The sequence below is a fragment of the Schistocerca piceifrons genome, chromosome 2, assembly GCF_021461385.2.
Source record: "Schistocerca piceifrons isolate TAMUIC-IGC-003096 chromosome 2, iqSchPice1.1, whole genome shotgun sequence".
Classification (NCBI taxonomy): Eukaryota; Metazoa; Arthropoda; class Insecta; order Orthoptera; family Acrididae; genus Schistocerca; species Schistocerca piceifrons.
In genome coordinates this window covers 720,767,157-721,920,589 of record NC_060139.1, presented here as the reverse complement: position 1 = coordinate 721,920,589, position 1,153,433 = coordinate 720,767,157, and the positions used below count along the sequence as shown (strand labels likewise).

Genomic DNA, 1,153,433 nt, shown 5'->3' with positions numbered 1-1,153,433 from the left:
TATATTGCTTCCCCCTACTTATACCTCCCGAGGAGATCACGAATGTAAAATTAGAGAGATTAGAGGGCGCACGGAGGCTTTCAGACAGTCGTTCTTCTCGCGAACCATACGCGACTGGAACAGGAAAGGGAGGTAATGACAGTGGCACGTAAAGTGCCCTCCGCCACACACCGTTGGGTGGCTTGCGGAGTATCGATGTAGATGTAGATGTAGAATACAGTGTATCTAGCAATATGTTGAGTATCCAGCAAACTTCTTTACTTAGCAGTGAAGAAATTAGTGGTTTTACCCGGCTGTCTATTTGCTCAATATACACTTTCTAAATTGCGTCCTATGTTCATCATTTCATTAAAATTTCACTGCTCCCTTCATAGAACCTGTTAAGAATTCTAATGGCTTCTAAAGCATCACTCACAGTAGGGGTCGCCACCATATTTCTTTCTTCTTCCTCTTCTTCTTCATCTCCCTCGCTCACTTCATGGTCACTGTCACCCTGATTCTTCAATTTGCGTTTTTCTCTTCAGTTTTCACTTTGATTGTGACAAGGTCATCATCTGTTGTTGCATACATTTCGCTGATTGAGAATATCACAGTTGATTTCTGGCAGCAATGCATATAGCGGCAGATCATCAATGTCATCGAATGTGTCTTCAGTTTTCGGTGGCATGTATTCCTTCAGTTCTGATTCCCGCATGACGAAAACAGTTTATGAGGTAACGGGCGAGTTGTGGCGCCCTGAAAATATTCTAAATTCGGAGTTGGCGTGGTCGCATGGGCCACTCAGCAAGCTGGGGCTCGTCAGCAACCACATGGTGCCAAACATTAGCCGGAGCAAGAGGGGTAGCCCCAGCACGTGATCCAGACTAACTGCGTTGCTGGGAATTCCATGTTGATGCTATGTCGAAGACTGTGCTTTGTGTCAATGAAGGATATTCGCATGCTGGGAGTGCCAAAGATGGCGGACTTTGTGAAACCATAATGGCAGACATTTCATAGTTCATGTAGAAATTAATAATAGCCAGACGAATCATGATACCTTAAAAAGAAACATGTACATTACCATTATTTGTACGACGATTCTGATGGTGTAACCAGATTTTCAATATATTTATTAGTTTAAAGTTTAGTATCTGACTGTAAATTATACAAGTAACACCCAGCAACGAAGTTCCAAAATCTAAACGGTTCATCCGATTTTGTCGATCGACATGCCTTCAGAAAGCTGTCAGTGTAAACCTAAATTGGTACGAATTACAGGCATGTAACTTGAATAGTGCATCAGTTAATGGAGGTCAAATTGGCAAATTACTATTGATGGCGTCGGGCCATAAGTACTCCGCAGTTACACGAAAAAACGGTAGCAGCATATATATATATATATATATATATATATATATATATATATATATATATATTCGTCTGTGTCTTTGTTTATATCAGATATATACTATCAATAAATAAATTGGTCAAATATTTACTGTGTTTTAGAAAGCACAGGGGCATTAGGCTACTGGCCTACTTTTGCTTCTATTCCTTTGATATATGTTTATTTAATCTGTTTATGTATTTAATAATGTGCATTAGAGCGTGTTTATGGTTCAGCTGTAGGAATATTAATTTAATTTCAGGTTATTTAAATTTAAAACCAGTATTTCCTATGTGTTTCCATATATTTGTGAGTGTGCGTTGGCTTGGAGACATGGCCGGAGCGCTCTAGCCAATCACAGCGCCCGTTACTCGGTAGGCGACTACCGAAGTCAATGGAGAGACTGTATGGAAGTGGGGGAGGAGCATCAGGTCGCACAGGACGTGAGGCAGTGCTGGATGGGAAGGTGTAACGGACGGTCGTAGGAAATACTTGGAGAGTGTTGAGCAGTTCGTGTGTGGTCGCGGGATATAGAAATATTTCGTAATGCCGACTTGTGCACTTGTGAGATTTCCGTGGCTTCTGCAGTGAAGACGTAGTATACGTTTTGAAGTGAATATCTCACGAGCTATGTTGTTGTTCATAACTAATTACGTGAAGTAGGAATCTATTGTTTCCTTGTTATTCAACTTATATTTTATTTAATTGTTGGACCATCGACACTAATAAGTGTTTTGCAGTAATAAACGGCATTCTTAGAGGTACTTCTGCTATCATACTCATCATTTAAAGTCGTTAAAAATAGTACTTGCAGATTTTATTCAATTGCAATCTTTCATTTATAACTTTCTATGTTACATTCAAAATTCGCAGTTGCCGAACAATAGGAATCTTCGACCACTCAATTCATGTGTATATTCATATTGTATACTGTAGACTCAGCAGTATTTGGCTTGTAATGCGGCAATTATGTATCCCAGGCCCTAGACAACGAAATCAGCCAAAACTTTTAGTATTTCATCACTGAGTCTGAGGGTACGTAGTCTAGGGCCATCATTAGTGTTTTTTTTTTTTTTTTTTTTTTTTTTTTTTTTTTTTTTTTTTTTTTTTTTTTTTTTTTTTGAGAGCCCACAAGTTTTTGATGGTTTTGTCTGTGACCCAGCTCCAAGCTTTAGTAATGCGTCTGATGGCAACCATCAGTGTAATAGAATAATCCTGTTTTTTTCTCAATGCATCGTATCATATTCAGTAATATGAGCTTACGATGGTGGCGTTTCAGACTCCTGATTACTCCTTGGTCCAAGGGCTGCAATAAGCTTGTCGTATTTTCGGGAAGAAGAACAAGCTTAATATTCTCCAGGCCAGAGAGTGCAGGATGTGCTCCACAGTTGTCAACAGGAACCACTGTGTCCCTTTTCTGACTCCTAAGCTCTTGATCCTAATGCCTTATTTCAGATTCGAGCAGTTCTGGTGCCATTCAGGACTTTTTATTAGAATTGTAGTGCACTGACAGATTTGTTACATGCTTAAAAGACCTAGGATTTTTAGATTTACTGGTCACGAGTATTTTTGTCTTCTCAGTTCCATCTGAATTAGCAAAAACCAGAACTGTTATTCGTTATTAAGATAACTTGCCACCAACACATTTTTCGCCCTTGAATTTCAGAGTTTTGTCAGGTGTCAATTTAAAGAAAATACCGGTCTCGTCTGCATTAGAGATTTCACAGTCTGCATATCCTTCACGCGTTGTAGGTTACACGATAGCGAGCCATTGTCGGATTATTTCAGCATTCACATTGTTGGATTCACCAAGCACTGCCAATAGTAATGCCTTGACGTTGCTTCAATCTGTCAGTCCAGCCACTGCTGCACACTACTCCTTGTCTTTTAATTTCTTGCCAAATTCTTCTGCTTTCACCGTAAGGATAGGTCCACAAATAGATAAATTGATGCTTTTATGCTGTGTAAACCACTTAATCAGCGCTTCATCCACGTCGCTCCCTTCATCTTTTCGTAACCGCTTGATTTTAGATCCATTTTTTTCTAATACTTAATTTTATACCAGTTCTTCCAAATCGTTTGGACTGTGGGCTTTAAACTGACGACACTTGCCAACCTTTTTAACTCCATTCTCGATTTCATCAATCACTTTCATTTTTTCTTCCATCATTAAAACTTCTCTTTTACTGGCCATGTTGTTCTAAAATGTGTTGCACTTTCTAACAACTTGTACGTCAGCAGTACAGTTCTGTGGTTGTCACCACTCTGTAGTATGAATGCGCTAGGGTAACAATGAGGTGAGGAGTCTATACTACACCTGTTGTTGATGGAAGGGCAGAGAGAAGAATATGCCAGACTGTCATGTTACAACAACAAATTTTCTTCTACAGTACATTGATTATTGGAAAATCTTTTTGCTAACTGAGGCTGAAAATGACGTTATATACGAAGTATATGCATATACAATTGTTGTATTAAGCAAGGATGACAAGTACGTTCCTTACAAGGAATATGGCCGTACCACAGAAATCACGGCGTTATAGACGAGCTATCGTTGTAACCGATGTCATTATAAGGAAGTATAGCTGTAATAGCAACTGCGTGCCTAGTTAGTACAAATCTATTCCAACTATTAAGTTTTCTTGTAAATTCTCATAAAATTGGGTTGAAGGTTCACATATGCTTCGTGGCTGAGAAAAGTTACAGGTATAATGATGCATGCTTTTTTTGCTGGTGTAAGACACCTACCGTGCCAATATAGTCGAAGATAGGAAAGTCGAACAGGTTCCATGAGCATCTGACCTCAACCCTCTGGATTTTTCTGTCTGGAGTGATCTGAAATCTGAAGAGTACAGCACTCTGAGCCTCTCGATTGTGCCGTTGTGTGCCCGTTTTTGACCGAGCGCACCTCCGCGGTGCGCCAGCGGCGCCTCGGTAGTTTGCAGACAGGCTGCAAGAAGTAAGGGGTCAGAGTAAGGACCGCGGCGTAAGGGAAGTGGCCGAGGAGCGCGCTGTGCTGCAACTTGGAGACAACGCGAGCCATTTGGGTCAGACAGATGTTGCATGCAAGGAACACGACCATGATTGAGTCAAGTCCACTGTTTGTGCCTGCTGGGCTGTGTCTCAGGAAGCCAGCTAAAAGCACATCCCCTACCAGGTGCGAGCGGCCGGTTCCGGTTTTATATATATATATATATATATATATATATATATATATATATATATATATATATATATATATATATATATACTCCTGGAAATTGAAATAAGAACACCGTGAATTCATTGTCCCAGGAAGGGGAAACTTTATTGACACATTCCTGGGGTCAGATACATCACATGATCACACTGACAGAACCACAGGCACATAGACACAGGCAACAGAGCATGCACAATGTCGGCACTAGTACAGTGTATATCCACCTTTCGCAGCAATGCAGGCTGCTATTCTCCTATGGAGACGATCGTAGAGATGCTGGATGTAGTCCTGTGGAACGGCTTGCCATGCCATTTCCACCTGGCGCCTCAGTTGGACCAGCGTTCGTGCTGGACGTGCAGACCGCGTGAGACGACGCTTCATCCAGTCCCAAACATGCTCAATGGGGGACAGATCCGGAGATCTTGCTGGCCAGGGTAGTTGACTTACACCTTCTAGAGCACGTTGAGTGGCACGGGATACATGCGGACGTGCATTGTCCTGTTGGAATAGCAAGTTCCCTTGCCGGTCTAGGAATGGTAGAACGATGGGTTCGATGACGGTTTGGATGTACCGTGCACTATTCAGTGTCCCCTCGACGATCACCAGTGGTGTACGGCCAGTGTAGGAGATCGCTCCCCACACCATGATGCCGGGTGTTGGCCCTGTGTGCCTCGGTCGTATGCAGTCCTGATTGTGGCGCTCACCTGCACGGCGCCAAACACGCATACGACCATCATTGGCACCAAGGCAGAAGCGACTCTCATCGCTGAAGACGACACGTCTCCATTCGTCCCTCCATTCACGCCTGTCGCGACACCACTGGAGGCGGGCTGCACGATGTTGGGGCGTGAGCGGAAGACGGCGTAACGGTGTGCGGGACCGTAGCCCAACTTCATGGAGACAGTTGCGAATGGTCCTCGCCGATACCCCAGGAGCAACAGCGTCCCGAATTTGCTGGGAAGTGGCGGTGCGGTCCCCTACGGCACTGCGTAGGATCCTACGGTCTTGGCGTGCATCCGTGCATCGCTGCAGTCCGGTCCCAGGTCGACAGGCACGTGCACCTTCCGCCGACCACTGGCGACAACATCGATGTACTGTGGAGACCTCACGCCCCACGTGTTGAGTAATTCGGCGGTACGTCCACCCGGCCTCCCGCATGCCCACTATACGCCCTCGCTCAAAGTCCGTCAACTGCACATACGGTTCACGTCCACGCTGTCGCGGCATGCTACCAGTGTTAAGGACTGCGATGGAGCTCCGTATTCCACGGCAAACTGGCTGACACTGACGGCGGCGGTGCACAAATGCTGCGCAGCTAGCGCCATTCGACGGCCAACACCGCGGTTCCTGGTGTGTCCGCTGTGCCGTGCGTGTGATCATTGCTTGTACAGCCCTCTCGCAGTGTCCGGAGCAAGTATGGTGGGTCTGACACACCGGTGTCAATGTGTTCTTTTTTCCATTTCCAGGAGTGTATTTAGGCCACTTATTTAAGCCCTTCACTCTGTGGCGTGTTATGAGATGATCTCTTGCATTTTTGAATTAATACATACGTCAGTTTTATTGTGGTTTCTGAGACATCTTAAAAGGTCTTCTGCAGGATTAGACCTTGTCAGTTGAGCCTGGCCATTCTACTTCCTCGACTCTCTCTTGGTCTTCTTCTAATGATGTATTGCATTGTATGGTAATTGGCCTGTTATTGTGTAATGTATCTTTAGTTTCATTTTTTACAGATTTCGGTAGTGCGCTGCCTGGTCTGGCCAATTGTTAACAAGCACTGCTGCACAGACCCGGCCATTGTTTCTCATGCAGCTGCGTCATGTCCTACATGATTGCATCGCTGTGGCTTAATATGGAGCACTGGCCAACTAAATAATTTGCTTAAACATTCTATTATTATTGTATCGTGTTTAGTGTTGTCAGCTTTAATTATTGAGATTTTTACTAAGCTGCTTCACTGAGTTATATGTTAAGAGTTAAACTTTTCATTTGCTGATGCAGTTAGCAACAGCAGTAGGGTAACATTCGTTCTAGTGCATTTTCATAGTGTCAGTTCTATACATTCAGGGAATAATTTGATCGATCTATGACCCTTCCCACTCCCATTAACCTATTGTTATGTTAATTGACTTATGACTCCCTGCAGATAATCTTTCTTTCTGAAAAGGCCCCACCTCTCCCCCTCTCCCTTCACCATCCCCACCTATCTGGGAAGTCCCCTCACTGATACAAGCAAGCCTTTAATATCAAATTAATTGACTAATGAATGAAATCGATAAATTAACTAACCCCTCGCTCTAAGGTAAATACCCCAATCCACCCCTGCCATCCCACCTCCCCCCCTTCCCCAACTGGAAAATGAAGGGAAAACGACTCAGCCTATACTGGAAAGGAAGGATATCTGACAGGAAATACAAATCAATATCAATTACATAGTAAAGGATATACTGTTTATTTATAAAATTCAGTTTGCAGGGGTTGGATCTCCATTTTATTTGATGGCAAATGCTCGTCATTCTCTGCTGTATTGGGGAATACAGGTCTTGTAAACTACATCGAAAAGAAGTAATTAAGTCGATCGCTTTTTTTCCCAATCACACAAGGAACACTGTCACGAAATCGATGTCAACACGACTCACTGCACGTAAGTACACTGTTAAAATTGTAGAAACTCAAATATGATGGCAGATACATAAAACTGTTGAAAATATAACAAAAGATGTCGAGGGATGAGGGTACTTACATGCTCGCCTAAGTGTATGAAAATCATTCTATTCTTCCACTGGTGGAAATGAAAAATGATGGTGCATACCATCTGTGCTCTATGGATTTAGGCCCTACGAAATATCCCCTTGTTCCACATGCAGTTGTGCATTGTCAGTCATCAAAATGAAAGATGCAGTGCTCAAAGACTTAGAGGTCAGAATAGCAACCACCTAAGAAACAATGATTATATAACCCGGGTGGAAGATGCACCACCAGTATGAGGAATCTATTCTCCAGCTCTCTTCGAAAAATGAAACACCGAGACATCTACTACCCCTTCACTGTGGAAGAGAGTAAATGTAGAGGTCATCACTTTCGGACAACTGTTAGGAAACGCTCCACAATGCCAGAAACGCTTCCAGTTTCCATGTGTTGTAATGTCCTCGACATTCTTGTCTATAAGAAACACCACCTCTGCCTTTTATTTCAATCATCCTGTGTGTTGTAGGAGCAACACGGCTTACATCATGTGATGGCCAGTTTCCTATAAGAGCCAATGGATCGAAACATGTTAATGTTTATTTAGCACCTGTCACAGATCTTGAAGTAGTGGTGGAAAAACAAAATGTATGCCAGTGTACAAAACTGTCGTCATACTGCCTGGATGTGTTACAGCAGAAAAACCATGTACTAGACTGCTTATGAAATAACAAAACAGGGACCCTCTCTCATGATTGATAGTTTATGGGATATGGTTCTCCTACAGTACAGGCAACGAAATTTTAGATTAATCTGTGCAAGTGACTTCGATAACTGGCCACCTGCTCCAACAGATCAACACCTGTATGTTTAACAGGATCGCTACATATAGGTATGCTCAATGTCATCATGCAGACGGTATTTGATTTTGATATATCAGAAGACAGCTACATGATAGTATCTTATCGAGTTCTCTACTGGATGCCATTTGTGAAGATTTTATAGTTCATAGTTTTTCTCTGTTGGATCGTACAAATTAACGAGGGGAGGAAAATGTTTATGTGACAGACAGGAATGTGTCCTGAGAGACACAGATCTCCTTTGGACTACATTACCTGATGTAGTTTGGAAATGCACTACAACGCAGTAGCTAAATCCTCGTCCTTCTTCCAGTTCACACATGATGTGAATTCTTTCTAATTTTCCTGATAAGAAATGCCACTGTAACTCCTCACACTGTCTTTTCTACTACCTCGTGTTGCAGAATAAAGCTTCGTTTGGCGCTGGTCTTACACATCGTACATACTGGCCGAGCTAAGACATATTTCCATTTTCAATGAGTGGTTAAAACTCTCTCCTCTTACATTAACCCAGCTCATGTTGTTTCTCCATGAGAAGCAGAAGATTGTAGACATAGTGCTCTCTGACTTCTGCTCAGTCACTGACTTAAACTGGAATGATCAGATGGAGAAAGCTGTAGGGAGGATGGGGGAGAGATCGAGGAACAGTTACAAGATGTAGAGAGACTGTCTAAAACCGTGATGGAGTTTTGCTGTAAAAGGTTCTTAGCAGATAGGTTCGAAAAAGATGACTCACTGAGAGATATGAGAGTGCCACGAATATGATTCACCTGTGAATGTAATTATTAAAAAGACATCTCCATAGGACCCAATGCAAGTGTGTGGTTGTATGGAGAGACTTGATTCAAAATCACACACAGAGTTTCTATCAGAAAGCATAACATTATATGTTTGAAAAGCCAAGGTACTGGCCATAGGATTTTGTACATTTCTAACGAATTCAATCTACACTCCTGGAAATGGAGAAAAGAACACATTGACACCAGTGTGTCAGACCCACCATACATGCTCCGGACACTGCGAGAGGGCTGTACAAGCAATGATCACACGCACGGCACAGCGGACACACCAGGAACCGCGGTGTTGGCCGTCGAATGGCGCTAGCTGCGCAGCATTTGTGCACCGCCGCCGTCAGTGTCAGCCAGTTTGCCGTGGCATACGGAGCTCCATCGCAGTCCTTAACACTGGTAGCATGCCGCGACAACGTGGACGTGAACCGTATGTGCAGTTGACGGACTTTGAGCGAGGGCGTATAGTGGGCATGCGGGAGGCCGGGTGGACGTACCGCCGAATTACTCAACACGTGGGGCGTGAGGTCTCCACAGTACATCGATGTTGTCGCCAGTGGTCGGCGGAAGGTGCACGTGCCTGTCGACCTGGGACCGGACTGCAGCGATGCACGGATGCACGCCAAGACCGTAGGATCCTACGCAGTGCCGTAGGGGACCGCACCGCCACTTCCCAGCAAATTCGGGACACTGTTGCTCCTGGGGTATCGGCGAGGACCATTCGCAACTGTCTCCATGAAGTTGGGCTACGGTCCCGCACACCGTTAGGCCGTCTTCCGCTCACGCCCCAACATCGTGCAGCCCGCCTCCAGTGGTGTCGCGACAGGCGTGAATGGAGGGACGAATGGAGACGTGTCGTCTTCAGCGATGAGAGTCGCTTCTGCCTTGGTGCCAATGATGGTCGTATGCGTGTTTGGCGCCGTGCAGGTGAGCGCCACAATCAGGACTGCATACGACCGAGGCACACAGGGCCAACACCCGGCATCATGGTGTGGGGAGCGATCTCCTACACTGGCCGTACACCCTGGTGATCGTCGAGGGGACACTGAATAGTGCACGGTACATCCAAACCGTCATCGAACCCATCGTTCTACCATTCCTAAACCGGCAAGGGAACTTGCTGTTCCAACAGGACAATGCACGTCCGCATGTATCCCGTGCCACCCAACGTGCTCTAGAAGTTGTAAGTCAACTACCCTGGCCAGCAAGATCTCCGGATCTGTCCCCCATTGAGCATGTTTGGGACTGGATGAAGCGTCGTCTCACGCGGTCTGCACGTCCAGCATGAACGCTGGTCCAACTGAGGCGCCAGGTGGAAATGGCATGGCAAGCCGTTCCACAGGACTACATCCAGCATCTCTACGATCGTCTCCATGGGAGAATAGCAGCCTGCATTGCTGCGAAAGGTGGATATACACTGTACTAGTGCCGACATTGTGCATGCTCTGTTACCTGTGTCTATGTGCCTGTGGTTCTGTCAGTGTGATCATGTGATGTATCTGACCCCAGGAATGTGTCAATAAAGTTTCCCCTTCCTGGGACAATGAATTCACGGTGTTCTTATTTCAATTTCCAGGAGTGTAGCATTGGCTTTTTTAAAGTGATTCCTCACATAGAACACCATCTACTGTATGTCATCATTCTCAGTCAACCATCATCCTCTCTGGCCTACATCCCTGTGGATGTATTGCAGAACCTCTGTTACACTGTCTACATGGCATCAAGGTAGAATGCATTACAAATACTGTTCGTTAGCATGAAAAATATCTAGAAGTGGCATGAGGGAATTGCAAATATCGGCTAATATCACATTCCTTAGCTAGATCAGTTTCTAAATCTGATGAGAATGGTGATTTTATTACGAGGCTACTCCACTGGCAACGTGCACCCAGCGATCACCGAGTGTATTCAAAGTCATGATATTTGTATGGAAGGCCACTTTAACCAGAACCAACGCCATATCTCTGGAAATTTGTGGTAAGGACTATGGGACCAAACTGTTGAGGTCAAGAGCCACGCAAAACCGTGACCAGACGCCTCAGACCGCACCGCTATCGATTTATAGAGCATGTATTGTTTTTAACTTGGATAACGTTAGCAATACTTGTGTGTGCCTGTAGAATCAAGACCGATTTTTATGCAAGGTGTCAGTAACATAGTCGTTTTGATCGTGTTTTTAATTGCTGGTTGGTTACAAGATGATCACGTCTCTCTTACTAAGTCACACTGGTACCATTCGCAAGGACAACAAATTGAGCATGTCTATCCACCATGGAATTTTGGCACAATATTGTTTGGTTCCACATGCAGTCAGTTATTTGTGAGGTATTATACTTAGTTGGGGATGTGTGATATTTCGCTATAATCAGCAGGCTTATAAAATATGTGTTGGAGTATAAGTTTCTGTGGTTAGTATTCTGATATGTGCAAAGAAAATGACTATGTCCGGTCATAAGCGACGTATGGATTCGACATAGAAAATTACTATTTCAATGCATCGATAGCCGTAAGGGAGATGAAAGGTTTTACATGGAAAATTGTGTCCAGTCGTGAGAAGGATATAGATTTGTGTGTGCAACTGACATTGCCAGAGCCACACCCATCAGGAGGAGGTATTTCCAATATTTTGCTCATTGTCCAATGCCACCAGATTAGGGCTGTAATCATAATATTTAATTGTAATTATACTGATAAATATGTAGCTGGTTTCCTAGGTCTACACCACTTGATTTGCAGGGCGCACGCCAGAGGTAGCTGGTGCCCGGAACAAATTGACATTTCTGGCTTAAGGCTGTTGTGAGTGGTGGGTATAATAAAAATTCCAACTCGATGGCTAGTTGGTTCTTTCCCACAGTCCCAATTTCGGTGCTCTATGGATGGGTGAATAGTGAATTAATATGTGCATTCACGACTGTGATCACAATGGCTGTTTTCTCTGGCATCTAAGCGTTGACACTGTAGGTGTATGAGTGGATGAGGCATACTTCATTTGGACATCTGGGAGGGGAGGTAAGTGGACTGTACACAAGAGTTTTTTAAGCAGTCACACACATCTAGCCATGACAACTACAAGGACTGTGGTTTAGTGCTTCTCAGTACATTGCAGTGCAATTTGTCTTGTAGTGCTGTTCGATGTTGTTACTATCCTATCACGTGGTAGTCCCTCTTCTCCTCCTTCATCCTAGTGTAGCTGACACAACAAACATTGGAATTCTATAGGACTTTATAAAATACACTTAACACACTTGTAGCGGTCAGGAATTCCACGACTGTGATGCTATAAATTCAAGCCGAAATTTAACATTACAGCAATCATTTTATGCCGCACGCTCCTAACCGAGATGTGAAATCTGCGGTTGGTCAGTTTATTGTTTCCAGTAGTGATACAGAGAGTTGACACATCAATCGAACCCTCAGCTAATAGTTTAAGGACATAGTATGCATTTGAACTGAAATTTGAAATTCTCAGCTACCTCCAAAGTAATCTATCTCCTGTCAAATGACCTAACTGTGGCATTATCTGCCAATAGGAGGCAAGGGCAAAAGAAAAAAAGATAAAAGTCCAGTAGTGTCTGGAAACCACGCATATGTGGGATTGAATCTCGCCACATATACCAGTTGTAGTATTCATCAGTTGGGTGCAAGGAAAAAATTCCCTCACACAAAGGGTGTCAATTTAATTCAAAGAGTATATATTTAATTAATTAATTATTCAATCAGTCTGATAGAGTGAGGGAACATTTCTGAGGCATCCACAGCTGGATGGTTTGTCAGGTACCAATATCAAAGAGTTGTGTCCATCTGATTGGAAGCAACCAGAGAGTGAGGGGGGGGGGGGGGGGGGAGAGAGAGAGAAGGGAATTGGAGGGAGGAGAGGTGAGGGTGTTTTCTCTCCCAGGGTCCTCTGACAGTGGTAATGTGGCATAACTCAATCAGCAACTGCACAGCAGGGCGAGTACATAGAGCAGCTGTTTCTACGTGGAAGGTGTGTGTTTGGGAGCAGATTGTTCAGGTGCTGCAAGCAGAAGTAACCTGTTGAGGTGGAAAAGACACCACTGTGAACAAAGGGGACCGGGATTGTGGCTATTGCCTTGCTGCCAGACAGTCATAAAAGTAATGAGCGCAGTATTTTGAAGCACTGTGGTCTTCTAGTTTGGACAGGTTGGTCGAAATTCTCCCAAGGAGTGGCCTGCAACGGGAAATAGTCACGTGGGATATGGTAATACCATGAGACAGCTGCAAGTGATTGTGGTCATGGGTCCAAGTGGGCACATTGCGACCTCTTAGACACTGGAGCATCGTGCTGCCCAGCAAAGCAGTCAGTGCATGAGTGCGCATTGTACTGCCTGGCATGTCTGGCTTGCAGTCAGTGTGAAGACGGGATTGAACAATTTTCAACACTGTAATTATGTGTGGTGAGTTATGTTGATGTCGATATCATGACAGTATTCCTCCCATGATTGGAAAAAAGCGATCGATTTAATTACTTCTTTTTGATATATTTTACAAGCTCCGCATCAGCCAATGTATCAGACAATGATGAGCTGCCAGCCGCGGTGGCCGTGCGGTTCTAGGCACTCCAGTCCGGAACCGCGTGACTGCTACAGTCGTAGGTTCGAATCCTGCCTTGGGCATGGATGTGTGTGATGTCCTTAGGTTAGTTAGGTTTAAGTAGTTCTAAGTTCTAGGGGACTGATGACCTCAGATATTGAGTCCCATAGTACTCAGAACCAAACCTTGGAAATTGAATTTTATAAATAAACAGTGTATCCTTTGCTACATAATTGACATTGATCTGAACTTTCTGTCATGAGATTCCTCCTCTCTAGCGTAGCCTGAGTCCTTTTCCTGCTAATTTCTATACATTGGAGGGAGGGGAGTGATGGTGGAGTGGAGGCCTGGGGGATTTACAGAAGGGAGGGATTAATTAATTTGTTATCAAAGATGTGCTTGTACTGGAGAGGGGATTTACTAGAGAGGTGGCAGACATGGAGGGGTAGGGGTGGGGGGTTTCTCAGAAAGACAAATTATGCACAAGGGGTAATAAATCAACTCCAACAAGATCATAAATCAATTAACAGAACAATAGGTTAATGAGAGGGGGAGAGGTCATAAATCGATCAAGTTTGCCCTTGAATGTATGCAACCTGCACTAACAAAATGCACCAGAATGAAGGTCACCCTACTACTAGCAACTGATTTATACCAAAGTTTTTAAGATTCTGAATGTTGTTCCCTTTTATGTTGTTAAATTCATTGACTTAACATCTGTAAATAATTTTGAATTTCAGGTAGAAGCTTTTACCATTTATGATAAATAATCCAAAGAATTATTGTAAGATTTTAGTGCAATAAGTCATGACTGTCACCTCACTGAGTAAGCTACAGTAGTCTAATGCCTTGACACATTTTGCTAAATGTCTTATTATATATAAAGTGTTGTATTTGTTCGAACTGTGAATATTGCTGCTGTGGCTATCCCTGTGGGCTCACCGTTCCACCCCACCCCACTGCTGAGTGTGCTGAATACTAATGCTGTTTGTTAAGGGAATGCGCTTATTTGTCACAGTCCTACTGATACTACCAAAGAACTGGAGTAGTGAGTGGCACAGTCTTGTAAACATTCACATGATGATTCTGGATGTTGAAAGAAGGCGTAACTCCCTGTAGAGATAAGTGCAAATTGCATGTTGATGACATGTCGAAATCCTCCTTTTTAACAGATAGAGTGTACAGTAAACTGTAACATGTTTTGACATGGTATTGCTTCTATTGTTAAGATAGACTACAGATGATATTTGAATGCAATTATACAGGTACCTAATAGAAAAATCTACATTGAGTTAATGTTATACAAACTGGAACAACATTTCATACTCAAGTCGGCAGTGGCTCGTAATCACACGTTTACAGTTACCTCACAAACGGCGCTTCGTGAAGCCATTTTTATTGGAAAGATTTTGCTTCTGTTATCGTATTTTTTCACCTAAGTCAATTTTCGCTATTAATTACGATGCAACCTGCATAGTACACTATCTGACCACAAATATCCGGACGTCGTAATGTAATGTGAAATTGGCTGTTAAATATTATTAGAGCCGGTCGCACCTGCATAAAAGAAGGCGAGGAATACTGTGTTGTTAACAGAGAAGCAGAAACGGCAGAAAGGATCGGCCAGAAGACATCACTGACTTCAAATGTGGACTAGTCATTGTATGTCACCTGAGTAAGACGCCCGTCAGGGATATTTCAACTCTTCTAATGCTGTCCAAGACAACTGTTAGTGGCCTGACTGTGAAGCAGGAACGTGAAGAAACAAGATAAATCAAGACAATCCAGATCTCGTGTACTGACGGCCAGGGACTTCCGAGTATTGCGGGTGGCGTTGTTGTAACTTGCATGAAATCGGCGCAAGTAGTTACCCGTGAGTCCCAAAGAGCTACCAGCAGTTGACCTGACAGTTAAAAATAACGGGACATAATGTTCGAGCAACTCCTGAAAAGCTAAACATTCATGTAGTCGGTGGTAAGCGAGATTCGAGGTGGTATAAAGAGCTACACCACAGAAGGGTGTGTAACTGGAAACGAGTAACTTGGAGTTACGAACGACACTACACTCTGACAATCCGTTCGAAGCATCTGGATATGGCAAATACCTGGAGAACGTTACCTGACATCACGTGTAGTGCCAACTATGACGTACCGTGGAGCTAGTATGATGGTATGGCGATGTTTCTCACTTATTGCACTTAAGAAAACGTTAAATATGGAAGCATACGAACACACAGGGTGATTCAAAAAGAAAGAACAGATTTGAGCTGTTTATTACAAACTATAAAAGATGGAAACACTTTGCACATGTCACTGAATAGAGCGAGTTTTGATACAGCTGCACTGTTATTTGCTTGTAGCTACGTCCCGATTGCCAACGGCCTTGCCGCTGTGGTAATACCGGTTCCCGTCAGATCACCGCAGTTCAGCGCTGTCGGGCTGAGCTAGCACTTGGATGAGTAACCATCCGGTCTGCCGAGCACTGTTGGCAAGCGGGGTGCACTCAGCCCTTGTGAGGCAAACTGAGGAGCTACTTGATTGAGAAGTAGCGGCTCCGGTCTCGGAAACCTGACATACGGCCGGGAGAGCGGTGTGCTGACCACATGCGCCACCATATCCGCGTCCACAGTGACGCCTGTGGGCTGAGGATGACACAGCGGCCAGTCGGTGCCGTTGGGCCTTCATGGCCTGTGGTGTACTTTTTTTTCCAACGTCCCGATTACGCCACAAGAGAAACCATTTTGTGTTCTGTTCTGAAATTTGCGTGAGGGCAATCCATTGTTCAAGAACAACGTGCATTCCTAGCCGATTCAGCTAGAAGAGTAGCCTTTGCACAAGCAGATTTATGAGCTGCATATAAAACTTCTTCGAAGTTCGTTGTATATGCAAATGGAAGGTCGGCCGCGCACGTCTGACGACAACGTCAAGCATATCCGAGATGCGTTCACGCGGAGCCCTCAGAAGTCTACAAACCGGGCAGGATAGGAACTTTAGCTTCCTCAAACAAGATTGTAGAGTGCTCTGAAACAACGCCTGGATATGCAGCCTAACAAGTTGCAGTTATTGCAGCAAATGCGTCCTGGCGACCATAACAGAAGGTACGAAGTTTGTGTTTCAGTTCTCCAGGATATGGCAGGGAACACTTTTTCCGAACGACTCATCTTTTCAGGCGAATCGGCGTTTCCTGCAGTGGGTAAAGTAAATCGCTATAATGTAAGAATTTGGGGATCACAAAATCCTGGCGTCGTCGTCGAACACGAAATACAGTACTGGCCGTTAAAATTGCTACACCACGAAGACGACGCGCTACAGACGGGAAATTTAACCGACAGGAAGAAGGTACTGTGATATGCAAGTGATTAGTTTTTCAGAGCATTCACACAACGTTGGCGCCGGTGGCGACACCTACAACGTGCTGACATAAGGAAAGTTTCCAACCGATTTCTCATATACACACAGCAGTTGACCGGCGTTGCCTGGTGATATGTTGTTGTGATGCCTCGTGTAAGGAGGAGAAATGCGTACCATCACGTTTCCGACTTTGATAGAGGTCGGATTGTAGCCTATCGCGATTGCGGTTTATCGTATCGAGACATTGCTGCTCGCGTTGGTCGAGATCCAATGACTGTTAGTACAATATGGAATCGGTGGGTTCAGGAGGGTAATACGGAACGCCGTGCTGGGTCCCAACGGCCTCGTATCGCTAGCAGCCGAGATGACAGGTATCTTACCCGCATGGCTGTAGCGGATCGTGCAGCCACGCCTCAATTCCTGAGTCAACAGATGGGGACGTTTACAAGACAACAACCATCTGCACGAACAGTTCGACGACGTTTGCAGCAGCATTGACTATTAGCTCGGAGGTCATGTCTGCGGTTATCCCTGATGCTGCATCACAGACAGAAGCGCCTGCGACGGTGTACTCAACGACGAACCTGGGTGCACGAATGGCAAAACGTCATTTTTTCGGATGAATCCAGGTTCTGTTTACAGCATCATGATGGTCGCATCCTTGTTTGGCGACATCACGGTGGACGCACATTGGAAGCGTGTATTCGTCATCGCCATACTGGCGTATCACCAGGCGTGATGGTATTACACGTCTCGGTCACCTCTTGTTCGCATTGACGGCACTTTGAATAGTAGACGTTATATTTCAGATGTGTTACGACCCGTGGCTCTACCCTTCATTCGATCCCTGCGAAACCCTACATTTCAGCAGGATAATGCACGACCTCATGTTGCAGGTCCTGTACGGGCCTTTCTGGATACAGATCTCTCACCAATTGAAAACGTCTGGTCAATGGTGTTTGAGCAACTGGATCCAAGCTCTGTTTGACTCAATGCCCAGGCGTATCAAGGCCGTTATTACGGCTAGTGGTGGTTGTTCTGGGTACTGATTTCTCAGGATCTATGCACCCAAATTGCGTGAAAATGTAATCACATGTCAGTTCTATTATAATATATTTGTCCAGTGAATACCCGTTTGTCATCTGCATTTCTTCTTGGTGTAGCAATTTTAATGGCCAGTAGTGTAGATACACCGAAAGTGATTGTGTTTTATGCCATTTCTGTTCACAGAGTATATGGACCTTTCTTTATTGGCAGAGCAAACTGAGACAGAAATGTCACACCTGGACATGCTTCAGAATTGACTGTTTCCTCAAATTCACGAATATTCCAATGTTTTCATTTTTTTGCATAACAGCGCTTCACCTCACTTTCACCTTGAGGTGCGCCGTTACCTTAACAACCTTACCCCACAACGCTGGATTGGAAGTGCTGGACAACAGGATCTTGTACATTGCATTTGGCCTCCTAGGTTGCCAGACCTCACACCTTGCGGTATTTTCCGTCGGGGTACGTAAGAGAGTCTTTGTCCCACCCAAGATAGCTACTCTTCAACACCTGAAATGAGTTTTGAAGCTGTCGATTCATTAAATTGGGACCTGTAGATTCGTGTGTGGAATAAAATGGACTACGTTTTCGATGTTTCTCGAGCAACGGATCATGTTCTTGCTGAGTGCATGGCATTGTGTCTGTGTGAACATAAAACTTTGAAGCTCCCCCTGTCTAGTGACATGCGAAATGTATTCCTTTCACAGTTTGATTGTAATAAACAAGTGAAACGTGTTATTTCTTTCTTAATATCCATGGTTTTTACACTACTGTGTCCCGCGTACAGTAGAGCAACAACTCAGGGAGATCATTCATTATATCAGCATGGCAGTAAACGTGAGGCAATGATTTGGACAATAATATTCCTAAAATCGACTTGACTACCTAGAGCCTCGATCTGAACGCAGTGGAACACCTTTGAGACGCGTTAGAACGTCGACTTCATGCCAGACCCCAGCGTCCAGCACCACTACTTTCTGTTGTTTCGGCTCTTGAGGAAGAATGGGCTGTCATTGCTCCACAGACACTCGGACACATCACTGAAAGAGTCACCAAAAGAGCTGCAGCCATGAGAAGGGTGGAGGATGACACAGCTCATATTAATGTCCAGTAATGCTAAAATGACCGTCACAGAAATAGACACCTCAAGGTCACACCCACTTCTCGTGACCCGCAGGCGCTAAGCGCTGTGATTCACCTACCTCTTAGTTTTGTTGCCACACTGTTCATAGTGTAGTAGGCCAGCGCAGATCTAAGCGTATACGTAAAACATGTTATACAGGGTGGTCCATTGATAGTGACAGGGCCAAATATCTCACGAAATAAGCATCAAAAGAAAAAACTACAAAGAACGAAACTCGTCTAGCTTGAAGGGGGAAACCAAATGGCGCTATGATTGTCCCGCTAGATAGCGCTGCCATAGGTCAAACGGATATCAACTGCTGTTTTTTTTTAAATAGGAACCCCCAATTTTTATTACATATTCGTGTAGTACGTAATATGAATGTTTTAGTTGGACAACTTTTTCCGCTTTGTGATAGATAATGCTGTAATAGTCACAAACGTAAAAGTACGTGGTATCACGTAACATTCCGCGAGTGCGGACGGTATTTGCTTCGTGATACATTACCCGTGTTAAAATGGACCGTTTACCAATTGCGGAAAAGGTCGATATCGTGTTGATGTATGGCTATTGTGATCAAAATGCCCAACGGGCGTGTGCTATGTATGCTGCTCGGTATCCTGGACAACATCATCCAAGTGTCCGGACCGTTCGCCGGATAGTTACGCTATTTAAGGAAACAGGAAGTGTTCAGCCACATGTGAAACATCAACCACGACCTGCAACAAATGATGATGCTCAAGTAGGTGTTTTAGCTGCTGTCGCGACTAATCCGCACATCAGTAGCAGACAAATTGCGCGAGAATCGGAATCTCAAAAATGTCGGTGTTGAGAATGTTACATCAACATCGATTGCATCAGTGCCATATTTGTATGCACCAGGAATTGCATGGTGACGACTTTGAACGTCGTGTACAGTTCTGCCACTGGGCAAAAGATAAATTACGGGACGATGACAGATTTTTTGCACGCGTTCTACTTAGTGACGAAGCGTCATTCACCAACAGCGGTAACGTAAACCGGCATAATATGCACTATTGGGCAACGGAAAATCCACGATGGCTGCGACAAGTGGAACATCAGCGACCTTGGCGGCATTATGGGAGGAAGGATAATTGGCCCTCATTTTATCAATGGCAATCTAAATGGTGCAATGTATGCTGATTTCCTACGTAATGTTCTACCGATGTTCCTACAAGATGTTTCACTGCATTACAGGATGGCGATGTACTTCCAACATGATGGATGTTCGGCACATAGCTCGCGTGCGGTTGAAGCGGTATTGAATAGCATATTTCATGACACGTGGATTGGTCGTCGAAGCACCGTACCATGGCCCGCACGTTCACCGGATCTGACGTCCCCGTATTTCTTTCTGTGGGGAAAGTTGAAGGATATTTGTTATCGTGATCCACCGACAACGTCTGACAACATGTATCAGCGCATAGTCAATGCATGTGCGAACATTAGGGAAGGCGAACTAGTCGCTGTTGAGAGGAATGTCGTTACACGTATTGCCAAAAGCATTGAGGTTGACGGACATCATTTTGAGCATGTATTGCATTAATGTGGTATTTTCAGGTAAGCATGCGTTCTCAGAATTGATAAGTTCACAAAGGTACATGTATCACATTGGAACAACCAAAATAAAATGTTGAAACGTATCTACGTTCTGTATTTTAATTTAAAAAACCTACCTCTTACCAACTGTTCGTCGAAAATTGTGAGCCATATGTTTGTGACTATTACAGCGCCATCTATCACAAAGCGAAAAAAGTGGCCCAACTAAAACATTCATATTTCTTTGCGTAATACACGACTATGTAATAAAATGTGGGTTCCTATTTTAAAAAAACGCAGTTGATATCCGTTTGACTTATGGCAGCGCCATCTAGCGGGCCAACCATAGCACCATCTGGTTTTCCCCTTCAAACTAGACAAGTTTCGTTCTTTGTAGTTTTTTCGTTTGACGCTTATTTCGTGAGATATTTGGCCCGTCCCGATCAATGGACCACCCTGTATACTAGAGTCATCTTGTTAACAGCGTATCATTCAAAACAATTGTAGCGCTGTTAACAAGATATCCCTAGTATATACCATATATATACCATATTTTATATACTTGCAAATATGCTGAGCTGATTTTGTCTTTATGCTTTGATGATGCCACTATCGATACATTTTATTAGAATGTGTTTTTAAAACAAATCTGTTCGAGGACCTGACAAGTTCGTCATCATAGATGCAAATAAAGAAATTTATTCACGCTTTCTGGATCTCTGTTCCACTTGTGAGCTGTTGCAGCCTGTAAGCAGATCTGTGGTTGGTTTATGTCGGCTACATATCCAAGAGCTTTCCAAATGCAGGAGCCGTTCCCAAGAGCGCCGCCCGGCGCGAGTGAGAGGAACGCGTTGCCTCCACCCTCCGCCTTCGCCGCCAGGCGTGTACGGCCAGCTCTCCAGCGAAGGCGGCTGCGGCCGCGGCCAGCCCCAGCACCAGCAGCGCCAGCGCGGCGTCCAGGTGGCGCCTCTGCAGCGGCTGCGGGGAACCCCCGTCTGCTCCAGGCTCCGTGGTACGACTGTGCTGCAGCCGCGCCGCAAACTCGATGTCTGAAGACCACTTGGGTACCTGCGCACAGATACCACCGTTCCCAACAGTTCTACGCCTGCTGCATCAGGTGGCACGCCTGCATGTTCGAGTAATTTAGACACAGCTCTGAAAAAGTGGAAAAGAACCTATCTTAAGATGACACATATTAGGTCAGCGAAGACCAAAGAACGACAGCTGATCGCTTCGTAGACCACGATTCGCTTAGTGTGTACGGACGAGAAATCGGAGCCAGTGAAGCGGTTGGCCTTGTAAGTGACGTACACTCAAGTAGTGTTTATGAGATGACTGGAGCCCTGACCTATAACCTGATGGCTAAAAGAGCCACAAGCAAATGGAAATGCTGTCGGACATTAAAATCAAAGTAAAAGAAAAAATGACTCTGAGCACTATGGGACTTAACATCTGAGGTCATCCGTCCCCTAGAACTTAGAACTACTTAAACCTAACTAACCTGACATCACACACATCCATGCCCGAGGCAGGATTCTAACCTGCGACCCTAGCGGTCGCGCGATTCCGGAGTGCAGCGCCTAGAACCGCATCGAAGTAAAGGATTGGGTCGCCACCAACTTTAGCCACACTACAAACAAGAGGTTTGACTGAGTTGGAAAATTAATTAATCTAGTCATAAGAAAAAAATCATAAAAGAAAATTCACTCAAAAAATTGGGATGTAATTATTAATATGATCCAGATAGGATCTGTGGTGAGGGTGAAGAAACTGCATCACACCTAATCTTTGATTGAATGGCATTGGAGAGCAAAAGATACAGAATCTTCAGGACAACTAGACCTGAAAAAATTGTGTCTAACAAAAAACTAATAAAGGGACACCTTGCACTATTCAAGGGCATTGCCTGGCTTTACTAGATATACAGGGAGCGATACCACACAGTAAACTCAGTTTTGGTGAGGGCAGTGGTGGGTTAGACCTACTAAGCTGTTTTAGCTTCCCTGTTAAAATAAAATTAAAGTCAAATCAAATCAATATGATACAGGTATTGTTCACATGAATCAAATATTGAAATAAAGTAAAAACTGTGTGAACATTGTGACTTAGAGCATCTTGCAGCAGCGTTCCTGAAAACAAGATCTATTCTAAAAAAATTGTTTTAAATAAAAAAGGAACCTGTGCGCAAGCAAACGCTGTGTATGGGCTAAGAAGGAAACCACAAGGTAAATAGCGTAGTTAAAGGAGACGTAACATCGGTACACTGGATAGGACTTGAAACAAAATTATTTATTTCTTAAGACATCTATATAACAGCTGTTGCCTGGTAACTAAGTACGATTGCTTGTGAAACGCTATGGAAAATGATAAATGTAATGTAATGTAATATACTATTCACAACAGGATCTCTTAATTCAGAATCGCGCTCGTAATTAGAGGGGGACGGGAAAGGTTTGATACCCGCATTCAGACCCAAAAAATGGTTCAAATGGCTCTGAGCGCTATGGGACTTAACATCTGTGGTCATCAGTCCCCTAGAACTTAGAACTACTTAAACCTAACTAACCTAAGGACATCACACACATCCATGCCCGACATTCAGACCCAGATTCACTCAAAGAACAGCAAGGACGGCCCCAACACCAACATGCAACGAAGCTGGGTGGTTTGTCCCCCAGTGTTGAGGAATGATTAAATAAAAGAGTAGATCTGAATATCACGGTTGCATTTAAAGTAGAACCTCTGTTTGGAGAAACCGCCTCAACGAGGGCCACACATACACGATTAACATGAAATCACAAACCACAAATGCAATTGAATAATCCGGACAGGGTATATTTAATATTCCAAAATTAGAGCAATAAGTAAACTCTAGGACCGAGACAGTGGGCTACGGGAAAGTTAGCTCACAGTTAACTCATGTGGCCGCGCGGTTTGCGGAAACACAGTTTCTACATACCGTTGCAATATTTTAGCAACATTAAACCACGCAGCCGCAAACAATTAACATTTTACAGAGGTCACATTTGAACAGGCAAAGGGTAATGGCAGAGGGCCAACAAACTCTCATATTAACCCACTTGGATGGTTTCCAACGGACATATAGTAATGAAACAAAGAAAATTCACAAAGAGGCAAAAATTATCAAGATTCGGAAAAGATTAGAATGTATAAACACGCAGTCGCAGGTACGCAAACATTCACACTGAGCCGAGGGCGCACTTCCTATGCGAGATCGCTTCAACATATGCAACCCCTTTGTGCTACGTTCTTATTACGGACCAAAGAATGCATTAACAATCAAACTGAAAGTCTGCGAAAGCCTTGCATTCCTTGCTGCGACCCAGCAAACCAATCTTTATAAGACAAAACGCGAGGCCATAAGCTAAAAGCTCCCCTCCCGCTATGAGACAACGCGCCACGCGGTTAGATCAACTCACCCTTATTCGAAGAGACCTCGGCTGCAGACCCTCGGAGAGGTGGAAGCAGACTTCCGATCTCACACTAAAACTTCTCACATACAGCCTCGTGGCTAGGAAGGCCCAGAGATGAGGCTTCCGCCACCAACCTAACACTGGTAACTTTCACACAAAGGGAACAAACCTCTTTGCCTACCTGAAAACTACAAGGGTTGGCCATTCTGTAAGACTAGCACTGATTCTCTACAGCAGACTAAACCACCGTACAGCAAAATGAAACACTCCCACATTCATTCACTCACGCATGCCAGAGAGTTTTGGAATAGGAGAACAAGGGATGCACATGTTATGGAATCGCAGTCGTGAGTTGAGGTACATATAAAAACATGGTACACTTATAATGGGGTTACAGACGCATTTGCAAGTCTGAAAAGAACCAACATAATAGCCATACGATGCTTGCAAATTGTAAAAAGAAATAGGCTACGGCTAGATTGAATCATAGGTCAGTCTTCTCTGGTACGAAATTTAGCAACGAAAACACCAGAATTGGCCTGTAGGATGCAAAGTGCACTGGAAAGCAAATAAAATGATTGTGAAAGGCGACTATAGGCCCCTTTCAGCGGTTCCGTCTGCTGGCGGTAACATCAAAGCGTTGGTGGTTGGTTGGCCTTTGGACCTCTCTCCTAGTGTGGACGCCAGGTCAAATGTTCTTTGGCTCCTTACCGATCTGCTGTGTCTCTTGAAAGGGCTTGTATTCATTGTATTTAAAAGTGCTGAAATATGGATGCAACATTAAAGATGATAGTGTTTCATCACATACGATTATGTTTATGGGGCCCTACAACCTACGATTATAAAAACAAATTGAAAGGGTTAGTCGCTTCGAGGGAAATAAGCGAGCTGTTAGATAATAATGCGATGATGTAATAAAGAAAATGGGGTCTTTATTGACATCTTTTGGTCGTGTACAATAAAGAAAAGCTCGGAGTGCTTGTGAGGATGCCTAAAAGAGGTGCCATCTTTGGAAATTTTGGGGCCTACATAATTCAACTCTGATTCGAAGTTTGTAGCTTTCACTCTGAAATAGCCCATTTCCTGTTCTGTTTTAAGGTCAGACATTAATTTTTTTACACAATAACGCTCTGTACTTTTTAAAAGAGAGGTCGTTCACCAGAGTTTTCTGATGATCAGCTCCTTGCAGTAAAATAAAAGCTGTACAAGTGACAATTCCTAAATCATCTTTTTCCCTCATAACAGTGGCCAGTGACATTGTGATTAAAACGCTACTTCACAACAATTACAAAACGGGAGCAGCGTCGGCAAGTTATCAGCGCCGACTGCGAATCCACATGGCCGAATCCCTTGGTCGAGGACGAACGACTATGCGTTGGCGACCAACATTCGGCCGAGTCCACTGGCTGTCATCCGTTGGCCTTCTTTGGTCCATTGTGTATGCGCCTTTAGAAGACTGACCGAGGTGGTTCAGTGCTTCCGCAAGTGTGCGTGAGAGAGAGAGAGAGAGAGAGAGAGAGAGTGTGTGTGTGTGTGTGTGAGAGAGAGAGAGAGAGAGAGAGAGAGAGTGTATGGATTTGGTATCACAAAGCCTCCTATGCATGTGTGTGCTGGGTCAGTAGCATAACAACCCATTCGTTGCGTGAACAGTTCAAGGTATCGAAACGAGGCTTTCGGGAACTGATATTATGCAAAGGGGGGCACGTAATTTTGTTCTATGTTTATTCTACGTAACACTGTACCAGCCAAGACAGTTAATCAAGTATATTTTTAACACATTTATTCGCAAAAATATCTGAGAAAAGGGCTAAAATTGAAAGGCAAGGTGGATGGAACCTGTTATTATGGCGTAAACACCGTCACGTGGATCACTCATCACAGGCCTCGTCGTTGCATGAACCCTTTCGACGGCTAAATTGTTTCCACAAAAGCAGTTCAGTTAAAGATGAGCACATGCAACCATTTGAAATGGTTTTCGTAACCCAAATATGATAGACTAGTAGCGAGCATACAGTTCCATTTAGAACAATAGTAGCTGACCCTGTCTGTATTAAGGGTGCCACAGGAGGAATGATCAATATTTAGGGATATGACAAGGACGATCATTCGAAGTAAAGAACTCTCGTAAACAAGGGCTCTAAAACGGGAACATTAAGAGATATGAGCATCTTTACTACTATGAAGTACATTACCTCTCTGAACAATGCGTTTTGGAGCGCATGTTTACTAGACAATTTTTTCTTGTTACGGTCCATACTGCGTCTTCGCAAAATATGGAAAACTTCAGCTTGCAGTAGAAGAGATTTGTTTCAGACTATCGAAGTTGTTCTAATAGCTCTTAAGGTACCGTATCCATTTTGGAGCCCATGTTTGCTAGACCTTTTCGCTTCGAATGATCGTTCCTGTGATAGCTATGAATATTGACCATTCCTCCTGCAACTTACAATATACGCAGTATAAATTAGGGCTAAGAGGTAACTCGTTTTATCCTAGGAGTGTTGGCCTATCTTCCTGCTGCATGTAACGATGGAGCCTGGCACACGAGCCCCGCATGGTGATGTTTACAGCGCAACATCCCGTTTCCCCCACTTTACATTTCGTCGATACATCAGTGCACAGTTTCAACGCCAACATCATTAATCATTATATCACTATACTCGTCATTTCTAGAGCTTTCCAGCGTCACTAAAAAGTATATCATCCCACTTGAGGAAAAAATTTCTTGCTTCAGTAACTCGATTGATGCAAGAGTTAAACTGCATGCCCCTCTGTGTACTATTATTTGACGAAAAGCTCATTTCGATATCTCGAAACGTTAACCAACTAGATTCTCATTTATGTTTGTAATTTTACATGGATTTATATTATAGATGAACAATTCTTCTGTATATTAACATCTGGTCGGTGTGGAGCGATGTTTCGGTAAATACCTTAATTGGCACCTTCGGGCCAGAAATTGGAAGTAAGAAACGTCCCGACGTGTCATTACACATCGACAAAGTTACTAATATCACGAAAACAATTCGTCATTGAAATTCACCTTGAGACCCTACACTGACATTTAATATTTAAAATGTTTTCAGTTCTAGGTATGTGTAACAGAAGCAACAATACCCTCCGCGATTTAGAACGGACCTCATGACTATAGTTGGTCATTTATTGTAGCTCCTACATTTGTAGCTGAATGACAATTAAAATTTCTGTGAATTCGACCGTTGCATTTAAGACAACACAAATGTTTGGCGAGAAAAGAAACACTCTGGCCACTAAAATATTTGTGCAGTGAGCTGCAGACGGCAACTGTGTCGCGCAAAACGAAAGATGTTGACCGACATTTTTGTGATTCATTTGAGAACTTCGTTGTAGTAGAATAGTGCTGTTTCTGGCCCATTTAATGTAATTGACCCTGACCCCTCATAAGATTATAACTTACTTAATTGGTCTCTGATGTAATTACACTCTACTCTCCCCTCACTCATTATATGTACATATCCGCAACAACAACAGCAACAGCAGCAGCAGAAGATGCGCACGCACGCACGCACGCGCGCTTACACACACACACACACACACACACACAGCATTTTTTAGTGACACACACAGAATTTTTTTAGTGACACACAGTGTGTAGATAGAAAAGTATTTACACATTCACTAATACTTTTGACAAGCAGTTCATACTACTACTATTCTGCATACTCGCATACAAACTTGGCTTGGCTCTGAGCACTATGGGACTTAACTTCTGAGGTCATCAGTCCCCTAGAACTTAGAACTATTTAAACCTAACTAACCTAAGGACATCACACACGTCCATGCCCGAGGCAGGATTCAAACCTGCGACCAGACTGTAGCGCCTAGAACCGCTCGGCCACCCCGGCCGGCACATACAAACATTTCCATCTCTATTCACAAATAAATAAATAAATACCTCATCTACACACACATGCATTAAATCATATTCAAGTGAGTATTGTGAGAATGGTAGGGTTCCAATCCCATCATCACAGATGAATCTCTTGTCATCAAGACGTGACAGTCTTACCTTCAGTATACCACATTCTCTCGCAATCAAAAGTCTGATGGTACACGATAGACGTCGTCTAAATGGCATGCCTTGTACGTCTCGATCAGAGATATTGAGGCCACATGCTGAATACCTTAGCCTGCCTTTTGGGTGGAGCCTATACCTGTACAACATGCATTTATCTTAGATCAGAGTCCTATAAACTCCACAATATGTGAGCCATCCGCCTTGTTTCTCGTCAGACCATTAACCTTATTGTTTTGTGGTGTTATACCGTAAGGATTATCGGTCGTCTATCCAGATGTGTCTAATTCGTCAGGATGGCACCTAATTACGTTATATGGACCGCAGCCATGGACCCAGCTGATGAAACTTTGAATCCATGAAAAATTACTTTGGAGTAGCAAAGTAATGCTTACCGGACCTGCAATGGAAGTGGAGCTTGAAGAGGTCCACCACACACATACCAACATAAATAGGTTTCGTGAAGCACACCAAAAGCTTAACCACCCCCAGAGCAACTAATCCTTTAGTGAAGAATGTGACCTGTTTAAAATTTCGTCTGGTGGTATAATCTTGTGCGGAATAACACTCCTCCCGATGATAAAGTAAAAGGATATTGCGATATTCTCTAATATTTTCCATAATTTTTCCGAAAATCGAAATGTTCATCAATTTTAAAAAAGTCTTATTCAAAACCACAAGTCGCGAGCGCCTTATTTGCGATACCTAAATCAATAAACCCCTTTAACTATCGACTCGGGTTGAAGGGGATGTCATAGGTGATTCTAACAAGTATCATTCCCAATCTGAGGCATTGCTGGAGGTTATAGTAGCGAATGATATATATCTGTTTGTTATCCAGAGTGGTCATCACCTTTGCAACGGAACCATTATGCGGATCTAAGTGGTCTGGACAACTCAAAATCACTGTGCGCCTCATGCAACTCGTTGGGTTCAAATGGCTCTGAGCACTATGGGACTTAACATCTATGGTCATCAGTCCCCTAGAACTTAGAACTACTTAAACCTAACTAACCTAAGGACATCACCCAACACCCATTCATCACGAGGCAGAGAAAATCCCTGACCCCGCCGGGAATCGAACCCGGGAACCCGAGCGTGGGAAGCGAGAACGTTACCGCACGACCACGACCTGCGGACCAACTCGTTGGGACATTCAAGGTTGCCTCCATGATACATCCACATCTGATGTCAGAGTTAGTAGGCACAGCAGTAATCTCTTTATCTAATCTGAGAGTTCATTATCATTGGATGTGCACTGCAGCACTCCCATTTGAAGCGATTGTTGCATGGCGTATCTGCATAAATTATTTACATACAAGTAATGGATATGGCTCGAATTGTCATTAGGAGCCTTGTACTCCCCCTTGCTCATTCACAGGTTATTTACATTAGCATACCTGTGCTCACACTGGCAAAGTTCCCAGTGAATACCGCGTTCGAAAAACAGTAGCATGTCAACACCAGTTGAAGCTCGATATCGACATGCCTATATCGTAACATTGCACCCCACGAAAGCCTAGGTGTGGTACAATAAAAGGCAGGATCCATAAAGTACGTGTCCTGGCATACGCCCTGGAGCTTGTCAAAAACATCTGTGACCAGTCACATATAATCTTACGAACTCCCATGGATTACGGATATTGAACTCCTGCCAAACAGTCACTGTGTACTCATACTCTGCATCCATTATTGCAGTGCCTGTGAGTCTACTGAAGTATGCAGCTACGTCTGGAAATGCGGTTTTACTGAGTCCCTCCTTCGAACTCAGGTATTCATAAGACCTCCTTCATTGTCACAAGTTGAAACAGTGCTTCATTAGGATATGCTGCTCTTGTGATATGCGTATCTTCCCGATGCATCATTTCAGCAAGTTTCTGGATGGACGCCGGCATGAAATGAAGAGACTGCAGAAAGCGGAGCTCCTTTTTAGGTGTGATCCGTTTGAAGAATGAGATGTACCGCTTGAAGGTGTCAGATACGATATTAACGTTATCATCTCTCAGGCCTAAGCGCACAACAAGAAAGTGGGTATCATACCTGCTCAAATTATGAAAGATAACGGGTATATGTCTTCGTAATTGGAACTTCAAGTCGCATGCATTGTGAGCTGCACAGAGGAACTTCACTGTTAGATGACAGTGGTCTCTATGAGGAATTTCCGCATCTTTATCCAACGGCTTTCTTCTACATTTCCTCACTGTACTGCAAGTTGGTCACTAGAATGTGTTTGTGTAATAACGATCAACCTCCCATGCAAGTTTTTCGAGCTCAATGAGCATCCATCTCGCAAGACTATCCCTTACAAACGATCTGAAATGAGTGAGATTTGAATAATATGTGTGTACGACTTGGAGCACAGTTGTATGCAGTATCTGTCGTTCCGTGAAGTTTGTTTGAGAGGCAGAGGGGTCACCTTCACAACATGTCACAGGAGCAAGAAGACGCCCTAAGTCAGTGTAAGCCACAATGGAACATTCCTCCTTGTGATGGGTGTTCTTATACTCTAAGAATTTGTCAGCTTCACTTGACATTTCCAAACACACTGGTTCCTGTGTTGAACACTCGATCAGGTGTTAAACTAAATACTCGTCTGAAGCGAATGAGCTGAGGCATCTCTTGACAAAAATGTCGTGTAGCATTATGGATTGACAATTGGAGAGAATTTAGATGGGACATTCTCTTGCTCCCGACGTAGTGCTGTTGATCCCCTTTGGAAATTAGCAACATATCTACATGTTTGGAGAGCTGACGGGCTATTTTTGAAACATACAGAGGTCCAGTTCCTTTATGCTTCATATAATTATTCTTCTTTTTCAAAGTGTGTTCATTTTGTTCTGGCTTGACTTCATCAAGGCCATAAACATGTACTGAATAGTAAGAACTGTGCCTCTCAAATTTAGGTGGGTAATGGATTTAGATGGGGAGTGATATATCACTGAAGTTATGATGCCCACAGACATTATTCGTTTTGTATAAAGATGTGCTCATAATTTCCATAACGAGGCAGAAGCGACCATGCAAAGCAAATACATTTCCATTCGCAGTATTTGGATATTGATACAGGCCCTTTTAGCGGCTATATCTTTCGGAAGATACACACATTAAAAAAAGTTTTGCATCATCTCGCTTCCGAGAGTTCCGGAAGCTGTACAGAAAATTGGAATAGAGATCAACATAAACGTCATTTCCACCTTTTTTATTGCTCCTGAAAACTACACGCTGCGTGTTGTACCACCATACAGCGAGACCTTCAGGGGTGGTGGTCCAGATTGCTGTACACACCGGTACCTCTAATACCCAATACCACCTCTCTTGGCATTGATGCATGCCTGTATTCGTCGTGGTATACTATCCACAAGTTCATCAAGGCACTGTTGGTCCAGATTGTCCCGCTTCTCAATGTCGATTCGGCGGAGATCCGTCAGAGTGGTTGGTGGGTCACGTCGTCCATGTTGTTGTTGTTGTGGTCTTCAGTCCTGAGACTGGTTTGATGCAGCTCTCCATGCTACTCTATCCTGTGCAAGCTTTTTCATCTCCCAGTACCTATTGCAACCTACATCCTTCTGAATCTGCTTAGTGTATTCATCTCTTGGTCTCCCTCTACGATTTTTACCCTCCACGCTACCCTCCAATACTAAATTGGTGATCCCTTGATGCCTCAGAACATGTCCTACCAACCGATCCCTTCTTCTGGTCAAGTTGTGCCACAAACTTCTCTTCTCCCCAATCCTATTCAATACTTCCTCATTAGTTATGTGATCTACCCATCTAATCTTCAGAATTCTTCTGTAGCACCACATTTCGAAAGCTTCCATTCTCTTCTTGTCCAAACTACACTCCTGGAAATTGAAATAAGAACACCGTGAATTCATTGTCCCAGGAAGGGGAAACTTTATTGACACATTCCTGGGGTCAGATACATCACATGATCACACTGACAGAACCACAGGCACATAGACACAGGCAACAGAGCATGCACAATGTCGGCACTAGTACAGTGTATATCCACCTTTCGCAGCAATGCAGGCTGCTATTCTCCCATGGAGACGATCGTAGAGATGCTGGATGTAGTCCTGTGGAACGGCTTGCCATGCCGTTTCCACCTGGCGCCTCAGTTGGACCAGCGTTCGTGCTGGACGTGCAGACCGCGTGAGACGACGCTTCATCCAGTCCCAAACATGCTCAATGGGGGACAGATCCGGGGATCTTGCTGGCCAGGGTAGTTGACTTACACCTTCTAGAGCACGTTGGGTGGCACGGGATACATGCGGACGTGCATTGTCCTGTTGGAACAGCAAGTTCCCTTGCCGGTCTAGGAATGGTAGAACGATGGGTTCGATGACGGTTTCGATGTACCGTGCACTATTCAGTGTCCCCTCGACGATCACCAGTGGTGTACGGCCAGTGTAGGAGATTGCTCCCCACACCATGATGCCGGGTGTTGGCCCTGTGTGCCTCGGTCGTATGCAGTCCTGATTGTGGCGCTCACCTGCACGGCGCCAAACACGCATACGACCATCATTGGCACCAAGGCAGAAGCGACTCTCATCGCTGAAGACGACACGTCTCCATTCGTCCCTCCATTCACGCCTGTCGCGACACCACTGGAGGCGGGCTGCACAATGTTGGGGCGTGAGCGGAAGACGGCCTAACGGTGTGCGGGACCGTAGCCCAGCTTCATGGAGACGGTTGCGAATGGTCCTCGCCGATACCCCAGGAGCAACAGTGTCCCTAATTTGCTGGGAAGTGGCGGTGCGGTCCCCTACGGCACTGCGTAGGATCCTACGGTCTTGGCGTGCATCCGTGCGTCGCTGCGGTCCGGTCTCAGGTCGACGGGCACGTGCACCTTCCGCCGACCACTGGCGACAACATCGATGTACTGTGGAGACCTCACGCCCCACGTGTTGAGCAATTCGGCGGTACGTCCACCCGGCCTCCCGCATGCCCACTATACGCCCTCGCTCAAAGTCCGTCAGCTGCACATACGGTTCACGTCCACGCTGTCGCGGCATGCTACCAGTGTTAAAGACTGCGATGGAGCTCCGTATGCCACGGCAAACTGGCTGACACTGACGGCGGCGGTGCACAAATGCTGCGCAGCTAGCGCCATTCGACGGCCAACACCGCGGTTCCTGGTGTGTCCGCTGTGCCGTGCGTGTGATCATTGCTTGTACAGCCCTCTCGCAGTGTCCGGAGCAAGTATGGTGGGTCTGACACACCGGTGTCAATGTGTTCTTTTTTCCATTTCCAGGAGTGTATTTATCGTCCATGTTTCACTTCCATACATGGCTACACTCCATACGAATACTTTCAGAAATGACTTCCTGACACTTAAATCAATACTGGATGTTAACAAATTTCTCTTCTTCAGAAACGCTTTCCTTGCCATTGCCAGCCTACATTTTATATCCTCTCTACTTCGACCATCATCAGTTATTTTGCTCCCCAAATAGCAAAACTCCTTTACTACTTTAAGTGCCTCATTTCCTAATCTAATTCCCTCAGCATCACCCGACTTAATTAGACTACATTCCATTATCCTTGTTTTGCTTTTGTTGATGTTCATCTTATATCCTCCTTTCAAGACACTGTCCATTCCATTCAACTGCTCTTCCAAGTCCTTTGCTGTCTCTGACAGAATTACAATGTCATCGGCGAACCTCAAAGTTTTTATTTCTTCTCCATGAATTTTAATACCTACCCCGAATTTTTCTTTTGTTTCCTTTACTGCTTGCTCAATATACAGATTGAACAACATCGGGGAGAGGCTACAACCCTGTCTTACTCCCTTCCCAACCACTGCTTCCCTTTCATGTCCCTCGACTCTTATAACTGCCATCTGGTTTCTGTACAAATTGTAAATAGCCTTTCGCTCCCTGTATTTTACCCCTGCCACCTTCAGAATTTGAAAGAGAGTATTCCAGTCAACATTGTCAAAAGCTTTCTCTAAGTCTACAAATGCTAGAAACGTAGGTTTGCCTTTCCTTAATCCTTCTCCTAAGATAAGTCGTAAGGTCAGTATTGCCTCACGTGTTCCAGTGTTTCTACGGAATCCAAACTTATCTTCCCCGAGGTTGGCTTCTACTAGTTTTTCCATTCGTCTGTAAAGAATTCGTGTTAGTATTTTGCAGCTGTGACTTATTAAGCTGATAGTTCGGTAATTTTCACATCTGTCAACACCTGCTTTCTTTGGGATTGGAATTATTATATTCTTCTTGAAGTCTGAGGGTATTTCGCCTGTTTCATACATCTTGCTCACCAGATGGTAGAGTTTTGTCAGGACTGGCTCTCCCACGGCCGTCAGTAGTTCCAAGGGAATATTGTCTACTCCGGGGGCCTTGTTTCGACTCAGGTCTTTCAGTGCTCTGTCAAACTCTTCATGCAGTATCGTATCTCCCATTTCATCTTCATCTACATCCTCTTCCATTTCCATAATATTGTCCTCAAGTACATCGCCCTTGTATAGACCCTCTATATACTCCTTCCACCTTTCTGCTTTCCCTTCTTTGCTTAGAACTGGGTTTCCATCTGAGCTCTTGATATTCATACAAGTCGTTCTCTTATCTCCAAAGGTCTCTTTAATTTTGCTGTAGGCGGTATCTATCTTACCCCTAGTGAGATAGGCCTCTACATCCTTACATTTGTCCTCTAGCCATCCCTGTTTAGCCATTTTGCACTTCCTGTCGATCTCGTTTTTGAGACGTTTGTATTCCTTTTTGCCTGTTTCACTTACCGCATTTTTATATTTTCTCCTTTCATCAATTAAATTCAATATTTCTTCTGTTACCCAAGGATTTCTACTAGCCCTCGTCTTTTTACCTACTTGATCCTCTGCTGCCTTCACTACTTCATCCCTCAAAGCTACCCATTCTTCTTCTACTGTATTTATTTCCCCTATTCCTGTCAATTGCTCCCTTATGCTCTCCCTGAATCTCTGTACAACCTCTGGTTCTTTCAGTTTATCCAGGTCCCATCTCCTTAAATTCCCACCTTTTTGCAGTTTCTTCAGTTTTAATCTACAGGTCATAACCAATAGATTGTGGTCAGAGTCCACATCTGCCCCTGGAAATGTCTTACAATTTAAAACCTGGTTCCTAAATCTCTGTCTTACCATTATATAATCTATCTGATACCTTTTAGTATCTCCAGGGTTCTTCCATGTATACAACCTTCTTTCATGATTCTTAAACCAAGTGTTAGTTATGATTATGTTGTGCTCTGTGAAAAATTCTACCAGGCGGCTTCCTCTTTCATTTCTGTCCCCCAATCCATATTCACCTACTATGTTTCCTTCTCTCCCTTTTCCTACACTCGAATTCCAGTCACCCATGACTATTAAATTTTCGTCTCCCTTCACAATCTGAATAATTTCTTTTATTTCATCATACATTTCTTCAATTTCTTCGTCATCTGCAGAGCTAATTGGCATATAAACTTGTACTACTGTAGTAGGTGTGGGCATCATATCTATCTTGGCCACAATAATGCGTTCACTATGCTGTTTGTAGTAGCTTACCCGCATTCCTATTTTCCTATTCATTATTAAACCTACTCCTGCATTACCCCTATTTGATTTTGTGTTTATAGCCCTGTAGTCATCTGACCAGAAGTCGTCCATAAGCAGCCCTTTTCAATCTATCCCAGGCATGTTCAACAGGGTGCATGCCTGAAGAACACCCTGCCCACTCTAGTCGAGTGATATCGTTATCCTGAAGGAAGTCATTCACAAGATGTGGACGATGGGGCCGCGAATTTTCGTCCATGAGGACGAATGCCTCGCCAATATGCTGCCGATATGGTTGCACTATCGGTCGTAGGATGGCATTCACGTATCGTACAGCCGCTACGGCGCCTTCCATCACCACCTGCGGCGTACGTCGGCCGCACGTAATGCCACCCCAAAACAGCAGGGAACCTCCACCTTCCTCCACTCCCTGGACAGGGTGTCTACGGCGTTCAGCCCCCAAACACGTCTCCGACGATTGTCTGGTTCAAGGCATATGCGATACTCATTGGTGGAGAGAAAGTGATGCCAATCCTGAGCGGTCCATTCGGCATGTTGTTCGGCCCATTTGTACCGTGTTGCATGGTGTTGTGGTTGCAAAGATGGACCTCGCCATGGACGTCAGGAGTGAAGTTGCGCATCATGCAGCCTATTGCACACGGTTTGAGTAGTCACATGACGTCCTGAGGCTGCACGAAAAGCATTATTCAACATGGTGGCGTTGCTGTCAGGGTTCTTCCGAGCCATAATCCGTAGGTAGCGGTCATCCACTGGAGTAGTATCCTTTGAGCGGCCTGAGATGCCTGGACACTTCCCTTGTTAAGAGCCCTTTCTGGTACAATGTAATAATGCGGACGCGATCGAACCGCGATATTGACCGTCTAGATATGGTTGAACAACAGACAACACGAGCTGTGCACCTCCTTTCTGGTGGAATGACTGGAACTGACCGGCTGTCAGACACCCTCTGTCTAATAGGCGCTGCTCATGCGTGGTTGTTTACATCTTTGGACGGGTTTAGCGACATCTCTGAACAGCCAAGGGGCTGTCTGTAATACAATATCCACAGTCAACGTCTATCTTCAGGAGTTCTGGGAACCAGGGTGATGCAAAACTTCTTTTGATGTTTGTAGATAAAGCCGGACCGAGATGGACTACATGGCTGATCGCCTTACCGGACCTTCTTTAATACATTTTGGAAAATTGGCCCAGTGTGACCCTCGAGAAGAAATTGCTGAACCACTCTGCGATCGAATCACCCCACTACATCATGCTGTGTTTTCCTCAAATGTAGATAATGTTTGTCTTTCCAGACCATGAGTGCTACCTTTTTTGGGGATGGTGGAGGCAGACATCAGTGAGATGGGTGTGGTGGCAAAGAGGGTGGTGAGGGTGGCGGCCGCCACTGAGATGGCCTGGGTTGTGGCTGCCAGTAGGGTGGGCCTGCCTGTGGAGAAGGTGCTTAAAGCAGTCACCAGAGGGATGGACTTGGCTTCAACAAATGTGGTTGTTCTGTGAGCCCAGCACCTTCCAATAAGAATCCAACATTTCAGAAAAAACAATAGAAACAGTATGCAGTCATTGATGATAATTTCTGATTACTTATGCATAAACTGACTGTCGTTCTTATTGCTGAAATATGCTTCTAGCAGCCCATCATCAGTGGGCATGTGAACCTCTAGAAACATATCCAGTAACATCAGCGTTGATGAAGGCAATGGAAGAGGAGGTGTGTGGCACTGACCGAGGAATGAGCCCAATAGAACACGGTCGATTCTGAACCAATCGCCTTACCAGCGGCACAAAGAAAATATTGTTACAGACTAATGAATGAGATACTAATACTACTAATGTATCTGCATTTCCCATAGCTCATCATCAACAGCAACTGGGTTGAGATCCCAGAGCATATCTAGAACGAAAGAAGAACACATAAGAATCACAGGAAACAAAAACAAAGAAACAAAAAATAGTGCTTTACTATACAAAACATATATGCTTGCTTTCATCCTCTTCCTCTGCCTAGTCATTTAAGATCACACAATCTTCGTAAATAACTACAGCAGTGTGGTGTCATTGTTATTTCCAGCCGATGTGCATGACTGCTTACTGCAGTCATCATCGTCAGTTATTACCATCTGAACATTTCATTTCAACCTCTGTGCGACTGGAGACAGATCACACTTCTCAGAACTATTTATAAGCTCCATCCTATCAGCCATGTGGCGGGCACTGATAAGGATTTCAAGTCCCGGCACGATTCTCCTTTCTCACATGTAGTACTGCCAATAAAATTACTTACCAAAAACTTGCTGCGACAGCTTGCACATGTTGGTCCATGCTCAGTGCTACTGCTGTCATTACTTACCAACCAAGGAGACGAAGTGCGTTCATTTCTCAAGTAGAAGTAGAAGCAGTCCATAAATTAAACGACTGGGACTACACTGAATATAGAGATGTACGAAACGGAATATGTTGGCTGCAAGCATCTGCCGATTGCCAACGTTTTGAGCGATGTACCGAAGACACTTCTAAAATTAGTTCATCAGTTCTTGAAGACGAGCATAGAAGTCATATAAAAACTGCCTGACGAGCAAACGTACCGTAAAAAATGAGGTTGGGCGTATCTAAACTATTACAAGAATTATTTAAGATTTTATTTATTGCTCAAAAATTGTAACAGTATTTGCGCATTATGTGAAGGACTGCGCTTTTGCTCTTCTCCACCACCATACACTTGCTTAGGACGTTGAATTGACGCACGGTTGAATTATTGGAAATTCGAGATATTAGAGTTCTTGTTCCAGCCATTTGGACCATCTTCTCGCGGCATTTTACGTACATGATGCTGTCTTTTAGATCGAAGTTTCACGGTGATGTTAGTATTATCTAGTAACAAACCCTTGTTTGATCCCAGCTTGCCCTATTATGAAATCGAGTCAACAACACTGCAGCCTTCTGAGTCCTAGCACATTTTATCGTTCTGAACAGTTGCGTGGAAACATTTTAGAAGATATCCTACGTCTAAAGCCCTATCTCTAAACACAAGACATCGGCACTCGTCGAGAAATCCCTGGACATAAGCCACAATGTTTACGTGCTGGGGATTCATCGTGAATTGGCGCACACATGAGCACAGATGTACCGAATTGGCTTGCTGTACAAAGCCTGTCAAGGTGAGTTATTGTCAATTTCAGTTCGAATATAAATAGGACCCATTTTAATTTTTTCATTTTGTGTAGAGCAGTCTACCACAACAACTGATGCCACGTTCTTAAATGGGTCTAGGTTGAGCATACATTCAGATTCATCATTCCCTCATACTAAGAAGAGTTAAACCTTGAGTACATTTCATATAGTACAAACAGTAACATTCCCTGGCAGCACACACACTATTAATCAAAGGAAATGACATTTGATTTTACTATGTACGCTATGAAGCAATTCGTATGTACTGTAATTGTTTAACAAAAAAAAATATTATTTAATTTTGTATAAAAGACATTCGTTATTATTGTAATATTTTCTGTAATAATATTCTCGATGTATTTATGATTGTAATACTTCAATACTCATAATGTAATTACGAAATATGTTAATATCTGCGATAAAAAAACATGTAAAATTCAGCCACAGAGGAAAATAATGTTGTAAGATTACAAAGAGATATTAACAAGCAGCAATAGTATAAATAGGGATACATAATGTGCATTCTTTGTCGTCTTCCTCGAGAGCTGAGAGAGAGAGGAACCTATGACGTAGCATTTTATGAATGAGTAGACTTCTTTTGTCTGTATCTATCTTTAGCCGCCATTAGAGGAGAAATTACAAACTAATGTAAGTTGAATTATTGTTGTGGTCTAAATACATTATAATTTATCAAAATCGTGTATTACTAATGTAAATTAGCTTGCCCATGTCATCTATAATATTTCTTTAAAGAATTTTCAGCATTTTTAGCAATTATCGCTGGTGTTGCTGGGCTGTGCCGCGACCGAACGATTTGCAGCGGCGGCACATTTAAAAAAATTGTTCCGCTAAGAAAAATTAACCGAACCCGTAAATCGGGAGCAGATAAAACTAGCAGTGAATTATGAAAATATTTTTCTTTTACAGCAATCCTGAGACTGACGGAATTTATTACTGGTTTCACATTTGTGCATTCATAGGCGGATAGTTAACGTTGAAGTTTAACAATCTTTTGGTTTTTTTCAATTTCTAAAGCAAATAACTTAAACGTATAGTGAAGTGTATTTTATCAATGATAATTAAACGTTCAGGTCGGCTTGGCAATATTTAACCATTTTCTACTAACAGAGACAGTCTTGTGTTCCATAGCTAACGCCGGGAAAGAATTCAGTAACTATTTAAAAAACCACTGCATTTAGAAAATGTGTGCCAAGGCCGAAATACGTAAAAAATTTAATTTATACAATTTTCAACTAAATGTTCTTAATCAGTTAATATGAATTTATCAGCATGAGAGGGTTGGCTAAGGTTCACGTAATTTTAAATGTGCTTAATCCTGTCTAAATGAATTTTTATTACCACACGTAAATAAGGGGTTCTACAACAAAGTTCGTACTGAAAGAAAAAATAACAAAAATATATAAAGCAACATTTCCATCACCTAACATTTTCAAATCAATTCATTTTTTATATTTTTTTAATTTAATTTCATTAAAAATCTACATGTCATTACATCGGACAAGCTCCAATTTACTATCGTATGGAAAATATTCATTATTCAGAAACACTTTCGCATAGATTATTTTGCAGTTCTCGAACACACTTGAATCCTTTTTCAGATTTCCTCTCTGTCTTTCTGCAATGTTAAAAATATGTAACGAGGTGTTTCTAATTGCACAGCCGTTTTAATAGACCAAGCCTGTTTGCATTAGGTCGATAGAAATGGTTACTTCAAGACTCGATGAAAGTTCAGCCTCTCTTCATCTCAAACAGAAACATGTGGCATTTTTCATACTACTTCATCCAGCACAAATTTGTTCTCTTGTGCTGCCTGCAATAATGCGTTGCTGTCCGTTGCAGATCATACTACGATAAGCTCCTGCTTTGCATGCACAATAAATTCCTTCACATCCTCAAAGAAGCCCATAAGCATCTTGAATGGGATGCTCACACTAAAGCGATAGTTGATTGATCCACCTATGAACCATCCTTCATCCAATAAACCATTCAAGTCATACTCTAATATAGAGATTTATGTTTTAAAGGTTGAAGTGATACCAACAATCCTGGTGTGTTTGTTCCATTGCGTTCGTAACGTATTTCCTGAAGAAGGTCGTAAACACATCGCGCGTAATCTGTGATGATGCGTAAGTGTTCTATTCTTCTTCGAAAATCTTCCTTTCAGGATAGGAAACTGTTGCTTGGAAGTTCTGAAGTATCATGGTGCGGAATGAGAATCTGTGTCTCGTCATTATTACTAAATGAAGCTGCAGCAAATGTTTTGTGGACAACATACTCTTGTTGAGTTATTTGCTCATCTTACTAAACTGGTAACATTAGACTGAGTGATGACATGGGGAGGTTTCAGTCCTATCGATGTAAGGAACTTTTAATCCTATGGTGTTATCACATTGTGCTTCTGTTGTGAAATGACTTGCTAATGGCTGGGTGGTATGCTTTTATATCTTACGCACATAATGATGTTTTCTTCAAGTGGTGGAACACCACAATTTCCTCATCACAGAAATCAGTTAAATACCTGACCTGATCCACAACATTTAGTTCGAAATGGTCTAATGTCTGAGCAGTCACTTGTAGGTATAGGAGACTAGCCAAAACTGATTTTATATCTTGGATCCACTGTAGAAAAGAAAAACCGCGAATTGTGTGGATCAGTCTGCCCTTGAAATAGGAATTCGTTGGTATATTGCACTCAGTGCGAATCATCCTGGATGGCAATAAGTCGACTACCTGTTCCGACGTGTAAATTTTGTGGGGATTCCCCTCCGAAACAGATATGTAAAGTATTACTTTTCCTGTTGAACCTTGCTGGCTGAAGTCTGTTGCATGTTTAGTAGTTTTTATTTCTGCTTTAAACATATTAACGCTTGCTCATGTCTCAAACTCCTTTACAGACTGCTTTATAAGCGCATTTAAATCGTTATTATTGTGTGTGCCTGGTGTATTTACACAACTTTACTGCCTCCTAAATGTAGTTTGTTGTCACGCTTTACAATATTAGGATTGCTGTTAAGGGTTTCGAATCCAATCAATGCAATATTTCATTCATCACTGCTTATATCTATTGGTAATTCACATTTAATACTGACGAACGCCATTTCACAGTCAGAGTGTACAACGACGCATCTTTGTCATGACTGATGCAGTGATGTGAATAGCATTCATTTTTCGGAATTTGTCAGGATAAACACGAGGCACGGATGACCACAGAGATGTGAATTGAATTCTTGACAGCGCTGGTAGCTGGTGAAGTAGCACTATAATTCTTCTGCTGGTTGTGAATCACCATACGAGTCAAAGTCGTATTCAAAATATGTCGATTCTTGTTCTTAACATAAGCAACCTAGTGGGTACTAGATCCACCAACGACATCTAGATTCACGATACCACTCTCTTTATTAGATGTCCACATCATCTTTGGCATCTTATAAACACACAAAAAAATCTCGGAATGTTGAGTTTTTTGACGAAATTAAGCAGATCTGTACTAGCGAGGGGTCTGGCTGAACTAAAAGTTTTTTTTAATAAATTGTCCAAGACCTTTGCTGTACGGTTTTAAGTACCGCCTGATATTGATTCCATAGCTTTTATAACGTCTCTTTGCTTCCTTCAGCTATTCTTCTTTGCGTCTTAATTTCTTCACAGTGCAAATTACGGCCGCAACTACGCCCGCCAGTCAGTCAATTGCAGGCAGTCCTGCAACCGCTGGAATTAGAAGAGGGATAGTTCCACCAGAAGTCTTGGGTATCGGTCGAATTTTGGACATTTTAACACAGCACCTTCTTCCACCCTTCTGCCACTTCATGATACTTTTAGCAGCATTCATAGTTGCCTCAATACTATTTTTTCCATGTCTTTCTTCTGCTTTAGTGCACGATGGGCTGCATCCAATAATGTGACTGAAGTTTATTCCGGCACCAAATTTAAGTTTGGCTTGCATTGTCTTATCAACTGTGTAAGCAGCAATACATTGCACTATCTCAATACCCCCATTAGTTTAGCAGATAAAATTCTGTCTGCAGCATGTCATTCTGTGAACTTTTATGAGCAGCACAGGCTATATCATGCTCCTTCCACGCATCATCCAGTAAATTAATACCTTTGACACCACAAACCAAATGTTTCTTCAGCTTAGTTCCAGCTTCACAGAAGTTCCCTGGAGGTGCATTTCTACTGGGAGTTTATCCAGAATACTGTCCCCTTCCTCCAGTGATAATGTGCTTCCTGCCATGCGTGGTATGATAACACAATGTTTGATGTTGTGCACATTGTTATGTACCATATCTGTAGCATTCTCCAAATAGTTGCATGAAAAAGGGGATCCAAGCCAATTTACCACAGCCTTGTTCCCTAAATGTCTTATGACATGTTCTGTGAGATAGCTGTCTGGTTCATAACTTCTCTGTAACTCTTCTGTGTAAAAACTCCAAGCTATTTCACGTCTACTGTCATCCTTTAAAAATGGAAGGTCTTGGATTTGTGCGTTGCACTTTCGAAACTGTAAATATCTCCAGTGCCCAGTGAGGTAGATATGTTTTTTCGAATGCTGCCTTGTATTTTCAAATACGTAGCAAATCACCTACATTATATTTCTGCTTTGGAGTGGAGCTATGTATGGATGTGAAACATGGACGATAAATAGTTAAGGCAAGAAGAGAATAGAAGCTTTCGAAATGTGGTGCTAAAGAAGAATGCTGAAGATTGGATGTGTAGATCACGTAACTGACGAGGAGGTGCTGAATAGAATTGGGAAGAAGAGGAATTTGTGGCACAACTTTACTAGAAGAAGGGATCGTTTGGTAGAACATGTTCTGAGGCATCAAGGGATCAACAGTTTGGTGCTGGAGGGAAAAGTAGAGGATACAAATCGTAGAGAGAGACCAAAAGATGAATACACTATGCAGATTCAGAAGGATGTAGGGTGCAGTAGTTATTGGGAAACGAAGCTTGCACGGTATAGAGTAGCATGGAGAGCTCCATCAAACCAGTCTCAGGACTGAAGACCACAACAACAACATACATCATATTTATAGGAACATTATCACAGACATCAATAGGACGCACTTTTACCATTCTGTGTTGAGCACAGTTATACTGATCGATTATTTGTGGTAGAATTTCTAATCATGAGCTATGAAGATCGAATTGTTTCCACATATGTACTTTTATCGTTCTGTTCAAACGCTCCACAATACTTGCTTTCTGATCTGAAAATGTTGAGTAGTGCTTTATTCCATAACAATCTATTACAGTCTTTAAATATTTATTGTAGAATTCACCATCATGATCAGTTTGTAGGTTATGCAGGCATTAGTTCATTTCCGTCTGCAGCATCTGTTCAAAAACCTTTGTAACCTCACAAATAATCTTTACTTTAACAGACAGATGCCATGCGAGTTTGGAATATGTATCTATAACCTTAATACACATTTGAAACAAATATTCACCCTTAAATACTGTTTCACATCAACAAAATCCGCCTTCAATAAATCGTCCAAACCTTTTGTTATAACACATCTACATGAGAATGTTTAGTGTACTGTCTTATGTAATTCATGAACAATCACCACCATTTTTTATTTTACCTGATGGTGTATCTTTCCCATAACTCTAAATTTACTGAAATAATTTCTTTCAAGTGGGCCATATTTCCCATACTAGCTGGTGCTGCAATCATATACAACCTTTCTACTATTTCATTTGGGTCATCATCGTATATATAGTCCAGAGGTATATTGCTCATTTTTTATGCTGTCTGAATAAATACATTGGATACTGTAAATTGACAATACTTTTTTTAATAACGAGAACCCCCTGGAAATTACTTTTATACCAGCCATCATTCAATTTCTTGTTTTGTCTATAAACAGAAACCAATACTACGTGTAGTTTCAGCACTCTGCACAGATATTTATATGTTCATTGAATGTTATGTCAGTCCCTATATGCACTGGTAAATATGCTTTAAATTCATACTATCCTGTTTGAAAGCGATGATGAAGTTAGCATTATCACTAACTGTCTGCTTTGGAATTCAGGAATATATCTGCCTTAAAAAAGGTCTACTTTTACATGTCGGCCAAAACAGAAATATCTACCTACCTGATCCTGATTCTCGATTGTGATGTCATCGAATATAAAGACTGCGGTCGGTTTTACCGTTTCTGGTGATGGAACATCACTGCTTTCGCTGAATGGCTGGTATGTAACTCCATCAATACAGTGTAAAATCTTCTGTAGTAGTTGTATTTTGTTTGAATAGTGTTTTTGAAAATATATATACACACAGAATTAGATTAATTTTTCTGCACCCTGAAACACCAAAAATTAAAGTCTGAATTCGTCAGGAAATAACAATCCGTTCTTCTTTTTCTTCTTTCTCAGCTTCCAGCATCACCACAGGACCAGTCTGTTACTACAAGCTCCTTACGACAGCAGTGCTTTGTCCACTCAGCCATGATGACGACTGTGCATTTATAATATTGTACTGGGCTTTTTACAGATATATAAATGAATTACTTGCTTTTCTTTTATTATAAACTCCTACATATTGCTGGATACATAAATGTACTTAAATACGAACTGAACTCCATGTCAATATCTGCCACAGTTGTATCATATATAGTTCCATTCACTAATAAGCTGCAGGTGTCATATTTTTGAGTAACCATTTCCTCAGATGGGGTGTAGGGCGTTTGCAGCACTAGCTGCTCTAAGTGATCCATAATTTCTCATAGAGACTGTAAACAGTTGGTTGTCAGCTGAGTCTGCAGTCTAGCTATTGCTGTATCGCATAACTAGCATATGTTAAGGTGATGTATGTACATGCACTCGATCTAATTATAGATTTTTATTGTTTGGAAGATTCCTGCTGTAGCTGCATGGTTTTCCATCTCAACTGACGGTGCTTGTGCACTTCCACAGAACATTGATGCAGTCTGCATTGACTTATCACACAGGTGATTCCACTCGTCTCTGGAAAGTATTACTTTGATGTCACTATATTTGGAATTTGGGATTTTCGAATACCGCTGTTGGAAAGACCTCACAGTCTGAAGACATTCTGATATGGACTGGCACTGGTTTCACCACATCTGTAAGAAAAAAATAATTATAAAACTATCTCTTTTTTTCCTCCGACTACATTTATCATGTCCATAACTGCTAATACTACCCCGGTAAATTTCTTGCTGCTAAACAGTGCACTGAAATGATGTATTGAAGTTCACTCAATCACATGACATTGACAGAACTGTTGGTAGCTGCTCATATAGATTTTTTTCGCTAGCAGTGTTGCAACGTTTGAGGCATGTAAACATAAACACACAATGAGCGTAGTAGCAAAGAATAGCATCGCCATGTTTCTGGATACTAAGACCAGGCATTCGCTCTTACAGTTGACTTGGCTGACTTGTGTGCAGGCAGTGACTGTATTATTGGTATTGTGAGTGCTCACTGATGTATACAAAGAACTTGCAAAAAGACTACAATGCATAAATGCTGTAGATTATTTCCTATTCCCAATGCAGCTTATACCACGATTGTGTGATATCTCACACAGATTTCATTTGCTGCTGCAAGGGTTCAAAAATGACTGTGTTCTTCCTAAAAATGAGACCAGTTGCAAACATCTTGATGCAAATGACTGATGTCAAATCGATAGGCCACCGCTCATGAGAATGAGTTGTGTTGGCTGTAGAAAAGAAGATTAACAATATTGTTTTCTTGTTACACGTTTTTTTATTATTTAAAATGTACTTGATCAACATAGATCAAATCGGCCTTAACACTTGCATTTGAACCTAGCCTTACAACGATTGAGCTATAGTGAACACATACGACCCTATATTTTTAGTGCATGTTTAAAGCAACAACAATGTAGAGTTTTTCGAAGAAGTCTGCTACACCTACCATATCTCTCACTGGGCAGTTGCATGTCTCAGGCATCTGTGGGGACCTCATATCATGAGAGAAAAAAAAATCATGGAGCGCTCTACAAAAACCGCTGCCTCAGTATATCTCGTTTGATACAGCAGCAGCTATGCGTTAAGAACAACCCTGTCCAAAGTCTGTGCTTTGAACTAAGGCCCAGGAGTTATATTAGGGGAAGTGGCTATCTCTGTAACTGGTTTATAACCCAAGGTGATGTCCCTGCTAGCTCCAGACAGCAATTATTATTATCATCACAGCATTCTGTAATGAAGCTGAGGGACAAAAAAAATTAGACAGACCGTCTGGTAGCTCAATTATAAGAATTTTTTAGACATCTGGGGAGTGTAGCATTAATTTATGCATACAGGTATGTATTCTGAAAGTGTATTCTCTCCCTAAAAGACTGAATGCACTTACATGCCTGTGGCATGACTATGATTGCATTGGTTAAAAAATGTGACTTTTTGCTAGAACTTTTTCACACACATACAACAATCAATGTTCAATGTGTGTGAAATCTTATGGGACTTAACTGCTAAGGTCATCAGTCCCTAAGCTTACACACTGCTTAACCTAAATTATCCTATGGACGAACACACACAACCATGCTCGAGGGACGATTCGAACTTCCGCAGGGACCAGCCACACAGTCCATGACTGCAGCGCCTTTCGAATACAACACATTTAGTAATCACTCTGCAGGCTGTTTCACCCAGACCATTATTATTCACGTTTTTTTCTCTTCCAGTCTTGAATCTTCTGCATTGCATACTCTCGACAGCTACAGTTCCCTACAAACATAGCCATTTCCTCTCTCTCTCTCTCTCTCTCAGACATATTACACTTACAGATTGCTTCAGTCATATCCTCAGTACTGCAAATAGCATCATCATCGTCTTAAATCGTGCTGTGGAACAAATAAGTTGTAGAAAACAGTGAATACTTTGCATTATGATGTGAGAATAATGCATTTCAAATGCTTACAGTTGCCATCTTCTGTCGCCATCATTGTCAAGCATTGTCACCTAACGCACCTTCCTGTAATTCTGCTGCACAGCCATTATTTTCTGAACAATATTCCGCCGCTCTGCAGTCTCCGCCACTATCACACCCTCCCAGTCCCGATGTAGAAAGCTGTGGTCACATTTCTCTGCTACATGTTTACATAAAACAGACTCGTTAAATTCCTTCTTGTTCAGTGCGGCCTTCTCTCAGTCGAACACATGATGTACAGGCGCTGAAAAAAAAAACATTTATAACAGTAACAATATATTTGGCAGTCTCAATATTTGTCAGTTACTTACATTCTTTTTGTTAATTCTCACTGGTTGCTGCTGCTGACGCAGGTGGACGATGCGTGACTATGACACGAGCCCAGCCGATAGTATGGTTGGTTCAAATGGCTCTGAGCACTATGGGACTTAACATCTGAGGTCATCAGTCCCCTAGAACCTAGAACTACTTAAACCTAACTAACCTAAGGACATTACACACATCCATGCCCGAGGCAGGATTTGAACCTGCGACCGTAGCGGTCACTCGGTTCCAGACTGAAGCGCCTAGAACCGCTCGGCCACACCGGCCGGCCCGATAGTATGAACAGCTACTCAATGGAGAGTACCAGGGCCATCGGAGCACTAAGCCCCCATTTGCCGAAAGGCGCCAGTACATACGCTATTGGACTCCTCAAAACACTTGGCCAAGGTGGTGGGAGGAGAGGAGTTGTGGAGAGAGGGGAGTTGGGGAGGGAGGGGAGGAGTGAGTGAGTGAGTGAGGGAGGGAGGGAGGGAGGGAGGGAGGGTGGGTGGGAGGGATGGAGAGGGGAGGGGAGTAGATAGAGGGCGCAATTACGTAAGAGACCAATTAGAGACCAATCAGTTAAGTTCCATTTTTATCAGAGGTCAGGCATCATGTCATAAATTTGATAAAAATGGGCTAGAAAGAACACTGTCCTACTACTCTTGGTGCTTCAAAAATAACTGGCAGAACTTAATTACGTATTTGATTTCAATTTGTCACTCATGTTGCGTTACAAATATACCTGATTGTTCGATTGTAATCTGGCAGAATATAACTGATCACTAGTGAACTAAAACGAAATCAACGCATTGTCATAGGGCAAGGTGAATCTTCGAATATCTTTAATGTTTGCTATCACACTAAATTATAGCTGTTGACAACATGAAGGAAGATTTCACAGTATTGTGTTATGATAAACATAATCCTATGGAAGACGATGTGCCCTGTCCTTCCACTGACCTTTGAACTGACTTACCCAGTTAGTTGCAGCAGGACTTAAAGTTTAACTTGGCTTGCGAACCACAGTACTTTCCTAGTGAAATGCTCGAAGCAACGGACCACTACTCAGAAAGTCAAATGTGTGCGTTAAGAGTCAGTATCTACACGCTCAGAATGTACTTCTTTCTCCGTTCATAGCACGGTGATAGGAATGATAGCCTTTAATGTCTCATGTCACACTTGATACAAAATGGTGTTTCTTTGCACGTCTCTTCTTTGTAATTGTGTTCATGCCTCATTTTTCCCTTTCTGTGTATGATAATGTGATCTACACTAACACCCGCTTTTAATCAATGGCTATATAGCAAATATCACATTGCCTTTGTGAATGCTCTGGTCAACAAAAGGTCTCCAGGAGCAGAGAGAATACGTTTAGTTTTTTGATGCTACAGCCACTAGATTCCGTGACTTACCAGACCGGCGGAAGCAATAGAGAAGACAATATCGTTGATTCGGTCGCGCAGCGGATGGTCCTTAGTGATATACGTGGTGGTGCCGTAGGTGACGAAGTTGAAAGAACACACGTGGATGCGTGAGCGCCCTGCTGTGTCCCTGGGGGCGTAGCTCTGGTAGTAGCTGGCGACACGGCGTGACGATATGTAGGCATAGTCGTACTTGACCACCCACTCCACCATCTGAGCCGAGACAACGGCGTACTCGCGCTGCAGCGCCTGCAGTCGCCAGTCGTCACCCTCCAGGAAGTAATCAATCACACTCTGGAATCCAAAGTTCTTTTTACTCGCCAGAATCTCGTCCATTGTGTCCACCTGAAAAGATATAAATACACCGCTTAGCACTTATGTTTCGTCTTACATCCTAATATCCATTTGTAGCTAATGAACCCGAACTCCAATGAAATTTATGAGGTTGTGCAGCGATATTTTCTGAGAATTTTGGTACAGCGGTTCGTGGCCTCTGGTGGATGGGTGGAGGAGGTGTCGTTTCATATCGGCCATGATCTAACAAAAAAAGCAAAACCGTCACTAAAGAAGTTACACAGTTCGACAATCAAATCTGCCGCGGAACAAAAATATGTAGTTCTTACGTAGTTTAGTGCCCTGATGGCAATGGTGAAAACCACTGCTCGCTATCACCCATACTTTCTTCTGGAAATGCGATTTTATCTGCGCTCGGCTGCGTTATTTATGTTGTAGTGGCGCTTATCATATCTGTTGTTTTAGGAATATTATTGCCTAGTGGTGAGAGTAGAGAGAGGAAGGGGAGATAGCCACTTGGGGTAGGTAAAGGGAAGTTGCAGTTGCATCAGTCAGTCGACTATCGACCACTGACTATCTCACTATGAGATCACACAGAATCGATTCTTGACGTGTGTATATCTGCTAACGTAAAGAATATTGTTTGTGCGTATTCACTTGTTTCTTATACTCAGCATTGTCTACGAAGCGTGCTAATTCACCAAATATTTTCTGTTAGGAGCGTGGCGACCTTACGACTAAGTATCAAAGACATCCCATTTCACCAGTCGTCATAAAGGCATACGAGTTGTATTTTGAATCAAAGGTAGGTAAGAGTAAGTGTGGGGACCACAGACCTGTTGCTCACGTCGGTCCCGCTATTTAAGAGGCAATTGCATGGAGCCCACCCATCTACGCCATTTGCCGTACCACAGTTGTGGAGGGAACCGAGAGACCACATTACAGATTGCCTTTTTGCTAGCGAAAGTAAAATAAATCTCAAGTTAATCAAAACATACAGTTTCTTATCCAAATTTGGAATCTGCAATTCGCAAAGTTCCGCATCCAGATTCTCTCCCAATTTCAAAACCACCAAAGGAATAAACAATGGAAAATAAAACAGACGATGACAGTGACAAACCAACAGATCATGAGAATCATTAAAATTTTGAATACACGCTCTCTGTAGCAGAACTACAGCCATTGTCGCAGGCAGAACTGCACTATCTAATGAGAGAAAGAAATCTTTCAAAGAGGCAAGCAGAATTACCTGAGTCTCGTCTTCAAGAAAAGACCTGTTACAGCTAAACTCTAATATTACATTCCGTGAACGACAGCTTGGTCTTTGCTTAAAAAATTTGCGATGGTGTCTGCTTATAAATTCTTCAAAGAGTACTCTCAAGGCTGTTCTCTTACATAATGGAAACGAGAAACCTTCCATACCGGTCGCCCATTCCGTTCAGTTACAGGAAACTTTCGAGAACATGAGGATACTCCTGAAGTATACTAGCAATTCGAATCATAAACGGAAAATACGTGATGGTCTCAAAGTTCTGGGACTACTTCTGGGAACGCAGAATGGTTACATCAAATATTGCTGAATCTTGTGTCACTGGGATAGTAGGGGAAGCAAAGACCACTGTGTACTGAAGGAGTGGCCTCTGAGAGAAATTTTCAATTCTTGTGAAAAACATCTGTCACATGAACCCCTTGTTGATAAAGACAGTGTGCTGCTACCACCACTCCATCTGAAATAGGCTTTATGAAGAATTTTATGAAAGCAATGGAGAAAAATGGGCAGGGTTTTCAGTTTTTACTATCTAAATCTCCTGCTACTAGTACTGCAAAAATTAAAGAAGATATTTTCATCGGGCCACAGATCCGTGACTTGATGAAAGATGTTACCTTTGAACTGTTGCTGACAGATTCTGAGAAGTCAGCTTGGCTTGCTTTTGAAAACGTATACTACAATTTCATGGGAAAAGTAATGTCCGACAATTACAAGGAACCCATAGGGCACAGGCTGAACTGATACAAGGGTATGAGATGAAACATGTCTCTAAAATTGTTCCTGATCTATATTAACGACATAGGAGACAATCTCAGAAGCCGTCTTAGATTGTTTGCAGATGATGCTGTCATTTGCCGTCTTGTAAAGTCATCAGATAACCAAAACGGAATTGCAAAATGATTTAGATAAGATATCTGTATGGTGCGAAAACTGGCAATTGACCCTGAATAAAGAAAAGTGTAAAGTTATTCACATGAGTACTAAAAGAAATCCGCTAAATTTCGATCACGCGGTAAGTCACACAAATCAGAAGGCCTTAAATTCAACTAAATACTGTATCATGTGACATGAAACACCTGATACTTCAGATAAGCTGAAGGCTGACACATTTGAGGTACATGATTTATTCTAGACCGGGGTAGTCTATAATGTGAAGTGGACGTCGCAGATGCAGTGCGCTGTGCTGATAATGCACGACGTGAGCTGGACACCATCAGTCTATGAAATGAACAAGATGTGAACACTGTGCTGCAGTTTATGGCGTGATACACGCACTTTTAAAGCACGAAGAGAGTTAGACACCACCATTGCGTGAAACGAAAGCTGCAGGGATTGGACAGAAATAAGGAAACACTGAGACCTGCATGTTTGACCATAGAAGGAGCTGCTGTTGTGTTTGATCGCAGACGGTGCCTGTGCAATGTCCTCAATAGATTACAAGTACCAGTCGTGGTCAGAACAGTGTCCTGTGTAGTTGTGAGTGCGTTACGTCTGAGCTAAGTTGATTCTGACACGGGAAAATTAACGGTGCTCGTGTGACGGGTGCTTCCGTAGCCAAGGTAGCCGAAGTGTTTGGCGTTCCTAGAGGCACCCTATCGAAGATTTACACGGCATACAGGAAAAGCGGAAAAACATCTTACGATAAGTCACAATGTGGAAGAAAGTGTGCGTTTAGTGATCGTGAAGGACGGCCATTGAAGAGAATTGAGACGAAAGATAGGAGGAGGGCAGGTACAGAAGTCACTGCAGAACTGAATACCGCATTCGCGACCACTATCAGCACCAAAACAACACGAAGGGAGCTTACAAAGCAGGGAATTGCAAGGAGCTGAAATTCCAAAACCTTTGATCAGTGATGCAAATGCCCGTAACTGGACGACGTAGTGCCGCAGCCATAAATCTGGACAGTGGAGCAACGGAAGAAAGTCATTTGGTCGGCTCAGTTTTGTTTCACATTAGTTTCATCTTCTGGCGGACTTCTCGTTCCGAGAATGAAACATGGAAGGGGTACGGTGACGATTTAGGCAACGATATCGTGGTATTCGGACGCCTCCATGCCCACTCAGGAAGGTCGCATTGCTGTCAAGGACGATGTCACCATTTTGGCTGACCATGTCCATTCCATGTGGTGAGTCTGTGTTCCAAGACTACAGGGCCCGTGTTCAGACAGCTCGCATCGTCCAAGTCTGGTTTTGTGAGCACGGGTATCAACTGTTGCATCTCCTCTGGCCACCACGGTCATCAGTTCTCAATATTACTGGTCTGCTTTGGAGAGAACGTTGTGGCATCGTTATCGATCTCCATCATCGTTACCTGAACTTTCCTTTATTTTGCAAGAATAATGATATTGAATATTGTGCAGGACCTGAATTTATCCATTCCGAGACGGCTGGAAGCGGTATTGAATGCCAACGGTTTTCCTACATCGTATTTGGCCTGCTTAGTAATGTTTGTGCTTTTGGTGTTTCCATATTTTTGCTAACCCTCGTATTTCGATAGAGCTGATCAAGCGACACCTATGGCCAGTTGGATCTTTAAAATCGCTTAAGACATTTACAAGCTATTTATTTCATAAATCAATTGGTATTTCCAACGCTTATACCTTCATTATCTTAAGTACTATTTTGTGTACCATAAAAGCGTTTATATGCACGTCCTCATCTCATTTACCTGTTTAGTATAGTATTTTTTGACTAATCTATAGCTTTAATGGTTGAATTTTATGAATTATGCGATTGTGAAATGAATGCGTCCTGCAACTGCCAAGCGGCCGGGCTTTTACCGACTTGGAGTAGCACTCGAGACTCCTTGCTGCCCTTCTGTACTTAACACTCAGTTGTCAATGCCTGGGGCGACGTAACGTCATTTATTCGTCACACACTGCATTGTTGAGCGGAGGACCTGCTACCGACTTTCGTGATTTAGTATTGTCCGTACACTCTGGACGGCAAAGTCTACTTTTACTACGAGGCACTGTTTCTCACTTTTCCATTGGAGACATTCCATTTTCTAACGTTGAAGCTTAAGTCCTTATCCACAATAGTTAAAGCAGTTACAAAAGTAATTCCCTTAGCTAATCCTGGAAGAAAGAGCTCCCATTCCTTCTAATCATTTTTCAATTTTTCTAAAATAAATTAATTTTGTTGAGACGTCTTAATGAACACTGTTGTATACGTACTTTAATCGATTCAGTGCTGGCTGGCTTCAACTAGTTTTTTGGTTGTAAATCACCAAGGCGTCTCACTTTCGCGATCGATGAAGGAGTATTAGGAAAATATATATTACAACACTTTCAGTAGGTTTCGGAATTACTATTACAAACAATTTAATCTGTCCCTTATCGACGGCTCTGACCACATAAATGCAGAACTTAACACATTTATAAATAATAAAACTTCGAAGTTAACGTACCCAGTGGTAAAGGAAAAGCGTGCCGGCTGGAGTGGCCGAACGGTTCTAGGCGCTACAATCTGGAACCGCGCGACCGCTACGGTCGCAGGTTCGAATCCTGCCTCGGGCATGGATGTGTGTGATGTCCTTAGGTTAGTTAGGTTTAAGTAGTTCTAAGTTCTAGGGGACTGATGACCTGAGAAGTTGTCCCATAGCGCTCAGACCCATTTGAGCCAAAGGAGAAGCGTAACCTGCAATTTGCTCTGAGGAGAATGTTATTGTTTTCACCGTCACATTCCCCTCAGGCGTTCTGAAACGAACGATCACGAAAGTGTGAGGTCTATCTTTTTGAAAGGCGAAGTCGAATAAAACAATATTTGGAAGCAGTATGATGCGTGCCACCTACATTTCGCAACTCCATGCTCCTATCCAATGTACCACCGTTATCTAATTCAACTTTCTACTGTGTCCTTTAACTTCGATTTATGAAGTCTTTAACCGCCGATATTCATTATCTCAAATTTAATTGTAACAAATCGTACCAAGAACGACATGTTTCTGATAAATACTCAGTGTGCTGCTGACTTGAAACGGAATGCTTTCATAGCATGTAAGTCAGAATACGAAAACAATCAAATTCGAAAATTCTGTAACCACCAATATTACGATTTTCGTCATTTTATTACAAGGAATAGTACCAATAAAAACGCATTTTCGAAAGGACCTCTATGTGCTGGCGATTTGAAACAGAATTTATTTATATGAGAATATATAACACCCAACAAATAGGAGCTTCAGCTATAAACTACAAAATCCAACATGATATCTCCTAAATATCGAACGAGCACGAAAGCTGATAGACAGAGCCTTCCGATTTCGACACAGCATGTGACGCCAAAATAACATCGCGTTAGCCTCAGCTGTCGTGAACTGTTTTCCCATTCTGTCACCCGACTAACTTGTGGTCTCTCGTTTCCTCCAGATGCAGAGATTGAAAGTGTCGCCCGCTGAGTGAAGCAAACGACTCCAGTGGCCAGCTGCTCGCAGGTGATGCTTCCTGTGTCTGAACTCCAGTCAGCTGTCAAACCAGCGCGCGTCTAGCGCGTCTCGCCTCTGCCTGTATGTAATGTCCCAGAGTCTATCGAAACATAGATGATAGAAAACTTAATAAACAGGGACAGAAGTTTCCATTTAAATAAGCCTTGCGATTCCGCACTCAGTTTATTAAGATCTTGCCGGGTATTTTATCCGCCAGAGCTGGAAAACATCGAGAGAAAGTGCGGAGTTTGGAAAACCAACGAGAATCAAAGCTGTTAGCGGGTGCTGGGAGTCAAACTCCCTTACAAACAACAGAGCCTCTCCAACAATACTTCGCAGTCTGGCTGGAGCCCAGGCACCGAGTGATCAACAACACATCCAGCATCTGAAGACGACGATTGGGTCGGTCGTCGAAACATAAAAATGGAATCTTCAACTTGGCCGAATACCTGAAAGACACCATGAAAAGGAAAACTGTCCGTGACGCCATAGTGACATTCTGCCATGTGACAGTGATGCTTAAGAACAGCAGGTGGAGGGAAAGCTGCATCATCGCTTGTCCTGAGGCGTATCCAAAAAATTGAGACCCACAGACCAAGCCACTCACAGCTTGCCACGCCTGAAGTGAAGAAAACAAAAACAGATACACATATACGAGTGTCACTCCAAAAGAAATGCACACTATTTTTGTAAAAATACAGTTTTCATTCTGCATGTGTGAAAGTTTTACAGTGTGTAGATACATCCTTCCCGCTTGTTTTAAAACTTAGTTCAATCTGTTGCCGTCAGTGGCGCCATCACAGCATGTCTTGAAGATGGCTGCTACACTTGACGTTCTTCAGAAGCAAAGTGCTGTCATAGAATTCCTGTGCTGTGAAAACGAGACAGTGGCAAACATCCACAAGAGGTGGGGAAAGGCGTATGGTGATGCTGCTGTCGATCGCAGTACAGTTAGTCTGTGGGCAAGCAGGTTACGAGATGAAAGCGGGCACGGCAATATTGAGGATTGTCGTCGCAGCGGCAGGCCTCGTACTACACACATTCCAGACAATGTGCAGAGAGTTAACGACTTGGTGACTGCTGACAGACGCATCACAGTGAACGAATTATCACGCTACGATGGGATAGGGGAAGGAAGTGTTTGCAGAATACTGAAAGTGTTGGCGTTAAAAAAGGTTTGCGCCAGGTGGGTTCCCAGGATGTTGACAGTGGCTCACAAAGAAACAGGAAAAACGGAATGCAGCGAACTTTTGGAACAGTACGAGAATGGTGGAGAAGAATTTCTAGGAAGAATTGTGACAGTTGATGAAACATGGCTCCATCATTTTTCGACGAAGAGGCAACCAATGGAGTGGTATCATGCAAATTTACCCAATAAAAAAAATTCAAACCCACACTTTCTGCTGGAAAAGTTATGGCTACGGTGTTTTTCGATTCTGACTTCTGACGGACTCTTGCATGTGGACATCATTCCAAGTGGAACCACCATAAATTCTGATACATATGTGACGACACTGAAGAAACTTCAAGCTCGGCTGAGTCGTGTTCGACCACATCGGCAAAAGCAGGATGTTTTGCTGTTGCATGACAATGCATGGCCACATGTCAGTCAAAAAACCCTGGAAGCGGTCACAAAACTCGGATTGACAACACTGAAACACAGGCCTTACAGTCCTGACCTGGCTCCATGTGACTATCATCTCTTTGGGAAACTGAAAGACTCTCTTCGCGGAACAAGGTTTGAAGATGATGACTCCCTTGTGCACGCTGCCAAAGAATGGCTGCAACATGTTGGTCCAGAATTTTACCGTGCGGGTATACAGGCGCTGGTTCCAAGATGGCTTAAGGCAGTTGAGAGGGATGGAAATTATGTAGAGAAATGAAAATATTGTTCCTAAAGGATGTATCTACACACTGTAAGACTTTCAAACATGTAGAATAAAAGATGGATTTAAAAAAAAAGTGTGCTTTTCTTTTGGAGTGACCCTCGTATACACGCTGGATGTCTCTTCCGTCGAACCAGTCCTACAGAACAGACACCAGGCTCTTTATGTCTATGAGCACGACGGCTCTTACGCATACAATTACTTCAATGTGGATGCACATTACGTCAGAACTCCCGTAGGAATCAGGATCGGCTGCCAGCAGAAGGAGAGTGGGCGGGGACGCTACTTGTGTACGTTAGGACGGGAATTTGGGTCAGATGGTAAGCAAACCAGGATAGCTGAAGCGACCAGGGCGACCGCTTGCGTTAAATGGGAAATGCGGTACGAGTCTCGGTCCGGCACAAATTGTCACCTATCGTCTTTGGATTTATTTCAAAACCCGAATGCGGCTGACGTGGTTGGTTTATCTTAATTCGAAGACGAACAGGCCCGCCTCATCACGTACCTGCCTCTCGTAGCCCGGCTCGACGAGCAGCCCCACGAGGCAGGAGCTGTAGGCGGATCCCAGCAGGAAGCACGCCGCCAGCCACGGCGCATAGAAGCGCCGCCAGCGACGTGGCTCCGCCGACGGCACTTGCATCAGACCCGCCCACGCAGTCAACAGGCTGCCAACACACATGGGTTCACCACGGTTGTTCATTCGCTGCCAGTCATCCTTCAGTTATCCTCAAATGTATTTCCTACTATTCTGCTCGTTATCTGAGAAGTGCTGTGAGCTCTACTATGTTTACACCCTACACACCATTTGCAACTCCAGTCGTGTTTACAAGGGGTAGTCTGTAAGAAGTGTGTCAGAATTTTCCATTACATAAAACAATACGTCCAACTTAACGCTGTTCTTTGCAATCTGTGAGCGCTCAGATATCGATAGTAACAATCTGAGGGCGAAACATGGGAGCGCGATTCTAAGCATTGTTGTGAGACGAAGTCTGTCTGCGAGAGTGGAAGTAATAGTGTCGGTCGAGAGCTCGGAGACAGGAAACGCTGCCCTCACGTCGGTGATGGCAGATCTTACCACACTCAAGGCGTGATTTCATTCATATAGCCAGGAGAGCTTCAGATGGCTTAACTACTCTTGAAGATGGAACTCAAGGAAAAATTCTCAAGCATAGCGCAACTTGATGCGTGGAAGGAAATAATGAAAAGGTATGGATTAAAACTAAAGGAAGATAAGCGTGAAGTGATGGTATTTAGAAGAGAGAAAGGGATCAACGGAAATATTACCTTGAATGGATAACCCCTCAAAGTGGTAGAAAGTTTCATTTATTTAGGGAGTGAAATATCTAGGGAAGGAAGAATAACTAACGAAATTAATAGGAGGTTACAGAAGGGAGGCAATTTCTACCAAACAATAAAACACCTTATTTGGAATAAGGAGGTTCCAGAAAAAGCAAAACTCCTTATGTATAAGAATTATTACTTCCCTATTGTCACCTATGGTGGAGAAACATGTACAATGACAGAAAGGGACTGGAGCAGACTGCAAGGAGGGGATATGAAATTTCTCAGGGAAACACAAGAATGGACAGAGTAAGGAATGTAGATATTAGAAAGGACCTTAAAAAAGAAAGTATGAGAGAAGAAATTGAAAAAATGAGATTAAGATGGTATGAGCATGTTAAGAGGATTCAAAAATGGTTCAAATGGCTCTGAGCACTATGGGACTTAACATCTATGGTCATCAGTCCCCTAGAACTTAGAACTACTTAAACCTAACTAACCTAAGGACATCACACAACACCCAGCCATCAGGAGGCAGAGAAAATCCCTGACCCCGCCGGGAATCGAACCCGGGAACCCGTGCGTGGGGAGCGAGAACGCTACCGCACGCCCACGAGATGCGGGCTGTTAAGAGGATGCATGGGCACAGACTCCCCAAAATTATGGAAGAACTAAAGATGGATGGGAAAGGATCTAGACGGCGCCCAAGAACAAGGTGGAAAATGGAAGTGAAAATATCTGTGGAAACGAGAGGTGTGACCTGGCAGCAAGGGGAGGAAGAAAAGTGATGGGAGGACCGCGCCAAATGGAGAGGACTCGTCAGCACCCAGACCCGGCAGTAGCTGGAGCGGGATCCGGAAACAGAACGTAAAAGCAATTGCCGGGTTAGGCTCGTGATTGTTAGTCTGAGTTTGCAATAATCCCATGTTTTGCTTGTCAGTGATAGAAGCCTCCTTATCCTCCAAATAATAAGAATAATTATTCTCCACATCTAAATAATATGCTGTGGTTACTAAATGTTAATGCAATTTAGAAATTGAAATAATTTGTTAATCTGGCACTCAGCCATTATTGACACATATGTCATTTGTCATTGTCATTATTAATATTTGTTCATGATGATTCTGAAGTTTTAAATAGACTTAATTAATAAAGTCCCTTCTCAAAAGTTATTTAGTAATTAACAGCAAACTCCTTTTTATTAAATTCATTCTTAGTAACAATAAGCTTTAGCCGCTGTTGCTGCATGCTGCTGCGCATTGCTGTAAACATCATGGAAAAAGGCAGTCATCTAAAGAGGTGAGTGTAAAACTTAGGGCCAAAATAGAGACACTGACGCACTACAACATTTCATGTACTCTAGTCCAGGAAATTCCGTTGCACAAGTCAGATTCTGTACCACTTGAAAATTCCTGTTCAAAAACGCAGTCAGATAGCTTAGGTATTCTTGTTACAGGTTCATTTGTTCCTGTAGTTTTTCATATTCAAATACGCAGTCAGATAGCTTATCCAAATGTTAGTTTTAAGTTTTTCATGTAACGATCTGTTGACAGTGAAACTGACACTCATACAAGAAACGAACAGCGTTATGCAGGCTATATTTAGCCGCTGCTGCTGTAAATTTGTTGCATGTAAGTTACAAGTCGTAAAGCTGTAGCCATCAGCCTGGTAAAATCAAGCTAGCACCATCATACCTGATGATGACGTCCACCCTTCAACGCGACATATTTGTCTCTACAATACAAGATTTTACGAATATATTTCCTGTTCAGGAAACCTTTCACCTCGAAAATCACCCCTTCGTCATTCTGGAAAATCCTGTCACTCCATGCTTTCGTCATTCGAGAAAAGAGTAAAAAAGTAAAGAGTGGAGAACTCACCTTCCCTTTCCTGCACGATATCCTACGAACCATGAACCAAACACAACAGATAGATTCCATGTTCCTATATTTCCGGAAAACGTTTGACATAGCGCCGCAGTACAGACTTAATAAAGTATGAGCATACGGAATATGTTCCCAGACATGTGATTGGCTCGAACGTATCTTAAGTAAGTGGCTCGAACGTCTCTTAAGTAATGAACTCATTACATTGCCCTCGACCGCGAGTGCTTATTAGTGGCAAGGACATCTCCAAGAGTCCCGACGGAAGCGTGACAGGATCTCTCTTATTCTCTATACATATATGAATCATCTGACGGACAGGGTGAGCACCAATTCGCGACTAGTTTGTGAAGAAGCTGTGATGTACGAGAAGGTGTCGCCGCGTTTAGTCGACTAAACGCGGCCCGAGAGCGTTACAAAGACATTCAACATACTGCAGTGGCAGACGCTACAAGACAGGCGATGTGCATGACGAAGCGTTTTACTATTGAAATTTCGAGAGTGTACTTTCCGCGAAGAGTCGGGCAGCATATAACTTCTTCGCATATACATATCGCGAAATAACTACGAAGAAAAAATTCTATAATTTAGACTTAATATACAGGTTCACCGACAATCATTCTTCCCAAGCGCCACGCGCCAGTGGAACAGGGAAAGGGGGACCAGTTAGAGGCACAGAAGTACCCTCCGACACAAATCAACAGGTGGCTTACGGGGTATTGATGTAGACGTAGTTGTAGATGAGTGACTATAGGAGGATATAAGTTTCTAGTTGGTGCTACGAATGGCAGCTTGCTCTAAATGTAGGAAATTGTAATTAATGCAGATGATTATGTGTAACAGCCGTGTAATGTTCGAATACAATACTGATAGTGTGCTGCCTGACTCAGTCACCTCGATTAAAAATCTGGGCATAAGACTGCAGAGCATTGTGAAGTGGAACGAGCATGTAAGGACCGTGCTAGTGCGAACGAATGGTCGACCTCGTTTTATTAGAAAATTTTTTAGGAAAGTGTGGTTCATCTGCAAAGGAGACGGCGGATAAAGCATTAGTGCGACCCATTCTTGAGTACAGCTCGAGTGTTTGGGGACGCCACCACACCAGACTGAAGGAAGACAACAAAACAATACAGATGCGGACTGCTAGATTTGTAACCCGTAGTTTTGATTAAAACGCGAGTATTACGGAGATGCTTCGTGAACTCGGAAGCCCTGGAAGAAAGATGATTTTCTTTTTGGAAAACACTTTTGAGAAAACTAAGAGAACCTGCATGACTGCAGAACGATTCTACTGTCACCAACGTACATTTCGCCCAAGGACAGCAAGATGAGAGAAATTAGGGCGTATAGGCAGTTGTTTTCCCGGCGCTCTGTTTGCGAGTAGTATAGGAAAGGAAATGACTATAAAAAATTAAAATTACGAGTAGTGGTACAAGATACTCTCCGCCATGCATCATACAGTCGTTTGCGTTGTATGTATGTATGTTAGATGTAGATCAACAGCATTACCAAGTAAACAAAAGGACGATTCATAATTGTATTTGGGAAAGGAAAACTGTATTGTTCTTTAACGTGAATACATTCGCAGCTTTCATATAACACAAAAATACAGGAAAAGGCACTAAGCAAATATTTTTATGAAATCCAAGACCTCGTCACATTTGATATATGGTATCTGAACTCTACACAAAACAAGTTAACATTCCGATCTACCACATCGTAAAAACATGGAACACTGAATAGCGAAGAATAGATATTTCTGAAGGAGCCTAAAATGGCATGAGAGACCATCCGAGTAATGAATTTATCAACGGGTGATAGAGAAAGAGGGAGAGAGACACCAGGTGAGCCCACCTGTTTGCCTGCGTGCACCACGCTGTACTGCGATATGTCTGGATATACCGTACTTCTGAGCTAGGTTTTGTAACGGGCACTCTCCATCGGTTTAGCACTGATGGTGAGGACGTACACATGTGACGACGTACTTTGTATAAAGGCTATTCCATGTTGCATGATTACTTTGTTTTCTGAATATTTTTGTAACACCTCCGTATCCTTATTCTTAATGTCTTCTGTAAATTACACTTGTGCTTACTACTTTGTATTTTGTTTAGCAGACGTTCTGAAGGTGGTCTGTGTCCGAAACGCGTCAATATCAGAATTTGCGAAGAACAAGTGACTATTTCCAGCGACCCTTGTAATACTAACATAATAAGTGCTCTCAAGATTACTACTCATGCATTAATATGTAGCGTGGTCATTTAGAGAGACTGTTAATGGTTCCACCAAGACACTGTGAGGTTTGGAAAAAAGTGCTTTTGTCTCAGACAAAAAGTCATGCAACTGTCACTGCGCACAAGCGAACTCTGCCAGATATCAGAGAGGTACAGCAGTTTACGCCCTATAATAGTGGGGACTCCTCACGGTGAGAAACAGCACTATGTTTTTCCTACTAACTTGCTCTGGGGGTGCATTAAACTTTCTCCTTTGAGTGACTCTGATCTGAAAAAATTTATGGGGTTGCATGACCCTTTTTTGTTTAACTTGCCACAACTGAAGTCAAGCTTTCCATAAAAAAAAAATGAAGGAGACCTCCTAACGATACAGCCATTGTAATAGTTGGTAGCTGTGGTAATTAATAAGCGATTTAATAAACAATGACTACCCGTATGGAAGTGCATACTTACTACTACATTTCCCTGGGCTCCTGTTGTTAATGTCTTCACTCTATTATCTGGTGAGAACATATATGAATTCATAAATAAAAATCAAGGATTATATGTTAACAAAGTCTTAAAAAATTTCATTGTTACCAAATGTTTCCGGGTAAGTCCACGTAGAAATCTGAATGGAAACCAATAGAATTGGTACAACTTAAAAGTAATGCAGGACACTCGCACTGACGAACTACTCACAAATAAGCGTTAGCCCGCCAGCACACTTGCAAGAGTTTGTGGAACTATAGTCAGGAACAGTAGGGAACAAGAGATTGAGCCGTATGAAGATGAAAAAAATTACTTTTCTGTGAAACACAGTCAAAATAAAAACTGCCTGTTCAAAAGCGTGCATCTATTAAATGAAGATACGCTGTTGGCTAACATTCAACACCATGCTGCTTCGTCCCACGCATTGTACACGCTCCGATCATCCTTGGCATACGACCACGAGGTGATCGAGACATACTTGTTCAAGCATGTCCGACTCTTAGGCTATGGTCCTCCAAATGTCATGAAAGAGAAAGGTTCCGGTGACAACGTACTTCAAGTTTCAACTGGCCTCAATCATGCTCTGTCGGTTCATGTCACTATGTTCCACGGGTCATTCCATTCGGTTGATTCCTACGTCCTACAGGAAGCTGTACGTGGGGCAGGTACGGTGTACTCGTGCATCATTTCCTTGTACACATCGTTGAAATACAGACTGTAACGTTGGAGCATGGTTTGGAGAATAGTGTCACGGTAATGTACAGCCCTTTAATTATCCTCGATAGCGATTAGAGGTGCGTAAAATCCGTAAGTGATCCCAGCCATAAACCCCTTTGGGGCTGCATATCTCCACATTTCTCTACGTACGACACTCAACAACCACCAGACAAATCTTGCATTCATCGGTGAAGAGAATTCGACGCCATTTATCCAGATTCCACTTCAACTGTTACTTTGCGCTTGTTATTCACGCACCACGGTCATAGTGAACGGAGTTTTTTGAAATGGGTGCCTGCTTGTCAAACTGAACATACGGCGACGGTTGCGTACTGTCTCATTAGACACATCTATCACAGTGCCTCCCAGAAATGCTCGTCCCATCCCATTCGCGGTATCTAGGAGTCATTATTTGTGGATAACAGTCATCAGATGCCATTGTTAACTGCGAATGACCACTACGAGACAGATGCCTCAGTATTCTGTGTCTCATGAGAGCGGTAGGAAGTTAGAACAACTTCGCTGTTGTGTACGTTGGTTCTGCTTCGCTTTCTGAAAATATTTCTTACTGTAAAGTGTCAACGTTCGCTGTGTGTAGCCTTGAATTTACTGTTCGAGGTATATTGGGGGGCTAAACAGTGTTGCCGCGTTGAGTGGACGCGCGGTTTGAGGCGCCATGTCACGGATTGCGCGGCCCCTCCCGCGGAGGTTCGAGTCCTCTCTCGGGCATGTGTGTGTGTGTGTGTGTGTATGTGTGTGTGTGTGTGTGTGAGTATGTGTGTGTTCTTAGCAAAAGTTAGTTTAAGTTAGATTAAGTAATGTGTAAGTCTAGGGACCAATGACCTCAGCAGTTTGGTCCCTTATGAGTTCACACACATCTGAACACTAAACAGTTTACACTGACTACTTCGTACTTTTCAGGACTGGAGAGAACGCAGGCTACTAAACTGCACTGAGGATTCATGTCTAGTTTTACCTCCAGTACGCTGTAGACGTAAAGATTTCATGTGATCAAAAGAGTGTAGACAAGCAAAATACCGATAAAAAAACTTAAACAACTCATGAGAATTGTGCAAAAGTTTCACTGAGCGATTTGTATTACACAGTCCAACAAAAAAATTTATCTTAACTCACTGGACAAAATATTAGCCATCCCCTTAACAAAAAAAAAAAAAGGAGCTCATTGGTCGCTGTGGAGCGCTGTAGCTTGTGTAGAACCGGTACCAAGCGGTCATTTGATCCTTCACCATTCACCTGAGTCGTGGCAGTAACGGTCATTTGATCCTTCACCATTCACTTAAGTCATGGCAGTGAAGTGGTGCGTACTTGTCAGTAGCAGCACAGGGTCCAACGTGGGAGAAGATAGTATGACACAAAGAAGCTATCCTGTTAGGACGTCTCCATAACTGCACCGTCAATGAAGCTCCCAGATTAGTTGGTGTTACGACGTGGACTATCCGACTACCAATGATGTACCACGTAATGTGGTGTAACACGTAACGTGGTGTAAGGCAGGCGTCTTAAAAGATCCTTTCCAGATGGATCAGTAATATCACGCCTTATCACTGAAATCGGTTTCAAACCCGATAGGAATTGCCAATGTAAGTGAAAACAGGTCCACTTCATCCAGTCTGCAAGCGTAAATTGTGAAGAGAACTACGTGAAATGGACATTTGAAGTGGGGTACCTGAAAAAGGACGATTTACTCACAGTGGCACATTATGTTGCTCGTCTCCGGTGCGCCAAACAATACAGGAACTGGACACTAGCTGAGTGGAGGTGTGTAGTGGGATCCGATGAGTGTAGTTTTGCCTCCGTTCAAACGACGAAAAAAAATAGAGGGCATCGACAGCCCCATGAGGCACTTAATACACTGTGTGCGATGGGCTGGAGGTGGCTCTGTTTTTCTCACTCAGACTTGGGCCCATTCATTAAGATAACGTGAACATGAACCAGAACATTTAGTTCAACACTTTTGGTGATCGTGTGTTGCCCTTAGTCCTACGCCTACATCATGAGTGCATTGTGTACACTTCTACCTTCCAAAATATTAAAAGAGTGATCACAGGGCTGCATGAGTTGGTTCGTGGTTAAACGAACACTCATGCACACTATCTCATCTCGAGCGCCCTGCTAAATCATTCGATCACCACACCATAAAGAATGTCTGGGAGTATTTGCAATAGCGGATGTGATGCAGCAGTTAACATCCCAGCAGACTGGTAGGACCACAGAATCTACACTACTGGCCATTAAAATTTATATACCACGAAGATGACGTGCTACAGACGCTAAATTTAACCGACAGGAAGAAGATTCTGTGATACGCAAATGATTAGCTTTTCAGAGCATTCACACAAGGTTGGCGTCGGTGGCGACACCTACAACGTGCTGACATAAGGAAAAAAATGGCTCTGAGCACTATGGGACTTAACATCTGTGGTCATCAGTCCCCTAGATCTTAGAACTACTTAAACCTAACTAACCGAAGGACATCACACACATCCCTGCCCGAGACAGGATTCGAACCTGCGACCGTAGCATGAGATAAAGGAAGTTTCCAGCCGATTTCTCATACACAAACAGCAGCTGACCGGCGTTGTCTGGTGAAACATTGTTGTGATGCCTCGTGTAAGAAGGAGAAATGCGTACCATCACGTTTCCGACTTTGATAAAGGTCGGATTGTAGCCTATCGCGGTTGCGGTTTACCGTATCGCGACATTGCTGCTCGCGTTGGTCGAGATCCAATGACTGTTAACAGCATATGAAATTTGTGGGTTCAGGAGGGTAATACGGAACGCCGTGCTGGATCCCAACGGCATCGGATCACTACCAGTCCAGATGACAGGCATCTTGTCCGCATGGCTGTAACGGATCGTGTCGCCACGTCTCGGTCCCTGAGTCAACAGATGGGGACGTTTGCAAGACAACAACCATCTGCGACCGTAGCATGAGATAAAGGAAGTTTCCAGCCGATTTCTCATACACAAACAGCAGCTGACCGGCGTTGTCTGGTGAAACATTGTTGTGATGCCTCGTGTAAGGAGGAGAAATGCGTACCATCACGTTTCCGACTTTGATAAAGGTCGGATTGTAGCCTATCGCGGTTGCGGTTTACCGTATCGCGACAATGCTGCTCGCGTTGGTCGAGATCCAATGACTGTTAACAGCATATGAAATTTGTGGGTTCAGGAGGGTAATACGGAACGCCGTGCTGGATCCCAACGGCATCGGATCACTACCAGTCCAGATGACAGGCATCTTGTCCGCATGGCTGTAACGGATCGTGTCGCCACGTCTCGGTCCCTGAGTCAACAGATGGGGACGTTTGCAAGACAACAACCATCTGCACGAACAGTTCGACGACGTTTGCAGCAGCATGGGCTATCAGCTCGGAGACCATGGCTGTGGTTACCATTGACGCTGCATCACAGACAGGAGCGCCTGCAATGGTGTACTCAACGAGGAACCTGGGTGCACGAATGGCAAAACGTCATTTTTTTCGGATGAATCGACGTTCTGTTTACAGCATCATGATGGTCGCATCCGTGTTTGGCGTCATCGCGGTGAACGCACATTGGAAGCGTGTATTCGTCATCGCCATACTGGCGTATCACCCGGCGTGAGAGTATGGGGTGCCATTGGTTACACGTCTCGGTCACCTCTTGTTCGTATTGACGGCACTTTGAACAGTGGACGTTACATTTCAGACGTGTTACGACCCGTGGCCCTACGCTTCATTCGATCAGTGCGAAACCCTACATTTCAGCAGGATAATGTACGACCGCCTGTTGGAGGTCCTGTACGGGCATTTCTGGATACAGAAAATGTTCGACTGCTGCCCTGGTCAGCACATTCTCCAGATCTCTCACCAACTGGTCAATGGTGGCCGAGCAACTGGCTCGTCACAATACGCCAGTCACTACTCTTGATGAACTGTGGTATCGTGTTGAAGCTGCATGGGCAGCTGTACCTGTACACGCCATCCAAGCTCTGTTTGACTCAATGCCCAGGCGTATCAAGGCCGTTATTACGGCCAGAGCTGGTTGCTCTGGGTGCTGATTTCTGAGGATCTATGCACACAAATTGCGTGAAAATGTAATCGCATGTCAGTTCTAGTATAATATATTTGTCCAATGAATGCCCGTTTATCATCTGCATTTCTTCTTGGTGTAGCAATTTTAATGGCCACTAGTGTAATCGTGGTTAAGTGGCGTGAGGTGGATACGGCATTGGTGAAATCACTTGCGACTCCCCTCCTCTCCAAATTGGAGAAGTTATCAGGGCTCGAGTGCGCCTTCGTAACTGATTGATCAGCATAGATGGCTGCCATGTCGAGGAACCAGGAGCGATTTTCGGTACTGCCAAGGATTTTTGTTTGATGGGGGGACTGGTGCAGGGTGCACTTAGCCTCTTGATGCGAAATCAGGATCTAGTTTGATCTAGCAGTAGCGGTTCCAACATTCTGGAAAGTCTGCAAAACGACCAGCGGAGTTGTGTGCTGACCACACCCCTCAGTGGCCTCTGGTGTCGTGTGGTAGGCATCCCTTGGGCCTCCACATCTTGGTGGGGAGCTCACCACGACTAGAGGCGGTGTTACAGAGTACGAGCTTGATGAGCTTATCAGCGCCGGAGTGTTGTGGCAGACCTACCCGGAGGTGACGGACTGAGCGTTTCTCGAAGCCCGCAGCAGCACCGCTGCGGTCAGATAGAGGAAGGCGATGCAGCCCCAGCCGGAGAGCGGGAAGACCATAGCGAGGGAGTGCCAACGCGGCCTGGGCCCCGCGCGCCGCACGGTCCACGCCAGGCCGTCCACGACGTGCGGGTACGTGAAGTCCATGGCGGGCAGACGCTCCGGCACCAGCGCCATCGCGTTCACCGCCATGTCCGCCCGGCCCGCCACCACCGCGCCCAGCAGCCCAGTCCACGAGCCGTCCCTGAACCGGCCGGAGCCCGTGTCGTCTTCCGGCGGCAGCATCACCACTCTGGCATGCAGTACTCGCTGCACCGTATCCAACAGCTGCTGGTAAACCACAACACGTCCACCTCGGTGAAAATCACTTTAGGTTTCACAATCGTGTGGCCGTCCGGTGTGGCCGAGCGGTTCTAGGCGCTTCAGTCTGGAACCGCGAGACCGCTACGGTCGCAGCTTCGAATCCTGCCTCGGCCCATGGATGTGTGTGATGTCCTTATGTTAGCTAGGTTTAAGTAGTACTAAGTTCTAGGGGACTTATGATCTCAGATGTTAAGTTCCATAGTTCTCAGAGCCATTTGAACCATTTTCACAATCGTGTAAAAACACGACAGCAATAAAGACGTAGACTGTAGTGCCATCCTCAGACGAGACATGAAAGCGAGCACGGACGTGCTGATGCCCCTCTTTTGTGACGTTAGAACTTAGATTTTCACTTAGCTTTCTAAGGTGGGAATGGCATAATCAGACACGGGTTTTGCTCTCACGGGACAAAAATGCCCAGTTAGACACACGATCGCTTTTATGTCACAAGCAGAACTTAGGAGACGCCGTATTGGATTACACCATTTGCAGATGAAACCCATGATAGGTGGTTTTTATATTATAACTTACTATCTATGAATATACACTTTCTGATCGAAAGTATCCAACCTAATAGCGGACGTTAACCCTTGCAGTGCAAAGAATGGAGGGGGGGGGGGGGGGTGATATTTATGCCCACCTTTCTAAAATATTGTAACCTAGCAAGTTACGTAGGTTCAAAATGGTTCAAATGGCTCTCAGCACTATGGGACTTAACTTCTAACTCACCTAAGGACATCACACACATCCATGCCCGGGGCAGGATTCGAACCTGCGACCGTAGCGGTCGCGCGGTTCCAGACTGTAGCGCCTCGAGCCGCTCGGCCACACCGGCCGGCCCAAGTTAGTTAGATTTCAGTTTAAAAAATATTTATTGTTTTTAATGAATTCTTCTATCAGATTACATGTTTTTAATTTTTCAGTTAAATTCGAAACAAAAATTTAAATCTCACTAGTAAATGTCACTTTCTCTAGTGAACGTCATATTCAATATTTCCAGCTTCACGGCCGTACAATATCTCTTTAAAAAGTATGTTGAAGTAAAAATCAACAGCAATGAACAAAATTTGTATTATTTGAAGTTTTTTGTGGTGGGCATTAAGTCTGTCAGACATGTTATTAAAAGTGTGTCGCTACTTCTCAGTGTGTGCTAAAAGGTATATTCTGAGTTTATGGACCCTACTTACACGTCAGTACCTCTTTAAATGTATGTAGTTAATATTATTCAACAAATGTCAACGAATTTTGCTTCGTTGAAAGCTTGTAGAGGGGCGTTAATTAACCCTCCTCCCTCCTTGGTAATGCACGTTATGGAAAATACCTTGCTAATATGAAGTGTGTCAACCTTTCATCTTTACGACGGCTTGAACTCTGCTGGGGAGATTTACAGTGAGGTGCCTGAATGACCGTGGAGGAATGACAACTGATTCTTCCTCAAGATCCGCAAACAGAGAACTTAGTGATGTTGAACGCTAGCATCTGGAGCGAAGTCTACGTTCTAATTCAACCCAAAGGTGTTCAGTTGGTTTCAGGTCGGCAGGGTGGACACGCCAGTTCATTTCAGGAGTCTTATTGCCCACAAAGATGATGCTTTATGACATGGTGTATTACCATAGTGATGTAAAATATGTTCATATCCTGCCATATTTATCGTTTTCCTAAGCGGATCAAAGGGACCACACCCTAACAATAAAAACCACCCATATTCCGTAGCATCAACTCCTCTGTACTTCACTGTTGGCACTACGCATGATGAACGTTTCCCAGGCATTCGCTACACCCAAACGCTTCCATCAGACTGCCACGGCGTGTAATGTGATTTATCATTGCTTATTACCCGTTTCCAGTCATCCATTGTCCAAAGTCGTTGCCTTTTATACCACCTCAAACGCTGCTTAGCACTGAATACAGCTTATGGTGCCGCATTGTACCCCATTATTTTTAACTCCTTACATACAATCATGATGCTAGATGGACTGCTGGTAGTCCTTTAGAGCTCTCAAGCGATTATTTCGGCTGATTTCATGCGATTTTATACAATCACATTCGGTAATGCTCGATGGCCCCTGTCCGTCAATGCACAACGTATGCCAGGTGAAATGTTTACATGTCAAGTAAGGATCGCTGCTGTAAGCGTGACATGCTAGGACGCGGCAGTGGAGATCTGACAACTACACTTACGTGCTCGACACACAAACGATACGCAACTGGGAAATCCTTATATCGTCTTAACCCAGAAAATTGGTAATCACGGTAACTGAAAATGCTTTGTGACCTCAAGACCGTGTTCAATTCAATTCTCATTAATCATTTGTTCTGAAAATTAATTAAATTTCCTACCACACGTAAATATTTTCCGTGTAGGATCAGCTGTTTTACAATGGAACGCCGTCACAGTAAGAGCACAATTCAGTTATGCGGAAGAAATTGGTCATATAAGATCGGCCATATAATTTATGAAAGTCGCCTGGCCTTCGCTGTTGTAGGACAAGAAAAGGTAACTACAATTCAGTACTTTTAATTTATCAGTTTATATCCCCTCAATTCTATCACAATTAAATGAATGTCAATTAGCTGTCTCCACAAAAATTGCACGTATATCCATTTATTTAATATGACGACGATTGCCTATTTTATGTTCAAAGAAAGACAAAATTATATCACAACAAGTCTAACAAATAAACTTCCACAATGGAATGCGCGCATATGTGCGCAAAAGTACAATAAAATGATTGCTTCAGAGAAGCTCACCTAGGACAAATTGTTCTTCTAACAAGTGGTGAACAGCACAAACTGAACGGAAGATTCTTGCGGAACCGCAACACTCTTTCCAACGGATCCAAGATCCAGGTAAGTAAAATCACTAAAGAAGCATTATAAGTTGCGGAACTGACCTCGAAAATTGGAGCTGCTCAGAGCAAAGGCAGCGCTACCGTTATGAAGTGACACTTGCACGAAGGAGTGAGCAAAAACTGCGCCGGGCTGTGACCAAGCCTCTGTCTTTCGGTGTGACCTCACAGCTAAGCGTCTCCACACCGTCTCTCTGTCTTACTGACTTTCCTCTCAGCTCCCAGAAACCGACGGTTTGGGGGAGGGGGGGAGGGGTGGGGGGAGAGGTTCGCACCTTCGCCACAATGACGACCAAGAATTACTCTAAATATGCTAAAACGTAGTGGAAGTCTGCCAAAACTTCTCCAGTATCGCTTATTGCATGCTCGTTAACTGGCCAGAGGTGTGTAGGCACTCATTAGTTCAGACATTACCGCCACAGCGCCTATTCTGATGGCCCGTATGATTGGCCGAAGTCGTCCGGCCAGTTAGATTCTGGAATTTTCCCCAACTGAAAACTGCAGGCTGTCGCTGTTGCGACAGCCGACAGGACGTGCAGATTGCTCACGCCAGCAATGTTCAGGGGACCTGCTGTCGCTCTTCCCCAACTTCTAAGGCCCATGTCGCATTGTGCACAGTGGAACTCGGCCAGTTTGTGGTCCAACAGTCGGTGAACCAGAAGCCGAGCAATGAGTTCTGTGACGTCGCGTGTTCAAGCCTCTGCGACCACCGAGGTCTCTCACCAGATCGTGTGAGGCTTGCCGCAGGTAAGACAAATTCACGAATCTTACTCAAAAAGCCACTACTTATGTACTCCCCTCCAGCACAGTAAGAACATTAAGCCGCCGCTTTTATTTATTATCGCAGAGTGAAAATATTGTTGTGCACTTCACGATCACATGCGAAAAGTCGAAGTATTGAAATGCCTCTGATGGATATGTTACTCAGGTGACATCCAATGACTAGTTCACATGCGAAATCACTGAGCTCTCCTGTCGTAGCTTCTTTACTGACAACACAGTACTTCCCGTACTAGCGAGTCTGGCTCTCGTGACAACCACTGCTTGCTTCCACATTATATAGCAATGTTCTGATACATTTGATCAGATAGTATGTGCTGTTTCAAAACAAAGGCAGATTAATGTACACTCGAAATATTTATCATAAGTGCGTCGTTTTTGGTACGATTTCTTATAAATTACTGCCAGTTTATGAGGTATCACTGGATAAAGCCTTCAGGACTTCATAAAGCATAAACACTGTTGGACATACATTCAAAATGGCGTCTGTTTGATAAAGACGTAGACTTATCAACTCACTGCATACATACGGTGTAAAAAATTACATATAAAAATTTAATGTGTTTAGAGGAGATAAAAAAACATTTTTTTATGTGACAATACCGCCACAGGTGCTCTGTTTTCCAGCTAGGGTTCCGTGGAGGTTCTGACACTTGGTCGTCCGTTTACATTAATGCAAACTGGCATCGACGTGCTAATGCTTATCTAGCACCCTCAAAACAACCTGGTGTTTCATGACAAATGGCTGTAGCTTCAGCCAAACTAGTAAACATCTCTTCTTGAGTGTACCGGTGTTTCGTACAAAAACGATTCATCCCCCACCCCTCTCCCAGAAAAAGAAATCTATAAAAGTATGGTCGGGAGAACGTTGTGGCCACGGTACTGACCTATCCCTCCCAGCCCAACAATTAGGGAAAACATTGTCTAAATGGTCACTGACTTCAGTGGCAAATTGTGGTGAGCACCAGTCATACTGGAACCATGATTTTTGCCTGGTTGGTAGTGGTACATTCTCCACCATTTCTGGCAATACCTCGCTGAGAAAGGTACGGTAATTTCCTGCACCGAGCGTATCAAGCAGAAGATACGGCCTAATTAGATGAACATGAAGAATACGAGCCCCGACTTTTACGATAAGTCTCCGTTGATGGAACAACACATGAGCCGCTTTAGGATTTTCAAACTCTCAGAACGGCTATTGTGTCTGTTGAATTTTCCATCCCTTGGGAAGATGGCTTTGTTAGTTGAAAAAAAGTTTGGATGTGAGGGGATGTTTACGATTTGGTAATTTGATTTAGATACCAATGACAGAATTTCGCAGCCTGGGGAAAGTCAACAGCTGACAGCTTTGTACTTCTGATATCTGATAGCTGCATCCCCATCCCATGTAGGCCGTTCCACACACAGGCATCATAGGTATCTAGTTCCTGAGCTATGAATCGTGTGCTGTTACTAGTTTTGTCTTCTATTCACTTTAACACAGAATCCTCAGACAGAGCGATTCACACACTGTTCCCATAGGTATTGTCTAGGGGATCCTGTTTCATGAAGACGGTCATCAAGTGTCGGAAATTGGCCGTGATTACCCCAGTAGGAGGCTCGTTGTTATTACATCTCCACAGTATTTCTATCCAGATGGGTACCGAATTTGGTTTCAACAGTTCCAAGAGTTTAGAATGAGCTTTTCACCCATGGATTTGCTCACCTACGCACATATCAAACATATTTCACATATATTTTACATATTTCACACGCATTTGTGCGTATAGTTCATCTGCATTTCTAGCGAATTTCGCCCTGCAGTTCCATTTACACACAGGTCAATGTGTAAGACATCGTATAGCGTGATACAATGATATCATTTTGCTAGTGTAATGGACACTGTGTAATGTTGTTGCTTTAATTTGTGGTGTAAGCGGTGCTGATTGCCAATAAAAGCGGGTTAAAAGCTGTGAGCTGTCTGGGGAAGTTAACCTTGCATTACTGAGCAACTGTTTCACCAGGTATCCAGTCTCGCTTACCAAATTACCAACCAGACTAACATTAATTATAATCTTTTAATAGACATACGACAGCCGGTGATATGTATATAAAAAAGAGGATTTAAATAAAAAGAAATAAATCAGTTTATATTTGGAAATTTATTTTAACATTGACCATTGAAATTTCGGCATATTAAACTCGATTCATAACTAAGCTGGTGCCTTATTTAGTATTGTGAAAATGTGAGATTGTAATCTTACGGAACACATCAAATATGGAGCCAAGATTGGGAGACTGCATACAACACTGCATTCATAAAATAACACACGAAGAACGTTGAAACATATGCAAGAGGAAATTAACCACAACCAACCGATTCAATTTTCACCCAAAGAAGTTACGTTCGTAGCACAATCCTGTCCGTCATGTAATTACCACACACTGGTATACTAAATTCATACTAACTCTCTGTGAAATCTTCCCGAAAAGAATAGCTGAGGGCTACTTTGATGAATACACCACACGCTTCACGTGGTCAACTTGGTTTACACAAAGGGTGTAACTCCACAATAATTTTGATAATTAAAATAAATTAGATCGATAAGCAATTTACAAAAGAAAAACCTCGAACTGGTTACTATTGTCTTACTATTAACCTGATGGGTCAAACAATTGTATAAGCACGTGGTACTGGTCTCACAAAGGACACCCCACGTGGGTTGAACATAAAGAAAAGTTGCTATATTGAAAAATATTCTCAAGACGAGACGCTATAATCTCACGAACATTCGCATTTAAGATTGATGATGCTAGTTAGAGTTACTGAACAACACGTGGTTCCACTTTACTCATAGTGACAAAGCAACTACCGGAATATATTCTGAACTTCACACTCGAATTACATTGCGTTGCAATTTAAGATAACATTAGATATTTTAGAGCTAAACCTGAAATAAAGGTGATTAAATTTTCAGTTAGGCTGGACTTAAGAAATCCATTGTCCTACGGACTTAGCAGAGACGCGCTTAGCCGGAGATCTTACCACTTCAGACGCTCGCCACGGACCGACTGCCCTGGTCCCTTCCTGAGGGTGGCTCACAAATACAAACGGAAGTGGCCAGAGAGGCCGCTTCCTATACCAACATGACAAGGGACGGACAGGACCATACTAAGGATAGAAACCTCTCTGCTTTTAGAACGCGTAGCTACCTGTTCCGACGTTGGTCCTACTGTTCTCTAGCAGACAGGCTTGTCTGCTACCCTCAAGCATGCAACTAGAAATACATTTACTCATTTATCCTCTCACACAGAAGGGAAGGGGGATGACAGTATCTTATCATATACAGTATATAATAGAAAGCGGATGTAGGTTCCGTATGAGACTGTGTGACATGAATTACATATAAACTGTGTTTTAAAGTGTAGTAGTGTGACAGATCGTTCTTGTTTATGTGTAAAAGTAACACGTTCCACTACTCAGTCTTCTCCCAGATAGTCAGAAACGCCACAGTAAATTTAGAAGAGGAATTTATGCCGTAAATGACAACAGATTTAAGAAATTAACATGAATGGAATCCAACAGAGGCCTTTCAGAACCCCAACGCTCCGGGAAAAGACTGTGCAGCGAATTTTCTGGCCGTGCTAGGACATTCCCAAGCAGGCTTCTCACACCCAACTTAAAACAAAAAGGTAAAGAAAAGGCAAAAGGTCACCAGCTACTTGCTAAAACACAATAATTTCAACACATCTTTAGAATCTACCAATTTCAAAGAGAAAAAAAAACAATCGGTGACACCTATTTAAAAGATAGTGTAGACCTAATTCGGTCAGCAAGTAAAAACAATGGTTCCTGTGTCATTAATATGAAAACAATTTCTGGTTGTTACCCTTATGGAGTTCACCAGTATTTGCTCATTGCAAGAGCCAACTGATCACAGGAAAATTTATGACAGTTTATTAACAAGTAAAATTTATGAAAATAGCAAAGGTGGCACAGCAATTAAAAAAGAACATGAAAATAACATCAGCATTATAAAGCAGAACATTACAATGCACAATCTGCAAAAGCAAAAAAAAGTAATAAGAGAAAGAAAATGTTTTACAAAGTGGTTATCACAAAAAACATCTATATCTTATAAAACTAATAATTTGTAGAATTAAAATAACTTTGTGGCACTAATTTAATCAGTCTACTATCTTTCAGTTAGTTAGCAAACAATGATCACTGTCTCATTATACTGAAACTAGAATTAATTATGTGATTGTTACCATTAAGGGGTTCCTCATTATAAATATGCTAATCGATCACAGTCCAATGAGCATGAATAGCTATCTGACTGATAAACGAAGCAATGCCACAGAAATGAATTTACAAAACAAAATATCACAAATCTAATACATCACACAAGAACAAACATTGATCAATAAAACAGCTCTGAAAGTACAATAGTCAACATCTAAAAAAAACACCAATAAATAAAACACCTGCAAAAATACAAGAGTCAAAGTCTAAAAAAAAAACAATAAATAGAACACCTGCAAAATACAAGAGTCAGTCTAATAAACACCAATAAATCGAACCCCTGCAAAACACACGACTCAAAGTTTCTCTGACAGAAACACACGTATATGCATTGAACTAAGAACCATATAATCACTGTTCACTGACACACTCAGTAGTTCCACTGTTCTGCGGCACAATATAAGGGGAGGGGGGGGGGGTTCGTCGCCACAGCTGTCAGTAGGGATTTTTTTGTCCATCTGTTGCGTACAATCCCGCCATCTCTGCCCTCTCATGAAGTTTCTCTTGGTGGCCCGTGTCACGTACATCTCGATTTGATTCCATGTTTGTGTTGTCAAATTCATGCGGTATCCTCATTTGACACGCCAGGTTGATATTCCTGGGCAAGGATGACACTTAATGGCTCTTCTTTGTGCCACCCTTAGCTACCAGAGAACATCGAACTATGATTTACTGTCGCTTGACAGTGGGCATCCGCCAGGAAATGTTGATAGGCGTCTTTGAAGTCTGTCAGTTTCTCTGGACAGTATGTGTCAAAAGGCTCCATGCCCCTTGTGTTGTTAAATTCTTGAGTTATCCTCAATTGGCTCTCCGGTTTGATATTCCTGGGCAAGGATGACACTTAGTGGCTCTTCTTTGTGCCACCCTTAGCAACCAGAGAACATCGAACTATGATTTACTGTCGCTTGACAGTGGGCATCCGTCAGGAAATGTTGATAGGCGTCGTTGAAGTCTGCCATTTTCTCTGGACAGTACCTGTCAAAAGACTCCATGCCCCTTTATCCACTGTCTTCTGACGTTTCACCGCGCCCGTCTCGCCATGGTCGCGTGCGTGTGGTGCGTTGCCAGCAGATGGATTTCCGTGCGGTGGACCGCTCGCCCATCTCAGGTCATCGCCTCCACGAAGGGTCGCACTGGGGCGGCCGCCCATTAGCTCCAGGTGCAAGGGAAAGTGTTTGTCGCGTGCCCTTCTTTTGTTGTCGATCGCGCTCCCGAAGTGGCCCAGTTGACAGCGTGTCCTGCTGGGAAACCCGCCTGTTTACAACTAGTCCTCCTCCTCGCTGCTCCCGCTGTCTCGTGAGAGTTTAACCGGTTTGCTTTGACGTTCTCAACTGCATTCATAGAAATTGTTCATCATAGTTATGTGATTACAAAATGTCATACATAATACCACTTAGTATTGTCTTTCACAATTTTTAAGAACAAAAGTGAGACTTAATTTTTTTTAAATAAAAAATTTAGATGAATCGACAATATAAAAATAAAAGTTAAATGACTTGACAATATAAAAAAAATAAAAGTGAAATGAATTGACAGCATGAAAATAAAAATTAAATGAACTGACAATATATTACCTAAATCCACATCACTAATGTGGTTCACTTGCGTTTTAATAAATCAAATGCTACTTATTAATTCGCTAAAATGAATAGGATTATGCCTTGTGGAAGTATAGGTCAGGACAGCATAGGGTTCACATGTTATTTACACACACACACATGCACACCTGTTGTCTGTACTACAAACTAACTACCCATAAACATGTATTACTCAAAATTCTACTTCTATCCACTACTAGTTAATCCAACAAGCTACTTCAATTCTACTTCAACAAAGTGTTTACACCACTACAACATTGTTCTAATTCGTCCTCTTCCTGACTCTCGCCGCATATGTCTTATCACATGATAAACATGGAGAACTTTCCTTAAACATACACGGTAAAAGAACAATGGTTATTTACACGCCAAAACGTTTATACCAGTTGACACACCTGATAAGAGACTCGCAATTATACATTTATCATACTCATATATTCACACATAAAACAGTAAGAAAATTTCATCTAAAATTACGTTATCACAAGAATTAATCACATAGATGACTCTGAGCAGGGTAAAAATATTTTCCTTATACAGGTTATACTACATTTTCTTACCCATTTCGTTCCTTCTTTAAGTTACCTTTCGCTTCCAAATCAGTTATTTCGCCTGTGGTGGTTATTCTGGATTCATTTCTCATGAATGGCAAAATTGTGGTCTCCTCTATTCTGTAAAACAGTTTCATCTTAACTTATTGAACTTACAACAGACACAAAAGATCCGAATCCTCCTGTAGTTTAAATGACAAATGTTTTGCTTCATCCTTATTACCTTAAACCAAGCTTTCCTTCGGTCCCATAATCAAAATTATTTAATTTTCCTCTACCTTCAAGAGGGAAATTTCCTCAGTACAAATCATATAGGCTGCAGTGCGTCCCGCACCAGCGAAAACAGTAAGCTATAATGCTCACACATAAACGTCACTTTTCTAGGACAAGTATTAACGCAGAATAATTTTTCAGGCTCTGGCTCAACATCAATCAAGACTACAGAAAGGATCCATATTTCTGTTCCATTCTCCATTAGCTGAAAAACTGCTCGTATTTGACTACCACAATTATATTTCAGGGCCACGTAAATTACACAAACCGCAATTCTTCTTTCACCTTGAAGGGAATCAATATACCGACGAAATCCACAGACAGCACTTTACGTACTCAGCTATAAAGAACAAAAAAGACATATATCATCAATATTAACATATCAGCGCATATTGGGAAGCCAATGGTTAAACAATCGTATTATTGCATCCTGTTTTCAAGATTCTAAACTTACTCATTCCTTTCTCAGAATTCTCCTATTTAAAAATATTCATACAGCACGCATACTATAGTAAGAGATCCTCATTTATACTGACAGATATAGAATAGTAATAGGTAGATAGTAGCACTGAAAGCAGAAAATCGGAAACAAGGCTACTAACAGCTGCGGACCTGGGTTTGCCAGACCCATAATACCCACAGATCGGATATTCCCCTGAGTTTTGCCTTAATTCAACACAGATCTTGCTTCTCTCAGGAGCGACTCTTTTCAATTTACAGAAAAAACCATAAACAGCATTTCACTCATTCACAAAGAAACCTTTTATCTTCACATTTGAACCAATCTAAATCCTAATTGCACAAGGAAAGAAAAAAAACTAAAAACATCACTTCAATCAATCACATAGAAACATCTTTATCATTATTTTTACCAACATGTTATTCAAAATGCATATGTCACAAATCTAAACCAATCAATTCATTCTCCTCTCTATACACCCTATGTACTCATTTGCCATGTCACTCATTTGTTCCGATTGGGCGCCTTCTGCACTGATCGTTTGTCATTGCCGGTTTTGTTCATTTCCATTTGCTGGTTTATGTCTAGGGTTAGCCGGCTGAATTTCAACATCATGAGGTGCTCCGCCTACAGTCCTATTCCCACCGTGTTCAGCGTAGTATCGATTCTGGTTGCCGTAACTATTGCGTTCACGATCCTGTCCACGTCCTCGATCATTTCCGTTGTTCCACCTGTGTTCGCGACTGTTACCCCAGTTTCTATACAGCCAGTCCCGATTATTGTTCCGTTCGCGTCGCGACGACCAGTCACGCCGTTGATTAGTACTACAGCCACGACTGCGATCGCGCTGCTGTGCCCCGTAATAGCTTTGTGCCTGATTAGGCGGGCATTCTCCTGTATTGTATTCCAACTCTTGGAGAAGTGTCTTAAACGTTTCCACGTCCTCTTTGCATCGTCCCACAAGAATGACGTGGCGCAAGTGCATCGACAATTTGGTGATGCATATCCTAATTAGTTCCGCAGGCCCGTATGGGTCGTATAGAAATTGATTTGCTTGCAGCATGTGGTCGAATAGGCGTGCTGGGCTGCCGAAACTTGACTGGTTCAAATTTGGCAGCATAATTATGCCATGCTTGACCCTATCTTGTGCCGCTTCCGACCAATAGGCGGAGAGAAAGGCTTGTCGAAACTCCCGAGTGGAGTTGCAGTGACGGGCTGCCGACCTCATGCGAATCGCCGGTTCACATTCCAAATAGCCACACATATATTCTATCTTATGTGAACTTGCCCAGTCGGGGGGAAGACAGAACTCAAATTGCTCGAGCCATGCTCGTGGATGTATTCCTTTTTGCGAATTTCGAAATATCTCAAACTTTCTCACCCTAAGGAAATGTTTGAAATCAAATCCCCACATTTCCTCCCGGCGAGGCCCTTGAATGTTTCTATTTTTCTTATGTCTGCCCCTCAAAATACATTCTTCCCTGTCGTCAAAATCTCCCTCATGGCCGGAGTCCCTCTCTGCACTGTTTGTACAGCTATTTTTAGTGCTATTGGCGAGTTCAGAATCACACCCCATGCGGCTTTCCAGATGCGCCACGTGTTCTTGTAATTCGCCTGTTACAGCTTTGTGCCGCCTGTTCACTTCGAACTGTCCCTTCTGAAATCTAAGAAGCGAATGCACTTCTTCGGTCTCTATGACCGCTACCGGTGTAGTATTGTTATCACTCTCCGTCACCTTCATCGTGCCTACGATGTTCGCTAGTGCCGCAATCTTATCATGTATTTGTCGATTGTCCTCCGCCCCAGCCTGCTTCAGTTGTTCTGTTTGCTGTTCGAGTGTGTGAATCGCTTGACTGTTGTCCGCTACAGTGTTGCTAACGGACGCGGGACGATGCGTTTCCGCTTCCTGGACCCTGGAGAGTATCTGCTGGTATTCCCTTGGGCATTCTTCTCTCAGAGCTTGGAAATTCCTAAGTAGCTGTTACTCGCTCTCTTTCGATTCCACATCGCGACTCTGCTTGACCTGTTCTAAGGCTTGCAGACGATCATCGATTTGTTCAAATGTACGGTCTAATTCTTTCATATCACTTTTTATTTCACTTGCCAGATTGTTTATTCTTTGTGAGATATCATCAGACACTCTCTGCATCGACTTGTAGACTTTATTTGTCTGCTGGATTAGTTTTTCGTCTATTAGTTCGCATAGCTCGCAGATCGATTTTTCAGGTTTCTGCATCATTTGTTCGTCTAGCTCTCCGATCGATTTTTCGGATGATTCTTTTTGTTCTCGGAACGATTTTTCTGATTTCTCTGCTTTTTCTTTATTTTGTTGCAATAAGGCTTTCATGAGTTCTGCCAAATCAACAGGGTTAGTTGGAGGCAAATTAATTTCTGGCTCTGATGTGAGCCCGTTCGTCCTGTTTTGCATTTCCTCTAAAGCATTTTCGGAACCGTCTGCCGCGTTAATATTCGAAATCAAATTACCCCCTTTGTCCATGTTGCTTAAGTTGTTGGACCGCCTAATTTTAGCTTGATTACGTATCTGAATTAGTTCAATTTATACTCGGTACGCAACACACTAATCAGAATAAACACATCCCCCAAAAACAAACAAATATAGAAAACAGAACAAGATAAACAACACAACGCCGCTCAACAACGCCGTGAATATTTTGAAAGTCTGCTCAGAAACAACGCAGAAGTTGTTTGAGCGCTGTAGGGAAAAAAATTGAGATTATACAACGCTCGCAATCTAACGTTTCAGAGATTCCAGAGTCTAGCGGAATCACAGAACAGGGTCGCCATGTGTAATGTTGTTGCTTTAATTTGTGGTGCAAGTGGTGCTGATTACCAATAAAAGCGGGTTAAAAGCTGTGAGCTGTCTGGGGAAGTTAACCTTGCATTACTGAGCAACTGTTTCACCAGGTATCCAGTCTCGCTTACCAAATTCCCAACCAGACTAACATTAATTATAATCTTTTAATAGACATACGACAACCGGTGATATGTATATAAAAAAGAGAATTTAAATAAAAGAAATAATTCAGTTTATATTTGGAAATTTATTTTAACATTGACCATTGAAATTTCGGCATATTAAACTCGATTCATAACTAAGCTGGTGCCTTATTTAGTATTGTGAAAATGTGAGATTGTAATCTTACGGAACACATCAAATATGGAGCCAAGATTGGGAGACTGCATACAACACTGCATTCATAAAATAACACACGAAGAACGTTGAAACATATGCAAGAGGAAATTAACCACAACCAACCGATTCAATTTTCACCCAAAGAAGTTACGTTCGTAGCACAATCCTGTCCGTCATGTAATTACCACACACTGGTATACTAAATTCATACTAACTCTCTGTGAAATCTTCCCGAAAAGAATAGCTGAGGGCTACTTTGATGAATACACCACACGCTTCACGTGGTCAACTTGGTTTACACAAAGGGTGTAACTCCACAATAATTTTGATAATTAAAATAAATTAGATCGATAAGCAATTTACAAAAGAAAAACCTCGAACTGGTTACTATTGTCTTACTATTAACCTGATGGGTCAAACAATTGTATAAGCACGTGGTACTGGTCTCACAAAGGACACCCCACGTGGGTTGAACATAAAGAAAAGTTGCTATATTGAAAAATATTCTCAAGACGAGACGCTATAATCTCACGAACATTCGCATTTAAGATTGATGATGCTAGTTAGAGTTACTGAACAACACGTGGTTCCACTTTACTCATAGTGACAAAGCAACTACCGGAATATATTCTGAACTTCACACTCGAATTACATTGCGTTGCAATTTAAGATAACATTAGATATTTTAGAGCTAAACCTGAAATAAAGGTGATTAAATTTTCAGTTAGGCTGGACTTAAGAAATCCATTGTCCTACGGACTTAGCAGAGACGCGCTTAGCCGGAGATCTTACCACTTCAGACGCTCGCCACGGACCGACTGCCCTGGTCCCTTCCTGAGGGTGGCTCACAAATACAAACGGAAGTGGCCAGAGAGGCCGCTTCCTATACCAACATGACAAGGGACGGACAGGACCATACTAAGGATAGAAACCTCTCTGCTTTTAGAACGCGTAGCTACCTGTTCCGACGTTGGTCCTACTGTTCTCTAGCAGACAGGCTTGTCTGCTACCCTCAAGCATGCAACTAGAAATACATTTGCTCATTTATCCTCTCACACAGAAGGGAAGGGGGATGACAGTATCTTATCATATACAGTATATAATAGAAAGCGGATGTAGGTTCCGTATGAGACTGTGTGACATGAATTACATATAAACTGTGTTTTAAAGTGTAGTAGTGTGACAGATCGTTCTTGTTTATGTGTAAAAGTAACACGTTCCACTACTCAGTCTTCTCCCAGATAGTCAGAAACGCCACAGTAAATTTAGAAAATTTATGCCGTAAATGACAACAGATTTAAGAAATTAACATGAAAGGAATCCAACAGAGACCCTTCAACTGACTGTCTGTGAAATGTGCTATGAATAGAGTCAGTACTAAAGAGAAAATAAATTAAAACATCATAATGCCCCTGTTTTTAGCACATATCGGTGTTTAAGATTTCATATCTACTGAACTAACTGTAATACAATGATATAATTTTAATGGTACGTTCAGTGGTATACGTAAATACCGTCTGCAAAATGTGTCGCAAATACCGTTAGAGAACAAAAGTAATAAATTAGAACTTCTTGGTTCATGCGGCAGTTCTACTGCATGAACATCGAAAAAGTAAAAGCGATAAACTTTCTCCTTTCATCCTTTGCGGAGGTCCAGCGAGAAAAAGGTTTGTAATTGTCTGAAATTATGTGTAAAATTTGTTGCAGGAGTCTAAGTGCTGACATTCTCAAATACTTGATGAGTAAGGTATGAGTATTCACGCGTTGTGAGATACACTGCTTATTCACCCCCACCCCCACCGCTTTGATAGGTAGGTGGTTCATACCGCCACATTGATTCTTTCCAGACAGTAAGTGATATGTAGACCAAGTTTGGTTGAAATCGGTCCAGTGGCTTAGGAGGGGATGTGTAACATATACACAGTAGCGACAGTAAGTATTTTTACACACACATTTTCGCCCCAATGATGTGCGTCGTGTCCTTCACTGCCTAGTCATCCCTTCTTGGCTCACTGTGCAGCGGTACGCGTCCATATAGACACACGCATCAGGGTTCAGCGCAGTGGCGGTAAGTACAGAACTGACATTGTTGTTGTGGCCGGTCCAAAAATATTTTGACTATGGTTTTCTGTCCGAAAACAAATGCATACGCCAGTGTTACGTCGAATACCTTTGTTTTATATTAGTTTTTGTTTTGTATTTATGCGCCTCCACCTCAAAATGTGGTTGTCGATGTCCTACAACGAGGCAAGTCTCAGCCAGATGTTGCTCGGGATTTTGTTTTGTCCAGACGAACTGTGAGTGTTTGCAATAAGAAGAAGCTATTATCAGGGACCACAGGTAATAAAGTACGGGTAGGCCCAGCAAAGTCACACCACGAATGAAGAATGTCGTAAGGAGGATATCAAAGGACGATCCAAAGAAGACTACTGTTGACATAAGGAGAGAGCTCCGTGAATTCCACAATGTGGAAATATCGAGTAGTACCGTAAAACGGATCCTTGGAGAATCTAATCTACATGCCCGGCACCCAGGTAAAAAGGCATGAATATCGACAAAGAATAGAAAAGCCGGACTTGAGTTTTCCAGAGCGCAAAATGACTGGACACCTCAACAGTGGTCGCGCGTGCTCTGTAGCGATGAAAGTAAGTTTAACTTTTGTTCTTTGGGACCTGTAGTGCAAAATATGTCTTCTAATGACATGACTGTTATGAGTATCAGCCAGCTTCACTGCTCTTTAAATGGTTTTTAGTTTATAAATCACTCACGATGAACCATTGCCATAATCAGGTGCTCTGCAGATACATAAGTAAGTGATGGTCTTAGTATAATGGTCTGTAACTGTGATCAGAAAAGTTATAATACATTCGTTTGGTGTTTTTATCTTTCATGTAACATCGTTGCTGCACTGACCTGTCTTTTTTGTAAAGACAGGTAAAGAAATACATTAGAGACACTAAATAACACATCCATAGTAACAACGACAACAACATAAAGAGTATAAAACTAAAACATAACACCAAAAAGCATCACAAATCACAGCCAATAACAAAATTATTACGAAAAAAAATAAAAATATAACAAAACTAAAACAAATTCCAGAAAAAAAAGCAATTAGAACCAAACGTATAAAATTAATAAATTTCCACACATCACTCATTTATAATGGTAACTATGTAAACATGTAATATCGCTTATCCACTGTCACAAAAAAAAAAATGGCTCTGAGCACTATGGGACTCAACTGCTGAGGTCATTAGTCCCCTAGAACTTAGAACTAGTTAAACCTAACCAACCTAAGGACATCACAAACATCCATGCCCGGGGCAGGATTCGAACCTGCGACCGTAGCGGTTATGCAGTTCCAGACTGCAGCGCCTTTAAGCGCACGGCCACTTCGGCCGGCTCACTGTCATCCAAGGTGTCAAGAGAAAAACTGCGTACATAAAAACCGACTAAAGTCAGATATTCATCTCCAGCGTGCATCTAGGGAGAAACTAATAATTCTACAAAAAGACAGGACATGGAAGCAACGATATTACACGTAAGGCAAAAACATCAAACGAATCTATCTTTTCTGATCACACTTACAGATCATTATATTAAGACTATCACTTATTTATATATTTGCAGAGCACCTGGTGATGGCAATTTGCTGAAGTGGGCTCATCGTGAGTGATTTGTAAAATAGAAACTAATTAAAGAGCAGTGTAGCTGGCTGATATTCATATGTTTAATTTGCTTTCTTCCGATAGAATTCGATACTTTCTAAGACCGATCAATGCAAGAAATGATCTCCGGTACCAAGTTCCCACTGTTAGGCATGGTGCTGAGAATATCGTGGTGTGGGAATGCTTCTCCCCTCACGTGTCGCCCTCTGGTGTCTATTGAAGGCATTCTGGATCGTTTCAAATATCGTGAAATGTTGAAAACAAACATGTTGGCCTATGCCAAAGATAAAATGGGACGAAACTGGGAATTTCAACACGACACTGATCCTAAACACACCTGTCCTCATGTCACAGATCTTGAGCAGGATGCGAGTAGGGATACTGCGGTTGGAGCTGTAGCGGCTTTAAAGCTAAGTTCTGGTAAAGTTGTTTATGCATTCTTATACAGTTATTAAATTTAATAGTTTAAACGGTGCTTCCTGCTCTTTGTGGCGAAATAACGATTTAATAAACTTTTGGAAACGTTCGCTCGCTGTGTTTTTTTAGCGTTTTGTGTGCCTTGAAGTCGTTTAGAAAATTCGTGCTTTAATTTTCAGCTGACGTTTCTTATTGTTTCTTGTAAAATATTTCAGTAAAATTTTCATTCACTGTTTTAACTTTGTTGAGTGTTCCAGTGGCCGCTTGAATTTTTGGTTTTAGCTAAAACATTTTGTGAATTTTTGTTGGTACTGGTATTAGTTGGTTGGTTAGTTTGAGGTATAAAGGGACCAAACTACAGAGTCATTAGTCCCTTTTTCTGGCGCAAAAAAGGCTCAGGGTAAAACAAGACCCAAAGTACGTTTGAAAAAGTGAAAGGGGGAAGAGGAATGCGGAACCACACCTAAAAAAAAAATTAATGGAGCGAACAGAAAACGGGGAAAACGTATACCCCAAGCAAACGTAGAAGAGGGTATTAGAACCATAGAGCAGAAGCTCTGGGATGGCTGATCACAAGAATAAAAGAAGATGAGCGAGCCACTCTGCAACACACTAAAATATCCACCTCAAAAGACAGAGCAAGATGAACACATGAAGGGAAAAGACGAACACCAGAACAAACAAATGCAAAGAAAGGGTGACATAGTTAAAATGGTGGGAGGGTGGATGCCCAGGAGAGAAGGCCAAACACACGCCCTTAAATGGTACGACAAAAAACCCTCCTCACGAATAAAACGTAAAACTAAATCTGCTGTTGAGCCATTGTCGCCCAACACCGAAGGCAGGGTGCTGGGAAAGTTAAAAGTCGCCGCAGAGCGGCTAAAATTGGGCAGTCCAGCAAGATGTGGACGACTGCCATAGGAGAGCCACAGCGACATCGAGATGGGTCCTAGCAACGTAGGAGGTAACCATGTGATAGCCACATATGGCCAATGTGGAGCTGGCAGAGAACCACAGAGACTTCCACACATTCGTAGCCTCCTTAACGACATGCAGTTTGTTGTGTGTACTGAGACTATGCCATTCTGTCTCCCAAAGCCGAAAAATCTGGCTGTGTAATAATGAATGCAGGTCAGTGGCGGGGATGCCGATCTCCAGAAACGGTTTCTGTGTAGCCTGTCTGGCCAGCCTGTCGGCAAGTTCATTTCCTGGAATTCCGACGTGACCCACGACCCAGACGAACACCACTGAACGACTGGACCGTTCTAGAGCATAGATGGACTCCTACATGGACGCTATCAAATGATGACGAAGGTAACACTGGTCGATAGCTTTTAAACTGCTCAGGGAGTCAGTGCAGAGAAGAAACGACTCACCAGAGCATGATCAGATGTACTCAAGCGCACGAGACATGACCACTATCTCTTCAGTGAATACACTGCAGCCATGGGGCAAGGAATGCTGTTCAATATGGCCTCTGTGGACGTAGGCGAATCGAACATGACCACCAGCCATCGAGCCGTCGGTGTAAACTACTTCAGAGGCCCGGAACACGTCAAGTATCGAGAGGAAGTGACAGCAGAGAGTTGCGGGGTTAACCGAGTCCTTAGGACCATGCGAAAGGTCCAGTCAAAGCTTCGGCCTAGGTTTACAACATGGAGGTGTACGTGAATGGACCTCGAATCCAGATGGTAAAGATAAGGATTCCAGTTCGGACAGATGGGATCGGACATGAACCGCAGTCATAAGCCCTGACCTGGGCCGTGAGACCGTCATTTGGGTGCTCAGGAGAACTACGAATGTGTGCAACATAACTGGCGAGCAGTTGTGTACTCCTAACCGTCAATGGAAGAATTCCGGCCTCTACCAGTATGCTGGTCACCGGACTCGTCCTAAAAGCTCCTGTCACTTGTCGAACGCCACAGTGGTGCACAGGGCCGAGGAAAAGCAACGCTGAAGGCGCCACCGAACCATAAACCAGACTCCCATAGTCAAGGCGGGACTGAACAAGAACTCTGTAGAGCTGCAGCAGCATAGAGCGATCTGCACCCCAGTTGTTGTTGCTCAGGCAGCGGAGAGCATTGAGGTGCTGCCAGCACTTCCGCTTCAGCTGACGAAGATGAGGAAGCCAAGTCCATCAGGCGTCGAAAACCAGTCCTAAGAATTGATATGTCTCCACTGCAGTGGGTGGATCGTAATTAAGGTAAAGTTCTGGTTCTGGATGAACGGTACGACGCCGACAGAAGTGCATAACACACGACTTTGCGGCCGACAACTGGTAACCGTGGGCTAGAGCCTGTAACTGCACCTTGTGGATGGCTCCATGTAGGCGCCGCTCAGCAATACCAGTACTGGTGGACCAGTGCGAAATGAAGAAGTCGTCTGCATACAGAGAAGGTGAGACGAACGACCCTACAGCTGCTGCTAGACCATTAATGGCAACTGAAAATAGAGAGACACTCAATATAGAGCCCTGTGGGACCTCATTCTCCTGGATATGGGAGGACTATGGAATGCACCAATTTGGACACGGAAAGTACGAAGTGCCAGGAAATTTTGGGTAAAAATAGGGAGTGGGCCTCAGACCCCACTCGTATAATGTGGGAAGGACATGATGTCGCCAGGTCGTGTCATACGCTTTACGTAAATTAAAAAAGACAGTAACCAGGTGTTGGCGTCTGGAAAAGGCTGTTCAGATGGCAGACTCGAGGGACACAAGATTATCAGTGGTAGAGCGACCCTGGCGGAAGCCGCCTGACATTGAGCCAGTAAGCCACGTGACTCCAAGGACCCAACCCAACCGCTGACACACCGTACATTCCAGCAGCTTACAAAGAACGTTGGTGAGGCTGATGGACCGATAGCTATCCACATCAAGCTGGTTTTTGCCGGGTTTGAGCACCGGAATGATGGTGCTCTCCCGCCATTGCGATGGAAAGACGCCATCGCACCAGATCCGGTTGAAGATGACGAGGAGATGTCGCTTGTTGTCGGACGAGAGTTGTTTAAGCATCTGACTGTGGATCCGATCCGGCCCAGGAGCTGTGTTGGAGAAATGTGCAAGAGTGCTGAAGAGCTCCCGAAGAGCTCCCACACTGTAAATGGGGCGTTATAAGGTTCACTGTAGTGTGTAGTGAACGGGAGGACTTTCCCTTCCATCCGACGTTTGAGAGTGCGAAACGCTGGGGGGTAATTCTCCGACACAGAGACTCGAACATAGTGCTGAGAAAAGTGCTTCGCAATCGCGTTTGCTTCGGTAGATAACACGTCATCGATGTTAATACCAGGGACACCTGTTGGGGTCTGGTACCCAAAAACACGTCTGAACTTCGTCCAGACTTATAAAGGTGACGTATGGCACCAATGGTTGAGATGTTCCTCTCACAACACTCCTGTTTCCGTCTTTTTATAAGCTGGCGAAGACGGGTATGGAGCCATTTAAAAGCTATTAGGTGTTCCAGAGAAGGGTGCCGCTTATGTCGCTGTAGAGCCCACCTAAGCTCTTTAATGGTCTCAGAAAAGTACTTTCTTTCGCCTGGGCACCCTAAGGAACAAGAGATCGTGTATCCCGCCGCAGAAACGATCGTTCTATTGACCCGCTCAACCACCACATCGATGGTACCATATGGGGGAGATTCAACAGTGACAGCAGAGGTGAAAGCTATCCAGTCTGCCTTGTTTAAAGCCCATCTTCGTAGGGGTCCATGGGCATGACGCTAGGGAGTGACAGGAAGATGGGGAAGTGGTCACTACCACACAAGTCATCGTGGACTCTCCAATGTACAGATGGGAAGTCATGGGCTGCAAAGTGATAAATCAATGGCCCAGTAAGTATCATGAGCCACACTGAAATGTGTGGGGGCCCCGGTATTTAGGAGGCAGAGGTCGAGCTGAGATTGTAAATTTTCGACACCTCTACCTCAGCCAGTAATCATGGTGCTACCCAACAAGGGGTTATGGGCGTTAATATCTCCCAAAAGTACGAAAGGTTTATGGAGTTATTGAATCAGTGCAGCCAAGATGTTCAGGGGTACCACACCATCTGGAGGAAACGTACATTGCAAACAGTTATTTCCTGCGTCGTCCTTATCCTGACACCCACAGCTTAAAGAGGAGTATGAAGGGGCACAGATTCACTAAATACAGAGTTCAGGACATAAACGCAAACTCCACCTGACATTATGATAGTCGCTACGGTTCTTGAAACAACCGTTATAGCCACAGAGAGCAGGGGTCCATATTGCTGGGAGCAAGGTTTCCTGGAGGGCAACGCAGAAAGCAGGTGTAAAGCTTAACAGTTGCTGTAGCTCGGCCAAGTGACGGAAAAACCCAGCAATTCCACTGGAGGATGAAGTTATTGTGAGGCTGGGAAGGCATGAAGCGCACAAGGAGGCAGGTTACGCCTCAGGATCACCTGCTGCCACCGACTGAGTATTTATATCCATTCCCATTGTGGATGCGACCTCAGTGATATCCAGGTCGTCACGGAATGCTAAGATATCCACCTCATCCACAGATGCAGAATTGGTAGGGAGTGGTGGTGTTGGGGCCACCTGAGGTCCTGTTTCTTAGTCTTCTTCTTCATTTGCTTACTCTTTCGCTTCTCTTTAGGGGCTTGCTGGGAGGACTTCTCTGAAGTAGCTTCAGGCATGGAGGAAGAAGATCGTGAAGCTCTTCATCCAGCAGCTTTTGACTCCTTTAGCCACTGGCGAGTGTCTGCTATGGCATTAGGAGTAGCATCGGGCTATTTCTTCTCCAGCTGGGGGGAGAGGACCGATGTCACCTGGGTTTAGGGGGGGGGGGGGGGGAGCCTTGCTCCCAAAGTATCTACTTTGGGAGCAATGGAAGAAGACATGCCCCCAGCCAACTAAAGAGGGGAGGAAGATGGGTGGCCCTGAGGGTCCACTTGAGTAACCTTAGATGATGGGCATAACGGCGTCATCAATAGCGCCGCCGTCGAGGCGGCAGCATAAGAAGATAGCATGGGAACAGGGTTTAGTCTTCCATATTCGAGTTTAGCCTCACAGTAAGACAGTCTGTCCAGGGTCTTGTACACCATAATTTTGCGCTCCTTTTGGAGTACTGGGCAGTCCGGCGAGCAAGGGGAGTAATACTGCCCACAATTCACACAGATGGGAGGACGCACACATGGAGTATTCGGCTGCAGCAAACATCTGCAGTCTCTACATGTGGTGCTGGAAGGGCACCAGGAGGACATGTGCCAAAATTTCTGGCACTTACGCACTGCATAAGGGGACGGACATAGGGTTTGACAAAACATCAGTACATCATCACCTTGACCTATTCAGGTAATGAATCACCCTCAAAGGCCAAGATGAAGGTACCAGTGACAACCCTATTTTATTTAGGTCCCCTGTAAACGCACCAGACGCCATTCTAAATTTGGCATGTAGCTCGTCACCTGACTGTAACAGGAGGTCGCGATGAAAAATAATTCCCTGGACCATATTGAGGCTTTTGTGGGGAATGACAGAAACAGGAATGTCACCCAGCGTGTAAAAGGCGAGTAACGCCTGGGACTAGGTTTTGGATGCTGTCTGAATCAAAACCAACCCATTGCTCATTTTGGACAGCACTGTCACTTCCCAAACTTATCCTCCAGGTGCTCAACAAAAAACAGAGGCTTAGTTTCCAAAAAGGAGTACTCATCAGTTCTGCTGCACACTAAGTAACGTGGCGAATATGAATCCTGTCGCCCTGAAGCCCGACGTTCTAGGTGTTGCTAGGGGGGGGGGGGGGGGGGGGGGGAACGATTTTGGGTCATACCTGTCAGCATTGAAATCAATATTTTCTTACTTAGAGACTGCCAAGCCAATTGGTCTCCAGCAAAAGATGACTTAGTCCGCTTCATCGTGGGTCATCCACCCTGATGCCACCCACTCCGATCAGGGGCTCCCCCCACAGGCGCCACCTAGCCATAGCAAAGGCTACCTCTCATGATGGCTGTTGCCAGGAGTTCTGATGTATCAGGGGGATATACATGTATTCCTTGGCATAAAGGGGGAGTTTACAGCTGAGGCATCAGCAGTGCGATCCCTGTGTTGTCAGGGGGCCACCACCAATTGGGTACATGATGGCCCCACCACAATGGACTGGCTACTGTGCTGGATATTGGGCGCAGAGAAATCCAATATTGTCATGGGGGCAAAAGAGGACAGGAGACAACATAAGAAGATGGCATACCCCAGAAAGTGTCTTCGCACAGATAGTTGAATTGCAGGTAGAGATGCAAAGACATGACAAGATGTTGAGGAGATCGAATCTAAGGGCACTTGGATAACTCATGCACCACATAAGGCCTCCTCCTCCATATGGCCCGCACTTCTGTAGAATTTGGAAAGTGGCAGGTCAAAGCATAAAATAGGACCTGAACTTATAGGGCCAAAAAGTATGAGACTCCCTTTAGTCGCTTCTTACGACAGGCAGGAATACCTGGAGACTATTCTAACCCCTGGACCCACAGGGGGAGGTATTAGTTGTCATTTAGTAGTTTAATAAAAGTTGTTGCTTTCTTAGTAAAAAGAAAATTTAGAAGCCGCTATTGTTAGATCTATAAATAGTTATACTGGTGTAACTGAACTAGGTAATGTAGACATTTACTTTTGTTCACTAATTGTAAAATTTTACCATGAGTGAGAAGTCTGGGCTCTGTCGTAGGTTTGTGAGTAGTGGGTTATGGTGTGGAATCTGTTCAAAGTACTTTCATTGGGAGGAATGCAGTGGGGAAGCCAATGGGCATTCTTGCGAGATTCTCTCCTTGGAGTGCAGAATCTGTAGTAGAAATAGCTAGATAGAGGAACAAGAAAGTAAGACCTGTGCCTTTCAGGTGTAGTTACAATCTGCAAAGGAAAAACTAGATAGGTTGAGGAGGATGAAGGGTACTGTGGAATGGGAACTAGCAGTTGGCAAGAAGTCAGCTAGGAGGAGGAGGTATTCAGACAGTTGTACTTTGCGTATATGCAGTATATTTGACCAACTGTCAAAGTTGAGTGGAGAGGAGCCTCTTGTAGCTGTAAGTATAGGAAACATGCAACAGTCCTCAGCAGTTAGGAGGCCTGAGTCAGTTGGAAAGTCTAACAGAAAGATGAAGGTTCTATTGCTAGGTAGTTCACAAGGCAGAGGTGTGGGCCAGCAGTTGCAGGAAGTGTTTTGGAGTAAGTAGCATGTCACCTGCATTGTGAAGCTTAGTGCAGCGTTGGCAGCAGGGCACTGACAGCATTGGGGAGTTATGTAGGAATTTTAAGGAGGAGGAAAAGGTGGCGATAGTTGATGGAGCAGGGAGTTGATGGATCAGGAAATAGTCTTGATAGGAACAGGGAATATGATGTGGTGGTGACCTGGTAAAGATAGCTACTCAAAGTGGTGGCACTGATGTGCACTTTATGCAACTGTTTCAGCATCATGATCGGCCTCGTCTTAATATGGCTGTTAGGCATGTTACAATGGGGCTGGAGAAGGCATTGATGGCAGAGGGCATGGGTCACATTGCAATGGTGCCAGTTGAGTCTATCAGTAGATCAGGTTTCACTAGGCATAGCCTGAACCTCAATAGGTATGGGAAGGGGAGGCTGGCAAAGCTTATAGACGATGGTGTAGTGGGGGATGGTGGGCTCATTCATGGAAAAATTCATGTATTACTTAGTGTTAGAGATGCACCTTCTTCAGACTGAAATCAGCTGCTTAAAGGAAGTCCTGTAAGTAAGGAATCACCTTCAGAGGACATCAAGTTTCCAAGTAGAGGAGGTATTACCTAAGTTCTTCAAAATATAAGAGGTATTAGAGACAAAATTAGTGAACTGCTTATAGATGTTGACTCTGAAATTACTGGTATATCGGAGCATCACTTAAATAATTTGACAATTAAGAGGTTTCCTTTACCAGGATACAGATTAGCTGGCTGTTTTTCAAGGAGTTCCTTGTGGTGTGGGGGAGTAGCCACGCATGTAAAAAACAGTATTCCATTTGAGCACATGGGCATATCACGACACTACACTGAACAGATATTTGAATGTTGTGCAGGGGCAGTTGAATTTGTGAAACTAAACTTCTAATTGTTGTTGTTTATAGGTCTCCTAACTCCGACTTCAGAGCATTTCTGCTCATGCTAGAGAGGGTTCTTGATTCACTTTATAGGAATCACCAAAAATTAGTTATAAGTGGTGATTTGAATATAGATTTTGCATATGGTGGTACAAGAAAACGGATGTTAGCAGATCATCTAAATTCATATTATCTGATGCAGATTTTATTTTTTCAAACTAGGATGCAGGGGAACAGTAGCACAGCCTCAGACAATATTTTTATTCATTCTTCATTGCTAGATGGGTATTCTGTCAGTAAAAGGGTGAATGGCCTTTCAGACCATTATGCACAAATTTAACACTAAAAGGCTTTTGTGCTCAAACAAATGTCACATATAACTATAAACAATGTAGGAAAGTTAATCCGTCGACAAAAGAGTGTTTTTTTTTTTTTAATTCGTCAAGAAACGCATGGTAGGGTGATTATAGTGCCAGTAACATAGATGGCAAATATAATACTTTCCTTAACACGTTTCTCATGCTTTCCATTAGAGCGTTCTAAAATTGGTACTAGCAGCAAAAGACAGTCTGGGAGGCTGACTAGTGGGATAAGGATTTCATGTAAAACGAATTGGGAATTATATCAAAATATTAGAAGTAGTCACAATCAAGCTACAGTAGCCCATCACAAACAGCATTGTAAGGTGCTTAAAAATGTTATTAGGAAAGCAAAGGTTCAAATGGCTATGAGCACTTTGCGACTTAACTTCTGAGGTCATCAGTCGCCTAGAACTTAGAACTAATTAAACCTAACTAACCTAAAGACATCACACACATCCATGCCCGAGGCAGGATTCGAACCTGCGACCGGAGCAGTCACTCGGTTCCAGACTGTAGCGCCCAGAACCGCATGGCCACTCTGGCCGGCTAAAGGCAAAGAGTTTGTGGTGCTCAAATAGAACAACAAATTCACAGTATAAAATTAAAATCATATGGTCAGTTGTGAAGGAATTATCTGGTCAGCAGCACAAGGTCGACGATATGAAGTAAGTTCGAAGCAAAAATATTTTTGTTACTGATAAATCAGATATAGGTGCAGTATTTAACACTCATTTTCTGAACATTGCTGGTGAATTAAATGAAAATATAGTTTCTACAGGGAAACATATAACGCTCTTGGAAAATGCCTTTTCGAGACTGATGTCTGAAATTCTCCTCTGTGCTACTGACAAGGGGGGGATTGAGACGATAATTAAATCACTGGAGATTAAAGACTCTGATGGATAGGATGGAGTGCCTAGCAGAATATTAAAGTACTGTGCTGCACATGTACTTAGCCATATTTTAATTTTCCCTTTAGGAATGGTTAGTTTCCTGAATGATTGAAGTACTTAGTAGTGATGCAGCTTTATAAAAGGGAGAAAGGGATAATGTAGACAATTTTAGACCTATTTCTATGTCATCAGTGTTTGCTAAAGTTATTGAAAAGGCTGTGTATGTAAGGATGATTGATCATATTATATCAGACAATTTGCTATCAAAAGTACAGTTCGGCTTTAGAAGTCGTTTAACAACTCTTTTCTCTGTGAGGTACTGGATGGGTTAAACAAAAGGTTTCGAGAGCTAGGTATATTTTTTTTATTTAACTAAGGCTTTTGACTGTGTTTATCACAAAATATTGCTCCAGAAGCTGGACCACTATGGATTATGGAGAGTAGCTCACAACTGGTTCACCTCTTACTTCTACAACAGACAGCAAAGGTCATTATTCACACTGTCGAGAATGGCTGTGATGTGGGATCTGAGTGGGGTACAGTCAAATGGGGGGTGCCCCAGGGATCAGTGTTGGGGCCACACTAGTATTACAGGTAATTAAAATATGTCTGTTAGCTGATGACACTAGCTTGGTAGTAAAGGATGTTGTGTGCAACATTGGCTTGGTTTCAAATAGTGCAGTTCATATCCTAAGTTCCTGGCTTTTAGAAAATAAACTAACGCTAAATCACAGTAAGACTGAGTTTTTACAGTTTCTAACATATAATTCTACAAAACCCGACATTTCAATTTCACAGAATGGGCATATGATTAGTGAAATTGAACAGTTCATATTTGTAGGTGTTCAGATAGATAGTAAACTGGTGTGGAAAGCCAACGTTCAGGATCTTGTCCAAAGACTTAATTCTGCCATTTTTACTATTCAAACAGTACTTAAGTAATAGATCGTTCGACACGAAAATTAGTCTACTTTGCTTATTTTCATTCGCTTATGTCGTATGGTATTATATTTTGGATAACTCTTCCCATTCTAAGAGGATATTTTTGGCTCAGAAACGGGCGGTTCGCGCAATTAGTTGTATAACTTCGGAAACCTCATATCGACCCCTGTTCACTACTCTGGATATTTTGACATTGGCCCGTCAATATATATTCTTTATATTCCTTACTGTCGGTTCTTGTTAACAATATCAGCCTGTTCCCAAGAATAAGCAGCTTTCAGGCAGTTAATACTCAGCAGAAATCCAACCTGCATTTGGACTGGACTTTCTTCACTCTTGTGCAGAAAGATGTTCAGTGTACTGCTTCATCCACTTTCAATAAGCTACCACAAGAATTCAAAAATCTTAGCAGTAATCCACGCGCTTTCAAATCGAAACAGAAGAGTTTCCTTATGGGTCACTCCTATTCTGTTGAGGAGTTCCTTGAAAATTTAAGCTGATTCTTATGTTACATTGTTGATTGCGTCTACTTAAACCTATGGCTTGACTTTCTGTGGGTCATAAATATATCTGAATCCTATTAAAAACCTATGAGAGGAACTCGATCTAAGGCTAAGGCGATGAAAATTCTTCGACCGCGACTAATAATTGCAATCTTTGGTTAAAGAATGGCAGAAAATTCCCCTGCATCGTTTGGCTGTCCTCGTTGGCGCAATGCCGTCCGTCATGCCGTGCGGCTGCGATTAAGGCGAAAGGTTGGTATGCGAACAATTACTAGTGGCTATGTATACTGATTCGAGTTCCACGGGTCTTTTAAGCACCAACATGACAGAGACATAACAACATCTTAGCGTACAGACAAGATAACAGATGTGCATTTTTATGGGAACATAGTGATTTTATGCGAGTCCATTTTCATAACAAAAAGTGTTCCGCGTGCGAAATATAGCCGAAAATTATCGCTGGACAGCGCTGTAGTTGCAAATCACGATGACAGCTTCGTTCCCTATAAGCACTGGTTGTTTTTGAGACTGTAGCAATCATGATGGAAACTACATTTGACGTACTTCGCGATGAGAAACACGTCGCTTGTAATCACGACATGAGACTTAACTTAAAAGATAAGTTGAGGATGGCAAACACACTTCATAGCAACTGTCTTAGTCTTTCATTGAGCAAGTATTAAATGTAACCAAGCAGAAATTTGGAAAGAAATTCGAGTTGAGTGAGAAGAAATTAAAACTTTTAGGACTTTCTCATGACAGCGAAATTCTGTCAGACAATGAATGGGAAGACCAGCTGAACAGAATGCACAGTGTCTTGAAAAGAGGCTGTAGGATGAACTTCAGTAAAAGTAAAATAATGCAATGTAGTCGAACTGAATCGGAAATGCTGATGGAATTAGATTACGAAGTGAGGTAACAACATCAGTTGCTGAGTTTTGCTATTTTAACTGTAAAATAACTCACGATGGGCAAAGTAAAAAGCATCGGTATATAAAATGCAGACTGGCAACAGCGAGGAAAGCGTTGTGAAAAAGATAAAACTGTTAACATGCAATATAAAATTGATTATCAGGAAGTGGAAGCTTATATGGAAGTGAAAATGCACGACAAAATACAGACAAAAAGCAGATAGAAGCTTTTGAAATTTGACCTTAGAGAAGAATTTTGAAGATTGGATTGATAAATGGAGCAGCTCATGAAGAGATACTGCACTGAATTGGGGATTTATGGCAAAACATACCTAAAACAAAATATAGGTTGATATATCACAACCTGAAGCATCAAGGAATATTTAGTTTTTGTTATGCATGAAAGTGTAAGGAGTAAAATTTGTAAGTACAGACGAGGGCATTACAAAAGTTAGTAGAACCAAGAGTAGCCTAGAGTAGAGAGGTTCACCAAAGTAGTCTCTAAACCGATGACCACAGTAATATTAACTACAAATCTGCCAATAAGGTTGCGGCTAAGTCGTTTACATCTACATTTATGCTCCGCAAGCCACCTTATGGTGAGTGGCGGAGGATACTTTTTGCACGACTATCACTTCCCCCTTTTCCCGTTCCAGTCACAAATGGCTTGTGGGAGGACGGATTGCTGGTAACACCCCTGTTTGGACTGTAATCTCTCTAATTTTATTTTCAACGTTTTTTCGAGAGATATACGTAGAAGGAAACAATATATTGGCTGACTTTCCTAAGACCATACGCCTTCGGAACTTTAACAGCAAACCTCATCGTGGCGAACACCTTTCTTGCAACGTTTGTCACTGCAGTTGGTGAAGCATCTCCTTGACGTTTCGTGCTTGTTAAGTGCACCTGTGAAGAAACGCACGGCTCTTCTTTGGATCTTTTCTGTTCCTTCAATCAATTCTACACTCCTGGAAATTGAAATAAGAACACCGTGAATTCATTGTCCCAGGAAGGGGAAACTTTATTGACACATTCCTGGGGTCAGATACATCACATGATCACACTGACAGAACCACAGGCACATAGACACAGGCAACAGAGCATGCACAATGTCGGCACTAGTACAGTGTATATCCACCTTTCGCAGCAATGCAGGCTGCTATTCTCCCATGGAGACGATCGTAGAGATGCTGGATGTAGTCCTGTGGAACGGCTTGCCATGCCATTTCCACCTGGCGCCTCAGTTGGACCAGCGTTCGTGCTGGACGTGCAGACCGCGTGAGACGACGCTTCATCCAGTCCCAAACATGCTCAATGGGGGACAGATCCGGAGATCTTGCTGGCCAGGGTAGTTGACTTACACCTTCTAGAGCACGTTGGGTGGCACGGGATACATGCGGACGTGCGTTGTCCTGTTGGAACAGCAAGTTCCCTTGCCGGTCTAGGAATGGTAGAACGATGGGTTCGATGACGGTTTGGATGTACCGTGCACTATTCAGTGTCCCCTCGACGATCACCAGTGGTGTACGGCCAGTGTAGGAAATCGCTCCCCACACCATGATGCCGGGTGTTGGCCTGTGTGCCTCGGTCGTATGCAGTCCCGATTGCGGAGCTCAAATGCACGGCGCCAAACACGCATACGACCATCACTGGCACCAAGGCAGAAGCGACTCTCATCGCTGAAGACGACACGTCTCCATTCGTCCCTCCATTCACGCCTGTCGCGACACCACTGGAGGCGGGCTGCACGATGTTGGGGCGTGAGCGGAAGACGGCCTAACGGTGTGCGGGACCGTAGTCCAGCTTCATGGAGACGGTTGCGAATGGTCCTCGCCGATACCCCAGGAGCAACAGTGTCCCTAATTTGCTGGGAAGTGGCGGTGCGGTCCCCTACGGCACTGCGTAGGATCCTACGGTCTTGGCGTGCATCCGTGCGTCGCTGCGGTCCGGTCCCAGGTCGACGGGCACGTGCACCTTCCGCCGACCACTGGCGACAACATCGATGTACTGTGGAGACCTCACGCCCCACGTGTTGAGCAATTCGGCGGTACGTCCACCCGGCCTCCCGCATGCCCACTATACGCCCTCGCTCAAAGTCCGTCAACTGCACATACGGTTCACGTCCACGCTGTCGCGGCATGCTACCAGTGTTAAAGACTGCGATGGAGCTCCGTATGCCACGGCAAACTGGCTGACACTGACGGCGGCGGTGCACAAATGCTGCGCAGCTAGCGCCATTCGACGGCCAACACCGCGGTTCCTGGTGTGTCCGCTGTGCCGTGCGTGTGATCATTGCTTGTACAGCCCTCTCGCAGTGTCCGGAGCAAGTATGGTGGGTCTGACACACCGGTGTCAATGTGTTCTTTCTTCCATTTCCAGGAGTGTATTTGATACGTATCCCAGACTGACAAGCAACATCCAAGTCGAGCCATAATTTTGTAATCCACCTCGTTTGTTGGTGGTCTACATTTCTTGAGGATTTTTCCAATGCATCTCAGTCTGGCATCTGCCTTACCTGCCATTACTTTTATGTAGTCGTACCACTTTAAATTGATCTGCACGCATACTCCTAGTTATTTATGGATGTAACTGCTTCCAGCGACTGCTCTGTTGTCGTGTAATCATAGAATAATGGGTCTTTTTGCCTATGTACATCCAATACGCTACATTTTTTTCATGTCCAGAGTCAATTGCCACTTTCTCTACCAAGCGTCGTTCCTCTGCAGGTCTTCCTTCAATTATCTAGCGTTCCGACTCTCTGTATACAACGGCATCACCCGCGAAATGCCCCATAGAACTTAAGACATTGTCTACTACGTGATTTAAATATATATATTGTGAAACGTTATGCTCCTCTAACACTCTTTGGGGACGCCCGAAGTTACTTATACATCTGAAGATTTCTGTCCATTGAGAATGACATGTTTAGCTCTGTTTGCTACAAACTCTTCAGTCCAATTACACAGTTCGTCTGACATCCTGTACGCTCATATTTTGTTATTAGACGTCAGTGCGTGACTGTATCGAGCGTCTTCCTGTAATGGAACACTGCATCGAGTGCGTGACTGTATCGAGCGCCTTCCTGTAATGGAACACGGCATCGATCTGGGCGCCGTTATCTCCTGCTTCCAGGGTCTCGTGGACGAAAGTGCGAGCTGAGTTTCACACGATCGTTGTTTTTGGAACCCATGTTGATTCCTACAGAGGAGATTTCATGTGAAACAACAACAATGATGGTGAATTTCAAAGGCATGAAACTGAGTTGGACAGTGGAATATCGATCCCTTCAATGTAAAATCAATGTGTCGCATCTTTTGCAAGTGTAGGCTCTTTACCTATTTGGTTATTAAAGTTGTACCCCACATTCACTTGACTCCCAGATAGTGATGGATAGGGACTGATGTGCTTCTACCGACACGTAAAACATAACCTCTCACACACCAGTACCCTTCATAATGTGTATCTGGTTAGAGCCTCAAGTGTGAAAGTCACGTTGCATTATACGCCAAGATGTGCTTCGTGTCTTAGGCAGCCCTTAATGTATTTACGGGCAGTATCTTCCTGAACACTACATATAGAAAATATTCCTGCTCATGTCCTGATCAGCCGACTTTCACCGCAGTGGATCTGCGTGATTACTGTTTGAGTCCAATCAAGTAGCTGCAGGGGGCAGTTCTTTGTTTCTGGTAGTTTTGTTAACAGTTGTGCACTTGGCGATACGTTAGTGATGCCCGAGATGGCAGTATTTAAATATAACAGTTACTTAATAGTGGAAAAGGTGAAAACCTGTCCTTAATATCTGCTGCATGGACAAAAGGAATAATTACCAGCACAGTTTCAAATTTATATTGTTATTTGGTTATGTCTATTGTACAAAATATCTTAAATATAAACTGTGAAACGCTCATTTATATTAATTGTGAAAGCGCAATATATTCGGGAAAGGTGGATTTCTTTGCTAGAAGTAACATTTAGCCAAATTCAGATCTACTTAAAATACAAATGCTCACTGATGAGAAAATAATACAATTTTCAGACAAATACGAAAAGGTAAGGGTGGTACAAAGCATCTTAAATCATGCCATGTCGAGGAACTATGATCAGGGTATTATTTTACAACCATAGCTACCATATATATCACCTGGAAAATGATTTAATAACATTTGTCACCCAAAACTACTTAATAACAAAACTCTTAAGTCACGTAAGTCGCGCCACACCAAGTATCATTACTAATATTTGCTGTTGAGAGCAAATATCGTATGTCAGTATGGAATAACTCCTCTAAAGACAACTTTATAATATTGTCACGTAGAAGAAGGTGTAATTAGATGAATGACGAACACTGACTTCACTTAACGAAGGTTTATTTAGCACTTGCACATACAAGAGTGCTGAGCGAACTGCCACCAGCCAAAACACATACGGTATGTATCCAGTTACAGAATATTCCAGTACAATGATTCTTGATATTTGTGGATACTTCTAGAATGTACTCGAACCGAATGTAGAAATTAAAATCGTAGAGTCCAGGTGAATTTTGAACTCACAACCCTCCCTGCAACAAATTAGTATCATAACCACTACACGACGGTGCTACTCAGCATCTTCTGCCACATGGCTCCCTCCTTAAGGAAACAGCGTCTCGGTCTTACGTCGTCCTAGTCCGGGAACGAGTCATCGGTCCTGCATACTACATTTCCTGATGACTGATTCTCGCTCTGGCGGCGACCTTCTTAGAACTTCTTTTGCCACTACGCTCTTCGTCACCTTTCCCCTTGTTGCCTTTCGCTGGAGCTTCGAATTTACCCTGGGTCGCAGGATCCTTATAATGCTTCATTCGACGGGCGTGGACCGTATTTCTGATCTTTCGTCTTCAACTTCATAAGTACATCAGACAACTGTCTCACAACCTTATAAGGTCCAAAGTAGTGCCTAAGGAGCTTCTCAGAGAGACCAACCTTCCGAACAGGAATGAAGATCCGACGAGGTAACCAGGCTGGTAGACAACAGGGCGGTGGCTCGCGCCACACCTTCGGCGATCGTTTTCTTGAGCCTGCAGCGTGCGGAGTCGAGTTAACTGCCCAGCTTCCTCAGCTTTGGTTAACACCTGGCCGATGTAGTCGTCGTCCACATTACCAGGATGTAACGGAAACACAGTGTCCATCGCCGTAGTCGCTTCACACCATTGCACTAGGAAAAATGGCGTAAATCCTGTGGTGTCTTGCTTGGCGTTGTTGTAGGCAAACATCACGAAAGGTAGCACCTCATCGCAGTTGCTCTACTCAACACTGACGAACATCGATAGCATGTCGGCCAGGGTCTTATTAAGGCGTTCAGTAAGCCCGTTAGTTTGCGGATGGTAGGCAATCGTCATGTGATGAGTAACGTTGCACCGACGGTTTATCTCTGTCAGAAGATTCGATTGAAAAACTTTCCGTCGATCCGTAATTAACCGTGTTTTTTAATACAGTGTCTTCCACGATGAATGTGGCTACCTCGAATGCTTTGGCTGTTTTCACGGCTTTGTAATGGCGTAGCGTATCGGATATTCAGTGCAAACAATAATCCATCTAGTGCCACTAGCAGACGTTGGAAGTCGTCCGAGGAGGTCAATCCCAACACGCTAAAAAGGCGTGGTTTCTGAGGAACTTCCTTTCTCCTCTGACACTCACTACAGTGTGACACATAGTGGCGGACACTCCTAAATATACCTGACCAGAAAAATCTCTTCCGGAACCTATCGTATGTCTTAACAAATCCTAAGTGTCCGGCCTCATGTGTGTCTTTCCAAACGGATCAAAGTTTTTCTTGCAAAGTAATCCATTAAATTGTGCTTTCACATCCTCTGACTCATTTAAGGCAAGCATAATTTGAGATATCTTGGCGTCCTTCCTCTGCTCAGCAGAGAGATCCTGGAGTGCAGCGAGACAGTCACTATCTTCATCAAAGTCTTGAGGTTTTGCACAGGGTTTCTAGAGAGACAGTAGGCATCTTGTGTTTTCTTCCACTTTTGTACACTATGGTAATGTCATACTCTTGAAGACGTAGTGCCCACCTGGCGAGTCGTCCTGTTGGATCCTTAAGACCTGTCAACCAGCAAAGTGAATGATGGTCTGTAACAACTGTGAATTGCCTTCCATAGAGATACTGTCGAAATTTGCACATGGCCCAGATCACAGCAAAACATTCTCTTTCTGTAGTTGAGCAGTTTCTCTCGGCTTTTGTAAGAAGCGTAGGCTATAACCTTCTCTTTTCCATCCGAAATTTGCACCAGAACAGCACCGATCCCATACCCACTGGCATCTGTGTGTAGTTCTGTAGGTGCTCTCTCATCATACAGACCAAGTACGGGGTCAGTTGACAGAGCTTTTCGCAGCACATCGAAAGAATCTTGTTGAGCACCACCCCAGATAAGTTTAGCATCAGCTTTTAACAACTCTTGAGCGGCCTGTCTTCAATAAAAAAGTCTTTGATAAAACGACGGTAATAAGAACATAACCTGAGGAAGATTCTCACATCTCTAATATTTCTAGGAATTGGAAATTCCGTTATAGATCTCACCTTTCCTGGGTCTGGCCGCACACCTTAGTTTGGCACAAGGTGTCCAAGTATTTTGATTTCTTTTGCTACAGAGAGACACTTTCTTGGATTAAGTGTCTTGCTGGAGACACTAAAGAACGGCCTCAGTCTTTTTATATGTTCATCAAATATCTCTGAGATCACTATAATGTCATCTAAATAACAAGGACACATCTTCTACTTCAGGTGCCTTAGAAGATTATCCTTCATCCGTTCAAAAGTTTCTGGTGCATTACACAAACCAAACGGCATTACCTTAAACTCATACAGGCCCTCAGGGGTGATGAATGCAGTTTTCTCACGATCAGCATTATCTACTTCGATTTGCCAGTATCCCGAGTGCATGTCCATGGTTGAGAAAAACTTAGCCCCCTTCAGACAATCTAGTGCACCGTCAATTCATGGAAGAGGGTGAACGCCCTTTTAGTTATTAAGCTTCCTGTTATCAACACAAAAGCGCCAACTGCTATCCTTCTTCCTGACGAGGACCACTGGTGACGCCCATGAGTTCTGCGAAGGCTGAATGATGTCATTCTTCATCATTTTCTCTACCCCATTATTTAGGGAAAAAATAGAAACTGGGATATTAACACGTCACACCCATAAACTACGTTCAGGCATCGAGTGGTATCTGGGATGTTTGCCAAGGAAGTGGACGTCAGGGGGAGCTATAACTGAAAACGGGAGATTCAGAGCCAAAGCTCAGAGTACACTGCCATCTACGGAATACAAATTGGGGCACGCTAAAGTTGGAGAAAGAACTACCAGTCAGTCAGAAGGGTAACTGGTAATGGCAGTTTCACTTGGTAGCGGAACGGAGTTCGTGAACCTTCAGAACAGATAGGAAAGGAGAGACGTCTTTCCGAGAAGAGAGCCAAATTCAGAGAGAGCGTTATCACGGATTCCGAATATGAATTAACCAGGGTGAAATTGAGTATGAAAGAGCGATCACAAATGGTGATCGGATGCTTTTATAGACCATCTGGGTCAGGATCTGTAGTTGTTGAGCACTTCAGACAGAGCTTGCAGAATATCATTAGTAATTTCCCTGATCATGCCGTTGTAATAGGGGGTGACTTCAACTTCCAGGTATAGAATGGAAATGTTATGCCATCAAAACTGGTGCCAGAGACAGGGAATCGTGTGGCATTGTTCTGGATGTCTTGGCCGAAAATTACCTTGAGCAGTTAGTTAGAGAACCAACACGTGAGGGCAACATCTTAGACCTCCTGCCAGCAAACAAACCTGAACTTATAGAATCATTTAACGTATATGATATTGATTTGGGTTGAGGGGGCGCTCGACATCATGGTCATCAGCGCCCTGAGGAAAAGTCAGAATGAAATCTCATGGGTGGGGGTGAAGGTTGGCCCCACATGCGGAGCAGTTTATAATTTACTAAAGTCTGCCGCCCTTCCCCACCACTTTAGGGATGAGGCCTGACAGTTCACAAAATTTCACACTGGCACTGGTGTCTGTGAGAGTGATGGGCAAATCTCCAGTGAGACCGAGAGCTACCCTAATATCAGTTTACAGGATACATGTGGCCACAATATGCTGAACTGAAAGCGGCACGCCACAAGTTTCACAGAATGGTGGATCCTCCTGCCGGACGAGGAAGCCATGTATGAAAGGGAGATATACTCAATGTGCAGTCTGGTAAGCAAAACCTCCTTCCAGCGGCGAGGCTGACACAAAGTTTGGCAAGCCCTTGTGGTCGATTTGAGCGACCATAGTTTGTAGTCCGACACCTGCAACCATTCAGTCTCACACTGACGCATGATGCTTCAGTCGGAAAATGAGATAATGTCGTGCAACGGGATGGGACATTGATGGATAACACCATCCCAACATGCTTCCCTCACAGCTTTGTCAGCCATGTCGTTACCCTGTTACCAAAAGATCACCTCCTTGCCACAGCGTTGGAGCCGCTGTAAGGAGTCATGGACGAGCTGAATCAGTGGGTCTACTGGATACATTTGATGAAGTGCTTGCAGTCTGAACAGACAAGAAAACTTGTATGGTGATGTCTGTGAACCCTCTCCAGTGCCATCAGAATGCCAGGTAACTCCGCATCATAATGTGTAAATTGTTCTGGAAGTCGCACTTAAAAAACTCTATCAGGTAAAACCACAGAACAACAGAGAGCATCCTCCTGCTGGGATCCGTCTGTAAATAAAATATAACAATAAAACTATGGTACATACTTAAAATAGACGAAAACAAAGTTGTAAAACCAGATCTGGAGAACAACTTTTCGTGTACTGTGTCAAGCTTAAAATCGCTTTGAGCCTCTGAAGACACCAAGGCGGCAGTGCGTTCCACCCCTGGGTGTGTATTTTCATGCCCTAGAGATACAGATCCTTGAGACTGTCTATAGCACGTATACCAATGCCTGGGTCACATGGGACCGATTCCTGAACAGTCGTTCGAAGGTGGGTTGGATCACTGAACTAAATGCCAAAGACTGAGGTGACGCTGAGATTTTCAGCGTCTGTCGAGCCAAAAGGATACGTCGCCGAATCCAGAGTGGTGGCTCACCAGCCTCTGCACAGAGACTCTGAACTGGGCTGGTCTGAAAGGCTCCGTTCGATATCCGAATGCCCTCATGGTGAACAGCATCTAACATCTGGAGGTAGGAAGGACGGCTCGATCCGTAGACCACGCTGCCACAGTATAAGCGTGATAGAACAAATGCCCTATAAAACTGCAGGAGTTGGAACTTGTCAGCTCCCCATGTTTTTCCGCCAAGGCATTTCAAGATGTTCAAGAACCGGAAGTCCTTTGTTCATAGGTCTTTCAGATGTGGGAGCCATGTTAATTTAAATAATAAACCCAAAAAGCGTAGTGTCTTGAAAACGTAAAATACTGTCCTCCATTGTAAACTCTGGTTGGTTAAAACTCCGACGAGCACGATTAAAATTGACACACATAGTCTTACCAGGGGAGAACCTAAAACCAGTTGTCTGGGCCCAGGTTTCCAGCCTCCTAATGGTCAGCTGTAGCTGCCTCGTCGTCGTCGTAAGATCAGAGGAAGAGTAGAAGATTGCAAATTCATCCACAAACGAAGGACATTTGACAGGGCACCTGACTGTGGAGGAACTGCCATTGATAGCGATGGCAAACAATGTGACACTAAGGACACTACCCTGGGGCACACCATTCTCTTGAACAAAGCAATCAGACATGGCGTCGCCAATGCGATAACGAAAACGCCGGTCCTCGAGAAAGGATTGGATCAGAAGCGGAAGGCGTCCATGTAGTTCCCATTCATAAAGTTGGCAAAGAGTGTTGTACCTCCAGGTAGTGCCATATACTTTTTCAAGTTCAAAAAACACACAAACTAAATGGTTTTGGCGTAAGAAGGACTCATATATCGCCGTCTCCAGTAGGATTAAGTTGTTAAGAGTGGAACAGTAGCTCCTGACACCGCACTGGGAGCGGCTCACATGACCTCAGGACTCGAGCAGCCAGACGAGGCGGTGATTGACCATGTGTTCAAGAGTCTTACCCATACAACTGGTAAGGGCGACACTCCGATAACTGTTAGGGGCGCTACGATCCTTCCCTGGTTTCCAGAATGGAATTAATATTGCCACCTTCCAAGTCGTGGGGTACTGTCCATCAAACCAGATCTGATTGAAACAAGGGAGGAGTTGACCTTTCACTTCAGGGCACAGATGACAAAGCACGGTAGAATGGATCTCATCATGGAGCAGTGTCTCTGGCTGCAGATAAGGCTGATTTCAGTTCCCACATGGAGAATGGAAGGTTGTAGACTTCCTCATTACCCAAGAAGAAATTGAGCTTTCTCATCTCTGCAGTCCGACGGAACATCTGAAGGAGTTTGTCTGGATGACTTAGTAACAGTAAAGAAGTGTTCAGCTAAAACGTGAGCCATGTCTTCTGGAGTGTCCACCAAGACCCCATTATTTGACAAGGCCGTAAGAGGATGTGGACTACCCATGCCTGAAATCCGTCTTATTGATTCCTAAACACGCGCAGCGGAAGTGGACCTATTAATGGAAGTCACGAATTCCCTCCAGGAAGTCCTCTTTCGTTCTTTGATCACTCGCAGACCTGAAGCATGATGATTGTCTTTAGTTGGACACTGTTAGATGTTTCGTAGAGCTGTCCATCTGGTCCTGATTGCCAATCGACAGTCGTCATTCCACCATGGTACACGCTGTCGTCTGAGGTAGTTACTAGACCTGAGGATGGACTTTGCGGCAGCCCTTTGGATCTCAGGAGTGAAACGGGCCACCGCCTCCTGTGCACAATCCTTTCGTTCAAAAATAGCCTGCCGACTGTACTGTAACCAATTTGCCCTTTGTATCAGCCACCTCCGTGGTCTCCTGCCGATCACCGTCCTAGGCGGCAGACGAAACCACACTGGGAAGTGATCACAAGAATGTAAATCTGGAGCCACTTCCCACTGAATTGAGTCTGCAATAGCTGGCGAACAAAAACAAAGATCAATAGCTGAAAAATACCCTGTAGCTGTGGAAAAGTGAGTCATTTGACCCTCGTTCAGAAGGCAGATGTCCTCAGAATGGACGAGTCGCTCGATCATCCGACCCCTGGAGCAAGTAGTAGCCGAGCCCCACAGCACATTGTGGGCATTGAAGTCCCCCACAAGGAGGAATGGGCGTGGAAGTGCCTGAAGGAGGTCTGCCAATGTGTCCACGTCCAAAGCCTCATTGGGGAGCAGGTACAAAGAACACACTGCGATAGTAAAAGGTAAGAGATTCACAGTAATTGCTTGCATGGTCATAGTAAGAGGGACAGGAGAGGAGTGGCATCTGTCATCAAGGAAAATAGCCACTCCGCCTTTAGCCCTGTCTCCAGTAGTATCGTCCTTCCTGTTTATGTGGTAGCCCTGTAATACAGGTGTGTCTGTGACTTTAAGATGCATCTCTTGTAAGCAGCTGCAATTCTTCCAAATGTGAGCGATATCCATTCAAATTCCACTGCAACACAGAAGTCCCTATGGAAGCCATTGGGTAGCGATGGTGGTTCTTTTCTTTCTCCCTTGGGGGCGGTGATTTACCGGGGAGGTTTAGGGGGAACGTTAGCTGGTTCCGTGCTCTCTGGTTCCTCCAATTGGAAGTCCATATCCTCAAGACCATAGTCGCCATCAGAAAGTGAGAGAGCTCGTCAGTCCGAAGGTTTACCTACCGCTTTCTTGGACTTAGAACTACTTTTCGAAGGACGTTTTTATTTACTGACAGGAGGAGGCGGATGCCTGGGTTGAGGGGATGGTTTAGTTTGCTTCTGATGTTGGGGAGTGGTATGTGGCTTAGGTGGTAAGCCTACTGCTGACGGTTTCCGAATGACATCAGTTGCAAGTTGAGTGTTTCCCCCACAGGTACATCGACAAGTGTATGTGCTCGTACTGGAATCTGCGTTTTGTGTGGAGGAATCACACTTAGCGATTGTTGTCTTAAGGACTGATGCAAAAGAAGTAGCAAAAACTGGTGGTTGAATGGCTTTTTAAGCCTTTTTAGCTTCACCGTAGGGTATGCATCTCTTTACTTTCAACGCTTGAATTTTCTTTTCCTCGTTGTAAATCCCACACTTTCTGCTCCACACTGGGTGATCCCCAGAGCAGTTTACACATTTCGGAGGAAGTGTACAAGAAGTCCCTGACTCGTGAGCGGAACCTCCACAGTTGCCACAGGTAGCCTTTCCGTTACATCCCATAGTGGTATGGCCAAATATTTGACATTTATAGCATTGGATGGGGTTAGGAACAAACGGGCGAACTCTCCTCATATAACTCTGCACCTCCGTGACGCCCACATTCTTCCACTCTGTCGGGTTCACCTCCATTATACTGGAGCGGGTAACCACGCGCTTACTATAGTTAAGGGTGTTATGCAATTCAGCCTCGACTGAGTAGTCACCTAAGGCCTTACATCCCCAGAAGCTTAGATATTTGGTTGTAATTAGCAGTTTCAACTAAAATCGTCCCATTACGAAATCGTTTGACACTTTTCAGAGACCCAGCAATACCTTCCAATGCCTTGTGAATATAGAAAGGGGATATGTTCTCAAAGCTTCCCCCGCTTCGCTTGATTACAAGGAAAGTGTTATGGCACAGTAACGCCCTGTTACTATTACTCTGAAGCGTCCTTTCAGGAGGACAGACCAACCGAGCTCTTGGGTGTAGGTGCTGCCTGATGGTACACCCATTCCGTCAGGAGTAGTAGTTTCATGATCATGAGACAGTTCCATAGGGATCCGACGAGACGCTAGGGAAACAGCCGTCGACCCAGGCAGAGCCCTGCATGCCTGAGCAAGCCTGATACAACTGGGCGTGGCAGGTGCCCCAAAGGTTGCCCGCTTAGGACTGTTTTACCTCAACAGCCATTCACCTCCTCAGCACGTAGCACACCTTGAGGCTGAGGGGTTATTTATAGAGGTGTGTACCTTGCTCGCGGTCTAGGCGGTGAAGCCAAGACCCCCGTTCTCTGAAACACACAACATTCCACCGCTGTGCCGCACGGTGGTCGTTGAAGTATGACCAGAGCTTAGGGTGACAGAGGGCTGGTGGCGCTTACCAGTCCCCAGCTCAGGAACCCCGGGGTCGCCAAGTCTGTACTCAGCAAACGAATGCTGAGCCTCTGAGGGGAGTTAACGTAGAGGAAGGTATCAGTGATCATAAGGCTGTGACAGCATATGTGACGACGGGTCCTACAAGGAATGTTAAGAAAAGTAGGACGATATATTTGCTCAGCAAGAGCGACAGGATACGAATTTGCACCGCGATATCGATGTGGACCTTGAACCCGCCGGTCGATGTGGTTCAAATGCTAATCATTTCTGTAGAAGATACTAATGTACATATCCTGTGAATATGAATGTACTATCTCCAGTCCTTCAAGGTGTTCTGTTTCTTCTGAACCTGAATGTTCATAATTCGCAAACCACTGCACGACGTGGACTGTGTCCTAGCAGCATTATCGATTTCTTCTGTTCTTTTTCCGCTCACGTGCGCAATGATCGGATAAAAATGAATGTATGTATGCCTCTGTATATACCCTAATCTGTTCAACGATCGCTACGCCAGATATAGGCTTTTTAATGGCCAAGTAAGCCATACTGTTGCAACTTTACTATATGAAGACTGCACAAAGAAAACCTGATACATCTGCAGTTCATCGATATCGAAATTATTGTCTATAAATATATCCCTGTACGTGTCCTAACCACCTTTATAGTATTCCAATGATCGTCACGCTAGACATGTCACAGCCTAATGGCGTGAGAGTCTTCGTTGACAGCATAGTGCTTAATGAAAAATAATCACCAGTTTTTCAGTTGGGATATACCTCCAAAATACAATTCAAACACTATCATAGAGCTTTGAGGACCCACAATATCCACTGAATCATTTACATTATTGCAACAGCCTCGCACATCCACGCACCATTTACAGGTTCTGCAAGAGTAGGGACAGATTCGAGGTTTAATCACGGCATTGTTCATTTGGTGCCCTCGCGCTCTTCGGGAGTGGACCAACCATGATAGCGTATTCCGTCTAGAACAGAGTATAACCACATGACACTAGGTATAGGTGTAGTGTAGTTATTTAATTAATAGCAAACCAAGTACCTACACGCTTATCAGACTATTGTACGTAGAGAGCCAATTAACCAACAGGTGGAAGCTAGCCTCCAGCAATAGCGGTCATCGTAGTGCCTCTTACGTCTTGATCCGAATTGTAGTGCGACAGTCTATAGATGAAATACCGACAAGATTTGCCGCCACTCCTTTTCTACGCTGTCACTTCTTAGCGAGTGGATTACAAACCCCTTAAAAATTCATTAGAGACTGACACATTCTTCTGCGTTAGCTCACTGGCATATCAGTTATTTCTGTTTAAGTTACTTTCCTTAAGAATCCAGCAAATGAATCAGAGCTCAACATACACATTCTACTTAAACTTGCTCCAGATGTTCACTGCTAGACATTTTAATGCAGTTAATGCTTCCAATGACAGTGTGCAGGAATTCTAGTCCTATTAATGTGCAACAAATTTAGTTCCGGAATGTGTATGTTTGGCTCTGATTCATTCAGGATGACTTAAGTTAACAATGTATATATTATAATTCACATTAATATCCACTAATAGGTGTTTGGATACTTCTGATAGGATAGCATTACAGTTACATGTGGCGATTTCGTCAGTGTACTTCTACTTGGAGGTATGTATACTCAAGCTCCGTCCACAAATTTGTCGAGAACCAATAGCAACACTTATAAATGGAGACAGTCTTTAGATGAATTTGAGGGAACCAATAGGAATGGTTCTGGGGGGCAACCCAGGACTGCAGGTTCAGACACATCAGGTATTGTTCATATCCTTCAAGGCCACCCACATAAAGAACGTGGGCAGGAAGACAAGGAACAGACTGTTCAGCAGCCAGTCCTTCTAGGAATGTCTTCGATCCATTCCCTTCAAATCAGATGTCCCACATCAAAGCAAACTGCTGCTAGTGCAAATCTACTGGGACATTTGGGATGTCAGTATTCGCCTCAGTATCCAGGTGTTCCAGGACGGTTTTGGAATGTTTTTGGAGCAACTGTTACAGAAGAAGCATCTGGTATCCCCCCCACACACACAATTCAGGCAGTTAGTGGCACTTAAGCATGCAAGTGTTTGCCCATCCTTCTGAGAAGAACACAATAGTTTTTATGAATCTGTGAAATGTCTTTGAAGCAACTGTGTGTGTGTGTGTGTGTGTCTGTGTGTGTGTGTGTGTGTGTGTGTATGTGTGTGTGCAGAGACAGAAAACGCACTATTCTTTTGTTGGTGGTTCAGATAGTCAGCAACACTGAAGTAACCATGGTGTTCACCAGCCCTTCCTGCAAGGATGGAATGTCTGTGTTCCACCCACTACAGATATATACAAGCCAGATTTCACCATCCATATCGTTCTGGGAAATAAACTTGCTGACCTTCTTGAGCTTTCATAGAGCTGTCACTAGTCCTAACGCTCGGCACATTTCAGTACAGTGTTTTCTAGCACAGTGCATCTGCTCAGAGCTGTTAGCAGATAGTGCAAGTATTATTGTAGACTCCCTTTGCTGTACATAGGGTGCATGTTTATGATATGTAGGTGGAGTTCAGACGAGGTTTTTAGCTGCGTATGGGTACCGTTTTGTGCAGTATTCCACAAATCTTTATATGAGCTGTAGGTGAAGTTTTTGTTATTGTTTTTGTGGTATGTTATTGGATCTGTAGCTGTGCTTATGATTTTTTTAGATTGATGATCTGTAGCATAGTTATTTGGCATGTAACTGTTATTTAACCCAATAGGGTAATACATAAACCTTCAACACCAACAGCTGAACGTTTTCCTCCAAATTTGAGTGGTACTGGGAAATTCTTCCAACAGGATAACACCTGCATATCCCAAAAAAATTATGAAATAAAGAGATCCTTACACATCAATTCCTGCCAATTCCTACGTGGAAGCGGGTGAGAGGAGAGAGGAATGTGGTGGGAGAGGTAAGGAGGAGGGGAGTGGGATGGGCGAGGGGTGGGGGAAAACCCATGAAGACATATGGTGACATCATTAGTGCAACGTTGCCACATCTATTGCCGGCATCTTGAATGAATAAAGTTTGCAATCCAGACTGGCTCAGTCCTCCCCTGGCCCCACTACTTACACAGTTTCACTGCCTGACGAAAACGATAAACGCCCAGAAGGGGAAGAGGAAATGAAATGAAACTTCATGTGTTAAGAGAGTACATTATTTTATGTCAATATTTATAAAATCGAGTCAAATTTACAAAGAACTTGACAATATGAACCTATTTATCAGTATGACGTTGCACCCCATCTGGCTTGGATGAATGCACTGATTCAGATGTAAAGGCAGGTATATCATCTCCCAAGGCAAGCTGTCCTACAACTGCTGTAACTGGTCCTAGATATCCTGGATGCTGGCGCTGGGACAGTGTTGATGTCCGAGCTGGTAGCACACATTTTCTGTTGGTGGCAGACCTTGGGGTCTTGCTGGCCATAAGAATATCTCAACATCACGCAGAGATGCAAGCCGTGTGCGAACAAGCATTGTCGTGTTGAAAAATGGCACCACTATACTGTTGCATGAGAGGTAATGCATGAGGATGCAGTATCTCCGTGACGTACCGTTGTCCCATCAGAGTTCGCCCAGTCACCACCAGTCTTGATTAGTATTCATACCTGTAGACTTCTCACACCGTGCCGTCAGGACTAACAAAACTGTGCCTCTCCAAAACATGGGATGAGTCTGTCGCCATACTCATCAACGATGTCATCCAGGGTAGAACAGAAGCACGATTCATCAGTCAGCATAGTGTGACGCCATTCATCAGCAGTCCATGTTTAACAAGCATGGCACTATACCAAACACAGCTGTTTGTGTTCTGGTGTAAATGGCACATTTACACATTGGACTGTAAGTCCCTAAATCGGCTGCTGTTAGCCTCCAATCAATGGTATGGGATTACACAGAATGTTGCAGGGAGTCCATTACTTGTTATCGAACTATAGGCATAGTTGTGATGGAGTTAGCATGTGACTGGTGCATAACGGGGTGATCCTCCCTTGTGGTGGTCGCGACAGAAACCTTGTAGACGAGAATGCTTGCCTTCATGTCCCTGTGCCATTCAACATCAGGCCCCTTTCTCACACGAATGCTCCAAAAATCGGTACGATGTACTATTCGACCAGCAGGTGAAATGGAGGCGCACAATGACGACTCTCTAAAACTCTTGTTAGATGCTGATTACACTGAGTCACATAAGAAAGTAGGATCTCCATCTCCTTCACAGTTATCACACATCTGATACGTTTCGCGCTCCTTTTATACGGTTCCATGCCTGGTAACAACAGTAAACACGAATAATATTAGTGCAGCCTTGTGATTACTCTACCTTTCACAGAGCAATGCAAGTCTCATCACTTAGATATCCACCAATGGTTCGTACACATACGAAGTTACACTGACGTCCGACCATGCTTTCTGGGTGCGGCAAGTATGTATGTAGTAAAAGATGAACAAAACATAAAATGAAAAATTTGTATCACTGCAGATGAGTGTATAGCACACGCAAGCGTTACACGAATGAAGGCAATGTCAAAAGACAAAGTATTGGCAAAAATGTAATATTTTTCTATAAAAATCAGTTAATAAAAGAAATTAATTTCAGTTTAACCTTTTCAAATTATTGAAAGTATGATTTAAAGGGCCTCCAATTTAAGGTAACCGAGATAGGATAACAACAAAGAGAAGTCGTAAAAGTAACTCCAGCAAAAAGAGAAAAAATGTTTACTATATAAACCTTTTGGAAAGTAATTTACGAGAGAAGAGCGTCCTACCGGTCGTAAAGTCCAACGAAGAAACAGTTAGCGGTGGGAAATGGTATCGCCTTACCACGTTTGCGACTCACAGACCATATTAGTGTAATCCCTATCAAGAACTGTCTCTGTACTTGACGTCTTGAAATGGTCGCTTCTATACAGATGTACCTACTAGAAAGTGTTTTATCTACAATCTCGTCTTTGACTGAAGTATCCATGGTGGGCGATGTAGATCAAACGTGCTTCAGTCGGGAAAAAAACTTTACGTTTACAAACATCACTGGAGTTATTAAGCATTTTCATCTCTGTTTAAGTGTTGTAGTTATGACAGTTCTTTCTTAGATATTTATGAATAACGAGAAGCACTTCAGTACCTTTATAACACAGTGCGCACAATACATCAGAAACAGCTGACTTAGTAAACGTTTTTCCATTGTGCAAACATCATAGCTTTCAGATTGTTGCTTTGTGATATATTAGTCCATGACAAGAAGGATGTAATTATGTGCTTTAAGTTTACAGTCCGCACTATGATAGAAAATGGTCCACTTGGTAAACCAGTTCCGATTTTATAAATGGTTCAAATGGCTCTGAGCACTATGCGACTTAACTTCTGAGGTCATCAGTCGCCTAGAACTTAGAACTAATTAAACCTAACTAACCTAAGGACATCACACACATCCATGCCCGAGGCAGGATTCGAACCTGCGACTGTAGCGGTCACGCGGTTCCAGACTGAAGCGCCTTTAACCGCACGGCCACACCGGCCGGCCCGATTTTATAGCTTTCACATTATGATGTTCTGATACCTCAGTTTATAAGGAAAATCACTTTCTTCAATACGTGTATTAAGTTCACAGGCCGCGCTACACATCGGAATCAGTTCACTCAGCGAACACGTTACTCCACAGCCAGCAAGCCGTAATTTTCAAGTTTACTTAGTGAGATGATAGTCCACGACAGGAAACAGTCTAACATATTTACAGAGTGAAATATCATAGCACAAAAAAGCGAATATATCTAGGATATAGTTAGGGATGTAAAAGACGGGAACTAGCTTCTCGACTTATTTGACAGCTTCAAAACCATTTAAATCAAATTATCTTGACACAATTTCGCTTTTTTACTTGTTAGTATTACTACTCACGTCATTTAATATATTTTATTCTGTCAAGTAAAGTAACATGATACATGATGTCATTCGTATATTTTGTTACGTCATCATACCGTGTTTACCAGGGCTGGAGAATCTTTTGAATTTTGGGCACAGGATTAGGAACTTTCGCCTATAAATTGCAAGATGCAAGTGTGCCTATACCTTGCAGCTAAAAGAGCTCACTGAACGGGGAAAGTAGTACCGACTTGTAAAAAAGCGTAAATTTGTCAAAATGTTTTGATTTGAATGTCTATGAAGTTTCCAGGTAAGTTGACAAGATGGTTCCCTTCTTTTACATCCCTAACTCTGCCCAGGACATACTCGCCTTTTTTGTGCTATGATAGGAGCATTTTTCTCTCTGGTTCCCAATTTCTAATCTACCATAAATTTGACATTAGATGGCTGTAGCCTGGCAACTGATGGATGTTTTGGTTGACTCGGGCGACGACTGATCCGATATAGCTGTTTTTATTCTCTTCTGAACTGTAATGCTTATACCGAAGCAACGGATAAAGCTTACACAAAACGAAAGGACGGCTATTAACTACGTGCATTTCTCTACCGTCTCACAAAATGTGAACCAATTCGCACAAGTGTCTCAAACAATGAAGAGGCGCTCGTAAAAAAAAAAAAAAAAAAAAAAAAACTGACAAAAAAGGTGTTTTCTGCACACAAAGTCCCACTAAAACTAGATTTTTGAAAGCGAATTTTCAGTTTTATCGTAGGAATGCGTTTTTTTATTTATTTGGTTCACTTTAAACCGTTTCCTCCCATTCAGTTGATGTAAGAACGAATAATTTTACATGCTACATTTAGCTCAACTTTAAACCACCGTATATCGACAACGGATAAAGATTATAAGATAAAAGAAATTCGTTTAGATTTTATGAATATATCTACCTTCGTGCAAAGTTTGAACTGATTCATAAATTATATGAATGCGTAGTATCCGTTCTTTCAGATATGTCCAAAAGAACAAACACCACTTGGATTCCACAACTATGATACATTACATGTAAATTGATGGTTAAGGAAGAAAAAAGGAAAGAAATAAGTAAGTTCAGCTGCATCCGCATTCGAATTGGAGATCTCCTGCATACTAGGAACGTGCCTTAACCACTGCGCTATCAGGGTCAAAGTGTGATGGTCAGTGCGAGTGCTATATTGGCACGCTTCACGGTGGACCCACACTCCCATCGCGTGCCACCGATCCGCAGTCCCTCTCCATTGACTTCATGCTCGCTACTCTGAGATTCTCGCAGGAGATCGGACGTGCTAGTGCATCCGCGCTGAAAAAAAGGTGAAACCATTGCCCCTCTAGACGAATCAGTTATGCGTGGTGTCTATTCTTTCGGACAAGTCCACGTATTCATATAATTAATTCGCCTAGGGCGGATGCACAAGTATGTCCGACCTTCTGTGGGATTCTTACAAAGGAAACTCCCCATCGCACCCCACCCAGATTTAGTTGTAAGATTGCCCTGTGGACAGCCCGTCAAAAACTGAACGCAGATCAAGCATGAAAAGAGGAAGAAAAACTACTGAACTTAGAAAGAAAAAAGCAAAATAGAAACAGTCGACAGTCGAAGAACAAGAAGTGCAATAAGAGGAGCGTGAAACAGCGATGGCGTCGGGGGTAGGACGGCACGGTAGCTCGGCGTGTTTCGGTGAGAGGGTTAGCTACCCTGTGTGATAAAAAGAAGTGATTGAACGGATCAACGAAGAATATGAACGGGTGTCATCGGACGTCCGTCCCGAACAAACTTAACGAACAATATACGGGGTGTCCAAAAAGTCTCTCCGCAGTGCCGTATGATTGTTAGCCGCGCGTGCCATGTGATCGTTCGCCTGCCTGGGTTACTTCTCTTCAAGTGGACTCGCCCAACATTTCATTGTTTCGTTTATCTCAGCCAGCGTCAGTAGTATCTTTGGTGTGAGTCGTTACATGTTGACGTGAACGTTTTAGTTCTTTTATTCGTTTGTTTCGTTTTTGTCACTGTTAAAATGCTAACCATTGAAGAACGTGTGTTTTTAGTCGAACAAGTGCTCAAAGCTGGCGGTAAATACACAGTTTCAGTTCGTCAAACATTTAATTCTGTTTTCCCGGAGACAACACTCCCACATCGCGATACTTCTGCAGGAGGAATTAGGACCAGAATACCAGGTCACAAATTTTTTCCAACCAAGTGCTAGTCTGGATCAGGTGACAGAGGATTTAGGTTCACTCTGTAAAGAATTTACCAGGGAAGACACCGTGGTTATTGTGGGAGGGCCAGGGAACAGTATCGACAGAGATCCTGGGTACAGTATAGAGTGTAACCTGGTAAAGATTGCGTCGGCATCGAGACACACCAATGTTGAATTTGTATCTGTCCTGAGACGCCATGACCGGCCTCATTTGAACTCTTCTGTTGGGAGAGTTAATTTGGAGTTGGAACGGCTGCTTCGGTCGGGTGCGGGGGCTCATATTGGTGTGGTTCCTGTTGATTCTCTCAGTAGGTGGGACCATACCAGGCACGGCCTACATCTCAACAAGAAAGGGAAGCGTAAACTGGCTGGGGTAATAGCAGGAAATTTAAGGGGGGGGAGGCACTGCCATGAATGGTAAAATACCAGTGGTTACCGGTGTAGGAGCAGCACCTTTTCTAGGATAGGTAAGACAGAAAGATGTCAAGTTCTACGAGAGGTCAGGATTGAAACAAATCTTCAGTTTAAGAAAGAAATTAAACAGCACAATTCTAGCACATTGGATCACCCATCACAGTTGTCAATATTAAATTTTCACCAATCACCAGAAATTTTATCTCCACCAAGTTGTATCTCAGTCCTAGGTAATTGCATTGATGAATTAAAGTCACCCAACCCAGTTGACATAATCTGTCTCTCTGAACACCATGTGACCACTGGTATAAGAACTAGGCCTAAGCACAATGAGAAACTCAGACAGGAGAGTACTGAAAATGTTAGAATAAGGAAAGGTTCTCATAAAAGTGTAATAAAAAATAATGTAAGTATATTTCATGAAAATATTGGGAGTTTAAAGAATAAAATAGATGAGCTTCTGGTTTGTTTAGAAGATTTAGAAGCTGAGAATGAAATAGATATATTATGCTTGTCTGAGCATCACATTGTTACTGATATGGATAAGGTAAATGTAAGTGGATATAAGCTCTCTGAACATGTAATTAGAGAAAATATGGAGAAAGGAGGAGTTGCCATATATGTCAAAAGTTATCATTGTGCAAAAAGTATAGAAACAAAAAAGTTTTGTGTAGAGAAACATATAGAAGCATGTGTCTGTGAGCTTAAATTAAAAAAAGGCGCATTTATAATTGTAACTGTATATAGATCCCCATCGGGAAATTTTCATCTATTTCTGAAAAATTTGGACTCCTTGTGCTATCTGTCAGACAGGGGGAAGCAAATTATTATTTGTGGGGACTTCAATGTAGATTCTCTGAAAGGGGGTAATAGGAAAAATGACCTTGAAGTATTACTTGGTTCTTTCAATTTGAAACCTGTTATTGATTTTCCTACTTGGGTGGTAAAGGATAGCAGCTCACTGATAGATAACTTCTTTATAGACCAAGATAAGTTTAACCAGATAAATGCTCAGCCTGTTGAGAATTGTCTTTCTGATCATGGTGCACAACTAGTTACAATATATGACATAGATCCATTCAGCAGTACTAAACAGTCCTCCAAAGAAGTACGTTCAGTCAACGATTTAACAATTGCAAATTTCAGGGAAAGCCTACAACAGTGAGACTGGGATGAGGTGTACCGCGAACCTGATGCCAATTTAAAATATAATTTATTTCATGCCACTTTTGTAAATGCATTTGAAAACTGCTTCCCCAAGAAAATAGTTAAATATACTCGTAAGAAACCATGTAACAAACCATGGCTTACTAAGGGTATAAAAATATCTTGTAACCAGAAAATGGAAATGTATCTGACAGCAAGAAAGAGTAGTGACCCAGAAACTATCAAACATTATAAAAACTACTGTGCTATATTAAGAAAAGTTATTAAAAAATCCAGAAGTATGTGTATCATGTCTGAAATCAGCAACTCTGATAATAAAATTAAAACAATTTGGATTATTATTAAAAGAGAAACAGGTCAACCAAGAGCACAGGAAGCCAGTATTACCATCAAATTGAATGAAAACTTTACGAACAAAAAGTCAGAAGTTGAAAATATTTTTAATAATCATTTTCTAAATGTGGATATAGTAGGATCCAGGTGTTCATTAGAAGATGCTAGGCTGTTAATGGAAGAGGCCATACCTGTGCAATTTGATACAATTGAAATCTCACCCACTTCTCCCTCTGAAATTAGGAAAATAATAAACTTGCTTAAAAGCAAAAACTCACATGGAATTGATGGAATTTCCAGCAAAATACTAAAAGCTTGTTCTCAATAGATAAGTAAGATTCTCAGCCACCTGTGTAATAGCTCTCTGGAACAGAGCATTTTCCCTGATAGCTGAAATATGCTATTGTTATACCTTTGCATAAAAAAAGGGGATAGATCTGATGTCAACAATTACTGTCCAGTCTCCCTTCTAACAGCTTTATACAAAATTTTTGAGAAAGTAATGTATTCAAGAGTAGCTTCACATATCTGTAAAAATGAAGTACTAACAAATTGTCAGTTTGGTTTCCAGAATTGTTTTTCAACAGAAAATGCCGTATATGCTTTCACCAATCAAATTTTGAATGATCTGAATAACCGAACACCACCCATTGGGATTTTTTGTGATCTCTCAAAGGCTTTTGATTGTGTAAATCATGAAATTCTGCTAGACGAGCTCAAGTATTGTGGCATGAGTGGGACAGTGCACAAATGGTTTAATTCGTACCTAACTGTAAGAGTGCAGAAAGTTGAAATAAGCAGTTCTCATAATACGCAAAGATCAGCACATTACTCAAACTGGGGAACTATCAAGAATGGGGTTCCACAAGGGTCAGTCTTAGGTCCTTTGTTGTTCTTAATATACACTCCTGGAAATTGAAATAAGAACACCGTGAATTCATTGTCCCAGGAAGGGGAAACTTTATTGACACATTCCTGGGGTCAGATACATCACATGATCACACTGACAGAACCACAGGCACATAGACACAGGCAACAGAGCATGCACAATGTCGGCACTAGTACAGTGTATAGCCACCTTTCGCAGCAATGCAGGCTGCTATTCTCCCATGGAGACGATCGTAGAGATGCTGGATGTAGTCCTGTGGAACGGCTTGCCATGCCATTTCCACCTGGCGCTTCAGTTGGACCAGCGTTCGTGCTGGACGTGCAGACCGCGTGAGACGACGCTTCATCCAGTCCCAAACATGCTCAATGGGGGACAGATCCGGAGATCTTGCTGGCCAGGGTAGTTGACTTACACCTTCTAGAGCACGTTGGGTGGCACGGGATACATGCGGACGTGCATTGTCCTGTTGGAACAGCAAGTTCCCTTGCCGGTCTAGGAATGGTAGAACGATGGGTTCGATGACGGTTTGGATGTACCGTGCACTATTCAGTGTCCCCTCGACGATCACCAGGGTGTACGGCCAGTGTAGGAGATCGCTCCCCACACCATGATGCCGGGTGTTGGCCCTGTGTGCCTCGGTCGTATGCAGTCCTGATCGTGGCGCTCACCTGCACGGCGCCAAACACGCATACGACCATCATTGGCACCAAGGCAGAAGCGACTCTCATCGCTGAAGACGACACATCTCCATTCGTCCCTCCATTCACGCCTGTCGCGACACCACTGGAGGCGGGCTGCACGATGTTGGGGCGTGAGCGGAAGACGGCCTAACGGTGTGCGGGACCGTAGCCCAGCTTCATGGAGACGGTTGCGAATGGTCCTCGCCGATACCCCAGGAGCAACAGTGTCCCTAATTTGCTGGGAAGTGGCGGTGCGGTCCCCTACGGCACTGCGTAGGATCCTACGGTCTTGGCGTGCATCCGTGCGTCGCTGCGGTCCGGTCCCAGGTCGACGGGCACGTGCACCTTCCGCCGACCACTGGCGACAACATCGATGTACTGTGGAGACCTCACGCCCCACGTGTTGAGCAATTCGGCGGTACGTCCACCCGGCCTCCCGCATGCCCGCTATACACCCTCGCTCAAAGTCCGTCAGCTGCACATACGGTTCACGTCCACGCTGTCGCGGCATGCTACCAGTGTTAAAGACTGCGATGGAGCTCCGTATGCCACGGCAAACTGGCTGACACTGACGGCGGCGGTGCACAAATGCTGCGCAGCTAGCGCCATTCGACGGCCAACACCGCGGTTCCTGGTGTGTCCACTGTGCCGTGCGTGTGATCATTGCTTGTACAGCCCTCTCGCAGTGTCCGGAGCAAGTATGGTGGGTCTGACACACCGGTGTCAATGTGTTCTTTTTTCCATTTCCAGGAGTGTATATTAATGACTTGCCATTCTATATTCATGAAGAGGCAAAGTTAGTTCTCTTTGCTGATGATACAAGTATAGTAATCACACCTGATAAACAAGAATTACTGATGAAATTGTGAATAATGTCTTTCAGAAAATTACTAAGTGGTTCCTTGTAAACGGACTCTCACTGAATTTTGATAAGACACAGTACATACAGTTCCATACAGTAAATGGTATGACGCCATTAATAAATATAGACCTTAATCAGAAGCATATAGCTAAGGTAGAATATTCAAAATTTTTAGGTGTGTCTATTGATGAGAGATTAAATTGGAAGAAAACATTGATGATCTGCTGAAACGTTTGAGTTCAGCTACTTAAGCAATAAGGGTCATTGCAAATTTTGGTGATAAACATTTTAGTAAATTAGCTTACTACGCCTATTTTCACTCATTGCTTGCATATGGCATCATATTTTGGAGTAATTCATCACTGAGGAATAAAGTATTTATTGCACAAAAGTGTGTAATTAGAATAATAGCTGGAGTCCACCCTAGATCATCCTGCAGACATTTATTTAAGGATATAGGGATAGTCACAGTAGCTTCTTAGTGTATATATTCTCTTAAGAAATTTGTTATTAACAACCAAACCCAATTCGAAAGTAATAGCAGTGTGCATAACTACAATACTAGGTGAAAGGATGATCTTCACTATTCAAGATTAAATTTAACTTTGGCACAGAAAGGGGTGAATTATACTGCTACTAAAGTCTTTGGTCACTTACCAAATAGTATCAAAAGTCTGACAGATATCCAACAAGTATTTAAGAAGAAATTAAAAGAATTTCTGAATGACTACTCCTTCTACTCCATAGAGGAATTTTTAGATTTAAATTAAGAAAAAAAAACAAAAAAATTAAAAAAAACAAAAAATAAAAAAGTTGTTACATTAACTTAACTATGATGTTAAATTAACTTAATTATGTCATGTATTGGAAAATTTGACTCGTTCCACATCATTACGAGATATCGTATTCATGATCCATGGAACTAGTATTAATCTAATCTAATTTAATCTATACTGTGCGAGATTTGATTAACAAATGTCGAAGTACAGGTTCAGTGACAGGTGCACCGAGAAGTGGTCGTCCTAGCATTTTGTCTGAGGATAAACCACTCGCTATTTCGGGTAAAATGACCATGAGTCCGAACAGGTCAGTAAGAGAACTCGCCCAGGAAATTGATGTTATTGTCGGAACGGCCCACACAGCTGTAAGGAAAAAATTAGAACTTTTCCCATACAAAGTGACACTCGTGCAAGAACTGAAAAATACTGATCATGGCAAGAGACTGTATTATTGTCAACGGTTCAAAAATTTCGTTCAACAAAATGGAAGGCATATTCTTAATTAAACGTGTTTCACTGATGAGACGTGATTTCATTTATCCGGGTACATGAACTCGCAGTATTCTCGTATGTGGAGTACTGCAAATCCATTGTTTATTCATGAGGAACCACTTCATTCAGTGAAAATAGGAGTTTCGATTGCAATTTCTGCACGTCGGATTGTGAGTCCCATATTTTTCAACGAAACAATGCAGTGATATTCTGTACCCACTCATAGGGGAACTTGAGTTAAGTGAAATACTGAACGGTTATGTTCAACAAGATGGTGCAACCGCGCAAACAGCTCGCGTTTCAATGTCACTGCTTGCTGATGTTTTTGGTGATCGCATAATTTCACAGAGACATCAGCCTCCACGATCGCCTGACGTAACACCACCTGACTCTTTCTTCTGGTATGCAGCGAAAGCAACTGTCTATAAAAACCGTCCAAAATCCATCGATGAATTGAAAACTGCAATATCCACTTTCACAGCTTCTGTTACAGAAGAAATGTTACAGCTTTCGTTTGGAAACATGATTAGACGAATCGAATTGTGTATTCCACAACAGGGGGGACATCTTCAACATTTAATGTGAAAATTTGTAAGTAAATATGAATATTCAATAAATTAATAACTAGTATTTCACGGAGTTTCATTCCGGTATATTCACTGCGGCATATGGCACGAGCGACTAACAATCATACGGCCTTGCGGAGAGACTTTTTGAACACCCCATAGAACAAAATGAGATAAAAAAGGTGGTTATGATGTTGGAGTGCCGATCGGGCGAGCCAAGTTTAAAACTTCTTTATTTTTTTTCATAACATTATGAACTGCCCCTCCTGTCATTGGTATGTTTGTTCTCTTTTTGTAGTCTTAGCAGTTGTAATACACTACTGGTCATTAAAATTGCTACACCAAGAAGAAATGCAGATGACAAACGGGTATTCATTGGACAAATATATTATACTAGAACTGATATCTGATTACATCTTCACGCAATTTGGGTGCATAGATCCTGAGAAATAAATACCCAGAACAACCACCTCTGGCCGTAATAACGGCCTTGATACGCCTGGGCATTGACTCAAACAGAGCTTGGATGGCGTGTACAGGTACAGCTGCCCATGCAGCTTCAACACGATACCACAGTTCATCAAGAGTAGTGACTGGCGTATTGTGACGAGTCAGTTGCTCGGCCACCATTGACCAGAAGTTTTCAGTTGGTAAGAGATCTGGAGAATGTGCTGGCCAGGGAAGCAGTCGAACATTTCTGTATCCTGAAAGGCCCGTATAGGACCTTCAGCATGCGGTCGTGCAATATCCTGCTGAAATGTAGGGTTTCGCAGGGATCGAATGAAGAGCCACGGGTCGTAACACATCTGAAATGTAACGTCCACTGTTCAAAGTGCCGTCAATGCGCACAAGAGATGACCGAGACGTGTAACCAATGTCACCCCATACCATCACGCCGGGGATACGCCAGTATGGCGATGACGAATACACGCTTCCAATGTGCGTTCACCGCGATGTCGCCAAACACGGATGCGACCATCATGATGCTGTAAACAGAACCTGGATTCATCGGAAAAAATGAAGTTTAACCATTCGTGCACCCAGGCTCGACGTTGAGTACACCATCGCAGACGCTCCTGTCTGTGATGCAGCGTCAAGGGTAACCGCAGCCATGGTCTCCGAGCCGATAGTCCATGCTACTGCAAACGTCGTCAAACTGTTCGTGCAGATGGTTGTTGTCTTGCAAACGTCCCCATCTGTTGACTCAGGGATCGAGACGTGGCTGCACGATCCGTTACAGCCATGCGGATAAGATGCCTGTCATCTCGACTGCTAGTGATACGAGGTCGTTGAGATCCAGCACGGCGTTCCTTATTACCATCCTGAACCCACCAATTCCATATTCTGCTAACAGTCATTGGATCTCGACCAACACGAGCAGCAATGTCGGGATACGATAAACTGCAATCGCGATAGGCTACAATCCGACCTTTACAAAGTCGGAAACGTGATGGTACGTATTTCTCCTCCTTACACGAGGCATCACAATAACGTTTCACCAAGCAACGCCAGTCAACTGCTGTTTGTGTATGCGAAATCGATTGAAAACTTTCCTCATGTCAGCACATTGTAGGTGTCACCACCAGCGCCAACCTTGTGTGAATGCTCTGAAAAGCTAATCATTTGCATATCACAGCATCTTCTTCCTGTCGGTTAAATTTAGCGTCTGTAGCACGTCATCTTCGTAGTGTAGCAAATTTAATGGCCAGTAGTGTACTATACATTGGTTATAGTGTGTGTCATGTGGTAGGAATACTTCTGCGTCGAAAGTAAATGTGATGAATAGGTGAGATTAGACGTAGACGTCTCACAAAAATGAAAACAACAAATAAAAGCGTGTTAACTATGTTACAACAAAAGAATTCAAGAGTAAAGACTTCCAAAACGGAAAGCAACTTCAAAAATTTTAAGAACGTATGTCTCGAACAAATACAGAGAAATTGTGAAACTCTTGGGTTCGTTTGTTGCAGCTTACGTGATAAACTATTACGCTTTCATCTTTTCCTTGGGGGTGATCACATTCATACGATTACCTATATAGGGCAAGGAGGCATATCTCACTCACCAGTCGTACAAATTAGATGCGTCGGTAAGAGATTCCTGTCATATGACACACGTATTGTCAGTAATGCCGTGTATGACACACAAGTGTGTTTTTCGGTGGAAGATTCGGTTGACTTGTCGTCTTGTCATCAAACGTTTGCGGTTCTCACACGAAAACCACTTTCTTTCGGCTGCTAATAGAATACTTGTGCAGAATGAACTGTCATTGTAGGTCCCTGCTTCACACCTTGTTGTTGCAAACGGGCGTTACACCACGACACAGACACAAATTTGAATAAAGCGAAAAGCGAAAAAAAAAAAATGGCATGAGAGAGGTTTGCACACAGGTCGCCCGCTTGGCAGTCCAACACCAGTACCACGACGCCGTTTTACACCCCGGATGCTCTATGTTGCACCTCTTGTAGTTGGACCGTTCACTGTTCCCCCTTTTCTTTTTCACAGTCGAGTACACCTTCTTCCTGTTGTCATGTTTGATCTGTGTTCAGTTTTTGACGGGCTGTCCAGTGGCCCTTCTTACCACTAAATCTGAGGGGGGTGCCGCGGGGAGTTTCTCTCGCCAGGGTAGCGAGCATGGAGCAAATGGACAGGAACTACGCATAGGTGGCGTTCGGTAGGAGTGTGGATCGGCCTGAGGCGTGCCGAGGTTGTACGCGCATGGGTGAAAATACTGTGCCCTGGATGGCAAAGTAGAGAATCTGCGTTCGAATCCCATTCGGGAAGGCATTTTCACTAGTCACCGCTGATTCCGCGTAATGCAGTTGACATCAGTAAACTCTTTCCTTTCCTTAAATAACGATTCGTACAAGTGTACAGTACAGAAATGGCGCGCTTCAAAAGCCTCCCAGAAAAAGTGTTGGTTACATGTTTTGCACGTAAAATCCGAACGAGGCACATGCAGATTACGCAATTAGCAGAGCATTAAATACAACCTAGTTAAAATCTTTTGCAAAAGGGATTAATCGATTCGCACCATTTGCCTGCGTTGCCAGCTCCAGTTCGTGTTTCAGACCTTATTTAATATACTGTACATAAGTTACAGTAAGACATATGTTCGAATTGCTGTACAAATGGCGGCTGATCCGGGCTAAACCAGTTTTACGCTCATGTTTGTAGCTCAAGTAGGAAACCGAGCACCAAGTCATCCTCCCGACAATCCGTGGTTCTGCGCGCGGCATTTTCATTCATTTCGTGTTACAGCCCGTGCGTGCTTCAACGATATTTTAAGGGCAGAGTCCGCGATGTGGGTCGAAAACGGTCCGCGTTATACACCGAAAACACAGTCTAAAGCTGTCGCTATAAACACGCCAGTCCCTCGCTCACGCACGGCGATAATCAGGCTTTGCCCTTTTCACATCTCCCTTGTTACGTCTACTCATTGCGACCTATCAATTACATTTCAAAGCTCGTCTCTCTCGCATAATATTAGAATAGATTACAGCAGTTTAACTTTTTAAGTGAAATTACAGTTTTATGGATGTAAAAATGCTTTAAGCAAACAATATGAGAAAATTAAAAGTAATAATTCCACAGACGGTAGCTACATAACATAAATAGAAAAGAAAAAAAAGACACCAAACCTACTGTGCTCCAGTTCTCTTAGATGTGAAGTAAAACAGAAAGAAGAACAGATACCTTAAAGCACTTCCTGTTGAAAGTGTTAACATATAAAAATGTAAACGGAAGTGAGTAGGTTGGTAAGATACAATATATTGAACAAATAGGAAAAGTAATTCTGTTCCGCCACAAAGCAGTAAGGGAGGATACGAAAAGAAACGCTTCAATGAACCCTAACGTACTACAGTACTACACGAATTAGATCCCGACCTAAACACAACCGGTAAGTTCATAGTGAAGGTTAAAAGCATCAGACAACACCAACGCAGATGGCAAGAAGTAGCGAGGGAAGACAATACTTGCAAGGCAAAAGTTTCAACTAATTACTTAATTTCTGCTTCAGTTACCCTCAGCCGGCCGCTGTGACCGACCGGTTCTAGGCGCTTCAATCCAGAACCGCTCTGCTTCTACGGTCGCAGGTTCGAATCCTGCCTCGGGCATGGATGTGTGTGATGTCCTTACGTTAGTTAGGTTTAAGTAGTTCTAAGTCTAGGGGACTGATGACCTCAGATGTTAAGTCCCATAGTGCTAAGAGCCATTTGAACCATTTGAAGTTACCCTCAAAACATTATGGCAAGACTTCCAACTCCATATTCCAATACACAATCATATCCGAGATTTCAGCATTATTATTAAATGAACATGAGCCAAAAGTAAGCATAGTCGAGTAGCAATCTGCTAATAAAACAAATATAGAATGTTCATAGCTATACTACGAGCTGAGCTCTATAGCGACTATAAAACAAGAAAACTTGCCATAAAAAGTAAAAGTGAACAGCAACTATTTACGAAGGCAAGTAACAGTTCAAGTGAGAAATTTTATAAGTCAGTACTCCGGTGCTTTGATGCTCTTAAGAATGACATGCTTTTTAACATTCTAGAAATGCATATGATCTGTCCTAACATCACATTTTTGATGATAATGATGGCTGCAAAAAGTCGAAACGCAACCAAAAAATCTGTAATTTAAGTATTTCATTATCAGTATCTATAAAATGTGAGATAAGGAGAAAAATTAAAACAAGTAACAACAAGTGGATCGTTCAAATGTACTTGAAGATCCAAAAAGTTCATGTTAGGAATCAGCGGCTAGTTTAGTCTGACAAACTTTTTAACCTTTTAGTGACAAGCCGTTGGGCCTTTTAGATTTAAAAGGTTTGGTATCATGAATGTTCATGTTAAGTGACTGAAAACAATGTCAGGTAACGAAAGAACTGTGAAAAGATGTGCCTAAAGTCGAAATACAAACTCCTGAAGTAGACTGCGGAATAGTATAATTATCCATTCACAGTATACGCCAATAAATTTGTAAGGCGGTACAAAATCCTCAAACAGAGACTTGTGGAAAAGAATATTCCTATGATTGACTAGTAAAATGTACATACAGTTAATATATTCTCTGAATGAAAGTAAGCAACCCAAAGCTGACTGGCATCTGTCCACAACATTCGTACAATGACTCAATTGCAGTTTATTTCATTATACTCTACAAAAGAAGGAAAGTGAAAGGAGTCCTCTGAGTGCGTTTCGGATGTCTAAGACGTCTTCAAGTGAAAAGGTACGAAACGTCGTAACAACCAAATCGGTTGAAGTTTGCACATGCCCCTTAGGGGTTCATGTAGTGAGACATCTAAAGGCGCGAAACTTGCGACATCACCTTGCCCTAAGAAATTCAAAACTGTGTTCTCAGAAGGCAACGTGATGCTCACCGTCTTTCTTGACGTCCGAGGTCCGATGCTCATCGAATTCCTCGAGCACGGGAAAGCCATTAATAGTACGTGTACTGCCAGACACTCAGTAGCCTAAGCAAGCCCGACAAGAGCAAATGTCGTGGACTGTTTACGGAGAGAGTTATTCTGCTCCAAGTCCACACATCTCCAAGGCCACACAAAGTGTAATGGCGAAGTTCAGACGTAAGCAGCTTGAGTATCCGCCCTATAGCCCGAGCACGTCACCCTGCGACTTCCACGTGTTTGGTCCGCTAAAAGACTATCTCAAAGATAGAACTGAAGGAGAAAGTGGGGGACTGGCTCCTTCACAGCTATAGGAATTCTGGGAACATGGAATCCTTTAACTCGTGAAACAGTGGGATAGTTGTGCTTAGGCCTAGAGCGATTACTTTTGAATAAAGACTTCAGTTATACCCACAGTGTTCGTTCATGCCTCCCTCTCCTTTCGAACACCTTTCATCCATTAAAGTGACAGATTAGGGCAGAGCGTTGATTAGCGAAGTGAGTGAAGCTTTACGCAAACATCGCTCCTGTTAGTCTGAGTTCACAGTCTTTCCAACCGTATCAGCAAAGATTCGATCTTTTGTGTTAGGATACAGAAAGTCTCAGAGCAGCAAATAAGTGTAATTATGCCACGTGCAAAAAATGTGATGGAGTGGGTGAATCATCGGAACATCTAATTTTCTTATTAGACGCATAATATTGCGGCCGTTCCTGAGCCTTTTGTTTCATAGGATCTTCTGTTGAAGGCAGCCATAAATTTTATTTTGACAACTAATGCGCAAAACCAAAGTTTGACATATGACGAGCGGATCCAAAGACGGTGGCGGGGGGGATATTATAGGGGTCCTCCCGCCCCCCAACAAAACACTTTTCGTGTACGCGTTTGTATTTCTATGTACATCAGTTTCGATATATCTCACCACCTAATTTTTGGGGGAATGATGTACCATAAAAACTAAAAGTCCTAAAATGACAAGGAAATATAGAGATTATAAGCTACGATTAATACAGTATACTTTTCAGCTACTTGCCACGTGGATGGGCTTGTAGCCTGAAGTGTAACATTCCAGCCAGAGAATGGCGTCCATTTGTTTGCTGACTGAGCATAGCTGCCGGCAACAACACGGTTCATGAGTCCACAGGTAGAACCGGCGAGCCACAGGAAGCTAGGTGTGGTGAGGCTGGAAGGAAAAGACGCTCGACCAAGGAAAAATGTGAGAAAAAACTGACTACGATAAGCGACGGTATCCCCTTCAATAACACATTTACACACTCGTAGGCATAGTCCGCAGTGTGTTGAGAATCCTAGCTCCAAGTGGAATACTGACAACGCTGAGTGCGTATTGCGAAAATTACAAAGTAGTCAAACGTACAAAATATTGTTTTTATTATGCTCCTTGGATCAACTGCATGACACATGTACATCTCAAATATTCGGCCACATGCTTCACAAATGCTACATTTCTCCGAAACGCAGATTTTTTAATGTATGCTAAAGTCATATATGAGTGTAATGTACACAGCGCTGATTTAAAAAGTTATTGTTATCATATTAAAACATTTGTATAGTATATTGCAATTCAACAACTTATTTCTATTATTGGCGAATAGTCTAATAGCTATAAATATTTCAAAAATGCTTTATTTCAGTGCCATACCAGTGCGCATCATTAAAGCAGGATAGCAAAATGTAGGATATGTAAAAGGGAAAAGGTCAAAAAAACCATGGGTCACACAAGAAATGATTTCCAAGATGGAGGAGAGAAGAAAATTGAAAAACAAGAACACTGAAGATGCAAGAAAGATATACCGAAGGTTAAATAACGAACTGCGAAGAGAAACAGAGCAGGCTAGGAAAAAATGGCGAAAAGAGGAATGTGATGAAATTGAAGAACTGGACAGGAAGGGAAGATACGACTTACTATACAACAGAGTAAAGACTATGACATGGGAACAAAACAGAGCAGGAAGTGCTACTATGGAAATTTTGAGTAAAGACGAAGAGGTAGTGTACAAAGATCGTGACGATGTCCTCCAGAGAGGGGAAGAATATATAAAAGAGCTATATGACACAAATAGCAAACCAGAAACTCTGGAACTTGAATCACACAACAGTGTAATTGATGAAGAGAAAAGACCGACTATCATAATGGAAGAAGTAAAGGCTGCCATTGCTGCAATGAAAAATGGCAAAGCTGTAGGTACAGATACAATACCGGGAGAAATACTAAAATGCTCGAACCACAAGGGAATAAGAGAAATATTGAGGTTATGTAATAAAATATAAGACAGTGGTGAATGGCCTGAGGACTTTTTGACAACAGTAATGATTCCATTACCGATAAAACAAGGAACCAAGAAATGCAGCGAGCATAGGACAATCAGCCTCATTTCACATGCAGCCAAAGTGATGTTAAGAATAATTAATAAAAGACTTGAAAAAGTAATAGAGGAGAATCTCGGCGAGGAACAGTTTGGCTTTAGACGGAATACGGGCACCAGAGATGCAATAGGGCTCCTACGAATCTTGGGAGAAAGGTTTATTGAAAAAGGAAGAGACCTATATATGTGCTTCATCGATTTAGAAAAGGCATTTGACAATGTGGTTTGGGACAAGCTGGCGACTATTATGAGGGAAAAGAGAGTGGACTGGAAAACCAGAAGACTTATAAACTCATTATACCTTCATCAAAAAGTTTCAATTAAAGTGAGAGGAGAAAGTACAAACTGGATCAGACTAGGGAAAGGAGTAAGACAAGGATGCTGTTTATCACCTACTCTTTTCAACCTGTACTTGGAAAATATGATTGACCAATGCTCATTAGATGACAAAGGAGTAGAAATTGGAGGAAGAAGAGTAGGGTGCTTGAGATTTGCTGATGACATGGTCCTTCTAGCCACAGGGGAAAAAGAATTACAGGATTTGGTGGGACACCATTGCAACTAACGGAAAAAAATATGGAATGAAAATTAACACAAATAAAACAAAAGTATTGGCAATAGGAGGAAATAAGGAAATAAAAATTGTGTTGAATGGAGAAACACTAGAACAGGTGCAAAATTTTAAGTATCTTGGAAGCAGGATAGACACCGACTGGAAGTGCACCACAGAAATTAAAACAAGGATAGCAATGGCAAAAGAGGCGTTTTATAAGAAAAGGAGAATCTTCTGCAGCGGTCTGGACAGAGAACTCAGAAAGAGACTCATAAAATGTCTTGTATGGAGTGTTCTTCTATATGGCGCTGAAACATGGACTATGAGGAAAAAAGACAGAGAAAGGCTGGAGGCTTTTGAGATCTGGACATGGCGGAAGATGGAAAGAATAAGTTGGATGGACAGAGTAAAAAATGAAGAGGTACTGAGAAGAGTGGGAGAGAAAAGACAGTTACTAGATGTAATAAAGAGAAGAAAAAGAAATTGGATTGGGCATATATTAAGAAAGAATGACGGACTGATAAAAACAGTTTTAGAAGGTTATGTAGAAGGGAAAAGGAAGCGAGGAAGGAAGAGATTCCAGATACTGGATGACATGATGGACGGTACAACATACAGCAGCCTTAAGAAGAAAGCAATGGATCGCAGAAAATGCAGAGGCAAAGGACCTGCTAATATAGCAGATAACTGATGTTGACCAGGTTTCGAGTGTTCATTCCTGTCTCCAGATGACTAAAGTTAACAATAACGTTGTTTCCATTAACAGTATGTCGTCCACCCCTGCTCTGCTAATATAAATCAAAATATAAGAGGTATTACAGATAAAGTGAGTGAACGGCTTATAGATGTTGACTCTGAAATTATTGGTATGTCGGAGCACACTTAAATAATTCCACAGACAACTCAGAGGCTTCATTTACCAGGATACAGATTAGCTGGCTGTTTTTCAAGCAGTTCCTTAAGGAGTGGGGGAGTGGTCATGTACGTAAAAAACAGTATTCCATTTGAGTCCATAGTCGTATCACGGCACTGCACTTACGAGATATTTGAATGTTGTGCGGGGGCAGTTGAATGTAGTGAAATTAAACATCTAATTGTTGTTGTTTATAGGTCACATAACTCTGACTTCAGAGCATTTCTGACCAAGCTAGAGAGGGTTCTTGACTCACTTTGTAGGAAGTACCAGAAATTAGTTATATCTGGTGACTTCAATATAAATTTTGTATGTGATGATGCAAGAAAAAGGATGTTGGTAAATCTCCTAAATTCATATGATCTGATGCAGACTATGTTTCTTTCCAACTAGGGTGCGGGGGAACAGTAGCACAGCCGTAGACCATATTTTTATTCGTTCTTCATTACTAGATGGGTATTCTGTTAGTAAAAGGGTGAATGGCCTTTCAGATCATTACGCGCAAATTTAACACTAAAAGGCTTTTGTACTCAAATGTCACATATGATTACAAACTATGTAGGAAAGTTAATCTATCGGCATTAGAGTGTTTTTTTTTTTTTTTTAATTCTTCAAGGAACATGCGTGGCAGGATGCTTATAGTGCCAATAACACAGATGACAACTATAATGCTTTCCTTGACACATTTCTCATGCTCTTTGAGAATTGCATTCCATTAGAGCGTTCTAAGATGGCTACTAGCAGTAAAAGGCAGTCTGGCCGGCTGACTAATGGAATAAGGATAACATGTAGAACAAACCGGGAATTATATCAAAATGTTAGAAGTACTCACAAATAAGCTACAGTAGCCCTTTACAAACGGTATTGTAAGGTGCTTAAAATGTTATTAGGAAGATAAAGAGTATGTGGTGCTCAAATAGAATAGCTAATTCACAGGATAAAATTAAAACCATATGGTCAGTTGTGAAGGAAGTATCTGGTCAGCAGCACAAGGTTGACGATATAAAGCCAATTCGAATAAAATATTTTTGTTACTGACAAATCAGATATATGTACAGTATTTAACAATCATTTTCTGAACATTGCTGGTGAATTAAATAAAAATTTAGTTTCTACAGGGAAACATATAACACTCTTCGAAAATGCCTTTCCGAGACTGGTGTCTGAAATTCTCCTCTGTGATACTGACAAGGGGGAGATTGAGTCAATAATTAATCTAAGAAGGCTAAGGACTCTCATAGATATGATGGAGTGCCTAGCAGAATATTAAAGTACTGTGCTGCACATGTTAGCCCTGCACTTAGCCATATTTGTAGTTTTTCCTTTAGGAATGGTCAGTTTCCTCAATGGTTGAAGGACTTCAGTAGTAAACCCGCCTTATAAAAAGGGAGAAAGGGATAATGCAGACAATTTTCGACCTATTTCTATGCCATCAGTGTTTGATAAAGTTATTGCAAAGGCTGTGTATGTAAGGACAATTGGTCATTTTATATCATACGATTTGCTATCAAATGTACAGTTCGGCTTAAGAAGTCGTTTAACAACTGAAAACGCTATATTCTCTTTTCTCTGTGAGGTACTGTATGGGTTAAACAAAGGGTTTCGAGCGCTAGGTATATTTTTTTTATTTAACTAAGACCTTTGATTGTGTTGATCACAAAATATTGCTCCAGAAGCTGGACCATTATGGAATATGGAGAGCAGCTCACAACTGGTTCACCTCTTACTTCTACAACAGACAGCAAAAGGTCATTATTCACAGTGTCGAGAATAGCTGTTATGTGGGTTCTGAGTGGGGTACGGTTATATGGGGGATGCCCCAGGGAATTAGTGTTGCGGCCATTATATAAATTATATGCCCTCTAGTATTGCGGGTAACTCTAAAAATATTTCTGTTTGCGGATGACACTAGCTTGGTAGTGAAGGATGTTGTGTGCAACATTGGCTCGGTTTCAAATAGTGCCCTTCGTGTCGTAAGTTCCTGGCTTGTAGAAAATAAACTAATGCTAAATTACAATAAGACTCAGTCTTTACAACTTGTAACACACAATTCAACAAAACCTGAAATTTTAATTGCACAGAATGGGCATATGATTAGTGAAACCGAACAGTTCAACTTCCTAGATGTTCAGATAGATAGTTAAATGTCAGGATCTTGTTGACAGACTTAACGCTGCCATTTTTACTATTCAAACGGCATCTGAAGTGAGCTATAGTTCGACACGAAAATTAGTCTACTTTGCTTATTTTCATTCGTTTATGTCGTATGTTACTATATTTTGGGGTAACTCTTCCCATTCTAAAAGGGTATTTTTGGCTCTGAAAAGGGCGGTTCGGGCAATAAGTGGTGAAGTTCACGAACCTCTTGTCGACCCCTGTTCACGAGTCTGGGTATTCTGACATTGACCTCTCAATATACAGGGCGGTCCATTGATCGTGACCGGGCCAAATACCTCACGAAATAAGCGTCAAACAAAAAACCTACAAAGAACGAAACTTGTCTAGCTTCAAGGGGGAAACAAGATGGCGCTATGGTTGGCCCGCTAGATGGCGCTGCCATAAGTCAAACGGATATTAAGTGCGTCTTTTATCACATATTCGTGTAGTACGTAAAGAAATATGAATGTTTTAGTTGGACTACTTTTTCGCTTTGTGATAAATGGCGCTGTAATAATCACAAACGTATGGCTCACAATTTTAGACGAACAGTCGGTAACAGGTAGGTTTTTTAAATTAAAATACAGAACGTAGGTACGTTTGAACATTTTATTTCGGCTGTTCCATTGTGATTCATGTACCTTTATGCACTTATCATTTCTGAGAAAGCATGCTGTTGCAGCGTGATTACTTGTAAATACTACATCAATGCAATAAATGCTCAAAATGATGTCCGTAAACCTCAATGCATTTGGCAATGCGTGTAACGACATTCCTCTCAACAGCTTGTAGTTCGCCTTCCGTGATGTTCGCACATGCATTGACAATGCGCTGACGCATGTTGTCAGGCGTTGTCGGTGGTTCACGATAGCAAATATCCTTCAACTTTCCCCATGGAAAGAAATCCGGGGACGTCAGATCCGGTGAACGTGCGGGCTTCGACGACCAATCCACCTGTCATGAAATGTGCTATTCAATACCGCTTCAACCACACGCGAGCTATGTGCCGGACATCCATCATGTTGGAAGTACATCGCCATCTGTCATGCAGTGAAACATCTTGTAGTAACATCGGTAGAACATTACGTAGGAAATCAGCATATACTGCTCCATTTAGATTGCCATCGATAAAGTGGGGGCCACTTATCCTTCCTCCCATAATGCCGCACCATACATTAACCCGTCAAGGTCGCTGATGTTCCACATGCGGCCATCGTGGATTTTCCGTTACCCAATAGTGCATATTATGCCGGTTTACGTTACCGCTGTTGGTGAAAGACGTTTCGTCGCTAAATAGAACGCGTCCAAAAAAATCTGTCATCGTCCCGTAATTTCTCTTGTGCCTAGTGGCAGAACTGTACACAACGTTCGAAGTCGTCGCCATGCAATTCCTCGTGCATGGAAATATGGTAGGGGTGCAATCGATGTTGATGTAACATTCTCAACACCGACGTTTTTCAGATTCCTGATTCTCGCGCAGTTTGTCTGCTACTGATGTGCGGATTAGCCGCGACAGCAGCTAAAACACTTGGGCATTATCATTTGTTGCGAGTCGTGGTTGACGTTTCGCATGTGGCTGAACACTTCCTGTTTCCTTAAATAACGTAACTATCCGGCGAACGGTCCGGACACTTGGATGATGTCGTCCAGAATACCGAGCAGCATACATAGCACACGCCCGTTTGGCATTTTGATCACAGTAGCCATACATCCATACGATATCGACCTTTTCCGCAATTGGTAAGCGGTCCATGTTAACACCGGTAATGTATCACGAAGCAAATACCGTCCGCACCGGCGGAATGTTACGTGACACCACGTACGTATACGTTTGTGACTATTACAGCACCATCTATCACAAAGCGAGAAAAGTGGTCCAACTAAAATCTTCATATTTCTTTACGTACTACACGAATATGTAATAAAAATGGGGGTTCCTATTTGAAAAAACGCAGTTGATATCCGTTTGACCTATGGCAGCGCCATCTAGCGGGCCGGGCCAACCAAAGCGCCGTCTGGTTTCCCCCTTCAAGCTAGACGAGTTTCGTTCTTTGTAGTTTTTTTCATTTGATGCGTATTTCGTGTGATATTTGGCCCGGTCACTATCAATGGGCCACCCTGTATATATTCCTTACTGTCATTTCTAGTTAACAATATTATCTTATTCCCAAGAATAAGCAGCTTTCACTCAGTTAATACTCGGCAGACATCAAACCTGCATTTGGATCGGACTTCCTTAACTCTTGCGCAGAAAGGTGTGCAGTATACTGCTGCATCCAGTTTCAATAAGCTACGTTTCCTCATGGATCGCTCCTTCTATTCTGTCGAGGAGTTCCTTGAAAAATTAAGCTGATTCTTGTTGATTTGTTTACTGCCTTTACGTAAACTTGTGGATTGACTTTCTTCGGGTTCATAAACATTTTATTTTTGTCTGTTATTACTTTTATGTTGTAATTTCATGTACTGACACGTTTCGTGACCTTGGAGATTTTCTCCTCAATTTGGTCCTACGGAACATGACCTGTAAATAAATAAATAAATATTTGAATAGTCTGTGCCATTTTACGTACTGCTTCGATAGTACTAACTTAGGTATCAGATAAAACAGGTGTAAACACTTACATATATTCCAGAGGACGGCACTTAGCCTTGCTAAGGTCGTCGTGCTTTTTCAGGATAATGTATAAACTGTTATGGTGCAAAAAACGGCTCTGAGCACTATGGGACTTAACTTCTGAGGTCATCAGTCCCCTAGAACTTAGAACTACTTAAACCTAATTAACCTAAAGACATCACACACATCCATGCCCGAGGCAGGATTCGAACCTGCGACAGTAGTGGTCGCGCGGTTCCAGACTATAGCGCCTAGAACCGCTCGGCCACCCCGTCCGGCTGTTACGGTGCAAACAGTACAGGTATTCTAAATAAATTATTGTGACACATAAACACACTGTCCACATGTGGTTTAGTTTCGATATTTTTGTTTACTAAACAAAAAGCATCTGCTCTTTCATTTACTATTGAGCAAAGAGTTAAATTAAGCAAAGAAAATGCTCCGAAGGCCAGACATGTTAATAACAGAAAATCACTTTTACTCTAAGAATGAGGTTATTAGTCAAGGGCGATAGGAGAAATTGTTTTCAGGACTTTTTTGTAGCAACTGCCAGCCGAAGCAACATATAAAGTGGCGCTAGATATTCAAAATATTCTTGTGCAGTGCAGGATCGGACGACATGCTGCCGATGCAGGATTATGGTAATCGGAAGCGTTAGCCATCTGAAGACGGCAATGATAGCTGGCACTGAAATAAAGCATTTTAAAAGCATCTGTGGCTAGCAGCGTTATTCACCAACAAACATTAACGGCTGCGTAAATCACGAGTTCCAGGTGGACAAAATAATATTTAGTTTATTAGTCTTATAGTAAAACATTTATATATTTTATTGTTATTACCACTCATATTCTAGACTTCGATAGCACGCTAAAATTGGCGGATAGCAAGTTATATTTCGAAGGGCGAACTGGGGACGGGAGAAAGACAGTAAAACATGAGACTCCGCCTCCTCCCTTCCCTACAGAACCCAACCCTGGACCTATGCCTGCATAGCAACGTCAGTAAACCAATGTTTAGCACCTACCTGCACGTCCAGGCCTTCATAGAGCAATGACTGGCCATCTTCAGTCCGCCTTTCAATGACGTAGGGAGGTTCCTCCAATATCGCGACTCTGAATGGACAATCGTGTACGTTTTTGATCATCTCATTCGGGAAAAAATCAAAGTTTTCCACGTGAAATTTATCTTCCACTGGGAACCATCTGCCGAGCAACTTGCTGGAGACGGCAAAACAGCCGACCTTTTGGTCATAGACGAGAGGAGAAAATATGTTCACCACGAGCTGACCTTTCCTGCGCCTGAACTGTAGGAGTACGGCATTCACGACTTTTCTCTCCCAAAAAACTTTGAATACGTCCTTCGGAGATTGCGAAGTAGCCGTTTTCGTGAGTACTATGAAGAACTTTGCTCTAGCGTTCCAGTGTGAGACGGAAAGTAAGTTTTCCAACATTTGCATTGCGTCTGTCACAATATCGTCACTAAGAACAATGATATATGCGTCAGCTTTCGAACTACCCTTATAGGCTGTCGTTGAGTTTCGCTCACTAGTTTTAAGAATCATGACCGGATGTTGAAATGAGAAGATTGGTACTCGAGTGTAATCTGATGAAATCAGCACTACGAAATTCAAAGGCCAAGTTAAAATATTTTTCAGACAAGTCCAGAGCGACTGCTCTGCCTCATGTGTGTGGACAGGCGAGCTCATTACATTCGCCAGATAGAATGTGGTAATACTCGTAAGAAGCATAACGAGTTTGCATGAACACAGCCGTTGCTGAAATTCAGCCGTAATACACTTAAATGATGCACCAAGTTCATGCTTCTCTGTCCACTGAGCGTCATAATTCGGCCTAAGTCATCGTTCTGAGTGCGATGCTTTCTCTAGTCGGGACGCTTAGTAATGTACACTCATTTTAGTGTTACAAAAATGAAAAAGTCTGCTAACCCATTATGTTAATTGTAGAAGGAAATGCTTTATCAAATGAGATCATATCAGAAGGATGAAAACGCGGCTCTATCCATTTACGTTGAAGCTAAGTGTCTCTAAATATCGATTAATTTTAATTTTTTTCAATGCTTAACTCTGAATTCTACGTTTGCCCTTCGTCTTAATCAAAAATTCACGTGACAATACCATTACCGTTATTAAAGAGGAAATAATTTACTGGCCGACTTCTTACACAAGACGTCATTTGCCTCTCTCTGGGGTAAAGAACTAACTATAACAACGAAGAGGAAAAGGTGACCTTCACCCCGAGGAAATGAGTTCGAATTTTCAGATCAAATAGAAAATGTGAACTTTACGCAGCAACTGAATTTCTGTTTAAAAATTGACATTGATGTTGCATACAAATGTTGGTTGGTGCGACGGTCTGCAGATGAAATAATGCTTGTAGACATTGGACTAACTAAAATATTAACACAGTTATTTTAGCGATATATAGTGGCCTATAAATATTGCCACTTTGTAACCATAATTTGGAGAAACTTTGCAAACAAACCTTTAAATAGGTACACGAGAAAGTTGGTGTAGGAAAATATTTTAGGGGCAAAAACAACAAGCTATGTGATCAATCTGGAAAGAATAATCTGCAGGTTGCAATGCAGAGACATAGGTACATATGGCCAAACAAGGCAGTAATTCAGAAGTTGACAATTCGAAAACTGCAAAAAAAAGGGGGGGGGGGGAGTTGTTTGCGAATTAAAGTGGATAATAAAATATTAATACTGTCACTTAAAAATTTAAAATGTAACTCATATTCCGTCTTTTACTCGGCAGTTTCTGAGAGAGTTATAATGACAGTGTATTTTAACTGAAATAACAACGTACGTAACAGCTTTGCACACGCTAAGAACAAAAAAAGTATAGCAACAGATTTTGCTCAAAAAGATTGATGACACCTTTGTGAAAATTCGTTTAAAGGTTGCTAGTCATCTCTGAAATGTGGAAAGACATCGTTCCTCTCTAGTAACATGCCTCGCTGCGTTTAGTAAGACCTTCGAATATGTAAGTGCAGTAAAATCTTCCATCAGACTTCGGTAAATGTGAAATGAGTCGGCGATTTAACTACGAAATATACAGACAGCTACAGATACATTAGGCTTACAAATTTCTGATTGGTACCGTATTTTTCCAGCAGAAAATTAAAATAGTTCTAGTCCGTAGGTGCTGACCAAGGTTGGAGACACTTTTGTCTCGGTTGTGAGACAAATGCCGGCTCCCATACGTTCCTAACTACGGATCGTCTTTCCCTATTCGCAGCTCGCTGGGATCTGACCAAAAAGATTTGCTATCAGCAATGGTCCGAGATCTCAAACAACTGCCCTGAGCGTTTGCATGATATTTAGGATTAATGCTGATTGTTGTCTAAGACAATGAGATAAAAGAATTTCATTGGTCCCCTTTCTTCTTAACGGTAAATGATTGTATTCCAGACAGAACGACGTTCTGTTATAATGCTGAACCCTTCTCCAATATCAGAACCCTCAGTGGACTGCGAGGCATTGATTGCTGTGGAGTTCAACCACATCAAGAGCTTTACAAGCCCAGTTGGCTCCTTCATCGACGGGGAACAAAATCGAGGCATCACGGTCGCGGTGGGACTTATTATTCAGTACAATCTTCCTTTTGTAGCAGTATTCACTGTCTCGTATTGTCCTGTTTGATGCTGTCTAACGCAACTGTTCCTAGTGGTTTCACCGCCCTTACAATTCGCGCTATTATTCCTACCTCGTTCGGTAATCAGAACCTGCTTTTATAAAATAGTACTTTTAGTGCAGCCGCTATCTTGACCCATCTTGTATCTGTAGACAAGCCAAGGGAGTCCCTAACTTCAGTACATTGATAAAATAGTTGATTGCATCACGTTATAGGAACGTATCGCTAGTAACCTTGGTGATGTTTTGCGCTCCACGCACTCTTTAGACGTAAATACGTCAGTTGTCATTGTCGACGCTACATCGCGAATCGTTAGAGCATAGCCTATGGTCCCATTCACTGTGTTATTTTCCTATATCCGATGTCTCAGAGAACTGTGTTCATAGGACGCATCATATACCCGTGTGTAAAGAAGCGTTCTTCATGAACGCGATTCTGTACAAGCTGGGCTGATAATCTGAGTCGTGAGCTTATTTATAGATTCGATGAATCTGAGCTGTATCGTACATAATCGTTCAACAATAGCTTGAGATCGTCTCTGGTTGTAGCTACTCGAAAGACACGATGGTTGTGTTCGATTTCTACTGTGCCATGCTTTGTGTGATCATATTCCATCCGACCTATGCTGTCCCCGCCCATACAAGTTTTATAAATCATCTTGCTAGGACATAACATCTTATTTTCTCATATTGGAGTCGCCGATATTATGTCGAAACAGTGACCCAGCTGCTCATCATATTTACAGTCAAGTATAACAACTAAAAAGAGGGAAATTACTTACCTAATCACCCACTCATTTGACACAGGCCTCCACACTATTCTTTCCTGAGCAATTCTGGTCGTATATGCGTAACTACTGCGGTCTATATACATTCAAACATGATTATTGCATTTCGGCCTTCGCCTCCCTTTGCAGATTTCTTCCCTTCACCATTACAAATTTGCTAGTTGTTGTTTGGTCAAGATGTGTCAATCTTTTAGTGAAAGTATGTCATAAAGGCCTTTTCTTCCCAATTTGATTGAGTAACTCTTCATTAGTTTTCAATCTACCCCTCTAATCTTCAATATTCTTCCGTAGCACTGTACTTCTTCCGTGGCTACACTTCAAACAAATATTTTCAGAATAGATTTCACAACACACAAATTTACTTCTCATTACCAGAACAGCTTTCCTGGCTAATACCGTTCTCCATTATATATATTCTTAACTCCTTTTGTCGTACGTTATGCTGTACAATCGAATTAAGTCAGTAAGCGATTCCCTTATCCCTCTCGCATTTTGCGTGAATTTGGCTTGTTAGCTTTTTAGTGTCAAACAAGTCAAAGCAAAACATATCGGTCTGCTACGAGAGAAATTAACGGCTGTCCAAACCCTAACCAACAACGTATCACATGTAAACTACCTTTATCAGAAAGCGACAGTCCAAAAAGGGTGCGTGGACCTGGTAAATAGCAGCCCAGTCTTTTTTTCTGCATCTTCTTTGCCCACCAGCATATGAATTCTGAGAACGAATGAGCCACGAAAACAACACTCGCGGGGAGTTGTTACACCTGTAAACGAATCACAGACAAATCTGGTCAAAGCTTAATATATTCTCGAGGCCCAGTGTTCTCCAGAAGGTGCTTCGGTCAGAATTCACAGTGCTCTCGAGGGCCTAACTTTTTATTCTCGCGCCGACATTGCCGATACGCAAGAGAATGTTACTCGCACCGCAAAGCCCAATACTAATCTGCTGCAATTCTACCATGTTTTGAAACTTGTACCTGTGTCGTGGGTCTTCCTACGATACCGCCAGGATATTTAAGAAATAGTGACACTTTCTCTATAAACACAAAAAAGAAAATATTCTCCCTGTCGCAACCAAGTAGTCATCAGCGACGATAAAGTCACAGAACTGAGGAGGTAAACACTGGAATATTTAAGGCACCCAACTTACCTACGGGAATTTTAGTAGTGGCATCGCGACTGCCAAAAGCTTTGCGCTTTGTCTGACATAGTCTAAGTATACGAATCCATCACAAACACTTTATATTGAAAGAATGGTTAGGAATTGGCAAAAGCGTTGCGGGCTTTCAAGCGGAAATTTTTACTAACGAACTTCAGTTTTTTAGATACGTCGACGACTGTATCGTATTGTTTGGAGGTAATACAGAAGACGTTAAAGAAATGAATAATATGTTCTCTTCGATACAAGAAATGAACAATACGTTGTCTTCGATACACCCCAATATCAGAGTAACTTTCGATATGGAAACAAATAATCATACTAATTTCCTTGAAATATTGATAACTAAATGTGATTGCAAGCAGGTATTCGGGTGTTGCAGCAAAGCAACTAATGATGACATGATTAGTAATACAAAATCGAGTCACTCATAGCAGTACAAACATGACCTATATTAGACGTATGATTAACGAACGTCAAGAAAACAAGAAACTAAAGGCAACAAGGAACTTTCAGCTATGGAACAGGACACTCGCAAATACAATCATAGCTTGAACGTTTTCATCAAATTATATAAGTACACAAAGCAAGACTTTTACACTAAATCTTCAATGACACGGATGAACTGGGACACCAGTAAACATAAAAACAAAGAGGGAGCTATACACGTTGGAATGAGCTATAACGATCACATTTCTGATAAAATAGCCCAATGGCTGTGCAAACACAAGACGAAAGTAGTTTTTCAAGAAACAGACACGCTTGAAAATAATAAAATGCCTTGTGGCGAAAATGATAAATATTCAAGTTCAGGAGTGCATATACTGAAGTGTGGTAGTTTTGACAAAGCACATAGGAACCAAAAAAGCAGAGTAACTATATCACGCAATACAAGGAACATACGTACAAGCGTAGTAATGAGACGCATGTGGCGAACACATCGTCGCCAATCTTATTTAAAGAGCGTCCCACGTATCGCTTTTAAAGAAACTGTAAAGAACGTTAACCTGAAAAATAATTACCAGAGTTTCCCCCTTATTAGACAATGTGAATGTTTACATAGTGCCTACTTCGACGTTTCTTGAGATTTGTTGTAACAGACAACATTGTTGTCTTATGTGTCACAGTTTGGTTCACACCATAAGCCTGTGTCACTGTCCTATAAGCTAGGTGGCGACGACGACATCTGCACAGCCCACCCATATCAACATGAGCCAGTGGCTTCTAGTACACCGCAAGCAAATGGACGGCGTGCAACACTGCCTATCCTATGTTTCTTCTGCGCACATTGTATTTCCTATCTTTCGTACTTTCAGGGACATTTTACATTACTGCTACTACATTTAACATGGGAGATTCCTTTTATAAGTAATTAAATCACGATTCTTCATCCTCAGAAGTTAATCATTGCACTACATCATCCTATATTATTTTACTAAAATGATAACTGTATGTAACTGCCAAATGTATGAACCACAAATTTAATTACACTTTCTGATATTTAATTACTCCTGGTAAAAATTTGCCTCTTAAAGATCTGTCACTGTTCCATCCACCAGTACCACTAACGCCAATGTTTTCAACGTTTGTCCTTTTGTTCCATGTACTGTTAATCAGTCTAGTTAACGTCTGCAGCTCCTCTGTATCCCCACCTTTTTGAAATAACTGCCTTGCATGTTTTCCATGTACCGGATGATCAAAAAGTCAGTATAAATTTGAAAACTGAATAAATCACGGAATAATGTAGACAGAGAGGTACAAATTGACACACATGCTTGGAATGACATGGGGTTTTATTAGAAACAAAAAAATAAAAAAATTCAAAAAATGTCTGACAGATGGCGCTTCATCTGATCAGAATAGCAATAATTAGCATAACAAAGTAAGACAAAGCAAAGATGATGTTCTTTACAGGAAATGTTCAATATGTCCACCATCATTCCTCGACAATAGCTGTAGTTGTGAACAGCACTGTCAAGCATGTCCGGAGTTATGGTGAGGCAGTGGCGTCGGATGTTGTCTTTCAGCATCCCTAGAGATGGCGGTCGATCACGGTACACTTGCGACTTCAAATAACCCCAAAGCCAATAACCGTACGGACTGAAGTCTGGGGACTTGGGAGGCTAAGCATGACGAAAGTGGCGGCTGAGCACACGATCATCACCAAACGACGCGCGCAAGAGATCATTCACGCGTCTAGCAATATGGGGTGGAGCGCCATCCTACACAAACATCGTACGTTCCAGCAGGTGTTTATCAGCGAGGCTGGGGGTGATGCGATTCTGTAACACATCGGCGTACCTCTCACCCGTCACGGGAGCAGTTACAAAACCAGAATCACGCATTTCCTCGAGGAAAAAAGGTCCGATAACGGTAGATGTGGTAAATCCAACCCATACCGTGACTTTCTCGTCGTGCAATGGAGTTTCCACGACAGTTCTAGAATTTTCGGTAGCCCAAATTCTGCAGTTGTGGGCGTTGACAGACCCTCGGAGCGTGAAATGAGCTTCGTCGGTCCACAACACGTTACTCAACCAATCGTCATCTTTCGCCATCTTTAAAACGCCCACACCGCAAATGCCCTCCGCTTCACTAAATCGCCAGGTAACAGTTCATGATGCCGATGGATTTTGTACGCCTAAGTGCCGACCAAACCGTAGTGTATGGAAGGCCGGTGCAACGTGCGACTGCACGAGCGCTGACTTCCCCGTGCATAGACGAACTCGCTACAGTCTCCATTTCTTCCTGAACTGTCTCAGCAGCATTACGCCTTGTGTTCGGTCGGCCACTACGGGGTCTATCGTCCAAACAACCCGTGGCTTCGAACTTCGAAATCATTCTCGCCACAGCTGCATTTCTCAACGGACCTTTACTCGTTCGAATCCCCTTCCTACGGCGTAGGATCGTAACGCTGAACCAGCACATTCCCCATTCTGATAATACAGCTTCACTAAAAGCGCCTTTTCAGGTAACGTCAACATGCTGCGACTGCTGGCACATCTGATTCTCTCTCTCATTACAGCTCCTTTTATACACGATTGTCATGCGCAGTCCCTGACGTTTTGCTGTCCAGCGCCATCTGTCGGACATTTTGTGAACTTTTTTTTGCTTGTAATAAAACCCCATGTCATTCCAAGCATATGTGTCAATTTTTACTTCTCTATCTACATTATTCCGTGGTTTATTAAGTTTTAAAATTTATACTGACTTTTTGATCACCCGATATATGTAATAGTCTCATCTCCTGATATTTAGAGAGAGGGGCCAGGAATAATTAACAGCTCCATATAAAATTCTTAATTAACAGCTCCATATAAAATTCACTTACTGTGAGAACTACAATCTATAGTGCATGGACCAAAGTTGACTTTACAGAGAATAATAGGCACGTTTCAAGTATGCAATAAAAACTTATCGAGTTTCTTGGGCCGTCTGTCCACAGTGTGTTCATGTCATTCTGGAATCATGTTCTCTCCTTCTGGCAAAGTACCAGAACCTCTCTTTTTATTGTTATTTCACATCCCTACAAGAGGTTGGACTAGCATTGGATACAACTGACCTTCAGTGAGAGGTTTTTTTAATGATTTTCAGTTAGAGGTTTTTAATATAAATAAAAATAGATGAAATTAAATCCCATCTTTACACACATACTCGTACACTGGTGAACAGATTTAAGGATTTTGAATACTTTTTAGATAATTTGTGGCGTCAATGAAAAATAACAGCAAGCGATGTTTTATTTGGCTGCCCCTATTCCGTGATTATTTTATTGTGAGCACTGGAAACATTTGTTAGGGAGGAAAGCTTTGCTTTTTTCTTGCTGAGTAGGTCTCAGCTTCCTGTCTGTCAGCAGAAGGCAGTCAGTGATCTCCCCAGGGATGTGGGCAGTTTTTGTGGAATTGGGGCTGCGGCCTATCCTGTGCTTTTGTAGGCAGAGCAGGTGATTGTCCTTGCGCAGAGCAGAGGACGCCATGCCGTCAATGCCATTCCCAGAGAATAATTGAAGAATAGCATTTTTGTCTTTTCTGCACAAACGTCAAAGGATGAAACCCTGCGGCACCATCGGACCAGCGTGAGAAAGTGCATTGCAATCACTCCAGAAAATTTTGGTGTATCCAGTCAAATGTGTTGCCGTCACCGTGATTGGCACGAAGAAGCTGCCCAATCGATGAAGACTGCTGCAGGTTGTTACCAACATCGTGCTTATTAATGCGCATTTTGCACTCCAACAGTGAGAAGTTTCAGTAATGTTCTCCCCGTTTTTACGTGACATAACCTTGTCCGTCACTTTAGCAACAGAATCAGTCATCCCCTCCATGTAGAGTTTCTTTTTGAAGGTAGGGAGCTAAGGAGGGAGAACTAAGAGTCGCGCCTATTCGTCTCCTAGCCACCGTCTGATGCTGATGGGCTCATGTTTTGCTGATTTGGGGGAATGTAAGTGTCCCAAACCGCGGTAGTGAACAGCTCGCTTCTTACTTGTTGTGGTACACATCTTGAATTGACAGTTTCAATTCTCTTAATAAATGTGAATTAGTGAGTTGCCCAGATGAGGATATCTTGACGTGTTTTCTCTATGCAGTCTTCCATACATTTTAGTACCTCGGATCAGTGTTAGCGTCATTTTGTGAAAATTAAATCGAGACTTCAGAGAACTGTGAGCTCTGTCAAGTTCTTGTGAATTGCGTCCATCAATCAGAGCAAATAAAATCAGTTATAAACAAACTTGATTTAAATTTCGAGATCCTTTATCGTTCTACAAGTTTTCCGTGGTTAGGTTACCCGCTAATTACTCACGTAATCTTCCGTACAGCAAAGTTTTTTGTTCTACTGTGATGGTATTATCGTTGCTCACAATGGCCGAACTCAACCATCAGTTACTTATTATTCAGTGAAGATAACGAGCATTGCGCTCGCTCGTCTTGAATGATTATAGGTTTGTTTATTGACTACGGAGTCTTGTAACGATTTCTCCTAGAATTATAACTTCGCTGCGTGTTGTGTCATGATAATTTAGCTAACGACCCTGCAGGATTCAGGGGGTGATAAGCAACAGCCGTTTTATAGCAACGCCATATCATATTGCAGGTCAAGGGCATACTGCCTTCCCGATCAGACACACAAACACGCAACTTTCAATATTTACACAACAATGTTAAAATAAAAACAATGACGGTGTTGGTTATACTGCTATGGCATAATGTTGATGCTGATGGCGCTTGAAAATGATCTTGTTCGTGGAATGATAAGTACGAGAATGGGACCCTGTGGAAGCGCAAGGGACAACGAACAGTTACGGACGAGGGAGAAAACCGAGCGATGGGGAGAGCAGTAGTCTTTTTTTTTTTTTTTTTTTTTTTCTAGGGCTGGGAGGAACAATATATCTCAGGAAGGATTTCATCGTTGGACAGTGAGAGTTGGTTGAAGTTCCGGAAGAAGATGATGAGCAAGGCATGGAGGTGCGTGGAAGGTGCGATTAGAGATGTAATAGCTAACGGGATACATGTATTGCTAATTACTTGGTAAAATATTGAGTGCCGGGGTTGGATTTTCCGATTAAAGAGTATTGGGTCTGAGGGAGCTCCAAAGTGTGAAGAAGGTGTTGGAAATAGTTGTGCTGGGTACATCTTATTATTAATGAAGAAAGTGCCCTCAGATTAAGCGTTAATATACAAGTTTTACAAGTTTTTAATCTTTGGTATATTCTGTTACAATCTTCGTCCTCTTTGTACACGTTAAAACGTGGTATTTTTTACATCCGCATAGCCCACATTTACACACTGCAGTCGGTTCGTGGAATTCAGTGTTGGTGCATATTTTACGATGAAACCCGTGCATTGCGAGAATTGTTACATGTCTCTGGTTCCTACATTCTCTGGTCCAGCTGTCATAAAGCATGTCGGCTGTCTTGTATACTTCTAGGTCTTTCTCCTCCAACTGACGAGATTCGTTTCAAATTTCTCAGAAATGTCGCAGACACACTGAGGATTGGCGCGGCAAGAAACTCGAGTTGGTTTTGTTGCACTGCACTGCACGCCGCCACCAACTCCATTTGCATTCCTTTTGATTGATCAGCAAGTACGGGTTCGCAAACGTTGATCTTGTAATATAATGGAACGTGAGTCACACGTGGGCGGACTTTAGTTATAAAATCATCAGAAAAATGTGACAAACTGACAAAACTTATTGTGTAGATGTAAAGAGACACCTCGCACTGTTTGTTCTGCTGAATAAAAAGGAACTGTGTAACGTGCATTGAACTCGAAGCTAGTCGAGTTATTGGTTGTTATGAACGTAAATTCGCTACAATCCCCAGCCCTTTTATTTCTGCTGCTATATATTCAATATGAGCATAGTACAACATCGAATGGCATATTTTGCGAATATGAATGAAACTGGACTGAACTATTTCACCTTGACCTCAAAAAGTTCAAAGTGAATGTCACAGATATAACTAAACAAGAATAATCTTGAAGCGACAGCAATAATGGGTATCATTTAATCGGGGATCAACTAATCGCACCATGTTTCCGTAAGGTGACTTCTGGAAAAAAAAAAGAAAAAAATACTGCAAAAATAATGAAATCTTATTTTTTAGCTACAAGTTGTACGAAGATAGTCGTGTCACAGACACAGTGAACCAAAGTAAATATTTTCTAAAAGCTACGGACATTAAATGAATACTACACTCATTACCGATCATAGTACAATATTTAGTCCCTATCAATACCAAACACACCACTTATCTGGAACCGCGCGACTGATACGGTCGCAGGTTCGAATCCTGACTCGGACTTGGACGTGTGATGTCCTTAGGTTAGTTAGGTTTAAGTAGTTCTAAGTTCTAGGGGACTGATGACCTCAGATGTTAAGTCCCATAGTGCTCAGAGCCATTTGAACCACACCACTTATTTTCCAAACTGAGCGTAAACAACAGATTAGTACTGATACAGAAGACATAAATATCTGTTTTTTCCGTTAGCATTAATAAAGCTTGATTCCTTCTGAATATCTATTGGCCTGCTTTGTTCATTAAAAGCGTTGTTCCTTGTTGTTTCAAGACTATATAATATTAAAAAGTTTAGCAGTGTTATATTACATAAACGAAACTGTTGCGTGAAGATGCAACGAGAATACATGTTTTTAATTTCGATTCGGAAATAGTTCGTCTTCTTTAGGTACATATCATACAGAACTTCCAAAATTGACAATGCTTTCCTCAAGCAAGCACTTTCTACCCTAATGAGATACGGCTTATTCTGAACTATGAAATGCCAAGGAAGCCTGAATTCCTTTCGTTTAGAGATCAAGTCAACTATCTTATCCACCGCAAGTCCTAAGTTTTGACTGCACGTCTGAATTCCTTATATAGATTATTTCTACTCATCTGTCCACTCTTGTGCCTCTTTCACAGTTTTCGGGGACTCATATCTTTCTTGTTCAGAGATGTGAATATTTACAATGTACGAACATTGTCGTCATTAGCTTATTTTTCTCTGCTGTATATAACCACGAATTCTGGGGAGCGAATGACTCTCCAACGGCCTTTGTATGTTCTTCTTCTGCAGGCGTACCAACTGGTGCTCAGCAGTGTGCTGACACTGAGGAGCGGGTGAGGCTGATACGTCCTATCACAAATTTACTATGAGTTATTGCCTGTTTAGAGTCTCGTTTACATTTTCAGAGCGAACACAGGTTTATATCAGATGGTTACTTACCTGTCTGCAACATCTCGTATGTTTTTTGCCTTCCATCGTGAGCAAGAATTACGTCATAAGTTTTATCAAAAATTGTATGACACGCATTAATTTCAAGATATGTGTAAATTACATCACCTATAATCAACTATCATTTAGTGGCAAATCAATACACAGTTAAATATAACAGTAAATATTAACTTTTACTCAGCTAATCCTCGCCAAATCACTGATGTTGGTGAACTGGTGTGATACGGCCTGTTGTTTGAAGAAGAGAATAAAAATAACATTTATGAAACGGTTGCAACTTCTATGTAGAAATTACGTTATTGTTTATGGATAGAAACTATACAAACTGAGAATGTACACATTGACGGGGCGATAGTATACATGATCTTGAATCAATTGAACCAAGCAGTGAACTTGATGCAGTACAAGCAGAAAGTTACTGCTCAACGAAGTTTGTGACAGATGCAAACACTGTACATGAAAGCGACAAACTTCAAAACGTAAGTTAACGCCGTTATTTATAGTTAAGTTGCTTTCGGAAGTCAGCCACAAATAGAACAATGTTTCCATTTTTGAAATCGAAAAAGATTTTCTGCTGCCAAGCAACGTTTTTATTTATTTGATTTAGGTAAAATAAATAGATGCAAAATGGAGGTCGGATGAAACAAATATTTTAACGCTGAAACCAAAATCAAAACAGAAAGTCAATATTCCTTTTAATACTCCTTTTTAAAAACAAGAGCTGGTAGAAGTGAACAAGAACAAGTTAAGTAGAGGGAAATATTGATACATATTTGCAATAAAAACGCAACATACAGGGAGCTATTTCTTGGAATAACAAGTAAATAAACGGAAAGTGTCCATGAAGAAGTTAGATACAGATGGACGTATATTACTAACTAAAGGGTCTCACAATATTGGACAAAGGTTCTTTGTTAATGGAAAGCAAAAACGTTCGTCTAATACCAAATGATGTGGTGCAGTCTGCAAATTACTTATATCTGGGAGTTGCAAGGTTTAAACCTTCATCTGTCAATGAGCATTTGTGAATTCCTTACTTCGTTATAACATACATTACCTTAATGTTTGATCTGGGTGTTTGATAAATGGGAGAACTATACCCAAAGAAGAGAGAGTCGGTATTAGGCGCAAAAGAGAAAATCACGATGTAGAATCTGAACCCCCTTTGACAAAACTTAACATTTTGTTTCCGAAATTTAAAGATTAATATGTAATCTCAACATTCAAATAACTATTTGAGAAACCTGACCATGTTAAGAAGTTGCTTTCATTTCGCAGTTTAATCTTGCGATTACTCTACAGAATCAATGACGCGAATATCTTGGGGTCGATATTAGACTTCTCACAACTATAAACGTTCCAGTACACGCAAAATATATCTAATTACTAGAACAGATGAAAATTTAATTCATGCTTTCCTAAGAAACAGTCTCCTTTTCTTCCAAACTAACTGTGTAAGAGTCGACTAGATGTGGCTTAAATTCAAAGAAGTAGTATTGGCGGCAAATGAGAGTTTTATAAGTCAGTTAATAAAAGAGGAAGACGATCTTACACGATACACAAAACAGGTCTGGGCATTATTGCAGAAACAGCGAAAAAAAGCATGTCAGATTTTAAAAAAACACAAAATTTTCAAGACTGGCGACGGTTTAGATATGCTCCAAACTTAGCGCGGAATTCAATGCGAAGCTCTTTTCACATTTTTTTAAAACGAAATCTGCTTTAAAATTTGGCAGAAAATCTGAAGAGATTCTGGCGATATGTTAAGTATACCAGCAACAAAACAAAGTAAATAACTTCTGTATGTGACAGCAACGGTAATCTACCGATGACTGTGCCACTCAAGCGGAGTTTCTAAACACGATGCTCCGAAATACTTTCACCAAAGAAGATGCAGTAAATCTATTTTTATAAAAGGTAACGTCCTGACTAACTGAATCATCATCCCTCATCACAAATCATTAAGGATAGAAACTTGAAATTTGGGAGGGCGTTGATCTTATACTGCAGGCGTCGTTTAAGAAGGGATTTTTCGAAATTCCACGCTTAAGAGGGTGAAATATGCGATGAATAGTTTTTGAAAATATGTGGCTATTAAGGAAATTTTAAAGCTAAACCTACGAAAGTTGTTATTTTGTTTCTCGATCAGAAATAAGAAGTTTAACCCCTATGGTGGTGAAACTGTGGGTGATTTTCATGTGTGCAAATCATTATTAAGGAACTACTAAAGTATTTGCAAAGCTAAATCTACGAAAACTTGAATCTGACTTTTCGGCTATAAATAAAATATGTTCCAGTGTTTTTGGAAATTCGATTCCTAAGAGGGTGAGGTAGGGAATGAAATATTTTATGAAAACATTTCATTGTGGAAGAATTTTGAAAGCTAAATCTTCGAAAACTGGTGTTTGGCTTCCTTATTAGAAATTTAAAAAAATGTTTCAGTGTTTTTGGGAATTAAACCTCCTAATAGAGTGAACTAGGAGATGAAAATTTTATGAAATTACTTAATTATGAAGGCATTTTCGAAGCTAATACTATGAAAATTTCTGTTTGGCTTCTCTGTTGGAAATAAAAAATATGTGTTTCACTGTTTCTGAAAATTAGCCCCTGAGGTGGCGAAATAGGGGGATGAAAATTTTTAAGAAGATATTTCGATATTAAAAATATTTTAAACCTAAATGTATGAAAACTGGTATTTAATTTCTGGATTAGCTATAAAGAAATATGTGTTAGGGGATGAAAGTTTCTATGAAAATATCTCCACAACAATGCAAAAGGCATGATTAACAAAAACCTTGGACTGTAGCTACTGGAATCACTTTTTGGTCAGAAGTAAATTCGGAAAAGACTTTTTTATGGACTTAGTTAACTCGAAAAGTTTAGAACAAGCTGCAGTTCGTGAACAACATAAATGTTCCATTAAAGAAGAAAAAAAAATATTTATGCGGACCATATAGCCTACGCTGGTGAAGCAACGGGCTCTAAACTAGTGTTATATAATTCGAATTAAGAACAGTGGTCAACGTGATTAATTTGGAAATATTAGTAGATGCCATCGGTGTTGTGAGACAAATTATTTAATGGAAGTCTTCTGGTCCATATCGTATAGCAATTAGTTTCCTTTCCGAATACTGTTAACAAATAACTTCATTTTTAACGATCGCTCGCCGAAAGATTCATATATGTAGACTGCAGAGTTACACACGTCACATCAATACACAAAATAGGAAACAAAAACAATCCGATGAGTTGTAGATCCATATCATTGACATCGATTTGTAGTGGACTTCTGGAACATGTACTGTGTTCTAGTTTATGTAATACCACGAAGAAAAGATCTATCGACACAACACCGGCATGGATTCAGAAAATATCATACTTGTGAAACACAACTGGGCCTTTGTTCACACGAAGTTATAATTACTATCGAGAGCGGATCTCAATCCAGGAGGATTTTGACACCATTTTTCACAAGCAGCTTCTAATTAAATTACATTCCAATGGAGTATCGTCTCAGTTGTGCAACTGGATGCGTGATTTCCTGTCAGAAACGTCACAGTTCGTAGTTACTGAAGGGAAGTCACTGAGTGAAGCAGAACGGTTAAGGAAACAACCTGAGCAGCCCTCCTACATTTTTTGCCAATTATGGTGCCAGTTAGCGTCTAGCATAGTCATCAGAGAATCAAAATAAGATTCAAAATGATTTAGACAAGTGGTTTGCAAGGTGTGACAAAGACAAATGATTCTTAACGACAAGAATTGTGTCTTCGCCGCGCAAAGTGGCCGCGCGGTTTGAGACATCATGTCACGGACTGTGCCCCCCCCCCCCCCCCGGAGGTTCGAGTCCTCCCTCGGGCATGGGTGTGTGTGTTGTTCTTAGCATAAGTTAGTTTAAGTAGTGTGTAAGTCTAGGGACCGATGACCTAAGCAGTTTGGTCCCTTAGGAATTGACACACATTTGAACATTTAAATTGTGTTGTCCTCCACTGAATAGTAAACAACGATTACTAAATTACGGTTACACAATAAATTATAGAAATTTAAAGGTAGTTAATTTAACTTTGTAACTAGGGATTGCAATAACGAATAACTTCAATTGGTACGATCACATAGAAAATGTTACGGGGAAAGCGAACCAAAGGTTACGCTTTTTCACAGAACTGAAGGTGTAACAAACCCAGTAAATGAACACTACGTTTCTCCTTCTGCTCATGGAGTACTGCTGTCCGCTAGGGAATCCTTACCAGATGGAGCTGACGGAGGACACGAAAAAAGTTCAAAGAAGGGCAGCTCATTTTGTGTTACCAAAGAACATCGGAAGATGACGTGACGGATGTGATAAGGGAGTTTGGTTGGTAATCATTAACACAAAGGTGTTTTTCATTGGGGCGATATCGTTTTAGGAATTTTCTACCACCAACTTGCTCCTCTTAATTATAAAAATTGTATACACGCCCACCTACATAAAGAAAAACGACCATCGTAATACAACTAAAGGAAATCAGATCTTGCACTGAACGATATAGACTTTCATTTTTCCCAAGTGCTATTAGAGAGCTGAACGATCTAGACTTAATCTGTAACGGGTTCTATGAACCCACTGCCAAACACGTAAGTGTGAATTGCAGTGTAGTTGTGTTGTAAATGATTAAGAATTTCTTTCGTCTTCGTATCAAAAGGTGAGTTGTGAAATTCAACTTTATTTTGAATAAAAGCTTGTAATTCATAGTCTTCAGAGTATTTTATCTAAATCTATACTCTAAAACTCAAATAATCTTGAGTTCTCTGTATAGCTTGCTGTGACGTCATTCATCGCAGTACTGTTATCCTGCAACTTTAAAAATCACTGACAGGCGTCAGCTACGAAAAGTCTATTTTATACGGTTAAACAACACATATTTATTATTTGTTTCAGTCTTTGTGCTCGTATCAGTGTATATGAGATATCTCCCAAATTACATCTGACGTCGTGACTCAGAATTTTTGTGACTCTCATCAAATTGAGAGATCGTTCACCATCACAGGCGCACATTAAACATATCTATATAAATGAGACAAATATCAGTTTCTAAGGTTAACTGTTTCACTCTGCGGTTCTGACATGGTATGTTCTTGGAACGAGTTTCAGACAATTTGTACACTTTTAATTCGTATTACTCATGGTACCTTAGAACGAAAGAACACCCTCTCCCTTACAAGAGAATACAGCTTTAGTGAAGAAGATAGTGCACCAAACGCCGCAACCATAACCTTAGAGCAAGGAAGCTTTAAAATATATGCGACACTTGTAAATAACGACATTAACGTTAACTGAATTCTACATCAGTGCCTCGGATATCACGATAGTTATTACAAAAGAAAGAGAATCGTTTGTTTTTTTGTAAAGTGGCTTGTGGCTCCTCAGATCAAAGTTACGCGAAAACTGGCTGCGCTATAGTTGCTGTGTTTCCAATAATGAGAATATGCACTACAAACATATGCAGTGTACAACTTATTTTAATATCCGTTTTAGTATTTATCGGTATAATGTTTCAATAGGTACAGTATATCAAAGGATTAAATGATCAGCCTTCTGTGTTCTCACAAGAAATGCGGCTTGTTCGTAACTGATTTTTTATTACATAGAACGTCACAATGAATGTTTCATTTACGGTTGAGACAGTCAATTGTAGGGTCAGGATGGCCCAATAAGTCGAAAGATGTTTCTCTCTTAGTTAAAAGTTGTTACGAAGATCAAGAAACTATCATGATACTGTCACTTAAGTCAAAAAGGAAGATAATAAGTAAGATTGCAGTCTAATGTCCCGTCGACAACGAGGTCTTCAGGGACCAAACATGAACTCGAAATGAGGTAAGATGCGGAATAAAATCAATCATGTCCTTTCAAAGGGACCATAGCAGCATTAGGCTTAAGCTACGCAGCGAAATCATTGAAAATCTAAGCCTGGATGACCAGATGGGTGGCGTTTGCACTGCTGAGCCGTAATCCCTCCCCACCCCCCGCCCCTTCAACGCGGTGAATATGGATCCTCAGCCCCATCATTACGTCACTCAGTTGCTGCCTACGATACAACGAGGCTCGGCAACAGCGACGAGACATAGAAAAACAAATGAATGGCGGAAACCTGCACCCAAAACGCCCACCGAGTCTCTTTCACGTACAAACAGTTGAGTTAATGGTTATTCTGCGCATCTCGCAAGTTCTCTCGAGACCTAGCATTAGACTCTAGAAATGTTAATTTGAAGCGTTACATCGACAAGCACTAAAGTATGTTTTAAAACGAGCGGTACACTAGGGATGTGTATACCTTACAAGAGCGCAAGCGCTCAGCGGCGAGGCGCTGCGAGCTTAGCGGCACCTTTATCTTATCTCTTTGCTGATAAAGCGCCGCGTCACGGCGCTGCGGAGCTGTACTGCTCTGCCAGCGAGTCTCAGACATTTCCGAAGCAGCCTCGGTGAAGCACGGAACGGTTTCTAACAATCAAGCGCTTCGTGTAAATTAATTAGCGAGCCGATCCATCATTACAACCGCCTTGTTTTCCTTATTGAATAATGTCACATGCTTCCAGTCTTAACATCAATTACTTTCCGTAGAAGGAATCCGAACTGGCTGTCGCCGTTGTAAGGGGTTTATCCGAAAAGTGAAGTACATCAGAAATGAAAGAAGGAAAGAAACAGTTAATTTTTCACAGGTGGCGACACTGCCACTTCGCTCCTCTGAGTGCGAACTTGAGGTTCACAGTAAAACTTTACATAAAATTAGTAGAGTCATTCAAAACGTCATGACGTAATAGGAAATTTGTTTATTTAACGGTAACTCATATCTAGACAGTGCGTGTAGCACACAAGAACCCTTACAATCCTCCGGGGTTTAATTACGCTTCAGTCACTCCATCTTTTCAAGTTCTAAGGCATACGCAGGTGAGAAGGCGAATCAGGGAGCTGACGAAACACTTCTACAGAAATTGAAAGTAAACAAATTCACGAAACGTGTGGATGGAAGAGAGCAATAGCTAAGGTAGGTTTCATCGCTAAGTTTAATGCTCGAGTGTTGTGCCTCATCAATATTTAATGTGATTTGTATCTTTACAGGTGAGTTTCGTAGCTGATGCCGATAGCTGTGTGAGCTGTGCGTTCCTGTCCCTTCTGATGTGATAGCCGCGCAGGGGTACGAGGAGACGCTTCAGTCCGCGCTGAATGGTGAGCTCTGGTTCTTCAGTAGACGTTGAACGAAATGGGTTTGTCACATGAGGCTCATCTGGTGCCCTGGCACTCTTTAGTCAGTTACTTTGTCAATTATTATTGTCGTTTCATAGTTCCTACAGATTACAGAAAAAGCAAAATGTTTCAGCTTGCGTTCTAGTAACGAATGCAGTGTCTCTCATTGCGAGTGTTACCGTCAAGACAACTTGCTTCTCTATCTCTCTTCGTATAACTGCAATTTACTTCGCACACAAAATTACCTCATATCAGTCACTTTATTTCTGCACTTCCATTTTAATGGTATAGAGCAAAATGTATGCCTGATATCGAGCACAAAGATGTGTATTGAAGAATGTAGGTATTTGAGAACATCAGCCAACTGAAAAAGAGCACTAACAGTTGGAGAATCTTTAAGCGGTCGATATTATGTTTCTCTTCATACAATGAACAAAAAAAATATTATGAGTTTCTGGGGGGTAACTCTGTCATCAAAGACGCAATTTATTGAAGACTAGGTCATAGTGAATCAACAAATCACTTACTTTTTGGATAGTAATAGTAAGTTAGCGAATACAGCGCTTACTGTCATTACCTCTTTAAGGACAGTTCGTCTCGGAACTATCACAGTAGTTTTTATCTGATAACGAATGCATGTAGGCTATATTCTTAACTGGATTTCTTTTCTAGTGAATGATCTTCCGTTTACCTCCACCAGGAAGAGTTAGAACCTGTAGCAGGCCACGTAAGCATTTCAGTTAATCCTGATCGAGAGACATTAATGGAGGCAAATGTCAACTACATTTTCTCAAAGAACTGTGAAAGATTCCCTCAAAATTCATTTTGCATCATTTTCTTTCTGTACTGTACATCAAACGGAATAACATCAGCCGGCTACGGTGGCCGAGCGGTTCTAGGCGCTGCAGTCCGGAACCGCGCGACTGCTATGGTCGCAGGTTCGAATCCTGCCTCAGGCATGGATGTGTGTGATGTCCTTAGGTTAGTTAGGTTTAAGTAGTTCTAAGTTCTAGGGGACTGATGACCTCAAATGTTAAGTCCCATAGTGCTCAGAGCCATTTGAACCATTTTTTTTATAACATCAAAGATAAACACTGCGCATTAACAGGCGTCAGAAAAAAGAGTTCAATGTTGTAAAGTTTTGAAGGAATATAACTATAAGAATTTTATTGGTAAGAAACACCTTAGTCGCTCTTTGCATCACTGCTAATATTTTAATCAAACAGATTAATATATTAACATACACTCCTGGAAATTGAAATAAGAACACCGTGAATTCATTGTCCCAGGAAGGGGAAACTTTATTGACACATTCCTGGGGTCAGATACATCACATGATCACACTGACAGAACCACAGGCACATAGACACAGGCAACAGAGCATGCACAATGTCGGCACTAGTACAGTGTATAGCCACCTTTCGCAGCAATGCAGGCTGCTATTCTCCCATGGAGACGATCGTAGAGATACTGGATGTAGTCCTGTGGAACGGCTTGCCATGCCATTTCCACCTGGCGCCTCAGTTGGACCAGCGTTCGTGCTGGACGTGCAGACCGCGTGAGACGACGCTTCATCTAGTCCCAAACATGCTCAATGGGGGACAGATCCAGAGATCTTGCTGGCCAGGGTAGTTGACTTACACCTTCTAGAGCACGTTGGGTGGCACGGGATACATGCGGACGTGCATTGTCCTGTTGGAACAGCAAGTTCCCTTGCCGGTCTAGGAATGGTAGAACGAGGGGTTCGATGACGGTTTGGATGTACCGTGCACTATTCAGTGTCCCCTCGACGATCACCAGTGGTGTACGGCCAGTGTAGGAGATCGCTCCCCACACCATGATGCCGGGTGTTGGCCCTGTGTGTCTCGGTCGTATGCAATCCTGATTGTGGCGCTCACCTGCACGGCGCCAAACACGCATACGACCATCATTGGCACCAAGGCAGAAGCGACTCTCATCGCTGAAGACGACACGTCTCCATTCGTCCCTCCATTCACGCCTGTCGCGACACCACTGGAGGCGGGCTGCACGATGTTGGGGCGTGAGCGGAAGACGGCCTAACGGTGTGCGGGACCGTAGCCCAGCTTCATGGAGACGGTTGCGAATGGTCCTCGCCGATACCCCAGGAGCAACAGTGTGCCTAATTTGCTGGGAAGTGGCGGTGCGGTCCCCTACGGCACTGCGTAGGATCCTACGGTCTTGGCTTGCATCCGTGCGTCGCTGCGGTCCAGTCCCAGGTCGACGGGCACGTGCACCTTCCGCCGACCACTGGCGACAACATCGATGTACTGTGGAGACGTCACGCCCCACGTGTTGAGCAATTCGGCGGTACGTCCACCCGGCCTCCCGCATGCCCACTATACGCCCTCGCTCAAAGTCCGTCAACTGCACATACGGTTCACGTCCACGCTGTCGCGGCATGCTACCAGTGTTAAAGACTGCGATGGAGCTCCGTATGCCACGGCAAACTGGCTGACACTGACGGCGGCGGTGCACAAATGCTGCGCAGCTAGCGCCATTCGACGGCCAACACCGCGGTTCCTGGTGTGTCCGCTGTGCCGTGCGTGTGATCATTGCTTGTACAGCCCTCTCGCAGTGTCCGGAGCAAGTATGGTGGGTCTGACACACCGGTGTCAATGTGTTCTTTTTTCCATTTCCAGGAGTGTATTTGGTGTATTTCCGTTAACTAGTGCTTCATGACATAACATTGTGTTGTAGTTCAAAACTCAGAAAGAAAGAGAATAATGCCTAGTGGTTATCCATAGCCAGTTTCTAAATGACAGTCCAGTAGTCTGGCGATCACCTCCAAAATAAATATATTCGCTAATAGAATTCATCATAAAAAATCTACCAAATTTTGAAAACAATATCAGTGTCCACAAGCAGTGAAATGGAACTTCATTACTTATCACTAAATCTCTCGGTATCACAGAAATGTGTGCAACAAGTTATAAATAAAACATTTTATCTGAACTTATTTCTTTTGATCTGAGAGATTTTTGATGTTCTCTGAAGCAATTTTTAAGTTTAGACTGGTGATTTATAAAGTATAACAAACAAATATGTTTACTTTCATTGTTATATTCATGTATTTTTCACAAGTAGCAAGAATAACTTAAAAAACTGACAAATCTATTTTCGTTCGTTAATTTAAAAAGTTTGCTTATTAAAAGACTTCGTTTTCTGCATTGGTCTACCCTCAGTATATATGACATTGGCTATATAAGACTGTGTATATAAATTGAAAGAAAAGCCTTATGTTTTAATTATAGCATGAGTAGCGTCGGGCGTAAATGTGTTTATGTTCGTTTTGTTAGTTTGAACCATTGTGGTGTTTAGTAACCTGCAAGTTGTCACTCGGAAGTATCACATATACGTTGCCTGTGAAATGACTTGTTCGACGGTATACGATAGGAGTGCCGCCAGTGAGCAATGACGCATGGATTTATCTAAGTATTGTCTGCGAACTAACGTCATCCTTTGAGCTTATAATGTAAGCGTTCCACCACCAACTGAGAAACCTTCTGTGTTGACGAGCTCTCTTCACCGGTTGCAGAATAGGAACCAACTGTGGTTCGTCTCTGGTTCTGAAGCGTGTTCTCGATTGTAAAGTACCTTGGACCCAACTACTCGCCCGTCACAACGTCAAGAGTCAGCCAGTCAGTTCCAGGCACACCCTTCAGTGATACTGTATGAAACGATTGTGAAAAAACACACCATACAGTCTTTTACTATTCATCTGTAGTGATACCATAACACAGTGAAAACGGAAGTTGTGAGTGAGATATTTTCGTTTGCTTTCTAAATAATATTCTTATATTATAGTTTGGAATTGATCGAAATAATTATAACGAACGTCGGACGAAATGAAAGGTAGACAACTGTGCGCGTTAATCGTGATGGTTGTTTTTTTATACCGTTCCGGACAACTCCAGGTCTCGTACTCTCTGGCGATAGTTCGCAGACAAGATATATTTCGTTCATTCGAGTCAATTTACCTGTGCCAGCAGGTGTTATCTTCTGTTACTCAGCCAATTTGGGCTGCATGAAGAAGGAACATATCAGTTCATGGATAGTTACTGATTCAGTCATCATTCCAGCCGGTGGTGGTCACGAATGTACGCATCAATAACAACTTCCTTTCCATCTCGGAAGTGTTGTAATCAGTCCAAAGAACACTTCATGGTCACGGATGCTGTTCCGTCACTTGCGCCAGCATCATCTGCGTGACTGTGGTCATTTCTCGCAGTATGTAGCAAAACTTGACGTATAAGCGCTGCTACTTTGCACCACGCCTTTTTTCAGCACTCATCATCCTCGACGGGACAAATTTGGTTCAAAAAGGTCAAATGGCTCTGAGCACTATGGGACTCAACGTCTGAGGTCATTAGTACCCTAGAACTTAGAACTAGTTAAACCTAACTAACCTAAGGACATCACACACATCCATGCCCGAGGCAGGATTCGAACCTGCGACCGTAGCGGTCTTGCGGTTTCAGACTGCAGCGCCTAGAACCGCACGCCCACTTCGGCCGGCAAACAAATTTGCTCCTGCGTACAGTGTTCGGTTCTGCGCGGTGCCTTTCCATGTCTCCCTTCACGCGCTTGTATGTGTAAGCAGTTTAAATGTGAGATATCATTTAGAAACCGCTCCGTGCGTCTAATTCGTTCACACGATTAGCAGTGAGCTCATGCGGGCGAACATTGGTTTTTTTGTCGGACATACCATTCCTGTATGATATCCATTGTATCTCACATTTCTGTTGCAGTGCCCCTTCTAAAACAGTGTAGCAACAAGCAACTTGAATCACTCCGTTCCTTCACGTATTAAGCATGGTTTACCATTTAGCACTTGCACAGTCATCTTCATCCGAAATTTTCTTGTTAGTTCTGTCACATTTCCTGCTAACTGATGCGAAAGTAACCATTACTTGTATAGTGTAAAGTTCTCTCTGATTATTACCTGGTTTCTGACAAATATTCAGTCTGTGATAATTTCTTTCTCAGGTTGTTGAAGGGTTAAACAACAAAGCACCGCTAAACAGTTGGCTGCTCACTCATAGCAGCAAGCTGCAAACGAGTGCAAGATAAAAATCCCGCAGTAAGGGAAATCCCTTCCAGAAACTCGGTGGACGGGATTTGGGTTGTATGTGGGTACAAAGCGTCAGAAGAGGCAGTTGTTAATTTATACTCGCGTAGGTTTCCTTCCACGTATTGATAGCTGTTCGCATTATTCTTTAATGATAGTGCGGTAATAACAATAAATTAGGCGTTATTAATTACTGGTAGCATGCAGTTTTCAGTAATACATAATGAACGTCACATTATGTGTGGAAAAATGAAACCTCCAACTAGAAAAGAGGTATTCTTTCAAAAAGATGTGTCGATTTACAGGTGCTCACTGCTTTGTAGTTCTCCGAGTTTTGTAGTTCTCTCACCTTATCGCACAGCAGTCCTCGCTGCCATTGTAACCTAGATTCATTTGTATCGAAGCAACAGCTTGTCGTTTCATGAGATTCTAAACTTTTGCCCCATTAACCAGCTTTGAAACTTCTTTTGGTTTCCCGTCACATTTTTTAATTTTTTTACATAAACTTTAATTCCTAGAACACACGTATCTAGCGAATGTGATTGTGATGCTGGAAAAAATAGTTAAATGTGGGTCAAGTCAACGGAAACTATACAAAGAAATACTAAAAAATTGTTTTTTTTATGATCACTTATGTGTCAAACGATCCAGAAACTTGTGAGAATTGAATACATGCTAAATGTTAAGCTCTGTTTGTGATTAGCAGAGACTTTATCTTAATTAAGTTGTTGTCACCAACACATAAGCCCAACGAATAAGCTCCTGTGATTGTCCACCATCTGTAAACAGGCACGGAACTTCACTGACGTCGCCAGAGCGTGGGTTCTCTGTAGGGCACGAGGAAGAGGATGATGGGGTGTGTCCACGGATGGCTCCTGATGGCAGAACAATAACATTTATTGATTAACTGCAATACACTGCTTGTTGGTCCTCTGCGTGAGGTTTGTTTTACGCTTGTAATATTCTGGGCGGCGATGAAGGTGGCCTGGCGGACGCTCACATTTGGGCCCGCTGCTGCGACTGTGACACTCCACACAGTCTTTTATGGTTCATCTATACGTACCGTAGCAGATCAGTTGTAGAGGTACCAATAGTCAACTGAAAAATTTAGCAATTATACAAGGCGCGTTTAAAAAGTTCGATAAGGGCTACCATAACACAGCACAACGAAAAGGGGAGATACGAGCAAGGTACTTGCATTTGATTTGTAAATAATCTCCAAAGGCTATAGTAAGCCTTTCGCGACGTCTGCAAGCCTGTCTGTTACTGTCGGCAATGATTTCTTTTGGAACTAACAGAAACTCGGTAACAGTCAAGGACAAGGCTGCTGTGCTCATCACTCGTAATGGTTGTTTGTGCGTTACCGGACCTAAATAACAATATCAGGTGTCATACACTTGACGACAGTTTGCAGAAAAGGGAGATTTCGTTCACGCGTGTCAATTCACGTTTGCTACCTTCAATTCCTCACTCAACTGAAGCAACACGAAGAAAGAAGACATCAACTCATAGGTAGTTACTGATTCCGTCTATACCACACTTATTTGATGCTCTCTCTCATCATTCGTGCTGGTGACGGACCGAATGTACGCATCAATAATAGCTTCCTTTCCGTCTTGGAAATGTTGTTATCAGTTGAAAAACATTTCACACTCCCTGATGTTGTTCTGTACACTTGCGCCAAAACGTCTGCTTTGCTGTTGTCATTTCTCGCAGTTCGTAGCAAAACTTGTAATTTAAGTCTTGCTCCTTTGAACCACGTCTTGTTTCAGCAGTCATCACTTTAGACTGGCCAGCAAACAAACCTGCCTCAGTGTACAGTCTTTGGCTTTACGTAGCTCCTCTCGGTATTTCTCTACACGTGCTCGTAACTGTAAGCAGTTTAGATGTGGGATTCCATTTAGATACCGCTCCATTCATCAAATTCTTTCATATCGCTAGTAGTGTGACCATGAAAGCGAATACTGACACCACGTGGAAAATATCATTCCTGCATCACGTACACTGCGCGTTACAATTCTGTTGCAGTTTCCCTCTCTAAACCACTGTAGCAAACAAGCAGCTTGAATAACTGTTCCTTCACATAGTTAACATTGTGTACCACTTCTAATTTGGCATTGTCAGAAGCAGTTGACACAAATTCAATCAGTGATCATTTGATTCTCAAGTTATTAAAGAATTAAGCAACAAAGCACAACAAAACAGTTTGCTGCTCACCCATAGCACCAAGCTGCAAAGGAGTGCAAGATAAAAATCCCACAGTAAGGGAAACCTCTTCCAGAAACTCCTTGGATGGGATTTGGGTTGTATGCGGGTACAAAGCGCCAGAACAGGTAAATTTTAATTTATAATATCACCCACGTAGCTTAACTTCTTCGTATGGACAACTTTTCGCAGTGATATTTAACGAGAGTGTAGTAACAACAATAAGTTACGTATGATTAAATACTGGTAGCATGCAGTTTTCAGTAATACATAATAAATGTAGTAGACTGTGTGGAGAAATGAACGCTCCAATCCCCAAGTAGAAAAGATGTGTTCTTTCAGAAAGGTATGTCGAGTTACAGGTTCTCTCCGCTTTTTAGTTCTCTCAGTTTCGTAGTTCTCACACTTTATCGCATAGTAGCCCTCATAATTCTCCTTTCTTTTCTTTTTTAAAGGAACTTTAATTTGCAAAATGCACATTGTGTGAAGCCCACCGAAAATATACACAGAGAAATACCTGAAACCATTATTATTTTGATCACTTGTATGCCAAATGATCCAAAAACTTGTGAGAATAGCGGTGAGTCAGAACTGATTTTATATTAGCGTGAAGATACAGCCCTTAGATGTGCGCGGCTTTAAGAATACACGCTAAACATTTGACTCTGTTTATAATTCGTATAGATTTTATCTTAATTCTGTTGTTTTCGCCAGCACAATAAACCCAACCACACGTGGTCCACAAAATTAAATCCCTGTGATTGCCCAACATCTGATGATGAGCCTACAGTGAGTCGAAACGTGCCTAATGACACAACCCAGTGTTTCGGCTCAAATCTGACACCACATGCCGTGTGGTCATTGTCCAGAACACACCAGATAAATTTAAGCGATTTTACAGTTTACCCACAGATGTGCGCCTAAAGCTGGATAGCTCTCTACCTTTAATCTGCACTAACAAATCTTAAATCTTGGTGTGTACGCATATGACCATAAATTTTCTAAACAGAAGTCCTTCCGTAGCAAAACTGACGCGCATACTTTCCTCCGCAAACCTTACACTGTTTCTACTTGGGTCTACTACCACACAGCATAATTCCATACGTTTGTCGATATATTCGCAACCAAACCTCAAAATAGATTGATTCGCGCGGATCAGATTTCTCACCTGGATTTTCTGCTCGTGATATAATATTCATGATCTGTTCGTTGCAATGCCCAAAGAATAATCCACAGCTGGGAACGTCTAGCGATATTAAGCACATGAGTATGTCTGAGCTCACAGCTGACGCCTATGATATTTCCTGACGCACAACGCCTGCATGTAATTATCTGTGTGACCGTTCCAATTTAAGCTCCTCGTAATTGTAATTCCGAGATATTTAGTCGAATTGACACCTTTAAATATGTGAGACTTATCTTGCAACCGAAATTAAAGGGATTTCGTTCCGTACTCGTGTGGATCCCCTCACATTTTTCCTTAAGTAGAGACAAGTAACATCTTTTTCACCATACATGCATCTTACACGAAATTTATTCACAGTTTCAAATATGAACGATCTTCAACTGTATGAGGAAACGACGACGGTGAAAATTTGTGGCAGACCAGGTCTCGAACCTGGATTTCTCGCGTTATGCCGGCTGTAGCCTCAACCACTTTGGTTGTCCGTGTGCGACTCACAGCCAGATCAAAGCCTCCGTGTGTCGTCGTTCCTGCGTCAAAATCTGTGCCTGCACAAGCATTATGTAATTTTCGTACAGGAGAGGACTTTTTAACTGCCTGGTACGACCGATAAATACGATACCGCAGAGCCTGTGCATGCATGCATGCCAGAAAAACATTGCATCGTTCTTCTTAACAAGACAGGCACTGGAGTTTCGTATGCAGATGTCTTGTCTGAATAATTTTTGCAATTGGTTTTAATCTTCTGATGAATTTACTAGGCATTAAATGGAAGCAGCATCTGCAAACAATCTAAGAGGGCTGCTCAGATTATCACCTAAATCGTTTATTTAGATTAGGAAATGCAAAAGGGCCTACAACACTTCATTAGGGAACGCCGGATATCATTTCTGTTTTATTGGATGATTTTCCGTCGATTAGTATGGATCTTTCCGACAGGAAATCACGAATGCATTTGCGCAACTCGAGCGATAGTCCTTAGGCTCTCAATTTGATTAGAAATCTCTTGTGAGAAACGGTGTCAAAAGCCTTCTGGAAATCTAGAAATATGGAATCAAAGCTGTACTGCTTTAAAAAGCAGTTTTGTGTGTGTAACTTAATCTGGGTTATAAAGGTAATATTGGAATTAGACTCAGTAGATACTTAAGGATGTACATGTGTGTGTGTGTGTGTGTGTGTGAGTGTGTGTGTGTGAGGGCGAGAGAGAGAGAGAGAGAGAGAGGGAGAGAGAGAGTACTAGGGTGCACAATCTAATGAAGTAATTTTTGTTTTCATTATTGCAGCGATGCTCCTGGATGGACAGCGGCCTCTGCCACTCCCAACTGCCTGCTACTACTGTCTTAAACGATGATGCTTACAGCCCTAGCTGAGGTCTCCAAATGGGCTGATCTCTTGAATGCTCAACTTTATGTTGACCTTAGTGTGTGGGCGCTGCTACATTGAGCGGGAGGGCGTGTCTTCTGGAGTGTCTCCCATCGGATGTTGCGAATTACAGAGAACCCTCCCTAATATTGCTGGTATCGATTCACCTTCCCAACTTTGGTGTGGCTCCGCGATCTCTGAACGATACTGTCGTGCCTTGAGAGGGTGCGAGAAGGAAAGCTAAATGAATGACAAAAGACCTTACTTAGAATGATGAAATTCGATAACATTAACTGATGGTGGGACACCTGATGATTCCCCGACTTCAGCTCAAAAGCAAAGTTTGAGTGGTGCAGAGTCCGTAACTCGGTAGGGCTACTCAGGAAACAGGGTAGAAGTGTTTCACTACCGGTGTGAATTCATTGCTTGGAACTACAGTCCTAGTTACAGGCTGCCGTCAATGTAGAACGAACTAGGCGTTCTCTTAGTCCGACATGCGACCTGCTTTGGCCGAGGCTAGGGAAATAAACTGAGTACAGCTCAGACTGACGAGCGTCATGGAGATGGCGACACCTGCTCATTGCTCTCCCTTCAGTAATGCTGACTGCTCTTATTTGTACGACTCCCTTTGCACACTGCCCTGCTAGAAGATTCAGTGAAGCTGCCCTTGGTGTGGTTGTTCACGGCCTTTGTGCCATATTCGGCCATTCTGGAATTTTCCTCCCTTGCAACATCTGTAAGCTACAGCACGAGGGACTATCCACGTAAGCTGCTGTTGCGCGTCACATCAGCTCAATCGATATTAAATATTGATTCGCCGCTTCCGCTGTTGAAACAGCCTCTCGGCAGCCTCTTGACCAAGAACTTCTTACAAAATTGAAGTAATGAGCTGGTCGGGATATTTCTTACATTTGCACCACATCCCTCGCCCAGGAAAGCTTGAGCCTCCGAGGTTATAAAATTTTCGTTGCCTAGCCGTGAGTGCAAGTGGGCTGTTTCATAGATTTATTTCCGTATAACATAATTACGTACGAAAAAGTGCGTTAGAACAGGTCCATCAAGGAAAATAGTCATCATACAATAAATTTCTTCGCCCTGCCCCATTCACACGAGCCGTATAAAATCACAGTTTTCAGTAGTACATATTTTCACACAATACATTCTCGCATAGCAACAGAGTTACATTTTTTCATGAGTATGTGCCATATAACACCTCACTACACTTCGTTCTTGGCTATAGGTTACAGTTTCACATAATATAAAATTCGTATTACTGGAATGATTGGTACCACAATATAGACACACTTTTTATAATTACATGACATATAATACATCAGTACACATTATTTTTGGGATGTAGGTGTCATATATATATCCATATCCAGTTTATTCGAATCAATAGAAATACACCTTTCGAAATTACTTGCAGTATAACACATCATTTCATCTTTTATCAGGACACAATCTGGATTACTCTATCGTGGACATGTCAGCTCGCCGGCCGAAGTCGCCGAGCGGTTCTAGGCGCTTCAGTCTGGAACCGCGCGACCGCTACGGTCGCAGGTTCGAATCCTGCCTCGGGCATGGATGTGTGTGATGTCCTTAGGTTAGTTAGGTTTAAGTAGTTCTAAGTCCTAGAGGACTGATGACCTCAGATGTTAAGTCCCATAGTGCTCAGAGCCATTTGAACCATTTGAACATGTCAGCTCCCGTCTTTCCGGTATACTGGGGTGGTTGCCTTCATTCCTTCCACAACACTCGACCAGGGAGAATATTACGTCGAATTGCTCTAGCACCGTACTCCACTAACTCTTTCTCTTCACCGTATTGTGCAGATCGGGAAAATGTGTATGGGAGTGCTACTAATCACTACCGTAGTAGTTACACATACGTGAGAACAATACAAATTTACAAAGTTGTCAGCTACACTTCCAACAGGTCGTAATTAAGAAACAGAGTATTATCGAACCAGCTTACCCCCACATGGAGTACTCGTTTCTCGATCAACCTCTCAGGGTCGTACGTTTTTGGTACTCTATTTCACTTTGTAGGTCCTCTGTTTTATGTCCAGCGATCTTGAGCACTTGTAAATCTTTAAGATTATAGAGATCTGGAATATCTCCCGTTACTCTTCCACCACTAGGTAACAATCTATCTCTACGTTTATCTTAGGTACCATAAGCCATCCATCTACTTAAAAAGTTTAGCTTGCCTGTGTCTAGCACAATGAGGTCAGTAGGAGGCAGGTCATTACCCATTACAATCAAGCGTTCCTCTTTTGGGCCGACATACAACCATTCACTGTTCCGTATCTGTGTCCAGCGTTCAGTACTATGTATTTATGATCGTCATAATTAGTAATTTCTCTTACGGGCTGCAGCATGGGAGCTTCTCATTGTTCGTAATCGTATGTGGACATTAATACGAATTCTGCTTACATATCTGATGTCTCAGGGTGTTTGTTTAGCATAGAAGTTACTCATTGAACAGTTGCTCATAATGTCACTTCACTTCGTCTATGATCGCAAATTCCTTTTTGGGTGCTACATAAGTGAATAATCGCTTCGTCTCATCAAATGCAGATGGTATGGGCCAAACCTTATACAGGGTTATTACAAATGAATGAAGCGATTTCACAGCTCTACAATAACTTTATTATTTGAGATATTTTCACAATGCTTTGCACACACATACAAAAACTCAAAAAGTTTTTTTAGGCATTCACAAATGTTCGATATGTGTCCCTTTAGTGATTCGGCAGACATCAAGCCGATAATCAAGTTCCTCCCACACTCGGCGCAGCATGTCCCCATCAATGAGTTCGAAAGCATCGTTGATGCGAGCTCGCAGTTCTGGCACGTTTCTTGGTACAGGAGGTTTAAACACTGAATCTTTCACATAACCCCACAGAAAGAAATCGCATGGGGTTAAGTCGGGAGAGCGTGGAGGCCATGACATGAATTGCTGATCATGATCTCCACCACGACCGATCCATCGGTTTTCCAATCTCCTGTTTAAGAAATGCCGAACATTATGATAGAAGTGCGGTGGAGCACCATCCTGTTGAAAGATGAAGTCGGCGCTGTCGGTCTCCAGTTGTGGCATGAGCCAATTTTCCAGCATGTCCAGATACACGTCTCCTGTAACGTTTTTTTCGCAGAAGAAAAAGGGGCCGTAAACTTTAAACTGTGAGATTGCACAAAACACGTTAACTTTTGGTGAATTCCGAATTTGCTGCACGAATGCGTGAGGATTCTCTACCGCCCAGATTCGCACATTGTGTCTGTTCACTTCATCATTAATAAAAAATGTTGCTTCATCACTGAAAACAAGTTTCGCACTGAACGCATCCTCTTCCATGAGCTGTTGCAACCGCGCCGAAAATTCAAAGCGTTTGACTTTGTCATCGGGTGTCAGGGCTTGTAGCAATTGTAAACGGTAAGGCTTCTGCTTTAGCCTTTTCCGTAATATTTTCCAAACCGTCGGCTGTGGTACGTTTAGCTCCCTGCTTGCTTTATTCGTCGACTTCCGCGGGCTACGCGTGAAACTTGCCCGCACGCGTTCAACCGTTTCTTCGCTCACTGCAGGCCGACCCGATGATTTCCCCTTACAGAGGCATCCAGAAGCTTTAAACTGCGCATACCAGCGCCGAATGGAGTTAGCAGTTGGTGGATCTTTGTTGAACTTCGTCCTGATGTGTCGTTGCACTGTTATGACTAACTGATGTGAGTGCATTTCAAGCACGACATACGCTTTCTCGGCTCCTGTCGCCATTTTGTCTCACTGCGCTCTCGAGAGCTCTGGCGGCAGAAACCTGAAGTGCGGCTTCAGCCGAACAAAACTTTATGAGTTTTTCTACGTATCTGTAGTGTGTCGTGACCACATGTCAATGAATGGAGCTACAGTGAATTTATGAAATCGCTTCAATCATTTGTAATAGCCCTTTATAAGGTACATATACAATGCTATGGACTAAGGATACAACATCACATAAGTAAACGTACTACCTGATAAAAATACGTTTCCCGTGAGTCCAAAAGGAAATTTCTTATCTTTCAAATGGTACTTAACCACTTCAGGATACTTAACAATCTGTACGGGATATATCAAGTGTGGCTCCAACAGACCATTTTGCGTGCTCGCTATGGCAGAAATCTGCAAATCACATTGACGTTCCAATTCATTAAACGTAGCCGTAATTTGCGCTGGTTGCTCTATTATTGTTATGAGGATCATGGTGCGTTGTACCTTCTTAATTGTACTGTTTTCGTATTCGTCCACATGAACGCTCAGTTCTCTAATTTCTTCGGCAACAATCTGCTCATTTTTCACCCTCACGTTTGTAGTTTGATTGACCCCTTTCAGTAACGCTCTCTCTATAGTTACTTGCTCTTTAGACGGTCGCAACAGATCTCTGTGTTCTTATTCTAACACATCTATTTTCCCCCTAAAGAAGGTTGCATTGTCTTCTTCAGGTGTACCAAACAATATTGGTCCATTAAAAAACCAATTTTAAAGGTACCAGTGACACTCGCACTAGGAACCGGGGTCTTTATTCCCAAGCAGAAAGACAGACCAGGAATCCCACAGTGTTGTGTCCCACTGACGAGTCCTGAGAGGGAATGGAAGGACTGCAAGGATGCGCATCAAAGAACTTACTTGGCAGGAGGTCTCGTGGTCGTCGGCTGCCTTCTGTGCACTTGCTCAACTGAAAAGAGGACTGTAGGGTGCGTTAGAATACGGAACTCGGCTGGGATCTCAGGGTACACTGGATGCAATCATAAATCATTGCATGAGGATATGTACACTAGAAGCACCCCTGGCACATCCGTTTTATAAACAGTTCTATATACAAAGTCTACTAACTGCCTTCTTAGTAGTGTAAGTCCCAATATAGCAGAGGCGGGCGCACCAGGCAAAGTGTTGTCTACATGGAAATGAGTCTAAGTCCCCTCGTGGTTATGCAGCACTGCACTACAATCTCACAGTATCATAACCCCAGCTAAACCATATCTGACCGACTGACCAGCTGCTCCATCACTGTCAATACTCCCTCAACATTATGGCGGCTAGCCTTTCTATAAACGGTAGTGCACCCTGCACCACTTGTTCTAGAAGTTTCCAGTACTCTCGAGCAGTGAGTGTGTGTCACGCGGCAGCACGTGATGCCTATGTGACAAACAGGCCGTACTCCGCTGTGTTCATTGTGTCCAAGCGTTGCGGCTTGTAACAGCTCTCGAGCCTCGTGATGCGGCATAGTCCGCTCTTGTTAGCAGAGTAAACATTACACATAAGCTACGTCCGGTCACGTCCGCCTCACTGGCAGCAAGGATTTCCAAGTCTACATCTTACTTGATTTTTAACACTGTTTTCTATCATTCGCGACACCCCCCTACCCCAGGGGAAAATTTTGTAAGCTCGGACTCTCGAAGTTACAAAATTTTCGATCTCTACGTGTGGTGCCAGTGAAACTTGCCAGACTTTATTTTAAAACAAGGTTTCACATCATAAACTCTAATACAAGTACATTGTCGTAAAAATAGAAAGCACAATGTAAGTATAACTGACATTTGGTTGTTTGTTGTCCTCACACACTTGTCGTGGTAACTTCCACATTACACTTCTATATCACTCTTTTCATTGTTCGTAGTTCACACAACAATACAAAGTTTTGGATTACACAATTCGAAGTCCAGAGCTTTACCTAATATTACCAAGGTTTCACATAACATTACACATAGTACAGACCTCTTTTTTTATGATCGCTTTAAAATTTCGTACATACAGTTTGCAACACAACACAAAAGAAGAGGAAGAAGGTTATATAAAATATTATACAACATAATTTATCATTCAACTTCAAATTATACTTGTACATAATTTTTAAGTTGTATTTTCATCTCCTATCTGTTTTGGGTACCAATGACTCCACTGTAGTTGCGCGTGGTTCGATTTGTTCAGTGAGTCGTGGCGTTTGACTTTAGTCTCTCCTCCGCACTCGACCGGGGAGAGGAGCACGTCGTGTATATTTTATTCATACTCTCCATCATATTCCTCCTCTCCACGCGTACAGAATGGAGGCAAGGAGCGTATCGGACACTTCTTTCAAGGCTGCTATCTGTTTCCACCGTATTTGTCATACCCACTTTAGCGCAACAATTTCCTCCTACTTCACACAATATTCTGCCACACCCTCGACAACACTTACAATAGATACATGAGTAACATATTATAATAATTACAACTACGGTTACTGAACCTGTGTATCCCCACACGGAATACATACTTTGTGACCATCCTCGGAAGGTCGTTCGCTGCTGGTTTCTATTTCGCTTTGTAGTTCATCTATTTTGTGACTTGCTATCTTTAGGTCATCTAAGTGTCTTACACTATGTTCTAAGGGTAACGATACAGGTATTTTTGTGACATACTGCTTCTCCTCATTTACCATACAACAGTCTATATCTAAACTTAACATAGGTACTATGTCATTCTTGCTTGCATTAGTACTAATTACTGGTCAGCTTGTAGCATGACTTGCGCACCATATCCTTTGCACTGGCTTGTAAATGTTAATTTACCAGTACCTCTTATGATAAGATCATTAGGGGGTAACTCACTGCACGATATCGTTAAACTCTCGTCCTTGGGTGCGACATACAGCCATTCATTGTCTTGTATCTCCGTCCAGATACTTTAATTCAATATGACATACTTTTGATTGCAATCTTTTGGAACTCCTATTATAGGCTGCAGCATACGAGCTTCACATCGCTCGTGGTCATAGGTGGACATTAAAACAAACCTCTGTTGCAAATCTGACTTCTCAGCGTGATCGTCTTACAATGTAATTGGATACGGGACAGTAGCGCGTGCTGTCGTTTCGCATCATCAATGAGCAATTAGTTTTTCGCAGGCTCTATATAAGCGAACAATTTCTTTGCCTGATCATACTCCACTGGTAATCGCCATATTCTATATAACGTATATACGTTACTGTCCACTAAAGGAACATTTAACACATAACTTAACGTAGTGCCGGCAAGAACTACATCTATAACTATTATACGAAGTAACAGATACTCTTCGTCCTTCGTGAGTTCAACGGGGAACTTTTTGTCTCTTAAATCTTCTTTTATCAGCTCTAAATACTTGACCACTTGTACGGGGTTAATCAAGTGTGGTTCTAATAGACCTTTCTGCGCGTTCACTGTTGCAGAGACTAATAAGTCGTATACCCTCTCGAGTTCATTGAACATACCAGTAATCTGCATTATTTGCTATGTAATAGTTAAGAGAATCAAGGCATCTTGTACCTTCCTGTTAGTGCTATTCTCATAATACTCTACATGCATACTTAGTTTTCTTATTCCTTCTGCAATTATCTGAGTATTCTTAGTTTCCGCGTTAAGTGTTTGATTCACCCCTGTCAGTGACGCTCTCACAATGATCATTTGTTCTTTGGGCAATCGTAACAGCTCTCTCTGCTGTTCCTCGAGTACGTCTACTTTGGCCTTGAAGAATGTCGTATCATCTTCATCTAATGTGCCAAACAATACCTTACCTGAAACTTCCTGGCAGATTAAAACTGTGTGCCGGACCGAGACTCGAATTCGGGACCTTTGCCTTTCGCGGGCAAGTGCTCTACCAACTGAGCTACCCAAGCACGACTCACGCCCCGTCCTCACAGCTTTACTTCTGCCAGTATCTCGTCTCCTACCTTCCAAACTTTACAGAAGCTCTCCGGCGACCACTCCCGAGTTCGAGTCTCGGTCCGGCACACAGTTTTAATCTGCCAGGAAGTTTCATATCAGCGCACACTCCGCTGCAGAGTGAAAATCTCTTCCTGGAATACCTTACCTGCCTCCCCTATAAAATTTAATATTCCTCTTTTGACCCTCGGTCGTCCATGCCTAGCCAACTGATAAATCAACTCTTTCGATCTAAAAATTTTACTCACATGCCATTTCACAGTTTGCTGTACATTCTCGCACTCTCCGGTGCTTCATTTTGCCTGATTCATCTTACCCATGCAATGTGTTTACCGCTCCATTGACAACCAATTGCGTGTCCTCAAATTTTTCATGCAGTTCCTTGAGGTTAAAATAGCTCACCACTCTCCATGTTGTGCTGTACAAAGTCACGCTGCCCTGTTTGTCGTAGCTGACTGGAATTTTTGCACTTGTACATCTTGCGGTGGCGCTTCTCGTCCCGCGAGGCTGATCTGCAAGATACTCCCGGCTATTGCTGTCACCCACAGTGCCTTCATCCTTGGAATCTGTACTTGTCACTCTTCTGCCCCTTTGTCGCCTGCGGTCCTTCTTCCTTTTACATCACGACTTCTAACAGAACGTTCACATTTTCGTTCAGTAAAATTCCTTCATCCTATTAGCATGCACTTTTTTACATTTCTTCCCTTTTAGCCTAATTACTACGTTAGGTTATTGCACATCAACCACAGTAAATGGCCCTCGCTATTGGCTAATTTCTTCGATCGTCCCCGACGCACGCTCTTGTCCTACAGCAATACGCGATCATTCCTTCTAAATTCCCTCAGGTTTTGTGTTTTGTTGTAGTAATTCTTGTTCCTTTCTTTGCTCACTTGTGTTGCCTCACGGACATCTTGGTGTAACATTTGTAGTCGCTGTCGAATCTCCGTCACGTAATCTTCATAATTGTAGATTAGATTTTCTGGTTTCTTTTTTAGCCATCCCGGAAAATTGCACTTCCTGCCGAAGAACAATTAGAATGGTGTGTATCCCATGGTACTATGAGGAGTAGTATTGTACACAAAACATGCGAATGCAACCCATCATTCCCAATCTGTCTGGACCCTCATAGTGTCGCAGCATCTCCGTCAGGGTACCGTGTGTTCGCTCTAGCGCTCCACTGGACTGCGGGCGGAACGCTGTCGTTAGTATTTTCTCTATTCTCAGTAATTTGCAGACTCGTTTCATGGTATCGCCTATGAAATTGCTTCCCATGTCGCTCAACAGAGCCGTCGGGATCCCAAATTTTAAAATAATGCTTTCCACCAAATTTCGTGCAACTGTATCAGCATCTTGTCGAGCTATTGGTACGCCTATTACAAACTTCGTGAGAGATTCTTGAAAAGTCAAAATATATTTGTGCCCATACTGGGTAATGACCTATTGTATCAATATCACAGCGCTCAAATACACTCCTGGAAATGGAAAAAAGAACACATTGACACCGGTGTGTCAGACCCACCCTACTTGCTCCGGACACTGCGAGAGGGCTGTACAAGCAATGATCACACGCACGGCACAGCGGACACACCAGGAACCGCGGTGTTGGCCGTCGAATGGCGCTAGCTGCGCAGCATTTGTGCACCGCCGCCGTCAGTGTCAGCCAGTTTGCCGTGGCATACGGAGCTCCATCGCAGTCTTTAACACTGGTAGCATGCCGCGACAGCGTGGACGTGAACCGTATGTGCAGTTGACGGACTTTGAGCGAGGGCGTATAGCGGGCATGCGGGAGGCCGGGTGGACGTACCGCCGAATTGCTCAACACGTGGGGCGTGAGGTCTTCACAGTACATCGATGTCGTCGCCAGTGGTCGGCGGAAGGTGCACGTGCCCGTCGACCTGGGACCGGACCGCAGCGACGCACGGATGCACGCCAAGACCGTAGGATCCTACGCAGTGCCGTAGGGGACCGCACCGCCACTTCCCAGCAAATTAGGGACACTGTTGCTCCTGGGGTATCGGCGAGGACCATTCGCAACCGTCTCCATGAAGCTGGGCTACGGTCCCGCACACCGTTAGGCCGTCTTCCGCTCACGCCCCAACATCGTGCAGCCCGCCTCCAGTGGTGTCGCGACAGGCGTGAATGGAGGGACGAATGGAGACGTGTCGTCTTCAGCAATGAGAGTCGCTTCTGCCTTGGTGCCAATGATAGTCGTATGCGTGTTTGGCGCCGTGCAGGTGAGCGCCACAATCAGGACTGCATACGACCGAGGCACACAGGGCCAACACCCGGCATCATGGTGTGGGGAGCGATCTCCTACACTGGCCGTACACCACTGGTGATCGTCGAGGGGACACTGAATAGTGCACGGTACATCCAAACCGTCATCGAACCCATCGTTCTACCATTCCTAGACCGGCAAGGGAACTTGCTGTTCCAACAGGACAATGCACGTCCGCATGTATCCCGTGCCACCCAACGTGCTCTAGAAGGTGCAAGTCAACTACCCTGGCCAGCAAGATCTCCGGATCTGTCCCCCATTGAGCATGTTTGGGACTGGATGAAGCGTCGTCTCACGCAGTCTGTACGTCCAGCACGAACGCTGGTCCAACTGAGGCGCCAGGTGGAAATGGCATGGCAAGCCGTTCCACAGGACTACATCCAGAATCTCTACGATCGTCTCCATGGGAGAATAGCAGCCTGCATTGCTGCGAAAGGTGGATATACACTGTACTAGTGCCGACATTGTGCATGCTCTGTTGCCTGTGTCTATGTGCCTGTGGTTCTGTCAGTGTGATCATGTGATGTATCTGACCCCAGGAATGTGTCAATAAAGTTTCCCCTTCCTGGGACAATGAATTCACGGTGTTCTTATTTCAATTTCCAGGAGTGTCGTTCATATGTCCTTCCCATTCATTGATGGCCTCCTATGAGAGATATGTGCATCTGCTTTAGAATTGCAAATTTATCCTCTGCACTCAGAACATCATCTTTGTTTATCTGGGATGTGTTACTGCCTCCGCTTATCCCAGTCGCGTCAGCTGTCTCTTCGGGGTCTGCTATGAGAGCCGTCGCCTCTGTCTCCGTTATCTCGTTGCTATTCGAGTCCTTGATTGCGGTCTTAGTTGTGGCGTCCCCTCGCTTATCTTCGTGCCTATCAGTCTCGTTTGTGCCCCTCTTTGTAACCTGCTTTGTTTGTTTGTCACCGTCTTGTACACCCCGAATGCGTGATAGCGCGTCGGCCATGCGCTTTTGCTTTCCTTCCTTATATATGATTTGGTAATCGTATTTTTACAACTACAACCGAGGCTTCGTTAATGTTGACGATGGATCCGTAATGCTACCAAACCACATCAGTGGTTTATGGTCCGTGAGTATCTTGAACTTCCTTCCAAAGAGATACGGTCGGAAGTACTTATCTGCCCATACTATGGCAAGCAACTCTCGCTCTATTGTACTGTAATTCAACTCTGCCTTGTTGGGAGTACGTGATATGTATGCAATTGGTAAATCCTTTCCTATTGGACCTTGACTCAAATATGCCCCTAACGCGTACTTGCTGGCGTCAGTCGTTAATAAAAACTGTTTAGTGATGTCTGGATACTGCAGTATCGGTGGCTTGGTTAACTTCTCTTTCAATGTTTGAAACGCCTCTTCCTGCGCTTCCGCGCAAACATACGAAACTCCTTTCTTTACTAGCTCGTGTAGGGTTTTGCAATTTTGCTAAAGTTACTCAAAAATCTTCGGTAGTATCCGATCATGCCCAGATAACTTTTTAAGTCAGCATTAGTCCTTGGTTGCGGATAGTTTTCTGTTGCTGCTACTTTAGTGGGATCAAGTTTCAGATCTTCCGCTGTCAAAACGTGTCCCAAAAACGAAACTTCCGTCTTTAGACATTCACATTTGTCGACTTCCAATTTTAGGTGATGCGGCATAGTCCGCTCTTGTTAGCAGAGTACATTACACATAAGCTACGTCCGATCACGCCCGGCTGGCTGGTAGCAAGGATTTCCAAGCCTATATCTTACTTGATTTTTAACCCTGTTTTCTATCATTTGCGACAACAGGTGCAACAAGAAGCGGCAGAAACTGAGACAGAGGGATGTTGCCCGATGGCATAAATTCACCAAGCACCAGATCCTGGAATTTTCTCTCCTTACGATCTCAAAGAAATTAGATGCCAGTGGTTGGGGAAGGCGAAGTAAAGGGTACTTCAGGCACTGATTGATGAGGGGGATCGCGAAAAGACGGCTTTTAGCTTACCAACAGGCCACTGTGAATACAATAAAATGCCAATGGGCCTGTAAACTGCTTCATTCACTTTTTATCGTTTAATGAATACTGTGTTAACCGGCATATAGGGGAACAAAGTCTTCATATATCTGACGATAATGATGTAATGACCGCCTCGTTAGATGAGCACAACGTGAGCCTAGACGAAGTATTCAGTCGGTTGCGATGACGGAACCTGAAGTAGATAATTGCGAGTTTTGACGAAAGGAAGTTACGTTCCTGAGACATGTACTAAATGCTTCAGGATTAAAACCCGACCCTGCTAAGCTGGAGGTAATAGAGAAATACCCAGAGCCAAGGGTTACAGCACAATTAAAGTGTTTATGGGCCTAATTGGATACTATCGGCATTCCTGAGTAATTTCAGTAAAACTGCGAAGCCACTACATGACTTACTGAAAAAGAGGGTAGCATATGAGTGGGGCAGATCACACAAGGATAGTTTCTTCGTCTCGAACGGCCACTATTGCATCCTGTTCATACACTCGTAGTCTAACTTCCTACTTGGGAATAAAAACTTCAGTCCCTAGTCTGCGTGTCACTGGTACCTTTAAAATTTGTTTTCCCATGGGCCGATCACTACTTCTGCACGTGAATCGCTAATGGGTGTTCTCGTTGAAGGCGACTCCAGCCCTCTGGTTTTTTGGCTCCATTCGGTCGTTTTGCGGTCTTTCAGTTATCTGTTTAGGGTCTGGCAGCTGTAGCCTGCAATGGCGCTTGCGGCGTCCGGCCGGTCATCTGTGCAGAGAGCTTATCCTCACGTAAGTCCCGGAGCAAGCCGTCAGTGTCGAGCCCCTAGACCGCTATCGCATCTGAGCCTGTTTGCCTTTCGAGTGTCGCAACGCTAGGACTTACAGCTACTGTACTTCGAATACTGTCATATTTCGTCACGAAAGCATTACTAGGTCGTTCGGCCTCCTGTTTGCTATTATTTTTGACTGCACGTTGGGCTAAGTAAGCATCTTCTCGCACTTCCTGCAATTTAACCCGCTCACCTCTTATCCGCAACTCTCCGCGTGCTTAATTCAGAACAACCTTATTATCCTCAAGGAATTGTCTGCCCAACAATCCATCAAACGGCTAACGAATGCGAGCACCCATGGATTGGAATTTAGTAATCCATTCAAGTACCTGATCCCGTTTCCAGCCTTACTAGCATCTGCCTTTCTGATAGGATCCCTTAACTAGCTATACTTTTGATCGTCACTGTCTTCCTGGAATCCTATTTCACCTGATCATCTTCATTAAACTGACATGAGCTCCGCTATCAGTTAATAACTTTCTCAACCCTTTCATATCTCTACTCCGTAGTTCTGGTACTGTCCGCGGTCTTTATGATACCTGGTGCGGCATAACGGGACTGCATCATTACGACTGTCGATCGCTGCCCGGTGCGTTTTTCTTGCATATGTTGGCCCACCTTCTTTCTTGACGATCTTAGGCGTAGCGACGAAGCCAGTGACACGTGAAGCAAGTTACGGGTTTTGCTTTGGTGCATGGACGAATGTTCCAGGTAACACTGCATTGCGTCCATCTTATGGGAGGAGTACAATGATACTTGAACCGTTTCCCCTAAATTCGTGAACATTCACTTTCTTGATACGTAATCGCTTATATGCTCGGGCTTAGGTGGAATTTCCTTAACAGTCTCTACCATGTGGACGGTATACTTCCGTCCACATTCTCACGCTAGATGGCCTCCTCTACCACAATTAAAACATTTTGAGTCGGTCTTTCGTCCTTGCCAGTGCTCAGTCTCCACCTGGTATTTCTCTTTGTCAGACATAATTGCACATTCTTCATTTGTGGCTAAATCAATTGTTTCTAAAAGTGTTAATTTCTCACACTGAGCTTTGTCGCGTCCTGGCACAGCCTCACTATACCAGTATGAAGTAAGTGCAAACTGCGTAGCGCAATCGGGACGTTAACGACAGTGGGTTGGTTATAAATTGCTGTCAACTTTTATATCGGAGATAAGAGGGAGAGAATCTCCTTGGTTTGATGCAAATAAGTTTCCTGAAAATAGGTTACAGAATTGCAATAGGCAGAAAAGATTGGTTAGTTTCTACCAAGTTTATTCTTACATATACTTATGTAAGGTGTCGGACCATAAACCCCTTACTAAGATTCAGTCTATTTATTCGGACTTGCTACTTCAAAGCTAATTGCTGGTACATATAAGAAACAAGTACAAAGCAATCACTTGTTCTTGGTTAGCACTGAAATCTCTCTAAGTAATTGAGACAATGACTGACAGCCTCTGTTCAACCCTATTCCAATGAAATTCTAAAAATTCTACTTGGCCTGCAGTTCCTGAGTGTCCACCAGAGTCTATCACCGTCTTCTCGTAGTTGAAGTCTTTATCAGCTGTATCAGCTGCTATGGGCCTACTCAGCCCCACTGGCGTCTCGCTGCAGAATCTCCAAATTGGCGGCACTGGCTCTGAATCTGCATCTGAATCTCTGCTTCTAGTTATTTCGCTAGCTGGCCTTTTATTTCGTTTCTCATGTACTTGGGTGCACACGAGTTAATTTATTTCACGCGACCCTTTCATTTCTAAGTGATCAGATTGCACGAGAATGCCTATGGTTCCATACGACACTCTCGTTTCTAATTGGTCGGCTTGCGCAAGAATGCCTTCGGTTCCACACGACACTTTCGTTACTAGCTGCACGCAACTTAATTTGGTTCCACACGAGTCTTTTCCGCACGTGACTGACACTCTCTCTTGCTGTATTATCGCCCTGGTGTTTGCGTCTTCCATTGCGCAAGTTTGATTCATACTGCTGCCTCTGGCAGGAAGTCAAACACTAAGTTATTTGATCAACAAGCCATACTTGGCAGCCTCCGCCGCTTATCTTGTCCCTACGTCCTGGTGGACTATTTCTTAATGTCGGCTGGCTGTTTGCCTATGGAGCCTGGACTCTTATTATGGTCACAAATTTTCTACGGTCACAACAGCTTATAGCACTGTCTTGATTCGTTCATTGTATAAAATTTGGATAAACATAGCCCTTCCTAACTTTCCAGTTAATGCGTTGCTGCTGGACATTTCTTCTTCCTTCGTGATTTTCCTCATGGTCCCCCTAATGTGACACTGATTAATGTCCACCCAAGGTTCCTACTGAATGCACTTCCTTCCTTTCCCAGCTGACTACTGAACATAGTACACGTGTAGTAATCAAGATTTCGCTTCTTCTCGTTATTCTGTAACAGTATTGCTTTCACAGCCGACCAGCTTTCAGTATGATGTCTAACTAACTTACACAGTTAGAGCTCGTTATTTGACTAATGATATATTTTAGAAACACTTTTTTAGCTTTAGATTCCACTAAGCTATAAGTGCTCTCACAGTTTTCCAAAAACTCTGAAAGCTGTTCCCTGCGTAGTTTAGTAGGCTCACTATAGTTAACGTACTGCCTATCTCCATTGGAAGCTGACGTACTGTGGAAATTGGCGTCATGAACACTTGGCGAGCTGTTAAATGTGCGGCTGAAGTGAGCTATGCGCCCACAGTGCTGGTGCAGTGCGCTGTCCTCACATATGCTGAGCCTCACGTTCATTGTGGCAGCAGTGTGGTGCAACGCCCTCTGGTATGGTGAACCTCGTACTCGTGATGGTGGTGCGGTGAGACGTCCTCAGGTAATATGAGCCTCATTCTCATGCTGGCGGCGTGGTATGGCACCCTCTGGTATGGTGAGCCTCATGCTCACAGTGGTGGCATGGTGCGACACACTCTGGTTTGGTGAGCCTTGTTCTCATGGCAGGGGCGTGGTGCGACGCCCTCTGGTTCTGTGAGCATTGTTCTCATGGCAGTGGCGTGGTGAAATGCCCTCTGGTATGCTGAGCCTCGTGCTGACGGCGGTGGTAAGGCGCGACGCCCTCTATTTCCTTCTCAAAACTGGCAAGGCATGCATCTAGACTTGGATCAGGACTGAATTCTGCTGAAACACCTTGTTCTCCCTATACCTATTCCTGTACTCCGAATCTCCTATCTAAACACTCAATAAAGTACATACCCCACATTTGACAACACTTTTACATGCCCTCTGTTGTGTCCTGAGAGGGAGTGAGAAAGACAGCTCGATGAGTGACAGACATGCTTACCTCAGAAAATAATATTCGATGAGTTTACTGGTGGTGTGCTATCTGTTGTTCTCCAGTAGGGCGGAACTCAGTAGGGCTACTCAGGAAACAGGATAGGCGTATTTAATTGCCGATGTGAGTTTATTGCTTGGAAGTACCACAGGAACATTGTCCTAGTTACAAGTGCTGATCTATGATGAACTAACTCGACGTTCTCTAAGTCAAATACGCGTCCTACTTTAGTTGAGGCTGATGAAATGAACTAAGTCCAGCTCAGACTGATGAGCGTCATGGAGACGGCATCATATGCTCGTTGCTCGTACCACTCTCCCTGCAATAGCGCAGCCATGTCCTACTTATACAGCTCCCTTTGCACACTGGCCTGCTAGAACGTTCGATGAAGCTGTCGTGGGTGTGGCTGGTCACGCAGTTAGTGCATGATGCCATCCATATTTTGCTATGCTGGAATTTTCCTTCCCTATGATCCCTGTAATCTACAGCATGAGAGGCTATTCATGTATTCTACTGCTGTATCACATGAGCGCTATCGATATCAAATATTGGTTCGCTGCTTCCGTTTTTAGAACATGTGCTTTACTGTCTCTTGACCAAGAATAATCTCTTAATGAAAGAATCGAAATATTTCTCTCATTCGCCAGAATACCACAAACCTATGGTCTATACAGTGCATTAGCAATTGCTAGAGATAGATCGTGTAGTTGGCACCCAGTAAGAGAGGCATACTATGACTGACTTTGCTGATTATTTGCACAACGGCAGTCTAAATGTAAAGCAAGTAGAGCACTGCATCGATGTCTGTACCGAAGTGTGTAAGTGTTGAATCTATTACTATAAAATAAGTGGAGGCTTAATTTGTAGATAGTATTCCAATGAATGTGTTTGCACCTATCGGATTCGATGCAATACAGGCTGAATAGAAGGCCTGTAAAAGACAAATGTTTTCGAAATACTTTACCGCAACACAGCGACTGTAAATAAACAATTGGCGTTATTTCCTCCCACTCAGCTTTACTGCTTACCAACAAACCCATGTATCAGCAGTTAACATGCATACTTATATACTTCCTAGTTATTAGCAGTAAATACACACACACACACACACACACACACACACACACACACACACACACGCACACACACATAAGCATGCGAACAGCCTTGCCTCAGTGGTAATGCAGGTTCCCATCAGATCACCAAAGTTACGCACTGTGGGGCTGGGCTATCACTTGGATGGGTAACCATCCAGTCTGCTGAAAACTGTTGGCAAGTGGGGAGCACTCAGCCCTTGTGAGGCAAACTGAGGAGCTATTTGATTGAGAATTAGTGGCTCCAGTCTCATAAACTGGCATATGGCCAGGAGAGCAGTGTGCTGACCACATGCCCCTCCATATCCACATATGATGATGCCTATGGTCTGAGGATGACACGGTGGCTGGTCGGTATTGTTGGGCTTTCATGGCCTGTTCAGTTGGAGTTTAGTTAAGTTTTACACATACACACACACACACACACACACACACACACACACTTGCAGTTTAAACATACACTATGTGTAGTTTCAATACTGCTACTATTGAAGTAGCTGCTACCTGTACTCTTATTCATCTCTGTTGGAGGCTGCATTAATTTATACCACCCTACACAAGTAATTACAGAGCACAGGAAACATATTGTAAATAATGTTGTTGTTGGTATTTAAATACTCATAGTTAGGTTATAGTAATAGAACTAATTTATTTTGCATCTATCACGTACACTAAACACATATTAAACAAGTATTAAACACATACAAGGTGAATTTGAAATATATTGGGTGGAAAGTAATCTTTCCTACAATACTAGCAATTTACAGACTATGGTGGGAGAATATGCCCCACTGGTTTTATAATCCACTAGGAAGCAAGAGGTGTTTACGCCGCTGCAGCTCCTATTGGTTCACTTCCACATAGAATCCAGATATGTCCTTTTTTCCAGATATAAATCACATCAGTCTTAGTCTGAGCATTGATAACAGCATCAGTGTCAGTCTCAAAATTGAAGTCATAAGTGTAGTGATGTGTGATGTGTTCCTTGATTGTCAAGAAATCCACACCACAGATGACTGATATGTTGCAAAGCATCTCACATTCTGGATAATGGATGATGCTTGAAGAAGCATAATGGCTCCTCCTGATTTTAGTTGACAATGCCCTACTATGAGTTGGACATAAGTTCTGCAAAATGGTTAATGAATAATCACCGCAAGCACAGTATTAATTCAGCTGGCGTACTATTGGAGATGTTGCTGAACTGTATATGCTCAGTTACTTCAACAGTCATGCGTCTTTGTGAAGAGCATGGAGAAGGACTAGTGCATTAAGGACTTGTTACTGGAATATGACATCTGTAATATTGAGAACGAGAGGTGTCCTTCACTTCTGTGCTCTGACTGAAAATCTGTGTTGACAAAAATGACCAACTAACTGCTGAGTTGCAAGTGAAATTGCTGGAACACTGGCGGTGCGGTCGTCACTTATGAGATTTCTCATTTGACAGAAATGTAATGCTTCATTATGTTAAAAATGAACATGATTAAAATAAACCTTGTTGTTGAACAATGAAATTTAATGTTTACTTTTATGTGAAAATTACACATATAATGTATATTACTGTAGAACAGTGCAACCTGCATCGATCCACCAATAGACTTAGTCTGTGGAAATTCTTACCAGAGTTGTGACTGTCAACCTCTAGTGGTTAAAACGCCTAATGAGAGAGAGAGAGAACTATTGCCATATATTCCAATAACAATTTCTGTGAGACTAAGATACACAACTGCTTTTTACAGCAATCGGAGGTGGCTTCTCCATGAGGCTATTCACCGCTGCTGCTTGGCATGTCTTCTGGTTCTTCACACGACCACAGATGCTGCAATCACCACAAGCCAGTCGACCATCTCTCCACAATTTAGAAATATGCAAGGCATTCCACCTAATATTTTAATATCCCATAATTTAACCTAATTTCTGCAACAACATCACTGTGAGACTACTCCAATTAAATAATAAAACGCCATAAAAATTAAGAGATATATAGCAATGCAGTGTGTGTAAATGTGATGTTATGACATCGCTGGTTTGCAGAAAGTCCAAAACATATCAGTCGAAGATACAAGTCTTTGTGTACATACCTTGAATAATAACAGCTACATACTTGTTTTGAGCTGCTTTCAGGCAATACGTCCTTCTATCTAGTTCAGTATTCACATATGTTGATAACAAATCAATTTCAATCTTTAATTTGGTAATATGAAAGGCACTCCACCTTCTACTGCAATTTACTATAATCTATACTGATTTGCACAATCAACAAATACACTATTCATCTCATTGATACATGTGAAGACAAATATGACATTCGATCGAACTTGTGATGAAGGGAAAAAAAGAGAGAGATAAATAAAACATTTACCAAAAAAATATTTGGTATTTCGGCTCTCTATCGACATCGTGGCAGTCTAGTTACAGCTTTGTTTTCTATACAGAAAAAAACCTTGGATTAAATGCAAAGTGTTCTACCTAGTGTACCTAGAACTCAGTAATGTTCTGTCAATATAGCCTGAAGCGGAGCTAGCCAAGTGTTAGTAATGTATATCCTGCATACAGTGGAGGAGGAGTGGTAGACCGCACAGAAAAGGTTTGAGACACTTACACCATTCACATATTGTTATGACTGTGGGTAGTGACGTCAGGAGCTGCTGCAGTGCCGACAGTGGAAGCGGCATACTCGCCTTCTCCAACCCACCAAGTCCGCAATCGCTGAGCATTGCATTTCTACTGGCCATTCTATGAATTACAATGATACAAAAATTGTGGCTCAAACATCAGTTATAAATGAATCCATAGAAATAAAATTGTCAGACAGCAAGACTCTTATCAATCTAGATAGCGGTTACCAGTTAAATTCCGCTTGGAATCCCATTGTAGAGAAACTTCGTAGTCAACGTAGTTATCGGTATAAAGATGAAGATCGATCTGATATCGAAATGCCAAGTTTTCACAGCGGAGGGCGCGAGGCGCAGCGCACGGAGTTGTGAACGCGCACGCTAAACAGTACATACGCAGCGCATGCGCAATGCAGCCCCTTTGGCTTTAAATAGCAGAGCTCAGCGCGTATTCGCCAGTACTTCTTCAGCTGTACTCATCTGAAGATGACCAAAAGGCTTTGTGCCGAAATATCGTGGCAAGATGTTACTGACTTACGGCAGTTCTCCCGTGTTTTTATGGAACAAACAGTACGCCGTGAACATTTCAAACATCACAACATATTACTTTATTATGAATGGTCCTGGTAAACAGAGGCTAGTGATAAAAATAATGAGAATAGCAAAAGTGAAATGTCAATAAAGTGTTAGTAAATTTTGGTATTTAAATGTTCATTACAAAATGAATAGGTATGTGTTTACCCAAACTCACATTGGTCAGTCAATTTAAATAAACAGTGATATACTTTGTTTTGAGGTCTAATCCATATCTTTATGCAACATGTATTTACTAGAATCTGAACATACGTCCCAAGCAAAGACAATAAACATATAGGATTGCTTTTAGATAATAAGGTTTTGGAAAAATGGTCTTGTCGTTGTGGATAAAATTTTATTTTGTAATATGTGTAATTCTGTATGTTTAAAAATGATTTATTCCATGTACGAAAGGCAACGTATTTGTAAATGAATTTTTTGAATCAAACTGAAGAATTTTGATGATTATGAAATTATCAATTTTCTTATGCATTTTGTTTTAAACGATTTTGGAGTTAAAATAATATGGTGTTTGTTCTGGCAAAACAGACGTATAAGGAGGAAGTTGTCTTTCCTTTTTGAAAGAAATTATAAAAATGAAGGCCATAACATTGTGTATTTTGCTTATGTTTCACCCCTGAAACTTATAGCATGAGCTGAACAATTTCTCGAGTGTTTCGTCCAAATCAGGAAAAACTCACAACAAATGGGAGGGGGGGATATGTAATATCCCAATGGATCACATCACAATACGTTTTGAAAATGCATGACTGAACCATCCATGCTCTGCTTGTGTAACAAGCAAATGGGCGTGAGTAATAGTAGTGCAAATGACAGGAGATGCACATTTATGTCATGTGGAAGCGAAATAATACAACCGAAAATTTATTTACTGCTATCACTAGGTGTCACTATGTATTAAGAACCATAACAAGAAATAATATCCTTGTCAGAGATTTATAGATATTAGTGTTAATTCTATTTAATGTGTTTTGTGCAGTTGTAATGTAACTGTGTTTGGGAAAAACATAATTAATTGTCTAGCTATGTGTACAACACATTTTCAATATGAGAGAGTGAGTTTTGGCAGGAATGTAATTATGTAAATGTATTAGTACTTTCTTTATATACACTTGGCAAGAAAGTGAAGTACAATTGAAGTTGGGTTTTGGCACATGAGTAGTTATTCCCCCTTACAAGAGAAGGAGTGACAGGCTTGAGATTAGGCTACATGTCATGAAATAATGTGGAGTATTTGCTGACCTAAGTGCTAATATTGTGATTCTTTGGGGTTTTGATTAAGTCGAATGGAGGTTGTGAAGATTTTTTACACCACACTTGAAGACAGTAGCCACACAAAGAGTGAAATATGGTTTTGGAATGCAGTTTTAATGTCGTAAATGAACTATTCTTCATTGACAATGAAATTGAACTTGTTCAAATTTTAATTGAAAAGGAACTTTCAGAAGAGTTAATGTTTCTCACTGCTCTCTCTTGTGATAAAAAATCAGCAATTGTAATAAGTATTTTTATGTAAAGTGAATGTCAATTACAGTAGTATCCTCTGCAAAATTATTTCAGTTTTCCATGAACATTTAAAAGACCAAATGTTGCTATATATTACTAATCTGTTGCTTCAAAAAGCTCAAAGAGTCCTAGTTAAATAAGCAAATCTTGCTCTGATTGGAGGATAGAAGTGTGTACTTCAAGTAAGTGCAAATGTTTTTGTTTTATGGAGGATATAGTGACTTGATACTAGTACGAATTGATATGTAGCTAATTCTGCTTTTACATAGACAATCATTATCCAAGTTTTAACACAAATGGTATTTCAAAACACATTGATAATGATATAATTGACAAGAGCAGGTAAAGATGAAGTTAGTACTCCTTATCCTATTAAGAGAACTGACATTCACTTGACCAAATTTACACTAGCTGCTATTTGTAAAAGTATGTACTAGCTATGTTGTTGGGTTTCCCGTGGGGAGAACCAACGATTAACTGCCTGTTCACATGACCTGAGCAATGACCTTTTATAGTCTGAATTAGTAAATGCATCAGTGATTTGTCCACAATAGGAGTAATATTTCGAATGTGTACTCTTTTTTGGGGAATGTGATAGTTACTGGCTCTATTTTAGTCTGATACTTTGGTTATACGCATTTCGAGAGCGTTTCTGGGACAAATGAGAACTTTTACAGCTAAGGGTATTTACACATAACTCAGAGTGTCCTGAATATTTCTAAAAATCAATTAAGGTTACACACTGCTGGCGACTGTTTACTGTATCTTTGGTTTGAATAATTATTTTGAAGTATTATGGTTTAATGTGTGGCATTGTGGTGACTTCCCCTCCCTTTTATCCAACTAATTGCCTTAGGGTAGACAAGGTTAAGTTCTATGTGTAAACTGATTTCAACCTACCGACTATTTTGTTTCCTTTCATAATCATTCTGTAAGAAGCAATGCAGAACCGATGAAAGAACAGGTTAGTGATAAGGGGGTTGAGGTGGTGGGGTGTTTGTTATAACTGTTTGTTACTGTTTAAAGCACTTATACAGCTTTCCACAGGGTAAAACATACCATCTATTCTTTAGCTGTGCAGTATATTGTAGCCTACAGCCGTACAGTACCACGTTCTTCAATCAATAATAACGTAAAAGTTCCTTGAAGACACATGTCTGGACACTTCAAAAAATGCATAAAGTGATTACCAATATCTTGGTTCACTCCTGGGATTGTCATCTGATATATAAATTTTTTATATAGAGTGGTCAGAAACAGTCTGAAAAACTTGTAAGGGTGTTGCAGGGCAGGCTGTGCTGAGAAATAATAGTTAAGAAAAAAATCGCTACGTTGCGCCATTTTGGAGTTAATTAGCATTGACATCAGCCAATCTGGCTGTTGTGTGTTCTGTTCCAAACGACCTGTCAGATACAGCTAGTGTCAGTTGGTCTCGTAGTGTAGATGACAGTGCATGAGACTGATCAGACTTTGACTTGAGTATGATACCTATTACTATCCCCAGTCCAATTTTTGTATTGCTTACTTGTTTGGTATCATGAAACCTAATGAAGAACACATTTGGCGACGCCGCCTCCAGTGGGCCGCTCGAATTTGCACATGCAATTGTATGATGGGCTAATTTCAATGCTGATTGACTTGGAAACAGTGCAAGGTATCGAATTTTTCTGTTAACAATTATTTCTCAGCACAATCTACCCTGCAACAATCTTACAAGCTTTTCAGGCTGTTTCTCACCACCCTCTACGTCTTTTACTCTACAACTGGAGTTCATCCATATTATAGAGTCTATTCCAAATTTCTTACAGTTATTTGCAATCACATTGGTATTTCCTTGTCAGTCCTCTTGTTCGCTGCAGTCTTGGCTTGATAATAAGTAGTCATTCATCTCCTTCTTATTAAAAATCTTGCTTTACATCTAGGTTCATAAGATAATAATTGTTTGCACAAAGTTGGCGCAAAATCCCAGGAAACACCCGCGATATCCCAGTTAGCTCTCCACTTTATATGGAATAACTATAGGATACTCATATTTCCTCAAAATGGTTGTCAGTGCTTCCTCACCAATTTATTTCAGTATTCCTCTTGCTGCCGCAGTATTGATCCCCTCGTCTACAAATTGTAGCTTTGCGTTAACACCATGTGCCACAGAGATGAACTAGGAGAATTTACCACATGTGTAGCTGTTAAATGCACCACACATATCATTCTTTAACATTACAGGTGACTGCTTGTTTAACTGTTCTTGACTAACAGAGCACACAGCAAGTTTCAGTCTTCTATTTTCAGTGTAATATTTATGTTAACAGTTTAAGGAACAATACAATCTAGCTTCTTCAGTAGGAAACACAAGCCAAATCATTCGTTGGTTGGCCCCCTCTTCTTCCCTAACAGCTGTAGTGCGTTAATACACTCCTGGAAATGGAAAAAAGAACACATTGACACCGGTGTGTCAGACCCACCATACTTGCTCCGGACACTGCGAGAGGGCTGTACAAGCAATGATCACACGCACGGCACAGCGGACACACCAGGAACCGCGGTGTTGGCCGTCGAATGGCGCTAGCTGCACAGCATTTGTGCACCGCCGCCGTCAGTGTCAGCCAGTTTGCCGTGGCATACGGAGCTCCATCGCAGTCTTTAACACTGGTAGCATGCCGCGACAGCGTGGACGTGAACCGTATGTGCAGTTGACGGACTTTGAGCGAGGGCGTATAGTGGGCATGCGGGAGGCCGGGTGGACGTACCGCCGAATTGCTCAACACGTGGGGCGTGAGGTCTCCACAGTACATCGATGTTATCGCCAGTGGTCGGCGGAAGGTGCACGTGCCCGTCGACCTGGGACCGGACCGCAGCGACGCACGGATGCACGCCGAGACCGTAGGATCCTACGCAGTGCCGTAGGGGACCGCACCGCCACTTCCCAGCAAATTAGGGCCACTGTTGCTCCTGGGGTATCGGCGAGGACCATTCGCAACCGTCTCCATGAAGCTGGGCTACGGTCCCGCACACCGTTAGGCCGTCTTCCGCTCACGCCCCAACATCGTGCAGCCCGCCTCCAGTGGTGTCGCGACAGGCGTGAATGGAGGGACGAATGGAGACGTGTCGTCTTCAGCGATGAGAGTCGCTTCTGCCTTGGTGCCTATGATGGTCGTATGCGTGTTTGGCGCCGTGCAGGTGAGCGCCACAATCAGGACTGCATACGACCGAGGCACACAGGGCCAACACCCGGCATCATGGTGTGGGGAGCAATCTCCTACACTGGCCGTACACCACTGGTGATCGTCGAGGGGACACTGAATAGTGCACGGTACATCCAAACCGTCATCGAACCCATCGTTCTACCATTCCTAGACCGGCAAGAGAACTTGCTGTTCCAACAGGACAATGCACGTCCGCATGTATCCCGTGCCACCCAACGTGCTCTAGAAGGTGTAAGTCAACTACCCCGGCCAGCAAGATCTCCGGATCTGTCCCCCATTGAGCATGTTTGGGACTGGATGAAGCGTCGTCTCACGCGGTCTGCACGTCCAGCACGAACGCTGGTCCAACTGAGGCGCCAGGTGCAAATGGCATGGCAAGCCGTTCCACAGGACTACATCCAGCATCTCTACGATCGTCTCCATGGGAGAATAGCAGCCTGCATTGCTGCGAAAGGTGGATATACACTGTACTAGTGCCGACATTGTGCATGCTCTGTTGCCTGTGTCTATGTGCCTGTGGTTCTGTCAGTGTGATCATGTGATGTATCTGACCCCATGAATGTGTCAATAAAGTTTCCCCTTCCTGGGACAATGAATTCACGGTGTTCTTATTTCAATTTCCAGGAGTGTACTTTGGAGGAATCCATGTTGACGCTTTCCACTGTAACAAAATACTGATCAGCTTAGGCTATTGAGCCTTCTTTTATACTCTAAAATCCGAGACATTGGCACTTCTGGTCACGTGATCTTCAGGTCATGCCTTCTAAATTTAGAAGGCTGTTATGTGGTGTCTGCAAGTGACAACATTATAGTGGTTGAAATCTGTAATAAAGTGGACTGTCGTGAACGATTAAACAAGCATTGCTCCATAATGTTATAGAAAGGTATGTGTGATGCATTTAGCAGCTATACACATGGTAAATTCTCCAAGTTCATTTCTGTGAACCATGGCATAAAGGCAAAGCCACTATCTTCACTACAGCGCAGCAATACTGCAGTGGAAGAGGAAGATTGGAAAAAAAAATGTCAAGGAAGAACCGAAAACCATTTTGAGGAAATATAAAAATCCTGTGACTATATCATATAAAGTGTAATTGGTTGACAATAAAGTGGTAGGGCTATGGGAGAGCTGCCCAGGAAATTGCAGCAACTTCTTGTAGACAATTATTACCTTATGGAACTGAGTATAAATCCAGTCTTTTTCTGGAATTTTTAATAAAACGAAGCTGTATAGCTACGAAATATCAAGCCAAAACTTAAGTGTGCAAGGAGACTGTCAAGGTAATACCAATGTTGTTATAAGTAACTGTAAGGTAGTTAGAATAGACTGTTTAACGTGTATGAGCTCCATCTGTACAGTAAAGAAGTATAACGAATTTATGTGTCAAATCACAAGCCCAGGAGGGAACAAAGATACCGGTAATCACTTTATAGATTTTGTGAAGTGTCCAGACATGTCTCTGAGAAGCTTTTATGTCCTTCTCGACTAAAGAACTAGGTATTACCAAGCTGGAGACTACAGTATACAACTACAGAATGCAGGGAAAGGGATCCAGTAAGGCACCCAGCGTACCCCACATTGATGTGTACTCACCTGTCAACAATCTAGTAATTGGGTTGACAGGGGTCCAGTTCTATTACTATTCCAAAAGATATTGCTGCTAAACTGGCATATATTATTGTCCAGAATCTTGAAGAAGGGGATGAGTTGTGCATTGCATGGTCGTATCTGTCTTGTGATAGAAATTACCTGAAACATGTAGGGCTCCCCTACACAGAAATGAATCAGTCTTGAAACTTCTGAATGACACCTTGTACATCCTTCTTCCTAGTTTCTCTACAATAAACTATGTTATCGAGCCGTAAAACGAAAAAAACTTCCTTAAAACAATGGCTCTATGTGATACCAGAACAATACAGCTTCCTGGACATGTATAGCACCCAATGTTCACCCCTATGTAAAATGATCGTTAGTAATGGCGAATACCTCTTACAAGGAAACAGATAAACGCATAGCAGCAGCGTCCAACATGCGAAAATTACAAGTCATTCCGTCACTAACTCTGTAAACAGCACACCTGTCAGGCAAATGTGTACATGGGGACTGCATTGCCACACAAACACCTATCGCTAACTTAGTTATGACGCTGAAGTCTCGATTTTACTCCCTAGATGCGAGAGGGGGAATGGAGTACATAACATAAATCAAAGTTTGTTTAGAGGAATGTGGCACGTTTCATCACACATGAGATGGAAGTCCTCTGATGGCCGACAGGTTTACCATCAACGATCTCAAGCAGACAGCACTTTAAACCACATACAGAACACATGGCTGTATAAGAGTAGAACACAGGCTATGACACGTGACTGATGCATCCTGACAGAACAGTGGAAAAATTGACCTCCAGCAACTAGAATGTATCGTCAGTCAACCATTAAATCGCGCCTCATTACAGCTCCATCTCAATCGATCACCCCCTCCACTCTCTGTTATCCTTTAACGCAGATGCAAATAAGTTTAGAGGCAGATGGTTCTCTGTCTTCCTGGAAAGCATCAAATACAGTAGTCAATTCGCTTGTATCACTGGTACCTCAATAGACATACAGTATAATGCTGCCTCATCAGAGAAAAATTGACTGACTCCCTGATTCCCTTCGTTTCGATGGTGACATTTTCTTGGATTCCTCTTGCTGCCACATATTTGCTCCCATGTACAAATTGTTACACGCGAACCAGAAGATACGGCAGTATTCCTCAATTTCCCCATATTTCGATGTATATTCAGTCAATTTATACCTATTCCCTCGTCATTTTTCGCAATTCCATCGATTTTATGTCAGATCTATCCATGCGATGATGACATAACCTCTTGTTCTGTGTTGTAAAAATGCTTGTAAATGTACCACAGCTGCCAACGTCTAGTCCAAATGCACTGATTGGGAGCGTTTGCTCTGTTTTCTGTATGTCTGTGTATATGTGTGCCTCGCGGACAGCTTCCAGGACCCAGTCCCCTCCGCTGGTGGACAGCATGCATGTCCAGATGTAACACATGGTTGGTCCTCCCATGTACCCTATCGCAGATGTGATACGTGGTGGATCCGCCTCCGAACATCGGTGCGCATTTATTGTCCATGGCCGATCCACACTCGAATGCTAACTCAGATGTGGTATATTGTGGATCCACATCCCAACAACACTTTGTACATTATGAATGGTGGCTCCACCTTCAACCCCTATCCCATGTGTGGCATATCGTGGATTCACATCTCAATACTGCTCTGGATATAATGTATGATAGATCCACATTCGGACACTAACTCAGATCTACTGTGGGTCCTGTGAGCCTTCCATGAGGCATGCATATACACAGACATACAGAAAACAGAGCAAACGCTCTCTAAATATGGAGGTGACTGGATGCAGTCGAGTACAGTGCTATATTACATCTCCCAATCAGTGCATTTGGGCTAGGTGTTGGCAGCTGTGCTCTGTGTTCTGCAAATGCAAAGGAAATGACTATGTCCATTGATAAGGAATGTGTGTATTTGACGTCTAGTACTGTGATAGCATAGGGAAGAGTATGTCAAGTCATAGGAATGGTACTGATATTTCTATTTCCAGAGCCATAGCCATCAACAGGGTGTATTTGTGATACTGCGCTCATTATCAAACATCGTTCAACTGAAACCGTGATCATAACATTTAGTTGTAATTAATGGGATGAAATATATATGTGTATGATTTCTTAGGATGAATGATTTGTAAATTGTTCAGTTGACTGCTTCTACACATTTCACGCCTTTATTTAGTTGAGAGAGGATCAATTGCGGGGTATTCGTGTAGCATGTGGAAGACATGTTTGCCGGTTCTCTAGACATGAGAAACACCTTAGTTGACCTTGTAATTTGTAGGGATGATTTCGAATTTGTTACATCACTGAGATCGGTATTTGCAGGTGGAAATATCATTTTTCGTCTGTTTGTTTACAGTTACTCAGTGGTGTAGAACACACTCCACCTAGCTTAACTTTCAAGTTTGTATAGAAATAATTCCGAGTTTATATCTTCGGAATTATGTTGCATGAGCGATTGGTAGCATACAGCTTTGTTCGAATCATACGAAATTAGATATGTTCTTGTAATCCCAGAGTCTGGAGATAGGTGTAGAAACGTGAGCAAGCAGGCAGATTCGGGCCAGAAACAGTAACGTGTTTGTACCGAGGGGAGGGAACGAGCCGTCTTTGCATAACAGTTCTGAGAGTGACTTCGACCCACTGACGGCTTTCTGATGTAAAAGTGATGCTTTTGTGCCCAGTTTCACGCTCTAATATTCAAGCTCCTGTCCTCAGTGAGAGAGCAGTGTAATTAAGTAAGAGTCTTTCCATATTTGACGATAAATATGGCACTTGGCGAGGTTTAGTTGTCGGTGCAATATGGTGATGAGTGTAAAATAGTTTATTGCTGCTGAATGTCAAGTCTGTAGAAAGAAAGAAAAGGCAGACAGTGCTTCTCTATGACAGAGGAGCATCGTGACATATAGCCAGTGTGAGTGTAAGCATGCCATAATTTTTTTGGTGCTGTACAGATATAAAAGATAACTGCACTGTTTGTGTAAAATGAGTATATATTACATTGTAAAGTTACTGTAGCTTATGTTGTGTAAGATGTGTACATATGGCATTTTTGTAAAGTTACTGTGGTTTATGTTTTGGCATGACTGGAGAGAATGACTGTCCGCAAGGGTATGAGAGAGATTTTTTACATGTAAAATTATGTGCACTAGAGACACTGAGATTTCTTCCAGCCGTCAAGAGGAGACATTGCCTGTACATCGATCGGTGTCAAACTGTAGCAGTAATCGTAATATTTAATTGTAGTTACACTGGTAAATATGTTCCTGGCTTCCAACATTCTTGTGAGTCTCTTATGTATTTGATGATCTGTAGACAACTTTGCGGGTTTAATTGTCAGTGCAGTTTAGTGATCTGTGCAAAATAATTTTACCACTGAAAGTCCTGTTTGCAGAAAAAGGAAAATGTGGATGGTGCTTCGATACTGATGGCATCAGTAATACTGTGGGTAAATTCGATAAGAGCCAATCATAATGCTCGATTCATTCACATCCTTTGTGCTGGGCTGTAGGAGTCTCTACATAGCGGTGGAAACATTTGTGTGTGTTGAAAGCAGGGAGGGTAACACGTTATGGAGTGGGGTATCACGTTAGGACCGCTGGGAACAGTGCATTCGATGTTATTCTGCGCTGTTTGCAGTTAAGCACTGTTAGGTGTCTCTCCTGTCGGACAAAGACCATTGTGCCCTTTGCTACTCTGTTATCAACGGTAAAGACATGTGCTGCCCCAAGGTGTCTCATGTATGATACCAGCGTGAGCATGCCTTGCAGTTCTGCGACATCAGTATAACACTGGCTGTATACCTGAAAATAGAGGCATGAGCAACCAGCGGCGGCTCGTGGCTGTGACAGTGTGCACCCCTTGAGTGCCTGCATCCCCGCCTGGTCGCATTAGCAATGGTGCCTAAGTGAACACGTATTTCGAGAGGAATTCTCAGGTATCAAGTATGAATGGGATGTCGCCGCCTCATGCGTGCAGGCATCTGTGCATGGTTTGACAGCTGATGGCTGCACCACTTCGCGGAGCTGCAGGTAGCCTCCTGTGCAGTATACAGGGGGTGGCAGATGGTGTGTTGTTTTTTCTCTCCATCTAACAGTCTTGCTGTAATCACTTCACATAATATTCTACTTTATGTTTTTTGCATGGTTGTAACTGGACCACATAAAGTATCTGTTGTTGTTACTGATAAACTATGTTCAATGCATAGTGTTGGACTAAAATAAAATACTGGATAGGTTATTAATATATACTAAATTTCAATGAAAACACTCCAGACAATATGAAACTTCCTGACAGATTAAAACTAGACTCCAGACAATATGTTTATGCATTTGTCATGAAGCAATGATATTTTGTCACATGCGAACTACAAACTCTCTGCTTGTGAAAGTGAAGAAGGAGCATACATTAATCAGAACTTAACATCATCTACAATCACCATTTTAGTTGGAATAGCAAAAACTATAAAACAATGTATGCTGCTTTGCATAAATGTCTATCCATCAATATCTGCTAACTGTATTCATGCCTTGCTCTCAATCAGTTACCAAATTTGCTACTCCTTAAAGTCTCAGGGTTGTGTCTCATCGACCTATCCCTCATTTTCTCACATTTACCACAATGCTCTTTTATCCCCAAGTCAATTCTGTACCCCTTCATTAGATACCTTATTGCAGTGAGATGAACTGTAGTAGAACGTGGAGTGCCAAATTCAGGCCACAAGCCATAGACATCGGCTGCAGCCATGCATCATCCGTATCCAATAAGCACCTCTCATAAGCAGCAAGAACTCTGTGGCATCATTCCATGAGTCAGAGCCCCATGGACAGCCATTGAGAAGCCACTCCAGCTTAACCAATTTCTGCAGCATCTACATGCATTATGGATTACACCAGACCATGAGTAGCTAGTCTACGTGAGAACAAGCATACAGTGTGTCACCAATCATGTCATTGATGAGTTACAGGATTTCCCTACACCCTACCCCTCCCCCCTCTGCCAAAGGCCAATAGCACTATGTAGAAAAGGTGGGAAATTCAAATTTTGGTGGGAAATTCAAAAATAACCCAATTAAGCTAGTGTGTTTTCTGGCAAGGAAGCAGGGCTGTGGTCATAAGTATAAATTGGCGAAAATTCAATATGGTGCTTTCTCATGCAAGTTGACCTGGGGTACTGGGACAGGGTCTATCATGTCACAGTCCAAGACTTGGAGTAAGAGCACTAGCCTTACATGACATCAGATTCCAAGATGGCTGACCTGGAATACAAGATGGCATCTGAGACTACTGGCATAACTCAATGACTTCATATTCCAGCTCAGATGGATTGTGTTTTCTATATGAGTTTGAAATTCTGTCATACTGACCTGGTCTTGAGATATTGGGACATACTGGCCCAGAGTTCAAATACAAGCCCTGACTCTACAATGTCTCAGTCCAGCTCAGACGTGTTGTCTGTTTTTATAACAGTGTAGAATTCCAGATTATTGGCCCTGACTTTAGATATTGCCTCAGTCCTACTATAAGCTACTATTCATTCAGAGGTGTATGGTAACTGAACACTCTAAGTTAAATTTACAAACAGCATTCATAGTTTATGAAGTGGTGGTGGATTTTTATTCATCTATCAACTTGGAATATATTTGGCACAGTTGACAGACTTGTACAATTTTTAGCTACACTTTGGCATGGAACATTTATTTACAGCTTCCCCCCTGTAAGACGTAACACTGAGTGTGATCTCTTTCGTATGGTCAGCAGTAGTGAAACTTAACCTATGGTACAGATAACACACACATGGTGAGCAGAAAACATAATTTGCATCTCACACAAATGGTGTACAGAAAATGGCATACTTCACACTATAAAAGAAGTACTTACTATCTCTCTCTCTCCCTCCCTCTCTCTCTCTCTCTCTCTCTCTCTCTCTCTCTCTCTCTCTTTCTCTCTCTCTCTCTCTCTCTCTCTCTCTCTCTCTCTCACACACACACACACACACACACACACACACACACACACACACACAGAGGCATATACTCTATCAGCCAAATGAATAGTAGGCTTCTGATCCCATCAGAATGATTCATCAGTTATCATGCCAAGACATGCCAGTTCTCATATGCAAGACAGTGTGCTCCTCATGCCTGTGCAATTGAATACTGAACTGCCATAACATCTGTGGGACGGTGGCCAGATCACCACTAACGCTGCTATGGAGGCACTTCAAGTGGCCTTCAACTGTGAGGGACATTGATGCCACACGCTGCACGTCCTTAGTCCGTACTTTTGTTTATTACTTCATAAGGATCACAACCCTTCACCCAGTGCAGGCAACTGTCAATATCCAGATAAAGTAATTTTGGATTTCCAAAATGAGGTTTTGTAAATTCACAATAAAACCAGTACATGTGGAATTTGGATGGTGCAATATACTCGCACACACACCAGTATCAACAGGTTTTGTGAACTTTACCGAAACCTTAGCCATCTCGTGAGCAAAGAAATCTTTTCTGCAGATTGGTGCTGTTTAAAATTTGGCTGGATGGTATAATCTGTTGTACCATAACTCCCCCTTCAACAGGTAACTAAGTGAATTTCGCGATGTTCTCTGACATTTTCCATAGTTTTGTGGAAATGGCATTATTATAAGGCTGTAAAAATCTTTCTAGGATGTAAACATCATGAAAGCCCTATTTCCGCTGTTAAGAGTTCCATGTTGACATGTGTCATTTTCAACATAACTTCCAACGAAAGCCCTGACGTGATGTACCAACAGGAAAGATCTAGCTCATATTTGTCCAAGCATACAATCCGGCATCGTTCGAAAATATATACAAATAAGCGCACAACTAAGTCCATATAAAGTTTAGCATATCTTTTTAATTAGTGATGTTAAACTCCTGGCGTACACCATTGCATGCCCATACTCCACACTCCATATCTGATATGGCAGTGCCTGAAAATGTGCTAGAGAATGTGGTTATGTCAGAAAGTGTAATTTTGTTGTGTTTTTGCCATGCATCCAGACACTGGTATTGGAGAACCCCCTTCTTTGATATGGATTAAAACTTTGCATCATCAGGCCTCCCGACACATCATTTCAACAAGTTTCTGTAGTGGTACCTGCATGAATCTCAGCGAGTCAATGAACCTCGGTGTAACTTTCTTGGTGATTCTCTTCGAAAACGAAATGTATCTCTCAGTCGTGCCAGGCAGGGCACTAACCTGATCTCTGCTCAACCAGTATCAGCCAAGGGCTCTTCTAGGAAGTGAGCATTATACCCATTTAAATTGTGGATGAAAACTAGCATGTAACCTGGAAATTGGTGATTCAAGTTACATGCATTGTGTGCAGCACAGCACTATTTCTTAGCTGGATGGCAATGATCCTAAGTGGGGTTCCTAGTTCTTTATCTAATGGCTTCTCACAAATATAGCAGCCAACTACATTCTCATACAGTAATTTATAATCCTGCATTTAGGTCATAGGAAAGATGTTGTCATAAATACTATCAAGTTTCCTTGCAAGATTTTCAAGCTCACAAGAAATCCCTTGAGTGTGATGTCACAAGTTCAATCTTTAGAAGGCTTATTTGAAAGTGTTGTGTTGACTCTCATGACACGAAAAATAGTAGCTGCTAATGACTCACCATGTGCATCAAGAGGACGACAGAATATAAGTATCTGAGAGTTGCAGGGACCAACTTTCTATGGGATGTATGTATTACAGTTCACAAAATGGACATCGCAGACATTCAAGAAATGTTCAGAACAAATCATGTTGTTGCATTGCTTGTCTGTACTATTTCGTTTACGACCAAGTACATGTAATAACTTAAATCACCAGATGCACTGGACACCTTTCATAATTTATTTCATTTTCTAAAATCTTCTAATGGGAAAATATTGTTGCTCTTAATTTGCTACTTTAAATTCACACTGTTACTTGAGGGATGATAGGAGCAAGGTATTTTGTTTTATTTTCCCTAAAATGCAGCAGTCTTTCTCATGTAGCCATAATGATTTCCCTTTCCGACCTTGACTGTTTAGTTTGAAAGCATGGAAGAGTGGTTTTAATGCTATATAGAAGCCAAAGAAGTCCCTTTCCTTATCTACATCTACATTTACATATACATCCATACTCCGCAAGACACCTGACGGTGTGTGGCAGAGGGTACCTTGAGTACCTCTATCGGAACTCCCTTCTATTCCAAGTAGCAGTACCAACGTTTAGACCTTCGCTTATCACGTATTTTTTGTTGTCACAAAGCGGTCTCTCTGAACCAACTTTAGCGTATCACAGGCCTTCTCGTCTCGTTTATGTTGCCTACTAAACTAGCAAGTAACTCTAGCGGCTTTTCTGCTGATCCTCATTGGCCAATGGAGCAGGCTCCACCTCCCTCTCCCAAAAAAAAATCAGCCCCAGTTCTGAACAAGTGCAGAGGTTGACTTTGTGTTGGGGAGTCGCGCTCCAGCCCTTGATCTGTAAAGATGTGTGCTCCTAGTGAATACAATATTAGATTAAGTCACGATGCCTTTAAACTAAGATATTAGTAAACTTGAAAGCATTATCGCTTTCTTGTTTCTTTGTAAGTTCTTTGCATTTATTTCTATTTATTGCATGTGAAATTCACTTAGTTTTGAGCCACTTTGGACTTTGTCCTCATACTCTGCTCTTATTCAGCTCTCATATGCATGGATCCATTGGTACCCACACTAAGGAACGTCTTTTGCACTTATTTTGATCAGTTTTGTCTCTCGTTATTTTCCTCCCAGCTCTTTCATTGTAGTAGTAGAGTTCAGTGATAAATAACTACCATATAAATCCCATAATACTATTTCTCACTTCCAGGTATACTTTTAACAATCACAACACAGTTACCTATCACTACCTCAAGAAATGTTCCATAGCCTATCACAAAACCCCTGCCACACTTTATGATATCATCCGCTACACAGGTTATTACCCAGAGCAGTGGGGAAAGTCCAAAGTTCTCCTATTCCCAGAAACTGATAAACCAACCCCACAGGCCTATCAACCTACCAGACTCAGTTTACAGCAAAATTCTTGATACCGTTCTTATCCATTGTATATCTGTCAGCACCTTGCAATCCATCTACCGATCCCCAACATCCAATGTGGGTTTTGTCCATACTATTTCGTCAATGAGCAACTTTTATACATTACCAACCTTAACTCCCATCAACTCAATAAACGGGAATTCGCCATATTTATCTCCTTTGATATCCAAAAAGCCTTTGATTGAGTATGCCATTCTGGACTGTTCCTCAGGCAACATACCTACACATTCCTGGTTGAATATGTCCATCTTATAGCATCCTTCCTTCAGCACTCGCAACTTATGTCCCTATCAATCCACACCTGTTCCTGCATATTACACCCTACTGCTGATGTGCCTCAAGGCTCTGTCCTCGCACCCCTTCTTTACATCCTTTACATTCCAGACATTCCTAAACCGCCACTCCCACCTACTTCCTACGACACCCTGTTGACACTGCATACCTGGCCAATCACCACAATCTTCAACTCTTCCATACCTCCCTCCAACCCCACTTAAATTTCCTAGATGAGTGTGTAATAGTGGCAACTACAAGTAAATCCACAGTAAAGCCAAGCCACCAGTCTTTGGTCACAGCACTCGCCATTTCCAGTGTCCAGATTTCCATCACTCTATGTACAACCAAATCTTCTCTCTGACTGACTCAGTATTTGGGACTAACTCTCGATATACAATTACCATGGAATGCACATTTCGTTATCATCCAACACAAAGACCAAAACTGAGTAAAACTACTAAAGCTGCACCTGGGGGTCTATGCCATTCTACCATTATCCTCATCTATAAATCCCTCATTCGCCCCATCCTCACCTCTGCCAACATTTTGGAAAGACATACACTCCACCTACCTTTCCTGCCTCACATCCTGGACCAACTCATTCACTTCCCATATATTCATTTCTTCCTAGAGCATCTTCAGATGTGGTACATTAATTTAGAAACACAATCCTGGCATCTAACTTCTCACCCACTAAACACCAATCCAGATACCCTGCTTCCATGCACATTCATGTATTGTACAACCTATTCCTATAATAAAATCCGTTCCCTCCTTCCATCACTAACGCTTCACACCACATGTCCCATCCATTTTTGTCCTTCCCACTTCCGCCACCTAACGGATTTTCAGTCGCTTCCTGCGGTTCCACAAGGCCCCATAGTCACTCTAATCAACCCTCCTTCATCATAACTACGACTATTCTCATGCATCACCATTATCACCAACACACTATAACATCATTCACATTACCATAAGTGATTTAATTTTATAAATGTAATATGAAATAATCTATAAAAAAATTTAAAAATCTTCAGTGTTGTCCACTATCTGCTTTTCTGTAAAAAAAAGTACGTACTGTTCCTCACTGTGTTCATAAAAAATCATCACTTATTGTCATCCGTTTTTATGTATTTTAAACCATCTTTTCAATTTTTGTAACCTGTGGCTGAAGAGAGGTTTTACGAGTATATGGAGCCAGCTTACGCCCTTTGTGGGAAAATTAAATGACCATAAAAAATCAAATTTCGACGACGACATGGCATTTAGACTTTTGTGGCATTTCAGCTTGTAGTTAAGAATGGCTACTAAGACGAAATCACGATTATTTGAAATAAACGAATAGTAATTTGAAGTCAAATGCCAGAAATTGCTTTAAAAGGAAATAGCACATGTAATTGCTTTCTTGCGTAGAAACAAATCCGAAAACACGCGAAGGAAGTCTATTTATTTCAACTAACAACACATTTATAGAATGACTTAATTATAAATCTAACAAAATTGTTGTAAGTGTTTACTACTGGTAGTAAGGAAAAGGAGGATCAAGTAAATATATTTACAGATGAAAAAGAATTTAACATAATAATTTTTTGTGGATTACTGTTAGTTTACTCTGTAAATTAAGCACTGTAATATTTATTATGAAACAGCCTCCACATTACGCCAATAAACATCTTTGAAATTCCAGTATGGTAGCAATCACACAAACAGAATTTTTGTATCGCCAAAAAAGTCAATGAGAACCATACTGGCCTTCTAAAATATGAAAATATTGATATTCCGACTCATGTACATATACAAAACAATGGTTTCATGAATAAAAGACAACAAATTAAGATTCTTAAAAAATGCAGATGTCCTTTCATATGATTCAGAAAGTAAAGACTAGCTGCAAAGTATACACTCAGAATGGTAGTTGTAGAAGAATGTTCTTGGTACTCAGGTGTTCAGCTAGTAAAGTGCCTGCCACAGAGTGTGTGCAGTTCTAAAGCATCGACTGCACAGCGACCAGTGCAGCACCATGAAATGGCATGAAGAAGGCGCTGATTCGTACGCCAATGGGAAGAGTGGGCAGCGCCACAATCCAAGGAAGACAAGAGTTCAGCTCCACCTGTCAACGCTGACTAAACCACCTGCCCATCGCTCGTCGGCCCAATTCGCTTGGAGACTTTGAGAGCATCAGTACTGAGCAATAGGAGCACGATACTCAGGCTACTTTCTGTGAGGTGTAATAGGTGTATAAGTAACTGCAACTAGGAGGAACAGAAGCACATCAAAGAAGTTATATTATGTTTCTTTCTTTTTTGAAATAAAGAGTTCCATTAATCTACAACTGTTATGCACAGATCATTTTGGATTCCTGCCACCGGCCATCGCAACATCGTCCTTCCTTGTTTATGTTCATGACGACTCCCACAATAACCGACACAAAAGGATGTACCAGATAGTAGGAGTGTGATGACATTCCAAAATTTTCTTATTTATGCAAACAACTTACAGTGTAAAGGATTAGACCTATAGCCGGCCGAAGTGGCCGTGCGGTTCTAGGCGCTACAGTCGTGAACCACGAGACCGCTACGGTCGCAGGTTCGAATCATGCCTCGGACATGGGTGTGTGTGATGTCCTTACGTTAGTTAGATTTAAGTAGTTCTAAGTTCTAGGAGACTGATGACCTCAGCAGTTAAGTCCCATAGTGCTCAGAGCCATTTGAACCAGTAGACCTATAATGTAAATACTCGGAGAAACGTAAATTATTATATGTATCATATGTTTTTGTATGTCTGTACTGTAGACACCTGAGTTAAAGACTGTTAAAATAAGAATCATATACAAATCTACTGATAAATTTGTAACTTACCGTTCCCAAAAAGAAAATTAGTAAAAAAAAACCATGTATATAAAAGGTTACATCGGTATTTCACAACCAATTTTTATTTGAAATTTTTAATCTTATATTTCCCAGTTAAAAGTTACGAACTTGCCGTTATGTAGTTACCTGTGGCTTTTAGTTCTAACAATCGGAGCCCGGAAATACTTACACTGTGAGCGTCTGTTCTATGTATGGTATTGCAGTTTGTGCACTTGTGCATAGACGTTCGTTTGGCTTGGTAATTTGGTTTCCTAATACTTAACTGTACCTATTTTTATTTCTTTTTAAACAGATCGGCGATGATTATTTACTAAGAAGTCGAAACCAGTAAAGGTATCATCAGAGCGACCTGAGGCTGTATAGCAATACAATTTGAGCAACATACGGTAAGGTTGTTTAGGAACAACTTACGGTATTCTTCCCCGTTACTTTTTGCTCACAGCCACTCGGAATGATTGTCAGAATGTGAGAAAAGAACACAGCAACGACTGAGGAATGTTAAACTAAACTGGAAAGATTTTTTTTAACAAAACTGCGAACGGCCCCTTCTTCCTTCAGGATCTTGTGCATCATTCTTTTTTACAATCTTTTCGTTAATTTGTTTATATACATTTCGTCATTATGATATAAGTACCTTTACTAACGACATGACTTTTGTTATTTATCATTGAAAGCTACACGGTGAAACACTAAACGCTCGTCACGAATAATTAATCTTATAATATATCACGATTAAGTCAATGCTTTAAGCATTTACCTTATGCTACTAACATGAACAAACAATTACAGATGGAATGATCGTCTATAGTTAAACCGACATTCAAGCATTTCATAAGATTTATTAGTTCACCTCGCAATTCGAATAGATTGCTGTACAGAACTACCGTTTATATTGTTGTTATTATTTTCTTTCTTTCGCTTTGTTTTTCTAATTATACACGAAACACTCTAATATATTGTTATGTGCACAGACAAAAATTACGTCTTTTGATCGTTGCAGACCGATAACATTATTTACAATACAATTACGGTAATTGATATGATAACGTGACGTTTTGATGAAACCGATGAGCGGGAACTAAAAGTAATCAATAACTGAACTAATCCACTTAAAGAAGCAGTTAACTCTCCCCTGCCCCCAGGTAATCAGACTAGCTTTTTAATCCTTCTTGTCGATTATGAACTGATGAATTATTCCCTTCTGCAGTAACGATAGTTGGTTACTAGACAGTTTCATCAGACTGAGGTATGGAAACATCAGCTGGACACAACATGCAGATCTGCCATACACAGAGAAACATTACATAGCCTGCATTATTTTCGCTATAGGATCAGACTGCTGCTGTGTTGTCACAACCATTCCATCAATATTTCTGTAGGCGGTTCTCAGTGAATAAGTGACGTTATTCTTAGAACAAAGCTAGCTGATTTGACCTTGTAGCATTTAGACACATATTTAGTCTGCTACATGTGCGAGCCACTTACCAATTCAAAGCCGCAAAATTATGATTTCCAGTTTAATTTATGCTGAAATGGAGGCCTATTGGCGTCCATTCTTCAATAACATAAGAGTGCTGGTATAGCACCCCTCACAGTTTAAACGTTCAAATGTGTGTGAAATCTTATTGGACTTAACCGTTACGGTCATCAGTCCCTAAGCTTACACACTACTTAACCTAAATTATCCTAAGGACAATCACACACATCCATGCCCGAAGGAGGACTCGAACCTCCGCCGGGACCAGCCGCGCAGTCCATGACTGCCATGACTGCAGCGCATACGACCGCTCGGCTAATACCGCGCAGCCCTCACAGTTTATCATGGTCTCCTATCTCGATAGAGTTTCGGGCCACCACGGCCGGTGAAATGTTCCTTACTTTCTGAATTATTTAACTACGCAATTAACAACTAGAGAATAGAAGATTTACCATTTAAGTAGTGACAAATGTAAACTCACTGTAATGACTGTTACGAGTATCACCACTATCTGTCTGGTGAATGTAAAAGCTGTCTCTCCCACCATGTGAAACAAAGCAGTCACTTTGGATCTGTTTGCAAAATGTTCTGACTTGGCCTTTGAATCTCGTAGTACTGATTTCACCTGATTACATTCGACTGCCCATCATTTCGTTGCCTCACACAGTCATGTTTCTTAAAGCTGGCGATCTAAAAGCAACAACGACCTCTTTCGGTAAATGTGAAGTTAATGCTTACATCTTCATCCTTGGCAATGATGTTGCAGATATACAGGAAACAGTGGCATACTTGTGTACCCTCTCACACTGGAATACTGGAGCAAAGTTCTTGACAGTGGTCGAAAAAAGAGCAATTCCACAGGCTCTGAAGGATATCTTCAAAATTATTTAGAAAAAGAAAGTTATACATACTTCACTGCTAAAGTTTGTGTGCATGGACGATGGGTTCGAGGTGAAAATACATTCACTTGTAGTCTAAGATCCTGACCATGACTCTTCAGCTGTTACAAGTAAACTTCAGGGCAAGTGGTTCCCAGACAGTGTCTACTTTGATTTCTTCCCCAACGAGATGATCAAAGATTTACATGGATGCCTATTTAGATGCTCCACAATGCAGAAATCTCCGTAAGTCACTGACTATGGCCAGTCATTGGGATATGATGGACTGAACGTGCAGGTAAGTGTGGTATAAGAGATCGATATCACCCTCATCTGTGTCTCACAGTTGGCAATGGAGAGCTACATTTGCGACAGAGGCTGGTAGTGGTTGCCTGAGGATCCGGCAGATCCGATGACATGCGCCACGTGAGCCACGCCATCACTTGCTCCGACTACTAGCGCCTTCTGCCACCACGATATAGGATGGCCGGGAGCAGCTACATGATCTGTCTTGGTTGGTTGGTTTGTGGGAGGAAAGGGACCAGACTGCTATGGTCATCAGTCCCTTTTTCCAAAACTTAAAAACACCCACACAGAATAAAAGCGAACAAGGAAAAGATGGCAGACGACACAGGACAAGAGAAACTTAGGCAAAGACCAGACAAAACGAATTAAAATCACACAGAGTGTGACGGTGGTTGGCCGACCAACGAGAAAAAAAAGGAAAAGCCAACCACCAAGAAACATATTAAAAACTCAATCCAAAACCGTAGGCCAAAAGTCAGACTAAACACTAAATAAAGATAAACACTTAGAGCAAATGATAAAAGCCCCCTGCCCGAATAAAACGCAAAACTAAGCCTGCCATAGCAGAGTCATCAGTTAAAAGGGCAGGGAGCGTATCAGAGAGTGCAAACGTCTGCCTGGGCACAGTTAAAAGTGGACGGGACAGGGCAACAAAATGTGGACCAGCGTCAAAGCCGACCCGTAGCGACATAGAGGCAGGTACACATGGCGCAGTAAATGGCTGTGTGTCAAGTGGGTGTGGCCAATGCGGAGCCGACAAAGCACTACTGAGTCCCTGTGAGAGGCTCGCATGGACGACCGCTACACATCCGTCGTCGCCTTGATAGGACGAAGTTTGTTTGGTGTGGTCAGGTTGCGCCATTCAGTGTCCCATAGTTCGAAAATTTTGCGGCGTAAGATTGCCCGCAAATCAGTCGCCGGGAGGCCAATGTCCAGAGATGGTTTACTGGTGGCCTCTTTCGCCAGGCGGTCTACATGTTCATTGCCGGGTATCCCAACATGGCCTGGGGTCCACACAAATACCACAGAGTGGCCGCAGTGGGCAAGAGCATGGAGGGACTCCTGGACAGCCATCACCAGACGAGAGCGAGGGAAACACTGGTCAATAGCTCGTAAACTGCTCAGGGAGTCGCTACAGATAACGTAGGACTCACCTGAGCAGGAGCAGATATACTCTAGGGCATGAAAGATGGCGACCAGCTCGGCAGTGAAAACGCTGCAGCCAGCCGGGAAGGATCGTTGTTCGTAATGGTCCCCTAGAGTTAGAGCATAACCGACACGATCAGCAACCATCGAACCGTCAGTGTAAAACACGCCAGAGACCTGATACGTGGCTAGGACGGAATAAAAGCGGCGGCGGAAGGCCTCCGGAGGGACTGAGTCCTTCAGGCCCAGTGACAATATGAGCCTAAGGCAAGGGTGGGGCACACACCATGGGTGTGTATGCAGGGGAGCCCGGAAAGGAGGTGGAAGAGGGAAAACCCCAAGCCCGGAGAGAAGCTCTCTGACGCAGACCGCAATTGTGCAACCTGACCGGGGCCGACGTTCTGGGAGATGGACGACCAATTGTGGGAACAAAAGACGATAGTTAGGATGCCTGAGCAAGCTACAAACATGCGTAGCATAAGTGGCCAGTAAACGTTGGCGCCGTAACCGCAGTGGAGGGACACCTGCCTCCACAAGTATCCTGTCCACAGGGCTGGTCCGGAAAGCACCAGTGGCAAGTCGGATCCCGCTGTGAAGAATTGGGTCCAGCACATGCAACGCAGATGGGGATACTGAACCATAAGCCAGGCTCCCAGAATCCAGACGGGTTTGGATTAATGCCTGGTAGAGCTGTAAGAGGGTAGAGCGGTCAGCGCCCCACCTGGTGTGGCTCAAGCATCGCAGAGCATTAAGATGCTGCCAACACATCTGCTTAAGCTGCCGAATATGTGGGAGCCAAGTCAACCAGGTATCAAAAACCACACCCAAAAAGCGATGTGTCTCCACCACAGCAAGAAGTTCGCCGGCAAGATAAAGCTGTGGCTCAGGGTGAACTGTTCGTCGCCGGCAGAAATGCATAACACAGGTCTTGGCAGCCAAAAACTGGAAGCCATGCGTGACAGCCTAAGACTGCGCCTTACAGATAGCGCCCTGCAGCTGACGTTCAGCAGCTGCAATGCCAATGGAGCTATAGTAGATACAGAAATCGTCAGCATTTAAGGAAGCTGAGACACAGACGTTCCCACTGCCGCAGTGAGCCCGTTAATTGTAATTAAAAACAGGCAGACACTTAAAACAGATCCCTGTGGTACCCCGTTCTCCTGAAGTCGGGGGGAACTATAGGAGGCCACAACTTGCACGCGGAAGGTAGGATGCGACAGAAAATTTCGGATGAAAATCGGCAGTGGACCACAAAGACCCCAACCATGAAGCGTAGAGAGGATGTGATGGCGCCATGTCATATCGTACACCTTCTGCATGTCGAAAAAGACAGCGACGAGGTGCCGACAGTGGGCAAAGGCCGTACGGATGGCTGACTCCAGGCTCACCAGATTGTCGGCGGCAGAGCGGCCTTTACAGAACCCACACTGAGATGGAGCTAGAAGGCCCCGCGACTCGAGTACCCAACTCAACCGCCGGCTCACCATGCGTTCGAGCAACTTGCACAGAACGTTGGTGAGGCTAATGGGGCGGCAGCTGTCCACCTCCAATGGGTTCTTGCCAGGTTTCAAAATGGCGATAACAATACTTTCTCGCCATTGCGACGGAAACTCCCCCTCGACCCAAATACGGTTGGAAAGGTCGAGGAGCCGTCGCTGGCAGTCCACTGAGAGGTGTTTCAGCATCTGACAGTGGATGCGATTGGGCCCGGGAGCTGTATCAGGGCAAGCGGCTAGGGCACTGTGGAACTCCCACTCAGTGAATGGGACATTGTATGATGCAGGATGGCGTATGTGAAATGAAAGGCTCCGACGTTCCAATCGCTCTTTAAGGGAGCGGAAAGCCAGTGGGTAATTCACAGATGCGGAACTGAGAGCAAAATGGTCTGCTAAGCGGTTGGCAATTATGTCGCAGTAAGTACAAATTGCCCCATTCAGTGAGAGCGCAGGGACGCTGACAGGAATCCGATAGCCATAGAGGCATCTAATCTTTGCCCACACCTGCGATGGAGAGACATGGAAACATACCGTTCCCAGCACTCCTGCTTGTGTTGGCGAATGATGCGGCGGGCCCGCACATGGAGCCGTTTAAAGACGATGAGGTTTTCGAAAGATGGATGCCGCTTGTGACGCTGGAGCGCCCACCTGCGATCGTTAATCGCCTCTGCGATCGCTGGCGACCACCAAGGCACTGTCCTCCGCCGAGGGGACCCAGAAGAACTGGGAATGGCAGATTCTGTGGCAGTAACGATGCCGGTGGTGACTGAGTGAACCACCACATCAATGGCTTCATGAGAAACAGGTTCAATTGCGGCAGTGGAGGAGAAAAAGTCCCAGTCAGCCTTATTCATAGCCCACCTGCAAGGGCGCCCAGAAGACTGACGCTGTGGCAGTGACAGAAAGATCGGAAAGTGGTCACTACCACACAGGTCGTCATGCACACTCCATTGGACATACGGTAAGAGGCTAGGGCTGCAGATCGAAAGGTTGATGGTGGAGTACATGCCATGTGCCACACTGAAATGTGTGAAGGCACCATCGTTTAAAAGGGAGAGGTCGAGCTGTGTCAATACGTTCTTTATGGTGGTGCCTCGACCTGTTGCCACTGACCCACCCCACAGAGGGTTATGGGTGTTGAAGTCGCCCAGTAACAGGAAAGGTGGCGGCAATTGGGCTATCGGCGCCGCCAGGACATGCTGCAGGACATCATCATGCGGTGGAAGATAGAGACTGCAGACAGTTACAGCCTGTGGCATCCACACCCGAACAGCGACAGCCTCTAAAGCTGTTTGTAGAGGGACAGACACGATGTGAAGAGAGTGAAGGACATAGATGCAGACGCCACCAGACACCCTTTCATAAGTTGCCCAGTTCTTATAATAACCCCGATAGCCACGGAGGGTGGGGGTTCGCATTGCCAGAAACCAAGTTTCTTAAAGAGCAATGCAGAAGAAAGCGTGAAGGCTGAGAAGTTGTCAGTGCTCAGCAAGATGGTGGAAGAAACCGCCATAGTTCCACTGGAGGATGACATTTTCCATGGCTGAGAAAGGCGGAAAGGGACTGGGGAGGCAGATTACGCCGCTGGTCACCTGCTGCCACCGATTGAGCACCTGTGCAAGTGCTAGCCATGGTGTCTGAGGGACTGGCGAGATCTAGGTCCTCAGCGGACGCCAGGATCTCGACCTCATCCTCAGATGCAGAGCTCGAAGGGTGCGGTGGGGTTGGTGCCACCACAAGTTCTTTGGCCTTAGAGGTCTTTCTCTTGGACTTCTCTCGCTGAACCTTGGGTTTCACCGGCTGGGAGGGCTCCACCAATTCAGTCCCCGGGACGGAGGAGGATCGCAAAGCCCTATGACCAGCCGATGGTGGGAACTTATGCCACTGTCTGGCATCATCCTTCCCGCTGGTGGAAGCCTGGGAAGGGAGGGACCCAAGGGACCCCTTACAAGCGAGAGTAGCCGAAGCAATTGGAGGCGCAACCAGGTGGGTAGAGGCCCCCTGGGCAAGGGGGCAAGAGGAGTTGTACTGCTCGTTGATCCGGCCGGAATTCTCGAAACTGATGGGGCTGGCACAGTTGTTGTAGCAGCGGAGTAGGAGGATGTCATTCTCACAGGATGTAGTCGGTCATATTTCTTTTTGGCCTCAGTATAGGTCAGTCGGTCCAGGGTCTTATATTCCATGATTTTCCGCTCTTTCTGGGAGATTCTGCAGTCTGGCGAGCAAGGTGAATGATGCTCTCCACAGTTGACACAGTTGGGAGCCGGGGCACATGGAGTATTGGGATGTGATGGGCGTCTGCAATCTCGACATGTGAGGCTGAAAGTGCAGCAGGAAGACATACGGCCGAACTTCCACCACTTAAAGCACCACATTGGGGGAGGGATATAGGGCTTGACGTCACACCGGTAGACCATCACCTTGACCTTCTCCGGTAATGTATCATCCTCGAAGGCCAAGATGAAGGCGCCGGTAGCAATCTGATTATCCTTCGGACCCCAATGAACGCGTCGGACGAAATGTACATCTCAGCGCTCTAAATTCACGCGCAGCTCGTCATCAGACTGCAGAAGAAGGTCCCTGTGCTGAATAACTCCCTGGACCATATTCAAACTCTTATGGGGTGTGATCATAACGGCAACATCCCTCAACTTGTCACAAGCAAGTAACCGTCGTGACTGGACAGAGGATGCTGTTTGTATCAGTACTGATCCAGAGCGCATTTTGGACAAACCCTCCACCTCCCCAAACTTGTCCTCTAAATGCTCAACGAAGAACTGAAGCTTTGTGGATAGAAAAGACTCCCTATCAGCTCTCGTACAAACTAAGAATTGGGGCGAATAACTGTTACTGCCATCCTGAGACTTACGCTCCTCTCATGGTGTGTCCAGGGAGGGGAACGTTTTCGGATCGTACTTCTGAGCATTAAATTGACCCCGAGAATGCTTAGAGACTGCTGGCGGCTGGCCACCAGTGAGAGATGATGTACCACGCTTCATTGCGAGTCATCCGCCCTGATGCCACCTACTCTGACCATGGGCCCTCCCCACAGGCCCCACCCAGCCTCAGCAAGGGCCACCTGGCAGGATGGCCATTTCCGGTAGTCCCGATACCCCAGAAGGATAGGCATCTACTCCTTGGCATACGTGGGGAGTTAACAGCGCAGGCATCAGTAGAGCGATCCCTGTGTTGTCAGGGGGCTACAACCAACAGGGTACATGGTGGCCCCACCACAACGGACTGGCTACCGTGATGGATCTTAGGTGCTAAAATGTCCAAGGTCATCGTCTCAGCAAAAAGCAACACTGCACGGTGCATAGCTGTAATCGCACCCAGGAACGTATCCACCCCCAAGAGGTGGAAAACGAGCGGGGCAGCATTGTGACGACGAGAAAGCCGTCTAAAGGTCTCATTGCACAACGGATACAGTGCACCATGTAAGGCGCCCTTCCCCAATTGGCTCGCTCTTCAGAAGAATTTAGAAAGATGGGGGTCAAACCCGAGAGGGGACCATCACATAAGACCGAAATGTTTCAGATCCCTTTTAGTCGCCTCTTACGACAGGCAGGAATACCACGGGCCTATTCTAGCCCCCGAACTCGCAGTGGGCTGACCTGTCTTGTCACAATCTTTTGTCAGTTTTCAGTCTTTGTCAGCTTCTGCCGTTCACTTGTGCATTAGTAGGGGGAGCTGCACACTGAACGATGATCTTTAGTTTGCTTCCTGTAATTGCTAGATTTTATTGCTGTTTGCTCTTTTGTAAAGGTTCCTCACAATATTTGGAAAAAGTTACAAGTTAAGTAAAACTTCTGTTTCCCATATTTATGCATCACTCCATCGCATCACTCTGTAGCCCACGTTCCCTTAACCATTGTGTACGAAGTAGTACACAACAAACGGTATCGACATGCTTTCGTTTCCACGTGTGGCAGTCTACAAGTCTTGTTCACTTTTTACTTTAGTGTCGTCTTTTTGGTTGCTATCTTTTCTATTGGGACCCTGTATACTGTGTTCTCTGTATTTGCTTTGCTTGTGCTATTTATGTTCTATGTTCCCAGATTGCTGCTTTTGCACCCACTTTTTTCCTGTACTATTTTGTATTGTTTTCCGCGGGTTTATGCACTATTACCATGCAGCAATCGCCTGCTGCGCTGCCTGCATTTGGTCTGGATCACAACAAATGGCGCACCTGCTTGAAGTGATGAATCGCTTGGTGACGGTGCAGACAGGTTCGTAAACGACACCGGAACCAATGACAGAGTGCCACCACCCTCACCGCCTGTATGTGCACTGCCATTCTGTGCTTTTGACAAGGTGAAGAAAGACTGGAATGGATACCTCATGTAGTTCAACCCACACATCCCAGCACATCATATACAAGGTACTGACAAACACTCATATTTCTCGGTCATGATAGGTAGGAGTGACTGTTTATAGATTGCGCACTAAACGTTTTCCAACTTCGCGCCCAGAATATGTAAAATATGAGTAACTATTATGGGTGCTCACAAATTATTATGAGGGTAGGGTACAAGTGTCAGCTGCCTGTTACAAATTCTTTACGTTGCATAAGCAACAAGGATAGACATACAGGGGATAGGCAAAATAATGCGAACACCTGTACTTACATGGGAATGGTTTATTAATATGGGTTGGACACCCATTTGCCCATGATACAGCTGTGATTCTTCTTGGAATACTGGCATATAATGATTGTATAGTCTCCTGTGAGCGTTATGCCACTCTTTGATCAGTATGTCTTCTAATTCCTGTAGTGATGAAGGATGTGGATATCTGCTCCGGAGTCTGCACTCCAATACCGCCCATAAGGATTCAATAATGTTCAAGTCTGCAGACTGCGCTTGCCAGGGAAGACGCTGCAGTTCAGTTGCATTCTCCTCTTACCACTGTTGTACTCTCCTGGTTATGTGAATGGGTGCATTATTATCCTGAAATATGGTAGCATTTTTGGGGTACAACATTTGAATCATAGGGTGCACCTGATCACCTAAATTGTGCATATAATCGCTGGCTGTAACTCGGCCTGTGAGAGTAATGACAGGACCAGCACAATACCGTGAAATGACTGCACCCACCATCACATTTCCACCTTCACGCGTAACCACTGGAATCAAGCAATCAGGATTGTAGGCTTCTTTTGGTGTTCTCCAGACGTAAACCCAGCCCAATATTGGAAATAACGAAATCGTTGACTCGTCACACCATAGACGTGTTCCCGCTGATCAGTCTTTCAGGATTTATGCTCCTTACACGATGTTTTACGCTTCTTTGTGTTGGTTGTTGTCACTAATGGTTTCGGTATAGCAGCACGTTCATGAACATTGACTTTATGGAGATCTCAGCGAACAGTATCAATGGGTACAGAGTCTCTAAGATAGTTACTGACCTCTGCAATCACTTTAGCCACCGTTAGTTTGTACTATTTGACACAATTAGTGTTAGCGTACGACGATCTCTGTCATTTAGTTTCGATTTGCGCCCACTATTATGTTTACACCATGACGTTTTTCCATGTTCTGTGTAGGCTGTCATGACTCCTGAAACACTCGATAAGTTGGCTCTTGGTTTCTGATGCTCCAGCTAATCAGGCCGCCATAATCCACCCTCTTTGGAACTCCATTAGGTCTTTCATTGCACGTCAACCTCTGCCTCAGAACGCAAATACGAAATGTGCACTACTCGCAAACAACCTGCACTGATGCCTGTCCAGTACGACATGTGCCTTAGCTGTATTGTTGACTGTCAAACACTGTTCACTTAATTTTGCCTATCCCCTGTACTTTCAGTGGGTGACTGATTTGCATAAAAATGGCTCTGAGCACTATGGGACTTAACAGCTGAGGTCATCAGTCCCCTAGAACTTAGAACTACTTAAACCTAACTAACCTAAGGACATCACACACATCCATGCCCGAGGCAGCATTCGAACCTGCGACCGTAGCAGTCGCGCGGTTCCGGACTGAAGCGCCTAGAACCGCTCTGCCACTACGGCCGGCGATTGATTTGCAAAGCCTTACAAAATTGTGTAGATTCAAATGTGACTGTGACAAATACAACAGTGACAAAGTGATTCGTGATACCATCACTCACAACGTTGCTGACCTCCGAATTGAGGGACAGATTCTTAAATACCCAGACCCCTCCTTGCAACAGGTTTTGCAAATTCTAGACTTTCGAGATTCCTACAAAACTGCAGCACACGGTTTTGAGGTAACACCTGCTCGTAGATAGACAAAACAAACACGACTCACAGCCAACTAGCAAATAGCGGGCCGGCTGACCACAGTCACGGCGTTCGCGTTGTGTTGCGTCCTCCGTTGTAATACGGCACATGCTCGCTGATCTTGCCCCGTGTGTGAAGCGACTTTCTTCTTTGACAGACATGTAGTACAGTCTGTGTGCTTACAGAAACGCAAGGCACCCCCTTCTGCTACTCCTTCACGCAAATCTATGTCACAAACAGTGTGTAGTGTGTTTTCAAAACCCAACTGTGTGCAATGGCCAGTCAGGAAAGGCCACTAACAGCTTCTCTAATTGGATTAGTTTAGTTATTGATTACTTTTAGTTCCCGCTCTTCGGTTTCATCAAAACGTCACGTTATCATATCAACTACCGTAATTGTATTGTAAATAATGTTATCGGTCTGCAACGATCAAAAGACGTAATTTTTGTCTGTGCACATAACAACATATTCGTGTGTTTCGTATATAATTAGAAAAACAAAGCGAAAGAAAGAGAATAAAAATAACAATATAGACGGTAGTTCCGAACAACAATCTATTTGAATTGCGAGGTGAACTAATAAATCTTATGAAATGCTTGAATGTCGATTTAACCATAGACGATCTTTCCTTTTATAATTGTTTGTTCATGTTTGTAGCATTAGGTAAATGCTTAAAGCATTGACTTAATTGTGGTATATTACAACATTAATTATTTGTGATGAACGTTTAGTGTTTCACTGTGTAACTTTCAATGATAAATAACAAAAGTCGTGTCGTTAGTAAAGATACTTATATCATAATAACGAAATGTATGTAAACAAATTAACGAAAAGATTGAAGAGAGGAAAAAAAATTATGCACAAGATCCTGAAGGAAAAAAGGGGCCATTGCAGTTTTGTTAAAAAAGATCTTTTCAGTTTAGCTTACAGATTAGATGGCTGTTTCTCAAGGAGTTCCTTGTGCGGTGGGGGAGTGGCTATGTACATAAAAACAGTATTCCATTTGAGTCCATACACGTATCACCACACTGCACTGAACAGATATTTGAATGTTGTGCAGGGGCGGTTTAGTGGAACTAAACTTCTAATTGTTGTTGTTTATAGGACACCTAACTCCAACTTCAGAGCATTTCTGCTCAAGCTAGAGAGGGTTCTTGATTCACCTTGTAGGAAATATGAGAAATTATGTGTATGTTGCGACTTCAATATTAATTTTGGATGATTGTGCAAGAAAAACGATGTCGGTAGACCTAAATTTATATGTTCTGATGCATATTGTGTTTTTTCCAACTAGGGTGCAGGGGAACAGCAGCACAGCCATAGGCAATATTTTTATTCATTCATTACTAGATGAGCATTCTGTTAGTAAAAGTGTGAATAGCCTTCAGACCATGATGCACAAATTTTAACATTAAAAGGCTTTTGTACTCAAACCAATGTCACATTTAATTGCAAACTACGTAGGAAAGTTAATCCAACAGCAATACAGTGTTTTTTTAAACCTTGTCAAGGAACACAAGTGGCAGGGTGTTTATAGTGCCTATAACATAGATCATAAATACAATGCTTTCCTTAACACATTTCTCATGCTCTTTGAGAGTAGCTTTCCATTAGAATGTTCTAAACAGGGTACCAGCAGTAACAGGCAGCCTGGGTGGCTGACTAGTGGGGTAAGGATATCTTTCAGAACAAAGCAGGAATTATATCAAAATGTTAGAAGCAGTAACAATCAAGCTACAGTAGCCCATTACAAACAGTATTGTAAGGTGCTTCAAAATGTTAATAGGAAGGCAAAGAGTATGTGGTATGCAAATAGAATAGCTAATTCACGGGATAAAATTAAAACCATATGGTCAGTTGTGAAGGAAGTGTCTGGTCAGCAGCACAAGGTCAACGATATAAAGTCAGTTCGCAGTAAAAATATTTCTGTTACTTATACATCAGATATATGTACAGTATTTAACAATCATTTTCTGAGTATTGCTGGTGAATTAAATAAAAATTTAGTTTCTACAGGAAATCATGTAACTTTCTTGGCAAATGCCTATCTGAAATTGGTCTCTGAAATCCTCCTCTGTGATACAGACAAGGGGGAGATTGAGTCAATAATTAAATCACTGAAGACTAAGGACTCTCATCGTTATGATGGAGTGTCTTGCAGAATAACCAAGTACTGTGCTGCACATGTTAACCCTGTATTTAGCCAAATTTGTAATTTTTCCTTTAGGATTGGTCAATTTCCTGGGCGATTAAAGTACTCAGTGTAAAGTTGCTTTATAAAAAGGGAGAAAGGGGTAATGTAGATAATTTTAGACCTAATTCTATGCCGTCAGTGTTTGCAAAAGCTGCTGAAAAGGCTGTGTATGTTAGGATAATTGATCATTTTATATCACATGATTTGCTATCAAATGTACAGTTCAGCTTTAGGAGTCGTTTAACAACTGAAAATGCTTTATTTCCTCTCTGTGAGGTACTGGATGAGCTAAACAAAAAGTTTCAAACACTGCATATTTTTTGATTTAACTAAGGCATTTGATTGTGCTGATCACAAAATATTGCTCCAGATGGACCATTACAGAATATGGGGAGTAGCTCAAAATTGGTTCATCTATTACTTTAGCAGCAGGCAGCAAAAGGTCATTATTCACCAAGTTGATAACGGCTCTGGTGGGGGTTCTGAGTGGGGTACTGTCAGGTGGCGTGTGCCCCAAGGATCAGTGTTGGGACAACTCCTGTTCCTTATTTATATAAATGATATGCCCTCTAGTATTACAGGTAACTCTAAAATATTTCTGTTTGCTGATGACACTAGCTTGGTAGTAAAGGATGTTGTGTGCAACAATGGCTCGGTTTCAAATGGTGCAGTACTGACAGGGTGTATACGGGGACAAGGAAAAAAATTCCCGGGTTTCTCCCGGATATCCCGTTTAAAAAATATGTTTTTTCCCGGGCGAAAATACACTTTTTCTGTGCTAAGTGACAGTAGGTTTTCCGTTGATTTTCCCTCGGAACTGTAAAACTTATCAATCCTGTGAATGGTTAACGTTTTATACAATCGCATAGAACTTCCCGGAAAAAAAAGAAAAGACGGGGCAAAGAAGTTTTGTAGGGACTTTTAATATATATAAAAAAAAAAGAGAGAAGTTTTGGAAAGACCTTTGATTTGCAGCAACATATACGTTGCATATTTTCGTATTACGAAAGTATAAATTCGAATTGCACCACACACAGCGCGTTAGTTTCCGGAGCGTTGAAACCGAGGTTGCGATGTCTTTTTGTAAGCAAGTCATATCTCAAGCCACGAGATCTCGTCAGCCGATGACAGCAGCTATTCAGAGCATAGGACACGTGTTATAGTCAGCCAATAGCAAGATCACTGGTTACATAGCGCGAACACCCAAGAGGAAAAGTTAACGGTTTACATTAATGTACACAATACCGTATATCTACAAGAAAAGCTAAGCTTCCACATGTAATGTTGGTCTCTAAGATTAACACGCTACAACATAAGCTAAGCTTGCACATGTAATATTGATCTTTTTTGCGTGTGTTATACTTTAAGACACATCAAATGTGCTAGTAAATTTAAAATTATGACATAAATGTCTCGGCCCCAAATTCTTGTAAGTGGCTGGTCCTCAAACTGTTCAGTTTCGAACGCTCTGTGATTTAGATATCCATCCCACTTTCTCACACGTAACATAATTCATCTTGCGTAAAAAGAAATTTACTTTGAAAGTAACGCTTTTCTAACTACCGTTCGCAATACTATTCGGAGACTATTAGAAATAGGTTCGATTTACCAGTTGCCAGAGAGCGCCAGAAAACAGGCATTTTGTGCGTGTGCAACTGCAGTGGCGTAGGAAGCCCGCATGTTCGTGCGTATAAAGCACTAAGAGAGCTTACATTACACCATAAAAGAAACGGTGCATCAGAGGATACTCCAAAGAGCATCGGAATTTCGTAAACCATTCTAAAATGCATAATTCGGCTTGAAGTGCAAATTGGCTTTTTCCAGATTCACAATGAAGTAGGTCCCATCTGATATTAAGCTTTTCTGTGTGGTTTTTGGGATGCAAATTTTCTTGGAGTACCAGTACTCTACGATCTCATTTTTGGTTCTTTATTATGGCATAATGCCATATATGGCAGAAGATGATAACGTGCACTTGAAATTCAGCGAACAGTTGGAACTAGCCAATACTGTAGAATGAAACACTTCATTTCAAATAAAATGATTGCCTCGTCGGAAAGATTAATAAAGCCAAATTTCTTTAGCAAACTTGCAAAAATAACTTCACTGTTCTGCAAGGCCATTAATGCTTGACTGCCACTAACTTGGAAATAAAGTAAAATCAGAAAACTGAAATTAATAATATATTTTTGCCCTCCGTAATTATGTGAATGTATTTTAGTTCACTTGATAGCTCCCGGTCACAGAAATCCGTTTTGTTTTCATTTGACGTGGGAGCTGTACACGAAGAGAAGCAGCGAAATCACTTAACGTAAACACGGGTCACGTGGAGGTTAACCCCCTCCCCACTACAATTCAGACAACTCTGTGCGAGCGTGAATCTGGCAGCTAGGGCGCGCGAGAAAAATTTTTCTCGTTTGCATCTGGCTGCTTGCTGCTACTACCGATACAGCTAACAGCCAAACTTCAAGTAGCGGGAGAAGGTACAGCTTAATACGCGAATCAAATGCGCATGCGCAACGGACCACTGGCAATTGGTCAAATGAACCTAATGTGAACAGTTGTGACGTCATGCTCATAGCAAGCATTTTATTGTTACGAAGAATTACAGTCTGCGCCCTACGGCCTTTGACATATTTTTGCTATTTGCAGAGGCTTGTGCGTGCACGGTTTTTTGTTGTTGTAAATTGCACACTTCCTTTGCCACTAAAGTTTTATTTTTATCCCTCTCGTTTATATTTTATTGCTGCAGTATCATTCTCCAGTAGCAGGATACAATAACATTCTTTGCTAGAGAATCAAAATTACAAAAATTTAACTGATGGCTAAAACAATGAAAAATTCCCGGGTTTTTCCCGGATCGTATACACCCTGAGTACATGACATAAGTTCATGGCTTGCAGAAAATAAACTAACACTAAATCACAGTAAGACTCAGTTTTTACAGTTTCTAACACACAATTCAACAAAACCTGATGTTTTAATTTCACAGAATGGGCATTTGATTACTGAAACTGAAGAGTTCAAATTTTTAGGTGTTTAGATAGATAGTAAGCTGTCGTGGAAAGCCCATTCACGATCTGTTCAAAGATACTGGGCCAATCCATACCAAGTGGTCCAGCACTGGTTGCTTGACAATCTCAGAAAAATTTTATATTTGCTGGGTGAATACCCCAATGTTTAGTAGTAACAAAAATATTTTTAAAAAATTTATTGTTTATTATTTTGAAATGGTGGCCATATTTGTTCCAGGTTGGCATTTTTCGTATTTGCAAGCATCTACATTTTTTACAATTACTCAGTAGTGGATTGTCCTAAGCCTTCGAGATAAAATGCATTTAGTTCAACACATTCTGAGCTACAAATTATCATCATTATCACTTAGCTGAATGTATTCTTTAATATTTTTTTAACAGTAGAAAGTTATCAGCCACAAATTAAAAAACTCAATGTTTGAACTGTAGTGTTCCAAAGAAAGATTAATTTATCAGCTTCAATACTTTTTCTGCTATTACACTGTATAGTATAGTTACTTTTTACGGAGTATCAATGGTGAGCAGCCTACACTTAAAAACACACTATTTTAAAAAATGAATTTTTTTCATTTTTCAATTTTGTGGCCTGCAATATCTTTGTTGGGGGACCAGATAAAAAGCTGAAAATTTCACAGTTAATGGACCTTTATGATATTAAACTTCAGTATATTTTCAACTTTGAAATTAAACTGGAAGTTATGGAAAAAAAATGACAAACACAAGTCAAAAATGCATTTTTTAACATCTGGCTGCCATTTCAAAATAACAACCAATAAATTTAAAATATATATATATTTGTGATTACTCAACATTGGAGAATTCACCCAGCAAATATAAAATTTTTCTTGGGGTAACTCTTCCCATTCTAAAAGGATATTTTTGGCTCAGAAACGGGTGGTTCGGACAATAAGTGGTGTGAGTTCACGAACCTTCTGTTGACCTCTGTACACAAGTCTACATCTCCTTATTGTCATTTCTTGTTAACAATATTACCTTATTCCGAAGAATAACCAGCTTTCACTCAGTTAGTACTCGGCAGAAATCAAACCTGCAACCTGTGCAAAAAGGTGTGCAGTATACTGCTGCATCCATTTTCAATAAGCTACCACTTGAATTCAAAAATCTTAGCAGTAATCCACGCACCTTCAAATCAAAATTGAAGAGTTTCCTCATGGGTCACTCCTATTCTGTCGAGTAGTTCCTTGAAAACTTAAGCTGATTCTTATTGTATTGTTGATTGCATTTACTTAAAGTTATGGATTGACTTTTTTAAGGTTCATGAACGTTTATTTTTATCTATTATTACTTTTATATTGTAATTTCATGCACTGACACATCCCATGACCTTGGAGATTTGCTCCTACAGAACTTGAGTATGAAACAAAATGGAAAAGCTGTCATTTGTTTATTGTCCTCAGCTTAATTAACCAGAGCTGTATCAGAGAAGTACATACACTGTTGAAGGCAATTATTAGTCTCACTTTGTTAAATAAAAATCTAGACCAATTTATACTTGAAAAAGACACTGATAAGCCAAAACATTATGACCACTGCCCACCATAACGTTGGATGCACCTGGTGGCATCACGGACACTTGATGCAGTAACAAAAATGTATAAACGGAGCACACACAGATGGGGGATCACCCTAGTAAAGATACGTGCTGCAATTGAAAAAGGAACAATTTTTTGTTGACAGTTGAAACTCTTTTCATCATCGGCCTCATCATTCAAGTATGTTAGTAAGGGTTTGCAGCATGACTGGCTCACAGATAACCAGAAATCTGCTGATATAACACACACCTATGCCACCCAACCAGCAGATTCCACCCACATCAGACCCACAATCATTAGTTGGTCTGTGAGAAAAGCAAAACTAATATAACCTCAAATGGCAGCTGAGAATTGTCATAAAATCATTGTCCAATAGTAATTTGTAATTGTAAGTGATCTGGAAACAGGTAAACCAAAATCTATAATAGAACTTCACTCTCATCCTAACCAATGAACTAAACAAGGACTCCACCTCAGTCGTGACCTTCCTTGGCGATGAAAGCATAAACCCGAAAACCAGTTGTTTATTCACAAGTCTGATGCCTATCAACAAGGTGAGAAATCTAACACACACATTTCTTCAGCAGTTGCAGGACATAATTGTTATGTTTACTGCCTTCTTGCTGTTGGTCTTAACATACAATACATATTTTACTGCTCCCTGACCACAGGGTCTTCCTGAAAACAATAAAATAAGGTCATTACCTCTGAAGAAATCTGCCTTCAACAGTGTATGTACTTCTCTGATACAGCTCTGGTTAATTAAGCTGAGGACAATAAACAAATGACAGCTTTTCCATTTTGTTTTTTACTCAAGTTCTGTAGGAGCAAATCTCCAAGGTCATGGGATGTGTCAGTACATGAAATTACAATATAAAAGTAATAATAGATAAAAATAAATGTTCATGAACCTGAAAAAAGTCAATCCATAACTTTAAGTAAACGCAATCAACAATACAAGAAGAATCAGCTTAATTTTTCAAGGAACTACTAGACAGAAATCAGCCTACTGAACTATTTGTGTTCTTTCATCACTACCCTGGGCTTTAAAATACAAAGATCTACTTGCTAAAAAGTTACTCATGAATAACTTACTGTGTGAGCACTAGTCTCTTGAAAAGTTAATCCACTATCACTCTACTGATAGTGATGGAAACTCAGAAACTAGCTACAATAATACAAGAGGTGAGTATTATACACTTCAGCATAGCTTTTCACTCACCCAGCTTTGACATTTTGCTTTGCATACCCAAGAGCCTAAACTTTCCTAGATGCTCTACAGTGGTGCACGTATATTACATCTCATCAACTGCAGGTAATGTCCTGGACAACTGTTTTGTGGCACAGACAGAATGAAACTAGCAAAGGCTACATCTTCTTGACCAGGCTACAGTTCCTTGATACATGCATGTGACTTGCACATGCTTATATGCTGTTTTGTTTAATGAAGAATGTGGTAGCAGCAGTCTGAAGAGGGCATGTTGTTTTAGAGACTACAAAATTCAGTATAATAAAAATGATTTCAAGAATATATTTACAACAAAATATTGGTCTTCTCTCGTGACACAAAATGACACTGAACTTGATTGTTTCCTTTAAGAACATCTGATAAAAGTTACATCCAATTTGGCATTTCACAATTGATATTTTACATGAAAGAGGAAGTTTGCAAAGAATTTTGCACGAGCATAGCTTAACCAGAAACCATTTTTCTTTCACTTCAGTAGTGAATACATGTTACAATATTGTTTCTTTGTGCTTCATATGGGAAAAAAAGTTCCACATGAAAATTCATTTTCATGAAGCACAAAATAGTTGTGAGTGAAGTCTGGTCTGATTTTGCTGTTTTTAAAATTGTTTAGTCAACTGACCAAATAACCCCGCTCTACATTACAGGATGAATATTGAGCCAACCAAAGTAACTGTACAAAGTAACCAAAGTACATTGTCTGCTGAATAAACATTTTTAACAAGTCATCATCTGGATTATATATACAATTCTACTATAAATGTAGCACAACTGCCAACAGTGTTACATTTCTTTACAAACTATGGTAAAATTTTATACTCCTTAAATTGTTCAAATACAATCATTAGTTAATGGTTGTAATCCAAGAAAGGACTATTAAACTCAAGTTTTTTTTTAATTACCTTCAAGAAATTCACTATCCTCTGAAACCTACTTTAATACCAAATCTATTTTTTTTTTCAATGTGGTCAACAAAGCAAACACAGTGAGCTATGATTTCTCACTAGTAATCCTCTAGTCTCCCAAGCTCTTCCAACCTGTAATTTAATAAAATTTATTTCCACATTCTGAGAATTTTTCATTACAGTGAAATACTTTGGATGAGTGAGGACTCTTTCTGTTCCATTTGTAATATTTCTTTTATTTATGTATGGTATATCAAAGTAACTTGAGATACCCACAAATTAAAATATCAATTCTGTACAATTTTTCAGACTTTCTGTTATCTGAAAGAAGTCAATTCTCTGCTACAAGAAATAAATCAGTTCCTATACAATGCTCCAATACTTGCTTGATAAACTGGCTCTCTCTTGTTACAAGAAATTAAGCAGTAATGTACAAAACTGATATAATATACAAGAGTGGTGTAAAAGTACAAGTAAAACAATTACACATCCATGCCAAATTGTCCATACATAGGTTTCGGAAAACTTGCATTGGTCAACAAATTTCACTGCGCACCACCTCCAACAAAGGTGTAAATAAATAACTGCCCAGTTTATTAACTGATTTAAAATAATTTAAAATCTCAATCAAAAAGAAGCAAAGGAAGCATTACGGAATGTTGAAAGGTTGTGAATTGTTGGACTATGGAACGATGTAGAATCAAGATGTCCTGAAAAGTGTGTTACATTCATTGCATCCTTGGTCCCTGCACTCGAGTTGATAAATGGGAAGTACTGAATTCGTCCTGTTGACCATGCCTGTGAAACAAAACCACATTATTAACTGTTGCTTAAAATCGATGATAATGGAACAATTTAAAAACTGTTGTCATTAAACATGCTTCAAGTACGCATGAATTTTTAATAACTGGATAAATTTTATGAATCTTAGAGGAGAGTCGCACAGAGCCACATTTCTAAAGGTGTATGGAGCTGAGGTGGTTATAATGCCAAGACTTAATGATTTGCTAGAAAATATTTTCTGAAGAGCAAATCACTGTATACATCAGAAGTCAATGAATATCTTACACCTGATAAGCATGGCAAAATAAATGTAGCCATTACTAAAAACATACATCACAACATGTTTAATTCTTTAATGCAAAAATCTTTTATTTCCTATACTTTGTGAAAAGTGTGTCTTAATTACAACAATCAGTTGGTAAAAAGAGAATTAACTCTTTATTCAGAATTGATTGTTTTACACATTTGAAAATATAAGGGGTGTTCAAATGAAAAGGTACGAAATGTTGTAACAACCAAACTGGTTGAACTTTGCATATGCCTCATTTGAATAATGTAGTGACATCTAGGGACATGAATGTAGTGTCATCACCTCCTCCTAAAAAGTTCAAAGCTGTACCAACAGCAGGCAAGGTGATATTCATGAACTTTTCCGACATCCAAGGTCCGATACTCGTCAATTTCCACAAGGACAGAAAAACCATTAACAGTGACACATACTGTGACATACTCTGTAGCCTACAAAAGTCCATCAAAGGCAAAGGGCCTGGACTGTTTTCCAACTTCCATGTGTTTGGTCTGCTAAAAAGCATCCCAAAGGTAAGTGCTTCAACTTGGATGAAAATGAACTGAAGGATACAGTGGAGGACTGGTTCCTGTCATGGCCACAAGAACTCTGGAAACTGGGAATCTTTTGACTTGTGAAACTTGGGTTCAGGCCTCTGGTCATTACTTTTGAATGAAGACTTCAATTATACCTATAGTCGTGTTCTGTACCTTTTACTTCCAACACCCCTCATATGAAGGGTGTATTTTGCATTACCACCATGCGAGGAGATAGTGAGCATCAGTCTGAAGGTTGAGGGGAGGTAGATTTCATTACACATCAGCATCTTTAACAACATGACTATATATCTAAATTAACTTCAAATGAAATGGAGCAAGTACTTACAATTGTCAGTAAAGCACCTTCTTCATAGTTGTTTTGGAAACATATAGCATTTGGCAATTCATCAGAAATTCCACTGATGAAGCAACTGAAAAGAGAAAATTACTTCAGGGTTTCAGTGACATATTTTTGAAAGATATAGATAAAAAGTAACACAACAGTAAGTATTCAGCATTTTTTCCCTGATGTACAAATAGTTTACTGTAAAAGAATAACAGCCATCATTTCATACATGATAAAATTTTATAAAAAGGAAGAAAAATATCAATGAAGATACTTTCCTTTGATATGTGCAACACAATGAAACTGATACCAGCAATAAAAATGATTTCTAAAAGTAGATTTAACTGTAAACTGCATCCCTTTTCATCTAAGATCATGCATATCTGTCAACAATGATTTTTTTTTTTCAATTTGAATCTGTTTTGTCTTTTTTATACCTTCAGTAAGTATCCATCTCCTAATATATGTTATCTGACAATTCAATAAATCTATTCTGTCCCCCCCCCCCCCCCCCCCCAAAGTAGGATGGAATGTCCCTCACATTACGCTGAATAAAATATATGCCATACATGCACTAAACAGTATGTAGTGTTTCAAAAAGAGCCGTGAAACCCTATGTGGTTATTTCCACTGTGCACTATCAGGTAGGTTATTAATGTTAGTTGCAGTTTTAGCTGTTTTCATGTTTTACCTAATAGCAGTGTATTTGTATTGTTTTGCTTCTTGTGAGAACTATGGGGGTGGCAAGCTATTCCAGAGGTGTGCTGCTATCATGACCCTGCCCAGTGCCAGTCCTTTTGAAATCCTGCTGATGGGAGGATGCCTTGGAAGATTTGCCGACATTTTTATTACATTGTTAAAATGTTGAAATAAACGATGTTGCAACAACTTCTGTAGAGAAGTTCAGACTGTTAATATAAAAATGTGTGTGTTTCATTCAGTCTGTGTCACTTTATACTGTTAACGAAGTTAAAGCTTTTTAAATGATTTCTGAAGAGTATTCCGAAGTTATTAGGACCTAAACTGGAAAGTTCAGCAATTTGAAACTGGATATTCTGTAGAGGTTAACCTTTCTAATTCATTGGAAGTTCATTCAACATAGAAGATAATTCGAGATTCAGAAAAGTAGAATGTATGTCATCAATATAAAAATGGGATAAAGTGGTTGTTACATATAGTAATATCATCTCTGACTATAAACAGTATATTTGGAAATGAAGATGATGAATTTTTAACTGTAATGTGGAATCATGCACTGTACTTAAACTGTGAATTATATGGTGAAACAATCAAGAAGATTGAAATAACTCGCAACACTGCAATTTCACGAGTCTGTTCACAATGTGTTCGCATTGCAATTACATTATGAATCAGTATTTCTGGGAAGTGTTAACTTAGTATCACATATAACAGACTTCATTGATAGTTATGTAATCTCGAAAGGCTTTTCAGTAATCACTAGGTAAACTGTGTGAAGTGGCCATTTTAATCAATGCAATGACATTACGTATGGATGAACTTCTATGAGTATTAATATTTCTGACTATGGTCCATATTTAAGTTGTGACTGAAGATAAGCAGAACTGTATTACAGGAACACTCACATTAATTGAAGACATTTATTTTAAATTCAGAGGATGAATCATCCACTTATGATAATCTAGAGTCACATGACAAACTGTTATTGATACCAGAGAGAATATTTAATGATCGATATAATAGTGAAGGCATTTTGTTTTATGAAAATTGCAACTTTTGGGACTATACTGGTTTTATGTGACCCACATTAAGAAGACTCCAGGTTTTTTTAAATTTTAGGTAAAAGGCTTTGCAAGATGGAATTGTAGCCACTATTTTAAGAAGCTGTATCATAGTGAAGACTACATTTTTTGTGTGTCAGTCCTGTTTCCGAGTTGCACAGACACATACTTCTATGGCTGGTGGCCCATGGTGTTATCAAGAAGTAACGAATACAAACAAGTGCTTATCCATTTCGAACATAATTTTTGTGGAAGATTTATGGTTGCCTTCTCAAAACGAAGAAATGAGGACTGAGTCAGACATCGCCAAACTCATGTCTACAGCTGGCACCTTACATGTTGGTTGATCACAGAACTTGATTGCAGGTTAATTTCTAATACCAAGTACTGGCACGTCTAATGAACTGTATAAAAGCAAATAAACCTTTTAAAAACACTGTCATTATTATCTGAGGATTCAGCACTGTAGTGTTTCATCTAGTGCAGACAAAAGCTTTTCATATAATATATCCAGTACATCTCACTAAAGCAGAAATATCCTTTAAATATATTGATCCTCTTAACTGTTTGTCATATACTTCGTAATAGCTTTAGCTAATGAACACCTTCCCTATAGTTAATAAGCCTAATAGGTAGGTAGGTAGGTAGGTAGGTAGGTAGGTAGGCAGATTGGTCGAGGGAGGGAGAGTTATTTCCTGCTACATTTGATAACTATACCCTTTCTACTCTTACTGAACTCCATGACTGCCCCCATGTTGTTAAAGTTGTTACAATTACACTGCAGAAGTTTCAATGGAAAGCCCTTACATATCCTCCATACAGTCCCGATCTCTCCTCATATGATTTCTATATTTCTGGAGCCCTGAAGAGAGATATCACGGATGTCGATTTGCTTAGGATGAAGAGATGCATTCCTGGGTACAATCATGGTTCTGTAGGCAACCACAAACATTTTTCCATGAAGGCATTGACCATCTTGTCTCACAGTGGCATAAATGTATTAACAGTTATAGTGATTACTTTTGAAATATTAGTTACTTTGTTTTCAATTGTCTCATTGACTGACTCTTATACAAGGAAACAAGATTAAATTGTATTTTCGTTACGGTCCCAAAAATGAAGTTAAGGCTTATCGTTTTATGTCCCATCTGGAATGTAGTTTACCTAATAGTTCTTATTGAGTATATAAACAAAGAATCAGCAGATAGTGCTCAACAGAAAATATATTAAGAAGCATTATTTCAAGCAAGAGATACTCTAATTCATCACAAAAAAGGTGCAAACACTGGGTATAACTAAATTCTCTTTACAGATGATGAGGATCTGTAGTGAGGGCCAAAATGATTAAGTTTAGCTTAAGAACTCTTATCTGGAAATGTAAGATTTTTCCACTACACACAATATGCCACAACACATGTTCAAAACTTCTGCATTTTCGTTGCAACTGACTAGGGTATTACATATGTCATTCACCAATCACCCGATAATCCCACACCCACTACATGTTTGTTTACATGCCATTCAGAGTTTGTGATCTGCTGGTAGAGGTCTGTACCTGCTGTTGCAGCTGAGGTCTTTGTTCATAATGAACAACTGTACATTTTAGTAATCAGTGACTACAATACAGAATGTAAGCTTTACATACATTTCATTTTTAGTGTGAACTACATGTTTTCATAATACACTGACTAGATGTTATTGTATGGTGAAGCTTGGTGCAATGGAAAGGTTTCTCATCAAATTGTATGTGCAATGTTATACACATCATCAGATACCTATGCATTCCCTCTTTGTTACAGTGTACCAGCGGGCCTCAGAGACCAGTACATTCACCACCAGCAGGGCCAACTGTGGTGCTCCACGTTGGCTCCAAACACTGAATTTAAAGATGTTGCATCCCATGCAGTAGAAGAGAACACAATGATGAGTACCACAAACATTGCAGGTGGACTGAATGTGCATAATGAAAATGTGATTTGCATGAGCAGCAGCTACACCCATAAACCCCCCCCCCCCCCCCCCCAGAAGGTACAGGCAACGCAGCCACAGGATTGTGTGTCATGAACTCACTTCTGCAGACGGTTCTTGCACTATTGTGTGGATGAGCCCGACTTCCCATAGTGCTTACTTTTCACAGCTGAAGCCAAGTTCAGCAGGGAAGGAATTCTCATTTCCCACAACAGTCATGTGTGGGCGGATGAAAACCTGCACGCTGTGTGCCCCCTTGGGAACAACACAGTCTGAACATTTGGGCAGTTCCTAGATGGACGTGTGATTGTGCCATACCATATTCCACCACATCTCATGGGTGCTACGTACTTGCAATTCCATAACAACGTGCTGCATAGGCTTTTGGAAGATGTGTCAGTGCATGTGTGTCAAAATGTGTGTGACAAAATACGTGGTTCCAGTACGATGGCACACGACCTCATTTTTCACATGTAGTCTTACATCACGTGGACCAACAATATGGGCAACAGTGGATAGGTCACAATGCCCCAATTACTTGGCATGGACGTTCTCCGAGCTTGAACCCACTAGACTACTACCCACGTTATCGCATAAAATCCTTGATTTATGAGACCCCTGTGGCATTGAAGGATGGCTCGGTTTATGGCTGTGGTAGATGCTGGAAGACCAGGAACTGGTGATTGTGTGTACCAAAACATGGTACAGAGCAACCATATCTCAGTTGACATTGATAGTCACGACATCGAGCCCTACCTGTTAGTGGATCCAGATGACAAGCAGCAGGAGTCAAGAGAGCAACATGTGTTGTGATATTTTACATGCAGCAAGAAAACAGTACTTTTCCAGACATGAGTTCCAATACTAAACTTGGTTCCCACTGCAAGTTCCCAAAATTTACAAAGAGAATTTAGTTACATCCTGTATATTCCATTCTACACGAAAATAGGAAATTATTAATGTAGTACTGTTAATTTATGTGTAGACAGATAGCAATAACAAGCTGCGACATTGTCGCGAATAAAACAGTGACCCATATATACAATAAGATTCCTTTAATTTACATCTATGGTTACAAACTTCTTCTTAACAGATTACCGGTTTTGATCTATAATGACCATCATCAGATCTGTTTTATAAAAACAAAGTCCTAATGTACTGCAGCCATAGTGGCATTTTCAAATGTTAATTGCAAAATCAGCACCAGCATCGTCAAATATATATAAATAACATCATATGCATGGGTCATGTTGTCAGTAGCACTACTGTTCAAAACCAGTTATGACTCGTGCGTATGATGTTATTTATATATATTTGACGATGCTGGTGCTGATTTTGCATTTAACCTGTAGTATTACTGACAACATGACTCATGCATATGATGCTATTTATATATATTTGACGATGCTGGTGCGATTTTGCATTTAACATTTGACGATGCCACTATGGCTGCAGTACATTAGGACTTTGTTTTTATAAAACAGATCTGATGATGGTCATTACAGACCGAAGCCGGTGATTTGTTAACAAAAAGTTTGTGACCATAGATGTAAATTAAAGGAAACTTATAAGATAGCATTAACACGATTATTCTTCCTTTGCAATTAGAATCATTTTAACCGCATAATTTATGAGAGAAATAGAGGAAAAGAAATAGAGGGTGGTGAGGGAGGGGGGGGGGGGAAGGGGGGAGGGGGGGGGGGGGGAAGTCAGCGATTATTACACACTGCTAGCTGCGTGATTGTCTCAAGTCTCTGGATATTTTACGAATCTGAAATTACTATTACACTAAAATAAGATAATCCAATTTTTATCAAAAAACTTAAGTGTACATGTATAATCTTACTGCAGAGATTGTAAATATATATCGGAGGTATTTCTTCTCTAGTGTAGCACAATGACGAGCATAACATAGCAAGTACTCCCAAGGTTCAGGTTGGGGCTCTAGTGTTGTGCCCTACTCAAAATATTTGGCATATACTACAGACTGTTACACATAACTTATGTCTTCAAATGAAAAATGGAAGCAGTATTCTCTGGTATTTGTGTGAGGCATATTGCTTGTACTATTATCCAGTGCTGCATTAAACGTAGGTACCATACAAACTAGAATAAGCTGGACAAATCAATCTTTGTGGGATAGTGTGTAGATGATGGATTCACAATTAAAAAGTTGAGAACCTTGACAGGTTACTGAGATTAGATTATAAAAGGAGCATTCAAGATTCTATTACAGTATAATGATTTCAACAGTGATCTGGGGTACACAGTTAGTAGGGACTGCAGCAGACTTTGCTCACTGAGTAAATATAAGGAACAGGGGTTGACAGTTATAGGAAATTTGGAATCTCTTAAAATGTAGTCAAAGTCTCTCATGCTCCGTGAAGTTACTATGGTTCCACTGTGAACTGGGTCTATGATGTGTTGTCCAGTTCATCTTTCCTGGACATGTATAATCGCAACCTACTTCTGAAAAGTTCTGGGCTCTGCTACTTCACTCATATGAGAACTTTATAGTCATGCCATTGCAATTTCAGGACACAAGATAAAGAGCCTGACATATTTTTGGACTCTTGACTTCCAGGCAATGGATCTACAGACCAGCATCAGATTACAGCAATCATAAGCCCCCCCAGCCCCCCCCCCCCCCCCCCCCCCCCCCCCAAAAAAAAACTTTATTAGGTATGGTCCTGTTGGAGATAGTCTGCTGTTGCCTTCCTTGTCCTCCAAAGTGACTTCCACTGCCACTTACAAGTTGGCATACAGTTCAACATGGACTTCTAAACTATGGTGCAACTCGGCACATTTCACACAAACAAAATTGGCCAGAGGTGAAATAATTGATAAGTAATATTTAATGTAACAGCAAATGCATGCATTTTGATGTACTCTCACAACTCACTTTGTATGTTAACTCTTGCCTCAAGAATCTTAAAACATGTTTGCCATTTGTATCCAAGTAGAAAAATGTTACAACATTATATACTATTAAACATTTCCTGAAGAAGACACAAAGGAAATCAAAAGTTATGCTAGCAAAGCAAATACATAAAACAGCAATGTCAATAGGTTATTGAACTGATAGGAGAAGGCTTAAAGACAGAGTTTTAATTGGAGAAAATGAGTTAAGATCTGTTTGATGGGCACATTCACATAATTACCCACCAGATTTAATACTAAACTGCACATGCTAAAAAAATAAAACATGGAAAGGAAAGACGAATGTTCCATCAAAGGTACTGAAAATCAATTACTGCCAATGCATTTGTGTTTAACCTTGAAGGAAAAATGTACATACCATGGTGTCAGCTGAAAAACTGGTTTCAGTTTACTTTTGAAGACAGCAATGTGCCTGCTTTCCTTGAATAGTACTGCTACATATTGGCCACGACCATCCCACACAATTGAAACTGGTAGTCCTCCAATCCTTTAGTCACAGTAGCAGGAAATAAAAGAAGTGTTAAGTGTGCATCGGGAAGTTAAAAAAAAGCATATCATATAACATCCATACATTGAATAATTCTATTGTTGATCAAATGCCGAAAATTAAATAACCACGTTTTTTTAAAAGAAGTCTCTACAAACGTATCATTCTTTTAAACCAATTACAATGAGTTTTCTTGCTTTTAAAATGCAGGAAAATTGCATTGAAGCACTAAATGACACAGTATTTTGCCTACGACAACATTTGCCTTCATCACTGACATTGATTTTAATCACACATGCCTGTAAAATCCTCAAAAAACAGTTCTTCAGATTACAGGACAATTCTTCACTGTGGTACTTGTACAATTTTTTGGCATACTATTATGACACTTGGTTATTTATTTTATTTGCCCTTTCACCTATAGTGTTGGGAATCTATCTTCACTCTTACAGTCAGTTACTGTCTAAGACTGTCTGCTACAGGGTTCACAGCCATGATAAATTTCTTGAATGATATCAGTTTGCTGCACTGGCTATTATTGATAAGATTAAATCATCCATTCATTTTATAGTGTTCACAAAGTATTTTTCACACATTGGGCACAATGAAACTTTCGTGACTTTTGGGTTGTTGCCAAATATCAGACGCATATAGAGCTTGAATCCCTTATTTTACCTCTATGATCTTTTCATGAAATATATGTAGTAGAAGGATGCAATTTATTTGCTGACTCTTCTGGGAGTGTAAATTCTTGGAACTTTAATAGTAAGAAACACAGAGCTGCAGGAGGAGACACTTACAGCCTCTGGCACTGGTGTTGCCTGAGCATCTCCATGACACTTTCACACTTTTTAAATGAACCTGTAACAAAACATGCTGTTGTTCTTTGAATTTTGTCTATTTATTCTGTAAGTCTAATCTGGTACAGACCCCTTTGTGTGTGGAATTCATGCTCATGATCAGTCACACATTAGTTACTGTAGCAGATTTTTAAACTAACATTTTGTGTTGGATCTAGTTTTCTGTTAAAGAGGGGTAGCTCTATATATTATCTGCATTTATTTCAAGTTAACTCTGTTTTTGAGTTTGCCAACAACTATAATTAACATCAAAATGTTTTAGGAAACATAATTTTTACCACAGGTTTTTGTGTTGCCTTAATAGAAATGTGGTTTTGTGTATCTGCTTCAATTCTTATAGGGAATTAGCAACTTTTAGTTCAACAAATTAAAAGATAATCAGCAGGTTTAATTTTAAGTCCTTCATTCACTTCCTTGTAATACATTGCATAAGCCAAAATGCAGCCCCACTGTGAAAGCTGTTCTCAAACACGGGATGAGTTGGCTGACATTCATAAGCAGCTGGAAGTCACCCCGACTACTGTCAAACGATTGACAGATGCTACAAGTCAGTGTGCTCCTGAGAGTAGTGTATGTGTGATACCTGCATGAGAGGTAGAAATACTATCCTCTCCTGTGGATCCTGTCTCTTCTGCAAAAAGTACAGGGTCTGTCATTACCCTTCCACTTGACTGTGTGTGGCTTGTCAATGGTTGATCTAGGCGTCCTCTCCAGGGATGAATGGGGACTGGGGAGGACTCAGGGCATTGTACCGTTCCCCTTACCAACAAAGTTTGAGGTGCTGCTTTTCACTGAAACTGACCCAGTGGGACTCACTACACCCGCTTTGGGGAAACCAGTTTTGTACGGTGCCAGGAAGTAGAACTCAAAAGGGTAGGGGGTATATTAATCAGTAGCAAATTGAACACACGGCGAATGGTGGTGCCCCTTAGGGAAATGGCAGAAAGGGACAGGAAAGGATATGAGGTGCACTCAGTGTGTATACCTGTGGGCCTCATTCAACATCGTGAAGAGGCTATTCCGGCAGCCACTGAGGGAACAGGGTGTAACCAACTGAAAACTGTGGCACATATTGGAACAAACTAGGTCTGTCGTCTGAGCTCTGAACTCATTCCTGGGTCATTCCAGTGACTGGCAGAGAAGGTTGACAAGACCGGCTGTGAGTGGAGTTTCAATGAAGCTCTCAATTTGCAGCATTGTCCCCAGAATTGATCGTGGCCTTTTGGTTCTCAGTTGAGTAGAAGGACTGAACCAGAGACTTCAAAAGTTCTGTGACAAGCTAGGCTGCGACTCCCTGGACTTGTGCCATAGGGTTGAGAACACTAGGGTCCCCCTAAATAGGTCCAGTGCGCACTACACATCAGAGGCTGCTACTCAGGTAACTGACTGTACGTGAAGTACACAGAAGGGATTTTTAGATTAGCCAACTCTCCATCCAATCCATGTAAAACCTGTAGGAAACCCAGAAGCATCAATCTAAGATTGCAAGAAATGCCTCCCACAGGTGAGAGTATTAAAATCCTAATGGTAAACTACCAAATAATTCGCAACACAGTGCCAGAGTATGAAGTGCTCCTGAAAAGCAGTGAAGCTCACATAATACCAAGTACAGAAAGCGGGTTGAAACCTGAAATTGATAGCAATGAGATTTTTGGGGAAAACTGAAATATATATTGAAAGGGTAGGCAAATGGAAAATGGAGGCGGTGTATTTCTCACAGTAGACAAAAAACTCAAATACACTGAGATAGAAATTGAAGCTGCATGTGAGATTGTTTGGGCAAGACTCAGTATGAGGGGTGGCCATAAAACAATAATCTGACCCTTCTATCGCTACCTCTCATCTCATGTTGTTCTTGTTGTGGTCTTCAGTCCTGAGACTGGTTTGATGCAGCTCTCCATGCTACTCTATCCTGTGCAAGCTTCTTCATCTCCCAGTACCTACTGCAGCCTACATCCTTCTGAATCTGCTTAGTGTATTCATCTCTTGATCTCCCTTTACGATTTTTACCCTCCACGCTGCCCTACAATGCTAAATTTGCAATCCCTTGATGCCTCAGAACATATCCTACCAACCGGTCCCTCCTTCTTGTTAAGTTGTGCCACAAACTCCTCTTCTCCCCAATTCTATTCAATATATCATTATTAGTTATGTGATCTACCCATCTAATCTTTAGCTTTCTTCTGTAGCACCACATTTCGCAAACTTCTATTCTCTTCTTGTCCAAACTATTTATCGTCCATGCTTCACTTCCATACATGGCTACACTCCATACAAATACTTTCAGAAACGACTTCCTGACATTTAAATCTATACTCGATGTTAAATTTCTCTTCTTCAGAAACACTTTCCTTGCCATTGCCAGTCTACATTTTATATCCTCTCTACTTCGACCATCATCAGTCATTTTGCTCCCCAAATAGCAAAACTCCTTTACTACTTCGTGTGTCTCATTTCCTAATCTAACTCCCTCAGCATCACCCGACTTACTTCGACTACATTCCATTATCCTCGTTTTGCTTTTGTTGATGTTCATCTTATATCATCCTTTCAAGACACTGTCCATTCTGTTCAACTGCTCTTCCAAGTCATTTTCAGTCTGACAGAATTACAATGTCATCGGCGAACCTCAAAGTTTTTACTTCTTCTCCCTGGATTTTAATACCTACTCCAAATTTTTCTTTTGTTTCCATAACTGCTTGCTCAATATACGGATTGAATAACATTGGGGAGAGGCTACAACCCTGTCTTACTCCCTTCCTAACCACTGCTTCCCTTTCATGCCCCTCAACTCTTATAACTGCCATCTGCTTTCTGTAGAAATTGTAAATAGCCTTTTGCTCCCTGTATTTTTCCCCTGCCACCTTTAGAATTTGAAAGAGAGTATTCCAGTCAACATTGTCAAAAGCTTTCTCTAAGTCTACAAATGCTAGAAATGTAGGTTTGCCTTTCCTTAATCTTTCTTCTAAGATAAGTCAAAAGGTCAGTATTGCCCCCACGTGTTTCAATATTTCTACGGAATCCAAACTGATCTTCCCTGAGGTCGGCTTCTACCAGTTTTTCCATTCATCTGTAAAATATTCGTGTTATTAATTTTGCAGCTGTGACTTATTAAACTGATAGTTCGGTAATTTTCACATCTGTCAATACCTGCTTTCTTTGGGATTGGAATTATTATGTTCTTCTTGAAGTCTGATGGTATTTAGCCTGTCTCATACATCTTGCTCACCAGATGGTAGAGTTTTTTCAGGATTGGCTCTCCCAAGGCCGTCGGAAGTTCTAATGGAATGTTGTCTACTCCGGGGGCCTTTTTTTGACTCAGGTCTTTCAGTGCTCTGTCAAACTCTTCACGCAGTATCATATCTCGTATTTCGTCTTCATCTACATCCTCTTCCATTTCCATAATATTGTCCTCAAGTACATCGCCCTTGTATAGACCCTCTATATACTCATTCCACCTTTCTGCTTTCTCTTCTGTGCTTAGAACTGGGTTTCCATCTGAGCTCTTGATATTCATACAAGTGGTTCTCTTTTCTCCAAAGGTGTCTTTCATTTTCCTGTAGGCAGTATCTATCTTACCCCTAGTGAGATAAGCTTCTACATCCTCACATAGCCATCCCTGCTTAGCCATTTTGCACTTCCTGTCAATCTCATTTTTGAGACGTTTGTATTCCTTTTTGCCTGCTTCATTTACTGCATTTTCATATTTTCTCCTTTCATCAATTAAATTCAATATGCCTTCACTACTGCATCCCTCAGAGCTATCCATTCTTCTTCTACTGTATTTCTCTCCCCCATTCCTGTCAATTGTTCCCTTATGTACAACCTCTGGTTCTTTCAGTTTATCCAGGTCCCATCTCCTTAAATTCCCACCTTTTGCAGTTTCTTCAGTTTTAATCTACAGTTCATAACCAATAGATTGTGGTCAGAGTCCGCACCTGCCCCTGGAAATGTCTTACAATTTAAAACCTGGTTCCTAAATCTCTGTCTTACCATTATATAATCTATCTGAAACCTTCCAGTATCTCCAGGATTCTTCCATGTATACAACTTTCTTTTATGATTCTTGAACCAAGTGTTAGCTATGATTAAGTTATGCTCTGTCCAAAATTCTACCAGACGGCTTCCTCTTTCATTTCTTACCCCCAATCCATATTCACCTACTATGTTTCCTTCTCTCCCTTTTCCTACTCTCGAATTCCAGTCACCCACGACTATTAAATTTTCGTCTCCCTTCACTACCTGAATAATTTCTTTTATCTCATCATAAATTTCATCAATTTCTTCATAATCTGCAGAGATAGTTGGCATATAAACTTGTACTACTGCAGTAGGCGTAGGCTTCGTGTCTATCTTGGCCACAATAATGCGTTCACTACGTTGTTCGTAGTAGCTTAACTGCACTCTTATTTTTTTATTCATTATTAAACCTATACCTGCATTACCCCTATTTGATTTAGTATTTATAACCCTGTATTCACCTGACCAAAAGTCTTGTTCCTCCTGCCACCGAACTTCACTAATTCCCACTATATCTAACTTTAACCTATCCATTTCCCTTTTTAAATTTTCTAACCTACCTGCCTGATAAAGGGATCCGACATTCCACACTCCGATCCGTAGAATGTCAGTTTTCTTTCTCCTGATAACGATGTCCTCATCTCCTGAAGGAACGGTAAACTTCAGAGAAAACCTTAGTTCACTTGTACGTAAGTTTCCCAGTCATCAGAGACTTTAACCATCCAACAATTACTTGGGAAAATTACAGTTCTGTTAGCAGTGTGCGTGATAAGATATCATGTGAAACTTTACTAAATGCCTTCTCTGAAAACTACCTAGAACAGATAGATAGAAACTCCATTCATGATGGATATATAGGATCTAATGGCAACAAATAGACCTGACCTCTTTGAGGATGTCCACACTGAAACGTGACCATTACATGCAGAAAGATATATATGTTCAGCAAACTACATAAAAAGTCAGTAGTGTCATTTCTCAATGAGGAACTTGAAACTTTCAGTACACGTCATGAGCATGTAGAGGAAATCTGTCTCAAGTTTAAAAGAATAGTTGGCCATGCACTGCATAGACCAGTACCCAGAAGAACAGTTCATAATGGGTATGCAGTCACTGTAAAGAAACTTCTCGAAAAACAGAGATTACTGCATAATAGATGTGGAACAAAATGTAGGGCTATAGACACAAAGATGCTGAATGAAACTCATTTGGCTGTCAAGAGAGGAAAATCAAAGTGGTGCGCATATACACATCTGTAGCAGGACGTGTATACATTCCCACAACAGAAAAAGTGTTAAGGTATGTCCATATGATGCCTCTTTCCTCATGCACAATTGCAGACACATGAAAATAAAAGGGCACGCAAAAAAATTTGTGGAAAGAACACATGGTTGTATGGCTGTTTTTGTGTCCAAACTTTGCCTCATTGTGAAAACAGCCAGCTATGGATCCTCTTCTTTCATTGGGAGCTTGTGCTGCAGTTACTGTGAAGAAAAGGTGGCAGAAAAACAATGCATAAAAGTGACTGTAGGTAAATTAGTATCTAAATAACAGAGGTACGAGAAATACAAAGTGATGACTACATTTTGTTTTCAAATTTCATGAGCAGATCACAGCAAAATTCTATATTTTATGCACGGGAAACTGCAGCTGTAATGCTGGCAATAACATTTTGTTAGCTAGTAACTGGTGACTTATATATCAGTTTGAACTATTTAGTTCACATCTGAAAACAAACCATTTCAGTGATTGTTACTGAAACTGAGAAATATTTAAGGGAGCTTCATAGTCATTATGTAAAGATTAATTAACATCCAATGCATCATTTGTATCACATTTTATAAAAAAAGTTTACACAACTTTAATCATGAAAGAGATTATATGTGGATTGACATCCTTGGACTCAACGAGTTTAGCAATTTCACACATGCCAAAATCCACTAGAATGGAGTTTGTGTTTTCTTATTTTGTATTTTTTGCACCATCAACAAACACCCTTCATTTCTATTTTCAGCAGTTTGCTGAGGAGCTACACGCACCCCATCATTTCTATTGTTCAGATGTCATGTTCCTCAGTTGTTGTGCTATTAAGTCACTGTAGCATGACTATTCACCCACAATTTTGATGAACATTTTTCTTATATTTCTGTCCTATTCTTCTCTGTTTCCCTACTTCAAAACTTATGGTATCTCATTCTTTATAGTAATACGAGTGGAGACCTTTTATCTCATACTTGATGCTCAGGGCAATAATTTTTAGTAGCAGCATTAATTACAACTTTTCTATAAAATTAAGCATGCTTCTTTTGGAATCAACAGTCGTTATTGCACATAAAAAGCTTCACAACATAACCTCAACATAACACAATGAAACACACATGGGCCCCAGCTGCGTGTCATCTGCTAAAATGCACAAAGATTTCCATCAAAGGCAGGAAGCAATGCACTTAACTCACGGCCTCCATTTCCAAGAAATTCAACATGCACAAATGCAGACGAGTAGTTGTGCTGTTGGAAATATATGCGCATGCCCAAAGCCCAACAGAAAAAAGGCATTGTGTGGATGCACCTCTAAATACACACAACATGTAACCACATGACAAGCAGCCTATAATTGGACAGTGTCATGAGCATCTTCCTTGGAAAAATATTCCATATTATTCCCTCATTCAAATCCCCAGGAGAGGTATGCCAAAGCTGATGTGACCATGAGAAAAATGTTAAATAGCAAACCCATTTTAGATATAGGCATGGTGGTGGGAAAGGGGGGGGGGGAGGGTAAGGATTATCACTGAATGAAATGGAAAGAAGGTAATGATTTCTGGTCACACACATATATGGTAATATCAGCAGCACCAGAAAATGATGTAACAGTAGCAGGATTTATCATAAATAGGAAGGCTGCATGAAGAGTAAGTTAACTGTGAATGGGATTATTTTTCTCAGATTCAACAGTAAACCAATGTCAACAACAATGGTGTAGGTATATATGCCAAAGTCACAAACAACAGATGGAGAGAGAGAGAGAGAGAGAGAGAGGGAGAGAACATGTGAGGACATCAAATGTGGAATGTAGTATGTAAAGGGGTGTGAAGATCTAATACTCTTGGGTGACTGGAATGCAGTAGTAGGAGAAGGGAAAGCAGCAAGAGTAAGGGAGAATATGTGTTTGGTAATAGAAATCAAGGAGAAGAAAAACTAATTGGGTTCTGCTATAAATTTCAGCGGGTAATTGTGAATACATTGTTCAAGAATCGCAAGACGATGTGGTATAATAGGAAGAGGCCTGGAGAGAGAGGACGATTCCAACTGGATTATATACAGAGACAGGGATTCCAAAATCAGATACCCAAGAGAGGATATTGATGCATATCACAATTTAGTAATGAGAAGAGTAGATGAACGTTGAAGAGAATTCTCCACAAGAACCACTGAGAGAAAGAAGAGGAATACTGAAGCAATAAGGAATGATTAAAGTGTGTTTGCAGTTCTCTGATGCTGAACATACTGCAATAATGAATAACACTAGAGGTTTGAAACCTCAAGAGAAACTGTAGCCATGACTCGTAAGTAGATGGGAAACCATCTAAAAGGGCCAATGTCAAGAGTCTTAGTTTTAAGTTATAAGCTTCTGAATATTTTTTTGTCATTTTCTGACAACTATTAAACAGTATATTTTGGGCTATTTGTTACTATCATTATAGTAAATCACTGTAACTAAAGCTTATTTTTAAATAATAAATTTCTAGAATTTTCAACTTCAAAATTAAAGGACTTAAGAGGACATTGGCCCTTTTTAAAATCATGAACTCTCTTAAATTATTTGACATTGGCCCTTTAGACATCAGAGTCAGGTATGCTGAATAACCAGAAACTGGTAATTTTAAGATAAATATGCCCCATCCCTGCTGCATGCCCTATTATTGACATCACAGTTGGCTATATTTTGTCAACTTTCGAAGTTGCATTGTGAAAAGCAACAAAAACACAGAAGAACGTTTTTTGCTCCTGTTTTAACGCTTAAGATTAGTGCACACAGTGATTTCTATCAGTTACTCTTGTCTAGTCTGCGGTTATACACGGAGATACTTTCATGTTACAATGTGAGAATCAGGTGACACTTTTGATCGCCAACCAGCAAACAAGCCAGAGACAAAACTGTCACAGCATTGCTAGGATTTGATAGCTGCACGCCACACGACCAAACTGCCACTTTCCATGCATTCTCCAATCCCATTTGGTTGCCAACTGTCAGCAGAGTAGGTCATATGAATAAAACGAAGAATGCACTTTATTCTCTGATTTTTTTATGAGTAAAGTGTGCCTGAGAATATATTTCATCTGAGTGAAAGAACATTAGAAAAATTAATAACTGCTTAATTACAAAGCTTGAGACCCGTCTCTCATAACAATACTGCATGGGCGACCGCTTAGTGAGCAGACAATGTCGCATTATATTTAACTGAAATTATCTCGTATTAGAAAACTAACAATTCTGGTTTGGAGTAGATGAAAATGTGATGTATTCTTAAGATTTCATTTGCATTGTGTGTCCCTCTAAAACCTATACCAAAAAAATTTCCTGCTTCATCAGAAACAGCATTTCCGTAAACTGCCCTTATGTCACCTTAATGATTTGTTGCTGCACCCAAAATTAAATTCGAAACATAGTGCAACTCTTGCAGAACACACTGATGTCCATTCCATAATTGTCCATTGAGTACACCTTTCCAGTGATTTGAATGAAATGTATGTTAATAAGGTTAACATGCAAAGTAATTGATCAAAATTTTCGTCACTAATTCGAAAATATTGAAAAAAATTATTTGGATACTGTCAAAGTCTACGAAACATTGTATAAAACTTTCCACTTATTAGCCTGCCACTTCAAAGAGAATGTACCCAGTATTCTTTTTTTACAATATTTTCTTTTACATCTCACGAGTTCACAGTAATAATTACTGTCACTCCCTAATCCATATGGTGCTGATCTCGTAGGTAGCTACTGTTACCTGTGAACTGGCTAAAATATGTGATTTATCCAAAGTTACAACTCGTGTGTACTAATATGTTGTTGGAATTTTACAACATTTTTAGATTTATTGTACTTTTTACTTTAAATAAACATGTTTCAGTACAGCTACTGTTAAACCCGATTACACAGATCAAACTTAAATTTTACAGTAATTTTTGCAGAAAAAAAATTGTAAAAAAGTTCTATTATTGAAATACATATAGAAATACGCAATCTTTACGTTTAATTTAGTTTACAGCACATTTACATCTACAGAAACACACAAAACATAAGTTCAAAGCAAAATTTAGTGTTCGTAGAGTACGATATGATTCAAACTGATACACTGAGAGATACGCAGTCCAACTTTACATTTACTTGACTCGAATTCTATGATTCAGTTCCCGATGCATCTGCCGAGAATCCTTCAGAACAACACAACTGTGAAAATAATATGATAAACGTATGCAGCAACTCGTCTTCAAAAATTCTAGAACTACTGCTATTTTCAGATGACATGTAATGTGAATCATCATCAAATCTTTCCATCATCTGCAGACTCGTCAAAGGCTTTGTAAATTATTTGCTCCCAACTTTTCTCCTACCCACTGTACATTTTGAAATAAAATCAACTCTACAGAACACAAAAGGCTTGAAAAAGAGACAACCTGAATGTCAGCTAATATCCACCAAACAAAACGCAATTAAAAAAAGTTTCAAAACTGAAGAATTTTTCTGCACATACCACTACTGCCATCTAGCAATCACAGCAGAAACTAAGAAGCATGTAGACCTTACTTAAGTTTGCGGAAGCTGCAAATATTTGTTCATAGTAACTGGCTTGACATAATATAATGTCTGCCTGCACATTCACTTCCCCCACAAGTGCCGTAATATTGTCAGGCACTTGCTAAATGTTAATAAGAAAAGAAAATATTGACTTTATTATTTTTTATATAACAGCAATAACAGAGTATAATGTTTTAAATTCCAGGACTTCACTTGAATTTCCTGGTTTTGTTTCCTGGCTTTTCAAGGTTATGTAAGATTCACAGCTAATCCCTGGTTTTCAAAGATTGCTAGCCATCCTGTAATAATCTGGGTGACAAGTGTAAAAATTACAGTATGTTGTTTAACAGGATGTGATTCTGTCTCTTACCCATTCCAGAAAGGAACTACTGCTGCATGCATCTTATAGTGGACATACAAAGATCTTAGTTTGGAATTAATAGGTGTAATTTACACTTATCACCTTCAAATAATGCAACCTGGATATCAGCTTTTTTCAAGTCTGTGTAACAATAGACTATGTGGATCAATGATGCAACTATGTAACAAATTGTTTACATCCAAAAGAGAAATCTCTTCTAACTTAAAAGTTACTTCCATCGAAAAATGAAGTTGCATCAAAATGATCAACCCTGAGTATCCTTTTAACCATATAAAAAAGCGAGAATAAAGCTTTATACCACATTACGGACTGGGTCTGAAACTGCTTCACCAAAGATAAAAGTTCGAAATAAAACAATGAAAAATCCAGGGTGGAATGTAACAATATTATGAAAAGGGTAGTTTGCTACTCACCATACAGTGGACATGCTAAGTCACAGATAGGCACAACAAAAAGACTGTCAGAAAGTCAGCTTTCGGCCAACAAGGCCTTCATCAGAATACACACACATGCACGCATGCACACAGAGAGAGAGAGAGAGAGAGAGAGAGAGAGAGAGAGAGAGAGGCAGGCGTGTGCACGTGCAGACGCAACTCTCTCTCTCACACACACACACACACACACACACACACACACACACACACACGTGACCGCAATCTCCGCTGAGTCCAGACTGTGAGCAGCAGCGCATGGTGGGAAAAGCAACTGAGTGGTGGGGGTAAGCAGGAGGCTGGGGTGGGGATGCGGCAAGGGACAGCAGAGTAGAGATGGAGCAGTAAAGTACTGCTTGTGGGAGCAGTAGAGATGGGGTGGAGAGAGGGTAGGGCAGTTAGGTGCAGTTGGGATGTTAGACATGGGGCAGGGTGAGTTGGGGGGGTAGCAGAAAAGGACAGAAGTAAAAAGACTGGGTGCATTGGTGGAATAGAGGGCTGTGTATTGCTGAAATGGGAACAGGGAAGGAGCTAGATGAGTAAAGACAATGGCTGACGAAGGTTGAGACCAAGAGGGTTAGAGGAACGTAGGAGATAGTGCAGGGAGAGTTCCCACATATGAGGTTCAGAAAAGCTGGTGTTTTTGAGGAGGAGCCAGACGGCACAGGCTGTAAAGCAGTCATTGAAATGAAGAACGTGTTGTTAGGAGGTGTGCTCAACAATCGGTTGGTCCAGCTGTTCCTTGGCCATAGTTCATCTGTGGCCATTCATGCAGACGGACAGCTTGTTGGTTTTCGTGCCCACATAGAATGCAACATAGTGGTTGTAGCTTAGCTTGTAGATAACATGACTGGCTTCACAGGTAGCCCTGCCTTTGATGGGATAAGTGATGCTTGTGACCAGACTGGAGTAGGTCATGGTGGGAAGGTGTAAGGGACAGGTCTTGCATCTAGGTTTATTACAGGGATATGAGTCATGAGGCAAGGGGTTGGGTGCATGGGTTGTGTAGGAATGGACGAGGGAATTGTGTAGATTTGGTAGGGGACTAGTTGTCCATAAACCTAACCACGCAGTTTGCCCCCTTGTTATCGGTTACTGTGTCCCCACTGAGAAAATCACTGCTCTCTTAGACCAACGCTTGCAGCCTATCACTTGCAAGCTATCCTCCTCTATAAAAGATACCAACCATTTCATCCACTCACTCTCCACAGTTCCTGTTCCTTTTCCACATGGTGCCCTGCTGGTCACTAGGGAGGAGGTTATAAGTTTGAAAACTATCGGGCATTGGGAAAGGTGTCTGAAGCTCATGGTGTAGTGGCTAGCATTGCTGCCTCTGAATCATTGAGTTCTGGGTTCGATTCCCGGCCAGATTGGGAATTTTCTCTGCCCGCGGCTGGGTGTCGTCGTCGTCGTCGTCGTCATCGGATAAGGTAGTGTTCAGTTGTGGTAAGGCCAAGATCATTAGGAATGTTAGTGTGAAGGGAGGAAGCATCAATTGTGACAAGCAGGGCACCATGTGGTAAAGGAACAGGAGCCTTGGTGAGTCAGTGGAAGAGATAAAGGAACAGGAGCTGTGGAGAGTTGGTAAAGGAAATGATTGGTATCTTTTATATAGGAGGCTAGGTTGTGGGTAACAGGCTGAAGGTGTTGGTCTATGAGAGCAGACAAATACTTCTCCTTTAAAGGCATTACCTCTCAAACAAATCTGGGATACACCCTCATGACTCATACCACCCCCAGGACTGGAGCAACAAACACATTCTCCACCAGGGTTTTGACTACCTCTTGTCGTCCCCTGAAATGAGAGATGTCCTACCCACTATTCTCCCCATCCCTCCCAAAATGCTATTCCATCTCCTACTGAACCTACACAATATCCTCGTCAATCCCTATACAAGCCATGCACCCAACCCCTTGCCTCATGGCTCATATCCCTGTAATAGACCTAGATGCAAGACCTGTCCTGTACACCCTCCCACCACCACCACCTACTCCAATCTGGTCACAAGCATCACCTACCCCATCAATGCAGGGCTACCTGTGAAGTCAGTCATGTTACCTACAAGCTAAGTTACAACCACTATGTTGCATTCTATGTGGGCATCAAAACCAACAAGCTGTTCGTCCGCATGAATGGAAACAGGAAAACTGTGGCCAAGAAACAGCTGGACCAACCCGTTGTTGAGCACACCGCCTAACATGGCATTCTTTATTTCAACGACTGCTTCACAGCCTGTGCCATATGACTCCTCCTCAACAACACCAGCTTTTCTGAACTGCACAGGTGGGAACTCTCCCTGAAACATCTCCTACGTTCCTCTAACCCTCTTGGTCTCAACCTTCGTCAGCCATTGTCTTTACCCATCTAGTCACTTCCCTGTTCCCAATCCAGCAATACGCATCCCTCTATTCCACCAATGCACCCAGTTTTTTTACTTCTGTCCTTTTCTGCTACCCCCGAACCCACCCTGCCCTATGTCTAACATCCCAACTGCACCTAGCTGCCCTACCCTCTCTCCACCTTGTCTCTAAATGCTCTCACAAGCAGAACTTTATTGCCCCACCTCTACTCCACTATCCCTCCCCACATCCCCACCCCAGCCTCCTGCTTACCCCCACCACTCAGTTGCTTCTCCCATCATGTGCTGCTGCTCACAGTATGGACTTAGCAGCCATAGACACACACTCTCTCTCTCTCTCTCTCTCTCTCTCTCTCTCTCTCTCTCTCTCTCTCTCACACACACACACACACACACACACACACACACACACACACACACACACACAAACTCACCTATCACCAGTAGTGTCTGTCTCACTAGGTGTAACATCTGCAACAGGTATGGCTGTTCTACTAGCTTTCTCTGCATCAGCCAAGAAGACTGTCACAGCTCTTATGAATGATAAAGAATATATGACAGTCTCATGAGATGTTGCAAACAACAACACGGATCCACAAGGACTCCAGCAAGCTGTTTTAACATGTCCAAATGGCAGAGTCCACTGCTCAGATGTCCATGTGTTGGTTTCCCACACTCTGTAACCAATAACAGGACGATACATTAACAGAAAATTGCAGACAATATAAATACTATATGCAAAATCTAATCTATAATATATGAAAATATATTGAAATAATGGAAAAGAATACTACAGAAAATAAATATCAATTTTCTGTTTGTGTTCTATCATAAATTTTAAGAATCCGTGATGAAAAAGTTGTTAGCTGTAACACCTATGTACCTACTCCTAGCACCAATGCAAGAGAAACTGTATATCGCTTTTCCCCAGTTCCTGGTATGATTCCTAATGTAAGTTAGGGATATGCAAATCAAACCCAACTGCAAGACTTGTACCAGGCTACTGAGCCACACATTCTTTTCCTTATCCATAATCTACTGTTTCAAATTAACAGCAAATAATGTTGGCTGTAACATGTATTAAATTTTAGAAAAAAGTAAAATGATGCCAATTATTAGAAGGAAAATTACAACCCTACACACAATGAAATGTTTGAAAAAGTTGAACTGTTGAGGAATGGATAGCATAAGAACTGAGACACTGCTGCTCAACATATGAACTTACATTACTACCCCCCCCCCCCCCCCACACACACACCCACACCCACACACACACACACACACACACACACACACAGAGAGAGAGAGAGAGAGAGAGAGAGAGAGAGAGAGAGAGAGAGAGAGAGAGAGAGAGAGAGAGAGGAGCAGGGGGAGGGGGTGCGAGCTGCGTGTCGAGTGTTGCTGTCAGTTTGGGACTTCACAAGCAGAAGACTTGTCCTAAACTATTTTCAACTATTTTCCAAAACTATTTGATAAGGAAAGATATTGGATAATAGTAAAAATAATAACTATTATTTTGGTGAGTAATGCGAAAGAATTGATTTAGTTGTAATTTCTTTTTATGAAAATATTTTGAGCTTGTATGTGCAGACTAAGCTTGCAAAGAATGAGATGTGATCGATGACACAGGAAAATTATGTAACATACAGGGTGGCACAAAAAGAACGCATGAATTTCAAAGTACTATGATTTGATCATATATAAAATGTGTTTACACCAGTACAACCTGTCAGTTACCCATTTTAAGAATTGCAATTATTTTTTAAAGATAACATCAGAAAGATGGTGTTCTGTCATGCATACGCATTAAAAGTCTTTCTTTTAAGTTCTGCCTATCTGTTTTCTAAGTGTCCTGTGAAACAGCAGCAATTTCTTCATTTTTTGCAACCTTCAGATTGTCAAGGGAATGAGGTTTGCAGCAATCAACTTCACATTTCAAATGACCCCATAAGAAGAAGTGGCAAACTGATGGAGCTGATAATCATTCAGGCCACTGGAGATTGCCGAAATGTGAGATCAAATGTTGAGAAAACAATTCTCGGGATCAAGTGTTGAGAAAACAATTCTCGAACAACTGCCATGGATGGATTAGCTGTATGGGCTGTGACACATGTTAATCCCCAAAGGCTCACGTTGTGGTCACAAAAAATTGCTTAGCACTGCAACAAAAAGTTCAGGATTTACTGTAACACTAGTGCCACCTTCTTCAAAATAAATAAATACATCAATAAAGAAAATAAGGCCTAATGATGCCCAATCCCCACTTTAGGAAACTTCACAGCACATGGTCACTTTAGCATTTTACTATGACTTATGATGCAATTCTTTCATGTTGTCTGCTGTCCAGTGATGATAGTTTTGCTTGTTTAGGTTGGTTGGTTGGTTGATTTATTTGGGGGAGGGTACTAAACAGTAAGGTTATCGGTCACATCAGATAGGGAAGGATAGAGGAGGAAGTCGGCCTTGCCCTTTTAAAGGAAATGTCCCGGCATTTACCTGAAGTGATTTAGGAAAATCACGGAAAACCTAGATCAGGATGACCGAATGCAGGTTTGAACTATCCTCCTCCTGAAAGCAAGTCCAGTCTGCTAACCACTGTGCCATCAGCTTGTTTACAAAACAACCCAAGGGAACGTGAGCTTCATTGCTCATCATTAACAAAACATTGTCAGTAGCAGAACATAAAGCATTCTCACAAAACAGTCTCTGTTAGTCAAAATCATGTTCGTGAAGTTCCTGTATGATCATAAATTATAGAGATGGGATTGTAACTCACAGTTCGAGATGCAATAAAACAAGTGACAAGATATGCCAAAACTCTGAGCACCGCAAGACTTTGAAGAAGAGACCGTCTTATTCTGCTGACACTTTCTAGAATTCGTGCCGTACTAGGATGACCAGTCGACTTTTTCTTCATAATGGATCCAGTTGTCTGAAAAGAAGTAGGACAACAGAATATTGCATTGTGATCAGGTATCAAACCACTATGCGCAACATTGAAATGGGTACAGAAAAGCTGTTGAACAGTGATAATAGATTCATTACTTTTAAAATGATGTTCAGCAGTGAGAACACGATGCTAAACGGTCCATTGTGCCACTGTTACTGAAACTGGATGCTCTAACCGAAAAAATAACAGCTCCACAGGTAACCGACTACTATGCTCTACTTCTAGCACGAAGTTCAAATCCATGTGTTCACTTTGTGCCACCCTGTATTTACAGTGATGAGATGCACAACAGTGTGTCAAAAACAATTGGAAAATGTTGTAGGATGGAGTGCGAAGTTTAATGAAGATACATTACACTGAAATGTACCAGCTGCTGTGACAGGCAGACTCTCACTGTGCAGTTCATGCAGTCACAAAACTACACCAAGGTGTTGTAGCTAATGTATGCAGCACAGTTGAGAATGTTGCAAATGGGTGATAAATCATGTACGTGTAAGGAAGGATACAAAAGGAAACAAGTAAAAAGACATACACACTATGAAACAGAGATAAATGTAGCACTCTGAGACAGCAACAAAGGATGGAATAGAACCAAATGAAGTGAGAAAAGATAACCCCATGTAAGCCCTTCCATCCACAAAACATGGGTCTCGCTGAAGTGGGCGGGTAGGCTTTCGAAAACAGATTTTAAATAGCAAAACATTTTCCGGGGCATATGAGCAGTATGATCATGATTTATTCATTATGTAATGCAAATCAAAACTGAAGAATGATTAAAATTCTTCTGTGTCATTGTGCAAAATATGTTTCAGATGTATTACAATGGCCTTCCTTATGACAAGACTGGTTTTACAGGAGGAAAAGTAACCCTATTTATCGCAATCAGTCTGTGTCAACATGTCAGATTTGTGAAACTTCACTGATCCTAGAATATAACAGGCTAGTCATGGCAAGGAGGAGAGGACAGGAAGGTGGCTGGCTATTCATGAACTACCTGGCTTGTTGACAATTGGCAACAGTCTGCAAACAGTTCGACAGACAGTTTGCAGACTCTTGCCAGTCATCCACAAATAGCCTCCTTCTGACCCAGTGTCTCTCATCATGACTAGCATATTATATACTAGTGATATGAATATAATAGAGGGAAACATTCCACATGAGAAAAATACATCTAAAAACAAAGATGCTGTAACTTACCAAACGAAAGCTTTGGTAAGTTGATAGAGACAATAAAAAACACACAAACACACAGACAAATTTCAAGCTTTCGCAACCCTAGGTTGCTTCATCAGGAAAGAGGGAAGGAAAGGGAAAGACGAAAGGATGTGGGTTTTAAGGGAGAGGGTAATGAGTCATTCCAATCCCGGGAACGGAAAGACTTACCTTGGGGGGAAAAAAGGATAGGTATACACTCGCACACACACGCAAATATCCATCTGCACATATACAGACACAGGCAGACATATGTAAATGCAAAGAGGTTGGGCAGAGATGTCAGTCGAGGAGTAAGTACAGAGGCGAAGATGTTGTTGAATGACAGGTGAGGTACGAACGGCGGCAACTTCAAATTAACAGAGGTTGAGGCCTGGTGGATAATGGGAAGGGAGAATATACTGAAGGGCAAGTTCTCATCTTCGGAGTTCAGATAGGTTGGTGTCAGTGGGAAATATCCAGATAACCCGGATGGTGTAACACTGTGCCAAGATTTGCTGGCCGTACACAAATATTCCGCACGTCCAGGGCCTCGCTGCGATGGAGCACTTCCTTTTACGCCGATCACCTGCCACCCTACCAAAAACCTCTTTCCTCATTACCTTAGCCAGCTTCATCCTGACCCACAACTTCTTCAGTTTCGAAGGCCAGACATACTAACAATTAAAGGGAACAGCCATGGGCACCAGGATGGCCCCCTCGTACGCCAACCTATTCATGGGTCGCTTAGAGGAACCCGCCTTGGTTACCCAGGCCTGCCAACCCAAAGTTTGGTACAAATTTATTGATGACACCTTCATGATCTGGACTCTCAGTGAAGAAGAACTCCAGAATTTCCTCTCCAACCTCAACTCCTTTGGTTCCATCAGATTCACCTGGTCCTACTCCAAATCCCATGCCACTTTCCTTGACGTTGACCTCATCCTGTCCAATGGCCAGCTTCACACGTCCGTCCACACCAAACCCACCAACAAGCAACAGTACCTCCATTATGACAGCTGCCACCCATTCCACATCAAACGCTCCCTTCCCTACAGCCTAGGTCTTCGTGGCAAATGAACCTGCTCCAGTCCGGAATCCCTGAACCATTACACCGACAACCTGAAAACAGCTTTCACATCCCGCAACTACCCTCCCGACCTAGTACAGAAGCAAATAACCAGAGCCACTTCCTCATCTCCTCAAACCCAGAACCTCCCACAGAAGAACCCCAAAAGTGCCCCACTTGTGACAAGATACTTTCCGGGACTGGATCAGACTCTGAATGTGGCTCTCCAGCAGGGATACGACTTCCTCAAATCCTGCCCTGAAAAAGAGATCCATCCTTCATGAAATCCTCCCCACTCCACCTAGAGTGTCTTTCCGCCGTCCACCTAAACTTCGTAACCTCTTAGTTCATCCCTATGAAATCCCCAAACCACCTTCCCTACCTTCTGGCTCCTACCCTTGTAACTGCCCCCGTTGTAAAACCTGTCCCATGCACCCTCCCACCACCACCTACTCCAGTCCTGTAACTCGGAAGGTGTACGCGATCAAAGGCAGAGCCCCGTGTGAAAGCACCCACGTGATTTACCAACTGACCTGCCTACACTGTGAAACTTTCTATGTGGGAATGACCAGCAACAAACTGTCCATTCGCATGAATGGACACAGGCAGACAGTGTTTGTTGGTAATGAGGCTCACCCTGTGGCTAAACATGCCTTGGTGCACAGCCAACACATCTTGGTACAGTGTTACACCATCCGGGTTATCTGGATACTTACCACTAACACCAACCTGTCAGAACTCCGGAGATCGGAACTTGCCCTTCAGTATATCCTCTCTTCTCGTTACCCGCCAGGCCTCAATCTCCGCTAATTTCAATTTGCCGCCACTCATACCTCACCTGTCTTTCAACAACATCTTTGCCTCCGTACTTCCGCCTCGACTGACGTCTCTGCCCAAACTCTTTGCCTTTACAAATCTCTGCTTGTGTCTGTGTATGTGTGGATGGGTGTGTGTGTGTGTGCGCGCGCACACGCGTGCGCGAGTGTATACCCCTTCTTTCCCCCTAAGGTAAGTCTTTCCGCTCCCGGGATTGGAATGACTCCTTACCCTCTCCCTTAAAACCAACATCCTTTCGTCTTTCCCTCTCCTTCCCTCTTTCCTGATGAGGCAACAGTTTGTTGCGAAAGCTTTAATTTCATGTGTATGTTTGTGTGTCTATCGACCTGCCAGCACTTTCATTCTGTAAGTCACATCGTGTGTGTGTGTGTGTGTGTGTGTGTGTGTGTGTGTGTGTGTGTGTGTGTGTGTGTGTGTGTGTACCTGTCCTTTTTTCCTCCTAAGGTAAGTCTTTCGGCTCCCGGGATTGGAACCCACATCTTTTCGTCCTTCCCTCTCCTTCCCACTTTCCTGATGAAGCAACCTTGGGTTGCGAAAGCTTGAAATCTGTGTGTGTGTGTGTGTGTGTGTGTGTGTGTGTGTGTGTGTGTGTGTGTGTGTTTGGGTGTTTTTTTATTGTCTCTATCAACATACCAACGCTTTCGTTTGGTAAGTTACAGCATTTTTGTTTTTAGATATATTATATACTAGGTTCAATAAAGTTCGACAAATATGACATATTGACACTAATTGTTTGTGATAAATAGGGTTACCTTTCCTCCCATAAAACCAGTCTTGCCATGAGAAAGGCCGTTGTAATACAACCTAAATATCGGCTCAGAGGTTTATGTTTTAAAGTAGTTTATACAATGAAGCATACAACACCCATTAGCTATGCAAAAGTTAAGAAATTACAGAAAGATAGGTGGTTAAGGAGAATGAAGACGGGACAAGTTGAAAGAACCAGAGGTTGTTAGGAGGTTCAAAGTGGCCATCATTAAACGTCTGGCTGAAACTGAGGTAGGGAATACAGTAAAAGATGAATTGGTAGCTTTCAGAGATGAAATAGTGACTGACGGTAGCAAAACTACAAGACAACGAATGGAGAGCTAGAGAAAAATAAATAACTTGGGGAAAGATAGATACCACCTATAGAAAAATTAAAGATACCTTTGGAGAAAAGAGACGTAGCTGTGTGAATATAATGAGCTCGGATGGAAAACCAGTATGAAGCAAAGAAGGAAACGGTGGAAGAAGTACACAGAGAGGCTTTACAAAGGAAATAAATGACGGCAGTATTATAGAAAGGGTAAAGGCCTAAAGTGATGAGATGGGAAGTATGATATTGCGAGAAGAATTTGCCAGAGCATAAATAGACACACTTAAATGACTAACTGTTTAGTTATCTTACTGTTGAACAATATTTTGCTCTTCTTATGTGTTTCCTTTTTGTTGCCAATACTTTTATTTTAGTTACGGATTTACCATTTGGTATGTTATTTAATTTAAACACATTTTCATTTAAAGCCCTTTACAAGAAAATGTGTGTAAATTGAATAACATCTTAGACAAACCTATTGAATGGCTAGGTCAGCAAATAAGAGTAATTGCAATGGAAGGGAAACACATAAGGAGAGCAAAAGTAATAATAAAAATAATGTTGTTGTGGTCTTCAGTCCTGAGACTGGTTTGATGCAGCTCTCCATGATACTCTATCCTGAGCAAGCTTCTTCATCTCCCAGTACCTACTGCAACCTACATCCTTCTGAATCTGCTTAGTGTATTCATCTCTTGGTCTCCCTCTATGATTTTTACCCTCCACGCTGCCCTCCAATACTAAATCGCTGATGGCTCAGAACATGTCCTCCTAACAGGACCCTTCTTCTAATCAAGTTGTGCCACAAACTTCTCTTCTCCCCCATCCTATTCAACACTTCCTCATTAGCTATCTGATCTACCCATTTAATCTTCAGCATTCTTCTGTAGCACCACATTTTGAAAGCTTCTATGTTCTTCTTGTCCAAACTATTTATCGTCCATGCTTCACTTCCATACATGGCTACACTCCATACAAATACTTTCAGAAACGACTTCCTGACACTTAAATCTATACTCGATGTTAACAAATTTCTCTTCTTCAGAAACGCTTTCCTTGCCATTGCCATTCTATATTTTATATCCTCTCTACTTTGACCATCACCAGTTATTTTGCTCCCCAAATAGCAAAACTCCTTTACTACTTTAAGTGTCTCATTTCCTAATCTAATTCCCTCAGCATCACCCGACTTAATTCAACTACATTCCATTATCCTCGTTTTGCTTTTGTTGGTGTTCATGTTATATCCTCCTTTCAAGACACTGTCCATTCCATTCAATTGCTCTTCCAAGTCCTTTGCTGTCTCTGACAGAATTACAATGTCATCGGCGAACCTCAAAGTTTTTACTTCTTCTCCATGAATTTTAATACCTACTCCTAATTTTTCTTTTGTTTCCTTTACTGCTTGCTCAATATACAGATTGAATAACATCGGGGAGAGACTACAACCCTGTCTCACTCCCTTCCCAACCACTGCTTCCCTTTCATGTCCCTCGACTCTAATAACTGCCATCTGGTTTCTGTACAAATTGTAAACAGCCTTTCGCTCCCTGTATTTTACCCCTGCCACCTTTAGAATTTGAAAGAGAGTATTCCAGTCAACATTGTCAAAAGCTTTCTCTAAGTCTACAAATGCTAGAAACGTAGGTTTGCCTTTCCTTAATCTTTCTTCTAAGATAAGTCGTAAGGTCAGTATTGCCTCACGTGTTCCAATATTTCTACGGAATCCAGACTGGCTCTCCCAAGGCCGTCAGTAGTTCCAATGGAATGTTGTGTACTCCGGGGGGCCTTGTTTCGACTCAGGTCTTTCAGTGCTCTGTCAAACTCTTCACGCAGTATTGTATCTCCCATTTCATCTTCACCTACACCCTCTTCCATTTCCATAATATTGCCCTCAAGTACATCGCCCTCGTATAGACTCTCTACATACTCCTTCCACCTTTCTGCTTTCCCTTCTTTGCTTAGAACTGGGTTTCCATCTGAGCTCTTGATGTTCATATAAGTGGTTCTCTTATCTCCAAAGGTCTCTTTAATTTTCCTGTAGGCAGTATCTATCTTACCCCTAGTGAGATAAGCCTCTACATCCTTACATTTGTCCACTAGCCATCCCTGCTTAGCCATATTGCACTTCCTGTCAATCTCATTTTTGAGACATTTGTATTCCTTTTTGCCTGCTCCATTTGCTGCATTTTTATATTTTCTCCTTTCATCAACTAAATTCAATATTTCTTCTGTTACCGAAGGATTTCTACTTTATCCTCTGCCGCCTTAACTACTTCATCCCTCGAAGCTACCCATTCTTCTTCTACTGTATTTCTTTCCCCCATTCCTGTCAATTGTTCCCTTATGCTCTCCCTGAAACTCTGTACAACCTCTGGTTCTTTCAGTTTATCCAGGTCCCATCACCTTAAATTCCCACCTTTTTGCAGTTTCTTCAGTTTTAATCTACAGGTCATAACCAATAGATTGTGGTCAGAGTCCACATCTACCCCTGGAAATGTCTTACAATTTAAAACCCGGTTCCTAAATCTCTATCTTACCATTATATAATCTATCTGATACCTTTTAGTATCTCCAGGGTTCGTCCATGTATACAACCTTCTTTCATGATTCTTAAATCAAGTGTTAGCTATGATTAAGTTGTGCTCTGTGCAAAATTCTACCAGGCAGCTTCCTCTTTCATTTCTTAGCCCCAATCCATATTCACCTACCACGTTTCGTTCTCTCCCTTTTCCTACTACCGAATTCTAGTCACCCGTGACTATTAAATTTTCGTCACCCTTCACTATCTGAGTAATTTCTTTTATTTCATCATACATTTCTTCAATTTCTTCGTCATCTGCAGAGCTAGTTGGCATATAAACTTTTACTACTGTAGTAGGTGTGGGCTTCGTATCTATCTTGGCCACAATAATGCGTTCACTATGCTGTTTGTAGTAGCTTACCCGCATTCCTATTTTCCTATTCATTATTAACCTACTCCTGCATTACCCCTATTTGATTTTGTGTTTATAACCCTGTAGTCACCTGACCAGAAGTCTTGTTCCTCCTGCCACCGAACTTCACTAATTCCCACTATATCTAACTTTAACCTATCCATTTCCCTTTTAAAATTTTCTAACCTACCTGCCCGATTAAGGGATCTGACATTCCACACTCCGATCCGTAGAATGCCAGTTTTCTTTCTCCTGATAACGACATCCTCTTGAGTAGTCCCCGCCCGGAGATCCGAATGGGGGACTATTTTACCTCCGGAATATTTTCCCCAAGAGGACGCCATCATCATTTAATCATACAGTAAAGCTGCACGATGCCTTCGGGAAAAATTACGGCCGTAGTTTCCCCTTGCTTTCAGCCGTTCGCAGTACCAGCACAGCAAGGCCGTTTTGGTTAATGTTACAAGGCCAGATCAGTCAATCATCCAGACTATTGCCCTTGCAACTACTGAAAAGGCTGCTGCCCCTCTTCAGGAACCACACGTTTGTCTGGCCTCTCAACAGATACCCCTCCGTTGTGGTTGCACCTACGGTACGGCTATCTGTATCGCTGAGGCACGCAAGCCTCCCCACCAACGGCAAGGTCCATGGTTCATGGGGGGAGGATAAAAATAATAGAACATGTAAATTTGTTTAAATATCTCAAGCCAGAGATATAAATATATTAAACTGATTCAGATGTGATTAAAAATACTTAAATACAATGCTATAAATGGCTGGTTATGGAGGTATCTTGGCAGAACTATGAGAAAAGACCTCACATTAAAGCTACACAAAGTAGTGGCTAAGCCTGCTATTCTGAATGGCAGTGAGAACTGGAGTCTAATAAAAGAGAAGAATTACAGCAGCTGAAATTAAGTTTTTGAGATCACTTCTTGAACTAATATTAAGAGGCAGAGTGTGGAGTGAAGATTTAAGACAGCAACTAGACATCAAAATGACAAAAGCAGAAAAAAAGGTATACCCACATCAAAAAGATGGCACCTGAGCACCTGTGATTGCAAGCAAATCATTTCAGCCAAACTGCAAGATGAAATATACAATGAAGAATGAAGAGATGGGGACAACAGTTTTATCAAGTCCTTTTGTTTTTGGAACAGGCCAACAACCTCTCCTTGAAATGGAAGAAGAAGAAGAAGAAGAAGAAGAAGAAGAAGAAGAAGAGGAGGAGGTGGAGGAGGAGGAGGGACTGACAGACCTAAGATGATACAAGGTCCATGTAGTAGACAACAATCCCTAAGAACTACTCACATCTTTGGCAGAGCCAGTCATGCCAAAACTATTCCAACTAGTGTGCAAGATAGGCGAAATACCATTAAACTTTAAGAAGAATGTAATATTTCCAGCTCCAAAGTAGGCAGGTGCTAATAAATGTGAATATTACAGAACCATCAGTTTAATACATTATTACTGCAAAATACTCACTAGAATTATTTACAGAGAATGGAAAGAGTGGTATAAGCCAACCTTAGTGAAGACTAGTTTGGGTTCTGGAGAAATGTAAGAACACAAGGCAGTTCTGACCTACGACTTACCTTACAAGATACACTGAAGAAAGCAAACCTATGTTTATAGAATTTGTGCGTTTACAGAAAGCTTTTGACAATACTGACTGGAAAACACTCTTTGAAATTCTGGAGGTAGCAACAGAAACATACACAGGGAGTGAAAGATTTTCTATAATTTGGACAGGGACCAGACTATAATTAAATGAGTTAAAGGGCATGAAAGGGAAGCAGTGGTTGAGAAGAGAATGAGGCAGGCTGTAGCCTCTCACTGACAGTATTTGATCTGTAAATTGAGCAAGCAGTAAAGGGCACCAAGGAGAGATTTGGAAGAAGAATGAAAGTTCAGAGAAAAGGTAGAAAAAACTCTGCAGTTTTCCAATGACATTGTAATTTTGTCATAGACTGTAAATGATTTGCAAGAACAGTTGAATGAAATGGATAGCGTCTTGAAAAGAAATGAATGCTGAATTTTCAGCAAAAGTAAAAATGAGAGTAATGGAATGTAGTCAAATTAAAGCAGATGATACCGACAGAACTAGATTACAAAATGCAACACAAAAAGTGGGCAATGAGTTCAGCTATTTGGGCAGTAAAGTAACTGACAATGGCCATAGTAAAGACAGTATAGAATGCAAACTGGCAATAGCAAGAAAAGTTTTTCTCAAAACGATAAATTTGTTATAATCAAATACAAATTTAAGTGTTACGAAGTATTTTCTGGAGGAACTTTTCTGGAGGGTAGCCTTAAAGGGAAGTAAGACATTTGCTGCATGCTTTCATTGAAATACACTACACTGTTGTACTATGCACTGATTTCCTTAAAGAATGACTGCACAAAAACAGTTTGCTTTTAAGCAATAATCTTGTTATTTAAGCAAGGGACAGTCAGGTTTTTAGCAATTTTTGCCCTAAATAAACATGTCTGAAGGTGCAACAGTAACACATCACAGACATAAAAGATAATATTACACAGATATCTTATCTGTCTTTTATTTTTCTGACAGCCCTGCTACTAATGTGCACAAATGGGTGATCATCTATCTGCTGCTCAGGAAGATAAAAGGAAAATTTCACATTATTGTAACTATCATCAAGAATGTTTCTGTATTTGCCACTCCACTGTTGACTCTTTCTATCATTCAGCATTGAGGCCCCAACAGTAATAGAGCAATTTGATGTCGAAGCTCTGAGGCTGGTGATCAACATAAAACTGAACCCATAACGAAATCACTGTAAAATCAGTAGATTACGTTGGTATGAAATTTTATGGATTCAATGTAACATAAATGTTGCATTTATTAACATTATTGTTACAAAAGATGTCCAAAAGGATCACCCTGGGCATCAACACATTTTTGTGCTCGACTGATAATATACAGAGCTGTCTGATGCAAAAATGTAGTTTTCAATTGCATTCATTTTCCATTGAATGTTGTCCTTCAGTTTGTCAATACTGTGAGGATTAGATGTATAAATTCTCTCCCTTCAATAGCCAAAAATGAAAGAAAAAAAATGGAAGGAGACAGGTCTGGGGAATGCTGATGCCACCATCCACCACTGCTGACAAGCCTCATTTGTAAAAGCTGCACAAATGTGATTCAGTGAGACATTTGAAGTGAGACACATTGCTCCATATTGTTGAAAGAAGCTGTATTCTGCTCACTATCAGTTAACTCCACATAAAATTCTCTGAAAATTGTTACATAAACTTGTGTTCTGACAGTCTAGTTAACATGTTGGTCCCACTATACCATTAACAGAAACAGTACACCAAACACCAATTTTCTTATTTTCAAGTGGATGCTTGATATCTCATGAGAATTCATCACCATCAGTTAATGGTGCACAAAATTCTTTGAACACTAGTTTTATTTTATTTTTGGGCTGGCAGTAATTCTCTTTTCAATATTGGCAACAGCCTGTTGAGTACTTATTTCATTCCATATGCCACTTTTTAACTAAATTGTTTAGGCTACTCTCCACTAGGATATTAGCACCTGGAAATTTTTCTATGAACATCTGACGTGTTTCTTCAACCAACTGGAAATGAATATAAGGCTCAAATAAAGCTATTCTCTCCTGGACTGAATAAGGCATTTTACATAAGCAAAACTCCACTCTCAGCACTGCACTGCAGTGAAGCATATACTGCACTGACACACAACCATCTGACGATCAGCAACAACAAACAGTAGTAACATATTTCATTGTGGGTTCTGCTTTGTGTTGCTCACTCTGTACTAGTACATACAATTCAGACAACAAAAATGGTGCAGGACCCCAAATTCCTCTAGGTTGGGTTGAAAGGTTACACCAATCAATACAATTTTTGTGGGTATCTCAACACATCTGAAGAGTTGGTATCTAGTGTGAGAACATTCATTTATTTAATGATATAATTATCCTTCAAGTTCCGACTTCATCCAGAACAAAGATGTGTCTTAATGATTTAACAAACAAGTACAACAGGACAGTTGCTAAAATGAAACATTATCAATAAGTACCTGAAAACGACACCGGTGGTTGCTGAAAAGACCTTTTCAGGAGACCATGCTATAAAGCTCACACCACCACCGTGTGTTTTCCTTATGGCTGAGTACGATTCCATAGCAAGATCCCAAGCATACATCACAGTATCTGCAGCAGAAGCAGTCACCAAAACGTCTCCCTGGCAAAAAAAAATGTTCAAGGTTTAAAACATCTACATGCATACTCTGCAAACCACTAAAGTGGTAATATCTGCATTTAACAAGAAGAGCCATAAGGTAAACCAAACGTGACGTATGGTTTTCTGTTTATTCACCAGATATGAGTTACAGTCATAGTTGTAGTGGTGACGGTGGTGGTGGTGATAAAGAGTACAATGGGCAAGAGTAGTGGTAGTATTTTCACTTATCTTGGGATCATTTTGTACAATAATATTAAGTACACCACATTATACAGAAACATACAGGATGCTACAGAAACATCTGAGTATGAAACCATAAAGCCATTTATTAATAACTGATATCATGCTACATATACAAGATATAACAAATCAATACCAATAAATTTTGAGTGGTTGTAGAGAATATCTTAAGGAACAAAGTGACGATATGAACCCATGTCTGGAAACATTATCCAACAATAATACATTGTTCACGTTATAGGGAAAATTACCTACCACTAGGACATTCATTCAGAAGCAAATTTGAGTTTGAACAATGATATATCACCAGTTGATGTAATTTCGACATTCGATAGCATTATTAAGATATCGGTTTCTGGTGCATGTTCCTATTCTCAGTTTGTCATGGTAACTTCCAGAAATCCTTCAGATTTGTCAGTATTAACGATGTAAATGAATGATACAGAAAGTTTATTAAGTAGAGGGCTTAAGATCTACCTATACAGCCGTTTTCACCATATTCTGCACTGGAAATCTTGGCAATCAATCACATAAGAAGTCACAATTCAACAATTAGGAATTCTTAATTAATTTAAAAGAAAAAAATGTGAATGGGAAGAAGAAGAAAAAGAAGAAGAAGAAGAAGAAGAAGAAGAACAGCACAAATGAAACTATGACTGAACATTGTGTTCCGGCCACATTATGTTCATCTTTCTGCTCCACCCACAGTGTTCAATGGCCTGCACTGAGTTGTTGCAACAGATGTGGACACACATGATGCCATTTAATGTTCTGAGTGTTGCAATAGTATATTCCTGATTATCCATAAATAGGCAATTATTTTGAATTTTTATTTCAGACTAAGTTCCAGCTACTGTACTGTGAGGTTGTCCATAAAATGGACTGAAATCATTTTCGAGTCCAAGACTGTTTCAATGACTGGTTTTCTCAGTATGTATGCAGGTGGCCTTGTTAAAGACTTTTCAATTTTGCTTACCTCAGAGTAACATATGATATAGCATTAACTCATGTAATTCTTCACACACAATAATCTTATTTTTTCATTAACATTCATTTCATTTTTACTTATAGGTTATTTATGCTATTTATTATCTACACAACACAAGAGAACAAACTACAAATTACATTACGATGATGATTCAGAGAAAGAATACAAATAAAAGAAAAAGTACTTGCCTAGGTTCAAAATGGTGAACAATAGGTTTTTGCTCAGCTTATTTTTTTAAAAAAAAATATTTTAGTAAAATGTGAATTATTTGCAAGAAGTACAATCTCAATTTTTCATAAAATTGCACTAAAACTGGATTCTGAAAATGGTATCCTATACTGCTATTTCACAGAAATTTGTGTCTCTTAAAAGCATTCATAAATTAAGGTTAGTAATGTGATGCTTCTCCTCTCTCTCTCTCTCTCTCTCTCTCTCTCTCTCTCTCTCTCTCTCTCTCTCTCTCTCCCCCCCCCCCCTCCTTTTTTTTGTAGTTGTCTTCAGTCTGATGACTGGTTTAATACAGCTCTTCACACTGTTCCATCATGTGCAAGTCGCCTCATCTCTGAATAACTACTGCAACCTACATGCATTTGAACCTGCTTACTTTATTCATCTCCTCATCTCCCTCTACACTTCTCCCACCATATACACACTTCCCTCCAATACTAAACTGATGATTCCTTGATGTGTCAGATTGTTTCTTATCAACTGATACTTTCTCTTGGTCAAGTTGTGCCTCAAATTTCATTTTTTCCCAGTTCTATTCAGTTCCTCATCTTCAGTTATAGAATCTACCCATCTAATCCTCAGCATTCTTCTGCAGCATCACATTTCGAAAGCTTCTATTCTCTTCTTGTGTGAGCTGCTTATCGTTCACATTCCCGTAATTATACCTGATGAGATATTTTGGTGCTCAAATAACAAAACTCATCAACTACTTTTAGCAAACGTAAAAGTTTATATTTCTTCTTGCTGTATTTTGATTTCTTTCAATTTTTTTCTCCTCTAGTTTCATTTATTGCTTGCTCCATATACAGACTGAATAACACTGGTGATAGGATACAACCCGTCTCACTTCCTTCTTAACTACTACTTCCCTTTCATGCACTTCAACCTTGTAACTTCCATCTGGTTTCAGTTCAAGGTATAAATAACCTTTCTTTTCCTGTGTTTTATCCCAGCTATCTTCAGAATTTTGATGAGAGGGTTTCAGTAAACACTGTAAGCAGCTTTTTCTAAATCTACAAATGCTATAAATATAGGCTTTCTTCCTTTAATCTATCTTGTAGGGTAAGTCATGGGGTCTGTATTGCCTCATGTACGTATATTTACCCAGAAACCAAAATGCTCTTCCCTGAGGTACACTTCTACTAGTTTTTCCATTCTTCTGTGCATAATTTTTGCAATCATGACTCATTCAGCTGATAGTTTGGCAATATTCACACATCTCAGCACCTACTTTCTTTCGACATGTACTTACTACATTCTTCTTGAAGACTGAAGGTATTTTGCCTGTCTCAGATATCTTCACACCAAGTACAACAATTTTTTCATGGCTGGCTCTCCCAAGCATATCAATAGTTCTGAGGGAATGTCATCTACTCCATGGGCCTTGTTTCGAATTAGGCCTTTCGCTGCTCTGTAAAATTCTTCTCGCCATATCATATCTCCCATCTCATCTTCATCCACGTCTTTTTCTCTTTGTATAATATTTCCTTCACACTCATTTCCCTTGTATAGCTGCTCTATGTATTCCTCCCACCTTTCAACTATATTTCTTTACCTTGTATAGGTTTTCCATCTGAGCTCCTGATAATACATACAGCTGTTCCTCTTTTCTCCCAAACTCTCTAATTTTCGTAAATGCTACATCTATATTTCCCCTATTGTACAAGCTGTAGCCTTTCATTTGTCTTGCAGGCATTTCTGCACATTGTGTCAATCTTATTCTTGAAATTCCTGTATTCCCTTCTGCCTGCTTCATTTGCTGGATTTTTATATTTTCTCCTTTAATCAATCAACTTCAATATCTCCTGCGATACCTACTGATTCCTACTAGGCTTTGTCTTTTTACCTACTTGATTCTCTACTGCCTTCACTATTTTAGCTCTCAAAGCTACTTAATCATCTTCAACTGCATTCCTTTCCAATATTTCAGTATAACATTACCTAACGCTTCTCTAAAACTTTCAACAACCTCTCGTTCTTTCAGTTCATCCAGGACTTATCTCCTTGATTTCCTATCTCTGCTATTTTTTCAGTTTTGATCTGCAGTTCATAATTAAAAAAAATTATTGTAAGAGTCCATATCTACAACTAGAGTAGTCTTACAGATTAAAATTTGGTTTTTAAATCTCTGCCTCATTATTATATAACCGATCTGTCACTTTAGAGTCGCAATGTCTCTTCCATGTTGACAACCTTATTTCATGACTCTTACACTAAGTGTTAGCGATGATTAACTTATGCTCTGTGCAAAATTCTGTCAGGTAGGTTCCTTGTTCATTCCTTATTCTCAGTCTACACTAATCTACAATTCTTCCTTCCCTTCCTTTCCCTATTATTGAATTCTAGTCACCCATCACTATAAAAAAATTTATCTTCCTTAACTATCTGAATAAATTCTTTTATCTCATAATTTTTTTTCAATCTCTTCAACATTTGTGGAGCTATGTGGGCATGCCGAAAGGTACTGCCCCCAAACTTTTTATGTGAAAACTCAAAGCATTTAAAATAAAAGAAACATTATTAACACTCTACATCTATATTTTCCCTGTCTACTTATTTATTTCTCAACACAGCAAGTCCTACATGAAATCATTTTCTGTATATTACCACTGTAGAATGTTTGATATTGTTGATGGAGCCACAACCTCACCTCAACTTATAGCATTTCATCACTAACAAGTGAAGTCCTCGAATGTGTTCGTAAGTTTTTGAAGCAGATGAAAATTGGATGAGGTAAAGTTGGGACTCTATGGAGGATGACTGATGACATAGAAAACATTATGTATTTGTATGTCCATACTTGTGATTGAAGATCAGAGGGACTTCAGCTGTTCACTTACGTAAAGAAAAAAACAGCCATCCTTATGATGTCATTTATTGTGTGGCTAACAGTTTCAGTGCTTCAGTGCACCGTATCCAGGCCTTAGCTGATGCTGAGAGGGTTAACAGCATCTGTATATATGATTTATCAAAGGGCAGCATCTTTATAACTGGTTTTCGCAGATTATCTGTAACCAAAATTTTGTCTCCGAGTTGATAATTGACGGTTAGAGAGAGAACATTATGGTTACAGGTAACCTGCAAAATCCATTTGTAGATGTTGGCCTCTGATATATCTTGTATAAGGATGGTGTTAACCCTCTTGCCATCGCCTAACGCAAGAAGGTGGTGCACTGAAGCACTGAAACTGGCAGCCATACAATAAATGACATCAAAAGGATGGCCATAGGTGTTTCATTTCTTACATAAGAGAGCACATGACATCAGATTATTGTAGATGTCGCAGCACTTGCGTGTAGTCTTGCAGTCTCATACTGAAGGAGAGGGCACTCCATGTGTGGACAAACTCTTCGAATTCTAAACTCGATTCCAGTTCTCACGCATCGACATACAGGTGTGTCCCAAAAAAATGTAGATACTATTTGATAGTTATTATTATGCAACAAAATGGCATGTATTACAATTCTCACAAGGGGGGCAGGGAGGAGGGAAGTTATTTTGTGTGTTCAAAGTGACCCCCATTAGCAGCCAAACAATGTCGATGCTGTAGTATTGTTGACCAACTATGGCTGTCAGTGTTGCTAGTGTGATAGCCACACAGGACGTCTTGATGGTTTCTTGTAGCTTGTTCAGTGTAGCTGGCTTCTGGTGATAGACTTCATTTTTCATGGTCCCCCACAGGTAGAAGCCAAGAGGTTTAAGGTCCGGAGACTGGTGGGTACTCAACAGCTCCTCTTCAACCCGTTCATACTCCAGGTAGAATTTCATCCAAGTAGGCTCTGACATCTTTGTGGTATTGAGGTGGAGTGTCATCCTGTTGTAGATAGAATCTTCCAATTTCAAACACCTTTCAGATGACAGGTAAAATCAATGTTTGCAGCATATGAAAATACACCTCACCAGTTACAGCACCTTCAGAGAATAAAGGGTCAGTCAAACTGCACAATGACAGACCATATCACACATTAACACCCAGTAGATTGACATGTTTGTCAACGATAAAATGAAGATTTTCAGGAGTCCAGTACATGCAGTTGTTGTGGTTCACAGTACCATTCAGCCTGAACTGCTCTTCATCAGACCAGATAACCATCTCTGCAAATGGTTTATCCTCATAGAGCATGCCTTCAAACCACCAGCTCCATCCTTCAATCAGGGTCGTCTTCATTCATAGTGTACACCAATCTTGGAATGTACACTTTCCACTGAACAGTTTTTGTAAGCTTGATTGGCTTACCTCCCTTTCTCATGCACCCTGGTTCACAGATTTTTGAGGTGACCTAACAAAATGTTGCAACAAAGCTGTGCTGGAGGCTGGATTTCTTGATGTTTTTGGTTGGCCAGATCTCTCCTTACACACATCCTGAACAGTATCGTTGACTTCAAATTTAGCCTGGATATGATAAATTGTTGTATGTGTTGGTGGCTGAGTTCTGTACACATTACACCATTGCTGTGGATCTCCATCAAGTTATCGTACTTCCAGTACGGCCTCACATTGCTGAAATGACAATCTTACAACATTCGTTGCTGCACTGTCATTTGCTGGAAAGTGCACACCAAGATCTGTTGAGAACACTGTGGACTATACTACAGTGTATGCTACGGTCGCAGGTTCGAATCCTGCCTCGGGCATGGGTGTGTGTGATGTCCTTAGGTTAGTTAGGTTTAAGTAGTTCTAAGTTCTAGGGGACTGATGACCTCATATGTTAAGTCCCATAGTGCTTAGAGCCATTTGAACCATTTGAACTACAGTGTAAAATTGCAATGATCTGCCATTTTGTTCCAAAGATGTTAACTATCAAAGACTGTGTGCATTTTTCTGGTCCTCTTTGTAGTTACGTTGCATGCTGCCACGTTACGCACTACAAATCGGAGCCCTCTAGCAGAAGAGGCTGCAAATATGTATACATGAAGAATAAAGATGTAGAACGTTAATAATATTTGTTTTATTTAAACATAAGAGTTTTCACACAAAAAACATTCAGAGAAATTATTTTCAGCACACCCTTGTAGTTGGCATATAAACTTATATTACTAAGGTAGGTATTGGCTTTGTATCTATCTTGGTTAAGATAATGCATTCTCTATGCTATTCATAGCAGCTTACATGCTTTCCTACTTCCTTATTCATTATTAGACCTATTTCTGCATTACCCCTATCTGATTTTGTATACAGTAACCCATACTTAACTGACAAATGCCCATGTAACCAAGTATGTTAATGTGACTGCTTCTGGGAAGGAGAGATACGATGGGCCCAGATCAAATCTGCCCAATGGACTAACGAAGAGGGTCACTGTGCCGATCAGTCTGGATTTGGTTTCTATGCAGTTTCCCATACCCTACTAGGTAATACTGGATTTGTTCCCATGCTCCGCCTCAGATACACGCTACGCAAACATTTAGAACTCTTTTGACACTTGCACACAGAATTTATTCTATTCGCAGACATATTAGCGTGCACTGCTTCTGTACTGTGAGTGAATAGGAAACTGATAACCTTAGCTGTTTGGTCTCCTAAAACACTTCCTCAGTGACAGTATTCACCTAAATCCTGTTCATCCTGACACTGAACTTCACTAATTCTCAATATATCTACCTTCAACCTACCCATTTCCCTTTTTAAATTCTCTAACCCACCTACCCAATTAAAAAATCTAACATTTCACACTCTGATACACAGAATGCCAGTGTTCTTTTTTTCTGGTGATGACATCCTCCCAGAGATGGGGTATTTAACCATACAGTAGATTTGCAAGTACTCAGGAAAAATAATGGTTGTAGTTTTCCCTTGCTATCAACTGTTTGCAAAACCAGCACAGCAAGACCACATTGACTAATATAACAGGGCCAGATCACTCAATCATCCAGACTGTTGTCCTTTTCAACTACTATGAAGGTTCCCCTCAAACCTGGTTTGTCTAGCCTTTTCATAGATATCTCTCCATTGTGGTTGCGTCTACAGTATGGCTAAATGTATCATCAAAGCAGGGAAGTCATTCCATCTCGGCAAGGTCTGTGGTTCATGGAAAGGGGGGAGACTACATGTTATGTTTGCACAAAAATAGTTTTGGCAAATAAACAAACTACAACAGGAAAGGATATACGATGTTAACCTCTCAAATTACTTTTTCTCACCTGTGGGCTCCAGGCAACACTAGTAATAGGCGAATGGTTTGGTCTTTCTAGAAACGTAGCACAATTTGCAGATAACCTTGTAACAACAGAATTAGGGTCTATGTGCCAGACATAAACACCAGCTTCACATCCGACAGCAAGTTCCGATGCAGATAAGGGTCTATAAAATCAAATCAGAGCTCAATTATACCACACAAGAAAAATCAAAATGTCAACTCACCCACATTCCACTAAACTTATTGGTGACACTCTAGAAATAAATTAAAAATGATTTTAAAAGTTAATAATTATACCAGTGAAATTTTATGATACTTAGTACTCAATCAAAGATTGGCTTCCCAGTGCACTACAGCATTGTCAATTACCACTAATTGCTTTGTTTTGTGGGCAGCATCCAATTCCGAATTAAATGGCTTTCGTGTGCACTTCACAACTACTACACGAGATCAAAAGTTTGGTGATTCTCAAACTAAATTTGTACAATGAGGCAGAGTTCTTCAAATGACACCTTGGGGAAAGCCTAAATAAATTTGTTACTCTGGTTCTCAAATAGCATGGCACTGGCAGAAAGAAACCACTCACAGATGTTGAGGGGGCGTAACACCTGATCATTTGATTGTACACAAGACAGTTGAATATGTTGAAATCAGAAAAAAAAGGACACACTGCACTCAGAAGATGGATGTATCACTCTCAGTTGAAACCTCAATGGGGAAAGCAATCAAAGGGCAAGGTTTGTTAAAAATGGATGGGCACTCAAATTGTAAACATATCTAAGCTCTGCTTCTTGGAACTGAAGGCTGCTGTAATCAACTGTTGCTTTCAGGTCCAACAACTACAGATCAGAAATGTTTACACTTTAGTGTCTCTTCAGCAGACAATTTATTATGTAATAGATTCAAGAAAAATATAAATCCGCTATTATATTCCTGGATTTAATGCTTTCTGACTGTTTACGATACGTATTATTGGTTCCTCGATCTCTATGCTCAGAATGATTATCATAATCATAAATTTCCCACCACTTACACTTAATGAAGTAACTTTACTGGAGGGGGATGGGGTGTAATTGAGATATAATTTGGCTTTCAAGCAATGTCTACAAACACTCTGCAATTAATTGTTCTGCTCTGTTCTCCCTGCTTCTGCTCTGGCAAAAGCCAAACATTGGAACAACATGTGCCACTAGTGCTTTGTCTCCTAACACTACACACCTAACAACAACTATACTGTGTGTATTCTTGTTCATAGTCGCATTATCAAATGAAGTGTTGGGTGGGGCTAAAATTTCAGTATTAGCTCGAACACAAGAAAAGTTGTCACTGAAAAATCGGAGCTATGTTAGCGCCTCAAATGCGGTGCCTATATGGAATCGTTGGCATACTATTTCGTAAAAAAAAAAGAAAACTTTATTAACTTTGGTTTGCAGCAAGATGTCAAAGTGATGAATGGAGAACAGTTTTTTTGGAATATATAGCGATTTCCAAAGCAGTGGTTGGGCTGGGAGATAATAGCAAAGCTGAAACAACTTAAATACAGTCACAATTGTTACACACTTTTGGCACCTCTTTCAGGATACATTCTGATTTCTAATGTGTTGGTTAGGATTGGGTCTAACCACACAACTAAAATTTAAAAGCACATTCTGCTCCTTATCACGTCTTACAGAATTATATTTCACTATACTGCCACACATCCACCACATTTAACTTCATTATGACATTTACAGAATGTAATTCTGTCACTGGGTCTGCCATCTCTTATAATCAGTCAACACCAACCATCATTGGCTGCTCTCCAGTACTTCACACAGTTTTCTTCAAAACCCATTTTTTGGCACTGATAAATCAAGTTTTATGATTTGTCATAGATATACTTACAGCAGGCCAATACAGTTTGAAGCTGTATACAAGCACATAACATACTTTAGATCCAGGCCTTGCAATCACTTTTGCACGTCTGATTAAATTTTTCATGTACACATCAAAACTTTTGAATACAAGTGTCAACTAGAAAACCGGACAAAAAATAAAAATAAAAAAGAAACCAGAGGAAACTGAAGCACACTATAATTTTGGATTTTTCACTAAAAAGTATGAACTACCAATGTGTTAATGAATTGTAATACCTGTGCATTTGCTTAAAAAATATAATTCCCACAATTCACATTTTCCTTCAACATGCATAATTTTTTAAAGTCCCCTGAAAAGTGTAATAGTGTTCACTGGATGTACAATTGTGTATTTAAGCAAATTAGTTTCCTAGCATCTTACAACACCATCTTTCAAAAAAGATAATACGATAATGACTTGGTGATCAGTAAAACCAGTAATAATATAACTTGTGTACTTTTAAGCTGAAATATTCAATTAAAATTGAAATAAAACAATTTGAGATTTGATTTGTATGTTCAACAGTTATCACATGGAGAATTTAAGTTACACAGAAGTGCCTCATATCGTGTAGGGCTCTGCGAGCACCCAGAAGTGCCGCAACACAACATGGCATGTGCTCACCTAATGTCTGAAGTAGTGCTGGAGGTGTTTCAACTCAGAAGAGTGTTCCTGGAGCCACTCTGTAGCAACTCTGGACATGTAGGGTGTTGCATTGTCCTGCTGGTATTGCCCACAAGTCTGTCGGAATGCACAATGGACGTGAATGGATGCAGGTGATCAGACAAGATGCTTACGTACATGTCACATGTCACATATCAAGAGTCGTATCTAGATGTGTCATGGGTCTCATAACACTCCAACTGCACACGCCCCACACCATTACAGAACCTCCACCAGCTTGAACAGTACCCTGCTGACATGGACGGTCCATGGATTCATGAGGTTGTCTCCATATCCGTACACGTCCATCAACTCGATACAATTTGAAACTAGACTCGCCTGGCCAGGCAAAATGTTTCCAGTCATCAACAGTCCAATGTTGGTGTCGACAGACCAGGCAAGGCATAAGGCTTTGTGTCACGTGATCATGAAGGCTACGAGAGTGGGCCTTTGGCTCTGAAAGCCCATATCAGAAATGCTTCGTTGAATGATTCACATGCTGACACTTGCCGATGGCCCACCATTTAAATCCGCAACAATATGCAGAAGGGTTGCACTTCTGCCAAGTTGAACGATCCTCTTCAATCATTGTTGGTCCTGTTCTTGCATGATCTTTCTCCAGCTGCAGCGATGTTAGAGTTTGATGTTTTACCAGATTCCTGATTTTCAGGGTAGACTCGTGAAATGTTCATGTGGGAAAATCCGCACTTCATCACTACCTCGAAGATGCTGTGTCCCGTCGCTCGTGCGCTGACTATAACACCACATTAAAATGCCTTTAAATCACGATAGCCTGCCATTGTAGTAGCAGTAACCGATTTAACACCTGCACCAGACACTGTCATATATAGGTGTTGCCGACCACAGCACCGTATTCTGCCTGTTTACATATTTCTGTATTTGAAGACGGATGCCTATACCAGTTTCTGTGGCACTTCAATGTAAAACAGTGAAACAGATGAGCAGAACGTCAATCATCTTTTCAGTCTATGGAGATCTTGCAGGAAGCAGATCTCTCAGAGTACAATCTATAGTGTCTCAGGACACTCCAGACTGTCAACATAAAACTATGTGAAAATTGTGGCAGCAGCAAGCAAGAAGCAATAAGTAAAAGGAAAAGTGCGTGGACTGCTCCAACAGAAGCAAAGTGCTACCTAAATGAGCATGGACCAAAGACAGAAAGTATGGCTCGGTGAATGTAAAGTAGTAATATGAAGTTACATTCCTTTAAAATTTCTTACATGAAACAGAAAAATGGCATTATTATAAGCTCCCCAAGCTATATTGATTTCCATCTTACACGCTGAACTAAATAATACTATCTATAAAAATAAAGATGGCTGGTAGATATACACTAGACAATTTTACAACTTTGCCTTGGCTCAAAAACAAAATTAAAAATAAATTAGTCAATAAAAGTTCATATTACATCACCTGCAAAATATTTTACAACTCAATGTAAGACACGTATACTTCTGAATTACAAGTGGTACCAATACCTTAGAAACATTGTATGGCAATAATTTTAGTCATATTATCTCTTGGGAATTTCAATGGTTTAAGTCTAGTAGAAACAAATATTCTCTTTCTTAACACACTTCAGTCTGGATAATAAAAGAAAATATTTGTTAATATAGAGCATTTAAACAATTTTTTTTTACTTTGATGACATGAGTTTTTCAAAATAAAGAGAGAGGTTTTAATAGCAAGTACAAGAACAAGAAGCAGCCAATGGACACAAAATTACCTCCATGCCAGAGATGAAATATTCTTTTGATTTTTATATTTGAGGAAAGGCTTATGCTTTGAACCTGCAGTGTAAATATGTACTGAATCATCACGAACTGCAACAGCTAGTTTTGTGCAGTGTGGGTGCCATGCAAGACACCTGACAGGACTGCGACTCCAGTCTCTTGTCTGAGACACAGCAGCAATCAGATTTGTTCCACTCTCCTGCACATTAAAGACAGAAAAAGAACAAAAGTGACTAACAAACTAAATACTGCAAATGTATAACACTATTAATTAACAAATCAGATAATCATGTATTAATTACACACCAAGACCCTTTTCTTTCTTATTCTTCTTCTTCATTCAAATGAGATTCAATAAGTCTCTGCCATATTTTTTAACATTACTGTGATTAAGTGCAGTTTTTTTGTAATAACATAGCCCAAATCAGATCATCAATGGCTCAAATACAAGCTATGAAGTTAATGTCTGAAAAGGATTACATAATAGCGTTGCCTACAGTAATCCAGAACAAACCTTTTGTTGTGACTTAACAAAAAATTAATTCTACATTTTAAACTCCAGTCAGTTTTCTTAACATTTGTAACAACGTTACACCCCTGTGCTGAAGTTAATAAAAGCACCACACTATTCAGGTAAACTCACAGTCAGACGTGGGTGAAAACGATTTCTGAGGCGAATTATAATATCAGAAAGTTTCAGCATACTTGATGCTGCATACCGAACCGTGGGGTGTATGTTTGGATCATTTTGGTCCGCCATCAAATTTAATGCCTCCAATAGTCCATGTTCATACCTGTAACAAATATTGAACAGATTAATTGCAGTGCATGAATACTGTAAGCACTCAATATCATTCTGATTCCGAAATGATTAACATTAAAAAATTGCATCATTTGATTTCCTTGTCTTTATCCCTCTTGTTTAATTCTCTTTCCCCTTTCACCAAGGATGCACTTCTCTATTTACAGGACCACAATAAACACTAGACAAAAATAATCAGCATATGGCTGCCTAAGATTTTCATTAACTAACTGGAGATCTCAAATCCACAGTTTATTTCCTTTATCAGTTTACAGTAGGGAAAAAGTAGTAGTCCAGTAGAAAAATTAGTTAGAATGGAGGAGTGAGGGAACAGTTGGAAGGAGGGAGGGAATACGTAGCAAATAAGAGAGAGAACCTATAGTCAACAAAGACACTCCACACAGAGATATCGTAATGTAAGGAATGGAAATTATGACAAATGATGTTCCTCCAGACTGTTAAGTCTGAGGTAAATGTGTAAACAATAACGTACGAGGGATGGTCAAATAATAAACAAAGAGATGAGGTCTTTGCTTAGTTAAGTTTAGTTCAGGAAACATTCAATAGCCTGTACTACTAATAACATATAATAATGTGTTAATCTGTTATGATGCCAATATATCATTTACTGCATAAAAAGATATGCAAATATGCATGAGGAATTTTCAAATTTATTCCTAGAAATATTTGCCCTATTTTTGCTCTAAAAATACAATATAGCACCACCTTTCATTATACACCATTTAAGACCAAGTCTGGATCTCTCGTGAGGAAACTTCACAAATTTGTCCTCATATTTTAAGGGGAAAAACACTTCAAAATATCAGCCTAAATAATTAATCCAATGTGAAAATTTGGGCCATGATTCTGGTAATATGCAGTTATGATATTCTGCATGTACAGCATTTAAACATACACATACACTAATTGTCACTCGCTCTGTCCCACTGCAGCCGCTTAATGCCTGAATGTTAAGTACTGTGCAGTGGAGTGAGTAAGAAGTTTATGAAACACCATTTTGAGATTCGTAGCATGCTTTGGTCATTATGCCCAAGTGCACAGCTTCTAACCTTTGATTGGTGCCAAAGATCTCCTTGCTTTGATCATTTTTATGTTGCAATAAATACACAAATGCAGTGTAAATGAACATGTCATAAAAACAGTGGCATTGTGCCATTTAATTATTAATATCCCTTTGTGGATTATTTTCTTTGAATTTTCAAACTGGTGCTGTTAAAGTGAAGTGCATTTGTAGAAGATGGGCTGTTCTTCAATGTAACTGGCAAGATTAAACTGTAAATGAAAAAAACCATTAACTTCATTTCATAATAATCTTTCACATTCCACGTGGGAAAAATTATATATAAAAAACAAAGATGAGGTGACTTACCGAACGAAAGCGCTGGCAGGTCGATAGACACACAAACATACACACAAAATTCAAGCTTTCGCAACAAACTGTTGCCTCATCAGGAAAGAGGGAAGGAGAGGGGAAGACGAAAGGAAGTGGGTTTTAAGGGGGAGGGTAAGGAGTCATTCCAATCCCGGGAGCGGAAAGACTTACCTCAGGGGGAAAAAAGGACAGGTATACACTCGCACACACGCACATATCCATCCACACAGACAGACACAAGCAGACATATTTTCTCTCTTTAAATATGTCTGCTTGTGTCTGTCTGTGTGGATGGATATGTGCGTGTGTGCGAGTGTGCGAGTGTATACCTGTCCTTTTTTCCCCCTAAGGTAAGTCTTTCCGCTCCTGGGATTGGAATGACTCCTTACCCTCTCCCTTAAAACCCACTTCCATTCGTCTTCCCCTCTCCTTCCCTCTTTCCTGATGAGGCAACAGTTTGTTGCGAAAGCTTGAATTTTGTGTGTATGTTTGTTTTTGTTTGTGTGTCTATCGACCTGCCAGCGCTTTCGTTCGGTAAGTCACCTCATCTTTGTTTTTTTATATATATATATATATATATATATATATATATATATATATATATATATATATAAATAAAAATAATTGCAGAATATCAGTACGAGAACATCGTTAAAATAAAGCTGAACATATATGTGGGTCAGGTTGACATATTACATACTCATTTTACTTACTATTTTTTGCATAAAATAATGTGTTTTTGACCAGGATTTCAAAACACAATGGGCAGACATGACCACTGCTACCCCTTCTCTTCTCACAAATAGGAGAGCTCTGGTTGTCACTCCAGTGTACAGTACTTGGCATTCGAGCATTAACTGGCTGTATTGGTGTTACGAACAACTGTTGCACACAGCAATTTACAAATTGTATTTTCAAGTAATTACTGGGTACTATCAGAAATATGGTCTACATTTTTGTGAGAGATCAATTACTGGAACTGATGTCTTGCAAGTGTGCTTTTTTTTCCTTCTTAAAATATGAGGCTCATTTGATGATGTTCCCTTGTCAGTTACCTTTACAGTGCCTGCAAGACAGCATCACCAATTCAGTTTCATTTTTTTCCTTCTTAATTTTCTTTCAGTATTTTGTCTTGTCTTCAAATATTGCTTAAATGTGCAGTTACACCTGCCTTTCAATTTTTCTCAGCATTGATCTAATACTTTTTTTTCCATTTTCGTGATACCTTCATTTTTTTACTGATTTTATGTTTAATATTTCTTAGTCATATGTGCATTTTGGCCATATTGCTGTCTTTTAGTTATGAATATTTGTATTTATATCGACTTTCTATTACAAACATCTCTCGAGTGAAATGTGGGGTTTTTTAAGGCGATTTCTAGTCCTGCTTATTCTGTTGGTCTGGCACCTGGGAACAAGCATCTCAAAAATAGAGATGCTGGCCAGTTGTTCATTTACTACTGTTGTGTGTGTGTAATGGCAAGGGGCAGAAGGATGGTGAAACAACAAGTAGGTAACAAGGTGTTGGACATCCACATCTCATCACAGAATGTGAAGCTTGTCGGCTTGTCTGCTCTGTAAAGCAGGATAGGTAGCAATCTATGATCAATCTGAAGACTAAGTACAATGCTGGTGGAGGCACAAGTGTTTTGGAACACACTGTTCAGTGCACATTAATGAACATGGGGCCCCCCTGGGGACAACCCACGAGTGATCCCATGCTGAGCCAGTGACACTATGAATTGTGACTGAAATGGCCATGGGATGATCAATATGGACCAGGGATCAATGGAAACGCATTGCCTGGTAGGACGAATCACATTCCTTAATGCACCAAGTCAATGGTCACATAGAGATACGCCAACATCCAGGCAAATGATTACTCTGAACATGAACTATGCCATGGACGGAGCCCGGTCAGGCAGTATTATGCTATTGGGAGCAACATCCATAACATATTTATTGTCTGTGGGCGGATAAATAAAATAGTAAAATAAATAAATTTTGCTTGGGCTTCCATTGGACCAGCAGAAGTAATCAAAGGCAGAATGACAGCATTTAATATAATGAAAATCAGCTAAGTAACAATGCCCATCACATGATCTTCACAACATACTATGGCAAAATTTTCAACATCAATGTGTTGCAAATTGTTTAGACTTTCATGAACTGTTGATACACGTTTTAATATGACATTTTCTTCTGCATAAGATTATCGGACATTCTTTTCAGTGACTACATGAGTAATGTATTTCCTGCAGTCGAGCCACGACCTCTAAAAGACATAGTTAATAGTGACATATCAGATGAATTCTCACTTTAAAAGGGCATGTTGCAATTCTTCTCTTGATGAACCACATAACCTGCCAGATGGAAGACCAAACATTCCTTTGCTGAGTTGCTTTCAAAAATCTTCAGTGACAGTTGTGTATTGGTTTGAGCTTCTGTGGCGATACTTGGAACATGCAGCGTTTTCTTAATTCTATTTTCCAGTTCCAAAACTCTCAGTTCTTTTGCTAAAAGTCTTACTAACGTCAACATGTGGCTCAGATATGATATCCACAAAAATTACAGGAACATGCACAAACTCTGGCTCTGAGCACTATGGGACTTAACATCTATGGTCATCAGTCCCCTAGAACTTAGAAGTACTTAAACCTAACTAACCTAAGGACAGCACACAACACCCAGTCATCATGAGGCAGAGAAAATCCCTGACCCCGCCGGGAATCGAACCTGGGAACCCGGGCGTGGGAAGCGAGAACGAATGCACAAACTGACGCAATGGGTGATCAGAGATCTCACAATGTGAAATTACAGGCAAGTGAAGCCTGACCAAATTTTGTCGTCAGAAAATAGCTGACTTCTTTTTCTACAGTTATTTAGGTATTATAAACTACTTTTAACAATTACTCTAAGTTCTCTCTGAAGCAAGGTGTTCATTTTATTGGCAGGATGACTATAGATTTCATTATTGTTCTGTGGGTGTCTGCATTTTTGTACAAAGTGCTTTAGGAAAAAAGAGTAAGGTGTCTCCACTAAACCATTCATATCCCCTATGAATATGGACGTTTCTCATGTGACAGGATTAGCCGTTATTTCTTGAAGCCCAGGGTATGCCCAATTTTCATGTATGTTTCTGACAAAAGAATATTAATAATCCCTTATCAATGATTCCATCAAGTGCCTAACCGCAAAGCAGCCAAGCGTGCTATCTCATACACCCCAATTACACATGCCCACACATGCTTTTCCTCCCCACCGGAAGGCCATGCCACACAGTGGAAGGAAAATAAAAACCACATGCAGCAGTCTCTCTCTCTCTCTCTCTCTCTCTCTCTCTCTCTCTCTCTCTCTCTCTCTCTCTGTGTGTGTGTGTGTGTGTGTGTGTGTGTGTGTGTGTGTGTGTGTGTGTGTGTGTGTGTGTGTGGTGGGGGGGTGGGGGGGTGTACAGTCTTATAGCTTGTAATTATCTGAAGAATTTTACACTTTCCTTCTAAGAGCTGCTTTTACTGTAAGTTATTTTGGAACGGGCTATTCTCTGTTTATTTTGTAATCACAAAACTTCTAGTTTGTCACATCTCAACGATGCTTTTTAATTATTGCTGCATCCAGTACAAGTTCAACCTGTACACTTTCTTGGGCAGAAGAAATACTGGCAGACGCCGCAGTTTCTGGTGTATCACATACTCTGTGACATGATCTCTTTTACACTTTGCTGGAGATTATCTTTCTGTAATATTTTCAATAGGCTTTCTTGGCAAACTGAGATTTAAATGAGAAAGAGCTCCTGCTTTTAGAAACAATTTTTCTCTTGGAATTTCAACCTGCTTACCGTTGATGATAAACAAGTCTGCTTTCTTTACAGTTTCCTCTGTGAAATGAGAATTTTACACAAAACAATTGAGTTAGATATCTGCCTTTTACAGAATTTCTCTCAGCCATTTCAAAAATTCTATTTGAGACCTGAGACTTTACTTTCTCTGTAATTCCACCTGCAGGTTGGAATGAAATGTGGGTATTTTTTTTATTCTTCTCTTTAAAATGTAACTAGAAGATCTAAGTTACTTTGTTACCACAAGCTTTTTATATTCAGTGTTCATATACAACACTGTAAACAAAAACACCACTGAGAATTTCAACAGACTTACCCAATTACATAAAATCATCCAACATGAGTCTCTGTTGAGAGAGTTGTTTGACATTTACAGGAAAGCCACCTGCCCTATATTAACAGTGTTAACATGTGGCATGACAGTGCATTTCTTCCGTTCCATTTACTACTTCCAACACGATAAACATATGTATCTCAAGGCCACGATTGTGGTGCAGTAGTTTGAGGAGCACGATACTGAACACATGTTTATGTCTTGGCCACCAAATTTGCCTGATCTGAACCCAATGGAACACATCTGGATCTGGGGGTACCATTGGGCACCAGCTCCATGTCAAAAAATCACCAGCTTGTAATTTATAGGAGTTGCAACAACTGTGCTTAGACATCTGGTGCCACATACCTCCAGAAACAGGGCAAGGATTTGTCACACTCATGCCATGCAGAATTGTTGCTGTATTGCATAGAAAGGTAGAAAAACACTATCAAGCAGGTGGTCACAATATTTTATCTGATCAGTGTATACACTGTCCATCCAAAGAGTTTAGACTGGTTTATTCCTGGCTTATAAGTGATGTCAGGGCAGTAACCATGGTAGCAGCTAGAACTAATAACTCTAAACAACAGATGTGCATTTGATCAGTCAGTTGTGAGCAGGCAGTGTTAAGCAGTGGACTTGTGGTTGTAGTGTGGCAGTTGTTGTGACACAAATTGCAATGGAGCAACATCTCTAAATCGAGTGTTAAAAATATTCTCCATAATGTTTTTAAGAATAGAATACTACATGCAAAGCATGTCCTCCACACTTTGACACCTGAACGAAAAAACAATCATGTGTTGATATCTGCCAAAACTTAATTGAAATGCAAAACATGGACAATTCTTTTCTGAAGAAAATGATCACAGATGATTATCAATATGAACCTTCCACCAAAAGACTAAAGATATTCACATGAAGGTCATCTGACAACGAAACTTACATTCAAGCCAATGTGAGATGCAAATAGAACAACATCCCAAAGACTAACTTTTCTGACCATTTCATATGCATGTATGAATGTTCTGTGCATTGTACTCAAGCAGGGGGAGACTATGTAGCATACCTGAAGCATTAAAACTACTATCTTAAATTTTCTTTATTTTTTATTCATCCAGTTTTGAAACTTTTTGCACTAAAGGATTACCTACAGAACATTCTTTTAAGGAATAGAAGGAACTAAAGATATTATTCAATTTTTAAAATTTTTTTATTACCTAAGATTCTTCAGATCAGTGGCTAAGTTGTAAATGATTTTTATATCTACACAGTTCACTTTTATTTGTTTCATGTTAACACTGATTGAGATACAGAGTAGATTGTTATTCTTTCTAGTGATAGAGATGTTGACAGTTTGACTGACTGGTCACATTAAATCTCATAAGTGAGTAAATGTACCGTAGAGCTGTTGTTGCCATGAGCAGCTGTTTAAAAATTCCTGTTTACAAGATGTTGGAGGCTAGACACAATATAAAACCCTTATTCCAAGAGACTAAGCAATTAATAAATTGCATGAAGCTACCAGGCAAGATTAAAATTGTGTGCCACACCAATACTCAAACTCGGGACCTCTGTCTTTCACGGGCAAGGGCTCTACCAACTGAGCTACCCAAAGCACGACTCACAACTGATCCTCGAAACTTTATTTCCACCAGTACCTCATCTCCTACCTTCCAAACTTCACAAAAGTCTCAGTCCGACACACAGTTTTCATCTGCCAGGTAGTTTCATAATGGTGCACACACTGTTGCAGAGTGAAAAATTCATTCTGGAATAAATTACATTCATTATAATGAGTTGTTTCAAAATATGATGCCATAATTAAGACATTAATGGATAAAAACAGAAAATTAAGCTAATTTCTGACCTCACCACATTAGAATTTAAGGTCTGTAAATCATTTTCACTTTAAGTACTTTTCAACACGCTCACCCAAATAACTTACCAAGTGGATTTTATTTATCCATATTTCCTCACATATTACTGTTAAAGGAAGTCCACATTTTTTATGATACCAAATTAAACAAAACTTATTTCGCTAGCTTCAGAAAGAACACAGAATCAACTCCCAATTTTCTACAATGTGTCACTTACTTCTCCTTGTATTCAGGCATAAATTTACATGTAACAATAACGAAAATGAGCTTGGCTGGCCAACAGCAACTTCTCACTGAGTATACACTCCCCCAGAACTGCTTAAAAAACCATTCCGTACCACATTCCTATGACCATAATAATTGAGTATTTCTGAAACTATACTATGAAAACCACATGTCAGTGCTTTAGACTAGTTGTACAAAATACCAAAAATGTTTGTGTATCTTTCCATGCATTGATTGTATTTTGCGGTTTGTTAGTCAAAATTCAAACTGCGATAAACTGGAAATTCTATTTTGGGAGTGTTATGCAACTCCTCTTGCATACAGGAATCTCACCAGTACCTTAATAATGTGTAAATGATGATGATGATGAGTTTTGGGGATGCGCTCAACTACACGGTCATCAGCGCCCATACAAATTCCCAATTTTTACACAGTCCAATCGAGCCACTGTCATGAATGATGACGATGAAATGAGGACAACACAAACGCCCAGTCCCTGGGCAGAGAAAATCCCCAACCTAATAATGTGTAAAATTGACAGCTGGTTACTGATATATCTCTTACTCTCTTATTCATAGAGGGATTCAACAATGGTGTCATTAAACATGTCTGTGCACCCATGGATGACACATCTGCAGTGACAAGCAATCTTTGACTAGTATGTTGTATGTATTAATAAGGGAATGCCCCAATATGACTAGTAAAAGCCTCTTCTGAAGCTTTTTATGCATGAAAAATACATCAAAAGAAACACTATGTCAAAATTTTAGCTGCTAAGATAAACTTTTTAAAAAATGTTGAAAGCTGCCAAAATAATAAGTCAACATGTGGATGGCGAAATGTATACCCCTCACTTTAACTGTAGCAGACAGCACATGTGTAACACAGTAAGCAAATAACACAGCTCACAACTGCAATTTCTCAAGAGAATTCAGTTTTCATTGGTAGTTTCACAGACACAGTTATTCACAGTTACTTTTTGCTTACATGTGTGTTAAAAATGGAGGTAAAACTGAATTAATTTACTCGTATATGCTTCCTAACAGCATCTATCTTTGTGCAGGTTTCAGCGTTTCACAATACCATGATATCAAATTACAGTTTTGAACCTCACAAAGTTACAATAAGAAGAATGTGGTTTACAACTGAAATCATCTACTTCTCCTAAAGACTTACATATGAGTTGTTAGTTAATTTCTTGGACATTCGTTCGAATGATATCGACATTTCATTAGGAATTGTGCAAACATTAGAAGAAAGAGGACATAACTCTAATGATTCCATAAATTGTGGTTCCAATGATGATTGTTGTACAACTAAAAATCCATGGAAAAAAATACAGTACCTTCCTATCCCAAAGAAAACATGGAGAGTTTTCAGTGACAAAGGAAGGCTGTAAATTTTTTGGTTAAATGACGGAGGGAAAGAAGTTTAAAATTAAGTTGTCAGCAAAGCCAGTTTCATTCTGTAAACTCTGAACATGAAGTGTATAAATGGGAGAAAGATTCACATGCAGTACAAAATATGGGCCAAAATGAAACTTGCAAAAGTGTGAAGGAAAAACTATTCAAAAGATTTAGAATTGCTTATGACAGTCTATGCACAGTTACCAAGGGAGATCTACTAGACTAGGCCATCTGAATTGCAAGTAAGATGAACATTACTGACTCCCGTGCTTCTTCAACTTGGTCAAACAGATTCAAAGAATTATAAAGAAAAGGAAGTGGCAAAATTATGGAGTTCACTTATGTGTAGATGAGATGTCATTAACAGGTACTACTATAGACAAATTCATTGTTTCTTGCTATTCCCCAAAATGCTGTGTTTAAAACCAGCCAGTCATATTTCATGCAAGAACCGAGTGCAAACTGCTGATTATCATTTCAAGTGCAAAAAAGAACAGACTCACTTGTGCAGTCAATGAATGATATGACACATTCGTATAAAACAATGCCAGTGTTAAGTACCAGTTTTTTTTGTTTTTTGTTTTTTTATGTCTGTCTTAAAGAAACTCAAGACAAATTAGAGCCAAAACTTAAAAAAAGACTGTTCAGATACAAAAATCTTGTAATCGATGCAGCAAAACCTTGAAAAATTAATAAAAACACTTTTCAATACTACATCTGAAATGTCTTCTTACCAGGTGCAGAAAATAATTAATTGCTTTTGTTGGACTTTTGGCCTGGACATAACAACACCTGGACAAATTTGAATTCCACCTTGAACTAAATGTAAGTCTGCCCCTCAATAAAGAAATTTTTCGACAGCTTAGGACATTTTTCAGAAAATTATTGGACAATATAATTTCTGATAGCCCTTTGTCATTTCAGGTTTACAGCGAACAGTGATGTTAAACTAGATCATTTGTGCGAATCTGATCAAGTGTGCCTGGCACACAGCATAACATGCAGAAAAACAGCCATGACCAGTTGTTACTCCATCCCAGTTCTGTGTAACTGAAAACTAGTAATTGCAGCATGTCGTTTATACAGTGAGTAGAAACCTATTTTTTCCTTATTTGATGATATTCCAGTAACATATCAGTTTTTCCAACTGGCTATAGCAAAATTTTCACAGTTTTCCCAGTTTTTCTGACTTGCTCTGCACCTGCTTAACATTCCTGCCCACACTATAACAACATTTGTCCGAGCCAGCTGAACAGTCAGCAGCAGAGTGCACTGCTGTAAATAAACAACACACAGCCAAAGAGAGCAGCCCACTGTCTTACGCTGTCAGCAATGGTTCACTGTATTCCTCTTCTCAATACAAGGGCCTTAGTCTCAATTTTAATCAGCCACATAAGTCCAGTTAAGGTGGTCTCATTTATGATCAGTAGCATCTGAGCTGTGGACTCACCCTCATCACGAAATTCCAAGACAATGACTGACAGTTCTGGAATTAACGTATAACCAAGTAAACAGAATCCTTCCTTTCCTTGTAGTAGCTGACCCCTCAGCAGAAACTATTTTTGGCTGTGATGCATTTTCCATCCAAAACTTTGTCCACGTAATTCAGAACATTGTTCCATGTGCAGAAAGATCAGTTGTGTCTGCATTATGGCCCCTTTTTTTTCTTCAGGACTGGAAACGGCATCCAATTTTTTTTTTCTTTTTACCAACATTATGTCAAAAGAGTTGGCTGTACTGACCTTTTTCAAAGCCTGCCCAACACCTTTAGACTTGTGGGATGAGGTTAATGTAGAAATGTATTGCAAAGAGGAGTTATAAGTGCTGTCCCTAATCCGTTATAGCAGATAAAAATCACTTTTAGTCATTGTGGAGATGTCCAAAATATGGCATATGCTCACTCAATTGTGGTCTCATACCCCTTTTGGCATCCTGACGAATTATTTTCAAAACTGATCTTCTGGAAGGTTAGTTTAAACTTCCTTTGGATAAGCTTCCAAAGTCATTCTGATATTAAATATTCCTTATGGCCTCTAGCAATATAGCAGATTACCTTTCAGCATTGCTAGTGCAACACCTATCTTTCAGAAATTTTTAGAACAAACTATTGCCAATATTCCACAGTGTGTCAATTATGTGGATGATGTAGTTGTCATAGAGGTCAAATCTCTGCTTAGTATTTTTTATCCTTTTGCAACCCGGGTTAAAATCTAAATTGTTGAAGTACTTCTTTCAGACTTCCATTAAGTACATAGGACGTATCTTTAGCTGGGATGACATTAAACTGAAATCAGGGAATGCGGCACCCGATTTCCACATTCCTACACCAAAAACTAAGGAATGTGATGGTTTTTATAGACAAGATTACATACTATACATGATCTATCCCCCAAATTGCATTGATACCCCATTCACTGACTCAAAGGGGTCCAGTTTCAGTGGTCGGCATGGCTTTCACCAAGCATTTCTTAACTCTCCTGTTAATTACAGGTGTGTCACCATACAGCAGCAGGACCATTCTATCACACAGGTACCTCAGTGGTTCGGAACAGCCTATTGCATTTACATCTAAGACACTCACAATGGTACAAGAAAATTATTCCCCGCTTGACAAGGAGGCATTGGCAATTATCTTTGGTATCCAGAAGTTCTACAATGGCAACCAACTTCATCTGACCACATATCGTAAGTTGTTGTTGCCCATATTTGGCCCTAAGTCAAAGCTGCCTAAATGGACACCTGGAAGGTTACAACACTGGACTCTTTCCTTATCAAAATATCAGTATTCCATTAACTATTGTAAATTGGCCCAGAATACAAATACAAACGTGTTGAAATGCTTCCCTTTCGGTTCCCATCAGGAATTTTCATAGACAGCAGGAAAAGTTGGCAGTATGGTTCCCCAAACATTCCAGAGGTGCTGCAGTAGTCACATGTGAGGATCCACTCTCAAGACTGGTTTGCCAGTTCATATGAACCAGCTGGCCAAGACCCTTCCTTTGAGAGCCCTTCAGCTTTTCAAAAGTGCCCTGTTATTGAATCAATATAATATTTAGTGTCAAAAGGGAATTCCAAATGTTCTTCACTCCTGTATCAGTCCCACCAGGGCATTCCCAGAATAAGGAATCTGGCCCAATGACGTGTGTACTGGCCACTGGTTGACGAGCACATTTTGTGTGTGGCTCAGCACTGTTAAGCTTATTAGATGCATCAGCCAGCATTGCTCTCAGCCTATCACCTGAGCCATACATCCAGTCAGCATTGGGTAAGGTGCATGTGTTTTGCGGGTCCATTCCATGGGGCCATGTGGCTGATTTTTTATTGGTGTGTATTGTCATTTTCCATAATGTCATCAAAACACAAATGACTATGTTGGAGAACACCATTAACGCCCTGGCCACTTCCCCCTCCCCTCCTCCCTCCTCGCACCTACTGAAGGCGCCCTGCAAGATTTTGTCATTGATAATGCACAAGTTTTCGTCTCCCAGTTTTCAACAGTTTTGCACCACAACAGGATCAAGCATATTACTGCACCTCCATTTCAGCCTCCCTCTAATGGCATGGACAAACTTAAAACACACTTGGAAAAACAAATATCATGTGAACTATCCGATATTTTGGTGGACCCTAAAGTTACCATCTCAGAATTTTGTCATATTTGGTACATGGATACCTACATGTCTTAATAGTAAAATTTCCAAACAGCATTGTTGTACCTAAAATCGTTCTTGTTGAATTTGGGCTTGAAGGCTCAAGGGTGCGTACCTCGTCATTAATCAGGCATCAATTTCCTTATATTCACAGATTATCTATTTAGTAAAGACTTGACCTATAAACATCAGATTGTGCACTGCAGCTCTTTATTCCTAGTATTAAATATAAATAATAATGAAAAGCATTTGGCATTGCACTTAGTAGTTCTTACCTTATTTTAAGATGACTCAATCGGAAAAAAAATGGTGAAATATATGGTAGCAATTTTATGTGCAAAGAAGAATATCCTAACTCACTTTATTCATTGGCAAAGAATAAAGTGAAAATGCCACTTACACATACTGTCCACATTCAACACTGTTGGTTACAAATAAATAAAAATAAAATTTTTTGACATCTTGATCCAAAAACAAAATAAATTCATTCAGATGCAAGAGATACAACTTTTCAAGCTACTTGTTGGCATGTTTATACAGTCATGCACTGTGGCTTTGTAATGATGGGGCAATCACCTTACATATAAAATTGGAGAAGGGAACCCAAACAGCACCCTTCCTACTGTGCCATAGAAGGAAGAGTCATTCAGCAGAAGATATACAGTTAGTGCAAATGCTATCGTCATCTTTAAATTTATGTGATAACTGCAAAAATTGTACTGTGTATCAGTTTTCGTTGCATTTGAAAGCCACATATTGCCCCACTTGTAGCTGTTGCAACAAAGCATTTTCACAATTTGCCACAGCAACAGTGTCTGCATTAGAAAGGGTTAATAGCAGTGACTAGAATGCATGGTGTGCTCATGTCTTCTGCTCCAAGAAAACTTCATATGATTTGATCCCCTACAAAGAAACAAAGAACTTATTACTGTTCAGTTCTTTGAGTACAATTCTTTAAGATGAAATAAAATAAGTCTTTCCTGGTGTCATCATCCTTGTCATCTATCATGGTGGAAACAACCTTTCCTTCCTGCACAAAGTCTTGAGAAACTGTCATTTTCATAAAACACCTCTACATCTTGTTTCATAGCTCCAGGGTAATATATTTTGACCACTCCTGCATTCTGGAGAAACAATTATACCACTAAGGGCTTTAACTTTTTTTTGCTGTGACACCAAATGTAGCTGCTACTCTGACTGTTTCACGAAGGTGGAGCAAATATTAAAACATGAATCTGTTCACTGTGAGTTGAACTTTCACTCTGTGAGGAGCTCCATTACACCAGAGAAATGTTTTACACTGCTCAGGATGGAATTGTTTGGGGGAGGAGACCAGACAGTGGGGTCACCATCTCATCGAATTAGGGAAGGACGGGGAAGGAAGTCGGCCGTCCCCTTTCAAAGGGACCATCCCGGCATTTGCCTGGACCAATTTAGGGAAATCACAGAAAACCTAAATCAGGATGGCCGGATGCAGGATTGAGCCATCGTCCTCCTGAATGCAAGCCCAGTGTGCTAGTCACTGCGCCACTACGCTCAGTTACACTGCTCACATTGTCACCCTACGAAATACAGGTTGTTGTATGTTCTTTGTTTCTTTGCAGGGGATCAAGTCATATGAAGGTCTCTTGGAACACAGGTACAGCGCAGAACATTATCTCACCGTGGACTTATAATCACAACTGTTAAAACCTTTCTAATGAACAGACTTTCAACAAAAACAAATGGGACCACTACTGCTATGGCTGTTTGTGAAAATGCTTTGTTGGGATAGATACGAATGGAGGCAGTATGTGACTTTCAAATACGACAAAAACTGGTATATATGACACATTTCCCAGTTGACAATTAATTTAAAGATCATGAAATTAATTACATGTCTCCTGCTGAATCACAATCCCTTCCACGGTACAGTGGGAAGGATGCTGTTTGGGTCCCCTTCTTCAGTGTTATATGTAAGACGAATGTTCCATCATTACAAAGTCACAGTGCACGGTTATATAAACTCGACAATAAGTGGCATGAAAGATTGTATCTCTTACATCTGAGTGAACCTACTCTGTTTTTGGTTCAATATCTCAAGGAATACAATGTTATACGGCAAGGTGGAAGAGATTTAAAAATACAATTTCCTTCTTCATATTTGAATTTGTTTATGAGACTGTTCCTTAGAGAATTTTTACGCCTATGCGCATCAGTATGTACGTATAAAAAATTATTTGTATGTCTCATTATTGCCTTGCCCCTTTTTGTTTATTTCACTGAAGTTGTCTTTTTAATTTACAGTAACAGAGTAAAGATATGTCAGCACATTTGTTCATCCAAACTATCTCACGTAATGCTTCACACTGAAAAGACACTGAAGAGTGAAATGGAACATATACAATGTGTACAACTTTGCTTCTGCTGCTTGCTGATAGGTGGTGACAATGGTAGTAGCAGTCAAAAGAAACACATCCAAGACCTCAGGCAATTAGCTTGGACTTCGGTCAACATATCCTCATCCAAACATTAAGTCAATTTGTGCCTGCATCATAAAGTTGTTCTTGATTGAAAATGTCGGTTTACAAGCCTAATTCTCGACATTTACGGGATGTGTTACTGTTTCGTTTCAATATGAAAGAAACAGCAGCCGTGTCCAATCGAATGTTCTCAAGCACATACAGTACGGACACCATTAGTGAAAGAATGTGTTGTGAGTGGTTTCAACGCTTCAAGAACAGTGATTTTAATACCGTAGACCGGCATAGTGGTGGAAGAGAGAATGTTTTCAAAGATACATAATTGGAGACATTGCTGAATGAAGACTTAGTGTCAAACTCAAGAATTGGCAAGATTAATGGGAGTGACACAGCACGCCATTTCAAAATGTCTCAAGGTTATGGGCATGATTCAGAAAGAAGGAACTTGGGTCCCGTGTGAGCTGAAACCAAGAGACGTTGAACGGCATTTGTCTGTTTGTGAACAGTTGCTTCATAGGCAATAAGGGAAGGGATTTCTGCATCACACTGTGACTGGGGACGAAAAAAGGGTTCATTACGATAACCCTAAACGCAAAACATCATGTGTATATCCCGGCCATGCTTCCACGTCGATGGCCAAACCGAATTTTTAAGGCTCCAAGATCATGCTCTGCATTTGATGGGACCAGCTCAGCATCATGCACTATGAGGTTTTAAAACCAAGTGAAACAATCACAGGTGGTGGTTATCAAACACAATTAATGCGTCTGAGCAGAGCATTAAAAGACAAACGGCCGCAATACAGCAAGAGGCACGATAAAGTGATTTTGCAGCATGACAGTGCTCGACCCCACATTGCAAAAGAGGTCAAACTTGGAAACATTAAAATGGGAAGTCCTAACCCATCCGCCATATTCTCCAGACATTGCTCCCTCTGAGTATCAACTGTTTAGATCAATGGCACATGGCCTGGCTGACAAACACTTCCGATCTCATGAAGAAGTCATGAATTGGATCGATTCGTAGATCGCTTCAAAAGATGAACAATTTTTTCGACGTGGGATTCGTACACTGCCTGGAAGATGGGAGAAAGTAGTGTCTAGCGATGGAAAATACTTTGAATGATACATGTGTAACCAATTTGTTTCATTAAAGCCTCAAATGTTGAAGCAAAAACAGCAGAAGTAAAGTTGTACACCTTGTACATTAAGAAAACTGATTGGTAACTGCTTTCAGCTGTCACCTGTTTACAGTCCTGACTTTCAAGTCAACCACAATATTTTAAATACAGCTTTTCAAGGAATACACGTGGTTTTTATTTAACAGTTCCCTGTAGTGTTGAATGTGGGTGGTACACCTAAGTGGCATTTTCATTTTATTCTTTGCCAATAAATAAAGTGACTTAGGATATTCTTTTTTGTATCTAAGATCGATACCAGATATGTAAACATTTTAGCAAAAAATCGAGATGAGATTCAGTTGTCTACATAACCCCCCACAGGACTTCGGAGTTTGTCAAATTTGACATTTCTTCCAATGGAGTTATCTTTATGTGAAAGTAAGAACCATTAATTGTAATGCTGAACACATTTTATTATTATTTACACTTAATGTTGTTGTTGTTGCGGTCTTCAGTCCTGAGACTTGTTTGGTGCAGCTCTCCTTGCTACCCTATCCTGTGCAAGCTTCATCATCTCCCAGTACTTACTGCAACCTACATCCTTCTGAATCTGCTCAGTGTATCCATCTCTTGGTCTCCCTTTACGATTTTTACCCCACGATGCCCTCTAATGCTAAATTTGTAATCCCTTGATGCCTCAGACCATGTCCTACTAACCGGTCCCTTCTATTTGTCAAGTTGTGCCACAAACTCCTCTTCTCCCCAATTCTAGTCAATACTTCATCATTAATTATGTGATCTACCCATCTAATCTTCAGCATTCCTCTGTAGCACCACATTTCGAATGCTTCTATTCTCTTCTTGTCCAAACTATTTGTCGTCCATGTTTCACTTCCATACATGGCTACACTCCATACAAATACTTTCAGAAACGATTTCCTGACACTTAAATCTATACTCAATGTTAACAAATTTCTCTTCTTCAGAAACGCTTTCCTTGCCATTGCCAGTCTACCTTTTATATTCTCTCTACTTGGACCATCATCACTTCTTTTGCTCCCCAAGTAGCAAAACTCATTTACTACTTTAAGCGTCTCATTTCCTAATCTAATTCCCGCAGCATCACCCAATTTAATTCTACTACGTTCCATTATTCTCGTTTTGACTTTGTTGATGTTCATCTTATATCCTCCTTTCAAGACAGTGTCTATTCCGTTCAGCTGCTCTTCCAGGTCCTCTGCTGTCTCTGACAGAATTACAATGTCATCGGGCGTACCTCAAAGTTTTTATTCCTCCTCCATGGATTTTAATTCCTACTCCGAATTTTTCGTTTGGTTTCCTTTACTGCTTGTTCAATATACAGATCTTATAACATAGGGGATAGGCTACAACCCTGTCTCACTCCCTTCCCAACCAATGCTTCCCTTTCATTCCCCTCAACTCTTATAACTGCTATCTGGTTTCTGTACAAATTGTAAATAGCCTTTTGCTCCCTGTATTTTACCCCTGCCACCTTTAGAATTTGAAAGAGAGTATTCCAGTCAACATTGTCAAAAGCTTTCTCTAAGTCTACAAATGCTAGAAACGTAGGTTTGCCTTTCCTTAATCTTTCTTCTAAGATAAGCTGTAAGGTCAGTATTGCCTCACGTGTTCCAATATTTCTACGGAATCCAAATTGATCTTCCCCGAGGTCGGCTTCTACCAGTTTTTCCATTCGTCTGTAAAGAATTTGTGTTAGTATTTTGCAGCTGTGACTTAGTTATTAAACTGATAGTTCGGTAATTTTCACATCTGTCAACACCTGCATTCTTTGGGATTGGAATTATTATATTCTTCTCGAAGTCTGAGGGTATTTCGCCTGTCTCTTACATCTTGCTCGCCAGATGGTAGAGTTTTGTCAGGACTGGCTCTCCCAAGGCCGTCAGTAGTTCTAATGGAATGTTGTTTACTCCTGGGGCCTTGTTTCGACTCAGGTCTTTCAGTGCTCTGTCAAACTCTTCACGTAGTATCGTATCTCCCATTTCATCTTCATCTACAACCTCTTCCATTTCCATAATATTGTCCTCAAGTACATCGCCCTTGTATAGACCCTCTATATACTCCTTCCACCTTTCTGCTTTCCCTTCTTTGCTTAGAACTGGGTTTCCATCTGAGCTCTTGATATTCATGCAAGTGGTTCTCATTTCTCGAAAGGTCTCTTTAATTTTCCTGTAGGCAATGTCTATATAATACTAACACTTAATACTAGTACTAAAATGTTACTGTGCACTGTGTGTACTATTTTCCTGTACGAAGTTATGTTTTTTTAAGAGAATCACTAATTTAAAGCAAAGTATATCTATATGATGTATCCTACTTTTTATGCACTACTTCAACTTAGAGGCTTACGTACTAGATGCATTAAAAATTAAGGTCTGTATGTTAACTCATTACTAAGTAGTAGATCTCTGAAAATAGGGAAATTGGTGCCCGACTAATACCGAGTACATGCCCTTGAGTCTTTAACCCCCAATTTATTAAAAATGGTTTGAGTTAGAACTGATAGTTTTATTATTAAGACATATACGTATTCATTTACCAAAGATCACTAAATTCTGAAATGGTCACCTTATCATGCACTGTGATAATGGAATGACCCTGCATCCCCATCTATCGATTATGCACTGCTTTCCTTTTTATCCACATACTGCCTATACTGATCTGTGACTGAAGCTGGGCAGAACTGTTGTATGCATTCCCTCATCAAGCCTTGTTAGATCTATTGCAGCCTCCATTGGTACATGAAGAAGAGGCAGCCACACATTTTAAGGTGGCCATCCCTATCTGGGTGCGCACATTTGGATTTACTCCTCGCTGTACACATGGATTCATCACAGTTCATGAAGGACTCCAACTGGTCCTGGTGACCAACAACAACAGATGTGCAGTTGGGCACCAACATCACATCCCGTGCCGTGAGAACCTGGCATTCCTGGTTCTCCAACCTTCATCCATCCCCCCTATGGATAAGGATCTGGATTATACACAGGATGCCCACACCCCCAGTCTCAACTGATATCAGACCCCAACTTCTTCCAGAACCAGCACCAAGCCGTCAGTCTGAGCCACTGCAACATCTTGCCTCTCTGGGTCCAGACCCAGGAGCAGCTCCTCTATCACTGGCACCATCCAATGCCACACCCTCTTCCCCACAGTCTCCCTCCCCCATTCCTTTACTCTACATCACTGTGCACTGCACGAGCTCACCTGGTGGGGTGTCTATGCCATATTCCTAGCCTGTGCACCTGCTGCCCCTCCTTCGGAGCCATCAGCCACCCTCCCTTCAACCCTCTATCCTTCTGTCTGCCTTGTTTCTCCCCTTGCCAACCCCACCTGATACTATCTCTCACCCTAGCCAAGTTGCACTTCCTAGTTAGCTGTCACAATGAAGCAAGTGTGTGTGTGTGTGTGTGTGTGTGTGTGTGTGTGTGTGTGTGTGTGTGTGTGAAAAATTTCAATGTAGAAATACATACCACACATTTAATATTTTCTTCACTAAACCTTCGCGAACAGGCAGAAAGACAGCATTTACATCTTCATGAGAAGTTACAGAAGGGCGGAGCAAGTCCCTGTTCACTACTATTGTTGGATATGATGCAACCTATAAAGAAATACATTTTAAAATGAGCAAAGAATTGTTAATATTATGGCACAACATACAGAAGAAATTAGACAAGTTTAAGTCCATACTGGTGAAATATCAGTTTGTGGTGTATCTTTTCAATTTCACTCATCACTAGCTGTACACAAAGCACAGTACTGACACATACAAAAATATGACACTGTCCTTGCACAGGAGTAAATCAAACTGTCTCTGCATAACAGTGGCAAGGGACGTGAAAATTTCTATACTTTAACAATATCACCTTGTAGCACATAAAATGAAACATTTGATACATAAACTCTGAAGAACTGTAATTCACTGTAAAGGAACTTTCAATGTATAAAATGGGTACCATTCAATGTGTCTGTCAATGAGATACCACCATTATTTTCATTTTTGTGTAAGTTTGTCTTTTTAGACCCAAGGAAATTATCAAAGACAATTTTGACTTTCAGACAACTGCCATAAATTTCCCCACCAAAGCTAGTCCAACGGATACTAAAATAGGCAGTTATTTGGCAAAATACAAGGGGGTGCCAAAACAAAGAGAATAACATTGCAGTGGGCAGAACTTTTGTAGTTCACATTTCTAGCGCTAGGTCCATTTAGCACAACTTATTGCCAGTTCAGTGCTACCTGTGTTGTTGGCCTGGCTTGTTCTGTTCATCAGCAGTGATTGATTTTGCTAGCACTGTTTTGTTTTCTATGATGGCAACTTTAGGTGAACAATGCGCAGCTGTGGAATTTTATGTTCTAGTTTGTAAAAATTACGCTAAAACTGTTTTAATGTCGTAAAAGCTTACCAAGAAAACAGTATGGGAAAACCTCAAGTGTATGTGTGGTTTGTTCGATTTAAAAATGGCAACATGTCAACTGATGACAGACCTCATTCTGGATGTCCACCATGAGTTGTAAGAAGCTGGACCATGACAGACGAGAAGACAGATCTGAAACTTTCAGATGCCATGACCAACAGAATACAGGAAAAAACAGTAAACATGCCTGTAGTTTGCAAAAAAAAAAGTTTAATTTAATAAAGAACAATATAATTGATACTGGAGCAACTACTGTAACTACAAGAACTGTGGATAACTGAAGAAATAATCCAACACAAAAATGCTTAAGAAGAGTAAGAAAATCATTGATAGCAGTCACTTTTTATCAGTTATAAGAAGTTGAAGCTTGAACCAGCAAAATAATTGAATTATGAATGCAGTCTAAAATATTAGAAAAAGGATAGAGTGCTACTCATTGTAAAAATGACACACTGAGTTGCAGACAGGCACAATGAAAACACTGTTGCACATTTAGCTCTCAGCAAAAGCCTTCTTGAAAGCGCGCACAGTATCAGTAACAGTGCGTAGGCCTATAGTGAAACTATACTGTACATCTGTGTTAATATTCTTGTGCTCAGTCATTTATTATGCCGATTCACATGGCAATACAGCACAGAGCACTAGATTAAGAGGGGCACTGAAGAAAGCAACCAAACTGTATATATTGCAAAAGAAACTATGAGGACAAGACACAACATGGCACAAAGGGCTCATTATACGAACATAATCTTTTACTAGACTTAATATCATGGCCCTGTCACCATTAGGCCTATTTATCATGCAACATGAGATGTATACGAAGGTGAACTATCATAGCTACAAACACTGTGAAAGAAAAATGGAACAAAATAGAATTTTGTATTTAGAAGAAAAATTAAACTACAGGTTGCCATTACAATTTTTTTCATTAAATTACTGTTTGTCACCGTAACACACAAAAATTTTATATGAGAATAAAAAGTTATTCAAAGCATTAGCGAATCATTTCCCTTTCCCACCAGAATATCATGACAAAGATTCCATGAACAGCCACATTTCTTGCAACCATGACAGGAAATGTATATAGCTGATAGTAAGGGAAAAGAGAACATGGAAATAGCTACTGTCAAATTAAATTTATAGGCCTAGTCTGAACAATTTTGCTGCTATTGTGTGATCGCAACAAAGCAAATACATACTGTAGTGTGTTGAACTGGAACATAATCTGAATGATTAATAGAATATAGGCACACAACAAAAACAGTTTAAGGAAGACCAGTTGCTTTTACTATTTTTTATTAGTCTTCACAATGAAAACAAGTAAAAAATTAATAACGTTTGTGGCAGAATTCTCACCAAATCTGCTTCACATTTCTTGTTCCTTTATCTGTCCATGACATAACTACTACATTTGCATTATATAAAATTTTGTACCAAAATTTATCGACTTGTACAATTCAAATTAACTACAACGCAATGTGTTGTCACGGGAGATCACCTCTCCAGTTTACCAAAGCTTAATTTTGTGGCGCTATTTACTTTCAACTCATATACGGTGTAATGTCGTGATCTGGAAATCCATGTCATGTCATTTCAAGCATGAATCATCTTGTAGGTAATGACAGTCACACATGGAAGTCCAGGGTTTAATATCACTGAGAAACAAACAACACAGATTTGAGAATTAACCACGGCAAAAGTTCCATTACCACGATTTCAATCCTTTTATTAACGTAATTCCCACAACGTTCTAAGGACTATCAATACATTCACATGATAAGACGTTTCTTTCAAATTTGCATGGACGTGAATTACCAGTGTTTCTCTGTTACCAGTGTAAATTTTCTTCTAAACCATATGATGACAGTTTTTCATACATGAATTACGAATGCCAAAGTTGTGAATCGTCGAAGCCGTACTTTTCTTGATATACATGTCGCATACACAACGCCGAATTTTTATATGTCCTTATCAGTACAGAGCTCAGTTAAACTACGGGTTTATATTCGGTTAACACTAGTGCAACATATTATTTCAGCCTCCAAAACTCGTTATGATTAAGCACGGCAGCCACTTACTTCACAATATAAATTTTTGGGTAACAGAAAAAAAACTGTTTCACTGCAATGCATTTACAGCAGGACAAGTGTAATATTTGCAAATTTACGTTTTCAACTTACGGTGTTGCTAAATATCGAAAAATTAGCATTTTCAATTGTCATTGTTTGTAATTTTCCATCGACCTCACAAACTGTCACATGGCCAACAGGTGCAGGATTCGGAAAATTTTTCATAGATACCATGACGCAAGTTTGTTTTGCTTGAAAACGGTTTCAGGCGGTGTTAATTCGTTCACGCGACTGTAATCAGTTCAGCCCCAATCAGGAACAACTGATATCTAACATTTGGTTAAACACGAGAACTAGTACCCGCTTAAAACTTCAAATTATCAAAGAACATACACAACTTCGGCTGCATCACGAACTTTATATGTACTCTATGACTTTTGACTTTGTACATAGATCACAGACATACACAAATGTATGTCTTTGTGCATTATGTACCTTTGGAGTGAAATGCTAATTGTCTCCTATTAGGAGAATGAAGGACAAAATACGATGTTTTATGCAATACCTGTATACTGCTAGCATCATTTACTTTTTTTTAGCAGTTTCCTTAATGTAAAGCCAATAAAGGGTATCGCTTGGACCTTTGCTAATAAAATGCATTATTATAGTTTTCGGAAGTAGTTGACGCTGATCATTCGAATACAGTGTGTCATAGCTATAGCTAGCCACGGCGACATGGCAGTCATTAACCACTTGACAATGTCTGACGAGAACTCTGTCGAAAGCTCTTGGGAAGCGATTGGGACCGATTGGAAGAGCGAGAAGATTTTCCAAAAAATAAAATTAATGTAAAGTTATGTGCACTTATAACGAACTACCGAAAACCCTTAGAAAGTTGAAAACAGCAACAAAACATAGTGCAGTAATCTAGTGAGTAATCTAGTAAGTAACAGAAAAAAACAAAAAAGCTGGCAAGTAACACAATTTTCAAACAAGAAAGTGACAAACAGAAATCTATCTGTTAATTAATTAATAACAATAAGTACAGGACGCATTATTGTGGCCAAGATAGATATGAAGACCACGCCTACCACAGTAGTCCAAACTATATGCCAACTAGCTCTGCAGATGACGAAGAGATTGATAAAATGTATGATGGGATTAAAGAAATCATTCAGATAGTGAAGGGAGACAAAAATTTAAGAGTCATGAGTGACTGGAACTATATAGTAGGATAAGGAAGGGAAGGAAATGTTGGAGGTGAATATCGAATGGGAGTAAGGAATGAAAAAGGGAGTCGCCTGGTAGAATTTTGCACAGAGCCTAACTTAATCATAGCTAACAATTGGTTCAAGAACCATAAAAGAAAGTTGTTTACATGGAAGAAGGCTTGAGATATTGGAAGGTCTCAGATAGATTATATAATAGTAAGACAGAAATTTAGGAACCAGGTTTTAAATTGTAAGACATTTCCAGGGGCAGATGTGAACTCTGACCATAACCTATTGATTATGAAATGTAGATTAAAATTGAAGAAACGGCAAAAAGGTGGGAATTTCAGGAGATGGGACCTAGATAAACTGAAAGAACCAGAGGTTGTAAAGAGCTTTACTGAGAGTATTAGGGAACGATAGCCAAGAATGGGGGAAAGAAATACAGTAGGAGAATAATGGGCAGCTTTGAAAGACAAAATAGTGAAGGTAGCAGAGGAGCAAGTAGGTAAAGAGACGAGGGTTAACAGAAATCCTTGGTCAACACAAGAGACATTGAATTTAATTGATGAAAGGAGAAAATATAAAAATGCAGTAAATGAAGCAGGCAAAAAGGAATACAAACGTCCCAAAAATGAGATTGATAGGAAGTGCAAAATGGCTAAGCAAGGATGTAGAGGTGCATATCACTAGGGGTGAGATAGATACTGCCTACAGGAAATTAAAGAGAGAAAAGAGAACCACATGCATGAATATCAAGAGCTCAGATGGAAACCCAGTTCAAAGCAAAGAAGGGAAAGCAGAAAGGTGGAAGGAGTATATAGAGGGTCTATACAAGTGCAATGTACTTGAGGACAATATTATGGAAATGGAAGAGGTTGTAGATGAAGATGAAATCGGAGATACAATACTGCGTGAAGAGTTTGACAGAGCACTGAAAGATCTGAGTCGAAACAAGGGCTCAGGAGTAAACAACATTCCATTAGAACTACTGACGGCCTTGGGAGAGTCAGTCCTGACAAAACTCTACCATCTGGTGAGCAAGATGTATGAGACAGGCGAAATACCCTCAGACTTTAAGAAGAATATAATAATTCCAATCTCAAAGAAAGCAGGTGGTGACAGATGTGAACATTACCGAACTATCAGTTTAATAAGCCACAGCTGCAAAATACTAACACGAATTCTTTACAGACAAATGGAAAAACTGGTAGAAGTCGACCTCGGGGAAGATTAGTTTGGATTCCGTAGAAATATTGGAACACGTGAGGTAATACTGACCTTACAACTTATCTTAGAAGAAAGATTAAGGAAAGGCAAATCTACGTTTCTAGCATTTGTAGACTTAGAGAAAGCTTTTGACAATGTTGACTGGAATACTCTCTTTCAAATTCTAAAGGTGGCAGGGGTAAAATACAGGGAGCAAAGAGCTATTTACAATTTGTACAGAAATCAGATAGCAGTTATAAGAGTTGAGGGGAATGAAAGGGAAGCATTGGTTGGGAAGGGAGTGAGACAGGGTTGTAGCCTATCCCCGATGTTATAAAATATATTGAACAAGCAGTAAAGGAAACCAAACGAAAAATTCGGAGTAGGAATTAAAATCCATGGAGAAGGAATAAAAACTTTGAGGTACGCCCGATGACACTGTAATTCTGTCAGAGACAGCAGAGGACCTGGAAGAGCAGCTGAACGGAATAGACACTGTCTTGAAAGGAGGATATAAGATGAACATCAACAAAGTCAAAACGAGAATAATGGAACGTAGTAGAATTAAATTGGGTGATGCTGCGGGAATTAGATTAGGAAATGAGACACTTAAAGTAGTAAATGAGTTTTGCTACTTGGGGAGCAAAAGAAGTGATGATGGTCCAAGTAGAGAGAATATAAAATGTAGGCTGGCAATGGCAAGGAAAGCGTTTCTGAAGAGTATAGATTTATGTCAGGAAGTCGTTTCTGAAAATATTTGTATGGAGTGTAGCCATGTATGGAAGTGAAACATGGACGATAAGTAGTTTAGACAAGAAGAGAATAGAAGCTTTCGAAATGTGGTGCTACAGAAGAATGCTGAAGATTAGATGGACAGATCACATAACTAATGAGGAGGTATTGAGTAGAACTGGAGAGAAGAGAAATTTGTGGCACAACCTGACTAGAAGATGAGATCGGTTGGTAGGGCATATTCTGACGCATCAGGGGGTCACCAATTTAGTATTGGAGGGCTCCGTGGACGGTAAAAATCGTAAAGGGAGACCAAGAGATGAATACACTAAACAGATTCCGAACGAGGTAGGTTGCAGTAGGTACTGGGAGATGAAGAACCTTGCATAGGATACAGTAGCAAGGAGAGCTGCATCAAACCAGTCTCTGGACTGATGACCGCAACATCAACAAGCACAGAATTAAGGTGGGATATTATAATTTCATCATAAAAACTGAAAGAAAAACAGATGGAAATTCCACACTTTTCTGCCGTATATAATCATAGCTATTATAAAACTGGAGCGCAAAACTGTATTTAAAATAAATACAATCCAAGTAATGAAGTACAAGTCATCAAAAATGAAAATATCATGTTTCTGTATGCAGTGACTATGAAAGAAGCAAAAATAGTATATAGAAAAAGGGGGTACCGCCATAATCTGAATAAAAGAAGAAATAGACCCATAGGACACAGTCTACTACAAATGATATGATAAATCGACTATAAAAGTGACACATTTGCTTCAAAATAAATCAACAGGATTTTTACAAATTTTTAACATTATATGATTCACTCACACATATAATACATCGAGATCGCAATACTTCATCTCCAAAATCGCACATCCTCATCATCCTTCTACATACGAGAGAGTATGACTGCGTCAGTCTAAAACAAAAAACTGTACAACAAATTGAATGAGTAAATGTCTTCGTTTGTCTGCGCCTTACTGCGCATTCATAATTGACATCTTTGCCAACTCTCTGGTTACTCATGTTTCAATTTTTGTTTTTTAATAAATCTTAATTTTACGGCATCCTAGGGGCCTTTCATCATGTACTTATTCGATTGCCCCCACACTGCATGTTGACATGTTATGGAGAAGTACAGTGTTTTTTTACTTATATTTGCCAATAGGGGTCAATGCCCTTTACTGTCAGGAATTTTTTTAGTGGAATGGGCGTGTCAGCATATCCTATGTATGTTAAAGCTCTAGAAGAAATTAAAATATGTGAGTTCATTACATATTTAAATTTGGCACACTAACAATAATGTCCAGTTTGCTTCATTCTTGCTGTCGGGTTTCGCACTCGCACACTGGATGATTTGGCAGAAAGAAGTAGTTGCCAATGGTCATCATGCTATATGCTACTGTTGCATTTGTGTGCACTCGTTTTCTTGGTGTTCACGTCAGACTTTCACATGTGTGCCACGTATCGAAGAATTGCTGTGGCGTTTGTCTTCATTCTGGGTGCAGTGAGCGTGTGCGTATTTTTCAAAATCCGACGTTGTGGCGGAAGATCTCCACTCTTACAGCCTGGGCATCATTACTACTCGTCGTACTATCATTTTCAGCGGAGAGAACCCTGACCAACAGCATCTGTCGATGAGGTGAGTACCTGCTCAAACAACTATCGTTGACTTGTCCATATATCAAACGTTGTGAGCCACGATATTCATAAGTTATTTCGTTGCACGTGCATGTTCCTGTCACCACACTTGACCGTGCACTCGCTGAAAGACACATATAGGCATCCAAAACACTGTATAAGTTGCTTGTCTTTGAAGAAAGCACACACTCACTGCACTTTCTTCATATAGAGTTTGGTTTCCAGTGAAAATTCATACAAGTATTGAATTGCACAATATAAATAACATGATAGCTTATACCTATTGCTGACATTCCATCCATTGGTTATATTATGAACTTAAATTTCCTAAATTTTAAAACGCTATGAAATTTTCATTAACTGGGTTCTGTCACTACAGTTTGTTTATTAGCTTCAACTTATCTTTGTTCACATCCAATATACAAATTAATTACATATCACATTTTATGACACAATACAAGAATATGATACTTTTTGCTCCACTTTATAGACAGGCTTTTATCACTTACGGGAGCTCATTTGTTTCTTAGGTAGAGGAGGGAGAAAAACGTTCGAAATAGGACTAAAAAATTGCACATTGCTAACCTAACTACACTTGGCACCACCTCCTTTGTTTGGAAGGGAAGAAAGGAAATACTCATCTACTGATTCAAGGATTTATAAGGAAATGTTACTCCTACAAACCTGGACTAGTTTCAAGGAACTTTTGCCTCATTGAAATAAAGTTTACTGACTAATCATTGACGAAGTGTCAGGTGCTGTTTACTTCAGTTCACAAGTAGCTTAGTGTGAAATTTGATGTTTTAACCATCATATTCTGTCCTTGCACGATGCACTGGCCGCTGAAAGAAAAAACTTAAAACTGATTGCATTTCGTTGCTCGGTAGCCACTGATACATTTGGTCATTGCATACGTCTGGAGACATTTTCATTCTTTGTGTAAATTCGTAGGCATTCGTTTATTCTGTTACCCATTATGATCGTTTACTCTGTAAAGAAAATTATCTGACATCTCTCACAGTATTTTGTCGTTAGTCCTTAGCTTACATATCTCGTATTCTTGAACACATATCAACAGGTTCCTTAGTTCTTAGACAGTAGATTTAATTGCACAGTATTTTTACTTTGTATTTAGGTTAAGTACACATTGCATTCCTATTTTGGTTGCATCTTCAGTCAGTCTGTCGCGTATGCACACAGGTCAGTGTCTCCTCTCCTGATTCTGATGTCAGCACATATTCTTGAGCGAGGACAGCTGAGCCATAATCTAATTTTGTTTATACTTTCGCTTCGAAGGAAGCAATGTGTTTCTTCTCATTGCTGATTTTATGCCTATGTTTACAAAGCAAAAGAATCACTTATGGCTATACACATTACTTTATCTTAACACACACTCCAGTAGAAAAATTACACTTAGAATTATGTACACTATGTACAACCATCTTGCAATAAAAAAAATGTTACCATGCTTCCTCATACTGTAAAGGCTTTTATATCTTCGTTAGGGTAGAGACCCTTGTCTCTTCCTGTTTTCTCCTAAACTAACCTGTATGTCCCAGGATATGATATTTTGAAAATTACATATGCTCCTGAATAGAGTAATTGCCACTTCTTATTCAGTTTGCCAAATTTTCTCAATTTAGGGTGAGTCTGTAAGAGGACACGCTGCCCTTAAAAAAATGTGTAAACGATTCAGTTTCTTGTTATAAATTTTCTTTCTATACTTGGTCCTGTTTTCTAGTGTAATTATGGCTTATTTCAATTTGTATTATAGTATCGTTTCTGTAGTGGGTACCTTGGTATGGGCGACTCCCACTCATTCGTCTGTTTTGTCCAGAACATCAGTTCATTTGGTGTGAAACCTGTTGAAGAATGTGGAAGATTATTGACAATTTACATGAAAGGAGTTACGTATTCTACCCCTTGGGTATGTTTGTGAGGGGTGTATGTCCTAATAAACCGGTTAAATTCTTTAAAGACTTGTTCAACTGAGCTTGCTTCTGGGTGCAAAAGGCTTACTAATATGTGCTTTATGCCCTGTGAGGCCATAAATTGTTTCCAATTTTGCCCAATGAAATATGAAGCGTTATCAGTTAGTAGTACTTTTGATTTACCTACTCTTCTCAAATAGTCTCCATCAATTCTTTTTCTGATATTTGTGGTTGTTGCATTTTTAATGGCATACATTTTGATATGTTTCATGAAAATATCGTGTAGTGCTACCTTGTACCTTACTCCCCCTTTACTTCTTGGATATGGACCTATTTATCAGGGATAAAATATCTATAGGGTTTGTATGTGAGTATTGGATGTAGCTCAGTATATGGTGACACAGTGAACTGTTTTGATTTTTGTCATATTGCACAGTTTCTTAATACCTGTAGAACTCGCCTTCTCAAATTTGGAAAATTACGAAGGGTTGCAATTTTTTCAGTACATTTGCCTACTCCATAATGTCCCCATACTTCATGTGTGTGCCTTATAAATTCGTCGATATAAACTTCCAGGATACACACATACCATTGTTAAGATTTTTCCTGTTTCCTATGAAACAAAACGCCCTTGTACTCCAGATACCATTTACTTACCTTTCCACCTTGATCTTGCTTAAGATTTTGCATGACTACACCATCTGCGATCTTGCTATTGTATAATTTTCATCTGCTTACAAAACGTATGATAATCAGACTGTTGTGTTGTACCTTGCATTAATAACGTTTTGGTTTCTGTATCTTGCTCTGTTAATTCACTAAATTCCTCTAAACCTAGTGGTAGCCTAGACAAGGTGTCTGTAATAACATTCTGACTTCCGTTAATATAAACAATCTCAAAATTGAATTCTTGTAAATATAGACACCACCTAGCTAATCTTTGGTGCAATAGCTTACATGTTAAAAGAAATGACAGTGACTGGTGGCCACAGTAAACTTTGGTATTCTTGCCCCACAAAAATATTTGAACTTTTTAAATGTCTGTATTACCGCTGAATTTTCCAATTCTGACACAGAGTAAGATCTTTCTGCTTCAGATAATGTGCGACTAGTAAAATTGATGACCTTGGGTACTTCCTCACCTTCCTCCTCTCGCGTCTGGAATAAGCATGCCCCCAGTCCTTGAGATGAGGCATCTGTGCACAGACAAAAATCCTTGGACATGTCAGGGTGGCTAAGAATGTTTGCATTTACCAATGCCTGCTTAATGTTATTAAAGTCCTCTTGACACTTATCATCCCACAACCAAAGCCTTTTTTTTTCGTAACAAGTTGAGCTATGCACCACTGATCATTAGTTGTTGTGGTACGAATTTACGAAAAAACGAAGCTAGTCCTGAAAAGGCTTTTAGTTGGTTTTTATTCCTAGGAGCTGGACATTTACGTATCAAGTTTTTTTCAGGTCAGGTAATATGCCTGGTTCTGACACAACATGTCCTAAAAGTATGACTTGCTCTTTACAAAAACTAGACTCTTTTTAAATTGACTGATACTCCATTATCAGCAAATAGTTGAAGCACCTGTTCAGTGAGGCTGATATGGTCTAACCAAGTGAGTGTGGCTATTAGCAGGTCGTCTACATAGACAATGGCTTTGTTAAGCCATTCTGGTCCTAAAACCTTGTCCAATGCCGATATAAACACTCCTGCACTAATGTTCAGTCCAGAAAGTAGAACATAGAATTCGTAACTTCTGCCCCCACAAAAAAATGCAGTATATTTTCGACTTTCTTCATGGAGTTATATTTGCCAGTAGGACATTTTGAAATCGAGTATACTGAAATATTTTGTATTATAAAACTTTAGAAGCTGTTCATCCAAGTTTTCAGGTCTTATGCATACTGGTACTATAATCTTATTGATACTTCTATCACCTAGAACTAATCTTACAGAACCATCTAGTATGCTTACTGGTAACATTGGACTACAACAGGATGAAAATGAAGATTGTATAATTCCCCATTTAATTATATGATTGATCTGTTCCCTTACTGCCTCTCGTTTTGCCCATGGAATGGGATATGACATTCCACAAAATGTTTCATGTGGATAGACTTCAAATTTATATTCATAGTCTTTGATAATTCATGTCTCTTTACTGAAATCATAGGCATACTTAAATAACAAGTTAGAAAGTTCTTGGCATTGCATCTCATTGAGTACCTGTGATTCACTTAGTTTATGCTTTACCATTTCGTAACTAACCTCAGTGTTTTCTTCTAGCGCAGTATCAAATTTGTTTGTGAAATACACAGCTGGAAAGGAATATTGTACTACGACATTTGACTGTGGTTTGTTTTTCTTACTTTCATCAGGTGTTTTCACTAAATCAATAGAAAAGATCTGATCGTTTACATAAAAGTGGCATTTACCATTACCTATGTCAATCTGTGTTTTGTGAATTCTAAACGTGTCCATGCCAATAAGACAATTAACAATAAGTTTGTCAATTATAAGAAAGTTGCACTTCACTGTAAAATGTTCAGTTTGTACTGGAATTGGTGCCTGATGCTTAACCAAATTAGTCTTACTACCTGTAGCAGTTTGCACCTTGCAATTTTGCACAGGAAATGTTGGAAAATTGCCTCTCTTCTTCAATTCACAAAAAAATGCGTTTGACATTAGGTTGGTAGTTCAACCTGTGTGTCAATGTTAAAGATTTTCACCTTAATGATTGTTTGTACTTGTTATTCCTTGACTTTATCTGCTATATCTAACTCATACAAATCATCCTTGATATCACCTCGTTTGTCAAACCTTATGAAACAGGTTTGTAGTTCTGCCTTGCCCCCACTCCCTGAGAGGTCAATAGCCTGGGGGGTTAACTACAATTGGTTGATGTTTTCCGAGGCCATAGTGTAAGCTAGTTATTACCTGGAGAAATTTCAGTGAGTTGCACTGAGTGTGTACTTCGCAAGTTTGTGTCGTTAGCTTTGTGCAGTTATTTTGCTGGCCAAAGATCGGCTACGGTATAACATACGGCATGGCATTGTTGCCGCGCGTCGGCCACTGCTGCAGCTGACTGTTTCTATTCATATTTGGCATAGAGCCTTGTGATAGTGAATTGTAATTCGATCGTGCGTTGAAATTACCCCTGTTGTTTTGGAAATTTCTTTTAAATCGTTTGTTTTTTCCGTTTCTGTTGCTGTACTCATTACCTCTGGGTATGTAATTGTGCTGTTGTGTGTACCAATCTTGCTGTTTTTAAATCACGTTTTAATGACTGATTTTCTTAATTATGTTGTTGTTGTGTCTGATTTTCTGGTGCTCTATGGGGTACAGGTCTTTCCCCATAGATTAAGTGGATAGAATCGAGTACTGATTGAAAATATTCATTATCGTGCTCGGGTGTTGTGACTAATTTTATTCTAATGTGCGATGGTAAATAAACTTTCAAAATTTTTAACACGTCTACGAGTGATATTGGGCTAGTCCAGTAGCGTCTCTTGTTCAGGTATTTTTCAAAGTAGCCACATAGACTACCGTATTTGCCATTGAATGGTGCAGGGTTGAAAAACTCGCGTCTCTCTTGCACTGCCTCAGACCAGTATTTGTCAAGGAAAGCTCGTTCAAATTGGATGTAAGTGTTGCAACATTCGGCCGTTTCAGTTGCCCATAAGAGCACATCACCTTGCGTGTATCCCACAACAAATCTGATTTTTTGTACCTCCGTCCAGTTGCGTGGAAATACATGACGAAAAACACTAATAAGTACTACGAGATTCATTCTTTTACCTTCGGTAGTAAATTTAGGAAATTGTCGAAGTCTCAGCAAACCTTCGTCTGCAAAAATAGTTGATAGACATTTGGCATTTTCGGTCGTATTTCGGTTCTAATTGTTGTTACCTGTAATTCCGGCTGGTAATTGTCCAGGTATTGGAGTTGTGGGTATGTTTGAATTTTGCAATCTGCAACTGTCACTGGTACCTACTGTGGGACTCGTGACAATTTGTGAATATATACCAACAGATTGTGGTTTTTCACTGCAGCCTGTGTTTTATATACATTCATATTTCGAGATCCGGTAATATTTTCTTCTAAATGACTGCGGGTCCTATTTTCCGCGGCTTGTAGGATAATGTTTACTTCGTTCACGATTTCATTTTCTTTTTTCCGAATGGCCTTTTCTACTACATCTGTCTATAACTAACCACTGGTTACTAACTTCTCTGCAATGGTGTTACCCTTATCTAGCGTACTATTTTCATTAATCTTTTCTTTCTCCTTCTTAGCACATGCTGAGTCAACTTCTAATGTAGCTACGATTAACGTAAGCTCTGCTACAGCTAGAGGTACACCTTCATAGTCTCTATTTATTTTGTTAATGACAGTGGTTACCTTCTTTACTGTCGGACACAACTGATTTTGTGTGACCTCAATGTTTATGTTTGCATCGGTGATTTTCTTATCTGTTGCTCTACTTGATCATGATGGTCATTAAAAGAATCTACCTTCTGTTTTAACTCCGTAATGTTACGATTAACTTCAGAAACTACTTCATGCTTTACTTGTGTTTACATATCATTAAATTTTTCGTCGATTTCAGTGCGAAAATTTTTGGCTAAGTCTGTGTCTTGAAAATCCTTGAATACTTAACTTTGCTTTTGCTACTTTGCATTTAGATCTTGTGTAACAGTGTTTTGTCGCCGTTTTACCATGTGCATATCTTGTGTAGTGGCACCACAGTTTAAGATAGGGAAGTTAGATTTGGTGCAGTATTTCGGAGTGCACAAGTTACAGCCAGGTGTGGGCCAGATTGCAGTAAGATTCGCTGACCAGCAGTTGCGAAATGGAATGGACGCCACAGGGGCCATCGAACCATTGAAAAGAGTAAACACAGCGGTTCACATGTCGCAAGCTATAGGCAGAAGGGGCCCAATGGCACAACCAGGGTGTGGGGCATACGTGACTCGGAGCGACGCATTAGCGAAACAGAGCCACGAAGCCGACTATAAATAGGTGTTGTTTTCCAACGAGATTCATTCAAGTGTGGCAGCTCTCCTGGACAGCGGGGCGTGTCAGACTACCGGCGACACACGGCAACAGATGGGGCGACAGCGCCCCAGTCCATGGCGGGTCGTTGGTTCGACCCTCTGAGGCCGACGCGGGGTCCACAGCCAGCCAGGGTGGGCCACTCTTCAGCTCGCTACTGCGGACAGTCGTCTCAGCTCCCGACATATGCCAGAGACTTACAAGGTAAAGGCCGCAGGTTCGGACGCCGGAATGGGAGTGGTCACTGCCGCCGCATTCCCAGCTATGCCAGCCGAGGAAGAAGCAGCAGCGCAATTGGCCTACCGCTCCTGGCAGAGCAGTTTGGAGTCAACGGGGACAGTGTGGCTGAGTCGGCTGCTAGCGCAGCCATCCTGACGTAATTGGAACTCTACAGTTGGCATACAAGACCGGCTCAACACAGTGCATTGCACAAGCCGCTTGGGTGCTACCTCAGCAACGCGGGGCCTGTGATGTAGTCCGAGGTAAACGAAGCTCTGTAGTGGAAAAAATAAATCATTTGAAAAACTCGGACGAGTTTTAATACGGCACCTCCTGGCACCCATCCACAACACTTGTGTCAGATTACTGAAATTGGTATTGATACTATCAAATTTCATGTTAGTGTTAGATAGTAACTGTCATAGCAGTGTGTTAGTTGTACTACTGTGGTTGCTGTCAGCTGTACTTCCAAAGTTAATGTTTGTGTTGTGACCAAGTGGTGGTTGTAATGTGTTGTCAAAATTCACATTAAGGTCGTTCTCTGACATTTCATTCATGAGCAGTTTGTCGCTCTGGGAGATGCATGACATTGTCTTGTCAGTTGTAAACATTGTGTCGTCAAGATTATTCTGTTGTGGAGCGTCGCTATCATTTATCACTCCTGCGACACTCATCTCTGATCTACTTAAACTTTCTGCAGTAGAAATGCATGGCTCATGAACTTCAATTGTTCGATCTCGCAATTCTACACCATCTTGGCTGATTGCATTTTTGCTATTGTTATCAACAATGGGCATCTATTTTTCGGTCATTTTATATGAATTTGCAAGAAATTGAAAATTCACAAAAATGTTAAAAATTCCATACGCTACTTGATAAATGTAATTTACATAATGTCAAACCCTGTTTTACTTCTATTATAACGTGCAAACTATTGCTTCACAATTCCTTGTGTTTTACTGACACTGTGTATCATGCTGAAAAATTCCTGTAAATTTTTCGCCAGTAAAATTCAGGGAATGAAATAATGAGGAAAAGGTTTCGATCTACATCAAAAGAGGCGCTACCAAGCGTAACCATGCAAGCAAATTGCGTAGCCATCCTTCCTTTGCTGCGCAGAACAAAACAGCTTACTATGGCAAATTTTACATGGCCTGGGTCCAATTCTTATTCGTTTCAAATTTTTCTCCTCAGCTTTTATCTATTTGTAATACTTGCTCCCATTGTGATTCATGCAAACAGAAAATACAGGCAATTAGTTTTTATAATTCATAACAATGTCATAGAAATTTCTTACTATAACAATAGTTAAGAAACACTACTCATGACCGGTGCCCATAAGTCCTGGCACACAGCTCGACAGTTTTAATATATGCATAAAAGGTTTTTGAAAAGTAAATATGAATATGGTTGCGTTGTTAAAATGTTTATGCTTATCTTATTTTTCTTGGCGATCTGACTTCGCTGACCTAGTTGAAGCTGCAGGCAGCAGAGGACTCCAGGAAACCGGCCCTTGACGTGATCACGAAAATCCTCTTCAGTTCAATAAATAAAATGCTTGATACGGTTTTTTAACATTATATGATTCACTCCCACATATAATACATCGAGATCGCAATACTTCATCTCTAAAATCGCACATCCTTATCTTCCTTCTACATACGAGAGAGTCTGACCACTGTGTCAGTCTAAAACAAAACAAAAAAAAAAACTGTACGTTAAACTGAATGAGAAAATGTTTTCGTTTGTCTGCACCTTACCGTGCATTCATAATTGATGTCTTTGCCAACCCTCCGATTACTCAGTGTCTCAGTTTTTATTTTTAAATAAATCTTAATTTTACGACATCCTGAGGGCCTTTCATCATGTACTTATACAGAGGCCAGACAAATGTGTGGTTACTGATGAGGGGCAGCAGCCTTTTCAGTAGTTGCAGGGGCAATAGTTTGGGTTACTGACTGAACTTGCCTTGCAACATCAATCAAAACACTATAGCTGTGCTGGTACTGCGAACAGCTGAAAGAAAGGTGAAACTATAGCTGTAATTTTCCCGAGGGCATTCAGCTTTACTGTGTGGTTAAATGATGATGGCACCCTCTTGGGTAAAATATTCTTGAGGTAAAATGGTCCCTCATTTGGATTTCTGGGTGGGGACTACTCAGCAGGATGTCGTTATCAGCAGAAACAAAACTGGTGTTCCACAGGTCGGAGCGTGGAATGTCAGATTGGGCAGATATGCTAGAAAAATTAAAAACGGAAATGGATAGTTTAAAGTTAGATGTAGTGGGAATTAGTGAAGTTCGTAGGCAGGAGGAACAAGACTTCCCGTCAGGTGAATACAGGGTTATAAATACAAAATTAAATATGAGTAATGCAGGAGTAGGATTAATAATGAATAAAAAAATAGGAACACGGATAAGCTACTACAAACAGCATAGTAAATCCATTATTGTAGCCAAGATAGACATGAAGCCCACACCTACCACAGCAGTAAAACTTTATATGCCAACTAACTCTGCAGGCGATGAAGAGATTGAAGAAATGTATGATGTGATAAAAGAAATTATTCAGATAGTTAAGGCAGACGAAAATTTAATAGTCATGGAGGACATGAATTTGATAGTAGGAAAAGGAAGAGAAGGAAAAGTGAATAGGGACTGGGGCTATGGAATGACAGAGCAAGTCGCATGGTAAAATTTTGGGCAGAGCATAACTTAATCGAAGCTAACACTTGGTTTAAGAATGATGAAAGAAGGTTTAAATGTGGAGGAGGCCTGGAGACACTGGAGGTTTCACATAGACTACATAATGATAAGACAGAGTGTCAGGATCCAGGTTTTAAACTGTAAGACATTTTCATGGATAGATGTGGACTTTGTCCACAATTTATCATTTATGAATTGTAGATTTAAACTGAAGAAACTGGAAAAAGGCAGGAATTTAAAGAGATGGGATCAAGACTGGAAAGAACCAGATGTTGCAGAGACTTTCAGAGTGAGTGTTTGGGAACGATTAACAAGGACAGGGGAAAGAAATACAGTAGAAGAAGAATGTGTAGCTTTGCGAGATAAAATAGTGAAGGCAGCAAAGGTTCAAGTAGGTAAAGAGACGAGGGATAATAGAAACCCTTGCGTAATAGAACAGATATTGAATTTAACTGATGGAAGGAGAAAATATAAAAATGTAGTAAATGAAGCAGGCGAAAAGGAATCCAAACGGATCAAAAATGAGATCAATGGGAAGTGCAAAATGGCTAAGCAGAAATGGTTAGAGGACAAATGTAGGAATGTAGAAGCATATATCACTAGGGGTAAGATAGATGCCTCCTACAGGGAAATTGAAGAGGCCTTTGGAGAGAAGAAAAAAATGGCTGTGAGCACTATGGGACTCAACTTCTGAGGTCATCAGTCCCCTAGAACTTAGAACTACTTAAACCTAACTAACCTAAGGACATCACACACATCCATGCCCGAGGCAGGATTCGAACCTGCGACCATAGCGGTCTCACGGTTCCAGACTGCAGCGCCTAGAACCGCACGGCCACTCCGGCCGGCTTGGAGAGAAGAGAACCACCTTTATGAATATCAAGAACTCAGATGGAAAACCTGTCCTAAGCAAAGCAGGGAAAGCAGAAAGGTTAGAAGGAGTATATAGAGAGTCCATGCAAGGTTATTACGGAATTGTAGAGGATGTAGATGAAGATGAGATGGGAGACATGATACTGTGTGAAACATTTGACAGAGCACTGAAAGCCATAAGTCGAAACAAGGCCCTGGGAGTAGACAACATTCTGTTGAAACAACTGACAGCCTTTGGAGAGCCAGCCATGACAAAACCCTTCCATCTGGTGAGCAAAATGTATGAGACACGTGAAAAACCCTCAGACTTCAAGAAGAATATAATAATTCCAATTCCAAAAAAATCGGGTCCTGACAAGTGTGTAAATTACCGAACTATCAGTTTAATAAGTCACAGTTGCAAAATACTAACACAAATTCTTTACAGACAAATGGAAAAACTGGTAGAAGCTGACCTTGGGGAAGATCAGTTTGGATTCCGTAGAAATATTGGAACACGTGAGGCAATACTGACCTTACGACTTATCTTAGAAGAAAGATTAAGGAAAGGTAAATCTACGTTTATAGCATTTTTGTAAACTCAGAGAAAGCTTTTGCTAATGTTGTCTGGAATACTCTCTTTCAAATTCTGAAGGTGGCAGAGGTAAAATACAGGGAGTGAAAGGCTATTTACAATTTGTATAGAAACCAGAGGCCAATTGTAGGAGTTGAGGGGCATGAAAGGTAAGCAGTGGCTGAGAATGGAGTGATACAGGATTGCAGCCTATCCCCGCTGTTACTCAGTCTGTATATTGAGCAAGTAGTAAAGAAAACGAGGGAAAGATTTGATGTAGGAATTAAAATCCAGGAAGAAAAAACCTTGAGGTTTGCTGATCACATTGTAGTTCTGTCAGGGGACAGCAGAGGACTTTGAAGGGCAGTTGAACGGAATGGATAGTGCCTTGAAGCAGGATATAAGATGAATATCTGCTCCTTGCTAATATTAGCAAGTATGGTTTCTACAAAATTCATAAATGTTACTCCCCTTGTGTACAACACATCAAATTTAGTCTGCTTTAGCTCGTTATTGTTCTCATGTGTCAGATGTATGGGTGCTCATGAACAACATAAGTGCTACAATGTTTTTTATTCCTGGGACATGCACAACAGAGACCCCAAATTCTTGTAGATAAAGGGTTCAGCGGCTAAGTTGTTCACAGGCTAGTCTTGATATCATCTAGAATCCTAGAGCCTTGTGATAACTGTGTATTTTTGTTAATCTTCCCATTAGAAACTAACTGAAATTAATAAATCACCGTACAAGTTCATTCACTGTGTGATTCCTTTTGGCTTTACTCAAGATGCGACTGCCAAATGTGATAATTTGTTATACTAATTACACTACCTGTTTGATCTCCTGGAACAGATGGGCAAATTTAGTTCGTTATGTATCAGTTGACTTGGAGAACTCCTTGCTTAAGTCTGGATGGAACAGGAGTGGTGCTTTCACCAAAGCTTCTTTTAATTCTTCAAATTCGCACTGCTTTACTTCTATCCAGTTCCATGTCACATTCTTACCCATCAATCGACACATGTTTTATAAGTCGTTCGTGAAAGGGACAGTTACCATATCCAACTTGCCCCAGTTTTTCCAGGTCTGGCCAGATACCATCAGCAGATATTATGTGGCTCAGGAATTTTGTCCAAAACTGACTTCGTTAAGCTGACTGCGACTTCCTGCTCCTTGAAAGCATTAACTGATCTGAAACGGTATTATGGTCTTCCCATGTCTCTTCTGCAATTAGTATGTCAATGTACATAATTGACATACACTGAAACTTTGTTTCTAGTGCTTCCAGAGTCAGGGAACCCAGCCCCATGATAAAGGCAGTCGATGACACATTTAGTTCAAATGGTAATTTCTTAAACTGAGAGTACCACCTATTCTGCATTGCCAGTTCACAGGATGCAGTTCAGCCTGCCAGTAATACACTCACAAGTCCACAGATGTTAGGATCCATGTACCATAAAAATGCTACTGAAATTCTTTGACCTTTTACAGCGTATCGGTCTGTCTTTCAGTTTGGGTGTTAATCTGATGAGAAACAACCACCAAACAGATATATCCAGACTGTTATATGAGCTGACTGCTTCTTCTATTACACCTTCTATTACCATTCCTTTGATTTCATTTTGCACCTTCTCTTTTAAGCTTAATGGTAATTAGAACAGTTTAACAAAAACTTTTCTGTATTTCTTCACTCTAAACTTACGCAAAAACGTTCGGGTTGTCCCTGGTGTGTCCAAAAACAGGCTTGCACGTGGCTGTAGTACTCTCCTTAAGCCTACTGTCGCATCAGCTGTCGTACCTTCAGTTCTATTTCGCAATAGATTGCTTGCATATTACTTCCGTTCGTCTCCACAAGTCACAGAATAGCCAAGTCTTGTCCATCACTCCTCTCTACATGGTCATCAAGACGCATTCTCACTTTTTCATTCACAATCTTCGCCACAATGAATCTTTTGGTAAAACGCACAATCATTTCGAATTTATTCATGAAGACGAGCCCTAGCATTGCCTCAACTGTGAGACGTTGTACAGTCATGAATTTGCACTAAATCCTTGCTTCTGACACATGAAACCGATCCAAATGTGTTCACTGATGTAGGCGCTTTTGCTGCTCATGGCACCTCATATTTTTACACTATTTGTCTTAAACACCAGCCATGGTGACCCCCTATTACTCACATAATATACACATTTATCTAGCACCAACACCTGTGTCTCACACACACTGAACTATTCTACCATTTATGTTTACATTACACACGGGATAACGACAACTACCTACTTCACTTTCTTCCTCTAATAATGCTTTCTGAAGCTCCTGGAAGTCTACATAGAATGTTCCATTTGTCCTCGTACGTCAGACAGTCCTCCCTGGAATGATTGTTACCAGTCAGCTCTGTTGTTCATTTCTTTGCTCTCCATTCTGCTGATTATTCCCATGTTTTGGATCTCTACTATTTCGTCTCTTTGTCTGTGCTGTTCGTCATTTCTCCCGTTATTTCCTTATTCATCTGGCCTATATTATGCCCCATTGTCATGCTGGTTCTGATAGTTTCACTAATTTCTCTTTCATCGAGATGGATGGCTTGCTCTCCAGCTCTGATTGTTTTGTTCACTTCTTTCTGGCTGAAGTAAGTACTGGAATGCTCTCATGTCTTACACGTTTCTGCCTGCTATCGTAATCTCTCTTTGTAGGCGGTAGGGAAACTTAGTCAAAGAAATCCTAATGAACTCTGTCGCTTCATATGGTGTGCCTAAAAACTGATTATGGCTAACAGTGTCTTTAAAATACTGAATCGGATCTGGTCTTCTAGAATCTACATCTGTCTCCATCGTGAGAATCTGTAGCTTTACCTGACCCTGTTTAGCCTTCGACCAGTTCGAGAATGCATACCTAAAATCTTCTTCTTCAGTTACTCTCATCTGCATGACTGCTTCTAACGAAAACACGCACAAACAAAATTAATTTTTTAGTGTGTGACGACGACAGCAGCAGTGCCTTGTGAAACTGTTTTGTCCAAATTATGGAACGGGCTTTCATTGCAGTTTAGTTGTGGCTGGAGATTAATATGTACACAGCCTTCTAATATGACTGTGGCTGTCTGTTATGTCTCATAATGCTTCTTCTTCCCGCCTTTTTTCACCTCCGCAAGTGCTCGTATCAACGGTCTTTTCCATTGTTCTCAGAGTTACCACTCCTATATTTTTCCTCCTGTAACACAACCAACGCTTCCTTGCTCTGCCTATTGATGTGAGCCTGTATTTCTGTAAATTGTAATAAGGCTCTGATCTCTTCACGACTGCACAAATTGGTTGGAATGATTCCATCAGAGGACGAATCACTATGCATAGACAACTGTTCTATGAATGTGGTCAAAACTTCAACTAATCATCTGTTTTCTTTATTTCATCGTTATGTTGCTTAATACTTGCTTTAACACCTTTACCTCCTCCATGACTTCTCCTTTCCATGCATAAATTGTTTTGATACTCTTCATCTTACTGTCAACATCTTTTCTTAATTCATCGGTAGTTTTTTTAGTGTTTTGCTCCAGCTTTCTAACTTATTATGAAACCCAAGCAAATGTTCGTCAGTATTCTGCATTAACTGAACCTGCAAATGTTTCACTTGATCTTCAGCCTACTTGTCTAATCTTTTTAATTTCTCGACATTTTCTTTGTGCTGTTCTTCGCTCTTTTTGTATTGGTCTCTATCTTTTCATTCACTTTTTTAGACATTCAGTGACCTTTTATGCCCTCTCCGCTTCCTTCTTTGATATTTCTCTGAACTGTTCTTTTCTTCTAATTTTTAGGGTTCCGTGCCTCAGTCGGTAAGTATGGAATTACATGATCATTTTGTTGTCCATCTGTCTGTCTGTCTGTCTGTCAGACTGTTAAAACTCGTTTTTCTAAGGAACTGGCACATGTATCACGTTGAAATTACGTGTCACTTTCTAAGTTCTTTGGCCTCTTGGCGATGTGTAAGGTTTAAGCTTCCAAGTCTAGGCAATCAAAAAATATTGCCATTTACGTCACATATTTTGATACTTGCAAACTCACTCATGAACTCCTATAGTGTATTTCCTGTCGATATAGAAATATAAAATTTAACAAGAAAAAAGATTCTGCAGTACATTAGAAAGACTTGCACCAGGCCATTGAGAAACTCAGAATTATTATTATTATTATTATCATCATCATCATCGATAGACAAAGTAGGCTTTTATGGAACCCTCAGAGCATGAGTCCTAATCGCACTTGTGCGGCTTTTTGAACTGTTCATCTCTCTTCCTTTCCATTATTTTCTTATTACCTGTTGTATCAGAAAAGTTATCAAAACAAATGCTACTGGAACGTGAGGATTCGATTCCCAATTTATCACAATCTGTGGTGCAGTTTCGTGACTGGTAGCTTTGGATGCTTCCGTCGCCTGATAAATTGTCACACCATCCTCGCACATATATTCTGATTCTAAGATGATCCCGCTGTTCTGCCTATTGTTCTATTCCTCTTCTATATTTGATCCACACTGTGAGCTTTCTCCCTTTGGAGCATTAAAATTAACCCGCTGAATAATTTCTTGTTGAATCTTCATGGTCAATCCACTATCTGCTGTTTCTAAATTAACAGACATGTGTCTCCCAATTTCGGTCGTAATTGCTAGATTTCTCGCCCACACATGCGTTGCGTTCGGCGTACTCTCATAAAACTAACCTTAAATATTCCTAACACTTCACCACTGCCCACAAGATCACCAAATTCGATAAACCTACGTGCACAACACAGCAAAACCCTCCAAAATAAACATTTACAAAGATAAAAACCCTCCAAAACTTCAATGACGATCGTCAAACTGGACAACAACTGGCTGATACAAAAAATCTTTTTTCTAATTTTATTTTGAGCTTTTCCTCATTCAGAGGCTTATCTCCAACATAATAATTTACTCGTAAATTACTATACAAAGAACAAACGTTTTAAGCTATATTTTCAAAATATTTCTCCAGGTGTTTCGATCTTGTAGGTCCTCTTCCTCTGCGCTCATTCTCCTCATTGTGTGCTGTACATTTTGGAGCCAGGTGGTCATAGGTCGTCCTCTTCTTCTTATCCCCTCCGGTTCCAGCTCCAGTATCAATTTTGGTATTCTGGCTTCCTCCATTCGTCGTACATGCCCATACCACTGCAATTTCTTCCTATCCATTATGTCATATATTCTTTCCTTTATTTCCATTCTCCTTATTATTTCAATGTTCCTTATCTTATCTTTCCTGGGTATTCTTGCCGATCTCCTTTGAAGTCCATCTCTAGAGCTTCTAACTTTTTAATGTGCTTCAGGTTAATTGTCCAGGTCTCCGTGCCTCTCTTTTCTTTGCTGAAAGAAATTACAGGGGTTAGTTGTGGACCACCAACTTGATGATATTTTGAAATTCCTTAGTTCACCGAGCATTGTGGCGCAGTGATTAGCACACTGGACCCGCGTCCGGTCAACCTTATTTAGGTTTTCCGTGATTTCCCTAAATCGTTCAGGCAAAGTCCTGGTAGGTTGGTTTGAAAGGGCGCGGCCGAATTCCTTCCCCATCCTGCCCTAATACGATGGGACTGATGACCTAGATGTTTGGTTCCCTCTCCCAAATCCTTCAGTTGTTAAAACTGAAGAGAAACGCGGAAAAACAAGCTAAACCTCAAATGCAAAAACTTAGAGATATGTATTGCATTCTGTTGCTGGGTACGGGAACTATCAAAATTGACATTTCTCTCACCCCTAAATATTCTAATCAGATATTTAGGGGTGAGACCAATGTCAGATTTGATAGCTGCCGTACCCAACAACAGATAGTAACACTTATCTCTAAGCTTTTACATTTGAGGGTTAGCCCTTTTTCTGCACATGTCTTCAATTGAACTAACGGTTCTTTTGCACTGCAATGACTGTTAAGGAAAACACAAAACTGAAACTAAAAGTTCTGACTGCTAAATCCGAAGATCGCAAGTGGGCGAAATCCTGGTCAGGTTTGCCAGTTTTCCATGTGTTGTTAAGGATGAGCCATCAATATACCTCTGGGAATGTCTGAAAGAGCTGTATTGGTTGACCTTACCAATAATAAGCTTGTTCCCCATAGAACCACGTGAATTTAATTGCTGGTGTCACACAGCTGTAACTAACAAATAAATAAAATAGGGAGTTTCATCAGACTACTGAATGAAATAATCGTCATTATAAAACCCTAAGAACGCAAAATGATATCCTGCATTCAAGCCCTGAAGACCACCTGATTGTCGTCCGATCGTCATGTCATCCTCAGGTTTTGTTATTGGATATTGTGTAGAGGGGCATGGGATCAGCATACAGCACTCCCGGCTGTTGTCAACTTGTGGACCTTGGAGCCACTACCTCTCAGTATCCCCAGCTGGCATCACAAGGCTGAGTGCATCCAGGTCCAGTCTTCCTCACCAAGGAGTATTCTTTGGCAGTACTGGGAATTGGGATTCGGTTCCTCCACATGAAAGTCTGTCATGTTGACCACTCTGCTATGGCTGTGGACATTATAAAACCCTATTTATTACAATTTGTTGTGGACTTGAATTTAAACACAAATGCACAAGAACATGAAATCGTCGTGTTCATTAAGTATTAAAACAAGTTTAGAACGGAATTAAAATAACAGCACCTCCGTGAAGGTCAGGTAATGAGGTGAAGGTGAATATGTTAAAGTAAACATAGCATCTGGGAGAACAATTAAGTTTCCAGATATCGCACATTGATTACCGAATGTTAATCAGGCAGGAAATTAAGAACTACAGAAATAATCATACATGCACTCTCTATCTTGACTGAGCACATGTTGAGTTCGAAATTGCTAATAAAAATACATTAATTAGAAACGTAGAAGCCCAGATGTCAATATGAGAACTCCATGTACATCCTACCATTTGGTTTGTGTACACTGCAGTTGCTCACCATACTTAGGGACGGTTCACAATGAAACTATATGAAACGCAGTATGATAAGCGGTACGATGCAGAAGCAACCTGCATTGGCAGAGTGAATAGAAACGTACTGGAAGCGACTTAACTGTTTCACACTGGGAAAACAGCGATACAACACCGATACGTACATCTATAGCATTGCTCAGCACAACATGCCGGGCTGGGCGCTACGCATAACATGTATCGTATGATACATGAAGAGAGAAATTGCAAGTCTTCCTACTTGCCTCAAAAATAGTTTTATGTAAATCTGTCTCTGTAGTTTGTTTTGCAGTAATACTTTTACTTTTCGTGTGCAAAAACAAAAACCACAATCTTGGAATTCGCGCATGTTCTCTGCTATGCGATCTTTCTCATTCGATTCTGAGGACATTATTCGGTAAAAAAAAAAAAAAGTTTTCTGCACCTTGTATCCACATATCGCGCCTTGATAATAACTCGTTCTCTTTCATTTATCGTCCATAATTATAGGGATACTGGTACTTAAAAGTAAAGCACTCACATAATAACTGATTCTCTTTTCGTTATCGTCCATAGTTATAGTGATACTGTTACTTAAAAGTAAAGCGCTCGCACAACACCGCGCATAACTTGAGAAGTTTTCAGTGAAAAATGTAGTTACTGACCAGTTTACGTTTGTCTTTTATCCCATACATTACTCCATGCAAAATATAGCTAACATACCGAAATTGTTTTTAACAGTGTAAGGAGAGCCATACATCTTTCTTTCAATTCGTGAGAAAAATTGCGAGATATGAAGGGGATTGTCCATGACGGGGTTGGCACTTACATGCCACAAACGCGGCAATTGCCGCTTGCTATGGCCTGTTTTTCGGAGTGTGGAGCTGCCTCATGTTGCTCTCCTTTGTATGCTGCCGATACAAACCGAAAATGAAAATGAAAAACTTACTGAAATGAAAAAGGCTCCAGGAGTAATCAGCTGTTGATGTCGATTGCATGTTTTTCAGTCAATGCTCTCTGGTTTTAGGAGGCATTGTGACAGGCGTGAAACAGCTCAGAAAGCTGTATTCCTCTAACTTCTGAATGATTAACTGGACGAAACCGAGAAGGATATGTGATTTTCCTTACAATTATGGGCTTCTTCCATTTTTCCAAACACATTTTCTACCCCTACGCGGAATTCGCAACCCACCGCTACACCATTGATCGTGGCTGATCTGTCTAAAACCCAACTACTTTTCTTCTCAGTACTCCTCAAGATTATTTATATACAACCTCGTGAAATTGAACGGTTGTGAAAATACAATCCTAGGTTTATTAACTTGTAACGATTATTTACATATGTACCACAATGTATGAAGTACCTTACTAGGTGGTCTTACTTAAAATAGTGACTTCTTAACAGCACTCAAACCTTTTGTAATTAGTAACTTCTCAACAGGAGAAGTAGTAAGTCGAGAATTTGCGCACTGCTTTGTTAGAGTAGGTGATACTAGTTGCTCCTAAAAGTGGAAACTGTTGATTATTTCTGTAGAACTCATGATACATGTGTTCGTGTTGGAAGTGGTCACAAGAAACCACAGCTGAACAGTGTTTCATATTTATAGTGTAACTCCTTTTCTTTTTCAATTTCTTGAGCTTTAAATAATGATAAGCCACAAATCGTCCTTTCAGACGAGTTCATGATTGCAAGTGCAACAGGAACAGAAACGTGATTCGTGTTGTCTTGTTTTATGTCATCTGGCAAGTTACACAGCATACTGTATAGTCACAGTGGGAAAACGAGTGTAGCACCGAGGAGCATCGCATGGCGCAACATTTATTGGAGCATGTCGTTACGCATATCATATCGTCTCAGTGTGAACCGTGTCTTTGTGTTAGCAGTGCCTGTGAGTAGCGGCTGTGATGACTAAAAGATATAAGTCATCTGGGCTGCACCAAAGGCTGCTCTCTCTCAAAGCCCGAGATCGAAGTCGCTTTCTCGGTTGAAAGGTCCCCTGGCGAGTCTCAGAAGGAAGTGGTTTCATAAAGTGGTCTCAGCCAGAAGCAAGTTTTTTTCTCTATATTTCTGGTGGTCGCTTGGTTGATTTCGTAGAGGGGATCAAACAGTGAGGAAATCGGTCGCATTGGGCGAGGGAAGAATGGGGAAGGAAATTGGCCGTGCCCTTTCAAGAGAACCATCCCGGCATTTGCCTGAAGCGATTTTAGGGAAATCACGGAAAACCTAAATGAGGATAGCCTGTCTCCACCATCTTTTCTGTTTCATGTTTTAGCCAACTAGGCCTTCTCCACACACACACACACACACACACACACACACACACACAGTGATTTCATATCTCGCACTATAGACTTTTTTTCACATTATTCAATCGTAACTGCTCTTGCCATTTCTTAGTAGAGTGAACAACAAGGCAATTAACTTGGTGCCAGCCTAACGGCTGCAGATCCCGTGTTATTAAACATAAAAGTGCTGTATGGCCTCCCATTTCACATCACTTCAGAGACCATATCTTTGCACTGCTTTAGCGTATTGGTTTCCTGCAGTGGGCAGAACACTACGACACTAAGCTCCCTCATTGCATGCTCGCGCCACATCCCTTCAGGTGACAGCGCACTGAAGATGTTGAAAACAGGGTACAATGGCTTTTCATCCATCCCATTTCTCCGTTGTATGTCCTGAACTGTCAGTAATATTTAGAGGAAGTACTTAACTAAGTAATTTAATCGAAGGTTCCTCGAAAAGACGATTATGGCACAGACAATAAAGACTACAGTTGAAAATAAGAAATTGTTGATGACAATTCTTTACTGTTGCAATTGTCCTTTGCCTAAAAAATTCTAGGTCCACTTCAAATGAGAACTTTTCTAGTAATCAAGGACTACTTACTCCAATAACTTAATATGACACAAATCTTTAAGTATCTCTTTTTAACAATTTTATAGATATTTTGTAATAACCACTAGCATTCGTTGATTTTTTTTATTTTAGGGTGAAAATTATTTCTTCCATATAGTGAGGCTTATAGTAATGTCCTGAAGTTATTTTTAATGCCTGGTCTCCAGGACAGCATTTTCTAAATCTGATAACCCTACATTACCTGGAACAGACACAAAATCCTTGCTAAAATGTTTTGCTGCACTGTATGTGTCAGTTACCAAGCAGTTACCTACTCTTAAAGCCATATCTCCTTCCTCATCTCTAGTTCTAGCAGTTTCCACCTTTTCTGTATACCTCTTGTTCCGAAATCAGAATATCATCACCACCATCATCATCATCATATTCCATATTGTTTTATTTTGTTGCCTAATAAATACACAAATTGTTGCGGAATATATGATTCTAGTGTCAAGTTTATGGGACATTATTTCAATGAAGATACAAGACATTTAGATTAATGAAGCCTACTAATTATATTGATGTTTTCACCACTTACTGAGCATTACATTGCATAAATGATACTCTAGATCCAAAGGTTTTCATAATTTCATTGTAATCAATTTCTAAATCTACTTAATGGAGTTTATTGTAGTTTAAGAATCTTACACTTGTATTTAAATGATAGAAGTAGATTGCTCTGGAAAATAGTTATCTACTATTTTGTACACAGCTATAGATATATTTGTAATAGATGAAAGTCTCTCTGCAACAAGACGTGTGATTGTTTTCACGAATTCTACTAAGACAAGACATCAATTTGACATCCAGCTGTCGAGTTATATCTAGAATTGGGTTTACAGAAATATTTCAAAGTCTACTGCAACACACAATTTCTCTGTATGCAATGCTAAATCTCCATCACGGCTTAGCAGAGTAGTTGTTGAATGCAAACTGTACTATTAGGGAGTAACTAATGATATGGATATGCAGGCTCGTATTTCGAAAGTTTTACTATGTGTCAGAAAAGCACAAAGATGAGCACGAATATCGATAGCATGTGTGAAATTATATGCTGCCTCACACACCTGTCTGTGGAAGGTACTGCAAAAACTTGTCGCTTGGGCCATAACAATGCTGCATATCAGATTAACGTTCCTGCCCACCACCACAGTGGCAGGCATGCCAATTATCTCCTTTCCCCGCTCTGCACCCTTCGAAATGGCAGCACCCACAAAAAATTACGACGAATGCAAAGTATAATTCGTTTTATGAATGCAAAAAATTTTCAGCCTATTTAAATTTATAGGCAAATAAAGAATGTTTATGATGATAGTGCAACAAATGGGTCTTCAGTGAGGAAATGACACAACATGCCAGACAGATCTGTCACAGACATTTGACCGTGTAAATCACAATATCCTGGTGCAACAGGAAATACTCCAAATACACAACATGCCAGACAGATCTGTCACAGACATTTGACTGTGTAAATCACAATATCCTGGTGCAACAGGAAATACTCCAAAATCGTTCATATCCTGTATCTCTGACAGAAAACAAAGGGAGTTAATATGGAAGAGACATGTGTTAAGTTATCAGACATCATCCAATGCGGAACTTGTAACATGAGGTCTCCCTCAAGGTTCCATCTTAGTTCCTTACTTTTTTGTGGATATCAATGACGTTTCATCAGAAACATTACCAGATGCAAATTTGTTTTGTTTGTAGATGATATAAACATTGCCATAAATAGTAAATGTTGTGTAGCTTTAGATAAATCAGGTAATGAAAGTTTCATGGACATTAATAAATGGTTGCTATCACTAAACCTTGAAAAAACATACTCTATACAATTCAGAGCTTGTAAAAAGTTTCCTGCAAGTATACGCCGAAAATTTGACAGCAAGCGGACAGAAGAAGTTGATGGTGTTAAATTCTTGGGTTTCCAGCTTGATAATAAATTAAACTGGAATGTGCATACCACAGAAATGCAGAACCACCAAAGCAAATCTCTACCTGCTATGCAAAAGTTGTCAGACATTAAAAAAAAAACACTATGCTTGCTTTCATTCCGTGATGTCATATGGCTTTTTTTTCTGTGGTAAATCATCAAGCCAAACTAAAGTTTTCTGAGCCGAAAAACGTGCCCTATGATTTATTCGTGTTATGAGTCCTGCAGAGGGCTGTTTAAGGAACAGGGGATAGTAACTGTTGCTTCATAATATATTTATTCCTTTATGAAATTTGTCATTAAGAGTATATCTTTTTCAAACCAACAGCTCAGTTCATGAAATCAACACTAAAAACAAGAACAACTTTTACAAAAATTTAAAGTGCTTACTTTGGTTCAGAAAGGTGTCCACTATTCACCAATATTCAGCAATACACATTTTCAATTACATGCCAGAAGCCATAAAAATTAACTAATAATAAAGCTCAGTTTGAGAAGAGCATAAAGGATTTATTGGTGCCCAACTCCTTGTACTCCACTGACGAATATCTTAGCAGAACCGATTGCTGCATGCACTGTTATTAATACTATCCCATAACGTGAATATTGAATACAGTCTGACGTATGTATGTATTTTGTCCAGTAATACCATCGTTGTAGATAAGTGCTGTAAAATGATTTTCATTTTATTTTTTAATCTAATGGTGTGTGGCTACAATAGCCTAAGAATTATCATCTGCACCTAATTGTAACATTTGGTAACAAGTTTGATGGCCTTTTAAATGTTAATGTGCTTAAGATTTCCTTTTTTGACCGATTTCACATTCAGAAGGGGAATTTCATTTGGAATATGTGAAAGGCAAATTAGCATATCCATTCTTATTTTGTAAATATTTGTCGGGTATTCTAGTTTTCTGACATGTTCGATATCCCAGGGGATCTCCTCACATTGGATCAATTGGAACTAAAAGTACTTATTATTTAACCTAACCATCATCCCAGTCTCACTGTGATGCTATCCCAAACTAGCATCCTACAATTTCATCTAAAAGCTCAGCAATGATATAGTTTCAGGAAGAGAGTCAAAAAGGGAGAAAAATCACAAGAAATAAAATATGTCAGTTGAAATAGAATAAGTATAGTTTAATCTTACTTTATCAAGCGTAACAACATTGTAATAATCCTGTGGGATGTAAGGCATGGCGTTTAATTTCGATATCAGTTTCTCAAGACCGATATTTGGAGCTCATAGTTACTGGCCAAGCTATCTTTATGTTTCGTAATAGTGGAAGAACTCTCTGATCCATGTGCAGGTGTGAAGTTATATCAGCAGTTTCCTGACACAATATCCTACAAGGATGAGTCCTGGTTGGTCAGCCACTGACACATTCGAATCTTTGCTTGCTGAAAGAGGGGTGAAAATGTATGGATACTCAATTTGTCTTAGGTGCCAACACTCACTAGTGTTCAAGACAATGACAGTCAAAGTTTTGATGCCACTGCATCAATTTGCAAACATTATGTTACACCAAGCGAGTTGCTAGCATAGTGGCTAACAACACTGGATCGAATTTTTGTGATCTGTGTTCAGATCCAACCTTATGTTGTTATTTTTTTGTTGTTGTCACAGAAGTATGTGAATCAATATTTTTGTGACATGAAGAACTACAATGGATTATTTAAAAAATAAATAAGCATTTAAAATATTATGAAAACTAATTTTTTCATGACAAATCTTATATAGACATAAGTGTCCTAATAGTAATTGAAAATGAAAAACATATTTTTTCTAGAATGTCAGTTTTTGCTTTGATTTTTACATTTATACTTCAAGAGAACCAGTGAATTTCGCAGGGCGATCTCTACCATAAAAAAAGAAACAAAGCACAAAGAATCTTAGCACCACCAGCAACATGTGAAGGCACATATGTCACAGACATATTCATTAATGCGGTTATCATTAGAAAAAGCAATTACATTAACATTCTAAATACTTCGCGATCAGGCAATAATGTTGTGGCAAACCAAGCAGATAAAACATTTTCTCAAAAGCAGGAGTCAGCAGCTGAGTTGAGATCCAGGCATATATTTCATTAATTTAATCACCTCTCCTCGTGATTTTGTTTTACTGAGCAATGGGTATAGGGCAATTCTTTACGGAGCGAGTGTAATTCTTCACCTGTCACTAAAAGTGTATCTCACAGGGTTGACAGAATGGCGTAAACTTTTAATAAACATGTCGATATTCCGATTTCATCGACAACCAGGCCATTGTATAAAGAGGGATAAACTTTGCCACCTCACATGAGTTAGTAATCTAAAGAACCGGTTCCATTCTTATGTAAGTTCACAAAACTTTGTCCAGAGAGTGATTATAGGTATCTTTTGTGATCTTTTATCTTCTTACACAATAATGTGTTGAAAGTGCTTCCGCCAAAGTGTATGCCATTCTGTCAACCCTACGATGTACAGCTTCACTGACAAGTGGAGAATTACATTCGGCTGTTACAAAAGTACCCTGCTATCATCGCACAGAGAACAGAAATCAGGAGTAGAAGTGATGAAATCGATGAAATATAGGCCTGAATTCATAATCAATTGCAGGCCCCAGCTTTCGAGGAAACACTTTGATATACTCGATTTTCCGTGAAGTTATCATCGAATCGCGAGATACTTAGAATGTTAACGATACTGCTTTTCCTAATCGGTATTAAAATTAAAAACTATGACTGTGGCATGCATGCCTTTGCATGTTGTTGATATTGCTTTGATGTTTTATACTTTGTACGTTTTTGTAATGTAAATCATCCTGGGGAATACTGTACAATGGTTCTCCTTTAGTATAAGAGTAAAAATCAAAGTAAAAATAGGTTTACTAGAAATTGTACTTTTTTCATTTTCAATTGCTGTGAGTTACTTACGGTTATAGACGATTTGTGATGATAAAATCTAATTTTAATAATATTTGAAATGATTACTTATTTTGGAAGTAATTCTGTTGTATTTCTCAGTATCACAAAAATATTGATGTCATTGATGTCACATACTCCCTTGATAACAAAAGGAAAAAAAACAAGTACATAAAAGTGGATATGAAAATGAAGCACTAATATTCGAGCCTATGCTGTAATTACACCACCATCTCGCTTGGTATAACATCGTGTATGCAAACTGACTCAGTAGTGTCAAAACCTTGTGATTTCCTTGGAAAATATTGAATATAGGCGTCTAAGACAAAGTAAGTGTCAATATTCTTCACCCTTCTTTCACCAAGCGAAGTTTCAACTGTGTCAGAGGGCGACCTGTTGCAGCTTCTCTTTATAAGATATAGTTTCAGCCCACTGCTTATATAGCTCCATGTCCACTAATGGAAAATGAAGTTCTTGCAGTATTTCTGCAACAGAAACATAGCCTGGCCAGTCCCTATGGGCCCCAAATGTCGGTCTTGAGAAACTAAAACACTATCGAAATAAATCATTATGTCTTGCATCCCTCAAGACTACTATGATGTCATTAGACTTGTTAAAGTAAGATTAACTGTATTGATTCTGTGGACACTGATGTGTTTAATTTCGAGTGATCTGTGGATTTTTTATTCTCTCTTCTTGACCCTCTTCTTGAAACCCTATAATTCCTGAGCTTTTCGATTAAATTATAGAGTGCTATTTGGAGATTGCATCGCACTGGGATTGGGATGACGACAGTTTAGGTGGTAAACACTCCCCACTGCAACCTCGAGTTGCAGAAGTGTTTAAAACGACTCGAAGAGATCTTCAATTAGACGTTTTTGGCGTTTGCTAGTTGTGCAGGGACGATCTAAAATTTTAAGCACTTACAGAAAGAATGAAATAGGTTTCATTTCAAAATGTTTAATTTATTTCATTGCCCTCTCTTTATCTAAATTAGTTTCCTTACCAATTCTTAACTTTTAAAGTTATTCCACAGTGATGTAAAGAGTGAGGTTCTCTAGTCTCCATGTCTATTTTCCTTCTGATTTCAACCTACTTATGTGACCCTCAACGTTTTGGCTAAGCAAGAGCTGATGAGCAATTGGCTCGGGGACAAGTTCATGTGCACAGTGATAATCTTTAAAATACTGTTAAGCGTTTCCAGTAGACTCCAAGTTAAAATGCAATTACAGTTACAGTTGTTCACTGAGTTGGATCTGGCCAAAAGTACCTCAGTATTTAAAACAGCAGTCTCTTTTAACAATTACACCTCGATGATTCCCATATCAATGTTGTAATAGAGGGCTCATTAATGTGAAACAACCAGGAACTAAATTACGAGAAAAATTCTCAACTGTGTAATACTACCAAAAAAAATTCTGTCCCATACTCATCTAGATAACTTTATCCTGTTATCTGGTTCCTCAGTGCATTAAACTCTCAGAAAATTGAGAAGCTCACTCATCAGGAGCTTCTCGCTTTTATTGACAAAAACTCATCATCAGTTATATTGTAATCATTACGAGTCAATGATATATTTTGTCTCTTTTGTTTTTAAACTATTAATGGTAGTTTTTCTTAAGAATGACATATTCGACACATTACTGATGGCAGATTTTGTGCCTTATTGTACATTCTCATCACAACTGCTTCTTCTGTTGTGTCATCAAAATCTGGAATTACCGCCAGTTTTTCTTAAGAATGATATATTCGACACATTACTGACTGCAGTTTTTGTTCCTTGTACGTTCTCATCACGACTGCTTCTCCTTTTATGTCATCAAAATCTAGAATCGACCATAAATCAATTACTTAATTATCTTAGTGGCTTGTGACTTCTATTTTTCGGTTATTACGTAAATCTCCCTTGCATGGTTTACTTTCGTGATTTGAAACTGTATGTTATTTGCAACATATGAAATTTGTTTACCAAATGTGAACATCTAGAAGCAGTGCTATGTTGTCTTTTCATTTGTGTTATTGTGTATTAGAGGCAGTGCCAGTGCATGTATTCAGAAGGAAAATTGTTTTCAAGTATATATTATTGAAATAAACGTTATTTACTCATAACATGAGTAGTGTCTGGCGATGCTAGAAAGGTGAGTCGCTTCTTGTGAATGAGTGCTTTAGTTTGCTGACTGCTTAGGACAGAAAACAAAAATACCTATGACAACTACAGAAGAGGAGAACAACTGAAATAATATTCCCTTCTCTTTATTTATGATGTTTGAGTTGCAGTCATTGTATCTGAATATAATTTGTAATTATGTTTTAGCCCACTGGTGGTCAATCTTTTTTTACTGTCCACTTTCTATCTGTGTTATTAGTAAAATTTTCTACCCACCCACCACTTCTACAGGAATGGTGATTAATGAAATAAGAGTGTAACGTCACTTTTATAAAATTTATAAAACGTGTAAGAATAATTATTTACCAAATAATTTATGGCAAAATTTTTTGGAAACGTAATGAAACAGTTTTAAAACCTCTACCACCTACTGCCACTATGAAAACTGGAATGTCCAGTAGTGAGCAGTAGGAAGCAGGTTGACTGCCACTGCTTTAGACCCAAAGCATAGTTACAGAAATGTGATTAAAGCTCATTGGCCTATACTAGGTCTTTCTGTTCCCAGTGAATGCAGTGGCAGCCAGCAGCACTGTGTCTTCAAAAGGCGAGTTCCCCTGGGGCAAACAATCTCAAACTTCACATCAGCTGAGCAACTGTATTCTGCCTGTCGCTAGTCTACTCGATATTTTCTTATCTGAATTAATTTAACATAAGGGATACATAGAGCAGAAAATTTATTGTTTTGAGTCCAGAATGCTTGTTACAGCAGAAATTGCAGCTTACTTCACCATTCACGCTGTGAATTATTTGTCTTAACAAGAGAGCGCTGTTTGATGCAGATATATGCTAGCTTAGCACTAAAGTTTCCGCCCTTGTAGTGGAAGAGTGTATCTGTATCCCATTCTAATCTCAATGCCAACAAGATTTTCACCTCATATATGAAAGAGTCACCAGCAGTCAGATCGACAGTCAGTAAAGAAATCCTAAGACAACTTCTCTCCCAGAAGTTCTCTCGCTACGTCAGTTCTGTACCCCATAGATCTAAAGGTGAAAAACTTGCTGAACTGCTCGACTGTTATTGTCTACTTTTTCTGTGTCTGTCAATTGTATTGACTTAACTTAGGCACTAAGTGAGGTATTAACTTGATTTTGTTTTGCATATAGCCCTACTGTTATATTTGCATACTTGTGTGGTTGTCTTGTAAGGCTACTTCAATATGAATATGGACTGAACGTAGACACAGACCGTTTCGAAACCGAAGATACATTTTATCTTGCTAATTCATGACAATTTGGGATACTCTGTTTTATAAAAACATACATTTTTCGTAACATTATCATGGTAAGTTGTAATTCATTTGTGTTAATGATAGATGTCGTTTTTTATTTTATTTAACACAGCAGATAAACGTAAAAGATCAATAAATCAGCAACAATGCAATCTCCCAGAATTCACACAGTTTTTTGACTTCATGCATACAGAAAATACGTTGATAGTGTTTCGTCTTCTTGGTGTGTCATCAGACAGTAGAGTTGTGCAGTTCAGCATAACACTAAGGCGGGGTCTCGCCATATCTGTTACTGATAGTACACTCCTGGAAATGGAAAAAAGAACACATTGACACCAGTATGTCAGACCCACCATACTTGCTCCGGAAACTTCGAGAGGGCTGTACAAGCAATGATCACACGCACAGCACAGCGGACACACCAGGAACCGCGGTGTTGGCCGTCGAATGGCGCTAGCTGCGCAGCATTTGCGCACCGCCGCCGTCAGTGTCAGCCAGTTTGCCGTGGCATACGGAGCTCCATCGCAGTCTTTAACACTGGTAGCATGCCGCGACAGCGTGGACGTGAACCGTATGTGCAGTTGACGGACTTTGAGCGAGGGCGTATAGTGGGCATGCGGGAGGCCGGGTGGACGTACCGCCGAATTGCTCAACACGTGGGGCGTGAGGTCTCCACAGTACATAGATTTTGTCGCCAGTGGTCGGCGGAAGGTGCACGTGCCCGTCGACCTGGGACCGGACCGCAGCGACGCACGGATGCACGCCAAGACCGTAGGATCCTACGCAGTGCCGTAGGGGACCGCACCGCCACTTCCCAGCAAATTAGGGACATTGTTTCTCTTGGGGTATCGGCGAGGACCATTCGCAACCGCCTCCATGAAGCTGGGCTACGGTCCCGCACACCGTTAGGCCGTCTTCCGCTCACGCCCTAACATCCTGCAGCCCGCCTCCAGTGGTGTCGCGACAGGCGTGAATGGAGGGACGAATGGAGACGTGTCGTCTTCAGCGATGAGAGTCGCTTCTGCCTTGGTGCCAATGATGGTCGTATGCGTGTTTGGCGCCGTGCAGGTGAGCGCCACAATCAGGACTGCATACGACCGAGGCACACAGGGCCAACACCCGGCATCATGGTGTGGGGAGCGATCTCCTACACTGGCCGTACACCACTGGTGATCGTCGAGGGGACACTGAATAGTGCACGGTACATCCAAACCGTCATCGAACCCATCGTTCTACCATTCCTAGACCGGCAAGGGAACTTGCTGTTCCAACAGGACAATGGACGTCCGCATGTATCCCGTGCCACCCAACGTGCTCTAGAAGGTGTAAGTCAACTACCCCGGCCAGCAAGATCTCCGGATCTGTCCCCCATTGAGCATGTTTTTGACTGGATGAAGCGTCGTCTCACGCGGTCTGCACGTCCAGCACGAACGCTGGTCCAACTGAGGCGCCAGGTGCAAATGGCATGGCAAGCCGTTCCACAGGACTACATCCAGCATCTCTACGATCGTCTCCATGGGAGAATAGCAGCCTGCATTGCTGCGAAAGGTGGATATACACTGTTCTAGTGCCGACATTGTGCATGCTCTGTTGCCTGTGTCTATGTGCCTGTGGTTCTGTCAGTGTGATCATGTGATGTATCTGACCCCAGGAATGTGTCAATAAAGTTTCCCCTTCCTGGGACAATGAATTCACGGTGTTCTTATTTCAATTTCCAGGAGTGTACATAATTGGGTTTTTATTTTAAATTTTACTTGCCATAAAAATTAATAATTTAATCCAACCACATAAAGACAATATTTATTGAGAAGTTCTTTTATGAAAGAGAAAAGATTGTCAAGTAGTATTGATTTCACTTCAGTTTCAAACATTATTTCACTGTCTGTTTATTTTATTGTATTGTGTATTATTAATCTCATACATGCATATTATTGATCATGTTATCATGCTGTGAAGGAGACATGTCAGTTTTTATGATAGTTACTTAATTTTCTAGTACTATTTTTACAAGAAAGTTTTTGTGTTGAACACAGTAACATCATGAAATTGTTTTTCTTATCATGTACCAGTACTTAGTTTCTAAATTATGCAGATATTATTTTACAAATACAGTATTATATACACACTATGATATTTAATATCCATGCTGTTCAAATGATCATCTCATCATCTATAAATTACTCCTTTGTGTAGTAGCATTCTTCCACCAGAAGATCATGTATGTTTTCAGTAAAACTATCTCCATGCTCAGTACATCTCTAGGCATTTGAGTTTCTTATATATATTCATTCCAATGTACAGGGGTATATTGTGCTAGAGTTTTCAGTGGTGTTTCAGAAGCACAAGATTTTCTTTTTGTAAGTGTTTTCAACTTGTCTAAAATGTTTCTCTTGAGTTAGATCAGTATTTCTGTGTAGAAAAGATAATAATCTCAAATGTACAATGCAGGGACAGATAATATTTTTAGGTCCTTGAATAGTGGTTGACATAATGTTCTTGGAGGTGCAGCACCCATTTTTCTAACGATTCTTTTTTGAAGCAGCAGGATTCGTTACATGTGGCTTGAATTCCCCCATAAAATTATACCAAATCTAATTATAGATTTAAAACAATTGTGTTATACCAATGTCCTGCTTTTTATATGTGTTACCTCAGACAATATGCCCACTTCAGAAAACAGGAATGTTAAATTTAATAGCTAAGTAATCTAAATGTACTTGCCAGTCTATATTTTTATCCAAGTTTAGTCCCAAGAATGTGATGGACTTGACTTCTCCCCTAACTTGATTTTTATGTATGATACTGATGGCAGTGATTTTTTATTTTTTGGGGTGAAATTGTATAAAAAGTCTTTGAAATGTTAAATTTAGGAGCATTTTGAGAAAGCATGTTCTATGTGGTTTACTGTGTATATGACACTATCTAGAACGTCTTCCCATCTTCTTTTTCAATAAACAGTGAAGTATCATCAGCAAACATAAGAGGTGAGGCATTGATATTGAGATGTGAATCATAAGTGTACAGACTGAACTTTCTAGCATGTATAATGTGTAATGGAGTTGGTGGAATACACTCTGAACACGAATATCTGTCTGATAAACAAAGACTTCAGTGTGCTGTGGAACATGTGACTGTGCAGTCACGCTTTTCTATCGTTCAGTCACAGTAAAAAATTGTTCGCTCACAAATATCTGATCTCCACTATTGGAACTTTCCTTACATACAGCAGAGAAATCTTTCATATGGTTGAGTGGTTGTGCAGAACATCAAGCTTCACATGTGTAGATGTGCATGCATACAGGTACAGAGATGACTTTTTAGATGTTTATAAATGTTTTTGAGCTGGTGTAATGGATGATCTGTCATAGCTCAAGATGACAATGGTGGACATACAGCACATGTGCCACAAACAAACATCTTCAACAGCAAACCACTCACCACATAGAGAGCCAAGTTGAAACTTCCAGCATCAGTCCCAAAGTGTAATTTTAGATGCTTTAAAAATCTTAGCAATTATTATGAAATCCTCGGCACTCTAAGAGTATTTGTGTAAGAAGAATGGCATTTGTTTCTTTTGGAATTAAGAGACGTTATTGTTCACTGTGTAACTCACTGTTGTATATTCTGCATTATTGTTCAAGGTAATTATGTTAGACATTGATGTCATTTGTCCTATAGCAAAATGATGCATTTATTATACTCTCAAAGATAAAAAATGACACACTATGAAGGAATCATCTAAATGAGGCTGCAATCGGTAGATGTGATGTACATGTGCGGATTAACAAATTGTTATAGTTTCAGAAAAACTAGATGTCTTATTCAAGAGCAACAGCTTCACGAACTGAGTAAGACAATAATGAATTGGTCTACCTATAGACCTTACGCAAACAGTTATTCGGCTTGGCACTGATTGATAGACTTGTTAGATATCCTCCTGAAGGATAGCGTGCATAATTTTAGACAATTGGTGTGTTATATCATCAAAATACAGAGCTGATAATGTTCGAAATGTTCTCAACTGGGGATAGAGTTACCGACCTTGCTGAACGAAGTAGGGTTTGGTATGTACGAAGATAAGCAGTGGAAACTCTCGCTACTTGAGGGCGGACATTATCTTGGTGAAATGTAACCCTGGTTGACATGCTATGATGAGCAACACAATCGGGAGTAAAATATCGTCGACGTTCCGCTGTGCAGTAAGGATGCCACGAATCGCAACAGAAGGGGTCCTGCTGTGAAATGGTGGGGACTGTCAGACCATCACTCCTGGTCATCGGGTAGTATAGTAGGTGACATTCAGATTGGTATCCAACCACTATCCAAGGCATCTCCAGACATGTCTTCGCTGGTCATGGGCCTTAGTTCGAAGCGGGAGTCATCAATGAAAACAATTCTATCCCAGTCAATGAGATTCCAGGTCGAAGACGTATGTGGTGGAGACGTCCTGGATAGCGATGGAGTACCGATCTGACTATAGCCCGCCATATGTCCCGACAACTACGAGTGATGGTCGGAGGTGACGTTTCTTTTCATAGCAAGAAACCCTTTGTTTGTCATACGCAGCACCATTATAATAGGTCGACAGTATCCTATGCCCCGTTTTCTTGCCCATCATGGTAAGCCATCCTGGCCTTACATTTCAGCAATACAATTCCCACGCATACACGGCGAGAGATTCTACTGCTTGTCTTCGAGGTTGCTAAACACTACCTTGACCAACAAGTTCGCCAGATCTCTCTCTAATTGAGGATGTTTGGAACACTATGGACAGGGCCCTCCAAGCAGCTCGGGATTTTGACGATCTAAGGAGCTAGATGAATTGAATTTGTCACCATATCCCTCAGGACATCCAATAACTCTGTCAATTAATTCCAAGCCGAATAGCTGCTTACGTAAGGGCTAGGGGTGAACCAACGCGTTATTGACTCGCTCAGTTTGTGTAGCTCTTTCTCTTGAACAAGTTAAACATTTTTTTCTGAAGTTGCAATCATTCATCTGTCTCTACATAGTGTGACTCGTTCTTTATTGAAGCCGTTTGATATCTCCTGGACTTGGGTAAGTTTCACCAGTGTCCATCATGTATTGTGTTGAGATGCTTTTTAGTTCTAAATTTTCTTGAATTATTAGTACCAATGTAAGTACATCCTTAGGACCTCTGAGAACTAGAAATTACATTTGTTGGAAACTGAAATGTATTTTTGTGTTGCGAACATTGATATACAATTGCATTGGTTTGCACCTTTGCCTTGAGTTTTAGGTAATTAAAACTGTCTCATACTGACTGCGAGTGAAACACGCTGTGGGTTCAAGATTTGTTGAACTGTTACATGTAAGCAACATTCCAGATAGCTTTTCCACTGCATAGAATTTGAAAGTAAAGTAAGTAGCTTACAACTTCTTTGGCAAATGTAGTCTTAACAAGCTGTCGTTTCACCCAACACCTTCAACAACTTGTACCTTACTTACTTTTGTTCATATCTACTAAAAATATGCATTGTACCTCAGGAAATTCGAGCTTATAGATTGCATAGGCGAAACATAATGACCTCTGCTTAACAACATGTTGGTCCACCTTTGGAAGGCAATACAACAGCGATTCTGGGTGTTGGGGTTCCTACAAGTCCTTGGCAAGTTTCCAGAGGTCTGTGGCGCCAGATGTCTACGCACAAGTCACAGAAGTCCTGCAAATTACAGGCTGGAGGCTTGTGTTCGCGGATATGGCGTAGAATAGCATCTCAGATGTGTTCCATCCGGTTCAGATCAAGCCAATCTGGAATCCAAGACATCAATGTGAGTTCATTATCATGATCCTCAAACTACTGTAGCACGATTCTGGGATGTGACATGGGCAGTTATACTGCTGGAAGATGCCGTTGCCATCGGGGAAGACATGAAGTATTCAAGTACAGGGTTATTGCAAATGATTGAAGCGATTTCACAGCTCTACAATAACTTCATTATATGAGATATTTTCACAATGCTTTGCATACACATACAAAAACTCAAAAAGTTTTTTTAGGCATTCATAAATGTTCGATATGTGCCCCTTTAGTGATTCGTCAGACATCAAGCCGATAATCAAGTTCCTCCCACACTCGGCGCAGCATGTCCCCATCAATGAGTTCGAAAGCATCGTTGATGCGAGCTCGCAGTTCTGGCACGTTTCTTGGTAGAGGAGGTTTAAACACTGAATCTTTCACATAACCCCACAGAAAGAAATCACATGGGGTTAAGTCGGGAGAGCGAGGAGGCCATGACATGAATTGCTGATCATGATCTCCACCACGACCAATCCATCGGTTTTCCAATCTCCTGTTTAAGAAATGCCTAACATCATGATGGAAGTGCGGTGGAGCACCATCCTATGGTACGTTTAGCTCCCTGCTTGCTTTATTCGTCGACTTCCGCGGGCTACACGTGAAACTTGCCTGCACGCGTTCAACCGTTTCTTCGCTCACTGCAGGCCGACCCGTTAATTTCCTCTTACAGAGGCATCCAGAAACTTTAAACTGCGCATACCATCGCCGAATGGAGTTAGCAGTTGGTGGATCTTTGTTGAACTTCGTCCTGAAGTGTCATTGCACTGTTATGACTGACTGATGTGAGTGCATTTCAAGCACGACATACGCTTTCTCGGCTCCTGTCGCCATTTTGTCTCACTGCGCTCTCGAGCGCTCTGGCGGCAGAAACCTGAAGTGCGGCTTCAGCCGGACAAAACTTTATGAGTTTTTCTACGTATCTGTAGTGTGTCGTGACCATATGTCAATGAATGGAGCTACAGTGAATTTATGAAATCGCTTCAATCATTTGTAATAGCCCTGTATGTATGTGGTTCACATGGAAGACCATATAAATGTCCCTGTAGCATAATACTGTCCCCATCGGTCAACGTCCATGGCAACCGTTAACCGTGGACCAATGCAACAAGAAAGGTAATTCATCCGACCAGGTGGCGTATTTATGTTGATCGACACTCCACTCCCGATGGCCCATGCCGACTGTAATATAATATCTTGATGCGATTCTAGTAAAAACTGCAAGTTGTATTTATCTTTTACACTTACATTAATCTTAGAAATGTTTGTTTATATGAAACAATGCCTTATCTCATTTTTGTCTCCATTCAACATAATACTGCAGTGTGTTAATATATTCTCTCGCCATCCACTTTGTGTTGGAAGAATAAGATTAATCCTGTTTACACTGCGGCTGTGGCTTGTAATCACTACTGCATTATACACCAAAGAGCCAAAGAAACTGTTAAATTTACCTAATATCGTGTCGAGTCCCCGCGAGCATGAAGAAGTGCCGCAGCATGACGTGGCATGGACTCAACAAATGTCTCAAGTACTGCTGCAGGGAACTGACACCATGAATCCTGCAGGGATGTCCATAATTCCGTAAGGGTACGAGGGGGTGGAGATCTATTCTGGACAGCACGTTGCAAGTCATACCATATATGATATATGTTGAATAATGTTCATGTCTGGGGAGTTTGGTGGCCAGCGGAAGTGTTTAAACTCAGAAGAGTGTTCCTGGAGCCACTCTGTAGCAATTCTGGATGTGTGAGGTGTCACATTGTCCTTCTGGAACTACCCAAATCCATCGGATTGCACAGTGGATATGAATGGATCCAGGTGGTCAGACACGATGGTTACGTACGTGTCACCTCTCAGAGTCGTATCTAGACGTATGAGGGGTCACATTTCACTCCAAATGCACAGGCCACACACCATTACAGAGTCTCCACCGGCTTGACCAGTGCCCTGCTGACATGCAGAGCCCACGGATTCATGAGGTTGCCTCCATATCCGTACACGTCCATCCGCTCGATACAATTTGAAACGAAACTCGTCCTACAAGGTAACATGTTTCCGGTTATTAACAGCCAATGTCGGTGTTGACGGGCTCAGACGAGGCGTAAAGCTTTGTGTTGTGCGGTCATCAAAGATACACGAATGGGCCTTCGTGTCCGAAAGCCCATATCAATGATGTTTCATTGAATGGTTCGATCGCTAACACTTGTTAATGGCCAAGCATCGAAATCTGCAGCAGTTTGCGAAAGGGTTGCACTTCTGTCAGGTTGAACGATTCTCTTCAGTCGTCATTGGCCCCGTTCTTCCTGGATTTTTTTTCCGGCCCCAGAGATGTCAGAGATTTGATGTTTTACCGGGTTCCTGATATTTACGGTACACTTGTGAAATAGTCTTACGGAAAAATCCCCACTTCATTGCTACCTCGGAGATGCTGTGGCCCATTGCTCGTACGCTGACTATCACTCCACGTTCAGACTCACTTAATTCTTGATAACATGCCATTGTAGAAGCAGTAACCGATCTAACAACTGCGCCATACACTTGTTGTCTTATATAGGAGTTGCTGGCCACAGCTCCGTATTCTGCCTGTTTACATGTATCTGTATTTGAATACGCACACCTATACCAGTTTCTTTGGCTCTTCAGTGTATAATGTATGTATACTTGTTAAAAAAATACGTTGTAATGAGAAAGTACAAAAAAATATCATTATGAAGCATTTGAATCGCCAGATATAATCAAGGTAACCAGTTTACTGTGAAATTAGAATGGAAAAGCGAAACACAGTCTTATAAATATGATTACTCTATTTAGTATATAATAAAGTCCATTCTAAGAGACATGTAACCTTTACGTATAGCTCAAAAAATGATTTACAGTTTCAATTAATTTTTGACAAAAATTAATTTAAAAAATGTGGAATAAATGAATATCAGTAAAATAAAGCAGGAACTCATTTTTTCCTTATTAGCTTTGCTTTTTTATTAATTTTGGAACGTGATAATAATTTTTGTCATTCTTCAGTCTGTTCGCCTGCTCCAAACAACAAGTTTGGCAGAATGGGGTAGTCGGGCAGACTGAGATAACTGTGTTTTTTGCCTTATGATATGCTGACATCTCTTAGGTGTTGTTTGAACTATGTCGAGAGGTCGAGGCGAAGTATCTAACAATGCATTGATGCCATTACGTGATGTGTTCTCCCTTGTTATCTGTCGATGTGATTTTCCTACAACTTTCTGCACTATTCAGTTGTTAATATCTCACAAATAAGTAAACATGTTAGTTACGTTTAAACAAAATCATTAACATTCTCTTGATTCTAATCTCAGTTTAATTCTTGCGTAGTTCAAATATGTGTTACGTTTAATGGTAGTCACTGAATTTTATGTAACCTGAAAGTGTGGTTTCATGGTAGAAAATGATAGGGTAGAGTGCTGTGCTACCCCTTTTGTCCCACGGGTACCCGTTCCATCCCATTTTATTCTACTTACTTATTGTTTTGGATTGTGTACAAGAATGATTTTTGTTTCCTGCACAGAATGGCTCGAATCTACAACAAAAAACCTAACAGACAGACTTGGTCTCTACAAGAAATTTTATAATTGTGTCTTTACTGTATAACAGGAGGCTGAACTAGTCGGATATTTTATTAAAATGGAAGTCTGTTATTTGGGCTAACAGTTAATGAAATTTGAGAATCAGCTTATGAACTAGCTAAGTGTAAAATACTGCCTCATCGATTTGGAAGTGACAGAAAAGCAGAATTAGAGTGGGTAAAAAGATTTTAGAGGTAGTGTCAGCCAGTGATTTCATGGAAACTAGAAGCTACTTCAATGGCTCGAGCTATGGGCTTTATTATAGCACCATTTGACAAATTCTTTGACTTCGTGAGCAATGTTGTTGACGAATAGAAGTTTAACCGAAACCGGATATTTAATGACGATGAGACTGAAATATCAACAAATCCTAATGGTGGATCAAGAATACTTGCTCTGAATGGGCGATGACAAGTAGGGGCTCCAACATCAGCTGAAAGCGGCGACATTGCGACAGTGGTGAACTGCTTTTCCACGTCTGGTTTGTACATCTCCTCGCCACCAGTGTTAATTTCCCCAAGGAAACGGATAAGGCACGAGTTTCAGACTGGTCTTCCAGCTGCTGCTATGTGAGAAATTCACGAAACAGGGCAGAGACAAAAGAGCTCTTTTTAGAATGATTCAAACACTTTCTACCATTCACTGGAGTGACAAACAAAATCCAGTTCTTCTCATTCTAACGGTCATTTGATTCACAGAAAAAGTTAGGAACTAATTTCACAGGCTCCAGCCATTGGATTTAGCCCACATAGAACCCTTTAACAAGTATTAAAAGAATAAAGTTCGTAAATCGTTCGGATCGCGCTAGGGATAGCATTTATCACTGAAATAACCGGTTTTAGATTATATCGGTTTTTCCAACTCCCTTTAATCGGACTATTAAAACCACTTAAAATAAACGGTATCTGTAATAAGTGAATTCCGTTTTTTCCTGTATTAAACTTATAAATCGAACAAATATCGAAAACTTTTGACTACCTCAGTTTTCAGATACATAGAATCAAAGTAATAAATTAAACAACAAATAAAAGAAAAATTAGTTCGTCCAGCATTCGCAGATTTTTTTTCGAAAAGTGGTAAGTGGTTGACTACTACAAAAAATCATTAGTATTCCTCTATTGATTCTACTTTTTTTTTAAACTCAGGTCAAAAATCGTGTTGTATTCGGGAATCATACCGCTATTACGAATAGCTATTTCACAAGAGTGATAACTGGATTCCATTTTTCGTGTCAATTTGTCCGTTTTCAAGGGGTACAAGCCGATAAAGGCATGTTATGTAGACACAGATAGCAGATTAGCTGTTTTCTGTTTTTTATTATAAACTATGAATGAAATGTTAAGTTTTCAGTTTTCTCCTCATAATATGTAATAAGTTTGTAGTGTCTCCTCTCGTTTTTGATCTTTTAAAGTAAATGGATCATTGTACTTCATTGATACTTCCAGACTAGAGATGGTGCCATTCTGTAATACAACTGATGTCCGACGACGACGTCAACGAGAGACTACCATGTAGACAAGATGGAGCAAGTCTTGCACACTGCATTTACACATGTACCACGTATATGTACATTGTTATTTCAACAATGCTGTACCAATTCTAATGCCATGTGTGTGTTGCTCGTTTCTGTTGGCATTGTTATTAAAACAGCACTAATCGCTTTTGCCATTTGCTATAATGATGCAATCAAATTAATGTAAATTTGAAAATAAAAAATACGTGTTCTTTAAAAAGGTTTATTTAAAAACGAAAAATTTTAGCACTGGTGCTATGGCTAGTTGATATTTCGGTTTTTTACCGATTATTAGTGAAAAACAGGAACACCTGTTATAGCGGAGGGCAAATAAATATCAAAAATATCGCTTATTCAGAACTAAAATACCGGTATCGGTTTTAACCGGTCGATTTTTCCCATGCTTACATCACACTGTTTTGAACGGTGACCTTGTTTGACAATGTATATTTACAGTCCTCAACTATGTTATATTTATTAATGGCTTTCGAAAATCTGGAATTTGGCCTGTTGACAGGACTATATTTAGAACTAAAGATTTCCTATTGTCAACAATCACTGATATTGAGCTGCAAACTCCGAAGAAAACTTGAGCAGTGCGCCACACTCGTCCAGCAGAGCAGGGCTGGAAATTCCAGCGCAGCTAGCCACATCTACACCACATTCACTGAACGTGCCTACTTGTGGAGGGGCGGTATCTACAGAATGTAGCTCACAGGTTGTCAGACCAGCGAGCATATTAACGATTCAAAAGTAAACGCAGAACAACAAAAGGATATCAAAAATAGAGCCAAGACAGTTATTTTGACACTTTCCTTTTATAAGATGGAGAAGAACACCAAGCCAAAAAGGTCTAAGTCTACAAAAATGAATCTTGAATTATTACAGGAAAAGTCTGAAATAAGCAAAAAACAGAGCTACAACTGGATCGAAAATAACTAAGGAGTGTAGTCCAAGCTCAGAAAAATCATCAAATCTAGTGTCCACTGATATTGGTAAATTAGAAGAAGATGATCAATTTCTTTATCTTGACCATCTTGCAGAGGGCAGGATCATATATCAATACACTGTGTGCCTCAAGTGGGCTTACAATTCGTGTGTGGGTGTCGGCATTGAGGATGAGGTTATCTATGTATGCACTTAATGCAAACGATAAAATTTTGCTGTGTGAAATATTTATAATATGTTAGATTTTCGTTTCCAACTATTTTTTGCAGGGGATAAAATACAAAAAATTACCATTTCTCAAATTTTTCTATAAAATGCGAAGTTAGGTAGTAGTAAATGTCGATATAGTGTGGATTTTATAAAGTTAATATTACAATATAGTGGTTTACACCAATTTAGTGGTTTATTACAGCTTTTGAATCTCAAAATGACTGTTGAAAATAAAGTGTTCCAGTCTGCCACAGGTTCCCCTACTTTCTAAAAGTGTGTTTCAGGGGTTCTTTAAATATTTTGAGTCATATTTGTAAAATGTGGAATCAACTATTATTTAACTTTAAGTTTAATTTTGTTTTATTATATATATATAGTTTGGTTGCCCGCTGAGTATCAGACTGACATCAAAGGTTCCCCTCTGGCATTTCTTTGTGAATGTGAAAAAATATAAGGCTTTAGAATGTTTTGGATTCATGTTGAACTGTAGTTCACTGTATTGCTGGTTTAGTGAGTAAGTTCTCAGGATGGAGTAATATAAGAGCATATAATACCCAGTAGGACCATGTCTCTTTAGTGCTGTGCTGATTTGAAACTATGCTTCAGGTTGAGAATAAAGGGTAAAGGTGACTGCAGGTAGTATTACGATTTTGATATCATACTTTGTCAAAATCTCCACAGCATCTATTACTGATGGTTGACATTAGGAAACATAAAACAGCCAAAAAGTTTAATGTGTCTTTCATGCAGCAAAGATTTATTTTATAACGATACAACAAAAATATACAGAAATTTTACAAGTTACTATGCTGAATAACGAAAATTTACACTTTATATCAGTTAGTTCCCATGTATACTGCTCACATACATTTGCCTCATTTCTTTTTCACCATCACCCAAACATAACATAGTATCACATATAATTTGCAAGTAAATGATATATTTTATGGTCATGTTCATATGTTGAACAACTATAACAGAAACCAAAATGAGAATGTTTCTAAGAAAACTGCTTAAATTATACTTCAGAAATGTGTTAGAAAGAAACAGACTTACTGAAGCATGCACAGAATCCTCTTACAGTTTATTGCAGAACACTAGACTTCAGAAAATCTGTCAGTGGTAGTGTGTAATAAATAATTGTGGAGGTATGATTCTCACATTTGGAGCTGATGTGAGATCTAATACTCTCACATCCAAGTGTCATTATTATTATTATTATTATTATGGGTAAAAGTTAGAGATTCTATTTACGAGTCATTTGAAATAGTACACAATCCCATAAAGTCTTATGTGTAAGAGCCTATACCACTGCCATTCTGATAAATGCATGTGAAAACTGTAAATGTACCAAATAATTTTGTACATTTATACTGAATAAAGAACTCATACATTAATGAATTAACTAACAAAGTATGGAGTAACTATTCTTATAAGGTAGTGTAAGGCACATAAAAATAATCTTGGAATGGTATAGTCAGTATTTCAGCAGAATTAATGTGCTGGATCTCTTCAATAATAACGCAATTTGTTTCTTTTATTTACTGAAACTATGCACAATATAGTAACAATGGATAGAACAATACATAGAGTGTATAATTAATTTGATGCATAAATTTATGTTAGTATTGAAATAAATTCCAACAAGGTGTGTTAGCTTCATTGTAAGAAATTTCTGATTATCTGTCTATTATACCTATGGTTAAAATGAAACACTTTCCTGTTTAACAAAATCGGGGAAATTGAAAATAACCTGAAATGTTCTCGTTATCAATAAAATCTAGCATGAGACGAAGTAGAAACTCAGCTATACTCACACCAGCATACAGTAATAAATACAATATAGTCCATACAATAAACATCAGAGGGTATACAGAACATACCTTTGTATAGTGTTCATAAATATCACCAAAGATCCTAACGGTTTATTTATTATGTTCGAAGATGTCTCTTATCGAAATCTTTTGTATAATTATCTTATCACGCGGTCCCTTTACTTTACACTATGCTTCTGACGACGTGGGTGAATACACGAACAATCGTCCAAAGCGGGAGAGCAGTCACATCTGAGTAGCACATGGGGGGGGGGGGGGGGAGTTGGGGGGGAAGGAAGTCGCTCAGTCTATGAGGCTGAGCTTGCTGTTGGTCTTCCGCAGCTGCGCGCGCCACGGCATGATGGGCGCCGGCGGTTCGTCGTCCTCCTCGGTGCCCGGGTCGGGCCGCGACTCTGGGGGCGGCGTCTTGTTCTCCTTGTTGCTGCTGTCCACGGGTGTGGGGGCGCCAGGCGCCGCCTGCAGCCGCTCGTCCGTCTTGCTGGGTCGCTTCTCCTCTGGACCGCGGCTCAGAGTCGATCTGTGTGAGACACAGTACGTGCAAAGATTACAATTAGGTATTTGGAAGCGCGTTCCGACTTATCTGAAAAGGCAATGCTATCTAGGGTGTCACTTCATGTTTGTAAGAAATACATCTCGGATTTCAGAAGAGCGGCGTCTCACACGTTTGGATTCTAAGTGACGTAAGCGTCGATTGGCAACCTACACTATCTGACTAAAAGTACCCGGTCTGCAGTGTTATACTGCGGACTTGACTACTAGGTGTACCCGCCACTATAAATTGAGGCGAGCATTATTGCACTGTCAGCAGAAAAGCAGTAACAGCAGAATGGATGGTTCAGGAGAGCTCAGTGACTTCAAACATGGACTAGTCACTGGATGAAAAATGCATCAAGGACATTTCGGCCCTTCTAAAGCTACCAAAGTAAACTGTTTGCGATGTATTTGTGAAAGCAGGCGTCGAGTACTAACGAACAGGGACCGTCAAACGTTACGGATGATGGTTGTGAAAAATATTATAAAATGAGCGGAAGGAATCACTCATGAGTTCCTGAATCTACGTAACATAATATACGTAGGGAGTTAAGAAGAACAGGGTCCATTTATCGAGCGTTACCCCGTAAGCCACAGATTCTCTAGTGAGTGCTAAGTGACACTTGAGGCGGTGTAAAAGACGACGTCACAGGACATTGGGAGACTGGAAACGAGGGATTTGGAGTGATGAATCACACTATAAGCTGTGGCAATCTAATGGAAGGGTTTGGGTTTTGGTGAATGACTGAATAATTTCACCTGCCTCCGTGTGTAGTACCAAGAATGCAGTACGAAGGAGGAGGTGTTATGGCGTGGCGGTGTTTTTGGTGGTTGGGTTGTGGCCCCTTATTGCACTTAAGAAAATGCTAAATGATGAAGCGTAGGAACACATTTTACAGCATTGTAAACTGCGCACAGTAGAGGAATAGCTCGGAGACGGTGATTGTATCAGCATGACAATGCGCCATGTAATAAAGCAGCATCTCCGAGGCAATGTTTTGTGGACAGTAACATTCCTTAAATGCACTGGATTGCTAAGAAAAAAATGTTCGAATGTGTGTGAAGTCTTATGGGACTTAACTTCTAAGGTCATCAGTCCCTAACCTTACACACTACTTAACCTAAATTATCCTAAGAACAAACTCACACACCTATGCCCGAGGGAGGACTCGAACCTCCGCCGGGACCAGTCGCACAGTCCATGACTGCAGCGCCTGAGACCGCTCGGCTAATCCCGCGCGACGATTGCTAAGAGTCAAGACCCGAAATCAGTGGATCATTTTTGGGATGAGTCAGAACATCGACTTCATTCCAGAGCCCAGGGTCCAACATCACTGGTTTCGGCTCTCGAGGAAGAACTTACTCCATTCCTCTAGAGACATTCACACACCTCAAACAAAGAGTCCCCAGCAGAGTTCAAGCTGTCATCAAGGTGAAGGGTGGACACGTCCCATAATGATGTCCACTGAACGGTGTCCAGATATTTTTGATCAAATAGCATATGTCTGACTTCTAGCTTACCTTACAGTGGTTTTGGATATGGCCTGTGTAGAGATTTTGTGTGATAGTGTAACCATGTGAGTATTGCTTGTATTGTCTTGTAACTTAAACTGCCTAGTGAGTATGGAAATGGATGCCTTCTGAATGAGGTGTTGGCGTTCTGTGCATCTAAAGAATTAATCAGACCGTAGGGCGAAGTTAAGGCCCTTTTACAGCTCCTTGCACTAACTGCGGAAGCTTGTTAGACAAGTGAGCACTACGTGAATGTATACAAGCTTGTTCAATTCTGGGTGAGGCAGTGTTCTGGAACCTGTATTCAGTCGACAAGTAGTCACTTCGAATACTTTGTGCGAGACGTAGTGAACCATTCACAAAACGAAATAAATGCAAGTGTCATGAATAGGTGGTTCAGTTGAAGTACTATGTATTACAGTTTAATAACTCACAAATTAAGCTTTTATGGACTTATTTTGCTGTAAGCTTTTCTTCTTACTTTTAAGCGCGGATATTCATACTTATATTGCCCACAATACCAGATATAAATAAAAAACATTCATGTAAAAGATTAGCATAATTCCATACAAATATATTAATTTAAAAAATTTGTTTTTTTCTTTAGACCAGTTTACAAACTCTACACCGTACTAAGAAATCGCGGAAACAGACACCATGTAACATCTAAATAACTAACTGCCGCTACAGCGAGGCTTTCAGTTGGTTGCATCATCAAAATACATTACATTCAGTAGGCTCGTGCTCATCGTATTCAGACAGTCGCTTTTGTCATTTTTGTTCTGGTGATACCGAAAGTAGCTCACACTGATGTGTAATCGAGTTCTGAGTTATATAAATGAGCAGTTAACTTATCCACCATCTCGTGACACCATGCTGACCCTCATGGGTACTAGAGTAATGAGTATAGTTGTATTGTAAATGAGTGAAGCTCATTTAAATACGTGCAGTATCAGTACCTGGTGCTGTAAACAAAGCATAAAGTACAAATTCTACGTTTCAGTGTTGTGGAATTGGAGTTTGCCGTTGAAATTAGCCGTGTAAGCAAATAGTACTGGGGGGAGCGATTCAAAATAGTAGACAGTCTTTGGTGGTCATCTACCTTTGGACTAAGATGACGAAAGTCGTCATTCGCTTGCCACTTAGAGACGTTGCAGGAGTTGTAAAATAATCACCATCAGCAACCAAACAGTTACGAGCTGTCGAAATGCTGGACAAACTACCATGGTTAGCGTATGCAGTCTGATAGCTGCACATGGCACATGGCGCCTTTAGTATTGCTGGGCTTTGCAATTAACGTCAGGCTCAAAAATGTTCCACAGAGAGACAGCAGGAGGCGTCACATCTGGACAGCTCGGTGGATGCCGAGTAGCACCTCTTCAAAGTGTCCATCGCCCAGGCAGAGCACCACAAGCAAGTCTCTAGCAACCTAGCTCTGTCTTTTTGTAGGTGAAAATCTCTCATCTCCAAACAGTCTTTGAGCGGCGGAGAAAATCGATTTTTATAGCGTATCAAGGAACATCTGACCTGCTAAGGCACAAGAGAAAGTGTACCAGTCAAACAGCATAACAAGCGAACACACCATTAACTTTTCGTCGATTATCTTCCTTGTCCAAGGTTCTGCACTTCCACTTTGTAGCCTTCGAAAGTCACTCTACACTTTATCAACCCTACTCCTGCGTGGACGCTAATTCAACGATGCTGCAGTGCTAAACCGTTGCAAAAATGCAGCTACGGTAACTAGACTAATTACTGATGACGGTCACCCACAGACGTTCACAAAATGAACATAAATGTTGGCTTCAAATTCGTTTGTATTGGGGGAAGTCAGGAGCTCAGTGTTTAAGAGCTGGAATGTGGATACAGAGGTCAAGGTCGCTTCTAGGATTCTTATCTGTCAATTATTACTTCTTTCACCTCTGACAATGTTTGTTAATATGAAAATAATAAAATAATATGGTCTCTCAGAGTTCACGATAAACTGCAATTTCCACTATAGGTCAGTCCTTCGAAGCGCGGAGGAAGGCAAAGGCATTCCACCTCCAAACGACCGTGCCCCGTAAAGCACTGCAGGTTCACATCACTCTTCGGATTGAAGACGGCATTGCCTTTAAGGAATCAATAATAACGAAAATGTAACGAGTTACTGAAGAGTGTAAATGTCCAGCGCTGCAAGTGCCAAATCTCACATTTATCGGGTGCACCAGAAAACTATGTACATAATTTATTTGTAATCAAAAACATTGAGAAGGTACTCTGAGACAGCAGAACTATGCTGCTCACTTTATAAATACAAAAACTAATGAGGCAAATTAGAAATTAAATAATTTATGAAGAACATTCTAGGTGTCATGCCTTTGACTGATTAGTTCTAAGAACCAATAAGAAAGTTTTTGTGTCAAGTGCCTTTAATACTGAGGCAATACGTTTCATTTGTTATAATAGAAGTACAGGAACACAACAGTAACGTTTTAACTTGTAGAACTGCAGTCAACAGAAACCATTTCTCATATCTCTTAGTTTTTTTACAAGAGAATAACAAAATTAAATTTGAGAAAAAATCCTTCAGTGTTGACTCCTGTTTCTTACACAGCTGCTTTCTTGGGATCATTTGTTGTAAAGTTTACTGTAGAGTTTCCTGTCTTGTTGAGGGAGAAATGGTTTTTTATAGCATTTTCCAGATTCTGTTCACTTCTCCAGCTTTTTTACTATTTTTACAGTCCTGATTGTCTCCTTCCAATACAGTGATGTTTTACTGATACAAATACAAGCTTAAATGCAGTCTGATTACCAGAAAAACTGTGCTCAGGTTGAATGGGCTCTTGGTCTCCAAGGAAAGCACTACTTGGCACGAAGTCGATGTTCCATCTAGTAATGAATCTTTTATAAACATTTTCTCCATCATTAGGCAGTTGAAACAAGAGAACACAACAGCACTGAAAATGCTATTTGTTAGAAAATGGCACTCAGAAGGTTTGACATTTCCAGTCTTCAGGTAACGGCGTTGACAGAAATGGCGAGTGTGAATGCATTATGATAAAATTCCGGCAGTCCATATACTTGATAGCATTAAGATTCGTTTTAAGATAGAGTGGATCCACGTGCTAAGAACAGACACCGCCCTGATACTGAAACTACACTCCTTAGTTGCCCACAGAGGAGAGCAAGAAGTGTAGCCAAGGTGTAAAAGTGACGATTACTCGGGCACGCTTAACCATGGGAATTTTTGACAGGTCATTATCCTCTGTAAAGGAGCCATAACCCCATTAGCGACTGTGGCATGATTGACAACGTCGAACACTTTTTTCTGGGAGGCCGCCTCGGATACCACGTCACTAGAGATCTTTCATTCAGAACTGGGAAATTCTGATACTCCCCCCGCCCTCCCAGTCAAGTGTCAAACCTTTATTCGTAACGAATGACATTGTTTTACACTGGTTTTTATGTGATGTTTTAATAGAAGGGAGTATAAAGGGAGTATATGTATTGCATGGATTGCTTTTACGACATAAAAAGTTATTTCATAAGGATAATATGTTTTTTATTAATTTACTGTAAATTTATATTCCGTATATCATAACTGTACAGTTATATGTACGAGGAGTGTGCAAGTGGTATAATGTCTCCAATTTTCTTTTCCACAAAATAGTTACACAAAATATTTGAAATTTCTGCTATTTCTCAAAGTAATCGCCATGCAGCCACAGGCACTTTTCACAACGTCGACGCCACGATTCCATGGCTGCTGTAAACTATTCTTTGGGAGTCTGTTTTGACCACCGAAAAATTGCTGGTGCACTAGCAGCACGACTGGAGAACGTGTGATCACAGAGTGTAATTTTCTTCGTTGGGAAAGTAAACAGTCGATGAGAGCCAGGCGAAGCGAGTCAAGAGAATGAGGAATTATTTCAAAGTTGTTTTCACAAAGACACTCCTGTGTTGCTTTCGTCCGAAGCACTGGTGTTTTGTCTTGCTGTAAAACACACATGCAGTCTTTTATGGATGTTTTTCTCGCAATGTTTGTTCTTCAAAACATGTCGCTGGCTAACACCTGTCACGGTACTGCCCACTGAAACACAATGAGTAAGAACTACGCCATTGTTATCTCACGGCCACAATCATTTTGGGTTTGTCTCCTTTTTTTGGCGTCTATGTGCTTCCTCTGTGGTGAATGCCGTTTCATTTTAAGAAAGCAAAACGGCATCCATATTTCACCCACAGACACAGTTGTTGAAAAGAAAGTTTCATTCAGGCCGTGTACATGTGTCACATGGCAAATTGCCACGTGCGCGTTGAAGTCGTTCTTCAGCATCCGTGGCACCCATCTAGAGCATTGTACATCCGCATTTTCAGGTTATGACGCAGGAGTGTGCACACAATTCCACGGAAATGCTAACTGTGGAGGCGATACCTGTGGCAATCAATCCACGATCCTCCAGAATAATTGCCTCCTTGTTGTCAGATCGGTTGTTGCGAGGCCGAGAGAGTTTTGGTTTGGTGGTAAACGGCGTTCCACCGCGTTTCGACTCGCGCTCCCGTGAACGCACATTCTACACATTCATGATACAACGATTACACTTCTCACTCAACTGTACATAAAATTCAGTGGGTGTGACATTACACAAATGCATAAAACGAATGATTGGTCGCTGTTCTTGGAATGTAAACGACGCCATTTCTAGTATCGAAACCACACTTGCTGCAGCCGCTTATGTTCTGGGTGCCGTATAGTTTCCATCTGGGTCACGCATACATAAATAGTCTCCGCATAATGTAACACAAGCTGCAGTTTTCCATGTGCCCCCGGTCCCGAGAAAGGAAATCGGAAATTTTAGAACATGAACACTACTCAAATATGCTTGAGGATGACTGAAAGTACACAAATCACAAAAATTTTGCATCGCCTATTTATTTCGAATTTTATGGCAGAGAAAACAAAAACTGGCTTCGAGGCATGCGTATATATTCATTTGGAATGTGTGCGGATCAGCAAACGTTTTATGTAAGGACAGAATCGTCTGTTTCCCATGAGGGATTTCTCACAACACTCCGGAGCAGCGTCAGTTCGTGGTGGAACGCCCCCTTACGCGAATGCATGCTTGAATCCGTCGTAGTATAACATTTGTGAGATCATCACTCCAGCCCTGGCCCAAACTGTGCCACCTCTTAATGGTGATTCCGCGGAAGTCGCACAGAGTGCGTGGTCGTTTTCGACGTCCAAAAACAGATCGTTTCAATCGACTGAACACATATTCGATTGAGTTCACACCCTGGGAACAGTCAGGTCACGCCGTTCTGGTGATCGTGGCTTGGTGTAGGAACGTGTTCACGAGAAAAGCACAATGAGAGTGCGAGTTATCATACACTAAGATGAAGTTGTCACAAAAATATTGGCAATACGGTTCCACCACTCGTTTTCAGAATCTCGTCGCTGTACCGTGGGACAGTGAGATTACCCTCTAATACCACGAGACGTGTATTGTGACTCCATGTAACGACACCCCAGGACATCGCTCCACCACTACCTCGTTGCATATGTAGAACAGTGATGGAGACGTCCGATACTGCCGGGTTGCCTCCAAACACATTGTCTACCATTATCAAGGTACAAACAGATCTAAGTTTCGCCCATAAACAACACGCAATGCCAACCCTGGGGTGTTCGTTCCACATGACTTGTTGCCCGCCCGTAACGGAGTCCACCATGTTGTGGTGTACGACGTGACGCTCTCCATAGTCGTCGAGAATGGAGATAAGCATAACGCAATCGTCTCCTAAGAGTGTGATGCAGTACATGACATCCTGAGCCTCTCCGAACGCTGAATTCAGTTCTGGAGCATTTAGGCCAGGGTACTGTGACTCGGAAGTCGTAGGTGTCGATGATGCTGTGCACCTGCCGAATGCGGACGGCGTGTGCGGTTTAAGTTCTCCACACTACTTGTCAGCTGGAACCGATTCCATGTCCACAAAACATCACTTTGACTTCGGTGCACACGTTGAGCAACTTCCCTGGCTGATAAGCCTTTTCCGCGTAACGCACTTATACAGACCCGACTATTGGTCGCTATTGTCTTTCATAACGCGGCGGATGTCCACTCTTTTGTTCTACAGACGTCTCTAACGCGTTCTTAATGGTGCTTTACGTTCTACTGAAAGGCAGTGATCCATTCTAGTGCAACGTTCTACCCATAGGTAACGCTCATTCTGTGTGTACGTTTACAAACAATGTCAGAGGTGACCTTCCGACGTGTACAGGAATAATCACAAAAAAAAAGATGTTCAGATGTGTGTGAATTCTTAAGGGACCAAACTGCTGAGGTCATTGGTCCCTAGACTTACACACTACGTAAACTAACTTATGCTAAGACAGCACACACATCCATGCCCGAGGGAGGACTCGAACCTCCGGCGGGAGGGGCCGCGCAATCCGTGACATGGTGCCTCAAACCCCGCGGCCACTCCACGCGGCAATAATCGCGAACAGCCACACACCTGAGTTTGCTCTATCAGGAGGAAAGGGAGCAGGCTACTGACTTGGAGTCGTCCTTCTTGGCGAGCAGCTGCCGCTTCCAGGCTGGGATGGCCTGCAGCCTCTTTTCCTCGGCCTGGCGCGCCAGCTGCTCCTCCATCTCCTTGCGCGCGCGCTCCGCCGCCTTCTTCGCCATCATCTGCCGCTTCCACTCGGGGATCGGGTTGCCCGTTGCGTCCTTGTCCGGGATCTGCAACAAACACGGTTTCACTCGGAGCATAAAAATATATGAATACAACTGTTTCCTCCTGATGCACACGTAGAGAAATGTCCTTCGACAATCAATCAAACAATGGTGCAAGAAGTGACTCTCACAAGGGAAACTCCCCGTTGCAACCCCCCTAAGATTTGGTGGTAAGATGGCCCAGTGGACAGTCTCTCAAAAACTGGACACAGATCAAGCTTAAAAACAGTAAGAAGGTGTACTGAACTATGAAAAAAGCAAAATATACACAAAAAAAGTTTTGCATCACCTCGGATCCGAGAGTTCCGGAACCCGTACAGAAAATTGGAATAGAGATAAAAATAAACATCATTTCCCTCCTTTTTATTGGTCATGAAAACCACACACTGCAAGTTGTGCCACCATACAGCGAGACCTTCAGAGATGGTAGTCCAGATTGCTGTACACACCGGTACCCCTAATACCCAGTAGCACGTCTTCTTGCGTTGATGCATGTCTGTATTCGTCGTGGCATACTATCCACAAGTTCATCAAGGCACTGTTGGTCCAGATTGTCCCACTCTCCAACGGCGATTCGGCGTAGATCCCTCAGAATGGTTGGTGGGTCACATCGTCCATAAACATCCCTTTTCAATAGTTCAAATGGCTCTAAGCACTATAGGACATAACATCTGAGGTCATCAGTCCTCTAGACTTAGAACTACATAAACCTAACTAACCTAAGGACATCACACACATCCATGGCTAACGCAGGATTCGAACCCGCGACCGTAGCAGCAGCGCGGTTCCGGACTGAAGCGCCTAGAACCGCTCGGCCATAGCGGCCGGCTTTATATCTATCGCAGGTATGTCGATAGGGTTCATGTCTGGAGAACATGCTGGCCACTCTAGTCGAGCGATTTCGTTATCCTGAAGGAAGGCATTCACAAGATGTGCACGATTGGGACGCAATTGTCGTCCATGAAGACGAATGCCTCGCCAGTATGCTGTCGATATGGTTGCACTATTAGTTGGAGGATGGCGTTCACGTGTCGTACAACCGTTACGGCGCCTTCAATGACCACCAGCGGCATACATCGGCCCCACATAATGCCACCCCGAAACATCCGAGAACGTCCACCTCGTTGCACTCGCTGGAAAGTGTATCTAACGCGTTCAGCCTGACCAGGTTGCCTCCAGACACGTCTCTGACGATTGTCTGGTTGAAGGCATATACGACACTCATCGGTGAAGAGGACGTGGTGCCAGTCTTGGACCCATCTGCACCGCGCTGCATGCTGTCGTGGTTGCATAGACGGATCTCACCATGGACGTCGGGAGTGAAGTTGCGCATCATGCAGCCTATTGGGTACAGTTTGACTCGTAACACGACGTCCTGAGGCTGCACGAAAAGCATTATTCAACATGGTGGCGTTGCTGTCAGGGTTCCTCGGAGCCATAATTCGTAGGTAGCCGTCATCCACTATAGTAGTAGCCCTTGGGCTGCCTGAGCGAGGCATGGCATCGACAGTTTCTGTCTCTCTGTATCTCCTCCATGTCTGAACAAAACCACTTTGATTCACTCCTAAACGCCTGGCTACTTCCCTTGTTGAGAGCCCTTCCTGGCGCAAAGTAAGAACGCGGACGCGATCGAACCGCTGTATTGACCGTCTGGGCATGGTTGAACTACAGACAACACGAGCCGTGTACCTCCTTCCTGGTGCAATGACTGGAACTGATCGGCTGTCGGACCCCCTCGGTCTAATGGGCGCTGCTCATGGATGGTTGTTTACATCTTTGGGTAGGTTTATTGACATCTCTGAACAGTCAAAGGGATTGTGTTAAAAAAATGGTTCAAATGGCTCTGAGCACTATGCGACTTAACTTCTGAGGTCATCAGCCGCCTAGAACTTAGAACTAATTAAACCTAACTAACCTAAGGACATCACACACATCCATGCCCGAGGCAGGATTCGAACCTGCGACCGTACAGGTCGCTCGGTTCCAGACTGTAGAGCCTAAACCGCACGGCCACTCCGGCCGGCAGGGATTGTCTCTGTGATACAATATCCACAGTCAACGTCCATCTTCAGGAGTTCTGGGAACCGGGGTGATGCAAAACTTTTTTTGATGTGTTTAAAAAAAGTGAAAGGTCTAAGCTTAACAAGTGCAACACTGAGCGAATACGAACAGGGGCGGCATCGTGGTTAAGTGGTCATGGTCCTGGACTATAAAGCGGATGAGCCTTGTTAACAACTCTTTGTTTTTTTCACAACATTATGAATTGTCGTCCGCTCATTGAAATGTTTGTTCTCCTTCTGTAGTCTTGGTAGTTGTCATACTAAACATTGGTTATAGAATATGAGTCATGTGATAAAAATACGCTACCGTCGCAAGTAAACGTGATGAATAGTGAGAGCAGGCAAAATACCACATCGACGTCTCACAGAAATGAAAACAACAAATAAACGGGTGTGAACTATGTCGCAACAAATGAATTGAAGAGTCATAACTTACAAAACGGAATGCAACTTCAAAATCGTTAAAAAGATATGTTTTGACAGAGCACAGAGAAACTGTGTGATTGTGGAACAGTTGAGTGCATTTGTTGTAGCTTATGTGACAAACTGTTATGTCTTCATCATCTGCTTGGGATTGATCACATTTACATTCATACGAACACCTAAATCGGGCAACGAGGCATATCTTACTCACTCATCGGGCGTACAAATTAGGTGCGTCGGTAAGAGATTCTTGTCGTATGACACACGTATTGTCACTAATGCCGTGTATGACACACCAAACATGTTTTCCGATGGAGAATTCGGTCGACCAGTAAGCCTGTCATCAAACGTTTGTTCTTCACATTCGAGAGGTATTCCCTTTCGGCTGCTAATAGAGTGGTTGTACTGAATCAATTGTCATTATAGGTCCTCTCATAACACCTCGCTCTCGCAAATGGACGTTACACCGAACCCCGTGACCACTTAAAGACGACGCCGTTGCTCTTGCAGGCTGGCTGCTTTATACTGCACTGCTTTCCCTTGGACTGTTCATTGTTTTTATTGTGCTTTTTTTTTACAGTTCAGTAAATAGTCTTCCTGTTTTCATGCTTGATCTGTGTTCAGGTTTTGACGGGCTATCCACTGGGCCCTCTTACCACAAAATCTGAGAGGGGTGCGATGGGGAACTTCCTTTGCCAGTATCTCAAAATGAGCTTGAATGCCCCACTTCACTATTCTGAACTGGTAGAAAAAGAGGACCATTGACTGGACGAGATCGGTCAGTGGACCACAGGGCAGGGCCAGAGTCTCCGTCTACGCCCGTTCACATCAGATGTAGGTAAAGTAAAGTCGTGCGGGACGAATAGCTGGGAGGCCCCGAAGGGCACGTTCAGCCACCTAATTGGGAAGGTTTCCCTATCCTCTGCGCACGTAGGCATGTTTCCTTCCCGAAGTATGAGACCTGTGTGAGTAGGCGCGTCTGTTAACTGTAGGTGACTGTAATGAGTGTATGTAGTGTCATGTTGGTGTTGCAGATGATGAGAGAGGGGACAGGGTGAAACCCGATGCCACAGTCTACTCCTCTCGAAAAGCACCAAGCGGACAGCCAAACTTAACGCCCCCCCTCCCCCCCTTTCACTCACCAGCAATGCCATCACGCACTCACTTCACGAGACACTGCGGACACTGACGTGAAGACTGGCGATCAGAAACTTGACGTCACCACATCTCCTCTCCTTGCTGGCCAAATAGAGGTAATGAAAAATTTCAACCACCACCGGGTTTCGAACTGGCTTAGCTCCGAGTCGAGCGCCACAGCACAGGGGTGCGTTAGCGACCTCACTACGTCAGAAGCGGGGAAAGCAAAGGCGCTGTTGGGAGTCTATCAACTGTTTGGTCAAAAATCTCCTATTTCAAAAGAACTTGCAGGATGACTGATCGAGCGTCAAGGAAGTACTGTGTGTAAGTGCCACCAGTGCAAGGACTGATTGTCTTTTTCCACCCTTGTGTCTCATGCAGCAAACGTTACGACTCTGAACGGCCATGACACTGTGACATAATATGTCATCAAATACCACAACACCAATTACTAAATTCAGTTAGAATTGTTATTTCTAGTACTACTACTAATATCATTCATACCACCAAACAACACGTCTTCAGTTAGAAATTGTTATTGTTAGTATTACTGTTACTACTACTACTACTATTACTACTGTTGTTAACGTCTTTGCATAGCAGTATGGAAGTACCACGCCCAGAGTTATTCAGCATCAAACAAAAATTTTTGTGTAACATAATACAATGTATGATTTGTGCGTGTGGCGATATGACAGCATTATACAACTTTACGTGGGAATGAAAGTAAAATGCACTCTTCCTAAAGTGCTGAACTCATGCGGTCTCTAGCAATCCAGTAGAACTTTTTTTTTAAAGCATACGGTCTGGGCTCCCTTTCTGTGGGCAGTGAGGAAACTAATCTGTGAAACTGCATTTTAAAAAAATTTAGGAGTTTTTCTTAGGTCATGGAATCGAACTTCGACCCTCTATTAACATAGCCTCAGTTTGTGGCAGATCGGCAATCTCATCGCTGTTTAACCTAACAGGTTAATAAAACTTTTCATATTCAATTTCCAAGCAGATTAATTAAAGTATGGGGTGTACTACAATCTTAAATCGGTAACCTCACGAATGGAACTATTTTAACGGGCAAAATGGAGGCTTCTAGGCGTTTATTTAGATATGTCTTCATTATCCAGTACGACAGGGAAGGCCGCGGGAAAAGAGCAGAATGGCAAGTTTAGCGTTCTGTGCCTATTTTCTGAACTTCCTAGGCCGGGGGATATAACTGCAGGGGAGAATGCTGATTAGGTTGTCTGTTAGGACACCTGTTGGAAAGGACAAAATCATCATGTTTCTCGAAACAGTACCATAACGTGGCGTGATCGTCATGGAAAACGACACGTTTCTTGACCTGACGAAGATCGTTCCATTAGTAGCAACTTTTAAACACGGTATTAAATATTGAAAAATACAGAACACAAAAGAAAGTGAATGTGAAAAATGACCAGGGAGTTTGTACAGGCCCCCACCCAGACAGAGGATCGAGAACCTACCAAAAGATCGGCAGAACAAGTCGCTACGTCTCGCTTGCTCTATACGCTGCCCCGTGTACCCGATACACGGGTGGAGCGAACACAGCACGTAGCTGCAGTCTGTCGCAGCTACAGACTTGACTACTATAAGGGCGACGATCTGCTGTTTCGCACATTTTCCGAAATGTTTGCATTTGCTGTAATTTCTTTATAGATGAGAATAGCCACGAACTTCGTGTATAACTGGGTGTACTACAGCCAAGGCTGCATTTCACACGTTACTGTTACCTGTTTTACATCTACTACATCTGTATCCATACTCTGTAGGCCACCGTATAGTGTTAGGCGCAGGTTACCCGTACCAGTTGCGAATGGTTCTCAGGAAGAACGGTTACTCGTAAACCTCGGCGGGAGCTGAAATCTCTCTAATTTTGCCTTCGTAGTATTTTCGCGAGGTGTACGTACTCCGTCCGAACAGGTTTCGTAAGGCCCAATGGTTCCGACCGACCACCGTGTCATCCTAAGCCGACAGGCTTCACTGGATGCGTATATGAAGGGGCATATGGCTAGCACACCGCTTTCCCGGCCGTTGACAATTTTCGTAACAGGAGCAGTTACTTCTCTCTCAAGTAACTCCTCAGTTGACTTCATACGGGCTGAGTGCACTCTGTTTGGCAAAAGCGCTCGGCAGACGAGATACGATAATAAGGCTTTCTACCCATTTATTCACAATATGTTACATTTGTTTGTGGTGATGATGAGTTGCCGCTCCCTATACCAATAGTCCATTCTCTTTAGGTCTTCTTGCATTTGGTTACGATTTTCTAAAGCTGCTGCAACTCTGTATACAACAACATCGTCCGCGAGAAGCCTCATGGAACTTCGGACGTTATCCACTATGTCACTTATACAAAGTGTTCGGGAATTCTCGTTAAAAACTTCTAGGACTTGTAGAGGGGAGTAAGTACATAATATTTTGATTAAGAATCCATGTCCGAAAACGTACGTTTTCTGTTCTACGAAGGTTCACTTTAGATTTTTAACTCATCTACTTCTGGTTGAGGAATTGAATTGGGCGCGACACAGTAAATTATTAGGCTACAATTCAAATGGGAACATAACAAAAGAGTCACTTATCACTTCAGAACATTTTTGCTTGTATTAACGCTTGAACATTACGTTCTGTACGTACAGTATGCTGGGTTCTTTTTTGTTTTGGAATGATTTAAAGCCGGCCAGCGTGGCCGAGCGGTTCTAGGTGCTTCAGTCTGGAACCGCGCGACCGCTACAGTCGCAGGTACGAATCCTGCCTCGGGCATGGATGTGTGTGATGTCCTTAGATTAGTTAGGTTTAAGTAGTTCTAAGTTCTAGGGGACTGATGACCTCAGATGTCAAGTCCCATAGTGCTCAGAGCCATTTGAACCATTTTTGAATCATTTAAACTCCTAATGCTCAAGTCTTAACACAAACAAATCTCTTTAAGTGATAAAATGAATGTTTCGTTATGTTTCCTTTCAAATTATTATCTAGTAATTGTACTAAGCCACGTCTAATTCAATTCCTCAAGCAGAAGTAGATGAGTTAAATACCTGTACTGAAATCGTCGTAGAACGGAAAGGATGCGTTTCTGGACGTTGGTTCCTGTTCAAAATATTGTGTGGTTACTCCCCTCTACAAGTCCCAGAAGTTTGTCACGGGATTTTCCGAACACCCAGTATATACGGTGAAAAGCAATGGTTCTACAACACTCCGTTGGGGAATCCTCGAAGTTACCTTTAGCTCCGAAGATTTTTCACTGTTGAAAATGACATGCAGTGTTATGTTTGCTGGAAACCTTCGATCACTCAGCTGGTGCAGATATTCCGGACGCTGGCAGTGCGGAACTCTGTCTGACGCCTTCCGGAAGTCAAGAAACACGGCATGTACTTGGCACCGTTATCTGCTGATTTCTGATGGAATTAGCGAAATACGTTTGGCATCAACAAAACAAGAGGCGTGGCTTCTCGTTCCGGTAAATTCTGTGCCTGTTCTTGACAGCTCACAAATCACTGTGATGGTCCGCTCTAGTGTAATATACTTTGTAATAATTCCAGATTCAATACATTTTTAATGATATTAAGCAAATGAATTTTCATACACTGCTTGAACTTTTGCGAACATTTATACCCTCTCTGAAATATCTCCTTGGCTTGTTCTAAGTATTAGGAGTGTCGACCACGGCAATGACCTTCCGCCGGTGCCTGGAAGTTGAAAGCAGAGTTGATATATAGCACAGTTAGCACTGCATTTCTTCCAGCAACTGACTGACGTGCACCAGCCTTTCAGGTACCCAATGATTGCCAGAGATCAGTAAACTTGCGGGTACACCGCAAATGCACTATCGGATGATGCTTGGTACAGTTAAATTCCTGTGCACTGAGTAACTATTATTCTCGAGTCTGGTGTTTCGTGTGTAAACAGGCTACTAGAGGAAGGAAAGAGAAAGAGCCCTGGCACCGTCCCCGGCGCGGTAGCAGTGATGGAGTGAACGGTGGTGCTGACTTACTGCACGGCTGGCGCCGCCGACCGCGTGTGGCTGCCCGCCACGTACCTTCTCCATGAGCGTGCTGGCGGTCAGCGTGCGAGACAGTTCGCTCAGCAGCTCTTTCTCCTGTAGCTCCTCCACTTTAGCGCGCTGTACCTTCAGCTTCTTGATTCCGGGGATGTCCTTGGACGCCTTCAGTTCGGCAATCAGGTCCTCCTTCTGCGCCAGGAACGGTTGTTCCGCTGAAACAAATACGCTCCATTGTAGTGCTTTCAGTGATAAAGGTTGAATGCCCCGAACACAAGGCTAACAACACACATGCATGCACGCACTCACTCACCCCCCCCCCCCCCCCCCACACACACAAGACACCAGTGGATTACGGCAAGGATTAAATAATTTGAATCTGATTTCAGAAAATTTCAGGTTCTGCAAAACATAACGTTTGTCCTTTTTTTAATTCTTCACTCAAGCGCTCAATGAATCTCACTGATTTTTGTAAAATATTACACAAAAATATTCTTCTTGTTGTGGTCCTCAGTCCAGAGACTGGTTTGATGCAGCTCTCCATGCTACTCTATCCTGTGCAAGAGTCTTCACCTCCGAGTACCTACTGCAACCTACTCCCTCTGAATCTGCTTAGTGTATTCATCCCTTGGTCTCCCTCTACGATTTTTACCCTCCACGCTGGGGTCAAATACTAAATTGGTGATCCCTTGAAGCCTCAGAATATGTCCTACCAAGCGATGCCTTCTTCTAGTCAAGTTGTGCCACAAATTTCTCTTCTCCCCAATTCTATTCAATACCTCCTCATTAGTTATGTGATTTACCCATCTAATCTTCAGCATTCTGCTATAGTACCACATTTCGAAAGCTTCTATTCTCTTCTTGTCTAAGCTATTTATCATCCACGTTTCACTTCCATACATGGCTACGCTCCATGCAAATACTTTCAGAAACGACTTCCTGACTCTTAAATCTATACTCGATGTTAACAAATTTCTCTTCTTCAGAAACGCTTTCCTTGCCTTTGCCAGTCTATATTTTATATCCTCTCTACTTCGACCATCATCAGTTATTTTGCTCCGCAAATAGCAAAACTCATTTACTACTTTAAGCGTCTCATTTCCTAATCTAATTTCCTCAGCATCACCCGATTTAATTCGACTACGTTCCATTATCCTCGTTTTGCTTTTGTTGATGTTCAAAACTATTATTGCTTTTTAGTTTATATGGAAGAAATACAACATACTTTACAGTTTTGGCCTAAAACAGTAAGCCAACTAGAAATTATGTATCATATTTAATAAAAATAAAACGAGACACACTGAAGATGATATACAGGTGTCGAAACATGTTTGGGTAAAGTATAGAAAAAGGTAAGGAATTATGTTTTTTCTCGCATATTCTTCTGTTTGAGTTCAACGGAGAGGTGACGGCAGCGGAGGCAGCCACAAACATCTGCGCCGTGTATGTGGATAATGTCACTGGACAGGGCACAGTGAGAAAATGGGTTTCTCGTTTCAAGGAGGGTCGTTTTGACATTGGTGACTCTCCACATTCAGGATGACCTTCGGCTTTTGATGAGGATCGTTTAAACGCATTAATCCACAACGATCGACATTACTGTATATATAGTTCGTGTAGGATACGATGGTCGATGTGCAATGACCAGTTTTCGTCCAAAGCGCTGGGCGAGTTTATTCGTTCAGAAGGAGAGGCCGACAAGTGTTTGCCTCCTTTTGGCCGCTCGGCGATGAGCGAATCGAGGCGCACGACCGACAATCTTTCTCAAACGACTTTACAGAAGCTATTCCATAAATAACATCATTTTTGGCTTTACTTGTAGCTTCATATGTCAAGTTCATCATGATATTCCTATCATTTCGTCAATGGTCATAGTTATTGTGATATTTACATGGAAGTAAGACACTAAGCGAAATTCGAAAAAGTTTGTAGTTTAAAAATAGAGACCTCTATGATTTTGCGTTTGGTGCATATTACGTAATATGTTGCTGTGTATGAAATTTGGCTAACATATTGAATTTTTCTTAAGACTTGGGTAGAGGTCTCTATCTGTCACCAATATCGAGAAAACTGATCTGACGTAGCAACTCATTTGCGCTCGGACCGCGCCAGTGATAAAGCCAGAGTGAAATATCCACAACATTCCTCGTATTTCATAAAAAATGGCAAATGGTAGCATGCAAAGAGGAGAGTATTTTGTTATATGGTTGCTCCACAAAACTTCATTATCTACCGTGCAAGCCGGACTCACACATTCTAAGCCGGGAACCTAGTCTGTATTCTGGCTTAGTTTGTGAACTAAATAAAATATATCCGCATGCTGGGGGGCAGGAACTGATAATGTGGCAGTTATTGCACGTTGTTTGTCGTCAAAAATATAATGATGCCAATACAATGACATCAGTGTATAGTCCTGCACATGAGTGTAGAAAATTGTAGGGCAGCCTTCTCACATGATAACGTCGCAGTGGAAAGACAATGTATGTAGGTATGTACTTATGTAGGGGGTACATTTCCTTGCTATCTCCAGTGAAAGTACAGATTTCGAAAGAGTCTACTAGGTGGCGACAGTATATAATTTCTGAAGGGGGAAACGAACGCTCTAAATAAGTTACGTTCTTAACACAACTAGTTTGCATGCAGCATCCGAGAAAGAATATGGTATTTTTCTCGTTGAAATTCCATCTCTTAAAACTGAGACTTTAAAGGACATTTTGATCGTCTGATTTCTCACAGGATGTCTGTGTGCAGGATCCAATTGACGTATAAACGTTAGAAGCAATTGTATCCAAACTGTTACCCGAACACAGTGTTGTTCAAAATGGCTCTGAGCACTATGGGACTCAACTGCTGAGGTCATTAGTCCCATAGAACTTAGAACTAGTTAAACCTAACTAACCTAAGGACATCACAAACATCCATGCCCGAGGCAGGATTCGAACCTGCGACCGTAGCGTTCGCGCGGTTCCAGACTGTAGTGCCTAGAACGGCTCCGCCACTCAGGCCGGCTATTTCCTTCTTCCTTTTTACTTGTTTATGTCTTATTGTGGCGGGCTTCACAATTGTGTAATGTCCCCTTTTCTGTTGCCGTCACTCCAACAGTGTGGGTTGCGGCACAGTAAGGCTGCGAAAGTACAATAACACTTCCGGAGTTCCCTTGTTGTTGAAAATTTTGCTCTGCTAGAAACGATGACAAGGAAAAGCAGGTTATAAATGTATAGGAATTTTATAGTCAATGTCGTTCTAAATCACTAATGTAACTCGAATCAGTCGACATTTTTCCAATGTGCCCACGTAAGAAGTGCGAGTAGTTAAGACGTGTCGCTTGTACGAATTATCTATAGTGTGTCGCCTTACTTATAAAAGACACAGACGTGTCGTTACTCTATTAGCAGATCGTTCACATCTAGATCTCTTGCTCTTAAATACTGGGTGAACTGAACAACGATTTTCGCTGTTACGTTTGAGTTTCGGAATGTAATCTGTTCAGAAAAAGAAAAGCTTCTTTCTGCTGGAAACTATCTGCATTTTTGTTACTTTGTGAATGCGAAGATAAGATTAGATTAGTGGATCTTTCGTACGTACTGAGACACAGAAACAATTTGCTCCACCCATCAATCATTTGGGAGACAAAGCATCGAGCGGAGTTAGTGCAATGGTGACACAACTCTCGCGTTCGGGAAGCTCACGGTGCGAGTCGCCGCCGACCAACTTGATTTAGGTTTTCTATGATTTCCGTAAATCACTCTAGACAAATTCCGCGACAATAACTTTGAAAAAGACACAGTCGTCTTCACTCCCTACCATCTTTTTACGACGAGCTTGTGCTCCGTTTCTAATGACATCATCGTTGATAGTAAATTGAGCGTTCTGTGGAGCAGTTCATAGTGACTTAGAAGTTATACAGAAGTTCGAAGAGCTGCTAACAAATGGCACTGTAATCGTATCACATAGTGCTTACAAAGTGCGTTGCAGCTCAGATCATTCAATTCGACCGTTGAAAGAGGTTTAAAAAATGGTTCAAATGGCTCTGAGCACTATGGGACTTAACATCTGTGGTCATCAGTCCCTTAGAACTTAGAACTACTTAAACGTAACTAACCTAAGGACATCACACATATCCATGCCCGAGGCAGGATTCGAACCTGTGACAGTAGCGGTCACGCGGTTCCAAATTGAAGCGCCTAGAACCGCACGGCCACACCGGCCGGCTTGAAAGAGGGTTAGTGTACCGAAAGAAGAGTTTGAAATCATGTAGTCTATTGAACAACGTGTTTTACTGGTGCAGAAATACCACAGGTTAGCACACAGTCCCACGGAAACAAGGTGCAGTTTTCAGACACTATTTAATGTTCCAAAAGGACCCGATGCGAAAATCATTCGCAAGCTCTTCGCCAAATTCCAACGGACAGGCAGCGTGGCTGATGATCTAACGGAAGATGTTAGCCACAGGCAAACTGTAGTTACTCTTGAAAATGTCGCCGTTCTTTCTGGAATTATGCAGCAAAATCTAACGACATCTGTTCGAAGCATTGCAGCAGAGACTGTTTTGAAGTGTTCTATCATGCAGAAAATAGTGAGCCTACACGTGTTTCCATTCAAAATCCAAAGCCACCAGGCGAGTTGCGCGACAGACGGCTGACATCGCGAACCAGATTCTCACAATGATTGATAATGAAGGATTTGGTGTTGGCTGCGTTTAGTTCACAGATGAAGCACGCTTCCACGTGAATGAAGTCGTGAATAAACAAAACCGGCAGTTTTGGGGTTCCTAAAATGCCCATTTCTGCGATACGAAACCACTGTATTCTCCCAACGTTACTGTTTGGGCTGCGGTATGCAGAAGATGCATTATTGGCCCTTTTTCAAGCGAGAAACGATCACTAGTGAACGTTACGTTGCAATTTTGGAAAAATCTGTCGCCACATCGACCAGGCACCGAGTGTTTAATGAAAGATGGGGCCAGACTACATCGCACCGAACAGGCGTTTCGCTTTCTCGGTGAATACTTCGGGAATAGAGTCATTGCGTTGGATTATTGCAAATTTACCGGCGCAGATATAGATTGGCTTCCATATGCGCCCGGTTTGACTCCTTGTGATTACTTTTTGTGAAGCACATTGAAAGATTCTATCCATCGGAACGTTTCACCATGCTGGACGAGCTTGAATCGGCGATCTGTGTGGCGTCTGAATTAATTTTCGTTGAGACATTACAGGATTTGATAACAAGTTTCGTTGTACTTTTGCTCTGTCTCCGTACTGTGAGTGGTGGACGTTTTGAAAAAAATTGTATTGTGATTGCAAAGAACGCTTGCAGAGGACGAGTTTAGCGACGCACGCTGATACAGTACGAGCTGCACAGCGGCTTTTAGAACTAATTCGAAACTTCTGTATAAAATTCTTACAGGTTTCACAGTATATATATCTTTTGTCACATTCATTTATCGATTTTAGTTTTCGAGATATTTTATTTTGAATTCAGGGACTCTTTTGCTGGACACTCCGTACTAACAAGGAGTACCATAGATAATTCCAGATGTGTTGAGGATATCACCTTGTTGGTACAGAACTTGCCAGGTCTGCAGAGACTCAGTAACTAATGTTATTTAAAGTGGAATGATCACATAAAACAAACTGGTAGAAAAGCATATGTCAACTTGAGACTCATTAGAATAATATTAATAAAACGTAATCCACCCACGAAAGAAATGGCTTGTGAAACACTCGGTAGACCGATTCTTGAGTACTGTTCATCCGTCTAGGACCGTTACGAGGTTGGATTAATAGAAGGGAAAGGGAAGCTCCAACGAAGAACGGCTCATTACGTCACGCATCGTTTACTAGGCTCGAAAGCGTTACGCAGATTTGCGACAAGTTCCAGAGGCAGGCGCTACAAGAGTGGCGATGTGCACAACGAAGAGGTTTACAGCTGAAATTTTGAGAGTGTGCGTTACAAGAAGGATAGGGCGACATAATGCCGCCTCACAAATATGTTTCGCGAAATAACTACGGCGAGAAAATTACAGCTCATACCGAGTTTATCGGCACTCGTTCTTCCCAAGCAACTTTCTTGAGGGCAAAAAGGAAAAGATAGTGGTAGCAGAAGAAGACTTCGCCATACACCATCAGATGGCTCTCTCTCTCTCACACACACACACACATACACACACACGCGCACACACACACACACACACACACACACACACACACACACACACGCACACACACACGCACCTGTGGAGGACCAGTAGTGCAGAGAAATTAGTCACCATTTGAGCACAGTTCAAATCATGGTACAGTACCTGGAGTTTGCCTCACTTGTCACACATCGCTTCCGACGAATTCTGGGATGGTTCCCTTATTCGAGTTCAAATGGCCGGCGTGGAGTGAGATCAGCCGTGCACCGGTGAGTGACTAACAGGATGAATGCAGTGTGAAGTCCGGCCGACTGCCAGCTCGTCGAGGCCCGGTGGTTTCTGCCTCAAACCACAATTTTATTCATTTTGTTTTGAAGTACGAGTACCTTTAGCATGAACCACCGATGCTGCGCACAAACCACTTGGGCTCAAAGGACTGGGGTATGCAGCAGGTGCCTGTTCGCTTTCCTGCTTTCATGTTCGCAACAGACCGCCCTGCCGTCATGCTTTCTTCTTCGAGATGACCGCCTAAGTCCTCATGAGGCGCCAGTGGCTACCTTTGCGCAGTGAAAGCGCTTCACTCTACCATTACTGCCGATGAAAAAATTTCTGTTCCGTAGTTAGTACTCATTCCTGTAGCCCGCGCATCGCCACGTTCAATTATTCACGTCACCGGTACTATAGTCATACACCTGTGATACACGTTTACGCTCGCTTGCGTCTGGATACGCGGATACCCACATGAACACTCTCTCTCTCTCTCTCTCCCCCCCCCCCCCTCTCTCTCATACACACACACACACACACACACACACACACGCACGCACACTCTTACCTGTCATCTGCCCCTTTCTCCTGCTGGTCTTTCCTCCCCCCTCTCTCAAACTTCTCTCTATCCCTCTCTCTCTCACTCTCTCCTCTCTCTCTCTCTCTCTCTCCCTATGTCTGTCATTCTCTCTCTCTCCCTATCTCTCTATCTATCTACACTCGAACACAAACACACAATGTGGGGCTAAAAGTAGTAGGTGACTTTTAATATTAGGGCAGCAAAATAATTAAATAACTAACGATGGCCAAAGTTTCCAGGATATAAAATGCTGTCTCGCAATAGCAAGAAAAGTGTTTCTGAAAAATAGAAGTTTGTTAACATCGGATATAAATTTCATTTTCAGGACGTTCATTCTGAAACTATTTGTGTGAAATGCAGTGTTTGTACGGAAGTGAAACGAGGACTATGAGAAATTCAGATAAAAAGGAAATAGAAGTTTCTGAAATGTAATATTATAAACGAATGCTGAAGATCAGATGGGTGGATTGGATAATTAATAAAGTGACAGTAAATCGATCACGAGAGAAAAGAAATTTATTGCACAAATTGTATACAAGAGGGGATCACTTCATGAATTATGATGTTCATTAAAAAAATATTTTAGGCACGATTCGCCTCTGTCACTTGTCACTTTATGTTTCTTGATCGACCTTCATGCTGTAACCATCTCATTTATTTGCTCGCAACATATTTGAAAGAATAACCATAAATCGTAATGTAGTCTGTGTTTTATTTACCAAAAATGATATTACTACCCTTGACTAACGCTGTGGAAAGCTTCTTGTGATACATTTCAGTGCTATTTACGTCTAAAAGCGATCAGTTTCGTGATGTGCCATCATGTGCAGTTTTGCACAATATAAAAGAAGTAAAATCTTTTCAATCTATGTTTGTTTAACGAGTTCCGATTCATGTTTTCTGGTGTAATGCAGACCATCTTGTTGCAATAAACTTCAGGTAACCACAGTCCCCCGTCACCAAACTTATCTGCTCGCCAACACAGATTCTGAGTCTGACAACTACTAAAGCAGGTAACAAAGACTGCGTAAATTGACCATCTGCAGGATAAGTTAACAAGAAGCGAAAACTACTTTAGGGGCTCTCCACATTCTGTTCTGTGGTGGTCACTGTGACGTGTCCCTTCTTCCGACCAACTGGAATATGGAAGAATGCAAATTAGCGATTTCAGTTTAAATTGCAAAATCGGTGATTGGGATACGTCACAAGACGGAGCGGGAACGGTGGGAGGGGGGGGGGGGGGGACGGAGGAGGGTTGTACAGGGAGGCCAAGGTTTGACTACGGTAAATGGTTGTGGACTGTAGTAGTTATGCAAGGATGATATCAGTTACAAACTCGACACGAAAACGTAAGAGGATAGTTTAAGAATGTCAAGCGTCGCCACTGAAAAGAAACGTATTCCAAACAAACAAATTTCCAAGGCTACAGTCGTTACTCGATGTTGCATTACTGTGTCTCGAACAAGATCAGTTGTGACGAAACTGGCCATCGAATTCCTGAAATAATGGTCGGCAAAAAGTTGTCAGTGAATTAAGCCTGTAGTCTGTCTGAATTCCTGAAAATATTTATGTTATTAGTCGTACCATAAAATTTTCCTACATCTATATCACTTGGCAAAGAATATCAGACATTTTATCACTTTTTATCACACTGGAGATAAAAGTGGTTTATCCGCTTCCAAAGACGCACATAGTAGATATGATAAATACTGACATATTACCACTCTGGAAGTTGTTGGAGGTACCTCCTTCTAAAGATTCATTTAAGTATTTGTTGACGAATGTCTGAAGCCTCTTGAATCGGGCGTTCGTTTCGCCCAAGTTCCATAACCATAGAGAAAGAATGAATTCACCTTAGACTGAAATATTGTTCTTAGTTTATGCAAAAGGTCATCTGGCCATGCTTATCTCATTTCTGTTGTCTTCTGCTATTGGTCAACAAACAATGACGACATTTCTCAGACACTGAATCGTTGCCACAGGATACATCCGCGTTTGTCCTAAGCCTTTCTCATAACTTGTTCGAACAATATTGTTGATGGAATATCAAGTAGTAATTAATGGTTATAATGCTAAAGGGTGAACCAGAACTCCATATCGTCATACTTTCAGAGGTGGTAGTATGGACTGAAACAAGAACAAAGTGTCTAGTAAACATGGGTTACAAAATGTGTAGCTCATAGTTCTTAAGATATGCATTTTAGAGCCAATATTTACTTGTTTAACTTCGCTATTGTGAAACACATCACTTCTGCTGAAAGCTATTTGCATTGCACATTTTGAGAGGTGGTACTATGGACGAAAACAAGAAAAAACGTCCAGTAAAAAAGGGCTACACCATGCATATGTGATATAAGCTGAGTGCATCCACTTTCTGAATGGAGGGTAACCTGATGAAGTGCAAGAACTATCGCATAATCAGCTTAATAGCTCAGCATACAATTTGATAACTGGAATAATATAAAGAAGGAGAGAAAGGAAATCTGATGGTCTGTTAGATGCCGGCCCGTGTGGCCGAGTGGTTCTAGGCGCTACAGTCTGGTACCTCGCGACCGCTACGGTCGCAGGTTCGAATCCTGCCTCGGGCATGGATGTGTGTGATGTCCTTAGTTTAGTTAGGTTTAAGTAGTTCTAAGTTGTAGGGGACTGATGACCTCAGATGTTAAGTCCCATAGTGCTCAGAGCCATTTGAACCATTTGAACTGTTAGATGAGATCGGTTTGGCTGTCAGAAAGGTAAAGGCATCAGAGTGGGGGTTTTGATGTTGCGCTTGATAATGGAAGCAAGCCTTAAGAAAAGCCAAGGGACGTTCATAGGAAGTGTCGACTTAGAAAAAGTGTCCGACAATGTAAAATGATGCAAGACTTCGAAATTATGAGTAAAATAGGAATAAGGAGCATGGAAAGACGTGTGATGTGAAAAAGTGCAAGAATCAAGTGGGAACAATGGGATTGAAAGTCTAATTGAATAGGGTCTAAGACAAGAACGCAATCTTTCGACCCTATTGATTTATACATCGAATAAGCAATGACGGAAATAAAATAAAAGTTCAAGAGTGGGATTAAAATTCAGGATAAAAGGACATAAATGACAAGATTCACTGATGACGTTGCTATCCTCAGTGAAACGTTAGAGAAATGACTGTATCTGTTGAATGGAATGAACAATCTAATGAGTACATAATATGGATTGAGAATAAATGGCAGAAAGACGTAAGTAATGAGAAGTAGTAGAAATGAAAATACCGAGGAACTCAACATGAAAGTGGTGATCGCGCAGTAGAATAAGAACGGAATTCTGCTACCTACGCAGCAAAATAACTCATGAATGATGCAGCAGGGAGGACATAAAAACCAGACTAGAACTGGCAAAGATGACATTCCTGGCCAAGAGAAGTCTACTGCTATAAAAATAGCCCTCAATTTGAGAAAGATATTTCTGAGAATGTATGTTTGGAGCACAATGTTGTATGGTAGTGGATCATGGAGAATGGGAAAACCAGAACAGAAGAGAATCCAAGCGTTTGAGATTTGGTGCTACAGAAGAACGTTGAAAATCAGGTGGAGTGATAAGATAAGGAATGATGTGGTTCTCCGCAGAATCGGCGAAGGAAGGAACGTGTAGAAAACACTGACAAGAAAGAGGGACAGGACGATATGACACCTGTTAAGACGCCGGAGAATAGCCTCCACGGCACTAGAGGGAACTATAGAGGACAAAATCGAAGAGGAACACAAGAATTTGAATACATTTAGCAGACAAGGTGCAAGTGCTACTCTGAATGGGGAGTTGGGATAGGCACAAGGTGTAACATGTATAAATGCAGATATTTTTATGTATAGTACTTTAATATGCACACGCATCAGTGTCTTGTTTGCATTTTCTCTATGTCGAACAGTATTCGCACAAAGACGTCAAAAACTTTACGATCTGATGATTTCCACGTTGTTGTATTTACATCACTAAGTGGACTAGGCTTGTCAGTATAGACTTACCGTTTTGCCTCCACGCATTCAAGCTTCAACACCTGGCCTGCTGCCCAGGGGAAAACAACAGCTTGCTCTTGGCACATGTACTTGGAAGTCCTAAACAACCTCAAATATACGACTTGTAGTAGCTGTAATTATTAGTCTGAAATTGACGTAATTATTGATGTAATGTTGTTCAGTATACTGCCCTCAGTCATCAACAGAAATATCTGCACTGTATATTCATGACGGGCTGCATCAAACCAATCAGAAGTCTGATAACTTTAAAAAAGAAAGGTAAAAATAAAGTTGGCTCCTTTCTCATTTTTATTCCAAGGAAGATGTCATTTTCCGAGCTGCGCGCATAGCCTACTGTGCAGTGTGCTAGCTTCCGAGAAAGGGAGGTGATCCAGATCTGGATGCAGCGATTAACGACCGATGTCCTGTAACGCTGGGCAGTCCGAGTATGGTTTATAGGTGGTCTTCCACGCCCGTTGAGGCAAATGCTGGGCTGGTCTCCAAACTCTAGCTCATAAGCTACGAAGCACAACATAACAGCCGGCCGGTGTGGCCGAGCGGTTCTAGGCGCTTCAGTCTGGAGCCGCGCGACCACTACGGTCGCAGGTTCGAATTCTGCCTCGGGCATGGATGTGTGTGATGTCCTTAGGTTAGTTAGGTTTAAGTAGTTCTAAGTTCTAGGGGACTAATGACCTCAGATGTTAAGTCCCATAGTGCTCAGAACCATTTTTGAACAACATAACATAAAAGTTTACAAGATTCGCAGACCCATGGTGCATACGATTTTCTTTAATTATGTTAATTGACGCCTATGGTGACGGGAGGGTAATCCGGCCACAAATTTAGAATAAAATATGAAATAAATTTGCCAAATCATAGAAAACTACGGATGCGGTACGACGGGACAAATGAAGGAATACTTCATTTTGCTTCCGAGGGAGTAATTACACCCAGGTTGGCCCATCTTTTCTAGTGGTCACTGCACCGCTATGCTGGCGCTTCTGTTAGATTAGACGGCCAGAGCCGAGCCGTGGCGGATGCCCGGCGGGTCGCTGGGACGGAACGCCCCGGGTGGCGGACGCTTTCACCCAAGTTGGCCGCGGCTAACCGGTAGGCCCCTCACTCAGACGTCGCAGAGCCACTGTGCCGCACAACGCTCCTCACACGAGCCGCTGGTCTGCTTCCGCGTTATTGTGGCAGCCGTGCGGCCAATGAAGGGCCAATACGTAAACAGACTCACTACGCAGCAGGCGCGCGCTCCTTTGAAGGACATCATTGTTCTTTCGTCCTCAAGCTGAACGTTTGCTGCCATTGTTCCTGGCGCGTTGCCATGCAAGATCATGAACTCACTTTCGCTTTCTTCTCTCTTTTCTTGTTCTTTGCTAGTAAAGCTCTGGTATATCCGTTCCCAGAAACTCGCGCAGTATGACAATCCGGTATATGTATGTCCATAGATACTTTACTTTCAAACCTTCATTTATGGCGCAATGAGCAGAACTTTACCTTGCAAAACGAAGAAATGAGGCACGTACCGATCGAATCAATGTATGTAATTAAAGAACACAGGTCCATTCATTTTTATTTTCCCACAGATGCAGATCACACGAACAATTAAACGTGAAAGCATCCTAGACACAATTGAGATGGATATCGGATCGGGACCTAAATCTGAGCTACACCTCCTCTCTAATATTGGACTAAGGTGTCCTGTCGTCACGTTTACGCCAGTTCCCATTCGGCCGCGCAAACCGAAACACCTTTCTGTAGCCGGCCGAAGTGGCCGTGCGGTTAAAGACGCTGCAGTCTGGAACCGCAAGACCGCTACGGTCGCAGGTTCGAATCCTGCCTCGGGCATGGATGTTTGTGATATCCTTAGGTTAGTTAGGTTTAACTAGTTCTAAGTTCTAGGGGACTAATGACCTCAGCAGTTGAGTCCCATAGTGCTCAGAGCCATTTGAACCATTTTTTTTGAACCTTTCTGTAAATTTAAACTGAGTAGCTGAAATGGCGCCTTACCATTATGCCACTTGTATTAAATTCTGCTATGTTCGTAGCTTACGAAACAATTTTTGGGCGTTATACAGGATGGACGGAAATTCCCGTTACAAACTTCTAGGTCATGTAGAAGGTAGTGAGTACAGAACATTTTGAATAGGAACCCATGTCCGGAATCTTATCGTTTCCGTTCTACGACAGTTTCATTTCAGATGTGTACCTCGTCAACGTCTGCTTAGGCCAAGAGAAACGTCTGAGAGTTCCCTGTCCTTTTATGCAACAGGGTAGACACAACGACGTGTACTACGTCAAACGATCCCCAGATGTCACTTGTCCGCTTTGCTGTGAGACCGAGACAATACCTGTACATAACCGATAGAGGAAACATGATGCAGTACACGTTTGCGGAATATACAGACATGCTCCTTGTGTATAGCGAAGATGGAGGTAACGGAAGAGCTGCTAGTCTTCTGTATCACGAACGTTTTCCACACTGTCACATTCCATCGCACAAACTGTTTGCCCAAGTTACACAACGGATACAAGAAACTGGGACCTTCACCGTGAGGAGGCAGGACTGTGGTGCTCCACGGCGACGCCGCACTCCCGAATCTGAAGAAGGTGCACTGCGTCGCACTGAAGATAGCCCGTCAACGAGTTCGCGAACAATTGCCCGTGCATTGGCTGTTAGTCACAGTACCGCCTTGGACGTCCTGCATGAGCAACAATTACAGCCGTACCACTTACAAAGGGTGCACGCTATGGGTCCAGCAGACTTTCCACAACGCGTCGCCTTCTGCACATGGGTCCTGCACCGTTGCATCGACGCGCCCCTGTTTCCACGTCGAGTTCTCTTCACAGATGAATGTAGGTTCACAATGGATTGTGTTCTGAATGCTCGAAACAGCCATGTCTGGGCGGACGAAAACCCTCATGCCACGCATGTTCAGGGATTTCAAGAAAGGTTTGGAATTAACATCGGGGCAGGTATTCTGGACGGTCATGTCATTGGACCATACCTCCTTCCATCCAAGCTCACGGGTCCCGCATACTTAGTCTTCCTACGACACTTACGGACCCGTTCTTGGAAGCTGTGCCACTGAATGTCCGTCAAGGCCGGCCGCGGTGGTCGAGCTGTTCTAGGCGCTTCAGTCCGGAACCGAGCGACTGCTACGGTCGCAGGTTCGAATCCTGCCTCGGGCATGGATGTGTGTGATGTCTTAGGTTAGTAAGAATTAAGTAGTTCTAAGTTCTAGGGGACTGATGACCTCAGATGTTAAGTCCCATAAAGCTCAGAGCCATTTGAACCATTTTTGTCTGTCAGGAAATGTGGTTTCAGCATGATGGAGCACCACCTCACTTTTCACTGGCTGTCTGGAGACATCTCAACAAACGGTATGGTGAAAGATGGATAGGCCGTACTCGTCCAACCGTGTGGCCGCCACGATCGCCAGAATTAACCCCTATTGACTACTTCTTGTAGGGTCGTATGAAGAGCGTAATTTATGAGACACCTGTAGAGACAGAGGAAGATCTGCTCGCACGAGTTCTGGCCGCTGCACAAGACACTGAAGAGACACTGGGTGGGATGGAGAGAGTGTACCAGAACATGCTGGGAAGGTACAATGTGTGTAACAACGTTGGTGGTCGCCACATTGAGCCGCTGTTGTAGTGCATTGGTACGTTACGTCTGGAGCAGTATATGCTGGGTTCTTGTTGTTGTCGACTAATATAAACCATAAGGTGTAAGTTGTAATGTAAATGCATAAGTGATAACGGAACGAGTCAGTATTCTTTTCAAATGGATTGCAACAATTGTACTGGGTCACGCCTAAGTACATTCCTCACGTGGGTGTGGGTGAGATAAGCTGTCGTAGAACGGAAACGATATGTTTCCGGACATGGGTTCCTATTCAAAATGTTATGTACTCACTACCCTCCACATGTCCTAGAAGTTTGTAACGGTAATTTCCTACCACCATATATATATATAAGCATAAATATAAGGGTATGTATAAAGATATAAGATACGTTGGACAAGTGGACCAAGTTCTATGAGAAACTAACAAAAAACATTGTAAGTACTCAAGTAAAAACGTTGTTTAAAGACTCTTGTTACCGAGCATCTTTTCTTTGCTGTTTTGACGGATTACTTTGTCACCACATAATAGGAAAAACCATTTTTAAGATGGAAAAAGACTGAAAAAGTTTTCGCATTTATTTTTGTTGTTAAATCGTTTCAGCTAACAATGGCGTCATCAGACACGCGGGTAAAATGGAATTAAACAACATTGAAAACTATATTCTGTAATCGAAAGGCGTGAAAAATTCTCATAGTAAAATGTTATCTTTGACTGTGAATCCGTAAAAATACAGCAAGTGTCAGAAATTGATACTGAACTATACAGGGTGGTCCCAAAATAATTTTATAAACTTTACGGTCAGTTAACTTACATAAAAAGAAGAAAAAGTGCACATGAACATATGGCCAAAAGTCGTTAATTTACTAATCAAACTTAAACAAGTTTTATGTCCGAAACGTTAGTTATTCACAGGTTAAAAGCGTCACCAACTCAGAAGCTCATATCAAATGTTCAAAATACCCTCTTCTTGCTTACACACACACACACACACACACACACACAGGCACTCGTCAAATCATGGACGGACACGTCCTTACAAATACTCCCTGATGTTGGTAAATGGTTCCGCAGGCTTCCTTGGCATGTCAATGAAGAATTTCTGCACCCAGTTTGTTCGCTGCGTAAAGCAACTGATTATGGTGCCGCCAGAGATGTTCATTCCTAGGAAAGAGGTCAGGAGAAAGTGCAGGCCATGGAACTGGCCGTCCCCTTCCTATCCAACTGTTATGAAAGAAACCAACAAGACAGTGCATCCCAAACAGTGAGACGAAAATGTGCTGGAGCGCACAAATCACTTTTTTCTCCTCATTTGCAGGGGCACATGTTCTAGTAAGCGCTGGAGAGTGTTCTGAATACGGTCCTGTAGACAGTAACTGTAAGCCTTGCTGGGAGACCTACCAGTCATCTGCAGTTCCAGCCCACACATTAAACTGGTGCTGATGTCTGTCCTGATCTACGGCACGAGAATTTGTGGCCCATGTGGGTTGTACCTAGAAAGCCGTTGACTGTATACTTTCATTAACAACTTGAAAACGAATGATTTTGGGACATACGAGCTTTTTTCCTTGGTTTAGTTTAAGAAAGCTGTATTTTGACTCACTCTGTATATACAAACAGGAATGTATAACTAAGACGAGTTAGAGTACGTAGAAACTATATTTGCAGCCAGAATAAAATGTCTACATGAAAGATTGTGCCTAGCAGCTTGCCATAAGTATAGTTATGTAAACTTGTGCATGACGCATCTAAAATAACCCCCTAAGAGTCTCGAAAAGTAATTCGTGAAAGTTAAGAAACATTTCGTAAGTGACTGGTCACAGCTATCTGTAATTATATTTCATTCAACAGTCACAGAGTTCTGCAACATCCATATTGGATAAGGTCAATCCTATTCAATCTGGTTTTAAGAATCTGCGAAGTGAATAAGGCTCCTGCTGGCCGATGTTTGCTGTCGGCGTTAATAGCCTAGTTACAGCAGACACAGTACCTGTCAAGGAAGTAAATGCGTAAGAAACGGTATCTACTTTCTCGATTTCGTTTCGGTGTTGAACGTTCATTGGACAGCGATGGAAGCAAAGCGATAACGTAAGATAAAGCTTCTCGGTCGGTGTTTAATTAAACTAGTTAACTGAAAATAGCAAGTACTTGCTGGAGGATAAATGGAACGAACAATAGAATCAATTTCGTTCAACAGGAACCAGAATGGTCTCCCTACGCCACGGCATTCGGAGAAATCTCTGGTGAGGAACCGCGTGCCACACACACAGCTTGCATGAAAGCGGTCTGGTGTGGCAGGTGGAACTAGCACGCAGCCCAACTGCCCCTCCCGTTCCGACTTAAGATTGGGAAAAGTTTACGAGCACCGGTACAGCTAAATGTGATACGGGTCCATCGATGTTAACAACAGTGTTGGTTAGCTTTCTCGGACTGGTAGATTCCCCTGCGTGCGTTGTGGGCACATGGGCTGTAAGAAGATTGACCCTTAAGGTAAGAAATATCACAAATTATTACGCAAGAAATTTACGAATCCTAGAACAGATAAGCACAATGAAATATTGATTCTTGTTATCTGGCAACAAAATTTACTTATTTGTAGTTGCAAAAGTTGTCTTCTGATTAGAAGGGGAAGGAAATCGAATAAATAAGCTCTAAAGATCTCCTAGGAAAAATATTTGTATGTATGTCAGCATTGACTCTTTACACCAAATCTGACCTATTTTCTTCGTCCCAAGGAGTAAATGTTGTTAACTTCTACCAAATATTAGCACAGCCTTGATTAATGGATTTTTCTCAACTAAGCCAAATTTTCAAGTCAGGGAACAGGAAGAATAAGGCAGGTTAGGGATAATTAGATAACCATTAGAACGTCCGCAGCGTTGACGGCAACGTCGTCGTGGACTAAGAGCATTTTCTAGCGCGAGAGTCACAGTCAATGCTCAGTCAGTTCGTGTACCAAACGAGGCATCAGTAAAACACAGTAGGATCCATGTGTACCAAACGATGCATCAGTAAAACACAGTAGGATCCATGTGGCTTTGCCAGTGCCCAATTTGATTACATCTAAAGAATCCCACCTTTACAAACTACAAAACCATGCTCGACTTCTTTGGTACACCCTCACGAGCATTTGAACCCTGTTTTGGTTGTTGCTTGGACTCAGGAATGTGGTGATCGATTCAAGTTTTCTTATTTGTCAACAATTTGAACAAAATAACCTGGGGTTACGTCTACACATTGCCAGATTCCGCCTTGAACTGTTCTCCCGTATCCGTTTTCAACAAGAAGTTAGTAACTGTGGTAACTAGCGTGCACGGTTCTCATATCACTCGTCTTGAGATAACGTAATTTTTTTTTCATTTTGGATCTCGACAATATCAGCCATCTCGAGCACATTAATTACTTTCCTCATTGGTGATCGCAGTTGCCCAGTCGGAGTCGGTTAATCTTTTGTGCTTTGTTGGTCACATTTACACGTTTATACTCATTATTCCAAAAACAAATTGTGTTAAACACGATCAACACTGCTCAAGAATTTAATCTAGTTCAGTGCATGATCTGCTCTGCTGTTAAATCCGTTTTTGGGAACTGTATGAAACTCGTGAGTTTAGGCTTCCCCGGCCGTTGCCATCTTCAACAAGTTTTTTCTGTGTATGTGACCGAAAAAACACATTGGTGAGTTTATGAACATACTGACGTGATATGTGACCCACAACAGTGTTATTAAGCACGAAGAAACTTTCTTTTCTTCATTTTATACGTCACACAGCTCACTAATAACCTCAGATCATTGCCAACCAGCAACTGCAGGTCGTCGATATTTGAAAATTTGCACAAATGCGTTACACTAGTCGTACCTAACAGCACTGGCTCGGTGTAACAAAGTTTTTCACTGCTTGATATAAAGTCGTCAGATTAATCAAAAGCCGCGCCGAGTGACCGTGCGGTTAGAGGCGCCATGTCACGAATTGCGCGGCTTCTCCTGCCGGAGGTTCGAGTCCTCCCTAGGGCATGTGTGTGTGTGTGTGTGTGTGTGTGTGTGTGTGTGTGTGTATTGTCCTTGGCGTAAGTTAATTTAAGTTAGTTTAAAGCAGTGTGTGAGTGTAGGGACCGATGTACTCAGCAGTTTGGTCCCTTAGGAATTCACACACATTTGAACGCATTTGATTAAACAAAATAAAATGAGAGATGGCGATGTATCACTTTATTTGTATGAATTTTCCTTTACAAGGTAGGTCACCTGGACTGATGGTGACCTGTCCCTGCAATAAGGAACTATGCACCTGAGCAAAGAACGGAAGATTTGTGTTCGTTGTGCAAAATATAAAATTAATAGCAGTAGGTACCGATACTTACTAGAATCTGTTTAATACTTTTAGAACAACATGAATCAGGCAGTACACAATCTGGTAACAAGAAATTTACGAACACAAAAACTTCTAATCACAATGAAATATCGCCAGAAATTTATTGGTCAGTTTATTATATTGTGTTACAAAAGTCATATATTGGTTTTTATGAAGGTGTAGCCGAAAAAAAGAAAAAAACAGCAGTGAAGATTTGCTACAGAAAACGCTTTGTTTGTTGACGTGGTCTCTTTCCATAAAATTTTCTCTATTTTCTTCAACGCAAGAAGTTAAGTTTGTTATGCAAAGTATAAAATTAAAGGCAGTAGCAACTGATATCTACGTGCAGCCTATTTAATACTTAAATAAAACAACCATCGGGAGTACACAAGTGGACAGCAACTGCCTGTCAAAATCATGTCATTTCCGTATGACGACTGTTCTTGTTGTGGTCTTCAGTCCCAAGACTATTCTGATGCAGTTCTCCAGAAAAGTTTATGCTTTGCAAACCGCTTCTTCTCTTCATAACTACTGCAGCCTATAACCATCTGAATCGGCTTGCTATAGTCAAGTCTTGATTTTCTTCTACAATTTTCACCGTTTCCTCCCTTCCCCCGCTCCTCCCCCTCCCCCGCCCCCTACGTAAACACTTGCCTTGTTTATCAAATTGACTAGGATGTATGTTATTAACTGATCCTTTCTTTCAGTCAAGATTTGTCACATGTTTATTTATTCCCCAATTCGATTCGGTACCTCCTCATGACGAATATTGTCTGTAAAAAATGTCTAATCTCTAAGGGTCCCGTTACTGCAGTTTCAAAGCCTAGCCCTGTCGAGTGTAGAGGTCAGTGCCTTTGTCGTCTGGAGGGCGTGCTGACGTGGCACCGAGCTGTATGTGTGGCACGGTTACATTCTCCAGACAGGTGGATAAGCAGAGCGGCTACAATCTGAGACGGCGCGCATTGGGCGTGAGGTAGCGGGCCGGCACTGTGTACTCCTGTAGCGGTGGTCGCGTGCCGTGGCGGAGCCGCCCGACACAGGAAAGCTCTCAGACCGCCAGCGCTAAGTCGCCAACCGTGTTATATGCTAATCCCGACACAGTCTTTACGTATCGCTACACTGCATTAGTGCAACGAGACTCACGCCGAAGAGAGTCTGAAGAAGCCGTTATCTGCCTCTTCCAATCCTGAGAGAGAGAAAGAGAGGGAGAGAGAGAGAGAGAGAGAGAGAGAGAGAGAGAGAGAGAGAGAGCAGAGAACACACTGTAAGGCACCAGTCTCGGCTGGTTTAGCTATTTGATTATGCTGTCGGCACTTTGTACGCTTCTTTGATTAAACAGGAGTGTCCGGTTGACATGGAGGTAACTCGTTAGAGATAGCGATGTTGGCCTGAGGATTGTGCATCTACAACTACATCAATACTCCGCAATCCACTTTACGATGTGTGCCGGATGGTATATGTGTACCACTGACACTTCCCCTCTTTCCTAATCCAGTCACGAATGGCGCGTGGGAAGAAGGACAGTTGCTAAGCCTCTGTGACCTCGAATCTCTTTGAGTGTATCTTCGTGGTCCTTTTAGCGAGATGTTAATGGGAGGGAGTAATATATTGGTTGACTTTTCTAGAAACATGCTCTCTCGGAACTGTAACAGTAAACCACACCGTGAGTCATAACGTCTCTCTCTTGCAGTACCTGTCATGGGGCTGGACGATCAAGTCCGCGACATTTTGACGCTTAATCGTGACGAAACGCGCTGTTTTTCTTTAGAACTTCTGTATTTCCTCTGTCATTTGCATCTGGAAAAGTGCCCAGACTTGGGCGAAAGGAGGTTTTGCAAATTACTTTCTTCGTGAGGAGTATATTTCCTAAGGAACAAAATGGTTCAAATGGCTACGCGACTTAACTTCTGAGGTCATCAGTCGCCTAGAACTTAGAACTAATTAAACCTAACTAACCTAAGGACACCACACACATCCATGCCCGAGGCAGGATTCGAACCTGCGACCGTAGCAGTCGCTCGGCTCCAGACTGTAGCGCCTAGAACAGCACGGCCACTCCGCCCGGCTCCTAAGGATCCTGATCTGCCTTTTCTATGATTAGTTTTAAATGGTCCTTCAGCTTTACATCGCTCCGTACGCATACTGTCATGTGTATTTAATGATTATGACTGTTTCCAGTGATTATTCGGCAACGGCGTAGTCATAGAATTAGGGCTATTAACACCAATTTATGCGTATACGCTACATTTGTTTATGACGTCTACATACGTACAGATCTCGCAAGTCATTGAACACTGCATAGCGGAGGGTACCTAAACCACTACTAGAGATTCCTGTTGTAGTCGCAAATGAAGCGAGAGAAAAATGAGTATCCAGCCCTAATTTCTCTTATCTTGTATTCGCGGTCTTTACGCGATATGTACGTTGGCGCTAATAGAATCACGGTGCAGTCAACCGCAAATAACGATTCTCTAAATTTTGTCAATAGTGTTTCGCGAAAAGAACATCGTCTTCCCTCCAAGGATTCCCATCTGATTCACTAAGAATTTTTGTAATACTCACGTGTAGATCGAATATACCTGTTCAACAAATCTAGCAGCTGCTACATCTTCATTTAGTCTCACCTGGTAAGGTACTCGAACACTAATCAAGAATATATACTTAGTAATCAAGAATAGATACTTGTATGGATATTGATGACCTGCAGCCGTCTAGAACGAAATTAGAATTGTACTAATACCTTCAGCTGCTGACGGGCGTTGATATATATCATCGGGGACAGGTGAAAATGTGTGCTTCGACCGGGACTCAAACCTGGGCCCTCCTGCTTACATGACAGAAGTTCTATCCATCTGAGCCAGCGAGGGCACATAGTGTGACTGCAGGGACTATCTCGCGCACGCCTCCCGCGAGACCCACATTTTCACCTTGTATGTCCACACACTACCATTGTAGTGTCCCACCCCAACACACTCATTACTCGTGGAAGACATTCTTACCAAGTCCCGTAAGAGTTTGGGGAATATGTGTGGATCCGCACAGAAGATGCATGTCATGTATATTCATACAGCGTTATATGTGCGCATCGACTGGCCTGTCAGTCGGTCATGTAGTTGTATCGATGCGGCTAAAGTCAGAGGTCGTACTCGTTCCGAGCATAGAAAAAGCCCTCTGACCGTGTGCTTGAACAGTGGGCTGTGGGCCGTCAACGGGAGAGCCCGGTAAGGAGGTGCGACGGAATCACGTGCGGTGGACGCAGCCGCGCCTCGGCAGTGGTATTCGGCAGTTGTTTTGATGTACCGGAGAGCGGCGAAAGCGGGCCAGTGAGGTGCCTGTGTTCGACTGGGAGTGCACCATGAGTGTCTGAGTTGCTACTGTGTTCTGCTTCGATCGACCATATTTGTTGCATGTTGAAAATTTTGTTTGCCCGTGCTTCGAGAAGTGTGGCGGGTGTTGTCTTTCATGATCCAATGAGATTAACTTTTCGTTCTGTTATCTGTTGTAGAAGCAGGAACGTTTATATGTAAGCAACGAAACGTTCTGAGTGTGGTGCATGTTTAACGTTATCAGCTACCGGCTTGTGTTGATAGCAAAACGTGCTGGTAAATCATCTGCAACGGAATGGGCAATAAATTTTGAAAAGGTGACTGCCGGCTAAAGGTACTATAAGTGATCGCGTATCCATGTTTCATCTTTTCCAAGAGCAAGATTGTGGGTTATTCTATTGGATGACAAGTACGTAAAGCTGAAACTTGAGTGTCTAAATTTTAAAAGGACCAAACAGTTGTCGTGTTGCTTAACTGGGTTGTTAGGCTGAAACTGGAAGATCATTCTCTTTAATGACAAAAACTCAAAGCACCGATTAAGTGTTAAATTTTAAGGGAATTTTAGGGACAGTTGTCATGTTGCTCAATGTGGTTGTTGATTTCAAACTGAAATGATCTTAACTCTTGTTACTTACGTAATAGCGCTTAAGGAAAATTGGCCTATTAACCTGTAGTTCAAACTGGCTGGTGCCGAAGTTTGAATAACCACACTGTGCTGTAGATTTGAGCTGCTTTGGGGAAAATTTCAAGGAGGGCTACTGCTCTAAGTTTAAATCATTTACAGTCTGTATCTAAAAATGTGTGTTGTAATTTGTCTTGGTTCAGTATTGGTTATGTGTCTTGTATTTTAAAATGTTTAGACCCAAAGTCGTTTGGAAAACTTGCTAAATTTGAGATTAAATTTTAGGTCAAGGACTAGTGTCTGTGTTCATGCAGTTTTGGTGTAAAAAATTTTATTTGTCGTAAGCAAACTTCCTACGCTTTGCTGAAGGGCTAATACCCGTGTTTTATGATGCACAGATTTTGCTCAGTTTTGTACGAAATTTTGAAGGGACTACTGTTTGGCGTTGTGCAACCATTGTAGTGCATATTTATTGTCTAGTCGGGGTACTAATGACTGTTGGTTTTGTCTTAGGTTGAAGACAATACAGCGGGTGACCACTTCGCAAATCTGAAGGTATTAGGTGAAGATGCCATTTTATATTGTGATTACCTATTTTTAAAATATGTATGACTAGTTCCTCTACGTAATTAAATAAATCTTGTTATTTTGTTAAGAACCTTCTAAGTGGCTTAGTGCCACAAGTAAGTAATGTTAACTGTGTTTTTCTTATTTGAGTAAGACAAGTCATGATTTGGAATTACGATATAAGTAACCCTGTTGAATCCCCTAAGTAGTAAGGTATCTTACTTAAATGACGTTATCAAATGTTTGGTAAATCTGTCGTCCAGTGGCTTTCCACTGAAGGATCACTATATACAAGACATCAATCTCTTAAGGTTTTAAAAAGGTAATTCCATCTACCTTCACCAATCCAGACGCCCCCCCCCCACCCCTTTCCTACCACAGTGTTTTATAATAAGAGCGAATTCCAGCAAACTTAATGCATTATTTCCAACATTTTCTAAACTTTTTCTCGCTCACATGCTTAACGTCAAATATTTGACACATCAACTAGTTTGTAAAGTAAGCAGACGTGGGAAGTTCTTTTGTACGAGAGAGTTCGATTCCTTAAAGAATCGGGACTTCGCTGGTCGGACGTTGTCAGCCGTGACGCAGAGCCAGGTGCCCGCGCCGCTTAGCCGTGGAGCCGCTGGCGACGGCTGTGCGGCTCAGAGCGTGCGCAGCTGACCGCGTCTCCGCCACACGCGTGCCGCTCTGCGACCCGTACGCGAAGGGTAGGCCGCAGCTCGGACAAAGAAACATGCCGCCGCTCTACCAACATTCGCAAAGCAGGCTTTCTCGAGCTGCACATTTCCTAGTTTGCTACTATCTTCTGGAAATAACCGCATTCAGGTATCGTTTGACCTGTGCTATCAGTCACAAAGTTCGAGTGCCTACGAATGTCCGCGGCGATAAGGGAGGAACGAGCACTTATTTCCAGCTATGGAGGGAGTTGCTAAAGTCACCTTCATTGAGAGAATTCTCAGGAACCTATAGCACGCACCAAAGAGGACACTTACAAGAGCCATGTACCACCAAATATGAATGATGATCGTCAGTCTGCGATCATTACCGAGGTACATTAACGGTAGACAAAGAAAAGATTCGGACTAGGAAGGAAAATTGAGGTTTAACAGACAGACGACGACGAGGTCAATAGAGACGGCATACAAGGTCGGACTGGCGAAAGATGGGGAGGAACATTCAATTTAAGCGATTTGGGGAAATCGTGAAAAACCTTAACCCTTTCACTACCATACGGACATGTGTGTCTCTCTCATGATACGTTATCAGAGAACCAGTGGCAATTTGCTGCATCTTATTGCTAAATATCCGTGTCTTACGGGAAAATGGAATCCTGCTAATGGTTTGTAGATTTCTTATGCGAGGGCTATTTTTTTCCAAGATCGGATCGGTAGCGAAATGGAAACCGCAGTGAAAATCAGAAACGCTTTATTTGTAACATTCAGTTTTAGAAGGCAGCCACCTGTACTTTCCTCCAATTCTCTATATTCGTCTGCAGGTCGTTGTCTGTGCCCAAACGCTGTCCTCATAGCCAGCAGTTCAGGTCAGCAGAAGAGATGAAAATCACAGGGAGTCCAATCTTGCTGTGTGGTGGATGATCGAACACTTCCCAGGAGCGTCTTTGTTGCAAATGCAGTTCGTCAGAATTGTCATGAAGAAGGAGAGTGCCTGGTAACAACATTCCTCTTCGCTTATTACGAATTGCGCTTCGAGACGACTTTCTTGAATCGCCTGATCCGCTGCCCAAACAAGATCATTGGTTCACATTCGCTTCCGTCCTTGACCGCCCGCATCATGAAAGTCTGTATGTCTTGCTTCAGAATGCCTGAGCCATTTCCGTACGTTACTTTATGGAGTGGCAGTTACGTTGTATGGGCTCAGCGTGAAGAATTAGAATGACAGCACACACTTCACACTTGGCGGAAACTCTACGGTTGGTTCAAATGCCTCTGAGCACTATGGGACTCAACATCTTATGTCATAAGTCCCCTAGAACTTAGAACTACTTAAACCTAACTAACAAGGACATCACACACACCCATACCCGAGGCAGGATTCGAACCTGCGACCGTAGCAGTCCCGCGGTTCCGGACTGCAGCGCCAGAACCGCACGGCCACCGCGGCCGGCCAACTCTACGGTTCTAGGCATCTTTACGTCCTCACTGTGTGCCCAGAACGTAAAGATGCAATTCACTGTGGTTTTAATTTCACGACCGATCGGAACTAGGAAAAAAATAGCTCCCGTAAAATCAGACGGCGCTCCATTTAAGCTTCATTGTTTACCTCTGCCCCGTACTGTCGCATCGAATTAGCTATCGCCAGCAGATAGGCAACCCAATGAACAGATTTGGAAAGCAGGCTGCTGTCGCGCCTTCCCGGAAAATTCGTATCAATGGATTGTGCACACGTATTGATGTTTGCCACGTCACTAACGGTATCCACATTGAGCACCTGTAAGTTATACTTGATACCAGTGTCTGAGTTTAATTTGTACAGCACTAAAGATTCTGCTGTCAATAAAACATCAATATTACGGTCAACGTTGACCTTCCTTTTAATGTAAGATCTAAACTAGATCACATAAATGTGAAGCAGTGTTAATCGTACACTGTGATCCAAACGTTTCATTATGGAAAAATAGTTGTTACTTGGCATCTGTTTCCGAACTGGTCCGCTGGTGCAAAAACAGTTCTTTCATGCCTTGGATCACACAGATCAAAATTACAGAGCGTCTACATCAGTGTATTATTCTACAGCTGACAACTTTCATGTGTGGAATCAGCACGAACTGAAAACTGAACTTCATCCGTGTGATTCCTTTGTTGTTTTGACCGGTCGACTAGCGACAGTGAGCTTCTTGCGGCAACGTTACCTGCACCGTGGTGAGCAAAGCCGAGTTACCGTTGGCCACAAGGGACTTCACGCCTGCTGGCCGCGGAGCGACAAAGGCAAGTAGAGTACACGGTTCTCGCTTCAGGAATTGCTGGCGCGTGGCTAAAGCTCACGGCAACGAGCTTTTGACGAGACACCTCCGCAGTTCCGGGATGCGGCGTGCGCACGGTGACACAGTTGGTATATGCTCCAGTGTGTAACAGAGCCCTGCGCATTTACGTTGGTACTTCAGAAAGTAAGTTACGCATCTCGTCCAACTCTATGATCATTGCTCAACAAAAGTGGAGCATTGTCGTAAGAGACTACACGTTCCGGGTCTCCTGTAGGTAGAGTTCTGCTGCCGTACGGGTAACGGGCGCGAGACAGTGGCGATTGAAATGGTGCTTCAACTGGAAACATAATCCAAACCAGAAGCACGCGGCAAAGTACTATTCTTGTGGGCTAAACGTCTAAATTGGACAAAGATTCACTGTGCAACACTGGCGGTAGATAAAATCCAATGTCACGTCCATCTATAGTGCAATGGTTTCCACAGTTTGATCAAGGTTACACAGACGTGGGTGGTGTGATCAGAATGTCCAGATCTTGCACCATGCGACTTCCGTTCTTTCGGCAAGGTGAAAGAACACCTGGATAGAAAGAGATTTCCCAAGGACGAGGACGTTCGCACAGCGGATTTCGATTGGCTCCGTGACCAGAGAGCTTGTTTTTATCGTCGAGGAACTGAACGATTTGTAGAATGTTCCGATCGTTGTTTGCAGAGACTTGGTGACTGTGTTGAAAAATAGTGTCAGTATCAATGTCATTCTGACGCGTAGTGCAGCATTCAATAAAAGGCACTTACCTTGCCATAATAATGTGTAACTCACTTTTCGAACTTCCCTCGCACATGACCATGTGAAAGACCACTACATTCTTTACGCAACATTTCCAAAAGGCGCTTCGTACAAAAGCCTTTTAAGGTCGCGTATTCGGACGTTGAGGAAAACGAGGCAACATAAAATCTACAGACAGCGATTTTGCGAAACCCGACTCGCTATGCTTGAGCTTTGTGATTTGTATCAGGAATTCCTGTCAGAACTTAACATTTACCTCTTCAAGGGACAGAATAGATATAAAAATAGCTTCACGCGTACCCCAAGGACTATTAGAGGGGCAGCAGTGTTCACGATGTATCTGTCAATGATCTAGTTGATAAGGTCGAAAGCTCTGTGATGCTGTTCACAAATGATGCTTCTGGATACAGGGAAACCACAACACCAGGTACTGTAACGAAATGCAGGAAGAACGGTAAAGGATCATCAGCTGATGAAAAGACTGGATTTTTCCTTGAAAATAGATAAATGTAACGTGCTGCTAATACATAGGCAGGAAGAGCTGTTATTATTCTAAAGCATGATATTATTCGATTGCGTGACTGATAATTAATAACTGGGAAAATAAACAATTATAAATACTTTTTTGTAGGGAGAATGTGGGAGCGATCTAGATGGTTGTAAAACAATAAACGGGTAGCCAATATCGCAGGAATTCTTTTTATTCCATGATTACCAGTTTCGGCGAAACTAAAGCAGCCCTGTGTTCTAAGATCCGATGATGGTGGCCTTAGTTTCGCCGAAACCGGTAATCGTGAAATAAAAAGAATTCCTGCGATCTCGGCTACCAGTTTATTGTTTTATAACCATAAATACCCTGAAGAGGGGTCAAGAATGATCAGAAGTCGAATGACCTTACGAAATTAGTTGCAAGAGAACCACGTAAATTTGATTCAGTGCTTGACGAAAAAAGTGTAACGCTTAGGAGACATGGTCGCATATGAATGAAACTTCGTACACGTACACACCGTCGGGGATTACGTAAATAATTAAAGTTCTAATTCTCTGTGAGAGGTAGGGCAGCCACCAGAGTGCGTTAGTGTATTTCGTGTTTAGTGTTATCAGGCATACTACGGCACATAAGAGACTTGAACAACGTCATATGCTGCATGATCACTGTGAATGATGATGCAGTGATACGGAATTATCAGCACCCGAGAAAGTTTGAAAGAGCCCGCAGTGTGTGTGTGTGTGTGTGTGTGTGTGTGTCTCCATTTGGTGGGCTGGTCGAATCGTGCAATATCCAGATTCGTGAGGCAATTTGCTACGACAGTTTCTTTACGTTGATGGACTATCGGAGGGTCTTCGTATTGTGCACAAAGTACATCATAACTCCTCCACATCTACACCCGCCACCCGATAACAAGTAACGGACTCCCTGCAACATTCTACGCCATTCCGCACCATTGTTCGGTGACTAGCAGCAGCCGGACTACGAAATTACTATGCCGTGCATAGACTGCCATTAAATTCACAACACAAACGGCGGCGTTTGGAGTGGTGACGTACCCGTGAAGCATACACGGCTGATGAATGGTCTCATATTATGTTCACTGATGAATCACGGTTCTGCATACTCCGAATGACCATCGTCGGCGAGTACATAGGCGACCTGGCGAGAGGTCCCACTCTTCCAATATTTTCAAGAGGTAAAGCGGTGTGACTCCAAGCGTCGTGGTGTGAAGAGCCATCGGGTATGGATTTAGGTCATGGCTGGTAGTGACTGAGCGAACACTGACGGCACAACGGTACGTCAACGACATAGTGCGTCCTCGTGTGTCACCTCTCATTTGAAGTATCATGGTGCCATCTTTCAACAGGACAACGCTCGTCCACACAGCATGTGTCTCTATGAACTGTCCGCGTGATGCTGAGGTACTCCCGTGACCAGCTAGATCCCCAGATCTGTCGCTGATAGAAGATACGTGCTCGAATCTCAACGCTGTCCCAATATGAAGAGCCACTTACAACATTAGTGGGCCAGTTTGCCTTAGGAGAAGATGCAACAGATTTATGACACCATTCCTAACCGAGGTCACATAAATCAAATAATATAACCAGTGACGGAAAATAATATAGACTAAAAGTTAGGTCCGAGGGGGAATCGAATCGTCGCCACATAAACGTTTGGCTAGCGTCATTTGAACGCTGTCCACTTGACCACTATGAGCTCTAACGTCCAGAACCTAGGCACAGGTACGTCCGTTACATAACAGACGCGTAACACTTCTCTTGCGATTTTGCCGCGCGTGGTAGCCGCGTGGTCTTGGGCGCCTTACCGCGGTTCGTGCGGCTCCCCCCTTCGGAGATTCGAGTCCTCCGTCGGGCATGGGTGTGTGTATTGTCCTTAGCGTAAGTTAGTTTAGGTTAGGTTGAGTAGTGTGTAAGCCCAGGGACCGATGATCTCAGCAGTTTGGTCCCAGAGGAACTTACCACAGGTTTCCAAATTTTCATGCGATCTTCTCAGAATTGCTAAAGTAGTGCATCTTACTTCTTGCACGATATGTTGTTTTACTGGCCTACTAAAGGTTGAAGTAACTCTGTGAAGTTTGAAGTAAATCTGTAATCCCAACGTTGTGGCGTCGCGTTGTTAATATCAGAAAGGCAGGTGGGGAACGTCTCTCGAAAACAGTCCAGACAAACGTAAGAAATACGAGGGGCGTTCAGTAAGTAATGCACTACTTTTTCGGCTAATTTCGGTTGAAAAAAAATGCAGAATTTCTTGTGGAACACCGCGGAATATTCCCGCTTCAGCCGCTATAATTTCGTGGAGTTTCGATACGTGGCGGCGCAATAAACAGCCTTCAAACTGGCGTCTGCAACAGAGATGCGTTGCAAGCAGAGAGCAGTCATTGAGTTTCTTTTGGCAGAAAAATCGGAGCATTTCAGATATTCGTAGGCGCTTGCAGAATGTCTACGGAGACCTGGCAGTGAAAAAAAGCACGGTGAGTCTGGGCGAGGCGTTTGGCATCATCGCAGCAGTGTCGCGCAAACCTCTCCTGTCTTCCGCGTGCCGGCCGGACACACACAGCTGTGACTCCTGCAGTGTGTTCGCCGCCACACAAATGCAAACTACGAGTAACTTCTCGTTCTCCATGACAACGCAAAGGCTCACACAAGTCTGCGAACCCGGGGGCAGCTCACAAAACTTCACTGGACTGTTCTTCCTTGTCCATCCTACAGCACGTGTATCGCACCTTTCGACTTTCATCTATTTGGCCCAACGAAGGACGCAATCCGCGGGAAGCAGTACGTGGATGATGGGAAGGTTATTCTTGCAGCAAGACGTTGGCTCCGTCGTCCGCCAGCAGAGTGGTACCATGCGCGTTAAAGGCCCTCCCAGTAAGGTGGCGTAAGCTCGTGGCATGAACGGAGATTATGTTAGAAACAGAGTTCTGTAGCCAAAAGATTCGGGAATAATATGGTGTATTGAAATCCCTGTCAAAACCAACCTGCTTTTAGAAAAAGAAATATGTTGCATTACTTATTGGACGCTTCTCGTAAATCGAAAACTTTTACGAAGCGACATATCAGAAGAAAACAGTTCAGTACACTGACAGAAAATGAGAAAGTGCGTACCGCAGAGGCAACATTTAACTCGATGTACGATTTGTTACTTTCGCAGAATAGACAGATCAAATATGGTGGAGATAAAGGAAAAATATGGGGGAAGGGTGACACAATCCGAAATTACCAATGCCAGTAGCAGTCATGACCTATTAAAAACGTGCTGAGTAGAAAACTTACGGAGTAGATGATTGATTTATTTTCAGTACCAAAATGCTTCCATTTTGAGTGGAAAGACTCGACAATCGATTACAGGAGGCGTCGAATCACTCAGCAAACATCCACAAAAAAACTGTGACCGTTGTGGATAGAGTTTATATGCACTTCATACACTCATGGAAATGGATAATATTACACGATGAGCACCTTGCCCGAACGTTAGCAACCTGATTATAATTTCATTCTCAATGAAGCCCATTACAGAAAAAGAGCTATTCCCGCAGATGAAGTTTGGTGTGAGTACAGGATGGCTACTGTAACTTTTCAGATGGACATCGCAAAACAGCGTGACCAGAGGTTGCGTATGAGCCACTTACCGCCGTGTTTCGGATTCGAGAAAAGTCCAATCGCTCGCTCGAAGCACATGGAAACACCACGCTGACAGGCAGCTGGGTGCAATACAATGACTGCAGAGCGAGTCGTGACTGGACGAACTCACGACAACGGTATGACAACGCGAGCGAGCATGGATCTTTCCAGAAAACTACAACAGGAGAAGACCGTAGGACTGTTTGGCCATATCTTACCAATAGGCAAATGACAACACCGGAAATCCGAGTATAGATTACAGGCAGAGTGTCACCACAAGCTGTCGGGAACATATTATTGGGAGCTGGGTTGAATTCTCGAGTTTCCATGCGTTGTTACTACTGACTCAACAACAGACAACAGAGAACTGAATGATGTAGAGACTAAGTCAAACGGGGCTTGTGTGTGCGATGAGTGCGAAGATGCTCAAAGATCTGCACAAGTTGCGTGGATGTACAGGACAGAACTAATACACTAAAGAGACTATGGGTTCGCCTACAGTGATAGACCAGATACATTCGTACAGTTTCTGCTTGTTCAGCTATGTAGGGGGCGGAGGTGAGTGGCTTTGCAGCTGGACTGGTCGTGGTGGTGTGAGTCACCAGGGCCGATGCGTCACCAGGGCGCGCTCCACACAGCGGACCGTCACGGTTGGACGCCTGGTCTCATACCCCCTTCCCCTACCCCCACCCCCACCCCTCCTGCTGTGCAACAGGCCTCGGCATCCGGCCTCCGTTCCTGGTACCGACATGCGTCGCAGTCCGCTGGTACGAAATGCTCTCTACTTGAAGTGCGACTGTTACTTCATGCTATATCAAACTAACCAGAATCGCCATCGATGGCGGTGACGGCCGTCCAACGTACATGAATGATATCGGTCCAGTTAAGAACCTACCCAACTGCCAACTGACGTCATAGGGCTGCATGCCTTCAACGTGGATTAGTACCTGGCCGTTTGTATTGTCTTCTACGACGATCAGCAGGAGTCAGACAAATCTATTAAGAGCGTCCTACACCACTGATGCCTGTTCCATTCCATGTGTTACTTTGTCCACCTTGTTGTGCACAACGGTGCTGGCAGTTTGTAACATTCTCCATGGACACCTAGAGGTCAAATTCAACGTATTCTGTCTGCTACCTACAAGCCACAGTTCATAGGAAATGATTATCTCGTGCTGTTGTTTACCACTGGATATCACGACGAGTCAGATACTCAATATTTTGTGTCTCACGCTAGTGGGTAGATGTTCAAATGACATCGCTGTGGTGTGCACCATTTCGGTGCGCAGCTTCCCTTTCTGACAGTTCTGTCGTAAAGTGACAAGGTACGAACGGTTTAAACTATTAATTACTGTTGGAAGCATCTAGACAGACAGAATATTGTGTACAATCCGCACTGTCCTGTTAACGATTGGAGACAACTGCTGCCGTTTACTTTTACCTTCATTACAAATGTGACTGTACGTAGCGATTGCCGGCCAGTGTGGCCACGCGGTTAAAGGCGCTTCAGTCTGGAACCGCGCGACCGCTACGGTCGCAGGCTCGAATCCTGCCTCGGGCATGGATGTGTGTGATGTCCTTAGGTTAGTTAGGTTTAAGTAGTTCTAAGTTCTAGGGGACTGATGACCTCAGATGTTAAGTCCCATAGTGCTCAGGGCCATTTTTTTGAACGTAGCGATTTCCAGTTATCAGAAGATCGTTGAGAAAGAAGTTTCAAAAACAGTGCAAAAATATTAAACTAAGTGTCCTGTATGAGTATGTATCTACGGTCATAGTCGGTATAGAACGATTAATCGAACTACGACGCTTATCTCCATAGTGACTTCTTCAGGTGCAGTTGAAAAAATGGTTCAAATGGCTCTGAGCACTATGGGACTTAACTTCTGAGGTCATCAGTCCCCTAGAACTAGAACTACTTAAACCTAACTAACCTAAGGACATCACACACATCCATGCCCGAGGCAGGATTCGAACCTGCGACCACCTGCGACCGTAGCGGTCGCACGGTTCCAGACTGTAGCGCCTAGAACCGCTCGGCCACTCCGACCGGCTGCAGTTGAAGCAAGAAGTATTCATCAATGGGATTTTTGGGGTAAGGGAACCAGAATAAATGACTCAAGGTTCCTAATCACTACACTAAGTACCAATGCCACCTTTGAAATTACAAAGCACTCTTCTCCACTGAGTGGTCTGGAGCGAGAGCAGTTAAACTTTACTCAGGATAATCTACCCATCAATGTTCCTACTGGTGCTGTTCGACAGGAGTAGACAGTCTTCTGGCACCAAAATACTAATAATTTACACGCACTCATCGTACTTCAAACGGTCTCATTTCAGGTTTGACATTCACGCATCGTAAAGCAAAGGTGCCAGTCGCGAACGGACGAAATAGCTTTAGCAATCATGGTCTTGAACAGCTCTCCAATGTGACTCAGTTATATCGTAAGACATTTCCCTTCATTTGACAGGCGGAGTCGTACCAAAAGTGATAGCATCTAGAGGATGCGAAAAAGTACGAGCCAAAATAATCACTAAACAATAAAACAAATTAACAAATTCCTTCACTTTGGGTGTAATATAATTTACATATCAATGATGATGTGAGTAGAGAGCTGCAGAAATTCAATTATTTCTTTTGCTCAGTCTTTTAGAAAAGTAGCAAACGAGATACATTTCTTGACCTTTATAAATTAATGACAGTTGTCGGGTGCTACTTTTGAGAGCAGAAGCTGGCTACACGTTTGCTGTTAGGAAAAGAAATATCAAGAAAGAAACAGTGAAGACCAGGAAGAAAATGGAAGGAACGTTAACAAGGCTGTAACAAACCAGGACACCAAAGTTACTGTTGAAATGTAAGTCAAAACAAAGAAGAAAGAATATCTCCCAACGAGAAAGAATCTGGGCAAATACTTGAGGGCGGAACAAATCAGAAATGGTTTAACATAACAATTTCGTGATATCACCAGTTTTATTAATACTGTCCGCCCCGGTAGCTGAGTGGTCAGCGTGACAGATTGTCAATACTAAGGGCCCGGGTTCGATTCCGGGCTGGGTCGGAGATTTTCTCCGCTCAGGGACTGGGTGTTGTGTTGTCCTAATCATCATAATTTCATCCCCATCGACGCGCAGGTCGCCGAAGTGGCGTCAAATCGAAAGACCTGCACCAGGCGAACGGTCTACCCGACGGGAGGCCCTAGCCACACGACATTTCCATTTCATCAATACTGTTGTTCACTGTCAGGCTGGAATATACACACAAAAGTGCCAGTTGTTGTCTAATGAGGTTATAAGTATTGTTATACAGCAGAAAACTGTCCCTTTCAATTGTCCTACGTTTTTACACAGTCCTTGTTTGTAATTGTGGACAATAATTGTCCTGTGATAGTAAGCCAATTCCAAATTCATTTCAGTAGAGCACAACGAACATACAGAATGAACAGGATGCTAGAAAGCAAAGCAGATACATCCTTCGAACAATGCGACGAAGAAAAGCACTACAGGAAAAGTCAATGGTCATAAATTCGTAGGACCTTCCTACCAGGTCACTGATTTATTCCTGGTAAGCAAAACTAACAAAAGGACAACCTGTGAAGTCTTTATTTACTACCGCTGAAGATTTCTCTTATAAAGCCTCACCTAAAGTTCAAAGAAACATCTGTCATGTGCTAATGCGGTTAGTGGCACAAAAATTAGTTGCCAAACATTCAATGATGACAAGGAGTGCGATAGGTTCAATAACACAGTTGAACCAGAAATACTCGATTCTGCATTCGAATATTTCATCACAATGACAAATCAAGGGTAGATGCTGCTTTCGTATACGATTTTTTAGTACACTAAGATTATAGTTCTATTGTACAGAAATGCTCCTGAGGAAGCACCTATAAGTTGTGAAACCAATTGTGGGTGTTAGAATGGCCAACAATAAAACGCTGTTGTTGTCATATGGACTTTCATTCATTTTAATTCTAATTTAATAATAACACCTTGTGTAATATTATAGCATGAAATTCCCAATTCCATTAATCATAAATATCTGGGGATTATAAGTACGTACAACTTAAATTGAAACAATCAGATAGAAAATATTGTGCGGAAGGCGAATGAAATCTCTTAGGATTGGCAGAACACTTAAAAGATGCAACACATTTACTAACCGTACTGCCTAAACAACGCTTGCCTGTCCTCTGCTAGAGTATGCTGCGCTGAATAGGATCTTTATCAGATAGGACTGACAGAGGACATCGAAAAAGTTAAGGAGAGGCAGCTCGTTTTGTATTATCACGAAATAGGGGAGAGAGTGTAAAGGATATGATACGCGAGTTGGCGTGGCAATCATTAAAACAAAGGCGATTTTCGTTGCAGCGAGAACTTTTCGCAAAATATCGATTATCATCGTTCTTCTCCAAATGCGAGAATATTTGGTTCACTCCCACCTACTCAGGGAGAAACGACGATCTGCTCTCCTTTGAACTTTCTCGATGTACTCCATTAATCCTATCTGGTAAGAATTCCAGACCGGTACTCCAAAAGAGGACGGACACGCATAGAGTAGGCAGTCTATTTAGTAGATCTGGTACATTTTCCAATTGTTCTGCTAGAAAAATTCAGTTTTTAGTTTGCCTTCCCCACGACATTTTCTATGTGTTCTTTCCAATTTAAGTTGTTCGGAATCGCAATTCCTTGGTATTTAGTTGATTTTACGGGCTTTAGATTTGGCTGATTTATCGTGTAACCGAATTTTTATGGATTACCTTTAGACTCATGTCGATGACCTCACACTTTTCGTTATTTAGGGTCAATTTCCCATTTTCGCACCATACAGAAATCTTTTCTTAATCGTTTTGCAATTTGTTTTTATCTTCTGATGACTTTACTAGGCGATAAACAGTATCAGCATCTGCAGACGATCTAAGACGGGTGCTCATATTGTTTCTTAAAGGTTTTATATAGGTAAGGAATAGTAGAGGTCCTATAGCACTTCTGTTTTACTCGATGACTTTCCGTCTGTTACTGTGACCTCTCTCACAGGAAATCACGAATCCAGTCACATAACTGAGACGACATTCCGTAAGCACGCAATTTCACTGCAAGTTCCTTGTGTGGTACAGTGTCAAACGTCTTCTGGAAATCTAGAAATAGGGAATCAATTTGAAATACATTGCTAATAGCACTCAACACTTCGAGTGAGTAAAGAGCTAGTTGTGCTTCACAAGAAAGATGTTTTCTAAATTCTTATTGACAGCGTATCAATACACATTCATAATGTTCGAACACAATATATGTTCCAAAATCCTGCTGCATTTCGACGTTAATGATATGGGCCTGTAATTTAGTGCGTTACTCCTACTGCCTTCCTTGAATCTTGGAATGACCTGTGCAACTTTCCAGTGTTTGGGTACGGATCTTTCGTCTAGCGAGTGGTTGTATGTGACTGTTAAATATGGTGCTATTGCATCAACGTACTCTGAAAGGGACATAATTGGTATACAGTCTGGACTGGAAGACTTGCTTTTATTAAGTGATTTGACCTGCTTCACTACTGCGAGGATATCTACTAAGTTACTCATGTTGGCAGCTGTTCTTGATTAGAATTCTGGAATATTTATTTCGTCTTCTATCGTGAAGGAATTTCGGAAGGCTGTGTTTAGTAACTCTGCTTTGGCAGCACTGTCTTTGATAGTATCTCCACTGCTATCGCGCGGAAAAGGCATTGATTGTTTCTTGCCGCGAATGTACTTCACATACGACCAGAATCTCTTTGGATTTTCTGCCAGGTTTCGAAACAAAGTTTCGTTGTGGAAACTGTTACAAGCATCTCGCATTGAAGTCGGCGCTACATTTCGAGCTTCTGTAAAACATCGACAGTCATGGAGATTTTGTGTTCATTTAAATTTGGCATGCTTTTTTAGTTGTTTCTGCAATATTGCTCTGATCCATTTTACATACAAAGGGGTATCAGCTCCGTCGTTTGTTAATTTATCTGGTATAAATCTCTCTATTGCTGTCGATACTATTTCTTTGAATTCAAGCCACATCTGATCTACACTTACATTGTTAATCTGGAAGGAATGGAGATTGTCTTTCAGGAAGGCGTCAAGTGAATTTTTATCTGTCTTTTGAATGTGTATATTTTTCGTTTATTTTTGGAAGATTTGGAGGTTACAATATTCAATCTCGCTACGACAATCCTGGGTTCACTAATCCCTGTATCTGTTTTGATTCTCGTTATTAACTAAGTACTATTTGTTGCTAAGAGGCTAAGTGTGTTTTCGCAACCGTTTACTATTCACGTGGGCTTATGAACTAACTGCTCGAAATAATTTTCTGAGAATGCGTTCAGCACAATTTTGGATGATGCTTTATGCGTACTGTTGTATTGGCAGAAGAGCCAACACCTTGTTACTAATGGAGGCCGAAATGCACGCGTTTTAGCTCACGCAGGCTGGCGTGAGGAGGGAAGAACTATACTGACGTGAGGTCTGGAACATGACAAGGAATTAGAATTCAGAAAGCGGACGTAATTAGTTTGATACTTAACTTTAATCCATTAATGATGAACGTCGCTCTTGACGGTACATGATTCACAATATTATCTGTTCAGAACACATATAGTAACTGAATGTGGCGCCTTGCTAGGTCGTAGCAAATGACGTAGATGAAGGCTATGCTAAACTGTCGTCTCTGCAAATGAGAGCGTATGTAGGCAGTGAACCATCGCTAGCAAAGTCGGCTGTACAACTGGGGCGAGCGCTAGGGAGTCTCTCTAGACCTGCCGTGTGGCGGCGCTCGGTCTGCAATCACTGATAGTGGCGACACGCGGGTCCGACGTATACTAACGGACCGCGGCCGATTTAAAGGCTACCACCTAGCAAGTGTGGTGTCTGGCGGTGACACCACACGTATCTCCGGATTTAAAGATGTATTTTCGCCAACATATCGAGGGTAAATTAAAGTCACCACCAACTATAATTGCATGAGTCGGGTACGTGTTTGAAAGTAAAGGAAAGTTTTCTTTGAACCTTTCAGTAGTTGTAATACCAGAGTTAGGAGGTCGGTAAAAGGATCCAATTATTATTATATTTCGGCTGCCAAGAATAATCTCTGCCCATACTAACGCACAGGAACTTTCTACTTCAATTTTGCTACAAGATAAACTACTTCTAACAGTAAGAAACACACCAACGGCAACTGTGTTTAGCCTAAGCTTTCGGAACACTGTTAGCTGTCCGGTTGAACGTATCTTCAGCTTTAGCCCGCTTTTAGTGCCTATAGTGATTTGAGCATCAGTGCTTTCTATTAGCGCTTGGAGCTCTGGTACTTTCCCAACATAGCTACGACATTTTACACTGTTATACCCATGATACCTTGGTCTATGCTCTTCTTGAGTTCGACCTGCAACCTTTGATACTGAAGCCCTTTTTGTGTTTCCCCGAGACCGATGGTAACTGAAACCAACAACTGTATTGTAATTCAAAGTCGTTTATTCAAAATACGCAACCAGATTCGACACCGAAAAGCGTCCTCTTCAGGCCCCAAACATATCTGCCATAAACATACGAACGACACGACAAAGACCAAAGGAGTCTTCAACTGGAAACAGTACAACTTATTAAGCATGTTACGCCAGCATGTGCAACAAACAAAGTCGAGAGCAGCGAGGCCAACATCAACGGATTCCGTTGTAGTAACAACCCCACCAATAGTCAGACGATTGAGCTTCACTTGGATGTGAACAGCAGACTAGTAATGTAGAGATGTGCAATGTAGCGCCTAGCGCTGAGTACTCACGCGAGAGGATGTTGTTCTTGGCCGGGGGCGCCGACATGGTCTTGGTAGCGGGCTGTTTCTCGGTGCGTCGCAGCTGCACGCTGTTGAGCTCCTGTATGCTGATGGCGCCCAGTGGCTGCGGCGGCAGCGTCTTGCGGCTCTGGGTCCCGTTGCCCCCTTCCTCGCCTCCGGTGGGGGTCGTCGGCTCGTCGTCGCCGCTGCCGTTGGTGGTGGGCGCGCAGAGGGCGGGTGGGGGCGGCGGGGGTGGCGCCGGCGCCTCTGCGGGCGCCGCCGGGGATTCTGGCGCTGCAGGGGCGGCGGCGGGGGCGGGAGGGGTCGCAGCCGCTGGCGGCGGCGATTTTGCGCGCTCGGCGGGCGCCGCCACCGTCGACTGCTGCGCGGAGGACTCCGTCTTGACGGCTAGGCCCGCCACCGGGGTCGGCTTACCGCCTAGGCTGCGCAGGTACTCCGAAGGCTTGATGAGCGCGTCCGAGTCGCCGGCCCCGCTGGGAAACCTGGGCGGGATGAAGGGCAGGACCATCTGCTTGTTGACCAGGTTGGGTCCCGAGCGGCCTTCGGGCTCGGGCTGCGGATCCGGAGTGACGGCGGCTGCCGGAGCGGGCGTCGTCGAGGCCGGAGGGGTGGCGCCCCCTCCACTGGCGCTGCTGGCCGCTGCGGTCAGAGGGAGGGGGAGGAAGGTGTCAGCAGCCGTGACGGCAGCAAGTAGCGCGCCGCGCCGCGCCGCGCCGCGCCGCCAGTGAAATCGCAACCCCTAATTAGCGGCACCAAGGCCGCGAAAACACCGGCCGGACAGCACGCATCTGGCCGGCCCCGAAAGTGGATCGCAGGAAACAGTGCGTCTCTGCCTTTCACACCACACTCCGGGACTCCACTTAATGGAACGAGCCGCTTGCAGATTGGATTCGGACAAACCGAGTATCATCCTTGTTAATGTAACGAGCAGTTCCGAGCGGTAGGGTGCTGGACCCGTTGTTCGTTAGCAAATGCCATTTCTATCGGCACAGATCTAAACGGTAATTCATTTTATAGCATGCTGCATGCTGGATGAAAATACTAGGACGAGTGTTACTGTTAAACACGCTGAGGCTAGGGAAACTTAGCTGAAGTACATACTGGAGCACCTTTCTGTAAAGCGGATGTGGCTAACGCAAACCGGATGAAGCCTAATCGATTGCTGTGGTTGTACGGAATTTTCATCGGAAGTCTTTTGGCAGAAGAGGAAGGAGACTCTCTAATGAAGTGATTTACTGATATCAGTTCTCGCAGGATTAAATACCCATTTTTGGTATGTTGCAACTTCACTATATATTCGTAGATTAACCCTTAACTGCCCTAGTGGGGTCCTGGAGAACCCCAGGCGAGATTAGTACAATACATAGTATGTTAACGGAAAAACAGATGGCGCTTGTGTTCTTGGTAGTCCTCAGTGAAGTCATGCCGTTTAACGCGGAGTGTTGGATGCGGTGTTTCCGTTAGTATTTTGTGAGATAAAGAGAAAGAGGTCTCAGAATATCCCATTATCTCAACTAGTGTTTTACGCGACTGAAGCTTTAGAGTACATCGAAAAGAGCAAAATTTAATAACGTCAGTTTGTAAGATTATGTATGTCTGCATTATTTTTCAGAATGGCATCATCGAAGTCGTTACCAGATGAAGAGGTGGAAAGACTAGTGTATGATACTGCGTTTTTGCAATCTGATGAGGAGAGCACAGCAGATCAGGATGAATTTATACTAAGTGATCATGATTCCACCTCTGAAGTTACATCAGAAAGTAGTTGTGAAGAATCAGATGAAGAGACCTGTATTAGGCCTTCCGCTGACAAATATTTTTTTGGAAAAAGCATTGCTAGAAGTGGTCAAAAGAAGCTCCTCCTACAACTCGTACCCGTGCTCACAATATAGTTAGTCACCTTCCGGGCGTTAGACGTGATGCCAAAACGCTTTATTCAACTGACATATTATCTGTTTGGGAATTGTTCATTACTGAAGATTTATTACAACTGATACTCACCAATACAAACGTCAAGACACATGACATGTCAAACATATACAGAGCTCCTCAACCAGCATTCATAAAGCCGCTAGATATAATAGAACTGAGAGCATTTTTGCGTCTGCTTTATTTATCTGGAGTAACGAAATCTAATCATGAAAATGTTTTTGGACTCTTTGCTAATGATGGAATTGGTCGTGATGTGTTTCGAGCCACTATGAGCGTTCATAGATTTTTATTCATTTTGTCTTGTTTGCGTTTCGATTGTGCTTTTACAAGAGATGTTAGGAAGGCTGATGACAGACTTGCAGCTATTAGAGATGCCTGGGAACTCTTTATAGACAAATGTCAAAAGTATTATACTCCAGGAGCGAACGTGACAATCGATGAAATGTTAGTACCCTTTCGTGGCAGGTGCGCATGTATATGCCTGAGAAGCCAGCCTAATACGGCCTCAAAGTTACTTGCCTTTGTGATTCACGAACATTCTATTTATGCAATGCATTTGTCTACACAGACAAAGGGACAAATACAAGTGTATTATCAATTCCAGCACAGGATGTTTTGCAATTAATAACACCAATTGAGCGAAGCAATAGAAATGTGACACTAGACTTGAACTCTGTGATCAACAGGAAGCCAAAAAGTTGACGGTGTTAGGCACTCTAAACCTAAATAAACCATAGATCCCAGAAGAATTCAAACCAAACAGAAAGCGCCCAGTAGAATCTGCATTATTTGGGAGTAACGAAGGAAAGACAATCTGTTCTTATGTTCCTCGGAAAGGTCGAGCTGTTGTGTTGCTTTCATTTATGCATCACGATCAGAAAATTAGTACTCAAAAGAGAAAACCTGAAATGATCATTGATTACAATGCTACAAAAGGAAGAGTGGACGCACTGTACTAAATGTGCGCCAACTATTCGGTACACGGCGAACACACAAATGGCCAATGTCTATATTTTATGCCATTTTAAACATAGTAGGAGTCAATGTTGCTGTTTTACTTCAGTGCACCAAACAACTTGATCAGACTGATGATTTAAAAAGAAGAGAATTGCTACAGAGGCTTGGAATGGATTTAGTAAAAGCCCATATGCAACGTCGAGATGTCCTACCCCTTTCTCGTGAACTGAGAGACGTTGTTGTTAAACTTGGTGGTACTCCTCCTGCCTCAACATCTTCAGAACCAGAACCCATGAGGAAAGCAAGATGCTACATGTGTGCAAGGAATGCGGACAAGAAAAGCAAAATAGTGTGTGAAAAATGCTCATAACATGTTTGTCCCGATCGCAGATTTTTAATGTGCCAAAATTGTTTGTAATCGTATCTCCAACGGGTAAAAATGTTTATAATATTCAATGATAAAAGTGCAATTCAGCGTACTGTCGATTTCAATGTCTACAGGCGGGAGAGAAAATTTGGACTAGCCTAGGGACGGAGACCAACTACAATCCTTTCAAAATAACCATCCTAGCAGTTACCTGAAGTGATGTAATGAAACAAAGTAAAACTGTCACCAGAGTAGGACGGGTTCCGAACGAGAATCCAGTCTCACAGCACTGACAACTCTACGCAAACGCCGCTGCTCCCGGTGGATAAGAGCAGGCCGTCGGCCACTGCCTCGTCCGTGGTGATAAGTAATGCCTGAAATTTGGTATTCTCGGCACACTCTTCACACTGAGGATATCAGAATACTGAATTCCCTAAAGGTTACCGAAATGGAATGTCCCATGCGTCTCGCTCCAACAACCATTCCAGATTCAAAGTCTGTTAATTCGTGACACCATAATCACTTCGGAAACCTTCTCACACGGATCATCCGACTCCAAATGACAGCTCCGTCAATGCACTTCCCTTTTATACCTTGTTTACGAGATATTACCGCCATCCTTACATGTGCGTATCGCTATCCCATGACTTTTGTCACCTCAGTGTATTCCTTCAGTCCTTACCACGATACGAGAGATCTGGTAAAGCAAAGACGTGAAAGTCTGGTAAGGAACAGTACGAACATGTAAGACGACATTTCACAGTGTCTTCAAAGAATACATCTGATCGAGTAGGTATGAATCAAACAATTTTTACAGTAACTATCTTATTTCAGACCTACAAATGTTCCTACTGTCACCCAAAATGAAATAAAGAATTGAAATGAACTCTGCCAAATTCTGCATACTAAACCTGCAATCTTTCGAGAAAGTAGGGGAAAGAGGACAGATAAACTTGGATCAGGTCAAGTCATAGTAGTCCCATAGTCGAGGAATGAGCGAAGAGCGCAGATGCAGGAATCCTGAGCGCTGTTCTAGGCGAGATCCTAGTGGAGGTGGCTCACCGTTGCTTTCCTGCAAGCCGTTATGAAGAGGCAGTTGTGTATCTGTGACGTGAGGATGACTGTGCTACGCGCTTATGCACTGTAGTGTTGGGTTTGTTTTTTTGTCGATGCAAGGAAGGGAGAGGATGAAACCCCTGCGGACACACAGCTTACTCCTCTCGAATTAATTCCAAGGCGGCGGTCGAGCTTAACATCCCCATCCGACTGACGGATCACCAGGCACGCTTGGCAGAGCGCTCAAGTCAGATGTACGTCGGTTCGAATACTGGTGGTAGGAAATTTTCGCTGCCAGTATTTGGCCGGCAAGGGGAGGAGAGGTGTTAGCATAAAGTTCCTAATAATCAGTCTTCGCGCCTATGTCATGGCTCAAATTTCAGCAGTGTCACATGCCATCACTTCATGAGACACTGCGGAGATGTTTGGTATTTAAGCCATGACAATAGCGCAAAGACTGCTTATCAGGAACTTTATGATAACACCTCTCCTCCCCTTTCCGGCCAAATACTGGCAGCGAAAATTTTCCACCGCCAGTATTCGAACCTACGTTCCTCTGACTTGAGCACTCAGCCAAGCGTGCATTTCTGACCTCGGCTTTGGAGGCGGTTACAGAGAATATTTCTGTTTCTTTTGCCCTGTCAGTGCAAAGGAGTCGCCATCTCCTCTCACAACATTTTCTAGGACTCTGCGTGGCTACTACGGCAGTACTCCAGCACTAGTCGGAACTCTGCAGTGCATGGGCGCCGAAGCGGAAACGCTGCTCTAGACACTGCGAACAGAACAGAAGTGGGCACTTTGCACAGTCCTGACGCTGAGAGATAAACACGTGTCTGGAAGCCTCACAAACGCATCGTCACTGTTTTCAATGGCATTACCCTGGTCGTGGCTGCAGACTGTACTTGCAGTAGGTTCAAGGAAGAGGAGGAGGAGGAGATTAGTGTTTAACGTCCCGTCGACAACGAGGTCATTAGACGTGGAGCACAAGCTCGGGTTAGGGAAGCATGGAGAAGGAAAGAGGCAGCGCCCTTTGGAATGCATTTGCCTTAAGTGATGTAGGAAAATCACAGAAAACCTAAATCAGAATGGCCGGACGCGGGTTTGAACCGTCGTCCTTCCGAATGTGGGTCCAGTTGGTAGGTTCTAAGTCCTTCTCCCTGTGAGTGCATTACAGGATCTACAAGTCAAAGGCCTTTGCCAGGATTGACTCAACTACCAAAATTGTTGTGTTTGACCTGCCTCCATCATGTCAACGAAGCTCCAATGCATTTGGACAGGGGAACAATGTGTCGAAGCTCCTTTACGGTATAGGCGATACCAGGTGTCGTCTCGTCGACACCAAAGCTTGCACTACTCTCAGAGGCAAGTTGTCTGCTGTGTACAGATGACACAAATGATTTGGAGTGCCATTTGTTTTGATGTGGAGCTACCATGGCAACTACATACTCACTTTCCAAGGCAATTATTTAATGTTTTCCCGACTTAATGTTGTGTTTCTTCTCTTCTAATTTATGGAAACTGTAGAGTATCATACGCCAACGTGTAAGCTAAGTAAAGTACGTCGCTAGAGATAGTTCCCGGAAAGTGAGGCATTTATTCGTTAACACGAACTTAGAGAGGCATGCTGCGCTGTGGAAACCTTGCAGGGGTCGGGTTGCTAGTAGCAACATGGAGCAGAGGATGGAGGTAAAACCTCTAATATAAAGAGGTGTTGTTAAGCCCTTGGCTTTTTCTGGTTAAAATTACATTATATGTAATTGGATTTTACGGGTTAAAATTATATGTAATAGCAACTGCGTAGCAGTAGCATTGGTTTTTACTTTGCTTCTCAGTGCAGGTTCGAAGTAAACCTGGAGCAAGGAAATACAGAATTCACAGTGAAAAGGACCCGTGCTGTAATTTTTTTAAGGGTATGTATGGTACACTGGGTCTTCCTACCCCACTATCAATAATTAGGTTTCTGCATTTAAAACAGAGTATTTCACCACCGAAGATAAAGAGCGTCCCGGAAGGCTAACTGAAGTCATAGTTCCAGAAATCGTGGATATTGTTCATTCCATGATCCTAGATGATCGGAGGAAAACTGCTAAAAAGATAGCCCTGGGAATATACCGAGAACGCGTGGGTCACATTGTTAAAGAGATTCTGAAAATGAGAGAACTTTCAGCGAGATGTGTCCTCGAACGTCTCAATACAGGCCAAATTGTGAACGATTGGTTACTTCACAGTAGAGTTTCGTCCAGTTTCGCCTGGATAGTATCGTCACCATGGATATGCAGTGACCAAAGAACTTCAAAGGATGGTTCTCCATGTGCAAAAAATGGCTCTGAGCACTATGGGACTTAACATCTGAGTCACCAGTCCCCTAGAACTTAGAACTACATAAACCTAACTAACCTAAGGACATCACACATATCCATGCCCGAGGCAGGATTCAAACCTGCGACAGCAGCAGTCGCGCGGTTCCGGATTGAAGCGCCTAGAACCGCTCGGCCACTGCGTCCGGCTCCTCCATGTGCAAAGAAATTCAAAACACAAAGATCAACGGGCAAGCCGCTCGCATTCGTCTTTTGGAATATAGATGGAATCCTTCTTATTGACTACATACAACATAGTAAAACTATAACGGCAAAGTAATATCTTGAAGAAACTGTAGCAACAAGTGGACCCCAAACGTCGAGGAAATCTGAGAAAATGAACCTTGTTCCTGCAAGATAATGCCCCTCCTAAAAAGGCGGCCATCACGCTGCAATAATTGGCAGATCTTCCCTGTTCACCGGACTTGGCTCCTATAGACTATTATGCGTCCCCAAAGATCGACAAGCACCTGAAGGAAACACGATTTCTGAGCACTGGGGAAGCCAGCAAGGCTGCGTATGAGTGCTTCGCAGCACAATAGATTTTTTTTTCCTGAGTTAAAGAAGCTAGAACAAAGATGTCATAAGAGTGCCGAGTTCAAGGGGACATATGTTGAATAAATAATTTTATTTTGAAACCTCTAACAGCATTTTGTTCTTTATACAGTCAAGGACTTATCAGGATCCTTCATATGTGGGCAATAACTAATTAGTTTTTGCGTGTACGAGACCATCACAGAACTAGACTGGCGACGCACTTTCGTGTTTATTTTGAAACGATTCGAGCGGAAAGTGATCTACACATATCAAAAAGAAGTTTGGCATCACCCGGGTTCCCAGAACTCCTGAATATAGACACTGACTGTGGATATTGCATCACAGACACAGTCCCTTTGACTGTTCAGAGATATCACTAAACCCGCCCAAAGATGTAAACAACTATCCACGAGCAGCGTCTATTAGACGGAGGGGGTCCGACAGCCGATCAGTTCCAGTCATTCCTCCAGAAAGGAGGTACACGGCTCGTGTTGTCTGTAGTTCAACCATGCCTAGACGGTCAATACCGCGTTTCGATCACGTCCGCATTGTTACTTTGTATCACGAAGGGCTGTCAACAAGGGAAGTGTCCAGGCGTCTCAGTGGGAACCGAAGCAATGTTGTTCGGACATGGAGGAGAAACAGAGAGATGGGAACTATAGATGACATGTCTCGCTCAGGCCGCCCAAGGGCTACTACTGCAGCGGATGACCGCTACCTACTGATTACGGCTCGCAGGAACCCTGACAGCAACGCCACTACGTTGAACAATGCTTTTCGTGCAGCCACAGGACGTCGTGTTACGACTCAAACTATGCACAATAGGCTGCATGATGCGCAACTTCACTCCCGACGTCCATGGAAAGGTCCATCTTTGCAACCAAGATACCATGCAGCGCGGTACAGATGGGCGCAACAACATGCCGAATGGACCGCTCAAGATTGGCATCACATTCTCTTCACCGATGAGTGTCGCATATGCCTTCAACCAGACAATCGTCGGAGACGTGTTTGGAGGCAACCCGGTCAGGCTGAACCCCTTAAACACACAGTCCAGCGAGTGCAACAAGGTAGAGGTTCTCACATGTTTTGGGGTGGCATTATGTGGGGCCGACGTACGCCGCTGGTGGTCATGAAAGGCTGTACGATACGTGAATACCATCCTCCGACCCATAGTGCAACCATATCCGCAGCATATTGGCGAGGCATTCGTCTTCATGGACGACAGTTCGCTCCCCCTGACTTCCTTCAGAATAACGACATCGCTCGACTAGAGTGGCCAGAATGTTCTCCAGACATGAACTCTATCGAACATACCTGGGATATATTGAAAAGGGCTGTTTATGGATGACGTGACCCACCAACCACTGTGAGGGATCTATGCCGAATCTCCGTTGAGGAGTGGGACAATCGGGACTAATACTGCCTTAATAAACTTGTGGATAGTATGCCACGACGATTACAGGCAAGCATCAATGCAAGAGGACGTGCTACTGGGTATTAGAGATACCGATGTGTACAGAAATCTGCGCCACCACCTCTGAAGGTCTCGCTGTATGGTGGTACAACATGCAATGTGTTGTTTTCATGAGCAATGAAAAGGGCGAAAATGATGTTTATGTTGCTCTCTATTCCAATATTCTGTACAGGTTCGGGAACTGTCGGAACCTGGGTGATGCAAAACTTTTTTTGATGTGTGTATATTTGTAAATACTTGTGCGCCGCTTTGGCTACTCTATGTCTATAGAACTGCGAACTGAACCACAAGGATTAATCAGCAAAGTATTGTGTTGTGGTGTATGCTGATCGCGAAGTACTGATCGTAATATCTGAAACTCAGCTGAATGGTTATAGCGCGGTACTAAATTTCGTTGCGCCAGCGAGAAATCGGTTGCTATATTAGAGCGATCTGGCTACCAGAGAGATTCTAATGTGTATATAATGTTAGTATGTGAACAGCGGAGACACGTGAAGTAACATTATAGAGCGAAAAATGAGGTTCTACCAAAACTGTGTCATTTTGAATGATACAGTAGCACCCATTCCCTCCTTGTTCAATTGTTGCTTTGAACTTGAAGATTATAGTGTACTTAGCTTCGGCAGTGATGCGGGGCAAGAAGCGCAGAATTAGATGACCATTGCCCGGATATCAAATTTCTGAAGCAGTATGACACAGTTCTAAAAAAAAAAAAAAAAAAAAAAAAAAAAATTGCCTAGAATATTTCTGATCGCTGTTAAATGCAAAACAGTTGGAACATATTAAAAGAATCGCAGGTAGCTAAGTGTTTAGCGTGTGAGGTTTGTATTCCCCAGGTCATCGGATCGTACAGATATATGAAGTGCCTTATTGTTAAACGAAAATATTACGTAATTAAATAATACTACACAATCCTTGGAAATAAGAAACCTGGACAAGGACAAGCGAAACTCGCACTTTGGGAGTCCCGTACAGACATAATTATGTATAGGGATGATAATAATAATAACAATAATAATTTTGTGTGCCTCAATGGCCTGTTGCAAGTCCTTCTATTCAATGTCACTTCGGTGACTTGCGTGTCCCTAACCGAATCCGATTATCCAACTGGTGAAAGGGTGCCTACAGTTTAACGTGGAATTCGGACCACTTGTCGTTTCTGCTGAGATCTCACATCGTTGACAAGCGAAGGCTAGTTTAAAATGAAGATTAAATAATCTGTGCCCCGATGGAGATTCGATCCCACGAACTCTGTTTTCAGGCATGCGCTTTACTACTAGCCCAGCAGCCCTGACATGTTTGTAAATAGTTCATCTATAGATTCTTATGAGTGAGTCTACGATAGTCAAACTATGTGACGTACATGGGCGCATCTTTTGATTGCATCGACTTAGAAGCTTGAAGTTTTTACTCTGACAAGGTATCACAGATCTTAATATGTGGCATAAATTACAGCTTGATACCTCTGTCCGTTCCAGAGAAAATGGAACTGACAGACAGAGAGACGGACAACAAATGGCCAAAAAATACTTTTTTATGTTATTTAATCACAAATTAACAATTTTAATATTTTTTCGTTTACTTGTACTGTGCAACCCTTCTTCACAAATTTAATGATTCTAGGTCAACGGGAAGTACCGTATAGGTTTTGATGAGTGAATTTGCGAGTATCGAAATATGTGACATAAATGGCCGTATCTTTTGATTGCGTTGACACAGAAGCATAAATTTTTCACACCGCCAAGGGACTCCAGACCTTAGAATGTGACATAAATTTCAACTTGATACCTCTACTATTTCCCGCGAAAAATGGGCCTTATTAGTCGGACAACCAGAGAAATAGGTGACCTGTTAAATGAACCCATAACAGTTCCGTTTTTGCCGAATGAGATACGAAACGCTAAAGTGTTTTTTTTTTATCTGATGTTAGGCGTTTACTTACCTAAATTTAATTTACTTTAAATACTAGCATTTTCATGAGATTAATAATTAAAATAAAATGATTTTATTTCATTAAAAATAACGATTTAGTATTTGTTCGTTAAAATTTATATTCAATAATAAACATATAATTTATAACTGAGAGTAGAATAAATGATATTAACGGGAAACGATGCAATGACCTCGTGAACAGAAACCTAACGTGCTAAAAATTTGCTGTGCGGCATGAGAATATTATTAATTTCGCACACATAATAACACTGAAATCGGTACGGGCCACTTCCAAGTGGCGGGAAACTACCATGAGAAAGAAAAGAAGTATCATTTTAGATGCCGTTTACACATTCAGTCACTTTCTCCGTTTCAGCTGCTTCAACCAAGTGGCAATAAACAGCCATTGGCCGTGCCAATGAAGCGCGAATTATAAGTGAGCGCAAACGGCGGTGCGTGCATTGTACCTGATGAGGTGGACGCGATGGAAGGCGACCTGTTGGTCTTGCGGACCTCGGACGGCCTCAGCGACGGCTCTTCCAAGACGACGGTGTCTGCCTTGGGCGGCGCCTCTTCCGCAGGGGCGGCTGCCTCCGGAGGTGGAACCGCCTCCTGCTTGTGTGACTTGCTGGAGTCTGCTTGCGGGGAGGCGTCAGTCTGGGCAGGGGCGGCTTTTGAGGCGTCCATGTCGGGGGCGGCGATTGGAGGTGGTGGGGGCGGAGGCGGCGGAGACAGCTGTGCAGGCTCCGACACCACTCGCTTCAGGGCCCTGGAGAGGAGTCAGTCAATATTCCAGTTAGGTGCTCTGAACGGAAACTGATTATGAGTTTAACGCTACAAATTAGGAATATACTGCAGTCAGTAATAAAGTAAAAAATCAATATCGAACAAGTCCGTGGTATTAACAGATCATGTGAAGGCGACTTCGATTCGAATGATTCTTTGGACTGTTTATGGCCTACTAGACCAACCCATCACCAGCTGGTCTTCCGTGAGGCGAGTTCCGAAGTTCCGGTATACTACTCAGCCTCCTTACCGGGAAATGTCTTACGTAATCGCAGTATTGAGTATGTAGCGGTTTTTACAAAAACAAACGTATAAAAGAAGTTATTTCCACAATTCCATGTCTGCTGGCAGAAAAAGCGACAGTCATGTACTGTGACTATCGTACTGGTTACTTTCGCAAGCAACTACTACGACCGTGATTATGTCCAATAATAGGAACTGTTATAGTAATGAAAATAATGCATACAACCAGTGTAAGAACAGATTAGAGTGTGAGATGAGGGTGACTGGTTTGTGGGGCACTCAACAGTGCGGTCATCAGCGCCCGCGCAAAGTCCCAATTTCCACACAGTCAAATCTAGCTACTGCCACGAATGATGATGATGAAATGATAACAGCACAGACACCCAGTCCCCGGGCAGAGAAAATCCCCAACACGGTCGGGAATCGAACCCGGGACCCCGTGATCCATAGGCAGCAACTAGACCACTAGAACACGAGCTGTGGACTATAGTGTGAGAAGTGAATGTTGTACTTATTGTACGTACATTATCACCGGGTATTTTTATCATTTTACTTAATTAGTAATTGCCAGAGTCATGGTAAATAACTATAGATTTTTCATACAGTGGAAGCGAAAAAGTGGAAAACGTTTTACATGTTCGTTCCATGAGCATGGAAACAATTCGCCTCCGGCGTGGGTTCCTATTTCTTTTATCTATCCAATGCCTTCTACGCGTATTAAGATTTTTCAGGGAAAATTTCGGTATACCCTGTATGTAGTGCATGTCAGTAACACGGGCTCTTCTAACTCTTCATGAACTGTTAACAACACAGAGGAAGGCTTTCCGGTAAGTCACTGTAGGGAAAGGATCACAGTAATTCTCTGTATTCATAGTTTTGAATGGTCTTACGTCCACAGTCGCAATTTTATGAAAACTGTGGTCATTAAGCAGTCTTTGCAACGGCTGAAGATGCTTTCAAATAAACTGAAACGTGAAACTCTTGAAACTCTCATTCTGGAAGCATCCCCCAGGCTGTGGATAAGCCATGTCTCCGCAATATCCTTTCTTCCAAAAGAGCTAATTCTGCGAGGTTCGCAGAAGAGCTTCTTTGAAGTATGGAAGGTAGGAGACGAGCTACTGGCAGAATTGAAGCTTTGAGGACGGGTCGTGAGTCGTTCTTGGGTAGCTGAGATGGTAGAGCACTTGCCCGCGAGAGGCAAAGGTCCCGAGTTCAAGTCTCGGTCAAAAGTGATAAGTGTTTGGTCGAAATCAAGATAGTACTGTTGATAGATATGGCATAGCAAAGCGGTTATTCACGTTGGGTATAATTCACATCTATAACTTATTTCGCAGTATATGTATGCACTATTTTTTCAATAATCAAAAAAACTGTTCAAATGTGTGTGAAATCTTATGGGACTTAACTGCTAAGGTCATCAGTCCCTAAGCTTATAAACTACTTAACCTAAATTATCCTAAGGACAAACAAAAACACCCATGCCCGAGGGAGGACTCGAATCTCCGCCAGGACCAGCTTCACAGTCCATGACTGTAGCGCCCAAGACCGCTCGGCTAATCCCGCGCAGCTTTCAATAATCCTAGACCTTTAGGAGGACTGGGAACTGGGATGAATTTGATGTCCAGACCGCTAGGTCACCGAGATTTCACCTCCACGTCAGCGAAAATGTAGCAAATATTTCGATATCTCGAAGTGTATTAGTCATACCAATGTTAAGTGGGATACCCTGAATCTTACTTGTTGAAATTTCGACCCGCCTTCACTTCCTACAAATTATCTGCGCACTTCCTTCCAAGTGAAGTAATATTCCAGGTTAGTTGTTGATGAAGAACTGAATCATTGGTAATAAAAACGAAATCTAACAGAAAAATCCAAGAGAGCTTCTCAAAAACTCACTGTAGCGAATAACATTAGAAGATAAGAAAATTTAAAAAATGAAAGTAAAAGGGGAGTTTGAAATAAGAGACCCTTCCAGCACAAGTGTGGACAAGATTATTAGTTTATATGCTTCATGCAGAGTTTCCTTTGCGTTGAATATCGAATTGTTCATTAATTTATTGTCTGTGAGTGTAAAATTCATGTCTCAGACGTCAAGATTTCAAAAATGCGTTTGAGGGACATAACAACATCAGAATGCGGAATATCATTCGCGGTGTAGTAAGATTCCGATAAAAGACAATACTTTGTCGTAGGTCACTCACTGTTTAGCTAAATGCAAACTTCAGTTTTCTAAGGTTCATTGTAAAAAATTGCTCTCGACTTAAGAGATCAAGCAAACTGAGGTTCACGGATAAGAAGCGGAATCCCGTTCGTTTCAGGCCACTGCAGTTGGCTTTCGCGTAGTTTTGTCGCACGTCTGCAGTGGGACACCGCTGTGTTTTCTTATAAACAGCCACGCCCCATTCTTTGCCACATGGTAGCAGCAGCAGCTGGGCAATTTGTTCCGTCTCGGACCGCTTCAGTGTCACTGTGACTCAGACGCGACACAATTTGCGGCATCTGTGTCAACGGCTCCATGACTGCACAAGCGGTGAGAAATGAAAGAGAGGGATTCTGTTAAATAACTAAATTTGTCCACCAAGTGCTTATTGGCAAACTGTAATTTTTTTGGGAACTATTTCTATTAATCTTGCGCTATGAAATTATTTGCTGACAATGTATTAAGGTCTGTTTATCCTGGAGCTGAGGGCTTATTGTACGAAGCTAAAACTAATTTGGGCATCATGACGTCTCCCCAACGACACCACATTCAAGCTGCTCTTAAATAATCCCTGGACCTAATTTTTAGCAATAATTTTTAAGGTACTGTAGTGACAATTTCAGCGCACATATTTCATTACATAGTTATCTGGACATTCCGTGTAACATAATACAGATAATATCGTTATTATGTGTATTGTGTCAACTTTTATATAAAAACAACATCTAGCCTCAGTGTCTACCATATTATCTGCTGTAAATTCCTAAATGAAGGAGAACAGGAATAATTTCAGTTTATTTACGAAGCCATTTTATCGGGCTTTAAATCAGAGGGAAGTCAGTCAAAGGCTGTTGTTAATGTATTATTTTCTCATACGTTGGAGCAGAATTAATTCGCAGAAGCTACTTCTCATATTTACTCCCATTTGTAAATACTGTTGTATTCGGGATACGGGTTGTTTCTTGACTACAAGATAAATAATATAATAATCATACTGCGAGGCTGATTTTGCCAATTTAGTTAACTATTTGCCTTCGAAGCGTTTAGAGTGTGCACCACATACTAAACGCACTGAATACTTTTATGGCATGAATAATTTATGTCTCATAGGTGTAGAAAGGTAAAAGTGCCATAGATTTTGGAGAAAAGGCTGAATTAGAGCAATAAATATATTTAAAGACCTCTGCACTGAACAAAACTTAGTTTATCGTCATTATTGCATCACTCCTGCTAGAAAAATTAATATATTTTGTGTCTTCAGCCTTGAGTAGAACAAAATTTATTCTTTTGATCAAGGCAAAATCTTCAAAACATATTACTCAAATAAATAAGGACCCATGTAGTGAACTTTCTTAAAGTGAAATTACCTCAAGGAAAGTAGTTAGGGGATGTGAAAGGTTACTCTTATCCAAGAAGCAACACTACGCAGGATAGCCGAAGAATGGAATATATGTATATAAAAAAGCAGGCGCAGACAAGGAAAACTTCCTTCAACGGAAGAGATTGGTATCAAACAACCATCATCATCTTTTTCCTTATTTACCGGCTAGGTCATCTGACCTGTTCTGATTTGACAATCCACTTTTTCCTGGGACATCCTACTGAGAGGAAACAACGAAGCTAATTTTGGGACGCGATATTCATGCATTCTCGGCAGAATTTGAACACTTTATTTGGATACTCAGTAAGTTTGCTCCTAAAGAATAATGGCGCAAAGTTGCAGAAGAAGTGTTCGATGCACGTCTGCAACACAGCATAGCAAGTAAGAGAAAGCAGATCATGGCAACTGCGTAAGCTATGCTACAGAGAATAGGTATGAGAAGGTTGATTTAATTTTTAGTAGGAGAGTAGAGATGTTTTAGCAGTAAATATAGGGGGTGGACAAAGATTTGGAAACACCAGAAACACAGCACATTACCATATCTAATAGGGCGTAGGAAAACCGCTGGAATTCAAAACAGCTTCCACGCATTCAGAATGCATAAATACAGGTCCTGTGTGATTTTCAGGAGAATTGTATACTATTGTTCCTACAAAATAGTGGCAAGTTCAGGTAATTATGATGGAGGTGAATAGGGACCATTCACACTTCTGCAGAAAGCAAATCACAAATGCTCAATAATATTGAGATCTGGTGACTGTAGTGGCCGGGAGAGATATAACAACTCATCCTCCTGCTCACGACATCAGCCCTGGACAATTCGGACGGCGTGAGTAGGGGCCCTGTCGTCTTGGAACACAGCATCATCCATGACGAACGAGTGTTGTACCATGGGACGGAAGCGATCATCCCAAATGATTACCTAAAGCTTGTCAGTAATGTGACCTCGGAGAGTAACATTGAGCCGGTGGAATATCACAATATGGCTGCCCAAGTCATCACCGGAACCATCATGTTTCACTCTTGGGACGTAAACTTGGCCAGAAGCTGGAAACAGTGTGAAACAAGACTATTCCGACCAAACTAGTTTCTTCTATTGTTCCATAGTCCTGGTTTTATGACTCTGGCACCACGTTTTTCCGTTTCGCGTATTTACATCACTAATCAGTGGTTTTGGAATTGAAGCTCGTCCTGCAATTCCCTGAATATAGAGCTCCCTTAGTGTTGCTTTTGTTGTTTATAGGTTTCGCATGTGGTACTTTCAGTTCTGCAGTGACTTTTGGGCTGCAGTGACTTTTGGGCTGCAGTGACTTTTACAACTGTCGTCCTCTTACTTCTCGTCGCAATCCTCTTCAACGTTCGTCTGTCACGTTCACTCAACAGACTTTCGTTTGCTTTGTGACTTAGTGGATGATTTTTTCTGTTTCTTCTGCACGCGATATAAATATTCGATACAGTGGTCTTGAAACACCAAACACTTCGTCTACTTTGGTAACGGAAGCACCTCCTATACGAGCATCAACAATTTCCCAATGTTCGAACTCGATTAGGTCCCACATAATGCTGTCACATCTACGTCTACACAGATATTCTGCAGTTCACGCTTAACAGCCTGGCAGATGGATCATCGAACCATCTTCACAATAATTCCTTATTATTCCACTCTCGAACAGCGCGCGGAGAAACGAACACCTATATCTTTCCCTTATTTTATTATGATGACTGTTTCTGCCTATGTAGGTCGGCGTCAACAAAACAATACCGCATTCGGAAGATAATGTTGTTGACTGAAATTTCATGAGAAGGTTCCGCTGCAACGAAAAACGCCTTTCTTTTAATGGTGTCCATCCCAATCATGTATCATGTCCGTGACACTCTCTCCACTATTTCGCGATAATACAAAACGGGCTTATCTCCTTTGAAGTTTCTCGATGTACTCTGTTAATTCTATCGGTTAAGGATTCCAAACCTCGGAGCAGTACTCTAAAGGAGGACGGACAAGCGAAGTGTACGCAGTCTCTTTAGTAGATCTATTATGTCTTCTAATTGTTCTGCCAATAAAACGCAGTCTTTGGTTTGCCTACCCCACAACATTTTCTGTGTGTTCTTTACAATATATATTGTACGTAATTGTATTACCTAGGTATTTAATTGAATTTACGGCGTTTAGATTTCACTGATTTATCGTGTAACACAAGTTGAACGGACACCTTTTAGCATTCATGTAGATGACCTCACACTTTTCATTATTTAGGCTCCCAATTTCCGTACCATTCAGATATCTTTTCTAAATAGTTTTGCAATTTGATGAGTTTACTAGACGATAAACGACAGTATCATGTACAAACAACCTAAGACGGCTGCTCAGATCGTCTCTTAAATCGTTTATATAGATAAGGAACAGCAGAGTGCTTATAACGCTGCCTTGGGGAGTGCTAGAAATCACTTGTGTTTTACTTGATGACTCCGTCAGTTACTACGAACTGTAACTCCTCTATCCGGCCGGGGTGGCCGAGCGGTTCTAGGTGCTTCAGTATGGAACCGCGCGACCGCTGCGGTCGCAGGTTCGAATCCTGCCTCGGGCATGGATGTGTGTGCTGTCCTTTGGTTAGTTAGGTTTAAGTAGTTCTAAGTTCTAGGGGTCTGATGACCTTAGAAGTTATGTCCCATAGTGCTCAGAGCCATTTGAGCCATTTGTAACCCCTCTGACAGGAAATCACGAATCCAGTCACATAAGTGAGACGATGTACCATAAGTACACAATTTCATTACAAGCCGCATGTGTGGTACAGTGTCAAAAGCCTTTTGGAAATCTAAAAATACGGAATCAATTTGAAATCCCCTGTCAATATCACTCAACACTTCGTGTACGTAAAGGGCTATTTTTGTGTTACACAAGAACGATGTTTTCTAAATCCATGTTTAGTGCGTGTCAATAGACCGTTCTCTTCGAGGTAATTCATTTCGAACACAATATATATTCTAAAATCCTGCTGCATATCGACGTTAGTGATATGGGCCTGTAGTTTTGTGGATTACTCCTACTACCTTTCTTGAATATTGGTGTGACCTGCGCAACTTTCCAGTCTTTGGGTACTGATCATTCGTCAAACGAGCTATTGTATATGATTGCTAAGTATGGAGCTATTGCATCAGCACATTCTGAAAGGAGCTACGTAGAACGCTGTCGTGACAACGACTGACACATGCAACGTATTGAGACATTGCTGGTCGTGCGGAAGCGTTCTCGCTTCCCACGCCCGGGTTCGATTCCCGGCGTGGTCAGGGATTTTCTCTGCCTCGTGATGACTGGGGGTTGTGTGCTGTACTTAGGTTAGTTAGGTTTAAGTAGTTCTGGGGGACTGATGACCATAGATGTTAAGTCCCATAGTGCTCAGAGCCATTTGAACCTTTTTTTTTTTTTTTTTTTTTTTTTTTTTTTTTTTTTTTTTGAGACATTGCACGGGTGCCGTTCGTGGTCAAATACACCAGCGTAATCTCCAGGCTTGGTTAGGAACTGCATTTGTGTTCAAGCATGCATTTCTCACGGTGTTTCCATATTGGTGTCTAATCGCTGTAGGCAGGGTTAGAGAACATTCTACATCTACGTCTACATCCATACTCCGCAAGCCACCTGACGGTGTGTGGCGGAGGGTACTATGAGTACCTCTATCTCCCTTCTATTCCAGTCTCGTATTGTTCGTGGAAAGAATGACTGTCGGTATCTACATCTACATACATACTCCGCAATCCACCATACGGTTCGTGGCGGAGGGTACCTCGTACCACAACTAGCATCTTCTCTCCCTGTTCCACTCCCAAACAGAACGAGGGGAAAATGACTGCCTATATGCCTCTGTTCGAGCCCTAATCTCTCTTATCTTATCTTTGTGGTCTTTCCGCGAAATGTATGTTGGCGGCAGTAAAATTGTACTGTAGTCAGCCTCAAATGCTGGTTCTCCAAATTTCCTCAGTAGCGATTAACGAAAAGAACTCCTCCTTTCCTTTAGAGACTCCCACCGTAGTTCCTGAAGCATTTCCGTAACACTCGCGTGATGATCAAACCTACCAGCAACAAATCTAGCAGCCCGCCTCTGAATTGCTTCTATGTCCTCTCTCAATCCGACCTGATAGGGATCCCAAACACTCGAGCAGTACTCAAGAATAGGTCGTATTAGTGTTTTATAAGCGGTCTCCTTTACAGATGAACCACATCTTCCCAAAATTCTACCAATGAACAGAAGACGACTATCCGCCTTCCCCACAACTGCCATTACATGCTTGTCCCACTTCATATCGCTCTGCAATGTTACGCCCAAATATTTAATCGACGTTACTGTGTCAAGCGCTACACTACTAATGGAGTATTGAGATATTACAGGATTCTTTTTCCTATTCATCTGCATTAATTTACATTTATCTATATTTAGAGTTAGCTGCCATTCTTTACACCAATCCCAAATCCTGTCCGAGCCATCTTGTATCCTCCTACAGTCACTCAACGACAACACCTTCCCGTACACCACAGCATCATCAGCAAACAGCCGCACATTGCTATCCACCCTATCCAAAAGATCATTTATGTAGATAGAAAACAACAGCGGACCTACCACACTTCCATGGGGCACTCCAGATGATACCCTCACCTCCGATGAACACTCACCGTCGAGGACAGCGTACTGGGTTCTATTACTTAAGAAGTCTTCGGGCCACTCACATACTTGGGAACCAATCCCATGTGCTAGTACCTTAGTTAGGAGTCTGCAGTGGGGCACCGAGTCAAACACCTTCCGGAAGTCAAGGAATATGGCCCGTCTGATACCGTTCATCAATGGTTCGCAAGATATCTTGTGAAAAAAGGGCGAGTTGCGTTACGCAGGAGCGATGCTTTCTAAAGCCGTGCTGACGCATGGGCAGCAACTTCTCTCTCTCAAGGAAATTCATTATATTCGAACTGAGAATATGTTCGAGAATCCTGCAACAAACCGATGTTAAGGATATTGGTCTGTAATTTTGAGGACCCGTCCTTCTACCCTTCTTATATACAGGTGTCACCTGCGCTTTTTTCCAGTCGCTCGGGACTTTACGTTGGGCAAGAGATTCGCGATAAATGCAAGCTAAGTAAGGAGCCAATGCAGTAGAGTACTCTCTGTAAAACCGAATTGGAATCCCGTCAGGACCTGGCGATTTATTTATTTTCAACCCATTCTGCTGCTTCACAACCTCTGTGTGGGCTCTAATCTCTCTGATTTTATCCTCATGGTCTCTTCGCGAGATATACGTAGGAGGGAGCAATATACCGCTTGAAAAGACTCGTTAGGCAGGAGACCGAGGATTTGAAAAAAAGGGGGTGAGACGCAAGAGAAGAGAGAGCGGGGTTGAGTAGTGAATGAGTGAGTGAGTGTAGGGGCCGGACGGACCTGGAGGAGCCGCTGCTGGGCCGGTGCGGCAGCGTGTTCCTGGCGTTGGCGGCGGCCACGGCCTCCTGTGCGGCGCGGGAGGCTTCGGCGTCGTCGCTCTCCGAGTGGCCCAGCTCCGACGGCGAGGCGCTCGACACGCCCGACTCTGCAACAGAAACACCACACAGCTCTCATCAGCTGCCGCTGCCACTGCTACCCACACTGGCGAGCCGCTCGGGTTTTGCCAGCTAACAACAGCGAACTTCAAGGGAGAAACAGGATGGCGAAACGCCTTTCAGCAGTCTCACTTTCCAAATTTTATTCAGCAACCAGTTTCGGCGACATATTGCGCCATCTTCAGGCCACTGTGCATAGACAGCAGTGGTAACACTTTGACATACATAACAAGAGGAGGCGGTGCAAGTCTTATCCACAGCGGTAATATGTAGGAACTTATAACAATACCAAACTGTACAGGGACTAACATCAAAGTTAAAAATAAATTAAGGGATAAAAAAATAGTAACGATTTCCGAAATGGAATGTCTCATGCGTCTAGCTCCAACTAGCATTCCGCTGTCAAGGCTGTTAATTCGCGTCGTACAACTGACAGCACCGCCAATGTCCTCCGCTTTTATACCTAGTGTAAGGTATTCTAACGCCTTCTGTATTTGTGCATATCGCTACCTCATTCATTTTGTCACCTCAGTACATTAATAAATAATTTCACTATCGATTATGGAAGCGAAGTCGATACCGACACCTCACCAGAAATATGTATCAAGTTAATTCATTCTTTTTTTTGTTATGTATAATACATATTTACGAAAACAGCGCAATATTGTTAGTTCCTTTAAGAAAACCATATGTCCGAAGTTGAAACCCGTTCGATTCATCATTTTGCTACAGTTACAGCAGCTAAATGCTGTAGATAATAGGTTTCATGGGGGATCAACTCGTTTGACTAATTCCGAAACTGTGTCATGTATGGCCAAAGGAAGCTTTTGAGTAATATTCAAATTCAGTTAACAGAATTTCTTCTGTGATATAGAAGTAGTTACTAAGGAGAATATTTTTCAATTTGTTTTTAAATTTTTACTTTCCTGCCTGTCAGACATTTTACATCACTAGGTAAGTGATCAAAATGATTTTAGCAGCATTGTGCTCCCCTTTTTGTGCTAAAGACAACCTTCATGTGGAGTCATGTCATTTTTAGCGTGCCGGTTCCGGGCACGAATCCACCCGGCTGATTTGTGTCGAGGTCCAGTGTGCCGGCCAACCTGTGGATGGATTTTAAGGCGGTTCTCCGTCTGCCTCGGCGAATGCGGGCTGGTTCCCCTTATTCCGCGCCGGCCGGAGTGGCCGTGCGGTTCTAGGCGCTACAGTCTGGAGCCGAGCGACCGCTACGGTCGCAGGTTCGAATCCTGCCTCGGGCATGGATGTGTGTGATGTCCTTAGGTTAGTTAGGTTTAATTAGTTCTAAGTTCTCCACGACTGATGACCTCAGAAGTTAAGTCGCATAGTGCTCAGAGCCATTTGAACCATTTGAACCTTATTCCGGCTCAGTTACATTATGTCGGCGATTGCTGCGCAAACACTGTCTCCACATACGCGTACACCATAATTACTCTACCACGGAGACATTTGGGGTTACACTCATCTGGTATGAGACGTTCCCGGGGGTGGGGGGTGGGGAGGGGTAACACTGGGGACCGAACCGCACAATAACCCTGGGTTCGGTGTGGGGCGGTGGCGGGGTAGACTGCTGTGGCCTGTTGTGGGATTGTGGACCACTGAGGGCTCGGGCGGGACGAAGCCTCTCTGTCATTTCTAGAACCGCAGTTCAATACTCAATACACGTATCATTTTTCCTTCTGGTATTGTAGTATATAAATCATTGCTCCTCTGTTAGAAAAAAATTACGTTTATTCAGTAGACGGTAGAGGACTAAACGTCATGATTAGCGCGTATTACTGAAATACAAACACACCATCTGAATAAATATTACTGTGCAATAGATATGCGAAGATAAAGAGACTCGCACTGTACAGACTATCGAGGAAAGCTGTATGAAACGAATCTTCGAAGTGAAGACTACACAATAACATTTAACTTTAATTCCATCCGACGTCTCTGTCAAAAGAAGAAAACACCACAAAGAACTTTTATTTATTGCACTTGTGAAGTAGCAACTAAAATTTCAACCGGGACTTGAAATCACTGAGCTCCGTAAAGAAATCCAGATTTAGAGTCCTAGTTCCGGCAAATAGTTTCTGTTGTCGTTTCAGTGGTATATTAAACTGACAAAAATAAAAATAAAATGTTGATTTTGTTCCTTAAATGTATTTATTTATTGTCCGTCTTGTCCTCAAAATAGTGGAACAAGATTACCAGTTTCAATTGTGGTCTAGCGATTCTAGGCGCGCAGTCCGGATCCGCGCGACTGCTACGGTCGCAGGTTCGAATCCTGCCTCGGGCATGGATGTGTGTGATGTCCTTAGGTTAGTTATGTTTAAGTAGTTCTAAGTTCTAGGGAACTGATGACCACAGTAGTTAAGTCCCATAGTGCTCAGAGCCATTTGAACCACTTTTCTTTTTTTTTTTTTTTTTTTTTTGCGAATTGTGTTAGCAGCAAAGCAGTAATACATTAAACGTCGTGCACTATGCGGCAGTTTTGCACGCATTTCGGTATTTATGACATTATGTCTCCGGAACTACACGTGGTATAATGACGTAATTTGGGAAGTGCATTTATCAGAAGTGGATACTGCCTGCGAAATTTATTGTGAATACAGTTATTAGCACAGAAGTAATAAATTTAAACGTCATGCATGATGTGGCAGTTTTCTATGCCTCAAATTAACTATGACGTATACCTCCTACACTATGATATGTGGTTCTTACCGCACACCTTTTCTTGCCTGACAGTAGTTAATCGTATGTCTACCAAGTTTCGTTGAAGTCGGTCCAATGATTTAGGAGGAGATGTGGAACACACACACACACACACACACACACACACACACACATCCATTTTATAATATGTATGGATTTATGGTTGCTACAAACAATTTAGAATGGAAAGCTGCAAAATTTATTGCAGAGTTCACTTTCTGATAATTAATTCTAACAAGCGTCATCCATATATAAAAATCGCAAAAATCGTTTTGTGTTAAGTTGTTGTTTAGCGAATTCCTCTATGGTATGTATGCACTCAGTTCCTATAGCACTATAGCATTCACTCTTTTTAATCCTTCCAAGTCTATTCGAGATATAGGCTAAACGTTTAGTGTATGCTGCTATAATTGCGGCTATCATGTGTTGTCTGAGTGCGCGTATTTAATAACGCCAACGATGGTTTCTTTGTTGTCTACATATCATGTCATATCTGTGGTTTTATTTTAGTATTTCAGTTGTCTAGCACGAGGACAGAAGCCAAGCGAGATTCAGAAGTGAAGTCTGTTACGGATGCCGACTTGCGCGTTAATAAGAGCGTGACAGGGAAACTGGGAAGGAACTCTTAACAGGCTGTTGCAGTGGGGGAGATGGGAGATAATGTGCGATCAAATATCGGAGGAGTGACGAGAACAATCGTAGTTATTAATCTTCCGAAGAACATGTTTTTCCTTTTAGAGTTATCAAAGGGCCGCTTCGGGTAGATGTAAACCCAAGAGTTTAACGTGTTCCAGGATTTGTCGCAGGCAGCAGTAAGTGCATTAGTTTACATCCGTTGCACAATACTGATACCTGAAATGAAAGAAGTGTCAATGGATGAGAAAAAAAACTGTTTCTAATATTTGAGCCAGAGAGTCTTTCGCGATTATGGGAGGATGAATAGTATGGGCTATTCGGGAACTGTTCTTATTTGCGAATATTATGCGAAAAATATTCTGTAAGTCGAGGTGACGAGTCTTGCAGAAGAAGTTAAATAACACTTAATTTGCAGACGATTTGAATGTGAAATTTTCCAACACTGTGCACTCACCTATGAAAAACAGACGGTGTTCCTCGTATTATATTCCCCCTAAATTTTTATTCTGTTATCTGTATCAGTTCAAATGGTTCAAATGGCTCTGAGCACTATGCGACTTAACTTCTGTGGTCATCAGTCCCCTAGAACTTAGAACTACTTAAACCTAACTAACCTAAGGACATCACACACATCCATGCCCGAGGCAGGATTCGAACCTGCGACCGTAGCAGTCGCGCGGTTCCGGACTGAGCGCCTAGAACCGCGAGACCACCGCGGCCGGCCCTGTATCAGTTCAGGTGCTACAAGTCACCATATTACTCGGCAGGCTTTCCCGATTCGCTGACGCAATTTGCAACTCTCTGCCGCTAGAGGGCTCTGAATTGTAGCGTGTAACATGGCTGTGTGTAATGTAAGCAAATTGCTGCGTGAGAAACAGCGTGATGTAGTGGAGTTTCTAACTGAAGAGTTCGTCCACATATGGAAGGCTTCTCTTTCAGCATGACAATGCCGGATCAAACGCGAGCGCTGCGATATCTACAACAATCCGACGCCTTGGGTTCACTGTCATCGATCATTCTGCATACAGTTCCGACTTGGCCTCATCCGATAATCATTTTTTTCCAAAACTTAAACAATATTTTCGAGGACTTTACTTTGATTGCGATGAAGCGGTGCATGCGGAGGTGAAGTTGTGTCTCCGTTAACAAAGTGAAATATTCTACAGTGATGGTCTCTCGCAGCCACGGTTACTGTGCCGAGAAATAAATATGTAGAGAAGAAGAAAAAAGATGTAGAATGTTAATGAAGTTCGTCTTATTTAAAAAGCTTTAAGCGTTTTCACATAAAACATTCTGAAGCATTACTTTTCGGGACGCCCTCGTAATTTTATTGGTCTTTATTGCAGAAACCATGCAGCCAATACTATACCGTACTAGTAATACATATTAGTAAATCTGACGATTATAAAACATTATGTTAGCTGATAATTACTTGGGTGGTTTACAGTCTCTTAAAAGAGATCATAAGTTTTAATAATTCCTGATGCTTGAATAGTAACGATATTAATAGGGAGCTAATGTTTCAGTTTGCTTAATCTATTGCACAAAGTTACTTGCTGGTCACATGATTTAAATCTCCTTCTGATATTGAGTCTCTAATGCCGATCCTGTAGAGGTACACAATGTGATCAAAAGTTTCAGGACACCTGGCTGAAAATGACTTAAGAGTTCGTGGCGCCCTCCATTGGTAATGCTGGAATTCAATATAGTGTTGCCCACCCTTAGCCTTGATGACAGCTTCTACTCTCGCAGGCATACGTTCAATCAGGTGCAGGAAGGTTTCTTGGAGAGTGGCAGCCCGTTCTTCACGGACTGCTGTACTGAGGAGAGGTATCGATGTCGGCCGGTGAGGCCTGGCACGAAGTTCCAAAACATCCCTAATGTGTTCTATAGGGTTAAGGTCAGGACTCTGTGCAGGCCAGTCCCTTACAGGGATATTATTATCGTCTAACCACTCCGCCACAGGCCGTGCATTGTGAACAGGTGCTCGATCGTGGTGAAAGATGCAACCGCCATCCTGGAATTGCTCTTCAATATTGGGAAACAAGGAGGTGCTTAAAACACCAATGTGGGCCTGTGTTGTGACAGTGCCACGTAAAACAACAAGGGGTGCAAGCACGACCACACCATAACATCACCGCCTCCGAATTTTACTGTTGGCACTGCACACGGTGACAGATGACGTTCACCGGGCATTCGCCATACCCACACCCTGCCATCGGAACGCCTCATTGTGTACTGTGATTCGTCACTCCACACAACGTTTTTCCACTGTTCAATCGTCCTATGTTTAGGCTCCTTACAGCAAATAAGGCGTCGTTTGGCATTTACCGGCGTGATGTGTGGCTTATAACACCAGGGAAGCCGAAAAGGTCTTCGTTTGCAAATTGAGAATATGTGACTGAAATATATATATATATATATATATATATATATATATATATATATATATATATATATATATAGTGTGTCCCATTTATCTTGACCATCCTAAATAACTGTTTGTCCTGATGTAAATTACAAAATGTTTCAAGGAAATGTTCTTTAGCCGTCAGGGGGACATCAATCAGCATGACTGCCTTCGTTGTAGCTTTGTTTTTTACAAAGATATGAATAGCGGTATGACTTTTTTAAATGGCACCCTGTGTTTTTTATCCAATTTATTTCCTCTCCTAAAGACCTATTCAAAAAGGTATCACAGTGTACCATTCACTGAAACACAACGTTATTAATTACATAAAGCAACATTGACGTTGACGCTCCCAGCGTTTTATGCAGTTACTCGGGGTAATGGGACACATCCACGTGCTGACGTTGGCAGAGGACAAATGTAATCATTAGTAGAATGCACACCCGTCATTCCGTCAACCATCGTCAGTTGAAGAGTTGCGTGAGTAAAATGTACACCAACGAAGAGAAGGTAGAAATGCTACTCATCTATGGGGAATGTAAGTTAGCAGAACAGTAATTGCAATTCTGTTTTCTTATGTACATATACATTTAGTACAGTAGTTAAGTCCTTTTAAATACTGTTGTGTAGAGTAGGCCTACAGTAAGGGCTGTCCTTCCTACAAACTGCATCGACATAACATTTCTTTCATTGTTGTTGTTGTTGTTGTTGTTGTTGTTGAAGGTAGGCGAAATGCTACGCAGACAGCGATATCCCACCTTCCCGACGGATGTTTTTTCGTCTTGTTGCGACGCTTCAAGAAATGGGAAGTTTCAACCCACGCCAATGCAATAGTCGTAGCACTCGCACAGACGAAGCTGCTGAAGTTAGTGTTCTCGATCCCGTTGCTATGAATCCACATGTGAGCACACGACAGCTTGAACACGAGACTGGCATTCCTAAAACCGATGTACATCGTATACTTGCACGTCACCGGTTCTATTCTTACCATGTACGCCTACATCAAGAATTGCATGGGAATGATTTCCAGATCTCAAGCTATTCGAAGCTTCCTCCGGTCAGGAGATATAATTTCTTGTTTGTCTGGTTAGATTACATAATCCAGGCTTGAGATAAATATACGAGAATCGCTCGGACAAACATTTTGTACTTAAGAAGTGCAACTGGTTGTTCCACTCCACGTGTTCGGTACTTCAAGAGAGGCACTAAATTAAGTCAGTTTTCAGCTTACGCAATCTTTTCACTCGTGTTTTTCTGCCAATTTAAGAGTTCATCTAGATAGATGCCAAGATATTTGACCTTTGATTGTGGAGTAATTTCTTGTTCCCAAGCTCGATGGTTAAGTTTGTGGTGATCCCGCTGTTGGCGATTAGTAATATTTCTACGTCTGAATAGGATAAATTGACTTTTGGTTTGATTAAGTCGGATTCTCGATTTACTGAACCACGTTTCAAGTTCGCTGACGTAGGTGTTGGCTTTTTCATTGATTGTGCTGCAGGTGGGTGCTTGACACGAATAAGTGGCATCATCCGCGTACAGAGCTCTTTCTTCATTTCACCATCTCGGTCTTGGGATGTTAGCTGTATATGTCGTATACGACAACGGGGAGAAGACGGAACCCAGAGGGACTCCCGCTTTGGCTGCGAAGTAGGACGATTCTTGATCACCGTACTTGTACTTTTCTGCTTCCAGTGAGGTTAGTTATTAATTTACTATTTCAGGTTGGAAGCTGTATTTTAGCATTTTGAGAAGATGTCCCACACGGCATACCTAATCATAGGCGCGTTCTATGACCAGAAAGAGGGCAGCAGTCACATGTGTTAAATTGCAGGCTTCTGCTACTTTGCTAGATAGTTTTAATCATTGGTCAGCGGTACTTTCCCTGTTTCTGAAACCAGCTTATTCAAGTGGTAAATGCTGTTGTCTTTTGAAAACACTTGTAGTCTGTTGTTAATTATTGCTTCAAAGACATTGCAGTTATGGTGTTGTCTGTGGAATTAAATTAGGTTGTAATGAAGTCAGTTCTGCGTTCTGATGTAACTCCCCACAACGTGACTCTTATCTCGTCACGCTCCATGTTATTAAAATTAAATTTTATTAATAGTTTCGTAACTGTGATCCTTCAATTTCTCCAGGCGTATTTTATGACGAAATAAATCTCACCTGATGATGGCAACGTGGTCGACTGCCGAAATATTGTGTCCTATGCACACTCATACCAGGCTGTTCTCCCGAGATTTATTTAGTCAGTTTCGTAACTGATGTAAAACGTAAGGACAAACTTTTATAGGAAGACCACAAGTACGACGTTACATATAGTGAGCTGACAAAAGCCGTGGGATACCTCCTAATATCGCATTGGACCTCCTTTTGGCCGGCGTAGTGCTGCAGCTCGACGTGGCATGGACTCAACAAGTAGTTGGAAGTCCCCTGCAGAAACATTGAGTCATGCTGCCTCCATAGCCGACCATAATTGTGAAAGTGCTGCCGGTGCAGGGTGTTGTGACGAACTGACCTCTCGATTATGTCCCATAAATGTTCGATGGGATTCATGTCGGGCGATCTGGGTGGCCAAATCATTCGCTCAACTGTCCAGAATGTTCTTCAAACCAGTCGCGAACAGTTGTGGCTCAGTGACATGACATCGTTGTTTGGGAACATGAAAGCCATGAATGGCTGCAAATAGTCTCCAAGTACCCGAACTTAACACCATTTATGGGGCCACCATTAGCTTACACGGTGCTTTGTTGGCAACTTGGGTCCATGGCTTCGTGGAGTCGGCGCCACACTCAAACCATACTATCAGTTCTTACCAACCGAAACCGGGACTCATCTGATCAGGCTATGGTTTTCCAGTCGTGTGGAGTCCAACCGATATGGCCACGAGCCCAGGAGAAGCACTGTGGACGATGTCGTGCTGTTGGCAAAGGCACTCGCGTCGGTCGATTGCTGCCATAGCACATTAACGCCAAATTTAGCCCCACTGTTCTGAAGGATACGTTCGTCGTACGTCCCACATGATTTCTCCGGTTATTTCACACAGTGTTGCTTGTTTGTTAGCACTGACAACTCCTTGCAAACAGCGTTGCTCTCAGTCGTCGCTGCATTGTCTGTGGTGAGAGGTAACGCCTGAAAATTGGTATTCTCGGCAGTCTCTTGACGCTGTGGATCTCGGGATATTGATTTCCCTAACGATTTCCGAAATGGAATGTCCCATGTGTCTAGCTCCAATTATTATTGCGAGTTCAAAGTCTGTTAATCACCGTCGTGCAGCCATAATCACGTCGGAAGTCTTTTCACATGAATCACCTGAGTAAAAATGACAGTTCCGCCAGTGCACTGCCCTTTCATACCTTGTGTACGCGATACTGCCTCCATCTGTATAAGCGCATGTCGCTATTCCATGACTTTTGTCGCCTCATTCTACTTGGCACTCTTGACACCGTTCTGCGGCTTTTAGAGGGGAGTTGAGGAACAGAGAGCAGCGTACAAGTTCCATTGAACTAAGCAAGTAGGATTACGATTTAACGTTAAATCGACAGAATACAAGATGATCATTCTTAGTGCGACCGGTAGTACAGTTAGTCCAGAAAGTATCAGACTCCTCGGTTCTCAATGCTGCACGCGGTTTGAGTTAGTGAATCCCTTCCGTATCAAGGAACTTGGAAACAAAACCTTAATATGACTAAGAAAGCCCATATCGAGTTAGTGAATAACACTGAATAGATTCTAACAATCACAGAACTGCAGCAGAGGCTGGTCTCACTGATTTTCTGATATCGCCGCTGCTACGTGAACAAAAGACGTCTGGTGATATTTTCATCAGCCAGTGTTTAGGGTTTTAAAAGTATCGTGACTATGCGTGTTCTCCGATGTGAAAGAAAATGTAGAAATGCTCTTATGTACTGATGTCTGATCAATAAAAATGGTATAAATAAAATATAACAATGGATCAAGAGTGCATTGTAAAGCGTACACGACAACAAAAACTGAGAAGAATGCTGCTTTTCTGTTTCATGTGTTGATTTTTATATAAAAAAAGATGTTAAAACCGACGAATATGTGACTAATAGTCAGAAAAGGAAATCCTTCTCTGGTGAACAGTGCTTTTTTTGCGATCGCTCGTTGGTTCTGTGCTCTCCTAGTTATTCCTAGCGTTATATGCAAACACGGCCTGTGCTGGTGCTGCGAGCGGCTGAAAGCAAGGGGAAACTATAGCCGTTGTTTTATTCCCTATCTCATCCAGCTCTACTGTGTGGCTTGATGATGATGGCGTCCTCTTGGGTAGGATATTACAGAGACGAAATAGACCCCATTCTTATCTCCGGGTGGGGACAATACAGGAGGATGTCGTCAATAGGAAAAACAAAACTGGTATTCTGGGGGTCTTAAGTTACAGAACATAAAAACAGTGATAAATAGGTTGAATTTAGTTATAGCGGAAGTAACTGAAGTGCGGTGGTGGGAAGAACAGGAGTCCTGATTTACAGTGTTCTCGACACAAGGCGAAATGTATGTAATGTAGCAGTTGCTTTAATAAGGATTAAGAAAAAAGGAATTTGGTTAAGGTACTATGAATAGCATACTGAACGCGTCATCGTAGCCAACATAGACCCGAAGCCAACACCCACCACAGTACCGCAAGTTTATACGCCAACTAGCTTCGTGGAAGAAGAAGAGACTGAAATAATGTCTGATGAAGTAAGATAAATAAGGGAGACGAAAATTTAATTGTAATGGGTAACTGAATTGGATAATAGGAAAAGGAAGATAAGAAAGATAATAGGAGAAGATATGGTTAGGGAACGGAATGAAAGAAGAACCCGCCTGGCAGAATACTGAACTGAACATAATTTGATCATTACTATCACTTCGTTTAAGAATCATGAAAGAAGGTTGTGTACGTGGAGGACACCCGGAGGCACTAGAAGGTTTCAGATTGATTATGTAATGATAAGACAGCGATTTCGGAACCAGATTTTAAGATGTAAAACATGTGCAGAGGCAGATGCTGACTCTGAAAATAATTTATTGGCTATGAACTGTAGATTAAAACTGAAGAAAGGAATACAGTAGAAGACAGATGGGTAGCTTTGAGGAATGAAACAGTGTAGGCAGCAGGGGATCAAATAGGTAAAATGCCTAGCAGAAAACCTTGGTTAAACCAGGAGATATTGAACTTCATTGAAGAAACGAGAAAACAAAAATGCGGCAAAGGACAAGCAGGCGAAAGTTGAAACAGAAGTCTAAAAAATGATTTTGATAGCTAAGCAGAAATGGCTAGAAGACAAAAACGAGGCTTAAAAGCATGCATAATTAGGGACAGGTAGATGCTGCCTCAAGGAAAATGAGAGAGGTATTTGGAGAAAAGAGAAGCAACTGTATGAATATTAAAAACTCTAAAGGTAAGCCAGTACTAGGCAAAGACGGGAAAGCTAAGAGATGGATTCAATATACGTAAGAGAAGCAAACTTGAAGTCAGTCTATCTTTTCTGTGTAGGAAAGAACATGTCCTGACTGATTCACCGACTCATCATCGCGCAACCCAAGCCGCTAAGGATAGAAACTTGGAATTTGGAGATGGTGTTGATCTTATACTATAAGTATCGTTTAAGGAGGGATTTTTCAAAATTCAACCCATATGGGTGAAGTAGTAGATGAAATGTGTTTTTAAATATTCATTATTAAAGAAATAAAGGTACATCAACCAAAATTGGTAATTGACTTATCGGGTATAAATAAAAAAAAATATGTGTCAGTGTTTTTGGAAATTAAAACCCTGTGGGGGATGGGGGATAGGGGATGAAAAATTTTGTGAAAATACTGCATTATGAAAGCAGAATAGCCTTTTGGTCAGAAGTGCATTCGGAAAACACCATGCTTCTGTGGTCTTAATTCACGTGAAAATCATAGGATGTTGCAATTTATGAACTAAATCAAAGAAAGCTATTTAACAGTCACCGGGACAAATCGGCTTTGCCGAAATTACAGAAACGGTAACAGATCTTTAATACATTACTTTTTAATAGGTACAATAAAGCCGGCCGGAGTGGCCGAGCGGTTAAAGGCACTACAGTCTGGAACCGCACGACCGCTACGGTCGCAGGTTCGAATCCTGCTTCGGGCATGGATGTGTGTGATGTCCTTAGGTTAGTTAGGTTTAAGTAGTTCTAAGTTCTAGGGGACTTATGACCACAGCAGTTGAGTCCCATAGTGCTCAGAGCCATTTGAACCATTTTTTGAGGTACAATATATGTTTATAAAATTGTTTTTGTTCTAATTATTATGCAAACTAATCATTACTGAAGAAAAAATAGATTCGATTCTGTGTACAGGAATATCCTTTTGAGATGACCAGGTACCTGTTTCTAGATTGTTGATTTGTACATGAACAATATGTGTAAGAATACTTAAATTCAAGTACAAAACTGTGCAAATATTATACGAGGAACTGCTTTATTAAATTTTAATAATATGTCTGTAGCTTAGTTTGCATAGAGCAGTACATCGTTTGCACAGTGTGTCGATTACACGTGAGCAATCTCCGCAACAGCATACAAACTCAAAGAAAGAAAAACAAAAGAAAAAATCTATGCATACTATACAGTCCACGCCAGCGAAGCAGCGAACGCAAAGCTGGTATTGTAGAAACAGAAGAGGAAGTAGATGAAAAATACATAGGAGATACGATACTGATACTGTAAGGAACTTAACTTTATTTATAATGTATACAGGAACCATACTGCAGTTATAAGAGTCGAAAGACAGGAAAGAGAAGCAGTGGTTGAGAAGACAGTGAAACAGCGCTGCAGCCTATCCCCATTGTTATTTAATGTGTACACTGAGGAAGCAATAAAGGAGGCGAAACATAAATTGCGGAAGGGAGTATAAGTTCAGGGGGAAGAATTAAAAACTTTACAGTTTACCGATGACATTGCAATTCTGTTAGAGACGACAAAGTACTTGAAAGAGCAGTTGAACGGGGTGGATAGCGTCTTGAAAAGAGGTTGTAAGTGAACATTAACAAAGGTAAAACAGGGGTAATGGAATGTTTTCGAATTTAACAAGATGAGAATAGTTGATTATTGAGCTGTTTGAGCAGCTGAATAATTGACAATGGCGGAAGTAGAGGTGATATAAAATGCAGACGGCAGTAGTAAGAAAAGCGTTTCTGAAAAAGATGAATTTGGTAATACATAACGTAAATGTTAACGTTAGGAACGCGGTTATGTAGGTACTTCCCTGGAGTGTAGCCTTTTACGGAAGTGAAACATGGATGATAGGCAGTTCAGACAAGAAGAGAATACAATATGAAATGCGTTGCTGTAGAAGAATGATGACATTCAGATGTGTAACTCTAGAAACTACGGAATAGATACCTAATCCAATTTGTGAGAAAAGAAACTGACGGCACAACTTGACTGCAGAAAGCGATCGGTTTACAGGTAACATCCTGAGGAATCAACGAATAGTCAATTCGGTAATGGAGGGAATGTGGGGGTAAAACTTTAAGCGGGATACCAAGGCGTGACTACAGTAAGCAGGCTGAAACTGATGTAGGTGGCAGTAGTTTTGTAGAAACGAAGAGGTTTCCACATGACAGAGTAGGGTGGAGAGCTGCGTCAAACCAGTCTTCGGAAATAAGACCAAAACAGCAGGGCATGTTTTGAATCCGTTTGTTTCGTGAAGGCTGTAGTGCTTGGAGGCTGTATCGTTTCATTCTTTGTAGTGGCTGCAGCAGCAACGAGGATAAAAGTCTCAGCTTCAGGATAATGACTGGGACCAGCAGCAAGCGAGGTGATGCAGTGCCAAAGCACGGGATTCGTCTTCAGAAGGACCACAATTCAAATCCCCGTTCGACCATAGAGATTTAGGCTTTAGGCGATTTCCATAAATCGAAAAAAGTGAATAGCGGGAAGGTTCTTTTCACAGGGCCGATTTCCTTCTTTCCCAATCCGAGTACCCGCTTCGACTCTAATGGCCTAGTCATCGACGGCACGTTAAACCCTAATCCTACTTTCTTTATGGAAACAGCCTTCTGTTTATTATTACGGTATGCCAGAGACTGCTTATACGGGAGAACTTACTTTAGACTCCGGTTCTCGAAACGTCTCAAATGCGTTTCCTCAATACCATTTTTTTCCTTTTCTTTCTAAAACCTAATCCATCTTTCCAGGCTTTCGTTCTCCACCTTCTGCAGCAGACATCCTCAGAGCCTGTAAACATGTATTTGTTAATTTTCAAACGTAAAGCTATTTAACTAGCCGAAACTGCCTAGCTATGAATGGCCAACCGCGGAACGGTCGATTTGTGACGTATAAGGCCGTTGCCAGAAACTGCTGAGTGTCATGACCCTTGCACAGCAGAACAGTTAGCTGTTAACCCAGCTGCGTAGTTCCAGTTTTATCAAGGTGCAATCATTTCTGTGGTAGAATGTACAGGCTGTAGATATTAAGTAAAAAACACAACAATTTTGTAAGGATAGAAGATGGAATGAGATACGTTTCTAAAACAAGAAACAACCGCCTTAAGTCACAATCATGATTGTATTTCAATGCATGGTGCATTTCGAGCTCTCGGGCTCATCTTTATGTACTTTGACAGTCTACATCGTTTCTTTCAGATTTAATTAAATTCTGGTCCTGGTAATATTACAATTGTACATTACAAAGCGGACACATTGTGATTATAAGTTTGTTGTTGTTGTTGTTGTTGTGGTCTTCAGTCCGAAGACTGGTTTGATGCGGCTCTCCATGTTACTCTATCCTGTGCAAACTTCTTCATCTCCCAGTACCTGCTGCAACCTACATCCTTCTCAATCTGTTTAGTGTATTCATCTCTTGGTCTCCCTCTACGATTTTTACCTTCCACGCTGCCCTCCAATACTAAATTGGTGATCCCTTGATGCCTCAGAATGTGTCCTACCAAGCGATCCCTTCTTCTAGTCAAGTTGTGCCACAAATTTCTCTTCTCTCCAATTTTATTCAGTACCTCCTCATTAGTTATGTGATCTACCCATCTAATCTTCAGCATTCTTCTGTAGCACCACATTTCGAAAGCTTCTATGCTATGGCTAAACTATTTATCGTCCACGTTTCACTCCATACAAATACTTTCAGAAACAACTTCCTGACACTTAAATCTACATCCTACAAAACTAATATGAAATCGAAAAATAACTTACTGTTTCCAGAGGTGGTTGTCTCCCAAAGAAATATGCCTCAGAGCATGTCCTAATGGCCCATAAAACAGTGTCACTAATGATACGCACTTCACTCTCCTAAAATTCAGGAATGGAATTGGAAAAGAAAGGCGTATTACTGGTCATTAAATGCCACGCAAACCTTTCACTTCCAGAGCTCTGGTGTGTTACACAAGGTGTGATGAAGATCACACGTAATAAGGCAGGGTGCCCATCAGGCAAAAAACTCCCGCAGCCAGACAGCCAGGCTGTAGTAGAAGAAGAGCGGAGACGGGCGATTAAGCGACGTACGCAGGCCTCGGCGTGACTGATGCGAGTGGTTAGGGAGCTCCACGCATGACGTGTAAATTAATGCTGTCCGGGTCAAACTCAGATACACGCTCTTCACCTGCAGAGTAAAGTGTGTGTTTGTTGCGAAGGAGACTGCGTTATCGCACAGAGGAAAAACATGATACTGCCATCAATGGAACAAAATAATTCGCTTAGATGTGCTGCGAGATAAGGATTCCACAGACAGGCCGTAATCATTATGATAACATTCAGTAGACTTCGTTATCGATGAGCTTACTTTCGTGTTCAGCTGTTCAGACATCAAGTGAACTCGGGAGCGAACGTACAGGATCCGACAGGTCAGAATCGTGAAGTCAAGAGTTCAAAGCACAACTCTTTCCTCTAAAAAAAAACTTAACGGCAAGAAAATTATCACGAGAGAAGATTGCAGAAGAGGAGATACACATCCACCACTCTGCAGGAAAGTACTATTTCTCTACTGTTTTGTTAAATACAGGAATTTATAACAACGCAGGCAAGGAATACATTTGATTACTTTTTGTTAGATAATAGCTTATTCTCACATCGCATCCGTGACTGACCTCAGATTTTTAAATCATGTATAATTTTGTCACAATGAGAATTTGTTATAAGCTAGAAAATTAGCAAAATCATATATATAATTGTAATGAAGAGGAAATTTCGGTTTGAACAGTGGTTTTAATGAAGAATAATCATGGAAACTTTTCCGGCATCGCCCGTTACAAGCTGTACAGTGCTGCCACTAAGGCAATAAATATCTGACGTGCAAAACCGATCAAAATAAATCAGACAATATGTGATATCTGTTTTTTTTAAGAGCCTTACATTTCATTTATCGCTTCTCCGTGAAGCATTTAATACAGCTTTTTCTCCGCTGAAATACCTGCTTCGCTTTTCGGAGAAATGGCCAACTGTAGTCTCCAGGCATATTCGTATTGCAGGAACACTGTTACCATCTTCCGATGTTTGATGACTTGACGAATGCGATCTCCTTATTCCTGACTGACATCACCCAACTTTTCCCGGAAAGAGACACGATGACTGTTCTGAAAGCGAATCTTGAAGCGCATGCGCATACTGTACTTTTCTAGCATGTTGGCTACAATAAAAATATAATATGGGTCGTTTTTGCTGTCAGATATCTTAGTAACAACTTGCTTGAATGATAAGCAAACGTCCGTCTCCCTCGATGTAATTTTTGATTCGAAGTTGGAACCGAACATCATTCTTAGAATGTCAGTTGCAACCAACACATCTTGTTTCGATATCACTTCTCTTAGATTGTGCGAAACGTTTCGCATAGATTCTTGAAACATTCTCCATTTTCACAAACTGTTTCATTAGGCTTGGCTTAATAAGTACATGGAGCTGGTGATAAGAGAATTTGTTCTTTGGATTCAAGAGGTTCTTGCGCAAAACATTCTCCTCCCTAATCTTCAAGATTTTTCTGCAGGCCAATGTATTGTAGACCAATGTTGATCCCTTGCCCTGCGGTCCCAGTCGCTTACAATACAGGAGCCTTCAGTGAAGCCACTTTCTGTTCAAGGAACATACATGAGATCTTCAAATCACCACATATAGAGGCTGTCCGAAAAGGCATTTTACAACTTCAGTATCATATAACTCGACTTGTAATGAACTTAGGGGAAAAAATAACGTTTGTGTGATGCACCAACTCACTTACTTCACGTAAGGTAATAAATAAATGTTTTGCTGTTCTAGGTGACAAGTGGAACATAAATGAAAAAAATTTTTTCTTTGTTGATGCATGGTGGCAGCACCCCCAAGAATGAATCGAGGAATGGAACCTGCATAGAAAAAAGCACAGTGTGTGGCTTGGTTTATTGAAACGAAGTCTGACACCTAAGTTCAGAGAAATTTCACGAGGCGTGAAACCATCACCCTATCAGCCATCCATAAGAAAATGGCACAGGAACTTCATGGAAACAGGGAATGTGGATTTGAAGCACGAAGCAGGCACAAGAAGCAGATGTGACGAAGGTAAGGATAAAATCCGACAGGTTTTCCAGTGTTCCCCACAGAAATATGTTGGTAAGGCACCAAAGAACTGCAGATGCCTCGTACGACTGTGCACCGGGAACTCCGAAAGCTTCTGCATCTGTTTACGTACAGATTGCAATTCTTACAGAAAATCAAACCAGGTGGCACCTTTATCGACGTAGCTGATCCGAACCAAGAATAACGACAGCTATTGAGACAACTGGCACTGACATTTTAGAACGAGTGTTGACTGAGTTGGGATATTGACTAGATAGTGTACGTGCCATAAGGGGAGCGCATCTAGAACTTGATTAAGGAACCAGAAAAAACTTTTTGAGGTGCATTACTTTTTCCCCCCTAAGTTAATTACAAATCGAGTTACATGACATTGAAGTTCGGGGCTGCGTTTCAACCATGAGCGAAATTGTTTATTTCATTTACAACTGTGTAAATTTTTTGGTAACTCTTCTTCACATTTAGTAACGCATTGCAGTGTTTCTTTTTTTTAAATAAAGGAGCCTTTAAACTACCTCTAGAAAAGTCTATGAAATCTATCAAAGTCGTGCACCAAACTGACAATATCTAAGAAATAAACCAAATATCCTCCTTTGTAACAGTATGTCCACCTGCTGCAATTTATGTCATATTTTTGCCCGGGAAAGCTGGAGGACGTTCTCATTGCAGTACCAGACCCACCTAAAATCCCCAAGTTTTGAGTAAAAAAAAAAGTTTCTACGTCTACGAGATGAGTAAAAGAAATCAGGCCCGGAAAATATTTCATGACCTTTAAGAGAGGCAATCCAGCTTACGTCGTTTGTCCTGAGAGCGGGTGGCGTAAGTTGAGTTGTCTACCTTAAAGGGTACGAAATATTTCCCAAGACTGTTTTACTTTGGTAGCCCTGAACATACAAATTCCGAGAGACACTATACAGAGAATGGTAAGGGTTACTTTACACTATAGAGAATATTTTACTAGTTCCATCCCCACATGGAGTGAGGCAGCAGAAATATTTTCCGGTGTGTCGGCAATACTAATTACTTAAACTTCCTCAATAGCGATTAGCTTCTCATGACCAGATTTCAGAGTCACATAAAACTTATAGAAAGACGTTGTCGTTGCCTATGGCTGGTTAAAATATCTAATTATAAAATCGCCTATTAAAATTTTCCGTATATAGGTGGCTTCCATCTGCTTCCGAAATAACCAATAAATAAACCTAGCATACATTTAATTCGGCCAAGTGGCGCCGTACCTGTAGAGGGCGCCATGGACGGCGCGCGCGACGTCTGCGCGAGCGAGTCGGCATCCTTGTTGTTGGCGTGGTCGTGCACCAGGTTGATGTCCTCGTAGTCGTGGTCGTGGTCGCCGGCCAAGGAGGGCGGCGCATGCGCGTGGGCGGCGCTGACGGGCCCCGCGGCGGACACGGGGGCGGTGGGCGGCTCGCTGCTCACGTCGCTGAGGTTCTCGTCGGAGCCGGCGCCCGAGCTGCTGCTCTGGTGCACCTCCACGCGCACTGCAACACCACCAGCCCGCAGGCGCGCTTTACCAACACTGCCTTGTAAACGACAGACTTCGCCAGCATACACACGCACCTATTCTGAGAGGGACCAGCGACCATTTCGTTCAGCCTTACAAAGAAAGGGTTATAAAATTTTTAAGTAATTTAAAGTGAAAGTGCAGAATTGGCACGTAATAAAGACCAAGAAACAAATGACTGTATTCAAGAATGCATCACATCCTTAATTAGTGAGCTGATAAACTGAAAGACAGTTTTCACCGTTACGGGTAATTCTTCCCAGTAATTCTGGAGCAACCAATGTATTCCCAAGATAAAGGACTACCAGAGAAGAAGGTCCGCAAATTTTCTCTTTTTCTAAAAACAAAATGAATAAAATGATCTGATGATAGCTGATCTGTTGAAAAGGTAGGCTTTAGCCGTTACGTTTAAACTTGCTTCATAGCAACGCTTCCACGAAGGGAGACACTGTTTTCTGCGGTAGTGTTGATTTGGCGCATCCTCAAAATGACCAGCGTAAAGCAACAGGCGTCACTCTCTCTTCTCCGTCCGACCCGGCAAAGGAGAGACAGTTCCGCCTCCCTAGTCAGGTGGGAAGTACAGAATTACTACCTTTTCTTCCGAGTAGCAACACTGGTACGGCGCCTCCGAGGTAAGAAAAAGGGGAGACGCACGCTCCGGTTCCTAATCTGAAGCAGCTTCTTGACACGGTCGATCGATTACTGTACATCTGCAGCCTTAGGCGCAGCACTTTTGGTCTTCATTACTTTGTAGCGAGACGTGTCCAGTGAATTCGCGATTAAAATCCGATCAGCTTCTTGACACGGTCGATCGATTACTGTACATCTGCAGCCTTAGGCGCAGCACTTTCTGGTCTTCATTACTTTGTAGCGAGACGTGTCCAGTGAATTCGCGATTAAAATCCGATCAGCTGGCAGTCCACTGACTAACCTTCAACGCATTTGTGGTAACCAACGAGTTCGCGACCTCGTTTCCACATCTAAATCTCATTCATGCCTCACTGCGTGTGTACCTTCTCTTAATTGGTTCTCTCTTAATATTAAAAGCAACTTTCCAGAAAGGCTGAATGTACTTTCACTGCCTTTCCCTTGGGTAAATAATGCATTAATTTTCTGCAATAATTTTCTATGGATACTTTGCTTGTGACAATAATAGTATTTGAAATATTTTATTCTTGGCTGTTCCCACACTGTGAAGGCTGTCTCGCATTTTCAATTGTTCTTAACAGCAATATACAGAACGTAATTAAGCTGCCACTTCTCAGTTGCTTCTGTAGCATTTCGTCGTCTCTCTAAATAATTTAATTGCGCCTGAAGTGAAACAGCTGTTTTCTTTAGGAAGATCCACTGCTGACAGTACAGAAGACGGCAGTTCTGCAGGTAAGGTCTAATCCATCTGTAAAATTGGAGGAAGGAGTAACCGAGCTGCAGGTACATTTTTGACCAGTCGCACCCCAACTGTTTTTTAATTACTCTAGTCACAAAAGTCATGATTCGACGACATAATTCTCTCCAAAGATTCAGAGGCGTGGACCTTATTAACCATTTGTTGCTTCAAGGCACTATATAGTCACTAAGCTGTCATCTCTTAGTGTAGGAATACCTACATTCAAGAAAATTTTAAGTGGTACACCATAAAGCACCAAATACGATATTTATCAAACTTAGTGGATGCGTTCACCGCAAAGCATATATTAACTGACTATAAACTTTTATTCCATTCGGAAGTGATGACCATCATGAATATCACTATAATGTGTGACTCCTATGGGCTCGAGTACATTCTTATGTTCGTTTTGGAATGAAAGCAAAAAGCCTCCGCCTGTCATCTTGGCGGATTTCTTGCCGCGGCTGAAACACACGCTGTCAGTCAAGAACATTGTTGACTGGAGGGTGGGACGAAAGTACGCGTCTTCCCATCGCATCTCAGACATGATCATTGAGTGACAAATCAGGACACTGCGTAGGTCACTCGAGGATTCGTACATTCCTCAAAACATTCGTAGTGTGAATTGCAATGTAGGGCCTTCCATTATCCACTTGAAATACGCTGTTAACTACCCTGATCATGAAGAGTATAACAACAGGATTTACCATTCTTACCACATACTGGCAAGCATTCAGCTCCCCTTCAATAATTAGCAAATCCTGCTATCATGTCAAACTGCTCCCAATATCATGATTCCAGGAGTTCTAGAGTTGTGGTTCTCGAGAATCGCTGACCCCTGCGGCGTTTAACCAGGTCGTCTATAGGCACGCAGGCGTCGATATGATTGCCACAAACAGAAGCGAGAGTAATCGCTGAAAATCATAGAATGTTACTCAGTGTCCCAGCTCGAGGGCTCTACAGCATCTTAGTTTCTATTGTCAGTAGTACGGTGTTACGGGTAAAGGACCGATGGAAACCCAAGATCTCGACCCAGCTTCCAGCAATCTGTTCCCTAGGTTCCACGGTGTCACTCTGCCAGTAATCTCAACTAGGATTTCAGTTGCGTCGTCTGTCTATTGGTCAGAGCCAGTCTACCAGTTCTACCTAATTTTTGTGGTGTAGTCCTTCTAGAACGTCCGATGTCTAGAGTTCTTGCCACATCTTTCACCTGAGACCATACCGACACCACTCGCTCTGCAGAGGTTGCGTGGTTGGCGATGTGTGTGTCTATCGCCAGGTCCTTGGCAGCAGGCAGAAGGAGGTAATGCGGTGGCCAATATAAGCGTCTATTAACAGTATTTTGGCCAGTGTGGCAGCAGGTACGAGAGGAGATGTAGAGGCCAATGTGAGCCTCTATTGACAGAACATGGGCCAGGGTGGTAGTAGGTGTGAGGAGGTGGCGCGGTGGCCGATGTTAGTGTATATTGCCAAGGCCTGGGCCAGGGAACAGTCTTTGCGATCTGTCGGTGTGATGCTCCCATGTCCGTGATCTAGTGATTCGAGCTTTCTCAAAGTTCGAAAAAATGGCAGTTAGTTCCACGATCACATCCTCTGGGGATGTCGTGTTGCTATCTGCATCTGAAAAGTTCCAGTAGCGTTACGCTTACCCACCCCACCATTGTAATCTGCAGGAGTTACTTCTTTCAGTATCGAAAATTAGCCCACAAACGGTTGATACTTCAGTCAACATGTCCCACATCCTTGGAAAAACCCGTATATCAGACCGATAGCGTTCGGTCAAAGTGCTCATGGTGTAAAACTATCCATTTATGTCACTGTAGATAGACTAACCCCCTATGAATTCAAATTTGCCATGACGTTTTGAACTGAGTATCAGTAATAAATGTTGAAGATCACATAGATCACATAGAAGAAAAGAGATCTCTTAGTGTACCTAAAAGGTAAATGTTTTGTCCAGATTCTACAGCAATGAGTCACAGAACGAAATGGAAATGTAAAAGCTAGTGTAATGCATCTACTATGTGATAAGGTGCAGTATCAGCATGATAATTGAAACGAGGCAGAGTAATCGTGGAGCTGCTAGATGTAAGAAGGTCGTACGCAAACATGAGAGAGTAGAAGTATCGCGCTACGTGGCCACAATGTAGAGTCTCCTGAAACTCTTTGTTTTCTGAGAGTATCAGCGTTAAGGCACGAGGGAATAATTTCTGCGATACTATGGAGGGAACTGTAGGGGGTGAAAACTGTAGGACAACACTGAGAGTGTTGAGGATGTTCCGTATAAATGCTGCTCTGAGATGAAGAGGTTGACACAGAATAGGAACTGGCGGCGGGCCACAACGAAGCAGTCAGAAGACTGATGGGATTTCGCAGTGTGAGACGAAACGACGCTGACAAATGATGTCGAGGTACTGTTGAAAGTGCTTAGAAGACCAAATAGGGTACAGAAATCCTTGATCTTAATATCACCAAACGGGGCCACACCGCTTACAAGTTATATGGGCCGCCCCTTGGGCAGTATATGTGATTCTGTGCGACGCATAATGTTGTGTCTGGTGACGTCGCCTTCGCCTGGATGCTGTCAAACTTTCCCGACACGCTCCCGTCAGTGTGCAAGCTGTAGCTCGGGAGCTTTGTAGCGTCACTGAATGGTGTTTCCGGGCATGGGTCTTACCCTCAGTTTTTTCCGCAAGACGCCCTCTACAGTTCCTCTACATTTGTCGGCACCGATTTGTTGCACCTGGTACAGAGTCGAAAGCCGATCGGAGTGGCCGTGCGGTTCTAGGCGCTACAGTCTGGAACCGAGCGACCGCTACGGTCGCAGGTTCGAATCCTGCCTCGGGCATGGATGTGTGTGATGTCCTTGGGTTAGTTAGGTTTAATTAGTTCTAGGCGACTGATGACCTCAGAAGTTAAGTCGCATGGTGCTCAGAGCCATTTGAACAGAGTCGAAACCGATTTTATATTAACTGGCCAAAAAAAAAAAAAAAGAAAAAAAAATCTGTCATACATCTCTGTGGAGAAACTGATATAATTACTGAAACTACCTAGCGAGGTGATGAAATACTTGCACGCTGGGCTCGTATTATATATTTGAGAAAACTATGGTTCAAATCCCCATCCAGCCAAACAGAATTTGGTTGTCCACATTTCCCAAATGCAGATTTAATTAAGTTTGTACGGCCGTTAGTGAGCGACTTGGCCAATTTTTATTTATTTATTTATTTTTTATTATTATTTCCAAGATCAAGGAATCAATCCCTGAAGACAGGAAGCCCCTGACGCTCGTGCTTCTCCAACCAGTGTTCAACACCTACGCAGACACTCAGCCTCTGCCCGAAGAAACAGAAAATTTCATCTGTGCTGAGAACAGGGTCGTCACAGAGACGTTAAACGCGAATCTTCCTTCTTTTTTTCGAATAAATTAAAAAACAAATGAAAAGTCTATATGGGTTTTCTACTTCTACCCACATTCGACTCTCTACGAATTAACGTTTTATGTTTCACCTTACATTATCCGGATTAATATCCTGGAATTAACTAAAGCAGCAACTACAGAGTTTGAAATATCAGCGTTATCTACTGAATCGGGATCTTCGTTGAAATGCAGAGATAATTAATATTATTTCAGCTGATCAAAATAATAGAATGCTGAGTGAAGGATTCTTTTAAGGATTTAATAACTCCGTATCAGTCAATTAAAGCGGCAGTTGCAACTGTTTAAGACTTATTGGTTTCAAAACATAACGCCGTGAGTGTTCCCTTCACAATTAAGTCAGAGATGAGACTCGTGTCAGAGTGAAGTTTTTATTTTATTAAATGACTGCTCCAGTTGCATAAAAATGTGTATTAGGTCTACAACTTCGATTCCGCCGTTTGTTCTACAACTTCAAGGCTTTATTGTGTGTGCTGGCCACTAATTTCTCCCATGTTTCGGGTAGCATCCCAATCCTTCGGCAGAAGAACTGGGCATCTTTTGAGGAGATCCGTGAATCGATCCAATTTTGCTCTTCCTCATACGACAGGAGGCGCTTGTCAGCCAGGCCGTGTGGCATTAATCGAAATACATGGTAGTCTCAGGGAGCAATGTCTGGCGAGTACGGCCGTTGAGGTAGGACTTCTCATTTCAATGTCTCCAAGTATGTTTTAACGGGTTTTGCGACATGGGGTCGAGCACTGTCGTGCTGCAAAATCACCTTTTCATGTCCATCGCTGTATTGTGGCCGTTTGGCTTTCAGTGCTCAGCTCAAACAGAACATTGTTTTCGTTAACGGTGATTGGTTCTGTCCGTTTTAGTAGTTTCGAAAACTTCTCTCCACCAACAGGACGCCGGTCTTCGACGTCAAAATCATCGTTCTTGTAGCGTTGAAACTGTTCTCTGCACATTCTTTCGTTAATAGGTGCCTCACCATAGGTATTCCCCAGCATTTTATGAGACTCAGCAGATTTAGTCACGTTAAAGTTGAAAATCAAAACTTCGCGCAAATGACGAGAACTGGACTCGTAAGCTGACATATTAAGTCAAGGACAACCTTATGATGCAATCACATATCGACTAATATTTTGATCGCGATAAGCATACGATATCTACGCTTATTCTATGGCACTTACGACCTACCACCTGCACCACCACTTTTCGCTATTGCCATCAACTGCTAAACGGCCGAAGCAAAGCTGTGGACCTAAAATATATTAACAGATTCGGCTATTGTCAGATGTTTGATCACAACAAAAGTAGTTTCGTGAATCGGACAGCTCAGGACACACATTGACCTACAAAACAATTGCTGTTGTGATCGAACGCTTGATAATGGCTTAGGGGGAGACGCGTTTAGTTTAAATATCTGCATTTTTATACATCTGGACCATCCACTCAATAACACTGTAACGACAGCTGAGGATACCCTACGTTAGAGAAGGACGCACGAACAAATAGCAAGAATGAAAGAAGTCTGTTCGTGTTTCAGTCTTTCTCATGGGCCAGTTTTCAGGCGCTTTCCACGCGCCTACAGGTTTATGTTGAAATGGAGCAGTATTCTCACCTTAAAACGTACTATATATAAACAAAATAGCTGAAGAACGCGTAAAAGGGTTTGCACGCAATCCATAAGCAGATGACGTATGCGCCCAGCCACCGCACAGAGATTAAGATACCATCAGTTAGAGGGAAGTGGAGGCCATAGTATTGTGTGGCACTAAGTATAAGGAAGAACATGAAGTATTGTACGGTAAACTGGTTTGCAAGAGGGTTTTCCATATCTACAAGTGTTACCTCCTTACTCTACCGAGTCAATGTAAATAAGTAAAATTTGACAGCGAAAAAGTTAAAAGAAGCTGCTAACCAGATTTAAAATTAGTACATAATGCCATGTGGCTCAAGTACTCCTATGACGACAGTCCCGTTAGACTGATGTGTGAAAACTTAGCTTATTGCTCCTTTGTAAATTTTTTAAATTGCAAACTGGTATGTGTATATGTAAACTCAACTATTCTTGAATTAGATACTCCGTATGAAAACACTATTAACGGTAGAATTGTACGTAATGCAAACTCCTTAGTATATTGTACTGTCCCCAAAACTAAGCTTAGTCGTACATTTTATTTTAGCACAAACGTTTTATGTTAGCTATGTACTGTTGTAGCTCTTCCTGGCTGTATGGTCAATGTTGCAGTGTTGCAAAAAGGAAAAATAAATAAATTTATGAAAGACGTGAAAGATGGAAGCGGCGCTCACTGTGAGGCCGTCAAACATGCCAACATTAGTAAGAGAACAAAATAAAGTAGACCATTACGCTGTTGCCGGCCTGTCGTATGTTTACTTGAGAGGCTTCTGCTGTCGGTATAGTAATTGCTACAAAATCGCGTAACTGCTATTTCACTTGCATTTCACCTGTAACCAAGGGTAATGCAGGTTGCATAATCATAGGCGGCCGGTAGTGTTGAGTGAGTGTTACGGTCTGTACTCAAAGAAAACTCGTCAGCTCACGGTACAAAACGAAACGGATATGAAAGTAAATGAGCGAAACAGTATATTTCAAGGAAACCTCCAAGATGCCACTCGTTATTGCGAACTCCTCTGCAACGAGCCAGAGGAGCCTTGAGAATCCTTTCAGATGTGCCCCAAACTCATGGCGTTTACCAAACAATAAAAGAGAACAGCTGACGCAGGTGATACTTCAGTGCTGATTATCAAGATAAACAACAAGCGCTGTCCTGTCACAACATATCTGAACGAATGACATCCTGATAAACATTAATTGGGAACGTTTTTGGGAGCATCGGCCCGTACTGTTTCCGCTTCAGAAAACATCATGTCAATTTCACGACAGACCGACACGTAAGGAGAGACTAATAAATGATCTTATTACCACGACGGCAGAACACGCATTCCTTCTGGTGCGGTGTAGAACATAACAGCCTCAGACGCAGTAAGACTATCGTGGTGACTGTATGTCATTGGAAGAGGTGGTGACTGTGCTTCGCTATCTTTTCCTGCAGCCTGTTTTCTCGACGGAATTTACGACGTGACGAAATTTATGAGAGTCAGTGCACAATTATAGAGGAAATCGTCGCTGCGCTGGGAAATTGCCACACAGCTTTATCTAAGTGGTATCTGCTGTAGCACTTATCCGGGCAAATGAAGACGTCGGAACTCTTTAATACAGAAAATGTACCTCCATATCTCCCTCGGAAACTGTGCCGAATGTATGCGAGCCAAGATATCCTCACGACGCGAGGCTAGCATACGTTCAAACTTGTAAGCTAACTGTGCATCAAAGACGAAGCTAGACTTGACTAGAGTGAATGCCCTTTTGAGAAAAAGGCGACGTGAAAGCTAAAATTGGTTGTGCGTCTCTTTCTCCACAATTATCTTCCATTACTTTTACGGATATATCATGTACGTAACAATTCACCTAGTAAACGGATGTAAGACACGATCCAATGAAATTTAAGTTCGTAGATTTTTCCGAGATACAAGGTTTTACTCTAGGTGAGCAGGACACTGAAATTAATCAGTAATACAGTTTCTCCCAATAACTATTGCTCTGTTTCAACACTGGTGATGTTCCTCAACCCCACAACTGAAGAATCTAATGAAACAACCAAAATTAAAAAGCTTCTTTATTATAGAAGAAGTTTCCTTAGAGGATGGTTGAGAGAGAACAGAAATGGAGGAAGTCTAAGGGGATGAAGGAGAATGGCACAACCAGTTGTGTCATTCTTTTTGCTAGCGGTTAGCTATTCCTTCCATTTTTCTGTGTCCACATGAAGGCATCGGTTTCCGTTACCAGAATTAGACGATGTTGTTAGCAAACTAACTGGCGACGAGAAAGCAAAGATGTATGCATGAACACCCAGTCAATATTCATAGCTCCTAATTAAAGAGTGAAGTCGAAACCTGTAGAGGTATGGAAAAACTATTTAGAAAACCTCCTGGATATGGATGAAACCGTCAACAGTGTACTGGAACAGAAGAAGAAGAAGAGGAAGAAGAAGAATAACTGTAAAGAGAAAACAGAGAGACATTACCGACAGAGTATGAATTATCAAGCACAGAAGAGGTATGAGAAGTCATAAACATGCTGAAGAAAGGAAAGGTATCAGGCATAGCACGCTAGTATGCTCAAACGGCCTCGACACTTCCTGGGATCATATGGCGGACAGCGTGTCGTTGGATTTTACAGTTTTCCCGCAAGCTGTTCCACACACCAATGGTGCCACAAACATTCCTGGACTGTGGGATTGTTAGTGTCAAAATCACATGGGTTTGTGTAAGCTGTGAACAGTGAATATTTAGTTTATGGTTTGCTGGATTTATTTTGTTTGACGACGATCCTGTAACTCTAGTCCTCTTTTAACGATAGTAAGCAATACATAAAGCTTATACTGTTGAAAATATTGTTGTAGTATTTGTATTCGTATGGCAGTTGTACATTTTGCTGATAGTGTTGTACATTTACGCTAAAAGTACGTTGATACTACGTTTTTTGATACATAATAGTTCGAAATACACTCATTTTCTATGCAAGTGCCTTACAGTTGGGCGCCGCTCTATAAGAATGACAAAGCAAAAACTAGCAGCATAACTTACCACGAATTTCCGGTTGATAATGATCTAAGAAATACACAATTACGAGTGAAAAGAGTCTCAGAAGAGGTAGCATTCAAAGCAATTTCCACATTATCCTCTCCATATAATTTCAGTAGCAGCAATATTTAGGCAACAAATTGAAAAGCAGGCTCCCAATAATCTGGTGCGTCGTAAACGTAAAAGGAGTGCGAGCCCTACGCAAAAAAAACCTCATAAGTGGACTGAGTTTTAGAACATGGTTTATTATCGGTACCTTCATGTACCAGCTCAGTCACGGCCAAAACAGCAGTTTGAGTTTGGAAAAACTTGCATAAAAAACCATCACAATGTCACTGAGTAGGAAAATAATGAGAAAGTATAGTTGCCTGCTCATATTGTCAACATATCAGTCGCTACGCGCCAAATGCAATGTAATTGTTCGTATGTGTAACTCTTATTGTCTTGCTTTCCTACTGGTATTAAAATAAGCTTTTAATAATAGTTAAGGACCAATAAATTCTGAATTTGAAAACTGTAAACTAAGCGTGCCCACAAGGAGGTTTCTCTTTCTTCAGGTACCCAACTTAATGTTGTTAACCTTTGATGATATCCCGCCCGGTTAGCCGTTCGGTCTAACACACGGCTTTCCGGATTGGGAACTGGTGCCTGGTCCCCGGCACGAATCTGCCCGGCGGACTTGTGCCGAGGTCCGGTGAGTCGGCCAGTCTGTGGATGCTTTTTAGGAGGTTTTCCATCTGCCTCGGCGAATGCGGGCTGGTTCCCCTTATTCCGCCTCAGCTACACTATGTCGGCGATTGCTGCGCAAACAAGTTCTCCACGTACCCGTACACCTCCATTACTCTACCACGCAAACATAGGGGTTACACTCGTCTGGTGTTAGACGTGCCCTGGGGGGGGGGGGGGGGTCCACCGGGGGCCAAACTGCACAATAATCCTGAAAGAGTGGTTCGGTGTGGGGCGGCGGAGGGGTGAAGTGGACTGCGGTAGTCGTCGTGGGGTTATGGACCACTGCGGCTGCGGCGGGGACGGAGCCTCTCCGTCGTTTCTAGGCCCCCGGTTAACATACAATACAATACAACCTTTGATGATTGGCCTATTGTAACGAAGTGATGAAAGTACTGAAGGGAATATACTGCCCAACCTGCAAACATCTGATTTCTACAATTCGCATAAATCTCCATTAATGGATTTGATATATTCCAGTGACATCATAGGAAACAGTATGTGAATTTCGTAAATGCAATGTCGGTTTTTATAGCGAGCACTTCCCGTACGTGTAAACGTATGATTTAACAGTTGGAAATGTACATTGTGGAAGAACTAGAATAAGCAGCATGGTTTTCTGGTAACACTGGGGAAAACTGTTGAGTATTTACTTCTGAATGCTCTGGTGTGTAAATATTTCAGAGAGATTATGCTGAAGCGGATAGTTTGCTTTGCTAGAGAAACTTAGGAAAAACAGAAATTTTTGAACTCGAAACCTCGTAATCGAAAGGTGCCGCGTCTTTAACACCACATACTCTCCATTGACTAGCAACTCGTAAAAGTCGGCTGTCAGCGCTTTGCGGCGAGCAGCTGAACTTCGTAACAAGCTCCGGTGAGGAGTGACAAGGCTGGCAGAGATATAATACTTGCAGAGATGCTGAAACAGGGAAGAGATGTAAACAATCAAACGAATACCTGGCACTTAAGAAAGAAGCGCAAAGAGACGCAGCCATTACAGGGGAATTGCTTTATCACGCACAGTTTGCTTAAGATCCTGAGCGTGATGTGGCCAACACCATACGTCGAGGTGGTACTTGGATTCTTGCAAGTAAGATTTAGAATAGGAAAATCAACCGTAGACCAACTGCATATAATAAGGCAAGTGTTGTCAAAGAGATGGGAATTTCACAGAAACGGTCACTATCTTTTTGCGGACTTACAAAACACATATGATACTGTGAACAGGCAAGCAATATGGCAGGTACTAAAAAGAGCGCAAATTTCTAGAAAACTGATAAAACTAACACAAGCACAGAATAAAAAGAAGACATGGTGGAATGGGGAGTGTGAAGAAGCACTAATACAAAGAGCTCAAAAATGGAGAAAATGGAGATGTTCGAAAAATAGGAAGACCTTGAACAATTCAGACAACAAAGAAAAGAAACTTCAAAAATAATTCGGAAAATCAAAAGGAACATTGAAAACTGTCACCTTATTGAAACAGAAGAAAATTTTAGCAAAAATAATTCTAGAAATTTTTACCAAACCTTTAAACACATACTTAGAGGATATCAGGCACCAAGTATTTGTTTCAAAGATGAAAATGGCAAAATAGGATTAAGTAATAAAGAAAATTGTGATATTTTAGCAAATTTTTTTGAAAAGTTGTTAAACTGTCCAGTTCCAACAGATAAATTAGAATTTCCAGTGACACCTCAAAATCTAGAGGAAGATTTCCCGCCAACAGAGCTAGAAATTCATGAAGCCATCAAAACACTCAAACACAATAAAGCAAGTGGTGAAGACTCCATTACAGCAGAATTATTGAAGCGGTCAGAACCAAAAATCATAAAGGATCTACAGCTGCTTTTTGAGAACATTTGGAAAACTGAAAAGATTCCAGTTGAATGGAAAACAGCATTAATCCACCCGCTACATAAAAAGGGAGACAAATAAAATGTCAGTAATTACAGAGGAGTGTCACTTCTACCAGTGACATACAAAATATTATCAAAAATTCTCCTCAACAGAGTGGTAGATACTTTAGACAAACAACTAGGAGAATATCAGGGTGGTTTTCGAAAGGGAAGATCCTGTGCAGAACAAATTTTTAACTTAAAGTCAATAATTCGCCATAGAATGTTAACCAGCAAACCAATACTAGTGTCATTTATAGATTTCAAGAAAGCACTTGATTGTATAGACAGAGAAACGATAGATAAGGTCATTAGAGAAGCAAACATAATTCGTGAAACACTAACAGGTACAGTATGTAAAGTCAAATTTATGGGAGAAGTATCTCAGCCTTTTGAAATAAAAACTGGTGTTAGACAAGGTGATGGTTTATCACCTTTACTGTTTAACTGTGTTCTAGAAAAAAATTGTAAGGATCTGGAATTCGGAGCTAAAAAATCACAAAATTGAACCAATAACTCTGGGAAGGAAAACAAATGGAATTAAGGTAAACTGCTTGGCTTTTGCGGATGATTTCGCAATACTTTCAGAAAACCTGACAGAAGCAGTTACTCAAATAAACGTTCTGGAAAAATTAGCAAACAGAACTGGTCTCAAAATTTCAGCTGAAAAAACAAAATTCACGACAAATATAAAAAATGCACCAAAATACATAGAAACACAAATAGGTAAAATAGAGCGAGTAAATAAATTTAAATATCTTGGAAAAACTATACAACAGAATGGACTAGAAAAATCTGCAATAGATGTAAGAATTAACAAAATGGAAAGAGCATATAGTTTGACCAAAAACATTTACAACAAGAAATGTATATCTAGAAAAACAAAACTAAAACACTACACCACAGTGGCACGACCTGAATGTTTATATGGATCTGAATGCCTAACAATGAACTATAAGATGGACAAACTAGAGGTACTGGAAAGAAGGATTATTAGAAAAATAATGGGTGCAATGAAAACTGCAGATGGTTGGAAAATAAGAAGTAATGAGGAGACCTACAAAAATATAGAGAAAATATCTGAAGTAATGGCCAAACGAAAATTAACCTTTTTTGGACATCTCTACCGAATGGATGGAAATAGACTAACAAAACAAATACTCCTATATTTCTGGAAGAAGAAATCGACAATAGCATGGATTACAGAAGCAAGAAAAGATCTTGAAAGAAACAACATCAAAGAATCATAAATAGCAGAAAGAAACCGTTTTAAAAACAAAATACTAAATTTGGAAGGCTTTCAAAACAAAAGAAATAAAAAGTCGGGAACAACATGGACAGAAGAAAGAAAGAGACTTCATGGGGAGAAAATGAGGGAATACTGGAAAAATAGGAAACAAGAACAAATGAAGAAGAGGAACTAAAGTTGTTAACGTGATCCTAGTTGGTCAATACGACTGTAAAAAAAAAAAGAAACCCACAACCATATATACAAGAGACAACATGCACTGTGAAAATGAACGGAAATATGTCGAGAACTTCAGCGCGAGTACTGAAGTGCGACAGAAAGGATGGTCCTCCTCCCATGCGTTTAATCTGGTACTAGAAAGAGAACTGAGAAAAGTAACAAGCGAAGAGAATGGAAATAAGCTGATAGGAGGATCAAGGCACTGGCCAAGACAGCGAATAAGATCTGGTTCAGATGGTAAGAGTGTTAATGGAAGAGGCAGTGAGAGCAGACTAGAATGCGGATAAGATCAACTATCTTGTAGTAATCAGAGAGAACGATGACAGACCTTTCGATGAGGATGGTAAACTCTTTGAAAGGAGGAAAAGAGTTAAAATATCTTGGGGGAGTTCTCAGCGAAAGGAGTGAGATAGACCAAGAAGTAATGGCAAGAATTCAAGTAGGAAACAGGTTAACGTTTTCACCCGGAAAGCTGCCGAAGCCCCTGCTCCTATTAAGATTAACGAAGATTAGGATCTATAAAAAAGTCCTGTACGGAGCAGAAATCTACCCTCTTATCCAAAGACAGAAAATTACTGACATATGAGAACGCTGTTCAGGAATAGATTTTTGGACAAGTAAAGGGCAGGGACGACCGAAGAAGAAGCAGAAACAGTGAACTGCAGGAGTTTCGCTGGATATCGTGGCAGTCGTTAAAGAGAGGAGAGTGAAGTGGTATGGATAGAACGATTTGAGAAGGCCAGTTAACCAGGCAGGTAGTGGAACAGGACATCAGAGGTAGCGGACCAAAGGGAATAACACATCGAGATGGACTGACAGGACCGAAGAGGTTATGAGTACAATGGGGCTAGCTGGAGAAGAATACATGGACCGGAGGACACGGAGGAAGCTGATTGGCGAGAGTAAAGGCCGACTGCAGTTTGTGCGGCCAAGCTGATAAGTAAGTACGGTATCATAAATAAAATTTTCTTTTAGATTGGCGCTTCCAATGCTCACGTCACGCGATGATTGGTTGATCAGAATAAATAACATTTTCTGATTCTCTGGGCGAGTTATGTGTGTCATCATGTGTTTTCTAAACATGGTGAATACCTTACGTACAATGAACTCCCTTTGGAACAACAAAATCATTTCATTAATGTACTTTCTTTTAGTACAAAGAAAAATGTTTCAAGCTTCCTTGATCCTCTCTTAGACTCAAAAAGAATAATAAGTCGATAGCGGTCGGTGTTTTCCTCTTGACATCCCGCCTTGTTTGGGTCACTGACAGCAGAAAACTACCTCTACTACGCAATATTTCAAGACATATTCTCATTTACGAGTGCAGCACTCCATTAAACCAGTTCTAGACTTCCAGACAGGTGCATGGGAAATGAAGGAAGTAAGCGAGAAAGGAAGATTAGATTTCAACATCCCATCGATGACGAGGCAATTAGAAATAATCTCGTATTGGGGAAGGATATGGGAAGCAAATCGTCAGTGACCTTTCAGAGGTACTATCCCAACATTCGTTTTAAGCGATTTGGTATCTGATCCGCCATCCAGTGTCTTGCCATTGTGCCTCCTCGCTCAGTGTAGAGGCTTACGTATCCACGAACATACGAAAGAACGGAATCGCACAGAAGTACATTTCTTACGTCATGCATAGCATAGATTTCGGTGTCTCGGTATGAACATCGCTGTCGTCACAAGACTTTAACCTTAGAAAGTTTATGAAGTTACAAATTCGAAAGTAAGGCTGAATGAAGGAAATTTCTCTTTAGAAGAGAATGGGGCATGTTATACCAAAGACGTATCAAATGAAGTCACGTGGTAAAGGTCTCTGTGTCCTGAGTTAAAGCAAGACCACGAGGAAAATCGAACATGAACAAACGAGGAGTTATTTACTTCAGCGACAGACATCCTTCCTTTCCAAATGAAAAATTGAACTCAATGTTGTGTTTACAAAATGTGCGAATGTACCCGGTCCAGTCACATTAATGTGACCACCGCCTCCGTTCGACGCGTAAGTGCAGTAGCCATTCACAGACGGTAGGTGGCAGCACTGGCAGTGGAGGGTATATAAAGCGTGTTGGCGGGAACGCGGAAACCAGTGCAATAATGTGGAAACGGAACGATTTATTAGAAGTCCTAAAGGGCATGATCATTGGCTTTCGGGTGCTGGAAGCAAAACCACTGAGTTTGTACTTTTCGTATGCTACCGTCGCGTCGTTAAATAATACCGTGCATGCCAATCCAAAATCGGCGCCAAGGCAACTCTGGTGCAACATGGGCCAAAGATGACAGTGGTGAACGACTGCTGCGGAGATGTGTACGGGAGAACAGACGCACAGCTGTTGACCAGCTGACCGCCTGGATGAATCCAGGGGCTAACAACAGTGTCTCCTCAACGGCCGTTCAGCAAACACTATTGCGCATGAGCCTCCGGAGCAGGCACCTAGTTCAAACACCCAAGCTGACTGCTGTTCATTGGCGAAGAAGGCCGGAATTTGCACGCCAGTACCGCAAGTGGAAGTCCACTGAGTGACGACAGGTAGCCTTTTCTGATGAATCACGTTCTGTGCTCCATCAGTCATAAGGCAAACATCCTGCAACAGTCGTCGGAAGGGGCCACGCCAGAGGAGGGAGCGTTATGGATTGGGAAATGTTTTCGTGGCAGTCCCTGTGTGATGTCATTCTGGTAGGCAGGTTGCATCAACACGTGTCCTTTGGGACCATGTCCATCCCTTCATGCAGTTTGGTTTTCCTTGGCGTGATAGCATCTACCAGCAGGACAGCGCAACGTGTCAGACAGCTTTCAGTGTTCTTACGTGGTTCGAAGAGCACCAGGATGAGTTTCCCATGCTCCCCTGGACACCAGACTCACCGGATTTAAACCCAGCCGAGAATCTGTGGGACCACCTCGATCGGGCTGTTCGCGCCGTAGATCCTCAACCGAGAAACCTAGCGCAAATGACCATGGCCCTGGAGTCGGCATGGCACCACATCCCTGTCGGTACCTTCCAGAATCTCATTGACTGTCTTCCTGCACATCTCGCAGCGGTCCGCGCTGCAGAAGATGGTTATTCAGGCTTTCGACAGGCGGTCATATTCATGTGACTGACCGTGAATCACTATTGTGGTTATCCCCATTTCTTCTTGTAATTGCGGGAAGTTGCACTGCTGTTCACTGGTTCCCAAAAATAATGATCTTTTATACGTTATTAGTTGAACTATGGAAATTTTTAATGTAGTTTTTGCCTATAAATATTTAAGTTGGCTAATCATGCTGCGCTATTGACATGTCATTCCAGGACACTGAGTACGCCTGAGTGTTCGCCAAACTAGGAACGTATGCATGCAGCCATCTGATCACGTCTATTAACGTCTTGGAAATATCCACTTCAAGACAAGATGTAGAATAAATGCTAGAAAAAACTGAGGCATGAATGAGAATTTGGACTGGAAGGGAGGCGTGTCAGAGTTGTCAGTGCAGTTGCGCAGAGCCTCTCCAGGGTGGTACAGTGGTTAGTGCATCTGCCTAGTGAGTACCAGACCCGAGTTCGAATATACCGGCCTTGGTACAAATTTCCATTCGGAACTTCAGCCTACATACATACGTCATAGACATTTGAGACTTGAAAAGATCTCTGGAATGATATATAGTTTTATTTGAAATATACCTGAATGAGTACGCCCAAGCAAAGTTAGGAATTGCACGACCAAAACATCAGGGAGTCACCCCCGGTCTGAACTACACCCTTCACATACTCACTGGGCCGTCAATGAACTCGACGTCTTGCATCGTTTGGAAAGAGCCAAAAGAACACCTCGCCGAGCCGTACCACACATCTCCAGCAGCCACCTATTGCCCAGATTCCGTGTTTTTCGGTCCATTTAAAACTGGTAGCTTTGTGTGTCGCTGTGAAAAATGACCTTTTGCGAGGTAGCCGACTCTAAATGTCCGTCGAATGCAGTTCCCTTCGCAATGCTTACTCGGGAACTTGTTGATACGTAGCTACAGTCACCGACACCAGTAATTCCAGTCGAGTTTTAAGCCGACTGTAATCGAGAAAGCGTGAAACTCGTCCGCGTTCCCTGTCAGGATCTTTTTACCATCAGTGCTCTTACATCACGTTACATGTTTGCGAGTGGTACACCATTTCTTGCAGAAAGGCTCGACGCTTATATTATCCTTCGTATGGCTTTACAACCCTGCGTTGGTCTTTGCTCCCATAATAGTTTACATCCAGTCTGCTCTATGTTTTACTTTCCTTCTCCGATGCCCAAGACTCTCATGTTTCCTTTCATGTCATCCAGCCATCGTTTACGCGCTCTTCCTTTTAATCTTCTTCCTTATTTCTTATTCGTATTTGGGATCCCTCCATTCACTTTTCGCAGTATTCTTCGTTCAAATATTCTGAGCTGCTGTTCATCTGAGCTGGTTGCGTCCATGCTTCACATTCATATGTAACCATTGACCTAATCATAATATTATATATTGTCATTCTGAGCTGTCGAATTACCATCGCAGATGTAATTAGCTTTCTAAAACTGTGATATCATCCCTTATCACTTAAAATGCAGGGTTTTATTTCAGCAAACGAGGAAAACTGACTATTAATATTATCCCCTAGGTATTCAAAATTCTCTAACTGCTCATCCAAGTTCTTGCCCCGTGTTCTGTACAGTTTCACATATTTAGTCTTTCACTCAATAATTTCCAGTACCGTATGCTGCTCGGCTTCTTTCAGTTCCAACTCTTTTCCCTCCAATGACGTCTTTCTTCTACTAACATCGGCACCGTCATCAGCATATGCAGCCAACTGCGTGGTTTTAATACCTATCATCCCAGGTACTTGAAGTTTTCGTGTAACTGCTTCTAAGGTCTAATTTAAAAGCACTGTGACTCCTTTATTGATACTGAAACAATCAGTTAACACCCCATCCATTCTCACCACTGCCTTGACACCCGCCAAGGTTGCCTCAACAACTGAAATATATTTGGATGGTATGCCAAGCAGTTTATATCTTCTAACACGTCTCCTTTTTTTAGACTATCGAAGCCGTGCTTGAAGTCCAAGTAGATATTGTTGAGTTCTACATTCGAGTTCCATATTATATGCTTTTTCCTGTATGTCTCTCTGTACAAATATATGGTCCACAGGTGATCTATTAGTCCTAAAGCCACACTGAGAACCACCCAATGTATCTTCCACATATCCAACTAGTTTATTGTGTAGGATTCCGGATAAAACCTTATATGTTTATGTAATGGCTGAAATTGTAACGATTACAAGGTTTTGCTCATGCAAATGTCCTAATAGATGATGTTTGTCACATCCTTCGCCCTAACTGAGTGTATGTAAAAGTCTAAATGTGAGTAATTTCAGAGAGTGCAATGCGGTACTTGTGTTGTTGAATACAGATATGAAAATCAATGGAAATGAACCTTGCTATCTACTCCAGGTCTATATTTGTTCCCTTCGTATCAAAGGGCGCAGGTCGCAAAAAAGCATCGCACCAGTCCAGTGGTAAGACGCTGATCGCATTGTTTTTCTGCCTCGTCGTTCTGAACGTAGTCGACGAAAATGTCTCCCATTGCCGTGTTCAAAATTAGACACGTACAGTCAAATGAGGAGTGCTGCTTTTCCACAGTTCAGCTCGATCCGCCACGGTGGCCAGCCGCCGCAATCTGCGCCAATTACAGAGCAAGAACAGGATTCAACGCCGGCGCATTGGTGTAAAGCGGCAGCAGATCCCTCACTTTCATCCCTCTAATCCTATATGATGTTTCCATGGTTTGGGACCACAGCCATATAATACTGTCTAAATAAAAGTTCCGCCATATCTGCCACGGCCGCATATTCGAATCCTGCCTCGGGCATGGATGTGTGTGATGTCCTTAGGTTAGTTAGGTTTAAGTAGTTCTAAGTTCTAGGGGACTGATGACCTCAGGTGTTAACTCCCATAGTGCTCAGAGCCATTTGAACCTTTAAGAAGTAGCACTTTGATCGGGAATTAGGCAGGTCCACAAAGCTGTGTATGTCTGCTCCTTGTCGGCTCGGGTATGTCTGAAAGGACATTAACCCGTCGTTGTATATACACCGAGGTGTCAAAAGTCATGAGATAGCATTAGGCTCATACAAAGATGGCGGTAGTATCGCGTACGCAAAATAGAAAAAGGCAGTGCATTGGTGGAGCTGTCATTTGCATTTAGGTGATTCATGTGAATAAGCGTCTGACGTGATTGTGGCTGCACGACAGGAATTAACAGGCTTTGAACGCGAAATGGCAGTTGGAGCTAAACGCATGGGACATTCCATTTCGGAAATCGTAAGGGAAATCTATATTTCGAGATGCCCAGTGTTCACGACTGTGCCGGGAATAAAGTTCAGGATGAGCACAAAGTCTTGCCCTGATTATAACACTTTACTTCAGAATAACCGTTTGACATAATAATTTACATTTGATGCCATTACGTAGGTTAGTGTTACTAGTTTTTTTAAGACCACTTACGTTAGTAAACCTCAACGTGTGCTCCTTGGTAGTTCGGGGAATGTCGAGGCGGTATTCCAGTTCCCGCCAGGTGTTTCGTTATCATGTGTTTTGTCACAGCACCCGCAGCAGCTTGTAACCTAGCCTTCAGTTAGTCGGCGCCAGCAACTGGTGTGACGAAGACTCTGTCCTTGATATAGCCCCAGAAAAAAAAGTCAAGGGACGTAAAGTCTGGAGAGGGAAGTAACGTCCAGATCGGTGGATTGGGAGGAACAGTCCAAGACCCTGGCCACCCCGCTCTCCAGACATTACGCCATATCACTGTTTATTCTATTATACAATCATGATTTCGTCCTTTGGCCATTTTCAAGTACCACAATGTTAAGCATGATCATAATTCTATAAACGAAGTCATCGTCGAAATATATTAAACTTGGTTATACAATGCAGGTGACATAGTATGAAAACAAGAACATATTCACAAATGGTCCGGCAGAAATAGGACAAACATGTCTGTGGACAGAGTGGCTTTAGGTAATGAGGCCTGCATTTGTAATAACTGTTATTGGTGATCATTTAAGGACACTATTATTCAGCATACGTCAGACATGTTTGTTCTGTTTATGTCAGACACTTTGCGAATACGTTCCGATTTTTACGCTGTAACACCTGCATTATATAAACAATTTTAATATATTTCCACGATGACTTCCTTTACAGAAGTCTGGTTATGCTTAACACTGTTGTACCTGAAAACGTCCAAAGGCCGAAATCATGACTGTACACTAGACTAAACAGTGTGTAGAGTCATTTGGCGGATATTTCATTTAAATGGTAATTCTATTTGTTCTGATAGTATAGTAGTTGTACTGCAGTTGGTCTATTGCTGGAGTTTGATTATAATATTTTCATAGCGTTAGTGTTCTTTTTTACGTATGGAGCCTTTTGTTGGCTTCAGATTCATGATGTGGGGTTATTGTTAGAGTTGAGTGCGTAAAAATATTGGTATGATTAAATTCACGATCATCCAAAGCTCTGTACCATCGGTTCTCAGTGTAAACAAGAAAAACAGAGCTTCCCGTGCCACAAGGGATGGTCGTAACATCACTTCCATAGCGTTACCACTCTTGTGCTGGTTATTTTCAAGTCTCATTTCGCAAACAAGTTCCCGCTCTTGCCAGCTACTCCTGCATCAGCTTAATGCTACAAATAGCATGAAAAGCGATTCAAATTAATCCTTGTGTCAAGAAATGTGCCATGAGGAAGATAAATGACATGCCACGTCACGATAACAGCACTTGCATGGATGTATGATGATAGATTTACCAGTGGTTTACTTCAAAGACGGTCGATATTGAAAGTTCACCAGCGAGCACTCAAGCTTCAGTCACCGCTAGAGTTTATTACCGGACGCAAAGACTCTCATTTTCCTAGACTGCATTATATAATACTTTATTTTACATTTATTTGTGTATTAGACGCAAGTCGAGACGGTGAAGTGTATACGAGGACATATGATCATGTCAGAATATTTCGTAGAAAAAGTTACATCTGAAATACAAAACAATGTCCTCGACTTTAAAAAGCAACACTGGCAGTAATTTAGTCACTGGGGATAGACACCAGGCGCCTTCTACCAAGGAAGTACAACGTCAAGAACCAGGCGAAGAGTGCTTTCCAAGTTTTACAGTTACCCCCACCTCCATATCCATTACATCGTCGAACTCCCACGTGCACTGAAGAACCAAACAAACTGGTACACCTGCCTAATACCGTGTCGGGCCCCCGCAAGCACTCAGAAGTGGCGCAACACGACGTGGTATGGACTCGACTAATGTGTGAAGTAGTACCGGAGGGAACTGACACCACGAACCTGCAGGGCTGTCACAAATCCGTAAGAGTGCCAGGTGGTGGAGATCTCTTCTGAATAATTCGTTGCAAGGCATCCCAGATATGCTCAATGTTTTTCATGTATCGGGAGTTTGATGGCCAGCGGAGGTGCTTAACTGAGAAGAACGTTCCTGGTTCTGCAGCAATTCTGGACGTGTGCGGTGTCGCATTGTCCTGCTGGAATTGCTCAAGTCTGTCGAAATGCACAATGGGCATGAACAGGATGCTTACGTAAGTGTCACCTGTTAGAGTTGTATATAGACGTATCAGGGGTCCCATATCACTCCAACTGCATGCACCCCACATCATAACAGAACCTTCACCAGCTTGAACAGTTTCGTGCTAGTATGCAGGGTCCATGGATTCATGAGGTTTTCCCCATACCGGTACACATCTATCCGCTCGATACAGTTTGAAAAAAGATTCGTCTTACCAGGCAACATTTTTCCAGTCGACAAACAGCCCAATGTCGATGCTGACGTCCCAGGCGAGGTGTAAAGATTTCTGTGGTGCAGTAATCAAGGGTACAAGAGTGGGCCTTCGGCTGCGAAAGCCTATATCGATTATGTTTCGCTGAATGTTTCGCAAGCTGACACTTGATGGCCCAGCGTTGAAATCTGCAGCATTTTGCGTAAGGATTGCACTTCTCTCACGTTGAACGATTCTCTTCAGTCGTCGTTGATCCTGTTCTTTCAGGATCTTTTTCCAGTAGCAGCGATGTCAGAGATTTGATGTTTTACCAGTTTCCTGATATTCACGGTACTCTCGTGAAATGGTCGTACGGGAAAATCCCCACTCATCGCTGTCCCCTCTCACTCGTGCGCCGAATATAACACCATATTGAAACTCACTTAAATCTTGATAACCTGCCATTGTAGCAGCAGTAGGCGATCTAACAACTGCGCCAGACACTTATTGTCTTATACAAGCGTTGCCGACCGCAGCGCCGTATTCTGCCTTTTTACATATCTCTCTATTTGAATACGCATGCCTATACCAGTTTCTTTGGCGCTTCAGAGTATAAAACATCTTCAGGTGTCTGATATCTTCAAAAATTTGTTAAAACACTTTGGTGACAAAGATGATTATACCTCTGTATATCATGTAATTCCAAACGCTGACCAGCGAAGTATAACGAGACAGATAATAAATAAAGGTAATAATAATATTAATGTACATCTTCTAAAACAGTCTGAATATCCATACAATCCATCAAAAGTTACGACAATGACATTATTTTGTTACTTTCTCATATAAACCGTTAAACACTTGAACAGAAGTGTGATGTGCTGACGAACTGAAAAACGGTCGTATAGTATTGTTGTCTCTGAAACTACAGGCGTAGTTCGGCTCGTGTTTAATTGCAAATATTGCATTATTTCGCACCTCAAATTTCTCTTCACTTAATTTTCGTCGTAATAGTAACTGTTTAGTGTGCTTGATTGTGATAAATTTGTACAGAAGTGTGATATGGTATTGGTGTACAGCGGATCAAACAATCGGATGAAAAGAAACCTTGAAACCTATGCGGACACTTCGCCATTTTCCTACAAAATAGCTACGAGGGAGTCACCATGCTAACCTAACTGTCAAACTGACTGACGATCAACAAAAGTATCTTATATCTTCGTACTCTAACAAATTGCAGAGAGGTTTGTGTTTTTTGACAAAAACGGACAAAACTTTATTGATCAGAAATTGTATGCTCTCACCTCTCTTCTCTTTACTGGCTAACTTGAAACTTTTTCCGCGTTGAGGATTCTAAGAAGTTGATTCCGCACTGAATGTCAGAGAGCGATGGCGAATGAGCGACTTCGTCCATAAACGTGGTTTCCCTGGGTGGATTACGTCGCTGACAAGACGAATCCGAAGGAGAGCGTTCTGTGTTGTTGTTCTTGCTGTTGTTACTGACCAACACGTTTAGCGGATAGCAAACGTTCCTACTACTCACACACAAAAAGAGAAAAAAGATCCGAAAAAACGAACTTCGGCTTGTCAATTCTCAGCGTTCCGTCAGTAAAAAGTTCTTATAATGACTGTTAAAGGATTGTCGGTAAAGCACAGTGGCCTATCTCATAATTTTCCAGTCAAAACTTTCGACCAGAAATATTTACAGAAATCTTAAACATTCTAACCGAGGCTGACAATTATAATACCTCAGCCGATTGCCTAACATTCTGTCTGAAACCTGTTGCTCCTTCAGCATAACTGGCAGGATGGTCATAACCAAGTACGACAACGCACGAGGTGTGTCACAAAAGCAGTGGTTGAATGGTTGCCAATACCCAAAGCTCCTTATAGTGTTGGTGTCTGAGTGATAACGAGTTACATTAACTCTAGAAATATAACATTCCGCCGTGTATGAATTAGGGCTAATGATTCAGCACCACAGTGCAAACGAACTCTTAGTGATTAGCGATGAGACGTAACTTGTTACATCAAATACTGTAAACAGCAATAAGGCACACGATGAGGCATAACTTTCTCACGTCAGATATTCTAAACAACAATGAGGCACTTGCGTCATTCAAAATCATCAGAGACGAGGAAGTTAAAACTAATGTAATCAGCTCAGAAAACGATACATTCTATGCTTTTGGACGAAACGGGCGTACTCTCGATGAATTTCACGTAACCAGGAGCATCTGTAGTATCTGAGGTGTAACGTCAAATAATTTCGGCTCCGCGATGCGCATTCAGACCCAGGGACGTGGAAAATAGGCATTTAGCACGGCAATGAATATATGGCACCACGGTGAAAATTTTTGAACCCTGTACAGCCCTGTTCTCATGCTTAATACTGCCACTCATTGTTTCTCCTCCTTAGATTTTTATAAGATAACCCGTGACCATGCATCTTGTCCTTGTCTATATACGCTCCATATCCCCTGTTAGTCCAACCTAATACGACACACAGTTAACCAGTATTCCTGTACAGGCCGTACACGTATTTCGTACATAAACTGCAGTTTTACAGGATCCTAATAATACGATGAAGTCTTCCATTAGCTTCACGTACAGTGCCTGTGGCCATTACACTTAATACCCGCACAGGTATTTTCATAGTCTGATGCGCTGCAGTTGTGACTTTCTAAAGATCACAGAGTAATACATTTTCATTTTTTGGGGAGTGCAGTGTTTGTATGAGATTATTTCATCTAGTTATGAACCGATAATTATCAATTTTGACGTTGCAACACTTCCTCGCAGGAACGATACCATCTGTGACATGTCTGACGTTACAACTCAAACTATCCGTTAACACGTTTCATGAACAGATTCCAACTATTAACTCGGTTTGTTTATACCCCACATTCTACAACAACACTTCCGTCATTCTCAGAAGTTGGTGTTTGCAGTAGGGAACACGGGATGGCTGACACAGACGACAAGAGAAGTGCTGCGGCTGTTAGCTGTGCTGCAGATGGGCGTGGTCTTGCGCACCCCTCTGGTCTGGAGCCTCCATGCGGACGGCTTACCTTCCTCGGCTGCGTCATCCTTGAGTTTCTTCCGGGGGCACAGCAGGTTGCAGATCATGTTGGCCACACACATATACGCACACGTTCACGTTCACCGGCCATCGCCCAGCCGCACTGACCGCTCGTCCGCGCCGGATATCGTCCGAGGCTACGTGAGACGATAATGCGCCTTATCGGCGCAGATAACCACGCTTAACAATAACCCAGGTGCCGATAGCAGATCATGAGAAATCCTCTTGTTATTTCGCCCTGATGTTACGGTCTGTTTTACCAGCCTAATTCGCCTCCGTCCAGGCACTCCATGAGAAACAGCTGTGTTTGGATACGCTATGGGTACTCAGTGAAATTGTGGACTACTGTGTCGCATTTAGGAGCGCTTATAGGACTCCACACTGCTTCAGGAAACATAAACAGCTTCTGATCTCTATTTTAATATTTTTTAAAGAAAACTATTCAGACGTGTGTGAAATCTTACGGGACTTAACTGCTTAGGTCATAGGTCCCTAAGCTTACACACTACTTAACCTAAATTACCCTAAGGACAAACACACACAGCCATGCCCGAGGGAGGACACGAACCTCCGCCGGGACCAGCTGCATAGTCTATGACTGCAGCACCTTAGACCGAATGTTTAAAGAATTAGTTTTTGAAAGTTTCATTTTTTCGGTTCTTGGCCACTTTGTCGAAGTTATGGAACTGGCTTTCAAGACAAATTGCTGACTGCTCCAGTCGTTACATATAATAGGTCCTGAAAATTTATCTGAAGAAGGTAACAAGTTGAATAATAACAATGTATGATAATGTGTAGTCGACCAACTCCGAAATGGCCTTATTGGTCTACACACAACTTTTCGTCCTTTCCAGACAGTTTCTGCCATTTCAAACACAAGCATCTTAAAATAACTCAGCGGTTTCTTATCTACTATAAGTATGCTTCAAAAGAATCACCGAGTCATAAAGCAAACATTAATTACTCCAGAGTTTAGGAAAAACTTACGTTAGTAGCTTAGCAGAAACCCGTAAAAGCAACGCGTCACGTCTACAACTGAATAACGCAAAACATGACACCTGTTCTTCTCTTTTGTCACTAGGTCGCCATTTCCGCTTATGTAGGTGTTGCCATCAAACGGATTTGACAGGAAGCTTGTAAAATAGAGGACGATGGCCATATTGTCGTGCGGGATTAGCCGTGCGGTCTAGGGCGCTGCAGTCATGGACTGTGCGGCTGATCCCGGCGGAGGTTCGAGCCCTCCCTCGGGCATGGACGTGTGTGTTTGTCCTTAGGATAATTTAGGTTAAGTAGTGTGTAAGCTTAGGGACTGATGACCTTAGCAGTTAAGTCTCATAAGATTTCACACACATTTGAATATTTTTGATGGCCTTATTGGAGACTATGGCCGTTTTCGGAGCACCTACCTTACGAGCCATATTGTCGTTGTGGTCTTCAATCTGAAGACGCGTTTGGGGCAGATCTCCATAGTATTGTACTGTATGTTAACCGGGGACCTAGAAACGACGGAAGCCGCAGTGGTCCACAACCCCACGACGACTACCCCTGTCCATTTCACCCCTCCGCCGCCTCACACCGAACCCACGGTTATTGTGCGGTTCGGCCCCCGGTGGATCCCCCCAAGGAACGTCTCACACCAGACGACTGTAACCCCTATGTTTGCGTGGTAGAGCAATGGTGGTGTACGCGTACATGGAGAACTTGTTTGCGCAGCAATCGCCGACATAGTGCAACTGAGGCGGAATAAGGGGAACCAAGCCGCATTCGCCGAGGCAGATGGAAAACAGCCTAAAAACCATCTACAGACTAGCCGGTTCATCGGACCTCGACACAAATCCGCCGGGCGGATTCGTGCCGGGGACCAGGCGCTCCTTGCCGACGGGAACGCCGTGCGTTAGACCGCACGGCCAACCGGGCGGGCCGATCTCCATAGTACTCTATTCTGCGCCTATCTCTTCGTTTGTCTACATCTACATCCATACTCTGCAAACCACCTGAACTGCATGGCAGAGGATACGTCACACTGTTACAGTTATTGTGGCTTTTCCCTGTTCAATTAACGTATGGAGGCGGGAGAAGGATGTTTAACTGCGTCTGGGCGCTTAGTAAGTAGTCTAATCTTGTCTCCGCGATTTCTATTAGAGGATGCTGAAATAAATTCCTAGATTCATTACCTAAACTTTGTTCCTAAAACTTTATAAGTAGGTTTTCATGGTATAGTTTGCGTCTCTCTTCAAGCGTCTGCCAGTTCAGCTCTCTCGCACATTCGTGTGTCGAACAAACATCGTGCTGTCCTTTGTATACGTTCAATATCCCCGGTGAGTCCTATTTGGTATGGGACCCTCACAATTTTGCAATATTCTAGGATGGATCGTATGAGTGTTTTGCATGCAATCTCTTTTGTAGAAAGGAATGTAAGGAAAGCACTGAAAAGGGAAGGGTGAGGATAGCAGAACATGTGTTAAGATATCAGGGAAGAATTCCCATGCTACTAATGGGAACTGTGCAAGGTAGAAAGTGTAGGAGAAGAAAGACCCAACAAATAACTGAGGATGTTGTGTGTAAGTGCTACTCTGAGACGAAGAGATTGACACAGGAGAAGTTGAGGCACGTTGCATCAAACCAATTGTGATACCACACTCTCCAGATGTGACGGAATTTAATTAATAAAATATAATTAGAATAATGAAAGCACGGGAAGCCTTTGAAGTCAGGAGTAAGAGGGAAATTTGAATTTATTAATGATTTCTTCATTTTTGTCATTAATTTTATGTGTGATGCAAAAGAAGACGATACTATTAGGCTGGTGTAGAAGTTCGTATCGTTTTTGTTTTGCATGTTGGTATTTCGGTTGGTATGGGATTATTTATCAACTGCCATTTTATATTTTTAGTTCATTGTTGCTATTTGAGTTTACATATCGTCTTTTGGTCAATTGGAAATAGTGAGTGGAGCAGTGGACGCTATAAAATCGTATGCCAAGTGGAAAAATCGGAACCTTTCGATGTATTCTTCTGTTTGTGTTCAGTAGAGGGGTGATATCAGCGGAGGGAGCCAGCAACATTTGCACCGTATTAAGCCGCAATGGTCCACTTCAGTGTACTCGACAATTGGCAGAATGTGATGGACTGTGATCATTCCACCATCATGTAACATTTGTTTGCATGATGCTCTAACCCAAAATCACAAAAATCAGCAGGTGGACATATGTGCATCTCTGCTTGGTCGTCATCAACTGCCTCATCACCGACCATTTCTATCCTATGTCGTTACTGGTGACGCGAAATAGTGTTCAAATGGCTCTGAGCACTATGGGACTTAACTTCTGAGGTCATCATCCCCCTAGAACTTAGAACTACTTAAACCTAGCTAACCTAAGGACATCACACACATCCATGCCCGAGGGAGGTTCAAATGGATGTGAGCACTATGGGACTTAACATCTTAGGTCATCAGTCCCCTAGAACTTAGAACTACTTAAACCTAACTAACCTGAGGACACCACACACATCCATGCCCGAGGCAGGATTCGAACCTGCGACCGTAGGGTCGCGCGGTTCCAGACTGTAGCGCCTAGAACCGCTCGGCAAAGTAGTGTCTTTATGCTAACATAAAGAAAATAAAGTGACAGCTGAGCCCGAAAAAAGCAACAACAGAGATTAAAATGCACTTATAGTGTCTGCGGCTGTTCCGATGCGTGCTGTTGTTGACAGTTTGTTGTCGTTGGTCATATCCAATCGGGTGAGGGTATAAGAAAGAGATTTAGTCACTCAATCTAATTATGCTTTTTCCTGAGAACGTCTTGATTTCCGAGGTTACGGTTAGGCTGGAACCTAATAGCATAAATTAAAATGCCGCCATTGAATCGAGCAACAATGAAATTTATAATACTGGTTGTCACAAATATTTGCCTGATTTTTAAGAAAACTTCAAAAACTTACGATGGTGAGTTAATAAGATGGTGGTTTCAATGCCTCAGATGTTCTACATAGTCTCCCTCTGCCCCGCTCCCCTTCCATTTGAGTACAACGCATAGAACGTTAATACAAGCAATAGTCAGAAAAGCCCTTCTGTGTGATGTTGTTCAGCTCGCTCATTTACCCTTCAAGTAAGCTGTTGAATTTTATAATACGTTCTTTTCGATAACAACAATTTTTTTTTTTCAGAAAAATCATCCGCCTTTTTTATTTCAATCAAGTCACAGCGGGTGTCCATCGTCGATATTTTTCATCGGGAGTGAAGGTGGGCGGGACAAATTTTGCACATACTTTTCTCTTCTTAGAAGCATTCTGGAGAATGTCTTGAACACTTGGCTTAGAGATGTATCTGACACCGGTGTTTCTGGCACAGTAACGTTGACATATGACAGTCACACGACCACTACTTAACATTGCCTACTCACAACTGACTGATCAAATGAGTTGCTTACAGTTCTTTGTCTAAGTTTCCACCGTAGGTACTGAGATGACGTCACTTGTATGTCAGAAATAAAATCAGTCTCGGAGGTTTCTGGACGGACGGTGTATGTCACGACTACAGAGGTAGTGGTTCAGTTGGGACCTAACAGCACAGCTTAAATTGGAAGAAAAAAGCAACTACCTTCATTCAAAAAACACAGGAAATTACGAAGGAGTAATGTGATTGGCTACCCACATTCGACTCATAATTCGTCGTGCTCACTTCCTATCACTCATCACAGGAAAACTTACCGACAGCAGTACGCAACGGAAAAGCCGCAGACCCTGTAACTGCACTTTCGCCCAGATGGAAAACTGATGACCCGCAACGGCTCATATGAGGTGTGTTCAAAAACTAACGGGAATATTTTAATTCTGCGGACCTTATATATCCGATTTTCAATTTTTTATCTTACATTTTCAGCTTTTTTGAGTATTTAGTTTACTGTTGGCAACCGAAAAAGCTATATACGTTTTCGAGTGCTCGGCGAATTTTTACTTTCGGAAACGATGGATAAAATATTTTGCATTAAGTTTTCCTTGAAAATGGAATAAAGTGCAGCACCGCATTCGAAATGTTGACTGTCGCTTTTGGCGAATCTACTGTGAGTAAGACAAGAGTTTACGAGGGTCGAGATGACGCTGAACTCGACGACCGCCCTGGAAGCTCTGGCACACAATTACGGGCGACAATGTGAAAGAAGTAAAGGAAATGGTTCTCGAAAACCGCCGAATCACCATGAGAGAGGCTGCTGACGATGTCCTCAAATCTTTAAGCTCACGGCTCAAATGGCTCTGAGCACTATGGATCTTAACTTCTGAGTTCGTCAGTCCCCTAGAACTTAGAACTACTTAAACCTAACGAACCTAAGGACATCACACACATCCATGCCCAAGGCAGGATCCGAACCTGCGACTATAGCGATCGCGCGGTTCCAGACGACTATAGCGGCCGCGCGGTTCCAGACTGCAGCGCCTAGAACCGCTCTTTTGGGTCACGCCAAGCAATTTTTTGGGGTCTTATGGACATAAAACGTGATCCGATATTGATGAATTTCGGCCGAAAATGACGTCGCGTAGACATCGCTCAGGAATTGCTGAATGAAATCGACAACGACTCAGAACTTCTAAGGAAGGTTATAACAGGTGATGAAACATGGATACACGGGTATGACTTGAAAACAAAGGTCCAATCGTCCGAATGGAAAATGCTTAAAGAGTCAAGACCGAAAAAATTCGATAAATTCGATCACATGTGAAGGTTCACGAGTTCCTCCCTTATCGTCTTCCAGTAAATAAGGAATATCATCTGGAAGCGTGAGTGAAGCTGTAGTGTTGGCAGAAGAGCCAACACCGTGTTACTAGAGCAGGCCGAAATGCACGCGTTTTAGCTCACGCAGGCTGGCGTGAGGAGGGAAGGACTATACTGACGTGAGGTCTGGAACATGACAAGGAATTAAAATTCAGAAAGCGGACGGAATTAGTTTGATACTTAACTTTAATCCATTAATGATGAACGTGGCTCTTGACGGTACATTATTCACAATATTACCTGTTCAGAATACATTCATAGTAACTGAATATGGCGCCTTGCTAGGTCGTAGCAAATGACGTAGCTGAAGGCTATGCTAAACCGTCGTCTCTGCAAATGAGAGCGTATGTAGACAGTGAACCACCGCTAGCAAAGTCGGCTGTACAACTGCGGCGAGTGGTAGGGAGTCTCTAGTCTAGACCTGCCGTGTGGCGGCTTTCGGTCTGCAATCACTGAGAGTATCGACACGCGGATCCGACGTATGCTAACGGATCGCGGCCGATTTAAAGGTTACCACCTAGCAAGTGTGGTGTCTGGTGGTGACACCACAGAAGCAATCTGAAAAAAACGACCAGAATTGTGGCAAAACCAACCGTGGAAATTGCACCACGATAATACTCCAGCCCACATGTCACTGCTTGTTCGTAATCACGAAAACAAAACTGTTACGAGCCACCGTATTCGCCAGACATGGCCCCCTGCGGCTTTTTTATATTCCTGCGGCTGAAGATAACATGAAAAGACGTTGTTTTGCCACCATAGATGAGATAAAAACAGAATCGCCGAAGGAGCTGAACACTGCAAGGAAACGTGAGTTCCAGAAGCGCTTACGTGATTGGAAAAAGCGCTGGCAGAAGTGTACTACATCTGAGGGGGATTACTTTGAAGGGGTCAAAGATGATGTTGAAGGATGAGTATAGATTCTTTAAGAAAACCAAAACTTCTCGTTACTTTTTGATCTTACCTCGTATTGACCCGAAAAAGAAAAGAAGGAGTAGACTTGTTAGGTACTGACCTGTGACTCCGACGGGTGGAGGCTGTATGTGCTGTTGCTGCTGCTCTTGGAAGAGGTCCTTGACGCGCGTGTGGGGTACGCCGCGCGGGTCGTGCAGGTAGAAGGGGTCGCTGCCGGCCGAGCTGGAGCTGCAGGTGCTGGCGCGACTACTGGCGGGCGCGGGGGCGGCGGCGGCGGCGGGGGCGGCGACCAGCGGACTCACGTACAGCCCGTCCTGCTGCGGTGGCGGCGCCGGCGCCGTCACCCCGACCGACGACGAGGAGGCGGCGCTGCCCCCGCTGCCCGTGCTGCCACCGCTCGGCGAGCGCTGTGGGGGCGCGCCGGAGGCGGAGCCGGGAGGGTGCAGGTAGAACGGCTCGCGGGACCCGCACTCAGAGCACGCGCACTGCAACACAAAGTGCTGAGTGTCTCTCTGGCGTAATGAAAGGTAGGCTACGAGAAAAAAATTAGCTAGCAGGTATTTTTAAATCTACACCATCTCTTTCTGTCTCTACACGTACAAATTAAAACTCCCTGCCCCAGTTTCTTACTGTATGTTTGGATCAGTTTCAGAAACTGCTATAGGGATTCACATATGTTTTTCATTAACAGATAGAATGAAACTTCCTGGCAGATTAAAACTGTGTGCCCGACCGAGACTCGAACTCGGGACCTTTTCCTTTCGCGGGCAACTGCTCTACCATCTGAGCTACCGAAGCACGACTCACGTCCGATCCTCACAGCTTTACTTCTGCCAGTATCTCGTCTCCTACCTTCCAAACTTTACAGGAGCTCTCCTGCTAGCAGACGAGATACTGGCAGAAGTAAAGCTGTGAGGACCGGCCGTGAGTCCTGCTTCGGTAGCTCAGATGGTAGAGCACTTGCCCGCGAAAGGCAAAGGTCCCGAGTTCGAGTCTCGGTCGGGCACACAGTTTTACTCTTCCAGGAAGAGTGAAAATTTCATTCTGGAAACAGATAGAATGATACATGTGAAAGGTTTCTGTACACTTATGTATAAAACAAAAACGTAAATGTTAGTTTGTACAAAATCTTGTATCTCCCCACACTGCTTTGAAATTTTTGTCACAACGTTCTATTCGAATACTATATATCTACTGGAATTAGGTTACGAAATGAGACACTTAAGGTATTAAAGGAGTTTTGCTATTTGGGGAGCAAAATAACTGATGATGGTCGAAGCAGAGAGGATATAAAATGTAGACTGGCAATGACAAGGAAAGCATTTCTGAAGAAGAGAAATTTGTTAACATCGAGTATTGATTTAAGTGTCAGGAAGTCCTTTACGAAAGTATTTGTATGGGGTGTAGCCATGTATGGAAGTGAAACATGGACGATAAATAGTTTGGACAAGAAGAGAATAGAAGATTTCGAAACGTGGTGCTACAGAACAATGCTGAAGATTAGATGGGTAGATCACATAACTAATGTGGAGGTATTGAATAGAATTGGGGAGAAGAGGAGTTTGTGGCACAACTTGACTAGAAGAAGGGATCGATTGGTAGGACATGTTCAGAGGGATTAAGGGATCACCAATTTAGTACTGGAGGGCAGCGTGGAGAGTAAAAATCGTAGAGGGAGGCCTAGAGATGAATACACTAAGCAGATTCAGAAGGATGTAAGCTGCAGTAGGTACTGGGAGATGAAGCAGCTTGCACAGGATAGGGTAGCATGGAGAGCTGCATCAAATCAGTCTGAGGACTGAAGACAACAACAACAACATATCTACTGGAGCGCCATACTGTATATAAATACATAAGTAATACATAAGTGATACGTTATCCACAAAAAACTCGTATTTGTTTGTTAAAAATCTTAAATCTTCGAATGTTCTTTACCGATTCCTTTGAAATTTTCGAAACAACACTGCATTCTAATACGGGCGTGTTTTTATATATCTACGGAAGCGCCATATGAAATATAAATATACATTATATATAAATAATATATACAAATGTTGTATATGTATAATATATAATTTTACACTGTTTGGTGCCTCAGTCGGTATACAAAACACGCTATTATTCGAATGTAATATTGTGCAAAAATGTCAAAGCAATCAGTGAAGAACTTTCGAAGATTTAAGATTTTGAACAAACGAATATGAGGTTTTTGCTAATAAGTGGGGTAGACAACATGCAGCGCACCTGGTTAGTAGACCCCGCTACTCCGGTGAAATCCCATCGTCCCAAGGTCAACGAATACTTACGGATGCCTTGCGTCGCTGGGAAGCCTCAGCGAACATTTTGTTTCAAACAACAGTTTTTTACCATGTCGTGATCCATCACCTCTAGAAGTTTGTCGCAAAGATTTTGAAAGATCCTGTATATATCTGCCCCATCGTAAGTGAAATATATGCTGCAAAACATGAAACTTACGCAACGGGAGTGCTTTTATCAGCTGAATTGCTCAGGGCATGCTGGTGGAACATGAGGATCAGCTGCAGCAACAAGGACGAAACGGGGTAAGAGAGGGGGTCAGAAAATGGTAGGGAAGTTGAACGAAGCAGCATCTGGATGCAAACAAATCCTAAACTAACTACTCTCAAGTGTCCATTGACTGTGACAGAAAAGCACCTGCAAGAACAAAAGACGAAATTCGCGAAACAGCTACTAGGCCAGCAATGACATCTGGCAGCGAGGAGTGAGACGCGAAGAAGACACATGACCGAAAACTGTATTCAACGGAGGTGCTCAAGTTGCTATGTTCATGTGGAGCCACTCTTGCAGATCAAATGCGAATGTATGTATAAGGGGTAGTTTGAAAATAAGACTGGTTACAGATAAGATTACAGAATCCACACTAAACCGGTACAGCCATGTCTTGCACAGACCAGATAACGACGTAATAAATAAAAGTTATGAGAAGAAAACGTAACTGTTAAACGCGAAATTATGTGGATTAACAAACAGTAGACAGCAAACTCTCTTTCTGTGGGTCCCATGGAATACAATTCCGTCCCTGGCGCTGTCATGCCGGCTCGCCGTGTCGGAGCCGCTGAAGACGGCAGTTGTTGCCTTGTGGTTTAAACGATGGGCCCTTGTTGGTCTCGTCGAGGATTCCAGTGACACAGTTGTATTAGGCCTACTGTAAGCACCTTGTTGCTAGCTTCTAATCGTCCGAACTTATAATCTAGCAGTTTTCTGAGCTTGGGAACGCCGAATAAAGCCATACAAGCAGAGGGTACCCACTCCGACAAAGGAGAAATAACAAAAGTCAATCGTGCTTACATTAAACACCGTACAGACGGTCACTGTTAATGTTATTTATCCCCAAAGGAGACAAAAGAAGGGAAGCGAGCGCACATCAGACAGTTACATGATGCTCTAGGAAACGCATTACTCAAAACTGGCCACCTGCCTCACGTTAGAAGCAGGTTGAGAAGACAAAAACTAGCTTATAAAATCCTATGTCTTTCTGAAGAGACGTCATTCATGGGTGTAGTGAATCTGTCAGGGTCGATACCGACCAATGATGTAGAGCTTCGCATCTTCGCGTCTCAAATTTCCGCAGTAAGCACTCACAGCTGTATATCTATCGTAGAACTTGATTTTTTGGGAAAAATGTGCTTCTTGTATAGTCGCTTATTCTCAAGACAGAAAATACGAAATTGCTGAACTTCAGAGTTGGTCCTTCTGATTTCACTTTCTTATCCATCAACCGAGTCCACTACTGGTGTCCTCACCATAGGACACACACACACTTTAATTTTCAGTATTAACCCTACCGTAGACAGGTGCTGGCAGCTGTCAATGCTTAAAGGTGACGTGCACAGACCTTCCGGTCACAGCAATACCTCTGACCACCCGCCTGTCGGCTACCCAGACTGACTTGAAGAACATGTCTGACGGAATCATACGGATACCAGAGATGTAAATGACTCCTAAAGCTTAGGAGTCCCGGTGTAGCAGGATTGTACGGCGAGAAATAAGAAAATGTTGCGAGCATGGGTTTTTAACATATGCAGTCTCCTGATGTCTGCGCCTTTATTGACTGACAGCTGAGCAGGTATTCTGTTGGCTGCGATGGAAGATGCTACACTACTGCCCATTAAAATTGCTACATCAAGAAGAAGTGCATATGATAAACCGGTATTCATTGGACAAATATATTATACTAGAACAGACATGTAATCACATTTTCACGCAATTTGGGTGCATAGGTCCTGAGAAATCAGTACCCAGAACAACCACCTCTGGTAGTAATAACGGCCTTGATACGCCTGGCCATTGAGTCAAACAGAGCTTGGATGGCGTGTACAGGTACAGCTGCCCATGCAGCTTCAACACGATACCACAGTTCATCAAGAGCAGTGACTGGCGTATTGTGACGAGCCAGTTGCTCGGCCACCATTGTTTTCAGTTGGTGAGAGCTCTGGAGAATGTGCTGGCCAGGGCAGCAGTCGAACATTTTCTGTATCCAGAAAGGCCCATACAGGACCTGCAACATGCGGTCGTGCATTATCCTGCTGAAATTTAGGGTTTCGCAGGGATCGAATGAAGGGTAGAACCAAGGGCCGTAACACATTTGAAATGTAACGTCCACTGTTCAAAGTGCCGTCAATGCGAACAAGAGGTGACCGAGAGGTGTAACCAATGGCACCCAATACCATCACGCCGGGTGATACGCCAGTATGGCGATGACGAATACACGCTTCCAATGTGCGTTCACCACGATGTCGCCAAAAACGGATGCGACCATCATGATGCTGTAAACAGAATCTGGATTAATCCGAAAAAATGACGTTTTGCCAGGTTCGTCGTTGAGTACACCATCGCAGGCGCTCCTGTCTGTGATGCAGCGTCAAGGGTAACCGCAGCCATGGTCTCTCAGCAGATAGTCCAAGCTGCTGCAAACGTCGTCGAACTGTTCGTGCAGATGGTTGTCCCCATCTGTTGACTCATGGATCGACACGTCGCTGCACGATCCGTTACAGCCATGCGGATAAGATGCCTGTCATCTCGACTGCTAGTGATACGAGGCCGTTGGGATCCAGCACGGCATTCCGTATTACCCACCTGAACCCACCGATTCCATATTCTGCTAACAGTCATTGGACTCGACCAACGCGAGCAGCAATATCGCGATTCGATAAACCGCAATGGCGATAGGCTACAATCCGACCTTTGTAAAAGTCGGAAACGTGATGGTACGGATGTCTCCTCCTTACACGATGCATCACAACAACGTTTCACCAGGCAACGCCGGTCAACTGCTGTTTGTGTATGAGAAATCGGTTGGAAACTTTCCTCATGTCAGCACGTGTGTCCACCGGCGCCAACCTTGTGTGAATGCTCTGAAAAGCTAATCATTTGCATACCACAGCATCTTCTTCCTGCCGGTTAAATTTCGCGTCTGTAGCACGTCATCTTCATGGTGTAGCAATTTTAATGGCCAGTAATGTTCAAAGAAATTGATGTACTTCAATTAAAATTGCTGTTAAACGTTTAAAAATGAATTACACATATTTTTGGCTGTTCTGTTATGTTTCTTTTCCTTACGAGCATACTTGAGCTCTAAAAATTCAACCAAAGTTCTGAAATCACTGTAGTCGTCAAACACACTGTGTTGGAGCATAAACACCTGAACAGCACTGGAAATCAGCAGAGCCTAAACCAAGAATTTTATGATGAGATAAAGTTCGTTTTAAATCAAATCTTAATAAAGTTAACTTAGTAAAATGAAATACATCTACCGAAGAATAGGAATACTTTTCGATGCGGTAGCCCTGTCGGTTTTAATCAATTCCGGAAAGGGTTTCACTACAGATTTTTTTCTCTTACTCTAGAAGGCGTAGTAATACGAAATATCTGCTAGAGGTCCCGGGACATAGTCCTTCTATTCCACTGCTTTGTTTGAAATCATTGATTTCATCATTCAATCTATATTCTAGGGTGTCCTTGCAATATAAAAATTAGGAAAAATAAGTTACTTGCATCGTAGCACAAATAATACCTTCAGGAGCATTATTTCGTAAGTGTTAAAAGTTCCGAGCGAACTGTGCTTACGGGGACACCTTATACGACACGCTGTTTTTCTTCTGTCGATGATGTGACTGTAGATGTAAACATAGGTTTTGTAAACAGAAGAAATGTGGAAATTTAATTACTGACCAGAAAAAAACTTTAAAATGATTAATAATGCTTACGAAATGGGACTTGATAGATTGAGAATTTTCTTTGAACAGCTGCGGGCGTGTTATAAATTAAAATGTATTCCAAAACAGAGACGTACAGGCGTCAAGCTGTCTTCGGCGCTCAACTTGTCAAACTCGTTTCCGTCGAGCTGAGAAAAGCAAACTGGTCCTCTCTTCAGACTTTCTTAGAAGAAGCAAGGGGACCCAGCCGAGGCAGAGGGCCGTTTTATTTTTATCGGTATCAGTTCTGAAGGATAGCTGTTGTGCTGAAACGTGTAGGTGCTAACTGAAGCAACTTTCACCACATTCCATGTCCCAGAGAGACTACAGCGGGTGAATACGTTTGGTTTTTGCTCACCACATCTAACCAGATTTTCTCACTTCAGGTTCGACATCCCGCACACGTCGAGTCTATTAACGTCGATTAAATTAGCTTACATTCAACTTAATAACAAGAAACGACGTATGCCGCTTTCTAGTAATACGTGTAGACCTCATCTAAAAGTAAATTACTTTAGATATTTAAAAAAGAAGCCGTAATTTACAGTCTTGGAGCTCGTAAATTAAGAAAAAAACGGTTTCTACTGAGCCAAGCATCCCATACTCTAAGGCCACAGTAGACTACGTCACGTATGATTGTCCTTAGTTGTTTTGTATCATGATAACAATTTGAATATTAAACAGTAAGTTATAAATATGTTAATAAATTCTGGCGTTACCACTTAGGAAATTGCCTAGATCCTTCCAAGGTCAGTAGTTAGTTTCAAATACCAGATGTAAGTATTGAGGCTTTAAATGTCTAATATCCTACGCGTCTTGATTTAAGCAGAAGAAGGAGAAGGCAAGCCGGTTGAGGCCGGGGTCATTTAGAGTCGCGTAACTTCACAGATTTAGCAGCTGTTAAACATTTTTGGACAGAGCTCAGGCATTATTTATTTAATTTAACTATGAGTTATCCTGCGCCACTCGAAAAATCAAATTCAGTCAAAAGATGTCAGAGCTCGGGCAATAAATTTTAATTTATGATAAACAATTACGTGTCTTTCAGTGTATTTCTGCAAAAATTATATCGAGTTACTGCCAGTGTTTATTGAATTATTCGTTTGTTACTTTTTTCTGCTACTTTTCGATTATTAAGTAATGCTAGCCTGGGTTGCTGAGTCTAGTAAATTTTTACAAAATAGCAGGAAATTTCGTCGAGCGGTATGAATGTGGATATGGTAAGCTTCATTTTTAACGACTTCGTCCTAATTTTCAATATATGTAATGCTTCCCTGGTTTTTTTGGCAGCTATCTTAATTGATCAGTACCACATGTTTCCTAAAACTCATTAAGCATAAAGCAGTGATGAAATGTTTTTTTGTTCAAAAGATTGACTCGACATATGACCTACTTGAGAGATGCTGATGAGATGTTCCAACAATCCAGATCATTTTCTACTGGATAAATGAACAAACTTCACATGTAGTACGATCCAGATGATTAACTGAAGCCTCTTTTTGAGAAATTGCCAATGAAATTCACATTAGCCTATAGAAAACACTACATTAAAATTCATTGCACTGTCAAGATGCAATGCATCTACTCTGAATGAACACAAGACGTTCAATAAAATTCCGCGTACACGAAATGTGACTGCACGACGGGTGTAACATTTCTTGGCTACTGGCGGCAAATGTTATTGGAATCAAATGTTTGAAAGTTGCAACATAATGCACTTAAGTTGCGAAATAAATTCGAAGAGGAGGCCTGACCATTATGTAAACTCTGAGCACATCTTACCTCGCCGCTTTACTGGGTCGCTACCTAATAAAACAGTGGCGTAAGACATGCTAATAGTTGAAACATAACCCTATGGACTTCGTTCATTATTATGCGAATAAAGACGAAACGAGATCTACCATTAAAGCACTGATATAAAATTACAGCCAACCGATTCTAAAAGTACACCTATGGAAGCAAAAACATTTTTGGCCAGGGAAAAGTAATTAAGTGTAAATCTGTGATCGACTCTTGACAAGCAACGGTATTGGGCCGACCCATCGTGACTTGAAGCAGAAGTGACCACAACTAAAGCGAGAAAAAGGTCCCCTTACACAAGAACCCTGAACCTGCTGACATATCGAGTGTTTCGATATCAAAAGTGCATGAGGTAGGCTGTGAGGTAGTTACCCACCCTTCCTCTGCCCCAAAGTTGGCTCTGTGTGCGTAGCTTTTGTTTAGGAGTATAAACTCAAAAAATACCTCGGAGTGGAAAAATCGTTGTCGGATGAGGACTTCATCAGTACAGTAAACAACATCTATACATTGATGCAGATTCCTTGCTTAAATAAAAATAAAGGAAATCTTGCTTGAAGAAATAGGTAGAATATGGTGAGATTTTTTAAATTTTTAACTTTAATTTAATTTTATTTTATTTTTTCGAACAATATATTTTATCATACTCGTAGTGAAACCTCTTATCTTACTTCTAAAAGTATCATCTCAGTGTAAAAAATTATATATCGTTTGAAATCAAGAACTAGCACCTCTCAAAGCATGCAATGAGTTGCGTGATTTACATTCGCAGCTCGACATCCACGCTATGTATCCAAATTGCCAGGAAGCTTCATGGCAACTTTTATTCCGATAGGAAGTGAAAATTTTTTTACTTCTTAGTCAGCTTCAGCACGTCCAACATTTCGAGGCGTACATACTTAATGTCATCTCCACAGTAGAAGAAACAAGACTTCATAAACATAGTTAATTGCATTGTTGACCGTGATCTCACATCATCAATAAATTTGTCTGCAGCCTGAAAATGCAGGATACAACATATCTCAGAGAAAAACTACAAGGTTGTAAGGTTAGGGGATCTCTTAGATTGCGAAGTCGACACACGACTGCTGATTCAACGTCCCGGAAAAGCAGCGCTCAGAACACGTCTTCCTTCAAAGAAGCGTTGCGGTAGAACATCAGCCTGCTGAAATAAACACTATTGGCCGATGGTCATCTAATTCAGATATCAGATACAGCTCGATCATGTTAATGTAATCTGCAGCATTAACTTCCTTCGGCAAAAAGGACGCAATGTTGCAATCAATCATAAGATAACGTATTATCTACGCTCTGTCACGCATCACTTCTCGTACGACGCTTGGCTGTGTGAAGCGAGATGCAGACATCAGGATTTGCAAAATGTTTAATGCTCATGGAAAGATCACTAATCGAAAACGCCCCTCTCTTTTGGGAAATGTTCTGTTCCTCTACGTGTCGGAAGGATATCGTCAGCCATTTCTGTTTTGACCTATTCTCTAATATAATTCATTGTATTAATTATGGGGCGGTTGAAGATGTTCTCGAAGAGGAATTATACGAGGAATCCGCAGTCCCTATAAAATCCTTCGCTAAAACTTCAATGATGAAACCTGGAAAACAGATCGGGTACATTCAGTGGCTTCACTACTTACCGTAAATAATCTGCGGTTTATTAATTACCATCGCTGGCTACTGACACGATTTCCCGCTACCAACACACATTTTTCTGCAGAGAATGTCTGTAACCTTCCTCCATGAACCATGGACCTTGCCGTTGGTGGGGAGACTTGCGTGCCTCAACGATACGGATAGCTGTACCGTAGGTGCAACCACAACGTAGGGGTATCTGTTGAGAGGCCAGACAAACGTGTGGTTCCTGAAGAGGGGCAGCAGCCTTTTCAGTAGTTGCAGGGGCACCAGTGTGGATGATTGACTGATCTAGCCCTGTAACACTAACTAAAACGGCCATGCTGTTGTGGTACTGCGAACGGCTGAAAGTAAGGGGAAACTACAGCCGTAATTTTTCCCAACGGCATGCAGCTTTACTGTATGATTAAATGATGATGGCGTCCTCTTGGGTAAAATATTCCGGAGGTAAATAGTCCCCCATTCGGATCTCCGGGCGGGGACAACTCAACAGAACGTCGTTATCAGGAGAAAGAAAACTGGCGTTCTAAGGATCGGAGCGTGGAATGCCAGATCCCTTAATCAGGCAGGTAGGTTAGAAAACTTAAAAAGGGAAATGGGTAGGTTAAAGTTAGATATAGTGAGAATTAGTGAAGTTCGGTGGCAGGAGGAACAAGACTTTTGGTCAGGTGAATACAGGGGATAAATAAAAAATCAAATAGGGATAATGCAGGAGTAGCTTTAATAATGAATAAAAAAATGGGAGTGCGGGTAAGCTACTACAAACAGCATAGTGAACGCATTATTGTGGCCAAGATAGACACGAAGCCCACGCCTACTACAGTAGTACAAGTCTATATGCCAACTAGCTCTGCAGATGATGAAGAAATTGATGAAATGTATGATGAGATAAAAGAAATTATTCAGGTAGTGAAGGGAGACGAAAATTTAATAGTCATGGGTGACTGGAATTCGACAGTAGGAAAAGGAAGAGAAGGAAACGTAATAGGTGAATATGGATTGGGGCTAAGAAATGAAAGAGGAAGCCGTCTGGTAGAATTTTGCGCAGAGCATAACTTAATCATAGCTAACACTGGTTGAAGAATCATGAAAGAAGGTTGTATACATGGAAGAATCCTGGAGATACTACAAGGTTTCAGATAGCTTATATAATGGTAAGACAGAGATTTAGGAACCAGATTTTAAACTGTAAGACATTTCCAGGGGCATATGTGGACTCTGACCACAATCTATTGGTTATTAACTGTAGACTAAAACTGACGAAACTGCAAAAAGGTGGGAATTTGAGGAAATGGGACCTGGATAAACTGAAAGAACCAGAGGTTATACAGAGTTTCAGGGAGATCATAAGGGAACAGTTGACAGGAATGGGGAAAGAAATACGGTAGAAGAAGAATGGGTAGCTTTGAGGGATGGAATAGTGATGGCAGCAGAGGGTCAAGTAGGTAAAAAGAAGGGGGCTGGCAGAAATCCTTGGGTAACAGAAGAGATACTGGATTTAATTGATGAAAGGAGAAAATACAAAAATGCAGTAAGGGAAGCAGGCAAAAACGAATACAAACTTCTAATAAATGATATCGAGAGGAAGTTCAAAATGGCTAAGCAGGGATGGCTAGACGACAAATGTAAGGATGTAGAGGCTTATCTCACGAGGCGTAAGATAGATACCGCCTACAGGAAAATTTAAGAGACCTTTGGAGAAAAGAGAACCACTTGCATGAATATCAAGAGCTCAGATGGAAACCCAGTTCTAAGCAAAGAAGGGAAAGCAGAAAGATGGAAGGTGTATATAGAGGGGCTATACAGGGGCGATGTTCTTGAGGACAATATTATGGAAATGGAAGAGGATGTAGATGAAGATGAAATGGGAGATATGATACTGCGTGAAAGAGCACTGGAAGACCTAAGTCGAAACAAGGCCCTGGGAGTAGACGACATTCCATTAGAACTACTGACAGCCTTGGTATTTCCAGTCCTGACAAAACTCTACCATCTGGTGAGCAAGATGTATGAAACAGGCGAAATTCTCTCAGACTTCAAGAAGAATATAATAATTCCAATCCCAAAGAAAGCAGGTGTTGACAGATAGGAACATTACTGAACTATCAGTAATACTACAAAATACTGCAAAATACTAACGCGAATTCTTTACAGACGAATGGAAAAACTGGTAGAAGCCGACCTCGGGGAAGATTAGTTTGGATTCCGTAGAAATGTTGGAACACGTGAGGCAATACTGACCTTACGACTTATCTTAGAAGAAAGATTAAGGAAAGGCAAACCTACGTTTCTAGCGTTTGTAGACTTAGAGAAAGCTTTTGACAATGTTGACTGGAATACTCTCTTTCAAATTCTGAAGGTGGCAGGGGTAAAATACAGGGAGCGAAATGCTATTTACAATTTGTACAGAAAGCAGATGGCAGTTATAAGAGTCGGGGGACGTGAAAGGGAAGCTGGGGTTGGGAATGGAGTGAGACAGGGTTGTAGCATCTCCCCCATGCTATTCAGTCTGTATATTGAGCAAGCAGTAAAGGAAACAAAAGAAAAGGTCAGAGTAGGTATTAAAATCCATGGAGTAGAAATAAAAACTTTGAGGTTTGCCGATAACATTGTAATTCTGTCAGAGACAGCAAAGAACTTGGAAGAGCAGTTGAACAGAATGGACAGTGTCTTGAAAGGAGGGTATAAGATGAACATCAACAAAAGCAAAACGAGGATAATGGAATGTAGTCGAATTAAGTCGGGTGATGCTGAGGGAATTAGTTTAGGAAATGAGACACTTAACGTAGTAAAGGAGTTTTGCTATTTGGGGAGCAAAATAACTGATGATGGTCGAAGTAGAGAGGATATAAAATATAGAATGGCAATGGCAAGGAAAGCGTTTCTGAAGAAGAGAAATTTGTTAACATCGAGTGTAGATTTAAGTGTCAGGAAGTCGTTTCTGAAAGTATTTGTATGGAGTGTAACCATGTATGGAAGTGAATCATGGACGATAAATAGTTTGGACAAGAAGAGAATAGAAGCTTTCAAAATGTGTTGCTACAGAAGAATGCTGAAGATTAGATGGGTAGATCACGCAACTAATGAGGAGGTATTGAATAGAATTGGGGAGAAGAGGAGTTTGTGGCACAACTTGACTAGAAGAAGGGATCGGTTGGTAGGACATCTTATGAGGCATCAAGGGATCACCAATTTAGTACTGGAGGGCAGCGTGGAGGGTAAAAATCGTAGAGGGAGAGCAAGAGATGAATACACTAAGCAGATTCAGAAGGATGTAGGTTGCAGTAGGTACTGGGAGATGAATAAGCTTGCACAGGATAGAGTAGCATGGAGAACTGCATCAAACCAGTCTGAGGACTGAAAACCACAACAACACATGTCTGTAACGGGGTACATGTAGCCTCAAGATGCTGTGTGAGAAGCTGCCTATATAACTAAGTAGAGGAACTGTGTCGCTAACGTACGGAGTAGCGTCAAATCTAAAGTATTGCATCAGGATGGGAGGAACAAGACACTAGTTATTTACAATTTTCTGGGCGGCCAGTAGGATAAGGGAATGAAGGTTTCCGCGGCGTTTCAAAGCAATAAAAGCTTCTCTGGTTTCTTGGGCAGTATGGTGTTTGACTTCCACTCTACCTGTCTCCGTGAAGTGGTTGCGGAACTCTTTTACTGGCGGTCGCTAGGGCGGATCCTTAACTGTATTGAGTTCTGAAGTTTCAGTGATCTGGCAACCATAAGCCATTCCACATATTGCGCTTGAATTCAAGCTGATGCCATTATATTCAACATCAGTTACCTTATTAATTCATAATCCGCGTCCAAACTTCGAAAAAGTCTCAACGCGAGGGATCCGAACTGCCATGGGAAAATTTTAAGGGCTATTCTGTCTTGAAAAATATCAATCCTCAAGCACTGAAGGAAGAGGGGGGGGGGGGGGGGGGGATGTTCTATTTCTACTTACCCATCGTAAATTTTACTTCTCCAAATTTTAACCAGAGGAAGCATTATTTACTACTTCTGTACTAGTTAAATAAAATTATTAGTTTTCCAGTGGTATGTTACATACAGAAAGTCCCACTTTAAACCCATAGCAACGGTTTTAGTGCTCAAAATGTTATCGGAAGAGACGTCGTAATGTGTGTTCCGCACTAGTTATCCATTATTATAATTATTATAGCTCCAAACTATTTTACACGAAAAATGAGTAGAGATCATTTCAGCTTTAAAGACTATCGTTACAACTTAAGCAAGATCTAGCTCAGTGTTCTGCACAAATTGCTCTTGATCAGAGACTATAAAACGTCGTGGTCAGTCTTCGCCTGCTCGAAGGACAAACTGAGAATACTTTTCCCCCTTGGGGTTGTTGTAGGTTCTGCCACTGCTGCTCAGGTTAAGTTCTTCAAGCAGATCACGAAAGTATGTTAATGTCAAAATCAAATTCAGCATCATCCACAGTATGTAATTCCAGTTGCACAAGATGAGATTAGAATTGAAAAGGGACAATGTAATATAAGCTAACCCTCTCCTAACTATGACTGCTTGACGTTTCACTTAAGATGCAACAATAACATAAATTCTAAGAGATAGAACGAATATGCCGACTATTAGAAAACATGCACAACGTTTCTAAATGTTCGTAATTTTTACGACAAGAGCACCAGTAACAGCAAACCACTAGAGTCAGGCAACAAATAATTCGTCTGTTGTTAACACCTATGTTTGACATGAAGGTACTCAAGAGCACGCGTCGTTCGTGTGTCCAGATTGGCGGGAAGAACGAAGAGATAGCAAGTGAAATCGTAAATTTTACAAGGGTGTAGTAATCTAGGGCTATGGATAATTTCCACAAGAGAAGAGAAACCATTCATGTCACTCTTTCTCTATTCGGCTGAAAATGGTGCATTGAAGCACCGAAACTGGTAGCCATAATACAAATGACACCACAAGGACATCCGTAGGTGTTTCATTTTCTTACACAAGTGAACGGCCGAAGTCCCCCAGACCTACAGTCAGAAGTGTGAACATACAAGAGCCAAGATAAATAGTGTCTCCCGCCAAGCATGATGGCCTGATGACAGATTTCGCCTACTGTTATGCAGCCAATGTAACATAACTCTCTTGCGTTTCCTTCTTCATGACAGTTCTCGGCCGCGCTCTGCAGGGACAATGAAGATGCTCCTACAGCGTTTTCGATTAGAAGTAATGGATCACCCATAATGTAATTATCTCCCCGTGAATTGCATCTCTGCTCACATGAACCGCTAGCTATGAAGATAACATTTTAGCGCAGACAACGAGCTGTAGATCACAGTAGAAAATTGGCGGAAATCACAGGCAGCTCCCTTCTATGACGGGGGTACTGAAAAGCTGGTACAATGCTACGACAAAGATCTAAGTCGTAGTGGCGAATATATAGAGAAGTAGCTGGAAAGTGCAGCTAACTGTCGCAAAAAAAAAAAAAAAAAAAAAAAATGATTTGCACAGTGGTTTCATTTCGAGACCAATCAGACTTCTTTCCGAATAGCCCTCGTATAATCATTAACATTTAACAGATAACAATAAGTATATAATACTTATCGACCCCTGTCAAGAAAAGATACCAAGCATATAAAACTTGCCAACCTGTTTCAGAAAAAGATAGCATGCTGATTACATTTGTCAATCCGTGTCAGGAAAAGATAGCCCGCGTATTATACTTGGCTTGTCACTCGAGATTAAACAGTTAGAAAAGACAGAATACACTGAAAAGCCAAAGAAACTGGTATAGGCTTGCGTGTTCAAATACAGAAATATGTAAACAGGCAGAATAAGGAGCTGCGGTCGGCAATGCCTATATAAGACAACAACTGTATGGCGCAGTTGTTAGATCGGTTACTGCCGCTACAATGGCAGGTGTCAAGATTTAAGTGAGTCTGAACGTGGTCTTATAGTCAGCGCCCCAGCGATGGGACACAGCATCTCCGAGGTAGCCATAGCCATGAATTGGGGATTTTCCCGTATGACCTTTTTACGAGTGTACCGTGAGTATTAGGATTCCGATGAAGCACCAAATCTCCGATATCGCTGGGGCCGGAAAAATATCCTGCAAGAACGGGACCAACGACGACTGAAGAGAATCGTTCAACATAACAGAAATGCAACCTCTCCACAAATTTCTGCCGATTTCAGTGCTGGGCCTTCAACAAGTGTCAGCTTGCGAACCATTCAACGGAACATCATCGATATGGGCTTCCGGAGCCGGAGGCCCACTCGTGTACCCTTGATAACTGCAAGACACAAAGCTTAATGCCCGCGTGTGCCCGTCAAATCCGACTTTGGACTGTTGTTGACTGGAAACATGTTGCCTGTAATGGTGTAGGACATGTGCAGTCCGAATGATACGGGACCCCTGATACGTCTAGATACAAATCTGATAGATGACACGTACGTAAGCATCCTATCTGATCACCTGCATCCATTAATGTCCACTGTGCATTTCGACAAGCTTGGAAAATTACAGCAGGACAATGCGACACCCCACACCACCATTATTGCTACAGCGTGGCTCCATGAACACTCTTCTGACTTTTAACACTTCCCCTGTCCACCAAACTCCACAGACATAAACATTATTAAGCATCCAGAACGAGATTTACACTCTGCAGCGGAGTGTGCGCTGATATGAAACTTCCTGGCAGATTAAAACTGTGTGCTGGACCGAGACTAGAACTCGGGACCTTTGCCTTTCGCGGGCAAGTGCTCTACCAAATGCAAAGGTCCCGAGTTCGAGTCTCGGTCCGGCACACAGTTTTAATCTGCCAGGAAATTTCATATCAGCACACACTCCGCCGCAGAGTGAAAATCTCATTCTGGAAACATCCCCCAGGCTGTGGCTAAGCCATGTCTCCGCAATATCCTTTCTTCCAGGAATACTAGTTCTGCAAGGTTTGCAGGAGAGCTTCTGTTAAGTTTGGAAGGTAGGAGACGAGGTACTGGCAGAAGTAAAGCTGTGACGACGGGGCGTGAGTCGTGCTTGGGTAGCTCAGTTGGTAGAGCACTTGCCCGCGAAAGGCAAAGGTCCCGAGTTCGAGTCTCCGTCCGGCACACAGTTTTAATCTGCCAGGAAGTTTCATTATTAAGCATATCTTGGATGCGTTGCAGCGTGTTGTTCAGAAGAGATCTCCACCCCTTCGTACTCTTACGGATTTATGGACAGCCCGGCAGTTTCCTCCAGCACTACTTCAGACATTAGCTTAGTCCATGCCACGTCGTGTGCGGCACTTTTGCGTGCTCGAGGAGTCCTACACGATATTAGGTAGCTGTACCAATTTCTTTGTCTCTTCAGCGTACTATGTCTTGTTAATCTGCAGTCGCCTGGCGATGTTCTTATAGCACGAAACTGGCTATGCCTTAATTAATGCAACTGAAATAACAGCTGTGGTAGTTTTCTTAAGATTCAAAACTCGAAAAATTGGAAGCGGAAATCCCATGATTGGTTCGGATGGGACTGGGGGCAGGGGATGGGAAGGGCGGAGGAATTTGGAGAGCCCTAAACTCCTTTGGTCTAGGACGCCGCTGTCTGTATTCCGGTCAGAAATCGATGCTAACAGAGACCGAGAGAGCGCCCACACGAACATCTGTGCCGAAGCCACGTGCAGAACGTTTCCGCTTCCGCGAGGCCGACGCCCACCGTCCCACCAGAGAGCATATTTGCGAGCCGCGAGTATGGCCGCAAATGTCGCCCACCGTTAGTGTCCGGGAAGTTAAAGAGTTGCCCTCGCCAGATAGCGGTGGGCGGCGACCGCGCGGTAAACAGCCCCAGCCCGCTCTGGACAGGGGTCAGGTCAACCAGGCACGAAACCTGCCGAGTCCGGTTTGCAAGGCGTGTCCTTAAATTAACTGGGGCGGAAGAAGCCTCAGTACGCGACCAGACGGGTTAGTTCTGCGTACAAGTTCTACTGGCGTGGCATTAGTCGCGTGTTACGATAATATGCAAAGAGCTTGACAGGTTAATGAGGTCGGCGGCCGCCATTCAGGAGTATTTCCGTTCGACCGCCATCTGTTCTGTACGATGCTTCAAGAACGGCATTTGACGTTACCATACGGAGCATGCACTTTAAATTGCAAAAATCCTTTTTTGCTTCACAATTATCTTGATCGCTTTGGTGTCTTCGTGACAATTGACCTATTTCAAGTGTATAATGATCCAGTATCTTGATTCGGATGTAACACACTAAGTCGTCATATAGAGCTCATCCTAGTGTCGATTTTAAGTCACCACCAAAGACGCTGCATGATGACTTGATGTGTTACTTTCGTAACAAGATACCAGTTCTGATGATGAATCACTAGACTCGAAACTGATTTACTGTCTTAAATCTACAAAATATAGGGAGGTTATAATTGAAGTGCAGCTACGGAGGTCCAGTGTGGGCGGTAACTATCGTATGGCAGCGCAAGTTGGTAGATATGCTACTGCGTTAATGCGATACCGTTTTGTGCTGAAAAAAAAAAGTTCAAATTTTGGCTACCAGGAGCAGATTTGACGCTGTACAGCATCTCGTCGACATTTCCAGTGCTTATATTGAACAAACTGTAGCGGGTAATAATAAAATCAATTATGTCTCTCTCACTTGTTTGATATTTTCTGCCTACGTCCCGACCCCTTCCTTGCATTCACAGCGCCAGGTGATGGCCAAAATTGGAACAGTTTAATTTTTGTTTTTCCTGCGTCAATTGGTACCGCATTAACGCATTGGAATACGTACCAGGGATCGCTGCTGTATAATAACTCCAACCCACACTGGGTCTCTGTGAGTAGCTGCGCTTTAATTTCAACCATCCGGTACTATCAAGACAGACTGCTCCTGTAGCAGAATGAATAGCGTTGCTACATTCCGTGTGGTAGGACAATTCCCGGTATCTCTTCGGATTTTTTGACAGACTGCTCCTGTAGCAGAATGAATAGCGTTGCTACATTCCGTGTGGTAGGACAATTCCCGGTATCTCTTCGGATTTTTTTTTAGGAATAGAGGTCTGAAGTGCAAAATCTTTAGAAAAATAGGGTTAAGCTATAGGGACAAAATAATCCATGACGCACGGAGAAGGAGTACATAAAAAGCAGACTAGCAATGGCAAAATGGGAACTCTTGGCCAAGAGACGTCTACTAGTACCAAACATAGGCCTTAATATGAGGAAGAAATTTCTGAGAATGTAAGTTTGGAACACAGGATTGTATGGTACTGAGACATGGACTGTGGGAAAATCGTAACAGAAAAGAATCGAAAGTATTTGAGATGTAGTGCTGCAGAAGTATGTTGATAATTAGGTGGACTGATAAGATAAGGAATGAGGGGCTTCTCCGAAGAATCGACGAGGAAACGAACACATGGAAAATACCGACGAGAAGGAGGGACAGGATGATTAACTTCCATAGTATTAGAGGGAGCTGCAGAGGGTAAAAACTGTAGAGGAAGAGAGAGATTGGGACACATCCAGCAGATAACTGAGAACGTAGATTGCAAGAGCTACTCTGAGAAAGGAATTTGTGACGGGCTTCATCACACTGTTCAGAAGGCTAATGACTCAAAAAAAATTTCCATTGTATGTCAGTGGATAAACCTGAGACATTAGTCATTAAGGTATATCTGCTGGCAGTAAGGGCTGCAGGGGTCCCACGATCATAGTAAGCAGTGGTTAGCTAGTCAGAACAGGCAAAAGGCCAATCCGTGAGTGGTGTTTGCGTTTACTCTCAATATATTTCTGATTAAAAAAGATACATGAAATTAGTGGCGCTGCCTTCATTCATTTACCTTGACATCTACATATGTACTCCGCAAGCCATCACACTGTGCATGGCGGAGGGTATCTTCTACCATTACCAGTCACTGCGTTTACTGTTCCACTCGCAAATGGAGAGAAGGAGAAGCGACTTTCTACATATTTGCATACAAGCAGTGATTCCCCTTACCTTGTGTACGCGGTCCTTATGCCAGAGTTATGTGGGTGGCAGAAGAATAGTTGTGCAGCCTGTCGCAAATGCCGGTTCTCAGAACTTTCTCAACAGTGTTCGCGAAAAGGACGTCTTCTTCCCTCCAGGGATTCACATCTGATTTCACTAAGCATTTCTACAGTACTCATGTGTTGATTGAACCTATCGGTAACAACTGTAGCAACACGCTTCTGAATTGCTTCATTGCCTTCCTTCCATCCGACCTCATGGGGATCCCAAACACTCGGCAATACTCAAGTTTGGGTCGTATATTCTAACGTGGTCTGCCTTATAGATGACCTATATTTCCCTAGAATTCTCGCAATAAAGTCAAGGCAACCATTCGACTTCCTTACAACCGATCTTACGTGCTCGTTCCATTTCATATCACTTGCAACGTTACGCATTAATCCATGTGATTTTGTCAAACAACGAATCGCTAATATTGCATTCGAACGATACAGGATTGTTTTTACTACTCAGTTGCATTAACTTACATGTTTCCACATTCAGAGCAAGCTTCCAAACATCGCATCGAGCAGAAATTTTGCTCAATTCATTCTGTATCTTCCTAGTCACTCAACGATAACACTTTCCTATACACTATGACGCCGTCGTAATCACAGATTGAAACTCTATTTGTCAGATCGTTTATGTATCCTATATAGAGAACAAGACATTCAGTTCGGTAGTCCTAACGATACTCTTGTTTTTGATGAACACTCGCCGTCCGAGACAACGTAATGGGTTCAGTTACTTAAAAATTTCTTAAGCCACTCACATGTCTAAGAAGCTATTCCGATACACTCCGTCAAACTCTTTCCGAAAATCTAGGAATATGGAATATTCCAGTCGCTTTCCATCCATGGTTCGCAGGATATCGTACGAGAAAAATGTAAGCCGATTTTCGCAAGAGCGATGCGTTACGTACTTCACTGGTTCAACTAACTAATAAGAAAGGTTTATACACATCACAAAAAGACGATTTTCTAGTTCACTCCTGTAGAACACGATTTGTGCTCTAAGTAAATCTGAACGGAACATACGAAGTGACATGTTGTCGTTTGCATTCATTATGAAAGAGCACGCGCGCTTGCGAAATCCACAGGTGGCACATTCGCGCTGTGGCTGGAATTTCTTCAGCAGAGTCCTTTATAGAATCACGGTAGAATTGTGAATATGGCAGGCATAGTAAAAATTCTGTATAAGCAAACTGCCCGCAGTGCGCAGGTATTAGTGTCGCTACATCAGAGAAAGGTCGTTGGTTGAAACTTCCTGGCAGATTAAAACTGTGTGCCGGACCGAGACTCGAACTCGGGACCTTTCCCTTTCGCGGGCAAGTGCTCTACCACCTGAGCTATCCAAGCACGACTCACGACCCGTCCTCACAGCCTTAATTCTGCCAGTACCTCGTCTCCTACCTTCCAAATTTCACAGAAGCTCTTCTGCACACCTCCTTTCTTCCAGGAGTGTCAGTTCTGCAAGGTATACAGAAGAGCTTCTATGAAGTTTGGAAGGTAGGAGACGAGGTACTGGCAGAATTAAGGCTGTGAGGACGGGTCGTGAGTCGTGCTTGGGTAGCTCAGTTGGTAGTGCACTTGCCCGCGAAATGCAAAGGTCCCAAGCTCGAGTCTCGGTCCGACACACAGTTTTAATCTGTCAGTAAATTTCATAGCAGCGCACACTTCGCTGCAGAGTGAAAATCTCATCCAAGGTCGTTGGTTGTCTACGAACAAAGTGTATGCTGAAGGCAACTTTTACTGATTGGTGATGACAGTTCTGCAACGATTGAGAGTGAACAGTGGATTAGTTGTGACGCGGTGACCCAGTAAAGAGCGGATCAGGACAGACACCTCCATGAGGAGAGTGAACGTAAGATGTACACGAATTGTCGAGGAGGCACCCGTAACTCGCCACTTTTAAGACGACGATTCTGTTCGTACTATAGTTTACGTCTTAGTCAAAGTCAACATAGAGGACCAACAACACTAACGATAGGGTAAATAGGCGGACCCAACGTTTAGCAGAGGTTCATGAACTTCTGAATCGTATATTCGTACTTTACTGACACCGACCATAGTAGAAAGTAGATACAATAAAATATAATGCTCCTCTTAGAAAGTACTGAGGTTTTTTCTAGATACAGCCAAACCTAACGTGGCTTAAAGTAGTCACAACTTCGTGACACATTTCTCATACTAAGATGAACCCTCTACTGCTTTAAAACTGTCGTGAGGGGTGATAAACAATCTTAACGCGCATTAAAAGTGACACAGCACCATCCACTATGCTTCAGGTCCGAGGAGATCGTCCTTAACGGCATTGCATGCCGTAACCGTGCCATGTCGTCAGCAAACTGAACTGTGTACTTAACTGCATTACGCTAAGGAAGGAATTGAACAAGATAGCAGAAAATTTGAGAGAATAGCGTCCATAGCGAGTGATATGGCGCACTGTTTAAGGCATTAGACACGCATTCGTGAAAAATGTGAGTCTAATCCTCCAGATGTGAAGTCTTTTTGTGTTTCCCTAAACAAACTGAGGCGAATACTGTAGTGGCTGCTATGAGAAAGGCACGCCCGATTACCTTTCCCATTCTTAGAAAATCGGAACTTGCGCTCCCTTTCAACAACCTCGAAGGCGACGCGGCGTTAATCTTCCTTCCATAACGCACACACTATGCTTACGATGCTTACGATCTGTTAAAGGAAGTTACAGAGTTTCGCCACTTTTTGGCCTTGCCACTATGATTTGCGAACACAACCTGAAATGTACTTCACATTTCGGAAACTGCAGTGGGTGTTCAGAACACTCCGTAAGTGCGCTGCATTTACGAGGGCCGTTCAATAAGTAATGGAACACTTTTTTTCTCGGCCAGTTTCAATTGAAAGTATGTGGAATTTGTTGTGGGACGCCGGCTGCTGTGGCCGAGCAGTTCTAGGCGTTTCAGTACGTAACCGCGCTGCTGCTACGGTCGCAAGTTCGAATCCTGCCTCGGACACGGATGTGTGTGATGTCTTTAGGCTAGTTAGGTTTAATTAGTTCTAAGTCAAGGAGACTGACTACCTCAGATGTTAAGTCCCATAATGCTTAGAGCCATTTGAACCATTTTTGTTGTGGGACATCGTGGAACATTTCCGCTTAATCCTCTACAGTTTTACGAAGTTCAGATATGTGGAAGCGCTATACATATCCTTCAAAGTGGTGTCCGTAACGGAGGTGCGCTTGAAGCAGAGAGCTGTCACTGTGTTTCTTTTGGCGGAAAATCGGAGCATCGTAGATGTTCACAGAAGCTTGCAGAATGTCTACGGAGACTTAGCAGTGAACAAAAGCACGGCGAGTCGTTGGGCGATGCGTCTGTCATCATCGCAACAAGATCGTCCAAATCTATCCGATCTCCCTCGTTCCGGCCGGTCGCACATAGCTGTAGCTCCTGTAATGTAGGAACGTACGGACGCTCTCATTCGGATCACAATCAAAAACCTCGCTGCACAACGGAACATCTCTGTTGTCACTGCCGAAACACTCGTCCACCAGTTGTGGTACTCAAAGGTCTGTGCCCGCTGCGCTCCTCGCCGCCTAACAGAACACCATAAAGAGCAACGAGGGACCACCTGTGCGTAGCTGCTTGCACATTACGAGGCTGATTATGACAATTTTTTCTCGAACATCGTCACAGGCGATGAAACATGGGTTCATCACTTCGAAACAGAAATAGAACGACAATCCATGGAGTGATGTCACACCACTTGTCCTCCGAAGAAAAAGTTCAGAGCCGCACCCTCAGCTGGTAAAGTCTTCTGGGACTCTGAACGGGTTATTCTGTTTGATAACATTCCTCATAGCGCAACGATCAACGCTGAAGTGTACTGCCCTACCCTGAGGAAACTGAAGAAATTACTTCAGTGTGTTGGTCGCCACAAAAATGCAAATGAACTTCTCCTTCTCCATGACAACGCAAGGCCTCACACAAGTCTTTGCATCCGAGAGGAGCCCACAAAACTTCATTGGATTGTTCTTCTTCGTCCACCATACAGCCTTTATCTCGCACCTTCCGATTTCTATCGTTTGGCCCAATGAAGGACGCACTCCGCGGTAAGCAAGTATGTGTGTGGTGGGGACGTTATTGATGCAACAAGACGTTGGCTCCGACGTCGAGCAGTAAGAGTCTTACCATGTGTGCGTACAGGCTCTACGCGTAAGGTGGCGTAAGGTCGTCACATTGAACGAAGATTATGCTGAAAGTTAGGGTCTTGTAGCCAAAAGAGTGGGAAATAATACGAATTACTGGAATCCAAAATAAAACCAAGCTACTTTCAAAACAAATGTGTTGCATTACTTATTGAACGCCCCTAATACCATGAGCTGTTTCGTACCACAGTGGTGTGCAAGGAAGAAGGCAGGTACGTGATGCGTTATGCGAAGATACAGAGAATGTGGCGTCGGCGGTGTGCTCTCATGCCACATGCTCCAGCCATTGCCTACCTAGGTAACTGGCAGTGCTAGGATAAAGACCACTAATGGACCAACGTTTTTGCTTGCTCCTGTCCATAGATAAAATTATGTGCTCGGAACACTCTCGCTGTCGTTTCTTAACGTAATACTGAAACGTCCCCTTAGAAAAATTATGAATGACTGTGACAGTAAACTTCTCCGTTATTTGATACAAAGACAGCTGAGTAAAACTGAACGTAGTCAGACAGTCCTCTCTTTACTTATTCTGATCATCACTAAACTGACACACAATATTTTTAGCGCAACGCAGTTTGACTTTCAATAATCCCTACAAAAGAATGGTCCTGACTAACAATAACCTATACCTTTCATGAATCATTTACCTCACAAAAATCTTCGTTACTCGAAATACTACAACACAGCGATCGCCAATACTGTCAGATAAATAAAAGATTCTAACTACTGATGGCACTAACTACTGACAGGCATAGTTAGCAAATGAAAGATTTTGGTAGAGAACAAACAACGTATTGACCTTAATAGCGTTCAAAATCCAATTAAACAAATTTTCTTTTTCTGACGAACGCACGTCCAGATCGTCCGCACAAAACTCTGGCATCTGTCTCCCCACATCCACCACTGCTCGTGGCTCACCTCCAACTGCACAACGCTACTCGCTGTTCACATCCAGCTGCCCAACACTACACTAGCGAATATTCCAACAATGCCAACCAGCCACAGAGTGCACACAGCACAGTCAGTGATTTTCATACAGAGCGCTACGTGGCGTTACCAACATAAAAACCTAAACAGCCTACTTACAATACTTGCTCTCTTTTTTTCATAATGAACACTTCAATGACAACCATGAGGTATAAGCTAATATGAAAATCACGGTTAATGTTCTACCCGCATCTAGAAGCGCCCGCTACAGCCAGACGCGGCAGAATGACTCCGTTGGCCGGAACGTCACGTCGTGCACTGCTGCTTGTCACTGCGGATCGCCTCACCAGCCGCCTTCTTACGTGCACACTAGTATATAGCCACTGTTGTCAAGGATCGTAAGGGCGTACTGTAGGGGGGAGCAGCAGTGTGGGTACTCACGCAGGGGTCGGGGTCGCGGCAGCACGCCGCAGGTCGCACCTTGCCGTTGGTGCGGGCCGTCGTCTCCTCGTGGTAGTCTGGCGTGGCGCCGTGCTGCACCAGGATGTTCAGGCACTGCAACCACACACACGGTCGACATCACTTCACGTGGCACATAGAAGCGAAGCTATCACCATCGAACTTCTTGTTGTGACAACTGAAAATTTGTGTCAAGATGGGTCTCTAACAAAGTTTTCCCGTCCTTTTTCGCGAGCAGCCACCATAACCATCGTCCTATATGAGCTCCCCACCCTGATCCGACTTAAGCTTGTGTTGCACTGACTTTTCCACCTATGGTTTATGAAGATTACAACCAGAGATTCTACATCTACATCTACATTTATACTCCGCACCAACGGTGTGTGGCGGAGGGCACTTTACGTGCCACTGTCATTACCTCCCTTTCCTGTTCCAGGCGCGTATGGTTCGCGGGAAGAACGACTGCTGGAAAGCCTCCATACGCGCTCGAATCTCTCTAATTTTACACTCGTGATCTTCTCGGGAGGTATAAGTAGGGGGAAGCAATATATTCGATACCTCATTCAGAAACGCACCCTCTCGAAACCTGGACAGCAAGCTACACCGCGATGCAGAGCGCCTCCCTTGCTGAGTCTGCCACTTGAGTTTGCTAAACATCTCCGTAACGCTATCACGTTTACCATATACCCCTGTGACGAAACGCGCCGCTCTTCTTTGGATCTTCTCTATCTCCTCTGTCAACCCGACTTGGTACGGATCCCACGATGATGAGCAATACTCAAGTATAGGTCGAACGAGTGTTTTGTAAGCCACCTCCTTTGTTGATGAACTACATTTTCTAAGGACTCTCCCAATGAATCTCAACCTGGCATCCGCCTTACCAACAATTAATTTTGTATGATCATCCACTTCAAATCGATTCGTACGCGTACTCCCAGATATTTTACAGAAGTAACTGCTACCAGTGTTTGTTCCGCTATCATATAATCATACAATAAAGGATCCTTCTTTCTATGTATTCGCAATACATTACATTTGTCTATGTTAAAGGTCAGTTGCCACTCCCTGCACCAAGTGCCTATCCGCTGCAGATCTTCCTGCACTTCGCTGCAATTTTCTAACGCTGCAACTTCTCTGTATACTACAGCATCATCCGCGAAAAGCCGCATGCAACTTCCGACACTATCTACTAGGTCATTTATATATATTGTGAAAAGCAATAGTCCCATAACACTCCCCTGTGGCACGCCAGAGGACACCAGGACATGTGCAAAGGATTCGGTGGAGGATCTTGGCATATTCTGCTACAAGGGCTATACGTAAAACGAAATAAATTTGCTGAAATTCAATCCATGTTACAGTACTGGTCTGGCAAAAATTTTCATTTGTCACAAGATATCCATTACACTGCCAGTTCAGCATTCTCATTATTTCATGTGATGTCACTGCATCTTCACTACTTACAGACCATTTCGATCCATTCCTTTGACTTAACTCACTGCTCACTGCCTACTGTTATTTACTTATTAGTGCAAAAATTGCCACACAAGAAGAAGGGAAAGCACATATATCTGAAGTAAATTTCAACATACTGAAGGGGTACATCGGTGTGTATGACTATTTGAAAAACTTTGAATACTGGCAGTGTATATTTTACACAAAAAATGTTTTTTAAAGCAATAGAGTTATATTTTCCTACTGGAGGTCGTATTGTTCAGAAGTTCCTGCCTGGACACCAATACATGTTCATATATGGGTCAATTTGCACTTTAGCCCTTCTTTACAGGGAATCATGCACTCTTTCAAATACACCTGGCTTCATTCTGATTGCTTAAATGCGGTGGTCACGCTCTTCAGTAACGTCAGCACGTGGCCGATGTGTTGGACACACACAACAGTGTTACTTATAGTCCGTCTTGATTGCAAAATGTTTATTCATATGACCGGTTTCGGTTCGTCTAGAACCATCTTCAGATCTGATATTTCGGTTACGGGACTAACCCGTCCAAACACAGCAACTTTCACATGCTGTGACGCAGCATAAGTATTTTGCGTCACAGCATGTGAAAGTTGTTGTGTTTGGAGGGGTTACTCCTGTAACCGAAATACCAGATCTGAAGATGGATCTATAGGAACCGAAACCGGTCATATGAATAAACATTTTTCAATCAAGACGGACTATAAGTAACATTGTAAAATCACTGATTGCGGCTATCCTATCAGACATTATGTCTGTTTCTGCAGACACGCAACAGTGCCATATCCGGTAGCATGGGGCAGCCATTGACGGTACGTGAATTTGTTGAATTTGCGGTTATGGGGGCAGTTCACACCAGTGGTGTTTGCCCAACCCATCGCCAACGTGCAAACATCATAAGAGCGTGTGACTGATGCGTGTGTCGCAATCCGAATGAAAATAATGCTTGATGAGGGGTGTGTCAGGAAGTGTGGTAACCACATCGAGCACTGCTTACAGTGTCTACTTCCATGTAGGACATAGATGTGAATGAGAGGACAGTTTGGTCCATACCTCAGTACGTGTTAGTTTGCAGACATGTCATTATAGAAACTTTTCTTCTAGTTTTGACCAATACTTCCTCCTGTAGGAATATCTAACACTTCTCTTTTTTTTAGCACCCTGTGTGTAATGCTTACCTAATAAGAAACTGTAATTCTTATTCCTAATATCTATTTTGACAGAAATACAAGTACACAACACTGTAATCCATTAAATTAATGACACCTTGTTAAAGTCCGGGTGATATGGGACCAGTACTTAAGCAACCCGCAAATTTCAGATCCTGATTGTTTAAAAGAACTAGTGGCGGTTTAAATATTACAATAATTTAGAAAAGGGCAACACAAGGTCATAATCTAGAAGTATGGCTCATTTTTAAATATGTCTATTCATCTAAAAAATCACAATTATAATATTTATAACCAGTTTCGGTTACAACAATTAATGCTAAGCATACTTGACAAAAAAATTGCTCTCTCTCTCAGGAGACATCACACTAACGCCTGTTCCGGACTTCAAAATGGCCTCCATTCAGCGACGAGGAGAGTCCAAAAGTTTATTCAGGTATGCCACATCTAGCTCAAGTCATTCATTGCCGATTAGGTACAGCAGAGATACGAGATTGCGAGGAAACTGGTTGCTGTCTTTCAGTTTCTGTTCCAAACAGTCCTAAGACATTTTCCATGTAATTGACGTGGCGTCATATAATTAAATTTTCCTTGGGATGTGTGAGAACGACGATTTAAGAAGGGGAAAATAAGCTGGAGACATGAATTGAAATTTGTGTTATGGAGGTCAACGGACTAGGATAGTCCATGCAGGTGGGTGATCTGTACTGCTGCAGTAGTGCCTAATAAGCACGAAGACCTATGTTCAAGTCGCGGTCATGGCATAAATTTTAATTCATTTATTCAGCTTCCATTATTATTGTTGACGTCGAGCGACTTAACCTTCTCCTGCTTTTCATGGATGATCTGGTTTCAGTTTTTGACAGGCTATCCAGTGAGCCCAATCTCATGGGGTTGCGATGGGGAGTTTCCCTTTTTAGTGATTACCTAGGTGCCTACTAGCTACAAAAGTATGAGAGACGGTGGACTGGTGCTGACCTCCATCTGGTGGTTGTCGGCGGCGTCGTTGATGGGGCTCTTGCCGTAGCGGTCGAGCGTGAGCTTGGCGCCGTGGCGCAGCAGCCAGCGCACGGTGTCGGCGTGGCCGCGGCTCGCCGCGAAGTGCAGCGGCGTCGCGCCGTCGCCGTCGCGCAGGTTGGCGTCCACGCCCTGCTCCTGCACCTGCCAACAGCGCAGCACACGGCTGTTACTGCCCGCCCCCACAAACTGCACGCGCTCTCGGGGTAGGGCCACCACCGCTGCTAATAAGGGAGCCTACCGACACCTCAAGTCGGTTTTGATCCGTGAGGTGATGATGTCTTGGCGTATGACGTCATACGTGGACCAACAGAAATAGAGGCACTGAAAATATCTATTTTGTTTTTACAGAACTGTTTGTAATGTATAAGAGGCAGTGGAATGAAAACGAGACAAATTAAAAAAAAAAAAAAAAAAAGGAATCAGGTGCAAGTGAGACTCGCGCACTGAGGGTCCCGTACAAACTTAATTACCTATATAGACAGTTTACCCATTCCGGAAATCGAGGATATTTTTCGTTTCAAATCTGAAGTCGGATAACAAATGACAAAATAAAATACACTACCGGCCATTAAAAGTGCTACACCAAGAAGAAATGCAGATGTTAAACGGGTATTCATTGGACAAATATATTATACTAGAACTGACATGTCATTACATTTTCACGCAATTTGGGTGCATAGATCCTGAGAAATCAGTACCCAGAACAATCACCTCTGGCCGTAATAACGGCCTTGATACGCGTGGGCGTGTACAGGTACAGCTGCCCGTGCAGTTTCAGCACGATACCACACTTCATCAAGAGTAGTGACTGGCGTATTGTGACGAGCCAGTTGTTCGGCCACCATTGACCAGACGTTTTCAGTTGGTGAGAGATCTTAAGAATGTGCTGGTCAGAGCAGCAGTCGAACATTTTCTGTATCCAGAAAGTCCCGTACAGGACCTGCAACATGCGGTCGTGCATTATCCTGCTGAAATGTAGGTTTTCGCAGGGATCGAATGAAGGGTAGAGCCACGGGTCGTAACACATCTGAAATGTAACGTTCACTGTTCAAAGTGCCGTCAATGAGAACAAGAGGTGACCGAGACGTGTAACCAGTGGCACCCCATACCATCACGCCGGGTGATAAGCCAGTATGGTGATGACGAATACACGCTTCCAATGTGCGTTCACCGCGATGTCGCCAAACACGGATGCGACCATCATGATGCTGTAAACAGCACCTGGATTCATCCGAAAAACTGACCTTTTGCCATTCGTGTACCCAGGTTCGTTGCTGAGTACACCATCGCAGACGATCCTGTCTGTGATGCAGCGTCAAGGGTAACCGCAGCCATGGTCTCCGAGCTGATAGTCCGTGCTGCTTCAAACGTCGTCGAACTGTTCATGCAGATGGTTGTTGTCTTGCAAATGTCCCAATCTGTTGAGTCGGGGATCGAAACGTGGCTGCACGATCCGTTACAGCCATGCGGATAAGATGCTTGTCGTCTCGACTGCTAGTGATACGAGGCCAGCACGGCGTTCCGTATTACCCTCCTGAACCCACCGATTCCATATTCTGCTAACAATCATTGGATCTCGACCAACGCGAGCAGCAATGTCGCTATACAATGAACCGAAATCGCGATAGCCTACAATCCGACCTTTATCAAAGTCGGAAACGTGATGGTACGCATTTCTCCTCCTTATACGAGGCATCGCAAAAACCTTTCACCAGGCAACGCCGGTCGACTGCTGTTTGTGTATGAGAAATCGGTTGTAAACTTTCCTCATGTCAGCACGTTGTAGATGTCGCCACCGGCGCCAACCTTGTGTGAATTCTCTGGAAAGCTAATCATTTGCATATCACAGCATCTTCTTCCTGTCGGTTAAATTTCGCGTCTGTAGCACGTCATCTTTGTGGTGTAGCAATTTTAATGGCCAGTAGTGTATGTTTCCTTGTGAAATAATTACAAATTACCAATTTAGGATTTTTCCTTTACCTGTACTGTGTAAACGCGTTTCTTTCCCAATTTCTTGATTCTCGATCAACGGGAAGTATCCTAAAGGTTCTGATGAGCTCGTTTTCAGGTATGAAAGTAAGGGAATAAATGGCCGTTTCTTCTGATTGCATTAACTTAGAAGATGAAAATTTTCACAGCGCCAAGTAATCATAGATCTTAATATCTGACATAAATCTGACCTTGATACTAATCGTACCTGAGAAAAATGGTTCTTAACAGTTGGACCGACAACGGATAGCAAAGTGATCCTACAAAGGTATCGTTTTTACAACTTGAGGCATTATAGGCTGTGAGGCGAGGCCGATCCGTAGTGTAGCCCAAGAACCAGGTAGGTTGAAAAGTACCCGATTGTGAAATGCTTCGCGTTGCCAACGAATGTGATATCTTGACAACAGCTACGAGTGTCATTCGTGTTCGGGTGCGTATTTGGCACACAATGGCTGTCAATAAGTGCTTTGTGTCGACCATTTAAATGACCTCATAGGTCCTGCCCCCATGAACCATGGACCTTACCGTTGGTGGGGAGGCTTACGTGCCTCAGCGATACAGATAGCCGTACCATAGGTGCAACCACAACGGAGGGGTATATGTTGGGTGGCCAGACAAACGTGTGGTTCCTGAAGAGGGGCAGCAGCCTTTTCAGTAGTTGCAAGGGAAACAGTCTGGATGATTGACTGATCTGGCCTTGCAACACCAACCAAAACGGCCTTGCTGTGCTGGTATTGCGAACGGCTGAAAGCAAGGGGAAACTACAACCGTAATTTTTCCCGAGGGCATGCAGCTTTACTGTATGGTTAAATGATGATGGCGTCCTCTTGGGTAAAATATTCCGGAGGTAAAATAGTCACCCACTCGGATCTCCGGGCGGGGACTACTCAAGAGGACGACGTTATCAAATGGTTCAAATGACTCTGAGCACTATGGGACTCAACATCTTAGGTCATAAGTCCCCTAGAACTTAGAACTACTTAAACCTAACTAACCTAAGGACATCACACACACCCATGCCCGAGGCAAGATTCGAACCTGCGACCGTAGCGGTCCCGCGGTTCCGGACTGCAGCGCCAGAACCGCACGGCCGCCGCGGCCGGCACGTCGTTATCAGGAGAAAAAACACTGGCGTTCTACGGATCGGAGCGTGGAATGTCAGATCCCTTAATCAGGCAGGTAGGTTAGAAAATTTAAAAAGGGAAATGGATAGGATGAAGTTAGATATAGTGGGAATTAGTGAAGTTCGGTGGCAGGAGGAACAAGACTTTTGGTCAGGTGAATACAGGGTTATAAGTACAAAATCAAATAGGGGTAATGCAGGAGTAGGTTTAATAATGAATAAAAAAATAGAAGTGCGGGTAAGCTACTACCAACAGCATAGTGAACGCATTATTGTGGCCAAGATAGACACAAAGCCCATGCCTACTACAGTAGTACAAGTTTATATGCCAACTAGCTCTGCAGATGATGAAGAAATTGATGAAATGTATGATGAGATAAAAGAACGTATTCAGGTAATGAAGAGAGACGAAAATTTAATAGTCATAGGTGATTGGAATTCGAGCGTAGGAAAAGGGAGAGAAGGAAACATAGTAGGTGAATATGGATTGGGGGAGAGAAATGAAAGAGGAAGCCGTCTGGTAGAATTTTGCACAGAGCATAACTTAATCATAGCTAACACTTGGTTCAAGAATCATAAAAGAAGGTTGTATACATGGAAGAATCCTGGAGATACTAGAAGATATCAGATACATTATACACTCCTGGAAATGAAAAAAAGAACACATTGACACCGGTGTGTCAGACCCACCATACTTGCTGCGGACACTGCGAGAGGGCTGTACAAGCAATGATCACACGCACGGCACAGTGGACACACCAGGAACCGCGGTGTTGGCCGTCGAATGGCGCTAGCTGCGCAGCATTTGTGCACCGCCGCCGTCAGTGTCAGCCAGTTTGCCGTGCCATACGGAGCTCCATCGCAGTCTTTAACACTGGTAGCATGCCGCGGCAGCGTGGACGTGAACCGTATGTGCAGTTGACGGACTTTGAGCGAGGGCGTATAGTGGGCATGCGGGAGGCCGGGTGGACGTACCGCCGAATTGCTCAACACGTGGGGCGTGAGGTCTCCACAGTACATCGATGTTGTCGCCAGTGGTCGGCGGAAGGTGCACGTGCCCGTCGACCTGGGACCGGACCGCAGCGACGCACGGATGCACGCCAAGACCGTAGGATCCTACACAGTGCCGGAGGGGACCGCACCGCCACTTCCCAGCAAATTAGGGACACTGTTGCTCCTGGGGTATCGGCGAGGACCCTTAGCAACCGTCTCCATGAAGCTGGGCTACGGTCTCGCACACCGTTAGGCCGTCTTCCGCTCACGCCCCAACATCGTGCAGCCCGCCTCCAGTGGTGACGCGACAGGCGTGAATGGAGGGACGAATGGAGATGTGTCGTCTTCAGCGATGAGAGTCGCTTCTGCCTTGGTGCCAATGATGGTCGTATGCGTGTTTGGCGCCGTGCAGGTGAGCGCCACAATCAGGACTGCATACGACCGAGGCACACAGGGCCAACACCTGGCATCATGGTGTGGGGAGCGATCTCCTACACTGGCCGTACACCACTGGTGATCGTCGAGGGGACACTGAATAGTGCACGGTACATCCAAACCGTCATCGAACCCATCGTTCTACCATTCCTAGACCGGCAAGGGAACTTGCTGTTCCAACAGGACAATGCACGTCCGCATATATCCCGTGCCACCCAACGTGCTCTAGAAGGTGTAAGTCAACTACCCTGTCCAGCAAGATCTCCGGATCTGTCCCCCATTGAGCATGTTTGGGACTGGATGAAGCGTCGTCTCATGCGGTCTGCACGTCCAGCACGAACGCTGGTCCAACTGAGGCGCCAGGTGGAAATGGCATGGCAAGCCGTTCCACAGGACTACATCCAGCATCTCTACGATCGTCTCCATGTGAGAATAGCAGCCTGCATTGCTGCGAAAGGTGGATATACACTGTACTAGTGCCGACATTGTACATGCTCTGTTGCCTGTGTCTATGTGCCTGTGGTTCTGTCAGTGTGATCATGTGATGTATCTGACCCCAGGAATGTGTCAATAAAGTGTCCCCTTCCTGGGACAATGAATTCACGGTGTTCTCATTTCAATTTCCAGGAGTGTATAATGGTAAGACAGAGATTTAGGAACGAGGTTGTAAATTGTAAGACATTTCCAGGGGCAGATGTGGACTCTGACCACAATCTATTGGTTATGAACTGTAGATTAAAACTGGAGAAACTGCAAAAAGGTGGGGATTTAAGGAGATGGGACCTGGATAAACTGACTAAAACAGAGGTTGTACAGAGTTTCAGGGAGAGAAAAGGCAACAATTGACAGGAATGGGAGAAAGAAATACAGTAGAAGAAGAATGGGTAGCTCTGAGGGATGAAGTAGTGAAGGCAACAGAGGATCAAGTAGGTAAAAAGACGAGGGCTAGTAGAAATCCTTGGGTAACAGAAGAAATATCGAATTTAATTGATGAAAGGAGAAAATATAAAAACGCAGTAAATGAGGCAGGCAAAAAGGAACACAAACGTCTCAAAAAATGATATCGACAGGAAGTGCAAAATGGCTAAGTAGGGATGGCTAGAGGATGTAGAGGCTTACCTCACTAGGGGTACGATAAATACTGCCTACAGGAAAATTAAAGAGACCTTTGGAGAATAGAGAGCCACTTGTATGAATATCAAGAGCTCAGATGGAAACCCAGTTCTAAGCAAAGAAGGGAAAGCAGAAAGGTGGAAGGAGTGTATAGAGGGTCTATACAAGGGTGATGTACTTGAGGACAATATTATGGAAATGGAAGAGGATGTAGATGAAGATGAAATGGGAGATACGATACTGCGTGAAGAGTTTGACAGAGCACTGGAAGACCTGAGTCGAATCAAGGCCCCGGGAGTAGACGAGATTCCATTGGAACTACTGACGGCCTTGGGAGAGCCAGTCCTTACAAAACTCTACTATCTGGTGAGCAAGATGTACGAGACAGGCGAAATACCCTCAGATTTCAAGAAGAATATAATAATTCCAATCCCAAAGAAAGCAGGTGTTGACAGATGTGAAAATTACCGAACTTTCAGTTTAATAAGTCACAGCTGCAAAATACTAACGCGAATTCTTTACAGACGAATGGAAAAACTGGTAGAAGCCGACCTCGGCGAAGATCAGTTTGGATTCCGCAGAAACATTGGAACACGTGAGGCAATAATGACCCTACGACTTATCCTAGAAAACAGATTAAGGAAAGGCAAACCTACATTTCTAGCATTTGTAGACTTGGAGAAAACTTTTGACAATGTTGACTGGAATACTCTCTTTCAATTTCTAAAGGTGGCAGCGGTAAAATACAGGGAGCGAAAGGCTATTTACAATTTGTACAGAAACCAGATGGCAGTTATAAGAGTCGAGGGGCATGAAAGGGAAGCAGTGGTTGGGAAGGGAGTGAGACAGGGTTGTAGCCTCTCCCCGATGTTATTCAATCTGTATATTGAGCAAGCAGTGAAGGAAACAAAAGAAAAATTCGGAGTAGGTATTAAAGTCCATGGAGAAGAAACAAAAATGTTGAGGTTCGCCGATGATATTTTAATTCTGTCAGAGACAGCAAAGGTCTTGGAAGAGCAGTTGAACGGAATGGACAGTGTCTTGAAAGGAGGATATAAGATGAAGGTCAACAAAAGCAAAACGAGGATAATGGAATGTATTCTAATTAAGTCGGGTGATGCTGAGGGAATTAGATTAGGAAATGAGACACTTAAAGTAGTAAAGGAGTTTTGCTGTTTGGGGAGCAAAATAATTGATGATGGTCGAAGTAGAGAGGAAAAAAAATGTAGACTGGCAATGGCAAGGAAAGCGTTTCTGAAGAAGAGAAATTTGTTAACATCGAGTATAGATTTAAGTGTCAGGTAGTCGTTTTTGAAAGTATTTGTATGGAGTGTAGCCATGTATGGAAGTGAAACATGGACGATAAATAGTTTGGACAAGAAGAGAATAGAAGCTTGCGAAATGTGGTGCTACAGAAGAATGCTAAAGATTAAATGGGTAGATCACATAACTAATAACGAGATATTGAATAGAATTGGGGAGAAGAGGAGTTTGTGGCACAACTTGACAATAAGAAGGGACCGGTTGGTAGGATATGTTCTGAGGCATCAAGGGATTGCAAATTTAGCATTGTAGGGCAGCGTGGAGGATAAAAATCGTAGAGGGAGACCAAGAGATGAATGCACTAAGCAGATTCAGAAGGATGTAGGTTGCAGTTAGTACTGGGAGATGAAGAAGCTTGCACACGATAGAGTAGTATGGAGAGCTGCATCAAACCAGTCTCAGGACTGAAGACAACAACAACAACAACAACATAGGTCAAAACATGGGTCATGGGTCGTATCATCAATCCGAATATTTAGCCGGCCGGTGTGGCCGAGCAGTTCTACGCGCTTCAGTCTGGAACCGCGCAACCCCTGCGGTCGCAGGTTCGAATCCTGCCTCGGGCATGGATGTGTGTGATGTCCTTATGTTAGTTAGGTTTAAGTAGTTCTAAGTTCTAGGGGACTGATGACTTCAGATATTAAGTCCCATAGTGCTGAGAGCCATTTGAACCATTTTTGAATCCGAATATTTACTGATGGTAGAGATGTTAGCCAAATCTACCACGCTGACACACGAATAGAAGGAAAAACACTGTCGACGTGGAGCCATAGAGGCATCTATGCCTATTGTAAATTAAAATCTCGCCCCGCCTTTTCCTGTTCGCATGTGAAGGCCAATCTCAGGAACTTCTGCGGAGATTTCAATATGGTTTTCATTAATAGACTGATTCACGAGGAAGGTTTGAGTGTATAATTTATAAATATTTCGTACACATTAGCTGAACTATAATGAATACGGAATAGCAGTACTTGTGTTATTAAAAAGCACGGTGCAATTTTCATTGATGTTAGTCCAATATACAGCCGATGGTTGTTCATATTCACAACTGTGAATACATTTTGTGGATTTCCTGACAGCTACAGTCGGCAATAAATACGTCCTTCCTGGGCGGAATATACGTAACGTAAGAATGAAGGTTGTGACACATGGACGACGACATATGGAACTTAGGGTCTGGCTGTGATTCGTGCACGGACAGCCGAAGCGTGCAAGGCGACCGCTCGCGTAAAACAGGGAATCCAGGTTCGAGTCCCGATCAAGCACAAATTTTCGTTGTTGCGATTCCAATATACGGACAATGGTGGTTCACATTCGCAACTGTGAATACATTTCTTGAACTATGATGAATTAAAAATACGTCCCTCCCCCCCTCCGCTGCACTCCACGTTTTTTTGCGTATATGTAATGGATAAAATCAGGAACTATTATAAAAATAGACAGACTGATTCGAAAGAATAATTTACTACCGCTACGCCAGACAAGTCGTCCGGGGATACATACTTAGTGCTGCCCGTGTGAAGACGGGGCGGATCGCTAGTACAACATAACTGACACACGGCGTCGAAAGTTGAGGGCGTTGCAGGAACAACCCTGAGATGCTCAGCTGTAAGAGTCGTGTACTGCGCACCGAGAAACTGTGTGTCTCTTTGTAGATAAACGGAGAGTGTACAAGCATCATGGATACGAAAATTGAGATTACCATTTGTTTAAGTACTGCTACAATCATGTGGCAACAGTGCTAAGTCTTTTTACAAGATTTCCGGAAAAATGTTCTTTTAAGTGGATTTGAAAAGAGCGACCGGCGAGTACGAAACAAATACAAATCCGATTGCTTGTAATAATTTTAACATTAGCTATTGCAAAGCCTATGAGTTCCCAGAAATACATAAAACAGAAGAATTCGCTAAGTGATAAACAATGTCCAACTGAACTGTGTGGGAAGAAGCACCAAACTTCCTTATTCTACTTGATCATTTTCAAAAGGATGATAACGATCACAAACCATGAAAACTTTTCCTGATATTCTGCGATAATGATAAGGAGTAATAATAAATTTGTAGATATGGCTGAGTGTGAGCCTCGCGCTACTAAACTGACGCTTGAGAAATTTATAATTGACAATAAACAAAACAAGAACGGAAGCTGGTAAGAACAGTGGAGAGTACATTAGCAAAATGCTAAACACCAAAATAGGGAAAGAAGTGGTAGCAGTTCAGTGGGTGTTTTTGCTGCGTCTGTCGTCAGCTAGGGATTGAGAAGGAGCAACGGAGGAACGATCACTATGTGTCAGGGAAACAGAACTTTTTTCTCAAGAGAATAAGTGGACGATTTTCAAAAAAAATTGCCACAGTGGTGTTCAAGCATGGTTTTTATAGTTTTCTTTGTCGGATAAGGATTCATATTCCATCGATATATCTCAAAAGACAGCTAAACTATTTTGCTGTCGTCTAGAGAACAAAGCGCCTAACAACGAAGTACAGGTATAAACGTAAAATAAGCACATGAGACGCAAAAAGTGTCTTCAGTAACAATGTACTGTGATATCTGGGACGGTATTCTACAAAACGGATAAAATGAAAGTGGCCTTGAAAATGTTTATAAGACTGACACGGAACAGACCTTGTTCATTCACAGAAGAAATGCTAACACAGAAGATTTTGGAAACCGTGATTTCGCTGCACCAATCAGTTGGTGTCACCTGTCTGCACATGCACATATCCCGCATGCTCTGCCACGAGTAATTCACTGTGTCAGTATGCTTGAGCGAGTGAGAGGAGCAGAGGTGTTTAGTGACCATTTGAATGCATCAAAAAATGATGCTTACGGTAAAAGTACGTGTAGTTATTGATGAGTGTTATGAGAGGCAGAATTCGTGGGAAACGTGTGTGGAATGGTTTGCGCAAGAGTTCTAGACTACAAGTTTGTTTACAAAACCTCCAGAAAAGTCTGAAACGCAAAACTTAGTTTCAAAATGGCTTGAAACGGGTTCTGTGTCGAATAAAAACCACAATTTCATCAACAGGTGTCAATGGCGCATCATTACGTTGTTCTGTCGTCATGTAATAAGTAAACTTAAAAAAATACTGCATTCGCGTGGCGGTATGGCTCTATCTTTATGTGAAAATTCCGTAGTGTGCGCTTCAGTCAATCAGTTTGCATACTAGTGACATTCAATTTTAAAATCTATACAGTTTCTGCACTGGTTAGTGCTCATTAATCTATTTGCTGATATCTAAATTACATTACCCTGGCTGTACACACTTTTCCAAGGTACATCATGCTTGAAAATTGCTCGGCTGTTGAGAGGGAACTTCACATTTAACGGAGTGGCATACAAATACGTGATGTACGCCGTCTGTTACTAAATTAACCGGATGAACCTCTGACCTAATAGTCTGTTGGTACGGAGAGTATGTTGTAAAAACTCAAGCGTATCCTAACAGCTTCAGACACACGTTTTCTTCTCCTGGTTGGATAAGGATTGACAACACTCAAAATCAATACAAACCATCATGGACAAATTCAATCTATATTTCCGTGTCCCTAAACGTCCCTCTAGAAACAAAAAAAAAAAAAGAAAAAAAACCTTTCGGCCATTAACATTCTCACATTTCTGTGTATATTTTTCGTAAAAGATGCCACTGTTACTAGATGAAATCTAGAAATTGTTTTGGCGTGTTGGAGATAAAAAGTCCGATTTGGTACTAACCATCCGTATTCTAATTTTTTCTTTCTTCTTTAGCTTCATTTTACTTATGTTCTGCGGAAAAAGGAGCATTAACAGGAATATTACTGGAGATATAATCTAATGGCAATTAGCGCAAGTGCTGTGCGTTTCATGGCTATCATACAGCAATGAGATTTTGCGGTGAAATTGAGGCGAAGGCTGAAGGGTTTCACTGAGTGAATAAATAGAACTGAAACACGTCAAGTAATTTTTCTGACCAAAATGGAGCATGGCAGCTTGCTTTTAAATTTTTGTAATTATGTTTCCATGTAAATTTATTAGCATTAGTTGACAACAGTCTTGGTTGCAATTTTAGTTTTTTTTTATTTATCATCTACGCGTTTCACCTTACTTAGGCATCTTCAGGCTGATCTTAAATTGGTATATCTTAGGACAATCCTTTAGACAAAGTAGTTCAAGGGCATCGTCGAGAACCTCAGGCCAACTACTAAAGCCCCATCTTATTCTATACCTTGCTCCTGTGAACGTGTACGCAGTATGCAGGTCTTGAGTCACTCACGTCCATCTAGAAAGTATTTACTGAGGATAACGAAGGCGATGTTGACCTGATGTACTGGACTATGCCCTTTACCTAAACTGTCTAAAGGATCGTCCTAAGTAATACCAAATTAAGATCAGCCTGAAGATGCCAAAATAAGGTGAAACGCGTAGTTGATATATAAAAAAACTAAAATTGCAACCTAGACTCTTTTCAACTAATACTACTAAACACTGGTTTGCTGATTCATGCCCCAGATGGATTGGAAGAAATTCCATGTAAATTTTTGCGTAAGACGTGAAACGAAATATTATGTAAAACTAACGTTTTGTACTATTCTTGAATCAAATGTGTCGACCGCAGTGATTATGAGTATGGTGCATGTAATAAGATTGAACTTCATTGCATTGGTTGACAGCTCGAAGACGTATCACAGAAAAATCATCCCATTCTTTACTTTGATATCTTTACTTTGATATCTCTGACTCACTACTAAGACAAATTAGCTTTGAGCTAACATAATGCATAATTTCGTGTTAGGGCAAAGACTTTCGTAGAGAAGACAAGCCTTGCTTTTAATATCGTATTTGTAATTTTGCTGTGATCAAATTGGCGCGTTACTTTAATGCGGTAGATATCTATAGAATTAGACGTAGAGCGCGTAGTGTATAGCTAAAAATTTGTTTTATGAAAGCAGCTGAATTTTAATGTTTATGATACTCGTATAATAAAGTAACTTGTGAGCTAAATTTCTCCTGTTAAATAGTCAACTCGGCGTACATTCACAATATGAATCGCTTGTGACATGCTTTAAAAAGAATCCAGGCAATTGTCGGTGCGAAGACCGGTTGAAATACTATTACTTGAGAAAAAGTAATGTACCTTTTCTATTGTGGGTTCTTAAGCGGTTCATCTAGTTTCTAGACTTTTAATCCGGATACGGTAGTTTCACATACACTAAATAGAACCAGATTTGAAATTAATGTAAATGGTCTCAAATTATATTTGCATGAATGTACTTATGAAGACAGTAGTCTATATTTGCATTTGTGCAGTATATTGCACCTTGATACTCCGATATGGAACAGAAGTAATATTCTTTTAGTTTGAATAAAGTTTCGGCCGAAATTATACGTGTGCATCTATTGCAAACTAATCGCACGAAGTAAATATGCGAATATGGAATTTCCCAAACGTGTATCCATAGCATTCACAAGCGCCTTTCGTAATCATTAGCTCGCCTACAACACCGCCTATTCCGAGACTAATTTTGTATATAAAAGAAGTTGTTGTCATTTTGTGTCAGATAAAATTTGTTGGTTAAAAGAAAAACACTGCAGATGTATAAAATACTTATAACCTTTTTCTGTTTTGACAAGAAAGCTACTTATTTCATTTTAGTACATATAGGGTGTTAATACAAGCAGGGCTTCTTCAAAAATGGAATGTAATTTGAAACGAATGTAATCTCGAAATTCCGTCCTAAACTGTACGTCCCCCTCCCCTGTACTGAGATTGGTTAGAGATTCGTAAGTCACCGAAGTGCTGTCTTACTGAAAGACTTGCATCAGGCTGATGAACCACACGGACTTATTACTGTACAGACTACAATAAAAAATAATGCGATGACTAATGTACTATATGCAAGGTGAGAACGAGGATGTGTTTTGAAAATGAAGGGTACGAGTACAATCGGTTATCCACTAGTTACAGTGCTCCATCCAGATAGTCTATACTACACAATGAATGAAGTGTTTGGTCTATTGAAGTCTAAGATCGTCCATATCATGAGATAGCTACTTCGTCCCTGAGAGATACATAAAAGCAAAGACCCAGAGTATGTATCTGAATGTTTTGAGAATGTCACTGAAATGCTTGAGACGTCAATAGAACCATAATTCAGTACACGTCCTATAGAAAATAGTTGACAATGGAAGGAGAACTTCCCAGACTTCATAAACAGAGAAAGGAAAAGCTCGACGATAAAAGATAGAGAGAAATTATATCAACAAGTATGTCAAAATAATTCCAAAATTAACGACCACGAGGGACCGCATCCCCACCAAGATGAGTCCTCACGCAGAGTACCCAGACACAGACCCAGACACAGTCAAACAAGAATTTAATTTTTTGTCTTGCAGTTACGTGGAGTTACGTGTTGCGCGTTCTAGGAACGGCCAAACCACTGGAGACTATCTGACAGCGGTATGGAAAATGAACTGTATGTTAACCTACAGCGCTAGACACAGTTCATCGAATCATGTTAGTTTCAACAAAGATTACACTTTCTGATTTGAGAGACCTTACATTTTAAAATAGTTTAACTAAAATGAAAGTAATTTTACGCAATTAGCGGCTGAGTTTGCTGGTAATATATAGAAAATACTATGATTAATGTCAATATCCTACAGAGACAGTTTACAAAAGTCTGCCTGCTGCTATGTATTCAATCACAAAATGTGAAATGTCAGTATTCAGAATGACCTCGATATGGGCGGGACGTTAGATTACAACGTTGCTTCCTCCTTACCTTCACGTAGTGGTCATAGTGACATGCTAGACTGTTTACTACTTGGACAAGTAGGTAAAGCGTCGTGAAGGGGTAGTTACTATTACACGGGCCGAGTTATATCGATTGTGTTATTGACGCAATCACTTACGGGAAGCTCTCTAATAAGTTCTTCAATGTCTGCCACTCGGGATTTATTTGTTGCTAATTGGCATTTTATAATTACCGATAGGCCTGAGTTAAGAAGACCCCGGCAGTGCACTTCGATACACGTTCTAGCCTTACTGCTTTGCATTTTTACTATCTTTAGTGCTGGTAATGAAATTTATTTTCTCCCAATAGGCAGCGATTGTCAATCACTGAACTGCCTAGGCACTTCTTTTCTGTTGTTATAATTACGGCACTGAGCATCAAATTCGAGAGATCAGTTGACGTGCCGGATCTTCACGTTGTCTGTGTTGCACCTTACACTGTATGGACCTAATGAAATTACGTACTGGTTACATAATACTCTATCTTGAGTCAGATAAAAGTACTCTTAAACCAAATTACTGTCACGATAAACATGATAACTGGAGGTAAGTCTCTAATTCATGGCACCCGCTTGATTGGAGAGCACCTGAAGACGTTTTATAGTCAGATCACGACATTACAGTTTTTCTTCAATCAAGAATGGTCAGTAAGTAATTTAATCAAGACTTCATGCTGTTCAGTATGGAAACGCCTTATGGAAAAAAAGTCCCAAGATATGCTCCAATGTGAACTGCTGAACTGAATGTGTGTTGCGCAAGTCGTGTTACTGTTGACTTTTTTTTAGCGATAACAGCACGTGTAATATTTTTTTAAATTTCTCTGGAATCGGAAGTGACATTGTGTCTAGCTACTATAAATTTAACTACTCAGTGTTTTTCGCTCTATTATTCTAGATTCATTCCGTTGTTTGAATTAACACATGTGAGTCAGAATATTGAGACTCGAGAGAAAGCGTTTAATGTGATGAGCAACGCATTACGCTACAAATTACACAATAGCGGGTTTTACTGCCGATTACGGAGTTTTAATTCCCTGAATGAAACAAATTCAGTTCACTGATAGAGGTTTTTGGTACTAGAAAAATAATACCAAGACATTAGTGACTTTCGCCTGAAATGGTTTAGAAATTAGGACTTAGTTCATGTGGACATGTCCTTTTGTTAGATAGTTCACCACATTTTTCATGTGTTACACGTGTATTTTAAGAAAACTTGCCAAACTTTATCGTGAAACTGTAGACTTTTGACATCTGAATGTCCTTAGAAAAGCTACTCACATATCAAAACTGCATACAGATGCCACCTTAAATAAACTAACAGCCGCAGTCTCAAGGCAATCTTGAAATTTCTGTAGCTGATTTATATTTAAAGGAGAGGCTGTTCTTAGAGTTTTACACGGTCCAGTCACATTAATGTGACCACCGCCTGTGTTTGATGTCAAAGTGCATTAACCACTCACAGACGGCAGGTGATAGCACCAGTAGTGGTTGCTATATAAAGCGTGTCGGGGGGACCCGGAAAACAGTGAAAGCACTGTCGCGATCCAGAAACGGAGCGATGTATGTCATCCAGAAGGAGTTGATCATTGGCTTTCGGGTCAACGCCGGAAGCATTTATGGAACGGGTAAGTCTGTAAACTGTTCGCGTGCCGCTGTGGTTAATTATTCCGTGCACAGCAAAATGGCGGTATCCAAAACTGGCGCCCAAGTAGCTGCGGTGCACCACGGACCATAGATGTCAGGGGTAAACGAATGTTGCAGAGATGTGTACGAGCAAATAGACTTTTGAGCAAATGGTTACCCAGATGAACTAAGGGACTAGCAACAGTCTCTCTTCGCCGACCATTCAGCGAACATGGCTGCATATGGGCCTCTGGTGCAGGCGCCTAGTCCATGTACCCATGCTGACTGCTGTCCATTGGCGACTAAGACTGGAATTTTCACGCCAGTATCTCAACTGGACGTCCACTGAATGGCGACAGGTGGCCTTTTCGGATGAATCACGTTTTATGCTCCATCGGACGGATGACCGTTAGCGTATACGGCGTGAAACGTCTGAAAGCAAACACCCTGCAACAGTCAAGGGAGCTTATGGTATGGGGAATGGTTTCATGGCGTTCTCTGGGTGATCTCATCATTCTGGAAGGCGTAATGGATCAACACAAATATGTATCTATCCTTTGGCCCAGGTCGATCCCTACAGGCAATTTGTTTCTCCTCGGCGCTACGGCATCTACAGGGTGTTTCAAAAATGACCGTTATATTTGAAACGGCAATAAAAACTAAACGAGCAGCGATAGAAATACACCGTTTGTTGCAATATGCTTGGGACAACAGTACATTTTCAGGCAGACAAACTTTCGAAATTACAGTAGTTACAATGTTCAACAACAGATGGCGCTGCGGTCTAGGAAACTCTATAGTACGATATTTTCCACATATCCACCATGCGTAGCAATAATATGGCGTAGTCTCTGAATAAAATTACCCGAAACCTTTGACAACGTGTCTGGCGGAATGGCTTCATATGCAGATGAGATGTACTGCTTCAGCTGTTCAATTGTTTCTGGATTCTGGCGGTACACCTGGTCTCTCAAGTGTCCCCACAGAAAGAAGTCACAGGGGTTCATGTCTGGCGAATAGGGAGGCCAATCCACACCGCCTCCTGTATGTTTCGGATAGCCCAAAGCAATCACACGATCATCGAAATATTCATTCAGGAAATTAAAGACGTCGGCCGTGCGATGTGGCCGGGCACCATCTTGCATAAACCACGAGGTGTTCGCAGTGTCGTCTAAGGCAGTTTGTACCGCCACAAATTCACGAAGAATGTCCAGATAGCGTGATGCAGTAATCGTTTCGGATCTGAAAAATGGGCCAATGAATCCTTTCGAGGAAATGGCGGCCCAGACCAGTACTTTTTGAGGATGCAGGGACGATGGGACTGCAACATGGGGCTTTTCGGTTCCCCATATGCGCCAGTTCTGTTTATTGACGAAGCCGTCCAGGTAAAAATAAGCTTCGTCAGTAAACCAAATGCTGCCCACATGCATATCGCTGTCATCAATCCTGTGCACTATATCGTTAGCGAATGTCTCTCGTGCAGCAATGGTAGCGGCGCTGAGGGGTTGCCGCATTTGAATTTTGTATGGATAGAGGTGTAAACTCTGGCGCATGAGACGATACGTGGACGTTGGCGTCATTTGGACCGCAGCTGCAACACGGCGAACGGAAACCCGAGGCCGCTGTTGGATCACCTGCTGCACTAGCTGCGCGTTGCCCTCTGTGGTTGCCGTACGCAGTCGCCCTACCTTTCCAGCACGTTCATCCGTCACGTTCCCAGTCCGTTGAAATTTTTCAAACAGATCCTTTATTGTATCGCTTTTCGGTCCTTTGGTTACATTAAACCTCCGTTGAAAACTTCGTCTTGTTGCAACAACACTGTGTTCTAGGCGGTGGAATTCCAACACCAGAAAAATCCTCTGTTCTAAGGAATAAACCATGTTGCCTACAGCACACTTGCACGTTGTGAACAGCACACGCTTACAGCAGAAAGACGACGTACAGAATGGCGCACCCACACACTGCGTTGTCTTCTATATCTTTCACATCACTTGCAGCGCCATCTGTTGTTGAAAATTGTAACTACTGTAATTTCGAAAGTTTGTCCGCCTGAAAATGTACTGTTGTCCAAAGCATATTGCAACAAACGGTGTATTTCTATCGCTGCTCGTTTAGTTTTTATTGCCGTTTCAAATATACCGGTCATTTTTGAAACACCCTGTATCAGCAGGACAATGCTACGTGGCACACAGCTCGCAGTGCACGTGCGTTGATCGGAGTGCACCAGGATTTTACCGCACTCCCCTTGCTACCAGACTTCCCGTATTAAAACCCAGTCGAGAATCTGTGGGACCAACTCGACAGGGACCTTCGCGCCATGGACTCTAAAGCGCGGAACATAGCTCAGCTGACCACGGCACCGCAGTCGGCATGGCTCCACATCCCTGTCCGAACCTTCCAGAGCCTCACTGACTCTCTTCATGCACGTCTCTCAGCGATTCGCGCTGGAAAACGCGGTTATTGAGACTTCTGATAGTTGGTCACATTACTATGGCTGGACAGTGTATCTGGTGATGTGTGAATGAGTAGATATTATTTGCTCATTAACCTAATTCTATAAACGAACTTTGTAGCACTACCGAGCAACAGGACTTCCTACCTAACTATGCTTTATCTACTGCTCAGAGCATCATCGTACTGTCTCACGGCCCTTAATGTCGACTTTCGGAGCCGGAGCCAACACCTCACACCTACAGTTGTTCCTCAGTTGCCTTTATGACCCTGAGAGCTCCCCCCCCCCCACCCCCACCCCTTTCCTCCCCACGCAGACATAATTACATCGAGGTAACTTTCCTCTGACTTGCTAAGGGAAAAAAAGTCGGTCGCCAAACTATTACGTGTATAAGGATAAAACAGATGCGCAATGAAAATTTCTGATATCGTAACCAAAGAAAGATCACTTGTTTATGCAATGCAGAAAAAATAAGCCAATACTTCTGCAAAGAGACAAGCGTAAAAACCGAAGTGTATAATTCACTTTAAACAGCGCCTTCTTTACTTTTCTTAATAATGGGGATGAAATTGCTCTTGGTATTTTGGTACAAGAGACGTCTTCTATTTTTCGGCAACTGTAAAACTATAAAAATTAAAGCTGAAAGTGAAAAACGAAACAGATTATTTCATCAAACTTGTTACCACCTGCTACAATGCTAGTCTATGTGTCAACTATGATGTTAGCTATGAAGGTCATAAAAGACCCGCCTCTTAAAAATGTTAAAGGCCCTGTTTGTAAAATAATATTAATTCAAATTCAGTCCAGTATGAGTTAATGTTCGCTGGTGAACCTCCATTTGCTGCAATCAGCAGAGTCCCATTGGAGCCTGTGTAGTAATTTCTTCCTCAAAAAATGGTTCAAATGGCTCTGAGTGCTATGGGACTTAACTTCTGAGGTCATCAGTCCCCTAGAACTTAGAACTACTTAAACCTAACTAACCTAAGGACATCACACACATCCATGCCCGAGGCAGGATTCGAACCTGCGACCGTAGCGATCGCGTGGTTCCAGACTGTAGCGCCTAGAACCGCTCAGCCACTCCGGTCAGCAATTTCTTCCTCTGATCGGTCACTGAAATGCGAATTATACCTCTGTGTCTATCATAAATGCATGTAAACAGCAATGTTTTGTTGCTATGGATGACTGTAGACTGAAAGGATAAGAGGGGGCGAAGCCTTCCGCTGCTACATAGCCGATTTCTTTCGAACAGAAACAAGAAAGTAGTCCAGCTTGGCTCCGCATCCCACTGGTGGATCACCTTTATTAGTGCGACGTCCCTCGCCTCGCTCTATGAGACATTGCGACGATGTTTGGAAATTAACACATCAGTTGCTCTCTCTTTGCTGGCCAAACTGAGGTGACGAAATTTTTTTACACCACGATATCAACTAGTTACCTCTGGGTGCAGCAACAAAGCCCCAGGGTTTCTTAATGTCTACACCTGGCACGGACGTACGACTATGCCAGCAGCCCTTATTTCAATGATTTCTTAATTTGTCATTGGCCCTGTAGGATTATACGCAATTCATTATCAGTCAAGCCACGAAAGATAAAATGATAAGCATAGTGCTTGACTTTCGTTACACCTCGCGCGGACGTATGACGAAGTGAGCATGCCTTATTTCAGTAAGTGCTTAAATTGTCATTATTCCTTACAGATTTTATGTAATTCATTATCTATCAAGCCTCGAATGATAACCAGCGTACTCGAGAAGCTCGTGGAAATCACTCTTTAATCTGTCAGTTTAAAACGAAATATCTAAGACCTCATAAACTGATCGAATGAGCCAAAATTGATTGCTTAACAGCCTATGCTCATTGTGCTTGACAAATGACGAACATAAATCTTCTCAGCATTAAATTTCAACGCGATGGATCACACCACACAACATCAATAAACCTGTAGAACCTGTGAAAAATGTCGTATGATTTACCCGTAAGACCTTTGCACAGGATGACACAAAAGTATATTTGGCATGCAAATAAAAATTCTCTTAGTCATTACGCGGGGTGTACGATGGAGGGCGAATTATGTTTCTTGACTAGTTTGGAAATTGTATACTCCGATGTTAGCGAGTGCGACTCTTCGCGATGCACAATGTGTCTCCTACTAGTTAGTTGAGCATTCCTCCTCAGTTTTCACGTGAACTAAACGAAACCGTGACGAAGGGCGTAGTTCGTCTTTGAATCTTGTACTCTATTCCTTCTGTTAATATAATTTGTTACAGGCCCGAAAGCAAAAGACAGTCTCAAAAATTGGCCGAAAGAATATTTTGTAAGCGACCTCCTTCCTGAATGTGCTTCACTTACTCAGGATTATTCTGATGAATATGGGTCCAATAATTTTGTTTCCCCTCCGCTAGATGTACGCCTTTTTCCACCTTAAAACTCTCTACATAAATTTTCTACGACACTTGGATGATGTGACTACTTGCAGTGACAAATTGACGATCATTTAGTCGAATGTTATTAGTATTACTTATTGTCTGTGGAGATTACATTAAATGTATGCACGACGTACTCTCGCGTTTCGTTGTGCGCACTTCAAAAAAAGTTTTGCAGCATCCCGGTTCCCAGAACTCCTGAAGACAGATGTTGACTGTGGATGTTGTATCACAGACACAGTCCCTTTGACTGTTCAGAGCTGTCACTAAACCCGCCCAAAGATGTAAACAACAACGTAAGAGCAGCACCTATTAGACGGAGGTGCCGGCCGAAGTGTCCGTGCGGTTAAAGGCGCTGCAGCCTGGAACCGCAAGACCGCCACGGTCCCAGGTTCGAATCCTGCCTCGGGCATGGATGTTTGTGATGTCCTTAGGTTAGTTAGGTTTAATTAGTTCTAAGTTCTAGGGGACTAATGACCTCAGCAGTTGAGTACCATAGTGCTCAGAGCCATTTATTAGACGGAGGGGGTCCGACAGACGATCAGTTCCAGGCATTCCACCAGGAAGGACGTGCACGGTTCGCGTTGTCTGTAGTTCAACCATGCCTAGAAGGTCAATACCGCGGTTCGCGTCCGCACTGTTACTTTGTGCCATGAAGGGCTCTCAAGAAGGGATGTGTCCAGGTGTCTCGGAGTGAACCAAAGCGATGTTGTTCGGACATGGAAAAGGTACAAAGAGACAGAAACTATCAATGACATGTCTCACTCAGGCCGCCCAAGGGCTACTACAGCATTGCATGACCGCTACCTACGGAGGAACCCTGGCAACAACGCCACCATGTTGAATAACGCTTTTCGTTCAACCACAGGAAGTCGTGTTCCGATGATGCGCAATTTAACTCCCGACGTCCATGCCGATGTCCATCTTTGCAACCACGACACCATGCAGCGCGTTACAGATGGCAAACAACATGCTGAATGGACCGCTCAGGATTGGCATCACGTTTTCTTCACCGATAATTGTCGCATATGCCTTCAACCAGACAATCGTCGGAGACGTGTTTAGAGGCAAATCGGTCGGGGTGAACGCCTTAGACACACCGTCCAGTGAGTGCAGCAAGGTGGAAGTTCTCTATTGTTTTGGGTTGGCATTATGTGAGGCCGACGTACGCGGCTGGTGGTCATGTAAGGCGCCGTAACGGCTGTACGATACGTGAATGCCATCCTCTGACCGATAGTGCAACCATATCGGCAGCATATTGGCGAGTCATTCCTCTTCATAGACGGCCTTTTGCGCCCCCATCGTGCACATCTTGTGAATGACTTCCTTCAGGATAACGACATCGCTCGACTAGAGTAACCAGAATGTTCTCCAGACATGAACCATATCGAACATGCCTGGGATAGATTGAAAAGGGCTGTTTATGGACGCCGTGACCAACCAACCACTCTGAGGGATCTACGCCGAATCGTCGGTGGGACAATCTGGACCAACAGTGCCTTGATGAACTTGTGGATAGTATGTAGTATGCCACGACGAATACAGGCTTGCATCAATGCAACAGGACGTGCTACTGGGTATTAGAGGTACCGGTGTGTACAGCAATCTGGACCATCACCTCTGAGGGTCTCCCTGTATGGTGGTATAACATGCAAGTGTGGTTTTCATGAGGAATAAAAAGGGCAGAAATGATGTTTATGTTGATCTCTATTCAAATTTTCTGTACAGGTTCCGGAACTCTGGGAACCGAGGTGATGCAAAACTTTTTTTTGACGTGTGTAATACTGCAATAACGCCATCTCTCTGTACGCAACTCTATCGTCTGCGACCATATCTGAAAGATACCATAATGGGAATTGTGGAACGATTGCAGCTAAATGCATGACAGATTCATAAGAAAAGTGCATCAGCTGCAGTTGAAAAGGAGGGCGCGCGCCTGTGAAAGGAAGGCTGGAGAACGACAGTAAACGCTATTTAATTAAAAGTATCCGGACACCTACTAGTGGACATTAATATGGTGTGTGTCCACTCTTTGGCTACGTATATGGCGAGGACCATCGCTGCTTTGCCGGCACCGTATTACAGCCTCTCCCGGACCATTGTTTGCCAGTTCGCCGCCTCGCGAGCGGGTCGCAGCGCGCTATTAGCGGAGGGCTGACCGCGTGCCTCTGCAGACGCCGCACCCTTCCTTATCTGCAGCGCCCTTCACGAGCTAGCTGCTTACTGAGCCTGCTGCCGCACTCTCCTCTTCATTAGCGAGGAGCCCCTGTTCTGCTGTCGGAACTGGCATCGATCGGCTTCGATACACGCTGCAAAATGTTACTCCACAGTTTGAAATTCCTAAGAAAGGTAATCCACCCGTAGTTTGAGGCCACAGTCATATAATACCGCTTGACTGTAAAGATCGTTCGGCTATTTTGAAGTACCACACTGAAAAGATGTATGAAGTGTGATTCTTATTATCGAATTTGAGAGAACTAGGGTAATATAAGGCACATGGGGCCGCAAGTGTCGGGAAGTGAACCAAAAATGGATGACAAACGTAAACATGTGACGTCACCAGATGACGTACCTCGCCGCACGTGCAGTGTTTTGACTTGTCGATCCCACCATCGCCGGTAAGAGCCAGTGCTGCACATAGCTCCGCTGAGCTACTCTGTTTTCGAATACCTTTTGTAAATGTAATCTATTGTAAACGTAGAAGCTACAAAATTATTGTTCTCTCTGTAACGAAGCAAAAGCTGTCTTAATTTTGAGTTTGTTTCCTTTTGTCCCTTCCTTTTTGTTTACAGTCTTTATTTAGTAAAGAACACGAGGGTTATTTACTGCTAGCGATGCATTTCTGAAGCTTATACTCATTTACTTGTGACGCAGTATGGTATTTTTTTGTTGTACTGTGTTTTGTAACTAACCAACGGTGAGCGCGAGACAAGTAAATAAAATAACGGTCTGGTCCCTTCAACTTCCACCACAACCCCCTCCCGAATAAAATCACAAATCCTACCTCCATATGCGCACATCACTGTCTAACGCACTGCAAGGAAAAAAAAAAATGGTCTGTCAGGCGCAAAACTCGAACCCTGAACCTCACGCGCTGAAGCCGTGTAGGCGCAGAGCCACACCTATGTGAACACTTCATTCTCCCCTGGGTTGGGGTGATCAAGTGTGACAGACCGATAGGGTCCACCGCTGCACGTGAGGCGAGGTACGTCATCTGGTGACGCCACATGTTTAACTTTTGTCATGCACTTTTGGCGTTTTTCCCGACGCGGGCTCATGTGTCTTATATTAAATTATTTGTCTCAGCGTAATCTACATCGCATCCGGCGTTTTTAAACGTTAATAAGAATCATTCTGCATATACAGAATGCATGAAAAATATAACAAACCAGAAAGTAGGTAACATTATGCCAACAGAATTTAGGATCAAAAGCTTTTTTTAATTATTTGATAATTTAAAAATTATTGAAATTACGTTACGCGTTAAGCATGATCAGACTTCTGCAAACGAAGTAATAGTCGAAAAACATATATTAAACTTGGTTGTAAAATGCAAGTGTCACAGCATATAAAAGAAAACATATTCATAGATGTGTGACAGAAGTAGAACAAACATGTCTGACATACGTTAAGTAACTGTGTCATTAAATGATCACCAAAAACAGTGTAATCACTATTAACTAACGCCGTACTGTCCTAAGAAAGAATTACAGATGGTGATTCAGAGATGATGTTATAAACTTTCGCCGATGTTGGAAAAGGATAAATGGACCAATCTGAGGTAAGGGACTCCAGTCCGGAGAAGACCGACTCGAAAAGTATAAAGCGAGGCTCGACTCAAGTTCTGGCTTAGCCTCACGCAGCGTCCTAACTTTGGGCCCCAACGCTCGAACCCTGATCGTGACGTAGAGAATTCCTACTGAATACTTACAATACTCTTAGATAATTTCCCCTGTTAATGGACTAGTAAGAGCGCACGTAAATTGATGATAGTCAGACAGAACATTCTAAGTCTGCTGTGCAGTACTAATGAATTCCATTTACCTGCACGGGTTTCATAAGCCGCTGCAGCTGTTCAAAATTGCGTCCCTCAGCGTCGATTCAGGCATGGCATCGTCGCATAAAGTTTTGTCATACCTGTTCTAATATCCCTGGTGTCGTTTGAACAGTGTCGCAGGCAGCGATAATTCTTGGCAGGAGATCCTCTTCAGTCTGGACAGGCGTCTCGTACACGAGAGTTTTGACATCGACCCGCAAGAAGAAATCAAGTGAGATGAGATCAAGTGGACGTAATGGCCACAAAACAAGACCTCTGCCTACCCACTTTTCCCGGTGTTCCCTTAGTCTAAAGTGAGGTGAGGCTCCATCATGTCGGTATCACATCCACTAACGAATAGCAAGTGTGATATGTTCCAGGAACCTGTCTCTGATAAACGCTGTACATTTAAGCGGGAGGAAGGAGACACAGACGTAATACGTAATCATTGACTATCCCTATCCAAACGCTGACTCATCATCCCTGTTGATGCCTCTTCACAACCGTGGCCTGGGGATTCCCATCGGCCCTAATATGAGTATTGCGACACTTTATCATTCCGACTTTGGTGAAACAGGCTTCATCCGTGAAAAGTACATCTGCAGAAAAGTGGGGATTGACTGCGGCGAGAACCACTGGCTCAACACGACGTGAGATACGAAGTCAGCAAGAATCAGAGCGTGCAATTTCTGTGGATGGTACTGGTGTAGCTGCATTTCATGCAATACCCGCCACACACTGCTCTGTGAAACCTTCAGTTCACGTGCAGCTGATGGAGTGCTGATTGCAGGCGCATCATTCACTCGAGCAAGCGCTGCATCTTCTTTCAACTTGTAAACAAGGAATGCTGTCTACTATAGTACAGACACTGTACACCAGGTTTTCTCTTGTCAGTACACAGCAAATCATCTGCTTTGAGTTAGTTAACTTATTAGCCCAACGTCTACTCCTGAGTATTCTTCGGGACTGTCTACTTTACAGTCTTAGCAACAACAGTAGCGATAAATGTATTCCACGGTCAGAGATATCAGAACAACGTTCTCGCTTATAACTTTCAACTCGGTCGTTTCCCCACCACGATCCCTTACCTCAAATTGATACATTTACCCTTCTCTATCATCCCCGAAAATTTGTTACTCCATCACGGAATCACACTTATATCGTGTCATAGGTTTATTGATTAGACACTGGGATAGCAAACGACCTGATGAAATCTGAAGAATGTGCCATATTCATATATACGACATGAGACGAACTTACCTTTATCAGAAAACGCAGAACAGTAAGCAGGAAGCTGTGCTTGAAAATAATATCTCACTATTCCAAGGAATCAGTAAAGAGTCTGCCTACTGGAGCCAGTATTATCTACCTGTGACTGATATATTCTCCAGCAGAAAGATTGTATCTCGTTCCTTCCCAAAGGTACATGTTGGTCCCGAAGACAAGAGCTATTCAACTCCAGAAATTGTCTTACTAATGATCTATGAAATTCAGATCCGGTCGATATGCAGACCACTCCATTTGTATGAAACCATCCCTTGCCAGAGTCACACTTTTTGACGGGAATGGTCCTCCATGAAAATGATGAATATACCTCCCCGCTGTCTCGACCCAAATTGATTTCTTTCGAAGGATTCCTTTCCCATCCTTTAATCACTCTACCCCTACCCTTTCATTTCATTTCTTGATCCTCAGCCCTTTTCCTCTAACATACTTCCCACTCCACTACTCTGAATCCGCTGTCTCATCCCCCTCCCCGCTCACTAACCACCTCACACCACCTACTCCCAATTTAAATCTTCAACTGCATCACTGCAATTTCATTTCCGTTACACATTAAATGAATACATAATCGCATGCTTAAACGACACAACACATATGTGACGAATAACAGGGAAAGAGACCATTTTTAGATCAAAGAAAAAAACCACTAATAAAATTAGTAACACTACACAAAACGCACGAGGCATACCTAGCCAAAAAGGTACAAACAACAAAAGTGCTGTATTGTGGTGTGTTTAAGATCAAGAAATTGAAGGTTGTGCAAAGCAATATGGGCCATAATTAGAAATACTCAAAAACGTTCAAGCAGACAGCGTCTCCGGATGTGAGTGAAAACCAGGCATGACATACCGTAAGAAATCTTTTCTAACGAACTGTTTTTGATCTAGAAAGAAACTCAGTTTACAAATATATCTCACTACAGACCACTGATGATGTTTTATTTTAATTAAACGAAACATGCTTGTGACAAAAACACAGCACTTTTTTCAGTTGCGAAGTCGGGATTAAAATACCTTCAGTAATTGTAAAGCAACTGCGGTCGATATGAACGTATACAAATGAAAAATTTATGTTCATGTAGTATCTGAGAATGAGAACACTTAGTGAATTCCAACAAACTTAGACATAATTTCAAACATTTTCGAAACATTTATCACTGGCATCTTCCACAAAATAATAAAAACAAAAAAGGTTGTCAATGCAAAATACAAATGCTCTTCGAGAACAAATCCGCAGTCACTGATTTTCATGGATGATAAATCTGTTTGGAAAGTTTTAGCGCTTAACACATTTTCTGTTGTCATGCAGTAAAACAGCATTCACAGCATTTTTGTAAACGTATCCGCATATACCACTGAATTTACCTGCAAAATTATATCATTGTACGGCTCATAGTGCAAGAGATACTCAATCATAAACACTAAGATTCTTGAAAAATCAGCTCTGGCTTTTTATTGGTCCACGAGTGACTAATCCGAAAAAAATAACTAACATAATTCGGGTTTTGCGTCTTCACTCAAAGGTTTTACAAGTTTAACATTAAATATTTAACACAGTAACTCGTCTGTAAAATATCCAGAAGTTTGGAGCTGTTTCATAAATGGGGATTCGATTTTTTGAAGAACAGCGTAGTGAGTGAGGTTAGTGGTATTTGAGTCATACAAACCAGTACATCATGCTGGGCGGAATAACCATAGAAACGAAAGTATCATCAGGTGTGCCCGAACTAAGCGTAACAGGACCTCCAATGCTCACAGTATACGTGTACGATTCGTTAGATAAGATCAGCAGCGCTATAAGATCGTTCTCTGACAATGCACGCAAAGAACTGCAGAAAGGCTTGGACAATATTTCTACTTAGAAGGGGACCGCGGTTACTGGTCATCGCCGATTTCTTCCAGATTTGTGGTACGTACAGGGCTTGGCCAGAAATGAAAACGACAGAAGTGGAAGCCCCAGCTGGCTAAGCTAAGAAGAAATAACATTTTTGGCGCTGGCAGGCGAGGCATTAACCCTTAGAGTATTTTCCAGGCAGAGGTTGGCGCACCGGAAAGAGCACAAAATGGTAATTTGAGGATCTTGGGGTCGAGTCCTTATGCGGAAAGCTTTTCTTTTGAAGTTTTACTTTACTTACAATGCAAATAAACGGTAATAATGCTCAGTATATTGCACTATTAATATTTTCATAACATACAGGGTGAAAAGTATTTAAACCGACAAACTCTGGGACGGTGTAGGGGACATCAAGACAAATATTTTTCGCCGCATGGGATTAGCGGAGCGGTCTTAGGCGCTGCAGTCATGGACTGTGCGGCTGATCCCGAAGGAGGTTCGAGTCCTCACTCGGGCATGGGTGTGTGTGTTTGTCTTTAGGATAATTTAGGTTAAGTGTTAGCTTAGGGACTGATGACCTTAGCACTTAAGTCCCATAAGATTTCATACACATTTGAACATTTTGAACAAATATTTTTCCCTAATGCCATTTTTTCCTATGAGGATTACGTAAACCGGTGGAGGCCGCATTACGCTCTTCAGTTGTTAGAGGGCGTATTACGCTCTTCAGTTGTAGGCAACTGCTGTCCACCAGTGCAGTAGTGCATTGTCTCTGTTTACTAATGTAGCGATACAGCTGGAGTGAGTACACTGATATGGTTGGTGCGTACTACGTAGCGCACCACAACGGACGAGCCGCAAAGCGGGTTTATCAACAACAATATCCTAATCGCCGTATCCCGCATCATACGACCTTTGCTGCTGTGTACCAACATCTGCGTGATACTGGGTCATGCAGCAGATTACCTGGACAGGGACGCCGTCGCACGGTAAGAACGCTGGAAGTTGAGAAAGCTGTCTTGCAGCATGTGGAGCGGGATCCTTCAATCAGCACTCGTGAAATTGCACGTAACATGTGGACGAATCAGACGAATGTAAGAACAGTCCTTCGAGAGCAATTGTTATGTCCATTACACTTACAGCGTGTCCACAACCTGGAACAAGTTGATTATCCACCCAGAGCACAGTTTTCGCAGAGGTACCTGGAACTGTGTGTAATGCATCCTACATTTCCATCCTCTGTGTTGTTTACCGATGAAGCAACGTTCGGGGGTGATGGAGTATTCAACATCCACAATTCGCATGTTTGGAGTGAGGATAACCCACATGCCACAGTTACTAGCGCTCATCAAGTGCGGTTCTCCGTTAATGTGTGGGTCGGTGCTGTTGGGGACTATTTAATTGGGCAGTATCTGCTACCTAGTTGTTGTCTCTTGGTCATTAAAAAATAAAAAAGTGTTTGTTGGTTTAATTATCTGCCGCCAGAGAAATCTTCCTCTACGGGTTTAAATACTCCTCATAGGAAAAAATGACTTTAGGGAAAAATACTTGTTTTGATGTCCGCTACAACGTCCTAGAGTTTGTCGGTTTAAACACTTTTCACCCTGTATATGCAACAAATAACCGAGAACGTTGGGTGCAAATGCTACACTGAGGTGAAGATGCTGGCACAGGAAAGGAAGTCGTAGCCATCAGGCTAGTCAATAGACTCATGTGTATGTGTGTGTGTGTGTGTGTGTGTGTGTGTGTGTATGTGTGTGTGTGTTCGCGTTCCACTCGCACCGCCGAAACAAAAAGTAGACGGCCGAGCATGCTTGTGCAAAATGCTTGATCACGCATGGTTGTGAAGCGTGCAGTCGCGCGTACGCACCATCCACTTGAGGCAGGGCAGGCAACCCATCTGAGCGGCGGCGTGCACGGGCGCCATGCCGTCCTTGGCCCTGACGTAGAGTGAGCCGCCCGCCTGCGTCACCAGGTAGCGCAGCACGTCCAGGTGCCCCTCCTGCGCCGCCAGGTACACCGGCGTCACGTCGTTGTCCATCTGCGTGTTGGCGCTGCAACACAAACGTCGAACGTCACTTCACCTCGTAGTAGAGGCCCAGCTGTGCCAGTAGCCAAGTTGCCTATCTTAACTAACGTTGCGGGTATTTGTGCTTCGAGATCCCCACGAGTCTGCGCTCTCACCTGGATGCGCTTCATTGGGAGGTATTAATTATTAATCAACAAACATACTGTTGTGTACATAGTTCCGCGTAGTCAGCGCGTACACAACTTTCCCACTAGAGAGCGCCCCGCTAAGCACAACAGCGCAGGCGCAGCGCTCGTCCGTCTCCGCACTACGAGATGGCGCTGCAATAAAGACGGACCAAATTCTGCTTCCGCCGATCCGCGTATTAATAGGTAACGCAGCCAATGAATTTGCTGCTAACGTAGAACCTTTTCTCCTCGCGGATCACACTCGCGCAGTGATACCTGAACGCTCGAGGTATTATAACGGGTGTACAGACCTCCGATTAGTCAGTCTGCATTAGTCTGCATTAGTCTGCAACAGTCTATAATCAAGTTTCAGTCTGCACCTAATAATATTATCATATTCCTGTACATAGCCAAGAAGATAAATGAATAGAAACGTTGTCAAGTATCAGAGATATGTGAGAATAAGATTAACGTACCAAGACCAAAGGAACTTCAGATTGTCAATTGTAAACAGCATCCAGAATCAAGTTAAGTAATGTCTATATTTTTTATTATTTTAATAAATGTGTGTGAAAATTAATCAAGTTCTGTTTAAATTTGGTCACCGTCAATCTGCTACTCTAAACGTGCAAGTGGCATTTCTATCGTCTGACCTAACGGCAGAAGACAAACACGCCACGATAAGACCACGAGACATATTGCTGACACTTGCCTACTTCGTTAGAGCGACAAGTCAAATAATCTGATGGTGTGTGTACCGAAGGTCTTACAGTACGCACACCACACATGCTAATAGAATCTCTGAGCTTCATTCAGTCTTACCTGTACTAGTTCACCTCATACTGTCTCCAAAGGTTTATCAATACAAACACAACCAAATCCCAGGCAATAATTACTGGCTGGCACTATGCGTCCCCCATTCTGATCGATGTTATCTACTCATTTGTCTTTCTCTAGGTCCAAATCACGTGAGCATCAAGGAGAATGATCTGACCCACTGTTTGGCTAGAGAAGCGACTACTCGCTCACCAGTCGGTTTGACAGTCTCGGGAGCAGATTTTCGGGTGTAGGTAATGTTGACTCGGAATGAAATAAGATCTGAATGTACCTCCATCCTCTGTCTGAACTGTGGGACTACGGCTGGTCAATTTCCAATAATACAATACCAATAGCCGTTATTTACGTTTCATTTTAAGGCTACCAGTATCGACTTTGAGCAATAAGTACATATAAAAATACAAAAAAAAACGGCTCTGAGCACTATGGGACTTAACATCTGAGGTCATAAGTCCCCTAGAACTTAGAACTACTTAAACCTAACCAACCTAAGGACATCACATACATCCATGCCCGAGGCAGGATTCGAACCTGCGACCGTAGCGGTCGCGCAGCTCCAGACTGAAGCGCCTAGAACCGCTCGGCCACACCGGCCGGCTACAAAAATACAACGCGTATTGCCTAAAAGATGCAAGTATTATATATTAATTTACATAATTGAAAGAAAACAGTCTTAATTAAAATCTACATGATACATTGGCCAAACTGGTAGATCATTTAAGGAACGATTCAAAGAGCACACATCCATACATACAATTAAACATTAAACGTTTAAAGAACATCTCAGAACCAATAAGCATCACGTAGAAAGCATTGTTGACAATTTAGAGACTTTGCGCTTTGTAGATAAAGGGGGAACGATGGATTTACTAGAAGAGATGGAGATATTTGTCCATTTGAGTAATGAGCCTGATAATCTGTTAAATGAGCAGGTAGTTTTTAAAAATAAACAGTTCTTTGAAACGTTTAGTGACTTCTTTTAATTTTATCAATTATACATAGATTTTATATAATGTACATTTATTTCTGACTACCTTTGTTACACAGAACTTCTAATAGTAATGGAATATCGTCCTATAAACATTTTGCGGGTTTTTATACCATGTGAATTCTCTGATATCTTTACTGATTATTTTTAGAGGTTGTCGATGGTATACCTGATGTGTGGTTTAGGTCGGCATTAGGAACTCCTCTATCATTCCTTTATCTGTTTCCTTGTCAAGTTTTTTTTTTGTTTACTTTATTGTTATTTTAATACCTGTACAAATCAGGTAGGCTGGCAGCGGCACACTGCGCCACTCTTCAGCCATAGTGTTTACAATAGTATAAGAACGGAGAATGATAATTAACATAGTGACGGGCAAAAGAGAGAGGTCACAGAGACACAAAAAAACACGGAGTCGTTCACACGTGACGATAACAACACTGAAAACACGTTGGCACGGTGCACAGAACACTGATGAATCCGACGGCACAAGTGAACGTAGTAGTGGGACGGGGGACACCAAAAACACTAAACGACGTCACACACATGAGACACAGAAGGCGATGATCTCCGGCGCGCGAATGTTCACTATGCGTGTGCGAGTCCGGGGACCTGCCAAGAGAGGAGGAGGAGGAAGGGGAGTGGGAGGGGAGAGCAGAGATGCCACGGGCAGGGGAGATAGGGGGGAGGGAGGAAGGGGGAAAGGAAGCACGGGGGAAAAGGGGGGAGGGAGGGGACGGGGAAAAGGAAAAAGAAGGGAAGAGAAGAGATGGGAGGGAGGGTGCCGAAAGGAAAGGACACTGGAAGTGGGGGGCGGGGCAGGGTCAAAGTTGATAGGAGGGGTAGATGGAGGGGACGAGGACATCATCAGGGAGAGGGAGCTGGCGGAAACCACCTTGGGAGAGGGTAAGGAGGGTGGAGAGATGGAGACCGGGCGGGACGTGGGAATACAGGCGCGGCAGCGGGCGGGGGTGGGAGAGGATCGGGGAGACGAGCGGGTGAGGAGGATCAAGTTTACGGGAGGTGTACAGGATCCGCATCCTTTCAAGGAAAAGGAGGAGGTGGGGGAAGGGGATGAGATCATACAGGATCCGCGTGGGGGTGTCAAGTTTGTGTCTATCTTCTTGTTATATATCCTACGACCTTCTTATGCAATTGACTGAACTGCGATATATCGACTCGCCTTAAGTAGGTTCTTCCATGCGATAGGGAACAGGTTGTGATGTCATCTTTGGCCTTCTAATTTGAGTGGATGGCTTGACAGTTGCTGACAAGCTGTCCAAGGAGAAAGCATGCCCGTGTGAGTACGTATTTTTGAGGATACTAGACGTTATCTGTGTTGTATTATTCGTTACTTTATTACTCATGTTGACTTCTCTCTTCAGAATAACCCTCATGAGACCAGTTACAGTGCTGCTGTGTTTTGTAACACGAAAGTTACTCGATTTAAGCAGATGATTAGACCCTCTCTTGTTGATTTGTGTCTTTATGGTCAGTGATGGCTTAATGTAGGTCCTACTTAACAATTAGTAGTGGATTTCCTTGATGTGTTTCGTATAGTTAGGCCATTAGAGTATGAGTACTTTTAGGTTAGTTACGTAATTGTTTCAGTCCATTTGGTTTTATGTTACCCTAATGGCGGATGGAACTATCATATCTATGCAATTTTCATATGCATTTAAGTGTTATAACGATAGCCTGCGGAGTGGAGATTATTTTCTAGTGACTTTCTCACGATAACATGATTAAGAAGTGATATATTCGGGTATTATATGACGAAGTGTACATCATCCTTTTAATATGCCTATTTTAGACCCAATGTGGACTCTCATTTGATTTAACATTTCGTAGTATATACTTGAGTTTACCTCTCGATTTTTGCGCTTTCCCTGCGGTCTATATGGAACTGTTAACTTCCAGTTTGGTTGACCACTATTTCGATATTTAAAATCCGTAGTGACGTAGTCTAATAGTATATTTATTATTTTCGCGACTTCCTGTAACGAGACTATGGTTAATTATATTCGTTCCATTGATACTCCCCAGAAGTATGATAGGAATTTTCTGCTCAAATAGCTGATGTTGGTTTCCCATCTTCCAAATACGGTTCTTACAATTAGAAACATAAAAACCTTGGGTTATTGTGGAAAAAGGTATGCATTGTGAAAAGTTAATGTGCGCAATATCCACTTTTCGGTTGTGCTATGCAGGGTCTTATTTCATGGTTGGACACATTTTTACTTTTTATTTTAATTTTTTACTTCTTACAGTCATCCTCCTAGAGTGCTTTTGGGTCCTCCTTGTAGAATATTGTCTAATAACCATAGAGTACAGCTATGGTGTAATATATCGTTCCTTTTTGTATACTATAAAGAATACTATGGTTTATAGTGTACCCCCTTTACTTTACCTGATATATGATCCTGTTGTCTACTTTACATATGATTAGTCGGTTCCTTTACTCGCCTCTATTATTTTGGACAAAAACCAGTAGAGTCTGCCATGTATAACCACACATATTTACAGACAATGAATATACTGGACTGATGGTTGCATTACTTTGACACTTCTGGTGTATGATTACTTCCATTAGGTTACTGATTGAACCACAAAAAAAATGGTTCAAATGGCTCTGAGCACTATGGGTCTTAACTGCTGAGGTCATCAGTCCCCTAGAACTTTGAACTACTTAAACCTAACTAACCTAAAGACATTACACACACCCATGTCCGAGGCAGGATTCGATCCTGCGACCGTAGCGGTCGCGCGGTTCCAGACTGTAGCGCCTAGAAGCGCTCGGCCACTCCGGCCGGCGATTGTATCACAGTATGCATGAATAACTGATTAATTTCTGATAGTACATATTATGTGTATCACGTAGATTTTAATTAAAACTGTTTTCTTTTAATTATTAATATGTAAAACTTGCATATTTTAGACAAACGCTCTGTATTTTAATATGTACTTATTGCCCTGTTATAACTTGCACTGTATAGGCCTGAAGATGACCTAATGTAAAGTCGAAACTGGGAGCTTAAAAATAAATCCTAAATAACGGCTACTGGTATTGTATTATTGCAATAAAATCTGGTGGTCTACTGCCCTCTGTAATAAACTCAGCACCATCAAGTAGACTACGGCCCTATTGTGCTACTATTTCCTTTCTTCCCGGCTTGGCATCGGTCATACCAGATAGGTGTGTTTCATATAATGAGCCACCCCCAACTTGTGATTGCGGAGCCTTGCAGACAGCAGGTAACGTGCTGGTGGAATACACCCTCTTCCTGGCCGTACATGCCAGTCACGGTCCGTTAGATTCTTTAATTATATTATTGGCAGATGAGGTACGGACAATTGGGCTGGTTCTCCGTTTCCTCCGGGAAAGTGGTTTTTATTGTCAAAGATAACGTTTTAAAGGTTTCCAGTCAGTAGGGGGTGATTGGGGATGCGGCTCCCACCACATTCTGGACAATTGCGGCACTGTACTCTTCTCCGAAACGCCTTCATCATCCCTCTTATTATATTTTACTGGCTTTTACATTTGGTTTGTTTTTCTCTCTGCCACATCCTCTTTTACATTTTAGGAGTAACACTCCAATGAAGGAAAGATGTTAAGGATTCCTTATCCTCGATACTAGCTTCCTCCGAGAGAACAGGTTCTATTTCCATCCTTAACACTTGGATTATAATGGATCGGGGGGTGGGACTGTTGTGGAAGGGACGCATCCGTAGCATGGTGAGTCCTCGGAAACACATACCTGCTTTATTAAATTACTGGCTTAATCCTTGACTGGGTTGGCGGATGGTCAGATGTGAGATGTCTCTCGCAGCAGATACGCCCTACTGGACACGTCGTCTGCTCTCTGGTCTGCACACCAGCCAGACTCATACATTTACCACTGTTTAAATTATTACGCATCTCTGGCATTAATGTCGTTTTCTGTTGTACCGGAGAAACTACTTTCGTCCGGCCATAACTGTGGGTTCTTGGATTGCTCTCATAGGAGGCTCATCAAACTAAAACGCGTGAAATATTAGTTCACTTTACCACATAAATGAATAGAAGATTTACTTAACTCTGACACAATTCTTTGCCAAAGGATTGTCCGATAATTTACAACTGTCATTGACTCTGAAAGCATCACTTGATGCACAGATTAAAAAACTGTTCTCTTGCAACATAAAATGCTACATTTAAAAAAGTGCAGTTCATAGGAAACTTAAACTGTCACAGTCCCACACGACGATGTTGACTGCTGTAGCTGTGGTCCGAACTGGACTGGATGCTCGACACTATACTAACAACAGCGTGATTGCGCTGTTACTCTGGAAGGGAGGCGTCGTCTTCTGGAGTGTCTCCCAATGGTTGTTGCGAACTGCAGCGAGTCTTCACAGATGTCTGTGGAATCGTTTCGTGTTGTCGACTTTGGTGTGGCACCGCAATCTCTGGACGGTACAACGCTTTCAATGCCTCGACCATACCAGTCCTACAAACTGCCACAATTCGATCAAATTTGTGCTGACGTCACTAATTGCACATAGACTGATGACCACGCCAATTACTCATTTAACTCCCCAAATCGCACTCACTATGTATGCATTTCTTGCAGCTCGTTCCTTAACGAAATGAACACCGACGGAAAAAATAGCAACACCAAGAAATAATTAATATAGAATAATGAAATTCCGGGAATAAATTTGTTTAGGTAACATTTTTAAGTGATCAACGTCGCAAGACCACAGGTTAATGTAAGTGCGAGATAAGCCGCTGCAAATATGGAACGCTGGTACATTAATAACATACGTAACCACCAGAATGTTGAATGGAAGCATGCAAACGTGAATGCATTGTGTTATAGAGATGCCTGACGCTAGTTTGTGGGATGGAGTTCAGTGCCTATTGCACTTGGTCGGTCATTACAGGTGCGGATAAAGCTGTTTGAGGATGACACTGAATTGTCGTCCGATGATGTCCCATACGTACTCGAATGGAGACAGATCTGGTGATCGAGCAGGCCAGAGAAACGTGTCGACACTCTGTAGAGGAAGTTGGGCTACAACGGAGATATGTGGGTGAGCTTTATCCTGTTGGAAAACACCCCCCTCGAATGCTGCTTATGCATGGTAGCACAAAAGGTCGAACCACCAGACTGACGTAGAAATTTGGAGTCAGGATGCGTGGGATAACCACGAGAGCGCTCCTGCTGTCATACGAAATCGCACACCAGACCACAACTCCAGGTATAGGTCCAGCTGTCTTCCACGCTGGCAGATAGGTTGTGGTTGCAGGCCCTCAACTAGCCTTCCTCTAACCAACACATGACCATCACTTGTACCGAGGCAAAACCGGCTTTCATCAGAAAACACAACAGACCTCAGCCCTGGCCTCGAATGAGCTATCGCTTGACACCACTGACGCCACAAATGAAATTACAATGAAATCTGACATTTTTAGTCGCTTACAGGCTTTGATAAATATCAAAGGGGATAGTTGAAAATGTGTGCTCCGACCGGGACTCGAATCAGGGATCTCCTGCTTACATGGCAGGCGCTCTATCGGCACGCTTCCCGTGAGACCCACATTTCCAACTTACTGTCTACACACTACATTTGCAGTGCCCCTGCCCACTATACTCATTACTCGCGGCAGTCAGTCCACGGAATATGAGTTTGAGCAATGTGAGTACATCCGCACTGAAGGTGATCACTGGCCGGTAAGCCTCACATATATATGAATATGGTGTCTGTTCTTTCGGACATGTCTGAAAGAATAGATACCATCTTCATATATAACGTCACAAATGGTGGTGGTTTAGGCTCAGTGGAATACACAATAGAGCGTGTCTGGCACGGAGCTGTCTTGAAGTAGCTGATTCGTAACAGTTCGTTGTGTCACAGTGGTGCCAACTGCTGCTCAAATTGCTGCTGTAGATGCAGTACAATGCCTCAGAGCCACACGCCGAACACGACGTTCTTTCCCCTCGATGCTGCCACGTGGACGTACGGAGTCCGGTCATGTACAGTAGCAACATTCCTCCCACATATCGCAGAAGGAACATTCAGTTCCTCGTAGCCCTATTGCAGTATCCCGGGTCAAACTCTGTGAGGTGTTGATAATGGTGTCTTTGTCGCCTTAAAGACATTCTTGACGTCCAAACTCAAAGATAATTAACGCTCACGACCTGAATTGCATCGCGACTGGCGCGAAACATGAACAGACGCCATCTTTCAGATGAAGATACACGCCTACCAACTGTCGTTTATGTCACGCAACTCCTTCCCAGTGCTACGATTTTTTTCAGTCAGTTTATTTGTTGTTGTCTCTGCATCATCATGTCTTTCAGGTGGAGCGTTGAATTTTTTAGGACTCTGCTAGCCGTTAAAACGGGAAATGAGTTTGTGGTGCATGTCCAGAGTGAAAAACGAGAGGTGGGATGAGTGGGCGTGAGTCGGTTGGCCCTCCTCCGCCGTTACTTGCAGCGCCCCTGGCCACAGCCGGTGTGCGGGTCTGCAGGCCAGAGGCCAGCGGGCCGCCGCGCTCACAGTTATCCCGGTGCATCCACAATGGCCGTGCAGGCGGCCCGGTGCACTGACCTCCTCCCAGACCCTCTGTGGAGCTCGACGGCGGACTCCCAACTGCAGGTCAGCGGCTCCAGGACAACTCAGAGGACTCGCATGCTGCTGCAATTTGCAGGCTATCTACCCCAGCCGTGTAGCTCTTGTCTGTTTCACCGGGAAAGCTAAGGCTTAAAGTTTTTTTCTTTTTCGCCTTCAGATTATTATTTTAATGCCCGTGATGATTTTTATCCGAACTTGGAAGGAGCATAGTTAACTGACGTATAATTTTTACTTACAATATTGTTTGGTAATATCCACGTCATACACGTATCCACGGCATAATAATGACTTAGATACGATATCTGAATGGTGCGAAGAATGTCAAAAAATGGTTCAAATGGCTCTGAGCACTATGGGACTTAACTTCTGAGGTCATCAGTCCCCTAGAACTTAGAACTACTTAAACCTAACTAACCTAAGGATATCACACACATCCATGCCTGAGGCAGGATTCGAACCTGCGACCGTAGCGGTCGTGCGGTTCCAGACTGTAGCGCCTAGAACCGCTCGGCCACCACGGCCGGCCGAAGAATGGCAATTGTTTATCAATAAGGTATGAGGTCACCCACATGAGTACAAAAATAAATACCTTAAATTTCTGAATTTCCGTCACGCTGGATCAATTGCAGATGTCAATTAGTGTTAATCAATACAACAGAAGAAGAGCCAAAGTTGCAAATTTCACTTTTATTTACTTTATGACTAGTTTCGGGTCGGGACCCATTTTCAAATCATCCAGATACTCAAAATAGTATTTCCCGAAATGTAAGATCCATATGAAGACAGTAAAAATATACGCGTCACAAACGGCAAATGAGCAGTTATTGAGCATGTTGATAACCCATTTTCAAATCATCCAGATAGTCAAAATGGAATTTCCAGAAATGTAAGAACCATGTCAATATAACAAACATATACACATAAGAAAGTGCAAATGAGCAGCTACAGAGCATACATATAACTGTATGCTATGAACAGTTACTGTATGCTAAACAGCAGCTGTCCCATTATCCATGAAACTGTGGATGTACAGAAATTCAATGATAGTTACGGTTTCAGTGACGAATATGCTAAGACGGAAATCTTATTGCCATGTAAATATCTCCTTTGATTAGACAATTAGTTGTGAGTAACTAATTGTCCTTTAATTGCTATTTGCAAAGAGTTCTAATTATGAAAATTTGTGCAATGTAATAATTTACTGGAAATCCATTCACGCCCTATACCCAGTCAGGATGAAATGTAATCTGCATTTTAAGCAAAACAGGAAGAAGAAGGCATGATACAGAAGAGGTGTAATGTAATCGAGATACGATAGATTTCGAGGATTTTACGTAATTCAATAAAGTAAAACATGAAGGAGCAGTAATTTCGAGGGTGTCGGTAATAGGAGTGCTAAAGAAAGTGCCAATCGTTCTAGTAAAATGGTAAAAGCTGAATTTGAATTCGAGGGAGACTGTCGCTTGCTAATTGATAGGGGGGTGGGGAGGAGGGATGGCGCAACATGGCGACGTTTTAGAACTATTTAATGAAATTTATATTAAGCTAGAGCTACTGCCGGCCGCTGTGGCCGAGCGGTTCTAGGCGCTTCAGTCCGGAACCGCGCTGCTGCTACGGTCGCAGGTTCGAATCCTGCCTCGGGCATGGATGTGTGTGATGTCCTTCGGTTAGTCAGGTTTATCTGGTACCGCACGCCGCCGAATTTGAATCCCCGCCAGACGTCATGGACGTCGAAGACCCCAAGAGGTCTCTGTACCATCGCGGCGTAAGCTGTGGCGGCGCGCGCCTCCTGGTCCGCATTTAGAGTGAGGGCGCCACAGTGGAACACGTGGTCCCAGCAGCCAATAGCGGCGCCCCCGATGGAGTATTTAAGCGCCTGCCTCTCGCTCAGCCTGGCCGCCCCCCCCCCCCCTTTATGAGTGCTCTCCCTCCTTTGGTTTCCCCCCCCCCTTTCGTTTTTCCTCTCCTCCCTCCTTGTTTTCCCTTTTCCCCCTCATCTGTCCAGCCCCCCCCCCCCCCCCCCCCCATCTGCCCTTGGCTAGGGTGTGTCATCTTTGTGCCGACATTTTCGTGCAGTGATTACAGTGAGTGTTCAGTGTTGTGTGTCTTTTCAGAAGTGTTGCGAACGGACATCATACTGTCGCTAGATGTGATTTTTATATCTCTTGCAAACAGAAACCAGACTGTCGCCATGTTTTTTAATTGTCTGTCTACTATGTTACTTGTCTGCTTCCTGTGTATTTTATTAGCATTGCCAACCCTTTGCTTTATGTTTTAACTTTCCACAATTTTCCGCCGTTTTACAATTTAAGTCACCGTTTTATCGCCTGCTTTTATCGTTTGTTATCGTCTTCTTACGTTTTAAAAAGTCTGTAGGGTGCAGAGCAGCGTACTAAGCTGCTGCCAGCCCGCCCCCTTTTGGGGGAATCGAAATACAATAAAGGAAAAAAAGAAAAAAAAGCTCAGCCAGTAACCTCTCCCTACCTCCCTTCGGCCCCCCCCCCCCAAGTCCTTTTTTATTCCTGTCCTCTGCCTTCCCCACTCCCTATCGCGTCTGCCCAGCACCCCCCACCCCTCTTATGGGTCCTCATCCTCCATTGGCTCATTTCCCCCCTCCCCCCCCTGCTTTTCCTCACCTTCTCCCCTTTTTTATTTTCCATCATCTGTCCAGTTTCCCCCCACCTGCTCTCGCCTGTGGTATGTCATATTTTAGTGCACTATTCCAGTGACTGTTCAGTGTTGTTTCGTCTTTTCCCGTGTTGTGAGCAGAAACCATGCTGTCCCTGGGTGTGAATCTTATGTCTTTTGCGAACAAGGAGCAGACTGTCGCCGTGTATTTTTAATTGTCTATTATTTTACCTGTCTGCTTCATATGTATTTTATTAGCATCATCATCCCTTTGTTCTCTGTTTTAAGCTCCACGATTCTTTTTCGCCATGTTACCCTTTGTCTCCGATTTTATCGCCTGTTTTTTATTATATATTATCTTCACCTTTTTAAAACAAAGTCTGTAGGCTGAAGAGCGGCATACTAAGCTGCTGCCAGCCCGCCCCCCTTCGGGGGGGGGGGGGGGGGAGAATCGAAATTCAATAAAGAAAAGAAAAAAAAAGAAGCTCAGCCAGTGAGTCTAATCGTTGCGTGAGTCTTGACATATCGCCTCGACAACAGACAGCGTGTTTTCCGTTCTTTGTTTTCATTACTAGTGGACGTCTTGGATTCGTTTGGTTGTCTCTGTCACTCCGTTGCTTCTTGCGTGTTGTCGTCGTAAGGTCTCTCTCCATCATCCGTCGTCGTTTCGTGTCCGTCCGTTCCGTTCGTTTGGTTGTTCGCGTTCCGCTCTCCGTTCGGTCCCGCCGCGCTTTCTCGGCCAACCCGCGACCGTACCGGTCGCGGTTACAACCGGTTACAACGGTTTAAGTAGTTCTAAGTCTAGAGGACTGATGTCCTCAGATGCTTTCGAAAGGCAGACTAGCAGGAACATCCTCACTTTTCCCCACGAGGCTGGGCGAAATTCTGTAGAGTCCTCCTACCAAGAAATTCCCTTCCGTGTCCCAGAGACCGAACGTAATTACGGTATGCGGCAGTGCGACGCATTGACCGCTCATCCAGGGGGTCAGAGAGGGGAACAGTCTGTGAGACAGCTCACTACATCTAGTGACCCTGCACTATGCAGAGGACCTTCACACGAATCGTAAAGTGGTTTCGCACCTGCAACGAGTACGAGGCAACCGGCGAGGCGAGCATCCCTTCTCTCACGTCCGCGCCTGACTCAGACTCCGGAGTTAATCTCTGGTGACCACCACACCGGAGGTCGCCGGCGAGATTACGCGCTAACAAGGATAATGGCTAGCATTTACCGCTGGACTGCGCTCGAGGAGAGAGAGCATCAGTCGCGGTTGGACGTGTGACAACGGAACGGCGAGGTGGAATTGCTTCCAGAGGCATTCGGAGCTGCTAAGCGACGTTTGACGAGGCTGATGCAAGAGCGGCTCGGCAGGTGGTGCGCCACACAATGGAAGCGCCGGGATTAAGGGGCCGGCGCGGCGGAGCGAGGCAGCCCGCTCGCCGTGTTGACACAGTGACGAGCGCCATTACCGAGTGCGCGCGCCGTTTACGAGAATTGTTCTCCCAAAGTTCAGTCTCGGTAAACAAGTTAGTCGAAACGGCTTGCGAAATAGCCGCCGTGGTAACAAACGAGGCTTAACGGTAGCCTGAGAAACGATTCACTCTATTGAAGACGTCGTGCAAAAAGGTCTGTGCTAAATCGCAGGAACTTTTCACAGATACCTCGCGTTAAAGTCTGAACAAATATCTCCACGGTTAACAACCGTAAGGCGACAGAAGTGAAAATTTCCATGAACCACAGAAAAAGTGCACGTTAAAGTTGACACGTCGTTAGGTCTTAAGTAATCACAAGATAAGAAGGGTTTTCTTTTTAACTATTTTATCGCCTTTGATTCGGATAATCATGAAGCCTCCTATAATGTACGAAAAATGTTTTTGTTTACTCACACAAATGGTTCAAATGGCTCTGAACACTATGCGACTTAACTTCTGAGGTCATCAGTCGCCTAGAACGAATTAAACCTAACTAACCTAAGGACATCACACACATCCATGCCCGAGGCAGAGTTAGAACCTGCGAGAGTAGCGGTCGCCCGGTTCCAGATTACACAACTCTCAGTTTTACATGTTCAAGTCACACGCATCATTGCATTCACAAATTCGCATGGTGAGTTTGCCATGACTTACAGCAACAACACTGGCTAGTTTTTAAGTAACGCCATTTGTGCAAGTTTTTTATTATTTATTTATTTATTTGTTTCACTATCGCAGTTTCAGCTCTAGGGACATTTTCAACGAAAAGCTGTAAAAATTAGTCGGTTACTATCGGGCATGTCTTAATGACATGCCCTCGTCAAAATATTACACGTGATCTTAGTACTGCAACACTCAGTATCAAGGGTGGACATAAAACTATAATTTGATCTTTCTATCGACCGCCAGCCTCAACTTCTGGTGTAACCGAAAACAATAGAAAACGTCAGTTCGCTTTTACGTAAGTTAATTACACTATAATCATCAGAGGAGACTTAAATCATTCAACAGTTAGTTGAAATAATTACAGTTATGTTAGTGGTGGACTTGACAAGATACCCTGTGAAACTACTGAATGCATTCCCTGAAAACTATTTAGAGGAGATAGTTCGAAAATAGATCTACCGGCAACAAATAGACCTGACCTCTTCGAGGATGTACACATCGAAACTGGTATCGGTGACCTTGAGGGAGTTGCATCAACAATGAATGGCAAAGAAAAAAGGGCAATTAAAACAAATTGAGGGGTTTATCTGATCAGCCAAGTAGATAAATAAGCAATGTCATATGTAAGTGAGGAACTTCACACTGTTAGTTGAGTAGAGGAGCATGTAGAGGGACTATGGCTCAAGTTCAAAAGAACAGTTGGTTCGGGGTGGGAAGGATCCTCCATGGTGACCCTAAGAATGTACTATGACCAGCTGCGTTTCGCTCGCATATGGATTGTGGGGACAAAATTAATTACAGCAGGCACAGAGGCATTTAACGTCATCCTCCCGCGCTCCGTAAGTGAATGAACTACAAAAATTCGTAATAACTTGTTTAATAGGACGTACGCTCTGCCATGCAGTTTGCGGTTGCTTGCAGGGTATGAATGTAGATGTAAAAGAGATATCAGAGCTCGCACGAAAAGATTTAAGTGTTCGTTTTTCCCACGTGCTATTCGAGGGTGGAAATAATACAAAGGTGGGTTGATGAACACTCTCCCAGGCATTCACTTGTGAACTGCAGAAAGGTGATGTAGGTGTGGACTTGTCCTGCTTGTAAGATCGGAAAATACCTTAGAAAGTCATATCGCCGCAAGCCTCTGGACGATTCGTTAAGAATAATTCTAGCACGACACGACCGCCCGCCTCTGGGAGGAGTATAGTCTGTCGGTAAACTGAAGAGCGAGCGCGCGAGTCCCCACTCTGCCTGCCCTGCTACGTCACAGGGCGCTTCTACAGGCTGTTTCACAACGTAGTACAGTCCCTGCCGCGGCGCGCGCTTTAAATCTGTGAGGACACTGTGTACAGATACGTCCCGTCTGCGTTTATTTTTAGACAAATGCGTTAAGATTATAAGGAAAAAAAAGACGATAGCTTCTTAGAAACAAAACATTATAGAGTAAATAATATAAACATAAGAACAGAAGTCAGGATTCTAATACAAACATAGAACCGAATGCCTATTCATATGAAAGTATGTATCTGTAGAATTTAAGGCTTGTTCTTACTTTGTGTTTCTACTAAAAGGTAAAAGTTTTCTTTGAAGGGCTGCATTAAAACTTAACAATTCCTGCAACACGAAGAGTGTTTAAAAAGTAACCAGAAATCTATAATTACGTGTGTTGAATTAGTTCGATTCGCACTGGTTTTTTTATCATTGTCTTCATACACATGTCTGAAAAGTATTTCCAGGTAAATCTCATTTCAAGCAATGTCTTGTGTAAAACATCTTTCTGCAACGAAAATGTATTTTTTGTTTCACACCAGTGAGTAATTTCCGTAATGTGGGCATTATTTTTTGATTTATGTAAAAGTCCTCCATCGTTTGTCGAATGACCGATTTTGTGAAACTCTATAACGATGGGTTTCCTCCCTAAATTATTAGTTTTTCTTCGCGGCGATTCCAGTAAACCATGCGCCTTGTTTTTGCATTCCTTCCTTATGCGTCCTATTTTGCCGAGGCTGACGTTTGCATAAACTGCAGCCCTTTGATTGGGACTGGTAATATTAGCCAACAGTTCTTTTTGTGTAGCCTGCTTAACACAAGCTGTAATAACGTTAGAGACGATCGAACGCTCGTTCTGCGCAAATATCTCCTTCGTATTCTGCACATTTTCTTGTAATGCAGGGCGATTATCCATCACTTCCGGATACTGAAGTATATCAGTGAGTACACAGAGTCAACTGACTGAGATTGGCAACTAAGATCCCACGAATAGAAACGACGTATATCACTGCAAGTCGAACTACACCGCTAGACAGACAGGTAACGGGCAACTGATTTTGGGTTGCCCTGTAGGCCAGTGGCAGGGTTCTTCCGGGAAAGGCCACTTCCCCCACCAAAAGCGCTGCTCGTTCTTCAGATTACAGACAGACTATACTATGCATCTGGCTACAGAGAGTGTTGTGCGACCTGGCCTGACGAGCGACCGCATGACGTAACCCGGCGGCGACTGCCACCAAATGCCAGTGGGCAGAAGAGAGGCGAGCGGCTGAGTGCCGACCTTTCCCCCTATGAGTGCCGCCGCCGCCGTGCCGTGGGAGTGCTTTGCAGCGGCGAGGTGGTGGCCGAGGCATTGGGAAGGGGGCAGCAGCTCTGGGACTAACGTCAAACTGTAAACTTTGGGTAACAGCTTACGAGGTTACAATTTCAACCAGGTAATACACGTGCCAAAGAAACTAGTATTCAAATACAGAGGTATGTAGACAGGTAGAATACGGCGCTTCGGTCGGCAACGCCTCTATAGGACAAATGTCTCGGGCAATTGTTAGATCGGTTACTGCTGCTAAAATGGCATGTTATCAAGATTTAAATTTGTGGTAAGGACTATCGGACCAAATTGCTAAGGTCATCGGTCCCTAGGAAACACTAGTCAATCTAACTTAACCTAACTTCCACTAAGGACAACACACACACCCATGCCCGAGGGAGGACTCGAACCTCCGACGGGGCGAGCCGCGCGAACCGTGAGAAGACGGTCATTGACCGCGCGGCTACTACGTGCGGCATCAAAATTTAAGTGAGTTTGAACGTGGTGTTGCAGTCGGCGCACGAGCGATGGGCCACAGTATCTCCGAGGTAGCGATGAAGTTGGTGTGTTCCCATACGACCATTTTACGAATGTTCCGTGAATATCGGGAATCTGGTAAAACATCAAATCTCCGACAACGCTGCGGCTGAAAAAGATCCTATAAGAACGGGACCAACGATGAAGGAAGAGAGCATCGTTCAACGTGACAGAAGTGCAACCCTTGCGATAAATGCTGCAGATTTCTACGCTGGGCTATCAAGTGTCAGCGTGCGACACACACAACAAAACATAATTGATATGGGCTTTCGGAGCCGAAGGCCCACTCGTGTACCCTTGATGACTGCACGACACAAAACTTTACGCATCGGCTGGGCATGTCAACACTGTATTCACATTGGACAGTTGATAACTGGAAGCATGTTGCCTGGTCGGACGAGTCTCGTTTCAGATTGTATCGAGCATATGGACGTGTACGGGTATGGAGACAACCTCATGAATCCATGAACCCTGCGTGTCAGCAGGAGACTGTTCAAGCTGGTGGAGGCTCTGTAATGGTGTGGGGAGTGTGCAGTTGGAGTGATATGGGACCCCTGATACATCTAGATACGACTCTGACAGGTGACACGTACGTAAGCATCCTGTCTTATCACCTGTTTCCATTCATCTCCATTGTGCATTCCGACGGAGTTAAGCAGTTCCAGTAGGACAGTGCGACACCCCACACGTCCATAATTGCCACAGAGTGGCTGCAGGAACACTCTTCTGAGTTCAAACAATTCCGCTGGCAACCAAACTCCCTAGACATGAACACTGTTGAGCAAATCTGGGATGTCTTGCAACATGCTGCTCAGAAGAGATCTCAAGCCCCTCATGCTGCAGGATTCATGGTGACAGTTTCCTCCAGCAATACTTCAGATATTAGTCGAGTCCATGACACGTCGTGTTGCGGCACTTCTGCGTGCTCGCGGGGACCCTACACGATATTACGCAGGTGTACCAGTTTCTTTGACTCTTCACTGTAAATAGGTCACAGGATAACACAGACCACAAAATTTACTGAAACCGGCGAATTATTTATGGTGAATGATTCATGTGGTTTAAAAATTGAATTCTGGTTTATATGTGGCATAGAATAATAAACAAAGCTCCCAGATTTCTAAACAAACTAGTCGTGACAACGAATTAAAGAGTGTCTGCCTTATTCAAGAACACGATGTTTATTTTGTTTAATCAAGAAACATTCTTAGCACAGTTGCGGCATTCTCAGTGATTCTTTTCTTTTATCATTTCTGAAACATACAGCGTGATTCAGCTGCTTCTACTGCTGGGTCTTATGCAACCCCCTACGCCTTCAAATACCACATGTAATATTTTCATATTCTCTCGCTTGCCATGTGCAAACTATTGGTCCTACAGAAACATGAAGAGGACCTTTCTGTAGGGAACTTAATGCAGTAAAATTTTCGCTAGAGGCTGTGAGTTTCGAATTATTCAAGAAAAATGTACAAAAGCTTGTATAATAAAAGTTTATATAATAACTCGAAAACCATGACCTCCAGCAGAAACGTATTCCGGTACAAAATATAACTAAATTAAGTTTCCTATAAAAAGGGTTTTAGTATGTGCATAGCGATCGATAGAATATGAATGGTATCTGCATAAAACCAAGCGGTAGGGCAGCTGCCTCGCCTATATAGATACCAGATTTATTAAGGTTATGAATATATGAACATCACATTTTGTTGTTGTTTAGAATACGCATGCATTGCATCTTGTGGCTCCCAATCAGCCACACGTCTTAATTAATACAGCACATCATAAATATGTAACACAGGGATGTTTGTTTAGCACACAACCATTACAATGTACAGGGTAGTCAAAAACAGTCTGAATAGTTTGTAAGGCGTTGCAGGGCAGGTTGTGCAGAAAAACAACTGTTAAGAAAAAGTTCGATATCGTTTCTGTGCTATTTAGTTAGTATACCATTTAGCCAGTCAGGTCGTCACATGCGCAAATTCAAGCAACCTGTCAGATACAGTATCGCCAGACGCATTCTTCGTTTTGTTTCCTCAAACCGAACCAAAGTAGAATTTGTTCACCTAGCTTAAATTTACCACTTCCGAAAGAGGTATGTTTTAACTAGTAATGAGCATATCAGCAAGTGATAACTCACAGACCCACAGGTATTTGTGCATCACAGCATGCGCTTGCAAGTGCTTGAATTTGCACTCGCAGTGACTTGATTTGACTTCAATGTTAAATAACTCGAAAACAGGCAACGCACTGGATTTTTTTCTTAACAATTATTTCTTAGCACAACCTCTTCTCTACACCTTTCCAAGCTTTTCAGCTTGTTTCTGACTACCCAGTAATTCAGATAAAATAGTGGGAACTGCGATATTTTATTGTTGCGTACCATAGCAATAGTTCACATGTACTGGGCTGTACTTTATCTTTCTTCAGCTATTTGTGTTGTTGTTCCTGTTTTAATGCTAAAATGACCTGTGTTTTGGTCTCTGAAACCATTTGGTTAGGTTTCCTATTTATGAGTTGTGTTAGGGATTTTTAACAGCTTTCGCTTACGGTATTTCATTATTATTGGTGAATTTTGGATGTTACTATTTTGGTGTAGCTTGGAAACTGTTTTTGCTGCTCATTTATGCTTTTGACAGTCGTTTGTTTCACTTTTGCTTTCGACTGGTGGCCGCGGAATTAGAATTTGTCATTTTCATTGTATGTATGTGTATGTGTGTGTGTGTGTGTGTGTGTGTGTGTGTGTGTGTGTGTGTGTGTGTGTGTGTGCCGAGGTTTATTGCGTATTGTTTGATAGTTTGCTTGCAATGCTGTATAACGTTCTGTTGCAAAATACAGCCTGATCAATGGTGACTTTTGGCGAGTATGATAGCTTTCTGGATGTGGTAGTTTTCTGTTTTGTTAATATGTGTATGAATGCCTGGAGCTCTACTTCTGTGATCCTATGGTGGCTGCTTTCAACGGGGTGGTCTCCAAATGTGGAGTGTGTGCTATCGTTTATCAATGTTCAGAGCAACTTAGTCTGAAGTTTCTACATGTCCATCCCACCTATGCTGAATTTAGTCTATAGGTTAAATGGTGTATACTTGCTTTATTGAATTTATCTACGGTAATGTCCGGTGTTTTTGTTCTTTTCTGCGGTATATTGTTTATTCTGTATGCCATAAGTAGTCTTTGTTTTCTCTCTAATGTTTCCTTTCCTGTGGGCTATTTTTTTTTCAAATGTCAGTGTGTGCAATGTTTCCCTGATGTTTTTTATTTCTTCATGTAGTGAACGTTTTACGTTCCTTGCTGTATGATCATTATTGGTGTGTTTCACTGTAATGATGTAGTGTGTCTTCTGTATCAGTGTTTTTATTTTTTTTATTTTTTGGTTTACTTGATCGACAGTGTTTAGTTTGTAACATATTCAGTGATACAGTAGACAGAGTGAACCAGAAAATAAGACCACAATGACAGAACTGGCCCGATATTATTCTAGCACAAGACATCAGTAATAAACATACGGTAGAAAACACATCGCAGCCGTCAGTCGAAAACAAAACAAGGAGACGTGTGTCTAAGCCACAGCAACATATTTACGTACAGATTTCATCATTAAGTACGAAAAAACGGAAGTAAAAGCTATTTAAAGTTCGCAACACAATCTGAAATAGCAAGCGACATCACATAGTTTTCCAAAACATAGGTTTACGAAACTTTACCAATGTCTACAGGTCATCTTAAACCTTAAAACCATGACAACAATACATTTATCAGGGAAATAGCCACGTACACTCAGCACGGGTTAACTACAGAAATAGCAATCGTAACAAAACGACATATGGCACTATTTTATCGGATTATGCAGTGTAAATGTTATAAAATTAAGTTCAAACATTGCCATAACGCGTCTGTGTTGCAGACGACATGCTGTATTAATTTAGATATTTGGCTGATTTCTGTTGGTAGTCACAGGGCAAAATAATTAAAAAAAAAACATATAGTATATATGCAGTCTATATAACAAAAAAAAAAGATTTCAACGAATTCTTTACTTACATACAATCTGTAAGTGTAAAATCTACTGAGAATGCCATAGCTGTATTGAAACGTGTTTGGGAACTAAACAAAAGAAAAACTGTTTTCTTGCTAGAAGTCCGGACCTTTTAATTCAATATTGTTTCCTGCAAGCATGGGAAGAGAGGTGGAAATTATAATAATATAGACATGTTTCATTCAACAAATAGAGAGTCCATATTTAAAAACAAATTTTTTTCTACATGCTTTGTGCTTTAATGTACTTAGCATGTCACGTCTGCACATTACGCAAATACAGGACTGCTCATAGGAGCTGGCCGCGGTGGCTGAGCGGTTCTAGGCGTTTCAGTCCGGAACCGCGCGACTGCTACGGTCGCAGGTTCAAATTCTGCCTCGGGCATGGATGTGTGTGATGTCCTTAGGTTAGTTATGTTTAAGTAGTTCTAAGTCTGGGGGAGTGATGACCTCAGATGTTAAGTCCCATAGTGCTTAGAGCCATTTGAACCATTTTTTTGCTCATAGCGGAAAGACTGCCGACAGCCGAGCCCCCTGTTAACGGTTTCCGGAGGATTGAAAAATGCGCTAAACGTGAATACCGTAGACGTGCGGAGTTATCTGTGGGTAAAAGGTTGTAAGATGCACCTCCGACGTACATTTCAGAGACACACTGTGGCGAATGATATTCCTTACGGAGATTCTCAAATAACTCCAGAGGCAAACGCTACAAGAGAGGAATTATACGTCACGCAAACGTTTACTGTGAAACACAGAGCCGGCCGCGGTTGTCTAGCGGTTCTAGGCGCTCAGTCCGGAACCGCGGGACAGCTACGGTCGCAGGTTCGAATCCTGCCTCGGGCATGGATGTGTGTGATGTCCTTAGGTTAGTTAGGTTTAATTAGTTCTAAGTTCTAGGCGACTGATGACCTCAGAAGTTAAGTCGCATAGTGCTCACAACCATTTGAACCATTTTGAAACACAGAGAGCGTACGTTCCAAAGAAGACTCGGACAACATCTTACTTCCTCCTTCATGTGTCTGGCAAAATGAGCACCATGAGAAAAATCACAGAAGCAGAGTTCACCCGAAGGTTTGCGAACACTCGTTTTCCCGACGCAGTGTTCTCAAATGGAACAGTTAGTGGTGGAAATAATAGTGGTACCTGAAACATCCTCCGCCATATTCCATAAGGCGGCAGAGTACAGGTAGATGTGTATTTAGGTTCGCTTTAAATTACAAAAAACAAAAAAACAAAAAAAATAAAATAAAAAAGGCAAGAAGAAAATTATTGTGGTAATAGCTGGATAATGGAAAGTGAAATAAGGAAATTAAGATGTGACAACAAAACTTATAGAATACGAGTCACAAACAAGGAGGAGGAAGAGATTCCTATTCTTTCGACATATCTACGGAATGAATGACAATAAATTAACCAAAAAGATCTTCAAAAATTTTTTGAAAAGAAAAGCCAGAGTCAACAGGTCAAGAAACATTTGGAAAGAAACAACGAAACATGAGAAGAAATATTGGAAGGAGAAATGTTTATAATGAAAGTTTTACGCCGGCCGGTGTGTCGACCATTTAAATGACCTCAGAGGTCAAACCATGGGACATGGGTCATGGGTCATATCATCAATCCGAATATGTGGTCGGCCGGCGTGGCCGAGCGTTTCTAGGCGCTTCAGTCTGAAACCGCGCGACCGCTACGGTGGCAGGTTCGAATTCTGCCTCGGGCATGGATGTGTGTGATGTCCTTAGGTTAGTTACGTTTAAGTAGTTCGAAGTTCTAGGGGACTGATGGCCTCAGATGTTAAGTCCCATAGTGCTCAGAGCCATTTGAACCATCTGAAAGTTTTACGAATAGAAGATTTCCATGGAGGAAGGAAAGGAAAACAGGCACAAAATGATCTGAAACAAGGAAAAAGAAACAAAGTTAAACAATGAAGGAACACTGGAAGAAAAGGAAGGAACAACGAATGATAAAGGACTGAAACTGGAATGTCGTTTCTAGAAGGCCCTAAGAAGAAGAACTGAACGGTTTTCATTTTACTAAACATAAACGATGTGAGACAAACTCGCTTAGTTTTGGTGCAGCTTATCGTCTTAAACAATGAACAGTGTCCAACATGGAACATTTTTTCTGCGTAGTAGCTACGAATGAGTAACTAAACTTTTTTAATAATTGCATTAAATGCCGCCCACCCCTTTCATAAACTTTTTCCTAACATTGCTACCTATTGTTCCCGTTTCATTTGTGGGCAGTGTGCAAAGAACTGATTGCTTTTGTATTTTAATGCCCAAATTAACCTAAGAAATTTGTAAAGATTGTCAGGGTAGGATCAGTGTGAGAGCAAAATCTTTGCACACCTGTGCGCCACAAGTTGTTGCTTCGTCTCACAGAGATAATGATGGTTGATACCAATATCTTTAGACCTTTTTCGTTTTCCATTCGTTACTGAAGTCAAAAGTACACCTGTTCTAGCGTGGATATGAAGTCGTTGTAAGGGAGACACGTGGCTCTAGCACTAATCTTTATGTTGCCCTTATGCTACAATAAGATAGCCCAACTTGGCAGTCCCACACCATATTTATATTATCTAGTCTGGACGTAGTTGACACATCCATTGTTGTGGAAACTGATAATGAATCAGACAGAAATTAGTTACGACTTACTCCTCCACGAGATAGCTTTCAGCTCACTCGATTTACTCTTCAACTCACTGAAAGTTAGCCGTCTCACGGTGGTACTTACAGGATATGAGAAACAAGCAATGTCATGAGGCAGAAGAAACTGATCCCAGCTCAGTCATTCTCGCGTTACTTACACAGAGCAAGGCAGCGCTCTGACTGGAACACTAAATGCATCCGCATTCGGGGAAGGGCCACTGTCATTTAGTTTTTTCTATTATCTCCTGTACTTTTGATGGAACACGGTATTGGTCCTTCAATCAAGTCAATTGCCCATCTTTATAGAGGTCAAACGAACTCCCATGTCTTCGATGCCTAGCCTTTTGTTCTTCTCTTTTTAAACGTTACGCTGAAGAAATCAGTGGATATTCGTCCTGACAGTGATGAAGCACAGATCAATAGCTGTCAGTAGGGCGAGCTCCGCTACAGTTTCTTTCAGTGTATCGTCTTCTAATATCATTTGTCAACACAATGTTCCTAACCTACTCATTATATTTCTTTCGTTGAGTTACGATGTACTCTCGTCATGTAACCCATGTCCCACAGTTAAAAAGTACAACGCGTACCAAAACAGAACATTTGCCGTGACTGCATTTGATGCGATATAAAATATTTCTGTTGGAAGCTGAAGATGTTGTATCCTGATGAATGAGCTGTAGTTGAGAAATCCTGTTTTCTTTTCATTGTATTTGAGGGCTAGTTGATTCGGCGAAGTACGATCCTTAGACAAGTTACTTTCGCCTCAAGTGTTCCACACTCTCCAGTAAATTAGTCTCGTGAAACTAACCGAATATTACCTTTCGTGCTTGAAACAAAATAAAGTGCAGCTGCGATTTAGGAACATCAAGTGTCTACTTCGAAAGCCAATTTCAACTTGTCTAAGTTACGAGACGAGCATGTCGTTAAACTATTACTCTGTCAATGTACCGAAAGAACTTGTGAACACAAAAGCTCAGTTCATGTACAGACTCCACGTTCGCTATTTCGTTAAGAACCTTGGCATTGGAACATGTCGTAACGTCCGATTAGAGTTAGTCGCTAGACGCATGCAGTAAAGTATATTGTAAAAAGCCGTAAGCTACGTGAAAACGTTGGCGCGTTGTAATCAAAGAGCACGAAACAAAACGAATGAAATCAGTAAAAGAGCGACTTTCGTATGAGTACGTCACATGTCGGAAACGTAGCTTTACCTGTCGACATCTAAAGGTCGTTTTGACTTTCAACACGAAGAGACTAAATGTCGCAGCCGCTTAACAGCAACCTCGATTTCAGCAAGAAGACACGAAACGTATATTCTAATGGCTACGGTGACATATGCAGGTTAAGGGGCTTGCGGGTGGAACTTTACAGGCATGTGTAGGAATAGTTAACGCTGATCGTGTTGCAGAGAGATTTGTTCTCGTTCTTTTCTCTTGTTTTTAACATAAAAGTGGACTATCACTGGTCTGTTTATTCATTAACCTATCGGAGAAGCTTCTTACGTTCGCTTATAGCCACAATTGTTTTTAACTTTCTCCTAAGAAATGTGACAAGCATACTTTGCCTGTGTTGATAAAGTTACTCGAAATCTTAACGATTTAACAATTGGTTCATATCATTTTCACTGCGTTACCAGAAGGATCTGTGAGAGTAAATTGGACAAGTGGGAACAGCCTTGGAAAAAGTCCGAAGAGACCGTTGCGCCAGTTGGCAATTCGTACCTGTTTGTCAGTAGCATCTGTTCACATAAACAAGCTATATAAGGAAAGCGAACGTATAGGAATCAATCTCTCTGTTACACAAAGACTGCAATAGCCACTTGACTAATTTGGGACTGGTATATCGAATGGCCAATTAAATTCAGCTTCAAAAAAATGACTTTGTGTGTGTGTGTGTGTGTGTGTGTGTGTGTGTGTGTGTGTGTGTGTGTGTATGTGCGCTGACTCTTAACTAGGCACTACAAAAACGAAATTCCAAATATCTGCCGAAACACCAGAGAAAATTCGGTTGAGGACTCTTAGGATGGACACCCGGTACACGCTCTGTCACTATGCGATTCCTTTACTACTAACTGCAGGAATATGTCTGTGACAAAATTTCGTTCCGTGCATATTTTCGGTAGAAGATCAGCGTCACAGAAAGGCAATCTGGGAACTCTGCCACGTCGTGTTGCGGCACTTCTGTGTGCTCGCAGTTGCCCTACACTATATAAGGCAAGTGTACCAGTTTATTTGGCTCTTCAGTGTCAATGGCTTCATGAAAAATTGTTTGCAGTTGCGTACGGAACCATGATTGTACAAAGGCGTTCACCTCCTTGTCCGAAGTAGGTCGACGGCTCCGGAAGTTTTCCTTTTCAGAGTTCCAAATATACAGAAGTCGCGTAGAGAGACTTCCTAGCGAAACTTCTGCAGCGTAGTCGAAACAGCCTTGGCAGCCCAGTCTCTCTCCGTTCGATTTCCACATTTTTGGAGCCGCGAAGAAAGATATTCGTGACCGTCGATTCGCTTTGGACGCCTGTGTACAATCACACTTCCGTAGGCAATAGCAAACGTTTTGCCATGAAGACAATCGTCTTGTCTCATAGTGAGAAAAATGTAATACAGTTACAGCGATTGCTTTTTAAACAATAAGCAGTTTACTTATTTTTCCCCATGTGTCTCGTTTTCATTTGTCTGCTCCTCTTACTTATGACAGCAGAAACGTGACCACTCACGTTATTACGGCGTCGTACACTAACGTGCCACTGTACTTCGACCTTGTACTGTGTTCTTCCTCTCTGACGAGTGTCATCAGAAAGTAACCTGTCAACAGAGGTGCTGTGAAAGACCAGCTTACGACGAACGTATTCCTTTGCTCCACCAAAAACTGTGAACGAGATCCGACGCAAAAACAAGAGTACTCACAACTAGTTCAGTTATACTGCTGCTTTTAAAATTGCAGCACCACAAAGAAGCATGCAACAAATGCGACATTGCCATCCCATGTGCGATATCCTTCCATGTGCAAGGATTAGAATTTCAGCGGAACCTTCAGAAAGTGGGTAGAAGTAACACCACCTAAATTCTGTATTTAAGGATGAAAAGACGTTCTGCGAAATTTGCACAGAGAGAGGCACACGCATATTGAATGTCTAAACGTGTTTGGGATCTGTAGGCAGGATTCACACATTAGATTGCCAGCAGGGAATGTCAGACACATAGGTCCGTTTTCAGGCAAGACATGCAATAGTAACGTACCAAGAAATTGATCACATCCATTTAGTGATTGAGGAGCTGAAATGCCAAACTCTTTGAAAAGGTACCTACGTGACGACTGCGGTTGACTGTCACATATTCTTGTTATTGCTTTGTGCAATCAATAATTTCTTTAGAACTGATGATTTACCCGAAAAAATTATTCCTTAAGACAATACTATGTGGCAATATGAAAATATTGCTCATTAATTTGTTTCCAATACCAGTAATTATACGAAAATCAAAAGTAGCTCGACTTAACTGATTGACAAGCTGAGTAATACGATTCTTCCAGGTCAAGTTTTCATCACTATGTGCTCCCAAAAATTTGGATTATTCTATCCTGATTACTGACTCCTGTTAATGTGCTACATCATTTGTTGGTATGACTCTGTTTGTTGTACATAATCGAACATAGTGGGTATTCTCATAATTTAGGTAGTGTCCATTATGGCAGAAACACTTCATATTTCTTTCAAAAACATAATCAACAATCTTATCTGTTGCTTACTCTCTAATGTATCGTCTGCAAAAAGTGCCAATCCTGCTGCTGAATGTTAAGCTGAAAGTCATTCACATATATAGGATGATTCAGCTGCCGCTGTCTATGGGTTTTCTGCAAAACACAACACCTTCAATTACCACATGGAAGATTTTTATATCCTCTCGCTTGCTATGTGCAAACTATTAGTCCCACAGAAAAAATGAAAGGGACCTTTTTGTAGGAAATTTAACATAGTTAAATTTCATTCTAGGTGCATTTTCGCTAGAGGTCGTAATTTTCAAATTATTCAAGATAAACGTACAGAAGTGATCTTCAAATGCGTTTTGCTTTAATAACGCGAAAACGATAGACTCCAGGGAAAATCCATCCCAGCACAAAATTTAACTGCATTAATTTTCCTACAATAAGGTATAAAACTAATAGCTAGCGCATAGCGAGCGAGAGACTATGAAACTCCCACACGTGGTTTTTGAAGGCATTGTGGGTTGCATGAATCATATCAGTAAGGGAAGCTGAATCCCCCTGTACAGGAAACGCACCCTTTGTGATTTCTCCCCATTCAATAAAGTATTCTATCCTTCCAACATTGTTTGAATTACTCATCAGTACTTTCTGCATTATATTTGATCCAAACCAGTTTATACAGCTACCATTTCCATAAAACTAAAGCTTTTCTAATAGTGTAACTTGACTGCACAATGAAACACCTTAGAAAGGCCCCAAAAACTACAAACTAACGATGTGTTATTATTTAAGGCCTGTAATATTTGGTGGGTGGATGTATAAAGAGCATTCTCGGTCGAGCAACTGTTCTCGAATGCAAAATGCGATTTGCAAAGCACTTTCTTTCTACTTAAACGTGACACTAGCTTGTAGGACACTACTTTTTCTAATATTTTGGAAAAATATGACAGTAAGGGAAGTGGAGGATAGGTATTTAAGTTGATCTTGTCACTCATTTTATAAAGAGGTTTGACAGTTGCATACTTTCAACTGACTAGGAAACCTCCCTGTGCCAGTGATGCATTACATACATCAATAAGGACATTACTTGTTACGTTAGAACAACTTTTCAGAATTCTGTTTGAAATTGCATCAATACAATATGTGTTTGTTTTCTAAACATTTTATTGTACTGTTAATTATAGTGAAGGATGCTGATGCAGTTTTTAGTTGCATAAGGTTTGCAGGACGACGTTTAATACATTCTTTCGGTTCTTGGACTGAGCCATTCATAGGTGCTAAATTTAGAAAGTGACTGTTAAAGATACTCGGAACTTGTGAAGCATCAGTCAGAACAATGTAATTTAGTTTAATTGTTGTAGTATCTTGCAAACTGATTGGCTGCTCTGTCATCAGTTTGACAGTATCCCTTATCTTATTATTAACATTACTAATTTCTATCGGGACGTTCATACTTCTCGACATTTTAATGACTTTGCCTAAAGATGATGCTGTCGGCATAGCACTCTTCTGTTGGGTTATTTATGTTCCTCGTAATCCTCAGTGGACGCCACTTCAGCCGTCCTAGAAAAGAAAAGCCATTTCCTGTGTGGGGCACGAGTTGCAGTGGTTAAACCAGTGTCAGGGCTGGGCTTCAGATTCCAGTCCGGCCATCCTGTGTTTTCTTTGGTTTCTCTAGATAATGATTTCAATTGAGTGTCACGATGTTTCTCTAAAAATTGCGTTGAGAACCGTACTCTCCCATTGCTGATCGAAATACGCATCTGATGAAAGGCAATAAGGAGTCTAGGACGCTAAACTGCTGGGTCATGGGCGCCGTTGTAGTTACCGTTTGAGGGCGTTCTGCAGCATATGTGCACCGCAGCGCGACTCCGATGCTGGTAGGCAATGGACTAGTTAGGCATTCGTCGTCTTTCCGACGTGTGTGCTGTAAATGCGGAAGCGTGGACTATGGTGACGTGATCATCAAATGTGTCCAAATAAGACCAACGTGCTGCTATTCTTTTCTTGGCTGCCGAAAGACAAACACTTGTGGACAATCATCGGAGAGCGACCGTTGTGGAATTGTGTGATATGGGGTGCTGCTGTTTCATGAGAACGCACACCACCATGTCGCAAATATCGTAACGCAGAAGTTACGCCATCCCAAACTGGGAGGCTCTCGAGCACCCACCCTATAGTCCTGATCTCTCACCATGCGTTTATCACACATTTTGTCCCTTTACAAAGGCCTTGAAGCGTCGACGTTTCCTATAGGACGAGGATGTGCAGCAGAAAGTTACAGATTTCTTCACGCAGCAGGACACGATGTTTTACCAAACGTGTGCGTCGATAGGATGATTTCCTCACTGGCCACGGCGATTTAGCCTGTATGGCATACCGATCCTGGACTGCACAGCCTTCGAATGAAAACTTTTTGATCGTCCCTTACAATACGAATTTAACACACGAGTGGCTGAAATCGATTAAAACAAGAACCAACACAAGGAACAGAAAAGGAACAACAAAATAACGGGATTTAAAATACAAAAATGACTTTAAGGGGTTATAGAAAACATTAAAATAAAAGAAAGATAAAAATCACGCAGATTGCCGATATAATCCAGTGTTAAATAGCTGGCTAAAAAAATTTAACACGGGAGCAAATATCTGTGGCTGGGTGGCCATTTAGTATTAATGGATGACCAAGGCACTGCATTACACTGAAATCTCTCGCCCAGCACTTTAGGAAGGAGGCCAGACAACACACAAAATCTTAAAACCCGTATTCCGTATGTGATGACCTCGATGAGGAAAGCCGTAAAAGTCTTTTTCCTTTTCTGTACGGCCGTCGCCGTTGCGAGGCACACTGACCAGTGAAATGCGGGGGCAAGCTGCGGCGTATAGTGGTTCTGCAGAATGTGCTGTGCGTACCTCGAAACGGCGGTCGCCTGCTGGTTTAACGAGACGGAGCGGCACCGCTGCTGACAGTCCTGATGAGTTACTCGACTCTCGCTGAAATATGGTCGCACGTGCTGTGCAGTTGGCAGCTTGACCTGGCGTAGAGTGGCGGTACAAGTCAACTTCCGGCCAGCGGTGCAGCCAGCACTGGCCGCAGGTGCAGTCACGCGCTAATTAGCGCCGCACTTAGTAATGGCGGCGGCAAAGCCTGCCCAAAGTCAGACATTCTGGTAAACTGGTCCTACCACTCTTGAGCAAGCGTCTCTTGGAGCTCGAAGGAGACGACACCTCCCCCAACACACACACACACACACACACACACACACACACACACACACAAATGGACGGCCTAGCAGCCCACTGACCTCGGCGAGTACGCTGATGTCGTTACTTAGGTTGCCACCGTAATTTTCTCCTTTCCTGTTTGGGTTACGAGTGAAATAACTGTCCTAAGAATCGCCAGGCACACATTCTCTCGTGTTTCGGCAGGTATTTGCAATATATTTTTTGCAAAATGTAGATGCAGTCAGACTACACAAATACTGCTTTTTGCGTTTTTCATGGAACGCCCAGTGTCAATGGGAAGGGTTTGTTTTCAATTACAAGCAAAATTAATTTCTAAAGCGAAACTTTACCCGGCCATGGAGTCTCAGATTAGTCTAGTGCAATATTTGTTCTATCGATATGTATTAAGGGACTGCAAAACACGAAGAATAACCATTACTCCAGCAGAGACTAAGCAGCGCTGTTGCATGGCGGTAGCAGACACTACAGGGAAATAGCGCTGCTCGGTCTCTGCTGGAGTCCTGGGTATCTGGGTATTCTTCCTATTTTACTGATAAAACGAATATCGCACTAGACTAGTTTGAGACTGCTCTATAGATTGGACACGTAAATTGCCAGTTCAAGAAAAAAATGGTTCAAATGGCTCTGAGGACTATGGGACTTAATATCTATGGTCATCAGTCCCCTAGAACTTAGAATTACTTAAACCTAACTAACCTAAGGACAGCACACAACACCCAGTCATCACGAGGCAGAGAAAATCCCTGACCCCGCCGGGAATCGAACCCGGGAACCCGGGCGCGGGAAGCGAGAACGCTACCGCACGCCAGTTCAAGAAACAATTTGTTTTAAACGGGATGCAAACCGACGCTTTCCATTGTCACTAAGCATCCCGTGAGAGACGTGAACAGCAGTCTTTGCTTGGTCTGACTTTAGCTACACACTGCAAAAGTAAAATTGAAAATATCTGCTGAAACGCGGGTGAAAATGCGGCCTGACGACTCTTAGGAGAGATATCCTGTCTATAAAACATTTCTGCTGACGTATTAGAGCGCAAATGTTTCCGGCCTTCAGCTGTATAGTTCCTTTGTGACAGATTCACCTCGTTCTATCAAACCAGTGGCAGATCACAATCGAGTCTTTCGCTGCGCTTGGAAGCAAGAACAACGTCTCAAGGAAAATTACCACTTTTTCTTTCGTCTTTGTCCTGCAGCGGCGCTGGATCGGCATAGCTATGAATTGATTTAGCATGGTTAATTTAAGTGATAGTCAGATCTCCTTCGCATCGCCACTCCATTACCGCCAAGGACCGATTATGTGCACGCCAACTGTCTGTGTCCAGCCTCATACTTGTGAAAGTGAGCGAAATGTTTGTAGATAGCACAACTGAGGCGGGACTTGAATATGAGGCCAGTATTCTACTAGGCGAATGTGGGAAACCGCCTAAAAACCACATCAGGCTAGCCGTCAATCCTCCGGGCGAATTCGATCGGAGACCAAGGTACCTCCTTCTACCGGTAGAGGCGCTTAAACACGCACGGCTATCCGAGCGGGTAGCCTCAGAAAAAAATATATGCGGGAATGTTCATGTTCAACGCAATGAACGGAACAAATTCAGACGCACGCTCGTGTGTGTGTGTGTGTGTGTGTGTGTGTGTGTGTGTGTGTGTGTGTGTGTGTATGTGTGTGTGTGTGTGAGAGAGAGAGAGAGAGAGAGAGAGAGGGTCGTATCTCTGAAGCCAGTACGGTACCGCTAATAGAGTGTACACTGGTCGCCATAAAGATTACTTGAAACTCCAAGAAGGGGAGGGAATAAGAAAATGTCACTTGTTTTGGGTATTCAGTGTAGTACGAAAAATACGACATTGAATTTGTTGGCGTATTGCGGGGCACATAGAGTGCAAAATTTAGCATACATAGGGCGCGCCACTGGCTACAACAGCGGCGCTACTGTTCCAGCTAGACATTTACATTACGAAACGCCTAAAACGGTCATCCCATCACGATTGTATTTTCAGTATTTAATATAATTACTGACCAATCACACAAATTTGAGAAACTGCCTAGTCTTCTGATTAAGCTGTATAGCCTTCACTTTAAGAGTTTAACACCGTAAGTCAAGTATCAGAGTCGGAAACTGTAGATGTCTTGAGGCAGTCTAACTGACGGCCCGCAATCTACACGGACTACATTTATCTAGTATTTGAGACTAAGAGCACTTAGTTACTTGCAACAAAACTTTACACATAATTTCAAACTTTTACGAAAGTTTTTCTCGCTGTCACACCCCACGTAGTAACGGAAAGGAAAAAGCCTTTATCGCTTACTACACTACTGGCCATTAAAATTGCTACACAAAGAAGAAATGCAGATGATAAACGGGTATTCATTGGACAAATGTATTACACTAGAACTGACATGTGATTACATTTTCACTCAATTTGGGTGCATAGATCCTGAGAAATCAGTATCCAGAACAGCCACCTCTGGCCGTAATAACGGCCTTGACACGCCTGGGCATTGAGTCAAACAGAGCTTGGATGACGTGTACAGGTACAGCTGCGCATGCAGCTTCAACACGATACCACAGTTCATCAAGAGTAGTGACTGGCGTATTGTGACGAGCCAGTTTCTCGGCCACCATTGACCAGACGTTTTCAATTGGTCAGAGATCTGGAGAATATGCTGGCCAGGGCATTGAACATTTTCTGTATCCAGAAAGGCCCGTACATCTGCAACATCCGGTCTTGCATTATACTGCTGAAATATAGGGTTTCGCAGGGATCGAATGAAGGGTAGAGCCACGGGTCGTAACACTTCTGAAATGCAACGTCCACTGTTCAAAGAGCCGTCAATGCGAACAAGAGCTGACCGAGGCGTGTAACTAATGGCACCCCATACCATCACGCCAGGTGATACGCCAGTATGGCAATGACGAATACACGCTTCCAATGTGCGTTCACCGCGATGTCGCCAAACACGGATGCGACCATCATGATGCTGTAAACAGAACCTAGATTCATCCGAAAAAATGACCTTTTGCCATTCGTGTACCAAGGTTCATCGTTGAGTACACCATCGCGGGCGCTCCTGTCTGTGATGCAGCGTCAAGGGTAACCGCAGCCATGGTCTCCGAGCTGATAGTCCATGCTGCTGCAGACGTCGTCGATCTGTTCGTGCAGATGGTTGTTGTGTTGCAAACGTCCCCATCTGTTGACTCAGGGATCGAGACGTGGCTGCACGATCCGTTACAGCCATGCGGATAAGATACCTGTCATCTCGACTGCTAGTGATACGAGGCCGTTGGGATCCAGCACGGCGTTCCGTATTACCCTCCTGAACCCACCGATTCCATATTCTGCTAACAATCATTGGATCTCGACCAACGCGAGCAGCAATGTCGCGATACGATAAACTGCAATCGCGATATGCTACAATCTTACCTTTATCAAAGTCGGAAACGTGATGGTAGGCATTTCTCCTCCTTACACGAGGCATCACAACAACGTTTCACCATGCAACGCCGGTCAACTGCTGTTTGTGTATGAGAATTCGGTTGGAAACTTTCCTCATCTCACCACGTTGTAGGTGTCGCCACCGGCGCCAGCCCTGCGTGAATGCTCTGTAAAGCTTATCATTTGCATATCAGAGCATCTTCTTCCTGTCGGTTAAATTTCGCGTCTATAGCACGTCATCTTCGTGGTGTAGCAATTTCAATGGCCAGTAGTGTATATTTTCACTGTTATTGCAATGAAACTTCAGCGTCAAGCATGACGTTTGTATTTGTTATTTATTTACTACTAACTCTATTCGCAAGACACATTACGCAGACAGTATACACATACGCCACCAAATGCACCTGATTGTACGTCACATAGTTCATGAGATGGTGTCAGAAACATCGAGATTCGTGAAAAACTAAGTTTTATACGTAGGAGTGCGTTTCTTTAAAAAATAGACGTGGGTTGGGGAGGGGGGGGGGGGGGGGCGTGGTTACTGGTCTCTTGTAACTGAGCCTGAATGGCCGCTGACGGCATGCCCTCCAGTGCTGCTTCAGCTCTGTGCCAGAGGCGAGTGGTGGAGCGGGCCGGGCTCTCGCCAAGCCTTGACCAGACGTCTTCAGTGGGTGAGAGGTCTGGAGAACGTGATGACTAGAATGACAGGCCAACACCCCCTGTATTGAGGCAGGTGAGGACAGCATGGCGAACAGAGCCTCGACTCGACGCTCTGTGGGATCCGTACAAACTTCATAACATACGCAGATTGTTCCTCTATAGGTTTTCATGAGTGAGTTCGCGAGTATCAAAATACGACTGTCTGACATAAATGACTGTATCTTTCGATTGGGTTCATTTAGAAGCTTACATTTTTAAATCACCAGGCGAGTGTAGACATAAATTTCAACCTCATACCTCTAGCAGACCTGAAATAAATCTTAACAGACAGACAAACGAACGGACAACGAAGTGATCTGATAAAGGTTCCGTTTTTACCGGTTGAGGTATGTATGCCTAAAAAGACGAAGAAGAAGAAGAAGAAAGAAAGGTGCCACAAAAGTTCAGAATACCTTATGTCTGTCGTATATAATTAGAAAGCATGTTACTGTAATTAAATTCAGGTGATTCTGAGCAGGGAATGGCTTAACACGTCTCCTTAAGCTTCCCTCTTACTTAGTTATCCACATCTCTTATTCCACTCGGACTATCTGATTCACATTTATACCCCCAGAGTTAGTCTGTTCTCGTCCATCTACAGCACTAACTGTTGTGAATTGGCAGGAGCCAATTCACGGAGTTTGGAGGAAGCCGAAATGCACGCGTTAAGCTCACGCAGACTGGCGTGAGGTCTGGAACAGTTAAGGGAATTTATAGTAGCAAATAAAGTACGTAGTTGATGTAATACTTAACTTTAATTCATAATTGGAGAACATCGCTCTTGATGATACATAATTACAATCTCAATATAAACTTGTAATGGCGCCTTGCTAGGTCGTAGCAAATGACGTAGCTGAAGGCTATGCTAACTATCGTCTCGGCAAATGAGAGCGTATTTGTCAGTGAACCCTTCCTAGCAAAGTCGGCTGTACAACTGGATCGAGTGCTAGGACGTCTCTCTCTAGGCCTTCCGTGTGGCGGCGCTCGGTCTGCAATCACTGACATTGGCGACACGCGCGTCCGACGTATACTAACGGACCGCGGCCGATTTAAAGGCTACCACCTAGCAAGTGTGGTGTCTGGCGGTGACACCACACTAACAGGAACGCATTATTGTTAGTATTGTTAGTTTCTGTGTTTATCTATTTTATTACATACTCCTTATTCCATGTTTTTCCATTTTTCTATCCACACTCTTCAGTAACGCTGTAAATTTCAATCTTTTGTATTTATATTCTGCAACTCAGTATTTTCTTTGTTTGCATATGTATTGTTATACAAGGTCCAGTGCTGGCCGGTTCTAGGCGCTTCAGTCTGGAACCGCGCGACCGCTACAGTCGCAGGTTCGAATCCTGCCTCGGGCATGGATGTCTGTGATGTCCTTACGTAAGTTAGGTTTAAGTAGTTCTAAGTTCTAGGGGATTGATGACCTCAGATGTTATTCAGTAATAACAGTATGCAGTAAGAACTCAAAGACGGTAGGTGGCAGCACTTGCAAATGTTCAAATGCGTGTGAAATCTTATGGGACTTAACTGCTAAGGTCTTCAGTCCCTAAGCTTACACTTAACCTAAATTATCCCAAGGAGAAACACACACACCCATGGCCGAGGGAGGACTCGAACCTTCGCCGGAACCGGCCGCACAGTCCATGACTGCAGCGCCTGAGACCGCTTGGCTAATCCCGCGCGCAGCACTAGCAGCTGACCCTATATAATGCGTGTCAGGGGCACGTGGAGATAAAGAGTGAAACCTTTGTCGTAATGCGGAAAGCGAGTGATTTATCTGACGTCCTAAAGGGCATGATCATTGGTTTTCGAGCCAAAGGTGAAAGCATTTCCAAAACGACTAAGTCTGTAAACTGATCGTGCGCCGACGCGGTTAAAGCATACCGTGAATATAAAATGGCGCTATCCAGAACCGTCGACGAGGGAACTGTTGTACATCTAGTACCACGAATGACGGAGTGAATGACGGCTGCGGAGACTTGTACGGGCAAACAAACGTGCCACTCTTGAGCAACTGACCGATGAAATGAACCAAAGGGCTACCAGCAGTGTATCTTCAGCGGCCGTTTAACGAAAGTTGCTGCGTATGGGTCTGCGGAGCAGGCGCCTGGTTCACTCACGCATGCTGACTGTTGCTCATCAGCGACGGAAGGTGGAATTTGCAGCCAATACCGCAACTGGACGTCCACTGAGTGTCGACAGATGGTCTTTGCAGTTAAATAACGTTTTATGCTCCATCGGACAGATGGCTGTTGGCGACTACGACGTGAAAAGTCTGAAAGCAAACACCCTGCAACCAGGAGGTAGCGTTATGGTCTGGGTCAGGCTTTCGTGGCATTCCCTGTGTGATTTCATCATTCTGGAAGGTGTAATGGATCAACACAAGTATGCATCTATCCTTGGTGACTGTGCCCACCACTTCATGCAGTTAGCATTTCCTCGGCACGATGGCCTGTACCGGCAGGACAATGCAACGTTGTACACATCTCTCAGTGCACGTGCGTGGTTCGAAGATCACGAGGATGAAGTAACCGTACTCTTCTGGTCACCAAACTCTCCAGTTTAAAATCCAATCGAGAATCTGTGACACCATGTCGATCAGGCCGTTCGCGCCGTGGACCCTCAACCGAGAAGCCTAGCACAGCTGGCCACAGCGCTGGAGTCGGCATGGCTCCACATCCTTGTCGATACGGTCGAGAACCTCACTCTTCCCGCACGTATCCTAACGGTCCGCACTGCCAAAAGTGGCTGTTCAGGCTTCTGACATATAGTCACATTAATGTGACTGGACAGTGTATTCGATGTTCTTGTCTCTGTTGTTGTGGTCTTCAGTCCTGAGATTGGTTTGATGCAGCTCTCCATGCTACTCTATCCTGTGGAAGCTTCTTCATCTCCCAGTACTTACTGCAACATACATCCTTCTGAATCTGTTTAGTGTATTCATCTCTTGGTCGCTCTCTACGATTTTTACCCTCCACGCTGCCCTCCAATGCTAAATTTGTGATCCCTTGATGCCTCAGAACATGTCCTACCAACCGGTCTCTTCTTCTTGTCAAGTTGTGCCACAAACTCCTCTTTTCCCCAATCCTATTCAATACCTCCTCATTAGTTATGTGATCTACCCATCTAATCTTTAGCATTCTTCTGTAGCACCACATTTCGAAAGCTGCTATTCTCTTCTTGTCCAAACTATTTATCGTCCATGTTTCACTTCCATACATGGCTACACTCCATACAAATACTTTCAGAAACGACTTCCTGACACTTAAATCTATACTCGATGTTAACAAATTTCTCTTCTTCAGAAACGCTTTCCTTGCCATTGCCAGCCTACATTTTATATCCTTTCTACTTCGACCATCATCAGTTATTTTGCTCCCCAAATAGCAAAAACTCCTTTACTACTTTAAGTGTCTCATTTCCTAATCTAATTCCCTCAGCATCACCCGACTTAATTTGACCACATTCCATTATCCTCGTTTTGCTTTTGTTGATGTTCATCTTATATCCTCCTTTCAAGACACTGTCCATTCCGTTCACAGATTCTGTGTATTCGATACAGAAATCAAATTCAAATGTTCAAATGTGTGTGAAATCTTATAGGACTGAACTGCTAAGGTCATCAGTCCCTAAGTTTACACACTACTTAACCTAAATTATCCTAAGGACAAACACACACACCCATGCCTGAGGGAGGACTCGAACCTCCGCCGGGACCAGCCGCACAATCCATGACTGCAGCGCCTTAGACCGCTCGGCTAATCCCACTGAAATCAACATATAATTATTATGTTATGAGTGCAGTTTATCAGATATCGTTTATAAATGTATCGTAGGCGTATTCTCTCCTTGCATCAAACCTTGTTCGCGTTCCAGTCGGCAGCAGCGTAATCGAGGGTATCAGATGTAGCAGAATACTAGGTGTTTTCTGGATAAAACGATTATATTGATGACATGTATAGAGAATCAAATTGTTTGGCTCTACGTTGTAATTTATTTCCGTATTTTATGTGTGGAGATTCATAATTTTCATTTCGTTGTTAAATACTGGGTACCGATTGTTGCTTTTGTTCAAATGGCTCTAACCACTATGAGACTTAACATCTGAGGTCATCAGTCCCCTAGACATAGAACTACTTAAACCTAACTGACCTAAGGACATCTCACACATCCACGCTCGAGGCAGAATTCGAACCTGCGAGCGTAGCAGCAGCGCGGTTCAGGACTGAAGCGCCTAGAACCGCTCGGCCACAGCGGCCGGTGTCGCTTTTGTGTTATCGTGTTATAATGTGCGTGAGCAATTCGTGATCTGTATCTATACTCGCACACATCTACGTTGTAAAGGAACTGTAAGTCTTCAGTATGTAGAATGGAACTGATGTGTTCATAGCCGCACCGCTATTCGTAGATCTTAGGTTTATAATTGTTATACAAACACTACGTCTTTTCTGATAAATATTAGTTTCTGTAAATATTTATGTTATCAGTTATAACAGGAGCTCGGCAGCTAAATATCTTTTAATAGGATCTGTTCCAGTTCGTAATAGCAATGTAAAATTTGAGTAAGGTTCCTGATAATGAGATGAAGATTTGTGCATTCTTTAAAACTGGGCTTCCTTCCTACTACTGTTTAACTGAAACTGCGAACTAACTGCGTTGAACTAACTATGGGTTAGTAAGATGTTGTTTTTTTTCCTACAGTACATCACGTCTAACGATAGTTAGTAGTCTGATGAGATATTGTAGATCGAAAGCAGGTAATGACGAATAGCTGCAGTTCAAGCACAGTTCTATTTCTCTACTAAGGATAGATGAAAAATCTAGTAATATGAACGAAGATGATTTCATTAAGACCGATGACCATAGCAGTCTGGTACCTTTAATCCCACAACCACACAACCGATTTCATTAGCTATCTCTAACATAAATGAGTCTTTGATTCGTCAGATATAAGAAAAGTAATAAAAAAAAGAAAAAATGTACGCACTTCTTGACTTCAGTTCTCTATAATACTAAATAAATACTTAATTGGAACTCAGTAACTGATTTTACTAAGAGAACTGTACGACATCTGTATCAATCAAACGGTTGTTAAAAACAATAAAGAGTGTCAATTCTCTGTAATAATAAAATAATAATCCTTTCAACTGGAGGATCATTAAATTAGAATACAAATCATAACTTTTAAACACATTCTACGCTATCGCCTGAAGGCACTCAGTCTCGAGAAAAGTACGCAACACATGAAATATCACTTTGCTATAATGTAGAGTCTAGATTACAATTATTGAAAGTACATTGTACCCGCTATCCGAGAAGCATGTCCAATATAAATACGATGTTGATTGTGCATTATAATGGAGTATTTTGTATCGTTACGTGAGAACAAGTATCAAAGGAACTCTGTTCATAAAAGGTTAACACGGTTGTAATCCGTACTCGGAAGGCACGACTTGGTTTCTCGAGAGACTATGTTCATGATCAAAGGAATAGTAAGAGACAAGGCAGTATCATTCTGATTTCGTTGCTTTTGTTATCAGCTAGAACCATAAAAATAAGGGCATTCAGTTGCGTCTGATTCGATTTTTTCATTAAATGCATTGCCGGCCGGAGTGGCCGAGCGGTTAAAGGCGCTACAGTCTGGAAACGCACGACCGCTACGGTCGCAGGCTCGAATCCTGCCTCGGGCATGGATGTGTGTGATGTCCTTAGGTTAGTTAGGTTTAAGTAGTTCTACGTTCTAGGGCACTTATGACCACAGCAGTTGAGTCCCATAGTGCTCAGAGCCATTTGAGCCATTAAATGCGTTACTTTTGACAGACGATAACTCTTCTACAACGCTTTTTATTTGAAAAGAAAGCCTTGATGACACTGAAATGTCAAGAAATCACAGAGCTCCCATGTCTGCTGCCTGTTGGACAACATCCACTGCACAGCCGGCCACGAGGCCGCAGTAGTCGGTACGTCAAGGTTCCACGAGAAGCTTCACGCAATATGTCTTAAATATAGCTGTTAAGGTTTTCTTATTCTGGTACTTCGTCGTTTATCACGATTTTTATAGGCAATCTCGAATGCTGAGGACATGACTTATGGACGTGGAAAAGGTCCGGAGAACAGGTATTTTGAAGAACATCCAGAGGAATTTACTTCTACACGTTATGGCTGTGTAAGTAGCTAAGTGACACAGCAAGGACTTGCCCCGAACCAGCAGAGAATTTTTGAATTCTGCAGAAATATGCGCACGAAATGAAATAAATGAGTAGAAATGAGGGTTTTAAACCGAGAAAACCATATTTAGAGTAGTCAACTAATTAAGAATTCTCCGGGATTTGTCCCCGTGAAAGAAAGCAAAACAAAGCTAATGACAGCATGAGCGCTTGCAGAGTCGAGTTTGACTGTAAGAAAAGGCGCGACCCTTTGTTGTCCCAAAGACCGTTTCGTCCAGTCACCGAGCGCATCCATTGTTATCGTTCGCAGTGTCTGAGGATGGCAATCACAACAGTATTAAGCGCAAATGAAAAAAAAGGTCGTTGTTTGGAAATGAGTGCTTTTGTTTTTGACTTTTGTTTGCACTTGTCGTTTTTGGCCACACAGCCACATCACAGCTTTCGTGATTACATTGAAGGAGAACTGTCATTTAACCGGTACAGGTCGATTATATGAACAGTTCATCGAAAAAAATAGGTTGAAGATTACGATGTATATTAATTACGTCCACTCGTGCTATTTCATTAGAGTCAAATAAAGATTAATTTGGGTATTCCATGTATATGAATAATGAATGGTCTATGATAGAATCACATTTGGTGCATGAAACTGCCGGCCGGTGTGGCCGTGCGGTTCTAGGCGCTTCAGACTGGAACCGCGTGACCGCTACGGTCGCAGGATCGAATCCTGCCTCGGGCATGGATGTGTGTGATGTCCTTAGGTTAGTTAGGTTTAAGTAGTTCTAAGTTCTAGGGGACTGATGACCACCGATGTTAAGTCCCATAGTGCTCAGAGCCATTTTTTTGCATGAAACTTATAAATGCATTATTGAGTTTAGCTCTGTATTACCATAGATGAAGTAGTATGATATTGTCCATAATGTTTTCCGTTACTACTTTTAATCTAGTAATATTCGTCTTCCCATTATGTTCTTGCTTTTTCATACACAAAGTTCCAGTAAACGTGGTTCCACAAACGAGCATTTGCGAGAAAAGAGAACTGGACAGACTTGCGAAGAATTACGAGATGATACGGAAGTGTTTGAAGGAATTCATAGCTTACGTCACAGCCGGGTGCTGTATAGCGTTTAAACGCGAGAAGGACTCATGGAACGCTTTGTTAATGGGATCGGATGTATAGTAAATTGTAACATGGAACGTGCTGAAGAAATGTATTTCTAGTTAAGGTAGGTCATGGAAGGCTTTGAGCCTAGTTGAACATGGACTTGAGAGAAAAGTTTACGTTTCAAATATACTTTTACTAACTAGCACAACATTTCACTCTGCAGTCAGTAGCAGTTCCTAACTGCACTTTAGTAGTTACCTCATTAAGCATTAGTGAGGAATGCTGTCTACGGCTAAGCAGTACTCAGCTATCCAGAACCGTGACGCCTGAAGGCCGGCATCCCGCCCTACAGGCTGCTGTGAGATGCGGCTCGGAGAGAGAAGCTCAATTTTCTCTGGCCGCGAAACAAGGGAGAACTGGCCATTAAGCGGTGGCATGGCGAAAACGCCCCTTACTCTGCCCCACTTCGTACTGCCCACCTGCGTTACAGTCCTCGTCCACGTTGCCGAGCTAAATACTGGTATAACTAGGAAGGAAGATTGGTATTTAAGCTCCCGTCGATGGCAAGGTCATAGAGACGGTACACGCGCGCAGATTTGGGAAGACTGCAGAAGGAAATCAGTCGCGCTCCTTTACAAGGAACCGCCCCGGCACTTACCTTACACGGTGTAGGAAAAACATAATCTGGGTGATCGGGTGGGGATTTGAACCGACGCCCTTCCGAATTCGAGTCCATTGTGCTAACCGATATGCTCCTTCGGTTGGTTCAGGGTAACTAGTAAATGTCTGCCACAGAGGGGGTGTTGACATAAACTGAATGTTTCTATTACGTTGACTCATGGCACACAATTACCAACGATCTTCCCTCAGTGGTAACACAGGTTCCCGTCAGATCACTGAAGTTAAGCCCTGTCGGGCTTGGTTAGCACTTGGATAAGTGACCGTCTGTTTCTGGCAAGCACTGTCCGTTAGCGGGGTGTACTCAGCCCTTGGAGGACAATTGAGGAGCTACTTGACTGAGAAATAGCGGCTCTGGTCACGGAAACTTACAACGACATGGGGAGCAATGTGCTGACCACATGCCCCAAAACATCTGCATCCAATGACGGCTGTCGGCTGAGGATGACACGGCGGTCTGTCGGAACCGTTGGACCATTCGGGGCCTGTTCAGCCGGAGAGAGAGAGAGAGAGGGAAGGGGAAGGGGAGAGGGAGAGAGAGATAGCAGGCAATTGGCAGGTGTTAATTTATCTGCGGAATAGGTTTTCTTTGTATTATTTTTGAAGCAAATTTTCAGCCGTTTACTGCCGACGGAAATTGCCCAAAGTCTTGAAGGTATATAAGGGATCTGAATAATTATTTTCAACAATTGAGAAATGTTAACAGATTCGGAATATCTCTCAAGAACATACTGCAAGTGGAGGACTTGCCATTATTGGAACCACAGACGTAAACAAGAAGAAAGTGCACTATTTATGAAGATGATGTTAGGTTTGTGGGGTGCTCATCTGTGTGGTCATCAGTGCCCGTAAAAAGTCCCAATTTTTTAACTGTACAATTTTTTTCACAATCCAATCTAGCCACTGTCACGAATGATGAGGATGATTATGAAATGATGAGGACAACACAATCACCGAGTCCCCAGGCAGAGAAAATCCCCAACCAGGCCGGGAATCGAACCCCGTGATCCAGAGGTAGCAACGCTAGCCACTAAGACCGTGAGCTGCGAACTTCGCAACTGACGCTAAAGTCCTATGAGATGCCAAATACCGTAGCGTGTCAGATAGAGATGAGATGTCGTGTGACGAGGGTCTCCCGTCGGGTAGACCGTTCGCCTGGTGCAAGCCTTTCGATTTGACGCCACTTCGGCGACTTGCGCGTCGATGAAGATGAAATGATGATGATTACGACAACACAACACCCAGTCCCAAAGCGGAGAAAATCTCCGACCCAGCCGGGAATCGAACCCAGGCTCTTTGGATTGACAGGCTGTCGCGCTGACCACTCAGATACCGGGGGCGGAGCGTGTCAGATGAAATATTATGTTACTTCTGTATGAAAAATGAAATGCGAACTGGTATTGTGAAAGAGGGAGCCACATTTACTGAACTTGTTTCATTTGTGGGTAAACATCTGATTTTGAGTACTTTCTTTGGAAATGTGTTTGGTAATTCACAAATGGGTATTCCTTTACCTAGTACTTTTCAAAACGCCTCCTCTAGACAGAATACTTTTCTGAGGGTTACTTTGCTCATCTTCACGACCATACTGCAAGGGGGACGGATATCATTCCTTAAGAAAGTAAGAAACATTCAGAAGTACAGCTGAATAGACTTGACAGACTACACCTACACAGCAAAAAAATGAATTAAGCAAAAGGAAGTAAAGGGAGAAAGACATCTAATAAAGAGCGGTAGAAACTGAAAGACTGACATGTAACCGAAATGATGAGTAAGTGAAAGAATGTAAGCTCCTACGAAGCAAGACAGTTTAACGCACGGATGGAAGATTGGAGAAACAGATTATCATATTCAAAAATGCGCTGCTCAACACAATTAAAGGCTCTCCCTTTTTGAAACCCCTTAATTGTCTCCCGTTGCGACGTATAGGTTTGAAATTTAGGTCGAAAGTGCCTGCAACCTTACTCTGCAACGGTGCACGGTAGTGGTGCTTCACGACGCCACCCTCGGGCTCGGATATGCTTCAAACGGCAAGGTGTAGACTCATGTGAAAAAAGGACTACCGATCGGAATTTCATGTGATGTGTAAAGTGGGTTAATGGTGTCACATTAGTACCAATTTTCACCCTAATTCTACCCAACGCCACCGTAGACGCATCATACGACTGGAAGGTCGTCACATCCGCTCTTACCCACATTTCGCCCTTTTTTCCGACGCCTCTGTGACGGAGGTCAGAACCGCGACCTCCTCGAAGCCTCGCGTTCAAATCATGCGATTTACTTACAGGTGGTCTAGAGAAACGTTTTAGGCACACGGCTGCTCGGAATCGACACGAAAAGCCCACAGGGTTCTCTAAAGGGTATGAATGAAATCACCTCTACCACTGGGGCGTTTATTTCCGTATATAGTGCGGTCGAAAACGATATTCGCAGTGTGATGTGCAACAAACTGATGTTCTTGACAACCTTTGACACAGCCAATATCCCGTGGACGGTTCAACCCTTCTCTAAGTTCATTGCAGGGCTGAAACCCCATCGAACATGATGCGGCCCCTTTGGAGTGTAGCATGATCGCAACCACTAGGGACCGGTCAAAACCATTCATCGAAATTTCAGCGTGATCGTGAGCAGCAAAGTATGTGGTGCTTTTTCAGCTCTCCTGTTTCGCACCCTCGTGTGGTGTTATAACGGGGAGGGGGTTTTGGCATTGACAAGTGCGTGAATAAAACGGCAGAGGGTCTCTCTAAGAGCCTCCCAATTCGGCAACACCCTCAGTGTCATTCGTGCAACTCTATTGAGCACTTTAAAAATGTACCTGTTAAATGTAAATGTCGTGTGACTAGGGCCTCCCGACGGGGAGACCGTTCGCCCGGTGCAAGTCTTTCGATTTGACGCCACTTCGGTGACTTGTGCGTCGATGGGAATAAAATGATAATGATTAGGATAAAACAACACCCAGTCCCTAAGCAGAGAAAATCTCCGACCCAGCCGGAAATCGAACCCGGATCCTTGGGATTGATATTCTGTCGTGCTGACCATTCAGCTACCACGGGAGGGCAATGTACCTGTTGAAAGACCTGGGTACCTATCCAGCCGAGTGGCGCTCTGCTGCTACTCTAGGGCCAGATCTGTGGGCATGCGGAATCTAAGGGGTGTAGAAGGTGTTGCCTCCCTTTAGGCGCTAGAATGTTTACTGATTATTCTGGAATACGGAGCCCCAGTCACCCGCGGTTCTTTACAGAGAACCGGTAATTCTATTTCGTTTGATTTCTTACCCACATTTATCTTAATTTTACATTGGAAATATCGACAGAATGCGGCGCGTATCCTGTTTGGAAACAAAATCGTTCCATTCACTCGCGTTTGCTGCTGCTAGCGACAGTGATGCCCGCTTTACTCCTCGCCCTCAAGTTTGCGTTCAGTACTGCTCGGTTCTGTCTGTGGTGTGTAGCTGTACGCTAACAGTGATATTCAGGAGTATGGATAGGTTTACTGATGAACAGTCGAGCAATACCAACCGTGTGTGTAGGATCACTGAACGTAACGGAAGAGTTGTGGAACAACGCTATACTGCGTTGTTCCCACAGCGACGGCAACCAAAGAGCAGTACACGTTTTGTGCAGTACGTTTTGTTTATTACATATTACTGTTTTGAACACATTTCAATGGAAACAAAAGTATTTTTGGTAACGAACGGAATAAATAATAATTACGTTAATACTCTGCAACGAGCCACAGGAGACCACCGCCCTATACAAAAGCATTCGCAAAGTATCGTGAATGACATCAGAAATGTTTTCAGTGGAATTCACAGGTTAACCCCGAATAACTTTCTTACTTGTCTTGATGTGAACAACCTAGCCTTAAAGTTTCTATATGTATAACACTGACGCATAAATATAAAAATAGCTGCGATTTCAAAGCGTGAGACCAATGTAGTCTACAATCTTTCCAGCCCATTGTCAGTCCAAACAAAAACTTCTAATTTGTTAAAACTGCATCATTTAGCGACTTCTCCCATCAGCGTTTCCGCCTCGTGTTTACACGAGTAAAAACTGTCACAGCAGTGCAACTGAAACCGTAAATGATCTGGCTGGGAAGTAATGGAGCCTAGCACCTCTCTCATCTGCAAGTCCAAGAGTACTTCGTACGGAGTTCCTAGCGATGTTGCGGTAGATCTCCTCGCCCGTTATCGATGTTTTACGGCAGCGTACGACGGAGGAGTCCTGGGAAATACGGAAAGCCGGCAGGAAGTGGTGTGGCGCCGTTCTCCGCTTGTGGGGGTGAAAGTGGAGCGGGCGTTCTTTGTGCCCCGGGGAACGGTAGGCAAAGCGGCTGATGAGCGCGGCCGCCGCCGAGGAGCTGTAGCTGGGGGGACAGGCCGCAGCCGCGGTTAGCCGTCTGCAATAGCCGCGCCGCGGTTAAGCGCTGTACGCAAGACGGACCGCGTAAACACTGCCGCTTGCACCACCGCTCGGCTCGGCTCTGCTTTACGAAATAGGGGCAGGTGCGAGGCGCGCTGTGGGCCTACGTGGATCCACCCGTACAACAGGTCTACATGGGCTCCCGAAACACGGTTTTCCATAAACCGATTTCCCAATCCCGCATCTTGTTTTATTGCGTGGTAGCTGTCCGAAAGAACAGAACACCCACGAGGGTAGCTGAGAGCGCTAACGCGCTGCTTCCTGGACTCGGGCAGGCGCGCCGGCCCCGGATCGAATCCGCCCGGTGGATTACCGACGATGGTGGCCGGTGTGCCGGCCAGCCTGGATGTCGTTTTTAGGCGGTTTTCCACATCCCGCTAGGTGAATACAGGGCTGGTCTCCACGTTCCGCCTCAGTTACACGCCCTGCAGACATCTGAGCACGCTCGCACTATTCCATTAATTATACTCGACGCACAGTTGGGGTACACTAATTCCGTCCCGGGGGGGGGGGGGGGGGGGGGTACGGGGTGGCGGCAGGAAGGGCATCCGCCCACCCCTTTCCACTAACCTTGCCAAATCCGTTCCTAACAATGCCGACCCTGCGTCAGCACGGGACATGGTACCAGTGAAAGAAGGAATGATCTGCCCGAAAGAACAGACACCACACAATAATACACTCCTGGAAATTGAAATAAGAACACCGTGAATTCATTGTCCCAGGAAGGGGAAACTTTATTGACACATTCCTGGGGTCAGATACATCACATGATCACACTGACAGAACCACAGGCACATAGACACAGGCAACAGAGCATGCACAATGTCGGCACTAGTACAGTCTATATCCACCTTTCGCAGCAATGCAGGCTGCTATTCTCCCATGGAGACGATCGTAGAGATGCTGGATGTAGTCCTGTGGAACGGCTTGCCATGCCATTTCCACCTGGCGCCTCAGTTGGACCAGCGTTCGTGCTGGACGTGCAGACCGCGTGAGACGACGCTTCATCCACTCCCAAACATGCTCAATGGGGGACAGATCCGGAGATCTTGCTGGCCAGGGTAGTTGACGTACACCTTCTAGAGCACGTTGGGTGGCACGGGATACATGCGGACGTACATTGTCCTGTTGGAACAGCAAGTTCCCTTGCCGGTCTAGGAATGGTAGAACGATGGGTTCGATGACGGTTTGGATGTACCGTGCACTATTCAGTGTCCCCTCGACGATCACCAGTGGTGTACGGCCAGTGTAGGAGATCGCTCCCCACACCATGATGCCGGGTGTTGGTCCTGTGTGCCTCGGTCGTATGCAGTCCTGATTGTGGCGCTCACCTGCACGGCGCCAAACACGCATACGACCATCATTGGCACCAAGGCAGAAGCGACTCTCATCGCTGAAGACGACACTTCTCCATTCGTCCCTCCATTCACGCCTGTCGCGACACCACTGGAGGCGGGCTGCACGATGTTGGGGCGTGAGCGGAAGACGGCCTAACGGTGTGCGGGACCGTAGCCCAGCTTCATGGAGACGGTTGCGAATGGTCCTCGCCGATACCCCAGGAACAACAGTGTCCCTAATTTGCTGGGAAGTGGCGGTGCGGTCCCCTACGGCACTGCGTAGGATCCTAGGGTCTTGGCGTGCATCCCTGCGTCGCTGCGGTCCGGTCCCAGGTCGACGGGCACGTGCACCTTCCGCCGACCACTGGCGACAACATCGATGTACTGTGGAGACCTCACGCCCCACGTGTTGAGCAATTCGGCGGTACGTCCACCCGGCCTCCCGTATGCCCACTATACGCCCTCGCTCAGAGTCCGTCAACTGCACATACGGTTCACGTCCACGCTGTCGCGGCATGCTACCAGTGTTAAAGACTGCGATGGAGCTCCGTATGCCACGGCAAACTGGCTGACACTGACGGCGGCGGTGCACAAATGCTGCGCAGCTAGCGCCATTCGACGGCCAACACCGCGGTTCCTGGTGTGTCCGCTGTGCCGTGCGTGTGATCATTGCTTGTACAGCCCTCTCGCAGTGTCCGGAGCAAGTATGGTGGGTCTGACACACCGGTGTCAATGTGTTCTTTTTTCCATTTCCAGGAGTGTATAATATGATAGGCCTAGCTGGGCGCCGGCCGCGGTGGTCTCGCGGTTCTAGGCTCAGTCCGGAACCGCGCGACTGCTACGGTCGCAGGTTCGAATCATGCCTCCGGCATGGATGTGTGTGATGTCCTTAGGTTAGTTAGGTTTAAGTAGTTCTAAGTTCTAGGGGACTGATGACCACAGATGTTACGTCCCATAGTGCTCAGAGCCATTTTTGAACCTAGCTGGGGAGTGGATCCACCTTCTTCAGTGCAGGTGCACAAACACGTCCGACATCCTGTGGGGATCTCGGAAGAGCGAATATGGAGGAAATGCACAGGGTCTGCGGATAGGTGGCGCTCGATGGGAGTGTGGATCAGATAGTCCGAGCAGTTTCGATAGCGCTGTGTCCCAGATGGCGCAGTGGTTACCACACCTGCCCAGTAAGCAGGAGATCCCGGGGTCGAATCTCGGTCCGGTACACATTTTCACTCGTCACCGCAGATTCCACGTAATGTCCCAGTGCAGTTGACAGCAGTGATCCCTCCCGTTTCCTTTCCTTTCTTATCCTCCCCATCTTCAATTTACATATAATCCCGCATATGGCTCGTCACCTAAATACTCCAGTATCTATTCCGAAAATGCAGTTCTGACCTTCGGATTTCATCTCCAACAATCGATTTTCATCTGTATGTAGAAGCTCTGCCGCATTGGAGTCGTGATTGGCTCGTCAGGTTGCCTCTTGCGTTTTAAAATGTTGGTTAATGTGGACGAAGTGATTTAGTGTGAATTGAAGGAAAGGAACTAGACTAACCAGGAATTACTGACGAAAAGTACACTTTTCTTGGACAAATGCTTGAGCGGACCGAAAACAAGGCTCCCTAGAAATTACTAAATAGATTTTTCCTGAATTTTCATATACAGTACATAATCAAATGAAGAGTGGAAAATGGGCAAATGGGGTATCTAACTAACCAGCGTGACGTCTATTTTTTGTAAAGAAAAATTTTGTTGCTTGAAAGTAATCAGGGTAGTTAAGAAAAACTTAGTGATTCGAGGGGAAACTGAAATATTTCACAAACAGCTACTGTTAGCTATGTAAATAAGTGTCAAAAATATCAGGTCACAGTCTGCTTTCTCTTGATCTATGTTATAATAATAAAGGCCGCCTCGATAGCTGAGTGGTCAGCGTGACGGATTGCCGTCCTACGGCCCCAGGTTTGATTCCCGGCTGGGCCGGGGATTTTCTCCGCTCAGGAACTGGGTGTTGTGCTGTCTTCATCATCAGTTCATCCCCATCCGGGTCGCAGGTCGCCCAATGTCGCGTCGAATGTAATAAGACATGCACCAAGGTGGCCGGACTTGCCCCGCAAGGGGCCTCCCGGCCAATGACGCCAAACGCTCATTTCCATAATAATAATAATAGTAATAATACTGATTGATATTTAAATATATTCACAGAACGAATAGAAACTTCTCTGTTTTCTTGTGATCTATATACTGATCATAATAATTATAATAACAATACCGGTAGATATTTAAATATATTTTACGCTTTCTGAACAAAATTTGAAAATAAAAAAAAATGAAAACAGTAAATGTGAAATAATTTGGCTAAAAGTAAGAAATAAAATGGACTAGGTAAACATCTGACGTGCCTTTCAATGATGATCGAAATGTTTGCCCACAGAGAATTTAAAATTCAATGCTTAACTTAGAATCTTAGGATTTTAAGAAGTACTAGAGAACATCTGGAATTCCTTTCAGTGGTCTCCTTACGACTCTGATGAGCATTTCAGCTGCAGTACATGATTTCTAGCATCATTCAAGGGAACGTCAAATTTCTCTAACTTTTTTAAAAAAAAATTAGATAAATCATTTCATGAAATACTTCACATTTTCAATTTTTTTTTATTTTCTTAATGAGATGGAGAGGGATACATGAAAGCTCATACGTAAGGACAAGTAGTCCTGCAATCTGCTACCGGAAGCTCCGGCAACGGTGCGGCTATGTATCATCAAGTTTACGTGTAGCACAACTTGCGGAAGACTAAAACTGATTTTCGCTCTCCTGTTTTCGTGTAAGACAAGAAAAAAAATTTGCTAGGCCGTTGAAGTATCGGTTTGCCGAGCGTAATTTGTTTTACACAAATAGTATCCGTAAATCAGCCATTTCATCAGGATCAACTCGTCGTACTGATGGAATGGCTGATTTCCGGATACTATTTGTGTAAAACAAATTACGCTCGGGAAACAGTACTTCAACGGCCTAGCAATTTTTTTTTCTGGTCTTGCACGAAAACAGGAGAGCGAAAATCAGTTTTAGTCTTCCGCAGGTTGTGTTGCACGTAAACTTGATGATACATAGCCGCATCGTTGTCCTGAGCTTCCGGTAGTAGAATGCAGGACTACTTGTCCTTTTACATGCCCTGCATTATCTTAGGGAAGCGTGGCTGTCTTGTACAACGGAGATTGTGGAGTAGACCTCCGATTCAGACATTTCTGTGGGTTTTAAATGCGATGTTACTCTTTGCGTTCTGTATAATAAATTGGTCTACTACAGATTGTAACGTGATAACTGCGACTGCTAACCAAAATGAAAACGAAAAACGCTATTTCTGCGTCATTCGTAAGATTTTTGCGACTGATGCAGAAGAATGTATTTTTTAATTAATTATGTGTGCTCTACTTCGTTACAAAATGACAACCTATGATTGTCAATGTAATGATAAGTGAATTAAGAAAATCTAGTTAACCATACAGATGCGCAAAGTTGCTGCCATAGGAGTGCTGCAGAATTTACAGTGTTCATCAAGAACAGTGACCAGCAAAGTACTAGGCATGTGTTACTACAGCAGGTAATCACAAAAAGATTTGAAAATGTCCACTGTCTATCTCATTTCACCAATGGAGACGGACCACTGAGTGTCGCCCTACTTTCGAAATGTCATGCTTCTAGTGACTGGTTTCGCAGACGATCATGATGTATGTTCTGAAGTGATGTAAGTTCTGAAGTATCTTATCATGACTCACATTCACATGCGCTACGGAGAACAAGTGTCCCACTAGATAGAAATAAATCTCTCGGGTTTAGTTACGGCGAACTTGTAGAATCCGTAAATGGTTTGCATATACCTTTACATCAGTATTAGTAAAATTCATCAGTCAGTTCGAGCACTTTGATTGAAACGAGTTGGGGGCCTGTAATTCGTAAACCATAAGTATACCTTACACAAGAAACTAAACATAGTTTTTATCCAATGTATTGAATGAGACTTGCAGATTAGGATGTCATAATGTTGCTAAACAACACATCTGCTTGGCTCAACACGTCATCTTATTACAACTCAAAACGAAATACTGGAATTTTCATGCATCATATCAATAACGTGGATACACAGAACATAGTATTCTGAATTGTGAGACCATCTAATTTTTCATCTTCATCACTCAGCGTTTCCGTATCAACTATACGTGACAGAATGCTTTCACAGCAACGGAACTGAAATCTCGAGTAGTTCAGATGAAAATCGAAGCCACCTAACATCTCGGAAGGTAACATTTCAACCTTGTATTTAATCGGAACATGGAATTGTGACAGCACTGTTACTTACTTCGTAAGGTAATACCCGAGACCGCTTCCACTCAGCATGACCTGACTATGCAGCCTAAACGCCATCTGCCTCAAAACTTTTACATTTTAACTGGAGAACTTATACTTTCGTAGCATATATGGAAAAAATGAATTATTTCCGATTTAAATAGGCCCTAGTAACAGAAGGTTAGTAACTAAAACAATTCAGTTCTAAGTCAGTTGCTAGCAGAATTATTTTCTTCCGGGCTTTTGGCGTTGATTTTACCCGCTAAAATTGCTTAGTAAGCCAGAAAGATACTACGTTTCGATGTATTCCTGAGTAAAGCAAGCAGACCAATCGACAACTGTTTCGTTTTGTAGTGACATCGTCTCAAACACATTCATCTACACATATGTAACAGATGATCCGTTAACGCCTATATACTGAACGACCCAAAAGACGAAGACAAAATAAAAACTACTACCAATAGCAAAATGTGGAGAAAGGAAAGAAAAAAGACCTCAACGTGCTGATGAATTCATTGGAGATGGAAATAAAAATCTGACGGGGCTGTTTAAAAAATATCCCATAGTTTGAGTTAATTGACTACAGAATCCTAAATCTGGATGGGCCAACTGGGATTTGAACCTCAATCCTACTTAGTGCGCTGGATCTTTGGCTTTGCACCACATCACCACGAAGCAAGGCGTCGTTCTCGCTTATATGCCCTGAAAGACATAGGATTTTTCTTTAGTGACTTTTTCACCAGAGACTGACGCTTTAGAAGTCTGGAGCTACTTTTCACCATTATTCAGATATATTTGCTGGATGATAAATAAATGAAAATAATGACAATAATGTGGACAGGGAGGTATCCTTTCCTATTAACGGAAATCTAAATTCATACGGTACTGAAGTATTAACTGTGTTCCTCTCTATTTCTGAGATAACCGCGTCACTCTACTGATAATATTCTTAGAACTACTATCAGATTACCACGTATGCTCTCATCCGACTCTGCCCTTCGTTAAAGTCACTGGAGTGAGTGGCTTGCCCTATTCTCAGCACAAGATATCCATCGTGAGAGTTTTTTGTAATCTTGGTATCTGTTACCAATATTTCATATGTTTTTTTCTGACACACTGCAAGAAGAAAGAAAAGATCAGACTAAAGTTTTAAGAGTAATATTTTTGAGGCTACATGAAATCGGCACAAGCAAAATTACCAAAGTTCTGTAGCGTAACGTAATGAAGAAATTATCCATTTCAAGAATTCAATCATCGATATCTGTCTCGTATGCGCTGTTACTTATAGCACATCAAGTAAAACTTCTCTTGATATTGCAACGTCCTGGTGTCCTGCTCCAATAGTTGACAGAATTACAGCACACTACAATAGCGGCGTTACCATAGAAAGTAGCTACCGTTTCCATATAACGGAATTATTTAATTTAGGCCTTGTAAGATTTGACGCACTGTTTTAAATGGCGTTTTTAGGTAGTCAGTAACACGTTGTAACTTGATGAGAGCAGCGCTCTTTAGTGAGGTACATTCGGCGCAACACTTACTACTTCTTAACTGTAGTCATTTCACTCAGATTCGCTCGTTAAAGCAGAATAATAAAGAGGTACTTCCTGCAACTGTGATATGAATGTTGTGTAATGAAACCAGAAAACTTTCAATAAATTGTCTTTCGCTAGACAACAAGATAGACTGCAGCACACACACATACTCTAGTCGGACTCCCGCTCCTCGCTTTTATTGCAAAAGGCCTTTAGCTTGCATACTAAACATGCAAAACATACGAAAGAGTATAACATAAATACCTATCTCCAGAGAATCTAAAAAAAATCAAAGAGCCCAATAGGTCATGGCAGTTTGGGATCCGAAATGTTATGCTGACCAAATTGTATTTTGATATTGCAGCACAATGGCAGTAAGCTAGAAAATGGTTCAAATGGCTCTGAGCACTATGGGACTAAACTGCTGTGGTCATCAGTCCCCTAGAACTTAGAACTACTTAAACCTAACTAACCTAAGGACATCACACACAACCATGCCCGAAGCAGGATTCGAACCTGCGACCGTAGCAGCAGCGCGGCTCCGGACTGGAGCGCCTAGAACCGCACAGCCACCGCGGCCGGCTCGGCAGTAAGCTTGGATATAAGGCAGTCGCAAAGAGCTGAATATCACAAACCCTGCGTGACTAACGACGATCTACAATTAAACAATTCGTACCTGGCGCTTGTAATATAGTGATGTGCTTGAACTGGGCACCAACGCTCAGAGCGGTTGGTTGGTGGGTCGATGTGGGGGAGGGGACCAAACAGCGAAGTCATCGGTCCCATCGGATTAGGGAAGGATGAAGAAGGAAGTGGACCGTATCCTTTCAAAGGAACCAGCGCGTTATTTGCCTGGAGCGATTTAGGGAAATCAGTGAAAAGCTAAAGCAGGATGGCCGGACGCAGGTTGAAACCGTCGTCCTCCTGAATGCGAGTCCAGTGTGCTAACCACTGCGCCACCTCGTTCGGTCAGAGCGGCGACGCGCAGTCGCTGAGCAGCACCTGTGCGTTTACACAACGCTTTTTGGAAAGCGGCAGCGTGCAGTTTGTTTGTGTTTCCAGAGTGAAACGGATCGTAGTCCACCGGCTGTGGTGAAACAAAGCGAATGCGTGTGATGCTATCTGTGGCTAATCCACGGAGTCGCTCCACACTCGTAGTTCACACCATACGAAACTAAAAGGCAGGTCGCTGTACTCCCACCTAACGAGTTCCTTACAAGAACTGGACTCAGAGAGCCCGAAGACTGTCGCGGGCCCGCTGACCTACAATGAAGAGATGACGGAAGGCAACTTTCACCGCCCACAGATCGACGGTCAGGTCGGATATCTAACACCTGCCCTCGCAACGTCCTGTCGGTCCCTTCGAGTCGAAATGCACAGGCGCTGTACAAAAATATGGAAACGACAAAACAAAACACATTACCGTGCATAATACGGTGTAGGAAAACCTTTGGCATTCGAAACAGCTTCCAATCGCCTCGTAATGTATAAATACTTGTCTTGAATGTTTTTCAAGGGAATCTTATACAGATATTCCTGCAAGTTAGTGGCAAGATCAGGTAACGATGATGGAGGTGGATAACGATCACACACCCTTCTCGACCACAAAGGCTCAATAATATTGACTGGGGCGGCCACGTGAGATGCAACACTTCATGCTCGTGCTTACAAAAACCAGTCCTGGACGATGCGAGCGGTATGAACAGGGACCCTGTTGTCTTGGAACACAACATAACCATTGGGGTGCAAACATTAGACCATGGGATGGACCTGGTCAGCCGTAATGGTCATATAATCCTTGGCAGTAGCGCCACCTTGCAGTGTATCGGTGGGTCCCATGCAATACACGGCATGGCTGCCCAAATTATGATCGAACCCCAACATTTTTCACTCTAGAGACGAAATCCCGGCCACAAAAAATATGAAAGAAGACTCACACGACCAAATCACTTTCTTCCATTGCTTCAAATTTCGGACATTTATACCGTTAATATATGCTTTTGCTACTATTCCCAGCATATGGAGCTCTCTTTGTGTTGTTTTGCTGCTGACTGGGTTCGCGAGTGTGACAGTTCAGTTCTGCAGTGACATTTACAGCTTTTGTCCTCTATTTTTCGTCAGAATCCTCTTCAATGACCGCGCATCGTGATCATTCAACACACACTTGCGTCCACATTGTGACTTAGCGGATGGTTTTTAACCTCTTTCCCTGTGAGACGCCCTGCTAATCCCGCAGGACAGGACAGACAGTTTAAATTGTGGAAAGGGGCCAAAATAAGGGCTGGCAGTTACACTCAAACATACAACTTTATTATTTGATCAAATATTACAAGATCCCAAAAAGAACTTTTAAAAAAAAAAAAAAAAAAAAAAAAAAAAGCCTTAATCCTTGGGACTTAATTGCCGGCTGAAAGCAATTTTAATTTAAAAACGGCTGGACGCCAATAACTTAAAAGGCAATCATAATCATAAATTTAACAGGCAAGCCATATTTTCAAACAGTTCTTTAGTTAGGCTGAAGTAAACAAGTTAAATTCAAATCGGATGAAGGCCTAACACTCAAAATTCCATAACATTAATTTTTCTTTAAATACCAAAGGCCTTATGTGAAACATTTCTTAATTTAGGCTGAAGGCCTTAAGAGCAAAATAACTCAAACTCAATATCGGCTGAAGGCCCAAGACTTAAAAATTCAACAACATTAAAATTTTTAAAATGCCAAAGAGCTTACGCGAAACATTACTTTAAACTAGGCTGAAGGCCTTAATTGAAAATTAACAAAATGAGGCGGCAGTATGGTAAAAACAGGGTGTTAAATAAGAGATGGCACGAACACGAGCCACGCACTGCTCACCCTGTACACGGTATGAATCCTGCGATACAGCGCCTCTTGAAGCACCAAACACCGCGGCTGCCTTGATTACGGAAAGACCCACAACACTAACACCGCAATTTTTTCCACTTTCGCATTCACTTAGCTCCGATATAATGTACTCACAACTACAGAGAACACTGTTCTGACCACGACTGATACAAGCAACGTATTGACGTTCGTGGTTCAAATGCAGTAGTGCAGTCCTGGACGAGATCGTGAGTGCACTCTTGGTTTTAATCTGTCGTGGACGGCGAGGTAATTGGTCACTCATCAGTCCTCTTTTTGATATATTAGGTACGCCAAGATCGGTGTCGAGAGTAAAAACATAATAAAAAGCTGGTAAGTGTAGAACAAATTCTCCACATATCAAGAAACACTTGAGCGAGATTACAAACGAAAGCACACTGGATAAACATTAGGAGACATCACGCTCACGGCCCCAGTTCAACGAGTAAGAAGGCCCGCAAGTTTCTACGGGTAAGTCATACCCAGCCACAAAGTGATGATTAGGTTTTATGGGGCTACCAAATTGCAGGGGCGCTAAGTATTACGTTTCACCAGATGTTCCAAATAGAAAGTGAAATGTGTATGAATTTCTAAGGGGACTAAACTGCTGAGGTCATCGGTCCCTAGACTTACACACTACTTAATCTAACTTAAACTAACTTGTGCTAAGAACAACACACACACCCATGCCCGAGGGAGGACTCGAACCTCGGGCGGAGGGGACCGCGTAGTCTGTACATGACGCCTCAAACCACGCGGCCACTCCGCGCGGCTGTACCAAATAGTCTCACACGTTTTACATGAGTTTACTATCGCGTGATTTACAGCGCATTTGAGGTGCTATTGTGCTCCTTTGTGTTTGACGAACCAAGCGTGCGCGAGCAGTCCCGTGATCACTGTTTCCGCGCGGTTAGAGGCGCCATGCACGAATTGCGCGGCCCCTCCCGACGGAGGTTCGAGTCCTCCCTCGGGTATGGCTGTGTATGTTGTCCTTAGCGTAACTTGGTTTAAGTAGTTTGTAAGTCTAGGGACCGATGATCTAAGCAGTTTGGTCCCTTAGTAATTCACACACATTTGAACATTTCATCTCTGTTGTTGTCACCCTGGAAGGAGAGTCCACAGCATACTCACCACGAAAATGTAGAAGGAAAGGCAGTAAATGGCCATTGATAATGTTGAAATAAGCATCCTGGTTCATGTTCCGATAACCTGAATTTCTGGGGCCAAACATCACAGACCCACCTCCTGCGTGGACTACACCCTGCACTGACTGTGAGTTGAACGCCTCATTGGGCTGCTGGTGCATTCGACAACTTGAATCATATGCAAAGAGGCAAAATCGTCACTCTGATGATCATACTAGATGCCTGCACTCAGTTACGGTCCAGTTTCTGTGTTATTTGGCCAACTGAAAAAATGCAGCTTCATGTGGCGCTGCGAGCAATGGCCTTCTGCGCAGAAGCCGCATCTAAATGTCCACTGCATGCAGTGACCTTCTTAATGTTCGCTCGCTAACTGCGAGCAATTAAGATGCACCTGCACTCACTGATAATAGAAACTGCTGGAAGGTCTTAAAACGACTGTCATTTACAAGGCGTTACAGTCGTCTCCAGTTCCTGTCAGTTAGGATCTTTTCACGTCCATTGTACTCATGTCGTGTTGCATGACCACGAATGCTACACTAATCCTTGTGAACACTCTGGACATTGAAATGACAACAAAAGTATACGGTCAGAGGAGAGTCCGAACACGATAGCCAGTGCCAACTGTTCTGTCTCGCCTCGTGGTCGAATCACGTTACTGTGATCATTGCATACAACGACTAACATATATAAAAATTATGGGAGACCTCCTAATATCGTGTCAGACTTCCTTTTTTCCCTGCCTAATGCAGCAACTCGACGTGCCATGGACCCAATAACCCATTTCAAGTCCCCTGCAAAAATACTGAGCCATGTTGCCCCTAAAGCAGTCCGTAATTAGGAAAATGTTGTCGGTGCAGAAGTTTTTGCACGAACTAACCTCTCGATTATGACCGATAAATATTCCATGGGATTCATGTTGGGCAATCTGGTTGATCAAATCATTCCCTCAAATTGTCGAGAAAGTTCTCCAAATCAAGTGCAAACAAATGTAGATCTATGACATGGCACATCCAGAAAAATGCCATCGTTGTTTGGCAACATGAAATCAATGAATGGCTGGAAAGGGTTTCCAAGTAGCCGAATATAACCATTCCCAGTCAATGATCGGTTCAGAACACACCACACCATTGTGGAGCCACCAACAGCTTGTTGACAACTTGAGTCCATGGTTTCACTGGGTCAGAGCCACGCTCGAAACCTACCATCAGCTCTTACGAACTGAAATCGGTACTTATCTGACCAACCCACGGTCTTCCAGTCGTCTAGGGCCCAACTGATATGGTCACGAGCCCGTGACAGATTCAGGAGAAGCATCGCTGCCAGCAAAGGCAATCGCGTCGGACATCTGCTGCCACAGCCCATTAGCGTCAAGCATCGCTGCACTGGCCTAACGTATAAGTTCGTCGTACGTCCCACATTCATTTCTGCGGTTATTGCACGCAGTGTTGCTTCTCTGTTAGCACTGACACCTCTGCATAAACGTTGCTGCTCTCGGTCGTTAAGTGAAGGACAACGGTCACTGTGTTGCACAGGGTGATAGGGTGAGAGTAAATTCTCGGTACGCTCTTGACACTCTCGATCTCGGAATACTGAATTCCCTATCGATATCCGAAATGGAATGTTTCATGGCTCTAGCTCCAACTACCATTCCGAGTTAAAATTCTGATTCCCGTCGTGCGGCCGTAATCAGGCCGGAAGCCTTTTCACTTGAATCACAGGAGTACAAAAGACAGGTCCGCCAATGCACTGTCCTTTTTATGCGTTGTTTACGTGATACTACCGACATTTGTATATGTGCAATCGCTATCCGATGACTTTTGTCGCCTCAGAGTAGGTACCACTTTACTGCACCTACGGCGTTCCAAAGCGACCAGGTGAACGACTTAGTGGCCGTGCGGTTACAGGCGCTGCGGTCTGGAACCGAGCGACCGGTACGGTCGCAGGTTCGAATCCTGTGTGTGTGATGTCCTTAGGTTAGTTAGGTTTAATTAGTTCTAAGTTCTAGGCGACTGATGACCTCCGATGTTAAGTCGCATAGTGCTCAGAGCCATTTGAACCATTTTTTGAACGACTTACGTTTTGTCTGGTGAGCTCCTTCCTCTTGTTCTTGTTCTTCTTCCCACTTGCCTTTTGTGTTACTGTACGAGGTCGGTATTGTTATATCAGTTCTGACAACATTGGTGGCAGATGGTGGCCGGACGCCTTTTCTGACGCTACTACTCCGCCGGGCCGGAATTTGCGCACCCTATCTATTTGCGTCTAGAGTAAATCCCATGTTCAAGTGTGAGAACGTTTATTAAATATTTGCGTAGCGTGTATCCAAGGCGGAGCGTCAGGAACATCCAGGAATTTATTTGGCTGGATGAGGAAATCCGTCTGAAAACCGCATCCAGGCTCACCAGCTCTCGCAAGCGGGGCATTAACCCCTCGGCTATCGAAGATCTTAAATGAGATAAACGGTAAAAACTTCTTGCACACTGTGCCCAGTCAGTTAGGCTGCTAAAGCCGGCGTTCCCGGCTCGCGAGTTCGTCGACCGCTCGCGGCAGGAACGAACGCTTGCGACACGGACCGGCGAAACCGATCAGCCGCGGCCCGGGCAGTCGGAGCGCCGGCTCGCCGGGACGAGTCGTGTGAAAGGCCGGCCCGCCTGCAGACAGCCAGTGAAAGCCCCGCGAGAAGAGCACGCCGGATGGATGACACGGGGACCGCCGCCACACTCGTTGGCCCAATTAATGCGGATTCTTACCGCTTGCCCGTTACGAAATACATACCAGCAGGCGCCACGGCGTCACGGGCGAGTTTAGCATATCCATTACAGCCGTCTTACAGTTCTGCATTACAGCTCTTCACTCCCATTCCCCAACTACACCGATCCTCAAGCCACTATGGAAGGAAACAACGAACAGTAGTTCCTGCACTTGACTCCGGTAGGAGAGAGTGCGAACGTAATCTGAGGTGACAAAAGTCACTGGACTGTAAAACGGAAGCGACAGTAAAACAGAAGTGATTTAAGACGTTCCCGATGGTAGTGTTATAGGCCCTTTGCAGTTTCTTACCTACATAAACAAATTGGAAATTGGGAGACAATCTGAGAAGCCGTCTTCGGTTGTTTGCAGATGACGCTGTCGTTTATCGACTAGTAAAGTCATCAGAAGATCAAAACAAACTGCAAAACGATTTAGAAAAAATATCTGAATGGTGCGAAAAGTGGCAGTTGCCCCTAAATAACGAAAAGTGTGAGGTCATCCATATGGGTGCTAAAAGGAACTCGGTTACACGCTAAGTCAATCTAATCTAAAAGCCGTAAATTCAACTAAATACCTAGGTATTACAATTACGAACAACCTAAATTGGAAAGAACACATAGAAAATGTTGTGGGGAAGGCTAACCAAAGGCTGCGTTTTATTTGCAGAGCACTTAGAAAACGTAACAGATCTACTAAGGAGAATGTCTACACTACGCTTGTCCGTCCTCGTTTAGAATACTGCTGCGCGGTGTGGGATCCTTACCAGATAGGACTGACGGTGTACATCGAAAAAGTTCAAAGAAAGGCAGCACGTTTTGTATTATCGCGAAATATGGAAAAGAGTGCCTCAGAAATGATACAGGATTTGCACTGGACATCATTAAAAGGAAGGCGTTTTTCGTTGCGACGGAATCTTCTCACGAAATTCCAATCACCAACTTCCCCCTCCGAATGCGAAAATATGTTGTTGACACCGACCTACATAGGGAGGAACGATCATCACGATATAATAAGGGAAATCTGAGCTCGTATGGAAAGATATAGGTGTTCATTCTTTCCGCGCGCTCTACGAGATTGGAATAATAGAGAATTGTGAAGGTGGTTCGATGAACCCTCTGCCAGGCACTTAAATGTGATTTGCAGAGTATCCATGTAGATGTGGATGTAGTTAGCTAGCAATATGCACATATCCAGATGGCGGCAGTATTGCGTACACAAGGCATAAAAGAGCAGTGCGTTGGCGAAGCTGTCATTTTTCCGCAGGTGATTCGTCCGAAAAGGTTTCCCACCTGATTATGGCCGCACGGCGGGAAATAACAGCCTTTGACAGCGGAATAGTAGTTGCAGCTAACGCATGGTATATTCCATTACGGAAATCGTCCGGGAATTTAGTATTCCGAGATTCACAGTGTCAAGTGTATGCCAAGAACACGAAATTTCAGGCAATACCTCTAAACACGGACAACGCAGTGGCTGACAACCGAGAGCAGTGTCGTTTGCGTAGAGTTGTCAGTACTAACAGACAAGCAACACTGCGAAAATAACCACAGAAATCAATGTGGGAAGGGCGACGAACTTATCCGTCAGGACACTCCACCAAAGTCTGGCGTTCATGAGCTATGCCAGCAGACGATCGACGCGAGTGCCTTTGCTAACAGCACGACATCACATGCAACGCCTCCCCTGGGCTCGTGACCTTATCGGTTAGACACATGGAAAACTGTGACTTGGTCAGATCAGTCCCGGTTTCAGGTGGTAAGAGCTGATGGTACGGTTCGAGTGTGGACTCCACGAAGCCACGGACTCTAGTTGTCAACAAGACGCTATCCAAGCTCGTGGTGGCTCCATAATGGTGTGGGCTGTGTTTAGGTGTCCACTGCGCCACTGCCTTGTCCACAGTGGGAGCTAATTTTGAATTCCCTAACGAAATGCAACGCCCCAACGTTTTCACACGAATCATCTGAGTCTAAATGACAGCCCGGACAATCGGACAATGCACCACGCTGTGTACGCGATACTGCCATCATCGGTATATGTGCACATCACTACCCCGTGACTATGGTCACCTCAGTATAAGAATAACCTCTGACTTTTGCAGATGATGTATTACTCTAATGAAGTAACATCTTCAAGAAGCTGCGCAAATATTCCATATTCCATTTCAGAGTGGTATAAACATTGGTAATTTGTTTTAAATTTTCACAAAAGTAAAATTTTGCGCTTCACAAAACGCAAAAATGTAATATTCTGCAACTACATATCACTGAGTCACAACTGGAATCAGTCAACTCATACAAACATTGAATGTAGCAATTACTGGCAATACGAAATGCAAGGCTCATAAAGGCTCAGTCATAGGGAAGATTGTGGCCTTGTTCGGTTCATTGGAAGGATAATCGAAAAGTGCAGCCATTACACGAAAGAGATTCCTTACTAAATTCGCATGTCGCCCATAACAAATTAGACTGGAATCTGCTACAGGACGTATATAATCAAAGGCGGGACGAATACTCTGACTTTGGTTAGCTAAAGATATAGTGTTGCTGAAATGCTCGAAAACAAGGACTAGCACGCACTTGAAGATAGACACCGGCGATTTCGTGAAAGCCTAAATATTGAGTTTCAAGAACCAGTATTGTGTGCAAAATATGTAAACATAATCTGTAGTAGGCTGTTCAAATGGTTGAAATGGCTCTGAGCACTATGGGACTCAACATCTTAGGTCATATGTCCCCTAGAACTTAGAACTACTTAAACCTAACTAACCTAAGGACATCACACACACCCATGCCCGAGGCAGGATTCGAACCTGCGACCGTAGCAATCCCGCGGTTCCGGACTGCAGCGCCAGAACCGCACGGCCACCGCGGCCGGCTAGTAGGCTGTAATGTGATGTTTATTTAATAGTGGGATTTGCTAATTTCAGCTAACCGTCATTGTCAACCACATTTGTAACATCTGTATTTCATGTCATTTTTAAGTCATTCTTAATTACAAGTAAAAAGTAGCCATATTTCGTCATTTTACGAAAGGATCCACGCTACAACGACACCTTTTAAGATCGATTAAATAAACAGCCAACTACAGACCATGTTTACGTTCATTAAGCACCTGGAGTCTGTGGATCCCCACAAATACAAAATTTTAACATCAGACTAATTACAGTGCCCACAGAGAAATTTGAGCATACTTCCCGAGCATCACACGAATGGAACGGTAATACACGTTAATACGCATTTATGACAGGAAGTACCCTCGAGCATACTCTTCAGTGGTTTCATGAGTATGGAAGTAGATGTCGATCCGGCGTCAATAAGGGTTTTAGTTGTCGCATCAAGAACACATTCAATGTGATTGCCTTAGCTATGGCTTCGATCAAGTGACTTGGGAATTTTTTGGCCATGAGGTCAATGACTAAAGCTGTGTAATTGGTCTCGAACTAAGAAGAAACAGATTGCTCCAAATTACGAGTATTTTTCTCTCAGTGACCTCACAATGCTCTCCACATACAAAACTCGAGAACATTCCAATCACTGAAAAGTTTATTACATTTGGAGACTAACGTCAAATTATATCTTTCACGTAATAGATATCTCTAGAGATAGCTTCTAAATAACGTTAATTTTGATAATTCGCAATGATACGATTATACGTAATAAAAATAAGAAGAATTCAAATCACCAGAATAGAAGAATATAATTTAACAACATTTATAATGGGCAATAGGCCTGTGATAATTCAACTACAAAAGTATCATATACTCTCCACACATTAAAATGTACAATAATGCGTGGCAGCAAAGTACAAAAAAAAAGAAAAGAAAAAAAGTTATTTACTCAAATACTCCGACTGTGAGATGAAGTCTTAACAGAGCCTCATCATGATTTCATGGTTATGAAACATGTGCAAAAGAAGAAGAAAATAACTTGAAAACATCACCAATAATTCGGGCAAAATAGAATTCGAACAGACTGATTTACGAGAATGTTGATCAAGACAAGAAAATATGCTACGTGAAAAGCTTCTTGTACGACTACTTCCTTGTCATTAATATAATCATAAATGGTTACGTGAGATGATGTACAAAACTTAATAACTACCACACATGTTTGAATGATGAACTTGGTGAAATGCCTGTACCCCGATCCTCCAGGCAAACTAATCACATACTTTATAACATTATCGCAAATTCATTTTGATGGTGTTAATTAATTCACATTCCCCTCTTCGCCATCGCAAACACAACGATCATCAACACCTAATTACTCCCTCACGTATCGATCTATCATGCTATTTAAATCTTGATCCTTCTAAACACGTTTTACGTTTCAAAATGGTTCAAATGGCTCTGAGCACTATGGGACTTAACATCTGTGGTCATCAGTCCCCTAGATCTTAGAACTACTTAAGCCTAACTAACCTAAGGACATCACACACATCCATGCCCGAGGGAGGATTCGAACCTGCGACCGTAGCAGGCGCGCGGTTCCGGACTGAGCGCCTAGAAACGCTAGACCACCGCGGCCGGCGTTTTACGTTTCCGTAGGCTGTTCTTTGCTCTCATTCTAAGAACAAAGACATAACCGAACAGTACGATTAATGGCAGCATGTTTATTGGGTAGAACGTGTAATTATATATAAATTCTGTGCTATTATAAGGTGAGATAACTGTAACCATAATAAACAACTTCCCTCCTGATATTTTAGTACTATTCAGACATTGACTTTTCCTAGGATGTGCAGTGAAGTAGAAGGAATAGGTCTCACGCGTTAGGGTTCTCCGACATCTAAATTCCAGGACAGTATTATTTTGAAACAGACCGTTAGATCATACCTTTATACCGCGGAATTTCAAAGACAAAGCTTGTGACACACATCCAATCACCTCAAGGCACTCCTTCCTGTTGGCCGCAGCTAGCACCTGGCCGTTGCACAGAGTCCAGAACCCGTTCTTGCTGTTCAACACACGCACGCTCCTAATCGATAATAGCAGTGACGAGAAGTCGCGGTTAAGGAACACGATCAGTGCTGCCATTAAGGTAATTTCGAAAGCATGATGTTTTATTGCGCTTATCGCTCAAGTTATTCGATCTGGCCATTCAGAGAAAGCACGTGATTAGTTAAGTTCTGTCTCCGGTCGGATGCCCCAGTCTGGTAGCTATTACGGTCGCTCCATCTGCAGGTGAAACATGCAACTCGCCTGAAAGTTGAGAAAAAAGTTCCTCTTTCGGCCGTTGCCAGAGTATTCGGTTCTTGAAGAGTCTAGAGAGTACCGTTTAGTGAGAATATAGCTTGCGTGCTCCCACTCTTCTACATCGCACAAACGGACTACGTCATTATAACGGTCCACACTACTTCTCCCGCTAGTATTGCAAAAAAGCTACAGACCCATTTGTTTGAATCTGGCTCTCTCTATCTCTGTACATAGCACGTAAAGCATTACCTTCCTCGACATTTCTCAGTGAACGTGTATTGCATATGTGTTAACAAGCCATCCGTTCCGTAGTTTTGTGCTGATTCGCTTCTACCCCGAGAAATATTAAGCACGAATCTGTCGTTCTCTAACCGAGTTAGATCGACGCCTGTACGGAGGGACAGCTGCTCAAATACCAATCAGGTCATCTAGATTTAGATTTTCTGTCTTTTCCCTTAAGCGCTTAAGGCGAATGCGGGGGTGGTTCCTTCGAATGGACATTAACGACTTCCTTGCCTACCGTTTCACAAGCAGAGCTCGTGCTTCGTCTCTAATGGTTCAAATGGCTCTGAGCACTATGGGACTTAACATCTTAGGTCATCAGTCCCCTAGAACTTAGAACTACTTAAACCTAACTAACCTAAGGACATCACACACATCCATGCCCGAGGCAGGATTCGAACCTGCGACCGTAGCAGTCCCGCGGTTCCGGACCGGAGCGCCTAGAACCGCATGACGACCGCGGCCGGCTCGTCTCTAATGATTTCGTCGTCGACGCTACGCTAGGCCCTAATACTCTTTCCTTGTTTTGCGTTTCCTAGCTTGTCATGTTCAGCCCATTAGTGAAGGAGCATTTAGAACTACTCCCCTAACGGTTGTTGGCTACAGCGATTTGGAGCGAGTCCGCGCCAATTGTCAGAGCGCTTGTGTTGTAAAGTGAAAGGCTCTAGAGCAAGGCTGAAGCCTGAAAAGAAGAAGAAAAAAAAATAGGAAAGAGCTTTCGGAGCGAAGATGACGCCACTTGTCGTGTGACCATGGAAGCCGCTGGGGAAAGGAACGGAAAGGACCTACAAATTCATTCGCAAATTGTTGTACAAGACCCGTTCATCGCAATCATCTCTAAAACTCAAAACATGTTTTGTCACATGTTCTAAAGTCTGCTGTGGCTATCTACAATCTAAATAAGAGAAATATATACATTACTTTTTCTGCCGAAATACGCATTAAGCCGCATACAATATTGGTGTTTCCCATAAAAGAAGAGGAAGAGTTATTCTCAACTTATTCTTCTGCCGCACTTAAGAGACTTCAGGAAGGCAGATCTAAAGTGAAATAGAAGTAACTGGAAGGTAGGAGACGAGATAACGGTGTAAGTAGAGCCGTAAGGAGCGCTAGTGAGTTGTGCTTGGGTAGCTCAGTCGGTAGAGCACTTACCCGTGAAAAGCAAAGGCCCCCAGTTTGTGTGTCGGTCCGGCACAAAGTTTTAACCTGGCAGGAAGATTCAAAATTTAATTTTTTTTCTTCTAGCAGCCAACAAATGGTATACACATAATAGAGTTTGCCTCCAGTAGCTGTTGATGGTACTCGCTAAACACTAGGAGCAACTAACAACACCATATATGAACTCCTCAGCCCGAAAATCTTAACGGCTCGTCAGCCATCTATTTGCTCAGCGGGTCAATAAAATTTGAAAACATGTTTCAATGATTCATTTAAATAGTTTTCCTATTCCAAGCACAACAGTGCGCTACTGCCATCTGGGACAATGATTTCATTATGCCAGAAGATTGTCTTACAACAGCCAAAAACCATTACATTAATAATTTTTATTATTTCCTACTGGTTTAAATCAATATTGTTGGTAAATATTAAATATCAATTTAACAAGATTGTATTATTCAAAAATGGTTCAAATGGCTCTAAGCACTATGGGACTTGACGTCTGACGTCATCAGTCCCCTAGACTTAGAACTACTTAAACTTAACTAACACGAGGACATCACACACATCCATGCCCGAGGCAGGATTCGAACCTGCGACCGTAGCGGCAGCGCGGCTACAGACTCAAGCGCCTAGAACCGCTGGGCCACACCGGCCGGCTGTCCATGATTACGTATACATGTTATTGATAAATATATCTGCGGGTAATTAGTGTCTAAAGTGAGAGGCCGTCTAGATACGTATTGTGCTATCGCCTGTATTGTATTTCGTAATGTTCGCCGTATCGTGCTGCGTAGCTTCATCCACCCTATGGACCCTGTCATCTTGCTTGCATACTGACTTGCCTACTCAATGGCCGTGTGTGTAGATACTCTTCGTGTGTTGCTTTCGAAATTTTGTCTGCTAGTGTTTTTAACTGTGGGCATTCTATTTAATTTCTTAGGGCGTCGTCTAACTGGCTCTGAGCACAATGTGACTTAAGAGCTGAGGTCATCAGTCCCCTAGAACTTAGAACTACTTAAACATAACTAACCTAAGGACATCACACACATCCATGCTCGAGGCAGGATTCGAATCTGTGACCGTAGCGGTCGCGCGGTTCCAAACTGAAGTGCCTAGAACCGCTCGGCCACACCGACCGGCCGTGTAACTGGCGTTCCATGTAAATGTTGTGTACCTGTGTTGTGTCACTGAGGTGTCTGTAGTTCCCACAGAATAATACTGTGTGTTCGGGAGAAGCCGTCTCGCTGCATGTAGAAATAGGTATCTGAATCAGGCTTACGCAGTGCAAGTGCGTGTAATAAGGTCCCTGTCCTGTTGAGAAATGCACCGTGCGGCGGCTAGGATCGGCATGTTTCATTCTTAACCGTTCCGATACGTCAGGAAAGAATATGTGGGCTCTCCGTCCATTACCACTTGTGCCCGACTCATCATACCAGGTTTACATTCCGTTCCACCCTGAACAGCGGAAAGGCAGCCGCCATAAGAGCCCGCTGTTGAGAGCGTCGTGTCGAGAGAAGGGCCACGTGTCTGTGCGGCGGCCCTGCGCAGCCGTCCGTTCTCTCTGTGAATGCTCACACTTGTTCGGACCACCTTGAGCGTCTAAGTTTACGGCTTCGTAATGTTGTTTCCTATTTGGATTGTGAAACGACGATCAAAATGTTACCAGTTGCAACCGTTAAAAACCCCCCTGGAACAGCCCGCTTACGACGCTCCTTTCGTTTTGGATTGTGAAAGTGCCTCATCATGAGAGTGGCCTCCAGATTGTTGCGTCCGCTGCCGAGAATAGAAGGCCTTGCGGGCGATACCAGACAACAATCAAGCCTGGGTGACCAAAGGTGGCAGAAACATCGTGCACAAGCTACTACATGATGACCCGATGATCTTTCTTCAGAAAGTCATTCTGTTAATTATCGGACCATTACATCGACCACTAAGCTGCACATTTACAGTGTCATTAATAACTGTACAACAAGTAATGTGTTTGAAGTATTACATTTCTTAGAAGTGAAAGCATGCTACTTCTGGATATATGGCCATTGTAACTTTAATAGAGGAAGGCACGGTCTGCGTCACTTGCCACGTTTTATAAGGATAACAGGTCCCGACCCATAATGCATGTCATCTTCAGATCCGCGTGACTATTATCGCGGAGCGCAACTTGTCAGAAGGGTGTAGATGAGAGAACTCTGATTCCTCGCTCTCTTTACATGCTGCGCTTCGCATTTATAGACTGTATTACGGGTCGGAACCTGTTATTCAAATAAAAACACAGCCGTAAAGCAGACGACGTCTTTCTTCATCTACCGGGTGATTTTGCTACGGGGACAAGTTGCAGGAAACTATCACTGAGAGGATAAATGGCGAAAATAGTCATACGGACGGAAATGTGTTGCAAGGGAGATACACCAACTTGAAAGAGGAGATAAAAGTTCTTTGGCAGTGACCCCGGTATCGGCAATGCACAGGTGGTTCGTTAGGATGGGGTAAGCCAAAGGCCATGAAACATCCTCCAAAGCAGCTGCAGCTACTCGTATCACTTACAACAAAAAATGTTCAAATGTGTGTGAAATCTTATGGGACTTAACTTCTAAGGTTATCAGTCCCTAAGCTTACACACTACTTAACCTAAATTATCCTAAGGACAAACACACACACCCATACCCGAGGGAGGACTCGAACCGCCGCCGGGACCAGCTGCACTTACAACATGAACAGTACTTATTACATACGGACTTGCTTTCGTGGCGACGGTTATGCCGCTTGTTCATCGCAAAGACCATCGCAATGCTGATATTTCTATGTTCCATCCTGTTCAGAGATGAGGCTAACAAGGAGCGGCACCGTCAACCTTCAGGACGCCCACCTGTGGGCCACGGAAAATCCTCATGATTACAACGAATCGTCAGCACCGGTTCAGCCTCAATGTGTGTGCAGGGATTATCGGCGACTACACGTGGGAGCCGACAGCCTACCACAGCGCCTCACACGCGAGGTACATCTGCACTTCGTGATGGTGAACTTGCCTCCCCCATGGGAAGATGTGCCTTTGGTGACACGAAGGGTAATGAAGCTACTACAGATTAGTCCGCCAGCTCACTGCAGTGTTGAGTGTGCAGCTGAACATGGCAGTACATTTCCAGGGGTGATTACTGTTATTAAAACCTACACTGTCAGATTTTCATCTTGAAGTGGGTGTTCCTCTTACGTATCGTATCCTACAGTTAGCCCCATTTAGCAAAATCATCCTGTATTTTGCAGTTCCGTTTTTTACTTCTCCGAGTTATCTAAAATTACAGCTGCTCGTCGAGTACCATGAATTTTTCCTCTTCCTTCCGATGGAGAAGCCATTTCCTGGCAGGTATTTTCAGGACGGCGCTGATTTCTTGGTGGAACGCTTCCTCAGCAGCCAGTATGCAACTTCTACAAACAAGATGCCCGTCCAGTCAACTACCGTTGGGACAAATGTGTCGCTTTGAAGGGTGAATATGCAGAGAAGGACTAATACCAGAACCAGCTTTCATGGTCGCAGGTTGAGGTTTATCTAGATGACAATTAAAACTTTATGACTATCTCTCGTACTTGACATACGTTGGGACTTCAGAAAGTAAGTTACGTATGACGTCCCACGCTAAGACAGCTGCTCAGCAACAGTAACACATTGTGAGAAGAGAGTACGTGTCCCGGGTTTCCTACAGACACGGTTCAGCGTTACGCATAACATGTGCAACACAGTGTGGGAGTGCAATAGTGCGGCAACTGGAAACATACTCCAAAATGGAAATATGGAGAACAGTAAGATTCTTAAGAGCATAACGTCGACACTGCACATAGAATTACCGTGAAATTTTGGCGGTATGTCGACTAAATTCAATGTCGCGTCGTCATAGCGAAATCGTGCCAAGAATTTGACCAAGGCTGCACAGAGGTGGCTGATGCTGATCGAGAGGTTCAGATCTTAGACCAAGCAGTTTCCATATTTTCAATAGGCTGAAATAACATCTGGGAGTAAAGGTGTAGGGGTGGGGGGGGGGGGGGGGGAGGGAGAAATTTGCCAACGATGAGGACGTTCAAAAATGGTTGGGGGGGGGGGGCCTCTGAGCACTATGCGACTCAACTTCTGAGGTCATCAGTCGCCTAGAACTTAGAACTAATTAAACCTAACTAACCTAAGGACATCACACACATCCATGCCCGAGGCAGGATTCGAACCTGCGACCGTAGCGGTCGCTCGGTTCCAGACTGTAGCGCCCAGAACCGCACGGCCACTCTGGCCGGCTCAAAAATGGTTCAAATGGCTCTGAGCACTATGGGACTTAACGTCTGAAGTCATCAGTCCCCTAGACTTAGAACTACTTAAACCTAACTATCATAAGAACATCACACACATCCATGCCCGAGGCAGGATTCGAACCTGCGACCGTAGCGGTCGCGCGGTTCCAGACTGAAGCGTCTAGAACCGCTCGGCCACATTGGCCGGCGAGGACGTTCACATCACACAGGAGTTCTCGAATGGCTCCATGACAAAGGAGAGGATTTCTGTCGCTGAGGAATTGAACAGGTAGTAGAACATTCTAATCGTTGTTTACAAAGACTTGCTGACTATGTGGCTCTGTCACTGTGAATAGTAATGTAGTATTCAAGATAAGCTACGTGGCCTGCCGTAATGCTTTATAGCAGGGTTGGCCAAGAATTCGGCTAGCGGGCCGTGCTCTGTCAGGAGTGCCATAGCGCTCAGTCGGGCTGACACTTTTCCCCACTGGCACGCCTCCCTGTTCGAGTGTGAGGAGGGGAAACTGTGAACGCGCCGCTTTTAAACGGCAATTCAGTCGCACTGTGTACGACTTGGTCTTTCACATTCCTCAACCTCACAGATCAAAAAGAAAAAAACTCAGTAATATTTACTCATTTTTCACACGCTGGAGACATACGTGTATGATTTTTATTTGGTACAAATTGTAGACAAAAGGACAGACGCTACCAGTTTTACAAGTTTACTCTTTACTCACTCAGTTTGCAGTCTAATTGTGACTTATTTAGTTTCGTAATCAAAATACGTCCTTCACACACACATCTTGGTCGAAATATTGTAGCACTTTTGCAACCTCATTATGGAGACATGGAAAATCTATCCGGAGAAAGCAACCTAGACATCCTGGACAATTTTAACGTTAAAGGGTATTTGTCGATAGTTACATCTGCACATGTACAGGGACGCTTTCAATTGAAACGGCAAACGCTCTCGATAATAGTCCGAAAACAGATGTGAGATTGTAAGTGTCTTCGAAATGTTTAGGAAACTATCTTCCTATTTCTGTGAAGACCACAACGATTTCCTTAAACCTTGCGTTTTCTTTAACGCCAGGGAGCTTAGGAAACCGGACTGTGTTTGTCAGAATTTGTCCCTTCTGCAATGAGATTTTCTTTTTAAATGCATCCCCGTCAAATCAGAAATAAGTTGTTTCTCTCCCTGCAGTGTCTTACTGTGGGCAGCGCGCAGGCAAGACCGCTTAAAGTACGAGGTCTGCAAAACATTCCGGATGTTCTAATTTTCGTTCCCGCACTCTTTTTTCTTTAAGAGTTCAGAAAATACGAGGTTTAAATCGAAAAATCGTTCCAGGAATGTCCCTTGACTTAACCAACGTAATGTATAAGGTCTCCATGCTCTTCGTACAGTTCCATCGAAAACTTTTGCAACTCACAGCGGATTAAAGCGTGCGATTTGAGAAATTTTGCTATTCTTACCATTAGTTTCTTGACGTGCTCCACGTCTGAAAATTTAACACGAAGTACTTCTTGATGCACAGAACAACAAATCCTGTTTGTAGATAATAGTAATCTTTTGCTCTTTGATTGGAGACTAAATCTTTAAATTCTTTTTGCATGATATTGTAATGTCGGTTGGCAGCAAATTTGCAGTACCCATCGCTTCTTCAAACGTGTGTGAATTTCTAGGGGACCACACTGCTGAGGTCATCCTCCCTAGACTCACACACTACTTAAAGCAACTTATGCTAAAAACAACGCACACACCCATGCCCGGACTCGAACCGGCGTCGGGAGGGCCGCTCAATCCGTGGCATGGCGCCTTTAACCGCGAGGCCACTCCGCGCGGCTACTCGTCAATTATGCCACTGCATAGTATACATGTTGTTTCATAATTCACGTTACACACTTCTAAATGCAGTAGAGGGGTCTTAGTAGATCAAGTTTTGTACAGAAACTCGTGTCCGGAAACGTCATCCATCGACGTTACAGAGCGTCAATTTTGTAAGCGCCGGCGCGGGCGCCTGTAAGTGTATGTATATACAGGGTGATTTCGCGATTATGTTAAAACTTTCAAGGATGACGGAGAAGGATAAATGTATTATTTTAAGGTAAGGGTCCCTCTACCGGAAACAAAAGAGTCGAAAGTTACAAGCGAAAACCGTCCTGATACTTCTGATAGTGGAATACATGTACTGGCATCGATGTTGCTAAGACTGTAGGGTAGGCAACTTTTAAAGGTGGTAGTGTGGAACAAAACAAGAAAAAATGTCTAGTAAACATGCGCTCTAAAATGCATACCTCAAGAGCTTTAAGGACTTGTTCAATAGATGAGACGCGTTTGACAGTAGCGAATTCTCATCCCTCTCTTCTGTCATTCTCACTCATTTTAAAGGCTTGTGACGATAGAGTGCCTCTTTTTGTGTAAACAGCCAGTGCACGTATGAACTTCCTCCTTACCACGAACAAACAGCGAAGAGTAGACAGCGCAGACAGGACGGTTCTGCCCAACTGAAGACAGTTGTGCCGGCAGAAACATGCCACAGCGCAGTGCTAAATGACTGTCGCGCTGTTCCGGGTATTTGCGAGAATGACCGAGCAAAGTCGAGACACGTTGGCCTCGGTTCATCCGCACACCTTGCACGCAATAAGTTTGACCCGCCGTCGTCGGCTTTGATCTAGAGTGCCATCACAGGAAGATATTTGCTTCCAATAGCAGGAAGCTGGTAACACAGAGAAGGGCTGATCCTAATCGGCCCGCAAAGTCGACGTGCAAAGAAAGCGCCGTTGCCCCTCGGGAGCGAACCGCGCACGCAGCCGCCCCGCCGCCACGGCAGAGCGCGCGCGTTTTCTCGCGCCGGCGCGTTTTTGCCGAGGAGGCGCGCTCGCGATGTTCGCGCCCTTTACCGCAGTTCCCTCACGTGCGCCTCCGACGATGGCCGCGGGTCTGTCTGCACGCTCTAATTAAGTCGGACGTGCCGTCACTTAGGCTTAAGGAAGATCGCTACTGCAGCTTTCACTGAGGCTCTGTCGTTTCCGCGACAAGCCGAGACTGGCGTCGATTGCCAAGCATAGATTGTGGAATGTTTTAAGTCTACAACATTGCTTCCTCTGTGTATTCCTGAAGTTCGAGGCTTTATATATACTAAGATGGTATCTGTTCTTTCGGACATGTCCGAAAGAACAGATACCATCGGTGACCATGCAGCTCGTTAGAATAAAATTACAATGAAATGAACACCCTTAGCTGCTTACAGGCGTTGACATACGTCAACGAGGATAGATGAAAATGTGTGCCCCAACTGGGACTCGAACCCGGGATCTCCTGCTTACATGTCAGACGCTCTATCCATCTTGTTGCGGAACAATACGTTGAGAATGTGGGTTTCGCGGGAGGCGTGCCAGAGATAAAGCCCTGCATTCGCGCTATCCTCTGTGTCCTCGGTGGCTCAACACTTCCTCCCAACACGGATTCCGTGGCGTGAGAACTGGGCGTCCTTCGAGGAGACCCATTAATCGATCCAATTTTGCTCATATTCATATAACCGGAAGTGCTGGTCACTCAGGCCGTGTGTCATTGATCGAAAAAGTTGGTAGTCAGAGGGCGCAATGTCTGGAGAATGCAGCCGGTGAGACATAACTTCCAATTTCAGTGTCTTCAGGTGTGTTTTGACGGGTTTTGCACTATCGGCTTGAGCACTGTCATGCTGCAAAAGTAATTTTTCATATCTATCGCTGTACTGTGGTCGTATGTCTTTCATTACTCGGCTCAAGTGCATCAACTGATTTCAGTAACCATGTCTTGTGATTGTTTCCATTGGTTTCAGTAGCTCCGGAAACCTTCTCCCTTCCACTGTCATGCTGGTCTTCGACGCAAACTAACCGTTCTTGAAGAGCTGAAACTATTCCCTGCAAGTTCTTTCGCTAATAGCTGCCTCATCACAGCTCTTACCCAGTCTTTTATGAGCTTCAGCCACAGTTTTCTTCATTTTAAATCAGAAAATTGAAACTTCCCGCAAATGATGAGAACTGGGCTCGTAAGTCGATATATTCAGTCGAGAATAATTTTATGATGCAATCACAAATCGAGTAGTATTTTGGTGCCTCTATGTTCACAAACCTCTAAGCTTACTGTATGACATTAGTGACCTACCAACTGCACCACCACTTTCCGCTACTGTCGTCTGGTGCAAAACGGTGGAAGCAAAATTGTAGACCTAATAGATATTCATTAACAAAGTGTCCATGGGCAGCCAGAAAATTCTGTTTATAGGATCTATACGTACACCTAGGCTACATAAAAAAAGCGTTCGATAATGTACAATGGCTGCAGAGATTCAGATCTCTCAGGAATACATGTATAGCTATATGAGAAGAAGATAATGCACAAGATTTACAAGAACCAAGAGAGAACGATAAGAATGAAAGACAAAGAACGTATTTTTCCGTCCCTACTGTTCAATCTGTACATCGAAGAACAAGGAAGGAAGGATGGAATACCGGGTATAACGGTCCGTCGACATCAAAATCATTAGAGACAGAGGGCAAGTTCGGATGGTGGCAAGGACGGGGAAGGAAATCGGCCGTGCCCTTCCAAAGGAACAATTCCAGCATTTTCCTGGAGCGATTTAGAGAAAACACGGAAAACCTAAATCTGGATGGCTGGACGAGGGTTTGAACCGTCGTCCTCCCGAATGCGAGTCCAGGCTGTCAACCACTGTGCCACCTCGCTCGGTGTGTACATCGAAAAAAATAACCTAATTAAAAGAAAGGTTCAGAAGTGGGATTAAAATTCAGAGTGAAAGTTTATCAGTGGTAAGATTCGCTGACGACATTGCTACGCTCAGTAAGAGTTCAAAAAATTCAAATGGCTCTGAGCACTATGGGACTTAACATCTATGGTCATCAGTCCCCTAGAACTTAGAACTACTTAAACCTAACTAACCTAAGGACAGCACACAACACCCAGCCATCACGAGGCAGACAAAATCCCTGACCCCGCCGGGAATCGAACCCGGGAACCCGGGCGTGGGAAGCGAGAACGCTACCGCACGACCACGAGATGCGGGCTCAGTGAGAGTTAGGAACAATTTTGCCGCCTGTTGAATCGAATGAATAGTCTAACGAACACAGAACGTGGAGTGAGGGTAAACTAGAGAAAGATGAAAGAATTGAGGAGTAGCAAAAATCAGATTAGCGATAAGCTTAACATCAAAATTAGGGAACACGATGACGTGAAGGAACTCTGGTACCTCGGAAGCAAAATAACACATAACGGACGAAGCAAGGAGGACGTACAAAGCAGACAAGCGCATGTAAGGAAGGAATTCCTAGCCAAACGAAGTCTGCTAGTATCAAACATCGTCCTTAATTCAACAAAGAAAATTCTGAGAATGTACGTTTGGAGAACAGCATTGTATGCAAGGGTCTCATGGACTGTGGGAAAACCGGAACGTGAGAGAACCGAAGCGTTTGCTATGTGGTGCTACAAAAGGATATTAAAAATTAATTGGACTGATAACTTAAGGAACGGTGAGGTTCTTCGCAGAACCGGCGAGGAGAGGAACATGTCGAAAATATTGACAAGAAGACGAGATTGGATGACAGGTCATGTGTTAAGATATCAGGGAATAATTTCCGTCGGCCGGGGTGGCCTAGCGGTTCTAGGCGCTACAGTCTGGAACCGCGCGGCCGCTACGGTCGCAGGTTCGAATCCTGCCTCGGGCATGGATTGTGTGATGTCCTTAGGTTAGTTAGGTTTAAGTAGTTCTAAGTTCTAGGGGACTGATGACCTCAGAAGTTAAGTCCCATAGTGCTCAGAGCCATTTGAACCATTTTTTGAATAATTTCCGTGGCACTTGAATGAGCTTTAGAAGGTATAAACTGGGTGGAAAACAGAAACTGAAATATATGCCATAAATAGCTGAGGGCACTGGGTGCAAGTGCTACACTGAGATGAAGAGGTCGGCACAGGAGAAGAATTCGTAGCCTGCAGCGCCAAACGTGTCAGAAGAAAAGAATTCAAAGCACAACCCCGATGTACACAACGGGATAATTTTTTATTCACACTGGACGTCAGGAAGCGGAACGGAACATCAAGATGTTTCATAATTATTTTAAATTGGTGGCATTCACATGGATCATCAACGGGTCGGATCGGAACTCAACGTCAAGGATTCTCGTTAATGTCTGAGAGAGGTGTAGACTGTTATCGTCGAAGGTTAAGCCATTCTCGTCGTGGTCACTCATCTTAGAGTTCTGAATTTTGTGCTCTTGTGTCCTCTTAATCATTATTTTATTGTTTGATTTTTATTCTGGGCCCATTTCGAAGGTTGCATGAAGGCAGGCCCGTTAGACTTAGAACTACTTAAGCCTAACTAACCTAAGGACATCACACACATCCATACCCGAGGCACATTTAGGACAAAGCAAACGCCTACAATGTGCGTACCTATAAGATAAACAAGTTACAAAATTTCTTTAAAAGTACCTCCCTTGATAGCGAGAAAGGCAGCTCTGTTGGTGGACTAAAATACTCTTGTTGTCGTTGTTGGACTCTTAGAAAAAAGTCAGGGCAAGAGGATAAAGGTTAGACGATCCTTCACTTATTCTTTCATTTCTCAACCGTGTGGAACATTTACAACACGAAGTTCGTCAAGAAAATCCTATACGAATTTTACTTTGGCCATTACTAAACTCTACTGTCATTGTAACACTCCGATTTTATGTTTCACGGACGTTATCTCATAGCCTCACCTGCACTGTGCAGTACTGGGTTAAGCGGGGTGACGTTGTGTTGACGTTTCGTCTAGTGCAAACACACCTACATTTGACGGTGACATATCGTCCGGTTCCTTTCCGTTCCATTGACATCCGTGTTGAATCAGCCTTGATATATTAAATAACACGACCATTAAGTTTCGTCGAAATGATGAAAGTTAAAACCATGGAGCTACCGAGCCCATATGCTTTTATCAATAACGACACGTCAGAAGCAGCGAAATTCATCTTTGAACTATGATCGCTTAAGGTATTACAGATCGGTCTGTGCAACTACTAAATATCCTTGTTTACATTACCATAAAAGTAAAGCTGCATTTTTAATAGCTGCATAGTCTGATTTAAATGCTTTATGCAATCATACTGCAACTACGGATACCATGCCGACAAAGATGCAGAAATTGTAATTGTTGACGAAAGGCCCGTTTGATCCTTGGCGTATGTTAAATCTAAGGTAAAGAAATTGGTTTAGTGGATATGCCAGCATAAAGAAATAGCGTGTTACAGAAGCAGCAATGGTTCCTCCCCAAAATGACAGACTGATTGACTAGTAAGCACCTGGGCAGTAATGCTTACGACATGGTTGCGGTGCAATGTACAAGTACGAGTACAACGAGTTGTTATTCTCTTTGAACAGAATTCAACGTGAGTCTAGTAGATCTACATACAGACCATCCTTGATTACTGCGACTAAAATAAAATGTAAAATGAAAGGGTACAAAGATGGGTGTCCGATGGTCACAAGAGAATGACGTCGGAATACGTTGACCATTATGCGCTTGAAGGAGATACTTGACAGGAGATGAGTCATAGGTGAATCATCACTAATCAGAGAGTAGAAGACAATCGGTGGAGTGGAAGCAAAATTGTCTCCGACCAAGAATACTTTAAGAGAAATGAAAACGGTAGACGTCGTAAGGAAATACTGCAATCAAATAACATTCCTAAGGCAAGGAAGGTAAGCAAAATAAGCCACATCAAGGAAAGGAAGCACTATTTAAATAAATATTCCTGACTGAGACAGAGCTGCACAATCAAAGAGAAACTGTCTGAAACTGAATGGCCGAAGGAGAGCACTGTATGAAATTGGAACGTGGAAAGTGAGAAAACCGGTAACGAAGGAAGTGAAAGCGCTTCAGATATGGCAGTTACGTGAACGGTTAATGAAGGGTTGATAGGTAGTATACCAGAAGCAAAGAGTCTAAGGACAATGGTTAGCCGGCCGGTGTGGCCTTGCGGTTCTAGGCGCTTCAGTCTGGAACCGCGTGACCGCTACGGTCGCAGGTTCGAATCCTGCCTCGGGCATGGATGTGTGTGATGTCCTTAGGTTAGTTAGGTTTAAGTAGTTCTAAGTTCTAGGGGACTGATGACCACAGATGTTAAGTTCCGTAGTGCTCAGAGCCATTTGAGCCATTTTTGACAATGGTTACAAGAGTTCTAGGTGTGGTGGGACACGTGATACGTAAAGGTGTGAAATACTAGTCAAATTAGAATCGGGGAGAAGACACCGTAACTGCAATATGCTGATGAGTCAAAACGTTATGATCACCTGCTTATAGCGTACTGGTCCAGCTGTAGAACGCAGTAGAATCGCCATTTTGCGTATCGTGTATTCGACACCAACAGAACACTTCCGCATCTGACTGCTGTTACGTTTATAATAACTGAAATGAGTGTGTTATTTGCTAAAAGAGGTATCAGATTTATATCCGTTTAATTTAATCTTTATATCCGTTTAATTTTAATATTTATGAAACCGCAAGATATAACCCTAATGGTACATCATTTTCTGTTTATACTTAGTATTAAACTCACTTACTGCATCTTCCGCGAAAGTTGCAATGGTCGCAGCCTATTCTTTTATGACATGCTGCGAATGGCGGCTCGGAAAATGTTTTCGGTAACCATTCACGAGACATTTGTTCCTCGTTTTCTAGCGCTCAAGGGCAATATTACACAGCACTATTAATATTCCTACTATCTGCAATGAACAGTCTCTCATTCTAACTGCTCAGCGTTCACACGAGACGCTTTGTAAGCAGCTTGCTTTGCAGTTACACTCGCACCTTGAATTCTTCAAAGCCGAAGTCGCGCTCGGGATTTTCCTGTGAGGTATTTGTCTCACTTCGTTCGCATCACACGGCTATACCCAGAAATTTTATAGGACTCAGAGACACCGAAGGTTTGTCTCTAACGTCGTAATTAACCACTGTGGCAGCTGCGACCAAGCTCACATTCATTACTTCGAAATTATTTACATCTGGTGCAAGATGTCGCTCATTAGATGAAGCGAAATTGTTGTCCAAATGTCTTTGTCCGCAATAGCATCTTTTAGTAAATAGCTGCAGCGTTTATGAGCGACCTGTGTGTGCTGATCACGATCGAATGAACCTTTCTCTTATAGATCTGTACAGTCATTACGGTTTGGTAAGCTATTGTCAATATCGTTTCTGTTTGTAATATAGGCACGTTGTCCAGGATAAAGTAATATATTTGTCAGTGGCAGAGGATCAGAGGATGTAAGGGAGGCCAGGCCTCCTCACTTTTCTGTGATAGACGTGGTGGTGGTGGTGACGGTAGTAGTAGTAGTAGAAGTAGTAGTAGTAGTAGTAGTAGTAGTAGTAGTAGTAGTGTAGCAGTAGTTGTAATAATTGTTTTTACAATAACACTTAATGCGCTTTTGTCAGCTAGAGCGAAAGATGATAGCTTGTGTTATTTCTTCAAAACCGCCAGCACTAGAGATCAATTCAAAGTGAGAAAGCTTAACCTCAATCTAAGGCAGACAGAGGTGAAAATCATTTGGCGAGGAGGCCAGACACATGCCAGGCCATCTGAAAACGCTCGGTTTCCGTGGCAACCATGAGGTCAGTACTAGGGACAGAAGAGGCGGCACAGGCTGCCGCAGCTGTCTTACTGTGCACTTCCGTGGCACGGGAGGCCTGTAGCTGTGGTGCCGCCGCTCCAGGTTTCTCTTACGTTTGTTGTCCCGTGCGCAGTGAATGTGGATTAACTTTATACCAGTACTGATGTAACGCTTTCGAGTGAGGACATCATTACTTCCTTGTTGGAACTTTCGTTTCAATGAGATGTGAAACTGAACGACATTAAATTTCGAAGAAAGGACTTCCAACGCCGGCACTACATCTTCTTTCTTCTTCAGAAATATAAGCTCCAAACACATGCGTTCCGAAGTTCATGGTATGAGCAGCACAAGTGGTTGTGTGCTAGTCCCAAGAGGAGAATTATTCTGCTGGCCATGTTTTCTGTTAAGCACAAGAAAAACAGTATAGACCTCTGAGGCTTTCGACGTCCTGAAGAATCTGTTTAGAGGTTTAGCACGGCATGCTTCTTCTAAAGATCGACTAAATAAGTTTACTTCACTTACAGAACTATCCAAGCAAGCTTTTGATACCTCAGAACTACTTAATGAGCATCACAAACTGATGAAAATCAGACACAGCAACGAATAGAAAATAACAGAGACGTTATGAAAGCTCTAATTTACGTCACAAGCAGGAGGTAGCTTTCAGACGTCATGATGAGACAGCGCCGACCGAGGTGGCCGAGCGGTTCTAGGCGCTACAGTCTGGAACCGCGCGACCGCTACGGTCGCAGGTTCGAATCCTGCCACGGGCATGGATGTGTGTGATGTCCTTAGGTTAGTTAGGTTTAAGTAGTTCTAAGTTCTGGGGGACTGATGACTTCAGAAGTTAAGTCCCATAGTGCTCAGAGCCATTTGAACCATGATGAGACAGCAGATTCCCTGAATACCGGAAATTTCAGAGCCTTGTTACGAACAGTCACGAAGATTTGAAAGCAAACTGGAAGAAAATGGGACATTTCTGGGGAGTTTCGAAAACAATACAGAAATAATTGATTGTATGTATAAATGTGGAGATTTCTGAATATATACATCCAAGTTTGCACACAACCTGATTTTATGCCTCCATTATGGAAGAAGACAAGTCACAATGCTCCATCGTTTTGTGACTAGTGGACTTCGACACGACATTCAAGAACACCCTGGTTTTCATGATGTTAGAGAAGCTAGAACTACTGCTGCTTTGTTCACTGTGTTGAGTGGCATGTGTCACAAGTAAACATGGAGAACAAACTAGTAGCCCAAATTTATGATGGTGCTTCCGTTCTGGCACGAGAAATGGCCCGCAGACTATGAAGAGAGTTATTGTTTTACACATTGTTTGAATTGCAGCAGAGCTGTTCTGGTATAAACCCAGTAAGGATTTTTTCTCCACGCTTCAAGAGATTCCTGCATTCTCCCACCGGTCTTCCAAACGCACAGTAATTCTGGACAGTCTATATCCTTCGACAAGTGAAACGAGATGAATCTGTAGCGTCAGAATAGTATCTGACATTCATGAAAACCGTTCGGGGGTAACTGAAGTTTTAAATGAAAGAATTAACAGTCCCGATTCTAGTGCAGCAACTTCAAAAGAAGCCTGCAGTTTCAAAAACAGCCTCGTGTACTTTGACATTGTTTTTCTTCTCTCTGTTTTTCAAAGTATATTCTTAAAAATTGAACTGCTTTTTTAGCATTCTACAGAAAAAACAACGATGCGCAATTTTGCAACAATGCTATCTCAGAATGCATAGCTTACATGAAAAACATAAAAAAATCAAAATAAATTCATCGATTTTTAGATTCCACGAAATGCTTGACTAATTTGCAAGCGGAAGCTTCCATAAATAGAGCTGATGATGGATGAATACCTTGGGATCCATTGCTGTCAGAATTCCAACAGGCGTACTTAGAGATATTGGAAAATTCTGTAATACAACTGGAAACATGATTTTCACATAGTGATAAACTACTCTTCCTTAAATAAGGCGATACTACTCAGTTCGTCAGTTACGTTCAGCATTTTCCTGTGGGCGGTGTGGACTCGTTATTACAAACGTTTGGTGCGTGATTCAGTCGCTCGCAGCTGCGCGTAGAGCTGAACTGTATTTTGTTCTCAGTTTACAGATTCGTTTCAGAATGACAGTTTGGAAGACGTTATAAAAAGGATGATTGAGAATAAAACGGACCAAATTCTTCCAGCAGCTTACAGACTATTTTGTCGAACTGCTACCATTCCTGCAACAAGTGCTTCAGTTGAAAGAAGTTTTTCTTGTCTTAAACGTGTAAAAAACGTATTTTCAGGACTGCTTATCAGCTCTTGCTTGTACCTCAGTTGAAGAAATAATACCGCGAATACTTGGAAGATGGAACACATGGTATGATGATGTCATCGAAAACCTCGGGAAGAAGAAGAAGGATCATCCAGATAACTTTGATTTTATAAGTAACAACGCTCAAATGCTGAACTTACGAGGACGCTTGTAAACAAAAGTGAGTGCCATTATTATTATTATCATTATAATTATTACTGTGATTATTAGCAGTAGTAGTAGTGGTAGTCGTTGTCGTCGTCATCTTAGTAAAAAAGTCGCCCAAATGGCTCTGAGCACTATGGGACTTAACTGCTGAGGTCATCAGTCCCCTAGAACTTAGAACTACTTAAACCTAACTAACCTAAGGACATCACACACATCCATGCCCGAGGCAGGATTCGAACCTGCGACCATAGCGGTCGCGCGGTTCCAGACTGTAGCGCCTAGACCCGCTCGGCGACTCCGGCCGGCCGTCATCTTAGTAGTAGGAGTTGTAAGAGTAGTAGTAGTAGTAGTAGTAGTAGTCGTGATGGTGGCGGTGTTCGTCGTCGTCGTCGTCGTCGTTACAAACACTAGGTATGCGTACATTAAAAAAGCGAAGGAGACGAGATTTTTTCAATATAATTCCTGGCCTTACCCATAATTTAAGTACGTGACCCGCCACTGATATTTGTCAACGAAAATTTAAAACATTCCCATGTGCACCGGTAAATTACGTAGGGTTGTACTTTTATTGCTGTGCATGAAGGACGTGAAGCTCAGTCACGCGACGCTTTTGTGCAATTTTACGGTGATATGCGCATTATAGGACCGTATACTGAACTTGCATTTTTTTGACGCGAAATTCAGTGACGAAAAAAGAATATTTCCCTATTGTACTGAAGAATTTGGAAACATTATATGACGACTAAATCTCACAAAGAAAAATAAATGTTTTCTTGCGACTCCAGAAAACCAGTAACTTAGAGACAATGCCACTGTTCGCCACAGAGATGGTAGAAGTGGAATTGTCTACAACGGAGACATAAATACAACCTCAGTAGCATCGGTTTTAAGACCACAGTCGCATTTCTTCTAAACTGGAAATACATGACCCGTTTGTGGTTTCCAAGAATATTGTTCCCGCTTTCATTTCAAAACATAGACTTACCATCAGTCACTCCCCTCCAGTGGAAGTTCATAATATGGAACCATTGTTTTTAAGCCTGAAACACAATGGGATTACCTCTATGCTTCGTTTTACACTCTACGGTCGCAGGTTCGAATCCTGCCTTGGGCATGGATGTGCGTGATGTCCTTATGTTAGTTAGGTTTAAGTAGTTCTAAGTTCTAGGGGACTGATGACCTCAGAAGTTAAGTCCCATAGTGCTCTGAGCCATTTGAATCATTTTTGCGTTTTACAAGCGATTCTGGAACAACTGACTAGCGTCCTTCAACACAAGATTTTCTTAAGTTTCTGCGTTGCAGAACCTTTTTCAGTATTAACCGTAATTGTGGATTACCCCTGGCAGCGGTTGCAAATGTTGTGTTATTTTCTGGACCGATGATCTTCGCCGTTTTTGTCGTGAGTGCACTGGTTTGCTTGCATGAGTACTAGAAGTGGGACAAGCGCGTCGTTCATTCGTTTAATGGGAGTCCTTCAAGCCGGCTGAGTTGGAAGCCGTGATGCCTAGCGTAGCGAATCTGGTGTCTGAAACGCCGACGCCTTTCGCGCTTTCTTGCGCTCATTAACACTGCTAACAAAGAGAAAAGGTCGCCGCTATCCCTGAAAATCGTACAAGTCGTAAACATGTATACTGAACGGGCTATTTACGTGTGTGGCTCGAACCTGGTCAGCTCGAAAATTATGTTTTATTCCTTCTAAACTGAGGTGAAAACAATATCGTGGGATAGCGATGTGCATATATACAATTGCCGGTAGAATCGTGTACTAAGCGCTTCAGTCTGGAACCGCGTGACCGCTACGGTCACAGGTTCGAATCCTGCCTCGGGCATGGGTGTGTGTGATGTCCTTAGGTTAGTTAGGTTTAAGTAGTTCTAAGTTCTAGGGGACTGATGACCACAGATGTTAAGTCCCATAGTGCTCAGAGCCATTTGAACCAGAATCGTGTACACAAGGTATGAAAGGGTAGTGCGTTGGCGAAGCTGCCGTTTGTACTTAGCTGATTCATGTGAAAAGCGTTAAGGTTGCACGACGGAAATTAACAGACTTTAAACGCGAATGATAGTTGGAGCTCAACTCATGGGACAGTCTCATTCGAAAATCGTTGGGAAATTCAATATTCCGAAGTCCACAGTGTCAATAGTGTGCCGAGAATACCAGATTCAGGTGTACCTCTCACCATGGACAACACTGTGGCCGACGGCCTACGCTTAACAACACTGCGTGAAATAACCGCAAAAATCAATATGGGAAGTACGAAGAACGTATTCGTTAGGATAGTGCTGCGAAATTTGGCGTTAATGGGCTATGGTAGCAGACCACCGACACGAGTGTCTTTTTGAACAGCACGACATTGCCTGCAGCGCCTCACCCGGTCTCGTGACCATATCGATTGGACTGTAGATGACTGGGAAACCGTGGCCTTGTCATATGAGTCACGGTTTCAGTTGGTAAGAGCTGATGGTAGATTTCGAGTGTGGCACAGACCTTACGGAGCCAAAAGAGACAGTTGTCAACAAGGCACTGTGCAAGCTGGTAGTGACTCCATAATGGTGTGGGCTGTTTTATATGGAATGTACTGGGTCTTCTGGTCCTTCTGAACCGATCATTGATTGGAAATAGTTCGGCTACCAGGAGACGATTTGCAATAGTTCATGTACTTTATGTTCCCAAACAACGATGAAATTTTCATGGACGACAGTGCGCCATGTCACCGGGCCACAACTGTTCGCGACTCGTTTGAAGAACAATGTAGACAATTCGAGCGAATTATTTGGCCACCCCAATCGAGAGATCAGTTCGTGCACAAAATCCTGCACCGGCAATACTTTTGCAATTATGGATGGCTACAGAGGCAGTATGGTTCAATATTTCTGCAGGGAACTTCGAATGACTTTTCTGAGTACATGCCACGTCAAATTGCTGTACTACGCCGCAAAAAATGAAGCCCGACATGATATTTGGATACATCCCACGACTTTTGTCACGCCAGTGTATATCTGAAGAGTGTTTTCTGCCTCCTTCTCGACGAAATACTGCTTTCCACTACTTTTATGTGTAATCACTGCACAGTTCGCAAATATCTCAGGTTCGTAAATAATGTGGCTTATGGTCCAAAAATTAAATGGTTCAAATGGCTCTGAGCACTATGGGACTTAACTTCTGAGGTCATCAGTCCCCTAGAACTTAGAACTAATTAAACCTAATTAACCTAAGGACATCACAAACATCCATGCCCGAGGCAGGATTCGAACCTGCGACCGTAGCGGTCACGCGGTTCCAGTCTGTAGCGCCTAGAGCCGGCTCCAAAAATTTTGCAGATCTCAGATGCGTCGCTACCGTTACCCTTCAGAGCAGAGAGTGAACTGCGTACAGACAGCCCGGAATATGAAACAATACAGTCATATCGCTGCCCATTAGCCACTGTGATCCTTCTCCTTAAATATAGATGGATGCTTAGACGAACTTGCGACCAAAGGAGAAAAGTCTTATCGTAAATAATAAAATCGTTTCCAAACGGTCACAATATACTAAAGGACGTTATACTGAGATACCGTATACATGTGCTCCATTTGTAATAAATGTATGATCAGTTACGTAAATATTGTTGACCTTATTTATCTTCGAGTTTCGTGTCCTGGAGATTAATAATCACGTGCGTTCGCACGGCTTTCGGGAGATGTGAACACGCACGAACTCAATACTTCAGTGTCAAAGAAAATTTTAAGAGAAAGTGCCCATTAGATGACTATTTCGCGAAAGACTGAACTTTAGTTTCGCTTTCGCGTCGCAGATATTACATTCATCCGCGTCGTGACGGTGAAAAGCGGTGTCATGAACATAAAATCCGTTATAAACACACTGTCTGACATAAAACTTCACGGGCTGAGAGGGTATCTGACGTTATTTCTGTAATTACAACATCGAGTGAAATTTACAAAGAACTTCGTAGGATGAGCTCACTTACCAGAATGACGTTGCACGCCCTCTGTCCTAGGTGCATGGACCGATTATGTTGGGAAAGATGTCGCGGGGCCTTTGATCCAGTTTTGAAGCAAATTGACCCACAAATATTGTAATTAGCCCTTAATAGCCTAGACACTGGCATTGAGACGGAGATGATTTCCGAGTTGGACCCACATATGTTCCATCGGGGACAGATCTGTGGATCTGGCTGGCCACGGGAGTACTTCAATATCATGCTCACAGTTCACAGAGACACACACCATGTGTGGACGAACATTGACATGCTGAAAAATGGCACCATGGTACTGGCGCATAAGGGGTAACACCTGAGGGTGGAGGATGCCGTCACGTACCACTGTGACGTCAGACTTCCTCAGTCACTGCCAGCCATGACCTGGAGTCAGACCTGATAGCTCCCACACTATGACGCCAGGAGTAATACCTCCGTGCCTCTCCAAAGCATTGGAAGAATGGTCATCCGTGGTAGTGCAGATCCGCGATTCACCGCTGAACACAACGCTACCCTACTGCATTCAGCAGCAGCACATGTTTCCTCCTCAGGCCGACATTCAGGATGCAGCCGTTTGTTGTTTATAGCAACGTACGTATGGGACTGTAATTCCCGAGTCCGACTGCTATTCGTCTCCGACTAATGTTTCGATATGCCACAGTAAGTTGCTGGGAGTGCATTGCTGTTGTCGGACGCCAGGCGTACATGTGAAGGGTTTGGTACACAATACGCCGATCCTCCCTAATGGTGGTCAGACATTGCCTACCGGGACCTTGGCGCCGAGCATGCCTGCCCTCATACCCGAATGCCCGACAAATCTGGATACTATTTGATTCAACTAGGCAGCCAGTAGAGACCCAAAATATGATCCATTTCAAGCACCATCAGTTGCTGATGACGCTGTCTCACACGAGTACGGAGCACCTCCGTGGCCTCTGCAGTGATCACTCAACATCTGACGCTGTTCACACCCCTATATATATCCTGCTTATATATCCTGCTACGCCAGGTAACAACAGTGAACGCGAACAACACTAATGCACTTTGTTACGCTGGTGGCCGCTCTACACGGTCCAGTCACATTAATGTGACCACCTGTCAGAAATCAGAATAATCACCTTTTCAGCATAGACGAGAAGCAAGAGAGTCAACGACGTTCTTGGAGTTACCGACAAGGATGCGGAACCATGCCGAATTCCGTGCCGAGGTAAGCTGCCCTAGGTTTCTCCGTTGAGGATGCATGGCGCGAACAGTCCGATCGAGATGGTCGCACATGTTCTCGCCTGTGCTTAAATCTTGGATTTTTAGTGGCAAAGGGAGTACAGTAAATTTATCTTGGTGCTCTTCGAACCACGCACGTACACTGCGAGCTGTGTGACACCTTGCACTGTCCTGCTGATAGACGCCATCGTGCCGAGGAAAAAAGAAACTTCATGTTGGGGTGGACATGGTCCCGAAGGATGGATGCACACATTTGTTGATCCAATGTGCCTTCAGAATGACGAGATCACCTAGGGAACAGAAACATTCCTCGGACCATAATGGTCCCTTCTTCACCGAGGACCCTTCCAACGACTGTTGCATGACCGTACATCCCAACGACCATCTATCCGACGGAGAATAAAATGTGATTCATCGATAAAGGCCACCTCTCACCGTTCAGTGGAAGTCTAGGTGCAGAACAGATTTGCAAATTGCAGCATTCGTCGCCGATGAACAGCTATAAGCATGGGTGCATAAGTCAGGCGCCTGCTGCAGAGGCCAGTACACAGCGACGTTTGCTGAATTGTCGTTGTGGAAGCACTGTTGATAGCCCCTTCGTTCATCTGGGCGATCAGTTGCTCAATAATTGCACATCTATTCTGCCCATACACATCTCTGCAGCCGTAGTTCACCTTTCTCATTTATGATTCGTGGTACACCATAGTTGCCTCGGCAACGGTTTTGTGTAGCGCCATTTTGCATGCACGGTATATTTTAACCAAGGCGTCATGCCAACAGTTTACAGATTTAGCGGATTCGGAAATGCTTCCTCCCATGGCCCGAAAGCCAATGATCATGCCCTTTTGAACATCGGATAAATCGTTCCGTTTTCGGATTACAACAACGACTGCACGCTTTATGTACTGTACACAGCTAGTGCTGCCATCTGCCGTCTGTGAGTGATTATTGCACATTGACGACGAACTTAGGCTCTGATCACATTAATGTGACTGGACGGTGTACATGCCACAGAGAATTGCAACTGGGGTGCTGCACTTGATTGGATGTCAATTCTCTTTAGTAACCGGTAACGATTATTGTTGATAAATAACTGAAGACTGTGAAAAATGTAGCCCACATTTATGTATGTTGTTTCCGGTCGCAACAGGTGCAGAATTTGGTCAGAACTTCGTGTCAGAATATCTAAGCATGCCCTTTCCCCTGCCCTGTAAACACTAATTGAATGTCAGAATGTGATTTTCACTCTGCAGCGGAGTGTGCGCTGATATGAAACTTCCTGGCAGATTAAAACTGTGTGCCGGACTGGGGTCGAAAGTGGGAGACGAGGTACTCGCAGAACTACATCTGTGAGGAGGGGGTGTGAGTCGTGCTTGGGTAGCTCAGATGGTAGAGCACTTGCCCGCGAAAGGCAAAGGTCTCTAGTTCGAGTCTCGGTCCGGCACACAGTTTTAATCTGCCAGGAAGTTTCACTAACTAAATGGTTCAAATGGCTCTGAGCACTATGGGACTTAACATCTGAGGTCATCAGTCCCCTAGAACTTATAACTCTAAGAACAACCTCTACTTTAAATATAAATTAACTACAGAAATTTCAAGATTACCTTGAGACTGCGGCCGTTAGTTTATTTAAGGTGGCATCTGTATGGAGTTTTGATATGTGAGTAGCTTTTGTAAGAACATTCAGATGTCAAAAGTCTACAGCTTCACTATGCAGTCAAATGGTTCAAATGGCTCTGAGCACTATGGGACTTAACTTCTGAGGTCATAAGTCTCCTAGAACTTAGAACTACTTAAACCTAACTAACCTAAGGACATCACACACATCCATGCCCGAGGCAGGATTCGAACCTGCGACCGTAGCGGTCGCGCGGTTCCAGACTGAAGCGCCTAGAACCGCACCGCCACTGCGGCCGGTCCACTAACTAAATACAGGAACGCATGTCGTTGGTAGAACTGTACAAAGTCTCTGAGCAAGTCGTGGTCAGCAGTTATCAGCAGCGTACTGTACGTGGTTTCGCGTTACTGCAGGGCCGCTTACAAGAACTCTCATATACCTACTACCCCGTATGACATTACGCTGCTCTACAGTGACACTGAGGACAGGATTCTTGGCTGATGTATTCTATTCACAGTAAAATGTACGAACATTACACATCTCTATGGAGAAAAATCGAAGTACACTGAGGTGACAAAAGTCATGCGACATCAAAATGGTTCAAACGGCTCTGAGCACTATGGGACTCAACTGCTGAGGTCATTAGTCCCCTAGAACTTGGAATTAGTTAAACCTAACTAACCTAAGGACAACACAAACATCCATGCCCGAGGCAGGATTCGAACCTGCGACCGTAGCGGTCTTGCGGTTCCAGACTGCAGCGCCTTTAACCGCACGGCCACTTCGGCCGGCCATGCGACATCGAAATGCAAATATACAGATGGCGGTAGTATCGCTTACACAAGCCATAAAAGGGCAGTGCATTGACTGACCTGTCATTTGCACTAAATTGAGTTATGTGAAAAGGTTTCGGACGTGATTACGGTTACACGACGGGTGTTAGCGGAATTTGAACGCGCAGTGATACTTGGAGCTAGAAGCATGGGACATTCCATTTTGGAAATCGTTAGGAAATTCAATATTCCGAGACACACAGTGTCAATAGTGTACCTAGAACACCAAATTCGGGTGCTATGTCTCACCATAGACAACACAGTGGTCGACGGCCTGCACTTAACGATCGAAAACAGCGGATTTTGCGTACAGTTGTCAGTGCTAACAGACAAGCAACACTGCGTGAAATATCTACAGATATCAATGTGCGACGTGTGAGAAATGTATCCTTCAGGACATTGCGACGAAATTTGGCGTTAATGGGCTACGGCAGCAGACGACCGACACGAGTGATTTTGCTAACAACATCGCCTACAGCGCCTCTCCTGGGTTCGCTACCATACCTGCTGGACCCTAAACGACTGGACAATCGTGGCCTGGTAAGATGAGTCTCGATTTCAGTTGGTAAGAGCGTTCGAGTGTAACGCAGACCCCAGGGAGATAAAGACCCAAGTTGTCTACAAGGCACTGTACGAGCTGGTGGTGGCTCCATAATGGTGTTGGCTGTGTTTACATGCAATGGATGGGGTCCTCTCGTCCAGCTGAACCGATCGTTGCCTGGAACATATTCGGCTAATTGGAGATCATTTTCAGCCATTCGTGGACTTCATGTTCCCAAATAAATGGTGCAAATGGCTCTGAGCACTATGGGACTCAACTGCTGTGGTCATCAGTCCCCTAGAACTTAGAACTAATTAAACCTAACTAACCTAAGGACATCACACACATCCATGCCCGAGGCAGGATTCGAACCTGCGAGCGTAGCAGCAGCGCGGCTCCGGACTGGAGCGCCTAGAACCGCACGACCACCGCGGCCGGCTGTTCCCAAATAAAAGTGGGATTTTTATGCATGACAATGCGACATGTTACCAGGCCACAAATGTTGGCGATTGGTTTGAAGAACATTGTGGATAATTCGAGCGAATGGTTTGGCCAACCAGATCGCCCGACATCGGACATAATCGAGAGATCAGTTCGTGCACAAAATCCTGTACCGGCAATACTTTCGCAATTATGGACGGCTACAGCGGCAGCATGGCTCAGTGTTTCTTCACGGGACTGCCATCGAACTGTTGAGTCCATGCCACGTCGAGCTGATGCACTACGCTAGTAGGAGGAAGTCGGACACAATATTAGGAGGTATCTCATGACTTACAACACCTCAGTGAACATTTGTAATAAAATTGGGAAGATTTGCACAATGTTGAGCATTTGTAGAATAGTGATGCTGTGATGTCTCTAAATATTGATAAATGATGTTTCTTAATATTTAAAACAGTGCCTGATGTTCTGCAACTATTACCTGCTTGGTAACGAATCGTCTGACGCGTAAATGATTTTCGTTTGTGGTGTCTGTAATTCGGTGATTTATCTGTTGCTTTCATACAGTGCATGCGGACGTTTTTTTTTTGGGTTGACTGTCGGTAAAGACTGGCGCATTTAGTATCTTTATCGACGCTAAGTATCAAAATGGCTCATGTCACAAAAAAGGAACAAAGTGGGTTAGGAGCAAGATTTTAGTTTAGCGTCCCCTCGACGACGAACAGTAGTCAACTGAACAGGGACGGGGAAGGAAGTAGCCTGTATCCTCCAGTAGTCACTTGCAGATCATTTTCCTGAAGTTATTTGCGGGGAACCATACGTAAGTTAAACCTGGATTGCAGGACAGGTGTTTGATGCCCTCTCCTCCCGAATACGAATCGAGTTTCTTAACCACTGCACCGTCTCATTGGGTGTAAAGAAAACTCATGAAAATTAAATGCACAAAACAATTTGTGTAAAGCCCACGCTGATACCCGCGGCAGAAATCGAAGCAGTGACCCAGTGACTATTAACTTAGCGATCACGCCAGAATTGATTTTTTCGTGACAAAATTAAGATCATAAACACCTTAGCGTCTACTTAAGAGGCTCGGCGGCCGTAATGAGCTAACGAAGTAAGAAGATGGCTTATCGAATGAGAGCTTTTAGTATCAATTACTTGTTAATGGGTTTGATATCATTATCCCATTTGTTTGTAACCTGCTGTACTTCTGAATTCTAATTTTAAAAGCATTTATAAACCCTTTTTGTGCACTTCACTTGAGATTTTAATTTCAGATAAAGCCTGCTAAAGTTATTACGGCATGCGCCAGCGAAATCGAGGAATTTGCCACGCTCATTTCATTACAGGCGACAGCGCCGTGTTTGATTTTTTTTTTTTTTTATTAATTGGCTTTCGTGCCGTGCCCATACAGCCAACTCAAGAGTGTGATTCAATTATGACGATGCGGGCGTAAGGACCATACAATAACCATTGCCCCACTGGAAGAAATCTCTGACCCGACCTAGAATCGAACACGGGCCCCTCCGCCTAGAAATCGGTCGCGCTGACCACGCAGCTGCCGAGGCAGTCGTGCTAATGGATAGAGTTTTTATAGTAGAGAGACCCACTCATAGTGATCTTAAAATAACACTCATCGCTATCTGAAACAATATCTAGACAGTTTTCATTTGTGTCCGTTTCTGTAGGTCACTAACGGCATACGAAACGTGTTGATGTATCTTGGAATTGACTACGCTAAAACTCAGTGAGCAGAGTAAGGGAAAAATACATCATAACAAGACTTCGCAGAGAACAGCATGTTATTTAAAGGTTGAGCATTACAAGTACAAATAAGTAATATTTTTCATAGCATGATGCCAGCAAGGTATCTAAAGTAATATTGTAGTTGTTGATAGCTGCTAATGTTGGTTGCAGTATGTGTTATAATAGATAATAGCCGGCCGCTGTGGCCAAGCGCTTCTAGGTGCTTCAGTCTGGAACCGCGCTGCTGCTACGGTCGCAGGTTCGAATCCTGCCTCGGTCATGGACGTGTGTGTTGTCCTTAGGTTAGTTAGGTTTAAGTAGTTCTAAGTTCTAGGGGACTGATGACCTCAGATGTTAAGTCCCATAGTGCTCGCAGCCCATAGATAATGAGTACTGGTTCTTACATTTCTTATTCACTATGCAGTCAAATGGTTCAAATGGCTCTGAGCACTATGGGACTTAACTTCTGAGGTCATCAGTTCCCTAGAACTTAGAACTACTTATACCTAACTACCCTAAGGACAACACACGCATCCATGCCCGAGGCAGGATTCGAACCTGCGACCGTAGCGGTCGCGCGGTCCCAGACTGTAGCGGCTAGAACCGCTCGGCCACACCGGCCGGCACGGTGCAGTCGCTACTGCCTTCATTGAGGAAAATTGAAGAGAAGGAGATCTTGTAGTTTCAAATATCTGTTTGAATTAGACGATCATATAGTGTGTTACTGAACATGTACAATAAACTTTATATGCTAACATATTTGGTTAGGCTTTACAATGATTGTCCGTGGAATGAAAGTTGCCAGTTGCAATTTAATTACTTCCACGACGTGTTTCAGAGATTTAATGCTCCATCAATAGGTTGGTTCATATGGATTAATGCATGTATGTGTTGTGTTACGACTTTGAGGTAACCTGTGGCACTGTCAAAGACAAAATCCTACTTCGGTACGAAGTTAATACTTTTTTGGAGGTCTTTATTTCAAATGACGAACGAAAGAGTAAATGTAAAAATACCTCCTGTGACCATATGCTCTTCTTTCTCTTGTGTTACTTCGCGTACACCACAAGCTTTGTAAACACCGAAGGGAGAAAAGAGACCTCTGGAGTGTAATAAGCGCTAAGAACATATAACACATAGAAATATTATTTTGGAACAAGTCTAAAAGCTTTGTGAAGATCTATGGTAGCAGAGATGAACAGAAATACAGAAATATATCTTTCCAGTGGTCACAGATCCTTTTCTCTTATGTTTACAAAACATAATACTAAGTACACTCACATAATACGCATGGAATTTTAGAAGCATTAAGTGTAACTATTTGGACGATATCAATACAGCAGGGCTGACGCACGCGGAGCACCGCAAGTAGCTGGAATCGCTTCTCAAACTGTTCTTGAAAATCAGCTTACGTTGTCAAGTAGTAAAGTGCAGTTTCTTCGCCCACAACGTTACATATTTGGGGCACATCCTCAGTAGCAAAGGTATCACGTCCATACGCGACGCCGGCCCCTGTGGCCGAACGGTTCTAGGCGCTTCAGTCCGTAAACGCGCGACTGCTACGGTCGCAGGTTCGAATCCTGCCTCGGGCATGGATGTTTGTGATGTCCTTAGGTTAGTAAGGTTTAAGTAGTTCTAAGTTCTAGGGGTCTGATGACCTCAGAAGCTAAGTCCCATAGTGCTCAGAGCCATTTGAACCAAACGCGACCACGTCCACACAATAATAAATACGCCAGCGGCCATTTACCTCAAACAAAGCCGGGCGAAGTGGCCGTGCGGTTAAAGGCGCTGCAGTCTGGAACCGCAAGACCGCTACGGTCGCAGGTTCGAATCCTGCCTCGGGCATGGATGTTTGTGATGTCCTTAGGTTAGTTAGGTTTAACTAGTTCTAAGTTCTAGGGGACTAATGACCTCAGCAGTTGAGTCCCATAGTGCTCAGGGCCAACCTCAAACAATTAGTGTGTTGTATACCACAAGCAACACAAATCGAGTACCGGCTTGACCAGCTGCGCAAATAATGCGTCCAGTTTTATGTGCACGGATTCTTGTCAACAGACTTTTTAACGGTTTGAGGACTGTCTCAAAGCAACGCTTCTGCCGAGTACCGTGTACACCTGCCGATGGGTGCGTCGCAGTACGCGATTGCAGTGGTTTTACCCCATAAATTGTCGGACGTCTCTGTAAGACCAACTGCCTATTTCTGCAAAACATTAACAGCGGCCCAACTAAACTATCATAAATTGAGAAGGAGACTTTAGCTTTAATCTACACTGTAAAGAAGTTTCGTGTGTATTTTTCTGGCAGAAAATTCCATCTGTTAACTTACCACTACTTTTTAGTATCGCTTTTGGGCGTAGGTATAAGCTCCAGAAGTGGACAGGGCAGCGTCTTCAGAGGTGAGCGTCTTTTTTAAACAGGTGTAATTGCGAAATCCAGTTCCACCCCGCTGCCCACCACGCTGACGTAGACGCCCTGTCCAGCATTCCCACAGGCCCGGACGCAGAGTGCCATCGCCAGAAAACAGTTTCTCATGCGCTTGATCAGCATGTGCAGCAAACCCTGGACGGCTTCGCGCTGACAGCACGCGAGGTGGCCCCAGAGTCGGTCCGCGACCCACTTGTGCCCGAAGCCTTGTCAGCGGTGCAGTATGGGTGGTCAGAGTGCTTAGCAGACAAAGCAGACGCGTGATTTTGTAACTGTTAGGTTGGTGCATATGTTCGTAGCATTTTTTCTTGCATGTTGGTATTCCGGTTTCTATGGGTTTATTTAGCGACTGTTATTTTTTGTTTGCGGATTACTGCAGCTATTTCAGTTTATTATTGCCAGTTTGTCATTTGGAGGCAAAGAGTGGAGCCATGGAGGCTAGAAAATGGAGAGCCAAGTGGAGAAATCTGAGTATTTTCGACATAATTTTCCGTTTGTGTTCAACAGAGGAGTGACAGCAGTAGAGGCAGCCAGGAACATTTGTTCTTCATTCCGTCTATGCGGATAACGCCATTGCACAGAGCACGGCAAGAAAATGGTTTTCTCGTTTTAAGGAGAATCGTTCTGACATTAGTAACTCTCCACGTTCAGGAAGACATTCGGGTTTTGATGACGATCGTTTAAATTCATTAATCCACAATGATCCATCTCACTGTTCTCAAGAACTAGCAAATGTAATGAACGATAATCATTCAACCATTGTTCGACATTTTTATGTAACAGGGAAGGTTCAAAGACCGGGTGTATGGGTACCGCATGCTCCAAGGCAAAATGACAAAAATCCAAAAATGGTTCAAATGGCTCTGAGCACTATGAGACTTAACATCTGAGGTCATCAGTCCCCTAGACCTAGAACTACTTAAACGTAACTAACCTAAGGACATAACGGACATACATGCCCGAGGTAGGATTCGAACCTGCGACCGTAGCAAAAGCGCGGTTCCGGACTGAAGCGCCTAGAACCGCTCGGCCACAACGGCCTGCTTGACAAAAATCCGCGGGTGGTCGCAAGTGCATCTCTGCTCGCTCGTCATCAATTAGCACTAACGCCGAACATTCCTATCTTGCATCGTTACTGGTGACGAGAAATGGTGTCTTTATACTAAAATAAGGAAAGTAATAGAAAGCCTGAGCCCAAAGAAAGCAGCAGCTTCTCATACAAAGATATGCGCGCATCCACAAAAATACAGGATGTATCAAAAAGAATCATCCGATTTTTAAAAAAAACGTAAATATTATGTTATTTGAGATATGTTGGTGAACAACGTACTGTTAGGAAGAGCAAACTCTCGAGTTCAATATGGTTTCCGCTAGGTAGCAGCAGTGTGCCCCCACTTCAGTTCTGGTAACAAAGGTGTCGGGATAACAGAAAGCGTTTGGTGTTCTACATTTGCGCAGTGCGGGGCAGTAATAATTATTTAGCGTGACTTTCGTGGGTCCTCCTACAGCACAGAGCATTAGACGATGGCATGAACAATTCCGAGAAATAGGTTGTTTGTGTGAAGGCAAATCGCCGGGCTGTCTCAGAGTGTCTGACACAGACGTCGAATGCATCCGCCATAGTTTCACAAGGAGTCGGCAGAAATCCGTTCCACGCGCAGCTCGGCAGCTCAACATGCCCCCCGATGTCCGTCTGCCGTGTGTTGTGTCGACGTTTATACATGAAACCATACACAACTCAGCTACTGCAAGTTCTTCGTGAAGGTGACAAACAATAAAGTGTGGAGTTCCGTAATTTCGTTCTTGGCAAGATGGAGGATGACGGATTTATTCCACGCTTAGTGTCTAGTGACGAGTCAACATTCCCTTTAAATGGAAAGGTCAACCGTCATAATGTGAGAACATGGAGTACAGAACAACCACGTGTAGTTGTACAACATGAGAGGGACTCTCCAACATTTAATTGTTTTGCGCAGTTTCACAGGAAAAGGTGTATGGTCCATTTTTCTTTCCCGAGAACACTGTTACAGGAAGCACATATCTCGATATGCTTTAGAATTTTCTTTTCTCACAGTCGGAGACTGATTCGCACGACTTCATTTACCAACGGGATGGGGCACTTCCATACTGGCATCTGCAAGTATAGGAATTTTTAAATGAAAGGATTACTGAACGATGGTCCGGTGGCACTGGACTACATGATTCAACCTTACATTACTGGCCTCCAAGGTCACCAGACCTGACTGTATGTGATTATTTCTTCTCGGGGGTTATAAAAGACTCTCTTCATGTGTCACCAATACCAACAACAATGAATGAACTGAGACATCAGATAAAGCAGTTGTGGAAGCTTTAACTCAAAACATGCTTGCTGCAGTGTGGGAACAATTTGAATACCGCGTTGCATATGCTGAGCATCTCGGGGGGGGGGGGGGGGGGGGGGGGGGGGGGGGGGTCATATTAAACATCTATAAAAATTTATGAAAAAAAACTTTTTGAGTTTCTTGTTCATCAGAAAGCAAAATTCATTGTATATGTTTCTTAGCTTCAGAAATATAAACGTGCCGCATCGGATGATTCTTTCTGATACACCCCGTATAATGTTACACATTTGGTGCAACAGTGACTGTGTGGTATATTACGAACTGTTTACCCGAGATATAACCATCACTGCTGGCATTTATTGTTGACAACTGAGAAGTCTTGCAGACGCTGTCCAAGAACAACGACCAGAAAGACTGTGTGAAATCATGCTATTCCATGATTACGCCCGCCCGCATTCTACTAGACTGAAAAAAACATTACACAGGACTTGGGTTGGAAAATCGTTCCGCACCCACGTTTTTTATCTGTTCTTGCGCTCTCAGATTTTCACCATTTTCGCTCTTTATCGAACAGCTTTCAAAGAACTTCCTTTCCGGATGAAATACGCTCTGAAAATTGCTCGACGAGTCCTCCGCCTCAAAACCAAGTGCATTCTACAGTCGCGGAATCGAAAAGTTACCCCAGCATTGGCAGACTGTTGTAAATAGCCAAGAAGGATATATTATCGACGACTAAAGTCGGTGTTACGTGTAGCGTTTATTAAATTTGTGGAAAAACACTATGAACTTGTACACCAACCGAACATTTTGCGCTATGACAACGCCTCAGATTGCGTCTCTGAATGCCGGCTCATCATTCCGCGATCGCCCCGACTCCGCATCCTCCAGCTACTTTTTCCCCCCTCAGACAGATGCTACGCGAACGTTTAGAAAACGTTCTCACAATTGCATATGAGATTCGCTCTAGAAGCAGACAGACAGGCTACACAAATTTCGTCCTGGGTAGTGAATAACACTAATGACCATAAACGACGCGTATGGAGCCATTATCCCAGTGACATATGCCGCTCCTGTGGCACCTGCCCACGCCCGGGTTCCCGGGTTCGATTCCCGGCGGGGTCAGGGATTTTCTCTGCCTCGTGATGCCTGGGTGTTGTGTGATGTCCTTAGGCTAGTTAGGTTTAAGTAGTTTTAAGTTCTAGGGGACTGATGACCATAGATGTTAAGTACCATAGTGCTCAGAGCCATTTGAACCATTTTTGTGGCGCCTGCTCCCGAAACCAGGCGGCCACAGCACAACTTTTCTCTCCACGGTCACACCCAGACCTCCCACGGGACAGAGTACACACTTCAGGGACCTATGTGGCTGCCGGTGATAAGCGTTCTCTCCAACTTCCCCCTTGTGGCAAGGATGTCATGAACGACCACTCATGCTACTGTCCATGTAGTCTGTACACTCTTTTCAATCGAAGCACCGCCCCCTCCCCCCCCCCCCCCCCCCCCAACACAAACACATACACTCACACACACACACACACATTCACACACAGTTCTCCTGTCGCTCCAAAGGCACTGAGCACCTCAGCACTGCCCCCTTCCACCCTCCCGCCAACGCAGAAGCCGAGTGGATTTCAGGGCGATTAAAGCTCAAATACATGATGTCTCGCTGATGACGTCGACCGAAGAAGCGTTCCACAGCTTCCTCGCCACGTACGGATCCACTCTCGTCAACGGCACCAGTCCGGCAGAAATATCGCACGAATGCATACGTCGAAACCTGCTCGAGCTTTTGTGCCCGTGTCCAACCTAAGTATAGATACGTAGGGTGCCTGTGTCTAGGCGCTCACATTCTAATGGCACCCGCGGTGGACCAAGGGCTCGACATAGGCCACAGGGCCGTCAGGTGTTAGGCGTTGTAGCCGGTCACGAGATCGTGGTCCGCCACCGAAACCAGCGCTCCCGCCCCTACTACCGCCTCCTATCCGAGTGCCTGATATCCCGACCACGCAACGTGCCAAGAATCGCAACCCTGGTCCGCCCACCGACCTGTTCAATCCGCGTCCCCGTTACCCACTCGAAAGCGAGCAGAGTAGGCCACTATGTGGCAGCCGATGCATACCGAATCACTCCCAGTGCCCAACCCTCCCCTAGCTCCTGTTGTACTAGCGTAGCACTCTTCCTGTGACACGCTGCCAACTCAAACGCCCCCGTGGGGCCATGCCGGGCCCTCTGAATTTGCCAGTCCAACTAGACCATTCTGCTCGACTCCTTGGCGGGGACCTCAGGGCACACCTCCCACCCTCTCACACCGGGAACGGCACAAACACGTCGATTACACGATGGAGGAGTGCAGAATCCCCGCCTACAGCGGTCATCGGTAGTGACTCAGAGATGCTGCATCTCGCTATTACGACAGGCGCCGTGTTCTTACAGAACAGAGCCGGAGTTGCGGTAGTATCTAGCTTGCGCTTGTGTGTGATGGAGACACTAAACATTTATAATGTCATCTCTCTTGGACGCCTACGTGCTACGTATGACAATTTTGTAAAGCCTGCGTGTTATAGGCAACTATTAATATCACCATTGTCTGCCTTGATGTTGTAACCTGTATGTGTCCTAAGATCCGATGATGGCGGCTTCAGTTTCGCCGAAACCGGTAATCATGGAATAAAAAGAATCCCTGCGATCTTGGCTAGCAGTTTATTGTTTTACAACCATCTAGATCGCTCCCACATGACCACAATGTGCTCCCTATGAAATCAGCTGTTATAACATGTATGAACAAGAAATCACATCATAATGAAAGACTTCTTTGCTTTTGCCGGAATGTGGCAACATATATCTTTAAACTACACTCCGACTGAACAGGCCTTGGAAGGCCCAACGATACCGACCGGCCGCCGTGTCATCCTCATCCCACAGGTGTCACTGGAAGCGGATATGGAGGGTCATGAGGTCAGCACACCTCTCTCCCGGCCGTATGTCAGTTTACGAGACCGGAGCCGCTAATTCTCGATCAAGTAGCTCCTCAGTTTGCCTCACAAGGGCTGAGTGCATCCTGCTTGCCAACAGCGCCCGGCAGACCGGATGGTCACCTATCCAAGTGCTAGCCCAGCCCGACAGCGCTGAACTGCGGTGATATGACGGGAACCGGTATTACCACAGCGGCAAGGCCGTTGGCAACATATCTTTATTTTCGCTAAAATCACGAAATACGCGGGTAAAGAAATATGTCACTTGACATTCACTTTCTTCTGCATATTTACATAAGTTCTGTGACAGTAGATCGTGAAAAATGCATTAGCAGTTTCTAAATTTATCGACTACAGTACAAAAACAAGCGTAGTCCTTTATATTTAATAATTTCTCGGCGGAAAACGGAAGAAAAGAATTATAAGCAAATTGAAGGTGGAGGGGGACAAAGGAAAGGAAAGTTACTAGTGATGTCGGCTGTATCGGACTTGACGCAGAACCAGTGGCAGCGAGTGAAAATATGTGCTGAACTGGGATTAGAACCCGAGAACTCCAGTTTACTAGGCAGTTGTGTTAAGCAACGCGCCACCCGAACACAGTGTTCAGCGCACCTCCGTGGACTATCTCGGCAGGGCCCTCAGTTGACCGCACACTTCCATCTAGCGCCACCTATCCGTAATTCCCGTCTACGTCCCCCATGCTCGCTGACATGTACGAAAGAACAGACAGCACGCATTCATATAATGGATTTAACTCGAGGGCAAACAAGTCCACCTTCTTCAGTGCGGATGCACGGTTACGTCTGACCTCCTGCGAGAATCCCAAAGTAGCGAGCGAGCGTGGAGGACAAGGGCAGGGACTGCGGGTAGGTGGCGTTTCGTGGAAATGTGGGTCGGCTGAGAGGCGTGCAGGGACAATCCGCGCAGGGCAATAAACACTGTGTTTGGGTGGCGCAGTGGTTAACGCAACTACCTACTGAGCAGGAAATCCTGGGTTCGAATCCTGGTCCGGCACACAGCTTCACTCCTCACCGCTGATTCCGCGTTAAGTCCAGAAGCAGCAGACATCAGCACTCCTTTTCCTTTCTCTTCTCCCTCTCCACTTGCAGTTTACATATGTGTCATAGCTGTGGGTTCCGGGTGGTGTGTGGTCTTCCGGACATGACGAAAAGAACATACACCAAGAATTCATATCAAGGGAGGAAAGAAGATAATTTAACGCCCTGTCGAGTATGATGTCATTAGCGGCGGAGCGCTTGTCATTTTCAAAGGAATCTCCCTGGAACTTTACTTAATCGTTTTGGAGAAAGGCCGGAGGATTATAATAGTACACAACCGAACCCACTTACCAGTACGCACGGGAGTTTCTCATAGGCCTAGGACAGGCTCCGCTAGTTTCTTGCTTAGTGTCCAAACACTATAGCACAGCAAGGTAGCACATGTATTCCTCGTTCCTCCGTATTAGGAAAGTAGAGCAATCAAGGTAGCCCTACTTCTTACGTAAGAGCCCGGTAACACTACTGACAGCAGTCGACTGCCCAGCGAAATTTGGAAAGTTGTTTTTATATCTCTGTCTCGCGTAAGTAAAATCGGGTACTTCTGATCGATGTTAATTCGAAGTACAGTGTCGGTTCACAGCCGATGAATATTTCGTATGTGCTCCTGGAGTACCATGGTCATTTTCCCCTACACGACTCCAACAAACAAAAGTGCCAGGTGTAGTAACCGTTTATATACAATGTAAAATTTGATCTCAACAGAGTAAATTTCGGAAGCTGTTCAGGGACACTGAATATTGTTTGTAATAATTATAAAAAATGGATACCGTTTCGGTGCCAACAGAGTACCGATCGAATACATTCAATCGAGAACGATGTTACCAGCCAGAGATAAACCTGTATTCAGCATTACGTGACGAATCATGGTCTTCTTTGGTTTTTCGATCCAGTTCCTGGTTCATCTCCGAATGTGCCTCCCCAAGGTGGTAAACAAACGTCAGTGAATAGTCTTACACAGTGTGTTAAATAAAATGTCGAACATTTTGACAGTTGGTAATAACCATGAAAACAAGAAAAACGTGCAATAACCATGGGCTCTAAAACACACATCTTAAGAGTTATGAGCAATTGCTCACATTCGATAATGTGAAACACAGCTCTTGTACTGAAAGCTCCTTCCTTTCCATATATTTGGAGGACGTAGTAAGGACCAAAGCAAGACAAAAAGGTACAGTAAACATGGCTCTCAAATGCATACCTTAAGTTCTATAAGCAATTGTTCATCTTTGCTGTCATCCCAGTATCTAAGTTGAACAAGTGCTCATGGCCCTAGAGGTATGCATTATAGAGCCCATGTTTAATGGATGTTTCTTTCTTGTTTTAATTGTTACTACCACCTCTCAGAATATCTGATACATTCTCAACACCGCATATAACGACCATGGCATCTCCGTGCAGAAGTTTTAAATTCATAGACTGTTTTTGCTACTGCCAGAACAGACTGAACGCACTGCGATAAACGTCTGCTTGTTTGGTCTGAGCGTTGAGCATTACACTGTATAGAATTTTTCACTGTTTTGGAGGTGTTTTCAAAGGAACAAAAATAAATGGAACAATAAACCAAATAATCATGATGACATTTTTACTCAGGAACGACCCAACGGAGATCACGGTTACCTTATAAAAACATATTTAGAAAATATTCCTGAACAAAATATGAGATTTTGTCGGCGGAGTACGGGTTCACAGTGTACATGGTAAAGTCTAAATAGGACAGCTAAACTGAGGGTATGGGTTGAGCGCTTTTTGATGCTCAATGACTTTCCTCACCACCACCGCGACGCGTTAACACCACTTTAGACGAGAGCCCCCAGTGATAGCTAGATAACGAATCGTCTTGATCCTGCTGATTGGGCTCCCCAATGCGGACTATCAAGAACACTTTTAATCTGAGCCGGCCGCTGTGGCCGAACGGTTCTAGGCGCTACAGTCTGGAACCGCGCGACGCCTACGGTCGCAGGTTCGAATCTTGTCTCGGGTATGGATGTTTGTGATGTCCTTAGGTTAGTTAGGTTTAAGTAGTTCTAAGTCTAGGGGACTGATGACCTCAAATTTTCAGTCCCATAGTGCTTAGATCCATTTGAATTTTGCTAATCTGAACAAGTAGTTTCTCTGCAGTCCTCCTGAGAAATAAGCTATTCGAGACAAATTCACTGAAAAGCGAGACGAGGACATTCATGATAGCAATTAGCACTGCTGTGGATCGAGTATGGTAAGTGGAAATTCAAGGACAGACGTAGGACTACAGGAACAAAAGCTCGGGCTCCCATCTCCGCTACGGTTCCTTCCAAAAGATTGTGGCCGATATCATTCCTTCCCCAACCCAAACATATGCTCCGTCTGCAGTACCTAGTCAACGATAGCACTTTAAACCCGAATCGTCTCTCCTTGTATCTATTTTGCTTGGTCATTTTACATGATTTTCATCATAGTCTTCTCTTGTGCTGCGAAAATGCCGAAATGCAGTGTGGCTCAGATTTCAAATTAAATGGTAGATATTATATAAATAGAAGTTGGACAGCCGCATCGGGAGAGAAAGTCTGTACCGGATCAGGAGCCAAACCCAGGATCTCCTGCTTACTAGGCAGTTGCGTTAAACACTGCGCCACCTCTACGCAGTGTTAATCGGAAATGCGTTGACTGTCTCGGCACGCTCCTCAGCCAATCCACATTCTTACCCAGCGCCACTACTTATTCGTGGTCCCCGTTCATGTCCTCTGTGCACGCTAATTTTAGATTACCGCTGGAGGTCGAATGTAACTGTGCATCTGTACTGATGGTTGCGGATTCATAGCCCATCGAGCCGAATTAGTTATATGAAACGTGGTGTCCGTTCTTTCCGAAGGAACAGAAGTCATGCGTTCATGTAAACTAGGGGTATCTATAAACGCAGTTAGGTGAACCGGTTTAAAAGTCTGAGAAAGGCACAGGCATATGGACTTCGATACGACCACTCCTGACGCACCGTGGTTGACGACTGCTTTGAGCCGGCCGCTGTGGGCGAGCGGTTCTAGGCTCTTCAGTCCGGAACCGCGCGACTGCTACGGTCGCAGGTTCGAATCCTGCCTCTGGCATGGATGTGTGTAATGTCCTTAGGTTAGTCAGGTTTAAGTAGTTCTATGTTCTAGTGGACTGATGACCTACGATGTTAAGTCCCACAGTGCTCAGAGCCATTTGAACCAACGGCTGCCTTACTTCTGAATACGATGCGCGCCAGCTTGGGACAGTGGGCCTGAAACTTTGAGCAGCTGCAAATCAGGAGGGCAGCTGAAGGCGTCCCGGTGCGAGGTAACTGTACCATTGCGCAAGGACGGCCCTCGGAGCGCCCTGGACCATGAAGCCGCCGAGTGTCTGCTAACGGCGCAGCACACCGTAAACACAGTGCCTGCGTCTCCGCACTGCGCATGCGCGGAGCGGAGAAATACCAGCCGGTAGGCACGTTCTGGCGCTACAGTAGAGACACGGTTCTTGAGCCTATAACACACTTTTATCTACCGAATGAGGAACGCTCAGGTGAACCAAGGTACATGCTGAGTATGTACACTGATCAACAAGAACAGTGTGACCACCAACCCACCATCGAAGTAAACTCTGCCAGGCGATAGCAGCGTCACTTGGTGGAGGAATGACTGCTAGTCAGACACTCGCACGGTGCAATTAGCATCAGTGAGTGTGCGGTCCATGTGTAGAATGGTGAAGGCGAGCAGTCTAAGATTGACCGAGGGGAGATTGTCATGACTTCAGGGGTACTGCAGGATCATTTCGGAAACATCACGACTAGTCCGCGCGGAGGTCCCGGCGGAGGTTCGAGTTCTCCCTCGGGCATGGATGTGTGTGTTTGCCCTTAGGATAATTTAGTTTAAGTAGTGTGTAAGCTTAGGGACTGATGATGACCTTAGCAGTTAAGTCCCATAAGATTTCACACACATTTGAACATTTCTGAACACGACTTGTCGGGGTGGTGAGTGTCTTCAATACGCGGCGAAACCAAGGTGAAACCACGTCCAGATATTGTGGTGTTGGGTGGATAACCCTGATTACAGGTGTCGGATGTCCAAGGCTGGACAGACTGGTAAAACAGGACAGGCAGCGAACTGTGGTGGAACTAACATCAGACTTTAATGCTGGGCAGAGTACAAGTGTGTCTGAACACTCAGTGCACCGAAAACTCGTAACTATGAGCCTCCACAGCCGACGACTCATGCATCTGCCAATGTTACCTCCACGACATCGGCAACCACGACTGAAATGGCCACGTGACCATCGGCACTGGACTCTGGCGCACTGGCAGAGCGTTGCATTGTCTGATAAATCCCAATACTATCTTCATCATGCCGATGGGAGGGCGCGAATCCATCTTCCAGGAGAACAACACCTTGACATCTGTATTGTGGGACGGAGACAAGCTGGCGGCGGCTCCATTATGCTCTGGGGAACATTCAAGTGGGCATTTATGGGTGCTGTCGAGCTCGTGCAGGACACCATGACGGCCAAGGGGTATCGTACGCCCCTCCATGACGATCACGATTTCCGACGGCAGTGGCATTTTTCAACAAGATAATGCTCCATGTCACAAGGCCAGGAGTGTGATGGAGTCGTTCAAGGAAACAGTGGAGAACTCCAATTGATGTGCTGGCCGCCCAATTCACCACATCTGAACCCGATCGCACATACCTGAGATGTGACTGAACGTGGCGTAGAGCTCATCGCCTCCCTCACCGGAATTTACGGGAACGGGAATAAGGTGACTTGTGTTTGCAGATGTGGTGCCAACTCCCTCCAGCGACCCACCAAGGCCCCATTGCTTCCGTGCCACGACGCGGTGCCGCTATTATCCTTGCCAAAGGTGGACATACCGGGTATTAGGTAGGTGGCCAGTGTAGCTACACCCCAACAAACTTTCCAAGCCGTGTTATATCCCGCTTCTGCTATGTGACGTGGGCATCCTGTCCTCCAGTTTTAAGAGCTCCGGATTACTTCCTCCAGAGATATGTGATAGCTAGGTTCTTCGCCAGTCGCATTCAGACGAACTTAAGATTTCCGTTCGCCGTGAAACGATGCCATTCCGCAGGATGTACTCGTATTAAGTTTCATTATGAGCCTTGCCTGTTCGCATTCAGCAAAGCATCCCAGGAAAAGAGGGACATTTGGACGAAGTTATTATCAAGATTTAGTGAGGTCTGGTGATACAGGTTACATATGGAATTGGGAATTTATTAATGTATTACTTGGATTCATCATAGAAAGATGGCAAATGCAATACGCGCCACATTCTGCTAATTGTCTACTGTTCACCGCGTTTACGATTCATATATAAAGGGATTCGACGTTTTGTTTTCTCAGCTGCAGATTAAATGTGTCAGTAAGGTGACGTGCGAACTGCGACTCGATAAGTATGCGGCTGTATGCGAAAAGGTGATATTTGCAGGGGTTGGACAAAAATATGAAAACACCGCAAGGATGGATGCTTGGACATAAATGCGGTTGCTAGCCAACCCTGCAGATTGCACTGTTACATCTGAACACGAACGGCAACTGTAAAATGCCCCCAATACGTTGCAAGTCTCAGTCGTGGTTAGAACAGCGTTCTGTGTAGTTGGGAGTGCATTATATCGGAGCTAAGTGAATGCGAACGTGGGGAAACTGGTGGTGTTCTTACGGATGGTTTTTCCGTAACTCAGGCAGCCGCAGTGTTTGGTGCTTCAAGAGGCACCGTATCGCATATTCGTACTGGACACAGGAAAAGAGGAAAAACACCATCCGCTAAGTCACAACGTGGTCGAGAATGTGTACTGAGTGATCGTCATAGACGATGACTGAAGAGGACTGTGGCGAAAAATAAGACGACAACAGCTGCAAACGTTACTGCAGAACTGAATCTCACTCTCGAGAACCCAGTCTGCAGCAAAACAATACAAAGGGAGCTCCTTACGCTAGGAAATGGAGGGCGAATTGGAATTCCAAGCCGAACGCTGTAGTCGAGCGGTTCTAGGCGCTTCAGTCCGGAACCGCGAGCCTGCTACGGTGGCGGTTTCGAATCCTGCCTCGGGCATGGGTGTGTGTGTTGTCCTTAACTTAGGTTAAGTAGTTCTAAGTCTAGGGGACTGATGACCTCAGATGTGATAGCCACCTGAATCTGGAATTCCAAAAACAGTCATCAGTGACGCAAACACCCGTAAGAGGAAAAAGTGGTGACCAAGCCATAAATCCAGGGCTATGGAGCTATAGAAGGAAGTCATTTGTTGTCTGTTTCACGCTGTTTCCAACTCTTGACCGACTTAACGTCTCAAGAGTGAAACATGGAGGGGTTTCGGTGATCATTTGCGCAGCCTTATGGTGGTATTTCACGGGCCCAATTGTTACTTTGCAAGGCCGCATTACTGCCAAGCATTATGTGACAGTTTCAGCTGATCAGGTCCACACTATGGTACAGTGTTTGTTCGCCAATGGTGATACTGTTTTCCAATAAGACAGGGCTCCTGTTCACACCGATCCTGTCATCCAGGACTTACTTTGTGAGCGCTAGGATGGACTGTTGCGTCTCCCCTTGCCACATTCACCAGATCTCAATATTGTTGAGATTTGGCAGCCTACTTTGGAGAGAAGGATGTGTGATCACTGTCCACCTGCATCATTATTGCTTGAGCTTGCCTCTATTTTGCAGAAGAATGGTATATGGTTACCTTGAAAACCATACAGGACCTGTATATATCCATTCTGATGCGGCTGGAAGCCGGTCTTCCTACATCATATTAGGTGTGGTCATGTGTTGTGCTTCTAGTGTTCCAGTATTTTTGTCCCCCCCCCCCCCCCTCCCCCGGCCCTGCGCGTTCCGCAGAGGTAGAGAGCGCGCGTTGTTTATTTCCGTGTTAGGCTTAGGATGAACAGTGTGTAGTTGCGATGACGGACGCACGGCGACAGTAAGTGAGGAGCGCGCAGAGGAGTTGGGGACGGCGGGAGTCGTGCTCAGGCAGCGAGGCGGGCTGGGAACGGGACGGCCGGTGTGCCGCTCGGCAGCTGTTGGCACAGATTTCTCCGCGGAAAGTCACCGCCGGCGCCGCCTCCGTCTCCAGCTGCCGCTGCTGCTGACTCCTCTGCTGGTATTTCCGCTGGCAGCTCTGACGGTTCGCACCGGACCAGGGCGCTGTCCACACTGCACGCTTCCTTCGTACTCATGTTTTCAGTATTCCTCCATTGATCTTCCTAGGGCAAGGGCTTCAATGCAGATGTTATTTCATGAAAAAGTCTCCCCCTTATCCAAGTACAGCATCTGCAAACTTCAACATAGTTAAGTGAATTATACAGCATAATCCACGTGAAATGCTACATTTTCAGTTGGCGACCCTGATAATATGTGGATCCGACCTCGCCATCGAATCGGACCTATACAGGGTGTCTCAGACCGTTTGGGTCAAATTGAAAAAGGTGATAGTAAGTCCAAACCGATTATAATGAAATAGGGTACGAATGGTCGGAAATGCATTTTTATTCTGTTGTGGGCATAAGCAGCTTACACCGCATAACAAACAACATAGCTGTTCAAAGTGACGATCGCCAGTCTCAGTACATGCATGGCAACGGTGCACGAAGTTCTGCTGCACCCTCTCCTGGTGTCTGTTGTTCAGGAGACAGGCAGGTTGGGCCCGATAAAGCAGGTTTCATTCGTTTCTGCGGGGTTTCATACGCCGACCTCTTGACGTAACTCCTGAGGAAAAAGTCCGGCGGTCGTACTGGCCATGGGCAGGACCCCCCTTCCAGTCCAGGTGCACGTGGACATTAACATCGAAGTGGGCTGTCGCACCTTCGCTTTAAAACCACCTTTCGCTGACAACAAGGGTTACAGTCTCCAAGAACTGTACCAGCACATCTCGCAGGGACATCATGTGACGTGGACCAGACAGGGAGGCAGCAAATAAGGTCCTGTTAGGTGATCTTGCACGATGTCCGCTCATACACTGACAAAGAATCGTCGTTGGCTGCCACCGATATGGGTGGAATAAGGATTGTCCTCACTTCAGACATAGCTGTTGCGGCTGCTGAAAACATAATCATGGGTGAATGAGGCCTCATCCGTGAACAACACAAACTATCAAAAAAAATGGCTCAAATGGCTCTGAGCACTATGGGACTTAACATCTATGGTCATCAGTCCCCTAGAACTTAGAACTACTTAAACCTAACTAACCTAAGGACATCACACAACACCCAGTCATCACGCACAAACTATCGCATGCGGTGTATAATCCATTGACAGAAGTGAACGTGGGGCTCAAAATCCGTCGCTCCCCGGCCTTGCATGCGTTCTTTCTGATAATAGTGTAATGCCTGTTCTACCAGTATTCTCCACGCTGTATCCTTCCGTTTCACGGGCAAGTTGATTGGTGCTTATTGCTGGCTGGTCAGCTACACGATCTAACACCATCTCCTCAAAGTCTGGTGTCTTTGGCAAGAACCTGGGCCGGTTCTCTGTGGCGTGAATGATCCCGTCTCTCGTAAAGTGGTATTCTCGGAGATAAACGTCTTTCTTTTATGATGACGCCTGTCGGGAAATAGTTATCTGTACATTCGTGCTGCTTTACGGGCACTTCATCTTGCTCACCGTACATTAAATACAGGACTGCCAACTCTCGTGATGAGTAACGTTCTATGTTTGAAATATGCGTCTTGCACTGTGCACAGTAACACATCTCACTATGCACACATCACGGGCTGTCTGATGCAATGGACAACTGGCATCAGGGATAGTGGGGCTTCTCATTTACGGCCGGCAGACAAAGCGAGTAGGCACAATTTCTGCACGTTACTGAACATAAATGTGCAGTATGACACAATTCTGACAAATCTTGTGATGTCTGGTGAAGTAAACTTACATCTAAAAGAGTTTGTCAATAAAATCTCAAATACTACTCACACACAACAAGCCCGCAGGTCTTTCATGAAAAAATGCTGGTAGTCCAAAGGTCGCCATCTTGTATGCTGTAGGAAAGTCCATTAAAATTATTGGGTCTCATTTTTTGGAAGACAATAACAGCCGGCCAGTGTGTGCCAGTTCCGAGCGGTTGTGGCCATGATCACCAATTTCTTCACTTCACAGCTGCATGGACATTGCCGTCTAAACACGATGTAGTTTCAGCAAGATAGGACTACAGTCCGTATGGCCCGTTATTCCGTGATTACACTCAGGCGCCACTTTCCACATCGATTACCCACACGATTCGGTGATATCTCATGGCCGGCGTGATCACCTGATCTTTCAAACCCTTATTGTTTTCTGTTGGGTTATTTCGAGAACAAAGTTTTTCCACGGCAACACTACAATACTGATGAACTGAAAGCCCAGGAAGAGATAGAAATGAGTGTAAGCAGTTCCACCGTCTGCAGTGATTTGCACCTGTAACGCCTTCAGAAAGTTCAAGCCCTTAATCCTGAAATTTTTCTCCGTCTCATTGATTTCCGTCAGTGAATGTTGCAGAAGTGTTCCATTCAACATGAATTCCCACACTTTGTGCAATATTTTTCTTTATTTCATGGATGAGGCATCCTTTACAGGCGAAGGTGTGTTCAGCAGCTACAGTCGTCACACATGGGCACGGGAAAATCCGCATGCCACCTGTGTTCATGGTCAGAAAGAGCGCTTCGCCGTCAACTTTTGGGTGGTTTGGTAAACAATAAACTGGTTGGTCCATACATGCTTCCATAAATACTGAATACAGAGAGATAATCGTTTTAAGAGAAACGCCGTCAGCGTTGCCGGAACACATTTCACACAATGTGCGAGAGCGCATGTGGTACCAACATGATGGTGAATCTGCGCACTTCGCTCATGCGGTGCTAAATCAGTTGCAGCAGTGGGTGGGACTTTGATGCGAACTGGATAAGGCGCAGTGGGCCGGTGGCATGGCCTGCACGTTCCCCCGACTTGATTTCATGTGGGACACCTGAAATCTGTTCTTTACGGAGCACCTACTGAGATGGATGAAGAGTTGATACCGCGAATTTTGGCAGCCCCTGGTGCAGTTCTTACTTTGCCAGGGGTGTATGAAAGCGTGCGACAACACACAGGCTTCGTTGCACGGCGTGAATTTATGCAGGTGGGAATAATTTCGAGCAGTTTTTGTATCTGTTTACAAATAAAAGTCTGAAGCATCAACCGCACCTCTCTTTTAACCCCACCTCTCTTTTATCTTGATGTCACAAATAAATTGAAAACAGACCTGGTACCACGTCGACTCGGATGGCAGGTAGTATGTCTGTCTCCCTGCCGGCGCGCCATGCTGTTAAATGAAGCCCAGTGGACATGCGTTTCTAGGTGAAGGTTGCTTGTTATGACTCACTCTACCAACCCTCTCATTTTATACACTCATTTTAGAAACACTGTGTATGGACCAAGTCATCCAAAGGATCGTCTTCAACAAAAATATTTTTCCACCAACAACTGGCATTGCAGGTGTTCCGAGGTTTCCACCCTTCGTTTTTTAAGCACACTGACTAGCTGGTACAAAAGCTGAGCACATATCACTTCTGAGGCGTCACACTCGTAACCCGCTCCGGTGATGCTCTTTCCTGTGTGCCTGTTCCGCACTATCGCCACATTTTTTGCCATGTACAGTCCTGCACTACTGCGTCACTCCAGGGGCCTGAACAGCACCAATAACGGCACCGACATTACTAGCAAAGCGAGTTTCGTCTTATCAACTGTGACCTTCTACTTCAGCATCGCCATGTCAAAATAAACCGCCAAGTAAATATCAAAGTTTCCCTCAAGTTACTATTTTACCCTGTCCCCCTTAACTACTTCAACGCATTCAGTTGCCGCATAGAGTTTGTAGTTCCGAAGAGCAACCATCTCGCTGTTGCTTTCGCGTCCTTCAAATGGGGAATGCAATAAGCAACAAGAAGAGATTGACAGTAAACGTTCTGTTGATAGAAGAGGTGCACTTTTCACTTAACGTGAGTGGAAATTCACATAACTGGTCTATACTACGCCTGGTGCTATACGAATTATTGTTTGAAATTAAGTGGTACATGCAAGAAAATGGAAATGAGCGTTTGGCGTCATTGGACGGGAGACCCCTTGCGGGGCAGGTCCGGCCGCCTTGGTGCAGGTCTTATAACATTCGACGTCCCATTGGGCGACCTGCGCGCCGGATGGGTATGAAATGATGATGAAGACAGCACAACACCCAGTCCCTGAGCGGAGAAAATCCCCAACCCCGCCGGAAATCGAACCCGGGCCCGTAGGACGGCAAGCCGTCCCGCTGACCACTCAGCTATCGGGGCGGACTACATGCAAGAAGAAAGCACTTGGTAACATGTAGCTATTTTTTTTCGTGCCTTTGTACCTCATCGGTGCAGGGTCGGCATGATTATTAACGGATTGGCATGATTAATTTCAAGGGGTGATCGGGTGACCTCCCTATCACCACCATTTTAAACATTTTACTCCTCGTTGGTCCAGTTCCTATGCTCTTAACACACTGGAAAATGCAGCTGCCGATGAGCGGATGTCTACAGAACATAATGTACTGGTCGTCGGGCAAAGAGGCCATTCCCGTGCTGTCACCGGGCCGCTGTGAAACGTAGGACTGTGTGCCTTCCAATCTTGTTAGATGTGGCTGAAACCGCACCCGCTGTTTGACCTGGGTCCCTCCTTACCCGGCGTTCAATGTGGCGGTCATCTGCTGCTGTGCTTGACCCTCATCGACAGCCTCATCTCCTTTGGCCGACCACCTCATCTCATTCGTGCAGCAGCGCCTGTGGTTCGGAACGCTCTCCATGTAAATGTAATAATGCTGTAAGGAATTCCAAACTCTTGGGCTACACTTTTCACATCTCGGCCTTCTCCCTCTTTCCCCCATGTGAAGTCATCCAGATGTTATCTCCGGATCATTTTATAATCAAGAACACCACCACAGAGCACTGTAACTGCTCGCTGACTGGCGCAAAACCTTTTCCCTTTTCTTCAAGGGCCTCGTGTTGCGGGGCCATCCCCATTGGGCGCTAAAGCCACACTGACCCTACGCCGTATAACGTCCAGTTTTCCGTGCACGCCGGCAAGAGTGACCGAGCGGTTCTAGGCACTACAGTCTGGAACCGCGTGATTGCTACGGTCGCAGGTTTGAATCCTGCCTCGGGCATGGATGTGTGTGATGTCCTTAGGTTGGTTAGGTTTAAGTAGTTGAAGTTCTAGGGGACTGATGACCTCGGCAGTTAAGTCCCATAGTGCTCAGAGCCATTTGAACCATTACCGTGCACGATTGCAACATGTCTGGCGACACGTTCCCGCACTTTCATTCATTTCCATTTAATCTATCATGTCCTTAAATTTTCCAGGGCAATGTATTTATAATGTTATGGGCAGTTCAGGCTCTAAATAAAACTATTTAAACCTCTAAGTATGTCGGTTACGAGAGTAATGTGTCAACTTCTATTAGGAATCTGCACGCTCTGTCGTAGTTTTCTTACTCAAATTTGAAGACAGTTTCATCGAACCGAGACCGGTCATAACATTACAAATATATGTAATCTAGACGGACAGTAATATCTGTGTTGTAACCACTAGTTGCAAATTTTTACAAAAAAGAAAAGGCGTCAGTCCTTGCTGAACTCCCTAATGGAATCTATCTGCAGAAGCGAAAAACACGTGGCACTGCTGAGTTAGGCACGCCAACACATGAAGCACCCACATTTGAGGGCTACCAGTTATACCTTATGTAAGGGGATCACAAATTTCAGTGCCATGAGGTACAAAAAATGATTTAGAAAAATTTCTTGAGAATTGTTTTACGATTGTAGTGAGTGCATACTCAAAGTGATCAAATTAACTATGAAAAAGAAAAATTTGCAAAAAAAAAGTTCGAAGAAAGAAAAGAAAGAAATAAAAGAGAACATCTAAGATGATTGCTCGCGAAAAGCAAGGAATTCAGGTTAGAGTCCTGGTGAGACACTGTCATCTGTCAAAACACGTTCATATTTTGATAAAATTCGATATCTTTGATTCTCCGAGAGAAGTTCTGCTGAACTAAAACTGAAATCCAAAGTTTCCACCAGAAGTTGGCGCATATCTCCCGAAATGTGTCCTACTTAATACGTGTTGAAAGCTGGTGAAGGTTTCTGAAAAGTTAACTCAATTATTTAAATAATAAAGTACTGCACCCGTTACGATTATTCATGTGTGGCATGACGCGTTACCGTAATTTACTGCCATTTTCAAGTGTTGTGAGATTTTAAATTGGTACTGAAAGTGAAATCAGCGTGTTAAACAACGCTAACGTAAACAAACACTGTGAGCTAAGTGTGGCGTGTAGAGTTGCGCTCTACCAAAGGTACGGGTAATTTCGATTAGCTGATGCCGTAGTATTTCGTAGAATTTTCGGCAGTATTGGTAGCATTGGTAGGGAAAGAAACATAAATGAATGTGAAAGGGGGAAACAGAATCGACGATTTCTGTTCGTTTTTTATTTATTTGGTTGTTTGTTTTGCACATAATCAGAACCGCACTTCAGCGAATTTCATATCCTTACAGTGAGTTTACAGGTCATAAAAATTAATTCATCGCGTAACTCTTGCACTTTTATGTAACCAAAGCATTTACTTTTGATGCAAGTACAGTTTACATGCGCAAACATAACTATACAGAAGTATGCTTGTTATTTTGTACTCAGTAAGACGTTCTCCATGATCAAAGGCAAGAGTTTCCTGTTGTTGTTGGTAAATGCGAAATTTGTTTATGAATAATAGAAAGTTAATTTATATAGGTTCGACGAAGTATTGAAGCAATGTTCGATATATTTTTGTTTTGCGGTTTTTTAATTTTACCCTTTTGTTGATGACGTTGCATTTTCAGCCACTGTATGGTATATCTGTATTGTTTTCTTTATTCTTACTACAACGTTCCTCAGTTTCACGTTACAATTGAACAATGTTTGAATAAAAACTGAAAAGGTTCAAATGGCTCTGAGCACTATGGGACTTAACGTCTGAGGTAATCAGTCCCCTAGACTTAGAACTACTTAAACCTAACTAAGCTAAGGACATCACACACACACACCATGCCTGAGGCAGGATTCGAACCTGCGACCGTAGCAGCAGCGCGGTTCCGGACTGAAGCACCTAAAAAGTTAATTAGACGTTGACAGTTTCAATTTTTCTATAAATACTGTTTATTTTTAAATAACATACTGGAGTATAACTATGTAGAACAAAAATGTCCCGTAGGCTACCCATCCCTTTTTAAATCCTCATTTAGTTTGTAGGTGGTTCACCACCTTCGGTTTTTAGTGGAATCTAGTAAGACACTGACCGCATGCATAAAGAAAGCGTTCGTTATGAGATAACGCCTGAAAGGTCCCCAACACACCTAATGCACAGATAACACGGGTATGATCTTAAATGAGCAAAGATGTTAGGAAAACTACCGTAGGCTGTACTTAGTTATGAGAGTCTACAGCAATTTTACAAGTATAGTTGCGTGTCACAGTATATTGCGAACATAAAAAGACGACAAGAGGGAAAAGAGGCGGAGAAACTCCCACGGAGAGATCATCCCTGTGGCGCGTCACGACCACTGCAGTGGACAGCAGTTAATGCTCGCTTGTTTGGCGTGTTCAGTCTGTTCTGAGGCTGCAATAGCACACGGTCCACTGCAGTGGGTGCTCTCTACTGCTCAGCATGCATTTGCAGCCTCATGACTGATTGGAAACGTCAGGGGAGGGCTATTAAGGGGGGTAGGACGTCAAACTGGCCGACTTGGAGCAGGAGAGGCACCACAGGACATTTTAATTTCCACTGTCTACACTTTTACAAATAAATTCATAAAACTTTGTCAGCATGACCAGGAAGGGTTCAGGATTCATGCTCATATAAGTGGAAGTTCAAAAATATAACAAAATATATGTTTTTTACATGTGAAATGTCCTCATTTTTTCACTTACTATTGGCTGCATTCGTTGCTATAGGTACACTTTTCTTCATAAGTAAGGGAGATTCTTCGATGAATTTTGTACAGCATACGAACCATACTTACAGGTGTATGAAACTCTAGAATTTTCCAAGTCTATTCAAAATTGTGCTAAAAATTGAGGTAATAACCATAAAATTTGAGTTTTTTCTAAACATGAAGTTTAAAATGTAACAGCTCATTCATTTTTTCATTAATTAAATAAATTCTAGAGTTTCATACACCTGTAAGTACGGTTTGTATGCTGTGCAAAATTCATCGAAGAATCTCTCTTACTTGTGAAGAAAAGTGTACCTATAGCAACAAATAAACCAACAGTAAGTGAAAAAATTAAGAAATTTCACACGTAAGAAAATTTTATTTTGTTATACTTTTGACCTTACGTTGCTATGAGTTTGAATCCTGAATCCTTCCTGGTCGTGTTGACGAAGTTTTATGAATTTACTTGTAAAAGTATAGACAGTGGAAATTAAAATGTCGTGTGGTGCCTCTCCTGCACCAAGTCGGCCCGTTTGACGTCCCACCCCCTTTAAAAGCTGTTCACTGCAGTGGAAACCACGGATCCCAGAGTTCAGTAAGCACGGTATTTGAAAATGGGAATAAATTCCTGAAACGCATGGCGCTTCGCGTGAAAAATCACAAGTGGTGCAGCGCTTTACTAATTAAATAGTTATTGACACAGATGCGAGCCGCGCGGGATTAGCCAAGCGGTCTGGGGCGCTGCAGTCATGGACTATGCGGCTGGTCCCGGCGGAGGTTCGAGTCCTCCAAAAATGGTTCAAATGGCTCTGAGCACTATGCGACTTAACTTCGGAGGTCATCAGTCGCCTAGAACTTAGAACTAATTAAACCTAACTAACCTAAGGACAACACACACATCCATGCCCGAGGCAGGATTCGAACCTGCGACCGTAGCGGTCGCTCGGCTTCGGATTCGAGTCCTCCCTCGGGCATGGGTGTGTGTGTTTGTCCTTAGGATGATTTAGGTTAAGTAGTGTGTAAGCTTAGGGATTGATGACCTTAGTAGTTAAGTCCCGTAAGATTTCACACACATTTGAACATTTTTTGAACAGTTATTGACACAGTTGCGAGCTGTCCAAAAATATTGTTACGGTGGGTGACATTGAAATGTTTACTTTTAGTTGCAACATGCAGTAAAGGACGCTACTTGCGGACACGTGGCTCGGTACGGACTGCTAGAATGTCCTCTCTTCGGATCACTGTGCATCGCCCAGAGCGCAGCCAACCTGCGGCCTACCTGGAGTGCGCGCGCAGACTGCAGGCCCGCCTGGCGTCTCGCCGGCAGCGGCGCACGTGTAGCGCCATGGCACGAGGGCAGCGCAGAGCCGCAGAGCCGGTGCCGCGCTGAAGCTGCGTCCGCGCCTGGCGGAGGTGGCCGCCACACTGCGCGCCGCTCTCCCGCGGCCCATCCACCCGTCTCCTCCTCCCCCCTCCTCCTACCCACCTGTCACCCACCCCCGCCGCCCTCATTGTCCCGCGTGGAGCGGCCGTCGCGTCGCCCATCTGATGCGCTCCGTCGCGTCGCCGCGTCCTTCCTCGCCCGTCGCCGACCTCGCCGTGATTTCGCGTCCCCGGTGACAGCGCTCGGGTTAACTCGTCGGCCGGACCTTAACGGTGCAGACTGCGGGGCTGCGCTTCTGGGAAACATCTCGAGTGCTCTGCGGCTACGCTGCTTAGGTTAATCGCGCCGGAAAATTGTGTGATACCTGGAAGCGAGATACTTTCCTCTCGATGTCGCTTTAAATCTCGTGTAACATCGAAATGGGACGCTATCTGTTTTAAATTCCTTCAAGTAAGGCCGAACAGAAACTACTTTCTTTCTTTTTAACGCCACAAACGACTGGAGTATTTGGATGTCTCAGAGTACAACAAAAAATGCAGAACATGTTACAGATATTCCACAGGGTTATCCAAAAGTATCTACGGGCCCGTCGAGCTTCTTAACACCCCACTTCTGGAATAGTATGAGGTGAGCCTGCCGCAGAGCGAATCAGGCTCTCGGGTTAACGACGAGGGCTACTGGATGTAGCTCTTTGGCAGTGTTCCCACATACAACTAGGCAAATACCGGCCTGGTACCCGCTTTCCGACTCAGATACGCGCTACGCAAACATTTAGAAAACATCCTCTCACTTCAACAAAAGCTTTGGCCTAGACAAAGACAGACGGAGTAGACAAATTCTGGGGAGGGAAACGTTAACTGGGGGAAGAGGGGGGGTGGGGGCAGCTGTTCCCGGCGGAGGTTAGAGTCCTCCCTCGGGCATGGGTGTGTGTCGTTGTCCTTAGGATAATTTAGGTTCAGTAGTGTGTAAGCTTAGGGACTGATGACCTTAGCAGTTAAGTCCCATAAGATTCCACACACATTTGAACATTTTTGGGGGTGGGGGGACTGCTGGCGCCACTAAAATCGTCAAATCCCTTATAACAATGCCGACGCTCTACAGGAACACCAGCGGGCAAGGATGAAGAAGAAGATTCGTATCGCCGGGATTCCACGAGACGAGTGCGTGGAAATTACCAGTATTAAATAAAATAGACACACATCAGTGGACATAACATGTAACCAAGTTTTTAATTGGCGTGGACACCGTTTGTGACAAGGAAAACGTTAATAAGTGTGTGCACTGAATTCAGTTCGCTACTGTGAGAAAAGACAATGCAATTTGTCTTGGAAATCGCTTACTGGGTTCCTAACTGCAGGCGCGAACTAGTTCGATGCGACAGTGTGGAGGCGATGATTTTTGTGTGTATTATGACAAGCCCGCTACCTAGTGGTGCACCCAGCACTTGCGCAACGGCGCGCGTTCCTGATCGAAACTTGTAGAGATATTCCGTCTACTGATATGTGTCATTTTTCTTTATCTCTTGTAGTTTTCACTCAGTCACCTTCCGAAATCCTGTGGGTACTTACGAATAACTCGGTACATTTTTCTATTTACATGTATTGTCGACATCATAATGTAAGTAGGCTGTTTATGTTTTCTTATTGGCAATGTTACGTAGCGCTCTGTATGAAAATCACTGGCTGTGCTGTGTGAAGTCTGTGGATGGTTGGCGTTGTTGTAATACTCGCCATTGTAGCGTTGGGCAGCTGGATGTTATCAGCGCGTAGCGTTGCGCAGTTGGAGGTGAGCCGCCAGCAGTGGTGGATGTGGGGAGAGAGATGGCGGAGTTTTGAAATTTGTCATGAACTGCTATATATATTATGACCTTTGAACACTAGTAAGGTAAATACATTGTTTGTTCTCTATCAAAATCTTTCATTTGCTATCTATGCCTATCAGTAGCTAGTGCCTTCCGTAGTTTGAATCTTTTATTTAGCTGGCAGTAGTGGCGCTCGCTGTATTGCAGTAGTTCGAGTAACCAAGATTTTTGTGAGGTAAGTGATTTGTGAAACGTATAGTTTAATGTTAGTCAGGACCATTCTTTTGTAGGGAATTTTGAAAGTCAGATTGCGTTGCGCCAAAAATATTGTGTGTCAGTTTATGCACAGTCTTGTATAATTGTTCAAAGGGGACGTTTCATAATAAGAGTCATCTAACATAAACAACCGAAGACAAGGCGGACGTTCGTATCTCTAAGTAAGCGTACGACACCAGCGTGTCATTTTCAAAGGCATCATCCTGAGACTTCTTTTAAGCGATTTAGTAAAACCACCGGCAGCTTAGATCCGGATGTACGGACGGGATTTTGAACACCTTCTTTCCGAAATGAGATGTTCAAAATGTTCAAATGTGTGTGAAACCTTATGAGACTTAACTGTTAAGGTCATCAATCCCAACCTAAATTATCCTAAGGACAAAAACACACACTCATGCCCGAGGGAGGACTCGAACCTCCGCCGGGACCTGCCCGAAATGAGAGTTCAGCGACTTAAATACTACACAGTTTCACTCGGGCAAAGATTTGAAATACTATGTGATTTAGTAATAACATTGCATTGTAGGGCCAGTCGTTGTGGCCGAGCGGTTCTAGGCGCTTCAGTCCTGGAACCGCGCTGCTGCTATGGTCGCAGGTTCCAATCCTGCCTCGGGCATGGAGGTGTGTGGTGTCCTTAGGTTAGTTAGGTTTAAGTAGTTCTAAGTCAAGGGGACTGATGACCTCAGATGTTAAGGCCCATAGTGCTTAGAGCAATTTGAACCATTGCATTATAGACACGCCGTAAGCATAGTGTTGTATTCATATTGGTGTAGATAACAACCAAGAGTAAAGGGGACGCCAGACTCATTACTAACGCATTCTCTACCATTGACAAACTATCCCAAAATCATTGTTGTCATTCAACTGACAGATTACCATCAACAACGAATTCACAGGATTCTAAGAGATAGTGGCTACTATATGGCGATTTTATTCGAAAAGTTTCATTACCTTGATGGCAAAAAAGAAGAACTATGTTGTATTTACACCAAACTTTTTCCATAGTAACTAAATAATTTCATTCGTGAGAATTAATGACGCTCGCACCTCGTGGATAAGGAAAAGTAAATGAGACAAAAACAGAAAAGATCGACCTCGCATTTTCAATATCATTCCAGAGAATTATTTAGGTCACAGCACACAGCTCTTGTTAAAATATTTAAATCGCCGGAGACAGAGTATAACAAGAATGTATGCGCGATAATTCGGTCTCCGTGTGAAAACCTCTTAGCGTCCCTCCGTACTAACCGAGATTTCATAACGCATCAATATGAGTGAACACCCCCAACTCAGGAAAACACAATGGTTCCATATAATCCTCTGTCAACAGGTTGCTATCAGCATATAATGTATTACTGAAAAACGGTGTGAATACTGGAAAAGCAGCCACTCGTTTCATCATTGTGTGTGATGAAGATAATAGATATCAATACCATAAACGCATAGACGTGTGTTCTCTTAGAATAATTTGCACGAGGTATGGAACGAGTCAGTTACAAGTATTGCGTAGTCAGGGATGGATTACTCTATACGGTCAGGCACATTACTATATCTCTCTAACAACTGAAAAAAGTCCAAGAAATGTAAAGACACGTAGCGGCTAGTCATCCTTTATTCGTTCCAAAGGGTACTCAAATGAACTGAAGCAACTTCAGGCAACACCGCGTTGTAAGTAAAAGTGTAGAAAAACAAGGAGACATTATGCAGCTGAATGGTTCTGTAGAGTTAACTTTCAAAACTTCCATTTTCGAGTTAAAGAAGCAACTGATGGCGGTGTAGTCTGGCAAACAATATAACTGTTAAACATTGACATTTACTGGAACACCAATGGCAGTATGTGTGCAGTCAAGCTCAAGTGATTATATATACAACGGAGAAAAATAAACATGAAAAAACAACGACTCTGTCGTGCCAAAGTAAAAGAGGGTGTTGGAGGCGTTTACATGTCATTCAGAACTGATGCGGCGCGACTTCCGTAGTTCCGGAAAGTGGAAGCTTCCTTCCGTGAGCAGTGCAATAACAACATGAAACCGAAAAATCGGAGGTGAGTGAGCTAGACACAGCAAGTCGGAGCGTCGCATTTGAGTTCGCGATGCACTGTGAACATGACGAGCAAATTTAGCGCTTTCTCCGACCCAAAGCGAACTCCGCTTCAGTTATGCAATGGAGGCCACAGCCAGCTGCTTCCTGCTTCCTCCTCGAACTCTTCAGATGTCGCCCGTGGTGATCCGGTACGACACTAGAAAGCTGGAGGTTTATTAAATGGAATCTCCACTTGCTCACCGGAGGAAATTACAACTGAAATTACTTAAGAAGCGCTTCCTTCGGTTCACTGTCAGTGATCAAACACTAAAACTACAAGAGAGCGTGCAATACCAATAAAGATAACATTAACTGAAGGTCATGCTCATGTGAATAACGCCATTACATACAAAAATAGTTGGCACCAGGATGTAAAATTAATAAATTTGAAAGGAAAACTGAGAGTACTATCGCGAGTTTATTCAACTTTCCTGGACAGATTTTGATAAATTTGAACTGAAATAGAAAACAATTGGAATTCACAATGGGGAAAAGGTGCCTTTTGTTTCTTAGTGTACCGACGCTTACTTAGAGGTTTCTACGGTAATCTGCTAAAATACTTGCCTTCTATCTGAAATAGTAAATAAAACATAACCAGCCACTCGATATGTCAGGTCATAGTAAATTCTATGAGAAAGATCAGAGTTCTGTTGCATAGCTGACACGTTAATTGTAGGAGGACTTGCAACAACCAATAAAGACAGGAGGAGATACAAATTTGTAAATGATGTCCTTTCATGTCGCCAATGTTTTTATACGTCTTACACAGGGAGTTACGGAGGTAAGCGCAGATATTTTTATTAGTGATTGAAGACATTGTACCGAACAACATTACATCACAATTTACTTCATTTAGGGACTAACAATTTAGTTATTAGAGATAGTATGTTTTTAGTTTGGTTAGTGTCTCCAAGTACACGTGGAAATGGCAAGCCATTAATGTTTATTTTCCCATGGACAGCAAAAAAAAAAATCGTTCAAATGGCTCTGAGCACTATGGGACTTAACTTATGAGGTCATAAGTCCCCTATAACTTAGAACTACTTAAACCTAACTAACCTAAGGACATCACACACATCCATGCCAGAGGCAGGATTCGAACTTGCGACCGTAGCGGTCGTGTGGTTCCAGACTGAAGCGCCTAGAACCACTCGGCCACATGGCCGCCTGTAGCGTATTGAATGTAAATACAAGGTGGGATTTTTAGTAAAGACTTCCGTGATTTTGCCATAGTAATGGCTTCTAAAAATGGTATACAAAAAAATGGCTCTGAGCACTATGGGACTTAACATCGGTGGTCATCAGTCCCCTAGAACTTAGAACTACTTAAACCTAACTAACCTAAGGCCACCACACACATCCATGCCCGAGGCAGGATTCGAACCTGCAACCATAGCGTTCGCGCGGCTCCAGACTGAAGCGCCTAGAACCGCTCGGCCACTCCGGCCGACCCATGGACAGCAATCAGGTGTTGCAATGTGGACGCGTAGACGCAAGACAGTAAGTCTATACTGACTAATCCACTTAGTGGTGCAGTTACGACCATGCAGGAGACATGAGATAGTAAATTAGGGCCGGCCGGTGTGGCCATGCGGCTCTAGGCGCTTCAGTCTGGATCCGTGTGACCACTACGGTCGCAGGTTCGAATCCTGCCTCCGGTATGGATGTGTGATGTCCTTAGGTTAGTTAGGTTTAAGTAGTTCTAAGTTCTAGGGGACTGATGACCTCAGATGTTAAGTCCCATAGTGCTCAGAGCCATTTTTTTTAGTAAATTAGGTGAGGTATTTGCGAGAAAAGAAAAAAAATTAACACGCTGAATTGTGTAGATATTAAGGTACCAATGACCACATTGTTTTCACTTACACCTCTACCACTCTGTATACATAAGACGCTTCATATAATATGGCATAGACATTGTGTGCACAACACATAAAGAATTTGGTTTTTTGTCAATAAATCAGATTCCTGAAATAAACTCGTGAGCAGTTCAATTAAAAACGATATTTTATCCATCATTATCTCGGATATTTTACACATGATAATGTCGCTTAAGTTCCGTAGCTATGTATTAGGTTACTCTAAGAACTACAGTAACCACACGCATCATTAATTTTTATTTATACGAAGATGCGTATCAAGCTTTTACTTCTAGTAATTCAATTGTGGATGGGCGAAAGCCTGAATCGCATCTTGTCGAACAAGAAGATTCAGTGGCAGGACGCTGGACTCGCGTTCGGTAGGATGGTAGTTCAAATTTCCATCCGTGTATCCTGATTTCGGTTGTCCGCTCCACTGGAAAGAACGCACCGATATCCTCCCTCATCTCTTACAAATGGTTCAGGGCACTATGCGACTTAACGTCTGAGGTCACCAGTCCCTTAGAACTCAGAACTACTTAAACCTAACGAACCTAAGGACATCACACACATCCATGCCCGAGGCAGGATTCGAACCTGCGACCGTAGCGGTCGCTCGGTTCCAGACTGTAGCGCCTAGAACCGCTCGTCCACCCCGGCCGGCCATCTCTTACAATACAAGTTTCCGATGCGTCTGTAACGAACTGGTCGTCGACGGATCGTTAAACCCAAAACTTCTTTCTTCTTCCAGAACGCATATTGGGATGAATAAATTACGGGATATGGATGGATACTGTATTTACGGAGGTAATGCAATGCCTGGCAAAATTACACCACCTGAAAAAATCGCAATAACAAACATTATTAATGTAGATTAATGATATTTCGGGAATACATTTGTCTAGGTAACATTCCTAAGTGATTAGCATTGAAAGATCGGAGAGTAACGTAAGCGCGAGGTAAGTCATTGCAAATGTGAAATTCTGGTACATTAATAACCGGCGTAACAACCAGAATCTTGAATACAGACGTGCAAACGTGCATATATCGTGTTGCACAGATGTTGCAAGTCAGTATGTGAGGTGGAGTTCCATGCCTATTGGTCTTAGTCGTTACAATACAGGGGCGGTCAATGATAGTTGCGGATGACGCTAGAGTTGTCGTCAGATGATGTCCCATATGTGCTCTTTTGGAGACGGACCTGGTGGTCGAGGAGGTCAGGGTAACATGTCGATACTCTGTAAAGCATGTTGGGTTGCAACAGCGGTACGTGGACGAGCGCTATCCTGTTGGAAACTACCCTCTGAAATGCTGTTGATAAATAGCAGCACAACAGGTCGAATTACCAGATTGATACACAAATTTGCAGTCTGGGTGCGTGGGATGACCAGTAGAGTGCTCCTGCTGTCATATGAAATCACAGCCCAGACCAGTAACTCCAGGTGAAGGCCAAGTGTGTCTAGAGTGCAGACAGGTTGGTTGTAGGCCGTCAGCTGGCCTCCTTCTAACCAACACCCATCACTGGCACTGAGGCAGAACCAATTTTCATCAGAAACACAACAGACTCCACCCTGTCCTCCAACGAGCTCTCACTTAATGCCTCTGAAATCGCAAATGGCAGTGGTTTGGGGTTAGTGGAATGCACGCTACAGGGCGACTGGCTCGGAGCTGTCCTTTGAGTAACCGATTTGTAAGAGTTTGTCGTGTCACCGTGGTACCAACTTCTGCTCAAATAACTGATGCAGATGTCGTACGACGCGCCGGAGCCTCTCGGTAGTCCTACGTGGCCATCCAGAGTCCAGTGTTCTTGCAACCGTACATTCTCGGGACCACCTCTGCCAGCAATCATGTTCAGTGACAACATCCCTGCCAACTCTTTCTGCAGTAGTGCAGAAGGAACATCCAGCTACTCGTAGTCCTTTTACAGGTCTCGTTCAAACTCACCCAGGTGTTGATAATGCCGTCTTTGTCGCCTAAATGGCATTCTTGACTAATCTCAACTCACTATGTCCAATCTCAAAGGTAACTTACGCTCAGGACCGTTACTGCGTGTATTTAAAGTAAACGTGATTTTTATGTTCATGGTGGCGCTGCTAATTTTTTAATAGACGTCATCTTACAGATGTAGAACAACCAACTTTCTTTGATTCGCACAACTCCTCCTTGGTGCTGCACTTTTTTTCCGTCAGTGTAGTTGCGCACCCGGAGGGGGTGGGCAAAACAAAATGAAACTTCAGCGATTACAAAATCGATTCAACTTTACAAATAATTTGGAACCATGGGCCCGTTTATCAGCATGGCGTTGCAATGATGTATGCACTGATTCGGGTAGGAATGGTATGGCAAGGTCTTCGTATCCGTCCCTCACGCAAGGTGGCTCACCACGCTGTAATTATCCTTGATATCTTGGATCGTGCCACTGAGACGGAGCTGAGGTATCAGTTGGTCCCAAACATGTTTAATAGGAGACAAACATGGCGACCTTGCTGGCCACGGGAGTACCTCAAAACACGCAGATAGCTCATAGAGACGTGATCCATATATGGACGAGCATTGTCGTACAGAACAATGGCACAACGATACCGTCACACGGCAGGTAACACGAGAGGACACAGGATGTCCACGACGTAACGGTGTGCCATCAGTGTTCCCTCGAACATTGCCAACTGTGAGGTGTCATATGGCACCCCACACCATGACGCCACGGGCAACACCGCTGTGCATCTCCAAAGCACTGGAAGAATGGGACCTCTCGTCAGGTCGCCGCCGTGCTCACCGACGATGGTCGCCCGTGGAAGTGCAGAATCGCCATGCATTGCTGAGCACAACACGGAGATTCATCGGCATTCCATGCTTCCCGGTCACTGTACCACTTCAAACGCAGTCGTTTGTGTTGTGGTGCTAATGGCAGCCTGTAGCTACTCTGGTACCAATGCAGGCGCACATATGAAGCGATTATAATGCGCTTGGTGGATAGTACAGTGACCCTCCCTTGTGATGGTTAGACTCGTCAACCGGAACCTTAATGACGAGTATGCCTATCTTACGTTCCCAAGTATTCCGACACTGGGCCACTGTCATTGCCCCACAAATCTCGATACTTCAAGGTTCGACCAGTCGGCCAAATGGAGACCTATAATGAGACAACTTTCCATCTTTCTCAGACACTGATAACACTGTCTCACACGAGTACGCAGCATCTGCCTGTCATGATCATCCAATTTCTGATGCTCTTCATGCCTCTTGTATAGGCTTCCAGACGTGGTAACAACACTGAACTAAAAAATGGTTCAAATGGCTGTGAGCACTATGGGACTTAACATCTGAGGTCATCAATCCCCTAGAACTTAGAACTACTTAAACGTAACTAACCTAACGACATCACGCACATCCATGCCCGAGGCAGGGTTCGAACCTGCGACCGTAGCGGTCACGCGGTTCCAGACCGTAGCGCCTAGAACCGCTCGGCCAAACTGGCCGGCCAACACTGAACTCGAACAATACTAATGCACTCTGGAGGCCATTCTACTTGTCACAGAGAATTGCAGCTCTAATCATTTACCAACCGGCCGATGGCGAATGGGTACGAAGATACATTTACATACGACCATATCTTCTGGGTGCTTCACTTTCTTTTACCTGCGTGCGAGACACTGTTGACGATCCACAGCTGTAATAAATACTTAGAAATTATTTCGCTAATTGCGAGTTCCTTGACATCAGCTGTAGTAGGTATAGATTTACTACCCATAAGCGACATACGAAAATTTGTGCAAGACCAAAACTCGAACCCTGATTTCGCGATTATCGCGAGCTGTTGCTTAAGCACTTCGGCTGTCCGTAGGCGCTCCTCGGATCAGCGCGGCTCCCTCCGTCGGAGGTTCGAGTCCTCCCTTGGGCATGGGTGTTTGTGTTGTCCTTAGCGTAAGTTAGTTTAAATTAGATTAAGTAGTGTGTAAGCCTAGGGACCGATGACTCCAGAAGTTTGGTCCCATAGGAACTTACCACAAATTTCCAAATTTTCCTCGGATCAAATGAAACTTCCATACGTCACACTGTCTACATCCTTCTATCGTAGTCCAGGGGGAGTGCACGTATAGATGAAGTGGTTAAGATGATTACTCTTAATGACTGATAAGTCCGGATGCGAGTTCTTGTCCGGCACAATGTTTCATATGTCTCCGTAAATTAGTAGGTCTATATCTAACACAGGTGTTGTTACTTTTCTGGCAGGCAGTATAAATTAGTGACTCCTGTTGTGATGAAATGAAGCGGTCCCGTCACCACTGCATATGGAACGGTTTGCTATGTCACGTGAATGGAATGTGGTCAGACCACGTAGAGGCCGTCAGCGTAACAGTCTTCAGCAGGAAAGGTAAGGCGCGAAGTGTGAGTGCGTCTGATCTTTGCCAGATCGTGGGCAATATGCACATGGAGCAGTCCCTCCCGTCGTCCGTACCAGGGCGTGTCAAGTGTATCTCTGTGCGGGGAAAAGCGCCGTCGAACGAGTCAGCAATGTGTCAATGAGTTGGGGTCATCGTCGACCACGAACAGCGGAACAGATGACCAACAGCACAGCAGATCCCTCTTCACTTCGCAGCTTGACACCAACAACGGCTGAGCAGCTGTATCATCCAAAACGACATCGTCGCTATGGGGTTCAGAAGCCATCGCATCTTACTTGTACCGTAGGTATTGGCGCATCACGAGTTACAGAAAGCAGAATTGGCCGAGGGATACCTTCGCAGGACACTAAGCCTGGGAAAAGATGAGTCCCAGCGCGCGTTGAAACACGTCCATGACAGCGGCCGACAACATCGAAAATCACACGAGGTGTATGTAGCATCCCTCTTCCCATAGCGCGTACCTTCACGTGCAGTGTTTATGTGCTATGACGAAGTGTCTCTGGGGGTCTGTCGTCGTGCCTCTCCTCCATTCATGCACATTCGTTCATTCACCTACACAATCTCGGAGGCAAAGTGTGACTTCAGTAAACAACATAGTATCCCCATTGCTGCTAATTATTGTGAGACTGTAAATCAACGAATATTCTAGGAATAAAGACAGGTGATGATGATTCTCGTCCCATCCATAGGTCCCAGACTCCAAAGCAGGCCATAGCTATACTGGTTTTTGTGCCCCTGTAGCGTGTTTGTACTGCTCTAGCAGGCTGATCCTATTATAAAGCGATCCACGGCTTTTATAAAAGGAATTACGATAACAATTACGACGACAACAACGACCTAACTTTGTGTAAGAAAACTTGAAAGAAACAAGTATGATGGTCTATCACGCAGTATACTTGAGGATTATATTTTAGAGCTTCACGTACACATTTAATTAGTTAGTCTAGTGACTGAACTGAACTCCGATCGAACAGGCCATAAGGCCCAACGGTACCGACCGGCCGCCGTGCCATCCTTAGCCTATACGCATCACTAAGTTTCCATAAGTCATATCGAGCGGTCGTCGCACGGTTCTGTCGACAACACCCATGAAAGGCTTGGATACCTCCAGCATTACTGCGTACTTGCAATTTTGTTAGTATATAAGTCTTAACTCTCAAGCAAATGGAATTCCTATTCAAAACTATAATTATTTCGTTTCTAATACAATCCCTTAGTTTCTTTACTCAACATTTATAAATTCTTATTGCGTGCGTCACGTCAAAAGAGGTTCCAGTTTAACCCTTCTGTGCACTCCCCCCCCCCCTTCTACTAACCCCCGAGAACCAATAACACTCTCGAGATGCCCTTCTAAAGACTACAACCTACTCCTACTTCAGTGGGATGGAATTTTTGTTCATTGTTTGCAGCAACACTTTGTAATACTTAGCAATATGGGCGGTTTCTGCCAACTTTCTGTCACCATGGGCAAACTACATCCACTTTACGCCTCCCTATCGCTCTCTCTCTCTCTCTATCTATCTATCTGTCTATCTATCTACCTATCTCCCTCTGTCTCTACCTATCTTTGAGCAGAAGTGTCTTCCAACACGATGTGTAAGATACTAATCGGCTCAAATGTTACATGACTAACAATTTCTAAGTAAATGTCAGTCCTCCAGCTAAAATACCGAACGGCGGGAAGTTGCTGTTATCGAATTTTCAGAGTCAACTGCGAATATGCCTACCATGCAGCCAGTCGTCAGATTAAGAACTGAAACCTCCCCTGTCCCTCCGATTTTCCTTTACAACTCTGGCAGTGACCGTGATGCCCGAAAAGCAGAATCATTTCACTCATTAAACGCAGGGGAAATGGAGTGGCAGGAATGCTTTGCAACGTTTGCTCACAGGCAAGCTGAGGCAATGTCAGCGCTTGCTAATGAGCCTTCCGGAGCGTTGCGGGTAAGTAGGGCGGTAGTGAGAGCTCGGGGTCCACACCTGGCCCACAAGCCTTCCCCGAGATGAGGTCTCTGGGAGGAGATACACACCAGATGACGTGTTCCACTACAGATAAGAACGTGACAATTGAAAGTACTCCGTTCTACTGTCTATGTGAACAACGTGAAACGTCTCGGACTGGTACTGAAGGACTACTTTCTAGGGCAGAATTGGATTAATCTATTTTACGTGGTATATGTTATTCTATATTATCTCCATTTATGTTAACATACATTACCCAACGTTTATCAAATTTATTCCATCCCTGAAGCGCGATTTTGGATTGTCTGCAAAATACCAGCCTATATTAGCATGTAACCTCTGCATTGGACTCAAAACATTACCAACCTACAAATTTCTGAAGTTGGGCATGCCAAATTTTGTGAATAGGATGGATATTCCAACAATTCGTGCTTTAAATTCCTGATAGTTTTCCATGGACAAAGCATCTTTCATTAATCTGCCCATTTTTTTTTTTCTTTTGAAATGCATGCCTCACTTCACTTATTTTCATCTGGTTTGTTTAGAATCGTCTCATCGTATATGTTAATTATTGTATACCTCTTTCGAGGCCTTTCTTTTATTCGACGTCACCTTTTCCTCGTGAAAAAGTTTCTGGCTTGTACAGGTCGATCAACGTCTCACTCACAGTAGAAAATCAGTGCGCAACGTATGTTAGAACCTTCTTTAGGACAGACAAAATGTTGCTGAGATATTTGTTTTGAAATCTGCTTTCGGCCAGCATTTGACAAATGTCGGACACACCTAACGCAAAATTTTATTACAGTTGATTATTCACGTAAAACGTATCACATTCATTATTCTGCTGTTCCTAAGGCATCAATTACTTTTATACCCATTCAGTCACCGAATATTCAACACTTTGCGCAATTTCTCTATATTTTAACCTTCGTGTGTAGTTTCGGGGCTGCTTTCACATGGGCAGTCTTCAAGTACGACCACATTTAATTCATCAGTCAATTTCCTAACTAATGACGGTGAAGGATCTTATTCCTTATAAGCTTTCTCCAGCTTCGTACGAAATTCATTTGGCGATGAGTAGTGATAAAACAAAAGATTTTTATGACAACAAGGTATTACGATAAAAGTACTCTAAATATCAGCATAGCCAATAATATTCCATATATAATGTTGATAATTGAATAAATCAATATGAAAACATGTATCAGTTAAAAAAACTGTCTCATTGGTATCAATCTAATCGCTTTGCCAGGCTGAAAGTATTTCACTATTTCTTCGTAGTGAAAGAGAAAACGCGTAAACATCCCTCTCGCTGTAGAATAGCTGTGTGGCATACTGTTGTGTTTTCTCTTTGCTAAGGATAAAGTGAGCCGCCACAAATGCTGAGTGTGGAAGTGGCATCATTGAGTTCAGGGCATTTTGAGGTACCATATTCGTCAATACTGGTTTCCCATAAGTGTACCGCCAGAACAGCTCAATCGTTGCGTGAAGACTCAGAGTTGAAAACGGGGCAAGTGCTACGTTAGTTAAGATATATGAAGTGTCGGCAGAAGTGCCAACACCGTATTGTTTGAGGAAGCCGAAATGCACGCTATAAGCTCACGCAGGACGGCATGAGGTCTGAAACAGGATACGTAATGAATGCTATAAAGAAAAGTACGTAGCTGCTGGAATACTTAACTTTAATCCATCATTTGAATACATCGTTCTGGACGGTACGTTCAAGACTATAAACTGTTAATGGCGCCTTGCTAGGTCGTAGCCATTGACTTAGCTGAAGGATATTCTAACTATATTCTCTGCAAATGAGAAAGGCTTCGTCAGTGTAGTCGCTAGCAAGTCGTCCGTACAACTGGGGTGAGTGCTAGTAAGTCTCTCGAGACCTGCCGTGTGGTGGCGCTCGGTCTGCGATCACTGACAGTGGCGACACGCGGGTCCGACATGTACTAATGGACCGCGGCCGATTTAAAGCTACCACCTAGCAAGTGTGGTGTCTGGCGGTGACACCACAATATATCCAGAAGGGATAGCGTCCAGTAACTCGTCTGAACACCCTGATTTTCCGAGGTAAATGATGAACTGCTTTTCTTGAACATGGCCACTACCACAGCATCCTACGGCACTTGCAGGCTTCCTGTCGCGGGGGGGTCCAGCTTCTGCGCTATCACATCGACTTTGGCGTCAATGGACAGCTGTGATAGATATCAGTTGAAAGGAAGATAAAAAATGAAACGATTAAAAAAATTAGGACTATAGATATCACGTTTTCTTGCTGTTAATTAGTAAAATGACACCTCTACCACGACGGACTTTCCTCTGCAAATAGTTTCAGAAGAAAAAACCTGTCAAATACATTCACTGACTTGATGATTATTTCAATTATCTGATATTTGATTCCACTGCTTCATGCCCATTTCCTCCAGCTTTATTCCGCGAGACTGCATGGCGTTTTGCCTCACCGCCGTGTGCGATTCGGCGGTCTGGTGAAAGACAGCTCTCGTTTGGACCCCGCCTTCCTACAGCGAAAACAGATTCTGGCTGATAGTACTTCACCCCCACAGCTGCCCCCTCGACTGTTCACTGTTTTGATGGCCTACGGCCAATAGTTCCAGACATCGTTACCCAGCGACGTATTCCTCAGAGTTTCCGTGAGCTATTACTCGCCCAGGCCTATGCCTTTACACTGAGGTAACGGAAATGCCGTGTGGCTAGGGCCTCCCGTCGTGAAGATCGTTCGCCTGGTGCAAGTCTTTCAAGTTGACGTCACTTCGGCGACTTGCGTGTCGATGGGGATGAAATGATGACGATAAGGACAACATAACATCCAGTCCCTGAGCGGAGAAAATCTCCGACCCAGCAGCGAATCGAACTCGGGCCGTTAGCTATGACATTCCGTCGCGCTGACCACTCAGCTACCAGGGGTGGACACACTGAGGTGAAAAAAGGCGTGAGATACCTCCTAACATAGTGGCAGACTTCCTTTTGCCAGGCATAGTGCAGCAACTCGTCCTGTCGTGGACTGAAAAAGGCGTTGGAAGTCCTCCGCAGAAATACTGAGCCATGATTGCGAAAGTGTTTCTGGTGTGGGATTTTGTGCGTGAACTGAATTTTCGATTATGTCCTATAAATATTCGATGGGATTCATGACGGGCGATCTGGGTAGCCAAATCAAACGCTCTAACCGTCCAGAATGTTCTTCAAACCAGTCGAGATCAATATTGGCCCAGTGACATGGCGCTTTCTCATCCATAAAAATTCCATCGCCGTTTGGGAACATTAAATCCATGAAATGCTGTAAATAGACTCCAAGTAGACGAACGTAACCATTTCCAGTCAATGATCGGTTCAGTTGGACCAGAGGAGCGAGTCCATTCCAGGTAAACACTGCCCACACAATTGTGGAGCCACCACCAGCTTCACAGTGCCTTGTTTACAGCATAGGGTCCATGGCTTCGTGGGGTCTGCGCCTCATTGGACCGCTACCATTAGCTCTTACCCGCTGAAATCGGGTCTCATCTGACCGGGCCACGGTATTCCAGTCGTCTAGAGTCCAACCGATATGGTCACGAGCCCAGGAGAGGCGCTGTAGGCGATGTAGTGCTGTTAGCGAAGGCACTCGCGTCAGTCGTCTGCTGCTGTAGCCCACTAACGTCAAATTTCGCCACGTTGTCCTAACGGATATGTTCGTCATACTTCCCATATTGATTTTTGCGGTTATTTCACGCAGTACTGTTTTTTGTTAGTTTTGCATACTCTTCACAAACGCCGCTGCTCTCGGTCGTTAAATGTCGGCCTTCGGCCACTGCATCGTCTGTGGTGAGAGGTAATGTCTGAAGTACGGGGTGAGCCCAAAGTCTTCCCCTGATTATAAAAATTTGTAACGGAATAACCGTTTGACATAATAAGTTACATTTGATGCCGTTAAATAGGTTAGTGTTACTATTTTTTTTAAGACCATTTACGTTAGTAAACCTCAACGTGTGCTCCCTTGATAGTTCGGAGAATGTCGAGGCGGTATTCCAGTTCCCGCCAGGTGTTTCGTAACATGTGTTATGTCACAGTACCCAAGGCAGCTTGTGTCCTAGCTTCTAACCTATGTAACGGCATCAAATGTAAATTATTATGTCAAACGGTTATTCTTTAATAAATTGTTATAATCAGGGCAAGACTTTGTGCTCACCCTGTACTTAATTCCCAGCACAGTCTTGAACACTAAGCATCTCGGAATATATTATTCCCTAACGATTTCCAAAATGGAATGTCCCAAGCGTTTAGCTCCAACTACCATTTCGCGTTCAAAGCCTGTTAATTCCCGTCGTGCGGCCATAATCACGTCAGACACGTGTTCACATGAATCACCTAAATACAAATGATAGCTCCACCAATGCACTGCCCTTTTATATTTGGTGTACGCGATACTATCGCCATCTGTATATGAGCCTAATGCTATCTCATGACTTTTGACACCTCAGTGTATATACAACGACGACGGGTTCATGTCCTTTCAGACATGCTCGAGCCGACAAGGAGCAGGCATACGCAGCTTTGTGGACCTGTCTAATTCCCGACCAAAGTGCTACTTCTTAAAGGTCGATACGAACACAGTATCGACGAGATGTTACACTTGCCTTCCTAAGGAGGACACAACATCCCACTGTTAGGTATACTTTCGTCAATAAATTCCTGAAAATACTGCAACGAGCGGTGAGGGCAAAGTGGCTTCAGAATCAGCACACCGCGAGCCGAGCGCAGGTTGCTGACGTGGTGCTGGGCGAGCACAAACAGTGTGCCACCTGCTGAGCCGAGGCAAACAGCTGACCGCGGTCCATGTACGGGCAGGCACCAGCGTTCCACAACGTCGTGCCTTGCCAGCGTCTCCAGCACATTCTCAGCGAATGTGAAGTAAAATGGCAATAAGTGAATAATGCACCACGTCTCATGGACATATTGCCGGAATGTTACACTTTTATCCATTCACATTAGTGTGGTAAATAAGTTCTCTGTTGCGTCCGTGGCAGACTTCACTTAATGTAATGAAATTTTTTCGAGAACTATCTGTAAGACGAAAACCTACATATTTTAACTTAAAAATAAATTACTATTCTTTTTATTCTCACACTTCATTGACATTCAGATGCTCTATGACTGGATATTTTCACAAGCGTTTGATTTTCCAGAATACTATCGGAAACGACATCGATAAATTCGAAACATTGTGTGTAATTGCTGTGATATAACTTTTAAAAAGTGAGATTAGCCACTATATAGTGAATCTGAGGCACTGTAGCTGTCAATGAACGGTGATATTCCAAAAACAGCGTGTCTCTTTTCTTCTTACAGCTCTTGTTGTTGTTTTGTTATTTTTTTGTTGTTGTGCAAAGACTGGCATAACGCAGCTTTCTACGCTAGTCTATCCATGTGTAAGTCTCTGTACCCTACATTCATTTGAACCCTCTTACTGTATTCGAGCTTTAATCTCTCTCTGCAGTTTTTACCTCTCACATTTTCCTTCATCACCAAATTCCTTGATACTTCACGATCTGTACTATCACCTATCCCTTCTTTTAGCCACGTTCTACGGTAAATTTACTTTTCCCCAATTTGGGTAAGGATCTCTTCATTAGTTTGAAGGTGACTTAACTACGTCTAAATATTTATGAGGCACAAAAATGAAATAACAAGTAATTTGCCTCGCATAGGTGGAATTCTCCTAACATATTTTTAATGGATACGTGGAGTCGTCAAGTCTAGATGCGTTCTGGACCACTTGGAAAAATAGTTTTATAATGCGGCGTATGATTTACTAATGGCCCAGTTTGTATTTTACGTTAGCAGCTCGTAACATACTGCATTCTTATATGATGCCGCTCGTATAACATTCACTGTTTGAATTCCGAAAAAAAATGTTCAGACCCCTACCATCATCTTATCTTCATATTTCTGGAACATATCACTGTTCTAACGCAACACTGTGAAAAAAAATGTTCTTCAGTATTATTTTATGCACGTAGAATAACTGTGCCGTGATTATTTTTGGTGCGCTAAAGAATAGTGTTAGAATGTCTTCGCTCTACAGCGAAGTCTGCGCTTATACTAAACTTCTTGGCAGATAACAACTGTGCGCCGGACCGGGACTCGAATCTGGGACCTCTTCATACGTGAACAAGTGCAGAGTTTCCAGGGCAGAGTCCAGGGCCGGCGAACAGTTTTTATCTTCAAGGAAGTTTCAAGAGCGTTAGAGTGGATGTCTTACGGACATCGAGGGAATTAGAAAACGAAGTCAGCTGGCCAGTAGCGGGGTATGATACGGTCTTTCGGAATAAACCGTCCTGAAATGTGGGCGTAGCGACTTAGGGAAGTGCTGGAAAATCTTAATTAACATGGGGTTGGGTTGGGCTGTTTTGAGAGAGAAGGCCAGACAGCGGGGTCATCGGTCTCATCGGATTAGGGAAGGACGGAGAAGGAAGTTGGCCGTGCCCTTTCAAAGGAACCATCCCAGCATTTGCCTGGAGCGATTTAGGGAAATCTCGGAAAACCTAAATCAGGATGGCCGGACGCGGGATTGAACCGTCGTCCTCCCGAATGCGAGTCCAGTGTGCTAACCACTGCGCCACCTCGCTCGGTTAATTAACATGGGAGAGTTGCCATACGGACATTACTATAGATTATGAGTCAAATGTCTTCACAACTACGTCGGATCTCTCATTTTATCATCATAAATGGCTCTAAGCACTATGGGACTTTACATCTGAGGTCATCAGTCCTGTAGACTTAGTACTACTTAAACCTAACTAACCTAAGGACATCACACACATCCATGCCCGAGGCAGGATTCGAATCTGCGACCGTAGCAGTAGCGCGGTTCCGAACTGAGGCGCCTAGAACCGCTCGGCCACAGCGGCCGGCCTACTCGACCTACAGCCGGCTCATCATAGTCATTCATCACTTTATATTGTCCTAAAGTTTCATTTAGTTGCACTTCCGTCTTCATTGAGTCCATTAAAAGAGATATTGTTGCCGATGTAAGAAATGTGGACAGCAACCATTATTCTCCCTCTCAGAGGTTCTAGTCACATTAAAGTGACCACCGCCTATGATCGACGTCAACGTGCAATAACCACTCACAGGCTGCAGGTGGTAGCGGGAGGAGTGAAGAGTATATTAAGCGCCTCAGGGGGACGCGGAAAACAGTGCAGTCGTTGTCGTAATGCGGAAACCTCATTTCCAGAAGGGCACGATCGTTGGCTTTCCGCCCAAGGATGAAAGCAATCGCGAAACGAGTAAGTTTCTAACCTGTTTGTGTTCCGCCATGGTTAAAAGTACACCTTGCATGGCACAGTGGCACTATCCAGAACAGTCTGCGAGGCAAATGTAGTGCTCCACAGGCCATAGACAGGCCTGGACGACGGCTGCTGAGACTACAGGAGAATAGACGTGCAACTGTTGAGCAACTGATCGCCCGGATGAACCATGGGGCTACCAAGAGTGTATCCTCAACGACCGTTCAGCGAACGTTGCCGCGTGGGGTTTCCACGGAGAATGGTTCATGCATCCACGCTGACTGCTGTTCACTGGCGACGAAGGCGGGAAAATGCACACCAGTAGCTCAACTGGACGTCCATGAGTGGCGGCAGGTGGCCTTCTCAGATGAGTTTTATGCTCCAACGGACAGTCGGCCTTTCGCGTGTACGGCTTGAAATGCCTCAATGCAAACAAAGATGGAGCGTTATGGTCTGAGAAAAGTTTTCATGGCCTTCGCTGGGTGGTCTCGTCATTCTCGAAGGCAACATAGATCAACATAAGTATGCATCTGTCCATAGGGACCATCCCTAGCCGTACACGCAGTTTGTTTTTCGACGGCTCGGTGGCATCTACCAGCAAGACAACGCAACGCGTCATACAACTCGCAGCATAAGTGCATGGTTTGAATAGCGACAGAAGGAGCTTACCGTTCTCCCCGGACCACCAAATTCTCCGAATTTAAACCCAATCGAGAATCTGTGGGACCACCTCGTTAGCGCTGTCCCGCCATGGGTCCTCAAGTGAGACACCTAGGGCATAGCTCCACAGTCCTGTGGGAATCTTCCAGAACCTCGCTGATTTTCTTCCTGCTAGTCTTGTAGCGGTCCGCGCTGCAAACGTGGCTATTCAGGCTTTTGACAAATTGAAACGTCCCCTTAGAAAAAAATTGATGAATTACTGTGCTGATAAACCTCTTACATTATTTGATTTTCAAACAGCTGAGCAGAACTGAACGTACTCAGACATTTCTCTCTTTACCTATTCTGATCAACACTAAACTGACAGCCAATATTTTTAGCGCAACGCAATCTGACTTTCAATAATCCCAACAAAAGAATGGCCCTGACTAACATTAACCTATACCTTTCACAAATCACTTACCTCACAAAAATCTTCGTTACTCGAACTACTGCAAAACAGCGAGCGCCAATACTGCCAGCTGAATAAAAGATTCTAACTAGCCGGCCGAAGTGGCCGTGCGGTTAAAGGCGCTGCAGTCTGGAACCGCAAGACCGCTACGGTCGCAGGTTCGAATCCTGCCTCGGGCATGGATGTTTGTGATGTCCTTAGGTTTAACTAGTTCTAAGTTCTAGGGGACTAATGACCTCAGCGGTTGAGTCCCATAGTGCTCAGAGCCATTTGAACCATTTAATTCTAACTACTGAAGGGACTAACTACTGATTGGCGTAGTTAGCAAGTGAAAGATTTTGATAGAGAACAAACAATGTATTCACCTTAATAGTGTTCAAGAGTCATAATATATATATCAGCCCATGATATCCAATATTACAAATTTACTCTTTCTGATGGACACACGTCCAGATCGTTCGCTCTCAAAATTCCGCCATCTCTCTCCCCACATCCACCACTGCTGGCGGCTCAGATCCAACTGCGCAACGCTACGCGCTGTTAACAGCCAATTGCCCACCACTACAATAGCAAACAACAATGCAAACCAGCCACAGACTGCACACAGCACAGCCAGTAATTTTCATACAGAGCGCTACGTGGCGTTACCAATATAAAACCCTAAACAGCCTACTAACAAAATAGTCACTTTAATGTGAACGGACAGGGTAATTTCCGAGTGTAGTTCATTTGAGCGTACACCCTACTTCAGAACGAGAGATGAATCCTGGTCAGCATTTTAAACTGATGTCTTAACTGTGTTATCCTTCCGACATTATCTATAGAGCTTCACGAGAGTAATTAGTCGCCAACTGTCTCATATTCGTGCACGAGTAATGCTCTCACTAAGCGAACGAAACGGTGTAGTAAAGCCGGCACTTAGTTACCATTCTTTTAACTGCTCAAAAGTTTCTCGACTTCACTACACGTTAGAGATTAAAATATCCAAACAGATGGACATAAACTGCCATCTTGCTGCTTCAAATTAGGAAGACTTGCAGGTACGTAGAACTCTATTCATGTTAGCGGGACTAAGAGAAGAAAAAAAATTAGACGTGTCATCAGAACAGGTTTGCGGAAGCGCAGATGTATTTCCAAGGGTATCCCCGCTGTGAGGTTTATTGCTTTTAGTTTAATTGCAATTCATGGAGAGAATATACCGCACGAGAGATTCGCGGCGTGATACTTCCCGACTATTACTCTTCTTGTCGGACTCTGAAAAAAGATAAAGTACGAAACCGGTCTTATAAATCTGGAATAATCCGAGCTTACGAAGACGCAAAACAAGCGGATGACCTGGTCACCTAGAACGGTGAGCCGAAGTTACCGAAGTGCGATAGCTATGAATGCAGTTTTGGTATAATTTTTGCCACTTACATGTTATTACTCGCCATTTCCTCTAGGGTTATTTAGTATTATTCACGCACAGGTAGTGAATGCTTTAGCTTAAGTAACTGTAATCTTCACGCAATAAGACATAAACGAACGGATGAGCGATTCACTGTAGAAGACGTGGTCTTCGTATTATCGAGGAAAAATATTGTATGACGGTTTCTACTACTTCCGTTGTTGAATTAACCTGGTTATTAATATGCATGTCTCAGGCTGATTTTGTCCTCCAAGTCTTCGTAATATCTTCGTGCAAACAAAGGAAAAGATTATGGTTCAACGACTAGTCAACACAGAAGTCACTAGAGACGGAGAAGAAGGTAGGATTGAACGAAACAAGGAGGAGAAATTAGGTTTTAACATTACACAACGAAGTCGTTGGACAGGAAACACAAGTTCATCTGGGAAAAGGAGGGGAAAGAAAACCAGCCGAATCGTTGTGAAAAGAACCATCGTGGCATTCACCTTAACAGATTTAGAGAAACCGTAGAAAACCTAATTTTGTATGGGTGGACTCGGATTTGAACCCAGCCCATCCCGTATGCGAGCCCCGTGTTGCCACTGCACCAGTTCGGTAGGTAATTGTTTCTTGGACGTAAGCGATGTAAACTTCCATACTTACTCTTGGTGTTGAGGGTGGTACGCTTCCTTCCCGGTCAGCTGTTCTGCGCCGTTTGTCGGTCTCCCCGGTATCGGGACAGCTTTGCTGCCCGTCAAGCTGGGGTAGCTTATTCGAATACCCTCTTGGATATTGTTGTGCGTTTTAGATATCCCATTACAATGTGTGTACCACATACATAATAACATCCAAATGAAAAATAAGAAAATCAGTCTCAGTAATCTGATGAGAATACGGCCTAGAAAGCAACACTGGTCTGCTAGCTATATGGACAACCGGAGAAAAACGCCTTCTTTTAAAAGAAATATGTATCATTCGCGGTAAACTTCACTTCCATATTTACATCTACATCTGTGCCCCACAAATCACTTTATGATATGTGGCAGAAGGCACTTTTTGACTCTCACATCCCCCTTTTCCTGTTCCAGTCGCGAATGGGTCGCGGGAAGAATGATTGTTGGTAAGTCTTCGGGTGACTTCTAATCTCTCTAATTATAACTTCATCTTTTCATGAGATATAGGCAGGAGGAATCAACATATTGATTGACTTTTCTATAAACACTTGCTCTCAGAAATGCAGCAGTAAGCCACATGGTAATGCACCTGCGTCTGTCACTGCAGTTCAAAGAGACTGTGATTCTTTCGCACTTACAAGATGAAGCTGTTACGAAATGCGCTAATCTTGTTTGGGTCTTAGCTATTTCTTCCCTTTTGCTTTCCAGAAGTGTGCATGTCCTGACAAAAATAAATAACGCAGATAATTAGATTAAAGCTATATGAATATCAAACGGGAGACAGGACAGCCAGTCCGTGTATAAGATTCCATAACAACTAAACTAAATGACCACGTTGTGACTAATAATTCACAAGTTGCAACTACTTTCAAAAATCATTTTCTAAATGTAGCAGCAAATGTAGGATTAAATGGCTGAGTTGAAGAAGCAAGAGAATATATTAAAAATGTCACTCCACGACATTTTAAGCGACTAGAAACAGCACCAGCGTCCTTCACTGAAAGTAATACAATTATAAAAATTCTGGAAAACGAAAGCTGTTGTGAGGTTAATGGTACTTCAAACAGAATTCTGGAAAGTTGTTCCAACTTAATAAGTAATGTCCTTCATGGTATACGCAATGCGTCACAGGCACAGGGGATTTTCCCAGACAGGTTAAAATATGCAACTATTAAACCACTTCACAGGAAAGCTGACAAGACAGACTTTAACAATTATCATCCACTTTTCTAACTCATGCGTTTTTCCAAAATATTCGAAAAAGTAATGTATCAAGAGCAGTCGCACACTTACGGGGAAACAATTTACTTAGCAAATCATAGTCTGGATTCCAAAAAGGTTGCTCAGCTAGGAATGCTATTTATAAACCGCTCATGAAATAGTACAAGTCCTAAATAATAATATATTGCCTGCTGTTTTTAGTTTATACTACATCGATCAGGCACGACCGACGCAACCGCCCGACTGCGAGCTACCACTAGTACTGCCGACACTGCTCCTACTGCAGCCGATATTGTTCCTACTGCAGCCGACACTGCTCTTTGGTCTGCGATTCTATTATAGCTTACATATCGCAGGCAGCGCATAAGCAATCTATCGAAATTACATCTGCTCGAGTGCGCTAGCAATAAATTCCTTAATCATGGACCTCTTACAACGGGTGTGAATGTAAGCTTACCAGCCTTTAGCAATGCGTATTCCTCCCTTATGTACCCAAACTGTATTCCAAAAAAAAAAAACGAATGACGAGACCACTTTCGGTACTGAGCGCTTACAACGCTATTTTTTTTCACAAAGAACTGGGTTGTGTCCGTAAATAAACAGTATATTTGAACTATTAATTCCAGCCCGTTGTTCACGCTCGTAATTTCCTTCAGCTTATCGCACATGATAATTCAGTCTTATGCAAGTTTTTCTAGGCGCTTCAGTCTGGAACCACGCTGGTGCTACGGTCGCAGGTTCGAATCCTGCCTCGAGTATGGATGTGTGTGATGTCCTTAGGTTTAAGTAGATCCATGTCTAGGGGACTGATGACCTCAGATGTTAAGTCTTATAGTGCTTAGAGCCATTTGAACCATTTTTTGCAGTTTTTCTCCATCAAGTAATTATGATTAAGAGAAGTAATTACATTACAACTGTATGTTGATCGCAGTCATGTCAGACAGAGGTGAAGTCGCTAGCGTACGTTATTTTCCTTGGATGCTCGTTTCTTTACCGCGTTATACGTTGTGGTAGTTATTTTGATTTATGTTCATTGTGCTTAGTTATTTTAGTAACTATTCGAGCCAACCCTTGTTTTCTAATGAGCATTGAGTCAGAGGAGTTAGTGTGATCGTAAGCGTTTTCAAAGATAGTAAATCACTCCCACATACTATTACTTCTGGAGCTAACAAGATTAATTTTACCTACTATCCTTTCACTCCCCTCTGTCCTGATCGTTTATTTTGTTTCGATGATTGTATTGTTAACATCCAGTCGTCAAGCCTAAGGCAAATAATAATGCAACAATAATACAAACGACAAACAAAAAGAACCTTCTCATTTGCTGTATTAACCAAATCTAATACCGACCCAAGACTGACGAGCAATATACAAGCATTGGTCAAACGAGGGTTTTGTAAGCTATCTTCGTTCTGGGTGGAGTACTGAGGATTATTCCAATGAATCTCAAGTTAGCGATTAGTTTCCACTTTAAATCACTGCGTACACGTGCTTTCAGATATTTAATGGATGTGACTGCATCTAGTGATTGTTCCGCAATCGTATAATCATTGAATGATGGGGATTTCTGTCTATTAATGTCCGATGCGTTAAATATGATTACGCTAAGAGCATACTGCCAATCCCTGCGCCAGGTGTCGATCATCTGCAGGTCTTCCCGTATTTCGCTACAATTTACTAGTGTTGCGACTTCTTTGTCTACGTCAGCGTGATATATGTAGTGAAAGGTAAAGGTAGTGTAACGCTCCCTTGGGTTACGCCCGAAGTTAATTTTGCATTTGAAAACTTCCCTATGTTGTACGAGGGTAATCCCAAAATAAGGTCTCCTATTTTTTTATAAGTACATAGACCTATTTATTTCTACAGTGGTTTACATCAGTTTACAGCTTGAACATTTAGCTATTTTTCGACATAGTCACCATTTCTGTCGATGCATTTTTGTAGACACTGTGGCAGTTTTTGTATGCCCATGTCATACCAGCTCGCCGCCATGCTGTTCAGAAAGTTAAGAACCTCTTCTTTCATCTCGTCGTCGGAGCTGAATCGCGGGAACCACAATTAACGCTGACAGGTACTGTGAGACTCTGAAAAAACTCAAACGGGCAATTCAGAACCGGAGAAAAGGAATGTTGGACAAAGGCGTACACGTTCTCCATGACAACGCTCGCCCACACATCGCTCAGCAAACCGTTGCTCTCCTGCAACAGTTTCATTGGAACGTAATCACCCACCCACCCGCCCTGCAGTCCTGATTTGGCGCCCAGTGACTATCACCTGTTCTCTAGGTTAAAAGAACATTTGGCCGGAAAGCGATTCAGTTCCGACGACGAGGTGAAAGAAGAGGTTCATAACAGCATGGCGGCTAGCTGATATGACATGGGCATACAAAAACTGCCACACGCGTCTACAAAAATGCGACAGAATTGGTGATTATGTCGAAAAACAGCGAAATGTTCGAGCTGTAAACTGATGAAAAACCATTGTAGAAATAAACAGGTCAATGTAATCATAAAAAAATAGGAGACCTTATTTTTGGGATTACCCTCGTATTATGCTGTGTTCTCTTTGCTTGAAGCTCTCCAGTCTAATCACGAAGCACATCTGATATTCCTACACAGATATTTTGTACATTAGGCGGCAGTGCGGGATTGTTTCGAACGCCTTTTGCAAGTCAAGGAACACATCATCAACCTAGGCTCCGGTATCTACTGCCTTCTGGTCTCGTCGACGAACAGAGCCATCTGGGTTTCACACGATGGTATTCTGCGGAATACAATATCTGATCAAGAGTATGCGGACACCTATTAGTGGAAATCAGTATGAAGCGTGTCCCGCCTTCGCTTTTATGGCGGATTGACCTCTGCTGGGGACACTTTTGATGAAGTGTCTGAATGTCAGTGGAGAGATGGCAGCCCGTACTCCCTCAAGAGCCGAAACCAAAGAAGGTAGTGACGTTGGACGCTGGGGTACTGAACGAAGTAGACGTACCAACTCACCCCAGTGTGTTTCATTGGTTACAGGTCTGGACTCTGGGCAGGTCAGTCTAAGTCAGGAATGTTACTGCCCTCTATTTACCTACAATTCCACTATTTCTCTACAATCCCACTATTTCTCTACAATTCTCTACGCTTAAACCTTTCCGTACGAGCTCTAACTCTTCTTTTATTACGATGATCGTTTCTTCCTATGTAGGCTCACGTCAATATAATGTTTTCGCTTTCAGAGAAAAAGTTGGTGATTGATATTCAGTGAAAATATCTCGCCTTGGTTTTAATGATTTCCACCCCAACTCACTTATCATATTCGTGACACTCACTTCCCTATTTCGCAATAACACAAAACGAGCTGTGCTTCTTTGAACTTTTTCGATGTCGTCCGTCTGTCCTATCTGGTGAGGACCCCATACGGCACAGAAATACTCTAGCAGAGGATGGACAAGCGTAGTGTGGGCAGTCTTTAGTAGAGCTGTTGCGTCTTCTAAGAGCTCTGCCAATAAAACTTAGTCTTTGATTTGCCTTCCCCACAACATGATCTATGTGCCCGTTGCAATTTAAGTTGTTCGTTATTGTAATTAGTAGGTTTTTAGTTGAATTGACAGCCTTTAGATTTGTGTAATTTATCGCGTAACCGAAATGTAACGGATAGCTTTTAGTACTCATGTGGATGACCTCAAACTTTTCCTTATTTAGACACAACTGCCACTTTCCGCACCATACTGATATCGTGTATGAGTCATTTTGCAATTACTGTGGATTTGCTGGTGACTTTACACATCCCGTTCTCTTACTGAGCGACTGCGAGGCATACCGTCAATCCTTCGTGCCGGAACTCTTTAGCCGGCACGCTGGTCTCCTCTCGTGACAATCTGCGCGCGCTCTAGTTCCCTAATCGTGAGGAAAGCGACACCGGTGCGCTCAGAGACCGGGCTGTGCTCGCAGAAAGCCGACTGCACAACGAGATCTGGGAGAAAGCACCTGCTCCTCACTTCTGCAACAGCACTAAACGTCTCACCGCGTGTGTGGCGGCGCATGCGCGTCCACGCAGTCACCAGTGGAATGTCAAGCAATGAGTGTGACCACGACGATTTCCCACTACAGTCTGTTTCAAAGGTAACGTAGGATGCTTGCTGATTTGTATTTCCTAACAGAAAGTGAATTGTTTGTTCGCTCATATTTTGAATTTCCTTGATATTCTGGAACTGATATAGGGTGTCCCACAAAGAACGCAACTTTCAGTTTAATAATATAACACATAATTTATTTGAAAATTGCTAGTTTTATGATGTCAGTTTGAAATACAAAGATTTCGATTAAACATGAAACAAAATATCAAGAAAATGTCTTCCACGGCTTCGTGTGTACACATCTACTATGAAGACAAAATTTTCGACGACTCTAGAGCAAAGCTCCGCTTGAATTTGGCTCATGACACGTCTAATTTCTGCCTTGAGTTGCGGGATGGTTCGTGGATTGTTCACACAGGATTCGACATAACCCCACAAAAAGTCACATGGTGTGAAATCACACAATCTCTATGGCTATTTCTGTTCGCCATTGCGAGCCATGAGAGGAACAGAAAATCTTTCTCTCAGCAACGTTATTGTTTCGACGGCAGTGTGACAGGTTGCCCATCCTATCGGAACCAAATGTCTCTCACATTCATTCAGTTCTTTTAATTTTGGCGATAAAAACTGTGTTATCACATGGCGAAAGCGATCACCAGTCACTGTCACTGCTTTTACAGTCTCATTTTCAAAAAAAGTATGGCCCAGTTAGCCCGACAGCCCGTTAACCGCAACAAACAGTGACTCGTTCTGGATAAAGACACTTCTCACGCTCCATGCGAGGATTCTTTGTGCCCCAAATCCAGAAATTTTGTTTATTCACGTAACCATTAAAATGGAAGTGTGCCTCGTAACTGAAGATTATATTTTTATGAAGACCACTATCGAATTCTCGTTTGTGAATAGCCAATTGGGGAATGTTCGATTGTTCAAATGGTCCATCGGTTTCAGCTTTTGTGTTAGCTGGACCGTAAACGGCTGCAAATGCAGATATTTTGTTAAAATTCGATGAAAACTACTTCTCGGAATGGCTGACTGTTGACAACGGGGGTGAATCGATTTCATTAAACCCGTAGCTATGCTCTCACTGATGACAGCAACATTCTCTACCGATCGACGATAACGAGAACGTTCAGATCATTTGATGTTCACTGTCGAACCTTTATCTTTAAATTTACTTACCAGTCTCTGCACTTTCGACTTTTTAGGCGCATTTCGCGTACCAAAAATCACACAAAGTGTTCGAACGGTATCTGCATAGCATTCACTGTAAAATTGAAATACACTTTGATCCATCGTGTATTGCTCCATTTTAACTGATTAAATACGCACAAATGCAACTGACAATGGCAATCGGCTGATAACAATACGCACAAATGCCAATTCACAACGAGAATCGGTAAGCGCAGTGTCAACAGATGACAGTCGCTTAAATTTCAGGTCCGGCAACCTAACACACTGCAAGAGGCGCTCAGTTTAAAAATTGCGTTCTTTATGGGAGACCCTTCAATTATAGCTTTATGACTATCTCCCGTAAGTTGTTCGAGATATATATTCGGAGACTGCCTCACAGACCTTTCAACACGGAGCGCTAAACATGTTTAAGAACGCATTGTTCACCCGACGCTCACGCCGGGAAGTGAACGATAGGGAGTCAGCCATTAATTCGTGGAACAGCGGCGGCCGAGCCATTGGTGTGAACCCCAGGGTTGCCCAACGTGTTATTAGTGGCCCTCCTCTCCCCGGAGCGTCGACCGCAGACTTAATTGACGTTGCAGAGAAGGGTAAGAGGCCGCGGCCTCGCATTCGCCAAACCGTCCCGCAGGTACGCAGCATAACATAACCGGGGACCGCGCCGGCTGTGCGCGCCCGCTCACGGCTCTTTCACGCGTTGGCCCCAGAGCCTGTAAATCATGTCGCCTCAAGGCTATCGGCTCCGGCTATATTTACCAGCGGGAACAGGCTCGAACTTATTTATGCTGCTCGTTAAGCGGACCACTGGTACGGCATAAAGTAAATCAACGTATAGGCCACGCGCAGAATCGTCACGCTTCACTGCTAATCTTCCTACTCCGCAACACTGCTCACAGCCGCTCACCAGATAGCTTTTTCTCAATTTGCAACAAATTTGGTAATTTAGAACCTTCGTCGAGAAGAGGGAGAAGATGATCAAGCTGTTAGGATACCAATTGATCAAAAAATTCTTGTTCGCTCAGCCGAAATCATGGTCTCCATAGTTAATGGAGTTCCTGGAGTAGTTCCATAGACGTGCTCACGGTCGCATTTCTCCTCCTGAAGTGTTCCTTCTTTGCATGTGGTCGAACAGCGATCCCTGTTATCGACCTGCGGTGGTCTACTGTGTAACGTATACACTCCACGAACGGAAAGTAACATTTTATTGGCGGATCTGGATTGGAACTCTTCACTTCTACTTGCTTAGTTTAGCAGGCTTTTCCACTTGTCAGCAGTTCTCTATTCACAGATGGAAAAAACGTCTATCCTTCCAATAGACCTCTCTTTCCCATGGCTTAGGCTGCACTTTCCTTCCACGTTGACATCGGCCTCCCTCTGCTCCTTCTCCCTGACAGTGGGCAGTTGAACAATCATTGCGGCCATCATTATTCTTACATCTGTCGGACAAGTCCATACCGTCTCAGAGTTCGAGCACCAATTCTATCTATGACTGATTCCTTCGCATCCATCTTCATTCTTGCATATTCATTCCTCAGAGGATTGAAGCGTATCACTCTCATGCTCCGCCATAACCCGTCGATATCGACAGATTCAGTTTTCCCCCTTTGTCTCTCTATCAGTGTCCAACACTCTGAGCCATATGTCAGAACGCTTTCAACTACAGCACGTAACACTACTTTCTTTGTCCGTCTGTTTATATGCCGGTTGCAAAAAATACGATTTAATAATGTAATAGCTATTTTCGCTTGACTTATCCTGTGGGATATGTCCCCTTCATTCTGGCCACTTTTATCCATTACTAAAGCTAAATGCTGCAAGACTTCCACCTTCCTTACCGCGTCGAATTCAAAATCTAAATCCCGCTATGCCACTTATCCATACTGGCTGCTAGTCCTCACTGTTTGCAAGCATACATTAGCTTTCTCATTTGATACTGGGCACCATCCTTATCCAGAGGCGTAAGTACTTGATCATCGGCAAACAGTAATGAATGAAAAAGGTTGATACTATACTGTACTGCCACACCCAAAATGTTGCAACGCCTGTTCCAGTAACCAAGAGCCACTAAACGGAATTTAAATAAAGTTGGTGCCATAGAACGTCCTTGTCTTAATCCTTAACTTCTTTTAAAACTTTCTGATATCTTTCCATCAATCTTAACAATTACCTTGGATACGTGGTACGTCGTTTTCACCAACTCTATTAACGCACCATCCACCTCACCATTTTCCAGTGCTGACGATAGTAACTTCCTTGGCAGTGAATCATAGGCCTTTCCTAAATCAGCAGACACCAAATTGAGATTTTCATTTTTTTTGCGACCATTTTCTGACAGATCTGGCGTACAGAAAAGATGTTATCAACACAGATTTTTCCCAGCAGTAAAACCCGACTGTTGCTGAGATTCAACGACAAGGGCAACCTTTTCCAGTTCTTTATTACACTACGAAACAGTCTACTCGCCGAAGCCATTAAACGTATTCCCCTATAATTAGTCTGAACTCTCCTGCTCCCACTTTCGTATATGGCGGTAATATATGGTACATGATCCATGGCGTACTTCATCTCCTTAAACGACTTAAAAAAATAGTAACTAGTGCTGCTTCTACATTAAATCATCCGTACTTCAATAATCTCATTAATATACCTCCATGATCGACCTTCCACTTTAGTAATGCAAATTTGTATTTGTACAAGAAGGTAGCCTTGGGACTTCTGTACCACTGAAATGACTAGCGTTGCTCTCCGATTGCTATCAGAAAAATCATGATACGATAATTGACAGGGGACTTAGTGCTCAACGTCCCGTTGACGATTACGTCATTGGAGACTGAGTACGAGCTCGAACTGGAGAAGAATGGAGAGGGAAATGGGCTGTGTCCTCTCCGAGGAACCATTCTCGCAACTGCCTTAAACAGCACACGGAAATTGCGGAAACCTTAAATCAGGACGGACGGACGGTGATTCGAACCGCCGTCTTCTCGATTGCGAGTCCAGTGTCACTCGATGAAACTACCATCAGATCCAATTATATGCAGTACATTCCGTCTCCACTTAACCAAACACTGGTCTGTATCCTTTGATCTTGAGAAAAACTCTTAGGATAGTAATTAAGTCGACAGTCTCACACACCCGAAAAAGACAAAATTTGGATATTTGTGATAAGTTCCTATGGGACCAAACTGCTGAGGCCATCGGTCCCTAGCCTTACACACTACTTAATATAACTTAAACTAACTCACGCTAAAAACAACACACACACCCATGCCCGAGGTAGGTATCGAACCTTCGACGGGGGGAGCCGCGTGAACCGTGGCACGGTGCCCAAGACCGCGCGGCTACCCCGCGCGGCCCGAAAAGGACAGCTTCCACAGAAACGAAACGGTTTATTACTACTTTAACAAACCCATACAAGTCGATTCCTACACCGAAATCTTCTGCAGCTTGCTGGTAGCACCACAAAGTGCTGCCGTCGAAAAATGGCGCACTCTAGACTAAATCTCAGTTCTGTTTCTCGGGTGAAAATCATAATTCCCATGTTAGAAATAATCACTCTCGTATCGTAGAAGCGTTATCACTTTTCTTGACTTCGCATCTCTGTGCACTTCTCTGCAGAAAACTATCCAGTTGAGTCTTCAATTTCTCAAGCTTTGAACAGTTTCCATAAATGATTCAACGTTCAGCTCGCCACCTAATCAGTACTGCAATTAGAGCTACTGTGTCCGTGGTGCAGCCGCCCCTTTGGCTGATTACACTACTGTACCTAGTGGTGATTTCTAGTACGACCTCTCGTTACCATCATTTTCCCGCTAGAATCCACAAACGTTTCCATTTAAAAATCCAAAGTTTACTGCAACAGCAATCTAAAATCCCTGGAACCCTCTGTGAAGTCAGCTTTGTTGGCCTTAGATAACTGTACCCTTTGTAAATGATGTCTGGCTACTAGAGATGCTGATCAATGAAAGTGCTCAACGTTTTGTCACCGTTGGGGACCCCAGCTATGGTGCCAACTATTGAATTGCATCCTTGGTGTGGTCATCTCTCGCAGTAAATTTAATGTTTGAAGCTCCTCCTAGAATTAAATTCTTGATTAAATGGTTAAATAAGACGAAAACTTTATTCCCTTAGGCAAGAAAACGATCCGTTACATGTCACCCTTATTCAGTGCTTCGTCTGTAAAGATGTCGACGTTCATACGACTTTTAAATCTTACCGCCACTTCTTCCTTGTTTGTTTGTTACTACTTGTTCCCTTACTCAGAAACTAACTTCTCCTTCCACAAAACAGAGCTTCATGGTCTTATCCATCCGAGGGTGCAACTCGAAGTAAGCCAACATGAAACTTTTTAGACCATTTTTACCGAAGACAGCGTAATAACCGAAAACCGCTTCGAAATAAACAATTGTTATAAGAACAAAAATAAGTTCGTTTGTTTTTCAAAATTAAATATGAACTCTCTCTACCAAGAGGAGACAGAAAAATCCATGAACATGAAACAATATTAGCTTATTACTTTCTAAATAATTGACAGAGGAGAATAACTCTGACAGTCTGGATGAAAGAAAGGGTGCTACATCCGCCGTCAGATACGGTATATAGCTTGGAAAGCCCCGTCTCCCGTGTGGCGCCACATATTATGTCGGACGCCGTAGAGGGCGCACGTAACGGATTATGTTACGCTTCTGCCAAACACCATTCAAATAATTATATTCATCCACCACAGTTATGGACTTATGTCACAGAGTGCAGATAAAATGGACGATGTCATCCTCTGGCGACGTTAGGAAAATAGTTAGAAAATGAACGTTCATCCGTCAACCGCGGATTTAAGCGGACACGCAGCTCTACTCATAAGTCAGTGTCTCCAGAGTCTCACAGCGTCGCAATATCCACCGAGTGTCGCAGTGGGCGTGTATCGTCAAGATAGTGCCAAGAGTTATCTACTGTCACCACCCAAAAATCCCAGAGAGGGTTTCCCGGCCAATTGTAAGAAACGATCATTTCATTTGCCTTCTGCAGAGCTAAACTGGACACCCTACGATTTCAGTTAGTCGTGATTCTGTGATAGAATAGTGTAACAGTTTTGCCACACCTCATCCTTAATATCATGCTGAAGTTAATTATTTGTAATATTCCTTTAATAAATTAAGTTAATTATCTTAATCTGTGCTGCTCGGAAAGCCGTGCGTGTAAAGCGGGGAGGTTCGCCGGCCCCGAATCGAATCCGCCCAGCGGATTAACGACGACGGTCGGTGTGCCTGCCAGCTTATGTGTGGTTTTTAGGAGGTTTCGCACATCCCGCTAGGCAAATACCGGCCTGGTATGCAAGTCCCGCCTCAGTTAGTTAGATGAATCCCAAACATTTATAAGAGTTTTGCCCACTTTCACATGAACACGAATACAATTGCACTCTGATAGCTGAGGTACACAGATTCCGTCCCAGGGGGAGGGGTAATGGAGTGGCGACAGAATGAGTATCCGGCGATCACTTAAACTAGCCATGCAAAATCCCTTAATAACCACGCTGGCCCGACACCGATGCCGCACAAAGTTACAAGAAAAAGAAGACTCTGCGTTGCCAACATTATTGTCTCATAGTGTTACTGTTCCGCTACATTGAATTTGCCCTGTGACGAAGCTGATTATTTGCTGAGTGCTTAACAAGCCACATCATAAACAATAAATACTTTCTGTGGTAAGAGTGTTTTCTTCCTGCTGCATTTATTTTGGTCGTCAGGCTCATTTGGTGAACACACGCATAACTTTCTGCGAAACTCTGCCTCAATTGGAAAAAGATTGGGACAAAGGGAAGTGATTTAGGGAAAAAAACAGAAAACTTGTCCCGAGAGTATGCTAGAATTTGAACCTCACTCATTCCGAATACGAGCACCTTAAGTAACAGGGGTGGTGCCTGGCAAACAGTCCGGCATTCACCTATATTATGCAAACGATCTGACTAAAAGTCGAACGAAGGCGCACCGATAAGTGGTGTTATATCAGTTCATGCGTAGCCGGACCACGAGAGTTGTTTCTTGAAAATAAATGCTTTCATGATGTCATGCATCGGTCGGAATTTTCGAATCAACCACAATATAATGATCTAGCCCTTCCAACGTGAACTTAACTATAAGAGGAACATCGCTGCTGCTGTACTCTTCATAACTGTCCTTACGTGAAAGTCTGCACAACGCAGACTCGATGCGACAAAACGCCAAGTAGTTGTTCCTGAACGGCTGTTGTCTATTTTGCTTTCTATATGCGGCCCGTGTTTCTTTATACCCAAAGTGCACCTCACACTATTGATAAATCAGTATGACCAGGCATTAACAGAGTCCGTGAAATAGAAAGCGGATATACTTACACCGAGCGCCTAACTGTGTCAGGCGTACCCATAACAATTAAAACCGTAACAAGTTTTTCACTGAGTTAATTAGGAACAAGAAATCAAACATTTCCTCCTTTCTCCTATTGCTCTCGCTGTTGGATGTAGTTCGATTGCTCCCATCACAAGGAACATTTATATTGTCTCGGTCTTGTTTCTCGTTTCACTCGCTAATAACCTCAGACCGATTGATCTTCCGCCACGCAACGTGCAGCGTCCCAGTTGAGTTATGAAGAAACTTCATCCCGTCACCTGATGCTTCTTGTTTCGTAAAACCAATCAATGTGCTAATTTATAGAGCAGCTAAGGACGATGGAATGGTTGTATCACGTGCTCATAATTCATTTTGTTGCCCAGTAGACATTTTCTCAGCATGATTTTTCGTGTTAAGGATGAAGCAACTATTGTGTTGGGCCGCATGTGCAGTACGCATATCGGATGTTATGAGAACTCTGATTTCAGACTAAAACAGTCATACGGAAAGAAAATCGCAACAACAAGAAGAAGTTCTGTGACATACACAAAAGTTGGTAGGAGTGTTTCTGTATGTGAAGGATGATGTCTATTCCAATGTTACACCAGTTGCGTAAGAGTGGAGCTGGCAGCGCCAGTATGAGGATGCACATCAGTCTTGCCTTAAGTACACGCTGTAACAGTGGTATCGTTAGTTATCTTTGAGATTGGATATGATGTTAGTCAAGAATGCCTTTAAGGAGACAAAGGCGACATTAGCAACACCCCACTGACTTTGAACGAGGTCGTGCCCTGGGGCTACGAGAAGCTGTGTGCTCCTTCTGAAATATTGCAGGAAGACTTGGCAAGAAGCACTGTACATCATTGCTGGCAGCGGTATTCAGAGGAAGTAACGGTCGCACGAAGACCGGCCTCCGGACGGTCACGTGGCGCTACCGAGAGGGAAGAATGTCGAGTTCGACGTATGCCTCAGACGCAGCGTACTGTATCTGCAGAAGCAATTTGAGCAGCCGTTGGTCCAACAGTGACACAAGAAACTATTACAAATTGGTTACCTCAAGGACAGCTACGAGCCAGTCGCTCTGTTGCGTGCATTCCAGTAACGCCGAGCCACTGCCCTTTGCGATCTCAGTGGTGTCAAGCGAGAGCTCATTGGAGGGAAGCTTGGAGGTCTGTTATATTTTGTGATGACAGATGGTTCTGCCTAGGTGTCAGTGATGGACGTGTGTTGGTTAGGAGGCCGGTTGAGGGCCTGCAGCCACCCTGTCTGCGTGCTAGACCAACACCACCTAGACTACAGGATTGCGCGCACTCTTGTGACGTCACTTACTGATGGCCGGGTCTGTATCGGAACGCTCCTGTTAAGCACTCTGCAGCTATACGAACTTTACGAGTTTTAGATCTGAGACCGCATAGGGATTCTCGTGCTTTCCTCTTCTACATGGCCTTGTAATGAAAGTATGGAAATTTGTATCATTGCATAAAGTAAGTGAACAAAGCTGCCCTATGATATTTCAGGATGTAAAATTATTTTGACGATTTGCCTTAAATACGCGTTTCTAGGCTCGAAAACTGTAATTTTAAATTCTGTGTTTTACTTCAAGAGCTATGTTTTCTTGCACTAAAAAATCGGCAATATGCAATAACAAGCAGACGTTTTCGGTTTTAAATAAAGCAGCTGGAGCTCCTACAGCATTTAAGAATTTGTTTCCCTGGTTATTTTCGTAAATATTCCTCTCCACTTCAAAATCTGCTGACCTCATACGAAACTCAAAACATTCGACGAAATGGAACACCTCCTGACGTAATGTTTAATAAATCAAAAAATCCGAAAAAATATTTTATTTCCCTGTTTCTCCAGAACTTTAGAACCTTAAACATGAAAAGATTGTTTCTCCTATATCCTTGACTGAAATTCGTGTCACAGAGTGCTGTTAATTTAATCACAATGCACTTACATCGAAATTCTGCTTTCTATATTGCTGAATGTGTCGAACACTGAATTCATTAAAGCAATTTTCTAAGGTAGTTTACTCAAATTGAAATTATTTCCGAATAGCTGTATATGTAAAACTGAACAAAATCATTCTGTAGCTCTTCCAAATAAAAGTACTGGAAACTCAATAATCTGGTAGGAATGACAAGGAATACTAAACATTTTCGAGCCATACTAATTAATATAACTATTCTGAGTGACAATAGTTGCTTCGTATTAACCTCGCAGCAATGGTCCAGAATTAAGAAACAAATTACACTGGTACATGATACATAACTGCTTTTAGAAACAATTGGCAAATGTGGTGCAATGGAAACAAATAACACGCTATAAATTCTTTGTCATTTACTTACCCTTGAATGATGCGTAGACACAAATTCCTGTCTGGGAATAGCTGCAATCCAGCGATTTAACTTCATACATTTGGGAAATCGAAATATGTGCACTTTCATGCCTTTTTGGGATTTATAATTTCCCTGGCAAAAGGGAACGCAACACTTGTATCCCATACTTGGAAGATCTGTAGGCGAATACTTTATGAAATATATATCACTTTCACGTGGCACACACTTTCAACACAACATACACGCCAACAGGACTGCCGACTACAGATAAGATGGCCAACAGTTTGTGACGTCACGTGCCAATATGTCCGCTGTGCGTAGGCCTTGTATCTAGAAGGGTTTGGCTAGACACACTCAACCTACATCTGGGGTTATGATCTGGGGTGCGATTTCTCATGACAGAGGGAGCACTTCGCGGGTTCTTCGCACACCCTGGCTGCAAAACCGTACGTCAGTTTGGTGATTCGATCCGATGTGTTGCCATTCATGAACAGTATTCCAGGGGATGTTTTCCAACTCGATAACCCACGCCCACATACCGCTGTTGTAACGCAATATGCTCTAGAGTGCCAGCATCTTGCCTTGGGCTGCTCGATCACCAGATCTGTCTCCAATATGGGACATCATTGGACAACAACTTCAGTGTCATTCACAAACAGCATTCATCGTCCTTGTATTGACCGAAGAAGTGCAACAGGCATGGAACTCCATCCCACAAACTGACATCCGGCACCTTTACGACTCAATGCACGCACTTTTGCATGCTCGTATTCAACATTCTGCCTGTTACACCGGTTATTCATGTACCAGCATTTCACATTTGCAATGGCTTATGCCGGACTTACGTTAAGCTGTGATCTTTCAACTTTGATCATTTAAATACATTACCTAGACAAATGTATTTCCAAAATTTCATTGCTCTACAATAATTACGTTTTGGTGTTGGAATTTTTTTTCACGTCAGTGCATTTTCAAGTTTTGCATCAGGTTCTACCGTCGTTAAAACTAATGATCCTTGCTGCTTGAAACTGAATCTTAATTTTGGACCACAACGTTCCCAAAAGTGACTGCAGCATTTAGTTTGTTGTCATTTCAAAGCGACAGGGACGGCGAGTTTTAGCGATCGACAATGGGTATAAATTGCAGACGTAATTTTTGTTAGTTGCCTACATCTACGGATCTGCTGTTGACAACTGGTTCACGGAGACAATGTGATCTATTGTTCATCAGTGATGTAGAGTCCATGTAGAGTCCACAGACAGTAGGACAAGAACAAAATTTGGTGTTAGAAAATGTTCACAGGTCGCTTCAGTTCTACATGAAAATTTTCCGTGGGTCCTGGCAGAAAGATTTCATAAAGTAAGCAGTAGGTCCGAAGTAAACGCAAAGGGGGCTTCCCCCATTAATCCAGAACTTATCAGAATAAAGGCACAGAAAATAAAGAGGAATTCCGCAACAGAATGTGATGTACAATTCAAAGCTAGTACAGGCTGGTTCATCAGAATTATGAAGAGGGGGCGTGAGTTACGGAGAACAGCGCTAGAGTAATTACTTCTTGAGACGTTTGATGAAACCGTAACTTATTTTGTTTTACTTGTTGCTTTATGAAGATAATTTGATAAACAACTTTACAATATGTAGCGTTAGTTTTTTGTAGATGTCAGTGACGTTAAGATGATTTGCAACTTTTATTAGTCATAATTTGTTAGAAGTGAGAAAATTCGCAAGAGCGTTGTACAAGGTATAGGGTGGGGTATCGTCTAACATTCAGGACTGTTAGTCGGATAATACTTGGCAGTAAAAAACTTGTGAGAACTTAGTTGGAGTTGTCCATAACTGTATAATCAGTTCTTCTTATTCTTCTGCTGCATACCCTTCAATGGACGTTTGCGACCACATTAGCCCAGTTTCTCTATCTCTTTCAGCATGGATCAAGTCGCCGGCGTTTCTTATTCCTGTCCACTGTCTGATGTTGCGGAGCCATGACATTTTTCTACTGACAGTTTCCCTTTGGCTTCAAACTTCCCCTCGATTATCAGTTTAAGAAAGCGATACCTTTCATTTCATACCACAAGACCTAAGTAAACTGTTTTCTTACATTTGACTGTGATTAGCAGTTCGTGGTGTCTTTATACTATTCTCACGATCTCTTCATTTGTTTTCCTTGCTGTCTGTGGAATTTTAAGTATTCTTCGACATAACCACAACTCGAATGCTTCCTACTTGTTCACGGTGTTTTTTCACTTTCAACGTCCAACTTTCCATGCCATACAAAAGCTCTGACCGCACATACCCCTTCATCAATCTAACTTTGAGGTTAAGATTAAAGTTAGTGCTAACGAACACTTTGTTAAATTTCACAAATGCACTGCGGGCCTTCTCTGTTCTGCATCTGATTTCCATGTCTGATGACCAATTTTCGCACAACCACGTCCCCAAATACTTAAATCTGCTCACCCTGTCTATGGGTTGATTATTATGCATTAATTCTGCATTTTGGTGCTCATCTGAATTGCGAGTGACTACCATAAATTTGGTCTTGATATTGAGAACCATATTCCTGCTGCGTTCTCCCACTGTAGACAGAAGATCTTGCAGATCATTCAAGTTATCTGCAATTAAGACTGTGTCATCTGTGTATCTTACGTTGTTAATACATACCCCATTTACTTTAATACCAATGTCACAATCTTCAAGCGCCTTCTGAGTACAGGTTAAAGAGGAGTGATCAGAGTGCACAGCCTTGTCCAACTCCTCTACATTTTTTTTTTTTTTTGTGCTTCTGTCAATTGGCCGCCATTTCTGACCTCGTCAGTTTGATTTTTTGTACAACGAATATCTTTTCCGTCTATACCCAGTTTTCTCAATATTTGTACAAGTTTATGGTGTTGCACTCTGCAAAATCAGTTACGTGGCATAATTACTGAGGTGCCTCTAAGCTAAGGGGTCTTCCATATCGTCGTAAAGCAAACAAAGACGCACAATTACGATATTGTGCAGACTAAACTGTGGCGACACTGCACGAGAATACGCCGCGTACACAGCACGCCAGTACGAGAGTGGCCAGTGTACTTGCAACAGTCTATATGGACAGGACGTGATTTATGCGTACTAGGCACACAATATTCCAGCAGCAGAATAGCAGGAACGCACTGGGGACGCATTTGTATGACTCTACATGTGGCTGGATCATTGGCAGTCAGGAGGCAGGCTATCATCAGCTTAAGTTAATTCGGACAGCAGTTGTTACATTTCGACATATTAAACCAGTGGCTGTACCCTATGACACGTTATCTTTCAAAAAGATAACACAAGATCCAATGTTGCCTGTCTGCTACGACCTACCACAGTACATACATTTCGACATATGAAGACCAGTAGTTGTATCCTATGTAAGAAGTCTGCGATACGTTATCTTTCAACAAGATAACGAAGATCGAATGTTGCCTGTACTGTCCCGACCTACGTCAATACGTAGGGCTTTCGACTGTTGCTCTGCTGAGCGCATACTCAAAACCGCTCACCCACCGAAATCACCTGGTTATTGGTTGCCGAGCGATTGGCACGCCACCATGCACCGAGCTCGCGATTGATGTACTCTGACATAGAGCTGAAACAGCGCAGAAAGACGTACCTCCACGTGAATAAAAGCCCTGATCGAAGTATACGTTGTTGCTGCCAGAAGTGGCACCTTTGTCTGCTGAACTACGCGCCCTGTATACCCTAAGTCAACTACATATTTGTCGGGCTTGGTGCCCTAGAGGTAAAGTGCGTGCTTGGTAAACGAGAAGTCGTCGGATCAAATGTCGGTTGAATTACGGAGATTTTCTGGCTGTCTCTAATCTAACATTCACCTCTCAGCGATGTGCGGTGTCTCCAGGAACGACACGTCGTTCGGATTCCACGTTAGACTGAGTCTCCTTTCCCCGAATGGGTAACTGGGGAAGATTAGTGACACGGAAGTCGCCGAAGAGGCGTCCAGTAAGAAAGATTTGCGCCTCCCAGCCACTGAGCCACGCGAACTTATAATTTCTTACATATTTAGTCGTGTCTTCTTCCTACAATAAGAACAATTTGGTCATTTGCTATACTTCTTGGAGTTGCAAATTTTATTGGCCGGACGTAAACATTTTTCTTATATTTTATCAAATACTCTGAAGGAAGCTAGTATGGTTGACCGGATAATATTTTAGCTAATTTTCCCACGAAACCTTTTTAATATTGCAGTGGCTGTTTTGCGTGTCTGCTTACAATATGATACCTCATTACCTCTTACGGAATTTCTAAATAAGAGCCGATGTAACGCACTTCATTTAAAGCTAAACAAGAACGTACGAGGCTGTACTGAAAATTAACGCCTCTGAATTTTTTATGTGGAAATCTCAAAGGGTTTAAAAATTTTTTGTTAGCTGTCTTCGTCTATATTCTTCACGTCTACACTTCACTTCTCAAGAGAGTCATCCTGACGACGAACTAATTTCTCCCAACGAGAGACCAGTTTGTTGGCCGGCCGCTGAAGCCGAACGGTTCTAGGCACTTCAGTCTGGAACCGCACGACCGCTAAAGTCGCAGGTTCGAATCCTGTATGGATGTGTGTGACGTCCTTAGGTTAGTTAGGTTTAAGTAGTTCTAAGTTCTAGTGGACTGATGACCTTAGATGTTAAGTCCCATAATGCTCAGAGCCATTTGAACCAATTTGTTGATACTGTCGCTGTAGAATCTTTGACTTTGTTTACGGAGCCACAACTTCATCGCTGCTTGCACATCTGATTTTTGCAGATGTCGCAGTGCTCGTGTGTGGTCTGGCATTGCCATGCTGAATGAGGGGGTGTTCCATGTGTGGACAAACTCTTCGAATTCGTGCTTTCAGATTCTGAGGACCTCGCACCACCTTGCCGAGTTTATGGTGGTGCCTTTAGGGATGAATTCCAAATGCGGCACGCCTTGAACGTCCCGGAACACTGTAAGCTTGATTGTTCTCGCTGATGGCGTGGTCTTAAACTCTTTTGGCGTCAGTGATCCTTCGTGGCGGAACTGGTTCAAATGGCTCTGAGCACTATGCGACTTAACTTCTGAGGTCATCAGTCGCCTAGAACTTAGAACTACTTAAACCTAACTAACCTAAGGACATCACACACATCCATGCCCGATGCAGGATTCGAACCTGCGACCGTAACGGTTTCTCGGTTCCAGACTGTAGCGCCTAGAAGCGCACGACCACTCCAGCCGGCCGTGGCGGAACTCTATTAACGCTCTATCGTTTTCGGGGTCACCACCGTTTCCTCCATTACGAGCACGAACAACCCATCGTCGCACATTGCCGATATCGATACAATCATCACCGTACACAGCCTTTATTCTTCTATTGATTTCAATTGGAGACACGTTTTCTGCGGTTAGAAACGCAGAACGCTGTTTCTGACGCACCGATATAGTTACCTTACACACCGCCATGTTACACGCTTCAATCTGCAACCCTCTAGCGGCAGAAGCGGTAAAGTCGATCGAGTAACACGCATGACATGCAGTACCTCACCTGATATTGAGAACAGAATTAAAAAATTCTGTGCTGTTACTTTTCAGCACATCGTCGTGTCTTTTCCTTTACAGACGATCAACCGTGCGTCTCTGATTAAATAGGGTATGATTTGCATAGAAAATATGACAAGTCGCTTTATAACGTTTTAAATACTTTTCATTGTCCCACTCTGCATCGCGGTGTAGATTGCTCGCCAGGTTTCGAGAGGGTGCGTTTCTGGATGAGGTATCGAATATATTGCTTCCCCCTACTTATACCTCCAGAGGAGATCACGAATGTAAAATTAGAGAGATTAGAGCGCGCACGGAGGCTTTCAGACAGTCGTTCTTCCCGCGAACCATGCGCGACTGGAACAGGAAAGGGAGGTAATGACAGTGGCACGTAAAGTGCCCTCCGCCACACACCGTTGGGTGGCTTGCGGAGTATCAATGTAGATGTAGATGTATCCTTCCTGCATATGGATCCCTTGCATCTAGCCATTGAGACTGCGGCGACGTCGTATAATCCCAGAAGTTGTGAGTTTGTCACTTTGAATGGACTCATTATATTTCAGGATGTCTTATATCTTGCTGCTCTTAGCGCTTAAGACGAATTAAAAAAAACTGAAATACACAATACTGTTGGTCCACCATAATATTTATTTTATAGTTAGTTTTGAAGCGGCTTTCAAATTTCTAAGCTATCCTCAGACAACTCAAGACTAAACAGATAGCCGGCCGGAGTGGCCGAGCCGTTCTAGGCGCTACAGTCTGGGACCACGCGACCGCTACAGTCGCAGGTTCGAATCCTGCCTCGGGCATGGATGTGTGTGATGTCTATAGGTTAGTTAGGTTTAATTAGTTCTAAGTTCTAGGTGACTGATGACCTCAGCAGTTAAGTCCCATAGTGCTCAGAGCCACTAAACAGATAATCCACACAACATCAGAATGAGTTTGTGTAGCTCTAGAAAGACTGTGACTTTTTACAACTATATTTGTCTATAAAAAAACACGAGTGTGAACTAACAAAAGATTTATTTATTCATAGTTTTTTCTACTTTCATTAAGCATATGGTTTTGTATACATGTAAAGTCGTAAAAGTTACGTTCCTTTGGAAAAACAATCTTTGTACACTGGTAAACTCTCGTTGATATTGTGTCGATTGTTTGTTTGAACAAGTTGTCTGCGGGTGGCCTACAAAGCTGAAAGACGGTTAACAACGAAGAATAAAATAAATATGATTATGGAATATCAATACTGTGTACTTACGTTTTCAATACATCTACGTCCCACCATGTGGCGATGGAATATTCAGTAAATCTTAATTTGAATGTTTGTACATTACACGTTAAACCACTTTCACCTAAGTGCCGTACTTTCCATGATGGTGTATAATGGGTCCATTTAAAGTGCCGTATCCAACTTTTCAAGGTTATATTACTTTGCATCAAATGCAGCCCCTAGTTGGACACGTAGCTTACCATGAAGTTCAGAAGATGAGTCTGGGTGGTCCGGAAGCTGGCTAGCAGGACAATAAATGATTTTAAAAACATTTTAAAACTTCTGTTCACGCTTTCTACACAAGCCAACCGATACTAAACAGGAATAGGCATATTCCGATACTAACTACCGTAGAAGAAAAGACCAGTAGTAATCGAGCACAGGCAGTAACATCGTTCCGTAATGTTTAGGTGAAAGCACAGCAGCTTTAACTGTATATTAGTACTTGGTCTTTATGATCACGTCTCTCGTTCGAGTCTGTCCCTTGTAATACACACCATCGAGATGAAAGGGTAAGCACGGTAGCAAGAGAGCGGTTTAACTGCCAAACTGGCGTGGGTACAGCGTTACGCTCTGATACAGACGACGTCTGTTACGCCTCAACTATCACGCGAGCTTTCCTGCATTGCAGGTGGCTACAAAATATCAGTTTACGACAGCCTCTCTAAGTCCTTTTCGAACAGTGCTGCAATTACGTAGAGAAATTAGCCAGTGTCGCTTCGCTACCTCGTGGTAAGACGAGCTGGTGATTACTTCCGTCTGCGAGCTTTTTTACTACTGTTGCCAACTAATCGGATACGGTCTATGGGCTAAACGTGTCTTCTACGCCTTAAAATGGGTGAACAATAAAAGTCCAGGAAGCGTTAGATGACAGCACGGAACATCCAGTCGCATTACGTGGCTCGCGCAATGCAAGTGTTGATTTACCTCTCAGTGCGTGAACAAAAGCTACATGAACCTTTGACAGTTTATCAAATACTTGGAATCGTATGAATCTTTCAGCCCCTTATCCCGTGAACGGTTCAAGATGTCCAAACGAGGTTTTGGTCAAATGATGCAAGGCAGAGGGGATGTATGTTTGTACATCTACAACTACATTTATACTCCGCAAGCCACCCAACGGTGTGTGGCGGAGGGCACTTTACGTGCCACTGTCATTACCTCCCTTTTCTGTTCCAGTCGCGTATGGTTCGCGGGGAGAACGACTGTCTGAAAGCCTCCGTGCGCGCTCGAATCTCTCTAATTTTACATTCGTGATCTCCTCTGGAGGTATAAGTAGAGGGAAGCAATATATTAGATACCTCATCCAGAAACGCACCCTCTCGAAACCTGGACAGCAACCTACACCGCGATGCAGAGCGCCTCTCTTGCAGAGTCTGCCACTTGAGTTTGCTAAACATCTCCGTAACGCTATCACGGTTACCAAATAACCCTGTGACGAAACGCGCCGCTCTTCTTTGGATCTTCTCTATCTCCTCCGTCAACCCGATCTGGTACGGATCCCACACTAATGAGCAATACTCAAGTATAGGTCGAACGAGTGTTTTGTAAGCCACCTCCTTTGTTGATGGACTACAATTTCTAAGGACTCTCCCAATGAATCTCAACCTGGTACCCGCCTTACCAACAATTAATTTTATATGATCATTCCACTTTAAATCGTTCCGCACGCGTACTCCCAGATATTTTACAGAAGTAACTGCTACCAGTATTTTTTCCGCTATCATATAATCATACAATAAAGGATCCTTCTTTCTATGTATTCGCAATACATTACATTTGTCTATGTTAAGGGTCAGTTGCCACTCCCTGCACCAAGTGCCTATCAGCTGCAGATCTTCCTGCCTTTCGCTACAATTTTCTAATGCTGCAACTTCTCTGTATACTACAGCATCATCCGCGAAAAGCCGCATGGAACTTCCGACACTATCTACTAGGTCATTTATATATATTGTGAAAAGCAATGGTCCCATAAAACTCCCCTGTGGCACGCCAGAGGTTACTTTAACGTCTGTAGACGTCTCTCCATTGATAACAACATGCTGTGTTCTGTTTGCTAAAAACTCTTCAATCCAGCCACACAGCTGGTCTGATATTCCGTAGGCTCTTACTTTGTTTATCAGGCGACAGTGCGGAACTGTATCGAACGCCTTCCGGAAGTCAAGGGAAATAGCATCTACCTGGGAGCCTGTATCTAATATTTTCTGGGTCTCATGAACAAATAAAGCGAGTTGGGTCTCACACGATCGCTGTTTCCGGAATCCATGTTGATTCCTACAGAGTAGATTCTGGGTTTCCAAAAACGATATCATACTCGAGCAAAAAACATGTTCTAAAATTCTACAACAGATCGACGTCAGAGATATAGGTCTATAGTTTTGCGCATCTGCTCGACGACCCTTCTTGAAGACTGGGACTACCTGTGCTCTTTTCCAATCATTTGGAACCTTCCGTTCCTCTAGAGACTTGCGGTACACGGCTGTTAGAAGGGGGCAAGTTCTTTCGCGTACTCTGTGTAGAATCGAATTGGTATCCCGTCAGGTCCAGTGGACTTTCCTCTGTTGATTGATTCCAGTTGCTTTTCTATTCATTGGACACTTATTTCGATGTCAGCCATTTTTTCGTTTGTGCGAGGATTTAGAGAAGGAACTGCAGTGCGGTCTTCCTCTGTGAAACAGCTTTGGAAAAAGGCGTTTAGTATTTCAGCTTTACGCGTGTCATCCTCTGTTTCAATGCCATCATCATCCCGGAGTGTCTAGATATGCTGTTTCGAGCCACTTACTGATTTAACGTAAGACCAGAACTTCCTAGGATTTTCTGTCAAGTCGGTACATAGAATTTTACTTTCGAATTCGCTGAACGCTTCACGCATAGCCCTCCTTACGCTAACTTTGACATCGTTTAGCTTCTGTTTGTCTGAGAGGTTTTGGCTGCGTTTAAACTTGGAGTGAAGCTCTCTTTGCTTTCGCAGTAGTTTCCTAACTTTGTTGTTGAACCACGGTGGGTTTTTCCCGTCCCTCACAGTTTTACTCGGCACGTACTTGTCTAAAACGCATCTTACGATTGCCTTGAACTTTTTCCATAAACACTCAACATTGTCAGTGTCGGAACAGAAATTTTCGTTTTGATCTGTTAGGTAGTCTGAAATCTGCCTTCTATTACTCTTGCTAAACAGATAAACTTTCCTCCCTTTTTTTATGTTCCTATTAACTTCCATATTCAGGGATGCTGCAACGGCCTTATGATCACTGATTCCCTGTTCTGCATTTACAGAGTCGAAAAGTTCGGGTCTGTTTGTTATCAGTAGGTCCAAGATGTTATCTCCACGAGTCGGTTCTCTTTTTAATTGCTCGAGGTAATTTTCGGATAGTGCACTCAATATAATGTCACTCGATGCTCTGTCGCTACCACCCGTCCTAAACATCTGAGTGTCCCAGTCTATATCTGGTAAATTGAAATCTCCACCTAAGACTATAACATGCTGAGAAAATTTATGTGAAATGTATTCCGAATTTTCTCTCAGTTGTTCTGCCACTAATGCTGGTGAGTCGGGAGGTCGGTAAAAGGAGCCAATTATTAACCTAGCTCGGTTGTTGAGTGTAACCTCCACCCATAATAATTCACAGGAACTATCCACTTCTACTTCACTACAGGATAAACTACTACTAACAGCGACAAACAATGTGGATAGTACTCTTGCATCTGCGAAGTACTGAAGCAAATATTTTTTGAAGGAGCAATGTACGTTTTTAACAGCATTATCAAGTTAATAAAAACATCAGTACAGTGAATAAAGTTCGTGCAAGGATTTTTTTAAAAAAGGCTAATGCCTATGAAAGTAGTCCGAATATCCCCTGAATTAAACAAAATACTCCTTCATGTAAAATGTTTCGACCCATGAATAAAACTAGCGATGCGGCTGCTCAAAAGTTATAGAATAATATATAAACAATGAACACTCACTTTTCTGTATAAGAATTTACAATGGGCATAGCAACAGGAAACTGAATTTAGATGAACTAGAATAACTGCTACAACCATATCACCAGCGTGAAAATATGTAAAGAGGCGTGGCATACAGCCGTGTGAAGTGCTATGGGCCGCTATGGGCATGTGGCTCCAGTCTGTTACAATAGCCCACGTACACAAGGCATCGAAGAAACATACTTTCTGCAGAACAAATAGCTGTGATTGTCTGCTGTGCCAACACCGACACTTAGTCAACCCATCCAAAACCCAAGCGGTACTGTTTGGGCACTCTAGGCTCATTAGCCTGAAATACCTCGAATTCCTACCATCTCTAGCGCTAAGTGGGACAAATATCAACTTCCCTCCTTCAGCAAAGAGTCTAGCAGTAATAACAGATAAAAATCTATGTTGGGTTGAGAACATAACTGCAGTGTGCAAGAAGGCATCAATTAGCATCTCTCTCCATGCCCTACAAAAATATATAAAAGCTATTCTCTCTTGACCTGAAAATAAACTTTTCAAACACATACTTCCTATTTTTGATTACAGCGATGTTCTCCTGGTAGGCTTTTCTCAGGAAATGTCACGGCACCTGGAACTGGTAATGAATGCTTGTGTTCGTTATATCTGTTTTGTCCGACTCTTTGATGATATTTCGCCATCATAGGCACAGCTTTCCTGGCTGCGTTCAGACAAGCGCTGAGATTTCCAGACCCTCTGTTTTCTCTGCTGCCTTATCAGCGAACATTCTCCGTCATTTCTCTTCTCCCTCTTAAGGTTGTTATCTGAACAACATGGCAGAAATGCTCGTTCCCATCAGAGCAAAATCTCTTCTGTCGCACTGTATCGGTCAGTCAGTCGCTCGAGGTACTTCTCAGTTCAAAAAATGGCTCTGAGCACTATGGGACTTAACTTCTGAGGTCATCAGTCCCCTAGAACTTAGAACTACTTAAACCTAACTAACCTAAGGACATCACACACATCCATGCCCGAGGCATGATTCGAACCTGCGACCGTAGCGGTCGCGCGGTTCCAGACTGTAGCGCCTAGAACCGCTCGGCCACTCTGGCCGGCGTACTTCTCAGTACCAGGTATCCGACTCTGGAATAGCCTTCTGCATTATATGACACATGATAACATCAGGTTCAGAAGACATATAATAACATATCTATTAAAGCAACAAAAAGGATTACCATTGCTCCTATACGCACTCTTTACCGTTTTGGCCTTCTTTCCGATCAGATTTCCCTCTTTTCGCAGTAGTCTTAGCTCGTGCAGCCTCCTTAAGTTTCCTTTCCCAGAACGGCTCTATCTGAAAACGTCTATCTTGTACACCTATAAATTCTTCTTATAACTGCCACATTATTATTATTAGTATTACTAATACCACTATCAGTGGCAGCAGTTGTAGTAGTACAAATATTGCCAGCACTGACCTTAGAGTTCAGAATCAGTATTATTTGCTCACATTGCCACTTCAGATACTCAAATAATTTTAATCCTATTTGTTTCTTAGGAAACTCTGATGCAAGAAGGTACTGTGTGTGTGAAATGCTGGGCCGATGTAAGAGATGGGCTGGCAGCCCAATCAGATCAGATTAAATAAATACATTTTCTGATGAAAGACAATTCATAGAGCGCGAAGTACAAAATTCACCATAATTTATGCTAATTTTGGTTGGTTGTTTCGGGGAAGGAGACCAGACAGCGAGGTCATCGGTCTCATCGGATTAGGGAAGGACGGGGAAGGAAGTCGGCCGTGCCCTTTGAAAGGAACCATCCCGGCATTTGCCTGGAGCGATTTAGGGAAATCACAGAAAACCTAAATCAGGATGGCCGGACGCGGGATTGAACCGTCGTTCTCCCGAATGCGAGTCCAGTGTGCTAACCACTGCGCCACCTCGCTCGGTGCTAATTTTGATGTTAACTGCGGTAAGCAATCTATTAAGTGTTACCAATTTCTGTAGGCAAGTAGTATGTTTCGCACTGGTAATCGTGTGCTGACTGTTGGGTATAAGTCGTCTGAATAGGAATGTGATTCGCAAGGAAAACTGATTTGAAAGAATATTTGAATTTAATTCATGTAACTGACTTCCTAAAGGTAAACGTATCACAATAGCGCCTGTAATATAACCGCTCAGGAAATACGTGGCACACAGAATTACAATGGCACACAGAGTTACAGCACGCAAGAAATTCAGGGAAATCAGGGTCAATACAAGGCCACAACATCGAGAAATGTTCGCTGAAAGCCGACCGCGGTGGCCGAGCGGTTCTAGGCGCTTCAGTCCGGAACCGCGCGACTGCTACGGTCGCAGGTTCGAATCCTGCTCGGGCATGGATGTGTGTGATGTCCTTAGGTTAGTTAGGTTTAAGTAGTTCTAAGTTCTAGGGGATTGATGACCTCAGATGTTAAGTCCCATAGTGCTCAGAGCCATTTGAACCATTTTTGTTTGCTGAAAGGGACAGTAATACTATGAACCCATCATTGGCGTTGTGATAGATTAATAGCCGAATTGTCCTTTATACAAACTGGTTCACATGCTAGCAGTTATAAAAGACAATCACTGGATAGCTGTTAAGTTTAGTAGCGTAGTGCTACTTCAATATATTCGCACCGGAAGTCTTCCGAGGTCTGGGACGGAGCTCGGTGTGCGGCGTGTTAAAAGGACTTACCGCCGGAACAAGTGAATGCAGTGAGTGACGCGAAGACGACGTATCCTGGTGGCGTCCGTGGCGACAGCCGTCGGAGACGGGGAGCGCTGGGGAGACCGGGATTCACGCAGGCGCGCTGGCGGAAGCTTGAAATGTATCATCGTCCTCCACGAAGATGTGAATGGCGCGCGGCGCGCCTTAGCGACGAAGACACCATCTACACCGCAGAAAGCTTCAGTGGGTTCGCGATGGAAATCAAGAAGATAGTTACACTGATACTGAGTGAGTGTTGAAGGAGACCAAACACCGAAGGTGCTCAGTCTACTATGCACGACCCTTAGACAATGTGTCTAATAGTGTATTTTAAATACGACAGTATGCCATCTTAGGCACTGTGTAACACTTAAAACACTTGATAATGGCACTCTGAAGCCTAAATGAGGATCGTGTAAATGTAACACTGCAAATAAAAAACAGTCTAATGGCGGTACTGACTTTAAAGTGATTTTACAGCAGTGCAAATCATCCAATTACCCAACCAAAATTGTGAATGTTGTGCGGGCTGTATGCTATGCAGTTTGATATCTGAATGGTGACAGTAAGGTTATCAGCGATTATCCACGTTCAAAATTGTTAAGGCCTTCGTGGGCTCTTGTTGACGAATTGACTACTGGCTTCTGTCTCAGGTTCTTTGGTCGACGTTTGTTTGATGACTTCTCTGATGTTACGCCAGCACGAGTGCTGACCTTCTCAAAGCCTCATCCCCACCACCAGCAATGGAGGGTGAAACTTTGACAATGCCAGCTACTGTTCTTGACGGAACGTCGGAAAAACCTTCAAACAAATGCCAGCCTAAGATCCCCAGACGGAGCCAACAGGCAACTTATCATCCACTTTACTACAAAATAGAAAGTAAGAGAAAGTAGGAACAAGTTATGATAAACGAGTTTATTAATGAGAAAAACAAAATTCGTGCTGGATGTTCTTGACAAATGGCGCATGGTAAATTCACACTGCTGAGAACTGAAAAATAATAAGAATGGCGGCCAAACATTTGGAAACTTCTACATTTCATTGCTCGAGGACACAAAAACGTCAAACAATATTTATGAAGCAGTAAAGGGCGTCTTTTCAGTTTATCCTTTGTATGTTTTTTTTAAGTTCCCCTTAACAATGACACTTATTTTTCTCGTGAAATAGATCTAATTTTTCCGTTGTTGAAACTCCTTTCATTAAAAAATTATGTTTTTATTTGTGTGTAGTGTAAGCTTTTTCTTTGTCCAGATTTTGTAGAACGTAAATACTTTTTTGATTTAACATATTTTGTCTCTCTCGTGGGTGGCCACTAATAAGAACAATAACTGGTCCCTGTGCAACCTTTGCATTGTGTCACGAATACAAAGCAATCAACAAAATGAAGATGACACAAAAGCACAAAATCTATTACAATGGTTGGAGTGAGCTCGGCCACAATAAGTTAACTTCCGGTGTTGGCAGACGACGTCCCCGTTTCTACGCATGAAACTCATGAAGCTCCACACTCAGCACAGTCAATTCATCACTAACACCTCCCATTTGTGCCGTGGTTGGCCGACGATTTACAAGCAAGAACGTGACGCGCATCTTTAAAAAATGGTTCAAATGGCTCTGAGCACTATGGGACTTAACTTCTGAGGTCATCAGTCCCCTAGAACTTAGAACTACTTAAACCTGACTAACCTAAGGACATCACAAATCCATGCCCGATGCAGGATTCGAACCTGCGACCGTAGCGGTGGCGCGGTTCCAGACTGCAGCGCCTAGAACCGCTCGGCCATTCTGGCCGGCGCACCTCTAACGAGTAGTCGATTGTGACCAGAAAGTCTCCAGTGTAAAATGGTCTTAAAGAGGGCAGATTTGGAACGACAGGCTTTCTAGAACTTCTCCGAGTGTCGACAAGTCGGTGAGCACGGACCAGCTCTCAGCTAAACCTCAGTGCCCAGCAGGGGACCCGCACCGCGCTTTCGCGCAGCCACCCCACGGCTCACACGCCTGCTCTGCGCGGTGAAAAGCACGCATTGCTGGTGAAGACGACGCGACGCCCGCAGAAAAACGTCACAGCGTAGTCTGCGGCGCAGGGCTGGTGCGTGCCCGAGACGTTATCTCCCCGCGGGCGAAAGCACGGCCGTAATTTGCTTCACAAGGCCATGGCGGAGGCAGCCTGTAAACTTGCGGGGACATCCTCTTCCGAGCAGAGCCTTGGCATTTATCTGGCGCTCATCACGTTACGCTTCAGCTACCAGGACAGAGTGGTGACCGAGCTCGAGAAAACTCCAAGCTGTTGAGGTTTCCACTTTCTCGTTGGCAAATGTTTGCAGATTGAGTTACTTGGAAGGAACTGAATTACTTGGAAGGAGTTTTATTTGCAACAAATCAGGGGGAAGGAAGACACCTGAGTGCGGTTCAGTGAACGAATGATGAGGATCAGTAGTCCCAGGGCCAGTTTGTGGCCGAAGAGACACAGGCCGCCAAGCTGAGAGGAGCGCCAGGGGTCCCAAATGCAAAATTCATATACAGTGGGCATTAGAATTACTGGCGAAAACTGGAACAGGTCAAAATGTACGAAGGAAAAGGGGGATTGAGGGTGGCAAGTGGTAAGTCACTTGTGCGGAAAAGTGTCTCGAAACGGTTTTGAATGGTTTCTTTGCAAAACTTCGATCCGATTGATTCCTGACTAATTTTCGTCAGTCTGGGAAATTTATTAAGTAGGTTTAACGGGAGACATACGAGAGATAGGAGGAAGAAGAGCGCGGCCTATGATCGATTTGTTTGCTCAGAGACATAATTTTTTCAACAAACTCTATTGCGGAGATAGGAAGAAAGATTAGGATTTGACGTCACGTCAATGATATGGTCATTAGAGACCCGCCCAAACCCGTATTGGAGAAGAATGGGGAAAGAAATCGTACCCTTCCGGAGGAGCCATTGCCCCACGCGCATAATCGATTTATAGGAATCCAGTGTCTTAACGCTATATCAAATAACTCGGCCAATAGATTTGATCCATGGGTGTCTAGAGGACAGAATAGTACTTTTCAGAGAGCCCATCATACGAGTATGTAGGTCGGCAACGTTATGGAATTTAATCTTATTCTACATTCGAATCCTACGAGTAAAAATACACTGCCTAAAAAGAAGTAAAGCACCCACAAGACGTTATCAGAAGTCAATGTAACTTCATACACCTATACACCATCGGCGGATAAGTAAATAATTATCGTTGCAGTTCTCTGTGGCCGGTAGTATGGCCACCAGAGTACATGAGTATTGTTAGTGTCTAGTGTTATTATCAGGTTTGAGTAATCACTGTGAAGAACATGGAGATGCCGCGTACTCATTTGAGACAGCATTATCAGCATCTGACGGAGTTTGAAAGGTGCCTCATTCTGGGACTCTATGTGGCCGGCTAGTCGAATCGAGCGGTATACAGATTAGTGGTGCATTCGGATGTTACAATTTCCCAATGTTGGATTGATTGGGAACGTGAAGTCAGGTATACTCGTCGACCAGGTTCTGGTCGACCACGTCTGACCACCACAAGGGAGTATCGCTGTATCGTACACCAAGCACATCGTAACTCCACGTCTGCGCCTGGCATCCCAGAACAAGTAATGGACTCCCTGCAACGTTCTGTGTCATCCCGCACCATTGGTCGAAGACTAGCAGAAGCCGGACTAGGGAGTAGCTGCCCCGTGCGGAAGCTGCCGTCAACACTAAAATACAAACGGCTGCGGTTGTAGTCGTGCCGTGACCGGGAAGCACGGACTGATGATGAAAGGCGTTGCATTATGTTGTGCGGCGAAGCGCCGTCTTCCACTAGTCTGAGTGACCTTCTTCGGCGAGTATGGGGGCGATATAAGGAGAGGCCCCATTCCTTCAGTGCAGTCACAAGATATTAGTCCTGGTGCTCAACGACAAGGTTATCAGCGACCATACTAAGTAGTAGATACGAATGAGGTTAAAAAGTGAAAACGCGAGAAAAAAAGATAAAAATCAATTTGAGATAAAATCGCGCTCACTCTCCCTGATGGGTAGTGACTGAAGGAACTCTAATGGCACAAAGGTACGTCACGGGCATCCCGTCTCCTGATGTGCTGCCTCTCATGCGGCCCTGACGTCGTCGCATTTTGCAACGGAACATGACACACGTCTCTACGATGTGTGTGCGTGATGTGTACTCCCGTGACCTGGACGGTCTGTAGATTTGTTCCCGATAGAACGTATGTGGGATCAACTCAGACGTCAATTCCGTCCCAGTGCCAGTACCTGGGTTACCAAGGACCAGTTCAACAGCTGTGGGCCAGCTTGCCTTAGGACAGGATGCAACGGCTTTATGACGGACACCCCCCCTTCCCAACGTAATCATTGCCTGCAATGGGAGTGCAACGTAGTACTGATAATCGGGCTCATGCTGCCAAGTAGTATGAAAATCTGACTAGATGTGATGAGCCCTGAAATCACATCAAATACCGTCTCAAACGACGAAGTTTCATTTCGGTTCCTCCTCCCCTTCTGAGTGCTGCACTACTGGTTCAAATGGTTCAAATGGCTCTGAGCACTATGGGACTTAACATCTATGGTCATCAGTCCCCTAGAACTTAGAACTACTTAAACCTAACTAACCTAAGGACATCACACAACACCCAGCCATCACGAGGCAGAGAAAATCCCTGACCCCGCCGGGAATCGAACTCGGGAACCCGGGCATGGGAAGCGAGAACGCTACCGCACGACCACGAGCTGCGGACTGACTACTGGTGTCAGGCGGTATATCATCGCAGTGTGGAATGGTCAAAATGTCAAAGCCAGTAGGCTGGGGCTGTAATTAGCACACTTGTTTGCATCCAAAAGTATTAGAGTTCAAATTCCTATCCAGCCACGCTAATTCAGGTTTTCTGTCGTTTCCCTCTGCCGATTCAGGCTTATAGCAACACAATTCCTTTAGAATAAGAGCGGATAATTTTTCTGGCAAGTCTTTGTCCAACTGAGCTAGTGCCCCGTCTTAAAGGATGTGAACTATACGTTAGTCAGATCTTCTACAGTAAAAGGACAATTTACACAGTGGTTTCGTGAGTTAGATGAGAACATTCAAAGTACACCAAGAGGAAAGCAGTGAGTCAGACGCGTGGATGCAGATGTCAGGAATAAAGAAGATTAATGTCCCGTCGACGACAAGATATTTTGAGGCGGTGGTTAAGCTAGTATGGGGCGACGATGCAGAAAGGAAGTTGTACGTGTCCTTTGAAAGGAACCATCCCGGTATCTGTGCAGAAAGGAAGTCGTACGTGTCCTTTGAAAGGAACCATCCCGGCTTAAGCGACTTTGAAGAATAACGGAAAACATGAAACTGGAATGACAGACGGGGATATGAATCTCGTTCACCACGGATTCATGTCGTCAATGTAAACACTGAGTCACATGGCTGAATACGACACTAAGACCATCTCGTGTCCTTTCGATCAGTGATTTCTCCAGAGCACTTACAGAATTCTAAAATAAAGCTAAAATGCTAGAACATAATACGTTATGTGCACGATGGCGACCAAATGTGTTGACAGGGAAGAAAAAACGGTACAATGTACTACTCTGGGTTGCTTTCATGGAGAATATGGTGACTGTTATTTTCCAGTTGGACTGAAAGCAACTGAGCTCGGCGACCACTAAATGAAACGGTCTTCAAAACTGTCGATCGCATTAGTGTAAGTTATGACGGACATTAGTGTTCGAAGAAAATTCAGTGAATCATGGAACCTGTGACCACAACGAAAACGCTGCTGACATGCTTTCCTACACGAGACAACGGCTGATGACTGGTGTAGTTTGAATGCGGATACAGTAGTGGACAAAGCCTTCTGTAGTTTAGGTGTACAATTTTGCACGGAAACGATAATCTTAATGAGTAAACAAAAAGTGAGGGGCAATGCTTTTAATCATAGAAGTAATACTGACAGTACGAGTATCGTATTAGTGCAATAGTTAAGGGGTCAATAGTGGTTTTGTAGTGACAGAAAGAAATTTTTCTCTTTTTTTATGTTCCTTACTGCAGTATTAGACATTTCTTTTCTTTGTAGTATTTGTAACATTGTTGTATTATTGTTTTCTCATAATGTTCGTAAGCACCAATTAGCAATTATTATTATCATATACACTTTTTATCAGACACAAAAATGGGGCCAGCTGCGGTGGCCGAGCGGTTCTAGACGCTTCAGTGCGGAACCGCGCGACTCCTATGGTCGCAGGTTCGAATCCTATCTCGGGCATGGATGAGTGTGATGTCCTTAGGTTAGTTAGGTGTAAGTAGTTCTAAGTTCTAGGAGACTGATGACCTCACATGTTAGGTCCCATAGTGCTCAGAGCCATTTCAACCATTTTTTTTTTTTTTTTCAACAAAAGTGGGAGTTACTTTAGCTTTCCAGTAAATGGGCTGCAAACGTAATGAATAAATAAATAAATGTTCGCATACTCAGTGAGGCAATACGTCTTCGGAACATCAGTACTAAACCCAAACAGTGGTACGCAACTTGACGACACCCGTGTTCTAACAATGCTGAAAATGTTACAGGTGATCCCATCTACAAAGAAAACACTGAGCGCACAAGTACTGGCCAGAATGATAAGAATGCTACAAATGCCAACTCCCTACTCCATTTCCTGCACTCTCCCCTCCACAAACGTTATAGGTATGCACCTACATTTAAACAATGATAACATTTTCATTCAATATTTGTGCTTCTTCCTAATGAGAAATTAACATCCCAGTCTGCATCTACGAGCTGTACAGCATACAAGTAGCGGCATTTCACTTGCGATTATGACACAACGTCGCATAAATCAGAACTGCAGTGACAGCTACATTAAGCTGAGACTGCATTAACCAGTGAGTGCGCCCTTTACCGCCATCACAACTTTTTTCATGCCTTTATTAAGGCTGATGAAACCTCCAGCAGATTTTTTTCCTTTGACGTTCCCTCATCAGTCGATTTGTGTGGTACAAATGAGGAACAGCTCTATCGCCTATCCATATCTTTGTGAATAGTTGCTTTAAATCTATTCTTGTTAATGTCCAGTTTCTCCACTGTATCTGTGAGTCAATGAACGATTTTTGGGGATGCGTTCGTCTCCCTAGTAAGTATTGTCATTTGTTACTGACGGTCAACCAGAACGTGGCGAGTCACGAACCAATTTCCTACAAGTTCCAACAACATTTCCGCCATTAGCTCACCGTGGATGTTGCGTACGTCTACATCAACATCGCTTGAACTTCAGTCGCCGTTCTTCGTGTTTTGTGACAATACTTGGAGCTCCGCTATCGCATTATAACACGAGAGTTGATACGCGCTACGTTCAGCGGGTCGTAGCAGGCAAGACAACTCTGCTACAGCTTCGTAATTTATTTATTTATTGTATTGCTGCTTTTAGACCTACAGTCTCTTTTTCTACAGGGTGGTGTCAAAAGCCTGTTAGTATGATGCAGGGTAGATTGTGCTGAGAAATAACTGACAATAAAAAAATCGATAGGTTGCGCCGTTTCTGAATTAATTAGCACTGAAGTTAACCAAACAGACCGTTTCGCGCGCAAATTCAAGCGGCCCACCTGAGATGGTGTCGCCAAACATGTTCTTGGTTCGGTTTCCTAAAACCGAAGAAGACCGAGATACAAAAATTGGGGCTGGGACGATAGTGAGGGTTGAACCCGAGCCGAAGGTTGAGCAATCTTGTGCGCTATCATCTACGCTATGAGAACAATTGACACCAATTGTATCTGGTGGGCACTTGAATTTGCATGCGCAACGGCCTGAATGGCTAACGTCAATGCTAATTAACACGGAAATGGTACAACGTATCGAATTTTTTCTTAACAGTTATTTCTCACCGCAGCCTACACCTCAACACTTTTACAAACTTTTCAGACTGTTCCTGACCATCCTTTATAACACGTCGTTTAACATTTTTTGAAGTTTTACATGTTTTGATTGATTACAAAATTGTGTGTCAGCATAGTAATAGGAATAATACTACTACTAATAAAATAATAATAATAATTAATAGTAAAAAGGAAAGATATATATAAATTCTTGAACATATTATCTATCAGTGCCAATATTAGTTGACAGATTACATACATTTGTATTGGCTAAAGGTAGGGAATGAAAGTTTGATAAGAAAAATGAAGAATAGGAACAAGACGAATGGCATTTATATACAGGGCTATTCAGCTACTATTATCGATGGGTTTTATGCAACCCACAACGTGTTGCAATACCATGAGCAAGATTTTCATATTCTCTCGCTCGCTATTCACAAACCATTAGTCCCACAGAAGAAATGAACAGGGCCTTGTAGAAAATTTAATGTAGTTAAATTTTGTACTGGGATGCATTTCTGCTAGGGACCATAGTTTTCGAATCATTTAAGAAAATGTACAAAAGTGCTCTTCAAACGAGTTTCTTTTAGTAACTCGAAATCTGTGACCTCCAGCAAAAACGTTTCCCAGTACAAAATTTAAATAAAGTAAATTTCCTACAAAAAGGCCCTGTTCATTTTTTCTGTAGGACTAATAGTTGTCACGTAGCAAGCGAGAAAATATGAATATCTTGCACGTGTTATTTGAAGGCGTTGAGTACTGCGTAAAATCCAGTGCTAGGGGTAGCTGTATCACCGAGTATTTACTAGTGAATTTACATATAAATGTGTATATGTATATGCTTTGGTAGTGTGTCCGGCAGCGTGTGTGCCTCTCAGCGACTCGTCTCTCCTGCTATCACGTTCAACAACGTTACCACGTAGATATTCACCGAAATTTTAAGGTACGCGTTTCACACTCCACGGAATCCCTCCTACGCTAGAATTGTCCTGCCACAACCTGAAGGTGGCGTCCAGGTCGGACCCTCCACTGTACAGCAGAGCATATTCTATGCTGAGGTTGAGGTTAGCGAAAGACGTGTGCTCGCAAGGGTCAGACAGTGCTGCGTGGCTCGCGAAATGCCGAGGCTTGGATTCGAATTTCGGTCCCGAATAAGGCTGTAATCGGCGAGGGAGCGTTGATTACAGAGCGAGAGTGTCATTCCAGGACGAAGCACTGTCTGAAAAGTCATCCGCAGTGTTGTCCATAAACTGTTTACTTCCTTCTTACGATCTGGATGCTGTCGCTAAAGTAACTACTCCCCTCTCGACCGAGTAACTCTTATCACTAGGCTTCGTAAGTTCACAAAATCGAAGAAATATCTAGAGAGTGATAGCACATCTGATATTACATGCAACACAAGTGAATGTTGTTTGCGGGTACGTCAAATTTTAAGAGGACGCCGGGATTTTAAATTGATTTCCTATCCGGCTTCGACTATGTAGGAGTCAACAACGCAGGGGATCCCTGATCTGATTGAATACTGGGAAAGTCAAAGGATGTCAACCCTAATGTGAAATAAATAGGAAGTAATAAAAATATTGATATGTTTTGAAATAGCAATAAGCAAAATATAATATTCAGCTGAGGGCAACCGTCACTAACGTTGCACCATGATGAACGACACAGAGCACAGGTACTGAAACTATAACTAGATTATCACAACTACGGTCAAGCCGGAGAGAGAGTGTTGTACCAGACTGAGCTTGTCAGATTGCAACAGGGAAGATTCTGGTGAATCATACCACATGGATGGCGCCGTTTGCACTCGTAGCACAGGATACTTGCCGAGTTCAAGGTGATGAACAACTTAACTGCTACCAGCGGCAAGACGATATATGCACGTAGCAAGACGCTTCCAAGACCGTCAAAAGGCAGCAGCTGCTGGTCCAACGAGAAATTCGAGCTGAACGGATAGGACATGGCAATGGCCAGGCGCTTTACGGCTTAGCTGGCGCCAAAGTCCTGTAAGTTTCCGACTTCTAGAAACTGAGCTGTTGCTAACTACGAGGGAGGTCAGAGGCCAAAGCGTACCGGCTGAGACATAGGGGCTGACTTCGTGTTTTTGTTGACAATGGTTTCCTACTCAGCTCCAGCCGCCGAAAAGGCCTTTCTAGCTATATTCCCAAGTCTCCGCGAAGAAGGAGAACGATTATTCAAACGTGAGCAGTTTTTAACGGTTTCCGTCATTTTGAGTAAACTATTAACTCCCCTGTTTTCAGATTTCGACTCATCAGTATGTTAGGATTCATTTTCGTGATGAAACTTCCTGGCAGATGAAAACTGTGTGAAGGGCCGAGACTTGGGATCTTTGCCTATCGCTGGCAATTTCTTCGGCGAAACTTGTAGGAATAACATTTCTGTGAGTTTGGAAGGTAGGAGATGAAGAACTGGAGGAAATAGAGCTGTGAGAACAGGTCGTGAGTCGTTCTTGGATAACTCAGTTGGTACATCACTTCCCCACGAAAGGCAAAAGGTCTCGAGTTCGAGTCTCGGTCCGGCACATGGCTATGATCTGCCACGAAGCTTCAGATCAGCGCACACTCCACTGCACTGTGAAAATTCATTCAGTGTCGTGATATTTCTCTTCTCTCGTCAATTTCGTTAATGGTTTAAATAGTGACTGAATTTTTAAGGATCTCGACATCACATTGATAGGGAAATTATATTGATGCCTCGGCCGGTTGTCCTTCGTTAAAGGGACTGGATCTGTCATGCGAGCGACTGCTTATCAACTGTGCGGTCACCCGCGCATGCATCCCGTCACGTGGCTGTCTTTGGAAGGTCCATAGTGTTAAAGTGCCCTTAGAAATATCACATATAGTTATAAGCGAAAATCTTCTTGTCAAAGTTTTCCACTTCCTTGCTCTTTACCTCGTAGCGCAAAACTGTGCGCCATGCCGGAACATGAACCCAGAATCTTGACCTTTGCGCGTAATGTTCTTACCGACTGAGCTATGCAGCCATGACTCACGACCCGCCCAGACAACATTACTTTGCCAGCACCTCTCTGTTGCAATCATTCACTCTCGGTAAGCAGCTCTGATCGTTATATGACGTCTCAAATCATTCTCACGAGAACTTCACAATGCGAGCTGGTGGCAAACTAGAGGTAACCGCGGTAATAATACCAGGGGCTTTCAACAAGTAATGCAACACTTTTTTGTTAATGCATATTTATTTTATTCAGGATTCCAATACACCATATTATTTCCCACTCTTTTGGGTACAAAACAGTATTTTTCAACGTAATTTCTGTTCATTGTGACGGTCTTACGACATCTTGTCACCTTACTACCGGCCGGGGTGGCCGAGCGGTTCTAGGCGCTTCAGTCTGGAACCGCGCGACCGCTACGGTCGCAGGTTCGAATCCTGCCTCGGGCATGGATGTGTGTGATGTCCTTAGGTTAGTTAGGTTTAAGTAGTTCCCAGTTCTAGGGGACTGATGACCTCAGATGTTAAGTCCCATAGTGCTCAGAGCCATTTGAACCATTGTTTTGCACAGACGTTCCAACACTGCAGGAGTCACGTCTGTGTGCGGACGGACGGCCCGCGGGAGATCGGACAGGTTTGTGTGACCTTGTTGCGATGATAACAGACGCTTCGCCCAAAGACATCAAACAGAACAATCCCTTCAGAGTCCCAGACTCTCGTCATGAATTTACCAGCTGAGGTCGCGGCTTTGAGTTTTTTCTTCGGAAGAGAGGCGGTGGGGCGCCACTCCATGAGTTGCTGTTTTGTTTTCACTTCGAAGTCATGAAACCATGTTTCATCGCCTGTGACGATGTTCGACGAAAATTTTTCACGATTTGCCTCGTCACGTGCAAGAAGCTTCACACAGACGGTCCATCGTTACTCTTTAAGATCTCCTCTTAGGTGGCCAGCTTCGAGTATCCCAGATGGTGGACGAGTGTGTCAGTACTACCAACAGAGACTTTCAGTTGTGCAGCGAGTGGTCTGATTTTGAACCATCGATCACCTCGAATGAGTGTGTCTGCACATCCCAACACTGCAGGAATCACAGCTATGTGCGGCCGGCCGGTATGCAAAAGAGCGGACATGATAGCGTGACCTTGTCGCGATGAGGACTGACGCCTCGCCCAACGAGTCACTGTGCTTTTGTTCACTGCCCGGTTCCGCAGACATTGTGCAAGCGCATATGAATATCTGTGATGTTCTGGTTTCCCGCCAAAAGAATCTCAAATACAGCTCTGCACTTGGAAGCCATTTTGAAGGGTACGTATAGCGCCGCTGCCTATCGGAACTTCATGAAACGGGACATTCCTCGATGTCCCGCAACAAATTCGGCATTTGTTCAACTGAAAGTGACCGAGAAAAAAATTGTTGCGTTACTTACTGAACACCCCTTGTAGGCAAATCGCGTAAGCGGACTTCTCAGCTAGAAGGCCACATTAGTTGTCTGATCGAGAAAGGAAAGTACTTCGCGGAACGACCGGCTTGTATACAGGGGCTTGGCCACCTTCTGTACGCCAGCAGCAAAGGGGGAAGCAATTCACCTGCGCTGTGGTTGACGCAAGGCTGCCGTGAGGCGATCACGACGGCCGCTGCTGTGGGGCGCCGTGCGGTGATTGCGGCAGGATGCGCAACCCGCCCAGTGGAGGGAGGCGCAGCCGGCCGGTCACCTGCCGCGTTGCCTCACAAGGCGTGGCCACGGCGTGGGTCTCTTGCGTCACGCGCGGGGCTCAGCAGTCGCTCGGGAGGCACGCCGAATGGACGTGCGATCGTGAGGCGACGCTCACACACGCAGAAGAATCGCTACTCGTTTCCCTAATGACACGCAATTATGGACGCGGTGGGGGAATCTACAGTCACCTCCCGCTTTCCCAACGTAATATGCTAGAGTTATTATAAAAGGCAAGAGTGAGTTATTTTTATGGGTTCGGCAGATTCACGTTTCTTCGAAATCCGGAATGGCAGCATTCGCTGAGATATTGAAGTCGGTAGCGTTTGTAATACACTCTGAGAAAAACAAGAAGCGACGGAGGAATTAGGAGAATGGGGCGGATATCCATAGATGTGATGAACATGTACAGACAAATGATTACAATTTTTAAAGAATGGATGATTTATTTAAGAGAAAGAGCTTCACAAAATGAGCAAGTGAATAACTCGCTGGTCCAACTCAGTCCCTTATGCAACCATTTATTCGGCTTTGCATTGATTGACAGAGTTGTTGTATGTCCCCCTGTGGGATATAGCTCCAAATTCTGATTCCAGAAAGCCACTAAATGCGTAGAGGAGCTCCTTAACATGGTCAGAAAGATTTCTGGTGGAGCACGCACAGATACTAATTTCTTAATTAGTAGGGGTGTATATGAAACTAAACTGACCTGAAAAAAAAAATGTTCAAATGTGTGTGAAATCTTATGGGACTCAACTGCTAAGGTTATCAGTCCCTAAACTTACACACTAGTTAACCTAAATTATCCTAAGGACAAACACACACACCCATATCCAAGGGAGGACTCGAACCTCCGCCACGACCAGCCGCCAGTCCATGCTGCAGCGCCTTGGACCGCTCGGCTAATCCCGCGCGGCGATCTGAAAAATCTTTCAGGTTTTTTTTTTTTTTTTTTTTTTTTTCAGAAGGCCATTCCCGATAAGTCAAACTTTTTGCTAAACCAATACATGAACTCTGATACCTGCAGTTGTATTCGAGGAATAATTTTTCGAAAAATAATGACAGTAATTTTTTCAGACATTTAAGTGCAAGCCGAAAGGAAACTAAATCCCAAGCGCCTATTTCATAAATGTAAATGGTAGACTTGGTTTAAGGAACACAAAGTTGGGAAATACTTGCAAATTATATTGATCAGATTCTTAGTTGTCCTGAACCAACTCAGAAGTTGGAATACCCAAACACGCATGAAAATCTAGAAGAAGATTTGCCTCCGGTAGTCAAAGAAATTGAAGAAGTAATGAAAAGCTAGTGTTGGGACTACGGTTGCTTTTGAAATGAGCTAAAATTTATCTTTGAAGAAATCTGGAGAACAGGAAATAATACTAAGAGAGTAGATCGTAGCCTTGATACATCCACTACATGCCACACGCAATAAAAAATACTTTAATAAATACAGAGGAATTTATTTGCTACCAGTTGTATATAAAACTTTTTCCAACCTTCTGTTAAAAGAGTAGAAACAACACAGGGCTGTAATTTAGGTGAATGTGAAGATAGCTTTAGGAAAGGCAGATCATGTTCTGAACAAATGCGAGTATTTAATTCGAAAACGAGCACTCGCCACAGATCACTGAATTCAAAACGTATTGTAGTAATGTTTCTTGATTTGAAAAGCCCTTTGATTTTTGTTGACAGAGATACTAGGTATAAAATAATCCAAGAATTTGGTGTAAAGTCTAAATTAGCACATTTGATTCGTGAAACACTTACAAAAACAGTATCTAATGGGAAATTTATTGGAGAAACATCTCATCCCTTCAAAATAAACGCATGTGTACGACAAAGTGATCACCTATCCACAATTCTTTTTGTGTTATAGAAAACAAGTGAGAATTTGGAATGAAAAACTGAATGAATATAAGTTTTTCCCAAAAAGGTATGGAAGATGAAACAACAATAATGGAATCAGCTGTTACACATTTGCAGATGACTTTGCTATACTTTCTGAATATGTGCCATCTGCTGTAATAAAAACTGATCTTTTAGAAGAAATAGCCAGTAGGACTGACTTGCAATTTCCGCAGAAAAAAGAAACAAATTTTCAACAAACAAGTTATAGTGAAATAGAGAAGATTAAAAAATTTAAATGTCTTCGGGAGCTAATTCCAGAAAATGCTTTGGAAAAAGCTGCTATAGAAGAAAGAAAACTTAAAATGGTGAGGGCATATGGTGCAGCTGAAGATCTTTAGAATAAAAAATGGGAGTCCAAAAGTGCAAAAATAAAACATTACACTACACTAGTACATTTGGGAAATTCATATTCAAGCAAATGTCTAGCACTCTGCTGCAATTTACATAAATTAGAAATACCAGAAAGGCGAATAATTAGAAATTATTAGGCGCACGAAGAGCTATGGAAGGTTGCCAGGCACTTAAGTGCGATTTGCAGAGTGTCCATGTAGGTGTACGAAGTAACGATGAAATTTATCGAAACTTAGAAAACATATAGAAGCAATTAGAAAAAGAAAATGGTGTGTTTCGGCAATTTACATCGAGTGCGAGACAGTAGATTCACCAAAAGATTTTTCAAATATTTGTGGCATAAAATGTCAACAACAAGGTGGATCCGTAAAGAAAAATTTCATTTAGAAAAATAATATAAGAGTTGAAGAAACATCTTTTAGATAAACATATTGAATACAGAATGAATCCAAGGCAGGAGAAAGGAAAAACCTGGTCAGAAGTGTTCGGATGACAGAAAGAAGAAACACAGTGAAAAGATTAAAGAGAACTGAAAGAAAAGAAAGAACAACAAATAAGGTGGAATTGAAACTGGCACGTAGACCTTAGTTGGTCCATCCGCGAAAATAAAGCAGTAAAATGTAGATGTGGAACTTCTATTTCCAAAACAAAAACTCTGACTGCAAGGACTCTGGGTTGTAGCTGATGAAGGAATTATACGCAGGTATAAATTGCCGCGAATATTATCCGTTTCAATAAAGTCTTTCTGGGTAGTCTACTATTTCATACAGTAATATATATTAACTTCTCAGTCCTATTGGAAGAGGCTTCCATTTACGCTACTTTCATAATGATAGCCTTATATAACATTGCCATAATGATAGTAGTGTATACGAGCTGTCTAGTACCGTGATGAAATCCAGTCGAAATGGTCAATACAATTTCGATACATACTGCATAATTGTGCCATAACACATCTGGAAGGGCTTTGTTGAATGAGGATGAAATTATTTGAGTCCTAGTGGCAACCTCGCAGGAGAGATGGTACAAATTAAAAATTATATTTTGTAGAATACTAATAGCAGTCACAAATCAAACTTTATTCTATTTGTACACTCCTGGAAATGGAAAAAAGAACACATTGACACCGGTGTGTCAGACCCACCATACTTGCTCCGGACACTGCGAGAGGGCTGTACAAGCAATGATCACACGCACGGCACAGCGGACACACCAGGAACCGCGGTGTTGGCCGTCGAATGGCGCTAGCTGCGCAGCATTTGTGCACCGCCGCCGTCAGTGTCAGCCGGTTTGCCGTGGCATACGGAGCTCCATCGCAGTCTTTAACACTGGTAGCATGCCGCGACAGCGTGGACGTGAACCGTATGTGCAGTTGACGGACTTTGAGCGAGGGCGTATAGTGGGCATGCGGGAGGCCGGGTGGACGTACCGCCGAATAGCTCAACACGTGGGGCGTGAGGTCTCCACAGTGCATCGATGTTGTCGCCAGTGGTCGGCGGAAGGTGCACGTGCCCGTCGACCTGGGACCGGACCGCAGCGATGGACGGATGCACGCCAAGACCGTAGGATCCTACGCAGTACCGCAGGGGACCGCACCGCCAATTCCCAGCAAATTAGGGACACTGTTGCTCCTGGGGTATCGGCGAGGACCATTCGCAACCGTCTCCATGAAGCTGGGCTACGGTCCCGCACACCGTTAGGCCGTCTTCCGCTCACGCCCCAACATCGTGCAGCCCGCCTCCAGTGGTGTCGCGACAGGCGTGAATGGAGGGACGAATGGAGACGTGTCGTCTTCAGCGATGAGAGTCGCTTCTGCCTTGGTGCCAATGATGGTCGTAAGCGTGTTTGGCGCCGTGCAGGTGAGCGCCACAATCAGGACTGCATACGACCGAGGCACACAGGGCCAACACCCGGCATCATGGTGTGGGGAGCGATCTCCTACACTGGCCGTACACCACTGGTGATCGTCGAGGGGACACTGAATAGTGCACGGTACATCCAAACCGTCATCGAACCCATCGTTCTACCATTCCTAGACCGGCAAGGGAACTTGCTGTTCCAACAGGACAATGCACGTCCGCATGTATCCCGTGCCACCCAACGTGCTCTAGAAGGTGTAAGTCAACTACCCTGGCCAGCAAGATCTCCGGATCTGTCCCCCATTGAGCATGTTTGGAACTGGATGAAGCGTCGTCTCACGCGGTCTGCACGTCCAGCACGAACGCTGGTCCAACTGAGGCGCCAGGTGGAAATGGCATGGCAAGCCGTTCCACAGGACTACATCCAGCATCTCTACGATCGTCTCCATAGGAGAATAGCAGCCTGCATTGTTGCGAAAGGTGGATATACACTGTACTAGTGCCGACATTGTGCATGCTCTGTTGCCTGTGTCTATGTGCCTGTGGTTCTGTCAGTGTGATCATGTGATGTATCTGACCCCAGGAATGTGTCAATAAAGTTTCCCCTTCCTGGGACAATGAATTCACGGTGTTCTTATTTCAATTTCCAGGAGTGTATTTTAAGAAAATAAAGTTTAATTTTTAGGTAGTAACAGAATTGGGTAAAACTTAGCTTTTACTGTGCGGGGACAGGCTATCACGAAGCAAAGTAGCAGAACGTACACTTGTTATAACCTCTGCGTATGTTTTGCTGTACAGTGGCACGCTTCTGGTTGACTCGTCGAAAGTGGCATGATTCTGCATTCAGCTATCTAGAGGGCTGCTGCAGACGCAGAGTCCTCAGGTTGAAAACCCTCAGAAGGCAGTAACTGCCAACTGATCTCCAAAGAGATAAAGTGGAACAGAAGTTACTACACTGATTCGTATTTGGAGCAAGCAGAGTATGAAACCCTGTGCCCTCATCCTCGTTTATATTTTCTATATTTCCTGTAAATCACTTAAGAGAATAACGGGATGGCTCCTATAAACATGATGTGACGTATTTCATCTCCCCATTTTGTCGGACTGTGTTACTCTTCTGTCTCTAATGACTTGTACGTCCATAAGGAAATAAACTGGTAATTTTCTCCTTCGGTTTCCTTTCCCCCGGGCCAAGTTAACGAAACTGGTTTAACGACGGAAACTTAGAGTGGGTCTAAGAGAAAGTTCATATGCAGCCGAAGAATAAAAAAAGAGCGTGTCGGCAAGAATATATATCTTACGGCAATCCAGGTTACACCTCCTAATGGTCGAGTTCTTGCAGCAACTCCAAAACAAACTACGCTCCTTACAATGAAGCATGAAGCAGGCTCTATAATTACAGTAGCCAATTTTCCAGAAGTGAACTCTTATTGCTGTTTGAATCCCGTTTGTTACTAAAGAGACGACCTTAAGCAACGTTCTTCGTTCGGTCACTGACTTTCCAGCGGCTTAACACAAACGCAGCAAAATACTCTAATTCTCAGAGAGTGTTCTGTACTTAACTGGTAAGGCTTTACATGCCTTAATATCACTTTGTCGGTGGTGAATAAACACATTTGGAAAGTTCAGCGTCGACAGCTTGTTATGTTTATTACAAAATTTCCGCAGACCGTGGTGGAAGGCAGCAGCTGACAGCTTTATAGAGAACGTTAACGAACTGCTAACGAGGAAAAACGAAACCCGCTTTCATGGTCCACCGGTTCCAGGATGACATTTAGCGACCACGTGGCGAAGGCCGACCACACCATCTCTCACTGGACCATCTCCTTCCACGAAAGCGTAACGTCGTCAACCACAAAGTCGATATCACATTCTCGTTTCCTAAGTTCTTGCTCCCTAACACAAAGGTCTGACATCTGATATCTACTTCACCTATTACTTCAAACAGACTGACACTGACAACTTTAACCGACAGCATAAGGCGAGCAGTTGTTTCTTACGAAGAAACATTCAGTCTTCGTTGTAGCATTAATTTTTTTTTAAATTATTTTCCAATGAAGCGTTTCACCTTTTTAAGCACCTTCGGATTACCCTACAGAAGAAAAACAAAATTTTATAACGCTGGCGTGACCCCATTTAGTGAAATTGGGTTACCAAGAAAATATTAAACAATTTACTGATATTTGGTTGCGATGGGTACATGGGACAACGAGCACAAAATATTCCAGCAGGTAAATGTCCATTGTAAAAACTTTAAAAACATTGTGCGATGTCCTACAAAATAAAATTAAACACAAAATAACCGAAAGGTATTTTTTAAAATATATGTAGCCGCTACTTTGTCTCTAAAATGGTAACCCACACTGGAAAATAAGAAGAAAGCAGAAGATTATTTTACTAGGCATGTGGAGCAATTCAGGGCAAACCAAACGGGATCAAGCCTACATAAAAGCCTTACATCATAAACATTCCGGAGGGTTAGTGCATATTATGGCTGCACACATCACAATGTGTATCAAAACATACAAGGCCCTAAGCCTAGTGCACGCAGCTCTCGGCACATGGCACGCGCAGGCTGTGAGCTATGATGGTGTTCATTTGCTGAATCTTGTCATAACAATAAACAATGACAGTTATTATAGATTATTACTGTTTTAAAAATTGTTCATAAAATGCTTACATTATTAGCCAGAATAATGAGGATGAATAAAAATAAAAATCTAAAGTACGTAAAAAAATTTAATTTGTAGCACTTCTCTCTGAATAAGCTCCGGTGAAGGAACCAGCTAAATGCACGAGATGGACACGTCAAATGAAAATCCTTCCCTGTTTTCGCAATTAGCAAGTTTTCACAAGCTCTTATTTCGCTCATACTGTATGCAATCCTGTGTCCCACGATAATAATTTACAAAACAACAGCACGGAAAACCAAGTATCACAATTTGAATATTCCCCTATGCAAGGAGCTCTTCAATGGACAAGAAAGTGATGAAGTCTCTCGCTACTGCTGAGAGGCAACTTTTAAAAAAATTAAATTATGTTCTTTTCCAACGTTACTCAGGTACTGCTGAGATAGCGGGAATAGCGTATGAGGCTTGTTAATTTTACTAGTGAAACTATTCGCAAAAACTGGTTTAGAATATCGTAAACAAGAAAGCTAAGCATTGTCATCACAGCTCATTCTCACAAATTTTAAGAAGCTTCGTATTACTATCCTCCTGTTTTCAAGGAATTTTGAATCTCGTTAAAAATATGAAGTTCTCTTCAAAAACGCACAGTTGCTATAATACACTACTGGCCACTAATATTGCTACACCACGAAGATGACGTGCCACAGACGCGAAATTTAACCGACAGGAATAAGATGCTGTGATATGCAAATGATTAGCTTTTCAGAGCATTCACACAAGGTTGGCGCCGGTGGCGACACCTACAACGTGCTGACATGAGGAAAGTTTCCAGCCGATTTCTCATACACAAACAGCAGTTGACCGGCGTTGCTGGTGACCCGTTGTTGTGATGCTTCGTGTAAGGAGGAGAAATGCCTACCATCACGTTTCCGACTTTGATGAAGGTCGGATTGTAGCCTATCACCATTGCGATTTATCGTATCGTGACATTGCTGCTCGCGTTGGTCGAGATACAATAACTGTTAGCAGAATATGGAATCGGTGGGTTCAGAAGGGTAATACGGAACGCCGTGCTGGATCCCAACGGCCACATATCACTAGCAGTCGAGATGACAGGCATCTTATCCGCATGGCTGTAACGGATAGAGCAGCCACGTCTCGATCCCTGAGTCAACAGATGGGGACGTTTGCAAGACAACAACCATCTGCACGAAAAGTTCGACGACGTTTCCAGCAGCATGGACTATCAGCTCGGAGACCATGGCTACGGTTACCGTTGACGCTGCATCACAGACAGGAGAGCCTGCGATGGTGTACTCAACGACGAACCTGGGTGCACGAATGCCAAAACGTCATTTTTTCAGATGAATCCAAGTTCTGTTTACAGCATCATGATGGTCGCATCCGTGTTTGGCGACATTGCGCTGAACGCACATTGGAACCGTGTATTCGTCATCGTCATACTGGCGTATCACCCGGCGTGATGATATGGGGTGCCATTGGTTACACGTCTCGGTCACCTCTTGTTCGCATTGAAGGCACTTTGAACAGTGGACGTTACATTTCAGATGTGTTACGCCCCGTGGCTCTACCCTTCATTCGATCCCTGCGAAACCCTACATTTCAGCAGGATAATGCACGACCGGATGTTGCAGATGTACGGGCCATTCTGGATACAGAAAATGTTCGACTGCTGCCCTGGCCAGCACATTCTCCACATCACTCACCAATTGAAAACGTCTGGTCAATGGTGGCCGAGCAACAGGCTCGTCAAAATACGCCAGTCACTACTCTTGATGAACTGTGGTATCGGTTTGAAGATGCATGGGCAGCTTTACCTCTGTTATTACGGCCAGAGGTGGTTGTTCTGGGTACTGATTTCTCAGGATCTATGCACCCAAATTGGGTGAAAATGTAATCACATGTCAGTTCTAGCATAATATATCTGTCCAATAAATACCCGTTTTATCATCTGCATTTCTTCTTGGTGTAGCAATTTTAATGGCCAATAGTGTAATTCTGAAGATGAAAACATTAGGGCTGTTGGCCAAAAGAGAAAAATATTAGCATCTTTGCATACTACCACTTGGTGAAAACGTTGTTTCCATCTCTTTAAACGGATCTCTCAGAGACAGGGGAGAGCGTTATACTTGAAGCGCTTTTAAGATTTCCCCCTCCAGACAACCTTGTGATAAAAGTTTGATATATTTTAATTCCATTTTTAAGTGATGACATTCACTTCCTACTTGCTGCAATCAGCTTTTGAGATTACAAAAGTTATTCCGGAAATTCAAGGTTTTTCCAAACATGAAAACATGTTCCAAGGTTCAACTTGGTTATTTATCTAGGAACAAGAATTCTATTGAAATTTACAAGGTCTGATATCAAGAAAATCTCCGCAGTACTTTATTTAACCATTTGTTATTACAGTGCACCCCAGTAATCAGTAAGTGAAATAAAATTAAGCAGTAGTATTTCCAAAAGCCGGTTACAAGTTATACGCGTTTTGAAACAGAAGCTGTTGGAAACCAATATCAATTTTCTTTTACGAGTAATATTTTTAGATCATTAAAAAAACTCAGTTCATTGCAAGCGTCACGTGTTCCATGTGTTAAAAGTCTTTCTTCTGTGTCAAGGTATGATAGGTTACACGACCTACGAAGCATGGCTTAAAAATCCATATTCTATATAAATAGTTACAAAAATGTATAGCATTTTATTGACCATAAATTATGATGATTACCTGACATTGTTAGCTGTATTGCATTGGATCTCAGAATCCAAACACGGTTTTCTTCTTATTGCAGAAGTTTATTCGCCCAGTTCGCATAATAATACACAGTGATAACTAGTTTCAGCTAAATTAAATCTCCATACTGAGATGTCAACAAGAACACAACATGAAAGGATTATATACACGTCTTATGTATTTTGTGAGTATTGTGCACTTTTCGCACAGCTATTCTCTTATTGTATCACGTTAGGCAGTTCTATGGAATATCGTCTCTATAAGTTGTGTCTAGTAATGTGAACAGTCGACGAAATGGACTGGCCCTATAAAAAAAATTTTCTATACACATTATCTGTAGCTAGCGATTTAATTTCGCTGAACCTAGTAATCATGGTGCATTTTTATGCGATCTGGGAGAATAACCTTCTGTAATAACAAGAACAACCGCGTTCACCATAAATTTCTGTAAATGAAGAATTAACCACATATTCGAAACAGTTTTAAACATTAAACAACAGTTAAATGCGTTGGATTCTAAATATTTACAAATGATAAACAATACACAACGTTATTTCTAACAACGAACACTGTAGAACCGGCAGGAAAGTATTATGTCCGAGAATGAGATTTTCACTCTGCAGCGGAGTGTGCGCTAATACGAAACTTCCTGGCAGATTAAAACTGTGTGCCGGACCGAACTCGGGACCAATGCCTTTCGCGGGCAGGTGCTCTACCATCTGAGCTACCCAAGCACGACTCACGCCCCGTCCTCACAGCTCCACTTCTGCCGTACCTCGTCTCTTACCTTCCAAACTTTACAGAAGCTCTCCGGCGAACCTTGCAGAACCAGCACTCACGAAAGAAAGGATATTGCGGAGACATGGCTTAGCTACAGCCTTGGGGATGGTCCCGAGTTCGAGTCTCGGTCCGGCACACGGTTTTAATCTGCCAGGAAGTTTCAAAACATTATGTGTTTAACTTCTCTGGCCTTTTTTTTTTTTTTTTTTTTTTTTTTTTTTTTTTTTTTTTTTTTTTTTTTTTTTTTTTGTACACCGCCTAGTCTGACGCCAAAAACATATTTCAAGGAAATCATAGGGTTTTGAGCTGCACAGGAGCACTTAACATGTATGCACTCCGTAACTCGATGAGAATCTTGCAGTTTTCTGACAGAACATCGCCCCAAGTTTACAGTTGGACAGTATGTACGGAGCAATAACGCTACCAATATTAAGACGAGAACACTATAAATAGTCACGAAGAATGTAAAGATAAGGATAAGTATTCATTTTATACCCATTTTTTCTATATTTGTGGTACATTTTTCAAATATATCAAACATTTCCCTCGTCTATTCCATAGTCTACTCTGTTTCATTCTTAAGGATGTCGTATATACTGATAACAGAAAAATAACAGTACTTTAGCGTCGAGCAACATCTACTCACAGTTTGCACCTAGTGGACGGCAGCACAGCGCACACTGCTGTTGAGCGGGTTGCCTATGACACGAGTCGTGTGCGGCTCCTACTGTGCACGTTCCCCGTCGCTGCTGCTTTAAAAACTTAATATGCACTCGATTTTTCGCGGAAGCTTGTGAATGGAAAAGTATAAAAAAGATATAGATCTTTCCCCCTGCACTGGTTGTGAAATGCTTTGTGAATCCAAGTAATAGATATGTAATTGTTCCTTAGGACTCCGCATAATACGTAGCTTTCACTTTTTGTCAGACAAGTCGGAGAAAAACAAATGCATTGCTAACAGAACGCAGAAGCCTTTTTGCAGCTATAAATAATAGTGAACTTAATGAACGTGCCTTCCCTAGAGGGTAACAAAAATCGAAAATTTCGATATGATAATTTATTTAACAGAAAATCAAAAATCATCGCTAAGGAAAACTTTTGCGATAGCGGTAGAATTATTTTTTTTTTATTTTTCATTTTGAGATACAGGAATGTAGAGGAGGTCTACGAACACGTAAACTGAGACCCCCTATGAAATTTTCACGAATGAATGATAAATACAAGTGGTACTTCGTGTCATTTTTTTCGTGAAAGTTCAGCCACGCATTTTTTGAATGGTATCGATTCGAAATATTCCGTCTCTAAAACTGGTATCAATTCCTGAATATCTTTAAGTTTTCTTGCTTCTGACGATTCAACGTCTCTCTTTAAAGAATATTTGACTTTGTCAAACACAGCGGAAGGCTTCTTTGATTATTTTTGTGAAAAGTTCGTGATGATGCAGAATGAATTTTCCTTTAACCGTTCCATATAATTTGTATTCCTATTTTAAATGTACTATCTTTTGTCATCAGAGGCTTTCGAGACTTAAAAAAATGATAAAATGTATATCGATTTCTTCCTCAAGGCGCTGCTCGTTTCTGAAACCACGACTCCAAGAATTGTAGCAGCTTGGAGGTGAGAAGAGCAGAGTTGATTGTTCACATTTCGCGTACCTTGTAATGCTCTGGATGGTCCTCAATATAACTCCAGCAGTATCCCTTTTGTGCTCCTTTTGCTCTGACGACTGGTGAGGAGATTTCATTACAGCCTGAGAGATCCCGCGATATTAGTCAGCGTGCGACAGGGAGAGATCACTGATACTGGAACATGCCATCTGTGTTTTCAGTTGTGCTGAATTAAGTGCGGCGATAGAGAAACGTCACGTCTCAGCAATCTGGCTGGCGTACATACAGAGATGTTTGTGAAAGTTGCACTGCAAAAAATATAATCCGCCGGTAAGCTAGGCCCTTGGCAATGTAAATAAGTATGTTGACGGTCAATAAGCAAAACTTGTCGTTCTCTTGACAGCATTGAGAACGTTCGATGACGTCGAACGCATCTAGTCCTGTCACGAGAGCACCGGCGTCAGCCTACGAACTTACGCTTGCTGCTGAATGGGTGGCCTAACGTCAGACGTTGTCTCCTGTAACTTCGCCGCTCCGTAGCGTCGTTGGACGACGATTCCGCATTTCCCAATATTTGTTGTTGTCATTAATTTGTTCCTCAAGGCACCAACTGCAAACCCTCAAAGTTTGTCGGCTGTGTTTTTACGATCTGCTGAAGCGCAACGGTAATGTCAGGTGTGTTGCGGTACACCCTGACTCTATCAGTATGGCGAAGACAAGTCAGTAGCAGAAAACAGCAAACAGCCGTCGTTGGTGTATGTTTGACATGAGGTAGTACCAGTTGTGGTTTCGTCTGAATTAAAAAGCAATTGTTATTAGAAACGCATATAATAGGTGATGAGACAATAGAGTCATTATTCCCTGTGGTTCATTGCTGATGAACAGTCTGTTTGGGGAGGAGTATTTGCGAAATCACTAATTAAACCCGGAAGGACGAATACAAAAATGACTGTTTTGGATCCACTGCAGGAAACAGCAATCAATGTAAGTAGTTTCATTGTTTAACACTGCATAGGAGAATACTAAAGATAACGTGAAATTTAATTTTCGTTTCGTAGTACTTGAGAAACTTTCAATGTCCTACATTCGACGGAAGCTATTGCAGTATCATTCGTATAGTTGCTGGCTTGCCCTTAATTGTTGTCAGCATTTTGTTCAGACTAGAGTGTAGAAATACATTTATTACTCTGAATGAAATGTGTACAAAAATAATTGCAGCAGGTGATCCTAGAATTTGCCTGCAACCAAACTTTTCTGATGTCCCAAGGATTTGACTTTAACGAAGCTAGTCCAGCTAATCATCATGAGTACCAAACTGTAACTAGTTATGCTCCTTGAGGGACATACCAACACATTTTAAATAAATAACATTTCAAGAGTGCATGTTGATGGTGACTATTTAGAGGACTTTCCGACCACTAAGTTTTAAAATCTCATACGGGGTCAGCGACTTTTGACAGATTATTAACAGGGTAGTTCGAAACTATTCAAGCGATCAATTTTGCGCGTTTGTGTTTTACTGAATCTGCTACTCTTTGATCAAATGTGCTAAACAAGAGAAATTTTTATTCCCATGAACACCAGTGTGTCAATGTAACTTACCATTTTTTATGTGTGAGGATGCGTTTTCTTGTGAGGCAATTACTACTCGTTACTATCACATGGACTTGTGTACAAGATATATCGTAACTATACCTCACAAAGAGAGTAAGATTTTCCATGTAAATAGTTGCAGATTAAAACGGAGACTGGAGTATGCTGTGCCGAAAAGTTCAATTGAACAGTGCTCCAATTTTTCGTTACGCTGTTCACGAGTCAAATTAATTTTGTAACACATTTAGCTACACGACAATATACAAACCATTAGTCACAAAACTGTACACGTTTTTGAATAATGACAATTCAATATCGTGTTATGCTCTAGTGTGCTGGAACCAGAACCTATAAATATATGGAATCAAAGGATAGAATATGTTACTCTCGAGACTCTCTGCACGTAGCTTTGTACAAGTCAAAAAGTATACACTGTCGAGAATTTAGTTTGTATCTAAAAGCGCCCTAGACTATAGCATTTCTCTTTTCTCCGCTATGTCACTCAACAATGGGTGTACCAGTTGGGGATCACGGAACGTTGCAACAAGCATGTGGCTGTCTCTGTAGGACCGGTGACAGCAGGATTCGTTATGGAAAAAGGGTTATGTTTCCCTTTTCGAACGCAGGCGTTGACGTCGGCATTGTAGTGTGAAGCACACAGGTCCCGTACTCTGCAGTGTCCTTGCGTCCAGACAACACTTTGGTCTAGCATAGTAGTCCGCAACGATCTGTGGACGTTGTGGCTATTCTATGTGAATCACTTTACGTGTCCCGGGAACCGTTTGCCACGAGATACGATCCTCTTTACCCACTGGTTCCACGTACGTATCATGATTGTAACAGGATGCCCTGTACGAGCTGGAATGTCATGCTGTGACAAACACATTATCCGAAGACTATTTGTTCTGCCATGCTCCAGCCCAGTGACAAGCAAATGTTTTGCCCTTTCGCAACGACATATGCTTTTCATTTGAACGTTCTGAGCTTGAAGTGAACCGACCTCTAAGATCAAATGCGAGAGGACCCTATTACTTACGTTTAACCATACCTCTGCTATTTTAACTTTGGTACCTTCGATAGGCTCCGACATAGACGCGACAGCAGCAGCTTAGGTGTAGATAATGCACTGGTTCCCTGGCCAGCCACACAGAAGCGCCACAATAAGTGGTGTCACTTGCAGGCGCTGAAAAGGCGGTAATGCACAGACATCAGTGGCTACCTGAGCAACCACGTGTTCAAATGCTCACTACCAGTTAAAATGTACCTTTTTCGGTAGTGATAAATTTAAAGCTAGGTGAGCAAAAGCTACCTTAATTCCGTTTGGGGAAACCAAACGAAGAAGTAATTTGGCGACAGTGTCTGTGGCAGACTCCTTGAATTCGCGCGCACGACGATCAGATTGGCTAACTTCAATACTAAATAATTCGGAAACAAGTATTTATCAGCACTACCTCCACTATATCACCTCGACAAGCTTTTCAGGCTGTTTCTGAACAGCCTGCACACACATAGCAAGACGTACAGTGACAGAGCGAAACTAGTCTGCTCGCAGTACATCATCCTGCCTCGCCAGGTGTCATTACTCTTAATCGAACATTGTGTGGATTGCTATTTGCATTATAGAGTATCGGTTCACGACGATCTTGACTAAATTTGTCTTTCAAATTTCCTGGCATCTTAAAACTATGAGGTGGACAGGGGTGCGAACACGAAACCTTGGTCTTCACTGGCAATGTTCTAACCGACTGAGCTTTCCAGGCAAGACTCAGGACCCACCTGCACAGCTTTACTTCCGTCAGTACTTCATCTCGTACCTTCCAAACTTCGCAGAAGTTCTCCTGTATATACTTTGAACTAGCATTCGTGGAAGAAAGGTTATTGCGGAGAATTGGGTTGGCCACAGGGTAGAGAATTGTTTCTGTAATGTATCTTTCAATCTCCAGCGGAATGTGCGTTGTTTTGAAACATCCTACCAGATTAAAACTGTGTACCGGACCAGCATACGAGCCTTGTAACTTTGCCTTTCGCGGGAAAGAGCTCTAGCGATTGACGTCCCCAAGCACGACAGACGGACCACCCTCACAGCTTTAGTTCTATCAGTACGTCATCTCCTACCTTCCCATCCCCTTGGCTCTGGCTATTCCACTTCTACGCATGTGCCTTTCTTGTGGCAGTCCCACAACGTATTCAGGAGAAGTCCTGTGAAGTTTGGAAAGTGAGAGATGAGGTACTGGACGAAGTAACGCTATTAAGGAGGGTCGTAAGTGTTGCTGGAATAGTTCAGAGGGTAGAGCACTTGCCCGCGAAAGGCAAAGCTACCTGGTTCGATTCACGGTCCAGAACAAAGTTTTGATCTGCCTGGAAGTTGAAGCCGGCCGCTGTGGCCGAGCGGTTCTAGGGGCTTCAGTGTGAAACCGCGCGACCGCTACGGCCGCAGGTTCGAATCCTGCTTCGGGTATGGATGTGTGTGATGTCCTTAGGTTAGTTAGGTTTAAGTAGTCCTAAGTTCTAGGGGACTGATGACCTCAGATGTTAAGTCCCATAGTGCTCAGAGCCATTTGAACCATTTGGAAGTTGAAACTTCTTGGCAGATTAAAACTGTGTGCCGGACCGAGACTCGAACTCGGGATCTCTGCCTTTCGCGAGCAAGTGCTCTACCAACTGAGCTGGGGTAGGTCAGTTGGTAGAGACTTGCCCTCGAAAGGCAAAGGTCCCGAGTTCGAGTCTCGGTCCGGCACACAGTTTTAATCTGCCAGGAAGTTTCATATCAGCGCACACTCCGCTGCAGAGTGAAAATCTCATGCCTGGAAGTTATTTTAAACTTGTGCATTTCGACAACTCGTGTGAAGTTTGTGCTCGTCGGCTGTAGCCTACAGCTGCCACTGGAGCGGGCTGCGATAGCACATGATCAGGTCGCGGTATAAGTACAGTATGAACAAGTCAGATAGTTCGAGTGCTTTAAGGAGATTGGTGGAGATCACCTTAGCGCGTTACACTCTGAACGGCAAGTCCCGTATGAAGTGGGCTTCATGGCTGGCACACTGTTCTATTGCTACAGATATACTCCGGGCCAATCACTTCGAGTGCTGGAACGTTGACAAACATGAACGCGTTCACAAGCGCCTACCTGAGCTCGTTGGAGGACTCGACGAGCAGGCGCACGCAGTCCAGGCAGCCCCTGGCGGCGGCGTAGTGCAGGGCCAGCGCGCCGTTGGCGCTGCGCTCCAGCGCGGGCATCTCCGCCTCCCACAGCAGCCACCGGAGCACGTTCAGCCGGCCGTACCTGCAGGACACCACCACACCACACGTCAGGTCAAGTCACGTCTCTGCTCAGCTCAGCGACACTCTGTACATCGGGCACTAAACCCCGGGTGCTTCACTGTTCTACACACATTACTAAAGTAAAGTCCCCGGCCTCGCTTCTCTGTCTGTAATTGAAAAGCAATCTCGGGAACTACTGTAGGGATTTTAGTAGAGTTTCACTAGAATATAGGGTCAGGTTTATGTATATGATTTATTGAAACTTTCTGGCAGATTAAAACTGTGTGCCGGACCGAGACTCGAACTCGGGACCTTTGCCTTTCGCGGGCAAGTGCTCAACCGACTGAGCTACCCAAGCACGACTCACGCCCCGTCCTCACAGCTTTACTTCTGCCAGTTCCTCGCCTCCTACCTTCCAAACTTTACAGAAGCTCTGCACACAGTTTTAATCTGCCAGGAAGTTTCATATCAGCGCACACTCCGCTGCAGAGTGAAAATCTCATTCTGGAAACATCCCCCAGGCTGTGGCTAAGCCATGTCTCCACAGTATCCTTTCTTTCAGGAGTGCTAGTTCTGCAAGGTTCGCAGGAGAGCTTCTGTAAAGTTTGGAAAGTAGGAGGTGAGGTACTGGCAGAAGTAAAGCTGTGAGGACGGGGCGTGAGTCGTGCTTGGGTAGCTCAGTTGGTAGAGCACTTGCCCGCGAAAGGCAAAGGTCCCGAGTTCGAGTCTCGGTCCGTCACACAGTTTTAATCTGCCAGGAAGTTTCATATCAGCGCACACTCCGCTGCAGAGTGAAAATATCATTCTGAATATATGTTTTACTATCGTTACGCCAAACAAATCGTTCGACGGTAAATACTTAATGCTATCCTTGCCAAGGTGCGGCGTGACACTAGCAATGTACTGGGTATTTCTCCTATCGTCAGGCGCATTTTCTCTGGTACTTCGTCAGATATTTGCAATTTCGTTTTTGCAACGTGTAGCTGGTGTCAGTCCGAATACATCCTACTCATCATGTCTTTCCTACGACACCCAGCGTCGACAGACTGTATCGGTTTGTTTCTCGTTTCAAACAAAATGATTATTAAATCGGAATTTTACGTCCCCATTCCGTAGAGAGCTACTAGACTACTCTAGGGTATTATTGGTGTTGCTTATTTGTATTAATAGGAACAGTAAAACACGAACAACAGTCAGCAGGGGCCAGGGCGGTGCTATCGCTGCTAGAGCAATCGTGATTCCTCATGTTTTACTGCTCCTCTTAATAGAGATCGATAAAACAAATATCGTACTACACTAATTTGAGACCACTCTGTTGAATGGGCGCGTAAAAATTCACTTTAAAAATAATTTTGTTTGTAACGAGAAACAAACCGACGCTTCCCATCGACAATGGGCTTCGAATGAATAACGTGATGAGCAGCATTTGTTTGAGCTGACTTCAGCTACGTATTGGAAACAACAATTGCAAATACCTGCCGAAACACCAGTGAAAATGCGCCTGACGACCCATAGGAGACACATTCTGTATAATGCGCAGCGATGAGGAGACTAACCATGAGGTGTATCGCGTAAGTCGAAGGGCTTGTCAACAGCGGAGTCGCAGGCTGACGTAACACATCACACAAATTTCGTACGCATTTTGAGTTAAATACTCGTATCCGTACTACGATGTGTTGGCACCAAATGTGGATCTAACGAGATTCTGTGTAAAAATATGCATGAAACAACGCGAGCATCCCCGTCGTACATTTCACTGATTTTTATAGTTTCTAGCTCTACACAAATCTACTTCCGTGGCTCACAGAACTATTTCTAGCATCATTATTTGGAGGGTTCAGAATTAAAGCTGACGGAGTCCATTAAAATCAGTCTTTAGGGAGAGGAGCGAGAAAGTAAACCTCTTGAGCTTATTAATCAAACGATTTAAATAGTTTTCTAAAATTTAAGTATATGTGGTATTTAAATGGATTATTGAGCTATATTATATTCACTAACTCAGAACAGTCGTTGCATGCAAGGATGAAATTTAACAATTTAAGGGACGTGGTTCACATTTCTTTTAAAATATTGGAAAAGTATTTGACATAAAATTTATTATTATGAATACTGTTTTCACATCCCAAAATACACAAATATGTTTGTTTTTATATTAAGCTGTTGACAATTTGTATTCTCAGTTTTCATGAAGTGCTGCGCATAAAGCCTGGAATATTATCACACTTGTCACAGTTGTATATTAAAAATACTGCTTCGAATTCTATTCATCGACAACTTCATCCTCATTCCGTTTCTGCGGAGTTACATTGCTGTAAGTATCCAAAGAAGTTTATTTCTGGATAATGTTGGTCGTAATCATGGTTGAGAAACAAGGCCTCCATTATTAATAATCTCTTGAGGGATAAAGTACCAAACCTACGACTTTGATGAGAATACAGTGGGCTCTTTATTCACTTCAGGTGGTAACGTATTTGGCATGGTAAATAACAAAAATTCACAAGATTGAGAGAATATGTAAAAAAATCTGAAACTATATCGCATAAATTTAATATTGAGTGCTGTAAGACGTTGTTCGCATATGTGCGCAATACCGACGTGCCTCAAACAACAACGTAGCACCACTACCAGTCACTACAAGGAATTTTGTTTCAAGGATCCATCCGAGAGTCTCGGAGATGAAAACTAAGTGCAAGGTCCTCAGAACCTGTCGTTGTAGGGAAGGGTGACAGTCTTGGTGGGCCAAGAGCAACCCGGAGACATGCAACAGCCACCATCGGGTAACTCTCTGCACACTGCACATGCCACTCACCTGCAACGGGAACTGTATTCGGAAGATACTAGCGTCCCCACAACCAGCAATAGGCGAGAGGCCTTTTGTCTGCAAACAATAATCTGGAACTTCCACAAAGACGTGTTTACTTGTCAGAACAACGTGGTCTGTCATCATTAATTGAGGGCTTTCGTAATCCATCATTTCTTTTTGGAACTCTTAGAGCGCATCTTACGTCATAGGCCGAAATTGTGCGACAGACCGGGACAGAATCATTAGAAGTCTGGCTTTCGCAGCTATTTCTCCTGGCCCGGCATACCGCGATAACTTGCTATGATGGCTCACCTTTACAATTTCAGTCTGCCGGAGGACCGATAATTTCACTACAGAAATGTACATCTGTTTCATCGTGTGGTTTTTCTCTGTCGCCGTCTCTATTATATTATTGGTTTTACCAGCAGTTAATTCTTCCCATACACCTTTAACAATTGATATCGTTTCTCAAGGAATTCATAAAATATAAAACTTTTAGCGTTAGTTTTCCTTTTTAATCAATAGTTTTAGTCTCTTTTTCCTCGTAAAATATTAGAATCCTGGGTTTTCATGTTTCAAGACTTCCTCAGGCTTAGACTGGAAGCCATATCAAGACTAGCCTAGCTAGGTTCACGAATGCGCCTAAAAGCCACTCACAGGTTGGCCATCGTACCAGACAACCGGTCGTTTATTCAGCCCGCGAAATCTAACCCATCGCGATCTTCACCCTTGTCGCAGAAACCAACACTCTATTCAGTTCGTTATACGAGCACGTTAACGTAATTACTACAATACCGATGAAAATATTTCAGTGAATCGTACAATCAAACAATGGAAAATCCAGGATGGAATGTAACAATATTATGAAATGGAAAGTTGCTACTCACCATATAGCGGAGATGCTGAGTAGCAGATAAGCACAACAAAAAGACTGTCACAAAAATAGCTTTCGGCCAGTAAGGCCTTCATCAAAATATACGACAAACACACACATACACAGTCACGCAAACGCAACTCTCACACACATGACTGCAGTCTCAGGCAACCGAGGCCACACAGTGATTCGCCTCTAGCCTCTCTGATCTCTGGAACAAATTCCTCTTCTATCTTTACTTTTGCTTCCGATAATCTTGCCAGAGGCAGGATTCTAGATTAATGGTTCCAACCTATCTAATAATATTATCACCTAACGAGATTAGACGTCAGATAATACCGCCCAAACGTTTAGCAACGACTAAACTGTAAACTGAATAGAAACCAACACTTTTTTAAGTGAAGGATGATAAATAATATTTAATTGACGTTCAAGCAAACAACTCTCACATGTTTTATGAGTTTCCTATTAAACCAAACATAATGGGGGTTTTGTATAGCTCATTTCTGTCAATACTTTCTTACATTCAATTTTGTTCTGTCGATTCACATCGTAAGTTCATGCTCCTATTTCATTCTGGTCCTACCTTTTATTTTTTGCTGCCATAATAAAAAAATCACTTTCAGTTCTCTAAGTTAAGGGGAATGAAATCAGTATTTTTACCTTTTTAAAATAATAATGAATATTCGTCACCAATTTTTCTCGAAAGCGCTACAAATTCTGTCTAATCAAAACTTTTTAGTATGTTATCTTCAGGCTCAACAAAATATTTTAACTTTTCCAGACCTTCAGTAACTGAAAAAATTATTTCATTCACTGAAAATCATCTCACAATCCAGGTATTTAATTGTCGATCTTCCGAATAAAGAAACAGGCATTAAAAATTTTTTGTTGATGTCAGGTGATGACATGTCATCTGTTTGTGGGCATTTTTCACCGCTTGCGTCGAATGTGAATGTTTGTTCCGGGAACATCGAAACGTCTTCAACATCAGCCTTACGGTGGTAAAGCTCTACTTTTTCGAAGAAAACTGGCAGCAGTGTCTTGTGCTGATAAAATATTCTTGTAAGCCGAAGTTAAGCACATATAAATCTACAATGTTGCTAGCTCATAAACGAAACAATACCTTTTGTTTGGCGACCAAACAGCAAACTGCTGAAACAATCAGTGATAAGTGAGGCGATAGTTCGGTCGAAACACTGAACGTTCCACACCAAGTAATTGCAATCCACTGCTCTCAAATTTCAAATACCGTTCATACATTAGTTTCACAGGTTTTGCTTTTTGACATATTGCATCACACGTTAAGACTCATATTTGAAAATTTTGGGTAATAATTAGTTAGAAATCGAATAAATCTTAGAGTCCAGCGAAATGATGGTAGTGTGACTGAACGATACTCGAACTCTTGTTACTTTTACCCCCGCCCCCCGAAAAATAAGATTTTACGAACCCTCCAACCGCCTCCTGACGTCACTTACTCCCAGGTTGGGAACCACTACTCTACACAATGAACGAAATAAGCAATCAGATAACTAGCGTAACACTCAAACTAAGAATTTTATTTCAATTTCGCAGTTACATAGGTTCAAAATAATCCCATTGCACCACCGCAAAATGTTTACGGGGATCACACGTTCCTGAATGAACGCTGAAAGTACTGATTTTGTGCATTCTTCAGTCTGTCAATCACAACCTCAATATCACAATAATGTTCCCCATTTAAGGCGCAAAATATGGCTGCATGTGTAAAGTCAGAGGAATAGGGTTTTGTTCCAGCATGCAGATCTGTTCGGATGCCAAAGACTCTGCCATGGGTACTGCATAGTGATCCGGTGCATCGTCATGCAGAAGACACCAACTCTTGCTTTGGAACAGATGTTGTCCTGACACGAAGCATGAGAGAAAAGAGGCGTCGAATAACTCCTAATTAGTAATGTCCCGTCACTGTCATACCGTTAAGAAGAAATTCACGATGGATAACTCCAGAAGCACAAAAAAATCACCATTATCCTGATGCGTGACTTCTGAAACCCGAGCGTCTTCTGTCTCGGTATGATGTTCCGTGCCATTCCATACCCTGACGTTTTGTCTCTGGATCGAAGTGAAAACACCGGCTTTCAAACGTAGTTAACATTCGTTTCAACAGATTAATATCCCAATCAACTGTATCGACGAAACTGACGCAACATGCTGCTCGATCCTATCACTGCTCTTTTGTCAATGACTGTGGCGCGAACTGGGAAGAAATAATTCTCTAAAATGGACAAGGTCGATTGCTTACTGATCCTAAGTTTCGCTGCAAGCACCACTGGCAATATCTTCCTCGGCTTTTTCCAAATTTTCATCTGACCAAGCAGACATAGGAAGTTCTACGCCTTTCCATTTTTAAATAGTGAAAAAAAAGACGGAACACTTGTGCACAACTAAGACAGTCATAGCCGCAAAGATGTGGCATTTGTTTGTAAACCATTGATTTTCAAATTTACAGTTAAATTTTATCACAGCGCTTTTATCCATGGTGCTACAACGTTTGACTGGCGCTACTTGCACGATGTTACTTTCACGGCAGCTGTGCTAGCATTGACTGAATCATCGATACTGTCGAAGCGTCTGCGTGGGCAGCACAATCTAGTAACCACATCTGGCGCGTTTTTCACAGTGTTCCTGGAAAAAAAATTCAGTGAACTATCTGGCACACTGTGTAAATCATTGAGGCTCTTGTGGAGGTAGAATCAGACGAACAGTAAGGTGCTCTCCTCGGGAACTCTACCCTTCCACTAGAACCTAAAAATACGTGGCAGTGGAGTTGACCATGATCTTCAGCAACTTTGACCACTCGGCGGATGCCTAGGAGACCGTGATGAGGCAGCTGAATTGAAAAACAAATGAATAGCCTTCCGGCACTTAACGCGCTGTTCCGCTTGGCTAAGACGTCACCTCGGGGAAAATGCTCGTCAGAGAGAGGAAGCCAGTAGGAATGGTGAGCCATTGCCCTGCGCATCTGTCTGCGCAGCATCGCGCGAGGGCGCCGAAGGGGCCGCGGGTTCAAGAGCGGCCCAGGAAGCGGATGCCACGCTCCACGCTCCGCCGGGCTATTGGCGCGAAATTACCCCAAGGTCCCACCCATCCCACTCTGCACTCTCGCTGACGCCGGATGGCGCCGGCGCGGCCGCCCCGTATCTGATTCAGAGCTCTGACAGAGCGTGCGCGAAGGTCGACACGCGACAATAGCTCAGGTGGCCTCGTGTTAACGCGGGTCGTTCACTGTCCTGTTACTGTCAGGTGGCGATCCACCAGGTCATGAACCCCCTCCTCCATACTCTCAAAGAAAAAAAAAAAAAAAAACTAGTAGAAGCGTACACACAGGGTGAGTCAGCTCCTCCCACGACATGTTTTATGCAACCCGCCACACATTGAAATATCGCGTGCAAAGTTTTACATTCTCTGACTCACTACGAGTAAACTATTAGTCTAACAGAAAAAAATGAAAAGCACTTCTTTGTAGGAAATTAAATGTAGTTAAATTTTGTACTGGGAGACGTTTTCGCTAGAGGCCGTAGTTTTCGAATTATTGAAGAAAAACGTAGAAAAGTGAACTATAAATGCGTTTTTCCTCCAATAACTCAAAAACCGAGGCCTCCAGTGGAAACGTATCCTGATACAAAATTTAACTACATTCAATTTTCTACAAAAAGTTCTCATTCCTCCCCCCCCCCCCTTTTTTTGTTTTTTGGACTAGTAGTTTTCATGTAACTAGCAAGAGAATACGAAAATAACGTGGGTTGCTTTTAAAGGCATTGCGGGTTGCATAAAACCTACAGTTAGGGGCAGCTGAAAAAAATTGCTCTGAGCACTATGGGACTTAACAGCTGAGGTCATCAGTTCCCTAGAACTTAGAACTACTTAAACCTAACTAACCTAAGAACATCACACACATCCATGCCCGAGGCAGGATTCGAACCTGCGACCATAGCGGTCGCGCGGTTCCAGACTGAAGCGCCTATAATAGCTCGGCCACCATGGCCGGCGGGGTAGCTGAATCACCGTGTATTATTACGTATATCAATTTCCGGATTTCACAGCTAACGTCGGGAGAATACAGAACAACGAAAACTGAGAGTCTGGAAAACGACAGGCTCTGAGCACTATGGGACTTAACATCTGTGGTCATCAGTCCCCTAGAACTTAGAACTACTTAAACCTAACTAACATAAGGACATCATACACATCCATGCCCGAAGCAGGATTCGAACCTGCGACCGTAGCGGTCACGCCGTTCGAGACTGAAGCGCCTAGAACCGCACGGCCAAACCGGCCGGCGAAAACGACAGTGTTCTAGAAATTACAAGCTACGTTGAGCACAGGATACTATACAGTGGCTTACGAGCGGGCCTGACAATACGGTTGTGCTTGTGGTCTGACGAATAACATTCCAGCAAGCTGAATAAGCACATGCACATTGTCCGAGTGGCTGTAGATGCTCTCAACAAAATATCCCAGACGGTTGTGGCAAAACATGGGAGTCGACTAAGGCAGTACAGAAAGGGAAAGACCCTCCACTAAGGAAAAAAATTTATTGAAAATCTGTCTTTCTGAGCGCAGGTGAAAAAAATTGAAAGCGGTCGCGCGGCTCCAGACTGAAGGGCCTAGAACCGCTGGGCCACACCGGCCGGCTTCCATTGTTCATAACGATGAGGTCAGACACGCGCAGTTACTGTACTGAATTAGATAGCCTGCTGTTATGCGTCAGGGGATTTGATTACGTGACTTATTACGAGTACAAAGGATCGAAACACAATTCTGCCACAAATGTTTCACCTAAGCATGACCTAGCAGAAGCAGAGATCGCGGTGAAATCACTTTAGCACATTCTGCGAAGTAAGAAAGGAATCTGCTACTACCAAGTAACGTTTAAAGTTTCATCTAGCAAGCGTTGAACAAAAAAGAGTGAGAAAGAAGGTAATAACGAGTCACTTTTGTCATTCTGTGCCTGTTGAGATACTTTCGGTACAGAAAGTGGTAAATCGTACGAATATCTAAAAATCTTTCTCTGAATACAACTTTGGTACGAACAGTGATAAATGGTACGAATATCTAAGAAGCTTTCCCTGCATACAACTTTGGTTTACTTACTAAATGAAACTTGCAACCAACTGTGACATAATAAAAGATAATTAGATATTACTATTCCTTTAATAATATACAGGCTTTTTGATGAATGCCGTAGCATAATGTAGGCTGTGGTTGAGGACACATTATATATCTAAAAATGGTTCAAATGGCTCTGAGCACTATGCGACTTAACTTCTGAGGTCATCAGTCGCCTAGAACTTAGAACTAATTAAACCTAACTAACCTAAGGACATCACACACATCCATGCCCGAGGCAGGATTCGAACCTGTGACCGTAGCGGTCGCGCGGCTCCAGACTGTAGCGCCTAGAACCGCTCGGCCACATTATATATCTCTAAAGTAAACAGTAAAAGAGAGTATCTTGTGAAACACGTATAATTTCTGTCTGTAAGACCGGTGATAGAAACATTGTGGTACTCATACCAAAGGATTGTGCATGTCACAGGTGTTTCCAAGCAATATAAATCAGTTATGTAGAAAACCGAATGAACATGATTTCCGTTTGGCGTAATCCAGTATCTGCATTTGTGCTGTATCATGTTTTGATGTGCTTTCCTATTACGAGTACAGGGTACATTGTACTAGTCAATAAAAAGAAGTGTAAATTACACGAGGGTTTAACAATTACTATCGTGGGTCCCTGCTGGTAACGGTGGACGTGCTCACTATCCAATAAACAAAGCTACGCATTTTAGTGATGACTGTCTCGTTGATAAGTGTTAGTTCGTAGTTATGCCAGTAGATCGCTTCGAGGCAATGGCTGCTTTTCCCAGTGAGCTAAGAAGTTTTCTTCTTGTCAGACCCGAAAACACATTGTAGGTAGAGGTTTGTGCGGAAAGTTCCTACAGCTAAGCCTGTGTTGTTGCTACGTATGATATTTTCCTTGTGTCGTACAGATATCGAGAATTATATGCAATATTAATACTGTATTTTATGTATAAAGTTAGATGACGATAAATTTTTGTTTTCAAAGGTGATAATGTTGCTATTATGAACGCCTTTCGTGCTGGCAACAAGAAAGGGCCCACTACAATAACAGCAAAACTTCCGTTCAAAATTGTCTTGAATACTCATTGTAAAATGTTAACACCTAGAAGGAAACAAGAAAGAAAGGCTTTTTTCCCCTTCCTGGGCCGACTTCTTCTCTCGTGCCAACTTCTTTATATCAAGAGTAGCAGTTTCACCTTACGTTCTCAATTATTTGTTGGATATATGCCTTACTCTGTCTTCCTCTACAGGCTTTACCTTTTAGGTTCTCCCTAATACACCGAAAGTTATTCTCTGACACCTTAACACATGTCCTATTACCCTTTTCCTTCTTCTCAGTGTTTTCCATCCGTTCCTTTCCACATCTGTTCTACAGTAACCACCTCATTTTTCACGTTACCAGTGCACCTAATTTTCTACATGCTCTGTAGTACAACTTCTCAAACACTTAGAGTCTCTTCTGTTCCGGTTTTCCCACAGTCCATGACCCACTACCATACAACGATGTGCTCCAAACGTACATTGTCAAAATTTTATTCCTCATATGAGAAACTCTGACACTAGCAGACTTCTTTTGACCAGGATGTCCTCATACTTATGGTAGTCTGCTTTTTATGTCGTCCTTGCTTCGTCTGTTTTGAATTACATTGCTTTCGAGGTAGCAGAATTTCTTCACTTCTTCTGATACGTGGTCCCCTGTTTTGATGTGAAGTTCACTATTAATCTCATTTCTGGTACTAATTAGTTTCTTCTTTCTTTCTTTTACGGTATATTCTCTACCGACATTGTATAATGACCTGCTGCGTTTTGTGTGTGTGTGTGTGTGTGTGTGTGTGTGTGTGTGTGTGTGTGACATTTCACTATCAAAGAAGCAGCTAGTAGAAAAAATGAGGAAAAGCCGATTTAGGATACTGATACAGAAAGGGAAGTTATTAAATATCATTTTATAATTAAATCTAGATTCTATGGATTCCCAAAAGATAGAGACTGTCACACACAATGCGAATTTCAATATTTCGTTGGTAGTTATATGCACTTGGCTCACATCACGAACATCCATACATCCATGATATCAGGTTCAAACGCAATAAATACGACACGTCCCTCAAGTAGAAATTAATATTACCAAAAACTAATTTATGGTTGCTGTTTTCTGCACTCATCTGCAATTATTTCAAAAAGTATGAAACACTCTCTAAGATAAAAAGAAAACGACGCTCCACGAAGGAATTATCCGAACAGGACGGATATCGGTAGATATGAATTACATGTAAAGACAAGCAAATGGTTACAGTAACATAAAAATTCCATGATTTATTCAAGGAAAAGAGCTTTACAAATTGAGCAAGCCAGTACCGCGTTGGCCTTCAAAAATGGTTCAAATGGCTCTGAGCACTATGGGACTCAACTGCTGTGGTCATTAGTCCCCTAGAACTTAGAACTAGTTAAACCTAACTAACCTAAGGACATCACAAACATCCATGCCCGAGGCAGGATTCGAACCTGCGACCGTAGCGGTCTTGCGGTTCCAGACTGCAGCGCCTTTAACCGCACGGCAACTTCGGCCGGCCCGTTGGCCTTCCTCTGGCCATTATGCAAGCAGTTATTAGGCTTGACATTGAGGTTAGAGTTGATGTATGTACTCCTGAGGGATATCGTGCCAAATTCTGTCCAACGGGTGCGTTACATCATCAATATCTCGAATCTGTTGGAGGGCCCTCCCCATAATGCTGCAAACGTTCTCAGTTGGGCAGAAAGCCGGCGACACTGCTGACCAATGTAGGGTATGGCAAGCACGAAGACAAGTGGTAGAAACTCTCACCGTGTGCAAGTGGGCCTTCACCTGCTGAAATGTAATCTTGGGACGGGTTGCCACGAAGAGAAACAAAACAGGGGATAGAATATCGTCGAGGTACCGCTGTGCTGTTAAGTTGCCACGGATGACAACCAAAGTGGTCCTGCGACGAAAAGAAATGCACCGCAGATCATCACTCCTGGTTGTCGGGCCGTTCTGCGGGCGACAGCCAGATTGGCACTCCACTGATGTCCGGGACGTCTCCAGACACGTCTCCATTGACCATCGATGCCAGTTAGAAACGGGACTCGTCACCGAAAACAATTCTACTCCAGTCTATAAGATTCCAGGTCGAATGTGCCCGACATCACTGCAGATCGGCTTGTTGATGTACAGAGGTAAATGGTTGTCGTCGCAAGGGGCGCCGTGATCTCAGCCTCCTTTCTGTGAGCCCCTTATTAATAGTGATTACAGTCAATGAAACACCAGTTGTACGTCGAGTCGATGACAATAATGAATCCAGGGCTCTCAGTGCGTCTCGAACTATTCCTCGGTCCTGACGTTCTGTCGCCTCTCTGGGTCGACCGCTTTCTTCTTGCCGCTGTGTTCGGCTACGGTTCACCCATCCTTGCCAACATCGTGGAATAGTGGCACCACTCCTACTCAAACGTAGAGCGATTCGCCGATTATTCCAACCGGTTCTTTGGTGCGAACTACATGTCCTCTCTCAAACGCTGACTTCTGCGTCTATTGTTCACGCGCCTGTCTGCGAGGTATAGTTACTGTCCAGCTGAGTACACGGAGTAAAACTGACAAAGAATTTATACCCTGGTATCGGCATGTCCCCTGTTTACTATCCTTGCCTGTTGACGAAGAAATGGAGCTGCAGCGTCACGTATTCATTCATTGGCCGCCGAAGTTTACAATTCGGTTTTCAGTTTTGCATTTTCCGTCGATACACTTTTCATTAGTGTAACTTTCACTGATGATTATCGGCTGTTAACTCGCACCGTTCTGCACGTTCTATATCCTAAACGGAGAGATTCAGAAATGATACTTTTCGGGGGGGGGGGGGGGGGGGTGTTTTAGTAGACGCGCAGTGTTTACGATCCGGGACAGGGGAGAGGAGGCGAGAGCGCCGGCCGTGACCTTGACCCGTGGAAAGTGGCCCTGCGGGGCGACGGCGCCAAGGTCGCGGCGAGGCGCGGCTGTGAGCAGGTTCCAGCTCCAGCTGGTCGGCGCCTCCGCTGCTCTTCCCGGAAGGAAGGCTGCGAGGTGGGCGGCGTACAGGGGCAACGTCTCCTCCTTAGTGGCGGTAACGTCCAAACTGAATTTACTAGCCACATATTACACGCATAGAAAGAGTTCCGCAAGATTTGAAGCACTCATATCGCATACTAAATGGATCCATTCGCGTTGTTATCAGCACATTGTTACTAGTACAAGTTTCCGTGGTTCATTCGACTGGTTGCGTCATGTTATTTTGATGCATTAGAATGACAAAATCTGCGAAAAAATCAAACTGCGCCAATTTTTCGGTTATTGTTGTTGTTGTTGTGGTCTTCAGTCCTGAGACTGGCTTGATGCAGCTCTCCATGCTACTCTATCCTGTGCAAGCTCCCTCATCTCCCAGTACCTACTGCAACCTACATCCATCTGAATCTGCTTAGTGTATTCATCTCTTGGTCTCCCTCTACGATTTTTACCCTCCACGCTGCCCTCCAATGCTAAATTTGTGATCCCTTGATGCCTCAGAACATGTCCTACCAACCGATCCTTTTTTCTAGTCAAGTTGTGCCACAAACTTCTCTTCAAATGGCTCTGAGCACTATGGGACTTAACTTCTATGGTCATCAGTCCCCTAGAACTTAGAACTACTTAAACCTAACTAACCTAAGGACATCACACAACACCCAGCCATCACGAGACAGAGAAAATCCCTGACCCCGCCGGGAATCGAACCCGGGAACCCGGGCGTGGGAAGCGAGAACGCTACCCCACGACCACGAGATGCGGGCGAAAAACTTCTCTTCTCCCCAATCCTATTCAATACCTCCTCATTAGTTATATGATCAACCCATCTAATCTTCAGCATTCTTCTGTAGCACCACATTTCGAAAGCTTCTATTCTCTTCTTGTCCAAACTATTTATCGTCCATGTTTCACTTCCATACATGGCTACACTCCATACAAATACTTCCAGAAACGACTTCCTGACATCTATACTCGATGTTAACAAATTTCTCTTCTTCAGAAACGCTTTCCTTGCCATTGCCAGTCTACATTTTACATCCACTCTACTTCGACCATCATCAGTTATTTTGCTCCCCAAATAGCAAAACTCCTTTACTACTTTAAGTGTCTCATTTCCTAATCTAATTCCCTCAGCATCACCCGACTTAATTCGACTACATTCCATTATCCTCGTTTTGCTTTTGTTGATGTTCATCTTATATCCTCCTTTCAAGACACTGTCCATTCCGTTCAACTGCTCTTCCAAGTCCTTTGCTGTCTCTGACAGTATTACAATGTCATCGGCGAACCTCAAAGGTTTTATTTTTTCTCCCTGGATTTTAATACCTACTCCAAATTTTTCTTTTGTTTTTTTTACTGCTTTACTGCTTTTTTCGGATGTAAATTTGATAAATAATGCTCAAGCGTGTGTGACTCACACAAAATAGAACTCTCAGCAAGGTACTGAACGTATAAAAAGAAGGGCAACAGAATTTTTACAGGTTTGTCTGACTCCCAACAGAGTGTAACAAAATTGATTAACAACCAGAACTGGCACGCTCTTAATGATATCCGTCTACTTTCCCAGTACTAGTAGTAGTGGTTCTATTCACTCATATACACTTATACAATGATACTGGCATGTCTTTGCATTACAATTTAAGAACAACAAAAATAACGTAATCATATACGGTGTAATGTGTATAAGTGCAGATGTTTTTATATTTGGTACTTTAATACGTATACGCATGAGAGTGCTGTTGTTTTTTTCTCTGCGTCGAAGAATCTTCTCACAAACACATCACTTACTTGATGTTTTCTGCACAGTCATAACTGGACCACTAAGTGGACTACTTTTTCAGTACAGGCTAACCGTTTTGTGTCCAGGTACCCGCACGTTAACACCTGAGCTGTAGCCCAGGGGAAAATAAGCACTAATGTTACATGTACGTGGTGGTACTACCCAGTCTAAAAATATATGACTTGCAATAGCTATAATTATTAGTCTACAAATGAGGTAAACACTGATGTACCGTTGTTCAGTAGAGCTACCAACAGAAATATTTGCACTGATACCCATTACACCCTGTATATACACGCACTTACATACTTACAGCTGCAGTTTGACAAGTATGGGGAAGGCAGTGTTGACTCTAGCAAAATGCTACAGCTCCCTAAGTATCGCTCCGATAGGGACCACAACCACGATTGCATTAATGAGAGCATGCGCAGAATCATTTAAATAGTCATCCTGCTCGAGCTCCGTACATTAAATAGGTACTACCCTCTGACATACCTTTCACTCTGGTTTCAAAATGTGGAATTAGAGGGCATCGTGATAAATACAGGTTGTTCCAACATGATCTTCACGACTTTTATCACGTATATTTCCGAAATGAAAATAAGTAAAAAAGGTGCAGTTCGTGTTATCGTGTTCACACACACCAATTCTTTGTTTTTGTTTTTGATCGTTAGTTATTGACGAAAATGGCCGCCTTCCCCACTCCAGCAAATGGCACAGTGTGTGGAATGGTTGATCAAGAACAAATTTGACACACAAGTCCAGTAGAACTTGCTAGCACGTTACAGAAGCACGCCACCATCATTTCCGACCATCAGACAGTGGTACACGAGGTTCAAAGAATTCGAAACTACCTTGAAGAAGATGAGTTTTTGGCGTCCAAGCACAAATGACCCACATATGGAAAGGGTGTGGAAGGTATTTATACGAAGCCCAACAAAATCAATCAGTCAAGAGTCTCGATAGTTGAAGCTACAACCAACTACATTGCACAGGGTGCCACGCAAGGGACTGAAACTTAATATCTACAAGGAGCAGCTGCTGCATGCGCTTCAACTTGATGACAGGCCAAAGCGCAAAGCTTCTGCCATTGAGATTCTACTTGCATCGACAATGACCCAAACTATCTAAAGCAGGTGATGTTCGCGGGGGAATCTTTCTTTCATTTATAAAGTAAGGTAAACTGACACAATATGAGGATTTGGGGCTTTAAGACCCCACTTTAGCAAGTAAATTGTACACCACTGTCCAAAGGTAAACACGTGGTGATGTCTGCTTCATGAGCGTGTGCTTTCACCGATTTTCTTTGTAGAGGCGTCAATAACCTCGATTGTTTATCTCGACACGTTTTAAGAGGTCGGAGAACTGCAACTTGACATCATGCTGCGAAAGGATGGTACACCTCCTCACTGGACCTCGAGAATTAGGAAGGCTTTGGATGACACATTTCCAGGTCACTGGATTTGCAGAGGAGGATCCAATTCCTGGTTCCTGAGATCTCCAGAAATATCCGCATTAGATTTTTTTCTTTGAAGCTCTGTGAAGAATGCTGTCTACCAGACCCGGGTGCAGTACCTGCAGGAACTGCGAGCCGGGATCATAGCAGCAATTGCACACGTTAATGAGGACGTGCTAGGCCGGAGAGGAGAGAAACTGGAATACTGGAACATCACTTAGGTATCCTGCGTGCTACAGAAGGTGTGAACACTGAACTTTTTTAAACGGCTAGTAAAACCTTGGATGTGTTTGAACATTATGCCGCAAATCGCAACTTTATATCTGTCCCCATTACTGAAATATACGCTATCAAAGCTGTAAACATAATTTGGGAACATCGTATACTGTTGCCGCGGAAAGGTTCCTCTTGCCTCTGGTATGCCGTTATTTTCTTCCAACATTAAAACTGGCACCCACTTTAACGTGAATTCTGTACCACGATACATATTGGCTTTTTTCACTTTAATAAATCTTAACCAGAGGTAGGAGAAACGATAAGCAAAAAAGCAATTATCGTAGTAGGAACACGAGATCGAACTCTAGACCTCTGGATTCGAAATCTGGTACTTCCCGAGGGATTAACGAACTATGACCTTTACTCGCGTCTGAACACAATTGCAGTCCTTTACCAGTAGTGAGGGGAGGGGAATTTATTGTCACTTTTGTTAAAACTCATGTTGGTCACGAGAATGAAATTGACCGGTCGTCACTTACCAAGGGACAAAAGCAGAGCTAGCTTCCGAAACTGCATTGAAGGAACCACTTGAAGGTACAATGACCTGCTACTTCCATTCGTCTATTAGAATGGCTACTTTCGCGTCGGATCTCGGTACCGCTACAGCAGAGACATCCGTTGGTGTATTGGATAGTCCAGCGTACCCGCGGCTGCCGTGGTTAGAAGCTGGGCGCTGAACCAGCTCACAAGGACGGTCCTTATCACGAATGTGACGCTCGGCTTATAGCTTACTCAGCTGCAGTGAAGCTGTGTTTCCTCGCTATCTCCGCAATCTCGACGGTTGCCTACCGCACTGCGCCGCTAAACGGCGTATGAAGGCTGTTTGCTGTGTCGCACATCACAGCTGTTCATAGACCGCCGTTTTACTGCAATAGGTGTTACCTGGAATTGCAGTAGAAACACAGAGGACATCCGGGAAATAACAGTAGAAAGCACAGACAGTAACCACACCAGGCAAAAGTTTAATTACATCCAGGAGACGTCAAGTTCGTACCGTCACCACTTCTGTCCTTGATAATGGCCTCAATTAAGTGAGGAAAAGAGTCCACACACTTCTTCAAGTACGTCATATCCTGATGAATTCATTCATTCATGACTACATCCTGTGAATATCACATTGTGGTGAAGCTGACTGCTTTATTTCACCGAGTGTTTTAAATAGCCTAAAACAATTAAACCCGGGTAATTTAACGGGTCAGCAGAGGTGCCTGAGTGTTCGTCAAAAGTGAGTGCAGCCCTGTGAACAAGGCTCTGTCATCTTGGAAGTGTCCACAGCCAATTAATGATGAAGATGAAGAAGAAAGGACAATAGTCTGTCACCGAAGAATCTTCCTGGTTCATATTCATTGCACACTTAGGTGACAAAAATCGTAGGATACCTCCTAATACAGTGACGGACCTCTTTTTGCCCGGAGTAGTGCAGCAGATTGACGTGGCGCGGACTCGGCACGTCGTTGGAAGTCTCCTGAGCCATGCTGCTGCCTCTGTAGCCATCCATAATTGCGAAAGTGCTGCCGGTGCAGGATTTTGTGCACGAACTGACCTCTCGATTACGCCACGTAAATGTCTGACGGGGTTCACGTCGGGCGATGTGGGTGGCCAAATCATTCCCTCAACTTATCCAGAATGTCCCTCAAACCAATCACAAACAGTTCTGGACCGGTGACAACACATCGTTGTTTGGGACCATAAGTCGATGAATGGCTGCAAATGGTCTCCAAGTAGCCGAATATAACCATTTCCAGGCAATGATGGGTTCAGTTGGATCAGAGGATCCAGTCCATTCCACATAAACACAGGCCACACCATTGTGGAGCCACCATCAGCTTGCACAGTGCTTTGTTTATAACTTGGGTCCATGGCTTCGCGAGGTCTGCGCCACACTGTTTCTTAATTTAGAGCCACGAAGATCATTGTATCAAGCAGAACTGTTCATTATGGACTATGATCAGTATACAAGTAAGCTCCTTGTACGCGTTCCTCATTCAAGCTATCCTATTGCCTAAAATATTTATTTAGAATTCTTGTTTGCTTTTTTCAAAATATTCAATTTACGACCTTCTATAGTCTATGTTAAATTTGGCTGTGAAGGTGTGGGATATCCAGTATTTTAGTATTAACGACCCGTGCGTTTGCAGCATATTCTGGTTTCCACGAAGACGGAACAAATTACAAAACCGATGATACCTAACGAAAGTGTAAAGCGATTCACACAAAATTTTAATATGTTCTCACTGCAGCAGTGCTGTACAGAACCATGAGTTGACGCCTTTGGCACGGTAATCCACTTGCTTGGGCTGTACGTATCAGACAACTCCATGTTTGAAGTTGGTGTTGCTGTTGGTACTGCGCGAGAAGACAGTTACGGTACTCAACTTGGCGTCGAAGTTTCATATACAGAACTAATTATCATGGTCTTCATTAGCAGACTGTAGGAAAACCAAAATTAGGCATGTCCATGTTAAATGTTCGTTTTCATATTGCTTACACACAATAGAATGGTAACAAATCACATCTAGCCATCCAGAAAGCCATCGTTCAATGACGACCACCGGTTGCTGTTATGGTACATGAATAGTATTTGCTGTTCCCCACTAGAGGGAGAAGAACCACAAACTATCCAACCACGCTCTGCTCTCGTTCCAGCTACTAGAAGGCTGGTATTAACGAGTGCTGTAAGCTGAACACCTCTCGAAGATAGCACATACGTGCTACTGTTATACTCAGGTTTGTACCGCTGGCCGAGAGTCAAAACAGAGAGACACCAATATATACAACAAAGTGCAGATCAGTGGATGGTTGGAGCGCAATTCTCTTCAATGGTAAGTCTCGGGTTGGCTCGTGAAATAACAACACGTGCATCGTCTGTAAAAGTTGTGAACGCTCGCTGTAGGCAGCAAACGTAAAAAACAATCTAATCCTCAAGATTCTTATTTAGGGTGACTTCTACGTAGCTTACCTGTCTCAGAAAGATATGTACGGCTCATGAGCATCGTGTTAACTTCACTGCCGACTGTCGGGCAAGGCTGCGGTATCGTCTGACATTTATTCTTGCAAGCACAGTTAACACTGCTCTGTTACTGTGACGCGATAAGCACACCTTTAAGTGATAAGCGGGACCAACAGACGCAAAAGAAGCAGATTTCACTTTGCATTATAAACGCTGCTCTCACCCATTTCGTCGTCTAGGTCTGACATCGGCTCAGATGATTAGCTAAAATTCTGTGGACCTGATGTGCACTTAAGGTGTCAGCGGCCCTTCCGTTGCGTTCTGCAGTAGGCAGTTCGCTATCGTTGGTCATAGACAAAAGGTCCTTAGTATACAGTGAGAAATACTCAGTCCTATAACCTTGGCTGTCACAAATATTTGGCTGTTTTTTCGGAATTTAGTGCGATTTCCGAGATTTTTTTTTAAATCGAGATTTCCGAAGTTGTTGTCAGGATGGTGCCTAATAGCTCAACTTCAGTTGCTGCGAATGAAACAAAATACCAGCGAACTCTACTCAAGAAGCATAGGAAATTACGGACCGTTAATGTGATTGGCTGTCCAAATCTGACTCCTGATTCGCCGTGTCCACTTCCCAAAATTCACCACGCGATCCCTCACCAGCAGCAGAACGAAACGGAAAACATCGTAAATGTCCTTTTAGGGCTATTCGTCTAATTGTAGTGATGACAATATGCACTGACTCCAGTTCACGAACAGAAAATTAAGTGATGATAGCTACTCGAATAAAAGATAGGTTCAAGAATGGGATTAAAAGGATTTGAATTATAAGATTCGTTGACGACATTGCTACCCTAAGTGACTGTGAAGAAGAATTGCAGGATCTGTTGAATGGAACGAACGGTCTAATGAGCACGGAATATGGAATGAGAGTAAATCGAAGACATACGAAAGTAATTAGAAGTAGCAGAAATGAGAACACTGGGAAACATGACATCAAAATTGGTGATCACGAAGTAAATGAAATTTAGCAATTTTGCTACCTAGGCAGCAAAATAACCTATGACGGAGGAAGCTAGGAGGACATAAAAAAGCTGATTAGCAAAGGCGAAGTGGGTGTTTCTGGCCAAGAAAAGTCTACCGTTATCAAGTTTAGGCCTCAACTTTAGGAATAAATTACTGAGAATGTACGTTTGGAGCACGGCATTGTATGTTAGTGAAAAATGGAGAGTGAGAGAACCGAAACACAAGAGACTCGAAGCATTTGAGACGTGTTACTACAGAAGAATGTCGAAAATTAAGTGAACTGATAAGGTAAAGAATGATGAGGTTCTTTTCACAATCGGCGCGAAAAGGAATATGTGGAAAACGGTGGCAGGAAGAACGGACAGGATGATAGGACTTCTGCTAATACATCAGGGATTACTTCTATGGTACTAGAGCTGAAGAGCGTAAAAAGGGCAGAGGATGACGGAGATAAGAATAGATCCAGCATATACACTATGTAATCAAAAGTATCAGGACACCTGGCTGAAAATGACTTACAAGCTCGTTGCGCCCTCCATCGGTAATGCTGGAATTCAATATGGTGTTCGCCACCCTTAGCCTTGATGACAGCTTCCACTCTCGCAGGCAGAAGTTCAATCAGGTGCTCGAAGGTTTCTTGGGAACTGGCAGCCCATTCTTCACGGAATGTTGCACTGAGGAGAGGTATCGATGTCGGTCTGTGAGGCCTGGCACGAAGTTTGTATTCCAAAACACCCCTAAGGTGTTCTATAGGTTTCAGGTCATGACTCTGTGCAGGCCAGTCCATTTCAGGGATGTTATTGTCGTGTAACTACTTCGCCACATGCCGCGCATTATAAACAGGTGCTCGATCGTGTTGAAAGATGCAATCACCATTCCCAAATTGCTTTTCAACAGTGAGAAGCAAGAAGGTGCTTAAAACCTTCACGCAAAACAAGGGGAGCAAGCCCCCTCCATGAAAAACACGACCAGACCATAACACCACCGCCTCCGAATTTTACTGTTGGCACTACACACGCTGGCAGATGACGTTCACCGGTCATCCGCCATACCAACACCCTGCCATCGGATCGCCACATTGTGAACCATGATTCGTTACTCCATACAACGTTTTTCCACTGTTCAATCGTCCAATGTTTACGATCCTTACACCAAGGAAGGCGTCGTTTGGCATTTACCGGCGTGATGTGTGGCTTATGAGCAACCGCTCGACCGTGAAGTCCAAGTTTTCTCACTCCCCGCTTAACTGTCATAGTAGTTGCAGTGAATCCTGATGCAGTTTGGAATTGTTGTATGCTGGTCTATGCCTATTACACATTACGACCCTCTTCACCTGTCGGCGGTCTCTGTCAGTCAACAGACGAGGTCGCCCTGTGCGCTTTTGTGCTGTACATGTCCCTTCAAGTTTCCATTTCACTATCACATCGGAAACAGTGAACCTAAGGATGTTTAGGAGGGTGGAAATTCGCGTGCAGACGTATGACAAAAGTGACATCCACTCACCTGACCACGTTCTGCTCTCTCACGATGTCTAATGACTACTGGGGTCGCTGATGTTGAATACCTGGCAATAGGTAGCAGCACAATGCACCTAACACGAAAAACGTGTGTTTTTGGGGGTGTCCGGCTAGTTTTGATCACATGGTGTAATTGAGGACGTAGGTTGCAAGTGCACTCTGAGATGAGAGATTGGCACAGGAGAGGAATTCGTGGCGGGCCGCATCAGACCAGTGCGGACACAGATGACTGAAAAAATTACTCGCTATCTGGACAGAAATGAAAATTCATTGCAAAAGAATCGATGATCTATTAGGCCATGTCCATCAAATGTTTTTTTCAATTCTGTGAAGTTACTGTTCTACCAATTACCTCACTGTTCGTCCAGAACAGCGATAGGAATAAGCATTGTTTTTACATATCTAGCGCACGTACGGAAGGGTAGAAGACGCAGACGCCGTAGGGCGTTGCGTGTGAATGTGATGAGCGCTCAGAGGGCGGTTCGTGGCTCACGCTTGAGAGCACGAGTAACGGCGGCCGTGCGGAGCTGGGAGCGCGTGGCCGGCGCTTCCGCAGGCAGCAGGCGGCACGCGGCAGTTTACGGATTTGTGGGTCGCCGCGCCGCTGCAAGTGGACCGCGACTCTACTGCGTCTGGCTGCCGGCCTCTCCACGTCCACTGCTGCTGCCTGCTTCCACCGGCCAGAACCGGGCCCGGCTCACACCGCATCCGCTTGTACGGGCAGTGTCGGCTCACGGTAACCCTATGTACAGCGTCTCTCACAGCAGTCCTTACACACAACTATTTGTGAAAATTGCAACATCCAAAAGGATTGGAGGATATGTAGAACAGTAGAACCACAGTAAGCACTATAGGAAAGAATCGTTTTAGTTTACGTTCAAATTCGCTGTTTTTTGCCAAATTTGCTTCGATTTCTTGCCAGAGTTGGAGCTTTCGTACCAAATTTAATGTTTTTGCCAAATTCGGTTTTACTTTTTGCCAAAGTTCATATTTTTTGCCAAATTTCGTGTTATTTTTTGCCAAAATTGGTATTAGCTTTTTGCCAAACTCCATGTTTTTTTGCCAAATTCGGTGTTACCTTCTGCCAAATTTAGCGCTTTTCTGCCACATTTTCTTTTATTTTTTGCCAAATTATGTGTTTCTTTTGGCCAAAGATGATATTTTTTTGCCATATACCGTGTAAATTTTTGCCAAAATTTGTGTTATTTTTTTGCCAAATTCCATGTTTTGTTGCCAAATTCTGTATTATTTTTTGCCGAATCCGCTGAGATTTTTGTCAAATTCTGTGAGTTTTTTGACAGTTCAGATATTTTTTGTCAGTTTAGGAATTATTTTTTGCCAAATTAGGTGCTATTTTTTCCAATTTAGGTGCTATTTTTGACATCGAGTCGTAGTTAATTCCGTGGAAAATCAAATGTCATTTTAAGATTGTATACGAACTTCAGCTTTGACGAAAAGTAAGTAAAAATTCATTTAATAACTACCAGTTATGAATATCAGTAAACTGCCGTCGTTAGATTTTTTTAATAAGGGAATATGACAAATATCGCGATATATCGTAAAACTCGCCGACACTGCGCTATTTTTGTCTTATCATTTTCGCGAAATTTTCCTGCCCCTAGTAACAAATCATGATTTAAGTCGCAGAGATGTGACGTTTACGTAGGCCCACCAGCCCTCTCTTCTGCCTGATCGGACTGGTCACTGTTACGCCACTCTCAGTCAGTGTAAAGTTATCAAACGAAGTAGAAACTGGTCTGCCTCGTCGGCGTCTGAGTTCCAGCTGAGCAGAATTATCGGTTTCCGGGAAACGACCTTGTCGTAGCGTGACATTGCGGCTCGCACAGGGCGCAATGCAAGGACAGTGATGCCTGTATGTGGGAGCAGTAGGTAGAAGAGGGTCTTACACAGCGAAAACTGGGTACTGGAGCATACAATGTACCCACAGCACGGCATAACGGCTATCATGTCCGCATGGTCGTAACCGACAGAACAGCTCCGTCCAGTGTTGGCTCGACGCTGAAGCACTGCAACATGTTGGACGCGCACGTACGCCATTGTGTACCAGTAACCACCAACACCACAGACTGCAAAGGGCACATGAACTTCGTCACTAGCATATTCAGTGGCAAAGTGGAGTGTTTTCGAACGAGTCTCGCTTCAGCTTTCCTACATGATAGCCGCTTACGTTTTGGACGCTACCGCGTTAACGCAATCGGGCAGACTCCATTGTAAAGCGGCATAGCGTACAAACGCCTAGTGTGATAGTTTTGGGGGCCATTGGCTATAACATATAGTCCCGCCTCTGACGTATTGACGGAAATTCGTGCAGAAATCTCTACATCAGGTAGGTTTTACAGCCCGAGGCACTTCCCCTCCGAAAGGCAGCTCCACTTACCATATTTCAGGAGGACAATGTTTGACCCCGTGTGGTCAGGAATGTGCAAGCCTTCATCGAATAAAGATGGGTACCACTATTCCCACGGTCTACGCTTACGTCTGACATGTCGGTTTCGTAGACGTCTGTGATACGCTCGATCGGCTACTTGTTCGTTTCGTTCTCCTGTATCAACTTCCATGCTTTGTGGACGCGCCTACAAACCGCGTGGCAGTGTGTTCTCGAACAGCGTATTCAAGTCCTCTTTGACTCCATGCCACAACATCTAGTAGCTCTTATTGCATCACTCGGCAGCGCCATACTGTACTGAATTCTCACAGTCAGTGCATATCGAGTTACGTAATTCTAATTTTTTTTCGAATTGTCGAGTCCCTGACCTGTGAAATAAATTTCATTGTCATCACGTGTCTCATTCTTTCTGGAGAAATTTTCACAAACGTTAGTAGCCTATATATTACAGTTTCGCTACAATCCATACAGGGGTCCACCATCGGAAGTATGATTGTTTACAAAAAAAATGGTTCAAATGGCTCTGAGCACTATGCGACTTACCTTCTGAGGTCATCAGTCGCCTAGAACTTAGCACTAATTAAACCTAACTAACCTAAGGACATCACACACATCCATGCCCGAGGCAGGATTCGAACCTGCGACCTTAGCGGTCGCTCGGCTCCAGACTGTAGCGCCTAGAACCGCACGGCCACACCGGCCGGCGATTGTTTACATCTTGGCTGTCATTCATATTCGGTCAAACACTATTTTTAACCACTTTCGATGCAATTGAGTGATTACGTATCAAACGTACACAAAAATGCCCCACATCAGTAGGCTCATAGCTGTTAAATAACAAAGCGTCATTCAATCGCTTTGAGATATTACTAGACACATTTTTACGTTAATTTATTTGCAACTGCTGTAAAAAGATGAATCGTTAATTTCGGTAACGTAAGAATATGACTCGAGTTTAAATTACAAATCAGGTTTGTTTGTGGTACGATATGACCTGTTTTTCCCTATACGCTCATTTGATACTGTATTGCCTCTGAGCACTATAGGACTTATCATTTCAGGTCATCAGTCGCATAGAACTTAGAACTACTTAAACCTAACTAACCTAAGGACATCACATACACCCATGCCCGAGGCAGGATTCGAACCTGCGACCGTAGTGGTAGTGCGGTTCCAGGCTGAAGTGCCTAGAACCGCTCGGCCACTCCGGCCGGCGATACTGTATTACTGTACTGCCCTGCCACGTAGTCTACAAGGTCGCAACGATACTAAAAAGAAGAACCACAAAATAACACGATGTGCGAAGAGTGACAACTTCCCATTTCTCACTGTACGAGGGGGCGCAGTCACAGAGATACTGCTAGTTTGCTGAATATGCCCGTCGAAAGACGATACGAAAAGGACACCTGTATAGAATCAATGCCTCAAAACCGACAGCCAAGGAAGCTAAGCTGAACGGGAATCATAAGCTATATTAACTGTAATTCTCGACTAAGTGCACTTAAAATTGCAATTCAGCTGCTGCAGGTATGTGAGAAGCAAGTAAATGAATCAGCTGTCCGGAAGGGCACAACGGAGGAGTGGCAAGAAACAAGCTGTACGTGAATATAGTGAACTGACGCAGAAGGTTTCAGTTCGCGACGGACCACGTTAGCAAAGTGCCACAATAATCGATTGATGTCACATACGATGGTAAGAGCAAGTGCAAAGACTTTTCATAAGACAGTACCATAGCGTGGCGGAAGTCAAATGACGAGTTGCAGCCTAAACATTTAAAGCCTCTGTAAAATACGGCGGAGGAAGTGTTTTGGTGTGTATCTGTATCTCGTCATATGTACAGCTTTACTTACTTACTTACTTACTTGTTTGCAATTGGTCGTGGCATTTGTTTCGTCTGAGTCGCTTGTTCTATTTTAGAGTAACTTCCATCAAAACGACGTACTCAGTGTCTGAAATTATGGATGCGCACTACACGTATGGCCTGGCAGGTGGGCACGCGGACGCGGCACATGAGTTTCATGCAGAGCCTTACCCTCGGAGGCAATCAGCTTGCGCAGGAATGTTTTTGCGACTCCACCAACGCTTGCTAGAGACAGGCCCATTTGAGAAGAGAGTTGTATGTGATGGAAGGCCACACGGTATACGAAAGCCTGAGCTTTAAGAACGAGTTCTTCCTACTGTGGATGAGGTCCATCAACTAGTACAAGGAGAATTACGAGAAGGGGATATTTAAACCAAATGACGATCTGGAACATTCCAAATGAAAATCATTTGCATCTGTTTCACCTTCAATGTGTACAAGAATTAAATGACACAATACTTCAGCCAAGAATAACTTTCTGTCAACGAATGCGCTGTGTTTCTACAGTTCTTGTCGTTAAAGTAACCTCTGGCGTGCCACAGGGGAGTGTTATGGGACCATTGCTTTTCACAATATATATAAATGACCTAGTAGATAGTGTCGGAAGTTCCATGCGGCTTTTCGCGGATGATGCTGTAGTATACAGAGAAGTTGCAGCATTAGAAAATTGTAGCGAAATGCTGGAAGATCTGCAGCGGATAGGCACTTGGTGCAGGGAGTGGCAACTGACCCTTAACATAGACAAATGTAATGTATTGCGAATACATAGAAAGAAGGATCCTTTATTGTATGATTATATGATAGCGGAACAAACACTGGTAGCAGTTACTTCTGTAAAATATCAGGGAGTATGCGTGCGGAACGATTTGAAGTGGAATGATCATATAAAATTAATTGTTGGTAAGGCGGGTACCAGGTTGAGATTCATTGGGAGAGTGCTTAGAAAATGTAGTCCATCAACAAAGGAGGTGGCTTACAAAACACTCGTTCGACCTATTCTTGAGTATTGCTCATCAGTGTGGGATCCGTACCAGATCGGTCTGACGGAGGAGATAGAGAAGATCCAAAGAAGAGCGGCGTGTTTCGTCACAGGGTTATTTGGTAACCGTGATAGCGTTACGGAGATGTTTAATAAACTCAAGTGGCAGACTCTGCAAGAGAGGCGCTCTTCATCGCGGTGTAGCTTGCTCGCCAGGTTTCGAGAGGGTGCGTTTCTGGATGAGGTATCGAATATATTGCTTCCCCCTACTTATACCTCCCGAGGAGATCACGAATGTAAAATTAGAGAGATTAGAGCACGCACGGAGGCTTTCAGACAGTCGTTCTTCCCGCGAACCATACGCGACTGGAACAGGAAAGGGAGGTAATGACAGTGGCACGTAAAGTGCCCTCCGCCACACACCGTTGGGTGGCTTGCGGAGTATAAATGTAGATGTAGATATACCTTATTCACTAATGAGCCTGGCTTTTCACTTGATGGGGTCTTCAATCGAGCCTGGGCTAATAAAAACCTTCATGAATAGTGACAAGACAGATATCAGTAGAGTCTCAATCTCAATGTGTGAGGTCCAATCACTCATGATCATCTCATTAGCCCCTACTTCATTCAGCAGCGTCTTACTGGACAAACACATGTGCAGTTTCTCAGACATGAGCTACTTCATTTAAAGACTAGTTCAAATGATCTATGGAACATATAACCAACTTACTAATTAATTGACTAAGTAACTAAATAACTTGATGACGTACCTATAGATTTCATCCAACGAATATGGTCCAGCGAATATGGTTTATACATGGTGGTGCCTCATCTCACTTTACACGGATAGTTCGCCAGTATCTAGATAACCACTTTCCGAACAGATGGATTGTTCGTGAGGGATCCGTTTCTTGGTCTTCCCGATCACATATTTCAATCCAATACGTTCTTTCCTTTGGGGTCATTTAAAATCCTTGGTGTATTCAACTCCCGTACCCACTATCGATGTTCTGATGGTGCATATCCAAAATGGATTTGATCAAATACAGAACACACCAGGAGTTTTCCACACGTAGGCAGAAGTATGGAACGCAGGCTCATTGGATGCACGGAAACAGGACGCGGTCACTTAAAGAAATTTTTGTAAATGCAGACGTGTGGTAAACGTATTATTTTAGTGCCATGAATAACAAATCCTTTCATATATACATATGTGTTTGGTACATGTATCATTTTTGTTCCATGAATAACAAATCCTTTCCTACCTCCGTAAATAAATATTTTCGGACCCATATTCAAATGAACTTTGTGTAATGTTTTTCTGTCAAGAATGAATCCCTACCCTTTCTGACATGTTTTCATACCTCCTGTATATTAGCTAGAAATAGTGGAAGAGACTGAATACTACTGACAACCTCTGTATGCCTCTCTGAATTTCTTTTTTTGACTGTGTCTTCATAATCTCTATTGGATCAATACGTCTAAGGCTGATGAACACTGAGACCGCTCCCCCCCCCCCCCCCCCCCCCCCCTGAAAACCACTTCCTGGACCTGTTTTTAATTCGACTATCGCTAGATATTGTCTGTCATTATTAGAATGTTTTCCCGTTGACATTTTTCAGCATCTACATTCGACGAAGAACCTTATGGTCATTGGCAATGGCCTTCACTGTACTCGCATATGTCTGTTTCGCATACGTTTCGCACCAAGCGTGGTGGCGCAGTGGTGAGAGGCAGTGCTCAGCTGTAATCGTTGTCCGGCCATCCAAAGTTTGGCATTCCGTAGTCTACTTAAATCGCTGAAAACGAACGCCGGAATGGTTCCTTTGAGAAGTACACTCCCGGTTTCCTTCCACGTCTTCCCTCAATCCGATCTTGTGCTCCGTCCCTAAGGACCGCGTTATCGACGGGAAGTTTAACCCTAGCCTCTCTTCCTTCATTCCTTTGTTCCTATGAAATACCCTTTCGCAGGAGTCCTGCAGTTTCAACGTATTCAAGCTACATTTCCAAGACAGCTAAACATAGCTGCATCTAGCTGATGCTCCATCTCGTTTCTCTCTGTATTACTGGTACCAGCTATTTGTATGAGACAACTGACTCAAGTAGCCACGGACTCCTTTAACAATCGTACTTACATCACACACCATATTGAGAACTAAATTGAAGGTGACCGTGGCCACTATGTTGTCAAAAGTAACCGTAAAAATGTTAGTGGACATGTGTCCACCATTATGCTTTATGACGAACTCTGCTGGGGAGACTTTCAATTAGGTTCCTACGAGTCTTTGCAGTAGTGACAACCAATGCTTCTTCAAGAGCGGAAACTATAGAAGGTACTGATGTTGGATAATGGTATTGGAGCGGATTCGACGTTCTAACTCATCCCACAGGTGTTCCATTGAGTACATGTTGGGACTATGAGCAGATGAGTCCATTTCGGAAATGTTATTGTTCACAAACCATTGCCTTACAGATGCTGCAGTCTGGAGCAGCGCGACCGCTACGGTCGCAGGTTCGAATCCTGTCTCGGGCATGGATGTGTGTGATGTCCTTAGGTTAGTTAGGTTTAAGTAGTTCTAAGTTCTAGGGGACTGATGACCTCAGAAGTTAAGTCCCATAGTACTCAGAGCCATTTGAACGTTACAGATGCTGCTATATGATAGGGTGTTTGGTCATAGTGATAGCATCATAGTCTCGGAACTGTTGCTCTACTATGCGCAGCACAAATGTTGAAAAATGTGTCCGTATTCTTCCAGCTGTAGCGTTTTCTTAATCTCAATAAGGGAACGACACCCTAACGACCAAAAATACCACCATACCGTAACACCACCTCTTCCGTATTCCGTTTTTGGAACTACACATGATGACAGGTAACAATGTCCAGGCATTCGTCAAACATAAACTCTTCCATCGGATAGAGATTCATCACTCCAATCAGTCGTTTCCAGTGTTTCACTGTTCACTGGCGTCGCTAGTTACACAGCCTCAAGCGTCGCTTAACGTCAGTTAAAAATATATATGTATTGTTTATGAGGAGCTGCTCGACCGTTGCACCCCTTCTTTTTAACTTCCTATACACAGTCACTGTGCTGGCTGGATTTCTGGCAGCACTTTCGAACTCAATAGTGATTCCTTCCATTGATTTAATGGGATTTATTACAACCACCCTTTGGAATGCTCAACGGTACCTGTCCCTCAGTACACGAGATCTGTCTGGTCTTGTTTTAGCTATGGATTTTCCTTCGCGTTTGCCTGTCACAATCACATCTCCATCTCGCGACTGACAATTCTGCTATTACTGCTTCTCTACTAGCAACTCAATTGTCTCCGCTCTATTTTATACTGGCGGATCCTCCTCTTGTGACATATACTGGTCAGTTTTGCATTACCAGTTCCGCGTGAAGTAGGACTGTCCAGATGCTTTTGATAATAGGTTATAAATCTACTTGACGATCGATGTATAATCCTCCGAAAAGGCTTGTGGAGAATGCAAGGGGCGATCAAAGAGTTTCCGTTCGAAGGCCACACTGATCCCTTACTTATCTGTCGGTGCTTGTATACGCGCATCGAATACGCACGGGGTTGTATATACGCTGCAACAACGCCCTCAAGCGAAAACTTTTTGATCACTGCTTATATAATGGAATAAATGTGTCTCGCTCCAGAAATCTTTATTTGCGACTGGTATTTATGACTGTCACTTCAAGCCTAAACAAACTGTTTGCATTTAATGTGATAACAAAATAATCTACATCGAAATTCGTTACTTCATCACTGTCCTCTCACAGGGCAAGTGCGGAAGAAAGGCTACCACTAATCAAAATTGTAAGTAGGCTGTTTAGGTTGTCTTATTGGTAACGCCACGTAGCGCTCTGTATGAAAATCACTGTCTGTGCTGTGTGCAGTCTGTGGCTGGTTTGCATTGTTGTTGGCTATTGTAGCGTTCGGCAGTTGGCTGTTAACAGCGCGTAGCGCTACGAAGTTGGAGGGGAGCCGCCAGCAGTGATGGATATGGGGAGTGAGATGGCGGAGTTTTGATAGCGGGTGATGTGGACAGAGACAGTAAATCTGTAATATTGGATATCATGGACTGACATATATACTATCACTTTTGAACACTATTGAGGTAAATACATTGTTTGTTCTCTACCAAAATCTTTCATTTCCTAACTATGTCTATCAGTAGTTAGTGCCTTCAGTAGTTTGAATCTTTTGTTTAGCTGGCAGTAGTGGCGCTCGCTGTATTGCAGTAGTTCGAGTAACGAAGATTTTTGTGAGGTAAGTGATTTGTGAAACGTATAGGTTAATGTTAATCAGGGACATTCTTTTGTAGGGATTTTTGAAAGTCAGATTCCGTTGCGCTAAAAATATTGTGTCAGTTTAAGCACAGTCATGTATAATTGTTCAAAGGGGACGTTTCAAAATAATATATAAAAATCTTATTGTGAAGCACGAGACTTAGACTACGAGCGTGTGATGTGAGGGAGAAACGGGCCGTATGAGTGGTGGACGAGCGAGCACTGGGCAGCCGCTGCCGGACCACACGAGACCAGGCGGCGGCGGAGAAAGCCTGCACGGCCGCCCGCTCCGGCCACGCAAGTGGACCGCGACAGAGGCGCCGCACCAACCCCCAGGTTTCTCCACAGCCAGCTGCCTGCATACGTCTGCCTGTACGAGACCAGTACACACACTGCCCGTTAACATCTAATAAGCTTGAACATACATGTGGAAACACCACAAACGCAACACCTTCCCAACCATATACGTTGTAGAATAGCCCGTGGCATTCAAAACAGCTACCGGTCGTCTCAGAATGGACAAATATAGATCCTGTATGGTTTTCAGGACATACCTCCTACCAGAAAATTAGTGGCTAGATCAGGCAACGGTAATTGAGGTGCACAGCGATCACGCAACCTTCTCTTTAAAGTAGGCCGCAAGGCTCATTAATACTGAGATCTGGTGACAGCTGTGATCAGGAGAGATACGAAAATTCATCCTCTTGCTCACAAACCAGTCCTGAATTATGTAAGCTGTGTGAACAGGTTGTCTTGGAACACAGCATCACCATTGTGATACAAACATTGTACCATGGAACGGACCGCCGGCCGGGGTGGCCGAGAGGTTCTATGCGCTACAGTCTGGAACAGCGCGACCGCTACGGTCATAGGTTTGCCTCGGGCATGGATGTGTCTGATGTCCTTAGGTTAGTTAGCTTTAAGTAGATCTTAGTTCTAGGGAACTGATGATCTCAGAAATTAAGTCCCATAGTGCTCAGAACCATTTGAATTTTTTTTGTTTTTTTTACGGACCTGAATAGCGAAAACGGTCGCTTAATCCTTGGGAGTAATGTGACCATACAAAGTAGTTTTGGGCCAATGGAATACTACAATATGGCGGCCCAAATCATCACCGAACCCCTCCCATGTTTCACTCTAGGGGCGTAAACTTAGCCAGTAGTTGGAAACAGTGTGAAACAACAGTTTTTTTGTGTGGCCATCCTCCGCAGCAATCATATAAATACTTGTTTTCTAAATAAAACTGCCTTTTCCTGCTGCTAGTTACTTTATGTCCCATACGCGTTTCGCCTTCTCCTGTTCTAAATCATCATCAGTGGGATCTATAACGATACAGGTTTGTTAGTTTTAGATTATTAAACAGTTCACTTCGCGATTTTTTTGCAAAAAAGTGATTACTTACGATTTGCTGATCTGCGTTTCCTCACATCTGGTCTGGAGCTCGCACTACCACTTTTATCAGTGCCATATAACCACATCTTTGTGGTCTTGCCTTCCACACACTGTTCACTATGTTTCTCTTTTTTTTGTGGTGGATTATTGTTCTTTTGTCACTCGATACAACTATTTCGTCGTACACTGTTTTTCACAACGTAAATATTGCGACTCCATTACGTGTTTCATCTTCTTTGGGATGTTTACCTATTTCTTGCCAACCCCTAACGAAGTGTATGTTCGAGACCAACTCCTATTTATGATGTTTGTACTGTGTGTGTGTATGTGTGTGAGAGAGAGGGGGATAGAGCCGACGAGTTTTCTTTTTCTTTTATTTGGGGGAGGGATGGGGGGCGGCGAGTGTACTGGCTGTTAGCGACTGGTTGAAAACTTTGGTGACAGCTGATATGACTTTTCGTTTCAATATTCTGTGGAGGGGTTCATGGACGAGTGAGTGTAAAGATGTTGGGTTCTATTATTATTATATTGGACAGTATTATTATATTAATACTTTTTGCGAACGTTATTTTATTATTTTATCTATTAGTGTAGATAATGAATTGCTTGGCATGTGTACTTGGTCATTCAACAGGATTTTCCCCTCTGCTTTGGTTTTCTGTATGTGATAATTTTCTTGCATGGTTAGGAGGTGTTTTTTTGTTGATTCTAATTATTTTCGTGTCATCTTCTCTAGTGGTTGAAAATAATTAAAATCAACTATAAAAAACACCTCCTAACCATGCGAGAAAATTACCACATACAGAAAACGAAAGCAGAGGGGTAAATCCTGTTGAATGACCAAGTATACATGCCAAGCAATTCATTATCTACACTAATAGATAAAATCCAGTTGAAAAATAGCACCACGGTACTGTGGGATGAGAGGTGGCTCGTGAGGAAGCAGGATGTCCATGAGGTCCCGCTCTGCCATGAGAGCTACCTCAGTCACTGCCAACGTGATGTCGACCTTTATTAGGCGATTCCCATGCCGCGGTGTCAAGGGTAACACAACTCCATATTTACTTAAGTTTTAAATAAAATTAGTTGTAAACCAGCATATATTCTCTACTTGCGTTTCTGTGACCTATAATAGTCAGGTATAGTAGGTTACCTCTTATCTGGTAATAATCCCTACACTTCGTATCGAAATTAGAGCTCTACTCGGAGAGTAGCTACTTAGAGAGAATATAATAAATGCAGATGTTTTTCTCAAAATAATGTTAAGAGGACTTCGGTTGTTAAATTCAAACGTTCCACATTACAGTAATGGTTCATAGAAAATATAAGTCATTAATAACCTCGACCTGGCAGCAAAAGTCCTTTGTGCCAAAAAATTTTATTCTTATTTCCATTTTAGAGCACAGCTCTTTGAAGAAAATTTGTCAGTTAGTACATTCAAAATCCGAATTGTGAAGCTGCAATATCTACAAAATACCCGTCAACGGCTGCTGTAAGTAAATCATTGAACCCAACATATTTTCCAAACACATCTCGTTTGACGACGTAGGATGGTGAGGTAACGGGTGAAGAGCGTGGGAGTTCCAACAATTCGTACATCAAATACCCCAGTTTTCCTATTGCCATGGTTCTTTTTGTCTAGGTGAGTTGCCCTGGTCAAATACGGCGTCCTTTCTTTTGGAATCCAGTCCTCTTCGCGGAGTTTTCTTTTACGCATTTGATACAGATGATATACATAGTTTTAGCGAGTTACTGTTAAACAGCTGCAATGCAGTCAATAAGGCTTTTGTGTCCTAGAAAGTACTGCGAAAGACAAAAATCAGTTATAATAAGAATCATATTATGGATGATCAACACATTGAAAAGAAAAATTAAGAATTAAGTCATACTACGTCATAATTCACTTGGCTGACACCGGTCATGAAGTAGCGATATGCACATAAACTGAAGGCCGTAGTATCGCTTACACAAGGCACAAAAGGCCAGTACATTGGCGGAGCAGTCATTTGTACTCAGTTGATTCATGTGAAAAGGTTTTCGGCGTGAATATGGCCGCACAACGCGAATCACCCGATTTTGAACGCGGCATGGCAGTTGGAGCTAGACGCATAGCACATCCCATTTCCGTAATCGTTAAGGAATTCAGTATTCCGAGATCCACTGTGTCAAGAGAGTGCCGAGAATATCATACTTCAGGCATTACTTTTCACCATTAACAAAGCAGTGGCCGACGGACCGTCATTTAACGGAGTCCTAACAAACAAGTAACACTGCGTGAAATAATCGCAGAAATCAATGTGGGGAGCTCGACGGACGTTTCCGTAAGGACAGTGAGGTGAAATTTGGCGTTAATGGGCTAGGCAGCAGACGACCGACAAGAGTGCTTTCGCTAACAGAGCGACATCCCCTGCAGCGCCTCCTCCTGGGCTCGCGACTACATCGGTTGGACTCCAGACGACTGCAAAACCATGCGCAGGTCAGATGAGTCCCTATTTCAGTTGGTAAGAGCTGGTAGAAGGGTTAGAGTGTGGCACAGACCCCACGAAGCCATGGACACAAGTTGTCAACAAGGCACTGTGCAAACTGGTGGTGGCTCCATAATAGTGTCGGGTGTATTTACATGGAATGGACTGCGTCCTCTCGTCCAACTGAACTGATCACTGACTGGAAATGATTATGTTCGGGACCTGGAGACTACTTGCGGCAGTTCGTGTACTTCATGTTCCCAAACCACTATGGAATTTTTATTAATGATAATGACCAATGTCACGGGCCACAATCGATCTCGATTTGTTTGAAGAAAATACTGGACAATTCGAACGAATGATTCGGCCACCCAGATCGCCTGACATGAAACTCATCGATCATCTATGGGACATAATCGAGAGATCAATTCGTGCACAAAATCTTTCACCGGCAACACTTTCGCAGTTATGGACGGCTCTAGAGGCAGCATGGCTCAGTGTTTCTGCAGGGGACTTCCAACGACTTGTTGAGTCGAACTGCTGCACTACGCCGGGAAAAAGTAGGTCCGACACGATATTATGGGGTATTCTATGAGTTTTGTCACCTCAGTGTAATTTCATGTGGCTCAATGGCTGAGTGAAGTCTTTCAATTGGACACCACTTCAGTGACTTACCTGTCGCTAATCTACACCAATTAGCCAACCTGGGTAAGGCGAACTACACTTTAACGTGGATTTCGAACCACCTGTCGTTCCTGGTGACTTCTCATATCGTTGAGGGATGAGGGCTAGATTAGATCGGAGATTTCCGTGGTCCGGCCGAGGTTCGATCACGGGACCTCTTGTTTTCCGGGCACGCGCTTTACCGTTAGACCAACCACCCCGAAAGTCATAATAATTGTAAATGAGTTCTTGTACTTAGTGCAGTTCAAGATAACGACCGAGTGGACATCAAAGGAAATAAACACAAGTGTAAAAGTCGGCTGGATTCCTTTCATAAACTGAACAGGTTTTTCAGAACTAAGTTCTCATATTCTCTGTAAAGGAACTTTTACAATCTGAGTATGTTACCAGTTTCGATTTATGTCGTGAGACATAGACTTTCAATAACAAAAACCATCCTAAAACGAAGGACTGGTCAGCGATACATGGAGATATGTTTGTTGGCAATTATTAGGAGATAGTGGAAAAGATACTAATTCGCTAGGGAACAAATTGAGGAACCAGTTATGATCGTAATGCAAATGAAATGAAGGAGAACAGGACATGTACCCCGCAAATGGAAGGCAGATGGACCAAGGAAAACCTTTGCGGGATTGCAACACGTAAGAAAATACCAACACGACGACATAGTGTAAGGGGTGAAGTGGTCGCGACACGTAACAAGGACGGAAATAGTTCAAAACTGAAATGCGCAGAAAAATCTAGATGTCAAATGGCTCCTGATATGATGATCAACGTTTCTAGCCGATGAAATCACCTTCAAATGTTTATGTACGGGCCCGTCGACTACCACCCATACTTTCTATCGTAATTTTGGTTCTACCGTGAAGTGATGGACCGGCTTTTTATTTTGGCCAACGAATTCATATATGCAATCATTTCAATTATTTCTTAAGTGGTGCAAAAAATAAATTCATTTTAGTATTTTCTACTATCATGTTTCAGTTCTGCCTCCAATTCCTGAACTATTGATAATGAAAATGTAGACTCGTCACTAACCTCCACCAACTTTGTTCAAGTTCCCGTCGGTCTTAAACTGTTCACATAGAGAATTTTTTTATGACGGTTCACATACAATATCACTGCTTCTAAAAACCGTACAAACAAAACTATTCCGCAGTTTTAGCTGATATCTGAATTGCTTTATTGTACAAAATGATCCTATGAAACAAAATCAAACTTTCTGTACCACCTTTGTCACGACGAAGGAAATTTTACGCAGCGCTCACAATAAACACTTCTTACTAATTTAGAGTTAGGGGCGATCTGTAGCTAGACACAGCCCTTTTCAAGCATAACACTCCCCGTCCTCATCAAAAAGAATTATTGCATAAAAAATTTTTTCAAGAATACAGTGAATGAAAAAGAATAAGAGATGTAGAAAAAGAATTAAGGCAGCTATTCGATTTGGCAGGTTTCTGGAGCTCTTAACTTCAGTCCTTGTAACGAAATTATCCCCTTAAAACTGGGTTGATGACGGTATCATTAAAGAGCAACGTATGCGTACCAGTCGGCTCAAGATTTTCACGAAGCCTACGAAAAGCTAAAAAAAGAAACTGTTTTCCCAGTAAAGGTTCAGTTGCGGCCAAAATGGATTATAATGAAAAGATGGGACGTAAGATGGAAACTGTAACGCATCAGAACGTGTAGGCTGATAACCATTTGATCAAGTATTAAACCAATTTGAGTTCGAATCAATTAGCGTCATTTCCACTTATCTACACGTGAATGTAACTTACATTAATTTCCGCGATAGGAGTAAATGTCTTAACAAGGGTTTGGCCTTCTGTTACGCAAGGACCAATGAGACTGTTGCACCTGTTTCTGCGCTGAATAGCGACACATGGAATGTGTTTGTAGGCTCATCAGCGTAAAGATAAATTATGAAAATTCAGCAAAAAGCATCTCCAACTATTATGAAACGTAAAGAATTTGTCTTTCCGATGTGCATAAGTAGGTTTTTATGTAATTAATTGTTGATAACTGTAATTCACTGAGTGAACTCGATTTAAAGCTATCTAGATTAATTACTGATAGGAGTCTTCCACTGTTTGTGTTGTTTGTGAGTTACGTAAAGTTCATCTCTGCGCCTCGTCAATCACTTTGAAGTCTTTATCCCAAACAGAATCCACTAAGATGATAAGCCGTCGTATCATGGACCCATACGCAGCGTTTATTTTGATGTCTGATAAACTTAATCCGTCATATGAGCGTCAACGGGTTGGAATCACACCAGCGAATCTGAATTGTTCTGCAAGATTTTTATTTTCTTCCTTGTTCATATACTAAAACACGTCATTTATGGACATAAAGAAGAAGCACATACATACTTAACTGCTTTTTATACCTGTGCATGTGAAACTAACACATAAAACACCTCTGAGTACGCTGTGGTTTTGATTTGTTAGAGTTATTATAGTATCTAGGGGACTATTAACGCGACGTCCAGGCTAGAATTTAGATCGTCTGCATTTCGTTCTAGACACAGGTGTGGAGCAGATTCCAGAACATATACAACGAAAACAGCGCGATTTTTCTGATCAGTGACTGCTGGTAAGTGAAATACTTCATCAGCCCTATACCAGTGTTTAGTGAAGTGTTCCTTAGCTTCGATGCGTTATGTAGAGAGAACATCCGTCTAAGAGCATCTGTTGCGTCCACAGCACAAACGCCTCTTGGTTTATGTAGTAAAAAAAAAAGGGTTCAAATGGCTCTGAGCACTATGGGACTTAACATCTGTGGTCATAAGTCCCCTAGAACTTAGAACTACTTAAACCTAACTAACCTAAAGACATCACACACATGCATGCCCGAGGCAGGATTCGAACCTGCGACCGTAGCAGTCGCGCGGTTCCTGACTGAAGCGCCTAGAACCGCACGGCCGCACCGGCCGGCGTTTATGTAGTCGCCCAATGAATTACAGAGCATTGGAGACACTTTTCTTACTCTGATTGTGACCGTTCTCGACAGAGAGGAGACTAGAATTCGTTTCTCCCTGCATCTGGTGACGACCTATTCCTACACACGCATAAGCTTTACCTCGAATAGTGTTTAGCAACAATAGAGCGGTGACTACTACTACTGCCTGCCTCTAGTTTACTGTTTTTCGCGAGGGACAAATTGCAAATTCATAATATTAACATTATTGTTACTACGAGGGAAGTTAAAAAACTGATTTCCGTCAGATTACTAACAAAACCCTTTTCACAAAAAATGTCTGGAGCTACACATGGCAATAATATAAATACTTCGTAAGATGGAGGCTCATGTAGACAATCTTTCGAGTTATGAGGGTGTATCCTTAACTGCACTGAAACAGTTGTTTGGACCACGCAGTGAGTACACCAAAAAATAAATTATCAATCTGCATTAAATGCAGTCAGCAATCAGTCTTAAAAATAGCGATGTACCAAAAAAATATGACCTCTTGTCAGAGTTTTACGTACAACTTCTAGTACTGTGCATTGGTTGTAATATGTGCGTTCTCACTAGAGAGTGGACTTACTCTGGTGTAAACCACTTCATGCAACCCATACACATAATTTGATATCCTACATGTTAGTCACTGTCCTCTCAAATTTATCCTATTTCTTGCAACATATTTACGTTCCGGAGCTATATTTGAGTGAGATACCCGCGCTGCAATACGCTAGACAGATAAACTGAGAGGTGTTGTACGTCACACACAGACGATCCTTATTTTTCCTTTCTCTCTTATTGTGGGACTTATTTTATTTCCTTCGTACGGGAGTTACGCGAGATGTAAGTTTGGTTCTGGCAGTGAACAAAAGCACTTTGTGTACAACTTTTGGCGAGTTCGAATCAATTCATCGGCGCTGGTATCGATCTTCTTACACGCTTGTTTCATGAGCAGGCTCTGTGGAAAAGGACAGGGTGAGGCATAAAGCAGTCAAGCAATCGGCTCAGTTCTGGTGAGAATTGGTGTAAGGTATACCACAGTCAGGCCGGAAACAGACTGCACTGCACTACACGTGTTACAGTGTCCAGCAAGAATGGTGTGCAGAAACGGAAAGTACTCTCACATAAGCGCACTGGAAGAACCACAGGTCCAGGAAAACTATTACCAACAGTTTACAGAGAACAGTTTCCAGTTGGATATAGTAGTAGTCGCATGTGGGTTCTCATTGTCACAGATATGACTATTTCGACTGTCTAACCCGCTGGCACCTGTAAAGCTTCCGGGTGGCAACATCATTAGCATTTTTAGGAAGAAACCACTGTACAAATTCATTACGAGGGGCGATATACTTCAGCAGTAGTGCTTGTACCTGCTGAAAATGGTATACGTGTGGGCGCTGCTCCCACATTACCCTGTAGTCGATTACGTGACCCTCGTCCACAGCACGTTCTACAGCACGGTCACTGGCTGAAGTGACATTCCTAAATGTCTCAGTCGCGGCATCCACACAATCCTTTGTTTACAACTCGTGCTTACCACCGAAAGTTCCCTGATACTCGGAATCGTCGATGAAATGCAACCGCAGCAGTGTGATGTGGACGGCTCCTGGTAAGAAACATGTTCGTAGACAGAAGGGCGCCTCTTCCCTTCGTCTTCGTTACATGTGTTTTTATTTACTTCTTTTGTTGCGTCTGAACAGCTATAAGACTAACCTTGAGCATAGTCGCTCTACTTGCTTCGTGTCGGCATTAAACGTTTCTATCTCCTTTTCGACGTCAGGTATACTGCTCATTTATGTTGCAAGTTTACACACTAGTTTCCATAGAACGTCATTGTTATAAACGCATATAATAACCACATATCTCATCGTCAGAGTGACATAATTGAACAACTAGTGTCTTCTCTTTGTCCCTTTCTTTTTAATTGTTACTTTTAATTAGTGTCGTCATGATTCACCAGCCTGAAATGCAGCGCCTGTACAAAGTGGATTGATAAGTCTGGTAAATTTCGATGAAAGAATGCAACATTTTTTGTCGCGCCTTTGTGATTGGTAAGCTTGATTATTCCAAGGAGTGTATAAAGAATTTCAACAATCTACAGCGTTCATTTTATTGTTGACAGCCATGTCAACTGGTCAGTGAGTCGATTGCGATTGAAAATGGAGTAAACTGACTTCCTTGCTGTTATTAAACTTTTTTTTTTTTTTTTTGAAAGGCTGGACTGTCACACAAATCAAAACAGAGTTTGATGAAGTTCACGCGGACTCTGCACCATCATTGAAGATAGTTTTCTTTTGGATTAATGAATTTAAACGTGATCGAACAAGTATCGAAGATGAAGCACACTCCAGGCATCCAATTGAGGTCACCACACAGGAAACCATTGACAAAATCCATGATATGGTAATGAGACTGTAGGAATCACGAATAAGTGAGTGCATAATATCCTGCACGGAGAACTGGCCATGAAGAAACCGTGTGCGAGGTTGGTGCTACGACTGCACACAGATGACCAAACGCGCATCCGAAAGACATTTCAACAAACTGTCTGGCGATGTTTAATCGCAATCCGCTAGACAATTTGCGCCGATTTGTGACTGTTGATGAAACATGGGTCCGTTATTGCACAACGAAGTCAAAACGGGGGTGAAAACAATGGACAAATGCTGATGAAAGCACGCCGAAAAAGACAAAGACTGTTTTATCAGCTAGAAAGTTGATGGTCATTGTCTTTTGGGATTACCAAGGAATAATCCTCAAAGATTACTTGGTAAAAGCCAGAACCATAACTAAATCCTATTACGGTTTATTCGTGGATTGTTTGAAACTTGCGTTGACTGAAAAAAGACCAATGTTGGCACGCAAAAGAGTGCTCTTTCACAAAGGTGATCAACCATCCAACACATAACAACGGCGAAATTACACGAAATGGGCTTTTAACTGGTTCTTCATCCAATTTCTTCATCATACTTAGCCGCATGTAACTTCTTCCCTTTCCCCAACTTGAAACTCTGGCTTGCTCGGTAGAAATTTCCATCAAATGAGGAAGTGGTTATTGCAGTCACCGAGTATTTTGCGGAATTTGACAGAACGTATTTTTCCGATGGAATGGAAAGGCTGGCGGATCGCTGGACCAGGTTTTTATCCGTCAAAGGAGACTATGTCTAGAAGTAAGCCGAGCTGTTTACGAAATCTCTTTCCGAGCAGAATCTTGCTCCGAAAACCAGCGACAATTACCGTTCCGTATTCGGTGGGATTAGTGCGTCAAGTATTTTCGACAAGAGCTCTGTTGCAGAAACTCATGTCATGAGTGGATAGCAAAATGTCAGAAAACAGCAACATTTCGTTATTCCATTGATGACTTCGTCTACATGTCCCTATAACCGAAGCTAATAATCTGCATTAACGTACAAGGATATTAATAAAAGTTACAAATCATTTAGAACTTACAAGTCTTAGAACTTCGATCCTGCACTACGGGCTAAGAATACGTAACAATATCTACAACACGTCTAGAAGATTCGCTCTTACACGGCCATACAGTAGCAAAAGGATCTCCCTGACAGAGCAATTAATCAATGATAATTTTCCATCAGCTGAAGTAAGTACCTCAGAGGATTACTGCTACGTGTCTCGTGATAACTCTGTTGATAGTTTTACATCTGTTTTTACTTGTGTGATCGACGGATAAATGAGTAACAAATCATTCTTATTGCTGAGACGTTGTCAGTTACATAAAAATCATGATAGATTTGTTGTGATGTAATCAAAAAACGATGAACTTATTTTTGCACATTTGTTGGACTTGTGGTATTTCTTGAGAAACTACACTATTGGCCATTAAAATTGCTACACCACGACGATAACGTGCTCCAGACGCGAAATTTAATCGACAGGAAGAAGATGCTGTGATATGCAAATGATTAGCTTTTCAGAATGTTCACACAGGGTTGGCGCCGGTGGCGACACCTACAACGTGCTGACATGAGGAAAGTTTCTGTTGTGTCTAGACAAGACAGCCTAGACACAATGAGAGGAAGCCGAAAGGCACTCGCTTAAACTCTCGCAGGCTGGCGTGAGGTCTGAAACAGGATACGTAATGAATGCTATAAAGAAAAGTACGTAGTTTCTGGAATACTTAACTTTAATCCATAATTGTATAACATCGCTCTTGATGATTCATGCTTCATATAATAAATATCAATTGAATACGGCGCCTTGCTAGGTCGTAGCAATTGACTTAGCTGAAGGCTATGCTAACTATCTTCTCGGCAAATGAGAGAGTCTTCGTCAGTGTAGCATCGCTAGCAAAGTCGGCTGTACAACTGGGGCGAGTGCCAAGACGTCTCTCTAGACCTGCCGTGTGGCGGCGCTCGGTCTGCAATCACTGACAGTGGCGACATGCGGGTCCGGCTTATACTAATGGACCGCGGCCGATTTAAATGCTACCACCTAGCAAGTGTGGTGTCTGGCGGTGACACCACAGTTTCCAACCAATTTCTCATACACAAACACCAGTTGACTGGTGTTGCCTGGGAAACGTTGTTGTGATGCCTCGTGTAAGGAGGACAAATGCGTACCATCACGTTTCCGACTTTGATGAAGGTCGGATTGTAGCCCATCACGATTGCGGTTTATCGTATCGCGACACTGCTGCTCGCGTTGATCGAGATCCAATGACTGTTAGCAGAATATGGAATCTGTGGGTTCAGGAGGATAATACGGAACGCCGTGCTGGATCCCAACGGCCTCGTATCACTAGCAGTCGAGATGACAGGCATCTTATCCGCATGGCTGTAACGGATCGTGCAGCCACGTCTCGATCCCTGAGTCAACAGATGGAGACGTTTGCAAGACAACAACCATCTGCACGAACAGTTCGCCGACGTTTGCAGCAGCATGGAGACCATGGTTGCAGTTACCCTTGACGCTGCATCACAGACAGGAGCGCCTGCGATGGTATACTCAACGAATAACCTGGGTGCACGAATGGCAAAACGTCATTTTTTCGGATGAATCCAGGTTCTGTTTACAGCATCATGATGGTCGCATCCGTGTTTGGCGTCATCGCGGTGAACGCACATTGGAAGCGTGTATTCGTCATCGCCATACTGGCGTAACACCCGGCGTGATGGGATGGGGTGCCATTGGTTACACGTCTCGGTCACCTCTTGTTCGGACTGACGGCACTTTGAACAGTGAAAGTTACATTTCAGATATGTTACGACCGTGGCTCTACCCTTCATTCTATGCCTGCAAAACCCTACATTTCAGCAGGATAATGCCAGACCGCATGTTGGAGGTCCTGTACTGGCCTTTCTGGATACAGAAAATGTTCGACTGCTGCCCTGGCCAGCACATTCTCCATATCTCTCACCAATTGAAAACGTCTGGTCAATGGTGGCCGAGCAACTGGCTCATTACAATTCACCAGTCACTACTCTTGATGAACTGTGGTATCGTGTTGAAGCCGCATGGGCAGCTGTAACTGCACACGCCATCCAAGCTCTGTTTGACTCAATGCCCAGGCGTATCAAGGCCGTTATTACAGACAGAGGTGGTTTTTCTGGGTACTGATTTCTGAGGATGTATGCACCCAAATTGCGTGAAAATGTAATCGCATGTCAGTTCTAGTATAATACATTTGTCCAATGAATATCCGTTTATCATCTGTATTTATTCTTGGTGTAGCAATTTTAATGGCCAGTAGTGTATTTCGTATATTCGTTTGACTGCCTTAGATTGAGCTTATGGGGAAATCTGAAATAGCTAATCAGTATTAGGTTCTACCAGCGATACGAACCGTTTTATGACTACGACTTACTTTTTGGGACACCATGAAATAGTCCCGCTTTAGCCCCTATAGTTTCATGAAGTTCCGATACAGGGCGGCAGTATACGTAGCCTTCAAATGGCGTCTGTAACGGAGGTGCGTTCCAAGCAGAGAGTTTCTTTTGGTGGAAAACTAAAGCATCGCAGCTGCTTATAGGCGCTTGCTGAATGTCTACGGTGACCTAGTAGTAAAGAAAAACACAGTGAGTCGTTGCGCGAGGCATCTATCACCATCGCCGAAAGGTCGCAGAAACCTGTCCGATCATCCGCGTGCCGGCTGGCCGCACACAGCTGTGACTCCTGCAATGTTGGAATTTGCGGACGCTCTCATCCACCATCGATGGATCACAATCAAGCCCCTCGCTGCACAACTGAACATCTCTGCTGGTAGTGTTGACACACTCGTCCACCAGGTCCACCAGTTGTGGTACTCAGAGGTGTGTGACCACTGGACTCCTCGTCGCCTATAACACAACCACAAAGAGGAACGAGGAACCATCTGCGCGGAATTGCTTGCGCCTTACGAGGCTTGTCGAACATCATCACAGTCGATGAGACATGGGTTCATCACTTCGAAGCAAACAAAACGGCAATCCATGGAGTGGTAGCACACCACCTACCCTCCGAAGAAAAACGCCAAGGCCGCACCCTCAGCCGGTAAAGTCATAGCGACCATCTTCTGGGACTCTGAAGGCCTTGTTCAGTTTGATGTTTTCCCTCAAGCTGCAACGATCAATTCTGAAGTGTATTATATTAAAAAACAGGGACCATCCGACCGCCGTGTCATCCTCAGTGGAGGATGCGAATAGGAGGGTCGTGGGGTCAGCACACCGCTCTCCCGGTCGTGAGGTGGTATTCTTGACCGAAGCCGCTACTATTCGGTCGAGTAGCGCCTCAATTGGCATCACGAGGCTGAGTGCACCCCGAAAAATGGCAACAGCGCATGACGGCCTGGATGGCCACCCATCCAAGTGCCGACCACGCCCGACAGCGCTTAATTTCGGTGATCTCACGGGAACCGGTGTAACCACTGCGGCCGTTGCCTGAAGTGTATTATATTACCACCAAAAAACTGAAGAAACGGCTTCAGCCTCTTCGTCCCTACAGAAAAACAAATAAACTTATCCTTCTCCACGACAAAGGCCTTAGACAAGTCTGTTCATCCGACAGGAGCTCACAGGACTTCATTTGGACTGATATTTCTCGCTTTCCTACAGCCAGGATCTCGCACCTTTCCACTTCCCTCTATTTGGCCCAACGAAGGATGCCCTCTGTGAGACGCAGTACGTGGATAACGGAGAGGTTATTGATGCGGCACGCTGTTGTCTCCGACGTTGACCAGTAGAGTGGCCTGCGGGCATACGGGCCCTCCGAGTAAGGTGGCACAAGGCCGTCTAATTGAAAGGAGATTGTGTTGAAAAATAGGATTTTGTAGCCAAAAGAATGGAAAATAATTTGGTTATTGGAGTCCTGATCGAAAGCAACCTGCTTTCATAAAAGAAAATGTATTGCATTACTTATTAAACGCCCCTCGTACGAACAAGGATATGTGCATAACTACTCATCCAACACGTCGCACGCAAGGGTCTTAGGAAGAGAATGGCAAACGAGTTACACTGTACAATAAATTCTGCTGTCCCTCTTCAATACAAATGTTTGTAAAGTTATATCCGGTCCCGGTATCATCAAAACATCTGCTGATCTGAGTATGTCGGCTAAAAGAGTAACTCGTCAGTTTCTACATGTATATTTGCGTGTTACGTCACAGAACAGCACGGTTTACTAAGTTGTGTAATATTCCAGGCTGTGTATACGTACTGCTCTCAATATTTCAGAGTGGAATAGAGCCACCGTCTCTCTTCGATCAGTGCAGTAGACGGGGTATCAGCGTCACGAACAGCGAGAAAGAACATCACATAGCACATCGTTTGCATACGAATGGAACGTCTGAGGTGACTTCTGCAGCAGTATCAGCAGTGAGTAACGACGCATTAGCCGGGTCAGTGGCAAGGAGCGAGCAGCACGCGTAGAGTATGCTGACTGCCGTTGCTATCTGGCAATCGGCTGTTAATGCAATTACCGCGTAACTGCTCCAGATTTGTGATGGCACCGCCACAGTCCCGCGGCATCGACCGCAGGCTCACAGCAGACCTGGAGGAATCGTCCAGAGACGGGAAGCGGCGGACGGTGAGACCGTAACGGGACCGCAGGCGCTGCTGATCAGTCAGTCCGGTGACAGCGCGCAGGTGGTGCTCTACTACGCTGTTACAGTACGCAGCCGTCTGCGCCGCTATCCACAGTAACAATCGCCAATGCTGGATGGAGGGTCTCCTCTTCTTCATTCTTAATTGTCGCTTTGCCCTGTGAGACTACACGCGTTCCCTAGGTCTCGCCCCCCGCCACCCCCCCCCCCCAATCATTTCTGTTCTCGGCTTTCGTGACCCGTTCTCCTTTTCCCAGGCCCATTGGCTCCATATCATGGTTGATATCATCCTTCCATCTTGTTCGTGGCCTCTCCAAGGATCCTGAGAACGCTACTCTTCCACGCTAATTAGGTGTCAGTTCTTCGTCCAATATCAACTTTTGAGTATCGCCTTGCCAATTGTACCGGGTGATCCAAAAAGAAAGAACAGATTTCAGTTGTTTGTTACAGACAAACTATAAAAGACAGAAACACAATGCGCATGTGTCTGGATAGAGGAATGTTCAAAGAATTACATTGTCACAGATACTATATCATACACTATACATGAGCACCATGAGTTACACGAGAAAAATTGAATCGGTAGTCCACTTCATTCCACACACGAATAAAAACGTCCCTATTTATTGAATCGACAGTTTCTTGAAGAGTAGCTGCGATAGGTGGGACAAAGACTGTCTTTTATGTACCCCCCCCCCCTCCCCAAACACACACACACAGAAAAAAATCGCAGTGTGTGAGGTCTGGTGACATAGGATGCCAGAAACAATGAAAAAGATGTTGTTGTCCACCTCTTCTAATCCAACGTTGTGGGATGCTGTTGTTGAGATATGTTAAGATAACACTGCACCTCAAGGTGAAAGTGAGACGTAGCGTCATCCTGCATAAAAATGAAATCATTGGAATCTTCGTGAAGTTCACCACCTGTTTTAAGACCCTCCAGTCCTGTGACTGAGGGGCCAAATATTTTCATCATCTTCTTTCTATCTAAGATTAGCAGCCTTTGTTCACTTGCTTTTCATAATACAAATGTTTCAGACCCTTATTAGAGGTACCGGTAAAATAGCGCTCTGATACACTCTGATTTTAAAACTTATCGAAACGGCTCTACTTCACAGCACGCTGTACATGGTGTTTCAAAATGAATATACTGGTTGTAAGACTTCGTGCCATTTATTACATTCAACATACAACCTTAATAATACATCTAATACATCAAATGAAAGAACAACTCAAAAAGTTTTGTTTCTATACCTGTACGCAAAGGAAAGAGTTTGACACGAACAAGAATGACTGAAGAACGTGTTGAACGACGAAGAGTACGTATTTCACACGTAGCGCCAAGAGGTCATTTCGGAAGGCTATATGTGAATTAACAGTTACATTGACCTCTGTGTGGAGTCTTGATAGCAGACGTTTAAAGATTAGTCCTTATCGTTTGCAGCTGTAACAGTCTCCAGAGCCTACAGACTACATTTCACATGCCAGCTTAGCAAACATAATGTTGTTGCAAAACGACGACGATTTTCTGGATCGTGCCGTCTTCAGAGATGACACGAAATTTCACTCAAGTGGAAACCTGAACACACATACAGGTAATATGTGCATCTGGGGTTAAGGAAATCCGCACAAGGTGCTATGGTTGTATCGAGATTCCCCTAAATTGAAAGTTTTTTTGGCCACATACCGGCGAAAAACTCATGGGCCTTTTCTTGCTGAAGCAGCTGTCACTGGTGTTCCTCATCTTGAGGTTCTAGAACTATGGCTGTTTCCCCAACTGGAAGAATCTGAACCACAGAACTTTGTTTGACAGCAAGATGGTACGCAAGCTAACTGGCGTAACTCATTAAGCAATTGATTAAACGACGTTGGATTGGAAGCAAAGGGCCGGGTGGCAGAGCTTGTTTTGCATAACCACGAAGTTCACACATGATCTAACGCCATACTATTTTTACCTTTGGGGAATTCATAAAGGATCACGTCTATGCTCCTCCGCTACCAGCCGATATATTCGGCTTTAGAAACCTCACTGTTGCAAAAATTACTCCAGACACACTGATCAAGGTTTGAGGAGGATTCACCAATCGACTCGATGTGTGACAAATGATTCTCACACTGAACACATGTAAAAAAAATTGTTTGAGTTGCTCTTTCATTTGATATATTATTTATAATCGTAAGTTGAATTTAATAAATGCTACAAAGCCTTAAGGCCCGTATATTCATTTTGATCTACCCTGTGTTTAGCGCTGTGGACCTTGCCAAACTCTCAATTTCCCTTCTCTTCTGTTCGCAAAAGATTATTTCCAAATATTTAAGTATATCTTCTCTTTAAAGTTGAATTCATCAACTGTCAATAGGGTGCCGTCATTGCGCGCCTTGCTCACGACCGTGTACTCTGTTTTCTCTTCGTCGATTCGTAACTCTTGCAATACTTCTGTAAGAACTTGCTATGAGCTGCAACTCCCCTTTGAGAAAAACATCGTTCGAATATGACAGCCGATTTCTTGTATTATTTCGACGATTTATTCCAGAGGGGCTTAAATTTTTGTGTTCTTTCTCTACCTTTCTAAAATTAAATTAAAAAAATATTAGAGATAATGCATCTTCTTGTTTAAACTAGTTCTGACTTCAGAATGTGACTGTGACATTCCTGCACTGAACTTTACTCCGGAATATGTTGCCTCTAAATACATCTGTACCAGACGTGGGAACAAACTCTTTAAAAACATTGGTGAGTGTGGCCCTGCGTACATTGTCATAAGCTTCAGCTTGGCTTAAAAACTGTTAAGTATTATCGATATAGAACATACTCCGTTAAAGAATAGAAAAGATGCTAGCCCACAAGGGAAAAACACTCCACAGACCTCTGTGTGTCCATATATACTTCGCGAGCCACCTTAAGGTGTGTGACGGAAGGTACTTCTGGTACAACTGACTAATCTGCTCTTCCATGTTTCATTCACGAATCGCGCGTGGAAGAATGACTGTCGATACAACAGATTATTAGGTCTAATTTCTCGGATTTTCTCGTGGTCATTTCTCAAGACGTCTGTCGGGGGAAACAACACGTTTCCTGGCGCATTCCGGAACGCACTCTCTCGAAATTTCAGTAATAAACCTCTCCGTGATGCTCAACATCTCTCGTGTAACGTCTGCCACTGGAGTTTGTTGACCATCTGCGTAAAGCTCTCGCGTCGACTAAACGGTTACGTAACAAATCGCACCGGTGTCTATTTTCTCTTGTCCATGTCTACAATTAATCCGAACTGTTAGGGGTCACAAACTGATAATCAATTCGAACAATCGGTCAGCCAAGTGTTCTGTAACCCACTTCTTTCGTGAATGAATTACACTTCATACCCGCTGTCATATATCACTCGAAATACTGTCGTCCTACCCGACAACAAAGAATTGTAAATATAATGACATCGCGGCAACAACTTTTTAGTCAGAGCGTGAATGTACTGAAAAACAGCCGGCCGGAGTGGTCGTGCGGTTCTAGGCGCTACAGTCTGGAGCCGAGCGACCGCTGCGGTCGCAGGTTCGAATCCTGCCTCGGGCATGGATGTGTGTGATGTCCTTAGGTTAGTTGGGTTTAATTAGTTCTAAGTTCTAGGCGACTGATAACCTCAGAAGTTAGGTCGCCATTTGAAGTTAAGAGCCATTTGAACTGAAAAACAGACGTTCGTTTCATCACGACTGCCCTATTATGACTCTATTACACGTACCTTGCACACAAATGTACCCCTGTCGCTATTAGTGTTGTTCATTTCCGAAAAGACAGGATTCGTCGCAGTGTTTGGTTGAAGGTTGGAAAAAGAACGAGATTCGGACTTGTAGACGGTCGCCTTAGCCGGTTACACTAACGCCAGTGTTCAACAACGCTCTCGTATGGTGTTTAAAGGGCTTGTAAAACTCTCAGTCTCTATGTATCGGAGACGCATGAGAAGCACATGGTACCAGAGCAGCATTCGTTATATTTAAGCGAGTACTCAGTCATGCGAAATGAGCAAATTCGGTGAACCGTTGTGTGCATGCATTCCTCGATAATAACAACCGCGTATACAAGGCGAAGCCAAATTCTCCGTCACATTCACTCTCTTGGAAGTTCCAGCCCAATAGCATTGTTGGGAAAACCGCTGAGTCTGAAACTACTGACGATCTGGATATCAAAGGTGACACTTTTCATATAATATTTCGGTCTTATGTTAAATCGGTAAACGGATCCAAGCCATCTGTCCAGACTCTTCGTGACCGTAATGGCGTCGAAACTGAGGTGACAGAGAGAAAGCCGAAATACTTCTTTTTTCCAAAATTGTTTAACTGAGGATGATCGCCCTTTTCATCCTCGCACGAAAGTGAGAATGACTGATATCGAACCACGGGATAGAGAAGCAGCTGAAATCGCTCAACAGAAAATAGGCCACTTGGCGTGCCGATACACCAATATGTTTCTACAAAGAATGTGCAAAAGAACTAGCTCCTCTTCTAACAGCAGAATACCGTAGGTCACTAAGGGAGCGAAGCGTTCGTAGTGATTGCAAAACTCCGCTGGTCATTCTCGTTTTCAAGAAGGATGCAAAAAACTACGGGCCTACATCTCTGACGTCAGCCTCTTGTAATATTTTTGAACCGTTATATGCTCGCGTATTCTGACACTTCTGGATACTGAAAATCGGCCGGCCGGAGTGGCCGAGCGGTTCTAGGCGCTACAGTCTGGAACCGCGCGACCGCTACGGTCGCAGGTTCGAATTCAGCCACGGTCATGGATGTGTATGATGTCCTTAGGTTAGTTAGGTTTAAGTAGTTCTAAGTTCTAGGGGACTGATGACCTCAGAAGTTAAGACCCATAGTGCTCAGAGCCATTTTGAATCGAAAATCGCCTCTGTAGCAATCAACAAGTATTCCGAAAGGCGTTCGGTACAGTTCCACATTGCCGCGTACGAGCATATAGAGTATCAGACAAGCTGTGTGATTGGACTGAAGAGTTCGTGGCAAACAAAACACAGCATGTCATTCTCAACGGAGAGAAATCTACGCGTGTAAAAGTAACTTCGGGCATACGACAAGGAAATGTTTCCTTTTCATAATTGCAGGTTGGTCAGAAACAGTCTGAAAGCTTATAAGGTTGTTGCAGGATCGGTTGCGCTCAGAAATAACACTCAAGAAAAAAATTCGATACGTTGCTGCGTTTCCGAGTTAATTAGCACTGAAGTTAGCCAACTAAGCCGTTGTGTGCTCAAATTTAAGCGGCCTGCCAGAGACGGTGTTGCCGAAGGTGTTCTTCGTCGGTTTCCTAAAACCGAACATGAGAGCGATACAAGAATTGGACCTGGGACAGTAGTAAGGAACGAACCCGATCCAGAGGCTGAGCAGTCCCGTGCTCTATCACCTACGGTATGAGAGCAACTGACATTAACTGTATCCGGCGGGCCGCTTGAATTTGCCCTCGCAAAGACTTGATTGACTAACTTCAATGCTAATGAACTCCGAAATGGTGCAACGTATCGAATTTTTTTGTTAACAATTATTTGTCAGTATATCTGACCCTTCAACATCCTTACAAGCTTTTCAGGCTGTTTCTGACCACCCTATATGTAAATGACACAGTGGATAGCATCGAAAGTTCCATGAAGCTTTTCGCTTGCGATGCTGTAGTATGCAAAAGTCGCAACGCTAGAAACTTGTAGGAAATTCAGGAATACATTCAGAGGATCGTCATGTGGTGGAGGGAATGGCATTTGATAGTGAGCGTAAACAAATTTAACGTTTTGTCCATAAACAGGTAGAGAGACCCATTATTGTATGATTCTCTCACTGCAGAACAATCACTGGAAGCAGTCACATTCATAAAATACCTGGCAGTAAGCATATGGAGCAATTTAAAGCGGAACGACCGCATAGAACTAATTGCAGGTAAAGCAGATGCCAGACTGGGATTCGTCGGAAAACTCCTCAGTAAATGTAGTCCACCCATAAAGGTGGTAGCCTACAAAACCATCTTTAGACCAATACTTCAGTATTGCTGATCAGTCAGGGGTCCGTACCAGAGAGGATTGACAGGGAAAATATATCCAAAGAAGAGCAGCACGTTTCGTTACAGGTTTATTTAAAAAGCGCGAAAGCGTCACGGAGATGTTTAGCTAACTCCAGTAGCAGACGTATAAAAAGCGTTCTGCATCACAACGCGGTTTACTGTTGAAGTTCCGAAAGCGTACGTTCCTAGAAGAATCAACCAGTACATTGCTTCCTCCTACGTACATGTCGCGGAAAGAGCATGAAGGTAAAATTAGAGATAATTGAGTTCACGCGGAGGCTTACCAACAATTTCTTTGCGCGCACCATTCGCGTGTCATTTTGAAGCGGTGTGGAGGAGACTGGAGGCAGCATCCCGCTCTACAAGTCTTCGTCAGTTTCCAGAGCCTGGAGCCGCTGCTCCTCATTCAAGTACCTCCTCAAATGACATCGGAGGCTGACAGCAACCCATTCCAGTCCTCCCACCGAGCAAAGATCCACGGCTGTACCAGGAATTGAACCCGGATTCCGGTGTGGCAGTCAGATGAGCTGACAACTCAACTATCCTCCTTTCATCGTAAGAATAAACCTCACTTAAACGTTACACTATGTATTCTTCCGCGTTTGCTGAAACCTGTTTGTATTTCGTTTCACATGGAGCGGAAGCCAAGCTGTCTCGAGTACAGTCAAGTGCGACAATGATACACTTTACACTGAGCGTTACGATAACATCGACTCAGCAATGATATGGGGCAACAGATTTGCCTGCGCATTTAACTTGGAAAGGACTGGCCAGGCAAGTGATCCAACTAACCTGCAGTGATGTGAACAGTTGCAGTAAAGACGTAAAAAGAGACGAGCAGAGGAAAATATAGCTTTGAATGTCATTTAATTTTTAAACAGAAGGAAATTATATGTGGCAAAACTCAGGCGATACCCTCCTTAGATGACCTAATGGAGAACATAATAAGCCCTCTATCTTAGCTAACATGGAATTGTAATTAAAAACAAAAATGATGAAAATGTTTGGCTTTAACAAGGGTAATTTTTCTGCATGATCTATGCTTGGCGTAAAATCGCACTGCTGATTACCCATGTAGTTAAATATTGAAGCCTCTGAAGGTATTAGTCAGCCGTCTGGTAATTTCTGAACTCCTTCCATATCGGACTCCGAGGAATATATTTCAGTACTGCTACGTTGACAACGGAAAGATCAACGACAGAATCTCAGGCTACCAAGCAAATCCACATATCCTCCTCCTCTTTCATGACGTGCTGTTCTGCATTTCGCCATCGTTCGGCAGTGACGTGTCACAAAGCTTCGTGCATTAATTCCAGTACGTTTGGTAGCTGAAATGTACTATTCTCACAACAAATCTCTTAACATGGTTCTAGACCAGTTCTGTTTCGCTCAGATAGCAGTTCTAAGGTGACTAACTAAAAATGCAGCATTTGTACGGTGTGCTCGGCGCCGTGAAAATAATTGTTTTCCGTATTTCTACGACGCTTATCACTCTGGCTCGTGTGAGACCGTATCTGTCCTACAAAACAACGGACATATTCAAGTAAACAGTATTTGATTTTTATTTTTCTCCAAAAAAATTTGATTATGTAATGCTTTCTTAACTTTAGCAATGTTTATCAAACTTTTATAAAATATCGATATTTAAGAATTCATATCTGCAATGAAAACCAGAATTTTGAGTGCGATATATAATTAGAAACTATAAGAAGTGCATTTTTCTTGAAAAATTATGGTTAAGTATGAGTTAATTAACATGTATTTGATGAACGTCATATTTAAATGATCTAAGTATTCAAACCGAAAAAACTAATAGACCACAACGGAAAGCGAACTATTACCCGATCTTATACATAATCATCATTCTACAATGCTACTGATTACGCCACGCAAATAATTTGAATATGAACTTCTATTTAATAGAAAGTGTTTCTCGAAAAACGCCATGGCAGATTTTTCACTGTAAGATTGTGAAAAACGTTAAGAATAACTTGTTTCTCGCCATTAACGGTGTCCCGCGCGCATGTTACACTACGAAGCAGGAAGTAGTGTCATCAATTTTCACAGTACGTCTTAACAGCGAGCCAATCAGAGCACGGGTAGCGTTTACGGAGACAGTGACCGTACACGATTTTGAAATAAAGATTACTTAGTTAAAGTATGATTAAGAAAAACGTTGATGGCTGTTAACATATCAGAATGTCCTAAAATTTCATTTACAATAACACAGTAGTAAGAAATTTAATACATAAGTTGGTCCAACTTCGAACACCGGAACAACACCAGTCTAAGAGAGTTGCGGCTGCTGTCCAATCGTCGCGCTTGTGTTTGTTTACGTCAGGTTTGCTCTTACGATGAACGAACTACAGGTAGGGTTTTCAAAGTGGTTTTTATATTATATTGTTCATAAACTTAGGTTAAAATCCCAAAAGAGTTATTTAAACCTATTAATCGCTGCAAAATATGATAACATTTATGCAATAACACGTATGTGTGCAAACTGTAGCAGAATTCCACTTTCCTGTTGAGCAACGCGCATGTCATCGCGGACGGGTTGCGCTGCAAGCTACACGCTCTATGAGTCCCTATTTTTTCCCGGAACCAGGCGGCGTCATATACAACGCTGACTCACCTCACGGTGTTACCTTGTGTCTTTGATTAGACGTAATACGAGGTTATCTGAGAACAAACTCAGATAACGTTTTTATCTTCGCAGTGAACTGATTTGAAGCCTCCTCTCCTAAAAAAATCTGAGCAACACCAGCATCCACGCAGCATAAACGGCGAGAGCTGTGCGCAGCAATTGCTCTTCAGTAACGATAAGTGCAGGGTTTCGCGGAATACGGCAGAAACATTTTGAAAACGTCTATAGTTTAGTCATACGATGACATACTCGCCTGAACAATTCTTCTCATGTACAGGGCGGAGAAAAACAAGATAATAATGAGGCCAGAGAAGGGCAGCAGCCGTGGATTCGAGCAAAATTTTCGAAATAGCCATAGGTTCAGAAATGCACCGTTGTGGAGTCACGGCTATAAAACGAAATCATTGACGAGAGCGTAGAAGTTTGTCTGGTAAGCGGTTGTGTTTGGTGCGTCTGGCAGTGTTGTTTTCTCCACCGATGATGTTTCCAAAGTAATGGCACTACGGTACTTCTGGGGGATTTAATTTTATAGTCACAGAAAATGCTACCAGCCAAGGATAGGAATTTAAAGCTTGATTAACTTTGACGATTGAGATAATTTAATTAGTAATCGCTCTTTTTAGCATAGCATAAATTAATTTAAATGCATTCACTATTGCGCACTCGTCGTTGATGGGATGTTCTTTTGTTGACGTAAGTCCATACTGGCGCATTTCCGATCTATCGTCATTTGGAAAAATTTACACAATTCTACGTCTCCTAACCTACTCTGGTCTCATCAACAGGCTGTTTTCTTTCGTTCTGTAAATGTATTCGGCAGGTCATGGAGTCCATTTATGCTAGACCAAAACTGAGGGAAATTTGAGTGGAATCACCCCTACCTTGTGGCTATACGAGTAGTACTTCGAGGCAGCACTGACACAGAGTAAATGACGAATTGAATTTCATGGGCCCTCTGCAGTCCGTATCCCACTTCCCAGAGGCACAGCAGTTAAAGTGCCAAAGCGTCAAGTGATAAAATTTAATTCTCAGTTACCGGTTATATTTGCTGATACTTACGATTGAACCTTTCATGAGATATCAAGGCTGATTGAAGAAGTTACGTAAGGAAAGTGAGCAGACAGGCGGGACATACAGAAATAGACATAGGAAACGGTAGTAAGTGACGCTTTCACGAAGAGAAAGAGAAATAATCTCTGTGTAAAAGTTTATCACGTTTGGCGAAAAAATTAAATACGGGTGAAGGGCAATTGATATTCACCTAACTGCTGAGTTGCGCTACGGTCTAATAAGCGTTTTATGCATTTTGGTAATATTGTACGTATCAGTTCCTGCAAATATTTCGATATTTTACGAGAACAACAAACAGCGCATTGAAAATGTTTAATATGCTTCTTTACTTCGGAAAACGTTATTTCACTTTGCAAGGCGGAGCGGACCATGTGCTAGTAAGTATGGGGGCAGTGAAATGAAACAGAGACGGATGAAAAAAGTGAGCAAACTGTTTATTACTTCAAAATTAACCACCATAACTCTTAACGCATTTATTTCATTGTGAGACAATTCGGTCAGTGCCTTCATGGAAAAATGTTAGTGGTTCCGTAAGGAATTATCATCGTAACCAGGTGTGTACCTCTTTGTCCAAAGCAAATTGACAGCCACAAATACCTTTCTTCAGAGTCCCAAAAATACGGAAATCGCAAGTGAAGAAATCGGTACAGTATGGAGGATACATAAGGGCGTCACAGCAAAACTTCTGCAGCGTATTTGAAACAATCTTGACCACTCGTGAGCAATATTCCATACAGTCACGATCTCTCTCCATGTAATTTTCACATTTTTGGAGCCGCGAAGAAAGGAATTCGTGGCCTTCGACTTGCTTCGGACGAGGAGATGCACGCCTGGGTGCAATCATGGTTCCGTAGGCAACTGCATTAATTTTCCAAGAAGCATTGACCGTCTTGTCTCACAGTGGGATAAAATAATTAACAGTTTAGGTGATTACTTTTGAAATAATAAACAGTTTACTCACTTTTTCCGTCTATTGACGTCCACTTATAGATACCATGAAACCGCAGCGATAGGCCCACTACAGACGCGTCTCAAACAAAAAATTTCACATTATCCACCAGTATTACCCTCCACAGACTCCACTGAATAAATGAACAGATGTTGTCAACAAATGAAATGTCTAGAATGCGGGACATTTACTACAGAACCGACGATTGGGTGGAAAAAGGGGGGGAGCTGCTTAATGATTGAAATTATACTTTCAGAACACAGATCTCATCAGTTGTTATAAAATAAAATCCTGAGGCAGACTATAGTTATGATCAACTGCCTAAATACAAATTACTACCTTTCCTTTGCGAAGCTCGAGTCTTGTATCTTACACATAACAGCAGGTGACAGAAGTGTATAAACGGTATAGTATCGTGTTTGTTTTGTCGAAGACAAAAGGAGGAGTGAGCCTGAACCCAGAAATCAGCTCGGAGCCCACTCCTCTCAAATAGAATAAGGGTACGAGGTGTGCGTGGAGGGGTGAAACGAGCTTAATCTGCCCATCCGAAGAGGAGATCACCACCAACTGCGTCAGATATACCGTCAGTCTATGAAACATGCTGACCATTCACACTATCTTACCGAAAGTGTCCGGACAGCTTTTAGTGCACATTAATATGGAGTATGTTCCACCTTTCGCCTTTACGGAAGCTTGTACTCTGCTAGGGAAACTTTCAGTGAGCTGCCTGATTGTCTGTGGAGAAAACGCAGGCCATTATTTCTCAAGAGCCGAAACCACGAAGATGTTTGACGCCAGGATCTGGAGTCTAAACGTGTTCCATTGCGTTCAGGTTGGGACTCTGTGCAAGAAAGTCCATTTTAAATATATTATTATTCACAAACCATTGCCTTACAGATGCTGCTATATGACAAGGTGCATTGTTATACTGATCCAAACAATCGTGTTTTCCGAGCTCTTCCTATATTCTACGCGATACTCAACGCTGTAAAATGTGCTCGTGTCCTTCCGGATTTAACGTTTTCTTGAGCGCAACAACGGGACCACACCATAAAACTCTGCATATCACAGTTGGCACTACACACAGTCATAGGTAATGTTCTCCAGACATTCTCCAAACCCGGTCCTCGCATGTGATTTTCATAGGGTACAACGTGACTGGTCACTCCAGTCATCCACTGCCCAACGCCGCCTTTCATTACACCTCTCACGTGTCGCTTAGCACTGACTGCAGAAGTGTGTGGCTCGTGAGGAGCTGCTCGGCTGCTGCAGCCTCTTCTTTTAACTCCGTGCGCAGTGACCGAGTTAGCTGGACTACCAGCAGCACTTTGGAATTCACGAGTGATTTATTCTCCATACCCACCCATTCTGCTATTAACGCTTTTCTACTGACAACTCAATACTCCCCTCCTCCTTTTAAACTGACGGGTCTGTCTTTTTTGACAACTAGTAGTCAATTTCGGATTACATAGTGTTGCCCGGATACCTTTATCAGGTAGATTACATAATGGTTCTTGCAGTTAATCGAACAAGATCACGGCCGAGTCACTGCTCCACCGCTGCTCGAGAATGTTCCGTCTCTGGAGACTATACACACTATCCTTTATTAAGTAGAGAAACAGAACCGAGTGCTAGCGGCTCTAGACATTTCTTGAAAAATACAAACCGTGAAGTACAATGAGCCGTAAAATTGCAATTTGCAATACCATGTGCAAGCCAAATATTTATGTGCTAAACAAGTTTGTTTGCATGGCCATCATTAGCAGCAACCACACGAACATTTGTTTTGTAAATAAAAACCGCCTTCTCTCGCTGCAGGGTACTTTATTTCGCCCAGACATGATTCGCCTTTTACTTTAAGGCGTCTTCAGTAGGCTCTAGAATGATACAATTTTGCTTTGATATGTGATATATTTAGATTATAAAACAGTTAACTTCTCGTTTATTACGTAAATAAGTGATTACTTATGGTTCTTCGCATTTTTGGTTGGCATTTGTGTTTCCTCTCATCTTGTCACATGCTGGAGGTCGCACTATAACTTCCTTATGAAACGTAAGTTCGAAACATGAAAACGTGCTTCTGCTTCGTAAGGAAGTTATAGAGCGACCTCCAGCATGTGGCCAGATGAGAGGAAACGCAGATTCCAACCACAAAAGCGAAGAACTGTGAGTAATCACTTATTTACGTAAAAAACGAGACGCGAACTGTTTTATAATATAAAAATATCACATACCAAACAAAACTGTATCATTCTACATCCCACTGAAGATGCCTTAAAGTAAAAGTCGAAACGTGTCTGGGAGAAGTAAAATATGTTGCAGTAAGAAAAGTCGGTTTTTGTTTACGAAACAAATATTTATGTGCTTGTTCCGATGTAACACTTTACCTGAAAAAAAAATTGAACCTAATGGCTCAGAAAAATTATCCAGGCATTCAGATTCCACTTACAGGGATAAACAATACACTCAGTTTTTCAATGTCAAAAGAAGCATTTAGAATTAAACCAACTTACAATGTTCTGTGTACGAACAGAGTTTTATTAAACGTTTGACAAAAAGTAAAAGTACTATTACATCATAAGAGGTTGTTTTATCCGACCGTTGCAGGGATCGTAAAGGTTCTCAATATACTATCACTGATTTGACAAGTACTAGCCACAAAATCTATCTTCTTCGATTTATTAGATACAACGTATTTTCGAATTTTGAGTGCTCATCTTGTAAGGGATTCGTGATCTCTCAGAGCTATTCATTGTGCACCCACATGAGCCATGTGTTGGTACAACGATCGATAATCGATCGACGAGAGCCGGCCGGTGTGGCCGAGCGGTTCTAGGCGCTACAGTCTGGAACCGCAAGACCGCTGTGGTCGCAGGTTCGAATCCTGCCTCGGGCATGGATGTGTGTGATGTCCTTAGGTTAGTTAGGTTTAAGTAGTTCTACGTTCTAGGGGACTGATGACCTCAGAAGTAAAGTCCCATAGTGCTCAGAGCCATTTGAATTTTGATCGCCGAGAGTGCCGGTCGGTGACACTGTTGTTGGTCAGTGAGTAGCGAGTCGCGATTGCTTAGTGGAAGAAGCGTGGATGGACGAAGCGGCGGCTGTGTTATGTCACTCACGTCGCGGGTAGACCCTCAGTAAGTAGGTATAATTACACTGTTTATTGAGGAAAATTATTCGTTTTGTTAAAAGTGGACGTCACAATACAAAGTGCCACTCTCAAATTTAGCATCGTCCAACGGATTATAATGTGTACTACGTGTGTGGATCGTCAGAATAGCCTCTCACAATATTTCGATGTCTTGGCCTGTGTTGAGATTAGACGTGAGTAAACTGTATGTTGAAGGTACTGACTGTCTCGCATTGTGTTTTAAAAAGAATACATTACTCTACATAGGTCAACTAAACACGGTCCTGATTTTCACAAAACCTATAATTTAGAGGCAATATTATCACACAGTCAACGTTCCTTTTTAACATCTCCCTTGTCAGAAAAGTGGTCTTTCTAACCATTAGGTGACGGCTACAAAAATCGAGAGTTACTCTAAAATTTTAACAATCCAAATGAAACGGGGGCGTTACAATCGTCTCAATCCGTAATAAATTAATCTATGCACAACACCTCAGTGTGTGTTTTCCGTTGTTACCTGCAGAAAAAATGCTATCACTCTGACTGAATAAATCTCGCCAATGTTTATTTGGCTACTGATCATTCTTCCAAAGCATCAGGTATCGTTGCTGAATTCGTGATTCTACTCCTATTACATGTTCCAACACTAACCAAAACAGTCAGTTGGTGACGAATACTATATATGTTGAGGATGGTGCTATTAAACTTACGAAGCCACTTTTCTCATGGGTGCACTGGATGAAAGGTAAGCGTCCAGATAAAAAATAGCGAGAATTCCCAATCAACTGGACAGAAATATATGTGATGTTTGCGTCAAACTTAACTGTAATCATTAACAGACTTTATAATCGGTGTTACACTGCTTAGGTTTAAAGTATTTTATTTCGCAACTACATGCAGTGCCTGAAGATCAGAAATCACAGCGCTAAATGCATCGCATTTGGTAAGTTAAAAGAAATTTTTTTGTAGCTGCTAATTATCAAGCGAATGACAGTGGAGCAGATGTCGGTATTTTCGTTCGAAAGAGAAAGAGGATTATAAAAAAGTTTCCATCACGGAGATGCACTTTCAATTCACAAGAGAGCCTTTCGTATTCATCGGACAGTTAAGTTCTTCAACAAACATTCTAGCTCTTATCACTTTGTCACTGATGAGGCGTCAAGCTTTCTCAAGCAACAAGAAAATATTAGTTGCATAAAAATAAAGTGAAGCAATGCTGTCGACACGTAATGAGCAAGAGACCTAAATCAGGTCTCCCAAAAACATGACGTCACGACGACATACCACATTAGTGAATCACAGAGGTTCTGATGATCATAGAAAACAAGGACGTGCAGAAACATCGCACACATGGAAGGAGACACGAAAGGTCTGACGTTTACAAATTTTGGAGTGGAACTGATAGTAAACGGCCCAGTCAGCAGCTCCACAATTATGGCGAAAGCAATGATTGCTCTTTTACCGACTAACCAACTTCTGATGCGTTGGAGATAAAGAGAAAGTCATCACTTTACCAGAACTAGAAATAGTAAGGATGACACGGAAGATCGCATATCTTCACCAAGAACAGTGAGAAAAAATAAGTTCCACTACAAATTTTAGCTCGCAAAAGTGTCACTTTTTTAGGCGCAAGAGACGAAAGAGCGACACGATCAAACAATGCACTACTACTCTGGGAAACAGGGACCTACTGTAAATGAAAAAAATTCTCCAGGTGCATACACTGAAGGTTCAATTCAAACTTTACTGCACAGACAGTTTATCCATTCCGGGAGTAGAGATTTTCGACGATTTTTGCCTGTTTTTGACATGGTGCTGGCTAGATATTAGTCCCAGAGATACCAAGACTTTCGAGAAGGTTTTAATACCAATAGCATGAATGTGATGTAGAGTCATGCAGGAAGCAGGAGACCATTATTATAATAAGTAGTTCTCCATTCAGCTGATTGCGTCGCAATGGTAATAGCCGAACATCACAAAAGGAATGACGTTATTGCACATATGACCCGTTTCGGAACTGATCCATCATCAAATATCCAGGACATCTATTGCACGTAGATATGGCGTTTGAAGATGCAGGTGTAATAAACATTCGCAGACTAAATTTGAACTTAATATGCCTACCCTTTACTAAGAAAAAGGATTTTTAAGTCAGACAGACAGACAGACAGACGAACAACAAAGTGATCGTATACGAGACCCGTTTTTACCGATTTAGGTACGAAACCCTAAAAATTTAACTATAAAGTTAACTGTATATTTTATTAAGATTAAGAAGAAGAGTAATGAGGAAAAAATGCTTAATAGTCTTCTAGTAAAGATGAACCAAAGAAAAAAAAATATTTTACGTGTTCTTTAGCTTCGTCGTACAAAATCTTCCAATCGACTCACCAAGAGAGACTCCAATCAGGATGCGCGCAGTAAATTAGCCGGCATGAAAGTGGTGAGCGACGATGACACTGATGCACACTTGCACTGAGCGACGGTCGCGGCAGAAGCTCGTATCGCGCGGGCGGCTGTCTACGCACGTGAGGGAAGAGTCGGAGGTGGGCGTCTGCGGCCGGCCGCGCCGCGTGTTTTGAACGGGAGCAGCTGCGCGCGGCGAACGCGCGACCGCCGCGCCGCCCGGCGGCAGACCGCCGAACCCGGCGTGCCGCGCTGCCGAGCGGAGCGACCCGGAAACGGCGACGCTGGTCTCTGGCTGGGCGGCGCTGGTCGGCCCTAATTGGCCTTTAATTTGCCGCCGCCTCTGGGGTTACCGCCGCTGGCCTCATAACGATACTCCGGAACGGGCGGAGCGAACCGTCCGAAAATGAGCCATACCTCCTGTCACCAGTATGAATCATTGGCAAACGACTTCGCTAATACTACAGTGTAAAAGACAGCTTGAACAAACTTCATCTAAGCACATGATGGCTTTACATTTGAGAAACCGGGAAGCAACTCTGAAGTTGGATTGAAGGTGGCCTCCTCTTAGAACAGCGTGACATTCCGAACTTCTCTGCCGGAAAAAAATTAGTACATATAGAAAGAAGAAGTCGATTTTGATTCGATGACGGCATATGACACCTGGGGGATAGCAGATTACTGATAATGGTTTCAAGGTGATCCGCCAACAGATAACGTAGTACCGTATTTACCAGAGCGTCGTTTATGTCTACGCTTTAAGAGAATGCTCGCTGCCAGAAGGCTCAGTAAGGTTCAAACGTGTGAAGGAAGCAGGCAACCGTGCCACGAAGACTCACTCCTGCTTCCTACAGCCAACAGAGAGAACTTGAAAGGGGTCATATTGTGGCCTTGTGAGTGGCGGGATTGTCCTGTCGGAGAATTGCCACGCAAGTTGGACGTGCTGGGTAGGTTGTGCTACGATGCTGGTATCAGCTATAACGTGAACGTTCTCAGATCCCTAGAGGAGGTTCTGGAAATCCACGCAGCACAGCCGCCCGCCAGGATCGTCGTATTGTAAGAGCAGCAGTTACCACAGCACACAGCACAGATAAGACAGCTTGTGAGCCCAGACGTGTCAATATGAACCGTAGCGAACTAGTTGTTAGCAGTGAGACTGCAGGCATGCACACCTCTTGCCCGTCTTCCACTCACTTGGAAGATTGGATGGACGCCGTGGTCTTCAGCGATGGAAGCAGATTCTGCCTGTGCGCAAGTGGTGGTCGTTTGCGCGTACGACGCATATCTGGTGAGTGCTGTCTGACGCTGGTCCCACCCCAGGCCTAGTCGTCTGGGGTGCCATAAGCTACAACCCTCGTTCAGATTTGCTGAAGGCGACACTAAGCAAGGCTCGGTATGTCCAGAGTGTTGTTCGACCCATTCTGTTGGCCTTCTCGCAACATGAAGGTGGTGTGTTGTTGCAAAAGGACAATGCTCGCCGCCACAACGCCCATGAAATTCAACGTGCTCTGCTAGACGCGCAGCAACTTCCTTGGCCAGCACTATCTCCAATAAGGCACATGTGGGGGGGGGGGGGGGGGGTATGATGGGACCAGAAGTTACTCGTGCGACTCGTCAACCAACAACTACGTGAATAGCGCGAGCAGGCATGGCATAACGCATCCCTGGACAGTATTCGCAATCTGTACGAAGTGAAGTGTGACAAGTGTAGCCCAGGAGTATGGTATCGCTCAGAGCAATGTTTCACCTGCATGGGGAACGTTCCGAACCACCGGCACTGCTGCCCGAAAGGGCGGAGGTGGCCGCCCGCGATCAGTACGGCAGCAGATTGCCACAACACTCAACACCGGTCAAGAAGGAAGCCACGGCAAACAGCGGATGCAATTGCACCCACATTTAACGGGATTGCAAAGCCGAAACCTCACGCTCAACAGTGGCACGGCGGCTGCGTGGGGGTGGTCTCTTTGCCCGACGACCAATACTTTGTCTTCCGTTAACACTCGCACACCAGCGGCACTGTTTGCGACAGTCCCGAGAGCAAAGAGACTGGAACAAAGAGGTCGTATGAGAGCAGATAAAGTCTGAGTAGTGATTCTGACGCACCACCATACGACTAGAGGCAGGAATTCGTAATGCACCCAGGATCACTGTCGAATGCGATCTCCTTTTGGCCAGGTGCTATGCTATGGAAAGGCATAATGTTACATGGGTGTACTGACATCCAAATCATTGAACACGGTACCCTCATCGATCAGTGTTATTGTGTCACTGTACTCCTTCCTCACATGCGTCTTTTCTCAGGTGCATTCGACCCTGACTTCAATCTTATCGATGTAAATGCGCGAACACGTCTAACAACGGAGGGAGGATATTCGGCGAACGGACTGGCCTGTCCGTTCCCCCGACTGAAAGCCCATCGAGTATATGTGGGATGCGTTAGGGAGACGTACTGCCTCACGTCCACATGCACCAGTCAACCGCGCCGGTGGAGTACTGGAACGCCCTGTCACAAGAACACCTTGCCCACCCTGTGCCAAGAATTCACGATAGTGAAGTAGTGCAGAGTATACACTGCCGTCCTTGGTGACCACACACCCTGTTGAGAACCATGTCCCTCCTTTTTTAATGTCCAGGGGACCATATGAAATCGGTGGATTAATTATTGTCTCTGAATAAAAGAGTGATTTCTGTTCGTCTCATTGCATATTTGTTTTAGTTACCTTCCATACTGCACCGTAGTTCATTCTATTTATGGCCTAAGTTTCAGCGAGATACGGTACTCGGCAGTCACAGCGAAAGCTACTTTCGTCCTCAAGTTATACACACCATTGTATTTCGGTATTCATCGCGAAACTGGGTATAGTTCTGTCTCCAAGAAGAGGCAATGACACATGAAGCTGGTCTTCCTGCAAACAAAGCACTGTTCTTTTACGTATGATATTCGTGATAACATAAAGTAAGGTTACATAATTCAGTCAAAAAATTTGGACTTTACTCGATGTTCAGGTTTCTCCCTATTCTGATTTGTTTTCTTTCGTTGTTCTCAGTTGCCTTAGATTTTATTACACATGCTACAAATGAAACTTCACCCTTGAGTACCGATCATTTAAGAACTACATCATTTCCAGTTCTACCAGTGGTTATGGGTTTGGAGCATCAATATCTACCAAGATTTCGAAAAGACCGCTGCACCTGTCCAGATCACGCGCACTTTTACAAATACATGTGTCCCTTTTTTACGAAAACCTTGGTGATTCTATTTTATTGCAATAATGACATTAGTCATCCGTATTTACAAACATGCTGTTAATGTTATAATGCGATAGGTAAAGCTCGGTCGCGCAACTTTCGATCTTGAGAAAGAAACTGATTTAAGCTCATCAGAGCCCCATCCGCCTGAAGGTTTCGCGGTCTGCAAGGTGTGCCACGGTGGTATCGGAAGATACGGAGTATGTTTGTTTCCAGATTATTCACGCCGTGCAGTCGACAGCTTTATCTCAACAACCAGTCAAACAAGATTAAATATTCAATCTGCAATAGATTTTATAACATTTAGTTTGCATGGTGGGTCATGGTTCAGTCACTGTGCTGAACAAGAACGTCTCACTATATTTAGAAACCCAGAAGAATCTACTGTGATAAAGTACACCTTATAAGAAAATAAAAGATTCCACTTCTCTGACTAGCGGGAGCTCTACATTAGAATGTGCACTTGCGGCTGAATCGGATAAAATGTTTACGCAGTCAGTGTACTTGAGGCACAGAGACGAGGAAGAACAGCTGTCGTTCCTGTATGAGTTGTTGCGCCACTCACTTTACTGCATCGTTGGCGCCGGCGTAATTTTTAGTCGCAGGAGGTGGGTAAAGGTGCTACTCATCATTGGATATACGTATAAAGCCAATGCGTACAGTGGATGTAAGGAAGCGCAGTGCTGCAGTTAAGGAAACCACATTCGACGCTTTGACGCGATCTATTTGTCAAAAGAAACTATAGCGTTCCAGAGACCTTTTCAAGACTCAAACATCTACGATGTATGAAACTTCCTGGCAGATTACAACTGTGTGCCGGACCGAGACTCGATCGCTACACAAGCAAGACTCACGCCCCCTCCTCACAACTTTAATTTCGCCAGTACCTCGGGACGTGAGTCGTGCTTGCGTAGCTGAGTTGTTAGACCACTTGCCCGCAAAAGGTAAAGGTCCCGAGTTCGATTCTCGGTCCGGCACACAGTTTTAATTTGCCAGGAAGTTTCATATCAGCGCACACTCCACTGCAGAGTGGAAATCTCATTCTATCTACGGTGTATATATGCAGACGGAAGCGTTGAATGAAAATTTGTACCAAGGCCAGGATTCTAACCCAGGTCTCCTGGTCACTGGATAGATGAGCTAACCACTACGCCATCCTGGCACAGTGGCTTTGCAAAACTGCACGGACAACCCTAGCACGCCTAGCACGCCTCCCTCCCCACCTCAGCCCAACTGGTATTCAGCTGGAGAGCTTCTGCAATGCTGTCTGAGTAGGGAGAATATCAAGTGGGCAGAGGCGTGAATGGGAATTTGGATGGAGGATGGCGGCGTGCTAGGGCAGTCTGTGCAGCTGTACAAAGCCCCTGTGCCAGGATGGCGTAGTGGTTAGCGCATCTGCTTAGTGAGCAGGAGGTCTGGGTTCGACATTATTTCAAAGCGGTTGTTTATTTCATGGATTCCCTATCAGTTAGTGCTAATAAGTCATAGGAAGTTGGTGACACTCTGCTACCATCGCCACAGGCTGGTACACCCTGTACGAAAGAACATTATGACCATCTGCTTAATGAAGACTTGGTCAATCTTTGCAACGCAATACAGAGCGATTCGATGTGACATGCATAGGATCTCTACGCACATTGCATCAAATATCAGTAAATTATGGGTCGGTGATTAATGGGCGCGGAGTTGGCGGCCGACTGTGTCCCAGATGTGGCGCATCGGGTTAAGATCATGGGAATATGGTGAGCAAGACAGCAGCGTGAGTTCGCCGTCATATTCCTCAAATCACTGTGACACAATTTGTTTCTTGTGACTCGGACAGTTATCTTGCTGGAAGATGTTATCGCCAGTGGGGAAGAAACAGATGTGGTTCGCTATAACGTTCACGTAGTTCCCAGCTGTCATTGTCCCGTGGAAAACGAGGTGAATGTCACCCAAAGCATAATACCGTCCACACGGCCTGCGTCAGCGAAATGGTGCCTGTTTGGAACAGCCATTCACCTGTATGACAGTGTATGCAGACACGGCCATCGAACTTATGAATAGTGATTCATCTGACAAGACGTTATGTTTCCACTGATCCACGGTCGAATATCCTGTGTCCACAGCAATCGTAATTGACAATGTCGTTTGATCAATGTGAGGACACATACAGGGTCGTCTGGAACGGAGTCCCATGTTCAACAACGTGAGCTGAACGATGTTACCTGAAACACTTTTGCCTGTACCAGCACTGTACTCTGTCAGATTGCCACTTATCCTGCTTTACAAAGCGCCCAAGCCTCTGACTTACACGTTCAGTAATAAGGCGTGGACGTGTCGCCTGCTCGTGGTTTCACCGTCCTTCAACCACTTTCCGTAGATGGTCACGACAGTAGCACGTGAACTCTCAAGCAGTATCGCCTTTTCCAAGTTGCTCATTCGTAGACCCCGGCGCAGAACAATCTGCCCTTTATCAAAAAGAGCCTTGTCAGTGGATTTCCCCATTAGCGGCCAGTATCATCGGCATGAAATGTTGCCAATATGACCTATCTCCAGCTGCAAAAAGGAATGTCGACAATGATAATATGTGCCGGATTGGGACTAATCCTGATTTCCCGCTATACTCGAGCGGGCGCCTTCACCGCTTCAGCTATCGCAGTACGACCCACGTCTAGACCCAAACTTCCATACGTAGTCGTCCATGTGTCATATCTGTACTCGTACATCCCATTAAAGCATTCCTGTACAAGGGAGACATCTTTTATTTGTAAGTTGCAGTCCCGGAACATGCATACATGTTTGATGGAACATTCATCATATTTCTTGACAACACAGGCACTGACTTTCGTATTCGTCGTTTCTTGACCGTAAAGCCAACAAGCGGCATTGTGTCTTGCAGCGGCAAGTAGTCATAATGTTTTGACTCGTCAGCGTATATTCTCCGGCTGTAACAATATAGCCACACGTCAGCAGCATGTAAACACCCTCAAACAATATTTATTTTGGCACATATATTGTACAGCTACGGGATCAGTTCCAGTCCACGACTGCCAATGGATGGTGACAAGGCTTGAGAACGTCGAACAGCTGCAGTATCGAAGTGTTCGAAAATCGTTCAAATAGAAAAGTTCAAACTGCATACCTTTTAAAATCATGAAATTACGCAGTTAATTAATTCCACGACATGAATTAACACTGGCAGAATCGGAACTGACCATCTCTCCTCTGCTCGTTCACAATATAAGGGGCGATCAAAAACTTTCCGTCTGAGGGCGTTGCTGGAGCGTAAATGCAACATCGCGCGACTCCGATGTGTGTATAGAAGCACAGGCAAGCATTCAATGTGGCATTCGTGTCTTTCTGATGTGCGTGCGATAAATACGGAAACGTGAACTATACAATGTTACTTATAATCCGTCTTGATTGCAAAAATGTTTATTCACATGTGAAAATTGCAATCAAGACGGATTATAAGTAACATTTTATAACCAGTTCAAAAATGGCTCTGAGCACTATGGGACTTAACTGCTGAGGTCATCAGTCCCCTAGAACTTAGAACTACTTAAACCTAACTAACCTAAGGACATCACACACATCCATGCTCGAGGCAGGATTCGAACCTGCTAACGTAGGAGCAGCGCGGTGGCAGACTGTTGGGCCTAGAACCGCTCGGCCACTCCTTCCCGCGTATAACCAGTGATTGCGGTATCCCATCAGACATTATGCCTGTTTTTGCAAAACGTGAACTATGGTGACGTTATTACCAAATACATCCAAGCAGGATCAGTGTACTATTAATCTTTTGAAACTTCCTGTCAGATTAAAATAGTGTGCTAAACCGAGACTTGTACTCGAGACCTTTGCCTTTCTCCGGCAAGTGTTCCACGAACTGAGCTACCCAAGCACACCTCAAGACCCGTGGTCATAGCTTTACTTCCGTCAGTACCTCGTCTCATAGCCTCCAAACTTCACAGTTTTAAGCCGCTAGGAAGTCTCATATCAACGCACAGTCCACTGCAGAGTGAAAATCTCGTATTGGAAACATCCCCGAGGCCACGGCTAAGCCATGTGTCCTAGGTATCCGCTCTTCCAGGAGTGCCAGTCCTACAAGAAGAGCTTCTGTGAAATGTGGAATGTGGGAGATGAGGTACTGGTGGTAGTTAAGCTTTGAGCACAGTTCCTGAGTCCTGCTTGTGTGGCTCAGTTCGTAGAGCACTTGCGGGCGAAAGGAAAAGGCCCTGAGTTCGAGTCTCGGTCCGGCACACGGTTTTAATCTGCCAAGAAGTTTCATATCAGTGCAAACTCCAATTCAGACCGAAAACCTCATTCTGTCAAAGTTTTGTGGGCTGCTGAAGGACAAACACCGGTAGACATCCATAGGAGAATGAACGATGTGTACCGAGAGAAATTACGACGTGTAGTTGAGGCGAGACGTCCAGGAAATCTGCGACAAGAGGTGCTGCTGCTTCATAACAGTGCACGTTCCGTGTCAGGAATGTCGTGACGCAAGACTTACCTCAACTAAAGTGAGAAACCCGAGCACCTGCTCTGTAGCCCCGATCTCTCTCCAAGCGATTATTACGCCTAAAAAAACCTGGTGCGTCGGTGGTATGATTGCCTCAATGTTCACGGGGATTCCGCCTGATTCGCAAACTAGTTCTGGACACCATGCAAATCGCGAGGAATTGTCGTCTCGACAATCGGGCTTGTGCGTGTCGAAACGCGCGTTTCTCACGCCACGTTCTTCTTCGTACTGTGGCTGACACGGAGCTTTTATAACATCTGCATGTCTTTTAGCAGATGTGAGTAACAACTAGTCCCTGAAGACCAGGGTTTTCAGTATCGCGAATTGCGTGGATGTGGTGGTAACAGTCAGCGGTGCTTAGCCTGCCTTTGACGCAAGCTTAAGTGTCTCAACAAAGGCGAGTAGTTACGGCGGAACTATCGCACCGTTTGTCCTCATCTCTGCCATAGCTGTTCTTGCGACTATGAATGTTCATAGCCTCAAGAAAGAAAATGAGTTGGGTAGTAGTTTCTTAAACGAAGAGCTGGCTGCTCTTTAAGCGATGATATCACGAATGCCATATAATGTGACCAAGCCACTATAGATCTGCTCTTATGCTTCTGTTGAATGCGCTGTTCCCTTTCTGCTTTTATTAATGGGCAAGCCAAACCAGCACGAAGCGGTGCAGTACGTCACCTCTTCAGCTGAGTGCAGGCATTTCGACTATTAGCGTTGTGTCTGTGTAATGTCTGCCTACTCTGCAAGGTGCTTTAAACATGTGAGAAAAAAGGCGTTGACTAATATGGTTCTCAGTTCGTATAGTACTTGTAGACTTCTCACGTTTAAAGGGATTTATAATTTTGCATCGACAAGTATTTTTTACAACTTGGATTTACTTCCGTAGCCGAAGTCGCCAAAACCGCGTTGTCTCAAAACTAGTACGCGATCTGTAATGCTAGCGGACAGTGAATTTACTCCGTGTCAATACTCGTACTTGTTAGTTTCCAGATTATGAAGTTAGCGGGCAAGCAAGGCTACCTTGCTAGCTCCTTGTCAGTCACGTGATCAATTTGATTTATGATGTAAACACCCTCTTCCCCAGTCGCCAGGCAGTCCAAACAGCAACGGTATGTCGTTTCAGTGGAACGGCGAGCGTGTCGTGATATTTCTTGATACACGAGGTGTTTCTTTTTATTCGAGACAACTAAATATCTCGAAAACAACGTGCAGTGAGTGCGATAAAAATGTTCGAGGTGAAAAGTTAATACTAGTAAACGGGACATCTCTCTGTGCTACAGCTGGCCACCTCCTAACCACCCCTCCTGCATGGACGGAGTCAACCTTATATTTTCAAATGAGAACTCCATTTTATTGCCCATTCGGATTCTACTCCAAAAAACACATAAGGTTAATTCAAGCCACTGTTTTCCATTTGTGGCAGATGGGTGAAATCGACGAATATCAAGTGTGCTTGTTTTTGCAATTAAGATCCGACGCATGTTATCCTACATTACATTTACGACGTAAATTTCAACTTTTGTGTTCTCAGCTGTCGATACTTGAGTGTTGCAAATGTGTTTGTACAACAAATAATAACATGGTTAGACATTGACATTTCGGGCAGATAAGTTACTTGTATGTTACGTAGTTTTCTGTTCCTAATGTGGTTTATCGTGGTGTCCCTAAACCATTGGAATGCTTGAGTTCGGTGCCCGCCCTCGAACCCCGCCATCAGGTCGACTGATTTCGCCTCATTGTTTCCATCCAACCGCCATAACTCTCGCGCTGGCTGCTACGCGGCTACCGGCGGAATACACACCACAACCATTACAATAAGGTAAAACCATCAAGCGACAGGAACAGGCTCATCTGCCAAGGATACTCAGCGAAATCAAAGGCAAAGGGATTCACCGAAATCAAGCATCCCGGCGGGAACAAAAAACTAATACGTCCACGTCGTTGTTCCCGGAGCACGCTAAACGTTGTTCCTTACCGGACAATAAAACGGTTAATTGTACTGTACAATCAAATTTGCAACATTAAAGTAAATTTCGAACATAAATATCAACCGTTAGACCACAAATGTTTACATTTACGCCGCAAATGAAATACAGAATCAAATGCATTATTTCTTAATTGCTAAAAAAGGCACACCTGATATTTGCTGATTACAGAGCCATCTACCACAAATGGAAAACAATGGTTTGAGTGAACCGTACGTATTTTTTGACGTAGAATCCTAATATGCAATAAAATGGGGGTTCCCCTTCGAAAAAGTAAATTTGACCCCGTCCACAGTAGGGGTGGTTAGGAGATGGCTAATTGTAGCATAGACATATGTCCTCTTTACAAATATTAAATTTTCACTTAGAACCTCTTTTTCGTACGATATGTCGTTTTCGAGATGTTTAGCTGCCTCGAGTTAAAACAAACACGCTGTATTTAAGCAGCATGAAAGCTTTGAAACGTACGGCATCCTGATATTCGAAGGCATACAATACTAATCGTGCCTGGATGAATCTAATGTTAGGCTCAATGTCTTTCAGTTTACAAAGCGAAAGGCGCTACCGTATTAAATGAAATCTGTCGAAGGGAACAACTTAAAATCACTTAAAAAAAGGCAGTGCAGGAACTGATGAATATATATTTTCAATACAAAATATTTATTGGAATCGTACAAAGCTCATCTGGCTAAATAAATGAGACGCTTTATTGAGCAACGTCGTGCTTCTAGATTATTACAATGGTTTTGTATTCTTTTTTCCCGCTGTTTATCATTTTTTGGCTTAAAGCAATGTATTGGCACAAACAGCTACGACAACTTCAGACATTTTCATCATAATCATCTGTGCCACCACGAGTATTCCCATAAAACGTTCAGCATTACCACATACTTTCTCTTACTAGCCGTAACTACATATGGCTGCTAATTAGCCATAAGTAAACACTAATTTCTCCGGTGGTCTCCTCTTTCTGTGTGTTCTTGTATCTCGTAAACTGACCCCGTAACAAAGCGGTTTTACGAAAATATGAGGGATGACTTTTGATTCAGAGGAAGTTGGTTCGAAGCCTGCTCACCAGGCTGCGGACACTAAAGCTCTAACCTTTGAGCTGACTCTCGTACGAAGTAATTGATAGTGACCCATCCGCTAACGGGAAGTGTTAAATTCGGAAGTATCCTTAGGTGTTTTCGAGACACGCGAGATGCGTGAAAACGGAGGTTAATATTCAACATCTCGTCGACTGCGAAGTCATTACAGAGGATGAATTACTGACTTCTCGAAGAAATGGTACCGGGGCATGCCTAAAATGACTTAACGAGGGAAGGAATGAAAATTATTTTAAAGTATGGAGATGTGCGTCCGCCCAACCACCAATCAAGATCGCTTATTGGCAAAACTCTGCTATTGTGTACAATCAGTGTTTGAAGGTTAACGAATGTGAAGACTAGAAAAGCACAACTAGGAACCGTGTAACAGACAACTGTAACAAAAAATTATAGGTAGAAATTTCAGAAGACTTTTAAATGAGGTGTTTTTGGCAAAAAACTAAACATTTGTTTGAAAATATATGGTGACACACGAAATATTCACAGAGCCACATTTCCGAAAACGGAATTTGCTGTGTTTTTGTACGTGATTCCCTTACCCGTCATTAAAGTGTGAATGTGGAGTATCAAGGAAGTGACTGAAATACAGAGAGAGCAGCAGATTCGACAAGGGAAACATGTGGACATGATACAGCACATTCGGTGCGTCCGCAAGACTAATGTAAAAAGTCACCATGATTACATTATCCAGATCTTTGCCACGATATGTTGTGACTCGTGTAAGGCTGCGGGTCATGAATTGTCTGTTACACGGTGTCGGTTCTTCAGCCACATTTGCTTCCGTAAATTCATTAACGTACAAACGTCGAGTATACAGAAATGCAAAATTTTGTAGATAAACAACCTTGATTGGTGGTAGAACGTCTAGAGGAACTCGAGGCGGAACGGAATCCTTAATGTTTAACAGTTTTTATAAAATGAGCCAACAGACGAAAACACTTCTTAAAGATATAAAAAACCACCTTGTAGCATAGCATAACGTACCTTACTTGCAAATTACTTAAAATGTGTGTTTTGTATTTTTTACATTTTTTCAAAGAAATGCTTCCAATATTTCCCGTGCTGTCCCACCCACGGAGCAGAATTGGTATAGGTGATTTTTAGTGAAATTTTTGCGTAAACGTTTAAATTATTGCAGAAACGTTGAAATTATTAGAAATATCGTCTTAAAACTAAGACATAAAGCTGTTTTATAAACAACTTATGCTGAAGAATAAGGAATCTCTTTAGACGCTTTTAAAAATCGCATTTCAGAAGATAAAATTACTGAAACTGCAATTTACATTGATCTAACAATTTATCATCGCATTGCTATCTATCGGTCTTTCTAATGTCAGTTGGCACTGTCTGGAAAAGTAAAGGACAAAAAAGAAATATTTAGTTTGAAAGCTGCTTGCATGTAAAAGTAAAGAGGCAGAACAGGATTCGCTCCGCCCCATGGGGTGTAATAACTGACGGACTGAAACGTATTACATAACTAAAGTATGGCGATTGTCATCCAATTTAAGATTACGCATCATTTAACGGTGTGCAGTTAAAAAATTAACAGTTAACTTGCGTCGAAATTCGCCAAAAGTGAAAAATGAAATAAAAAATAAACGCATCTGGAAATATGAAGGACAACCGATCACTTACAAGTCGCACACCATTCTAAAACATAGTTACATTTCACTACAGCATTCGCCAGTTTAGAAAAGACCACAGTCCCATCGTGCCGTGCTATAACTTTCTGCTCCGGGTTCCCCTACAATTCCATATTCCTTGTATGACCCTACATTTTAAGATACCGGGTTTAGCCGTACTCTCCTTGCTAGAGGAACCACGACACTCCTCAGTCAGGACGATCGAATAGGAATTTAACACCACTTGTCTTGAGAATGATGGCTGAATTAATTTGTGTAGATGATCAACATCCTGATCTTTACGTCTTTCAAATCCAATAAGCCGGGACAGTTGTATTTAATATACAACAGTAATGCCGGCGGCTGTTGTTAACAGCAAGTACCGTGAGTGTATCGAACAAGTTTGTTTCTAAACAAGACATACAACACATGCCGTCTACCTTTGCAAGATATTTTTAATACAGCACAAGTACAAAGTTTAATGGATACAAGAAATCAAATGAAATTCAATAAATCTGTAACGAGCAACCAGAGACCACGGGTTCCTAACACCAAAATATTCAAAAAATATGTCTGAACGGCTTCCGAAATTTCGTAGGTTCCGTTTGCTGTCTTGTTACTTCGCATGTGTGCATAGAGTCGCAAGCAGTAAACCCTCCAACCGTTATTCTTTAAAGAGAGGAACTCCCATTTATAAAACAGCTTCATATGTGTGACTGCTTTACAAATGAGTTAATGTGATAAATATTTGACGTTCAACGACGAAGGAGAAAAAGTTTAGACAGGTTTGAAGTAACGTCTAATTTTGTTGGTAATCGTTATGTGCTCCCATTATCAAAGTCTGGATGAGTATAATGTGGGTAATTTGCTCCCCGTTTTAAACAGAAGTTAGTTTTTTATTTATCTCAATGTTTATGATGTCATGTCTTCTGAACTATGTGATATAATTTTTGAGGAACATTCAGTGTCATATGTGGATATGGTTTGCGAAATGTGTTGGAAATAGAGTTAGTAGTAAAGAAATAATAAATTAGAATGTCATGCCTGATACAGCAATTTTGCTGCATGGACAGCGAAACTGTATGTGGGTGGTGGTGGTGGTGGTGGTGGAGGGGGATAGGTGCGGTTAGTAACAATAAATGTTTTACTTAACTTTGAAATTATGTGTAAAGTTCATTGGAAGTTGCTAAGTACTGTCATTCTCAGATATTGGGTCAATTTCGTCTGGGTAATTTCTATGCTGTGAATTATGCTCCTTGAAGACAAATACACAGTTTCTAGCTGTAATACTTGACTTATTGCATTAAACCGTTGTCATATGATTGTAGTTCTTAATGAGCAGACTAAATTTTTAAATTCGGAGAATAAATACATGACGTACTGAAAATTAAATTTTTGTTGCCCCTGGAAGCCGACAGATATGAAACCTGAACTTGGATCATACCACAGGTTAGCAATTTAGCAACATAAATGTGTTGTTTCTAAAATTAAGATAATGATTTTCGCATGGAAATGAATCTCAAGTTTTAATCCTTTTTTTTAAAAAAAATTATGGTTGTTCCTGATGATGTTGAGTTCATTTTTTAATTGCATCAGTATATTAAATCATAAATTGCGTAGTAAAGTTTGATTAACTTAAATTATAAACCTTGTATCTTGAGTTTTACGCTTACACTGTTTTGAAGAGTTAGATAGCACGAGGTTTTCTCTGGTAGGGTCCGCACCACACATGCTGCCAAGGGTCCTCATCTGATCCAGGGCGTTGTACGAGGAGCGTCCAATAAGTAATGTGACACATTTTTTTCTGAAAGCAGGTTGGTTTTGTTCAGTATTCCAATACACCATGTTATTTCCCACTCCTTCAGCTACAAAACCCTATTTTCCAACGTAATCTCCGTTCAATGCGATGCCCTCACGCCGCCTTATTGGACGGTCAGTATTTTCACATGGTACCGCTCTACTGGTCGACGTCAGAGCCAACATCTTGCTGCATCAATAACCTCCCCGTCATCCACTTACTACATCCCGTAAGTGTATCCTTCATTAAGCCAAACAGATAGGCGTCGGAAAGTGCGAGACCCGAGCTGTATGATGGATGGGAAAGAACAGTGCAGTGAAGATCTGTGAGCTCCTCTCGGGTACACAGGCTTGTGTGATGCCTTGCGTTGTCAGGGAGGAACAGAAGTTCGTTTGCATTTTTGTGGCGATGAACACGCTGAAATCGTTTCTTCAGTTTGTTGAGGGCAGAGTTGATCGCTGCAGCATAGGGAGCATATTAACACTACCAACAGAGAAGCGAAGTTGCGCAGCGAGGCGTGAGACTGTGATCGTCGATCACCTCGAATGAGAGTGTCCCCACGTTCCAACACTGCAGGAATCACGGCTGTGTGCGGGCGGCCGGCACGCTGGAGATCGGACAGGTTTGTGTGACCTTGTTGCGATAATGACAGACGCCTCGCCCAAAGACACACCGTGCTTTTGTTCACTGCCAGATGCCCGTAGACATTCTGCAAGCGATTGTGAATATCTGCGATGCCCTGGTTTTCCACCAAGAAACTCAATGACAGCTTTCTACTTGGAACGCACCTCCACGATAAACGCCATGGGAACTTCAGGAAACTGTAGGGGCTGAAGCGAGAATATTCCAAATTACGTATTTTTTCAGCCGAAATTGGTCGTTCGCGTATAGTAAACCAGTGCAGTGCTGTGAATTACGCAGCGCGCCTTCTCTGGCTGTCACTGCAGTTTTGAGAACAGCGGGCCATACAGGCGCTGTGGTCCTGCGACAGCCGCTCAGCGCCGCGCTGCGCCGTGAAGTATCCCGTGCCATCTGGCAGGCGCAGCCTCTGCGCACAGCTGACGTACCAGCGTCTGCCTCTACTGCCCTGCTATTGCTGTTGCTCCACTCTCCCTCATTCTCTCTGCTAACTGTCCTCCCAGCGCCAGCTGCAGCGCCTTAGACCTGCATCACACGCAAGCACATCGGTCACTCAGAGTGAAGTGCCCTACTACAGTAAGTTCAAGGAAAGCGAAGGTGGGTAAAACAGAGAGAGAGCAGAAACGATGTTGTGGAGGGACTTATTGCTAGCAGAAAGAGGGGACGCACTAAAATTACCAAACTATCCTCTAATGATCCTTAACGTAGACGCAGAAGGAAGAAGTGCATCGCTACAAAACTGACAGCATATGGCGAACGATGCTTCGTGCCCAGATTATCAAGTTTTTGTCCTATTCCAGTTACCTATTGAGCGAGAGAAAATTTTCTGTCTATATGCCCTATTTTTTTCTTCTTCCCCTAACAACTACGCGAGATATACGATAGTGGCAGCATAATTATTACGTAGACTTTCTCAAAGATAGGTTCTCTAAATTTATGCAGAAGTGTTTCCCGAAAACAAATCCATCCACCTTCCAAGGATTCTCATACAGGCTCCCGAAGCATTCTGTTACACTTTCATAAGAGCTCTAATGTCCTGTTACGACCCTAACAGTGCGCCTCTGAATTCGTTAGATGTTTGCTGTTGTAACTCCTTAATATACACTGATAAGTCAAATATTGTGACTAATGCCCACAGGGACGTTGGATGCCGCCTGGTGGCGTTGGGGACACGTGACGCGGTAACAAAAGTATGTAAGCAGAGCAGGCACGGACGAGAGATCACCCTAGCGAAAATATGGGCCGCAAATGGGAAATTCATTGAGATAAGCGACTTTGACAAAGGGCAGATTATTATTATTACACAGAGCCTGTGAACGATCTCGAAAACAGCGAAGCCAGTCGAATATTCACGTGCTAATGTCGCGGCAACTACGGAAAGAGGTATAAGGGCAGTGAAACTACCACTACGTACAAAATGGTTAGACGTCCAAGTCTCTTCAGAGAACGTGGGGTTCGGAGACTTGTCTGCTCTGTAAATTAGGATAGATGGCGATCTGTGGCATTTGTGCTGAAAGAGCGCAATGCTGGTGAACACTAAAATGTTCTGGAGCACATCGTTCGTAGTACATTAATGAACATCGAGCTTAGCAGCAGATCATCCCTACGTGTCCATATGTTGACCCTCCGAGATCGTCAATTACGATGCAGTGGGCAGGGGACAGTCGATCAATGGAAACGTGTTGGCTCTTCAGTTGAAACATTTTTGTGCTACACGAAGTCAATGGTCGTTTCCAGAAACGCCGTCGTCAAGGTGAACGGCGGCTCCAAACGTGTAGCGCACCATGGATGCGGGATGGTAGGAGCAGTATTATGCTATGGGAGACATTCTCCTGCGTTTGCATGGAACCTGTGGTAGTAATCGAAGACACGCTGACAGTTGCCGACTACCTGCATCCGTTCATCTTGATGTCTTCCCCGACGGCGACGCCATCGTTCAGCGGTAAAATTGTCCGTGTCTCGGAGCCAGAACCGTGCTACAGTGAGTTGAGGAGCAATATAGTGAACTCACGTTGATGTCTCGGCGACCAAATCCGCCTAATGTAAATCTTATGGAACCTATCTGAGTCGCTGTCGTCCGCCATCATTACATACGCAAATCAGAGGCCCGTTATTTACGCGAATTACCCGATGTGTGGGTAGACATCTAATGCCACGTCCCTCCACAAACCTACCAACGAACTGTCGGATCACCGATACGCAGATTTTTAGCGATGTGTTTCGTTCCAAAAACAAACAAACAAGCTATTAAGCAGGTGGTCATAATGTTTTGGCTCATCAGTGTATACACCAAGCACGGGAGAAATACTCTTGCACGCGATTCCCTTTAGAGAAGCAGTTTATCTTCCCAGAACCATTCCAACAATTCTGGGTCTTCCATTCGTCCTCCTTAACACTAACTTTATGTGTTCATTCCATGTCATACCGCTTCTTAGTATTACCTTTAATGTCGGATCTGGTGGTCTAGTCACGGAGCGCTACTGAAGGGTCCGAAACTTTTAATCTGTCTTTACTCTAAACTTCACCTCTCAACCACGGAAGAAGTCACCAGGAAGGGAACGTGGTTCGGATATCATGTTGAAGTGTAGGTCCACTGCCATGGCTGGATCACTGGGACAGATTAAGGACACGCAAGTCGCCTAAGTGGCATCCAATTCAAAGGCTTGCCACTCAGCCACAATCCAATTCGTAAATATTACCCATAAATACTTATGCAACGTGATGCGCTCAAGATATTTACCTCTAGTGTTGTAATCAGTATAGGATTCTTTCTCTTCGCTTCAGGCATTATTTTCCATTGATCTCCTACGGGAAGAGGTAAAAGGGCAGTGAAACTACCACTATGCACAAAATAGACGTCCAAGACTCTTCACAGAACGTGAGGTTCGGAGACTTGTCTACTCTGTAAAGTAGGATAGACCTGTGGCACCTCTGCTGAAAGAGCGCAATGCTGCTGTTGATTATAGTGCGCGGAAATGATATCCAAATCTTTTTGCCATTTCTTATGATCGTCCAACGAGGATATGTTCGTCTGGACATCATCATCATCGTCAGATAACAAGCCGATAGTGCAGCTGATGCTACCTGATAAACTATTTGTGTATCCTGAGAACATTAGAGGTTATAGCTCGGTTCCTTGGGTCACACTTGATTGCACTTTCTTTTCTGTGGAATATTCACTGTCCGGCACAAGGTTCTAGTTTTTATTATAAGACGTTCACGTAAAAATCTCATATTTGGGAAGGGATTCCGTATTATTGTATCTTGGTTGTTACTCGACAATGTGATACGTTCTCGAACGGCTTTCGGAAATCTAGCAACGCAAAATCTACTTGTTCAGCTGGACCTGTTGTTTGCAAGATATCGTGTACACACGAGAGGTTTTTTATTGCTGGCCTAGGCAAGGTCCTTGTAGATGTGCTTTGCTATTGACTTCTACTGGTCTCTTGCGAAGTGTCAGTGTATACTCGCATCATGTGGCAAATTGTGATCACTCCAACTGCACTATAATGTTCTATTTGTATTGGTACGGATGAGCCTGAAGAAAAGAAACAGAGTCAAAGTCGACGTCAGTAAGTAGCCAACTCATCCCGAGCCCAAGCAAGATAGCATTCGGGAAAACGACAGTTCAAACCCGCTTCCGGCCATCCTGATTTAGGAAAAAAGTTGAAAATTTGTGGTAAGATCTTATGGGACCAAACTACTGAAGTCATCGGTCCCTAAGCTTACACACTACTTAGTCTACCTTAAACTAACCAAGGACAATACACACACCCATGCCCAACGGAGGACTCGAACCTCCGACGGGGGGAGCTACGCGAACCGTGACAAGGCACCCGAGACCGCGCGGCTTCCCCGCGTGGCTGATTTAGGTTTTCCGTGATTTCCCTAAATCGCTTCAGACAAATTCCGGGATGGTTCCTTTAAAAGGGCACTGCCGATTTCCTTACCCCTCCTTCCCTAATCCGGGCTTGTACTCCGTCTGTAATGACCTCGTTTTCGACGGGACGTTAAACACTAATCTCCTCCTCCTAAAAGCAAGATAGACTCCAACTTAACCTTTCCATCCTACAGATATATCCCAACTGAGTGGCACAAGTCCTAACTCCATGAGACAAAGGGGAGGTTTTTGGAATATAAACCACATATTTTTGACTTGCCGGAAAATATACCTGACGATCATTTCTTTCGTCCAGGAAATTTCAAACGACTAACTGACGATCGAGCGCTAACCGCACTAGTGTGCCTCAATAGCCTCAGCTACCGAGACTGTACAATACAACCATGGAAAAAATATCTCATAGTCAGCTGTTACTTATTTCGAAAGACCCTTCTTTAATAGTCTTATCACCTTATCGTGTGTTAATGTTCTCATCTTCACATGCCCACTTTGTTTGCCACGTGTCTGCTGCTCTTACCAATGTCAAGGTGCTGCATATGTATAACATGGATTGAAAAATTGGTTTGCGCGCTTCTAGTGAAGCATCTCTGGTACTAAATATGTATTAGTTTGCCGCGCTACGAACTTCTGGCACCCTCTTCGGGTGGGTGCAGAGAACGTCGTCAGGTGTGAATTTTTCTTAGTTTCACATTGTGTTTCGCTCATTAAGAACCAGTTTAGGAAGAAATAAAAATTTACACAAATTGAAGCGGGTATTTAGAACCACATTCAACAAGAAAAGATGTGCAAATCACTCAATCTCTGATTTTACATGACGGTTTGTGTATGTTGCACTGGTGAGGTTATTTTGACTTGTCACGATATTTATATAAATAATCTCATTCAACGTTTCGTTTGGATATTATTTTCTAGGTGGTGTGTAAGCTGAATTTAGTAAATATCTTAGAAACAAAAATGAAAGAAGTATTTTTTCCATATTGTATTGAGTGGGCTATTGACTGATAACTACGTATTTGCACACGGTGTTACATATAAACACGTACAAATGTGTTTACTCATGATGCTGCAGTATCTAGATACTTTTTTGTACAGCTAGCAAGACAGTAACTTTTCCTCCATTTTCCCCTTTCTATAACCCATTTAAACACTACAAAAATAATTTCTAAAAAACAATTACTAGACGTATTTGCATATGCCCTGATAGTATGTCTCAATGCTGTTGGTAATTTTTCATCGCCTATTCTTTATAGTACTCCTTCATTCCATACTTGAGTAGTTTGTTCAATTTTTAACTACAGGGAGGAATTATCTAGATGTGGAATTAATATTCTGTAGCGAGTGACAAATATAGAACTGAAAAACCTTAAAAACGTAATGTATGCTCTGTTGTGCGAGGCAGTAGTAGCAGAGGACAACAGTTGGCAACGGCGGTTTCCGGAATTGCAGCGTCCCCCGGCAGGAAACATTAGGTCCGCCGACCTCCCCCGTTTCCGTCGCGTCATCGCCGCTCGCCCTGCAACTGGGACACACACAGGTGGGCCGTCTCGCATGCCCTCCAACAGGTGGCAACATTTGCTACAAGCGCATTCTAACAATGGAACCTTAGATACTCTCCTTTTTTAAAGCAGTAAAATCTAGCGATTCGTAAATTTCTGGTTCGATTCTCTCCAGAACCAACTTTTTTACTTTTATTTAAATTCTATATTTATTATAAGATAAAAGTGTTCCTTAAAAATGCTAAAAAATGATTTTTAATAAAATGCTCCTTTAAAGAACTTCACGCACTTCAAATCCAATACGTAGGAAAGCAATCGAAGCGGGCCAGTCCAGAGCGTAAGGCTAAGGCCACGCCGGTACTACAGCATGGCTTCACGGACTGTTTCCAAATCGCTGGATTGGACGCAGTGCCGGCCACTGTGGCTGAGCGGTGCTAGATGCTTCAGTCCGAAACCGCGCTACTGCTACAGTCGTAAGTTCGAATCCTGCCTCGGGCATGGGGGCATGGATGTGTGTAATGTCCTTAGGTTAGTTAGGTTTAAGTAGTTCCAACTCTAGGCGACTGATGACCTCAGATGTTAAGTCCCATAGTGCTCAGAACTATTTGAACCATTTTTTGCTAGCACGTGTGCAACAGTCGTTCCATACCAGACTGTAAGCGTGTATTGCTGCTGCGATGGTCATTTTGAATACAACCCGCGATGGTCAATTGCCTCGTTACTGGTTACAATCCACATAACTAGTGTACTTACTTGTGTTTTTCTTTAGTGTGTGCTTCCACAGGTATTGTACAAGTGTCGGTGTGGGAACTTCTCAAAATACCATAACTCTTAAACGACTCGTACTAAAATCCCGCAGCAAACATCACTGACATTCTAATTTATACTACTTTTAGTTTGTTAGTGTCGATAGCGATTGTTCCATTTAGAATGTGTATGTTTGCGCATAAAATACACTTTCTAATATTACTAAAATCTGTTTGTTAGCTAACAATACGAACCCCTGACTACCAATTCATTCTGTGAAAACCGCACAGCAATAGCACTTCCCATTTCCGCAATCTCTGCGGTGCAAGTTTTAGGTGATTCACCCTGTGTAATAGATAGACCTGGAATGGTCTCGCTCGACGACAGACACATTAAGATCTGGAGGAGACCAAATACTGGTGGGGGGAGTTTTGGTTGACATTGAACTCACGTAAATGTAACTTTCTGCGCAGGAACCGGCGAACTGTTCCCCGGCTACTGTTCTACGAGGGCTATCCAGAAACTAAGTTCCAATCGGTCGCGAAATGGAAACCACTGTAAAAATCCGATGAAGCTTTGCACAGATGTCTTGGGCAGTGTCTGTAGAACGCCCGTAGATCGCGTCACATCGCTCTTTTCAGTTCTGAGCGCACAGTGAGCACGTAAATGTACCTAGAAAATAGTGTCTCCCGCCAAGTACGAGGGCCTGGTGAGAAATTTCGCCTGAAGCTATGCAGCCCACGTAACACAACTGTCATGCCGTTCCTTCTTCATGACAATTCTCAGCTGCACTCTACAGGGGCAATGAAGATCCTCCTGCAGCGTTTTCAGTGGGAAGTGTTTGATCAGTCACATTACAGACCGCAGTTGACCCCCTGAGTTTCCTCTGTGGTCGCACGAACCGCTGACTATGATGACAACTTTTGGCACAGACAACGAGCTGTAGATCTGCCTAGAGAATTAGCGGAAAGCACTGGCTGCTGCCTTCTATGACAAGGGTATTGAAAATTGGTACAACGCCACGACAAATGCTTAAGTGGGAGCTGCGATTATTTAGATAATTAGCTGGGAGTTGTGACTAGCTGTTGCCAATAAAACATTTTTGATATTTACAGTAGTGCCCACTTCGCGATCGATCGGAACTTACTTTCTGGATAACCCTCGTATTACACTATTTGGTGACAAATCCCTGGGAACAGCTACTACCGTAAAATAACTGGAATTAATGATCCGGAACAATCTCAAGCGGAATGACAGAAAACACAGGTCCAGTAGATGCCAGACCGAGATTCACTGGAAGAACACTGACGAAATGCAATTCCTCTGTGAAAGAAGTGATTTACAAAACGGCTATGCGACCGGTTTTTGAGTATTCCTCATCAGTTTGGAGTAATAGAGGAGATAAAAAAGATACAACGAAGAGCAGCGCAGTGGGTCCGGCATCGTCTAGTCGGCGCGTGAGGCTCAGGGAGACGTTCAACAAAGTGCAGTGGCAAACGCAATAAGAGAGGCATTGCATCGTGAGGACGTTTTCCTGTTGACATTCCGAGAGCATACGTTCCAGGAACAGTCGGGTAACATACTACTTTCTCTCACATACGTATCGCGAAATAATCACGATGAGAAAATGAAATTAAGGTCCACGATAGTGAGTGGTTACGATGAAATCCTACCGAGAAGGAGTCTAATCAAAACAGCCTGCATACTACGTGGAGCTTTTCGGAATTTTCTTAAATCAGTAATGGGACGTTTCTTTTAACAAGGCTTCGGCCGATATCTCTCTCATCCTTGTCCAGCTGAAACTGATGCTAAGTCGCTGCTGTGACAGTTCATAAAGAAAACTCTTGTTTTGTGAATATGTACAGCTATGATTGCTCTGTCACAACTTTCGCTATCTGCCATTTGTAAGATTCACTTCTTACAACACTAGCAAAAAAGCCTCCGCTTTCGCTTATTTCACGCTTATAATAATCAAATGAAAGTAGTCGATTTAGGAAAGAGTTCTCGTTTAGTACGGTCTGGGTGTCTCTCCTCAGCCGTGCTGCACATAGGCAGCTGACTGTACAAAGCGTGTCCTGAACCGGTTCTTAGTGGTTAGAACAGCATCTTGAAAGAGAAAGGGACGCAATTAGGAAGTGCGAGCTTACAAGTTATCAAGGAAAATCGACACACGGATGGAAGAGAGCAGAACCGGAGAAAGAATTTGTTACCGTAACCTCAAGAGGGAAAAAAACGTTGGAATGTGAAGAGAACGCTTGCTGTAAATTCTGTCGCTGGAGTATAATCTCGCGGTAAATAGGCGGAGGTTTATACACAGACCGCAGGGCGTAAGTGGAGAGCGATGCGAGCTAGCAGAGTCAGTGGTCTAAGTATGTGTATACAAGAAATCCGGCCACCCCTACATAAAGAAAGGCACTGTGAAAAATCAACATGGTCCCACTTCGAAAGCAACTGCGACAAACTGAAAATATTCGGTAGGTACACAAAATTTTCAATATCAGTTACGTTGCTTTTGTGTCATGGTCACTCTCAGCACTTTTCAGACAAGACGTAATTTCGGTAAGGCGTGGAGATACTCAAATAAAACAAACCAACAACAGAAAAGTACACCTTGTTAACTTCTGTAGTTCAAATAATTTTTTTTTAAATTAACTTTTGCAGTTTTAGAAGGCTGAAATGTCTCTGATGGGTTAGTTACTAAGCTACTAACATCCAATGAATAGTCCACGTTCGATATCACAGTCCTCACTTGACCCGCCCACGCTGCTGTTCCTGCTTCCCTGCTGGCGACACAGTAGTACTCGCCCCCTCATATAGTAGCGGATCCGCTTCTCGTGATATCTACAGGTCAATTCTGCGTTACATAGGGGTGCCCAGATACACTTGGTCAGATAGTGTATGTCGAATTCAAGTGCCGCCGCTTAACCATATGTACTCGATAACAGCTACCGAGACATATCGTCTTTCGCTAAAATATTTTCATTTCGGAACACAAATTTACAAACAACAATGCTTGGCAAAGTGAATGAGATAACAACTTTACGGCGAGCATATTCACAAAGTAAAAGTGTGGATAATTAAAAAAATAAAAAATGGCTTCGATACCTGGGAGAGGTAGGGGCGGGGGGCATTACCTGGCGAGGTGAGCCCATTCTGGCTTGTTCTCCGTGTTCACACCAAAGACCTGTCGATACCATGAACATCCACCGGCCTGTGACGACGTCCCGTTTGTCGGGCGCTGGAGGCAGTTCTTTCTCTCCCAGGCGCCGCAAGGTCTGCTCAAGGTCACTTCTTGCCGACTTCACGTCTTCACTGAAACGTCTCTCTCCAGCCCGTCTGCCTCTAACACCTGCGTCTTTATTGACCGTTACTTAAAAGTAGGCCACCTATCAGAGCCACCAACAGGAGGTAACTTCTGAGGGGTTCACTGCAGCAAATTGCGTCTGAACCGAACCTGACCTTCCGCGGTCACGCATGGCCTACCCTTTAACTTTGCGTTTTATTATAAGAACTTATATTCGTAATAACGCTAGGAAGTGGTTGAAATCAGTCTCGCTTTAGCCTAGGTAACGGCACGAGAGAAGCAATTCTGGCTCCGTTTTTGGTAATTGAAGGGAGAAAGGAGAAATCGCATGATACCTAGAGGCCTAGAGTAGACCTGAGCCACTGTAAGATGAGATATAATATTCGAAACACTGAGAGAATTACAATAAAGTACCTAAATTGACCGCGGGACTGCTACGGTCGCAGGTTCGAATCCTGCCTCGGGCATGGGTGTGTGTGATGTCCTTAGGTTAGTTAGGTTTAAGTCGTTCTAAGTTCTAGGGGACTTATGACCTAAGATGTTGAGTCCCATAGTGCTCAGAGCCATTTGAACCATTTTGAACCTAAACTGACAAGCAGTCTATAAGTATTACGAGAGCTTGTAAAAATGTAATTCCTCCGAATTTTTTTGTGAAAACTCTCAAAATTTTTAAATAAAACGAACTTTATCAACATTTTACGTCTTTAATGTGCACATATTTATTTCTCAACATAGTCACCTTGGCGACGCAGTTTGTTGATACAGTCACTGATTGGTTTTGTTGGCGGAGCCACAACCTCACCTCTGCTTGCACCACTTCATCTCTATCAAAGTGAAAGAGTTTTTTTTAAGTTTTGGAAACAGATGAAAATCGGAAGGGGCCAAGTCGTGACTGTATGGAGGATGATCGATGAGAGTGGCCACAAGGCGTCGGATAGCTGTAGATGTCGCAGCGCTCATGTCTGGTCTGGCAGTGTAACGCTGGGTGCTCCATGTGAGGACTAACTCTTGGAATTCTAAACTTGATTACAGCACGCTGTTTCTCACGCACCGACATAGTTACATTACACACTGCCCTGTGACACGCCAAAATTCGGAACCGTCTCGCGGCAGAGGGTTGCAACTTACGTCAGGGTAGCGAGAAAATCGAATGAATAACTTCCGTAACACGGAATACTTCATCCGGTATTCAGAACAGAATAAGAAATACGATGATATTACTTTTCAGCACGCTCTCGTATAAAAACCGAATGTGAGTTACAAAAATGGAAAATCAAGAGGGAAAAGTTTGTGTTAGTAAAGACTGTTAGGTAATTTTATAGTTAAGCACTGCTATCGTTTAATTGATATGTCGAGGAAGCAATGAAGAAAGCGGAGCAGAAGATGAGAAACACGACTGAAAGAAGAACGGACAACAATGGTAACGTTCACATAAGACATGGGTTCTCTTAACGAAATGAAGGAACCCTTAGGTACAATTGTTGAGAGGAATAGGCAGCCTGGTTAGCAGAAAAGAGTATTGTAAGTATATAAACAGAGGTAAAACGAAACTGATGGTATGAAGAAAGAACAAAATTTACTTGCTATAGATACGATGCACAAACCTGCATCGACGTCAATAAGAACAAGGAAAAAATTTGAACCATTTAAAGTGGCTAGATACTAAAATGAAGTGGGATACGAAGATGCTGTAAAAAGCATAACTCATGAAATAAATCCAGAGAATGTCCTTGCCACAAGATGGGAGATTTTTACGGACATTTACTAAACCTTCCACGAGTAGTGAATTTGCCTTATATTATTTAAAAATTATTTACACTCTTCAGCATACATTTTTACGGTGGTCGACACGTTTTCGAGTTAGGACCCTATCTTCATCTAGCAGCAAACGAAACGATATAACTGTTCATTTTGCGATAACAGCAAGTCAGGTGGAATGTAGTAACAAACGAATATTGAGACTTTTACGTGGGTTTTTACACCATTCGGCAAGTGACAACCACACAACGACCGTTTGTCATAATCTAAAGACACATTATTTGAGTGAAACAATTCTTGCCAAACGTTAAGGTACATGGAAACCGTTTTCAAAACATCTGTAACTGTGGCTGCATGGCACAGCGCCTATTAGACCGCAGTCTCTGTAACAATGTACGATTGAATAAATTGTCTCTAGTATGGAAACCATGCATTTCCGGACATAAGTGCATTAAGCCTTTTTTGTTCTGTACGCTTTCATCGATCAGTCCCTAGAGTTTGTAGACGGTGGAAAAAAATCACCCTATATAAGTGCAATTTCAGAAATCCATTTGTCTGTCGAAATCAGTTGGCATCTGAAGACGGCGTTATGTAACTATACGAAATCAATAATTTATGATCATCACAAATAAAGACAATGATTGGGTATTTCAAACATTTATTATTAGTAAATACAGCTGAACTCCCAATAACTAGCCGGCCGCGGTGGTCTAGCGGTTCTGGCGCTGCAGTCCGGAACCGCAGGACTACTACGGTCGCAGGTTCGAATCCTGCCTCGGGTATGGGTGGGTGTGATGTCCTTAGGTTAGTTAGGTTTAGGTAGTTCTAAGTTCTAGGGGACTGATGACCTCAGATGTTAAGTCACATAGTGCTCAGAGCCATTTTTTGAACACATGTCCAGAAATGTACCAGATTGGTTCTCCAGCACAAACATTTCAGGTTCTATTATTTCTATGTTCCACGTCTGCTGAATGAAACAGCGATAGCGATTACTAACTATTATATTTACAACAATGTGATTAATGTGGCTACAGCGACCAACGTTAAGGGACAACCGAGAAATGTAGTACTGACGTGTCATGTTGCACATGTGGTATCTCCTACATTTTTTCAGTGCTGTCTTTTATCATTTAACCAAGGCCTTGTTTTCAGGGTATTCTGTCACAGGGCGATGTTCTACTAACTATGATTGAGCTTAGTTCTTCTACAACAGCATCTCTATCCGAGGTGGGGCTGTAACATGCGACCTCTGCTTCACGAAACAGCGACTCTACTCCGAGGTCTTCGTAATACCGCTACAGTTCCTCACTTTCCTCTTGAACTGCATCCCGCTCCACAACTACAACAGCGGTGCACACAGGCCGTACTCGACGCACTCGATAACGTTTTCCCTTTTCTTTTTTATAGATGTTACTATTAATAAAATAACAGTAAATGACAACCGCTACTTCACACTTCTGAGGGGCATACGGAAATAATTATTTTGCATATTTGTCGACTTACTACATAAATTGTAAGATCACACACAAGAATTCCTAATTAAACTGATATCTTCCTGGTCTCTACTGCATGCTGCAAAAGCACGTAAGCATGTAACGGGACGCCCTTTGCACTTTCAGGATAAGAGGGGTGAGATCGAGGATATTACATTTCAAGAAACAAGTCTTAACGCTTTTCATATAACACGGCTGACATACCAGCATCCGTGCGGAAAAACGATATGAACTTGTACAGGTCTACCGTAAGTATTGTAGACAAAGGTGTGCAATATTCAGCAGATTTCGTTTTGAATAAGCTTCCAGATAATAATAATTCCCTATAGTTCAATGGTTTGGGGCAGGTCTTTCAATTAGACGTCTCTTCGGCGACTTGAGTGTCCCTAACTGCCACCGTAATCGCAGCAGAGAAATGGAATGTGAACTGAGAAACACGTGTAGTTGCTAGACAACCTTCACATCATTAAGATATGAGAGCTAAGTTAAAGACAGGCTGCAATATTCCGTGGTACGAATGGGATTCAATCCCGCGACCTGTCGGTTCCTGGACACGTACTTTACCACAAGGCCACCAGACTAAACAAATGAGTGATAAATCGCAAGTTGAGAGGTTTCCCTGCGCCACACTACTTCTACTTTGTACAGGAGCTCTTCGCAGCAGCTCAGAACTTTTCTCTGTATTGTGTTATTTATTCGTATATTCTCTCACTTTTTCTGTTTTATTAATTCCTTAATTCTTTTGGTTATAAATTTCCTATTCAGCACTCCGTAAACTCTGTACCGACTCGTACCCTGACCGAGTGGCTTTGGCTATTACGATCTCACTGAACGTAATAAGTAAATAAAATAAAAACAAAGGAATTAGTTTTAACCGGCAATAAATACGCGCTACTAGTTAACCAGTAACTTAAGTCAGATATGGGTGATCAATTATATATAGTTCTCAAGTTATGTGCGAACAATATACCTATTCCTAACGTATCTTCATTACAATGTACAGAGCGTCCCATTTGCCTTGCCCACGCCAAATAATTTGTTTCCCAGAGGCAAAATAAAAAAAGTTGTTTTGCTATCAGGGGGAAATAACGAGCATGATTGCCTATCTTGTAGCTTTGTTCGTTCGAAGATATGAACAGTAGTACGTCTATTTTCTGTTCGGTAACCTACTTCCTCTCTTCCAGATCTATTCAAAAACATATCAAAGTGTAACATTCGCATAAACGTAAAGTTATTAAAAATAAAACACAACAATTATTTAATCAAAATTGAATGTTTAATGTAGCACGTTTTGAAACTGGGCTAAAATGTATAGAATAATTCCCACTAACCTCATACAGATTCGTAACCCGATAAAGATAGTCCTGAAAATTAGTGAGTGTGAGATTTTAATAGCTATGAAGATACTTGTAAGCTTTAAAACGAGAAACTTGGGGCGCATGCAGTAAATAATAATACGGAGGTGAACTATTAATGCATCAGTTATGTGCTGCACGCGCCCCTGTTTTTCGTTTTAAATGTTACTAGCATTTTCATAGCTATTAAAACTTCACAATCACGAATTTTCAGGACTATCTGCAAGGGGTTAGGAATCTGCACGGGGATAGGATAATTATTTTATTAGGTATGTAACAATGCATTCTCCGTTTTTATTTATTTATTTATTTATTTATTTGTTTTGAAGTTCGAGGCTTTTTGTGCCATAGCTGGCCATACCTTCCCTCATCTTTCTGGCTGCATAGGAATACCGCGGCGGAAGAACAGTGCGTCTTTTGAGAAAATCGATGAATCAATCCAATTTTGCTGTTATTGTTATGACCGAAGGTGCTGGTCAACCAGACCGTGTACCACTGAACAGAAAAGGTGGAGAAGGAGCAACGTCTAGAGAAAACGGCGGGTTGGGTAAGACTTATCATTTAAATGTTTCCAAGTATATTTTGACGTGCTTTACGACATGGCTTCGAGCACTGCCATGCTGCAAAACCTATTTTCATACCTATCTCTGCATTGTGCCCGTTTGTCTCTCAGTGCTCAGCTCACACGCATCAACTGCTTTCGATAACGACCTCCTATGATTGTTTCGTCCCGCTTTACAAAAACCTTTTCTCTTCCACCACCATGCCAGTTTTAGACGTCAAAAATCATCGTTCTTGAAACGCTGAACTCATTCTCTGCACGTTTTTTTTACTAATAGAGGCCTCTCCTTAGGTTTTACCCATCATTTTACGAGCCTCAGCCGGAGATTTCTTTATGTTAAGGTAGAAAATTGAAACTTCCCGCAAATGAAGACAATTTGGTTCGTAAGTTGACATATTCAGTCGAGAATAACTTTACGATGCAAACACAAATCGACTAATATTTTGATGGCGTTACGTTTAAAAATATCAAATCTTATCGTATGTCCTGCACCATAACTTGTCGCTACTGGTATCTGTTCCAAAACGGCTGAAGCAAACTTATAGGCTTCATATAGTCTTTAGTCCGATTTAAAACCGTGATGTATTTTATTTTTATTTGAATACCAACTTTCGGTTTTTGGTCCTTTGTATGTGAATTGTTTTTTTTTTTCAGTCGGTTTCAAATATTTTGATGCCATTACGACAGAGGCATGTGGTAGTTTTCATATTTATTTCAGTTTGTCTTCATCTGATTGGTTGGTTGGTTGGTTTTGGGGAAGGAGACCAGACAGCGTGGTCATCGGTCTCATCGGATTAGGGAAGGATGGGGAAGTAAGTCGGCCGTGCCCTTTCAGAGGAACCATCCCGGCATTTGCCTGGAGTGATTTAGGGAAATCACTGTCTTCATCTGACTTAACCAATATTTGTAATCGTTTTACGCAGATCTCGCGAAAACAGCGTGAAGGTAAAAATTAGAGAGATCGAGCTCATTTAGAGGGTTACCAGCAATCATTCTTCTAGTAAACCATTCGCTACCGGAACAAGGAAAAGGGGAAAAAGGCAGTGTACACAAAGTACCCTCTGCCACACATCAGGCAAGAACGTCAGTTGATATTGCATTGTTATGCAGACCTGAGCTGAGTGTAAAGTTTCAAGATTCTAGCCCACCGGGAAGTTTGTTTAAAATCAGTTGCAAAATTTGGTCTCTCTTTGCCCAGCCGTTCCTATCCGCTTGCATACCGCATGGAACACATTCCCATACTACACGTGCAAGCCGGCCGGAGTGGCCGAGCGGTTCTAGGCGCTACGGTCTGGAACTGCGCGACCGCTCCGGTCGCAGGTTCGAATCCTGCCTCGGCCATGGATGTGTGTGATGTCCTTAGGTTAGTAAGGTTTAATTAGTTCTAAGTTCTAGGGGACTGATGACCTCAGCAGTTAAGTCCCATAGTGCTCAGAGCCATTTTTACACGTTCAATATGATAGTCGTGCAAGGTAGCTGCTATGCCAGGCTTTACCAACTTTCTTCACTTCAACCGCCATAACTAGCACGCAGACGACAAGAAAGCGGTTAATCTTAGAACACTAAAGAGGGAAAATGTTACCGTAAATTGTTACTAAACCATCGTAAAATTTATCACTCTATATTTTACTCAAAGGCAATCATAATTTATAGCTTACCCATTAGTTAATTAAGTTATTAGATCTCCAATTGCATGTTACATACCGAATTAAGTATAAAATATTGTCTTTTATATCCTACTGTAATCGTAACTTTTACGACGGTTTAGTAATCCAGGGTTAATGCTACATTGTTCTCTAGCTCTAACTCATCGGAAAGTTAGTTTCGAATCAACCTCAAAATTAGTAACAGACAGACAGACAAGAAAGCGACTTAACAGAAAGCTGGGAAAATTGAATTCGACTCCACTGTATTAGCAAGCAGTGCTGGTACCTGGGGGTAACATCACTCGTGCACTTGCTGGAACTCGCAGTAAACAAACACTGGAAAAATGCCCAGTGGTCGTTCAGTCAACCGTCTGTAGTTGAAGGTTCATGAGAGTGTAATGTACACCAACAAAAGGAAAGTAGAAATTCTATTCATGTGTTGAGATTGGAATTTAGTAGAACAGTAATTGCAATAACTTTTCTTAATTACAATATGTGCACATGTGGTACAGTACAGTAGCACTTTTAAATGATATGTTATGTACAGTAAAGGCAGTCCTTGATTTCGTAAAAAATAGCACTTCTACCACCTCTTTATTTTTGATATTGTACTCACACAAACCTTCAACTTAAGACGAGTGTCTGTTTCCATTTCTTTATTGGCAACTTCAGCAAGTGGCTGAGTAACGTCACTCTGACCACCTGGTCTGTGTTGTGGTTCAGGAGAGTTGCAGTTAATTTTGTCTTATGTTTTCAGTAACGTGTTTATGTAATTTGTACACTATGATACGTTTTCTCAATTGGAATTAAGTGGATTACCAAGTAAAAGTAGATAGGTTACCATTTAAAAACGTGGCCATGAGCGAGTAGGACTAGCACACTGAGGATTCCATACAAACATATATATAAATACATAATCATCCATCCTGGGAATCGAGAATCTCAGCTGTATTTGCCTGTTATTGATATCGATACTGGAAATATTTGGTCCTGGGAATTCCGAGGCTGCATCAAAATCTCTACAGTAGTTCCTCAGACTAGCCCAGACGCACAAAAACAAGCGAGCAGGAGACTTGAACTTATATACGTAGAGAGAGAGAGAGCGAGAGAGATGATTTCATAAAACGCTTTTTATTTAATCACTAAAACATGACTACAACGTACATTTTATGTTTGCTTGCAGTAATGTTCATCTATTATACTTTTGACAGGTGATGAATGCAATGTATCTTCAAATGGCAAAAGATATTTTGATGTGATATTGAAACAATGTAGCAAGTTTCATATTTTTTACTTTACTTGCACTGTGAAATGTATGTCAGCGGGAAGTACTCTACAGGTGATGAGTGAGTTTGCGAGTATGAAAATATGTGACAAATTATTGAATCTTTTGATTTCATTGACTTGGAAGCTTAAATCTTTTACAATGCCAAGGTACTATACATTTTAGTATGTGACATAAATTTGAACTTATAGGCCAACCTATTTCAGAGAAAAAAGAGTCTTAAAAGATAGACAGACAGACAGCCGAATAAAAAATGCCGAAAATATTTTTACAAATTATTAATTTTCGATTTTTCCTCTATTTGTACCGTGAAACCTTGTTTCCTGCCAAATTTCAGATTCAAGGACAACGGGAAGTATGATATAGATTTTGATGAGTGGGTTTTCAAGTATGTAAATAGGTGACAGAAATGGTCGTATCTTTTGATTTTTACGCCACCAAGGAAGCATAGACATTCGTGTATGACACAAATTTGAACTTAATGCACCGAACAGTTCCAGAGAGAAAGGGTCTTAACAAACGAATAGACAAATGGATAAAAAAATTACAAAAAACATTGTTTACTTGTGATAGAACTACAAATTATCAATTTTCGGGCTTCTTGCCAAATTTCATGATTGTAAGTCAACGGGAAAAACGCTATAAGTTTTAATGAGTGAGATTTCGAGTATCGCAATATGTGACATAAATGATCGTATCTTTTGATTGTGTTTCTGAAGAAGAGAAATTTGTTAACATCGAGTATAGATTTAAGTGTCAGGAAGTCGTTTCTGAAAGTATTTGTATGGAGTGTAGTCATGTATGGAAGTGAAACATGGACGATAAATAGTTTGGACACGAAGAGAATAGAAGCTTTCGAAATGTGGTGCTACAGAAGAATGCTGAAGATTAGATGGGTAGATCACATAACTAATGAGGAGGTACTGAATAGAATTGGGGAGGAGTTTGTGGCACAACTTGACTAGAAGAAGGGACCGGTTGGTAGGACATGTTCTGAGGCATCAAGGGATCACAAATTTAGCATTGGAAGGCAGTGTGGAGGGTAAAAATCGTAGAGGGAGACCAAGAGATGAATACACTAAACAGATTCAGAAGGATGTAGGTTGCAGTAAGTACTTGGAGATGAAGAAGCTTGCACAGGGTAGAGTAGCATGGAGAACTGCATCAAACCAGTCTCAGGACTGAAGACCACAACAACAACAACATATTTACACCTCCAAAAGACCGTAAACCTTAATATGTGACATAAACTAGAACTTTCGTGGGAAAAAGGGTTCTTTAGTATCGGACGGACAAGAAAGCGATACTGTAAGGTTTCCGTTTTTACAGACTGAGGCACGAAACCCTAAAAAGATGTGCTGCTGTTTATATCTTCGTGTTGAGCGCTGTTACAAGAAAGGCCACTGTTAGCTAAACTAGATTTGTTTGATAAATTTTCTTTTTGCTTCCGGAAAAAAAATTATTTGTGATGGTCGGGGTAAATAAAACCCCTTTTAATGTTTAAGGAGATGTTGTGTGTCCAGTAGACACCAATAGCAAGGGGAACAATTGAAGACGTAGTTTTTTTTTTTCTTCGGCAGGAGACGTGAGCACAAGGGTTCAATGGCCACGGCCGCACTCACCGGTAGTTGTGCACCTTGAGGGACGGCCTATCGGTGACGTCAGAGCAGTGCTGCCCCCTGTGATGGCGCGGCCCGCTCTTCCTGCGTCGGTGCCGGAGCACGACGCGGAGTTTCCGCCTGGGCGGGGACTGCCGGCGGCCGCTACCACCGGACAACACTTTCTTTCGTCCGGCGTCGCGTCCGCCACAGCACAGCAACAGCGACCGCGCGCCGCGACCACCGCCCGCAGGTCCAGTCCTGGCGGTCTCCCTCACCGCGACGACGCGGCTGTCCAGCAACACTTCGCCGCTCATGAATCCCCCGTCATTATCCCCGGCCAGCCGGTTCGCGCCGTCGCTCTCCCGCAACATTCGCTTCCTTTGGACGGAACTGGAGAAAACCACGTTCTCGGCTGGACACGACGGGAACACCGAGGCTATACTTTCCTCAGTCCTTTCGCTTTTCGAGCGCGTACTTCTAGAGCGCGGGTCCGAGGAAGGAATTTCCTGTCGCGGTCTCCTGGGTCGACGCCCGCTATCTGGGAAACGAGATTTGTCACGGAGGTCGGCGTTCTTGTGGGGCGTTGAGGTCGTTATCGGTTGGCCGTAATCTTCTAGGCTGTCACTACTGTGGCAAATACTGTCCTGTATAGCTTTGACACCCAGTTCTTCGTCTGCCGGAAGAGAACTAGGCGAAACGCCGTTAGAGACAGCGCTCACTGAAATCGCACTGCACCCGTCTACACTTGTTTGCAGAACGTCCGTCGCCTGTGTTCGAACTGTATGCAGTCGAGACCTCTTTTTCGGTGTCAGTGCCGGTCGACGGTTCGTAAACTTCGGCTTTCGATGGCAGCAACAAAACCATCCACTAGTACCATCACTTGGTGCAGCGACGGGGACTCGTGGTGATTCAGCGACCCCTCTTCTCTCGAACAGTGGCTCCGCAGCCGCATCGTCGCTTTCCCTTTCAACGGACGTCCTCGTCGACTGTGAAGAGACAGACGACGTGTCACCGTCTGTGTCTCGTTTAACAGAGTTCTGCAGGTCGTCGGCAGGCACACTCGGCTCTCGGTCCGTACGTCGAGCAGCCGTTTGCTTCCGAGACCTCGCGCCTCGCAGAGACACTTCGGTAAACGTGGTAGGTGCACTGCTGAGCGAACTCGCACCGTTGGTTTCAGTCTTGGCGGTTGAGCTCTGAGGAATGTTGGTTGCGCCAAGTAGATCGGTATTATCAGGAGTGGCACTGCGCTGTATGTCTCGATCGGGATATTCCCCATCACGAACTTCTTCAGGGCTGGCGCAATCATTTTGATGATGTCCATTACCGACTCCTCTCGTGTCTTCAGCACCGTCTGCAGAAGATGACAGACGATCCTCTTCGTTTTCCTGATCCTTCGCTTCCGCCCCTTCGGCAGCTCTGGAAGCGAGCTTTTCGGGACTGTACGGCCAGGAGCGCCGCCTGTAAGTGTACCGATACTCCCTGGGAGCGGGGGCGGCGCCGTCGGCGACTCGCACCACGTCGCCCCTGCGGCAGCGCAGACAGCCCAGGAAGCTGGCCAGCATGCTGCATGGCCGCGCGGGCACTGCTCGCGGCCCGGGGCGCCCCTCGCGTGGCCGTCGATAGCCGCGGAGCCTTCTCACTTTTACTCGCCGCAATTAACTTTCCACAAACTCGTCCGATGCTCCGGCGCGCGCGCTCTCGGACGCCACGCTCGCGTGCCCCCCGATGTTTCGCTTTTGGCGCCGGCCCGCGAGAAGAGGGCGCACGCACGTCGGGCGCCGGACGGACGCACGCTGGACTGGACTGGAGCGGACTGGAGTGGTGTGGAGTGCGCGGCCGCCGGCTGCACAGGAAGCGCGGGGCAGGCAGGAAGCGGCAGACGGGGTGCCCGCCAGCGGCCCGACACGCCACGCCGCGCCTAACGTATTCCGCGCCGCGAGACAAAGCGATCGTGCGGCCCGCTCGCCGGCTGCCCATTGTGTTCGGCGACGGCGCGACGCCGCCGCGCGTGTGCCTATGTCTCCGCGGTAAGCTAACACGTCTGCCGATTCGTCACTCACGCCCATTGTCGGAGAATAACGGAGATGCCAAGTTAAACGTCTAAGCGTTCTTACGATATTCAGAAGGACCGAGAAAGCGAATCTGGAATATGTAGGGTGGACCAGTAACAGAGTAATTGCGTTTCGTTTCAATTACACTGCTCTGTAAAACTTACACTAAGGTGACAAACTCATGAGGCACCAATATGCATTGTATCGCGTACAGCCGGCCGTTGTGATCGAGCGGTTCTAGGCGCTACAGTCTGGAGCCGAGCGACCGCGACGGTCGCAGGTTCGAATCCTGCCTCGGGCATGAATGTGTGTGATGTCCTTAGGTTAGTTAGGTTTAAGTAGTTCTAAGTTATAGGGGACTGATGACCTCAGAAGTTAAGTCCCATAGTGCTCAGAGCCATTTGAACTATATCGCGTACTCGCATTCGGGAGGACGACGGTTCAATCCCGCGTACGGCCATCCTGATTTAGGTTTTCCGTGATTTCCCTAAATCGCTCCAGGCAAATGCCGGGATGGTTCCTTTGAAAGGGCACGGCCGACTTCCTTCCCCGTCCTTCCCTAATCCGATGAGACCGATGACCTCGCTGTTTGGTGTCTTCCCCCAAACAACCCCAACCTATATCGCGTACACAAGACATAAAAGGGTAGCACATGGGCGGAGCTATCATTTATACTCAGGTGATGTGCGAGAAGGTTTACGACATGATTATAAGTCCACGACGCGAATCACAGACTTTGAAAGCGGAATGGCAGTTGGAGCTGGACGCACAGGACATTACATTTCGCAAATAGTTAAAGAATTCAATATTCCGAGATCCACAATGTCAAGAGCGTGCCGAGAATACTAAATTTCAGGTTTTGCCTCTCATCACAGACATCGCAATGGCCGACGGCCTTCACTTAACGACGGAGAGGTGTCAGAGCTAACAGATAAGCAACGTTGCGTGAAATAACCCTAGAAATCAATGTGAGACGTACGACGAACGTATCCGTTGGGACAGTGTGGTGAAATCTGACGTTAATGGGCTATGGCAGCAGATGATCGACGCCTTTGCTAACAGCACGACATCGCCTGCAACGCCTCTCCTGGGCTCGTGACCATATAGATTGGATCCTAGACTTCTAGGAAACCGTGGCCTGGTCGCCTGAGTGATTTCAGTTGGCAAGAGCTGAATGGTACGATTCGAGTGTGGTGCAGGCCCCAACAAGCCATGGACACAAGTTGTCAAAAAGGCACTGTTCTAGATATACTGGAACAGACTGGGTTCTTTGGTCCAACTGAACCGATCATTGACTGGAAATGGTAATGTTCGGCTACTTAGAGACCATTTGAGGCCATTCGTGGGCTTCATGTTCCCAGACAATGATGGAATTTTTATGGCTGACAATGCGTCATGTCAATGGGTCACAATTGTTCGCAGTCGGTTCGAAGAACGTTCTGGACAATTCGAGCGAATGATTTGGCCACCCACATCACCCGACATGGATCTCAGCGAACACTTATGGAACATAAGCGAGGGGTCAGTTCGTGCACAAACTCCTGCGCTGCCAACACTTTTGCAATTATGGACGGCTGTAGAGGCAGCATGGCCCAGTATTTCTGCAGGGGACTTCCAACGACTTGTTGAGTCCGTGCCACGAGAGTGGCTGCACTATACTGGGCAAAAGGCGGTCCGACACGCTATTGGGAGGTGTCCCATGACTTTTGTCACCTCAGTGTGAGGACGAGATAAATAAAGTAACATAACACATCAGAATCTCGGTAAAACTTCTGTTGCCAGAGATCTCCCAGCCGTGCACAGAAAGCTGGACGTTACACAGCGTGAGGTCAACGCGAAAATAGCGCACAAATGGGGCTGGTCCCGCAACACAAGCCAGTCGAAGGTATTAGAAAAGGCAGTGTGTTTGTCAATCAGCAATTAGTTATTACGCGGCAAACAAAACCGGTAACCTGGTCACAGTGGCAGCCCGTCGTTTCTACGCCCGAAAAGCAGGGAGGGGCAACAGCAATAGCGTACAGTCCAGCAATTATGGAGCGCTGTGACACGCTTCACGCATTTAAGCGTCGCTTAATGAAGTACCTATAGCGAGCCAAACAAAAACGGAATATACAATATTTCTTATATTAGCTGTTCAAAACTACCTTCCCCAGTGATGTGTGTATTATCCACGGCGGTGACTTGATTCGCCGTCTGCTGCCTCAGTTGGAGATGATAATACCGACTCGTTGTTCGAATCTATGCAGACAGATTTTATTTTCAGTTTCCTCGTCTGTCACAGTATCTGTCCAGCAGTAGCCATCAAACACTTTTTGGCATGAGACACAGCCTCTCAAATCTTTTAATGCCACAACAAAGCTTCAACAGAAAACTGACTGTGTGGTTAGTGAGTTAGATTCCTAGCGATCACTACATTTTTTTTTTTTTTTTTTTTTTTTTTTTTTGGTGGATTGGCTGGAACGAGATCCTCTCAGCCTTGTGATACCCACTGGAAAACCTACTTCAATATAAAAGCGTCGCAATTGAGGCGCAAGTCACCGACCTAGCGTTACATCGAAGGGATAGCTTCATGCAGGGCCATACACGACATTCTTTTATCAGCAATAAAATCATCAGCCGTCATTTATTTGGGTTTCAGAGTGATATACTTTTCGCATTATGACTACGGATCTCATTCGTTGCAAGATTTCAGACCCATTCTACAGGGTTTAGGTCTAAATGGTATGGCAGCAGTAGGTAGGGAACCACTGTCTTGCAAAATTTTGTCAGTAGAAATTTTAACTTGCCTATGAATTTTTAATTTTTTCTGTCCATTTTTATATGACTGAAGTTTTCCTATTATAGTCATAGTTGAGAAAGGGCACAAAGCGAAAATCTGCTTTCTACATGAAACGTTGCCTGTCACTGTTGTCTGATAATGCTCGTCGCACATTTATTTATTCACAGTATAGGGTATATGAAGAATAAATTATCCCTCTTTTATTCGGCACCTATTAAAAGTGAAGTCTCATAACAATTTCCTCTCGGAATTTGTTTTCAAACCTGGAAGTCCAGTTTTACGCGACAAAATCTGCGGATTTTCCCAGAGACGGTTTTCTTGGTAAGGGTCATAATATCGCAGGAATTGCTTTCTATAATACGTTTACATACATCATCAGTGAGATATTTACAGTGTACATTTTATTTATTCTGCTTCGGGATAAATTTTTGAATCCCGCTTCTCTCGGCACCGTGTCCCTCCTTCCACAATTTGCCCACCATTGATTTGCTTAACTACTTCTTACCAATATTTGCTTGCAACTTTGTTCATCTTCTCTGTCAGCACTATCAGACATTTCTCCTTATCGTTTTAAATGAAATTAATGACGCCAACAGTAAACTGTCGTGGCTTTTATTTCCTGCGATCACTTTTAGTGATTATTTTTCTTGCTTGCAAAGCGAGGTTACAATAGACACTACCTTGAACTGGAACGTGAGAGGACCTAGTCAAGCGACCAAGCTAGATCCCGCAAGGACCAGGCTACCACTTCGCCGAATAGTGCAGTGCACTGTGGCAGTTTTATTCATTACAGCATGGCCCGGAGATAACATTTGGAGAGCTACACGAGGAGAATCATCGGGAAACTGGAAGAAGGACCAAGTTTGACGAGTGTAGCCCAAGAGTTTGGTATTACTCACAATATTGTTTCACGTGCAAGGGGAGCGTTCCAAACCACAGGCACTGCTGCCCGAAGGAGAGAAGATGGTCTCCCACGGTCAACTAGGACAGCAGTTGACTGCTGCATCGTGCAACCGGGAAGGAGGGATCCATGTCAAACAGCGGATGCAACTGCAACCACATTTAACAGGACTGCAAGGCACGCAGTGACACTCTCCACAGTGGCACGGCGGCTGCATAAGGATGGTTCCTTTTTCCGATGAAAGTACGTTGTGTTCCGTTAAATCCCGTATGACGGCCGCACCGTTTGCGATGATATCAAGAGCGCAGGTGCTGGACCAACACGGAGTGGGGTCGCGTACCCATCTCGGATGAGAGGAGATTCAGTCTGAGTGGTGATGCTGGACGTACCCTCATGTGGCGAAAGGTGGAAGCACGTAATGCACCCAGGAACACTGTCGAACATATTCGTTTTGGAGTTCCGGGCGTTATGGTGTGGGGAAGCGTAATGTTTCCTTGGTGTGCTGCCTCCAAATCTTTGAATACGACACTCTCACCGGTCACCGTTATTGTGACATTGTACTCTTTCCCCCTGTGCGTCTTTTCGCGGGCGCATTCGACCCTAACTTCATTCTTATGGCTGACAATCACATATAGGATGCCCTGGGGACACGTACTGCAGAACTTCCACATGCACCAACGACCACCCAGCAGTTATCATCCGCGTTGATGGTGGAATGGAGCGCCCTACCACAAGGACTAATTACCAACCTTGTGGTCAGCATGGAGCACGATGCAGAGGATACATTGCTGTCCGTGGTGTTCACACTCCGTGTTCAAAACCCTATCCCACATCTTTAGTGTCCAGAGAACCACCACAAATCACGGTAACTTCAGTGTAATTATTGCCTTTGGATAAATGTGTCATTTCTGTTCGCCTCATTGCGTTTTCTTTCAGTCACCTTCTCTACTCTACAGTACTGTACTGCAGTAATTCTTTCTATGTATGATCCAAGTTTCATGGAGCTATGCTACTTGGCAGTATCATATCATGTGAAAGTTATGTTTTGAACACCAGTTTATTTGTCGGATACATTCCAATCTCTGTTCTCCGCTACCCTCTACAGCTCCCTTAAGTACCATGGAAGTTTTTCCTTGATGTCTTAACGCATGTTCTACCACCCTGTCCTTTCTTCTTATCAATGTTTCACGTGTTCTTATGGTCGCCAACGCTTCGATTCTCTTCTTTGCCGGTTTTCTTGCAATCTATGATTCACTACCATACGAAGCTGTGCTCCAGACGTGTATTCTCTGAAATTTCATCCTCAAATTAAGGCCGGTGTTTGATGCAAACAGGCTTCTTTTCTCCACGAATGCCCTCTTTGTATGTACTAGTCTCCTCCTTCCCTCATGTCTATTTTGCTGCCTAGGTAGCAAAATTCCTTAAATTCGTCTACTTCGTGAGCCCCAATTTTGATAAGTTTATCGCTAATTTCATTTCTGCTATGCCTCCTTATTTCCGTCTTTTTTAATTTGGTTTACGTTTAATCAATATCCTGTACTGATTAGACTGTTCATTCCATTCAACAGTTCCTGCACTTCTTCCTCACTTTCACTATAACAGCATTGCGGTGAAAATATCTGACAAACAGTGTAAAATGTCGACGGTATCCACTTGTGGTACTTACTTTTGTCAGCAGTAATGCCCATATTAGTCTTCACACAGCATTTTTACAAAACAAAGGTATTTGGGGTAGCATACCGACTTAATCATATTTGCATTAGATTACTCTGTAACGAGCAACTTTATACCACGAATCCCTTACTCCAAAATATCTCAGAATAATATCCGAAATTCTGTCGGTGGTGTACGAGTTCACCGTGTACAACACGTGGAAATGATTCTGGAAGAACGTGTTTCGTGGTGAACACATGTAAGCATCGTAGACCATTCTCGTGGTGTGTGATACTGACACGTGTGAGTATAAAGAACGCTGACAAGAGACACACAATTTTTGTTTTATTTCTTTTTCCACTTTATTTCTATTCTGGATGTTAACTATTGCTGTATTTTAGCATCTACATCACTTGATAATGACTTAAAGCCTAAACTGCATTTGTGTTTTTGCAGTGGTAGTCACAAACATTGACGAAAAAAATATCGTCAAACGTTAAAAATGTTTTATATAAACTCCTTTAATAGTCCATATCGCAATATTTTAATAATCACTGGTTACTAGTTTCGGCTGACCAATCAGCTATTTTCAGATCTGAAATGTTACAGAAAATTGAGCACAAAGGGGAAAATAGTGTAAAGCGCATTCACAAATTTAGCATGATGTAAACGAAGGCCAATACATAGCAGTTAATAGAATGTGTGCAGTGCCTAATCACAAGATTATGTGAACACATATTGTCATTAATGCTAAATTCATTTTCCTCTTTATGCGCAATTTTTTCTAACATCCCAGATCGGTAACGACTGATTCAGCCAAAACTAACAAGCAATGATTTTTAAAATATTATGATCTGGACTATTAAAGGATTTTATATTAAAAATCTTTAACGTTCAACATTTCATAGATTTCCCCTGGGCATGTTTGGAAATAACAGAAAATGTTGTCGTTTATAAAAATAAACCAACCTGTGAAAACAAATTAAATAAAATATTTATCGAACACACATATAGCAGAGGACTGCAAGGGGTCAAAGTTCATTACACTGCAGTAGTACCTGGTTAATGCGATGCGAAATTACCGTCTACGCCATAGGCAGACCCGTTAGCCTTGCAGTGAAGAGTAAAACAACTGCCGGGTGGACGAAGCAGGAAACATCTGATTCAGCTACGTAAGAGAATGTCAACAAACATTACCGTGCGGAATTACTTTCTAGCGCATTTGTTAAAGTTAAAAGTTGAGCGGCCCCAAATAAACGATATGAAGGAGACATACAGAATTTGCAAGGCAGATGCTGCAGACCTCGTTGATGCGGGCGAACGGGGTAATCTATTAGATCGCTTCTTAGATGTTACCAACTATATCGGTAACATCTTCAGTGCTGCATAAGGTGAATGCGCGTATGTTTCGTGAAGAGTGCTTTATGTACACTAACTTAGAGAAGTACCATTTCTTCCTCTTCTTTTTCCTGGCTTTATGCCGTATCTTCAGCATGCTGTTCTGAATTTGGCTTTGTTAGTGTTAGAAGGTGGCCACATGCCCTTCCTGCCGCCTCCTCTCACAGTAACTTAGCACGCACTGCTTTCATCAAGAATCCTGCGTAAAGTGTGAATTTACTTCTGTGATGGTGGCTTCGCGAGACATTTAAAACTTTACTGGGAAAAATATTTGTTCTTGTTAGTTCTTTGTAGCAAGAAACAGCCACAAGCGTCGACATTAGGAACAACAGAAAGCAGTTTCTGGAGCGGTGTGACCTACGTCGATTACAGACAGGAAGTGCACAGTAGCATCTCCTGTTATTTATCCGGTGTTTAAATAATGGACTAAGTGGGACAAACAGGATTTGGATTATATACTGTAGGTTACCCTTTCTTTCTCCGCTGACAAAGTCAGGCACGTGAAAAACGCTAGTCAAACCGTACTTTTGGGCCCACATGTAACTGTAAGTTCCCCAATAAATGGTGGGAAAAGTTGGTTAAAGGTCGGAGGAAGTCAAGGAAATACCTCTCCACTAGGACCATGCCTAGTAAAGCACTCCAGTCTTCAAACTAACTTTCAGGTTTAGGAGAGCTCTCTCTTTTATCTATATTTATGGATCAAGTTTGTGTACAACTCATTATAGTCTGTCATAAGCTCTTAGTAATGTGCTCTGATAGCTACAGAGACTTTTTTAAATTTTATGTATAGTATTTAACGTGAAATGAAGAAGGAGCTTACAAGAGACTCTTTATATGAAAACACTCCAGGAAGGAATCGAATTGAAAGCATCTTATATGATAACACTGTAGGAAGGAATCGAACTGAAACCGTCTAAGAGATTTGCGTAAAGAATAGGTTCAGTGGGCACAGGTACATCATACAACATCCTCTAGATCTCCACCGACCAGCCTTCTTCTTACAAGGGGATCGCGCCTACTGGTCATCACGGATTTCGTCCAAATTGATGGTAAATGCAGGGCTTGGCCTGAAATGAAAATGACGCAAGTGGGACCTCCAGATGGCCAAGCCTGTAGGGAAAAAGACATCGTTGGTCGAACAACGAATGAGACATTTATATTACAACAGGTTACAGGTAGCAGTTGGCACAGCGGAAAGGATACAGAAAGGTATCAAGTGTTCAAGGCCTATCTTCTTCATTTCAGATTTTACATTACTTACACTTCAAATAAACCGAAATAATGCTTAGTATGTTGTATTTTTTATTATCTTCATAAAAGGAATGAAATGGAAATGCTAAAGAAAATTTGGGGTAGCAAATAATCTCCACGAATGGATTATACTGACAGCGACCACGAGGACATTACCAATAATTTTCCGAGAAGGGACAGCAGTTAAAGTGTTCAGGACTTCCCTTGGTCTCATTTTCACCTTCGAGCAGTCCTCGGCAGCTTCACGCGAATACTGAGTTTCCCTGTTTTCATGCGTGAATAATCGATTATAAATTAATAAGATAATCAAATTTGAATTACGAAGTTCCCGTGTACATCTTACAAACCATTCCTGGAAATTTATTCGCAATCCTAAATTTTCCTTTGTCTTTCCTTTCAGTGCCTCTAATGAAAGTTTTAATGAATACAATGTACTGAGCTTTATTTCGGTTCATTTGCAGCATAAGTGACAAAACTGAAGAAAAGTGGTTGTACATAGGGGATTGAACCACTGTACTCGTATTAGTCTTCTCTACTCCATTCGTAGTGGCAGTCAATGCCTTGAAACTACGCTAGCATAAATGGCTTACGTCTGGCTCTAAACGCTTGGCCATCTGGAGATTCTGTCGCTTTCAATTCTGACAATGCCTCGCATAGTCCATAAATTTGGACGAAATCGATGACGATAGGTTGGCACAATCCCCTTGTTAGTCATTCTGTGAATGGCGGTATAAAACGACGATGAGATTGGTGGAACCCGACGGAGATGCGGGAAAGGAAATGAGAATAACAAGAGCAGTTAAGTGGTGTTATTTATGACGCAGAAAAATGAGATTCGTATATTACGACGGGCCAGGCGTATTTCATTAGGCGGTGGAAAGTAAACGTATGCGAGAGGTTTGTGGAGCGAGACTAATTGGGCTACGTCGAGAGTGAGAGCTCCACGGGAGAGCGTCCGTGGCACAAGCAGAGCCATCAACCAACAAGCCTAGAAGCCCCAGGGTCCCCAAACATGGGCGCAGCTCGGCATGGCAGCAGAGGGCGACACTACGGGCATCTGGTGCGCCAGCGTACTGTCTTAACGCCCAAAGCGTGGTCGTGTGTGTTACACTTAACGTTAGTCAAGGTTCCAGAGCATGTCGTTCATAGCCTCATAAAGAATGGGGCCTTAACGATGGGTGTGGCCAAGCGGTTCTAGGCGCTTCAGCCTGGATCCGCGCGACCGCTACGGTCGCAGGTTCGAATCCTGCCTCGGGCATGGATGTGTGTGATGTGCTTAGGTTAGATAGGTTTAAGTAGTTCTAAGCTCTAGAGGACTGATGACCTCAGATGTTAAGTCCCATAGTTCTCAGAGCCATTTGAACCTTAACGTTGATAAATACCTACTTACTAACACCTTAAAATTGCGTCCTATTAATCGACAAAGTGAACCGTGGATCCGGCAGTAGCGGGAGCTAACTCGGTCAGCTGCTCAGGTACACCAGGTTCCACATCAAAGCAGTTCACGTTATTACCTCGCAGTACAATCATGGAAACTTATCTCAGGAAAAGATTACTGTTAGCGTCATTGTACGTACTGATAATAAGAAAGAGTAAGGAATACAGTGCTGGCGGAATATGCGACGAAACTTCCAAAAAAAACGTTCAATTGAGTTCAAAAAATGTTTCAAATGGCTCTGAACGCTATGGGACTTAACTTCTGAGATCATCAGTCCCCTAGAACTTAGAACTACTTAAACCTAACTAACCTAAGGATATCACACACATCCATGCCCGTAGCGATCGCGCGGTTCCAGACTGTAGCGCCTAGAACCGCTCGGTCACCCCGGCCGGCGTTTAGTTGAGTAAATCAACGCTGTACATATTACAGCAGGAGGGAAACAATAGGAACGGAGAGCGTTTAAAGTAAGAGGGGACTTCAGAATGTAAATTACACTTCGTTATGGCAGGCCAAGTAATTTTTATCGAATGCTGCACTGCAGTTCAAGGTGACACAGACACATGACACTATTTTCAACAAAGCCACCAAGTTTCTGTAAACAGCAGTCTGAAAGTTCTACCAGCCTTTCAACTCTTCGGCTGTAGAAATCCGGTCCTTGGTCACCGACCAACTCGAGAAGCTCTGTGTGAACGTCCATAGCGTTGGAAAATCTGGGACTGCTGCGACTCAGTTCCTCCATGTCTGGACGTTGTCGCCTGTGTTCCTTGTCGACGGCCTTCCTTCTCGATCAGCATCAGCCACCTCTGTGCGGCTTCCGTCAAATTGTTGGCACAATTTCACTACGGCCGGACGCGACATTGCATTTGGTCCACATACCGCCGAATTTTTGGCTGAATCTGTGTGCAGTTTACACGATTTTCCTCCAAGAATCGTACTGTCACGCGTACATGAATTTTGCAGTAAGTTTGCTGTTGCTGCGCCATTTCAGTCACACTCTGTGATGCATGTGTTAACTGTATCGAAGCAGAATTGTATCTAGAGGAAACCCGGAACACGTACCTATTGTCTTCTGACAATGCATCGTTCGTGTTGCGCAATGATGTTAGCGTGGGACAACATGAATGACTTACTACCTACGAGCGGCGTTCAGTAGGTAATACAACACTTCATTTCTCGGCCAGTTTCGGACGAATATACGCGGAATTCGTTGTGGGACACCGTGAATATTCCCGCTTCAGTCCCTATAATTTCATGAAGTTCCTATTCGTGGCGGTGCTATACGTAGCCTACAAAATGGCGTCTGTAACGGAGGTGCAGTCTATGCAGAAAGCTGTCATTGACTTTATTTTGGTGGTAAAGCAGAGCATCGCAGATATCCATAGGCTCTTGCAGAATGTCTGCTCTGCAGGGACCTGGCAGTGAAAAACAGCACGGTGAGTCGTTGGCCGAGGTGTCTTGTCATCATCACAACCACTTCGCGCAAACCAGTCCGATCTCCTGTGACTTCTACAACGTTGAAATGTGCGGACACTCTCATTCGACGTGATCGACGGATCACAATCAAAGCCCTCGCTGCTCGACGGAATTTTTCTGTTGGTAGAGTAGACACACTCTTCCACCAGTTGGTATAATCAAAGGTGTGTGCCCGCTATATTTCTCGCCGGCTAATAGTAGGCCATAAAGAGCAACGAAGAACAATATTCCTAAAATTGCTTGTACGATACGGGGCTCATCATAAAAAATTTTTTTCGAACATCGTCACAAGCTGTGAAACCTGGTTTCATCACTTCGGATCGGAAACAAATCTACAATCCACTTAGTGGTGCCACATCACCCCTCCTCCGCCGGAAAATTTCAAAGCCGCGCTTTCAGCCGGTATAGTCATGGCGACTGCCTTCTCGGACACTGAAGGGGTTATTCTGTTTGATGTCGTCCCTCGTGGTGCAACGAGAAACTCTGAACTGTATTGTTCCACCCTCAGCATGTTCGTCACCACAAAAATGCTAACGAACTTCTCCTTTTCCATGACAACCCAAAAGCTCACATATGTCTAAACAGTCGAGAGGAACTCACAAAACTTCATTGGACTATTCTTCCTCATCCATCCTACAGCCCGGATCTCCCACCTTCCGACTTCCATCTGTTTGACGCAAAGAAGGATGCATTTCGCGGGAAGCAGTACGTGCATCATGGGGAGGTTACTGATGTAGCAAGACGTTGACTTCGACGTAACCAGTAGGGTGGTACCACGTGGCCATACAGCCGATCCTAGAAAGATGGCGTAAGGCCGTCGCATTGAATGGAAATTATGTTCAAAACAGAGTTTTGTAACCAAAAGAGTGGCGAAAAATATGGCGTTCTGGAATCCTGAATGAAACCAATCAGCTGTCAGTAAAAAGAGGGGTCACGTTACGTTTGTAGCCAAAAGAGTGGCGAAAAATATGGCGTTCTGAAATCCTGAATTAAACCAATCAGCTGTCAGTAAAAAGAGGGGTCACGTTACTTACTGAGGGCCGCTCGAAAAAGCAAAGTGTAAGCAATGAATATGCCATTTACGCTATGAACAAATGCGTTATTAGCCAGCAATTTTTGCGATATTATGAAAAATAAAACAAATGCCAACTTTAACGAAAACGTGGTATTAAATGTCACCACAAGTGTGTGCACGAAAAAGCACAATTTTAAAAAGGGCAGCCATTATTATTATTTTATGAAAAAATGAAGCATCACAATTAAAGCAGCCAGTAGGTTCGTCAAACATTATTTACGGTCAACGTTTAACTGTTATTCTATGCAGGGCAGTGACGTATACAGGTGTAGCGTGTGACTGTAGTAGACTGACGAGAGTACTAGAGTGTACGCTGTTACTACATAGCGTAAACTAGACGGTGAATTCAAATGGTTCAAGTGGCTCTGAGCACTATGGGACTTAACATCTGAGGTCATCAGTCCCCTAGAACTTAGAACTACTTAAACCTAACTAACCTAAGGACATCACACACATTCATGCCCGAGGCAGGATTCGATCCTGCGACCGTAGCGGTCGCGCGGCTCCAGACTGAAGCGCCTAGGACCGCTCGGCCACCACGGCCGGCCAAGACGGTGAGGCCACCCTGGACAGGTCTCCAGTTTGTCTTGCCGGGTAATACGTCATAACTATTGTGTTTCATTTCTTTTTTGATATTTTAATCAAGTAAAGCAAAACCCTGGTATCGATAGATAACATGTGAAACTCCACGCTTTCCCCTCTGCAGACCGTATTTATCTCCTTTGAAAATTACGAGAAGAGATCTACTGAATCGAACATTTTGCGCTACGGTGAAACTTCATGCTACACCGACCGGGAGTCGAATGAGGAATCCTGCCTTTCGCGAGCACCATGCTAATAACTGCGCGATCAAGTGTGCCTCATGGGCGGACGTGAATCTTTGTCTTGCCCATACTTACTCTCTGTGCATTCCATGGTTAAGACGACATCTCCACCGTATTCTTTCTCTCTTTAGCGCTATTGCCGCGGCATCTGGATAGATGCTCTGTGGAGTCTGCAAGATGTGATGATGCGCTAGTGACAAGTTGCTGAAGCTTTGATTCGGTTTGCGTAGCTCTCTTTCAATGAGGTTAAGTGTAAGATAATGCATATCACAAAAAAATGAACTCCATAGTATCCGATTACAAGGAAAGTGATGAATGTCTTGATCATGTCATATCGTATAAGTCCTTAAGGGGAATACTACTACGGCATGCAGAAAAGTAATGCCTCCGAATATTTTATTCTGTTCGTAATATCCCATTTTACTCTGTCGACTTTCCGCTTCACTGCCATAAGAAGAGAGATAAATCTTAAAGTTAGTATCATATCACCGTTGAATATAACCAATTAAATAAATAATGTATATAAACCCTGGCCGCCTAATAATTCTCCGCAGTCATAATCAAAAGACTTTGATGAATAATACTGCAACCGCCTGCCGCTACAGGGCTCCAAATTTTATCGTGTAACGTCGTGGTGTGTAACGTAACTATGTCGGTGCGTGAGAAACAGCGTGCTGTAATCTTGTTTCGAATTCGAAGAGTTCGTCTTCACATGGAGTACCCTCTGCTTCAGCATGTCGGTGATAGACCACACATGAGCGCTGTGCCATCTGCAACAATCCGACACTTTGGGTTCTCTGTCTTCGATCATCCTCCATACAATCTCGACTTCGCCCCATCCGATTTCATCTGTTTCCAAAACTTAAAGGACACCTTCGAGGACTTCAATTTGATAGTGCTGAGGAGGTCAAGCAGAAGCGAGATTGTGGTTCCTCCAACAAAGTCAAACATTCTACAGTGACAGTATTAAGAAACTGGTCCCTCGTTGGGAGAAATGAGTTCATCGACAGAGTGACTATGTTGAGAAATAAATGTGTAAACATGAAAAATAAAGACATAGCATATCAGTAAAATTCGTTTCATTTAAAGTGCTTTAAGAGTTTTCACGTAAAAAATTGTAGGGCATTACTTTTCAGCACGCCCTCGTATGATCACGAAGTATGAAAAACAAATGTGCAGACACACATTAGACAATGAAGCATCTTTCCAAGTATTGTCTCGCTTTACAAGATTACAGGCGCTCAATGTGGACATCGTTTTTGAGGTGACAAACTTCAATATGTGTGTGCAATTCATTGATACGGATTTTCCGGGAAGATTTCGCGGCAGCCCGCTTTGCAGATCTGTTAATTTGGTTGCCCATCTGCAGGCACAACACGGAGCGGAGCGGAACAGAGGGTTAACAACAAAACTTAAAGACAGAACAACCTACAGCTGCGAGTTCTAATTATAAAAATTCTGCAAGTCATTAGCAGACTTCCCTTTACCAGATATATAGCAATAGCATATAGTAAATTGTTGTCTGAAAACTTATCGTGGGACACGTACAACCCAGTGGTATTGAAAGGGTGAGAAGAATACCCATACAATGTAGTAGCAAAAATCAATGCAATTTAAAATAGCGACAGCCGCAACTACTTATCAATGGTACTTGTACTTTTACAATAACAAATATGGAAATAAGTCAAATTAATAATGACGAAAGGAATTTTTAGGTAAGTTAAGGTATCTACGACGCTACACTACAGTGTAAGTCCTACTATACAGTAGACTTTACCCGAGAATAATAAAGAATTATACTACAGACAAAGATGTCATCAAGACACTGCACAGAGCAGCCATCATCTTTTGCCCTAGCTGCCTCTCAAGTGCCAAATAGTAGCAAGAAGAAATAGTGGGTGGTCAAATCAAAAGTTGGGCTGATGTACTGAAACAGGTAATGCCAGACTAATGCGCGATGGTGGTGCTGACATTAACGTTTAGGAACTAATTAATAAAAAATAAATTAATTGGAAGTATTATACCCGCGCAACTTATGTGTGAGTACATTCCTACCAATTTCCAGTTTCTAAGGAGGGAAATAGGGGAGAGACAGGTAATTACCTGATAATGGCGTTTGATAATGGGAACCCCCTGATCCTACTCGAGACGTGGCAGTGACATGTTGTTTCCCTGTCCACCATCATTTTCGGACACTATATTACATAAGACCTCAAATTGAGGTAAAGTGTAACTTGTATAATCGGCCGTAAAATATGTTTTTGAAAATTTGCAGTTTATTGATGGAATCTACATCTAAATACAACTTTTGATTTGAGTTGGTTCAAATGGCTCTGAGCACTATGGGACTCAACTGCTGAGGTCATTAGTCCCCTAGAACTTAGAACTAGTTAAACCTAACTAACCTAAGGACGTCACAAACATCCATGCCCGAGGCAGGATTCGAACCTGCGACCGTAGCGGTCTTGCGGTTCCAGACTGCAGCGCCTTTAACCGCACGGCCACTTCGGCCGGCTTTGATTTGAGTGTTACGTAATTTTTAATCGAAAAGAGTAGTAGAATTCAGGGAGGTACGAGTCAGCCATGTTCGTTGTTACGTAAGGGGATGAGGAATGGCCATGAGAAACGTGAGGTCGCTAAAAGAGGGCGGGAGACGTGTTCTGGGGAGAGACAAAAGAGGCGTCTGGAATGTTGTAGAACAGTGGTCGTTAAACTTATTTACTCAAGAGCCAGTGCTGACATAGTGGGCTACACCTCAGGCCGCGTATGTATCGATCTTATTATTAATTTGTAATGTAATATAGTTGTGAGCCTCCATTACACTAGGTACAGTAAGAGCGTGATAACTTGACCGTCGCTCTCGCCCCCCCCTCCCCCCCCCCCCCCCTCGGCAGCCCAAAGTACTCAAAGTACTAACCGTTAAAAGTCGGCACTATTAGTAGTGTTCCCTGATTCAGATTGCTGCCACCCTCACTGAAATTGCTTGACGAGTTTTGTTATGCTGTCTTTGCGAAAGCATGATTAATTGTTCAATAAAGGTAACTGTACTTACATTGAAACGTATTATGCACAACGCAATGAGACACTTAAAGTAGTAAATCAGATTTGCTATTTGGGGAGCAAAATAACAGATGATGGTAGAAGTAGAGAGGATATAAAATGTAGACTGGCAATGGCAAGGAAAGCGTTTCAGAAGAAGAGAAATTTGTTAACATCGCCTATAGATTTAAGTATCAGGAAGTCTTTTCTGAAAGTATTTGCATGGAGTGTAGCCAAGGACGGAAGTGAAACGTGGACGATAAATAGTTTAGACAAGAGGAGAATAGAAGCTTTGGAAATGTGGTGTTACAGAAGAATGCTGAAGATTAGATGGACAGATCACGTAACTAAAGAGGAGGTACTGAATAGAATCGGAGAGAACAGAAATTTGTGGCCCGACTTGACTAGAGGAAGGGATCGTTTGGTAGAACACGTTCTGAGGCGTCAAGGCATCACCAGCGTAGTACTGAAGGGAAGCGTGGAGGGTAAAAATCGTAGATGGAGACAAGAGATGAATACACCAAGCAGATTCAGACGGTTGTACACTATGTGATCAAAATTATCCGGACACCTGGCTGAAAATGACTTACAAGTTCGTAGCGCCCTCCATCGATAACGCTGGAATTCAGTGTGGTGTTGGCCCTCCCTTAGTCTTGATGACAGCTTCTACTCTCGGAGGCATACGTTCAGCCAGGTCATGGAAGGTTTCTTGGGGAATGGCAACCCGTTTTTCACGGAGTGCTGCACTGAGGAGAGGTATCGATGTCTGGCGGTGAGGCCTGGCACGAAGTCGGCGTTCCAAAACATGCCAAAGGTGTTCTATAGGATTCAGTTCAAGACTCTATGCAGGCCAGTCCATTACAGGGATGTTATTGTCGTCTAACCACTCCGCCACAGGCCGTGCATTATGAACAGGTGCTCGATCGTGTTGAAAGATGCAATCACCATCCCCGAATTGCTCTTCAACAGTAGGAAGCAACAATGTGTTTAAAACATCAATGTAAGCCTGTGCTGTGATAGTGACACGCAAAACAACAAGGGGTGCAAGCCCCCTCCATGAAAAACACAACCACACCATAAAACCACTGCCTCTGAATTTTACTGTTGGCACTACACATGCTGGCAGATGAGGTTCACCGGTCATCCGCCATATCCACACCCTGCCATCGGATAGCCACCTAGAGAGCAGCGATTCATCAGTCCACACAACGTTTTTCCACTGTTCAATCGCCCAGTGTTTACGCTCCTTATACCAAGCGATGCGCCGTTTGGCATTTACCGGCGTGATGTGTGGCTTATAAGCAGCCGCTCGACCATGAAATCCAAGTTTTCTCACCTCCCGCCTAACTGTCATAGTACTTGCAGTGGATCCTGATGCACTTTGGAATTCCTGTATGATAGTCTGGATAGATGTCTGCTTATTACACCTTACGACCCTCTTCAACTGTCGGCGGTCTCTGTCTGTCAACAGACGAGGTCAGCCTGTACGCTTTTGTGCTGTACGTGTCTCTTCACGTTTCCACTTCACTATCACATCGGAAACAGTGGACCTAGGGATGTTTAGGAGTGCGGAAACCTCACATACAGACGTATGACACAAGTGACACCCAATCACCTGACCACGTTCGAAGTCCGTGATTTCCGCGGAGCGCCCCATTCTGCTCTCTCACGATGTCTAATAACTACTGAGGTCTCTAATATGGAGTACCTGGCAGTAGGTAGCAGCACAATACACCTAACATGAAAATGTATGTTTTTGTGGGTGTCCGGATACTTTTGATCACATAGTGTAGGTTGCAGAAGTTATTCGGAGATGAAGATCCTTGGACGGGATAAGGTAGCATGGGGAGCTGCATGAAACCAGTCTCTGGACTGAAGACCACAACAACAACATGCACTAAATGTCTGGAAAGTTATTTTTCTTCTATTCATTGTGTTTCATTATAACAGCCTGTATATAATTTCATATTTCTCGCTACAGATATGTGCTACATGTTACTTCGGTTTGAAATTTGTACCAAGCAGCTGATCGGATACACATGCCCATGAGCTGTCAGCAGTGGAAGACAACCAAAAAGGGTTCCCCTCTCGCCTCCTCTAACCCCATAGTCGCCATGCTACTTATCCCTAATCCTCTATGGTAAGCGGAAAACTTTACTTAGCTCCAGATAGAGTTCACCAGCGTCAGTTAAAATTAAGCACATTTTAAAAGTATTACCGTTTCTGTAAGTATTTTTGTTTGTCACTGAGCAGGAAACTTACACTGTTAAGAAGCTCTTAACGTTAGTAGACTTTTTTTGGATTCGGCTGTTAATTGCTTAATGCATATTATTCTAAAACACGACTGAGATCTGCGTCCCATACGAATTTGCGGCCTGCGGGCCGCAGCCTGACTCCACTGTGTTAGAAGGTTGGCATACGAATACTTCTGGCGAAAATAAGAGCTAGAACGTAGTTTGAGGTGAGAGACAGCATTTGGAAACAGTAGAATGGACTCATCGCTCACCCTGATGTCTCTGAAAAATGTGGCAGTCCGTCAGCAAAAATAATGGAGAAAAGTGTACAAATAGGGGTATTGTCCACTTGTTAGAGGAAGAGCGTAGAGGGGGTTGGGTGTGAGTAGACCATGTTGTTGGAGACAGCCCATCCCCACTGGCGTACTAAGCTGGATTGGTAATTCATCTAATGTTGCAAAGTAAAATTGCGCAGGAACTGACTTTTAATGGTGCACAAAAGTTTTATTCTGAATGGTGACAACAGCTGCAGATTTAGTCGTTGCTAGATCAAATGAACAAAGCTTATGTCTTTCTAGTATGTCACGTCTCACAAATTCACTGGTAAGTCGGTCTCTACTCTCAATCTTGCTGTGTATATTCTCATTGTGTTGGTAGATAATTGCGGATGGTATTATGGTCGTGACAGTGGAGAAACTAAATAGTAGAGGAGAATCTTGGAATGATTGGTGCCATCCTTAAATATATTATCGTCATGTTTATAAAGTCCAGCGTGGCAGCTTGTTTTGTTCCGGCGTCATTCAGTGTGAGAGTGTAGTGCTCGCCTGTTGAATTATCTCCACTGGTGTCGCTAGTGCATAGAGGGTACGGCGTGCAGACGATTACTCCGAATTAGTACTGATGTGATGTGCGTCTCACTTTGAGTCTGAATATGATACTGATGTATACAAACTTAATTTGAAGGCACAGTGTCTCAAAAATATAGACTGCTTTTAACAGACACGTTGGACATTTATTTTCGGTCAAACCAACCTCTTCCTCGGCCTGTCATTTCATTCAGAGTTTGTGCATGTGCCACCAGCCAACTCGCAACCTCAGAAATTTTGCAGTGAAAGAAAGGCAAGTGATACGTCGTCTTAGTAAAAGGGCGCACCACCTCCGTAGTGTAAGAAACCAGTTCGCGTATGTGATGGTATACTGATCTGTGAATCATATCTTAAACATATTTTCTGCCTTCATTACCAGTTCTCGGTGTCTCACACAATAGCCCATCCCCCATCCTTGGCACTAATGTCGACAAATGAAAGGATATAGCATTTTTAAGGAATTTCCGTTCGGTCTGACACATACCCAATGCATTAAATATATCCCATACATTGTCAGACCTTGTTGTTTTGTTGTTGTGGTCTTCAGTCCTGAGACTGGTTTGATGCAGCTCTCCATGCTACTCTATCCTGTGCAAGCTTCTTCATCTCCCAGTACCTACTGCAACCTACATCCTTCTGAATCTGCTTAATGTATTCATCTCTTGGTCTCCCTCTACGATTTTTACCCTCCAAGCTGCCCTCCAATGCTAAATTTGTGATCCCTTGATGCCTCAAAACATGTCCTACCAACCGATCCCTTCTTCTAGTCAAGTTGTGCCACAAACTTCTCTTCTCCCCAATCCTATTCAACACCTCCTCATTAGTTATGTGATCTACCCATCTAATCTTCAGCATTTTTCTGTAGCACCACATTTCGAAAGCTTCTATTCTCTTCTTGTCCAAACCAGTTATCGTCCATGTTTCACTTCCATACATGGCTACACTCCATACAAATACTTTCAGAAACGACTTCCTGACACTTAAGTCTATACTCGACGTTAACAAATTTCTCTTCTTCAGAAACGATTTCCTTGCCATTGCCAGTCTACATTTTATATCCTCTCTACTTCGACCATCATCAGTTATTTTACTCCCTAAATAGCAAAACTCCTTTACTACTTTAAGTGTCTCATTTCCTAATCTAATTCCCTCAGCATCACCCGATTTAATTTGACTACATTCCATTATCCTCGTTTTGCTTTTGTTGATGTTCATCTTATATCCTCCTTTCAAGACACTGTCCATTCCGTTCAACTGCTCTTCCAAGTCCTTTGCTGTCTCTGACAGAATTACAATGTCATCGGCGAACCTCAAAGTTTTTACTGCTTCTCCATGAATTTTAATACCTACTCCGAATATTTCTTTTGCTTCCTTTACTGCTTGCTCAATATACAGATTGAATAACATCGGGGAGAGGCTACAACCCTGTCTCACTCCTTTCCCAACCACTGCTTCCCTTTCATGCCCCTCGACTCTTATAACTGCCATCTGGTTTCTGTACAAATTGTAAATAGCCTCTCGCTCCCTGTATTTTACCCCTACCACCTTCAGAATTTGAAAGAGAGTATTCCAGTTAACATTGTCAAAAGCTTTCTCTAAGTCTACAAACGCTAGAAACGTAGGTTTGCCTTTCCTTAACCTTTCTTCTAAGATAAGTCGTAAGGTTAGTATTGCCTCACGTGTTCCAACATTTCTGCGGAATCCAAACTGATCTTCCCCGAGGTTCGCTTCTACCAGTTTTTCCATTCGTCTGTAAATAATTCGCGTTAGTATTTTGCAGCTGTGACTTGTTAAACTGATAGTTCGGTAATTTTCACATCTGTCAACACCTGCTTTCTTTGGGATTGGAATTATTATATTCTTCTTGAAGTCTGAGGGTATTTCGCCTGTCTCATACATCTTGCTCACCAGATGGTAGAGTTTTGTCATGACTGGCTCTCCCAAGGCCATCAGTAGTTCTAATGGAATGTTGTCTACTCCCGGGGCCTTGTTTCGACTCAGGTCTTTCAGTGCTCTGTCAAACTCTTCACGCAGTATCTTATCTCCCATTTCGTCTTCATCTACATCCTCTTCCATTTCCATAATATTGTCCTCAAGCACATCGCCCTTGTATAAACCCTCTATATACTCCTTCCACCTTTCTGCCTTCCCTTCTTTGCTTAGAACTGGGTTTCCATCTGAGTTCTTCATATTCATACAAGTGGTTTTCTTCTCTCAAAGGTCTCTTTAATTTTCCTGTAGGCAGTATCTATCTTACCCCTAGTGAGACAAGCCTCTACATCCTTACATTTGTCCTCTAGCCATCCCTGCTTAGACATTTTGCACTTCCTGTCGATCTCATTTTTGAGACGTTTGTATTCCTTTGTGCCTGCTTCATTTACTGCATTTTTATATTTTCTCCTTTCATCAATTAAATTCAATATTTCTTCTGTTACCCAAGGATTTCTATTAGCCCTCGTCTTTTTACCTACTTGATCGTCTGCTGCCTTCACTACTTCATCCCTCAGAGCTACCCATTCTTCTTCTACTGTATTTCGTTCCCCCATTCCTGTCAATTGTTCCCTTATGCTCTCCCTGAAACTCTCTACAACCTCTGGTTCTTTCAGTTTATCCAGGTCCCAACTCCTTAAATTCCCACCTTTTTGCAGTTTCTTCAGTTTCAATCTGCAGTTCATAACCAATAGATTGTGGTCAGAATCCACATCTGCCCCTGGAAATGTCTTACAATTTAAAATCTGGTTCCTAAATCTCTGTCTTACCATTATATAATCTATCTGATACCTTTTAGTATCTCCAGGATTCTTCCAGGTATACAACCTTCTTTTATGATTCTTGAACCAAGTGTTAGCTATGATTAAGTTATGCTCTGTGCAAAATTCTACAAGGCGGCTTTTTCTTTAATTTCTTCCCCCCAATCCATATTCACCTACTACGTTTCCTTCTCTCCCTTTTCCTACTGACGAATTCCAGTCACCCATGACTATTAAATTTTCGTCTCCCTTCACTACCTGAATAATTTCTTTTATCTCGTCATACATTTCATCTATTTCTTCATCATCTGCAGATCTAGTTGGCATATAAACTTGTACTACTGTAGTAGGCATGGGCTTTGTGTCTATCTTGGCCACAATAATGCGTTCACTATGCTGTTTGTAGTAGCTAACCCGCACTCCTATTTTTTTATTCATTATTAAACCTACTCCTGCATTACCCCTATTTGATTTTGTATTTATAACCCTGTATTCACCTGACCAAAAGTCTTGTTCCTCCTGCCACCGAACTTCACTAATTCCCACTATATCTAACTTTAACCTATCCATTTCCCTCTTTAAATTTTCTAACCTACCTGCCCGATTAAGGGATCTGACATTCCACGCTCCGATCCGTAGAACGCCAGTTTTCTTTCTCCTGATAACGACGTCCTCTTGAGTAGTCCCCGCCCGGAGATCCGAATGGGGGACTATTTTACCTCCGGAATATTTTACCCAAGAGGACGCCATCATCATTTAATCATACAGTAAAGCTGCATTTCCTCGGGAAAAATTACGGCTGTAGTTTCCCCTTGCTTTCAGCCGTTCGCAGTACCAGCACAGCGAGGCCGTTTTGGTTAATGTTACAAGGCCAGATCAGTCCATCATCCAGACTGTTGCCCCTGCAACTACTGAAAAGGCTGCTGCCCCTCTTCAGGAACCACATGTTTGTCTGGCCTCTCAACAGATACCCCTCCGTTGTGGCTGCACCTACGGTACGGCCATCTGTGTCGCTGAGGCATGCAAGCCTCCCCACCAACGGCAAGGTCCATGGTTCATGGGGGGCCTTGAGATGGCTTAATATCTGGTTTTCAAATAAGAACGTCTGTCTCGTGATAAAGCACAAAGACGTAAAACCAAACGAAGCTCTTCGGTAATAACTTCAGTAAAAACTGATACTGTTGATACATTTATATACGTTAAGAGATTTAATATCTTTAAAAAAACTTTGTTATAAAGTTACCATTTCGCTCCAAAAATTTTCAAACAAATGTGTTTTTTCGGGATATAAAATGTATTTACTGTGTTTGTATAATGATTACAATGAGTAAATGCACAATCTTTGTTCTCAATCTAATTTAACAGTGTTACTTCAGTGCACCTCATTATATTCTCTTCTGTAGACAATGGCAGTTGTTCCTATGACGCAAATGAACTGACGCTGTTTTGGGTAGTTGGAAAAGCCGCAATAAAATGCTTAACACCAACACCTTATTGATTCTGAAATTAAATTCATATTTGTCAACAACAAAACACGGAACTTCCATTATGCCACTGCCGGAATGATACCGTGCAACAGAACGCACGTCATGACTTTCAAGGTCAAAAAGTTTGTTTATATCACGTTATCGCACCGCGCACCTACAAGACAACTACATTAGGACTTGTCACCGCGTGCTAAATTTATAGATAATGCCGTGTCTCGACAGGAGATAAACAACTAATTTCAAAACACTGAAAAACAATTTTAATTAACAATAATTGTGTAAACTTGAAAAGCTATTTCGAGTATTTGTTAACTTTTGGCGAAAGAATACAGACAGACTTTCAGTTGGAAATTTTAAACTGAAGGATGCCCATTCTGAACCCAGGGAAGAACGGTAAGAAGTGACGTCCATTTGGGAATAAATAAGATGGCAAATACGAGTAAGCATACAATCCTCCCAATGCTTGACAAGAATAGATCTTAAAGCTCTGCGGACGCGAAAGTTAATAACTGACTTACGAAATTCAGGAAGAATCGAGCTCAGTTATCAAGAGACAACATAGTTTTTACTATTCGCATACAGGATCCTTTTCATAGGTAAGTATATTATTCTTCATTTATGCATTTGCTATTTTCTTTTTGTCTGTTATCTAGGTGCAGTACATGAACAGACGAAATGTTGCAAATGAATTTGCGTGAATATAGCATATAATATTTTAACATAATTTCAAAGTTATTAGTATAACTAACAATTGTGGTCTTTAAGGCGAATATCTACATGAAATACCTGGATAAAAAAATTCAAGAAGAAAAAAGTTAAAAAAAAAAGTGACTACACAATCCACTTGGCCATTAGGCGCACAGATACGTGTCCATCTGGAATCCAGAAGCCACGTGCTACTGGTCTCTCACGCTATGCTGCATTGCTGGATCACAAATTTTGTAATTTATGGTTCTGTACTGCAACATTACACAGCACTACATTGCATTACTATACTTTGTATCAGTACCGAGTTAGATTTCTCGTTTGTGTGGATTGTTAGCTCGTTACACGCTGCGGTAGAAATCAGGATTCACAGGGGCTGCGCTGACGTGCCGCCAAAGGTGTAGAGATTAGGATATGGCTGTCAGGGTCTCAGGAAATCCGTCCTGGGCCTCCCCGAGGCTCATCTCCTCACTGCATCCGGAAAGCGGTTGCAGGTGGATGTTCTGCAGTGGTGCGTCTCGTTGTCGTGATGTATGGCCTCCACTTGTCTCTCAGCGATGCAGGCTAGCAGTTCATAAGTTAGTTGTCAGGGAGTTCAGCTCATCCCACATTTCTTATTTCTTATTATGTCATAGACGGCTGTATTACCAAAGACACTCCTGTCCTGATCTGTAACATACTGTCTAATGGTACATTCCCATACGATATCCACATTTACAAGTGCTTGTGATGCGTTGGCGTATTTTTAGTAAGAAGCTGGGATATGGACAATGTCCCGACAGGTAGAGTATAGCTCCGTTCGTCGGAAGAATGTGTTACATTCTTGATCTTTCTTTTATGTTAGGAAAGGAAGGATAAGTTCTCCTTGCTGTTTCTGCCCTGTCCCAGATTTCTTGCCATTCTCTGTCAATGCATGCCTTTATTTGTTTATTCGATGTGTCTCTTGTGTCCAGAATCTCCTTTACCTCATTGCAATACTGTGCGCCTCTCCTTCTTACTGCTAGGTCTAGCATAGTATCACCAACAGCACCTCAGTCGGTGTCGTTCAAAACGCGGCTGTCAGGCGCAGGAGTACGCTTCTCTGTGCTGGCCGTACAGCCTGTATTGAATGGACTTCGGAAGGAAAGGGAGATTAATTTGCCGTGGGCAACGAGTTATTTAGAAAGGAAGATTACCGTTTAGCGTCCCGCCGACCCTGTGGTCATTAAAGACGAAACACAATATTGGATTCTGGAAGGATGGAAAGAAAATGGACCCCGTCCTTTCAGGGATACCATCCCAGTATTTCCCTTAAGGAATCTGGGAAACAATGAAGAAACATCTGGAGGGCTGGGTGGCGCCTTTAACCACTGTCCTCTCCAATGTCAGTCTGATGTCTGAATCACTGCCCCACCGCACTCGTTAGGTAATTCTCGGACACAACAGAAATGAGGATGGAAATCGGCCATGTCCTTTTCAAAGGAAAAATCCGGTAATTCCCCTTAGCTGATTTATGACTACCAAGGGGTAGCAGGACTGGGATTTGAACCCTGCTATGAATGAATATGAGTCCAGTGGTCTAACATCTGCGTCACACTGTTCGACTTACAGATTTAAAAAAAAATACCGATACGTGATTCAAGCGTCTTATAATACTTAAATTATGAACATCAGTCCCTTGGTGACATGCTATTTTATTAAAATTGATTACCGGTGTCGATTTTGCAGCCACCATTAGATTTAAAAATTACAGTGGCGACAGGTAGGCGCATAGTCAGTACATAGTCCTCGCTGCTGAAATTCTTAGATCTGATGACGTCTGCAAAGCCGACACAGAAAACAAACGTTAATGAAGTAGCATGTAAGCAAGACAAACACTTTTATAATCCTATACAAAGAGTCACTGGTCTAATCCAAAGATCAAAACGGCTTCATTTTGTGTATTACAAATGCTTTCCGAAGGGATGAACAAGCGTATTCCTGATCCTAATTGTTATTACTACTAGAGTTAAAAACAGACATGACACTCTTAGTGGTCTTCATTCCGAAGAATGGTTTGACGCAGCTGTCCACTCTACTCTATCCTGTGCAAGCCTGTTCATCTCAGAATAGCTATTGCAACCTATATCTATTTCAACCTGCTTAATGTATTCATGCTTATGTCTCCCACTACATACCGCCGCAGTCCCCAACACGCACCTTTACTTCCTTCAATTGCCTAGTTAACTGTTCGTTGATGTCTCGGTATGTGTTCTGTCAGTTCTGTTAATCGATCTCACCTTTTAGTCAAGTTATGCCAAAAAGTCCTTTTCTCGCAAATTCCATTCAGTACCTCCTCATTAGTCATTCCATCTACCCAACCAATGTTCTGCATTCTTCCATAGTGCCATGTTTTAGAAGCTCCAATTGTCTTTTTGTTTGAATCGCTTATCACCCACGCTTCACTTCCATACAAGGCTACACTCCAGGCAAAAATCTTGAGAAAATACATCCTAACATTCAAATTTATACGTATCAGACGTTGAAAAATACCTTTTTTCAGAAATGCCTTCTTTGTAAAAGCCATTCTGCATTTTGTATCCTCTCTACTTCGGCCACCGTAAGTTATTTTGCTGCCCAAATACTACTATTTTCAGTGTCTATTCCTAATCAAATTCCCTCGATCTCTTATGAATTCATTAGACTTTTCTTGATTTTCATCTCATAATCTCTTTTCAAGACACTATCCACTCTGTTCAGCGGCTCTTCCAAGGTCTTGGAGTACTCGTAACTACCTGAAGACGAAGGTCAATTCCTCGAAACGCGTCGTATAATGTAAAGAAAATAATTTGTCAGAGCTTATATATGTCAAAAAACTGTTCTTTGTAGTAAAATTTGGGACATTCACTGTAGGAATTATGCAAAAATGTCTTTTTTAAGAATAAGAAATCATTGATAGAAGACTTATATTTATAATATTGGAAGAGTTTCATGTGCGTCAACTAAACAAGAAATGGACTTCGGCAATCGCTAAAAAATACAAAATTCTAAGTAAATATTTTTGGACTGGTATGTACAGCTTTTCCAATCTTGACAAGTGTCCAACAGCAAATGGACTGCTTTAGATTTTATTTGATTGCACTCTTCATCAAGTTATTTGGTAATATGGAGCAAAAATTAAAATATGCGCAATAAATGAACGACTCAGATTATAATTTTTTTAAATGTTGTTAATAATCTTGGGAGTTTAATTCGAACTGCAGAAACTTCGATTAAACTAATGAACATTTCATATTAATTGTATAATGAATAGATATATTTTTGAAAACAGAGGGTATGCTAGGCTTAAGGGTCTTATAAGTTCCGTTTAGAAACAGATAAGCGTGTTACATGTATTGGACGTACAACTATTCCAAACGAAACATTATTCAGGGAGAGTAAAACAATATGCTTCGTCCTTTTCTCAATTTCAAGATATTTTTCACTGTTTTTGAGACCAGCCGACTTCAGGTGGCAGTAAATGTTACTGTGTGATGCTGATGGCCACAGTGAACGGTAAGAAGATCGGCCAATTCCGTGGAGTACCTCCTGTCAGCGGCTGCGCTTGGGCAGCGGGCTGCGGACGTCTCCGCCCTGGTTTCCTCTGACACCTCCGCTCCCTAGATGGACCCCGCCGCTGCCTGCACTGTTCAGGTCTCTCTGCAAAAACACACTACTGAGGTCAGCAGACAATCCTGCTGCTCTGCTACAGTTTCCATGCCTTCAGAGACCTGCTTCCGATATTACTGCAGCCACATCATCTAATATAGACAGCCTGCCAAAAGAGTGACGCACCCAGAAGACATGGTCTGATGCCAGTGGAACTTTGACACGAACACACCATTGGCCGATATGTATATGATTAGAGTTGCAATTCTCTCTACATATAGAACGAACACCAGACTGTATTAGTACCGTATATAGGAGACGTGAACAGCATCAGACGTTGAGCGATCATTGTGAAGGATACGGATAAGACGCGTGTCCCTATGAGACAGCTTTATCAGCATCTGACAGTTCGAAACGAGCCTCATTGTGGGCACCCATTTGGTCGGCTGGTCGGATCGTGCTCTATCCATATTGGTGGGGAGCTCGGACTTCACAGTGGTCCGACATTGGACAACATGGGAACGTGAGGGCAGGCATACACGTGGTCAAGGTTCCGGTTGACGACCTCTGAACACCACAAGAGAGGGTAGCAGAACTGAGCACCAGACACACTTTCATATCAGAACCTGCCATCTGAGAACCAGTAATGGGCTCCCTGCAAGAGTCTGTGTCATCCCACACCATTAGTCGGATTCTGACAGCGACCGGATTACGGAATTACAGTCCCAAGTGTAGGCTTCCGTTAACACCACAACACAAACGACTGAGTTTGGAGTGGTGCCATGACAGGGAACTATGGACAGTTGATGAATGACATCACATTGTGTTCCGCACTACCGCAGATGACCATCGTAGGAGAATATGGTGCCGATCTAGTAAGAGTTCCCAACCTCCAATGTTTTGGAGAGGCACAGTGGCGTCATTTCGTGCGTCGTGGTGTGGGGAGCCATAGGACATGACCTCATGTCACGGCTTTTGGTGACTGAGAGAGACACAACGGCATGTCATGGATATGTGTTACCTCTCATGGCACAGTGTCGTGGTGCCATTTTTCAACAGGATAATGCTTGTCCACATATTTCACCAGTCTCTATGCATTGCCTGAGTGATGTTGAGGTACTCCTGTGGCCTGCAAGGTTCCCAGATCTGTCGTTGACACAACGTGTGTGCGATCAGATCGGACGTCAACTCCGACACGGTGCCAATATCCAAAATATCAAGGACTAGATACATTGAAGCGCCAAAGAAACTGGTACACCTACCTAACATCATGTAGGGTACGCAGAAGTGCCGCAACACGACGTGGCGTGGACTCGACTAATGTCTGAAGTAGGTCTGGAGGGAACTGACACCATGAATCCTGCAGGGCTGTCCATAAATCCGTTAGAGTATGAGGGGGTGGAATCTATTCTGAACAGCACGTTGCAAGACATCCCAGATATTCTCAATAACATTCATTTATGGGGAGTTTGGTGGCCAGCGGAAATGTTTAACCCCAGAAGAATGTTCCTAGAGTCACTCTGTAGTAATTCTGGGCGTGTACGGTGTCTCATTGTCCTGCTGGAATTGCCCAAGTCCGTCGGAATGCACAATGGACATGACTGGATGCAGGTGATGAGGCAGGATGCTCACGTACGTGTCACATGTCAGAGTCTTATATAGACGTGTAAGGAGTCCCATATCACTCCAACTGCTCACGCCCCACGCCCTTACTGAGCCTCCAACACCTTGAATAGCCTATGATGATATGCAGGGTCCTTGGAGTCAAGACGTTCTCTCCATATCCGTATTGTATTTTATTGTATGTTAACTGGGGGCCTAGAAACGACGGAGAGGCTCCGTCCCCGCCGCAGCCGCAGTGGTCCACAACCCCACGACGATTACCGCAGTTCACTTCACCCCTCCGCCGCCCCACACCAAACCCACTCTTTCAGGGTAATTTGTGGCTCGGCCCCCGGTGGACCCTCAGGGAACGTCTCACACCAGACGAGTGTAACCCCTATGTTTGCATGGTAGAGTTATGGTGGTGTACGCGTACGTGGAGAACTTGTTTGGGCAGCAATCGCCGACATAGTGTAGCTGAGGCGGAATAAGGGAAACAACCCGCATTCGCTGAGGCAGATGGAAAACCGCCCAAAAACCATCTGCAGACTGGCCGGCTCACCGGATCTCGACCCAAGTCCGGCGGGCGGATTCGTGCCGGGGACCGGCGCTCCTTCCCAATCCGGAAAGCCGTGCATTAAACTGCACGGCTAACCGGGCGGGCCTCCATGCCCGAACGCTTCCATCCGCTGGATACAATTTGAAACGTGACTCGTCTGACCAGGCAACATGCTTCCAGTCATCAACAGTCCAAAATCGGTGTTGAAGGGCCCAGGCGAGGCGTAAATCTTTATGTCGCGCAGTCATCAGAAGTACACGAGTGGGCCCTCGGCTCATAAAACCCATAACGACGATGTTTCGCTGAATGGTTCGCACTCTGATACTTGTTAATGGCCCAGCATTTAAATCTGCAGGAATTTGCGGAGGGGTTGCGCTTCTGTCACGTAGAATGATCCTCTTCAGTCGTCGTTGGTCCCATTCTTGCACGATCTTTTTCCGGCCACAGCGATGTCGGAAATTTGATGTTTTACAGATTCCTGATATTCACGGTACACTCTTGAAAAAGTCGTGCGGGAAAAACCCTACTTCATGGGTGCCCCGGAGATGCTGTGTCCCATCGCTCGTGCGTCCTCTATAACATCACGTTCACACTCACTTAAATCTTAATAACCTGCCATTGTAGCAGCAATAACCGATCAAACAACTGCGCCAGACAGTTTTTGCCTTATATAGGCGCTGTCGACCGCAACGCCGTATTGTGCCTGTTTACATGTCTCTGTATTTGACTATGCATGCCTATAACAGTTTCTTTGGAGCTTCCGTGCAGAACAGTTGCGGGTAGTTTGCTTTATGACACCCTTCCCAACTGAAACACTACATCCATCCAGGCCGGAAAGCGTGCCACATCATACTGCTGAGTGCGCTCATACTACCAATTTCTTTATAGAACTGATTTGATTTTGCAATCACTAAAATAACGTCATATGCCTTCTCAACCCGTGAAGTTTCATTTCGTTCCTCTTCCTCTTACGGGTACTTCACTTTTTTGTCAGGCAGTGTATTATTGTCGTTATACATTTGGTGCCCCTTTTGCAACCAAACGATCATGAAGGAAGAGCCAGCATATTATACATTGCCAAACCAATTCCCAACAAGCATCAGTGGTCCATGCAGTAGATGGACAGAGTTTTCCTGCTTGTTGAGGCATGATGGCGCTGGATTAGGTCTCCATCACTAGACACTCTGTATTATTATAATTCACAAATAGTAATCCAGATATACTTAGTAGCTCATGCAACTTACTCATTACAATATATTTGTAACGATCGCCAGTATTATATTGTTAATCCGACATCATGGCGATATCGGCAATATAGATTCGACAGTCTGCCGAAGTAAACGATAGAAACCTGCTTTATACAGGACTTCTCGAGGATCCTGTACTTCACTGTGTTCCTGGTGCATCACCATACTGCCTGAGCTGTTTTGTTTGTTTCTTGAGTCCGCCGCGGAAAGGCTGATCTAGTATTATTTGTGCAGTTAAGGTACTTATTTAACAAAGTAAGTAAACGTATTTGGAGATAAAGAAATTACCTTTATTGACCAACTGTCTTCCCATCGCCTGCTTTCTTTTAGTATACAAGCCACAAAAAGTCAAGAACAAGTTGAAACGATCTACGGGGATGACTCAATGCTTTGAGAAGAAAGAGAGACAAGCAGTCTTCACATACCATATTTTCCGCTTCATCGTCTGATGACATCCGTTAACTTTGTCCTGCCTGCATTTAAATGGAATATAAAAACTGTTTTGGGTGCAATATAAATTCCAGTTTAAAAAACATAGGGCCTCACAATGTTGACGTTATCCGGACTGTGAACCCCGAGTCGTATCGTGGAGGACGCATCGAGAAAAGAAGTTTCATATCGATAGTTGAACATTATTGTGCCATAGGTAATGGAGAAAGCGCTTTATAACGCCAGCGAGTAAATTTCCAGTGGGAACCTTAGCAATCAGTCATCATATCTGAGGTGTTCTGAAAAACCACCACAGCATGTGGCTCGATCATCGCCGACAACGTACCCTAATTTTTCGGTGAGGTGGCAATATTGTACTTATCAAGCGTTCCGAAAAAAAATTTTAAGCCATGTTACATTGCGACTGGGAAGACCTCGAGAGATATATCAGAGCAGAACAGTCCACACAGCAAACAAAGTAATGTTCGTAGTCTTAACATGTAGCTTAAGTTGAACTAGCTTCGTATTTTCTTTCCAATTAGAGGAATTTGCACCTGGTGATGCAGTATCTACGCTCTCTTGGTAAAAAGTAGGGGCCTTAATTATTTTTTTATTTTGCACCGCACGTTTTTGTAATACGCTTGATTCTCAATCTAAAACTTCAATGATGCCATTTTCCCCCATGCTATATGATGCAGCATCTGTAACTCGCAATGCACATTTTTCCATCCTACGTACGTAACGTGCAAAGACCAGAACGATAAAATCAGAGAGACAAGAGAACGTAGAGGGGGAATAATAAATTGAGCGGGGATACTTGTAAGAGAAACCCTCTGCAAGTCATGATGCTGTAACGGGTAGCGTATGAATATAGATGTGAATATTAAATTGCATTTGTTTTCTTCAGTGACAATATCATAGATTAGTAAAGGTCTGTGTTTTATTCATCGACAGCTATTTGCAGTAGCTTTACACATTTACCATGGCTTTAACCATAAAATCAAATAGCAATCTGCTGATTCAATAGCAGTATAACCCACACATACTGCACTGATATAAGTCGGAAACTAAGGCACGAAATGATCATGAGGTCCAGAAATAACGTATTAAGTGCGTCACAGCAGCTTGTTAGACCAAGTGTCGTTCGCTTTCCGTGTCAATGACGCAAGAGCGAATATTAACGTCGTTCTCGCACAGAACGCCGTTATCGGAAGTTCTGACAGCCGCACTTATGAAACAAGTAAGTGACAGTGTAGCAACATACCGTTGAGCTGAAATCTGTGAAGAGACTGTTACCATTCCGCACAGACTAGAACAATGAGCCTGGCCGAAATTCCTGCCCGGATTTTCTGCCATTCATGTACCCATCTCCGCCATCCGAACGATCCTAGGAGCTAAATGTTCCGACTCAAATCATTAATTTGCCAGTGTCTTATTTGCATTTTGCATTTCGCAGAATATATGATGAAGATTTAAGGATCTTGCATTCTTCTTATTAGTGTAACTCGATGTCCATAAGTATATCAATTTCTACATCCACAACCTAGTTGGCTTATAGATAATGCGCCTGTCACGTGTGGGAATGCTTTGTTATGCGAAAAAAGTCAATTTGCTTCATGGTTCTCATTCCACATTACTCTAATAGCTGGATAGGCACACCGGTTTTCAGGATACAGGATCCAACTGACGTATCGCCTTCAATAGAGTCATGTCTGACAAAAACATATATTGTTCAGATGCGTGACTAATTTCGAAACAGTCGCTTCCTGTCATTTTGGCTCCTTTAATATCTAGAGACATTCGTTATGTTGAAATAGCTATTCATATCTTAAGTGTCAAGCAGTACCGGAAAAAGTTTTTACATGTAAATATGTGAGTCGATGTCTTAACGATAAATTTTAAGACGCCAATATCGGAAACGGATGCAGTGGCGCAGTGATTAAGACAGTGGACTCGTATCTGAAAGTTGTGGGGATCAACATCTACCTAGCACGTGATTTCACTAAATCGCGCGAGAAAAAAGCTTATGTGGTTCATTCAGTTTCCTTAAGCAACTTAAGGAATGTTCGGCATCGAGAATGCTCAGTGTCGAATGACCTCGCCTTACAATTTTCTGGAGATGGTGCCGCAAAGCTCTTCTGTATTTGAGAAATGTCATGTTACCGCCTTGACCTGCTGGTGAAATACCTTATTTACATAACTAGTTCAATCGTCTAACCATCATCAGGTTCATAAAAATATTCACATCATGTTACGTGAAATAAATAACCGTTATCTCCCGGTGATAAAACCATGAATAATGCGTACAAGGTGGTAAGACAGGGTGTTTACGTACGTGTCACCTGTCGAACTCGTATGTAGACGTATCAGGGGTCCCAAATCACTCAAATTGCACACGCCTAACACCATTACAGAGCTTCCACCAGCTTGAACAGCCCCTGCTGACATACAGGCTCCATGGATTCATGAGGTTGTCTCCATACCCGTACATGTTCATCCATTCGATACCATTTGAAACGAGACTTGTCCGACCAGGTAACATGTTGCCAGTCATCAACAGTCCAATGACAGTGCCGACGGGCCAAGGCGAGGTGTAAAGCTTTGTGTTGTGCAGTCATCAAGGGTACACGAGTGGGCCTTCGGCTCCGAAAGCCGATATTGATAATGTTTCGTTGAATGGTTCGCACGCTGACAGTTGTTGATCCCCCGGCATCGAAATCTGCAGCAATTTGCGGAAGGGGTCCACTTCTGTCACGTTGAACGATTCTCTTCGGTCGTCGTTGGTCCCGTCCTTGCAGGCTCTTTTTCCGGCAGCTCCGATGTCGGAGATTTGATGTTTTATCGGATTCCTGATATTCACGGTACACTCGTGAAATTGTCTTACGGGGAAATCCCCACTTCATCGCTACCTCAGAGATGCTGTGGCTCATTGCTCGTGCGCCGACTATAACACCACGTTCTATCTTGATAACCTGCCATTGCAGCAGCAATAACCGATCTAACAACTGCGCCACACACTTGTCTTATATAGGCCTTGTCGATCTCAGCGCCGTATTCTGCCTGTTACGTATCTTTGTATGTGAACACGCATGCCTATATCAGTTTCTTTGGCGCTTCAGTTTAATTTGTTTGTATTATTCAAGATTTTGTCACCTGACGAGGATTTTATATTTCGCCTGACATGATGCTGTGAATACTTTTATGAACCTGATGAAGGTTAAACGACTGAAACTGGTTGTATAAACAAAGTATTTTACGAGCAGCCCAAGGCGGTAATATGACATTTTTCACATACGTTCTAACTTTTCTATCTCTTCGACTACAACTGTATCTCGTCTCTAACATACGACTGCTTCAGTTGTTTCATGCATCTGCCGCTATTGCTTCGAGTCACTGGAGCTCTAGTAAGCAATAGATAGAACATCTCTTGCAGCGTGTCTTTGGAGCCAAGCCAGTTCAAAATGTTTTGGTTCACGTTCTAGATCACTATCACTACAGATCTGTTCCAGAATTGGTTTTTACTTTAAACTCCAGATTTTTTCCATATCTTCGAGTTTCGTTACAAAACATTGGTAGTAGGGCATTTCGAAGGTAAAGAAGATTCCGAGAGTCGGGAAGCATTTTCCCCAGACTTCATGTTCGCAACATAGCACTTTCGACACACTCCTTGATTTAATTACGCCCTGCAGCTGAAATTGTGCGCTTTTGATTTTTTTTTTTCAGGCGGTTCTCCATAGCTTGCAAATCTTTCAACAATGACACGTTTAAAGCTGCCTTGTTTCTCAGGCAATGCTCCACAGCTCTCAAATGTTTCAACAATGACACATTCAAAGCTGCCAAAAGATGTATTTCTTTAGAGGACTTTATGATAGTATCATGTCAGCCTGATGATGATCTATGATAGGAACTAGTCGCAGATAACAGAAAAAGATATAGCCAAATTTTGGGGGTTTTCAAGACGTCGCTCCTGTTACACATGGATATTTAATTGATGAAAGTAATAACGATGATTTATAAGACAGTAAATTCTAACACACACACACACACACACACACACACACACACACACACACAGGCAGACATAGGATGTACACATAGGATATATGCCAGGAGCTAACGAGAGACAGTTTTCCCATTACACAGAAGAGAATCAACTTGCGGCTCGGTATGAACTTTGACGGAATGACTAATCACACGTAAGGCCAGTTGACGTAAATCGGGACAGAAGTTCCGCGGCCCACATTTGCGACCAACAGGGGACCTGCGTGTCGGCCAGACTGGAAAGACAACATAGAGAAGCGACCGAACGGTAGAACCGCAGTGCCCAATTACCGCCGGCCTTTCCGGGAAGCAGCACAGTCTGCGACTGTCGATGGCCACTACCTCACGGCACGAACCATCAGGCCACACGTGTGTTGTATCCAAACACGTCCGTGGAGGCGGCGCGTCACACAAGTATCACAGCCGTTATTCCACATCTCAAAATTACACTTGACAGCCGTCAGCTATTTTCTAAAACATGTTGAGGCCATGTCATCTAAGAAAGCGACTCAGAGCAGACTACTAGCTACCTGGGTGGTTACCATGTTTTCTTCTGTTCGATGCAGTCACAGTTATAGTTACAGGTGACCAGGAATGATCGCCTCAAACTGCCATATTGAGATCCATTTGTTGTACTGTAGGACCATTTCAGGCGGTGAGAACAGTCATCTGTAAAAATAACTGAGATTTTACTGAAAATAAAAATTAAAAAAATAACTATTTTATCAATCGCAATCGTCCCCAGACGATAAATCTAACGCCGTCGTTTGCAAAATCTCGTAGATGTTTAGGTGTCGATTTTAAAATTATATTTGCCCAACATCTGGGGCAAAGACTGGCAGCTGGCTCTTAATGCGAAGAAATGTTAAGCAAGATAACTCAAATTGCAGTGGCCATTGAATTTTGGTCTCATGAATAGCGACCAGAATCAGTTATATCTCATAAATACCATGGACTGTGCGGCTGCTCCCAGCGGAGGTTCGAGTCCTCCCTCGGGCATGGGTGTGTGTGTTTGTCCTTAGGATAATTTAGGTTAAGTAGTGTGTAAGCTTAGGGACTGATGACCTAGCAGTTAAGTCCCATAAGATTTCACACACATTTGATTTGATTTTTTTTATTAATACCAAGAAGTAATTGAGTGTAGGATTAATAAGTGGAATGGTGGTTGCTAACCAAAAAAGGGTAAAGAAACTACTTAAAAAATATCTTGGTCTTCTACATTCGACTATTGCTCCGGTGTGAGAGATCCGACACAGATCACACTAACGACTAATTGAGGGCGTAGAACAAAGATCCTTTTCTATAGCCAAAAGGAAATAAGAGAAAGGAGGCAGACCCGTTCTACAATGAGGTGACGAAAGTCTTGGGATAGCGATATGCACATATACAGATGGCGGTTGTGATGCGTACCGAAGGTATAACAGGGCGGTGCATTTGCGGAGCTGTCATTCGTATTCAGGTAATTCATGTCAAAAGTTTTCCGACGTGATTATGACCACACAATGGGAATCAAAAGACTTTGAACGCGGAATGGTAGTTGGAGCTAGACGCATGGGACATACCGTTTGGGAAATCGATAGGGAATTCATTATTCCGCGATCCACAGTGTCAAGAGGGTGCCGAGAATACCAAATTTCAGGCATTACCTCTCACCACGGACAACGCAGTAGTCGACGGCCTTCAATTAACGAGCGAGAACAGTGGCGTTTACGTGGAGTTGTCAATGCTAACAGACAAGCAACACTGCGTGGAATAAACGCAGAAATCAATGCGGGATTTTCGACAAACGTATCCGCTAGGAGAATACGGCGTTAATGGGCTATGGGAGCAGACGACCGATGCGAGTGCCTTTACAGACAGCACAACATCGCCTGCAGTGCCTCTCCAGGGCTCGTGATCACATCGGTTGCACCCAAGACTACTGGAAAACCGTGGCCTGCCCAGACGAGTCGCGGTTTCACTTGTTAAGAGTTCATGGGAGGCTTTGAGTGTGGCACATACCACACGAAGCAGTCAATCCAAGTTGTCGACAAGGCAATATGCAAGCAGGTGGTGGCTCCTTAATGGTGTGGGCTATATTTACATGGGCATGAGTGGGTCCTCTGGTCATTGACTGAAAATGGCTTTGTTCGGCGACTTGGAGACCACTTGCAGCCATTCAGGCATTTCATGCTCACAAAAAAAACGATAAAAATTCTTATGGATGACAATGCACCATGTCGCTGGGCCGCAATTGTTTGCGATTTGTTTGAACAATATACTAGTGATGATGCGGCCACCCAGATCGCCCTGCATGAATCTCATCGAACCTTTATGGGACGTATTCGAGAGGTCAGTTCGTGCACAAAATCCTGCACCGGCAACACTTTCGTCATTGTGGACGGCTATAGAGGCAGTATGGCTCAATATTTTTGCAGGTGACTTCCAACGACTTTTTGAGTCCATGCCACGTCGCGTTGCTGCGCTATGCCGAGAAAATGGAGGTGTGACAAAATATTAGAAGGTAGTATCCCATGATCTATGTCAGTTCAGTGTACTAGTACCGACAGAATAAAAGAAAGACAGCTTGAATGGTTAGGGAATGTCAAAATAATGGAAGAAGACAGACGACGGAAGACACCACTCTCAGAAAATGAAGACTGCGAAAAGGAAGGAAGCAAGGAAAATTGGGTTTAACGTTCCGTCGACGCACGAAAAGGGTGGGTAAGGGGCATGCAAGAAGCGACGAAGAGAAACGGATGAGGACGAATGGTAAGATAGGGGCGTTTGGCAACAGACTGTAGACTGCGGCGACAGCTGTAATATCCCCACGACAAGAAAAAGAAAGAACAGCAGTGCGAATTGTCAGTAATTTTTTCCCTCGAGGGAGAGGTTGCCAGTAATAATGAAAAATTTTCATTGACATCTGGAACTCTTAACACCTCACATTCTTCAAAAACGTACTTAGATAGTCTCAATATCCGGTTTTCTGGACCTACTAACATTTTTCAACCACCTACTTATCATATCCACAGAGACAGCGACGATAAAATTTAATCACAGCGCGGATAGAGGAATATAAGCACCTATTAGCCACACGCTTCACCCGTCAAAGGAGTGATCTGTGGTATGTATAGAGTACACGTGGATGACCTAGTGAGGTTATCTGGTTAAGGAGACTATCTGCAGTATTGACTACATACGTCCACCAATAGCTAAACAACAAAGCAAATCAGCGCTAATGGAAGAACATAATATAATGTCCTTAAACAATACCCCAACTGAATAATGTGTTGTTCACATATTATGTGTGTTTCATACCATGTATAACCTTAACCACAGGGTCATACGCTTATGGACAAATATCTTTGAACAATAATTTCAATATTTTTTACAAAAATCTGAAACTACAATGCATATTGTGTTCGTGCATAGAGACCATCATAGGTGTTCTGAACATGCCAACCACCTTACATTCTGAAAACATCGGTCATTCGGGCCCCAGCTCGTACTTTTCTCACATAAGATCGTGAAAGTCATGCATCAGCGCCATCAGGTAGATGAATTCCTTCTGACTTCCGAAGAGCATTTGACCCAGTACGACATCAGCATTTACTACCGAAGGTATCACCATACGGGATATCAAATAATAGCTGTGATTTGATTCAGGATTTCTTAGTAGAGAGTACACTGCATGTTATCTCGAACGGAGAGTCATAGACAGATGTGGATATTATTTCAGGCGCTCCCCAGGGAGATGGTTTGTGACGCTTTCTGTTCATATAATGTGTTGTGGTACCTGACAGTCAACATTAATAGAAACCTCAGACTTTCTGCAGCTGACCTCTAATAAAGAACTATCTGAAAGCAGATTCATAAATAAACAGTCAGACCTTGATAACTTTTCAAAGCCTAGCAGGTTGTTTAAACGATGAGAAATATAAAAAAGGCCTAATTGCAATATCATGGTTTACAGTTAGAATCACTCAGCTCATTCATACAAATACCTCGGTTCATTATTTGTAGGGATGTGAAAGGGAATGGTCACACAGGCTCACTCATAAGTAAGGCAGGCAGGAGACTTCGCTTCATTGACAGGATACCGGTATATAACCTGAACAAGGGGCATCGCACTTCTTATTAGAAGACAGAAGTTTTATTCTCAGAATCATCATTCTCGAATTGTACACACATCAACAAACGTTTTGCATAAGCCCTTTCTTTCGAAATTCATGGCACAGAAAAGAAAAACTGGCATCAAGACTAGCATATAAATTCATTTGCAATGTATCCAGAACAGCAATTAAAAACGAAAATAAATAAAGAATAAAACATTTGTGTAATGACGAAATCGTTTGTTTCCCATGAGGAGTTTTGCACATCAATTCCGAGCAACGTCAATACGCGGTGGAACATCCCCTTGCACGGAAGCAGCTTTAATCCGTCGTGGCTTACAGTCGATGACATAAAATTCCTCCAATCTCCCACTCTTGAATGGCGTGCGCAGGGTCGTTGTCGACGTCCAAAAACAGCTCATTTCAATCGATCTCACACATGTTCGACTGGGTTCATATCCGGAGAAAAGGCAGCCCACTCCATTCTGGTGATCCTAGCATGCTGAAATAACGTGTTTACAAGAACAGCACGATGAATACCCGAGTTATCATCTATCAAAACGAAACTGGCGCCAAAATGTTGGCGACATGGTCCCACTATTGCGTGTAGGAGCTAGTCACTGTACCGCAGAGCAGTGAGATTGTTCTCAACAACAACGATAGGTGAACGACGGTTCCATGTAACACCACCCCAGAACATCACTTCACACCCTCTTTGTTGGACAGTTTTGGAGGCATTCAATGTTACCTATTTGTCTCCAGACACATTATCTGCGATTATCAGGGTACAAACAAATCCTAGTTTCGCCCATAAACACCGCCCGACACCAATCCTGGGGCGTCCGTTCTACATGATTCCTTGTCCATCTGTAACGGAGTCCATGGTGCTGTGGTGTACGACATTTTTCTCGCCAATGGCGTCGGGAATGGAATTCACATCATGCATCGCCTAAGAATTTGTTGCAATTATTTCCTGTAGCCTCCTGGGAAACCGAATTCAGTTCTAGAGGACACTGCCCACAGTACATTTGAATCAAAAGTCATAGATATCGATTATACAGTGCACCTGTCGAACGTGGACGGCCTGGGTGGTATAAGTTCTAAACACTACCTGTCAATACGAACAGATTGCAAGTCCGCACCGCATTTCTGTTTCCGGTGCGCGCGTTGAGCAACTTCCCTGGTTGACAAGCCTTCTGCGCGTACCGTGATGGTGCAGCCCCAGACATAGGCCAGGATTGTTCTTCGTGACATGATGGATCTTCACTTTACAGTTCCAGAGAAGTCTCTAATGCTCTGGCTCTTTCTTTTAAACTGAAATGCTGCTGCAATCCATTCGATGGACCGATGGCCTCGCTGTTTGGTCCCTAATGACCCAAATCAACAACAATCCATTCGAGTGCGGCGTTCTATCCGTAGGTAGCGCACATGGTATCTGTGTGTATGTTTACAAACAACAATCAGAGGTGATACTCCGATCGGTACAGGAACAATCACAACAGCAACACACCTGCACGACATATCGCTATGATGCAAAGCCATTATAGAGTCACCACTAGCTTGTACAGTGCTTTTTGGGGTCTGGGACACTCTCGAACTCTAACATTAGCTCTTACCAAGTGAAACTGTGACTCAATGAGCAGGCGACGATTTTCCAGTAGTCAAACCGATACGTCACTGGCGCAGGAGAGGCGCTGCAGGCGATGTCGTGCTGTTAAGCAAAGGCACTCGCGTTGGTCGTCTGCTGCCATAGCGCAATAAGGCCACATTACGCAGCACTGTCCTAACATTATGTTCGTCATGCGTTCCACGCTGATTTCTGCGGTTATTTCACGCAGTGTCGCACTGACAACTCCATGCAAAGACCGCTGCTCTCGGTCGGGTGAAAGCCGTCGGCCACTGCTTTGTCCGTGGTGAGAGGCAAAGCCTGAAATTAGGTATTCCTGACCCTGTGGATCTCGGAATATTGAATTTCCTACCGAATTCCGAAATGGAATTCCCCATGAGCAACTACCATTTTGGTTTCATTCCTGTCGGACACCTATCCACATGAATCACCCTAGTACAAATGACAGCCCCGCCAATGCACTGCCCTTTTATACCCTGTGTACGCGATTCTACCGACATGTCTACGGGTGCATATCGCTTTCCCGTGACGTTTGTGACCTCAGTGTATAAAAGTGAATTTAAGCCGTAGATCTCATTGATGAAAGAAGATTTTGCGTTGGTTCGTGGAGGTTAAGAGATTTCTTTTATCTGTGCAGAGCAAAGTGGCGTTGTTAGGACAGTGGGCTCGTTCTCGGAAGGAGTGGGGTTCAGAGCTCGTCCGACCATCCGAATTTAAGTTTGTCATGAGCTCCCTAACTCGTTTAAAGCGAATTCCAGGCTGATGTCTTTGAAAAGGAAATGTCTGATTTATTTCTCCTCCTTGCCAAATTCAATATTGTGGTCCAGTTCCACGTTAAATCTTAACTTCCTCCTTTCTTCTTTCTTTAGTATCACCATGTCCGTAATCTTTTCGTTCTTCTTTTTGTCAACAGGCTAGAATTACTTCTTGTTATTTCATAAAAATCATAGTAATGAGAGTCAAGAACTCTTGCATACTGTATATGTATGAAGCCGAGGAAACTACAACAGATGGTGAATATTTGGGCGGAAATCTAGGATAACAACTGATAAACCTCTACTTATCCGCATGACTCGATCAGAAGGGCGAGCCTCTTTGTAATTTTATAAAAGTTGTTATCTATGTATGCAGGCAATGTAAAGCTTTTCGTGACGTTCACTCTTTGCACTGGATGATACAGTTGGCTAAGTTTCCCAAACCATACGCACCAGAAGCGATGCAAATACTGTGATGCGTGATACATTTTTTAAATGTGTGCGCTTTTGACGGAAGAGTTAGTGAAATGGGATAGAGAATATAATAGATTCTTTTCGCAGTTTAAACAGCAATAAAGATTCAAAGAGTGAAACCTTGTGCGAAGGGAAAACTTATGTTTAACATTTGGCCGACAGTGAGATCAGCTAGTGAGTTCAGGGAAGGGAGCCGCTCGTGCTCTTGCTGCAGAAGTCATTCAAACGTTCATCTGAAGTGAATTAGGGCAACTATGAGAAATCTGGACGGAGAGTTGAATCTTGATCCTTCCGAAAACGAGTCCAGTAAAAATCCGCTGAACCAACTCATTCGGTACACAATAAGTCGAGGATGAACACAGGAAACACAAAGTCACACTAAGAGGCACTACAGTGGTTGTACAGAAAACAGCGCGATATTCAGGAGTGACTGGGTCTCACGAGGAACAAGCAACACTGCTTGAAGCAAGACAAGTAGTATAAGAGGCAGTAAAATGACGCTGCACCTAACGTAAAATGTCCCAAACGCGCTAACAGTAAACACATAACTGTATTTTCGTTTACGACGGACTTTTAGTATCTTCCTAGCGAGGTGGCGCAACACGAAGACACTCGTATTCGGGAAAACATCGGTTCAAATCCCCATTCGACCATCCTGTTTCATGCCTCCTGTCTTCTTAAAACGCTTGATTTATTTTTCTTTGTTCCCTAAGTCGCATAAAGCAAAAGCTGGGATAATCTCTTCGAGAAGGAGACAGCTCGTTCGCTTCCCCATTCCGAGCTTATGTTGCCTCTAATGAGGTCGCCTTCGCCGGATCTTAAATATTAATCTTCTTTTCTTCTGTTACAGTACATGTGTGGTTTTGGAAACCAGAAGCTCCATGGATTGTAAGAAGATTAAAATCTATAGTAACCACGTGACTTGTAGATCCACGTTTCTTCAAGGTTTAACCGTTATAATATAATTTAAAAATAAAAGAAAAGACGGCGCGTACCAGCGCAATAACTGAACTGCCGACAATCCATCGCTTTTTCCTCTGCCCGTGACGTCACCGAACAGGAGTAGAAGATCGACAGGTGGACAGTATACCGCTCTCCTAATCCTTAACGTTGCCTTTCGAATCCAGGGCCATCACATTTCCTTCTTTCAGCTCTTAGGGAGCCTCCACAACTCCTTCTATCAGCTCTTTGAATGCGGTGGCGCAGCAATGAAGGCAGTAGGCTAGCCGGCTTCAAACCCCGCCTAGTAATCCAGACCTAGATACTCTGTGGTTTGTTCAGTCATTTCAGGCAAATACATGGCTAGTTAGTTAGAAAAGTCCACGACTAGCACTTTGCCACATTCGTGTCCCGTTCTAAAGTATCCTACATCCCTAATGAGCTCATCGCCGATGCGATATTAAGCAGCGCTCAGCCCCCTCCATTCTCAAAACAGCTCCTCATTCGTCATCACGCCGCTGGGCAGACCCGTCTGCAGTCAATACAATAAGCTCAGAAGTCTTACGAGACACTTAATGACTGCTTATCACCTAAAATAACTAAGTAAGCCGCCGACCGGGGTGGCCGAGCAGTTCTAGGCGCTACAGTCTGGAACCGCGCAACCTCTACGGTCGCAGGTTCGAATCCTGCCTCGGGCGTGGATGTGTGAGATGTCCTTAGGTTATTTAGGTTTAAGTAGTTCTAAGTTCTAGGGGACTGATGACCTTAGAAGTTAAGTCCCATGGTGCTCAGAGCCATTTGAACCATTTGAACTAAGTAAGCCTTGCCGGGTTTTTTGTTTTGCTCCACATCTCGAAGAAGAAATCATCACAACGTTGGCCCGTAATGGTTGAGGGTCGGCTGATCCCCCGAAAAATTTAAACTAGGGTGTAACTAGCAGTTTATTACACGGACAAAATCGAACAAAATTATGTACAGGTTGGAGCAGAAATTTACTTTAATAAAACAGTATAAGACTTTCAATATGAACTAAAAATATGTTTACTAAATACTACTAATACTATTTACTAAATAAAAACTGGTCGCACTTATATGTATCTTCTACGATTCGCCAAAATAGGTTTTGGTCGCAAATTTGTTTTATTTAATTCAATAACAGATTACGATCTTTATGATCGTCATCGGACTGATCTAAAAAAGAATGGGTATATTTGCTCATAAATATGCACATTCGCTGTTAGACCAATCTGATAATGATCACAACGATGTAAATCGGTTATTGAATAAAATAAAACAAATTTGCGATCAAAGATTACTTTGGTTCCCAAGTACTTTCAAGCACTGATTTGTTGTTACTTTCAAGGTGACCATGTCAACCCTCATCACGACTATATATATGCCAGTCAGTCTGTGTATGTAATAATTCCATAACTGTGCCATCGATCGCTTGTCTGTGCTTCATTTAGCTAATTACAGCTCAGGACACACAGACGGAGGTCTAATCTCACTCATCACTAATATGATGCCTTTGTCTTAACAAACAGTGTTGTGTTCCTGATGCTGTGAAAGGTAATTTACCCACGATTTATCTGTACATGTATGAAGAACCTAAAATTTACATCCGTGCTTACCAACATGGAAGACATAGGTCGCAGAATCGGCAGCCGGATATCATTCGTATCTGGCATATTCCCACCTCTCATTTTCCCAGCTCTGCGTCTAGCACTCTCAAACTTACAAAAAGCAGCAGCATAACAACGGCAGGCACCGCCTGCAGGGACACAGCGACCGTTGTAACTAAAATTCAAATAAAAGAGGCACAGATCTTTCACCGTATGATTCACTATAAACCAGCACGTTAGTACATTCCATGTGACAGAAAGTTGTTTCTTTTTTCCTTCATGGGGCCAACGTTCAAATTGGTTCCAAGTCAAGGAAAGTGGCTCCGATAGAGATGTATTTCTAACTTCCTTCTTCTACTGATTCAACAAGCCCCAGATTTACGTTGTTAGTGTATCTCGCCACGTTCCTAGCTTGCAACAAGAAACAGCTCGTTGTTATAAACTGGGTAAAAAAAATTGCTTTTTCGAAACCCCCGTAACTGTAACCCTTTGCTAAGTTTGAAATTTGGCTCAAAGATGCCTTCAGTCTTCCTCTGAAATGGTACAAAGCATGCCGTCCTGCGACGTCACCCTAGGGCTCCGCGCCGCTACAAACAAGGGGTCGACACATGCAAAAAAAAGGCCACTTCTCAGAAGTTCATGTGAGCTGTGATGTGGGTTAATGATGTCCCATTGGCAGCAAATTTCACCAGTTCTGCCCAACGTCATCCCGGACGTGTCACACGATGCGAAGGTCGTCACACCACCTTTTACACACATCCCCCTTTTATTTCGACGCCTCTGCGATGGAAGTCAGAACCGCGACTCCCAGAGTTGAAATCATGCACTTTTCTTATGGATGGCCGAAGAAAACATGTCGGACGCACCGCCGCTCAGAATCGACCCGAAAAACCGTAAGGAGGTGGAATAAATAGCGTCAACGAAACCACCCCTTCCCTTAGAGCGTTGATTCACACACAGTTCGCGGTCGAAAACGACAGCTCGAAGTGCGATGAGCAGTGGAGGGCGTTCTTGACAACATTCGACACTGCTGACACCAGCTGGACGATTCAGATCTACTCTAAGGACATCGTGGTGCTGCAACCACACTGAAAGTCATCGAACACATTTGGAGTGTAGTGCGAGCGCAGTTTTTGCTCTTGTTATACAGGGGGGAGGGGAGGCATGCGGGACCGTTCGGAACTATTCGAAGAAACTTGAACGGGATACGAAGCAGCAAAGGGTGTTTATACTTTTTCACCCTCCTGTTTCACACCCTCTTATAGTGTGATCACGGGGGCCGGGGAGGGAGGTGGTGTTCAACACTGACATGAACTCGGATAAAACAGCAAAGGATCCGTCTAAGACCCCCCCCCCCCCCTTCGGCAACACCCTTGGTGCCATGCACCCAATTTTGTTGAGCACGTGAAAAATGTCCTTGTCAGAGACTTCGACACCTATTCAGCCAAGTGGTGCTTCGCGGCTGCTTTAGCATCTGGGGGCAGGCAACCACATTTAAGTGATGTCGAAGGTGCAGCCTGTCCTCTGCCAGGTACATTTTAAATGTGCTCAACAAAGCTGCATGGGTGGCACCGAGAGTGTTGCGAAACTGAGGGGTTTTACTGGGACACTTCATCTTTTGGTCCAATGGTGTTGCAGTCCCTCGATGTCAGAATACGGTTGAATCGTCCAGGGGGTTGAGGGGAGGAGGTTCAAATGGTTGAAATGGCTCTGAGCACTATGGGTCTTAACTTCTGAAGTCATCTGTCTCCTAGAACTTAGAACTACTTAAACCTAACTAACCTAAGGACATCACACACATCCATGCCCGGGGCAGGATTCGAACCGGCGACCGTGGTGGTCGCGCGGTTCCAGATTGTAGCGCCTAGAACCGCTCGGCCACCCCGGCCGGCTGGAGGAGGAGGGATGTCAGCTTTGTCGAACGTTGTCAAGAACGTCGTCCTGTTGCATATCGCACTGTGAACTCTCGTTTTCGACCGCGTAATGTATGGGAATCAACGCCCCAAGGGAAGAGGTGGTTTCAATGACACACTTTATGCCACCTCCTGAGGGCTTTTAGAGTCGGTTCCGAGCGGCTTTGTGTCTGAAATGTTTCCCTCGGCCTCCCATAAGTAAACCGCATAATTTAAATTCGGGGTGATCTGCATCTCAGAAACATCGGAAGAAGATGTGAAATGAGGATAAGACGGGGGTGTTACAGCCTTCCTATAGTGTGACTCGTCCACGATGGAGTTGGGGAGAATTGTAGTTATATATGGTGCCTATACGACGTCATTAACCACGTTGCAGCTCAGATGAACTTCTGAGTTGTGATCTGTTTTCTCATGTGTCGACACCTTGCTGTTTGTAGCGCCGCCGAGCCCGGGTGTGACGTCGCTGGGCGTCACAGTTTTGCAGCGTTAGAGGACGGGGCTGTACGCACCTTTGAACCAAATTTCAAACATACTTGTCGCAATGTGAGACAATTACAGGTTTTCGAGAAAGTGATCCTTATTTTTTGCGCAGAGTATTTCTACTGGTTGTAGTGTTTGGAAATATCACTTAGCAAGGTCTGCGACGTTTGACCTTAGATGGAGGGGGCAACGAAGTGGTCTCGGTCGATGTCCGCGCCGACGTGTCGGCTGAGACTAACGAGCGGGCAGGCCGGCGGCGGCCGGTGGCTGTGAGCCGCTTTCTACCCGTCCCCGTCCGGGCCGCATCTCCGCGGGGCTCCGCCGCGCCACACCACTTTCCTACACGACACAGTTTCTCCGGCCGGCCGGCGCAGCTCTCATCGCCTCCGGGAAACTGCCCATTGCTGGCTGGACACGGATGCCTTTTCCAGACTTAGCCCTGCATCGCTGCCTCCACTCAGCTAATGGCTAGCCACGTTCCCTACACGATGCCGACGTCGATGATTCCTGATTGCTGACAGCTCAAACAGTAATTACTGCTGCCTGCTACCAGTCCATCGGCCATAATGCCGCTATTGAAGATAGTGGAATTCCCGAGTGAAGGAACAGCATAGTAAGCGGATTTTCTACTGCGCTGCCCATAAAAACTGTAGCACGCCAACCCAACATGCAACAACTAATTGGCATGAAGTGTTGCACTACATGCTTCATTATGGAAATGATTAGCATTTCAGCTTAACCTAGTAAAGCAGGTGCGAGTAACGGCTTCTGTATTCATGTATAAGAAAAGATTACACATTGGGTTTCTCGTTTCGAAATCGTATTTGAATGTCGTTTGTTTGTGGGAAGATAGTATTGTGCCTCGTAAAAGAAGGAGAATAGTCACCCGGCTGGTGTCAGAATTCGACATCGGCATAACCGTCAAGTTTAAGGTCCCGCAATGTTACTGTTAACGCTGGTCGGGATCCCACAACCGTCAGGTGACTATGAAATCGATGGGTTCAAGAAGGTGTGAGGTGATCCACATGCGTACTAAAAGAAAACCGCAAAAATTCGTTCACATGATAAATCACAGAAATCTAAAGGCTCTAAACTCAACTAAATACCTAGTAATTACAATTACGGGTAACTAAAATTGGAACGATCACATAGGTAAAGTTGTGGGGAAAGCAAACCAAAGACTGCGTTTTATTGGCAGAAGACTTAGGAAATGTAACAGGTGTACTGAAGAGATTGCTGATACTACGATTGACCGTCCTCCTCTGGAGTACTGCTGTGCGGTGTGGGGTCCGCGTCAGATGGGATTAATGGAGGACACCGTAAAAGATCAAAGAAAGAGACCTCGTTTTGTATTATCGTGAAGTAACGGAGAGAGTGCCACGGATATGATACACGAATTGGGGTGGCAGTCATTAAAACTTTCTCCTCAGAGTGTCAAAATATTTTGTTGGCACTCACCAACATAGGGAGAAACGATCATCATAATAAAATAAAGAAATCGGAGCTTGCACGGAAAAATTTAAGTGTTCGTTTTTCCCGTGCGCTTTTCGAGAGTGGAACGGTGGAGAAGCAGCTTGGTGGTTCGGTGAATCCTCTGACAGGCACTTAATTGTGAATTGCAGAGTAATCATGAGACGCAGATGTAAATGTCATAATCAGTACAATACAGGAACTCAGCGCCCCAAGGGACTAGCGCCCGAGTGGACAAACATTATGTTGGCTTGGTAGTGATGGATTGTAGCCATGAAACGTAGCTTGAGTACGGAAACAAACAACTACACACACGGGTAGGCTGCAGAACTGCGGACATTCAGCACGCCTTATCTTGACGCAGTAGCGATGAAAGGCGCTCAGACACTGGTGTGCTCAACTTCGAAACCAGACACAGTAGAGGCACCAAGCCGTCTTTTCAGATAAGACCCGTATGTGCAGTTTTGCTATGGACTATCCGTGTCCAAAGGCTCCAAGAGAAACGAATGTCTCCAATATATGTTTGTCGGACCCAGCTTATTTAGTTATTTTAACACACCCGTCATGTTTTTTGAACTATTATGAATTAAGGCGGGTAGCTGTCCCCTATTTTGAGGTCTCCATGACGATACGTTTCAAAAATATAACGCAAGCCTGCGTGTTACCCATGATGACCAGACCTACCTCGATACAGAAGATGTTCGGCTGTTGGCCTGGTCAGCATGTTCTCCAGATCTCTCACCTATTGAAAAAATTGGTCATGGGCTACCGATATTGGCACGTCATCACTCGCCAGTCATTACGGTTGATGTACTCGGGCACAGAGTTGAAGCAGCATGGACAGTCCAAGCTCGGTTCGAATCGACGTCCAGCACGTTTAGAGCCGTTGTTGCTACTAGAGGTGGAACACCTGTGTACTAAATTTCGCGTCCTGTACAGCTCCAAATCACCCATAAATGTTGTCTTCCTGCTAAAACATATTCACACAGTAAGTAAAATTTCTTTATATTCTACCCTTACTCATGTTGCGGTTCTGATGAGCAGCATTGTATCTATCCATGGTCGATATTAACTGCTTCTTGAACAAACTCCACACGTACATGTTATGTTCTTCTGCAGTGTCACATAGAATGCGTGTAACTACCTTGGTTAGTGTCAATATTTTCTATAAGACATTTCTCCGTAAAATTATTTCAGACAATCCTGCGTAGAGTTCTATGTACGAGAGCGGCATAGTCACCCTGGGGAAGATCACATTCCTCCCAACGAGAGAAAATTTGTAGACTGTTTGCATTGTTCACGGAGCCACAACCTCACCTCTGCTTGCACCGCTTCACCACTATCAATGTGAAGTTCACCATGCCGTTCTTTAAGTTCTGGAAAAAGATGAAAATCGAATGGGGCGAAGTTGGGACTGTACGGAGGACGCCAGATAGCAGTGAACTCAAGACGCTGGATCCTTGCAGATGTGTCATGTTGAAGCAGGGGGTGCTCCATGTGTGTTTCCGCGGCTAGAAATTGGACTACAGCACGCTGGTCCTCACGCACCGCCATACACACTGCCATGTCACATGCTACAATTCTGAGCCCTTTAGCGGCAGAGGATTGCAACTTATATCAGCGAAGCAGGAAAATCGACCGCATAATATGTACGATATGTAAAACAGCCGACATTGAGAACAGAATAAAAAATCGAGAGCATTATTTTTCAACACGCCCTAGTATGTAAAAGTATAAATGACGGTACAGAAACTACGAGTCAAAGAAGTTGATGTGGTGACGCTGGAATTCTGACAAGTGACATAACACCACAACAGCCAGTTTGTAATGTGCCTATAGTGTACAAAACTATCTGATCAAAGGCATCCAGACACCTATTAGTGGACGTTTATATGGGGTGTGTTCACCCTTAGCCTTCATGATAATTTTATCTCTACTGGGACCTCTATCACTGAGGTTTCTACCATAAATGTCTGAAGGAATGACAGCACATTCTCGCTTAAGAGATGAAACAATAGAATGCAGTGACGCTGAAAGTTGGCGTCTGAAGCGAATGTGACGTTCTAACTCATCCCAAGGGTGTTACAGTGGGTTTAGATAGTGACTCTGGGCAGGGTAGTCAATTTCAGGAATATTATTGCCCACAAACCATTGCCTTAAAATGCTGTTTTATGACAGGGTGCACAGTCATGCTGATACAGTCATTATCTCTGAACTGTTCCTCTACGGTACGCACTACAACACAATGCTATAAAATGTGTTTATATCCTGCCGTATTTAGCGTGCTTTTAAGCTCATTTAAGAGGCCACACCCTACACAAGAAAACAACCCCATACTGTAACACCACATCCTTCCCACTTCACTATTGGCACAAAACATGTTGCCAGGTCACATTGTCCAAGCATTCACCAAACTCAAACTCATCAATCGGATTGCCACAACTTACAGCGTGATTCATCACTCCAAGTCACTCGTTTCGTCATCCGCTGTCTAGTGGCGTCGCTGTTTACTCCACCTCAAGCGTTGCTTAGCCTGACTACAGAAATGTGTGGCTATGGCCGGCCGAAGTGGCTGAGCGGTTCTAGGCACTCCAGTCTGGAACCGCGCGACCGCTACGGTCGCAGGTTCGAATCCTGCCTCGGGCATGAATGTGTGTGATGTCCTTAGGTTGGTTAGGTTTAAGTAGTTCTAAGTTCTAGGGGACTGATGACCTCAGAAGTTAAGTCCCATAGTGCTCAGAGCCACCACCTGTGTGGTTATGAGGAGCAGCTCCACCACTGCAGCCACTCTTTTACCTTCCTACACACAGACATCGCATCAGCTGGACTGCTGGTAGCACTATGCAACACACGAGTGATTCTTTCCACATATTTCACGCGATTTTTTACAACCACCCTCTTCAATGCCTGATGGTCCCTGTCCGTCAGACCTTATGTACTGATATTGTTTTAGCTGTGATTTCTCCTTCGTGTTCCACTTCACAATCACATCACCAACAGCCGACTTGGGCAGCATAAGAAGGGTTCAAATGCCTCTCATGCATTTGTTACCCAGGTGACATCCGGCAACTAGTCGACGTTCCAATTCACTGAATTCTCCGGAGCGTCCCGTTCTGCTGTTACTGTTTTTCTACTGTTACTATTTTTCTGCTTTTTCTACTTACCGCCTCCTTTTATGCTGGCTGGTTTGCTTCTAGTGCCATCTAGTGACAGACTCCGCATTACATAGGTGTTTCCGTGTACTTTTGATCAGATGAATCAGAGCCTTTGGTACTTTTTGGGTACTTATCCGGGCGCGGCATGTCTATCTTCAGGAGTTTTTTGGCCATGGCCATGAGTATAAAAATTTGTAAATCAGTAAGAGTGTCGAACTGCGCCTTTATTATCCTGGTTGTCATAACCCACACTCAACGTCCAACATTTTACGAACGAGGCAGAGCTTACTTATCACGGTGATTTCTTTTATGTAGATTAAGTGAAATTTACTTTCTACACACATCAACAAAACTGTTACACCACGCTGATATCTCTTGCAGATCTGTAGCTATTCTGACTGTTCCTATACCGATCAGGTCACCCCTGATGTTGTTTGTAAACATACACAAAGTTACCATGAGCGCTACACATGGGTAGAGCGCCGCCCTTGTATGCATTGCAACATTCCAGTCGAGAGTAAAGTACCGGCAGCAACGCATTAGAGCGTCTGTGGAACAACTTAGTTGAAAATCCACCATGCCACGAAAGACAACTGTGAAAAATGATCGGATCCGCATCATCACGTAACGCGCTTAAGGCTTCTCAAACAGAGAATTTCCTCGAGATGTGTATCGGCGTCAAAGTAATACGGTGAGGACTTGGAATCGGTCCCGATTTCCAGGCAGCGTTCAGGACTTACACGGCAAAGTCAGTTCACGATCTACAGGTTCACAAGATGATCGATATCTACCAGTTTTTAGTCAAGGGTGCTGTGGGCCGATTGCTCCAGAATTGAAATCGGCGTTCTAAGAGGTTACAGGACGTCTTGCATCGCATCAGAAGGCTGGCGTCGAATGTAGTTAACGGACGAAATTCAGATCTGTTTGTACCCTTATAATCGCAGACAACGTGTTTGGAGACCACCATGTAATATCGAGTGCTTTCAGCTCTATGTCCCACAGATACAATAAGGACGTTGTGGGGCGCTGTTCTGGAACCACCGTTCGCCTCTCGTCGTTCTTGAGGACAATCTCACTGCTTCTCTATAGTAAAGGGACGACGTACCGCACTTAATAGTGGGATCGTATTGTCAATTGGCGTGCTCTTCATGCTGTTCTCCTGAACACGTCGCTTCATCATTCTAGAATTGCCAGAAAGGAGTGGCCAGCCTGTTCCCCGGACATGAACCCAATCGAACATTTGTGGGATCGACTGAAATGGGCTGTTGTTGGACGTTGATAACGATTTTGCATACAGCGCGAATTTCGCAGAATCGCCATTGCAGGGTGGGACACTTTGGACCAGAGCTGGCTTCATGATGTCATCGATGGTATACCACGGCGGATTTAAGCCTGTATTCCGAGCAATGGAACGTTCCAGCACGTAGTGACATTGCTCAGGAGTGCTGTGAAAAGCCCCGTACGGGAAACAGACGATTTTGTCGTTAGATTTTTTTTTTTCAATTTTTAATCTGTGCACAGAGCAAATGAGTATATATGTCTGCCTCAGGGGCAATTTTTGTTTTCTGTGCCGTGAATTTCAAAATAAAGGGTGATGGTAAACTACACTCCTGGAAATTGAAATAAGAACACCGTGAATTCATTGTCCCAGGAAAGGGAAACTTTATTGACACATTCCTGGGGTCAGATACATCACATGATCACACTGACAGAACCACAGGCACATAGACACAGGCAACAGAGCATGCACAATGTCGGCACTAGTACAGTGTATATCCACCTTTCGCAGCAATGCAGGCTGCTATTCTCCCATGGAGACGATCGTAGAGATGCTGGATGTAGTCCTGTGGAACGGCTTGCCATGCCATTTCCACCTGGCGCCTCAGTTGGACCAGCGTTCGTGCTGGACGTGTAGACCGCGTGAGACGACGCTTCATCCAGTCCCAAACATGCTCAATGGGGGACAGATCCGGAGATCTTGCTGGCCAGGGTAGTTGACTTACACCTTCTAGAGCACGTTGGGTGGCACGGGATACATGCGGACGTGCATTGTCCTGTTGGAACAGCAAGTTCCCTTGCCGGTCTAGGAATGGTAGAACGATGGGTTCGATGACGGTTTGGATGTACCGTGCACTATTCAGTGTCCCCTCGACGATTACCAGTGGTGTACGGCCAGTGTAGGAGATCGCTCCCCACACCATGATGCCGGGTGTTGGCCCTGTGTGCCTCGGTCGTATGCAGTCCTGATTGTGGCGCTCACCTGCACGGCGCCAAACACGCATACGACCATCATTGGCACCAAGGCAGAAGCGACTCTCATCGCTGAAGACGACACGTCTCCATTCGTCCCTCCATTCACGCCTGTCGCGACACCACTGGAGGCGGGCTGCACGATGTTGGGGCGTGAGCGGAAGACGGCCTAACGGTGTGCGGGACCGTAGCCCAGCTTCATGGAGACGGTTGCGAATGGTCCTCGCCGATACCCCAGGAGCAACAGTGTCCGTAATTTGCTGGGAAGTGGCGGTGCGGTCCCCTACGGCACTGCGTAGGATCCTACGGTCTTGGCGTGCATCCGTGCGTCGCTGCGGTCCGGTCCCAGGTCGACGGGCACGTGCACCTTCCGCCGACCACTGGCGACAACATCGATGTACTGTGGAGACCTCACGCCCCACGTGTTGAGCAATTCGGCGGTACGTCCACCCGGCCTCCCGCATGCCCACTATACGCCCTCGCTCAAAGTCCGTCAACTGCACATACGGTTCACGTCCACGCTGTCGCGGCATGCTACCAGTGTTAAAGACTGCGATGGAGCTCCGTATGCCACGGCAAACTGGCTGACACTGACGGCGGCGGTGCACAAATGCTGCGCAGCTAGCGCCATTCGACGGCCAACACCGCGGTTCCTGGTGTGTCCGCTGTGCCGTGCGTGTGATCATTGCTTGTACAGCCCTCTCGCAGTGTCCGGAGCAAGTATGGTGGGTCTGACACACCGGTGTCAATGTGTTCTTTTTTCCATTTCCAGGAGTGTATGTTGATATGTACATATGGACATGACCACACAAAACATTAACACACAAGTCACCCGTCGTCTTAGGCAACATGGGAGTATAACATACATTTTCATTGACTGCCTCACGACACGAAACTCAAATTGTGTTTCTTCGAAGGACCGACTGATTCGTAGCTCTCATTGTCCTCATTTTATGCATTATTTTTAAACACAACTTTGACTTGAATAATACAAACGAAAGAGCATATTAATTCATCTTTAGGAAGAACGATTTTACGTTAAATCACACCGAATGACGTATTTTGATCCCATGATTCCATCTACACATATTCAATGTCAATCAGTAGTATTCTTTCACACGGTTTTCTGTACCTGCTGTTAATAAAACAAGGTCACAGTATATGTACGGATCTATATTATGTAAAGTGGATAACAGAGTGAGTGATTATCAGTGGGCTGGTGTTAAAAACTTATGCTCCCAACAGAAAATAGCATTGTAGGTTAATCACAGCACAACGTTTTACAAATAACTTGGCTTAACATAGGAATGCTAAAGGACCTAAAGATAACGCGACGAAGAAGCATACATAGAGAATAGTGTACAAAGGTAGTTAAATAAAATTACTGGATGCATCTAGAGATACAAACAATGCAGTAAAAAATCGAAATTTTACACGTAGTTTCTGTATTCCTAGGTATTACAGAGATTGATAATACTTATGCTCACATGGAACCGAAGTTCATACTCTTTGTTCGCCATGGTTAAGAATGTAACAGGAGCCCATTATTGAAGTTACTCATCATGTCGTAGCTACAGAAATGAGATTTTTCAGCGATATATCTGAATGTTTATTTGAATTTGTGTATCTAAATTTGTGTCTATAATATTTACCAGACAAACATCCAATTTCCTAAACAAAATAAAACATCTGTACCCACATTTTTCCAGGAATTTTACTGTTCCTTTTACACTAAATTTTTAGCTATACTGAACTCAAAAGAGAATGTTGGTTCCATATTGGTATCTGCTTAGTCTCTGCAATTTGCAGAATAAATTATCGCTCAAATATGAGCTTTCAATTTTCTGCCACAAGGTTTCACAGACTCTAATACAGAAGAAAGTGTGTTTGAAAACCTACAATCGTGGGCAAGACAAATAAGTGTTTTTCATGAAACATTTATCAAGAATAATCGATGACAGTTACGTTTCCCCCAAATGAAGTATGTAGGAAGCGGCGTCTTCCTGTGGTAACAGATGTTCTTCGAGGCCTTCTCAATCATGCAACAACCCAGCAACGTCAGAACATGGATTTTGTCGTTCTAAATGGTACACCAGCATCTGTTCTTTCAAGTATAACCTCAGAGAGCCACATATACTACAGTGGCTTGTAGAGTTCATAAAAATATTTTACACATATACAAAAAACTCCATCAGACGAGGGAAAGTAGAGGACAAATAAAAACGTTGCTCTCTGGATCACTAGATTAAAACCTTATCGATTTTTGTGTATCTCTTACATAAAAAGTCTGCTGGAGAAACACCAGAATTGTACATCTTTCTGAAGAAAGCTATTAGCAAACTAAGAGTGAACTACGTTAGTGGGAAGCACTCGCATTTTAGTGAAATGAAGCTTACACACCTAAATTTCATAGCAACGAAAATATATTGAGGATGCATTGTAAAATTCCCAGCGCGATATATTACATACTCTGATTTCGTTGTTATTAATGCACAAACATTTCATCTTATTTCTATTTGCAAAAACAAAAATTTCTTGAATTTCGCTGCATAATAGAAACGTTGTCACCTGTATGCTTTGCACTGCCCTCTCTCGAGTATGTCCTGATATGATGAGTGTTTGACCCCAACATAAGATTTCATCATCTCTAAGGTTACTATCTTGAGGACAGTTAAAAAAAGAGCTATGTTTGTTTTCTTATAAACTTCCCATTTCCAGGTGTCAACGCTCACTTATTAAACCACTGTATACAGGTCATTAGTAAATTAACTTAATAGCGAACGCAGTTTTCCAATACTGAATGTAAGTATGTGTGTGAATTCCTAAGGGACCAAACTGCTGAGGTCATCGGCCCCTAGGCTTAAACTAACTTATGCTAAGAACAACACACACACACTTGCCCGATGACTCGAACCTCCGGCGAGAGGGGCCGCGCAATCCGTGGCATGGCGCCTGAGACCGCGCGGCCACTCCGTGCCGCTTTCCAATACTCTGTCACCAAGAAACTTGTAATAAATAGCGACTATACTGACGTAGCTTCACTGTATAGATTGTAAAGCTATCAAAACCGTTAGAAGTATGTTAACGTGAGATCTAAATTAGTTAATAATTGTAGATTTCTGAGGTAGAGGAAACAGCGAACAACAACTGGTAACATATCGATAAAATAGTTAGGCGTAGCAGTTTTTTATAATTGTGTCCACAGAATCCTCGTAGTAAATCTATCCATTTCCTTTTTACTATTATTTTGTGATGATTAAGCGTCCTGTCTGCATGAAGACAATAAAAAAATCATTCACTACCTTAGTTTTTGAAAACAAAGTATAAGTACTTATGACTCAATTGAGTGAACTATCCCGTGATTTGACTGAAGCAGTTCATGATGACCACCGAAAGAAATGAATCGAGACTGGAACACACTTCTCCCACGTTAGTATACAGGCATCACCACTTCACCGCAGAGTTCTCACTGTCTTCCTTTCGTCGTTCTGGTCGTTGTACTTCAGTGTCGCCGCGAAAGAGCATAAACAGGTATTAAAACTGACCACCGTCCAGTGCCCTTAATTCAAAATAAGTTACTGACAAATGCTTCGAAATTGTTAATAGAGTTGATCCACAAAAAACTTGAAGAGAAAAACGGCTGAGAAATGAAGTAATTGACTTGTCTCAGGGCCAATAAAGAATCGTGACGCACTTGACGATTTCGTCAGAGTCCTCCAGGAGTAATTGGCCTATAACTTCGGCTCCTGTAATTAGCGCCTAAAGCTCAGGCCACATGCTTCAGCGGCGTTTAATGATGTGCTAGTTGGTGATTGCCTCTGATGGCCCAAAAACCACCGAGCTTACATGGTAGCTATCAATGGCAGCTAAACTTTCAACTGTAACTCACTAACATGTCGTGGTACACAGTGTGCAAGTCAGAACGCCGCATGTGCCTCGCATTATGAAGATATACCTCTGTGTCCATTTTTAACTGTACAATTTCAGATCATTAGTTCGCCAAGAGCCTTTTATTTCTGTTGACGAAGGAACGAGCCTGTATAAGGATTCCTTACACGTTCAAAAATATAACTCAAAATCTGATCGTGGATTAATGCATACTTTTTTCAGTTACATAATCTGTGTAGCAGATAATATGTTTCCTAAATATTCACTTACGGCTATGTGAGATGAGACATACAAAACCGGGAAAGATGTGACCACTGTACCCACGTATATGCTTCAGAGGGTGTTTTCGTTTCCCAGATCATAAAAATTTGGAACGAAAGTGTCATTGTAAAATTATTAGAAGCCGATGAGAAAATGAACATAACAGACAGCGTTAACTATTATATATTTCAGTTTATGAGATAGTTAGTGCATAGCACTCTGAATACTCTGAGAAGCATTACTCGTATTTTGCCACGAGCCTTACGTCAGCGACCATTCATCCGCAAAGCTATGTACATCAAGTCTCGCAGAAAACCGCAATATTTTGTAAAGGGTTCGAGATGTAGAATTAATGTTTTCTACAAATGAAACTCTATGGAAAAAAATATTAATTTATTAGTCGTAATTTCTTTATTTAGCGAAATACTGCAGCTGCTCTTTTTTTTTAAGCAGGCATATGTTGAATGGTTGACAGTAATGATACGACAAAAAACGCGTAAACAGGCTGAATTACTGTAAAACTGTTGACACTTTGAAAGTTCCGGCTGACTCTCCAGCAATGATGTTGCAAATCAAATAGATCTGTGCGTTTGCCAATAACCTTACCCTTAAATTTTATTTTTAACATGTTTCCCGCGTCATTTTATTTTATTTTATTCAGACATATTCCACTGAGAACAGTAATAAGCGCCATACCACTACAAGCCTCTTAATTTCCGTTTTCAGGGGTTTTTGAGTCGTCCATGAACAATTACTCAGTTCTATTAAAATATGCGTCAGTACTTCGGTAGATAAAAAGCTGCTGGTGTTAGCCACACAGTATAGAACTGGCGCTGCCGAGTACAAATACTTGCCGATAGACTTCTTTCGACATTTTAAACCGTTTAGAAAATACACCAGTGGAAAGTAAAAATGGTGATTTGCGAGGACTCTGATGGAGGACAGTAAAAACAACGACACATAAAGTCGCGTTGACGAAATCACTGACTGATTATGAAAACACTGAGATCGTAACAACTATATTTGATTTGCTGCTGGGATGGCATGCTGTTTTGGGCATCATCCTGCGTTACTACACGTTGTAGACATGAGAGAAGGTACACTGCCGTGCAGTGCACTTAGTGTAAGAAACTACATTCCAAGAAGTTCGTATGCCGCTTTCGTAGCACATATCAGTTGGGAGAATGCAGAAGTAATACATTGTTATAAAAATATTTTGATTACCTTCTGACGTATGCCTGTGAAACAAGTGTTTTTAATGTGAAAACCATTCAATCAGTGAGAAGTACTCAGCGAGCAATGGAGGGACAGATGTTGGGACTTACTAGAAAACACGGAGAAACAAATGTATGAGGTAAAAGACTGGAGCGGAAGGCTTAATTATGACTGTAGTAGGAATAAAATGGACGTGGGCTAAACACGTACCTAACTCAATGACAGGTAGTTCTTGTGCTAGATACCATAGACAAGAAAAGACTGAGACGACGGCTCAATAGAAGGTGAGTCGATGATATGAAGTTTGCATGACCAACGTTAATACACACTGTTGGTCATTAAAACTGTGACTTTATGGAGATTGCATCCAACAAACGTGAAACTGGCAAGGTTTTATACGTAAATGATTAGCATTTCAGCGCAGCCGCGCAAGTATGCAATGGTGACGCGACTTACATTCCGTCAGTGGGTAATGACTACAAAATTTGTTTCTTGTCCTAAAGTCGGCTTTGAATGTTGTTTGCTTGTAAGGAGATTATATTAAGCATCGCGTAAAGAAGAGAAACTTCTTCCAATACGTTCCTCGTCTCGAATGGTGGTCTGTGGAGACTGCAGTTTATCTTTTCGATACGTTGCTACGTGCAAATTTGGTGTCGATAGGTTCTGGAGGACCATACTGAACATCATGTGGGTTTAACATCATGTCGACGAGATCATTTCAGACGGAGAACAAACCTCGGATTGTTTTAAAGAGGAGAAAGGAAATCGAGTGTTCGCTGTCAAACGAACCAACATGGCATTTGGCTGGAGCGATTTAGGGAAATGACGGAAAACCTGAATTTGAATGGTCGGTCCTGGATTTGAACCGTCGTCCTCCCGAATGCGAGACCAGTGTGCTAAGCACTGCGCCACCTCGCTCGGTGGTCCCACATGACTAGCGCCAGAGAGGACAGAAGTATTGTTCATTCGGCTGTACAGGATCGTACAACCAAGTTAGGAAGTGTGCTTGTTTGCAGTGAGACTAGTACCCACACGAGCATTGGGGCGAAGTCTGGAACAACGTGGACTATTAGAACGAACGTTGCCAGACTAAATTCGTGATCGTTATACAGGCCTAAAACTTGGTATGTTGTACCACTGGGTGCACCAACACGATCACCAGAAGTTCGCACAACCAATAACATGAACAGTAGCCAATACATTTCTAATGTGTTTAAGCCGCTGGCTTTGCCGTATCCTCGTGGTGTCCGTGACGGTTTCTTTCAACAAGATAACGCACGATCTCATGTTGCCCTCGATACAGATGTTGGACTGCTACCCCGCCGGATCATTGTCCAGATCTTTCACCCTTTCAAAACATATGTTCATGAGTTGGAGATACTGACGCGTCGTTTACACATTTGATCATATATTGTTCCGTTTATATTTTATACGCACAAAAAGCGAAATTTCGTGACTTGGTGTCATTTTTGGTGTTGAAATTTTAATTTCTTGCAGTGTATATGGCTCCGTGGTACTTCGGGTACCGTCGAGGCTTCGAAAATCGGAAATCGTGGGTTCCAGACATTGGTATGCATTATGCTCTGAAATGTTCCTTAATTGTCTGAATTTTTCATAGTGAAATTAATGTCGTAAATGACCAAATAACGTGTCTAAAAAAATTAAATTATACAAGTAAATGTCTCGTTTGTTTATTTTGTTCAAAAGAATTAGGGAAGAACGTGTATCAACATCCTGCATGTTAAATGTATTTTAATACAGGTGGTATCTGTGGTCTTACTGCATGGCTAGAGATTCTCTTTCAATATAGGCAACACTTAAAATCATTCGTCATGTATTGACTGTGTTATCCATTACAGTGTCAGGTGACTCCTCAGAAGGAAGTGAATACCGGTGTCCCATTGTTTGCAAGTGAGGTATACAGATGGTAGTTGTCATTTGTGGACATTGTATTCAACCAAGTACATGCGATGCTACATCTTAATGCAATGCAAGTTGTCTGTTTGATCCAAAATGGATGGACTTCCGGCCGTATTGCTGCAGATCCTAGTGCCTCTCCATGCGGCATACATAGGTTATGGACATGCTACAAGGAGACAGGTCAATACACAAGGCGAGCTGGTCAAGGTTGCCGACGCATTACAGCCCAATGCGAAGACCGATATATGGCCACCTCTGCGTTGTGGCGTTGAACGGATACCGCCAAGAGCACTGCAAGACGATCTCAGAATGGCCACTGGAGCCGGTGTTTCTGATCAAACTGTAATGAACAGGTTACGAGACAGGACCTTGCGACTCAGACGTCCTGTTCGATTGTCCCGCTTGACACAACAACATCTAGCAGCTCGTCTTTGGTTCTGCCATTCCCACGTCAACTGGAAATTGCGTTACTGGCAGAAAAGATTCGTGGTGAGCGGTACCTGTCAAATGTTGTCCAGGAAACAGACAGATTTCCAAGGTTCTGTGATGTTGCGTGGAGGTTTCAGTGTCGACAGCCACACAGATCTTGTCGTTGTGCATGGTCACTTCACCACCAGGCTGTAGATCAAACACATCCTGCTGGAACATACGGTAGCTGCGGCATGTGCTAGTGGCCCTGAATTCCTTCTGATGCCAGGGACTATCTGACGGACGTCAGCAGAGATACCCTGTGGAGGCTGGACATTAAAGAAATGGAACGGCTGCCAACGAATCCCGACCTAAACGCCAACGTGCCTATGTGGGACATGCTTGACAGGCATGTTGGTAGTTGTCATGTTCGACCACAAACTATCCAAGAACTCTCATGGGGTCTCGATGAAGAATGGGAACGGTTACCACAGGATGACCTCTGTAGACTTATACGAGGCATGCCACGAAGGTGTCAGTCAGTGATAAAAAAAATGGTTCAAATGGCTCTGAGCACTATGGAACTTAACTTCTGAGGTCATCAGTCCCCTAGAACTTAGAACTACTTAAACCTAACTAACCTAAGGACATCACACACGTCCATGCCCGAAGCAGTCTGCGGTCGCGCGGTTCCAGACTGTAGCGCCTAGAACCGCTCGGCCACTGCGGCTGGCTCAGTGATAAAAGCTCACGGAGGGCACACGCGTTATTAAAGGTTCCAAACTCCAATGAAAAGCACCCAGGATGACAGGATGAATTACTGTTTCCGATTTGTTTTTGACGCCTGTCAGACATTTCAGTTCTTTTCATGCAAACGATCGAGAACTTAATGATGCTTGGTTGTTGTTGTTGTGGTCTTCAGTCCTGAGACTGGTTTGATGCAGTTCTCCATGCTACTCTATCCTGTGCAAGCTGCTTCATCTCCCAGTACGTACTGCAGCCTATATCCTTCTGAATCTGCTTAGTGTATTTATCTCTTGGTCTCCCTCTACGATTTTAACCCTCCACGCTGCCCTCCAATACTAAATTGGTGATCCCTTGATGCCTCAGAACATGTCCTACCAACCGATCCCAATGTTTGGTTATGAACTTAATTTCTGAAAGATAAAGATATAATTTGGCTACATAGCCGGTCCTCAGTTATTGCTCAGTGGAATATGCCAGACGCCCATAGTCATGTTCCCCTAATTCTTTTGAACAGTGTATGAGTTAGTCAGTCTCACAGTCAGGAAATGAGCGTTGGGCCCGTTTACCTGAATCTCGCACTGCAGTCCTGGGCTAAGTCCTATTGAAGGTGGTTTGCCGTCCGTTTCCGCCGACCTGTCACGAAATGTTAGGCGTGTAACTATGTCGAGTTCAAGACTGATGTTTGCTTGTAGAGTACAGTATTTTCTTTTATTATTATGGGTGTAAAAAAGGGAGATGTGAAACCCAGTGATAACATATACTCGAATAGCACCAACGGGACCGCGAAACTTCACGTCCCCATCAGACGTCAACAATGTCGCATATCCTCACTGCACGAGGCAGTGCGAAGTGGAATTTAACCTAGGAAGTTTAGTGATCCAGAAATTCACGTCACCATCTCTCCTCCGTTTGCTGGTGAAGTACTAGCAATGTCTTTTCTGCCACGACAGACTTCGCACCGGCTACCTCTGAGACTAACACATTTTTTATTAGTAAGTACAATTTGCATTCAGTTCGTCCGAAGATACTCTAACTGTAGCCAAATACCATTTAAGACAATAAATAAAAAAAAGAAAAGCCTTGACCAACTTATCTGGTTTTATTTATTGCCGTGAGCCTGTGCCTCGCGTTGCTGCAGGTGTCCGCAGACAATGGGTGCTGAGTGGGCAGGCGAGCGCGAATCAAGGCCTGGGGGCGGGGCGTCGCGTGGACAATGCTACCCGCGCCGCGCCTGTTAATTGCTCCACTTCCCAGGGCTGGGCCTTACTGGGGCGCGCATTCCGTGGGAACACCTGGTCTCGCTGCGGCCGCAAGGCGGTAGCCCTCGCATCGAACCCATCCGACGCTCGGTGGCAGCGATACAATGCACCGAGGTCGCTATCGCAAGGAGACACCTACTCCGGCAAAAAGCTGACCCACCGCGGCGTCTATTGCACGTGTAAAAATAAAAATACAAGTGTCGGACCGACCGCCCGAATTCCTCCGTCTGGTGACCACAGGACGGGCGTCTCTCTTCTTCAACGTTATTCGACGCTTTGTGGTCAACATTTAACGACAGTTATCAAAAGCAACCGCATTACTGTTGCCCTATTGAAATTCGTCTCGCGGACCACAAATAGAGCAGTTTGCGCTGGTATCCTGAGTATCTGTCTGTCTAACAGCTTTCGAATGTCGAAGAGTAGTTTCATTGTCCATTTATTTCATGAGGGTGCCAGACTCACATTTAGACATGGTCCAGAACCAGGACGGCGAATTTCTGCGGCGTGTTAAACGTCAGTTGCAAAAAAGAGAGACTGTAAAAAAGAAGCAGGTGAGAGAAAATAAGAAAATTGCAGTCTTGGCATCACTTCATCACTCCGCAGTGTACCGTAATGCTGGCCATAGACTAAGTGCGAAAAAAATTTAATTTTTACAACTCTTCACCGTGATGTGATAAAAAAAATGTCGTGTGACTAGGGCCTCCCGTCAGGCAGACCGTTCGCCTGGTGCAAGTCTTTCGATTTGACGCCACTTGGGCGACTTGCGCATCGATGAGGATGAAATGATGATGATTAGGACAACACAACACCCAGTCCCTGAGCGGAGAAAATCCCCGACCCAGCCGGCAATCGAACCCGAGCCCTTAGGATTGACATTCTGTCGCACTGACCACTCAGCTACCGGGGGCGGACACCATGATGGGATTACACTATAACATCGTGTCAATTTGAATCCACTGTAATTTGCTACGGCTTTTGAGCGATTTGCCATTTATTGTCGCACTGGGCGACGTCCTCTCGGGAGAGGGTGAATTAGGGTGGTGGCCAATGGAATGATCGTTTGTCTAATGGAAAGACAACTTTATTTGTCACAACAACAAAGTGAACTGATTTATCAAGCTAAGACAGACAGGGACTTGCCGTAGACACAGAATAAACAGTTTGCAGTCCTTTCGACGACGAGATCATTAGATACGGAGCGCCAGGTCAAGCAGTGCAATCATGGAGAGGAAATAAGTCGTCTTCTCTTCAAATACATCATACCAGCAATCGCTAATGATGGAAAACGTAAACTTGTATGGCAGGCGGGTGATTACATGCTCCTTCCTCCCAAATGGTAGCCCATTACCGAGCCATTGTAACTGAGGTAGCGTTTGTGTTTTTAATAGTATGAAAATCACATCAACTGCTCAAAATGTTGGCCATGAGCACTGATACACGCTATAAAGCCAATCCGGACAGAAAATATTGCACTTTCAATATAGAGTGTTTATAAATTAGTTACACAAAAGTAACCTTTCAATGTGAAAAAAAGTAAATAACTTACAGAAATGTTTGATACAGCACAGAAAGTAGTATATTTTCAAGTTTCATTTACAGATATTCAATGTGGCTGTCTTTTGTAACATGACGAATGTCCCATCTGTAAACAGTTACATACCAAATCCGACGAAGCAAGTCTTGATGTATAGTGGCAACTGCTTATGTTATCCGCTCGTCGACGTTACCCGGAAGCGTAGGAACAAACACTCTTGTCTTTAATATTGCCGCATACACAAAAGTCCACTTGGGTTATATCAGGTGATCGTGGTGGGCAGGATATCGTTCCACCACGTCCATCCTATGTCGGCACATTCGCACGGAGATACGCGACAACTTTGTGGTGATAATGTGTTGGCGCGCCGTTTTGCTGGAAAATAAATTCCGTGCCCATATCCTATTGGAATTGAGGCATTAGATAATTTTCAAGCATGTCCATATACGATATGCGCATTACAGTTGACACGGGAAAACAGAAAGGACTGTAAATCTCGTTGCAGCTTACAGCGCAAAGGAAGTTTACCTTAGGCGAGACGCCCGCATGTTCGATTACGTGATGCGGTTGCTTCTCACCCCATATGCGAACATAATGCAGAGTCACATTGCCGCAGGTATGGAAGGTGGCTTCGTCACTGAACACAATTTTATTAAGAAAAATAATTTTCAGTCTTCATTTTGTTAAACATTCCTACACTAAACTCAGCTCGTTTTTCTTTGTCACTTTCTCTTACAGCTTGCGACACTTCCACTTTGTAGGATTTCAATGACAGGTGTTTCCTCAATACCTTCCATACTGTAACAGTAAGCATATTCAATTCTAAGGCGGTGCGTCTCGTTGACTTACCCAGACTAAGACTGTAAGACTGCCGAAGTCGTTCAATTGCTGCGTCGGAGACTATTGGCCGACCCTGGTCCGGCGTGCTGTGTGACACACAGCCAGTTTCGGTGAAACGATTGTGCCAATCAATCACAGCTTGTCTTTGAGGCGGTGGCTTGCGATATTTAGAACTGAATTGTCTCTGAACTGTAGTAGCGGATGTGGATTCTTGAAACCATAAACAACACCGTTATACGACTCCATGATAACTGTTGAAATAACTCATTCGCGTATGCCACCTAGCGGGAACGTCGGGAACCAACAGTGTTAGGCAGGAATAAGACTTGAAAATACATTGCATTCAGTGCTGCATCAAAAATTTCTGTAAGTTGTTTACCCTTTTCTCAATTAAAGTTTATTTTTGTACAACTAATTTACAAACACCCTGTATATAGAAATAGAGAGGTGCTATGTCGGTTAGTGTGAACTCCATTTTGTGTTTAATCATCTTGTGAATGTTGCCGTTCTTCTTATTTTCGTGCAAACTAAGAAAACTGGAGAAGAATTCCGCCTTATGCAAGACATCTTTATAGTTTTGTTCGCCCAAACATGTTTCATCATATTTTGTGCTGTGTTCAGTGGCTTTGTTTATTTTCCTTTTGTAAAACTGTTACGTGTTAATCTTTAAAGAAACTTTTGGTAAAAAAAATATATATTTTTAAAATGAGCGATTATCATCAAACATATTTTTTTACATTTGTTTCCGTACAATACAGAGGTGAGACATGTACAGTATCACTGAATTGAGGTACTCTACGTTGCTTATTTACGATATTTCTAAAGGTACATTTGGAAATAAAGTGAATGTATGCATTTGTTTTCATACCTCAATAAAATTACTGGATTTTTATGCTAGTAGCTTGGGTCTACTACGCGATCTACGGCTTGTCATCAGCAAACAGCAAAACGTTATTTTATTTTTCGGTTTATTATGCATTTGAGACCGAGACTCACTATTGCTCAAGTTGTTTAGTGTATTAATTACAGCTTACGATGTTGTGGTGTTTTTACTTTGTTTGAGTCTAGGTAACGAGCTTCTCTGTTGCCCTTCTGTTGTTACATACTCATTTTCTACGATTAATTTTTTCTCGTCTCTTCAGCTGCGGTGTTTCGGGGCCAGCCCCATATGGCGCTACTGGCACACTGACCTCACGCCATGTGACTTCCAGCTTTCTGTGCGCGACTGGCAGACCTCTGGCAACAGGCCGCCACATTTTCATTCACATCCACAGAGTTAATATGTTATGTTACTTTGTCTAGCTAATCCTTGAGTTTTGTAGAGCAGTATACATTTATATTTGAAAATGGCCATTGGCTGAAAATGGACATTAATGCGAAATAAACTTCGAACCAAAGTTCAATTTCTTCTAATAAATAAAATATGCTATTGTGAACAAACACGCTAATCCTAAATGACGTTGAATGATTTTTAACGAATGCCAGTAAGATGTGGTTGACATAACAACTAACTGGTCTCACCTATATCCATGTATTGGTGAGTTAAGTGACTAGGGATCAAACAAAATAATTCAAAATAGCATTCATGCAAACAAGTAGACTTCTTAAAAATACTGAACTGGCGGAACTCAAGTTTCCTAACCTGCGTCGGATGCATTACCTATTTTTTAACTTAAACGCTGACCTTGTTTCTAACCACTGTCTCCAGTCGTCTAAACTGAAGATTTCTCTATCGTCAGATTTAGTGGATTTCAACTCTAGACCATTTTATTCCCAATAACTTCACCTCGCGTCTAAGAACATTAAATGTATTAGGCTATCTCTGCATATCTGATACTCGCACAGTAGCACAAAATGCAAAGAAATAAAACTGAAATCTGAAATCTACATCTTTTGGAGGAGTTAACATAGAAAGATTTTCAGTACTCCGTATGCTGTGACGTGTATGCATTCTGGCTAATTACGGCTGTCATAATGTTCTCTGCTTGCAAACTATTTTCCAGGCAGAGATGGAAGCGCAGATAAAGAGGGAGAAGTCGGAGGACGACCGGCAGCTGGCATGCGCTCGCGGCGTTTGCCGTAATAACGCAGAATTATGATAATCTCCTCACCGCCCAGGAAGCGTTTCCAACACTTCATCAAGTGAAAGGATGTTGCATCTCCTCGTGAGAAGTTGAATAACAGAGTGTAAAAATAGAAATATCATCAATCATTCACGAGGTAGGTGCATAACCTAAAGAGGCAGCCGTGTAGGAGCGATAAGCTATACTGAAAGCGGGAGGAACACCTCGAGATTGCATCGGTGATTTTATTTTCAGTAGGCCATATACAGCGGCTGTGTTTTACTCACTTTGTATGTTAATTTCTTTCGCAAATGAAACAGGACCAATAAAAACACTGCTCGTTGGCGGTTAGAAGGATTATACAAACAATGAAGGGTGGGAGATATTATTTCACCGTTCCCTCAATGTCGAAATCATTATAGACGGCAACATCCACGGAAGAGCCAAGGATGAAAGAGCAAATCATCCGTCACATTGCTTAAGATGAGCCAACTTTCTATTGGACTGAAGAGCTGTAGGGAAACCAAACTACGACAGCGACGTCAGCATTTCTGAACATACACACACGTTTTAATCCTTGTGACTTAATCGCGGGCAACATAACAGAATTAGAGTCCCTCGTAGAAGAAAAAATTGTTCTTTGTTATTTGTACTGGTCTTACACAGTTCTACCCCGAAACATCCAGTCAGTTCCTGCTCACTGCCAAACTCCCTCAAATAACAGCAAATCTCCAAATGTCTTTGTTGTCGACGGGTCGTTAAGTCCTAACTTCCCTTCCTTCCTTTCCAGAATGCGTGTCCGGTACATGGACCAATACGCCACGTCATTCGGCATACATAGCACACGTATTTCTTATATACGCATAACTGAACAAAATATTTTACTTGCCTGTCTGAAACAACAAAGTATGAATGATGTTGAAGCCATTATTGAATAGTTAGAGAACGACGTTCTTCTGTACATCTTCATTTTTCACATACGAAAGTATGGTGAACGTCACGTCAACACTACTTGCATTGTTTCCATCAATAGCTGATGCAGTATAACCACTTCGGCAAATTAGCTCGACAATTGGAATTTTGAATGCCCAATTACTAACAATAGTGGAATTCATTTATGAACCTACATTCACTTATGATTACATTAACTGCATCAGAAGTTGCTCGATCAACAGCCCACATTGCACAGTAAAGAGACAATTGCAACAGCGTATCTCTGTTGCATAAACGAGTAGTCTTACAAAGTTCGCATAAGGAGGATACCTGCAAAGTAAGCTACCGCCGTTACTTGAAGAGGCTTCGTTGCCATCGAGGCTCAGCTATTTGTTTAAGCACTTCGGAGAACGAGTACACTCTACTCTTCTGATTACACTTCATTTACATGCAGGGTATTTCAAAAATAAAGATAAAGATTTTCACGCTTTGTAGTATTCATTACATTCAACTAACAGCTGTAAGTAATCTATCACATGAAAAGTAACTCAGAAACTTTTGTTTGTATACCTGTGCGTAAAGTGAAGAGTGTGTAACGACCAAGAGTGACTGAAAAACGTGTTGAACGAGGGAGAGTCTTTCGCCATTAGCCTTTAGAAATCAGTTCGAAATGGTAGTCGTGAATTAGCAGTTCCATTGACGTCTGTGTGGAGACGTTTACGGAAACTCTTACGACTATCTCTTTATCGTTTGCAGATGTTACAAGCTCTAAAGCCTACAGTTGGTTTTACAAATGAAATGTTGCTGCATGACGATGAACATTTTCTGGATCGCGTCGTCTTCAGTAATCAATCGACATTTCACCTAAGTGGAAATGTGAACACACAAAATTCGTCCACCTGGGGGTTAGCAAATACCCACAAGATGGTATAGTTACAACGAGACTCCCCTATATTGAAAACTACTATTTCTCATCTTGCAGTGCTATAACTATGGCTCTTTCCTCAATAGGAAGAAGCTTAATCACAGAATTTCATTTGGCAGCAAGATGGTGCGCCACCTCATTGACATAACTCAGCGTGAGATTGATTAAACGAGGTTATACCTGAGCGGTGCCGGAAGAAAGTTTGCTTCGCATGTAGGTAGGACGAGGAATTCCGCCTGATGCAAGACACCTTTTCAGTTTTGTTTTACCAAGACATGTTTCAGCACTTTTTGTGCTATTTTCAGTAGGTTATTTTATTTTCTTACTGTAAAATTGTTGTTACATATTAACATTTAGCGAAACTTTTGGTACAAAATATTTACAATTGTGAATAAATAATTGTTGTAAAATATTATACATCATTTGTTCACAGTTCACAGTTGAGATATGTATTAACGACCTAATGTACTGTGTATTGTTTTTAACATTATGTCTAAAGTTCTAGTTATAGCTTAACTGGCAAAAGAGTGGATGTATCCATTAGTTTACATACCTTACATGAAGCTATTGGAAATTTATGTTGGTAGCTAGTCTGTTACACAATCTACAACTTGTCATCTCCAAACAGCAGAACGTAATTTTTATTTTTCTGTTCATTATGCATTTATAAACGGAAATGAGTATATATATATACATACATATATATATATATATATATATATATATATATATATATACAACGTTTTTTGTATCTAACTTACGGTTTTCACGTTGTAGTCTTTTCTCATACGTGGTCGGGTCGGCGAGGTGAATAGGCTGATTTCGTGACCTATGGTCGTTTGACAACGCACTTTCTCCGAATTATCAAAACATTGGCAGAGTTTTCGCCGCCATTACGTGTTGTTGTGACCGTGTAGTATTCATTTCTTTCGTAGCTTCTTTGATTGGGTGAGGCACGTAAGTTTGAAGTGTATTTGCGTTTGTGGTGTTTTGTGTGTGTGTGTGTGTGTGTGTGTGTGTGTGTGTGTGTGTGTGTATGTGTTCAGGACTGGGGCAGAGAGAGAGAATGGGTGTTTCTTTTTTTTTCATAATTAGTTTTGGTGTTATTCGTATAGTTCTTCAACTGCGGCAAAGAGGGTTTTATTGCACACTGATGTATATTCATTTAGTACTTTCTTTCCTTGGGCTATTGGTTGTTGGATGTGATAGTTTCCTTCTATAGTTAATTTTTGGTATAAGCTGCTACTAGTTAGTTCTTCAACTGCGGCAAAGAGGGTTTTATTGCACAGTGCTGTATATTCATTTAGTACTTTCTTTCCTTGGGCTATTGGTTGTTGTATGTGATAGTTTCCTACTATAGTTAATTTTTGGTATAAGCTGCTACTACTTTTAAGGATGTGAAAGTCAGTTTCAATGTTTGTTGGGTGGTGGTTGTGTGCTATCAGGTGATATACGAATGTTGAGTGTGGGCTATTGCTTTTCAGTGCTCTGAGATATTCTGTATACCTTTTTCGGAAATTCCTGCATGTTTGACCCACATATACAGACTGATAGCAGTTGCAAGTAAGTTGGTATACACCGGACTGGCTGTATTTGTCAGTGTTGATGGTATTTCTTCCAGGTCTGCTTTGTATTGTGTTGTTGGTTCAGTATGCCATGTTGAGTCCTTGTTTCTTTAGTATATTACTCACCCTGTGTGTGACTCTGTTGTTGTAAGTCATTATGTGCCATTTGTTGCTTACTGTCTGCTGATTTGTTGTGTGTTGTGTTGCGCTTGTTAGTGTATGTGTGTTTCATAGTTATGTGTTGTTTGTGTTGTTTATTATCTACTCTCTTTGCATCATATCCATTCTCCTGTGCAATATGTTGTATTGTGTTCGGTTCTTGTGTGTAATAATGTTTGTTCATGGGTGTTCTGTTATCTAAAGCTGGTTTCTTTGTGAGTTATGGGATGATTGGATTAGTTATGAATAATGGTCCTTGTGATTGTTGGTTTCCTGTAGATTGTGAATTCATGTTTTTTGTTTCTCTCGTGTATGGTGAGATCTAAGAAATTAAGTTTTCCACCTGTTTGCGCTTCACTTGTGAACTGTGTTTGTGGGTGTCTGAAAAAATGTTTTGCGTAAGACGGAATTCCTATTTTCATAGCAAGCACGGACATAAGAAGAACTGCAACACCAAAAGTTGATTATTTGTTCTGCATGATTTCCACGTTCACACACGATCAGACAGCACGTGATTTTTACCTTTGGGAGTTCAGAAGGAATCATATGTATGTGCTTCCGCTGCGAACTGATATACCTGATATGTTGCAACAATTACTCCAGACACACTGATCAAGGTTTGAGAAGAACTCGCCTATCGACACTATCTGTGATGAATGGCTCTCTGGTTGAACACTTGTGAGAAAAACTGTTTGACTTGTTCTTTCTTTATTGTAAGTTGAATGAAATAAGTGTTACACAGCCTTAAAATCTGTGTACTCACTTTGGAGCACTCTGCATAATTCATATTCTCCGCTGGTTGGACCGGGCGCATCATTCACATTCCAGGCCCTTTCTCCATCAGAGTTTTATTGTTTCGGCTGAATAAAAAGGAAAATCTTCAGAGGTAAATAATCTCAAGTGAGGAATTAGTAGTTCGCACTATGAACAGTGTTACCACCAATAAAGGTATACCATGGCGTTATCAGGTAAGTTGTAAAGTATTTGAAGAAGAGAACCAAGAAGTGTAATGAAACTGATGGTGGGAATTCTGAAAACTTGATTTTTATGTGTTTTACTCATTATTCGAATGTTGCAGTATTTTATTTCTATGCTTTTCATAGCTATAGTGCGTAACATTCTAACAGCGGTAGCTCTATTCATACTGAACTTAGGAAACACGTTAATGTGGAAGTTTGATTTTAAATGTCTGTGGCTTCCTCTTCCAGAGCTCTTTTCTCCACCTTATACATACTGAACGCTGAACCCACGACAATTTCCTGTATCACGTCCTCCTTCACACCTCCTGACTCAATGGCAGCTGGCTTACTTGCAAACTGCTGTGGTTACGCGCTCTACCTCCTGGGCCGCAAGTGAAATGCGCATCTCGTAGGCCAACGTTTTTCTGTCAGTGACAGCGAAACGAATTGAGTCTTTCGCCACAGCGGGTGAGTGTTCTGAAAGTCTGATGTACTGCAGACTGGCCTCACGTATGTTTTCAGACACTATAAAAACTACCACTTGGTTCAAATTAACAGAGGTGTCGCAGTGCTTGAGATACTGGACTCGTACCTGGAAAAAGCGGGTTTGAAATCCTCTTCTGGTCATACCGATCTGCTTTCATCATATTTAAACGCACGGCCCTGACGTTCTTATACATACATCAAAAAAAGTTTGGCATCATCTCGGTTCTGAGACTTCCGGAACCTCTACAGAAAATTGGAATCGAGATCAACGTAAACATCATTTCTGCCCTTTTTATTGCTCATGAAAAACACACATTGCATGTTATATCACCATGCAGCGATACCTTCAGAGGTGGTGGTCCAGATTGCTGTACACACCGGTACCTCTGATACGCAGTAGCACGTCCTCTTGCATTGACGCATGCCTGTATTCGTCTTGGCATACTATCCACAAGTTCATCAAGGCTCTGTTGGTCCAGACTGTCCCATTCCTCAACGACGATTCGGTGTAGAACCCTCAGAGTGGTTGGTGGGTCACATCTCCATAAACAGCCCTTTTCAATCCATCCCAGGCATTTTCGATAGGGTTCATGCCTGGAGAACATGCTGGCCACTCTAGTCGAGCGATGTCGTTATCCTGAAGGAAGTCATTCACAAGATGCGCACGATGGGAGCGCGAATTGTCGTCCATGAAGACAAATGCCTTGCAAATATGCTACCGATATGGTTGCACTATCGGTCGGAGGATAGCATTCACGCATCGTCCAGCCGTTACGGCGCCTTCCATGACCACCGGCGGCGTACGTCGGCCCCACATAATGCTACCCCAAAACAGCAGGGAATCTCCGCCTTGGTGCACTCGCTGGACAGTGTATTTAAGGCGCGTTCAGCCTGACCGGGTTGCCTCCAAACACATCTCCGACGATTGTCTGGTTGAAGGCATATGCGACACTCATCAGTGAAGGGAACGTTATGCCAATCCTGAGCGCTCCATTTGGCATGTTGGGCCCATCTGTGCCGCGCTGCATGGTGTCGTGGTTGCAAAGATGGACCTCGCCATGGACGTCGGGAGTGAAGTTGCGCATCGTGCAACCTCATGCGCACAGTGTGAGTAGTAACACGATGTCCTGTTGCTGCACGAAAAGCATTATTCAACATGGTGGCGTTTCTGTAAAGGTTCCTCCGAGCCATAATCCGTAGGTAGCGGTCATCCACTGCAGTAGCAGCCATTGGGCGGCCTGGACGAGGCATGTCATCGACAGTTTCTGTCTCTCTGTATCTCCTCCGTGTCCGAAAAACATCGCTTTGGTTCACTCCGAGACTCCTGGATATTTCCCTTGTTTTGAGCCCTTCCTGGAACAAAGTATTGACTGTTTGGGCGTGGTTGAACTACAGGCAACACTTCCTTCTGGTGGAATGATCGGCTGTCGGACCCCCTCCGTCTAACAGGCGGTACTCATCATGGTTGTTTACATCCTTGGGCGGGTTTAGTGACATCTCTGAACAGTCAAAGGGATGGTGTCTGTGATACAATATCCACAGTCAACGTCTGTCTTAAGGATTTCTGGGAACCAGGGTGATGCAATACTTTTTTTGATGTGTGTATAATTTGATATTATTTCTACAACATCCTGCAGATATCTCTTAGAAGAACTGCATATCTCAAAGTGAAAAGCATGAATATAACACAAAGACTTAAATCAACCCCTACAAGAAGATCAAGGGACTAACATCAGCACATAAAGGAGTCAGATACGAGTGCATATGTTTTCGACAACAGACCAGTGTACACAAAATATCAGGTAGATAATGTGGTGGAGTTTAAGACTGAATCACTTTCGGTTAGTCATCTCCTTCTGCTCCATTGGAGAATATGTTCATAGAAACTTTTAAGTTGAATGCTTTACGTTAGTTTATGATTAGAATTAGTATTGGTAAACAGTAATATAAAGTCATTTTACTGTATTTCACTTAAACTGAATGTACATTTCGACTTCTTTCCACATCCCAGAGACCACTGTCCGTGATTCACTGAAAAGACGAGTATCGTGTTAAAAATGCTCCGTTTCTAACAACAGCGGATATATTTAAGTGCTTCCCTTTTTGTTTAGCACTTCCGGCTCCTTACAGTTCGTCGCAATGCTCTCTTACTTTATTCAGAGTGCCTAACGAAATCGTAATAGCAGACGGTGTGCGATGTGTATAGCCACGTCTCACACAACACGCAGGGTGATGGCCTGTCTCCACATGTTCCGTTTCTTGAGGTCAGCCACGGCTGCGAAACGCTTTCAAAGAACATAATAAAGTGTAAGCTCGTAGATTTAAAAAAGCAGATGCCACTAAAGGTCAGACATATCAAACCATCACGGTGATAATGAAGAAAACGATAGAGAGGTCACAAACAAACTTAGGTACAAGCGATAGAGAGGGAAATGTTTGAGGTTTCTTGCCAGATGAATGAATGCAAGCGCCTAGGATTTCGCGGCCGGAGTGCTCTTTGAGTAAAATTATTCTGGGTGTGTAATCGCATAATTGTCAAGGTTATTAATGAATACTGCTCGCAATAGTAGCTGAAACGTCGATAGTTTTATCACATCATGACACGGTAACGCACCCGGAAGAATTTTACTGAAAAAAGATACAATGAAGCTAAAACATTTGAGACTATTGAGCGACAAGTACATTTTCTCACAGAAATATGGGAAATATCCAGTTAAATTACATTGGATTGGATGAACACCATACGTTGAACGTGGTCGTGAAGAAACACAGCGGACACGCCGTGCATGTGGTGTTAGTGCGCCCAACATCCTCACAAGTTGCGTCCGCGCAGAAAAATAAGGCTATGAACAACACACGTTACCCATATCCTAAGGTTACACCGAGCAAACAAATGCAAATGTATTTTTACTATCTTAACGACAAATAGGGTTTTGTAAAAATAACGCCGGCCCGTGTGACCGAGCGGTTCTATGTGCTTCAATCTGGAACCGCGCGAACGCTACGGTCGCAGGTTCGAATCCTGACTCGGGCATGGATGTGTGTGATGTCCTTAGGTTAGTTAGGTTTAAGTAATTCTCAGTTCCAGGGGACTGATGACCTCCGATGTTAAGTCCCATAGTGCTCAGAGCCATTTGAACCATTTGTAAAAATAACATTGAGTTCATAATCGCGTGAACTACGACACAAATGGTCGGCCTCACGACATACCCACAGTTTCTAACTGCAGTACATCTCTTACCGTGTTAAACCTTTAACACAAGATTATACCTCTCAACGGGTAAATTGTGATAGCATTTAAAATTTTTAACATCTTTTAACAATTACGAGGGTTATCCAGAAAGTAAGTTCCGATGGGTTGCGAAATGGAAACCACTGGGAAAATCCGGTAAAGCTTTGCACAGATGTGTTGGGTAGTGTCTCTAGTATGGCCGTCGATCGTGTCGCGTCGCTCTTTTCAGTTTTAAGTGAACAGTGAGCACGTAAAGATGCGTAGGAAATAGCGTCTCCCGCGTGTAGGAAATAGTGTCTCCCGCTAAATATGAGGGCCTGGTTAGAGGTTTCGCCTGTGTAATGCAGCCCACATAACACAACTGTCGAGCAGTTCCTTCTTCATGCCCATTCTCGGCAGCACACTGCAGGGGCAATGAAGACGCTCCTGCGGCGTTTCCGATTAGAAGTGTTTGATCACCCACAATACAGTCCGCAATTGGCTCCCCCTGAGTCTCATCTCTGCTCACAAGAACCGCTGGCTACGAAGACAAAATTTTTCCACAGACAACGAGCTGCGGACCAGTGCAGATAGCACAGGCGGCTGCTTTCTATAACGAGGATATTGAAAAGTTGGTACAACACTACGAGAAAACTCAAAGTTGGAGCGGTGACTATGTAGAGAAGTAGGTGGAAGGTGTAACTAACTGCTGCAAATAAAACGTTTCTGGTTTTCACTGTGGTTTCCATTTCGCGACCGATCGAAACTTACTTTCTGGACAACCCTCGTATATAAAATATTGAAAATTTCGTTGGCCTTGGAAGCTCTAACATAGGCAACCTGCCACAGAAATTGTGCACCATGAACCGTATTAGCCTTTTAGTAATACAAAGGGTGTCACAGAAATTTTCGAGAAACTTCGAGGGGTTGCAGATGGTATCTTGAAGAACACATCGAGTATAGGAACTCGTGTCTGGAAACACTGGTTCAGCCACTACACCACCCCTTGAACAGCAAACGTGACTTTGCACGCTGACGGAACGTAGGCGAAACATCTCACAACGCCATTTGTTACTTACTGATAAAGACTGATTGCTGATGGAGAGGAGGGAGCTAGCTGCCGCGTACAAACACCATATTTCCCATGAAGACGATGCTCTGTTGCCTCGGTGGATGATGATTTCGGACATGTGTTTCCATCCCCGTTTATTTTTCTCCGGAGTCCTCTAAAATTTCTTATGTTTTTCGGTTTACATGGAAAAAATAAACTGCAGGTGGGTGGCAGTGACTGAAACAGTTATCCACTGAGGCAGCAGAGCACCGCATTCGTAGAAGACGAGCCTCTCTTTGCAGCAGCCAGCTGCATCTTCTCCACTGACGGACGTGGTAGCCTGTTGCGATCACTGAATAACAGTGAACATTGCAAGACGTTCTGCCTATGGTCTGTCAGTTTACAAAGTCGCATTTGCTGCCCAAGGGATGGCGTAATGCCAAGTGGCGGCGCCTATAACTTCGAGCTCTGTAGCGTCATCGGATGACGTTTCCGGCCACTGGTTCCTACGCTCGATATGTTCCTCAGGACATCCTCTATTACCTCTCGAAGCTTGTCGTTACATTTCTGGGACATCCTGTAGATACCGTACTACGAAAACAGGAATAATGGAATCAGTATTGCACAATAGGGCCTACTCTTGAAACAGACTGAAAATAGATTATGCTTATCCATTACGGATATTTTAGAACCGTAACTGTATATTGAATGTAAATAAGTTATACACAACTGCAACCAGTCACTTTTTTCAATAATAATGCTTTATTACATGAACCGGTTTTCGAACCCTTTCAGGTTCATCTTCAGATGATTTCGGGAGGATCCGGGAAGTTACATCATTACTGGTAGTAGCATAATGCTGGGTGCTGGTTCTATGGCAGAAAGATGCGTCACACTTTAATGTATCGCCATGACTATAGCTTATCTGTCGATATGGATGTAAATGTAGTTTTTACTTACTGCGACAGTATAGGCGGCTTTTTTCGTATCTGTCTGTCTCCATTATGATGTCCAGAACACTTTCACACGAACTATATTAGTTTACACTTTATGCTTATCCATCAAAATGGAGGCAGACATACGAAAAAAGCCGCTTATACTGTCGCAGTAAGTAAAACCTACATTTACATCCATATCGACAGATAAGCTATAGTCATGGCGATACATTAAAGTGTGACGCATCTTTCTGCCATAAAACCAGCACCCAGCATTATGCTACTATCAGTAATGATGTAACTTCCCGGATCCTCCCGAAATCATCTGAAGATGAACCTGAAAGGGTTCGAAAACCGGTTCATGTAATAAAGCATTATTATTGAAAAAAAGTGACTGGTTGCAGTTGTGTATAACTTATTTACAGACTGAAAATAGATGGAAGACAATGTTAACAATGTTTTGAAACGGTAGCGCCGGCTGTTGTGGCCGAGCGGTTCTAGGTGCTTCCGTCTGAAACCGCGGGACCTCTACGGCCGCAGGTTCGAAACCTGCCTCAGGCATGGATCTGTGTGATGTCCTTAGGTTGGTTAGGCTTAAGTAGTTTTACGTTCTAGGGGACTGATGACCTCAGATGGTAAGTCCCTTAGTGCTCAGAGCCATTTGAACCATTTTTTTGAAATGGTAGCCATCTTCTTCCTCCTCCCTCCTCGCAACCATTTCCGAAACAGTGCAGCCGTTTTTACGCAAAAAAAAAAAAAAAAAAAAAAAAAAAAAAAAAAAAAAAAAAAAAAAAAAAAAGCAGCCAACAGCAATACTCTCACAGCTCGACGAGAAAGTCTGGTAATACAGGTTGATTCTTGCAGAGACTATAACAGCAACCAGTCACATTTTATAATGCTATTTTATGAACATAAATAGCGCTGTTAACGGTTTCGAACCCGCAGGTTCATCATCAGACGGATTGCTCATGTTGAGATCCATTTGTATTGTAGTTTACGTTAGTGTTCAGTTTTTATTCTCCCATATGACGGAAATTACTTGGGGTGGTGATGCCATTGAAAATTCAGCGCTAATACGTTGCAATGCTGACTGCTTGTGTTCATACAGTAGCGAAGACTATATGAAGCACTTCCTTTATATATACGTGCACTCGTAATGTAAAGCAACACTCATACACGCCACATAAAAGGATGTATACAAAAATGCAGCAACGAAGACTATGTAAAGCACTTTCTGTATATATATGTACATACACAATGTAAAGCAACACTCAAACATACTGAAAATGTTCGTCACATGGAAGGATGTACGTATACAAAGATGACAACTTTGTATACATCCATGCGGCGAAACTTTTTGGCATGTGTGAGTGGTGCTTCACGTTATGGGTACGTATACGTATAAAGAAATAGCTTCACACACACTACTGGCCATTAAAATTGCTACACCAAGAAGAAATGCAGATGATATACGGCTATTCATTGGACAAATATGTTACACTACAACTGACATGTGATTACATTTTCACGCAATTTGGGTGCATAAATCATCAGAAATCAGTACCCAGAACAACCACCTCTGGCCGTAATAACGGCCTTGATACGCCTGGGCATTGAGTCAAACAGAGCTTGGATGGCGTGTACAGGTACAGCTGCCCATGCAGCTTCAACACGATACCACAGTTCATCAAGAGTAGTGACTGGCGTATTGTGACAGGCCAGTTGCTCGGCCACCATTGACCAGACGTTTTCAATTGGTGAGGGATCTGGAGAATGTGCTGGCCAGGGCAGCAGTCGAACATTTTCTGTATCCAGAAAGGCCCGTACAGGACCTGCAACATGCGGTCGTGCATTGTCCTGCTGAAATGTAGGGTTTCGCAGGGATCTAATGAAGGGTAGAGCCACGAGTCGTAACACATCTGAAATGTAACGTCCACTGTTCAAAGTGCCGTCAATGCGAACAAGAGGTGACCGAGATGTGTAACCCATGGCACCCCATACCATCACGCCGGGTGACGACTACACGCTTCCAATGTGCGTTCAGCGCGATGTCGCCAAACACGGATGCGACCGTCATGATGCTGTAAACAGAACCTGGATTCATCCGAAAAAATGACGTTTCGCCATCCGTGCACCCAGGTTCGTCGTTGAGTACACCATCGCAGGCGCTCCTGTCTGTGATGCAGCGTCAAGGGAAACCACAGCCATGGTCTCCGAGCTGATAGTCCATGCTGCTGCAAACGTCGTCGAACTGTTCGTGCAGATGGTTGCAGTCTTGCAAACGTCCCCATCTGTTGACTCAGGGATCGAGACGTGGCTGCACGACCCGTTACAGCCATGCAGATAAGATGCCTGTCATCTCGACTGTTAGTGATACGAGGTCGTTGGGATCCAGCACGGCGTTCCGTATTACCCTCCTGAAGCCACCGATTCCATATTCTGCTAACAGTCATTGGATCTCGACCAACGTGAGCAGCAATGTCGCGATACGATAAGCCGCAATCGCGATAGGCTACAATCCGACCTTTATCAAAGTCGGAAACGTGATGGTACCCATTTCTCCTCCTTAAACGAGGCATCACAACAACGTTTCAGCATGCAACGCCGGTCAACTGCTGTTTGTGTATGAGAAATTGGTTGGAAACTTTCCTCATGTCAGCACGTTGTAGGTGTCGCCACCGGCGCCATCCTTGTGTGAATGCTCTGAAAAGCTAATCATTTGCGTATCACAGCATCTTCTTCCTGTCTGTTAAATTTCGCATCGTCATGGTGTAGCAATTTTAGTGGCCAGTAGTGTAGTCTTCGCTACTACATGAACACAGTCAGCATTGCAACCTAATGGTGCGGAATTTTCGACGGCACCACCACAAGGAATTTTCATCATTTGGGAAATAAAAACTGAAAAGTAATGAAAACTACAACAAAAATTGACCTTAAGATGAACAAGCCTTCTGATGATGAAACTGTCGGTTCGAAACCGGTAACGCCGCTGTTTATGTAAATAAAATAGCATTGCAAAAAGTTGCTGGTTGCTGTTATCTTCTTTGCAAGAATGAACCCTGTATTTTGTACACAGCCACGGGCTCAAAATGTCAGTTTTGGACGAAATAGCTCGAAGTCTCGTAAGCCGCATTAAATAGTCGGCCGTTCAGTCGGTACGCAGCAGTGCAGCTGAGCGCGTCCCGGAATGCAGCAGCTGTGGCTGTGGATAGGTGCGAGTGGCCGCCGGCGAGAGCGCGTGACGCCGCGGGATGCTGCGGGCCGTTACCTGTTACGCTGTCGCCCAGACAATAGCCGGCGCTGGACACGGATTCTGGGTCACGCTCCGGGCTCTGGCCACCAGCCTCCCCGTAGCAATGCGTTACGGCCTTAATGAGGGCCTTGCAGCCTCGGAGAGGCAGGCGCTCGAGCACAAGGGTAACGGCGGTAACGGGGACATTAATAAAAATTACTACAACGGATCTGAAATTTACTCCTACTGGATCTACCTACAAATGGTCGTGTTCGTTTAATAATCAGGATTCTGACTTTACAACGAGAGCGCGTATGTTGTTGAGTTCATTAGATTTGGCGGTACAACTAACTGCTCACCGAACGGAGGAAAAAGGAATTTATGGCAGTTTAAAGGCCGGATTCGACATAGCGTACCGTGATCAACAGTGGTTCGACTGTGCTCCGACTGTGTCATGAAGCACGGGATCCAGACTGGACTCGTCCTATTCATTTTGCATAGGCGTCAAGCACCTCTTTTACACATAGCCTGTGGTGTGGTTGCTGTGTCCGTGGTGTAAGTCTGTTGTGCTGTGCCGGCCGGAGTGGCCGAGCGGTTCTAGGCGCTACAGTCTGGAACCGCACGACCGCTACGGTCGCAGGTTCGAATCCTACCTCGGGCATCGATGTGTGTGATGTCCTTAGGTTAGTTAGGTTTAAGTAGTTCTAAGTTCTAGGGGACTGATGACCTTAGATGTTAAGTCCCATAGTGCTCAGAGCCATTTGAAATATTTTTGTTGTGCTGTGGGGTAACCGTCGGGAGAGCGATTCCACGACAGATGACAGGTGTGCAGCAGGAACACATTACGTTATGTCGAAACTACATCATGGCGCCGGTACGTCGGCTTTTGGCGTTCGTTCTATCTTCGGCTCTTCCAGGCTTTGCCCTAACTGCTACGCACGTGTCCTGAGCGAGGTCACACTGTGAGCTGTTTGTTTCTCGTAAACATGGACGAAGAACTCGTAATACTTGTTCAGCAGCATCCTTAACTCTACGATTTGTCACATAACGATTACGACAATCTATGGAAGGACGTCAGTGAGAAGCTTAACAAGTATAGTATGTACAGGTTTTGATTCCCTGTTAGTGTTACCTTTTGTTGTACTTGCTGAAGGTAACAGTAATAATATTTTTCACTTTCAGCTATAATTTTGCTTACTTGTAGATGATGATTGCAAGAGCTAAAGGGCGCCACTGAGGTCGTATTTCATTCGGCTCGTGCTATCCGCAAAACCACATCTCGCCAGGCTGCAAAGGCGAGAAAGAAGTGCGGATTCGAAGATGAAACGCAGTTTTTGATTCAGTTTCTTCAAAACCATGAGACTTCTACCAAAGTTTAAAATTCCTAGGTGATATAAATGGAGAAGAAAACGAGGATACTGAGGTGGGCCTATCCTCAGTGGTCTCTCTCTTGCAACTTTTATAATATTAAGACGTGCTGGCCAGATGAGCAGAAGCTAAGAGTCTTTGATCTTCATGGATGTGCTGATAACAATGTGGATATGCACTGATTTTGTAAGAGCCAGGAGTGAGCCTCGACAGCTGTCCCAAGCGTCAGAAAAGAAAAGAAAATTAATGACATTTCGAAGATATAGCATATACAATGATGTTTCCGATCTCGTGTGGAGTTCTCCCTATTCTTCACTGGCTCTGAGCAGAGAGTGAACCCAGTTACGATGTTTCTTTCTTTCTCACTCTTGTTTTCTCCTCAACGTAATTAAATAACTACCGAAAGCCACAACAATATGCTCGTCTATTTGCCCCGTTGGTGATTGGCTACACGGTATGTTATGTGGAAATGCACGCGATGCGACACGGCACGACACACAGCCGAAGCACAGTCGGAACACGGTGCCCTGCGTGGAAACCGGCCCTTAATTATGTGCCAGGCCGGGAATCTAAATCGAAATCTTTACCTTCGAAAGCAAAGCAGTATCGACTTGAGTTGTGTTTGGATAACTATGAAGCGGTCATCAAGACTGCGTACGCGAGAGACCTCGGATCGAACCAACCTCGCATAGAGCCCCTTCTACAGCCATTGTCATTTTTCCGACATCATCGAAGATTGATTCAGGCGTCGGGATCAAAACGTCATTTGTAACTGGATGCGAAAGAAACTGGCCCTCATCACCAGGAAGGCGCCTCACAGAATTACGAAATCATGTTTGTTGTAACCGGAGTCGGAATTTTTCCCATCCGCTCAACATTGCAGCTACTTACGACTGTATGGGCACTTCCTGTGTTATACTCTACAGACTGCATATCCCAACCTTAAGGACTTCAGGGACCATCTTGAAAATATCAGGGTATCTAATGAAGCGCTTGTAAACGTGATACTAACCAACTTTTCAGAACTTCATCCGCATTATAATGTCCACACCTTAATCCACGACCAGACCGCTCCAATCTCCATCTCTTTCCCTACACCCAATTCTCTCACACCCCTGTCTACAAACTACAGAAGAGAATTAGACACCTTTCACATTCTACGTAGTGATTCATTCAGTTACAATATGATTTTGATCTGTGAGGGAGGCTAGTGAATCAAGCAGAAATAGTAGCACATTCAAGAATCCAAGTGTTGTATCATTTTAAGAGAAAATTCGTTTAATTTTCATTACCTCAAATCACTTCTACAAGGATTCCCGTCGACACAGGTGAAAACCCAACCATGTGGATGACAGACGTACATTTCAACAACTCACATGGAAATAAAAAAAGAAAGCTATCTCAGTCAGTAGAGCAATTTCAATGTATGGTGTCTGATCTTACGGACATGTTCGAAAGAACAGACTCCATGCATATAAATACATGCGCCTTGACGGCAAATAATGACACCTTCAGTGCGGTTGCACTCTTCGTTCAACCTCTTGCGGGAATCAAGTGAGGCTGCAAGAAATTGGCGTAGTGGACAGGGGACACTACGGATGTAGTGTACGACATATGGGAATTTGAGTTGGACGGGAAGCGTGCTCAGATAACCGAAGTGGCAACGGCGACTGCCCGCGATAAGCGAGAAATCCGCGTTCTAGTCCCAGTCCAGCACAAATATTCACTTGTCGCCATTGGATTTATTTCATTTCGCGATTGCAGCCGATGTCGGAATTTCTCTTTCGTCAGTAGAAAATTCTTCCGTGAACGGCAAAACTTGCGTGTTCGAGTCCCCGTCCAGCACACAATTTTAAGCTGCCAGATATTTCATCTCGGCGCACACTCCGCTACACAGTGAAAATTCATTCTGGTAACAATCGCCTATGCAATGACTAAGCTATTCTCCGCACTATCCTCTACTGGAGCGGTGCTAGTCTCATACGGTATGCAGCAGTTCTGTGAAGTTTGGCAGGAACGAGAGAGAGATAAGTAAAGCTCTGAGTGTATGTCGTGAGTTCTGCTTGGATACCTCAAGCAAGTGTTCCTTGTTTGAGCGCATGTCTGGCATACCGTTTTAATCTGCCAGGAAGTTTGAGATCGGCGCACAATAAAAATTCATTCTGGAGAAAGGAAGGTCAAATCTTAACGTCCCGATTACTTCCAGGCCATTAGAGATTAAAAAAAATTGAAGTAAAAGGATAGTTTAACGCCCAATCGATCACGTGACCATTTAAGATGCAGCATAACGTAGAACTGAGGGAGGGTGGCGAATGAATTCGCAAATGTCTTTTTCAAAGGAACCACCGTCCTTCCGAATGCGAGTCCAGTGTCTTAATCAGTGCTTCGTTTCCCTCAGTTATTCACCGCCCTACCTACAACAGTCACACTGTACGTAAATCATTAATATTGTGTGCGTGTCGCATGTTTTTCTGCCGTGACGTATAAGATGATGTACAAAACAGTTTCTGTCTAGGAGAGAGCATGAAATAAGGCACGAGACTAGGAAGCAAATAGCGATCACGATGAGGAGTCTGTAAAAATCTATATCTCATATCATACTTTATTCTGAGCAGAACTCTTAAATGCAAAATTAAAAGTCTTCAGTATCACTATTTGATAGCACCTAATGTATGAGACTGCTAGGAGAACAGATATTAATGTCGAAACATTCTGGTATTGTCTACAAAAGAGGTGCAACTAACTACTGCAGAACCGAAAATACGGCAAATATTAACAGTAAAGACATATTCACAGTGTTTGGAAATAAAGTACGAAAATTACACTTTTTAATGTTTTCTGTCATGTCTTAAATCGTATTTATTCATTAATTAGACTTCTTCACAACTTAACGTAACTATAAAAATTAATTTGTATGTAGAACAACCACTGTTAATAGACAAATATTGAAATAACGTATGAAATAATCGTACGGCACTGAAGGCCGAGAGTCCCCACCTGGGGAAATTCGGCAGCCGAGTTGACACCGCATTGGGCGACTTGTGTTTCCATGATGACGAGATTATGAAGAGGACAACACAACATCTAGTCCTCAAGCGGAGAAAATCTCCTACCCGGTCGGGAATCGAACCCGGGCCCGCTGACCACTCAGCTAAGGGGCGGACAAAATAATATGTTAATAAACTGAAGAAATCAAATCTTTATTACCTATCAGTATGACTGGTGAGAGAATCGAAGCCTGAAGTGGAAGAGGCGGTCTTAAGGAAAGGAAAGAAGAGGAAGGGAGTAATGGCGTGTTTCTGGATAACAATTCAGAAGTCTCAGATTAGATTCTCGGTTGGTTACAATATTTTTTTTATTTGTTCTTGTAGTTAATGTGGGTATTAACCATCATAATATTCCGCCTAAAACGCATGTTACACCTTACTTCGGCTCCCACGATAAACTGTAGCTTCGCTCATAACTGTCCATATCATCTATTTCATAGGTTTAGAGGGCATTCCATCACATGCAGGTGCGTACACAGAGAAGCAGTGTTGTTACAAAACCAAGAAATCCGTCATGCACTGATATGTTCATAACGTTTATTTGTAAGATTTTTTGCAGATAATAGCAGTACCTTTAGCGTTTCAGTGGCACGGATGTACTAAGAAAACATGAATTTTTGTTTTTGGAAATAACTGACTTTATTCGTTGCCATTAGTGTCATCCTCCTTCGAAATAGTCCCCATCTGGTACTACACAATTATGCCAGCGCTTTTTTCAATTCCCGAAACATTTCTAGAAATCAATTTTTGGAATACCTTTTAGCTCTGTCAGCTACGCGTTTTTAATCTCGTTTATGCTTGTAAAACGATAGCCCTTTAAAGTTTTCTTTATTTTCGGGAATAGAGAAAAGTCACATATCGTCACGTCTCGCGAATGTGGAGGCTGGGGCATGAATAATTTTTTCCTAGGTGAGGAGTTGCTCCAAAACACACTGCCCTACAAAACTTATCGACTAGACAGATAAGGTAACATAACTACTGTGTGGAACTGTATAAAAGTGTGGCAGCCTGTTGCCAGAGGTCTCCCAGCCGTACACAGAAAGATGGACGTCATTTGGCGCGTGGTCAGCGTAAACGCAGCGCCGAATGGCGATGGCCCCGCAACGAGAGTCAGTTGAAGGAATGCGAGAAGTCAAAGCGTATCAATCGGCAAGCAGTTACGGTGCACTGTGATGGTGTTCTTCATTACAACACGACTCGGAGACAACATTTGGATGACCGCACACGATGAAGAATCATTGGAAACTGGAAGGAGGGCTAAGTGTGACGAATGTAGTCCAGGAGTTAGGTATAGCTCACAGCGTTGTTTGATGTGAGCGTTCCGAACCATAGGCACCGCTGCCCGAAGGAGAGAAGCTGGTCGACCTCGGTTAATCACAACAGCAGATGACCACTATATTGTGTAGCTGGCAAGAGGGAACAGCGGGTACAATTGCAATTTGCAGCCACATTTAACAGGACTGCAAAGCACGCAATCTTACGCTCCACAATGAGACGGCGACTGCATGGGAGTCGTCTCTTTGCCCTACACCAGTACGTTATGTTTCCTTGACACCCGCACATGAACGGCGCCGTTTGCGATGGTACCAAGAGCGTAAGAACTGGACGAACAAGGAGTGCTGTCAAGTGCTCTTCTCAGATGAGAGCAGATTCAGTCTTAGGATTTCATATAGCAAGGTGTGGAACTGATGATGAACCCACGAACATTATTAAACATGGTAGTTTGGTGGCCTAGGCGTTAAGGTGCGGAGAGGCATAATGTTGCATGGGCGTAAATGACCTCCAGTTCTTTCAACAACGTACACTCACCGGTCAGAGATGTTGAAAACCCTCTCCCCGTCCCAGATGCGTCTTTTCAGGGCTGCATTTGGCCCCGACTTCATTTTTATGGGAGACAACGCGCTGCCGCATCGAACAGCGCAGGTGGGTGAGCTCTTAGAACGAGAGATATTCGGCGAATTGATTGGCTAATAGACTAGTTTGCCCGTTTCCCAGACTTCAATCCCATCTAGCTCTTATAGAACGCGTTGAGGATACGCTATAGCACGCCCATATGCACCAACGACTGCGCAGCAGTCGCAACCGCGCAGGTGGATGAATGGTATGCCCTGGCGTAGTAACTCCTTGCCAACCTTGCGGCCAGCGTGATAACACGTTGCAGAGAACGCATTGCTGTCCATAGTGATCACACAACCTATTAACAAACATGGTTCGTCTTTTGTAATTTCCAGAGGACCATTGTAAACCACGGCAAATTCAGTGCAATTATTGTCTTTGAATAAAAGTGGTTGCGTGTTTCAATTATCTTCTGGACTATATAGTAACAGTTCTTTCTGAAACTTCCTGGCAGATTAAAACTGTGTTTCGGACCGAGACTCGAACTCGGGCAAGTGCTCTACCATCTGAGCTACCCAAGCACGACTCACGCCCCGCCCTCACAGCTCTACTTCCACCAGTACCTCGTCTCCTGCTTTCCAAACTTCACAGAACCTCTCCTGCGCAGGTTCGCAGGAGACGAGGTACTGGTAGAAGTAGAGCTGTGAGGACGGGGCGTGAGTCGTGCTTGGGTAGCTCAGATGGTAGAGCACTTGCCCGAGTTCGAGTCTCGGTCCGAAACACAGTTTTAATCTGCCAGGAAGTTTCATATCAGCGCACACTCAGATGCAAATAAAAATCTCATTCTGGAACAGTTCTTTCTATTTATGGTACCAGTTTCATTGAATTATGTTACTTGGCAGTGACAAATCGTGCGAAAGTTCATTTCACCCTTCAGTTTTGCACACTAGTATTAACTCACACGATATTAATGAATGAAAATCCGAAAATTATGTTACTGGTTTCTGTGTCCTTAAATTTGGCAACGACTGATATGCGAAAAGAAGTTCAGCTTGAACTTTTAGCACGTCTACTATATAATTTCTGCAGTCTGAATTTCCATCACTATGAAAAAAATTTGCTTCCTGTTAATTATTTCTTATTAATAGACCACACACTACAATAAACAAAGATGGAATATTTTGCACAGTATTAACATGTATGACCTGTGTTTTTTCGTAGTTTAAAGTTATCCCATTTGTGAATTATCAGTTAATAGCATACGCAAAAACCTCGTTTACCATTTAAACCGTTGCTGGGCTTGCCAACAATACTTTTGTCCCAAATTCAGCCTGTTGATTGAGTAATGGAAATTAAGGACAGTAGTGGCTTCATGACGGAACACTGCAGAAAGCCTTGGGAAAATTTTGCCTCTTATCAACTTAAGTAATCTGTCTGTAAGACCGGTTTAAGCATTTGCAGGGAAGAGCAGTGCGTTTCCCTATTCTGGCCACAGGCGCTTCTATGCAGAAAAGCGGTCCACAAGGCCGTGAGACGAGAGCGAGCGAGTGGGCGGGCGCGCTGGGATAATGAAATTCGCTACAGCCAGTATGGCCTCCACGGGGCATCTCTGAAAGCGCGGAAATGGGTCAGTCGAGCTAACTGTCGACATGGGGCACAACGCGGAATTACTTCTTGGAGCCCCTCCGCTCGTACAAGGGATCTTGCGGCAACTGTGTGACAATGCAACAGTAATAAATTCAGCGATTGTGAGTCTACGTACGTACATGTCTCAGTTATAATTGTGGAAGGTGGAAAGGCAGTGACAGCGTAATTCCTTTTCTCTGTTCAAGATCCTACCGTCATAGACGCCTTTGACGTAGTAATCTATGTTAACACGCCAGACAGCGCTGACTGAATCAGAGGACATTGCAACCGTGCACAGGGAAGACGCGACATTACAGAATTACTACAAAATGCAAAGAGACATGCAGATGCTCATGCCCGGTGAAAGTAAGCTCGCCACACCAAATGTTAGGCACACTGATCGTTTTGGAGTGCTGTAGATCGTGTAGATCTGGTACCAGACGGTCACGTGCACTCTTACTGCTGGCGTAAAGGGGTTGGCCAAAAATATCGAAACACCAAAACCATAGCAGATAACAATGTCTAACACTGTGTGGAAAACCGTTGGCATTCAAAACGGCTTTCAATCGTCTCGGAATGGATAAATAACGGTTCTGCATGATTCTCGAGGGAATCGTATACCATTCTTCATGCACAATAGTGGCAAACTCGGTTAACGATGGTGGAAGTGGATAGCGATCAAGCACCCGTCTCTCCAAAGCAACCACAAAGACTCAATAATATTGAAATCTGTGACTCTGGTGGCCTGGGGGAGATGCGAAACTTCATCATCGTCGTCACAAAACCAGTCCTGGAAGATGCGAACTGCGTGTACAGGTGTCGTCTTGGAACACAGCATCACCATTGGGAAACAATAATCGTACCACGAGATGGGTCCTTTCAGCCAAAGTGCGTAGTAATGCGATTTTGCGGAGTAAATGTGAGGCCCATGGAACACAACGATATGACTGCCCAAATAATCGCTGAACTATATTTCACTCTTCGCCGCAAGCTCTCTGCAGCGTACGCTTGGGACGGCGTACGCTAGACGTAAACATGGTCAGAAGTTGGAAACGTGTGAAAAAAAACTCACTCGAACGATTGAAATTCAATTGCTCCATAGTCAGGTATTATAGTTTCGACACCACGTTTTCCAGTTACGGGAATTTGCATCAGTGTTGAGTGGTTTTGGAATTACAATTTGCACTGCAATTCCCTGCTTATAGAGCTCCCTTGTGTTGTTTTGGAGCTGACAGGGTTCACGAGAGCGACATTCAATTCTGCACTGGCTTCAGCACCTGTCGTCCTCTTATTTTTGGCCAGGACCACTAACACAAACTTTCGTTAGCTTTGAGGCTTAGCGGATGATATTTTCCTGTTTTCCCTGCATGCCGTATAAATCTTGGATATGGTGCCTCTTGAAACACCATATACTTAGGTTACCGTGGTTATTGAAGCACTTACGATCATCAACAATTTTCCCACGATGGAATTCACTTAGCTCAGACATAATGCACTCACAGATACACAGAATACTGTTCTGACATCTGCAGTGTCTCGAAGAGATTTCACAGGTGTTATTCGTGGTCAGATACAACAGCGCAACCTGCAATCTTGACTAGCATCAGAAATTATGTTCAAGCACGGATTTCTCGTGGTGTTTCCACATTTTTGTCCAATATTGTAAGTCATGGCAGCAAAGCGGTGTGTACAAGGACGTACCAGTCGCTAGTATGGAATCAGTGCAGTAACATGCGTCGACGTTACTGGAAGCAAAAATATCGCGTTTCGACATGTCCATGACCACACGGAGAACGAAGTTGTGCAAATTTTGGTGTCTACACATGATGGTGTATTACTTGCAGCCATGTAACTTAAGAATAGTGGTCGTAAAAATAATTCTAACCGTTAAGGACCAAAGATGAGTGTCACAACTTTTAATGACAAACGTTTCAAACTCGACAGGGATTATTGCAGCCAACGCGTGCAGGTACGTCTGAACCATTTCACGAGGGAGCACTGCGACGGAAACTGATCCCAGCGCACATTTCTGTCGGGTATCTCGCAAAAGGCTGTTATTCATAACGACAGACTAAGCTGCACTCCTTCAGTCGACCAAACAACACAGAAACTGGAGAAGTGTGATCTTTAAAATATGCAAAGAATGGTGTGCGCCGACGGCTTAAAGATGCATTTAAGGCGCGCTATATGGAGCGAGTGGCTGAGGCCGGAGATGGTTCTCTGATCTTTTGTAGATGTTTTTCGTATTATGACTTGGACCATCATTCTAGTTAAGCGGAGACGTGCATAAAAATCCGAGATACTGTCATTTTTCGCTTTATTTTTTATTCATTAGTAAAACACACTGACATTACGTTCCTGAAGTTTCATAATACTAAGTGCTGCAAAAAAATTAAATGTCCAACGTGTTCATCTCGCCACACCCACTCGGCGAAGACACTCTTCTGTATTAGTTTTCGTATTAGTTATACAGGGTGTTTTCGTAACAGCGGGCAAAAATGTAACAGAACATAGAGAATGCCGTACTGAACAATTTGAGGCACAGAACCTGGTTTCGGAGAGGGTAGCTTACGGAGATATGAAAGTAAAGTTGTCTACCGCTTTGTGTAGCATTACTGTTTTCCAGCTTGCATGCGTACAAGTTTACACGTGCTGTGCTGTTTATTTACACACAAATTCTTTATATCCTGCAAGGAGCCTGATTACTAGGAAGTCATGATGCAGGTTTTGTTTACTTTACTTGTCCATAAGGAGGCTCAGTTGAATCGTATTTAAATTGTCCCGAGACAGAACGTGCTATGAATCAACGACAGACCCATTCATTACTCGGTACTATTCAGTGATGTACAGTACAATACAATGGAGCAGTACCGGTACAGTTTCGCAGAACACTGACATGCACCTTGTATATGGGGAAGTACGTTGCAATGCTCTCGCTGCTGAAAGGCTATACAAGGAACGATTTCCTAACAGGCGTCATCCGTCACGACGAGTGTTTATTTCTTTCGATCGATGCAGGAGACTGGTTCATTGGAAAGAAGAAATGAGGGACCTGGCAACATGAGGACCTCTCGCACACCCGATCTTGAAGAGGAGGTGCTCGAACGTATTACAGCGAAGTCCACTACAAGTACTCGTCGTATAAGCACGTGAAATGGGCCTGCAGATATAGCGTGAGGCGAGTACTGCAGGTAGCATTGTGTCAGTGTCTATTCCAACAACTGACTGACTGATCAGATTTCCTACAAATCGTGCCGTTTACTCATGAGTTCTCATTTGATCGTGATGGTATTTCGAACAGCAGGAATAGTAATGTGTGGGATGAGGAAAACCCTCACGCTGTAGTGGAGTCACACCATCAAGTACGTTTTGTTGTGAATATCTGAGCCGGCATTGTAGGCGACAATCACTGGACCTCGCCGCCTGAATGGCCACCGGTATTTGAGGTTCATGCAAAGAGTTCTACCTGAGCTGTTGGAGAACGTACCCTTGGCTGTTTGTGAGACGATGTGGATACAACACGACGATGCACCGCCTCACTTCACTGTGGATGTCCGCAACCATCTCAGTGCTGTATTTCCTAGTCCCTGGATTGGAAGAGGAGGTCCTATTGCATGGTTTGCGAGGTTACCTGACCTGAATCTCCTTGATTATTTCCTATGGGGGTATCTGAAGTCACTTATGTAAGAGACCCCAGCGGATACGGAGATGGAATTAGTTGCCGGAAATGTAACTGCCTATGAAGTGATTCAAAACACACCAGGGATATTTGTCAGGGTGCGTCAGAATCTTGTTCGCCGATGTCATGCTTGGATTGAGGTTGGTGGCCATCAGTTTCATCATTCCTCTGAGCCAAGATATCGAACACAGAATTTTTTGCATATTTTTTAGTTAAAAAAATTAAACATAAAAATTCATTAAATAATAATGTATCAAAATGCTTCGTATCTTTGTTTCTATACTTATTGAGGTAATACTGTACAATATACAAGACAATTCGTTGGAAAATTTCTGATAAAATTGTACCTGTATGAATCATGAGATCATACAATTTAAAAATTTAAAAAATCGAACTTTCCAGTTAACATTCTGAAAAATAGTCAGTAGATGAGTTGAACTATTGTTAACCTTTGTACAGAATTTCAGTTGTGTACCTCAAAAATTTTATATTTGGGGAATGATTACAATTTTTACATGTACGGTATTTCGTTTGCGTGCTTCCTTAACGTGAACGTGAATCACGATATTTATTTCAACGTTCACAGCAACCAAGTGTTGCCCTTTCTTCTTTATCTTCACTCTGAGTACGCTGTTGACATTTCCGCCCTCCAAGAAGTCAACAGGAATGTTCACAGCGCTGCACGCATATGTTCCTGGTTTGGCAAACACTCGTCACCATATCTCATCTCGACTGGCCTGTTAAATGGTCGACATCGGTTCCATAGGAAACGTCCGGGACTATCTGAAACGTAGCGGTCAACGCACTCACATTACGCAGCTGCACGAAATGTAATCGTCAATGAGTGGCTTCAGCCTTATGTGGTATCCTAAAAATCCTTTGGGACTCTCTTCCTCGCAGAATTGCGGCAATTATCAAGATGAGATGTGGTTTTACAAGTTATTAGGGTGAGGTCTGATTAGGGGCTGATTAAGTTTTTTATCCTGTTTTCTTGTTGGTAGCTGACCGTAAGCATAGACAAATGTTACGCAGTGTGCCAAAAATAAACGAATCACTGAAATTAGCGACATTCGCCAAATGTCTATAAGTGATTCTATCGATTTATTTAAGATGGAACGATCACATATATTTAATCCTGAGGAAGACAGATAGAGGATAGCCTGAGTCTTAACCATAGAATCCGAAGTACATTTTGCCCATCAATGTGAAACGTACTCTCAAAATTGTTGTAAGAGTTAATAAACACATTACCTCTTCCATCACATGTCACTTCTAGAACAAACAGGATAAAATTGGAGAAATTCAATCTTATACAGGAATGCACCAACAATCTTCCTTTCAGGGTACAACCCGCGAATGAAAAGAAAGGGAGGAAGATGATTCTGCCGCTCTATGTACCCTCCGCCACGCCCTGCACTGTGGGTTGAACAATACAGGCCAGTACAAATGCAGATGCAAAACAAAACGTTTCACAGCCAAGTTCTTGCAAAGTATTCATATACAAGTCGGTGGAGGTTCGAGATTGCTCCTCATAAAGGTCTTACTTCGTCATTATGTAAGTCTAAACTAGTCTCCCCATAATACTCTGATTCTTTAATGAATTTTTTCATCAACTGTCAGTGCTCCATGATGGAAGGATCCTAATTTATTTCTGGATCTAAGGAGGTGGCACTGTGAAACTCATTTGAGGAACCACTTAGCTGAATTCTTAAGCTTTTTACACTGTTATTTAGAAAACAGCGAAGAGTACGATGCAACCCATCAGGCTGTAAACAAAGCAGTTATTTATGAGCACCATGTAACAACAGTGGCGAATATGACGTCATACAGATATTTGTATTTTAATTTTAGTATGGTGACTTCAGTTTGAATATAGATGTTTCTAGAATGAAATTTTCACTCCACAGCGGAGTGTGCGCTAATATGAAACTTCCTGGCAGATTAAAACTTTGTGCCGGGCCGAGATTCGAACTCGAGACCTTTGCCTTTCGCGGGCAAGTGCTTGGTAGAAAGGCAAAGGTCCCAAGTTCGAGTCTCGGTCCGGCACACAGTTATAATCTGCCAGGAAGTTTGAATATGGATGTTCTGGGCGAAAATGTTCTTGTTAGTAATCTCCCATAAAATTGAAAATATATGGTCACAGAAATAAAATAGAGGTCAACATTGAGGAGGTAAAGGCTACTGCCTAACGTGAAGTCCATTGAAAACAAAAAAAGAATTATTGTCTTCATTCGTCTGTATAAAAATAGTTCGTTTTCATTAAACATTCGTTGGCGTCGCCAACTCACAATCACACATCATCTTCCAACCTACGCTATTCCTCGGGCTACGTTACAATTCAGCCTGTCATCAAAGTTTCAAAACGAAAGTGTCAACAATGACCTCAGAAACCAAAACAAAATGGTAATATCGCGAACTTTAGTACACGCGTTAGTTTTGTTCTTCATCTTTAGTCTGCACTGTAGTTACTTCCGTAGTTTCGTAGGACACTTTCTGATTTCTGCATGTAGTATGGTGGTTGTCATTTGGGGGGGGGGGCGTCTATGTTCTATTTCTATTAAAAATTGTAGAGCAGAAGTACATTTACGATGGTGGATCAAGAAGTAATTCCTCCTGTGTCATAAAAAATTTAATAATGAACATATGATAGCGGAATTAGTTCGGTTCATAGCTTGAATCGTCCCCTTCACACCATTGCCGTTCAACATGGTCACTACGCATCTGAACACACTTGCGCCATCACTGAAACCAGGCATCAATACCAGTTTGAAAGAATTCAGGACTTTATTTCTTGACCCATGATTTTAATGCTGTTTTAACCTCATCCACGAAGAAAGGGTACGGGGACGCTGTAAGGGACATCAGGAATGTGCGGCGCTGGGTGAAGAAGTTCAGTGATGAAGAAACGGTCATCGCAGATAATCCGCGCAGCGGCCTGTCGAAGCATCTGTCGCAAATATCCATTGAGGACGTCCTGATGAAGTGTTTCGAGGAGACAGATGCGTTAAAATTCACAATCAGCAGCGGATCCTGGGTTTTTATATTCGTGGCTCAAGGAGCAAAGCACTAAATCTTTCCTGATTGGTTTTTATGCCTGGGTTCAACGATGACGCCAATGTACAAATGCATGGTGGCTGTGTTGAACGGTACTGTTGTGGAGAGGACAGTTCAGGCAATGATCTGTGCTACTCCCGTTTTTATCTTTCCGTTATTAAAATTTTATGACACAGGAATTATTACTTTTTAATGCACCTTCGTGTGACTAAGACTAAGAGACCGCCCGCGACAGTGATTTAGCAGGTACGCGGGCCAGGTGACAGGTACGCGAGTCAGGTGAATAAATTTTCTGCTGCTAGAATAATCTGTGCCATGAATCCAGCACCCTTAAAACTAAATATGTGAACTACGTCACTTTGAGTACATGTGCTATTTTACATACATTACCGGACAAAAAAGCGAAGCACCCAGAAGATATGGCCAGATGTCAATGTAATTTCATACATACACGCCATGAGCGGGTATGTAAATCATTAATGTTACAATTCTCTGTGATAGGTAGGACGGTCACCAAAGTGCATTAATGTTGTTCGTGTTTGATGTTGTTATTGGGCCTAGAAGGGCATATAAGGGCCTTGAACAGCGTCAGATGTTGCGTGATCGCTATGAAAGATACGGAGATGTCGGGCATTCTTGTGAGACAGCGTTATCAGCAGCTGTAGGACTTTGAAAGGGTCTGGTTGCGGGTCTCCATTTGGCCGGCTTGGTTGAAATGTGCAATATTCAGATTTTTGGAGCATTCTGATATGACGCTGGCACAATTTTGGACTGCATGGGAACATGAGGGCAGGCATATTTGTCCTCAAGTTTCCGATCGACCACGTCTGGCCGTCAGAAGGGAGTATCGTGAAATTGTGCACCAAGAACTTCCCAGCCGCTTCACAGGAAAATGACAGAGGGGACGGTAGAAACGGAGCACAAGCTTGGATTACGAATGGGTGGGGGAGGAATCTTGCCATGCCTTCTTCAAAGAAATCGTCTCGGTACTTGCCTTAAGCGATTTAGGGAAATGATAAAAGGCCTAAATCTGGAAGGCCGGAGGGAGATCTGAAGCATCGTCCTCTCGAATTCAAGTCCGGTCTACATCTGCTACTACTACTACTGCATCTACTCTGTAAACCACCGTGAACTACATGGCACAATGTACTACCCATTACACCAGCTATTAGGATTTAGGAGCAGCACAGGGAAATTGATAGATTCAATACCTCCGTGCATGCTGTAATTAATCTTGATCTCACGGTCCCTACAGCAGCGATATGTAGAAGGCTGTAGTATATTCCTAGATTCGTGAGTTAAACCTGGTTCTTGAAACTTTGTAAGTAGGCTTTCTCGGGATAGTTTACGTCTATCTTCTAGTGTTTGCCTGTTCAGATTCTTCAGCATCTCTGTGACACTCTCCCATGGATCAAACAAACCTGTGACATTCCTGCTGCCCTTCTCCGTATACATTTAATAACCCTTCTCAGTCCTATTTCCTATTCTAGGATGTATCGCACGAGTGATTTGTGAGCAATCTCCTTTGTAAACTGATTGATTTCCCCAATAACATACCAATAAACTGAAGTGTACAACCTGTGCTAAGCTCCGTGCCCCTTCGCATTGCGCCTGCCATCCAAGAACGTGTAATGGGCTCCCTGCAACAATCTGTGTGCACTCACATCATTAGTGGGAGACTAGCAGCAGCCGGACTAGGTAATTACCGCCCCATGCGTATGCTGTCGCTAATATCACAAGGCAAACGGCTGAATTTCAGATGGTCCCGTAACCAGAAAGCATGGACAGCTGATGAATGGCGTTTCATTGTGTTCAGCGATGAATCACAGTTTTGCACTAGCCCGGGCGACAATCATCGACAAGTGTGGCAGCGTCCTGGGGAGGTCTCATTCTTACCGCGTTTTGGAGGGACACTTGACGTCATGGTGTGCGGAGCAATAGGATACGGCATTCGTTCACGGCTGGTAGCGGTTGAGGGAACTCTGATGGCACAACAGTAGGTCACTGACATGCTGCATCCCCACGTATTAGTTGTCATGTGACAGTATCATGGTACCAGTTTTCAACAGGAAAATGCTCGACAATGCTCGTCCACATACGGCACGTTTCTCTATGAAGTTTCTGCGACATGTTGAGGGTCTCTCCAGGCCAACAAGAGCCGCTGATCTACCTCTGATAAAAACAACTGTGGGACCAACTCGGTCGTCAGCGCCACCCCAGAGCCAGTATCCAGAATTTCAGCGACCAACAACTGGGACAAATTGCCCCAGGAGAGAATACAACACACTTTCCACCTGAATCAGCGCGGGAACGCTGGCCATAGGTGGTGGAACATCACACTGATAAGTGGGCTCGTACAGCCAAGTTCTGTAAATTTGATTTGATTTTGTAATCGCCGGAGAAATATGACATAACTTCTCAACCCAACTCTTGAAGCTTCATTATGTTTCCTCCTCCCATTCTAGGTGCTTCATTTTTTTTATTTATTTTTTTTTTTTTCAGGCATTGTAGGAACTATGACCTGATTGATATACGTGAATCAGCTGGTGCTCAGGCAGTTAGAATTCATATTCAACCATTCAACAAAAACTAACTATGATTATTCAATATAGCTACGCTCAACGTGACTACAATCAGAGTACTAATCATTTACTTTGTCTTTTGTTACAGCATCGAGTCCATTGGAAGTCTTAGTGATACGATATGGTTTTCTTCCTTTGAGGGTGAGATAACCACCGTGTGACACCCGTGACTCCACATCCTCGGAGTGTCGCTGAGCCAACATCCAGCACTGCACTGCATCCTCGCCGGATTTCTCTTGCACTATACCGGGAGAACACGGAACCCCACGCCCGACCCCTCCTTCTCAGTTATACTCACAAAAACTATCTTCTCTTGTCTTTTATGAGTGGGTCAATGTCAAACTACGAATCCGAAGGGCTTAGTCTTCTATCAGTTGGAAGTCCTTTTCGTCATTTTCCATTTATCCCTGTCCTCCCCTGGCGGAAGTTTGTTAATATGAAAAATTTCAAATTGAACAGTGGGTCAGAGCCCACGCTTAACTGTAGGTCCCCCTTCAGCAGATTTACACTTACTTAAATATCGTTTAGTAATTTACAATTGCATTAGCTACTTTATTTTGTTACTTTGTAAATGTAATATTGACACATAAGCTACTGTCCATTTCAAGCAATAAGGTAGAGAGTCAATCTGTCTTTCTGAAATAAATAAAGAAAAATTACTTACAACACTACTAAGATACTTAGCGATGAGTGACGCTAATTACTCTACGGAAGAATGTCTAAATGCGCACCGAACTAAGCGGCACTCAAACCGTATTCTGGAGCAACGGAGTTCATCTCCCGAATTGCAGCTTTCCTGGATGTCTTAACACCGCGGTCGACAGGTTCCTCCTGTCTTCTTCGAATTAGCGTCTGTTTCGTATCAAGCGAGCGCCGCTGTAGACGAGCCGTTAAACTGAAGGCTCCTAATAATGAAATTACAGAGTAATACCCGGTCACAATCTTCCTCTACGTTAATAGTCAAAGCTGGCGAAGATTGGCCCATAGAAATCGTGCAAAATCTGCTACCGAACACGTTAACAAAATTACTCAGCCATTATCGCTTCGCTTGAAAACTGTCCAGAACCTAATGGAAAAGACCTAAAGGTTCCGTTGGCTCACAGGTCACAAAGCTGCAACTGGAACAAAACGGCACCGAACACATAAACAGACCCAGACCAATTACCACACAAGAATTCCATCATACTGACCATCCAGATAATGAAATAACTGAGTTAAAGGAAAGCCCGGTAATATGGAGCTTTCTTGCTGAGTTGGCGTACCGACATGTGTCTTTCATGACAAACATTGTACAGATCTGTACGAGCAATCTCTTTCGTCAATAGATCCCCCGCGATCCATTCAGAATATCAAAGTAAAATCGCTATCTCTGCTGACGGATCGTGACAGTCCTAGACCGACCGAACATCACTTTCGGAAGTGTTTCATTCGTTTTCATGCTTTAAGAATCGGCAAACTCGCTAGAGCTGCTGATAATAGTTTTGTTGACACGTAACCTTGTGTGACTCCTCTTTCAGTATGACGTTAAATGCCTCAAGCCATTACGGTGAGGATACAGGTATGGAAGGCTAGATGGACATAAAATCGAGGAATTCAAGGCCGTATTCCTCTAATCTAGAGCAGGAACTTTAAACCCTTCAACGAGGGTGAAATACCAGTCAAAATCGAAATGACGAGACTACCGCGACGAATAGAAGCTCTTAATTCGACGTATATGATTATGTAATTGATAATTGCGTCTTCTAGGCTCAAGGATACTTTCGGAATATCAAGAATCAACGAAAATAATGACGATATTTAATTACTAAGTTCCAACTTTTGTACATAATTTTTACTCAAATAAAGGGTTACGTAGGTTTGACATTGGCATCTAAATATTTCACCGATCAACAGCACAAAATAGCGTATTTGTCCAAAGGCATACAATGCAGACTACATCGGCCAGTATTTGCGTCTTGTTGTTTTTCCTTGAATGGCGCTACATCGTGGCCCGAGTCACATTTCTTTGCCTAATGTTCCGACTTCTAATGTTCGAGACATCATCAGAGATTATAAAGCAGTTCGAACTGCTGCACTCGTTTGAGATAGTAACTGCTTTCTGAATCAATATAGTCTCTGATGCTCTGATGATGTCTCCAGCATTGGAGGACGAAACGCCAGGCAGAGAAATTTGGCCTAATACCCGTAAAACAAAATATCCTACGCCCAAAGTGTTGAGATAAACGAGACTGTGCGTCAGACGGCAGCTGCTTTGTGAGGCTGCCGTGCCGGCGGTCCATGGAGAAAGCAGCGCTTAACGGTCACTCTGGAAGAGTCTCACTCCATCTGAATGGGCCGGCTTTCACTTAGCCTCTGCTGTGCCGTGTCCCAGCGTCGTAAAACTTTTTCCGCTCGCACAACATCTAGCTGACGCTTAAAAACTTAACATTAAACTCTGGCAGAATCATCTCGTTAACCAAGCACATATTTGCAACATTCTAAGATTGGTGAATTCTTCTTTGTTTGTTCAGCATACTTTCGAGTCATACCCTACGTCTCCAAAAAATCTGTAGTTTAAAATTTTATAACTACAATAAGAAAGGAGCGACAAGTGTTAGATTTGTTTCAGGGTGATGGGAAAGTAAACGCCCGTGTTATTATCCAAGAAACTGTATCAGTATTTATAGAATTTGATTAAGGAAGACGAAGGAAAATACGAATCAGGGTGGCTGGACGGGGATTTGAACCCAGTTCCTCCCAACGCGAGTCCAGTGACCTCACCACTGTGGTGTTTTCTTCGGCCATAGAAGAGCGTAATGTATAAGTTCTTGATTTCATCTTGTTGCTTCCCTAGAGCTAGAAATTGAGGACATCAGCTATTAGGTATTGTATTATTTTTTTTCCATTCCGCCGTATCTGAGTGTTTGGAGCTTCATAAATTTTTATTTAGTTTAACGAACTTAAAAATAAGAAGTACCGTGTGACATACAAGTGTATAACGATGAATGAACACGCTTGTATGGCAGTCAAAATTCACCCATTTCATTTTACAAATTTTACGCGTAGTATCGAACTTTTTCAAACCATTTTTGTAGAGGAACAAGCAGCCTGAGTCGTATTTGTAGTACTCACATTTTCCTTCGCATTTAGATGTAACTACAATCCTTTGAATATCAGTTCCTCCGGAGGATATCTGGTTTATGCAAAGCAAAACAACACGGATGAATAAAAGTCGTTTGATTTTCGGCTGACCTTGTCAGAAATAAAAAGAAATGAAATAAAAATTTAAAAATAACTTGAATAATTGGGTTATTTGGTAATTTCACTGCCCATTTACTAAATCAGTTATTTATTTTCTCTCGTCAGACTGTGGTGACCTATTTCCAGATCTTTCTAAACACGAAAACTGTGGTACGAGAAATTATCCACTGACGCTGGGTATTAGTGCACAGAGCTCTAATGAACACACTAGTCACAACACGTTTCGTCAAAAAACCATACAAATACCCACGTGCTGACTCTGAGCACTTTTTTGAATGTATTCTTATTCTGGTGTAACTACGGATGCAAAAGCTAATCTCGGGAGGAAGGTATCAGAATACACATTTTAGAATGTTATATCGATATATTTATGCCGTTTATCAAGTTATTAATGGCTGCAATTCACAACACTAGCTGTAAAAAAATAAAATAAAATAAAAAAAGAAAAGTGTTTCGCTCATCAGTCGATGAAAACAGCAGTGTTGTTTATATCTTGTTTTACAGTGTGCAGCTGTCAATTGACGAGGTAAGACAACGAATGAGATTCCAGGTGAACCTAGTAAGTACCAGAAATACAACTGATGAGCTTAAAATTATACTCAAATCACACTAACAATAAGATAGGAGAATATCACCGTCCTCTTGTAACTGACTCGTTCAAGTAGGTCGATATGTTATTAGTTCACTAACAACAAAGTTGCGATGTACAAACAGTCATTCACAATAAAAGCGCAAACCACCAGTGAAAGCCATGTGGAATGCATAGATGGGGCCCTTGGATGTTTTATACACGCGTGCCAGGGCAGAAAAGAATGAGATGATAAATTTCTGTCTGTCTGTGCACCAGGCTGACTCGAGTATGAGTTGACTAACAAACCCCATACACGTTCCGATTTGACTCTCAGGTGCACCTGTGCAGTTTCATGTTGAACAGGTTTCCCTGCACACATGGAGATACACATATAATACAATAAACACAAAAGGTTTTCAGCTTTAGTCGTGACCAGAGCCTGCAGTATATTGTTACTTGCTTTAAAAAGCCGAAAACACTCAAAGAATGAATTTTGAGAGGTGGTATAAGCAGTGCAGTCACGTCTGCCTCTATAAAGATCTGAAGACTAAGCGAAACTATTACAATAATCTGCGGGGATGTGTACCAGAAGCTACCCTCAATTGCAAAATGAATGATCAAAAAATAAAAATGAATGCACTTATGAGATTATCCGTATACACCCACGGCAGACAGCCAGTAACACAGCTCTCTCGCAGCTGGGTGTTCATACGAGTGTCTTCTAACAGCTTCTGTATCCTCTCAAAGTATCTTGATTCCTGGAAAAACGACTAATAAATGTGATCTGGAGATGTCTCAGATATCTTTATTTTCTTTGCGCTGATCTTTAAGTTTTTCTGCCAGTGTTGTGTAAGCTTCAACCCGCCGTCCTTGATCAAATGGTTCAAATGGCTCTGAGCACTATGGGACTCAACATCTGAGATCAGTCCCCTAGAACTTAGAACTATTTAAACCTAACTAACCTAAGGACATCACACACATCCATGCCCGAGGCAGGATTCGAACCTGCGACCGTAGCGGTCGCGCGGTTCCAGACTGAAGCGCCTAGAACAGCTCGGCCGCCCCGGCCGGCCGTCCTTGATCGATGCATTCCTTAATTTTTACTTTTTGTAAACAAGGTCCCAATTTATAAAGTTCACTGAAATCCTCAGTGGTGTTTTCGTTTTCACGATTTCCTATACTGCCAAACAAACGCGCTATCTCTAAAGCAAAGTATACAGCAAATTAGAACGACTTCCGAGTCGGTAGCTGACCGGTCAGCGTGGCGGATTGCTAACGGAAGGGATCCGGGTTCGATTTCCGGTCGGGTCAGAGATTTTCTCCGCTCGGGGACTGGTTGGTGTGGTGTCCTCACGTTCGAATCATCATAACTGACTTTCCACTGCTGAGATAGGTGTATGAGCACGCCTGAAAGCCAATAAATTAAAAAAAAAGGACTAAGACGATAACACTTTTCACCTTGTCGAGTGCCGACGCAAAAACAAAATGTGAACAGTACTCTAGGCATGTAACCTGCTCAGGCTACTATTAAGAACGCACCAGTCGGGGCGCAGGCACAGATGTAAACAAGGGAATTTCGATGCTTCACCGATCAACTGCTGCAGTCCGGTTCGGATCACCCGCTCAAGTGTAAACAACCGAATTTCGATGTTTCTCCGTTCAAATGGCCTGCACACGCTCCGGTTGACCTTCGCAGACACACGAGACAGAAACCGGAAAGCGTATGGGGGCGGCCGAAGCAGATTGCGGAGAAGTGACTACGGAGCAAGCGAGCATGCTGAGAGAATAGACGTACCGTGAGGGCGGCTAGTGAGACGGCGTCGTGGCGTTCTCGAGACGTCGGTGCGTCGCGGTCCTGGGAGCGCAGGCAGCACGCCGCGGCCACAAGCACAACAACACTGCGGCAGGCGCGGAGGCGGCGGGCACGTGGTGGCCGGGGCGGCGAAGTGGGGCTGACACACTTGGGCCTTTCTCCGGCCGGACCGGCGCACCGGCTCCCGCCGCCACTGTCACGGCCACGGCCAAGGCTGCAGCGGCGTGGGCGGCCCTAGGGTAAGCCACCTGCCACCTGCCGCCCGCTCTCCCACCGCTCAGTCAACGGCCGGCGTCCTTAAGGTTCCCACAAAATTTCTCTTATTTGATGCCAATACTGTTATTTCACCGCGAGTGGGCGATGGGGCTCAATGGAAGATACTGGACCGGCGTTCTGCGGGGCCACAGTTCAATTCGCCTCCTGTCTGCCCAGATTTACGTTTTCAATTCTTCCCCACCAATTCTACAAAGAGCACCAGCGCCAACACACAATCAGTACCTTCATCACGCGATACCAATGGCAATAAGCGGAAGAGTCAAAGGAACACATCCCTAATTTCATCTAGGGCTTCCGCGAGCACGCAGAAGTATCGAACACCACGTGGCAATGACTTGACCAATGTCTGAAGTAGTGCTGCAGGGAACTGACAACGTGAATCCTGCAGAGCTGTCCATAAATCCGGAAGAGTACGAGAGGATGCAGATCTCTTCTGAACAGCACGTTGCGAGGCATTCCAGATCTGCTCATTAATGTTAATGTCTGGAGAGTTTGGTGATCAGCGGAAGTTTTTAACTCAGAAGAGTGCTTCTGGAGCCACTCTGTAGCCATTCTGGAGGTGAGGGGTGTCTCACTGTCCTGCTAGAATTGCCCAAGTCCGCCGGAATGTTACGGTCGCAGGTTAGAATCTTGCCTCGGGTGCTCGGGTGTGGATGTATGTGATGTCCTTAGGTTAGTTAGGTTTAAGTAGTTCTACGTTCTAGGGGACTGATGACTTCAGCAGTTAAGTCTCATAGTGCTCAGAGCCATTTAAACCACTTAAACCGCCGGAATGCAGAATGGACGTGAATGGATGCATGTGATCAGGCAGGATGCTCACGTGCGTATTAAGCGTCAGAGTCGTATCTACACGTACCAGGGGCCCCACATCACTCCACCTGCACACGCCCCACACCATTACAGAGCCTCTACCAGCCTGAACAGTCCCAAAAATTGGTTCAAATGGCTCTGACACTATGGGACTTAACTTCTGAGGTCATCAGTCCCCTAGAACTTAGAACTACTTAAGGGGCTCCGGAACGCCCTATACTTGCAATGTTAAAATAACGCTTATAAATTACATCTTTCCTCACAAAGTATTTGAGGTAGGAAGTTGAACTTTTTACAGATTATTTATTGGAATATGGGCTACAACTTAACACAGGGATTTTAAAAAATTTTAGTTCAGTTATTAAAGATGATTTTTTTTCAATTGTAATGAAAATTCACAACTTTTTTTGCAATTTTTTATTTATATATTCAAAAATATACAGTTTTTTGGAAAAAGGCTGTGTTAAATTATGCAGAAGGTACTGTGTAACATTTACTGAAAGTTTGAAACAAATATGTTTGGAAGATCCTTAGAAAACATGTAATTAGTATGAGAAAATAAAAGTTTTGGGAATCGAGCGACAAAGATTGGATTAACTTTTTAGTGCATTCCAGGTCCATAGGATGGACCCCCATGAACCATGGACCTTGCCGTTGGTGGGGAGGCTTGCGTGCCTCAGCGATACAGATAGCCGTACCGTAGGTGCAACCACAACGGAGGGGTATCTGTTGAGAGGCCAGACAAACGTGTGGTTCCTGAAGAGGGGCAGCAGCCTTTTCAGTAGTTGCAAGGGCAACAGTCTGGATGATTGACTGATCTGGCCTTGTAACAATAACCGAAACGGCCTTGCCGTGCCGGTACTGCGAACGGCTGAAAGCAAGGGGAAACTACAGCCGTAATTTTTCCCGAGGGCATGCAGCTTTACTGTATGATTACATGATGATGGCGTCCTCTTGGGTAAAATATTCCGGAGGTAAAATAGTCCCCCATTCGGATCTCCGGGCGGGGACTACTCAAGAGGATGTCGTTATCAGGAGAAAGAAAACTGGCGTTCTACGGATCGGAGCGTGGAATGTCAGATCCCTTAATCGGGCAGGTAGGTTAGAAAATTTAAAAAGGGAAATGGATAGGTTGAAGTTAGATATTGTGGGAATTAGTGAAGTTCGGTGGCAGGAGGAACAAGACTTCTGGTCAGGTGACTACAGGGTTATAAACACAAAATCAAATAGGGGTAATGCAGGAGTAGGTTTAATAATGAATAGGAAAATAGGAATGCGGGTAAGCTACTACAAACAGCATAGTGAACGCATTATTGTGGCCAAGATAGATACGAAGCCCACACCTACTACAGTACTACAAGTTTATATGCCAACTAGCTCTGCAGATGACGAAGACATTGAAGAAATGTATGATGAAATAAAAGAAATTATTCAGATTGTGAAGGGAGACGAAAATTTAATAGTCATGGGTGACTGGAATTCGAGTGTAGGAAAAGGAAGAGAAGGAAACATAGTAGGTGAATATGGATTGGGGGACAGAAATGAAAGAGGAAGCTGCCTGGTAGAATTTTGCACAGAGCACAACATAATCATAACTAATACTTGGTTTAAGAATCATGAAAGAAGGTTGTATACATGGAAGAACCCTGGAGATACTAAAAGGTATCAGATAGATTATATAATGGTAAGACAGAGATTTAGGAACCAGGTTTTAAATTGTAAGACATTTCCAGGGGCAGATGTGGACTCTGACCACAATCTATTGGTTATGACCTGTAGATTAAAACTGAAGAAACTGCAAAAAGGTGGGAATTTAAGGAGATGGGACCTGGATAAACTGAAAGAACCAGAGGTTGTACAGAGATTCAGGGAGAGCATAAGGGAGCAATTGACAGGAATGGGGGAAATAAATACAGTAGAAGAAGAATGGGTAGCTTTGAGGGATGAAGTAGTGAAGGCAGCAGAGGATCAAGTAGGTAAAAAGACGAGGGCTAGTAGAAATCCTTGGGTAACAGAAGAAATATTGAATTTAATTGATGAAAGGAGAAAATATAAAAATGCAGTAAGTGAAACAGGCAAAAAGGAATACAAACGTCTCAAAAATGAGATCGACAGGAAGTGCAAAATGGCTAAGCAGGGATGGCTAGAGGACAAATGTAAGGATGTAGAGGCCTATCTCACTAGGGGTAAGATAGATACCGCCTACAGGAAAATTAAAGAGACCTTTGGAGATAAGAGAACGACTTGTATGAATATCAAGAGCTCAGATGGAAACCCAGTTCTAAGCAAAGAAGGGAGAGCAGAAAGGTGGAAGGAGTATACAGAGGGTCTATACAAGGGCGATGTACTTGAGGACAATATTATGGAAATGGAATAGGATGTAGATGAAGATGAAATGGGAGATATGATACTGCGTGCAGAGTTTGACAGAGCACTGAAAGACCTGAGTCGAAACAAAGCCCCCGGAGTAGACAAAATTCCATTGGAACTACTGACGGCCGTGGGAGAGCCAGTCCTGACAAAACTCTACCATCTGGTGAGGAAGATGTATGAGACAGGCGAAATACCCTCAGACTTCAAGAAGAATATAATAATTCCAATCCCAAAGAAAGCAGGTGTTGACAGATGTGAAAATTACCGAACTATCAGCTTAATAAGTCACAGCTGCAAAATACTAACACGAATTCTTTACAGACGAATGGAAAAACTAGTAGAAGCCAACCTCGGGGAAGATCAGTTTGGATTCCGTAGAAACACTGGAACACGTGAGGCAATACTGATCTTACGACTTATCTTAGAAGAAAGATTAAGGAAAGGCAAACCTACGTTTCTAGCATTTGTAGACTTAGAGAAAGCTTTTGACAATGTTGACTGGAATACTCTCTTTCAAATTCTAAAGGTGGCAGGGGTAAAATACAGGGAGCGAAAGGCTATTTACAATTTGTACAGAAACCAGATGGCAGTTATAAGAGTCGAGGGACATGAAAGGGAAGCAGTGGTTGGGAAGGGAGTGAGACAGGGTTGTAGCCTCTCCCCGATGTTGTTCAATCTGTATATTGAACAAGCAGTAAAGGAAACAAACAAAAAATTCGGAGTAGGTATTAAAATTCATGGAGAAGAAATAAAAACTTTGAGGTTCGCCGATGACATTGTAATTCTGTCCGAGACAGCAAAGGACTTGGAAGAGCAGTTGAATGGAATGGACAGTGTCTTGAAAGGAGGATATAAGATGAACATCAACAAAAGCAAAACAAGGATAATGGAATGTAGCCTAATTAAGTCGGGTGATGCTGAGGGAATTAGATTAGGAAATGAGGCACTTAAAGTAGTAAAGGAGTTTTGCTATTTGGGGAGCAAAATAACTGATAATGGTCGAAGTAGAGAGGATATAAAATGTAGGCTGGCAATGGCAAGGAAAGCGTTTCTGAAGAAGAGAAATTTGTTAACATCCAGTATTGATTTAAGTGTCAGGAAGTCATTTCTGAAAGTATTCGTATGGAGTGTAGCCATGTATGGAAGTGAAACATGGACGATAAATAGTTTGGACAAGAAGAGAATAGAAGCTTTCGAAATGTGGTGCTACAGAAGAATGCTGAAGATTAGATGGGTAGATCACATAACTAATGAGGAAGTATTGAATAGGATTGGGGAGAAGAGAAGTTTGTGGCACAACTTGACCAGAAGAAGGGATCGGTTGGTAGGACATGTTCTGAGGCATCAAGGGATCACCAATTTAGTATTGGAGGGCAGCGTGGAGGGTAAAAATCGTAGAGGGAGACCAAGAGATGAATACACTAAGCAGATTCAGAAGGATGTAGGTTGCAGTAGGTACTGGGAGATGAAAAAGCTTGCACAGGATAGAGTAGCATGGAGAGCTGCATCAAACCAGTCTCAGGACTGAAGACCACAACAACAACAGGATGGATTATCTTCATCCTCTGCAAACTCCTCCTCCAGCTTCCTCTTGTTCCTCCTCCTGTTTACTCTTGCTTGTATTTCTAGACTCTTTACAGCCCTGTCTGCAGCCCGAAGGCGTTCCTTGTCTAAAGCAAGCATCGCTCTTACCATGTTAAAACCTATCTTCATTCCCATATCTCTAAATACCTTGCGCCTTACTGTTCCAAAAGGTGGTCATGTATGAACACTTATCACATTTCAGTTGTATTTCACTAGCAAGTCCTACGTGCTTTATTATGGAGAGTTCCAGACCAACTTCACTACAATGAATACATCTTACACAGTTTGAAAAAATTCCTTTGAGAATCGACATATCAAATATTTCATTCACATCCGATTCGCCCATAAAACATTCATAGTTTTCACTCATTGTACCAAGCTTCTTCTGTGAAGTATTTTCTTTCCCACTTTGACTGCTATGGGCAGGTGTACTTGAGAGGTTAGGTTCACTTACTTGGTTATCGTCTATATTGTTTACAGTAATAACACATACCTTTGGCTTTCCAACATTTCTCCTTTTCTTAAAAGCCTTCAGAGGATTTCTAATAACTTTACTTTTACTCATTATTATACTTCAACAAAACAGAGACTCAAGAAACAGAATTAATTACGAATATTTTCGAGATAACGACAGAGTAAATAAACATGAAACAATCGACAAACACACCAGCGATGTATATTGAACCATCACAGGTTAGCCACAACACATACTTTATCTCACATCACTAAAATGTACCTGATGAACACGGACGTTAATAATAACACCATTTGACAGCAGTTTAACAGCGCCACAAGTGGGTCACGCCCATGTAGAACACATTTCAAAAAAAATTTAAAAATAGTTGTAGTCTTCGGAATTGAATAAATTATATATCTATTAAAAGGTAATAGTCTGCAGATTCAGAAAACGCAAAAAAGTAAAAATTGAACTTTTCATGATTTTGACCCTTTCCGGAGCCCCTTAAAGCTAACTAACCTAAGGACATCACACACATCCATGCCAGAGGCAAGATTCGAACCTGCGACCGTAGCGGTCGCGCGGTTCTAGACTGTAGCGCCTACAACCACTCGGCCATCCCCGGCCGGCGCTGAACAGTCCCCTCCTGACATGCAGGAACCATGGACCATGAGGTTGTCTCCATACCCGTACACGTCCATCCAATCGATACAATTTGAAACGAGATTCGTCCAACCAGGTCGCATATTTGCAGTCATCAGCAGTCCAATATCGGTGTTGTCGGGCCCAGGCGAGGAGTACAGCTTCGTGTGTGCAGTCATCAAGGTACACGTGTGGGCCTTTGGCTCCGAAAGCCCATATCGATAATGTCTCGTTGAATGGTTCGCACGCTGACACTTGTTGATGGCCCAGCACTGAAATCTGCAGCTATTTGCGGAAGGGTTGAACTCTTGTCACGCTGAACGATTCTCTTCAGTTGTCGTATGTCCCATTCTTGCAGGATCTTTTTTCCGCCCGCAGGAATGTGGGAGATTTGATGTTTTACCTCATTCCTGATATTTACGGTACACTCGTGAAATGGTGGTACGGGAAAATTCCCACTTCATGAATCCAAGGACCCTGCATGTCAAAAGAGGACTGTCAAGCTAGTGGAGGCTTTGTAATGGTGTGGGGCGTGTGCAGTCGGTGTGGTATGGGACCCCTGATACGTCTAGATAAGACTCTGACAGATGACACGTACATAAGCATCCTGTCTGATCACCTGCATCAGTTCACGTCCATTGTGCATTCCGACAGACTTGGGAAATTTCAGCAGGAGAATGCGACACCCCACACGTCCAGAATTGTTACAGAGTAGCTCCAGGAACACTCTTCTGGGTTTAAACATTTCCCCTGGGCATCAACCCCCAAGACACGAACATTATTGAGCATATCTGGGATGCCTTGCAACGTGCTGTTCAGAAGAGATTTCCACCCTCTCGTGCTCTACACGATTCATGGTGTCAATTCCCTCCAGTACTATTTCAGACATGAGTCGAGTCAATACCACGTCGTGCTGCGGCAGTTCTGCGTGCTTGCGGGGGCCCTACACATATTAGGCAGAAGTGCCAGTTTCTTTGGCTCTTCAGTATATGTATATATATATACACGTCTGTACTCCACATGCCACTTCACGGTGTGTAGCGGGTATTCTGTAACGAGCACACGTCTCTAACAGCAAAATATTCAGATAATAATGCTGAACAATGTTGGAAATATTGTCGGTTCTTTTCGTTATTTGTCAGATATTCTTGCAGTTATAAGCAGAAACACCTCATCTCCGCCCCCCACACACCTTATTGTTTGAAGACTCGAATGTTCATGTGCAAAACAGCTAAAAGCTTCAAACATCTGATTGCTTTACAAATCAGTTATTGTAGTAAATATTCGACGTTAAGTAAGTAAGCGAGAAGGAGTTCAAAAAAGGTTTGAAATTGTGTTTAAAGTTTGTTGAAGGTCGCAAATCGCTCTCGTTATAAAACACTGGACTGGTATAGTATCGGCAGTTTGCGCTCCGCTTAAACCAAAAGCTAGCGAGTGAGGTGGCGCAGTGGTCTGCCCACCGGAAGCACATTCGGCAAGACGGCAGTTTAAAGCTCCGTGCAGCCATCCAGATTTGGGTTTTCCGTGATTACCCTAAATCGCGCCAGGCAAATGCCGAAATGTTGCCCTTTACAGGTCACGGTTGATTTCCTTCCCTAACCTTGAAACTGTTGGAACTTGTGCCCCATATCGAATGTCCGCGAGTCGTTAAACTCTAATCTTCCTTTTTCCTTCTCTGGCACTAGATAGCTTTTCACGCATCTCAGTGCTTACGATCTTATCTATCCTAGTACAGCGATATAATCTTGTTAATACTGTCTGCAAAATGTGTTGCCAATAGAGTTAGTAGTATGGTTCAAATGGCTCTGAGCACTATGGGACTCAACTGCTGAGGTCATTAGTCCCCTAGAACTTAGAACTAGTTAAACCTAACTAACCTAAGGACATCACAAACATCCATGCCCGAGGCAGGATTCGAACCTGCGACCGTAGCGGTCTTGCGGTTCCAGACTGCAGCGCCTTTAACCGCACGGCCACTTCGGCCGGCAGAGTTAGTAGTAAAGAAGTATTAAATTAAAACTTTATCTCTAATGCTTTAGTTTTTTCTGCGTTAACAGCGAAATTGTAGCAAGCGATAAACTATTTCCGTTTCATCATTTTCCGTTGGGAGAGGGTGAGAGTAGTCGAGGGGGGGGGGGGGGGGGAGTGGGAAAAAAGTTTCGTAAATGTTCGAAAGTATGTGTGAAGTTTGTCGGGAGGCGTTAAGTGCTCTCATTTTGAAATACTAGATGAATATACGGGGTGTATCAAAAGGAATCATTCGATTTGACATGTCTATATTTCTGAAATTAATAAACATACACAATGAAAATTTTTTATGAAAGGCAAACTCAAATAGTGTTTTTCTTACCTTTTCATAGGTGTTCAATATGCCCCCTTGAGTGCACGGCACATGTCAATGCAGTATTCAAATTGTATCCACACTGCAGCGAGCATGTCTTGAGTTACAGCTTCCAAGCTGTTTTTATGCGATGTCTCAGTTCATTCCTTGTTGTTGGTAATGAAGGCACATAAACATAGTGTTTTATAACACCCCCCCCCCCCCCCAAGAAATGATCACATAGAGTCAGGTCCGGTGACCTTGGTTGGCCAGTAATGTAAGGCTGGATCATTTGGTCCAATGCGATCGATCCGTCGTTCAGTAATTCTTTGATTTAAGAATTTCCGCACTTCCAAATGCCACTGTGGCATGAAGTCGTTCGAATGGGTTCTCCTACAGTGGGAAAAGGAAGTTCTCAAGCATATCGAGATATGTGATTCATGTAACAGTGTCCTCGACAAGAAAAATTGACCATACACCTTTTTCCGTGGAACTGCACAAATCACATTAAATTTTGGGGAGTCCCTCTCATGCTGTACAACTTCATGTGGTTGTACTGTACCCCTTTCCATTTAAATGGAATGTTGCCTCGTCACTAAACAGTAAGAGTGGAAGAAAACTGTCATCCTCAACTTTGTCCAAGAACGATATTGCAGAACTCCACACGTTGTTGTTTGTCACCTTCACGAAGAGCTTGCAGTAGCTGTTCAACAATGTTCAAATGTCTGTGAAATCGTATGGGTCATCAGTCCCTAAGCTTACACACTACTTAACCTAAATTAACCTAAGGACAAACACACACACGCATGCCCGACGGATGACTCAAACCTTTTGTATGGTTTCACGTGTAAACGTCGACGCAACACACGCCAGAGGGACACCGGGGGCATGTCGAGTTGTCGAGCTGCACGGCGAACAGATTTCTGAGGACTCCTTGTGAACTAAGGCGGATACGTTCGAAGTCTGTGCCAGACACTCAGGGACGGCTCGGAGATTTGCCTTTACACAACGAACCTATTTCTCAGAATTATTAATGCCATCGTCTAATGCTCTGTGCCGTAGGAGGATTCACACCATACCTAGTACGAAAGTCACGCTATACAATATTTTAAACATAGCTGCACAACAGCAACGGTTCCACGTAATAAAATTATAACCAGCCGACCAGTTGCAATGGATAAAGAAATTCTTTACCTAGGTTTCGACAAATATAAATTTGTCTTCTTCAGAAGGTAGCAATTTTACATTAGTAAGGACTAATGTACCATCGCCGTTTTTACATTTGTCGGCATAGATCCATTTGTCAAAAATGAAATATAGCCGTAGAATTAGGGTTTGTCACGTAAATATAAAATACTTCATGGATCTTGCAGAATTTCTTTATCCATTGCAATTGGTCGGCTGGTTATAGTTTTATCACGCTATACAGTTGTCTCCGACCGGCACTGTGCAAAACGTAGAACACAGAATGATTTCGTTGTCCCGACACCATTTTTACCAGAACTGAAGTGGGCGCACACTGCTGCTACATACCGGGAACCACGTAAAACTCGAGAGTTTGCTCTTTCCAATAGTACGTTGTTCACGCACATATCTCAAATAACATAATATTTGCGATTTTTTTTTTAATCGGATGATTCTTTTTGATACACGCTGTATTTTGGATGACATCCATGCTGTGCGTTACGCTGTCTCACAAAATACACAGTTTCTTCCTGTAAAAATTTGTCTTAGTGTGTTAAACGTTTAACATAACATTATACTTCTTAATGAGTAGATTATAGTAGTATTTTAATTTTTTTAACTCGGTTACTAATTGTATGAAATACTGAAAATCCAATTTCGGTTCTACATGGAAGCCGTTAGATAGCCAGCCGGTGTCGCCGAGCGGTTCTAGGCGCTTCAGTCTGGCACCGCGCGAGCGCTACGGTCGCAAGTTCGCCTCGGGAATGGATGTGTGTGATGTCCTTAGGTTAGTTAGGTTTAAGTAGTTCTAAGTTCTAGGGGACTGATGACCTAAGAGGCTCAGTCCCATAGTGCTCACAGCCATTTCGAGCCTATAGGTAGGGAACCTGTAACTGGGTTCGTACACCATGAACCGTGAATCGTTTATCCGTTTAATCACCTATAAGGAGCATTCAAATGAAAATGAGACACATGGAAAATCTTTTTGTTATTTAAAAGGTAATTGTCATAGCTGTTAACACATTCTTCCCACTGTGAGACAAGACGGACAGTGCCTTCTTGCAAAAATGTTTGTGGTTGCCTACTGTAATGGTACTTGAATTACGCAACCATTACGGCACCTCACCTGAACCTCTCGATACCAGTAATATTCTACTGTGTTTCTGTTAACTACTTAACATATTTCTGAGACAACATTCAGATTTGATTTCACTTTTGATACATCGATATGTTTATATTGCAATGATATTATTCTTAGTGTATTCTTTCTTTTGTCACTATGATCTTTGACGTACTTGTAACTCTCATTTTTGGGCGCGTAAGCGATTGTTAGTTAGTTGTTAACTTGTTAAAGAGTCGGACCTTGAGAAGGTCAAGTCTTGGACGTCATATTGGAAAGACGCGTATTGTAGTCCGCTTATAAAATGTGAACTTTAACAGTGACTGTGAGGAAATGTTTTCAAGTATGTTTTGTATTGTGAAGTGATGTTTTGTGTTTACGTGATATTGCAATAAAAGCAAGTAAAAGGAAGTGTAACTTAAGTTCGGAGTGCTGATTATTTTTTTTACATCACCATTGTCCAGCAAAAGTGTAATCTTCAAGGTGGTTTGTGAAGCGCATCTACAAAAACTTTTGAATATAGCAAAATAAAACCTAGGCCTCTTTGCATCCGAGCTTGGAATCATAACCACCTAGATTTTCAACGATTGAGCCATGATTTCACGACGAGACCTGCGTGGGAAACACAAAAAGATGAGTGCCTAGTTTTTTTGATTATTACATGAATTGACTTTATTAACTGTGCTCTAATGACACCTGCCACATAATATGACTGTTGTTGTCCGACAATGCAGTATTTAGCAGCGTGAGCAACACCACAATCGTTACAAAATTTTGACCTTTGTTGTGGTAGGGTTGTTAGACTACGGAGCCATCATTGTATCAGGCGTGCACCTCTTCGTCCGAAGCAAATCCACGCCAACGAATATCTTTCTCCACGGCTCCAAAAATGTGGAAATCGCTTGTGGATAGATCGGGTCTCTGTGCGGAATGTGTAATAGCTTCCCAGCGAAACGTTTGCAGAGTAGTCGAAACAACCTTGGCAACATGCGTGCCCACCCACCCTGAAAAAAGACGTCCGTTGTCGTCGATTTTCTTCGGACGAAGAGCTGCACGCCTGGGTGGAATCACGGTTCCGTAGGTAACCGCAAACATTTTTCCATGAAATCAGTGACCGTCTCGTCTCCCAGTGGTATAAATTTATTATGGCGTGCACTTTTGAAATAACAAAAAATTTAATTATTTTTCCATCTGTCTCGTTTCCATTTGATTGCACGTTCTAGACAGTGCGTGCGAAGGACGACCTCATCTGTAGATGGTCCACTTAGTAATAACGGGACTTTGTCCATTCGATATTGTAATACGGCACAGAGCCGCCACACCCTGGCTTTAAAAGCGTGTAGCGGGAAAAGTACAGGATATCATGATTAGAGTCTGCACACGCACAAGAGACATAAAAAATTGCTGTTGATACATGGCAACAGTCACGGGAAATCCCAGACACTGGTAGGCGACTATTCAGGTTTCTGCTCAACGTGACACAATGAAATGAAACTATATGGTCCCAGAGACCTTTCCCAGTCTCAAACATCTATGCTGTTTGTATACAGACTGAAGCGACGAATGAAAATTTGTAACAACGCCGCGATTGGAACCCAGCAGGAGACTCGGATTCCAATCCCTGCCTTGATACAAACTTTCATCCGTCGCGTCAGTCTGCATGTACACGTGACAGAACGATTAAAGATGAAATACATAAATCAAATAGAGGGCCTTCTTCTCAGACATGGTCCATGTGCGGTACATTTAAAACGATTATGGAATAGGCGATGCATTGCATGTGACTGTGGAGTCAAGAAACTGGTACCCCAGTGCATTGTGTTCAAGCACCCAAAATACGCAAAAGCTGCCTCGGTGGAAATGCAGATTTTAGAACAATAGAGGTACGGAATATACTCTCTGGTCGTGAAAAGATAAAAAAATAGTATAAAACATGTTGGATAATATCTCAATCAGAATATGAAAGCATAAAGATCTTTTTTTTTTTTCATACAAATGTTGGGTGACACCTCAATCCAGCTTCAGTAAGACTATGACAGACAGAACTAAATGAAAATATAGGTGCGAAAATGTCCATGTGGTGATAAGCGCCAGTAATAGCGACAAAAACTTGAAGGTTACCACAAAATATTCTGTCGACTATGGTCTGTTCGGTCCGGCGATTTGGCGCATGGTACAGCAGAAGACATAGGAGGTAAGGAGGTAAGGATTGTGAGACGGTCGTACCGCTACCGGTTTGAAGACAGAACTGGAGTAGTCAGTGAAAAGGCAATAAGATCAACGCTACCTCCCCATCTTCTCAAATTGTGCATATTCCCTGCAAACACAGATCCACTACCTAGAAGCGGTTATTTAGTTTTTGATGTTATTTACTAGTATTACAGTTACTATCATTTTTGGTGTAGAGCAGTTGGGACACTCATTATGAACGTTCAGTGATTAGTGGTTTTGTAAATAGTAGTCTGCCTACCTCCTTGGAGTAGGGACGGGTATTCGTCAAATGATGCTGAATAAAAATCAAACAATGCTAACAACACACAGTGGTAAAGAACGTAAAATAAAGCACACATTAGTAGTCGTAAAACAAATAGCTATTGCTTAGATAAGTAAAACTACGCCTCGTAGTTCCAAGGGGACAGGTTTTTAATATACACTGATCAGCCAGAACATTACGACCACCTACCTAATAGCCGGTATTGCCACATTTGGCACGTATAACAGCGGCGACGCGTCGTGGTATAGAAGCAGTGAGACTTTGGTAGGTCGCTGGAGTGAGTTAGCACAACTTCTGCACACCCGAGTCACCTAATTTCCATAACATCCAGCAAGGGGTACGACGGGCTCTGACGCCACGTTCAATCACATCCCACAAGTGTTCGATCGGGTTCAGATCCGTCAAGCTGGTAGGCCAGCACATCAACTGCAACTTCTACTGCTCCCCGGAAGACTATGGATTCGCGCCCTCTCATCGGCATGATGAAGAGAGTATCGAGATTCCCCAGCCCCTACAACTCTCTGCCACTGCACGAACGTTCAGTGCTGACGGTCACATGCCATTTCAGTCGTAGTTGCCGATGTCGTGGTCTTAACACTGGCACATGCATGGGTCGTCGGCTGCGGTGGCTCATCGTTAGGAGTGTTCGGTGCACTGTGCGTTCAGGCACACTTGTACTCTGCCCAGCATTAAAGTCTGATGTTAGTTCCGCCACAGTTAGCCGCCTGTCCTGTTTTACCAGTCTGCCCAGCCTACGACGTCTGTCATCTGTAATGAAGCGTCGGTGCCCAACCCTACGACATCTGGACATCGTCTCACCTTGGTTTCGCCCCGTGCTGAAGACACTCACCGCAGCACTCCCCGAACATCCGGCAACTAGTGCAGGTTCTGCGGACCATCAAATCTGCCCTCGGTCAGACTCAGATAGATCGCGTGCCTTCCCCATTGTATACATGGACAACACGCTCACTGATACTACACGCACCGTGCGTGTGTCTGACTACCAGTCATTCCTCGCCAGGAGACGCTGCTATCCGCCTGGACGGGTTTATATCGATAGTAGGTCGATGGTTATAATGTTCCTGTTATCACTGTGCGTAAGACAAAGAAAAGAAGCTCTAATATAATTTTGGCTTCACAGTATACTGCGACGCAACAGTTTCTCTCTAGTATAGTCTGCCATTGGAAGAAAGGAACGAAGATTAGGCTTTAACGTCGTGTCGACGGCGAGGTCATTAGAGACCGAACGTATCTCGTATTCGGGGAGAATGGAGAACCAACTCTGCCCTGTGCACTTTAAGGAATCAATTCCGGCATTTGCCATAAGTAATTTAGGCAAACCACTCAAAAGAAAACTGTGTGGCTGGACGGGGCTTTGAATTACCATCGTCCGGAATATGAGTCGAATGCCTTAAACACTTCGCCATCGGCGGTACTGCCATTGGAGTTGGAAGAGTAACTATGTGACGCTTTCATGTTTGGTACACGACCCCGTCGCGAAACGCACTGTTCGCCGTTGAATCTTCTCTACTTGCTCTATCGATCCTATCTGGTAACGGTTCCATGCTGAATATCAATTATAAATGGCTCTGAGCACTAAGGGACTTAACTGCTGAGGTCATCAGTCCCCTAGAACTTAGAACTAGCTAAATCTAACCAACCTAAGGACATCACACACATCCATGCCCGAGCCAGGATTCGAAACTGCGACCGTAGCGGTCGCGCGGTTCCAGACTGTAGCGCCTAGGACCACTCGGCCACTCCGGCCGGCGATCAACGTTAGTTTATCAAACGAGGTTTTTGTAAGATACCTCGCTCGTGGATGGGCTCCGTTTCCTGAGGATTCTTCCAGTGACTCTCAGGCTGGCATATGCCTTTCGTACGATTAGTTTTATGTGATCATTCATCTTTACTTCCCTCCGTACGCATACTACCAAATAGTTAATGGCTGTGATTCCAGCCAATGACTGTTCTGCAGACGTACAATCAAACAATGACGGGCCTTTCTGTCTATTCATGCTCTACATACTAAGAGAGTTTCTTTGAAAAGGAATGACCGATTTCCTTCCCCAGCTTTCTTTAATCCGAGTCTGTGCTCCATTCCTAACGACCCCACCATCGAAAGGACATTAAACTATAGGTTACCAAGAGAGGGTAGTGACCCTGTCAGTCGTCGTCGTCGTCATCGTTGCAGTACTGGTCGTGCCGTGGTCAATGGTGGGCCGTGAGAGCCCGGAGTTTGTTTTGGCCGAGTACGGAAGCAACGCTCGTAAGTGGACAACACGGTATGAGACTTCACCATAATAGCCGAACTGGAGCCTCGCTACGTCTGAAGGACAGGGTAGCCGTATAGAGGCCTGTATACAACCGTCTGCATCCTATCACGGTGCCAAGACTTCTGTCTGCCGCTACCACCTTCAGCTGTGTTAGTCCTGTTGGATAAGCGGTTTCCTCTAGCAGGATAGTTCTTGTACGATTAACTGTTGGATGGCCCTTTACAACTTTCTCGTTGAGCTGCGGTACCTCAAATGTGCTGTCGCGTTTTCGGTGTAGGAGTTCCTCGCCCTGTAAGTGCCTTTTTGGTTACAAGTACTACCTGTGTCTATTGCGAAATTTACTGGGTGTGACTTACGACAGCTGTGCAAATTGTTCAATCTGTATAGAGCTTGCGTCGGGGAAATTTTGCTGGAGTAATATCTGTATACTGAAATCTCAGTGCCTGACAAGTTCTACAAGCGTGACGGTGGCGAAGTCTGTTATGTTGTTTGAAATATGTTGCATTGAATAGCAGCATGCTGGTCTTAACAGTGAGTCAGTCAAATTAGTGGTAACGGTGGCTCTTGCAGTACTTGATTACGTTCTGGTTACCTCTGCTCAACTGTGTGCGCAAGGAGTTCAAATTATGCAGTGCCGTTTGGGTTGTAACTTTAAAGGTGTAATTTTATCTTAACCCTACAATGAGCTGTGTTTCTATTGCTTTGCGCATTGCTAGAGTACTTCTTCAATAACCCTCCTACATAAATCATTTGCTGGCAAAAGTTGCAATGAAAATGTCTTACGTGCTTTAAAGTACTGCAATTTGCTTTAAGAACATCGGACTTTTTGACTGTTTGCAAGGTTGTATTTTAATATCTCATTTAACATCTAACATGCAAAAGGTTGACTGGCTTCACACTTAGCGTAAAACGGGCCATGTTCTTATGGTTTGTTTGTTGTGTTATACAGGGAACTTGTTTTCCAAGCCGGCGGGGCAACGCCTGACGCGTTGCCGCGTAACCAGTACAGCTAAGTGGTTCTACGACCGCGGATGGCTGCTAAGTTTGAGCAGTACTGTAACTGATGCACGTATTCTACCTTCAAGAATTTTTTTCTGATTTAAAACTGTAGCTTGTAAATTATGTTTTCGGTGTTATAAGCTATTCAAACGATTTAAAAACCTTTCGGAACCACCAGGCTTGTTAATCCTTTGTCAAATAATTTTGTCTAAAGTATTTACACTGAACAATCTTTAAAGTCTTTTCTTAAAACTTCTTGTTTTTTTAAAAAAAAAAAAAAGAAAGTTATAGTCTGCAACTCAGTTTTGGCACAAGCAAAATCGTAAGTTCCACATATAAAGAAAATTCTTTTATTGAAGGAAGTCACTACTATTTGTCTTAGATTAATATATATATTCTTAAACATTACACTTGCTTTGCAAGGGTTTTCTGGATTTTAGATTTTATGTATTATATGAACAAATAATAAGTTGTAATATCATTATGTCACTGTTCAGATGTTCAAATGTGTGTGAAATCTTATGGGACTTAACTGCTAAGGTCATCATTCCCTAAGCTTACACACTACTTAACCTAAATTATCCTAAGGACAAACACACACACCCATGCCCGAGGGAGGACTCGAACCTCCGCCGGGATCATGTTTCACTGTGCGATGCCTGTTTCGATGCCTGGTGAATAAAGTTTGTTGTTGGGAATCCTCTATGGACTTGCTCCTTTCACACTCCACAACCTTGAGACCTGTTGACCTGCTAGCAATATACCATATTTATAAGAAAGAATTGCAGTTAAGCGGAGACTCTACACAAAAATTTAACTTTTATTCTGTTTTGCGATTTCAGTTGATTTTTGACATGATGGCTATCAGGTAAAGGTGTACCAATACCCAACCTTTGAAATCCAAAAGTTAATTGTTTTCGACTTTCTAGTTTTTAATATGATTTTAATAATTTTTTAAAAAGCAACTTTTGCTACTCAGAGCTCTATTTTCATATTACAGATTTTTTAGGTACATTAACAAAACATTGTTCAACAGTTCTTTGCACTCATTTTTGAGAATATTATTAATGTACTTTCAATCCGTTTTCAAGTTTCAAACTCAAATTTTCTTAATAATCGGTACATAGATGTGATAATAAAACAGACAAACTACATTTCCGATAATACTAATGTACAGACGTATACAAATATCTCAAGACTACTTCCTGCAAAAATTTCATTGAGGTTGATTAATATTCAGGATAAATAAGTTGGCATAAACTTAGCCTCCATAAACAGCCGTTTTCAATCTATCTCGGGCATGTTCGATAGTGTTAATGTCTGGAGAACATGCTGGCCGCTCTAGTCGAGTGATGGCTATATTCTGAAGGAAGTCATCCACAAGATGTGCACGATGGGGCCGCGAATTGTCTTCCATGAAGACGAATGCCTCGCCAATATGCTGCCGGTATCGTTGCACTATCGGTCGGAGGATGGCATTCACGTATCGTACAGCCGTTACGGCGCCTCCCATGACCGCCAGCGGCGTACGTAGGCCCCACATAATGCCACTCCAAAACAGCAGGGAACCTCCGCCTTGCTGCACTCGCTGGACAATGTGTCTAAGGCGTTCAGCCTGACCGGGTTGCCTCCAAACTCGTCTCCGGCGATTGTCTGGTTGAAGGCAAATGCGACACTCATCAGTGAAGAGAACGTGATGTCAATGATAAACGGTAAATTCGGCATGTTGTTGTGTCCATCTGTACCGCGCTCAATGGTATCGTGGTTGCAAAGATGGACCTCGCCATGGACGTCGAGAATGAAGTTGCGCTTCATGCAGCCTTTTGCGCACAGTTTGAGTCGTAACACGACGTCCTGTGCATCCACGAAAAACATTGTTCGACATGGTGGGGTTTCTGTCAGGGCTCCTCCGAGCCATAATCCGTAGATATCAATTATCCATTGCGGTAGTAGCCCTTGGACGGCCTGAGCGTGGCATGTTATCGACATTTCCTGTCTCTCTGTATCTCCTCCATGTCCGAACAATATCGCTTTGGTTCACTCGGAGACGCTTGGACACTTCCCTTGTTGAGAGCCCTTCCTGGCACAAAGTAACATCGCGGACGCGATAGAACCGCGGTATTTACCGTCTAGGCATGGTTGAACTACAGACAACACGACTCGTGTACCTCCTTCCTGGTGGAATGACTGGAACTGATCGGCTGTCGGATCCCCTCCGTCTAATAGGCGCTGCTCATGCATGGTTGTTTACACCTTTGGGTGGGTTTAGTGACATATTTGAACAGTCAAAGGAACTGTGTCTGTGATACAATATCCACAGCCAACGTCTATCTTCGGAGTTCTGAGAACCGGGGTGATGCAAACCTTTTTTTTTTTTTTTTTTTTTGATGTGTCTAGCCTCTACAAGATGTAACAGTGTCTTTCTTTGTTTTTCTTTGGTACACTAAGACCAAATGACTCTGTTCAAACTTAAATTTGCATTTTACGTCTCGTTGTCAGTGCACCTTGCCAGTAGTGCATCAGATGCAAGTCTCTTATAGGCTTGTCTCTCGACCACTGCGGCAGCTGTCAGGGTGCTACGGCCCTTCGCGCATTTCGTATTTAAGATATTTCTTAATAGTACTTTTAATTAGAATGCAATCAAATCATATTGGGATTTAAGAGTAAACACTCCAAAGATGTGAGTAGCCGTTAAAATTTTTTTTGGAAAAATAGTTAAAGTTTTAGGGTGGAGTCTTCCCTTAAGGCATTACATTGATGTTAGTAAACGAAAGGTACCCATAAACGAAACGTTGCCCATATCAAGAATCAAATCACTCCAAAATTTCGCAGTTAATAGTGCCATGTGAATCTTTTTTACGAATTTGTGTATGGTTCCAGAAACATTTTCAAGTCTCAAACATCTATGATGTACTTGTATACAGGGTGAACATTAATAAAACCGACAAACTGCAGGGACGGATTCCTGACTAGAAATGGAGGAAATAATGTCCTGTGAAGATATGTCTGGAAATGCATCCGTGCCGCGGTAGACGGCGCTGGCGAATAACAGTTTCTCTGACCACGTGCCGTGTGTTCCATGTGTGTTGCAGCCTGTGTGATTGACACAGCGTACTGTAAGCAGCAGAATGGTCCGGTATTCATGTCGGGAACGAGCCCAGACGGTGTTTGACTAGGGCAAGCAGATGGAAACGGTCGAGAGGCGGCACAGATATACCAAAACATGTACCGTCACGGGCACCAACCACATCACACAGCATTTGAAGATCTTTTTGGGCGTTTGTGTGATCATGGATCCTTTCAGACACAGGAATGTGCAGGAAGGCGGCAGACTGTGCATACACCAGAGCTGGAGGACCCATTTCTACGGGATTTTAAGACGAACCCTAGTATAAGCTCGAGGCAAGTGGCCCGCCAACAGGGAGTGAGCCAAAGTACGATCATGTGTATCCCGCATAACAACAGCTACTATCCCTATCACCTGCAATCCCATGGAGGCCACTTTGAACATCTGTTGTGACGTCGATAACGATTTGTTGTCGTTGCACACTCATCGTCCGTTTCCGGACACATGTTCATAGGACCTTTTCCCTCCATTTTCAGTCAGTAATTCGTCCCTGCTAATTGTCGGTTTTAGTAATTTTTATCCTGCATATGCAGAGTGAAACGACTAATAAAGGTTTATACCAAGACCGGCTCCGGGTGTCCTTTTTATCTTGGAATCGTATGTATACGCATGCATGTCCTCGCTGCTTCCAGACGCTTGGGTAGTAAAACAAAACCAAGACAAAGAATCACGTTATTCTCAGAACTGTTACTAGTTTGAGAACTACATTCTCAGAAAAGCTCGTCGCTTTCATTATTTGCTTTTCACTGCTACATATAACAGACGCCTATGCAACTTGGTACACTCTATGGCATAAAGGACTTTATAGATCACGCGAAAAACTCTCTAGCAGTGTCCATTTCGCTGTATCTTTTGTGTGTACTTCTTTTTCTACGTTATGTTAAAAAAGAAGGGCGGAGATTTAGAGTTTACCGTCACGACGCGGTCACTACAGAGGGAGCACAAGACCGGATGAGACTAGAAATCGGTTGTAGTCGTGTGTAAGGAACTACCTAGGTCTTCACCTCAACTGGTTCAGGGATATCACAGAAAACTTAAAGCAGAAACTTTAACTTCCCTTAATAAGAGTAGGGCGTCTTCACCACAACTCGCCGAGTTTGTTGTCATGTTGCTCAGACTGAAGCCTTTACGACCCGCGTCTTGATATTCCAGCTCTCACAGATCCTTAATTGATTCACCCAGCAATCCTGCGACAGTTTGTCAACGGACGAGTTCATTTCACTGCGTCGTGAAGGCCGTGAAGAAGGAAGGCATACAGTGGTCGTTTATCAATGCAACCTAAGGCCGCTTAGGGGAAAGAACTATATGCAGAGCGAACAGGCTTTCCTGGGAAGAGCGTGTCACGCCGAGTGCCAGGAACAGGTTACGGGGGCCGGCAGGTGAGGTATGAGGCTACTTCCGAAACAAGTAGGCGACTGAGCACGGATCAGAAAGCCCCTAAATGTGTCGTAACTGGCGGCAGCACACCCACAAAGTAGAACGGCTTACATTCCTACGGGAAATGGAAACACATTACACAAATGCTCACGGAACTCACATTAACAATTAAGAGTTCTGTGTAGTCACGCGTTTGGTGCAATCATCCAATGTCGACTCAACAAGCTATGAAGATTAACTAATTAAATCCTGTGCAGTAATTACCGTTTCTGTCTCTCCAATGCTGACTCAACAAGCTATGAAGATTAACTAATTAAATCCTGTGCGTTAATTACCGTTTCTGTCTCTCTCTATCTCTCTCTTTCTCTCCTGCTCATTTTTTCATAATTTATTGTATCCTTCTTAGATAAAAGTCGTATACCGTGTGTGTGTGTGTGTGTGTGTGTATGTGTGTGTGTGTGTGTGTGTGTGTGTGTGTGTGTGTGTGTGTATGTGTGTGTGTGAGCACGCATGTGTTTGTGCGTCGACGCACGCGAATGTACGCAAGAGGGAAGTAACTTTATATATGGGAAGTACTGGAGCAATCAACCTCATGAGACGATTGGCTTGCAGTGTTAGTGATGTATGAATGTAGTTCGAGAAACCATAAAATCTGGGCACTATGAGACTTAACATCGGAGGTCATCAGTCCCCTAGAACTTAGAACTACTTAAACCTAACTAACCTAAGGACATCACACACAACCATGCCCGAGGCAGGATTCGAACCTGGTACCGTAGCAGTCGCGCGGTTCCGTACTGAAGCGCCTAGAACCGCTCGGTCACCACGGCGGAAATTAAGAGTCTTATGTAGCAGTAATCTATAACTGTGTGGGATAATTTTCTGCAAAGCCACAGAGCAAAGCCCACAAAACTCTTCGTAGGGCTGGTATGAAACAACGGATTAGCACTGCACACAGAACTTGTTTTATTAAGAAGCAGAGATCGCTCTCACACACTCTCGAGGTAATACAGAGTCAAAGTATATATTCTAATTACAGTCCCAGCGGCGTTTCGTGTAAATAAGTTTCTTAGTTTCTCAATAGAAATCCTGAGGAACGTCTTCGGATCACTAGAAGATATAGATGGCTGAAGAAAGAGAGAGAATCAAGAACTCTATGAACTGAAGACCCGTCTATTCACTGTCCAAAAGATATATTGGTTATAATGCCCACTTGGCAGACTCAAACAGTCGTCAGACGGATGGAACGTCAAGATAATTGTAGGGAAAATATATCAGCATTACATTTACAGGAGATTGTGTGACTTGTCAGCACATGATTATTCAAGTTCTAGAAGTCACAGGGATTTCGCAATGAATATTCATGTGAATATAGTTAACACTCATTTACAGTTTGTCAAAATTTATTTGTCTGCGTAATACCAATACCGTTTGATAAGCCAACGATTTGTCCCGTAAAAAATGGGACAGTTCACTTTTCCTGCTTGTGTGTCCGCGTACCTGGAATTTTTGTTGGCACGCGAATAGGTCCCGTATTTTCTTGACACCGTCTTCACGAAATAAAAACTGTACTATTTTTGTCATTTCTTGTCCTGAGAAATGCTGGATCGGCGCTGGTCTCACTTACTGTTGTCATTGTTCAATGCGTTCTGTGATCAGTGGTGACAGACAAATTTTGCTTGGTTTTGTTTTGGCAGTTGATGCGGTGTGTTATTAGCTGCGTGAACGAAGCTATTATGTCCAAACACAAATTCACCTTTTCTTCCAACTAAAGGAAAAGTATCTTTTCCTCGAAGAGACAAAGCTCAGTTACGAAGTTCAGCGTAAAATTTGCAATGTCACATTTTCGATTGCTCATGGTGGGAACGCAGGTACTGTTCAGCATGGTAAATTAAACAAACATACGCTGACTTCTTCAGCTGCTGTTGCAACAATTTCTAAAATTAATGAATACTTCACCATTAAATAATGGGTAAGTTTGTTTCACACATCTGAAGTAATTCCGCTTAAGTTTTTTCTATGAAACATATTTAAAAACGTAAAACAATGCCGCCATAAACTTGCTTTGTTAAATGGTGATCATGAAATGAAGTCCTTGATGTTCAGCATCACAGAGCTTTTACATAAATCATAATAATGAAAGATATAATATTATAGTTGAGGGTTGGCCTGGTACTTCACCGTAACTGCTACAAGACATTTCATTAAGATCGGCTCTATATAGTAAGAACAACACGTGTTACAGTTCTGAGCTTTAATTTGTATCCATGTAGAATGGGTAAATAATAAAAGGGTGATTTGCGAAATGCCAGGAAATGAAGAGGTTACATTGGCTGCAGCTGAGGGAACTTTTTCGTAGCGTACCGTGTCATAATCGTAGCTACAGTTTCGTGAGCCGCACGACGTATGTCATTAAATAAAACTCAATGTTGTCAAGTTTAGTTGTGAACGAACCAAAACGGAAGCTGTTGTTGATTATGTATTAACTCCTTCCTTCAAACAACTTCTTACGGAAGATCTTGACTGTGTAAACTTTCTAAGTTCATCCATCGATACGATAAATCACGTATCAACGAAGTTTCTTCCAGTATTAGCTAAACATTGCATTTTAGAAAGCCGAACGCTTCGAAAAATATTGGAGTTCATTTCTTTCGAAAATGACACTTCTAACATAATATCTAAAAATGTAATGTCGGTCCAACATGACTACCGCCCAGAATCAAAGTTTGTGCGTTTATCTGCTGACAATACGAACATATGCTTAGTGGAGTAAACAGAAGTGGCAGAGAAAATGTTTTTGCTAAATTATATGCAGGCCTTGGCAGTAACTGTCTCAGAGGTGTGGGTTGCTTGGCACATATCATCTATAGCAGTGTGGGAACGGCTGTTGGGAAGCTGCCAGTTGATATAGAAAATAACATTTGTAAAATTTACAAGCATATTCGTTCTTATAACGTAAGATTGGAAATACTCAAAGAGTTCTGTGATTCTGTAAATGTCAATTGCTAGGTTACAGCAGTAAAAGATTGGCATTGCTTCTTGATCTTGAAATAACTATGAATTTGTACCCTGCTCTAAAATCATTTCTTCTCTCTGAATCAGATTGTCCTTTATCTTTGCAGTTTTCAATAATGAGGAATCTAAATTATGGTTGGGTTTTCTCACAGTTAGAGACAATATCTCATTATGAATTACTCATAACAAAGATAAAAATAGGAAAGAAAATAATTTTGATAGTTTTATGCTTAAATCTTTCTTAAAGGAATTGTATGATAGTGATCAAGTTGCTCACACTAGGATTTATTCATATGTTCATTCATTCTATAATGTACCACTTGGATGTATCGTTTCGTGGGGGAAGCGGTTTTCAGATTGTTAATCACTTTGTTGGACCAGTTTGAAAAAAGAGCTACAATGGAGTGACATAGAATCAAGTACACCGTTGATTCAGTAAGTAAGTAGTATTGAATATTGTCTTGCAAAACGACTGGAGCTGAAAAATTAAATTAGTGGAACAATTCCAAAAAAGAAGGTATAAGAGATGGGTTGAAATATTTATGTTTTTAAAGGAAAAATGCATAAAAATAGGTGGGTTGAAATATTTATCAAGGAAAAATGAATATAATTAAAAGTCCTCCCTAAAATTGTAAACAGATCTTGCTCTGTGCATCCCGGGGTCGATTGTAGAAATTAAGCGTTCGTTTACAAAAATGAATCATTATTGGTCATGTAATAAAACAAATGTTTTATACAGAGCAATTGCCAAAGCAACAATTCTCGAGTGTAGTCTAAGCATTTCATCTGCAGACTTGCATGAAGATTGTTACACAATAAGCAGTTATATCATCAAATTCATTCAGGTGAAAAATACAAACAATATTCAAGTGTGCTTCACTGAAGAGTATTAATGAACGCTGATGTGACGTAAAGTGCATTTATTCATCATCATGTTTCCTTCATTGTAATGTTCTGTTAACACAGTATTTCATAAATTATTGATCAGTTGTGCACAGTCTTTTCAGATGTCCCTTATTTTCATGGGAAAAAAGGCAAGCCTACCGTTTGAGCATATTTCGTACTTGATCGTCGGGAGAAAGTAGTTCAACAGTCCAATGACAACAATGTATTACAATTAAGCTTTTCATTTTTTGACTGAGGCACGAGCAGAGCGGTGGTTATCGTTTACCCATCACAGAGAGTCTTGTCATCTGGGAAAGCAGTTTCTTACAGATTTCCTAATGTTTCCCATAGTATTCTAGTGCCTTTCGCTATCACACACAACTGCCTCTCACTGAACACTGCACCCGATACTCATTCTTTTAATATGAATTTCAGAGCTGTATTATGTATTACACTGTATGCTGAAGACAGAAAAGGTAGAGTGATTCACTGGTCTCGTTTCAAGAGATTTCATGCCACTACCTCTTCTTCAATCGCGAATTTCGTCGTCTATCGTATTCTTGAATCAACCGACTGCAGAGTACGTAAGTCGCTTTTAGCAGACTTACTCTAAAAGGTCTCCACCTGGAGGCAAAGCTACAGTGTACATTTTGCGAATGAAGACCCTTTGGTTATTGCCAGAAACGACTTCATTCTCGCCCTTGAACGTCGATAACTCATTTGACAGCTTTGATCCATCGTTTTCCCTCGCCGAGGGCGAGAATAAGCGCTCAAACTCTGTTATTTGCCTCTTTCGCTCAAGATTTTTGGTACCTCGTTTGCCTCTTCTCACATAAATTTAATGGTAATACATACTGTGTGGTTCGGAACCACATGCGGATGCCGGGGAGTCATCACCTTAGGTAAGGTATCATATTCGAAAATCGCTTCGCCGTGCTATGATTGGTATGACGTGTACATAAACTGATATGCTCGCAATGACACGAAAGCTTCTACAAGGAAAGGGCTACTAGTCGTTTAGTGACCGCAGTCATTGACCCACGACTGTTCCATATCGATACCTCGTTACTTGAGATAGAGTTTGTCTAATTGCTAAAACAAAGCGAAATGAAGCAACGAGATTCAGATCTTAGACGTCGGGCCATCCTGATTCGACGATTTGCATAAGATCACAACTAGTGAATGTTGGAACGTCTGTATCAATAGGACAGAGCTGTTCCCTTCCCCCATCTGCTCCAGGTAAGCAAGTTCGACTTCGATGGACGTGAAACATCACAGCTATTGATTCCAACCTTTTCTTTCTATTGCTAAAGCAGATAGTTTATTTTAGTAAATTGTCAAATATTTGGGTTAACAGAGAAAGCACAACAAAACTACTCTCGACATGCATTAATGTAATTTGTACATTGTGAATAAATTTGTTTTAGTAAATTGTCAAATATTTGGGTTAAAAGAGAAAACATAACAAAACAACTCTCGACATACGTTAATGTGATTTGTAAATTTTGAATAAATGCATAATGACAAAAGTAGTTATAAAAACACAGTTTTTAAATGATTTTTACAATTCATTAGATGTCGTCTATTATTTCACTACGGCAAAAACTCAAAGCCTTCCTGAAAATCAAGGAAAAAGAGAACTTTAGCAATAGCTCTCGGTAACGACGGAACAGTGCAAATCACGGCGACCAAGAGAAATATTTTCAAATGGTGCAAATGGCTCTAAGCACTATGGGACTTAACATCTGAGGTCATCAGTCCCCTAGACTTAGAACTACTTAAACCTAACTAACCTAAGGACATCACACACATTCAAGCCCGAGGCAGGATTCGAACCTGCGAACGTAGCAGCAGCGCGGCTCCGAACTGAAGCGCCTAGAACAGCTCGGCCACAGAGACCAGCTGAAATATTTTCCTAATGCCATGTTCAGAACTGGAAGACAAAGAAGATGGCTTGAGTAAATGGATAAAAAGTTGAAAAACTAAAGTCTTTTTACAATCACAAAAGAAAAGACAGAAAGAGTCGTTACTTACTACTGGTAGCAGTGCAATGACTCACCAAAAACGCTACATGTCGGCTTTGCGTAGCTGAATATGGAAAAAGTGAATCAGTTGATAGCAGATGAAACTTTGAGCTCCATATTGTCTTTCTCCAATGAGCTCAAAGTCTGTCGTTATCACAACTAAACAATAATTAATGCGTCGATAACAAATAAAGAAATAATACGGTCGAATTTCTGGAAACGAAAATATTACGTTGTGGCATGCTTATCAGAAAAGAAATACATTCGCCTTCTTAACGAAGTGAGCACAACATGATGGACTGAAAATTACGAGTATCTCAAAATGCCGCTCGGGATTAGCCGAGCGGTCTAGGGCGCTACAGTCATGGACTGTGGTCCCGGCGGAGGTTCGAGTCCTTCCTCGGGCATGGGTGTGTGTGTTTGTCCTTAGCATAATTTTGGTTAAGTTGTGTGTAAGCTTAGGGACTGAGGACCTTAGTAGTGAAGTCCCATAAGATTCCACACACATTTGAACATTTGATCTCAAAATAAGCGCTTAAATTAGCCAACTGAAGAAACGTTTGAAAATATTAGGGAATTGTCCTAGACTCTCAGAACAGTGGGTAAAGCTCGCAAGTAACACGATGACGACTTGTAGTTATTCTCAAATTGCAGCAATCGCCCTTCTGGCAGTAGTCACAACTTTACTACGATTCTTGGACTGTATTCAAAGACAAAGCTACTGTTGTTAACATCTGTCAACAAGTGACATATGACACACTAAAAAGGTTCCATTGTTCCTTTAATTAGAGCTCTGAAATACCGTAAATGTCAGGCTATGGATTATTACGTTGCATCGGTAAACGGGAGACCATGTTGATTAGCGGGAGGTAAATGGAGAATGTTTTTACTGTAGGTGTTTCCCCCGTCGCTAAGATTATGTCTATTATTACTACTGTATTCTAATTACAGTTCATCAAATTCTGTGTTACCTACTTGTGTCGAAAGAAAATGCTGTGTTTACACATCTCTGCAGCTTGGCAAGTCATTGGTAGGATCTAAGCTTATCAGTCGCAGTCAGAAGTAACAAATCGTATCTGAGTTTGCTGATGTGGAATTACAAGACTGTCGAATGACTTTGAAACCATGGGAGGTATTCGAAATAAATTCGTTAAAGATCGCCCCAACGCACATACAGCCAAAGCTCTTACCCACAGTCCACTAGAAAAGGCTATACAACGCGACACATTTGCTACAAGCCTTGAGATTAACAACAGAACACAAAATATCAACCACAGCTACCCACCTATTCTGGCGAATGTGACCTCTATGGGTGCAGGCCCATTATGTGTGACCTCATTCATTATGCGCCACCGAACTGCTCCGACGAACTGGACGCGAACCATACTGAAGACGTACCAAAATGAACTTTGCTTTCGCTCTCTGGTGACGAATACGCTTACATCTTCTAGGCAGAGTGGAGAACAACTGCACATTTCTGCCCGAAAAGTGCAGATATTGCGATATTGTTCAAAGAGATAAGTAACAACGGGCCTTTTAACTTTTACGTCGCCTGAAACTCTTCTTTCATTTATACAACACTCTCAAATGCCTCGGTGAGCATAATCTGCAATCTCGAATGATATTTACCTTGACTGGGATTCTCAATGATGATGATGATGATGATTAGTGTTGTAGGGCGCACAACAGCGAGGTTATCAGCGCCCGCGGGATTCTCGAGGAAGATATACTAGGGGCAAGTTACGGCATCTCAAGACTGTACTAGAGCTTGCTTTTCTTGATAAGTGATCAAATGCGTCACAGGAAATCAACACTCTTAATGAAACCATGCCACGCAGGTGTTGGTCGTACTCGGTGATCGGGCACTGTATTAGTAGATACTAATTGCGGTTGCCTCTCCCTTTTCCCTCATCACTTTGCGGTTTTCGTAGACACCAGTCAGAGAACTGTAACCGATTTTGAAATTTATTGCCATAAAACTATTGATGGAACAAAATGCGGGAAGGATGAAATAAAGGATATCCCTTTAAAACCTCCCTCATTTCAAAGTCTCAAGAAAAACAACTACACTAGATATGATAATGAAATTGCATCGTATGCCATAGCATCTCAAAGAATTTATATTCCCGCGTCAGACGTGCCTACTATTGTCGCCAGAGCGCAACATGATTCCATGAAATGGAAGTGGCGACCCCACAGCAGCGCGCGCAAGCAATAACGTGGTTCGCAGAAACAAAATCACCGAATGCTGTGCAAAGAAATTATGGTAGGTTGTACGGACGTGATTCATCGAATGTGAAAATAACTAAGGAATGGTATCGTAAGTTTCTGGCAACTGGAAGTGTTCTAAAACGTCCTGGGGGCGCATGTCGTAGTGTTTCGGAAGTGACAGTGGAGGACATCAGAGAAGCATTTCTCAAAGTCCGCGTGAGTCACTTCGGCTGGCATCTAGGCAACTTAATGTACCCCGAGCAACATTGTATCGTGTAGCATATCAGTCTTCTTTTGTATACTTACAAAGTGCAAATCTTGCAATATCTGATACCGAACAACAAACCATGCCGACAACAATTTGCTACAGATATGCTGCAGCAAAGTGACATGGATGCCAGCTTCGTGGATAGATGTTTAGCCTCGTATGATGCAGGAACGGTTAATCTGCATAATGTTCGGACTTGGAAGTCCTAGCATCCGCATGCTCTGAACGTCTGGTGTGGGCTAATGCACGACGGGATTGTTGGACCGTTCTTTGCAGAAAACACAGCTTTTGTGGGTTTGGCGAATAAACACCTGTTTGCGATCAAAACGGACGGTATTCCTATATCAAGTCATTTTACGAAGAACATAACAAGAAAGTGAATAAAGACTCGATATTCTTCGTGCTGGAGGGGTACTGATGATCATTACATAAATACTTCGAGATGCTCTATCGTATGGTGTAATTTTATCATCATACACAGTGTCGTTTTCTTGGGCCTTTGAAGGTTAAATATCAGTTAATATGAACCTGACTGATAATTTCAATCTGTACCTTTCACCGGGATTTGTGGTTTACTTTACCAGTTGAGCTATCTGAGTGTCCCCAATGCGCCTGTCATTTTCTGTTTTCTTTTTTTCCATACTCCTGCCTCTCTCCTCTTAACCATGCAAGCGCTGTAGAGATAACGGGAAGATACATTTCCGTTCAATTCAGACAATTTAACTGTGAAAGCGATAATCACAGAAAGCACATACCCAAGTTCACTCCGGACCACAGATTTAATCTGCTAATCGATTTAGTGTATCTGACACACCACTAAAACCAACGAATTTCAGTTTACAGTGCACATCTGAGACGAGGAAAAACATAATAAGACAATAACAAAGACTATATGCAGCAACATCTTCCCAACTGTTTTGAAGATGCTGTGTTGATAATGGATGGCAAGAAACAGAGAAAATCTAACAATAACCTCAGTTTTCTAGAACTATGGACACATGTAGGTTGGCTAGTGACTGAGCTAATAACACAGAAAGCTGGATCAAGAATTTTCTTTATTGACAGTTTTCTGAGTCTAAGTAAATTTCATTAAAACAAATCTTAAAATACGTGTAAGGTAGCATACATATTATTTGTAATGACTTTTTCACCAAATTCATTAGCAAACTAACAGATTCGTAAGCAACAGACATTCTTTTGAAGATCGGGCAAATATGTTCTCGGACTGTCACTGTTAATCGTAAAGCTTTTGAAGAGATTGCTGCAGCGAGAAGCAACAGGAGAACACTTCTTCTTTTTCTTGTCACTTTGTCTCGCATCGGCGCAGAATCGGCATTGCTATGAACGGATTTGGTGTGGTTAATTTCAGGGGTGTCCGGATGCTGAACGCCCTTTCTGTCGCCATCACATTCCCCCCGTCCCAAATCCCCCGCCCCTCCCTCCCAGCAGGGGCGGAATATATATAACCTAGCCGTTTCCGTGTAGTTATTAACGTGGAAGTGAGCGAATGTTTTCGAAATTTTGCGAATCGTGTAACTGAAGCTGGACTTGGGTACCAGCCCGGTATTCACCTAGTGGGATGTGGTTAACTGCCTGAAACCCACAGCCAGGCCATCCGGCGCACCGACCCTCGTCGTTAATCCACCGGATGGAGGCAATGCAGGACCGACAGACTTCCCGTCCCGGAAGCGGCACTACAACACGCATGGCTATTCGGGCGGGTTAAGCAACAAAGGGACACTGTGGACGAGTAAAACTGTATGAGAAACATTGATTTCCTCGCGACGTGGATGTCGAATTAGAACTCACTATCTGGAGATATTCTTGTGTACAGCTAATGTATTTATCGACTGAAAGACAATGTAACAACAGTAAGGAAAAGTCATTCGTTAATTCAGTTGGTGAACAAAAATAGTCTTACAAGATAAAAGATATTATTGTAATTCGACCAGGAAACAAAGATACCGTACGTCATTTAAAATCCGAATTTCTAATAGTGTAGCTTATCTGTGATTGAATGGCAGTCTCATGTGAACACAAGACAGCAGAGAAATGGTAAGGATAAATTTCCTGATATATAATCGCTGAACCATTGAGCACAAGTATTTTTTGATCTTCCCAATAGCCAGCTTTCCAGAAACTGAGATTCTGATGCCCAGGAACAATATACTACGAGATCACTTACGGTGCAGAACAGTTCGCGTATCTCCTCCCTCAGTTATTTGCATCACGTCTTAGCAGCTGTCCTTGCGTCTGGAGTGATTAAGAAGGAAGCTAGTGCAACAGATTTCTCTCTTACGTGGAGACGTTTGCCGCATGTCCGGGAGAGGAGAAAGCTGCGTCGACGACACAAAAAGCCGCATACCATCTGTGGCTTGATAGGAAACTTGGTGCGCGAGCTCTTAGCGGCCCTACCTATTAGCACTAATTTGCTGCTCCTCTAACAGTAAGACAATTGTCCAATTATCTAGTTCATATTGTTACTTTGCGAGGAGCCTGCAAATTTTGAAGCGACATAAGGAGATGATGTCTGTATACCTCCACTGAAGCGTCAAAGAAACTGGTATAGGCATGCCTATTCAAATAAAGATGCACATCAAGAGGCACAATACGTCGCTGCGGTCGGCAACGCCTATATAAGAAAACAAGTGTCTGGTGCAGTTGCCGCGCGGGATTAGCCGAGCGGTCTCTTGCGCTGCAGTCATGGACTGCGCAGCTGGTCCCGGCGGAGGTTCGAGTCCTCCCTCGGGCACAGGTGTGTGTGTTTGTCCTTAGGATAATTTACGTTAAATAGTGTGTAAGCTTAGGGACTGATGACCTTAGCAGTTAAGTCCCATAAGATTTCACACACATTTGAACTTTTTTTTGTGCAGTTGTTAGATCGTTTACTGCTGCTGCAATGGCAGGTTGTCAAGACTTAAGTGAGTTTGAACGTTGTGTTACAGTCGGCGCACGGGCGATGGGACACAGCATCTCCAAGGTAGCGACAAAGTGGAGATTTTCTCGTACGGCCATTTCACGAGAGTACCCTAAATATAAGGAATCCGGTAAAACATCAAATATCCGACATTCCTGCGACCGGAAAAAGTTACTGCAAGGATGGGACCAATGGCGACTGAAGAGAATCGTTCAACTTGACAGAAGTGCAACTCTTCCGCAAATTGCTGCAGATTTCAGTGCTGGGCCATCAGTAAGTGTCAGGGTACGAACCATTCAGCGAGGCATGATCGATATAGGTTCAAAAATTGTTCAAATGGCTCTGAGCACTATCGGACTTAACATCTGAGGTCATCAGTCCCCTAGAACTTAGAACTACTTACATCTAACTAACCTAAGGACATCACACACATCCATGCCCGAGGCAGAATTCGAACCTGCGACCGTAGCGGTCGCGCGGTTCCAGACTGAAGCGCCTAGTACCGCTCGGCCACACAGGCCGGCGATCGATATGGGGTTTCGGAACCGAAGGCCCACACGTGTACCTTGATGACTGCACGACACGAAGCTTTACTCCTCGCCTGGGCCCGTCAACACCGACATCGGACTGTTTGTTGATTACTGCAAACATTTCGCCTGGTCGGGCGAGTCTCGATTCAAATTGTATCGAGCGGATGGAAGTGTACGGTTACGAAGACAACCTCATGAATCCATGGGCCCTGCATGTCAACTGGGGACTGACTTTTCAGGTTGGTGGAGGCTCTGTAATGGTGTGGAACACGTGCAGATGGAGTGATGTGGGGCCCCTGGTACGTGTAGATACGTCTCTGACAGGTAACACGTACGTAAGCATCCTGTCTGATCACCTGCATCTATTCATGTCCATTGTTCATTCCGAGGGACTTGGGTAATTCGCCGGCCGCGGTGGCTGTGCGGTTCTAGGCGCTCCAGTCCGGAGCCGCGCTGCTGCTGCGGTCGCAGGTTCGAATCCTGCCTCGGGCATGGGTGTGTGTGATGTCCTTAGGTTAGTTAGGTTTAAGTAGTTCTAAGTTCTAGGGGACTAATGACCACAGCAGTTGAGTCCCATAGTGCTCAGAGCCATTTTTTTGGGTAATTCGGGCAGGACAATGTGACACCCTACCCCCCCAGAATTGCTACAGAGTAGCTCCAGGAACACTCTTCTGAGTTTAAACAGTTCCGCTGAACGCCAAACTCCCCTGACATGAACATTATTAAGTATATCTAGGATGCCTTATAAATTGCTGTTCAGAAGAGATCTCCACCGCCCTCGTATTCTTACGGATTTATGGACAGCCCTGCAGGATTCATGGTGTCAGTTCCTTCCAACACTACTTCAGACATTAGTCGAGTCCATGCCACGTCGTGTTGTGGCACTTCTGGGCGCTCGAGGCCCTACACGATATTATGTAGATGTACTAGTTTCTTTGACTCTTCAGTGTATAAAAGCGCCTATAGACTCCGGAAAGTCCAATACAGAAAACTAATAAACTAGTAGGTGTACAAAATACCGAGTATCCATTGATAACAAAAGACATTGATTTGCAATGTCAAACTAATGTTCGTCAATGGTTTAAGAAACTGATCTTTTTTATTAAGTTCGTAGACAGGTTTAATGCAGCTCCCCACGTACAACTTTCCTCTACATACCTATTGCAACCTACATGCGGTTGGCCTCTCTCCACAATTATTACCTCCCCCTCTCCTCAGGAAAACCCTTCATTAGCAAAATAGCTATTTCTGGATCCGCTCAGAATGCCGTGCGAGTTAGCTCACCGCTTCTGGGATTCAGGGAGGTGCACCGGCTCCGCATCGAACCATGGCCGGCGGTTTAAGGACGAGGGTCAGTGTGCAGGCCAACCTGGTTGAGATTTTTAGACGGTTTCAACTTCTGATGAGGTGAATACCGTGTTGGTGCCCATTTCCCCACTCACATACACGATTCGCAAACGCTTAAAACATGTTCTCCCACTTTCACATAGGATAACAATAGACGCAAACAGATGGGTTGCACAAATTACGTCCCGGGGGAAAGGGGTGGCGGTAGGATGGACATTCGGCCTTCTTGTACCACTGTCATTGTCAAATCCAAAACAACATGCTGATCCGTTGAAGATACGGGATTAACGCCATGAAAGAAGAAGCAGCAAAATAACTACCTTGTTTATATGTGTGGTGTCTGTTCTTGCGGGAATCAGGTGACGCTGGGAGGGGACACTATGTATGTAGTTTGACGGGAAGTGTGTTCCGATTGCAGAATTGGTTAACGCGACCGTTCCCGATAAGCGGCAAATCAGGGTCAGACTCCCTGTCAGGCAAAAATTTGCACTTGTCGCCATTGGATTTATTTTAATGCCCTATTGCAGCTGAAACCGATCCCCAGGATCGTTCCTACAATATATCCCTCATTTTTAGATAAGATTCTCATTAAGATGATTTTTCTTCAGTTCAGTTCAGTACCCCTTCATTAGTTATGCGTTCTACCCAACTAATCTTCAACTTTTATCTGTAGCATTACATAAGTTTTCTACCCTCCTCTCGTCTGTGCTATTAATCGTCTAGTTTCAGCTATAGGTAAATATTTCCAGAAAATATTTTCTCATTGCTAAATTTATTCTAAATGTTAACGTATTTCTCCTCTTCAGAAACGCTGTTGTCAGTACGCATTTGATATCCTTTTTACTTCACTCATCGTCAGTTTTTTTTTCTTTTTCCTGCCAGAAGAGCAAAACTTGAATTCTACTTTTAGCGTCCCACTTCCAAATATAATTCCAGCTGCATCGAGTGACTTAATTCAGCTACACTACACTAGCCTTGTTTTACTCCTCTGGTATTCATCTTATAACGTCCTTTCAATCTTTTACCTGTTCGTCAGAGTCCTTTGACGTCTCTAAAACATTGCAATGTCACTGGTGAATCTTAAAGCTTTTAGCTTGTTCTCAATTACTTACGTTTCCTTTTACAAATTTGCCTTCGTTTCCTGTACTTATTGCTCAATGCACAGATTTCATAACGTGAGGAATGTCCTACAATCCTGTCTGACTCCCATAATACTGCCTCTGGGCTTCACCCCTCATAACTGGAGTTTGATTTCTGTGCTAATTCCAGATGGCCTTCTGATCCCTGCATTTTAATCTCGATAATATCCGTATTTCAAAGAGCGCATACCAGACAAAATTTTCAAATGCTTTTCCTAGATTTATGAATGCAGTAAATGCAGGTTAGTCGTTCTTCAACAAGTAATGTACGGTAAATCGAAGAGTCAGTATTGTGTCTGGTGTTCTTAATTTCTCTGGAACCCAAATGGATCTTTCCCCATGTCGGCTTCAACAGTTGTTTCGTTCTTCTGTTCTTTCCTCATTATTTTCCAACAATGACTTTCTGTAGTGATGCCTCGGTAACATTAAATCTGTCATCAACTGCTTTCTTTATTGGGTCAAAAAGCTGGGTGAATGAAATAACTAAGCAGAAGGGACAAACAAAATACTCTTATATGATTAAAGTAATTTATATAGGCAGCATTACATTTCTTTTATTTCACAAAGTTCTGAAAACTGTAAGTAAAGGTTTCATTTCGACTCGATCACACGCCACCGAATGCCCGTGAAGATATGATGTAGACAATGTGTACACAATGAAGTGGTGTTTGTCCTCCCTACTGTAGGTTCAACTAGGTGGCAACAAGTATCATCTCCTTGAGTGATGGCTTATGGGAAAGGTGAACTTCGTTAACACGTGTAGTCTGTCCTTGACATCTTCTACTTTTCAGCTAATTCGTATAATTTAACTCAGTCTTCTGTATACCTAAATCTTGGCGAATGATGAAGTTAACACTATTGCTGATATCTGCCATTTCTGGTGCTGCTACCTGTCGGTTAACGCCGGCCACACACGCCACTCCGACAACGGGAAGCGCTTGAGTCGTCAGATATTTGCTTTACGCCTTCTGCTGCGTTCGTTTCTACTAACACAGCACGCATCACCCCAGTTCCTGCAATTTGTAGTAAAAGTTGATACTTGTGTGTGCCACCATTACATTGTAGTACAAGTCAGGCAAACGGATTCAGTTCAGTGTGTCCGACGCTTCGTGGGATCTGTGGACACGTCTCATTCATTCATTTCTAACTTACATTTCAGTTTAGATATCGGTCCATTCACTGAACGTTTTGGATGCCCCGTGTTGTACGATAACAACAAAACTTGCTAAGCAATATTCTGACGCTGCGGGCTGTTGATTCAACAGAACTCTTTTTTACTAGTAATGGTGCAATTTACAACTTGTGAAACAAAAATACTTAGAAGGTTGTGAACTAAGCCATTTACCACGCTATATACTTCAGTAAAGGGCAGAAAATTTACTTCGAAAAACTGTCGGTATGAGAGGTTTTGACTTCTAAGAAAACATTATTGGTATGTATTTGGGCATGCTAGAGTCAGTATCGAACTAATTACAAAATTTAAATAGTGACATGTAGGTGCATTATTTACATTTTCATAATATGCTGATGCATTAATTTCATTTTCAGCTAAGAAAATTACCTCTGTAATACACATGGAAAGCTAATTTAAAAGAAAAAAAATGTTGAGTAGAAATAATTAGCAGTATATCGATTATAACGTCCGACAGGAGTGCGACTACCTAGCTCTACTTTGCAGACTCTTTTCAATTGTCGTCAGTCCTGTATAGGTTCTAGTTAATTTTTCGAAAGATTGGTAGAGATACCGTGAATAAATACGTCTGTCAGATCAATTAGATTTTCACACGAACACGGCCGCAAATCTCTTTGAAGGACTTGTATGTCCGTAGACTGTTAAACGACATTAAGATAACCTGCTTATAAACTTCAGAGAGAGAACTACGGCATCGCATCGAACACGGGACTAATGTTCGAGAGCAGCAGGGCTCAGATTCTCAATATGGCTTCTTTGTTTATATTTTATTTGATTTCCTTCAGCTACATAAGGTGGACTGGGAAGGGTTTCATTCAAAGTCAAGGCCGATTCTGTTCAAACACTGCACAACTCAGTTAGTGTTACGTCTCCAACGACGCTGATGTCGCTGAGAAGGTAATCCTCGTCTACAGCTACATAGCACTAAGATATTGGGCAGTAGAGGTAGAATGGTAAATACACCAGCAGGTGGTAGTAAGGAGAATTTCCAGTTAACCATTCAAATAATCATGTGCCAAATTTATCGCTGTACATAGGCAATCCCTGAAATATGATGAGGCGCACTAAAATAACATACGGAAGCATTGTCTCGATACGAAAACATATGAACTATTTACAACAGCACAAATTAAATTTTAAGTATCCCACGATCCACTTTAATACACTTTCCATATCTTTTCGTTATTTAACTACTCCTTTTTAATGGGTCTGCTGATGTACTTTAATGAGGACAGTAGATCTTCATTTTTACTCCCAGGTGAAAATAAAATGTAATAAGGTACGTCTTGGCAGATGAGCAACACAGGCGAGAGCAGTGGTCATGGAATGTTAAATACAGAACATATTGCCTGACCGGTAGAAAGGATTGATCTGGACCGCGCTGTTTTGTAGCCAAAGGGCGCTGGGCTCGGTTTTGGAAGCATCTGGGTTCCAAGTCCCATCCAGCCATCGAGATATGGATTTCCCTTGTAACAGCTAAATCGCTTAAGGCAAATGCCGGGATTATTTCTTTTATTGCCAACCTTAGCTTGTATTCCGGGATGCTGAACCCCAAACTGTACTGTGCAGCGAAACGATTTTTCTACAATAAAAGAAGCGATATATATTGCAGGAAATTTCCTTTCCTGAGTACTGTAAAACAATTTGATAACGCAAAACCAATTAACCAACTATCAATCACGCCATACTACACATTCAATGAGAAGCGATATTAAAAATGTGCCACATGCGCAAAAAGCTTCGTTGGTTTACCAAATGAATGGACTGAATAATCTGCAATTACTATTTTCCAAAACTAAATTTCCATTGTTGAGATTTACAATTGGTTGGGAATATACACATTGACATAATATTCTCATATTTTTGCATGTTGAATGCCGATACAGGTTTAAATTCTTCGCGTTCTTTTTAGGAGTATATTTCATCTCCTGAAAGACCTCTAATTCACCCACATTTAGTTGAATAGCTCGTTCAGCAAAAATAGGTGTAAGCGAACTGCATGAGTCACGCGAATTTCTTTGAAAAGAGGACTACACGGATGGATAAAATCACTACTACTACTACTACTACTACTACTACTAATACTAATACTAATACTCACACTGCAAGTTGGTACCCCGCTGTCAGAAAACAGTCTACAGCATTCTTCAAAGCAGCAACAGCATTTTCGTCACAAAAATCTATAAACAAATACTATGTCGGCATACTGATGACGTTAAAAAACTATGAGGCATTGTTTAAAGGACGTATGTTACCAAATACAATGGATGTGAAACCACAGTTACGTTGAGATTGTCTTTTGCTCCAGACTAACCTGAGCGCCTCGGAACCAAATGTGACAAATCCAGCGTATCTCCACACCAATTGCTAATAGACCACGCGTTCGTACGAAATTAACTAGAAAATTTCGAGAAAGACTTCAGATTTTCTTCCACTCCTATACTGCTGGTGTCCTTGAGTTTCTGCAGGGCGCTCTTACCACTTTTAATCCACCGACCAACGCCGAGCTGCAGCCCACTCTTTTTCTGAGGCAACGGTCACGGCGACGAGGAGAAGCTACGACGCTGTGTTTACATTGCTCTCTACCACAGCTCCCAGCGCCACGTTGCTGTACAGCAGTGCCGCTATTCGTGCAAAATTTCTGGGACACGAACAGATCTTTACCACTAGCTCAGACACAGCTTCCCGAGAATCTTAGTGTCGTCTAATAAGACCTTGCGCTGATTTCTTACAAGGAACGCCGTGAGTGCGAGGTTGCAAGAGGCGAATGATGTTTACGGCACTTGACGCCCCATATATTGTCTGCGTTGCTACTGGCAACAGGAGGCAGTACTGGAGGTATCCAGTGGTGAGCACAGCATGAGGCTACGGATCGTAAATGAACTGCTTGGACACCGAGTAACTCAGAACAGCGCAACATTGCTGGTGATCTTCATACAAAGCAGAGCAATGGCAATGATAAACAGAGCAAGCGTTGCATTAAGCGTATAAAAACAGTTGGCGAAACTGACATATCATCACGCATCCAAGGAATTTCGCAGTGAGAAAGGAGTGGCAGATGACAGATTAGGTTTCTCCAAGTCAGTGGAATGTGCGTTGTCGTATACGCTCGAGTGTGCGGGCAACGTACATGAGGAGTACAGTGGTGACGATATGTCCTTAACAAGGGAAAGAGATACTGAAACAAATGTCGAGCCATGTAGTTCATCATCCTTATCGGACAGGGAGCCACAAATCCCGTCTCCAGTGAGATTTAGTAAAGGAGAATCGTTGTCCAAGGAGCAGGTACTAAACATAATTACATCAATTGCGGGCGACGTAGATGACAGAGATTTCAAGGGAGGCAGTGGATGGTTGTATAGCTTCAAAAAGCGCTGCAGAATTAGAAGACGTAAGGTAAAGAAATTTCAAACAAAGCGTCAACTTGACGATGTACAGAAAACTGCGGAATCGGCCCGAAAATTTGTACCTGAGATAAACATACTTATCCTATCGTTCAGTAAGGAATTTGTTTTCAACTCCGACCAATGAGGATTTGAAGAGAAAATTAGAGGTACCAGGAGAGTTGTATCAAGATCAGCTAACAATGCCTTAACGCATTCGTTTACAATTATGCTGATTGTTCATCTGGATGGTAAATTGGCTGGAAAGTTATTTATTGTGAAGTGAGAAGTTCGAGGTGCTCTGCACCCTAAGATTCTTTCTCGTGTGTGTGATCTTGCAAGGGTAGTAGGGAATACTAAGATTTTCACTTTAGCGTTTTTAATTAATTAGGGGAATTTGCTCTAAAAATACGACGATGTGTACACACTGAACAACATTTTAGGTTGATCTGAAGATGATTCTGTAATGAGGCGAAGCTAGTAGTCAGCAAAGATTGTTTGTGATCTTGACGTAGATTTTCATCCACGGCAACCAAGAGTGGGGAGATGGGCGTAAGAAAAATACAACTATGGTATGAGCACTGCTTTTGGCCAACAGCTGGTCAAAATAACTTGCTTTTGCTTGATTCCTGGTCTGAGCATAAAAACCATACTCCTCTAGAGCAACCTATTCCTCCTACAAAAATGTGTGACATTGTATTAGATAACAACTGGACCACTGGACAAATTTAGCCCCTGGATTTGTTTTTTTTTCGTGCCTATGAAACATATTTTCTCTCTATTTGCAGCTTTTCCTTAAAGGACAGCCAGTTTCACGATAAGCTCGACGACAGAATGTTTCGCACTCGGTTGTACACCATCACATTCCATCATCCCGTTACACCAATATGATTCTACATCCATACTTTAAGAGTTAATGCCCAGCTGAACGTCCTGCACGGTTTGTAACTACCACGGAGTTCGCCATCGATCTTGATCGTGCGAAGTTTTGTGATCACTGTGGTGCGCCATTTTTCATTCGGTGTTGATTGTGCAAGTTAATGATTTGTTTCGAACATTTCCTGAATGTCGATGCTGTCCATTTTGTGAAGTGTAATACATGCCGTTGAAGATTGATTTCTGCACCTCCTGAGCACTCATTTTCTGTCACCCTCATGGTGCACGTGGAGAGTGCTTAGCAGTTAATATTTTCCCTGCCATAATTTTTGACCTTACTAAAGACTGAACTTGCGACCTCACACTAAGGAGATCCTTGTTGGGTGTACAATATTTCGAAATTAGGATTTATCTGTTTTCATTTTTGACCTGATAAGAATGTGTGTGAATTGTGGTGTCACCGCCAGACACCACATTTGCTAGGTGGTAGCCTTTAAATCGGCCGCGGTCCATTAGTATACGTCGGACCCGCGTGTCGCCACTGTCAGTGATTGCAGACCGAGCGCCACCACACGGCAGGTCTAGAGAGACTTCCTAGCACTCGCCCCAGTTGTACAGACGACTTTACTAGCGATGCTACACTGACAACTACGCTCTCATTTGCCGAGACGATAGTTAGCATAGCCTTCAGCTACGTCATTTGCTACGACCTAGCAAGGCGCCATAGCATTTGATATTATCTTGTGAAGCATGTACAGTCAAGAGAGATGTTCTACAATTATGGATTAAAGTTAAGTATTACAGCAACTGCGTCCGTTTTTCTAAGTTCTCATTTCCTTGTAATGTTCCAGACCTCACGCCAATCTACGTGAGCTTAAAAGCGTGCATTTCGGCCTCCTCTAGCAACACGGTGTTGGCTCTTCTGCCATCACTTCATGAATTACTAAGGGACCTAACTGCTGAGGTCATCGGTCACTGGACTTACACACTACTTAAACTAAACACACTCACACATGCCCGAGAGAGGACTCGAACCTCCGGCGGGATGGGCCGCGTATTCCGTGACATGGCGTCTCAAACTGCTCGGCCACTCCGTGCAGCTTGACCTGATAGCTCTCTATTTAACTTCTGAATCATCCTTAGACGGCCCATCATTTTGCTTCCAGTTGGTGTGTGGGCCTAACCAAATACAGCCTAGTGTAATTAGTATCAATTTTTCGACTATTCCGAATAGATTCTCTTAGCTGCATCAAGCTGAAGCGCTGTATCAGGCCGACGCTTAAGTTTCGTATAATAAGAAGAACTTTCACACAAGGCAGCAGTCGGATTGCTGTGCCAAATACATAAAGCCTAAGAGCTAAATAATAAACTACTAAGCCGGCCGCTGTGGCCGAAAGGTTATAGGCGCTTCAGTCCGGAACCGCTCGATTACTACGGTCGCAAGTTCGAATCCTGCCTCGGGCCTGGTTGCGTGTGATGTCCTTAGGTTAGTTAGGTTTAAGTAGTTCTAAGTTCTTGGGGACTGATGACCTCAGATGTTAAGTCCCATAGTCCTCAGAGCCATTTGAACCATTTGAATAAACTACTTATCGGTTTTCTCAGTGCGAAATGCTGTTAAATTATTGTTATTGGTTCAAATGACTCTGAGCACTATGGGACTTAACATCTGAGGTCATCAGTTCCCTAGTACTTCGAACTACTTAAACCTAACTAACTTAAGGACATCACACACATCCACGCCCGAGGCAGGATTCGAACCTGCGACCGTAGCGGTAATTAATGTTATTCTTTGACATTGTCAGTGGGGGACATATACGATCTAGTGATCTAAAACATGTGTGGATAAAAATCCTATGTCAAGATCGCAAATTTTCTTTAGTGACTACCGGTTTCGGCTCATTGCCGAACCATCTTCAGATAAATCTAAAATGTTGTTCAAGAGCGTGACACTTATTACAATCGTTTTTTAAGAGCTAAGTCGGCCTAGTGAAATAAAAAAATTTTAAAGTAAAAGTCTTTGTTACTTACGTAAACTGACAACGTTAATCATTAAATGGGCTCTGTAACAATATTTCATTACTGATTAACGATATGTACTGAGTGTCGCACACCGAACATTTTAGGTTTAGCTGAAGATTGTTCGGTAATGAGCCGAAACTGGTAGTCAGCAAAGATTGTTTGCTATCTTGACGTAGTATTTTCATCCACATATGTTTTAGACTTCCATTTGAGGTCGCGAAGTTGATACCAATAGCTCTGAAATAAGTGTAGCCGTGACAAGAGACTACAAGTCGTTTGACCTGGGTGTAAACAGAACTGCAGTTATCTTAGACGGTTCTGCAAGTATTTGAGGAGAACGTCTTAGCTATATCAGGCTTCATACTCGGAGAGAGATGCAAAGGAATATAAGACCTCAGCTTCCCGTGGGAGTTAATTTATATCATTGGGGCAAGTTGAAAATTTGTGCCACATACGAATTCGAACCCGAGTCCCCTGATGACTAGGCAGACGCTCTGACCACTTCGCCATCCGGCATAGTGGTCACCACAATTTCAGAGACACCCCAGCACGTATACACACAACTAAGGCGAAGACGGCCAATGATCCCTTGAGTGCAGATGCACACCAAGCTCAGACTCTTACAGAACGCCGCTATTAACGGGGCGAATGAGCAGGGGCACTGCGGCAGTAGTATGTGGGTCTGACAGGAGGCGTGCTAGGGTAGTCCAAGGGGGTTGTGGTGACCGTTGTGTACGGATGGTGTTGTGGTCAGCGTATCTGGCTAGTGAGCAGGAGACCTGGGTTCGAATCGTGGTCCGGCACAAACTTTCAACTTGTCCCATTGATAAAAATCAGTGCCCGCTGGCCGCTAATGTCTTTATGCTCTCTATGTCTTGATTCATAGTGAGTGCAGGATCAAAATGGTGTTCGCTCTTACGGACATATCCGAAAGAACAGACATCTACTGTGCGGAAGTTGGGGATTTGGTCCGACATTCGAATATATCGTAGTGATCAGGAATTGTACATGCCAGTTCTCCTCCCACTACCTGTCAAACACTAGTGATGAAGGTTTCTTTTGCTCCGAGATTCGACCTGCCACCTCGGACCTAAGTTTTTATGAACTGGAAGTGAAGTCCCATTCTTTTTGACAGAGCGTAGGGGACGCGGGAGACCCGCACCGCCGTACTAAGCAAGGACCTAATGGAGATGGTATGCCGTTGCCTTCCTCCGATCGTAATGGGGATGAATGATGATGATGATGAAGACGACACAACAACACACACTCATCTAGGGGCAGGTGAAAATCCCTGATCCCGCCGGTAATCGAACCCGGGACTCCGTGCTCGGGAAGCGAGAACGCTACCGTGAGCCCACGAGCTGCGGACTTACATGAACTAGGAATGACTATTTCATTTTGTTTCATTATTTGAAGGATTCACATAAGTTGAACTAAAGTAATTGAGAAATAAAGTAATTGTAGAAAAGTAAATATCGGACAGTCGCGACATTTTTTTTATTTCCGTTAACCATCGTTTCAAAAACAAGCAAGTTTCAAAAAGGATCACCTTCTGATTGAAATTTATCCTAATCAAGTTTAAAAATGACTGAGACGAAGATTTGCTTTAATACTGTCATCCAATACGTGCTTTCTACAGCACCGGTGAAACATATACAGGGTGTTACAAAAAGGTACGGCCAAACTTTCAGGAAACATTCCTACACACAAAGAAAGAAAATATGTTATGTAGACTTGTGTCCGGAACCGCTTACTTTCCATGTTAGAGCTCATTTTATTACTTCTCTTCAAATCACATTAATCATGGAATGGAAACACACAGCAACAGAACGTACCAGCGTGACTTCAAACACTTTGTTACAGGAAATGTTCAAAATGTCCTCCGTTAGTGAGGATACATGCATCCACCCTCCGTCGCATGGAATCCCTGATGCGCTGATGCAGCCCTGGAGAATGGCGTATTGTATCACAGCCGTCCACAATACGAGCACGAAGAGTCTCTACATTTGGTACCAGGGTTGCGTAGACAAGAGCTTTCAAATGCCCCCATAAATGAAAGTCAAGAGGGTTGAGGTCAGGAGAGTGTGGAGGCCCTGGAATTGGTCCGCCTCTACCAATCCATCGGTCACCGAATCTGTTGTTGAGAAGCGTACGAACACTTCGACTGAAATGTGCAGGAGCTCCATCGTGCATGAACCACATGTTGTGTCGTACTTGTAAAGGCACATGTTCTAGCAGCACAGGTAGAGTATCCCGTATGAAATCATGATAACGTGCTCCATTGAGAGTAGGTGGAAGAACATGGGGCCCAATCAAGACATCACCAACAATGCCTGCCCAAACGTTCACAAAAAATCTGTGTTGATGACGTGATTGCACAATTGCGTGCGGATTCTCGTCAGCCCACACATGTTGATTGTGAAAATTTACAATTTGATCACGTTGTAATGAAGCCACATCCGTAAAGAGAACATGTGCACTGAAATGAGGATTGACACATTGTTGGACGAACCATTCGCAGAAGTGTACCCGTGGAGCCCAATCAGCTGCTGATAGTGCCTGCACACGCTGTACATGGTACGGGAACAACTGGTTCTCCCGTAGCACTCTCCATACAGTGACGTGATCAACGTTACCGCGTACAGCAGCAACTTCTCTGACGCTGACTTTAGGGTTATCGTCAACTGCACGAAGAATTGCCTCGTCCATTGCAGATGTCCTCGTCGTTCTAGGTCTTCCCCAGTCGCGAGTCATAGGCTGGAATGTTCCGTGCTCCCTAAGACGCCGATCAATTGCTTCGAACGTCTTCCTGTCGGGACACCTTCGTTCTGGAAATCTGTCTCGATACAAACTTACCGCGCCACGGCTATTGCTCCGTGCTAATCCATACATCAAACGGGCATCTGCCAACTCCGCATTTGTAAACATTGCACTGACTGCAAAACCACGTTCGTGATGAACACTAACCTGTTGATGCTACGTACTGATGTGCTTGATGCTAGAGCAATGAGTCGCATGTCAACACAAGCACCGAAGTCAACATTACCTTCCTTCAATTGGGCCAACAGACGGTGAATCGAGGAAGTACAGTACATACTGACGAAACTAAAATGAGCTCTAACATGGAAATTAAGCGTTTCCGGACACATGTCCACATATCATCTTTTCTTTATTTGTGTGTGAGGAATGTTTCCTGAAAGTTTGGCTGTACCTTTTTGTAACACCCTGTATACAGGGGTTTGTCAAAATATGGAAAAGCCATAAACAAACACATTACAACACGTTACCACGCCTAATACGGAGTAAGTAAACCGCTGGAATTCAAAACAGCTTCCAGTCATCCCTAAATTGATAAATACAGGTCCTGTATGGTTTTAAAAGGAATCATGTACCATTCTTCCTGCAAAACTCTGCCAAGTTCAGGCAACGATGTCGGACGTGGACAGCGATTACGCACTCTTCTCTTCAAAGAAGACCACAAAGACTCCATACAATTTATATCTAGTGATTATGACGGCCACGGGAGATGGGACAGTTCATCCTGGTGCCCACAAAACAAGTCATGGACGATGCGAGCTGTGTGAAGAGGGGGCCCAGTGTCATAGAACACAGCATTAGCATTGGAGAACAAACACTCTACCGTGTGATCGACCTGATCAAAAAAAGTGGTCACGTAATGCTTGACAGTAACGCGACCTCACAGAGGAGCCACGGGGCCCATCGATAATCAAGATGTAGCAGCCCATATTATCACCGAGACCCCGTCGTGTTTCGCTCTTGGGACGTAAATTCGGTCTGAAGTTCGAAACAACGTGAGACAGACTCATCAGACGAAATGACTTTCTTCCATTTCTCCACAGCCCAGGATTTATTCCAGAATGAGATTTTCACTCTGCAGCGGAGTGTGCGCTGATATGAAACTTCCTGGCAGATTAAAACTGTGTAGAAGGTAGGAGACGAGGTACTGGCAGAAGTAAAGCTGTGAGGACGGGGCATGCGTCGTGCTTGGGTAGCTCAGTTGGTAGAGCACTTGCCCGCGAAAGGCAAAGGTCCCGAGTTCGAGTCTCGGTCCGGCACACCGTTTTAATCTGCCAGGAAGTTTCATCAACGCACACTCCGCTGCAGAGTGAAAATCTCATTCTGGAAACATCCCCCAGGCTGTGGCTAAGCCTTGTCTCCGCAATATCCTTTCTTTCAGGAGTGCTAGTCCTGCAAGGTTCGCAGGAGAGCTTCTGTAAAGTTTGGAAGGTAGGAGACGAGATACTGGCAGAAGTAAAGCTGCGAGGACCGGGCGTGAGTCGTGCTTCGGTAGCTCAGATGGTAGAGCACTTGCCCGCGAAAGGCAAAGGTCCCGAGTTCGAGTCTCGGTCCGGCACACAGTTTTAATCTACCAGGAAGTTTCATATCAGAGCACACTCCGCTACAGAGTGAAAATCTCATTCTGGAAACATCCCCCAGGCTGTGGCTAAGCCATGTCTCCGCAATATCCTTTCTTTCAGGAGTGCTAGTTCTGCAAGGTTCGCAGGAGAGCTTCTGTAAAGTTTGGAAGGTAGGAGACGAGATACTGGCAGAAGTAAAGCTGTGAGCACCGGGCGTGAGACGTGCTTCGGTAGCTCAGATGGTAGAGCACTTGCCCGCGAAAGGCAAAGGTCCTGATGTAACTGTTAGTGTTCTGCGAGTTGTCGGTCATTTCTTATTCATACATTAGCTTTGCCAAGAATTTTATATTTTAACATTATTATTGCTTCAAATTAAAGGAAATTTATAAAAATTATTGATTACACCACACTTATTTTAATACGAAAATCAAAGGGAAAATAATTGGCGCTTAGAACTTGGAGATGGTCGTTTGACCGAAACTGATTGTCAACGTGAGTAATAAACAGACATTACAGCACATTTGGCGACTTCCGTGACGCCGCTCTTGAAAGACGTTAAACTGTTTAGCTCCATTTATAGACAATATTTTAATCTGTGATTACTTTCATTCGTTACTCAGTGCAAACATACTAAGATGAAAAGGCTAACTCCGCTATTAAGCCCAAAAGACCAACGATGCCTACCGGCCGCAAGCAGTAGTATGTCGTCAGTTGACTGTGGTGCAGAGGGGCCTGGGGTCAGAACATCGCTTTCCCATCCCTTGTCGACTTTCAGACCTTACAGCACAGTTCTTGGCGACACCGGTAACTGAACCCGGGTCCTCTGCCTGGTAGTCAGACACGTTGACCTCTCAGCTATAGAGGTGGAGAGCGCAAGGATATAAAAACGAGAATTATGAAAGCCAGATGCGTCGGGGAAATGCATCGACGTTGTCGATATGTCGACAATATAATATCGTTGGTTAAATATCGATATTACTTCTTTAAACTATAATTATTTCCTAAGTTGTCATGAGGATCTTTGGCTCCATGTGGACGTGCGGTGATGCCAGCTGCAAGCGGTTGCTGTGGAGAGTGGTCAGGGCGGGCAGTCCGTTACGAGCATACAACCAGGAAGATCCCGGCAGTACATGTAAACTGCCAGCTGCAGTTAGCTGGCGCAGATACGTGAAGTGCAGTGTGGTAGTGGCCTGACTCGGCCATGTTTCCTGTAGCAAGTTGTTGGCCTGCATTTGTACTAGATTCAAGATTATCGCCCGGCACTGTATGAACTGTAATTATCTATGATTCCTTGGAGTATTATACTAGTACAGCTGAGCTTCCAGACTGGGAAAATTTTTGGTGAACTGATATGTGGCATTCCAAGAAATATGAAGTACAAGCAGTAGGTTTCTTCTGTTACCATAACTGGCTTGTTTAATCTAAATTGTGTTGGATTATATTCCCTCTCCGAAACTATGGATTTCATGCCGGCTGTTTTGAGCTATTGTTTCCGAACTCTTGTGGTTTCGTTTAAATAAGTACCTCACGGGCGCTACTTCTGGATTGGAAGTGGCCCTTACTGACGTAACTAGCTACGCACTGGGGGTTGGGTTTATGAAGTTGTTACCACTGTTGGTGTTTGGGTATAATGTTGTACGGCCAAATTGTAAGAAGCGGTATCTTTATAAAAGTTTTCCCTGGTGCCAGCTGTATTAAAATGATTTAACATCATGGACCTCAGAGGTGGCCAAGGACTGTACGTAAAAATTTTTGTATTATATTTTAAGACGTATCTTGCAGTGGTTGGCAGTTAGACCTAGAAATTTAATATATATGTATCACATTTCCTTGGGGGTTTCAGAATGTAAGTGATGCTCATCACCGGCCGCGGTGGGCGAGCGGTTCTAGGCGCTTCAGTCCGGAAGCGCGCGACTGCTACGGTCGCAGGTTCGAATCCTGCCTCGGGCATGGATGATGTCCTTAGGTTAGTTAGGTTTAAGTAGTTCTAAGTTCTAGGGGACTGATGACCTCTGATGTTAAGTTCCATAGTGCTCAGAGCCATTTGATTTTTTTTTATCCTCCTCATGACGCTAATGTAATGATGTGTTATTTTTAATTATTTTATTGATATGCTTGTAGAATATTGAGCTGGATCTCAGTAAGTTTTCTTTTAATGTATTTCCTTAATTATTCTTTTCCTGTGGCTGTACTCATGTGTGCAATATTGCACACATCCCCTCCTCCTCACTCCATGTGTCCACCGCTTCCTCCCCCCATCTCACTGTGTACCTCAGTCTTCCACTATCTCTTCCTCCTCACTCTCTCCATCGCTCTGTCTTTTGTTCCATCTCCTCTACCCTTTCTCTTTGACCATACCCTCCTCCCCCATTCCTCTGGCCATATCCTTCTCCCCATCTCCCTGTCCTTATCTTTGTATCCCTTTTCCATCTGCCAAGACTTCCACCTGCCTTCTCCATCTATCTCTCTCTGTTCATCTCTTCCTCTCCTTGACCGTCTTCTCCTCCTCTTGTTCTCTGTACATCTCCTCCTCCTCTTCTCTCTATCTGCCCTCCTCACCCCTCTCCTCTGTCTATGTCCTGAACGCCTTCTTTCAAAGCATATGTTCCTATTCGCTTCCTCCTATCATATCAGCTTCCCCCTCTCTTTCCATCTCTGCCTCTCTCTCTTCCTTTTCTACTTGCCTGCTAACCCTCTACACCTTCCACCTTCCTCATCAATCTCCCCTCCTCCCCTTTCTCTGTGAAGTTCCTACTCCCCCTCGTTCTGTCCATCCATTTCAGCCTGTCCCCAGTCATATTCATCAGCACATGGAGCCCATGGAATACAATTGTATAAAGAAGGCCAATATTACTCCCATAACACACCTGTCCTGCTGCAGGGGCTTGAAAATCACTTATTTGCCCCTGTCGTACAGGCTGCCATGCAAAGCAGGTCGATAAAGCAGGCCAGTACTACTCCAACACGACAAGCCTGTCATGCAGTATGGCCTAAATGTCAGGGCTTAGAAAACTGTTTCGTACCCTCGACATGTAGGCTACCCTGCAAAGCAGCTTGATTTGGCAGGTTGAACTGTTACCACACAACAGGCCTGTCAGACAGAGCAGTCTATATGCCAAGTGCTGGAAAAAACACGTTGTTGCCCAAATCTCCACCCCTGTTTGGGCTAATAGGTTACAAGCCCCTTAGTGCTGATAATTGCGAGGCCTGCTGTACTGTGCCAAATTCGGTTCAAATCGATCCAGGGGCTTGGGAGGGGATCCCAAACATACACACATAGACATATACACTCTGGTTTACACATATAACAGACGATTATTTTACAGAATATAGTTTGCAGATTTGTTAATGTATTCTGAAGAGTTAACTACAAGTCGAGACTGGATTATAATGTCTATGCCTGGGGCAGCTAAAAACCGGAGTTTCAAGTTAGTTCAATAAGAACTGTAACGTTCTGTCTAGGTTAATGATAATGTGGTTTATTTTTCAGTTGACCGGAGCCATTTTCCTTATATAACCTTTAACTGAGTGGCCAGTATGGAGCTTAAGTACTGACGACTTGTATCCTGCGGATGCACCCTCCATCTGAGTGTCTACCTGTGGTAGACACTGTATTTTTCAATTTATATAAACTGTTTTATTCTAAACTTGGCATACTAGCTTTGTTCTTAAAGATTTTTATAACAAACTGTATGTGTTTAATTAATTAATGTATTGAGTTGTCACACCCAGACCTCGCTCCACTACATCCTGTGATACACTATTGATAAGGCTTATTCTTTCAGTCCATGTTCCCCTCGGATGTAAGACCACAGTGCTGAAAACCATTTTTGAGTAGCCTATGACCACATGTGAATGAAAGAGACAGTGTGGCGTTTGGAAGGGGCAAAGGACCACATGTTTGGTTGTCGCGAGGGGACGCAGCAGCCCGCGGCTGGCCCAGTGTGGGGAAAGCGGCGCATACATTAGCACCGCCGCTGCCTTTGCCCCGTGCCGCGTTCAGCCAGGCCACGCTACAGCGCGGATCACTTTCACGCAACGCGTGGGGCGCACGGCCGGCCGGATAAAGGAAGAAAGCCGCCCTGCCCCGGGGCCTGCCCGCATGTCCGCACCTGCCAACTGGACAGCGGTCATTAGCACGTCTCCAGCCGCCGGGGTCACCACTTTCTAGTTCCCTCAAAACAGCGTCGACGACCCCCCTGAGGGCTTGCTTTTTCGAAAATATTATTATTTACCAGTTGTCGAGTGGATTGTTTATGGTGGCGCAGGTCGTTACTCCACTGAACCCTTGCTGTGTGACATCAGGTAACGTGTGTTAAACTGTTTTCATGATTGTGTCGCTGCCCGTAAGGGTCATATAAGTCTACATCTTTGCTAGCCCCGCTAGACTCACTACAGTCAGACGAGGAATTGCTCGCGGTCGAGATCCATATCGATCAGCGGCTCCACCGTATGCGGCGTGAGTGTCGCATACATTGGACACTGCTTCTGCAATGAAGACAATCATGCTCGCACGGAGGCTTACCATCTATCTTTGTTTCTGCGCTGCATTCGCGACTGAAACGGTAAAGGGGAGGGGGGGGGGGGGAGTGACAGTGGTACACAAGCTACCCTCCTTCACACAGCGTAAGATGGCTTGCGGAGTATAGATGTTGTTAAATCTTGCGAGGCGAGATGGTAGCGTTAACAGAGGGTGGAATACCTAGACGTGTGGCGGCCGCGGAAAACATTGAGTGTCAACCTAACCGACAGCAGATAGTCCGAAAGCACGGTCAGGAACAAACACGAAAGCAACAAGGGGAAAGCCTCAGACACGGTGTATACCGATTAGGCTTATATTTAGCAAGTCGATAGTATACAGCCTAAAACGAAAGGCTCTAAGGCATTTAGGCTTAAAAACCCCTACTATTTCGATTCGGCTTATAATTAGCAAGTCGATAGTATACAGCCTAAAATGAAAGGCTCTAAGGCATTTTAGCTTAAAAACCCCTACTATTTCGATTCGGCTTATAATTAGCAAGTCGATAGTATACAGCCTAAAATGAAAGGCTCTAAGGCATTTAGGCTTAAATCCCCCTACCATATTTGAGAAAACTACCCCTAAACTTCATCACCGGAAATCGACTCAGAATTGACGGCAAAGGTAGATAATTGAAAACTGAGCATTTTTTATTATCATATATGGGGTTCACAAGCGCGTATGTTCCTAGACGTAGAAGAAAGAAACGACTGCCGCTTATTTATCAATAAGAGAAATGCGGGTCAGCAAAAGTGCAGCTGTTGTAGCGGACAAGGCCTCTGGGTAGGGTACAGTGAACCTGTGTTCGATTCCCAAACGCATTCTGCTGTCAATTTTTTTAATTTTTACTTTTATTGCCTCACATTTGGTAGGGATAGGAAAGCTGACGAGGTAATCAAAACAGTAAGAAATTATAAAAAGGTGTGCAAATAAACTTGTCGAACGTCTTTGACTGCTGAAGATTAGAAGTTTAATTCCGGTCGTCTTACAACGACTCTTTCGCTCTTTCTGTTACATGTCCTCACTTTCCTTTGAACATCTATATGGATGGTATATGTCAGATAAACACTCGAAGCAAATATACCCGCGGCATGAAGGACGTCTATTGAATACAATCTTCGCGTAAGTGCATTGGTCCTTCCGAAAATTCGGTGGAATTCGGACTTAATTCACATTTAAATTATATCTTTTGCTGGAATTAATTTTATTGCTCAGCATGCACACGATAACATCAAATTTTGTTGCGCAGCACGCACACCATAACATCACCTGCAAAATCTGTGCTGAGAGTTGATCATTAAGTATGCTTGAATGGTTATTGTATCCGCGCGGTTGAGCAATTCCCATTGGTTTCCCAGAAGCACAATTGCAATTTTCAAGCGCCGAAATAAAATACAAAAAAGCGTTTCACGTTTGGTTGGCTGTGGTCCCTCGTGACGAATTCCTAGCAGTGTTACTCCTAATTGTTCTCATACAAAGAGTCTTAAAATTTTATTTGTTACGTATCAAAGTAGTTTGAGAAATTTGTTTACTTACCTTATTCACAAGCCTACTCTACCAATTTCGATATGGAAAAAATACAAATAAAAATTGCAGAATGCGTTTTGAAGTCACTGCTCGCCAGCCTTATACAGCGGCGCTTTCGTTGACCAGCGTTTCCCCTATGAGTGTACAATTGACAGTCGTAACAGATTTTGTCCTCGATTTCTAGAAAAATGTGCATTTTCACGTCATATAAGTGATAACGAAAAATGCTCAATTTTCGCTTATCTATCGACCCCGTCAATTTGGAGTCGACCGAGTATCATGAAATTTAGAAGTGATTTTCTCATAAACGTGGAGGTATTTCATTTTAAGTTGTACACAAGCGACCTGCCAAATATGAGCCGAATCGATTGGCGTGTCGGAGGCCTTACACTTGTAAGACAGCGCCAAAGAATTCAAAGACCCGAATTCAAACGAGCGTAGGCCGAGTAAACAAGAATCCGAACTAGGCAACGTGGCTGTCTCCGGGAACAGAGACAGGTATAGACATGCGTATTCAAATACAGAGATATTTAAACAGGCAGAAATCGACTCTGCGGTCGGCAACGCCTATCTAACACAAGTGTCTGGGGCAATTGTTAGATCGGTTACTGCAGTTACAGTGGCAGGTTATCAAGATTTAAATGAGTTTGTACGTGGTGTTACAGTCTGCGCACGAGCAGCGACACGGCATTTCTGAGGTAGCGATGAAGTGGGGATTTTCCCTTGCCAGGATTCCACGTGTGTGCCGTGAATATCAGGAATCTGGTAACACACCAGATCTGCGACATCGCTGCTGCCGGAAAAAGATTCTGCAAGAACGGGACCAATGAAGACTGAAAAAAAATCGTTCAGCATGACAGAAGTTCAATCCTTCCGCAAATTGATGCAGATTTCAATGTTGGGCCATCGTGAGTGTTAGCGTGCGAATCATTCAACGAAACATCATCGATATGGGCTTTCGGAGCCGAAGGCCCAATCGTGTACCCTTGATGACTGCACGACACAAAGCTTTACACCTCGCCTGGACCCGTCAACACCTACATTGGGCTGTTGACGACTGGAAATATTTCCCTTGGTCGGACGAGTCTCCTTTCAAATTGCATCCAGCGGATGGACGTGAACGGGCATGGAAACAGTCTCATGAATCCATGGACCCTGCATGTCAGCAGGGGCTGTTCAAGCTGGTGGAGGCTCTGTAACGGTGTGGGGCGTGTGCAGTTGGAGTTATGTGGGACCCTAGAGGTCTAGATACGACTTTGACAGGTGGTACGTACGTAAACATCCTGTCTTATCACCTGCATCCATCCATTTCCATTGTTCATTCCTACGGCTTGGGCAATTCCAGCAGGACAATGCGACACCCCACACGGCCATAATTGCTACAGAGTGGCTCCAGGAACACTCTCCTGAGTTTAGATACTTCCGCTGGCCACCAAATTCTCCAGACATGAACATTACTGAGCATATCTGGGTTGCCTTGCAACGTGCTGTTCAGAAGAGATCTCCACTCTCTCATGGTCTTACGGATTTGTGGACAGCCGTGTAGGATTCATGGTGTCAGTTCCCTCCAGCACTATTTCAGACATTAGTCGAGTCCATGCAAAAATGTGATATAAAGCCGTCACTTTGTTTTAAGGTGTACAAACTGAGCTTATTAATTGCTCTCTTAAATTCTGTCTGACGCTCTCTCCTTACTCATGCTATTTGTGTTGTGTTTATCTTATTGTGGTTATCAGTGCACTATAAACCGCTTAATGTCTGTCTGTTTTGCCATATTTACATATTTTATGAACTTAAATGTAATTTTTACCATTTGTTTATACAAAACCTTTATTTATGTATTTCGTACAATAGAAAATACGTCATTAATTATAATTTTTAGTTAAGCTGTAGGATGAGTCGAGCCTATAATTTAATTTGGGTTCTCCATGCAATACCCAACTCCTCTCTCACCTTATGCATTTACTCACTGCTTAATTTAAAGTTTCCTTGGCTATAACGCCTTTTGTATGGGATCTTTTTGCAACATTGTTCACTTTCCTTTTTGTTTTTGACAGGCACTTGTTGTCTGACTATGGCCGCTAAATTGAAGATAGCAATAATACTCGTTTCGATACAATCTCAGTCACAGTGAGAACTTGGTGTACGATTTCAAATTACTCTCATAAAAATACTGTTTTGTGCGGATAACATACCAGTACTACACCTGTCTGCTAAACGCCTACAGCGCGTACACTGGCGCCCCTGCCAGTCGGGTGAACATGGTTGGCTGCCGATACTGCAGGGGCAACTGCGCTTGCGGTGTTGCTGCGTGAGAACAAGAGAGGTTTCGTTTTATTATTTACGATTGATTATGTTATGAGGACATGTACCAAATAGTTTTATCTTGTGACTTCGGTTTTACATATCTGATGGAAAAATTGGCAATGAGAGCAGCTGTTTTATTTTTTGAGACAATGATTTTATATCAGCTGGTCTGCCTCATGTATCGTTATATCCAAATGGTTTATAAATGTTAAGCTGCATTCAGATCCGATGAAGGCACCTTTAGTGTGTTGAAACCGGTTATCCAGTAAATAGTATTTAAGTGATCTTGGCTTTGGAATTATTTCTGCAACAGAGTGATCGCCCCCACTACGCACTATGTCTTCACTGCAAAATAGTATTATCTATTAAATTCCATTATGAAATGTAGCCAAATTCATCAAAATATCGAAGCAGACATTGAATAGGTAAAAGGCACACAGTCGCAGCTCTTATCCTTCACTTGTTCACCTGAATATAACTTCTCCGCCTACTGCTAAATAATTTCCGACGCTGTTGATTAAATTTGCGACCTCCAAACGAACATTTTAAATATCTGCGAGAGGAGAAGAAGCGATACAGGTATACGAAACATTAATAAGGTTTCGCTAGCGCCAGGACTTTAACTGACTAAACATGTCTCCTTAATACTTTATACAATGAGCGGCTGTTTTGTCGTTGAGGCGAAAGACCTTCCTCACACTGATAGATCACATACTGCACACGCGACGTTCTGAGTAATACCAGCTGTTAATACAACGGAATAGTTAAATTACTGCTGTGTGGAGAGCATTGGAAATACTGCTGCTTAAGCGTCTTCGACGACAAAATAATTACGGTGGGGTGGGGCTTCAAATTCTCATCCAGGAACTATTAGAATCAAGCACACCGGGAATTAAAAGTATACGCAGTAAGAAAGACAGTTAAAATACAGAGACAGCACATAGTCGACTGCACTGTAAAGGAGAACAATTAGTGTATAAAATACTTTGACCTAGGACAAATTATGATGGCCTAGTGACTGGGAACGACTATCATCGTATGGTCAAAGCTTTTTGGGAGTATACATGCTCTCGTTATTAATGTTTACTGAGGATGGATGAATGACAAAATTTTTTATACACGTTGCAATAAAGAACCTTCACACGCTACTCATACAAATGGACACTGAAGACTCTCGCTCTATGAAGCAGAAGGGCGGCAATCAGAGGTATAAAGAGGTCAAAGAAACTCGCTGTCAGAAAAACTGTGTGTTTGGTCTTGTTGATCCGACAACATCGGCAATAACGACTGCAGGGAACACGAGAACATCGCGATTGGACCGTGAATAATGGAAATAAGTTCCCTGGTTGTATACATAATGCCTCTTCTTACAGTCGTATCGGAATTAGGGATACAAACGATACATATATGTTTGCAAGATAACGACGTTATTGTAGAAATACATCGATATATGCCATCGACGCACCATATGAGAACATCGATGTATCGATGTTAATTCTACCTATTACTGTTATCGATGTTTTTATTTAAAATAATTACTCCTTCAGCTAACAGAATTACCGAAGCATGACCTATTTCTTGTTTCTAGCTAGTTGAATAGACGACACCAATTCCAATGATTCACTGAAAGATTTTTTATGAAATTCGCATTATTCATGAGCGATTTTCATACTTGTGCTTCCTTCATTTGTATAAATATTGAATTATTGAGTTCGTTGAAGTACAGCAAAAGAAATATCGCCAGATTTATTATAGACTGGAAAAATCAGAAAGATAAAAGTAAAGCGTTCACTTATGTAAGTGGATTCGACTAGAATGTCAATAACACTGCTCAAAGAATGGATCCAGCCGACGAGGCGTCGTCGAAAAAAGAAATAGAAATATCATAAATATTTAGCGCACATGTACTTTACATGAATTCGAAACAGATATATTCGACAACAACGGACACTAAAGTCCATGAACATCTTGGATCAAAGGTTGCCACAGTTGCGCAAAACCAAACTGCAATGTGGAATAATGAAAAAAATCCATCGTAGCAAAATCGGTTCCGAGCGAAAGATTGTTTTCTAAGCCTGGTGCAACAGCGTAAAAGTTTATCGGGAAAAGGCTTTGAAAGATATTGATTTTAAAATCTGTTCTGAACAAATGAATTTTGGTCGGCATAAATGTTTCCGATAGAGATTCACTATTATAAAATCTGTTTCTTTGTTAATTCCAGTACTCCGACTGTTTGGTGCTACCGCTTCATTAACAAAATGTTTAAATATTTTGTGATCTATGTTTTGTAAAAAATTCTTGTTCAATTTTTTACGCAAATTGCATTAATTCTTATTTAAGTAATAACTATTATTAGAACAACTGTTGCACATTATTGTTTTAAAAAAAAAATCGATGCATCAGTATATCGATGGTTCTCTATACGATGTTTGCATCCTTAGACAGGAAGCGTGGTCTTCCAGAAAAAAGCTCCTTTACAGTATTCCCAACTGCTGTGGTCACACCGTGAACAACAAGGAAAGCATAATATGAAGTGATACTTCGTTTGGTGGTCTGCTGTTCACAAAGAAAATTTTGAATTATCATTCCTTTTTTCCATATGAAATGGCTGTCTTCTTGCAGTGTGTTTAGTTACCTCTGTTGCTATGGTTCCTTGGTTATTGTTAACCACTGTTCATAAACTTTCAAAGGACACTATTCCGTTGTATTAACAGCTGAACGTCAAGTGTGCAGTATGTGATCTATCAGTGTGAGAAAGGTCATTCGCCTCAACGACAAAACAGCCGCTCTCTGTATAAAGTATACAGGAGACATGTTTAGTCAGGTAAATTCCTGCACTAACGGAACCTTAGTAATGTTTCTTATACCTGTATCGCGTCTTCCCCTCTCGCAGATATTTAAAATGTTTTTTTGGCGGTCGCAAATTTAATCATAAAGATATAGCACAGTAATAAACTTTTCAGATCAAACGCAGTTTAGCAGAAAAATTGACGTCAAGTCTTCACAGTATAACACAGATAGTGGCAATCAAAAAGAAAATTCGGTAGTCACAAATGACGAAATCAGAAGGCGATTATTAGAAGGCGATTTTCTTACGCAAACTACCACTTTCGTCATGATCTTGGGATGGCGACAGCGTTGAAGTTTTGCAAGCATGAAATCAGAGTGTCAACTGCAGTTCACTTAAGGCAATTCCATTCCGTTAATCAAATAGTTATACTTTCGCAGAGTAATTACCATTACAACAGTTAACCGTTATTGCTCGTAGCTTTCCCAGCTTCTCATTTGTTCTTGCATCAGCCATTACGATTCCGGTAATCGCATTTCTTGTTGTCTTTAAATTTTAATCACATTTCTTTTGAGGGTAGTGCACTGGAGAAGCCTGCTTGCACAAATGATAGCTCGAACTGTGAACTGTCGTGACTTTAACTGATCACAAAATGATACAGTTATGAATTCAGGAATGACAGTTGATTTTTCTCTGTCTGATACAGACTTTTAGCGAGAGTCACAACTAAATTGTTTTATGTTAGGAGATCGTTAATTGCGGTAGCTATTTTACCTCCTATTGACTCAAAATAAAATGCGTATTTTGATCCTTGATATCGAACATAAACGTTAGAAGCATTTAAGAGGTACGTAGGTACTTATCATCTATCAAATATCTGAAAATTAATGTTGTAAGGTCAATAGTAGCCAAGAACTATCTTGGATAAAAAGAAAAACGAGTTGAGCTCTGCACTTTGGTCAATTTATCCTGCTATCGGCGTGTAAAATGAAGTGGTTAAATGAGGAGAAAAATAATTCGACTGATCTTTCCTTATTTTTCGTTACTCGCTGCGTGCATACGAGGTGGATTTCAAATTTCGCTGATGGAGCACTCTATTAATGATCTGTATCGTAGTATACTGTATATCCAGTTAAATTTTATATTGCACTGATCGCTAACGCATAGAAGCTGTTAGTACGGCCAACATTTTTATCGCTGGTGCGAGTCTGTCTACTAGCAATAGTTTTGACCGATGTGCGATTTTCTTTTCGTGTAAAATATTCACTTTTTCTTGCCTGACTCTTAGCTCAGGAACGAGCAGAGCGCATATTACGGCTGCTCCTCTTATCATTCATGTACTAACGATTCTATGCATGAACCATGTATATGAAGTAGTGGCTGAGGAACCGGTAATTTTACTATTGAGAGAAGACTTAATTAACTAATGTAAATTATAAAAGGCTACGAATTATCTCTTATGTAATTTTAATGGAGGAAGAAGCAGGGTTCCGAACGGGAAAATCGTGCAAGCACGATGTTTTCGCTCTGAAACACATAATACAGAAGAGAAGAGAATTTAATCTGGAAACTCAACCAGTATTTGTGGATTATGAAAAAAGGATTTGGTAGAATTTACAAAGACAAGCTATGAGCAACAACGGGAAAAGGGGTCTCCCTCAACATCTGATCCAAGTCGCAAAAAGTCTGTATATGAACACCAGAACTAGAATTGACACAGGTAAAGAGAAAACACCTTAAATACAAAAAAAAGTAAATGCCTAAAACAAGGGTGTAGCCTTTCATCAAGATCATTCAGTATCTATAGAGTACATGATTAGAGAATGGAAAAAGATACAACATCGTTAGTGATAAATATTAAGAGAAATAAACATATTATCACGATCCAGGCTGTGGCTAAGCCATGTCTCCGCAATATCCTTTCTTTCAGGAGTGCTAGTTCTGCAAGGTTCGCAGGAGAGCTTCTGTAAAGTTTGGAAGGTAGGAGACGAGGTACTGGCAGAATTAAAGCTGTGAGTACCGGGCGTGAGTCGTGCTTCGGTAGCTCAGTTGGTAGAGCACTTGCCCGCGAAAGGCAAAGGTCCCGAGTTCGAGTCTCGGTCGGGCACACAGTTTTAATCTGCCAGGAAGTTTCATATTATCACGATGTTAATCGCGGATAGTCGAGCTAACATACAAGGCTGAGAAGATGAATTACGATGATGGCATTACATAAACGAAATAGGATAAGATCAATCTACAATCTGACTATATCTGTAAATAAAACCGAAACCATAGTCCTTTTAAGTATTCACTCAGTACGAACAAAAATAGTTCTCAATGATTGAACAGATAGCCCATTTCAAATATTTAGGATGTGACATTTCATGTGAACAAGATATGGGTGTACAGACAAAAACTAATACGTGCCAGCGTATATGTGGCACAATAAGGAAAAACTAACAGATAAAACAAGGAATGAGACACAACTGAAATTGTATAAAGTCATTGCAGTTCACACTTCAGCATATGGGGCGGAAATCTGGGGAATGTAAATCATGGGATAAGTGAAGCGTGGGAAGACCAAGGAATAGGTGGTGACACCTAGCGCTAACCGTGGAGTGGCAGAAGAAGAAGAAGAAGAAGAATATAACGTAGTGCTTTTAATTTTGGTGGTTCAAGACCTATGCTCACTCATTTTCTTTATGTTGAAGTTACGGGAAAGCACCCTTTGTGTATTTTTGTGTGGCGTTCCATGATTATGCACACACCCAAATCAGTTTTCCATCCTTGTAGGCTGTAAAAAACCTGCAATACGCGGTTGAAGATTTACTCAAAAGCGATATTGGTATAATCATTCTCATTCAATATCTTTGCTAATACTTCTGTGCAAATACGAGGATGCGTCAACAAAGAGGTCGCAAACGCCAGAATACCGTATATCGCTTTAAACTCCGTGCCTATACGTACAACGCGAATTTTGTGAGCCGAGGGAGCGTCCGCAGAGCACTTCCACAGCGAAATTCGTCCCTTGTATAGTTATAACTGTAATTCATGGAACTTTGTTTTCGATTGGATGCAGGAATTCAGCAAAGGATAAGAACAAGGCACAAACAAGGAACATCCTCGCCGCCATGATTATCCAGTAAACGTACATTGTTTCCCTGTCAAGGGGGACACATCTGGTCTTGTGGGTTGCAGCAATTCATGAAACCAAATAAACTTGTTATATGCAGTGTCGTTAGAAGTGAACGCTGCCATATGAAATCTATACTGCATGCTTTTAACTCCTTCTCGAACGATGAAAGATAAGATAAGTGTTTTAGTTTACAAGCGGAATATGCTGAAAAAAAAATGGTTCAAATGGCTCTGAGCACTATGGGACTTAACATCTGTGGTCATCAGTCCCCTAGAACTTAGAACTACTTAAACCTAACTAAACTAAGGACATCACACACATCCATGCCCGAGGCAGGATTCGAACCCGCGACCGTAGCGGTCACGCGGTTCCAGATTGAAGCGCCTAGAACCGCACGGCCACACCGGCCGGCCGGAGTATGCTGAAAAGGAAAAATAAATTTCAGGCTGGTATACGCGACTCTGCTGTCTCTGTCGTATTTTGCTATTCATTTACTGGCTCACCAGCGTATTACACGAACACGAAAAGCTTGAACATAATACAATAACTAATTCCCTTTTTATGTATTTCGCGGACGCTGCATTAGGTAGTCACGATCAAATAAAAATTAATTTGAATTTCGGGTTCTTGTGCATAATTAGGTTGCGTATAAATAAACATAAAATAAGTAAGTCTAGAAAAGTGATACATAAATATAGCTGAACAATATGTACAGTGCTACATTACCTTCGCTGTATTCTATGAGGTAGGCAGAATTGGAAATATTTGTAATATTTTTTAGTTTAGTACGGGGGCGTTCGCGGAGCTTTTGGCCGTGCTGCCTGGCCTGAGAATCTGCAGATAAGTGGCGCCCCTTCCTCTGTTTCACAGCAGCCGCACATTTAGTTCTGCTACGCGGGGTTTAAGTAACTTGCTACTTTCTCCTTCCCTCCTCCCGCTCTTGAGCAAGGAGCTCATCCAGTTTGCGAGATGTTGCTAATTCCCCTTATTTGGATGTGTTAAATGTATGCATCAGATAAGAACTGCCGGTTTTCAAACTGTAGCGCGGATGCTTTCAGAGTCACGAGGTGGTAATAGCTTACTAGCTGATTAATCAATCTCCTTTCATTCACAAGGATTCATTAACACCAGCGTTCGTTTGTCATTCACCCTGCTGGAGCTCGAAATACACGGATCTGAAAACGTTTCAACATGAGGCTCAGTTTCTCTTTTGTTAGCACGTGTTTCACACCCTTCACTCTGGTCATACTCTTGATGGGAAATAACAGAAAACACTCAACAAAAGCTGTGCGTCTTAGCGAAACGAACGTCACTGCGTAAGTCAATGCCGAGCCAAGTGGCCGGCTGCTATATTCCTGTCAGATTCTTAAGTAAGCGCAGCCTGTCAAAGATCAGGAATGCGAACTTTTACCGCGATTCGCGGAAGCTCTGATCCACCAAGCTCCACTAATCTCTGCTCTGACTAATTCAAGAAATTATCAATATCAACGAAATTCTCCAACACCCGCTTAACGGAGATATTATTTTACTTTTTTTTAACGGCTACCAGTTTCGGCATCCAGTATGCCGTCTTCAGGACCAATATGCATCTCTCTAAATAAACGATAATGTCATATAGTGCCGTATATCCCTGGATGTCGCGAATTCAACAATTTCTCTAGTGCTTCATTCGAAGACTTGATAGCAACTTGAGTTGCAGCTACAATTCTGGCAACTAATTCCATCTCTGTATCCACTGGAATCTCATTCGAACTGACTTTAGATCTCTCGATAGGAAATAATCAAGGAGATTCAGGTCAGGTGCCCTCGCAGGCCATAGAATAGGACCATTCCTTCCAAATGCAGCGAACAAGAAATACAGCATTGAGATGATTGCGGACATCCGCATTGAAGTGAGACGGCGCACCGTCATGTTGTACCCACATTCCCTCACGAACAGCCAAGGGTACACAGGTGGCCACTCATACGGCCAGGCAGAAGATATGACCCAGTGAGATTGTCACTACAATGCCGGCCCAGATATTGACAGCTAAACGTACTTGATGGCGTGACTCTACTACAGCGTGAGGGTTTTCCTCATCACACACATGGCCATTCCTGCTCTTCGAAATACCGTCACGATCAAATGAGACTTCCTCAGTAAACAGCACGATTTGGAGGAAATCCAGCCGATCAATCCATTGTTGGGGCAACCACTGACACAATGCGACCCTTGGAGCAAAGTCAGTCACATGGATTGCAAGGACCCGTTGTGGTCGATATAGGTGCTATTATTCGTGGAGTACTCGTCACACGCTAGTATGTGCAGTCCCCATTTCACGTGCAATACGACGAGTACTTGTATTGGGGTCCGCTTGCAACGCGTTGCAGCACCTTCTCTTCAAAATCGGGCGTGTTTGTGGTCCTCACATTGCCAGGTCCCTCGTTTTTTCTTCCGACGAACCAGTCTCCCGCATGCGTCGATCGAGAGAAATAACACTCGTCGTGACGGATGAAATCGCTCCCTGTACAGCCTTTCAGCAGCAAGAACATTGCAACGTACTTCCCCTACGCAAGATGCATGTCAGTGAGTTCTGCGAAACTGTGGCGCTACTGTTCCACCGTAATTTACTGTACATCGCTGAATAGCACTGACTAATGAATGGATCTATCGTTGATTCATAGCACTTTCTATCATGGGACAATGCAAACACGATTCAACAGAGCCACCTTATGGACAATTAAAGTAAACAGAACCTGCATCATGACTTCCTAACAATCAGGCTCGTCCTCCTTGTTTCCTTGCAGGAAATAATAAATTTACATGTAAATAAACAGCACAGTACGTGTAGACTTGTACGCATGTTAGTTTAGGGCGAATAGAATTGTAAAATCAAAATACGGGACCCAAAATAGACGCTGAAACGAACAGATACTTTGTGGAAACTTTTGTTAATATTATATTTAGTTTTGTGTTAAACTATTTGGTTTACCCTACAGCTACATAGATCATCTTACCATTTGCTTAAAATTCTCACTAAAAAACTACCAAAATACCTTTCATTACTAATCGATTAAATATTTTATTGTTTAATTGTCATCAAATGCAAACACAATATATCACTTTAACACAGCGATGTCTTGGCTAGGGTAGAAAATTATTGTTATTTGCATAAGTTACTTATTTTTCATTCTCAGCTGGCCTGGAAGTTTTGCTGTGGGTAATTTCTGGAAAATATTTTTTGTTTTGTTGTTGTTATATTTTGCTGAAGAATGAATGTTATTAAAGAGATTGCCATTTTCAAACGGAATTTTATAAAAATCAACACTTGAAGTATTCTGGAAATGAATCTCATTTGTAAGTATTTCCTTAACGGCTGTGACACTAAATCTCTTCTTTTCATCATAAATCATCTGTGATCAGGAACACTCTTTCTGCACTAGCATTAGCGTAAGGTTGAGGTAGCACAAGCACAGTAACGGACTACAGATTCTTGCAGCGGCTATCTCGAGACGTAAGGAAGTTGACAATGATTGACCTCGTTCAGTTTGATTCAATCAAGGAGTGTATTTTGTTTATTTTTTGGGTGTGACCACATTTACCTTTCATTTGGTTATGCTACACATTACTTAAAAATAGGCTATTTCAAAATATACGGAACAACACACGTCCCGTACACATGCTGTTGGGACAACGGGACACTCAAGCTGAATAAGGGACTATCCTGTAAAATAAGGGTTGTCTTGTCACCCTATGTTAGTTGCAAATAAGATAGAAAACAGTAATGCTAGACAAAGCGTTAGACAGGTTTACTTCCATATCCTCTTAAGCTGGGATCTCCGACCGCAGGTATCCTACTTCAAATTGTTCAGTGGAGCATTCTTTAGTGTATGTTCTGTTACATTTTTGTACGCTCTTACGGAACACCCTGTGCAACTCATTCAAAGTACGCTGTTATAAACTGCATTTGCTTTCGGATGCCCGGACGAATAATTTTTGTGCTTAACCAACATACGAACACGCTACGTATAGTTGACTGTGTAAAAAGAACGTTTATTTTAAAGTCAGTCCACAACATTTGAATGTTAACTCTTAACCTTTCTTAATCGTCATATGTAATCTTAACGGAAATTGGAGTCTTTTAAACTTGAGTGGAAAATTATATGAGATAGTCGAATTCGTGGTATGAATACTGACGTACTTTCTTCTCTCTCTGTCAATATTTTCGCTCCTGAGATGTCGTTTAGAAACTTGTTGCAAGTACGTTTAACGAATTTTGGAAATCTGTTGGGAAGTTTACGCAATCGGCTGGTTTCATCATTGCATCAATGGATTTAATATTTGTCTTCCCATGGTATTGTACTCCGTAGCGTAGCCTATACGATGATATGTTGAACTACGTCATTGTTTTTATTATAGATTGCAAGCAGGCTTGTGACCGAACACGCTGAGTTGTCATGCCAGCGTCACTAAGCCATCCGGACACATTGATCATCGCAACTGCAGCGACTACCTAACGAGAAAAGGCGAAACGCCGCGAGTAATAAGGATATTGGGCAAGGGGCACTACGTTAATAGAGTGTGGATGAGCTAAGAATATGGGTTCGACGGGTCGCACTGAAGTAGACCGTGCAGTTGCATCTATCTACTAAGCAGCAGACCCTGGTTCGAATCCCGGTCCTACGCAAATTTCAACTTTCCGCATGGATCTAAATCAATACCCACTCGCAACCATATCTTTAATTCTTCTGAGTCTCATAAATATTAGTTTGCAAATGAACTAAATACTGATGTAATGTTGTTCAGTATACTGTCGTCAGTTACCAATAAAAATACCTGCAACTATACCGCTAACATCCTGTATATAGTCGTAGGGATACGAATTGGAACAATTATGTAGGCTCAGTCGTAGGGCGGAGGTGTCTGAAGTAGTCGCTATCACATCGTGGTAGTTGATTATAGAAAGATAGAAAATTTACCAGTGAACAGCAGGACAGCGTGTTGAATGAAACTACTACATGGAAACCAGAGGCGTACCCAGTTGTCGTCTATACACGACAGAAAACAGAGTAAAGGGGCAGACCGTTCTGTGAGAGAACACAGCTGTGACGTACGATTTAATAGAATGCCGTAGACGTAATATTTACCAGTCGAACTGTAACTGAGCATCATGGCGAGCATATACAACTATACTCTGAAAACCACTGTGAAGTGCATGGTAGAGGGAACTTCCAATAGTACGACAGATTAAGCTTTCTTACTGTCTCATTCGCGTCTCTGTGTGTGCTCTATGTAATAAGGGTAGTCCTGTCCTCGTGGTCTGGGGGCTGAAGAACGTTTTTATATTCTACACTTCGTACTGGTTTTTGAAACTTTGCAAGTGTGTTTTCGGGGAACGTTGGTGTCTACCTTCAAGCATCTGCTAGTACTGGTCTTACAGCATTTCCGTGGGTCAAACAAAGCTGTCACCATTTGTGTTACCCTTCTTTGTATTCGTTCAATATACGTTGTTGGCCCTATTTGATATGGCTCCCACTTATTTAAGCAGTATTCTTGGATTGGTCTACAAAGGAGATCGACTGCGTTTTCCGAGTGTCCTACCAAGGAGCGAAGTCTACCACCTTTTTTTATGTTTTGTGAAATACCAGATTTTACACATTTTTAATGTGTTCTAAGTAAGTAGAAATTTTCTTCTCTCTCTCCCCCTCCTTTCTCCCTCCCCGGCCCCTCGTCCCGCCTCTTTTTCTGTCTCTCTCTGCCGGCCGCTGTGGCCGATCGGTTCTAGGCACTTCAGTCTGGAACCGCGCGACCGCTACCGTCGCAGGTTCGAATCTTGCCTTGGGCATGGATGTGTGTGATATCCTTAGGTTAGTTAGGTTTAAGTAGTTTTGTTCTAGGGGACTGATGACCTCAGATGTTGAGTCCCATAGTGCTCAGAGCCATTTGAACCATTTTTCGTCTCTCTCTTTCCTAAAGCCATTTTTCTAATGTTATTTGCTCTGAGAACTGCGTTCAACATATTTGGTGCCAAAAAGCTTAAACTATTGTTTTCTAGCTTATTCTCGATTTATGGAACCCTGCCTATTTATTAACAGAAAAATAGCCGCTGATTTACGTCAGTTTAGTCAGTGATATATTTAATTGAAAAGTCACGTAGAACCTGTACGTCGCCGCACATTTTCTAAGTCAGTAACGTGCTCAATATAAGAGAAGAAATTTATCGAACACACACTAAATTGACTAAAACGATGGGATAGCAGAAAGGCTGCGAATTTATCATGTGTGCAGACACGTGACAAAAGACGTATTTGATGTACTCAATACTCAGTGTCCGTTAATTTGCTAATGCAAGAACTATGCGAGGGCGCGCTGAGAAGGGATGCTTCCGAATTGTTTATTCTGTTTTCAGTATCTGTTGTGGTATTAAATGCCATACACGCTACTCGGTCGACTTTCCAGCTTCGCTGACGCAAGTAGCAACCTCTGTCGTTCAAAGGCTCCGAAATACAACGAGTAACATTGCGCTGTGTGACGCAATTATGTCGACGAGCGAGAAACAGTATTTTGTAATCGAGTCTCCAATCGCAGAAGAGTTGGTGCGCACATGTTGCATCCTCTCCTCCAGCGCGACAGTGTCAGACCGCTCAGAGCGCTGCGACATCTGCCACAGTCCGAAGCCTTGGCTTCGCTGTCATTGATCATCCACCATACAGTCTTGGCCACATCCGATTTTCGTCTGTTTTCAAAGCTCAAAGAACAGCTTCGAGGTCTTCACATTGATAGTGATGAGTCGGTGCAAGCAGAGGCGAGGTTGTGGCCGTCAACAAAGTCAAACATTCTACAGTGAATCAATCAACAGACTGGTGTCTTGTTAGCGGAAATGTGTTGAGAAATAAATATGTAGACATGAAGAATAAAGATGTAGAACGTTTTATTTAGGAAGCTTTAAGAGTTTTCACATTAAAAATTCGGAGGCATTACTTTTCAGCACGACCTCGTTTCGTATTTCACGTCATCTAGGACTTTGGCTGCGTTAAATACATAGGAACGAACGAACTGGTAAGATTGGGGAACATAAGAACTTTCTGCAGTAAGACAGCTAAATTTCTTTGGAGAAACGCTGCAGCAGGTTTTAGCATGTTCGTTGGGTTACGCGATGTCGGAGCAGCGTGAAGTAACGCCCCCGCTGTGGACAAAGCAGCAGCGGCCGAGTGAACGTTCTCTCCGCCTATCGCTCGTATCATACGACTTGTGTGCGGTCGTTTCGTTAACAAGCAACTCTGCAATACATCACCGCCGTGTACTCTTGATACACCTGGACTTCGTTATGGCCATTTTTATGGATGTGAATGTACTCTTGTTCTTTTACAGGTCTGGCTCTGCGGTATATGATGCAACACTATCTCTTTCATAACCGTAATGTACTCTCTGCATCAACTCGTTTCAGAGTTAGCTCTGCATTATGAACTATTTAAAATCTAGCTCACTGCTGTGTTCTCCAGTTTAAGAGCTACAACGACAGAACAAACTCCGTTTCTCAGATGTGATACTTTACCTGTATACGAAAAGAACTGGTTAGTGTCCTCTACAGACAGTTGTGGGACCTACCCACTCAACTTGGACAAAAGACACGCAAAGAGTCATTCTTCTGGTTTAGGATACAACCTTTCTAACAGGTTATCACTTAAGCCCATGAGTCATGGCACGCAGCACACCTTAGCCACCTTAACTATTTGTTCAAAGAAATTTCTACCTTGCAGCTAGTCGTCGTTCACTACACTCCGTGATGCGTCGACTGGGCGTATGCCAGTGATTCTCAGGTGAGCCATCGGAGACTGTTGAAGAAATTTTTTCTTTATGGTTATATCGGTTCCCAGCGAAGGGTCGGGCTGGGAGACGAAGACTTCCTCTCTTTCAAGATTAATTCGCACGCTTTGTGTATTCCGGGCATGCAATAAAATTCTGGGGACAGAGTGACCACAGGCCGTGGTGAGCAACGTTCCCGCTGCTGCAACTGCGGATTCAGCTGTCCTCACCTTTGTCATGTTTTTTACACAGTTCTCTGTTTCAGAATAAAGTCTTTCTCGTGTCTAGTTGCTTTCTACCTCTGCAATGGCTCCGTCTCCGGCCATCAGCGACTGACAAGCAGGAAGAAGACGTCCCGAACATGCAGGCGGGCTTCTTTGTCATCAAAGTTTAAAATACGCTGAAGAGTCAAAGAAACTGGTACACCTGCCTAATATCATGCACGGCCCTCGTGTGCACGCAGAAGTGCCTCAACACGACGTGGCAAGGAGTCGACTAATGTCTGAAGTACTGCTGTAGGGAACTGACACCACGAATCCTGCAGGGTGGTTAGTTGAGGTTAGTGTTGTTTAACGTCCCGTCGACAACGAGGTCATTAGAGACGTAGCGCAAGCTCGGGTTAGAGAAGGATGGGGAAGGATATCGGCCGTGCCCTTTCAAAGGAACCATCCCGGCATTTGCCTGAAACGATTTAGGGAAATCACGGAAAACCTAAATCAGGATGGCTGGAGACGGGATTGAACCGTCGTCCTCCCGAATGCGAGTCCAGTGTGCTAACAACTGCGCCACCTCGCTCGGTAATCCTGCAGGGCTGTCCATAAATCCGTAAGAGTAAGAGGGGGTGGAGATCTCTTCTGAACAGCACTTTGCAATGCATCCCAGATATGATCCATAATGGTCACGTCTGGGGAGTTTGGTGCCCAGTGAAAGTGTTCCTGGAGCAGCCAGTCAGACACGATGCTTACGTCCGTGTCACCTGAATGTCGAATCTAGAAGTATCAAGGGTCCCATATCACTCCAACTGCAGGCGCCCCAAACCATTACAGAGCCTCCATCAACTTGAACAGCCCCTGCTGACATGCAGGAAATTTGGAAATTTGTGGTAAGGTCTTATGGGACCAAACTGGTCTTCGGTCCCTAAACTTACGCACTAATTAATCTAACTTACACTAACTTACGCTAAGGACAACACACACACACACCCATGTCCGAGGGAGGAATCGAACCTCCGACGCGGAGAGCCTCGCGGACCGTGGCAAGATGCCCCAGGCCGCGCGGTTAACCCGCGCAGCTTGACAAGCAGGGTCCATGGATTCACGAGGTTGTCTCCATACCCACACACGTCCATCCTCTCGATACAATTTGAAACGAGACTTGTCCGACCAGGCAACATGTTTCCAGTCATCAACAGTCCAAGGGTACACGAGTGGGCCTTCGGCTCCGAAAGCCCCTATCGATTGTTTCTTCGAATGATTCGCACATTGACACTTGTTGACGACGTCGTTGGCCCCGTTCTTGCAGGACCTTTCTCCGGTCGCAGTGATGTCGGAGATTTGATGTTTTACAGGATTTATGATTTTCACAGTGCACTAGCGAAATTGAAAATCCCCACTTCAGCGCTACCTCGAAGATGCTGTGTCCCATCGCTCCTCCGCCGACTACAACACCACATTCAAACTCACTTAAATTTTGATAAGCTGCCATTGTAGGAGCAGTAACCGATCTAATAGATGCGCCAGACATTTATTGTCGCCGGCCGCTGTGGCCGAGCGGTTCTAGGTGCTTCAGTCTGGAGCCGTGCGACTGCTACGGTCGCAGGTTCGAATCCTGCCTCGGATATGGATGTGTGTGATGTCCTTAGGTTAGTTAGGCTTAAGTAGTTCTAAGTTCTAGGGGACTGATGACCTCAGATGTTAAGTTCTATAGTGTTCAGAGCCATTTGAAATTACAGTCTTATACAAGCGCTTCTGACCGCAGCGCCGTGTTCTGCCTGTTTACACATCTTGAACACGCATGCATGTACCGGTTTCTCTGTCGCTTCAATGTAAAGGGAATGTTCAGCTCAACCGTCTACCAGTCAATAAAACCCAGACTCCATTCCCAACCCAAACCTTATGGAAATTTTTAATAATTTCACATGTGTTGAGTAAATTTAAGAAGTGATTGCAAGCCTGTGAATGGGAAAATTTGATGTCGTTGTCTGAATGTGACGGCTTGATTTATTGAAGTCATTTAGTCCTTGGTGGAAATCTTGTCAATATGTGTTTATGACGTCTTCTGTCAGAGCAAATTGTGGAAATGATGGGGTTCCATGCATTACCAAAGAGGTGGCCGCTATCACGGTTCGTCAGATTTTCTGCCTAGTGTATCTTCAGTGACTCTCAAATAATGGAATGCCAAAAAGATGTCATTGTTGGACTCCGTTTCTAAAGAATGCGTGGAAATACGCTTGGCGTGATATCTGAGGAACCGTGATTACACACACGCGCTTATAAACTGAGAAACGAAGTCGTCGTCAGTCTTCAATGGCTCACCTGAGGACGACTGACAGGAGCCCAGCCGAAATGTCGTGGAGTGTACTACAAGGCTGCAGGTTGTAAGGCAGACATTTCTTTGAACATTCGATTTGGCGGGAAACTTTTTTATTTTAAATTCACAATTCAATTGTTACCTCGCTTCTAAGGCTTCAGTGTACCTTACCAGTTGTTGTTTACACTTGTGACTGTGGATCCAGGATGGACAACGAACCGTTTGTGCTCACTGACAGTATTAAGTACTCTGGCGTGGTCAGGAGCAATAAAACAGACGCTTCTCACATGCAAGAACCTGGTTTTCGTAACACCATTCTTCATACCAAAGTACTTAGCCATACCGAGAGAGTGCGAGTCTTAGCCGTGGATATGTATGCAGTTAGAAGGCATGATGCGCGAACAAGGGATTTTGAGGGTACCGTGATAAGAGAGGTTCGGTTACATTCCAGCACATTCTGCAGGCACTAATCAAGAAACTGTTTGGAGCGTCCTGCAAGACTGCTACCAGTAAAAGGTCCGGTCACAGGCCCTTTTTTTTCTTTTTTTCTAACTTCAGTTTTCGAGAAGAATTTTTTTTCAGCTGTCTTGTAGGGACGGAATTCTATTGTGACTTAGCTGTTTCAGATTCGAGTGGGACGGCAAACGTTACAGATATTTTCACAAACACATAGCCCAACATCCACGATTTATGCCGGGAAACAATTGCGTTTCAGATTGGAGTGAGAAGAGGGTCGGCGCAGCCTGTCTCGTGTTAGCAGGAAGTCACGCCACGATTCTGTAAAACGAGTACACAAACAGTAAACTATAAACATCCCTAAATGACAATCCCTCGGCAATGGTAGTTACTGGAACATTGTCTCTAAAAACTCTACAAATATCTTTTTAATTAAACTCGTTTCTAAACTGCTGATAGTAAAATCACTGCTTATTATTAATAAACTGATATAGCCAATGTTATCCAAACCTTAAAAGGGTGTCATCCCTTAAATCTCTATCGTTGCTTTCCGCCTCTGTAACGAACTACTCTGAGTGCAGTTCAGTAGCTTTTTGCATTTCTGCTGAGGCACTTCCTTTTGTTACTGTCATTACTTTTCCCTCAAAAATTAATATATGTAGTCATTTCTCTGTGTCAAACTATTTCGCAGGAAATTCTGACGTCTTCTTCAGGCGTTGCTTATTGTTCTCTTTTTGCATGTCAGTCAGTCACGCCGCTTCCTTTCTTCCCCTCTTCATTAGGTGTGTTCTGTCATGTTAATTTCTATCACCCTCTGGACACCCACTGTTGCACAATCATTGCTGTCAGGATCAGCAGTTAAGTCAACCAGCATGTAATTCATCATTTTAATTTTCACAACGAAATGCAAACTTTTCTCTGCTATACTATTTTGTACTAACTATTTATTTCGTAACTGTTTTTAAGTATTGGATCCCAGACTTGATGTAAGGCCTTTTATAATATATGTACTGTAACGAAAGCAACCCAAAATACGAAGAATGCGTGGTTAGAAGTAAGAGAGGATCTTATGACGCTAATCATTCCACGACGTATAAATCAATAATTAAATTAAAAACAGACCTTCTATACCAGGGCTGTCCAACATACGGCCCGCGGACCACAACGTGGCCCGTGGCCACGAAGAATCCGGCACTACAACGCCCGAAGGAGTTGTCCCTTCAGACCCAGAAGTGAGGACAAGGAAATTAACCTACATTGTCGACTACGCGTGGGCTCAAACAGACATGCATGTGGGACGAGGGGGTGGTTGCCTAACTGCTAACCTACTAGCTGCCCTCTCCTATGCCTTCTACCTGCCGCGCGTTTGCTCACCATATCTTATGCGCGAGCTACGTTCGCCAAACGGGTGACGCGCGATTGCGTCATCACCCGCACTTGCAGAATGGACCGACAGAGATTTATAAAATATGCATCAGACCTGATTAGTACCCCAGCCTATCCAAAATAGCCCAACAGCTGTCCTTACTCGGAGGCACATATGCCTGCGAGCAGTATTTTCGCGAACGAAAAATGTAAAATTTAAAACGAGATCTTCGCCAACAGACGGACATCTGAGCCAAAACCCCACAATTTCGACATTGAATATATCTCCAAATATTGAGGAACTGTGCAAGCATAAAAATGTTATTTGTCTCATTAACTTTTCGTTTTATTCGTTTTTATTTTTCATTAGTTTCATTTTAAGTTTTTAATATTCTCATAGGAGCTAGTCGAATGAGAAGTAGTGGCTACGGTCACGAAAACATAACGGCCGGGAGAGCAGTGTGCTGACCTCGGGCCCCTCCATATATGCATCCAGTGACGCCTGTAGGTTAACGATGACACGGCGGTTGGTTAGTGCCGCTGGGTCTTCCGAGACCTGTTCCGACAGAGTTTCAATTTAATATTCTAATATTATTGCATATTTCCCGCCTGGCCAGACAAACTGTTTTTTATTTCCATTGGTTTAGTTCTTTACATCTTTTTTGTTCGGGCCCGCCACAGTGATAAAAGTTAATAATGTGACACAGCACTAAATTTAGTTGGATACACCTGAGCTACATTATTAGTCGGACGCAAACGAAGTTAGGTTTCGAGATATAATCGTTAATAAATAACTTTTGCGATTGGTTGTTTAACTGTTTCACGACCATTTTTTAAAAATGAAAGACATCAATGTCTGGTCATTCTAACTAGCTAATCAGAAATAACAGTATGAAATAAGTAGGTCCTACCATTTCATGGTTTTCGAATGCAGTGAGTGGTAGCACGTAGAGGATTATTCATAGGAACCTCCAGCGTTTCAGAAAACGACTGCGCAAAAACTACGAGGCATGCAAAAGACATACAGTATATATAGCATCTCTCCACGTCTGTAACTCGTATCAAAAGTGCTCAACATGGGCACCGTTTGCGACGCGACGCGGCAAATGTGTGCAGCTCGTTGAGAAGAATATCCCAGGAAGGCGCGGTAGCAGCCCGCTTTGCGAGTCTGTTCATTGGGTTGCCTATTTGCAGTCACGAGCTAATCCGCTGCGACAATGCAAAGAAGAGTGTTAACGATGAAACTTGCAAACGCCACAGCCTACGGGAGTAATCTGTAATTATAAGAATTCTGCAAACCATTAGCAGAATTCTCTTTTACAGTGCGAAATTAATATACTGTATAGAATTGCAGCAAATTCACTTTGATTCTCTGTTACTCTACGGTGGAACACGTCCGTCCGAATAGTAGAGTCAAAGGTAAGAGATTCTGGTGAGTCAAACGTAGGAGTGCGACGCTCTTTTTCTGCACTACAAAACAATAAATGGTGCATCATAAGAGTTGTTCATACGACAGTCATTCCATAAGTCATGACAACCATGACGTATCGTGCGAACATGTGGCATCACCGTATTCGCAGTAAATACATTCGAATGCCCGCGGCAAACATTACCGAAATCAACAGACAGATTACGAACGCATGCGGGGATGGCTCGGTAGCAGCGCCAGAAACATTCAGTGTTAGGCTGGCTGTGCTGAAAGACGATCCTCTCCCCCCCCACCCCAAGGCAAATGTCCAAACGCCATTTCGGCGACAGGCAGCACACATTGATGGCAGTGCCAATGGCTTTCAACGGCTTCCCCATCGCTGTGTGTTTGCACTAGGGGACTATTTTGAAGCACAGTAGTTGATTTTGATTCATTTTTGTTCGATTTGTGCTCGTGCACAATAAATTTACACAGAGTTCCGAAGCATGTGTTTCATTTCAACGTTTACCGTAATGCCCTGCACTGGAACCGTATTTTATGTTGGCATTCAGATACACACCGTCGTACCGGTTCAGTGCACGTCGTGGAATTCTCATGTTGTTGCTTTATTGCAAGATATACCATGGTTGCCATGACATGGAATGATCCTCATATATCGGTAGTAAGCATGTTTTATTTCACAATGTTCTAGCTTAGGCTTCCACAGGGATCTAATGCATCTCATACGTAGAGGATGCTGAAGAAACTAATCGATAACTCGAAGTGCGGCGATTGGACGTGATAATATCTTAAATTTTAGCAGGACTTCAGTGGCGCTTCTCATACGTAGAGGATGCTGAAGAAACTAATCGATATCTCGAAGTGCGGCGATTGGACGTGATAATATCTTAAATTTTAGCAGGACTTCAGTGGCGCTTTACGGCGGCGATTGGACGTGATAATATCTTAAATTTTAGCAGGACTTTAGTGGCGCTTTACACTGTAGTAGTCAACATGTAGACCGTGCTCGGAAAGGTGCAGGCACTAGGAGCGCCCAATTTCGCATCTCGTATGGAATTTGTGTGCTGCCACGCACAGGCCCGTGGTATTCATAGATCTACACTGAAGCGCCAAAGAAACTGGTACAGGCATGCGTATTTAAATACAGAGATATGTAGACAGGCAGAATACGGCGCTGCAGTCGGCAACGCCTACATAAGACATCAAGTGTCTGGCGCAGTTGTTAAATCGGTTAGCGCTGCTACAATGACAGATAATCAAGATTTAAGTGAGTCTGAACGTGGAGTTATAGTCAGCGCACGAGCGATGGGACACAGCATCTCCCAGGCACCGATGAAGTGGGGAATTTCCCGTACGACCATTTCACGAGTGTGCCGTGAATATCAGGAAACCAGTAATACATCAAATCTCAGACATCACTCCGGCAGAAAAAAGATGCTGGTAGAACGGAACCAACGACGTCTGAAGAGCATCGTTCAAGGTGACAGAAGTGCATACCATCCGCAAATTGCTACAGATTTCAAAGCTGGACCATCAACAAGTGTCAGCGTGCGAACCGTTCACTGAAAGATCATCGATATGAGCTTTCGGAGCGTTGATGACTGCACGACAAAACGTTTTACGCCTCACCTGAGCCTGTCAACACCGACACTGTACTGCTGAAGACTGGAAACATGTTGCCTGGTCAGACGAATCTCGTTTGAGTCTTCTGAGTTTAAACACTTCCGCTGGCTACCAAACTCCCCAGACATGAACATTATTGAGCACATTTGGGATGCCTTGCTACGTGCTGCTCAGAAGAGATCTCCAACCCACTACTCTTACGGATTTATGGACAGCCCTGCAGGATTCATCGTGTCAATTCCCTCTAACACTACTTCAGACATTATTCGTGTCGATGTCACGTAGTACAGAAGCACTTCTGCGTACTCGAGGGGGCCCTACACGATATTAGGCAGGTGTACCAGTTTCTTTGAATCTTCAGTGTAGTTTTCGCATACTAGTTATTTTAACAGTTGGAATAGTCACATATGGGACTATGAGAACCAGATGCTAGTGAATCTCAGTAACGAAGGCTTCCTGCGAATACTTGGGACAAAATGGTTGACAATTATCCTCTATGACTTGATATTCAGCTATCAAACCTACCTCCGGCACCTCACCAGTAGATTCTGCATACCACGCTTACAGAACGGCTACGGCTACACAGGATACCGCACATGCGCAACAACGTCTGGTTTCAGCATGATGCAGTTCCATCCCAGTTCAGGGTTGTTCTCAAAGCATAGCACATTGACGACATCGAGAATACTGTATACGTCGAACAGTTACGCTGCCAGAGTGATCTTGAGGTTTACCGCTCCTCGGTTTTGTTCTTTGTGGGAATGTCAAGGGAGTGGTGTACGGCACTCCATTTGCCGCGCCTGGATTAATTGCCAGACTTCCCCGCAGCGTCTCATGGAGTGAGGGCATGTGACACTGCTGATGGTGATCCGTCCTTCGGATGAGGACATCAAGTCCGACGTCCTCTTGGTGCTTTTCCAGAGCAGCTAGCTACGTGCTGCCACTGGCTTCAGCGCCTCCCTTCTATCATCACCCTAAATCATAACAAACCTGACACCTTACTGCACACATCCGTTACAGTCACTTACGATCATTAGATACACTAGCGACACGACGCTCTTATATCAGGGAGGAAAGCGGCCATCGCGCGTGGTATAGGGCATTCGTTACCGGCTAGGCGGTTGAACCCACCATTCCACGTCTCTCAGCCAACATTGCCATACGATTCTTTCTTTTACGATATTGTAGTGCCTGTGGTGTTCAGTAGTACGATGCAATGTTCCTTCATGCATTCATATCCGAAGGAACATTGCGTCGTACTACTGAACACCATAGGCACTGCAATGTCGTATTTATCCGCCGACACCAGGCAAGCGACTTTCAAGTAAAATGTCTTTCCTGTACGTGAATATACATAATGGATGTACGAGTGCTGGTTCTAGACACATGGTTGGAAACAGCAGGAAGTTTTGGTTTGGCCGTGAAGCTTGCTCGAATAGCTTAATGGAAAGGCGGCTGGTCGCGATACGCGGAAAATCCGGATTCGTGTCCCGGTCCGTCACAAATTTTCACTGTCGTTATTCCATTAGTGTAGTTCTCCATATTCCCAGTTGCGAATAAATGTCATGTCTTTCTCTGTCTCTTCCTGTCTTATCTTGTCATCAAATCAACGACGTGTTTCAGTGAATGGACACGCTCAACACTGCAGAATAATCGTTGCTGCTAAGGTATCAAGCATGTAATGAATCTTACAGGACAGATATTTGAACGCCTGCTGTAAATTTACGGGAGAAAGTGTTTAGGGAAATGTAACTTTTGTACAGTTTGCATGAAGAGATTTCAGAAAGTAACTAATACATGTCGTAACTTGCTAAAACAATTGCGCAACAAGACTGGCGAATTGTCGAAACAGAGTATGTGTTCTGCTTTTCCTGCAGACTTCTGCTGCTGTGTGGTAACAGGTGCATTGCAGCGTGGGGGTGAAATGGCACAGTAACTGAGAACGTACACAGATCAATATACCTCTTGAGGGTAAAACATCTAAATCACATCTAAATCGTGCACGGGTTCACAATTAAATTCTTGCGGTATATGAACCTATCGCAATGTCGCTTGCTGCCGTTGTGAACCGGTGCCAACAGTTTCACCAAGGCTACACAGGGGTGGGTGACGCTGACCGGGAAGTCCAGGTCTTGCACGTTGCGATTTCCATCTTTTCGACGATCTCGAAAGACACCTGGTTGGTTCAAATGGCTCTGAGCACTATGGGACTTAACTGCTGTGGTCATCAGTCCCCTAGAACTTAGAACTACTTAAACCTAACTAACCTAAGGACATCACACAGATCCATGCCCAAGGCAGGATTCGAACCTGCGACCGTAGCAGTCGCGCGGTTCCGGACTGAGCGCCTAGAACCGCTAGACCACCGAGGCCGCGAAAGACACCTGGATGGAAAGAGATTTTCCAACGATGAGGACATTCACACAGCGCTTCTCGAATGGCTACGTGACCAAGGAATTGATCGCTATCGTCTAGATTGGTAGAACGTTCAGACCGTCGTATACAGATACTGGTGACTATGTAGAAAAATAATGCCGTACAACTGTATCACTTTGAAGTGTAACGCAGCATTTAATGAAGGTTACTTGGCTTGCTTGGCGTGCGACTAACTTTTGATATCCATTCGCATCACACAATCTTAGAATCGCACAGACTCCTGATGCACATGACTTACAAATGATTCATTAAACACATATGTTTCTAACGGAAAGTGGTTCTCCACAGCTTACCTTTCGTTGCTCTAATTTTGATACTGACGAGGAGAACACGCAAGTGCATCACCCGGTTTCCCAGAAACTTCGCTCAGTGGAAGAAGGGTCAAAATAAGCGAACACGAGTCTCGACTTATCCACAAGACTCGAACACTTCTGAAAAAACAACGGTCAAAGTTTTCGACGTAATTTAGATGTGTTTTAGTTTGCACTGATTTCAGCCGAATGGTCGTACCGTAACTACAGTCACGGTCTTCCACTTTTTCGACCCGTGTTCGAAGCCTGGTTACTGTTTTTATTTTATTTTATAATTATTTTATGTTTCATTTATCTACCTATGTCCTTAGAAGATTATTACAGGAATGTATCTTATCAAGTCAGAAGATATAAACGCGTTATATTAACTGTAAAATTACAACTGTGTTTCACAATGCCATGCATTTGTTATAGAATATATGAGTGTATGGTATTTTTAAATTCTCATTTTTATATCAATTCTTATATTTTATCCTTGTGTTTATTCTTCACGATGATTTAGTGTATTCCCTTGGATGATACCAATCGCAGAAACATTCGAAAGATGGAAATTCCGAATATCACGAGCATCGCACGAAGACAGGTTTGCTGCAGCAACTTTCCTTCGTATGGATATCACTCGGGAAAGGAATGTCGGTGTCGTGACTGAAAATTTCACGCGTTAGTAATAAGTTCGCGGCAAACCACGCGTAACGGATAACTCTTACGAAAACTGGCGCTTGCAGCTGATTATGAATCAAGTTACACTGCAGGAATTTCAGCAAAAACAAATTCAAATAATTTGCCATTGTTTATTTTTCTTTTAAATTCGTTCATCAGACGTTAGTAGACTAAAGAGGACAACGCACTTCAATATACACTGGAAACATTGGTGTAGTAATCATCTACGGACATGGGTAGATAACCGAACAATAAAAATAACAATCAGGTTTCGAACACGGAGCGCAAAGATCTAAAGTTGCAACGCTAGCCACTGTACCACAGCTTCAGCTGCAGTGATTACCCGCTAAAAGGGCATACGTAGCTAGAAAACTTTTTCTCAGAAACGGTCTAGAACCTACGGGTAAGCCGAGACACACATTCGCCTTCCACAGAGCGAAGTTTCTGGGAACCCATGAAATGGCACTTGCTGTGTTCTACTCGTGGGCAACTGAAACACTCTGAATGCGTGTTTCATGAAAGGACTATTCTGCGTAGCTAAACACATCCGCACTTCCTAAATAAAGGCAGCCACCCACAGAAAAATGCTAATACAGTCCTTCCAGACGAGCTGTAAACCTCACAGAAGACTCATGGAACATACTTTCAAATCGGAATTTCATTAATGAAACAAGAGATTAATCGAAAGCGTTTTGCACGTGCCAGTTCTGGAAGCACTATGAATGAAGGAAGGATTGTGCATCGAGGGATGTTGCATCCTCATGACGACGAGTCCCAGTGTCCAGAGGAAAATGTGCCGTACGGAATAGTCTAGCTGAGGGTAGCTGCCTGAGTGTCCATTATCCAAGAACTCATTTGTTGTGGTAAGGACTGGTTTCAGAGCGACTCGCAGTGCTGCGAAGTTCTAAAATGAGGAAAATGATCGTCCTCGAATCAGTGAATATACTGCTCGAGACATGCGTGGGCCGGTTCGGCACACAGTTTCAATTTGTCACGAAGTTTCAAAGTAGTACTTGTATTAAGATATACTAAAATTAGGAAAATTAAGTAAAACATACAGGCGGCCACACAGACATTTCAGTGAAAATGTAGTGCAGAAACCTGTTCGCTTATCAGTGGAAAACAGTTAACCTTCGACTGAATGTCCATAGCGGTGATCCCACTGACTGGTTACCAGTTTCATTCTGGTTACCGTTTTCATTCAGATTACCGTCTTCATTTTCGTCATAGACATCTCTAGACGTACAAAAGACATACAAAAACACGTGAGTGAACACTGACGACACCTTACAAAACACAATGATTGAATTAAAATGTCCAATGTATCCTTTTGGACCAGATTACAATTCCATAAACACAAAAAACATAATCTACATCTACATCTACATTTATACTCCACAAGCCACCCAACGGTGTGTGGCGGAGGGCATTTTACGTGCCACTGACATTACCTCCCTTTTCTGTTCCAGTCGCGTATGGTTCGCGGGAAGAACGACTGTCAGAAAGCCTCCGTGCGCGCTCTAATCTCTCTAATTTTACATTCGTGATCTCCTCGGAAGGCATAAGTAGGGGGAAGCAATATATTCGATACCTCATCCAGAAACGTACCCTCTCGAAACCTGGCGAGCAAGCTACACCGCGATGCAGAGCGTCTCTCTTGCAGAGTCTGCCACTTGAGTTTGCTGAACATCTCCGTAACGCTATCACGGTTACCAAATAACCCTGTGACGAAACGTGCCGCTCTTCTTTGGATCTTCTCTATCTCCTCCGTCAACCCGACCTGGTACGGATCCCACACTGATGAGCATAGTATAGGTCGAACGAGTGTTTTGTAAGCCACCTCCTTTGTTGATGGACTACATTTTCTAAGGACTCTCCCAATGAATCTCAACCTGGTACCCGCCTTACCAACAATTAATTTTATATGATCATTCCACTTCAAATCGTTCCGCACGCATACTGCCAGATATTTTACAGAATTAACTGCTACCACTGTTTGTTCCGCTATCATATAATCATACAATAAAGGATCCTTCTTTCTATGTATTCGCAATACATTACATTTGTCTATGTCAAGGGTCAGTTGCCAATCCCTGCACCAAGTGCCTATCCGCTGCAGGTCTTCCTGCATTTTGCTACAACTTTCTAATGCTGCAACTTCTCTGTATACTACAGCATCATCCGCGAAAAGCCGCATGGCACTTCCGACACTATCTACTAGGTCATTTATATATATTGTGAAAAGCAGTGGTCCCATAACACTCCCCTGTGGCACGCCAGAGGTTACTTTAACGTCTGTAGACATCTCTCCATTGAGAACAACATGCTGTGTTCTGTTTGCTAAAAACTCTTCAATCCAGCCACACAGCTGGTCTGATATTCCGTAGGCTCTTACTTTGTTTATCAGGCGACAGTGCGGAACTGTATCGAACGCCTTCCGGAAGTCAATAAAAATAGCATCTACCTGGGAGCCTGTATCTAATATTTTCTGGGTCTCATGAACAAATAAAGCGAGTTGGGTCTCACACGATCGCTGTTTCCGGAATCCATATTGATTCCTACATAGTAGATTCTGGGTTTCCAGAAATGACATGATACTCGAGCAAAAAACATGTTCTAAAATTCTACAAGAGATCGACGTCAGAGATATAGGTCTATAGTTTTGCGCATCTGCTCGACGACCCTTCTTGAAGACTGGGACTATCTGTGCTCTTTTCCAATCATTTGGAACCCTCCGTTCCTCTAGAGACTTGCGGTACACGGCTGTTAGAAGGGGGGCAAGTTCTTTCGCGTACTCTGTGTAGAATCGAATTGGTATCCCGTCAGGTCCAGTGGACTTTCCTCTATTGAGTGATTCCAGTTGCTTTTCTATTCCTTGGACACTTATTTCGATGTCAGCCATTTTCTCGTTTGTGCGAGGATTTAGAGAAGGAACTGCAGTGCGGTCTTCCTCTGTGAAACAGCCTTGGAAAAAGGTGTTTAGTATTTCAGCTTTACGCGTGTCATCCTCTGTTTCAATGCCATCATCATCCCGTAGTGTCTGGATATGCTGTTTCGAGCCACTTACTGATTTAACGTAAGACCAGAACTTCCTAGGATTTTCTGTCAAGTCGGTACATAGAATTTTACTTTCGAATTCAATGAACGCTTCACGCATAGCCCTCCTTACGCTAACGTTGACACCGTTTAGCTTCTGTTTGTCTGAGAGGTTTTGGCTGCGTTTAAACTTGGAGTGGAGCTCTCTTTGCTTTCGCAGTAGTTTCCTAACTTTGTTGTTGTACCACGGTGGGTTTTTCCCGTCCCTCACAGTTTTACTCGGCACGTACCTGTCTAAAACGCATAGGCAGTAATTGTGACATAAATCACGTCAAGAGGCTTAGAATGACAGCGGCGCAGTGTTTAGCACACTGGAATCTCACTCGTGAGGATGATGGTTCAAACCAGCGTTCGGCCATCCAGGTTTAGGTTTTTTGTGCTATCCATAAATTGCTTCAGGCAAATGTCGGGGTGGTTCCTTTGAAAGGGCATGTCCGATTTCCTTCCGCAACCCGAACTTGCACGCCGTCTATAATGACCTCGTTGTCAACAAGACGTTAAAAACTATTCTCCTCTTCCTCCTCCTCCTCCTCCTCCTCCTCCTCCTCCTGTCCCTCCTCCATGTAGAGTGATAGCACGTAAAGGACGTCTGTTCGTTCATTGCTACCTTAAATCTTATATGATAATTTATGTGAATCTGCGGATAACACTCTGTGACTAATAGCAAAATCTTTGAAGCCGTTGGCGGATAGAAAACTTCCTGCGTCGTTTTCCAGATCTGATGATCTCCCTGACAACAAGCCTTTGTTTTCGCTTACAAATATGAGCAACTACGTATTCTTCCGCAAGAACGATGTATTTTTTTTTATTCCGATTTTGGCCGTCTAGGGACCGCGTTAAACAACTATTTTTCAATGTACATTTCTCTTATTGCGCTCCTCCTCTTTTATCTTCTGCCAATATGTCTTCATCCTCTCTCTGTGCTGCTCTCTTCGGTCTTCTGTCCACACTGTTCCTCCAGTTCTTCTCTTCTTCACTTCAAATCCTTCAAAATGTTGAATTTTGTCTCTCATTAAGTCTCTGTTGGTTATATCATCTTCCCCTATACCCATCTCCTCTAAGTCTGCTTTGACTTCTTTGAACCAGGTAATTTGGGTTCTGGGGTTCTTGTCAAAAAACATGAATATTTTCTTTGTCAGCCTTTCATCATTCATTCTTTTCAAATGGGCGTAAAAGCTTACTCTTCTCTTCCTCATAGCATCTCCCACTTTCTCAATTTTGTCATACACTTCTCTATTACTTCTAAGCTTCCAAGTCCCATTCTCAAACCTCGGCCCAAGTACTCTTCTAGTGAATTTTCGTTCCTTTTTTGCTATAGCTTCCATTTCCTTGTTAGTGTTCATTGCTAAACATTCAGATGCATACAGACACTCTGGCTTAATCACAGTGTTGTAGTGCCTTATTTTTGCGTTAATTGATACTGACTTCTTGTTGTACACATTCTTTGTTAACTGGAATGCCATTTCCATTTTTCTTGTTCTTGTTTTATTTCCTTCTTTATCTGAAGCATTGGGCTGGATGATTTCCCCTAAATATTTGAAATTAGAAACCTTCTTTATCTGGCCATACTTTGTTGTCATATTGTTCGGTGCCTCTTTCACATTGGTTAGGTACTCTGTCTTTTCAAAGGAGATTTTCAGTCCTGCTTTTTCTGCTGTTTCATTATTATTGCAAGATGCAACTGTTACGCATAGAGTACACTAACGTTGAATAACATACATTTTACTCCTTACTCTTACTCTATTAATTGTAAATTTACGGCAGATGATTGCTGGATATTCCATTTAAATTACTGTTAATAGTCTTGATAATCTTTCTGTTTTTGTATCCATAGACACATTCCAGTCCGTGAAACGGCCATTTTCCTGTATGAGGCTATTTTTTCTTTCAAGTAAACACTTCATGATTAGTTAATTCCATCCAACTGGATACCGTAAAGCAACATCACACAGCAATTAAGCCATGTGCTTACTTTTCTCAGAATGTCATGATCCACACAACAATACGCAGACGTCAACTTCCAATGGCGTGTCTTATTCCTGTCGGATTGCGAAAAATCTTACTTCATATAAAAGAAACAACGTCACACAGGAAAATTACTTCCTTCGAGTAATTTCTTTTGTACTAGCTTGACGAAAAACAAAATTCAATTAAGAAACATGTTTAGCTTTCACAAACTACGAGAAATATTCTCAGGGTCATAAGAGAGGCTATAATGGAGCGCAAATGATGCCCTATGCACACCGTTTTTTCGGTTGATAAATACAAAAAAACTGTGATTGACGTTCGTAGGAAACTAACAAAACCAAAGGCATGATACCAGGAAGGAGTTGATGACCAACATTCTTTAACACTTACGTTAATGATCTGTTGTGCAAATGCGATTCCTTAATGAGAGCACGGAACACATTGAGTAACACGTCGATATTGAAATAATTTGATCATAAAGACCACTTTATCCTGAATTTTAGAAAAGGCGACCACCTACAAATACACGAATTGAAGGACATGTGCACCACATACAAGACAAAGATACCAATCATAAAAGCTCCATACTTATCTACCAACCTCCTTTTTCTTTCTTTTTACCAAATACGCTAACAAGTCGAAAGAGGTTATGGTGCCCAGAGGCCGGAAAATACAGTGGCAGAATTTCGTAAAGTTTCCTTGTTGCGACAATGTGTCAGTAGTCAGGGACTTAACTGGAGCAAAAAGAACCGGCTACTCCGACAGAAAATAGGGCTACCTTCTCGTGCTTCCTTGAAGGCATTAATCGGACCTTCAAGGTGTCGATAGGAAACCCGAGAGGCATCCAGCAACTGTCAGCGCGATTTCATCAACTTTTTCGCGTGACTGAAGGTCTGTGGAAGTGCTCGACCGTACGGTTTTCCCTTTACTGCGCTTTATTCAACGTAACGACTCCCACATTGTTCAGCTAACTTGCCGTCCACTTCATTCCGATCGCACGAGGTAGGAAGTTGAGATCCTTGACGTAAACCGTTAGGTGATGACCGTAAAGATCCTTTAAATTACAGGACTATGAATCAGCAAGAAACTAAAATGATTCTGCGAAACATCGTAGATAACCTTGAAAGTATTCTGAAAGACAGGAAAACATGAAATAAATTACTTATTTCTAACCAGATAGTTCGCGGGTGTGTTTTCACCAAATGAATCTCTCTACAAAAATCACTTGATCTGCGTTTCAGGAATGGTTAAAAATAAGAACAGATATTTACTGTTTGACCCTTTGGTAGAGATTTCAGCCTAATGTCACCCTTTTACTAATTTATTTTTAAAGTACCAGTGCGGCACTGAAACAGCCGATACTAGAAGTACACTGTGTTACTTTTATGAATGTAGTGCATTGTAGAAGTCACGCAATTGAACGCAACAGTCAGTGCGGAGATTGTGCTACGCAACAGTTGAAGATTGTGACATGTGGTATTATTATATTGATCGTATTGAAGAGGTTATTGACAGCGAAAGTAATTACATCTGGAATTACTATAACGTAAATCTGAGTTTGTACTGCTGTTGGTAGTGAAACCGCTAGAGTAATGTGTACTTTTGATATAAATTTAGTAAAATGTAGGCCCATTTTTTTGTTATTTAGGATTGTTTATGAGAGTTTGGAGATGTTGGAATTTGTCTAGGAAAAATGCGAAATTGCTTTCAAATAATCTCATGAGATCATGGGTGGTTGAAAACTGTATGTCCCAGTGTCTCCAAAGTAAAATCGCAACTTTGAAACAATTGATTGTTTACTTTTTGTCAATTTCTTCTTGTATTCATTGCTTCTTATGAAAACAATCGTTAATTTTTCGGAAAATTTTAAAATTACGTTCCAAGGTGAAACCACCTCCTTAAAATAATTGCTTGTTAGTTTTTGCCAATTTCTTCTTGTAGTCGTTGTTTACAACTATGCTGGAGGTCAATTTTGCGAAAAATTTTTTAAGTAACATTTGTTGGTTTTTGGGGCTTAAATGGTTAAAAAACTGAAATTTTGTTTCATATGTAGCGTGTAATATTCGACTTACGTTTCAGTCACTTACAAAGGAAATCAGCCAAATCAAATATAACGAACACTTGTGCCCTTTGTCCCCAGTATACTTCAACACAATCCACAGAAGGTAATGGTAAGATTCAAATGCTCCTTGTAGTCCAATCACCAACGCAGTTATGATGCTTCGTCGTACTAAATACGTGTTCAATGAAAAGAGAAATAATTTCCCTTCTTCAGTTATGACAGTACTATGTTATTACTTTCGGGGCCAGCTGGAGCACATGATGGGGCTTCAGCAAAGACCACTTCTGATTTTTATTTTCGTCTTTCTCTGTACCCATATTGCTTCATTTTTCTCAGTGGGGACTCTTTTACAATCACTAGGCCACATGGATCTGGTCTTCGCCGATTTTTCAACTTGGTGAACTGTCCAGCCGTGCATCTTCTTTAATGCGACCATATGATCTGCTTTAGATTTATTGTCAGTTTCGTAAATTCCACAACTTGTTAATTAATCTGGTTGGTAACTCTCTTTTAATATGCCTATACAATTTTAGGTTGCTATTTTTTAAATATTCGAATAAATATTGGCATCCTATTAAATTTCCATATTTTTCCCTTATGTTCTTTCTTCACTGTATTCTGGGCCAAATTTTTTTGTGATTACTTTTCGTTCTCTCTTTTAGGTGTCTTTTATGTCTCTTTATCTTCGAAATGAGTTGTTCAGCTCCTTAACGAGAATCTGATTTGACTACAGATTTTAGTACCTCAGTTTTCGAAGTTTATTTTTGTTGCTCATGTCTCTTGTACGTCTGGAGGATGTTCTAATTCTCTGGCAAATAATTTCACAACCAATGTATTTTAATCCAGTCTCTTGGATAGTTTTGAGCAAAAATCTGAACTGAGAAACGATCTCGTTTTTCTTTCCGCATGAAAGAAAGTAAAAAGGTTATTTACATAAATAAGAGATTTGCAGTAGTATATACATGCAAGCTGTACAGTACAAAAAAAAAACATTAAACTACTGCGAGAAGTTGCTACTTTCTTTCGGATAAAGCTCTGGTTTCACAAAGTTACTGCTGCTGCAGTGATAGGTTATCATGAGTTTGAAATTGGTATTATAGTCGGGGCACGAGCAATGGAACACAGCATCTCCGAGGTAGCGATGAAGTGGGGATTTTCCCGTACTACCATTTCACTAATTGCCGTGAATGTCAGGAATCCGATAACACATCAGATCTCAGATATGGCTGCGGCCGGAAAAATATCCTGCAAGAACGGGACCAACGACGACTGAAGAAAATCGTTCCATTTGACAGAAGTGCAACCCTTCCGCAAATTGCTGCAGATTACAATGCTTGGCCATCAGCAAGTGTCAGCGTGGTAACCGTTCAACGAAACATTATCGATATGGGCCTTCGGAGCCGAAAGCCCACTCGTGTACCCTTGATGACTACGACACAACGTTTTACGCCTCGCTTGGGCCCGGCAACACCGACATTGGACTGTTGATGACTGAAATCATGTTGCCTGGTCGAATGAGTCTCATTTCAAGTCGTATTCAACGGATGAACTTGTACAGGTATGGAGACAACCTCATGAATCCATGGACCTTGCATGTCAGCAGGGGACTGTTCAAGCTGGTGGAGGATCTGTAACGGCGTGGGGCATGTGCAGTTGGAGTGATATGGGAACTCTTATTTGTCTAGATACGACTCTGACAGGTGACACATATGTAAGCATCCTCTCTGATCACCTACATCCATTAACGTCCATTGTGCGTTCCGACGGACTTGGACAATTCCAGCACGACAATGCGACATCCGAAACGTCCAGAATTGCTACAGAGTGGTTCCAGGAACACTCTTCTGAGTTTAAAGACTTCCCGTGGCCACCAAACTCCCCAGACATGAGCATTGTTGGGAAAATCTGGGATGCCTTGCCACATGCTGTTCAGAAGAGGTCTCCTCCCCGTGGTACTCTTACGGATTTTTGGAGAGCTTTGCACGACTCATGGTGTCAGTTCCCTCCAGAACTACTTCAGGCATCAGTCGAGTCCATGCCAGGTCGTGCTGCGGCACTTCTGCGTGCTCGCGGGGGCTCTACACGACATTAGGCAGGTGTAACAGCTTCTTTGACTGTTCAGTGTATATGTATATATCAGTTTACTCTTATTGTCGCTGAAAGCAACTAAGCCAAATAGATACCTTTAAGCAGACTGGTAAACCGGTATAGATAGTCTCTCTTTTTCAGAATCAGAACATTATGACTTGAAATAGAAGGTGATTGTTTACGCACGTGTAGATACAACTAGCATATTTAAGTTAGGCTATGAGGGCTACACTGGCCGCATAATGAAAAAGTTACAGAATTGAATATTAACGTAAGATTTAATAAGTAGACAAACTGGTTCACACACATATAATCCGTTCTCTATAGCAAACGTCACGTTACGTATCAGAAAAAGTCGTGCGACTTACCAGTGATCGAAACCGTTACGTGCAAATCACTAATTCCCTGTCAACTAGCTGAATCGCAAATAAAACGGAATGAAATGGAATTAATGCAGGAGTAGTGTATTTAAGCATCAGATACCCTGAGAAGGCGAAAACATTATGACAACCTACTGAATAACACGTTGGTCCACCTTTGGAACGAAATACAACTGCAGTCCTACGTGGCATGGATTGGACATGACCTTGGTAGGTCTCGAAAGGTATGTGGTGCAAAATGTCTATAAAACGATGACGTAATTTTCATAAATTACGGGAATTACGAGGAGGTGGATTATGAGAGCTAAGATGGCGCCCAATATAGTCCCAGATGTGCTCCATCGGTTTCAGCTTCGGCTAATTTGGGGGCCAAGATATCGACGTGTGTTTACACACACACTCTTGCAGAGCGGTTCTGCCCCTTCTGGATGATGCTATCGCTGTTGGGGAAGACATGAAGCATGAAGGTTCAAATGGTTCAAATGGCTCTGAGCAGTATGGGACTTAACTGCAGTGGTCATCAGTCCCCTATAACTTAGAACTACTTAAACCTAACTAACCTAAGGACATCACGCACAGCCATGCCCGAGGCAAGATTCGAACCTGCGACCGTAGCGGTCGCGCGGTTCCAGACTGTAGCGCCTAGAACCGCAAGCATGAAGGGATGCAGGTTGTCCGCACGAATGTTCACGTAGTCCGCAACTGTCGTGGTGCCTTCGATTACTACCATAGATCTACATCTACCTAGGTATTACAATTACCAACAACTTACATTGGAAGGAACACATAGAAAACGTTGTAGGGAAGGCTAACCAAAGACTGCGTTTTATTGGCAGGACACTTAGAAAATGTAACAGACCTACTAAGGAGACTGCCTACACTAAGCTTGTCCGTCCTCTTTTAGAATACTGCTGCCCGGTGTGGGATCCTTACCAGATAAGACTGACGGAGTACATCGAAAAGTTCAAAGAAAGGCAGCACGTTTTGTATCATCGCGAAATATTGGAAAGAGTGTCACAGAAATAATACAGGATTTTGGCTGGACGTCATTAAAAGAAAGGCGTTTTTCGTTGCGACGGAATCTTCTCACGAAATTCCAATCACCAACTTTCTCCTCCGAATGCAAAAATATTTTGTTGACACCGATCTTCATATGGAGGAACGATCACCACAATAAAATAAGATAAATCAGAACTCGTACGGAAAGATATAGGCGTTCATTCTTTCCGCGCTCTATACGAGATAGGGATAATAGAGAATTGTGAAGGTGGTTCGACGAACCCTCTGCCAGGCACTTAAATGTGATTTGCAGACTATCCATGTAGATGTAGATGTAGATGTACATACATACTCCGCAAGCCATCGTAAGGAGGTTACCCAGTACCACTATTAGCCGTTTCTTTCCTGTTCCACACGCAGACAGAGAGGGGAAAACGATTATGTATATGCATCCGTAAAAGCCCTAAATTCCCGTATGTTATCTTCGTGGTCCTCACGCGAAATGTATGTTGACAGCAGTAGGATCGTTCTGCAGCCAGCGTCAAATGCTGGTTCTCTAAATTTTCTCAATGGTGTTCCTCGAAAAGAATGCCGCCTTCCCTTCAGGGATTCACATTTGAATTCCTGAAGCATCTGCGTGTGTTGTTCGAGCTTACAGATCAATCTAGCACCCAGCCACTGAACTGCTTCGGTGTCTTCCTTTAATCCGATCAGGTACGGATCCCAAACACTCGAGCAGCACTCAAGAATAGGTCGCGCTAGTGTCCTATATATAGTCTCCCTTTCCTAAAATTCTCCTAAAAAGAACCAGAAGTCGCTCTCCCTACCACAGTCCTCACATGCTCGTTCCATTCCATATCGATTTGCAATGTTAGGCTCAGAGATTTAAACAACGAGACCGTGTCAAGCAGAAAACTACTAATGCTGTATCCGAACTTTACGGGTTTGTTTCTCCTATTCATCCGCATTAACTTACATTTTTGTACATTTAGAGTCAGCTGTCGTTCATCAGACGAACTGGAAATTTTGTCTGAATCATCCCGTATCATCCTACAGTCACTCAACTTCGACACCTGACCGTACACCAAAGTATCCTCAGCAAACAAGGGCAGATTGCTACCCACCCTGTCCGTTAGGTGATTTATTTACATAAAAAATAACAGCGGCCCTACGACACTTTCCTGGGGCACTTCTCTGATGAACAGGTGCCGTCGAGGACAACATACTGTGTTCTATTACTTAAGAAGCAATTCACATATCTGGTAACCTATTCCTTATGCTCGCACCTTCGTTAACAATGTACAGTGGGGAGCCGTGTCAAATGATTTCCAGCAATCTAGAAATATGGAACCTGCCTGTTGCCCTTCATCCATAGTTCGAAGTGTATCACGTGATAAAAGGGAAAACTGGGTTCCACATGAGCGATGCTTTCTAAAATTGTGCTCACTCGTGGACATAAGCTTTTCAGTAACAAGGAACTTTAATATATTCGAACTCAGAATATGTTCTAGAATTCTGAAGCAAACCGATGTTAAGCATACTGGGATGTAATTTTTTCGGGCCTGTTCTTTTACCCTTCGTATACACAGGAGTCACCTGCGGATTTTTCCAGTCGCTGAGGACTTTACGCTGGGAGAAAGATCCGCGATAAATGAAAGCTTAGTAAGGGGCCAATGCCGTAGAATACTCTTTGTAAAACCGAACTGGGATTCGATCCAGATCTTGTGACTTTCGGTTGTTCCTTTACGCCAGAGATGCTTATTACTACATCGTCCATAAAGGGCTCTGTACGCTTCTGGCGCATGAACGATTTCTTAAACGCGGAATTTAAAACTGCTTCTTTCGTTTTGCTATCTTCAACTGCCACAACAGACTGGTTAACGAGAGACTCGATGCAAGCCTTGTACCCTCTTAGTGATTATAAATAGGACCAGAATTTTCTCCTCGGACAGATCTTTTGCTAAGGTATGGCAGTGGTAGTACACTATGCTTCGTGCATAGAACTTTCCACAGAAGCAATCATCTCTACTAACCTTTGCCTGTCGTCATTCGCGCAGCTCCAGACGAATGTCCCTCCTAGCATAATACTGACCCATCGTCCTGCGTCAATGGCACGCTGTACGATTCGCCTGCATCTCGGCGTATTCAGGCACGACCATTGACACGGTGTAACAAGAAACGTGATTCATCCGATCAGCCGACACATTTCCATTGTTCCACAGTCCAGTCTCTACGATCCCACACCGATTGTAATGTAGCTGACGACGTCGTAGGGTCAACAGGGGCAAACATAAGCATCGTCTCCTGTGGAGCTCCATACTCAAAATAATGCACTGGACAGTGGGCTCCGGAACACTTGTGCCTACACCATCAATGTAATATGTCGTCAGATTTGCCACTGGTCGTCGTCTGTGCTGCTTTACGAAGCGGGCGAGCCTCCGACCAGACACGTTGTCGTCTACTCATGGTTTTACCGCCCTTCAACCACTTTCCCACTTTCCGTATAATTCTAAGGACAGCAGCACGTGAACAATCGCCCAGCTCAGTCGTTTCCGAGATGCTCGTTCCCAGGTCCCGAGCCATAACAATCTGCCCTTTTAAAGAGCTTATGTCAGTGAATTCCCCCTTTTGCGACCCTTATCGTCACAAGAATGATTCGTTGACCAGTCGTCCCTTCTCCGCTTATATAGTCTCCTTGGGCCGTAGCGTACCCACAACGTCACCAGGCGGCATTCGGGGTCCACGAAAAATGCAGGTCCCACTACGAACCTGTGACGTCACGCTAGTCGGCTTGTCCGCCGTACTTCACGAACGTTCGGCTCCTTGTAAGGCCCACGGAAAATCAATATCTAATTGAAAAGGAACCCACTAAAGATCTTAACGTTGTCGAGTGCAACTGAGAACGTGCACGCATTTAAACGTGCTGTCAAGAATTATTAAACTCGGCGGAAATAGTCACTCGCTCCCTGCCAAAGCCGGGTGCTGGCACTCGTAAGATCTGCAGTGTCATGTAGTGTATGCAAAACGGCCTGTCTCTCTTGTGGGTCTCGGCGGCATCCAGTCTCGCGGTGGGCAAGTGGTCATTGCTCATCAGTACATATTTCTCAAACAGTTGAGCTGAATTTCTTTTAAAATCCAACAATTTTGCTGAAGAGCATCAAATCTCAAAGAAAAAATACATGCACTTTTTAGAAAGGGCTGTGAGGAGAAGAAGTGTTCCGCCCCCGAACGTATTTCTACGAACGAAGAGCGTACGGAGGAACAACCACACTCATACAGTGCAACCAAGGGGATTTTTATCTTCCCTCTCGAATTGTGAGCAAATTTTCGAAGAGGAGGCATAGGTAGTGATCGTGATAGCCCTCGAAATGCTTCATTGCTCTTTATAGCACAAACAGTTCAAACATAACACGAAGGATGGTTGGATTGATGGGGTTAAAGAGACCAAACTATTGGGTCATCGCTCCCTTAATCCTGTGTGTGTGTGTGTGTGTGTGTGTGTGTGTGTGTGTGTGTGTGTGTGTGTGTATGTGGGTGGGTGGGTGGGTGGGTGATGTGTGTGTGTGTGTGTGTGTGTGTGTGTGTGTGTGTGTGTGTGTGTGTGTGTGTGTCAAGCCGAGAACAGTGCACAAAGAGGAAGGACACAAAAGAAAAATTCCATTGGACTCGACTGTACCCGACAATCAAGAAAACCAAGAGACAGAAGCAAATAGAGGCGACAGAAGGTAAAAGTGGGAGATTTTGCCAGCTCAGAAAACAGTTGGAGGCCCCCGTGACACGTTATGAGACTGGAGACACACCCTCCATTACTACAAAAAAACTACCTATTCGGACAAGATAAAATCTCAGGAAAGAAAACAATGGCGATGAGTCTGTCAACCAATGACAGATCTAAAAGGACAGAAGAATTAAAAAGGTGCGAAGGGCAGGAACCAGGCCGGAGCATGGAGAAAGTTCAGTGAAGTGAATAGGTAGCCAAATATCGGAATAGGTAATCCCCTCCCAAATAACGCCGCTGAATCGATTATGTCATGTACTCAGGACAGAAAAGCATCTGAAAACGATGCGTTGATTGACACTGAAAGAGAAAAAAAACTGGTAAATAAAAATGGTTAGTGTTAATTTGAAAACAGAAGCCGTATTCAAAAGTACGATCACTATGTGCGTGAAATAGAAAACCTGTAAGTAATGTGTATTGCCTATGCGGTAGCATGACATTAACTGTGATTGAGTAAACCACAAAAAAAAAAAAAAAAAACCGACAGAGGGAGGAAATGCTACACGTCGGTGGAAGCAGCCAACTATCAATCCACAGCAATCTGTTTCTTACAGCCTCAAGCCAATTCAAGTCTTTTGCGTCGGCGTCCAGTCGGAGCAGCAGATACGTAAACCGTGGTCCTCGTTGTCTGTTCTCCAGCAAAGTCGGACACAACGCGCGAAACACCCTGTACCTAGCATATTTGATCATCCGTAGTGAAATTTTTGCTACAGCAACCGTGAGGTGGAATTCAGCAGAAACAGCGCAGTTTCACTTTCATATGTTATGTAAATATACTTTACGACATGGTAGCTCGTTCTGCCTCGTAGTCAACACATTTCGTAGCTGTTTTAGCGAAAAAATTTATTGTAAATATTAACAATATTTGTATTACTGTACTACAACGATCTAAATCATTTTTTCCGCATCTTCAGCAGTTTATCAAATGCAGATACGAAAGCAACAGTAGCTTAATGCACTTTCTTGTCAAAACTGTGGTATTGCATTTTCTTGACTTGTAAAGCAATCCCTTCCCAGGACTTGCCTTGATTAGTTATATCCACCAAAACCGACACATAGTAAATCAGGGATTTAATGCTGAAAAGTAACGTTCCTGTTTCTATGTGTACAGCAATGGTATAACCAATCAGCCAATGACACAAACGCGCAGGACACAGATAGGAAATGGAACACTTTCTTACCCAATAACTCATTGATGTTACTTAGTGGATGTTTCTCAGCATCAAATATTAATTATTATTAATGAACAATTTAATACCATCAGATCCAATATATATTGATGTGGTTCCATTTTAAATTAATGCACACAGGTCTACATTTTTCGTTTATGTCGATTCCATTCTTGGATCCAGAGTCTGGAAGGCCGTCTGCGGCTGCTGTAGTCTCTTCATGGGCTCCTACAAGTTGCTCTATATGTAGGCGTTAGTTAAGTTGCCAAACCTGGTGAGCAGGGGAAATATCTCAATTACCACATTGTCAAAATACAGTGTTGACAGTAACTGTGCTAATGGAACACGATTTTTCGTTTTTCAGTCCAGGCCCCTATTCACACATTTATTCATCCAGTTGGTCCAAAAATCTCACGTTCTGTTATTCAGTTTTATTTTACCCTTTTCAAGGTTGTCAGTAAGAAGAGTCACATTCGCTTCCTAATATACTCTGGTCAAAACTATTCAGGTAGCCAAAATGAAAGTGCAGGCCATCGCCGTCCACCAATTGGTCTGATAGTTATTTCGTTTCTTGCAAGCCGTGTTGGACCGATGTCTCATCCACAGCAACAATATGTCGCACAAAATTACTCTAATTATTTTGAAACGATGCAAACATCTGCTTTTGGTCAGCACTCAGCAAGTGAATCACTCATCTCGTCTAAACATTTCTGAGTTATTCATCACGTAAAATGCGAAGCAGTCTCTCCTCTAATATTTCCATAGCGTCAATGTTTCATGTACCTTTTATAGCCTGCCGCTGGCAGTTTTGGACAGTCTTTCATGTGGATCACCTAGAGAAATGTGGTCACGTTAAAACTGCGTAGCCCATTCTTTAACTATTGAAAATAAAGAAAGCAGATTCCTCATAAATCTTAAAAAATTTTGTACGAATTTCCATTGAAGGTAACTGTATAAAACAATGATATTCATGGTGAAACAGTTCTCCCTCTTACGTGTTTTCATGGGACTCACTCAACATGACTACTTTGAAAGTTAAATCGTTTGAACGAAATTATTCCACAATCTAGTTGATACCTGACTTACATTATTATGCAACACTTAGAAACACAGTAATAACACATTTTCATTGACATCAACGCTAAATGGTTCAAATGGCTCTGAGCACTATGGGACTTAACATCTGAGGTCATCAGTCCCCTAGAACTTAGAACTACTTAAACCTAACTAACCTAAGGACGTCACACACATCAATGCACGAGGCGGGATTCGAACCTGCTACCGTAGCGGTCGCGCGGTTCCGGACTAAAGCACTTAGAACCGCTCGGCCACCCCGTCCGACGGCATGAACGCTATATTTCCTGCAAGTTGTGTAATTTTGACCTAGACAAAGTAGTTCTACACAAGCATCACCCATCTATTTGTTAGCTGATTTTCTCACAGCTCTCTTTTCTCATAGCTATAGACCGCTAGCAGTTGCTTATTCAGTGAACTGTTCAAGCTGTTCGTCTTCATTTTACTTCCGCAACTGCTGTTGTCATGTAAAGATAAATAACACAGTCGTGGTAAGGTAGCAGCGTGGTCTAGGGCGTCTTGTCACGGTTCGAGCGGGTACCCCAGTCAGAGGTCCGAGTGCTAAACCGAAGGTTGTACAACATGCGTGATCAATTATTAAATGTAAAATATACACATAAGTAATAAGTTTCGTTCCTTGAAGTGTGTATACATTTTTTTGGCGGACTCTGTAAATTAGATTACAAGCGATCTAGACGTCCGCCTCCGCCGCTGAATGGTCAGCGTGTCTGACAGTTATGCAGAAGATGCAGATTGCATTCCCAGTACTGCCAGGGATTTTTCCTTGATAGGAAGTCTGGGACGGGATGCACTGAGCCTCGTGATGCCATTTGAGGAGCTAATGAGTGAGATGTAGGGACACCAAGATCTGGGAACCTGACAACGATCGAAAGAGCGGTGCGCTGACCCCAAGCCCCTCCATACCACATCCAAATTTAAAGTTTTGCACGGTGCAAACTGCAGCCCGGTCAGCTCGTGTGTCGCTCGCTCACTAGTTCGTATGGGCCACGGGTTAGCCCGAGCTGCGTGCAGCCCGCCACCTCACAGACAATGGGCCAGCCTGTCGGCTCACTAGCCCATTGTGTCGTGTGCTCCTTACACGGCACTCACTACTCCAGCCCGTCTGCTGTAGTGCCCGCGCTTTGCATCTGTCTACAATTTCCTAGAACTTAAGGAGGAGTAAATATGAATTTCATGACTACTTCAGTCCCACTATGTGCCACTGGATTCTTAGCTTGTAATCCCAATTAAGAGTCTGTTCAGAGTAAAAGTATTGTTTAACTGTTTTTGCTGTCACATACAAACCCCTGATCACAAAAAATACCTATATGGACACTGTAATAAGCTGAAGGTAAAAAAGGAAGTATAAACTGGCTCTGTAGTACGCATGCAAGCTGAAACATTGATTCACGCAGCTGCTAAGCTGCACTTCTATGTTTAATGGAAATAATAATAACAGAGGATAAAGTAGAGATTTCAAGGCGGTCGCAGAACATGATACATGAGAGGCGACTGGCAGGGATTGGATATGAAATTACGCGCCAAGTTTTCAAAGTTGCTAAGTGCTCTCATTCTCAAATAATGCACAAATATAGTCTTGTTAATGTGCGCGCCGTTAGTTATAGCGCCTCAAGACACAGTTTCGAACTTCAAAAATGTTCAAATGTGTGTGAAATCTTATGGGACTTAACTGCTAAGGTCATCAGTCCCTAACCTTACGCACTACTTAACCTAAATTATCCTAAGGACAAACACACACTCCCATGCCTGAGGGAGGACTCGAACCTGCACCGGTAGAGACCGCTGACTGTGCGTGCACAGCAGCAGGGAACTATGGTGGTAAGTTCCTTTGGAACCAAACTGCTGAGGTCATCGGTCCCTAGGCTTACACACTACTCAATCCAACTTAAACTAACATTCGCTAAGGACAACACACACACCCATGCCCGAAGGAACTGTGGCGTAACACCGGGAACTAACCTATTCTCGCTATTTATTACAGTGATGAATCAGGTGTTCTTTATCTTCTCAGTATTTACTTTGCTGTTTGCTTTGCTTTCGTGACACACTAAAAAGGTTGCACGAGGATACTATTTCTGCTAGTTCTCTGACTAGACAGCCGAAATATCCTAAAACAAAATAGAATTTACTTTTGCAATACCTGCACAAACAACCACAAATAAGAACATAAACACATAGCCATTTATTGATGAAAGTGGTTTAACAGCGCAAACGTCAGATCTCTTTAACGAGGATAACGATTTTCGATGTTAACTGGCGCTTGGAACGTAAACAATTTGCAAAAGGTAAAGCGGAAAAGCGATGTTTACTGCCCTGTAAATATTGTCTGACGGTATTGTAAACAAATATTTCTTAGAGAGATAAATGTAGATGTTTTGAAATGTTTGGACGACACGTTTTCCATTCTTTCTATTGTCAGCAGTATGGAGACTTTATCAAATGACCATTGTAAAGATTATCCACTATGTATGTTTCCATGGACATTAATAAACGCTATTATGATTTCTTTTTTCTACATTCTGTTACCAAATTCGAATTTTTCGCAGGAAGACGATCAGTCATAACCTCATTTTCCCCGTTCAGGTGCCAAACTGCACAGCAGGCAACATTCATAACACACGTAGTTTTAGCGCTGACGTGGAAACGGAAAGACCACTCGCGAGAAGCAAGAGTGAGTCACAATGATCGTGGACTAGAATTGTGCTCTCTTCTGGTACACTATATAAATGACGTAGTAAATGGTAGGGTTACCGGTAGTATCGACAGCCTTGGTAGGGAAAAAAACGCAAATGAATGTGCAGTAGAAAAACTGGGAGCCAACGACTTCCCTTTGCATTGTTTGTTTGTTTGGTTGTTTGCTTATTTCGCGCGTAATTAGAGCCGCACATCATTCAGTGTTATTCCATTGAGTATCTTATAACCTTACAGAAAAAAATTGGATTATATAAGTAATAAAAATTAGTTGATCGCGTAACTTCTGCACTTTTATGTAACCAGAACAACTGATTTTGATGCAACTGCAGTTTATAATTACTGTTGTTATTTTGTACTCGACAGAACGTTCTTCAAATCGTTCAAATGGCTCTAAGCACTATGGGACTTTACATCTGAAGTTATCAGCCCCTAGACTTAGAACTACTTAAACCTAAATATCCTAAGGACCGTAGCAGCAGCGCGGTTCCGGACTGAAGCGCCTAGAACCGATCTGCCACAGTGGCCAGCAGAACGTTCTTCATCATGATCAAAAGCAAGAGTTACCTGTCATTATTGACAAATTCGAAAGTTATTCATGAGTAACAGAATCCTGTGTTACTCACTGAAGCGCCAAAGTAACTGATATAGGCATGCGTATTCAAATGTAGATACGTCAACAGGCGGAATACGGCGTTGCCTCCGGCAACGCCTATATAAGACAACAAATGTCTGGCGCAGCTGTTACATCGGTTACTGTTGCTACAATGGCAGGCTATCAAGATTTAAGTGAGTTTGAACGTGGTGTTTTGTCGGCGCACGAGCGATGGGATACAGCATCCCCGAGCTAGCGCTGAAGTGGAGAGTTTACCGTATGGCCATTTCACGAGTGTACCGTAAATGTGAGGAACCCGGTAAAACATAAGCTATCCGACATTGCTGCGCCCGGAAAAAGGCCCTGCAAGAATGGGACCGACGACGACTGAAGAGACTCGTTCGACGTGGCAGAAGTGCATCACTTCCACAAATTTCTGCAGATTTCAGTGCTGGCCATCGACAAATGTAGGCGTGCAAACCATTCAACGAAACATCATCAATATGGGCTTTCGGAGCCGAATGCCCACTAGTGGGCCCTTGATGACTGCACGATACAAAGCTTTACGCCTCGCCTGGGCCCGTCAACACTAACATTGGACTGTTAATGACTGGAAACGTTGCCTGGTCGGACGAGTCTCGTTTCTAATTGTATCGAGTAGATGGAGATGTACGGGTGTGGAGGCAACCTCATGAATCCATGGTCCCAGCATGTCAGCAGGAGACTGTTCAAGCTGGTGGAGGCTCTGTAATGGCGTGGGGCGTGTGCAGATGGAATGATTTGGGATCCCTGATACGTCAGGCTACGACACTGACAGGTGACACGTACGAAAGCATCCTGTCTCATCACCTGCATCCATTCGTGTGCATTGTGCATTCCGACGGCTTGGGCGATTCCATCAGGACAATGTGATGCCCCACACATCCAGAATTGCTGCAGAGTGGCTCCAGGACTACTCTTCTGAGTTAAAACACTTCCGCTGGCCGCCAGACTCCCAGACATGAACATTGTTGAGCTCATCTGGGATGTCTTGCAACGTGCTGTTCAGAAGACAGCCCTGCAGAATTAATGGTGTCAATCCCGTCCAGCACTACTTCAGAAATTAGTCTAGTCTATGCGGGATCAAAATATACTCGAGGGGGCCCTACACTATATTAGGCAAGTGTACCAGTTTCTTTGGATCCTCAACGTAGAAAGCAGCTGATCTACTGCTTGTGTCTACACAGTGTTGCTTTATCTGAAACTTCCTGGCAGACTAAAACTGTGTACCGGACCAAGACTCGAACTCGGGACCTTTGCCTTTCGCGGGCAAGTGCTCTACCAACTGAGCTACCCAAGCACGACTCACGCCCCGTCCTCACAGCTTTACTTCTGCCAGTACCTCGTCTCCTACCTTCCAAACTTTACAGAAGCTCTCCTGCGAACCTTGCAGAACTAGCACTCCTGAAAGAAAGGATATTGCGGAGATCACAGTCTGCGTTCGGCAGGGCAGCAGTGCGCACCGCGCTCGGCCGTCCACGCCGCTGCGCGCGCGGAGTGTTTTGTTTACTTCCTCGTCACAGCGCTTCTCAGTCGAACAAGCTGTAATGGCCAACTCTTACAGGAAGAACACTCTTAAATTCACCTTCTCAAACGAATACGCACGACCCAAAGCACTGGCCGTCGAACGCTTCCTACGCGAAGACGTGAAGATCCCGCGTGACGAACTCATCGGCATACACCTATCGATCATTAGCAGCGTCGTTTATGTTAAGATGACTTCCGACGCTGCCTGCAACGAGATCATTCAAAGGACGCGACATGGACTAAAATTTCGGCACTCCGACGGAAACGTCGGGCCTGTGGATGTCGACCATGCAGGACTTGGCCTTCGGACGATCCGTGTATTCGAACTGCCTTTCGAGGTGGCTGAAGATGAAGTCATCGCGGCGCTAAGTCCGTTCGGAAAAGTCCAGAGCCACGTAGCCGAGACATGGGCACAGTTTACGACGTATCCGGTGCTTAATGGTGTGAGACAAGTCCGAATCGATCTCAAACGGCACGTTCCATCATACATTTCTATCGGCGGCTGCCGTGCGGTAGTCATTTACGACGGACAACCTCGAACATGTTCCGGTTGTGGCCAAGAAGGCCACGTCCGTAATGAATGCCTGCAACGCCGCATCACACAACTAAGGCCCGACGATACGAACACCGACAGAACCGTGACCACCCTTCCAGTCACCTATGCGGCGACACTGCACGTCCAGCCCTCACAAGGCGCCGTTCACGAGCGTCTCTCTGGTCCGATACACCCGGAGGTGTCCCAGCACCTTGACACCGGCGATGCCGCCCGTGAACATGTCCAACAGCCGGGCACACCCACGCTAGAAGATCACAAGGATACCAATGAGAGTGTTCTGGAGAATGAAGACCGCATCATAGCACCCGCGGCTTTTGTACCGGAACGACGTGAATCTCTTCCTTCCTCAGACACCGAAACTCATTGCCGAAAGCAGAAGTCGCCCAAACGACGAAAAAAACGCCGCAAGACATCAGAATCGACCATTGAGCCCCTCTGCAGGACGAAGAAATGCCACATCACTCCGACGGAGAACACGATAACACTTTCTCCTCTGCCACGGAGACGCGTCATCCACAAGACGGTGAATCGTCCGACAGAGATCGTGCGCAAGCCCCGCGCCCAGAAGCCATGGAACATAGCACGCCTGTTGTCACCGACGCCATTGAGCCGACTCGGCCAGCGCTGCCACCTCTCGCCGATGTCAAACCTATCGGACACCTTTCATGGGCGGATGACACGGATTTCCCACCTCCATCTGATGCGGAAATGAGATCTGTTTCTCCGTTCGACCAAAACTAAAATGGGGGAAGTTTCTACGGCGAATCCTGCGACTTCTATGGACTTCCAGCATCCACAACAACAATCTTCACCAGCTACGACCCTATCAACAGCACGGATCTCCCATCAGGCGTACCGAATAGCTACTATCAATACTAATAATATCGGCTCCCATGCTAAACTTCAACTGCTCCGTGACACGCTAAGAGCAGCGGACATCGACATCGCCCTGTTACAAGAACTGAGGACAGCGACTTGGACTGGGTGTTATGGATATGAGACGTACGCCGCCCCTGCAGCTATGGAACACACAGGCGCAGCCATCCTCCTCCGAGAAGGAATTGCAGTTTCCGATGTCGCATACCTCCCAACAGCGCGAGGGGTGGCCATAACAGTTGAAGGACTCAAAATCATAAATCTCTACGCCCCATCGGGCACTGATAAACGGAGGGATCGCTCCCAGTTCTACGCAGAAGATATCACGCCTTTATTCCTCGGTCGATACGATCATCTCATCGTAGGTGGAGATTTCAACTGTGTTCTCGAGCGCACAGACCAATACCCCCATTTCACCACATGTCCCGAACTTCGCTTCCTCGTCCGCCGCCTTCGTCTCCTCGACACTTGGCGAGTGATACACGGCGACCGCCCGGGGTATACACACATCACGAGCCACTCCGCCAGCCGACTTGATAGAATATACATCTCTAACGCTCTAAAATCAGTACTCCTCGACGCGGAACGTTGGCCGTCTGCCTTTTCGGATCATGACATCTATATCTGTACCATGAACCTACGTCGACAATCTATATGGCGCAGTGCAGGACCCTGGAAACTCAATGTCGCGCTCCTGCGGGACCCTGAATGTCGACAACAGGTCACCGACACGTGGCACACCTGTGTTCAACGCATTATGCGTTACGAGACCACACTGCAGTGGTGGTTGCTGTGCGCCAAACCGGCCATCCGACGCACATTGACACACTATGGCAGAGCAAAAGCCAGGTGGAATCACCATACCACTGATTTCTACTATAGCGCTCTACGTGAACTCATGGATCATCCTCCATCCCCGGATCGCCTCAAAGAAGCTCAACGCATCAAGGCAAAGATTCTATCCTTGACCAGATGCCGTCTAGAGGGAGCCACTGTACGAGCCCGCAGCCAAGACAGGATTAATGGTGAAGAACCTTCTATGCATCATATTGTTCAAAATGTTCGTCGACGCCGACAGGCTTTAATGACAACTATAGACTTACCTGATGGACGACGGCTGACTTCGCAAGCTACCATTGCGGATGCATTCACAACGCACTATAGACTTTTCTATCAAGAAGTACCTGCCGGTGCAGAGGCCATTGCTGAGGTTGCCCATGAGACACTTGGTACTCTAAACGCAGCAGCTGCAACCCTCCTGACTGCTGAAGTGACCACCGACGACGTCCAGGGCGCTGTGGCCAAGGGGTCTCTGAATCGATCTCCCGGCCCGGACGGTTTACCTCTCGAATTTTACAGAACCTTCCAAGATTTGATGATGCCACGATGGAGGGACATGTACTGGGAACTTTTGTCCGGCGCGGCGAACCCGCCACCAATGTTCATGGAAGGCTTACTTGTACCAGTCCCGAAACCCGCAGGAGGAACACGACTCGACAGTTATCGGCCGATCACGTTACTCAATTCGGACTTCAAGATTTTCACACGCCTTCTGGCAGTGCGACTCAAACGTGTATTACGGGACATTGTCTCCCACGAAAACATCCTTAGGCGGCGATCGTAATATACAGACGGCCCTCAGTGAATATCGAGATGTGACCGCTGTGGCAACACACTCGCGACTGCCAGGCGCTTTAATCTCCATCGACTTCAAACAAGCGTTTGACCGCGTCAATCATGCATTCCTCAACGCAGTGATGGACCGAATGGCAATACCCCCGACGTTCACGCAAGTGATTATGCGGCTCCTTCGTGGAGCAACGTCCAGACTTCTCGTCAACGGCAGACTTACAGAACCTATACGGATTGAGCGCTCAGTACGGCAGGGTTGCCCTTTGTCGACGGTACTTTATGCCATTGCGATGGAACCACTCATTTGCGGATTACGGCGACGTTTGACAGGTATTCCACTCCGGGATCATATGTTCCGCTGCCGAGCTTACGCGGACGACTTGGCCCTCGTCGTACGTTCAGCGGCTGAAGTACAAGCTGCGATGCAGTGGATTACTCGTTACAGTGCAGGGGCAGGGAGCGCTATGAACGTGGCAAAATCATGCGCCATGAAGATCGGCCGCGGCCTTCCCGCAGACAGCGTAGCTCCATTTCAACTGGTAGACACCATTCGTTGTCTCGGATTGGTGTACACGCGAGACATTCGCCGCACCTCGGCGATCAATTTTCGTGCGCTGCTGCAACGCATCCGGGCCAACATACAAAATCACATACTACGCCCGCTGAATATGTGCCAGAGAGTCACGTTCGTCAATACCCATCTGGCAGCTCGGATACCCCATATAGCGCAGATTCTGCCCATCACTGCGACAATGGCGGCCAGGTACAGGCGGCATTCGGCTATTTCATTTGTTCTGGACACATCTTCAAAGTCCAGTATGAAGCTCTCACCTTACCGAAGCGAGACGGTGGGCTCGATCTGGTTAATGTGAGAGCCAGGACAACGGCACTTTACACCAATACTATGCTCCGGTTATGGAAAAGCCAAAATGCTAGTTTCACTGGAATGTTGACCACCGAGCTCGCGCCTGTTTCAAGACGCCCACCGACGTCTTTGGCACACATCCCACCTCCGATGTCACATATCGGCCGTTTCTTTTTGGAGTACAGCTACATATGCACCGAGCTCCCCAGGACCAGGAAGACGACCACCCGCGACATCTACCGCCTTCTCCGAAAGTCTCCACCCCGCAACCCCGTCGAAACACGTCACCCCCAGGTTTCATGGCCTACAGTTTGGAAAACGATCCACCAACCATATCACACCACTGACACCACCTCTATGTGGTACCTTCTCGTCAACGGCAAGTATACTACAAGACAGAAACTGCATCGCATCGCACTGGTGGACTCACCCCTGTGCCTCAAGTGCAATGTCGAAGATACAGATTTACATCGTTTTGAGTGTGGGCCAGCAGCAGCTGTCTGGACCCTCGTACAGAAGATTGTGGCTTTCTACCTCCGAGTACCACCACATCACGTTTCTCCCACTATGATGATATATCCCGACACGACCTACTTTCCATCGGCTAAGTGGCACGCCATCACATGGATGAGTGGCATGGCTGTCGACTACCTCTTCCGAGACGACATCGTCGATCCGGCGGACTTTTGGACACGCCTCCAAGTGTATCACCACACCCTTCGCCGGCATCGACACTATCGGGCCACTTTCGCGAACTATTTACAGAGCATTTTCACCAACCCGCCTCAAAGCTGGAATCTCAACGAACCGTGCCAGCCAAGGCTGGACGATCCCACGTTCCCCTTCAATGGTCAATGATAGAATGCATTTTGTTCTGCTGGCGCGCCAAAGTGGGGCATGGCGCGGAAAGTATTCCTATTTTATTTCAGTTCTCTTTCCTCCTCCTCTTCTAAGTTTTTTTTCTCCTTACACTTGTTTATCCCTTTCACACATAGCTCTCTATCTGCAGCCTATTTGTTTTCTTTCTCTTGTGCTCCAAAAAAAAAAAGATAAAAAAAAATAAAAAATAAAAAAAATAAAATAAAATAAAAAAAGAAAAAAAAAAGTTGGTAGAGCACTTGCCCGCGAAAGGCAAAGGTCCCGAGTTCGAGTCTCGGTCCGGCACACAGTTTTAATCTGCCAGGATGTTTCATATCAGCGCACACTCCGCTGCAGAGTGAAAATCTCATTCTGTTTCTTTATCTGCTTCTAACCGTTGAAAACGGACAAATTAAAAGGAAAAATAAAGTTCTCCAACCTCTGTTTTCACGTTTTTGCACTGACTATTAGTATTGCTCAAATAGTGGTAGAATGTATGATTCCTGTTTATAAGATTTTCGAGCACAGTTTAAGAAATTGGAGTCAGTAGCAATCAACCATATATCACTTTTCGAGGAAAGGAGCGAAATATGGACGACTAAGTTTTCTTTTATAGGCTATTTAATTTAGTATTTTGATTCTACGTACTTTGAAATGGGGAGTCAAACTTTTTCTATGTTTGTTCGATTTCTACATTTATTATAGGAAATAATAAGAACAAAAAACAGGATTGAATTTTCTCATTTTGAGAGTACGTTGCCAATCCACACCTCCCTCAACCTCCCCCCTACAGCAACGGACCTGTGCACTTGTTTGGATGATGCATGCGCTACAACAACAATGAACTAAACTATTACTAAGTAAATACCTTAATTTTCCTACCATGCATGCAGTAATAAGAACGTATAAAGGGGATTATAAGAATTAAAAATTTGGTTCAGCTGTAAGTCAAATACAGTTTTGTAATCGTTTGTGTTCTTAATGGCCACTCACTAAAGTAGTTCATTTTAAATATGAAGAGATAATTAATTATGGCGTGTTGCACATTTCTGATGTAATAGTCATCTAGCGGCTGTAATACGCTTTACAAATGTCTTCACGCACTAGTACCTGGCAGTTCCACATGATACGTCGTTTAATGTGGCTTTTAACTGTTTGGAATATGTCCAGGTTATGTAAAAAGGTGTGCTACTGTGTAGTTTATTTTTGTGATGTAACAACCATGTGTGGCGGAGTACATACGGGTATGGCCAACTGCACGGGGCGCTTCTTGTGTTCAAATATTGTATTTATGACAAACGTTTTATGATGTGCTGATTCTTATTCACTTGATCCGACCTCCCCTCCCTTGGCAGGCACTTTAAATTTCATTGCAGTTACTTTGTCGTGTTTTGGTGCTCTCTGTGTATGTAACATCAGTGCAGTATGTGTTCAGTCTGGTCGCCCAATACTGTCAACGCCATTTTTAAAGTGCTATTCGTGCCGCCACTGTTTACGTGCTACATCTTCATCGAGTGCCTTTTTAACTGTATGTGGATTATATGTAAACGTGCCTCGTCAAACTACCCCTTTTTTTGTATATTTTGACACGAACTGCTTCCCCCTTGTCATGCGTACATTTCATCTCTTACCTCTTACTTCATATATGTAACGTCCTCTTGTGGTATTTTATGTAATCTCTTGGCTCAAATGTGGCGAACTGTGCCGCTGCCAGCCTACCCCTGTGCCCATGGGGCAGGGGAGTGATATGACAATAAAGGGAAAGAAAATCCACTTGGCAACTTGGCGTAAGGTTCAACATAAAATGAACATGCCCCACACCAACAAGAGTTTTAAGGTATGTTTTGTTGTGTTAACCGGGGACCTAGAAACGACGGAGACGCTCCGTTGCCGCCGCAGCCGCAGTGGTCCACAACCCCACGACGACTACCGCAGTCCACTTCACCCCCCTGCCGCCCAACACCGAACCCAGGATTATTGTGTGGTTCGGCCCCAGGTGGATCCCCCCATGGAACGTCTCACACCAGACGAGTGTAACCCCTATGTCTCCATGGTAGAGTAATGGTGGTGTACGCGTACGTGGAGAACTTGTTTGCCCAGCAATTGCCGATATAGTGTAGCTGAGGCGGAAGAAGGGGAACCAGCCCGCATTCGCCGAGGCAGATGGAGAACCGCCTAAAAACTATCCACAGACTGGCCGGCTCACCGGACCTCGACATAAATCCGCCGGGCGGATTCGTACCTGGGACCAGGTGCTCCTTCCCGCCCGGAATAAGGTATGTAAATGTGCAGTTCGGTTTCCGATTTTGTAACGCCAAACTTAACTCATGTTATGGTACATATTCCATGTATATGCACTTTGTTACAGACCTGAAGATGACAGCAAAGTCTGCCGAAACTGGTTGCCTTAAATTAAAAAAAATATTTTATGCGATGTAGGTGGCTGAATGTTTTTTAACAAAAAAGCCGAAAATCAGTTATTTCGGAAACCGGTTATTTTGAGCGGTTTTAACAGTCAGGTTAAACTCACGTGGATAAAAAACGATACGACCGAAAACCGGTTGTTTTAGAGATGATCAATCATCCGTCCTTACCTGGCGGCGAGGTGCAGCACGGTGCAGCCGGCGGCGTCGCGGCTGGCGAGGCTGCAGCGCGTGTGGCAGAGCAGGGCGCGCACCGCGTCCAGCCGGCCCAGCGCGGCCGCGTCGTGCAGGGGCGTGGCGCCCACGCGGGAGCGCGGCGCCGCGCGGCCCGCCCACACGCGGCTCAGCAGCCGCAGCGCGCGCAGCCCGCCGCCGCCCCCGCCGCCCCCGCAGCGCGCCGCCAGGTGCAGCGCCGTGGCGCCGTCCGCCTTGTCACGAACCGCCAACACCGACGCGGCGCCCAGCTCGCGCACCAGGCGGGACAGCTGCCGCGCGTCGCCTTGCCGGCTCGCATCCAGCACGGCGCGTTCCCACTCCACCCCCGCACCGTCACCCCCTGGCTCCTCTGCCTCCTCCTCCTCCTCCTCCTCCTCTGGCCACGGCAGCAGCGAATCTCGCTCCAGGGGGTCCGCGCCCTGCGGTCCGCGCCTCTCGTAGCCCAGGATGCACCTGCAGCGCTCCACGTTCAGGCTGTTTATCAGCCTCGGTGTCTCCTCCGAGTAAGTCGCCGGAGCCGCTTCCAGAGCGCGGCACTCCTTCGGCGTCAGATACTCGTCGTCGGCAGGTTCGGCGCAGGATCCGGCGTCCGCGCACTGCGCGTAGGGCAGGCCGACGCAGCCGAGCTGCAGGCAGAGCGCGCAGCGGCGGCGGTGGTGCGCGGGCAGCGAGGCGCGCGCGAGGCGGCGGCCGGCGCGCAGGTTGTGCAGCGCGAGCAGGGCGCGCCGCTCCTCGGGCAGGCGGCCGCCGGCGCTGGCGCCGCTGTGCGACGCGTGGCGGCGCGCCGCCTGCTGCGGCTGGCCGGGCCGCCGCCGGCACGCCAGCGACTGCGACGACAGCTTCATGCCCACTGGTCCTCTCCACACCCGCTGCTCGTAGCCGAAATGTGGACACAGAATTTTCTGGAGCTCAGCTCACTTCCACATGTTCTTCCTGCCGCTCCAGCTCTCCTTCACATACGCTTCGGATGTCCAACTGACGAAACAGTTCTAAACCACTATGCTCCAGATATTGTTCCTCCAACACTTACACTTCTATATCCTCCACTTGTTTTATACATGAACCAAGAAAATACTAAACCTCACTCACAATCGAGAACCACCTTCACTGTCCCTTTTTGCTCTTGCGGCTTGTTTGAGTGTTTCTTCAAACACACATTTGTCGACTCGTGACTAATGAAGTTCTTAGAAACTGGCTTTCTCAATTGGCCAAAATCTCTCATGTCATACAGCTAGAGCAAGCGTGAACAGTTCTCGGATAATTATTAATTTAACATGTTGCACTGTTGGTTATCGCCAATGCTCGCAATATTTCCAGCAAGTTTTCATCTTCTCCTTGCTTTGACGTTTACAATCAATCTTATTTCTCTTTTTACGAGTCTCGCGTCTGTAATGTGGTACTCGTTGAACATCGAAAATGGCAGATCCTTCCTCAGTTCATAAAGGTGGAATCACTTTCTAAACACCACAGAAGCGCTATGGACACCGCCACGACACTGTCTCTCACGTGTCACAAAATTACTGCCGATTGTCTATAATTCCAGTTCTAATGCCGCACAGATCACGCGAGAAAGTGCCTTTTCTGAGCAAGTTCCACAAATAACTGAGCACCATTACAAAGCACTGGAGACAATCGTCTCGCATAAGCCGTAAGAACACAGTTGTTTTACTACTTTCCCATGCAGCGAACCATCAGAAGATAGTCATATTTTCCACTCTTAACCAAACTTTGGGCATAAAAATTTCTTTTTCGCACCAGGTGCCATTCGCTGAACACCATTGGGTTCCCTTACGTGGCTGAGATGCTTGATTGATAACGTACCGAACAGAATTTCTACCAAATGTCAGATGAACTGTAGTTGTTATTGTAAAAAAGATCGTAGGGTATAAATCACATATAAGACTTACGAAAAGGTAAATTACAATACAAATATCCATTTCCTTTTGATTTTATCTCTTACGACACTAGTAGCGTCCGTACTAAGTGTGTTTCCTATTGTTCCTCTCAGTTATAGTGCTCTATCCAAAAGGAACATGGTAAACGGGAACATACTTTCATCAGCAATAGAGGGATATCTAACCCTATCTCGCAGAGGCAAAAATAGTACAGAAAACAAGCAAATTTTCTCTTCGTGTTGACTTCCGATTATTATTTAAATTTTAAATACAATCGTTATACTTCTAGTGTTGACAGCTTCCGCTTCCACGAAATGCAGAAAATGTTACACAGCACCAGTCAGTTTCACGGGCACACGGAAGCATCTCCTGCGTCACAGTTCGTCCTAAACTCGCCGCAGGAACTTCTAGAAATCCAGACACGACATTTGATTCGGTAGCACTTCTGCGTTCCGCACCAGCAGCCGCCTAACACGCTGTCACTTCGCGGCTGGAAAAGCTTCAGTCTAAATACGGAGGTCTGGAGAGCACAGCACAGTACACCGCAGCGGCTATCAGAACTCAAGCCACACGGAAGAGCGCAGCACGACGGCACACACGCGAGTACACACCGCTGTCAGCGCAGAGGACCGCCCGAGACTGCGATGAGCGGTGGGAGGGCTGCGAGAGTGAAAGCGGCATAGGCCGCGTTGCACAGTTATGTTTCCGACCGCTTCTTTGCCTAATGTCCCGGCCGCCTTCCGGGCAGCCGCGCTTACGTCACGCGCCAACCAGCCTCCCCCGCGGTTGCGTCCTGTCACGCAGCTCGCTGCCGCTTTGATGTTAACGCCGCCGCTTGCGACAAGGCTGCCTCCCTGCGCGTCCTCCTCCAGCCGCCAAATTGCCGGTGCTTACCAGCCGCGGCGGCCTCCACGTGAAACGGCCGACAGTCTGAGTGGCTATTCGCCGCAGCAGGGAACCCGCGGATATGGCACTCGCTTTTCTTGTTCTCTGGGACACGTCACACGAGTCGTTTCAGATCCTTATCTTAGATGCCGACCGTTTACTGAAAATCGTCTAACAAGATCTCGGGTTTTTGCGTAACACAGAGAAGAGTACGTAACTGCGCTAGCCTCTTCCTAGTTACGCTCCAGAACAGGAATATTCTACATCTAAACTGAAGCGCCAAAGAAACTGGTAAAGGAATGCGTATTCAAATACAGAGATATGTAAACAGGCAGAATTCGGCGCTGCGGTCAGCAACGCCTATATAAGACAACAAGTGTCTCGTACTTTTTAATCGGTTACTGTTGCTACAATCGCAGATTATCAAGATTTAAGTGAATCTGAACGTGGTGTTATAGTCGGCGCACGAGCGATGGGACACAGCATCTCTGAGGTAGCAGTGAAGTGGGGATTTTCCCGTGCGCCCATTCCACTAGTGTACCGTGAATATCAGGAATCCGGTAAAACATCAAATCTCCGATATTGCTATGGCCGGAAAAAGATCCTGCAAGGAGGGGACCAACGATGACTGAAGAGAATCGTTCAACGTGACAGAAGTGCAACCCTTCCGCAAATTGCTGCATATTTCAATGCTGGGCCATCAACAAGTGTCAGCGTGCTAACTATTCAACGAAACTTCATCGATATGGGCTTTCGAATCCGAAGGGCCACTCGTGTACCCTTGATAACTGCACGACACAAAGCTTTACGCCTCGCCTGCGCTCCTCAAACCGACATTTGCCTGTTCATGACTGGAAACAAGCTGCCTGGTCGGACTAGTCTCGTTTCAAATTCTATTAAGCGGATGGATCTGTACGGTTATGGAGACAACCTCATGAAACCGTGGACCCTGCATGACTGTTCACGCTAGTAGAGGCTCTGTAATGGTGTGGGGCGTGTGCAGCTGGAGTGGTATGGGACCCCTGATATATCTAGATACGACTCTGACAGGTAACACGTACGTAAGCATCCTGTCTGATCACCTGTATTCATTCATGTCCATTGGGCATTCCGACGAACTTGTGCAGTTCGAGCAGGACAATGCGACACCCCATACGTCCAGAATTGCTACAGAGCGTCTCCAGGAAAATTCTTCTGAGTTTAAACACTTCCGCTGGCCGCCAAACTCTCCAGACATGAATATTATTGAGCATATTTGGGATGTCTTGCAACGTGCTGTTTAGAAGAGATCTCGTCCCTATCGTACTCTTACGGATTTATGGACACCCGTGCAGGATTCATGGTGTCAATTCCCTCCAGCAATACTTCAGAAATTAGTCGAGTCCATGCCACGTCGTGTTGCGGCACTTCTGCGTGCTCGCAGTGGTCCCACATTAGGGAAGTGTGCCAGTGTCTGGTTCTTCAGTGTATATCAAGCCGAATACGGTGCAAAAACCGTTGGCTTTGAAAGCAGCTTCCAGTCATCTCTGTGTGGATAAGTACGGGTCTTCTACGGCTTGCAACGGAATCATAAATCACTGTTGCTGTAAAATAATGGTAAGTTGAGGTAACGGTGACGGAGTCGGAGAACGATCACGCACCCTTCTTTGCAACGTAGATAACAAAGCCCCAACAAGATTGAGATCTGGTGGTCGTGGTGGCCAGGAGAGAGGCGGTAATTCATCCTCGTACTCACAAAATGAATCCTTAACGATGCGAGCTATGTGAACAACGACACCTTCATCTTGAAATACATTATACCATGGTAGCGACCTGATCTACTGAAATGGTCACAGTATCCTTGGCAGTAAAGAGACCTTGCAGACTAACCAAGTCGCCCATGAAATACCACGACATTGCTGCACAAATCATCGCCGAACTCCAGTCTTGTTTCACTCTTGGGACGCAAATGCGGTCAGAAGTTGGAAACGTTGTTAAACATCACTCATTCGACCTAATGACTTTCTTCCATTGCTCCAATGTCCAGGTTTAATGGCTTCAGCCACTGCTGGCACTTGCGTCACTGATGAATGGTTTTGGAGTCCCACCTCGCCCTGCTATTCCCTGTTTAGGGAACTCCCTTCGCGTTACTTTGGTGCTGACTGGACTCAAGAGTACGACATTCATTTCCATAGCTATCGGCTCTTATTTTTGGCCACAATCCTCTTCAACTACCGTCTGTCACTACCACTCAGCACACACTTTCCACCCCATTGTGACGTTGCGCGTGATGTTTTTCCGCTTTCGCTGTGCGCTGTATGATATGGTGCCTCTTGGAACACCAAACACTTCAGCTACCTCGGTTACGGAAGCACTCACCATTCGAGCACAACAGTTTGCCCAGGTTCTAATTCCCTTAGCTCCGACATAATGCACTCACAACTGCGCACACCACTGCTCCGACCACGACCGACACTTGCAACATATTCAGGACTCTGGGCTGGTGCCGTCCGTGTTCAAATACAACGCTGCAGCATTTATGTCTGCTAGCGTTTGTATTTACGTTCAAGGATGAATTTCTGGCGGTATTTGCACATTTTTGTCCACCCCCTGAACATCCTCATTTACATAAACATCTTGCGATATAATTCTGTTGAAATCTCCGCTCCTTTTGTCAGTATGATAAGAGAAGCATACACCCACCGCGTCACCGGTCGTCTTTCGCACTGTTTCAGTACATGCTTTAGATCAGGTGCCCCTCGTCTTTTCATAATCTACCACTAAATACTACTAATAGTTGAGGCCGAGATAAGATCTATAGGTACCATATTGAGTCGCCGACGTCTCGTTAAGACACTTTACCACTACAAAGAGTACTATAAAGATGAGATCTTTAAATTCAGTCTATGCTGCATGCTTAACGTTTTACATGTTTTGAATTCTCAACTATAGACGTTTAATGTGTTTCGTATGTGTTTAATCTGCGGCTTTCGTAAGTTCGCGCGACGAATCAGTGATGTCACGTGACGTCATGGGTCTTGTGCTTTGATTGGCAGACAGAGGCAAACCGACTTGCCCCCGTGTTGATTTAGGTATCTGCGAAGCTAACATGAGATATTTGTTGGTTTTCATATTTACACTTGCGCATTAAAAAATAATACAGTTTAGATGATGCACCACATTAAAGAGCTCTCCAACATGCGTCATTTTTAGTACGAATTGTTATGCTAAAGTGTCGGAAAATGTGACGTCAGTGGCTAAGCATATTACCGTTCATAGCCCCGTTGGATTCCCACTATTTTTGTTCCCGAATGCTGCTTACATAGAGACTGGGCATACCAAACTCATTCACCTTCCATCTAACGTTATGTTCCAAAGTTTTGTCTGAGAAACTGCACACTAAATTCGTACTGTGCTGTTTTCAGACTGGCGGTATTCTGCAGTTAGTAGCAAATTAATAAAACATCTCAAAAAAGGAAGCGTGCTAATAACGGACTTTATTCCGAAAACGCTCTCAGCAAGCAACCAAATTCTTAGCAACGGAAGGTAAAGAGACGTGTTTCGCCCACTTATTTCTTCCAGTCATTCCTGAAACTCTCTCAGTTGCCACCTCCACCTCAGATCCTTTAACTACGAGTCGCGCATACTTTAGACGTAACAAATGCTGCTCTATTACGACGCGCTTATCAAGTGTTTGCGATATGTGTGGTTCGAAGTTTTACGAGCCTGTTGAGCATCAGCCTGTGAGAGAATCAGCTGTCGCGCAACAGCCTAAGGCGGCTGACTAGAGGTACCCATGTACTGCAATAGAGTTACGTCAGGTTCTCTTTTCTGTTATTATTGTTCCTAATCTTCCACCAAACATTAGAGACGCTACAATGAATCATGTTTCTGTGAAATTTATCAAAAATTATAATAATGTAGGAGTCCATGGGGTGTGGGCCCTAGCAATCCAGGATCATGAAGTATGGATTGCAGTGGCGAGGGCCTGTCAGGCGCCCAGGGGAATTAGCGAGACAACATTAGCGGTTCAAAAAATGGTTCAAATGGCTCTAAGCATTATGGGACTTAACATCTGAGGTCATCAGCCCCTAGACATAGAACTACTTAAACCTAACTAACCTAAGGACATAACATACATCCATGGCCGAGGCAGGATTCGAACCTGCGACGGTAGTAGCAGCGCGTTTCCGGACTGAAGCGCCTAGAACCGCTCGGCCTCAGCGGCCGGCAACATTAGCGGTTTACACATTTTTCAGTTTTCGTTTTACAATTGAATCATCTTCTCTGCAGCAGCGGCAGCACCAGCGTCAGAAGCACGATGCAGGCTTGAAGTGTGCTGATGTATCCATCTCAGCGTCCTCGAGGGCATGGGCACAGTGAAGGCCACTAACCCAGCAGAAGAAGGCCGTGCCAGGTAGCCAGCCCAGCTGGTGGTAGGCGTTGCCCATTCGGCGGTGATGCCAAACAACGTGACGACATTGTTTACTACAGTACAAACGTATGTATAGAAAATGGCACCCATTGAGCTCCCGGCAGCTTTGCACGGGATGGCAGTGGCGGTACAGTTACATCATCGCCTCTCCACCAGTGGAAGGCCATGACTGCTGCTCCACCCACCAACACAAGCCGGGAGGGGGGGGGGGGGGGGGGCAGCAACTGCCATGCCTCTCCAGAACACAGACAGTTCAAGAGTGTGCGAAACACTATCAGTTTGGTTCCCAGTGAGCTGTTGGTAGAAGGCTCCAAACGTTACACCAGCAGAGGAGAGGACGGCAGATCACAGTTACTAAGTGCTGCAGGCAGGGATGGCTGCTGTCTCGAAGGTAGTGCCCATCTGTCAAATGCCAGTCAGTGCATCATAGGTCCTGCCTCGTAAGTGGCTCTGTAGCTGGACAGAAGAAGGGCTCAGAAGCCTTAGTCTTTGTAGCTGTCTTACGCTATTCAAAGAAACTGGCAGAGACATGCGTATTCAAATACAGAGATATGTAAACAGGCAGAATACGGCGCAGCGGTCGGCAACGCCTCTATGAGACAACGAGTGTCTGGGGCAGTTCTTAGATCGGTTATTGCTGCTACAATGGCAGGTTATCAAGATTTAAGTGATATTGGTGCTATAGTCGGCGCACGAGCGATAGGACACAGCATCTCCGAGGTAGCGATGAAATTGGGATTTTTCCATACCATCATTTGACAAGCGTACCGTGAATATCATGAAAACGGTAAAACATCAAATCGCCGACATCGCTGCGGTCGGAAAAAGATCCTGCAAGAACGGGACCAATGATGACTGAAGAGAACGTGACAGAAGTGCAACCCTTCCGCAAACTGCTGCATATTTCAATGCTGGGCAATCAACAAGTGTCAGTGTGCGGACTATTCAACGAAACATCGTCGATATGGGCTTACGGAGCCGAAGGCCCACTCGTGTATCCTTGATGACTGCACGACACAAAGCGTTACGCCTCGCGTGGGCCCGTCGACACCGACGTTGAACTGTTGATGACTGGAAACATGTTGCCTGGTCGGACGAGTCTCGTTTCAAATTGTATCGAGCGAATGGACGCAAACGGTTTTTGGAGACAACCACATGAAATGATAATTAAATCAAGACCCTAAGCTGCCGACAGGCGTTGAAATACATCAACGGGGACAGTTGAAAATGTGTGCCCCGACCGGTACTCAAATCTGAGATCTCCTGCTGACGTGGCAGATGCTCTATCCATCTGAGCCACCAAGGGTATAGAGGATAGTGTCACTGCAGTGAGTTATCCATTGCCCGCTCCCCGTGAGACCCACATTCCCAACTTAATGTCCACACACTACATTCGTAGTGCTCCTGCCCATTACACTCAGTACTCGTGGCATACAATCTTACCGAGTCCCGTAAGAGTTCGGGCAATGGATGTGCATCCGCACAGAAGAAGGTCAATGGCCGGTTAGCCTTAACTATATGAAGATGGTATCTGATCTTTCGGTCGTGTCCGAAAGAACAGATACCATCTTCATACAACCTCATTAATCCGTGGACCCCACATGTCAGCAGGGTCTGTTCAAGCCGGTGGACGCCCTGTAATGGTGTGGGGCGTGTGCAACTGGAGTGATATGGGACCCTGATACGTCTGGAGACGACTCTGACAGGTGACACGTACGTAGGCATCCTGTCTGCTTACCTGCATCCATTCATGTCCATTGTGCATTCCGACTGACTTGGACAATTCCAGCAGGACAGTGCGAAACCCCACAAGTCCAGTATTGCTACAGAGTGGCCACAGAAACTCTGTTCTCAGTTTAAACAATTCCTCTGGCCACCAAACTCCCCAGATATGAATATTATTGAGCATATCTGGGATGCCTTGTAACGCGATATTCAGAAGAGTTCTCGTACTCTTGCGGATTTATGGACAGCCCTGTGGGATTCATGGTGTCAGTTCCCTCCAGCACTGCTTCAGACATTAGTCGAGTCTATGCTACGTCGTGTTGCGGCACATCCGCGTGCTCGCGGGGTCCTACACGATATTAGGCACATGTACCAGTTTCTTTGGCTCTTTAGTGTATAAGTAAATTTTGTTGCAATTCGCTGAGTGCTTTCGTTCTCAAACACTGGATGGATAAAATCTGAGTATGTCTGTGTCGTGGTCTACAATTCATTTTCACCCCCACCGCTACCCCTTTGACAGTTACGTTGTTTCTTACCCCCCACAGACCGTAAGTGATATGTGTAAGAAGATTGGCTGAAATCGGTCAAGTGGCTTCGAAGGAGATGGGAACATAGATACTGACATACGTAAACAAATACATACATTTTTATGTGTATGAATGTCTGTTTTATCTAATTTTTATGGAATATAGCCTACACAGTGCTCCCAGTTGCGGTAAAATTACCAATGAAAACACCATAAAAATCAGTCTAGTAGTTTTGGGGAATAGCGTGTTCAAAGAGAAACAGACAAACACGAGTCTCTTACAGATTTATTATTAGTATAAACTCAAAATAATTAAAATCATTAAAGTATTCAGCAGGATTTTTCTAACATCGTTCTAAACAACTGCATTTAAAAAAGAATTAAAAGTTGAGATTTATGTCCATATAAAAATCAGTATTTTGTTATAAAAATAAAATATTGCACTATGCGCAAACATATCTGTTAGCTAAACGCTAGACAACAAATGGAATGTACAGCATCAATCAAGTAAATTTCGCCTGTATGTAGTTCAAATACAATACCTCCCCAAATAATCAGTCTTAAAGCGAAAGTTTAAAATAATCTTATTGGCTAATTCAGTTGTGCCTACACTTTGTACTAATGAACCCTTCATAGCCGAGTTGTTTTAAAACATCAATTTAAACAGTGAGCGAAACCAAAATGTTGGCAGACTCTTCTAACGTGATGTTCGAAGCTGTTTTTGATCAATTACAATTTCTGAAGGGATCTTCTTTTCCACTGCTGTTTGTGATCGTAAATGACAGGTACGTTCTTAGAGTGATACCTATACTGAGCAAACACCTTTGACGTTTCATGGGTACTGAGATGGATGAAATAAGATATGGAAGAAATGGATTTTTCGTGAAATGTGGCTCATTTTAAATTCCTACAACACTGTTAATAATTCCTTCAAAATTTAAGTCGTTTCTCCAATTGAAGTATCACGCGTTTGACGGGGAGCCACTGGGCATTTGGCCCGAAGGAGCGTCATGGTTGAGAGGTGAATCCTGACTTTAATTGAGATCAGTCGTCCGCTGGAAAACTGAACCGAATAATTCCACGCAAAATACTCACGACTACGTCGTTTACTAATACAGCGGGGGAGCCTCACTCCACAGTTTTAAACAAAGGAATGTTTTTATTTTCAACCTCTGTCATGACGGCCGCTGAGCTACGGCCTAGATAGTATGCGCGTAAATGCAGCCATGACTTCTACTGTAACTAAACGCAAGCTCTCCGTTACGACATGAAATTGATCTAAATTGCTCATCCCTTTTCAGGCCAGAAAAATTAATTATATTCATGCTATCGGCTCCCATCGTGTGATTCAGGTTTCTTTTTTTGTTGCCTTTTTAGTAATTATGCCCAAAATTTCTAACACTTCCTGAAAGTCAAAAGCACCTCTTATTCGCAGTCACCCAAAAGGGTTTGTGGGGATAGAGTCCACAAACTAACGTAATATCAGAGCACTGCTCAATTTAATTTACATCACTTTTTTTAAATAATATTGGAAGCAATTAAGTTACCGCAGCCGAACACGAGGTCAAGACACCCCGATTCAGATAACCATTTCCGTCTAAAAGACAATTTTTCAATTAATTAAGTACAACGTGGATAAAAATTCATCGATAATTTTCAAAATACTTTGTCTTGACAAAATCCAATTCAGATTTGTATTTTTTAATCAAAGATAAACATTTGATATACGTAACGGCAAAATTCTATTCAACTTTTATTTAGGCACACGAGTATTTGTAGTGATTTTGGTTTATGTATATTTTAACTCCTCTGTCTTCATGTCCGCCCTGTTCAGTTAACATACACACATCAAAAAAAGTTTTGCATCACCTCGGTTCCGAGAGTTCCGAAACCTGTACAGAAAATTGGAGTATAGATCAACATAAACATCATTTCCGCTCTTTTTACTGCTCATGAAAACCACACATTCCATGTTGTACCACCATACAGCGAGACCTTCAGAGGTGGTGGTCCAGTTTTCTGTACATACCGGTACCTCTAATACCCAGTAGCACGTCCTCTTGCATAGATTCACGCCTGTATTCGTCGTGGCATACTATCCACAAGTTCATCAAGACACTGATGGTCCAGATTGTCCCACTATTCAACTACGATTCGGCGTAGATTCCTCAGAGCGGATGGTGGGTCACGTCGTCCATAAACAGCCCTTTTCAATCTATCCCAGTCATGTTAGGTGGGACTCATGTCTGGAGAACATGCTGGCCATTCTAGTCGAGCGATGTCGTTATCCTGAAGGAAGTCATTCACAAGATGTGCACGAAGGGGGCGCGAATTGTCTTCCATAAAGACGAATACCTCGCCAATATGCTGCCGATATGGTTGCACTATCGGTCGGAGGGTGGCATTCACGTATCGCACAGCCGTTACGGCGCTTTCCGTGACCACCAGCGGCGTACGTCGGTTCCAGATGATGCCACCCCAAAACAGCAGGAAACCTCCACCTTTCTGCACTCGCTGTGTCTAAGGCGTTCAGCCTGACCGGGTTGGCTCCAAACACGTCTCCGGCGATTGTCTGATTGAAGGCATATGCGACATTCTACGTCGAAGAGAACGTGATGCCGATCCTGAGCGGTCCTTTCGGCATGTTGTTGGGCCCATCTCTACCGTGCTGCATGGTGTCGTGGTTGCAAAGATGGACCTCGCCATGGAAGTCGGGAGTGAAGTTGCGCATCATGCAGCCTACTGCGCACAGTTTGAATCGTAACACGACGTCCTGTGGCTGCACGAAAAGCATTATTCGTTCCGTTGCTGTCAGGTTCCTCCGAGCCATAATCCGTAGGTAACGGTCATTCACTGCAGTAGTAGCCCTTGGGTGGCCTGAGCGAGGCATGTCATCGACAGTTCCTGTCTCTCTGTATCTCCTTCATGTCCGAACAACTTCGCTTTGGTTCACTCCTAGATGCCTGGATACTTCCCTTGTTGAGAGCTCTACCTGGCACAAAGTAACAATGTGGACGCGATCGAACCGCGGTATGGACCGTCTAGCCATGGTTGAACTACAGACAACACGAGCAGTGTACCTCCTTCCTGGTGGAATGACTGGAACTGATCGGATGTCAGACCCCCGCCGTCTAATAGGCGCTGCTCATGCATGGTTGTTTACATCTTTGGGCGGGTTTAGTGACATCTCTGAACAGTCAAAGGGACTGTGACTTAGATACAGTATCCACAATCAACATCTATCTTCAGGAATTCTGGGATCCTGGGTGATGCAAAACTTTTTTTTATGTGTGTATTATAAACATGATCTGTATGCAAACGAAACTCGAAATGTTTGAGGGATTTCGATTTTTTGAAAATTGATAAAACATTATTTCAATCGAAAGATTTTTAGTAATTCTGACATATGGTTTAATTGACGGCATAACAATGACGTCACAAGCTACCACTACAAATAAGCTGCCTCAGCTTAAGGTGAGCAATTACTAGCGCAGTATCAGCAGAGACAGGGGTGGCTTGACTGAAAGCCACAGCCAAGTATCACTTCAGACGGCATTGTATTTTCGTTTTGGAGTAAAGGTCTAGTGCCAACACTGGCGTAAGGTCTATTGGAGTGTACCAGATACAGTTCCTTATTGGTTCTGCATGTTGATAAACAAACATTTCGTAACGTTGCGTCAGCTTCCTCATTCTCCCAAATTACGATGATATCTGATAACTAGCAGAAAGACACGTGTTTCCCCTTTTCTTATAGCAAGAGGCGAGAATCATGTACCAGACCTACATCGTCCCTACCCTCAAGCTATGTAATGAGAAATTAGAAATGCAATAAATTTTGGATCATCTCTTCTTCTGGGTATATCAGTTGCCAAGTGGCACACATTTTCAAGAAGGGTAATAACAAAGATGAGCACGACTATCAACGTATATCATTGGTGTCACTATCCTGCAGAAATTTAGAGCGAATGTCATGCTTGATTCTGACTTTCTTACTTCATGCTGAATAGATATTATTTAATTTGTTGGTTTCTGGCAACTTGCCCAAAAGCCTGTAACTCAAGTTGCCATTCTTCTATTCTTAAACACATTCATCACATGTTATGTAAAGATTATTGTAGTTGATTTCCATATCATCACTTTATAACAATTATCTATGAAAAACACCGAAAGTTGTACCACATTTAAAGCCACGTCACATTTCAATTCTAGATGTGACTAGAACCCACAACATCCGATTTACGACACAGCTGGATATGTTGTGGGTAGAATTCAGCACCAATATCGAAAGTGAGATCACTAAATCCATTTGGTCATGTTGTTTGACGGTAGGAAGGCTTTGGACTAATGCATTTACATACAGATGTAACTTTACCGAAAAGACAATGAGTTGCATTTCTTATAGCGGAGGTTATCAATATTTTATAAAAACAGATGAACTGCGCATGTCGGTGATTGATTCCTTTCCACATCAATGGGCAGCGTAACATTCAGATTCAAGTTGTGCATCCTGAAGTTTTTCCAGCATTCTGAATACTCGATGTCGTTTCAGGGAATGAAGACTGCCGTCGGTCACTATCGCTCTTGCGCTACCACAGTGTTTCTTCCGCAAACCTACAATAGATTTCTGGTGACCCGTCGAAGACCTACATCAACTAATCATGTTGCACAATTTAAGGTTTGGCGCATGTGTCAACGTCGTAACTGCAAGACCGACAACACTGCCAACGGACAGCGCCCTCGATGGCGGAAGTGCGAACCTCTGGTGCCCGGAGGGTTGCTGCTTCCTGTGACCCTCAACGAGTTGACTGCTACATCGCGGAGGACTTGGACATACCAGTGCTACCGTAAGTTGTTTGGAAAGGGGCGGTGTAAGCTTAGCCATGTTAAAGTTAACTTTTCGGACATCAGTTTTATAATCTCCCACCTCCTTGCAGCTTCCATCTATTCTACATTACGCAATAAGCAAAGTCTTTTATGAAGATTTAAGAGGAGCGAAGATTACAATAAACTTTCTAGTTTACTTACCTTGTCATATTGAGTTATCTCTAGTTCTTCTTGTCTAGGAGTCTGATTTTTGAAGCTGAAAATCTCACATTTTAGGTCCTCACGGTTAGACTGAACTAAATAAATTTGAAGCTTGTTGTTGCAGAATTTTTGTTTTTACGTAAATATATTTTCTCATATTTTAGTATATCATACAGTATTTTGATTTTTCACATTGACGAAGCCGAAATTACATTCTTGGCACAAAAATGCAAATATACGTCCGATCACATCAGAGGCATGCTTACGACTCCCTCGCACTATGGGGAAATAACAATATAACAAAGAGTTTACAATTTTTCTTAACAAATGAATTTCTACTAATATGTTACATTATCAATTTCGATTATTATTTCATAAATGAATCCAGAAATAAACACAGTTAACAGTGCAGGATTACGTAATTAGTAATAGAAATTTCAAGCGTCCAAATATTTCGTAATTTCAAACGTTTCTGAAAAAATAATTTCAGTTGTACATTCAGAGCTAGTACTTTTCGAGACTAAATTTTTTTATAAAATAATTCCTTTTCATAAATTTTAGCTTGAAATACGGTCCGCCCCCGGTAGCTGCGTGGTCAGAGCGACAGACTGTCAATCCTAAGGGCCCGGGTTCGATTCCCGGCTGGGTCGGAGATTTTCTCCGCTTAGGGACTGGGTGTTGTGTTGTCCTAATCATCATCATTTCATCCCCATCGACGCGCAAGTCGCCGAAGTGGCGTCCAATCGAAAGACTTGCACCAGGCGAGCGGTCTCCCCGACGGGAGGCCCTCGTCACACGACATTATTATTATTAGCTTGAAATACGGCATACTGGGTATAAAATTACATGAAAGTTTTCAGAAAAGCAACTGAGATGATACTGACCTGTCCAAAATTCGGAAAATAATACTGGTATCGACAACTACTGTTAAGAAAAAGTAATTCTAGAGGTGGTCGTCCCGTTACAGTTTCTACGAATGCGCTAAAAGAAACGTGAATGCATTACAATAACAGATCACAAGACTGTCATAACCTTTGATTTTAAGTCCAAATACTGAGCCAAGCGTTCATATGAGGGTGAACAGCAAGTTCCGTCTTATGCAACGGGCACAATTTGTCGTCTTACAAGCGCATTGTAGTCGGAATAATAATGAGTGTAACATCCATCTCATTTCAAGCAAAAGTCTGAGGACAGGATGTCAGACAATGGCAGAGATGCATTACGGGGGCCAGAGACAACACGAAGGCTGAATACGTAAGCGGCCTTTGCAAGAGGTCAGCTACTACAGCTTCCTTACACTAAACGACGCAGCGCAGTTTAACAAAGCGTAAGGACGGAAACACATTTTTTTTTTTTTTTTTTTTTTACCAAGTCAGAGTCTCATCACAAGTCACTGTAAGTAGAGAAAATGGAAATCGATACAGCTCATTTAGACGAAGATCTTGTGCTGATGACCGACTCATGTACGAAAGTCAATTATTCCAAACATGCGCAAGTGTTCTGCATATCATTCCAAGGTCCATATCATGTCTACCAATGTGCACTAGAGGGACCATAAGAAGTTAAATCACATTACACGGTCGGCTGTCGAATTCTAAACATAGTTATCAGAATGTCGAAATGTATGTATTTTAAATAAGAATTTTGCTTTTCTAATAAAAAATACACTTACTTGGAACATGATGAAAACTGAGGCAACATAAAATTCAAAGTGGAGCTGGAAAACACTCCCAGTGTCATTTTTTCACAAAACTCGTTTTCAGTTATAATGTGTTCTCGGTACTTTGTTGTATGACGCTAACTTGATCCGGATGGTAAATCAGTCTTTCAAATATGCGGTAGTAGATGGCGTAGTGCCTCGGTATTAACGGCATTTGGAACAGTAATTTTCGTCGGGCTGTTTTGTCGAAATGTGGTATTTTTCCTACCATAGCTACATACAAAATATAAGTTGATTCTTTCAAAGAAGGAAACAGTAACCAGCCACTTTTAATAGCGATATTTTCTCTATGTAAATAAATCACCAGTTTCGAACCGACTGGTTCACCTTCAGCTGGCTGTTCACATTCATATTACATTTGCTACTGTTTACATTAGTTGCTGAAAAATAAACAACGAGCAACTAATGTAAACAACAAGACACGTCATTTAAACTTCAACAGTCGACTGAAGATGAACCCGTCGGTTCGAATCTGATAACGGCGCTATTTGCGCAATTAAATAGCATTTTTAACAACGGCAAATTGCTGTTTTCTTCTTTGCAAGAATCATCTTGCAAATATTTTTTATTGGCACTCAGAAGCAGTCAGTTTGCAGGCATCGCACTTAGAATGTTCTTAATACAGTACGTATTTACTAATTAGCCTCATTACTTTTTGCGTTGATGCGGGGAGCAGCATAATTCTGTAGTATTGGAGTACCTTTTCAGTTTTTTAGGTACGAATCAGTTGCGTACATTCTCCTGACAAATGACAGATTTAGCACTTAAGGCGTTTTCCATTTCCACTCTTTAATTGTTTGCTTAATAGGCGCACTAGAATTTCCATGATTTAATCTGCAAAAACATCTGCTGTTAGAACGTGATAACCAAACGATAATGGCCGTTCTCAACGCCTGAGGATGGTATGTTGTTTGACGAAAACTGGATGTGTTACAATAAAGAAGCGGCATAAGGTTTTTGTGCCAAATCATTATTTTTGATACGTATTTAAAGGTTGTAAATCACCTGTCCCACAAAATAATTCTCGGTCAACTCTGATTTCCATGCCGGTCACACGGATCGCAGCCTTAGACTCGGCAAGCGGCTTGACGAAGGGAAGTGTTGCCACCGTACTTACGAAACACAAATTCCATAACCATACGACGTAGCGCATTTTAGTGACACAAGCGACCGCCCCCCTCGCACAGTGTTTTACGGCTGGTAATGACGGGGCAGAGCGCGACTAGCAGGAAGGTGAGGATGGCCGGCGGTGAGGCGACCGAAGGACACAGGGACGCCCCGGCCCGGCGTCCCCGCCGTCTGCACGAAAGCGTGACGGCCGTGATCGGCGCGCCCAGCGTGACCGCGGCGACACAGATCTACACGGACAGCCCGCAGCCGACAGCTCTACCGGCTGCTTTGCATGCCGGCGTATTTACTTCCCTGCTGGGTCACCATCAGGACAGATAATGTCACGGAATGGCTTTTTCTCTCCACACGTATACCATTTTGGATGTCATTCAGAGGCCGCTAACTCATTGCTTCTGCACTGGCGAAAATCGAAAATGTTATCCTCTAAATGACATCTGCAGGAATGTCTTGACATTTCTGAAACACATGTTGCGTTAGCCCATGAGGACTGTTGACTGGAGGATAGTATGAAAGCATACGTCTGCCTGCATCCCAAATCAGAGGACAGGAGAGGCCAGCCAAGCATCCACAAACTCCTCAACGCATTTACTGCATGAACTACGTAACTGAGTTTGGCGTTATCTTGCTAGACTCTGCCGTTTGGTACATTGTTCATGAAGCCTGTGACAAGAAGATTTACCATTATTGCCCCAACTGCGAGCCTTTAGTCCCCCTTCAGCAGTTGCCCATCAGTCCTACACCCACATTTAGTTGCTACACGCACCGTAATTCAAGCAGATGTAGAGGTATGGGTTTCCAGAATCGCTGCTTGCTGTGACCTTTCACGACGTCGACTACGGACACTTTAGCGTCGACCTGATCGCTACAAACAGAAGCGATATTCGTCCTAAACACTCCAGAATGCCACCCAGTGTCCCATTTGACTCTCGTTTTACACGGTGAAAGTCTCTCTTGTCTGTGGTGTGATGTCTGCAGTAAACTCCAGAGCTTTACCCAGTTTCCAGTAATCTCTTACCGACGGTTCGTGATGACACTCTGCCTGTAACCTTCGTCCGGATTTCAGCTGTTATCATCCGCCTATTTGCCAGAGCTAGTACAACGATACTACCATTTTCCTGTGGTGCAGTCCTTTTGGAAGGACCCGGTCATTTCCTGTCATCACACTGTTGTCGCCGGCCGCTGTGACCGAGCGGTTCTAGGTGCTTCAGTCCGAAACCGCGCTGCTGCTACGGTCGTAGGTTTGAATCCTGCCTAGGGCATGGATGTGTGTGACATCCTTAGGATAGTTAGGTTTAAGTAGTTCTAAGTCTAGGTGACTTATTACCTCAGATGTTAAGTCCTGCAGTGCTTGGAGCCATTTGAATTTGAACACTGTTGTCCTGCGACCACCTCCCCACCACTGGTTCTCCAGCCATTGCAACAATGTCAACTGTCTGTGCGATCTGACGCTTCCATGTCGCTCGTACCAATGTTTCGAACTTTCTCAAAGTTCGATAAGCTGCACGTGCGCGTCCTCGGAGCATGCTGCGTTGCTATATCCAGGAACTTTAGACACACTCCATAGCCATCATGCACTCACCCAATTCTTCACATGTAAGAATGGATTTTCTTTGTACTGCAAATGCTGAAAATAAGCTCGTAAAAGGTTGAAATTTTAGTCAACGTATCCCACAGCCTTGGAAATACTGGACTGTTAGAGTTCCGATTGGTAGCGTTCGCTCAAAGTTTTAATGATGTAACGTTTTTCATATCCTTCAGTGTATATGGCCCCGGTCTATATTTACGACATCACTGGTTTTACGCCTATCAGCTGGCACTGTTTAAGAATTTCTATCCTACAGAAAATGACGATTAGTCAGGAATCTCGGCGCAACTTACAGACTGCGGCAGGTAAACTGACGTAAAAGTTTATTTTTATTTTCAGATTTATTTACACAAGCGTAACTGAAATTTACGTAATAGAATGTTTTATACTTGTATGAAACGATGCTTTCTAAAAAAAGTGAATGCAAGCAGTTCCTATGGCGATTACTGACCCCACTCTGGGTCTGAATTGAGAACGTGCCCGCTACATTTCCGTTCTATCCATTTCCTGAAATTCCTGCAGGTGGTCTCACTGAAGGAACCCACGTTGGGATGTCTGGACTTCCTACTGGTCCTCTCAACAGAGGCCTGGCGATAGTCCAACGGATTAAGATCGGAGCCGATTGGTTGATCTAATCTCTATGGACAAAAATATGTACACGTACACAGAGAGTAGTTTTACATCAAATGGCTTGGCAGGAGACCATTCTTTTACAGTAAGATCCCCCAGAGGATACCTTTCCCGCACCGTATTTCGCCACTTTCATGACGTAGCGTGCAGGGTGGCGCAGATGTAAGGTACTGAAGTCGCATTCTGCAGGCAAAAGGAAGTTTAAGCTCCCGTCGACAACGAGGTCGTTAGAGACGAACCACAGGCTCGGATTGTCTCATGGATGGGGAAGGTAATCGGCAGTGCCCTTTCGAAGAACGATCCCGGCATTTCCCTGAAGCGAGTTAGGGAAATAACGGAAAACCTAAATCTGGATGACCGGACTGGGAATTAAACAGTCGTCCGCCAGATTTCGAGTCCAATGTGGCATTCGGGGGGAGTGAGGTTTAAGGTACCGTCCGCCCATCTAGGTTTACTTTTTCGGTGGCTTCCCAACAGCTCTAAAGCACTTGCCAGGATGACTCCTTTGAAAAGGAAACAAAGATTTCTTTCACCATCCTCGTCAAATCAGAGCTTGCTCTCTGTCTCTAACGACCTAGTCTTCGATGTGTCGTTATACCCCAATTAAATCCCTTCCACTTACGTATGTAATATATTTCGGTTGTTTCCTGGTCATTGTGAGTTAACCGAAACTGGGCCAACAGTGAAAATCTTTTCGTCTGATAAACCAGAGCCAACCCGATGCTTCTTCAAATCACAAGAAAATCTGTTAGTTTCGGTTTTTCTACCAGCATACGCCACACTTCAATAATGTACGACATTTATCCTAGCAAATCTCTGCATACTACGTTAAAACGTCTTAAAAATGAAAAAAAAACATTGATTGTCACGTCAATCCACGACATTCATTTGGAACGCATGAGCGCTCAAGTAAGAAATCTTGATTCATCGTTGCTTCTTGAAGTCTTGCGTACCAACGACATTAAGGCTGTCTTAAAAACCATCAGACATAAATCACCAAGGGCCTCATCGAATATATCCTCGCATCCGACAAGCATGGTCTGAGAGAAACGAAGAACTGCAGGAAGAAACGTTACAGCTTCACTTCTCGTTCCAGATCATTAGGGACAGCGTGATTTGGAAAGGAAGGAAGATTAGGATGTAACGTAGCGTCGATGGCGTCATTAGAGACACAAGTTCGGATTGCGAAAGATGCAGAAGGAATACGGTCGTGTCTTTTTAAAAGGAACAATCCTGGTATTTGGCTTCAGCGATTTAGGGAAACCACGGATGGGAGGGGATTTACCCACCTAGTTAGCCACGCGCGGCAGCTCTTCGTTTCCTGGATTCGGGGAGGAGAGCAGACCTCGTATCGAATCCTCCCGGCGACATAACTACAAGGGCCAGTGTGTATGCCAGCCTTGATGTGGTTTTTGAGGCGGTTTCTCACATACCGAAAGGCCTTTGATTCGCAACCTTTCTGAGACGATTACCCCTGAGTGAAATCAGATAGCCGGCCGGTGTGGCCGAGCGGTTCTAGGCGCTTCAGTCTGGAACCACGCGATCGCTACGGTCGCAGGTTCGAATTCTGCCTCGGGCATGGATGTGTGTGATGTCCTTATGTTAGTTAGCTTTAAGTAGTTCTAAGTTCTAGGGGCTGATGACCTCAGATGTTAAGTCCCATAGTGCTCAGAGCCATTTCAACCATTTTTTGAAATCAGATATTAGCTAGTATCTCTCCACTCCAACTCAACACCAAAAAACAATATTAGCGCGTAAATACACTTTAGAAAGCTTTGAACACATTTATTTTTAAAATTACGAAAGACAAATGATATTTAGTTTTTGTAGGTGTTACAGTAAACCACGAATTAATGGCTCAAACCTTGATATATATATATTATCAGTGTGTCGCGAGTGCTACCCACAACTCCTCTTCAGAAAAGAAAGCTAACTACCAATAGTGAGTGTAGGCACTTGCTGCATTCACATCCCGTACCCCTATTTAAAATCAACCTACTTAAAATGTGGTGCTATAGTTACTGTATGTAAATTACTTGATTGGTGGACCTCTTATTTTTGACCGAGCGAGTTGGCGCAGCGGTTAACACGCTGGACTCGCATTCGAGGGGACGACGGTTCAATCCCGTGTCCGGCCATCCTCATTTAGGTTTTCTGTGACTTCCCTATATCGCTCCAGGCAAATGCCGGGATGGTTCCTTTGAAAGGGCACGGCCGGCTTCCTTCCCCATCCTTCCCTAATCCGATGAGACCGATGACCTCGCAGTTCGGTCTCCTCCCCCAATTCAACCCAACCCAACTCTTATTTCTAAAATAGCAGAAACTGGAAGACTGCAGGCTGCCAATGTTTCGTGTCTGACCACTGTCAAAAATTAACAGTAATAATACTGCATAGGCCCTATAGTAGTGCGGAAGCCGTTACGTAGTTATTGTTGTGTTGTGCTATCAGTTTCTTCATCTGTTATTGCCAAGTGAATTATAAAGAAGTTTCTGATTCATTGCGGGAGCCACTGACAACTCGAAGAAGGCAATTTCAAATGGTTCAAATGGCTCTGAGCACTATGAGACTCAACTGCTGTGGTCATCAGTCCCCTAGAAGTTAGAACTACTTAAACCTAACTAACCTAAGGACAGCACACACATCCATGCCCGAGGCAGGATTCGAACCTGCGACCGTAGCGGTCGCGCGGTTCCAGACTGAAGCGCCTAGAACGGCTTGGCCACACCGGCCGGCGATACAGGATCAGGCCAGGAAGAAGAAGACGACGGATGGAGGGGGTCTGGACCACAATCATCCAGAATGTGACTCCAATCCGTTAACGATAGTGCCACCTCGCTGCATTAAATGAGCTGGTTGCGACAACGTTGAACGAAGGAAACACACGTGGCACATTTTCAGGGAACCGACACAGAGTTCATCTGTAATAATTTATCGGAATAACTGAAAACATATACTGAGTCTAGCGACTCTTACATGGCCATCAAAACCAAACTACGTTCTCTGTTCGCATAATTCGCTCATAAACGAGAAAAAACCGCGATATTTAACGCAAAAACTATACCTCATAAATTTAGGTTAAGTAGTGTGTAAGCTTAGGGACTGATGACCTTAGCAGTTAAGTCCCATAAGATTTCACACACATTTGAACATTTGAATTGAAATTCGGTTGGCGACGAATTTAATTAATAGAGACAGCGGCTTCAGCTAGGATGAATAATGGTATCCGGCAATTTCTGTAATTGAATCACAAAGACGTCGCGACGGCGCAGCTCTCCGTGACACATCGATATCACCGTGTGGATCGACGACGCAGCCATAGATTTAATTTTCATGCATATGTTACACTTCTGTGCCGCCTATCAACGTCTCTGGCGCCTTGTGTATCTTTGGCCGCATACGCAGTGGTTCGGTCCTTGGGTTCAAAAGGACGGAGCAAATGCTGGAGCGTTAGTCACCTCGGCTCACACTGAAGATGGCTGGACGATATTCAGCCGAAATATTAGAAGAAGAAGCTGAATTTATGCGGGTGCAAGTCCGAAATTTTATGGAACAGTGTTCAGAGTATTTGCTTCATTCACGGCAATATGTCTGGCACTTGTCAAACCACCGAACGACGTACTCGTTCGTCAATGCCTGGCGTAGTGCAAACGTTTTCTCACTCTGACTGCATGCTACCACCTACGTACTCGTCTTACTGGGCTTCCATTATACTCAGAAGAAAAAAATGGTACAGTCGATTTAGTTCAGTTAGCGAGGCGGCCAAGCTATAGGTCCCCAGATTTTCGACGCACAGTACTGTCGTTTGATGAGGTTTCTGGACGTGCATCCGTTCCTCTAGGTAGCTTCTATAATACAGTATAATTTTGGATCTTCCTGTAAGTACATGACAATACTTCAGCTTGCGCAATAGGTCTCCAAGGTTTACGCTCTGCCATCATTGCGTAATGATTAACTGTTGTCTTCCCAGGCAACAAAAACCCATTCAGTGACTATAAGATTTTCTATGTGCTGATGGTGATCCGTTCATCATGTGTGGACCAAACGACCTCATTAGTCTCTATAAGGCAGAAAATCGTTTTTATCTTCTCCCTAGCCAACGGTCCTGCCTCGTTGAATACACCGGTTCCCGTCAGATCATCGAAGCTAAGCAACATAGGGCGTGGCCAGTACTTGGACAGGTAACCGCGTGGAGACGCTAAGTGCTCTTAACTGCTTTCCCTTTTGCCTTTATGGCAAAGAGGAGGAGAGCTGGGGACGTAAGATTCCTGACCATCTGTATTTGAGCCAGTGTCTTGTATTAAATTCCATATTTCTCTGTAGTGTCTCGTGAAGTAAGAGCATGTGACACTGTTGATGGCGCTCCGTCCCTCTGACGTGGACGTTAAGCTCGGCGACTCCCTTGGTGCTAATCGAGAAGAATAGGCTATGTGCCAGCAAAGGAATTCAGCTTCTCCCTTATGTCACCATTACACAACACGAACACGACACCACACTACAAGCGCACCCATTACAGTCACCTACACTTAGCAGGTACACTTAAAACACACGCAGCTCACCCAGTTCCTGAAGAAATGTACCCGTGACCGCAAAAGACAAAAGAAAAACTTTCCAGTGAGGCAGGTGAATCTATCCTTCGGCGTATGCCAGCCAATCAATGCATACGACGTTACCTATACTTACGTTCTCTCTCCTCTCTCACAGTCATCAACAACGTAGGCATTTCATTCTACATGTAATCACTGCAGTCATGTAGTTGAATAATTACAATCAATTCACCTCACAAACAAACCGTCGGAGGACCGTAATGTCAAAGTATTTTTATTGTTATTATTATTAGCTAACCAAAATGACGACTTTATTTACCGCATTTGTCATGAATTCCTCACAATGAATTAACATAGAACAACAAGTAAAATACTAGTACTCTCGAAGCAGTATCGCGCTATATCGGCAGGAAATCCTAAGATCTTACGTCATATTAATAAATGGATCGAAGCCATCTATCCAGACACTCTGTGACCACAATGACACTGAAACGGAGGACGACACAGAAAATGCCGAAATGCTAAGTGTCTATTTCCAAAACTGCTTCACGGTTTTCAGTGTAGTGCCTCCTTTAAATCGTCACTCGAATGACAAAACAGCTGATATCAAAGTAAGTGACACTACGATACAAAAGCAACTGAAATCGCTCGACAGAGGAAAGGTCACTTGACCTGACTGGATATCAAAACGATTCTACTTAGAGTACGTCAAATAATTGCCCCTCTACTAGCAGCAATGTACCGTAGGTCTTTGGATGAGTGAAGTGTTCCTGATGATTTTCAATTGATTCTAGATAATGGAAAGTATGCGGTCATCCACATTAGTGCTACATAAAAGGAATCAGTTAAACTTCGGTTACACGATAAATTATTCAAACCTAAAGACCGTAGATTCAACTAAATACTTACGAATTGTAATTACGAACAACTTAAACTGGAAAGAACACATAGAAGATATTGCAGGGAAGGCGAACCAAAGACTGCGATTTATTGGCGGAAAACTTAAGACGATACAACATCCCTATTAAAGAGGCTGCCGTTCTCTTTTGAAGTAGTGCTGTGCGATGTGGAATGCTTACCAAATACGATTAACGGAGCACATCGAGATAGTTCAGAGAAGAGCAGCACGTTTTGTATTATCGAGAAATAGGGGAAAGAGTGTCACGGACATGATACGAGATTTGTGATGGACATCATTAAAACAAAGGCGTTTCTCGTTGCGGCAGGATCTTCTCACGAAATTTCAATCACCAACTTTACCTCAGAATACGAAAACATTTTGTCGACGCCGACCTGCATAGGGAGAAACAATTATCGCAATAAAATAAGAGAAATCAGAGCTCGCACGGAAAGATACAGGTGTTCGTTTCTCCGCGCGCTGATCGACAGTGGAATAATACAAAATTATTGCGAAGGTTGTTCGATGAACCCTCTGCCAGGTACTTAAGTGTGATTTGCAGAACATCCATGAAGATGTAAATGTAGATTGGAGAAACGTATAGGCTACCACAGATACGAGGTGTCGAAGGGGTTGCCTACCCTCAAGCGCTACAGTTGCCGCGAGGCACCACTCAGCTGAATGGGTGTCGATGTCTCTGACAGGTGCAAACAAAGGAGCTCGGGTGGCACCAAGGGTGTTCCCGAACTGGGGGGACTCGCAGGGACACTTTGTCTTTTTATTCACGCCTACATCAATGTTGCCCGTCACCGTGATCATGGCACTGGCGGGGGCCGAACAGAACGGTTGAAAAAGACTAAACACAATTTGCTGTTTCGGGTCACTTTCAAACTTATTTTGAACGGTTTCTATTGGTTCCACACTGTATACCAGAGCAAAAATTGCTGCTGCACCACACTCCGTAGGGGTGAGATGACATTCAGTGAATCGTTCTGTGTTCTGGGAGGGGTGGAGGGTCAGCAATGTCGAACGTTGTCAAGAACGTCGTCTTGTTGCCCGTCGTAATGCGAACTGTCGTTTTCGACCGCGAAATGTGTGGGAATCAAAGCCCCAAGGTGCGATTTCATCGACGCCCACTAAGCCACCAAGTGAGGCCTTTACGTGTCGATTCTGAGCGACGGTGTGTCTGAAATGTTTTCTCGGCCGCTTGTTTTCTACTCTGGGTGTCGCGGCTCTGACCTCCATCGCAAAGGCGTCAAAAGAAGGGTTGAAGTGCGGGTAAGAGGAGGTGTGACGACCTTCACATTGTGTGAAACGCCCACGATGGCGTTGGGCAGAACTACGGTGAAATCTGGTGCCAGTGTGACGTCATTAACCCACGTTACACTTCACATGAACTCCTGAGCTGTGGTCTTTTTTTCGCGTACGTCGACACCTTGCTGTTTGAAACGTCGCCGAGACCGAGGGCGACGTCACAGGGTGCCACGCTTTTGCACCATTACATAGGAAGGTGTAGGTACCTTTCAGCCAAATTTCAAACTTACGCGTTGCCCTGGGAGTGGGAGACAATCATTGGACTTTGTAAAATTGATACTCTTTTTATTTCAGTATATACTGTGTGTGCGCGCGCATTTGTGTGTGTGTGTGTGTGTGTGTGTGTGTGTGTGTGTGTGTGTGTGTGTGTGTGTGTGTGTGTGCGCGTGCGTGCGTGTGTGTGTGTACGAAGGACCAGCAGATCTTGTTCTCGTTGCTCTATCAGTTTGTCACACTACATTTTTATTGTGTGACATGTGTGTATAGTTAATTAAAGGTCCCCGAGTTGGTTAGAACACCAAAAATATAAACAATTCGTTCTAGCAAATACCTTCGTCGAGGAAAGTTGTGGTACTATTCTGTGGTCAAATCAAAACAAGAGGCGCAGAACGCGGAAACCGCGGTCCCTGTCACTAAGCCAGCGTTGGCGGCGGCGGTGCCGCTGCCCCGTCCCGCCCCTGTGAGGTAACCGCCGCCTCGTCGTGACTGCCGTAATGCGCGGAGACAGCAGCCGCCTTTCCTCCGGGCTTACCAGAAACCAGAGACCGCACCTCTCACCGCCTTCTGTAATGTCGTCGCTGCTTAATCATCTGCTGCGGCCTCTCCGTCCTGCGTCTTCTTCGCCGATGCTGCAACGTCTGCAACGTCAATGGGCACCGCTCCTCCGGCTTCCCACTTTCATTTCTAATCCACTTACCCGCTTTCTTCAGTGATCACTCCTTTCGAATCAGCCTTCGCACTTCCTGGTGCAGTTCCACAAAAACCGCAAGCAATTCACCTCTTTACTCTTTCCGCGGATCAGGGAGAAGAAGAGACTTCCTGAATCATAAGTTCTGCAACTTAAATTGAATGAGAGCGTTTTCTACGCCGTTTTAATCGACGTTATTGAAAAAACACAGCTGGAAGATTGCCAGTAGATGGGATTTGGATGCAACATCACACCATCAAAGTTAACGTCCATCGATCGGCCCTCTAAATTAAATATTCGGGAGATATGCAAGGACCTAAATGGTCCGACGGCTTGTTCTTAACGATCGCATTACTTAATTACTTAAGATTTACTCTTCAAGAGCCGTGCCAAACTTCAGAAAGAAATAATTCAAGTGGCTCTAAGCACTATGGGACTTAAACATCTGAGGTCATCAGTCCCCTAGAACTTAGAACTACGTAAACCTAAGGGCATCACACACATCCATGACCCAGGCAGGATTCGAACCTGCGACCGTAGCAGCAGCGTTGTTCCGGACTGAAGCGCCTAGAACCGCTCGCCCACAATGGCCGGCCAAAAAGAAATGGCTGCTTCAAGTAGATACAATTGGCGTATTAACTGCTCGAATCCGAACATTATACTGGACTCGCATTCGGGACGACAATGGTACAAATTTACGTCTGGCCATCGAGACTTAGGTTTTCTGAGATTGCCCTAAATCCCTTCCGAATTTTGTCACTTGCTTTCACCTGAGCCCTTTAGTGTTTACTTAGCTTCATGCGTCAACTGTGCTGACGCACATCTACATGTACATAAACAGTTCGCAAACCACCATACGGTGCATGGGGTAGGGTATATTGTACAATTGATAGTCATCCTTTCCTATTCCCCTCACAAAATGGAGCGAGGGAAAACCGACTATATATATCCTTCCTTGTGAGCCCTTATTTCTCTTGTCTTCGTGGCCCTTATGTGTTGGTCTCAGTAGAATGGTTCTGTAAGCTGTCACAAATGCCGGTTCTCTAAGCTTTATCAGTATAATCTCGCAAAACGAACGTCTACTTCCGTCCAAGGATTTTCATTTGAGATTAAGATGCATTTCCGTAACACTCGCGTCTTGATCGAACATACTGGTAAGCAATCTAGCAGGACGCCTCTCAATTATTTCGATATCTTCCTTCAATCCTACCTTGTGAGGATACCAAACAATCGAACTGGGGTCAAGAATGAGTCGCAAAAGCGTTCTGTCGGCGTCCTCCTTTATGGACGAGATACACTTCCCTAGAATTTTCCCAATATCCCGAAGTCGATCATCCTCCTTCCTTCTAACCAACCTTACCCGCTGGTTTCATTTCACGTCGCTTTGAAACGTTATGTCTAGATATTCAGTAGACGTGACTGTGTCAAGCAGCATACCACTAATAACATAAAAGGATTATTTTTCCTCCTGATCTTAGTTAATTCACATTTTTCCACATTTAGAGGAAGTTACCGGTTATCATGCCAAATATAAATTCTGCCCAAGTTATCTTGTACCCTCTAATAGTCACGAAGACACACTTCCACACACTACAGCGCGATCAGTGAACAGTCGCATAGGAGCGCGGGGTAGCCGCGCGGTGTAGGGCGTCTTGTCGTGGTCTGTGGAGCTCTCCCCCGTCGGAGGTTCGAGTCCTCCCTCGGGCATGGGTGTGTGCGTTGTCCATAGCTTCAGGTAGTTTAAGTTAGATTAAGTAGTGTGTAAGCTTAGGGACCGATGACCTGAGCAGTTTGGTCCTATAAGACCTTACCACAATTTTCCAAACCAGTCGCATACGAGTATTGCTGATCACTCTAACCGTCAGATCCCCTATGTATGTAGGGTCTCGCAGGAGGAATGGGCAATATTCAGGGATATGATAGGACCGCTCGCTTCAAGCAAAGCACTTCATACGAATATGTCCTGTTAGAAATGGTTTCCTAGATGGATGATATTTAATGTAAATTTGTTTTTGGGCTAGTGGCGCTCACATGTGTGTCTTGCCTGCCTAACCTCACTGAAGTTTTAATTCTAGCCCAACCTACCTCATTGCTTTCAAACTCTTTGTTCGAGATACCTTTCCGCCATTAAACCAGCCCGTTGAACGCGCAGTTGTCCACGGTGTGTTGTGAGTCAAGTAGTGCAAGGGCTTGAAAGTGTCAGAGAGAAGCATTACGCTAGCTCAAATGCCACAAATCTACACTAATCTAGAGTATGCAGCTGTGGGGTGCGTTTACTGCTCAGCTATAGGTGTACTCCTGCTGCTGCCGAAGAACACCGTCGGAGATTTCCGACACGTCGAATTCATGATGTACATTAAATGTGTTCCATATCGGAAACCATTTGGTCAGGGCATATGTTCGTATGAAGTTCTTTGCTTCAGATGATAGTTCCTGTAACATCAGTGATTATGGACAATTCGTCTCGGCACACCCTGCGTAGACGACAAGAACGGTCCTGTCGCACTTCAAAAAATGTTCAAATGTGTGTGAAATCGTATGGAACTTATCTGCTAAGGTTATCAGTCCCTAAGCTTACACACTACTTAACCTAAATTATCCTAAGGACAAACACACACAACCATGCCCGAGGGAGGACTCGAACCTCCGCCGGGACCAGTCAATGACTGCAGCGGCTCAGACCGCTCGGCTAATCCCGCGCGGCTGTCGCACTTCCTTGGGGCACTCCTTGCGATAGCTTTTTGCGAAAATTCTGTTAAGTTTTGTCTTGTAAGAAGGAAGGAATGATGTATCTTACAGTCCAATTGGAATCGAAAGGATTGGAAAAGGAGCACAGGCTTTGATATTCTTTCCTTACCGCGTCACATGTCTGCAACGCCACCAGATGGTATTCATTCTCGTGGTGGGCAGCTGTAATGATTTGAGGCGTCAGAGCAGTCTTCTCTGTGTGTACTGCAGAGCTCAGTGTGGTACATAAGAACGTAAGACAGTGTATTCTGTGCACTTAGAAGAATTACTGGCAACCAACAGACCAGTACTAGCGACTGAAAAAAAAATTTAAAAAAACACGATTTGTACGCTGAATTTTGAGACAGCGCCAGCATCGCTTATAAATTGCGTATACCCGGAGCCTTCAGTTGTCAGTGCTCAGTGGTGAAGAGTCGCTCGATGAAGTTAGGCCGCTGCTACCGGCTATAGTAGGTCTCTGGTTTGCTAGGCAGTAGGAAGCGGTACTTACTTGTCCCTGGCGGGCCCCGGCGTGAAGGGCGCGGGCCCGTGCCTGTGCTGGCGGACGAGCGCGCGGTCGCTGTCCTCGCCGCAGCTGCAGCAGCTGCACGCGTCGCAGGCCGGCTCTGCAGCGGCGCGGGGGCCGCCCGCGGCGCGCCGCTGGGGCAGCAGCCGCAGGCGCAGCAGGTCCAGCAGGCACATCGCCGCACTCGCTCACATCACGCACCGCGACTCGGGCCCGAAAAAGCGTGCGCCTGCTCCGTAGTAGGCTACCCCCGGCACCACCTTATCGGCGAGGACTCTCTACCAGACGAGAAGCTTCAGCCTGCACCGTTTCTGTGGATGATCACTCGCTGCACTGCTCTAGCTCTTCTGCCACTCCAACAGCACAGCTATTCCTCTCGGTGTAGACGTGTGGCCTGCGAAGGAAAGAAAGCATTCATTATTCATCGTCCTGGTAATGTGAGACACACTAACATCAAGAAACTACGTTTACGTCCACAATGCGACCTTTAAAGTAGCGACACCAATGCCATGTATTGGCGACTTATTGAGTTACCCATCGTTAAGCCGAGGCTTTTGGAAGTCAGAGAGAGTAGTCCAAGGGGGCGTAGACAGCAGCGTTCAGGTCACATAAGGTAAACAGTAGCGAAAGAAGTGTGCGAACTCCAAATGCGGTTCCTGGTTTCAAATGGCTCTGAGCACTATGGGACTTAACATCTGAGGTCATCAGTCCCCTAGACTTGGAACTACTTAAACCCAACAAACCTAAGGACATCACACACATCCATACCCGAGGCAGGATTCGAACCAGCGACCGTAGCAGCAGTGCGGTTCCGGACTGAAGCGCCTAGAACCGCTCGGCCACAACGGCCGGCTGTGGTTCCTGTCCCACGGTAAAGCTTTCTCTTAAGAGAATTTTATAACTTTCTAAAGTCAAGATCGCATAAATATTTCTTTATTTACAACGACCTGTTTCCACAGACTTTGCAGTCGTCTTCAGGTCTTCAAAAACTTTTATTATAAAACGTTTTCATTTCGAGTTGAGGTAAGTTGCACCTAATACGCGGTATAAGATGGATCCCCAGTTGTTCGAATATGTCCAGCTAACCTCAACAGACGTGCTACTGTGGACTGTATTGTATACTGCGATTTTTATGACGTAACAGTCATTTGTGAGCGCTACATATATGGATACTGCCACGTGCACAAGGTGCTTTTTGATTTTAAACGTTCTATACGTGATAAACCTTTGTGTAATGTGCTACTTTTTATCCACTACCATAACAGCTTGGCGTGAGGCTTCACCTAAAAATGAACACGTTTTATAACATAAAGACCTGAAGATGACAGTAAAATCTGCCGAACTGGTTGTTGTATATAAAGAAATATTTATGCTATCTTTGCTTTAGAAAGTTATTATCAACTAAAACAGATAGCTACTTCTGGTCTCTCAAAATGAGAAAATTGAATGAGAGAATTAACTAACAACTTCGTAAACCGTCTACACGCTGTTTCAAGGGGCCACAGTGGACGTCAGTCGCAAACAGACAAGTCTTAGCATACGCAGCAAGCATGATCCTTGTCCGTGAGAACAGCAACGTCGGAGGATTCCCACAGCTTACAGTGAGATGGGAAATGAGTAGAACTGCTGGAACAGCGGTCCACACTCCAGAGAGAGGGCTCCACCTTCAGGGTGAAGCAAAGTGACGTCAAACAATGTTTTGTTAGACATACTAAGAAGTGCAGTGACGTTCAGCTTCAGGGTGAGCGCTGTTGCTACCAAACATGGAATCTGTTAGTGCAAAGAGCAGTGACAGAAGGTGAGGACCTGAGCGTGGTTGGCAAGAGTCACCTTCGAGTTGCAGAGAAACGCGTCAGAATAGCCGAAGTCTGAAAAATGCCGGCGGACCGGTGGGCTTTCTACATATAGGCAGAAACAGTGCACCCCGCAATGATCCTTTAAAAACCCGTGATTTTCGTATTTAGAAGAGTTCCCAGAGAGAACTTTTGGACGCCACCTACATATCGCTCGAAGCCAGTCTTGGGTAAACTCCGATTCAAGGGTGTTCCTCCCTTGGAGTGTGCTCAAATATTTGTACTTTTACAACATTGTTGCCAATGGCCTTGCCGCAGTGGTATCACCGGTTCCCGTCAGATCACCGGAGTTAAGCGCTGTCGGGCTGGGCCAGCACTTGGATGGGTGACCATCCGGTCTGCCGAACACTGATGGCAACCGGGATGCACTCAGCCCTTGTCAGTTAAACAGAGGAGCTACTTGATTGACAAGTAGCGGCTCCGGCCTCGTAAACTGACATACGGCCTAAAGAGCGGTGTGCTGACCACATGCACTTCCATATCCGCATCCGGAGACGCCTGTAGGCTGAGGATAGCACAGCAGCCGGTCGATATCAAGGCCTGTTCGGACGGAAAGAGAGTTTTTTACAGTAGTGTTAGTGATCGCTATTTCTGTTAACTGTCACCCCACAGATTCTGACTTCTGCTGTGCCGACAATTGAATCTTTTGTGTTCCTAACGCTTAGAAATATCCTGCATTGAAGTAGTTTAATCTGAATACAGTAAACGCTGTTAGTCAGACAATGAGTTTCTTGAGTGTCCTAAAACTATCCTTACCGCGTCCCAAAAGCAGTACCTCTCGTAGGTGGCCTGTGGCAGTGTTTGGTGCTGATCCAAGCAACCTCCTATCATCACTGGAAGATTTTATTTTTTCATTTGCTCCTAACCGCTCGGAACTTGCAGACTGACCCGAGCTCCCAATTAAGTTCTCATCCGCCTCCTCTGTCATATGCCAGGACTCAACACCAGGCAGAATAGCAGACAATGAAATTTTACTTATTGTGTGTATAGAGTATAAGATAAACAGGGGTAAATAGCCGGCATATTTAAATGCCAACATCAAACCCTCACACGAAGAAAAACACTGGTAAATTTACATATATTGCTTTATATATTCATAAGAAGCAAAATACGAATTCATCCACTTAGACCAAATTTCAAACTAAATACAGTTCTTTTTAAGTTATGCAACACTTAGTCTTTTCCCCATTGTATCTGGGTTAGATGACAAGACACGCAAGAGATAGACGTCCGGCTGGCAAAGGACTTTAAAAACAGAGAACTACTTGTTACAGGTAAGTTTCGAAGAAAACAATTGTTGGAAATCACACAAGTCGTTCCTTATTGGCTAAACTCAATCAAGAGCTAAATCAAAACAGGAAACATTGCAGTTTTTGAATCACAACCGGTTTTTATTTGCCGCTCTATGGTTTTCCTTGGGGTTATAGAACCTTTTATGACTGAGTAACTGTCATTTTTTTTACTTCATTACTAGCAATTTGAAGTCTTCTTCTCACCACTGTTTTTATGGTATCAATCCTGGGAATGTAGTTAGTTAACATCTCTAAGAACAAATCAATTTTTGTCAAAATAAAAAAATAAATAAAGCCTTACGGGCTGGGTAACTGTCCCAGGAATGGTGTGGTCATATATCCCAATCAGCAGGGAGAGATGGCCACAGCGCGTCGTCAAACATGGTGGACGAGATCGCAAAGAGCAACAACATGACGGTACGCAGCTAGAGCTATACAGTCCTCAAACGTAAATTTCTGTAACTACTCACTGTCTACCTTACGGAAAAATGGAAACGTCCTGACATACTATACGGCGCGAAACTGACGGCTATCAACCACAACGCAAGCATGACATCGGTGAACAAGATTCTGAGCCACCCTGACAAATATCCCTGGTGTGTTTAGAATCACGTCACAGGCAGCTACAATTCTGGCAACTAATTCCATCTTTGTATCCACTGAGGTCTCATACACAAGTGACTTTAGATATACCCATAGAAAATAATCAAAGAGGTTCAGTTCATGTGACCTGGCAGGCCATGGAATTGGACCACACTTTCCAATCTAGCGACCAGCTAATACAGCACTGAGATGGCTGCTGACAGCTAAACTGAAGTGAGGCGGTGCACCGTCATGTTGTATCCACATCCTCTCATGAACAGCCGAGGGTACGTTCTCCAACAACTCAGGTAGAACTCTTTGCACGAATCTCAAGTACAGGTGGCTATTCAGATGGCCACGTAGAAGATGTGGCCCACTGAGATTGTCGCCTACAATGCCGGCACAGGTATTCACAGGAAAACGTACTTGATGGTGTGACTTGCATGGACCTACGAAAGTACGCTCTCAGGATTTTTGCAGTAAACCATATCCTGATGCACAACCCCTCTTGCAGCCTCTCTCACTGGAGACAGATTGGCATCTCCGAGGGGCTTTCGCGCTTATTGGCTGAAAAGAATCCGTGACGAAGCGTGCTGTTGTTCTTTAGGTTTTCTCTATTTCTCATATCAATCCCGCCCAGTAACGGTCTAGAATGATCAATATTGTAGGATTTTGTAGGATACTTCCTTCGTAGGTGGACAACACTTCCTGAGAATTGTTCCAATGAGGCTGTTCTTGCGTCTGTCTTTCCTAATACCAGTTTGTATGTGGTCGTTCCACTTTAAATCACTCCATTCGCTTAGTTCTAGATATTTATTCGATGTAGTTGTGTCTATTGATTGTTCAGCAACCGTATGATCAAACAATAATTAATCTTTACATCTGTTTGTGTCCAGTACGTTACATCTGTCTACGGTGCGGATTAATTATCAATTCTTGCACCAAAACTCGCATTCGGGAGGACGACGGTTCAATCCCGACTCCAGCCATCCTGATTTAGGTTTTCCGTGATTTCCCTAAATCGATTCAGGCAAATGCTGGGATGGTTCCTTTGAAAGGGCACGGCCGATTTCCTTCCCAATCCTTCCCTAACCCGAGCTTGCTCTCCGTCTCTAATGACCTCGTTGTCGACGGGACGTTAAACACTAACCACCACCATCTTGCACCAAACATCGATTGCCTCCATGTCTTCCTGCTTTTCGCTACAATTTTATAGTGTTGCATGTTAGGTCCTAAAGGTGTTGCCCTGATATCACCTTCATTCATACTGTGAAAGAAGTTACAGCTTCATAACTGAAGATAAGCAGATATGGAAGTAAACTTGTCTACCACATTGTCTAGCATTACTGTTTCCCAGCCTATTTACGACTAAGATACGTACAAGTTTACACGTACTGTGCTGTTTATTTACGTGTACACTCTTTATTTCCTGCAAGGGAACAGGGAGGACGGCTTGATTACTAGGAATTCATGATGCAGGTTCTGTTTACTTTAGTGGTCCATAAGGTGACTCTGTTGTATCGTATTTACATTGTCCCAAGATAGAACGTACTATGAATCAACGAACGACAGGCGCATTAATTACTCAGTGTCATTCAGCGTTTTAACTCCTCGAATCCGAACCTTATGTGGACTCGCATTCGGGAGGACAATGGTACAAATTTTCTTCTGGACATCCAGAGTTAGGTTTTCTGTGTTTGCCCTAAATCCCTCCAGGCAAATTCCGGGATGGTCCCTTTGAATGGGCGCTTCCTATTTCCTTCCCTAGTCCGTATTTACGCTCCGTCTGTAATGCCCGCGCTCACGATTGGACGTTAAACTCTTTTTCTTCCTTCCTTCTTTCCTTCCTTCCTTCCTTCCTTCCGTCCGAATCTTACCACTTACTTTCACCTGAGCTCGTGGGGTATGTTGAAATATTAAACGAGGCTCTTTATTGTTTACTTAGCTTCATGCGTCAGTTGTGCTGACGCACATCTACATGTACATAAACAGTTCGCAAACCACCATATGATGCATGGCGGAGGTATATTGTACAACTGCTAGTTGTCCTTTCCTATTCGACTCACAAAACGGAGCGAGGGAAAACCGACTATCTATATCCTTCCTTGTGAGCCCTTATTTCTCTTGTCTTCGTAGCCCTTATGTGTTGGTGGCAGTAGAATGGTTCTGCAGCCTGTCACAAATGCCGGTTCTCTAAGCTTTCTCAGCATAATTTCGCAAGACGAACGTCTATTGCCATCCAACGATTTTCATTTGAGATCAAGATGCATTTCCGTAACGCGTCTTAGTCGAATCTACTGGTAAGCAATCTAGCAGCACACCTCTGAATTATTTCGATATCTTCCGTCAATCCGACCTTGTGAGGATACCAAACAATCGAACTGTGGTCAAGAATGAGTGGCAAAAGCGTTCTATCGGCGTCCTCCTTTATGGACGAGCTACGGTTCCCTAAAATTTTCCCAATAATCGACGTACAGTACAATAGGATGCAGCAATACCGGTACAGTTTCGCAGTATTCACTGACATGCACCTTGTGTATGGGGAAGTACGTTGCAATGCTCTCGCTGCTGAAAGGCTGTGCAGGTATCATGCATTACGACGGGTGTTTATTTCTCTCGATCGACGAATGCGGGAGAATGGTTCATTGTAAAGAAGAAACATGAGGATCACTCGCACACCCAATTTTGAAGTGGAGGTGCTGGAACCTGTTGCAGCGGACCCAACTACAAGTACTCTTCGTATTGCACGTGAAATGGTCGCTGCACATACCAGCGTGTGGCGAGTGCTCCAGGAAGAACAATTACACCCATATCACCCACATCGAGTCCATGCAACTGTAGCCACTGCAAAAATTGGCACTAAATACACCAGAGAATGGCAGGAATGAGAGAAAATTTTAGTATCTGAGATAAAATATCCGACGGAGTTGCAAAGCGTTAAACGTTTGGCATTTAGTGCTGCAATTGGGAGATGTTGTTGTTGTGGTCTTCAGTCCTGAGACTGGTTTGATGCAGCTCTCGATGCTACTCTATCCTGTGCAAGCTTCTTCATCTCCCAGTACCTACTGCAATCTACATCCTTCTGAATCTGCTTAATGTATTCATCTCTTGGTCTTCCTCTACGATTTTTACCCTCCACGCTGCCCTCCAATACTAAATCGGTGGTCCCTTGATGCCTCAGAACATGTCCTACCAACCGATCCCTTCTTCTGGTCAAGTTGTGCCACAAACTTCTCTTCTCCCCAATCCTATTCAATACTTCCTCATTAGCTATGTGATCTACCCATCTAATCTTCAGCATTCTTCTGTAGCACCACATTTCGAAAGCTTCTATTCTCTTCTTGTCCAAACTATTTATCGCCCATGTTTCACTTCCATACATGGCTACACTCCATACAAATACTTTCAGAAATGACTTCCTGACACTTAAATCTATACTCGATGTTAACAAATTTCTCTTCTTCAGAAACGCTTTCCTTCCCTTTGCCAGTCTACATTTTATATCCTCTCCACTTCGACGATCATCAGTTATTTTGCTCCCCAAATAGCAAAACTCCTTTACTACTTTAAGCGTCTCATTTCCTAATCTAATTCCCTCAGCATCACCCGACTTAATTCGACTACATTCCATTACCCTCGTTTTGCTTTTGTTGATGTTCATCTTATATCCTCCTTTCAAGACACTGTCCATTCCATTCAACTGCTCTTACAAGCCCTTTGCTGTCTCTGACAGAATTACAATGTCATTAGCGAACCTCAAAGTTTTTATTTCTTCTCCATGGATTTTAATACCTACTCAGAATTTTTCTTTTGTTTCCTTTACTGCTTGCTCAATATACAGATTGAATAATATCGGGGAGAGGCTACAAACCTGTCTTACTCCCTTCCCAACCACTGCTTCCCTTTCATGTCCCTCGACTCTTATAACTGCCATCTGGTTTCTGTACAAATTGTAAATAGCCTTTCGCTCCCTGTATTTTACCCCTGCCACCTTTAGAATTTGAAAGAGAGTATTCCAGTCAACATTGTCAAAAGCTTTCTCTAAGTCTACAAATGCTAGAAACGTGGGTTTGCCTTTCCTTCATCTATTTTCTAAGATAAGTCGTAAGGTTAGTATTGCCTCACGTGTTCCAGTATTTCTACGGAATCCAAACTGATCTTCCCCGAGGTCGGTTTCTACTAGTTTTTCCATTCGTCTGTAAAGAATTCGTGTTAGTATTTTGCAGTTGTGGCTTATTAAACTGATTTTTCGGTAATTTTCACATCTGTCTACACCTGCTTTCTTTGGGATTGGAATTATTATATTCTTCTTGAAGTCTGAGGGTATTTCGCCTGTTTCATACATCTTACTCACCAGATGGTAGAGTTTTGTCAGGACTGGCTCTCCCAAGGCCGTCAGTAGTTCCAATGGAATGTTGTCTACTCCGGCGGCCTTGTTTCGGCTCAGGTTTTTCAGTGCTCTGTCAAACTTCCATTTCCATAATATTGTCCTCAAGTGCATCGCCCTTGTATAGACCCTCTATATACTCCTTCCACCTTTCTGCTTTCCCTTCTTTGCTTAGAACTGGGTTTCCATCTGAGCTCTTGATGTCCATACAAGTGGTTCTCTTATCTCCAAAGGTCTCTTTAATTTTCCTGTAGGCAGTATCTATCTTACCCCTAGTGATATAAGCCTCTACAGCCTTACATTTGTCCTCTAGCCATCCCCGCTTAGCCATTTTGCACTTCCTGTCGATCTCATTTTTAAGACGTTTGTATTCCTTTTTGCCTGCTTCATTTACTGCATTTTTATATTTTCTCCTTTCATCGATTAAATTCAATATTTCTTCTGTTACCCAAGGATTTCTACTAGCCCTCGTCTTTTTACCTACTTGATCCTCTGCTGCCTTCACTACTTCATCCCTCAGAGGTACCCATTCTTCTTCTACTGTATTTCTTTCCCCCATTCCTGTCAATTGTTCCCTTATGCTCTCCCTGAAACTCTGTACAACCTCTCGTTCTTTCGGTTTATCCAGGTCCCATCTCCTCAAATTCCCACCTTCTTGCAGTTTCTTCAGTTTTAATCTACAGGTCATAACCAATACATTGTGGTCAGAGTCCACATCTGCCCCTGGAAATGTCTTACAATTTAAAACCTGGTTCCTAAATCTCTGTCTTACCATTATATCATCCATCTGATACCTTTTAGTATCTCCAGGGTTCTTCCATGTATACAACCTTCTTTCATGATTCTTAAACCAAGTGTTAGCTATAATTAAGTTGTGCTCTGTGCAAAATTCCACCAGGCGGCTTCCTCTTTCATTTCTTAGCCACAATCCATATTCACCTACTACGTTTCCTTCTCTCCCTTTTCCTACTACCGAATTCCAGTCACCCATGACTATTAAATTTTCGTCACCCTTCACTATCTGAATAATTTCTTTTATTTCATCATACATTTCTTCAATTTCTTCGTCATCTGCAGAGCTAGTTGGCATATAAACTTGTACTACTGTAGTAGGTGTGGGCTTCGTATCTATCTTGGCCACAATAATGCGTTCACTATGCTATTTGTAGTAGCTTACCCGCATTCCTATTTTCCTATTCATTATTAAACCTACTCCTGCATTACCCCTATTTGATTTTGTGTTTACAACCCTGCAGTCACCTGACCAGAAGTCTTGTTCCTCCTGCCACCGAACTTCACTAATTCCCACTATATCTAACTTTAACCTATCCGTTTCCCTTTTTAAATTTTCTAACCTACCTGCCCGATTAAGGGATCTGACATTCTACGCTCCGATCCGTAGAGCGTCAGTTTTCTTTCTCCTGATAACGGCATCCTCTTGAGTAGTCCCCGCCCGGAGATCCGAATGGGGGACTATTTTACCTCCGGAATATTTTACCCAAGAGGACGCCATCATCATTTAATCATACAGTAAAGCTGCATGCCCTCGGGAAAAATTACGGCCGTCGTTTCCCCTTGCATTCAGCCGTTCGCAGTACCAGAACAGCAAGGCCGTTTTGGTTATTGTTACAAGGCCAGATCAGTCAATCATCCAGACTGTTGCCCTTGTAACTACTGAAAAGGCTGCTGCCCCTCTTCAGGAACCACACGTTTGTCTGGCCTCTCAACAGATACCCTTCCGTTGTGGTTGCACCTACGGTACGGCTATCTGTATCGCTGAGGCACGCAAGCCTCCCCACCAACGGCAAGGTCCATGGTTCATGGGAGATAGGGCTACACAAATAATGGGCTGCAATTGAATTGGTGGCGGGGGGGGGGGGAGGGGGCAGATAAGCTGTGCATCTTGCAGAGAGTGCAAAGGTGACAGCAAGCACGCAAAGCGAGATTCCTGTGATTACTGGAGTCAGAGGATCACTTTTTTTTCAGTTTCGAATCAGGTTATAGATAGACAGTCTTGAAAGAAATTACAACAGAACAGGACCATAACATACGTAACAGTTTCCAGAAAAGTGAAATTAGTTTGTCTAATCAGAAAATTAGGAGGTTGAAAAAAAGAGGTAAGTTAGCTCCCTGTATGTTTAGAAGATGTTGAAAATTGTGAAGTGATAGGTATTCTGTGCCTCCCTAAACCGCATGTATCACAGGGACAGAGGAGTTAACTATCACGAGTTATAGACTGTCATCATTTCCGTTAAGAGCTAACATGGAAGAAAGAAGAGTTGCAACATAAGTAAAAGTTGGATACAAAGTCATAAACATTAAACTAGCAGTTTTTGTGCATATCAGAATCTAGAAGCATGTGTTTGTGAGCTGTTACAATAGAACATTTTTCTTGCAATTATAACGGTCCACAGATCCACACTCTAAACATTCAGCTATTTATGAGAAATTTAGATGTATTATCGAACTAATTGTCAGAAAAAAAGACACATGTAGTAACTTGTGGTGACTTTAATTTAGTTTTCTTATAAAAATTTGACAGAGAGAATGAACTGGAATCATTATATGGCTGTTTCAATATGATTTCAATAGTGAATTTTCCACCTTGCGCCCAGCAATATAGCAGACGCTGATCACCACCACCCCTCGCGGACTAGGCCTTAGGCCTGTTCAGACTGGGTGACTGCCGTCTACAAGGCAGTATGAGGAGTGATCTGTTATCATGGGACTTGCAACCAGAATGCCACCAATCCCTGTAGTAGTTATTGCCAATACATGAATCCTGATGGTTCCGCTGCTTCTTTATTCAAACAGCTCCTCATTTGGCCTCGCGAGGCTGAGTGGACCCCGTTGCAGACCTCCCTACCTCATAAAAAATCTGAGGAGGTACTGGCAGTCGTAGTCGTGTCCTTCTACACCGTAGTCAGCGACGCTAATAGTCTGAATTCGGACGCGGTCCAGGTCCCAGATTCTTAACATTGTTATCGACCTCGCTCAGCCTGAAACAGTTAACGTACACCAAATTGATGTGGACGATGTGACCATCATCCACAATTAATGGAAATAAAAATGCAGCACCTTACAGCTCTGACGCATGTTCATAAAAAGCAATGAGGTTTATTAATGACAAGGGTACAATGTCTTAGGAATAACTTTAAAAATGTGGTATGGAATGAGGTATATATAGGTAGAGTTGTTAAACTGAAATTCTATGTGTTCTACAGCTAATCTTACTCAATATTTAGAAGTAGCTTCCCTATAAAGTTATCCAGAATACCCATTAAAAAAAGGTAAGTAAGCCATGGATAGGTAAAGAGATTAAAATCTCATGTAAGATGAAAAAATAATTTATGTAAAGGCCCGAATGAGTAAAGATCCGAAACTACTTGCATTCTACAAAAAATTCTGTAAGATTTTAAGGAAAATCACTAAAAGTCCAGAAATATGCATGTCCTGATAGGAATTAATAATGCACAAAATATCATTTAAACTATATAGGATACTGTGAAACGGGAGACAGTACAACCAGTCAGTGTACAAAATATCATACGAATTAAACTAAATGACGATGGTCTGACTGATAATGCACAATTTGTGAATAATTTTAACAATGACTTTCTAAATGTCGTAGCAAAAATAGGATTAAATGGTGCGGTTGAAGAAACAAGAGAATATATTAAGAACGTCATTTCACAAAACTTGAAGCATCTAGACGCTGTACCAGCATCCTTCACGGAAATTAACAGAATTCTAAAAATTCTAAAAACACAAAAGCTCATATGCTGTTGATGGAGTCTCAGAATTCTGAAAAGTTGTTCTAACTTAATAAGTAACGCCCTTAGTCATGTAAGTAACGCATCACTGGCACAGGGAATTTTTCCAGACGTACCAAAACATGAAATTGTTAAACCACTTTATAAACAAAGTGAGAAGAAAGACTTAAATAATCATCGTCCAGAGCCGTTACGATGACTTTTTCCAAAATATTGAAAATGGTATAATTGAGGACGGAGGTTCTAAGTGCTACTCTGAGATAGAAAGGTTGGCACAGGAGAGCAATTTGTGGCGGTCCGCATCAAACCAATCAGAAGACTGATGATTCAGAAAAAAGTGATTCCATATGTACAAGGCTAGAGGAAAAGATTACGTTTATTACTTACAGTTAAAGGTGACAGTGGCTCAGGAAGGAGTTCAATATGAAGCAACAAAAATTTTTGTTCATCTGCCCAATAACGTAATATATCTGACAGGTATCAAGCAAGTTTTAAATCCATCTAGTGAAACATTAGTGATATCTGGGATTCGCCTAGGAAGTATTATAGGCCCCCTGTCATTTTTAATCTATATAAACGATTTAGAAGAGAATCTGATCAGCCTTCTTAGTTTGTTTGCTGATGATGCTGTCGTTTTCCGTCGAGTATAAAGTCATCAGAAAATCAAAACGAATTGAAAAATGATTTAGATAAGATATCTGTATTGCGTAAAAAGGCACAACTGAACATTAACAATTAAAAGTGTAAGGTCCTACACATAAGTACTAAAAATATTCCTATAAATTCCGGTTACCCAATAAATAACATAAATTTAAAAGGTGTGGATTCAACTGAATACCTGTTGATTATAATTACATACAACTAAAACGGGAGCAAACACAAAGAAAACGTTGTGGGTAAGACGAACCACGCAGCCTGTTTTACCCTCCTAACACTTGGAAGGTGCATCAAATCTCTTCTCTTCTGGAGTTCTGCTGCATCTTAAGGGATTCTTACTGAGCGGGATTGACGGAGGTCGTGGGAAAGTTCATGAAAGTCCAGCTCGTCGTGCATATCTTCGGAGACGAGAGTGCCGCGGATGTGATAAGCCAGCTGGGGTGGCAATTATTAAACCAAAGGCATTTTTCCTTGCAGCGAAATTTTTAACATGAAACCAACTACTTTCTTTACCGAATGCCAAAATATTTTGCTCTCACCTACGTATAAAAGATGACCATAGTGATGAAAACAGAGAAATGAAAACTTGCACAGAATTATTTGGCTATTCATTTTTCCCACGTACTATTCAAGAGTGGAACGATCGAGAAACAGTTTGGAAATGGTCCTATAAACTTTCTACCAAACAGTTTTTCCTTGCTGAGTAATCATGTAGATACAGATATCCACATGATGATGTTGCGCTCTTTAACGTCCACTATGTGCATTGGCACTGGCCTTCACGAATTAACCTCGTCTGATGTTTCTACATTGAATGAGTGTGGCGTATGACCAAGGTTTCCTCTCGTACAAAAGATGGCGTTGCTGGTACTACACGAATACATCTACATCTACATCTACATACATACTCCGCAATCCACCATACGGTGAGTGGCGGAGGGTACCTCGTACCACAACTAATATCTTCTCTCCCTGTTCCACTCCCAAACAGAACGAGGGAAAAATGATTGCCTATATGCCTCTGTACGAGCCCTAATCTCTCTTATCTTTGTGGTCTTTCCGCGAAATGTAAGTTGACGGCAGTAAAATTGTACTGCAGCAGTCAGCCGCAAATGCGGGTTCTCTAAATTTCCTCAGTAGCGATTCACGAAAAGAACGCCTCCTTTCCTCTAGAGACTCCCACCCGATTTCCTGAAGCATTTCCGTAACACTCGTGTGATGATCAAACCTACCAGTAACAAATCTAGCAGCCCGCCTCTGAATTGCTTCTAAGTCCTCCCTCAATCCATCCTGATAGGGATCCCAAACGCTCGAGCAGTACTCAAGAATAGGTCGTATTAATGTTTTATAAGCGGTCTCCTTTACAGATGAACCACATCTTCCCAAAATTCTACCAATGAACCGAAGACGACCATCCGCCTTCCCCACAACTGCCATTACATGCTTGTCCCACTTCATATCGCTCTGCAATGTTACGCCCAAATATTTAATCGACGTGACTGTGTCAAGCGCTACACTACTAATGGAGTATTCAAACATTACAGGATTCTTTTTCCTATTCATCTGCATTAATTTACATTTATCTATATTTAGAGTTAGCTGCCATTCTTTACACCAATCACAAATCCTGTCCAAGCCATCTTGTATCCTCCTACAGTCACTCAACGACGACACCTTCCCGTACACCATAGCATCATCAGCAACTATCAGCACATTGCTATACACCCTTTCCAAAAGATCATTTATGTAGATAGAAAACAACAGCGAACCTACCACACTTCCCTGGGGCACTCCAGATGATACCCTCACCTCCGATGAACACTCACCATCGAGATCAACGTACTGGGTTCTATTACTTAAGAAGTCAGTTACGTATTGGTGGTACACAGTACTGTTATAAAATCAGGAACTGTTATCACGAACACAATATAGTTTTCGTAAAGGTATAAATACATTGGACAATATCACATCCCAAGTATTCTCATTCAAAATAACGTTTCTAACTAACGAGTATTTGACGGCTTTATTTAGAGATTTTTGGGGAGATTACGATAATGTCATGATTCCTGAGTTACCTAAAAAATTGAAACCAACATATACCGGAAGAAATTTTACTAATTAAATATGCGCTATATTGTATTGTGTACATCTGAAATTAGGATAACACGTGATATGGCCTTCGCATAGTGAAAAATGGCCTTCCGTAGGGTGAGATAATAAGTCCCGTATTGTAGACCCAATATCGCAGTTCTGGATACTATATTTGGTACCAATATCAAAGTCATGCAGTATGTGGACGAAATTCGTATTTATGCCCATTCACCAGGTTTTTGGAGAATAAGTTAAGGCTAAACTATGCGGGTGAAATGCTCGGGAAATGAGAATTGGACAATGGGCTTACTCTGTCGCCAGAAAAGTCCATAAAAGTGATCCTCAAGAGGAAAATGCGTAATCACCTGTCAATAGAAATACGGCTTCGTCCATACAAATTTCCCTTGCAGTCCCATGCTAAACTACTTGGAGTCCACTTTTATTGCAAAATAATGTGAGGCTGCCAGATTTAGTACCTAATAAATAAGGTGGCAAAGTACGAATGTATTAAGAACAGTTGCTAGGGCGTAGTGGGGAGCGGACCAACGGTACTTTTGACTGTGCACAGTCTTGATCCGCTCTATCTGGGACTACGTGCGCATCGTATGCAGCAACCCACCGAAATATGCTTGCATAAACCAGATGTTTCAGGATATAGAGTGATGCATCTGACTCGTGGAGCTATGAAATCAACTTCCATCTTGCACCATCTCAGTGTTTTCATCTGGATAAAAGTACGAGAAACGGTGAAATTCCTTACCATTAATGCTGCAAGACACCAAATTACCTTCGTTTCGATATGTGTTTAACATCTTCTTTAACACTGTCCGAGCGTCATACTTGCCATGAAATTTAAGAAATACGAATGGCTCCAAAACATAAAACAGAGTGGGACACGCCTTCTTCATTCCTTCTGATTATATCTATCAAATTATTGCACTTCCATCCGAAACCTCGATTTATACAGCGGAGCTACTGGCCATAGGGGAGCCCATTTTTTATGGAATACGGACATTTAAGCTCACACTGATACTCGCTGAGTCCCAACACCTTTTGCAGATATTACAAAATCCACGACTCGACAACGAGACTAACAAATATATGTTGACTTTAGTGGAGACCATGACAAAAGCAAGGAAAAATTACGTAGACGTCTATTTACGATGGAAGGACATCATGGAATTTTCCATAACAAAATAGTGGACTCTAACACCAATCCCTCATAGTGACATCAAACTTACAATCAAGAAAGCTGCTTACCATGACTGTAACGGTGCATGGCATGTATCTCAGCGACATGAGTGCAAACACCTAGCGGTCGTAACGGTCGTACAACCGAACATCTCTCCTCGACCGTGGTGCTACTATGTAAAGCTAAGTAAACGTCATGTGATGTCCACCATTCTTGTGGTGCTGAGATACTGATGTTATCCTTACATCGAAGCAAAATTCTAGTTTTTGGAAGCTGTAACCATAATCAGACTGACGAGGCACATTGGAATCATACACAAAGTACAAGTAAGCACAAGAAGTACTCTACAGGGAACTGATTGCTGGGGTTTTTCTGCACTTAAAAGTGTTGGACAATGTAAATAAGTACAATCTGATAGCGGAATACTGAAAGGACTCTGATACACAGACTGAAACATTGTATTATAAGTCCAACTAGTCCAAACAGTCTAATGGAGACAGCCCGTTGGAATAATGTGCTCTAAATAGTATATATTCTTTTTTCTAAAACAATTCAGAACTAATACTTCTACATGAAGACTCACACTGTGATAAATTTGTATACTTCTTTAATAACTTATATTTGTATATGAAGAGTCAAATTGTCGTGAATAAAGTACTCCGTATGAAACCATTCTAAAAATAGACCTGTACGCAAGATAATAATGACTATAATTGAATTCCCTCAACATTTTCTACTACCCTCAATGGTGGGATTATTCTATTGTCTTGCTTTCACTCAAAGTTTTGCGTTAATTCTGCACAGTTGCACCTACTGCATTTCTGGTTGTATGGTCGAGTTTACCTAAAATCTAACAAAATAAATCAATAGTCTTAAAAAATTACTTGAGTTTCGATGCGTAACATCTTCACACGTGTTCGTGAATAACATTTGTTGGAAACTTATTGGCAGAGTATTACTGTGTGCTGGACGGAGACTCGAACTAGGGACCTGTGCCTTCCACGGGCAAGTGCTCTACCGGTTGAGTTACCCGAGCACGATTGACGGTCCCTCCTCAGAGCTTTACTTCCGCCAGTACCTCATCTCCTACCTTCCAAACTCCAACTTCCCGCGAAAGACAAAGGTCTCTAATTAGAGTCTCGGACCAGCCCACAGTTTTAATATGCCACCAAGTCTCATATGAACGCACACTCCACTGCAGAGTGAAATTTTCAGTCTGAAAACATTCGTCATGTTTCTATATTTAGTAATTTTTGTTAGTAATGATACGTTCAGTTATTGAGTTTGTCCTGCACAGCGTGCTAGCTCGCGAGACGGAAGGAGAACCACATACGGACCGAATTCGTACGGGAGATTAACGACCGTTGGTCTGATATTTCGGAAAACTGAATGTGGTTTTCAGATGACTTTCCACACTCGTTCAGGTAAATACTGTGTTATTCCTCCATTTCTGCACTAGAAAATACGATGCGAAAGCATCTAAAATACGGTGATGTACAATACAAAGTGTACACGACTCACAAACTGTTGGCGTCCACGGTTTTCTTCCCTTAGGCTAACTGACAGCTGTGGGAGCATAAAGGGACCCAGACACAATTATAGAATAAAATAAATTTGCCAAACCATCAAAAACAGCGTATCTCTTACGACGAGATAAACGCTAGGAGAAACAGAGATAGAAAGAGTCACTTGCTGAGTAGGGAAAAAAAAACTATTTCGTATATGGGACTGCCTTCATTGGGATACTCCCCGTTGGTGCTTCGGATGCGTCAATGGACATAATGCAGTTTTCATACTCAGTCACAGTGCGTTCGCCAAAGTTTATCAAAACCAGATCGCAGTATTCAGATCTTTTTTTCCTTGCACTTGCGTTACATTCGTAAAGCCGAACTAATGTCATTCCTGCAGGAAAGAGTAACTTAGAATGCATCAAACAGTATTTATATAGTGTGAAAATAATTACTGAATGTCTTATAAATACAGAGTTTATTACGGAACACAACATAACAGCATATTTTTATGTGTTTACCGAAGAGTGACCACAGCCGGAGAAAGACTGTAAAATTGCTGCCACCATGTACAACTACTCACTTGCACAGAAATGACACTGACACTATCGACTGGTGCTACTAAAAATATACCAAGTGATCTACTTTCCTGTACTGTGTATCTTAGCACAGTGGGATCATTAAATTATCCTGACCTGATTCTACGTGACTAAGAAACCTTCATTAAACCTATGGTTATAGTAGTTTTGTTCGTATGTCGAATAAAAACGAAAAGGACGTTTGTCGATTCCAATACTATAGAGAGCGTGTTCTCTATTGCAATGTTTTACACAAATCACAGAAATAAATTATGACAGGCCAAAAAGTATTGTAACACAAAGTATGAAACACAAGACGCGGCACAAAGCCTCATTTATGAAGGGTTAGGCATTCGATTACCCTGCAGTCTGTTGTAATGTTAGCGTGCCAGCGCTACCTGCTGTGACGACAGGTGAGTTTGACATTCTAGTCCGCTGGCCCAGAGAAGATCTGCGACAGTGAAAGTAGGCTTTGAGCGGCTGCATTGCGCTTCGGCCGTGGCCAACTAGGTAATATAGTATCAATTAAGTTTCTATGGCAACTCCTCTGCGTTGCCGGAATGCTAGTCAGTGTGGACGACCTTTTCTTCACGGTGCTAAGTTTATACCAACGCTGCCAGGTGTCGGAGTTCTCTCATCGAGAGCTGTATTGTGAATAAACGTGGATGCTCCCCTCGCTTACATGCTACCTTCATCAAACTTTCTTCACAATCATATCTGAATAATGCCATCCTTCCAGTAAACACAGAGTGTAATTAGGATAAGTGTAGCTCTGAAGCGCCCGTTGGGTAATATCATCGAACATGACAGCGATTTGGCCTCACAACACTGAGTTGCAACCCTGAAACAAACGCCCATGAATCTGACACTGACTCCCCATCGCCGGCAGGTGTGCCCGAGCGGTTCTAGGCGCTTCAGTCTGGAACCGCGCGACCACTACGGTCGCAGGTTCGAATGCTGCCTCGGGCATGGATGTGTGTGATGTCCTTAGGTTGGTTAGGTTTAATCAGTTCTAAGTTCTAGGGGACTGATGACCTCAGATGTTAAGTCCCATAGTGCTCAGAGCCATTTTTGACTCCCCATCTCCAGCAATATGCACCAACTGCTCTGGGAACCACCCAGTCTGTAGCCGAGGCTGACCAGTATTCGCCGAGGACCGTAAAATTCATTAATTCAATGCTACGAAGCGGAATCCCTTACTCAGAAGCCAAAAAAATATTTAAGGCAATGGAACCCCCTGTCTTTGCTCTTATTCTGCCTTGATGTAGAAACCTGTCTCTAACTTACACGCTTCAACACAAACGACGTCCAGCGAAACAGTACCCACCACCAGCACCTGTACTTGCCAAAGCACATATAGTGAGGATATCGCAACCCAGACAGCCACGACACGAGGGACAGGCAATACATTAACAATGAGCATGAGTGCCTCTCAAATCCCCTTTTCCCCATCAACCCTAAAGAGAAAGTGTGTAAGAAAAGGGTCACGGCGTTCGGGTCAGACCTGTCCCTGATGCCATCAGGCCTCATAATGACATCTCTGAGTGATGAGGAAGGCATCATGGAGTTAGACACCTCCTCATCGGAGCCAAGCAGCCCCTCCATTTCCTCTCACTCAACAAGTGCCTCACCGTCCAGCACAAAGGAGAAAATGAAAACCACGATGCTATATAGGCTGCATACTTCAGTGGAGTATGAATGGATACAGGACCCATATTGAGGAATTGCGACTCCTTGTACAGGGAAGACCATTTTGTCTATGTCTCCAAGATACTCATTTTTAAAAATACTGACGTACCTGTATTTGGAGGCTATCACCTCGTTCAGGGAAGGCGACCTTAGAGTGAGAGAGCGTAAGGTGTGCTAGGAGTGTACGTCAAGGACACATTCCACTCCTCATCTGTGCCCTTAACCACATCGCTACAAGCGGTGGCTTTCAGCATAGAAACCTGTCACACACATACACACACACACACACACACACACACACACACACACTCACACTCACACACACGTAAAAGACACACAAAGGCGAGACATAAGTTGCCAACACACTCTCACCATCGCAAAGCAGCGGTACGACAAAGATTCGTGCTAAGTAACTAAAATATTAATAATCATAGTCGTACTCCCTTACTTCAGTAAATACTCCACTACGATTTACCATGGCTGCACTGCTAGGAAACATATGAGCATCTCAGCCTCGACCAAATCCTTACGCATTACGACTACCAAAACTTACATAATAAGAGATGGCCAAAACAGATAACTGCACCTTCCGACGACCCAGCGAACCGTGATGTTCCACGCTATCGGACAGAAGTCAGCAGTTAGTAGCGGAAATGGGCAGAGAAAATACGTTCCGGCTACCTGTACCAATTTATACAACAGCTGCTGACCAGTCACCCCTGACACCTCTTTGGCCCAGAAGAAGCTACTTAGTCTCTACACAAAAGTTGGCTAAACTGCCGCTACCGCCGGCCGTGGTGGTCTCGCGGTTCTAGGCGCGCAGTCCGGAACCGCGCGACTACTACGGTCGCAGGTTCGAATCCTGCTTCGGGCATGGATGTGTGTGATGTCCTTAGGTTAGTTAGGTTTAAGTAGTTCTAAGTTCTAGGGGACTGATGACCATAGCTGTTAAGTCCCATAGTGCTCAGAGGCATTTGAACCATTTTTGCCGCTACCACTCAAATAATCCCTGCCCAAGAAGTGAAGCGCATGGAAGCATCATACGGAGACACTAACACACACTCTCAAGCAGAAGAGACGAGTAATGGGAAATGGAAACACAGAAATATAAGATGGAACGTAACAAACAAATGGGAAAAGCAAACACAGGACTATATAAACTCTTAGTACACTAAAAGTATGCCTACAAATGTATGAAATGTGAAGCATAACATGACAAATGACAGTATTTGTCTATTTAACTGCCACTGTGGCTGTCTCGTGAAACACTCTGCTTCTCCTCAGAATCGAAAGCACATATCTATCGAACGGTAGAGGTACAAATAGAACAGAAAAACTCAAGGCATTTCAATAGACCCAATGGAACGACTCAGACAGACTTTTCAGGGGTTACAAGCTAACATCACAGTTAGACGTCGCTCGGACATTGGCTGAATCTTATAAGAACATTACAGCCGATACTAGCAAGGATCCAGCTTTCCGTCATTATCGGGCGACACAGGAAAGGGTCGGTTTTTATTTTCATTCTTCCACCATGGAGGGATACAACCAGTCTTCTCTTTCTCTCTGGGAATTGGATTCTGCATTGGCATCAGCTTGTGATACTGCTCCCAGTCACGAGCTGATAACGTACAACTTTTATCTGGTACAAATTAGCATATCGACAGATGCAGACAATTTCGGAGATTTTTGCACTCAGGTTGCTACGTAATCGTGACTTATTTAGTTTCATAATCTAAAATGGTGTTTCTCACACATATGTTGACGAGAATATTATAGTACTTTTGCCATCTCATTATGGAGACGTGTAAACTCTACCTCAGGAAAACTATGTAGACGCCCTGGACAGTTTTAACGTCTTTAAAACGGGAATTACCTTGCCGATGAATCAGTTACATCTGCACATGCACAGGAGTGCTTTCAAATGAAACGATAAACGGTCTCGAAAACAACTCGAAAATACATGCAAGATTGGCAGTGTCCTCATAAACGTTTAGAAAATTATCCTGGTAATTCGTTCCGCGCCCTTTGCAAATACTGTTCTAACTGCGGCGCTCAGGTGCATGCGTAAAGGCGAAACTACCGTAAATGTCCACCCTCTGTCGGAAAGCGCCCTCGCATCGCTAAAACCAGATGTCAGATGTCCCCAGACGTGCCATTATGAATAAAGCATTTTCTCTCAGAAGAAATTAAAGAGATCACTGGGTGCCTAGCCTCGTCCAGTTGGAAGCCACTGTCACGATTAATAAGATTTTGTGCTAAAGGAAGTTGAAAGCACAAGTAGGCGACAAGGTGTATGACGTTCACGCCCCATCACAGAACGTGGGACTCAGAGGCTTCCCCACAATGTAAAACAGGATAGGAGCAGATCTGTGGCAGTTCTGACGACAGTGTACACTGCAGCTAAAGGCGTAAGTGCTCCGGAGCACACCGCTCTACCCGTACTGCTGATAATGGGGCTCCACAGCACACGACCACTACGCGTTTCCATGTTGATCGAATGGCATCGTCAAGTGCGATTGCAGTGAGCACGGAACCATCGAGAGTGACAATGGATCAATGGAAATGCATCGCCGAATCGTGTTACTTGTTACATCAGATCGACGGTCGTGTCTCTATACGCTTTCAACCCCTCAAACGGATGCTGGAAACATGCACCGCGCCACGGACGCAGGGAGGATAACTGTCGGTGTCGCAAGACAAGAATAATGCTAACCGAAGGAACACATGTGAGCCGGTATCAGGATATGTAGACATCTGGTGCCACACACGTTCGGAAACCAACCAACGACTTGTCGAATCCATACCACGCAGAATCGCTCCTGTATTGCGTTCTAAAGATGGACGCTATCAAGCAGATGGTCGTGATGTTTGGGCACATCAATAATTCCTGGACTTTTATGGTAAACACAAGTTTTCTCAGTAAATGCCGGCCGCGGTGACCGTGCGGTTCTAGGCGTTTCAGTCCGGAACCGCGAGACTGCTACGGTCTCAGGTTCGAATCCTGCCTCGGGCATGGATGTGTGTGATGTCCTTAGGTTAGTTAGGTTTAAGTAGTTATAAGTTCTAGGGGACTGATGACCTCAGATGTTAGGTCCCATAGTGCTCAGAGCCATTTTTTTTCTCTGTAAATTTTGAGTGGACTGCTTAGCCACAACAATCAGTGCACACCACACACACACACACACACACACACATACACACACACACACACACACACACATACACACACACACACACACACACTCGTGATACTTTTGGAACAACGACATATTTGTCAATACTTATTGTTCGAACACATTCACAGCCTTGTTTTGCAGCATGTGTCTCTTTGATGACCTGATAATGGTTAAATCATCAGTGTGCTTGCATTAAATAAGTAGAGATGACGGTGGTCGAAATCACACCGGCAGCGCTTTCGTTCAACAACTCTTACCTTACGCGTACATAAGCAGTAATCTAAGATTCTCTCTTCTCGATTTCTAGGAAAATATTCGATTGCGGACCCAGTATCTGTTGATGAAAAATGCTCAGTTTTGAATTATCTTTCCATCTTATCAATTATGAGTCGACTGCGCGTCATGAACTTCAGGACTAGTTTTCTCAGAAACGGGTGTTTTGTTGAGCCAAAATATTTTAGTCTTTCATTTTAGTCTGTACACAGACGACCTGACAAATATGAACCGGATCAGTTCTCTGTGATTGAGCCCTTCCGCTTGTGAGTATAAAATGAGACCCTCATTTCCAGTACTCTACCTCCCTTAAAAGGGCGTAAATCTCCCTCGATTCTAGCAAGTAAACAACTCACGAACACTTGACCTCCAGTGCTCGTTGAAAACTTCCCGAATGAATCTTATCTATTGAACAAAGTATACTTTGACATCCCATTTCATAAACTGCTGTTATCGCAGGAAGCAACATTTTTCGTTTTATTACCATTGGAGTTTCAGTCTTCTTCTTCACATGATATTTGCAAATTGATTTGTTTTGGCTTATACTGGAACTTGAACTCGTGTACCAGTAATACTGGTCTCATTCACTGGAAATCTTCTGTTCAGATTAGCGGAAGATTCTTTAGAAGATTTCCCTTTCTTATTTTTCCGCTTTTTTTTCATATCTCTGAAATTATGATGTAGTTTATTTACATCGCTTCAATATTTCATTAACACGTCCTAAACTAGTGCCACACAATGCGACAGTTGCGTTATTGAGACTTGAGAAATAAACGAAATTTTAACGTGTTCCTTCGCGTTGTATTACTTGCCGCAGAAGGCAATAGCACATAATGCGAGTCACACTAACTTAAAAAAAAGGAAAGAAAATTTTGAGAAGAAATAACCACGCTAATATTTTAGTAATAAACAATATCACTGATGTTACACGAAGTTATTATCAAGCGGAGCATGAACAGACATTTAGGAACGAAACTAGTCTAGGGATTGATAAAAAGCAATTTAATAACTCTCGTTGTCCAGATTAATGGGTTCATTACTATACAAAACATTCTTACAACTTTTCACGTCTACTGCTGAAGCACTTTTTGAAGATGATAAATGAGCATGGCTACACGGGTATAAAGTAGTCTCCAAACTTCATTACACAAAGCGTGACTGCGTGTTGAAACCTTTAATCTCTCACTGAGGAAGAATACCTGCAAACTGTTTCGCAGTTATAAGAAAATAGACGTAATTCTTGCCCTGTGTGATTTCCTCCAATTACATTTCATGAAATTACAAGGGTAAATTTATTAATACCTTAGGTAGAAACCGCTGCGCTCTGTTAATTAAACGTTTTCTTCGAAGTTAACGCTACGAATTAAAGTATCTTTCAATAAACTGGATTTCTCATTTAATAACAGAAACTGCAGAGTCTGCAGTTCATTACTGCTACAAATTTTCTGCTCCGTAGGATATAGCTCCAGGGCTAAGAAGAGATAACATCACGGCAAAAAATATAGATATAATAAAAGGAAGTCACAATGAGAGTAGATAAGAATTTGGCTGCTGTTGACATAGCGGAAGAGTGCTACCAAGTTACTCGGCTTAGATTAGCGACAGTGACGATAAGTACAGAGATTCCATGATTGAGACGAGGTGGGTAGATATTGAAACATTCCTGCGTTTGTGTCGATACGTGACACAAACAAGACAGATCAGTTTCTTGAATAGAGTAGCGTGTGAAAATCGAGGTCGAAGTTAGGTCGATGACCGAAAACGCAGCGGGTAGCGAGCATTGCAACTGCAAGTAAATTGATCTCAAATGAGTATCGATGAAAAAAAGAGAAAGTCGATCTGATGGAATGAAATTTTCTTTGAGACACATGAGTCTTAACTTTACCTTAGATAATGATAGAAGCCGAAGAAATCAGTTAAAATTTGTAAAACTGCTGGGACTTGAACCCACAGCTCCTGCATACTAGGCAGATGTGTTAAAGATTATACAACCTTAGCACGACGGCTAACACATCACTTAGAGTGAAATGTTGTATTCAACATAGGCTCCATAAATGAGATACGAACTGCCAATATACCTACTGAGTCAGGTATTTATTTCCTGTAAAAGGACAATGGCTATCCATATTAAGGTAGGTACCGATTGCGCGCGAAAGGTTGCGTTTTCCTAGCTGGAGTTGACAGCAAACAAACGGAAACGCAAATAAAATGCATACCAGTCAACTCCAGCAAGTGGAAAGCTTACGCTATCCCAGGTACCTCCACTGTGCGTATGTACAGGAGAGTCGAATTCAATTTGGCTATTAAGCAGATTATGTTTACGTGAACGGTACACTTTGATATGTTTTTAGCAGGTCTTGAGGAGTGGGAGTTGATTACCGCATCAAAAATATAAGGTGCCATTTAAACACGACGTACTACTGATCAAATCTTTATAACGGACGAAGTTACAACAAAAAGTGATGCTAGTTCATGTCCCCTGGTAACTAAACTTTTTTTTTATTTTGCTTCTGGATAAAAAGTTTTTGGGATGGTCAAGATAAGTGGAACATATTGTACACAACTAAGTTAAAAAAAATGGTTCCAATGGCTCTCAGCACTTTGGGACTTAACTTCTGAGCTCATCAGTCCACTAGAACTTAAAACTACTTAAACCTAACTAACCTATGGACATCACACACATCCATGCCCGAGGCAGGATTCGAACCTGTGGCCGTAGAGGTCGGGCGGTTCCAGACTGTAGCGCCTAGAACCGCTCGGCCACCCTAGCCGGCCACAACTAAGTATCATTCCTTATCATACCTGGCATGTCCTGAAACAGGACTGCGTTCCTAGAGGGCTGTTCCGTCTGTTCATTAACTATGTATCCTGGATGTCCCAAGAGGAATGGTCAATATTCAAGAATATTACGGGAACGATCATTCGAAGCAAAGAAGTCTAGGAAACGTGGGCTCTAAAATGCTTACCTTACGAGCTATGAGCACCTGTTCAGTAGAAAGAGATGTGTTTCAAAGTATAGAAGATGAACAAATGATCGTAGCTCTTAAGGTATGCACATAACAGCCCATGTTAGTGGATATTTTTTTCTTATTTTGGTCCATGCTCCCACCTTTAAAAATATGGAAAGCAAAGAGCTGGCAGCAGAAAAGATTTGTTTCACAGTAACGAAGGTCAAGTGCTCATAGCTCAGTTGTACTTTTTTGAGCCAATATTTACTGGCCTTTTTTGCTTCAAATTATCGCTCCTGCCATATCCCTCAATACTGGCCATTCCTCCTGGGACACGAAAACAACAAAGCTCTAACAAAGATGATGTTGGCTTTCAGACATAATTTGTTGACTCAACTGGGTGACCAGAAAAACACATCCTAATGAGCATAAGATGGGGTATTACCGAAGAATCTGGTATGTTTGGTTCCTTACAGACACTTCCGAGGACAGCGAATGACCGTAGCGAGAGCTGCTTCGCCTGCTATCGGACTGCCCCACTGGGTCCAGATGAGGAAAGGCCCACGACGCTCCGCCTGAGCGATCGTCTGGAGCAGTGCGAAGGACGCCCAGCAGTCCTCGGGGTCCCCACCGGCCGCCTTTCGCCACAAAAAAGGAAAAACATCCACCTCGAGCCGTTAGCGTTTGCTATTGTATTGCTGTGACCGTAAACTGCCGGTCGCATGCAGTCCGCTCCGTTTCGAACTCTACCGTCGATCGAATCCAATTGTCCGCGCCACACTTTGCTGCCACATCGTCACGGCCATCGGCAGGGATATCCGACGGGTCGCTCGCTGGAAGCGGCTCCCCCACAAGGGCGGTGCAGCCAGGCGCGAAACAACTGGCGCGGCCTCGCCATCCACTCAGATATGCACTCGTTAATTGCCGTCTGGTGCCAGATACGGCGGGGCAGTTCATACCTCGGGAATATCGTGCTTTGTGTACTGGCGCAAGAACACTACAATAATAGCCTCAATAATTTGTCAGGTTATTCACTGAGTGATAAACACTATCTAGAGCCACTAGCTCGTATTTCCATTTGGATAACCAAACAATGCAAATCCTGATCGGCCGATCGACACTGAAGAATAAAAGCTCAGCTTTAATAATCGCAGCATTACAAACTATGCCTTTTGTAAAGACTTGTAACGCTTAAGTATTGTATCTTTTCCTTATTTTGGTTGACCTCTTGTACACTACAACGTGCGAGGGCTACTTTTTTCCCACAAGGTCCGATCGGTCGCGAAGCGGAAACTACAGTGAAAATCAAAAATTTTTTGTCTACAGTATTTAGCTACAAGTACCAGGTACTTCTCAGACAGCCGTTCCTTCGGTTCAGGCATTTGTTGTATCATTATACCAAGCTTCCAGTACCCTCGTAACAGATGGTGCTTTCCGCCAATTCTCTACGGTGATCAACAGCTCGTTGTCTGTGGTCAAATGCTGTCCTCACAGTCAGCGGTTCATGTGAGCAAAGAGCTGAAAATCAGACAAAGCCAAGTCCGGGTTGTATGGTGGGTGATCAGTTACTATCGAAAGCGCTGCAGGAGCGTCTTGTTGCACCTGCAGTGTGCGGCCGAGCATTGTCATGAAGAAAGACAATGCCTGATAACAACATTCCCCTTCGTCTGTTCTGAATTGCCTTCGTAGACGGTTTTCTCGAATCCCTTAATCCCCTCGCTGAACAAGACCATTGGTTGACACTCACTTCGTTCCTTGCCCGCCTGCATCATGAATGTCTTTACGTCCTGCTTTCAAATTGCTGCACTATTGCCACACTTCGCTGTCACGCAAAATAGTTACATTATGGGGGTTGCATGAAATCAAACGGAACCGCCCAGCATGAAGAAATCGAATGACAGCAAGCATTTCACACATCGTGGGACACTCTACCGTCCTAGGCATCTGCGCTCAGAACTGAAAGGTGCGACGTGACGCGATCGATGGACGTACTAGAGACACTGTACAACTCATCTGCACAAAAGCTTCATTGGATATTCATTGTATAGTTAATTTCGTGACCAATCTGACCTTGAAAAAAAAAGTAGAGCCCTCGTAGCATCACTAAGTCGCATGCATTCGGAAAAACGTAGTCCCTATGCCCGTGTGGCTCACCTCGCTCGCTCGGTACATGTAAAGGGCTCCGTGATTCTCCTAAAACTCTTCACGTGAATGCTTGGATAGTTCCTTTGAGAGGGAAAGGCTAATTTTGCTCCCCGTCATCCGAGATTGTTCTCTGTCTCTAAAGACATACATTTATTTTTTATTTATTTAGCGTATGGCAGGTACAAATCACGTATGAAAAATCTAAAAGTACATAACACACAAAACAGTTACATTATCACAAACAAACATCTAGGTTAGAAATATAATCGATTGCACTGTTAGTCGCATCCATGAAGTCCCTTGTTGGCCCAGGGTAGGCCCTCAGAGGGCATTCTATCACGATATGGTGAATTGTCTGCCTGTCAGAGCCGCAGTCGCACTGTGGTGATGGCACTATGCTCCATTTGTACAAGGAGTCCGCACAACGGCCGTGGCTCGTCCTGATCTTGTTAAGGGTAGACCAGATTTTGCGGGGCAAGCCAAAGCCCCGAGGTCTGTTAGATGTTCCCAATAAGGTGTTCACCTGAGGCGGTGTCTTTTCCTCCCATTCTTCTCTCCAGCGGTCCTCAAGAATAAAAGCGTTCTTTACCAGATCTTTGGCACTTGCGAGAGGGGGGTGTCTGGATTTCAATCTATTTTGCTCAATTCCATTACTCAGGGTGTGGATAGGAAGATCTGAGCTATTTTGGATTTTTCGACACTCCCTGACAAGTGCGTGTTCTCTGCGCAAATGTGGCGGCGGGATATGGCTCAATACAGGCAGCCATTGGACAGGAGTTGACCTGATCGTTCCAGAGATAATCCTCATCGTTTGGTTCAAGACTGCATCCACCTTCTTGATGTGAGCACTATTTAACCATATTGAGGAACAGTACTCTGCTGCAGAATAGACAAGTCCTAGTGCAGAGCTACGCAGAACGGAGGCAGTGGACCCCCAACTAGTGCCACAAAGCTTTTGGACAATGTTGTTTCTAGTTCTGACTTTTTCAGCAGTGTTTACAAGGTGTTGTTTATAGCTCAATGTTCTATCGAGTGTCACGCCCAGATACTTTGGTGTTCTATTATATGGAAGAATGCCGCCATCAAAGCGGATCTTGAGCTCTTTGTTTGCTAATTTGTTATTCAGGTGGAAACAAGTGGCCTCTGTTTTGGATGGGCTGGGTTGGAGCCTCCAGTCACGGAAGTATTTTCCTAGAGTGGTCAAATCGCTGGATAGTGTGATCTCAGTTTCCTCCATCACCCGGTGTTGTGTGGCCAAGGCCCAGTCGTCCGCATATCCGAACATTTTGGATCTCGTCCTAGGCATATCGGCTATATACATGCTGAAAAGCAGTGGAGCCAGTACTGAGCCTTGGGGCAGGCCATTATTAAGTTTCATGAATTTACTTCTGTTGTTACCGATGACAACCTGGAATGGTCTATTGCAGAGCATTTCGTTGATAAGGTTAGCCGTTTTTAGACATGGCACGATGCGGAGGAGCTTATAAATCAGGCCCTGTCTCCAGACAGTGTCGAACGCCACCGTCAGGTCAACAAATACCACTGATGTATTTTGCTGTCTTTGGAAGCCCGCCTCGATGTAGGTTGTTAGAGCGAGGACCTGATCCGTGCAGCTTCTTTTCGGCCGGAAGCCCGCCTGTTCTACCGGTACATCCTCCAGGATGACTTCGCTCATTCTGTTGTACATAAGTCTCTCCAGTAATTTATAGATCATGCTGAGTAAGGCGATTGGGCGGTAGCTCTGAGGTTGGTCACTCGGTTTGACCGGTTTTAATATGGCAACAATTTTAGCCTTTTTGAGAGTGTGCGGAATTTTTCCAGTTTGCAACACGTTAGAGAAGAATCGCGCAAGCCATAATCTTGCAAATTTACCACAGTGGAGCAGAAATTCGACAGCGTCAGCGTTGGGGCGATCTGTAGCATAATCGACACTGAATAAATTCTCAACTGCCAAGATCGATAAAATCATTTATTCATATAGATGACCGATTTAGGCAATTCTCTGTTGCCATCTTCGGGTCTGCAAAAGATGGAACCGAAAATGCTAGCATACAGCTAGTAACATAACAGCACACATAATTATGTGTAAAATTTACAATACGTGGAATATCAACATACCTATGTTTACATCATTACAAAATCTCCTCCATTACTACAGTAAATGTATGTCCATATTGGTGTCGTGAGCTGCTCTAGAAGTCGGAATGTCAGTTTTGGAATAACAACTATGTACACACATATTATTGCGCCAATTAAAGTGATCACATTCATCACCACTTTACAACTGCAGAGCCTAGCAGAAACGTTCTTAGCGATATATAAGTGCATCAGACGGCGCAGTGGTAGTACAGATCGATATTATCATCTCACATCAGATAAAGGCATGGATATATTATTCCATATAATTACATATGCCTAAATTATTATCATAACACAAATCAGTACTCTACATTTTTTTTAAACTGTCTGTAAAAGAATGTGCAACATTCATAAAACGTAAGTTATACATTAATCTTTTTATGATTATAAAAAATTTCTAAAAACATTTTCTAAACATTCTTAATAATTATTTACCAAATTTTCCTTTATGCAGAATGGCAGCCAATACAACCCACAATCACTGAAATATTCAGCTAATGTACAGCTAATGATATTTCATGTTGATTTTAGTACATCCAGGAATACCTCAATGTTTGCAGGCACAGGGTGGCCCATTTAAACGTTTCAGCACAAATATCTTTGGAACAACAGTAGATATTGAAAAACAACTTTCATGGGTATGAATGTAAGACACGGGCTCATGAAAGTAAATGATATGAGACATTCTAAAACGTAGTCAAACATTAGTTTCAACATAAACTTATTTTTTTTAAAGTGACACCCCATATTATTTCTTACACAATCAATAACATGAAAAATCACAAAAAGAATGACGTTGGTTGCAACGCAATAAGTCAAATACATCCCAAGAAATAGCAAAGTGAAGCTGACGCTTGAAATAAACGAAACGCACCGATATTGCACATCCCGAAACGCAAGCGTAAACCGCACATACTCGTAATAGCGATGTGATTGATGTATGTAATCTTACTTTCACTGTTATCACGAGACTAAAAGTAATAATAGGGTGTCTTGGCACAAACATTGATATGTACAAAACTGTTACCTTCTTGCGCTTTTTATTTACCTACATACACACTACGCAACAATACCGGTCACTGTACGCCAACCCGCTATACTACCCAGTGCAACCGCACGCCTCTGCAGTCGTGTACTGGAACAGACCGCAATCGGCACAATGTGTGGGAATAGCTTACAACGAAGCGGGTTGATTTGTGGGGGTATGCACAAATAAATGGCACTGGTGTACTGTACGCTGTAATTGGTATCAATATTGTAAATGTTATGTTAATTTACCTGTCCATCGGTTCTAGACGTTAAATATGGCTTTCACAAACAAAGAAATGGATGACATGATATTAATTTACGGAAAATGGCACCAAAATGGCACACGAACAAAACAACTGTGTGCCCAGCGTCAACCTCATAGACATAATACGACTCACTCTGTCTTCACGAATATTGTAAGACAGATCTGCGTGACAGGATGCCTGTCTTCACTAACGCGGATCCGGAGCAGAAGAGCACCAAATGAAACAGCAGAAGTAGCTGTTCTGGCGGCCTCTGCTATAAACCCTCCTGGCAGTTCTCGTGAAATGGAGAGACTGGTGGAAGCGTGTTGCGCATTCATCACAGGTACAAATACCACCCGTACCACGTGTTGCTCCATCAACGGCTTCATGGCGATGACTTTCAAATTCTCCTGGAATACTTTCAGTGGGTTCTGCGACACGGCGATGAGTTAACGTGTAGGGTACTGTTCACCGATGAAGACACCTTTAAAAACCATAGGAACGCCAACTTACACAATTTGCACTACTGGTCACCGAAAAGCCCACATTGGCTTCATCATGTAGAACAACAAAGTCAGTGGAGTGTATATGTATGGTGTGCTATTGCAGGATAACGCATCACTGGCCCGTATTTCAATGGTAACAGGCGTCATTACGGGCGGTTCTTAAGATGTATCTTACCTCGGCAGATGGAAGACTTACCTCCTCATCTGCATTAAACAATGTGGTATCAATATGATGGATGCTCTCCGCATAATGCCATGGTGGCAAGAAATGCACTACACCAACAGTTCCCTAATCGATGCATAAGAAGGGGCAGTCCTGTTCAGAGATTTCCAGAATGGTCACCAGACCTCAACCCCATGAACTTTTTTTGTAAGGGAACATATGACAAATGAGGTAAACCAGCAGATTCCAACAACAATGGACAACATGAGAGCACTGCATGTGCCGCAGTAACACCAGAAACACTGACAGCAGTGAGCCGATCAGTGCTGAAGCCTGCACAGAGGTGGTGCCATGTAAATGGCGAGCTCTTCGAACATATGTTGTAGAGTTTCTGCTGTGAGAAATATGACTGCATACCGGCGTACATTTTGTGTGTTTTCGAGAAGACGCATGTTTGTTTTGTACTATACGTTTACGTAACCGTTCCACCATTTCTAAAACTTCAGTTGCAACGTAGCCATTAAAAATTTCCATGACACGTCCTGTACGTGTCATGTAAAATTATGTTATTGATGTACAACTTATTATAACTAACATTTAACTCTCTGTTAGACTTTGGTCGGCCATTAATTATGTTTATCTTGGCTTGTGATATTCGGTATTTCGTTACCGCTATGTCCACTCTAGTACTGCAGTAAAGATCAATAAAGTGCAAACGAGTAAACCGTTTCCTTATTTTTCACTGTGTGTAACTGGATGTCTGTATTGTTCGCAGTCCACACTGTAAATAGCAATAAGTACAGCAATCGTCGCATCGTAGTACCTCAATTACGTCGCGATTACGGACAACGTGGTGTTTACGCTTGCATCTCTGGATTTGCAATAGCAGCGCATTTCCTTTATTTGAAGCAACTTCGGTTTGCAATTTGTCAGGGTGTAATGGAGGTATTTTTATGCAACCAACACCATTTTTTATTTTTCATGTTATTGATTGCGTAAGATATTACAGGGTGTCCATTAAAAACAAAAGAACATAAGCTTATGTTGAAACTAATATTTGTTTACGTTTTAGGATGTGTCATAGTATTTACTTTCGTGAGCCCCTGCCTTACATTCTAACCGTGAAAGTCGTTTTCAATACATGTCGTTGTTCCAGAGATATTTGCGCTGAAACGTTTAAGTGGGTCACCTGTATATTACTGACCTGTCACTAAATATGACAGATAATTTAAAAAACTGCTCTTCGCAGGTGACGCGAGTGTTTTTGCGAAAGACGGGGGATGTAATGTAAATGATCTTTCTAAAATGATATTCGGTAACATCACTATGTGGCTTTCGGAGAACACATTGATGATTAACTACTGCAAAACACAATAAATATATTTTCCAACGCTGAGCTCTTGCAAAGGCGAAATTCTGTTGTCCCAAAGTGATCAAACAGTGGGGTCGACCATTTTAAATTCTCCAAAGTGAAGGAAGATCAAGAGCTTCTTTCGAAGTATCACGTTCAAGATCTTCTGCAGAAGCTGAATGCTCCTATTTTTACTAAAAGAATAATTATATTGTCACTGACATTCAAACGCGAAGGCTTGTTACTTTATCAACTTTTGTGGTCCTGTCGTCCTCAGTTGCGTGTAATATTACGGTATGTTGATAATTTTTACTTTTGGACTGTCTAACTAAAACTGAACGAAAACACAATTTTCGTGCCATACGCGTTTCGCCTTGATTCTTTTGCAAGGCATCTTCAGTAGCAGATTCCGTAGATGATGTTCAACATGTCGTGTTTTTGTTGCATTTTTGGTGCTGTTCTTCTTCTTATCATTGCCACTTGGGTTTTTGTTTTCCAAACTTAACAGCACTAGGAACTGAACCCTTGTTTTGATTCTATGTTTTGTCTTGCGTTGCCGACCATCGGATGTTATTCCCAACATGTAGAACATCATCCACGGAATCTGCCACTGAAGGTGCTTTGCAAAGAATAAAGGCGACACGCGCATGGCACGAAACCCGTGTTTCATTCAGTTTTAGTTAGACGGTACAAAAGTAAAAATTATCAATATACCGTAATAAAGCTTGTTACTTTGCCTACAGTAAGTGAATGATTTTGTGTGGTATCATATTTTGGTTATACACACACCAAGAATATTCATATCCCAGGAAAGCGTGGTCAGGTAGATATGCGGTGTCAGTTCGTGTACAAAATAAATTCCACAATTGGCTTTGTTGTTAGAATACTGACTCATTCAGAACAAGCCCAAAATTCATGCCGTGAACAGTAGACGGAAAAACGCATTGTACAGAATGATGTACAACATTCAGCAGGTTTCATTCTCAGTCGGCTTCTGTCAGAACTGGAAAACTGAGAAATAAACCCAAATTCTTCAAATGTATGTTGAAAATTTTCTTTATGGTACACTCATTTTGTCATGTACAAGAGTTGCTCGCAGGAGATGTTTTCTCTACAATGAGTTATTTAACCAAAAACTGCATCAATCTTTTCGCGTTTAATAAAGTATTCAGTTTTGCTTGTTTATAGATTTTATAATCAGCAGTCTGTAAACAATGTTATGACTCGTTACGTGACCAGGTATTTGGATCGCATGGGCCCACTAACATGACACAGAAATAACTAACTAAATAAATAAAATGCCTGGCGATAGCGCAGCGAATTCAGTTAGTAGAATAAATTGCTGACCGCAATATTAGGCTGACAGTGAGAAAAGAGGTAGCGGCGTAAGGTTCCTGATCCTTGCAGTGTCTCCTGGAGTAAAGACAAGTTGATGGTGATCCACCCGCTGGATGAGGCGTAAAGAATGGCGGTTAGTTTCTTCCTATCGCTTCCTTTTTCTATCTAAGAGGACGTAACGCCTTTGAATTTTTTATGTGGAAACTCTTAAAGCTTCTTAAACAAATAGTTAACATTCTGCATCTTTATTCTTCATGTCTACATATTTATTTCTCAGCGTAGTCAGAGAGACCAGTTTCTTCATACCGTCACTGTAAAATGTTTGACTTTGTTGACGGAGCCAAAAACTTACCTCTGCTTGTACCGCTTCATCAATATCACAAAGTGAAGTCCTCGAAGGTCTCGTTTAAATTTTGGAAACAGATGAAAGTCGGATGCGACCGAGTTGGGATTGTATGGAAGATGATCGATGACAGCCGGCCGAAGTGGCCGTGCGGTTAAAGGCGCTGCAGTCTGGAACCGCAAGACCGCTACGGTCGCAGGTTCGAATCCTGCCTCGGGCATGAATGTTTGTGATGTCCTTAGGTTAGTTAGGTTTAACTAGTTCTAAGTTCTAGGGGACTAATGACCTCAGCAGTTGAGTCCCATAGTGCTCAGAACCATTTGAACCATTTTGAATGATCGATGACAGTTTACTCAAGGCCTCGGTTTGTTGCAGATGTCGCAGCGCTCGTGTGTGGTCTGGCATTGTCTTGCTAAAGGAGAGGCTGCTCCATGTGTGGATGTACTCTTCGAATTCGAAACCGGATTACGGCACGCATTTCTCAAGAACCGATACAGTTACGTTGCACATCGCCTTGTTACATCCTACAATTCGGAGCCCTCTAGAGGCAGAGGGCAGTAAATATATAGACATAATGGCGATGCAGAGTTCAATAACGTCTGTTTGGTTTAAAACGCTTGAAGAGTGTTCAGATAAAAAAATTCAGAAGCATTACTTTTCGGTACTCACTCTCTCTACACAAACACACACACACACACACACGCGCACACAACGTTATCAACAACACAAACCAACACTACACTGAAATAGCCACAGTGAGCCCTGCAAAACAGTTCCTCTCAACACATAACCATTGCAGTTCCCAAATAAAATGTATCCAGTGGTACGTGAATGAAGAAAACTCTGCCTATTAGGCGACTGTATAAGCAGGACACTTTTGACCCAAAAATATGTCACTCAATGTAATCTTTCTCGACAATGAGTACAGATATACATTCTATTCGTCTGCTATTGAAGCAAGTCGATGAATAACATCCACGCCATTGTTCATCATCAATAACAGAGGAATTCAGGTAACAGGCTGGGTGTTTTCTTCACAAAAATTGTTCGGTGCGGGATCATTGAGTGAAAGTTTTTGTTTGGGAAGTTATGGAGCGTGGCGTCTGCGGTGAACGTGGCCCACTTTTCAGTTCCGGCAAGAGAGATCCGTTATTCGGTAACGATTGATGTTTTCTGTTGGAGCACCAGAATTTATACCATTTTCAAAAGGTAGTCTAGTCCTTCCTACCAACAAGCGAAACTTACGTATCATTAGTTATTTTAACAGAAATGATTTTACAAGAAAATGGGTCACACGTTACAAAAGTGATGCACCGCCAAATGGTAAACCGCTGATGTGAACAAGTAGTTTAGATGATTCTCAGCTACTATCAAGAATTTTCGAGATACTGGCATTTGCCTGGAGCGGAATGCACAACAGTGTTACAGTTTAGCACAACTTGCAGTGAGCAATTGCTTGATAATGTCAGTTATTCCTACACTCACAATCACGTTGGATGCGACCGGATAGACGAGGTGACTTCCAGACGCTCTGTTTATTCCATGAGTTTCTTATTTTCTAGTGTCCTCAGTATCTGTCCTCACATATCAGATGCCTATCACCATTCCACAACTGCAATACCAGATCCGACACGTCCAGCATCTTGGCTGTGCCTTCGCACAACACTAAGTATATCTCCATCTCCTTTCCCATTTCAGCCATACTAAGGAGTAAATCACCCTGTAATCTGCGTTACCCAAACCACTCAGCTTTCAACAGGAGACTAAGGCTTTATCTTTTGTCGTAAGCGTAGCTTCCCTCTCTATGCTTTTCTCATTCCTTTGTATTTCTGTTTTCTGTCTTCCATCTCATCGGCTAATCCTGCCTTATTATATCTCTCTCTTCCTCTGATCAGCGAACTTCTACTTCATACTGATTTCTTCCGTATTGTTGTCACACATTTCTGTTAGATACCACTACTCACGCTCGACTAGAACGTAATGAGGAAATTGCTTAAAGTTAATAACTCTGAGACAATTCTGAAATTGCACATATTCATTATTACATGTTTTGTCATTATTACGATTCTTCTTCTTCTCCTTCTTTCTTCGTTTCGGCGAATTCAACTGTCTCTCCTTCAGAGCTATAGATGCCGCCCAGTGCTCCTACATTCGTTCTTTCTCTTGTGTCCACGCTTTCCCTCTCTTCAGCTTCTGCTTTTGCTGGAAATTTTTCCTTAAGTGGATCACGCTTCCGGATAACTTAAAGAAATATTTCCAGTTCTCGTAGATTTTTCCGGCTATGTGAATCACGTTTTCTTATCTTGAAAGTAGATTAACATCCTTTTAAATATCCTTCCTGGGCTCAAGCCTGTCACCTGGCAATAAAGGCAATCCTCCTCTTCCGGAATGTGTCACTTATTTTCTCCATTTGTTTATACGGATCTATTCTGTGATGACGTTACAGACTTTCAGGGATGATGGAGAAAGGTAAATACATCAATATTAGGTAAGGGAGGCCAGTTCCGGAAACGACGGAGACGAAAATCAAAAGCGGAAATCGTTCTGATGCCTCTAACAGTGGACCTCTTCTACTGCAAGCATTTTGCTTTCTATATTTTGGGAGATGGTCGTACAAACCAAACAGTAAAAGAAGTCCAGTAAACATGGGTTCAAAATACATACTTTAACGTCTATGGGCACTTGCTCACTAGAAGAGATTCGTTTCACAGTATCAAGGATGAACAAGTGCTCATAGCTCTTAAAGTATGCACGTTTATTAGAGACTCTTTTTTTTGGTCCATACTGCCTCCTGCCAAAATATGGAAAGCAAGGAGCTTGCAGTAGAAGAGGTCCACTGTCAGAGGTGCCAGAACGACTTTCGCTTAGAACTTTCGGCTCAGTCGCTTTCGGAACAGGATCCTCTCAAATTGGTACATCTTCTCTATCACCCCTGACAGTTAGTAACATCACGGTAGCACCCAGTATACTTCATGGTTGGAACACCTTCTGTCTTTGCTGTTTTATTGGGTGGGAGCTAGGATTTTACTCAACATTCTTTTTTTTGCGTCAAGTTTCTCCATTAGACGTTTCTTGTTCACTGTATGAGCTTCTGCCGCGTATAGAGCCTTCGATACAATAGCAGTGCAATAGTGCCTAATTTTGGCATTTAAGGATATCGATCTCTTATTGTAGATGCCTTTAGTTTGTTGATAGGCTATTTCCGTTTTGTTAATGAGCGACACGAAGGCATATTTCTCTGGAAATTTAGGCTCTAGCCATTCAGCTAGGTATTCAAACTTTTCTGACTGCTTAATTTTTCCTTGTCCGACCTCCATTTCTCTTGGTGTTGATTTTCTGTTTGCCATAAAGTGCGCCTTCTGCAAGGAGACTTGAAGCCCAGACCAGTTGGTTAAGTTCTTTTGCTGCCGTATCTATGGAATCTGGAAAGATTACCATATCATACGCAAAAGCTACACAGGAGACTACAAAATTCATATACTTATAGCCTAGTCCTGCCCCTTTTCTACCCCTGAGTTGTTCATTTCTTTCCGCCATTTGCAAATGACCTTTCCTAAAACACAGTTGAAGAGCAAAGGCGATAATCCATCTCATCTCACTACTGTCTTGATTCCAAAAGCATCAGACAACTCTCCGCTGAACTTCACTTTCGAGGTGGTGTTGGTTAGGATTTTCTGGATAAACGTGTTTGTCTTACCTTAGGCCGCACGACTAATGCAAAGAGGGATGTCACACGGGGAGAAATCACAGTGAGAGTGCCACTGGGTTCAATCATTGGCCCACTCCTGTTCTTGCTTTATGTTAATGATTTCCTATTTTATTTGAATCAGGACGCAGAATTAGTTCTGTTCGCAGATGATACAAGCATTGTTGTGAATCCGGGAAAAGTAGCATCAGCAGAGAAAATATTAAGTTATGCTTTTGTTAAAGTTACTGAATGGTTTTCCACAAATGGGCTAGCTTCAAACCTTATAGAAAAAATAAAAAAGAAACGGAGTTCACCCAATTTCTTACTACCTAAAATGTCCCACCTCCTATTAACATCGTAATCCAATAACAAATAATAAACACAGTAGAAAAGTACAAGTTCTTAGGAGCGCATACTGATTACAGTTTAAATTTTAAAAATCTTACGGTGAACTTGCTCTAACCTTTAGGTTCGTCTACTTCTGCCATAAGAATAATAGCCAACTTCGGAGGTATAGAAGTCGGTAAGTTCACTTATTTTGCATATTTTCATCCATTGATGTCTAATGGGATAGTATTCTGAGGTAACTCGGCACTTAGGCAAAACAGTATTAACCGCACAAAAGAAAGTAATTAGAATCACTGGTGGAGTTTACATACGTACCTCTTGCAGATATCTCTAACCAGCAGAGAAAATTAATCACACCCTCACAGTACATTTATTTACTTACGATACTTGTTAACAATCCATCACATTTGAGAGTAACAGAGACATCCACAAGTACAAGACTAGAAGGAAAATGATCTGCATAGCCGGCCGGGCTGGCCGAGCGGTTCTAGGCGCTATAGTCTGGAACCGCGCGACTGCTACGGTCGCAGGTTCGAATCCTGCCTCGGGCATGGATGTGTGTGGTGTCCTTAGGTTAGTTAGGTTTAAGTAGTTCAAAGTTCTAGGGGACTGATGACCTCAGAAGTTAAGTCCCATAGTGCTCAGAGCCATATTTTTTTTTTTTTTTTTATCTGCGTATCCTTTAAACTGAAAGGGGTGAAATACGTAGCTATAAGACTTTCCGTTTGGAAACAAAAAGTCTGACATATAACAAAATGTTTTCAGGTATATATTCTCCTCAGCACCTTCTTCTATACCATAGAGGAATATTTGAGTAGAATAATTAGTCCCTAAAAAATCTGTAGATAGCTAGCACGTAGCCAAATAAATATTATTTTTGAATTTTTTTCTTTAGTTGCATAAGAGTGTTCTACGTTTTTTGTATTGACATGGTCCACATCATAACGTTTATCGTGAAATTTGATCTGTCGAACAACTAACTAACTAATTAACATTTGAAATGACAAAAACCTAAGAGAGAGGGAACAGAAAAAATGGTTCAAATGGCTCTGAGCACTATGGGACTTAACATCTATGGTCATTAGTCCCCTAGAACTTAGAACTACTTAAACCTAACTAACCTAAGGACATCACACAACACCCAGTCATCACGAGGCAGAGAAAATCCCTGACCCCGCCGGGAATCGAACCCGGGAACCCGGGCGCGGGAAGCGAGAACGCGAGGGAACAGAAATCTGTGTGATGTGGCAACAAAGGGCGTAACCTTACCACCAAGAACTCCATCGCCTTCACGATATATGCTACAGTATGTTGTTAATATCATTGTTTTGCGAGTGTATGACTGTTACTTGTTTAATATTTGTTACAAAGTATCTGCATTGTTTGTTTCATGTATGCCGGCGGAGGTCTGTGGACAGCAGACGGCCATAATTGGCGTGGTTGAGCATCACAAGTTATCGGATACAAATCATAGCTGCCATTGCGATTTGGCAATATAAAGAACGTGATACCGTACCATTGAACACGACGTATGATTGTAAAATAGTATTCAGTCTCGCTTTAAGTCTTTTGTTGTACAGACATTTAGTTTGTGAAGTCTGTTCTCGGCCATTTCACAGTTCACTACATTTTATTACAAGACCAAGTAAATGTACAAAGAACAGTGAATAGTTTTCACATGTTTTATTGATACCTGATCATATGGTTTATGAGTGTTGCTTCATTCCTATACCTGAAAAGATGTGTTTTAGTTGCTGCGAGTAATTCAGTAATGATATTTGCTTGAATATTCTGACCATAAATTAATTTACTGAAATTGAAAATTATTTAAAATGCTACATACATCTCTGGTTCAAAAATACTACCATGACTTACATTAAATCCAGTACAGAGTAGGTTTATCAGAGGAATAGATATTGCCACACATCCTAAATTTATGACAAGTATATAGGATGTAATGGGTGTAAGTGCAAATATTTTTATATGTGATACCTTAATATGAACACACATCAAAGTGTTGATTGTTTTGTAGGATGTAAGGTCCGCCAGTTATGCAAAACACCATTTTTTCCAAGTTCCCAAACATGTTTCAGCACCACTGTGCCATCATCAGTGGGTTTCTGTTTTATTTAATCTGTAATGTGAACATTTTTACTAAATGATTACAAAATTCAGTGGATATTTAGTTCAAGCAATAATTCGTTTCTTTACACTTGGTGTGCATGGTTTTCCAGGACCACTTGTGTATTATTTATTACAGGTAGCTTGTCATCTACAACCAAACGATGTTGACGAGAAAGTTTTATTCGGAAGCCACAAACACATCACAAACTTCATGACCTGATTTTTCCTGCACGACCTTAACGGCATTAAGTGGACTTACGCCTGTCAGAATAGACTAACCGTTTTGCGTCCATGTGTCTACACTTGAACACCTGATCTGCCGCCCAGGGGAAAACAAGCATTAATGGCTTGTACTTGCCGCTTGAATTTGTGGGTACTAACCAACCAAAAAACATACGACTTGTAATAGCTATAATTATTAGTCGGAAAAAGACGTAAATACTGATATGGTGATGTTCAGTACACCATCCTCAGGCACCAATAGAAATATCTGTACTTACTTCCATTACACGTTGTATATTACAGATAGACTGAAACTACTCTCACTAAATGTCTGAGGAGAAAATTTTATTTCCAGTGAAGTTATTAAAACAAAGATTATCTCATTACTGATAGTCTCATGGAAGTCCTGAATGTCTCGCTCATTCATTATCGGTGGTTGCTAGTACAACGGCGATAAGCAGCTACGACACAAAATTGTATTCAAAAGTTGTTTCCTCCCTACAATTTCATACACGCTCGGATGAGCCGAACCTGTGTAATTACTGAAAGTTAAGAATATACCTATTATCATACATATTGAAAGCAACAGAGTTGTTACGTCTAATACAGCACTTCGTAAAAGGTCTATTATGTTTCGGCACTAAATTGAATCGTCGACGGTTTACGTTATTTGTGACTCTCTGTACAAGAAGCACATTCTACGCAACGTATCAAGTATCATACAATTTTTGTGTTGTATTTACGGAAAGGTACGCAGTCACAACTAAGAAAAAACTCAATTTACATTTAGTCCAAGTAGCTTAAGAAGCCCCCGTATCAGAATTGTGGACAGCACGTTTTCTGTTCCCAACATCCTTTACATAAGTATAACGTTCTAAGATAAAACTTTCTAAATAGGAGAATGTGTTACATACGTCTAAGGTGACATTAATTCATATTGACAATATGGAGCTCTTAAATAAATAATTTTTGTCATGTATACTTAATATGAACCCATAACTCGTTCGCCATTAAGAGTATGGTCAACTTAAATCTTATATTAGTGCTTTTACTGCATTCATTTTACTTTTATAGCTCGTTCTCACTTCTGCTACATGAAGTTAAACGGCTAGCGAAAGTGTCAATGTAACAAACTGTTAAGATTACTATTATTGTTGTTATTACTGGAAGAATGTGTATACACATGATTTACAGTGGACAGTGTAAATGAAACTGGAATGAATGAAAAAGCACAGCTGTCACATCTTCCATTTCAGCCTAAACGCAACGAATCCTACCCACAAATACGCGAATATGCACATAATGTAGTACTTGCAGGATCTGTTGGCTGGTATCCATTGGATAATACAAACGCAACAGCTGTCGGAAAGGAGAAGTGCCTGCAGTTATTTGTTTTGTTGGCCCGTGACCTTAATTCTTGCCGTTCCGAATCGTGCCTGATGTAGTGACTGATAGAGTGAGCGTAGGCCGTGAGTGCTACGCATTTTTTACTCCGCGCCAGTCGAAAGTAAAAGGTGATGAAATCGGACAATGCCCTTCGTAACACCGCCGAATTCGGCTCAGCAGTAAAATCCCGTTGAAGAACGCTTTAAAGGAAAGTTGACACTGCCGGTTCTTCGATTTGACAAGTTCCGTTCTTGACGGAGTATACGTTACTATGAACACTTGTGACAAGTTAAATCTTTTTGCTGGTTGGGACTCGAAACGACATTCCTAACTTTCACGGGCTGTTCACCATGAGTTGCACTATCTCATCACCCCTCACGGACTGACGTAACGATCCAACTTGTAGTAGTAGTAGTAGTAGTAGTAGTAGTAGTGATCCCTTACAGGGCTACTGAATATGCCTTGGTATTACAGATTTTTAAAAAAAACTAAACAAAACGTAATTCATATATACACCTACAGGTCTAGTTTGACAAAGTTGGGACAGGCAGTCGACCGTGGCTTTTAAGTACGAACTATCCTGTCACTGCCTGAAGTAATTTAATAAAACCTAAATCAGGATGGCCAGATGTAGATTAGAGCCTTCATCCTCTGGAACCCAAGGCCAGCCCCTTAACAACAGTTCGACCCCGTTTGGTTTATCCCTAGTGGACAATGCTGTTTTTCGAAAATGTTATTTCATAACATAAGGACATCGTTCATTTATTTGCCACGTGTTTTCCTTTTAAACCATGAGATGCCATGCTGGAGTATTGCGCCGCCAAGACAGGGAGTTCGATTCAGAGGTCAGCAAGCAAATTAAACGTGTCGTAAATGTACTTGTTCTATATTGTGCTTTTCTATAATGATGAAACACTGTGGAGAACCGAAATAAGATCAAGAACCTTCGACCAGGAATACGTCACTAGAATGATACAACCCAAAATGCAATGGCATTCATAATTGGGGGGAAACGCACAAAATCAAGTTAAATTTCAAAAGAAAGAGTCGAACGTGTTGAAACTTGCCCCAGTGTAGAACATATACACTGTTCCAATTGAATAATTTATATTGCAAGTAGGAACGTGTCTGAAATTTGTAAAATGGAAGTCTACATCTGTCATAGCACAAGTAAAGCCAGCATTACCCATAGCAGCAGCGTAGCACACACAGTGAGGGATGACTCTGCTCATGAGCTCTATAGGGAATGAAAGCCATTCTTCTCACAAAGCTGTTGCAAACGCGACGAGAGTATGCATAGGTGGCTTACAAGTAGGAATATTCCTTCCAAAAACATCTCAAACAAGCTTTTCATGGTTCAATAGAAGTCAAAAGTGTGCTACTTGTGCAGAATTGTCTGTTGTTAAAAATAAATGTCCTCTACACAAGCCTAGTGCGGTCCAGGTTCATCCTCTTGTAAGACGGCATCATCACCTACAGCTCATGCGTAAAGGTTGACACCTCTGTAAACTCGCGCTGACACAGTTCCATTTGTGAAGACCTGGGGAAGGGCTGAATAGGCGGAAGGGAAGTGCGTTTGATACACTGTTCCGCAAACCTATACACTTCCTCGTCTGAAGATACTGTAAGTCAGCTTCTCGCCAAATCAAAACGTGTCTGCTGTCGTTTTGCAAATTAAAGGGTACTCGCCCATGAAGAAAATGGTCCTTACTTAATCAGCAGTCCTGTGGAAGTACTGAAGTACATGTAAGCTGCGCACTTGAGACTAGTCCCTTTGTGCACACGCTATCATAACGAAACCTTTTGCACACGACGCTGAATTTCTTTCTTTAGCTGGAGTGATGTCGTGGTCCTACTGTATCAAGTAAATAACAGTAAATTCAGTAATCTGCTTTGATTTTAACCCTTAGTCGTCCTTGGCTGAACCGTCTGGAGTTGGACGTGTTGTTTTAAACTGTTACGAACTTCTACGAACTTCAGAAAGATTAACAGTTAATCACATGGCAAACCCTGAGTGTGGCCAGTTTTTTTTATGACTTCTCATAACAGTTCGAGCCCTCCCTCGGGCATGGGAGTGTGTGTTTGTCCTTAGGATAATTTAGGTTAAGTAGTGTATATGCTTAGAGACTGATGACCTTAGCAGTTAAGTCCCATAAGATTTCACACACATTTGAACACATTTTTGAGCAGCACCAACTGTAGTCCTATTGTCAAATATGCTGCAGAGTACGCGATGTGGAGTACAAGGTGCGACAATAAAGTAATGAGACTGATGTGAAAAAAAATGTTGCTTACCGTTTTAGTCAAGTTTAGTGTTGTATCCTTCAAAATAGTTCCCTTCTGATTGCACACACTTTTTCCAGCGCTCCTGCCATTAATGCTCAAATTTCTGGAACTCATGTTCTGTAATACCCTCCAAGACCTTCGTCACAGATTTTTGGTCATCTTGTGTTGTTTGAAAATGGTGTCCCTTGACCGACGTTTTGACTCCTGGAAATAGAAAAAAGTCGCATGGAGCGATATCTGGTGAATAAGGTGGCTGTGATGGTACTGAAATTTGTTTTGAGGTTAAAAATTTCTGTACTGACAGAGCAGTATGGGATGGCGCATTATCGTAATGCAGATCTTCAGTTATTATTAGACGAACCGTTTCTCGATTGATATTCAGTTCTTCTGCAATCATTTTCACTGATAATCTTCGATCAGATCGTACGAGTTCACGCACCCTGGCCAAGTTAACATCTGTCCGTGAGGTTGATGGTCGTCCACTGCGGTCTTCATCTTCAACATTCGTTCTGCCTTCACCAACTTGAGCTCTTGACATAACCTCCTCTGCAAAAGCCTTCTGAAGCTTACCGTAAGTTGTCGTCGCATTTTCACCCAATTTAACGCAAAAAGAAATGGCATACAGTTGCGGAATATTATGCGGTTCCATTTCCGTGACGAGAGACACAAACACGTGTTAACTTATTACAGTACAACGCACGACTGAGCAGTTGCATCGATGTGCCGCTTGGACTAGAAGCAGCTTATAGACCAAGGTCAAAGATACTGTGCCTACACAAGCTTGCAGGGTTGCCACATTCTGCAAAGAAGATCAGTCTCATTACTTTATTGTCGCACCTCCTAAGTATGACGAAAGCAAATTGAAGCGTAGCTGTTCTGGATTCTGGATGACAGAGATTTGCTCAGGACTACATTGATAAAAATAAACAGAATTTCCTTACGGCTTTTTAGTGCTCTCCCTTGTTATTTTTTTTATATTTCCTTAATTTATTGCAACCAATGTAGTTGCTGTCACCTGGAATTAGCAACACCTATTAAGTAACCACTGGGAGTTGAAGCAACACTGATATTCTTGACGTACATTACGTAGGCCTAATAAGAGTGAGAATCAGTGGTTTTTCATTAAATAACGTATTATATGAATGCACGGCGTCTGTCTTTTCTGATATGAGCGAAAGAACAGACACCACGCATTCATACAATTGATTCGCCTCGAGGGCCAGTGAATCCACTACCTTCAATGCGGATGCACAATTACGTTCGGCCCCTTCGGGAATTTCAAAGTAGCGAGCATGAAGGACATGGACGGGGCTGCGGATGGGTGGCGGTAGATGGGAGTGTGGATGGGCCGATAGGCGTGCCGAGGTAGTCCGCGCAATTGCAGTAAACACTGTGGCCGGATGGCAATTGCCTAGCAAGTCGGCGATCTCAGGGTCGAATCCCGCCCGACATACATTTTCACTCGTCACCGCTGATTCTGCATAAAGTCCCCATACAGCTGACATCAATAGCTCCTTTCCTTTCTCTTCGCCCCCGCCCCCCCTTACATAATATCAGTAAGCCGCGCGGGATTACCCGAGCGGTCTAAGGCTCTGCAGTCATGGACTGTGCGGCCGGTCCCGGCGGAGGTTCGAGTCCTCCCTCGGGCATGGGTGTGTGTGTTTGTGCTTAGGGTAATTTAGGTTAAATAGTGTGTAAGCTTAGGGACTGATGACCTTAGCAGTTAAGTCCTATAAGATTTTACACACATTTTTTAACAATATCAGTAAATAATGTTTCGTACAGTTTGCAGGAGGAAAGGCGCTCCTTATATGAGAGTTCGTATGCGCATGCACACGATGTTTACAGACTGAGCAATTAGCAGTCAGTGTGTACAAGACGACCAAGTGAAATGTGTACGTGGAAAGATTATGGTACATTTTGCAACCACACGTGTTGCAGCTTTTTAGGCTATTTTTGTTCTTTCTTCAGAATATACATTGGTCAGACAAAAAGTTATGACCACTCCTCACCGCGACGTTGGATACCGCCTGGTGGCGTTGCGGCCACGTGACGTGGTAACTGAAGTATTTAAGCGGAGCAGACACGGACGGGGAACCATCCTAGCGAGCATATGGGCCGCAAACGGGGAAATCCATTGAGATAAGTGACTCTGAGAAAGGGCAGATTACTATTACGCAGAGCCTGTGAAAGAGTAAAAAAAAATGGTTCAAATGGCTCTAAGCACTATGGGACTTAACATCTGAGGTCATCAGTCCCCCAGAACGCCGGCCGGAGTGGCTGAGCGGTTCTAGGCGCTACAGACTGGAACCGCGCGACCGATACGGTCGCAGGTTCGAATCCTACCTGGGGCATGGATGTTTGTGATGTCCTTAGGTTACTTAGCTTTAATTAGTTCTAAGTTCTAGGGGACTGATGACCTCAGAAATTAAGTCCCATAGTGCTCAGAGCCATTTTCCCCCAGAACTTAGAACTACGTAAATCTAACTAACCTAAGGACGTCACACACATCCATGGCCAAGGCAGGATTCCAACCTGCGACCGTAGCAGCCGCGTGGTTCCGAACTTTGAAACGCCTAGAACCGCTCGGTCACCGCGGCCGGCGTGAACGAGTATCTCGAAAACGGCGAAGCTAGTCGAATGTTCACATTCTACTGCCGTGAGCATCTATGGAAAGAGGTAGAAAAACAGTGGACTATCTCTAGGCGCTAAATGGTTGGACGTTCACAATTCTTCACAGAACGTGGAGTTCGGAGGCTTATCTGGTGCCGGCCGCTGTGACCGAGCGGTTCTAGGAGCTTCATTCCGGAACCGCGCGACTGCTACGGTCGCAGGTTCGAATCTTGCCTCGAGCATGGATGTGTCTGATGTCCTTATTTTACTTAGGTTTAAGTAGTAATAAGTTCTAGGAGAATGATGACCTCAAATGTTACGTCCCATAGTGCTCAGAGCAATTTAGCTTATCCGGTTCAAATTCAAATGGCTCTGACACTATGGGATTTAACATCTGAGGTCATCAGTCCCCTAGACTTAGAACTACTTAAACCTAACTAACCTAAAGACATCACACACATCCATGCCCGAGGCAGTATTCGAACCTGCGACCGTGGCGGTCGCGCGGTTCCAGGCTGAAGCGCCTAGAACTACTCGGCCACATTGGCCGGCAGCTTATCTGGTCTGTAAACTAGGATAGAAGGCGATCTGTGCCATCTCTGCCCAAAAAGCACAATGCTGGCGTATGCACAAGTGTTTCGGAGCACACCATTTGTCGTACGTTGTTGCATGGAGATCCACAGCAGAACATCCCTACCTGTTCGCATGTTGACCCAACGACAACGTCAGTTACGATTACAGTGAACACGGGACCATCTGGATTCGACCGTTGATCAATGGAAACGAGTCGGCTCTTGAGGTGAATCACATTTTTTGCTACACTAGGTCGCTGGTCGTCTCCACAAACGCCGTCATCGAGGTGAACGGCGGTTCGAAGCCTTCAGCGCGCCACGGACGCAGCCTGGTGGGAGCAGTAATCTGCTATGAGAGACATTCTCCTGTGCTTGCATGGGACCTGTGATAGCAATCGAAGAATCGCTGACAGCCGCGAACCTGCGAACCACTTGCATACCTTCATGTTTGATGTCTGCCCCGACGGCGATGTCATCTTTCAGCAGCAAAATTGTCTGTGTCTCGGAGCCACAACCGTGCTATATTGGTTTCAGGTGCACTACAGTGAAATCGCGTTGATGGCTCGGTAACCAAATTCGCCTGGTGTAAATCCTAAGGAACCCATCTGGGTTGCTATCGGACGCCATCACCGCATACGCAAATCAGCAGCCCGTTATTTACGCAAATTACATGACCTGTACCTAGACATCTACTGCCACATATCTCCACAAACCTACCAACAAACTGTCGGATGCCTGATACACAAAATTAGTGATGTATTTCGTTCCAAAGACGGACAAACCAGCTGTTAATCAGGTGCTCTTAATGTTTTGTATCATGTGTGTAAGATCTTCCAACACGACCTGCAACAGTCAACACTGATTCCTGCATTTTCCATTCGCCTTCGGTATTCTAAGATCTCTACGAAGAACATCGAGGCCTCATCGCTAGACACAAACTTCGTTTCGGTCGGGCTACATGTGTGGTGCAGGTTGTGTTACTGTGTACAACACTGATGTGTCATGCTGCTTCTACTACTTGTTAACATAACTGGTCATGGATAACCTAAAAGCAGTAGTAGGGGAGTGGAAAGGTTGCATCGAAATAAATGTCCACTTAGCACATTAGTATTTCTCAGATTTTTTCATATTGTAACCAGGCTGCAGTGACCAAAACAACGGAAAAAAGGAGGTAAAAGAGGAACAAGGATTTATGTTTTGAATTTCCAGTAATCACTGTGAGTGGCCAAACAACCATCAATGAACGCTCGGTCAGTTACGCTTAGCCTATAGTCCTGGATATGTCTAAAATGGTCTTATTCAGTGAGGTAGATAAAAGAACTACTCACATTCATATAAACGTGTGTAGTTGATCTGCCACATGTGACCCTTTTTCTTATATAGTTACATTAAACTTGACTTGAAGGTGAACTGATAAGAATAATTTCCACACATGAGTTGTCAGGAGTGAAATTTCAGGAGTAATCGCATTCTTTTCATGGCCATATTGTAGTTTTGGGGCAAAATTACCAGTACTTGCTGTAACTGCAAAAACAAATGCTACCGTCTCTCGCGATCCCTACTTAACACTGACATTTATGTGTTCCTGAAAGACTGAACTATCTGAGTGGAACACTCTTGAAGTTGTGTGCCTGGAGAGGTATACTGGTTTGTGACAAGCTTACCGCTCGTTCTGATGCACCTGAATTAATTCTGCGGGTTCACTGGCCGCTTACGCACTGGGGGGCGGCCCGCACATGAAGTCTCCGATAATGTTTTTCGACTATCAAAAAATTCAGCTTTCTGTTCGACTCCATGTCATCTACAGTACATTGCACTGGGTTTTAGTAATTCTAATAATAATTTATTTGACAATCTACTGCCAGATACTGAAAATAAATTAAAAATTGGTTTTTTGCACAATGTCTCTCCAACTCCGTCGGAAAGCAAACACAGTATCCAAAGAGCGATGTATTAAGCTCAGCGTCAGCAAAATCCATTCAACATTTAGTACAGTACAACAGCTAATTAAGTATCTTTAACTTTTTTACTGGGCATTGGAAACCAAATCTATCTACACATACTGATTACAATAGTAATTATTAATGCTTCTAAAAGCTTCACGCATAAAATAAACTGCTTGCTAATGTTTAACTACAAAAATTACATAAAATCGTACATTAATATGTACAAGTTTCATAAATATTACATAGTTCCATTATTGTTCAACCGATGATAACGATTGAAATTGTTTAACCCCCAAAATTAATGCCTTTATCTAATCCAACGTTAAATATTTTACGTTCTTTTCTTTCCTTTAAGAAATGGAACATCGAAATAAATTTGCAATATTACCGTGGCATCCACTCCTCAGGTTTACGCCAACATCAATGATTAGCATCAACACAGAAGGAGGCAATTTGACTTCGGTGCCCAGTATCCTTATTTTCGTTACATAAGTTAATCTCCTGTTCCTTCAGCAGATTTCGCCATATTTTCACACCAGTTTGCTCCACACAGAAAATGTCTAATAGACGATGTATTTTATTTCATTAATGAGCACAGATCTGATGACTAGTATGACATTATCTACAAACTACGCATTTGAAATATAGTGAGCTATAATAGCATAGAAATACGGTAGAATCCGTTTTAACTGATGGGAAAGAATTTCTCTGGTATCAAATGACAGAAAAAAATCCAGGCAAGTGTGAGCAGGACTCACTCACCGAGGGTTTCGAATAAACTTAATTGTCTCGTATATATAGTTCACCTATCCCGGGAATCGAGAATTTGACGATTTTTGTCTGTTATCGATACTGGCAAGATATCAAAGCATGTGACATAAATCGCAGTTTATTTTGACTGCATTTACGTACAGCTGACTTATTTTACATCGCCAGGTGACCGTGGATTTTAATGTGACATAAATTTCAATGTGATACATTTACTCGTTCCTGAGAAAAAGGCGTCTTACCTGACGGACAGACAGGCTGTCGGATAACAAGTCAAGAAACATTTTTTTCGTGTGGTATAATAACAACAAATTTCGGATTTTTTTCTTCGCCTGTGCTGTAGAATCTTGCTTCATGCTAAATTTCATGCGCCTAGGTCAAAGGGAAGTACTCTATACGTTTTGATAAGTGTGTTTGAGAGTATGAAAATATGCGACATAAATGGCCGTATCTTTAGAGTGCATTGTCTTAGAAGCTTCATTTTTATACTCCGCAAAGACACAGTACACCTTACCACGTAATATAAATTTCAACCAAATATGTCTATCCGTTCCGGAGAAAAGGGAGTCTCAACAGACAGACAGACAGATGGACAGACAGACTGTAGGATAACGAAAAATGAAAAAAAATCATTTTTTTCGTGTGATATAATTGCAGATTAATAATTCGAATTTTTTTCCTTTACTTTTACTGTAAAATCTGGCTACTTGCCAAATTTAATGACTCTAGGTCAACGGGAAGTACCCTATATGTTTTGCTGAGTGAGTCTGTGAGTATCAAAATGTGTGACATAAATGGCCGAATTTTTTTATTGCACTGATGTAGAGCTTGAATTTTTTGCACTGTCAATGGACCATAGACTTTAGTATGTGACATCAATTTCAACTTTATAAGTCTACCTGTTTCTGAAAAAAATGCTTCCTAACAGGCGGACAGACAGACGGACAACAAAGTGGGATTCCGTTTTTACCTATTGAGGTACGGAACAGTAAAAACGACAGAGTTGTGTAGTGAGTTAGTGTGGCTTATCTTACTACTCTTTCCTAAAATACTTACGGAGAGCTATATAAGGAAGATTACAAATATCTTCTTTCGTTCATGGGGTACTGTTTCATTCATGCTTTAAAATGACCTTTCTCGGATACGTGTCTTACATACTCTGGCGATTGCTCCAAAGAATAGTTAAGAGATCACCAGGTTTTGTTTCCAATTTGTTTGTTTGTGACAGTAAAACAAATTCTGATTTACGAAACAAAATTAGCAGTGTGATATTTTAATAGATCCTTCAGTTTAACGTCGGACAGACAGTGAATTTGTATAGTATGGCAATGATAAATAATTATATCTCGTACGGAATAATACACTGTAAGTAACTATTTCGTGGGGCTCGCTTCTTGTCTCTAGACTACTCTTAGATAAACTCCATAAGAACTCGTAGTTGGTATCTAACTGCTTAAAAGAACTATAATAGAAGTCTTACGCTGTTTTTACATATCAGTGATACCTTTCAGTTACCGATACCCATGCATCTACAGTACATCAATGCTCTGGCTAATATCGTGTATGGCTCCCGCGTACCCGCAGGAGTGCCGCAACACATCGTGTTATGGACTTGACTAATGTCTGAAGTAGTGCTGGAGGGAACTGACACCATTAATCCTTCAGAACCGTCCATAAATCCATAAGAGTACGAGGGGGTGGATACCTCTTCTCAACAGCATGTTGCAAGGTATTCTAGATCTACTCAATAATATTCACGTCTGGGGAGTTTGGTAGCCAGCGGAAAAGTTTCAACTCAGAAGAGTGTTCCTGGAGCCACTCTGTAGCAATTCTGGACGAGTGGGGTGTTGCGTTGTCCTGCTGGAATTTCCCAAGTCCGTCGGAATGTACAATGAACATGAATGTATGCATGTGATCAGACAGGGTGCTTACGCATGTATTACCTGTCAGACTCGTATCTAGACGTATCAGGGGTCCCATATCACTCTAACTGAACACGCCCCCCTCCATTACAGAGCCTCCACCAGACTGAACAGTTCCCTGCTGACATACAGGATCCGTGGATTCATGATGTTGTCTCCGTACCCGTACAAGTCCAATCGCCCGATATGATTTGAAACGAGACTCGTCCGACCAGGCAACATGTTCCCAGTCATCAACAGTCCAATGTCGGCGTTGATAGGCCCAGGCGAGGCTTAAAACTTTGTGTCGCTCAATCTTCAAACGTACACGAGTGGGTTTTTGGCTGCGAAAACCCATACCGATGATGTTCCGTTGAATGGTTCGCACGCTGACACTTTTTGGTGGCCCGGCACTGAAATCTGCAGCAATTTGCGGAAGGGTTGCACTTCTGTCACTTTGAACGATTCTTTTCAGTCATCGTTGGTCCTGTTCTTGCAGTATCTTTTTCCGGCCGCAGCGATGTCGGAGATTTGATTTTTTACAGGATTCTTTATATTCACGTTACACTCGTGAAATGATAGTACGGGAAAATCCCTTCATCGTTACCTCGTAGATGCTGTGTCCTACAGCTCGTATGCCGACTATAACAGCACGTTCAAACTCACTTAAATCTTGATGACTCACTTAAATCTTGATAACCTGCCAGCAGTAACTGTCCGCCCCCACACGGTAGCTCAGCGTGTTCGATCAGAGAGCTGGTTGGGCTCTGTAATAAAAAGCTGAGTGAAAGGATCAACAACGAACTTGAACGGATGTCATGTGACGTCCGCAACGACCAAACACAACGATCAACAACGAACTAAATGAAAAAAAAGGTAGCTAAGTGGTCAGCGCTATAGAATGTCAATCCTGCGGGCCTGGATTCGATTCCCAGTCGGGTCGAAGACGTTCTCCGCTCAGGGACTGAGTGTTGTGTTGTCCTAATCAGCGTCATTTCATCCCCATCGACGCGCAAGTTGCCGAAGTGGCGTCAGATCGGAAGACTTGCACACGGCGAACGGTCTACCCGGAGGGAGTCCCTAGTCACACGACATTTACATTTTAGCAGCAGTAACCGATCTGACAACTGCGCCAGACACTTGTCCTATATAGGCGTTGCCGTCCGCAGCGCCGCATTCTGCTTGTTTACATATCTTTGTATCTGAGCCGGCCGGAGTGGCCGAGCGGTTCTAGGCGCTACGATCTGGAACCGCGAGACCGCTACGGTCGCAGGTTCGAATCTTGCCTCGGGTATGGATGTGTGTGATGTCCTTAGGTTAGTTAGGTTTAAGTAGTTCTAAGTTCTAGAGGACTGATGACCTCAGATGTTAAGTACCATAGTGCTCAGAGCCATTTGATTTTTTCTGTATCTGAATACACATGCCTATACCAGTTTCTTTGGCACTTCAGTGTACTAACTGCTGCTTGTCTCGCGCAGTCACCTTAACGAATTCTGTTAGCACACAGTGGCTGCAGGAGATGCACACAGGAGAATCATTCAGTGCCACGCAAATTTTCGCGTTACTTTTCAAAACAAACATTAGAAGTTCTCCAATGGGAAATAGCACCAGCAGGATAGTGAATATAAAGGAGAAAAGTGAGTTAACCTTCCGCAGGGACATACAACAACTTGATTAAATTCTCTCTAATGAAATGAATGGAATCAGTGGTGAGGAAACCAGTGAAGCAATGATATGAAATGATATCAGTAAAATCTGTCTAGAAACGCTGAACCTTTTACGCCTTTACTGAATATTAATTCTGGAGGCGCCCTCGGTTAGTCTAATCAGTTATGCGAATTGCCCGTAGTAACCAGGACATTAATGTTCGTACAATGTTTCATTTTCTGTGACATTGTCATTACAGGTTCAGCATTTCTGGACAGATTTCATCGATATAATTTCTTCTCGTGTCATTCGATTCCTTTGGTTTCAACCCCATTGATTTCATGTACTTCACCTCAATGCATTCAGTTCAGTTGAAGTAAACAGCTGTCTTCCTCAGTTTAGGACGAGCGCCAGTGTAAAGACAGAAGTTACAAATGGTTCAAATGGCTCTGAGCACTATGGGACTTAACATCTATGGTCATCAGTCCCCTAGAACTTAGAACTACTTAAACCTAACTAACCTAAGGACAGCACACAACACCCAGCCATCACGAGGCAGAGAAAATCCCTCACCCCGCCGGGAATCGAACCCGGGAACCCGGGCGTGGGAAGCGAGAACGCTACCGCACGACCACGAGATGCGGGCAGAAGTTACATCTGCCCACGGAAATGAAGTAACAACCAGATCCGAAATCAGCTAGTGCCTCCAAAACATTATTAATGGCAATGATCTTTACTTCTCTCAGGCCTAAACAAAGAATGTTGGTAAAGAAGTACTTTTTATATCTACACAATATTCATAGTATAAATTAAAGTCCCCCGTCGCGCTTTTCTGTCTGTATGTGAAGGCTAATCAAAAGAAATGCAGAAAATATTTTGCTACGGTTTCCGCCAATAGACAGACTGATTCACAAGGATGATCTGTGTATGTAATTTATTACACCAGAGAAATAGTCCTACCCCAAGTACATAATGTTACTCACGTGAAGCTGGGACGGCTACCTACTATTATCTGAAAACTTCAAGGCGGATAACAAATAGCTGACTGTCACTACTCGCTTCGTAGTATTAACTGAGTTTTTGTAAAATCTTCTGTAACAAAATGTAATAGCTGAAACTTATCCCAAGGTAAATCAAAATAAAATAAAAAATCCATACGAATGCCGTACAGCCTAGAATCTGTATACCTATCGGGTAAAATCGCCTCGATCACTGAAGTACTCATTCAACCGACGCATCCGGTTAAAAATAGCCTTTTGGTAACACACCGAGTCCTGCTGAGTGAAGAGGTCGTTAAATGCCTGCTGCACCTCCTTGTCGCGCGGGGTAGCCGTGCGGTCCCAGGCGTCTTGTCACGGTTCGAGTCCTCCCTCAGGCATGGGTGTCCGTGTTGTCCTTAGCGTAAGTCAGTTTAATTAGTGTATAAGACTAGGGACCGATGCCCTCAGAAGTTTGATCCCATAGTTCTTACCACAAATTTTCAATTTCCAATCTCCTCTTCCGACAGGAATCGTCAACCCTTCAACGCCTTTTGTAAGGGGCCGAAGGCGTGATACGCATGGACAGAGATCAGTACCATAGGACATGCTCTTGTTTCTCCCACTTGAGTTGGCGTAACTTCTGTGTTACAACGTTTGCGATATGGGGAGGTGTGTTATATGAAGCGGCAGCATCCAATGTTGCATCATTCCACAGATATTCTGCTTCTTACACATAATTCGTTCTCTGAAGGATGCCTACCGGTGTTTTTCTTTCGGAAAGCAAGAAAAGAAAACCACGTTGGTCCTGTTTGGAAGCATTTGGTAATAACGTTGGGGATATTTCACGTTTCCACATTAACCACACTCACGTCGGTAAGACACGAACGCCACACTTATCCTTTGACTACATGTCGTTGCTGATATACCGGCATCGGAGTCGCGCTATGTTGCATACACGCTGCAGCAACGCCTTCAACGGACCTTTTTGGTCGTCCCTTATACACTCTCTCGCCTGCGATCATTGTCACACAGTTTTAGGTGCTCATTCAGAAACGCTACGGTAAAAATTGTCTTGCAGGACTAGCTAGTACGCAAAATTTTATCGCGGTCATCGATATATGGGAACGGTCCCAGGTTCCGTTAGAGAAATGAACCTTCTCCTTAACAACTGTTCAAATAGGAAATATTTCAGAACTAGTTTTGTACAATGGTCCTGATAACACAGCTCATGTTGGTATTAATACATCAACATTAGCTTTAATAGTCAGGAATGCCAGTTTCTCGTGTATTGCTTCATTTACTAGCCACTAAATTGTGTTTCAGTACGCTACCAGATATTTTTGTGCACACCCATGAAACTACATTCCCAGACATAATCTAAAATAGTGACAGTAACGAACGTATTTAATTCTAAATGATAATTAAAGTACCATAAATAATAAATTGTGATGTCATCGACGTGATTACTAAAAGAAATCCTTTAAATTTTGGTTACACGATAAATCAAACAAATCTGAAGGCTGTCAATTCTGGTTTATTCGTAGAGATTACATTACCAATAACTTAAATTGGTACGATGTCATGAATAATGAAACGTTACGCTTCATATCAGCCTACGCCAGCAAAAAGTAAAATTGTGAATTTGTCTTACCCGTTTCTAAATGGTTGCTCTCTTTCCAAATGTAAATATTTTGGCACATGCTTGATACTACATTTTAGGATGACTCAGCAAGAAGAACAACAACATGTCATATTTCCCTCTGCTTGTCTCAGTATCTACAGAAGAACAAATACCAAATAGCATTTATGGTAGTTTTGCAGACCCATGCGCTCTCTGTACAGTCTAAGCTGTGTTGATAGTGTGTGACAAGTTCCAACGTTAAAGAAGAAATGAAACGTAGACCTAGTGATCAGTTCGTATCGAAACGGTGTGAAACATTTCCGTGTTGTTACGGATGACAATGAAAGTGAAAGGTACGAGGGAGGGGAGGGACTTGGGGCCACATTTCCTGTAATCGCGTTCACGACGAACCAGTGGCGATGACAATTTCTCAGCTACCACGATTCGATCCAGCTAGAGAATGTTAGCAACGTCAGCTATAGAGACGCGTACGTTTGAAGTTACGGGGTGTGCAGCAGAGCGACAATCCATAAAACATTACAAATCTATAGGTGTCACAAACTGTTTTCGCCACGTTTGACGCTCGTACTGTACGAAGTACGTAGTTTTGTATCCGAGGTCACTAAAGCTAGTTCGGTGTCGATAGTCTCTATGGTATCTGGTCGTAATCGTGGCGGTGGAAGAAATTTTCATCAGTATCACATGTTCTCCCTGCCATATTGTCACCAACGGTACGACACACTGCACTTACTCGTCACAGCAATACAAACCAAACATTTGCAGTGAATATGCAGGGTAACAGGTAGGCAGTAATACTAAATCGTCGATTACTAATCAAGACACGATGAAATGCAATATGAAATGCAATATCTTTCCAGATATGTGACGCACTCGAGGAATTTTTGATTAATAACCCAATACTTCATACTGAATGGCGAATGTTTCATAGAAACGAAGGCCAGATAGTCTGTACCCCGAACGAATTCAGACACGCGCTGCTAGAAAGCCCATACGAAAAAAGTAACAAAAATGCTCAGCGAAATTAAACTGGAATCCTTGGAAGAAAGACAACGTAAGCTCGCCGGACAAAAAAATAGTCGCCACAGTGCGCACGCACCGATGAATCGTTAAGCCTTTACAAATGGCGCAGCGATCGGGTCACGTGCGCAACTGCTCGCGCACTGATTCTACGTACGGATAAGGAAGGAGCGATAGGAGCGACATTGATGTTTCAAGCGTACATTGTACGTAAACATGGGTAACTGTAAGGCAGTGACAGCGTGTCTAAATGGTGCAGTCGTGGTTGGCTGTGCCCATGACCGTATTGGTGTGTGAAATTGTTGAACTTGCTGGTGTTTCGGGTGGGCTGTTCATCCCGTCTACAAGCAGTGGTGTAACATACGTGGCCACGAAACACGACTTCAGAATTATGGTCGGAAAAAGATCCTGACTGAGAAACACCGAAGACGCGTTTCAGGGCTTCTGAATCAAAATTTCTTCCAACCCTGACAGGAATTTCTGCAAGCATTGAATGAATCTGATAGTGAGAGAACATTGCGACGGGAATTGCATACAATGAACAGTTGGATTGGGCCATCTCCAACAGGTCATTTCTTACACAGGCGCATAAAGCTGCGAGTCTTTAGTGGGCTGAAATCATCGAACGTGGACAGCAGTTGACAGGCGGAACGTAATGTAGTTTGTCGAATCACGTTTTTGCCTATGCCCAAATGACACATATCGTCGAGTGCACCGAAAACCAAATGAAGCATTTCTTCCTGAATGTATGCAAGATCGGATTCAAGCGCGAGATGGTTCTGCAATGTTTTGGGAGTGATTTCCTTATCATGAATTGGGCCCGCTCACTGAGGTGACCACTAACATGAACCAGCACGTTAATTTAAACGTTCTGAATTAGGAGGTGTTGCCTCTCAGTGAACATCTGACAGCTATTGATACATCAGTTTTTCAAGACGACACCATCAAAGTTCAGCGGCCTGAAAAAGCATCTGACTTGAACATCAGAGGAAAGCTGTTGAAAATGTTGGAATAACAGGCAAAACGCCTGCATCAGCCTCCCCACAGTTTTGTGGAAATGTACGACCAAATCCTCAGCGAGTGGCTTAACTTGGATGTGACGTACCTGCATATGGACGCGCTTCCTAAGCGAATCCAGGCGGTTATCAAGTCCAAGGGCGGGATTACACTGTATTAAATAATGCTTGTAATTATTTCTCTATGGGTGACTAAATTTTTGCCCAGTGAGCTTAGTTCTAGCGAAATCCTACTGGGTAAATTTAAAGAATGTGTATTCGAAGAAGACTATAAGAACACTGTGCTGCTTAATTGTTTATGTCTCGTAGGTTCAAATGGTTCAAATGGCTCTGAGCACTATGGGACTGAACATCGGAGGTCATGAATCCCCTAGGCTTAGAACTACTTAAACCTAACTAACCTAAGGACATCACACACATCCTGCCCGAGGCAGGATTCGAGCCTGCGACCGTAGCAGCAGCGCGGTTCCGGACTGAAGCACCTAGAACCACTCGGCCACAAGGTCCGGCTATCTCGCGTATGGGTCATAGAAATAATATGAGAGAGATTGTTGCACGTGCATATGCATTAAGATAGTCACCTTTCCCTCGTTCATTACGCAAATAGTGTAGAACAGAAAATCGATTCAATTGGTACAGTAGCTGCGTAGTATATACGTAGATGTAGATAATGACCATCGACGAAACTAAAACAAGGTGAAGGAATGTAGTCGAATTAAATCAGGCGATGCTGAGGAATTAGATTAGGAAATGAGACGCAAAAAATAGTAGGTGAATGTTGCGATTTGCGCAGAAAAATAGCTGATGGCTGTCAAAGTAGACTGGCAATAGCAAGAAAAACATTTCTGGAAAAGAGGAATTTGTTGGTTCAAATGGCTCCGAGCACTATGGGACTCAACTGCTGAGGTCATTAGTCCCCTAGAACTTAGAACTAGTTAAACCTAACTAACCTAAGGACATCACAAACATTCATGCCCGAGGCAGGATTCGAACCTGCGACCGTAGCGGTCTTGCGGTTCCAGACTGCAGCGCCTTTAACCGCACGGCCACTTCGGCCGGCCAGAGGAATTTGTTAATATCGCATATAAACTTAGGTGTTAGGAAGTCTTTCTTGAAGACTTCAGTATAGAATGTAGCGTTTGTACGGAAGTAAAACGTTGACGATAGGCAATACAGACAAGAAGAGAATAGAAGCTTTTGAAATGTGACTATACGGAAGTATCCTGAAGATTAGGTGGGTAGATCGAATAACTAATAAGGAGGTACTCAGTCTAATTAGGGAGAAATGAAATTTATAGTACAACTTGAGTGAAAAAAAAGCTATCGACTGATACGACACTGCTGAGATATCAAGGAATTGCCTATTTAATAATGGAGCGCTGCATCAAATCAGTCTTCGGACTAAAGACCACAACAATAACACATGTGATGTACATCGGAAGAGCTGTAACAAATATTTCTGAAAAGGTAGCGCAAAGAATCGCAATTGGTGGGGAGGCGGGGGAGGGAGATCTTGGTGCTCTGTTGCAATCTGAGCTAGGGACATGGAGTAAAAAGGTTCTGGTTTAGCCCGGACCAGCGGCTATTTGAATGACCATTAGAACATTTTTCTTACTGTAGCTATGTCATAGTACGATATTAAGCAAGGTTTGAACGGCGAAGCGCAGCTGGCGCCCAGGAAAATTGTGCGAATCGATTGATTCTTTTTGCAAAAGATTTTAATTGGCCTGAAATTAATACACGGCCAATGGCAATGTTCGGATTTTACGATTAAAAAAAGCCACCATCGTTCAGATTTTACGTGCAAAAACAGACACCCTTTTTTAACTTCAGACCGGAGCGAAACTGATGGTTCAAATATTATCTACCGATTTGCCGGACCTTGGTCTAAGATAAGTTTTGACCGTCTGAAAAAATCGTGTTTTTCTAGGAGATTTTCGAAGCGCGCCTCTTCTATATTTTAAACTTGCACAAATTGATTCTAACTTTGCACGAAGGATGAATGGATATAGTCAAAAAGAAATTTTTTATCCAATAATCTTTATCCGTTGTCGAAATACGATGGTTTAAAGTCAAGCTAAATATAGCACGTACAATCCGTTCTTACATAAATTCAAGGCAATGAAACAGTTTAAAGCGAATCAAATAAAAAATGCATTCTTGCTATAAAATTGGAAACTCGCTTTCAAAAATTTAGCTTCATTCGGATTTTAAGTACTAAAAACATATTATACGCGATTTTATTATGTGCTCCAATCATGTGTTTCAAAATTTTGCGAATCGGTTCAAATTTTATAGGAAGTTAGATAAATATCTGTAACTGATGATCATCGTATTGTTTTGAGTAAGCTTAATCCGTTGCCACGATGTAAGCAACACGATTCTAAAGACAAAAAAAATCTATACCGCATCAGTCGTCGCTCGAGTGAACAAAAATCTGTATCAATCTAATGTCAAAATGGCAGTCTAATGTCAAAATTATGGGAGAGTAAAAGTTGGGAACCATAATTAAATATTCAGAATTAGGGGCGTAAAAGAACGGACCTAGATTTTCGACTTACCTGCAGCTTCAAACACATTTAAATCAAAACATTTTGACATATTTGCGATTTTTTTATGAGTTAACCCTATTTCCTCAGCGCAGTGAGCTCTGTCCGACGCACTCCCTGTTACATGTATGGTAAGGAGTGTAAGAACAAATAGACACAAATTCATGTACCTCAATAGAGTGGGGTGCACCTAAAATTGCACATCTGAGAGCGGGGATTCATCTAAAATAGGAAGTATCCCAGAGTGGGGATGCACCTGTAATAGCAAGTATACCTGTGTGGGGAAGCATGCATCCTAAGCTTTAATGACACGCTAGATCATACTACACGAGATGACAAAAGCTATGTTGTATGACATGATGGCATGTATCACGTTATACGACATGACATCATATATCGTGTCAGTTCACTTGACAAGATGCATTATATTACATGAAATGGATAGGCCTACTTATAATAAAAAATAAAAAGATCTAATATGACGAGATGTTTTGATTTAAGTGCCTTTGAAGTTGTCAGATAACTCTAAAAGTCCCTCACTCTGCCCAGCACATATTCGGCTATTTTGTGCTACGAGAGGAGCAAAAACTGGTTCAAATGGCTCTAAGCACTATGGGACTTAACATCAGAGGTCATAAGTGCCCTAGACTTATAACTACTTAAACCTAACTAACTTAAGGACATCACACACATCCATGCCCGAGGCAGGATTCGAACCTGCAACCGTAGCAGCAGCGCGGTTCCGCACTGACGAGCCTAGAACCGCTCGGCCACAGCGGCCGGCACGAGAGGAGCATCTTTCACTCTGGTACGGGTGGAAGCACAATAAATAAACTTCAGCAAAGGTAGTGACACTTTTCGCATTTAATCGACTAAATCGGATTCCAGCTTCCCAGTCAATGAAGCTGCGCACAGCATGCATTTACTGTACCTGGTGGCGAAGATCAGGGTATTTTGACGGTGCGTCTCGCCTGTAGCGTCACCACTGATTGTCAGCTCCAACACGGTTGCACTGGAAATGCAGCAGCCTCAGCAGCGTACTCACCCTGTTGTGTGGTGGCGTCGCGAGCTTCCCTGCACTCAGGTGGCGCACGGCGGCTGCGGCCTGTGATCGCGTGGGAGAGCGTGGTCGGGCGAGGCGGCGCGGTCCGCGACATTCGGCCGTCAACTGCGGCGGCCCAGCCACTCCTCTCAGCCGCGCGGTTTCTCTTCCCCCTTCCGGAGGCGCGCCACACCGAACCGCACAGCTTGAACTGAGCCGCCGTCACGCCGCCGAACACCGTTCCGCGGGACGATCTTTACCTCCTGCGCTGGTTTTGCAGATAATGGGCGACGAGCAGCCCACAGTGAATTACTGGAACGCCAAACTCCAGGAGGGGAAAGTTCTACTACATCTGTGCGTGATCCCAGGAACCGAATTCTTGGAAGGAAACAAGATTGCAATTCACATTCCCGTCGACGACGAGGTGTGTCTTTTTTTTAAAAAAAAAAAAAAAAAGTGTGACTAGGGCCTCCCGTCGGGTAGACCGCTCGCCTGGTGCAAGTCTTTCGATTGGACGCCACTTCGGCGACTTGCGCGTCGATGGGGATGAAATGATGATGATTAGGACAACCCAGTCCCTGAGCGGAGAAAATCTCCGACCCAACCGGAAATCGAACCAGGGCCCTTAGGATTGACAGTCTGTCGCGCTGACTACTCAACTACCGGGGGGGGGGGGGGGTGGACGACTAGGTTATTAGGGGCGGATCACAAGCTCCTGTTGGGGAAGGAAATCGGCCTTGTCCTTTCAAAGAAACCGTCCCGGAAATTGCATTCCGCGATTCAGGGAAATCATGGTGTTGTGTACATGGTTCCGCGTAGTCAGCGCGTACACAACTTTCCCACTAGAGCGCGCCCCGCTAAGCACAACAGCGCAGGCGCAGCGCTCGTCCGTCTCGGCACTACGAGATGGAGCTGTCTTAGAGACGGACCAAATTCTGCTTCCGCCGATCCGCGTATTAATATGTAACGCAGCCAATGAGATTGCTGCTAACGTAGAAACTTTTCTCCTCGCGGATCACACTCGTGCAGTGATACCTGAACGCTCGAGGTATTATAACGACTGTACAGACCTCCGATTAGCCAGTCTGCATTAGTCTGCATTTGTCTGCAATTGTCTGCATTAGTCTATAGTCAAGTTTCAGTCTGCGCCTAATAAGATTATCATATTCCTGTACATAGCCATGAAGATAAATGAATAGACACTTTGTCAAGTATCAGAGATATGTGAGAATAAGATTAACGTACCAAGACCAAAGGAACTTCAGAGTGTCAATAGTAAACAGCATCCAGATTCAAGTTAAGTAATTTCTATGCTTTTTATTATTTTAATAAATGTGTGTGAAAATTAATCAAGTTATGTTTAAAGTTGGTCACCGTCAATCTGCTTCTCTAAGCGTGCAAGTGGCATTTCTATCGTCTGACCTAACGGCAGAAGACAAACACGCCATGAGACATATTGCTGACACTCGCCTACTTCGTTAGAGCGACAAGTCAAACAATCTGATGGTGTGAGTACCGAAGGTCTTACAGTATGCACACCACACATGGAAACTCTAAATCTGGAAGGCCGGATGGGGATTTGAAGCGTCTTATCTTCTGCATGTCAGTCCTGTGTCACCACTGCACACCCCGCTCGTTCCATCTCTGAGCATAGTTTTCAAATATCAAGACACTTTCATCTTCCATTCAAACAAACAGCCTATGAAATATAAACAAAAATACTACGTTTTTTCGTCTTTCTTTCTTTCTTTCTTTCTTTTGCTTGTGCCCTTTTCCTGCAATGACGCAGGGTCGGCATGGTTAATCGGATTTGGCAAGGTTAATTAAAGGGGTGGCCTGATGCCCTTCCTGCTGCCATTCCGTACCCTCCGGGATGGAATTAGTGTACCCCAACCGTCTGTCTCTAGTGTAATCCATGGAATAGTGCAAATGTGTTCAGATGTCTGCGAGCCATGTAACTGAGGCGGGACGTGGGGACCAGCCCGGTATTCACCTAGTGGGATGTGGAAAACCGCCTAAAAAGCACATCCAGGCTGGCCGGCACACCAGCCTCTGTCGTTAATTCGCCGGGCGGATTCGATCCGGGGCCGGCGCGCCTACCTGAGTCCATGAAGCAGCCCATTAGCGCTCTCGGCTAACCTGGCAGGTAAACAAAAACACTACGTAACTATTACTAAATATTAAATATTTTACTTACGATTGTTTCGATGCTTTGCTCCATCATCAGGTTGTATTCAGGTGCACTGAAACCAAACATTTCGAAATATCTCAGTTATCTGCATTTTCTTTGTGTATCTCTGGCTAAAGCGGAACAGCGGAAAGTTCCACGGGACTGGAAGAAGGCCCAGGTCACAGCAATCTATAAAAAGGGTAGTAAATTGGATGCACATAATTACCGGCCAATTTCACTGACATCGATTTGTTGTAGGATCATGGAACAAATTTTGCGTTCAGACATAATGACCTTTCTAGACTCTGAGAAGCTCATCTGCAGAAACCAGCACGGTTTTAGGAAATAGCGGTCATGCGAGACACAGCTGGTCCTCTTTGTGCGTGATATACAACAGGCTCTGGATACCGGCTCCTAGGATGATGCCATGTTTCTCGACTTTCGAAAGGCATTCGACTCAGTTCCGCACTGCCGCTTGCTCCAAAAAGTGCGCGCTTATCGTCTATCCGACGACATATGCGGTTGGATAGAAACTTTTGTAACAGCAATATGTCGTCCTGAATGGGATGACTTCAACAGAAGCAAGCGTTAAACTTCAGGTGTGCCCCAGGGCAGCGTAATACGTCCACTGCTTTTTACGATGTACATAAACGATCTGGTTCATGGTACTGACAGCGGCGTTAGACTGTTTGCTGATGATGCTTTAGTCTACAGGAAAGAAGAATCACACGAAAGTTGTGAACGAATCAATGAGAATTTGCAGAAAATAAATGCGTGGTGTAATGACTGGCAGCTATCTCTCAATATTAATAAGTGTAACCTACTGCATATAACAAGATGACAATCCCCATTAATGTACGAGTACAAAATAAATGGCGGCCGGGGTGGCCGAGTGTTTCTAGGTGCTACAGTCTGAAACCGCGCGACCGCTACGATCGCATGTTAGAATCCTGCTTCGGGCATGGATGAGTGTGATGTCCTTAGGTTAGTTAGGTTTAAGTAGTTCTAAGTTCTAGGGGACTGATGACCTTGGAAGTTAAGTCCCATAGTGTTCAGAGCCATTTGAACCATTTGAACAAATAAATGCCTGGTCTTTGGTAGCGGCAACATCTGTCAAGTATCTCGGTGTGACTATTCGAATGATCTCAAATGGAATGACCAGATTACACAAGTAACGGGCAAGGCGGACTCTAGATTGCGGTATATTGGTAGGTCCCTGAAGCGATGCAGTCCTTCAACAAAGGAAATTGCTTACAATACGTTAGTTCGTTCAGTATTAGAGTATTGTTCGTCTGTATATGACCCTTACCAGTTGGGTCTCATTCAAGAGATTGAGAAGGTCCAAAGAAAAGCGGCAAGATTCGTGACTGGTACATTTAGCCACTGCGAGAGCGTTACAAATCTCATAGAAAGTTTGAAGTGGGACACACTTGCAGATAGACGATGCGCTGAACGGAAGGGGCTGCTCACAAAATTCCGAAAGGATGTAGAGCGTATGTTATTACCACCAACTTTCAAATCGCGCAATGATCACCATTCAAAGAGAAGGGAAATTAGAGATCGTACTGAGGCGTTCAGACAATCGTTTTTCCCTCTCGCGATCCGAAAGTGAAACAGAGGGGGGGGGGGAATATGACTTTGGCGCGAATTGTGCCCTCCGCCACACACCGCTTAGTGACTAGCGGAGCATATACGTAGATGTAGAAAGTCTAGATCAGGGCCAGCGCGTACGCACACTTCAGGGAGGAAGATATCCTCGACTGGAAACGAAGTTCTAGCGCGCGAGGCGCTTCTCCTTCTGACATGGTGGTTTGGGGAGAGAAATTCTTGGATGTTTGGTATTTGCTTGACTTTGTGCTTGCTTTTTTTTTAATATAAGAGAAAGATCAAAGAATAGTAAGAGGGATAGTGAGAGAAGTAGAAGGCGAACGGCCTAAATGGCTGGCTGGTGGTTTCAGCAAGTCTCTGCTACGTCTGGTGATGGCCTTGCATGGTGATCATCACTGGACTTGGCCCTGTTATTTCCCTGATTTTTGTCTGATTTCTTCCCTGACAAATATGTCGTCGGGAAGCCTCTTCTTTGTCCTCCTACCCGCCCGGAGCTCTTCCCACACCCACGATTCTATGACGTCAACTAGGTCGTCCCACTGGGAGGGCGTGAAAATAGGGTATGAGTTAATCGTGGCTAACTCTTTCTTCGTGACTGCTTCATCTAGTATGGTACACCATCTGTATGTGCGTAGGTGGAGCGGTTGATGGGGGAGGGGAGGCTTAGGCTGGTCGGGTGGGGTGAAGGGGTATGGGAGATATGAGTAGGGGTATGACCCGTTTTGCAGTGTCGAGGCAATGCACTTGAGGGCTTCCTGCACGTTGTCCACTCTAGGGAATGGTAGCCACAGCTTCCTCTCCTTCGTTGGCTGCTCAACTTGCGAGCAGTCAGGAGGCGCGGTAGCACCCTTGCGTGCAGCAGCCTCCTTGGGGGGCTGCCCAGGCGACACGTCGTCGGTATCCATTGGCGCCGCCTCCCGCACTGCTGCGGGGGACGGGGCGTCGGTCGTCTGCGTGGCCGCATCGACCCCCACCAGTCGACTCACAGGGGGAGGGGGGGGGTGGCGGCGGGAACCGGATGGCTGTACGGAAAGGGAAGCAGATTGCCGCCGCACTGGAAGCTCTCATCCACGCGATGGGGTTCAACGGCGGCCGCCAACGGCAGCCAAAGCGCAAGCGCACGCAGCAGAACAGCAAGAGCCTGCAGTGCTACAATTGTCAGCAGCTGGGGCATACTGCGCGCAAGTGCAAGAACGCCGTCGCGTGCTTGAAGTGCGCGGCGGCTCACGACGCCCACAGTTGCACGAAGCCTCGTGGGGTGGTCAGCAGCTGCGCGAACTGCGGCGGGCCACACGCCGCCAACTCGCGTAGCTGCAGCTACCTCAGGGAGTCACACCGTCTGCCCGCCGTACCACGCCCTGCGGCGGCGTCAAGCGCCACGACGGCCGCCCCGCCCCCCCCCCCCCCGCTCCGGCGAGGGGTGCGAGCCGCGCCACCTTGAAGCCGCCACCGGCCGTGATATGGCCGGGCCAGCGGCAGTATCGGCGTTGCTTCTCTACTGCTCAAAGGTTTGCAACGCGTCAGCTACGCGTAGCGCTGACAATATTCCTCCACGAAACACGTAAGTACGCCATTGGCCCTATTCTAGACCTTTACCGTACTTTCTTTGACAGCAGTGCATCGGAACTAATCACGTCACAATGAATGATTCCTGTTCAAATGCATTGCAATCGACGATAGTACACAATGAAATACACAGGACTGCAGACATTTCGGCACCGTTGATGTCTCAGCAGCAACACACTTGAGCTAAACACCGGAGTTGCCACCTGATGAAGAAACTAAACCGTCGAAACGTTCGTAAGTACAAAATTGAAAAATTTAGTTCCTGGTTTCATTACGCTTTATTTGTATTTTAAGAAGACAGTCACAGAACACTCTTCCAAACCCGCGTATTCCATGAAATTTCGGGATTGCAGCCGGATGACGTCGACTTCTTGTCACGATATTTAGGCTGATGACAATTCGGCCACCTTCATGTGAGTGTTTTGCACTGGAGATTGCTAGAGTTGAGTCGGTGTAAGTTGATCCCTGGCAGTTACAGCGTCCTGAACGGGACAGCTACCTCAACCAATAAAATAATGCGGTTTTGTAAACGTCTCTGAGGCAACGCCTCAGTGTCGTCACAGCTCTGCAGATGGCTACTGTTTTCGCGTGCAGCCGTTAGCGCTTCGCAGTTGAAAGCTGGCAACAGGGCTACAAGTTGTAAGGGAACTTCTTACGCTATCGCGACTACAGTTCGCATCGCTAACCATACACCAAAAATTGGCACAGAGACACATTCTTAGTGCCGTAGAGAGCGGAATCTGGGACAAGCACACTAGTAAACTGGTATGCTCTCAACATAACAACTATATTTTTCTCCTGTGCGAAAAAAATCGTTCTTAGCACTATGGGACTTAATATCTGAGGTCATCAGTCCCCTAGAGCTTAGTAGTACTTGAAGCTAACTAACCTAAGGACATCACACACATCCATGCCCGAGGCAGTATTCGAACCTGCGACCGTAGCGGTCGCGCGGTTCCAGACTAAAGCGCCTAGAACCGCTCGGCCACACCGACCGGCTTTTCTCCTGTGCGATTAGAGCTTATACGGGTATTTTATAGAATGAATCTGTGAACCAGCTGCCCAAGGAAACTGCAATCTCTGGAACCTCCTTAAATATTCAGTTACCTTATTCAGAGTTTTTCCATCACATAAAAATGGAAATCAGATCCCAGTGGGAAGAGGAGTGGCAAGCATCTGCACCTAAAAATATTACAAATCGATACCACACCGCCGGCCGCGGTGAGGCTCGATGATTTCTTTAATATCTCCAGAAAGGAAACATTTTATGACTAGTATCACGTCTAGCGACAGTTAATATTATTAACTTGACATCTGAATTTTAACTCCGCAAGCCCGTATTCCAACAGAAAACGTTCATGTAGTACCACCTTTACGTACGCTCCTGTGTGCCCTAGATGGTTCCATATTCGGTCAGGGCGCGACATTCGACAGAAGTCGCTCATGTAGCGGCTGCCTTTGCGCATGAGTCCCCGCATCAATTTTTGCTATAAGGTTAGCGATATGACTAGCAATATCCCACGCAAAACACTCACCAAGATGGCTGAATGGTTGTAAGTCAAAATGTCATGATAAGAAGCTGACATCATCCAGCAATTTTATAACTTAATGGAAGCTGCCAAGTACCTTTACTACTGGCGACTTTGCCGCAGCTAACAAAACAGCAGTCAAGACCGCCGAAGACTGGACTCTCCACAGAATATGAAGAGAATTATTTTGCTGTTTGTTTCTTTGTTTTTCTTCATCTTCCCGTCTGTATTTCATACATTCATGTAGCACATATAAATCCCTATATTTTTATTGTTATTATTTTGTATGTTTATTTCACTGAGATTTCCCTGAAATGAATACTTTGTACGTAATTAGTCTCTATATCTACATCTACATCTATATAGACACTCCGCAAGCCACGGTATGATGCACGGCGGAGGGTACCCTGTGCCACTACCTGTCATTTCCCGTCCTGTTCAACTCCCAGATTGAGCAAGGGAACAACGACTGTCTGTACGCCTCCGTATGAGCCCTAATTTCTCATATATTATTTTCGTGGTCCGTACTCGCGATGTGTGAGAATCGTTCGACAGTCAACTTCAAATGCCGGTTCTCTAAATTTTCTCAATACTTTCTAGAAAAGAACGTCGCCTTCCCACCAGGGATTCCCATTTGACTTCCCAAAGCATCTCTGTAACACTTGAAACGTGTTGTTTGAACCTACCCCTGAATTGCTTCGATGTCTTCCTTCGATCCAACCTGTTACAGATCCCAAACATTCGAGCAGTAGACAAGAATAGGTCGCACCAGCGTCCTATATGCGGTCTCCTTTACAGGTGAACCACCGTTTCCCAAAATTCTCCCAATAAATCGAAGTCGACCATTTGCCTTCCCTATGACAGTTTTCACATGATTGTTCCACTTCATATCGCTTTGCAGCCTTACCCCAGATATTTAAAAGATTTGACTGTGTCGAGCAGGACACTAGTAATAATGTATCCGAAAATAACAGGTTTCTTCTTCCTACTCAATCGCATTAACTTACATTTTTCCATATTTAGGATTAGCTGCCACTCATCACACCAACTGGAGATTTTGTTTAAGTCGTCTTGCATCTTCCTACAGTTACCCAACTTCGACACCTTACCTTACACCACGGCATCATCGGCAAACAACCGCAGACTGTTGCCCACCCTGTCCGCCAAATCATTTATGTATATGGAGAACAACAGCGGTCCTGTAACACTCCCCTGGGTCACTCCTGACGATACCCTTATCTCTGATGAACACTCGCCATCGACGACAACATACTGATTTTACTGATTTCTGTTATTTAAGAAGTCTTCGAGCCCCTCACATGTCTGTGAACTTATTCCATATGCTCGTTCCTTCGTTTAACAGCCTGCAATGGGGCACCGTGACAAATGCTTTCCGTAAATCTAGAGATTTGGATTCTTCCTGTTGCCCCTCATCCATAGTTCTCAGTATATCATGTGAGAAAAGGGAAGCTTAGTTTCGCATGAGTAACGCTGATTCGTGGACATAAGCCTTTTAGTCGCAAGAAAGTTTATTATATTCAAACTGAGAATCTGTTCAACGATTCTACAGCAAACAGAAGTTAGGTATATGTTACTAATGCTCTACCAGTATCATAAGAGTTTCATATCCTGGACAGGTACAGCAAACAAATAAATTAGCTTACCTCAGCCACGGAGGTGCGAACTACGAACATAGTAAATGGTGGCGAATTCGACTTTATGGGCAACCACGGTGTACTTCCTGTGCTGGCTACCACCTCCGATACACTATAAATGTATTTTTAAATCTTTCTCTTTATTTCATCCTGGTTTAAGTTTATTTCATTGAAGGTACATTAGTACTACTCATTCTGTTATGGATCCAAAATCTTTCTCATGAATGTATCACACTAACAAGGCAGAATACATTTAATCTACAGTCTGAATGCCATGATTTCCGTTACTTCTTGTGCTTCTAATTCCATAAACGCATGGATAATGAATTTACTAAGAAAACTTTGCCGTTATGGAAGTAATGGTTGAGAAACCGACTAAATCACGTCACTTTCAAACAAAAGAGCAGAGGCAGTAAGATTAAAAAAGTCAACTAATTTGGTGAGATTTCTCACTGAGGAACGTCCCTATCGCGGTTCCACAAGGTTCGATCTGAGGTCCATTCATATTCCTGCTACTATCTGAACGACCATCCTTCTTGTATATCACTAGCGGATCCAGCCCTTTTTGGAAATAGGATAAGGATCTAAAAATCCCAGTAGACATACAGATAAGGAGGATACATTAAACAATGCTTTTATAAGGATTATTGGTTTGTGTACGACGACCAATATGTTCCAAAAAGCCGCACGCAAAAATGTGATTTTTCTAGGGGATCAAATCTCGGGTTTTGTTGATCACTGACGTAAGGGGTCAAATGATTTGTGTAGCCCTTGGTCTAGCGGCCATTCCTATGCCCATCGGAACGACAGCCGTGCTGCAGCTATCCGACAGCAAAGGGTCAAAATGTAAACATTAAACACTTCGACGTGCTGTGACTTCTGAAATTTTCCCGTCGTATTTCTTCTTCTAATAATTTCCGGGTATGCAGCCGGATCCCGTCGACATTCTGCCACGATATTTCGGCCCAGAGACATCCGGCCATCATCAGGTGAGTACACAACTACTGAAGAGCCCAGGTGCAGTCGCGGCATAAATACCGCGACTGCATCTGGGCTCTTCAGTAGTTGTGTACTCACCTGATGATGGCCGGATGTCTCTGGGCCGAAATATCGTGGCAGAATGTCGACGGGATCCGGCTGCATACCCGGAAATTATTAGAAGAACTTCGACGTGCTGTTTGAGGCTTTCCCGGCGCTGCATCTGCTTGATAGGTTCCCGGGAATTACGCCGGATAATATTGTAAAAACCGCACAGTATTTCAGAGAGACTACTGCCCGTTTTGAGATGGTTTCTTTGATCACACGAGTGCCTCTGATGGACTCATTACAACACTCATAGGAGCTAAGCTGGAAGAGGACATCTTACTCCTTTTCAAACACGTGCTTACCTCGACTTACTTTTTATTCAACGACCAGTATTTTGAGCAGACTGACGGTGTTGCTATGGGTAGCCCTCTGTCTCCCATAGTAGCTAATCTTTTTATGGAAGATTTTTAGGACAAAGCACTTCAGACGGCGATTTTGAAACCCAAATGTTTTTGGATATATGTAGATGATACGTGTGTGGTATGGCTGCATGGGACAGCAATGCTTCCTTCTTTTCTGGAACATCTGAACTCCCTCCATCCAAGCATCTGTTTCACCATGGAGTTAGAGAAAGATGGTGAGCTCCCATTTCTGGATGTTTTGGTCCATAGAAAAGGAGACGGCTCCTTGGGTCACAGTGTGTTCCGGAAGCCTACGCACACAGACTTATATTTACAAGCTACGAGCTGTCATCATCCCTCACAGCACAGCGGTGTATTACGGATGCTAGTGCCTAGGGCTAGAGCCATCTCAGATCAGGACAGCTTATCAGCAGAGCTTAGCCATCTCCGCTCTGTGTTTGCCCAGAACAGGTACTCCGAGAAGCAGATCCAGAATGCATTTTGACCAGCACGCCCCAAACCTCAAGAACAGCCTGAAGAAGCAGAGAACACCACAGGGTTGGTTTTTCTACCGCATGTCGGTGGCATGTCTTTTAGGATGGGCAGAATTTTCAAGAAATACCGGATTAAATATGTTTTCCGGCCTCCAGCACGAGTGCAATCAATGCTGGGCTCTGTTAAAGACAACCTCGGCCTGAGGAGACCAGGAATATATAAAATCCCGTGCCACTGTGGGAAGTCTTATATTGGCCAGACGTGTCGTACAGTTAAAGACAGATGTGACAATCATAAACGTCACGCGAGGTTGGGTCAGCCAGAGAAATCTGCAGTTGCTGAACACTGCCTTGACATGGGACACGGTATGAACTATGAAGAAACCAAGATCCTCTCGTATGCTTCCACATACTGGGATTCTGTCATCAA

General features: G+C 43.0%; 3 protein-coding genes and 1 long non-coding RNA gene across 4 annotated transcripts; 1 reads left to right on the top strand and 3 right to left on the bottom strand.

Annotated features, from left to right (window-relative positions):
• Positions 1–21,303: 21,303 nt before the first annotated feature.
• LOC124775797 (glutamate receptor-like) lies at positions 21,304–68,823 on the bottom strand. Its single transcript, XM_047250628.1, has 4 exons — positions 68,498–68,823; positions 57,764–57,923; positions 49,372–49,725; positions 21,304–21,594 (listed from the first exon to the last, which is right to left on the bottom strand). Exons 1-4 carry the CDS (start codon positions 68,821–68,823, stop codon positions 21,304–21,306), a joined length of 1,131 nt encoding a protein of 376 aa, XP_047106584.1.
• Positions 68,824–159,889: 91,066 nt separating this feature from the next.
• LOC124776643 lies at positions 159,890–191,423 on the top strand. Its single transcript, XR_007015644.1, has 3 exons — positions 159,890–160,452; positions 160,527–160,634; positions 189,427–191,423. It is a non-coding gene; the product is annotated as an uncharacterized LOC124776643 (long non-coding RNA).
• A 37,927-nt stretch (positions 191,424–229,350) lies between these two features.
• LOC124776293 (aladin-like) lies at positions 229,351–303,136 on the bottom strand. The gene is made up of 10 exons (XM_047251209.1): positions 302,838–303,136; positions 299,712–299,839; positions 279,757–279,907; positions 279,107–279,312; positions 274,805–274,964; positions 267,044–267,207; positions 253,348–253,590; positions 238,929–239,057; positions 231,903–231,987; positions 229,351–230,746 (listed from the first exon to the last, which is right to left on the bottom strand). The coding sequence occupies exons 1-10, from the start codon at positions 302,958–302,960 to the stop codon at positions 230,576–230,578; spliced, it is 1,560 nt and encodes a 519-aa protein (XP_047107165.1). The 5' UTR covers positions 302,961–303,136; the 3' UTR covers positions 229,351–230,575.
• A 46,651-nt stretch (positions 303,137–349,787) lies between these two features.
• Positions 349,788–834,936, bottom strand: LOC124776702 (espin-like). Its single transcript, XM_047251812.1, has 16 exons — positions 833,526–834,936; positions 736,150–736,305; positions 536,272–536,455; positions 506,961–507,143; positions 503,376–503,432; positions 478,552–478,596; positions 478,406–478,443; positions 478,212–478,339; positions 445,716–445,976; positions 427,029–427,173; positions 417,466–417,767; positions 406,643–407,022; positions 406,372–406,501; positions 367,290–367,465; positions 359,443–359,627; positions 349,788–351,382 (listed from the first exon to the last, which is right to left on the bottom strand). The coding sequence occupies exons 1-16, from the start codon at positions 833,873–833,875 to the stop codon at positions 351,148–351,150; spliced, it is 2,955 nt and encodes a 984-aa protein (XP_047107768.1). The 5' UTR covers positions 833,876–834,936; the 3' UTR covers positions 349,788–351,147.
• Between the last annotated feature and the right edge of the window lie 318,497 nt (positions 834,937–1,153,433).

Bases quoted from the DNA above. Each gene is read 5' to 3' on its own strand.
- LOC124776293 (XM_047251209.1), bottom strand. From the start codon at position 302,960: ATGGTATCTATGAAAAATTTTCCGAATCCTGCACCTGTTGGCCATGTG. The intron at 279,313-279,756 runs GTGAGTTTACCT...TTTAATGTGCAG, and splicing joins GTTTTCACCCACGTCTGACT to GAGAGTGGAACAAATCTGAT. The intron at 274,965-279,106 runs GTAATTTTGTGT...TTGATTTTATAG, and splicing joins ATTTCATCTCTGGCATGGAG to ACCCTTATCTGCATCGGAAC.
- LOC124776702 (XM_047251812.1), bottom strand. From the start codon at position 833,875: ATGTTGCGGGAGAGCGACGGCGCGAACCGGCTGGCCGGGGATAATGAC. The intron at 367,466-406,371 runs GTGAGTACTCAG...TATTTGTTTCAG, and splicing joins CAAGAACAACATCCTCTCGC to CGGAACAACCGTTCCTGGCG. The intron at 359,628-367,289 runs GTACGTGGCGGG...TGTTTGTTGCAG, and splicing joins CCAGCACGCTCATGGAGAAG to ATCCCGGACAAGGACGCAAC.
- LOC124775797 (XM_047250628.1), bottom strand. From the start codon at position 68,823: ATGCTGCCGCCGGAAGACGACACGGGCTCCGGCCGGTTCAGGGACGGC. The intron at 57,924-68,497 runs GTAGGTCTGCCA...GTGTGTTGGCAG, and splicing joins GCTCAGTCCGTCACCTCCGG to CCTGTTGACTGCGTGGGCGG. The intron at 21,595-49,371 runs GTAAGTCACGGA...ATCTGTGCGCAG, and splicing joins CTATTGCTTCCGCCGGTCTG to GTACCCAAGTGGTCTTCAGA.